The 1,100,325-nt window shown below is 42.6% G+C and overlaps 80 protein-coding genes, 9 long non-coding RNA genes and 2 other non-coding genes across 226 annotated transcripts in view; 45 read left to right on the forward strand and 46 right to left on the reverse strand.

The window, feature by feature from the left end:
• Nucleotides 1-5,250, forward strand: part of LOC126867779 (mastermind-like protein 2) — a 14,127-nt gene extending 8,877 nt beyond the window's left edge. For both annotated transcript variants that reach the window (XM_050622667.1, XM_050622668.1), the window contains exon 3: nucleotides 1,306-5,250. In XM_050622667.1, coding sequence (XP_050478624.1) covers nucleotides 1,306-4,046 — 2,741 coding nt within the window. In that variant the 3' untranslated portion in view covers nucleotides 4,047-5,250. The remainder of the gene's footprint in view (nucleotides 1-1,305) is intronic.
• Nucleotides 5,251-10,167: 4,917 nt separating this feature from the next.
• Nucleotides 10,168-25,919, reverse strand: LOC126867816 (uncharacterized). 4 transcript variants are annotated; one of them, XM_050622785.1, is made up of 4 exons: nucleotides 25,461-25,919; nucleotides 12,623-12,889; nucleotides 12,328-12,540; nucleotides 10,168-12,238 (listed from the first exon to the last, which is right to left on the reverse strand). In XM_050622785.1, exons 2-4 carry the CDS (start codon nucleotides 12,881-12,883, stop codon nucleotides 11,900-11,902), a joined length of 813 nt encoding a protein of 270 aa, XP_050478742.1. In that variant the 5' UTR covers nucleotides 12,884-12,889; nucleotides 25,461-25,919; the 3' UTR covers nucleotides 10,168-11,899. The 4 variants fall into 4 exon arrangements, with proteins under 4 accessions (XP_050478742.1, XP_050478741.1, XP_050478744.1 ...); XM_050622784.1 differs by having other exon boundaries at nucleotides 25,465-25,918; XM_050622787.1 differs by lacking the exon at nucleotides 25,461-25,919 and adding an exon at nucleotides 13,357-14,643.
• Nucleotides 25,920-26,935: 1,016 nt separating this feature from the next.
• On the reverse strand, nucleotides 26,936-30,447 carry LOC126867812 (circumsporozoite protein-like). Its single transcript, XM_050622778.1, has 4 exons — nucleotides 28,459-30,447; nucleotides 27,757-28,374; nucleotides 27,467-27,568; nucleotides 26,936-27,343 (listed from the first exon to the last, which is right to left on the reverse strand). The coding sequence occupies exons 1-4, from the start codon at nucleotides 28,517-28,519 to the stop codon at nucleotides 27,177-27,179; spliced, it is 948 nt and encodes a 315-aa protein (XP_050478735.1). The 5' UTR covers nucleotides 28,520-30,447; the 3' UTR covers nucleotides 26,936-27,176.
• LOC126867830 (uncharacterized) lies at nucleotides 30,424-33,709 on the forward strand. Its single transcript, XR_007690421.1, has 2 exons — nucleotides 30,424-30,522; nucleotides 33,498-33,709. It is a non-coding gene; the product is annotated as an uncharacterized LOC126867830 (long non-coding RNA).
• LOC126867789 (coiled-coil domain-containing protein 170) lies at nucleotides 30,808-42,251 on the reverse strand. Of its 4 annotated transcripts, none has more exons than XR_007690417.1 (16): nucleotides 40,499-42,251; nucleotides 39,194-39,289; nucleotides 38,986-39,117; nucleotides 38,733-38,921; nucleotides 38,381-38,650; nucleotides 38,145-38,289; nucleotides 37,877-38,049; nucleotides 37,551-37,751; nucleotides 37,299-37,442; nucleotides 36,733-36,896; nucleotides 36,517-36,625; nucleotides 36,173-36,409; nucleotides 35,916-36,088; nucleotides 35,533-35,650; nucleotides 33,968-35,255; nucleotides 30,808-31,221 (listed from the first exon to the last, which is right to left on the reverse strand). XR_007690417.1 is itself a non-coding variant. In XM_050622713.1 (15 exons), the coding sequence occupies exons 1-15, from the start codon at nucleotides 40,619-40,621 to the stop codon at nucleotides 35,229-35,231; spliced, it is 2,301 nt and encodes a 766-aa protein (XP_050478670.1). In that variant the 5' UTR covers nucleotides 40,622-42,251; the 3' UTR covers nucleotides 33,790-35,228. The 4 variants fall into 4 exon arrangements, 2 of the variants coding, with proteins under 2 accessions (XP_050478670.1, XP_050478671.1); XR_007690418.1 differs by having other exon boundaries at nucleotides 30,808-31,209; nucleotides 33,956-35,255; XM_050622713.1 differs by lacking the exon at nucleotides 30,808-31,221 and having other exon boundaries at nucleotides 33,790-35,255.
• A 3,015-nt stretch (nucleotides 42,252-45,266) lies between these two features.
• LOC126867798 (probable ATP-dependent RNA helicase DDX28) lies at nucleotides 45,267-48,385 on the forward strand. 2 transcript variants are annotated; one of them, XM_050622749.1, is made up of 8 exons: nucleotides 45,267-45,380; nucleotides 45,488-45,571; nucleotides 46,411-46,629; nucleotides 46,707-47,021; nucleotides 47,095-47,352; nucleotides 47,439-47,555; nucleotides 47,622-48,013; nucleotides 48,100-48,385. In XM_050622749.1, the coding sequence occupies exons 3-8, from the start codon at nucleotides 46,513-46,515 to the stop codon at nucleotides 48,332-48,334; spliced, it is 1,434 nt and encodes a 477-aa protein (XP_050478706.1). In that variant the 5' UTR covers nucleotides 45,267-45,380; nucleotides 45,488-45,571; nucleotides 46,411-46,512; the 3' UTR covers nucleotides 48,335-48,385. The 2 variants fall into 2 exon arrangements, with proteins under 2 accessions (XP_050478706.1, XP_050478705.1); XM_050622748.1 differs by lacking the exons at nucleotides 45,267-45,380; nucleotides 45,488-45,571 and adding an exon at nucleotides 46,073-46,338.
• Nucleotides 48,386-48,428: 43 nt separating this feature from the next.
• LOC126867773 (signal-induced proliferation-associated 1-like protein 1) lies at nucleotides 48,429-75,687 on the forward strand. 4 transcript variants are annotated; one of them, XM_050622657.1, is made up of 15 exons: nucleotides 48,429-48,568; nucleotides 48,659-50,939; nucleotides 68,831-69,083; nucleotides 69,194-69,706; nucleotides 69,786-70,034; nucleotides 70,119-70,517; nucleotides 70,618-70,829; nucleotides 70,914-71,155; nucleotides 71,227-71,333; nucleotides 71,467-71,701; nucleotides 71,809-72,183; nucleotides 72,326-72,592; nucleotides 72,673-74,223; nucleotides 74,367-74,561; nucleotides 74,730-75,687. In XM_050622657.1, the coding sequence occupies exons 3-15, from the start codon at nucleotides 68,840-68,842 to the stop codon at nucleotides 74,929-74,931; spliced, it is 4,791 nt and encodes a 1,596-aa protein (XP_050478614.1). In that variant the 5' UTR covers nucleotides 48,429-48,568; nucleotides 48,659-50,939; nucleotides 68,831-68,839; the 3' UTR covers nucleotides 74,932-75,687. The 4 variants fall into 4 exon arrangements, with proteins under 4 accessions (XP_050478614.1, XP_050478613.1, XP_050478611.1 ...); XM_050622654.1 differs by lacking the exons at nucleotides 48,429-48,568; nucleotides 48,659-50,939 and adding an exon at nucleotides 62,231-62,446; XM_050622655.1 differs by lacking the exons at nucleotides 48,429-48,568; nucleotides 48,659-50,939 and adding an exon at nucleotides 63,431-63,720.
• On the reverse strand, nucleotides 52,243-68,837 carry LOC126867834 (uncharacterized). The gene is made up of 2 exons (XR_007690426.1): nucleotides 68,749-68,837; nucleotides 52,243-54,921 (listed from the first exon to the last, which is right to left on the reverse strand). It is a non-coding gene; the product is annotated as an uncharacterized LOC126867834 (long non-coding RNA).
• A 150-nt stretch (nucleotides 75,688-75,837) lies between the features above and the next one.
• LOC126867794 (menin) lies at nucleotides 75,838-83,394 on the reverse strand. The gene is made up of 4 exons (XM_050622737.1): nucleotides 82,325-83,394; nucleotides 81,932-82,242; nucleotides 81,700-81,839; nucleotides 75,838-81,608 (listed from the first exon to the last, which is right to left on the reverse strand). Exons 1-4 carry the CDS (start codon nucleotides 82,887-82,889, stop codon nucleotides 80,804-80,806), a joined length of 1,821 nt encoding a protein of 606 aa, XP_050478694.1. The 5' UTR covers nucleotides 82,890-83,394; the 3' UTR covers nucleotides 75,838-80,803.
• A 210-nt stretch (nucleotides 83,395-83,604) lies between these two features.
• LOC126867793 (anaphase-promoting complex subunit 11-like) lies at nucleotides 83,605-92,750 on the forward strand. 6 transcript variants are annotated; one of them, XM_050622736.1, is made up of 5 exons: nucleotides 83,624-84,002; nucleotides 84,068-84,145; nucleotides 84,350-84,469; nucleotides 84,944-85,107; nucleotides 90,094-90,242. In XM_050622736.1, exons 2-4 carry the CDS (start codon nucleotides 84,127-84,129, stop codon nucleotides 85,057-85,059), a joined length of 255 nt encoding a protein of 84 aa, XP_050478693.1. In that variant the 5' UTR covers nucleotides 83,624-84,002; nucleotides 84,068-84,126; the 3' UTR covers nucleotides 85,060-85,107; nucleotides 90,094-90,242. The 6 variants fall into 6 exon arrangements, with proteins under 6 accessions (XP_050478692.1, XP_050478693.1, XP_050478691.1 ...); XM_050622735.1 differs by lacking the exon at nucleotides 90,094-90,242 and adding an exon at nucleotides 91,501-91,648 and having other exon boundaries at nucleotides 83,605-84,145; XM_050622734.1 differs by having other exon boundaries at nucleotides 83,626-84,145.
• On the reverse strand, nucleotides 92,228-93,268 carry LOC126867832 (uncharacterized). The gene is made up of 2 exons (XR_007690424.1): nucleotides 93,144-93,268; nucleotides 92,228-93,070 (listed from the first exon to the last, which is right to left on the reverse strand). It is a non-coding gene; the product is annotated as an uncharacterized LOC126867832 (long non-coding RNA).
• LOC126867795 (nucleolar protein 9) lies at nucleotides 93,064-95,075 on the forward strand. Of its 2 annotated transcripts, none has more exons than XM_050622740.1 (2): nucleotides 93,064-94,317; nucleotides 94,549-95,075. In XM_050622740.1, exons 1-2 carry the CDS (start codon nucleotides 93,135-93,137, stop codon nucleotides 94,947-94,949), a joined length of 1,584 nt encoding a protein of 527 aa, XP_050478697.1. In that variant the 5' UTR covers nucleotides 93,064-93,134; the 3' UTR covers nucleotides 94,950-95,075. The 2 variants fall into 2 exon arrangements, with proteins under 2 accessions (XP_050478697.1, XP_050478696.1); XM_050622739.1 differs by having other exon boundaries at nucleotides 93,064-94,038; nucleotides 94,120-95,075.
• A 176-nt stretch (nucleotides 95,076-95,251) lies between these two features.
• Nucleotides 95,252-113,916, reverse strand: LOC126867780 (protein CBFA2T1-like). 5 transcript variants are annotated; one of them, XM_050622669.1, is made up of 8 exons: nucleotides 113,703-113,916; nucleotides 105,318-105,842; nucleotides 101,895-102,436; nucleotides 100,697-100,843; nucleotides 99,040-99,314; nucleotides 97,350-98,101; nucleotides 96,942-97,246; nucleotides 95,252-96,868 (listed from the first exon to the last, which is right to left on the reverse strand). In XM_050622669.1, exons 1-8 carry the CDS (start codon nucleotides 113,734-113,736, stop codon nucleotides 96,626-96,628), a joined length of 2,823 nt encoding a protein of 940 aa, XP_050478626.1. In that variant the 5' UTR covers nucleotides 113,737-113,916; the 3' UTR covers nucleotides 95,252-96,625. The 5 variants fall into 5 exon arrangements, with proteins under 5 accessions (XP_050478626.1, XP_050478630.1, XP_050478629.1 ...); XM_050622673.1 differs by lacking the exon at nucleotides 113,703-113,916 and adding an exon at nucleotides 112,348-113,591; XM_050622672.1 differs by lacking the exon at nucleotides 113,703-113,916 and adding an exon at nucleotides 108,665-112,276.
• Nucleotides 113,917-114,068: 152 nt separating this feature from the next.
• LOC126867822 (kxDL motif-containing protein CG10681) lies at nucleotides 114,069-116,276 on the reverse strand. Its single transcript, XM_050622797.1, has 4 exons — nucleotides 116,127-116,276; nucleotides 115,834-116,033; nucleotides 115,608-115,742; nucleotides 114,069-114,529 (listed from the first exon to the last, which is right to left on the reverse strand). Exons 1-4 carry the CDS (start codon nucleotides 116,273-116,275, stop codon nucleotides 114,399-114,401), a joined length of 615 nt encoding a protein of 204 aa, XP_050478754.1. The 5' UTR covers nucleotide 116,276; the 3' UTR covers nucleotides 114,069-114,398.
• Nucleotides 116,277-117,022: 746 nt separating this feature from the next.
• Nucleotides 117,023-118,540, forward strand: LOC126867823 (ubiquitin-conjugating enzyme E2 C). Its single transcript, XM_050622798.1, has 4 exons — nucleotides 117,023-117,165; nucleotides 117,487-117,601; nucleotides 117,675-117,879; nucleotides 117,952-118,540. The coding sequence occupies exons 1-4, from the start codon at nucleotides 117,062-117,064 to the stop codon at nucleotides 118,074-118,076; spliced, it is 549 nt and encodes a 182-aa protein (XP_050478755.1). The 5' UTR covers nucleotides 117,023-117,061; the 3' UTR covers nucleotides 118,077-118,540.
• A 143-nt stretch (nucleotides 118,541-118,683) lies between these two features.
• Nucleotides 118,684-121,368, forward strand: LOC126867817 (valacyclovir hydrolase). Its single transcript, XM_050622788.1, is given in 7 exon segments — nucleotides 118,684-119,928; nucleotides 120,257-120,424; nucleotides 120,427-120,472; nucleotides 120,474-120,565; nucleotides 120,646-120,831; nucleotides 120,834-120,900; nucleotides 120,965-121,368. Coding segments are annotated over 7 exon segments (795 nt in total). The 5' UTR covers nucleotides 118,684-119,783; the 3' UTR covers nucleotides 121,056-121,368.
• Nucleotides 121,369-124,796: 3,428 nt separating this feature from the next.
• LOC126868120 (uncharacterized) lies at nucleotides 124,797-126,257 on the forward strand. The gene is made up of 2 exons (XM_050623339.1): nucleotides 124,797-124,973; nucleotides 125,403-126,257. The coding sequence occupies exons 1-2, from the start codon at nucleotides 124,797-124,799 to the stop codon at nucleotides 125,613-125,615; spliced, it is 390 nt and encodes a 129-aa protein (XP_050479296.1). The 3' UTR covers nucleotides 125,616-126,257.
• On the forward strand, nucleotides 126,149-131,366 carry LOC126867803 (tubulin beta-1 chain). Its single transcript, XM_050622764.1, has 2 exons — nucleotides 126,149-126,347; nucleotides 129,718-131,366. The coding sequence occupies exons 1-2, from the start codon at nucleotides 126,291-126,293 to the stop codon at nucleotides 131,002-131,004; spliced, it is 1,344 nt and encodes a 447-aa protein (XP_050478721.1). The 5' UTR covers nucleotides 126,149-126,290; the 3' UTR covers nucleotides 131,005-131,366.
• Nucleotides 131,367-131,504: 138 nt separating this feature from the next.
• LOC126867802 (tubulin beta chain-like) lies at nucleotides 131,505-138,216 on the forward strand. The gene is made up of 3 exons (XM_050622763.1): nucleotides 131,505-134,261; nucleotides 135,683-135,791; nucleotides 136,424-138,216. Exons 1-3 carry the CDS (start codon nucleotides 134,205-134,207, stop codon nucleotides 137,623-137,625), a joined length of 1,368 nt encoding a protein of 455 aa, XP_050478720.1. The 5' UTR covers nucleotides 131,505-134,204; the 3' UTR covers nucleotides 137,626-138,216.
• LOC126868122 (tubulin beta chain-like) lies at nucleotides 137,797-140,163 on the reverse strand. Its single transcript, XM_050623342.1, has 4 exons — nucleotides 140,160-140,163; nucleotides 139,484-139,960; nucleotides 138,794-139,371; nucleotides 137,797-138,693 (listed from the first exon to the last, which is right to left on the reverse strand). Exons 1-4 carry the CDS (start codon nucleotides 140,161-140,163, stop codon nucleotides 138,331-138,333), a joined length of 1,422 nt encoding a protein of 473 aa, XP_050479299.1. The 3' UTR covers nucleotides 137,797-138,330.
• Nucleotides 140,164-140,618: 455 nt separating this feature from the next.
• LOC126867804 (tubulin beta chain-like) lies at nucleotides 140,619-142,376 on the reverse strand. Its single transcript, XM_050622765.1, has 2 exons — nucleotides 142,231-142,376; nucleotides 140,619-142,035 (listed from the first exon to the last, which is right to left on the reverse strand). Exons 1-2 carry the CDS (start codon nucleotides 142,285-142,287, stop codon nucleotides 140,758-140,760), a joined length of 1,335 nt encoding a protein of 444 aa, XP_050478722.1. The 5' UTR covers nucleotides 142,288-142,376; the 3' UTR covers nucleotides 140,619-140,757.
• Nucleotides 142,377-142,814: 438 nt separating this feature from the next.
• LOC126867790 (organic cation transporter 1-like) lies at nucleotides 142,815-152,464 on the reverse strand. 3 transcript variants are annotated; one of them, XM_050622715.1, is made up of 10 exons: nucleotides 151,245-152,464; nucleotides 151,077-151,158; nucleotides 148,173-149,260; nucleotides 147,728-148,087; nucleotides 144,765-145,023; nucleotides 144,597-144,688; nucleotides 144,320-144,523; nucleotides 143,966-144,218; nucleotides 143,660-143,791; nucleotides 142,815-143,587 (listed from the first exon to the last, which is right to left on the reverse strand). In XM_050622715.1, the coding sequence occupies exons 3-10, from the start codon at nucleotides 148,296-148,298 to the stop codon at nucleotides 142,818-142,820; spliced, it is 2,196 nt and encodes a 731-aa protein (XP_050478672.1). In that variant the 5' UTR covers nucleotides 148,299-149,260; nucleotides 151,077-151,158; nucleotides 151,245-152,464; the 3' UTR covers nucleotides 142,815-142,817. The 3 variants fall into 3 exon arrangements, with proteins under 3 accessions (XP_050478672.1, XP_050478673.1, XP_050478674.1); XM_050622716.1 differs by lacking the exon at nucleotides 151,077-151,158; XM_050622717.1 differs by having other exon boundaries at nucleotides 142,815-143,584; nucleotides 151,077-152,464.
• A 132-nt stretch (nucleotides 152,465-152,596) lies between these two features.
• On the forward strand, nucleotides 152,597-156,672 carry LOC126867820 (vacuolar protein sorting-associated protein 28 homolog). 2 transcript variants are annotated; one of them, XM_050622794.1, is made up of 5 exons: nucleotides 152,597-153,035; nucleotides 153,121-154,132; nucleotides 154,229-154,491; nucleotides 155,666-155,892; nucleotides 155,968-156,672. In XM_050622794.1, the coding sequence occupies exons 1-5, from the start codon at nucleotides 152,735-152,737 to the stop codon at nucleotides 156,388-156,390; spliced, it is 2,226 nt and encodes a 741-aa protein (XP_050478751.1). In that variant the 5' UTR covers nucleotides 152,597-152,734; the 3' UTR covers nucleotides 156,391-156,672. The 2 variants fall into 2 exon arrangements, with proteins under 2 accessions (XP_050478751.1, XP_050478750.1); XM_050622793.1 differs by lacking the exons at nucleotides 152,597-153,035; nucleotides 153,121-154,132; nucleotides 154,229-154,491 and adding an exon at nucleotides 154,784-155,357.
• A 3,121-nt stretch (nucleotides 156,673-159,793) lies between these two features.
• LOC126867829 (E3 ubiquitin-protein ligase TRIM9) lies at nucleotides 159,794-175,978 on the reverse strand. The gene is made up of 11 exons (XM_050622807.1): nucleotides 175,830-175,978; nucleotides 172,728-172,964; nucleotides 171,148-172,616; nucleotides 170,392-170,676; nucleotides 164,544-164,639; nucleotides 163,704-164,097; nucleotides 163,305-163,337; nucleotides 162,621-162,793; nucleotides 162,323-162,461; nucleotides 161,463-161,693; nucleotides 159,794-161,394 (listed from the first exon to the last, which is right to left on the reverse strand). The coding sequence occupies exons 3-11, from the start codon at nucleotides 171,634-171,636 to the stop codon at nucleotides 161,066-161,068; spliced, it is 2,169 nt and encodes a 722-aa protein (XP_050478764.1). The 5' UTR covers nucleotides 171,637-172,616; nucleotides 172,728-172,964; nucleotides 175,830-175,978; the 3' UTR covers nucleotides 159,794-161,065.
• LOC126867800 (L-2-hydroxyglutarate dehydrogenase, mitochondrial) lies at nucleotides 173,023-176,329 on the forward strand. Of its 5 annotated transcripts, XM_050622754.1 has the most exons (9): nucleotides 173,024-173,327; nucleotides 173,406-173,540; nucleotides 173,762-173,873; nucleotides 174,219-174,420; nucleotides 174,579-174,791; nucleotides 174,948-175,139; nucleotides 175,228-175,499; nucleotides 175,572-175,751; nucleotides 175,834-176,329. In XM_050622754.1, the coding sequence occupies exons 3-9, from the start codon at nucleotides 173,800-173,802 to the stop codon at nucleotides 176,027-176,029; spliced, it is 1,329 nt and encodes a 442-aa protein (XP_050478711.1). In that variant the 5' UTR covers nucleotides 173,024-173,327; nucleotides 173,406-173,540; nucleotides 173,762-173,799; the 3' UTR covers nucleotides 176,030-176,329. The 5 variants fall into 5 exon arrangements, with proteins under 5 accessions (XP_050478709.1, XP_050478711.1, XP_050478710.1 ...); XM_050622752.1 differs by lacking the exon at nucleotides 173,406-173,540 and having other exon boundaries at nucleotides 173,023-173,405; XM_050622753.1 differs by lacking the exon at nucleotides 173,406-173,540.
• Nucleotides 176,261-178,002, reverse strand: LOC126867815 (post-GPI attachment to proteins factor 2-like). The gene is made up of 4 exons (XM_050622783.1): nucleotides 177,481-178,002; nucleotides 177,118-177,364; nucleotides 176,835-177,050; nucleotides 176,261-176,761 (listed from the first exon to the last, which is right to left on the reverse strand). Exons 1-4 carry the CDS (start codon nucleotides 177,709-177,711, stop codon nucleotides 176,634-176,636), a joined length of 822 nt encoding a protein of 273 aa, XP_050478740.1. The 5' UTR covers nucleotides 177,712-178,002; the 3' UTR covers nucleotides 176,261-176,633.
• A 139-nt stretch (nucleotides 178,003-178,141) lies between these two features.
• LOC126867807 (WW domain-binding protein 4) lies at nucleotides 178,142-190,568 on the forward strand. The gene is made up of 7 exons (XM_050622771.1): nucleotides 178,142-178,460; nucleotides 188,468-188,675; nucleotides 188,792-188,893; nucleotides 189,008-189,082; nucleotides 189,190-189,424; nucleotides 189,585-189,924; nucleotides 190,016-190,568. Coding segments are annotated over exons 1-7 (1,185 nt in total). The 5' UTR covers nucleotides 178,142-178,458; the 3' UTR covers nucleotides 190,239-190,568.
• Nucleotides 178,384-181,507, reverse strand: LOC126867831 (uncharacterized). 2 transcript variants are annotated; one of them, XR_007690423.1, is made up of 3 exons: nucleotides 180,846-181,507; nucleotides 179,190-179,388; nucleotides 178,384-178,753 (listed from the first exon to the last, which is right to left on the reverse strand). It is a non-coding gene; the product is annotated as an uncharacterized LOC126867831 (long non-coding RNA). The 2 variants fall into 2 exon arrangements; XR_007690422.1 differs by lacking the exon at nucleotides 180,846-181,507 and having other exon boundaries at nucleotides 179,190-179,464.
• On the forward strand, nucleotides 181,711-185,483 carry LOC126867810 (calmodulin-lysine N-methyltransferase). Its single transcript, XM_050622776.1, has 2 exons — nucleotides 181,711-182,795; nucleotides 183,550-185,483. The coding sequence occupies exons 1-2, from the start codon at nucleotides 182,100-182,102 to the stop codon at nucleotides 183,907-183,909; spliced, it is 1,056 nt and encodes a 351-aa protein (XP_050478733.1). The 5' UTR covers nucleotides 181,711-182,099; the 3' UTR covers nucleotides 183,910-185,483.
• On the reverse strand, nucleotides 190,432-193,378 carry LOC126867799 (facilitated trehalose transporter Tret1-like). Its single transcript, XM_050622750.1, has 4 exons — nucleotides 192,365-193,378; nucleotides 191,713-192,280; nucleotides 191,421-191,625; nucleotides 190,432-191,346 (listed from the first exon to the last, which is right to left on the reverse strand). The coding sequence occupies exons 1-4, from the start codon at nucleotides 192,426-192,428 to the stop codon at nucleotides 190,711-190,713; spliced, it is 1,473 nt and encodes a 490-aa protein (XP_050478707.1). The 5' UTR covers nucleotides 192,429-193,378; the 3' UTR covers nucleotides 190,432-190,710.
• Nucleotides 193,379-193,563: 185 nt separating this feature from the next.
• LOC126867819 (protein-L-isoaspartate(D-aspartate) O-methyltransferase-like) lies at nucleotides 193,564-196,074 on the forward strand. Its single transcript, XM_050622790.1, has 6 exons — nucleotides 193,564-193,707; nucleotides 194,295-194,400; nucleotides 194,497-194,636; nucleotides 194,830-195,055; nucleotides 195,375-195,460; nucleotides 195,555-196,074. The coding sequence occupies exons 2-6, from the start codon at nucleotides 194,346-194,348 to the stop codon at nucleotides 195,741-195,743; spliced, it is 696 nt and encodes a 231-aa protein (XP_050478747.1). The 5' UTR covers nucleotides 193,564-193,707; nucleotides 194,295-194,345; the 3' UTR covers nucleotides 195,744-196,074.
• Nucleotides 196,075-196,225: 151 nt separating this feature from the next.
• LOC126867796 (oxidative stress-induced growth inhibitor 1-like) lies at nucleotides 196,226-204,622 on the forward strand. Of its 7 annotated transcripts, none has more exons than XM_050622747.1 (7): nucleotides 196,226-196,704; nucleotides 200,172-200,286; nucleotides 200,758-201,245; nucleotides 201,591-201,853; nucleotides 201,945-202,234; nucleotides 202,338-202,763; nucleotides 203,546-204,622. In XM_050622747.1, exons 2-7 carry the CDS (start codon nucleotides 200,226-200,228, stop codon nucleotides 203,578-203,580), a joined length of 1,563 nt encoding a protein of 520 aa, XP_050478704.1. In that variant the 5' UTR covers nucleotides 196,226-196,704; nucleotides 200,172-200,225; the 3' UTR covers nucleotides 203,581-204,622. The 7 variants fall into 7 exon arrangements, with proteins under 7 accessions (XP_050478704.1, XP_050478703.1, XP_050478702.1 ...); XM_050622746.1 differs by lacking the exon at nucleotides 203,546-204,622 and adding an exon at nucleotides 202,861-203,496 and having other exon boundaries at nucleotides 196,226-198,342; nucleotides 200,587-201,245; XM_050622745.1 differs by lacking the exon at nucleotides 203,546-204,622 and adding an exon at nucleotides 202,861-203,496 and having other exon boundaries at nucleotides 196,226-198,342; nucleotides 200,604-201,245.
• LOC126867811 (syntaxin-16) lies at nucleotides 204,186-206,404 on the reverse strand. Its single transcript, XM_050622777.1, has 5 exons — nucleotides 206,183-206,404; nucleotides 205,869-206,087; nucleotides 205,525-205,732; nucleotides 205,180-205,442; nucleotides 204,186-205,085 (listed from the first exon to the last, which is right to left on the reverse strand). Exons 1-5 carry the CDS (start codon nucleotides 206,261-206,263, stop codon nucleotides 204,876-204,878), a joined length of 981 nt encoding a protein of 326 aa, XP_050478734.1. The 5' UTR covers nucleotides 206,264-206,404; the 3' UTR covers nucleotides 204,186-204,875.
• Nucleotides 205,871-209,813, forward strand: LOC126867805 (probable phenylalanine--tRNA ligase, mitochondrial). 5 transcript variants are annotated; one of them, XM_050622770.1, is made up of 4 exons: nucleotides 205,871-205,996; nucleotides 208,324-209,039; nucleotides 209,112-209,404; nucleotides 209,475-209,813. In XM_050622770.1, the coding sequence occupies exons 2-4, from the start codon at nucleotides 208,328-208,330 to the stop codon at nucleotides 209,763-209,765; spliced, it is 1,296 nt and encodes a 431-aa protein (XP_050478727.1). In that variant the 5' UTR covers nucleotides 205,871-205,996; nucleotides 208,324-208,327; the 3' UTR covers nucleotides 209,766-209,813. The 5 variants fall into 5 exon arrangements, with proteins under 5 accessions (XP_050478727.1, XP_050478726.1, XP_050478725.1 ...); XM_050622769.1 differs by lacking the exon at nucleotides 205,871-205,996 and adding an exon at nucleotides 206,018-206,166; XM_050622768.1 differs by lacking the exon at nucleotides 205,871-205,996 and adding an exon at nucleotides 206,555-206,653.
• LOC126867827 (LYR motif-containing protein 4) lies at nucleotides 207,081-207,858 on the reverse strand. The gene is made up of 2 exons (XM_050622802.1): nucleotides 207,713-207,858; nucleotides 207,081-207,513 (listed from the first exon to the last, which is right to left on the reverse strand). The coding sequence occupies exons 1-2, from the start codon at nucleotides 207,796-207,798 to the stop codon at nucleotides 207,318-207,320; spliced, it is 282 nt and encodes a 93-aa protein (XP_050478759.1). The 5' UTR covers nucleotides 207,799-207,858; the 3' UTR covers nucleotides 207,081-207,317.
• A 199-nt stretch (nucleotides 209,814-210,012) lies between the features above and the next one.
• LOC126867777 (probable phospholipid-transporting ATPase IIB) lies at nucleotides 210,013-217,400 on the reverse strand. Of its 3 annotated transcripts, none has more exons than XM_050622662.1 (13): nucleotides 216,518-217,400; nucleotides 215,115-215,259; nucleotides 214,761-215,033; nucleotides 214,443-214,685; nucleotides 214,171-214,359; nucleotides 213,496-214,082; nucleotides 213,011-213,427; nucleotides 212,769-212,934; nucleotides 212,289-212,667; nucleotides 211,969-212,209; nucleotides 211,672-211,838; nucleotides 211,394-211,597; nucleotides 210,013-211,280 (listed from the first exon to the last, which is right to left on the reverse strand). In XM_050622662.1, the coding sequence occupies exons 1-13, from the start codon at nucleotides 216,724-216,726 to the stop codon at nucleotides 211,147-211,149; spliced, it is 3,354 nt and encodes a 1,117-aa protein (XP_050478619.1). In that variant the 5' UTR covers nucleotides 216,727-217,400; the 3' UTR covers nucleotides 210,013-211,146. The 3 variants fall into 3 exon arrangements, with proteins under 3 accessions (XP_050478619.1, XP_050478620.1, XP_050478621.1); XM_050622663.1 differs by lacking the exon at nucleotides 216,518-217,400 and adding an exon at nucleotides 215,604-216,496; XM_050622664.1 differs by lacking the exon at nucleotides 216,518-217,400 and adding an exon at nucleotides 215,330-215,580.
• Nucleotides 217,401-217,608: 208 nt separating this feature from the next.
• On the reverse strand, nucleotides 217,609-218,578 carry LOC126867818 (coiled-coil domain-containing protein 103). Its single transcript, XM_050622789.1, has 3 exons — nucleotides 218,355-218,578; nucleotides 217,993-218,270; nucleotides 217,609-217,928 (listed from the first exon to the last, which is right to left on the reverse strand). Exons 1-3 carry the CDS (start codon nucleotides 218,505-218,507, stop codon nucleotides 217,628-217,630), a joined length of 732 nt encoding a protein of 243 aa, XP_050478746.1. The 5' UTR covers nucleotides 218,508-218,578; the 3' UTR covers nucleotides 217,609-217,627.
• Nucleotides 218,579-218,726: 148 nt separating this feature from the next.
• On the reverse strand, nucleotides 218,727-224,487 carry LOC126867782 (transient receptor potential cation channel subfamily V member 5). The gene is made up of 16 exons (XM_050622675.1): nucleotides 223,702-224,487; nucleotides 223,523-223,618; nucleotides 223,326-223,433; nucleotides 223,089-223,267; nucleotides 222,895-222,985; nucleotides 222,656-222,832; nucleotides 222,366-222,555; nucleotides 222,151-222,304; nucleotides 221,816-222,070; nucleotides 221,093-221,730; nucleotides 220,805-220,970; nucleotides 220,299-220,560; nucleotides 219,465-219,646; nucleotides 219,281-219,397; nucleotides 219,065-219,190; nucleotides 218,727-218,973 (listed from the first exon to the last, which is right to left on the reverse strand). The coding sequence occupies exons 3-16, from the start codon at nucleotides 223,414-223,416 to the stop codon at nucleotides 218,848-218,850; spliced, it is 2,754 nt and encodes a 917-aa protein (XP_050478632.1). The 5' UTR covers nucleotides 223,417-223,433; nucleotides 223,523-223,618; nucleotides 223,702-224,487; the 3' UTR covers nucleotides 218,727-218,847.
• Nucleotides 223,897-223,970, reverse strand: Trnat-agu (transfer RNA threonine (anticodon AGU)). The gene has a single exon. It is a non-coding gene; the product is annotated as a tRNA-Thr (tRNA).
• Trnap-agg (transfer RNA proline (anticodon AGG)) lies at nucleotides 224,262-224,333 on the forward strand. The gene has a single exon. It is a non-coding gene; the product is annotated as a tRNA-Pro (tRNA).
• A 139-nt stretch (nucleotides 224,488-224,626) lies between the features above and the next one.
• Nucleotides 224,627-230,820, forward strand: LOC126867801 (tubulointerstitial nephritis antigen-like). Of its 5 annotated transcripts, none has more exons than XM_050622760.1 (9): nucleotides 224,627-224,763; nucleotides 225,211-225,332; nucleotides 228,447-228,768; nucleotides 228,846-228,909; nucleotides 228,999-229,191; nucleotides 229,305-229,600; nucleotides 229,792-229,991; nucleotides 230,084-230,247; nucleotides 230,342-230,820. In XM_050622760.1, the coding sequence occupies exons 3-9, from the start codon at nucleotides 228,468-228,470 to the stop codon at nucleotides 230,459-230,461; spliced, it is 1,338 nt and encodes a 445-aa protein (XP_050478717.1). In that variant the 5' UTR covers nucleotides 224,627-224,763; nucleotides 225,211-225,332; nucleotides 228,447-228,467; the 3' UTR covers nucleotides 230,462-230,820. The 5 variants fall into 5 exon arrangements, with proteins under 5 accessions (XP_050478717.1, XP_050478715.1, XP_050478716.1 ...); XM_050622758.1 differs by lacking the exon at nucleotides 224,627-224,763 and adding an exon at nucleotides 226,147-226,618 and having other exon boundaries at nucleotides 224,770-225,332; XM_050622759.1 differs by lacking the exon at nucleotides 224,627-224,763 and having other exon boundaries at nucleotides 224,771-225,332.
• LOC126867808 (uncharacterized) lies at nucleotides 230,588-233,357 on the reverse strand. The gene is made up of 5 exons (XM_050622772.1): nucleotides 233,238-233,357; nucleotides 232,466-233,112; nucleotides 231,979-232,163; nucleotides 231,478-231,843; nucleotides 230,588-231,165 (listed from the first exon to the last, which is right to left on the reverse strand). The coding sequence occupies exons 2-5, from the start codon at nucleotides 232,800-232,802 to the stop codon at nucleotides 230,932-230,934; spliced, it is 1,122 nt and encodes a 373-aa protein (XP_050478729.1). The 5' UTR covers nucleotides 232,803-233,112; nucleotides 233,238-233,357; the 3' UTR covers nucleotides 230,588-230,931.
• A 41-nt stretch (nucleotides 233,358-233,398) lies between these two features.
• LOC126867821 (60S ribosomal protein L15) lies at nucleotides 233,399-235,194 on the forward strand. Of its 2 annotated transcripts, none has more exons than XM_050622795.1 (5): nucleotides 233,399-233,531; nucleotides 233,813-233,993; nucleotides 234,329-234,465; nucleotides 234,576-234,686; nucleotides 234,870-235,194. In XM_050622795.1, the coding sequence occupies exons 2-5, from the start codon at nucleotides 233,822-233,824 to the stop codon at nucleotides 235,062-235,064; spliced, it is 615 nt and encodes a 204-aa protein (XP_050478752.1). In that variant the 5' UTR covers nucleotides 233,399-233,531; nucleotides 233,813-233,821; the 3' UTR covers nucleotides 235,065-235,194. The 2 variants fall into 2 exon arrangements, with proteins under 2 accessions (XP_050478752.1, XP_050478753.1); XM_050622796.1 differs by having other exon boundaries at nucleotides 233,487-233,633.
• An 87-nt stretch (nucleotides 235,195-235,281) lies between these two features.
• Nucleotides 235,282-236,490, reverse strand: LOC126867824 (actin-related protein 2/3 complex subunit 3-like). 2 transcript variants are annotated; one of them, XM_050622799.1, is made up of 4 exons: nucleotides 236,188-236,490; nucleotides 235,848-236,024; nucleotides 235,584-235,779; nucleotides 235,282-235,505 (listed from the first exon to the last, which is right to left on the reverse strand). In XM_050622799.1, exons 1-4 carry the CDS (start codon nucleotides 236,191-236,193, stop codon nucleotides 235,351-235,353), a joined length of 534 nt encoding a protein of 177 aa, XP_050478756.1. In that variant the 5' UTR covers nucleotides 236,194-236,490; the 3' UTR covers nucleotides 235,282-235,350. The 2 variants fall into 2 exon arrangements, with proteins under 2 accessions (XP_050478756.1, XP_050478757.1); XM_050622800.1 differs by lacking the exon at nucleotides 236,188-236,490 and adding an exon at nucleotides 236,095-236,187.
• Nucleotides 236,491-236,801: 311 nt separating this feature from the next.
• On the forward strand, nucleotides 236,802-244,630 carry LOC126867778 (SAFB-like transcription modulator). Of its 2 annotated transcripts, none has more exons than XM_050622665.1 (15): nucleotides 236,802-237,159; nucleotides 237,466-237,553; nucleotides 237,630-237,778; nucleotides 237,847-238,098; nucleotides 238,211-238,235; nucleotides 239,454-239,610; nucleotides 240,806-240,846; nucleotides 240,995-241,263; nucleotides 241,372-241,534; nucleotides 241,592-241,866; nucleotides 241,995-242,497; nucleotides 242,593-242,766; nucleotides 242,863-242,999; nucleotides 243,097-243,253; nucleotides 243,350-244,630. In XM_050622665.1, exons 1-15 carry the CDS (start codon nucleotides 237,037-237,039, stop codon nucleotides 243,513-243,515), a joined length of 2,679 nt encoding a protein of 892 aa, XP_050478622.1. In that variant the 5' UTR covers nucleotides 236,802-237,036; the 3' UTR covers nucleotides 243,516-244,630. The 2 variants fall into 2 exon arrangements, with proteins under 2 accessions (XP_050478622.1, XP_050478623.1); XM_050622666.1 differs by having other exon boundaries at nucleotides 241,616-241,866.
• A 146-nt stretch (nucleotides 244,631-244,776) lies between these two features.
• Nucleotides 244,777-249,854, forward strand: LOC126867792 (clotting factor B-like). 2 transcript variants are annotated; one of them, XM_050622730.1, is made up of 8 exons: nucleotides 244,777-245,373; nucleotides 247,009-247,086; nucleotides 247,260-247,583; nucleotides 247,654-248,005; nucleotides 248,095-248,390; nucleotides 248,515-248,707; nucleotides 248,791-249,068; nucleotides 249,262-249,854. In XM_050622730.1, exons 1-8 carry the CDS (start codon nucleotides 245,352-245,354, stop codon nucleotides 249,555-249,557), a joined length of 1,839 nt encoding a protein of 612 aa, XP_050478687.1. In that variant the 5' UTR covers nucleotides 244,777-245,351; the 3' UTR covers nucleotides 249,558-249,854. The 2 variants fall into 2 exon arrangements, with proteins under 2 accessions (XP_050478687.1, XP_050478686.1); XM_050622729.1 differs by having other exon boundaries at nucleotides 247,270-247,583.
• A 132-nt stretch (nucleotides 249,855-249,986) lies between these two features.
• On the forward strand, nucleotides 249,987-251,785 carry LOC126867809 (uncharacterized). 2 transcript variants are annotated; one of them, XM_050622773.1, is made up of 6 exons: nucleotides 249,987-250,339; nucleotides 250,399-250,517; nucleotides 250,585-250,910; nucleotides 251,010-251,172; nucleotides 251,266-251,486; nucleotides 251,575-251,785. In XM_050622773.1, exons 1-6 carry the CDS (start codon nucleotides 250,261-250,263, stop codon nucleotides 251,783-251,785), a joined length of 1,119 nt encoding a protein of 372 aa, XP_050478730.1. In that variant the 5' UTR covers nucleotides 249,987-250,260. The 2 variants fall into 2 exon arrangements, with proteins under 2 accessions (XP_050478730.1, XP_050478732.1); XM_050622775.1 differs by having other exon boundaries at nucleotides 251,266-251,353; nucleotides 251,575-251,711.
• Nucleotides 251,036-252,627, reverse strand: LOC126867833 (uncharacterized). Its single transcript, XR_007690425.1, has 2 exons — nucleotides 252,509-252,627; nucleotides 251,036-252,161 (listed from the first exon to the last, which is right to left on the reverse strand). It is a non-coding gene; the product is annotated as an uncharacterized LOC126867833 (long non-coding RNA).
• Nucleotides 252,628-252,774: 147 nt separating this feature from the next.
• On the forward strand, nucleotides 252,775-254,616 carry LOC126867814 (translation initiation factor eIF-2B subunit alpha). Its single transcript, XM_050622781.1, has 8 exons — nucleotides 252,775-253,063; nucleotides 253,124-253,225; nucleotides 253,292-253,431; nucleotides 253,572-253,688; nucleotides 253,767-253,879; nucleotides 253,959-254,103; nucleotides 254,177-254,302; nucleotides 254,390-254,616. The coding sequence occupies exons 1-8, from the start codon at nucleotides 253,051-253,053 to the stop codon at nucleotides 254,537-254,539; spliced, it is 906 nt and encodes a 301-aa protein (XP_050478738.1). The 5' UTR covers nucleotides 252,775-253,050; the 3' UTR covers nucleotides 254,540-254,616.
• Nucleotides 254,617-254,649: 33 nt separating this feature from the next.
• LOC126867784 (tyrosine-protein kinase Fer) lies at nucleotides 254,650-260,770 on the reverse strand. 7 transcript variants are annotated; one of them, XM_050622695.1, is made up of 15 exons: nucleotides 260,212-260,770; nucleotides 259,929-260,102; nucleotides 259,749-259,845; nucleotides 259,491-259,686; nucleotides 259,155-259,292; nucleotides 258,869-259,078; nucleotides 258,582-258,765; nucleotides 258,241-258,411; nucleotides 257,667-257,894; nucleotides 257,420-257,569; nucleotides 256,983-257,196; nucleotides 256,723-256,875; nucleotides 256,497-256,619; nucleotides 256,298-256,420; nucleotides 254,650-256,160 (listed from the first exon to the last, which is right to left on the reverse strand). In XM_050622695.1, exons 1-15 carry the CDS (start codon nucleotides 260,422-260,424, stop codon nucleotides 256,018-256,020), a joined length of 2,517 nt encoding a protein of 838 aa, XP_050478652.1. In that variant the 5' UTR covers nucleotides 260,425-260,770; the 3' UTR covers nucleotides 254,650-256,017. The 7 variants fall into 7 exon arrangements, 6 of the variants coding, with proteins under 6 accessions (XP_050478652.1, XP_050478653.1, XP_050478651.1 ...); XM_050622696.1 differs by having other exon boundaries at nucleotides 256,789-256,875; nucleotides 257,393-257,569; nucleotides 260,212-260,769; XM_050622694.1 differs by having other exon boundaries at nucleotides 257,393-257,569; nucleotides 260,212-260,768.
• Nucleotides 260,771-261,014: 244 nt separating this feature from the next.
• Nucleotides 261,015-261,979, forward strand: LOC126867828 (cytochrome c oxidase subunit NDUFA4). 3 transcript variants are annotated; one of them, XM_050622803.1, is made up of 4 exons: nucleotides 261,015-261,159; nucleotides 261,225-261,311; nucleotides 261,377-261,523; nucleotides 261,703-261,979. In XM_050622803.1, the coding sequence occupies exons 2-4, from the start codon at nucleotides 261,261-261,263 to the stop codon at nucleotides 261,754-261,756; spliced, it is 252 nt and encodes an 83-aa protein (XP_050478760.1). In that variant the 5' UTR covers nucleotides 261,015-261,159; nucleotides 261,225-261,260; the 3' UTR covers nucleotides 261,757-261,979. The 3 variants fall into 3 exon arrangements, with proteins under 3 accessions (XP_050478760.1, XP_050478763.1, XP_050478762.1); XM_050622806.1 differs by having other exon boundaries at nucleotides 261,089-261,163; XM_050622805.1 differs by lacking the exon at nucleotides 261,015-261,159 and having other exon boundaries at nucleotides 261,163-261,311.
• A 154-nt stretch (nucleotides 261,980-262,133) lies between these two features.
• Nucleotides 262,134-264,269, forward strand: LOC126867813 (uncharacterized). 2 transcript variants are annotated; one of them, XM_050622779.1, is made up of 7 exons: nucleotides 262,134-262,603; nucleotides 262,798-262,974; nucleotides 263,050-263,180; nucleotides 263,266-263,363; nucleotides 263,442-263,656; nucleotides 263,739-263,921; nucleotides 264,004-264,269. In XM_050622779.1, the coding sequence occupies exons 2-7, from the start codon at nucleotides 262,846-262,848 to the stop codon at nucleotides 264,187-264,189; spliced, it is 942 nt and encodes a 313-aa protein (XP_050478736.1). In that variant the 5' UTR covers nucleotides 262,134-262,603; nucleotides 262,798-262,845; the 3' UTR covers nucleotides 264,190-264,269. The 2 variants fall into 2 exon arrangements, with proteins under 2 accessions (XP_050478736.1, XP_050478737.1); XM_050622780.1 differs by having other exon boundaries at nucleotides 264,008-264,125.
• An 87-nt stretch (nucleotides 264,270-264,356) lies between these two features.
• Nucleotides 264,357-268,742, reverse strand: LOC126867786 (vacuolar protein sorting-associated protein 16 homolog). 5 transcript variants are annotated; one of them, XM_050622703.1, is made up of 17 exons: nucleotides 268,487-268,742; nucleotides 268,193-268,379; nucleotides 267,985-268,113; nucleotides 267,726-267,870; nucleotides 267,515-267,642; nucleotides 267,255-267,436; nucleotides 266,807-267,179; nucleotides 266,556-266,683; nucleotides 266,336-266,480; nucleotides 266,129-266,263; nucleotides 265,874-266,035; nucleotides 265,643-265,792; nucleotides 265,296-265,543; nucleotides 265,116-265,212; nucleotides 264,904-265,007; nucleotides 264,659-264,833; nucleotides 264,357-264,579 (listed from the first exon to the last, which is right to left on the reverse strand). In XM_050622703.1, the coding sequence occupies exons 1-16, from the start codon at nucleotides 268,540-268,542 to the stop codon at nucleotides 264,695-264,697; spliced, it is 2,508 nt and encodes an 835-aa protein (XP_050478660.1). In that variant the 5' UTR covers nucleotides 268,543-268,742; the 3' UTR covers nucleotides 264,357-264,579; nucleotides 264,659-264,694. The 5 variants fall into 5 exon arrangements, with proteins under 5 accessions (XP_050478660.1, XP_050478659.1, XP_050478662.1 ...); XM_050622702.1 differs by having other exon boundaries at nucleotides 264,357-264,833; XM_050622705.1 differs by lacking the exon at nucleotides 268,487-268,742 and having other exon boundaries at nucleotides 264,357-264,833; nucleotides 267,996-268,113; nucleotides 268,193-268,341.
• A 388-nt stretch (nucleotides 268,743-269,130) lies between these two features.
• On the forward strand, nucleotides 269,131-276,752 carry LOC126867775 (protein artichoke). The gene is made up of 6 exons (XM_050622658.1): nucleotides 269,131-271,017; nucleotides 271,826-272,439; nucleotides 272,555-272,728; nucleotides 272,845-272,963; nucleotides 273,053-273,199; nucleotides 273,322-276,752. The coding sequence occupies exons 1-6, from the start codon at nucleotides 271,007-271,009 to the stop codon at nucleotides 276,433-276,435; spliced, it is 4,179 nt and encodes a 1,392-aa protein (XP_050478615.1). The 5' UTR covers nucleotides 269,131-271,006; the 3' UTR covers nucleotides 276,436-276,752.
• Nucleotides 276,753-276,901: 149 nt separating this feature from the next.
• LOC126867787 (serine-rich adhesin for platelets) lies at nucleotides 276,902-282,269 on the forward strand. 4 transcript variants are annotated; one of them, XM_050622707.1, is made up of 11 exons: nucleotides 276,902-277,420; nucleotides 277,489-277,881; nucleotides 277,949-278,093; nucleotides 278,234-278,389; nucleotides 278,570-278,721; nucleotides 278,858-278,977; nucleotides 279,063-279,123; nucleotides 279,252-279,544; nucleotides 279,832-279,963; nucleotides 280,062-280,280; nucleotides 280,379-282,269. In XM_050622707.1, exons 3-11 carry the CDS (start codon nucleotides 277,972-277,974, stop codon nucleotides 281,563-281,565), a joined length of 2,442 nt encoding a protein of 813 aa, XP_050478664.1. In that variant the 5' UTR covers nucleotides 276,902-277,420; nucleotides 277,489-277,881; nucleotides 277,949-277,971; the 3' UTR covers nucleotides 281,566-282,269. The 4 variants fall into 4 exon arrangements, with proteins under 4 accessions (XP_050478664.1, XP_050478665.1, XP_050478666.1 ...); XM_050622708.1 differs by having other exon boundaries at nucleotides 279,835-279,963; XM_050622709.1 differs by having other exon boundaries at nucleotides 278,264-278,389.
• Nucleotides 282,270-282,333: 64 nt separating this feature from the next.
• LOC126867783 (dorsal-ventral patterning tolloid-like protein 1) lies at nucleotides 282,334-293,776 on the reverse strand. Of its 18 annotated transcripts, none has more exons than XM_050622682.1 (18): nucleotides 293,198-293,776; nucleotides 292,397-292,545; nucleotides 292,175-292,320; nucleotides 290,986-291,046; nucleotides 290,764-290,865; nucleotides 290,217-290,394; nucleotides 290,078-290,104; nucleotides 289,774-289,985; nucleotides 289,446-289,653; nucleotides 289,155-289,363; nucleotides 288,686-288,917; nucleotides 288,365-288,550; nucleotides 288,024-288,269; nucleotides 287,734-287,954; nucleotides 287,422-287,604; nucleotides 287,177-287,306; nucleotides 286,849-287,033; nucleotides 282,334-284,565 (listed from the first exon to the last, which is right to left on the reverse strand). In XM_050622682.1, exons 5-18 carry the CDS (start codon nucleotides 290,855-290,857, stop codon nucleotides 284,195-284,197), a joined length of 2,682 nt encoding a protein of 893 aa, XP_050478639.1. In that variant the 5' UTR covers nucleotides 290,858-290,865; nucleotides 290,986-291,046; nucleotides 292,175-292,320; nucleotides 292,397-292,545; nucleotides 293,198-293,776; the 3' UTR covers nucleotides 282,334-284,194. The 18 variants fall into 18 exon arrangements, 17 of the variants coding, with proteins under 17 accessions (XP_050478639.1, XP_050478640.1, XP_050478637.1 ...); XM_050622683.1 differs by having other exon boundaries at nucleotides 290,923-291,046; XM_050622680.1 differs by having other exon boundaries at nucleotides 290,764-291,046; nucleotides 293,198-293,376; nucleotides 293,615-293,770.
• Nucleotides 293,777-294,037: 261 nt separating this feature from the next.
• Nucleotides 294,038-320,272, reverse strand: LOC126867791 (heterogeneous nuclear ribonucleoprotein Q). Of its 11 annotated transcripts, none has more exons than XR_007690420.1 (14): nucleotides 319,482-320,272; nucleotides 316,751-317,136; nucleotides 316,544-316,651; nucleotides 316,234-316,410; nucleotides 311,753-311,888; nucleotides 307,618-307,823; nucleotides 307,399-307,548; nucleotides 307,166-307,311; nucleotides 306,955-307,070; nucleotides 305,249-305,263; nucleotides 304,342-304,490; nucleotides 300,922-301,031; nucleotides 299,839-299,995; nucleotides 298,321-298,469 (listed from the first exon to the last, which is right to left on the reverse strand). XR_007690420.1 is itself a non-coding variant. In XM_050622720.1 (13 exons), exons 2-13 carry the CDS (start codon nucleotides 317,132-317,134, stop codon nucleotides 298,222-298,224), a joined length of 2,004 nt encoding a protein of 667 aa, XP_050478677.1. In that variant the 5' UTR covers nucleotides 317,135-317,136; nucleotides 319,482-320,271; the 3' UTR covers nucleotides 294,038-298,221. The 11 variants fall into 11 exon arrangements, 9 of the variants coding, with proteins under 9 accessions (XP_050478677.1, XP_050478681.1, XP_050478679.1 ...); XR_007690419.1 differs by having other exon boundaries at nucleotides 298,325-298,472; XM_050622720.1 differs by lacking the exons at nucleotides 300,922-301,031; nucleotides 311,753-311,888 and adding an exon at nucleotides 314,727-314,862 and having other exon boundaries at nucleotides 294,038-298,472; nucleotides 299,830-299,995; nucleotides 319,482-320,271.
• A 2,050-nt stretch (nucleotides 320,273-322,322) lies between these two features.
• LOC126867788 (uncharacterized) lies at nucleotides 322,323-326,736 on the forward strand. Its single transcript, XM_050622712.1, has 12 exons — nucleotides 322,323-323,162; nucleotides 323,245-323,363; nucleotides 323,442-323,586; nucleotides 323,661-323,790; nucleotides 323,878-324,043; nucleotides 324,135-324,315; nucleotides 324,430-324,788; nucleotides 324,866-325,022; nucleotides 325,173-325,304; nucleotides 325,463-325,580; nucleotides 325,701-325,855; nucleotides 325,950-326,736. Exons 1-12 carry the CDS (start codon nucleotides 322,516-322,518, stop codon nucleotides 326,071-326,073), a joined length of 2,433 nt encoding a protein of 810 aa, XP_050478669.1. The 5' UTR covers nucleotides 322,323-322,515; the 3' UTR covers nucleotides 326,074-326,736.
• A 276-nt stretch (nucleotides 326,737-327,012) lies between these two features.
• LOC126867826 (mitochondrial pyruvate carrier 1) lies at nucleotides 327,013-328,460 on the reverse strand. The gene is made up of 3 exons (XM_050622801.1): nucleotides 328,134-328,460; nucleotides 327,907-328,007; nucleotides 327,013-327,436 (listed from the first exon to the last, which is right to left on the reverse strand). Exons 1-3 carry the CDS (start codon nucleotides 328,187-328,189, stop codon nucleotides 327,282-327,284), a joined length of 312 nt encoding a protein of 103 aa, XP_050478758.1. The 5' UTR covers nucleotides 328,190-328,460; the 3' UTR covers nucleotides 327,013-327,281.
• A 255-nt stretch (nucleotides 328,461-328,715) lies between these two features.
• Nucleotides 328,716-338,688, reverse strand: LOC126867776 (serine/threonine-protein kinase Warts). 2 transcript variants are annotated; one of them, XM_050622660.1, is made up of 5 exons: nucleotides 337,517-338,688; nucleotides 336,500-336,820; nucleotides 333,942-336,381; nucleotides 333,547-333,824; nucleotides 328,716-333,462 (listed from the first exon to the last, which is right to left on the reverse strand). In XM_050622660.1, the coding sequence occupies exons 2-5, from the start codon at nucleotides 336,776-336,778 to the stop codon at nucleotides 333,031-333,033; spliced, it is 3,429 nt and encodes a 1,142-aa protein (XP_050478617.1). In that variant the 5' UTR covers nucleotides 336,779-336,820; nucleotides 337,517-338,688; the 3' UTR covers nucleotides 328,716-333,030. The 2 variants fall into 2 exon arrangements, with proteins under 2 accessions (XP_050478617.1, XP_050478616.1); XM_050622659.1 differs by having other exon boundaries at nucleotides 336,500-336,851.
• A 2,617-nt stretch (nucleotides 338,689-341,305) lies between these two features.
• Nucleotides 341,306-345,661, reverse strand: LOC126868061 (vacuolar protein sorting-associated protein 35). Of its 2 annotated transcripts, none has more exons than XM_050623224.1 (12): nucleotides 345,505-345,661; nucleotides 344,709-344,907; nucleotides 344,504-344,627; nucleotides 344,201-344,396; nucleotides 343,940-344,134; nucleotides 343,782-343,865; nucleotides 343,472-343,708; nucleotides 343,100-343,248; nucleotides 342,547-343,033; nucleotides 342,056-342,475; nucleotides 341,758-341,901; nucleotides 341,306-341,690 (listed from the first exon to the last, which is right to left on the reverse strand). In XM_050623224.1, exons 1-12 carry the CDS (start codon nucleotides 345,625-345,627, stop codon nucleotides 341,511-341,513), a joined length of 2,538 nt encoding a protein of 845 aa, XP_050479181.1. In that variant the 5' UTR covers nucleotides 345,628-345,661; the 3' UTR covers nucleotides 341,306-341,510. The 2 variants fall into 2 exon arrangements, with proteins under 2 accessions (XP_050479181.1, XP_050479179.1); XM_050623222.1 differs by having other exon boundaries at nucleotides 344,709-344,928; nucleotides 345,505-345,644.
• Nucleotides 345,662-345,994: 333 nt separating this feature from the next.
• Nucleotides 345,995-347,548, reverse strand: LOC126868000 (coiled-coil domain-containing protein 97). Its single transcript, XM_050623119.1, has 3 exons — nucleotides 346,450-347,548; nucleotides 346,201-346,363; nucleotides 345,995-346,124 (listed from the first exon to the last, which is right to left on the reverse strand). The coding sequence occupies exons 1-3, from the start codon at nucleotides 347,322-347,324 to the stop codon at nucleotides 346,059-346,061; spliced, it is 1,104 nt and encodes a 367-aa protein (XP_050479076.1). The 5' UTR covers nucleotides 347,325-347,548; the 3' UTR covers nucleotides 345,995-346,058.
• On the forward strand, nucleotides 347,523-354,298 carry LOC126867999 (ATP-binding cassette sub-family C member 10). Of its 3 annotated transcripts, none has more exons than XM_050623116.1 (17): nucleotides 347,523-347,673; nucleotides 347,951-348,100; nucleotides 348,173-348,928; nucleotides 349,132-349,389; nucleotides 349,466-349,739; nucleotides 349,817-350,040; nucleotides 350,124-350,361; nucleotides 350,452-350,720; nucleotides 350,802-351,032; nucleotides 351,095-351,306; nucleotides 351,379-352,234; nucleotides 352,310-352,536; nucleotides 352,602-353,108; nucleotides 353,172-353,363; nucleotides 353,446-353,689; nucleotides 353,767-353,906; nucleotides 353,970-354,298. In XM_050623116.1, the coding sequence occupies exons 2-17, from the start codon at nucleotides 347,960-347,962 to the stop codon at nucleotides 354,085-354,087; spliced, it is 4,887 nt and encodes a 1,628-aa protein (XP_050479073.1). In that variant the 5' UTR covers nucleotides 347,523-347,673; nucleotides 347,951-347,959; the 3' UTR covers nucleotides 354,088-354,298. The 3 variants fall into 3 exon arrangements, with proteins under 3 accessions (XP_050479073.1, XP_050479074.1, XP_050479075.1); XM_050623117.1 differs by lacking the exon at nucleotides 347,523-347,673 and adding an exon at nucleotides 347,681-347,879; XM_050623118.1 differs by lacking the exon at nucleotides 347,523-347,673 and adding an exon at nucleotides 347,681-347,858.
• A 121-nt stretch (nucleotides 354,299-354,419) lies between these two features.
• On the reverse strand, nucleotides 354,420-367,255 carry LOC126868001 (EF-hand calcium-binding domain-containing protein 11-like). Its single transcript, XM_050623120.1, has 5 exons — nucleotides 367,101-367,255; nucleotides 355,009-355,068; nucleotides 354,842-354,937; nucleotides 354,635-354,770; nucleotides 354,420-354,580 (listed from the first exon to the last, which is right to left on the reverse strand). The coding sequence occupies exons 2-5, from the start codon at nucleotides 355,042-355,044 to the stop codon at nucleotides 354,420-354,422; spliced, it is 429 nt and encodes a 142-aa protein (XP_050479077.1). The 5' UTR covers nucleotides 355,045-355,068; nucleotides 367,101-367,255.
• A 3,884-nt stretch (nucleotides 367,256-371,139) lies between these two features.
• Nucleotides 371,140-629,632, forward strand: LOC126867998 (uncharacterized). Of its 4 annotated transcripts, none has more exons than XR_007690507.1 (16): nucleotides 371,142-372,277; nucleotides 412,607-412,777; nucleotides 435,973-436,111; nucleotides 461,710-462,522; nucleotides 462,681-463,786; nucleotides 534,717-534,906; nucleotides 598,515-598,703; nucleotides 608,384-608,477; nucleotides 613,012-613,209; nucleotides 621,317-621,529; nucleotides 622,050-623,684; nucleotides 624,226-624,468; nucleotides 624,782-625,237; nucleotides 625,411-625,686; nucleotides 626,150-626,465; nucleotides 626,558-626,698. XR_007690507.1 is itself a non-coding variant. In XM_050623112.1 (16 exons), the coding sequence occupies exons 2-16, from the start codon at nucleotides 412,614-412,616 to the stop codon at nucleotides 626,746-626,748; spliced, it is 6,177 nt and encodes a 2,058-aa protein (XP_050479069.1). In that variant the 5' UTR covers nucleotides 371,142-372,277; nucleotides 412,607-412,613; the 3' UTR covers nucleotides 626,749-629,632. The 4 variants fall into 4 exon arrangements, 3 of the variants coding, with proteins under 3 accessions (XP_050479072.1, XP_050479071.1, XP_050479069.1); XM_050623112.1 differs by having other exon boundaries at nucleotides 626,196-626,465; nucleotides 626,558-629,632; XM_050623115.1 differs by lacking the exons at nucleotides 625,411-625,686; nucleotides 626,150-626,465; nucleotides 626,558-626,698 and having other exon boundaries at nucleotides 371,140-372,277; nucleotides 624,770-624,909.
• LOC126868002 (uncharacterized) lies at nucleotides 494,184-495,022 on the reverse strand. Its single transcript, XM_050623121.1, has 4 exons — nucleotides 494,899-495,022; nucleotides 494,748-494,798; nucleotides 494,422-494,545; nucleotides 494,184-494,345 (listed from the first exon to the last, which is right to left on the reverse strand). The coding sequence occupies exons 1-4, from the start codon at nucleotides 494,971-494,973 to the stop codon at nucleotides 494,275-494,277; spliced, it is 321 nt and encodes a 106-aa protein (XP_050479078.1). The 5' UTR covers nucleotides 494,974-495,022; the 3' UTR covers nucleotides 494,184-494,274.
• Nucleotides 629,633-631,391: 1,759 nt separating the features above from the next.
• LOC126867965 (nidogen) lies at nucleotides 631,392-646,416 on the forward strand. 5 transcript variants are annotated; one of them, XM_050623049.1, is made up of 21 exons: nucleotides 631,392-631,733; nucleotides 637,889-638,167; nucleotides 638,298-638,503; nucleotides 638,580-638,671; nucleotides 638,780-638,926; nucleotides 639,320-639,553; nucleotides 639,852-640,377; nucleotides 640,589-640,755; nucleotides 640,905-641,036; nucleotides 641,109-641,207; nucleotides 641,580-641,753; nucleotides 642,211-642,348; nucleotides 642,738-642,863; nucleotides 642,984-643,106; nucleotides 643,374-643,717; nucleotides 644,243-644,579; nucleotides 644,688-644,916; nucleotides 645,076-645,251; nucleotides 645,361-645,469; nucleotides 645,716-645,834; nucleotides 646,003-646,416. In XM_050623049.1, exons 1-21 carry the CDS (start codon nucleotides 631,407-631,409, stop codon nucleotides 646,128-646,130), a joined length of 4,212 nt encoding a protein of 1,403 aa, XP_050479006.1. In that variant the 5' UTR covers nucleotides 631,392-631,406; the 3' UTR covers nucleotides 646,131-646,416. The 5 variants fall into 5 exon arrangements, with proteins under 5 accessions (XP_050479006.1, XP_050479007.1, XP_050479008.1 ...); XM_050623050.1 differs by lacking the exon at nucleotides 642,984-643,106; XM_050623051.1 differs by lacking the exon at nucleotides 642,211-642,348.
• Nucleotides 646,417-650,345: 3,929 nt separating this feature from the next.
• LOC126867966 (uncharacterized) lies at nucleotides 650,346-728,941 on the forward strand. 4 transcript variants are annotated; one of them, XM_050623057.1, is made up of 10 exons: nucleotides 650,346-650,512; nucleotides 652,304-652,767; nucleotides 699,926-700,398; nucleotides 700,889-701,123; nucleotides 712,660-712,920; nucleotides 714,373-714,530; nucleotides 714,975-715,224; nucleotides 717,346-717,461; nucleotides 723,449-723,586; nucleotides 725,273-728,941. In XM_050623057.1, exons 2-10 carry the CDS (start codon nucleotides 652,623-652,625, stop codon nucleotides 726,284-726,286), a joined length of 2,790 nt encoding a protein of 929 aa, XP_050479014.1. In that variant the 5' UTR covers nucleotides 650,346-650,512; nucleotides 652,304-652,622; the 3' UTR covers nucleotides 726,287-728,941. The 4 variants fall into 4 exon arrangements, with proteins under 4 accessions (XP_050479014.1, XP_050479012.1, XP_050479013.1 ...); XM_050623055.1 differs by having other exon boundaries at nucleotides 650,352-651,481; XM_050623056.1 differs by having other exon boundaries at nucleotides 650,352-650,776.
• A 34,839-nt stretch (nucleotides 728,942-763,780) lies between these two features.
• Nucleotides 763,781-767,409, reverse strand: LOC126867733 (uncharacterized). The gene is made up of 2 exons (XM_050622574.1): nucleotides 765,716-767,409; nucleotides 763,781-765,575 (listed from the first exon to the last, which is right to left on the reverse strand). Exons 1-2 carry the CDS (start codon nucleotides 765,944-765,946, stop codon nucleotides 764,994-764,996), a joined length of 813 nt encoding a protein of 270 aa, XP_050478531.1. The 5' UTR covers nucleotides 765,947-767,409; the 3' UTR covers nucleotides 763,781-764,993.
• Nucleotides 767,410-767,497: 88 nt separating this feature from the next.
• On the reverse strand, nucleotides 767,498-774,534 carry LOC126867722 (5-oxoprolinase). The gene is made up of 21 exons (XM_050622551.1): nucleotides 773,531-774,534; nucleotides 773,288-773,473; nucleotides 772,949-773,187; nucleotides 772,707-772,869; nucleotides 772,557-772,642; nucleotides 772,285-772,486; nucleotides 771,810-772,070; nucleotides 771,606-771,725; nucleotides 771,300-771,501; nucleotides 771,000-771,216; nucleotides 770,754-770,892; nucleotides 770,400-770,677; nucleotides 770,060-770,320; nucleotides 769,876-769,981; nucleotides 769,573-769,740; nucleotides 769,268-769,512; nucleotides 769,078-769,189; nucleotides 768,757-768,981; nucleotides 768,501-768,682; nucleotides 768,273-768,432; nucleotides 767,498-767,754 (listed from the first exon to the last, which is right to left on the reverse strand). Exons 1-21 carry the CDS (start codon nucleotides 773,693-773,695, stop codon nucleotides 767,614-767,616), a joined length of 3,858 nt encoding a protein of 1,285 aa, XP_050478508.1. The 5' UTR covers nucleotides 773,696-774,534; the 3' UTR covers nucleotides 767,498-767,613.
• Nucleotides 774,535-774,686: 152 nt separating this feature from the next.
• Nucleotides 774,687-782,770, reverse strand: LOC126867726 (long-chain fatty acid transport protein 4). The gene is made up of 13 exons (XM_050622557.1): nucleotides 782,368-782,770; nucleotides 778,258-778,408; nucleotides 777,959-778,196; nucleotides 777,508-777,736; nucleotides 776,940-777,141; nucleotides 776,526-776,718; nucleotides 776,305-776,448; nucleotides 776,073-776,210; nucleotides 775,918-775,984; nucleotides 775,746-775,836; nucleotides 775,526-775,679; nucleotides 775,370-775,440; nucleotides 774,687-775,304 (listed from the first exon to the last, which is right to left on the reverse strand). The coding sequence occupies exons 1-13, from the start codon at nucleotides 782,484-782,486 to the stop codon at nucleotides 775,206-775,208; spliced, it is 1,896 nt and encodes a 631-aa protein (XP_050478514.1). The 5' UTR covers nucleotides 782,487-782,770; the 3' UTR covers nucleotides 774,687-775,205.
• On the reverse strand, nucleotides 779,900-785,065 carry LOC126867734 (vesicle-associated membrane protein 4-like). 3 transcript variants are annotated; one of them, XM_050622576.1, is made up of 6 exons: nucleotides 784,842-785,061; nucleotides 784,700-784,749; nucleotides 784,569-784,616; nucleotides 784,178-784,410; nucleotides 783,649-783,724; nucleotides 783,232-783,383 (listed from the first exon to the last, which is right to left on the reverse strand). In XM_050622576.1, exons 1-5 carry the CDS (start codon nucleotides 784,911-784,913, stop codon nucleotides 783,687-783,689), a joined length of 441 nt encoding a protein of 146 aa, XP_050478533.1. In that variant the 5' UTR covers nucleotides 784,914-785,061; the 3' UTR covers nucleotides 783,232-783,383; nucleotides 783,649-783,686. The 3 variants fall into 3 exon arrangements, with proteins under 3 accessions (XP_050478532.1, XP_050478533.1, XP_050478534.1); XM_050622575.1 differs by lacking the exons at nucleotides 783,232-783,383; nucleotides 783,649-783,724 and adding an exon at nucleotides 779,900-780,254 and having other exon boundaries at nucleotides 784,842-785,065; XM_050622577.1 differs by lacking the exon at nucleotides 783,649-783,724.
• A 262-nt stretch (nucleotides 785,066-785,327) lies between these two features.
• On the reverse strand, nucleotides 785,328-827,576 carry LOC126867724 (uncharacterized). Of its 3 annotated transcripts, XM_050622555.1 has the most exons (10): nucleotides 827,521-827,576; nucleotides 827,265-827,441; nucleotides 819,478-819,655; nucleotides 811,332-812,614; nucleotides 809,495-809,638; nucleotides 803,861-804,038; nucleotides 792,094-792,302; nucleotides 789,697-789,788; nucleotides 789,038-789,230; nucleotides 785,328-788,428 (listed from the first exon to the last, which is right to left on the reverse strand). In XM_050622555.1, the coding sequence occupies exons 4-10, from the start codon at nucleotides 812,230-812,232 to the stop codon at nucleotides 788,148-788,150; spliced, it is 1,998 nt and encodes a 665-aa protein (XP_050478512.1). In that variant the 5' UTR covers nucleotides 812,233-812,614; nucleotides 819,478-819,655; nucleotides 827,265-827,441; nucleotides 827,521-827,576; the 3' UTR covers nucleotides 785,328-788,147. The 3 variants fall into 3 exon arrangements, with proteins under 3 accessions (XP_050478512.1, XP_050478513.1, XP_050478511.1); XM_050622556.1 differs by lacking the exons at nucleotides 827,265-827,441; nucleotides 827,521-827,576 and having other exon boundaries at nucleotides 819,478-822,137; XM_050622554.1 differs by lacking the exons at nucleotides 819,478-819,655; nucleotides 827,265-827,441; nucleotides 827,521-827,576 and adding an exon at nucleotides 813,525-814,953.
• LOC126867737 (uncharacterized) lies at nucleotides 796,914-800,224 on the forward strand. 2 transcript variants are annotated; one of them, XR_007690399.1, is made up of 3 exons: nucleotides 798,501-798,515; nucleotides 798,612-799,030; nucleotides 799,274-800,224. It is a non-coding gene; the product is annotated as an uncharacterized LOC126867737 (long non-coding RNA). The 2 variants fall into 2 exon arrangements; XR_007690398.1 differs by having other exon boundaries at nucleotides 796,914-799,030.
• LOC126867729 (arrestin domain-containing protein 2-like) lies at nucleotides 815,305-830,641 on the forward strand. 2 transcript variants are annotated; one of them, XM_050622570.1, is made up of 8 exons: nucleotides 815,305-815,783; nucleotides 816,479-816,616; nucleotides 816,748-816,962; nucleotides 817,040-817,225; nucleotides 817,320-817,519; nucleotides 817,686-817,915; nucleotides 818,002-818,130; nucleotides 818,212-818,427. In XM_050622570.1, the coding sequence occupies exons 1-8, from the start codon at nucleotides 815,666-815,668 to the stop codon at nucleotides 818,223-818,225; spliced, it is 1,230 nt and encodes a 409-aa protein (XP_050478527.1). In that variant the 5' UTR covers nucleotides 815,305-815,665; the 3' UTR covers nucleotides 818,226-818,427. The 2 variants fall into 2 exon arrangements, with proteins under 2 accessions (XP_050478527.1, XP_050478526.1); XM_050622569.1 differs by lacking the exons at nucleotides 818,002-818,130; nucleotides 818,212-818,427 and adding an exon at nucleotides 827,539-830,641.
• LOC126867735 (longitudinals lacking protein-like) lies at nucleotides 829,215-832,032 on the reverse strand. Of its 3 annotated transcripts, none has more exons than XM_050622578.1 (4): nucleotides 831,823-832,032; nucleotides 831,044-831,276; nucleotides 830,751-830,964; nucleotides 829,215-830,665 (listed from the first exon to the last, which is right to left on the reverse strand). In XM_050622578.1, the coding sequence occupies exons 2-3, from the start codon at nucleotides 831,230-831,232 to the stop codon at nucleotides 830,770-830,772; spliced, it is 384 nt and encodes a 127-aa protein (XP_050478535.1). In that variant the 5' UTR covers nucleotides 831,233-831,276; nucleotides 831,823-832,032; the 3' UTR covers nucleotides 829,215-830,665; nucleotides 830,751-830,769. The 3 variants fall into 3 exon arrangements, with proteins under 3 accessions (XP_050478535.1, XP_050478536.1, XP_050478537.1); XM_050622579.1 differs by lacking the exon at nucleotides 831,823-832,032 and adding an exon at nucleotides 831,517-831,774; XM_050622580.1 differs by lacking the exon at nucleotides 831,823-832,032 and adding an exon at nucleotides 831,448-831,774.
• A 432-nt stretch (nucleotides 832,033-832,464) lies between these two features.
• Nucleotides 832,465-837,074, forward strand: LOC126867731 (CCAAT/enhancer-binding protein-like). Its single transcript, XM_050622572.1, has one exon. The coding sequence runs from the start codon at nucleotides 833,655-833,657 to the stop codon at nucleotides 834,714-834,716; it is 1,062 nt and encodes a 353-aa protein (XP_050478529.1). The 5' UTR covers nucleotides 832,465-833,654; the 3' UTR covers nucleotides 834,717-837,074.
• Nucleotides 837,075-888,995: 51,921 nt separating this feature from the next.
• LOC126867732 (proteasome subunit beta type-5) lies at nucleotides 888,996-890,282 on the forward strand. Its single transcript, XM_050622573.1, has 5 exons — nucleotides 888,996-889,180; nucleotides 889,294-889,450; nucleotides 889,524-889,736; nucleotides 889,822-890,055; nucleotides 890,115-890,282. Exons 1-5 carry the CDS (start codon nucleotides 889,037-889,039, stop codon nucleotides 890,213-890,215), a joined length of 849 nt encoding a protein of 282 aa, XP_050478530.1. The 5' UTR covers nucleotides 888,996-889,036; the 3' UTR covers nucleotides 890,216-890,282.
• A 181-nt stretch (nucleotides 890,283-890,463) lies between these two features.
• LOC126867736 (death-associated protein 1) lies at nucleotides 890,464-891,559 on the forward strand. The gene is made up of 3 exons (XM_050622581.1): nucleotides 890,464-890,646; nucleotides 890,808-890,907; nucleotides 891,299-891,559. Exons 1-3 carry the CDS (start codon nucleotides 890,598-890,600, stop codon nucleotides 891,456-891,458), a joined length of 309 nt encoding a protein of 102 aa, XP_050478538.1. The 5' UTR covers nucleotides 890,464-890,597; the 3' UTR covers nucleotides 891,459-891,559.
• A 139-nt stretch (nucleotides 891,560-891,698) lies between these two features.
• On the forward strand, nucleotides 891,699-897,472 carry LOC126867723 (extracellular signal-regulated kinase 2). 2 transcript variants are annotated; one of them, XM_050622553.1, is made up of 12 exons: nucleotides 891,699-892,587; nucleotides 893,077-893,296; nucleotides 893,397-893,527; nucleotides 893,596-893,771; nucleotides 893,837-893,976; nucleotides 894,054-894,246; nucleotides 894,313-894,453; nucleotides 894,530-894,708; nucleotides 894,794-894,928; nucleotides 895,015-895,169; nucleotides 895,280-895,306; nucleotides 895,503-895,650. In XM_050622553.1, the coding sequence occupies exons 1-11, from the start codon at nucleotides 892,498-892,500 to the stop codon at nucleotides 895,304-895,306; spliced, it is 1,587 nt and encodes a 528-aa protein (XP_050478510.1). In that variant the 5' UTR covers nucleotides 891,699-892,497; the 3' UTR covers nucleotides 895,503-895,650. The 2 variants fall into 2 exon arrangements, with proteins under 2 accessions (XP_050478510.1, XP_050478509.1); XM_050622552.1 differs by lacking the exon at nucleotides 895,280-895,306 and having other exon boundaries at nucleotides 895,503-897,472.
• Nucleotides 897,473-898,693: 1,221 nt separating this feature from the next.
• On the reverse strand, nucleotides 898,694-908,629 carry LOC126867728 (orexin/Hypocretin receptor type 1-like). Of its 6 annotated transcripts, XM_050622563.1 has the most exons (10): nucleotides 908,019-908,629; nucleotides 906,846-907,939; nucleotides 905,195-905,533; nucleotides 903,307-903,449; nucleotides 902,591-902,763; nucleotides 901,888-902,092; nucleotides 901,598-901,701; nucleotides 900,993-901,116; nucleotides 900,540-900,709; nucleotides 898,694-899,083 (listed from the first exon to the last, which is right to left on the reverse strand). In XM_050622563.1, the coding sequence occupies exons 2-10, from the start codon at nucleotides 906,896-906,898 to the stop codon at nucleotides 898,721-898,723; spliced, it is 1,674 nt and encodes a 557-aa protein (XP_050478520.1). In that variant the 5' UTR covers nucleotides 906,899-907,939; nucleotides 908,019-908,629; the 3' UTR covers nucleotides 898,694-898,720. The 6 variants fall into 6 exon arrangements, with proteins under 6 accessions (XP_050478520.1, XP_050478522.1, XP_050478524.1 ...); XM_050622565.1 differs by having other exon boundaries at nucleotides 907,086-908,626; XM_050622567.1 differs by having other exon boundaries at nucleotides 905,195-905,405; nucleotides 906,966-908,626.
• On the reverse strand, nucleotides 908,607-915,914 carry LOC126868123 (uncharacterized). The gene is made up of 5 exons (XM_050623343.1): nucleotides 914,856-915,914; nucleotides 910,077-910,264; nucleotides 909,185-909,594; nucleotides 908,755-908,850; nucleotides 908,607-908,640 (listed from the first exon to the last, which is right to left on the reverse strand). The coding sequence occupies exons 1-3, from the start codon at nucleotides 914,921-914,923 to the stop codon at nucleotides 909,302-909,304; spliced, it is 549 nt and encodes a 182-aa protein (XP_050479300.1). The 5' UTR covers nucleotides 914,924-915,914; the 3' UTR covers nucleotides 908,607-908,640; nucleotides 908,755-908,850; nucleotides 909,185-909,301.
• LOC126867727 (X-ray repair cross-complementing protein 6-like) lies at nucleotides 911,064-914,826 on the forward strand. Of its 4 annotated transcripts, none has more exons than XM_050622560.1 (10): nucleotides 911,064-911,080; nucleotides 911,388-911,543; nucleotides 911,720-911,891; nucleotides 912,705-913,143; nucleotides 913,254-913,350; nucleotides 913,430-913,667; nucleotides 913,754-913,915; nucleotides 914,007-914,237; nucleotides 914,314-914,501; nucleotides 914,578-914,826. In XM_050622560.1, the coding sequence occupies exons 2-10, from the start codon at nucleotides 911,400-911,402 to the stop codon at nucleotides 914,686-914,688; spliced, it is 1,782 nt and encodes a 593-aa protein (XP_050478517.1). In that variant the 5' UTR covers nucleotides 911,064-911,080; nucleotides 911,388-911,399; the 3' UTR covers nucleotides 914,689-914,826. The 4 variants fall into 4 exon arrangements, with proteins under 4 accessions (XP_050478517.1, XP_050478516.1, XP_050478515.1 ...); XM_050622559.1 differs by lacking the exon at nucleotides 911,064-911,080 and adding an exon at nucleotides 911,081-911,205; XM_050622558.1 differs by lacking the exon at nucleotides 911,064-911,080 and adding an exon at nucleotides 911,087-911,313.
• Nucleotides 915,915-922,567: 6,653 nt separating the features above from the next.
• Nucleotides 922,568-924,892, reverse strand: LOC126867974 (acylglycerol kinase, mitochondrial). 2 transcript variants are annotated; one of them, XM_050623082.1, is made up of 9 exons: nucleotides 924,726-924,892; nucleotides 924,347-924,641; nucleotides 924,146-924,265; nucleotides 923,678-924,068; nucleotides 923,485-923,600; nucleotides 923,215-923,390; nucleotides 923,003-923,149; nucleotides 922,807-922,925; nucleotides 922,568-922,735 (listed from the first exon to the last, which is right to left on the reverse strand). In XM_050623082.1, the coding sequence occupies exons 2-9, from the start codon at nucleotides 924,454-924,456 to the stop codon at nucleotides 922,622-922,624; spliced, it is 1,293 nt and encodes a 430-aa protein (XP_050479039.1). In that variant the 5' UTR covers nucleotides 924,457-924,641; nucleotides 924,726-924,892; the 3' UTR covers nucleotides 922,568-922,621. The 2 variants fall into 2 exon arrangements, with proteins under 2 accessions (XP_050479039.1, XP_050479038.1); XM_050623081.1 differs by having other exon boundaries at nucleotides 924,347-924,892.
• Nucleotides 924,893-925,148: 256 nt separating this feature from the next.
• On the forward strand, nucleotides 925,149-930,315 carry LOC126867973 (DDB1- and CUL4-associated factor 8-like). Of its 8 annotated transcripts, none has more exons than XM_050623076.1 (13): nucleotides 925,149-925,476; nucleotides 926,675-927,085; nucleotides 927,169-927,360; nucleotides 927,427-927,516; nucleotides 927,596-927,882; nucleotides 927,954-928,097; nucleotides 928,225-928,448; nucleotides 928,519-928,684; nucleotides 928,761-928,923; nucleotides 928,998-929,128; nucleotides 929,184-929,321; nucleotides 929,395-929,505; nucleotides 929,600-930,315. In XM_050623076.1, exons 2-13 carry the CDS (start codon nucleotides 926,767-926,769, stop codon nucleotides 929,759-929,761), a joined length of 2,127 nt encoding a protein of 708 aa, XP_050479033.1. In that variant the 5' UTR covers nucleotides 925,149-925,476; nucleotides 926,675-926,766; the 3' UTR covers nucleotides 929,762-930,315. The 8 variants fall into 8 exon arrangements, with proteins under 8 accessions (XP_050479033.1, XP_050479036.1, XP_050479029.1 ...); XM_050623079.1 differs by having other exon boundaries at nucleotides 925,150-925,476; nucleotides 929,567-929,784; XM_050623072.1 differs by having other exon boundaries at nucleotides 925,153-925,476; nucleotides 929,395-929,514.
• LOC126867975 (transmembrane protein 147) lies at nucleotides 929,964-932,101 on the reverse strand. Of its 2 annotated transcripts, none has more exons than XM_050623084.1 (4): nucleotides 931,940-932,101; nucleotides 931,093-931,231; nucleotides 930,797-931,018; nucleotides 929,964-930,714 (listed from the first exon to the last, which is right to left on the reverse strand). In XM_050623084.1, the coding sequence occupies exons 1-4, from the start codon at nucleotides 931,978-931,980 to the stop codon at nucleotides 930,463-930,465; spliced, it is 654 nt and encodes a 217-aa protein (XP_050479041.1). In that variant the 5' UTR covers nucleotides 931,981-932,101; the 3' UTR covers nucleotides 929,964-930,462. The 2 variants fall into 2 exon arrangements, with proteins under 2 accessions (XP_050479041.1, XP_050479040.1); XM_050623083.1 differs by lacking the exon at nucleotides 931,940-932,101 and adding an exon at nucleotides 931,436-931,771.
• A 60-nt stretch (nucleotides 932,102-932,161) lies between these two features.
• On the forward strand, nucleotides 932,162-934,014 carry LOC126867978 (uncharacterized). The gene is made up of 2 exons (XR_007690502.1): nucleotides 932,162-932,453; nucleotides 933,462-934,014. It is a non-coding gene; the product is annotated as an uncharacterized LOC126867978 (long non-coding RNA).
• Nucleotides 933,460-934,211, reverse strand: LOC126867979 (uncharacterized). Its single transcript, XR_007690503.1, has 2 exons — nucleotides 934,020-934,211; nucleotides 933,460-933,871 (listed from the first exon to the last, which is right to left on the reverse strand). It is a non-coding gene; the product is annotated as an uncharacterized LOC126867979 (long non-coding RNA).
• Nucleotides 934,212-943,671: 9,460 nt separating this feature from the next.
• On the reverse strand, nucleotides 943,672-947,203 carry LOC126867976 (mitochondrial pyruvate carrier 1-like). 2 transcript variants are annotated; one of them, XM_050623085.1, is made up of 3 exons: nucleotides 946,354-947,203; nucleotides 945,801-945,901; nucleotides 943,672-945,389 (listed from the first exon to the last, which is right to left on the reverse strand). In XM_050623085.1, the coding sequence occupies exons 1-3, from the start codon at nucleotides 946,407-946,409 to the stop codon at nucleotides 945,193-945,195; spliced, it is 354 nt and encodes a 117-aa protein (XP_050479042.1). In that variant the 5' UTR covers nucleotides 946,410-947,203; the 3' UTR covers nucleotides 943,672-945,192. The 2 variants fall into 2 exon arrangements, 1 of the variants encoding a protein (XP_050479042.1); XR_007690499.1 differs by having other exon boundaries at nucleotides 945,566-947,203.
• A 37,367-nt stretch (nucleotides 947,204-984,570) lies between these two features.
• LOC126867977 (uncharacterized) lies at nucleotides 984,571-999,080 on the forward strand. 2 transcript variants are annotated; one of them, XR_007690501.1, is made up of 8 exons: nucleotides 984,571-984,726; nucleotides 985,087-985,276; nucleotides 985,351-985,556; nucleotides 986,217-986,266; nucleotides 986,344-986,681; nucleotides 987,906-987,995; nucleotides 988,065-988,444; nucleotides 989,096-999,080. It is a non-coding gene; the product is annotated as an uncharacterized LOC126867977 (long non-coding RNA). The 2 variants fall into 2 exon arrangements; XR_007690500.1 differs by lacking the exons at nucleotides 987,906-987,995; nucleotides 988,065-988,444; nucleotides 989,096-999,080 and having other exon boundaries at nucleotides 984,572-984,726; nucleotides 986,344-987,891.
• Nucleotides 999,081-1,002,662: 3,582 nt separating this feature from the next.
• On the forward strand, nucleotides 1,002,663-1,008,655 carry LOC126868124 (zinc finger protein 100-like). The gene is made up of 6 exons (XM_050623346.1): nucleotides 1,002,663-1,002,781; nucleotides 1,003,264-1,003,650; nucleotides 1,004,242-1,004,323; nucleotides 1,004,458-1,004,836; nucleotides 1,006,156-1,006,516; nucleotides 1,006,583-1,008,655. The coding sequence occupies exons 1-5, from the start codon at nucleotides 1,002,663-1,002,665 to the stop codon at nucleotides 1,006,512-1,006,514; spliced, it is 1,326 nt and encodes a 441-aa protein (XP_050479303.1). The 3' UTR covers nucleotides 1,006,515-1,006,516; nucleotides 1,006,583-1,008,655.
• The last annotated feature ends 91,670 nt before the right edge of the window (nucleotides 1,008,656-1,100,325 follow it).

Below are 1,100,325 nucleotides of genomic sequence, written 5' to 3' on the forward strand. Positions count from 1 at the left end.
ACTTAAGCCTGGTCCAGACTGACAGATTATCTGTAAACAGTGTACATGTCGCCAGGCAGTGTAAATACACAGATTTTTCTGCGAATTTTCCGCGGGCAACACATGCGGTTTGACCGTGGATAATTGTCTGTTAGTCCGAACCAAGCTTTACGTTTGCTCGTTTTCGCCTATGTATACGTACCATCGTGTGCGAGTATTTCTTGTTTGGCCAGACACTCGTGCGATAATTTTGAGAAAGTAGAGACGTATACGTATTTTGTATTTCGAACGTCGTGTATGCGTCGTCCTTAGTCGCATGACACGAACGAACACGATCCGACCGCAGTTGTAGTTATTTCTGCAAACAATTTACTATCGCTCGCGCGAATCCTTGCAACTCTGAAGCGCGTACAACGAACTTGGATAAAATACATTTTTATCCCTACGTGCGTGTTCGTGACAGTGGACGACGCGAACGAAAAAAAGAACCAATTCGTTGAGAGACATATTCGCTTTGCCATCCCCATAGGTCATCTCTACGCGACAACCATCGTTCCCTTTTTCTTCCTTTTTTTTTTTGCAGAGCTCGCGTTTTCTCCTTGCACTGCACTGTCGCGTCGAGACGATCGGTTATTTAAAGCACATCAACGATCGTTACAAGCAGAAATGGACAAGAGAAATCATTCTGCTGTCGCGCCGTCGCACAATCGATATCGTTTTTCCTCTTTGAGCGAAAACGTTTGGCAACGTCACCGCGTCCTATTCATCCACTGTTGCGTCTTATAACGCGTCGCTTTAACTCGTTTGATAAATTCGTTGGTACGGAACCAGATTGTACAGCAATGGGATTGATAGAATTAGTTGATTTCGATTAGAACGAGCAAAGAGATTGCAGTCGATTGTCGATTGATCGTTCGATACGACTGGTTGCTGTTCGTTCGAAAATATACAGGGTGGTTGGTAGCTGGTGGTACAAGCGGAAATGGGGTGATTCTACGCGAAAAAAGAAGTCGAAAATATAGAATAAACATTTTTTTTTAATTTCTTCATCGAGACAACGATCTACAGTGAGATCCGTTATAACGAGACGCGATAAAGTGCACGCGTACCGACCAAAAATTCAAAGTCGATTTTCTCGAAAACGAAGCCTCGAACGAAAAATGTTTATTCTATATTTTCGACTTATTTTTTCGCGTAGAATCACCCCCTTTCCGCTTGTACCACCAGTTACCAACCATCCTGTATTTCATGCGTTCTATTCAGATTTTCCACGCGTTTCTATCGTTTCGTCTTTCAGCCAAGTGAATCGAACTATTTTGTTTGCAGGCCAAAATGAAGGCAAGCCGCGGGTATTTTCGCCAAGAATGGATTACGACGAGTGGACACCGCTTGGCCGTGGAGATCCTCTGAAGAACAATCCGACCTTCGATTATGTTCCTCCTGTGCTCGATAGAGTTCAATATTGGCTGGATTCTCACACGACCGAGCCATCCGCGAAACGCGACGTCCTCGTTTTGGGAGTTACCGCGAAGAAAACCAGCCCCAAAATAGCGGAACAGTTTTTGAAATTCGTAGACGGGCCAAAATTCACGAGATCGAATCATCAGGATGTTCCGTATAGAAACGATTTCACCGGTAGCACCGGTGCAGAACCGCCGAAAGTCGTGAGAACGAGCAACTTTCGAAACGGGCCGATCGACTATAGGAATCAAAATAGAATTCAATCGATACCAGCTAGCTATTATCCTAGTCCGTTTTACAATCAAAAGACAGAACCTTACACGATGATGTTACCACCACCGTTGACTCACAAGGACAAAATCGTCAGCTTTGTCGAGTCTACTCAACAGCAGCAGCAGCAGCAGCAGCAGCAGCAACAGCAGCAACAATACAACACGCAAACGGAAGAAGGACCCGTGCTTCAGGACCCACAATTCTACGCTTCGCAACCTCCATCGAAAAGTTACAACCAGCAGCAACCGGGAAAATCACAATTCCAGTCTCAAACTTTGTCCAAGTTTTCTCAAAACAAAAGCCCGCTTCAAACTGTCTCTATGCAAGTGGAAACGATCAAGAGCGTGCACGGTTCTTCGCCGTCGCAGCCTACGAAGCTCAAGTACGAAAGCGTGGCGACCACGCCATCCGTTTCCTTCGAAAAGTCCAATCTGATTTATCAGTCGACGCAAACTTTATCCGGCGGTTGGCCAACCGGTAGCAACGGTGTTCCGTCGTCGACGTCGACCATATCGGACGCTAGTCAATCCATTCGGCATACTACCGATTACTCTCACGATCAATACGAAATCGATCACCACGTCGCGGCGGCATCTTCGAATCACCAAGTTGTCATCGAACAGAACGCAAATATAATAGTCGACGGAGACAACAACAAGGACGAGGATGTGATTATAGGTCAAAAGGAGAAGGTCGATTCGTCGAATACGGTGTCACCCGTTACAACGACCTCTACGTCAAATTTCGCTGATGATAAAAAGGAAAATACGGACGAACGGAATACCACCCGATCGTCCGAAAAAATGCACATCGTTATCGCTAATTCGCCCCATAGCCTGGACACTGAGACGACGCACGAGACGAAAAAAGGGCAAGTGGCGGTCGTTATGCCGGCCAACTATTCGGAAAAGAAGTTCACTCATGCTGCTTCGAGTTCAGAATCGAAGCCGCCGGAAACCACCGCTGTAGCCGGTCTCGTGGAAAATTCGACGACGATGGGAACGGAAGTGGGAATCGAAAGCTCGTCGAAAAACGAGTTTCAGCCAGTTCGAAATTTACCGATCGAGTCTTCGATCTTTCCACAGAGTTCTCAGTCCACTGCCATTTTACCGAACAAATTGATGCCGACCTATCAGAAGCAGCACCACGCGGTGCATTTCCACTCGACGATGGCGCCGTTTTCGTCCCGACATCCTGTCGATTCTTTGCTCGCGTTTGCACCACCGCAAGCTCCTCTTTCTTCGATCATGCACCCACAGGGTAGACCTAACCATGGGACGATGCACCTTGCCGATAGCATGCGTCCAACCGTTGGTTTCCGAGCTCCAGTCTCGATGTCGATGTTTCCGCCGATGACACATATGCACGCACCGCCTCCGCCCATGAGGTCAACGATCGATCATATCGGATCATCGATCGTCGGAGATCAGTCGAGCGCGCATCGATCGCCGCCGCAGTTACAGAATTTGCCCTCGATGTTCATCGATTCGCCACCGCGAACTTCGACTTTGATCGCGCACTCGATCGCCACGGAGGATCGTTATTTCGATCGGCATCGATCTCGCGTACCAGAGACCACTACGTCTATCCTTCCCACGCCTACTTCTCTTCCTTTTTTGCCTACCGCTTCATCGTCCTCGATCGAGAACTCGGCTTTGGCCGTTGTCGATGCAAACACTCGACATTTGCAAACGAACGACCGAGATTCTTCGGGGAAAAAGGCACCGGCCGACGAGAACGAGCAAGAAGAAGACAGAGAAAAGGAGAAAGAGAAAGTGGAAATGGAAGTGGAAATGGAAGAACAAGAGAAGCGGGAGAAGGAACGAGACAGCCGGAAGAAGATATCGATCGGGTCGTCCTCGGTTCGTCCTCCGGACTCGACGACTCCTCCGATCACTACCATGCCGAGCTTGACCACGGATCCCATCTTCTCGCATTATAAACAACCGGCCAAACCTATCCGTGGCCCGATGTACCTTATCATTCAAGGCCATTCAAAGGTGAAGACTTACAAACCTACCGTGAGCAAGCACGGCGTACCGGTAGAGGGAAACGAGATCCCGGAAAGCGTCACCGAGAGACAACTGTCGAAGTTCGAGCAATTCGTTCAAGAGAACACGAAAAACAGGAACAGCGCGACAGCAGCAGCGATCGAGAAGAAGAAGACGGAAGAAAAGGCGCGCGCCGAGAAGCTCGCGAAAGCTCGGCAAAATAATCTGATGAGTCTGGTAGCGAGCGGTTTAGCAAGTTTCACCGTACCACCTTCTTCTTCCGCGGCCGAAGACGAACACCGAGGAAACACAGTGACCACGATCGAGATCAACGCCAATTAAGACTGTTCGCGCAGACAGGTCAACGGATTTTCTTGCAAAACGCGACGATACGCTCCAAGCATCAATACGAAATCGAGATTCGACTTGGCTCTAGGTTCCACACACCTATTACGATAAACGCGAACGTCGTTTTATACGGAACACGACAAGTTCGATCGTACGAAATTCGATCGAGCAAATATCACGTTCGACTCGGTCGAACCAGCAAATATCCGCGAGCTAATCGAAATAGCAAACGATAAGAATACGCAAACGCGAATCCGCAGCGAGTTCGTTCGATCGTAATCTGTCGGATATTTGGCTCGCGTTTCAACGATCGAATCTCCTTCGATTATTTTCAATTACTTTGTCACGTAATTACGCGATCACCTTTGCAGAGGCTCATCGTGGTAGATCCGCGATCTATCGACCTAGCACGGTCTCTCGTCTTCGATACGAGAACGCGCGCCAATTTCTAATGTGCCAGTATATGTACACACACACGATCGCGCGTACAAAATAAATGCGTATAAATTATTGATACACGCATGCGCGCATATACGTAGATATATGCGCGCATGTATACGTATAAGTGAAATATACAGGGTGGTTGGCAACTGGTGATACAAGCGGAAAGGGGGTGATTCTACGCGAGAAAAGAAGTCGAAAATATAGAATAAAAATTTTCTTTTTTAATTTTTCCATCGAAACAACGATCTACAGTGAGATCCGTTTTAACGAGACGCGATAAAGTGCACGCGTACCGAGCGAAAATTCAAAGTCGATTTTCTCGAAAACGAAGCCTCGAACGAAAAACGTTTATTCTATATTTTCGACTTCTTTTTTCGCGTAGAATCACCCCGTTTCCGCTTGTACCGGCCAGTTACCAACCAGCCTGTATACGTCGCGTGTCGTGACGAATCAGCGGATCGCTCAACCTAGAACTGTTTTCAACGCGTAAATTATTATTGTAAATTATTGCACGACCGATTGTCGTCTCGCGAAACAGTATTTTCACTTGGTACCGTTCTTCCTGTTCGAAACAATCGATCCTAGCTCGAACACGCACTTGGATGTACACGTGAAAAGGTGCAAGATATCCATGAAACGTATTTATCGCAATATCGTATGATAATATCATCGATTATTATCACAACCATCGCGATCGATGATACATCTGTTGTATCGTTACGTCGATACACGATTACCGCTTTTCCGATCGATGTGACTCATGCACGTTTTATAAGCGATTCGATCGGTCCAGATCATCGATTACTAATTCTACGCAAATATTTACATCCACGTTCACGATCACGTTGACGCTCACGCTCACGCTCACGATAAGAGTCAGATTTCCATAGACGTTGCCATCGCATACAGTTCGTATTGTATTATTAACGCTAGTCTTACGTCTACCAGTCATCGTGCTTATCGTATATACACCAATATCCAACTTCGTATTTCAATCGTTTTATTTACTTGTTGAAATTGGTTACGATCGTAGCGGCGGTGACTGTATGTCCGGTCGTTATCACGACGATACTTAACAGTTACGTTTCACGGTATTACAAAATACAAAAGGTATCGCGAATTCGGACGTTACACGACGAGTAAAAACGATGGTTTGTGCGTGGCAGCGTAACGGGTCACGTACTCGATATTATAAAAGGTGTACGCGAAACGGATTCGGAGCATCGTTTTCGTACGTACTCTATAAGTGTGTACTATGTTACGTACGATGAATTGTACCTGACGGTCACACGTTTTGTTGTTTTTCCGTTTATCAATAAATTATCGCATTATAGGTTACTATAATTTCTACTTTTGCAAGCGTCTATCCAGACTTATTTGCCAGTTGCTTTAGAACGTTTCGGTTTCCGATGGGAGGAAAAGATCGGTCACGAGGCGTCGCGTCATTTTTATCGACCATCGTTGATACGTTAGGATCGAGAAAGAAACGGCGATCGATTACGCGCGTCCATTGAATGATTTATCGGCGAAACGAGGTTCTCCGGGGGGAACAGCGTTCGCGCAATGTTGAAACTGTTGAAACGGTACTTGATCGCGATTTATCGGCATTAACGTGCCTTAATTTTCGCTTTTTACTTCGAACAGTTTTCGATCCTTCGAAGTAAGCTTCCCCTTTCTTTCTAATCAAAAGTTACAATTTTTCGATCGTCCTGCGCGATGCGTCGCGACGACGTACCTCGATCCTTTCCGACCTATCGAACAGAAATGGCAAAATGGTGTGTCGAGAAGCGTCGATCCGATTCACCGATCGTTCGTACCTGTACAAAGTAATGTCGTACGCAAAACGAAAAGAGAGGAGAGAGCTACGTCGAAGGACGACAGGAAGGCGGAAAGCTGAGAAGAATCGGGACGAGTAGAAGGAGGAGGTCGAGGTGCATCGAAAGTACGAATTTAAAGCTAATTTATGGCGTAATTTAGCATCAATGTCGATAACATAAATCTGTCACAGAGAGGACAGGGGATCGAACCCTGTGTACATGGACATGCCGAGAAAAAAGTCGACGAAATAACGTTACCGGCACGTAGGACCGACGAGCACCGACTACAGATACACCGCGGCACATGTCTCTTCTCGAAACAGCTTCTTACAGCTTCGTTCCCATCGATCCGCACACCATGACCTAGCCGCTGCTGATTCTTATCGACTCCACATAATCGAACAATTAACAATCCGCTCGTTCTTTGTCGTATTACACGTAGCGTCGTTAACTTTCTTTTCCTTTCGTCGAGGGGTTTCTACGGATCGCAACGGAGAGATCACTTTTAGAACTCGTTGCTTCAAAACCTCGAAAAGGGGTCATCGAACGTAGAACATAGAGCGAAGAACGCGATGTTAATCGACGTACGAAAAAGGGTTCCATCGCTGGGAAAACAGCGAACATCGAACCGTCGATTATCGCTTTGCTCTCCGTCCTCGTTCCTGTAAAAGACGAAAGCAAAGACGGCAGATACCATCGTCAACGACAAAGTTAAGGTTAAGCTAGGTTCGCTTGTAATAACCACTCAACGTCGATGTAGGTGCGATCGATGATAAGGAGAAAAACACGGACGAAACGATTCGTTCGATTTTTCAACATATTGGCAAGATTACCGAACACGAGCAACCGGTGTGAAAAGTGGGTCGACCGACTCGGGTTAAAAACGAGATTGTACAATTAAAAGGATCGGTTGGTTACAGCGATTGGGAAGAATTTCCGCTGGGAAGAGACTCGATAGCAGCAGCACTTTAAAACCGTGATTATTTATTCAGGGCCCGAAAGGAAGATACGGAACGTGAGAAAAATGTCCGGCACGAACATTACGTTGATGCGCGTTGATTGAGAGGCACGATGGAGGAAAGGTCATGCCCGTCACCACCTTAATAAAAGTTAAATGGGCGCGGGGATGAGCTCGCGGCATTATCTTACCGTTAGCAGTGGATGCGACGTGGTGGGTATTATCGATACTCACCGACTCACCGACTCGCAAAAATTCAACGCGGATCTCCTTCGAGCTTCGTCACTCGTCTTCGAGTCTTATGTTTATCCACGTGCGAATCGGCGTAGCGAAAAGGCTGCGCTTATATTAGCAACGCGTCAAGCTGTTTACCGAGAAACGATCCGAGCTTAGATCAAACGGAAGAACGTTATATTTATTTCTAGGAGAATCGTGGAAAAAGTTGTTCTGCCATTTGTGGCCGATCGTACGCGCCACTTCCATCCTGTTGTAGTACGCTGTATCCTACGCATCCTTCCCTTCTGTTTTCCTCGTATTTCCGCCCTTTACTTAAGACTAACGCGTCTGACTGCAAACTGTCTATTTCTTGTCATTTACACCAGGCTCGTCGATCGATTCCAATATAGTATATGTATACACGTAAATTGTTTCACTTATCGTCGGCGTCGATCGATGGAGCATCGGATGTATGTGTATTTCCAGGCGAATTCCTTCAAGATGGAATCTTTTAATACTCGACGAACACACTGATCAATGATTAATAATGGTAAATGGCTTGTTTCTCTTCGTTCTACGTTTTCGTCCTTGTCTGATCTGTATCGCGTCGCGCCGCGTCGTACCGCGTCGTACCGCGTCGCGACGCAACTATAATCTGGAACGTGATGTTCGTCTACGTCTACACGGGAAGCACAGGCCTCATTACACCACTGTGGAAACTAGAAACCAGTTGTAAAAACTAACCCAATATCGGTGTCTCCGTATACCTCTCTCCCTGCCCCTTCCGAGCTCAGCTTCGAGGCTCTCTTTAGCCTCGCTTCGATTCTGGTACCTGGAACCCACGCAACATTTGCTACTTCCCTAGATCCCTGGCTGTTGTTGCAACCAAGTTTACGTTTCTAATCAATGAAATCGCAACGAGATAAATCTGCGACGTCGAACTAACAGCAAACCGAGATCGAGGGAATCGCATGGTTACTAAAAGTTCGCAGTGATCTGACGATGGAAACGAGTCGAAAAAGATGTCGTTAAGTCGAACGGCGCTGCGCGTCTGTATCTAATTCCTATTCGCCGCCGATCGCGCAATCTCGGTGTATAGCTCGTGAACCAAGTAAAGTCCTCTCGCTAGATACTCGATCGTTGAAGATCGTTGAAAACGCGCTCGCGGTAATTCTCAATCGCTTAGTAATGTTATTCTAAAAAGAAGGAGATCGTAAATCGTTTCCGCCGTGTCGTACGGATCAACAGCGGGATCGACAGTTTCTTCAGATCGTATCAGATTTACGGCTTCGTGCGTGTCTTTGCGTAAGCGCATTTGCGTCTCTATTATATACGCTTTTTCTAGTAGGTTAGAACGCGGTTTCGCGAATTTCACTCGGTCAAGCCAAAGAAACTTTCACGCTACACAATTAGTACTCGTACTTTGATACTGCTGATTCAAAACGAGACACGAGATCAAGAAATTGAAGTAGCGGTGGCGAGAGTGGCTTAGAGCTCGCGCAAAGAAACGAAATATGTATGTAGTACGTGAGTTCTAGAAACACACTGACGACGACGCACCGACGACGCGAAGACTCGTCGTTTCCTCGTATCGATGAATCGCTGCGTGTCTCTCATCCGTCGTACACCAACCGCTTCCTGTCGCACGCATCCTTCATCTGCCTCTCTTTCCCTTCTTCACGACTATATGCGTCACAGCAACCGGTAGCTATAGTTTTTGCACGACGAAACATTCAACGAACGAACAGCAAGTTCGTATTTTCGGCGTCAAAAGTTTCGCGATACACAGTCCAAAGTCTATCACGCGCGACTCACCGATCGACGTAAGATGTAAGTATGCGAATACAGTACGTACGTGATAGCACGCGACCCAAGTGTTTACACGTTTCTATGGAATTCCACGACCTCTTTTCGTTCTTTCTTGTCCGTTCGAGAACCTTCGTACATACATATATTTCCTCCAGGTTGTGCGGTTTGTCCTCCGTATACGGAATACAGATACAGATCGTACTACCGATCGCTTAGCTTTTCGTACGAGCGATGAACGTTCCTTATTAAACTAATTCTAAGCGAATAGCGCAGATTCGACGCGATCGTCACCGAGTCTTCCCACCGGTGAAAGTGGAATGGAAATCACATCCTGCTCGAGTAGAGCAAACTCTTGCTCGCGTGTCACAAGTCTCATACGGTCTACGTCTAGTGAATGCAGTACAGTACGACCCGCGCGAGAAGAATGTTAACGTAGATTCGAAACGATTCAAAACTAGTGCGTTTCGATGTATACCGACATCTAGGTACTTACTAGGTAGGTAGGATACGAAAAGAAAGTCAGTCACCGATTCGAACGGCGTGGAAAGTGTCGTTTGGTTCCGGGTACGACGACCCACCGATCTTTCGCGTAGTCTTCCACACTATTTACTTACGTACGACGTACGTTTCGCGACGCGCGGCATCGGTTCGAACGAGACAATAATTGTCGAGGCTTGCTTGCGTCCTCTTTAGACACTTCGTTCCCTTACGCTGCCAAATACATACGTAATTGTGTCTTTCGTCGTCTTTTTCTCTGTAATTGCAAGTAAGTTGTACTACTTCCACTTCTATCCAGTACGATAGTACATATTTACATATAGTATACCAGTTGCATAAAATATGACAAAATGACGCAAACGAATGCGATATATCTATTACGTAAACTTACTATTTATTAGCATAATTATTACATGCGAAACGATGGTCGTAAACTTACATATCAAAATGATTAACCAATGCGGATACATATTACGTAAATGTAACTATACAAATATATTTATATCACAGTCGTAGACAAAGAAATCAATACGTTAGTCGATATCGAAGTTATTTCGTACATACAATCAAGTGTTTAGAGATCATCACCGAAAATCCCTAGTGATTTGAAGCAGGCAAACACGTTCGATAGTTATTTCTCACCGATAAATAGATTAACGGTATGCTTGAGCGCGAACAATTTAATTATTCTCTTGATATTCCTTATACGATACGCTTTAACGATGACAACAACGACACTACGCGTCTTTGGAACAGAAAACATACTGTTTAACCACGCTTCTCCATTCCCATTTTTCCTATCTTTCTCTTTTCTTCTTTCTTCTCTCTTCCATCATTTTTTCACACCCTATTAATCGATGCCAATAACGTTAATAAACTCTGTCTAGCAGCAAAAGTCCCATGTCGAAAAACGGTTAGTGGTAACGATCAACGTCGAATAACGAAGATACGTGTTAACGCTATTATCATTATCATGTCTATGTTTAACGCGTTTTTCTAAATATAGGACGAATGATAAAACCAGTCTTATCGTAGTCGTTATTCGGGACAGAATTCGTTAGTTCGATACGCATTACGTTGGAAGAGTGATAAAATTTCTTGGCTGAGCATTCGAACGCGTTATTAAAAAAGGAAGCATTTTGTCGTGAAACCGTTAGGATGCGACACAATAAAAATCCATAAAATCAGAAAAATGCCTTCGATTTTCTGTTCGCTTCCCTCGACTCGTGTTTTATATCCCACCCACACTACGTATAGTATATATATATATATATAGTACGTACATGTATTGAATTCATTCGAATTTGTTCAAATGGGAATTTTTTTAAATTTCAGAACGACTCGTATATAACATTAACATTTTAATTCGTCGTGCCGCATGAAACTCACTGACGATACAACTACAGCGAACTTTAACGACAAATGTGAAGACAACGATCGAAATGAGCGTGGCATCGCTCATTAATGACGGATGCCAAATGTTTCCAAGAGAATATTATTACAAGAACTCTCAAATAAACTCTTAAACTCGCACCGAGTATTTCAAAGACGAGATGTTGTATGTACCATGGGTTGTGCTTCTTCGAGCAAAATCGTTGAATTCAACGATATTCTTAAGAACACAAACCTTCGAAAGTTACGATTATAGTAGAAGGAATAATAGGCTATTTGTTTTGATTTTTCTTCTTCTCGATTCGAGAATTTCTTGCTTCTCAGGCATCTCCGAGCGATCGAGATTCATAACGATTCTTCTTCTTCTTCTTCTTCTGATTAGTTGTTTTTTCTTTTTAGTCTTACGAAAAGAAGGAAGACCAAAAAAGAAGAGAAAGGGCAGAAGAACAAAGATCAATTGATACGTTCCTTTTGCTTTCTTCTTCTGCGATATTATATATCGAGATAAAACGCAGTAGAAAGGCGATAGATCTGGCAAATCGTCTGATTTTGTTCGTCCTCGAAAGCTCGAAGGGTATATGCCATATTTTTCAGGTAATCTTATCTTATCGGATACATAGATCCCTAGAACATAGGCGCAATAGATGAACGAGCAACGCGACAGAATCTGAACAACTCTACGAATCTGAACGATTGCCCGGCTTCTCGTTATCTCAAAAATTTGCTTCCAAAGAATTTTCTAGCTCGTTCAAAGGCGGCACCATAGTTTGAAGGGAAAAATATCGGGATCGATCGGCAGCGTCGACGCTCGTCACGTGCTGAAATTGACAGGGTTGGCTGATATTACTCTTGGCCGGTAAAACCACTTTCTTCTGCACGGGCTTCTTCTTTTTCTTCCCTGGTATCGAGAGACTAATGTTCTCTGGACAAGAAACGAGTCTTTCTATGTGTTGCCAAAGGTCGTTCGCGGCTTTCGGATTATCGAAGCTGAGTCCCGCGAGGCGCGTGTGATCGGACGAAAGACACATCGTATGAAAAGCCGGGCCCGATACCTGCGAAACATAATTTTTCAAAACGAACTCTAGTCGTTTAGAATTACTTATAAATTACCGATCGGCTGACCGACAAACATGTCTTTTACCTTGTACGACGACAAATTGTCGATGGTCTCCCTCCAAAGAGTAAAACAAGTGCCACGTTCTGCCAACAGAATTTGAATCCGCCTCTTGGATCTCGATCGGGTTTCTCCAAGATCCAAAACTACCACGGGTATGCCGGTAAACCGAAGTTCCCATCTTTCGGTTTGCGACGCGCTTCCCAGATACAAGTTGGCCAACGACTCGCAAACGAACACCTGTTGTCGTTCGAAAGAAACAAAACGATGATACAATACGTACACTTGCATTTTGGCAAACAGCACGCACAGCTTCGCTTACCTGAGACTTCAAACCCCTGAAAAACGTTTCCAGTTGTTCCCGTTCCATCTGGCTCACTGGCTCCAAACGCGATTCGTCGCTGTTTTCAGAACTATCGCTACCTTCATAGCTAGACGTGGCTGAGGTGTCTGCCTCTCCCGTCGACGATAATCGCCTCCTCGCAGCTCCACTGTATTCACTGTAGTAGGAAGAACTGTGCAGCGACAGGTTCGACTGCAACGTAGGGCAGGAAGATGCGTATACCGGCGGCGGGGCATTCATCTTTTCCTGAAAACCAAACAAACGATTGCACTTGTTCGATCGGAATCGAAAGCCCATAACCACAACCCTCTTGTTTATTTCGCGAGACGGAATAGAAGCCAAACGAAAACGATACAGATATTATACGAAAGTACCAAGATCCGTGTCAGTGCTCTGTCATTCGATCGTTCGTTTGTTCCGAGTTAACAGGGAATGTTTCTCACATATCTTTTCGATCTTTTGACGATCGACCGCGTCTAGATAAAATGTTACACGAAAGAACCATCGGTGAAATCGATGACGCGACACGATCCACGATTATTCCTTCGATCCTCTCCGTCTGACTTCTTCACGGGTTAAATTTGACGGCGACTATTACGATGACGTTGATGGCGCGACGACACGTTCTCTGCGCTAAAGAACGAAATGGTACGTGTTCGATCGAATACGAAATGCGAGAGGCACAGTCAAAGTGAGAAACATAAGGGACACACCGTCCGATAGTAGCATGGATAAAGCTAATCAACCAATAACGTTTTAGCAACGACCCACTTAATCATGGCGAGAAAAGTTCCACTCTTGTCCGACCTTAATTCGATCACAGCGACGCCTTTAACGAGTTAGTCGGGTGAGTAATCACGGTCTAAGTGCATGGGTTGTCGCATCGTCGCACGCGCGATGCCATTATTCGTTCCCATCGTTAAGAATTCCCTGATAAAAGTGTCAGCCTCTCGATTAAAATTTGACATCGACGTCTCGTCCAATATTAGAATACGTTACGTATCTACGTTTACCGCGAAAGTGGGAGAAGGACCTCTGGAAGGAATGGTCGTTTTCGATGAACTCGACGCTGTCGTAAAGTTAAGCGCGCGCATAGGCCGAAAATGTCATACGTAGAAAGAAAACAATGTGAAGCAGCGCGTGACGATGAGCGACAGAGAGCAGTCTCCATGAGATTTCTTTTCATCTCCGTAATGCGTATATCATATGTATTAGATACGCGCGACGTAAGGAAAAATTAGAGAAAATTTGGGCAAAGCTATGTTTATACTGTTATTGTAGTAGCTGCCCGCCCTCACCGCTGTGACACGCCCGCATACTTAGTTTACGCTCTTCGAGTAACGATATTCCTACACGCTCGAGAATCGAAAGGAGAATCGATAGAAAGATGGCGGTTCGTGTGCGAGTGTATACGAAACGTATTGTGCGTGCCGGAAGCGCATTATCTACGTTATCTATAACGATATAACACGCTCGACAAGGATGCACCATTGTTTTAAACCGGCAAGAACTTGGTTCTTGGTTTTGTCCGTAGATCAACTGCCGATAAGTATGTTCGCGGACTGTTTCTTTTCGCGTTCTCACGGGACGACCGATTGTTCGCAGCCGTGGGTACAAAATTCTCTGTGCCCTCCCATCCTAGAAAAATCTTGAAAACGAATCGAAATCGGTGATTATAACAAAACGAAAGAAAACGTACGTTGACGAACTAAACAGCAACGAAACCTGTTTCTACTCGTAACTTGACGAACACGGATGTGTGGAGTGTGTGCATACGCGCAGGAAATTCGTGGGAGTAGTCGGCAAAGACGATTTTACAGAAAGAGATTATTGATTGATCATCGCAGGGAGGACGATATTCGGAAGAAAGGAGAAATCGATAGCGCGTTGTACGTACATTTGAATATTTCGACACTCGTATAATAATTGCAATTTGATTATTCTTACAATCGTATGAAGCTGCACGCGTAAGTAGCAAGATAATTTGTACTAATCTTAATGCGAGCGTATTATGTAGATATACTTTCCGCAAAATTGTCTACACTCGTAATTTGTACGATGACATCATTCCCATCGCTACTTTCCAACTGTCACACTTATATCGGATCTCTCTCACGCGGAACGCTTTCTTCTCCATTCCGTTATCTCTTTGCCTCCATCTTTCAGTCGCGTCGTTCTTCTTGCGATGCGCGACGAACGTTCGACGCTGCGAATAGAAACACGATAAACGCTTGGTAAAACGTAGCGAAACCCGAAACCAACAGTTTCGGACGTACGAAGCTCTTTTCAGTTCTCCTCGCGTCATGTCATTGTTCGCCGCATACTATTGTCCGTTATTACATACCTTCGTTGTGCCCTTGTTTCGCGAATTACGCTTACCCAAGGCTGCGTTCAAACATCGTGGACATTCGCGTTTATTCATTTCATACGTGTTTCATACGTGCATATATGTTTCATACAACTAGGTTTTCGCGCGCCCACCGATCGATCGCCAGCCATTCAACAAACTCAGGCTATAGAGAGCAACGAGATCGGTCTGCGTCTCTGTGAATTATTGTCAAACGTGCGGACTTTTCTGGTATAGTCGTAGTTGTTGTCCACAGAAGTTGCACGCAATAACGACGGGCAACGGCAGAGACGTCGCGTCGTGTTACTCGAATAACTAACCATGAGTGAGCAACAAGTATCGTAATTATTACAGAGCTGCGAACGACGGCCGTAACGAGGCATGCCGTCATCTTCGTCAACAACTGGCTACACCCCAAAGAAATCGTCCACATATTTTGTCGAGTTCGTTCAGTTTTATCAACTCGGTATTTTGATATCGATTATCTTCTGCGTATACTACTGATTCCAGTATGATAGCTTACGGTAGTTCGCGAGTTACGTAATGGAAATATAGTACGAGAGACGGACGGACGAGTCCAATAACGAGTACCTAAGTCGTTGCTCGTTACGCGTAAAATGTAAGTAGTAGCATCGTGTCGTAAACACGCACATCTATATTTATTACATTTTTTTGCTAATGATTTCCGGATGATTCACGTATTATCAAACATCCGTAAACGTGGTACATCGCGTATACGATAAAACCAGAACGAGATGCCACCGTACGTGCGCATTCGATGCATGAAAATATTTGCAAATTATCGATTATCAGGCCGCGAAAAGAGAGAATCGAGACGCGTGAGCTTACGCAGAAAAGCTCTTGATTCGCTTGTCTAACAACGAGAGTGGTGTACGTGCACGTGTCGGTTACGCATGCAGCTCTTTGTACGCATACAGTCACGATCACCGCTACAGATGACCGAACCTCTTAGCACTCTGTATATGTAGCTACGTGTTTTCAAAATATCGTTCGGGAGAAAGTAACAGATACAAAAGGGTTTTCGTAACTCGAACATCGAGTACGTAGCAAGCGAGGTTTATACGAAAGCGATGTAAACGGAAAACGTTTATCGATGGACGATACCATTGATAAAGGCTATCGACGTTTGAACATCATCGCGTCGTTAGTTGGCGATTCGTGAGAAGCAGAGACAGTGCGCAAAGACGATAAGAGCGTCGACTATCTCGCAGAATACACGCGATATCAATTTAGAGCTGATGATTTGTTTCCGCCTACGTAGTCTCTTAGTCATCGAGTCCCCTCGTTGAATATCAACCGGACAATGTGAGATGTCTTTGAAATTGCGTCGCCAGATACATATGTATTATATATACGTACATATATAGTATATATATATATATATATATATATATAGGTACCCATGCGTATTCCTTTTTCTGCTTTATTCGCCCGTTCATTTTTCGTTAATATTTACCGCCAGCATCAGTTTCCATACGCGTAATAACGCCCATGTAGGTGAAGCGCATACATTTGCAACGTATCGAAAAACGCGGTAGAACATGCGCGTAGATTCTCGTCACGTGTTTACATGTTACTCACGCAATTAGTCATCGTTATTGATATAAGCGGTAAGAAGTTTCTCATTCTCTAACAAACACGTACGTATGCATATGTGGTACGTAGGTGCCTGCATACTCATAAGTTGATACGGAAAACTAGCAAGAACGTCGAACGTTGTTAACGTATGTCGTGGTTAATTGCGTAATATCGCCAAGCGATTATTCACTCTTAACGATCAACGATTCATCTTGTGTAACTATTCGTAACGATTCATAGGAGTATAGCAGTATCGGTTATAATTTGAGAAATTTGAGAAATTCACGATTATCTCGTTCACGTTCTTTACACAATACCGTGGTCCTCTTCCGGGTTGCCTTCTTCTCGAGCTATCCCAGATTTTGCTACTCCGTCGTCAGAATATGCAAATAGTATCTGCGATCGAGTCGATCACTTCTCCCGATCTTACCGTAAGTTAGGGCGATCGGTGTTGCGATTATCTAACTCCTAACGCGTTATTACAAATCGACTTTCTTTATCCGCCCAATTATATTTTTTCTCATATACAGGGTGGTTGGTAACTGGCGGTACAAGCGGAAAGGGGGTGATTCTACGCGAAAAAGAAGTCGAAAATATAGAATAAACATTTTTTCTTTTTTTTTAATTTTTTTTTAAATCTACAGCGAGATCCGTTATAACGAGACGCGATAAAGTGCACGCGTACCGACCAAAAATTCAAAGTCGATTTTCTCGAAAACGAAGCCTCGAACGAAAAATTTTTATTCTATATTTTCGACTTTTTTTTTCGCGTAGAATCACCCCCTTTCCGCTTGTACCGCCAGTTACCAACCACCCTGTATATTCGTATTTCTTTTTTGTTTCCTTCGTCGTGCATCTATCGTTGTTCTCTACCGTAATTCCTTCTCCTCTTTCTCGTACCATAACAGCTGGCTTGTGCTCGTTAATTTTCTAAATAGACGAATAAACAAATTACGCGTCAACGAAACGATATCGTTTCAACTGATCGATAGAACGAAATTTGAATCCGTCGCGTGATCATCTACGATTACTCGTTTATCCGTTTGCCACGCGTAATACGCGTACGATTACTTTGCCAAGGAAGATATTCAAGTTTTCACGTAGGAACGACGACAGTTTGAGAGTTCGAGCGCGAAGGATGGATCGATGAAACAGGGTTCTGGGAACAGGTTATCCTGGCAGAGGGGAGGCTGGAGGCGAAGAACCTCGATTCCGAAGCTGCCCTTCGGCGTGACGTCATCGTCCGCTATGCATCAGGTTATCGTTCAGAGTTGGCGTTGCTCAAGACCGCTTGCCGCTAGGACGAAAAATATTCCTCTACCATCGTCCATAGTTATTCGATTCTCCTTCCGATATTCGCAAAATGCTGCTCGAATATAAACATCGTGCTCTCTCTTTTCCCCGCTTCTCTCTACCTCCTTTCTCTCTTTGACAATCGGTTGTTTAACGGGACTGCTTTTCGCTCTGCCGACTCGTTGTTCCGTTCGGTACAAGCCATATTAGGGTTAAGTTCCTTCTGCCACGTTAGAATTCTCTCGGCAGGGTATCTTGTTTAAGTCGAAGCGATTCTCGCGCGCGAGTTCGTATAACGAGGAAACGAAGGCGATCGAGCGTGTCTCGGAACGCCGCCAGACTATAGGAAATATTCCCTCGTCTACTCGAATGCGAAAACGCTCAAACGAAACGTTCCGTCTGCACAAATGTCCGGCCTAGCAGTCTGGTCACGTTCGCGGAACGTGAGTTATCGTCCTCGAAAAATAATAACGCTCTCTTCAGGGCCAGCCCGTATCGTTTACCTTCTACGAGTGTGTCTACGATTGTTCGGCGAACGCGACGTCGTGCGAGTAGCATTTATTCTCTGCTCAGCTCTCGTTTCGATTGGCTTGATTAGCCAAATGTCTAGGAAAAACAGTTTCCGCGCCGATCCTATTTTATTTCGTTCGACGCTGATCAAAGTTGCGATTAAAACGGCAATCTCGTGAGAATCGCGCGAACGCGGTGTGGCGAGAACGCGAGCCAAGTTATTCGCGTTCCGTCAGGATTCTCCTTATGCAGATATACATCTTTTTCCTTTCTAGACTCGTTAATACGCAGAACCTTTTCAAACCGACTCGAGCCGATTTATGCCGCGCTATATTTATAGCGCTTCGAACAGAGCTTCCGCGGTTTCTGCTGCATTTTTCCTAATAACGACAAGCACAAAGTGGCACGAGAATAATTAAGCAACGTGCAACCGATACGAAATCGTTTTTGTTCCGATAGTGACTGTAACACCATCCGTGTTACCTGTGAATTCACAAGAAATTACATAAAGTCGTTTTAGTCCGTGGTGATAATATATTCTTGACGTCGTGTCGCGAACAATTGTAGCGAACGTTAAAGCCAGTAGCGAGACTGCGGTAAGAAAAAAGGAAATAAAGCGCTGGAATTTGTATAGTCGGCCCAAGCCGCGGTCTTTTACGTTCGCAAAGATTCCTAAACGAAATATGTAACAAACAAGTATATGTAAGCGTATATGACGCAAGCGTCACGAGTATTGTCTGCTTTCGACTGGTTTCGGCCAACCGGATATGAAACAGACTCCCAAGGGTTAAGTTAAGAGGCATTAACGGACAAACAGAACCGTTAATGATTCATTAGCTCGTATACCAGGATCACGGCAGTTAACCGGTCACTTTAGTTCGCGTGTCCGTCCGAGATACAACTTTACACGTAATATCATTTTGAAACAGCCAAATAATATAAAACAGTACGGTTCGATATTTTAACAGTAGCTCGTGGTGCGATTCGATCGTTATCGCGCTCGCGTTAGATAACGTTTACGGTGACTATGCGTCGATCAAGAAACTTGTATATTAAGTTTTAGCAGCGGAGGCTGAACCGGCCGACCTACAAATCGTAAATTCGACCTTGTTCCAACCTGTCCTCTCGGTCAGTCTTCCTGTTTCGAACGAGGTTTTAGGGTCTTGACGCACGATGCTCGCTCGTAAGAAGAAGAGACAATCTCTTCCATAGCAAATATTTTCCAATTGCAAATGATAATTTATCACTTATGGAGATAGTCAATGTCCTTGCCTATCTTATTCCTTAATTATTCTGTCAAAAGTCCAGGACGACTAGTAGAACAGATTTCGACGACAAACGATTTCGATGGCGTAAATAAATTAAAAAGACTCGTAAACTAACAAAATATCATCTAATCAGATGTTCACATGCGCGCTCGAATTTAAGTCTACGGTGGTTTTCTTCCTTCTTCTTCTTCTTTTCTCTCTCTCTCTCTCTCTCTCTCTTTCTATCGAATATAGCGTAAAAAGATGTTAAGTTCCCTAAGGGTCATAGTCCCTTTTAGTCGGATGAAAGAGAAAACGAAACGCGACATACTGCTCCGGCGTACCGAGCCGGTTGCGTAGGACAATATAGCTACGTGTATGCGTACAGATTGTGTCCGTCATTGTGTCTGTTTAACTCGTACACAGTCGTTTCTGCATCGTTGCTACGTTTCGATTTGGTTTGTTCACGGTTAAATAAAAGGCAACAGATACAATTGAAAAAAAGCAAACTTGGTTATTTTCGTTGAAATAAAAAATGCGAAGCATCGATTGCGAGGCGAAGCAGACTTGTCTCTCTACTCTACGTATGCAAAATGTACGGCGAAGATGCGAGCAAAGGAAGAGAAGGAGTTTGAAGAGAAAGAAAAGACGCGCGATGGCTCTTCTTCGGTTGGTTGTGTTCTTCTTAAACCGACGATAAATGTGTTTCATCGGAATCGTTGTTCATTCATTCGCCCGGCTCTGCCAAACGCGGAGGACGTCGTAAAACCGGTTTAATTTTAAAATGTGCGTAGAATCCATCTATTAAAAAAATGGCTCGTTTTTTAGAGGCCAATAACTCTATCGCCGCGATCTTACGAGTCTGGAACGCGAGAAGAAGAGTTTGGAAAACGCAAGAGAAGAAGAGAGAGGAAACGTAGGTAAAAGTAAAAGTAGTAAAAAATGGACGCTCAAAGTGCTGATAAAGTCATCGTCTTACGTATCTTCTTCGTATTCGTTCTTTTCTTTCCCCTCGTGTGCGCCGAATGATATAAGTTCGAGTCTTTCGTATACAAGTAAATATCGCTTCTTGGCATTGATAGCGACGCAACTCAATAGATGTTTCTATTTTTATCGCGTAGAACGTTGTATTTATAATTTCGTCAGTCTTGTGTCAGAGGGCAATTGCATTAGTAAAGCTTGTATTTGGTATTTTCAAAAACGTCGATACTAAGAAGTTTCTTCTCTAAAGTGTACATTTTTTAAGTTGTTCCACTATCAATGTCAAGTAGCGGTATGTACGTGCACGTGTATAGCTATCTATACGCGCTGCACCAACAAACACTTCGACTTGACGCAGGACCATTCTAAACGGGGATATTAGAAGAATGAAATGAACAGCCCTTTTCGACCATAGACAAGTAGGTTGTCGCATCTACTACATATAAGCGGAAAACCTCTATGACAACCAGAATTTTGTTCGTTCCGCTTCTAAAATACGAACCAACAGGTATATATCATACATATTTAAATGTTACGATAAAAGATCGTACTTCAACTTGTACTCACTGTGATAGATTATGATCGTCATACTGGTTGTACGACATAAACCATCGATTACTTTCGTACATAGATAACCGCGCCTAGAAGTTGAATTTGTCTTTCTTCGATACAATTCCAAATATACAGGGTGGTTGGTAACTGGTGGTACAAGCGGAAAGGGGGTGATTCTACGCGAAAAAAGAGGTCGAAAATATAGAATAAGAATTTTTCGTTCGAGGCTTTGTTTTCGAGAAAATCGACTTTGAATTGTCGGTCGGTACGCGTGCACTTTATCGCGTCTCGTTATAACGGACCTCACTGTAAATTTTTAAAAAAATTAAAAAAGAAAATTTTTATTCTATATTTTCGACTTCTTTTTTCGCGTAGAATCACCCCCTTTCCGCTTGTACCGCCAGTTACCAACCACCCTGTATATTATTTTTTAGGGTGCTCTAAGATTAGTAATATATTACATATCGTCAATATTTCAAGGTTCTTAACTAAAAGAATCAATATTTATCGTCGATACGATGTTGTCAATATTATACGACCATATGATGTTGAGGACTTTGAAATATCGACGATATTATTGATTGTATGTGGACAAAGCCTCGTAAACCGGTTTCGTTCGTTAAATCTTTCTTACTCGAAATATTCGATAAGAAACAGCACACTATAACTCGAAGACCTTAGATTTTTCCTTAAGATGCTTAACGAGATTCGGTTGAAACATGAACCCACCGGTATACAATTATCGACAATTACCTATGCATATGTCTGACGCGTGTAACCGTTAAAAATAAAGAACGAACTTCACAGTTACACAATAATTAATTAAATTAAAGAAATTAAAGAATATTTTAAGAAATTAATGAAAAGAAGAATTTAATTAAATCAAAGAATTAAAGAAAAGACGAAGCGAAGACAAATGTGAGCACAGTGGTGGATGTTACGAACACAGCGCGATAACCACCAGTTACGTACGTACTTATTTAACTGAGAAACGTTGATCGTTCGAAAGGTTCTCGTACAATGTCTCTTTGAAGTTGTATCGTTTGGAAGGACAAAGTCTCGTCGTCAAACGAAATTGTATCGGTATCTCTTGACCATTGTACCACGTAAGCGAAAGTTACGAACAAGCTCTTAGGGCGAAAAGTGATTTTATACGTTCTATGATAGAAATATGGAAACTGGTCGAATGTCGCGAGCATCTTTTTCATCGCGAAATCCGAGTATCTTTCGTACCGTGACCAAGGCGAGATTCCTACACTGGTTGGGAAGCGACTCGGGACCAACGGAAAAGTTTACAGAGAGAAAGAGAAACCAAGTGTCGGGAGAAAGGTGAAGAACGAGAGGCTAAGGAGACCGGACGATAGGTCGATGAACCGGACAAGAGCCCTGGGTCTCATTGCCTCTTCTTCTCCGTTCTTTTTCTTTCCTTTTCACTTTGCCCCCTTGTCGTTATATTTCTCTGCTTCGGACTTTTGCATAACATAAGTGCGCGTATCGTATTTTAACTCGCGAAGAGCACGAGATACCTCGTCCGTATTTGGATAGTATTTAGAGACAGATATCGGATGTAAAAAGGAAGATAAGAGGAAAAGCAGGAAAATGAAATGGAAACGATGTAATGCGGAAATGCGAATAAACGTAACCGTTGTTAACGCAAAATTAATCTTGTCGTAGTAAGCAAGCAGCCGGGCAAAACGCAATCCGATTTCTCCCCGATCGTAACTTTCAATGTCGTGGGTGAACTGGCTTCGGCTGGCGGGTTTCGATTGCTCGTAGCGTGAACGGATATCCGGAGAATCGTGCGGTTCTTACTCTCTCGCCAAGTTCTAGATTCCTGATTTCTCTGACCGCGCGAGATTCATACTCGAGCAGCCATGTTACAAATATGTAATAATGTATATGTATATAGTATACGCACAACCACACACACACACACACACAAAATACTAATTACTATATTCGTACATGTTACATAGTGGACATACATATATATACAGGGTGGTTGGTAATTGGTGGTACAAGCGGAAAGGAGATGATTCTATGCGAAAAAAGAAGTCGCAAATATATGGAATAAAAATTTTTCGTTCGAGGCTTCGTTTTCGAGAAAATCGACTTTGAATTTTTGGTCGGTACGCGTGCACTTTATCGCGTCTCGTTATAACGGACCTCACTGTAGATTTAAAAAAAAATTTAAAAAAAAGAAAAAAAATTTTTTATTCTGTATTTTCGACTTCTTTTTTCGCGTAGAATCACCCCCTTTCCGTTTGTGTCACCAGTTACCAACCACCCTGTATATATACGCGTCGACATGTTCACGTAACAGCGAACAAACGCACTTGGAAAAACTCAAGTTGTTTCTTTCGAACTTAGACTCGCTCGATAAGTATTTCCACTTTCCGTTTTTTACCTGCGATTACCAGCCGCGTCATTTCCGTTGCGGCGTATTTTTGCACTCTAAACAAACGAACACATCAACGCGACTACGACGAATTAACGTCAATTGTCAAAATCTAGATCCACATCGATGAGAAGTTATCGTTCGTTGCGGCCACGCTGTATTGAGACGATAATGGCGACGACACGATGGAACAACAGAGTTTCTTAAAAATTTAAAAAAACTATCGTCCTAATATAAGCGCCTTTTTCCCAAGAATCGTACTATATGTTCGAAAGAAGAAAAAAGAAAAAAAGAAGAAAAGCGGAGAATTTGTATCAAAGTGGGAACGAAACGATATTCACCTTGTTACGAAACAATATTATACGTACGACGAATTTCATTGAAAAAACGGTCACGTTCGATACGATTTATTCGCTGCGTGTGCCTGACGTACTCATCTAATTTTCAGGTATGCTATCGATAATCAGTTCGCGTGATTAGTTAAGCGATTTCGCGGTTCTGCGTTCCTTCCCTGTCGCGCAGTTAAGTCGGTCCAACGCTTACCAACGTTCCAAGGATTGCTTGTGAACTTTATTCAACGGATTACGAAAATAAATATGCTCAGTCAAACGATTACGAGTCTCTTTCTTCATGCTGCAATTACAAATTTCAAATTTTCCCAGTTAGCGTTTTCATCGAGTCGAGATATCGAGCGTACGAATTGCGCGAAAATTAATTATCGTAACGGAATGGCGTGCGATGGGTAGACATTGATCGATTTAACGTGCGCGCAACACCGAGTTACGGTTCGTAATCGCGTTTCCCTTTTGCTTCTGTTCCCGCGTTCTGATTTCAAGTAACAGACTTTTTCTTCTCTCGAGAAAGAAGCGAAGTCACCGTGGTCGTCTTTTCCTCTGCAATTCTTTCAAAAAGGATTTTCAGTGTCTTCTCCCAGTTACCAAAGAATTAAAGGAGAAGGGAGAACAAGATACGCGTTTGATGGAGCGCGAATGTGCAAATTGAACTCGCAAACTACGGACGCTCTGTGTGTATTCAACTTTACGACTCCTGCGCGTAGCGCAACAACGATTTACGGTTAACCGAACGCTTTGTTATCCTCGTTAACGGAAACTAATCGTAGGCGTGGACAAGTTCCCCTAACGAGTTTAACGCGCCGAAGATCTTCGATCCCGGGATAAGCCCGTAACCGCTCGTCGTGGCGATCCACTGAAACTACAATCTACAAAATCGAAGGGAAACAACGCGCACAGGTGGTTTAATGCAGCGGTCGGGACGTGAACAATTTTTCAAATCCTATCAATGAGTAAATAAACATCGTTGTAAATTAGGATATCTGCCTGCTGCAATGGGTATTGTGGAATCTTGTGATCGTAATCGAAATAGTCCGGGTGTTCTTCGATATAAGTACGAAACAAAGTCACAGAATGCACAGGAAGAATCGGTCTATCTAATGTTTATAAGGAGCAACCAAAATGTGAAATTCGCATCACGTATCGACATAAATACAGCCGCGTTTCTCGCGATTTACCGTCTATAATAGTGATATTTCTTTCTCTCTCTTTATTGTTAGTAATGTAGACAGGCGGATCGGTCGCGTTGCTGCGTCCTTTTCCAGAGGAACGCCGATGTTCCTCGTTCTTCTAATTTTCGAAGTTCAAAGCGTCGTCGATACGTCTACGCACGTTCGATCGAGTAACATTCGGCGCAACGCAAATTCCAACGGTACAAGATTTCGGTTTCATCTGTCAAAGATATGTTTAATGGATCTCGAAACTCGACATCTTACTCCATCGACATTTCGAAATATTTCGGCAAACTTGCCGCTAGTCGGCTAAGTACCGATTTATATACATACATAAATGCGTGTGTCAAAGAAAATGATATACATACTTACACGTCCGTGCAGAGTAATCCGCGAAAGGTTGGGGGTCTCGAAATCCTGTTTCACGTTTAGGGACGAACACGGGAAAGATTCAAACGCGTCGATCGTGCATGACTGCTGTTGCCACGATGACAGCTCGTTCGATACACCGATCGACGCGCGTCACCTGATCCACCGATTATGAGAAGCGACTCCTTCGCTTAGGGTTAGAACGAGTCGATTAATCGAAGAGGATGTGTGAATCCACGTCGAAAGGAGTTTCTCCCGTCTCTCCCTCTCCTTCTCTTCCTCTTTTTCAGTCTTATCACTCGGCGACGTGGTAAAAGAGAACAAGAGATAGGTTACGGACAGAATAATGGAACATTCGTGTGCTAGCAATTCTGAAAGAAACGCGAAAGCGACGGAAAAACTCTGCCGAAACGACGCTCACGAACAGTGACGATAGACTGTAGACCGAGGTTCCTCGCGGAGTCGTGGAGACTGAGGAGCAGCTTGGCGCAGCTCCGACGAATCGAGTTGCTCGACCGCGCGCGTACCCTTGCGAGCAACGCCAGAATTGCCCAGAATTCCCAACGAACACCACCGTGGAGGCGCGCGAAGCGCGAACCGCTCCGGCCACCAGCACGTCCGAATCTCAATTCATGTACTTAATCGCGCATCATGCACTGCCTCGTGTCGTGACGTTCGACACAGTTCGTGTTCACGCACGCCTTCTTCGCTAATTTACTATTCTTCCATGTCTCCTCTCTTTTTTTTTATACTCGTCTTTCGTCGCTCGACGTCACGTCGTCCAAATATATCCATTTTTTTGTCGACGTATCCTTTGAATTTAAACTCGTTCATAGTGTGTTCTAACTTTGTGTTCTAACTTCCAGCTCACTCGCATTTTGCTTTTTGTGTTTGTCCTCTACTATCTTTCTGCATATTGAAAATTAGATATTTACTTGCATACCTGAAAATATTACTATTAGAAATATGTTACGCAGAAAAATGATAACAGAAACGCGCAATTTTTCCCGCGTCGATATTGTCGATTTTGTCCACGTTCCTGTATGTTATTTCGACCGAAAGTCGATGGAAATCTGATAGCGTTCCAAGTTATTATTGCTACACGTTCAATGCAATTTCTTTGCATATTGGAACTAACGACGCTCGCGCTACTCTCGCGTGAGAAACATTTATGTCGAAAAGCTTGAATATAACGGATAACGACTGGAACGTATCGAATTCATCGAGTTCGTTGCCCTTACATACACGTCGATCCGCGGTGAATGGTTTGCTAGTTAAACATCAAATTAACCATACTTAATACACTTTTGTTTACAATTAATTTCATTCCCGACGCAAAGTGCAATGTCCTGATTTATGTGATTATTATATATATTATATCTTTAAAAATGTATAGATTGTATACGAGGGACGGAGGTTCACAACTTGTACAAACCAACAATTACTGCTCGTGTAATTTTGGTTCTATCTTAAATTACATAAATAAAGCTTTTATTTTACAACTTTATAGATATATGTACAATATGTTATTTTAGTTATAATTGTCAATAGAATCCCACTTCTTTCTTACTGTTAAATTTATAAAACTCTATGTCCGTTCGATACAATGTCTTTTTTTTATCAAGAAGAAATGGAAAAATCTAGTTGATCGTTGCTGAGGCATTGTTGATTGTTGTTGTTAAAAAAGGTGGCTTCACGATAAGAAAACTATTAGTTTATCTTACAAATAATAGGATTACTGCCAAAGAGAAAATCATAGATGTAAATACAACAGTTGACGTTGCTGAATTGCATTCGTCCGTTTCGCAGAGTTTACATGTAGAACTGTTATTTTTGCAGAAATCATCTTCCGTGGTACAACCCCTGGATTCCGTGCCATTCTCTATAAGAGAAAAATACATGTGTAACTAATTAACAAAACCTAAGTTCATTTACGTGTTTCACGTCAACACAAACTTCGAATAAACTATGCGTATCGAAAAAATAATATAGAAAAATGCCTTACCAATTTTTAAATAACAGTGATATGTAACGTTGTCATTAACGGACTGTATTCGTGGGAACCGACCGATTACACTTCTACGCTTTCTATCAGTATTCATGTCAACTAAAAATACATATAAAAAACATATTATGTACTGTAAAGATATAACAAGTATAATTTGTAATTTCATTTTGCACAACTATCCAATCTATTATATTTTTACTGTACGTTATGAAACAGGAGCTGAAACCCCCTTCTAATACATCAAAGGAACAACGATTACAAACTGAATCATACGAGATAAATATTACGTTTCTTGGCTGAAGCGTTGGTCATTGAGTTAGTCGTGACTGAAGCCGTGACCGTTGATTTATTCTTGGCTGTAGTATTTACTCTTGTTGTAGTCGTGGTCGTTGATGGTTCAGCCGATGGTTCAGCCGATGGTTTAGCCGATGGTTCAGCCGATGGTTCAGCCGATGGTTCAGCCGATGGTTCAGCCGATGGTTCAGCCGATGGTTCAGCCGATGGTTCAGCCGATGGTTCAGCCGATGGTTCAGCCGATGGTTCAGCCGATGGTTCAGCCGATGGTTCAGCCGATGGTTCAGCCGATGGTTCAGCCGATGGTTCAGCCGATGGTTCAGCCGATGGTTCAGCCGATGGTTCAGTCGATGGTTCAGCCGATGGTTCAGTCGATGGTTCAGCCGATGGTTCAGCCGATGGTTCAGCCGATGGTTCAGCCGATGGTTCAGCCGATGGTTCAGCCGATGGTTCAGCCGATGGTTGAGTCGATGGTTCAGTCGATGGTTCAGCCGATGGTACAGTTGGGGTTGTATTCGTGTCTGGAGGATTTATCTTGCACGTTTCCGTGGAAACTTTCTGTTCTTTACATGAATCGCCGTCGCATTTGAAGCACTTGAGCGTTCGTTCCCCTAATTTAAAGACAAATATATAATATCTGTTCATATGTAAATTTAAAAATTATACGTGGATATTTGATTGCACTGATACATTACCCGATTGCGAGGCAACGAGTCCGATCGTGAACAAGATTATTAAAAATTCGTGCACTCTCATGTTTCTTGCTATAACTATTTAATTCACGTCGATGCTACGAATGTTCATCCACGAATGCTGAAAAGCTTGGAGGTGTAGAAATACCCTTTGCTGGCTTATCATGGAAACTTCACCCTTATCGGGATAGATATCTTCAATCAATATCACTACCTTGACAAGATACGCGATTAACGTATAAAAAATCATATGCCGTTAATTTCTTGTTCCTCGTTATCTGTGTCTATTTCTTTATCGTACTGACCTCATTGGCGGAAAGGAAATTGTATTTTTCAACGGATCAAAGAAACGAAGTATCGTTGCTTGTGAATCATGAATCAGTCTTCATTCTATAAATGATATTAATTTTGCGCAATTTTACAACTACGTATACCATAAATCGTATAATGGGATGATCCGTTTAAATGATCAAACGTATGAAGTAAAACATTACTTCAAATATTACAAGACACAATTTATTCAATCGTATCTATATCTTATACATTCTACATATTATTATCTTTTTAAGTGCGATATTCGAGCAAATAAAAGAGAAAAGAACTTTTAGACGGTGAGATACTGATATTCAAGTAAAAAGTTAAATATTCGTCACTGTTCAATTTTGTTCTATCTGATCTATTTAATTTCTTTTTAATTAGATTTAATTTACCACAGTTGTTGGAATAACTATTTTTCGAGCAATATCTGTTTTATATTTCATATTCTATTATCGTCAGTTGTCAAAAAATATAATGGAAACATTTCTTTTATAATTCGATAAGACATCGAGTAAAATAGGTGATTATCTCGGGACGAATAAAATTTTTAATTAAGATACAGAAGATAGAATCGATGTGATAAGATAAGTAATGACTATACTTCACTATTCGATTAATTGCGACGATTGATCTAACGTCACTGAAAATAATGGCGAAATTAACTACCCCGTACATGTTACACGTATATTTGATATTAGTGAAATTTGAATAATTTTCCTTATACAATCTTATTTATGTCGTTCGTAATATTCCACTCCAAGAAATAAGCAACAAGTGGACGCTCATCGGTTAATGCTATCGGGATGCAGCGATTACGTGATACGATCATTAAGATTTGGCGAACCTCGAATCGTATGTATACGAGACGCAAAAAAAAGCACCTAAAGGTGCGATTGCAATATACAACGATGGCAAGCAGGTGACTTCTATGCTCGTTATTATCTTTAAACAACGATTTCTGGCATCTACCTATACATATATAGGCAAGGGTTGCGGAAAAATTCTTGGAAGGCCAACTTCCATGATTGCTTTATTTCTATCAAACATGCAGTCGTGTAATTCTATAATTTCAGAATATCGTTTAAGCTTTAAAAGGCTTATTTTTTAAGCTTCAAGGAAGAATCTTATTTCCATTTTCGTAATCGACATTTTAATATTCTTTACACATGGGCTATAGATATGCACGATGTAGTTCAATATAACGAATATGATAGACAAAAGTAATAATTTTGATATCGCAGAAATAGGTAGCTATTAAATATAAGATAAATTAGCAAAAATTATGCTTGACAGATACAAAACGTATTAAAGATAAACACGAAACGACAATAATAACTAACGCTAAAATGATTCTCACTCTAAATCGCGCCCTACTCACTTTTCACTCTGTTATTGTTCTAAACTATCGACTGTAACTTACTGATTTTTTTTTTTTTTTTTTTTTTTTTTTGGTGAATTTACACGTTTATCTTAATGTTTCTTTTGGTGCTTTTGGTGGACAATATGAAGGATATAACGATAGGTACTACTTCGTCGATAATTTTAACGATTTTTTTCGGGTATAAATAACGGAGTCGCGGACGATTTCGACAAACATAGGAAGATCGCACAAGTTACATACGTAGCAATAACAGACATTCAAGAACCATGAAAGCCATGAGATTCTTACTTTGCGTTGCAGTCATTTTTATGATTGCCTTTATTTCTGCGAGCAATGCTAACCCAGAACCTAATCCTTCGCCAGAGGCGGTAAGTTACGGATTATTTTACCCTTGAATTTGTTGTTTGTTCACGGTCATCTTCAAAATATTTGCATGTTGCTTTTTAAGAAACGATATTCCACTTTGATTAACTTCGATTTGGAAAACATTGGAAGTTTCAATAACGCGTAACTAGACCTGTTAAACTTGATTCGTTTACACGTAACCTGTACGATGCTATTGGAATTTTTGTGTTTCTTTTCAGGATCCGAAAGCAATTAATATAATGAAAATCTTAGGAAAACTTGGAGTAGCGTTGTCTCACTTGAAATAACCGACCTCAACGATACGTGTACGACGGGTGCAGGCACGACCAGCGGCTTTTAAATCTGACGAGTTTATGTGCATATATGTATACATAACTAATTAGAAACATGTAAAAATTGGCCATATAAATTTTTTGTCGTTTAACTACACATATAAAAGTTTTTGTCATTGCATTTTCTTTCGACGATCCTTATTCCCTTTTTGTCCTTCCGTCTACTTTATCCGATTGAAATGACACAGACAGCCATTGTTAGTTTCTAAATAGATAAGCGCATAAGCGATAGATAAGCAGAACGCAACATATTTAATCGTCATTTTCACATACACAGATATACCCATGATCGCGTGCTTTTGGCTTTACGTAGCTGATTAAGTTATTTATCGATACTTTATTTAATCCACCGTGTACCTAGATAGAAACCTAGTCCCGTTCTACTTAATTAAAAACTAAATTCACGATTATGTTGACAATCAACGAAATCTCTAATCAGCTAAATTATAATCAAAATAATCATCAAAATTAGAAAAGATAACTCCATAGGTACTACCACTTCATCTTTATTTTCCGACTTTCATCCGAGTCCGACCGGCATGTCAGTATACTGTCCGCGCCCAACGTGAAGACAGATTCGTCACGAAACTTTGCAGTTAATTCGTTGAACCGAGATCAAAGAAAGATGTGCTCGAACAGCAAATTTTCAACGAAATTTTGTTCGTGCTTTCGATTCGCGATCGATAATTCCTAATGGACGAAAGAGTGGCCAAGGTGTGAATGAAACGTATCGTTGTTAAATAGCTGTCAGCTTTGACAATATTGTTTCCTGATACGTGTTTATGCGTGAAAAGTAACATGTACAGTGTACTTGCTTGGCGTTAAAATAGTCGTAAAGCGTGTGTTTGTACGTAACGAGAAATAAGGAGGCCAATGATATTCAAGTAAAAAGTCAAATATTCGCCAGCGTTCAATTTTGTTCTATCCGAGTTATTTAATTTCTTTTTAATCGTATTTAATTTACCACAGTTGTTGGAGCGTCTATTTTTTCGAATTATATCTGTTTTATATTTTATATTCTACTATTGTCGGTCGCTAAAAAATATAATAGAAACTTTTCTTTTATGATTCTATAAGTCATCGTATAAAATAGATGATTATCTTGGGACTAATAAAATTTTTAATTAAAATACAGAGGATAGAATCGATGCGATAAGATAAATAGTGACTATACTTCACTATTCGATTAATTGCGACGATTGATCTAACGACACTGAAAATAATGGCAAAAATAACTACCCCGTACATGTTACACGTATATTTGATATTAGTGAAATTTGAATAATCTTCCTTATACAATCTTATTTATGTCGTTCGTAATATTCCAATCCAAAAAATAAGCAACAAGTGGACGGTCATCGGTTAATGCTATGGGGATTTGGCGAACCTCGAATCGTATGTATACGAATGGCAAAAAAGGCACCTAAAGTTACAATTGCAATATACAACGATGGCAAGCAGGTGACCTCTATGCTCGTTACTATCTTTAAACAACGATTTCTGGCATCTATCTATACATACAGGATGGTTGGTAACTGGTGGTACAAGCGGAAAGAGGGTGATTCTACGCGAAAAAAGAAGTCGAAAATATACAATAAAAATTTTTCGTTCGAGGCTTCGTTTTCGAGAAAATCGACTGTGAATTTTCGCTCGGTACGCGTGCACTTTATCGCGTCTCGTTATAACGGATCTCACTGTAGATTTCTAAAAAAATTTTTTAAATAAAAAAAGAAATTTTTATTCTATATTTTCGACTTCTTTTTTCGCGTAGAATCACCCCCTTTTCCGCCTGTACCGCCAGTTACCAACCACCCTGTATATGCAACGGTTGCGGAAAAATTTTTGTAAGGTCAACTTCCATGGTTGCTTTATTTCTATCAATCATGCAGTAGTGTAAGTCTATAATTTCAGAATATCGTTTAAGCTTTAAAAGGAATATTTTTTAAGCTTTAAGATGGAATCTTATTTCCATTTTCGTAATCGACATTTTAATATTCCTTACACGTGAGTCGTAGATATACACGATACAGTTTAATATAACGAATATGATAAGCAAAAGTAATTCTCACTCTAAATTGCGTTCTACGCACTTTTCACGCTGTTATTGTTCTAAGCTATCGACTGTAACTTACTGATTTTTTTTTGTGGTAAATGTACACGTTTATCTTAATGTTTTTTTTTTTGGTACTTTTGGTGGACAATATGAAGGATATAACGATAGGTATTACTTCGTCGATAATTTTAACGATTTTTTTCGGGTATAAATAACGGAGCCGCGGACGATTTCGACAAACACAGGAAGATCGCACAAGTTACATACGTAGCAATAACAAACATTCGAGAACCATGAAAGCCATGAGATTCTTACTTTGCGTTGCAGTCATTTTTATGATTGCCTTAATTTCTGCGAGCAATGCTAACCCAGAACCTAATCCTTCGCCAGAGGCGGTAAGTTACGAATTATTTTATTCTTGAATTTGTTGTTTATCCACGGTCATCTTCAAAATATTTGCATGTTGCTTTTTAAGAAACGATATTCCAAGAAAACATCGGAAGTTTCAATAACGCGTAACTGCACCTGTTAAACTTGATTCGTTTACACGTAACCTGTACGATGCTATTGGAATTTTTGTGTTTCTTTTCAGGATCCGGAAGCAATTAACCTAAAGAAAATCTTGGGAAAACTTGGAGTAGTGTTGTCTCACTTGGCATAACCGACCTCAACGATACGTGTACGACGGGGTGCAGGCACGACCAACGGCTTTTAAATCTGACGAGTTTATATGCATATATGTATACGTAACTAATTCGAAACATGTAGAAATTGGCCATATAAATTTTTTGTCGTTTGACTAGACATATAAAACTTTTTTGTCATTGCATTTTCTTTCGACGATCCTTATTCCCTTTTTGTCCTTCCGTCTACTTTTACGCGATTGAAATGGACACTGATAGTCATTGTTAGTTTCTAAATAGATAAGCGCATAAGCGATAGATAAGCAGAACGCAACATATTTAATCGTCATTTTCGTAGTATACACACTTTTGGCTTTACGTAGCTGATTAAGTTATTAATCGATACTTTATTCACTCCACCGTATACCTGGATAGAAACCTAGTTCCGTTCTACTTAATTAAAAACCTAATATATCGATACTTGTGCGAAGAAAGCTAAATTCACGATTATGTTCACAATCAACGAAATCTCTAATCACCTGAATAATAATCGAAATAATCAAAATTACAAAAGATAATTCCACAAGTACTTCCACTTCATCTTTATTTTCCTACTTTCATCCGAATCTGATCAACATGTCGGTATACTGTCGGTGTACGCATCCAACGTGAAGACAGATTCGTTACGAAACTTTCCAGTAAATTCGTTGAACCGAGATCAAAGAAAAATATGCTCGAACAGAAAATTTTCTGTTCGTACTTTCGATCGCGATCGATAATTCCAAATGGACGAAAGAGTGGCCAAGGTGTGAACGAAATGTATTGTTGTTAAATATCTGCTAGCTTTGACAGTGGATCGACAATATCGTTTCGTGGTACGTGTTTAAGCGTGGAAAGTAACATGTACAGTGTACTTGCTTGGCGTCGAAATAGTCGTAACGCGTGTGTTTGCACGCAACGAGAAATAAGGAGGCCAAAGATGACGCCTTTGCATTCACGCATTCACGTTCCTGCAAAGAAAGAGGTAGTTCACTGCTGGCCAAGTTCAGGGCTAACCAGTATACGACGTACTACGTGTAGGTATGTGCTGTACATAGTGTACGTATGTACTTTTCTACTAAGCAAGAAACACGCCCCATAAAATCACGCAACCCTGCTTCTTTGCTCTTTGGAAAACGCCATAGCGTAAAAGCCGAGATTATCTGGAATAATAACTTCCAACAATATCGCAAATACATACTATCTATGATTACTTTGCTTTTTTTACCGTTCCCATTTCTGTTGCTCCTTTTGTATCGCGATACCGTGGTATTTAACGTGGCGTTTTTTCTACACTCCGAAAGACTGCGTATAGACTCAAGGTAATAGTGGTCGGTAGAACAACTAAAAATACGAATTAACGGTAAAGAAGGAAAAAAAAAGGAAATGAAAATACATTTCGTTTGCTTTCGTCTGCGATATCGGTCCTCTGGAATACGACCGGACAAGAAGACCAGGAAAGTTTCGAAAAGCCAGAGGTCTGTTTGCGTAGTGCTCGACACGCATATAGTGCGCGGCACACTTTGGTTCGAGCAGGAAGATACGAGATACGAGGCTCGAACGGATTCGCATACTACTAGACGATGTTCCTTTCGTCCTCCTTGGTCCCCTCTCGTCTACCTCGCTGCATCGCGTTCCCGCGCTCAACCAGCACAGCAACTTCAGTCTCGCTCTCTACCGTCTGCATCCTGGAATGCGGTTGTTCCACTCTACACCGACGCTATACACCAGCTCTCCTCTCGCTTCCAACCGAGTCGCGTACGCAACAATGCTTGTGACATAAGAAATACAAATCGGAAGAAAGAGACTACTTCGTCGTTTGTCATTTTCTTTTCTTTTTTTTTTTTTTTTTTTTCTTTTCGTCTAATCAAACTTCTCGTATTTCTACGTGCTCGAAATATTCGTACGTTTAACGCGGTAATTGCGTCGATCGACGCAACGTCACGGAAGTAGGCTGCTTCGTACCGGTCGTTTGTTGAATTCGTCTTCGACATCGCGAAGATCCGGCGGATCTGCAAATCCGCTGTCTTCGTAACGAGCGCATCGCGACCCTGGCGATCTAGGAGGATGCATCGTATGTATGCTGAAACAGAGTGGTTAGCGCGTTTTCGCTACTATTTCGTTACTTTCGATCTCGGTTTCTGATCGCAACAGGCACACGAGCAAAGAGAAATTGCTCGTATCGCGTACGAGCAAATATCGATAACGTTCTTTTCTATACAACGCTGTATCAGTTATGGCACGTTTCTCGCACGTATTCTCAGATATGTGGAAAAAGAAAAACCGAATCCGACCTAAGCAAACCGACATTATCGTCTATGAAAGATAAACCGAAGATGGGGCTTTACCTTGTACATCTGGAAGGACTGGTCGTATCCAATGGCTCGTCGTATCGGCGCGACAGCATGGTGAAATCACGATGTGCCGCTATTGTTTTTTGCAGTCGCGAAATTATCTCGTAATCGGGTGTGCAAATTGGTTCCGATAATAATTTCACCACGGAAACACGGAAACTTTGCAGCTGAAGGAGGAAACCGTAACGATTGAAAAATCGAAACCACGCAAGCTCGCGCGATGTCAAGTTCGTTGGCAAACACCTACTTACCTGGGATTCCCTTTTCGTCATCTCGGAAAGATTTTGTTTGACTTGCGCCAGCTCGTCCCTAAGCAGTTGCAACGAATGGTCGCTGATGGATCTTTCCTGCTCGGCAGTCTCGCTCGTTGTTCTCATTTGTTCTTTCAAGAGGGTTAATTTTCTGTTGCATCGAGTTCTCAGCATCTCGCTCTCGACCAGCCGTTTTTGAACCTCTTCTATCTTTCGACTGCGTTCCAAAGCCGCTATCTAGTTTTCAAACATCGACTCTCACCACTCTGTGTGTGTGTGTGTGTGTGCGTGCGTGCGTGCGTGTGTCGTTTAGCGCGGTAAGAGGAAACAAACAAGAAGATTACTTTGTAATCCGCGGCTTCCGTCAATTGGGCGCTTAGCTCGCGATTTCTTGACCTCTCTTCCAAAAGTTGAACTTGCAAGCGATCGGTTTGTTTCGACAATTTCTTCGCTCTTGAAACGAACGATTAGTCGTCAAGGTGGAGAAACGCTTTGCAACGTTTTCCAATTGCTACCTATATTGCGGAAAAGCGCGGTAAATTCGCTGTACGTGTACGTACCGAAGATTCGCTTCGTCTCTCTCGCTTTGCAGCAACGATTTCATTTTCACGCTGTCCTCTTGAAGCGATAATTTTCTGCGAAGGAGATCCAAATGAAGATCCCGGCGTTGCAATTGCTCCCGAAGCGTCCTTACGCGACGCTGCAGCTGATACACCACCGAGGTCTAAGTAGCAAGGGAAACAAGAAAAAGAAGAACTGACAGACGCGTGAACTGTGAATAGAATTGCGCGTACGATAATAAAAGCGTGTTATGGTCGCGACAGAAATAGCGTTCTCGAGCGTCGTCGTCGCGTCCCATACGAAATGAAATTGAGAAAATTCGACCATTTGGTAAATCTCGCCCGCCAATTTGGCTTACTTCTTTCATAGAAGGAAGCTCGTGGAAGGATCGCTCGCGCCGAGTCCTCGGTAAGATGGTGTAGTCGCAGCACGAGAACTGCGCGACCGCGGAAACCGCAACATTTGCGACGCAAACAAACACAGAACAAACGAGACAACACATTAGCAATTTGATGGAGAAAGTGAAATCGAACCTCGAGTCAGTTGGATATCTCGTATTTTTTACCTTATCCACTAATTTGTCGGTTTCTAATCTGGCCAGTTGCTCGGCTCGTATCAGAAGCGATTCCGTTTGAAGATCGAGACCCATTTCCTCCGAGATCTCGTCCAATTGCATCGCTTTTCCTAGTCGGTTGAGAAACGTTACGAACTGGAACAATTCGAAACGCACGATACGTACGATCGATCGAAATCACGTCGCTTTAAAGCTGTCGCTTTACACGTGCGCGCGTACATCCGTACATGTGCATACGGTTACCATTTGTTTTTCTCTGCGCAGAGATTCCTTCAACAGCTCGCAATCGGTCAACTCGGTTTCTAATTTGCGAACTTTATTCCCCAGGTCCGATCGTTCGTCCTCGAGATTTCGCATCTTCGCCACAGTCGTTTCGATCAATTCGCCCTGCCGAGTAGTCGATTCCGTCGCCGCGTTTACCTTGTCTCGAAGCTTTTGAATCGCCTAGGCAAGAGGAAAGATTCGTTCAACGAATTACGAATTTTCCGTTTCCACTCGACGCTTGCGTGCAACGGGGCACGTTATCAAACGTCACGTCCTTAGATAATAGGAAAACGAATAAGAAATACAAGAGCCTGATCTTTGTTCTCGGCCAAGATCTCCCTAATGCGATCCTTAATGACGTTCTCGTGAGACTCGATGAATCTGTTCGGACCGCTGACGAGCGTTGCCAACGATTCCAAAAGGTGGCGTAACTCGGTTTGCACGCGCTGACACTTTTCGTCCCGTTGCGTCAGATCTTCTGCGAAGAAGAAGAAGGAGGAGAAGAAGGAAAAGAAGAAAGAAGAGAAGACGAAGAACGAGAAACGCGAAGAATATATTCGCCAAACGAATCACCTCGCAGCTGTCCGATCAACGCCTCTTGATTCGATATATTTCCGGTCGCGTTGCTTATGCTTCTGTTCGCGTTTAACAATTTATCCCTCAACCCGTCCAGTTCCCTTTCCGCCACTTTGTATCGCATCTCCAGGCATTCTTTGTCCTGACAAACAAGCGATCGAGATCTCTGAGTTCCGTCAGCGGCAAATTTCGCAATTTGAGAGATAAACGCGCCTCGAGAGATAAACGGATACCTGTCTGAGACGATCCAAGTCGACCAATTGCGAAGATACTTGACGCTGAAGTTGTTCCTTCTCGGCTACGGTACAGTCCAACGCATCCCGGCAGCTTCTAAAGTCTACCTCGGCGGTAGTCAGTTGCGCTTCGATACTCGTATTCTTCGCGCGAACGCGATTCGCTTCTTGCACCAGCTCCTCCACTTTGTGCATCACGATTTCAGGACTAGGATGAACGGTTTCGCGATACTCGACGCTCAATGCGTTCGCCAATCTCCGCGTAAATTCCTTTATCGAAAGAGCATATCGACCGTGTAAACGACAAATCGATCGATCGCGATAAAATCGGCTTGGAGTTTGCGGATCAAACCTGAAAACTTGAACGGGCTCGTTCTCTCGATTCGATCTCTTCCGACACGGTCTGTTCAAGCTGACGTATCTTCTTCTCGTATTCCCGATTCTTCTCCTGATGATACTTTAAATCTCGTTGCAAAGAACGCAGCACGGTCTCGTTCCTTCCTTGGCTCGTATAAAGATTCCTCTCGCGTTCTTCCAATTCCTAAACCGTCGAATAGAGAAAGAACGAAGGTCAAATATTACCAACTAAAGAAGCCGAAAGTGACCTGTATGCGTTTCTTCAAGCTCAATACGATGGAATTCTGTCTGGCTGCTTGTTCGCGAAGTTGTTCTGCCTCTAACTGCAACTCGGCTATTCGTTGATCTCGGAATCTCACGAGATTCTTCGTTTCTTGGAGCTAGGCGCGAACATACTGCCGATTATTATTATCCGACTATCGCATCGCCGATCAAAGTCAGATGGAACAGGTTTACCTCGGACATCAACCGGTCGCGTTTATACTCGAGTGCTGCTAGCTCGCTCCTCAACGTAGTCGTTAGATCATGGGTCATGGCTTCCTCCTCGACGATCTACGGTAACAGATTCAAAAGCTGATATATCAAATATATCTACTTTCTAGCGATATCAGGGAACGGCCATACAAGCGACGCTTTATTCGGCTTTTATCTGATTCTTAGAGTCACTCGACGAAGCTTCGTGAAACGCAACGTGCAAGCAGCGTTCTATCTTCCGCTTCCGATTTTATTTCCGTGCGATCGCTTCGACCGTGCACGCTATGCCGCCTACGAACGCGTTGTCTGTCCCGGGTGATCGTTTCTAGTACGTTGGAAAGTATTCGAAAATTTATGTCTTAAGTTAATGTCCTAGCTCCCGAGTAAAAAATATCCGCGTCGATTTCGCGTTTCGATTCGTTTGGATCGAAAGACAACGGTTTTTTCGAATACACGGCGATGAAGCTCGTTGCCTTGAAACTCGTGTATTTCGTCGATAATTTCCTTTACAGCCACTCGCTATTATCAGATGCTCTTATCCGGTTTAATAGGAAGCCTATGCCGTGGTAACGGCACGATTGTCATAGACCAGCAAAGATTTACAGAAACATACTGATTTAATATTTCGCGGCTGCGACCACGAATGCGCAAGAAACCGAGTGCAGACGAGGGTGAACGAGGGAGACAGGGATAAAAGCGTACGGCGACAGGTAGAATCGATTGTATGCAGCAACGCTATGGCAACCGAGGTAACCCCTGGCCACTCGCGTGCCAGTCAATATCTACGTTAAACAAACGCACGATTCAAGTAATTAGACGATCGCTGACGAAAAAAAAAAAAAAAATAAGCAAATTCAATTTCGATCATGATATCGTCAAATCGGCTAATTCGAAAACAAAATACAATTTGTTCGATCGTGTCGGTTGTTTATCATCCGGCGTACTAACCGCTCGCGTAGATCGCGAGTAATCGTAATCGAGGAGGAAACGAGTTCGACAAATTGCATCCCGTACTAGTCGTTCCCCGTCGATAGTCTCCTTCGAAACGAAATCCTCGTGCAAAATGTGAACGACGAGTGGTTTGCGATTGCGTTGACATCGACAAAAGCAAAAACAAACTATCAACGCGAATGTTTACGCGGTAGAAAAAGAAAGTGCGTTTGACGAGAAGAATTTGCTAATATGTACAGTCATTCCACGTATGTATGTATCTAATATAGATATGTGCAAATAAACGGGTGCGTCTAGGCTCTGTGATAGATTTGATGTGACGCGAACGAAGAACACCTTTCGAGGCGATGATATACAAAGCGTTTGGAAAATCCGAAGGTCCTCCTCGGTGGCCTCCTTTCCTTCTTCCGTAGCTTCCCTCGACTCCTCCGTTTCTCTTTTTTCTTCCTCGCACGACATCTTCCTCGCTGCTCTCCGACTCTCGAAACTTTTCAGCTTCTACACTATACATATGTATACAACTACGCGATCGTTCCACGTTGCGCGACCACTTAAAAAGAAAGATCTGCTTTCTTCATTGACATTTTATTAGAAATTCTTCGGAGTAACGAGGGCCTCCGAACGCAACGTTCGAGGGTGTAAAAGCGTTTCCAACAAAGAGGACGCGTCGATGCGCAACGAACCGTCGTTTTAGCATCCCCTTCGCGACGCCGACTTCCAGGCAATCGAATTTCATTGATCCCTAGAAACTACCCTCCGTCTTTTTCAACTCCCCATCTCCGATAAATATCTCCAAATATTTTTTAACATTACTCTCTCTCTCTCTCTCTTTCTCTCTCTCTCTCCCTCTCTCTCTCTCTCTCTCTCTCTCTTTCTCTCTTTGTAGAAAGTGTGCCATACAATCGCGTTTCCATAATATTCGGCGATATGCAATGTCATATCTTTAGAGTATAGGTGAATTGGCAAGATTAAACTTTTCTTAATTGCACTCTAAAAGCGATATGCCCGATCGTAAGATTACAGGTAGGAATTATAAGAAATGATAAGCTACTGCTACTTCGTAAGAAAACTGGCTGATAACATAATCAATTCGCCGTTAACGAAGAAACCGTTGATCGTCTCTCTTCAACGATAAGGTTCCAATTTTTAACGGTTAAACGATTATGTTAGTCGATTGGAATCAGCGTCTGTATCCACGAGTGCGAAATTCGACGATCATTCAAATTGTATCGTAATAATCGTAATTTAAATGGTCGAAGCTAATTTCCATTCGCGCGATCTCGATAACTAAAATACTCCAGTCGATTCGTCTATGAAGCAATATTTATTGTACGTTGAACAATGACAGATTGAAATACGCCTGGCAGACTTTCGATGCACGCATTACATAGATAACGATCGTTCGGACTTAACGATTGATACGGATTCTTATCAAGTCAAACGTGTTATATCTCTAAGTGCGTGCTGCCTACAATACATCGCTTGCAATTATACGAACAGAAAACTATGAACATTACAATAAACAACATTTACCGTTACACGTAATTAACGTCGTGAATCTTAACAACAAATGGAACGTTTAAACTTTACGAATAAATTTTATAGTCACGTTCGGTTCTTATCGGTTGACTTTGACCAATCATTAGTCGCAATTCGGGTATTAAAATTGCACAAAAGGACGTAAAATTTACGCGCGACATTTATGACTGTAATAACATTGTATCGCAATAGTAAAGATGATCGTGATTGTACTGATACGTTGATAGGGGACGATATTTTTGTTAAAATTAGTTTTAGTGTTTGCGTTCGATTATATAAATACATTTGAAATGCTGTAATTGTGAGAGAAGAAAATACGAAGACTACAAATGTATTACTCAGCAGTTCACTTATCTTACATCAGCTATGACCCTGAACCGAATGTGATAACTGTTATTATATATTACATAATTATCTTGCTGTTAATACGTATATACTTTCTTTTTGACATTAGGTATTTAGAAATCGAATGGGATATGGAATTTTTCACAGAATCTCGTAAAAATACCAGTCATTGGGACCCTTCTAGGCAACAAGGTCGATTAGTGAACAGTTGTTACGCGAATTGCAGATATGTTGCGCATATTATTCATCTAAATGTAAAACTCTAAATATAAAATAGAATACGATTTCTTAAACTAATATTCAAATAAAACAATAAGTTCTTTGCAATTTAACAGATATAACATCGAGCGAACAATACCTGTTCTCATAGTCAGAGGTAGAGTACGATACAGGGATACGTCACAGATGATAAATCGTCCTTGATACACTTATCCTTATAAATTCTAAATGCGATGTAATGTAATGTATAAATGTAAATAAACTAAGTAACATGTAAATTATATCGTAAGTCAGAGTAAGGGATAAGAAAAAAGAGTTATATGGTCACGGTTAAAAAATATGACAGGTATAATTTGAATTGACGCGCGAAAATTCAAGTAACAGGAAGCGAAGTACATGCGATATGGCTTCTATCATTACGCCACCTTTCGTTGAAATAATACTGTCTTAAATTATGTAAGAATTGCTGGTAAAACAGAAGAAGGAGCACAATGAACTAGATTAAATTAACTAAATTCTAAATTATAGAGACATTGACTAAGTACAGGATGGGTCCGTCGTTACATGGGACTTCGTTCGGTCGTATATGTACACAGTACATAGTTCTGAAAACTGCCGTGGAAAGGGTAAAGTCCTTAACGCCGAGAGTTTATTTTAGAAATCGACCACCACAGAACGCTGGGAACAAATGGTTAGGATTTTGTATTTCATGCCATCCTTCGATGAAGGCAATAACTATGATCGAACATAAAACATATAAACTAAAAACCACATAAGAGGTACAGAATAGACGTGACATTTAATGCTTTTTCGTATCCCACGTTTTAAGAGTCGCCTGATATCCTCACTATTTTCGGATCACTTGCGACGTTATCGATCGAGCATGGTACTTGTTTGAATAAAAACTAAAGTCTTGTATAAAAATATAAATAAAATATAAAACAGCGTATGCAATCGTAAAAAAGTATAGAATTCTATTCTTCTATTATACTTCAGACAACATACACACTGTCAAAATAATAAATTATTGCAGAACAATATGTAGATGATTCGATTAATTACTTTCAAATAAAATTGTAATTTCATACATCTGAAACATAGAAATGTGAATTTTGTATGCTTCCTATTTTCATCTTTGTATACTCAAATCAATTATTAATTATGTATTATCAAGTATAGGTAGTCTGACTTACAATCGGAAATTCGCAACACAATTTATCAGTGACCCAACAGCCAAATTACGTCTAATGGTAAAATCAAAAGACTAACGAAAGAAATAGAGGGAGCAACAAAAAGAGCAAAAGATGAACAAAATTTTATGTCTGTAGCTAAATACATACATCGGTCAAGCACCCAATCTTCATTAACATACTAAAACTAAGCCTTGAATTGGCAAAAATCGCAAAATCTCGAATGAGTTGGCGGTATGTGCATTCGATGCTCTAGGTTGATGGTAAAACAGCCTCAAAAGGATTTAAGTACACGACCCTTTCTTTCCGAGAACTTAATCGAGAAATTATGTTCTTGGTACAGCAATTTCGTATGATTTAAATTTTTTGATCACAATTTTTACCCGCAAAATTGTAAAAATATATAGGAATACTACAGTAAATAAAAATAACCAAAAATTTATCAAAATAAGTTGTACAAATTTAATAAAAACAACATGTCAATACCAATTGATTGGATCAGTGTATGAATTGATAAATACGAAATTCAAAAATTATTCAAATTGTATTGTAATAATCGTAATTTAAATCGGTAAAGCTAATTTCGATTTACGCGATCTCGATGACTAAAACACTCCAGATGATTCGTCTATGAAGTAACATTTATTGTACGTTCAACAACAACAGATTGGAATGCGCTTCGCAAACCTTCGATGCGCGCATTAGATAGATAATAATCGTTCAAATTTAACGACTGATTCATGCGATCTTCTTATCAAGTTAAACATGTTATCTCTTTAAGTGCGAGCTGCGTGCAATATATCACTTGTAATTATACGAACAGAAAATTACGAACATTGCATAAACAACATTTACTGTTAGACATAATTAACACTGTGACTCTTAACAATAAATAAAACGTTTAAACTTTACGAATGAATTTTATAGTCACGTTCGGTTCCTATCGATCGACTTTAACCAATCATTAGTCGCAATTAGGGTATTAAAATTGCACAAAAGGATGTAAAATTTATGCACGACATTTATGGCTGTAATAACATTGTATCGCAATAGTAAAGATGATCGTAATTGTATTGCTCTGTTGATAGGGGGAAAATATTTTTGTTAAAATTAATTTTAATGTTTGCGTTCGATTATATAAATACATTTGAAATGCTGTAATTGTGACAGAAGAAAATGTGAAGACTACTCACTTATTTTGCGTCAGCTATGTCTGATCCTGAACTGAATAGGATAAATGTTTTTATATATCACACAATTATCTTACTCTTAACAGGTATCTACGTTCGTTTTGATGTTAGGTATTTGCAAATCGAATGGAATATGAGATTTTGTACAAAACCTCATAAAAACACTAGTCATTGAGACCCTTCAAGGTGGTATGATTGGCAAGTCAACAGTTGTCATGCGAGGTGTAGATATGTTTCGGATATTATTCATCGGAAATGTAAATATGTAAAATAAAATACGATTTCTTAAATTAATATTAAAAAAAAAAAACGATAAGTACTTCATAAATTAACAGATATAACATTGGACGAGCGACATCTGTTATCATACTTAGAGATGTACGATGTAGGCATGCGCCACGGATGATAAATCTCTTGATACGACTCACCGTTTTAAATTCTAAATTCTAAATCATACAAGCATTGACTAAATACAACAGATAGACCCGTCATTATATAGAACTCCGTGTTTCAGATTCTAAAATACCAACCTTGGCAAAATCAGAGTGTCTCTTACACCCTCCGCAATTTACAACGGCGTACATAGGAATTAGGTATAATGTGTCCATCAAGACTAGGTCGTAAACGTAAACAAAATTTAATTACTGCGGTTGATACTCAAATGTTACCTGTTGGCAGTCGCAGTAATCAAATTTCGTCTACGTTTACTGCCTCGTCTCGTTGGACAAACTATTCGTACGTGTTATGATTTAATTTTATTAAATAAAGTCAATTATTTAGTTGAAAGCATAAATCATGTTTAGTTTGAAATAAAATTATATTTTTAATAATTATAATAACAGGAAAGAGAGAGGAGGAAGAAACGTGAAAATAAATGAAGAGAGAAAAAAAAAAGGAGACAAAATGTAGAAAGAGACGAGAGAAAGGTAAAAAGCTATGAGAAGGAAATGAAATAAATTATACTTTGTCTACAATAATAACAAAGAATGCAAGCAACTAATAATGTTAACATAACCACTCAAACCTCTATTCACGGTCATATAAACACGTCTCGACGCTCATATGGCGAAAGCATAAAAGGAACCATCCGAGAATCGAGTCGTGAAAAATCAACATGGAAAATAAGGTTTACGTTTTGCGCATCCATGAAATGCTATGAATGTTTCAGATAAAAACAAAAAGACTCTATTCATCGTTGTCTTACATGTTAATTTTTCACGATTTGTTTATATGACCATATGTATACTTGCATCGATAAAATCACATACGATGTGAAAATCGTAAGATTGGACACGACGAAACTGGCACGAGTGGTTGAATGTCAGATCTATCCTGTAGTTACAATTAGTCAACGGTAGAGGGCGTGATATGATAAAATTTCTGATTTTTCGAACGCAATCAGTTTCAGAACGCATAACACCAATTTCCATAAAATATCATCTCGTCTCTAGTAAAAATGTGTACAAGTGTGTCATCTATACTAGTATTTTTTCTATGATACTAGTGTCCTAAAGTTTTGATATGGGCACATTATACACGTTAATATGTAGTTAATATTGTTTAAAATCATCTAAAAACTTATATAGAAGCTATTTTCGTTTTACATAAATTGTACTAGATGTTGTTTCAGTTTTGTCACGTGGGTTGCAAAACCAAAATTAATGCGACATTTTTAAATGTTACACGACACTATGTAAATAATTTTGCCTTCCGCCTTACTTTACCTAATATGTTTATAATTAACCACTTATAAATTTTAATTTAGGCAAGGGCGATAGTTAAAATTCGACGAAAAGGGAACGACGTCGCTGATAATGAAGTAAAACATGAGAAAACAAAAACACCAATAATAAAATGTAAAAAGCAGATGTATGATTTTTACGAAGGTGATAAATTTTCCAAAGAAAAACCGATATTGGCCAGTCAGAGCTGGAAAAACAGAAAGTCTAAAGGCGATCATTTCTTTATATACCCTTACAACAATGTATTTTTTGTTTATAGTAATTTGTATCTATAGCTATATTATTGTAATTCTTTTACCGATCGTAATTAATTCTTCAGGACGTTGTGGAAACAAATGAGGAAGTTGGTTCTGAAACATTTCAGGATCTTGATGTAAATGCTTCTTTATGTAATAATTTAGAAGATTTAAATATATACGAACCTTTAGAAATCCAAAAGCTTGGAATACCAAAAATTTTTCAAGAATGTAATGTATTAATAGCAGCAGAAACAGGATGTGGGAAAACATTAGCTTATCTTCTGCCATTGATAACTAAAATTGTGTTATGGAAACAAAAAGAAGAGCAAAGAAGCATAAATACACCATTAGGATTAATCGTAACTCCTTCAAGAGAATTAACAGTACAAATCGGGGTTTGTAGCAATAATTTAATATAATCCTTTCACTTATGAGAAGAGTGTTTAAAAAATATATTCTTTTCCTTAGTTGCAACTAATTAAGCTATCTAAGCACCTTAATATTAAAACAAAGATAATCACTGGTGGGAGGACAAAAAAGATAATATCGGATCCTCCTGTGGGAAACATTGATATTCTAGTTTGTAGTTTTGGAGTTGTTAGTAAATTGACAACATTTGGTATATATGATCTCGCATTTGTAAGATTTGTCGTGTTAGACGAAGCAGATTCTTTGTTTCATTCTTCCTTTGAGACAAAGCTAAAAATATTTCTGAGGAGAATACCGGTATGTAGAATAAAAAAATAGATAAAGCATTCCATGAAATAATTATGCATAATAATACTTCTTAGTAACTACTTTAATTTGTATAGATTGGGTATCATCAGTACGATACAACTGAGAATGAATTTCCTAAAACAGCCCAACTCGTTTTAGTCTCTGCATCAATTCCGTCAGGTCTTAAAACTGTGCTGAGCGACATCATAAATGTAAGTAGTATCCGAATTATTTGTAAAATAATTTCATTTTAAAGGATTATAATAACTTGTTTATAGATAAATTCTTTGGAACATGTAACAACGGAAAAATTACATAGAATACTGATTCCACAAAAGTTTGTAAGATTAATTCCAAGCCAAAAGCCCATAGAGCTTGTGAAATATGTGAAAAGCAAAGTATTAAATAAACAGCGTGTAATTGTATTCAGCAATCAAAATAGTACCTCCTATTGGATTTCCTTATTTTTACACGAATGCGGTGTCAAAGTTACAAATTTAAATGGCGATATGCCATTACATGTACGACGAGGAAAATACGGGGAATTCCTAAATGGCAAAACAATGGTGTTATCTACAACGAACGGAGGATCCCAAGGTTTAGATACAATAATGGTTAATCATATCTTAAATTATGATTTTCCCTTAGACACGTCCAGCTACATACACAGGTATTCAATTTAAATAAGTGATGATCGTTCTAAATTCTAAATGCTCTATTTGAAAAAGACAGTAAAGTATTACACATTTTATTTAGATGCGGTCGAGCTGGCAGAATAGGTACCATAGGTGTGTCCAGAGTAACAAATTTTATTTCCAAACCAGGCGAAATCGTCGTAGTTCAAAAAATTGAAAGGGCAGTTAGAAAAATGAAACCAATACCTGTGTTTAACCTTCTGGATAGGAAAGACGAAAAGGAAGAAGAAACAGAATACAATTTTACAGAGGAAATGATCGAAGATCTAGATGAAGTCGAAAATATTCCATACTGAAATTTATATATTATGAATAAAAAAAGGACGTTTGCTTGTTATAAAATTTGACCGCTTTTTCAGTCACTTCTATTATTTTCTTTCCATTCTGTCTATTTTCGTGATACACGTTCGCTGATACGAAAAGTCTTCTGTGAAGCCTTTGCAATGAATGTGGATAGGGTCGAAGAATCTATCCAAGTGTCATCGCCCTTAAACCTATTCAGTTCTATTAAAGGTTCGACTTTTAACAAAGTTAGTAAGAAATGTTTGTTAACCCTACGCTTGGTGTTGATTTGTTTTATCTTTGAAATTTCAAAATTTTATGTTTTTGATTCGAGAAAGGATGCACCCACACATGTGTTTCCATTCATCCGTCGATCCAATGTTCCGTCATGTCCGGCGACACTCCCACACTGACCGCCTACACGTATCGCAAGCAGAACTTCTATAATAATCCAGACCGTGCGTCTAGACCAGTTTATTACTCGCATTGACTTTTAGTGAAATTAAGCGTGCTTACTCGTGCTAACATTTGTCACTCTCTCTTCCTCTCTATAAAGGGTGTGTCATACAATCGCGTTTCCGTAATATTCCGCGGTACACAATGTCATGCCTTTACAGTGCAGGTGATCACTCATGAATCAGCGAAATCAAATTTTTCTCGATATCTTAAAAAATGTTTACCTCTATCGTAAGTTTAGCAAAATATGTATCGGAAAGATGTATCAAATTAAAATCGTTCTTGTTATCTGTTTCGTAAGAAACGATAAGCTACCGTGTTACTTCGTAAGAAAAATGGCTGGTAACATAACCAGTTTCTTATTAACGAAAAAAACTGTTAACTGTCGAAAAAAGAAGAAACGGTAATATAGTAAATAGGAATAGAGTAATGAAAATGAATTACATAATTAGTATTAGTGGTTGCGTGACACGTAAGACATACATGGGGGAATTTCATAGATATACGTCCAGATGCTCGAATTAAAAACCGTCGCTGTAGATTAATGAAATTATTTTCTGAATAAATTCAAAATCTTGTATATAATTCTTTAAGTAGGTACATATACATATCTTCGTTCGAACATTGACAAACGACTGCCCCAAAAACATTGTACATATTTCAATTATTTAAAAAATGATGTCTTGCAGCTTTCGTCTCCCATAGCAACTATAATCCGATATTATAACAGAGCATTCGATGTTCTAATTTAATCTTAATTTCTGAATTAAAGAATCGGACACGGCTGACCTGTATTACAAAGAGTCAATTCGTTGAATTACGGTCACAGTGAATCTGATTAGGACAAACGTTAGAACATTTTCGACGATTCTCTGTACAATTTTTTAGTTAGTCGGCATCATCAAATTTATGAGGAAGATAGACTTAGTCGAAGAAGAAAAAAATGATAGAATCTATTTCTCGGGATATGAGTTACGACTTTAAGAAAGAGAAGAATGTAAAATTGAAAAAATATCAATCGTACAATGTGCGAGTACATATGTATTATATATAAAAATAATATAATAAATAATAAAATAAAAATATATAGAAATAAAAATATTTGATATGTTCTCGACCGCCGGCAATTTATCCTTGTAACGAGCGGTATAGTTTCGAAGAGACGCGAACGTCGAAGTACAATGGAGTGGGGATCTCGGTGGCTGTCGTCGTAATAGAAGCGAACTCAGTCGTTTTGCGGCGCGCAACCTGTTAGCGTCGTGGTATCGTGTACGGTGATATGATCTACGGTTTCGTTCCATTTAACGTTCATTTATACGATTTCTTTGTTCAAATAGAAATCTCGTAGTGTTTCGTCTGTTCACGATTAAAATCTAAAAAGTATTACTTTCACGCAAAGGGTAATTCGAAATTCATGTACCGATATCGTCGAAGGAAAGGATACGGATCGACACGCCAGGTCCGGGTTGACGAACCCTCTGTGAAAGAGGCGGACACGTCGGTTCCGTAAAAATGCAGCGCGTCGTTGGAGCATTTGGTTAACACGCAATATACCTGCAAGTCGCGCGCGAACGATACTCGGCAAACAACGTTGTGAAAATCCAGTCAAACAAGGGAGCAGTTTATTGCGTTGCACTTGCAGTAGTAAGGAAACTGATCAAGAAAAGGAATTTCTCGGTATATGTATTCGGAAGAACGACAACAACGACGACGACGACGACGACGACGACGACGACGTATCGGCAGCACGTCGTTGGATCGCTGCCCTGGAGAGAATCGAGTTTCAATCTCGAATCGATGGATTTTCAAACTCAACCGACCAAACTTATATATAGTACGAGCGATCGTGCCTTGCGAAGTAACCACTTTGCATCAGGCAAAAATATATCGTGAATTCGTACAACGTGTTTAATAACAATACATCTGATTGATCGTTGATCGTTCGATCGGAATCCAGTGATATGTGCGAAGAGAACCGAAGCCAGGAAGGGACGCGGAGATAGGAAACGTGCGTGCTGAATGAGTGGTGTGTCAGTGGGAACGATTTCGTTTATTTTGTGTCGATAAAAAGATTCGGAAGCCGCTATATTGGAGAAGAAGCGAGAAAGCGGCGTGCCGCTCTTCTGTGTACCGCGGCAAAGGCGATCGTCGCAGCCCGAAAATGTAAGTTCTCTCTGAATCAGTAGGTTACTACATTTCTAGAATGAATATCCGTTTCCGGTGCATTTCGAACGTCCGGTAAGTGCAACTGTATTTGTGACGCGTTTCTGAGAACGAAGTCATCGCGATACGATACGATACGTTATACGTAGAGTATATACACGTTCGAGTGTAAATCTTTGCTAGAGATTTAAAACCGTTTGCCACAAATACAATTTTCCGGAAGGTGAACGTTTTGCGAAAGAACTATCTCCTGCTGCGAAACGCTAATTCATATTCCGCAAGAAAGTTGGGTTAATGTCGAGGAATACCGGTAGGTGAAGGTCACCGTTGTTCACTGGACGCCAATACCGTAGTACCAGTGAATTCGTGGCGCTGCAACACATACATACATACATACATACGTATATACGTTTGTAAATACGTACGTATGTACGTAACTACATCATATACGTATATATGTATGTATATACGTATATGTAGCGTAGATTTTCTGCTAATCGAGTAGCGATTTCTCATTTAAATTTTTATAGTGTATTATATATTTTTTTCTTTTGCCATTCGCAGAGACTTATTGAAAGAACGAAGTGTATACTTCTTCGCGTAACGGCTTTTCCAATGCCTAACCTTAACCACGATTTTTAACTCTTTTCAGTCTCCAATTCTCCAACTTTTTATTTTGAAAGTGCTTCTTCTATAATCGTAACCAGTGTATTTCGTTCTGTGAACGTGAGTGTGTAAGGTAATTTTTCACGATAATTGTACGAATTGGTCGTTTCATTGACTTGAAATGGAATATTCGAGGGCGTGATGCGATTCGATCGACCACCCACGTGTCTGCGAAATAGCGTTAACGAATTCGTTCTTGTTTAACATTTTAACAGAATAGATTAATCGAGATAAACGATTTCGTATTTTTGTCACGATCGGCGTAACGTCGAATATACTTCTGATATATTATATTTATACGTATACGTATATTTATACTGGTTGGAGTCGCAAATACAGTTGACCGTCCAGTACATTTTACGATCAATATGTATTTTTACGAAAAAGCGGTGAAAACGAACGTATCCCAATGTAGCCATTCCAGGGAGAGAAAACTTTGCGCGTAGCGTATAATGTTATTGTATTCTCAGCACGTATAGGCATTGGGAGTTCGTTATTACGCCTACTTCCGGTGGTCAGTTCATGGCGTGGAGTCGCTCAAGCTTTAACGGGCTGCTCGAATATTTCAAGTATACATATATTTCTCTCGCGATGGAAAATTTGAACGTGTTCCATGCGTTTGTTTAACATATACGCCAAAAAAAAAAAAAAAAAAAAAAAAAAAAAAAAAAAAAAAAAAAAAAAAAAAAAAAAATAGCCGAAAAAATACCTACATTTGTGTCGATTTAAAGCATATTCTAGACTATGCGTATCTGTATGGAAATTTCCGGATGCTTAGAAACACGGACGAGGAAAAATATACCTGAACCGAATGGTTCGTGTGAAAGGCCCAACCTACTATTTGAAAATTCCGAAGAAGAACGCCAATCCCAGATGGAATTTTAGGACAGCTGCAGGCGCATACCTAAGCCATACCCAGGCAGACTTGCCTCGGGTCTACAGATATAATAGGCTCGTAAAGTCGATCCCTCGTCCTAACTCCACTCCCTTCGAAATTGATAGATAAAAATTACTCGGCTTTTGCTCAGATTGTAATCGAAGTAGAACTCTCGTTTAAAAACATTTTGCCCGCTAACTCGTACAATATCAACGACTTTCTAAACTCCTGACCACAGAAGTGGAAAATCTTTCCGTTTACCGGTAGATGACTTTACTCGATCCAGTTGTTTAAAATTATCATGCCCGTGATGTTTGTTCGTCGATTGTTGCAACACAGTCCCATTACTACTATGTCCACGAGACACAGAGAAGAAGCGGAATGTTAGCGAGTAAACGTGTTTTTCCTGAACGACCTATATCGTGGATCGCCTAGGGCCTAGACTGTTTCCTGCAGCAATAACCTTCCCACTAGAGACGAATATATCGTCGGTGATCGTATGCCGGTGTTGGGTTGACAGGATACAGGTTCTTTAAAAGTAATCAAAGGCAATTAATTAAAGCCGGATGCGTCGATTGACCTCTGAATAAGTTTGCCAGGGTTCGAGCACCGGAGATTTGGCCCTTTCGTTCCAACTTTCGAGCTTGTTCTTCGTCGTCGTCGGCCACTGAAAGCGATCATGCTCGATTTAAACGCGTCCACAAACTCGTTCCATATCGAAGATCGAAGAAATTGTATATAATCGTTGTAGCAGATACAAAACACCGATCGTAAGGTCGTAAGTACATCTAAGCGTAAAAACAAGATAAAAATAAATTCGTTTTTTTCACAACACTGTCTGCCGCCGTCTTTCCATCTATTTACATTTCTATTTCGATTTGTGGAAAAGAGGAAAAATTAAGATAGGAAAAAAAAAACAGAAGAAAAAATACAAATTCAAATCGAAATAAGGCAACGAAAGGATCGAATATCCGCGCGACAAAATTCTCGTAAATGATCGTCGTTGGAATTCCAGGTCGTCGAGGGGAGCGAACTCTACCTACCTATACACGATAGAGCATATGCTAAGCGATACATGTAAAATAAAAAGAATCGAAATAGCGAAAGGACAAGCTAGAGCAGTCCAGCTCGTAGGCTGAACGATATGCGACACGGGGATCGATAATTGCGACGAAATATATAGAATTTAGTGGAAACAACGGAACGAGCGATTCTCGCTGGGAAAAATCGAACGCGAACGCAATACCTATGCACATATGTATATACTGTTATATCACAGCGTGCGGCTAACTGTAAAAACATCGAACAAGGTAGTAGATGAACGTCTAGCTACTTACGGGCAGCGTTGTCACCAGTGCGTACGCTCAAGTACGCTGCGTCGGAAAAGCACCGTCACCTGACACGCGAGCGACCACGAGACCCCTTGCCGAGAAGTTTGCTTCTCTCTGCTAGGAGGAATAGCGGCTCACCATCTCATTCACCGACTCTCGTTTTACTTGTTTTATGATTTGCAAGTGCTGCTTCGTCTCGCACCTGGAACGCTGTATATCCGTATAATTGCGAAATAAAACGACGATCTATGCCATCTTATACGAAGTTTAGCATCTCGAGTACGTTCAGGATCGCCCTACGATCTACAACGGCGAAGCTTTCGTCACGCGATTCGGTAAAGTCGCCTGATTTTATTTTGGCTTTGGTAAACGTCTGCTTTCACGATCCTTTCGTCGAAATACGCGTAACTCGCGCGCTTATCCGTTACGAAAGTAACCGTGTCTTGGAAGAAACGTTCCACTTGTCTTTTTACGGAGGTGCGAATAAAACGCACGCGTAGCATGGTAGTACGTAGCGGTTACGATGATTTCGAAGCGATTCAACTTCCCGTTGGGGAACGCGAGTTGACTCGCGTCTCGCCACAGCTTTCCAAGCGATTCCAACCGTTCGGCTCGACAATGGTAATTTTAATTTCGTGGTCGCGCGTCGATCTTGCTCGCGTTCAAATTCGCGAGCGATTCGCGTTTAAGGACGGTGCCGTATTAGGTCAGTAACATTCGGGTGTTTCTCGAGGTGGAACGAAGAATAATAATAAGAGGAATCCAGCAGCCTTCTCCTTCCTCCTTATCCTCGATTCTCTCAGTTGGGTTAGGCTTGCCCCGAGTGACTCTTCGAAGTAACGGCATCTCGGACGGCATCCTCTTCCTTCTCGTTCGACTTTGCGCCTCCGAATACTCTCAACGTTCGCATTCACCGACAACAAGCTCCCCTCCGCCTTTCTCTTTTTTTTTCTTCTTCTTCTGCTCCTCCTTTCCTTTTTCTACTCACTGGCACGCACGCACGCTGCGTTACGCGTCAAGGGACGTGCTTGCTTGTGGATCGTGAATGCATCTGAGAATCTCTTTCCGGCTGTGAAAGTTTCTTCCCTTGGATACGCGATGTCTGCACCTACGAAATACTTCATCGATAAGAGACGTTTGCGCGTAAAATACGTGAACGCGTCAAATCGATTTTCTATCGTTCTCGATCTCTCGATGACGTAACGCTCCGAGATGAGTAATCGCTTTTCGACCAGTGACTATTGGTATCGTATGTAATCGATGAGAAAGTTTACGTCGAACTTCGACTAACGATAATTCCTTCCACGAAAATCAACTCGAACAGCGACCAAGGGTCAAACGAAACGGCATTCGAACCTTACGTTTGTTCGCGCGAACAAATTGTCGAAGCATGCGTTGCGTCGACGAGTAGCGGACATTTCAGCGTTATATATCTATCTACGCGTTGAAACGCGTCGTTTCTCGGGTTTCTTCGGCCGATGCCAGGAAATCTATGTAACGAAGAAATCGTAGAAACGAGACGTTTCGCAAATCGGCTTCACCGCGCGTCCCGTTTCAATTTTCTGGGTCATGGTGCGAGCACGGTGCTCTTTCTCGGCCTTTCTATTTCGGTGCACTCGACTCCTCGTCGTCCAGCTTGTCTTCGCGTCATGCGTTAACCTCGCGCGAACAGAAACACCAGGTTTTTGTATCTTCGATTCGCTCGGTCGCCACGGGAGTATCTTCTCGCGAGCAATTTCGATAAATATCCGAAAAGGCTGTGACATTTCTTCGCGTTCCTACGACTCTGAACAGGTGGCGCGCGACTCGAAATTCCGTCGAAATCGAAACGAGTGGATCGATTAGTCGAAAGAAAACGGTGAATCGAGTGAAGTCTCCGACCACGTTATTCGACCGTAGTTCGATCGACGCGATGAATGAACGGTTGCCTTCCTTGTTAGAATGCGACGAACGCGGGCCAACTGTTGGCGATAAACGCGGTTTTGACAAACGCCCGTTAGATTTCAGGGGTGAGAATCGAGTGACATTCGAGCAAGGTACACCCGTGACGAGATATCGAGGCGGCAATGGCTTTCACTGAGCCTACTAACTGTCCCAGAAGATAAAACGGCACGAAACGAGCAACGCAGTAGCGCGACAGTATACCTAACCTTACGACCGTTTGCTGCGATTCGATTTTACGAAACTCGCCTTACATCGAAATTCACGGAGAAACGAATATTTTCTGGCAACGTGTCCAGATAAAAATCGGCACTTGCGGACGACGACAGTGGAAAAGGGAAAGTGGAGAAAGACAAAACGCAAACGACTCCTTGCTTTTCATGATTCGAGTTATTACGCTATCTCTTGTAATTCTCGTTCCCGCTTTCACCGTTTTCGCGGAAACAGCCGATCCCAAGGAGAACGCATGGACAATACGTAGTTTGCGCGTAAATCGTAGCCTTTGTAATCGTTCATCGTTAAAGTAGGAAGCAAATTTACGAACGAACTTTGGATACCTTTTACTGGAAAGTTGGAGATCGGAAAACCAAATGTACGGCGGTGCATAATAAAAGGAAGCGATAGAACGCGAATAGATTCCGATAGGAATTGCGCGAAGCGGCCGATGTTACGCGATCTTGGTTGCATCGAGTACCGGACACGAATCGTTACGCGTCGAACCTTTCGTCGTTCCAGCGGTGCTCAAGAAGATCGCTTCCAGCCGATAACGAAGCTGGTTGCCCTACCAGCGGAACGCCTATGAATAAGTCGGTTTCCTTGCGTAACGCATCCTCGGACATGCCGCGCCGCGCCGCGATCCTCTTCCTTCGTCTTTCGTTGATATTTTCTCGTGGTACTCGGAAACGTCGCACGTTCAAAAAAAGAGAAACGGTTCCTTTCGCGTCGCTCGTGATCCACTGCCTCTCTTTCTTTCGTGTTGACGCGCCAACGACTCGTATCGTCAGCCGTCGTATATACAGTCGTATATACATATCAAGACGTTGTTCGTCGTCCTTGCCATTTTGTCCTTTCTTCCTTCTTTTTCTCTTTCTTCGCAAACAAATACACAAGACGGTGCATCGCTGGGCTTTCGCGATCCATTAAACTACATATCGTGTAGCGCGTGGATAGGCCCGCTGTGAGAGTAAAACACGCTGCGACTCGGTCAAGCTCGATTCCTATTCTTCGAATAATCGTTTTACGGGGAAAAAGAAATTCTTGTTCGAATAGAAATCGCATCGAGTAAGCTACGTCGTTGATTAAACGGTCGCGCGGGGGTTAGGTAGGTTAGGCAACTATGGAAGAACGGGTGAAGGAGGAGAGAGCGAGCCGAGGGGCGGAGGGAGTGTAGGGGAGGACTTCCGGTGCTCAGGGCCGTAGCTCGCCCTCAGCGTTTATTCTCGACTCCCTTTCTCCGGGCAGTACAAAGGACTCTCTCCGGATCGTCTCGAGAAGCGTCGCATCATCGCTAAACGTGTCTCGAAAGGAATCGCTTTTAGTTTTTCGAAGAGATAAGGAAGAAACCATTCTCATCGACCAGACGAGACGAACATGCGTGCTCCTCTGTATTTCTAATATCTTCGATATTTTACGTTTTACGTAAGTGCGAGGTTATGCGTTACAATACGTAGCGGAAGCAGGATAATTTTCAAGCCGGTTGCGTTCAATGCCGTAAGTAGATCTCGTTTGAAATCTCTCGTTTAGATTAGGTTCGAGGGACCACTCGATGATATAGCGTTACGTATCCGATGGATATAAAACGGAGAGCGATCGTAAATCATAGTCTGTGAAAAAGGCATTCGATACCAGCGCGGCCGCGGCTCTGCGTTCGACTAGCATTAATCGTAATTAGAACTCGAGAAGCGTTAAAGCAGCTGTCGGTGTGTGTCGCATCGATCTCACGATTTACATCACTCCGCATACAATGCAAGTACGAAGTTTTCTTTATTTTTCGAACAATAGTTTCTTCTCCGATGCTCTTCGCACTGTATTCAAACACGTAAGTCCTTTGTCTGTCATAGACAAACGAATCGGGGAACGACCGAGAATCCTTTGCTTTTTTCCTCGTCCGAATATCGGTAAACTCGTTTGCTGTCGTATCGTACGTATAGTACGATAAGGAGCTATCGTACGTTTCGAATAGCGGCTTCTCGTTCCAACGAAAAGCTCGAATACGTTCGAGTTGAAATAAACAGAGACTCGTGCGTCGTCGCGTCCGCCTTTTCAGACATCGAGCGTGCCTTTGTTTCTCAGCGGGAGCCCGTTACCTTCTTCTCTTCCCATTCCCGTTTTCTTAGATTTCAGATCGCACTTGCCACCCCATCGACGTGATTTCTTCCCGGTTAAACGTTGAACCATTTCGCGGCTCTTCGTATCGATAGACATCGAACAAATATGGAAACTGTGAAATATAGCGAGCACGATAGATGGCCTGCGCGTGTTTATTCAAACTTGACTCTCCATCGTCCTTCCATCGGCTGCTAGGCGACTTACAATTATCGGCGTTGTTCGTTTAGAGTTTCGAAGTTTCAAAATTGTCCTCGTAAGACGATGTTAGTTGCGCGTAGATATCGACGCGCCATACCTTTTCGTAGGATGGATTTTCCAAGGCAGAGAAGAGAAACGATTCTTTTGGCGGGTCATCGACGAACGAACGTCTCGCTCCCGAAAAACGATCGCACCACGGAAACGAGGGTAACGACCGAACGAACGAACCGAATGGCTGTGTATTCTCAGGCGAGTTACACTCACCGCGTGCGGACTCGTTGCGTGGACGGCTGCCAACTTCTCTTCACGATTCTCGATTCCATCGCGAAGGGTCAACGATCGAACGCTCCTTGTATTTCGCAGCGAGAAAGAATCTATCGAACGCGATTTATCGAAACGAACGGTCTCCGATTACGTTTCGAGTCGGACGGACCGTGACCGAGTACGAAAACACGCGTGGCTCGTATCTCGTATGTATCGTTCGCATCTTTGCAAACTCGACGCGTGGTCGCGTTCCAACTCCACGAGTTGGCCCGAAATATCATATTATTTTTATCGCGAACAATGCACAACAATGATCGCGATACGAACGTACATATTTATAGATGGTCCGTTAAAAATCACGTATCCGGACCACGAAGGTGCCGAACGAACAGGCTCGTAGTACGGGACCGGTCTTTTAATTCTTTCTTTTTCTCAGTCGCTCTCTCGCTCGATAAACGCCCTCCGTACACCTGAACGTGCTTACGGACGTACTCGTACTCATTGGCATAGACCACCGCTGCTTTAAGAGCAACGCTGTGCCACAAAACGTCGTCCTGTCGCGTCGGTGGACGACGTAAATACGCGATCAATGAAACTGGCAATGAAATATCGCGTATTTATTCGCTCAAAATCAATGAGTAGAACAGCGTATATCTTCGTGAATGGTACAGGGTGGGGTTGGTAACTGGTGGTACAAGCGGAAAGGGGGTGATTCTACGCGAAAAAAGAAGTCGAAAATATAGAATAAAAATTTTCTTTTTTAATTTTTTCTTTTTTATTTTTTTAAAAATTTACAGTGAGGTCCGTTATAACGAGACGCGATAAAGTGCACGCGTACCGACCGACAATTCAAAGTCGATTTTCTCGAAAACAAAGCCTCGAACGAAAAATTCTTATTATATATTTTCGACTTCTTTTTTCACGTAGAATCACCTCTTTCCGCTTGTTACCACCAGTTACCAACCACCCTGTATATTATGTCTGTGTTATATTTACGAAGTAAAGTTTGCTCGTGAAAAAAAAAAAAGAAAATAGAAAAGCAATTGAAACGAGACAAATGGGCGGAAAGAGGAAAACAAAAGGGTCAGGAGGTTGAAATTGAAATCGAAAACGCAGAGAGAAATCGTGGCATATGCCAGAACCTCCTGCAGTGGAACGAGAGAATGAACGCAGAGGATCGGCTTTGCGATCGCCATATGTTCCCTCGAGTATCTTCGATTCGCTAGGATCGATTAGCGAACGTACTAATTCACCGTCGCTCCGACGTATCGCTAGAAATTCGTCGTACTTTTTACAACGCAAATTTTTCCACGTTTCTTCCGACGTTTTATCGTTCAAGTTGATCGCGTTCGATTTTCACGAGTTGTTCGAAGACGGAATATATCTCGCGAGTTCCTCTGTAAAATTCTACTTTCCGATTCGCGTGTAATCGTATCGCATCCTAACCGAATTACCTTCTTCGTTCTACGATAGCGTTCAGGTTTGCCACTTTTGCCGATGCGCACGTGTAATCCTACGATCAAACGCGCAACCTGCGATCGGTGTTATAGGACCGTGCGCCTATTTATTAGCCTATCTACCATATTAAGGAGGTATTCTGGTCTAGAGGCACGAATTTCGCGCGATTTTTGAAGCTCTGTACAAGCGAAAGAAAAAATATTTTTGCTATCCTTCTTCTTAGCATTTGTTTATTGATATTTCGAGATTACGTAAAAAATTCACCGAAGAAAAAAACTCAATATTTAAAAAGTTACGAGCTGGCAAAATGGGTGCTGCCAAAAAAACGGGGTGTCGTGGCGTGCACGATATCAACCCTTCTGGTCATCCGAAACAAAAAATGCGAACGGATTCTTAGTTAGTATGGATGCCGCTATCGTCTGAGTCTTGGAAAAGTCAATACAACATTTCTTCACAAAATGACGGTCGTTTGAAAACAAATTTTTTATTTCGCACGGTTTTTCGACAATTCCGAACGTTTAAAAAAATAGTAATATTAAAGATTTTGAGCTGAGCGTGGTCCGGACGATAGACGAGTATATAAGGAATATTCGGACCAAATTTTAAATAAATCGGTTCGTTAGAACTTGAGATATCGTGCACGCCAACTTTCGAGAAAAACGCGTTTAAAGTTTTGAGACGCAGGTACTCGGGCAGCGTCTACCGTTTATTGCACATTGGCCCCGGTCGGACCGGATCAGATGCTGCGTCACAAAAACGACTGTAGCTCATAAAATAATGGAAATTTTGAAAAATCCTTTTAAGGGCATATTCTTGAACGTCTAAACTTTGGAAATACGAACAAGAAAATTTTCGATTTTTTCAAATTTCTAGACCAGAATACCCCCTTAAAGGAATAGTGCAATGCCTGATTGAAATGTGCCGTCGATGCGTTCTCTTTCGCGATCGCGAAATCATCGATCGAACGATCGGTGTTGGCACGCGTGTGTCATTCCGGCGGAACCGTGCCGTTTGCGCGGTATCGCGCTCGATCACCGAGACACGAAAAATGTGGCGCTGAGATAACAGCAACCAATGAGTTACGTATAACGCGCTCTTTGTCCACCGTATCTCTGCCGTTCTTCTTTTCTTTTTGTTCCACCGGCCACGGCGATCTGTCACGAATATTCGGCCGCGTTCCCCCGTGAAACCGCGAACGTACCAAATCAGCGCGCATTCTCCTTAGCCAAAGCGGACCGATCGTTTATCTCGAAAACTCGCGCAAGATCTTCGGATAGGCTGGAAGGAGAGAGAGATGTAGAGACGTTTGAGGGAAACGAGGAAACGATGCGTGCGAACGATGCAAGCTCGATAAATTTCGTGTCGTGCTTAGCATCGAGTTGGTCGTTATTTTTAGTCGATTAATCGTTCCAGCCGCGTTTCATTCCCCTCTTTTTCGTTCGAGTACGAAGAAAAAGGAAGTCGTTGACCCGATACGTCAGCCTTGCGTAACAAAAGCTTTACACACGTGACCCGTACGTTAATCTTCGTATGTACGCATGCCGACCGATACCAGAGGAAAAGAAAGAAAGTGACGACAAATGCGTCTGTGGGAGCCTGGTCGGGTCTGTGCCACGAAACCGATAAACGCGATACGGACGGACGACGAGGTACCGAAAATTATTCCAGCCCGTTTCGTCTCTCGTCGTGTCTCTTTTACCTCCTGGGAGATCCGAATGCCCCTTTAGCTTCACGTTGTCCTACGTTACAACTCGTCGAGCCTCCTACGTTGTTCCAAAAAAAGAAAACGATCTACCATCGCGCGTTGCTCGCCTACGCGTATACTACGTACGTAGATTCGTTAAATTCTTCTAGCGGATTAACACACGCTTCGACCAAACGTACGAAACAATTAGCATCTCGTTTAAATAAATACGTCGACTCTGCGAAAACGTTGGGCGAAAGAGTCGCGTTGTCCGTCACGTAACCGGTGTACACGGTTACGTAGGATTCTATTGGCACATCACTGATGATAGTACAAGATCAAGATCAAGATCAGGCAAAGCAGGAACGAAGGGGAGGGGGGTCGTGCATTACCTCCATCCCTACCGTACCCCTTGGTCGAAGCACGTCGGAACACGTTGATACACGACGTAACATTCATTCGCGATCTTACCGTTGTCAACCGTAGATACTCTCTTGTTCGTCGGTGGGTCAGTCGAGCGACAGAATTGGTGCAAAGCAGTGGCGATTCACGATTCGGGGAGATATCGATGCCGATTAAGATCAAGATCGTGGACAGTTTAATGGAGGCGGTGATACGACTCACGCCGTCCCCGAAGAAGAAAAGCGAGATAAATTACGCGAAAGCGAGCAGAACCGCCGTCGAAAACGCCCGAAGGATGAAAACGTGTGCAGAGGCGTGTGTATGCGAAGCGTGGGAATATCTGGAAAAGACACGACAGGTACAATGCGGCGGGATGGTTTCGAATTTTGCAATTAACGCAAAGAAGCGCGTGTTCGTGCAATTTCGAGCGCGATTATCGGCAATTGGAAAAAATAAACGGGTACGAGGATAAATAGGCGCGCGAGGGCGGTTCGATGGCAGGGCACTCCGGACGCGCGTTACATAAGAAATACCGACGTTTGAAACGGGGTTTGTGTTAGGCCATACATATACAGTTATATGGGTAACCGGGAGAAAGAGAGAGAGAAAGACAGAGAGAGAGAGAGAGAGAGAGAGAGAGAGAGAATAGTTGGAAAGGAACAAGGATCGCTTTGAGACCCGATCCGCGTACGTATATTCCGACTGACTGCTCTTACTGCTCTTAGCCATCGGATGGGATGACTCACGAGCCGAGGAGAAGAAACTGCGCCCGCCTCCGACCAGATCCCGCATTCCTCCTCGATTGTCCCAATTTGAAAGAGCGCATTCCTGAAAGCTTACTAGCGCGGGTCGCTGCAGGACGCACCGACGTATCTCATCTTCTTCTTCTTCTTCTTCTCTTCTTTATCGCAGCGTCGTTGAAGAATATCGAATTTATCGGGGTCGCGATATTCGTCACCGACACGTCGATTCGCATCGACGCGATATATATCCGAAGTACGCGTTCGTTATCTCGACGACGATACGATATTACCGTAGCAAGATCGTAGGCAATTTCGTTAACTCGGCCAACGTAGAGTGGAACGCAAAGTCGCACCGATTTATATGGAAACATGTGGTCACCATGCGCGTTCGGTAGCTCGCGACGAGAGAGCTTCCCCTAGCGAGAGCACAGTCCCGTCTTTCGATTAACCAACAAAAAAGCGTGTAATCGCTCGGCTGGGGACCACGCGCAGACCTCCTTTGCGTAACATACGCCGTGGGGATCTTTCCTCGTTATGGTGAACGCGTTTATCGAAAACGCTGAAACGCAAGATAGTTGTTTGCCACGCGATTTTCCATGCGTCGTCTCATAAATAACCGCGTATACGCATATACCGTATACCGTCCGTATTTCCACTCGTTCGACGCAAGACGATCGACAAAGACGAACCGAGAGAAGACCGACCGGTCGCAAGTTCGTTGTCCCGACTTCCTTTTTCCTTCTCCCTCTTCCCTCTTTCCTCCCTTCTTTTCGGTTCTGCGCCCCTGTCTTCATTTCTTCCTTTGCAAATGTTACACGTAGATACGGCGACGACGACGGAATTTCACCGACGCAGTTCATCGTTCTTGACTCTGTTAAACTCTGTACAAGTACGTATTCCGATTGATGGTTCCGCTCGTACGAACGAGCACAAGTCGAATCGCGTCGGAATTATCAACGCGCCAAGTTTGCTTCGAAATGTACTTAATCGATAAAGGCACACGCTCGCGATACCTGCTCGTAGCATTCGCCGTTAACATTTCGAGGACCGTATGCTCTGACAAACGGAAATCAGTCTGAATTGGCGCATATTTTTGCAGCGATCGAGAAGATTCAAAAGGTGGCTCGGCAAGTTCGTTCCGATTTACATTTAGATTCGATATACGACCATCGAATTATATAGGTACCATTTTGTTCCACAACTTTTCTCCATTTTTCACGCAACTTGAATATTCCATTCTTCGAGAACCTCTTAGGTGGCTCGGCGAGGAACTTCCCAATATGATTTTTTATGTCGATCAGATTCCTTAAAAATCGGAACGAAGTTCCTGAGTAGCATTTAACAGGCGCAATATTTTATTAAAAATCAACGAGCACGTTTGAAGATACTTCTAGTGACGTTCTTTCATGTGATATGCTTGGAAACAATTTGCCCGATGCAGAGACACTGAGCAAAATTCATTATTTTGTTAAATTTCTTAAAAATCGGAACGAATTTTCTGAGCAGCAATTAACAGGCTTAATATTTTATTAAAAATCAGCAAGCTCGTTTAAAGATACTTCTAGTGACGTTCTTTCGTGTGATATGCTTGAAAACAATTTGCCCGATGGAGAGGCACTGAGCAGAATTTATTATTTTGTTAAATTTCTTATAAATCGGAACGAATTTTCTGAGCAGCATTTAACAGGCTTAATATTTTATTAAAAATCAGCAAGCTCGTTTAAAGATACTTCTAGTGACGTTCTTTCGTGTGATATGCTTGAAAACAATTTGCCCGATGCAGAGACACTGAGCAAAATTAATTATTTTGTTAAATTTCTTAAAAATCGGAACGAATTTTCTGAGCAGCATTTAACAGGCTTAATATTTTATTAAAAATCAGCAAGCTCGTTTAAAGATACTTCTAGTGACGTTCTTTCGTGTGATATGCTTGAAAACAATTTGCCTGATGCAGAGACACTGAACAAAATTGATTATTTTATTAGATTTCTTATAAATTATTATTAATATTATTTTATATTAATTTTATTAAATTAATATAATTAAATCGATTAATATTATTAATTATTAAGCGATTAATATTATTAAATCTAATATATTGATAACATTTTCGTATTATTCAAGCGTGTAATATAAAAACACATTCGTAAGATTTTGTCTATAGTATCCATTGCTTTTATTTAACAGTGGTTAACGTTTCCATAGGATATCGCATAAAGTATGTAAGATTCGAATTCGCTTTTAAGACCGCAAAGTGTCAAGGTTCCCTTGTCGTTGCTTGCGATTGTGCGCGTGACTTTAAAAAGGAGACCGGATTCGAAACGAAAATTTTCAGCAAGCGATGCGCGCGTGCGGCGATAATGGTGATAGACGTAGGTAGCATCGATTCGAACTTGGAACGTTGGCCTCGGCTATGAAACTAGCAATCGCGTCGAATGACGAATGACGCGAGCAGAGGGAGGCGGTAAGCAGATAGTAGGCCGTTATCTCGCAGAAGCCGCACCACTTTCTTTCAATGAATTCGCAGTCAATGAATTCGCACGATTAAAATAGATAATTACCCGTTGGTTGCGTACAAGCTAGTTGCATACGGTTGCATCGCGGTTGCAATCAACGGGCGGAAACCAGTAGAAAAACCAGTATTTTACCATGGTAATGGCGCTCGATGTTATTACAATCTCTCGCTGGCAACCTCGTTTACGATCCCAGAAAGGGGCGAAATAATATTCTATCTAGCGTGGCTTTATACGGCCGTGCATTTACGCTCGAGGGATCCGCGAAAAATGCGTGCGATTCCTTTCCGCAACCAACGTCTGACGGAAAACTCGCTTAACAGGGAACAGCGATTGTTGTGAAAAAAGGCAATTGTTTCTTGGTTCTCGTTCCCAGAGAACAGCCATTTGCCATTATCGCGAAGCTCGATTAAATATTTCCAAGAGCTTGCTGCCGGTGGCGATGGTTCGCGTGGTTGATCATCCGGGACTCGCGGAAGGGAGCCGACGTCGCGTCACCTCCGGTCGAATGAATCGAGAAACGATGAAAATTCGTGGACGCGATTTCCACCGTACGAAACTCGGCGAAGACTTTAAAGAAAGGAAAGGAAAGACGAAACCTGTAAAGCGTGTGCGCGCATTCTTCGCGCGCGACACAACAGCTTCGCGATACGCTCTCGTAGACCGTACGAAGAATGCCAAGCCAATTTACATAACTAGTTCGGATGATCGGCGTCCGTTTCGCGCAACACCTAGTCGAATCTACTACTACGTTATACGCGCCTGTACACGGCTACACCCGCGTTTTTATTCGTATTTTTAAGTCGCGTGCCGTCGCTCGCCTAATTCTCCTACAACGTCGTAACATAACGCATCGTATTTTCGTTCGCAGGCGCGAGCCAGCGTCCTCGAATCTCACCAGCGCGATCGTTATCGTGTAACATATCTAATACGTGTGGCCGGTGTGTATCGCAGCCGCCAGCGATATCATTTCAACGTTATCGCAAGGAAGATAAGCCTGGTCGACGGAAAATCGTAACGTTTATCGGACGAAATCGTAGTCCCTTTCATCGTGGCGTCGTAACTGTCGTAATAACGTTTCCGGGAATTGCGTTACGGCGAGAAACACGTGCGAATATCTTTTCTCGAGACCGATTACGACAGAGCAGATATTACTGGCCTGCTCCACTTTTTTTCCCTCGATCGTGTTTCCTCGTTACGCGGAAAATATCGTTGCTGGTTTCGGGCGATGAAAAGCGAGAACAGCGACAGAACGGTGCAAGTAGAGCTGCTTAGGTGTATTGCTTTTTTACAGCGTTGGACAAAAATTCGCGTGAACGATATAGCCGTGTCCAAGGAGTCGCCGAGGTTCGGCCAGCGCGGTTTCCATTTACGTTCTTACGATCACACGTACGCGAACATCGTGTCACGGATAGATTCGACGATACGGCCGCGATGAACGATGGTTCTGCGGTTACACGCAACTCGAACGTTCCCACAACGCAACGCGTGTACGTAAAAGTCGTCGTACAGGTTCTTCGGTGCGCCTTCGATCATTTCTGTCTCGTCTTTAACGACACGACCCTGGTCGACGAACGTCCAGCAATTCGATACTCGAACCGACGCGACACTCCGTTCCGTTCGTCGTTCTACCACGTGTTACGCATGGCAGAATGTTTACGAAGCGTCCAGGATAGAGAAAGCTACGCATCGCGATTTTGCAGAATCAGAGCGGAGGAACCTTTCGAACGAAAGAAACGAAAACGTTAGTTTCCGACACGGACTGGCCTGTGCCGACATCCGGCGACGAGACAGGCTCGTCACACGGTTGACAGGATTCCGAATTCCCTTCTCTTCTACTTGTCTCGGTTTCGCCATCGTTCGCAGGTTCTTTGCAAGTACGTGCATACTTAGCGTGCACGCGTTTTCCCCATATACAGGGTGGTTGGTAACTGGTGGTACGAACGGAAAGGGGGTGATTCTACGCGAAAAAACAAGTCGAAAATATAGAATAAGAATTTTTCGTTCGAGGCTTTGTTTTCGAGAAAATCGACTTTGAATCGTCGGTCGGTACGCGTGCACTTTATCGCGCCTCGTTATAACGGACCCCACTGTAGATTGTAGTTGTCTCGATTGAAAAATTAAAAAAAAATAAAAAAAATTTTATTCTATATTTTCGACTTGTTTTTTCGCGTAGAATCCCCCCCCCCTCCCTTTCCGCTTGTACCGCCAGTTATCAACCACCCTGTATATACGTACGTTTCTTCGATTTGTTAATTCGAAACGTACGCAGACGACAGTCGCAACAGTAACGAGAAGCAGCGTGGTTAATATCTCATCGGCCGAACAAATCACGTAGAATTCTGAGAACTTTCGCACGGTGTATAATCTCGTTGGAAAAACACGGCGAAGCATAGGCGCACGCGCTTGCCTACGAGATTCGACGACGAATCAACGTTTCACGGTCGCGATCGCCGCGTAAATGCCATTCGCTCCGATTTTAAAAACGCTAGACGGGGCGAGACGACGGTGACGAAGCACCGAGGCGAAACGGAACCGACGAGGTCGAACGAGAGAACGCGTGGAATGCAACAGGCCACCGGGACAACCGGCGACGATGATCGTTTGCGCCAAATACCTTGAAACCATCTCGATCATCGTCGCTCCGTTAGCGCGCGTCGCGGTTTCTTCCTCCGCGGATCCTCGTTCGTATTCGATCGTTCTTGATATCTGAATCGGTGGCCTTCGCCGCGCAAAGCGTTCGTGGCGTTGCGTGGAGCTCGAGATCCAGCGAGGGACGCGGGTGAAACGCGCGTGCGCGTCATCGATTAACCCTGGTTTCGATCGTTCGTAGCGTACAAACTACGAGATACCGGTTCTCTTTGACAATGGAAAATCGCCCATTCATCGAACGCATCTCGCAGTGCTGAACAAGAGCGGCACGCCCGCTTGTAAGTACGCGTCGTGATTCACCGACTGTCACGATTCTCCCTTTCCGCGCGCGCACTCTTCGAACCACCTTGTTATCAGCGTGCAAATACTAGAAAATACTACAGCTCTATGCCTGTGCCATAGATTTCATCAACGTGAGAACCTCGTGGTGGTAAAGGATAAGGAAGTAGCTGGAGTCGGAGAACGACGATGCCGAGTGGCAGAGCGATTTGTCGGATCCGATCGGAGACTTGGTCGCGCGAATAATTTCCGTCGCACGTACTTGCGCTCGTAGCTGCCGTTTTCTTCGCAAAAAGACTAGCAAAATACGAAACCCACGAGACACGGTCTAGATGCGTAGGCGCGTGCTCGCGTAGAACGTGCACGCGTAAGTAGGAATCTAATTAACCGTCCTACTTTGCGTCGCGGTTCGTCTTCGCGTAAACCACGCGCACGCAACGATCTCCACGAACATCCGGAACACATTTACTTACTTTCGGTCTGACGATTTCGCCCTCTTTCGTCGAACGCCATTCTCAACCTTATTTTACGCTCTCGGTCGATCGTTGTTGACAGAATGAAGAGATGATCGCAAGCCTACCGATACACAGCGGCGGCGTCGGCGGCGGTGGAGGAGGAGGAGGAGGCGGAGGAGGAGGAGGAGGAGGTGGAGGCGGAGGCGGAGGTAGCAGCAGTGGGCCGAGTAGCCGCGTGGGTCGTGGTCTGGCCCTTCATAGGTCAAATTCGAGTTTAGAGCTTCCTCACAGTCCAACGGATCCTGGGTCTCGCGTACCGGAACCTCCCCTCAGGAGGGAGTATGGATCTCAGGGTAAGTGGCGCGTACGGCGTTACCGCGTAAGCCAAAGGAGCAAAGATTTCGATAAAAACCGATTTCGCGTGGTCGAAACGAGAGTCAAAGGTCGAGGATTTCACCCGCAGGAAGCATCGATGTAGTGGCTCAATCGGTAACGGTCGGAGAGAATTTGTTCGCGATGCTACAAGACTTGAGGCCGTCGACATCGGTGCCGACGGCGACTACCCCGCAGGCATCGGATCAACGGTGTTCGGTTGGCATGGAGTACCTGAGACGCGTGCCAGACGGGCAAATGGTCGTCGACACGGACGAAGTCTGCGGCCCGACCGGTAACTCCAGTCCCAAGTTACGATTGAAGCTGCAGAGATTGTGGGGAGCGAAGGCCCAGTCCCGGCCCATGGAGGAGAGCTGCAGCAGCCCCGTCGGTGTTTCAGCCGACGTGGAGGAGAGGCACAGAAGGCGAGCGTTCGCTCACTACGATTGTCAGTCGCTCACCGCGAATCTCGGCTACGCAGCCAAGCTGAGAGGTATTCTGCTCGCCAGAAGAAGGAACACCGCGACTGGCGCCTCAGCCGCGAGTTCCTTCAGAGCGTCGACTCCCGACGAGGCGCCGGAAGAGGACGCCGGTGACGGGAGAGGTAGGTAGCAGCCCAGAATTAGATCATGCGTGATCGGATAACGCGATCGCTCCAGTCAACTTCTCGCTTTTCCGCGTAGGTAACAATTTACTGGAATCGTGTCCCTTCTTCCGGAACGAAATCGGCGGCGAGGGAGAACGGGAGGTGGGCCTTACTCGATCCTCTCCGGGCAATGGAGTTCACAGACCATCTTTGTCGTACGGTGTCGCGGTTTTGGAACCAGCGCCCGGCGAAACATCCTGGAAGCATAGCTGTCCTCTGCAGAAACGGCCGCTACCTATCGAGAGCATCGACGAGGGTGCTCATTATTACAGACGGTATTTTCTCGGTAAGCGTGAGACGCACGACGAACGATCGACTCGCGACTTATCGTAATCAACGAGTAACGACGACGTCGACGTGGTTTGCTCAGGTCGAGACCATCAGAATTGGTTCGGTATGGACGAACAGCTGGGTCCGGTTGCCATCAGCATTCGAAAGGACGCCAATCAGTATAGAATAATAGTTCGTACGTCCGAGTTGTTGACGCTTCGCGGTTCGGTCCCGGAAGAAGCTCTCGGTGGCATAAGGCCACAGGGCAGGTTACCGACCCGAGAATTGCTGGAGTTAGTCGCGCCGGAGGTTCAACTCGCTTGCCTCCGTTTAGGAACTCCCACCGCCGACGAAGCTTTGGCTAGATTGGACGAACAGGGACTCTCTAACAAATACAAAGTGGGCGTTCTTTACTGCAGATCCGGTCAAAGAACCGAAGAAGAAATGTACAACAATCAGCACGCCGGACCTGCTTTTCTCGAGTTTCTCGATACCATCGGTGAGACCGAATCCACGCAAAAAATCCCTTCTCCTTCTTCCTTTCGTCGTATCGTAATTCGACGTACTTACGCGCGTGTTACGTTGCATGTGTACGATAGGTCAAAGAATCAGGCTGCGAGGATTCGAAGGGTACAAGGCCGGTTTAGACACGAGAACCGATTCGACCGGCACCCACGCAGTCGCCGCGACCTATAGAGGGGCGGAAGTAACTTTTCACGTGTCAACGATGCTACCCTTTACGCCGAATAACAGACAACAGCTGCTCAGGAAGAGGCACATTGGAAACGATATAGTCACGATCGTTTTTCAGGTAAGCTATATTCGCTTGCGTGACGCGGGCATCGATCGTCCAACCATACTCTGTGTGACACACGTGCGTTGTTCGGTATAATAGGAACCTGGTGCGTTACCGTTCAGTCCGCGAAGAATACGCTCGCAATTTCAACACGTTTTCATCGTGGTCAGAGCGGTCGACCCATGTTCCGACAACACTCAGTACAAGGTAGCCGTTTCGAGGAGCAAAGAAGTACCGATTTTCGGGCCACCAGTTCCTCAGGGTGCCACGTTCACCAAGGGAAAAGCGTTCGCCGACTTTATCTTGGCGAAAGTGATCAACGCGGAAAATGCCGCGCACAGGTAGCAAACGATATTACGCGTTAGATTGCAAGATAGCGACGCAAACTTTTCGTAATTGTCCTTTTCCGTAGATCCGAGAAATTTGCCACCATGGCGACTAGGACGAGGCAAGAGTACTTGAAGGACCTCGCTAGCAACTATTCTTCTACCACGATGGTCGACACCGGGCAAAAATTTTGTAAGTTGTTTTCCGATCGTACGATTTCCATCTTAATCTTGACCTTGACCTCCACCTCAGCCTCAACTCCGACAACCCCAACCTCGACTTGGTCCTTTCGAACGAACAATCCACGACTTATGTTTTCGTACAGCTATGCTGTCGTTCAGCAGCAAGAAGAAAACGGCCGTACGTCCGAGACTATCTTGCGACGCTTTGCAGCGTGGCGCGATATGCTGGCAGGTGATACTGGAAGATAGCAATCAGAACACGGATTCCTATCTAGGAATAAGCGTGGATACGATCGTCCTGATCGAGGAACACTCCAGACAGATCGTATTCGTTACTCCGTGCGCCAGCGTACTCGGATGGCATGCTCAAACAAACAGGTGCCGATTTTTTAGTTTCTCGATTCAGCACGATGCACTTGTACGTAAAACGCGCACGACGCGAACGAAACTACGTTGTGTATTCTAATTCGTTCGCTGTGTTACAGCTTGAGATTGTACTATCATCAGGGAGAATGCATTACGATTCACGTGCGAGGCGATTATGGGGAAAGGGACGAATTAATGGAGATAGTGGCACGTCTGCGAGCGGTAACTCCAGGATCCCCGGCCACGGAACTCTCTTTGAAGAGAAACAGCCTGGGACAGTTGGGTTTTCACGTTCAACCGGACGGTGTGGTGACGCAAGTCGAAAGTCTGGGACTGTCTTGGCAAGCGGGATTGAGACAAGGGTCTAGGCTCGTCGAGATCTGCAAAGTAGCCGTGTCCACATTGAGTCACGATCAAATGGTCGACTTGTTGAAAACGAGCGCACAGGTCACTGTGACAGTGATACCGTCCAACACCGACGGTAATCCCAGGAGGTAAGAGGCACGAGACTAATTTCCTGTATTCGTCGACGTCTCATTTTCTCGCCCCTTTCTCGTCTGCCCCCTTATTTTCCTTTCTCGCGTCTTCTGTCATTCGTTGTTTTTTTTTTCTTTTTTCGTTTGCTGCGAAAAACAGAGGATGTACGCTGCAAAACTGCCAGTATTTGTCAACGAACTACGAAGGTGACTACGAGAATGTAACCAGTCCCGATAATACGCCGACTCAGCAGACAGCCATGTCTCATCAGAGACGTTACGAGCGATCGTTCAGTCCGCCACGATCGAGCAACAGCTCCGGCTATGGGACAGGATCTAGTTCTAGGTCGTTCAACGATCCACGCTTCCCCATGGAGGGTACAATGACCAGTAGTAGTAGCGGACATAGCAGCAACGACGATCGTTGGTAAGAATAATACAGCCGTGAGTTTAAATAGCGCGAGTATTAGTTTAAAACTAGACGTCTTTCCCGTTTCTTGCGGTCAGGTACGAGCTTTTGGAGCCACAAGACCAAGAGGGCACTGGGTACCGTACCAGTACCGGTACTCCTCCACCACCCCTTCCAGTCAGGCAATCCTTCCAGATGATCGCTTCGAAGTCCTCGTCCCAGAGGAAAGACAAGGAATCGCACTATGCGAGTAGCAAACAGTTTTCAGAGAATTCGAAACATCATCACGGTCAGCAACAGCAGGATCATTATGCGAAAGATGGCAATTACGCGTCATCGAAAGCGGTACAGGCTGATAACAATGCGAGACACGATAGTTATCAAAGGCAATTGGATAACGTTCATCGTTCCAGTCAGGATCACGTTCCGTCGAGTTACGTGAAACTTCAAAAAGAAAAGTACGAGATTAGCAAGCAAGAAAATCTGTACGCCTCCCAGAGGGAACTTCAGAAAAACGATATGCACTACGTTACTCACCAAAAGTTGAACACGTCGAATTCTTTGCCTTTAGCGCAGAACGCATCTTATAGCCTGCCAAAGTCTAGTAGTAATAACAATCTTGGATCTAGATGCAACGAGTACGAGCAGCAGCAACAACACGACGGAAAATTGGAAAGAAATTCTAAATACGATGCGCAAGACGAAAAGGTGCTGCTGCTGGATCGAACGTCGTCCAAGTACGAGCAAGACGCAAGAGCCCACGAGAAGAGAACAGCGACGATCAATTACGAATATGCCGAAGAGATATACGAGAGACGAAACAGCAAATACGATATGGATATCGGCAAGTATGAGATTGAATGTCAACACGGCGTTGCCGAAAGGAAGCACGCCGGCAGCGGTAGCGGTGATAGCGTGGAACAAAATCGAGAATCGATCAGATACGAATTACCGCACGAATTTAAAGTCGGCGAGAAGGTTACCTGTCTAAAAACTAGCATCAGCGAGAGACCGGTCCCTCACAAGATAAACGTGGAGTATCGTCAGACGAAAGACTTTGCCGCGAGCCTTCCACCGGAAGTTAGAATTGGCGATACCGGTGGTAATTGCCTAGAGGTGGCTACTCTACCCAGCGAGGACGAACTATCGAACGGATCTGGAAGCGTATCGCCTCGACTGAGAAGAGCAACGAACAAACATCGACCCGGAAATCTGACCCCTTCGAGCGCTGGTTCGAGGAATCAGAGTCCCAGGCCGAAAAGTGCAGGAGTACGAAATTCTCATAGAAATTCCGCGAATTTAACTTCGAGCACTCTTCAAGAGGATCTGATGAAGCTGATCAACCCCGATTACATGGCCGACGATGATCAAATAACGAACAATAACGTAACCGGAAACGCACTCATCGCCAATCACAATTCGAACAAGATGAACAACAATATACTCGAGATTCAAAACAGGTGTAGATCGAGAGAAAATTTATGCGGCAACGGCGGCAATGCGTTGACCGTTCTACCAACGAACAGCCAAGAGAACGGAACCGGATCCGAAGTAATTCTAACGATGGCTAGACCGGCCACGGTCATTTCGAACGCAAGCACCGCGTCCAGTCCTGCACCGAGCGAGAACAAGTTGTCGAAGGAAGAGAGGTAAGCACTGCTCATCGGTATACTACTCTACCGTACAATATCGTACCATACTGTACCGTACAGATACGATAGATGTTCGAACTTCGCTTTTCTACATTATAGAATACACTATGTGTGTGTGTGTCTGTAATCTCTGAGTTTAGATTGTCACCGCGTGTTACCAAACCTACCCATTCGATTTCCAAAGCACCGACCAACTTGACGTCCGTCAAAGACGCGAAAAATCATAACGATACGGACGTGGATCGTTGGCAAAATCACCACGTGGATTCTAGATCAAAGCAGCACGCCCAAGAGTGGTCCGACGACAGACTTATCGATGGATGCAATACCATCGCGTAAGTTTAGCGACGCGACGTTCAATCTCGTACGCGCTACACGATATATACGATGTATATTAATCGCCAAGCATTTTTCCTTCAAATTCTCTTTCTCTTTTTCTTTCCTCTCCAATCTACTACTCGACACGCCTGTTCCAATCAACCACCGCTTTTTCTATGTTTCAGAAATTCCGTGTCGGATTTGCAGTCCCATCTGTCCACGCTCGAGCTAAGAGTAGCCAGAGAGACACGCCGAAGGCTTTCCCTGGAGGACGAGGTGCGTCGTTTGCGAGACGAAAATCGACGCCTGCAGGATGAAAGCCACGCGGCTGCGCAACAGCTTCGACGTTTCACCGAATGGTTCTTTCAAACGATAGACCATCAATAATTCCAAAATAACGAAATTCGAATATCTTCGTTCTAGGATAGTCGCGTCCGAACAATCGTTCGTTCTTTTCTTCTCTTTTCTTTTTCTCTCGTTCTTCTACGATCGTGCTGCAAAGTCCACACGATCACCCTTTTGTAACACCAGTATTATGCTAGTTTTGCGTTTCTCCGGATTTAAAGATTAAAGGGCGCGAATCAAAGGCGTACATCGTTCACGATATCGCGACTCGTGGTTAGTCTGTATCATAGATTTAGTCTTAGATAGTTATAAGGGTACAAAGTAAGTTACCATCGGATTGCGCTCTATCCAACTTCGATCGAACGTTTAAAACTAAGAGCTAGCGCGTAGATAAGAGATAGTAGCGGCGGTTTTAGACGCCGCGTGCATTCGGAGTAACGTTGCGTCGTTCGCGATGTGCGTTAATCACGATTACGTGTGTTACTTTGAAAACGACCAAATATTCCTAGCTGTGTAAGAATCATCTTAATTCATTCGTAATTTATTACGTATTTTTTGTATCACCGTTAAGATTAAGGAATCATTTCCGTGCGTGTTCAGAAGTTGAAAAACATTCCTTGTTCACGAAACGCCATGTCGATCGTGTTTGCCTTGTTCAACCGAGGCGTATGCGTACGTTTGTCGCCAAGAAGTTTATACATTCTTCGCGAAGACAAAAAGACACGGCCCGTCGACGAGCAGTCTGTAAAAAACGATGAGACCAATCGATAATAAAAAGAAATGCACACCTCACTGAGAGGATCGTTTATTTTTTACGAGTACAAATACAAATACACACGATAAATGAAGATGGAATCGTTTCGAAACCTCGAGGAGGAAGATGGTAACGTGGAGAGAGGAGAAGGGAATGGCAAGACGTGTTCTTTCAGCAACAATAACCACGACACGTAGAATAAAATAGTTTATTGTAATTCACAGAAAAAAACAAGACATTTCCATGATGCCTGAAAACTCACTGTTCCGTATCGGTTAACAATAGTTGTGATTACACGTTCTTTTCTGTTCGGGACCAACGGAAATACCGCTGGTGAGCGCATTCGTCTATCATGCGTTGAACGTCCGAGTGAATAATACAGATTATTCGACCATATAATCTACGGTAAAATTTTTTTTTACGATAATCCGCTCTTTAAACAGCTTGTAACAGATTCTGGTTTTCTTTTATATGTATGTACTTATATACATGCGTGCGTATATCTATATCAGAATACCCGTCTGTCTGAAGGGAAAAACCTGTAACCGCAATCTCACGCGATGGTACACATATCGTGTGTGAAAAGATGTAACGATCATCGCACGACGAAGCGATGAATCGTAACCGTCTCTCGGTGTTTCGACTTACGAAATCCACATACCATCAGGGGTATACAAGGTAAACCAGATGTCGTATCGCGCTATCTGCTTACAATTAGTCGGAGTCCGATCCTAGACTAACGATGTTTCCAAATACCGTTTCGATCAACTGCGAACGCGTTCCAACCTCTCCTCCAAATATGCTCCTTCGCTCATCTGTTTTCGCTCCGTACCATGAAACCCGTTCCGTACCATTCCATTCTACTACGACTCGGCCATCGTCATCACCGACACATATCGCATCCCCCCACGATCGCATTCTAGATCTAGACAGCCAGCGCTCGCAACACGCAATACACGTATTATCGGGATCGGAAAGTTTGCGCGATCTGTCGACAATCCGTTCGCTTCTTAAGTACTTACATAAGAATGTGTGCTATAGCAAATGTAATTAGCTTAACGCATTCGTACGTTTGCAAGTTGATTTTACTCTCTAGTTAGCATAGCGCAGCGTCTCCTCGTTACGCGCCTAGCGAAACACGTTCCGTCGAAGGTTAAACTCGATCGAACGCATACTAAGCGTGTTATCGTTGATAAAGAACGATTACCGCGCCCGTGTTACCACCGGTACTCGTTCTACGAGCGCGGTAAGAAGCATGTATCATCCTTGGATCGCGCGTTTGTTATTCCATGCGATCTTCCGAGATCCTCCGCCTACTCTCACGTTCCCTGCTATAATCATAGAAAAACTCGATCCACAAAGCGAACAGCTGTTCAAACGCTCGATCTTTCCCTGTCATTTTCCCTGTTCCTCTTATAAACATCATCCACGTTTTCCCCCTCCTTTCTTCTCCGTTTCTCTTTTTCCTATGTCGATACGCCTCGGTAATAGAATACCGTGAAACTAGACAACCAGTAACATAACGACGAAGAGTGAGAACACAATGACAGAATGAGAACGAAAAATATATACGCTAGTCGTTTCCGACTGTAGCGTTGTATGGCACTAAAAACGAATAAGCATAAACATACGCTGTCACCTCTATTCCTCCTCCAGTTCCGAATGTTTGATTTTTTAGCATTGGAAAAGAGGCAACATCTTACACCGGTAAAACTAGAATTGGTTCGAGAAAGAGAATGGGGGGGGGGGGGGGGGGGACACCGAAAGAAACAGAGAGGAATTTCGTGGAGAGTTTACCAAGATGACGAAAAGAAATAGCACGCGATCTTGTTCTCATCTTCTTCGAGACGAATCGATGAAGTGCGGTGGTAACAAGGTTAAGGAAAAATGAAAGAAAAACAAGTACACGAAGGATTAACATTGATACGGCTGGCAAACGGGAAAACACGAACGGAGGCGGAGGTTTATGAAGTATGCGTAGTGTTTCCTCCCATCGATACGTCCAAACGAGGATCGATGATCGAATAATGATCGAACTGCCGGAAAATAAGTCGGACGAGAACGAGATCGATAACGGATAGACGCTTCGTCGGTATTCCTTTTCTCGACTATTTTTCGATTATCCATCGTCGTTTCCTATTTTTTCTACAGTTGTTTCGAATTCTCATCGCAGACACATTTCGCTTCCCTAATTTGCTTCGAGCATGCGATGACCGTTACCGTGACACTGAAACGGATGTTGCAATCTTTCATCCCTAAACGTCCGAATATTACGAATATTAATATTTCAAAGAGAGAAAGAGAGAGAGAGAGAGAGAAAGATAGAGAGAGAGAACACCTCTACGCGACATAGCTAATACAAAAATACTGTTCTGTTGCATCAGTTCTTCTCCTATTATTCCTATTACTTTTATGCATAGTAATCCCTGTAGTCTCTTAAAACGTTCCTTTACCGCTGTCAAAGAAATAAGAAAAGAAAAAAAGAAAAAAAACAACAAAATACTACACGCGAAACGATATAATTTAGTGACAAAAGTATTCCTTCGTCTAGTAACGACCGTTACTTTTCTTTTTTACATTTTTAATTATCTTCCCTTCTGCTTCGTCGCAATATGTTGCAGAATGATAATAACGCATAAAACCGCGGACACAATTGGTTCGTAGAATATTCGGATTTAAAATAATTAAAAAATAAGTTACAAAACAGCAAGTAGGAACAAGTCAGTTCCCGTTCGAAAAACACATGTATACATTTACGTTTCGACGATGAAAAATAATAATCCGTCTTGTACGTATACGAGTGTACAATATCTCAATTTTACAAGAATCTATACTCGCAACGCACGCGTTGTTACTCTCCCCTTCTATGTGAATTACAATTTTCGATATACACGATGACGATACAATTTTCACACAATGTCGAAAACACGGTAACGCGCCACATATCCAGGAGAGAAAAATACGTGTCTGATCGGTAATATTATCTGAAAAACGCATTGAAAAAGATTCGAAAACATTACTTATATTAATACGCGAACGGTACGGATTCAACGGACACCTTTTCTTCCCCGTTTCTTTTTCCTTTGTCTTTCTCTCTCGTATCTACTCTCGTTTCTGCAGCCTTTTAAAATAATTACAATTCGGCGCCGCGCGTTAACAATTTCACCTCGTGCGACAAAATGAAAACCTACCGACGCCGAGTCATCAGTTACATACTACAATTATTAATTATATAATTATGTATATATGTGTGAGTGTGTGTACAGATACATATATATATACGCATACGCGCGCGCACACATATATATATTTATGTATATATATATATAGTATAATATAGTATATATTCAGCATCACAGTAAGATAGCGCCCTTCATTATTTAAGTGATCGTCGGTTTGCTCGGATCGTTTATATTCATTTCATTCAACAACATATACTACAACAATCCGCCTAGATATCGTCGTGGAATAATTTGTATTCGCATCAATATCGATGTCACGATTACTTTTCTAGTATTCGGTTTGTATCGTGTCCGTAGGAGTGCACCTGTACAAGAGGACAAGCATCGGAGAAATAAAAGTCGTAGAAAGGTGTTGTGTGCCCGACTGAAAGCCACTAATGATAATCAACGATTTCACCTAGTATCGCGCGCGTACGTAGCGTGCATCGATAATTTTCCAAAATACTGATAGTTGATCGAAGGGCGACAAAGCGGCACGTGACTTGATCTGTAATTAAAACGCCAAGTAAAGGGGCAAAAGAATTAGGAAAATCTTCATCTTCGGATTCTCTGATACGCACGTAAAGGAGTGACGCGTGCTACGTCGGAAGAAATTATTTGTACGTTACACGACGTCGCGAAAAACTCTCAGGAACTTCATACGCATCGCGTACGTATCCTTTTTCCCATTTCGCGATCAATCTAACGAGCTATCGTATCTCGTTCCATATATGTACTGTGAAACACACGCGCACACACATACACATACACGCACACGCATATACACACACGTTACGGACGAAATATCGTCCAATACTTTTCACTCTGTGTACCACGTTTCGGTGGACTACGTTTCACCTGTTCTACCTATCGAGTGACGAAAGAATAGAATCTAGTAGTAGATACTTATAATTACTCTGAAAATAAATAGTTATAAAAATAAGCGAGCATTTTATGCTTAAAATACCTTAGGTAAAAACTTAATTAGTTTGCACCACTTACGGAGTGTGGAATGTGTGTGGTCTCTCTTACTACATCATAAAAGCGTACGTCTAACAAAAGATTTAACTATCGTGTAAAAAACATTAACGACAACTTGTTAATTGTAATATATGCGAAGTGCGATAGTTCGATAAAAAACACGTGGATCAATAAATAAAGGTGCAACAAGAGATTAGAAATAGGATAAAAGACGAGATCGAAACTAATCGATCCGCCGACGATCATCGTTACTGATCGTAGAATAAATAACTGTGCTAAGAATCTGATCTCTCCGCGAAGATACATTAGGTACATTGTCCGATTCGTTTTTCTATTTCATTTGCGCAATCACAATTCCTCTAGTCCCACGCCATTCCTATCCTCACAACCGATCACCCATCCACACCACCCTTACCCAATCGACATGAAATTTATTCACAGCTTTACGCACTGTGGAAGAGACAAGATATTTTTACAGTTAAATACATATTCAACGTGAAAATACGAAGAAACGTAAGCACTCACGGTTTCGGCACATTTAACTTAAAATCGAGAAAACCCTTTTTGTACTCTTCTATAAATTTGTTCGCATCTATTTTTTACTTATTATCTAACGACGATCGTACGTTCCAAAAATTACGCGCGAACATACTTTGTGGAAATCCGCGCGACAATTGAAAGCATCGGAATCGTTCCTTGAAACGAAAACGCGCACGAGACACGGGGTTCGAACAAAACGGCACAACGTCGTCATCATCGCTATATCGTCCGCTTTCCGGAGTAAAATAGCTGTAGACGGAAACGCGAGAAGCTTGGGTCAGAAATTCACTCGAACAGAATGAAACCGTGAGCAAAGATTGAGATTCTTTTCCGACCAAAATGAATCCAGTGGCACTATATCTGCGCTGCTCTTACATCAATACTTTACGATACCGAAACGCCGGTCAAAAATCTTATACTATTCGCGACGCGTCCTTTTTGGACGTTGACTAACTCCAACCTCGTCGGTATTACGCGATTTTTTACCGATTTGTACCTGGCTCTGTGCGGTTAGCTGCAACGATATCGCATGCGTGTTTAACTTTTCAGCCAACAACAAGTCTTTCAGACCCTTCATTTTCTGACTGTACAAAGTTATCCTTGGTCTTTCGTGTTCGGAATCAGTCTCTACCTCGGGATCAAGGTTCTCCTGGGAAGTGGAAGGTGCGGGAGGTAAAGCGTCATCCGACGGAGCAACAAACGGTTCCCCGCCACCCTGTAGCAGGTAATCCCTATTAAGTATCTTTTCGCTACAGGCTGCCGTCAACGCTTGAATACTAGGATGCATCGGTGCTGGGTTAGGAGGTACTTTAGACTCTAAGCTTTTGATCAGGTCGCGGGCCGCGTTGCCCCTCTCTTTAGTTTTACAGTAATTGTTGTTATTATTGTTCAGTGTTTCCTCCGGACTTGTCTCCCTTTTCTGCGATTTTTCTTCTTCCTGTTTCGCTTCCACGTCATAACAATCGATAATTACCTGAGCACGAATACTAGCATCGAACTTTGAAATGGTATTTACCAATGGTCGTGCCCATCCTATGTGTAATACCGGCGTGTTTGCTCCTTCTTCCCACTGACAAATTCCGTCATAAAACCTCAACAAATAAGCGAAACAGCGCGGTTGTCGTAACAAGCGTTCATCGGCTCGTACCGTATGAGGTATAAGCTCGTTCGCTATTTCCAACAATTCCTTGTATATCTCTCCATCGTCCCTCGAATAGTCATACCTATTGCACATTAGAATTGGGATAGTCCAATGAGATTACAAATTCCGTAATCTCATTTCGGATATCATATTCTCTGTCGATTGCTACTTACTTCCTTAAAACATCTGCCGCGTCTGCCCATGATGACAACGCATTGGCATGCAATCCGTGTCTATACAAGTAGCCACCTTGATAAGTATATGGATACACGTGAGCATTTCCATAATATTTCCTCGCTGATCGTATAGCTTCCTAGAAATTACACGTTAAGAAATTACGTGCATTCTTTACTAAAATTATTAACAAGTTCAACTACTAGTACTCGTTCGTAACTTGTAAAATACCTGAAAGAGATCTATGGCAGGAGGCCTGCCTGGAGTTGGAGCTGCTTCCTCGAGATCTCCCAGATTACCAAGAGCCATAGGATACTTGGCGAGATGACCCAAATCGTACAACAGCCATAACAGTTCTTGTTGAAGCAATGCAACCTCAGCTGCATCCGATGTAGCGCTTAAACTAGGATTTATAGCCGATACTATGGTGGCAACTTCCATTGCTCTAGAGCATACTACAGCTTGTCCATTCACATATAACCACGACCGAGAAGCTACACCAGGTTCGACTGGTTGGCCACGTTTATCCTCGTTTCCCTTTCCTAATGAAAGACATACGATCAGGTTTAGTAGTTATCAAATTGCATCAGGTTCAATATCTTTCTAACTTCAGGTATGGCTTACCATGCCAAGTAACTTCGGCAGTTTCAGTTCCATCCTCCCCGTAAACCACCCAGGCGTGATCTTCTGACATAGCAAGGTGTACATCTTTAAATCCCAATACCTGACAGCCGGCAACCACGGCAAAGGCAACGCCGAAACAATCCAATTTATTAGCTGTGAGGTAGCTATAGAGACTTTGTAAGTGCGCGCGATCTTTGTAATAGCTTCTTGTTAGAGAGTTCCATATAACGTCGGAGACTTTTTTGACGAGTTCTCTAGTCGCGTATCTCGTATCGTAAACCGTAAGATCTACCGCACCCTTAATCACTGCGTGAAACTTGGTATAAAGTGCTTCGGCAATATGAAACTCAACGGCCGGCAATTTCGGCTCGTCAAAAACAGTGGTCTCCTGCGACGCAAATGTTCTATTGCAGGTTAGGGAATTCTCGACTGCACCGACGAGAATCGAGAGCAAAGCCAAATCTGGTTCCGAGCTGTTTTCTAACTGATTTTGGAAGATTCGTACGATCGAGGAGATGCTCTGAATAGGAAATAGTGCCTTATCCTCGTCTCGAAAACCCGCCATGTCGCGATTGGCAGGCTGAACACACGAGATCGAGATCTTTGCTCAAACCACGAGTGTCATCCTGTTTCACGTTTATCTTGACAGAAACTCTCGACGAAATCGTGTGATCCGTGTGACTTCCTTTTCCTTGACTAACGATATACGCTAGTCAATGTCGATTTTCTTCTTCTCAATGCGAAACTTTTACATTTCCGCATCACAAAACGAACCACAACCGTATATCACCTAGCGGCGCGCCGCCACTAGGACCGTTTCCAACACTGCTCTATCATACAACAAAACGAAAAGGCGAGTTTCTGCGCGAGCGACGTCAGTTCAACGTAAATTAAACAATTACCGATACGCGCGTTTTACGTTCTAGAATTTTCCACAGAATCAGTGCACTAATTTAAGACACCTTCAGCTCTCGAAACATCTATTTCTCCATATATTCATATGGTGTTCAATTTCATTTACCTTCAATTTGCTTTATACTTTGATATTCATTTATATAAATTGTTCATGCACATATATACGACCAACAGTATATGGTAGCTAACAGTATATGTTAGCTGGTATAAGCGCAGCAGGTACATATGTACATTAACCAATTAAATGAAATATTTTCTATACAATATATTCAACTATATTATATTTTATTTATTTATTATTATAACAACACAAAACATACGTAAAACAGTATTAATTATCTCAAACAGTATGTTGTTACAATTGTCTCTCTAAATTACTTTTCATCTTATTATATGTATATTTGTCTTTAAAATGTTTTTTAAATGGGAGTTATTGCGATTTCAATTCTATTATTCTAGGAATGACTTTCGCCCATTTCTATCTTAAATCCATATTTCCAATTATTTCAAATAACGAATACTTTTTGTCGTATTTATATCTACTATTGCAATCCGGCACAATGCACGCACGAGACATCTTATCATAAATTTTTCTCGCAATTACAGTCACGATCGTATATTCCACTCGTTTCTCCTTTCTATTCGAGTGTATGGCGGCCTAGTGACAGTTTCTGTTGCCCGTCGCATAGCGGCGTAGTTGTTGCCGGACTGTAGTGCAGCATTCGTTAAGACATTTTCAATCTTAAGTCGTCTTTCATAAACGGTTTGTCTTTTGTGATTTATAAAATATCGGTATAACATATATTTTTCACGGTGCTTAATTTACAGCGTGCATTCACTGGTCAACGCTTTACGTAATAAATTGTTTCGTTGCTGCGCACAATAAAATGAAAGTCACGATAAAAAGTAAGTATTCAAATTGGAATGTTCAACCTGCTCGTAAGTACATTTCGTTTATTTTTGCAATTACCGATAACTAGGCGTATGAAGCAGATACAAGTTGCTATATCATTTGTACTATTTATTTACAGTTTTCGTTATCATTTAATCGTGTATATTAAATCACGAACCGCTAGATACAGAAGTAAACAATTGTAAACATTTTTTAAGGTTGGACTGGTGTTGCCACCTGGCGTTGGATAGCAAACGATGACAATTGCGGTATATGTAGAATGCCTTTTGATGCCAGTTGTCCAGACTGTAAGATTCCTGGAGACGATTGTCCTTTAGGTAAGTTTAATTTAATTTCTTGAATTAGTGAAGATCGAAGCTCGATACTCGGGTAAAACTGATTAAGCGCGTTTATCGAGTGAAAAAAAATGAAAACACGAAGGTATCAAACGATTGTTTGGTTTATCGAATCGTTTATTTTTTGCGATTATATAGTAACGAAAGTAATAGGGAAAATAGCGCAGAGAAAAGATGGATGAGAAACGACGAGGGTTCGATAGAGCGAAGGTTTGTAAAATGCCGCGACAGCGTTTGCGCAGCTGTAGACATTAATATCGATCGGTGTGCCGAATGAAACGGATCGCTCGCACACGATACCTCACGTTCTGACGCGCGCGTACTCGCGCGTGTCAATGTAAACTGAACGAAGTCTGGTGATTACCGGTGGTTATCGATAACATAAAGTGTGTGTGTCCACGATACTTAACCGAGGAAGAAACGTTTATAGCGTAAAAACGTTCTATACTGTTCCAGTTTGGGGCCAATGCTCGCATTGCTTCCACATACACTGCATCATGAAGTGGTTGCATTCCCAGCAAACCAGGCATCTCTGTCCGATGTGTCGTCAAGAATGGAAGTTCAAGGAGTAGTTGGTTTGCCGATAGTCCCGCAGGTGTCAGCACGCAACGAGTAATCAGGTAATGTCGTTCATTGTGAGTCGTATGTACCAAGGGAATTCATTCGAGGCGAAGCACTCCATCAATTTCTATTCGACGAAAACGTTAGCTACCGTTCGCCATCGTTTCTTTCCACATTATGGCCATTGTTGCACGTTCTTTGGAAATTCTCGATCTCTTACAGTAAAAAGGTGGCATATTTTGTTGCAATTTAACTAAAAAAAGCGTAACGACGAAATAGGTTTGCTTGGCGTACATACGTACTTGCGTGTACATACATATATTGCCGTTTCACGTACACCGCCACCTTTTAATTCTCCCTATGAAAATTTGCCGACTTTCGCTTCTACGACTTCGCTTCTGTTCTGTGCAAAGTTCGTCTAAAACGATTCACGACCACGATGCAGGTCACGAAACAAAGCTTTACAATTAATCGACCGTTATCGTTGTTAAATTCTATGAGTGGACATAATCGTACAGCGATCAATGGACAATTGATTCTTAGCAATTACTCGTGAATCCACGATGGTTCGATGAAAACCGCTACGGAAACGGAATTGCCCATTATTAGCGAAAATTACTCAAAATTAGCAGTAGTAGGGTGACGGGAGATTTCGTTGGAAAACATGATTCGGTTAGATCGCGTCGAATCGTAGAGTTAACGGTGCATTTGGATGTAATAAAGAGATCCTCGTAGCCCGCGCTTACGTAACAGTATTTCACGAGTGCGAGCAGTCGTTATGCGAGTGCAGTATCACATCAGGGAAGCTCTCTTGTCGATCGTGCGTAATTTAATACCGTGCGATTCACATTTTACGATACGCGCGCGCGTTCTTTAGCGAATTTATTTATGGTAGCAGTGTTATCTAACGCCATCTAATGCCATACGGTTGGTGTGCAGCGAGCGCAGCTCTTTGCGGCGCAATCCGGAACATTTGCAATTCCTGTGACTGAACCGCGCTCAACAAAATTTCACTTTACCGATTTATCATTTTTCTCGTCTACTTTTTCCACTAATCGTGAACATCGTCTTGCAAGAGAATATCATAAGTAAGATTTTTGAGGTGACGCGTCTCGTGTTATCGGATTATCGGTTAATCCGGAATCGAAAAATCGACGACTTTTATACGATGCAGCGCACAACAGTTTGCAAATGTAGGATCGATTCGGCTTCCGTGCGAACGAATTAGGGTGAAAGTAGAACGAGCGACTGTTCCGTACGTCGTGAAACAGAGTGCGAAATTCGAAGGTATTCACGTATATTCGCGCAACATCGTCGCACGACCATCGTTATTTCACAAATATATATTTCGAGATACACTGTAACGATCAACATGTACGAATGCTCGACAGCACTTTGAGGAACCTAATTACAAGTTGTATCGAAATGGCTCGAATGTTTTGAGAAAATATTACCAAATATGGGCTTTATCGATGTAATTGCATTCCTTAAATTTTCTACTACGTGTATCTATATACACAGCTGCGTAATCGACTCGTTCTTTCCATCTTCGGGCCTGCGAATAGTATCGCGATAGTAGTCGCAACCGTTTCAGTCTGCAGGCCTTTCCGGCGTGTCCTTTTGCTAGCTGACTGGTTGTCTGGCTGGCTGGTGGTACACCGACGTGCCATTTCGCACACGTATACATGGTCGGGAAAGATAGGCGCGAAGGTTCGGCGTAGCACGTCCATCGCTCGGTTGTCTATCCGATGCTGCTGCCTCGAGAACTTGGGCTGGAGCTCGAGTTCGAGCTCAGTCACGTGGTTCCTCGAACGCGAAGGATGTTTGTGGGATCGCGGAGTCAGTTAGCAGCGGATCGTTCAGCGAGTAACCGAGAGAAACGGAGCATAGAACGCGCTACCGCGGTGGACCACTAGTCGATCCAAAGAGGGGAAAGGGGTCAAGAGACATAGGATAGAGGCGATAGCGGATCGAGGATACCAGGGACCGAGTTTCTTCAACCGAGTCCTCGTCGGTCTAACCTAACGTGCCGCTTCGCCTCGCATCGCCTCGCCTCGCCTCACCTCGCCTCGCCTCGCCTTACCTCGCCTCACCTCGCCTCACCTCGCCTCACCGCACCTCACCGCACCTCGCCTCGCCTCACCTCGCCTCGCCTAGCCTCACTGTACCGCACCGCACCGCACCGCACCGCACCGCACCGTACCTCACCGCGCCTCACCTCGCCTCACCTCGCTTCACCTCACCACAGCTTACCTCACCTCACCTCACTTCACCTCACCGTACCTCACCTCACCGTACCTCACCTCACCGCACCGCAGTTCCTCTCACTTCGTCTCACCTCGTCTTACCTTGCCACGACTCGCCACAACTCGCCTCAACTCGCATCAACTCGACTCGCTTCACATCGCGGCAACGTTTCGCGCTTGTTTCGCGTTTGAATGATCCAGCGTCTTTGAAAATGTCGCGCGTTCCTCGAATCGAACCTGGTGATTTCTCGTGAAACCGCGAGTCACGGAGACGATCGTACGCGCGACGATCGAGTAATTATTTTTTATCTGCGTTGGTGCTTCTCAAAGGAACAACTCATGTGTACGAGTACTGGAAGGAGGTGGAACAGAACGAAGACCGAAGGTGGATGAGAGATAACTCACAGAGGATAAATAGTAAAACCGGAGTGAAAGAGAAACTACGTGGTTGAACGTCGCACTGCATTGGCGTACTGTGCTGGAATCGCGCCGACGTTGATCGCCTAGCGAACGTCAAAATCTATGGAACATAAAACACGCAACGAACGACGTTCGACGAACGATCTCGTCGCTTAATTTCGAACGTCGATTTACCATCGATAACGGCAATAACACGATTCCGGATAACTGTCGGTCAGTCGTCGCCCAGCGAAACGAAGTGTTTCGAATGTGACATAATCGACCGGTAGAGACTTATTGTCGGAATAAACCGAGATGGAACGAATGTAGAAACAGAGATAACCGAGATTGTCGTTATCGGAAACGACCTCGATTACGGTGTGTATCGGATAAAACAGAAGCATGTTCGTGGTACGGTGAGACGACGGTAGCCGCTCGTAGAGAAGGGCCGTTGCAGTGGAAGAGATCGCAGATAAAATGCACTTGGCAGCGACGCAGAGACCTCACCCACCACCGGTACCACCACGGCCGAGTCGGCAGGTGGTCGCCGAAGCCCTTAAAAGATCACCAAGGCCACCCTGTCCGACCAGGCAGGCCCCACCACCGCCCAACACGAAACCGTGGAGATCCGATCGAGACCGATCGAACAATCGGCAACAGGTGGTGAGTCCGGCCGCTGGTCGCACGGTCGTTTACGAGTCGATCAAAGACTCGATTCCGAAAGAAACCGGCAGCGAAGGCGGTGATCACGACGATCCGGTTCGGCACGTCGTCGACAAGGGTCCCGGCGATGGCGGCAACGGCGGTGAACCCGTTGCCCGAGTCTCGAGTGAAAGGCGCGTGGACGAGGACGACCGTCGTGGAAATCCGCGGGAAAGGCGGGTCCGTACACCCGTCGTCGGACAGGAATATCAGGGAAATTCCAGTGAATGGAACGCCGTCACCGGTGACGTCGTTTCTTCGCCTACATCGCGTCGGAAAGAAGATGCTTCGATTTCGTGTCGAGAGTATTCCAGTGTCTTCGAACGCGTGACCCTCGACGAACGTTTTTTCAACGGTGTGACCAGCGCTGTGAGATCACCGGTGAACGAGGAGAACGGTAAACAGTGTATCGATGGACCAACATGGGACAACGCGACATCCGAGTCGGCGATTTCTCGGACGACGGAATCGTCCGATCACGGCGACGTCGTCGCCAAACCTCCGTCGGTGGTCGAGTCGCGCGTATCTCTGAACGATGTTCTACGTTGTCAGGATACGCCGTGCGACACGTCGGAGTCGACGATTGGAAAATCGAAATCGAGCAGCATCTCGGAGAGAAGCGAATGTTCGGAGAGAAGGCCGATACCGACTCAACGATCGTGTCTCGTAAAATATCGCGACTCGACGACGAAGAAAAGCTCCGAGACTCAGTCCGCGGAAGGTTCGAACGCAAACGGTCAACCTTCGGTTTCGAACGTTGACCGTGCTACGGTGGTTGTTATCGACGAACTGAACCGTAAAGCTACGACATCGAACGATAATTCCGACAAGCAGAACGATCGCGGTGAGCGTGTCGTCGACCACGACGATCACCGCGACGATCGCCACGACGGGGACAGAGCCAACGAAAATGATAACGACAACGACAATATTCATCGGCAGGATTGGCTAGAGGCCGGTATCCGCTATTCATCCACGCAGATTAGACTGTCTGGCGAAGACGGGGACGTCGTCGATGGAACGCGAATCAACGGATATAATCGTTGTGAAAACGAGAAATTCAGCAATTTGAACGTTCCGAGGTAGTTTAACGCGAATGAGATCGCATCGATGTAACTTTAAAGTTAGAAAAAGTCGCTGGAACGGTGCACGTGTCGTTAACGCGTTCGTACATCTCGCGATCTTCATATCAACTGTAAATCACATACGTGGAGCCCGATTCGTTCGAATATAACGATGCAGTGATTCGATAGGCGATTTTCTCGACTCGCGAGATACGCTTTCTGCCATAATTTTAATCGCGTGACAAAACACTCGACGGAAAGGAACGAGTAAAGTAAGATGCCGGATGTACTGTTCGTAGTTTCTTTTTCCTCGCGTAATATCAGAGTATCGTCCCGTTTCTAATTTTCCTTACCTGCTAACCTACTTCGTCGCCGTTCGTGCGAAACAGTGGCGTTCAAACGAACAACCGAATACCGTATCAAGGTCCGTGCAGTCGAACGAACGTTTTGCCACAGCTAAAGGTCGTCGATGGAATCGCGATCTCGCGTTTCGTCGAGTAAACTTTCGCGATTTCTAGCTACGACCGATCGTTTTGAATAAACTGTGCGAATAGATAACGGAGTGTGTCTCCTCCGATGTTCCATTCGATTCTTTTCTTTTCGTTGATCGAATGAAATTCTCGTTCTTTTCCAGCATACAAGAAAGGATCGCCATGTCTTCCCTGCAAGGTCTACCACCGTTACCGAGAAGTCTCAGTGGATTCAATTTGAGCGGTGGACGAAGCGAGGGTTGCGAGCCACCTCCGCCGCCCACCAGATCTTCCAGTAAAACACAAAGAGGCGGTAAAACTTCGATCCAATCGTCGTCCAGGCCATCGCCACCTGCTCGACAGCTTACCACGTTGGATACGCAGCTGGCCATACTCAGGAGAGAAATGGTGGTTATTGAAAACTTCGTAGCATCGGATCCTTACACCTGTTCATTGTCTAGCGCCAGATCATTTTTTGCCGGTAGATAGGAAGTGTTTATTAGAAAAAGACAACAGAAAGGGTATTGATCGAATAAAGATATAATCGCGAGAGGATGCTGGTTCGAATAGGCGGTGTTAATCATGCGTTTCTGTCAAGATTATAGATTAACGAGTCACAAGGAAAATTCCACGGATTTACGAGTCACGACGCAAGGTTTCTATAAATGGTGGAAGGTCGGAATAATGAAAACGTCACTCATCGCGTGTTAGCGGAATGTCAAGCTTTGTAACTAAGATGAAAACCAGACGTTTTTCAAGCATAATCAGCCTTTCTATCACCTCGTACATGTCGCGTTAAACGGAGTCGTTCCGATCGGATCCGTTACCTCGAGGCCTTATTACGCGTGTATGCCACATAGTAAAACACGGTGAATATGTATTCAAAGCGTGGGCTTTTCTCTCGAGAAACTAACGCGTTCTTTGTGTCATCCGTTGTGTCGAGGATAAGCTTTTCTTCCTCTTTCCCTCTTCCTTTGAATCAGGTCGACAGAAAGTTATTTTACTAGCAAGATAGTCTATATCCGTCTGTCTATATCGCGTCTAGTCCAATTTTCGATCTACGATGTACGATGAATATCGCGGTCGCCGTCCAAAAGATAGTTCGCTCGAAAGTCGGGCTAATAGTTTAATAGTTAATCCACACACGGAGGGAACTGGCACAGCCGCTCCCACGCTGCATTCCCTCAGGCGTGACTCCCCTCTTCGCCTCCTTTTTTCTGGCCGCTCTCTTTCACCTTCGTTCCTTTCTACCTCTACTCTCGTTCTTCCCTCCTTTCTTGTTCCTTCGTTCTTGGTCAACACCTCTCATTCCCATTCTCATTTTGCGTCTCCTACCCAATTCCCTCTTCCTTCATTCCCACGGCAGGTACCACGAGAGTCGCCACTCTCTTGGGAGTACATCGCATCAGTTAGTAAATTTGGAATTCCACCGCTTGGCAACCGCATGCCAAAAGCGAATGCGTCTCGTTGGATCAAACACTTTGTGACGTTTCTTTCTTAAGTAGTAAACAATAGCGCTATAACTGACGGATAACGATTAAATCCATTTATACTTATATAACGTTTTACAGTTTGGCCTTCGACAACTGGATCTCTCTTTGCTCGCTCAACTTTGGTCCCTGAACGAATCCATACAAGAATTTCGACAACTGTTGCAAGAACAAGAAGACAGAGCGCCATCTCCTTCGCCCAGCAGCGAAGAAGGGGACGACACCTCTTACGGAACTCACCCTCCACCTCCACCGAGAAGACCGGCTCCTGGTGTACACCTGCATAGACCACCCAGGCCACCCAGACCGGCCAGGCCTCCACCTAGCGACGAATCGCCATCTAGCGAAGAATACGGAGCTGTTTGACGCGTACAACTTCACGCTATACTTGTGTCAAATCGTCTCCTCCAACTACTTGATCATAAGTTTCGACGCGTTATAAGAGATAAAAGGTCTTGTTTAAAGAATTGGTAGAAGGTGACTCGGCGATTCGACGTCGATCGATACGGTTGCTTCTACCTGTACAAGTCCGAACGATGTTATCTAAGAATACAATCTAATGCATCGTTATAAAAAACTTGTTGATGCTCGAAGGTACCTGTAACGTTACATTTCATTACGGAGACATCGGAAATTCTACTATTCCATAGCGTTTCTTGCAATTGCAATCGCTCAGTGGCGATAGATCGTTGCAAAATTGCGCAGCGTGCGAATTGTACGGAGAAATGGCTATTTAAATACGCATGTACCATTCTTTAATTCGCAAAACTGTGAATGTCAATCCAAAAAAACAACGATCCTCTTTCTCTTTGTATATATATACATACATATATGTATATATACATATTGAATATGGATATATCATATGTATATATATAGAGAGAGATATACACTTACATATATTTCTTAGATAAGGAAAAATTTTATTATCCTCAATAAGAACTATTTTAATTCGATACGCTCTTTTTCTCTATTTGTGATAGCAGTCGAAGGGGCCTTTGATTACTTGATAACTACGATAGACATTCGTTTGCGCTAATCGAGATTTATCCACGATTATTGGTTGGAAGATATTTAGAAACGATCCGAGTCTACGGCACGATGAAACGGCTAGTGAGATCCAAAGAACCGCATTCGGAAGTTCTTGTCTCTTCCATGTTTCTCCACTATTACGTCCATTACAGTTTTCTTTCTTGTTAAAATGAACGGACAAACGCACCGATAAGCCAGACGATAAGAATCTTCGAATTACGATACGACTAATAAAGATTTATGTACATTAATTCGAGTATGTAAAATAAAGGGAAGAATAGATGATACGGAAAATATAATTAGTAAGTTTAATATAACGTGAAAAAATGCAGTGTGATTTACGAGGTTTCTTCGTTTTTCGTTATTTGCTTCCATTTCTACTATCGTATGTATCAGTGGTTTGTAAGTCGAAATTTCAATCGTAGATGGCGCTTTTTTTCGGTATTTGCTTCCATTTCTACTCTCGTACGTACCAGTGGTTTATAAGTTGAAACCCTAATCGTAGATGGCGCTCGTGTTTCGATATTTGCTTCCATTTTTACTCTCGTACGTATCAGTGGTTTATAAGTCGAAACTAATCGTAGATGGCGCTGTCTACTCGAAAGTTGTAAGTTTTAACCTGACCGTAGCTGTAAGGTTATGTGTTCATTGCTTCGTGCGATAGTGAAAGATTATTTCGGACAATGGCCAACGATCACGGAAACGACGAAAGAGGTAAAAAACGAAAGAGGAAACGATCTCAAATTCAGATGGCAAAAAAGTTGGCACGGCAACGAAATCATGGGTCCGACGTAGACTCCGAGACTTACCAGTACATGGTGCACATCCTGGAGTTAATGAAAGGCGATTTCTCTACCACCGAAGAAAAATTGATATTTGTGAATAACGTGTACGAACAAACTCTTGGTCGCGAAGTCGAATATGCCCGGAATCAGGTTGGTTCCAGGATACTGGACTCGCTTTTAAAGTACGCGAGGTTAGAAACGATTGAGAGGTTAGTCGCTGCTTTCAAATCTACTTTACGACCTCTCAGTAGCGACACGTTCGCTAGCCATGTTTTGCAAAAGATCATAGTAGTTTGCGCCGATAGAGGAAACAAAACGACGATTTCGGGATCGTGCATCGAACGAGATGCAGATATCAATATAGAGGTTAAAGATTCGGAAATAGAATCTTACAACGGCATCGTGTTGAAACTAAGCAAATATTTTATCAACAATATAGAGGAGTTTGTATTCGATACGTATGCTAATCATGTTTTGAGAACTGTCATAGAATGTCTCGGCGGGCTGATTGACAAGTCTGACAGTAGTAGCGATAAAAAAAAGGTGATATTTGGCGAAAGACGATCGGTCATACAAGAGTACAAAGACTTATTATTCGAAACGTGCAACAGATTATACAGGTGGCCCCGGTTTCTAGAATTTGGTCAAGACGAACTTACATCTGGATTATTGCAAAGCGTCTTATATTCTTTGAACGGTACGTTTCCGGAATTGATGGAAACGTACATTAAAAAAATTACGACAGAATGTTTCAAGCCTGGAAAGGAGGAGCAGGAACCGTCCAACATTTTTCACGCAGAAAGTTCGACCAGATTGCTGGAGGCTTGCTTATCGGTAGCCAGTCCCAAATCTTTGTATACGATTTACGAAGAATATTTTTCAGGTAATTTGAAACGGTTATCGTCGATGCGGAGCACAAATTTCAGCGTACAGCGATTATTCGATCACTGTACCGCTAAGGAACATTTCGAACAATTATTCGAAGAAATTCACACGCATTTCACCGAACTCCTCGACACGGGTCATACCGGTGTTTTGGTTAGCGTGGCGAATGCATGTTTGAGACTGCAAACGAAACAAGGTGCGTTTGTAACTGATCTGTTGAAAGTTCTAGGGTGTGAAACAAACGAGAGACAGCATCGAATCGTGGCGTGTGTAGTAAGCCTAAGAACGTTCGAACATTGGGAAAATTCAGAAGGGAGAAAGGAAAACGATTTGAAACGTTCGATCAGCTTACACGGAAGTTTGATCGTACAGGACATTCTTAGGTTTAACAAACCCATAAAAATGGTTAATTCTTTGTTGGAAACAGACGTGGAGGAACTAGCGCAAATATTTGAAGATCCGAAAGGCAGCCGCATCGTAGACGCTTTTATGGACAGCAAATACATCGGCGAGAAAAGCAGGGAGAAGCTTGCGAAGAAATTGAAAGGACACTGGGCGCAATTAGCTCGCAGTACACACGGTTCCAGAAGCTTGGACAGAATATGGGAATGGGCGCGTATAAATCAGAGAACATTGATCGTGGAAGAGTTAGCAGCAGTCGGAGAATCTTTACGTTCGACCAAATCCGGACAAATCATGTCTAACAAACTAAACGTTCCGCTATTTACGAGAAACAAGAAAGATTGGATGGAAGCGTTAGGAAAGGAAGAAAAGACCAGATCCCTTTTTGTAGATATAATTGGGAATACAGCGAAAAAAGGGAAATAACGTTTTTCTATGAAATTGTCGCGACACTCGACAACAAATACCGCCACTCGACACTAACTTCGATCGGACGACGGTAGCGCTGTGGTTAGCGTCTTAGGTTACGAACGTTCGGGACCCGGGATCGGACCCCGCAGCGCCCTTAGTCTCCTATTTTTCTTCCACGCATCTAAATTAGAAGAAAAAATGGCGCAGTACCCCAGCAGCAGCGACATCTACAGCCAGCAGCTACAAGTATCACGGACAACACTTTTTACACCTCAAAATCTTGTTGTTTATATTAATGAAATGCCTCCGTGTGTAAAAAAAAAAAAAAGAAAAATGTAAAGAATATAAACGCAGAAGAGAATAACGATGCCAGTGCTCGTTCTTTAAGCGTTATGACACAGAATAATCATGTATTTTCTTAATTTGTAAATACAATCTATAGAATCCATCATACATCCCTGCAACTTAATACAGCTAGAAAAACATACAACGATTCGTAGTCTAGATTTGAGCAAAGTCCTCTCCTAACGCGCGCACGACTGATAAACTCGTTTCATCTGCCGACTCGACAATGACTAGACTCGTAAACGTATACATGCGTTTATACACTGTTACGCGTATAAAATAAAACATCGTATTAATCTATCAATTGACTAGGAGAAAGATCGATAGCGCACTACTTTACGCGGTACATCGACTTCGGTAAAAGAAGAGGAAAATTGAATGTATTACGCCACGTTTCGTGTTACTTATATTACGGCTCTAAGACGAATGAAACAATAACGATCGTGGAACAACAACGGAAAATTATCCTAAACTTATTTCGATGAAACACGCGAAATATCCCCGCGTCAAAGGTAATCGTTTCTTCGTGCTACATGTTCGTAGAGACCTAGAGAGCGTATAACGTGTCGTCATTTTCTTTGTTATCATCTTTTGGTATTTTATCTTCTTGTTTCTTTGGTAGCGTAAAATCACGTAGTATCATAAAAATTACGTTCATGGGATCGTTTGCTGTTTGGGCGGCATTATTTCGTTTGTCTTTCAATTTTTATTCGTACCTTCGCCGTACGAATTATCGAAATATAGCAAGAATCGGCACTATTCTTATATTTGATATTTGCAATATTTAAAACGATCGTTTATTCGAACCATCTACGATCCGAAATATACATATATACACTTTGTATTATTTATCTCTACTTTGTCGCTTCGATCAAATAGCAATACAACAAACCGTTACACGTACTATCCTAGAGAAGAAATTCGACCAACGGTTACACCTACGATCATAGAGAGGAAAAATTTCCGTTTTATCCGCATCGCGTACTGTTCCCGTAACTTTGCATCTGTAGATACTGAAGGAATTGCTTTAACCCTTTAGCTTGACGATGTTACCGACGAATGAATTTCGGAAAATATACGCAACTTTGCCTCGTAGAAGTATGCAACGGTGGTAGTAGTGTAGTAGAACAAAAACGTAACCGAGTGGCATATAGCCTGTACCAAGTAGCTAAACCAGTAGAAATGGGAAAGGGGCAGCGAAGATGTATGATTCGACATAGAGGAAGGAGCGTATGTATCGCGAGCGCGCGGTGTCTGGCGGTACGAACGCTGCGTTAACATTAACGCGAATCGTATTGGACCGGTCTAGTGAATCGTCGGAATCGATAATAGTTGCTGTCGTAACGTCACTTTCCTTTGGTCGCGCCGCTGGCCGGTATCGGTGCTGCGACGTTCGCCTCGTTCACGCTAGCGATTCTTGGCGGACTGCGAGACGCGGATCTTCGAGGTTCGCGAGGCGGAGGATTGTTACACGTCGCGTGGTGACCTCCGGCCTCCCAGTCTCGATGTTGACAAAAGGAGCCACAGTATCGCGCTATTCCGCAGCCACCGCACGTTTCCAACGCTGGTCTGCCACAGTTCCAACAACTCTGAAAACCGATTTGACGGTGCGAGCAAACGGTAGGATCGGCATCGCGACGACGAAACGTCACATATACTCACGGATCCCGAGACGGTTTGCAATTGCGTCGCTGCTTCCTTCTCGTCTTCGCTGATCGACGGAATCGAGTTGGAAACGGAATTGGTCGGTGTGGTGGCAACGGTCCTAGCGTTCGCATCGACCGCTCCATGGTTACCATGTACTCGAAGGTACGATCCTTGGCGAAGGCCGCCGCCGTGGTTTCTTTGAGACAACGGAACATCCAGCATTCGATGAACTCGTAGGCGTTCGTTCGCTCTAGACTCGGCTACCGCCACTCTCACGGCGCGCTGTACCTCGGCCATCACGGCCCTCTTCACGGCCTCTTCTAAAAAGACGAGCGAGAACGGCTGGATATTTCGCGTGTTCCATCGAAACGCGTTCGACAAATAGATTACATTCGGACGAAGAAAGAGAAAGAAAATACCAACCGTCTTTCCTCTTCACTTCCGCCACCTTATCCTCGATCGCTCTGATCGTCTGAGCCACGATCTCGCCGGATAATCGTTTCAAGCTACCCTCGCGATCGCCCGTCGAAGATTCTACCTGTGAACCGTTGGTCGATGACGGATTGTTACCGGCAACGGTGGTACCGGTACTGCCGCCATTCTGAGCCGGTACAGTGCTCGTGGCAGCTAAGGGAGGCGCCGGCGTCGACGCTGCGAAACATCCACGAGTCTGTAGTATGGCCAAAGCTTTCTTCGTCTTTTCCACCATACCGAGGATACAGTTCAACATCATATGAATGTTCTTCCATTCGTCGTCCAGGCTTCCGTTTTGCGTTTGCACGTGACTTATTTGTTGTTGCTGCTGCTGCTGCTGCTGCTGCTGCTGTTGTCGAGCCAGGTGATGAGGACCGGAGAACGCGTTCATCTGACTAATTTGCACGGAACTGGTCGGTATCGAGTTAGAACCGTCACCCTGGCCATGACCATGAGCGTGGCCGTGACTCTGACCGTGACCGTGACCGTGACCGTGACCGTGACCGTGAGCATGACGATGTCCGAGACCTTGAATCGATCCACTCGACGAATGAAGCGGATGATACCAGCAATAAGGGGAGGAACCGTCGCCGGACGGTTGCTGTTGCGGTTGCGGCGGATGATGATGACTCCATGGATTCGTCAGTCTCTTTCCATAGACCGGAACGTCCTCGAGGAGTGCGCCACCGTTCTCGTAATACCTGCGATATTTCGATCAGCGATAAACGAAGTCGCGAACGCGACAACGAAAGGAAAGAGGACGAACGAACGAGGAGACGATCGTTCCCAGAATCGTACGCCGTTGCGTGGTCGCGTACAGCTCGGAGGCGGAATGGAATCGTGAAAGCGGTGATGCGGAGCAAAGGGAGAATGTAGGCTGCATTGGTAGAACGTTGATAGGTAGAGGTACTCGAGGCAAGTTTGCCGGTAGTCGAAGGGTAGGGAGTAGGACGGCCGGGGTGTTCGAGAAAGGTGGTGCCCCGATGATATATGGAAACGTCAGGAGCAGACATATCGAGAGGAGGCCAGGCTGGCTGCGCCAACGCGCACGTCGCGTTTTGTCGCCTTTGGATTCGCGTCGCGTCGGCGCCCGTTTCTCCAGCCAGGCGAACACATCCTATTCCGACGAGAAATACCTAAACGTCCTTTATATACGAACGATCGATCGATTCTAGATCACGGTCGACCGCGATCGTCTATTTGCCGAAACATCGGAGCGTTGGCATCGCGCGGACGCGTGAAATCCTTCAGCGATCGATCGTTCGACCGCCGAGGGGATTCGATAAGCGAGCCATCGTTTCTCTATTGGTTTGCCAAACATGACTGAGAAACGCAGGCTCCTGGCCAAGATTTTACCGAAACCAGCCGTGCCACGCATCGCCGCTTTTGCGGCTTGGCAAACGTACTACGTACGCGCGCAGGTGCGTCGCGTTCGTTACTCCGTGAATTATCGTTATAGACGAGCAAAGATTTCGCGCGGTCGTGTTCGACCGCGAGCAATTTACGCGTGGCGATTTATACGTTGCCGATACGTTCGCAACGCGATCGCCGTTGCGCGGTTATCGCGCGTGGAAATCGATGGAAAAACGAATGAGACAGATCGCGCCGAAAACGATCGGTAACGCGACCCTAAACTTACGGTGTATCGGAGGCGCGTCGCTTCGGTGCGTGCGATGTGCCGCTGGAATAATGATGGAAACCGGGCGTAGCGTTGTTCGTGTGCTGAATGGCGCCGATACCAGGGTTCGAATTGGATCTGATGCCGTAATGAGCGGGGCACTGGTTGCCGCCGTTTCCACTCGCAGCTCCGTTACCGGCGTACTCTCCGAAGATCTCGACGTGGTCCGACGCAGTCACCAAACCGACAGCCTCCAGAACCGCCGCCTCGTTCGATCGCAAAAACTGCGCGCAACTCTGTGGAAAAGAGAAGCAAACGCGTATTTGATCGTTATCCGTTTTACGAATGCCGCCGACTCGAGGTGACGGTTGAACGATCGATCGACTCGATTTCCTCGTACTCCGCTCGAAGGAGGAAAAGAAACATCGATCGGCCACGATTCTTCGATATTTCCGAAGGCTGACGACTTTCGTACAAAGTTCGCAACTCGTTAGCCTCCTTTGAGCCGCGTACTCGTCAACCTAGGATTTATCGCTTCCAATATCATATCGGAGTTCTTCTCCGTCGGCAGGTTTCTTGCTTTCGCGACTCTCAATTAACGCGATCAACGATCGGTAAAGTTACGCGTGTAACAGCACGTTTGATCGAATATCAGCGGCTGTTCGCTTGCCGTACGAACGTAATACACAGAAGGAAAGGAACGAACGGAAAGGAAGGGTGACGGCTGGCGAAGGAATTAATCGTCGTTACCCCTCGTTCGATATTTTACCGCTAGCTGCCTCGAGAAATGTAAATCCTTCTTATTAATTTGCAATTCGTTACCACGCTACGACTCGCTCGTCCGTGTTCCTCGGTACACATTTTCCATCCTTTTGTCTTTCGCTGATCTCTCTTCTCTTTTCCTCTCTTCTCACCTCCGGATTCGCCCGGTCGTCTTCCATTTTATTTTCGCCGTCTCGAGAGACAAGTACCAGCTGGGAACGGTAACGCGGTCGAAAATCTCTCTTCCGTTCATTTTTCCCACTGAACTTTATTCCTCGTCCTAATTCAGTCGGAATACGAATTTCAATTTGCTACGAATCAAACTTACGTATACGCGCGCATTGTTCTTCCGCTTTGCGTAAATTTCGATCGTCGTTGCAATCGTCGAACGCATCGTAGTTTACGGCAGCGTTTGTTTCAACGTTTCTCACGTTGGCCACGGTTTTCGACTTTTTAATTCGTTAAGAAGGGAAAAACGAATGGAAAACACAGAGAAAGAGAAACAGGAAGCGAACAAACGACGTCGCTCGACGAATCCCGTTTTTCGTTAAGACGCAGACTTCTCGCGTTGGTCTTTATATCTTCGATTCGGTCGTCTGTCTTTCCGTGAAACAGGCTGGCGCGCCTCACCCACGAGTCGCGAAGTAGCCTGGGAAATTAAAACAGGTCGACAGCCGGTCAGCCCGAGTTCTGTTGATTTTACCCGCTACTCCCGAACGCGTTTCCTCTCCTCCGCCTTCGTTGTGGAAAATTCAGCGACTGTGTGCGTGACATAACTCTAACACCTATATCGGAGCACGGCTAGTCGACGGTAACCTTCGAGGCGTTAGAAATTTGGATCGGGAGGAAAAAATAAGGAAAATTTCTTTCCGCGCAGTGTTTTTCGCCAGCCGAGTACAAATCCAGCGGAACTCACTTGGTTGGTGGCTCTGGCAGCGTTGCTCAAATCTCTCTGCAAGGATGGCAATTGTTGCTTCAGATGCGGTAGGACGAAACCTTTCAGAGAATAGTTGGTCGCTTCCTGGAGGGCCGAGTGAAATTCCTCCGCGGTCATAGTACCGCTCTACAAAGAAAAAAAAGTCGTCCGTATAGTCGGCTAATTGTCGGAAGCAAGAGGCGAGGCGAACTTTACGTTTGTCACGTGCCACGATGTTTTACGATGTAGCACGTGTAGCAGGTGTCGCGTTTGTGGAACGCACGCGAGCTTCATACGCGCCCGATCGCGTTATACGTATTCGAGATATTTGCCAGAGTTTGAACGAGCTCGAGACATCTCGTATCGTTTCGACGACCATGGCATTGTTAGAGCGATTTTCGTTCGTTCCTCTTATCAGAAGCGTTAGAATTTAATCTCGGAATTAAGATTAATAATCTGTGGAAGACACGATGTTTCTGTTGAAACGATATTACGTGATATTTATTAAACAATTGTTACGGGAAATACAGGTGAGTGTCGTGGAACGTAGACAGTTGGCTGGTCATTCTCAGACTGACCGACTTGGTGACCCATGGCCCTTGAAAAGGCTTCGAACCCCACTCTCTATGCAGTAACGAGTGTAACCCGTGTAGATGTCTGTGTGGCGTCACACGTGCCACGGAACCTTCTAGTAGCTTCCCGACGTGCCCGATGTCCTTACGCTTCTTCCGCCGAATTCTCGAAAGAGCATGCACGCGCTACGTCTCACGAACGCGCGCTAGCGAGGATATCGTTGGGCAACGAAGGGAAGAATCCGTTCGATCGATCGCCTCGTCTGTATGCGATTGATATCGTTGTATTGCAACGAGAAGAAAAGAGAAAAAAAAAGGAAATGCGGGAAAAAGAAGAAAGAAAGAGAAGCGATTGTCTAGTTTCATTTGACGAGAACGCGTTGCGCGTTGTTCGTCGTCGCTCGGGTCAGCTCGCGTGTTACGTTCCCTTCGAGGCAACTTCGTCAGCGCGGTACGCGCGCGTTACTTATGCTCGGATCGGTTTACGACTACTCGCGATCGCGCATGCTACGACCGACTGGCAGGAAACACGCGCAGCCACGGATCGCGCTAGCTAAATTCGTAAGGTTGGCATGGACGATAGGAAACCAAAGAAGCGAGGAGAAGAAAACGTGTGACGGATTTACCAGAAGCGCCAACACCAGGGTAAGCACAGTGTCGCCGGTGTCAGGAGAGATGCCCGTAGCGAATTTCACGACGGTACCGAGCACGCTCTTGAGCTCACCGTGACCGGCGAAAACACCGGCGATGCATCTGTTGCCGGTGCTAGTAGCAGCGGTGGTGGTGCTGTTGCTGCCGTTGCCGTTCGACGGTGCGGGTACATCGCTTTGCTCTTCAGTCCTGCAGTTGGCCACGGATCCGTTGGCGCTTGCACCGCTGCTAACCACGCTGCCACTGCCACCGCCGGTACCGCTGCTTCCAGCGGATCCAGTCGCGTCCTCCGATTCAGGTTTGAGGTAGTGCGAGGGTAAAGGACTACCGCTGTCGGAGGACGCCGAGCAAACAACGATCGTTGTTCCTTTGTGATCTGTCCGAGGCGCGCCGTTGCTCTGTTTCGGTTGTCCGATTGCCGGTACCGCGGTTGAAATCTTTTGATGATGAGAGCAGGGCGAATGAACTTCCGGTTGAGCATCTTCTCGCGAGACCTTGTCCCTGGCTGCCGAGGACACTGAAACAAAATATTCGTTGGTTCGTTCGCCGCGCTGGACGGAGACGGGATTCGCGCAAGGAGATCGTCAAAGGGAAAAGCTACGATTTGTTTCGTTAAAGTGGGGAGAGAGAGAGAGAGAGAGAGAGAGAGAGAGAGAAAGAGAACGTTTAACGCGGCAAAGGGACGGGGCGCCCGCAAACGTCCTTTGTGCTCGGTACATCCGGGGAACCGTCAACCACGGACCACGTGAAACGGGCAGGCGAATCGGCCACTCGTTTACAAACGCGTTGATAGGCGCACACACTCGCATCGGTGCGAGGCACAGATGCGCGTCAACCGTGTGCTCTGTGCGTGGGAGCAGCGGATAACATGCAATTACGGGCCGTGTCATCCACCTTGCCTTGTTCCCATTCCGTGTACCGCGCGTTATCTCGCGGAATGCCTCCGGCTTCGTGGTATGCGTGGCAAAGCCCGGCGTTCGAATACGTATGCCAATACCGAAAAGTTATACGACGAACGATCTCGCGTCTTGTCGTTTCGTGGCCCTGTCGTATCATCGTCTCGCGTGTCTAGCGCCAGAAATCGTCCGATCACGCAACCCTGACTACGCTTAATCGACAAAACGATATCCCTTGCCTTTCGTTTCTTCGCCTACCTTCTCCCTTCGCTGTTCGGCGCTCCGTCTCGCTAACGCGCATCTACGCCTCCGTCAGCGTGCAAACGCGAATCGACGCTAGGCGCGACGAACCGTGTAAAACAGAGGGAAAGGGTCAAACGAAAGAAGGTCGCCGCCGCTGCCGTGTCACTGCCACCTGACGTCGGTAGCCAACAGCTAATTACCTGTATCCGAACTCGGGCTAAACTACCTAGAACGCACCTTACGGTCGTCGTGCGACGGCATCGATCGCAAATCCAGTTCGTAATATCGCCCCGCCCAACGTCCCCCGATCGAAATTCTTCCTACGTTCGTCGTTCCCGAGGCGCTGAAAACGCGCAAAGGGGACAAGGAACTGGGAAAGAAAACCCGAATAGCGCGTGCATATTACGAAAAAATCCGCAAGAGAAAATAGAGCAACGAGAAGATTCGTGGACGACGATTCGTAGCCGTAAATTATTGGAAACTCTTGCGCGAAGCGGTTATCGACAGAGATCGGTTAGTTGGGAGAGAAAAGCGTTCCAAGAAACGCGTATCTCGCGGTAGTAGCGGTGACGGCGGCGGCGGCGGCGGCGGCGGCGGCGGCAGCTTCGGCAGCACCTGGAGCACACGGGAGAAGCAGCGTGGAGGCGGTTCGTTGTCTTCGTAGACGACCGTTGCACGAGTACCAAGGGAGATCGATAAAGCGCACGTGCTCCACTCGGCTGAGAGTCCCTGGGTGGAAGTAAGTACGCTGGGACTCAGCTGTCGCCTCCTAATTGCCGGGACAATGCAACAGATGGCTTTGATCGCAATCCCTTCCTAGCCGCACCCCATGCTCCCCTATTCGCCTCTCCTCTCTTCTCCTTCTCCCTTTCTTCTCTCTGCACCGCCGTCTCTTTCCACTCGTTTTTCCGTCTTTTTTCTCGGCCTGTCTCTGCCGATTTTCCGAATGCTCGTTCTCTCTTCGCCGTATCGTAAGCAACGAGGTGGTTACCCGCTATAAGGTACGAATACGACGCGTCGTCCTACGGATCCAGCGAAATCCGATTTACTAACGCGAAGTTTAACGCGTTCGCGTTCGATTCGTATCCCGGAGGAAAGTTTCGCGGGGAATCGCGTGTGTTACGTCGGCTGAAAAGAAAGATAGATGCGTTCTGTACGCCGTAAGCATATCCGGAAGAAGAAGGTGCGAGGATGGGAACGAGCGCGCGACTACGAGCCGTGGTACGGGTGACTACGAGCCGTGGTACGGGCGACTATCGCAAAATACCTCGAACGGCAGCGTCGGGGATGCCGACGGTGTACCGGATATGATATCAGCCTCGAGCAGAATCCCGCTGGAAGCGTTGGACGTGCCTTATCGCGTCTGGTCCAGGCAGTCAGCCGGTTCCACCAACAGACCTAACCAACACACCGAGGCCGACCAACCAACCACCCGGCCTCGCTGACTGTTCGCAGGAGTTTCCGCGTCGACCGTTCTACGATCACGCACACACGTTTCCGTTGGCTTACGGTGCACGTGCTCCACTTTGCGCCATCTTTTCTTTTTCTCGTTTTCTGCCCCCCTCCCCCCTCCCCCCCTCCTCCTTCCGTACGACCATGCTCTTCCACGAGTAAACGCGGTCGCGCTTACGTCAAACTTACCGAACAGATTTCGGAGGAAATCTGGCACGCGTGTCCCCGATCATCCAACCAGACGTCGCACGCGTGTTCCGCGAACTTGGCAGAATCGAAAAAACGATCGTTTACGAATACGAGACAGGAGGATGGAACCCTGTTCGGACGAACGGACCGTGACGGGCCTTTGACGAGAGAAGCGGCGCGACCTTTTTTCCCCCAGCCCCGTTCCCAAAGTAGCTGCGGGCTCCAGTAGCCCGTCTGCTAGATAACCTGTTCGGTCTGAACGTACGATTCGAACGAGAGCACGGTCGCGGACTAGATATACGGGTACCCCTATGCAATATCCCGAACTAACGTTCGATGCGCCCACAGCTAACCCGACCGAACGTTTTCGCGCGCCAACGCTCGAAACACGCGCGGATGTATTCCTCCTTCTCCACTTTCCTTTCTCTTACTCTTTTTCTTTCTCTTTTTCTCTCTTTCTCTCTCTCTCTCTCTCTCTCTCTCTCTCTCTCTCTCGGACATCCATCGTGGCCGTCCGTCTGACGTACGAGGCGGCCGAGTGGTTAGAGCGCGTCTTTTGCTCACGGACCATCGCCACGGACTCGATCGGTCGAACGAAGAAAATAGAAAACAACGCACCCTTGATCTTGGTCTTGAGGTCGAGATCGACGGGAAAGGGATCGGCGTTGACCAGGACGGAAGACGCTGGCGCCGATAGATGACAAACCACGCCGGTAGATTGGTGCAGCGCAGAGGTGGCCGCTGGTGACGATACGTTCGGTACGGTGGTCGGTGGAGTGGTAGCGACGCTGGCAACTACGCCGCCGATACCGTTGACGATCGTGCTCGAGTTGGGCGGCGTTACGATGCTCGCGACGGTTGCCAGCGACGTCGACGTTGTCGCCGTCGTGGTCGTCGTCGTCGTGGTCGTCGTCATGCTCGTCGTAGTGGTGGTCGTCGTCGTGGTCGTTGTCTTGGTGGTCGCGGTCGTTGTCGTCGTTGGCGTCGTCATCGTTGTCGTCGCTGTCGTGGTCGCCGACGACGCTTCCGACGATTGTTGATAACCGAAGTATTCCTTGGCCTCTTCCTTCACCTTGTGCAGCGGAGTACTGGTAGTTGCCATTCCATCCTCCACCTTCATGCTCTCGTCACCCGACTTCTTGCCTGTTCAACATGCGATCCATTGATTCGCTATTTTTTCGACGAGCGCGCATACGCGTTTATTCTTACCGAAAAGCGGAAAAACAGCCGCGAGCTATCTAAGGCTAGATAGGCTCGGTCGGCGCGTGGAACGCGTTCGACAAAGCCGTGCGGAGATCGGAGAAGGAACCAAGCCGAAGATACAGGCAGGCGATCGCGCGTCCCACCGCGATTCGTATTTGATCGATTCGATTTCGCGATTACCTCGACGCGCCGTGTCGCATCGCGCCGTGCCTCGACGGTCGCATATTTCGCGTACGTGCTCAGCAACTAGCAGCCGACCACGCATACCGATGACCGATTTTAATGGAAGCGGCAGTTTTACAAACCAGCCGGGATCTATCGCGATTCGGCGATTCGACGACTCGCTCTGAATATCCAAATAATTGAACGTTGCAGAGCGGCGAACCGAATAAATAACGGCCGTTAAGCGCGCGATTAAACGGAGAATACAGGGACGATCGCCGTCAGGCGTTTCCGTTTCTCGAAACGAAACTCGTCCGCGTAAATTCCTACAACGTCGTTTCCGATCGTCGAGGGGAAAAAGGGAAGCCTATAGTCGCGATGTTTCGCGATTCGGAAAGTGGAACGTCGAAATGGAACCTGGAGCGTAGGTAACCGTAGACGCGGGACTGCCTTCGGGGTGGCACATGGTCTCGTTATTAACGCGAAATGCAAAGAGGAAACGAACGACGAAAGCGGCCGAGCGGTCGGTCGATGCCGCTTTTCTCCACGCGAATCGTAAAAACGATAACGAGCCCCCGATCGCGATCATCGGCCGAATTGCCGAATAAATTAACGGCATCGTCGATCGCCCGGAGCAAACTGCTTCCACGGCATAGAATTTCATTGAAATTAACACGGCGACGCCGGCGATCGACCTACGCGGCGCTTTAACGTCCGGGCAAAGTTTTCGAGCGTTGCAGAAAAGTAATTATCCGGATTAATTTCCACGTTGACCGTAACGAGGGACGCGCGGCGAGGTGGAATACCGGCGAGGATACCGGAGGTGGGAGCGGTTTGCGAGTCGCGCGTACCTCTCTACGGCAACGCGATGCCGCGTACGATTGCATATCGTTGGAAACGACATCGGTGCGTCGATCGGTTCACGAACGATATTCATTGGTGGATCGCGCGCGCGGAATCCTACGAACGCGATGGTTGAACGCGCCTCGCTGGAAAGCGCGTAACACGCTCAACCTGTCGACCGGCCTTTATCGCGACAGATGGCTCGGATAATTTTAATCGCCGTCACGGCCCATCTCTCCTTCTGTTGTTACAGATGTCTGCAATTTACGCGACCCGGTTGTCGCAAGTCGCAAGTGTTTCCACGTATATACGTATCGCTGGTCGACTCTGTCGAGAGCGATTAGCTCGGAAAATCCAGGCCGAGTATTCGTAGCTGGCCCTTTCGATCTATCGAATATCGCGAGTCGACGCGGGTGGAATCGATCGGCGTTTCGGAAAAGCGAGAGAAAAGAGAGGAAGAGGGAAGAGAGGAGGAAGAGGGGCCGGGGGTAGATGCGCGGCCGCGGCAATTCGTTAAGACGCTTAGTTAAGCAAACAAGAGCGCAGAGTCGGTGGGAAACGATATACGTGCCATGGCAGAAAATCCAAGGCTCTACCGTCGGTAATTGCGCGCAGCTGTGTTGTGCGCACGGGGATACGAACGCGAGCTCACGTACGCTTTTTTTCCCCGATCGAACCGCGCCGCGTCGAAGGATTCTCGTTCGCGCGACCCTTTGCCGCCGAACGTTTTCCCCGCTACGCTTTCCCTGCAGAGAGCAACGAGCATCGAACGAGCGAAGGGCGCGTAAGTCCTTCCGCGAGATAGCTGAGAAGACAACGCCGACGACAAAGAGTAGGTTTGGATCGATCGCGAACGCGTTTCAAAGGAAACGACTTCGCCATCGCGGCAGACTGCGCTTGTGTTTATACATATGTCCTGCACATGGTACGGTGCTCGTCGGAGAGGAGATGGCGCACGCCCGCGCGGCCGGATAGGAACGCAATTTCCAATATTAGAACGGGCAACCAAGAGGAAGCTGCCAGGCAACCGGACCAGATGTCTGCCGTACTGAAAGACCGCGTCGCGTACGTTTGGCTTCCTTTCATTACAAAAATGTCACGCACAGCCATCGTGTGTCTTCTTGCTCGCACCGGCCTTTGACGGAGGCGCTTTCCCCCACTCTTTCGCCCGCCTCCTTCACCCTCTTGTTCGACCTCTGTGCGCGTCATCGCGTAACGAAGAATCGCCGCGGAGCACACGATCGAACGGCATACCTTTGTCGAAGGCAAATCTCGAGCGGAGGTTGCCGAAGCGCGACTATCACTTTTCCCACCGCAAAACGCTCGTTTCGCCGCTGGCAAGAACCTCGGCCGGGGCAACCAGTTGCGAAGCTCGAACTCGTTCGCGTTACGAAGATGTCACGAGCAGACAAAGGTCGCGTTCAGCTCGGCATTTGACGTTTCGCTCGTTGCGCTCGCCCACCTATCCGGCTTCACGGTCGGCTCTTCGCCCGGGGAAAGCCACGAGAAATTGCGGTGTACCGAAAAAAGTGCGCGTGCAGCGAATTACGCGTTTACCAAACGTATCCCCCTTCCCTAACCCGTTCGGTATCTCTGTTATTTCAGCAGGATTTCTTCTTTCGCAAGACTTTTTATTATCATCGTCGACACATTGTTGCGCGCTTAATCGATTTGCCCGCGTTTTCCTGCCGCACCTCGCCGAGAAAAACTTCGTCCAACGACGAGCGTGCAAACCGGCCATCGTTGCGAACACCTACCACTCGCCGCTCTGTAAAAATCATCGATTTTCTTCGAAGCGTCCGACTTGTCCACGATGGCTGACCAGGTCCGTCGATCGGCACAGGATACGCCAGGTTTACCAGGTAGCGCGGAGAGAAAGCGCGGCTAGGGTCGAGCGGCCAAAGAGCAAAAGAAAACGAGAGAACAAGGCTGGCAGGGAAAGGAAAAAGAAGGAGAGAGAGAGAGGGAGAGAGAAGGCGCGCAAGATTAATAATATAGGAAAGCCAAAGCTATGCCACCCTCCGACGAGCTTTCCTCTGCCTCACTTCTGTTACCAACAGTTAATCGATATAATACTTGAGATGAGAGTATAGCGGGCCAACGCTAGCGCGTGTCTCGTGCTGCTACGTATGGACGCACACGCGACTGAATTTGCGTCCACGAGCACGACCGATCGCGTTTCCGTGTTCGCCGCTTCCCGTTATCCACAAACGTCCATTGCGTGTTAATCGGATTCGCCTCTTCCCCGATCGATCGATCGATCGATCGATCCGGTTCACAGTGCAACGTGCACGCCACGCGTTAAGCTACCAACGTTTCGCGATCCGATTCTCCGATTCTGCGTCGTGAATCGATTTCTTTCGAAAACTCGGAATTGTCGCTACAGGAACGACAGCGGAAATTTATATGGAAAAGTTGCGTCGTTTCATTCGCTTCGAACGCAACTGGCTGCAACTTTTCTCGTTCTAATGTTTACGACCTCTGGAAGAATTTAAAGCGTCGCTAATCGAAAATCGGAAGAATTTAGTCGTCTGCCGAGGTGCCGGGTTCGAGCTCGAGCAACGGGTGTGCGCGAATATCGCGTATCGTTTGATCGACGGCGAAATGGTTAATGGTCGATGGTTAATCGCGAGCAGGTACGCCATCGATTATTGACAAATATCGTGCGAAACGATGCATCTGGCGCTTTTCCTACTTCGGTTTTCTACTCACTGGTAGCCTATCTATTTCGTTTCTCGAAAAACGACCGAGTTTCCTCGAGCATCGGTTCGGCTGGTTGCCTTCCGCCGTTCCTCTCTTCCTTTCGTTCGACACACACGTGCGCGCACGAGACTTTCGTCCGTTTACTTCGACGAGAACGGCCTTACGACGGTCGTGTTTCATCTTATTCGTATTCCGGACAGTTTCGTCGTTCTTCTCTTTTTTCCATTGGACCGCGTTGCTTTGCCGTCGATGCGAAACGCAAAGTAGTTGGCTTTTTAAATAGATTCGAACTCGTCGAACACCGTCGAGCATTTGAAATTTACTCGTCTCAAAGCTACTAGAATCGAGAAGATCCGCCTACCTCTTTCGATCACCGATCGAGGGCTTTCGGTCCTGTCAGCCTGACGATCAACCTTCGGGAAATCCAAAAGGGCTGCAGCGCGAAACGGACCGCGCGATTTCTCGATCGTCGACGTCACCGTCGGTCACCGGCGACACCGATCTAGCGAAATCGTCGCGATCGGCGCGTGACCACCACAACCACGCGTTTCATCGCGTCCACCGTTTCCCTTTGCAAACGATCGCGAACGATCGAACGACGACAGCAGCGGTAGAACCGCGAGGCGCGAACAGAAGGTGAAGAGCGGAGACAACGAGGAAATTTCGCGGGCGAGAAACAGAGCGTGCGCGATAGGAAGGAACGCGAAGCACGGACGGCTGTCGCCAGCCGACTGAACGTCTCGTCGCGCCGGAGAACTGGAAGAACGGCGCCGACCGGAGGTGGACGAGGAAGAGAGGTGGTGGCTTGCAATCTCTACCACGCAACCTCTACTCTCGCTCCGTGGCTGCACCGGCAATTCTGCCATCCACCGTCCTCTGGACCATCGAAACAATCGGCCAGGAACAGGCGGGAACCGAGAGATACGCGACACTCGCTACGATCTTCTCGGTTTTCCATTGAAATTTTCATCGACTGGATCGTAACGGATCCAAGAACTCGCCACCACGCCAGATGGCCGGTGATCGCAAAACTAAATTCAAGGTAGACGTACGTACGCGTTTGAAAGCTGCGCGAGCGAACCGCGGTAATACGGCCGGTATATATATGCACGCGTGGTTATCGTAAACGGGCTAGTTTGCTCTTGACGCGTCGATATATTCTCGCGAAGAAAGTCTCTGCGGTTGAAACTGAGAAATAGCTCGCCATCCTCTCGTCTTCCTTTCCTCTTATTCTCGCGACGATCTTCGTACGTCGCGCCGTATCTCTCCGATCGACCAATTTTTTCGGTCTCGCGCGACTCGCGTACCACGTGACCGAACCAGAAAACATCGCCGGTAAAAAGGTATAATCGGAAGGAAGAAGAGAGAGAAAACGAAGGATCGTCCTAAGTATCGATTCTGCTTCTATCGATTTCGAACGCGTACACGTGTACATCGATCGGACATTCGATATCGTGATCGATCGACTCTTCGTTTAGAACGTGACAACAACGCACGCGAACGCTTCTTCAAACTTGTAAGTATCGTGCACGCAATCGAAATCCGTGACCATGGCCACGCTTCTCTATACTCCGGACCAACGCCAACTATCTATACGCGTATGCGCGCTAGATAGAATATCTCTCTATCCCTGTCCCTGCCCCTGCTTATCGGCACGAATTCATGCGCGACCACACCAACACACGCGCGCCGCTCTACCGGCCTATTATACGTATTATTAGCACTCCGTCACGGTCCTGTCATCGGCATGTACGCTACTCTACGTGCGCGCGTCATCGCGCCGAAATTCCTGAATAACCTCTACACCGTTTTCCGTACCTCTATCTTCCGTCAATTTTCAACGGGCCCCGTTTCCCACTTTTCCTTCCGTATCGAACAAAGATCGTCGCCTCGAATCCGTACGACGTAACAACGAGTCATCCCTCCAATCGTAAGAAATCAGAGTCGCATATATCGTTTCTCGATGCTTACCGGCTCGCGATTATTCGTAGAGAAATGATGAGCACGACTGTTAGTGGAAGAAAGAATCGCGTCGTGCCCGATAATCGGACGTGTTATTGCTATTCGCGCGCGATTGAATTGCGTTAGGATTTCGACGCAAAGTTCGATACGTCGGACGAGTAATCGTAAGTTTCAGCGGCGGCTGATGCCGTCATTCGCAGGCAAACGAATCTTGCGTTTTACACGCCGATTGGAACGTACCGATGCGCGCACTCGTAATTTACGACTTATCGGCTCTGATCCGAGTAATTTTCGCGCTTGTGAAAATTATACCGACGTAGCTCGTGTTCGTCCAACGAATTTCCTCTCCTCGCCCTCTCTCGCTCTTTCTCTCTCTCTCTCTCTCTCTCTCTCTCTCTCTCTCTTCGTTTATCCCTACCCACCATCTCCCCTTCCCTCTTTTCGCTATCTCACTCACTCTCCCTTCCACCATACCGTGGAAGTGACGCACAAAATCGCGCTGCCGGCACGGGCTGGCTTGTACCGAGATGTCGATACCACGAAGAGCGGATGTCAATAGCACGAAGTCACTCCTTTCGCGAGAGAGAAACCGCGTCAGCCGATTTTACAGCATTTTCGCGGTACTGTGTAGAAAAACGCACAACCGTATTGTTGCTCGATCGACGATCCCCCGATCGGAATATGCGTTCGCGTAGCTATCCGCGAAAATCGATCGCGCCACGAATCCAACTTGCGGGATGAAAGGGCCAACTTTTTAACGAAAACTTTTCCAAACCTTAGTTTTCTAAGCTTCTGGAAACTCGTGTCCGCTAGAAGCTGCACGCCGCGCCGCTCGTTCGCCGGATCGACCCTCTTGGAAACGTTCGATCCGGACCACTGTTTCTGACACCCTTCATCGAGTTAACGGGTATGCCTCGGTCGTGCTTTTCTATTACTTTGCGCCGCTCAAAAACGGATTCCGCTGTGTCCGTGACGCAGAATTATCAAGATCAAGTACAGTCTTGACGACAAAGCGTTGCACCACGAGTGCTGGTGCATGCAAACTATCGCGACACCGAAATTTCCATGTCTCTCGCACTTTACGACTCTTTCCATGCCGTGCCGCTCTCAACAGATTCAAAGAGGCTCCTTCTCCGAATAATTACACGACTAGCATCGTTGTGTCTCGCGTTCACAAAGAACGCGTATTGTATTACGCTACGTATACTTGCTATACAGTCTGGCTGCTATACAGTGTGGCCGCGGTAAAAACGAGAGCGACTATCGAACGAAACAGGTGAGCCGGATAAAATTAAACAGCTGTTTCCTCGTTTTACCGAGCCATCAGCAGCTTAGCTTCTTCTTCCTGGGCTCGCGTCCCTCTTCCATCCGGATATATCACGTATCTTCTATTCGTTTGCTTATGGTTTGTCCGACTGAATCATCGTGAAGCTCTTGAAATTCTCTCGCGTGAAATCGATTAAATCAATCGATTCGTTGTTTTAAAATGTGCCTACGATCATGTCGTTTAAACCCTTTCTATGTGTCTTTCATTCTATATCTTACGATACATCTTTACCGTAGTAAAATATTCATTTGAGTGTTGTTTCGAGTATCGAATTGTTATTTGTTCATACAATGTAAGAAGTTGAATCGAGCATCGCGTAGTGAAAAATTGTGCTCGGAAAATTTATCATCTTATTTTAAAATGCCGAAACGTCCTCGAAAATGGAATAGAGCGAGAGAGAAGACGAGAGAAAGAGAAATTGAGAAACGGATAGAAAACAGCTGAGACGCAGCTGGTTTCTGGCATCGCGACGGCTGGCGTCTTCCGCGCGAAGAACGTCGCGCCTGCCTTCTGTATATACGTGCATATGTGTGACGTGTGTGTATAGTACAAACCATCCATGGTAGAAAGCAGAATCGAAATCGCTCCTCAAAAAACATATTTAGAGGAGAAACAATAAACGATTTTGAAAAGTTTTACAATTCGTGTCAGAAATACGAATGAGAAAAATATAGAAAGAACATTTATGTAAAAGGCAGAGGAATGTTTACATTAAAAAATTAACATAGATGAATTGATTCCGTTAATAAATTTCACTTCAAAAAATGGCCTGTTTTAACGTATGTTCTTTCAATGGCCCGTACCTCTAATGGACTCGTTGCTTGTCATGGTCCTCATCGGCACCTGTTATGTATAAGTAGAAACACCGTCCTAACTATTCGAGTGTCGATATTTGATACGACGTATTGTGCGCGATAATTTGCAACTGCTGTGTAAACTGGCTTCGTCTATTAATCCTAACGATATTCGCGCGCGAGACGTCCAGCCAGACTTTCTTGTTCACATCTTTACCGACATCTCTGAGCTTTGACGAAAACTACGAGTCACCGGTAAAATCGATGCCGTTCGAACATATTTCCGATTATTTCGTTTCGTTAGAAAATATACCACTCTCCTCGCAATCTATCCTATAACACGCATTGTACTTACCGCTACGAAATGATCGACTCTTCTACAGTGTACAAATAATACTTTATTATTTCGTCGACACTGACAAAATTCACAGATTTGCAATTTACAAATATGTATACGGTTGCGCGTACATCTACTTTTGTACGTTGTGTATAATCGAAACTTTCCAAATTTTCATAGCCGGCTGCCACCGATGGAACTAAACCGTTATTGTCGGCTAACCATTTTCGCGATAACGTTAACGTATAAAATATCAATCTTCTCTTTCCTCTCTTTTTATTATCGTTCTTTTTTCTTTTTTTTTTTTTTTTTTGAGGGTATTCTTCTTTTTCGTAGTCTTCTAATTTTCTAACTCTGGAACAAATGCTTTAACCAGTATCGGACGTGCAGGACGAAGTTTCGGCGTTACTGTGATCGTTGTTGCTCTCCGTTGATGAACTATCGTTGCTCTTTATTCGTCGTTTCCGCAGCTTTGCAAATTGAAACTCCTCAACCGGCACTGTACATCAACAATTGAAGTCGGTATTAGTTTCGTTTACGTAATTAAATAACGTATTCGGGAAAAGGAACGACCTCGTATACCCTAACGAGTGGGAAATAGATCCAAGTAAATTACGTCTAACAAAATCGAAATATAACATCTGTATTTTTTTCTTTTGTTTTTTTCGTACTATCTCTAAAATTCATTTCATTACAGTATAACTCTTACGTTACAGCCATAGCGAACCGAAATCGCTTTAAACCAACTCGTCAAGCGATACCTTTCTGCTACATTTCAATATCTAACACTCTGCTATCACACGCATCTATCACATACTATGGCTGTAACATGTACATAGTTTTACGCTAACAACGCTTAGAAAGGAATTACCTATGTACCTTTCTACCACAGGATAATAAATACTGACTTAATTGCTTAATATATATCAAAGTGTTGCGTCTCATTGGCGAACCGTTCGACAATAAGACACGTGTGTTATTTACGATACTTTTCATGTTTCTTCAAATTTACAGAAATTTCATTAACTTTATGTACTACACACATACACATGTATATATATATATATATGTGTGTATATATATATATATATATTTCAATTCGGTGTAGAAGTCGCCACGAAACACATGCGATGTATATTATACGAGTATAAAGGATTTTTAAATAAAAGTGTTGCATCGACCAACTGATCACCTTCTACTGATCAACTTCGTATTACAATTTATTTATCAAAAAGGATTAACATTGTTGAATATCTTCGCTTATAATTGAATATGTATAATGGCTGTCATTATACTTCATTTATTCACTCATAATACTACATACTAAAATTTTTGTCTAACTGAGCGAAGAACATTAAAAATGGTTGTACAGATAAGTACACATATCACAAATACAAATGTCGAATCTCAATAATTAGTTCGTTTGGTTCAGCGAATGATTTTAAAAAAATTTAATAAAGAAAATAAAAAGAATAAAAAGTAGAAGCATCGTAAAACCTTAACGACGAATAACTTGTCACAATGTAAGTAAATTTCTTATACGGTAATACGATTACTTGTACTGCTAGTTTGGTTACCATCAGAATCTGGATCTCGATCAATAACGGTGTTAGAGGCGCTTGGTAGTGGTACTATTTCAGGTTCAAGCGGTTTTACAGGGCAATCTACATCTTCGACGATTACTTCTTCCGCTAAACTGCTTCTTACCGCTTCTATGTTAACAAAATATATCACGCTAACATATCATCAACATACCATTATTCACATGTATGTTTTTAAAATAGATTACACATATATGCTTACCATTAAATGCTTGTGGATATTGCTGACTCAGTTTGTTCTTTACGATACGAATTCTTTTGAAAATATAATCCAAATCTCTCTTCATTTCCACTAATAATGTTGTGTGTTTTTTAAACTCATTGCCAGCAGTCTTAAATCTATTTATCGACAACTGATTGCAGTTGGTCAACATCTCGTTGGTTTTTTCAAACCTCTGCAACCTGTGAAGCAATAACTTAATACATAACAGACACAGTAAAAAGATATTGCATATACACTGGTACTTGAACAAATATTTGGAAAAGTATTCTTACATTTGCTTTTGTGCTCTTATCATAGATTCTACATCCTGTTGATCAACAATTCCAGCCAAACCCTGGATAAATACCTCTGGCGCTGTATAGTTTTGAAAGCATTCAAAACTTCCGGTATCAGACTCTGGTGTACCTTGTGCCGTTGCCATCTTCTTTCTTTTTTTTTTTTTTAAATCTCACATAGTATAAATACGATATCTGCTCGTGTACAATCTTAACGCGACCATGTCTTTCTGCCTCAATCAAGTACTCTAATCATATTGCTTCTTTCTATAATAATTTACACGGTAGAGTGTACATTTTATTTTTATAAATCTTTATCGAGTTCGCAATAATAATTGTAGAGAAACAATGCTGACATTATTATGAACTAATTATAAAGGATCGAACTGTAGTTAAATGATGAATCTATAGACGAGTAAGCAATGTAATAACATAAGTTTTGTTTGCTTAAAGTTGTACGTCTTTTTTTTTCAGAACTTTTGTCACATATTAACTCGACGTTAGCACGATATATACTAAACACTACATGTGTAATTACTGGAACTGCTCGTTCTTGCTGACTTGCTGATGATCGATGATACATTTACCATTGTATTTACATGGCAGAGACGTCACGTTTCAATTTTACACAAAATCGAAGGAAATAATTTTTTAACAAATAACTTTAATGTTCGCTTTTCAACATGATTTTATACAATCGAATTCACTGTGTTTTCAACTGAACTAAATGTAGTACGTGGCACGATAGTACATATTAAACAAACCACACGCTTCACCTTCAACAGCTGTTCGAAGTCAAATGTTTTCAAGAAAGTTGGTAGAAGATTCAGCATTCAAATTTCCACAGTGACTGTTGTATCCCAAACCGAAGGTTCGGAAATCTTGTGCAGCAAATAATAATTCGAAGAATCACTTGTGTCTTTCGATTCGGAATGGCACAAAATATAAATCCATTTTATTCGTCTCAAAATACTCCGAGTAAAGCTGCAGAGGAAAAACAGAATATACCAAAAGACAAGCATGCAGTTAGTAAACGGTACGCCAACTTTTTCGAATATTTAAAATACACAACTGATCTTGCTCCTATATATTATTTATTTAATATCATTTTTTTTTATCTATAGCCATCCCAGATTCTTTTCACTTTATACTAAGAATTTCATATAGCAAATACGTATCTTAATGTAATAGTAATAGAATACATAACCTATTCACAATGTTTGAGCGATTGATTTAATATTAGCTGGTTCTTAGATTACATATAAATATCCTCGAGCATAATTATATTTTATGCTAGATTTATCCATACAATCGACTTTTTCCTATGATATTAATAAGGCCAAATATATGCGTATAGATTGCAAAAGGAACTCATGGTTTTGATGACGAGCACAGAAAAAGGTGTTTCTGCCTTTCCAGATGGAGAAAATTTATTCAAATGGATAGGAACTATTACGGGACCAAGGGATACGGTAATAATTGCTCTATTCATAATGAAAATAGTAATAGATACAAGAGAACTTTTATTTTCATTTATTGTTGCAGGTTTATGCTGGTCTTACATATAAATTAACTTTAGAATTTCCCCATAGTTACCCATATAGTGCTCCAATTGTACGTTTCGCTACTCCTTGTTTTCATCCAAACGTGGATGCGGTGGGTAATATTTGTTTGGATATATTAAAAGAGAAATGGAGCGCTTTATACGATGTGCGTACTATATTGTTATCTATACAATCTCTTCTTAGTGGTAAGTAACTTTGGATCGATGTTATGCAAAATGCTGACAAACAAATATCACAAACTCCGTTCCTTCTTTTAGAACCTAACAATGAGAGTCCCCTCAATCCACAGGCAGCAAAACTATGGAACGATCAGACAAAGTATAAAAAACATTTAACAGAAGAATACCACAGAACTTTGAATCGCGATCAACAAGATTCATGATAAGGGTATTTTTATAATGATCATGGCTTGTTCATTATTTTTATTTCTATCAATGTTACATCTAGGTATAAGATATAGAAAAACGAACTGCACCGAATTTATGTACTTCATTATAGAAAATTTCATCTCCTATTATCTTTTGCACTCGTATACCCTATCATGCAAAAAGGACATATAAACACACTTTATATTGTTCATCGCGATCATATTTGTTATATAATTTCGTCAGTCTGTCTTGAAAATGTATAGAAATTTGTATAATGCTTTTAAGACTGTATGCGGATTAAACATTTTTATATCGTCAATTTGTATCAGAAGCTTTTATTTATTTTTATTTTTATTTTTAATATATGGTACATTGGATATATTTTACGGTTTCCATGCATACGAGTGACAGTGATCATTGACGTTACATTATCGATAATTATTGTATATTTAAAAAATAAATATTTTAAACACTAAAATTATGAAATTCATTATACTTTCGCAAACTGTTTTGTTCAAAAATAAATACGTAACGATTTTCGTACGTTTAAGTAAAGTCGTACTATTATATAAAACTGTACTTAACTGATTGATGTTAGTCATCTTCAAAGTAATAGATATTATTATTTTATCAAGTATAATAAATGATCTGTTATGAGCAATTGTAACAATATAATTAAAATGTAATGCAGAAAAACAATGAAGCATCCTAGCCCCGTTATTTTATGAGAGCGTTGAATTATCAAATATACATTTTCGTAAAAAAAAAAAAAAAATGGAACATAAGAAGAGTGTATTAGTCTCGAACGTACTCGAAAAGTGTGAAGTACTTTGTAATAACACCATGCAAGTATATATTATTGCCTGATATTTTTTCTTCTCAACATAATATACACGCTGTCGTTAGAATTATCCTTATGCCATAGATACTATAGTATATATGCGAATTTGAAAGTCATCTATTTTAAATATTAAAAACATCAATAATTAATAATAGTTACATAAGCGCGATGCTTGAAGAAGGAAAATAAGAAGTACATGTTTAGAATGAAAAATATTTTAGAGCAACGTGAGAAGTTTAGGAAGAGCGAAGAATATCAAATGTCCTATATTAATTATTTATTGAAATACATCTATATAGATCCGACGCTTTGTTCAAGAAGATACTACACGTTCAAAATATCACATTGCCGAATCAAAGTACCAAATGCCCAATCATATATATTATTTACAATTTTACTGTTTCATTTATTTAGTAAGTATTTAAATGCATAGATTCTTAAGAAAGTTTAAAGTCGCTATTTATGTATATCGGTTGTCTTCTCAGCAGTTCAATTATTTATTAATTAATTCGAAATAAATTCGAATTTGAACTTTTATCGACGATTCGTAACCCATTATCTACGTAATGTATTATACATACGGTATTATACATAATAAACATATTACATGGATAATGGTTTACGCAACGTATACCATTGAAATCTAAGAAAAATGTTTAAAGCAAATTCAATATCTCGCGGTACTATCACGTAAGCAACATCACATAAAGACAGATCGGTGAATCGGTTGAGTCAACAAGAAAGTCGCTAGCCATGCTAGTGATGTTTCATCGAAATTTCGCTAATATATTGTGGCGTAAGCTTTTTTCGATGGATAAGTACACGGTACTCTTCGACACTCCAAGAACATGTTTTAGAGGGAACATATACATACGTATGTATGTATCAAAATACGATTACAAATTGCGATAAAAGTTGTAATACTTTTCAATCGGAACAAAAAATTAATGTAAGTGGAGTCAACATCAATTACCTGAGAGTTGGTACGGCTCAACATCCAGTTTTGTTTTTACCAGATGCCTTAGGTAAGCAACTTTACAAAAATTATCACGTTCAACACAATTGCGGTCGTGCTAATTGTATTTGGCGAAGGTGCTGCTATCTAGGGATAGGGAATTGATTGTTAAAAATATAGCTAAATAGTCATAGCCTCAATCAAATTCAGCATTTGAACGATACAATTTTTTCGTGCAAATGTATGTACATACATATGTTTGAAGATAATTTTTCGAATATGTCGAAATTAATATGTCGAATATTTATTATATTTCAAAATAAAAATTGTTAAAAACTCGAAACGAGAGACACGTCACTAATGTAAATCTAAAATAGAATTGTAATACCACGGTACAGGTTCGACTTGGACGACGCATCTTAAACCATAAATAGAGGGATTGGACGATGAAAAATTTACTACGGTGGTATGAGATTCTCCGGGCGAAGGAAAATCAAAACCACCCGACAGGACATTCCCAAATGATTTTTTTCAGCGTGACACCGATTAAGCATACCATTTAACGAAAGTTACACAATATTTTCATTGATAAGTTGGAGCGATGGTGGTATCGCGGTTCGCTTCGATGTTCCCCGATAATGTTCGAAAGATGGTAGCCGTTGCTGTAAACGCCTATGTAACGTCGAAAGAAATCAACATTTAGAAAAGTATATCCTTTCACTCTATTCATTGAAAATCAGTTGGCGCTAGCGATCGTTTTATTATCCTTTCGTTTGGATGTCGATAGAATACTAAAATGTAGATAGTTGGTCCGAAAAAATGCGAGCTCCACTAATAGAAATATACGGGGAGGTCTACTTCCGAAGAACTTGGTCTAATTGGACAGATGCAATTTTGAGAATTTGTGAAAAACAACACGGCGACTTATGCAAAGTGTTGCTAACGCAAATTAAATGTCCCAGTTTGATGATTCAAGGAACAAGGACCCTATGGTACTCGCCGAGCATCCAATTTACTTGAAGGATCACATCGTCGGAGCAAAGTTTGTATCTTATTTATATTACGATCTAATGGCTAACGATAAAGTCGATGATAAATCATTTCAGGTTGCAAATTTTTTGAAGAGGAGCGCATAATTTGCATTTACGATATCCTGAGGAATTTAACGAGATCGTTATCAAGTTTTTAATCGGCTGATCGATGGTTTCACGATATACATAAATATGTGGTAGATATGATATACAGTCTTATATACCTTTTTTTATCTCCATACATTTGTGGTCATCGTAACGTAATATAATAACGTTTTTTTTTTAGTGAGCACTGGTAATACCTATGATTAATCGCAAATGTTAGAAAAAGCATCCTTATTAAGAGTTCGAACAACGTTTGTTCTACACTACGCTGAGTGCGTGATATAGCGTAAAGGACACACGTGGGATAACCGGCACAGGAATCAAGTCAGAGAAAGGAGCTATGAAACCACGTGGGCGATGGAGGCTTTCCGTTGGCTTACCTCTTTTGACAAGGGACGTTTCCAAATAACGTTTCCGCCTTTTTCATTGAAAATTAATTTCCAAATAATCTTCTCCAAATTCCTAGTTTCTATTCAACGTTATTTTATTCTTAAATAAATCTTGCTTCCCGTTATGCGTTGAAAATATGATTGCATTATTATATTAAATGGTGTAAATATCGTAATACGATTAAATTTAACGAGAAAAACGAAATTAGCGCGGAAATAAAAGAAGAGGCACAATATTAGTACAATTCGATACGAATGTCAAGAACCGCCCAACCGAAATATCCGCAATGCGCTTCGCACGAAAATCGATCGTGTCCCTCGTCTCGGCTACGCCCCAAGGAACCATTTGCCAGGGGTCTGCCAACGATATTTCGCTTTATATCTTTCTTACTTACGGTCTTGGTGTACACAACCTATTTATATCTTAAAATCGAATATAAGAATACCATAAATAGGAAACGAATTTGTAAAGCGAAACAAATTTGGGTAAAGCGAATCTTTGAGATTCGTATCGGGGCATTGCGCGCAGATAGAAAGTGGTCTTGTGCCACTTATTATGCGAGTGGCTTCACAGTCAAGAATATTCAAATAAATATTCATCGGATATCTACATGTTATTTTACGCTAACATATCTATCCGTACCAAGTACGGGGTAATTGAAATTGCATAATGCACAGATCAGACCTAATCTATGACGATTAAATCATCTCCCAGTTTGAATGATCCTCGAGAAGGTGAATATGCCAATAATGACAATGAGTTATGATAAAACAGATAATTATCACCGTATAATAAAATCTGCTGTCATGTTTGCCGCTTTTTTCAGGATATATAAAATCATACTGGAAACTGTGTTACGTAAGTTCAATCGTTATAAGCAATGAAAAAAGACGACTAGTAAAGGTGACATATAAAATGCAACGGGCGTATCCAAACATGGGCAGACTGCTTCGCGATTCGATCATGTGAACCTCTCCTTATTCTTCAGGTTCTTTTCTCTATCAGGTTGGTTTTGCGCAGCAAATGCTTCGCTATCGATATCCTAAGAGTATCTTTTAAACACAACAGACACGACATTTGGAAGGGAAAATCCTATTGTATAAGAAACAAAATAACACTTGCAAAGTATACGTTAAAAATTGTAATCTCGTTTCGATAGAAACATCGTGTTTTATCGAACAGCCATCTATTCTGCAACAACAAATAGATTTTTTTTTTTAGCCAAATACAAATAAAAGTTAAATATATAAATGTCTTTCCCGATTTGGAAACGAGACAGCTTGTTACGATGACATCACCGCGAGGTGTTGCTCAGCAACCGGACTGCCGCAAAATTGGATATTCTCGGTTTTTGATATATCGTCATCGTGCTATAACTAACGTTACCGTTTAATATAACTTAATTGTTTGTTTTATCCTCCTATGCGTCACGTTGTTCGACACTTAGCACAAAGCTATTAACGCTAAATCGAGTCATACTAACGAGTTTTATCCTACTTGTAATGAAAAGATACGCGTTACAGGTGCAAAATGCTGCTTCTTTCGATATTCGACGAATACGAGATGAGATATGTACATACGTTAGAAATGAGAAGTAGAACGGAACAAAGCAAAGAATAAAACTGAAAATATCGAAAGAAGGCAGGGTTCAAAAGAGAAAAGAGAAAAGAGATGATGGAGAAGAACGACCGTATGACTCACAATCAGATTTCGAAGCTACCGTTATCGAGTTGGTTCTCTTGATCCACAGCTCCGGCACTCTGTCCAAAGTAGAAAACGATACCATTTACGGCAACTTGCGGGTCCGTTGTTACTCCTTTTCAGACCTGTATCGCTCGAGATTGCTCGAGAAAGTGGTCGTACGTCAAAATCTTGTCCCCGATACAACTCGACCACCCCCACTGGTTTTCTCATGGCAAACCTTTTGATGTTCCGAACCTTTTCCAAATATATGGAAATGTACGTACAAAACATAAGCAAACTTCAGCAGCCTATTGCAAATATATCATTCTCAAAAGTGGTGCAATTATTGTAATTGAGACACGGATATACGCTTGCGGAAATATTTACGCGTATTTGTCGTGCACGACGACGTCCTCGGGATCAATAAAAGTTGAGGCGGGGCAAGGTTTGGTCTGACCGTCGCGTCGTTCCGACTCGGTTCTCCCGAGTCGTCTTCGTCGTTCTTATCATCGATGATATATTATCTTCGAAACGCATGAACGACGCGTAAAACCGTTTTCGTTTGTTCACCCGATCGACAATTAAAATACGTACATTGGTCGATTCGACAAAGTAGAATACTAGTCGTTACCTTAGAATTTTAATCTTTTTTACTCTTTTACTCTTACGTCACTTCATCTACTATCGTAATCTCCAATTGTTCGTTTCAAGAGTATAAACAATATGATGCACCTTATATAGAAAAAGGGGTTGCATCTAACAATAAATACGTTGCTGAAGCTCGATAGCATCGTGACTCATAGTCACCCCTTGTCACATTGCGTACAAAATATCGCGACTGTCATTATCAGCAAAGAACATCATTTGTGATTTACTTGCACGATACCGCTGTTTCCTTAATAAAAAAAATTTACTATTTCGCTGAATGTCTATTTGCATTGTATCCTGTATAGTATACTATGTTTTGCATTTGAAGCATCTGTCAACAGCGACTGTTCGCGAGAACGAAATTCGATTAGGGTAATTGTGACTCACCCTTATCATATACAAAATAGAGTATTTCGATAAGTGATATCTAAATGAGACGAACCGATTACGAGCAAGTATATCTATTCGAACAAACGCATCAGGCTAAAAGGAATAAAGAGGAATAAGTAAGAAGCGGAAAGAATGTTGAAATTTCTTTTTCATCGACATAGGAAAGTACACGTGGACTTCTCGTTTTTGTTTCGTCTAAATTAGATGTGATGTCAGCGAGCGTTCCTGCTCGCGGATTCGTTTAATCGTACGACTAACGAAGGACAATCAGATTGGAGTACCGCTGTATCGCATCGGCCTTATTCTCTCGAATCGACCTCGTGACACATAATCGGCTTTTATTCATGCATAGTATCGTACTTACATACTTGCACGACCCTTCTTTGCTAGCGAAAGTTTTTCGTTGACGAGATAGACCAAGTCTGACCGATGACCGGTGTATTCTACTACATTTTCGTTCCTCGCTGTATGTAGTAGCGCACATCCAAAAACAACGACGAAAGACGATCGACTCCCGATAGAGAGAATACGTTTTCCGATTAACGAGAGAGTAGAAACGAGAAACTCGTTAGACGAAAAGTTACTACGTTAGAGCGTATACGAACAACCAGAGGTGGACGCATTCTTCGATCCTGTCGGTTAGAATTTACCTTGATAATAAATATGATCCCCCGTTATTGGCAGGTCCGTTATGTTCGCGTACTGTGACGCGCGTCTATCAATGCGAGACAGTGTTTGCGCGTACTCTCAAGCAAGTACGTGCGAGCGAATATACGATACACATACACCGAGATGCGCGGGCGTGTACACTATCATGGTTGAATTTTTTCCTTCGAAACGAAGAGCGAGTGATCCATACATGGTAACGGTGAGAAGACTGGCTTACGCGTTGCAACGCGTAACCCACCCTACCTGCTCTCCTGTCGCCACTCGTTCGCCTTCCGTTCTTCTCTCCTGCTTGTAAAGTTACATACTTCCATAACATTCTATATGCACGTATACACACATTTACTTTCGTCTACTTTTTATGCGTAACTTTACTTATATATCGAACATATAGTTGATTAATAAACTTTCGCGTGTACGATACAACTGACTAACACTCGAAAGCGACCATAGATATCTATTATATCAAGTAATTGACGATAAGTGTCATTTGAGGAAAGATTGACGAAAACGATTACCGTCTAGTGCGAATACTTTTCGGGAAAGCCTTTCGCCAACCAGAACTAAAGCTACTTTATCGTAGCAGTAGCCTAAAGGGCGTACATACATTTTTTAAACATCTTTTTAGTAGGTCCGCAATACATACATATGTATTTGGGTGGGTGTGTACTACGCCGGTGAGTCACGTATCGACTTTTCTCCCAGCCAACTTCAGGTAATCAGGGTGGGTTTAGGACATACCCATCATTTAGCTAAGGGTGGAGGAAATACGTGTACGTTCATCGATGAGATCATCGAATATTGTACCAACGAAAAAAGAAAATTAAAAATGTTGCTAGTTTAATAAAATATCTTGATAAAATATCTTCGCATAGTACAATTTTATTTAAAAGGCAGGTATATATTTTAAGGATTAGAACACAAATTTGCGTTGAGTTTTATTTCAGTTATTTCATAATAACCGACAGTAACATCATTTATATGCAAATTACATACGTACATACGTGAAAAACTCGCAATTACATGCGTAGAATTTATCTAGCTTGGGGCTGAGAAACGGACGAACGTTCGAAGATTGTTGTTACGATAACTGAATTATAATCATGTTTGTAGCAATCGAAATGATTGCGGTTTTAAGGAGAAGGAAAATCTCGAGAGTATTAAAAAAAAGAGGTCGCATTCGTAGGCCGACAGCGTTGGCCTGCAATTTTGGCGAATTGAAATTTTGTCAACGATCATATCCGCAGAGACTGGAGCGCAGAATCGTATGAGAAGTTGGCAACGTTGTCGACGCTGGCTGGTGAACAGGCGGCGGGGCTTGGATATCAACCAATCAGAAACGTTGCTTGAGCCTCCCCACGTCACTCCCCGCAATCCTGCCGAAGCTTGAAAATCTGTAACGGACGCCGCTGCCTGGGCATATTCGTTTCTGGGCTCTCGTGACGAGTTAGCGTGTATCTCGTCGTTAGTTCGATTATCGCAGTAAGCTTCGAAAAAGACCAAAAAGCTACCGAGCAACATGAGGGAAATCGTCCACATTCAAGCTGGCCAGTGCGGTAACCAAATTGGCGCAAAGGTGAGTGTTTCGAATTGAAAAATATTCGAAATAATTGAATCCGTGGCCGCGTGGAAAAGGAGAACGCTTCTTTGTTCGTAGCGTCGCGTCGCGTTGTAATTGGTGCTAGTAGAATCGTGTCTTTCGTATATGTTTTATATATTTCCTGCATATCGTATAATTGTAACTGTTACTATAGTCGGAACGTAGAGAAATGAAAAAGTCGAATGTAGTGAAAAAAAAATGCGACTCGTTTGACTCGCGCATAGATATCTTTCGAACGTTTTTCTTGCGTGCGTGTGTGTGTGTGTGTTGCTTGAAGAATCTAAAACAGGAAATGACTTAAAATTCATAAAATCTTAACGAGACCTATTTTGACGAAAGACCGTGTTACACTCGAGCTACGTGTACGTGTACCGCTGGCATGCGAAAAAACGGCAACCTCGCTCGGTCGAAGACCTGTCATGGCGACAGAACTTCGCCGGCCGGCTGGTATACTTAACGGTTTTTTTCCCGTCAGCCCGTCTCTTTTCTAACGAAGCACTGTCGTCAAGTGTTTCAAATATACATTCCTTAACTATTTTGTCTCTGCCTCTCTCATTTATCGTAAATGTCAATGCACTTTTCAAGAGAAAATGCTGAAAACCGGTATCCATTAAAAAATTTGTACATAAATGTTTTACTTAGCCCTTTGAGCATGGGCGTGGTCTATCTCCGGCGCCGGGATACACCGGTTGATGCGGCAACGGAATCGAACCCGCGGTTGCGCGCGCAATCGTTCTCCTCTCCTCTCCTTCTCGCTGTATCTCTTTCTCCCATCGACATTCTCTCTAGCGCGCACGCATACATACATGCATACATGCACAGCAGGCACATACACAACATATCAGTATGTAAATTCTTCGTTCACATCTTTCCGTTTTTTACAAGTTCCATACAAAATTCATTTTCACGCTTTCGAACGTCATAGTTATCTCGTTTATACTACAAAATATTTTATATTATTTTTTATAAAATCAAATCCTATCTGTGCTGCAAATAACTTGCTACAGGATGCGAATAGCAATGATAAAATTGTTTATTAATTAAAAATTAATTAAAAATCCGAGTTGAAAAAACGTAACGTAAAACGAATTTACATACTGAGATTACGTTATGTAATATGGACACATATATATACGATATAACTATTATAACAATTTACTTGTGAAAAAAGCGGACACGTAGCAAGTAATGCAGTTGTAGTTTACGCTCTCATAGTTTTCAAGGTTGTTTCATTGGGTCAACGTCCGTTCCCTAAATTACCCACTTCGATCCGTAATATTATATCCGTAATATCGATTTTTTAACGAAAATGTTTTCTTGTAAATGTTTTATGCGGATTATGATCTCTGTAGCGTGATTTACCAACCACTCAACAATTGTGCAACAGTTACAATTACCCATTTAGGGATCTTGGTAATCCAAGGACATCGTGTATTACGTAGTACGGTGAAACGTTTCCAAATACAGAAAGAAGCTATCCTTTCGCCATTTTCTTTTGCGTTACCCCGCTCGGTTTTATATTATTTTATGTTGGCAACAACAGACTGGTGTCTGGTAGTAACCCAGGTATATCGATCCTCTCTCAGACTATATATTCTTTGGCCGCCATTTTGTGCAACATCGTTCGTACATTAAAAAATCAACGTTCGAGCAATAATAATAATCGTCCCTATGGCGCACATGCGAAAAAATTTTACTTTGTTCAGATCTTCCAAAAATATGGGGAAAGATAATTATTAAATAAATTAAAACATTTAGATATATTATATTCTATATTCTATATAAATCAACGATGGTATCACTTTACCGATTGCACAACTATTTTTTTTATCATAATTTATGACGCTAGGTTATTTTTGTTCCCCTTTAATCTTTATGAACATACTAAATATATAAGAACTGTCGTAATTCAGTTGATTATGGCTCGACGTGTTACATGTATGTACAACGTCATGATAAATATCTCGACTTCCGAAATACATATGTATGCATATGTACAAAATGAAATGAATAGATCTCGGAAGGGAGCAAGGGAGAAGCCAGAGTGCATACATAAATCGAGTGTACCGCCTTATGATAATTAGACAAGATTGGTATTGCAGTCATCATTTCTATATATAGCGATGACATTGGTGACTCATCTTACTACGACATTGTACATATATCGCGTGTATAATATGTCGCCGGTAGTGGGAGATAGTAAGATTATGCGTGGACAGTGTTCACTTCCTATTAATGACGATCATATATGATTACGTTGGTTAAATAAATCTACGTGGGACATTATAGTTTCCGTAGATGTATTATAGTTAACATTACAGCGATACCAATCGGCGGATGCTTGCATTAACATTAGTGTTATTTCAAAATATTTAACCAGGAATTATTGCATGATCGTAAATTGGAATAACTAGAAAGAAGCGAGAGGGGATGTAAGATATAAGCAGTTTGAAGGTGACGCCAATTTAACGTAGAAACATTACCGACCTATGATAACGTTCTACGACATATCGTATCAACGATATAATTTTCTAATAATTTCGTATATCATGAACTTGTGCGTTACATGCTATACATATATATTCGTACATATTATCTGTTATTCTATGCGCTATGTCGATTATTGGATAATACCTTCTATTCCGTATCCGGTGATATAACTTCTATCTTCGACATTTCACAATAGAATATTTGTCCACATCATTGGTTGGTATTTCGAGAATGCATCGATTTCCAGAAATATACTGCTGCTGCAAGGTCTTTGAACTACGGTTAGGAGAGGTTGCGTGCACAGCAGTGCACGATTGCGCCTTGCATTTGTTCGTTGCATGCTATCCATATTTCGCATTCGTCCACGTTTAGAAGCAATTAATTGCCAACGGTTATAGACCAATGATCATCTCTCTAGATTCGAGTAAAATGCGCGTATATAAATTAATTAATCTTCACTGGTGAGGCCGGTTCCAATGATTCGTTAGCAGCATTGGAATAGAAAGAAAAATGCACGCGTGTGTACATGCAGTATAGGTACGAAGAAGAGAAGAAAAAAAAAAACGAAAAGAAGAAACTTCCATCCTGGCTGCGCCTTAATGACCGCTTGTATTACGATTAATTACACGCGAGCTATTTGCCGGCGAGGTCGTTGAACCGTTCTTCTCGGTCGATAATACGGAAGACTGAAACGGATGCAGGGGTAATCGTGAGGAGAAAGCATCGACTAGCACCAAGTACGATTTCTTTCTCGAGTATACGCGCACGCGTTCTCTCGTGTCTAGCATTTAAAACGCGAAGAATCGTTAAATCGTGTAACTAATTTTTAACAAATACGAATTATCGTTTGTTACAGTTTTGGGAAATTATCAGCGACGAGCATGGTATCGACCCAACCGGTACTTACCACGGTGACTCCGACCTTCAGTTGGAGAGAATCAACGTATACTACAATGAAGCGTCCGGTGGTAAATACGTACCACGTGCCATCCTCGTTGATTTGGAGCCAGGCACGATGGATTCCGTTCGCTCGGGACCTTTCGGACAAATATTCAGACCAGACAACTTCGTATTTGGGCAGTCCGGAGCTGGTAACAACTGGGCGAAAGGCCATTACACCGAGGGTGCCGAGCTGGTAGACTCGGTCCTCGATGTAGTCAGAAAAGAAGCCGAAAGCTGCGATTGCTTGCAAGGTTTCCAACTGACTCACTCTTTGGGCGGTGGTACTGGATCCGGCATGGGAACGCTGCTCATTTCGAAAATTCGCGAAGAATACCCCGATAGAATCATGAACACATACTCGGTCGTACCGTCTCCCAAGGTATCAGATACCGTCGTAGAACCGTACAACGCAACACTTTCCGTACATCAACTGGTAGAGAACACGGATGAAACTTACTGTATCGACAACGAGGCCCTTTACGATATTTGCTTCCGCACTCTGAAATTATCTACGCCCACCTACGGTGATTTGAATCATCTCGTCTCCCTCACGATGTCCGGTGTCACCACTTGCCTAAGGTTCCCTGGTCAGTTGAACGCTGATCTGAGGAAACTCGCCGTAAATATGGTACCGTTCCCCCGTCTCCATTTCTTCATGCCAGGATTCGCACCACTCACCTCCCGTGGCAGCCAACAATACAGAGCTCTCTCTGTACCCGAACTCACTCAACAGATGTTCGATGCAAAGAACATGATGGCGGCATGCGATCCCAGGCATGGAAGATATCTCACAGTAGCAGCAATTTTCCGTGGCAGAATGTCGATGAAGGAAGTCGACGAGCAAATGCTCAACATTCAAAACAAGAACAGCTCCTACTTCGTCGAATGGATCCCGAACAACGTGAAAACAGCCGTCTGCGACATCCCACCTCGCGGCTTGAAGATGTCCGCCACCTTTATCGGCAACTCGACGGCTATCCAGGAGCTGTTCAAGAGAATCTCCGAACAATTCACCGCTATGTTCAGGAGAAAAGCTTTCCTTCATTGGTACACCGGCGAGGGTATGGACGAGATGGAATTCACCGAAGCCGAGTCGAACATGAACGATCTGGTCTCGGAATATCAGCAATACCAAGAAGCCACCGCGGACGAGGATGCGGAATTCGACGAGGAACAGGAAGCGGAAGTCGACGAAAATTAAACACGTACTCCGTACTTTACTCTACTCTATCTACCATTCATCCCCCCATCCTTGTCCTTTTCGCTCTCGTACTGCTTCTTAACTCTGCGTTCATTTCTCTTTCTTTTTTCCCTATTCCGACTCCTTTTTTTTTTATTTCCTTTTTACAGTCTGTTCAGGCGCGCTTTTTTCATCAGTACCACCACTACACATACACATACTCCTCGCATTCTTTGAATAATTCGATCATAAAAATCCTTTTTTATCGTCTTTTTTTCTATACCATTTATTTGGATTATGTAGTTTGCGAGGCGCGTCTTTGTATTCAGTGTATAACCGCTGTTGCGGCCAGCATCATCTTTGAATAAATTATTATCATATAAGTGTACGTTTTTATAAGAATCCCTTATTATTTTCGTACTATTCTTATCGTGTTCGACGATTCATCCTTTGTATTTATAAAATTACATTGTAGGCATATGTTTATTTATATTTGTGCTCTTCATCTATTAACTTTTATACTATGACAAAGATCTGAATAAAGTAGATCATTAATTAAAGAAGTACTAAGAGAGGTATCGTAATTAATATCCAGTTAACTCGACGAAGTGCTTAAGTTAACTTCGAAATCAGTTGGTTTCGCCTAAAAGAAGGGAGAAAGCTACACAATTTTATGCGTACCGTGTTGAAATTGAAATCGGAACAAGGTAGAAATTTGCTTCGATATACATTATTTTCAGATCATTGGAGAAATGATCTTTAGATATTCTATGCAACATCTACAAGTACGTACGTACTTAAGTACTTGCGGTATAACGTAGAAATCGTAGGACGTCATTAACAGTATTAGTGAAAATATCAGATGGTGTCGCCATCTGTTGAAACGAAACGATTGTCATAATCGTCAAACGATTGGAACGACCTCTATCCCGATATTTTTATTTACGGATGCGGTACCTATTAACCACAAAAAGGAAATCGACGTCAACCACAAAGGAAATGTTCGTATATATTTACTCAAACAGTATATCCTAATTAGCAATTTGTCGCGTATAAATTTTAGAGGAGTTATATCGTAGACTACAAGTAATTGATTATAGGAAACTCGATAGAAAGACGTATAGGTACGTGTACATACGGCGACTTGCGAGCACTTTGATGTCTTCGCGATATTAAATACTTCCGAATCGTTACAAATGATCATGTTTCTCTGTACAATTTTCTAGCTTTTTTAAACAGGAAATAATTAATCGCGAACAGGAGATAGAAAAATTGGAAGATTCGAAATTTTCCGGAATCATACTTCGAATGTAAAGTTTCTAATTTACACGTAGGGGATAGGATAAATTTAACGTGCATTTAAGAGTCTCGCTAGCCGACTAACGGATTAACACAGTTAAGTAAATGGAATCGGAACACCGTATCTCTCGGCGGTCCACCACCTCCGTACTGCTCATCGACATAAACATCGTGGCGAAATTTTACTCACGATCTCAAGATCGTGAGATCTCCAAATCTTTCTGTTTCATGATTTTTTAAAACATAACTGATCGATACGACGCGAGGGTTCAGGAATCGATCGTCGCGTTATAATTTTTGATAAAGACGTTGACAGCGACGCTGAAATCGCTGGAAAAGCGACGGAAGAACGCGTATCGTCCGTATGTAGAGGTAAATTTTCTTGGACTAATTGTAAGGCGGCAGACAACGACCTCACGGAATAGAAGGTATGACTCATCGTCCGGCTATACGAAGCGGCGTAGCGCGATGTCTCGCTTCGTGAATTCGACCAAACTCGAGACGGTGGTTACCAATTACCGCAACTCGTGTTCCATTCTATCCTCGATTTCAGCGACGTACCCTGCTCTGATTTATCGTATCTAGATATTATTCGATCGAAGATACAGTTGGTCGTCGTTATGAAACGTCCGTTACGCGTGCGTAGGACAGGGACAGGATGGCGGAACAGAAGAAGATAACCTTTACTGCCTCTCGAATCGATACATATCGATTTGTGCTATTAAAAATCGGCACGCTTCAAACGATACTGGAAAATAACTAAAATTGGCGAGGAACGAACGTACAGTGGAACATAAAGAGGAACAAGGTCGATGGCACGAGTCGGGGGTGAAGAACACAGGGAGCGAGTTACAATAATAGAAAAAGGGATTTTACAGCGGCAGGGGATCGTGCAACGATAGTAAGCGCAGCTGGAGACGAAGCAACGCGACTATCGTGTCCCTTTCAACGGGAATAACAACGAAGAATGACGAGTGGCGCACCACGTTTTAAGAGTGACTCACGAGACGAATGCACTCCCAGTCTCATTTAGCTCTTGCCGGTTGCTTTCCTTCTTTTTCTCGTTTTTTTTTTTTTTCACTTCCTCTTTTTGTTTAAACGATATCGAAAGAACGCATGAAATTCGGGCGATGAGCCCACGTAAATTCGAACGAAGGTTATCGAACAATTTCCGCAAAATATAGCGCACAGTGGCGAAAGACATTCTCGCGATCGAGTTACATTTCCGCTGGATGCGCTTTGAGTCCATCGAACCGGATATCCTGCTGTTCTCGGCTCCCCAGTGGACGGTACTTTTTTTCGAGCGTGCAAACGAACCATCGTTGCACGAAGCCCCGTCTAGGCTCGCGAAAGCATCGATCGGAGGTCGATCGGATCGCGTGGCTCGAAAACGTGGAAAGACGAACGAAACGTTAGAAGAGAAAGAGAAGAGAAAATGTTTGGGGGACCGGAGGGTTAGTAGCCGGGAGTCGAACGCGATCGAGCCGACGAGTTATCGTCCTGTGGAGGCTGTCGGTCGGCACGTCGCGTCGGCTGGTCGACTCATGCGACGTACCACGCCGGTTGGAGAATCTTCTCCCCCTCCGTGTGGTCCGTGCTGCCAGGCTAGAGGCGCATCGCGTAACCGAGTGGAGAGTCGACCTCAGGACACCGACACGAGCACGTTTCCTCGTCAGTTTCGTTCCGCAGGCTCCACTCCACTGGTGCACTCCTGCGCGACACTCGTCCGTACTCGGTTCGCTGCACACGTTCTCTTGCAACGCACGCCACATACCGACGACGTTTCTTCGCTGTGAGTCTATTCTCTCTCGCTTCGACCCTTCTCGATATTCCAAGGATATCAATCAGCGGAGCCGTACGCTTAGCCGGCGCACCTATCTTCTCGGTTCGCAAAGGGAACGCGGAGAAAGGCCAGTTTCGAAATGAGGGAAATCGTGCATCTGCAGGCTGGACAATGCGGAAACCAGATCGGTGCAAAGGTAGGTCCACTTTACTACAAGGTGATTCTCTCGCTGGAGACTCCAGAAGGATAAGTGGTCGTTGGCCCGTGCGCATATGTTAGAACTGAAAATAAGATTGCAAGCGAATCACGCGTATACGATACGAGCGATACCTTCGACGTCGGGAGAATGCCCGATCTGCGGCTTCTCTTTTTAAGAATCTTAACGAGAAGATCACCCTGTATCATTAGTTCGCTAGTTCGCCGGATGTACGTACACCGATCTACGATATACTCGTTCCTTTGTTTCCTTTGGAATTTCTCTGCAATCGACCAATTCTTCCGTCCTTCTCGCAACTTTTCTTTTTACGAGTCGATACTGAACGAACATGTTCCCTCCTGCTTCTCCTCCTCCACCTCCTCTTTTCTCTTTATCCGTCTTCCTCTCTCTCTCTCTCTCTCTTCTTATTCTCCGTACACTCGGGCCGAGCACTTAATCGAATTAAAGATAAGGCGTCGGCGGTGGCAACAACGCGACACGACGACGGTGAGCAATGAGATGGAATTTGAAGTGTCTCCTACTCCAATCTGTTCGCGACAAAGGGCCATTCGCTTCGCTGACGCTCGAGAACCGGGCGCAAGCGTTTCGACCGTCCCCCGGAGATCGTTCGTCCTCTGTCGTCGCCTAATTGAGAAATTCAAGGGAATAGGTAGAATTCTCCTTTGGAAAAGTATCCGCGATACGTAAATGTACGAAGCAGCGGAACCCATAGATGGTGCGCCCTTTTCATTTTCTTTGTCTCTTTACGAACGAGTTAAAATCATGTTCCGCCCTCGATGTTCGGGACGACCACGAAACTCCGCCATGTGGAAAACGACCGGCTGATCGGTCAACTGTAAATCGCATCTAGAACAAAAAAGACTGGTTCGGACGATCGGAAAGAAAGGCGGAGCGTAACAAGCGCGATCCTAATTGCCGGCATACCGTACCGATAATTAAGCGTTGCGCGACTTTAACATAGCGCAGTTGAGTCGCGCGAAACGAAAACGCGAACGAAACGGATCGTACCTATCTTTATCGTTGTCGCTGCCGCCGCGCCGTCCAGAGAATCACGATGTATAGATGCTATTAATAGAAGCGGGAGAAAATAGCGAGGGCGAGACAAATGGAGAACGTAGAGCAAGGGAAGCTATGCTCGATGAGTTTACTCCGAGTTGGCAGCAGAGTCGCCATTAATTTCCTGTATATTCGTTTTTAGACGAGCCGTGCGCTTCTCTCGTTATCTATCCTGCGCGAAGTAGCTTTCGCTCTGTTGTTACGTTCAGTGTACCGTAAAAGAGAAGAGAAACAGAGACGAATAGAGGGTAAAGGATGGTGACGAGACAAACGAGCGACTAGCGTTAGAATTTCCGACATTTGCCGACAAATTTCTCTTACACGCGTCGTTACTTACGTTATAGTTCTGGGAAGTAATCTCCGAGGAACATGGCATCGACCAATCGGGCATCTATCACGGAGACAGCGATTTGCAATTGGAGCGAATTTCCGTCTACTATAACGAAGCTTCTGGTAAGACAAATTTTCTCTTATCTTTCCTTTTTTTTCTCTTGCTCGATGAGAGAGACAGAGAGAGAGAGAGAGAGAGAGAGAGAGAGGCGACGAACCCTTTGAAACACGAAGCGCGAAACTCGTTCTCGGAAGGCCGCGGTCGAGCAGAAGAAAGCGCTCGATCGGGGTTCGCGAATTTCGCGCGCTCTAAAATAGAAACGCGGTTGCTGCGACATGGTGGAACGTAGGAAAAAACGAACGACAAAGGCGAACGCGCGTTCTGCGACGAAAATAGCCGCTTTGTCCGTTCGCCACCCTTGGCTTTCGACGTCCTGGACGTGAAAGATCGGACGAACCCATGCTCGATCCAACCGTGGAAAATAGCGTATAATTAAGTAGCGTACGATTCGAAAACGGCGCACTGCGCGTTTCCGTCGACCATTTAAAGTACGAGTTAGCCGCGACGTTGCTTTCGGTGGAATGACAATCGACGTTTCGAAGCTGTTTAGTATGAAGGACGATACACGCGGCGCATTGGTTTCGGAAGGCAGGAGCGCGTGTCCGGCTCGTTCTTCCATTTATGGATCGAAACCGAAACCGAAACCGAAACGGAAACGTTCTTTTATCCACCGTGTTATCACGTATTGTTGCAGTGGCGACCTCGACAAACGGAGGAAAGTACGTGCCGAGGGCCATTCTCCTGGACCTGGAGCCAGGAACAATGGACGCCGTTCGATCAGGAGCGTACGGGAAGCTGTTCCGGCCGGACAATTTCGTGTTCGGTCAGTCCGGAGCGGGCAACAACTGGGCAAAGGGACACTACACCGAGGGTGCTGAATTGGTCGACTCGGTGTTGGACGTGGTCAGGAAAGAGTGCGAGAATTGCGACTGCCTGCAGGGCTTTCAGCTGACTCACTCTCTCGGTGGCGGCACCGGATCCGGTATGGGGACGCTGCTCATCTCCAAGATTCGCGAGGAATACCCGGATCGAATCATGAACACGTACTCGGTGATGCCGTCGCCGAAAGTGTCGGACACGGTGGTGGAGCCGTACAACGCTACCCTGTCGGTTCATCAACTGGTCGAGAATACCGACGAGACCTACTGTATCGATAACGAGGCGCTCTACGACATCTGCTTCCGCACCTTGAAGGTCTCGAATCCTAGCTACGGCGATTTGAATCATCTGGTCTCGTTGACCATGTCGGGCGTGACAACTTGCCTCAGGTTTCCCGGACAGCTGAACGCCGATTTGCGAAAGCTCGCGGTCAACATGGTTCCGTTTCCACGTCTGCACTTTTTCATGCCTGGCTTTGCTCCGTTAACCTCTAGATCCATGCAACAGTATTCCGCCCTGTCGGTGCCGGAGCTCACGCAGCAGATGTTCGACGCGAAGAACATGATGGCCGCCTGCGATCCCAGACACGGCCGATACTTGACGGTGGCCGCCGTGTTTCGCGGCAGAATGTCGATGAAGGAGGTGGACGAGCAAATGCTCAGCGTGCAGAACAAAAATAGCTCTTACTTCGTCGAATGGATCCCGAACAACGTGAAGACCGCCGTTTGCGACATTCCGCCCAAGGGTCTGAAAATGTCCTCGACCTTCATCGGGAACACCACCGCCATTCAGGAGCTGTTCAAGCGAATCTCCGAGCAATTCACAGCGATGTTCCGTAGAAAAGCCTTCCTGCACTGGTACACCGGCGAAGGCATGGACGAGATGGAGTTCACCGAGGCTGAGTCGAACATGAACGATTTGGTCTCGGAGTATCAACAGTACCAAGAAGCCACTGCCGAGGAAGATTTCGAAGCCGAGGAGTGCGCCGACGACTTTGAGACTTGCGATCAAGAGTAAATCGACCGCCGATCGTTTCCTCCGAAGGAACTACTTTTCCACCGAACGAGACGTTTCTCTCTTTATCCTCGTCCTTGTCCTTATCGTTGTCCTTCTCTTCTTTTCGCTTCTCTCCTCTCCCTCTCCCGTCTCCTCGTCGTCCGCTCTGTTCCATTCTCTCCCTCTGTCGCGACTTTTGTCTCGATTCGGTGGTAGCTCTCTGCGATATCTCTGTCTTTTTATACTTTTGTACGTAAAAAATACATTTTATGATCGCGGTAAGCGTTCGCCGCGGCGACCGGCGAATCGAGTGGCTCGGCAGAGCTTCACACCGGTTGCCGTATCTCGCATCGCGACTACCGAAAAGTGAAAAAATAGCGGAAAATTTGCACGGAGAAATCATGGGGCATCTCTGGCACGCGAACCTGGAGGATCCATCGTTCTCGAAGGATAGCGACTTTACCAAACACCAAAGTACCCGAACCAAAAATCTACTCTGTTCCGTTGCATCCACGGCAACGATATCTCGTATGCGTATTAATAGTGGCACGCGTTTTGCAATGTGTAGCGCAAGTTTGTTCCTTGCAAAAATATACGTTTTTTTCAATTATTTTTCTTTCCCCCTCGTATCGTTCCCCGTATCGTTCCCCGTATCGTTCCCGTACCATTTCCCATGTCATCGATCGCACGCTCGAGCGATCCAAGTCGACTAGACCCGTCTCTCGGTCAATCCTCGTACTCCGCCACCAGATCCTCGACGAAGCTGGTTTCCATCGTCGCTTCTTGTTGCCGTTGATACTCCGAGACGAGATCGTACATCGTCGATCGGGAGTCGGAAAATTCGGTCTCGTCCATTCCTTCGGCCGTGTACCAATGCAAATACGCCCGTTTCTTCATCATACCGTCGAACGCGTCCACCAACCTTTTGAACGGTTCCTGTATCGCCGTCGTGTTCGATACCATGCTGGCGTTCATGGCGAGTCCTCGCGGAGCGATGTCGCATATCGCGGTTTGAACGTTGTTCGGTATCCACTCGATGAAATACGGACTGTTTCTGTTTCGTATATTCGACATTTGCTCGTCGACGAGCTGCAAGCATACCAAAGCGATTGGGTTTTATAAACGAAAGAGCGCGCTTCACTCGACCGTATGCGCGCGCTATTAAACTAAAGCAGCTGCGTTTTCCGACCTTGGTCGACATTCTGCCTCTGAAGATGGCAGCCACCGTGAGGAATTTGGCCTGTCTCGGGTCGCAGCACACGAACATGCTGTTCGCGTTAAACAACTGCTGCGTCAATTCCGGTACCGAGAGCACCGTGTACGGGGCGGCGCTTCGGGAGAGGAGGGGCGCGTATGCGGGAACGAAAAAGTGGAGCCTCGGGAAGGGCACTAGGTTGATCAGTAATTTTCTCAGGTCGGTATTTAATTGGCCGGGAAATCTGAAGCAAGCCGTGATTCCTGACATGTAACTGGATACCAAGTGATTCGCGTCGCTGAACGTTGGCGTGATGATCTTTAAGACGCGCATGCAAATGTGATGCAACGCTCGATTGTCGATGCAGAACGTTTGATCGGTGTACTCGATCAATTTGCCGAGAGTGAGGATCGCGTTGTACGGTTCTACCACCACGTCCGACATCACCGGCGACGGTATCACGCTGTAAGTCTTGAGTATTCTCTCCGGATATTCCTCCTTTAGCCTGGTCATTAGCAACGCGGTCATTCCACCGCCAGTTCCGCCGCCCAGCGAATGGACTATTTGAATACCTGAATATCAAACCAGCGAGCCAAAACTAGATATGCACGATATTACGTATACGCGGCGGCGATGACGACAACGACAACGACGACGACGACGACGACGACTACGACTACGAACCTTGCATCAAGTCGCAAGCCTCGGCTTCCGCGCGAATCAGATCTAACGCAATGTCGGCTAATTCGGCGCCTTCGGTGTAGTAACCCTTCGCCCAATTATTCGCCGCGCCAGCCTGACCCGTCGCAAAGTTGTCCGGCTTGAACAGTTTTCCGCATGGTCCGGACATCACCGAGTCCAAGCTTCCTGGATCGAGATCGACCAGAACAGCTCTCGGAACGAATCTACCACCTAAAAAAAGTTTTATCCGTTCGGCGTCTTTTTCGTTCGTTCTTTCGACTCCTCCGAGACGATACCTGGACCTTCCACGAAATATACGTTCATCCGCTGCAGTTGGAGCTCGGAATCCCCTTGAAACATTCCGTCCATGTTCAGACCGTGCTCGTCCGAGATTACCTCCCAAAACTACGAGACAATCGTCTACCGGTTGCGTGGGATGATATCGTATACACGAAAATACGGTTAGTAAATGCGCGCGGGCTTACCTTCGCTCCGACGTTGTTGCCACACTGGCCGATCTGCACGTGTACGATTTCCCGCATTTTCTCTACCTTCGGTTTAAGTCTACCAACGATTTGTCATCGAAGAATGTTCGTTCGATTTGGTCCGGAAAAGGAAAGGAAAGAAGGGAATAGTTTAAAACGTCACGAATCTACAGAGTCAAGTTCACTCGACCGACCCATCGTGCGCATCGTTTCGATTATCGAGAGATTCGAGCGCTCGCTCGACAGCGTCGCGTCTGTTTCGCGCGCAACATCGCCAAAGATCGATACATGGATCGATATGGCGATATAATTGCAGCGCGCATGCGCAGGCGTGCGCGCCCACTCGCAACCAAATTCCATCGAAATTGTGATGCCATAAAGAATATCTATTAAACGTTCAACAAAGATAATACAACGTTTTCTAAATTACTTACAAAATATGTATACGCGTGTATTCGTGTATATGCTGTATGTGTAGGTGTACGTGTACGTATTTATATAATATTATAAGGGTATCATGCGAGCATTTCTGGTGGCATGTGTGTGTGTACATATACATAGGTAAAAATTCATCGAAAATAACAAACGTAAAAAGGTTAATGTACAAATGAAAAATCAGCTGATCGGAAAATACGGTACAAAGGTAAGAAAGGTTTCGCTCGCGAAACTGCGTATTTCGCGGTGGTGGCGTTTGATCGAACGAACGGATGGATCGACGAGGAATTTGCGCAATGGCTTCGAAGTGGCTGGCTTCCGAAAGCGATAGAAAGTTGTCGTCTCGTTTTTCGTTCCTCATTTCTCCGTCTCTTCCTCCTCGTCGAACTCTCCGTCGTCCTCCACGGTGGCTTCTTGGTATTGCTGATATTCCGAGACCAGATCGTTCATGTTCGACTCGGCTTCGGTGAATTCCATCTCGTCCATACCCTCGCCGGTGTACCAATGAAGGAAAGCTTTTCTCCTGAACATGGCGGTGAATTGTTCGGAGATTCTCTTGAACAGCTCCTGGATAGCAGTGGAGTTGCCGATGAAGGTGGCGGACATCTTCAAGCCGCGAGGCGGAATGTCGCAAACGGCCGTTTTCACGTTGTTCGGGATCCACTCGACGAAGTAAAAGCTGTTCTTGTTTTGAATGTTGAGCATTTGCTCGTCGACCTCCTTCATCGACATTCTACCACGGAACACCGCAGCCACCGTTAGATATCGTCCGTGTCTGGGGTCGCAGGCCGCCATCATGTTCTTCGCGTCGAACATCTGTTGAGTGAGTTCCGGGACCGTCAACGCTCTGTACTGCTGGCTTCCTCTAGAGGTGAGCGGCGCGAAGCCAGGCATGAAAAAATGCAGACGCGGGAACGGAACCATGTTGACCGCCAACTTCCGCAGATCGGCGTTCAGTTGTCCGGGGAATCTGAGACAAGTAGTCACTCCCGACATCGTCGCCGACACCAGATGGTTCAAGTCCCCGTATGTCGGGGTGGATAACTTGAGCGTGCGGAAGCAAATGTCGTAGAGCGCTTCGTTGTCGATGCAGTAAGCTTGGTCGGTGTTCTCGACCAGTTGATGGACCGAAAGGGTGGCGTTATAAGGCTCGACCACTGTGTCGGATACCTTCGGCGATGGTACCACCGAGAACGTGGTCATTATCCTGTCGGGATATTCTTCGCGGATCTTGGAGATCAAGAGAGTGCCCATACCGGAACCGGTACCACCGCCCAGCGAATGAGTCAGTTGGAAACCTTGCAAGCAGTCGCAACTCTCCGCTTCCTTTCTCACCACGTCGAGCACCGAGTCCACCAGTTCCGCGCCCTCCGTGTAATGTCCTTTCGCCCAATTGTTGCCCGCTCCGGACTGACCGAACACGAAATTGTCCGGTCGAAAGATGTGTCCGAACGGGCCCGACCGCACCGAGTCCATCGTACCAGGTTCCAAATCGACAAGAATCGCGCGCGGTACGTACTTTCCACCGGACGCTTCGTTGTAGTACACGTTGATCCTTTCCAACTGCAGGTCCGAGTCTCCGTGATAGATGCCGCTCGGATCGATGCCATGCTCGTCGGAGATCACCTCCCAGAACTAATATTCGCAAAAGCGTTATCGAGCGCAAAAGCTGAAAGTCGAACGCGAACGCGAACGCGAAAGGTTAGTCGGTAGGTATTTTCATAACAGGGAGCTGGATCCTGATATACCGTACGTACGTCTTTCCGGTCGAAGAAAAAAGCCGAGATTCGTTTAACTATTCGCAAGTTTGGCGGCGGTTATGACACTAACCTTGGCACCGATTTGGTTGCCACATTGTCCAGCTTGAATGTGCACGATTTCCCTCATCTCTGTATCGCGAGGAACACGGAGGAAGAAAGGAAGAACGTGGCCGAAATTTCAACAACGGCCAGATCGAAATTGCTGGAACATCCACGGAGGTGACGTTGGTGGCGGTGGCGGTGGCGGTGGCGGTGGTGGTGGTCCGTGATCGGTAGAACGTCCAAAGACGAGGCACAGATCCGTGACTCCTCCTCGACTCGACGATGCCCTTGTCGCTAGCACGTCCAGCGCATTTCGCGCAAACAGAAACAGACGAACGTTCGTTTCTCCTTGGCGACGCGGAATCGCGTCTAATCGCGATCCTATTCGCCATTAATTCTCATTTCTCAGTGGCACGTCGCAACGATCGTCGGAGTGGATCTCGTAACGACCAATGGAATTCACAGGAAAACGGCGAACGCAACGGAAAACGAATAAATAGTATCTGAAATACCGACAGATAGGCGCGCGCATATCTATCTATCCATCTATCTAGTAGATACGCGACTGATCGTATCTACTAGAAGCGCGTGGCTTGTTCCGTCACGCTGTTCGATTCACTGCGTTCGTCTTTGTTCCACGACGATGATCAGTGGATCGTCGACGCGTTTGTCAACGGGCAGCGCGAGCTCTTTTCCTGTATCCTGTTCGGTTGGGCTCGCGCGTTCGACGGACGGCGAATTCTCGGCTTCCAGGTGGGTCGTGGCAGGCGTTGTCGCTACTTCCGCCGCTGCTGCCGATGCCGCTGGCTCCTCTTGCAACGAAGCGGACGGCAACGAACGATTTCCCGGTCGACCGTTCACCAGGAATCTCAGTGGCACGGACTCCGACTTGGCGTTCGAGTCTGCGCCCTCCTTCCTGAAAAACGCATCATCGTCGTTCTCACGCGGAAACAGCGATCGCGAGGACAAAGACAAAGACGACGGCGACGACGACGACGACGAGGACGACAACGACGACGATACTGACTTTGGTAACGTGGGGCAGGACCAGAGCTTGAAGTCGGCTCCGAACAACTCGCCCTCCTCGATCGTTTGCGGCAGGTGAATATTGAGGGTTTCCGGCAGAAAGATGGACGTGAGAGCTCCGGCCACGCTGAGCGTGCCCATTATGATCAGCGGCAGAACTCTCGAGTAGACCGCCAGATGAACGATGTACGGGAAAGCGAGCAGCCCGATGCCGGCGATGAACGAGGCGATGCCCATCGCTTGCGATCTCAACACCGTCGGCAACAGCTCGCCGACGAACACGTAGAAGACCGCGAACGACGCGGCGATACCGAACTTGCCGATCATTGCCAGAGATACAGTGACCCAAACGGCGTCTGCTGCGACACACGCGCCACACGTGTAAATAGATCGGTAAAGTGGACAAACTCGAGAGACAGTGTCTCGCATACCTTCGGGAACGAACATGCAGGAGACGCAAGCGAGTCCGCCTAGAAGCATCGTCAGGCACAATACCCATCGCCTGCCCAGCCGGTCCATAGCGTACCACGTTATCACGTACGACGGTATCTCCACGAGTCCACCTGCAACAACGCTCGCCGATAACCATCGAAAAGGTAGAGTTCCACGTGCGCGCGTACTCCGTCTCGTATCCGCGAGCATTGGCGTGTCGCGACGCGCATGCGAAAGTATGTTTACGAGAGACGCTTAGACGCTCGGGCCAAGGCCGCTCGCGGCAAGAAAATATCGCGTTTTACCGATAAAGAAGGCTAGATAATCGGAGACACCGAGATTCGTCGCGTTATACGACAGTCCATTGTAGACGACCGCGTTCGCCACCCAATCGAACGCCAGGATGAAGAACTTTTTCCTGATGTTCGGGTTCCTGATCAAATCCATCGGCGTAGCCGCCGGTGGCGGCGATCGATCCTCGGTCTCCGGGTTCGGTTCCGGGTTCTCCCCTGAATTCGTCCCGTTGCAGGACACCCCTTGCCTCCGCAGAATCTCCACCTGAAATCGTCCACTTCTTCTTTCTTTTCTGCCTACGTCTCGCGCGACTCGCATACTCGTGCACGGAACTTGGAAGAGCCGATCGCCGCGTCCTTCGTTACCTCCATTTTTCGAAGAAAGTTGTTCGGCACCGTTCTACCGTTGATCTTCGCCATTCGTTGCACGATCACCTCCGCCTCGTCTATCCTGTTCTTGCTGAGAAGCCATCGCGGCGACTCCGGAATGATCCAGTAGTAGCTGAAGAGAAGAACGAACGGAACCGAGGTAGCCAGCGACAGGGTGAACCAATGCCTGAGCAAGTAGCCCTGCAAAATGGAAACAGGCTAACGTATACGGCAGAGTCGCGAGACAGACGAAGGACGGAACGATACGCGTTACCAGCACGGCTAGAAGAGACATCGCCGACGCGAAGAACATGCTAATGACCATTCCGGCGAACGTTCTGTACCTCGGGCCCATCAACTCCAGAGCTGAAAGCAAAAATGTTGCGGAGAGCGGAACGGTTGGAGAACGCCGCGGAGCTAGAGGCCACGACACACAACGTACCTAGTATAAAGGGTATCTGATAAATGGCTGGGAAAGAGAGACCGTTCACGGTCCTCAACGCCGTGTAGATGACGTAGTTGGGGCTGAAACTGGTGGCGATCGAGAATATCACCTCGAGGAAAAGTATAGCGAAGAGCGCCGTCCTTCTACCCCATTTGTCCGCGATCCAGCCGAACACCACGTTCCCAAACAGACTGCCGACGTAGAAGAAGGTCGTAGATGTGGAAGGCCACCAGCTGTTGTCGCATACCAAGTCTAGCTATGTGGATGCAGTCAGCGATTGAAACGCTACGCCCTTGGCGAAAATCTGGTCTTCGCGAGTTTCCTCGGATCGCCCGTTATCATCCGCGGGGGTCGCGGGAACCCCGAACACACGGGCTAAAAGTCGGCGATACGATGGCGAGCGCGTATGACGAATTTTCGCCGATCTTCGCGGACTCGCGATCGATCGAGCGCGCGTCGCTCGTTTCACACAGATCGCTTGATAAATAGAGACGGGGCGAGGAAGGGGGAGGGAGACAAAGCGAAACAGATTGCGTTCACGTACTCGAACGCGATGCGATTGCGTCAAGCGTCTCAATCGCTCGACGATACGGTATTCCTAGCGCGTAACGCGGCGAGACGCGGGTACTTGAGTTTCGATGGCCGCGGCCGAATTCGCGTTTCTGTCGCCGCGGTTGGCCAATAACGGCGCCGCGGCGTACAAAGAGAATCGGCGGCGATCCGCGCGCGACAAAGGAACGACACGACGATGTAAACACGTGCGAGCAAACGAAATCATCGACATCGAGCGTCGATGAGCCTCGGCAAATAAATCGCGCCGGTGGTCGTTAATAGGTTTAACACGAACTCTGATTTACGCAAATTGCCACTCACGGACTTTTGATGTCTGCGTGAAACGCAAAAGGTAAATTGCATGGAAATGCGGGAGCGCTCACGATACGACGGCATCGAGTTATTGTCAAGGGCAGTACACGCACCCGTAGGACGTTAACGACGAGCGAGCGCGCGTTTTATCACCCTGACACACTTCGAAAACGATACGCGAGCGACTCGCGTCGCTCGTTTTCCATTCTCCTGCGTTCGCTCGCGCGATCTAATCGCGACGAAAGTTCGTCTTTCGAGTCTCTCGGCTCGGGAAGCCGCGGCTCCACCGCCAGTTCCGTCGAGTTCTCGGTTCGCCACGCGGCCACACGGCGATGCTGAATTTTCGGCGTACGTCTGCGCGCTTCGATCTTGCACGGGGCACCGTTCACCCGATAGAAAGGGTCATCGCGTCGGAAAGTTGGACAGGCGGAACGGAAGGATAGGATTTGCCTCGATCGCTCTCTGTGCGTCATACGTCTGCGTAAATCCGGACCGTGTAAATACGCACGGCACGCACACCCTCCGCGTTCATATACTCGTGTCGGAGCGACACGCATGGAACGGGCGGCACGCGGGGAACGAGGGGCTCGAGTAGGCCACGAACCAGAGCAAGGAAAGGAAGGGGGAAAGGGGATGGGAAACGGGAAGAGATCGGGGATGGGAAAAAGAGGGAAAGAGGCGACGCGTGCAGGCCGATTTCTTTTCCGTCGATCGCCAGGCTTCGAAAACGGTCACGTCGGCGCATCGAAGGCTACCGAACTGACGCGATCTAAGTCGCGAGACGCGGGCTGCCGTTGTTCGCAGCAGCGATAGCGAGGCGACCCAGTCCGGACCGGAAGTGACGCGCGGAGGTTCACGGGGCAACCGAATTCGATCGTTTCGATCGTTGTTTACGTCACGAGACGAAAAACGCGGACGCCGACGCTCTCTCGCTCTATCTGTCACTCCCTCTCGTCGCCCCTCCGATACCCTCGACAGGAGCGGTGTCGGCAGTTCGTACGAGGCATTTGATGCGACAGATCGCATGACCGGATGCGGGGGTAGGTAAATTGGTCGGCAATTGGCGATGTCACCGGAGAGTCCGCAAGCTATCGGTCGGTTACTCGGGCCGCTCCTTCTCGGTGCCCGACTCACCTGGCCGCGTGCATCGTCTTCGACGCTCGTCGCGGCTGCGATAAACGCGCGTCATCGACGGAGCGTCGTTTCGACGAGAAAGAGAGAGAAAGAGAAAGAGAGAGAGAGAGAAAGAGAGAGAACCGAGAACCTAGCACCTAGATCCTCGACCCCGTGCGTGTATTACGATCTCGTTACGCGCCGCGACCAGCACGGTTCACCAGCGTTGTCTAATTGCGACAATTTAATAACGCGTTAATGGACCGCTCGCGAACGAGACCACCGCGTGACGAGGCCGCGCGCGACCTCTCTGGCCTCTCTCCTCGTCGCTTTGAGAAACGCGACGCGCAACTTCCATCGAACGCGTGTATTCGTGTTTCCGGCTACCACGCGCACCTCGATCACGAGCACACACACACACACACACACACACACACACACACACACACACACACACACACACACACACACACACACACACACACACACACACACACACACACACACACACACACACACACACACACACACACACACACACACACACACACACACCGGTAGCCGTTCGCGATTCCCACCAATCAAAGAGTACGCGGAAATCGAACGGTCGATTCCGGCCCTCGAGCTTTCACGGAAAAGGAAATTACCGAGCGGAAAGAGGAGGTTAACGGGGACCGATCGGGGCCGCGGCGGCAACCGGCCGATGACGAGGAACCGAGCACGCGCGCACGCGGTTCCACGAACGGGACCGGCCGAGCTTAACTCGAGCCGCGTTGAGATCCCGCGTCGCGGGAGAACTACGACACAAAGGCCAAGGCGAATTGCCCCGCGAAACGCGAAACTCGACACTCGGCTCGTGCCACGAGCCGCGCGAAATTCCTCGAGATGTCGATTAACGCGTAGGAGAATTATGTAAACGACGTCGGAGTCGCGTCGAGTTTGGCGATCGGCGAACAGCGAAAAAGAGCAAAAGTCGAGTTTACCTCGGTGACAAGAGTGCTGTCGTAGTCTCGAGTATCGTAGATCCATCCGTGTCGACACTTGGTCACGGGCCAGTCAGGGTTACCGACCGGTGGCGGTGGCAACCCAGTCCTCGACCTCACCGGCTCCTCGCCCTCTTCCTTCGTCGCGTTCTCGAGGACCGCGCGCTCCAACCACGATTCCACTATCGCCGTGTAGTTTACGTCGTACATTTTGCACTTGGAGTACTTCTTCACTTTGCCCTCGGACTTCTCTACGTACGGTAGCGAGAGCGCCTTTCTCTCCTCCAACGTCATCAGATCCGTCAGATTCTCCAACTCGGGAATTCTGCACCAATGCTCCGGAGACGCGCTCACGAACACCTGTGTCGGACGAAACACGGTTTTTAAAGATGCGAAAGCTGAGCGAACGGCAGAAGCTGGCGCTTCGATCGGCGCCTCGACTCACTTGCGAAAACGCGAGAAAAGCCGCGGGAAGAGTGGCCGATATGCATAGAAGATAGTACATGATATTCTGATATTTGCCCTTCTCGCCCACGTGCACCAACACCTCGTCGAAGTCGATCGAGCTCATGTTTCCGCTGCTGTCGCTTCACCACCGCGTTTTACGAACAACCACGACGACACTTTCCTCACGTCGACGATCCTCGGCGATTCGACGGTTACGCGACGACGACGACGACGGCGACGACGACGACGATGATATCGGTTCGAATCACGCGGCATGACCGCCGCCACGCGTCTTCGAGGGCATGCAGCAGCGGACGACCATCGGCACGCACCACCACCGTGTTTTCCTCTCCTCGGAATCGCGCTTCTCCGAAACGTTTTCGCCCACCGAAAGTCCCTGCTATCGAACCACCGGATTCCTCTTGTTTCCTCACCGATAGCGCCGCTTCTCCGACGATCATTCGACCGCGATCGACCGACGACGCGTCGAGTCGCGCATCGCAATCGCGCGCTCAATCTACGCGATCTAGGAGAACGCGCGATAAATAATCGGCTCGAACGTGTCGCGATATCTCCGACTGGACGAGGCCGACCACGATCTACGTTCCACGATTCTATGTCCCGCTACGAAGGTAACGCGGCGCTTCCACCACGGAACGCTTCTGCTGCTTCGAATTCGGAATCGCGTAAAGCGCGGCGAACGCACGTCTTCGCGCGTTCTTATATGCCGCGAGCATAGCGCCGGCCGCGATCAGCCATTGCCGGAGAACACCTCCTCTCTTCCAATCCTCCCGAGCATCGTCTTCGACGGCGTCCCTCCGCCTCTCCGCCGCAGCGCCGCCGCCGCCGCCGCCGCCGCCGCCGCCGCTACCGCCGCCGCTCCGATACACCGCTTCACCGTCGTCTTTACTCAACGCCGATCTTCGCCGACCCTACAGCTAAGCGCAATTTTTCCGTGCACCACCATGCGCGCCGATTCTTCGGATCGCGCGCTCCGACTCCTTCCTACGTTTCCTTTGGCTCCGCGTTCCTCTTCCTCCGCTTGTCTCCTCGTATCCCGTCTCCTCCGCCCGTTGGATCTTCTACCTGCCACGCGATATCCACTCAAATCGTAGCTTCGTGACTCGCGAGATAGTTTCCGCGTATTCGGCCCAGCCGAGAGACAGGAAAATCGCGAAAGATAGAGAAAGAGGGCGAAGGTAGGGTCGACGACGCGATTTTACGGCTTTTCTATTCTCAACGATCTCGTGGACGAACGTTTGGGGTTACCAGCGCGCTCGGCGTCGATGTCGCAACGAGAACGGAATGCGAACCTCGTTTTCTCGTCGGTGAACGAACGTGTGCGCGCCGTTACGACTAACGAAGCGTCGTGATTCGACTAAACGTATCGTAAACCGCGAGCAAACGGCGGAAACTAACCGAGACGAGAACGTCTCGACAATTTGTCCGTCCACGAGACCACGGTTCGGTCGGTTGGCTGGCCGGCCGGAAAGCTTGCAGAAACGAGAGACGCGAATCGGTCGGCCACGCAGACGTCCTTACTCTCGTCTCGTCGTTTCCTCTCGTTTAATCTCGTTTCGACTTTGTGCAACGCGTCTTCGTTCTTATCGTCTAAAGGAAACGCGACACGACCGAACGTGAGAGTTCGTGTCCTCGGTGACGACCGCGACAACGTCGTCCATCGTCAATTGAAATCGTCACGACATCCGCCACGACGACGAGTCACCCGTTTCCGATTGCGGTCTGTCTTCGAAACCGGACCATCCCTAAGCCTATCTCCTCGATGCTACCTGTTCGCGTATCTCGAATGTGCGCGATCCATTTTGCACCCGGATTCATCTCCACGTGACGCACGCGGCCGCATCCTCGAGCCTCTCGTCGCTCTCTGCAATTGCGAGTGACGTCACAAACGCAAACAACGTCATCCCGCTTCGCACGCCGTCTCGTACCCGCTCGTGCTCGCTTCCTCTTATTCGGGCCAACGCGCGGCCAACCTTATCGTTCTTGTTTCCCTCCCCTTTCCCCTTTTGCCGTTCGCATTCCACGCTTTTCGTCTTTCGTCCTTCGTCTTTCACCTAAAAGCTTTTTAATTCTAACTCGAATCTCATCCAGCCTCTGTAGGATCGACGTCGATCCGATATACGTTTTAATCTCGGACAAAAATCAAATTTTTGTCTCTTACGATTTTCGTCTAATCGTTTGGTTACGCAACGCGATAGCGCGAAGCCGCTCGTTTCCCGTTCTCGCGCGCCTCTTATTTTCCGCGTTTCAACCGCATCAGCCCGCTTTTCCTTGTCCCCTTCGTCGCTCCGCGTTTCCTATTCCTCCGTTGTTCCATTCTCGTAGTCGTTCGAAAGAATTTTCTATAGATCGATGACGACGATCGGCAGCTCGTTCTTCGCCGCAAACAGTTTGTTTTTGCGACGATCGACCACGATAATCTCGCGAGAACGCCAAGATAACGCGCCGACGTAATGTTATATGGCTGCACGGTTTTTGCTTTTGCTACCGGATAGTTAAACAACTCGATTTATGACAGCGTTGGCAGCTCACGTCAAAATTTTTCCATCCGATTACCGAGACATCGCGTGCTCTTTTTCATCTCGAACGCGCTCGTGCTTTTGCGAGTAAAGCCGCGCGGCGATCACTCTATCTATCGTATGGCTGCCGCTTCCGATTTCTCTTTCAACCGTTCGCCTCCGCGCGATACAAATTTTTAAATCGCTCTCGACCGATATTCATCCGTTTCCCTGCGAGTAACTCGCCCCGCCTAGCCCCCTAGTCTCGCTACGCGTCGCGTAGCGTCTCGTTTCGTTTCAAGCTTTTTCTCATTTTCTTTCGCGATTTTCGTCTCGTTTTTCATACGCTCTAGCGCGAAAAATTCTCCTATCGAAAATCTTACCGATCGAAGCAGACGATCTTTCGAAGAAGATCCTTTCAAAATTTGTTCGATGTCACTGATCCGACGAATCAACGAGAAATACCTGCGTAACGTCGTTATTTACATCGCGGAACCAGCTTCCGAGCACCCGCGTGCCAATTTCTATACAATTCAAATAAAGAAACTTACTGAACGATTTGATCACTACACACGATTCATCGTTCACGGGACACCCGTGTCCGTTCATCCACGATATATCGATTCACTATCTTCGATTCTTACGACCGCGTTCGACGAGTATCGATCCGATTCAGTTGCTTTTTTCCAAACGAGATCCTGTTTCGAATACGCGATGCTTCGTATATCGTCGTTCATTCTTGGATTTCCACGTTCGCGCGTCTCTTTGGTCACCTTTAACCCCCGCCTAGTGCATCCACACGCTTCTCCTTATCCAAACTTCTTTCGCGACCACGCTGTTTCCCGCGTATCTTCCTTTTCTTTTCCCCCCCTTTAACACTTTCGCTTCCTCTCGCTCCCTCTCTCACCCTCCCTCTTTCTTTCCTTTCCTCTCCTCCCCACCCTTTGTAGTTTGTTCGTTCTCCCTCGACACAGGATAGACCGACGACGGCGGTGGCTACCACTAGAAGGAGCAAGTAGCCTCCATCGCGAACTGAAACTGAAGCAATCGTGGATACAAGGGGTCCGTCCACGGTATCCCATCCTCCTATCTATCGTTTCGAACGTCCCCCTTGGACCCTCTCTCGTACTCTCACTCCGTCTTCGTCCCCCTTGTTCCACGCTTCTTGATCCTCTCTCGGTCTCTCTCGCGTAAACCGTCCTATGCGCTTCCCTCCACGATCCTCCGGGACTCTCCCTTACCCTCCTCTTCGCCTCGATCGCCACTCTCCTATCGCACTACACGCTCGACTACTATCTCGACTATTAATATAAAAGAGGGTTCCTCGACACTCGCCGCCCGGTAATTGTACGGCGTGTACCACAACCGGACCTCTATCGCTCACTCGAATTTACGCGTACACTCGCGCTAATTCTTTCCTCCTCCTCTTACTCCTCTACTTCTTTCTATGTACTTACACCATTCACGCATACAACCCTTTACGCAACCCCATCTTCTTCCTTCGTATTCATCGAGGTACATCCAAGTACCAATCACGCCGATCGCTTCGAGACCGCTTCGCTTTTCCCTTCTCTTCTACGTGAATCGAAGCTCAAAACGTCTATCTCTTCGATCGATTCTAATCTCAACAATCTCGATCGATGTCGTTCGATTTCGGCGTAAAGTAAGCAAAATAGAGTAACGTGCAACACCTTAAAGATACGTTTTATGCATTTTTTATATGTTTAGATCGTACTCGATCGCACGTTTTCTTTTCCTTTCTGTAGAGAAATTTAAAAAACATGTATTATGCATGTGCTATGAAACAACTGTGCGAAAACATTTTCGTTTAAGTAAATTCAATGGGGCACAAGATGTCCCGCGCCCTATACGATTCACATCGAGACGCGTTTCCATGGTAATGCAACATGGAGGATAAAAACACGGACATGTTGCGTGTTTCTTTAAAATATGTTGAGCATGTTAGGTTGAAAGTCAAAGCGGGGCGTTTACATTTCTGTATTTTTGATTCTACCAAAATGTGGTAAACGGTAATACGAAAATGGATAAGGACGGTGAAATTTTTAGCTACAAGGCGAAAAAACCAAATCACGTAAGAAGACTGAGCTTTGGCCAAACGAGTCTAACCTCAGACGTGGTTAACCAATTTCGGGATGGTGTGTTGTTAATTGATCAAAACCTAACAGATATACCATGTACGAGGAAAAGCGAATTTGTTTCCATACAGGATGAAACTTGCATCGATTATATTTTGCCTACGAAAGAAACATCGTACTGGTCACCCGTTTTAGGTACATCTGTCTCCTTGAGAACCGTCTCTACGAGAACTTCGCCGATTTTAGGTAAGCAGTTGGTAAATAAACGGGGTTATGAAAAAATTGTGAAAAGCTTGATTAATAAAAAAATCTTCCTTCTTTTCTGTCGAAGGTAGTAGAAAGCGTATGAAGCTGAACAATACCAACAGAAAAGAAAATGTCAGAAGAAATTTATTTGAACCTCTGTTCGACACAGTTCCTCTCGATGCTTCTCCGATACTTGCAGGAAAATCTCACAAAAGAAACAGAAGAAAAAAGTCGCGACGCAAAGTCCTAGATCATATTGAAAATATACAAGTAGAAAGTAACGCAAGATCTCCTGTAATTTGTACCAAAGTATATAATAAATCAAAGGAAGTTGTATCTCCTGTTTTGGGTAGCCGTTCTTATTGTTATAAGCACAAGCAAAGGAAGCCAAAGAAGGAACAGGATAAAGTAACGGATAACTGTATAAGCTCTAACGTAAATACCACTGATGCTTATAGCTTGGTCGATAAAGGTAGTTTGAAGAAAGAAAGCAAGTGGGAAATGTTATGCAGCCGAAAGATATGTGCATCGATGATAGAGTTAGAAAATTGTTTTGAAGACGATAACTTAAATATACCCTTGTGTAAAGATTCAAACATTTCGGAAGACTCTGTAGCATCGGATTCATCGACGATTAAAACAAAATTAAATATCGAGGGTAGTCCAAAGGATGGGGAAGATATCGTGAATATTGAAACTGAATCTAGTTCCGAAGACTATGATGGCAGAAAAGATGGTGCATATATAAGCAACGATTCTGACAAAGATTCTAGCGTTTGTGATTATATAGAAGACACGGATACACAACATGTAGGTTCATTTTGTAAAGTTGCGTCGTTACATTCGCAAACATCCGATACAGATTCGGATGACACGTTCTATTCGGAAGCGGAATTGTGTCCGGACCCGCTTTCCAATGTACGATGCTCTTCTCAGAATATTTCTCAAACTTCGACGCAAGTTACAGATACCAAGTCAGCGAGCCAAACTGAAATTATCATTAACACGAAAACATCACCATATGGAACGCATACAGATTCGTCTACAATGAAATTAACTATTTTAGACTCTGGGAAAAAAAGGAGGAAACCAAAAAGGTAGTTTTAAATGAATATTTGTTGTTATTTATGATTATAAATATAACAGCGTTATTTATGATTATAAATTCGTTGCTTCTTCATTTTACATTATAGGGGTAGTTTGATGGAGAAACTGCAGTCAATGGTTAATAGACAAATATCGTTTGCACGTATATGGAAACATCGACTAAAACAAGGGATGAAACAAAATCTTTCTATACCATGCGTTACCGTTTCTGTGCAAACATGTATAACGCGTTTTAATAGGCAATTTTTGGAGGGAATTGTGATCGAGGATCCATTTAATTTGTTATCGCACGGGGAAAGAAGTAACTCCGTCAAATTTATAAATATCATGACAATTCCCGATGTAGTAGGTAGAATTGAAATGAAATTCGAATGCCTAGTACAAATTTTTCCTCCGTGGGAAACTCTAGACGACGAAGAATCAACGTTGAATGTGACCTACATACGTGTTGTACCTGACTGCCAGACAGACGGTCAACTGTATAAAAAAAACTTGAATCAGTCTAGAACGTTGTTTATTAAAGACTTTCATTGTCGGTGTATCGATGAAAACAGAATGTTTTCGACTTGCAAAAATCGTTTTAACAAACCAAACATTATTGAAAAACTATTTATCGATTGAACACTACTGATAGGGATAAAAATTCGACGGTAAATTCTTCGACCTAACGTTCTACTGTTTCGAATGTATTTTTTATTTACTCTTGTTATTTATCTGTGTACATCATACACGATGTGGCGTTTGTTAATACTGTTATTATTGTTATTTTTTCATAATTGGCTTGTTAATCTTCATTAATGGGGTTATGAAGAATTGTCCGTTGATCCAGAAGAAATGATATGTTAACTTCGCAATATAGGCTATTTTTGTACAGTCTGTTATCTATCGTAAATTTGCTCTAGTAAATCATTCGTTAAACGAAACTGACATCTCTGTTTACTTTGCATTTCTATGTATTTACGTTACCCTGTATCTTGCTCGACGCATAATGCATATTACACACATACAGATTACACATACATGCATACGAGTAGAGTAGAATTGACTTTTTTAAAACGAAAATCGTCCGATAGATGGCTGATTTTTCTGGCGCAGGACGCCTTCCGTAATATCGTTAGATCAACTTCTTTTTCGTGCGTGCAGTTTTACAATAATTTTGACAGTTTTCTTAGCTTTATGCAATCGCGAGGGTCATAAAGGAAAAATATCTAAGACGTAAGTATTTACACCACCAATATTTCATCCTACGCCTTTATAGTTTCTTATCACCCCCGTTGTTTGACATTTTACTTAACGTTTCTTTCATATATATATATATATATATATATATATATATGTAATTATAGATTTCATTGCAATGCAATCGTTTACTTGTTACCCGCTGTATACCTTTGTTGTACCTTATCTTATTTTCCCATAACCCTTTTCGAATGATTATTTACCGTAGACTAATTCAGCTAATTTAACCTAACTTAACCTAACAAAATCTGGCGTTTACGATAACGTGTGTTACTTTGCCGCAGGAATAAAAATGTCAATAGCTCAAGATCGACCAGAACTTTACGAAGAAGTGAAGCTTTACAAGAACGCTCGAGAAAGAGAAAAGCACGATAATCAAGCTGACTTGTATGCGGTTGTAAACACGTTGCAGCATTTGGAGAAAGCTTATATCAGAGATTGTGTAACTCCAAAGGAGTATACGGCTGCGTGTAGCAAATTATTGGTGCAATACAGAGCGGCTTTCAAACAGGTACCAGAACTTTGTAAAAAACTTGTCAGCGTTAACTGTTACGCAGTTGTAACCTCTTGTTGCTTATTCGTACAGGTACAAAGCGATCAATTTCCCACTATAGACGCGTTTGCCAGAGCATTTCGATTAGATTGTCCAGCCGCGCTGGAGAGAATCAAGGAAGACAGACCGATAACCATAAAGGATGACAAAGGAAATACATCTAAGTGCATCGCAGACATTGTTTCTTTATTTATTACGTTAATGGATAAATTGCGATTGGAAATCAAAGCAATGGATCAATTACATCCAGATTTAAGAGATTTAGTGGACACAATGAATCGGCTGAGCATATTACCGAGCGATTTCGATGGCAAAGAAAAAGTGGCGGAATGGTTGCAAACTCTTAGCAATATGTCCGCTTCTGACGAGTTGTCCGACACTCAAGTCAGGCAATTGATCTTCGACTTGGAAACATCTTACAATGCTTTCAACAAAATTCTTCACAATTCTTCGTAATATCGGTAGCTTATTTCGCACCGTATCGAAACATACGTCTATAGGATGCCCGTATCCTCAATCGCTGCGCGATGGTTCTTCTCTGAATGTTTCGTTTCGCGTCTTTCTTTCAGACCATCTCGAATCTGTGAGCAAATATACCTATTTTCTACGCGATTTTTTCTAACGATAAGATATGTACGCGATAATATAACGACGACTGTAACATATAAAACAATGTACATATACATGCTATCAATTGAAAAAATATAACTAATAGTAGGTGCTTGTTATTACGTTGAATATCATGTATTTTATTTATATCCTGTTTCTCCAAGTACATCTGTTTCAGGGAGAATTCACCGGAAGTCCTGTGTAGATCTGAGAAAATAAATCTATTGTATCTGAAACACGCATTGCATTTATCAAGCAGAATCTCTGCTCTTCTGTTGCTGTGTTAAAAGAATAGTGAGAATAAGTAGTCGATATGCGATAAGATTTTCTTCCCACCAATCGCACGATAAAGACTCGTAAACGAGGCGGAACAGGAACAAGTTTCCAACGATCGAACGCACCCCGAAATTGGCGACATTTGCCAGTTATCGTGCAAATTTACAAGTTTCAAACTCCCCTTTGATTCGTCCTCATTTTACATTCATTTTCCGTTTCCGTTCTATTACGTTCGCCTTGCGATAAGTTTTTTTCTTACATTTAAAATAGTAATAATACTTATTTGTAATTAGCGAGAAAGAGAACCCTTCTGTTCGTATATGAGAACATATGGTTACATATTACAGAGTACTCCGGAAGACGAATTTAGGATAAAAAATAACAATACTATGTAACATAAGATAAGCGAAAAAAGCAGAAAAAGAAAATAGTAAATTGGTATATACAAATGATGATTAATAATTGCAAACCGTATTGCAGCTGATAGTTTGAAGGAAAGATTTACAGAAGAAGTCGATAGAATTACAAAATTAGTTAGCAATTATATATAAGAGGTTAAGACAATTCTATTTGCTGTAATTAGTTCGACGGGTTACGAGATTTAAAGAGGGCAGGATATTTAGGGAGATGAGTAGGAAGTTTTCTTTCCTTTCCAACCTCTATCCCTCTTTTACTTCTTCGCACAGCTGTTCATTTCCCTAGCCATCGATATAAATCACTTTTCTGACTGCGAAATTTAATAAAGACATCGTGTGAAATTCAATCAAACGAATTTTACGTGGTTTATCAACGGCACGTCCGATCCACTTCGACAATTTCGAGATTTTTTATCGTGAGTGCGTATTCGAAAAACGAGAACAATTTGTGGTGCGTTCTTTTATTCGGTTGAACGAAACTCTATTAAACGAACTCTATTGGATCTTATTGGACGTTTTTTAGACGAAAATAATTGGCAAAATGAACGCGATCCGCGGCAAGTCGACGTAAGTTTGTTCATATTTGCGAAACAATTTCAGTAACCCATTGATTTGGAATCTTTTTGGAGCAAGGAGTAAATAATCCGAGATACAGGCAAGTAATTAATTAGCAGGAAAGACCGATTATCATCGAGAGTTTTCAACCGTGGAAATTAGGAATGGAAAGTAGGAGTTTAACAAATTTACAAAAAAACTTGGACGATTAGAAAATATTATTTTTTTTTTTTGTTTTCTAATTACGAATAACTATTACAAATCGACGAGAGAATTTTTTTTCTTTACCAATAACAAACAATGAAACAAAAAATTCTCTTCATTGTTCGGGCTGTTTGTATAAATATAAAGATTAAAATCTATCTGAATAAAAAATATCTTAGCGTTCGAAGTGAAACGATACGGAAGATGCCGTGTGAAAATCGCAACGAACGTTTCCTTTCTTTCTCTCGTACGTGTATCGTCGAAGGATTCGATTTTATCCGATAGGTTGAACGCGACGCGATAATCCGTTTCTTGTCGCACAGACAAATCGCTGGTCGGGCACGATAGGCCGCTGCTAATCCTTGGTCTGATCCGAGATTAAATCGAACGCGAACGTGTCCCCGCACTTTCGGCGCATTTGATTCTTCCATCGATGTTCTTGGGTCGAACGTTCGGAATCGTCTACGGAAATGACACTCCCTCCCCTAAGAATCCTTTCACGCATTTATTCACTAGATTGAATCGATCGATCAAGGGACAAGAACGAGAATTGTCTCGTTGTAGTAGTTCCCCGTTGCACCGCTCATACAGCGCACTGTATCGATCATCCTGCTGTCTGGAAAGGTTAAACGCGCACGGGTGTTGTTCGAAGCTTTACCTCCCCGAAAGTAATTATGTATGAATCGAACGATTGATTTGGTTAGCTCGAGTATAGGGTGATAGCAGTCCCATGCCAGTTTGCCTGCTTTTATTTCTCATCCTCGTTTCGACATCCAACTTTTTTTCGTGGACAACATGTCGAACGAATCAATGAGAGAATCCATTGTTCACGGTATAGAGCGTAAAGGCCTGGCGCGCGAATTGGCGGTAACAGACCGTTTCGATTATCGATAATTCAGCGCACAAATAAAGGAGTATCTCGATGCAAACTTAACGCGTATTTCAGTTCTCGACACAGAGGAAAAACGTAGTAGTGGCGATAGTAGTAGTGGTGGTAATAGTAACAGGAGTAAGAGGAATAGGAGGGGGAAAGCGCAACCGGCACGCGTTTCGCTACGGAAGCTGCTACGATTTTTAAAAACAAACGGAGACACAAGCTTTGCTTCCTCCCGGCTCGATTTTGCGGTGAAAGACGAAACTCCGCGGTGATTCTTCTACCGTGGCGTTGCGCCACTTTCCTGGCTTCTGGTTTGCTCAGCGGGAGGTAACTCGAGGCCTCTCGCTCTCTCGTCCTCCCTCACCATCTTCGCGACAATTTTCTTTCGTTTGTTCACGGTTTCCGACTCGAAACGTCCGGTCTGCCTCCTGTCTGGTATCGTCTCGATCGATATCCGATTTTTATCCTTCATATTCATCGGCAAAGTTTACGTCGCATCTCGTTAAAATTTGCTTGCAACTTTCCCAGCCAATAAAATAGTAGGACAAAGAGAATAAGTAGCACCGTGACATCGATAATTACGTTACCGACGTAATTCGAGCTATCGGCCTACTTAGCTCCGCTTATTTTATCTTATATTTCCCATCCGACAGAACCGCAGATTACTTGCTCGTTTCTTAACCTGCGACTCAGTGGTAATGGGAGACCATATCAGCAACGTTCTAACGGTCTTATCATTGGAGTAACAAATTAGCGAAACGCTTTAACGAGTTTTATTTAATTTCGACATTGTATTCCTATCGCCCACTTCGCGACATCTCCTCCTACTCGATTACAAGTCGTGCGGCGTTTGATGCGCGACCGAGTATCGGTATAATTTGCTGGGTAGCATAGAGACGATCGTCATCGAGCGGCCTATGTTAGTTTTTGGTGTGTTTTATTGATAGGATTGTAAATACAGTTGGCAAATTTATCGGAAATACAATCGAAATATATATATACAGATATGTACAACGCCGATCTTGATCCCTCTCGCTGACGGGAGGGACAGTTTCACGAGTGTGCGCTGCAACATTTATTTTAAATAAGCTTAAGTTCTCGAATACTCGCAGTTTTCGCTTCGAACGAAGCTGAGAAATGGTCGCTCGCATATTTCTAGGTAAAAAATAGTATGTGAAGAGAAAAGGGGAGAAAAGAAAAACAACAACATGAAAAGTGACGAAAAATAGCGCGATTAAAGCAAGTAATTGGAAAGATGGGCGCGACAAAACCGAACACGGAGAAGGGTAGACGGAAACTTCTATCGGGGACTAGAAAACGTTTACTCGACTCGTTACTTTTCGTTAAAGCTTACGAGTTTATGTGCATGCGTGCTTGTTTCTTCGTAGCGTATTTGCTTGTTCGCGTTCTTTTTTCCTCTGTACGTTCCTCCCTTCCTTTTATTTCTCGCAATGCATCTTACTAAATATCAATAGAGTTTACCTTACGCCTACGCGACTACTACACTTATACGTATCGATATGGATAAGAATACGACCGCGCTGATGATCGTTAGACGGAAAACGTTTCGGCTTACCTACTTATCGAGAATGGCAGTCTTCGATTCGATAAATCTTGCTATTGGCAGTGATTTTGCACGAAAACTCGAGAAAATTCCGCGCGTCGTAAGAATCGCCGTTTGCAGAATAGAATAAATGGATATTTCGATTCGACGTCGTCCAGACATACTTTCCCTTTTATAAAATTCCGTTTATTCACCGAGAAAGGTTGGCAAAATCTCGTTAAAAGGCACATCGTTTCATCGAAACGATATCGCCGAACGTGAACGGATGGATCGACGGGCAACCAGACGCACGCTGGTTACCTCGCGTGTACTTTACGAGAGGCCACGAACCATTTACGAACGTAAAAACAAAAACTAGCACGGTGATCTCCAAAATACCGACAAAGTACATTTTCGAATAGAGAATAAAATATCGAGTGATTGCTCGATATCTGCAGAAGAAAAACTAGATTTACATTTGAAAAATCATCGTTAACCGGTCGTACATCAGTTGGTCTCACCGAGGCACTCCTCGACGATCTTCTCGAGCTGACCGTTGAATTCCCTGGACGATTTGTCGGTCGGAGCCGAAGCGGAACCGAGCGAGCCGACTTCCTGCAAGAGGCCCTTCTTCAGGACACTTAGGTACCCCTAGCTCTGAATCGCGTCCGTCATGTATTCCTCGTGCAACGCCAACAGGTGACGAGGGACGTCTAAGGCTGTGTGCAAAGTGACGGTCACCCCGCGATTCAAGCTGACAGCTGGATAAAATACGCCGTACAGATCGCGAAACGCGATTCCCCCTTGCGGCTGGTCGTTGACGAAGAAACGAAGCGTATGCGTCGTGTCCAGATCCAAGAGAACGCCCACCGTCGAGCCTTGTTGCACGCCACCTTCGGTTCTTTGCGCGTGTCCCCCGCCGTGCATGAACCAAGAACGTTGCCGATCTATGTACATGCTCCAACCTTTGTCGTCCTTGCCTACGGGTGAAATCGCTGTTAGAGAATTTCGGTGGCCGTGATCGGCGACGCTACGTAAATCAACTCACCGAGCATTCGATCTCGCGATACTTCGGCTCTGGCTATACCGAACGCCGGATCGGTGTCGCTGTGATAACGATCGATCGTCAGCTCCCAATAATGGACGCCCCGTGAAAATCCGACGCTCGAGAGGACGACTCGATGCTCGTAGCCTTCGCAGGACGCGCTCATCGCATCCTCGGAAATTGATACCTCCTGTGGTATACCGGATGCCCCGGTCGCCCACGAGAACCACGCCACTGTTCAACAAAGCGATACGGATCCCCGTGCCGTTAAATAATCGAACGATCGATTCTGCTCGTCGCTCGGTTTCTACTCTACCATTGTTCTCGAATGACGACCGACGAAATCGAGTGGACAAACTCGATGCGACTACTACACTCGCTCTGGTCGATGTCGTCGTCACTCCGAGTAGTGGAAATCGAACACTGCGCGAGATAGAAACCGGAACCACGGCTAAGGCTCGCGCGATACCGATATATGTACACCGTACATGCTCGCGTATATCGAAATGTCGCGGACAAATCGGATTTTCGTTCCCGATATACTCTTGAGACGCGTATCGCTTCGATAAATCCTAGTCGACGATGAATATTCTCGAAATTGCGTCAGCGTCATCCAATCGCGTCTCGTACAAATATCGTCGTCGGCGCCGACGAGCTGAGGTTTTCATTTATCTCGACACACGTTCTGCTGGAAATCGATCGGCCGTCGCTCCATCTCTGGTAACCGTTGATATTTGTTCGTTCCGCGACGATTTACTCTCGGCGAGAAACGCATCGGGACACGACGGAGAAAATGACAAAAAGACGGGATATAGCGACGCTAGGCGAAGCGTAAGAAAGTAGAGAAAGAAAGGGAGACTCACCCTCGGCTGTCTGAAGACCGATCAACTCCGAATACTCGCCTTCCCCGGCGCTATTGAACGCCCTCACTCTGGCGTTGTACAGAGAATTGAAATGCAATCCGTCCACGGTGCAGATCGTCTCTCGGCCACAGTATACTTCCTGATCAAACACACGACGAGACAATTCATTCAGACAGCTGGATTCTCGATGGAATACAACTTCGTTCGTTCGTTCGATGCGCCGTGTATCGTTCGCCAATCGTCTTACTATATTCGTCGAGCGGTGGACGCGACGCTGAGCGAAAAATTTCTTATTTACCCTGAACTCGCCGCCGCACCCATCGTCCAGTTCCAATAGGTACCCCTCGATCGCAGGACCTCGTTGACCGGCGCACCCTACGATTCCGTGTCCAGGTGGAGGTTGCCAAGCGACTGTCACGCTGTTGTTTTCCGCGCTGCATTCTTCCGGTATCAATATCGGGGCTCCAGGGGCTACAAAAATTCTCAGCTACACGTCTCCAACCAGCGACAACCAACCGATAAAATCAGAAAGAAAGAAAGAAAGAAACACAAAGGCGATTCTTCGCTGTTTCTTGCTCCAGCGAAAGAGCTTCCAACTACCCATAGAATCTCTAGATACGCTGCAGAGACGAGGTTCGCCGATAAAACTTCTTCGAGAATCTCGCAGGGACTGAAACTTTCGTACGATCGGCGAACGCTCGAGAACACGATTCGGCTGGAGATATTTGCGCGAAACTCTTTTATGAAATTAAAAGCGTATAAGCGTTTTTGCGAACTGTCCGGACTTGGGTTAACCTTCTTGAAAGAGAGAAAGAGAGAGAGAGAGAAACAGACAGACAGAAAGGGGGAAGAGAGAGAGAGAGGCAAAAACGCCTGTTCAAACAAACCATACTTAAAATAGTATACCGTGAAGTTACACAAAAATTTGTCGTCAATAAACAGAAACGCGAGTTGGAAAGTTTCGATTCCTTCGTCCAATTACCTGCGATCGGGAATCGTTCTTCTCCTTCCGATGCTGCGTCCAACATAAGGCAAACAGTTTACATTCGACCAATGTCACGAAACGAAGCAATTTTCGTACAATGCATCTTTCTTTGTTCTTTTTCTTGCACCCTCGACAAACCAGAGATGTCGATGTCGAAAGAGGAAATAATCATCCTTATTTACACGTTACAAAGTACAACTCGATGTTCGAGCCTTTGGTTTGTCTCGCGGTTAAGAAAGAAGAAACGAAAAGGAAGTAAATCGACGGGATCGTGATACAGAGAAAAGCGTAAAAAAGGATCGAATCGGATCGATTCGAACGTGAAGCGGAGAGTGGGAAAAGGGAAGCAGATGAGAAAGAGAGAGAGAAAGAGAGAGAGAGAGAGAGAGAGCTTACGTTTCAACTGAACAAAGGTAAGTTGATCGATAGCGCGACGCAACGGTTTGTCATCCAGAGTAAGATCGAGCAACGGCAGTCGAGCGATTTCTTGGACTCCCTCGGCGCCACCCCAAGAGCCAGCAGCGGTAGCAGCTCTGACCGAGAGCATTCCACCGATTTGGAGAAAAGCCGCGCTATCGTTTTCTTTTAAGGCTTCGATGCAAAAGGTGAGAAGCGCGGTGGTCGCCTGTAGATGAGACGCGCATCTGGCCACTTGATCCCGCAAAGAACGCACTCTCGCCTCACGGGTTTGCCGCGCCGCTTCGATCAGTCGAGATTTTCTCGCCTGTAAAAGACTCACCAAATTCGCCACCCTATCCTCCACCTCTTCCTCCAACGTGACGCACTCCTCCTGTCAACATACGTGAAAATCGTCAAAGTTCCGTTCGTTCGAACGAAAAGGATACGATCACACGATTCGTCAAATATTTATCGCTCCCTCGTATACCGTACATTCGCTGCGTGTCTTTTGTCATTTCAAACGATGATATCTAATTGCCAGCGTAGGAGCAGGACGCATAGGACGCTGAGACGAAGTATTGGCGTTGGCGACATGGACGCGCCGATATATCAGCGTGGACAAAGCGACCAACTAGCGGATACAGAGGCGAATGAGCGAAAGGAGCAGGAATTGTCGACACGGGAAAACGGACGAGAAAGAGAAGAAAGGGAGAGTGCGGCAAAGAGAGAAAGGGAAGCAGCTGATGTAATTATCGCGCGTATAGTCCTCCCGTAATTTCACGGAGACCAAACCTGACGAGGGGAAATTTAAGAGGAACGTTCAAGGTAAATACTCACGTGCACTTTGTCCGTCATTCCCTTGAGCCTCTGAATGAATTCCGTCGTCGAGCGGGCTCTTTCCGATAGTTGTTGCAAATTTTGCGAGAGCTCCGTCTGTAACCGCATCAAACGATTATCGCGTTAACGCCGAATTTGCATTTTCCCTTAACACTCTTACCGAGGCGCCGAACGAACTACAGTATCGATTTTGTTGTTCCCGTATATCCCTTCGTTCGTCTGTCTGTTTGGCTGCTGGCTTTTCGATATCTACCGAACTAGACGAACGTCGCGTCGGTAGTTTGTGCCAGGATGTAATCGAGTTACTCTTGCCGGATTAGCTACGACCGCAGCTCCGTCCTAGCTAATTTCCGCAATTTTACTCGTTAACTTTCCAAAGGAAATCCTACGGACGATTGGCAATACCGCACCGCCATCGTCAAATTCTTCGGAAATTCTCCGGTTAACAAGTCGGTTGCTTCTCTTATTCGTTGCGGTTAGTTGGCAAGATTTTTCGATCCGCGTGTTTCTTTCGTTGACGAGATATCGGCCGGCGTATCGCGGATACCGAAACGATGCGTCGCGGCGCAGGAAACGTTAATTAAGTGGCTCGATCGAATCTCGCTGGGCTACTCGTTGTAAGTAATTGCAACGGTCGAGGGTGCTCGGATCGATCTCGCCAAGCATTCTCCTTTCTCGAGACCTCCTTTATGCGCGCATCGTGTACGTATCGTTGTAACTCACCGATATTCTCTCTGATGGCTTTTTCCGAGCGCAATTCGTACAGAATGTAAACTATGTACGAGGAGATTTTGTCCGTATCGTTTTCGACGCCGTTTCGATCGAGAAACGGTTAACGATCGTATCAGCTTGTCGAGAAACAGGTAGGGAAGATCGTTTCGAGATACCCGTTCGGTGTCGCTTAATTCTCGATGGATATCGCAAAGGAAAGCTTCCTTAGGACGTCGTCGCTTATCCGTGGCAAAATCTACGAGTCGTAAGGAAGATCGCGCGTCGTTTACCGCAATCTAGAAGCGTCACGACGACGCGACAAATGTCGACGATGTCGAATTAAAAGCCAGGTCGACGACCGTTCGCTCTATCCTCTTGTTCGTAAATCACGGCGCACTGCATTTTCATCAGACAGTGGCAACACCCTTCCTTCTTTCTGCTTTGTATCGTCCTTCTTACTTAACGTTAACCAGAACAAAGTCATCGTTCGAGGTTACGAACGATACCGATGCGAAACCGAGGAAGTTGATACTTTTATACTGGCGTCTATCCGTCACGCGTATAAAATCTCGGTGAATAGATGTTCGATCAACGATGTGAGATGAAAGGAAGAGAGGAAGGAAGCGATAGAGCTCCGCTATGGACTACGTTTTATGTTACGCGCATATATCCACGACACAGATAGATACAAAAGACAGAAAACACCCATTTTCGAGCTGTTTCAACGACGATGTCTGGCATGCGGAGGAACGGCGGCTTCGGCTGAAATCGATTGTGTTCTATTCGACCACGACTACCACTACCGGTTGGCCAACTTGCGTACATCTACGTGACAAACAGGAGCAGACAACTTTAATTCGTTGCGTTAATCGACTTCGATAACTTATATAATACGATGGTAGATAGACCTTGATTGATACGTCGATTGATCGAATCAACGTTTGTGCCAGATTCCATCGGTCCTCGACAGCTATCTTTTCGCTTCACGTTGCTGAATCGTATCGATAACGAACGTATCGTAGACGCAACCATAATCGCTACTTACGGGCCAATTGTAACTAAAACTACATAGTTCGATAAGGAATAAATTCGGTAACATTTTCACCGAAGTCGAGCGAAATTATGTACTAATTGCCGAAACATGTAATCATGGTATCGTACTATCTAAGCACAATGTATACTTGTGTGTACACATATACATATATCGCGAGATGGCAAAGCTCCCTCATGGGGCTCCTGACAGAAACAAACCTTCGCGTTCGCCTGCAGACCCTTACACTTTCCACAGGCGTGCGCGCGTACAGCTCGCCATCGATTCGCCAGAAATATCAACCCCCAGTCAAATATTCTATCTCTTTTCACACGTACGTGCTCCTTTGCCTCTGAATCGCGATTTACGTTATCGTTTACGCGAAAGTTCGAAAGTATCGTAGATAAACACGTTCGAAAGATCGTAGAGTAAATTTAAAAAGACGATTAATCCCCCACTTGGCGGCCAATTTACGGCACGTGTCGTATCCTAAAGTAACCGACATAAAAGAAGTCGGCCCGTTCCTTACGCACCCTACGCCACGCACAGATACTACTCTACCTTCGTATTTATTACGCGTTCCCTACCCTTAAACAGTGACTCACCACTTTTTTCAGCTTCGTTTCAGCCATCCTTCTGCCTCGTATTTACGCCGCACGCTTCCAAATTGGATTTTTCGTAGAAAATTCGAAACATAGAAGGCTTCTACAGCTGCGAGCCACCGGAGCATCTTCGAATCCGTAAGCAAAAAATTTGCAAGTTATCAGGACGATATTTTTAGAAGATGAAAGGGAAGGAAACGAAGCGACCGCGGCTCGTACTTACACGTCGTGGACGACGAACCATAAGACGGCTCGTTCCTTGAACCATAACGGCACCACATACCATTCGATCATTCTCTGCTACGAAAGATGTTTCCAACGAACCGAATAGCGTTTATCGAGACTGCAGAAAGAGAAATTTATTCACGTATGAAACGAGGGAACCAGAAGGGAGCAAACAGGAGGGGAGAAGAGGGGGAGAGAAAGAGCAACTTATCGACTCGACTAGGGTGCATTTTCCATCGTTAAATTCGCAATGAAACACGCCGATTCGGTTGGAGGGGAATCAAAGGACGAGTAACAGAGAAAAGGAAAGAGAATGCGGGGGCGCTGGCGAGGAAATCTTCACGCCATGGCACGCCACGGCACATTTCGTGCGTAGCAGCACTATGTAATAAGACGTGCGTTTTCATCCTTGGCTAGCCTCTGACCCTGTGCGTGTATCGCGCATCACTTTATCACGACCGATCAAGCCACCATAAATATCTGAGACATTCTGCCGACATTTCTATGAATAGTACTCCCGTAACGAGCGTCAGACGCTTCCCTCTGCTAACGAATTCACCGGCTAACTCTAAATATATCGGTAATTTGACGTCTGATAATTACGATATTGTATCAAATTCTCTGCTGTGCGCGGAGACAAAATGGGATCACCTAAAAAGCGATAGATCGACGCAGAGAAGAAAATTTGCGTATACGCGACGGCTCGATCTTGCGTTACTTATTCGATGTTAGCGAATAAATTACACGAAAACCAGACGTTTCGACGGTAAAAGCGTATGGCGCAAGAGCATCCCGTGCGCATACTTTTTCCAATACGCGCGTCTACGCACGCGTATACGTACCTTTTGTTTATTTACCTACGGGAGGACCCATACAGAGTATCAAAGTCTGGCACTGTTTCAAGAACTATTTTCGTTTGTAAGCTCTCGCGTCCCCGTTGCACTTGCCGTTTCCCCTTCATCTTCGCCTCGTAATTCTCTTACCGCGATTCCCAATTCCCCTTTTTCCCCGAAATTCACCGTAACAACTCGTCTACCAATTCAGCAGAAATTTTTGGAAAATTCCTTCGAAGCGAATGCCGGCCACTGCTTCAAGTTCGAACGCACGGCGCGCAGATTCTCGTCTCTGGCCCTGAAATTTAAACGCGGGTGGTGTTCTTCCGTCGACCATCTGTCAGCCATAGAACTCAATTCCATCCACCCTCTTCATCTTCTTCGCGCGCGTTTCCAACCACTTACGTGACTCTTTCTACTTTCACCGCGTTTATTTAGAACGCGCCCGTTCTCCTCTTTATCCCAAGATGTCAATTTTCATGAAATATTCGCGCTCTCTATCTCGCTAGAAACGTCCCTGCTTATGCCAAGCTGGACAAAATGTATTATCATCCGCGATAGCATGGTCCTCGTGCAATGACATATCGACGACACAACTAATAAACGACTAATATCTCGCTCGTGAACAGACGCGATTCCATACTGACGTTACTTCAATCGCAGCATCGAACCGTTATCACCGATTTATTGCGGGATATACAAATATCGGGGCTTCGTCAACCGGACGAACTTTATGGATAGCGCTTGATCGAACTGACTAGATGCACCTCGAACGGAATAATGCTTCTTCGCTTTATGTTCCATTTTTCGCTACGAATACGAGTCGTTTGCCAAAACGAACATAGTCTTAAAATACTCGGCGAGAAATGAAACCATATTAAACGTTATTAGCGACGACGTCGTTTCAAAGCGGTTTTCATTTCGAGGCGGTACGTTAAATCGCGTCGCAAAGAAAGAGAGAAAAAAAACGGGAGAAAGAAAATATTAAAGAAGAAAGGAAAAGAAAGGCGAAGAAGGAGAAAAGCAAGAACCGCGGACGTACAGCCGTAGCCACAGTCGTGGCATTAACGAAGACGCGGTCGGCCGTTCTAGCCTTTCCTCGAGGATTCATCTCTGTTCCATGTATCGTCGTCGACAGCTAACAAACCAGCTGCTAGTCACGCGTATGAAAGGCATCTTACGTTGTATGTGTATGTACGTACGCGTACACAACTACCGAGCCATTTTCCGACAAGTTTCCATTTATGGAATCTAATGATACGCGACTCGTCTAGAAGGTTTCGCGTACTTGGGTATTCGCTTTTGCCAACACATCGGTCTTTCGATTTTCTACCCGTTCCTCTATACCTTTCGAGTTGTTACTCCCGCTCGAAACTTATCCGAGCTGTATCGCGTTATCGACGAAACAACGAGACGTCGCGTCGTTTTATCGTCTTACTGTCTCGTCAAAATCGAGGATAGCTGCGTGAGAACGAGATGAAAGAGCCGTGCGTACACGCGAAAGGATACGAGAACAGAATCGAATATCGAGGGGTGAAAATATAATAAGAACACTTGTCGAGAACACGATGCGCGCTCCAATTTCTTCTATGCTCTCGATTGTACGCGGAAAGGCCACGTGTGGACGACCTTTTTTCTTCAGATTCATCGAGCCCCATTCTCGTTTCGAAGAATCGAACAATACAAATTTTACGCTCCCATGGCAAGCCGGATGCGATCACGATTACGCGAACAATTAGTCGAGGAAACGTACTCTTTTCTCTCTTTCTAAACGCATACGCGCTTATGTATGCCGGCTTAACAACGGATATACATCGATCGCGCGACTATTCGTTAGGTTATCGCATCCTGTAACGTCGATTCGTTAAAGTTACATAGAAAGGTACAATGAGATAAAGAACCGTGTCTGTGATATTCGAATTTTGTTGAATTACGAGAAACTATGCCGCCGCTGGTATTCGATTCGTAATTATGTAGCACGTTGTGGCGATGCGACATGCTGTTATTTACATCGAATCGTCGGTAGAAGGCGATCGATCGATAAACGAAACGAACGGCAAGATCGCGAAAGCGATGTAAACAGACAGGTGTGCGCAAGTTTGGAAGAATTATCGCGTCACAGATATAGAGCGATATATCCAGCGTAAGTCGATCCAATAATTTCCTCGACTTTTCTCTCGCTTTAGCTGCGGTGGCGGTCGTTGATCTCTAGTTGCCGCATGTACCAAAATAGTTACAATGATCGTGCTCCGTAAATGAACTTAGAACTAGTTTCGTCAAGGTCACTGACAAATCCGTCATTGCTTCGAACCAAGGGCGAAGACAGTAGAGATAATGCTTGTCTGATAACAGAGCCGGATTGTTCTGTTCCATTATCCGTAGAAACATCGCGACCACGAAGATTCGTCGATATTCGTTGGCCAAGAATAAAAGATAAAAAGACTTGCCTTTTGGGCCTTGCAGGCTGCGGCTAACGGCAGTACATCGTGGGGATGGGCTGCGTGACGATCTCGAAGACAAAGAGCGCATATTGCGATCTTGCAAAGAGCGCAGTAAAGCGTCAACGTTTCGCCGTTGTGATCGGTACATAGCGGTGTAGTTTCCATGGCAGGGCCGCGAGCACCTTTACCTCCGTTCGATTGCCAGCTGCCCCGAGGCGGGCCCAGATTGTGCGTTGCCAAAGGTCCCCTTTTCGGATGACACGATTCTCTGCATCCGTCGCAATACAACACCTAAAACAACCATCGCCGAATCTTTTAGTTTTCGTCGAAATTTTATCTTTCGTCTACGCGAAACGTCTATTCACCGATTCTATCCGATCGATACGTTCGAAAAGGTAAATAAACATACGTAAAAATACTACTCTCGGTTTCGTCTCGACTTCTTCACGCGCCAGATGCGTTTCCTTAATTTCGACTCGACGCTTGTCGATCGTAATCATCGAGAAACGTAAAAACGTAAGAACAAAGAAAGGGATATTTTTAATCGCGTAATTACGTAGCAGGTTATCGCGCCACTGAAACAAACTGACGGATGACGTATGGACATTTGCATACGCGTTTTACTCGCGTGTATGTCAAAGTTTATAGCGGATTATATTCACAGCGATCGGATGGATATAGAACAAGATAGAAGAATAGAAGAATCGGGAAGAGAAGAGAAGAAACGCGAGGAAAGAAAAGTACAGAGGAGCGTTAACCAACCTCGCATTGCTCGCAGGCGACAGTCGCGTCCCGAGGTTCGGCTTCGCACATTTGACATTGCAGTCTCGTGTTTCTCGATTCTTGATATTTCTCTACGATATGTTGCATCGCCCTGTACTTGGGCAAATTGTGAGCCCCTCCTTCGTCGAAGTAAACGGTTTTCTGACAAACGGGACAGGAGAGACACAAAGTGCCTCCTGACGGTGGAAAGCCTCCGTTTCCGGGTGTGCCAACATAGCTTCCTGGTCGCGAGCTGGTCGACGTGCTGCTGCACACCACTCCGGAATCCGTCTCGGAAAGAATCGAGAGTTTATCGGCTTCCTGGTCGGATCCTGGCGCGTTCGATGAATCGGTTGTCGACTCCGGGGGAGAATCCGGGGGTGCTTGCAGATTAACAGCGCACGCCAGACAAAGGGCATGCCAACAGGGTAAAAGTACCGGCTCGACGAATAATTCTTTGCAACAAGGGCATCGTAGCTCGTCCTCCATTCTCGCGAGTCCTCGCGAATCTTCGCGACGAGAAAAAGACTCGTCGCGCGCGCGCCTTCCAAGTACGAGTACTTACTTCTCGCTGACCTCCACCAACCGTTTGCTGACTCTCTTCCAATCCCTGCACTCTCAGCTTCTTCTCTATTTCGATCACGCTCTTTCTTCTTTCGCAATTCTTTCGAACGTTCCCGCTACGCTTTCTTGTATTTCCTATGATCTCTCTCCTGCAACATACCTTTCTTTCCACGCCTACAACAATATTATGCTCCTTCGTCCAACGAAAATAACGACGCGCGGCAATGTACCGCTTTTTCACTCCGGTAAACTAGAAATTTTATTTCGATGGCGGCTTCTCGATTCATTCGGTACAATGATACACCACCAGAACGGTGTACCCTCTTCTCTCAAAGTGAATCACATTCGTTCGGGGAGATCATTTCGTATCTTGTCTTTCTTTCGATTATCCTTCGTCCATCGATTGCACGTACATCACATGCGATCCATAAAAGTACCGACTTTACATTTTTCACTGATCCAGTTTGCAAGAGACGCCCAACGCAACTACTGTATATCTTACTTCTTCTCAACTAAGTCCACTCAAATTTCGATTCGATTCGTTCTTCAAATTACTACCGCGATTACACCAATTTATCATTTAACTAAGTATGTAAATCTATTATTTCGTTTCAGTTTTATAAATACCGGCACAACAAATTCACCATACGACACACATTGCGAGACGTCACCGGGTTGACTGACTCCCGACGCCGTAGTACCTTTGCGCATCGTAGACGCGCACTATGGTTCAGGGACGACATTCGCCATTTACCACCCGGCCATCATACAGAATATTCATTTTTTACTACTTTCGCGTCTCTTTTGTATCTATTCCTTTGCTGTACCCACTAATATGTAATATACATACATACATATATACATATATATAGACGTACTATTTTTCGTGATTCATTTATGCATCTCTAAAAATGTGTCATTAATATCGTTAGACTTTCAGACGATGTAAGTATACATGTACATAGATAGCCGTAAAAATCATATAAAAGCCATTGGTAATCACAAATGACACATACTTCCCTGTTTTTTCGTCATATTCTATTGAAAAGAGTTGCAAATGGTCCACGTTATTTGCTATATAATTGTTATAACATAAACAATTTTGTCAAATTTTCATTTCGATGACATTTTTTCGATATTCCTCGTCCATCGATTTTTTAAATAACTCGGGATACACGCACCTAAACGTGTGCTACTTGAAATCCGATCACAATAAGCAACAAATTTTCATCATATCTCGTTCGCTCATGGACCTAAAAAAAGATCGACGGTAACTAGGAGAGACAAAAGAATGTTGATGAAGGAAAATTCGTACGTAAATAAAGAAAAATAAATTCAGATTGCTAGATTCTCGATTGCATCGCCTTGTGTCTCATAATTTTAATTAAAATAACAAAATAAGTTTATTTATTTCTTTCTACATCGATTCTCTCCTTCGCTTTAAATCGATAAGATAAAATTCATGTATCCACGTGCAAGGATAATTACGAACTTAATGATATGAAAAGAAACCCGTAGAGGCGCCACATACTAGGTAATACTACACAACTTTATCAAGCGACATCAGGCACACACTGAAAATTGACGTCACAACTATGCATATATTTGTTGGTTCGGTAAGCGAAAAAATGTACGATTAGGAGATATTTCACGTAGAATTTCATATGAGATGACAATTTTTCGAAAATTTGCAGGTAAGAGAATGCTTCATGGTCCGCTTGGTTATTCTTCCTTCATTGTTGGTTAACGCACGTGCTTTTTATCATATCTGTATATGTACACCATGTTAAAAATATCATTGAAAATTTGGTAATGCAAATTAACCAAAGGTTAATCAAATAAACTCGTATTTTTGTGCAAACATATACATCTAAACGTAATGTTAATTCTTGATAATGGTGTTTCTTTAAACTCAATCGAATTCAAGCATGACACGCCATAACACATGATTTCCGAAATATCAATATATGTACATGTTTTAACGCATACTTGGAAAAATTATTTTCTCAGAGTTTCGAATAAAACTGATTCTCATCTCTCTTTTTTTTAGTAAAATTTCATGTGGTTGATCATCGTACAAAATCAAATATGTTTGCATTATTGACAAAAAGAATTTTGTTACCGCAACTTATTTGTGCATATCGTTGTAGATCCACTTCCAGGTTAGTCGATTTTATAAAGTGTTATACCTTTTTATTTATTCGACCTGAATTGATATTAATCCAAAAGAGATATCGTAAACAGAGACGGTCTGGGGCTTACAGTTTTACCGGGATATTATTAACACGACTGGTCCTCCATTTTTAGTTCATTGATTAAATTTTAGATAGAGTGCCACCAAATCCGTACCGGTCCACAGGGATTTTTCCCAATTTCCCCGATGTCCCCGACCAGTCCGCTGCTGATCGCAAAATTTAAAAACTAACTAACATACAGCGCGCAGCTTTCAAATTGCACGAATTAAATGAAATTATAAATACATATTATTTGTAACTGAATAATTTCAGTGCAGAATCATGTGGCGCGTTCGATTTAGTTATCGTTGGAGGTGGCATTGTTGGATGCGCCACTGCACGAGAAATGTTAATAAGACATCCTAACTTAAAGATGGCGATCGTTGAGAAAGAAAACGCTCTGGCGATGCATCAAACAGGACACAATAGCGGTGTAGTACACGCTGGAATTTATTACAAACCTGGCAGTATGAAAGTAAAAACATAGCAACAATTGCATGTTTCTTAACGTGCCTCCTCTTCTTTCCTTTTAAAAGAAATATTGCTTTGCTCGAGTACAATATGACATTTTTAACTGTACAGTAGAATAACGCTTCGTTAAGAGATTTTTGATCCGGCAGGAACTGATTGCAGGCAAAACTATGCGTGGAAGGATTAAAGCTATCCTATGAATACTTCTGCAAACACGATATACCTCACAACAAAGTTGGAAAACTTATAGTAGCTCAAAATAAAGACCAAATTAAACAATTGGACGATTTATATGATCGAGGAATAAAAAATAACGTACCGGATCTCCAATTAGTTGAGAAAGATTGTATATCGAAATACGAAGCTAAATGTCAAGTATTAAAATTATTGTGTTGTTTTTGTAATCGTAAAAATAAGAAACATATATATATATATATATATATGTTTATATATATGTTTTTATATATAAGAAAAAACTATTACGAGTTTCAAAGACTATAATAACAGGAATAATACGTATCTGCTGTACAGGGAGAAAAAGCATTATGGTCACCGTGGACAGGTATCGTCGATTGGGCGGTGGTTTGTAAATATTTTGCCAATGAATTTCAAAAAATGGGTGGGAAAGTATATTTAAATTACGAAGTTACCGGTTTCTCGGAAATGACAGAATCCAAAGGCAAGGAAGAATTATCTCCGATTTTAGTACAATCGAAAGATAAAGTACGTTTAGATGTTACGCGCAAGTTCTATAGTGCGCTATATAGTTCTATCATGCGTAACTTTTTTTTATCTTGTTGTTATATCACAGTGTATCCCGACAAAATATGTGTTAACGTGTGCTGGTTTACACTCGGATCGTCTAGCAGTAATGACAGGATGTGATCTTAGTCCACGTATCGTTCCATTCCGAGGCGAATACTTATTGCTGAGCGATAGCAAAAGGCATTTATGCACCACCAATATATATCCTGTTCCAGACCCTAGATTCCCATTTTTGGGCGTTCATTTTACTCCTAGAGTCAATGGCGAAATATGGCTTGGACCAAACGCAGTTTTAGCATTTGCCAGAGAGGGTTATCGGTACATAAGCTAATAAGTTTTAATTGTATATAATATTTGAATATGCAATTATTCATTATGATATATTCTTAGGTGGCGCGATATAAATATAAGAGACTGTATAGAAATGGCAAAATTTCCCGGATTGTATAAACTCTGTTTCCGGTACTTTATACCAGGATGCAAAGAAATGATTAAATCAATTTTTTATCCACTTGCACTCAGAGATTTGCAAAAATTTATTCCCGAAGTATCCTTTAGAGACGTAAAAAGGTAAACAAAAGACTCTAATATTTCATATTTTATCCTATCGCGGCCGATCGATCATTTTTAATGCATTTATTTACTTACACAGAGGACCAGCGGGTGTTAGAGCACAGGCATTGGACAATAATGGTAATTTAGTAGACGATTTTGTATTCGATGGAGGGAAAGGTAGTATCGGTGGTAGAGTGATGCATTGTCGTAACGCACCTTCTCCAGCGGCAACCAGCGCCATGGCAATAGCTAAATTTATTGCCGATAAACTGGAAACCGATTTCAAGCTTTAACGAGTCTGTAAACTTTAATCTTTAGTTAGAAGGAATTTTAAATAATGAATACTCAAATTCATTGTGTCCAATAATACATGCAAAATTGAAAATTTATGTTTTATAAGTATGTGCGAAAATGTATGCACGAGAATAACTTGTGCTCATGACTCGTGTATATGTAAATCGTAACATGCAAAAAAACATATTTTGTGTTTTTTATGGAACAAAACATTCGTATTACGAAGGACATTCTCTAAAAATAATATTTTAACTTTATGTCACAATATTATTATAACAAGATACAATAATTCTACTATCCATCTTTTTCACTTTTTTCTTTTCCTTTCCCTTCCTTTCCTCTCCTTTCTTCTTTTATTATTTGCCTTCCTATTGATTATTTCGGGAATTTTTTAGTCTATATAATTACCATTATCGAATACAAATATGAAAATTGCTAATTTTACGTTCATCGTCGTCGCGATGTTGATAGAACGTAAAGCATAGAATTTGAGTAGGTGGAAAGATATGATTTTAAACTCCATCGTGATAATTTGAAAAAATTTAAGGCTGAGGTATCTTTCATAGTTGCTTAAAAATGCAATTGCATTTATATGAAATTACGTTAAATTATTTTAAACCCTGTTCCTGATATAATGAGACGCGAATTTGCAAAGTCCCAAGCTGCAGTCGTGTGGAACCCCATATTCGAAAGAACAACTCCATATTCACTTAAAGCAAACATGGAATAAACTGCAATGAAATGAGCGCATCTCATGAATACCTACTATTGTTTACTTGGTTCTGCTGAAATCAATTGACTCACCTAGAGGTTCACAATATTTATTGTGCCTATAAAAAAAGTAACAGGCAAATATTATACAGACTAAATTTAACATCATGGATCTTCGCTTCCACTTTAAGGAAGTAACTTCGAAGGATTCCTTAGCAATGTTACGACAATTTCTCATGATAAAATATGCTATCTGCATATGAATAAAAGACGTTATTAAAAACGTTATGAAAGATAATTTGTGGAAGGCTGAAATAATATAAATTATGTTTTATATTTCAAACATATATCACGCACTGACATCTTTTATACGTACCATAATTTTCAACAGATGTCCAAAAAGTTAATGTTACAAGAGATATGTTTTCAACAGCATAGGTAACTGTCACAATATTACAAATATTTTGTGCCCATTTATAGATATGTTCTTTATAATAACGACGATACATTACTAATACTAAAATTCGTATCAAAGCCTGTATGGCTATTGCAATTTTCCAAACATCTCTTTGTGGTCTATAATGTCCAATAGCAGCAGAGACAGATGGTAAAAAGTTATAAACCTAGCATAGAAGATAATATTACATACATACAAACACACGTGAGCGCGCACGCACACACAACTTATGTTTGTGCAAATATTTTCATAATTTTATATCAGCATGGAAAATATAGTTACCTTACAATGAGTAGAGGTAGAATGCTCAAAATTGTATACGATAGACCATATAATACAAAATATAAATGCGAAAAAGGGCAGAGATACGGTAAACCATGCTATTTTAGCAAAAGGTAAAACGAATCGCGCTTTCAACATGTCGCCTTCCACTAGCGGAATATATTCTGACCCTATTCTGGACTTGTTCATCGTATTATATTCTAGATTATAATTTACGTCATCGAAAACCATCGAATACCCTTAATAGGCTAAAGTGCAAAACGTTTCATCGGTACGCGTAACACGCGTTCCGTTTTTCTTTTTCTTATTACGTTGCTCGGTGTTAAATACAAAATGTCATATCGAATCGAATAATCATTGTGAAATTTCGAAGAAAGACAATTTAACGCGGCGAACAATTTCGATTCTCTTGTCACTAACATTTTTCACATGAAATTTGAGGAAAGGCACAATAATATCATCTTAATGCAAATATAATCGATCACTCGTCGCATACACAATACTCTACACGACATACATCATGACGCAGGAAAGGCGAGAATAAACAAACTAAAATTCTCTATAATGTTTCATACTTCCAATTCCAGATGGCGCTAGTTGATCACTTGCTATTTGCGACCTTTCACAGTTGGTACATACTTTACAGTTTACATCGCCTACGCCCTACGCCATCAGCTGTTTCGCTTTTATGTGTTGTTTCATACGGTGATATCGTACGAGTGGTGTTTTCGTTTACTTTTACGTTTACATACACTTTTATATAGGGGAACCTATCTTAGTTTAATGAAAATGTTATACAACGCGAAGGAAACGTTAATGAAGCAAATCAAAATTTAAAAATATTTCGAATAAATGTGCTTAACTTTTTGAGGTTAGATTTTCGAGTGATTAAAAAAAAGACAGTTTTATAGGAACTATTTATTTCATCGTTCATAATCAATGAAGACGCATTAGGAATCCTTCTCCAGGACTTAAAAGATGTAAGTACAGTATTATACAACTTTTTTTGATAGTAAACACATATATATATATTCATTTATATGAATGCTTATATGTACGTATGTACATCGAACATTCTTACATACATTTATTGCTTCTCTTTCTCGCTTTACACTTGTATGTACGTGTACGTATCTTTACGTGAATACATAAAAAATACATATTCAATAAACATCATTGCATCTTGTCATGCCGGACTACTTTTTTCATTATTACACTACACACGTAACTGGTTTCTGATTCGTTTAAAATCCGCATTGCAGTTTCTTCTAACCTAAAAGTTCAATATTTTTAAACAGAACAATAGGCAGTTATAATACTAAGTATTTCGTACTCGTTGTGGAACAGAACAGAACGCGGTAATACGAATAGAAATGTTGGCAATCGTTATGCTGTTGGCAAATTTTTGTGCAATAAGCGTCGATGAAACGAGCACAAGGACAGTTGTGGAAAAATTCAATAGTGCTGATACGTTAGGAGTTTTGATGTAGTAATAAAAATAAAACGGAAAAAGTAGCGAAAAAGATAGGATTTGGTGAGCGAAAAAGAGAGAACCGAGAGAAAGAAGTAAAAGAGAATTTAGCTAGTTTCGAGTTTCGATCAAATTAGACGCAATGCGTCGAGAGGGTCTGCCAGAAGACCACCGCAAGAATACAAAATCACCGTATTGCACTGAGAGGCAAGCACGAAACCATTTCGGTACTTCTTACCTACTTGCTTATTGGCAACCTCGTCGATTCAAATCTGATCGACTCGTATCATATCGTTTCGAATTGTATTGTATCTATCGTACTGTATTGTATCATTCACCGTGCCTCGTTCTTTCAGGAGCTGTTTACTTTTCCGATTCTGTTCGTATTGTCGTCAACCGACTTCCTCTCAGAGAAAAATCGATATTTATCGATATTTCTAGAAATGATTAACTTTCGTTGCTACATTCCGAATGTTTTATATCGAACATCGCATTAAGATGTATTTAAATCAACAGAAATGTTACAAACATCAACATTTTGAACAACTACTTCTTATGCATATAAACGATAATCGATCTCGGTTTCCGAGATATTCGCAAGAAACTGTCGGTACCATCATGGTGAATTCTGCCTATATTGTGCGTGCGCAGCAGCGTATTCATCATTATTGGTTGCCAACCACCTCACGGCACGGCGGTCGGATAAAATAACGCCTAACCTAAATCTAATTTTTATCTTTTGTGTATAGTTTATATAGGTTTGAATTAAATGTCACTTTACCCAGACGTTGCGCCGTGACGCGGCCAACAACCAATAATGACGCATACGCTGTTATGGACGCACAATTATGGGCAGAATTCATTGTAGCGATGCCGATAGTTTTTCGCAAATATCTCGGAAACTAAGTCCAACCGTCGGTTATATTTATAGGAAGAAGCCGTTCAAAATGTCGATTTTTGTAATATATTCGAAAATCATCGAAATCGGAGAGCAGATAGCAGTTCCCTATAGTTTCACCAAATGTCGATTTCCTGAACTCGAAAGTAAATGTAAGGAAAAGATTCGTTTCCGCGTATCTTATTGGTTAATTCGCGTTTTAACGAGGTGCGAGAAAATCTATATGCGTCTTGGCAAACAGAGACTATCAGCTACGCGCTTGAATGAAAGCAGAAGTATCGTTGTCTCCAACTTCTATTCGTGTCAAATAACATAAAGTGAGTAGATTATGTACGAATGGACCAACTCTCTCTCCCTCTATCTGCTACTATCTTTTCTTTCCCCTTCCCTTTCCATCCTTTGCAGTTGCATAAGCGCAATAGGTAGCTACATACACGTGTCGACACACGCAAATTGCCCCGCTACAAAAGATTACCGAAAATACACAAATCGAACTTGTACGTTTATTACAATTTGCGGAATGTGCAAAACGAACCATATTACGGCTGATCTGTACGCGGAATGATGAAAATGACACGATCTCGCTGGATAGAATCGCGTGACAAAAATAATTGCACTATATCACCCTGCAATGCGAGATTACCTTTATCGTCGCATCTTCGTTAGCTAGCATTTTTTCCTCGTTCATCCAACGACCGAGTTTAAATTCAGAATAATCATCTCGACAACGATATTTTCGACAAATAGAAATCGTTTGGTAAGCCGCGTGTAACAGTTGCACTACGGTGTAAAGTATTCTACCGCGTTACGTTTTACGTAATAATGCCGTTAAAAATTCTGTCTCGTTTAAGGCAAATTGGATCGGCCGCAGGCGGACCGATTAAAATCGACCAGACAACTCAAACAGATACCTTGTCGCGCTATTTCAAAGCTCGTCCGAGCCGTGTCCGCTACATATCTATAATTACTAGATACGCTATATAAATACACACATACCTATACACTTTTCTTCGCGAAGCCATGTCTCATCCCCGCATCCTGATAATCCTGTCGATGTTTGTTTATTTTTATGAATCATAGGCACAAGCTAGCGCCGCCACCGCGCTTTGCGGACTAAAAAAGCGAAGCCAACGCGGAGAAAATGAGAGCGCGGTATTGAGAAAAATGTTTTGACTTTGGCCGTAAAGTTTCATTGGTAAAAGTTTAAGAGAATAATCGCCTGGACGCGAGATAAAAGATTCGAGGGACACAGCCTCTCGTATCGTGTAAGATCTCTTCTCACGATATCATCGTATATTTGCCAGTTTTCCGGGATAGCGCCACGAATAGCGCCACGTTTGTCGTAACCTCGATACGTTGTCGGGACAGAGTGGCAGAGCATCGGCGAACTCACGGCGCCGCCCGATTTTCAAACTTTATTCTACGCGTTACTAGTTGGCTGGTTGGATCGTTTCGAGTCCGGGCTACTATCCTTAAAAGAGGCAAAGATCGAAATTTTCGGAAATAGACGATATCTCCGTAGCGTTAGTTAATTTCAAGTAGAAAGCTAGTCTTCTCTAGTTTTATTTCTACTTTTTCTTCTCCTACGAAAGGGGATCGAGCAAGCGAGCGACAGAGACAGAGACAGAGACGGGGATAGAAAAAGTAGAAACGAAGGGAGAAGGAAGAACGAACGCGAAGAGGAGAAAAGAGACGCAGTGAATCAAAGCGAGAATGGGTCAGAGAGAGGTGTCGGGGGAGCAATGCGGCTGGGGTGTGAGGGAGGAGAGGGCAAAGGGACGGGGTGTATCGGAGGGTGAAGTTGCGCGGAGTGGAAAGCGGATAAAAGAGACGGGAGGATGCGCGCAGGCGTGAAACGGACGCGGTGAACGCTCGGCATCCGCGTGGCGCGAGTTAGAAGTTGGCTTCGCGCTTTTAGTCTCAGCTCGTGTCCCTTGTCTCGTTCATCCTCGTTCACCCGTCTTCGTAGAGGAACGAAGAACCAAGAGTCGTTGCCGAGACATCGAATTCGTCCCGACCGAGTCTCGAGTCGTCGAACTTGCAAAGGCAAGGGGAAAGCAAAGAAAAGGAAAAGAAGTTAAAAGAGAAAGAAAAAAGAAAAGGAAAGAAATGCATGGCGTTACGATGAAGCATGTCGATGATCCGGTCGGCGTTGACCGTTCACATGTTTCGATGTTTGGTACGAAACGCGTCCTTTCGTAGCATCGGAAGAGCACATTTCGATGGAAAGCGCGACCGGAAAAAGAGAAAATGTCCGAGAAGTGTACAATCGGCGAGCCGCAGATACAAAAAGTGGGACATGACGGCATTCTCGAAGACAAAATAGGGAAAAAGAAAAGTACCGCGCAACGACGATGGCGCATCCTCGCTAAGGCGCTGATCGGCCCCCAGGAACCAATTTCGGTGGACACGAAGGACGAGATCTCGGTTCGCCGTTTCACCAGTTTCGACTTGTTAAGAGTGGACCGCATGGAGAGCAGTGCCGCGGATCCAGATTCCGCAGTTTGGTACGAATATTCGACGGTTTTAGAGAACAAGCTGTTTACCGTAGAGATCCGTCGATTAAACAAGAATTTTACGGCGAACGAATTGATCGGCTTCAACAATACCGGCAACATCTGCGTCTGGCCGTCGGAGGAATGTTTGGCATACTATTTGTTGAAAAACCGACAGCTGTGTCGAAACAGAAAAGTCCTCGAACTCGGCGGCGGTATGAGCTGTCTGGCAGGGGTGATCGTCGCCAAGTACTGCGATCCGAAGGAAATCGCACTGACAGATGGCAACGTGACCAGCGTGAACAACGTACGACGTATCATATTTAGGAACGGTATGACCGATTTCGTGGATTGCGGCGTGGTTCAATGGGCCAAAGCGGCCAGGGCGATCAGGGCAGCCAGATCGGTCAGGGCGTTCGCACACCCGCACCCCAACGGCCTTCGAGTCAAGGTGAATTCTTCTTCTCGCGTCTATTACGCGTCTCGTCTTGCTCACGCGCGCGCCCCTCTATCGTTTCGTGCACCTCCTCGTAGAGTAGAGCGACGATGATAGGGAAGCAGCAACTATTCCGTACACGATGGGAACACGCGGTGCTCGTTACATACGCCACGCGGTAGCCCCGCTAACCTAACGCACCGCATCGCGCGCGAGCTTTCCAGCGTTCGTCCTTTCTCGAGCTTTTCCATCAACGAGAATCGCGCGTGCGCGCTTTTCTCTAGCACGATGCTACGGACAAATTCCAGTTGGTCTGCCGCGACCCTTTATGCTTGAGTTTTCTCTCGTTCTTGACCGATCGCGATCCGTTTTTGTTCCTTCGAGAATCGCGAAAACGTTTACCCTTTGAACGAGATGAGCTCGCGATTTCCTCGATACGTTACGCCAATTGTACCTCCGAGTCGACGATTACAAAAATTATCGCCACTACGTAATTCGTTCGATCCACAACGAACACGACGACCACAATGTCTCGTTCGCTGCCGCACCAATTACATTTTTCCTGCATCTCGTACCGCATCAATCGTTTGCTCGATCGATCGGTGTTCCCGTGTCATCGTGATTGAGATCATCGTTGTCGTCGTCGTCGTCGCCGTCCTTGCTGATTAAAGCCGCAAAGTGCAACGGAATTTTCACTCGTCGTTCGATCGAAGCTGTTCGAGCGTTCGGTAAAAGCTTGGGAATTTCTGAATTGAATTTTTACCGGTAGAGCTGGACTGGCGGCGCCAAGGATGTTGCAAAATTTACGGGAAAGCTATACGACGTGATCCTGTGCGCGGACTGTCTCTTCTTCGACGAGGCTCGGTCAGACTTGGTGGAAACGATCTACGGTTGGCTGGCAAACGACGGCGTCGCCTTGGTGATGGCGCCAAGACGAGGATCTACTTTCGAGCAATTCACCGAAGCAGCGGTAAAACGAGGTTTCGTCGCGCGGCGAATAGACCGTTACGATGGAATGATTTGGTCGAGGCATCTGGAGCTGTTGGAGCACAGCCAGGAGTATTGTCCAGACCTCCATTATCCGATCCTTTTGGAGCTGACCAAGCAAAAGAAAACGTCACCCGGATGATACGTGTCGATGGTCGAGCAGCTCGCCAACAAGATCACCATCCACATCCACATCTAGATTCAAAGAGTTCCTCCCTGGCCCATTTTATCTCGATTCCGGGCCATTCCCTTATACCATTCCGTTACTACCCGACTAGTTTAGCTTTTCCACCCGATCGATTTTTACCTCTTTTTCTCTCCTTTTTCCTCTATGCAGTCTTCTCTCGAATAGGCAATCGAATATTTTTCGCCATTCATATCCGTTCTTCGAATATACCTAATATCATAAGTAGCTACCAATTTAAAGCAACTACGAACGTGAAATCGTACTATCGAGTATAATCGAATCGTTCGAAAACGCATTCGATGAAACGTTAACCGATATACATACGTGGTTCTACTATTGATCGATAGTTACGGTTAAAGATTGCTTTTCCATTACACGATACGCGTTACCCGAACGAGTTGTAAACGATAGTATTTCAAGTACCTGATGTTAGACTGATAGAAGCGAAAAATGGCAATGGCGATTCTCGTAAGTGCACTGGGACGGTTTATCGCTGCGAGAATAGAAAAGAAATTGGCATTCGTACGTATCTAGCGTGGATTATAGAAACAGTCGTGCGATTGTACGATAAAGGAAACGTAAAGAAAAGGACACGGTAAAGGCGTATACGGTAACACGTATACACGGTTTATCCGATAACGCTGGTTTCGTTCCTCCCCTCGTTAGACTTTAAGAAATCAATTTTTCCTAAAAACGGCACACGTTTGTCGGTGTTTGAAGAAATTTCGAGTTTTCTTTCATATATCAACGCTGTCATGACAGCAACGGTCGGCGTACGAGCAGATCGAAGCTAACGACCAACGTCAATCGCTATCGTAAATCTTCTTCGCGAATGCTTTTTGCCGTTTATATGCCACCTTTTCGATCTAGCTTTCAATCGAGGGTCCAAAACGATCTTTCTACGAGATAAAGACGAAAGACTTTTTTACATGTAGCCGTATGTATATACGTACTATGGATCCGTATATCGTTGCGCGTTTCAGCAGCTCTTTAAGTTCGATTAATTTTTTTTTTTTTTTTTTTTTTTTTTTTTAAATAAACGATCCAAAAACAAACGAACTTTCGAATTAATCCAGCGATGCGGTATACGTACAAAGTGTATATACATCGCGGTAAATGCCAATTCGAAATACGCATAAATATTTATTCGTTCGTATCGATCGAACGAAAATGATTTTTCTGAAATATCTGAAATCCTGATGATTACCAAGTATAGCACAATTTCCTCCCTTTCCTTTTTCCTCCTTCTCTTCGTTCCTTTCCTGCTTTATCCTCCTTTTATCTATATATTTTCTTTCACCTTTTCCCTTACAAACGAGTTGCAGCGCAGACCGAACAATTACTACAAAGGACCAACCTAGTTCAGCATAGTCAAAGCTACCAAATTTCCATTCTTGCGTACTTATCTGTATCATTACGGAGATAACGACGAGTATTTGTACGTACGTGCGTATGTGAGTATAGATGTATGTGTGTCAGATATGTAAGGAAATTATTACAAATAAAATATTTTCACTTATTCCTTTGAATATGGCGTTTTGCGATCGATCCCAACCGTCTAGCAGTTTTTCGACTACAACTAGTGCTAGCCAGGTGCTCTCGCACAATTTCACTTTCCTGTCAAACGACAGAGAACGTCAAACGGCGTTCTGCAATCTACACGTGCTGTCTTTTCATCGATTTTATACCTATACTTTTCTACGATATTTTTCTTTTGCTCTCCGTCTCGCGTTATCGTCATTTTCCTCGTCTTTTCTTTTTTTCTTTCTCTCGTTCTTTCTTATTTGCACGATATATTTCCGATTCATACGATCGATCGTTAATCGACTAATAATTATGTAGTACGATCATTATAATTCGTGCAGATTATTTTTAGCTTTCTGTTGAAAGGTTTGGGTAGAAAGTACGTTCATCGTATCCGTTTACATATTTATTATTAGTACTTGGTAGATGTTTACCGACCTTCCCCTATATAGAACTACAATGCAATGCAATCATGTATGGCGTTCTCATCGATTGAAAAAAAACGCTCTGCCTGTGCTATTATTAATCGCCGTTAGTAATCACTGTTTGTTGTATGGAACAAAAGTGATGTAATCAAGTTCCGCAAATTTATCGATAGAATCGCCGTTCGAAATTCCGATGCATCTCATTGACAAGTAAAATCGACGTCGAATCGTTCGAAAGCTGTATCGAACCTGCCAACTGAACTACCGAATTCTAACGTAACCGGTTTGTCACTGTTTCATAGTTGTGTTATCGTTGTCCATGAAACTCACGTGGACCGGTGCATCCTCCTTCGGATTTTCCGTATTTGCCCGCCACTCGAAGAAAATAAATGCACGGATATTCGTAGATCATCTTTTTACGTTAATCGATGGACAATCAGAGCGAAATTATTCAACTGTTAGGCATCGTAAGCAGTTCTCCTGCTTTCCAATCGTAGCTGCCTTCCAGCCACTGATAAACAAACGCATTGATCGAATCGAACGACTCAAATAGAATTTATCGAATATTGGTGCATGGAGACTCGCAAGAAGAAAGAGAGAAACAGAGAGCGCGCAAATGCGACAGTAAAGAGCCATAATAGGATGTTGCTTGCGCTTCGTAGATAGGACTACTCGAAACAGGCCACATGGAATAACGGTGAAACAACAGATAAAGATTTTCCCTACTTGCGTGTATATTTAGAGCGAGTGGAATTGGAACGGTTGGTCGTTTATCAGAATTTTCATATCGCGTACCTGTTCCATCGTTAATGAGAATGACATGGCTGCTGTATGCATTCATCTAACGCGTATATTGATTTCCAGCATTGGGCTCGTTATAAATTGTATAGGTTCTCGCGAATGTTGGTGTTCTCTGGTAAAAGATATTCGTCGTGATAAACGACACCATGTGTTTTATTCGTTATTCGTATTAGTTAATCGTGAACAGTGGCAAAAAAAGACGAACAAGCCACGAAGTAACGACATTGATATTGCACGCGGTTTATAAGACGCGTCTTTTAAACGTTGAAACACGTATACAACCCCCCAAGATAAAATTAGAACAAACCACGAACCTTTTTTCCGCTCGAGCGTAGACCTATAAAACGATGTAACAAACCCGGTTCGGAACGGCGCCATATATTTTCAAATCATTTGGCCGTCGAAATTCTCTTTTAAACAATTCCAGGCAAATTCTCGTTCCGACAATCTAATAACGTAACGATAATGTCTGTAAGCTTTGAGGGAAAGGCTTTGGACGGCCGAACATGTAATACTTATGAACGAATAAATACGATCGCGTTCCATCCTGTACCATCTCTCCTGTCTAAAAATAAATCGTTGCGTAAAATTAAGGGCGTGCCTGATGGGTACATCGTGGTGGTCGTGGTCGTGATCGTGATCGTCGTCGTGGTCGTCTCGTCGTCGTTGGTCGTCGGGGAAATTACATTTCATAGGTGCCAATTGTTTTTGGCTGGCCGCTACTCGAAATTTATCAAAGATTTTTCTGACTCGCAACAAGCTAGTTTCGCAAGCTAATTCTCCGTTTGAGCAACTTCATCCTACGTCCTACGGATGGTCATACGATTGGACGATTGCTTAAAACGAATCTCTGTTTCCCTCTGTCAGCATCGTTTCAAGATGTGTACGATCATTCTCGAAAAAATTCCACCCGCTTTGGATATAAACGCCTATCTTGATCAAACACTCATGCCAAAAAGTAAGCACGGAAATATACCCTGGTGTTGGCCGATTACAAGAACGGCATCGTGGCTGACGGTTCTATTCGCGTGCTATACGTTCGACTGGCGAGGATGCTGGTGGATTTCGAGCCTCGAACAATTTTGCCCTCGCCCTCGCTGCGAACAACTACGTACACCGAACGTCCTATCGAGCCTCTACCGAGCGCACTTCCGTTCCGTTAAAAATCGAGAAATCAGCAGGAAAAAGGTCGTCGATTATAGATAGATAAAGTTGTTGCCACGTGTACTATGAAACAGAACGTGTTTAATAGTCGTAATGTTGCGACAGAGAATTGCGGAAAGTACGAACGATGCACCTAACACAAAGATACCGGGGTACCAATTGGCTCCTAGACGATTAGCTAGTTGGCCAACCTTAATCTTCCCGCTACTTATTTATAGGCTTGTGTTACTATTAATACACGCTCTATTATTGTCATAACGTGGCATTGTTGAAGGAATTGCGATTTGTTCGATGGACGACTAGCGAAAATAAAAAGGTCGAGTGTTATCGCAGACAAAACGCGTTCAAACGAACGAACGCGATCATCCGATCATGTAAATTTCAGTAATTCCCAAAGCTACGACATGATTGTCTAATTGCCAACTAATTTCCAACGAACGTTATTAATCTCTCGTTTCTTTTTCCTCTTCTTTCTTTCTTCCTCGATAATTTGTCTTGCCGCAAGAGTAATCCAGATTGTCCTATTGGAACATCGTGTATGATACGCGAAAAGAAAAGGGAAGAAAAATACGGAGGAGTTGTATTAAATTTTGTTCCAGGGCGGACTATTGGAAGTCTCAAGGCCGTAAATTTTGTGACTTCTGTAAATGTTGGATTGCTGACAATAAACCTAGTATCGATTTTCACGAAGGCGGTAAGAAGCACAAGGAGAATGTTAGCAAACGACTTAAGGAAATCCACAAGAACAGTGCAAAGCAGGCGAAGCAGAACAAGAAAATCGAAGGCGATATTAAGAAAATGGAGAACGTACGTTCTTTTTATTTGTTAGATGTGCGCGCTGTTAATGAAATAAAAAATGTGCAAGGTATTATTCAACGAGCATTTGAGATAGTTCATTGTTTCTCTTTGTTTCTCGCATTTAGGCAGCTATGGCCGCATACTTGAAGGATGTAGAAAACAATACGAGAGATATGACCGCGGACAGAATCATCAAAGAGAAATTCAATCGGTTAGAAACAAAAGACGTGAGTATTTGACATTACCTATATTAATGAACGCATTGCATTAGTGGAATCTTTCGTCATCTTAATTCGTTTTTGACAAAAGGAAAAAGAAAGGAGAAAATGCATACATTGCAGGTGCCGTTGAATTTCAATCGTGTAGCGACAGCCACTACGGAAACACAGTTTAAGTTTAAAGGTGAAAATCAACAGGTGGGAATTCAAATACCAATCGATCGTTCTATCCTGAACAACCTCTTTAACCTACTCATCCGTGAAAGCTTTCGACAACTATAACAACAGACATTGTAACATTTCAGTTTTCTCAGGAAGTCGATCCATGCGATCCAATTCTTTCGAGACATACAACGCAACAATCGAAATCTCAACAAAGAGGCGATAATAGGAACCAAGGGAAAAGCAGAATAGGAAAGGGAAAAGGAAAAGGGAAAAGAATCGTGGAAGACGAGCGTCCTGCGAAACCTGTTCAAAAACTTTGGTACGAAGCTCTCAGTCCCGAAGGATACACATATTACTGGCACATCGAAAGCAACGGTGAGTACATATTATATCCGTGTATGTATGTATATCAATTTCGAACTTTTTTCTACTTCGTTCTTTTCCTCTTTTCCCTTCTTTTTCTTCTTTCTTACTTTTCGCATAATTCTCCGCTTCTGTTAATTATAGTTCTCTTGGTATACATTTTATACGCTAGAATCCGTTTGGGATCCACCAGAGGAAGGATACATGACGTTCGCGGAACAAGAAGAAGAAGCAAAGGAACAAGCGCTTCAAGAGGAATTATTAAAACAACTGGAGAAGGAAGAAGCGATCGCAAATGCGGACATCCTCGAAGAGAAACGGGCCAATGCCGAGAGGCAAAAGTTGAAGGAACTGAGAAAGGTACCCGGTACCCAATCACAACTAGGAACAAATGAAAATACAGCAGAGAAAACGGAAACCGGAACCGAAGAGGAAAGCCGACCGTATAGGCGAGACTATAGCATTCCGCTAAAATCGCATCCATATGGACCTTGGCAAACTGTTCAAAAGATGTAAGTATCGTTCTGAAATAACACACGCATACAAAACAGAAAGAGGATAAAAGGAAAAAATAAAACAACGTTCGAACATGTTCCGTTTCAGCGAAACGAAACCGGTGGATTTTCAGTTGCCACAGCAAAAGCAACTGCAACTACAATTACCCGTCTTCGAGAAAACAGAACCGACGTCGGTGCAAAGAACTTTCAGAGAAAAAGTTATCACGCAAATCGACGTAGCTGACAGTGACGATGATGGACAACCAACTAAATTTAAGAAACGAAAAGTTGGTAATAGAAATGTACGACAGAGATTAACCGATGACTGATAATAATCGTGCCAATGATTAACGTGTATTTGCTCGAATGTTACACGTTATACTCATTTTAATCGCACGAACATATCATTCTTATGTTCTTTAGAAATTACACCGTTCATTTAGCATAAATTATCCCAAGAACTCAATGATTCTATTATTTTCTTACGACTTGTAGATTCTTACTAGAGAAATACAAACAAGATCCAAATAAGATCGTTATATTTTAGGCATGTTTAAAAACAAATATCACATGTATGAAATGATAATATACGATGAAATATCTTTTTCATCGGTAGTTTATGTAACACAAGTTACATAAAAGACGGCAATTTCTCTTCATTCAATTGATTTTTTGTTTCCTTTTCTGTTTCCTTTCCCGCTACACACCATACGAATGTGTTTACTATACGATCAGGTACTTTGACAAAATCTAATATCTCGTCCGACTGACGAATGGTGAAAAGCGTTATTTACAATGTTCTCAAATTAGTTCAGGTAGCGGTGCACTTCTTTTAGCAATTTCATTTGACGAAACATATTGTTTATTGTCTAACGCGTAAAAAATACCGTTAAGTCGATCCAAAATTACTTGACGAGGTTGCCCCTTCGTTTCTGGGATAAGAATAAAAATGAACGCGAAAGTAGTCGCGCAAAAGATCCCGAACAGAAAGAAACAGCCGTGCATACCTAACAATGCGAGTACACTTGGAAACAACTTAACGACAACGAACGCCATGCCCCAAGTGGTAAACATCCCGAGAGTTACTATGGAACTCGCAACATCTCTGCTAAGTATTTCCGAAGAGATCACGTATGGACCTGGTCCCATACCTAAACCGTATGCGATCATATAAACGGACAAGGCTACTATTGAAATCCAACTGAACTGGCTAACATCGTATCCAAGAGTTTGCAGGTAACAGAACACTCCGAGCACAAAGTGACATGTGCCCATCCCTAAACAGGAGGTTAAAAGCAACGGTCTTCTACCAACTCTTTCCACCAACGTGGTAGATAAGCACGAGCCGAACACTTGAATCAGGCCCACGATAATTGCCGAACTGTTTGGTGACAGTGAACTTCCTGATATCCTAAATATCGTTTCTGTATAGCTTATCTACGGAAAAGAAAAGGAACATGTCAATATAAAAAAGCTGACCGACGTATACAGTCGTGCGAATGTTTTCTTACCATAACAAATATCCCGACAAGTTGTTGTCCACCGAATAGCCCCAGTGTAATGAACAATCCTTTGATCGTTGCTTGGTCTCGAAACATCTCTGACAGCTTGTTCGTCGGTCGTCCCGGAACGTCCAACTCTTTCGCTTCTTCCTGTAAACGCAACATTTCTCGCTCCATCGTCGGCTTGTGTCCGCCTCTCAACCATGTTAGACTCCTACAGGAAATACGAAAAAGAACGTCGCGCCAAAATTGTAAACATTGCGCGTGTTCGTTTGATCGCGAAAAAATTGCCCACGCTTACCTAGCCGCTTCGTTGATTCGATTGCATCGCAACAAATACACAGGCGATTCCGGTACGAAAGGAAACAGCACGATGTACAATAAAGGTAATACGAGCATTATGATCGAGAATAACCGATATGAGAGCACAGCTCCAAGTATATAGCCAAGAAGAATGCCGCCATTCAACAAGAATACCAGTAGGCTACCTAACATTCCGCGTATTCCATCGCTCGCGATTTCAGACACGTACAGCGGTACCAAAAACAATGCCATCCCACCAGATATACCCGCAAAGAAACGCGCGATAAATAAGTACGTTTGTTGCGTCGCGATGATAGTAAACAACCAATTGGAACAAAGTGCGAAAGCCATCAAATAACCGGTCATCTTACGCCCGAATCTATTTGCTATCGTGCCGACTATCAAACTCGTTAAAGCAGCTGTAATGCATGTGATGCCGGTCAACCAGGATGCTGCTTCGTCCGTCATCGGCTCGTTACCAACCGGCGGATTCTCACTTTGTAGTTGCGGTATCGTTGGCGATTGCCAACCTATCATTGTTCCAAGCGACAGAGATGAGATGTTTGCTAGAAAAGAACACGTTATTACTTCTAGTTCTCTCTATTGTAAACTATGCCTACCTTCACTCCTATCTATTCGACGATACTCACCGATTAGCGCAACGACAAGTTGTCGAAATCTCCCTGGCTCGCCTATCTTACTCCCCTTCACCATTGTTTCCCTTATAACTTCCTTTTTTTTTTTTTTTTTATCTATCTCACCCTACCTTTTTCTCGCCCGATTCCCCTATTGCAATTCTTCTTTATCCCAAAACAAAATACGTACTCTCCTGTCTGTCTGTCTGTCTGTCTGTGTGCTCACCCACCTGCCCGTTCAAAATCCTTAGTACTGGAGAACTTTTCTATTCCTAATAAACGGTTTTCTTTCCCTGTACGTTAACGCAGTCTTTCTGCCGCCAAAACTTCGGTACTTTGTTCAATTTATACCGATCGGTAATCGTTTCATTACCGAACTCGAATAAGTCAAATATAGTTCTCTTATCTTCTATTTCGCCTAGCTCCCTTATTCTGTGTGTACTCGACAAACAATCACGTATTTGTCATAATCACTTTCCCCGCCATCCTTTTTTACTTTTCCATTCTTATTTTCCGCAAATTTAAATTCAATTCTTATAACAATATAAATTCTCTTCCTTATATCTGTTCTTTGTTTTAATATTAAACATGAACTTTAATAGTTGTTACAAGCTTACGAAAAATATTTTCAATTCTGCAAATAAAATCGTTTCATTATCGTCACCTCAACATAATTAAACATTCCGCTATGATTTACTGCTAGTTCTATGTTACCGGCTCTTAACTCGGGGTTAATTTACGATCTCCTACCAGTATCTTCAAGCGAAGGGTTTTAAATTAATTCATATACTCCCATGTACATATCAATTTTCCGTGCATAATTCCACGTAATTCGTCATGCGACAATACCATGATAATATCACAAATAACTATATAAGTACTTATGTTATATATTGCAATTTTACAATGATAAGTAGAATTCCACTAATTAGAGCGATTATTTGATAAAATAAAAGAACTGTTCATGGCAAATTTCTTAATCATTGCCTAGGCAGATTCGTCCGTCTACAAGCAGCACCTACCGCATCAATCATGCTGGTGCAATTAACTCTTTCTTTATCAACTACAGTTATAACTTTATGTTTCTATCATCTTGCTTTTAGAATATTGGATGGACAAATAGATCATTTTTAATAAAAGTATTATATAGTTAGTTAAATATATACAACACATATTTAACATCAGCGATGACTGATAACTATCGTGTGATATTCGATTCGTGCAGGAATGAGTACTTGTGCGAAGAGACGCGACGTACGAAAGTGTTACATTAAATATGTATGTATAGATGTATTTGCAACTATGCTCACACTGATGCAGTACGTCAGAACGTATCTGGCTAGATAACAGCGAAGCAGGTATTTAACCTAACAAAACTTTCCTTTGTGTTCTATATCTGCAAAATCGTCAGAATACCAAAAAATACAAACGGAAATTCACATCATTTCTAAATAAATATTGTTAAATTATAAGAACGAATTTGCATTAAAAATAATAATTTTGTTTTTTCAAAAATCTAAAAGGCAATATTGGACTGACAAATACTGGCAATGTTAATTTTAATTAGTAAAGGAGATATTTTTTTAATAACATAATATATTCTTTTATCTCGTCTTTTACTTTACTATACTCTTTCTTCGTTCTTAATCTTAAGCTCTAAACTCCTTAACTTGTTCAACCTGTATTATAAAGATGTCTTCTTAGCAACTGAAAGAAATATTGCAGACACTTTCCATTTGCGTAACACTTCAATTTCGAAAGAAACTTGGAAAAGTTTTATGAATATATATAAATTAAATATGACATTCATGATATGTTTTTATTTGCTATGTCACCTCACCTATGATATTATTACATAGATCGCAGTATTTCATGAAACTTCTCTTGAATTGATTGTTACATATTACTTTTCTTTTACAACATTTCTTTTTGTTCTTCCTGAAAGATGCGCTACGTCTTTCTGTATTCAACGTTGTATTTATACATATCCTGAATCATGGCATGGCACTGCAGTGGAGCTACAAACCAAGAAATGGTAACTAAATTAAAAGGTAAAGTCTCTTTGTAATAACTTTGATAAATTGACACTGAGTACCGATATGGCAATATGGTAATATACAGTACTTAATTATGAAATTGTATTTTAGAAGCAGGTATTTTAACAACGGACAGAGCAGAAGCAGCAATGCTTGCTGTAGATAGAGCACGCTATTATCATGAATCAAATCCATATCTTGATCAACCAAGAAAAATTGGTTACAATGTTACAATTAGTGCTCCCCACATGGTTAGTAAACTACTTTATATATACTTATTATTTAGGTTATACACATATTATATAATAAACTATTGTTACACAAATGATTAAAAAATATGTAATAACAAATTTGGATATAATAACTAGCAAAATTATAGAAATTTATCTACTTTAAATTTAGAACTATACCTACTTCTAGAGTAAAACAAACATTGTTTTTCAGCATGCATATGCCTTGTCCATTCTCTCTGACCAATTATTTGACGGAGCAAAAGCACTGGATGTTGGTTCAGGATCTGGTTATTTGTCAGCATGTATGGCATTTATGGTGGGTCCACGTGGTCATGTGGTTGGGATCGATCATATTCCAGAGCTAATAGAAATCTCTACGAAAAACGTAAGCGAAGACTGTCCTCATTTCATCAAGGAAGAACGCATTAAATTTGTAGGTAAGAAAATGCCAAGCTGTAAACACGTTGTTGCAATTTCTATTCACGAATAGTTGGTGTCGGGAAAAAGGAAAAAGGAATTCCTTGCCAGTATCTGGTCTTTTTCCTACGACCTTTGAAAACTTCACATATTCAAGAATTTGAAAATAACGTAGATATGTTGAAGTAAAAAATAATCGTAATCCACCAACGTGGATTAGGTATGTACCTTGCCACGAAGAATCAAACAGGACTGTGTCCACCAACTGCGTGACTTTGTCTGTGCATTATATAAAACATAGACCAAAGACTAACAACAGGTCATTGTAAATGCGCCTAGTGGGAGACGGCCGATTGGGATATGCTGCTGAAGCCCCTTACAACGCGATTCATGTTGGAGCGGCGGCGGAAACTTTACCACAACAGGTACCGCAATATGCCTAAAGATATAAACATATGTATATACCATTACATATTCTTGTAACAAATTATTAAGATTGAAGATTGTCCTGCGTTTCAGTTGATAGATCAACTAACTCCTGGTGGACGGCTGGTTTGTCCGGTCGTTGCCATAGAAGGTCTTCAGAGGTTTCAAGATCTGGTACAAGTAGATAAGAACATTGATGGTACGATCTCAAAAAAAAAGCTAATGCAAGTCTCCTATATTCCTCTTACCGATCCTGCTACTCAATTATCAAATGATTATTAATACAATATATTCAAACACTTAGAAATTATATAAGCAACTTTCAGTGTCGAAACGCAAGATTATCATTGACTGATTATGTCGCGATAACAATGATTAATTTTTGAAAGAATGTTAACTCGAACGAATATATTTCTTTTTTTTCTCTCGCGTTACTTAATATTCTTGAGATAATGGTTTTTTTTACTGACACGTGCAATGATAAAATATATTTTCCATGTATGAACTAGCTCAACGGAGTGTTCGCTTAATAATGTACCACTGGTATTGTTATAATAACTAAGCACATGATTAATGATATACATCTAAGTAAAGTTGATGAAATTCGTTTGAATATTCTGAATTATTTTTCATTGTTCACATATTTAAAAAAAATAACAAATGTATGTATTTAATGGATTATTTATAGATATAAGTTTTTAGTCTTTAGATTAGCTTAGTTTAGTTACATAAATCGAGTAATAGAAAGACAGACTGCTTGAAATTTGGTTTTGAAATTGCCGCCATAGTAGCATAGTGATATTTGTCGGTCCTGTGTATAAAAGCTAACCTAAAAAAAGGAAATCAATGCAACGATGAGGTGTGTCCGCAACGCAAATAGATTAGTTTTTAGCAAAAACTGAAATTATTGGAAGTTATTGGTGGTTTTACGTTGGAAAGATTATCGAATCTATAAAGGATTTCGTGATTCAACAAAGAATACTTGTTAAATTATGAAGTAACAGAGAACATTAAATGAAAAAATAGGAAACAACTTCGAACATTAATTTTCACGTCAACCAAACGAAAACAGTTTGAATATGGTACTTGAGACGGTTAGGATTTGCAATAAGGAGCAGAAAGTAATCGTTGGTCGTGGATGTGTTCAAAACGTCGATCAACAAAATTTCTACGCGATGTGTCGGACTAAAATTTGCAATCCAGATTAAATAGAATGCTGCAATTACACATAGAGCGGAAACAGGTAATTAAAGCTGTAATTTACTTTTTTATAGCTGTTTTACCGTTGACATTGATAATCTAATAGCTATTATAGTTAAAAGAAACAAATTATTATAAACCAATCATAAATTTTTATTTCGTGTATTTTATCTTGTTTATTTCTAATCAATAGTTGTAAGTTTTTTTTAGATATGAATATCTAAATATGGAACGCGATATAAATTAATACAAATATTAATTTAATATTAAATAGATATCTCTATTCTATTTATCGTGATTTCAAGTTAATATTTGATCCGAATCACTAGTAATTCCAGTCGAAGCTGTAAATTTTTTTATAATCACAATAATTGAATAAAAGATCCTTATTATGACTTAGAATATAATTTAGCATTTAAATCTAAAGTTATCAATCAAAGTTGATGAAACGTAGTTTAACTATGCGTCTAGTTTCTCGTTCATTGTCAATGTCATTTTTCGTTGAATAAATACATATGTATGCATATAAATACATATATGCAGGTTAATTATGTAAGAACATATAGATCTATCTAATATAAAATATTTATATTGATATCATTGTATTTTTATTTATCATTATCTATTATTATCATCCAAGGTTCTTTATTAGAACGAACACAGTAACGTAATTGTGATGGTGAATGAAAATATATACATATACAATTTAATATTTGCTAAAGTAGTGAAAGGATTGACCGGTTTAAGTGGATAGCGAGCAGCAGATTACACAAAAAAGATAAAAAAAGTAAAATGATTTGTCATGCAACCTTCAACCGGTTTTGCTTCGATTGCCAACTGTAAAAAGTGTATTCGTTAATTTTGCACGTCCAGCTTGGAATGATCATAAATACTAATATTTCAGAATAAGCGAAACGGTATTTTAAATTATATATATATATACACGTTCGTACATATAAATGAATATTGATGTAAAGTTGGTATGCATCAAACGCACATTTTTAAAACATTCAGGAACGTTTAACAATACTTGTGAGAAAGAAGGTATTCACGAGTATTTATCGCCAACCCGCAGTCTGTCTTCAAATCGATATCGACCGCTGACTGACAGCGAATTTTCTTTTTATGTATGTACATATGTACACACATTATGTTAGCAAATGTTAGCGAATACCCATAAATACGTTATGTAGGTACGCGGCCGACGGATGCCCGACTTCACAAGCATCTATGCGTACATACATCATATATCGAAAATCGATTCTGCCAAGGCAAAGAAATGTGTAATACAATTTAATAGATCAAAGGTGTAACATGATTTGAATAAATTAAAAAAATGCGTCAAAACAAGAACGCTTGTCATCTGATAAGATGTAAAGTAACGATAAAAATACAGAAATATATTTTGTTTTCCTAGAAATATTATGATAGGAACCATTCGATAGCAATAATTAATGACAGTGATTAAATTAAGAATTAACGATTAAAGATAGAAAAGAATGACAAAATGTAGAAGCTATGTACATAAAAATATGACACGATGTGTCGCAACCTTTTAGCAGATATTCGTTCGATATGAAAAGAAACGCGCGTCTGATTCACGGTTCAGTATAACGTCGGCCGTTTCCTTGATAGGAGTTGATTATAATACGATTTCGTGTGTGAGCCACGCCGAAATTTGGTTTGTTTTACACTATCACTTACTACGTATACAATTATATATTTATATTAATTTTTGTCTCCCCTTTTCTCTTAGTCTTTCTTTTTTTTTTCCATCTTTCTCCTCGCCCCCTCTGATCCCTCTATCGTAGCTCTTGCCTCTGTCCAAGTTATTACGATTTTTGAGTCAGCAATACAATAGGAGAGTGTCCCAATATCAGAACTATAGTGACAAGTAGTGGTAATGATTATGTTTTAGCATGTAACGAACCGCGAGGTAATCTAATTATAATGATATTACGTTATAGTTTTAATGGCGCGTCGTGTTCAACGATAAATTTATTGGAACCAGTGCCCATGGCTTTTTACAGGGATTTATTGTCGGTTGAAAGAACACTATATCAAAGCGAAAACAAATTCTTGGAATAGCGAGAGCAAGTTTTTTTTAGTTGATTACTGAATGAACAGGAGACTGGTTCTATACGATGATTCATCAGTTTCCATAGGACTGCGAAGAATCGAGCCGCTTAATAAAACAGTTATATCTTTCAATGACTATGTCGAATCGTAAAACACATTAACTTGAAACGAGGTTATCCGAACTTAACTTAAACTGACTGAACATAGTATAAGCATTCCTATCTGAGTATTTCTATTTCAATATCGATCGTGACCCTGTACACTCTTCTTGATATCGACCTTCTTAGAATGCCCGATGTATTCCGATCCGGTTGCTTAGAAGAAAGCGGATAAGTTCGTTCAGCATATTGTACTTTTTAACGTAAATTTATCGATACGGATATTTAACCGCATGATCGAAACAGATTGCTTCAATATCATTATGAAAGAATTAGATCGATCGCGTTTGAAATTTTCCGCGCAATTTTTGCCGCCATGTGATTACATAAACGCGAGACAATTTTAACATTTGAAGGAAGAGAATATCTATTAGAAAAAGTATGTAAGAAATAATCGTAAACAAAGCGAGAAAGTAAAATTTCTTTCTAAAGTTTCGGGAAATTGATTCATATACCGATCGAAATATACAGGGTGGTCCGGTACGCGTGCACTTTATCGCGTCTCGTTATAACGGATCTCACTGTAGATTTTTAAAAAAATTAAAAAAAAAATTTTTATTCTATATTTTCGACTTCTTTTCTCACGTAGAATCACTCCCTTTCCGCTTATACCGACAGTTACCAATCACCCTGTATACACGTACTTATATAGAGATGCGAGTATAGCAAGATCATCGATAATAGCTTACTGTAACGAAGCGTAATAGTAAACAGTTCGATAAATCTTTAAGTTTACATTTATTCTTACATGGAAAGTTTTATAATTGTTGAAGATAACGTGTTACGTAAGTACGTACTATTTATCCAAATGATGTCAAACAGAAAAATAAAGTAATTTCTTTTGATCGATATAAATTTCTAAATGAACGACCGTTTGATTTTAAATTGTATAGCTGTCCGGATGGTCGTAATCGAACGATGAGTTGCGCGATTCCTGCAAAGTATACAGGTTTCCGCGTTTTGCATCATAGATATGAAATTGTACCGGTTTGCGTCTTATCATATACCGTGACAGTCGCGATTATGTATGCACATGATATACGTATCATTGCACAGTTGTATATCGTTTTCTTGAAATGTCTCTACTTCCTACGATATTTATACTTATTTTCTCCTCTTTATTCTACTCTTCATTCCCTTTATTTTCTTTTTTCTCTTTTTATCGTTTACACGCATTTCATTTCATTTACAAACATCGAGCGATTTGCTCCTTCGTTTTTTCCACGACTACACAGGATATTTACAGAACATTGTCGGTATTTGTTTGTTACAGCTGTTGAATTGGAACGATTGACCGAATAAACGAGAACAACAAATCGGTACAACGATGCAAAATTGTTGTGACGATGGCGATAACGACGTCGTCTATAAGGATGTGGTCATTATAGGTACGATTCGCTCGCCAATACGAAATTTGTATCCACTAGGTAACACATATACCTGTACTAGAATCCAAAAGATTCGTAAATTTGCCTGGTGTCGTTTAAAGGAGATACGTTTCCTTTTAAACGCTTCCTTTTACTTACAAGATTATCCTTAAAATTCTAAAAGATAGAAGAGTCTCTGTAAGCCATACCGATCGATCGAATCTTTTGGCCTCTAGTGTAATTAAGTTAGATACGATGGTATTCTCGTTGATCGATTTCGTGATCAGGTAATTCCGTATATGGTCAATATATTAGGTGAAGTGCTACGATCTGTACAGATCGTAGCACACGATTTCAGGTGGAAACACACGGTAACGGCCGTTTTTCCCGTGATAATACGCGCCGAAGTATCGCGAAAAAGCAGTGCGAAAGGATAAAAGAATCGGTATTGTCTGTATTCTATACACAGGGTGGTGTGTATGTTTTGTTCAGGAAACGGACCTAGTGGAATATGCCTTTCTTTCATGCTTGCTGGAAATTGGCCTTATTATACCGGTGAACCACATCCCGCCGATGAAATGCTCACAGCCAGATTACACTCGAGCACGAGATCCGGAAATGATGACGAGGAATGTTGCGATAGGACGAGTCAAGAACAACAACAATTAGGGAATGAATCGAGATGCCATCGATGGCACGAGAGTGAGAATACCAAGTTGAGAAAATGTCAGGGGAACGGCGGTGGAAGGGGCTTGGCGAGCAGTACGCGTTGCAAATTGGAATGCCTTTCTTCCGGACTGGAAGGTAGAGCCGGTGGTCGGCCTTTGGCTCTTCTTATGGACCAACTTCAACATCCTTGTGTCGATGCTGGCCTTGATGTGCCGTCTCTGCTTACCTGGAAATCGGTCGAGCAACATCCTGAGCATAAAGTGATCGATCACATTGTGCTCGGTAAAGGTCAACCTGGTGGTTCATGGCAGGTAACGAACGTGGGACATGTTTTATCGGGTAACGGGCTTGCGGTTAGTTGAACCGCGTACCGCGGTGATGACAAAGAAATCTGACAATACACCCCGATGTTGGCGATACCGCCGGTAAAGAAACGATCAACGATGTTGTTGATCTGTTCTCGGTTTCTTTGTTCCCTTGCTACGTATTTCCTTCGGTTCGGCAGTCGCAAATCTTCCACCTAACCAATTTATTCGAATCGATAGAGTTTACGAATACGTCACGAATATCGTTCGACAGGCGAGAACGTTTATCATTACACAAGTTAAACGTGTTTCAAGGTTCAATTTAGAATTGATGAATTAATTGTGTGTTAGTCGATGGATCCAAACGTGTTGACCATCAGCTTGAACCGATGGATGTCGTTGCCCGATTTAGACATAAGACAATGGGAGATGTTGGTCGAATCCGAAGAACTTCAAAAAGCAAATTCGACAGAGGGTAAACCGTCGTGCATGTACTATGCCTTTCAAGAGAAACCGAGTGCATGTAAAACGGCTAGCAGAATTTCTGTCGGTACAGTAGCTGCCTATTACAAAGATTACGTACGGAGAAAAAAGTTGGAGCAATACTTTCGATGGTTGGTTCGCACAGTAATTTATCGTAGTTGCAATGCTCGCGAGTTGTGTCGCATCTTGTAACCGCTAATCACATGGACGTTTACTTTTTAGCGAGACTGTAGTTACTTCAGTGAGACTGTGCTGCGATTCTCGTCATCATCATCATCCACAACAACAACAACAACAACAAGATCGTTACGGATGGATAGTCGATGGCTTCGATAAACAAACAGGGAAACCGTTTCGCTATCGCTGCAAAAGAGTCGTTCTTGCCACAGGCACGACCGATTTATCAAATCAATTGGGTATAGCCGGTGAAGATTCTCAACTTGATTGGGTAACGCACGATCTAAACAAGCTGGAATCAAGATTGGATCATTTGATTAGTCATCAGCAACATGGTACGCGAAATGCTTCTTTCCTTTTCTCTCGAAGCAGTTTAAGCTTTGCTAAAATTACTTGGAATTAGATTATGGAAAAACTCGATGGTCGATTCAATTTTAGCAAACGAAGTAGAGGAACGACGGCAACCAATTGATCCGGTATTAGTGATCGGTTCCGGACTAAGTGCTGCCGATGCAATCATGGCCGTTCGTTTTCATGGCATTCCCGTCTTGCACGCATTTCGTGACTCGTCCAACGAATGGAATAAATCAAACGACGAGAAAATACGCACTATCTATGATAGATTGCAAGGTCTACCCAGCTCGATGTATCCCGAATATCACAAGGTATACGAGATGATGGCTGATGGTGGTACTAATTATCCTCTATACAAAGCATTACCGGGGTACACGTTGCTCGGACTTACTGCAAATGATACTGATTTCATCGATGGTGCCGGATTCGAAAAACATCCGATGGTTACGCTTGTCGACCCAGACGGATGCGCACACGCTTTTCGTGTCTCTGCCGTAGCCATCCTTATCGGTATGTATCAAATCCGTACAAAGCAAAACCAAATCATACTTTCGTTTCGCTTTCGCTTGTTAAAGATTTTCAGCTAAGAAAATTCGTTCGTTCACAGGTTACAAGCCTGATTTGTCCTATCTCAAAGCTGACGGTATCGGGCTTGGTAAATATTTCGAGAAACCCATAGATGGCAAATCGAATCCTATCGAGGTTGACGATTTTACTTATGAAGTAACCAAAGCCCCGAGATCTGGACTTTACGCTTTAGGTCCTTTAGTCGGTGATAATTTCGTACGTTACATACTCGGTGGAGCGTTTGCAATTTTAGTTCACATTCTAAATACCTCGTCTCCGTCTTTCACTTGAGTAATGTGTAGTCGCACAAGCCTCTTAACTCATGTTCGATCGATTCTGAGTCTCCGCAGAATCATACACAAACCGCACGCGTTTTTTATTCGTACATTCTGTATTATACTTATCCAGGAACGTTTTTCTCTATTCAGCTGATTTACCTTTCTACCACCGTGTATAAAAACAAAGTAAACGTAAACTCTTTTACGCGTAAATGATATCCAAATTGTTTATCGCACGATGCAAATTTGTCCCTTAGTTTTTCAAAATGCGTGCGTACTTTTAACAAAATCTACACGAAACTGCTTATACAAGTATATTAAGGTTTTTATCATGAATCTTGACCAAGGAAAACAAATCCGATCATACAGATGATACAATAAAATTCATACGACTTTAACATCAGCATTTAGTGCATTCCATTTATTAGAATAAACTTTTTATTACAGAATTGCAGTATTGCGAATCACATATTGAACGTTAAACTACTTCTTCATAGGTAGGTACTATTCCATAGGTTAAATTTTCTTCAACATAATAAATCTCAGAAGAAAGCGTATTTTACGAATTTCTATTGTTCCTTGGTTAACGAATCGTTTCTAATTTGTATAACGTAAGATTTTTATAAAACTGAATAAATAATTATACCACACTCGGAGTTTATGTAACACATGTTTGCATACATTCACGAGTACGCACATACCGTGTGAAACAAACGAAGAATATGCAGATACTATAATTTATATGTATAATTATCTTTATAAGTATACAAGTACGTGCAAGCAAGAAAATCGTTCAAACTCTCGTAACAGTAATATTTTTTTAAAAATTCAGTCTATATATATGTATATACATAGATAAATAGACATAGATATATAAACGATATAGATATAAAATATATGTACCGCTCAGTCTGTGATAAAAAAAAGTGCAATATTCGAGGAAAATTTATTTAGTGTTCATAAGAATGAAAATTCAATATTGTTAACTAATGTTATTATTTATCTTAATGTCTATTAAACTATATCAAAAAATATTTATTTATGATATTTAAGTCAATGTTAAATAATATAATAATCATAGCATACGTTCGATAAAATATTCATTTATTTTAAAACAGGAAAGGAAACAACTGCAATACACTACACACACAAGAGTAAGTTCACCTTTCATATTTCTTTTTCTCTTGTATACTATACTACATCAGGCCAGACTAGACTACTAAAATTGTCAATCAGCTAAAAGGCGACAATCTGCCGATCGACATTTATCATGCCTTTTTACGGTTCATTTTATTTGTGAACACATTTGATTTCCGTTTGTTTCAGCTACTCTTTGTTTTATTAAAAATTTACAGCTGTAATCTCAACGTAAATATATGTTACAGTTAATTTAAATTCAAAATATAATTAAAAATTATGATTATTAATATTTACATTTATATTATATATAAGTCTTAAGACCCCCATCACATGTAATGATGTATACAATAAACAATACGGAATAAATATCCGGAAATAAGTCAACACTATGGAATGATTTCGAGCATGAAATGAAAAGAATAATTGATACGGTCACAAAAATAAAATATGTATCTGCTTAATTATATTCCACGTTACTTTCCTGTTTACGTTGTATCAGAAATTTCCCAAAGTATTTTATCGAAAAATATTTTTTGCCCAAATTATACATTATGTAAGCATGTTTTTCATTTTTTACAAAAATAATTAATAACAAATTATATACTAAAATGCAATCGTGCAAATTGAAATAGAAATTTCATGTTTTAAATACAACAAAAAGAAAACTGACTAGAATAATGGCGCCTGCAAGCACGACTATACAATACAATTTTTTATTGGCTCTTTGATAAGAGTCTGCCTTTCTCAGTTGTTTGTAACCCTCCTGTACTTGTACCTGTGTCTGTTCAATATTATAATCGATCCTATCCAAAATGGTACCTTGATCCTGCACCATACTTGCTAAATCCTATTCAAGAACAATTTTTCATTTATTATTTTATACAGTAACTTTAATATTGTTCATAAACTCATCCAATATGTCAATCTTCAGAACCACTTACTTTGAATATATGCCTGAGATCTGCTATACTTTGAACTATGTTGCCAATCTGTTCTTCTCTTTCTGCGGCTAATTTCATTCTATCTTCAGGATCCTCCAATTGTAAAAGTACAGAATCTTGTTGTTGTTGTTCTCTATTATCCCAAGAATCTGAATTTGTTTCGTTTGACTCCATTAACCATGTGTCTGCTGCAGCATTATTTAAAAATATTGACTGATCTTCTGTAAAAAATTGGTTACTCCTCTCTTCTCTTGACTTTACCTCTAAAATAATTAAGCAAAGTCAAACATTTTTTTCTTCGTGTAACCAGCCTACAGGAAAATCAGACATGTCTATAAATCATACGTGTTAAATAGTGATTCTGAGCTGATCTGTATCGTAGACCCAGCTCTTGTAAAGCTGTTGAAAGTGCCATTACCGCGCTTATGGCTAATTGACGTTCCACAGATCCAGTAGCATGCCTTGCTGCAGTTTTTATTGTTTGTACTTGATGATAACCGCTAGAAAATGCACGTCCTATTTCTCGTGTCAGTTGTTCCATTTGTCTCTCTTCCTGTAGACATGTTTTTAACGATTTGCTCTCTAATAATTAAGTAATCAAAATAAATCAGAAGGATTGTTTAATCTTCTGGCGAAAGTATATGAATACTTTAGTTTTAGCATAACGATCATTGTGGTTAATGACAAACCTGTGATGTATCGTCTAATGTTGGCCTAGTTAATTGTTTAGCATGTAACTCTACTAAGCTGTCTATTTTGACACGCAATCTACTTAAAATATATTGGGTCTCCTCCAAGGCATCTGTCCATACAGGTGGTGCGTTACTTTCCAAATTAACATTTTTTAATTCGACGTTGTCCGAGGTACCAGAATCCGAAGCCACTAGTGCCATTCGGTCAGACAAATTCTAAAATGTTGTATCCCATTATTTAACCTCTAAATTTCCCATGAAAAGATTAATGTCGCCGATTTTTCGTAAATTATAGGTTATGTATATCATACTTGTTCGGCATATATGTGCTTGCTTTGTAAAGCATTATTTCGCATTAAAATGAATGGTTCTGTTAAATTTCGCATAGCCATTTTGATCAAATTCTTTATTAATTCGCTAAATGATTTATAACAGTTCGCTACTTGTCACACTCCTTTTTACGTAGAGCAACTCTACCTTCTCAATATGCTCCATCTGTCATCGCGAAACAATTGAAATAGTTTATCAATTAAAATTATTAAACAAGTCTTCAGTATATATTTTGCTAAAACCTTTATTTCAGCCCTCATAAGTTAAAAAATACTGCTTAGCTGCCGAAAAATTTGCATTTTTTAATTTTGCCACCTGTCGATTTGATATAATTAAATATGTAATACATATATATACGTATTATATACTTCAAACGTAAATATCTTAAGATTAAATGTTGGGAATGGTATAATTATAAAGATCGTCGAATTTGTTTTTCACTTTCTACAAAGGTATCAGATAATAAATATAGAGCCCTATTTAAAAAAATACTGATGGTCTCAAAATCCCGTAAAAAAGATAATCATGAGCAAAAGCTGATACATGTAGCCCTTCAAATAACGTAACCTTGTCCTAAGAAATATTTTCGTGCAACATACAACAATAAATAAGATATTTATGTATATAACACCTTGTATATAACATATACATATATCACATATTTGCTCGAAAATTCGAATAATAAAAAGATTCGTGCAAATTATCCGGTATACTATACGCGTGCCTATTCTGTTATAAAATATCGATCTATTCACGCAATATTCCTCTAAACTAACTTACGTTAAATTTGAAAATTTAGCATGGTTCTGTGTATGTTTTCGTTATGAGTAATTACTTGCAATTATTTATCATTGATTACATAAAAAACATTTTGTGATATCAATAATACATATTTTTTTATTAAATTATCTTAGTAGAATGTTTTGGACAGACTGTCCATTACATACAGGTCAATACACTTGTAACATTGATACATAAATCTTAAATGTATGTAACTAACTGTAATTACATTAATTTAATTTTTAATCATTCAAGTTTTAAAACTTTGTCGCTCCCCCTATTTACTAGGAATATACTTACATACACTATCTTAATATAAATTTTATATTTTTCTTGTTAATTCAAATTAGCTTTATTTTCAATAGCTTCAATAATTAATGGCCTAGTACTGTAAAGATTTCCAATTGTTACTTGTCTCTTAATAATTTGAAGACTTTCCAATCCTCTATTATAACATTCATTGATCTTCTCTTTATCCTGTATAGTCTTGTTCTGTTGAAACTCATGTCGAATTTTACGTAAAGCATACATCCTATAATAAGTATAAGATTAGATTCTTACAAAACAAATAAGGATATAATTTATAACTTAAACGTTAATAACATTTGTGAAAATAATATCTTTTATTCTGTCGTTAACAATTTTTTAAAATAATTAGAGTTTGATTAATTTTAGTATGTCCAATTGCAAAATTATAATCAATAATAATTAACTTAATAATTTTTACTTGCCGATAATTGTATGAATTCCATTTTTTGCTTTCTCGAATTAGATTTCGATAGAGACTCAAAATAACCTTCCGACTACTAGCCATCATTTACGATACATCATAGATCAAATACATCATAGATAGATATCTCACGTGTATAGTGGTATATATATGTACTCTAATCCTGAATATCTCAAATTAAAATGCATTGTATTTTACGCATTGATTCCTCATTTTACTTTAAATTTGTTTTTTGCTACTTACTCATTATTACATTTCTGAGTAATACATTTTTATAATCAATAATGGCATAAAAAAGAAGGTTTTATGCTTCAGTGAGTTAGTTTAATGCTTTCCTTTGGAAAATACAAAACTCATGCTTCAATAAATATTAATATTGTAAATTGTCCTTAAATTTTTGAAAGCAGAATAGTTTTCGTTATAAATTAGTGTACGTATCAATTTCTATTAATTATATTGAAAAATAATACAATTCCGCCAATCTAAAATATTTAGAGTTTAATATCATGTCATAATGATTCTGCAACGGTTAGGTTATTTATTACAAATGTATTATATTGCTTTAACTATTTAAATACTTTTATAAATAATGATTAAGATATATTTTTACAGGTGCATGATGAAATACTTTGGGCGTTATAGTAAAAAAATATTATTTGGTAGAACCTTTTGTACAACAAGTCAAGCTGTAAAAAACAATGTAATAATATTATTAGGTGACATTTTTCCAAAAGATAACTGGACAAATATCGGTGAAAACATTTTTTCCAAATTGGGAAGAAATTTACACATTACTCCATATCATCCTTTATCTCATGTTCGTCAACGTATTGTTAACTATTTTCATACGCAATTTTATAACCGTATCGGAAATCCTATATTTAGTGTATATGATAATCTCTCTCCTATAGTTACAGTAACTCAAAATTTTGATTCCCTTCTTATACCAAAGGGTCATCCGTCTAGAAACCAAAGTGATTGTTATTATGTCAATCAAAATATTGTGCTCAGATCTCATACAACAGCTCATCAGTCAGAGTTGATTTCAATGGGTTTGAACAATTTCATTGTAGTTGGAGATGTTTATCGTAGAGATGAAATAGATTCTACGCATTATCCTGTTTTCCATCAAGTAGATGTTGTCAGATTACGTACAACAGAGGAAGTATTTCAAAATGTGAATGATTCTGATGGGTTAAGGGTATTTGAACATAGAGGTATAGAAACTGATGAAAAACAAGCGTGTCATACCTTGGAATCTGTAAAACTAATGGAACATGAATTAAAAAATACTTTAATGGGTTTAGCACAAGTGCTCTTTGGATCAGGTAATTTTAAGAAGAAGAAGAATCTCTGATGTTAATTGGTATGAGATGTAAAATATGAACTTGTAATTGTAGAAATTCAATGCAAATGGGTTCAACAATATTTTCCTTTCACTCATCCTTCGTGGGAACTAGAAGTCTCCTATAAAGATCAGTGGATTGAAGTATTGGGATGTGGTATTATGCGTCAGGAGATTTTACAAAATTCGGGTGCAGGAGAACACATTGGATGGGCATTTGGATTGGGATTGGAAAGACTAGCTATGTGTTTATATGATATCCCCAATATTAGATTGTTTTGGAGTAAAGACACTGGTTTCTTAAATCAATTCAAATTTGAAGATCATAATACAGCAATAAAATATAAGGTACAGAAATTAATAAACTAATAAATATTGCATTAAAAGAAAAATTTTTAATTAAATTTCTGTATTACAGGCAATTAGCATTTATCCCCAGTGTAAAAATGATATAAGTTTTTGGTTGCCTGAAGATAAAAGTTACTCGTCGAACGATTTTTACGATATAGTAAGAGATGTTGGTGGTGATAGAGTAGAACAAGTTATATTAAAAGATGAATTCACTCACCCCACGACCAAGAAATTGTCACACTGCTACACTATAATATACAGACATATGGAACGTACATTATCAAAACGAGAAGTACACAATATTCACGATCAAATAGCAAAACTTGCAGCTGAGAAATTGCATGTTACAGTTAGATAAATAAAAAAATTAATTCATTAAAGAAATAAAGTATTTGTGTATTATTTACTATGTCTTTTTCATAACTAGATCCATTTTTTTATGGGCAAACGAAAAAAATGGAATCTCAGTATTATGTTAGTTACATTTATTGTATTAACACTATTAGAATATAATTATTATTAAACTATTATGAATAAACTGATAAACATCCTTAATCTCTTGATAATATTTCAGTGCGCTTACAGGATTAAAAAGAAAATCGGCATAATGTTCAAATGAATGTATTATTATTATACTTTTCACATAAATTAATTATAAATGTGTCATTAGGTCAAATACCTTACGCATAAATAAGTATATATTCTACATATATGATACAGTTCATCAACGTCGTAGCTAACAACAGTTATTTCTAGATCTACAATCTTACTTAATATATGCATAAATATAAAAATCGATTTCTTTTATTTTAGCATTGTACATACGCGACAAGTAAGTTACATTACATTGTATCATATTATATTAAAATTGAAATTAATAAATTCTATTTAAAATATAAAAGGAAAATATCCTATATTAAAGTAAGACGATAACAAACAGGAATCGTGGCATTTAATTTATAAAAATAAGAATTTAACTTTACTTTTAACGTACGAATTTAACGTACTTTTACGTATTTATTAAATACATTTAGAAAACTTTAAAGCATTATATGCTTTTGATCAGCTGATTATTTATGTCCTGTAAACTCAATGTATATATATATAAATGCTACAAATAGTATGCGATCGAATACATACGATAGATAGGAGACGAAATCGAGTAAAATGCTATTACATATTATGCGAACATATTTCATAAAAGAAAATATCTTATTGGTTGCTAGAATAAATAAAAATGAACAAAAACAGATTTAAATAATTTCTTTTCAATTATCACAATTTCAACTTGTTTCAATTTACAATGTGAAAAATTAAGGATATGTTTACATTATTATGATATTCTGCATAAACATAATATTAATAATGATAACAGTAACGAGTTATTCATGATATTTATCATTAATTTAGAATTTAAAGAAATATTAAATCTGATCTATTCTACATAGTAAAGCATTTAGTATAATATATTTAGAACAAAAGCAATTGTAATTTTCGTTAACAATTACATTTTGATGTCAAGTTGTAACGTTCTATCGCTTCAATATTTCCAGAATATTTAGAAGAATATTCAAGAACTTTATAAAATGCAAACGCACTTAGCAAAGAGCGTAAATCAGAGACTATTGATAATTAATCTTAAAAACAGTTTCTTCATAGCACTTTTCCAATACAGATCAGAATTTTCTAAATTCTCCATGTAAGTTACTTTTATAAAGTGAAACTGTTATGCACGAAATTTAAGATAATTTGGTGTAACTTGGAGGAGAAAACTTTTTTCGTAAAAATTTTAAGATATATAATGGCATGCAAGAAATTAAAGTTATTAGCAATACTTTCCACAAAAAGTCAGTAGTCTTGATAAACTCGGCATCTGTGTTATAAATAGAAAGAAGTGATTAAAGTTTCTTTAGATAAATGTATCTCTCTCTTTTTTTTTAAATATATGATATATTATATGATATATTAAATATTAATTGTACATACCAAAATAATCTTTGAGAACGACTAGAGATAATAAATAAAGCGCCAATGAGAAAATCTCCGCAAGTATCATAATATGATGCCATGTTCTAATAGTTAAAGCTACCATTATTAACTCTGTCAAGACAAGTGCTGTGAAACTTATGGCCACTATATGAATGAATTCATCTTCGAACATTATAAGTGCGCCATACATTATAACTCCACCTGCAAGATGATTTAAACAATTAATATGTTGTTGTATGGTATATAGTCAATGACAACAACAAAAAAACTTATACCTTGGTATATGCTTATTAAAATCCACATGAAGAATGTCTTATAAGACAACGATCGACCCTTACTGAGTTCTTTATAAAGTTCTGGGTAAGTAAGTGCAATTTTTCCTGATACATCTTTGTCTAGTACCAAAGAAAATACGGGAAACATCGTATATATTGTTCCATAACTACAAATTTATTATTATTATTTGACGTGCTAGTATTGTTATATCATATTCAATTATATGTATATATATGTATATATATTATATATATACACGTATATATGTGTTCTGAAATCATTTAATTCTTTCTTACCCAACCATTAAAAATCCCTGATACAAAGATACAGACGACAAATAAAAGACTGCAGAAAACACGGCTTGCATGGTGGAAATAATTAAACCTCGATGAATAACGAATTGACTTAAAGCAGCGGAGCGTTTGTAACTTCTACGACCGTGAACTAATAAAAGATTAGCCAAATGACTGAATTGAGAAATGGAAAAATCTGCGGCCAGAGAAGCTTGTCTTCCTTCGAGTCCTTCAAGGCCTATACCTAAAAAGAGAAATGAACATCAGCGGTTTGTTGACATCTATACTACAATTCACTTAAATACTATGAGAAATATACTTACCAGCATCTGCTGCTTGTATCATCGATACATCGTTGCCTCCATCACCGACAGCTGCGGTTCTCTTGCCAGTATGTCTTTGAATAAGACTAACAACTTCGGCTTTTTGCGTGGGTGAACATCGACAGCAAACAACAGCCGGTGAACCGCATGCTAGTTCCAAGAATTCTTGTTCGTAATATTGCAAACATACCTCTAAAGAATCTCCGCTGATGACTAAGGCACAGTCTTGTTTTTTACGGAAGGTATTTAATTCCAAATGCGCATCCGTGCGAGTTACCACCGATTTGAAAACATGAAGACTTTGCGTTCGTGAAACCAAACGCGAAGATTTTGCTATACAAGTTGCCGTTTCCAGCTTGTCACCCGTTAACATCCAAATCTAAAGATCATAGGAAAAGATATTGCAAGAAAAATTATTATCAAAACAAACAAAAGAGTTTATTCTCGCGTAATATGTGAAGTGGAAAAGATGCGATGTACCTTAATTCCAGCATTCCTTAATAGCTCCAATGTAGGCCTTACTCTATCCTGTAATCTATCTTCGACACCGGTTACACATAATAATTCCATTTCCCTCTCTAAACTTTCGACAACTGCGGCAACTCTTGAAACGCGATCGCTAACGCTCATTCTTGCTGAATTATATCTAAAAAAAATCATCTTCAGTGTAGTCGAATTATTATATACATTTTGCCATTTAGCACATAGTAATTTGCCAATACCTTGCTTCAAAATCAAGATATTGCTCTTCCGTCAAATTTTTTTTTGCAACAACTAACGTTCTTAAACCTTCTCGAGCCATATTACCACATTCTTCCTCAAGCCAATCGTTATACTGTACTATTCCAGACATTACTACGTCCGCACCTTTCAGATAAAATACTATTTCAGAACTAGATTCTTCCTTTACTATTATCCCCATTCGTTTAGTCTCTGATGTAAATGGAAATATTTGTAAGATCGTATAGTTCAAAATTTTGCCATTTGGAGCTTTTAGTTGCATAAAATTCAAATCGCGCTTTACTAAAGCTAATCCCATTTCCTCCGTCCACTTGACCAATGCTACTTCATCTGGACTAGAAGCCTGGTAATTACGTTTTTGTTCTGGCAAATAGTAATGTTGGTCTGCTTCTGTTTGACTGAAAGTAGAAATGAAGTAAAGGTACACCTCGTACAATTTTACGTGGCATATCTTTACGAAAATTACCTTTGAATAGAACCAGAATCTCCTGTTTCTCCTGTTTGTATACTCATTGTATCTAAATTAGTTGATTTAGGTACTTCATCGTAAACTGGTGTTACATTATGACACAATGCCAGAGCATGCACAGCATCATATATTCTAGTACTTTCAGATCTTCTTACTTTCCCACTATGTATAGATGCTGATGGTTTTACTGGTGAAGTTTCTGAATTTGTAGAATAACATGTTTTTAATACAGTCATAATTTCATCAAATGTTTCTTGCCCATAAGATATCATGCCCAAATGTAATTTCTTGAAAACCATTTTATTTTGTGTCAATGTGCCAGTTTTGTCACTTAATAAATATGAAATACGACCAAGTTCTTCTGGAATAGTAGTAGTTCTTACAACCGTTCCAGCAATTTCTTTGTCCCTTTGTATGCACCAAGCATAAAAAGCCTTTCCCATGTCTAAATTCACTCTTAAACTGATTGGTATTATGTAAGAAAATAACAAAACGAAGCGAAACATATAACGATACCATGGCCCATTGAATCCTTTTAAAGACATCATTACCAAAGCTAATCCAATCACAGCACAAAATAAAACCTACAAAATTAAAATTCATTCGACATTTAGTAAATAGTAAAGTGAAATTGCAGAATGTACCAGATGTTTTCATAATATGATACAACACCTTTGTCAACTGATTTATTTCCTGATCTAATAAACCAACTTTCGATCGTGGGGCGGAGTGATTCATAAGAGATCTAGTTTCTTGCCCTGTATATACTACAACACCAAGAGCTGAACCTGATGCTATTGCTGTATTTGCCCATAGAGTATTATCCACCCCTAAACTTTCTTCACTGCTGTATCCATCATACTACAAATTGTAATACAATCATTTATTAATAACTGTACTACATATGTAAATATTAAGAGCAAGTTAGATATTTAGAAATTTACTCTGGTAAACGTTCCAATAAAGCTATGGATATCTTTTTGTGGCTTCTCAACATATATGCTTGCTTTAATATCAAACAATTGAGAATTATTTTCCAATTTTTGAGTAGCTGGAACAGCCAGTCGCAACTTCCAATCTGTTTCTCCATCCAATTGATCTGTTCTCACAAAGCATGCACCCGATCTTTCCGTGGTTCGCAATAGGACTAAGTCAGCTGGTACTCTCTGACCTTTTTCTACTATAACCTTGGAAAAAAATTACATAAATGAATACTTCTATTCATGTTTCTATTTGATTATTTTATATTTCTACTTTCTTACCAAATCGCCTACTCTCAATTTAGAACTTGGTACTAATTCCGGGGTATCAAAACCTTTTACTAATCTATAATACTTTTGGGCATTGACTTCTTTGTCCCTTTTGTATCGTCTGAAGTCATCGATTGCTTCTCGACAAATCGTAACAGTTAACACGAAACATAAAGGTCCCCAATATGTATATAAGTATCCTATTCGAATGTCTGGTATGAATTGAGATATGGCCATAAGCAAAAAATATAGATTTAAGAAAAATTTAAATTGTTGGAATAGAACCTAAAAAGATAAAATAACAAATATTAAATATTTTTATTCTATGTCATGACAGGAAATGACATAGTTATCAATGTTCTTTACCAGAGGTAAAAAGGTCACAATATTATATTTCTGATTTCTTATGACATTAGTAGGAAATTTTTCATGCATCAGTTGACCAATGTGAATGACTCTAGCTCTTAATTCACGTTCTCTGCAACATCTTCTCCACATCCATGTACAACATCTATAAAGACACAATAATAAATAAGTAGAAAACTAAAAAATTAAAGTACATCGCCAATTTTTTACTTTACCTTTTTATTGTTTGCACAACCATATTGTTGTTAAATTAATAAGAAAAATTATGAAAAGAATATTCAGACTTTGGATACAACAATGTCAATGAAGAGATACGTGTTTATTGTTGTATGAAATATGAACATAAATTTAACATAATTACTATGTTGAAATCGAACATCTTGGAAATAATTAGCAATATTTATTTAATTATTTAGCAAGAATTTAGAGAAAAAAAGAAAAAGCTGCATAGAAATCGAAGTTTCTTAGGGGAAGTAAAATGTACGTCACCTTGTCCACGAATTGTCATTTCGCGGTCTAGATATTAGAGGAATATCCTCTTTCGATAGCCTTATAACATTGCTTTGTGTCTCCATTTAGATATTTCTTTGTAGACACAGCAGACACATTTGTAATCACAAATTAGGTAAAGAAACACTTTTATTCAGTCTTTCGCTAAAAAACACTGTCAAAAAGTATCTTTCGATATTCAACACAGATCTGTTATGACATCATAACATCCACGAAGTACAAGTTTACAAGATGAATTCGCCAATCTATAAACCTACTATACCGAAGTATTCCATTTATTATATTTTTCGCATTCTTTTTATCTTTTCTCACTGTGAGTAAAATCATGCAAAATTTATTTACATATACTATGTTCAAATATGTTTAATTTGCTCGCTTTCTTTGTTCTCTATCAATTATGTATATATGTATTTTTAGTAACCCTTAATAGACCGACTTTAAAAAAAAATTGTTGTTATAATACGTACTCTTCACAAATAAGATTTGAAAAGTGTATTGTATAAATATAGACGCATCAGTACAATTATATGATGTATTATCGAATTGTACGTTATTAAAAATAGAAAGACACTATTAAATACGTATATTTGGAAATGCAAACATTTTGAAACTTGTTACTACGATATCGTTTATCGATGAGTAGATAAGATATATTTTGATGGGAAATTTTCACGTGATATCCTATTCGTTTCTTTTTTCTTTTCTCATATTTTCCATTTTTTAAAGACTTATTTACACATTTATTTACGTAATTTCGATGGATTTTTATCATTTGTTATGTTGGCTACCAGTAGAATTAATACGCAGCTAGTAATTCGTTGATCGAGTATCACATTTGTTTCTATTCAATCTTTTGTTCAAGTTAATGATGGGTTATCGAATCTATAACTTACCCACAAAGACAGTTCTTGAGGAATATAGAAAAATCGTTTATTCGCCGTCTTCGTGAAGTTAAAAGTCGTATACTATCTTCAGAAGGTTGAAGAAGATAGTCAGTTTCTTCATCCATTTCAAAATCCCGCTCATCAGAGCTCAAACGTAATGGCATTTCTTCTAACCGCATATTTTTTTCACGTATCACTCGATAAATTTTCTTTCCCATTTACCACAGGTACACAACTATTACTATTATGTATTATGTATATCTATCTTTATGGTATGCTATATATGCACCACGCGTGTACATGTATATTCTTTACATATATGTACATCATATACATAGAAACATACGTACAAACATACACACACATACATATAGCTCCATTTATATTTTTTCAGTGACAAAACATGCTAAGGATAATTCTCACTGGCTTTCTTTAACCATTGTATTATATACATCACATGACATCAGTGTTACACCATCTAAATATACCTGTACATATACAGGTATTTACGTGTATTTTGTACCTTACTTCAGACCTTGCTTAAATAGAATCGTGATTTTCGATAGGTTAACATTTTCTATTTATTTGTTTAATTAACATTTAAAATAACACCGTCAATTGACATTCTATCGAATGATTTAATTGTTTTATTTATTTACGAAATGCGTGCATACATGCGACATTCATGCATACATGCACAATGTTCTTTTTCCCACGTACGTACGTGTACGCATCGCGAAATATTATTCAAACGACAACAGTAATATTGAGTATGAAACTTTCGAGGCATTTCAGTTCAAGACAAAAATAAATTCAAATTTTTCGGAATTTCGATTGATCTTCAAACTAATTGTCAATCAACTATGATCGCGATACTTCTAACTGATATTACAGTGCGTGCGGCCATGTTAAGTACTCTATGATCACGTGATTCACTTGGTTTTCTAGACGCATGCCTATATTATACCTTGAACCGTTTGAAATAAATTTTCAACATTTTGAGAATTTATATACATGTAAAAAATCATAAGCTCAATTTCATAAGTTTATTTCGTACGTGCGTATAACTCGTGAAATATTTTTATTATAAAACTCGTTAATCTCTCTCGTTAAAATTTATTACTCAAGTACGACTTCGTAAAGCAATGCTAATGATTTAATCGTCTCCTTAAAAATCTCGTCTTGATATACCGCGTTGATAAGTAGATTTCGAAAGAGCTGCGTACACATTTCTTTTTCGTTTTGTCCCATAAAACTTACTGTTAAATGAAATCTATTGCATTTACTCAAAGTACACAAAATGTCAACAATAAACTCTATATTATCCGCAATCGAAATATTTCGAAAGCATATGTCGATTATTTCGACGAACAACGATGGAGAAATTTCTGTGCAAAAAATTTTCTCCCGTAGAGTATATCTGAAATAACAAATTAGATGCATTCATTTCCTATTCTTGTTCGATTTAAGAAGGAATACCTTACCTGGACATTTTGAGATAATGAAATTTTTCTTTATGCCCTTTAATAGTTTTCCAAACTTGTATAAATTTTACATATGTGGTGGGTATTTCATTTGCAGAAATATTATCACTCTTACTCCATAATTTTAAACGATCTTCGGATTGTTGTTGTTGTATTTCTTGTTTTTCAAATGGCATTACCACATTCGAATTATCAATATGAACAATGGGATTCCAACATCTCTTTATTTTAGATTTTACATCGTCACATTTTAAAGGTTTTAGATGAGCAGCATTCACCTGGTGACAGATTCGATATGGGAGAAATTATTTTATATTAGATATATAAATAATGATATTTTCGATAAAAATATGCTCTTATACCAGTTGTCTAAAATCTTCATACGTAGGCACATTCTGTTCTATTGCTCTGAGTTTAGCATCATTCTGTAATTTGTATAGCTTATCCGCACTAAGAGCCTGTAGAAGTTCTAATTCCATATTTTTATAATTTATGGGTGATCTTAATTTGCTCATTTGTACAGAGTAGGAAACTTTAAAAATATTCCGTCCTTTAGACAGCACGATAGACAAAACAAGAAGCTAACAAATATTTATTATTAGTCATAGTAAACAGTTGTTATAGCAACTTGCTATGGATACAATTCTGCTTTATCAATAGGTACGTATACATACATATGTATGTATCTTCCTTGAGCATAAGAGGAAATTTACGTACAAGAATTTCAAGAAAGATCATAATCATAAGAGTTTATTATGTACATTGTATGTAAGATGCAGTTTTTATATCAACAAAGTATCTCAATATATTAAACGACTGGGAACATATGCTACAGACGAGACATCTGTGATAATATTACAAAATAGTATTATCTTCTGATGTTAAGATCTTTTTTGTTACTTTGCTCTGTCTTTTTTTATACAATCTATCATGAGTTCTTTTCATTTCTAAAATTTCCTTCATTTCTTCCTTGTCTTCTTCCTAAAAATGTTTCACTTTTTACAACTATAATCATTCGTTACACATGTGTATTTACATAATATATACATATGTATATAGAGATATTTTTTACCGATTGACTCAATCGAAGTACTAACGCCCTTCGACCATCGGACATTGGCTGCGAATAGTCCATTAATTTTTTAAGCCTTTCCTGTGGACTTACTCCTCTTTCTACTACCAAAACTATACGTGCCCACTGTGATGTTAATTCCAGTATTAATAACTGAATAATAATTAATAAATATTCCTATAAATGGAAAAAGTAGGGGATGAAAGAAAAACTTACTTGTCTTTGCCATTCGTTTCTTGTCTCCGCGATTTTCTGATATGTATTTCCCATCATAGCAATTAACATATTTACCAATAATATGGCAACGATTGCCATATATACCACAAATAAGAACTACGATACAATGAATGTTTCTATTTCAGTCATATATTCACTAGAAGAGTAGATGCGAGGTAATTACCTTAGCTTCCATCTCGTGTTGCGTTCTCTCAAACGCGCCATAGTAATCTCCAAAGTTCGTCATGCTCATAAGGAACATTGCCATTATACTTTCTACCGGCGACGGCATTGGGTTGCTCACCGAATCATCTACTCCTTCTGGTGTGTTTGGATTATCGAAAGATAGGAATATGATGTAATATGCTGAAGAAAGGAAAGGCAAGAAAAGAAAAGACAATCTTTTGATAGGCATTGTAAAATAAATTAGAGAAGGGAAATATGAAAAATATAGATGTAGTATGTAAATACGTAATATTAGAAGTAAATAAGAGATAATGTCTACGACTATGTAATACTGTATGTAATACTATCTCTGTAATAATGTATCACGGTATAAGTGTTACAAGTTGGTAAGTATGCATAAAGTTGGCTCGATGCCTACGATATGTAAATTTGTTACGTTTCAGAATGTATGATATACCAGCGTAATAATATGTGTCAATGTCGCTTGCGATGTAGAAATTCCCAGACGAGAGATTAAGTCATAAGGTGAAGGTAAACTCGTAATTTGCTCGATATCGTTACACTTTGATTAACGACTGTAAGGGAAGAGGAAGAAGCGTCATTGGTATATTTACTCGCACGTTTCGATCTAATTGACCGGTTGATTCTCACGAATCGATCGTAAGTTTATTTCTGTCCGTGATCTATGTTCAAAAGATACGAGAGATACGCGATACGATGTATCTGTTATCGCATTTATGTTAAAAGATTCTGGTCAAAGTAGAGGTGCGAAAGGGACAGAATGTGTAATGGAAAAATTCTTCCAGAGAGAAGAACTTTGTTTTCAAGTTACCTTGAGAAAATCCCATTACAAAGACCAAATAAATGGAGACGAAACGGAGTAAATCACCCATGATCATTCTGTAAATCATCACAACAAACGGACCGACCGTTTTGAAACCTCTGCAGAAAAATAAAAAATACGGTGCCGTCGTTAACATCACTACAACTGCCAACATATCTTCAACTTGATCGGCGCAAGCCAACCTCAGCAATGGAAAGGACAGTAATATACAACAGGAGAAGAGGAACATTACTCGCGACGGCGCAGTCATCTAGAAATTAATTTCTTTCGTTAGTACAATATTTTAATTTGTAACCGCGTACTGAAATTTCTGCGGTCTATCGGTTTATCAACGAAACACCGTCTTTTTTCTTCATTCCTTTTCCTTTCCTCTCTGTGTTCTCTCCCTGGTAATTTCATTGATAAGGAACCAATATTAGACGCATTATTTACTAAACGTTTTCTTTTTCAGATAAAAGCGCTTGATAAAGGAACAGATGATATCATCCTCTTACTAGATTCTCAATGAACATGTTAAGACCGAGAAATCTGGCTTCGCGCAGTGCTGCAATAATATAAAGAATAGCCGCAATCTCCATTAATATTTCGGCGATTAGTCGAATCTTGGCCGATAATGTTGTTAGATGCATCAGTCTACACTTTTCTGTGAGATTGTTCCACCTAATATCGAAAATATGCATTAAGAGTCATCTTGGACGTATACGTGGTCGCTAATAAACATTTTGAAATTTGTATTTTTGTATTAATCGGATTTGATCCGGGATTATTCACATATAACGTACCAGTTGTGTTTGTTACTACCAGGAGAAACTGTATTATTATCAAAAGGTATCGTCGAATTTATAAAGACGACACTGTCGTTGATCGTCGTAATTTTTAGATAATCCGTTGGTGTACCGTTATTCTTGGAGTAGAAATGTTCGGCTGGTCGAATAGCTATCCTGTAAGAATCGTTGAGCAATTCGATCTCGTTTTGAGATCGGTCTGTCGAGAAAATGTTCAAGATAGACGTTAGATCGGTGACGATATCGAGCTTCAGTTTATCAAAGCTTGCCGTTGTTACATTCGAAGGATGTTTTATATTCGAGGTAAAAGCAGTGGTAACAGCTTTATCGAGAAGAAGGGATAGATTTAAATTTTGAGAAGTTTTGGTAACGTTTGGGAGGAGTTGCTCTGGTTTTAGAGTTGTTATGGGCGATTCGATGGATGGAACAGAGACACGAGGAGTGACAGCGAGTGAGGAAGTCGACGATGTTATCGTTGGACCGGGTCGAAGAGTAAAGCTGATCAATGACAGAATAAAGTAGAAACAAAAAAGAAAAAATTGACGATAGAACCGAGACTTGACGAAAGTGTTCCACTTGGCATTTAATAGATCGACCAGGACACCGTCCATCAATTCCAAGTGTTCGTCCTTTTCCTATACATATATGAGGAATATCGTATGTCAATAAAGAATGGCAAATAGAAAGTAAACTGTTGCGTAATTTAGATTTTCGACTCACGCCAAATACCACCAGATTCAAAGCGGAATTATGACTGATGCTTCCTGTAACAACATCGATCGTGTCGACTTGCGATAAAGGATAAGCTGCACACGTAATACTCCCGATCTGCCAATAAATCTCCCGCTCGATGTTCAAGATATGAAAAAACAGTTCGATTCTAGCTAATTTCGCCGATAACGTCAAAGGTGTTAAATGTTGAGCATTTCTGATCGCTAACGACGCACCCACTTCATATGCCATATCGAACGTAGTCTTGCTCGGAAAAACAATCGATCGAATAAACTTATTGCTGGTTTTGCCATTTCCGGGTTAGTCCTGTGGCAGATGCTTACCAGTTTTTCATAGATGACCAACATATGTAAAACAGTATTTCCATTTGTGTCTTGCTTGTCGGGATCCGCTCCTCTGGCGAGTATTAATCTGTAACATTCTTCCTGCCCTAAACATGCGGCAAAACTTAAAGGATACTCGCCCCAGTAAACGTATCTATGCAAATAGAACGAAAGTCACTCGACATTTGTATTCCACTCGAGTAAATCTTCTTTACCCGCTATAATCCGTTTCCGGAGCTACGCAAACCCATTCATGATCCAGGCTGTCCGATCTCGACGCTTTTTGATCCTCCGGACACATAAAGTTCCCCACGCATCTTTCGTGTACGTCCGCACCGCTGTCCAAGAGGAATTTTACCAATGCTGGATCTTCATTTACTATTGCGATGTGTAATGCGCTCTCACCTATCAAGAACAACCGAGCAGATGAATTTACGATGCGCCCTGACGCGAAACGAATTTATTCGTTTACATCGTGTTCACCGCGCTTATTATACTTACTAACCGTAATATTCATCACTGATATATACATCGTTGATAAGCTTAGGATAAAAACGTAATAAACGTTTAGCCAGATCAATGTGAATAGCAGTCGAGTGTAACATGCACAAGTGTAAAATCGTTTCACCGACTGCTCCTCTTTCGCCTAAGCTCCAACAGACTAGTCTGTACTTGCTTTTATCTATTAAATCGAAAGAAATGTGTTAAAAATTTACATCTCTATCGTCTTTATCGATCGTTTACCTATTTTTGTCTCGTCCAATTCATCCTCATTTTGCATATCTTTGTCTATATCGTAATCGGCAGGATTCTCCATAGATCTCAACGGTGGAAGCTGTTACGTAATCGATCATTCATAATAAAAAGACATTCATAAAAAAACGTTCAAGCTAATTACTCATCTATATCATATGATATCTAATCGTATATCGTTCTACCATTTTGTGCTTCGGACGATCCTTGTTTCGCAGCAAAACCAACTTTTCGATTGGAATCCATTTACCTCTACCCTTATTGTATAAATACGGTTCTACTTTGGTTCTTAGAGCATGGTCCAATTCCGCGTACTGTTTAGTTTGCGTTGCCCTTTTCATCATATTTACCAATAAACCACCTCCTACACAAGATTAAGAAGACGTTTCGCTTTCATCATTCTCGTTTATGATTCAACTTACCTTTCATGTCGACTAATTTGTAAAGCAAGATAGAAGATGCGTCCGTTTGTTTCTTTACTCCGCTGGATACATTGCTCTCCGTATTTCCCATCTTATCCTCTTTTCTTACTAGAACGACACACGACGAGAGTTACTGATAGTCGATCAAATGGTTTCACCTTGATCATACACAGTTCTCTCATCCGCTTACTACATACATATGTATTACGTTGCCATGGAACACTTTCTCAATATCGATCACTCAATCGTTGTTTGGTGAAATACCGGCGGTCTACTAAAGGGATTCCTATCTCCTTGATAATAAAAAAATGTATCAAAAAATGTAACGAAATGAAAAAAAATCGACGATCGATCTATTTCACGGAATAACATTTACTTTTTCGACTTTTAAATAGCGTTGCACATGGAAGCGAACTCCTATTTACAGATACAACGAATATGCACATGTGAATCTATAAAAAGAAAAAAACTAGATAGTAGAAAAGAAAACAACACAAACATACCATCGTACCATAAATCATATTATTAAAATACAGCGTATATAAAAAATATAACATCTAAAGAACACCAAAGGCTCCGGAGGGATTCGAACCCTCGATCTCCTGTTTACTAGACAGGCGCTTTAACCAACTAAGCCACGGCGCCTAGTTGGTCCCTACATGATCAAAAACTTCAATTTAGAGGAATTAAAATAATATGATTTAATATATTTAATGTTTTGCTGTTAATTAAGTATTTGAATTTCTTAAAACATATTACGATATTCCACATCGTAATTAAAGCTCATAGACATTTTACATGTACATAAATGGTTATATATATAATAATATATTATCACGTTAGAAAGTTGATGTTGCGTATTATATCTATATTTTGATATACATTCGTGTAATTTTATTCACGATATTAAAGAAATTTACGATCGAACGTACATGTGGCTCGTTGGTCTAGGGGTATGATTCTCGCTTAGGGTGCGAGAGGTCCCGGGTTCAAATCCCGGACGAGCCCTGGTTTCGGTACCTTTTTTTAGTACTCGTTATTCTTTGCGCACATTAAAAATTGTGGTATTTCTTTTATTTTGTCCATCTTCTGTAAAAAGTTAGATATGTCTTTCCCTCTAAAGATAATTAACGATAAGAAATTGATCGGTCCGAAAAAGAATATAATTTCTCATATTAGAAGCGTAGCCGAATATTTTGAACTTGAAAGTTATCCGTTTAAGAAATTGTTTGACTTGGACGTAATTATAACGAATTGAATTATTGAATCTAATCGAATGAAACAGAATCGCGCGGTATCTACGACGATCACGTACGAGTGTTCACCAGGAGTTTAATTGAAGACCTTTGAATATTCAAGCAATGACGAATCTTCGGGGAAGAAGTCACAAGGAGATCCGGTAAATAATCAAGAGGAAACCGAATCGCGATATACCATGGTACGCAGTCACGGGCTGACTAGGCATTTAGTTCGCGTTTACCTAGCGTATTCGCGGGCCAGTTAAGCTCTCGCTTTCGAGCCGCCAGCACCGACAGATCTTCTCCAATTGTTTCCAATCGCAAGTCCGCGTAACTTTGAATTTACTTTACGACTCGCGTTCGTCAGATTTGCACCAACATTCAAGTCTACTTCACCTTTCTCCTTTGAATACAGCCAATTTTTTTTTATCATTCTAATCTCTCCTTGGTTTTCTTATTCTCATTCCTCCAATCGTCCTTTCTTCCTACCTTCCTTCCTTCCTTCCTTCCTTCCCTCCTTCCTTCCTTTTCCCTTTCCTTTCTTCCTTGTTTCCCTCCTGCCATTCCTTCCTTCGTTCCTTCTTTCTTTCAAACATCTGTCGTTGGTTTTACTGTAAAACGATCAAAGATTTTTAAACGTGTACCAGGACCGTTTCTCACAGGCGTCTACTACTGCTGAGTACCACAAAGCAGATGCTTGTTGATATCGCAAAAACAAGTCCAAGAAGTTTGCTGTTTCTTCGGATCAGAAAATCTCTTCCAACCACGAGTAAGTGAAACTTTGCTACAAAACATTTGACGATCGTCAATTACCCAAATATCGGTGGAACGTGATTTTCTTCTTGTTGATTATCTTATCATCGATATTTCAATTGCATTTATCTCAACTCATGATCGCGGATTCAAATTGTTCGTGCTAATGAAAATTAACGTTTATATCGCGATTTCGGAAAATTATAATTACATATTCGCCTGAGCGACTGCTTCGTGTGAAATTCCATTGTAAAATCGGGACAGTTGATCTGAAACAAAATTTGTATAGACGAAAACGCGGTAAGTCAAATGATTTTGAATCATCAGTGGAACGAAACATCTTGTATATACAATGTGCAAACATCTTGTTGCGTAACGGTCTATCGTAAACGATTCGGAGCACGTTTTTAAACAAACGTACCTGTCATGAATACGAAAATTATACTGTTGTCATTCACGTTTAAGAATTATCTCATTCACGTTGCGTGCATACCTATACGCGTGTATATGCATGGAAATGAAGTGAGTAATTTCGAATAATTTCAAATCAATCGAATTACTGTTTTACGGTAGAGAAGTGAACATCGATTTGCACAAAATTCTTGACGTTTGCATGGATGTTCCGACAAATCGATGATATCGTGCACCGAAACTATATCATCGATAGTTGCGATCACACAACTCTTACCCCAAATACATAACGTAAAGAAAACGATCGGAATTTGGGACAATGGGCATATACCTACGCTTTAATATGACGTTCGCGTTATTTTTAGCGTCAACAATTTGAAAGATCACGTATAAGCATTGGCACGTCTTACGATAAACAGATTAAATGAAGAAGAAGAGGATGATGAAGAAGAAGAAGAGAAAAAAGGAAAAGAAAAAATAATCGGTAGAGAAAGAGACGTTTGAGGTTGAGGGTCGGAAGAGGTAGGAGGAAGATAGGTGGAAGAAGAGGAAAGAGAATAATTTGGAAAGTGAAACTTGGTTTAATTTTAGCAACGTTAAACGGATCATGTTTAATATAAATCTTAAAGAAGCGCAATGCTTGCGAACCTAGTGCTTCGATGGGGGAAAAATGATGAGATAAAAAGAGGGGGAATCGATTCGTATTTCACGAGGTATTATTTCGAGGAGCAATTACGCGTCCAAATCGACGGAAAGTTGATCGCCCGATAAAGAAAAATCTGTCGGATCGAGAACGATACACGTATACAAGCCTGAAGAAAATATCGAATAAATGGCTGGAAGAATATCAAACAATAAATTTGCCGACGCATGAGATCACATCGATGGAACGTACGTTCGTTTGTTTTATCGATAAAAGTAATCTTTGCACCCTGTAGCGTTGAAATTCGTGTAAAAATATACGGCGCCCATTAACCTCTTTCTTTAACCTCGATTTTCGTCAATTGAGTTATTTTTAAAATAGCCTCCGATCGCATACGAGTCACTATAATTATATACCGCTTACTTTTCTAATTCTTTCAATCTTTCTTGCTGGGAAAATTTAACGACTGTTAACAAGATTAATAATGCTATGGCATGTCGATTTCGCGCGATTTTTCCCGATCGTTTTTCCCGCGTTACACGATATTCGAATAATTCGAGTAATTTTTATATGTATCGTCTTACTTGTCTTTTTATTAATATACGTGTGTATATATTGTACATGTATAGGTATAAAACGTTACGTTACGCGCGTTTCCGATATGATATGACCAAAAGCCAAGGTTTATCGGAAACGAATGATCACACATACATTGACGTGTTGCGTTCAACACGATGCATAATCGCTTGAAACCAAATAATGGACAAGATCATCTTCGTTTATAAGATTACCTATCATGTCAATCGATGCTCAATTGAATGAATCGCGTATGCTGTATCGAGTTCAATACAATTGGAACATTTCTTTCATTCACCGTAACAAATTTTTTGTCAATGCATTCATTTTAATCGTCATCGTTGTTGTCATCCATGAAAGGTTGCATACTTTTCCATTGACTGCATTCATTGAATAATAGAATGTTGAACGCGAGCGTATGATACAACCGATAAAATGCTAGACGTACTATTATGCGTCACGCGCGTTTTCATAGTTACATATGAGATCGGTCGTGATAGTATACGCTGACGTTTACATGTCGCATATTATTGAATCGAGTACGAAGACCGAAAAGCGACATCTTCTCGAGTGCAAAGCTGAAATCGCGATATTCGAATAAAATTGCCCTTAATTTTCAAATTACGTGAACCGTTTATTCTCGGCCAGATACTTGTCATTCTCAGTCTGTTTCTAATGAAACTAAAAACGGGTCAAGATCGACGATGCGACGGTCGAGTCGTGCGTATCTATTCGATATACAACGTAAAGTAGAAGTCATAAGTAGAATTCGCTTCGAAGATTCGAAAGTTTTTAACGCGAAATGTGTATTATTTTGTGCTGCGAAAATTTCGAACGCTCGAACAATCGCTAATGGCGATACGTCTATGTATATGAAAGGAAATAAACGTAAAACATGACACGTTCCAGTCTGATAAATTCCATTAATATTATAATGCAATAAACTGCGTTCGATAACAAGCGTCTACAAACGCTTGATCGTTCGATGCGTTTGACGATCCGTTTTATCGTCGCCAGCCCCGACGCTATTGTCATCGTTATCTAATAAATGCGAACAAATCGCGCGATTTTTCGTTCCACTGTTTCACGGTCAAATCGCGACCTACTTCTATCCCGTTTGTGAAACAGAGAATACCCGCGCGTGACATTTAACGAGGAAGAAAGAGAAAACGTTTGAAATGGTTCCAAAAAGATATCCGATGATTTTACGTACAGTTGGCATTGCAACCGTTAATCACTGCCAATTGCTGCCTAGTCCCATGGACCTGACCCAATAATGCAGAAGATTACGTACAAAAGCGAAAACAAGAACGAGAACGAGAAATTCCTACTTGCATTTTACGCAATTTAGTACCGTTGAGATCGAAATCGATCAAAATATCGATCATTGTTTTCCGTTTAAGTAAGTCGCTTGATTTCGTCAAGGATGAAGAGTCATAAGGGTAGATAAGGCCAGCAAAGAAATGCCACTAAAGATGCGAACGTTGAATCGATTTGCAGGAAACGACGAACGCGTGGAAAATGCGATCCTGGAAAGGCTCAGCGTGCGGTATTTTTCTTCTGGCTGTGGTGTCGTCGATCGTCGATGGGATACCCGATTTTTCGGACTTGCCGGCAGGTCCTTATTGCGCCAAATGGTATCCACTAGGCGATTGTTGTACAGGTCGTCAGGACGAGTGTAGTACTCCGATTCTCAGCACCGTTTGTTACTGCGATGATTTTTGCAACCGAGAGAAACAAGAAGATTGCTGTCCAGATTATTGGAGCCACTGCAAAGGAATCGAACCCAACATCACTCTACCACCGCCGCAAGAAACAAGACGTTCGTAACTAACAAAAGTCTATTCGAAGATCATTTCCAGCGAGACAGAACTATTCATAGACAATTGCTTGTTTCAGGTTGCTATTTCCAGGGGAAATATTACAACCAAGACCAAACATTTACAATCAATTGCAATATATGGTATATTTATTTTGTATATCGCAAACGCTTAACAGATTCGCATACTTACTTTCGGTAAACTCATCAACGATACATGTACGATCTTTCAGCAAATGTACGGTAATGGGTAGAGACACGGAAGTATTTTGCGAACAGCATCGATGCTTGCAAACCCCAGAACTAATAGATGAGATCAACTCGCAGGATTTGAGTTGGAGGGCACGAAATTACTCCGAGTTTTGGGGTAGAACGTTAGACGAAGGTGTGAAACTGCGCTTGGGTACTTTAAATCCGTCACGATCGGTAAGAAGCGTAAATTTCTTCGATGTTTACTTCAGTAATTTCGATTCGTTTCGATTCGAATGCGATCAATTCGAGCAAATTCGATCAACCGTTGCGTCCATCGGGCATCCAAGGTTTACAGAATGAATTCCGTGCGACGGATTTACGATCCGGAGTCCCTACCACGAGAGTTCGACGCCAGGATTCGTTGGCCTCGAGAGATCTCGGACATAGACGATCAAGGTTGGTGCGGCGCATCCTGGGCTATTTCTGCGACACGCGTCGCTTCAGACAGATTTGCCTTAATGAGTAAGGGAGCCGATAGCGTCCTCCTCAGCGCACAGCATTTACTCTCGTGTAACAACAGAGGACAGCAAGCTTGCAGCGGCGGCTATTTGGACAGAGCCTGGCTATACATGCGAAAATTCGGGTAATTCTTGGTTAAATCATCGTTACGCTATGTTTTTTATGCCCCAATCTTTTCGCAACTCTATCTACAGATAATATAACTACCATAAGTAGTATACATATAAGTATACAGTACAGTATAAGTGTACAGATACTATAACTACTCGGCTACCTGATTTTTATCTTTTCTTTTTCTGCGATTTCACTTCTTAGCCTAGTCGACGAAGACTGTTATCCATGGGAAGGCACGAACGTACAATGCAAGTTGCGAAAGAGAACAGACTTGAAGACCGCCGGTTGTCGTCCTCCGGTAAATCCACTTCGAACAGAATTATATAAAGTTGGGCCGGCTTATCGGTTAGGCAACGAAACCGATATTATGTACGAAATTTTAACATCTGGACCAGTGCAAGGTAAGTGATTTCTTGTAAATCTGACATTTTTTCTTTATTCGCAAACACTTAACAAAGAGGTCGATGAGATCTAACGACGACAATACTTTTAGCAACCATGAAAGTTTATCAAGACTTTTTCTCTTATGAATCCGGAATATATAAACACACAGCAACCACCGAACACTATGCATTTGGCTATCATTCGGTTAGGATTATCGGATGGGGGGAAGATACGTCCGCGCATCGTTATCGCAACTTACCAATTAAGTATTGGGTAAGGCTCCTCTAATTCTTCTACCTATTTTTCTACCCTCACATTGAAACGATTACGTACTGATAAATAATACGTAACGAATTTTTTGCTCCAGTTGGTCGTTAACTCTTGGGGTCAGCAATGGGGCGAGAGCGGTCTGTTTCGAATTCAAAGAGGAACTAATGAGTGTGATATCGAATCGTTCGTAGTAGCAGTATGGGCGAAAACTATCTAAGGAAAGGTGCAAGAATCAGGAAATGCTGCATTTATCTATCGAATCGTATATTGCGTTGCGTTGCGTTGCGTTGCGTTGCGCCTTATTTCTATCAATATACGAAATCGATTCGTGTTCGATTCATCGTTATTTCCTTTGCATCATTATATATATATTTTTCTCATTCACAACAAATTCCATTTAACATATTTTATTAACGTATCAATTATTGTTTGCACACAGTTTAAGAAACAAATGAAACGATTGCCAAATACTTTCTCACCATATATGTAGGCAACACCATGTATAAACTAATTCATCTGTATGTTAGGGAATAAAATATCAGATGTTCTGAATATATTAATATATTTTTGCATAAAGTAGTTTTCTAACTGACCCTTATTGAAACACGTCACTGACGCTTGTTCGTATCTGGCACTCGTTATCACTTCTATAGTGATTACCGGCTATTTTACCTGCGTGGCTATTTTTCAAACTACCACGCTACGTCGAGCACTTCTACAATGCGGTCTGTATACTTCCAACTTATCTTTTGGTGTATTCATCGCAGAATAATCGATCGGAAATGGTACGTTATTGCCCCGAATTAAGCAGGAATCTGTCATACCGAGAAAATGTTCTCCTGGTCCGAACGGACCGCGACCGAATAAAAAGTTGGCGAATACGAGTTGGTATTGTGGCCAACCGAGACGATGGTCTCCGTTCTAAAGAAAATGCAAAAATTAATTGTTTTAATATTTCCCTTGCCTATTTACGTCGCACTATTTTATTCCCGTCCCACCAATCATCAAACCCTTTCCCACTCTCTTTCATGCACTCTTGATTTTTTCTTCTTATTATGCATCTCCCATAATTTTCTTTTATCCTCCTACATTTTCACGCATGCTAATCTTAACAATAATATCAACCGTAAAAAATATCTATCATATATGTAGTATAGCGTAGTATTCCTTTATAGTATAGCGTAGTGTAGTACAGTATAGTATAATATAGTACAGTATAGTATAGCTTATTACCGACGTCACAGAATTATATGCCATATCCAGACATTTGGAGATCCTGTCAGAGTCTAGGCCAACGACTGATCCGTAAAACGAGCCAAGCTCTTTCTTCGAAATCACTCCATTCACTGAGCTATTGATAGCAAGAAAAAATATTCGTGGCAAAATTTTTAACCAAAATGGAATGTCATTGTAAGATGCGCCTCCAGCTGGTGCGACAACGCGCGCCCACCAACATAACCATTCCTCCAGGCTGATCTTTCCTTGGTCACCTTCCTTCTTTTTCTCTTGGAAGATTAAGTCCGCTAGTCCTTGTTCGGCCTCTATTAATCGTAAATATTCGGGCCCGTTCCATGACCAATCTGCGAATCTTCTCAGTCGCTTTCAAAAATATTGAACTATTAACATAAATCTTTCGATAATATATATAAAAATATTGAACTATTAACATATATCTTTCGATAAAATATATTATATATTATCGATTATATATATAAGGTCTATTTGTAGATATACCTCTGAAAGCATTCGAAAATCTTTTCGATTAATAAAACCATCTCTATCGTGGTCCAAAAGATAAGTGAAAAAATGTGAAAACTTGTCCCGTTGAATGGGCGCTAAATCCTTTAACTTTCCTCCCCTCCTGGCTTCTTCTATAGCGATCAGATTTTCGTCGCTTGGATATCGACTCACCCATGTTGCTGTTTTACCGAAAATATAAAGGAGAAACAAAGAAGAAAACAAAAGAAAAAGAAAAAAGTTTGATTAATGTAAAATGATATTCTGATAATAATAGCGTAAACTATTAACGCATATATTAACGCATACTTTGCGTATGGAGACTTGTAATATACCTACATATGTATATAATAAAAATAATATCTGTGTTTCTCTATGTTTTTACCGCCTTTATTTTATCCATTCAAATCTGGTCTATCATATTTTAAGTTCTGTTGTTATATCTAACGTTCAAGCTTCGTGAACAAAAATGACAAAATCTTACTCCAAACGTGTACGCTCCAACTAGGATGTTCCAATTGTTTATTCGAAACAGGATCATTAACGATTTCATCGACATTAGTCGAAACAGTTCGCCATCTCTTCAACAAATCTTTCGTTCTGTCGCGTGTACGATCACAAGCTTGTCGCCAGTTCGCGATAAATTTGCGCGGCACTTTCAATGCGTTATTCTCTTCCAGGCCAAGTTCTTGGCTACCAGCGGAACTTCTGCTTCTTTTGTCGGTCGTTTCGGTTTCCGTTGCCGTTTCGTTTCCTTCTACGACCTCTTGCATCGATGGATAATAAATCGGATCCTTTATACTGTCTGAGCGACTCTCCATCGCGGACTACGTCTCCTTAACTACCACTTATTCGTGCTACCTCTCCTGAAATAATCAATTCCTCGACAAGAGGTCACCAGGTCGCTCGATAATGGAACTGTCTGTACCGTCTAATATTTTCATAACTGGTTTTGTATTTTCATCGTATCGTAGAACATCCTCCTACATTTCCCACTGTAACTTTTGATTTATCTTGACAATTGATTGCGGGTCGAAAATCAAATCTCTTACGATTCTTTTAAACGTCCAACTATAAGCAAATTAATCTGTGATGCTCTTGACAAAAGTGTCATTTTAATAGAAAGGAAACCTTAAAAAAGAAAGAAAGAGAAATATTTGTTAAAAATTGTCATTTTCGGAATTTAATTAGTTTATTCATTTGTTATATTCATCTTACTGAACTGATCTACATATTTAAATGCGCATTAGAATCACCTTAAACTTCCTAACTTCAATTCGATATTTCGAATGAATTTGTGCATCAATTATTAAGTTTTTTCTACACTGTACGATTATAATCCGATAACTATTCTGGTGATTTCATTTACCTTTTTCTTACATTATCGGTGGATGAAACACATAAAAAATTTGTTGCTTTTTCCTTCCCATAGATGTCCCCGTGATACTTGTAGCATCGAGTACACTATCTTCAGTACTTGGTATACAATGGCTTAATACGTCGACGCCAGAAAGGTTATATTTCCCTTCCTTCTATTTCAATTGTCGAGGGTGAGTGCTACGTGATTGAAATCGTGTTATATCTCAAGAATCCAATCGTATTTCTGTATCGCTCGTGGAAGAGATTTATTGCCAAGAGTACTCGTACAAAATGTTCTTATGATTTTATTCGTTATTTTCACGAGAATGCTATATTTATTGTGTCAATGAAGTTAACCTTTTCATTTATTGTATCTCATGCTTCGTTTCCTTTTATTTCCTTAGACATCTTGATTTTAATTATTGTTGATGCTTCTTTAGATTAAGTTTAATTCAGTATTGTTTTTTCTCAGGGCTTCGCAATGGGTGCATATAAATATATGCAGGAGTTGTATCGCAAGAAGCAGAGCGATGTGCTGCGATTCTTGCTTCGTGTCAGATGTTGGCAATATCGTCAATTGACTAAAATGCATCGTGCTCCCAGACCATCTAGACCCGATAAAGCACGTCGCTTGGGTTACAAAGCTAAAGAAGGTATAAATCATAGTTTCTCAATAAGAAATATAAAATGACAAACTTTACCAAATTTTAACATTTTCAAATCAAGCTAGTTACATTACATTAATCTACTTTAATCGTATAATTTTAGTTCTTACACTTATTTTTTTATCATTATTTTTATTTTTACACGTAAAATATCTGCAACATTGAATGTTTAAAAAGTACAGATGATGAGATGTACATGCACCACTCTTACAATTACATGGTGATTTGTATATACTGACATTGTTTTTTTTTCTGATTTAAACTATGTAAAATTTATATATATTTAATATAATACACATGAGAATTTTACTATCAATATGCAGGTTTTGTGATATTTAGAATTCGTGTACGAAGAGGTGGTCGTAAACGTCCTGTTCCCAAAGGTGCAACTTATGGAAAGCCAAAAAGTCATGGCGTTAATCAGTTGAAGCCTACTAGAAAATTACAGTCTGTTGCTGAGGTAAGTTCATAACTGGGATACCACTTTACATATAGAGACCAATTCTTGCTCTTTTGTTTTTACTTTTTGATTAATAGACAAATAATATTTTGTAATTTAATTATCTTCAGGAACGTGTTGGCCGTCGTTGTGGTGGTCTACGAGTTTTAAACAGTTATTGGGTAGCTCAGGATTCTTCATATAAATATTATGAAGTTATCCTGATTGATCCAGCACATAAGGTAATTTTCATAATATTTGAACAATTTATACACATACTTTAATAGAATATGATGATATTGTTATATGTTACTGAAATATTGTGATTTTTTATCTTCCTTGGATGTCTGAGTGAATAAATACAGTAAAAGAGATTTACAATACAGTTATAAGAGATGTATTATTAATATTCGATTATATTTCAGGCAATACGTAATGATCCAAAAGTTAACTGGATATGTAATGCAGTACATAAGCATCGTGAACTTCGTGGAAAGACATCAGCGGGCAGAAGTTCGCGAGGTTTAGGGAAAGGACACCGTTACTCACAAACTATCGGTGGTTCTCGTCGTGCAGCGTGGTTGAGAAGAAACTCTTTGTCACTTCGCAGAAAACGATAAATTTCTTAAGTATTTCGAATAATGATCTTCACGTGTATACGATACATCATTTCATTGATATATTAGAAATATTTGTATCAATATTGTGGTATATCTTGTACGAAATAAATGTTTCTTTCCTAATGGGTTATTTTATATACTTTTTTCTTATATTCGATTTAGTTATATGTACAAGTCTCAAATTTTTTTTATTTTGATGGGATATTAAAACTCATAATTCTGTGCAACAAATTTCTGTATTTATCCATTATACATATAATCTAAAAATATCGTTAAAAAATATATTTTATTGTCCAGGGCCAGACAGTGACTTATCCATGAACTTTTTCTTTGCAAAACATAGCCACCATTTGCTTGGTTTACCATCTTCACCATATACCTTTTCTACAAGCCTAACACCTGTTTCTTGTCTTATTTGCTGTAAATATTGCCTCATAGTATCTGTGGAAAAAGAAACAATTTTTCTTATCTAATACCTGCATCCTTTTTGATAAAAAATTAACGCAATATTTATATTACCTGCTTCTACGGGATTACTTGGTTTTGCATATACAGAATTCAAAGGAAAACCAGGATCACCAGGGATGTCAAATTTTGATATAGCAAGAGAATACATTTCATTTGTTGCTTGAGCTTGAGTTGCACACTTCTGTAATCTCTTCAAGCACTCAGTTATATATAACGTAATATAAATTAAAACTCTATCAGCTTCGCTCTAAAATGACGCAATTCCTAATGCTTTTCAAATATAGATTTAACTCCAAATAAAGATAAAATTAATACCTTAATTTCATATGTCCTAAAGAATACATTTGCCTTAAAGAAATACAATGCTTCGTCAATTATATCTAGATCTTTATTGTTGAAGGGAGGTGCAGGGCCCCTAAAATGCGTTCTAATTGGCAAAAGTGCCATATTACCCACATTTCCATTATTTTCAATGAAACTTGAATGATATGCCTATAATAAAAAACAACTGACATGTCCGTATAGTACTATAATAAATTTGATAAGAATAAAACGTATGTACATAAGAAAATCTATGGTAACAGTAAGTGTCAATAAAAATGATCTACCAATAGTACACGTAGTGTTCAATATTACATTAAAGCATGTTACTTACAGGCATATTGACAAATCAATGTAAAAGATGTACCGTTTAAATCTATAACTTTTCACATATATAACGTCAAACGAGCGTATTCACCTTACATGTAACATGCAAATCAATACATCATATACACATTTTTGATTAAAGACAGTAAAGTTAACAGGATACGTGAGTAATACTGAGTATATACAGCCAGCTTCAAGAGCATAAAAATTCTAACAACACCTAACAAGTTCTAGGTCTTTTGGTATAAATTATAAAGTAATTGAATTTTTAACATTTCAATCATTTCAATTTTGTTTTACATATAAATGTAAATATAATCACGTATAATTTGCTCCTTAATGATATTTCTCATTTTCAATATTGTAACTAGTGTAAGAATTCTTTGATTGGTAGACTAACCAACGTTCTTACTACCCACTTTATTCTATTCGTTTATAAGTATCTACCCTGCATACATATGTAGATCTAGAAAATATTATACTTTTTGTCATATTCAATGTTACATAATTTCTAATTCGAATCGTGAAATTTTGTATAGTAAAATTTATTCTAGTAATAATCCAATGAAATGCATTTTTGATTTTTTAGATTGGTTATTCTATTCATTTTATGCGAGAATTACTTCCGGTCATTTCCGTTAAATGGCGACGACGATGGATAGTTCGTATCGCAGTGTGTGGTCGTAACATCTTCTTCGTGATTTTGAGGAACCAATTAATTGTTCTTTCAGTCTATCATAATTTTATTACTCCAGTTAGTTCATGTACGATAATTTGTTTAGAAAATTATACGTGCAAGAACGATAAAATCGAAAGCATAAGCGTGCCTTTTGTCGGATCCTTTTGTATAAGAATAATGGCCGAAGTTGAAGGAAAAAAGCTTACTGAACTGCGAGTTATAGATCTAAAAACAGAACTTGAACGACGCGGGCTAGACAAAACTGGCAATAAAGCTGCACTTCTCGAGCGTCTTTCCAAAGTAAATTTTCTTACTTCTCATACTGCTTATTAAGATATCGTTAATAGCATTACTCGTTATTTTATCGCCATTTTAACCCTCTTGATATCATTGATAGTTTATTTTAGTAGTAATCTACGTATATGATTACAGAAAATTAATTTCGTTAAACAACCACTATAATATTACCTTTTTAAAATACAAATTTTATTTTCTAATTACAGTTAGCTAATGAAATTAGAGTTCGTAATCCGGAAATCTTACATTTTTTAAACTGTTGTTGTTATTATAATTAAGGTAATGTCATTATTATGTTGATGTGTAAAGGCCATAACAGACGAAGGTCAAGATCCTGATGAATACTTGATTGTACCTTGTGGTGGATTATGCAAAGTTAGCCCAAGGAAAAACAGTGGTATGTTATTTTGCCTTCTGAGAGACAAATTTAATGTTATTTATTCAAACTATCTATATTTCCCTTTTGATTTTAGTAACAGGTACAACAAATCAAGATGAATCTGTTGATACATTAGAGAACCAGAAGGAAGAAAGTATGGAGATATTGGATAGTAACGAAGCAAAACTCAAAGTAGAAACGAAGTCAGTTGCAGAAGAGGATACAACAGCATCCAAGACAGAAGTAAGTGTGGTCAATATGTTTCTTATATATATTTTATGAATTATAAAATAAATGGACAAGTATTCTAGGAACAACAAAATGAAGTCCAAAATAATGTTAATAAAGAAATGGAACACAAGCAGGAACTTAAAAATCAATTGAATAAAAGTTCAATTGAAAATACACAGACTACTGATAAAAAAGTAGAATCTGATGTAGCTACTGTAGTAAATCAAACCACAACTAATTCAGTTTCGACCGTTGAGGCTAATGGTATCGACAATGAAGATTCCATCAATCTAACTATTGGCGAAGATGAAGAAAATCTCCTTGCGGAGGAGGTAACGGATTTAATTAAATCGTGACTCTAACATTTAAAGAAGGGAGAGGCAGGGATGGGACAAAAAAGAAAATAAACAAAAGTAATCGTGTATGTTATCTTGTATGTTTCAGACAGAATCTCACGAGAGGCATAAGGGTAAGTTTTATCATGTATTGGACTTCACGTATATATGTACATATATGTATATACATATATACATACATATACACATATCTATTTATATGTATATGTATGTATGAATAGTCTAAGATTTCAAGGAATAAATATAGCGCTACTATTGTCGATGGTCACGAGTAAGTTATTTAAATATGTGGCATCAAGACTAAGGGACATGTTTATCTACGTGTAAACCCTCACCTATTCAGAATTACGAGCGCGCTGAATCTGTCAACAAAGTTACTCTTCATGCTTCATTTTACATCCGATCTTCGAGCTTCATATGTGCAATCAAGCACACGTGCAGGAATGGATGCACACCCATTTGTCATGTGGACATGACAGCAGTAATATACCAGCAATGTATCATGGCACGATGATCGACAAGGTTTCAACTGAAATGAAACGTACATTCGCCGACGTTCTTGCGCGCAGTTTAATACCAACAAAGTTAATGTTGATATTATGTTCCACAAGTTTATCCCATAAGTGCTAGTCTATAAGTTAGTTAACGTTAGAGTTTGATATAAAGTTACATTTAATTCTACCTAACCACATAGAGCATCGTTGGATCGTTTGGTCTCCAAATTGTGTGGATACAAGAAGACTCAAGAGTATCTCAAGTCAAAACTCTTCCCAGTATGTGGTTGATGATGCATCGTTATTTATCACGCCGGAAAAATCAATGCCTTAAAACTATTGACTTAAAATTATCGCATGTTATTTTAACGTGCAGATATGTTGCTCTCGCAAAAATCATAGTTATCGACATAACCTTCTACGTGCGCACGCGCGCGTATGTGTTCCTTTTTTCAACCTTTTCAGCTTTTTTTTCTCCTTTTCCGTCTACTCTCCTTTCTTCTTTCCCGCATTACCTTTAGATTTCCTGAAATGTTTCTTTTAATTTAGGCTTTGGTTCAGAGTCCGTTTCGTGTAAAGGTACAAAGGTAACTTTAAGTTATTAGAAAATCGAAAGAAAACAAAGATAAAGTAGGGTCGCTATGGATTATACCATTGAAGAGCGAATTTGTGATATTGCAATCATGCGATCTTCATCATAATTTGCTCCGCAATCTGTTAGTGGTTCGGGAAAATTCCATGCAGGAAATACAGGCCACTAAGCAGCAGGAGTGTTAGGGAGGGAGAAGAAATCTGGCTTCGCAGAAAGTGACTATGCTACCTTGATTGTCTCTGCAGATGGAGGAGAGAAGAAGAAAGTGGAAGAAAGCAAGAAGGGAGAGTCTAAAGGGAGCAGTAGACCAGAATCCGGTGCCAACAACAAGGAAGGGACAACATCGGGTGGAAACGTCGGGACGAAGAGCAAGCAGGACGGTGGTGGAGACGGAAGCAAGAGGTTGGTCTCTCATTGCTAAACGGTTCACAGTGGTACGACAACGAAATGTCACACAACTCTATGCTAGCGATGCTCTTCCGCCGCATAAAATACCATCAGGATAATATACTGTCGAACGATGGATTCCAAGCTGAATTATTCGTCACAATCGCACGCAAGATTACTTTATTCCCTTTTTTTCAATCGCATACGAAGTTCCTTTCCAATCTCGTATGTTTAGGCTATAATTCTTAACTCTGGAAAGTATGTTAAGAAATCGAGAAATTGGCTAGCAAACTTAACCAAATCAAGTCCTATATAAACCGCTCCTAATCATAAACGAATATTTTTCGATGGTGTGTTATACGATCTACAATTACCAATGAAAGCGATTTCATATGCTACCTCTTCCCTCTCTGGTGAAGATATTCGTTTATTAAACAAACAGCAGTTTCGTCGAGCATGGTAGCAAGATATATTAGCATCTCGAGATAAATCATACAATCGACTGATCCCGCTTAAGCCTTAACGCGACATCAAGCAATCATATCATTCACCGAAGACACTACTACTATATATTGCGTGTGTGTCGATACTTGTTGCAAGTTGCAAAGGAGTGCCAAGCCTACTCGGAAGAACTACGAAGGAGATGCCCCATTTTTGGAAAGCTTGTGTAAAAGGGATACACAATAATACAAATATATTTACCGCACGGACATACTTTCGTTACTCACGAATGATGAAAACTGGATTCAACTGCAATGAAAACATAGTAATTTCTTTAAACTGGTAACAAATTGTATCGCAACGATACATACAAGAGAACGTCAAAACGAATATCTAATTATTCCTACTGTTACTGTTATTGTTGTTTCCATTATTGTTGTTGTTGCTGCCGCTGCTGTTGTTATTGTTATCTTTATCATTGTTAACAATGATGATGGTGCTAATGATGATGCTGGTGATAATAATAACGATGATAATAATAATAATCATGATAACGATGACGATGACGACGATGGTCATAATAATAGCGATATCATTATAAAAATAAAAGTTGCTAGCCAAATTTATATGCTTAACATAGTTACAGAGGTACCTAATTAAGCCTCGATAAAAACAAACAAAATCATTATTTCTAATATGTTATCTTTCATATGTAATAAGGATTGCTCAAATGATTACCAGTCATAATGAAAATAATAATTGTTTTCAGCGTGGAGTCTAGCAACAAGAGTCAAAAAAGGGATGATAAAGGTAACTATGAAATGATTTCTTAAATTTTGTTTACAGAATTGTAATTGAATTTTCAAATTAAAATTAACGGGATATTATCGTAGCTCATATAATTGCACCTGGCACATTTCTTTACTTTTTATTTGTAATTATTTTATTTGTTGTGCAGACAAGAAGACTTCACAAGTCAGCCCTGTTAATGCAAGCAGTAGAAACTTGTGGGTATCTGGATTGTCTTCAAGTACCCGTGCGACAGATTTGAAACAAATATTCTCAAAATATGGAAAAGTGATTGGTGCAAAAGTGGTTACGAATGCAAGAACGCCGGGAGCAAGATGCTACGGATATGTAACCATGTCCACCAGTGAGGATGCCGCAAAATGTATACAACATTTACATAGAACTGAACTTCATGGGCGTGTAATATCTGTAGAGAAGGTAGATGAAACAAGAAAAAAAGAAAAGAAAGGCTTCTTAAGCCATTGTCCTCTTAAATCTTCTGGCATACATTCCCTCATGGCATGTTCTCTCATTTTGTATTTAAAGGCCAAAGGCGATACTCAGCAGAGTCACATGCGTAAACGGGATACCACGAATGGAAAATCCGAGAAGAAGGAAGAAAAGGAAAAAATAAAGGATAATCATGAGATCAGTGATCGGAAGGATAAGGAAACGAAGAAAGAAACTGAGGATAAAGGATCAGAAGCAAGTAAGTAATTTTGTAATAAATAATTTACGTAAAATAATATTACGTGTGTTGTAAAAGGAACGTTTAAATGTACTGCAACAGCGAAAAAATCAGACGAGAAAAACAACGAGAATATCGAAAATAAAAAGATGGACGTACAAGAGAAGAAAGATGAAGTTTCAAAGGATGCCGATTCTCGGTCAACCAAGTCCACTAGCAAGAAACCGGAGAGCGAGAGAGGAAGACGCGACGAGAAGAGAATTCGATCCTGGGATCATCATCGATCTCATAGTCGATCCCGCAGCCGCGAACGGCGTAGACGTGATGACGTGCTGACGTTTGCAAAGATCAGGGTAAAAGCCAGTATTACTTACCGGTGATAAGGGAGGAAGATATTTTTCTACCGTTTAGCGATTTAGCTATCGAAAGATCAGTTACGAAGCTAGGCCCTGACATACAAGCATGCCATGTGTATTTTCAGGAGGAGCGAGAAAGACAAAGACTACGGGAAAGAGAGAGGATGCTTCGTGAAGAAGAACGAAGGAGAAGAGAGGATATGGAGCGGCAACGTGAAGTAGAACGTAGGCAAAGAGAAGAAGCTGCACGATTGGAAAGAGAACGGGAGAAATTGCGAAGAGAAAGAGAAAGAATCGAGCAGGAGAAAGCCGAATTGCTCCGACTTGAACGGGAACGTCAGAAACTGGAGCGGGAAAAGCTAGAGCGAGAAAGATTGGAACTGAAAAGGCAACAGATGCGTTTAGAAGAGAGCAGGCGTGCTCCGCCTCCGCCGTCTATCAAGAGATGTTCCAGCGATAGAAGGGATCCTAGAGACATGTACGTTGAGCCAGATAGAAAGCGAATGACCACCGAACATAGTCGAAAACACATTCCGGAACGTGTGAGTGATCGTCGTGGTGAAATTTTGGATCGTGTCTCAGATAGACGATTAGACGCTTCACCACCTACCCGCTACGAATCTAGTAGGTAAGACACGCGTGTCATTCCTGATATATGTCTTTGCCTTAACGCAAGAGAATGGAAGCAGAGAAAATATGAAAAAATCGTAACACAAATTACAGATCCGCACAAGATTTAGGGTTAAAGAAGGAATTTAAACGCAGCAGCGAGTTTACTTCACGCAGTAGTCGTCCCGATAGCTTTTCAGATGTATCTCGAGGAAGGGAAGTGATCGTTCGCCGAGAAACTCTCGGCACGACTGCAACGTCTATCGATCCTCGACAAGTTAAGGAAAGGTAAAATAGAGAGAGAGAGAGAGAAGAGAGAATTATTTAATGTTTTGATACAATATGCAGTTTGATTTTCAAAACTATAGAAACGTTTTTGTATAGATACGAACGTGCAAGTACAACCACTTATAATCGTGACCGTGATGTGAGACGTTCTGAAACAGATACCCATAGGAGCTCTAGGGATAGTCATACACGATATAGTGAAAGCTTCAAACCTACGGGCTCCAGTACACCACGTTAGTATATCAAAAAGATTTAAACGGTTTCAAAAAATTGTTAAATTAAATTAAGTTAATATTAAACCATACCAATACTTGCTGTACGCACGCACAGGTGATAGTCGTTACGTTGAAAGTAATCGAACAACTAGTAGCTGGCACTCTGGACCTCCGTCTACAAAATCATTTAATTCCGTACCAAGTAGTGGGACCCGAGATCCACGAAATGAACCATCCAGTTGGAGTTCTAGGTCCTCTGATAATGTAAACAGGTACATAACAAACTAAATCTCTTTTCTTTTTCTTTCTTGATAAATTTCCATACAATTTCTAAGCAAGGAGCCTAACAATAATCGAATTGATTTTAGATGGAGTAATTCAAGTAGCATGGGAAACACATTACGACATCCAGTACCACCAACGTATCAAAGTGGTCCTATTCAATCTATGGGATTGACAGCACCTGGGACAGCGCCCTCGTACGATCGTTTTGATCCATATAAATCGTCTTTGCCAAGCATGAGGAAATATTGATCTTGTATCGCTGATCTGTACCATTATAATGAATAATTGATGAATTTTTGTATCCACGTGTTTCTGATGCTGGACACACGTGTGCGCTCACACTTTCACATATGCACACGCACACTAAATTATTATTTATATGATTATTAAATCAAACTTCATTATACTTCAGTAATTAATCATATACGTAAATTTTAGTTCCAAGCACTTGCGTGCATTTGATTGTGATTCGTAGAGCAGATGCAAATAACTTCACTGGTGGATAAGTGACGTGTACATACATGTGTTAAAAATCATTTTCGACGCTCGCAGTCGTGTCGCTACCCTTAAATGAAATTTTTAATGAATTGAATGTCTCACTCCCGATACTCGTCTAATGTATCATTAATAACGAGTTTTGAATTCATGGGTTCACTCTATATCCATGCAAAATTTGGCATCATTTCCTTAAATAGCTTTTGAATTTGTGATTCAGGAGTGGAAAAAGGAAATTGTACTTCTACTATTACTGTTTCTACTGCTATTGCTATTAGTACTAGTACTACTGCTACTGCTACTATAACTACTGTTATTATTACTATGTTCTCACTGCTGCAAGCAGATACTTGAGTGGTATTCATTGCGATAAATGTAAACATACAATATAGCTTGTGCGCTATAATATTCGGCGTATGTGTAATACCGAGGTTTAATAGATTTTTGTACATTTGTTAATAGCCACGATTTAGAGATCTAGAAAGAGACGATCGAAGTGGGACAAACTATTTTTCGTTTGTCTACAGCGTAATTACATTTATAAGATATATTATATCGATTGTTATTTGCAACTTCTTTCAAACAGTGACGCGCATTCATTTATATCATTGGAGATATATATTCTTCTAGAGTAATAAGACATACCATATAGCGTTATAAACAATTACATCGTGTACCTTCGATTAATTCCTTGTAGAAATACGTACATATTCTCGTAAGAATGTGACTGAACAATTTGTATATTAAATTCCACAAGACAACAGTGTATCTTATGACATTGAAATTTAGGTTCTTACGTGAAGCACGCATACCATGTTTCAGTATAGCGCCAACTATCATAATATAAATAAATTTATGATATATTAGAACTATTTGTTTTTAAATAACACTAATATTCACGCGAGACAGTTTCTTTTTGGTCGGCGGATTGCATTCAAAACACGAGACTTTCGAACTGTTAGTGATGAAATGGATAGTTTATCGGAACTGAAACGAGTTGCTCACGTTATATGTTATTTGGTGCGTAGTCATTGTATCGCGATAGATAGCAAAAGGAGAACGAGTAGAAATACACGACAGAGGAGAACACTTTCCCTCGGTCGAAAAGTCATGGATGGCGGTTCCCATGAAAGAAGAAAAGAGAAAAGACCGAGAGAATGGGTGAGAGTGAGGGAATAATTTCATCGGGAACGAAGTATGTCGAGGTCTTTTCACGGTCAGTCATCGTGAACAAGGTTTATCGCGTATAATCGTGATTGTACGATTCGATGATTTCCTTCCTCCGCTTGAATTTTTTCATTTGGCCCCTCCCCCCTCTTTTTCGATCCTTCTCAACCCCCTCCATCGCCATGTCATCCTTTCCCTCCTTGTTTTCGCTACCTTATTTCCGCTCCCCTCTTTCACGTCCCCCTCCAACCCCTCGGTGGAGCTCGATAGACGATGAACAATCCGCCGGTAGTCTCGCGAACGCGATAACTTTGTTAAAATAGTTAAACGTGCGTTTCCGATCGCGGATGTTGAGTGTGGTAACGATAAAAAAGCGTGGAATGTCTGTAAAAAGGATCGGTTGAATGTTTTCTCTGGATCAGGATGTCGTCGTCCACCGTTTTGAGTAAGTTTTCTGTCTTTAAATACGTGGTTCAAGCACGGTAACGCGGGAACGGGCGCCCGCTGTCATTCAACTTTGTGAACGATACTTATTCCTTATCGAACGTTTAACGATATCGATCATCGATAGAAGAACGTTAGAAAGCAAAAGATCGAACTTCATTCGAGAATTTCGCGATATGTATTCGCATGGTAAAATCAAGAACATCGATTCGTATTTTATCGCGTCACGTTAACGCGCGAAAACTTTTAAACCACTTTACTTAAAATTTAAACTTTTATTCTCGACTTTTCAAACGCTAACAAATTAGGAATCATTTTCACGTGTCCCAGTTACACATTGTTTGATGACGACGCTACGCGATACTTGTGTTAGATTAGAAATTATACCAGGGATCGTTAATTCTCATTTGTTAGTGATCAAGGTGTGTCTCTGTTGAGCAATTCGTACGATGTGAGCCAAAGGGGCGCGTAAAAGAACGCGCATCGCTACAATATGCAAGGAAATGTTTTACAATGCTGTACGATGTGAAATGTTAAATTAAATCGATACATGCATGACACTATTATGTTTTGTACTCGTCGATGAACACAAAGGTATCGTTGGCTATAAACTTGAAAAAAGGACGGTGTAATATTTCATGAGATAAGAAGAAAGTAACGACGATGATCAGCGATCTTGGATGATCAGCTCTTCTCTCGGTTGTGTTATCGTAGGAGAGTGTAGCACGAGCTTGGTGATGAATCAGTGAATGGAAGGAAGGCACACTTTCTCGTCGAGCAACTTTCACCATCGATGAAATCCGTGTGCGTAGACCGATGATTCCAAAAACGTTCGCTTGATCGTTCGCTTTCTTTTGTCCTCCTCTTGAGAAAAAGTTTCAAGGAAGCGGCGCGCATCGTTTACAAGCAATAACCTTGAATCACTTTTCACGAGTTTCAGCGATTTTTCTAATCTAATCCCGAGTAAGAACTCTTTTAGCGGTGTAATAATATTTTAAAATACAACATTCTAATGCAACAGATTCGCGAAACTAAACAAGTTTCACCAATGGCTTCGTTACGCTTCCGATTCGATTTCACGGTGAATCGAGTTACCTTCTTCTTCTACGCTGCCAACACGCTTTTCCTATTGATTTTACTTTTAGACTCGCGATTGAAACTCGAGAAATTGTGTTAATAGGTTATCGACGTAATCGGGCAATATGTTATTCGACAAGCTTATGTTGTATACCGGATAGCGTGATTAACAAATTTTCAAATATAATGACGTTAACGTCGTCATCAAATACTATGTTTGAAGAAAGCAGCGTATAACGCTAGCGGTAAATATTCGGTTTTACGATAATTACACCGCTTACATTTTAGATCTTAATTCATTGGAACGCGGTACAGTACGGTACGATACGATACGCGGTGATAGATGATGAGTCGCTGATTTGTCTGACAATAATTTTTCGGAAAGAAACTATTAATCGATCGGTCAAATGGCGAATTTATTTTCAGTTTCCGTTTCTGTTAAATTACAGTATTCCTTGTAGAAGAAAAAGGGAGATAGATTCTATTGTAATTGATGCTTACAGAATACTACCTACTAGTTCTATTGTATGCTATCTGCTGATATACACGAATGTTTCAGAATTGTGCACAGTATGGAGTTTGCTAACGAGTTCCTGGTCATACACCGAACAAATCGCCCACTATCGTTATCATACCGGTAAGTAACGGATCTCATCATAAATCTGCCATGTTGTTGTGTGATGTAAAGCTACATATATACATATTGGGAGAAACGAAATCTCGAATTGACCCGTTCAGATACGAATTCGTTTACATACGCGCGTATACATGTAGCATTGTAATAACATGTACGCGATATGAACGATACAGCATCGAATAGATACGGATCATCTGAAAAGTTTGTGATACCAATGCGAGGATGGAGTGAAACGGATGGATGGGATAGCAGTTATTCGCAAAGGTCACCTCCTGCAATTTTTCGGAGGAACACACACATTAGACCTTATGTAAGGTTAGCGAAAGTCGAACAGGAACGAGAACAACCGGATCCATTGGTTACGATCACTGAAACTTTGGGTGCTTTAAACACTGTCGGCAGTTACATCGTCAATATGACCAGAGGTATGGAGAATTCGAGTTACCCGCCAAAGGAATTACCATCGGCTATATACACTATCTCGAAGAATATTTTAGGTAAGATTTTGAAGTAAAATAATCTCTTATTTTTAACGAATCTACACGATTCTGTCATGCTCGTTTTTAGGACGCAACGTAACAGATAGCATTGCACCGTTAGTTCGAGGAGTAGCTCTGCCTTTGCGACCTATACCGACCGGCAGTTCCTCCTCCTCCTCCTCCTCCTCCTCTCCTTCCTCCTCCTTCTCTTCTTCTTCCGCGATTGAGATCAACCAGGAGAGTAAGGAAAAAGAATCTGTGATACCGTCGGTCGGCTGCACCACGGCGGACGGTTACCCCGGAAAGTGTCAAGATTTGAGTAATTGTCCTCAACTGTTGCTAGATTTGACCAAACTCAGACAGTCATTATGCTTCAAAAGTTTATTCGTTCCGGGAGTCTGTTGTCAATCGACGGATAAAATTGACACCAATGGGACGAGGTAAATAGAACGATCAGATGCCACCACATAAGGGGGCTTGTGTCCGTTGTATATGATTTTGATACTTTCAACCGATTTGAAATTTTTAGTCCGATAGTCGGTACGATCTCAACCTCGGGGATCGAATCAGCTGTACATCCACCATCGCGACCACCAATCCGTCCGACGAAACCACATCAAACTCCTCGACCAATACCGCTGTTTCCCGTTGCCTCTGCTACCACGGTTACGACCGCGCCGACGAATCTCCCCGGGCTGTTAACTACAGAATTCGTCCCTGTATCCTCCCCCGTTGTCGACTTATCAGTGAACCATTCAAACAATTTCTTTGGTTCTTCTACCACCGGCGGCACTATCGATACTAATTTCATACAGGACGACGAAGGTAAACGATCATAGTACGTTAATGAATATATAAATTACATAAACCGTATGTGTGCGTGCGTGCGTGTATGTGTAGAAACGAATTAGAAAAGCGATAGCAACGTATAAATTGTTTTCCTCGATAGAATGTGGAGTAAGGAATTCGGGTAAGTATCGAGTAGTCGGAGGAGAGGAAGCTCTTCCTGGACGTTGGCCTTGGATGGCGGCCATATTCTTGCATGGCTCGAAACGCACGGAATTTTGGTGTGGTGGATCTCTTATCGGACCGCGGTATATTCTTACCGCGGCCCATTGTACGCGCGATCACCGTCAACGGCCGTAAGTTGCTCGTTCGTAAGTAAACGTATTCATATTTTCTACTGGAAAACGGATAAAATAGCGGCTTTCGAACGTTTGTATAGATTTGCCGCGAGACAATTCACTGTGCGTCTCGGGGATATTGACCTTGAAAGAAACGACGAACCATCCGCCCCAGAAACCTACGCGGTCAAGCAAATTCACGCACATCCAAAATTTTCTCGTGTTGGATTTTACAATGACATTGCGGTTCTCGAACTGACTAGGATCGTTCGAAAATCTCCTTATGTTATACCGATCTGTCTGCCGCCAGTACATTATCGAAAGGAGCGATTTGCTGGCGCAAGGCCGACTGTAGTCGGATGGGGTACAACTTACTACGGTATGTACATATCTGTCATATTTCACTTTTTATTTTTTATTCGTCCACTTTTATTCGTTTTACGTAATACTACTAACACATACTGCTTAATCGTAGCATGCAAGTATGCATCTATTCCTCTTTTGGTATCATATTCCTTTGAATAAATCTTTCAATCTTCTTGAGAATCGAACCGGCTCGTCTTTTCCGACAGGTGGGAAAGAAAGCACGGTACAAAGACAAGCGGTGCTGCCAGTATGGAGGAACGAAGACTGCAACGCAGCTTACTTTCAACCAATTACCAGTAATTTTCTATGCGCTGGTTACAGTCAAGGTGGCAAAGACGCTTGTCAAGGGGATTCCGGTGGTCCGCTTATGCTTAGAGCTGACGGCAGATGGATTCAAATCGGTATCGTTTCATTCGGCAACAAATGTGGAGAACCCGGATATCCGGGAGTATATACGCGTGTCACCGAATATATAGACTGGATTAAAAGTAATTTAAGTTAAGAGCGAGAAACTTCCGATCCTTGCTAAAATGAATTTGTACTTTCAAGTTCCAAATGCTCGGTATGATATTTTTTTATGGTAATACGATATTGTTTATATACCTCTGATTGTGAGTGCCAAGAATCCTTATTTATACATACCCTGTCTATATTATTATATATGCACTAACGTGAACAGGTATAGCAGAAATATGCATATACCCGTGCATTTGTGTTATAATTCTCACTTATATTATAATTATTGTATATACGTGCGCACACTTACGCATAGTTTAATAAATTATATGTATAAATTAAATTTACCTACTTACTATTATAATATGATGAGCACTGCATGAACTTAGCTGCGATCTCTTAACTGTCAGTTTTTCGATTGTTTCAGCTTGGGTGAATCATTCATTTATACCAATTTATACCAATTATCTATCTAACCGCCAATCGCTCGTTTATTTATCTAGAATTACACGATTCGTTTTTACAATGTATCCTTAATTTCTTTCGATCTTGGAAAATTTTCTACATCTGTAAGTCGCCTTTCGTTACTATAGCATATTGTAATCGGTCATGTTTTTAAACTACATGTATGTATATGTACATGCATTACATGGAAGAAATATTTTCGACTCGATTTTCCATTCAATCTTTCATTTTGATGTTCGACAAAACGACGACCATAGTAATATGAAATACTTCAACATTTCGGAATGAAAAGTAAAAGTACTTCGGTTCAAAATTTTGGAAATTTCGTCGAACAAATGATTGATGAAGCATTAGAAAATAATGGTTAGTAGCTCAGTGTAGTAGCTAACAGTGTCTTTTAACAACGTTTAAATCTATTATAGAGCAAATGACACAGTTCCATCGAATGATCTATGAGAAATGGAATATCAAGAAATTATCCGAGTTAGAGAATACCGAATGGATGCGAAATGAAAATAAATCGTTAGAATCAGATAAACAGGTATCAACGAGTAATGAGTAAAAGTTTTACAATATTTGTGGACAAATTTTGAGTTTTCAAATTTTAGAACATATCGGCAACGGTCGCGCATCGTAGATCACGCCGTCACAAACATAAGCGATCCTCCTTAATGATCTTTTGTAAAATACCTAAGAGTGAAAGAAACTTGATGGGGCAATCGTTAACGATGCAAGCACACAACTCAGTTTCAATCGTCAAGAAACAATCTACTACTAACAAAAGCGACAATTTCAGTGAACTAAATGACATTAATTTCGGTGATACTAAAATTGTCGAACTTTGGAAGAATTCGACAAAACGAGCGACGGATGAATTGCAAATTGCGACAAACAATGTTCTCGCGAAAGCCTGCAAACCTGATCGTATCCACGGGTTATTATTTCACTGAATAAAATTTCTTCAAATATATTTATATATTTTTAGAGAATTTTAATTATATATATATATATTTGCTTAAAAAATAAAATACAGATTAGTCAAGCAACAACAAAGTAGGAGAAAGTTATCCTTCGAAGACTGGAAAGATAAAAAAACCGTTATATATCAGCAGATACTTAGAAAAATAGAAACTGAACGGCAGCGGAAGTTACTTGAAAATTTGGCAAATATGAAATGGAAGAAAGTAATACGGCAGGTGTAGATTATAATTCATTCTATAATTTTTTTGTCAAGTTCCCCGTAATATTATTAAACAATTTTATTTATTTATTTTTTGTTTTTTACTTAGGCACAAATACGCAAAAAGCAGGAAGATAAATATCGTCAAAAGCAGAAATTATTTCGTAGAAAACACTTTGAAACTACTAAACGAACAGGTGCGATAGTAAAATCTAATTGTGATAGCATCCATGAAGCACAAATTATCAACGAATGTGTTTTGTATACGCCGAAAAATCAAAAAGAAATAAAATTGGATAAAGAAAAAAGAATCGTATCGAATATTATGCAGTAAAATCTTTTAGATATAATATCTACACCATTACAAAAATGGGAGATAAGGGGAAGATGAGGAAGAAATGATTTTTGTACTTTTCAGGGGATCAAAATTGAATAGCGCAGCAAGTAACGGTCGAAAGAATAAAACAGTTTTGATGGAGGATTCTATGGAAAACATTAAATTCTATTTTTGGTTAAATCAATTGAATTGTGCTCTTCATAAGAAGTATTTACGCGAACGCCGACATCTTGTACGATCATTTTATTGTCAACCTTTCTATTACGGGAGTGCAACACCTTATATCAAATAATTATAATTATAAAAGCATATTTCAAATCTTTTGTGTCATTCGCCTATGGAAAATGTACTGGTGAAATTACATATAAAACTTCAAATCTCAGGATAATATAATCTCTCTTTTTCCCTCTCTCTCCATCATTACTATCATAAAAATTTTAGATTTATTTAACACCATGTTTAAGAGTTGATGGCAAGCTTCGTATATAAAGCTCTATGCTGGCCTGGGATTATTTGCAAACCTATTTATAATTGGAAACATTGTAAAAATGCTCTCATAAATATAAATAATAGCTAAATCAAACGGAATTTATCGTATTAAATTAAAAACTCATCTTAATATATCGTTTCTCCAGTTATTCTATAAACATCCCTTTCTTATAGATCAGCTGTAACAAATAAAGCGGTACAGTATACTGATTTTCAGTATTGTATACATATATACTATATTGTATACACATATACAAGCATAATTTATCATTTTTAGCATTCTTTAACTTTTGTTCTAACATTTCCATTCATAAAATCTAATGCTTTAAAATAAACTTTAGATTGTAACTTTTAAATTGTAATATCTATAACATGTTTAAACTCATTTTATCTTTATACCTAATAATATTTACAAATATAATAAGTAAGCGTGCGTTCTCAACGAAGTCAAATACATACTACTTTTAAATGTAAAAATATGTTTTTAAAATTAAACTCTACAGTAGAAAGTGTAAATTCTTCTAACCTCGTTCAGACACGTTTTGTCAGTGTTATTTACAAATTTTTCCAATTCAAAGTACGACTACTATATTTATTACCAAGTACTACATATTAAATTATGTATATATACATGCACTTTCAGTCACTTTGATATATATACATTCATTTAATATTTGGCATCTGTTTGTTTTATATTTGTAACCCAATGAAAAACTTAAATATTCGTTATTTAATAATATCGTTGTATATGAAAAAAAATATACTCAATTATCAAATTTATATAAGTGTGACATAGTTCAATGAACCAAATACATATACATACATGTACACCAGATTCTTATAGGATTTTCTTGTTCGCACTTATCTGGAGTTTTATTTGTTTTTTCTTACCTTTACAATTTTAATAATATTACAATTCATTTAATGTAAAAAATTTGTGGTGTGAATATGTAACGCATTATTAATTATATATTTAAGTATATGAACATTAACATTAACCTAAACCTAGCAAGTGATATGTTATTTTGATCGGAAATAAAAAGTATCTGTAATATTTGAGCAAACATTATGGAAAAGGAAGGTAACTTATTTCAATATAATAAATTAACAAAATAATTATACGTACGATTTCTTTTCTTAGAAATCTGTCAATACTTCAATGGCATCATCAAAAATGAAAAAGATGTTTCTGCTGGGATGGCTGCTATACGCACATTACTAAAAGTTTTGCAGTATTCAAAATGTAAGAATATATTAATATACTTTTAAAGAAAACATATCTGTATTATACATTTATCTTTTTTTACAGCTGAAACAGTTCAAGAACTCAGGTATTGTCTACAAAATGCAATAGATGCGATGAGATCCACTGAAAATCCTGTAACTGCTATTGCATCTGGCAGTGAATTATTCCTTCGTTTTATAACTTTGGCTACATTAGATACTCCTGTAAGGATATTATTGTACAATTTGTTAGGATTCCTTGTTTCATGTCAGTCCTTTTCCCTTTGTTTCTTGTTATCTTATTTTACAAGTACATTTAAAATCTGCAGTCACATTGATCGTTGTTCTATATTATTTGATATTAGTCATTTGCAGAATGCAAGGGTATCATGCTTCATAGAGGGAAGATGTTTTATGAGAAATTAGTAGCTGCCAGAGGAAAAGTAGCAAAAGTTGCAGCACACTTTATTAAGGATGGTTCTGTAATTTTATTTGTTTTATAATTTCTTTTTTTTAAGATCCCTCTTGATTCCCAATTATAATATTACATTTTGTTTTAGAAAATACTTACTCATTCAAAGTCTAGAGTTGTATTGCAAGCAATGAAGGGAGCTGTTGAAAGTAATAAAATATTTGAAGTATATGTAACATGTTCTTCTCCAGATAATAGTGGGTATGTATTCTTATAATAACTTAAAATGCTTGTTTATGTATAATATGTTTGTTTTCTTTTCATGTTTACCAATGGGCAGGCAGGAAATGTGTCAAAATTTGACAGATTTAGGTGTATCTTGCACATTAATATTAGATTCTGCAATGGGATATGTTATGGAACAAGTTGATATGGTTATGGTAGGAGCAGAAGGGGTCGCAGAAAGTGGAGGTGTCATTAATAAGGTGTATTAGAGTTTCCTTAATTGATTATTAACATTGTGAATTCTCATTTTCATGTAATACTTTGCATTTGTAGGTTGGCACATATACAATGGCAATGTGTGCTAAAGAAGTAAAAAAACCATTTTATGTATTAACAGAGAGTTTCAAATTTTCAAGAATATATCCATTAAATCAAGTCGATCTTCCAAATGAATTTAAGGTAGTGTGCTAAAATTTTCCCAGTTGTTTCTAATTAAGATATAGTACATATTTAAGGATTTGTTTTTTATTGTCTTTTTCTGTACAGTATACAGCAAGCACGTTAAAAAAGGACTTACGGAAAGAACATCCATTAGTTGATTATACACCTCCACATTATATCAGCCTCTTATTTACTGATTTAGGTATATTAACACCTTCAGCTGTAAGTGATGAACTTATTAAATTATACTTGTAAAAAATTGTAATTTCGTACAGATGATTTTAATAAGAATATAGATAGAAATAAAAATAGTTAAATGGTAACAATAACAAGTATTTAAACACCTTAACAATAAAAATTCAAACTTTATAAAAGGCTTCCATACAAGTTTTATTAATTTTTAAAATAATATTGAGTATTGTAGAATAACAACACATTCGTTTTCCTTTTCAAATTGCAACTCGGAATAACATATAATAAAGCATATAAACAATGATATAATACAACAGAGTTTAACTGTTTTGAACATTTATAAATTCTCCACTAGTTATGACTTTACAGAGGATAACTTACGCATTTCGCACAATACATACATGTATAAGATATCTATAGGCACAATTTTAATATTAAACATGATATTATCTAACACATCTCAATAGTTAAGCGTACACCGTGTATTGAACAGCAATAACTAATAAATTCTGTGACTTTTGATAAAAATAAAAAAAATTGTAAGTTCCTTATATATTAATAAGTTATGTATTATAAAAATCAAATTTTTTAAAAATTTGGAACTTCGTTACATGTATAAATAATGTTACAAAACTTTTATATTTATAGTTTCGAATTAATGAAATATGTTTAGTATGCTTATTGCGAAAATCTGTTCTGAATGAATTTGAGACCTAACATTCTTTATTTCACCGATCAATACTGATTATTAAAATTGAATTATTATTTGGACGGATAAATAATATAAGGAATTTTATGGCAGAACTGTTAATATAAAAATCAAGAACATGAACAATAGAAAATGTATCGGTATTGGGTCATCCTGAAAATACTCGGAGTTTTTGAATCTTCCATTTTGACAGAAATACCCAATACAATTTTATATACTATTATATCAGAGTACGATACATATTCACACTTCCTATTCACAATATATATAAATACAATGCAAAAGTGAAAATATCAATGGTTCACTATGAAAATGTCAAATGTCGTTTGATTCAATGTTCGATTGAATTTCGGTGAAACGTTATACATTTTAAATCCTAATACAATCAATTTATTCTGGAATGCTAGTGCATGGAAAGAATGATGTACTTTAAGACAAATAATGAGAAATAGTGATATTTACAAACGAATATCATAATAAAGCAAATTGGTAATTACTAAAATACAGTTCCTTTTTTCTTAGTGGAATTTAGATATTCAGCATTTTATAGGTATTTATAATAAGGAGAATATTATTACCTGTAAAATTTATTGTCATTCAATTGAGTTCAAGGCCTTTTCTTTTAAATTTTCTGAAAACATAAATCATTGCGTTGCTTGAGATTTCCATAGCAAATCAAAGATACATCATATGTATACGTCTTAATGAGCATCATTTTTTAAAGCTCATAATCGGAGATATTATAAGACTTGTATAAGAAAATCTAGAGCTACAATAAACAATATGAGAAAAATATTATTCATAACACAGCTTAGCACCGACATAAAATTATTTATAAATACGCTTGAGAAAGCGTCTCAACAACAGTATATATTTGATCGAAATGAGGACGCTTCTCCGGTTCATATTCCCAACATCGTAACATTAAACGATATATTTCATCGGGTGTATTTTCTGGTGCTGGCATTCGATAACCTAAGAACGGAAAGAGAAAATTTTATTTAAGTTCTACATGTAAAATACTTTATGTATATGTTTATGAGTATAGTTAATACTCAATAGTAATAATCATAATAATGAAAGTGTAATAAGGACTATGACGCAAATATTACCTGCATCTATCTTTTCGCGAGCTTGAGAATTAGACATTCCACTATAAGGATTTCCACCTTTAGAAAATATCTCCCACATTAAGATTCCATAACTCCACACATCACAAAGCGACGTATATTTACCTATAGAAAATATTACAGTGAAAAATAGTATTAGAATCCTAAATATACATCTAACACACAATATCTTTTCAACTACCAAAATTTAATGCCTCTGGCGCAGTCCATTTAATTGGAATTTGTTTCATACCATCTGATACTATATACTCTTCTTCTTCTCGTGACATTCCGAAATCTGATATTTTTACTATAGATTCATATCCTAAAGATAAAATATATTATACTTGGTATTTTTACAATTCATATGTCTTGCGTAAATAATTTTTATAATAACTAAAAATATGTTCACATACACACACATTTACCTACGAGACAGTTTCGAGCAGCCAAGTCCCTATGAATACAATATTTAGATTCCAAATAGCGCATACCTGCAGCTGCATCTTTACACATTCGAAGTTGTTCTTGTTGCGTAATAGTATTAGCATTTTTTCTTAAATAAGTTAACAGGGAACCACCTATCATACATATTAATTTGATATCAACAAACAATTGTACTCCACAATTTGAAAAATATTTAACTCTAAATATTTAATTCCAAAACAGATTAATTTATTGAATATACCAGGTACTAATTCCATAACAATCATAATAGGTTGTTTTTGGACACAAATTCCTATAAGCTTTACTATATTGGGATGATCGTATTGCTTCAATATTCGTCCTTCTTGTAAGAATTTACGTTTTTGTTCATCCGGTAACGTTACTTTGCAAGTTTTTACAGCCACTTCAGTCTTACAAGTTTTCAACTGCGCTTTATATACATCTCCAAAGTTACCCTAAAAATATACAATCTTTTACAATTGAACATCTATTTTTATTCTATGTATATAAACTTTTTGAAATGACAAGTTTTCTAAATTAGGCGAAATTCATACTAATTCAACTTAAAGTTAGCTATCAATTACTTATTAGATTTCGAGTCGTTTAAAAAACTAAAGTAACTTCTTTTTTCTTTAAATTTCAATCATATACCCGTCCTATCTTTTCTAGGAGAATTACATCGTCGTTATTGAGTTCCCAACGTTCACGTAAAATTGGTGTTTTGAGAATAGCTCCAGATCGACTAGTCACTGGCAATCCGGATAACCATTGGTGCCTGATTAATTCTTGAATCGATGGAAATGTAGGACCTTCGAATCTGTAATGCCCCTAAAATTAATAAATATACATACAATTTGTTTCTGTGCCCTTTGAATTATATGAAGTGAATTATATTACATAATTAAAAACGCAACAGATTGCTTACTTCAGGAGTAGTTTGTACAATGAAATGTTTATGTCCATCCCAGCAAACAGATAAAACTATTTGGCATTCATCATTTCGTGTTGTTTCGCGTACTAAGAAATCTCCTTCAGTTACGAGTAATCTCACAACTTCTTCTCTTGGTAACACACCATGAAACCACTCTTCTTCCATAAGATCACCACTTCCATTTCCCTTTTGACTTGTTAAATGCGATATCCCACGGAATGTCTATAACATACACATAACATATTCCATCTAAAAAGTAAAACAGGACACATCTAGAACATGAGATATCATCCTTCCTCTTGTCTATTTTAATTATTATCATTAAAACGCATCGCAAATGTTAGTTTAGGATCACAATCGAATGCAATTTATTTGCATAATAAGATAAACATGCTTAATATTAAAAGTCACACACAAAATATTACTAATTTAATTATAAACGTTTTATAACACATGTATATTCCTGTATAAACATATGTATAACATTGTAAAGATAAAAAAAAAGCGATTACGCATGAAATACGTTTATATTCGTACAACAAATGGATAACATATGAAAAAAACATACAACTGGTAGAGTATTATCTGCTTTTGAGGTAGGACCTTCGCTACTCGATCTAATTGTTCCATCTTTTGTGTCGTTTATTATCGGTAACGATTTGAAGGGAGATCTAAATATTGTCATGAACCGTTGATTTCTTCGTAATGTAAACAGACCAATATCTGCAACTGTATTTTTCTGCAAGGGCAGTGATTCTAGCTAAATCTATTAATCCTCCAGAAACAAATAGTTTTGTATTGAAAAACTATTTTGCAGTAGAACAGTTTTCAACATTCTTGGAAGAAATACCCATAATATTTATAGAAATATCTACTACTTGACTTGATTGATATTGTTCTTATAAATACCTTACTAATAGAAGGCGAATCAGCGAAAGAGCTTTCCATTGAAAGATCATATCCAAGTGGTAATTCTTCGCAACCTAATTCATTTAAGGCAGCTCTAATAACATCCACTTGCCGCTGAAGTCTCTTTTCTTGACAGCGTAATCGCAATTCTTCTCTTTCACGGGAGTAATCCAAAATTGATATTCTAACGTGCAACAAAAAAATAGAAAAAGAGTAAAATAAATCCATTTTAATACTAGTAATATAATAACATTTAGACATTATTTATGAAGACAATATATTCTTACTTAGAATCGCTATTGTTCTCTGATGGATATGGTGGGTTTTGTCGACTCTGTTGAGTTGCTTTCAAAGAAGTTTCCAATTCTGTTAGCCTATTTCTTAACCAATCTATAGTCAAATTATCTACTGTTAATTTATTTGGCAACAATTTTCCTGATGTATCATCTACAAGGTTCTCATCGAAAATAAATCTTATCGGTGACGCTGGTCGCGTTCTGTATCGAACATTAACAAATTATTAATATTATTCACATTAAACTGTAATGATAAAAATAAGTCTGAAATGAATACCTGTGCTTCCCTATAAAATCCCTGTACTCTTCTACAGGCTTTACAGAATCAACAGCTTTTTGCATTCGCCGATGTATCTCTTGAAATTTATCTGTCGTAAAATCAGAATATTTCACTATGTCCTGAAGTATGGTTTTCCTATCATGCAAAAAACAAGGTTTTAATATTTGCGGTACAATGTATGTCGTTGATGGAATAATCATTATTAATTTTTACCTTTTCTATCAGCATATGCTTGCATAAAAATTTCACATAAAATGTGTTAACAATTTATAGAATAAAACATAAATATATAATAAATTCTTTTAGAATCTAGAATCAAGAAGATGCTCTTACCATGATGTTATAAATTCTTGATGAATCGCTTGTTGTCGGTGAAGCAAACTGGGTAAGTAACAAGTTCTGAGGTCATGTTCACACTCTGTTACAGCACCCAAAAGCAATACGTATTCATTGTGGGTAAGATGAAGTTTCCTACAGGCTTTCTGATATTTTTCTCTTACTTCATCCAATTTTCTGCCAACTCTACCGGCTGAACAGATATCATGAGCGACAATAAACAAATTTAGATTAATAAGCAGTATAAATACTTACACTTGACATAATGTTCTTCAAAACGGGATCTCATCAATTTGTACATTTCTAAATTCTTCTGATATTCCAGCTTTTTCCTGGCGACATCTTCAGTCAACTAGATTATGCAATAAACATACAATAAATAAAACGATAGGTATTTGTTTTTAGTATAGAACTTTCTTGTTGCTTGCTCTCTACCTGTTGAAATTGATTGTTCAACCACGTTTGCTCCTCCTGATACACTTTCCTAGCTCGTCTTCTTTCAGAATATAATGTCATAATGTGTTCAACTACTATAGCTTCGATCGAATCTGCCTGCTGCTTGATTAATTTTGCAGTCTGATCAATAGAGTCCATAATATCTCTCCAGCTCTACAATACATTACCAAATAAGCAAATGTTTCTAAGGAGCCACTGTAAATTCTTGAAAAAAAAATTATGGACTTCAACTGTAAATTTAGTTTGAATTTCGAGGGAGTACCTGCGCTATTAGACTACCAACGAGATCCTCGTTACGTTCAATCTTCTTCCCTTGCATAGTCAGGGAGGAGATTGTCGAAGCATATTCACGGTCTGATTTAACTTTAATCGTTAAACACCGTCTCATCGTTTCCAGAAGCTTAATTTCAGCATCTTGACGGGCAAGTAATGCCTCGTGTGATGACTGTCCTTGTAAACTCGTAGAGAAACCCATCCCGCTTATCGTGTACAACTAAAAATCGCCGTCTTACCGACTTCTTTAGACGTGTCACGAACAAAAATTCATTCTTACGCTAGACGAATGCAATGACATTAATGGTACCAGACAATCTAATAAACTTGAATGAATCATTTATCGAAATACCACATCGCAAACAAAAGTTCATATGCACATTATTTAATTAAAGTTCCATATATCTCTGCGGCTCAGTTGGCTGAGATCAACACTTATATTTATACAGTCCACAGACCTCAAACTGCAAAAATTTACTTTTATTTCTGAAATACCGCCATGAAACCACAAATAAAATAGACGACCAATTCAAGTTCGATGAAAATGAAACGAACCAGTAGTATAATATATCATGAATGCGTTAAAGCTTCGACCAATAGCTTATGTTTTTTACACATATATATACACATGTATACTATGAACTCCGCGAATAACATAAGAGAATTTCATTTTAATTTTTGTGTATTCAACAAAAATCTAAAATCCTATGCAAAATAAACTATAGTATTACTATAGTATACAATGTGATTAATAATTTGACAATTCTTTGAAAATTATTAATTGTAATATGTAATGCATTAAAAAGTATTGCAGCGTTAATCTATATTGACTTTATTATCGATGCTTAAAATGCTATAGGTTCGTTTTCATAAAAATTTCATTCAGAATTCGAAATCTGCACATTGCACTCTCTATACTGATCTGTATCATACTGCAGTAAGTACGTAGTATGTTAACGAGTAAGAGTTAAGAGTTCGATTTTTATGTACGGTTTATTTTAGCGTGGTGCCTGGCCTCTATTTTAGTACTACAGCAAGATGGCTAAAATGCAAGGTCTTTCATGGCAAACCTTTAAAAAGAATTCGATGGTACGTAAAAGATCATGGCCGAAGAATCATATGGCAAGGAAATATAATTATTTATTTCTCTTTAGTTAGCTCCGCTGTTCTTTTGTATCGGATTCGGAGCATTGTTCTCATCGGGTTATTTATTACGTCTGGCTTTTCGGAGCCCCGATGTTACTTGGAATTCTAGAAAAAATCCTGAGCCATGGAACGAATATAAAAACAAAGAATATAAGGTATGTTATATCAATAATAATGAAAATAATAAAAATGATATGTAACTAATAAAATAGATGATATTTAAATCCCATTGTGTCAAGTCAACCATATAAAATATTGCCTGATAGTTATTTTAAGCGATTAATTACAATCCAAAATTTGCGTAATTACTAAATTTCTTCATTTTTATTTTCAGTTCATATCGGTTCAAGATAGGTCTAAGTACTATGCTTCACCTCCAGAGTACTAAAAAGCATGTTCTTTGCTAAATTAGTGCTAGTTAGAGAAAGTTAAATGAAATTGAATTAACTTGTAATATACATATGTATGTAGATGATTCTCAATTATGATAGTTATTATTATTATACTGTAAGTGATAATTAACAACACTGTCAAATTATAAATACATTGTATACATAAAATTTAAGTGGTAAATAATATTTAAATATGAAATAAACATTTATATATACATATATTATTTCCTATGACAATCTTAATAATCATTGCATTTGTTAAGAAATATATATTTTAAATAACTATAAAGTATAATATTTTTTAGTATATATTAAATTATGCAAATAATAATCTGAATAAGGTTACGGTACTTAATCAATTAGGTTAGGAATAGTACAGCCATGCGAAAAGTCATGACAGATATGTTTGAAATATCTTGTGATAATGTAACAGAACATTTTTATCGATTATATACATGTTTGTGTTAAATTACTGAACGTATCGCAAGAGAGCGCTACGTCCATACCGAGCTAGCTATCATTCTTTTCTTCGTTAATAATAATAACTAAATTCGTCGAACCGCTTGAATAATTATATTCTTTGAATTCATATATATGTATATATGTACACACACACACACACACATATGTATATGTATATATATACACATAAAGTATTATTTAAGCTGCAAAGTTTCCGAATTTGGGGAACAAATTTCTCGTATCTGAAATAAATTTGTATTTGTGAATACATGTGTTTCACGTGATAATGACATGCTTATTTAAGAGCGCGCAAAAAATGTTTCCACATAATACTACTTATGTTCTAAGAAGAACGTGATACGCTTGTACCAATTAATATAGGTAAGGCTTAATACGTTTCATAAATGCATTCTATAATACTTAATTAAAATATTATTGTTTCCAATAATAATAAATATTTCTTTTATTAACATATTCTATATTTATCATTTATTTTATGATTTATATATGCAATTCAGTGTGTAAATTTTAAAATTTTTTAAAGATATAGTTTGAAATTTATTCATTTGATTTAGATAATAGAAAATATTTAACAGTTGTGTAAAAAGTTTATACATAAAAATATGGATACAACTTGGGAGGATTTTTATGCTAAACACCCACCACCTCAAGACTTTAATCAGAATGAAATATTATTGAAAGCATTTGTAGAACGACAATTGAAGAGAAATAATAAAGTCGTGTTAGTAACAGTGAGTATTTGCTTTTCCACCATTATATATTGTATAGATATTGTTATTTGAAATTAGTATGCATCAATTTTATAGAGCGGGGGTACAACGATACCTTTAGAACACAATACGGTAAGATTCGTTGACAATTTTAGCGCAGGGACAAGAGGGTCTGCATCTACGGAATATTTCCTAGAAAATGGATATGCTGTAATTTTTATGCATAGGTATTTTATACCAATACATATTTAAAAACATATTATATGCTTATATACTTTATCACTTATTTATATGTAATTTACCTATTTGCAGGGTTAATTCTCTGGAACCTTTTTCAAGACATTTTAAGAGTCAGAAAATTTTGGATATGTTGGAGATCAATGAACAAAGTGGGGAAAGCACGATCACAGGTATATATATTTCCTGTAGATTGTCAAAAAAAATTGTATAACAATGCATATAAATGCTCATAATATGGTTGTTTTCAGTCTTACCACAATATAGAGAAAACGTGATAAAAGTATTACACAAATATAAAGAAATTTTGAATCAAGATAAATTATTGCAACTCACTTTCACTACGCTTTCTGAATATCTTTGGCTTCTTCGATCTGCCTGTCAAGCATTAGCTTGTCTTAAAAATAAAGCAATTTTGTATCTTGCAGCTGCAGTTTCAGATTTCTATATCCCATCTAATGAATTGGTACACAAGTTTAAAATTTTCTATTAATTTTTTATATTCATGCACGCATACACATGTATATAAATGATTTTTAAATTTCCAGTCTTTTCACAAAATTTCTTCTAGTGGACCGCCAACAATATCTCTACAGTTAGTGCCAAAAATATTAGCTCCTCTCGTAAGTTTGTGGGTTCCAGAGGCTTTTGTAATATCTTTTAAATTAGAAACTGATGAAAGTCTTCTAATTTCAAAAGCAAGAAATGCACTAAATAAGTACAAACACAACGTGAGTAATAACAATGAAATAAGTAGTATAGTAAAAAGTGAATAAATTTATTTTTTTACACATATTGCAATTTTTTTTCTAGTTAGTTATAGGAAACATGTTGCATACTCGAAAACAAGAAGTTACGATTGTCAGTCAAGAGAATAATGATGTTATTTCTCTTACTAACGAGCAATTAAATAAAGGTGAAGAAATCGAACAATCGATTGTCAGTATTCTCATTGATAAACACAGAACTTTTATACAATCTACCAAACAATGTAATTAATGTATATCTTGTCTATATATATTCAATTAATAAAACTCATTTTAATGTAAACAATATTGAATAAATATTACTCAATTTTATTTTCTTTTATTATTGATACCTAATGATTAACAGTTCATTATTAAATTGGTAAGTGTTGTTATTTTAGTGAAATTTTAAAAAATGAATAAAAAGTATTAACTTTTATTTTTTGTATAATATTATTTACATGTTAAAATAAATATAGTCTTACGTGACGCATGCACTCATCCATACACATAGTTATTTAATTTTTTGAGGCTAAACAATGTACATATGTATTCGTTCAGCGTGAATCACTAATGTGAATGAAAACAATTTCAAATGACTATCATTACAACATGTTCTACAGAGGGCTTAATTTCGAATCGTCTAAAACCATACATTTATGGATTGACGTAAATCTATTTGGATAGTTACTTTTTTATAAAATATAGATAACAGTACTTACTGTACGATTCAGGACTAAATTAAATGTAATAGCATATCAATTTTTAAGACTTGTTATATACATATTAATTTTATCAATTAATTGCCTATCTGTAGTTTCGCACTGACCTAGTAAGTAAGTTAACGCATTAACATCTTTTTGTTCTATCGCCGTTTGAACGGCCTCGTTCATCATTCTATAAGAATATATTATTTCATTATATTGTTCGAGATCGTGAAATAAATAATTTACGTGAGTTTACCTACTTTAATTTAACTAAGTATTTTACTTTTAATTCGTCCCTTACTTTAGGTAAATATTTTTTCGCTTCCCTTTCTTCATTATATTTTAAACATTGGTCTATAAAAGGCTAGAATAAGTGGGAAAATATATATTTAGTAACAAAGTATTTTTAAATAAAAATTATATATCGATATGAATAAGTAAATTCTATTTAATACTTTGAGATATTGGTTACCTCATAACCAATAGGGGATTTTTTACTTTTGGAGAATTTTTCCAATTCGTTCCATACGCCCTGCTCGGCCAAACATTGTATTCGTAACCACCAATATCTAAAGAAGATAAAGAAATTTTTTACTCTTCATACATCGATAGTAATATAAAAGAAAATATCTTTCAAAAATATAGACTGTACCTTCGATCCGATATTTTATACTCTGATCTTAATTTATCAGCTAATTTGTATTCATTGCGCAATAGTAATACTTTTACAGTATCCTGAAGTGGTTTCCCTACAATCGGTTTCTTTAATACATCTTCCATGGACCTTTGATAACGCAATAATTTTATTTGTTCTTCTGTCAAAGCTGCATTAGTATCGTTACGAGCTAACTTGAAATTCTCCTGTGCAGATTGTAATAATGCTTCTCTTGACATCGTATTCTAAAATGTATCATAAATTCTGATGTAAAGTAATGAAATATGTGGATGCTTCTAGACGATCGAGTATATAATATTATAATTATATTGATTTTTGTAAACCTTTCGCTGATAACTCTCGGTAATGAACCATATCGCTTGAGAATGAAAATCATCATATTGATTATAAATATCGCGAAGTGTTTCTCGATTATGATTTTGACAGTATTTGATGTATAAAGCCATAGCTAAAGGACAGTGCATTATGGACATCTGTAGGGAATGAGCCCAATGAGAAATATATTAAGAATCGAATTTCTATCTCTACTGGATCGATTGATAATAAAATGTTACCTGAAAATCACCGAGTGGCATGTTCTCCCTGAGATGAAGTATTACGGTATAAACCAAATCTGTATTTCCACTTTCAACAGCTTTACGTAAAGCGGCTCTTTCTTCACCAAGCGTTAATAAAAGTGGCACTTGTTGATGTGCACGTGGTTCGTAATCAATCAGCTAGAAACAATATATAAGAGTGTAACATATGATAATATATTAGACGAAACAAAGAACTGTTTAACAATTAGTTGTTTAATAATAACGATCTACTTTAATTGCTAGTTGTTTTCGGCCGCAGTCGGCTGCTCTTCTTGCAATTTCGCTATAAGAAACACCAGGCGCGTAGCCTAATTTATCAGCTATTTCTTCTGCTATTTGTTCCTTATCTAATTGCGTTTGTTTTACCTATTACAAGAAAATTTATTCGTATAGATATCGTAGACGATCGAGCAAGTGAAACTAAACAACAAATGTTACTTTATAGCAAGCCCAATGAGCTAATATTCGACTTTCTCCATCGATCTCTGGTAACTGAAGATGCCGTGCAATTTGTATACTTAGATAGTAATGTCTTCTTGCAACGAGTCTATCCAATAACACTTGACTCGTGAGAATAGTGAATCTGTCATCATTAAGGCATTGTATTACATCATTGAAGGCGGTAAAATTAAAAGAAAGATATTAAATGAAAGGATACTGTGTATATGTTAGTGGAATTCCAATTGCGGGATGCCTTACTGCATTTAAAACTCTTAAAGTTCGACACATGTTGACGTAATACTCAGGATTAATTGTTTTACTAAATCCTTTCCCAAATTTAGCAGCCTAGAAGTATTGATACAAGGAATATACATTCATAAATATGTACATATTTATATCGTAGAAGTAAGAATAGAAAGAAGGAGAACAAGAAGAAGAACAATAACAAATAACAGTTAAAGATTTTACCCTCATTAAAAGCTTTTGTGTTTCAAAATCAAATTCATGGCCAGCTCCATCGATGCAAGCTTTTATTGCAGGATCTAATTTATCTTTGACTAAATCCATGTAACTATCAGCTTTGTGACTCCTTTTTTGAAACTGTTTAGAAGCTTCCAATAAATAAGACGCAGGATCGGTTGAATTAATTCGAAATATTTTTTGAACGACATTCGGTACTTTTTGTATCATTTCATGAGAAGAACCAGATAATACACGTACACCATCAATCTCTGTAATAAGATGTACCGGTCCATCGTACGTATATATTATGGTTTCGGCTGTTCGTCCGATTACCATTACGGTACTATTCCAACTACATATTACAGCTTCTGTTCCACACCTGTAAATTCTTGTATAAATATCATTGAGTCCTTTTATCATGATATTATATAAAAAATAATGTAAACATATTAACCATGCTATGTTTTCTAAAGGCTCTTTCATATTTGTATAATGTTCACAATATTTTTCATTGAAATCTATAGTACCCATGTACAAATGCCCAGTATCCGTATAAAGAGCGATATGACGATTGTTTCCAGACACTGCCATGGCGACTATAGTGAACACTTTATTGTGTCTGGTAAAAAGGTTGTCCTAGAAATATAAAATTGTTTGAAACATTAAAAACGCATTTCTCTTTGTCTCTCAACATTCAAAGTTTTTATATTATACAAATGGTATATGAGTTGCAGTTTGATGAGACTGATGTATCACAAATATCCCATCTCTGTTCGATAATATCACACGTGTTTCTCTATCGCAATGAACTAAACACCAGCATTCAATTTGCCCGCCATATCCTGAAGGGTAAAGAAACATTAATATTACAGACCAGTTTATTGGATTAATCAGTAGTGTAAGAAAATATGTTTTATCTACTTACTAGGAATTTCAGATATTTGTCTAACTTTTGGTTCAACTATATTATTCACTAAAAATATACGATTAGTAGATGTCAGAACTGCAATACCAGTTCCACTGTAACTGACAAAAAATTTTGCTTCTACAACCTTAGTATCTTTTACTTCCTGGCACAAAAAAATATCAACACAATCAGAATATTTTAGAGAAACAATCTCCACATATTTTAATTAGCTACAAATTATAAGTATAAATCTAGTATCTAAGTATAAATATCATACGTTTCCCATACTAAAAGCATGTTGATATGTTCCAAACATATCATATATATGAACCATGCCATCGTCTTCTACACATAGTAATTCTTCTTGTTGAGACCAGCCCAAAAGAATTAGTTGCCCACCACTCCACTAAAAGAAATGACAATCATAATCATGATATAGTAAAAGAGATAAATTTAAAATAGAAAATAGCTTTTGAAACTTTTACTTGCAACTTGGCTGTTAGTTTTCCAGAAGATGTGTATAAATATATCGTAGGCTTATTCGCTCCTTGAACTTTCACCAATTTCTTAGAATTTCTGGTGACTGCGATAGAACCTCCATAAGGAGCTGCCACTAACACATTATTACTTGATACTTCGTCTTGGAAAGATAACGGATACAATTCAAATTTTCTAAAAAATAAATAATTTTCATGAATAATGAAGTTGTTTTCTTTCTTCCTCTGTTTCTTGTTTACACAGTACCATTTCGATACCATAACTTTATACTGTTATATTACCTAAAATAGATGTCTCGACCCAAAGGAAACCAATCGGCGGTTAACATTGCTAACATTTTTATAAACGACCAAAACTCGATCCTTATTCTAATCAAATGCTTTAATTCATGGATTTTGTCCTAATAGTAAAGAATAACGTAAAAACAAATATGTAAAATTACAGCTGCGTCCACGGTCATATACATAATAACAACAATACACAAGTCTGACAATAACACTCGTTTAATTTTTGGTGGAAGTTGTGGGATATGTCATCATTTTGATGTATATTAGTTCTTTTATTAGCCGCATGGCGCTAACACAAAATTCCTAACGCACATGTGCGACCAATACGCTGTTCCGTGATGAACAACAGAAGCTATCACTAGGCTGCTACACATTTGAAAAAAGAGATAAATAGAGAGTAAACAAAAGCGCTTAAGTATACGATCATGATTGTAATTTCGAGAAAAATTTATAATGAAGGTGTCTTGTATTAGATGCAATTAGAGGTGCTTATAGTTTTCATTTTTATGCACATATTATTAAATTTCATAACTTTATATGATAACTATAATATGTACAAGTGAAAATATGTATAATATTTATAAGAGAAAAAATTACGAAAAAAATAATTGAGTCAAAAATATTATTTATACCATGTTAGCTATTTTCATATTGCGTACAAAATATTTTTTATAGCGTAATAATTAAAAGAAATATTTAGATAAAATAAACTGTAACTAACGTAATTATAAGTTTTTAATAAACTAGATTGAACGTAGATTCACGTAAAGTGGTGCGCGATGCGCAAGAGATACACATATATAGGAAAAACTATATTGTCACATACACCTTATATAGATATGTTTATTTTATTTTAATATTTTTTCTGTGTTAAGTGGTCTGAACTTGTAATAAAAAAGAAGGGATCTAAATGTGCAACACTTTTTTCAAGACCATTTTTTCAAGACCTTTTCCTATGTAATTTTCCTTCAAAATGCCTGTAATTGTTATGTTCAGGTAACTAATTAAGGAATGGTTTGACACTAACATATTAACCTTATTTTTATTATTAAGAAAGCTATTTCTTATTAATTAAAAGTTATTTCTTATAAGTATAAAGTTATTCTTCTCTCTAGGAACTGATTATCGATAATGTCGATAAACATGGACGACGGTCGAAAGTAACCGAAAAAATTCTCTCATTAATTATGGATATCGGCAACGAAACAAAATTCTGTCATCGATCATGATTATTGGTAACGAAGAAAATGTTGATTGCTCGTAATGGTTATTTGTGAGCTGACCACTTAAAAACGAATATTTTTGCATCATTGAATTTTTCGAAAAATCTCTTGAAGACCTAGTGATCATCGTTTCTCATCTAAATAACATCATCTTTTTATCAATGAATTTTTCATACAAATTTTAGAAATAATTATTATTTTTGGCAATAGAAATACATAGATCCAGCGGTTATTTGGGAAAATAGAATCAAAGTTATTCAAAGAGCAGTGATAAGGGTCAATAATGGTCGAGATAATAACACAGTAAACACGTAATTCTATTTGAGAAATGTACTAATTGTTGGGTTGAAAAAAAAGAAAATGAAATAACGAAAGGCATGTACCATAAGTGCTATACTGAAAAAAAGAAAATGAGGTAGAGAAAAGCATGTAAGTAGTAATGTATCGAAACAATTTAGGTGGCAAAATCGGAAATACCGAACGAATGTAGTGGCAGTGAAAGGTTGTCCGATAAAACATTCCTATATCCATTCGATTACATCTCATGTTCTTTTCCCAAACTGTCCGTGCTGTATATGTATATATATACATTTATGTACAGAGGCGTGTATCGTATGTCGTATACCGTTCATTCGACTCTTTACCGTTTCCCCTACCTGGGAGAATCGGTCGCGTCGTACGTTGAGCTGGTATCTCGAGCGTAGGTAACCCCGTTACGTTCCTGTCTGCGAATTTACCGTCGAGAAGGACAGCAAAAGGCGCGTGTTACTCTCCCGTCTTCCCCTTCTTCTTTTGCCTCGATCGCAATTTTTCATCGTTACAGTTAACGTGCCGTACAATTCTAGTCTTCTGATAATTTCCTTTGAAAGTTCGGTTTTCAAATGAGAGTTCGAAGCGGTCGAATCTACCGCTTCTTTTATTCGCCTCTTCGTTAGGACCAAGAAAATTCGAGGCAAGTAAAGTCAAGACAAGTCGAGTCGGGTCAGATCGGATCACATCGGATCGGATCGTCCTATCGAGAAAGCTCGAATCACGAGAAACTTGTTGCCAGAACAGACGAAGGATTCTTGTGTTTCGGACAAACAAACAAGAGTTAACTTAACAAACTGAGTTGAAAGTGTCTAGAAGAAACCCGGCCAATTAGGCGGCCGTGGTTAAATGGTTAAGCGATGAAGCGAGATTGTTAGTGGTTCGATCGAGTGTTTCGATTACACCGATCGACGTTCAGTTTGATCGACTGGTGATGTCCCATTGGAATAAGCTACAGTAGATACGGTGTGAAACAGCGAATATGAGAAGAACGTAAGTTATTGCCCTTTTCACTTTTCCACGCGCTATTCTCTTTTCAACGATTTTATAATTTTACCGCGATACGTTAACCGATATATTAAAGATTTGCGATGAATCTACAGAGACGAGATCGGTAGAGCGGTGTATATTGTCTCGCGATACGGAAAATGATGTATTGGAGAAAGAAAATCAAATGGGTTTTCGAGTGGAAACGAACATATTAATTTAGTCAGAACAAAGAACTATGTCGCGTACCAATCTAGTCGGATCACATAGTTACAACAGAGAATCTGACGCATAAAATTCCTTCGAGGTCGCGCGCGCCTTCTCCATTCGTTTCATCTTTAAACCTGTTCTTCTCTGCGCGTAATCGCGCGCGATGCGGTCGACGTGGTAACTTTGATTCATACTACGCGTGTTGCTATTTTGTTGATCCGAATCCGAATTCGAAACCGAAGCCGAACCCAAGTCGAAGATGAAATATATGAAAGTGGAGATTGGTTTTCATAGTTTTTCATGCGAGTTTCATAGCGAACTTTACGTATTTCTAGCAAAGTAGCAATGTGAACGAACAATTCGAGTTTGGCCGAGAACGGAGAATAAAATCACCGTTATACATAGGCATACCGCGTTCGAGCGAAGCTGCTGTTGCCTCTGCTACCGTCTCGTCTTTTACATTCTCTCTCGCCCGTCCTCGTATTTCGTTACATTCCTTCTTCTTCTTCTTTTTTCCTGTCAGTGAATTAAAGAAACTAGGAATGCTAACAGAATAGAAAGACAAGAATAAGATTAAGTAAATAATATGACCGATCGTTTCTAGGTGGTATTTACCGATACTTATTTGTTCACTTTGGAACGTTGTTCCGACTAGAGAAGCAGAATGGATACCGTGCGTCGAGTTAAAACGGGAATTACACGTCCCGTGCAAATGTACCATCTCGACGGAATACAGTCGATCGATCGAGATGAACTGCGATCGAGTGGTGTTTACGCGAAACACGATGGATAGTCTAAAAGGGGAACCGATTGTTTCCATTAGTCAGAGAAATAGCGGATATAACGCTCTACCGGAGGACTTGCTCAATTCTGACTTGAATCTGAAAAAATTAGATCTGTCGGGCAATTCGATTCACAGATTGATGGATCGCTTGCTCCGTGTACAAACCCGATTGGAGGAACTAAAGCTTGCCGATAATCTATTAGGCGATAACCTAAATCCGATATTCTCGAGCAATGAGTTTCACGGTATGAAACAACTGAAACTACTCGATCTGAGCAGGAACGGACTTCGAAGTTTAGAAGAAGGGATCTTTAAAGGATGCGAAAGCCTCGAACAGCTTTACTTGGACGGTAACAATTTGACAACGGTACCGACGATGTCTTTGAAGGGACTTGGATCGATCAGAGTGCTTTCGCTATCTGACAATAATATCGGTACGCAAAGAAGGACGAGAAAAAGAACGAAAGTAGAGTAACTCGTCTATTTGCTTATTCGACGAATAATACCGATAACGGCAATGATTCCTCTTTCTTTGGTTTTTCATTTCAGAATCCCTTCCACGAGCCGCTTTCTCGATATTAGGTGACTCGCTATTGCGATTAGATCTCAGTGAAAACGAATTGTCCCATATGGAAGACGATGCATTGTCAGGGCTCGAACGATTACTTTTACTAAACCTATCTCGCAACGATCTTAACCGTTTTAACAGCGATGTTTTTAAAGGTACTTGGATATTTGTTTCGTTACACGTTGTTCTAACGAAGCACTATAAGTTCGTAATTCGTTCGTGAGAACGATCGAATGAACGAATAAAACTATAGAATCATGACTGTTTTTAGGGGCTTACAATTTATTGCAGTTGGATTTGTCAACAAATTTTCTGCGAGAATTCCCAAGCGATGCACTGAGACATCTAACGGACTTGAAGTTTCTCAATATGTCGAACAATTTAATCGATGTAAGTAACTACGATTCGCACCATGCTTTTTTTGTTCTTTTTTTTTTGTCGAAGGAGAAAAGACGAAAGAGAACGGTTTTCATTTTTAGGAGATTGATCATCGACATTTATCATCTTTGGGAGAGCTGCAAGTATTGGATCTTAGCCGAAATAACATCGGTCGGCTAGATTTCGGTACGTTTTCCAAGTTGTCCGAGTTAACTAGGCTCGACTTAAGCCTGAACGCATTACGCACGGTACGTATCAAGAGTAAAAAAGAGAGAGAAAGAGACAGAAAGAGACGAGGTGTTGAGGTAGAAAGAGAGAAAAGGTTGATCGCGTTCTTATCTAAATTGAAATAAAATCGAATCTGTTGCAGATTGACGAATCATCGTTCAATGGTTTAAACAAATTAAAATGGCTCTCGTTGCAAGACAACAACATCTTACTAGTACCAGCCCTGGCTCTGACTAGGTTACCATCTTTAGCTCATCTTCATATGGAATTCAATCGAGTCGCTGCTCTGCCGACCGAGTTGATCCAAGCAACAGCCTCGAATCTCGTAACACTGGCGCTCACTCGAAATTTAGTTCGAGAAATACCCGCTGGTCTGTTCCAGGACTTTGAAAGGTTGATCAGTATCGAATTATCCGGCAATATGCTGTCAAGGATCACACGCGACACGTTCGTTGGATTGGAAGAAACGCTGCTCGAGTTGGATGTATCCTCCAATAGGCTGACCTCGATCGGCGAGCTTCCTCTAAGACGGTTGATCTCTCTTAATTTATCGGGGAATCGGCTAACGCGAATCTCTCCGGAAACGTTCGATCATTTGAAAAGAATTCGATATTTAAATCTGAGCTCGAACCCGCTTTACGGTGGTTTCCCTCCGGTGTTCCCCTTCTCCGTGCTCGATCTCGACGTTTCGCGTACCGATCTAAGCATCCTGCCGTCGGTACTGTTTCGCAACCTCGAATCACTCGAGAGGCTATCGATCGCCGGCAATCGATTGGAAAGAATCGAGTCAGGTACGTTCAACCGATTGGTTAATCTTTCGAGAATCGACTTGTCTGAGAATCGCATCGAGCATATCGAGAACGAGGCTTTCGTGGGATTGACCAATCTATACGAACTGAATTTACGAGGTAACAGGTTGAGTTCGTTTACCGGAGAACACTTTGACACCGGAACAGGCTTGGAGAGCCTCGATTTGTCTTCGAATCAAATAGATCAATTATCACCGACCGCCTTCGCGATACATCCGAGATTACGAGAGCTTCGTCTCTCAGATAATCGATTTCTCTACTTTCCCACGGACTACCTGAAACCTCTGCAATTTCTCGAATGGCTGAATTTGTCGGGAAATGAGTTGAAGTCCGTCGACGAGTTCGCCTTTTCTCAGCTTGTTCGTCTTCGGTCGCTAAATCTTGCCGCGAATCGGATCGAGTCCGTCAACGAACTAGCTTTTCATAATTCTACGCAGTTGCAGCTAATCGATCTTTCGGGCAACGATATCGAGACGTTAAGCGAGAGGACGATGGAGGGTCTTCTTCGTTTGGAGCATTTGAATCTTCGGGACAATCGTTTAACTTCTCTTCCGGAAACGATCTTTGATCCAAGCAGAGTCCGTTCCGTCGAAAGTATCGATTTGTCCGGGAATCGGCTAACCGAGATCCCGATTAGATCGCTACAGCGACAAATTGGGTTCCTTTTTAGGTTAAACCTAGCTCGAAACAGAATGGTTGAACTGTTTAGTCAAGAGGTCGCCAGCAACGTGAAGGAACTCGATTTATCGGATAATCCGTTGAGCGAGAACGCCGTCAAAGGAATATTGGGAGAGGCCAAGATTCTCCGATTCTTGAACCTGGCGAATACCGGGATCGAACGTCTGATGGTCAGGCTCGAGACGCCGTTCCTTAAGCGGCTCGATCTTTCTAGGAACGGGCTGTCCGACCTCCGGGTAACGACTCTCGAACGCGCTACCATGCTCGAAACGTTAAACCTCTCGGGGAATAAATTCTCCGATTTATCTAGTTTGAACAAAGCATTCCAAGCCTTGCCTGCGCTCCGGAGATTAGACATATCCGACAACCATGTGATAACGATCAACGAGACCGATTTCGATGGCTTGGCCGGCTTGCGTTTCCTGACGATGACAAATCTGCCGAATTGTACGAGAATCGAGCGAACCGCTTTCAAATCGCTCGGAAAGCTTCGCTCTCTGGCCGCCTACGATTACCCTAAATTGGGCTATTTCGACGTCCAGGGAGTACTCAAACGAATGAACAATTTGGAAACGCTCGATATCGAGATCAAGGATTCCTCGGTAAGCAACGAACAATTATCGATACGTTCGCACCCTCGACTTAAGGAGGTGATCCTACGAGGAGTCAGGCTCAGAAGCATTCTATCTAGCTCGTTAGTCGGCGTTCGAGGACCCAAGCTGATATTCGGCCTGAAAAATACTTCCGTCGACTCGATACCGGCAGCTCTCTTCTTTCCGGTACCCCGCTCCACCGAATTGGAATTGGACATCTCCGGCAGCAAATTCACCACTCTATCCAGCCAATTCCTTTCGGCGCTTGATGAACGAATCGGTTCCGTCAAGATCAAGGGACTCCGCTATAATCCGATCGATTGCAATTGCGACGCGAGACAACTCTGGAAATGGCTTAAAACGATCGGCGATGACGATCCTTCAAATCTCGTTCTCTGTTCCACTCCGATCAACTTAGCTGGATCGATCTTAATCAATCTCGCGGAACATCGATTGTCTTGCGATTTGACCTCTGGCGCCTCTGTCGATGAATTCATCAACGATACCACCGCTACCATCCACGTTCTCGCTTCTTCATCCTCCTCTGATTCTTTTTCCTCTTCCTCCTCCTCTTCTTATTCCAATCCTACCGTCAGATCGACGTTTTCGGAACCCGAGATTATTTGGACCGTAGCACCACCGGTTCAAAACACTGATCGAAATAAGCATTACAATGGCGATCATGCAACTTCTTCGTCAGCCGGTTCCTCCGCCGGTACGGACGATACACTTATCATTGGTATCGTTGGTGGCGTCGTAGCGTTCATAGCTCTGATCGTAGTCGTGATCTGTGTGTGCCGATTTAGGTGGTCTTCTGACCGAATCGATCAAACGCGTTTAGCCGTAGCGGCCGCGACCAGCAGTATTCCTGACGCCTCGATGGTCAGGCCTGCCAGCGCTTACTCCGGCAAGATCAATCATGAACTTTATCTCGGCTCTTACAACGAATCCACGTTAGATCGTGGGAATACGATGGCTTCTTCCATTCCAACTATACCTCACCAAATAATGCCTTTGGTTCAACCACCGATGCATCTCATGCATACCCTTTTAACTCCTACTCAAACTCAACCGCAATCACAGTCCCAACTGCAAACGCAACAATTTTACGGATATTGCGACGGCTCTTTACCTGTTTATATTGCTTGCTCCACTGATACCAAGTGTGACAGATAACGAAATAACCCACATCTTTCCATTGCATACACACGTATACCTCATAGTTTACTCGCTCATGTTCCACTCACTGTCAATAGCGTGTCGTCGTGTTTATGTTCATTTAACGTAACTCGTATAAACTCACGCTCGCAAGTAAGTGTATGTACGTATAGATAAGCCCCGTACATGTGTGCAGCCTCATACATAACACCACCTTACATACAATTTATATATTATATGAATCAACGTATACCTACGTTGATACTCTCTCCCTCTCTTTCTTTTAGCAACGAATTTATATATTTTATATGAATTATACAAGTTATATATTTTAATACATTGTTTTTCACTATTTACTGCTTTATACATAGTATGTAAATGTTTCTGTATTTACGATGACTATTCAATTTTTTTGAAAACGAAGCTGGAGAAGTTGAAAGATACGATTCCATCATGAAAATCATGTGACACATATACACGCGCGCGCGATTCTTAACCTCACAACTCTGGTTCATAGATGGCATAACAAAATCTTTGATTTTTTGGACGATCGGTATTTCAGAACATGACACTAAGATCCATAAGATGCCATATCCATTCTACATATGTAATATGTACATCTCATATGTATATCTCATCTGATAATGCTTTCACTTTAAATGTCATATTTAATTTCTACCCGTTATCGATTATCGAAACGTATCAATCGAGAAGTCGCAAATTACGTGTATTTAGAAATGTGTGAGTAAGGAGTCGTATGTATCTACTCGTATCTATGAGAACGCACACCGCGTGCATAGATAACGTAACCTTATTTCGCGATCGTGATATGTCAAAAGACGTTTACGTGACATATCGATATTCTCATGTACTTATCTACTTACATATAAATATTTTCTTATAAAAAGAAGTTCTGGTTTTTTGGTTTTGTTTCTACAGAAATGTCAATTCTCTACAGCATTCTGGACCAAATGATATAAACCTAGTATTCGATACTTATTTTGTATGTATGTTTGCTACGAGTTTCCGTACTTTACTCGAACAATTCTTACAAATGTTATTTCTTTTCAGTCACAAACCAACAAACTAACTGCATATAAGTGATATTATTACATATGAGTATCAAAAAAACAATGATCTTGGCTATTTTCAATCGATCGGTCATTGTACATCCATTTCAAATATTTCAATGTTATGTAAACATATCAAACATCTGAAAAAGTGTATGCTATAACGTAGCTAAACAAAATGTAATGCAAAAACAGCAGAGATTTTGTATGTGTGTGTGTGTGAGAGAGAGGGCGCGGAGGGGGAGAAAGGTAAGACACCAGAAGAAACAAGAAATCAAGAAAAGTAACATAACTGAAAAAACATCACAACATTTTATCAGTTTCCTGAAAGTATTAAATTACAAGATATCAAATATGGATTGAGTCAATTTGCATGCGATGAATTGACTGGAAGGTAATTGTTACTATTTCAAAGAATCGTGTTTCACTTTGTATATGTTTCAAAAAGTTACGCTTTATAGGACCTAAGAATACATGCCATAACATGATACAACCTTTTCTCGAGGAAGGTGCCTGGTGTTACTGGGTCGTCTCTATTGGAGCATTGTTGTGCTTCCTTGGTCTCATTGTTGCTTGTATTTGCAGCTGTCGTCGTAATGAGAACAAGTAAACTGTTTATACATTTATACTTATGAATTATCGTTATCATCTCTGAAAAGAATAACATTTCATACATTTCTGCTAACAATAATAAAGTTACATTTTATATTGGAATTAAGAATGCAATTTTTCGTATCATTTACAAGGATACGTTCAGTTGTAATTCCTTTAAATAGGAATGAATTTCTCGGCCTTGCTGGAATGGTAACTCTAAATGATTCTGACAATGATGGCTTTAATGGGATTCCGATGGCAGATGCCCTTCGTATAGCAACGCAAGATATCATTGACAGTGGAAAAAGGTTCCTGTCCTAATATCGATTTAGCGTTATGCTGTTTTGTTAACTATAAATTCTCATAACTTGTAATAGTTTGCAAAATATTCAAACTTAATCACAATTATTAATATGTCAACTAGTATTATATGAAATGATGAGCTCTATCTGACTTGAAACTATGAAACTTTTGCATTACATATATAGGTCAACCAGTGCCAACAGAAGTCTTCCAGATATTCCAAAAGACAAAGGAAAGAGGCATGAAAATACAGGAACATCTGTATCTCAAGATATTTATGAAATCACTGAAACGATCGGTGATCAGTCCGAGCTCTACGCCACAGTACGAGATACAGGTATATCCGATAGAATAGATTGACGTTTATTAATTACATACAATGAGACATAGATTAATTTTATCGAAAACATATTCCATGTCAGGAATGTGTCTCCTTTTCTTTAACGACAATATCGCTTTTAATATGTTTATAGCAAAAGAGCAGATATCTAAACTGGACGTGCCAGAAGTTTTACATCAAAATCCATCATTGAGCCAAGAAACCTCGGATGATCAATATTTAAGATTTGCGTCGTCCCCTAATTCAGACAATGGTACAAACACAAAAATAATTATCAAATCATTATTATCAATCATCTCAAATCATCATTATAATGTAACCATTTATGCTTATTCCAGTTGAACATCCATATGCTCAAGTTCAAAATGTTCAAAAAACAGAGGCTAATCAATCGAGTCGGTAATGATTGCAGAGTCATAAGTATAGTTGTATTATAGTTTCCTTTTTTTATGATAATACTATTGAATATATATTTCTCTACTTCTACTTTTACATTAAAAGCGGAAAATGAATAAAAAATATTACAGAAATAATATTAAACAAGCAAGCAATGTCGACAAGCCATTGACGTCAACGTCTCAAAGTAACGGAAACCCGGTTGCACCACCAAGGACTCGTCGATCTTCGTCGCATAATTCTCTTTTGTCTGCCGAAACCGGGCCATGTGATATTCAGGCGGCCAATGCCATATCGGGTGGAGTACAAGCTAATCAAGATTTGCCTTACATGACGCCACCACTGTTAATGTTACTGCCTCAACCACCGCAACCTCAGTCAAATAGCCCGCAACAACATTTTAGCGGAGATTCTCAAGATTCTAGTAAATATTTACATTTCTGTCCTATAAGTCAATCTTCGATTACGCTTTTTAGACTTACTTTGATGAAAGCGCACTCCATACACATTTGTATATACGCGGATTCGTATAACATTATATTCATAGTCCATATATGTACATAATTCATATGCTTCGTATAACGCTGTTTCTTATAACGCGAAACGTATCCCCGCGTTATACGTTCATCTTTTTATATATATTCTTTCTTCTTCTGTTCTTGCATATATACTTCTATATATATTTGTTTTTCTCTTTTTCATTTCACATAGAAGGATACACAAGCATCAGTGTAAGAGAGCCCCTAGCTAACATAATTGCGCAGACGAAGACAATTTGCCGACAGAGCCAATCTGTTCGACCCCTCACGGATCCTCATTATGCGACTGTATCGGATGATTCTGGTATATACGTATTTGAACAGTGTACACAACGTGTATTCTTTGCTTTATTTTTTCTTACTTTTTTCATCATTGATAAGGGATATTGTTTCACTTGACAGACGAAATGTATGCTGCGATCGACGAACAAGACAAGGTATACACTAGCGGTAGCGAAACATACGCACAAATACAACCGACGATGACAGAGATTCAACGAGTACAAAACGAGCAAACATTATTCTCCCGCGTTCCGTCTCGTTCCGATGAAACTTACCCTGCTCCGCAACCACCGAGCGTCGATAGTTTACGGCATGTTGCACATGCTCATTCAAGACAAGGTAATAATTCTTTTCACATTCTATTTTATACGCGTATTCGCGCGTTTCAATTATTTAATAAATATCTTTTTACCAAGTCTCGTATCATAATATTACAGCTTCGTCGTCGAGTGCCAATAGTTCTATCGTAAATCCTGGATCGCCAAAGCCTGAGAAACGTCAAGCGAATTCACCGTTACCGCCTCCACCGGAAGGGACAGCAGAAGTATACGCATTAATCGAGAAGAAGCCAAAAAGCGATGACCGAATGAAATCAGCTTTATCCAGTGGGAAATCTCTAGAGGATATGTACGCGAAAGTAATGAAGAAAAAGAAAGACGCGGAAGAACAGCAGAATGACGCGCATTCAAATTCTCAGGGAAGCCTGCATTCTGATACATTTGTCCTTGGTTCTGTTCGAAAATCAAGTCTTGTTGAAAGTAACAGAATTGCATCATCTAGTCATGATTCTATGGAAATACAAAAGAAGGAATCCGATTCCGTCGGTGATGTCGGTAATTTTCATTCGGAAACGGACGTTTTGATGAAATCATCCCCTCCTTCATCGTCTAGAACTGATGACGGGTTGGACTCGTCGAATTTCACGCTCGGTCATGGATACGAAGTTATGAACAGTGATTTACCTAAAAAACATTCAACCACTCGCGAGTCCTGTGATCCGAACTATGAAGTGTTATGCCCACAACAATGCCTCACTATGGATACTGCAACAGACTATCAGCAAACTAGCAACTCCGTTCCGATTTCTTTACGAAATAACGTAGATTTACCAACCACTTCTTCTCTTTCTACTTCTTCTCCTTCAACTTCTTCATCATCATCTTCATCTTCTTCTTCTTCTTCTTATTCCATGCCATTCAAACATCGACAAATTAGTAACGCTAGTAGTGAAGATCCAGGATACGAGAAAGTAAAGTTAAGGAGCAGATCCGAAATGGATCCAGACACGGACTCGGAACCGAATTATGAAAGTATGCCGCATGATTCAGGAGAACCAAATTACGCTTCAGTTTGCAGACCTGGTGACAGCGACACAGACCCTAATTACGAATCTGTTAATCACGGAGATCCTAATTACGAGAGCGTGAAATATATGAGTGTTACTCGCACCGAGGAACCGCCATACGAACAAGTGAATACATATAAACTCGAACAAGATCCGAATGGATACGAGAAAGTGCAGAAAAATATATTGTTTAACGCTGATTACGAACAGATACATCAAAATCATTCTTCTAAGCCGATTAATGGAGATACCGATGACGAGCAATATGTGCAAGTCTAATCGAATATTCTCCTTCGTTTCCCTTTCGTTGTTTTCTTTTACCGCTGTCATGCTCCTTTTATAATCCTTTGTATCATCATATTTTCTAACATTTTTTCATATGACTTTCTGTTGTCCATTGCTTCATGCTTGTTTCTTCTTTAACTTTGTCCATCAACTCTATTTCTCTAACAATCGTACAGTTAATTGTTTAATCGTCATTCTTCACTTTTTATTTTACTCGACCTTAAATTTTTTTTTATTATGATGAAATGCAAATTATAAGATCGAATTGAGGAAAAGTGTATAATGTAAATAATGCGATTCGTTTTCGTTTCATCATTCTGATTCGATTTAGTTTATTTCTATGTTTTTCCCCTTGTCCCGTTTCTCGCTGTCCCTTTTTCTCAAATAATATCAAATGGCATGTATCGTACTCGTAAGGTGTGTTGCATTTGAACACATGTTTACGATAACATCTTGCAGAACTCGTAATTAGTAACTTCGATGATAATGTAATTGCATACATATGTATGTAAAATATGTTTGAACATAACCTTTGAACATAACATGATCTTACTTCCGGCGCTAATTTATGGAAAATGAATATATGTCGCGATTAAATGCATTCATTTTAAATATAATGATTTGTAGTCTTTTATATGTATTTTTCACGAGATCGAACGTTTTTCGGTAAAATAAAAGAAAGCAAAAAAGAAACAAAAGGGAGTTGTCTTGTTCTGTAAAATCCTGCTAAAAAGGGAAATGAATCAAAATCGAAACCACAAATATATATCACACACAAATCTGTTACATCCTTTATTATTTCGCGCACTTCTCCTTGTTTCGTGTGATTTTTTTTTAGAAATGCGATGTACTTCACGCCTATCAAATTTGTTATTCTCTTCATTTACTATGAACATGATAAATACCATCGTTCCCTGTGTATTTGGCTATACATTTTTCTTTGTTTCTTCGTTTCTATTCCCTTTCTTTTTTCTCTCGCTATCGTTATTTTTCTTTTCGTTAGACAAATTAAAATCTATGTCCGCTTTCAAGATTCATGCAAAATGCGAAACATTTAAACATAAGATAACTATTAAGTAAAGGGGGAGCAAAAAGTAAAAAATTCGACGCGTAAAATTTTTTTGTCAATGTAACTTGCTGCTCAATCATTTCGTGTTCGGTATTTGATCAAACACAATTATGCTTGATTACGTCTGATTCTCACTTGTATAAAATCGTATAATGTAACTATCATATCAAATGGCAGCATTTATAGATTTCATATACATTTATACGCGACGTATTTCTTAACAGTCCTGTTTTGTTAGTGTGCGTTGCATACAACATAAAATTGAGTTGTTCTGTCTAAAAATTGTATAATTGGTTGAAAGTAAACAATAATCTAAGGTAATGGGAAATATAAAACTTTTGAGAAACAAATAGGTATCATGGTAGGTTTGGATCGTTCAAATAATCTTCCTCAATCGTACGAATTAAAAAAATAGAAGTAGGGGTCAAAAATTTTATCACAAAAATATACATATCGTGATTTATGAAACCACTGTATGTATATTACTCATCACACCAAGAAATAGGACGCAACTACGTGAACTTGAACTGGCCATTTCAAGCTACAGATCTTATCGCTCGACAATTGTATATGCTTAAAACTAAAAAAATAACATTTACAAAGAAATTGCGTAGGTACTATTTGTGAAATGATCACGTTCTCATATGTGTAAAATATGTATGCGCGTTGCGTACAACTAGTTACATGCTACGTGAACGGATTACGCAAGGGAAGGATGCATGTGGTAACATGTTCTTCTATATAATCGAACATTTCAACCAGATACGAATATAACGTAATGTTATTACTTCAACCATACTTTGCCCGTGGACTCGGCTAAATACATGCAAGAAAATATAAGAAAAAGGTGTCAATGACAACGCATTGACGTAACAATAACGATAAATCTAGTTAACTCGAAGTAAAAATATATTTTACTTATTCTTTTGGAGGATCAGGAGCTTCGGAAATATCGTTAACAATAACCGGACCTTTTCATTTCTTTCACTCCATCTTCAATGAAACACAACTGATGCAACGATTTATTTTCCATTCAAATTATTGCCGAATTACAGCTCGGCTATTTGTCGCGTTCTTATCTTTACGCTTCTCTGTATACGATCCTATATATTGCATCAATAATTATATATATTAAAAATACGCTATTTTAAAAGGAGTCGAAGCTTTAAAAAAAGGAAAACGGGGAGAGGTATACAAACTGCGTTCAGCCATACGTCTACAAGAAAATAAATCGTGCGTTACAGAATAACATACAATGAATCATTCTAAAAAATGCATACATGATTTTTATTATTCGAATATAGACTAATCTTGATAAAATTGGAGCAAGTTGAAGCTTATTCGAAGATTCTTTTGCGCATATCGATGATAACTGTATCGTTATGATGAAACGCCTCGTTAAACACGAAAATGGAGTAGTTAACTGATCCTCGGGAGATGAGTACAAATGAGGTAGAAATGAGGTAAAAACGCGACGTTTCAGTGGTTTAATATAACTGTAACGTGAATAAAATAAGGTAACAAACAAATGTTCAAATAATATGACACGATGTGTCACACACTGTTGAGACTGCTGGCTTCCTCGACATCGCTCTCGCTCATTGGACTAGTCGATGATTCTAGGTGATATCTTGAATCACTAGTCAAATCTTGATAGTGTTGTTGCTGTTGTTGCTGTTGCTGATATTGATGCTGGTGCTGATGGTGATGATGATGAAAGTGGTGATGATGTTGAAGAAGGTTTTCATTATGATAACATCGATGCCTCTCGTCTATGCGATGACGCAGATCGTCAAGATGCCCAGTTTGAACTCGTCTTCTTAGTTTTCGATGACACAAAAGACAAACGATCAATGACATCAATATAATACCGATGGCACCACCCACGGAAACAGCGTAATTATTCGTCTGTACAACTATATCACCTGAAATATAATAATTTCTTGTCAAACGTTTGTTCAATCTAAAACTTGTCCATATTCTCTCTAATGTCCATTTTTGTATTTCGTCTCTTTTCTAGCTCCTCGTTTACAAAACATAAAATCTACACAATTATGTACAATTCGTTGAAAGTTTAATCGAATTTTTGTACGATTGCTGATCATTCAACTAGCTTCATTTGTTTTATACTCGTAGCATATTTAAACGAAACCTATAGAAAGATGGTAGCGGAAAAAGTAAAACGCGGCGGAACGGAGGATGTAGTTAAAAAGATAGTCGAAGATAATGTGCGTGGTTGACATGGTTGATAGTCTTCGAAAGAGGAAAGAAATTTTGAAAAAGATGAAAGATTTAACAGCAAAAGGAACGAAGAGGAAAGGAAAGAAAAGTGAAAAAAGGAAAGAGTGTGGATTAGGAGCATCTGTAAGAGGAGAGGGACAGCGCGAACATGTGAACGCGTGTCTGTGAGAAAGAGAGAAGATCCACATGCTATTTTATATGAACAAATTTGCATTCACTGTAATCATGCGTTTTTTCTATAAACTTTGTGTAAAACGTGAGAGAAACTTTTAAGACAATATAAACGTAAATTTCGAGATTACAATATAATTGGTATACTTGAAAAACAGCGATATTTTCGATACAATTTTTGTAGAATTATATAGTATTGTATATGTAAGTACATATGTCATAATAATCAAATGTGAGAAGTTTTCTACTTAAAAATAAGTGAAATAATAAAGAGGGATAATAGCGCGCAGTGGTGCAAATGACTTTACATGTTACATTTGAAATTATACATGTATACGTGTATAAAATGAATATGAAGGTGGTTGTGCGTCCGTCATCTATCCGCGTTTCTATTTGTATACACATAATACATTGGTTGACATTAAAAAAGTTACCGTATAATTAATTTGTTGTTGTATAAAAATTAAGAGCGATACATGTGCAATATTGTGAGTGAACTCACGTGATAGGGGAGATCATAACATGCCGGATCGTCGGAAGCTTCATGAAGGGCTCAGATGGCCACGAACACAAAGCACAGAGAGAGAAGAAGCATGGCAGAGACTCCAGCCAGTGCTGGCGACAATGGGGCTGATGCTGCACCTGCGACACCACACACAGTCATTCACCCATTCAATCTCCCCATTCTTTCACCTGTACACACAGCTACGTACTACTTACCCAAAATATTACGCAATTCAGTACATACTTGTCTTTCTCTTCAACTTCTATCTACCATTTGTTCTCTACTTACTAGTTAATCTTTTTCCAATGTCGAACATTGTTCCCCTATCCTACTCCATTGCTATACGTAATTACGAATATCTTGGAAAACGTGTATTGTACGCGTGTGCAAGGTGAACACTAACATGAACACTTTCTTTTATCGTAAACGATCGAAACGATATCGAAAATGATCTAGAACTGAAGTCATGATTTACGCGATAACATTACGTGTCCGATACCTTCGAGCAAAATGAACTGAAAAATACATGCAGATTCGTGCAGAATTTACCAATTTGCATCATCTGAAAATCATATTTTTATATTCAGATATCCAAATTCAGATGTCAGATATGTATAATAATGATGTATATATATATAATACGTATTGCTATACACTATTTTTACTTTTATACGTTTAACGAGAACGAGATAGACAATTCGGTTCAATTCCGAACGATATCGTACTGTATAATAGTCAGTAGCAGGTTTGATTTTAATCGGATATTTACATGTGTATACAGTATACATCCATAGAAGATGCATGCATACATACACACTCGCGTATATGCATGCATAACATATACGTGAGAAGGATTAGTTAAAGGTACTGTACTCGGTAGAAAAAGAATACGCTTGGAGAATTTGTAGAGTAATTGAATAATTAAGTATCTATTGAATGATCTGAAGAAATTACAAGTTTGATATTGGATTCGGAAATGTATGCGTGTGTGAATGCGTGTGTGTCTATCTGTTGCGCGTATATGTATGTATATGTGTGTACGTGCGTTCGTGTATGCACACGCACACACATATGGGTACAGAGTTCACGCGGCGGTATAATGTTTATACATTTACACGTATAGTGTATGGTGGAAAATGTGCACGTTGTCATCCTCGCTAGATGAGAACGTAATACACACGATAATTTTACACAGCTATAGATAGTAAAAGCAAAATAAAAGAAGAGTAGAATTGAACCACACGTTTCTAAGAACTTGACTCGATGTTTTTCTAACGATTGCGAAACTTACAATTTTCTTCATCCGTAGTGTCGTTTGGGCCACAATTACGAATGTTATTACACCGAAGTGACCCTGCAATGCAGTATTTATTTTCGCCGCAAAGAAACTGATTCTGGCAGTCGGTATTTGTGCTCACTTCGGTCCACGTTGCTTTAAATCCCATTTGTCCGACCGCTTTATCAGCCAATATGAAGCTAAAACAAAATAAGGAAAGTAGAAGGCGCGATCAATGCTCATGTTCTTTATTCTTTCACTTAAACGCGACCGTGATCGATGTTCGTAAAGCCATAAACACGAAATAGGAAGCAATAAAGAATCACTTGTGCGAAAAACAAACCTAAGTCGCATGTTATTGTCCACAGAGAGGTAAGTCCAATTTTTGTCTAGAGTTTGAATACCACACATTTCGACAGGCGTGGACGATGTGGAATACCATATGCGCAGCACCGCAGCAGGACAACCACGAACTGAAGAAATTACATTTCTTTATTGCTGCTAGCAACTTCGATTGAGATTTAGGCCCTCCACTTAAACCAACTCCATTAATCGATAGAATCAAACTATTGAAAAACATGGATATACCTGATTGATCACCCTCTACCGAAAATGCTTCAAAGTGTAGTAATATTCGCTGATTCGGTCGGACTCTTATAAACCAATTGCAAGTTTTACTAGCCAGATTTCTTGCGGGTCCATCGTATTTGTTTGGGTAATTCGGACTAGCAATGACTCCATAATTCACACTGCTTATATTCGATCCGCAATCTGCAATGTGACAAATACAGCGACAAACAATTTGTATTCGTTCTTGCTTTCTAAATAAAGTAATTAAAGATTTACAGAAATTTAATCAATTTTGACGCGAAGGATTTGAGTTTTATTACAACTACGTACCTCCAAAAATAGGTTTCGCTACTTGGAACGTGTAACGCGCTTTGAAACCGCTATAAACCAACTCAGAATCCGAATGCAGAATCACTTTTAAGCCGAGAGCACCGAGATTTGATTCCACCGGTCCCGGAGCCGTATTACCACAATATCTACCTATTAATTTTTCCGTATTATCTCGATACGTATTATATATCTCCAACCAATCATCTTGGCAAATTTCCACTCTGAGACAAGAGACACGTGCGATTGTACATCAGCAGCAACAATAGTACAATAATAATTGAGCAACTTACCCGTAATGTCCGGTCGTCATATTCGTATTTTTCGTTCGAACTTTAAAATAATCAAATATTAAGGTAACTTGTTCGTTTGGCGTAGCTATGAAAACATACGTGCAATTTGTGTTGCTTGGATAATTACTAGGATGTCGCGGAGAATTAAAATCTCCTTTTTTGCGAGAGGAACTGCGGTACGTGAAAGTGCAGCTGCCATCGGGTGCCGCGGTGCCCGGTATCTTATACTCTGTTTCAAAACTGTAACTATAAGAACAAATGCGTCACATATGCTGCTTTCTCTTATCGTGCAATTTGTTATCTCATTTAAGAAGACTTTGCGTATTAGATTAGTCTGTTACCATGCTTTAAAGCCTTGTCCTTGAGATTCTCCGCTGCTAAATACCATCACGAGTCTTGGACCATCGCTAACTACAGGGCTCGGATTGCTCTCCGAACCGCACAATTCGTAATCGAATTTATCGTAAGAATCTGTTGCTTCTTGTCCTTTCAAATACAACTTCAAATATCCATCGGTACAGGATGAACTAAACGACGAGCAGGCAAAAGAACGACGAAGGGAATACACATTGCGTACCATATTGGAAACGAACAAACAATTTGTTTAATTGCGATCAAAATTGACAAGAGAAACATTTTAACAGTAATGTAATTATACTTACTCTCCTATCGTCTTATTTTTTGGTATTTTAAATTGTCTGAATTCTAATCGAACGCGTTCAAGATGCTGGGAATCTTGCATTCCATAAATGAAATACCGACACACAACCTTTGGTATATATGGAAATGGATAGTTTGGGCTAACCACGAATCCAGATGATTCCTTCTTACTCAATATCTTCTGATCGCACTCTGATCCTCGTATATGCTCACCCTCGTAAGTGGTGATGAAGTCTGAGCAGATAGAATCGAGCGTGTACACACACACATACATACATACATACATACGTTCACGCGCATTTATATATACATATATGTATCCATGCATATATGCATATTGTACGCGTACACATATACGCCCGAGATTAAGAAAAAAGAAGGGACAGAACAAAGTGTCGTTTGCAACTCTTTACAATTGCTCGATAAATAATAGGATTTATAGCATTTATGAATTACGATATTTCAACTTACCTAATTTAACGAAACTCTCAGAGAATTCAAAGATACCCTTGAATCCACGATTTTGTGTGTTCGCTGTACGTTGAAGTGTAACGAACAGTACGTACAAACTAGACTCTGATGAATATAATACCAAATTTCGTTGTTGACCACAATATGTTCCGATAACAGCCGACGTATTGTCTAAACCATCGTACACTTTTAGATAATCTAAGGGACAACTGCAAAATACAAGAATGTTACAGGAGGCAATTAGAAAAGTACGCAGCTGCTTAACGCGGAAGTACATAAACAGCTACATACTGTTGACCTCCAAAGAACAAATCGAAATCTCGAAACTCAAGGCGTACTCGTTGACCTTGTACTCCGATAAATTGATAACTGCATGTAAGACCTTTCGGATATGTGCCCGGATAAGTAGGAGATAATATACTGCCGTTGCGTTTGTTTTCTGACTCTACCTTGAATGAGCATGGTGTGCTAGGAGCTGGGGTTCCCACTTCGTATTCAGCTGCGAACAATCCAAACATTAGTGAGAATTGGTAGAAGCGAAAATAAGCTTGTGTGTGTGTGTGTGTGTAACCAGTTGATGGTTAAAATTTCAAGTATAGGGCAAATAGTGCCTACGTACATGCATTGATAAACGCATATGTACCGCCGAACAGGCTAGGGAATGTAATATTTTTATCAGTGTAGAAACTAAGAGCGATTCCCTGATAAAGAGACACACGCCTGCGAGGTGGGATCGGACCACAAAAACGACCACCGAAAGGAGTTTCCACCAACTTGCTGGTATTCTCCGATCGTATTTCCGTGTACAAGTCCATATATTCGTGACCACAACTGAAAACCAAGTTTTTCCTAGTTCATCTGCGAACAAAAATAGTTTGGCCGCGAGCAAATTATATCGATACCTAACGTATGTAAATACTTACGCGGGTAACTCCCCAACAGCGGATCCACTACAAAATATGGATAATTAATCAATAAATAGAGCTCATATGCATCGACACAAAAACTGGCACAAATAAAGAAATGATATTTTACCGCTTTAATTTAAAAGAAATTACTCACTCTGGTGGTGTACCCCGAAGGCCGAATGAATTGAATTTCAATTCGACTCGTTGTCGCGGCCCAGCGAAAAACATATATACGCATTGTCTGGAATCCCCATCGGGGTTAATTATCGTCGGAGCATGAAAGGTTCCATTTGATGGACCATCTGGCGTACTTATAAACTTCTGATCACACTCTGTGAAATTATACATGTGTCAAAATATTTTTTATATGTGAAAGAGCTTGGTACATGTCCTGTTTAATACTACTCTTCTCGTTAGTAAGATCACAACTTATACACACTGTTGACTTACTATCAATTTGCTATTACTTCAATTTTTCCGACAATCGACAACAGAAAAAATGATAAACGCGTCTCAGTTTAGGTATATTTAAATTGCCTACTGTAAATACACAAACAAACACCAAATATCATTAACTCCTTACCAAAGAAACTTATTTATTATTAATGTTAACGTATGACGACAATTGTTGCTGATTCTATCTTGTTATCACTGAACAATTATCTAAATCCAGTTGATTTGAAACGAACATCATCACTAACCTGTACTGCTGCGAGGACAAAGTAGTAAGAATAAGATAAAAGCAGCAGAAATCAAATTATTCCCAGAAGCATGCCAGTAGAGTATCGAAGCCATACTGCATCCTAGGAATACACATTTGCATTTTGCTGAATCAATTTCGTCTCGATTGATGTATATACTTTTTATTCGCTATTACGGCCAAATTGTAGAGAAACCACTAATAGTGGCAACTGTGATTTTACCATATCGTCAGTTTCTATTCCACACACAGGAAAAATATTCAACATCGATCTTCAAGATCATCTGCAATTACATAAGTTCAAGCAAGTTAGATTATTCCGCTAATTCCGTTGGATTTCATATGCTATAATATAACGTTGAAATTTATAATTAACACAGAACATTTAAAATGAATGTAATCAAACCAATGTTACATATCTATTGTATGTATGTTTTATCGAGCATTTACGATAGCGAATATCGTCTCACAAGAATCTCTTTTCGTCTCACAAACACCATACTGAACGATTAAAGTGGAGAATTGAAAAGTTGTAAGTATAAATGACATCGAGTATGCCAATAGACACAGGTTACTTTCCAAGTCACCTCTGCCGCCACACCTCACCAACTCGTTAAACGAACAAGACCCGTTCAGTTCTTTACATTCTTATAGGTTGATGTACCGAAGAAAAATAGAAGGAAAAGAGAAAAAGAAAAACAACTGATTAACTAGTTTTGTTATGCATTATGACACTGTAGTATATCATAAACTTTTGTCATCAGTTATAACTAAATATCATAAAAAACTTCTCCACGCTCATTTTGCAGAATCGGTCTAGATGCCAATACGGAAGAAATGAATTCAAATACCACGTAAACACACGAAGATACAAAGCAATTCGATTAATATCCTGAACACGTGTCACGTTTATTTGCCACGCCCTCATTTTAGCCCTTTATGCCATTCACCGCATCATTCACTATTATTCTTACGATCACGACATATGTATTATTTTCGGTTTGTTACATATCGTTATGTTACGGTATAGTTCATAATACGGTTGTACGAATCGTAAAACAATTTTGGAAAAAAACAAAACACCTTAGTATTCAAAGCACCCCGCCGCATTGTACCCTGTCATCGTCGTCGCCATCATCTTCCCTCTTTGAATTTCGATAAGGATAGCAAAATGGTCAATAACACAGTAGCGCCGCTAGTGACACCCGAGAATTTTGCGCGCCACATACTATGGACCACTAACCTCTTTACTATATGGCCTGAACAATTTTACTAAACGTTATTTTTTCCATTTACAAAAATAATACGTATCACTGTAGTAAATGAAATTTGTTCATGTCATAAACCGTCATGTTCGGCCCATTTTTCATGCGAAAAAAACGAAGAATGAAAAAGAAAAGATGCATACGTACACACACTTGATAACGATCCATGGTAAATATAACATATAACGCGCATCATATGATCTTTTCAGCGACTCATTATATACCATATACAACAAAGGAAATTTCATCCAATTTGTAACTGAAAAAAATCTTTCACTCTCGTTTTGATGTATCTAAGAAATGCAAATGTCGGTCAATGCAAGTCATCAAATTCTTCGCGATACGAATTGCACAAAGTCAATTACTTACATACTTGTACGTATTGCTTTCTATGTTTTTTTTTCTCACCAGAAATATATTAAATACACTTCAAATATGTACACTTAGTATGTGCGTATATATCGTAGGTATGCACTTTAGAAAATCATGTTCAAAATTGAAATTTTACACTTCATATGCTATAACATTCGAATAAGTGGAATGTGATGGGAAAATTTAATGATATCGTTTATAAGATTAAATTCTTTAATATCTTTTTTTTATAAAAGTCCCTTGCTTTCTCTTTTCATCTACAGAAACACTGGATAATTGCATAAAAATCGGGATCCAAGTTTTGCGGTTATACAGATGTAGAAACGATTCTATTTCTGAAGACTGAGATTCTAAACGTACCGAACGTGGAAAATGACAATACGAGTGAAAGAGAAAGAAAGGCTGAAAGTCAAAGCGTCCGGCAACATATAAAGCCCGCGACAAACTGGGACCTTTAATTAAAAAATCCAACTTTCTTATTTTTTATTTTAACTCAAAAATCAAATTTCCTTATTTTTGATTTGTGATGAATGAAAACTTTTACATTAAACTTTTACTTTAAACTTTTGCTTTAAACATGTTCGTTACATTTTTCTAACTAAAATGATACCAAACACAATATAATTTGGAGCATATTTTCTTACTTAGTAAATGATGATTAAGTACATACCAATAAGTAAACATAATTCAAATTATATCGTGCTTGGCCTCATTTTAATCACAGAGTCATCACAAATACGTTAGTGAAAGTTTAATTTAAAAAAAATAAAAAGGTTTCACTTTTGAATTAGTACGTACTATACATTGTCTTAGTGATACCTTACACTGGATCATGTTATGCTGCTCGATCACGGCGGGTCACGATTGGGCTTCGGAACCTCTTCCGCCGTGATGGAAATGACGACTGTGTAATTACGTAGAGGATCTTTTTTGTACAATAATCCAGTGTGTAGCTTTTTTGAAAATATTACTTTACCCTATTATGTAGCACAATCTTGTTAAAACTATATACACTAGATCGCGAGGAACGGAACAATATGTAACAGATGTGGCTAAACGATAACAGAAAATATATTGGTTTTAACGTTGATTTTTCATTATCGCGTATTTCGTTGCCGTTATTATACTTGACAATAAAATAAATGTAAAATCAACACGGTACCGTTTCGACACTTTAGTTACATGAGAACAGAAAAACAGGTACTGAGTGTGTACCTATATACAATATGTTGCGTGTGCTCGCGCAAATATTTGCACAGGAATATATGTATGATTAAATGAAAAGAGAAAAGAACTGACAAAACGATACAATAGATACATAACGCGTTAAGCAACCCTTGATCAGTCTGCTTCTGCGGAAGTACTGCCTACCCCAACACGCCCTAACGATAGGGTAGAGGTCGCTAGAGTGAATCAGAGTGGGGAGAAACAACTGATTCAGGGGTTGCCTAATGCATAATTAAAATACAATAAATATAGATACAGATGAATTTTATTCGGTTCATCTTTTTAGAACCAAATCCGTCGTCTAATCGAAAGAAGGCATTAGGCCGATAATAGAAATAAATGACATATAGTGGATGAAGAAAAGGGGAAAGAACAATGTATTTTAATAGTATACAAATAAATATATCATCGTTTAAGAAAGGTAATTCACATACAACTGTTTATTGAGACATGTAGAATACATCTGGTCATACACAAAAATCTTTGACACTTTAAATCAAGCTCCTAGCCCGAAAAAGGAACCATTTCAACATTATTTTAAATTCATCAATAATTATTACGTTCAACTACGTCACACTAAAATTAGGGACAACTTTTCAAATTGCGGGAATTAAAAAAAAGCAAAGCAATTGGAAGATGATGAATAATAATAATAAAAAATAATCTGAAAACGCAATTATCAACGTTAAAAGAATTTGGTCGTTTGAAATTTGTTGTTCACTTTTAGCCGTGGAGCTGACACGTGGCATGTGTGGCGCGAGAAACATAAACCATATATATGTTCGTGTGAATAGTGTTACGTACATTTTTTTCCTTTTTTTTTTTTGTTTTTTTAAATATTTTTCTTTCATTTTGTTTCCGTACAATTCTTCATTTTTGTTGATTTCCTCATTAGTGCTAAATAACATCACGTCACAAAATGCATATCCGCAGGAATATAATATATAATATATTTATATATAATTAAAAAACACGTCTTTTTGGGTCGTTATTAACATAAATTGAGCGACCCAAAAATCACACAACATCCGCTTGACACGGGCCAACCAAGAAGAGTCAAGTTCCCAAGGATGTGTGCCGCAAATTAGGGCAATGACCGGGTAAAAGGGTGCGCGCGGCTACAGCATCGTCAGCCACAGTGGTGCATTATCCTAAATGCGACCGATAACCCCCAGGCACCCCAGCTGCCACACCGGTCAATTGTATAAAATAGCAAAGGATAAATGATATAATATTGGGGCGCCTTAACGCTGGGGTAGGGCCAATATCGTAACGCTAGTACCTAGATCAGTCTAAAGTCTCGTCACCGTGAACTGCCTCCGCTTTTGCCAGGTTATGCTTCCTTGCCCCCGCAAGCTGAACTTTTCCTCTTTTTTCGTTCGCTCGTTTCTTCTTTCTTTCTTTCCTTTCTTTCTTTCTTTCGTTCTCGCATACTTGCTTCCCATCTGCCTGCCTTATACAAGTATATAATCTTCCTCTATTATAATTTCGAAGGAAAACCAGAATTTATATTGAAACGTTATTGTGTTACAAAAACCCACTCAGTATAATTAGCAATATCATTCTTATCATATCGTTAATATTAATATTATTATATCCTTGATATTATGTTTTTATAAATAGGATGTGTAGATAAGTAGAATAGGTAGGTATAAAATATGGTAAGTGAATAATGAGTTACGAGGAAAAAGGACTAAAGAAATGAAAGGTAATAACGTTGATTGGCATGGATAAGATCAGTAATTTTTTTCAACTGCTGGCTTTTCTCTAGCTTCCCTCTATTCTTTCGCTTCCCTTCTTCTTCTTCTCTTCCACTCATTTACTCGCCGATTCACTCAGTCGTACACTCACTCGTTCACTCTCGCCCTCTTTCTTTCCTTTTTTATCCACTCCGATGTCCTATCAACCATTTTCATTCACGCACTTCCGTTCTTCCTTTTTCTTACGTCTTGCTTTATCTACGTACCAATCGCACGCTCGTTCATTCCTTTTCTCTCTACTTGTTTCATTTACACGACCGCATGACCGGGGACAGGAAGTAGAAGTGAGGGAACTTGGATCGTTAGTTTACAGCTGTGTGTCATCGTTACGAGATTTGTATCAATGACAAAATAAAATCGGACTTGAGTAATTATGAATAAAATGTGCAACAAAATATTCGTCGATACGAGAGTTTAAAACCAATCGACCACTATATATCGATAGTCTGTTGTTTGTGGAAATTGATCGATTAAAAAGCCATCAATGAATAGGAATCGTGGGCATGTTTTGTTTTTTGCCTGGTTGTTTAATTCCTTGACATTCCTTTTATTATTCTCACACGGAATTGCATTTCTTTCATACCTACTCCTGTATGCATTGTATCCAACGAGCCCGAAGTTTATGCTAGTTTTTTTCGTTGATGCTATATACGATAAGACAATACGGTGATATGCAGTCACTTCGTTACAAATGAATTGATCTTTCTCATCTTTTATCTACTTTTTTCGTCACAATTCGGGGGTATGTGTAAAACGCTATTAGGCTTCGCTTATGTTTTTCATTTCAATTATTCTCCAGAACAGGGGGTGTCTGGGCTCCAGGGACAGGGACCAACTATAGCCCGCATTTGCAACTCTTACTAATTAACTAACAGGCTAACAATAACAACGAGTCAACACTCAAAATGTGTGCTGTATGTGTTCATGCATTTGTAAACGCTGTGTACACTTTACACATCCTAAATCAATCCGTGACTATCATTATCAAATTCGGTAGTCAGTCGCTCTAAAAAGAAACTTGCCTACGTGTGGCAAAGATTCCGCGAACATAAAAATTTTGAAAGTAAAATTTAATATAAGAATACAAACGAAACATATAACATTTTTTCCCCTATTTATTTCGTTCGGCTGTACGCATTCAACGGTTCTTTGTTCGATTCTCTAACTACGAAATAGAAAAAACAAAATAAACGGAATAAAAACGAGAAAGAATAAGATTATAAAATAGAGACAATGAATAATAAACCTAGAAAACAGATATGTCACCGATTTATAAATTCTAACTTTTCCATTATTTGGACGTTTTCATTACAAATTTTCCTATACAAACGAATCTTTTACTAAATAATTTTGTTGCCTTAATAGCTTTAATTTCTTCAGTCCATCCGTTCGTTTTCATCATCTTAATCTACTCTTTCCGTACTTGGTACTCTAATCCTTACTCCCGATCGTAATCGAACAAATGAGAAATATTTTCACGCAGAACCGTTGATTTCTAACGTTTCACATTCCATCTTTGTAAAACCTGCCTGACTCTTAATAATAATAATAATAGTTTCACTGACTGTACACATTATAGACCAGCAATAGAAGGTCTAGTGGCGCTTGGCGCGCTCCACGCATCACACGTGCATACGTGTGCGCGTATACGTGCACACGCAGCCCACACAGCCTACCCACACACGCACGCACACACAAACGCATGCACGCACACATCACGCATACACTACATGCATATACACCCGCGCACCGCGCGTGCACACACAGACATACGCGCACACCATACGTAAGCACGCACTCGTAAAACGTGTTATATAGAATTTTCTCTTTCTTTACTCTTGTAAAAAGAAAGAAAAAACTACTTAAATTGATCGCTACAACGATAAATTTGTAATATTTCATTCACGCTGATAAACCAATTCACTCGTTCTTACAGCCTTTCATACCAATCTCCTCCTCGTCCATATTGCCATTTTTACTTCCGCTTCTTCATTCTTTCCTACATGCTTTTATTTTATCCTTCCACGTCCCATCATCACATGTATCTTCTTTCTCTTTTCCTCTTGTTCTTGTCTCTCCCATATGTATACTCCTCTCCTTGATCTATCCATCACGTACACGCATTCTCGCACATACACACGAAAATCCAAATTGTAGCATAATAAAATCGCAGGCTTCCGTGATTTTTCTTAATTAATACAAGCCATCACAATCCCAATGTCAACATCGCTGATCTTTGTATCACTTGGCAGTAAACAATGTGACAATGTAGTAGTACTTAGATTAGTATATATATATATATACGTGTATATATATGTATGTGTATATATATATATATATGTATATATATAGTAATAGTACGGGGTGGGTTGTTGGGTGGTCACTCCGATGTAATAATTAGTCCCAGTGGCACATCACTGTATATATAATCACAACAACAGCGGGCGATGGTGGTGACGCCTAGTACGACGCTTCACGCGCTTCCTCATGTTCCTTCGTCCATTCGATCATTTGATGATTAAATAGGCATAAAAACATTTACAATTGCCAAATTTTATAGAGTAAATAGCATTATACGTAAGTTTTCTATCTCCTCTCGATTGATCTTTCCTTCTCTTCCAAGTTCCTCCGAACATTACTACTCTTTGTTTCCTTCCTTTTTTTCGTAATTACATTTTGCTTTCGTTGCTTTTCATTTTGCATCCTTCTTCGTACATTACAGCAACTCCAATGTATATACGTTGTTTGTTCTTTCGTTAATTCTCTCGCCGTGCGTGCTTGCGTGCGTACTTAGATGGGTGCGTGCGTGCGTGTTCACTCACAGACTTGTAGAAGTTAGCTCCATGACTGATAGGAGTCTTGATACCATTCGTGATCATCGCTGGAAATACCGCCAAGTGTGGCGGCCTTACCTCCGAATCCTATGTCACCGCCGCCACCACCACCACTGCCACCATTCACACTCGCCAATCCGTACGCATTGCCCAGTGGTTGTTGGGCGAGGGGTTGGTTTCCCCAGTTGCTCTGGAAGCGACGCTTAGATTCCCCCTGGTTCTGGTGACCCCCGTCAAATTTTCGTTTACCTGCTGTACAAAGAAACAAACAGATCTCTGTCAAATTAAATTTTCTCATTGCGATAAACATTTGTCTCGAACCTTTTCAACTGCGACAACACAATCTCTCCCGCCCATACACACACGCTCGCACTCACGCACGCATGCATCCGTTTTGCCATTGTTTCGAATCGCTCGTTCGAATCGCATGAGTACGTGTGCCAAGACTGGACTGTTAAATGTGTAAAATAAAACGGAACAAAGCAATCTATTCAATGATACAACCGAATGATATTCTGCAGAGTGTTATTGATCGTTCGATATATCAACGAAGTGACTGAAGAACGTAACTAAAAGTTAGTGCTATGGGAAACATATGACGTTGATTGGAAGAAAACCAGTTAATCGACTCTAACTTTGGGAAAATGTCAGATATTTGGAGATATTACGATTGAACGCGTACCGAAAGTGGATATTATCTCGAGAACAAATAGATTCTCGTGGTTTTGAACAATCTATCCGGAATTGGAGGACTGGAATTCGTATCGCTCTGATTTAAAGTAGAAATGACAATTACAAAGAAAATCAAAGTATAACACGGTAACAACTACTCCATTTAATGTAACAACTGCACTTTTTAAAATATTCGATCGATCGATTGTGATCATTGCGCATTTACATTTCATTCAGCCACTACAATGTAAAAAAAAATAGAAACGGTTGAAGATTTAAAAGAAAAATGTAAGGAATGAAATACAACTAACTGTTTAAGACTATAGCTTCAATGGGCACGTAATTTTATCGGACTCGCATTTTCCCAAATACGTTAGAACAATCTCATCAAATGTTTGACACTTGACCGATTTGATTCGTCATGACTTTCCATTGAAACTATACCCATCGAATGAACAAAAGGAAACGAAATAGTAGTAGAAAGTACAGAAAAGAAAGGATTAAATGTCGCATAAAGGAAAGTAAAAGAAGGTAAAGCAAACTAAGAGTAAATATAATTAATTAGATTTTACGAGAATATTACTAATTTGCAATACGTGATGCAAAATTCGAACGATGATCGGAAGAAGCTTAAATGAAAATGTCTATTGATTCTCGCACACACATGATGAGACGTGATTAAAAAGTAGAACTTTTAGTTGATAATAGAAAACGAAAAATAAAGAACAGGAAAGAAAGAACTATAGTGAAAGGTGAAAGGAAGCGTGAAGAAAAGAAAGCAAAATAGAAGAAAAAAGAAAGGGGGGGGGATGATGGATAGGAAACAGGCATATGGCAATTAGCAAATACTGATAAAAGTGATGATAGAAATATAAAGAGAAAAATAGCGTATGAAAATAATGTTAAAAGATGATTGATTTATTGTGGAGATACAGACCATCCTCACCTGGTAAACTTCCCTTGGCGCGGACCCCCCCACGAGCGGACAGCCGCTGGACCCCACGAGCCCCTGAAGTTGCGGGGTTGCGTCCCCCCCTGACTGGCCCACGGACTTGGGGGCCACCGACTCGGCCACGCGGCACTACTCCACGGCCACGTCCAGCCTGACCAAATAACACAACACCCAATCGTTACCCTATATGACATTTCTTACATTCCTAGTATAGATTTGCGTATATTCACGATTCTATAATACTTTATATTTAAATTTTACGCGAACTTGGACAACACAACCGTGTATCCTCTCGGCTTTCCTTTATCGACCCCTTTTCTCTTTTTTAACTAGTCATTAACAATTAACATCCTATATAACATTTCGATCGACTTATTGATCGTTTGTTCATAGATAATCCCTAACACCTGATTTCGTAGTTACTTACATACCCGAATTAAACAATTTCTTTATTCGACGATTAACCTCACCGTTTAAATTTCATTTTAGAATTAATACCCTGTTGTATATATATGTACATTTGATAACCACTAAATATATTCATACACGTATTATATACAAAAAAACGTACACGTAAACGTACAGGTACAAATTAGCATGTATATGTATATACTGATACAAAATGGTTGTGTATGTACGCGCTATAAATATGTATAAATGTACTTACGTACATGCGCGTGGGTGCAAGCATCTATTTATTTATACGTATATTATATGTATATGCATACGTATATACATGCAAATAATACATACAAAATTATGCGCGCGCGTGGCCGCATATAAGCGCGCGCGCCCATATGTGTATGTATATGTGGATACATGGACTGGTAGGTGTGTAAATGGTTAGGTGGATGTATTTAATGAACGATAGCAAGGATTGGTAAAAGATATGATATGCGTTGCACGAAAAGCGGAAACAAGGTAGGAAAGAATATGATAAGGATAATCTAGGAAAAGAGCTGGGTAGGATATGAGGTAGTTATTTATATATGTGTATATAGATTAGTCAAATATACACAATGGCATACAGAACGATGCAACGGATGTAGGGTTCACCTAAAACCAAATCTTACTAACCACATTTTTTTACAGACAGCAGTAGTATTAGCAGAATTATCCAAAGCGGAAAGCTTATTGTATTGGGATGGCGAAGGAACTTTAAGCGACACAACATACTGCACTGTCAGCTAGAACAAAATTCAACAAATCAAAATTTAAATAGTATAAGCAGCGTAACATCACACAGCAGGGTATTATACAATGTATAAGCATAAGCGATATTTTATATATGTACATCGAAGCAAGCAACAAACATCAAGAGTTTCATCATCGATGCTAGAAATTACTGGCAAGTACAAATCTCGTCATCGTTTCCTTTCTTTTTTCTTTTCTTTCCATTCTATACTTTCAATTAGCTCTTCATCTCTATTCTATCAGCTTCCTATGTCAAATTGTAATTCTCAATATAATAATATTATCCAGACGCATGTAGACATGCGCAACCACGCATAAATATGCCACAACAATGTATAAGTTTCTTATGAATGCTACATCAATCTTAAGCTATCGAATATATCATATATACTTTTGTCTTTATACAGTCTTTCCTCCTGGCTCTGTTCATAGCCTATGCTACGATAATAAATACTACGATAACCTCTTTTCGCAAACATACCAAAATTTTCAAATAATATCATCTAATAAACATTTATGCGAACGATATCTAATGAAATACAAAATGTGGACAAATTTGTAATCCTTTTTAAGAATAGAAACACCATAGTGTAACATATTATACATATTACACTATAAAATTATGAGTGTGAAATAAAATTTTCACGAAGAAGGAAACAGAAGCGCGTTCTCAGAAAATTGCAGATCCGCATTTGGACTGAAAAGCATCTCGAGATAACCATCGTCTTTTCATATCTTATTATTAGCCAAGTAGGTTCAAGATAAAAATTATGTATATGCTAACATCCTACTGATGTTACTGGCAATACTGAACAAAGCTAATATCATATAAAGAGATCAAATATAATTGATACGTCGCGTTGCGAGAGGCACACTATGTACGAGGGAAAACGGTTTAAACGAAAATATGAAAACTATTTTAATTCTAACGATACAGTCAACGCTCAACCTCGCGATCAATGACAATACACACGCATTCGTTATCAGCTGATTAATATCGAGGAAGTAAAGGTCGATGTCGAGAAAGCTAATTTTATTTTTTGAGGACGAATCGATACTATCACGATATGAAGACAATAAAGTTGAAATAAATCCGAATCTTATATACCTATTGAAAACAGAAATTGTGAAAAAACTTCATCTATCTATCTGCTCATCTGCTTATCTATTTACCGACATACCTACCTACCTATCCATCTATCTATCGTATTGAATAATTTAATTATATGTCCTATGATTAGGAAATGAAATAATTAATCAGTTTGCAAATTAATATAATGATGGTACAGTTGTAATAATATCCACAGAGTATAGTGTCTTACTTGGGCATCCCTGCAACTTGTTATATAAATATATATACATATAAATGTACATGCACAATGTGTATATATATATGTATATATATATATTTAAATGTATCATATCCGAGCCACGAGACTCACACGTCGCTCTCTTCGGAAGGAGAAACTACAAACAGGTATATTAAACACGTCCTGTACTCAATTACATCTATTTACAATAATTTACATGTATATTATCTATTTTGCGCATGCGCACATGTTTATATACATATGCATGTACGTACACGTATAGATATAATACATATATGTGTGTGTATATATATATGCATGCACGCGTCCACACGCTTAAACGCACATATACATAGATACATACATACATACATACTTGGTGGAAAGAATGTAGTGAAGTGACTTTACCTACCTACCATTCACTCGGAAGACTCATGGTGAAATCACTTTTTTAACACTTCAAGTTGTTTCAATGTATGCCACACTATAAGAGAATTTTTTATAAGAATCTTTTATAAAAAACACGATATTCAGTTGACAAACATAAAATTTCAATGGTTTGTTAATCTACTAATCAAAATGTTTCTTAATCACATTTATCCCTGGTTTTTTTTCTGTGCTTATCGCACATTTCAATTCTAATTACATTTCTTCCACCCTCGACATACTCGTATGTACATACATATACATATATATCACATACTACGAAACGCATAGTAGGAGCTCTAGTAATATTTTTACCTACAAATAGAAGTTCTTCAAATATTAACAATATGGTGAGCAAATATTAGGAAAACTTACAACACTATATGGTTTATATGTTGTTTTGACATAGAAAAATATGTAGAAATACAAGGAAAATCGTACCTTTTCCATTCGTTTGTTATACATGTCTCTATTTATCCCTCCCTCTTGTTATTATATATATCTTCAATGTTTTTTTTTCTTTTTTTCCGTTCCTCTCTCACTTTCCTGTATTCTAATAGCTTTTCCCGGCTATATTGTTATTGCAAAATTTTGGAATGGGTCTACCATGGCTCAGATATGATTAGCAAGCAATTTGAAAGTGGCAGTGTGTTCGACTTACAGGATAACGTTAGTCTAAGCGATGGAATTAGTAGTAGATGTAACAAATATGTAGGACATTCCACGCCCCCCTCCCCATCTTTCTCTGCGCGCGCGCCCGTAGTCTCACATCTTTCTCACTTTCCAGTCTCTAATATACATATGCACACTGTCTCACAGATATACATCAATTTTATTGCAATGACATTGTTTTCTAATCTTGTGTGAAAAAAAGATTCCAAATGTATCTCAAGCGCATTCCATTTGATTATTCTTACAAAGCTTTACCAAATAAATGCAGAATACATCTATTACTTATTTCGTGTAAGCGTTAAATCTGAGTATAACCAGATTTATACTCATAATTTACTAAAATAGGCTAAGTAATGAATGGGAGAATGAGCAAATAAAAAAATGTACATATAGAAATAGATGGGGACAGAAAAAAAAATATATAATCTATAGTATATACACATATGATTATTCAAACACACAAAATGCAGACATACATTCACGCATTCATGACAGGTAGCACACGTGTCGTTGGTATAGAAACACTTACATATAAGGATATGCACTAGTGCGCGCATCTAAATTATATGTCCACGTTTCCATGCTTATACGTATACTTACATCGGTAAATAACAAGTTAATGCACACTCTGATTAAACGATAAAATGGGCAGGTTGTTTGGAGAGAGTAAAATGGATTATATATTATGTATGTACTTGGGATACATCCGCGAACACTGTGCCACAGTCAAATTACTATTGATGTGTGTATATATGTATATATGTATACATACATATACATATACATATATATATGTGTACATACAGACACACACACATACATACATAAATATTAAAAAAGTAATAATGATTCAATAACGGAAACGACTTTAGAACCATTAAAAAAGGCGACCCACCGGTTGAGGCTGCCTGCCTCTCCCTCTGGCAGGTGGCGGAGGCGGCGCGTAATCGAAATAGTAATCTTCGTATCGATAATAGTCATCGTAATATGGATCACTGTAGCCACCTCGATAATCCCCATAACCGTAATAGTCGTAATCATAATCTATAAAAACACACATTACAAATAGACCCAAATTTAGCCACGATATATCCAATTGACAACTTATTCAAAACTAATACTCGTGTTTTCTATGAGAAAAGGCATGCCGGGAAAAGATGGTTTTAAAACTTCAATGATAGGAAACAAAAAAAAGAAAAAGAAAAAAATATACATCCGAACATTACATATTGCGATTTTATTCGCAATCGTATATATATAATATATATATGGAATATCAAATAATATAATTAAAATCATCACGGAAACATATATTACTTTCACTATATAACAGCGATACTGCAAAGAAAAACTCAATAATTACCCTACCACCATCACGTATCCTGGTAAAAACTTCACGCCCTATTCGGATCGTAGAAAATTGTTAGTTTGTAATTTTACATCAACCCTGTAAGAAAGCTCTCTTCTCACGCACACGCACACACGCACACACACACACAGTCTCTCTCTCTCTCTCTCTCTCTCTCTCTTTCTCTCTCCCCCCTCTCGCTCCCTTGCTTGACTTCTTTCCTTCATTCTCAATTCATTCAAATTGATCAAATCGTATGTATCGTCACTGTACAAGTGGTTGATCTAATTAAAATATCACAACAGAGATAATGATATGATTTTTTGCAATTTTCGATGATCCGATATGAGCGTCTTTACAATGTTGGATACATAGTTCCAAAAGAGAAAAAATACAAAACTCTACTAAATGGTACTCTACTACTTTCCATTCGTAATTCAATATCGCATCTTACCTATTTCCATGAGAGCTGAAACCAAATTTATTGAATTTATGATGCATACGAAATCAACAAAATACACACACTTACACAAAACGAAGTAGAACAAACAACATAAAAAAAGTAGAGAGAGAGAAAAAAAGAAACTGAAAGACATTTTTCTTGGCAATGCGTATAATTATACACCGCCACAAAATAAATCTCACTCAAATATTATTATATGTAAATACAAAACAAACAATACACATGCAGTTACTTCTTTTTCGAGTGTGCGTGTTATGTGCGTCTGTCTGTCAGTCCCTGTTCATCTGTTGCACGCGCGCACACACGCGCGTGTGTATGTGAGACATAACAGGTATCGCAGGAAGTGGTAGTGGTAAGGCAATAAGGTGCTCTTATTATGATGCTAAGCCACACGTGGCATACATATGCATAATCGTACATATGTATGAGAACTCTTTAATGTTGTAAACTGACCGACTTTTGTTCGACAAACTATTTCGTAAACCCGATTATTGTGTACTGTTTACAGAGTTATGCACTGATAAAAACAACAATCGAGGAAAAGAACAAAAAGGAAAAAGAAAAAGAAAAGGGGGAGTAAGAAAATGAAATACTGCATAACAATTGAAAATGTAATCATAATAGGCTCAGACCAAATTCGATTTACCAGATTATTATACAAATGCAGCTTTCAGGTTTAATAAATGAATGAAAAGGTATTTCAGCCGTTAAGCACTTTCTCACTACACCTTCTAATATGATAAAAGACAAAATATACACAAGTTTGAATCTTTTTCACTTTTAAATTCCCTAGAGTATATCAAAACTGTCCTGGTTTTCCATTTGAAAATTAAACATCTTTATTCTCAAACAAACGTGTATATCTAATTATATACTCAATACGATTTCATGATCAATAAACAAGTTGAATCGAATAAAATACTAGGGTCATGGTTCTAGAGGTAAAGAAAGCAAGGTTTAAACACTAAGGATACGATATTATCAGTTGTTGAATATATCTGTACTTTTGTTCTCACGTATGTAACATCATGCGCGTAAGCTAAGGTATGTAGTGAGATAGTGAAAAATCCCCAAAAGCATGCGGGATGTTTATATTACATAACATTACCATAAGAAATCGATATAAACGATCTAACAATGATTTGTGTTTATATAAATCTGAAAAATAAAACATTAGTATTTTAAATCTATAAAAAAGTTCGTTAATAAATTTTTTAATCGTCACATTTTCTTAGCATCAACAGATTGATATTTTAATTTGACATATTTTACAATTTCAATCATCTAAGCAATCCATTTACGTAATATGATTTTTTCAGATTTTGCATCATATAGGTATAAACTGAATCCATAATTTGTTACATGTTAATAATATCAACGATTTTATAGAAAACTTATACATAGAAAATTAAATATTTTTACAAAATTAAGATATGGTCTAAGCCTAAAGATGAATCAAGTTGACTGCAAGCGAAAACAAAAACTTACTTTAATAGGAACAAAATGTGTACATATACGTAATACACGTTATTTCCTTCTATGTGAAATATTATTAAAGGGGTGACGAAATGCAATTAAAGTGTTACATACAAATACATGAATATATATGTATAAACACGTGTGTATATGTTTAATTCCGATTAAATCTAGAGAAATATCAACGAGCGCGATAAACATAAAGACGGATCGGTACTTACCATAATCGCCTCTTCCCATTTGTCCTCGCATACCTGCGCCAGTACCTCGAGGACCTTGTCCTGGTCCGCGAACTGGCATAGGTCCTCCCATCATGCTTGGATGCGACGGAGATCCTCTGTGCAATAGAAAATTTAATTATTATGTAGAAAAATGTAAATCAACAGATAGATTAGGATTAAAATCTGCATCGAACAAATATATTGAATTTACCCGCTTCGGCCCTGAAACATTTGCATCATTCTTCGCTCCCTAGCACGAAGCATTTCTTCTTTTTTCTTTTTATCGGACGGTGGTTTCGCAAGGGATACCTCGATGTGAGAACCTCCGATTTCTTTCCCGTTTAATTCATTCATTGCCTAAGACAAAACAAACAATACCACATCATGTCCGCATTATACCAAATATTCATATTAAATGGCTTTAATTTATCAGTAATGCCTTACCTTAACGGCATTGTCTCTTTCTTCAAAATGGACGAAGGCATAGTCTTTGATCTTTTTTACTCTTTCGATATTACCATACTGTTCAAAACTTTCTTTCAATTTTTCTTCCGAACAGTCTTGTGTTAAATTTTTAACATACAAGACGCGTACCTAAAGTATACAATTTAATAGGTAACCAATCGTATCATGACATTCTCACAGTGTATATCAATTATTCACCTTAGACATGGTTTGTTCGTCAGGCTCTTCTTGAGGATCAGCCCAATCAACTATGATATCACAGCCCCATACTTTGATGCGACCGGTACTTAGTCTTCGTTTGGCTAAGGAAGCAGCTTTGTGAGATTCATATTCTAAGAAGCAAAAGCCTCTATTTTTCTTCTTGTCATCCGGTGAACTGTAGATAATCACCTCGGTCAGACCAGCTACATGATGAAAAATTACACAAAATAGATCAATAAATCTCAGCATAACATAAAATTAAGTAGAGAAAGAGAGAGAGAGAGAGAGAGAGGAGGGGAGAAAGAGAGAGAGAGAGAAATAGAGAGAGAGAGAGAGAGAGAGAGATGTCTACTAGTTAAAAAGAAGAAAAACAGTGAAGCGGAGGAAGACGCAAAGAAAACGAGGATGAAAAAATTAAATAAGAAAGAGAAAAATAGATAGATATAAATTATGTTGAGTCGTCATTTCGCAAACATATATATATATACATGGGATATACATACAGGGAATTCCAGGATGGATAATACAACTGAATAATAAGTTATTCTATTTGAATATAAGAAGCCTTATATTCAAAAAAATTGAATTGGACATTTTTACGGCAAATTCTGAACTGAATATAAACCTGATACAACCGAGCAGAGAGTTATTCAACAAGCAAAACTGAGATGCAAATATTAAATAAAATAATTCTATTTTAGATCTCGTTTTCCGAAAAATTTTACTTTTTCTCTTTCAATTTATCTCTGCCTGCTGAGAGATTTCTACCTGTCCTGAGACACCCTGTTTGTATCAGCAGCTGCATTAAGTAATCTTACACATCGCGAATTATATGAATACAAACAGTTTGAATCACTGAATTTCATTTTTTTCAATACGTTACTAATGTACCCATGAAACGGCCTAGAAGGTAATTAAAAAAGTAGAAAAAGACAGTAAATGATAAAGAGTGAGGACGAGAGAGAAAAGAGAGAAAATTTTATAGATATGTTTATCGTCTAATTTACAAACTGAACGATTCATTGAAAACATCAAAATATCAAAATTAGAACATCAAGTACATCATTAGATATTAAATTATATTATGAAAATTAATAAAATGACATGGTTAAAACGGGAAATAATTACTTTTACATGAAACATGATTGTTTTTACTTAAGGATACATATATAGCGTGTGTGTCATCAGGTGTGTGTATATATACACACCCATGCACACGAATCATTTAGTACTTGCCAAAAATAAGAAAAACAATATCGAAGCGGATTGTAATTCTAATAAATCATCAAGTTATTAATTACTAATCAATTAATTTAATGTTATTTCGTATCTCATATATTATTTCTAAAAAAAAAAGATATTAATTACGATGGTAAATATGTGATGAAATTATTCTGCAATTAGTAGTTTAGACATCGTCTTCTTCGATTCTAAATCTGATTTTGAAAAATTGTTAAATTCGATTGACGGACTTCATCTTTTTCTACTAATACAAATACTCACGTCTAAAATCTTTGTCCTCAAAATCTTTCTCCCGATCATAAGCAATAAATTATCTTCGTTTCTCGCAAAATCTATGTTTGATACTGAAAGACGAACATTTGCTACAATCGTAGCAGATTTTGAGAACATGGTATGTACACGTTATATCATACAAGGAGTTATAAAACCCTTAGTTGAATGCGCACACACGCTTAAATGAAAAGTAAAATACACTACAAGTACAGGTATACAAATACCCCGCTTCTCAGTAGACATCTGGCCATATCCTTCAAGTACACACAGAACACAAATTACTTTATAACAGGAATGTATCTAGCATGAGTGGATTACGTCAAGTTAAAAGATACACTTTTAATTATAATACATACACATACATATACGTTAATATGTTATTTGTGATAATACGCGATCCGTTATAACTTGTATACGTGTTAGTCCACATAATGTATATGTGTTTATAATATAACGCACACATGTGATTATACGTATACGTGTATGTATGCATATGCGCGCAATAAAAATTTAAAACTTGAATATAGAATTAAGTAATCTTCCCACCAAAATAAATTATAAAACATAAATTTCATAAATTACGGCTAATATAATTTATACATCGTCAAATAAAAATTCAATATTCAAAAATACTTCTACATATGTAAAAATACCCCGAACAATGTTTCAAGAAGACAGGAAGAAAAGAAAGGATACTTGTAAAGTTCTATTCGCGTGTCACCGAATCGAATAATTTGTAAAAATCTCTGAAACATGTTTGTAAATTTTGATAGTTTCTGCTCTCTATCCTGCTCTATCACCATGTGTTGCTTAGTTATACAAAGGAATAATAAACATAGTTAAAAACCGAAGAATATACTATGATTAAATGAAAATATCATGCTATTAGAATTTACATGCATCGCAGTGATTGATTTACGAATATAGAAAAGATTGGTCTTTCGTGAAATTGTATGAGAGTTGAAATCTTTGTCAATTAGTATTTATAAATACAGCTAATATCATATACGACGTATTTTCCAAACTAACAGTAGCATCTGTAAAAACAACCAAACTATTGTTTCTCTATAAAATGTTATTGTTCATTAACTGTCACCATTCTCTGTTTTTTTCTTTCTTTTAATTTAATCCTACTCTCCTTCCTCTCAGTTTAAAAGTTGGTTTGTACACGTGCGCACACACGCACACACGCACACACACACGTAAACTCACACACAGAGTATGTATGTACACGTGTATAAATGAACATACAACATGGCATCTGCTAGAAATGCACCTGGTCTTAAAGCAATAAAACGCGCGCCTATGTGTATTTAAGTAATTCATCAGTGAAAAAAAGAAAATAAGAGAGAGAGAAAGAGAGAGAGAGAGAGAGAGAGAGAGAGAAAGAGAGAGAGAGAGAGAAAGAGAGAGAGAGAGAGAAAGAGAGAGGGAGGGATTGTCAGAGTAATTCAGATGCCTTGTGACCTTTTTTCCCCATAAATTCTGATTATTTAACCTTATGCCTCTTGAATCCAATATTAACATTTTACTTTATCATGTTTTGCCATTATCTCCTCTCTGAGTCCAGACTTAAGTATTACATGCAAGAATGCTATTGCAAACACACATATAAGTGACAAATATCGTACACATTCATTCAATCACTCGGACTGATTTTACATTCGTAACAAATACATCAGAGGAAATTAGAAACGAGTAGAACATTTTTCCATTGAACAAAATGCTACATTTTACCAGACGTTGATAGCAAAGTTATCCAATATAGTTTAAACGGGTAACACACACATGTAAAATTCTTATGATTGTAAACGATTCCACGTTTATTATTGCTACTCTTGATATACTTTCAGTTACTTCTCTTTTCTTTTCAGACCTTACTCCAATCTTTAGAGATGTTTTCGCGTCCCAAAATCAATCATACAAATAAAAAATGTTTTCATCGATTAGGTATATAATTTAAAGAAAGTAAATATATGAAAAAAATTGTATACACAACGTACTATGACGAACAACTATTTAAAGAGCAATTATTCATATGAAACAATTGAAATTAATATTCTGGACGAAAAACTCGAGAAACACAGACACGACTATCAGAACATTTAAGTTTCATACATATAATAGTGAGATATATTATTTATATATATACATATATATATATATTTATATTATATATATATTTATATATTATATATATAAAATAATAAATTAAATGTCATGATTGTGGGACACATTTTAATATAAAAATTCGTTAATCAATTACGGCCAATTTTTTATCCAAAAATTAATAAACAACATAATATGTAGTAGCAGCATAAAAATGAAAAATTCTTTTCGAGAGTGGAAAATAAAAATTGACAGTGTTTGTGGTGAGAATGTGTGCGAAATGTTTTACAGGTGGAAAAATATATTCTATGACATATGTATCAATTTGAGAAGGAATCTGCCTAATTGGTAATGATGCAAGAGGGTAAAATTAACCCACCTGGCACCTCTAACAAAAATCGGATACAAATAGCCGATCGTTAAAAAATAAGAGTTTTATCCCACCATTTTTTCCTATAGAATTTTCTTTGGTTACTGCTTGCTGATTTAAGGACAATTATCAACTTACGTGCGTGCTTTGTAAATTCTTCGAACAAGTCATCTCGGTCTCGATTCTTTGGAATATTTCCCACAAACAAGCGGTGATTGTTATAAGATACGGTAACACCAATCTTTTTCCCTTTCCGAATCTCATAATCATTCAGCTGTAAGAATAATGTGGAAGGAGAGTGCCAATTAAGCTTGCCTTTTATAATTTCACCTGCTTATTGGCTGTCTGAACGTGGGATATCGTGAAGCGACCTTCAGGGAAATTATATATGTCTTATACGAAGGGAGAGGGCAAGCATATCAATAGATGAACATGGAAAATTAAACTGGAATTAATCAACGTATATCGTCGGTGAATTGGTAAATAGGCAGGTAGATAAATAGATGAGTAGATGAATACATAGGTGGGAGATAAGTATGTAAGAAGAAAGGGAGGTAGGTAAGTAGGTAGGTGGGTAGACTGAGCTATGTACAAAGTATTCGAAAATGATTTTTCACAAGCATCGTAGCGTTACTCTACGTTCTCCAGGTCGGTGAAAATGTGAAAAAGTAACCGTAAAATTGTCTTTGACCTTGGAATTCAAGATCAAATTATTCTTTTTATTGTATCGTCTTTCATTCATCATGAAGATTAAAAATTCCAAAGGAACTAGGGGTCGTGACTCAACCGTTCTCTCTTAGAAAACGATATTGAAGTTCCACTAGTTTTTAAACTCACTTTATTCATGCAGTTCGTTTGGAAAAAATGTGAAAGTTCCATTAGTTCCCAAACTCACTTTATTTGTAATATGCTTACATTTTACATTCATCTGCATCATTCCATTTTATAGATGCAGAGGAAGTAGCATCTATTGTGGCACTTAGATACTCCAGATCTACCATTATATATCCCATTTCTTCCTCTCTCGGTATTTGAACAGACTTAGACGCACATTTCTCTATTGCAGTCAAGTTTTAACCCAAAGTTACACATTGACTTTAGACGATGAAAACAATTAGTGTCAGAAATTCACTAATTTCTAAATAAAGTATTTGGATCATCGTGGATGGAATGCGGACCTGCTCCTTACTTGTGGCTTTCTTCTGCACCAGTTTTAACTTTGTGAATTTCTTTTTTTGGGGAGCGATAAAAAAATTGTTTATGGTTCCGGTGAATAGATTACATCCGTTGAACAATTAAAATATCGAATTGAATATGGTTTTCATCGGTTAAAGTCAATGCGTAATTTTTAAAAGAAACTTGAGCGGAATATAGAAATGCGAGTCTAAATCTATTTAAATAGCGAGAAATAAGGAAAAAAAAAGGAATAAAAGGAATATATGGGGCATGTAATAGCGGATCTAGGGTATCTACATACGACATTAGATGCTATTTTTTCTACACTGACAGTAAAATATAAACATGTCACAGATAAAGTGAGTTCGAAAACTAATGAAACTTCCATATTTTTTCGAAGAGAACAGTGAGTTTTAGACCCATGATTCCTTTGAGACTTTGGTTCTTCAAGATAAGTAAGATAAAACGCAACAAAAAATTGACCTTGAAATTTAAGGCCAGTCGATTTTGCATCCACTTTTTTACAGATCTTCGCCGATTCAGAGGTGTAGGATAATACTACGATACTTGTGACAAATCATGTTCGAATACCCTGTACAGACAGTGCAAGACTGCTTCGCAAAGTGCATACCTGCCTTGCACTGAAGCATGTCTCGCGGCGAGACTGCTGCGTGGCGAGATCAAAGATGCCTCGTAGTTCCTTACTCGCTTCCTTTGGGCTTCGCTTGCTTGCCTCGCGTTCTCTACGTTAGGACACGAGGCAACTCGAGCGAGGCAGACTCGCGAGGCAGACTTGTGAGGCCGCCTCGCAGTGTCTGTACATAGCTTTCGATAGCTAGATAGGTAGGTAGGTGGATGGGAGTGCCTGTCCGTTTGTTAGCGAGCCAAACGCCCCAGCGGTCCACGCATATCTCCCATACCCCCATGCTCGAGGTCCAGTCATGAATCGCGTTAACATGATGCAAAAATTGATAACAACCACGCAGGACAGCGCGCGTTATTTTCATTAATTTTTTACCTCAATGTATAATTTTAATAATTGTACCATACTGAATTGCTTCCACATTTTCTCTTCTAACTAATTTGTCTCTTTTTTTCTTCTTTTCTTTTGTATTGTCAATAACAAATAAAGAAAGAATAAATATGACAAAAAGAAACAGCAAAGAAAATATAATGGAAAAAAGGTAAACTAAACTATACGTTCAAATCGCCAAAAAGATCAAAGATCAAGACTGATCAAGACTGATCAAGACTGATTGTGTAGGTATGTGTGTGTTTACGCGCGCAAATATGAAACTGTGTGATATGGTACGCGTGTATGATAGGCAAAGGACGAATGGCGTTGATCGTAGTGGTAGTAGTGATGGTCTGGTACTGGCAATGATATGATACTGACCCTATAATGAAGTTGCAACGAAACGATAATGGTGGTGATGGTGGTAGTGGTGATGATGATGATGAAGATGATGATGAAGATGATGATGATGATGATGATGACGACGATGATGATGATAACGATTACAGCGACGTCAACAATAGCGGCAATGGAAATTCAGAGAACTAAACGGAAAGGAAATGCTAGAGGGAGAAAAAGAAATATCAACTAGGAGAAAAGAAAGGAAATATAATGAATAAAAGTAGGAAGCATAGAACTCATAACTCAACCTAAATATGCGAGGAAAAGAAGACTTGGACCAGAGAGGTGTTACTGTTCACTAATAAACCGAGAGGCAAGGAGACTGATCAGAACTGAAGGTGTCATAGGTAACTGAAGATCACACGGTCGCACGCACGATCGTGTATTTTTTCTTGGATGCTCCATAACTCCATACCATCTACAACCACTACTTAAAAGCTACCACTCGTAAGTTACAATACAGGTAGACAGGTAGGTATAGGTAGATAGGTAGGTACACACGCCTCGAATTCACTTTACCTGTTAATTTACCAAATTCCTCCAGAATCTCCTCTTTGCCTTTCGATTTTGGTATGTTCCCCACGAAAAGTCGTAGATTAGGTACGCTAATGTTTACTTTCAGATTCTTGCCGGGTTTTATTTCGTGATTATCGAGCTGTGGGATGAAGAAAACAAACACATGCCTAATATTGTTCCAATGAGATACACTTCATGTTTTATCTACTTGCGATAAACAAAAGAATTTAGGAAAAATTTTTCAAAATATGCAATTTAGTAAAATAATTAACATGGCCTGGTTCCATGAAAGCGAGAAAGTGGCATGCGCTTTGTCGCTCGAGTCTTCACAATATAGGAAACCGGCGTTCACGTATGTGCTCCTGTAAACAAATTTTAAGCCTACCAATTTTCAAAATTTTGTTACAAAAATTGTCACTGTCCAACGAAAGTCAACCAATTAAGTAGATATACCCCTAACCAATTAAACCACGCGAATTTCTTTTTTTCGCATCGTCAATGTTTAGGAAAGTTCTCCACTCCCAATTTTGCCCACTGAGCAAAGAGGAGAGCTGGAAAAAGAAACTCATCCATAGGACATCATTATCGTATGCATGTATGTATATACACACATACATACGTACGTACGCATATACCTATGCGCGCGCGCGCGCGCGTGTATACATGTGTTCACATGTGTTTTTATGTATGTGCGTGCGTGTGTATATGTCTACATCTATGCGTGTATGCATATATATGTACATACGAGTATGTGTAATTTGCGTGTATGTGCGCGCGCGCGCGTGTGTGCCTATACTTTTATGCATATGTGCATTTATTTTCTGTTTTGCTGCTGTTAAGTATTTGGGATGTGTTGGGCATAATTATATACTTAAAAATATAAATTAGAGGTCAGGAACATATATATGTATAAAATGAATATGTGGATTGTTCCTAACTATAGACATTGAATCTCAATTTTGTTACTCTTTACAATTAGTGAAACAATGCTAAAATATTTACGTTAAGACTACAATTAAAAAAAAAAAAAAAAAAAAAAGGAATACAGAAAGAAAGAGAAAACGCAAGTCACAACATAGAACAAGCCACATGGGAATATGAAAAAAATGTATTCGAAATGTTTAATGCAAAAAGAAAAAGAAGAAAAGAAAAAAAAACATGTTTCATACTATTTTCGATTCGACGAATTTCAACAAAAATTCGACGATTCTATCATCGCTTCTTTTGAAAGAAGTATTAAAACGATAAATAAAAAACTCAATAAAACATATTACAGAAACAGTAAGAAACCAAAGAAATATAACATATGCAATATGTTTAAACATTTCGAAAAGTTACTTATTTTGGTAGCAATAACAATTTTGTAACATTTCTAAAGTTCTTCTAAAAAAAAGTGAAGGGCATTGATATGTTCATAACAAGATGTTTTAAACTAGGAAAACAGAATTGTACGCTTCACAAACATGTACCTACATAATGATAAAAAATAATTTGGAAGATATCTACATACCTCTCTAACAGCTTGCTGCGCAGCCTCTCGGTTAGTAAAAGTGATAAACGCATATCCTCTATTGCAACCTGCCATCGGATCCATCATTAATCTTAAATCCCAAATTTTCCCACATTTTTCAAACAAAGGGATTAACTCATCTTCGTACATATCCTTTGGAATTTTTCCACAAAATACCTTTCATAAAAACAGAAGCATACAAAATGAGATAAAAATGAAAAGATTAACAATAATTGTATTAAAAAAATAGAAAAGAGTATTAGGAAAATGTAACTCGATCAAACAGAAGAGCAATAACTTATTGCTTTACCTCACAGCCAGTCCCTGGTGTGGGACCTTCCCAGTTTGGAGGAGGACCTCCATATTTCCGTTGTCCTGTTGTTACATCCAAAGGGTACCCAGTTCGTTCAAGAATCATCTAAAGTATGTTATTAGGATATTAGTTTTATATCTTTTTTATAATTCAAGTAACTCTGTAAATAGTTATAAACATCAAACTGACAAAATAAATATTTACCTTTATTTTGTCCTCATCCGGTGCTTTTGGAGCAGTACTGGTACCAGTACCCTGTCCAGCTCGACTTTTCTGTCTATAGGTTTTCATTACACCACAAAGGTATGCAGATTTATTTGATACGTGCTCTAAATTAGATTCAAGAAACTGTGTGAGTACATTTAATGCACCATCAACTGGAAATTCCTTTAATGCATCTAATGCTCTTTCATCCAAATCTACATGAGCTAATTTTCCTGTTTTATAAATTTCATCCAATTTCGCAGCTACTTTTTCATCCAGTCCGTACTGAATCAATTTTGAAAAATCTTCTGTCCTCTCTACATATTCCATTTCCTCCTTAGACTGTTTCTCTTCCATTTTTATCTCCCCATTTCCCTCTGCCATAGCTGCAACATATTATTTTAATTATCAGAACAACATCTTTGGTTTTTCCCTTGGTTCATATTGCTTTGTTTAAATTTATATCATCTTGGTTTATTATTCCAAAATAAATTATGCTTTAAATTATTATTCATTATCACTCAAATATCTACAAATTTTAAATATTTGGCACAAAACACTGTTATATGTGTTATAGCATTTATAACATCTGCCATGTTATAAATTTGTTTTCCTTACTTAAATGTTAAAGTACAAAGTATTAAAAATATTCAGATATTAAGAGCACTCATTAATCTATATAAAAAATATTACTCAACATGTCTTGTATGTAATACTTAAAACAAATTTCAAATTCTCATAACTAGTTACAAATATCATCAGCAACTAGTAATCAAGTAATTGAAAAACAAACTTACTTATAACTGTTAAAAACTTGGAAAACTTTTGTTTTTTGCATAAAAAATTTAAATCTCTTCGACGTATTTTTTAATAATATTTATTGTATACTTTATAACATATATGCAAAATCTTATATTTTTATAATACTTAATAACATTGTTCATACACATTTATACTATACTGAGATTTTTCAATATCAATATTTGAATAACTTTTTGACTAGAATATCAGTAATATAGAACATTAAAAACAATATATTAGAAAAAATAAGATAATATATACAAGATGAATGTATAAACATATAAATAAATAAAACAAAAGGAAATAAATGAAATTTGAAAAGGAATGTTAATACACCTATGGTCGAAAATGGAGTAGATGAAATAGAGGCAATGTAATGAACGTGATCGGAACGCCAACACCACTACTCGACATATAACGCACAGTCTGTACAATTTCCCGCGTTTACAAACGATCAACATATCAAAACTTTAAGATATCATCGATTGCTTGGTACAAAAAAATAATAAAGAGATTTTGATGAATATCATCGATATATCATTATAGACATTTTATACCTACTCCTTAATTTGAAATATACAATAAAGAAATGACTCCATTATCGAACAATGCACTTTAAACTAAAAGAATTGAATTATTATAATAAAAAATAGTTTGAAAATAATGCATTCACAGTAATGAATACGCAACATGGAAATTTTGCTCGAAAGGAAATGTAATTGGTATTTTTTGCATATAGCTTGCCGGCCGGCAATAGACTTGCATCCATATTTCTTGAAGGATGCAATGCACTTTTACACTCACGATAACATCACACCCGCTGTTCTAACTAACCGATTTCTGCTTGTGTTTATTAAAGGATTATTAAAGGAGCACACTACATAAAAATAATTCACGATATTCATAGGAAGAATAATTGCATATACCTTGGAAAGTAAATGAACAAAATCCTCCTGTGAGGAAATGGCGATAGACGTCAACGTGATTGCAGACTACGGGGTTCACAAAACGACGCGCAAAGATACGCTCGAACCCAGCGACACGAGTTAGCCATTTTCTTTCGAAGTATATTCGCGAATTCTGATTGGTTCATGCAAAAGGTTGAGAAGAAAAAGTTGACCATGCAATATGCACTCATGAAATAACGAATTTCGTACTTGAAATCTGCATGCACAATATATTATGTACGTATCATTCTTCCACGGGGAAATTTCGATTACTAGCTAATTTTATTCGTTTCAAATTATTTTTAATAGATAAGAAACAGATATGTACATATATATAAAGAGAGATAGGTCTACTTACGTACATATGTATACGCATAAAATATTTTGAGACTAACTGACAATGATTTACATATGCTAGAAGTTCTACTTGCTTCACACAATTTTTATATCGTACAACCAACCTTATCTTTTACTTTTATTCAATAATGAAGAATTTAAGCGTAAAATTTCACTACTTCAATCTACTACTACGTAAATCGTATGATTTTCGTTATTATCAAAATAGTAAACTCTACTTACTTAATAAAAACAATCATTACAAATGGTTTTGCGGAATATAATCTAGAAATTCGCATGATTTCAATTCACATATTTAATACATTATTTATTTGAAATAATGTTAAAATAAAAAATAAAGTTAAAAAATTAAATAAACCCCAAGACTAATGATAACAAAATTCGATACCATTCTTGAAAAAAAAGAATATGTACGTAATTGTATGTAAAGTATAACGTATATCTTTAGTCTTAATCTCTACTTGATATTAATGTAAATGTAGTAATACAATCTATAAAATACGTAAAAATATTAGTTATTTATTTAGATAAAATGGAAAAGAGATCAGAATTTATAAGAATATTAAGCGAATCAGGATTAAATGTGCCATAACCTCCGAACATAATAATACAATATAAAAGTATACCTGTACAAAATTTGAAATCTTCACAGTATTAATTTTGAACAAATTATAAAACGAAGCACCAGATACCACACAAAACAGTCACAAGCTTTTAATTGATAGAAAATTCATATTACAGAGACCACCACCGTTACACGAATACAAACTTGCATATACTTCTGCTCACTTTTACGTTGTATGTAAACCGTGTAACCGTGTGTATTAAAAATTGCATTTAACACTTGATAGTATTGGATGAAAAGTAATGCAGTAAATTTAGTCTTGTAGGCACTTGGAAAGCTCCGATAATATTGCAGTGATGGTGACGGTAAGTGAAGTAAGCCCGGGCGCAGCGTTTTGATATCATGTAGTGCCTACATAGCCGTAATGCATAAATTGGACTGCCTCGCTGAAAGAGAGGTGCAAGCCCTACAAAACCAAACCAGTTTCCTCGGTTGCTTGCTTGCTTGCTTGCTTGCTTGCTAGTTGCGCCCCAATCCAATCCGATTCAACCGCTTACCTCTCTTCGCGGTATATGCGAGCCCCGCCTTAGTCAGGCTCGTCGCTATTCTCCTGTATCCCTGTACCATTCCTTCCAATTTTCTTTCTCTTTTTTTCTCTTTTCATCTCTTTTCTTTTCTTTTCTTTCTGTTCCTTTCCTCTTCACTCCTCTCCTCTCCACGTCCTTTTTTCCTTTCGTTTTCATAAAACATTTCTGCAATTTTTCACTAATTCATCTTCAAGCACAGTCATTTTCGTTGCAATCCATGTATTTCCTGTCATTCCTTTTCTTATCTTTTATTGCAATTTTATACGTACATCGTTACGCACATTTATATACATACTCAAGATTAAACTGTGATGCAACAATCCAAAAATATATAGTTTACTATTTAAAATATACTACATATAAATGCAATAATAGTAACCTATTAATTCGTCTAGAAATATAAACGTTGATTACGAGACATTCTAAATGTCAAATAATATATTTAAAAAATTCTTTTATTTAGAACTTAAAAAAGAATACATTTGAAAATGGGTAAATACATTCTACAAATAAAGCTAGGCAGATATTGTGCACATACAGTATACTGTATATGTCTGTATAAAATTTATAAGACTTACTTATACTTACATATATATATATATATATACATCATACTAATATAATAGTATAATATTATATTACAATATTCACAAATTCCCAGTATATAAGTAGATCTTATTTGCGAGCGCGCAATTTCAATAACTCGAAAGAAGAAATCGTAAAAAATCTAAAACTTTCTATTATGTTTTTATATTTATGTGGAAAATTGTTCATTTCTACCATCGTTAAATGTTCCGTGAATGATTAAATAAAAGTTAGCCAATATTCTGAACGATTTTGTTAAACGTGAGAAATAACGTTCAAGATAAGAGAACGCATTACAGACAAGGAGATACGGTCCTGAATTCAACCGTAAACCGCCTGTCTGGTTGAGCACGCACCCGCGTCCCTCAAAGGAGAAGAAGTAACAAAGACAGATGGTGCTCGTATGTTGGCTCGCAGAAACCTGTTCCTTCAGAACTTTTCCGTTTTCTTAATTTTTGTTCGTTCAAATTCCGTCTGCGTCGAAAAATAGTTTTATTTCTGATCATAATCGATAACTGCCAATCCATAGAGTATTCTTAAACAACAATCATTTCGCTTACCGTACTATTACTCATATTTCTTTTTTCGCTTTGTTTCCTCTCTCTCTTTCACCTCCTCTTTTTCTATCTCTCATTACTTAGCTGTCTGCACTCTCCACAGACAATGCATTTTTTGCTCGACTCCAGACCCATTGTCGTGGGAGGTTGGAATTTTAACGTAGAAAAATTTGTACAAATAAATATATGTACATTTACTCAAAATCTAAAGCAAACTTGATACTTTTGGCATTAACACGCCTTGAACAGCCAATATTATGTGTAACATATATTGTAAAGGAGAATATCGCAGCTCACATCAATTACATTCCTGATCAATAAAAAATTTAACGAGTTATTATAAATCAAATTAATATTATTATTAACAATTTTTCTCCAATATTTTTTACATTTATTTGTTAAAAAACATGAAGTTTGAAAAGCCATTCGGCGAGAAATGTTTAATATTACTTTAGAAAACTATTTCCCACGTTAACGAATCGAAAACCTTGAACTGCGTGCAGACATCGCAGAAATTTTCTCAGGAACCAGTACAGTCGTATTAAAGCATGAGGCGGACCCCCAGCAAGTTGTCTCTTCAAAATACTTGTTTAGCTATGAGAAATTCTCCTTTTTTCGCATCCCAAATAAATAGGGATGAACCTGCATTGGAATAATGGCATAGCAAGCAGAGTACTTACTCCATACTCTGGAGAGTCAAACCCTTAGAGGGGTCGTTGGACCAAGATGCTATACAAATTATCATAATAAAAAAATATTTAAATGTAATCTTATACTAAGCTTTAGTTTATCTTTTCTGTCCCTTTTCTTTCCTTTCCTTGTTTTCTTTTCTCTCAAATTGTTTTAAAATATTTTTTATCATGTTATAAACAGCTTACGTTTTGCACTTTTTTATCGTAAGGATACAAATTACGTTCATAATGAGTTAGTAAGAAATTATTTAAAACTAAAACTATTAACAAATCTACTAAAGGTGATACTCTCCAATAAACATTAATTATTATACGCTGATTTTTTATACTTATTGTTAGAGTGATTTCAAATAATGGCGGTTGGATCATCTGAAAGATGATTTAAACAACGAAAGTTAACTCTAATTTGGTATAGAAGCGATGACGTCAGAACTCAGGCATTATGTAGTAGCATAGCTTTCCTATGAAGCATGCTCTCTACTGAGTTGGGTATATTTATGCTTGTCTCAATCCTCAATGTAGTTTCGTGTAGGATGTGAATGAACGTTGTTTATACGTGAAAGAACCTACGTGGTTTTTACTATTCTAATTGCATTCTACTATTTTCCATTTTACAATGAACCAATATAGTACGATATCGTTATAGAAACCCTAACATACATATCTATTAGAAGATGGAAATTATCAGTTTGAAAATATATACGACAGTGATCGTAAGCTTTTATTGTTTGGGCGTTGTCGGACAATATGAATGGCAAGCCAGAGATGCATTTAACGAAATTCGTTTAAAAATGGACAAGATCAACGAAGAAAATTGCCCTATTCAACATCTCGGAGATCTCTATCTACCGGAAGACGCAGTCTCTCATTTACCTGACATCAAAGATATCAATATTAATCCTGTGTTTCCAAATAGAACTGCTTTATTACATCTTCATAACATGGCTCTTAGTAGATCATTTTTTTGGAGTTATATTTTACAATCCAGATTCATACGACCTGCTATCAATGATACATATGATCCAGGCATGATGTATTATTTCTTATCAACAGTCGCCGATGTTTCTGCAAATCCACATATAAATGCTTCTGCTATATATTTTTCACCAAATATGTCTTATTCGCCATCGTATCGAGGCTTTTTTAACAAAACTATGCCTAGATTTGCTCCACGAACGTTTAGAGCTGATGATTTTAACGATCCTATACATTTAGAAAGAATGTCCACAAGAAATACATTTAATGTACAAGATCTTGGTGCATTTGCCAGTGGTAGTCTTAGCGAAGATTATACAACAGATTATTACCGTATAAATGAATGGTAAACAGAAACTTGATTAATATTTGTATATGCTCTATAATTAATTATACATTGTTCTATATTGTCAACTTTATTCATCTAGGTACAAGAAGTGGTTACCAGATAATGTTGACAAAAGGCACGATACTAAAACTACTTATCAAGTTGAAATTAGATATGCTAACAACACTAATGAAACATTTACATTTCATGGACCGCGCGGTACTATTATAAAAATTAATGGATTAAAACAAACAAAACTTTACTATGTTAATTTTTTTCTTTCTTCATTTTATATAGGTGCGGATGAATATCCTGGGCCAGTAAGATGGACCAGACCATATTATGATTGTGGAAGATCAAATCGATGGCTCGTAGCAGCAGTTGTACCTATCGCAGATATTTATCCAAGACATACAGGATTCAGACATATCGAATATCCAACGTATATATTTGTATATTGTCTGAATTGGACCAATTTGTTTCAACTCTATTTTAAACTACTTACCTTTGTTTCAGCTATACTGCCATATCAGTAATTGAAATGGATTTCGAACGAATAGATATAAATCAGTGCCCAAAGGGAAAAGGAAATAGTGGTCCAAATAAATTTGCAGATACTGCTAGATGTAAAACAGAAACTACCGAGGTACTAAGCATAAAGAGACTACTGTATATTTAATATTGATCAAAAAACTTGTTTCTTCTCTAATCTAACTTGTATATCTTTATGTAGTGTGAACCATTACATGGCTGGGGTTTTCGAAGAGGAGGATATCAATGTAGATGTAAACCAGGTTTCAGATTGCCAAATGTAGTACGACGTCCATATTTAGGTGAAATTATAGAAAGAGCAACTCAAGAACAATATTATAATGGGTTCGATTGCTCCCGAATAGGATGTAAGCTTCAGTGGTTTTACCGTCTTTACTTCATTTTCTTTCCTCATTATATTCTATATTGTTCATAATATCATACCTTTTTAACTCATAGGGATTCATAAGATGCCTGTACAATGGGAGAAGGCAAAACCAGATGTTAGAGAAAAATATCTTGAGCAGTTTTATCATTACAGAAATTATTCCATTGGACCAGAAGCATTAAGATCTGAACAAATTAATATCGACCAAACTCTTAAATTTATTTTAAGTATCAATTCAAAAACTTGCAAGAGGTCTGCTAAGAAATCTTTATATTCTTACGCTTTTGTTCCTTTTTTTTTTTTTTTAAAGTAATCTTGTAAGTAAAACGATAAAAATTATCTTGTCTATATCATTTCAAATTACAGTTACACAGAAGAAGATTTAACGTTACTTGGAGATATAGCCTTTGGAGCCAAAGAATTTTTTGAAAATGAAGCAAAAATGGCAACTAGATTAGCAAACTTTATTAGTGCATTCCTACAAACTTCTGATTCTCATGAAGTTTATTCAGGTAAAAGAGTAGCAGATAGGCCACTTACTGAAGATCAAATGATTGGGGAGACATTAGCTTTAGTTCTTGGAGACACTAAAATATATTCTGCTGAAATGTTATGGGACCGTAATAAATTCACAAATAGAACCTTCTTTGCTCCATATGCTTATAAAACTGAATTAAATACTCGAAAATTTAAAGTTGAAGATTTAGCCAGACTCGATGATCCAGGTAAAATTGGAATTGAGTTGAACAATATCATTGCTATTAAAATATGATTATTCTAAAGATATCTTTTTATGTTATAGGTAATGTTTATACAAAAAAGAATTATTTTAAATTGCTAAAACAACGATGGGCAACAAATTTCGATGAATTGGAAAAGTATTACATGAAGATAAAGATTAGATACAATGAAACTGGCGAATACCTTAAAAAGTATGAGCATTATCCCAATTCTTACAGGTAATTATTATTAAAAAAAGAAATTAGATCATTTAGATCTAATGAGATCACATATGAGAATACTCTACTCATAGTATTAAAAATGAAGAAAAATCGATCTCGTAAATAAAATTGATTTTAATGTCTGGGAATACATATTCGTTTGTATAGGGCAGCAAACCTGAATCACGGACATTGGACAACTCCGTACTTCGATTGCAACGGCAAAGTAAAGAAATGGGTAATTACCTATGCATCCCCATTTTTTGGCCTGGACAGCTTGAAAAAGAAACTGGAATTCAAGTAAGTATATTTCTATCCACATGGACAACCAAGAAAGGTATAGTATATGCATGAGAAATCGAATGTGAGATAGTCCAGAAGGATAGAAAACCTGTTTGGGTTCAAAGAGAGAAGATCAAAAAAGAAAGATCATACATTTTATATTAAAATCTTTACAGAGGTATTGTGGCTGTTACCATGGATCTACTTCAACTTGATATCAATCAATGTGACGATGTATTTCACGCTCCAAATGCGTTTAAGGGTACACACAAGTGTGATAAGAAAACTTCATACGTAAGAGATACTATTTACTCTTAAATTAAATATTTATTTAATATTCCCACTATATCGTATGTGTATGTGTGCAGGCGTATGTATATATATTTATCGTTGTGTTAATATATGTGTATATAGTGCGTGCCAATTCTTGGAAGAGGCTTTGAAACAGGCGGATACAAATGTGAATGTAAGCAAGGTTTTGAATATCCATTCGAAGACTTAATCACATACTATGATGGCCAATTAGTAGAAGCTGAATTTAATAATTTAGTTAACGATGAAAAAACTAGGTAATTGACATTATATGAATCGATATAATTATAATTTTAATATATGATTGTTTGTAACATAACTGGTGTCTTAACATAAACATTTATTTCGCAGATACGATATGTTCAAATGTCGATTAGCTGCTGCCACGTCGATTCAAGTCAATTGGATATTATTATTGGTATCGATAATATTGTATCATTTTATAGGAGATAATTACCTCGTAGTAATCTCGTAATAATGCGACGCACTATTATATTAATCATCAAGATATGATTTTAAGAATATAATCCGTCCACTAATGTAGAATGACATCCGTCCATTCGGATAGTACAATCGGGCAAGGGGTGACGAATTTTCAAATTCAATTTTCTTAAAAACGAAATTTCAAACGGAAAAGATTTTCTTTTTCAACATATTTTTCCTTATACAATCTATATACTTCCTGCCTGTTTATATTACCCGACCTAAAACACTCTGTATAATATCGATTATTGTACTGTTGTACTACCTTTTTGAGAGCACTTTTGCTTGTTTTGTTGTTATAGTTATTATTATTAATTCGCAGAATATTGGTAATGAAATGAAACTCTGTGAAGTTTTCAACAAATGATTCTATTAGAAAAAAAGTTAACAAAAATACTTTTAGGAATTGTTATTCTTATAAATTGTTCATTTTTAAATTATACTCTTGGTATTACTGTATACTACAGTTTATGCTATATTGAAATTAATCATTTAAACTATATTTTATTGTATGTACATGTTAGTACTTTGGAAAACATAACATTTATTATATATACATTTATTATTGTTATAATATAATGTCATTTTTAATCATTTTGTATTTTTTATACTATAACAATGTATTGTAAATATAATTAAATCAGCTTATTTTACATATTTTGTACCCAATTACTTTACCTTACTTCTTGTAAGTATTTCAACACTTAATTTTATTTTAGCTTTTTTACTACTTCAGCAAAGTAACAAGCTAAGTTTAATTCTGTGAATTTTTACTTTATCATTAAGCTTTAATATAACAAAGTTAATCAAATTACTTCCCTTGATGCTAATCTGACTGACAGTTACACATTTAAAATAGTAAAAAAAAATCAAAATAAAATTGAGATGTTAAGGAAACAGATAATATTAAAATAACAAATTAATAACGTAATTAACATTGTAACACTATTTAATATTTTATTTACATGTATCTATTAATATTTAATTTACATTTGCAACTGTCTAATTTATTATAAAAACTGTTATTTTTACTGTTTGATATTTCATTTATATTTGAAAATTATATATTATTATATTTACATGTGCTTGGAATTTTAGTGGGAACGAACGGTTACCAACAATGTTAATTTAGAACAAATGCTAATGATATCCATTCAAAAAAATAAATTAAACAATTGCAAACATTTGTCTTATCGCTTGTTATTCCTCTTTATTTATATAATGATACTTAATAAATCTAACGCTTTGAGTAAGTTGTGCACCTTCGTTCACAAAATGACAGGCAAAAAGAAGTAAGTTGCGTGGTTCAACCTTCAATGCAAAGCGCATAAACATTGCTGAATACAAGCATAAGGCTGAAAAAGATTAATATAATATCTTATAAACTTTAATGCATCTTTGTATTTGCGAAATATTCAATAATACATGTATAGATATAATTCATAGATTTAATATATCACAGTTTTGATATATTTTATTCTGATATTTTTAAATAATATGCAAATACTCTGAATTTATCTGAGTATTGTAAAAAGCACATATATATATACATATATTATTATATTTATATACATTCATAAATACATTAGAAATTCAATTTTTCTATAGAAATCCTACTTTATATAAAGAATAACTAATATATTATAGTAAAACTATGTTATAGCAAGTGCATAGAGGAAAATTATGAGTATTATATCTTGATATATAGAAATCTTACTCTTTTTGTATAAATACAACATAATTTTACCCATTTTCACATTTGCACTTGATAAATTTTAATAGATAACTAACATGTATGAGAAACAAATAAAATAGACGAACTAACCAAGTGTCATCTTTCCACTGATAAATTTCGGATCCCTTTGTATATCAGCGATCGCTGCGATAGGAATACCCCAATTAGCTATAGGTCCCCAAAAATGTGTACTAAAACAAAGGAATACATTGAAATTACTTAATCAATTTAACATTATTCTAAATTAAATATGAAGTAACAGAATTTACACGTGCATACACTCATATGTATGTACATTCAAATTCCATATTATTTACCTCATTAAATAATCTCGAGTTTCTTTACTCGATAGCAATTTCTTTACACGATTCATCTTGTCACGTTCTTCTCTTTCTTTCTCCTGTCTTTTCTAGTAAATTGATTTTCTTTCAAACAAAACCAACCGAAGACGTTACATAGATTCGAGTAAAACAACTTCGAAAGAATAATGGATATCAGTATCAGTCTAGTTATATAAACGATTAGCATAATGGATTTGGACATTAACCGAAAACTATTTCATAAGAGCTTTGAGTCGATAAAATTTGACCGTATATGTACGTAATCTCAATGTTAAAGAAAATATCTTTCTTTGTTCAGAAACATTTTTTTATTTTTGCTTTAACCACTAAATAATCAATATTATGATGCATAAAATATAACATAAACAATTTATAACTAATTGACTTCTTTAGTTGTTGAAGATATACATATGTGATTTCCTTCATTTAAATACTTCATACTCAATAAAATTTCGTAATTCGACTTCGTAATTCCATGATACTGAAAATATTTTAATTTTACACGCGAATTAACAGGAATTGATCCATAATTAGGATGTGAGAAATAATTTCAAACAATTAAGCATTAAACGTATTTTTAATTTAGAATAATTATTCAAAAAATATATACAAAGTTTATAATATATTATACTACCTTACAAAACTAATTTGTTTCTCCTCTTTTCATGATATAATTACAAAGCAAAAAAGGATGATACAAAATGTACAACTATAATTCAGAAACGCTTGCCTATAATATGCAAATTAACAGATCTATATATCATATTGTAATTGCAATAGATATAATTTATGAAACAAATCTGTAATGCGAAACCATAAACTTTCAATGATACTACAATTTGTTAGGTGAGTCAAGCTTGCTTTAGCATATAATTTAATATGAAACCAATGGGTATTATTTTATAGCTGGATAACATACAGAAGTAAAGTATTATATACATATATATTTCATAATATAAGAATATTTTTTGATACATAATAAGAGGTACTTGTCGCTCATTATATGTTTAAGTTTAACATGTTGACTGCTACATGTTCATAAAATACAAACACTTACTTTTACCTTTCATATACATGTTTCTATTGGTGCTTTGAAAAAATATTGCTACTACAATAATAATTTTTAAGAACTATCATTTGTGTTAGATACATAATGTTTCTGTATAAACAATTACATGTATAATAACAATTTTCATATTAAATTGCAATATTTACTTATAGTACACAGACCATCTTTACTTTACTTTACTTCTTTTCTGTGAATAGTTACTGGTATCATCGAATCATCAAATCAGGTAAACGTTAAAAAAAAAAACAATCTATATTAAATTGGTGCGATGAGCATCGTGTTAAAGGAATAATTTTAATAAATATCGATTGTTGTGTATGAATAATAAAAGTAGGTTATCATTTCATTTCAACTATTCTATGATGCAATGTATAATGAATAGTGAATAGTATTCAGAAAAACATATGCAAATGTATTTTAACAATCGAGCAACGAATACCCACGACGAACACGACGTTTTTTCATATATCTATTTCGCATATCATTTCTTAATTGATCGTTTCTAGTTTATAATAAAAGATACGTTAATGCTTTGTTCTCAAATGTTCGTATTAATTGTAAGATCGCATTTGTTGAACTGTATGAAACTACATATAAATGTCACTGTTTCGCATGTATCTATTTCGTACAAACTAAAGATATAGATGTAAAAGTATGTATACAAAAAGTAAAATTAGCAATTGTTGACTGGGAACTAGGGTTACTTTTATGACAATAAGAGTAAATCCCTTTGGTATTCATTATTCGTTATTTGTGAAATGTGATGTAATACAATACTCGATTCTTTTCACCAACCAGCGACTTTATATTTGTATGTATGCATATCCCGTAAGCTTCATTGTTTTGTACCAATTTAAATAAATATGTATGAATTGATTTCATATTTTAATGTTTGCAAATAGCAAATTGTTGATTTAAATGCATCATACATAAGATTTCTAGGATTTTCCTCTTCATTTTCCTTTTTTTCATTTGTTATCAATCGATAATATTAATAGATTATTGAAATGGCTGTAAGAATCCCTAAAATGTACATACGAAAAGATATTTGAAATTACTTTTTTGACAATACACACTCAATTTACTTTTCGTATTTAAATATAATATAAAATAATATAGATTTATCAAAGAAATAAAAGACGAAATTAATTTCCTTTAATTTCTGATTGTCTGTTTTTATTTTTGTTTTTGTATTCTTTCGTATCAAATATGTTTCTTCCGTTATACATACGTATTACAATGTGTCATTGTTCGGGAACACGTATATAAACATTTATCACCTGCTGTTGTTAACATGGGATCATTTAAAAATGATCATAAAGTAGGCATAAAAAATAGATACTTTATCATATTTTTTTATCAATCTTCTTCTCATCTTATATAAAAACTTACTTTTCCTTTGGTACATACAGCACACAATAAGCATACAAATTAGTAGTAATTATTTCGGCTAGTTTCCAAATTAATCTTAATATGGAACAAATAAAAAACAAAACAAAATTTTGTAAAACTTGAAGTTAATTTTCAGATACCAATCAGTATTGTTGCCATTATATCATATCATTTTAACATATTTTTATATCTATCGATTTTTATCAATCTATTATAACTTCAATTAACTATTGAGGAGGAAAGGAAACATTTTTCTGTTTTCTATCAATACATTATTAATATATTAACACATGCATAAAAAAAAGAAGAAGAAGAAAAGAAAGAGAAAAGAAAGTTATTTTTACTTTGTACATGATACATACATTCATACAGTAATGCAGTGTTCATTCTCTTCGTTTCTATGAATGGGTAGCGTCCTAATATGATAATATTAAATTTTTCTTTCTTAACGAATCAATCGAGTGTAATAACTATCGTTGCATGTTACTTTGGAAAAAATCAACTGGTTCGTTAACATGTATAGATATATACGAAGATATCTGTATTACACATTAGTAATAAACAGAAAACATGGTGACGATACTGAATAAATTGTTACTGCAATAGCGTGCTTCATTTAATGATTATCTACCATTCTAGAGTATTGGAAAGTTATCAAAACAAACAATGGTATTTGCTTACATCTAAAAGTCCCATTTGTTTGTAACATCAGATACATAGGAAGAAAATGATCCATTTTAAAGATATCAGAATCAGAAAATTTCTTTAATACAACTATTACCGTTGAAAATTAAGGCTTTTCGCTTTTTAGAAAATTAATTATGGTATAGAAATTATTACGATGCATTTGTAATCTTAGTCAGCGTAACGATACTATTTACTGTCGTATTTTTGTTTAAATTACATTACTAACGATGTACTTTCGATGCAATCAAAGTTGTTTAGTTATTCACTGCTTATCATCGAATCTAAAATAGATTACCAAATCCAACGTAAGTTGCATACATCTCTAATTACTTCGGAAAAATATAAAAGATATCCGGCATGTAAAATGTATACGGCATGATAATAAATCAATGAAAATTTCTTAAACTTAAAGGATATTTAATGAATAGAAGAAATAAGTGAGGAAATGAGAGAACAGAAGAGAGAGAGACAGAGAGAGAGAGAGAGAGAGAGAGACAGAGAGAGAGAGAGAGAGAGAGGAGAGAAAGAAAGAGAGAAAGAAAAAATGGGAAGATAGGTTTGATCATTAACAGCCGCATAAAATATGCAATGAACACATTACATCCATTCAAAAATCTATACAGTAACAATTAATATTAATATATTTGTCACGTTATTAATCGTTCAATATAAAAAAAAGAAGTTAAATAAGGCCAATAGATTTAAAAGCCGCATTATTCTAATTATCTGCAATATCACAGTACTTGCTGAAACATACAAACACACGTTTCCGATAGGCACAGGAGCCAATACCAATGACAATGGCAAGCACAATATTTTTCTTTCTATAAACATACTATATACGAGTATATATTGTCCAACCATCGATCGTTTTCTTTTTTTTCTTTCGATTCGTAATCATTACATAATTTGTAATTATCACGTTTAGAAATTGATATGCCTTATCAAAAATTAATTTCATATTCTTCTTAAAAATTCGTACATATTTTTTTTCTTTTTTCCTTTTTTTTACCACACTTTATAGGAAATTTTAAGAATGATCGCGTCACATTATAATAATAAAAGTCTATAGAAATGTATCGTGTAAAAACATGACGAATGCCCACAAATTTGAATTTTACAATTACATATAATTCCATTCTCTACAATACTGCATAATCCCAACAGTTATCAATTAAGAAAAGTCTGCCCTTTCAAAAATAGCGATTCATTCAACGACTCTGCGATTATAACACAAGGGTAAGAAAAAGAAGAATAAAAGAGAGAAAAAGAAAAAAACAAGTTAGAAAACAAACGAGTATGATATGTTATTGAAACTAAGGAACAAACGCGAGGGTTTCCGTTTTATGTATGACCATTGTTCTTTTTCTCCTTCCCATGTAAAACATAGCATGGTGTGCGCATATACACACTGTACTTATATGTATGTGCGCGCACGCGTGTATGCATGCTCACTTGTCCACTTCAACCCAAACACACACGTACACACACTTTCTCACTCGCATACCCTCTGTCATACACAGACGCGCGTGCGCGTGCGCATTCACGATTTAACAAAGAATTTTATGATTCGCATTATTCTAACTACTTGTCGATTCAGAAGAAACTTTTTCGGATAATATTTACAAACTCAGATTTTTCCCAAAAGAAAAAAAAAGAAGAAGAGATATATGAAAGATTGCGTTATTGTCGACTTGGCGGATACAAAAAGTTCTAAAGCTACTGTCATACGTAAACTGGACCTTGATTGTCATTATCGTCCAAACTTATTCGACTAGGATACGCAGGACCACCACCATCGTCAAAGAAGCGTCTAAAGGTGAATTCAAAGAAACCATGAAATGGTTTGCCATTATCTAGTAATTCGTCGGATTTGTTAGAATCGGACGATTCCGAATTCCGTAATTTATCGGGATCCACTGGATCAAAATTACTTGTATCGGTAGGATATTGTATTCGAGGTATGTGAGGAGCTACTTGCCGACGCAGTCCTTTCTCAAAGTCAATGCTCGCAAAAAATGGATGATTCTTTACTTCATCTGCATTCTTACCTAGCCGCCGATCTGCACCAACGCATAATTTTAGTATCAAATCCATACCTTCAGCGGATAGATTTGCTTGCTTCGGGATATGCAGAGTAGTTTCCCAATTGATCACCTGCAATATATGATATATCTCAAAGCTGCATTCAACATGCTATACCTGATGACAAAAAAGCAAGCAAATAAGTATCACAACTACCTTGTATTGTGTCTCGGCTGGAGTATTAGCAAGAAAAGGTGGAGAACCAACTAACATTTCATATAAAATTACACCGACACTCCACCAATCGCACAACTGAGTATACCCTGTCCTTTGTAGTACCTCTGGTGCGATATAATTCGGTGTTCCAACCAAAGAATGGGCTAAACATCTTTGATGTTCTCTGTGTCTTCTACGTTCCAATGGTTTTAACTGGATGCAACGACATTCGTTATTCCAATCGTCAGCAGGATCCATCGAATCTTGTTTGCCATGTCCTATTTCAACATGAATAACAACATTGATATAATTGTAACTATATATGTATACATAAAGACACAAAGACATATGCATATATTAGAAAGTAAAAATAAATCAATTAATAGGGAGCATACCATTTTGTTGATAATATTTAGAGTTATGAGTCCAACGAAATCCTGTACATAAGCCAAAATCTGTTAATTTGATATGTCCATCTCGATCAATTAAAATATTGTCCGGTTTAATGTCTCTATGAATAAAACCCATTTTATGAACACTTTCTACCGCGCACGTTAGCTCAGCAATATAAAATCTTGCTAGAGGTTCCTTAAAAATGCCAAATTTGATCAGCAACGACATCAAATCGCCACCAGGTATATAGTCCATTACAAAATATAAATTGTCCTTATCTTGAAAGGAATAATAGAGCTTCACAACCCATTCGTTATCAGCCTCTGCTAATATATCTCTTTCAGCTTTAACATGAGCAACTTGATTACGATTTAACACATCCGCTTTCCTTAGAGTCTTCATAGCATAAAATTGATTGGTATCGAGTTTCCTAACAAGCGTTACTTCGCCAAACGCGCCAACTCCGATTGGTTTGATTTTCGTAAACATCGATTTATCCATTTTTGCCCGTTTCAATCTAATATAATTCGATTCCTTCTGTGACAACATTTTCCTCATTTGACATTGAGCTTCCGCGCTAAGACCTATTTTAGCCATTTCTGTTTCCAGCTGAAGCCGACGGTATAATCGTTGCTTGTGAGATTTTAATACATTTTCAACGTGTTGTTCCATGAAGAATTTAAACGCCTGCGGAGAATAATTACGAACTTTACAATCTCTGCGTTCCTCTTCTTTTTCTTTACTCATATGTTTGCGCTCCGGTATTGGAGACTGATGCTTGATTTTGTAAGACGAAGGCGATGAACCAGCACCTTTTGCTCCATTGCTGTCTGGTGAATGATTATTATTATTATTGTTGTTGTTATTATTGCTGTTGCCACCACTACTGCTATTACTGTTGTTGTTACTGGTGTTACCATTGTTACCAACGTTGTTATTAGTTCTCAAAGAAATGGACGTAGATGTTACTGGAGGTAAAGGCGGCGCTTCTGCAGGATGTTGACATCCATCTGCCGGTGAATATTTTCTTTGTAACGGAGGATGTAATGCGACTGGAGAAGACCTTAGGGTCGTGTTATTATCTATCGTCGATATGCAGCTAGGATCATCGGTGGTAGCTGTTCCATAGGGAGGTGGAGGTACTGGGTGATGCATGCCTCGTTGTGCTGCTAATGCTTGCATCGTTGTCGCGTAACTTGGCGGTTCTGTAGTAGGCACGCCTACCGAAACACCCAAGTTTATATTATTTGTCGATGTTGCACTAATTGTGCCACTGTTCAATGGTGGATACGCAGGTGGTGGTTGTTGTGACGATTGTTGCTGCTGTTGCTGCTGCGGCTGTTGCTGTTGCTGCTGTTGCGGCTGTGGTTGCTGTTGTTGCTTTTGTTGAATGGACGATGCGTACGATGGTGGAGGTGGAGGTGTGTTACTAGTAGTGGAAATCGGTTGTGGAGAAGTCGGTGCGATTGCAGTTTGTAATACAGGTTTTTGTACTTGTGTACTCTTAACAGATTGCATAATGATCGGTGGTTGTGTTTTCGCCTGTCGTGCACCCCAAGCTTGTAATGGAGTCGGTCTAGCCATCGATGCTTGTGTACTCGGAGATATAGCGGAAACGGTGATCGGACTTGGAGAACCAGCCGACGTTGGACCGGAATAGATACCAGAGGAAGGGCTTTTGCGATAATCTTGCTGAGACTGCGTAGGGCTTTGCCTGTTTTGTATAGAGGCACTATAAGATGGTGGTTGTACTGGACCAGCCGACGAAGAAGACACTATGGGATACGGTGGTGGTGGTTCGACTTGAGTATTAGTACTGTTATTGCTTGTTTGATAAATACTGAGAGCTTGCATTTGTTGAGAAAGTTGTTGCTGTACTTGCGGACCATTCTGAACGATCATGGGCTGACGACAATTAGAATTATTATTTGAACTCGCTACCGGACTTGTACCTCTTTGTGGTAGATTGACCGATGTTGAGATTGGTCCAGTATTACCAGGTGTAGTAGGAGGTGGCCGCGTTGGAACAACCGGAGCAGGAGACATTCTCTTAAGCATTTGCTGCATATTAGTAGGTACGTTTGGCTGATTATATGGAGCGTGAGGCGGCGGCGGCGGCGGTGGTGTAGAACTGCATCTAGGAGGTGGAGGAGGAGGTGGTTCTCGTTCTACAAAATTGCTCGGCGAATATTGTCGACTCAATTGCGGATGTGGGCTAAGTTCTGTCAAACGTGGACTATCGGATCGTGAACTTCCTGCTCCACTATCCAATGCGGGACTACCACGTTGTAAACTCAACTCTCTTTCCAAACTAGGTTTCCTTATTAATTTGCTGTTAAGTTTACCGAGACCGTTCAAAGATTCTCCCTGTGCCTGCTTTAAGAATTCTATAGCTGCATCTAGACGCCAACCAGCTAACTTCAACGCGCGCATTGCAATTTCCTGTACACATATATGGTATAATATAAAATTTTGCTACACAATGTCAACCACCAGCTAGTTTTTAATACACTTGTTGCTATAAACAGTATTTTTCTAATGTTTATAACGATACACGTACCTCTGAATATCCCATTGCTAAAAGCTGAGCTAGTAATTGTCGTTGATCAGATTTATCAATGGTAGAACCTGAAGCTGCAGAGAGACCACTAAGTCCTGAAGCAGAACTAATGCCACTGGTCGTTGATAAAGTGGATATAGTACTAGCAGCGCTGGAGCCTACTTCGCCTGCTCCTCCGATATTCGCAAAAGGTAGCAAAGAATTGCGAATTTCAGCCAAAGCTTTTTGATGATATCCAGAGCCACGAGTGCTCGATTTGCTAACCGTGGGTGGATTCATAGTGGCCCATGCTAGGCCTTCTCAGACCTAGCTTTAATCCGGCTGTGACATATATATATATATATACATACATCTAAAACATAATACCGAGTTATTTTCTTACAATGTTGTAACATTGCTATAACATTTTGCTATCGTATTTATTGTACGATATCATTCTGAATGATTACATATTCCTTCCAAAAATATCAATTTCATCCAAAAATACTTGAAATTCTGAACACATAAATTTTTAACAACTATTTCATACTTGCAATGCTATCTAATCAAATCCATAGTTGATAGGTCACTTGTAATACATATAATATAAATTCCTTTATACCACATAATGCTTGTAAAACTAGTTAAATGCAAATATATTTTAATATAGAGCTTTTGTGTTGTCATTAGAGTGCTATTACTATGCGTTACACAAAATACAAACAACAAATTGTGATTTGAAAAATACAATGTCCATTATTAAGTACACTTCTATTGAAATATTTCCAATTATATACACGATAAAATAATGTTAATAATAATAATCTGATAAATGTTAAAAGAATATGTTACAAGTTATAATAGATTTTAAATGCTTTCGGAATCACTTTACTCATTTTGTTCAGCATTCGTATGTAATATATTTTATTTGAAAATTTTGTTTCGGTCATTGAATGCAAACAGCTTCATGTGTAATGTTACAAACGACTTTTCATATCTTGGTAAGTACATAATGTTGAGATCCATCAAAAATCTAACCTATTCATTAGATGCGTGACGGATCACTCCAGAAAGTCCTCTGTACGTAAAATGGGCTACGGTAGCACACACTTTCTTCAGAAGACAGAAGGCATTGGCTACGAAATTTCTTGAAATAAGTTTAACTGAAACAGCAATCAGGAGAGAACGACTTCAGAGCATATTCTATTCTCACGTTTCCACAGAATCCATGTGACGAGGTTAACGTGCACATAGAACTTTTAATTCACTATTTTCCCTTAAAACTAATTCTGTGCTATTCCAATTTACAATCGTAATTACTTCAGCAACAACAAAGAAAGGTACAGCCGTAAATTACTAAAGTAACTGGCAGCCATTTTGAAGTGCCACATTCCTACACCGACTTGACACTCTTTTTCGTAATTTACGATATGCACTAAGTTCGTGCGCGAAAAAACAAATAGCTCTTTCTAATTAATACGTAATACGGTTAACGTTTATTACTTCTCCAAGAAAATGGCAGATGATTTTGGGAAAGTAATACTTTAAATACATCGATTATGCAAAATTTATTTAGCCTTTTACAACTATGTATCTCTTTCTCCTATAAATAAAAATGTCAATACATTATATTATTGCTTCTTTTCTCTAACTTAAGAATTATTTTCTATATTTTTAATCAACGTTTAAATCTATTTAAGGTCAGGGAAAAGAGAGAAAGAGAGGGTGGGAGGGCGAGGAAGAGAGTTAAAGTGCTGCTCTTAAAAAATCTTCACTTCTTTTCTTAAATATTCACCATACCCTTATTACTTTCGCAGTTTTAATAATTAGTTATGTGTGATATTCAAATGATAACAAAATCTGTGCAAACATATCATTATCATTTTTAATTTTATTTAAATATAATTATAACAATAATAATGTAATTATATCATTCTTGTTAAGTCCAGCGTCTATATACCTTAATTATTTGAATAGATGAATAGAAAATATCGAATTGACAAAATTAATTTGATTAATCTGATCATTTCTTTGTTATCATAATGCACAATGGTGCGCGCGCGCATACACTTGTGTTTGTATGTAAATGTTAAAATCAGTATGTATTGAAATTGAAAAGTATGAAATAAAATTGAATCTGAATGGCAAGGGGAGAATAAAATTAATATAAATTACTGTCGTATTTAAATTTCATTATAACATAATTTTTTTAATTATTCATGTTTTCATAGATATTATCATTAAACCTTTTAAAGCAATAGTATATAAGACATTTACATTGTAACTTGTTATTATTACAACTCACCACACAAATATAACATATATGTTATATAAAGTCAGATTAGAGTTGCATGAAATATTTTTTATCATTTTTACTTCGTATTTATTGCCTATTCCTCTTCTTATGATCTTTATGATTGTTATTGTTATGTTATTGTTCATTGTTATGTTGATATTCATAGAACAAACATCACATAAAACTTAAATTTTTTAGTGTTACGTTAATTTTCTGATACCTGTTAAACAACAAAAATATGGAAAATCGGATTGCATTTAACAACGATCATAATTTACAATAAAATTTAATCAATAATATTAACATTGAATTATTTACAGTTTCTGCGCTATGTGTGTACGCGCGTATGTGTAATGTTTTTTTCACTTACTTGGCTATTGGCCGCATTTTGACTATTTTTCATTGAATTAAGTCAAATTATAGTTGAATTATAATAAAATACTTACAATTTTAATGTAACACACAAATGGGCCCACCTTTAGCAATGTTACTTTGTATTATGAAATAAAAGTGACATTATTCTAATTTATATTATATTTCATTTTCGTAATATATTACTAATATTGTTACTTTACTAATATTATTAATGGATGTGGTATGCATTAATCGTCACACTTAATTAAATGTAAAAAGTTATGACATCGGTTTTATTACATATTCTCATATAATTATAAGGGAATCAATATTGTTATAATAGAAAACGTTATACATTTATAATTATATAAATGAAACAAATAACAATTAATTACATATGTATGCAAACCATAGACAATGATGTATACACGTACAACATTTTATAGTTTAGTTTTATGCTTAGACTTCGTTTAGCTTAAACTCCGTTAAATTTATACAGAGATTAATTCTCAGCTCAGATAGTCAACGTGGGATGCGTGCTTTTAATTTTAATTAATCATTTGATAGATATATCTTAGTAAATTGTAAGCACCCGTCATAGGACGCCGTGAAATATCATGAGGACATCGTGGGATGTATATTTAGATTTAATTAATTTAGCGATATATATATAAAGCAGTTCTGAACTTTTCACTTTAAGTCAAACAATGTATCTTCGTAAAAAAGGCACGCACAATATACTTATATATATATATATATATATATATATATATATATATATATATATATATATATATATATATATATATATATATATATATATATATATATAATGTATATATAACTGTGCCTATATATAACTGTATATAATATAAATATATATATATACTAACTGTTATATATATATGTATATTGTGCGTAATTGTGTGTAAATATATATATATATATAAGTATATTTTTTTTACGAAGATACGTTGTTTGACTTAAAGCGAAAAGTTCAAAACTGCTTTATCTAATATCAAATATTAAATTATGTATGAAATAGAACAATCGATTTAACAAAATGTTTATAGTTTCAGTTTTTAAAAATTTCCCTCGAATTTAAAATCTTTGATACAAAAAGATTGCCAATAGGGTTGCGATCTAATGTACCTAATGTACCTCAGATTAGTATCTAATATCTATCTTTAGTATCTACAGGTATCTATCTTTAGTTCAGCTTTACTTTTAAGTAGGTTTCAGTTGTAAGATCTAGATTAAGTTAATTTTAAACCTCATTATTGTATAACAAGGGGTAACGAGGAAGTTATTATTTATTTTAGTCTTAAATCTTAGTCTTAAGTCTTACTTTTAAATCGGGTCACAATGTTAATTTTAAGCCTTAGTTTGGACAGATCGATGTACTTGATTGATATATATTTATCCGCAGAAGCAAGCTTTTGGTGATCTTTTTGTTCCTTTCGTTGATCTTTTACTCTTTCCACTGGCCGTAATCTATCTGTTTGGGTTATCGATAAATTGTATTGCGAGTTTCTGAATCAGACTATCTATACTTGATAATATACATATAATTAATAACTTATTTAAGAATATAAAAATGAAAATAGAAAAGATTAAAAAATTTACATTTTTATGTTTCATGCGTATGAGACTACAATTTTATTTGAAACTAATTAAACGAATCGTCTAACTATGTGTAATATACATGTGTAATATACGTAATGTGTGTACAGTATTTTATTATTTTGATAATGTGTCATGCTTTTTCAAATATTGTAAAAATATAAAATTCTATACTTCGTTGTCGATTATGGGATATCGTGTTCTGCATATATTTTATTTAGAATTTCATACATGGTTCTAGTTTTAATTTTAACTGGTATTATACTGTATCGGTAACATCGCATGTGACGCGAAAATGGTAACGGGATCAAGTGACCTCCAAGACGTGGATCGCGAAAAAGCATCGCAAGTCACGTCTATTCTATTAGAACTATTCTATTAAGACGATTAAATCAATAGATGTAAAAAAATATTGTTCTATTGTATTCATAAAACAGAAATATGTGTGTGTATGTCACTAATCTATCTTTTGATAAAAATCATTGATTTAACATTTGTAAAAAGTATTGTTCATTATGCCAGTGAGGTAATAAAAATAGTTCAATTTGACAACATTTTGTTAAAACAAATATACAGATTATATTTCATGAGTCAACAAATGAATTGCGATACATTATTAACAATTTTTGTAAGCAAACTGATGTGGTTTAAATTGTGGTGATCTATACCTAGTAAGCGTTTATCTTTAGAATTTATATTCATTTCGTAAAATAATTGGTAGATGCTTTATGTACAAAATTATCGCATACAATAGTTACATTAAAGAACAAGTCCTTGATACGATAGACCATCCGTTTCTGGAGATTCCATTCTATTCCTTAAATGTTCTAATGTATTAGCTAAATGTTTTTGAATTTGTTCTGTTTCTTCACTAACTTCTAGGTTGGGGAGTTCTTCTTTAATCTTTGCGATCACTTGATTTACAATATCAACAGTGAACTGAAAATAAATAGCTATTAAGATATATACATTAATAAAAGCTCTCAAGAACATCAGTAATTCTTACCGTAGTATTGTCTTTCTCATAGAAATAAATGTAATGATTTAATAGTTCTACATACAATTGTACTTGAACTGAAGTATCCATGCACTGATTTGCAATTTTGATACCTTTTCTTAAACATTCTAATACCCTAGATTTATTTTGCATCTAAAATAATTGCGCAATTATATTTATTTGATTATATTTTTTAATAATACTATTAAATGCTACACATGTATAATCATATTTACATATTACTAAGAATATATATATATATATATATATATATATATATATATATATATATATATATAACACTCACCTCTTTTCCACCAGTTGCTAATGATTTTCCAGACCAGAATATATGAGAGCAAATAGCAATTCCTCTACATTGATCTGGTTTTCTTAATAATTTGCTAGCATATAAAACACATTGATTGCGTATTGGTTCTGCATTTTCTTCACAAAAACAACTCATTTGCTCAAATGTAGCAATGATCAATGTAATAGCTGCTAACTGCGCCTTAGAATCACTTATTTCATCTTCATATATTGAAAATGCTTGACTCATAAATTCATAAGCAACCATCTCAAAATTATCGAAACGAATTTCTCCTATTGCTATTGCACCCTGAAGAAATAATCTCAATGGCAGTTCGGCCAGTTCTGCCTTCATTAAAGCTGTAATAGTTGCATGACAGAATTGAAAGATTTTTTGACATTTTTTCTGCCACATTTCATCCTACAAAAACAGAAAATTAAGTTAATCGTCTAATCTAAATGTTACAGCAAGTAAGTTAGTAATTTATTAACTTGATCCTTTAATCCCTTATATGTGAAAGCAAGTTGGTAAGCTTGAAATACAATTGGTGGTAGAGTATATTTTATTCTCTTATTTCCACCAGCACTAAAATGTTTTCTGGCTGCGCTTAATATCATATATTGTTGATCAGCTGTCTCAGACTTAAAATGATGTATTAATCTACCAAGAAGACCCTGTTCTTCTGCAAAGTCTTCAGGATCTTCTTCTATATTGGGTTGATCTGGTTGGTCTTGTACCAATGGAGATACCATAGAAAGAACTGCATCTACTTGTTCTTGAGTTGGTATTAAAGTCTCATTTTCTAAAATGTTTGTTATTATATAAATAGCTAATAACTTTCTGCCTTCATAGTCAAAGTAATCTAGTAATGGAGCAAAATGCTCAAGCTTCAAAACAGTTAAGATGTTTTTATAGTTATCTATTGGAATTTTCATTAGTCTCACTAATTCTCTTGATACAGCACTATTATACTCAAGCCTGAAAATTTATTAAATTCGTTACATAATTACGTTTAAAAACTTAATTCTATTGTATTATACATACTTATCTACATTCTGCTTTTGGAATATTTGAACAGTTGTTAACAAAACTTTATCCACATAGTTTACTCTATCAGGGTAACACTTATGTGCTAAATTAATGAGGGCTACTTGAAGAGAAACTATGTCCTCTGGGGGCATATCTTGTCTAGTCTGCAAATGATAACTAATTTTAACGATAAAAAAGATTATTAATTCAGTAATTATTACTAAAAATAATTCTCAGACTTAAACTAAGTGAGTAAGGATAACTTATATATTGGTAAGTGATCACATTAATATCAAATCTATGTAGTACTTCATCATCACAGAAATTATAAATTCAGTAAAATTTAGTTAATACTATACATCCTTCTATTTCACAAATTATATTTACCTGTATAATTATAGCTATCTGATCACTGAAAACATCAAAAAGTTTTACATCCTGTGGAATTCCTGGCACTTGATTAGGACTTCCTGGTCCTCCCACACCATCTGATCTTTGACTAAATGCTGCAAGACGGTCTATTAACGAAATAATTATATTTTTTACATTTACACCATTCTGCAACTCAGCGCAAGATTTTAAAAATGCATTTAAAGTTTGTAGATGAAATTCATCAGGAAAAACCTAAATAAAAATATGGATATATTATTAATTATACTACACTGTTACTTCAAACATTTTTCGTTATTTTAATTACTTGTATTATGCACTCCATAAGATATTCTTGAGCAATTGCATCTCTGCAACTGACTACTTGTTCTAGAATGCCTGGTAAAACACGCTAAAAACCATTATTGTTAGCCAATAACAAACGCTTTTTAATACTTCAACAAATTAAATGTATTTAAGATCAACCTTTTTGTATTTCTCTAAAGTAACTGATTCCAACTGGCTAAGTCGTACAAGATTAGTTCCCACTAATATTCTAAGTTCTTCTCTTTCTCTTTCCCTTCTTTCTCTATCTCTAGTATGACCTTGATGTTGCATGCGTACCCATAATTTATTCATTTCAGCGAAATTCATCAAGACAAAGTCTATACTGTCACGGACCTAAGAAAGAATAATTATTTGCTTTTGCATAATTGCATAATTTGTATAATTTGCTTTTATACATACACTTCCATCTTCATCATCTTCTTCAGCAACATCTGGTAAAATGTTACGAGTGCACTGTAGTAGGTAATTCCTTAAAAAGAGACCCCTTAAAGGATGCTGAACTCCTCTACACATTTCTACCAAATCTCTTAATAAGTCTCTTTTTAATCCAGGTGTTGTTTTGATATATACTAATCCAACAGTGATAAGTAGATACCTATAAGAATATATATATTATCAGGATATCATGATTAATAGCATATTAACTATGCAAACTTAATGTGCATAATGTATACTGGCATGATACTTCTATAATAAACTTACAGTCTGGGTACAATATTTCCAACATATTGCACTAATTCATATAAATCTGTAACTTTTCTCCCTTTCTGAAATTCATCTAACAAATAAAGTTCTAAATGTCTTAGTTCATCAGTAATAGCCATATCTAACATTAAATGTAAAGAAAAATATATTGTTGTTATCTTATTATTAAAAGTAATTAGTTATTTAAAATTAATAAGGATACATAATTCATAGTAACTTTTTGGACTTAAAAGAGATGTTCGAAGTTCTCCTAACATTGTAGCTGCATGTTTTAATGCATCCATCAATTTGGATTTGTCCAAACAGTGTTTCATTTGAAAAGCTTGTACTTTAACCACACCAATTGCATCTTCAAGTAGTTTTTCTTGCTCTTCTACTCCCGTTATAGCAGGTGTCATTGGCTGCGAGAAAAATAAAGATACCTACCAGGAACACCAGGTAGTACCATGCTAGGTAAGCCACTCAATGCAAGCATGCACCATTTTATGCTTCTATGATAGAAAAGAAGCAAGGAGGAACTAATCTACTATATTATATCTATAAAACTAACCCATTAATATTTATAAAACGAAAGAATTACATAAATTATGCAACAAGCAAATAATCCTCTGATTTTACAATGCATTTATAATAAAAATGTACTATAATTAAAATATTCTTGATGCAGGTTTCAAGTTTTATTATTTTTGATACAATGTTTGATTAAAGTTAGAGGTTATAATTTTAGCAAAATATTATTAAATAAAAGAAAATGTATTATTAAAATGACTTTTCTATCGCACTTAATAAAAGATTAAAAAATGTCAGACGGACCTTAAACATTCACTGAAATGTTCAATATAAACAACGAAATTTTGACGACAGTTAACCTTCATGACACTAAAATAATTTTGCTAAGGATAATTTCTTATATTTTCGTTTGAATTCGATTGGCATATAATGGACTGTTTCCATAAGCAAGGATTTAACATGCTTTTTAAGTTTAAATTTATGCTTACCATTTTCTTTTTCTTAAAAAAAACTCTACACTTATTTCCCGCACTTGAAACACCCACCGCTGAAAGTGACACGCTCCATATGAACTGTATATATATACTAGTATATGTAATTATCATGGACATAGAAATATATATTCCTACAGATATGTACTTTGCAGTAATTACAAATATGTACTTCGAATTAGATGTACTGATATACAAAGACTAATATTTGTATATATTATACATATATATATATATATATATATATATATATATATATATATATATATATATATATAATATTTGTTGTTATAATAGATAAAATTATTTCTATTTATATTGAACTATAAAAAAGGTTTCTCTTAATAATTCATGATATTTAATCATAAATATTGATTTTATAATTTTCCTCTACTAAATTGAATATTTATCAAGATCTTAATTATTTTATTTAGTAGATAATGTGCTTATGATATCATTGATTGAAGGAGTAAATAAATGTTCATACTTTTATAGATTTTATACTTTTTTATTTATAAATATTGCATGTAAATTATTGTACATGTACAAGATTACATCTGAGAGTATTCATCATATACGAGATTATCCAAGGGGAGCCTATCTGTAGCAACCTGCTCCTATTGAATAAACAATCTTTTTATGAATCAGAACTTTTAATATGAACTGATCATAAACTGTGAAATATCAATTAACCTTCAATGATTTCATATAAATATCCAGTTCATCCTCAGTCTCAGTTTCATTTGTATCTTCAGTTGGACCTATAGTTTCAGGTGATTCTGAATCAAAATATTTATCTTCTTCATCTTGTGTTCTTATATCTATGTTGTCATATGCTTCATTGTCATCAACAGTGCTGGAAAGATATAAAAAATATATTTATAATGTACAAACAATAAACTAAAATCCCATTATGAAATTAAATATTATACTTATAAATACCTGTAATCAAAATCTAAATCTTTCCCATCCAAAAAGCTTTGGTACATATTTGTCACAAATTCTTGTTTTAATACTTGCTTTTCAGATTTTGAAATGCAATGTGGCTTTTTTACTGCTTCATTTTTATGTTCTATTTCATTCTCTAAGCTGGATGTTTTACCCCAATATGTAGTTTTTTCTTCATTATCCTTTGAATCATATATATCCTCTTGTTCTTCATCTGTATCATTTTCCTCTATTACATTTTGTTCTTCTTCCTCTTGTAATTTTTGTTTCATTTTTAAATTATCCCGTTCAATATTTTCCATTAATAAATTCACAAAAGTAATATTTTTAGTATCTATATTATCCCTAAGTTTCTTTTGTTCCTCAGTCATATATTGTCCAATTAAATGTTCGTATAACAATGGATTTCTTTTCATCATTTCAGTTTCACTAAAGTATTCCCCTTTTTCTATTAATGTTTTTAAGGCCTGGTATCTTCTATTTCTAACATCTGTTTGTCTTTTTGAGTTGTTGAAATATCTTTGTAATCTATTACAATGATAAGCGACTTCATAATCTTCATCTTTACAGTTTTCGAAAAACTTTAAGTGTTCTTTTTTCATATAATGACCAAATTTGGACAAGAATAAACAGTAACTTTTTTTAAGAATATTACGTGCAATTATTAGCTTTTCTTTAAAAGTTAAATCTGGATCATCTTTTTGTTGACTCTTAAAAATTGCCTTACTTTTTGCTATATGATGCAACAGTTCCTCTTTTAAATTTTTATCCACTTCATTTAAAGAAGTTCGTTGAGAATCATTTTCGTTATTTTTGTAATCTACAGTCATATCCGGGGCATTATTTTGTGTATCTTCTTGCTTATTCATGTTTAATCACACTGTTTTATTTGATAACCACAATTTTAACATAATTCAATCAGTACGATTAATTTATTGATTTGTATTACATCTCATATATTGTAATTCTACATTTACTGGCGACGTAAATCATTTTTAAAATAATGCTTTTGTTTTTATTTTTAATTTAATGTATGTTTTTTATACAATCCATATCATATACGTCATCGACACTGGCTGTCATCAAAAACCTAACCTACAAGTTTGCTTTGATATGAGACTGTATAATTCGAAATATGATGTACCACGATATATATAATAAATATTAAGATACATATATATATATATTAGTTTATAAACTCAAATACATATTTCATCAGTAAGTACATTATAATATGGCAAATCTGTTATGTTATTGTAGGTTGTCTCTTAATTATTATTTCAAACAATGTTTGCAAACAAATTGGTATTTGAAATAACAGATAAGAAATTTTACAAAATAATAAGTGCTTAGTTGTTAATTATGTGCAATAGGAATTTCATACTTCCACAACTTATTACAAAGTAGATATTGTGTCTACATAAGTAGGCATTGATTCTTCTGTAATATACTTTGTTTTACAAAGGTGCATTTTTTAGTTTGAACTTATTTGTAGATTTTAAATATGGATAGGTGGTTAACTGATGATGATGAAGAAACATGGAAATGGAATTGGACAGAATTATGTGGATACAGTGGAGGCATTAAGCCTTTAAATCCAGATACCCATGATCTTGATATTTGCTTTCAACAACTTTGTCTCCAGGTAATTCATTGACACTGATGTTTCATGTGCATAAATCATACATATTATAATATCTTTTAAAATACTTTTTAGATTCCAGTTTTAATCTGTATCGCTATAATTTCTGCTTATCACTGTGGAAAAAGAAACATATATCCTATTCGTCATTTTGGCTCTAATTATGTTATAAAGTTGAGACTTATAATTACAGTGTGCCTTATAATTCTTCCTATACTTAGAGCATATATTATTCTTAGTAATACTGTTCTTGCTCCACCAAAGCATGTATTATCTAGTAATGATCAGATACAAGAATATATTATGACATCAACTAAAAAGCCAGATGTATCTTTGGAGGATTCAAGTATATTACATCATATGCAAGATGAATGGAATCGTACTATTGATTTTGCAAAATCAATTCTTTTCCCAAAGAACAGCATTCAGAATATCACTGAATCTTCTGTTATTTCTAACACACAAGAATATGGTCTAATATTAACTGCAGTCAAAGATAAAGTTACATCAGCTAAACCTATTGACTACCTTGTGGCGGGTACTGAAGGATTAGCATGGGTTGTTCATCTTTGTTTCATAACAAGCTTAAGAAGAGGAAGGAATTTTAATCCACGTGGCCCAGTTTCACTTCGGGCATTAATATTTTTATTGATTGTTATTTCTACATTGCTGTTAAGAAGTCATATCAAGTACAATCCTCAAAATGATGTTCTACCAAATTTGTCATTGGGATTTAGTATCAGTGTCGTCACTCTATTAATACTTTATGCTATAACATTGATACCCAGTCATAGTAATTTACAAGATATGAGATCATCTCAATTTAATGAAGTAAGTTATTATAAGTTGTTTATTTCCAAATATAGTGGTTCATATTATCAGTGATTAGTGTTTTTTGTTTGCTTATCAGTGTAAGAGATTTCAGACATCTGCTACTAAATGTATGTGCTGTTACCAAATTGACTATGATATCTAAAATCATGGATTATTAAGTAAATATAGATATCACAAATCAATGAGAAATATGTTTATAGATAGGAGAACAAACTGCACTATTGAGTACTCCTAATTCTTCTTATGTAAGATTTCCCGAAGGGCAGGACCCAATTTATCTTGGGACTGCTATGGAGGATGCAACCACATCTTCCAAACTTATATTTTATTGGGTAAATTCATTAATGGAAAAGGGTATTCATGGTTTATTAAATCATTCAGATGATTTATTTGATTTACCGGAATATATCAGCACTAATACAATTAATCAAAAGATCGACAAGCATCTACAAAATATGGTAAATGTAATATTATACTTTTTCAACTATGTTAATGACCAAAATAGTTACTTTTACATTTATAAATACATTGTAGCCAAATGATATAACTAATCAAGTAGAAAATTTTGAGTCAATATCAGAAGCACATGTTCAAACAGTTACAAACAAAATGACCTTGTTTAACTTATTGCATAAATGCTTTGGTTGGGAGTTTTATTCTGTTGGAATATTAAAATTTATCACTGACTCTACTTCATTTATGGGACCATTAATACTGAGCAAATTAATCGGTTTTATTGAAGACAAAAATGAACCTATCTTATATGGATACCTATATGCATCATTAATATTTATAAGTGCTTTAATAGGTAGGTATTCATAAAACTGACTAATCCTTGAATAAGGAATATGTTTGCTGGAGGCCCTAACGATTTTCTTATTTTAGGAGCATTTTGTAATACTCATTTCACCTTCTGGATGTCGGTAGTTGGTTTAAAAATTCGTTGTACAGTTGTAACTTTGTTATATAGAAAGATTTTGCACTCTTCAAATATCCAATTGAAGCAGCAATTTAATTTTGGTGAAATTGCTAATTTTATGAGTACGGATAGTGATAGACTTGTTAACAGTTGTGCAAGTTTTCATGCATTTTGGAGTATACCATTACAAGTAATTTCTTATTTTATTCTATAGCTCTATTAAAAATCGATTTATGAGCACTTAATATACTTCTATATTTATATGTTTTTCAGTTAATTGTAACATTATATCTTCTATACAAGCTAATAGGAGTTTCATTCTTAGCTGGAATTGCTTTTGCAATAATACTTATACCTATAAATAAAGCGATAGCAACTCAAATTGGAAAATATAGCACGAAATTAATGGAATGTAAAGATCAAAGGGTGAGACTTGTAGGAGAAACATTACGTGGAATAACTACGATTAAATTAAATGTGTGGGAAGACCATTTTTTGCGCAATATATCAAGTTAGTGAATCTTCAGAAATACGAATTTGTTTTTTTATCATTCTCTCATCTTCGTACATGATATTTTATGTTTTCGTTTTTTTTATACAGAATTGCGTGAAAATGAGATTAAATATTTACGGGGTAGAAAATATCTAGATGCTTTATGTGTTTACTTTTGGGCTACAACACCTGTATTGATATCTATATTAACATTTGCTACGTATGTACTCCTTGGACATGAACTTGATGCAAAGACAGTATTTACTAGTATGGCATTATTGAACATGTTAATAGCTCCACTAAATGCATTTCCATGGGTTTTGAATGGTCTTACAGAAGCTTGGGTATCGCTTAAGAGAATTCAGAAAATGTTAGATGTGAGTTAAGGTTGCAGTTTAGTTGCGTTTTATAGGCTTAAAATTGATTAAAAAATATTAATTAAGTTCAACTTAATATAGTTACCAGATGCGGATATGTCATCATATTATTCAAAACCACCGCCTGGAATAGATTTAGTGCTTCAGGATACAATGTTTAGCATAAACACAGATCAAAATATAGAACAAAATGGTCTTACTACTCCTAAAGATGTCACAAGCCCATCTGGTAGTTCAGAGTCTAGAAAGATTGTTACCTTTGAAGATGATGCTATTTTTAGTCTACATGACATTAATATTACTGTTCCAAAGGTAATAACATTGCAATCTATTTTAATTGAATTAAATTTTATGAATTGTGTACTTTGTTCTAGGGACACTTAATTGGTATTATAGGAGAAGTAGGTAGCGGAAAATCACTACTTTTAGATGGTATTTTAGGTGAAATTATTAAAGTCCGTGGTACGATAGCAGTAAATGACATCGAAAACGGTTTTGCGTATGTAAAACAAAATCCGTGGTTGCAACGTGGTACAATTCGAGACAACATTCTTTTTGGGAAATCATATGATTACAATAAATATAAGTAAGTATTGATGAATTGTATTTGAGAAAAAATATTGCAGTATTCGTAATTTAAGTAAATTATTTATAACAGGAATATTTTGAAAGCATGTGCTCTCAGTGCTGATTTAAATTCCTTGCCTAAGAAAGATCTAACACCTATTGGTGAGGCAGGAAACACGTTAAGTGGAGGTCAAAAGACAAGAATTTCTTTGGCACGTGCTGTTTATGCGGATAAAGATATTTATTTATTAGACGATGTTTTGGCGACTTTAGATCCAAAAGTTGCTAGTTATATATTTAAACGTGTTATTATGGGTTTACTGAATAACAAAACAAGATTGTTATGTACTCATCAAACTCGATATTTAATGTATGCAAATTTAGTAATAGAAATGTCAAAAGGCAGAATCATTAATCAGGGTAAACCAAGTGACATGTTACCTGATATAGAAGATTACTTATTATCTTCAGAGTCTATAGAGCCAGACTTAGACAGCATATCCATAAATGATTTACCAAGAGAACTAAATCAAACTGATAAAAACAAAAAGGATCCCTTGCTTGATGAAGAATATAAAGAAAAAGGCAAAGTTCAACTTGGTGTATATAATTGTTACATAAAAGCAATAGGATATTATTTAGCAATTTCAATAATGCTCTCTATGTTCCTAATGCAAAGTTCCAAAAACGTCACGGATTTATGGCTTTCTTATTGGGTTACTCACAGTAACAAAAGTGTAACTAATATCACAGACAGCTCACCAACTTTACGATTAAATCATGTCTTTGACAATTATAATATAAGCACTAATTATTATTTAACGGTATATTCGCTATTAGCTGTATTTAATACATTATTCACATTAATGAGAGCATTTATGTTTGCATATGGTGGAATTCAAGCAGCAATTTCTATACACAAACAACTTTTAAAGGTTGTAGTACGGGTATGTAAGCTTCATAAAAAATACCTAATATCATGCTAAAATATATAGCCCGAATAACATAGGATATTTCCTTAGGCTAAAGCTGTATTTTTTGATATTCAACCATTTGGAAGAATTCTAAATAGGTTTTCGTCCGACACATATACAGTCGATGATAGTCTTCCTTTCATCGCTAATATATTATTCGCTCAGCTATTTGGATTGATTGCAACAGTTATTGTCATAGCCTATGGAATACCGTGGATACTTTTGATACTGGCGCCATTAATACCGGTTTATCATTGGATTCAAAATCATTATAGGTGTGTTGCTTGAAACATTACGCGAATGTGTCTCGAATCACATGTTATTTTATTAAAATTTTTAGATTAACATCGAGAGAATTGAAGCGTTTATCTAGTGCCGCACTTTCACCATTATATGCACATTTTAATGAAACTCTACATGGACTATCTACCATTAGAGCTTTTCGCATGGTATCTCGCTTCAAACAAGCAAACGAACTCTTGTTAGAAATCAGTCAAAAAGCGCAGTTTGCGTCGTTTGCAGTAAGCCAGTGGCTTGCATTAAGATTACAACTCATTGGAGTAGCACTTTTAGCAGGAGTGAGCAATATAGCAGTTTTACAACATCAATATGACATTGCGGACCCTGGTTTAATAGGTCTTATTATTACTTACACATTGTCCGTGACTGGGCTGCTATCTGGCGTAGTAAACGCATTTGTTGAAACGGAGAGGGAAATGATCGCGGTTGAACGTGTAAAACAGTATTTAGAGAATGTTCCAGTAGAAACTGCGAAAGGAGAAAATCCACCATATGCTTGGCCGAGTCAGGGTGTAATTGAATTTAGGAACGTCGTTTTAAAATATAGGTAATTAACACAACTAATTAAATGCTATTATTCAGTATTATAATCGATGTTTAAACCATGCAGAGAGCATTTAGTGCCATCATTGAATGGCATATCATTTGTCACGAGGCCAGCAGAAAAAATTGGAATTGTTGGTCGTACAGGTGCTGGTAAAAGTTCCCTGTTTGCTTCATTATTTAGATTGACGGAAGTAACTTCCGGGAGCATATTGATCGATAACGTGAACATACGAACCTTACAACTAAATGCAATAAGGTAAGTTGCGTCAAACTAGTTACCCAATTTAAGAAATGATTAATTTATCAGTATAGACAAGTAAGAGTTTAAATCATTTCAGATCTCGATTAGCTATCATACCTCAAAATCCATTTTTATTTTCGGGTACGATACGAGAAAATCTTGATCCGCTAAATCAATATCCAGATTTACAAATATATAAAGCTCTCGAGAAATGCAAAATTCATTCGTTGGTACATCGTTTAGGGGGTCTTGGTGCTACTTTAAATGAAAGTGGTAACAATTTTAGTGCAGGACAAAGGCAATTGTTGTGTTTAGTCAGAGCAATTTTACATAACGCTAAGGTATTATCAAGTTTTTAAATTGGAAATACAAGATAATTTATTTTATATAATTTTTAATTATTAATCTATTCTTATAGATCGTCTGTATCGATGAAGCTACGGCAAACGTTGATCAAGAAACAGACAAGTTTATTCAAGCGACAATAAAGTCTTCCTTCCAGACCGCTACAGTACTCACTATAGCGCATAGGATAAGGACGATCATGTACTGTGATAGGTATGTTAGTTTTACAGTTTACTCTAAACGTGTATGTTTGATACGTATCTTTTTTTATTTTAGAGTTCTTGTAATGGGAGATGGCGAAGTTTTAGAATTTGAAGAACCGAATTTATTGATTCAAAATGTTAATTCCCATTTCTATCATTTAGTAAGCCAAGAATTTTCTGATAAGGAATGAACGTTCTAAGACTAGATATGTTTCATCCAAATATATTTATTTTTTCTTACGCAACGAACTTTTTACAAGTACGTAGTCTTATAATGTGACATGGTATTAGTTATTTTTACTGCATATAGCATAACGCACCTTGTACATCATCGGTAAGAAATTTGTATTTTGTCCTATCATAATTATTAAATAAATCGTAATTATTTTCGTACGAATATAATCTATAAGAATATAAATAATGTGCTAATTTAGTAAACGTATTAGGAGATTACGATACAAGACAAATATTTGATTTTTTATTGTTTTATACTTAAGATATTTGTACTAAGTCAGACTACCTCTTATGTTGTCGGTAATATACGTAAAAATTCATAAAAATCGATATATCCTTTTTTGTAACGATCTAATTCTTTGAACATCGTTTGCCATATTGTCGGTAATACTTTCAAGTTGACAGACTTGCTTGCAGAATAGAAGTCATCCAATATTAAATATCCTTTATCTACAACAGAGGCTCCTTGATGTCATTGAAAACTTTATTGTTAACAATACCTACGATCCTTATCCAGTAAAGCGAATAATAAATCTGCATTAACGTATGAATCATCCTTTTTACTCTTCTTGAACACCCATGATTCAAACTCTCCGTACAGAATTCTCTCGGTAGACTGAAAAATCTGCTTCACTTCCGTCTACAGATCAAGACAACAATTAAACTTTTTTTAAGCAAAAAATTATTTTCTTCTTAAAAAAAGGACTTTACTTTGTTCGGGCGACATCCGAAGACAACAGTCATCGCTATTTTATACTCTCGTTTGCTCAAAGATCCCCTTCCATCAACGTCGGCATAGTTAAAGGCCTGAAATCAAATTTCAAATCACCAAAATTTCGGATATTACAACTATTACCGCGATCGAATCTCCATCTTACAATGCTCGCGCGATCCTTGATGCCGTTTGGCTTCATCTCGGCCTTCCCGAATGGATCCGGCTAGAATGAAACTTTCTTGAACGATTTCCATATTAAGCAATTTGATGAAAGCGAGGTGTTGCCTGCAGTCGCGTAATAGCGTAATATGAGGCAGAAGGTATCGGTCTTTCACGCGAGGAGCTCGGCCGACACGCATTATATTGTAATTAAAGCGGTGTCTCTCCTTTCAGGCTGTGGTATTTTGTAATATTCATCGCGGGGCCAATTAACGCCGCCGCGGGACACGTACACGCGTGCTTCTGCGGCTGTGTGCGCCCGATGACATAACGCGTCTGCTATATCCGGCATTCAACGGACGTTTTCGCGGCCTCTGTTACCGTTCTTCGTCGCTGAAAACTAATGAGCTGTAACCCCGGCTGATTTTACTTCCCGGTTTTTAATTACCCGCCATTTAAATCCGTTTATTCCTTTTTTTCTGTTCCACGCATATACGTATATCGTAATGGGGACGATATTATTTTTCACGCGCATCCGCTCGATGAAACAGGCTAATACGACGACAGGCCAGTACGATTATTTATATGGCGTTAATGATGTACGTTTCGTACGATCGTCCGTCGTACGTTCTCACCGCGATATCGACGACAGTTTAAACAAAACATATACCTCGCAGATGTTGTGTTTATTTCTTAACGACGATTTCATACGAGGCTAAACGTTTCTCCGTGTGACAGAATTCTGATAAAATCTGTACGGTTGAACGATCGTATCGATTCGGAGAGTTCCTTCGAGACAAACTGAACTATGACCAACGATAGGCGCTCTTTTGTCAAAGGTACCACGTTTCAATAACGCAGTTTCCTTGTCTGCAATCCGTTCGAGTTTCGTGCCCCTTTGGAAGCAACGAATTAAGTAATTTTCATAATTCTTCGTCTCTCCGCGATTCTCAGGGCGACGCGCCGTCACAGATGGGAATCTAGCGTGGCGGCAGGAGCTCTGTTTTTTTTTTTTTTTGCTCTTTATAGACGCGACGACGAGCCGCCTTTGAAACACGTGTGCTTCCGGCGCAAAGCACAGGCAATCTCGGCTTAAAAGCGGAGCCTTATGGTGTCGTCGTGTCATCAGCCGATACTCTTCGGCAGATTATAAAATGCGCGTAGGTAAACGTTCGTAAAGAATAAGTTTACGGTATGGATATTTCATCCATCGTAAAACAGAAGTTTACAGTACGGTATCGCCTTTTCTGCCATTGAGGAAGAGGAAGTTCCGCTGCAGCATCGCAGGGTTTACGTGTACAGGTTCTCCTTAAAAAGAGGATTAAACGCGAAGCGTGGAATATTTGAAATTTCATCTTGGATGTAGTTCGTCTCGTGACACAGCCGGTATACGCACAGCCCTTCGCTCTTGCGCGTCTCGCTGGGCACTCGAGGCTTGAAGCACAGTCACTAGCGTAGGGGGCTTGCCGGCTACCCCAAAAGTGCACCTATCAAGGGTTGGTTTCAACGAGCTCACAGCCCTGGAGACCCTCACTATCGCGGCGACTGCGCACCGCTCTTCGAAAACTAGTTCGCGTTTTGTTATTGGATTCTCGGGCGACGTTTCGAGTTGGCGAACAGCGGAAATCGCGTGTCGAGATCGAACGGAAAATGTATGCTCGTTTGTATGTCGCACGGTAACGTACTAACACGCGTTAATGTTAACGCGTAGTTTACCGGTTGACTCGTTGCAATTTGCATGCGTTTCCATTTCACGCACTATTTGCCTGCGGGGCGATGCCTGGTCACGCCTCGAATATCGTCGCATTTATCTAAGAATATTACTCGTCGTTAATAAACATAGTCGAAACTATCGGTGAATTAGTAACTCCTGGTACCTATAGCGTTTGATGTCTGCGGGTTTATCGTCAGTGCGGCGCGATCTCCACGGTAGCGAAGGGTGTCTAGGTCTTCGTTCGCCCTTGAAGTTACACAGAAAATATGCCAATATCGTTCGAATGAGGGGTTGTGGGGCGGATAAGGAAGCTAGGCAACGATGGCGCGATTGCCAGCGAACGCTGTGGAGAAACGTTTACCAGCGATCGTGTCTACGCCTCCGTTAAACGGTTTCTCGCGTGGAAGAAAAATTTGATTCGCAGGCCATGGTGAAACGCGTTCTCTTCCGTCGTGGACACACACGCATGATGTCAAGCGACTGGCTGATTACATGGCAACGGACCATATATTTGCATTAAGCCGCGACTCACCATAACTCATTACGTCCACAATTCTCTTTCGTCAGTCGGCAACATGTTGGCCGCATAAATCACAATTTGCCCTCCACCGCTCACAGGTGGACACGACTAGCCGAGCTCGAATCTTGAAAACGCCATGCGATCGCAGTGTGCACCATGCAAAACCGAAACGATACCCGGTGTCGTGTTTAATTGACTCTGACGTTATATCCATGTGCCTGGTAATTACGGAATCGTAATGACGATCTCTACATTTGGAAATTTAGCACCATGAATGGAATGCGCGAAAGCGATCGATGATTTTTCTTATCGACGACTAGAATCTGCTTCATGGCGTTTCGAGGCGGTCGATTAGTATTGGCCGTGCGGTGTTTTTCGCGAGTGCGAGTCCAATTTCGGGTAGAGGTCGAGGCTCCGCGGCGCGCTGCGACGATGAGACGTCTCTCGACGCCGTGTTGACGCGGCGCGTTGACACAGCGGCGGCCCCTGTTTGTAGAACAATGTCCCCGCGGTATTACTAGAAATAAAAAAACGGGATAGACGTGTCACCAGACGAGTAACGCCTCTCATATTTCCATTAAGTAAGGCAAGACACAGCCGGATAACGGATATAACGGACACGAGCTATGGCTTTTACCGTGATTAGTGCATCATGCAATGGGAAGGTTCGTAAGGTATAGAGGTGCGTGTGAACGTTCTTGCATATTGCACGCATATAGTATAAATGCGTTTGCGATATTACGCGCGCGCGCTCACGCACGCTCCTCGGCTATCGCCATGGATTTCGAAGTCTAGTTCGTTCGTATTGGGTTCTTCCCCGGGGAGAGAGACTATCGCACCGCCCGGAAATTTTCTCCTTCTTCTGTCGTCTGCCAGTCCGTTCTTCGTGCGAAACACGCACTTACACATTGGTTGGATAAATGAAATCCTTCGACATTGAATCCATTAAGCCGGTTCGGTATCGTCCACGAGGAGCATCCTTAATAACGTTCGTTCGTGTTTTCCTGAATGCGAATGGTTGGGGTATGCGCGTTCTTCACGCTATATTTTCACGCGTAAAACCCTTATCGCCTGCTGCGTAAGTACTATTATGCGTTTGCAAAATAAAAAATAAAAGGAAGAAAAAAAAAAGGAAAGAAATGGAAAAGAAACGATGGGAGACGGGTGGGGGGAAGGAGAGAAAAGGGAGAAGGAAACGCAACTTCTGAATTTCAGTCAAGGATCGTCGAGACGATGTTTCGGTGAAACTTTCTATACGTGTGCGCTCTCTGTCGCGACACGGTCGTGCTCGCATTATACGGTCTGTCGCGACGAGAAATAGCGGAGACACGAAGGTGGCGGGTCTTCTACATTTACTTCTGTTCCGTAGAATCATTACTACGTCCCGAGCTAAGCCAAGCGTATGGGCGCCTGTTGACGGCAGCCGTTGATGCGTTAAAGGGACGAGGAGATAAGTTTTTTTCGCGAATTATGAAGGCGCTCATTCATTACGTGTTCCGTAATTGACGAGTTGCACGAAAGAGGATGAAGCTAGTATCAACAACGCTCTCTTCCCGTCAAGATCCTATCTGCCGGTAGTAACGTTATTTCTTCTCCTTTTCCTCTCGCTTCTTTTCTTTTTTTAACATCTCCATTAGCGACCAATGAGTCTCGCTTACGATCATCGATGAAAAATTCCACGAAATACCGGAATATGTTTCGCTGCAGTATCGGTAATTGAACAGGGAGGGTGAAAGAGTATTGCCGCGGCGAACGTTGCTGTAGTCAGATTCGATTTCGTAATTCATTAGCATAGAATTTCCGATGAGCTATGCTTTGTTCGTTCGACATTATAATAATTTAACCGAAAGCTATCGGAGGCGGGGGTTGCGATTGCCGTGGTCCATGCAATTGGCTTCCACCTGATGCGAAATAGATGCAGCTCCGAGTGGATCGAGTCCATTCGTATCATACCAAATGTGGCATAGGCGGTAATTGGATTTCTCTCTCTCTCTCTCTCTCTCTCTGTAGATTTGTTTGTGCGTGGTCAACGACTAAAAAAGTCGGCACGCGTACGATTTTGAAAATAGAAAGAGATTTAACTCGCGAATCGAGCAAGAAATAAAAATCTTTGAAAGATAAAAGAAACTCGTGGCAGTTTTAATATATTTGGAACGTTCACAAAGCTCGCGCTTTTCTACTCATCGTCTTGATATTTCATCTCTATCTATCTACTTCGTCTTTGCTTTATGCTTTGCTCGTAAAACCTCGCCAAGCGTTTTCTTGTCGGTCTTCGTTTCTTGAATTGATTACGCTTACCCCGCTACGGCGTTATCCCTTTACCTAACGGGTCGCTAATTAAAGGCAGGGTAAAAGTCGATCGATCTTCTCACAACGATCTTGAAACAGTATATCCGTTTCCCCGATTCCTGGTACAGGCAACGGGTTCGGTGGTTTCTCCGTCGTCGATAGGGGGCTTCTTAGTCGAGCGAACACTTACTCGCTTACAGAACACCCTCTCTCGTTTTCCTTCTTCTTTTTCTTCTTTTAATCTCTCCTGCTTGTCTCGTATCCGGTTTCACCTCCGTTCCCCGCTAGCTTTGCCGTTAAACAAGAGCTGACAAAAACACGTGTAACTTTCAATTGGTCGAGCAGTCACTTCGGAGATTCTCAACGGGGTTCCTTAATTGGGTTAAATAAATTCGGCTGGCTGGCATATGTGTACAGAGCAGGATGGAGGTGGCGTTCGTGCGCGTCCGTGCGACACGTATCGAAACTATAGTCGAACATGGTAAGACGAACCCTTCGCAGTGTTTGTGTTGTTGCAAAGGGTTGAAATTGAGCGGGGGATGACCCACGTTGAGGAATTCGATAAACGAACTCCAGGGAAATTTATTTGCCTAAGCCGGACTTAGCCTTGTACGATCCGTGCACGTTCGCGGATGACGAAGGAAGGAGAAACGATCCGGCGCGGAGCCCGATTCCACGGACATGCCCGGCTTTTTATAAATATTTAAAGGCAGCTGGGTAGTTTGCGAATCCGCGACGATATTCCGAAGCCTGTTAATGCAGCGAGGTCTGTATTAAAGCCTCGTCAATATCGGTACCGGCAACAGGCCGTTACAGTATCCGGATGAAAAAGAGGTAACGACCGAGGGGTGTGAGGAGAATTGGAGGCGAGCGACCATCGTTTGTCTGGCTGGCGGAGTTTCCGCTCGGAACTATAAGGACTCCGCGCTTTAATGGAATAAAGAACCGGAGGAAAGTACTGAATTTTCTAGCCGTGCGATCTTGCTTGTAAACGATATTATTACGAGGTCGTGTTGAAAATATTGCGACGTTTTCGCGTCGGCGAGGATGTTCCATTTAGTCGGACGATTCAGAAAATGAGGGACGATTTGCCGCTTCGACGAACGTCGTCCTGTTCATTCCATCCACAACCGTGGTACACTATGATTGCGTGCGTGAAAAGCGACACGTACGAAGGGAGATGCACGTATACAACTAACATCGTGGAACGTTGGAACGCGGCAAAGTTTAATACGTGCGCACGTATATTTTATATGAAACGAAATCGATGGATTTGATTTCACCAAGTAGAATGTTCGATGGCCCTGTACCGCGATAAAAGACGATTTTCAACGGGACGGTCGAGCCGGGATTTTTCATATGTTTCCTTGTTGCTAGGTGGCGACACCTTTTTCCGCTATGAAGAATGTAACCAATTTCCGGCACATACATCAGCCACAATTTTAATCACCGACTCGGAACCTTTCATCGTCCCTGGCGATGTCCACGGAGAACAGGAAGATCTACAAGAAGATAAAAAAGACCACCGAGAAGGACAAACGTATGGCACAGCTGGAGAAAGAGATCGCTCGATTGGAGAACGAGAACAGCAAATTAAAACGCGACAGTGCCGAGTATGAGAGTGGCCTCGCTGCTTTTAGCGGCACGTCGCGTTTTGCCACTGAATTTTCTTCGTTCAGCCGTAACGTGCCATCTGACACGAACAAACGGCCGCTTTCACAGAAGCCAGAGGACAATCTTGCAAATGCGTTGCAATCGAAGGGCAACCCGGAGAATGGCAATCGTAAAAAGAAACTGCGTATGAGATTGATGAAAAGTAGAAAAAATGACAATAAAAAATGAAAGAAGAAATATCTGTTCTCCGTGGACTCGCATTTTATATACGAAATTCTACGAATAAAATATCCATTCGACATTGACATATTCGAGAGCGCCATATCGAATTCTCGACAGCAGGCACGTTCACGCGATGACCATTTGGGCTTCGGGTCATCAAATTTCCGAATCATGTATCGAATTTAATCAGGAAAATTGTCGATATCGAAGCGACGGAAGGCGATGCCAACGCATTTGGAAGTAATACCATGCCAGCAGAAGCAAGTGATTAGAAAATATATTCGGGATGTACCCTGTCCTCGGATAAAACCGAAGAAACAGAAGGAAGTGTCGTGTTCAGGTAGTGAACGCAAGAGATCCTGCAAGCAGGTCGAAGATGTGTGTTCTACGTCGAAACGCACCCAACCGGTAACGTGTCCGCCTAAACAACCGGTCAAGAAATGCGTTCAAGCGAGTCCAAAAACGTGTCCGGGAAGAGAGCGTACAAGCCCGCCGAGATCTTGTCCAAAATGCGAGAGCAATCGAATTCAAAAGTTGGAAAGCGAAGTGGGATATAATTTTCGCGCGAATCGACCGGTTGACTGACTTCTTACGAATAATTCGTTGTCAGTGAATAACGAACTGATTCGTTTATCCGTGTAGAATATCGTTCGCTATGAATCCACTCTCTGCTGCTTAAGGGTTTCGTTCGCAAAGATATTCGAATAATCAGTCAATCGGTTCGATGCGGCAACCTTTGCACGACAATAAAATATCCTATTCGTAGGTGTACCAATTGCGGAAGGAGATCGAATGCATGAAATACGAGCGAAAAGAAGCGGAGAAGGCGATCCAAAAGGCTATTCTTCGTGGAGCCCGTGCTCTCGGCGGAAGATTTAAACCCACGGTACCGGGATCGATCGAGAAACTTCTCGATATTTGCAACAGCAACGCGTCCTCCCAATCCACGTCCTCGGTCAGTCTCTGTACGACGAAAACTGTATCGCCGATGGTTCACACGTGTCATAACAAAACGTGGAGAAAAGAGGAGTTCGATTATTGCGAAGGTTGCACTCCATTAGTCGGCTCTCGCGATTAAATCCAGCTTCGTTGAAAAAACGTCGAATGTACTCGTTGGAAAGTTGTCGGCGTCGCCTGCAATAAACTTACCCGAAATACACTGGATATTGGATAATGATTGTAATTAATTACTTTCGCGATCGGGAATGAATGAAAATAACCAACGAATAAAACCCAGACGGGTTTTATCGCATGGTAATAATTTCCTACGAAACGCGTTAATTAATAAACGGGTAAGAGCGTGCGGGGTGGACCCGACGCCGATTTAATTACACGTAACCGTACGTGCCAACATACGCACTAACGGTGCTTTAGTCGCGTAGACTCGCCGTACACGTACCCTATCATCAGAATGGCATCGTTAACACCGATAATCTTCCCTGAACCGAGTACGGAGCCACTCGACTTACAGGGAGACCTCGCGTGCGAGTACACCGGAAATCTTGGTGCGTACCACGTTCCACAAAGTGCGAAAAATAATTAACGAAATATCAAAGAAATATTTTGTTCTGTGTGAGAACCCGACACGGTACGATTCATCGAGATCATTAAGGTTCGACGAATCGACCGTTTCGTTTAGCTGCGATTCCCAAGGTTCCGCGAACAGCCAGGATGTCACGGCCGCGTCAAACGTAACGGGACACTTTACCGGATAATTATCTTCCGTTAATGATACAACGTGAAACAACAATGAAACATTATATCGCGTTGGTGAATCACAGTAACCGTTTGTTGTTTATCTGCATCGATGCAGCGCCATGGTATTTTGTTGGCTATTGATCGCCGATGATGAGTCTTGATATTCAATCCGTAAATGCGATGATGGTTTGCCGGATCATCGTTGGCGCTCGATTACGAGTCTCTTTCCAATGGTCATGCTCGAAAAAGCGGCGATAAACGGACCGGTACTGTTATAAAATTTCGCTGGAATATTCGATTCCGCGTTGTCCATTGTTTCGACCTCTCGATGGTTTGCGAGGACAAAGTTGTGCTAATCTGTTACGCGTAAAATTTCCAATCGACGTTTTTCAATACGGAAACAAAAGCGGAAAAACACTAGGAAAAACACAAAGAAAAAAGGAATAAATATAAAAAAAATAAAGGGTTCGGGATGTTTCGGTAATTCGAGGGGAATGAAAACATTCATTTCGGCTTGCGGCGGCGTATAAACTATAAAATTGCTTCTCTATTTGAGCAAACAATCGGGGTGCGGTCGATAAGATCCGTTTTGTGTTAGTTGACCAAAACGGGGTCGTAAAACCTGTCGCGGTGTGGTCGTGGAGGGCCGTATTGTAAATTGATAGCGATAAAATCTACTCATCTCTGGGTTTATTCGGCTCGAGTCGAGCGTACCGTGGCTGTCTGTGGCATTATGCAGCGCGTACCAGCGAAATGGCAAGATTATTTTAAGGCGTATCTCGGTCTTATACGATTTCACGTGCCTCCTTCCAGATCTTCTGCTTCTCGTCTCCGGGTTTTCACGTTTAACCAGGGTATAAGTTAGCCTCGGTGGAAGTAGGCACTGCGACCAGCTCGCGAGTAAGCAAGCAACCAACCAAGAAAGAAAAGAACCTGTGTCTGCTGATGGTTCCTTTGCGATATCGTTCTTGGCAAATATTAGGTAGTTCCGTCTACTAGAAAACGGTCCAATGTTTTCATTTAATATCCTGTGAATGTCGAGCGGACTCGCAACCGGCATTCACGGAAAAGATTGCGAGAGCCATTTCCCGTGACTAGTGAGCGATGTCGTCTTTGAGATAAAGTACCCTGAGAAAGATTTGTATGAGCCGCAGACAAGACGCGTCTTACGAGTTAAAGGGGTTGTTATAGTAGTCTTTGCGATATAGCAAGATTGTAAAATCGGTCAAGCGTTTTAACTTTGCCGGAAGTCGTGCTCGATCTGACGGATACACGCGAGATCTTCTTATACATATTTTTAACAGATGTATCGTAAAATCTTGTACATTTCTGTGAACGTGACGAATATCTACTAATATCCTCGACTAGTTGCAGCTTAATTCCGAAAAACATCAAATTTTCATCGAGAAAGCTAGGAAGCGCATGATTCACGAATTAACGTATCATTCCTTATGTCATGCCTTGATTTAGCATCTCGCTGTCGTATCACTATTGCTCTTCAACCGGAACGCACAAAGAGCGCAAACAAGTTACTATCTTCTTATCGTTTCCTGTCCTCTTTCATTATTATTATCGTTATTTAGAAGAAGAAACGACGTTGAACGAACGAATTGTGAGTACGCGGTAAAGCGGCATGCGTCGACGCGATAAATTAACAACGATCGCCAGGTTGATATTCGAAGTTTATCGCGACGTACTTATCTATGAGAGCAACGTGCTCGAAAGCGCGATGAATAGCAGCAACAGAAATTGGACGGCACGGCGTTGGAAAGCGCACTAATTCAGATCAAATGCCATGAATTCCAGCTACGCATCAAAGGCAGTCACGTCGAGGCCGTTCACGTATTACCGCGTGTCGTGATAAACGCGCGATAACCACGATTAAAGACGGCGAAACACGCGTAGCTTTGTATCAAAATCAATGAACGATCGACCGACCGGGAATCGGTTTCTCGTTAAATGATCAAATAGATTCGAGGAGACTGGAAATCCTGAGCCGAGGCGATTGAAACGTGAGCTCGTTGAAATACGTACTCTGGGAATAATAATAATGTCTAAGGGAAATCACGCGGCGGGATGAGACCGAGCTTGTAATAATTCCTGTTTTCTCTTTTGCGATAAAGTTTTACAATCGCCGACCGTTCACTTCAAAGCGGAGCCCCAACGAAGAGGGTGTATAAGGGTGAGAGACTCTGATCACCGATGCTACGAGAAGGGAGCAAAGAGTGAGGAGAAATCCGTTAATAGTTCGTTATTAAAATAAAAGAGGCAGACGAGTGGGTAGACCGATTGCGGCTAAAATGTATATCCAATCTGATAGGTAAACCGATGTAAACCAATGAAATATGAAACAGGAATAATAAGCTCGCCCTGCCGCTTCCCTTTTATCTCCTATTTCCATATCTCGGTCAAAACTTTCAATGCTTTACGAGCTTTTTAACGAGAAAAATAAGAGCTTATTTATCGGACGGCATTCATAAATCACAACGAATTTATTGCTTACAACATGCTTGAAAATTTACATTGCGAATAAAGTAGCGCGATGAGTCGATTTATTCCGACCGCGCGACCATTCCAAATAAAATGCGCGTGTTAGAGTCGTTCAAGCCGAGACGACAAATTCGTGCTTACGAGAGTGTAATGATTTGGACACTCCCGTTGGACGGACGCCAGAATTTCCAGTCGTGTTTGGACATCGCGGCCTGATCGCGGTAACGTTTTAGCTGTTCGCTAGACACCGTGAGCGAGTTAATTAAGCGGCTGCTCGTTTTCTTTCTTCTTTTTCTCTCGATCACGCTTGAACTTTCATTCTCCGTAACTTTTCTCCTTGTCTCATGCCTTTCACGCGATCCACGCAACTGACACTGATCGTCTGACAAAAGAATCAGAGAGGAAACATTGATCACCATGAACACGAAACTTTCGAAATGTTTTCGTCGCGAACGAATTAAAATATCACGGATACTCGATTAACTTTTCAACTAGCCAGGGGAAAAGATTTAATTTTGAATGAATCTGCCAAAAGGAAAAGCGCACGATGGCAGCGGTCAAGTAGGCACGTCCTGTTTTTACGGTGGTAGCGAAACAGCTATGTCACACGGTGAAATATTGTTCGAACGTAGGAATTCGTGTCGTGTACACGTGGAGAATTTTTAAATTTAAGCGATAATCATTCCTTTTGGTATGGAGAGGTATTCCACCTGTCGCGAACTTCATTGTCATCCCGGTCGTATTTTCCTCACGCGAGTAATAGGAATTGTCGGTCGCGAGCACGCGGCCAGCGGTAGATTATCGTCGGCGGCACGGCGCAGCAATTCTTGCGGCTTGACACGATGTAATATTTCAACGCCGCCTTGACAATATTTTTCACTGTTCCGAGCACCGAGGTGGGTATATCACGAGAGTAGGAAATATCAGTGGATGACTGTAGCTTCATACGCGGTTCTGACATGATTGCTAGAAGATCGTGATAGCGTTCAACTTCTTTTTGTCCAGAGAAGTTTCAACGTTCACCTTTGCTTCGTTGTTGAAAAAATGTTAGTCGCGACCGTTATCATAGACACGTTGCTCGACAGTTTCAACGTTGTTAAATATTCGAAATCGCGAATTCATTTATCACGGTTGCGAAGAAACGACGTCATCATGCTGAACGCTGCTTTGGAAAAATGCTGCCAGCTACGAACGAATGATAGAAACGCGGATTTAGATATTACCGATATACTTACGCAAGGGCGTTAGATGCACGATCGTGAAATACGCGAATATCGCAGACGCAAGTACGAATCGAGAACGGTGTAAGGAACTCGGTGCCTTCCGAGTTGTAGTCGTAACGGGTGTTCTCGATTGTGCGAGGCGCAGCGGGTTCTTTCTTTCAGCTTTCTCGAAAAAAAAAAAAAAAAAAAGAACGACGACCCTTGCAAGAACGGAAAAGCCATCAGCGCTGATAAATAAAATGTTAGCGCTGCACCGTCGCACCGACTGTCTGCTCTGGCGCGTATTCTTATTAAACGCATCTGTATACGTGTGTATATATACGTACACTTGAACTCTGTGCTTTTCGCCTGGGGTGCGTTAGGGGGTGCGTGGACGATGTGGCTCGGTGAAGCACGCACACGTATAGATCCCAGCCACCCTCACTCTTTCTCTCTCTCTGCTGTTGCTGGCTGCTGCTACCGCTACCGCTGCTACCAGTGAAACGCATGCACTCCAACCAAACAAAAGCGACCTGTGCCACCCTTACCCCTTTCCACCTCCATCAGGCAGCTTTATGCTGCTCTTACGTAATGCTCCGACTTATGTCTACCTATAGGAGATTGATCGAGCTTGCACAATCTCGTCAACGTATAACCCTATCAGGTGCCAAGGAAATTAGCGAATCGGACGTTGTACGATCCTCGTGAAACGTTATCGTTTGATCGTAGGTACGGTAACTATTACTTTGATCAAAAGCCTCGTATTCAAAGACGACAGACGACATGTTGCCTAGAATACTCAACCTCGTGTTTAACGTTTTGCCTGTCCAACAAGGAAGTCAAGATTTTTCTCGCGACCGTGAGATTCCGCGAACCGTCGACGATTGGAAGAATCTTGTAATGGCGAACATGCATACTCTTGTTCGTCTGGGAGTCGTTCGCTTCTCACGGCGACTCCTTTTTCTCAGACGTCGTCACGGAAAACAACGTAGAAGCATTTCTTCTGCGGCGACGCATCGTTTGCAACTTCAATAATCCGACGAATGGACTGACACGAACGAAGAACACCAATGGCCACCGCCAGTCGCATGGTCTCGTTACATTTTCTCCTTCCGCGTCATTATACCGCCGCGAGACAAAAACTTTCGCCCTGCGGATTTTCTTTTCTGCGTTCACCCTTTAAGTAAACGGGCGTTTACTGGGGCAAAGTGAGCCACCATCCATAATTATTGTCCGTATTCGAAGAACCGACACGTAATATTCACGTCGTGCAAATTCGCCCGAGTTTATAACAGCGGAATGGAAATTATCGTCATTAATGACAGGCTGAAAGTGCACGGCACCGGTATTCGTTTCGACCCGCAGCCTCCTCTTGACTTCTTGACGACGTGCGTGTAAAAGTACCAAGAAATCGTGACACGGCGGAGCGGCTTTTGCCGCGTTTATTATGTGCAATGTAGGGGGGGACGAAGTGGCACATAATTTTTACGAAAGAGAAGCTCGACTCGATCCAAGGGATTCAATCCGTCCGTTTCTCAACCCCTTTTCACAAGCGTTTGACGCCAATCCCATGCTCTCACCCGACTATAAGATATTCGACTCTTTAGACGGTTTTAGATTTCCTTTTTATTTTCTTCGTATTTTACTTGAACTTTCATATACGTTTGCGTCGAAGAAAAATGAAGACGCTCCTTTTTCCGCAGTTTACAGGTTACGAAACAATTTTATCTTCACAAGTACGATGAGTTTCGTATGGACTTTACCGCTGCAAAGCAACGGGATGACAACTGGACAATCTCCGTAACGAAACTCGTTTAAATGTGCCGTGACTGGATGCACGAACGCGAGAATGCATCGTGTGCAGAAACTGTATGTATCATCAAGAGATAACGCTTGTATAAGAGATGGCGGTGGATCGGAGAATCGGTTCGTACTTAGTCGGATAGGGGACGAAACGAGTCTTATTAGAAAAAAGAAAACGTATAAATAAAGATACTTTATCCGAGCAATGTCGCACGTTGGAAGTTGGCAACATTCTAATTTCTTGCGTCGCGATCTTCGAGCGTTGATTTTAATTGATTCGTCCCCTCGGGCGTTAACGAAGTCCACTTGTTTTACACAGCAGCTGCATTTGTGCGGGATCGCCTGGTGGTGTATACGTAGCACAAGGGAATTGTAAGTGTGGCGCCGGCGTTTCCAATCTCGTATCCTACGTCCTAGCGTAGCGCCATTCCGAGCAGTGTTTTTTTACCTCGTGCCAGGGAAAAAGCGACGCGATACTCTGCCGACCGTAAACACGAGAAAATTATCGTAAGCTCGGCTAAAAGGTAGCGGCGGCAATGTAATGCCGGCGTGCTCGTTGTTTATGCTTTTTAGTCGGTACTAATGGCGAGGAAAAACATGGGTAACATAAAGTGGCGTCGTCTGTTCGTTAGTTGCAATGTGCAGTGAACAAATTTTCGATTCGCCTTCTGCGCGCGTCATCGTCGCGTTAAAAGCTTACTTTTGCGATCGACGTTACATTGATAAATGGTTTCCCATTGGAAAAGAGTAAAAGACCGTTCGATATTGGTGAATTAAGGGTGTGGATCGATTGAGAATCGATCGCGTGGGCGTAGAACGAGATCGGAAAGAGCGGTACAGCTGATCGTGCGCTTGTTGTACAATGTTGCACGCATCAGGACTAACTTAGAGAGAGAGAGAGAGAGAGAGAGAGAGAGAGAGAGGGAGAGAGAGAGTGAAACAATGGGCAGGTCGAGAAAAGGGGTACGTTTTGCGGTCGTAGAAAGCAGAATAAAGGTGCCGGGTAATGTGATATATGGGATCGATTTGAATCCAACGTTTAAACCGCAAGCCATAATTCAATCTCAATCGTTTTCTTTTCTGTTCCTTCGTTTGTCTGCTCTTTCTACTTGGTGTTGGTTCTCTTTGTTGCACTAGTTCGTGTAGTATCACCTAAGGCCACGTTCGATACTCGATATATACTTATGTAGGTACATCCGAGCTACTCTCGTACTACCTGGTCATGCATCTTATAACATGTACGCATATCGCGAATCGTTGAGTCTTTAAAGTCTCGTTCACACCGAGTTTTCGATGATGGAGATATATCGAGCCACACTTTCGCTCCTACGCGAAGACCAGGAGATTCTACGCTATCTTTCTATCCATCCGGCTGTTCTTGACACTGCAATATATTATCTCGTGTAAGGAGCAATCAAATCGAAAGACCCTCCGTTGAAATTCAATCGAATACAATTTTATATTATCCGTGACGCGACGGCACGAAGGATGAACCCCGCCTATTTTGAACGTCATGAAAATTAATTTAGAATTCATAGAGGGTAGTGATAAGATGTACATTTCGAGAGGCGTCATACGCTTGGTGAGGCTCGAGCCTCGTATCGTACACGCACTCGCTTTTCTGTAGGAATGTACGTGTAAGAACGCGTGTCAAGTTGTCTGGGTTGGGGCACATAAGAGACGAAAAGCCGACGACATTGAGAGAGGGACTCCGAGGGTAGTTTGTCAAGGTCCCTAAATAAGGTAATTAATATTAATGCAGATGGTACACCGATGAAGCGTGAAATTCAGACAGATTCGAATTCGTTTCATTACGGTTGATTAAAAATTCTTTCGCTTAAAATTTATTTCAACCTTCCGGACTGTTTCGACGTATATTATATTAAAATTATATATCGCAACAAGGTTGAATAACTGGTTCCTTTTATACGAAGATATATTTATTATCGAAAAATACATGTATCTATCTGTTGTCGGAATTTATTGAAATCCACCCAGTCGTTCGTATGGTGGAAGAAAAGTTCAATTTCACGTTATATTATAGTTGAACTGTTTCGCTTAAAATTCAATACCCTCTTACTTTACGTTTTACATACAATCTCCGCTCGAGGTCCCTGGTGCAGCCTCTTAATAAGCGAAAAAAGTTACGGCCACGACGCTTCGGTGACCGTAGTCATGCAGAAAACACCAAACGTCCTGTACGATTGCAGCCGTACTACGGCTGGTAATCAAGCTAATAATAAACGAGGCAAAAGAACGAAATCTCTCCTTCTGTTTATAGGAATATCATCGTATCCAAGGACAATGTCCAGGTACGTACGACTCTCCATACGCTATTTACGCTGACCAGAGTAGGGATTGACTCTCGGTAGTGGTACATACTTAAAGGGGATCTCCAGTTGGAGGAGAGAGACAGAGAAGGACGAGTCGACGAGAGGAAGGGAAACAGCGAGGGTTAGAGGGGAGAATATAGAGAGAGAATGAGAAAGAGATATGGGGTCCCGTATACGTTCGTTCCTACAGAGAAGAAGACGACGAGGAGAATGTGGAGGGGGGGGCATCGGCACGGGAACAGCGCGGGCAGTGCACGCGCAGCCGCCGGGACGCGCGCATCCCGTGTGCATTCGCGCTCTTCCAACACCACAGGAGGAGCCCGCGAAATCTCGATTAACGCGGCACTGTGCAACGTGCCTCGCGACCGTGGTGATCAACATACGATATATCGCTATCGTGATTTACGTCTGTCTTCGAGATTGTCGTTTTCTTTTTAAAGAAACGCGCCATCGCGAGATGACGAAACGAACGATTTGCGACGGCGATCGCAGCGACGTGAAGTTGACAGCGGAGTTCGAGACCGGCTCGGTACTCGATGTATTTCTCGAAACTCGAGCGCGATAATCGCAATGGAAATCGTACGGCAACCGTAGTGATCGTCTAATCGCGCGAATTCGTGGAATCTCGTCGGTGACAAGCGGGTCGACATTGTACCATTATGTCGCAGTTGCTTCTCGTTCGTTGTGAAAGGTAAACAAAAGCGAAAAAGCGTCATCGGTATCGCGCATTCTTTCGAAGGTCGTTTCCAGTGTGCGATTCAACACCGATAAATTCGGTCGTATACGAACGAATGGCGCGCGTCTCACCGTGAAAGTACCCCGAGTCGTGATTTGATCGTGAATCGTTCCTTTGCCACGTGCTTTTCGTTACGCGTTACATCAAGTTCGAGAGAAAGGGCGGTTACTTTATTTCGGGCGTGGATAATCGTGGCGAGTGAATAATACGCGAGTGTCACGAAGCATTCTCGCCGATGCGTCGTCGGTCCTTGTAAATGAGAACTGACCGCCCCCCCCCTCCCCCCGTGTAGAGAAGGCTGTGATTACTTTTTTCCTCGGGCGTGAAGAATTTCGTAGAATTCACGATCGCGAATTCGAGAATACGCCAGTGGAACCGGTTATATCGTGGGAGCCGCAACAAAGGGCCGGTCCTGATCGAAGGAAGAAATCGGCAGAAAATATTTTTCGACCTTTCGTGTCGACGATCGCTGGTCCTTATCTGGCGGTGATGACGCGGAAGGGGGCGCAACAGGAATTTGACGGTTGTGTATGAAGTGTGACGGCTAAGTGCGATCGAACAGGTGCATCGAAACGAAACCCACGGACAACGATGAAGTATCGGAGAGTGACGTTCGCTTGCAACGAATAGCTGTATCGTTCGCCTGCAACTGGTGAGTCTTCGATTTAAATAATTCAATTATTAACGTTATATTCGTAATTTATATCGCGCGGTATATTTTCAATAACGAACGTCGTCGTGATCTAACTTGTCGCTCGCTTCTTTATTTCTCGCACTTGAATATTTTCGAGCTTGAAACGATTATATAGACAGTAAATCTTTATATATACATATATGTCAACGTATTCGCGTGTATATATATATATATATATATATATATATTAGACTAGATAAATTATATTAGAGTAGATTATATAGACAGTAGAGCTTTATATACAGTGTCATTGGTAACTGGTGGTACAAGCGGAAAGGGGGTGATTCTACGCGAAAAAAAGTCGAAAATATAGAATAAAAATTTTTTTTTTTAATTTTTTTTTAAATCTACAGTGAGATCCGTTATAACGAGACGCGATAAGTGCACGCGTACCGAGCGAAAATTCAAAGTCGATTTTCTCGAAAACAAAGCTTCAAACGAAAAATTTTTATTCTATATTTTCGACTTCTTTTTTTCGCGTAGAATCACCCCATTTCCGCTTGTACCACCAGACCCTGTATATAAATATATACACGCGAATACGTTGACGCGTGATAATTTTATTCCGGGAATGCTGTACTTGATTTTTGATTATGCACGTATGGGAAAACTAGTAATTTTAAAAAGATATAACGCGAAACGTATCCATTAAATTGTAAGGAGAATCACTGTATAAATTACCAGTTTCTACATTGAAATACAAAGATTTACAATGAGATTTTTGCATACCGTCGTACCTCTCAGATAGAGACGTTTTTAAAAGAACAGTGGCCGTAATTGCCGCTACAAGTTTTGCAATCGCTTAACGTTGCTATATACCAATATTGGAAGGGATAGTTGCGACACTTATCGCCGTCTTTGAAAGTGCAGCCACTTGAGAGAAGTATTGCGGGTTAGCATCCGTTGCTTCGTATATTCGCTATCTTTACACATGCCTTTCTTCTTTCACCACCTCTCCTGTTCTCCGTTGCTCATTCTCTTCTCTGCCGCTCGTCGATCGGTCGTTGTTTTTTCTTCTTAAAAGGGACTTGCCGAGTAGCGAGAATTAATGTCGAGTGCACAAGGGATTTCGAATCAGTAGCTATTTCCGCTATTGTCGTGGTGGCGGGTGTGTGTGCGCGCGCGCGCGCTCCATCTCCGACCCCTCGCCGTTTCCTCCACGCCGTTATATGTATAGGTACGCGTCACGAACGCGATTTTTACGTCGAGATACATCGGGAACAATACCGGTGGGGCGGTGGTTAATATCCAAGGATATAATTATTCGACGATAGAGACTAATAGAGCGAACCAGTACGCACGGTGGGAACGACAAAGGAACAAAAACAGCGGGGGAAATCCGGCGAAGGAAGAGGCATACATCGCGATACGGTGTACGATGAATTGTCGCGCCCCATTGGGACAAGGTATTTTTGTGATCTTCGCGTTTATCGAAGGAAGGAAGGTTCGCAAACACAGAACGCTCACGAGGATGTATAGGTCGTTCCGATGGGAAACAGTGGTACAAGACGGAGCCAGAGACAAATAGCTTGTCTCCCGTTCGCTTCCTTTTTCTTGGGCGACGATCGGCCTCGCCGAGATATAAGTGCATAAGAGATGAGAGGCCAAGAAAAACAGAATTCCCAGTTCGTGCGTTCCCACCTAGACGAGGAACGCTCAAAGGGAACCGCCAGACGTCGTGGAATTAGAGTTGTTGTATTCCTCGTGCGAACCACATCTCCTTGGGTATTTCGAGACGTCTCACGGAGAATCTATGAATCGCGCGAGAATCCGAAATCACAAAGGAAAATTCGTGCGCATCGCGAATCCATAGGAACACGATACATTTGGCAATCAGACGCATGAATGAATAAGCTCAGACGGTCGATGCGTGACCGTTTAACCAAACGGAGGGACGCGGCGCTTGTCTTTCACCCTCGTGTCCGAACTCTATTACGTATAAAACAATATTGGCTCGGTCGCGTCAATGGCGCCAATGTTTATAACTAATTACCGACGGCGGAAGGGAGAGTCGGGGAAACGCGAACGGCTGGAACGGAGACCAGCGACAGTCGTTTGAATAACATTCGCCTGAACTAGGTAGACAGACAGAATGCAGACAAGAGCGGGAGCGAGACGGTGAATTAGATGACCAGAGGGGCGGCGAAGGGAAGTTTCATTTTGAACGAGGAGCATTCTCTGTGCTCGTCCGACCTCGATCTAAACGGGCAATATTAGCTATTGACTTTGGCTCATGGGGTTTGTCGATGGTCGACTAAGTGATGGCGTTGGCTCGGATCGTTTGGTATAGGGAACATTTCGATTCTGTCTCCTCCCCGTGGTTCATCGTTACAAGCAGGCCAAATTCTGCTAATTTCTCCTGTAAATAAAAGCATCGACATGTACGACATCGAACACGAGAAAGCCAACTAATTGTAAGTTGGGCTCTCGCTCCTTCCGTCACAGTTTTCCCTTTCTCCTTCCAATTCGATTTGGTTTAGCGTTACGAGTGTCGCTACAGCTGTCGACCTGTCTAGGGTTCACGTTCCGTATGTTGTTCGTTCATGTTCGTGACCTATCCACGGAGCTTTTCGTTGGGGTTCACGGACGCTCGTAAAACTTGGCGTCGTGGGTAGGTACGCGTGTGCGTTTTCATGTTCTTACTCTTAGCAGTTTGTCTCTTCCGAATGGCGTCTGGTATAAATGAAAGTTTCTTTCCGAGCGGACTTTTGTCCCGCAGTTTTGTATTCATCGTAAGCCTGGCTCCCCCTAGGGGATAACTTTATACATCGCGAATAAAAGATTTCGATAAAATCTTGCCTATACCCTTTTGTTTATTTATTTGGTATCGAACGAACCAACGAACGTGGTGGCGTATACGCGCGTAAAATCGATCAAGCTAAAAGCCGATATATTTAACTATAAAGGACAAGGATTCGGTTTAAATTTCCTCGATGAGGGCGTTCCGATTGCAACATAGTGGACCCGTATTCGAGGTGCATCAAGTGCAGCTTCTCAAAGATAGCGAAGTCTTTGAAAATTACTCAACGTCTCGGTGACAAATTCTAGCGTCTGTGGGTCTCATTCGTCGTTTCATTCAATGATAATTACCGAACTTAGCGAGACCTTTTCGACCGGACAATGAATCCTCGGAAGATATTGCTCCTGGATTTCAACAATAGCACGGACTGACAATAAAGGAGTTCGCTTCTATATCTTCAAAAATACGTTCGAGAAGGAACGAAACCGACCGAAATGGGAAGAGTAGGAGAAAATGCGAGTAAAAGTTGACGTTGAAATGCTTCGAGGTCATTGCGCGATACAGTTTACGACGAAAAGGTTAGACAGTTTGGTGTCTCTCGTATTTCCAGACCCGATAATTATTCATTTTCCTGTGCGCAATTTCGCTTAATTTAACTGCAAACGATGGCTTGTCCTATACGTTTGCCGAGAACTGGGTCCCCTCCTATTGGTTTATCTCCAACGGTAATAACCCTTTATGGGTTTCGCAGACTGGCTTAATATAAACTGCGATTTAATTGCCGAGCTGCTCGATAAATCATGCATCGGCTATAAATTTGCGGAGGGCCTTGGCAGCATGGCGCCGGTCACGTGTATCACTAACAATAAAAGTAATAGAATCTTATCGGCGACCAGAACAATGATATTTCACGAGAAACGTTAAGCATCACCCGGCTCGTTTTCTTTCGTCGTTTATCGTCGCATAAATCCAGATAAAATATCAACGGTAATATCCTAGGACGAAATGGAGCGCGGAAACGCGCGATTTACTTTATCACCGTGACGTTGCCTAAACCTTACGGCGAACCATCGAGTCAATTCGAAATTCTTGATCCGGTTGAATCTCGCAATTATTTTACCTCAGCTACACGCGATTACCGTGTCACGTATAGCTTTCGCGTCGTTAAATTTGTCCGCTGTTAATCATACGCAGCTTCACGAGAAAACAGTTTCAGCGATTCATTTTATATTTACATTTCAACCGTTATCTCGTTAAACGTTTACGCTGTCGGATGTTTTCCCGATTCATCTCGCCGTAGAGGTTTACGCAGGTTACAATCGAGCATCAAGGTGATGAAAAGTGGTAACTAGAACGAAGTAGAGCGCAATAGATTGGAGGGGTGAGAAAACACGAGGAAAAGGAATACCGTAAATTCTAGAGCCAGTTTGAATATTGGTCGGTGAGCGATCGAGCGCCCTCGAGCTGGATTTCTTTGCTCGAATCTGCGCGAGCTGTTGGGGTCACCGACCTCGAGCTACTTTGCGAATCGTTGATTTACGGTTCGAAATACAACTCAAATTATGTTTGTTGCTAATTAAGAGCGTGAGTTAGCTTGGCGAGTAGCTGCGTGCAGAAATCGATGCCGCAGAAACCGCGATCTTCGACCCCGCGTCAAAGATCGAATGGCCTCGTAATCCTAATGCTCCGAGATACTCTCGTTTTACAAATTGATATTACCATCGTTAACGTTACCGCTGCCGTACGGTTAAGAAGATTTTTCCTTCAAAACAAAAACCAAACTACCTAGGGGAAAGAAAGTAAGTACCGTGAGTTTCGTGTTGGGAAAAGGAAGACGATTTCGGAGGAAAATTAGCAGTTCGTATCGGTAACGGACGATTAGGCAGATGCGATTCTTATTGTTGGACTGCAACACGAGGCAGAATAACACTCGTGCGTGAATAAAAGAGCGAACTCCGACGAATCGACACCATCTGGTGTACCTGAGTGGCTGCTGCATTACCCTTGAAAGCTCACCGCTCTCGAGTGACGCGGCTCTCCTATGCCGCGGGTGCATTCATCGCGTAATTAACGTCTCGTAATTATGGCCGTGGAAGAGAGAGAGTCTGGACGTCTCGTGGTCGTGCGTGCGCAAGCGCCCTTGTTGCTCCTGGATATTATGAGCTTTCATGGGGCTCCACGTGAATAAGGCGCTTGGCGTTTCTGAAGAGGGTGTTACGAGCATTATGGACCTCTCGACGATGGACCGAGTGTTGGTCAACGAGCCGTTCATCGCTCGTTCAAGGTGCAACGCGTCTTAGCCTCTCTTTGACGACCAGCAAGGCCTCTCGTTTTCTCCCACGCGTTCTGTTTCTCTTTCCTTCCGGTGTATGCGCGGCCTGGGGACCTAAATCCGTATCGCTCGTCCTCACCGTGCCATGCCTTTATGTCTCCTCGATTCAGTGACACACGCGTCGTGGCTCGTCGCCCGTGCACGCCTGGCGTGCATACTGAAACCATTCCAACAGGAATTTGTTAAGCCGGCGTTAAGCTAGACTGCTCGAAGGAAACCAATGGCGACGATCCTTCTTGTTCGGGCTTCCACTTAGACGAATGGAACCGTACGACCTCTCTGTTCTGTATGCACCTTAAGAGCCACTTTCCACTCGCCACCCGCCAATGAGCCTTCGAGGTGATTCTTTTTCCTCGGAAGGGTTCCTATACTCGCTATCCGCGCTACTTCTCTCTTGTATCGCTCAGCCACGAAACGCGAGTCGCACGAAAGTCTCGTCCAATGGAAGATTTATCCCATCCAATGAAACTTCCGTTTCGGCACGGCGTAAAATCAAACGTACATTTGTCTTCGCTTTTAATCCAATGGACGAGAGAAAAAGAGGCTCGAATCTCTGAAACTCCTTGCAGCGGTGATCGATGTCGCTTACCGTATAGGGTCGGTATTGTGTTTTCCTTTTTTCTCCTTCGTGGTATCGAATTGGTTGACGTAGCGAGACAATTTGTTACGAGGTTGCGCAAAAACAGGCAACGGCGAACTGGTCGGGAAACAGAGGGGAAAGGATAGGAGAATAATAACGGTCGGACGTACAAAGTCGGGACTAGTAACGCGAATAATGTCGAAAGTTAGTCCGGGCGGACCGACGTCGACGTTATGCACGGCGCTCACCTCTGACCTTGCGGTCGGCGAGTGAACGGAAGTTATGCGTCTGAATCGTTTCGTGGAACAAGCAGGAAATGCAGTCCGGCTCGAGCAAACCGTTACGACCCGTGAGGGAATCATTACCACTTTGGTGCATCGTACATTGAGAGTAGTACGCCCCCCCTGAGGATATGCTCGACTTTCGCCCTCTATATCCTGTCTCGGACGTCTCTTGTCTGCTTGCTTGCTTGCATTCTATCCGAGAGTCGGCAACCCTATTGTTCAAAGGACGACGCGCATAGAACGAGGATAGAGGAAAAAAATTTCAATAACATAGATCTTGCTGGCGAACACGGTCAGGGGTCAGCTCCCTGATTTAAATTTAAATTGCTACTAAATTACCGTGCCGTTTCAATCCCTTTGATCTCGTTTGATTTACCCGAGAAATAACATAATTCAGATTTTTCTCTGCCTGGGGGTGTCCGGTTGAACAACGCCGCCACGACCACTTTGTATGTTCGGGTTGCGCGCCAGAAAGACGCGATTTTACCAAATGAAATTTGATTCGTGAGCGGTGCGCTCTTTCTCTCGTCGCGCGCCACCGACCTCGCGTTGTTCCTTCGGGTTCGCTAATTGCACCGAATGCCAAGCCGACTAACAAAACACGTTTTACCTTTGTTGGACCTCCTAAGGACAGAGGGAAGGCACGAGCCGCAATTCGTTCGTGAAATTGGTCACGTGGCTGGAAATGTTTTGAACGCGTGTACGGAACGAGCGATCCGTTTCTGCGAACGAGGGGCGAGTCGCTTCGATCGATTCAGCGATTTGTTACGTAAGCGAATGTGCCTGGTTTTATGGTACTCGTGTTTGTCACGCTACTGAAATCCTCGTCACGTGTGTACGAAAAAAGAAAGAGCCTGGATGGAAACAGGTCTAGAACCCGAGGGAGGTCTAACCAAAGTTTCTTTGTTACCGCGTTACGCACATCCCTAGGCTTGATATTCTCTTTGGGTTTTGCTGTTCTCGTTTTGTCGAGGATAAACGGAGAACGATAGAATGGACAGGCATTGGACCGAGCCTCTTATTATTTATTATCGTTCTTCGTTGACGAGACGAATTTAATAGTCGATCGCGAGCAATATTTGATGTTTTTCAATGTCGTTGCGATCACGTCGGATAATCGCGGGAGAAAGGGGGACACGGTCTCTGATAGCGCCAATATCAATTGGCGCGAAATATCGCCGATTCTCGTGCAATTTCAACCTGTACGAATCGGCTGTTTTCGAGGAGTCAGAAACAGCTTGTTTCGATATTACTCGACACCGAGATCGAAGAGGCAAACGAGAAGCACGAAAAGAATCCCGATCGTTTCGCTGTGTCGAGGACAAACGAGAAATTATTGCCGGTCCGTGGCGGGTAGCAGGCTGCAAACGGTCAGATAGATATTACGATTGCAATTGCATTTCGATTCGTTGGCATTTAGTCGTTGTTAGTTGGACAACGACGGGCCGCTTTCATCTAACGAGTAATAACCGGCAGAAGTGTTTCTGATTCGCGAACGGCAGCCATCCTCGCGGAATCTTCTTGAGGAGTAATAAATGTGCACCTCGGTAACAGATACGAATATCGAGGGTCCGTTAAGCTCGGTACACGCTATTGCTTCCGGACGATCGCGGGATTTTATGGGGAATTAAAAGTTTTGCATCCTGTCTGTAGCCTCAACCGATCGATGATGAATAAAACATCGTTCTGCGTGGGTGAGTCTCATTATTTACGCAGTTACGTGCTCACCTGTGCAATCTAAAATCAATGTAGCCGCGGCACGTAAATATCGACGACACCGATGCGAGACACAACTTTACACGAGTTTCGCCGTTGCACCCGTGACATCGACGAAAAATCAATACTTTCCGCCAACCTGAAATATTCTATCTGCTGTTTCGGACGAATTTTCGATTTCCATCCTGTCGACGAGACTGATCACGGTTCCCAAAAAAGAAAAAAAAAGGGGGGGGGGAGCAGGAATTGACGAATATCCAGTCGTTATCATCGCGTAGATTTGTGCACGGGGACACCTGACTTTGCAAATATTTTCATTTTAAACACTGTCAAGGTCAACAAAGTTCTTTTACCTCGAGGATCATTGGCTGCACTCCCGGAGACGTATATAGAATTCCGAAGTATGTGGGCGAGAGGGCAACCAGTATTCCTCGTTCGAATTTCACTCGCACGCGTTACGCCGCCACGTGGCCCCACGTGGTTCCTGGGGGACCGGGAATCCCGTATTTCATTCGATCACTGACCAACTTCTAAAATCGTGCTGAGAATCATTTTACGGAACTGAGAGAACGATGCTGACACGCGTGATCTGCCTCACGTTTAACTCTCACTCTTTGCTTGTGTGAATTCCGTGCGACTTTGGATTAGAAGGACGATCGATGATTCGTTCCGCTCGTTAAAGCTTGGCTTAATACGATCAAACGGTCTGTCCCGAGTTCGGAACGAAATCGTTTGCAGGAACAGAATGGTGGTCGCACAGTCGAGATCAAAAGGAAGATATCCTTTCTCCATACGTATACGCGAAGTATATTCATTTTCACCTTTTGCATAGTTATCTGCAACGTAATTTTTCAAACTTTTTGCACCGTATAGTTGTTACGACCTGTCCATGTTTGGTGGAAACTAACGAATTTGTTTCGTCTTGTGGGAAGTTGCGGAAAAAGCAGAGTTGATTAGTTACGTAAATGGCGAATAAAGCGTAACGCTCGTTAATAACAGGTTTCGTTACAATATTTCCCAATGAGACATATCGAATTGGGCTGTAATTGGTGGTTTAGATACGAAAATGAGGGTTTGGTTACTACATCGAGAGAGAGAGAGAGGGACAGAGAGAAAGAAGTAATTATACACTAAACCGATGAACGCCTGTTGCAGTAATGATGCTTTTATACCGGCTTTTCTCCTCTATCGGAAACCGAATCGTATATTTGCACGCTGTCGTTCGATGTTTCCGTTAATAATAGAATAGAAACGACGCCAATTTAAGCTCCACCCTAATGCATCCGTGCAGGCAAGGCGATACTCGTTTGCGTACGGCTAACGATCATCCCATGCAGGGTAAACTATTGCTTGGGTCAATATTGAATGTCTTCCGAAATTCTCCTGAGTAGATTTAACGTGTTACGGAATATACAAAGCGTCGTCTAGGAGCGATGCGTTCAATCGAATATTTTTTTGAAATTTGTCGAACGATGAAAAGTCGAAAATCCACGAGAACCTAATTAAAGAAACTATTCTCCGGGGTAAAAATTATCGGTGAATAGTTCAATAATAACTATAATCTATCCTTTATGGATACGTCTACTGCATATTTATAACTATATCGAGCTGGAACTTGTTCTACCCAGCTTAGTAGTTATTCACGTAGACAATACTTAGTTATACGACGTCGTGATGCGAGAGCTTGGCAAACTTTAGAGATTTAACCCGTGATCTTGGAATAAATTTGTCCACAGGGAGAATAGTGGGTAAATCAGAGTAGTCGAGACAAAAGGAAAAAAAATGGAAGAAAAATAGGAAACGAGACGGGGAAGAAAAGAGGATGAGATTCGGGAAATCGCTTCAGACTTTGCTACGTTGTATAGCGTAACGAATGAATAAGACAGTCGTGCTATTCAGGAATTGAATCGAATGGTTGCTGGCGGGCGTGCGCGGTTTTTATCATCGGTAGTCATCCTCCGACACCATTATTATCATCCTACGGACCCGTCAAGCTATTTATACGCTGCTGATCATCGGATTCGTTCCTCTCGCTTTCTCTGTTTCACCGTTGGCTTATCCCGGCTTGTTATGCCCGAGTTAACACGGCAACTCTTTCGACGCATCGAGCTCCGTTCTCCGGATTTTCGTAACTTTCCCTCTGTAATTTATTCCGCGCTCAGGGAGGCGCGGTACACTCGCGAGACTCGATTCAGATACTGATTCCGGGAATCTCGTTTTTATTATTTGGCGGTACTGCCGAGCAGATATTTTCCTTTCCTCTCCCATAGCTGTTCTCTTTTTCATCGTACTTCTTTCCATTTTCTCTCGAGCGGTTTACCAAACGCGAAGGAAAAATAGCGTGCATATGTATGGAACACAAGAGGGGGCGGTTCGAATGCGTACGTTGCCGTTTACGTAGTCTTTGCATTGCTGCTTTTATTATATACTCATCTCCATTCTGATCTTAAAGCCCTCAAATATCGATCGCAATCCGATGGAAACGATACGTACCTATAACGACGCGTCTAGGTCCTCAAACGTACAAATAGGATTGCATCCGTAGTTTGGCATGCCGTTCCATTCCGGTGGGATGGCGATTAGGCTGAGAGTTTTTCTTGATTCTCCCGTTACTCTTGATCCAGCTGCTTTACAGTCGTCGGTATTATTAAGTGTCCTCAGCTTTGCCACGCAAAGAGCTTTTTGCGGATATCGTGAATGAAACGTCGATCAGAGGGAAATTTGTCCGTCGAGTGAGAAGATTTTAAGCCGTGTCTTACCCATCGTTGCCTGCTCCGTTCTATACCGTTTCAAGCACGGTCAATGAGATACAGATTCTGTATCGCAGGATGCTCGCTCGATATTAATTTTTCTTCCGTTACCTTAGATCGCTTTTCCACGTAAATCAATCGCTTGGTATCTTCGATCTAAGTGATTCGATAGCACGCGGTACCTGGATAAAAGTGTATCAGAAGCGCGTTGTGTTACCGGCAATATCGTAATGACGCCGTAGAATTTGTATACGCGTTGCGTTCGCACAACCGATATCATTGCGGATCGAAGGAATATTCATTGAGGGAATCTACTATTGAGTTCTTCTCGACACGACGTCGAAAGCCACTCTGGATACCCCGGTAGTCAATATACACCGCTACATATCCGTTTTCCCTGGGAAAACCAACCTAGTCGAAAGGACTTGCCTTATTGAAAGCGGAGAAGGTCGTAGCTGGGGGCTGAAACTCGCTAAGAGAGGGTTTATTGAAGCCACGTACACTACCGTATTTATGATTCGAGTATCGTCTCTCGATAACCTGCAACTACCAACGATCCAACTATCCAAGCGCATACGTCTATACGTATACGTGGTGTTGATTTATTTAATAAATAGCGCGACGCTGGCATTCATATTAGATGCAACGCTGCGAGACTCGTAGGGTGGTAAACGTGCACGGAAGGGAAGCAATGCTACGAGTGGGCGGGCGAAAGGGAGGAGGAGATGAGAGAGAGAGAGAGAGAGAGAGAGAGGGCAGAGGAATAAAATTGATTGGAATACTCGCGTTGCTGCTTGAATCGCTCCGAGAGAAAAGTCTCTATTTTCACGATACACTGTTTCATTATATCAACGAATATATTTGATCTTGTTTCACGAAAATATACGAGAGCTATTAATTCGTCGAGTATACGAGATTTATCGATTGATAAATCACTGAATCTTTCAACTTGGCTATCGCTAACTTCGTTCAGAAACGTTCTGAGAGCCTCTGACTCGTCAGGCAATAAAGATCAACCTCTCAATCTAAACATCCTGTCTTCGTTCCATCGTGTTTCCATTCGCGCGACGTCGGGTATACATCACCGGCAATCTCTAGAGCAAAACTCGCCTTTCATTTCCTCGAACTTTTCGAAACCTCGTTGATCTCGAACGCATCGATAATATAATATGCGTATCGTTTCACGCGTGGGACAACAGAGTAGTACCGTGGTTATGGTTACGCGTTCCGTCAACAGCAAGGACATTATTCGGCGCCACAGGCAATACGCATCTTATATTAATTACTACATCGTACCGGCAATAATTAAATTACGCTTAATTGGCCTCAACGTAATACAACCCGTTGGTCATCGGGCAGCTACGTTCTGCATTCGATTACTTTTAGTTGATTAAATTGTACGATCCAATGAAATTGGTTTATTCGATAAAAGCTAACGCGTGGTTAACAGTGGGCGTGTATCGGGCACCGTTTATGTTCTCAAACATTTTCATCGTGAGATACAACGGCTGTATTTCCGTTACATTTTGCCATATCTAATTTTTTCTTTATAAAACAATAAACGCTGTTCGCGTAGACGATAGAGAATCGCGTATCGGTCGTTTTATCTCTTCCCATCTTTTTAAACGAGTCGACACGTATGTTTATGATCGTTTTGCTGCAAATAAAACGGAGTACTACATCTCGCTACGAGTCCACCTCGTTAGCGGAAGGGAAGCGAGAAAGCGTGCAATAAAACAACCTCTCCACTCGTCTGCAGACGACACCTTACCACTTCATCCCCATTCTGGCACACTGGCCCTTATCTTTTAAAGCTTCGGTTTAAACACGGAAATCGATGCGCCCGTAACAAAGAGCGGCCATCTCCCTACGTTCTGGAAAATACCAAGGGAGTTTCCTAAATTCTTTCCTGTATACACGGTCTCTTGTAATCTACAAAGAAACACGGGCTACCTGGACTAGGCACGAATGTGTAAGACCAACTTTCACGTGAATTATAGCAACCCGTTCGTTTGGGCACGTGTGTGCGTGGCAATGTTTCACCTTAATTGCTAGGACGGCGATGAAAACGTTTCAATACCGTTTTATTGGCATCCGTTTGCGCGTGTGGTTGCACCGATCAAATATTTACCTTGTCTGCGAAGTTTTTCTTGAAATCCGGAAATACTCTTAAATTAACGAAGCGCATCGGAACTTTTCCGGTCGGGAATATCGCCCGAAAGGTACCACGGAGTATGGTTAAAGTAATCGTGGAAAATCTCTCTGTTGTATGTGGCCGGAAATATAAAAATCTCTCTGCGAGGAACTTTTTTTCCCAGCGGGCCGAGCGCGCTCCAATGTTTTTCTTTTTTTTTTTTTTTTGGCGTTCGAGTAGCTATTAACTAATACTCTGCGAACTTGAATGTCAAACAAGCTGCGGGCAAAAATTTCAGGTTATTCGCAACGCGGAGGTTTGTGAAACTCGGTGATTCTAACTTGATGATGCCTCCTTGTTTGAATTTTCAACTTTGCAATTGGAGATCGCGTAAATTAGACGTCCGCGTAAACACGATAGGCTACCGAAGTTTCTCTCCCCTTTGCTACCCTCTGTTATTTTTATTCGTATTTCGAACCGTGCTTTTCCTACTAATCGGAATTACTCCACTTTCGTCTGTTTCGCAAATCATGACTTTTGCACGTCCGCGTGGAAACGCGACGTCTATTACACCATGGACACCGTAAGCAAAAGGATTAATACCTTACATACGTTGCTTGCTGTTCGCCATCGGTTTCGGTAAAATCAACATGGTGCGGGTCAAAAAGAGAGAGGAGACTTCCCGATAAGATACGAACAATAAATGACACGCATTGCAACGATATATGTCCCCTGAATGGGTTCGCACACGTTTCTACCTGGGGTGACAATGTCGCGAACGCCTGAGGGGCGAATTCGGTAGAAGGAAAGTAGAAGAGGGTCGTTGTTGGCGTTACACGTCGTTGGAAATTTACGTGGATCGATACGCAGCCGTTAATCGGCCAATAAAAATAATTCGCACGTGTGGCCATTACTTTTCGAAGGGACTCTGGCCTCGATCGACGCCTTATATTTCGTGTACTTTATTACACGATATTATTCTCGGTCCGCTAGTGGTGCTGCCGTGGCCCGTGGGCGAGAGCCTTTTACGAGTTAACCATTTCGCGGTCGACTAAAACGGCATTGCAAGGTAGAAGACGAGAGAATAGAAGAAGCAGGGGAAAAAGGAGAAGACGGAGAAGAAGACGATGACGATGAGGAGCCAGGAGAAACAAGGGAGGCCTGGGATAAACGCGGGCCAGGTTTCAGAAGGACGAGCCACGAGAAGAAAACAAAGAGCCGAAGACGAGGGAAAATACGCGAGAACGAGCACGACCGCGCGCTCGCTGAACAAAAAGTATGCGAAGCATGCTCGCGTACCGGCGCCTCGCTTCACCTCTCCCCCCCTGTTACCGTCGGAGAAGATGAAAAATCTGTTGAACTGACGTTCATTGGGAAATTGCAAGCAGCCGCCTTTGGGACAGAATGATTAATGTGTGCTAGACGCTCCGCCTATATATGCATCGAGTACCTATGTATACATACCTCTTCGGAACTTTCGGCCAAGCCTTTCCAATTCCGATTACCAGTCAAACTTTTCCTTCGAAAATCTTGCAAGTCGCGAGAGTACTCGTCGAATCTTAGCGCTCGAAACTTTTTCTTTGCTACCCGTATTTCGTTTCAGTCGGAATATCAGTTTATATTTTCGCGTTATCGTGTCGTATCGTCGGTTTCGCGCATCGCGTCTCGTCTGGTCTGTTGGCGTCTCGTCTTCTCGACGTCGCGTCGCGTCTACTGCGCGGCAGGTTGCATCACGTTTCTCCATCAGAGGATAGAGAAGTAGCCGTAACGTATTTTTAATTACGCTCACCATTCAGGCGTGCTAGGTGATGCGACGAGGTTGGATGAGCGCCGCTGTTAAATGGCACGATTATCTGTCTCGTGCTTTATTTGCTGCTCGTTGCTCGCGTTCTACTTCGCCCTCCGTCTCTGTCCTTTTTCTTTTTTTTCTGTTATACTCTTGCCTCGACTGGAGCATTGACTCGAGAGGGTTTTTGCACGGTGAAGAGGTCGGCAACTCGCGCACCGTAGTATGGGGGAGGTCCTTAAAAACAGATCCATTAAAGTTTTTCCGGCGCTTTCCGAGGTGGTAGTGGTTACTCGGTGAGTACCGGGTAAGATTGCGCGTTTCTCCTATTCACGTTCACGTGTATAACGTCGTAGGCAACGGACCCCACGATGTAGTAACCGTTCGCCACCGGATACAGGAGAAAACTCTCGCCGAGCTCTTTCCACTTTCCTACTAAAACAGTTCCTGCCATCTCTTTCTCTATCTTTTCCTATCGTCGTTAATTTTTACTTCAGAATCGCCTTTCACTTCGTTCCTCGCCATTCCTTCTCCGCTTTCGTTCTTCTCTTCATCGAGTAGACAATTCTCTTGCATTACAATAAACACTTTTGTTCGTTCGGCCGACGCGTACTTTTGTCTCGCTGATCAACGTTAACGAACGTCTCCGGCTAATTCGTCGTTGTCGCGAGAGTCCGACGTATTCTCGAATAGTTCCTCGAACCGGAAAAAAAAGACGAACGGCGTCTCGCGGCGTCTTTCTTTCGCGTTCCTTTCAACTACTTGGCATCATCAATATTGGAAAGTGATGTACGCGAACCAGCGTGTTTTGTGAGTTTGGCACTGGAAGAGTCACTCGAGCACGCGAAGTCAATGTGAAAAGTTTACCGCGGCCACGCCTTGTAAATTCACGATATACGGTAAATCAAACCCGCTCGCTTTCATGCTTCTTTCGTAGCCCGGGCTTTTTCCTTTACCAACATACAGGCGATGCATCAGACTGCCTTCTAATTTAACATTCCGTGCTTCCCACCTTGGGAAATCCGATTTGGCTGTGACGCTAGATGAACCGGAGCCGTTGCGCCGAGAGAACGAGGATCATCCCGACTGGTCGGAGCGTCAGAAAGTAAAAGGAGCGAAACGACCATGATAACAATGTACATGGATGAACGCATAATGTCAAGAGGAAAGAGAAGACAATCTTTTTCCGGGCACAATCGCGTCTTCCGTCCGATATTTGCTCTTTAATAACACCGTCAGATAGAATTTCCAATTCTAGGAGGTCGCGATTCCGGGAAGATCGCGTAGCCCTCGCCAAGTCCGGAAAGGTTAAATGGATTCATCTCGGAGGATCGGCTTAAAGTTCCGTGAAGAAGCGCGCGAGGGTGTCTCGAGATAAACGCGGCGGGTCTCGAATCTTTTTGCCGGTGGGCTCGCTCTTTGCTGAAGTTATTGGAAATTATTGAAAAGATGAAGAGGAGAGGAACGCGATTGAGGTCTTAAAAAGCGGCGGTCTTTAAGTTGAAACGAGAACCGCTATAAACCGATATTAACGAAGATTTCGCGGGTAGAATGGGAACACCTTTTGCCGGTGTTCTCGTGGAACCTTTGCTCGTTGAATAATGCTCGTAAAGCTCCCTATCGTTTGCGCAATGTTCCCCTTCTGTCACAACGGCGGGTGATAGAAAGATTTTCGCGACTGGAATCCGATCTCCGCGCGAGTCGGAATCGTGGCTCGTGGAACGATTTGCGTGCCGCCGCTTTAAATGCGACCGCTTTCCGCCGTCTAGAGGACCCAGAGGTATAACGAGTCTTTTTCGTTCGTAATGAGAAGACGGTTCGCCGATTCCTCTGAGAAGAAAGGAACATGCACCGAAGAAGGGGGTAGTTCTCTGTCCAACGAAACGTTCTTCTCGGCTTTTTTCGCTGAACGTCTCGAACGGTGGCAACTGGCTGGATGCATCTTGGCTCTGTGCCGTTCCTCGCTTGTCTTCTTTCATCGGGAAATTATTGTTTCGAGAGGATGTCGAATTTTTGTTGGCCGCCAACGTTGACGTAGGTCGTCTAGACGTGCCGTAGACTGCGCGCATTACGGAAGAAAACTGGGGTAAGAAAAGGAGGGTGAATTTCGCCGGTATTGCGCCTGGGGATCTCGCATTCTTGCCCGTAAATTGCGCTTCTACGCCTGAGTGCCAGTAAAAGTGGGTTGGTTGGGGTCTTCCGTGAATTGGGTTGCGGCTCTGTTCAAGGAGAAAGAACAGATTGTTTAAGCGATTTCGCCGGCAATTTGTCGTTTGACTTTAATTGGTGCTACGATCGATTTAAACCGATTACGCTCGTGTAAATTGACGGACGTTTTGACGTCTAGTTTACGAATCTCGCTCGACGAAGGTTTAGGCCTGGGAAGAACCAGTCACACCGATAGAAATTCGAGCCTCTGGAAGATAGGAAGGCGGAAGGACGAAGAGAAACGTCCATCGACGTAGACGACGGTAGAAACTGGACTCGAATCCTTTCGTGGTGACCATTAACGATGACGCGGTGGAAGCCTCGGGGACAGGCCAAAGTCTTAGACGAGTAGGGTTTAAAACTAAAAGCATTCCTTGCGATTATTGACAAGGGTAACCGCCCACCGCTATACGTTTCACAGCACCTATAGCCCTTCTGCCCTCTCTCTAGGCCCATCCACTTAAAAGCATTCTCGTGAATTATTCACGCGACACTAAGATCTTGATGCGCAGAGAATTTCATTATTTTCTTCTCGCGTTTCATAACCTCTCGCGAAACGTAAACGATATAAACGAGACGCGTCGGGAAATCTTGTTGTCACCCGTTTCCACGTTAATTTAGTCCTTTTGAAATACGATCTTCTTTATTTTCTCTTCGTAGCAGCGATGATAAGGGAAATCGCGTTATGACGGAAGGATCGGGTAAATTGATATTACGCGTGCGGCGCGTGCTTCTAGGTTTCCGCTTGAAAGTTGCACGCGTTTTCCATGGGCACATCTTATGGCGAAATCGGTCTGAGACAGTACATGGAAACGGCTCGCACGACTTACGAATGGAAATAAATCCTTCAGGGCGGACGGTTCTCTCGCGCGACGCCGGTTTCACGTACAGGAAATCCCGAATAAATCCAAACAAACGCGTGTACAGCAGGAGCGAGGATCAGACCTCGCCACCTACGATTTCGAAAGGGACGAGGTTTTATTTATAGGTGCTTTGACCGCGGCACATGGCGTGGCACGCGCGGAATCACGCGTGTTTCCGTATAACCGAGGTGCACGCATCGGAGTAAATTATTTGGATAAGTCAACGATGCCTTCGGTACGCCGCATCACTGTTCCTCGAATCGCCGAACCAACTACCGTGTCTTTGACGAAAAAATGTTTAACATTCTGCAAGCTGCTGTGATCGATGACCAAGTTATTGGGTTACGATATTTTTCTACCTTCGTTCGACAATGAGGAAGCGAAGGAAAGTTATATGTCTACTTTCATTTTTTCTTCTTTTTTTCTTTTTTTCTCGAGAATAATAGACGACAGAGTGGTCGTCGCATGACTTATTGGTCGTAACGTACTCGAAAGTTCTCGAAACGTTTCTACGGCCTCCTAAAAGAGAAATCGAACCTTCCGATGTTCACGATGTTTAAACTACGTGGGACAGATTTGCTTTTTTTTTGTCTCTACACCGCTCTCAGTGCTTTCGATAGGACATTCGTTTAATGGCCGGCTAAATATTGACTCCCGGTTATTCGGTTTACCTGTGACCTGGTCATCAGAGTGTTTCGTTGCCTGTGAACCTGTCTGTCTAGCAGAAACAAGTGGGGGAAGAGTAGGTAGAAAATGGTACGTAAGAAGATACACACCCGTAGCCATGGGTCTCTTAACGACGTAGCCTGCATAGATAATCGTAGAACGACTCGCCTCGATCGCGAATGTTTACCCATTGTACCAGTCTGTATGGCTCGGTTCTTACAGTCGCTTCTCTCAATTCTTTGAAAATTTGATCGTCCCGAATCTTTCGAAACTTTTCGAACGCGTGGTCGACGTAATTATGTCGTCGCGTAACCATTCTGCAGCGAATGCAAAATAGAAAGATTCAAAATAACAAGGATAGAACGAGCACGCACTGTCTCGCGGGGGAACGTTCTCGACTACTTGGTCATTGGAGAGCGACGGATAAGCGATCGGCGTCGAAGCGATATCGTAACGAGCACCGCGACGCCTGCACGCTTCTCTATCGAGATTTCCCCTCGTGTCAGCTGGCCGTTCGGTTAGCCAAATAAAACCAACACGTTTTTAATGGATCGCGGACAAACCCTTGACTCTTGCGCTCTGTTGTGTGCGGTACTTGGGCGCGTTCGCGCGTAGTTGTGTGCACCGGCTATTCGAGCGGTCGCAGAGGCGTCTAGGGATTGGAAACGAAAATATATCGAGACCGTGGTACCGAGTCGGAGGTGGTTTGCCAGTGAGATGGCTACAAACGGGTTCCGATGGTAGACGCCTATATTCGTTTTGACGTTCCTCGTGCCGTTTCTTCTCGGGTGTAAATGTAATTTGTAGGTCTCGACCGTTCTCGAATTTCTAGCCGCAACCAGTTGAGGAAGAATCCATCGGCAGGTTAGATAGGTCAATTAGCGGAGCAGACGTGCACGGAGCTGGAATTGGATCGTTCTATCGATTTTCGCCTACAAGCGAAACGTTGCACATAGTAGGCATGTAAGTGGTCGTATGGGTTCGATCAAATAAATCTATCGCTAGGTTTCGCAATCGATAAATCGATACGCTGGTTTTCAGCAGTGAGAAACAAAGCGAGAAGCCGAACGAAGAAAAAGAATTAATTGAAATCAAATAGCCGGACGTCGGAATCGAAACCGTGAGCACGGATTGCAGCGGGCAATGTGCGTTCAATTTCTGGCCGGGTAGTTTATTTCGTGCAGCGAGAAGTTGGCCGTGTGTAGAGGAAAAATCGAGTCCGACAAAAATTCGCCGGGGTCTCTCTGTACGGCGCTCACGGTGCTCGGTCGTCTATCGTGTAGCGTCGTGTTTCATATCCTAGATTTCTAGCAACAAGTGACGCGTTCTTCCGATACTTTCTTTTCCGGCATCTCTTGGGCTCGCTTAGGTGTCCCTCGTAGTTCCGACCAACAGCGCCGCGTGGCATTTAGCATTTTTGCTCGGCGTTTTTCCTTTGTGTCTCCGCGCTCCACTGCCGCTCGTCGTTTTGCTCGCGTTCGTGTTTCGCTTTACAACGAGCCGAGTCGGTCGCTCTCCACGTTGAACGATCAAACCCTTTCCGGTGGCGCTGTTCAGGATTCAAAGGGCTTGCTAGCGATTCCAAGACTTAATCGATAACTCTTCTTCGCTCGTTCTCTCCTTTCCTCGTACATTTCTCCTTCCTTCCATCCCTTTTCACTTCATCGTTAATTCGTGGTCGCCTTCGTCAGACGATAATACGCGCGTTTCGACGAGTTCGTCTGCACACTTTGTTCGACGTTGGCGGGAGAGGAACGCCGTGTACCGCGTGGATCGGAAGAGGAAGAGGGGTCCTCATCGACGGATCGACAAGGGATGGAAAGAGCCGAAGAGGATTTAAACCAGTGCGACGTTGCGTGCAAAGCGAGAAGGAGAGGAGTTAATGGATCCTGTGGGATGCTAATGGGCTACAGCCGTGCGCTCGCGCTCTGTTTACAGCCAAAGCCAATTACAGCTAATTCGACGGCTATTTATTAGTCGATTAGTCGGATGTATACCGGGAGACCACCATTCAAAAACGTCTTTGGGACGACGATAATCAAGGAAACTTCACCGATTATGCAGCGTGCTCGTGCCTCACGTTCTTTCTCATTTCGTCTTTCCCAAACGAGCATTTAATTTCGACGACGAATTCAGCGACGATTGTGAGCCGTGGTGGCTTAAGTATTGTTTTTAAGGTTCTAAGAAACGAGGATCTAATTATACGAAGTAGCCGAAACACCTTTCGGATAGAGAGAGAAAAATAGAAAGAGAGAGGGAGAGAAAGAAAAGCCACTCGCCTCACAAGTTGGCTATGTAATAAACGTTCCTGGAGAACGGTTCTTAAAGTACTTTGAAACGTTTCTGGAAATAATTGAATTTAGCCAGATCCAAGTCGTTTTGACCCGTTCACGGGCCGTTATAAATGCCCGCTAATAGGTTTCAAGATTTTCTTCGAGTGGCCGAGGAAAGAAATCGAGGTGGAACTTTAATGACTATTTTCGTTTTTCTTTTCCTTTTTTCTTCTTGCGTTTCCTTTTTCTTGTTTTCCTTTTCTTTTGTTAACGAACGCGGGCGGCTGCAACCTTGTCCGCGGCAAGCACGAGCAAAACAATGCAATTAGTCGAACGATTATTGCTTTTGTACCCTCGAATCGACTGCGCGTGGCTTTGAAATCGAAGCATCGGAACAGTCGGTTGTCGTTTTTTCGGTTCCTTTAAGCACTTTGTTGCATTTTCATGAATTTCATTCGGCAAACGTTTGAAGTCTCTCCCTTCCATTCGCTGTTTAATCGATCTCGGTTCTTTCTGCTTTTCTATTTTGTTCGTCCTCCCTTGCTTCGTTTCCCTCCACGTTCTCGATTAACATTTAAAAGCCACACGAAAACGTCGATTGCTCAACGAACTGAGAACCCCTGGTCTTGACCTCGAGGCTCCATTAGACAAGGTGATTGCATTCCTGTGCTAGTGGCTTCGAATAAAGGAATCGCCGTTTCTGGTGGTCTCCTTATTCTTGATCTTCTTCCCTCGATAGTCATGGAAGTGGACGAGAAAAAGATGGAAAGGGTAGAGGCACGAGAAAGGACAAAAAAGAGGAGAGAAAATAAGAGAACGGAGGATAAAGCGTTCGAAACTTCTCGATCCCCCAATACGACTCAATACCGCTAGCGGCAAATCGGTAGCCAGGGCATTTATCGCCTCTCGTTCGACGTTAATTCGGAAAATCCTTGATGTTCCGGAGCGGACAAATAAATTGGAAACATCGATTATCCGTAGATTTACCTCGAGAAGACGCTGTTACCTCCGAAAGAAAAATTATCGAACGTTAAACCGCTGCTCTCTTTGTTCGAGATTTCTTTGGTCATTTCGTTCGTAGATGTGATCCTACTCGCCCGTCAGGAACATTCGTTACTCAGGCTGTTTTTTAAAATGTTGCTGAAAGCGCGTCTTACCTGAGACAGGAGAGAGACCCAAGGGAGGAACGAAGGTTCGAAGCTTAGCCAACGAGAGGAATGGAATCTGCAACGGGACGACCAACTACGAGGGGGATGATTCGTCGGCCTGGAAAAAATCGGCCTTTATTGTTTTCGTTAGGTTTCCCTTCTCGCGACCCCTGCCGTGTCTCTCGTTCCATTTGGGATCCTGGTCCTTTTCCGTTTTTGGAGCTCTCTCGGTTGGCAAAAGGAAGAGAAAAGCGAAGAAGTGGACGAACGAGGGAATGCGGAAAGAGGTAACAGGAAAAGCTAAGAGTGGTGGTAATGGGTGTTGAATAATAAAGAGAGCCATTCCCGGCGAATCGCTTGGTCTTTCTTATTTCCAGCCAAGCCAGTCGATCCTAAGAGGAAATTAAAAAATTTCTACGTCCCGCCACGACGTCCCGTGGATTCAGCCCTTCTTCTTCGTTTCGTGATTTAATCGAGAGACAATGGTGTACGTTCTCCAGTTTATTTCATCTCGACATCGCTGCGGTTGCTAGGTCATCGTCGGAGTCGTTTGCAAGAGCCCCGCACGAGAAAACCTACGAGAGAAAAATTGTCGTAGCGCTAAAATCGTTCTTTCCGTAGCAGATTTTCTAGAATAGTTATCTGGTTACACGAGGGGAACAGAGACGTATTGTTGCAAAACCGCGAGCGAATCCACTTCGATTTAAAGTTGAATGTAATGGCTGGAGAGCCATATAGTTGCTCTCATGAAAATTAATCCTACACAGACGACAGTAGATCGTAAATGTAAATAAGTTTGCACGAGTCGATCGACTATATATTTTCTTAATCGCGAATGGATGACTGGTTAGAAGCCAGGACTGGTCGCCCTTATGTTATAGATCTTGTAATGCAACGTGTCACGAGTGCACAGAGGAGAGGCACGACACCCCTTGGAGCGAACATAAAGGGACCGAAACTATCCCCCCGTGGAGGTGTTTGCATAGGCCAGCTGTTGACGGCTAGCCCGAGGCCGCAAAAGCTTTAAGCATCCAACCCAATCAGTCTTGGTCGTTTGTCGATGAAAATTGCGAAAAACATTCGCGACTTCCTTTGAACCTTTTCTCCCTGCGCGTTTTCATCGGAGAAACGTAATGTGGTTGGACGTTCCTTTAAAAAAAATTCTAGGACCGCGTTAAACGCCGTAACGTTGAATAGATGGCGCGGCAAGGAAATCGAAATTTCCTTCCTGCTCGTACATATACGCTCGTTTCTCAGCGGTTGGAATTTCTCATCGAGCAAGACCGCGCGTATAAACGTACGTGGCGAAACAACGAGGAAAATAATGGAGCGTGTAGGATAAACTCGCGCGATCGGAGACGTGACGAGCAGATCGCTTCCTCTCTAATTAGGCACGTGCGTAGGTATGCGGAGATCGGTTCGGCAGGCGTGCGCACGATTAACAATAGCTAATCCATGTATTCACGGCGCTGTATGGCTGTCGGAGAGTGGATTCTCCGGGTGGTTGGTGTGCGTGCGCGCATCGGTGCCCTACGCGGAGAGAAAGCCCATAGAGAGGCAAACGTGGATATACAGGTACTTGTGTGTACCCTATGGGTTCCGCGGATAAAGGAACCTAGCAGCCATATGGCGCCACGTTCAGGTCCTTACTCTCCCTTTCGTGTGCACCTACCAGTGACTCTCTTTCCCTCTCCCACTCCTCTTTCTCTCTCGCCTTGATACATTCAACTCGATTCTCTAATGGCTTTGTGCACGCTGATTATACCCGCTACTTCCTAGCTAGTGTGTTCACGTGGGTGGACATGCGCGTGATGTAATCGAGAGTCGGTATAGTAGTCGGCACCCTAAGCGGTTCCGAGGATCTGGAGCACCACTCCTCGTAGAGACCAGCGTGGATCAGCGTTTCTCAAACTATCTGCGAGACACGTTACGCGATCGACGTTAAATGACTCACAAAGGGAAAATCGCCGTGTGCATCGTGTTTGGTAGATTGGATTATCGGGAACGACGATTACTTAGCGTCGAACCACTCGCGGCTATGTTTAAAAACGACCCTTCTATCGGACAGAGTTTGAGAAACGCGAAATAGATAAGCGGACGGACGAACGGTGAGGTAGCATTCTCTAACAGCGAGATGCTAATTGTGAAAACGTTGAGATCGCGCAGACAAAGAAAGGAATAAAGAAACGGTAAAGGACCTGGTGGAGATTAGAGATGAAAGTACATCGGGGTAATGGATGCAGCTCGTACAATCGTAATTTCTCCGTAGCAGGTAGTTGTTAGTGTATACAGAGGAGGAACCGGGCCAGACGTGACTATTCCAATGGCTGCATTTTGTCTTTTCACCACGGTAAACTTCCGCGCTCTGACAAGCTTCCTATTCTCTGTGCAGCTTCTTCTTACGCCTAATCCGGAAAGTTTGGCTGGGGGCCGACAGACAATGGATCTTCCTTCAAAGTTTTATTATGCGAAAACCTCGCGCGCATTATCGCTGAATAAATTCGGCGCAACCGGAGCATCCTATTGGTCTGATAAAGCTGTCGATACAGCAAAAATTTCGCGGGAATCAAAGCGATGCAGGGATTGCAGTAATTGAGATATAAACGAACGAACGTTTACGTGTGACTGGACGGAGCGTTAACTTGTAGCGCGTTATATACGAGGAATTAATGGGAATGTAATTTCATTATTGAAATTTCTGTTTTCAACCACAAAAGCGTGCACGTTCAAGCGAACGTTACGACTTGCATCGGACGCGTTTGGACGAGAGTGCGAGTTCGCGATGGAGAAATAAAATACACCTCGAGCGATTATTATTCGCAAGCCGATCAACGGAGCAGACAACATCGTGGATGTTTCGCGAATAACAATTAGCTAAGGGGATGGCGTACGGTCGAGAGGAGGACTTAAATGCAGCTTAACGATTCACCAGCGACTCCTCTACCGTCAAGTTTTTCAACCGTTTTCGTCTCACTTAATTAGTACCGTTCTCCTCGTTTTCGTCGCCTTCGCCGACGTCGACGTTGCACTCGTTGATGGCGGCGTCGTTATTTTTCATTTTTCTTTCTTGACAGACGCCTTAACGAGTTGCCCGGCGATCGAGAGAAAATCAGCGCCAACTTATAGAGCGGTCGAGAGCACTTTGTCAATTGGATCGAAATAATCGCGGCCGTCGGAGCGTGCGTTTCCCTTGAAGCTTTTTAAAAAATTGCTTCCATTTAGAGCCACGATTTATATACATGCGTAGATTGTATACATACAAAGGTTCGCGAACATAGATATCGTCTACGTTTCCTCGAATTTCCACCGTTCGAATATCCGTTTCTCCGTATGTATCGTACGAGCAACGATTTTAGCTAGTTCGCAGGATATTCGATTCTCCCAAAACCGCAGTGGAAACGCGCACCAGCGAAACGATGCCGAAATAATGGCACGTCGTTAGTGTCGTTACTTCGATTGAGAATCGCGTATGGACTAGCGTAATCCGACCAATCAGTGCGGCCGATTCGGCTCCACCGATCCCATTCTTTTTTTTCGTTGATCGCCCGCGAATCATTCTAGCCGCGTATTCAAAACATTTCGATGAATTTGAAATTCGATCACGTTCGACTGTCGGACATATGGAGCGTGCACGGAACGCTATCGCGCGCGCGAGCCGATGATCGTCGCGCGGCGCGTCGGGAATACGATCGTGACGGTAGCGGTGCATATTTATGCGACGATACGTCGAAGTCGTCATCGCCGGCAAATGAACGGAGTGACGTTACCCAGCTGCAACGCTAGTCATCAATATTTCATATTTGTTCGTTGCTGCAACAACCAACAAGGAGCTCCCACAGGGGTTGCCGCGCTTTGTCACGGGGTTCGAAGTCGTCGCTCCTATCGACACGGCGTTACGTCCCTTTACGTCCTACACGAGCCTTCGAATCCTTCGATCGATGCCCCTCCGCGTTTCTTATTTTATCACCGTGGTCGTTCGCGATGATTCATCCGAACGGCGCTGAATTTCGAATTTCTCGCTAGACCCGCTAGGAAATACACGACGAGCACACGGGGGGTCGTAAATTTCTAACAGTTGGACATTCCGCGACGATAACGAAGGCACGACGTTCCGTATGCGACAGCCGATACCGAGGAATTTATTGGGCCATAAGGCCGAGGAGGATGCGAGAATATCGCGCCATTTTAGTGGCAATAAAGACTACTTTGTAGCTGGCGCGTAGATATTGGAACGACGAGGTGTAATCGTAACGACGCCGCCGTTACCGGACCGTCGTACTTTTTACATCTACGAGGATCGACAACGGTGATTTGTTTCTCTTTCTCTGCAACAAACGACAGAGATCAGTAAACGACGAGACGACGCAACAAGCGTAATTCTGCTTAGGTGTAAAGACGCGAGGTGCACGTACACCCCGATGGTGACGTACGACGTACGTCGTCGTTGCCCGCGCGTCTGTCGTTACGACGACGTTATATTCGCATGATTCGCGGGAACGAGCCGATCAACTCGACTTTATCCCCCTTAAAATCCCCACGCACTGTTCGGATCAATTCTACGCCCCTTGCTACTATGCCACGTGTTTCCTTAGCATTCCCCGTTCGCTTGCATCGTTTCTGCGGAGCACGTTAGCGGCACGATTTAACGAGGCATGAGTTAATGCTAACGTCGTGTTTCGCGCGTTTATAAACCTGTGCGTAGGTACGTTGAGCTACGCTTCTGTATACCGTGGCTACGAGCAGCTACACGTTCGCACGATGCACACCGACACGCAGATAAAACGCGCGGCAGGATCGCGTACGCGGGAATGTTATACATGCCTTCATCAAACCCCGTAATTTCTGTAGACGGTCCACCCCCTGTCGCACTCGACAACGCTAAGGATCTTACTTTTGAAATACAGGCTGACATAGTCGAGCGACGTGGAGTCGGTTCTGGTCGTCTTACTAATTCGGTGTTCCCTTTGTTGGCCTGGTTATTTATCGCGATTCTTTCCACCGCGGCAGAGAGAAATACCACGCTATAAATATAGACGGAGCGCGTGATAAGTTTGATTCCCTACACGGGAGTAAGACACGACAGTGATATAATGGAAGACCGGCTGATTCGAAAGTTGACGAAGGTCTTACTTTCCTGTTGGAAATCGCGATATGTATGCGTATGCGTGTATATGTGTATCAGGGAGATTTATTCAGTCGGCAAAGTGGAGAATCGTTTGCGACGGTTCTTAAATCCCCACACGTTCCAATGCGTTTTTTCAACGCCGGCCGCGAAACCGCGTTTTCCTCTAAGGGCAAATGACGTCTGGGGAAATCAGCGCGAGTGTAATACAACTTTGGAATTCTATATTAAAAATTTGAGTTCAATATACATGCTATAGATAGAAGAGAGGAGAAGAGAGGATTAACACGTGCACGTGGTTTATCGAACGGAAGGAAGGTTCTCTAAGGTTTTCCTTGGAACATTTTCGGAATTTATCTTTCGCTCTTTCGAAGTATTCGTTATGTTTCAAGATTTTCGTCTACCGGCAGTCCATATTTTCTTTCTCTCTTATTTTCTGGCTATTTTCCGGCTCTCGTACCTCTTTTCCATCCTCTAAGTTTCTCGCGTCTCTCGTGTACTTCGTTATCTTCGTTCCTTCTTTGTGAATATTTTCTCGAAGGAAACCGGAGAAGACGCTTATTCCGTTCGGCTTTGATCAGACACGGGACTGCAGCGTCGCGAGATATTTGAAATCGTAACTCTCTTTACCTGCTGGATCGGGCAAGGAACCGTCTCGGCCCATACTTTCGGCCAATTAAAACGTCGCGAAAGTTGGACGTAATACATTGCCCTACCGGCTCGTCCCTTCCTCGTCCTTTTATGATTTTACCTCGTTACCCGTCCTTTCTACTAAATACCGTCGCAAACAAGATTTTATCTGGAAACAGTCGTGCCGTGCGAAAGGGCGCGAAACTTTTCGCAACGCTACATTCAACGACGACTCTTTTGCTTTCGTTCGCGAAACTTAGCAATTTTTCTATGTACGAGGCACGGTAAGACTCGAGTTTCTTCCTTTCAAGATTTACATGGCCTTCACGTAAGAGCCGCTATATAGGCGTCGACGCGGTCTTTCCGGTGTTGAATCCCGTTGCGCGATATTCGACGAAAACGTTAAGCCGAGCATAAGGCGAGTAGAATGTGGATCACAGTCGAAAGACGAGACACGAACTAGAGGAAAGGAAGGAAGCGAAAAGAGGTGCGGAAGAACTCTCGGTGCAGTTACGTAGCGTCTCAAGGATGTACTTGAATCGCGTCGAAGGGAGTGTCTGTGTGTAAGCGTACGGGAGACGACGATACCAACGCTGACTGTGTAACAACGGACGGTTCTCTGATGACGAGTCACCGGCTACCAGTTCCGTGCTAATTCAGGATAATGTTTAGTGACCGGCAGAGATACGAGAGAGCTGAGATACGCAGGTGTAAGCACAGGGAGACAGAGAGATAGGGGTAGAACAGCAAAGCTCACGAGGAGACACTGTCACAAATTTCAACCGCACCACATAGTTCCACCCTCGTTTCAGCAGTCTCCTCTCGTTGTCTAGTGATTGCTTGCTTTGATCTCTGTAATCATCAGGCCCCCGCTACTCCTTCGGAGTCTCCATCACACGACTTAAGTTCTCGTCACCTTGTTCGGCTTCCTCTTCGTGCTTTTCAGCCCTTGTTCGTCACTCGATGTCCGGCCAAATGCTTCTCGTCAGATGAGAGCAATAATAACGCTTCTTGGCTCGTGATAATCAATCCCCACCAGAGATAAAGGGAAAGAGATGGACAGATAGAGAAAGAGAGAGAGAGAGAGAGAGAATAAGAGAGAGTCTTGAGAAGTGAGTGGCATTATTCTTCTTCGCGTCGTTATTTGGATCTTTCAGGCGGAGTCTGGATTCTTTTTTCTTTTACAGAAGATTGTATATTTTATACCAACAACTTGTATGCTGCAACTAGGTTAACGAGAATGCTTTGAAAAAATGTCGAGTAATTTACCTGGCTATTCGAGTTGAAGAGAGACTATCTCGTTTAATTTCCATGATCACGACTCTACGTCTGAAGCTAGACCCTTTTAACGTTCGTTTTATTTGAATGTTAGCAGCCTTGTACGATGTATTTCATCTAGACTGAAGAGTCTCGAGGAAGTAAAAATAGGCCAGGATAGATATCGTCGAGGTTCGTTTCATAGACGACGATATGAATTTATTAATTCAGTCGATGTAGTAGCAAGCTTTGACAACGTTGAACGACATCCTTGAACGTTAAGCTAGTCAGGAACTTTTTCCTTTGTGGATGGAAAAGAAACGTTCAGGAAAAACAAACCGGGAACCTCTCTGTTGCTAACCGTCCATTGCCGAAACTCTGTTTCGGATAGCGCCAGACACCGGATTTTCTATCACCACCAGAACACGCTGAATTCTCTCTGTCCGCACACGTACACACACGCTCGCCTCTGTTTTCGGGGTAGGAAATTAATTATGCAATTTCGTTCGTTCATTATGTTAAGCACCGATTATTCATTTTATTAGCCCCTTTGTTGTTAATTTGCGAGAGATTCACACGAGGTTGATTTTCTCGTTAAAATTATGTTTCCTGACTTCTCCTTTTTTCGTCGTTGCAATCCGCCGTTTATAGCCCATTCTCGTTAAAATATAATTGATGGAACGCGTACGCTCGACTTTCGTCCTCTTCGGCGACTGGTTAAAAGAGATCCGCGAATAAATGAATAATTAATTAAGCCCAAGGAAATGGGCAGGGAATCGAAGGTAATGGAGGGCTTAGGACGGTAACCTAACCGGAAAGGGTTGAAACGACAATAAAATGGTCGAACTCGTAACGTAGGAAAACATGGCAATGTATAGAGGCGCGTGAATCGGCATGGAGGCCAATTTAAATGCAGATCGAGGTTTAAACGCGACCAACGTTCGAACACATGAGTCCACCAGCACCCTCGAACCACGTTTCTCTACCCATTTTCACCCGGTAATGCTACCGTTGGGATTTTAATCGTGAATTTCCACCCGACGCGATGCTCACGCTCCCCATTTTCCGTCTGCTGATCCCTAGCTTTTTCTCTATTTGGTAATTGCCATACAGTCGACTTTCTTCGCGCTTAATTCGCTGTTCGAAACGCAGTATCGAGCAATACGCATCGCCAACTTTTTTATCGAGTCTGTTCGTCGAAACGGAGAATCAGCTGGGTGAAACGGTGCAAGAGTCTACTCATACTTGCGGTTCCTTTGAATCGGTCCGATAAATCGAAAGGATTGGGGCATTGATTACGCGAGGGAAGCGTCAGGGTGACGAAGCGTCGCCTATGAATATTCAGAAATCGTGCGTATCGTCGCTGTGTGACGCATATATTCGCCGGCAGCTGACACGTACCGAGAAAAGGGGGCAGAGGGTAGGGAGAGATTAAAAGCGGAAGAAGCAGAGGAAAGGAGTGGACCGATGCGAAGAAGGATGATGATAATAGATAAGGGTCGTGTCTTGCGTATCGTTCGTCTCGCGTTACCCGTTATAGGATGGGGGAGCGCTGATAATCCGCTTAGACTCGACAGACAGATAAACTGTTTATTATTACTTCGGTTCGGACTGGCGGCTGTGTATAAGAACTCGAGTCGACCGATGGAAGGTTCGATATCAGTCAGTCAGTCAGCGAGTCAGCCGTTCTTGCCCCCCCTTGCAACCATAAAATCCATTTTCCCGCTTCTGAAAGGGACGAGATTCGACCTGGGAAGGGCTCCGCGAGGACTCGCCGGGTAATCCAGTTTTATTACTTTTCAGTCAGCGCGGGGGAATAAAAGAGATATTTTCCACTTATCCCGGATTATTTCGGAGTTAATATCTAACGAAGGAAAATAATCGTGGTACACTCGTAGGTTCACCAATCGCCGGTTACATTTCAACGTCTTGCTCGCGCGTTCGTTTGCTTTTCCTAGATAATCCCCGCCAGTGATTTCCCATTCGCGTCGCGTATGACTTTCCAGTTCGTCGTTCGAATCCCGATCTTTCAAACGATCGGGAATATCCAAACGACTGGACGACCAAAGTACGCGACAGACGTGTCCGCGAGAATTGCGCGACCGAGGGAGAGGGTGTCTGGAATCGATGAGTAGCCGCACCTATATATCGCTGTCGCCTCTGTTATTGGTTAATCAAATAGTAAATACCCTTGATTAGCTACGGGATGCTTTTGCTGCATCTATCTAATAATACCTGCCAGATGGCCGGACAGATTTCTGCACGGGAATCCCTTGGAGCGTGTCTAATTCTGGAACGATATTAGTCTCGATGCAGTATATCGCCGATTATTTGGATGTTGTTCTTCGTCGGTCTCGTTTTACCGTTACGACTGAAAATTCTGATTGAGGCTTCTGCTTATTTTGAATTGTCTATTTTGACGCGTGTAATTTAAGGAAATCGACTCAGACGACCCGGAAAATCTATTATTTCAGTATAACCTCGATTTCAGTTACGATTTTCGACGCTTTATAAATGTAGATTGTCAAATATTCAAACGTTCGAATCGTTATAGCGTTGCGCGTCACGTAAAGGGAAGTCTAATAAAAACAGTTTCAACGTTATTAACGGATCATATAAAAATATTCTTCCAAAAAATATGAGATCCCGGTCAGGAAGCCGCGAACGTTCTCAAACGGATCAAATGTATTTTACGCGACGCCCAAATGGATCGCGAGGAATGAAACGGTCGCGATTAAATTATCTTCGATTATCTTCAATTTATATCTTAATGAACGCCGTGGGCTATGATGCCGCAGTTCCTATGACGCCGGAAAGACGAGACGCGCGTCTCGCTAAATTTATGCGACCCGCTTGTAAAGACTCGTGCGAGCACAAGGCCGTGTTTGCGTGTGCGTTGGAGCAGGGCGAACCGTGCGTGAGCATACGCGGTTCATGCTCCGCACGGTCTGCGACGATAGAGTCATAATGCGATGAGGTAATGGGCGACGTCGTGATTAAATGCAACGCGGAGCTCTGTAGCATTCTGATCTCCATGGACAGCGCCGGTTAAAGGAGGCTTAGTGACTCCGTACCGATCGATATTCGATGCAACGATGTAAAATACGGTGGACCATTTTGTGGACGACGTCCCCCGTAAGTCGCAGTTTCGGCTAGATTAACACGTCAAGTTTTCTGTAACGAAGAGGAGACGAAACTCAGGCATTAGAAAAAGATACTAGGATTAAGGCTACATTTGGAATTCTTGCCGTTAATCCTTCGTTTCTTAAATATTCAAATACCCAAATTTATATGCGCACAGAGAGATATGAAAGACGCAGAGCGGCAATCAAATTTTAGAATAATACATCAATTACGACACATCGATTAGCAATAGAGAACCGAGAAAGACGATTCGACTTGGCCGGTGATCCACGACCGAAAACAAACAAAATAATCGAGCGGAGGAGCAGGAACGACGGCAGGATTGGGTCGAATCGTTCAATGGTCGGAGGTTGACTGAAATGCGATTAGACATTTTTGACACAAAGGGATTCGTGATCCGGCTGGAACCTGTTGAGAGCGATCAAAGACTTGTTTCTCTTATTGCTCATCGGTCTGTTCTTTCTAATCCGCACGTTCCTCGGCCTTTCGACGAGCGAGAAAAATAGTCGCGGATTGGTATATTCTGTGTCGTGACCGATTCGTTATTCCCTGGATGGCATCGGTTCGAAGCTTTTTTGATTCCATTCTCACCGGTTGGTTGGTTTTCAAACGCGAAAGCGACGAGCACGGCGCGTAACGCGTTTCACTGGAAGAGGAGATAACTTAAAAAGATACTCTCACGCTCGTACGCGCGCTTTCTAATTAAGTCGAGCTTTTAAACAGAACGTGCCCGACAAGCCGGAAGAAACGCGACTCGTGATAGTCGTGGCAGATGGTTAAGCGAGCATCGCTAATTCTTAAGCTGGCAAAGACGACGGCATGGCGAGCAGCAATGCTCGCGAGCAAAACAGGCTGCGAGTCGAAACGAAAAGCGCGGTGTTTTAGCCAGTACGCGGGGCGCCGGGGTGAAAAAGGGGAAAAAGGGTAGAGGGAAAATATTATAAAAGGTAGGCGAAACGGAAAAACGACGGAAGCGTGTCGCGTGTATCCTGTTTTCAGGCTAGATTCAGTAGTCTAGCCGAGCGGTAACAGGCGGGACTGAGGGGAAGGGGAGCTCCTTTTGCAGGATGGTGCGAGCGAATACCGTAGAGGGAAGGTGGTGAAGAAGGAAAAACGGCCTGGTGTCTGTTGCGTGCTTTGAGTTAAGTGGTACTGTTTATTGTTTGCGCTTTAGGACGCGTGGGTCTTCATTAGCAGGAATTGCAGCGAGACTCCTCGAAGGGCGGCACGCGGAGACGAATATAACAAAGAAGAAGTCGAAGAAGAAACCTGGCTACTTCCGGCATCTCGTTAATTAATTAAATTAAGATGCTCGCTGCTAGTCGTTGCCGGTCGTCCCCATCTTCCCCGTGATATATACCGATATAGTATATGTATATACACACTATATATTCCGAGCGGCTTCTAAATGCCAAGGGCAGTCCGTTTTTCATGAATGCAGATTAATTGCGCGACCCCAAGACACGTTGCAAAGGGGTCGAGGCAAAGTGAGTGGCAAGAGCCGAAGGTGGGAGAGATTAAGGGCGGTAGGTGACGAGTTTTTGGTAATCGAAACGGCGATTCGCGCGAGCAAAGAGAAACGCGCATGACAGCCTCGGAACAATCGTGATCGACACGCGACAGAACACGAAACGGTATTCCTATCGGGTTGGCCGGTGCGCCATTTTTCATTATTTGAACGAATGAATGCCCACGGGCGTAGCAGTGTATGCGATTAGCAATTTCGCTCGCGCTCGTCTATCAGGGAAATGCCTCCTTGCTTTTGTACCCGGCCACCCCCGTTCTCTATTTTTCGCACCCCGATGGACCCCCACAGGCTGTGAGTCAGAAGTCATACACGCGTACACACACATATATAGGGGGATGGATAGGCCGTGACTGAGAGTACAGAGGCTGATTTTGGCGATGTTACGGCGCCCCATCAGCTGAGTTATGGCATCCATAACTAGCACCTACGTCTTTCATTAACCCCGGCATTGTCGCGTGTACTGCGACCGCGTCGTTAAAGGGGGACTGAAAGATCGTCAGGGGCTAGGGAAGAGACACCTATTTGTTTTTGCTGCACTCGTATTTGCCTGCCATATGTCCCACTTATCGTACCTCCGTACGTTCTACGGCTGTAAAATCTATAGGTCCGTGCTTCGTACGGTTCAACGATCGATTTCGTTCTTTTGTCTCTTGCTCTCCGAGAGATAGAATCCTTGATACCGAGGATTAAGTGATTCGAGCGGTTCCGCGTGCTCCCCAGCTTCGACGACAAACAACATCAATCATGACCGCGTATTGGATACTTGGCGACATTCGTGCCGACGGACGAGAGCCAATATGGCTGTTTGATTCGAACAAACGTTAGTGAAAAAGAATGAGATCTTGATCGATGAACGAGAGGATTTCGAACCGCGTTTAGAACGGATAACGTATCAGCGTGCGAACATCTGTGACGAAACACAGTCGTGCGTGTCGTATCGTATCGTATACTAGACGAGAGGAACTCGACACGACGGTGCGTTACGAGTGCATGCGATCGAGCTTAAAGTTAGACTTTTTCTTCTTGGAACGAGGGTAAAATATCGCGTGCCGTCGAGGGACGAAATTAATCGCGGCGACCTTCGTACCGATACGAATAAAAAGATGGAAATCCCGCTTTCGCGCACGGTATTAGGGGCATCGAGATAGTTGGGGCATGTTCAGCCGGAGAATTCTCCCTTTTTTTCTTTCTGCAGGTTGCCGCTGGTCGGTCGGGCGTTTATTAAAATGTTTATTCGACGACGTCGAAATCTAGCCTGGCTGTTGTTTTACGAGCGTGGCCGGTGCTTTCCCTGTGCGAGCGTTCCGAACTGCTATAGTCTAACGCGCACTGTCTGCAGCCGAGTGGTTGGCGAAAAAAATTCCCTCCTAAAAAATGCACGAGTAGCGAACGCACGCCGGCAAATTTTTCCTGGTTGCCGGTAAATTACTTCTTTACCTTGTTTTTTTCCATCGTTAGCGTGTGGACCTTTCGTCGATGCGAACGAAACGCATCGCAGGGTAAACACGAATTCTCTCTTTCTCTCGTCAGACGGTTTGCTGCGTGCGCCGACTATTCCCCGTAAAAAATTCACCGACAACCGATTTTAGAATTCATCGTTTTGCCAGCACCGGAGCAGGCAAATTTATTGAAAATTAATCGACAACGGTATTGTCTTTCGCTGGGAAAAAAATATCGGCCGGACGGGCATCGAAACGCTCGTTTTTCCACGGCGCGGAGCGGGGGTAGTTTTATATAACATCAGTCCGAAAAATTCGTTTGGCGGTTCGAACCGTGGCGTGATTTTAAAAACGACCGGCGAACGAAGGAGCACGAGGCGCAAGGGTGTCGCGATGAGAAACGAGCTGTATTTTTAGCGCAACCTTTCGCATCTGGGTGGCCCGACTGCTTTTTAGCGTCTGCTAAACACCGACACAAAGATAAACTAATTTGTCCCGGATTTATAAAGTCCGCCTGTCCTCCTCCATCCTCGTGAAAGTGATACATAGATCGTTTATACATCTAAACAAACATCGACTAAATCACGTTTGCGTGCAAATATTGTCGCAGCTTGTTTGCCCTGTTCCCAAAACATCGGTCAAATTATTCCGAAACTCATGTTAATTTAAACGATTGCCACGAATTTTCCGGTCCGAGCAAATAACGTTTTCATCGACGTTCATCGTTTGACCTTTTTGTACAAATTTATACGCTACAACATTCCACTGTAAACGTTGGAAACGCGCGGACGTTGTTTCGATATCACTGGTATTCCACGAGATTTCTTTCTATTCTTACCTAAAATGTATCGTCGAAATGCGTACATTTTCCACGAGTTCCATCAATTTGAAAACTTTACACGTAGCCGCTATCAGGATCGCAACCGTCCGAACATTGGATATACTAATTCTGTCATGATTCGCGGCGATCACGATCCGTCATGCGCTACAATGCGATCGTTGGAAGAACACGGAGAGAGGGTCAGTCGCAGCAGTGTGTCGAGCACGTGATATTTTCGATACGGGATTGCCATGAGAACAGAACGGGACTAGTCACATGTGCTGACCACGTCACGAGATGAGAAACTCCTGTATGCGTTTTAGTCGAACCGTTGCACAGAGCTGTGTACCGCTGCGTCGATGATTAATAGGAATCGACAGATCCTCGATGTTGTAGCCAGTGTAAATAGCGTCGATAAATTTTCAGATGGCTCCGTAACGAGCTCGCGAACAAGGAAATATTTTTTCTCTGTCCGACGTCTTCCTGGATTCCGCTTAGAGAATCATTCGCGCGATCGCGGTCGTAACAAATGGCGCGAACAGCTTGACGCGTGACACCGATCGCTTCGTTACTGTTCCATTGAGCGGAATTAATCGATCGATTCGGTGTTGTGTGTTGGCCATTGTACGAGAAATATGGCGAAATACGAATAAATCTCGTCGACGCGGTGTACACGATGGAGTGGAGATAATAGACTAGATGGATTTTAGAATGCATGGCGCACCAGGTGTGAGAGTAACGCGACGAGGCTGGAAGACTTGAATGAAATCAGGATAACAGGATTGGCGGGATGTGTAAAAGACTGGAACGAGGATACGGCTGAACGCGAAATATTTCATGAAATTACAAGGATAGATAGTAATGCGTGTTGGTGGATTCGTCCCGGAGCGGTGTACTCTGTGCGTGCGGAGGCTGTGTGAGCGGAAGCGTGAAACCATGAATACAAGCTGCACGATTTCCATAATTTCAATAACGCGCAACTTTCTCGCCGACTTAATATACCGTAAAAATAATTACTGCCGCGGAAATGGATTCAGGAGCGATCGTGTCGCGAGGTTGGGAAGAAAACGCGATATCGTCGACCAGGTGGCGTGTATTCATCGCCTCGCGAACGAGGAGCCAGGTGGCGAGAAAGAGATCCTGGCTTCGTCGTAAGAGGGAGGACGCGTCTGGGGCATCGCGAGCCCGGCTGGATTCAACACCACCAACTTTCGTACCTTCGCAATGCGATACATTGTTTTCGTCCGTATGCTGGTAGAAATACGTCGCTTTATTTTTTCTCTCTTTCTTTCCGCGTCCCGTGTATTTTCAACAAGTGTGTTTTCCCTTATAGTCTCGTATCTAGGGGTAGCTTGGACTTCTCTCTGCCTCTCTCTCTCTCTCTCTCTCTCTCAACGCATTTGTCGACTCTCGAGTAGGTGTTATTGTGTTATACGGATACGACAGCTTTCGAGATGCCTCTGTTCGCATACTCGAATCCCGGGTAAACGTGATTATTTTTCGCAATTTGCTAAGCAGATGCCTTCATTGTGCGCAGCTCTACCGTGGCAGGAGTTTGTTTTCGCCTCCCTTTCTCGCTTCCAGCCCCCCTTTCTTTTCCTCTGACCTTCTCTCCCTCATCGAGCCCTCGTCTCGCCGTGTCGACCAGCGACAGGATTTTTTTTTTCTTTCCACCTGTGTACACGACGTCGTGTACGCGTTCGCGTTTATTCGCGAATACATACGAGCCTCGCGACTCCGCTTTCCGTCTCCTCTCACGCTGCTCACCCCCTTCTAGACGTGCTCGGGCGTTCGTTGATACACGTAGACACGCAAAACGCGCGAATCCACGCACGCCGGGGGCTGCATATTTTAACCAACTTGCCTACGTGCATTGTCTTCTCGGAGTTCCCGACTCGCTACGCTATACATCGAGAAATAATGATCGTACCCAACAGCATTCTGCTGCTCCATCTCTATTCTTTGTGAGAGAGCAAAGCATCTGTGACAACAATGTTGCACTACGCTCGAGAGATTGCGCGAACCGTGTCCTTTTCTCGCTTCGATTGTGTCCTCCCCCGCGATGGGTATCAAGGAGGGTGAGCCTCGCGGATCGCTGCGAGGCTTCTTTCGCGGGATATCCTGTTTCTGTTTACGCCGAAACGTTTCGTTGTTGGGAACGCGAAAGGGGTTGTTGCTCGTTCTCCTCTTTCGACAGGTCGTTCGGTCGAGTTAGACGGGTGAAACGAGGCGTCGAACGAGGCGATGCGTCGAGGACGCTGAATAAGAACAAGAGGGGTTGCGGTGGGTCGGTGATTAAAAACGATAATCTCGACTTGGGACTGACTGGTCTCCATTGAAAGTCGATATCGGCCGTCGTCATTTTCGCGGATCATCTCTTGTCCTTTGATTCGCGGTTCATCACGGTTAACACCACGTACGCGTATACTCCACGAGCGTTTCGTCGGAACGCAGGATCATTTCGAAGACGTCCAGATGAGAATTTACATTGATTGGCCCGCATAATTGAATCGCATTCAGGCTTAATGAGCTCATTGTGTACGCGTACGGTACAGTTCATCGAAGCGTGTCGCGGAGGTATCGCGCATCGGAGCCTTCGTTGATTCGATTGTCCTGACAGTTGAATTGTCGCTACAGAGAGTCGATACTGCGATTGTACCGACGTCGAGGCGCGCGGGGACGAAGGTCTCCGGCTGAACGGACACACCTGTTTGCGTCTTCCTTTCCGCGTGATTTATGCGCGTGCCAATTGAATTATTTTCGCTGCGCTTTCGAATACGATTCATCCGCGTGACGAGCGGAAGACGATCGACGAATCGCTAGAATCCAAGTGGTGGCACGTGTCGAAGAAACTACATCTCGATGGTTAATGGAATATCCTGCTCGTAGCAGGAAGTTCGCTTCCTTTCGTTCTCCTGTTACAACCAGGTTACTCGTCGTGCCACCAATTCGAACGATTAATATTTAATTGATCCATTTTTCGATCAGCTTCTAGAATTGTTCTTCGCAAAACGAATGAAGTAGCTATCGTCTTTCTCGTGTCTTCCGCCTTCTTAACGATATATGCATCCCGTTGAAAGAGCTCCGCGGAAGTTCACGAAGCTCGCACTTCTTCCGGTAGAGCGGCCAGATTGCGGAACCGACGAATTTCGAAGAATGGATCCCACGAGAGGGTACAAGTATCCGTCACGCCGCTTGCTTCCTGAAGGAGTTGCCTTTTTCGACTCATCTTCAACGCTGTGCCTGCCGCTTCTCTTCGCTATACATTATGTTTTCCCGAACGCATTCACGACTTTTTGCACCGAGGGGCTTCGGAAGTGCGCAGCGCGCAACTTTAACCCTTTTTCTTGCTCGTCTTTTCCTCTCGAGGATCTTTTGATGCTCCGTGATTTCGAGTCACGCTTGAGAAGGTTCGCGAGTACCTTCGAACGTCGTCCTTTCTTCAATTGGTTTCCTCGTACGAGTCGTGCAACCGAAGGCTCCTGCTCCCGCCAGTTTCCGTGTGTCGAATGGAAATTCGGGATCGACTTCTCTCTCTTTTTTTTTTTTCTTCTTACAGCGGAAGTACCGACTTCTCTGCGCGAAACGTTACCCTTCCACCTCGAACGCGATACAAACGTCGAGACTACGACGCGAATCACGGGAACACTGGCGACGCAGTCAATCGTGTGGCAGAGAAAGAAGAAAGATTGGAACCGAATTAAGGGTGGCGAGGTTACATGAACGTAAGGAGGGGAGGGGAATGGCGGAAAACGGAGAAAACCAGCACGCGAGAGGGGCAAGGGGAGAGACCGCGGGCGTCACTTTGGTGGCAGGCTACGTTGAAAGCGCTCATTGAAATGGCTCGCGGCAGTCTGACGTACGCAGATCATTAATTGAAATTCCGTTACGCAAATGCTACGTGCACGTACGCGCGTCCTATGCAACGCGTTCGACGCATTCGCACACGAACAGACGACCGTCTCGGGGATACGCTCGAGTACCAGCACCAGACTAGATTCTATCGTTTTTATCGAGGTAAATTAGCGAGGGCATGCGCTTAATTAGGAACACACGTCCGCCTGGTATTCGTGTTTCGCTTAACCCGCACGGCTGTTTTTACCCTGTGCAGTTGTAAAAATAATTGGACAGGCCACATTGTTGCCGCGGAATCGCGTAGGCGGGAACACAAGGGTTGAAAGAATAACGGAGAATTAATGATACGTTTAAATAAAGCGGCGATTATGAAAGTGGCGATACGGTATTGCACGTATGCTCGCGATGTAAAATAAAAAAAATTCGAGCACGCTAGGCAGACCAGCGTATTGTTTGGCCGCAGCCGCATATCGGAGGAAATTGTTTCGGAAATAATTAAAACGTTTAAAGGTCGAATAGGATTTCGCGAAAGCACGTGACGAACAAAGCGCGCGGAGAAGCGAGGGATTCGGTTCCTGTCTCGCGCGCTCGGTCCCCGTGATTTTTCCGTCTCCTTTTTACGGGCCTCTCCTCTGTGTACTCCGCACGCTGTGCACGCGACTTTCGGAATCGCTCTTTCGAAGTTCACCGGCAATCTCTGTGATGTCTGCCTGGCCTTGCGAGCACAAGAGAAAATGGCACTTTTGTGTCCCGGTTACTAATGCGTCTCGTAATAATTTCGTTTTTTTTGTCGACTGCCTTTTACGTGACTCGTTTCCTCGTCGCAATTTCTGGATCGTTCCTTTCTTTTTCTCTACGTGCACCGTACAGACGGTATAGAGGACGACGGGTACACACGTGGAAATCAGCCGACGGAAAAGAGACGAAAAGAAAAAAAGAAAAAATAGAAAGAAGAATCCCTGAAGTTTTATCTCTGCAGGCTTGACAACGCGACATTTTGTATTATTTCCAGAAACGATATGGAAGTACGGACAGAGAGACCTCGAACGGCTGGCCGGATAGCACCGACCGGACGCGTTACTCCGACCATACATCAAACAGGTGGAGGAAGAAGAAAAGCGATACCAGTTCCGCCGCCGAGGGTGCCGACCCCCATGCCCACCGCAAACAATAATCAACAAAAGTAAGTAAATTATGTTCTCGATAGACTGTGTCGCGTTTTCCCGTTTCGTTCGATCGAAAAATATATCTCCCGCCACGCTCTGAAACCCCAGACCATCGGCGAAAATGAGAATCAGGGCGTCGACGATAAAGCGACGCTCGCAAATTGCATTGTACATGGTGTTTAAAGAGTAATTATACCCTATATAATAAAATTCGGCGGCAATTATATTACGAAAGTACATCGTTTAACTCCTGCATTGATATCGAAAGATCTTCGTTTCTGCGACGAAAAGTCCACAATAAAAATTTTAAATCGCGTAAATCCATATTGAATAGAGAACCAAATAAGAATAGAGCGATCCATTTTGATCAAGTTCTCGATCTGTCTCGTGCAAAGTCGCGTCACTTAATCATCTGTGGCTATCACTCTACGACCCTTACACGACTGTTGCCTTCTAATGGTCTCGCTGTAATCGTCGACCGCTGCCGCGTCGTCAAAATTAACGGCTTTTCTATCGCAGTAGCTTATAATTTACTAATTCCTTGTATCTTCGTTCAATAAATCGTTCTTCTTGCCGCTATTTTCGTCCGCTTCGTATCTACGCCGATATAATTCGATCGACCTTACTACGCTTTTAAACTCGCTGTCCTAAATTCGAAAAGAAACGACCGCGATCTTTTTCGGAATCGGCGACTCGATTCACGCGATGCGAGCATTCCGTAGAATGATAGGTCTACCCTGCGACTTGCTCGTAATAACTCATCCCAAATATCTGAACTCTGACGATGAATAGAACGGTTGTTGGCGGTTCGCGAGGCTCGTATCAGTTTCCGACGCAACATGTACTTCTAGTTGACGATACGACGTTCGGGCTTGAGTTGGTATTCGCGTCGAATACCAGGAAAGAGAGAGAGAGAGAGAGAGAGAGAGAGAGACGATGCCATTAAGTTAGTGGGATTAGACGCGCGCAGAGTTCGGTCCCGACTGATCAAAGTTTACCGAGGTACCGGTCATTCGGCGTACTCTCCACCAATTTCAAGATGTTCTCGGCAATATATAGTATTTCGTGTAGTTTCTAGAAACCTGGGGTATAGCTGGTAACTGCGTGTCTGGTTCAATTACATTAGGCGTACGATTGTGTAAGCGTTAGATCACGGTTTTACAATTTCCCCACCTTAGAACCTTCGAGATTCGAATCTCTTCTATAGGAAGGGAATAACTGGTAACGAATCGGAAGTTAGAATAGTAGAAATGGAAGGGTCCGCGAAGCATTCTTAGACCGCGAATGAATCGAAATCGAAGGTATAGGGATGCTTCGGGTCGTGGCTCGCAAAGTGACGTGGTTGTTCATCGTCCCTCCCGATAGAGCGTACAACTTTATCTTGCGGTTTAGGGGGATTTTGCGCGGATTTCCGGCTATATCGGGCATCGACTAGGGCCAGGATAGGCAGGCTCCATTAAGTACGACGTAGCAGCGAAACACAGAGAGTTTGGTCCGTCTGATTAAAGTTCACGAAACACGAGACCACCGGCCACTTTACCGATCTCTTCGACCAATCTACTTCGACCACACGTTGAATTCGCTCGGTACACGGATTTGCGGGGTTCTTTACCGCCTCCTCCTTGCACCATCGTATTAACTCTACCGTACATAAACGACTATCGTTCGTTCTCCATTCGATCGTTATTTCTGCCTTTAGAAGATTAGCAAGTCCGATTGCACCGAGGATACTCGAGCGGGCTGCGTTCGTTGTTTTAATTGTGCTGCTTTTAGTAGCTTGTTAACTAATGCGGATTATTAAGGGGAACGTTATTCCTGTTCAGGTATCGAAGAACATGGCAGTGGGATGAGAAAACTGGCTGCGTCCAGTCAGACTAGTTATTCCGCGACGCGGTGGCGGCCTGACATCGTGGTTCCGATAGAGTCATAAAATGTATAGCGCACGTTGCCAGCCACTCACTGTGCACTTCTGTTTCGTGACGCATTCCAGCCACGTAGAAGTCTTAACGGAGTACCATATTCACCGACCAAGTAGCGAATTCATTTCCCAGACGTCCCATATCCTGTGACGAGATGCGCGTTTTCGGCGCGTATGTATCCGAGATATCCTCTTGCGGGCTCAATTCCGCGTCTTTTCGCTCGTTTAAGTATCGCGTCCTTTCGTATCGCGGAAATTGGTTTCGTCGTTCGATCTTCATCTCGCGAATCGTAAAACAAATTCGCGAAAGATAGGTACGCGTGCCATTCTAACGAAGTTGTCGCGTGTCGCGCAGTTTCGTTCCGATCGCGCTCCGAGTTTACACGGAAACAAGTTCGAACGATTTCGCACGCGTGTGGTTCGCATACGATTAATTTGGGTAAAACGATACGAAAGGCACGTAGGGTAGAAAATCAAATTCAGTAAATTCCGTGTTTTCGTATCGCGCCGTTGGCGATGATTGGCTGGCAGTTCAAATTTTTAACGAGTCTCGCAGTACCGCGAAATTAATTACGTAACGACTAGGGTTTCTTTCCACGGGTTGGAAATCAAATCCCCTCTTCGCATTTCCGCCAGTTTACTCTCCTCTCTCCCTCTGGCCAACTAACGCCGACGGCACCTTTGTGTCCTCGCTGATACATATATTAATCCGTTATTAAAACGCGAGAAGTATCGCCGCGTACTTGTCGAATGCCAACGTGTAAATATATTTTCCTCCCTTCCACTAATTATGCCTCTGACATGAAAACGAGAGTCACCACGTCGATTAAACAGCGCCGTCCGTTAATTAACGCGCGGTATTATTTCCTTCTGCGAATTTAGCAGCAGTAGATTCGCAAAAAGTTGGTAACAACTCGAAACCCGGCACGATCCTTGTACGAATATTCGACGAACGGCAGAGGGTCCTAATCCGGGGCTGGTGGTTTAACGAGAGAAAGAGACGATGGGAGAGGGGCACGGAACTGTACGGATGGGAGGCCGGAAAGAGAAAGACCAAGAGATTAGAGATCTACAACTTATCTCGAAAAGTGGTTTCCGTCGTTGTACAAGTGGTCGTAAGCGGCTTACAGGCGCATCTATGTGATTTCGGTACGTATCTCGCACGACTTTAATACACGGATAAATCTGCATTCTATTAATTAGAGATTCGAATCTGCTCGGCTGTCGGAACGTGTCCCCCGTCACAGCATCTCTTTACCATTGTAAAAGGAACAAGTTGACGAAAGAGACGAGAGTCAGAAAAGAGGAGGCATTCACGCGTCTGGTGACGTGCACCAGACTCGTTTTATGTGCCATTTACCGCACAAGTACATCGACGGTCGGTCTACCTGGACTGGGCTGTAGTAGCGGGCGTAGTTATCCGACGGATAAAAAACTCGCAAACGCGCCGGAGTAAAATCGTTTTAATTTCATTGGTTCGGGCTAATTACCTCTCTCGGCGATCGGTTACCGAATTCCCGCGGTTGCGAGTCTCACGCGTCTGTCTGCGAGGAGACGCGTTCCATGTGCTCGTTGGAGATGGCGTTGGAGAAGGCTCGACGAGCCTTTTTCCCTTATCCCTCTCTGGCTTTCTTCGTTTTCCCTTTTTTCCTGCCTCTTTTTTTTTTACGAATTCTGATCGGGTACTAATACGATGAGAACGACCGTATGGACGGTTGAAAGCGTACGGTTTTGCATTTTCACCGCAGAACGTGGATCGAACGAGCAACGTGGAGAAGTTTGAAGCGCGATATTCGTGAAAATGAGCCAATTATCCAAAATGTACGCAACCGTGCGAATTTTTCCGAGAGAATGTTAATTAATTAGCGACGGACCGTGGACGCAGTAACCGATCCCCTGGCCGAATAGCGTGTACGCTGTGCGAAACAGGCAAAGGTTCATTAGATCTTTCATCATAGGCTGAAATTCTGTGGACCACAGGGCAAATAGTTCGCCGCCGCTTTATATAAAGCAGAGAAGCTTTGTATCAAAGAGAGCTACCCGTATGTATTCGTTAGATGGTATTTAGCATAGTTCCAATGAGCGATGGAAGCCCAGTCTCGGCTTGGCGAATGTCAGGTATTCGCCTGCGTTTCACTGGACGAAGAATCGTCGATGCGAATCGTTAAATTCCGTCCGTGCTTCGTCGGTGTCGATGAGACACTCTGTTACGACTCGTCGTACATAGGAACGGCTATAGAGGTGCAGATGGCGCAAAAGGGACGTTTTAACTGTGCAAATCTACCTCGTTATAGAACCAATTATTACAAAAATGTCATGTCATTTCGAGGTAATTCGCGATTTCACGTAGATAGCGAGAAGATTTAATCACTGAATATCGATAACATCGATTTCGCATTAACTTGCCAAAGACGAACAGACGCTTCGAAGAGGATAGTTGGAAGTTCGATTCATATCGGGGGAAACTGGCAACCTGATGGAAAGCGTTTCGATACGGCTTTCGATTCGCAGACAGTGCGCGTTCGGGTCGACTGTTTCGCTCGAGGAGAACGACTCGGTTGGAAAAAGTTCGTCGGCCGGTTCGTCAATGAAGCGATACGGAGGCAACATTTATTACTATTTACTGTGACAAGTGGAATGGAACCTAAACTCGCCTTTTTGCCGTCGAGTCCGCAAAGCGTTCTTCTCAAAGGATCAAAGCTTCGTTCGTTCTGTCCGAGAATCCACAGCACGCGCGTATTCATTTTTTCGAGTACGCTCGTTCGGACGCTGCGCTGCCTGGACGTAAGCCGAGAAAGCGAAAACGTATAAAGAGAAAAGCGCGCCGAGCAGCGAAAGCAACCACCATGGACACAACTGGAATCAAAACGATGCTATATCCATGTGGCAGTATCGATCTAACTCGCGAACGCATTCGGTCGTGAGCTTTGCTCGTTACGTAAGGTTAATGTGGAAAGAGAGTCTCTTTGTTTGTATCTGATCTTTGTTCGCTTGTATATGAGTCCGACCCCCATGGTCATTGCGTTTATCTGTTCGGCGTTCTCTTGGACGATACCTGTATCTTGCACTCGCTCCTAATAGACTCCACTTTCCCTGCTTACTTTTAACGAGATTTGTTTTTCACAAGACCCGATACCATAATTGCATCAACGATCTACTTGTCTCCTCGAGGGCTTACGGGCTCATTAGCGGCGATAAAGCGACTACCACGGCCGGTCTCTGTTTTATAAATAATTTCAGCTGGTCGTAACGATACTTTTTGAATAATTTATCTCGTCGTTATCGATTGTCCAGCTACTCGTTTCTCGCCTCTAACGGACGATCTAACGCTCGAGAGACGAGAAGGGATCGTGGGGCGCGAAAGAATTTCACCGTGAAGTCGTTCCTAATCTGTTTACATTTAATATATTCATTATCGTAACGGGGCTTTGAGAGGGCGAGGATTTGATTTTTCGACGCGTGCAAACGCACCGTGAGGCTGGTAGAAGAAGAGCAGAGCGTTGCCTTTGATAGGAGCTGGAAGCGCGTGCGAACGTGCCATCTCGAAATACGTCAAGCGATTTAATGAGCCGGATTTCACGGGATCGGCGTCGAATGGGGAACGGGAATCTTCCTATGGGAACTCAGTGGCGTATGAGCCGATCGGTAGGGTATTGGGGAACGAAATGCATGGGCGAAAATGGCGAGAGGCAGGGTGGGTGAACGCGGAAAACCGGGGTCAAAAGCCCGCAGAAATTTTCAACAAAGCCGCTCATTGTGTTCGCGAGTGGCAAAAGGGGTGCCAAGCCACGTATATAATGTTCCTCTGACGAACCCCGTCCGCTTTCTTTTTTTCGCCGCGCTTACGCACTGGTTGCGTACCTGTCGCAAAAATAGCATTGCAGGTAAACCACTCGGCGCGCCGTTTCCACGCGCGTCTCTTTTTGTATTTTTCGTACGTCGGTGCGTGTCGTTCGATTGTCACTCGCACGGCTCGACTTTGATGGGTGTTATAACCAAGCCATGTATTTCGATTTTCAACACTGTTGCTCTCTTCCACTCGACTAATTTGACTCGCGTAATATTTGCCGGTTTCGCGTGTATTTCACTTGATAGATCGATTCGTTGGTTCCAAATAATTGCCTCGCCGTACCGGACAAAAATATTCCCCCTTTAAACGACTATCGGGTCGTGCGAGTGAAAAATATTGCGAGTATTCGTGTAATTTTCAAATTTTAATCGTCGCCCACTCCATTCCCGAGTATTTAAAAGGGAATCAACGGGGTAGAGGGACGAGGAAATAGAGGATCGAAAACTGCGATACGCGCGTGCTCGGAACCTTTGAGACTGCATTTTTTTTATTTTCAAAGACACTGTTTGACAGATGCCCCCTGATCCTCTGCACCCTCGTTACGAGCCTCAAATCTCTTCGAATCAACGGGGTCGCCGATTTCACCCCTTCTGTATTCTTTTTTCCGCCTTCGTCCTGTTCTGCTCTGGTTCATTCATCGCACACCCTCTGTCGCGCTTTTCGGGCCTTTATAAAGCTGTGAACGCGTGATAATCGAGGACGTCGCTTCGATTGGGGCGATCTCGCACCTTTGTCGACTGTCGAACCGTTATGCTATAACGAGTCAGCGATGGTTAAGTTGGTTGAAGTGGCTGCTGGTTAAAGAGAACGTCTCTCTCTCTCTCTCTCTTTCCATGCTCCTCGTCCCTCGCCGTATATCCGGTCAGGATACCATTGTATGCACTTGTCGCCGCGTAGATTCGTGTCATTCACGGTGGTCCCGATACTCTTCTTGTCGCAGACGAAACGATATCGATGACGCTTTACTCGTTTTGCCCGTGTTTCCATCGTCTTTCTATCGCTCTCGATGCCGGGAGCAAGTGTTGACGGCGCTGTAAATTTATTTAGGTTCTCATAAGCGCGGTTTCTCATAGAACTCGTGTCGCGTACTTTTCCCAACGTTATCACGGAACGGGATCGATCGCAACGAAAAAGCAAGAAGATTTATTCGCAACAAGTTGTCGGTATTGAGATCTCCGACGTGGTAATCGTTGTGCAACTTATTTTACCGTGATTAGCATAATTGAATCGATCGTAGACTTACAGCTGGATCGACGATCCTGTTTTATCGGCGCGCGATATATACCCCGTGTCACGATTAGAAGCGAAGTCGTATCTCGATCTGGTGGCAATCCGGGGAACCATGGACGCCGGGACGCCTGATGCTTCCAGGCGTCTCCGTTAGCGGGCGCCACTCTGCGGTTACGGGGTAACATCAGCTGGATTCGTTTCAACCCTCCGTGCTGCTCGCTGCTGGAACCTCTGTCCACTCGGCGTCCGACTTTCGACGAAGCTGTTGGCGTGTGTCAGAGCTCTGTCCCTCAGGGTGAATCTCGCTTGGCAGTATCTATCGATCGTCGAGTGAATGTTCGATCGTTGAAAGTTTAGATAGAAGACATTGGAGCGATCTAAAGAGTCAAAGTAGATTCTAAATCAAAATCATCTACTCGTCGGACAACCGGCCCGACCAATTGAGCTATTCAGCTCGTCGACAGATTGCTTCTCGCTTAATGGCTACCGTTGTAATAGAGTAGTCGGTGTTTTTATTAACGTCGTTGGAACCGTGTCGTTAGCGCCGATAGCTATACGTCAAGCGTCGATGAGAAATTACGAGAATCGCGACGAGGCGTTGATGGAGGCCTGGTGTCCGACATCGTCGTGGTGCAGGAACGCGAATTTATGACTCTCCATCTTCGGTCGGTAGTTACTGTTGAAACGGCTGGTAGACGATAGCCGAAGCAATGTACGGAATCGCATCGCAATTATTCGCATGGTGAATAGTTTATCAGGCGATAGGGTCGTTAACCTAATGGAAACGGCGTTAAGGCGAGGATCGATATGGTGCACTTCGTCGCCCGACATCCTTGCCGAGGCCAATCGCGAGAAAACGGGCCGTGAGAGGCGAGAAAATCCGCGCCGGCTCTAATAGCGCGTGAATACATTTAATGGACCCATTTGAATTATAATGGCCGATCGAGATATTCCGATTGGCAGTTGCCATCCGACAGATCTCGGCTTGTTTCTCCGCTGCCTAATCTTTTTCAGAGATTAGAAACCGGTACGCTCTCTCGACTGGGTCCCGTTATTGAGCCATTATCGACTTTTAAAGTTCCTACGATTATGATGGAGCACGGTGGCGCGCGAGCTTTCCATCGGTAACCGAGGAAACCAGATTTTTCAAAGGCTCGAGCCGCGAATCGACACGACGTGTCGCGTTACTACGGGGATTATGATAATTCGTTTCGAAAGATTCACCAACACACGCACGAAAATAGGTGACAGATACAGAGACACCGTGTGACTCTCGCGCGGTTTACGTTACGAGTGCGTTCATCGTCGCGAGATACGTGCGAACGTTATTTTTTTTTTTTTTTTATAGCGGCAGCGAACGTTATAAAACGGCTCGTAGCTTTTTATCGACGTTAATTCCGCGGAAGTACGTCGTAGTGGGTAGTTTTACGACGAGCTTCGCGATTCGCGCGTCGAATTCCAGATTTCTGGTTGACCTCGTAAAAACATCGAGAACGCTGTTTATCCGATTTCACGGCGATCGAAAGCAGCGCGACGCTCGTTAACTCTCGATTAAGTCTAGCAGATTTTATTCGCGACCGAGTCGCTTCGGAATATATCGGAATAAATATTCACCAGGACTTTAAAGCCGAGGATCCGAGTCCAGACGGAAGTCGAGACGCAAGCTCTGTGTTCGACGTTGCAATCGATAACGTAAATGTAGCCGAGCGAAGCAGCGTCATATCGCTATGGGCTAGGACGGTGGTCGTTAACGCCGTCGAACATAATTATTTATAATTTATTTAATATCCATGTTTTAACGATGTTAATTACACGGCAAGGGGCGCTCAGCGTCGCCGCTCCGACGTAATCACCCCTCGGGACGTTGGCGCTCCAATCTCTCGCTACCTTCAAAACACCTGTACTTCTCCTTCCGCGTGTCTTTCATAATGACTTCGTTCGCTCCACTTCCACATGCTAACAATTGTTACCTCGACACGACACGTTCCTTCTTCCTTACCGCGATACCATAGAAGATGCTTCTTTTTCTTCGTTTCTCTCTCCCTGTTTCGTCGTCATCGCGATCATTACGTACTCGTATATCTGGAGAAGAGGCATAGGGACGCGCGCAATTTAGGAAACGTCGACGGAACGTTTGTCACGCACGCGAGCCATCGTTTTCGATTGCCGACGCTCACTAAAATCGACTGTTTATTTCAACGATCGATAACGAGGCTGTGAAATTCAGCCTTCGATGAGAACGGTTTGTGCGCCATTGGCGCACGTCGCCCGTCTTAGTTACCTATAATGACGGTAAATTACCATCCCTATCACGCCACGTTCCCGTGACTGCGGTGAGGAACGACGAAAAATCGGGACGCGTGGGTGGCTGAGGTAACCGTGGGTCCTCGATGTCCGAGTGAGTGTCGAGCGTATTCCATCGCGGACGAACAAACCGTAGAACACGAATCACGTACAGAGACACAGGGATACGCGTGTTGAGTAAATCGACGAGTTAACCGCGTCCTGGTGCAACGATCCCCTATGAATAATCGACACTGTGTTCACCCGCGTTTGCTTAACTCGGTGGGTGTACAAGTGGGTGGCAGACGTGGATCATAGGATTATCCTGTTCATGGTGAACGTCGTTGGACCCGAGGACCATCCGTTATTGTTTCGATCGTGGGACTCGAGGACCGTCCGCGGGAAAAAATGTTGGGTTTAGCGTTGCGTGTAAATTAGAAAACCGATTTGTTTTTTCCTGTTTGCTGTCGACTCGGCTCTTTGTTGGACGCGTTGCGACCGTTGTAGCGGATTTGCATCGGCGTTCGATCGCAAACGATAAGACGTAGGTGTGATCATTGGTGCAACGGTGTGTCCGACCGCCGACACGCGTAGCAACGCGAAGCATATTGTAAAATTCCATGATTTATTCGTCGAGCGTCGACTTTTCCGATCGAAATAAATTCCACGAGCGGACGGGATTCGTTACGCCGCCGTATCGACAAGATCGGCAGAAATATTCGCTGGATCGGCTTTCGCCGTATTTATTGCCTCCTTCTCGTTTTGTTCTTCTCTTCTGGTAGCGTGCGAGCGTGAAAACTGGATCAACGACACGGGGGATAACCCGGTATCCTAACGAGCGACGCGCAGTTGCGTTGTAGCAACAAATAGCCCAACGCACCCGGCTTATCCGCTTCCATTCGTTTCGATCCGAGAGTGTCTGGTTCATTATCGGTCGCAACGCTCGGTTACATCTTTTAACGAACGTGTAACGAATGTCCCGGACGATAGGTCGACAGATAACGGAGCAAATGAAATTGTCAGGGACGACGAGGCGGATCGAGTTAACGATAGGTGCTCCACTCCTCCGAGATTCTCTCGTGCGTGCTTCTGGAACATCGTGTCGTTTTCTTTAGCTGTCGTTTAGCTAGATAATAAATACGATATAATTTTACGAAGCAAATTGAGAGTCGCGCAAATTTACTTCGTATTTCCACGCCGTTATCCGCTTTCATACCTCACTCTGTGGTATAAATCGCGAGCGTTTTCGTATTTAAGCAACATCGTGGAACTCGTATACTGCCGATTGGATTCTGGGCCGCGATAACGTATCGATCTGCCAGCTACAGTCCGATGTTTGGCTAGATAATCTCGGCCAGATACACAATAGCCATATTTTCACGATATTGTCTTTAACCGTTTCCGCGTAGCGAGAAATAATCGCGCGCACGTGAGAGGCATACTCTCCGTTGCGTATAGTTTACACGAGAAGATAATGCTCGCTCTTTTAAGCATTCTCCTCGGTAAATTATGCTTATCTCGGCTCGCAGGTCCAGGTATCGCCAGGCGGATACCTGTCGCCGCGATGACAAACGCGCGTTTGTTCATTATTTTATCGGCGTCAAACGCGCCGTTTCGAAATGTCTTCGAATCGCCCCTTACATTGTTAACCGTTGGTTCTTTTCTCGACCGCGCTCGACCTTCCATTCGACCATGTGGGAACGAACGATCGGTGTCCCTCGATCGGCCACAATAAAAACGCGACACTCGCGATCCCTCGCCGGATATTTATCGCCGGTGAGATTACAGTCGAGTAAATAAACAGTAAATTATCGTAAAGGCGGTGCATGGCGCAAGCGACGCGCGAATACCGTCGATCCGTAGAACCGATTCGAAATTTACGTTTCTCGTTGCCGGCAACGCGACGCGGACGTGGCCGATAAAGAGTTCCTTCGATTCGATCGAGCTGTTCGATCGTCGCTGAGTTCGGCCGAAATTCGCAGCCACGAAAGGCAACTTTGGCGAGAAAATGCTCGACGAGGGAGAGACGAACGGGGGAAGGGGGTAAAAGGACGAGGGAAGGACGAGAGAAGCGGGGAATGCAGCAGGCGCGTGCATTGTGTCAGTTCAGCGAGGTATCGTGTACGACGCACAAGCTTCGTGGAACGAGGATCTCGTGCTTCGTGGCGTGTCCTCATCCACGTACTTGGCGTATATCGCGTAACAGAAGTCTGAAACGGGCGGCGGAGATAGAGGAGCGCAGCATGAAGCGAGTTTGCTTCCGCACGAACGATCGGACGAGAGTGTCGTGCACAAACAACCGGATGCGTTAATTTCTCCCCCGACATACTTTTCCTCGTCTATGCACCGCGTTTCTCTGAGAAGCGACTCTGCCGAATGTGAGTACACGATGGTCGATGATACCGTTTCGTATAGACGAGAGCCCCGGCAATTTATCTTACTTTCGAAACGTAGCTCGCTCGCCGAGGCTAATCCCGGTGTATCTTGAAGAAGGACGACAGGAAGCGGGAGCCGTAGTCGCGACAAGTCGGACGCGAGAAATGGGAAAAATGCTGATAGGAATATCCATCGGGTTGTTAGAGGTCTGTTTACGATTAAACTCGGCTCGCAAATCTCGTTCGATACTCGCGATCGTCTCTCATGGCAGAGATTTGACCGGATGTTACCGGACTTGGATACATCCAAGCGTGTAACGCACGTACAAATCAATTCACGCGGAATGTCTGGTGCCGAGCTTTGGACTGATGTTGATGGATAAACGGCTCGTGACCGGTTGATGTCCGATTTGTCATCGTACAATGGATGTATAAGCCGCTGCGAGAAATAACGCTCGTTTTTAGATCCACATCGCTGGGCGCCATTTACGACAGGCAGGTGTCGCGCGGCCACATTCCGCGGCATTGTCCTGGAAGCGGTATCCCGCGGAGCAGCGGTATAGAATCGCGGGAATCCTATACGCTCGGTGCAATTTCGATTTGTCCGCTCGATATTCGATAATCGACGTTCGTTATGCGTCCTTCGCGCCTGGATACTTCTTTTATGGGCGTTCCAAGCGTCTTGCCCGCTGCAGGGTGTTTCGTCGTAAGCTATTGGCGAACGCGCTTCCAGATGCACGTTTCTTGCACGATTTGAGGTCTGCGGTTTGGAATCTCCGGGAAAGTCGCGCCGTTTTCTTTGTCCTTCCGCGGCCGTGTAACGATCGCGCGTAAAGCCATTGGCGCGCGTCGGCCGGCCGAAATCCGACGCCCGAGTGAAATATCCTAAAATTATGCGGTAATATCTGGCAGCGACATACGCGGGCTCCCGAGGGTGCGGTGGTGGCTGCGTCACCTGCGAGAAAGGAACAGAGGAGGATACGACAACGGCCGCCCTCGGGGTCCCAGTGCCGGTGCTTTTGCCTCTGGTTTCCTCGCCTCCTGCGGTGAACATTTTCATAAACTCCCTCATAAAGCATATTCCTATTCTTGCGCCCATATTCTCGCCGGGAGGCTCGGCCTGGTATTAATTATACCCGAAGAAACGCGTAATCCGATTGTTTAAATGGACGCTTGTAGCGCGTGGCATGTGCGCGATCGCTGTGTTCAATCAGCGTCGCTTTGTTTAGGCGCGTTTGTTTAGCGTTTTAAGAATTATTTTTCGAGGAACGAAAGATGGCCGTAAGTGGTCCGAGGGACGGTCGTTCCAAGTTAACGTAAGCAGCTATCTTTGGTAGCGTGTCACGGAATTAATTTGTTCGTGACAGATGACGAGAAGAACGTCCCTTTGTATCCTTTCGTGGGCGATTGCATTTCGTAAGCGGTCGATGAATACGAATGAACGACAGCTTTGTCCTGTGTTCCGTGATTCGCGCGATCACGATCTCCGGATCTGCGGTGCTCGTTGTTTCGTCGCGATCGTGTGACATTACTCGGTGGGATTTATTCGTCGCCACGTTTCAAAAACGGCTGTCAGACGATTCTTAAGTGGTATCTTTGCTCTTTATCTCGTCGTTTGTAATATACCTCGTATGGATCGTTCTCTGGACGAACTCTGTTCGCGAAGTACTAAACGTTTCATCGACGAATGCGTTTCACTCGGTTGCATAAAAGTTTCCAGGGACTTGTTACGATCGTCATCCGGCTTTATGGACGCTAGTAGTTCCGGCTAAGAGGGTGAATTCGTCCGAACGACGTAATGAAATGTCGTGCCTAAGACGCTATTGCGCGACAAGACAACGCACTTATGGGATCCTCGGAGTATGAGAGGGCGAAATGTGCGTATACTTGAGCGCTTACCCGTTTAGGGTGGTTGCTAAACATTCGTACACAACCGTCTCTCTATTACACGTACGTTTATCGCTACTTTGTGCGTCTCCTTTTATTCATCTCGCAACTATATTACCATTTCAACGAAAGTATCCTTGAACTTGCCGTCTTTGGAGAAGACGAACGGCGTATCCTTATCTCTTAAAATATCCATGTTTTTATCAACTCGATGATACGCTGAAAACTCGAGGCAAATAAGAGGGAAGTAATACCAAAAGATCCGTCTTGGGATCGTTTCGAACCTCTATCGAAATCCTTTTTCCTTTCGAGCACGGAACTGCAGGCCCGCGAACGAGAATCCTGGGTAACGGGCAGGAAAACGATGAGAAAAGTAGTTGTCGGCGAGCGTTAACGTCTTCCCGGTCAGTGGCTCGACCGCCCCTTAAGAGGAAACCATTTTCTAGCAGCGAGATTCTCTGATCCAGACGGACAAAGGGTCAGAACCCGATATCTTCCGAAACATTCCACGCGAGGAAGAACAGAATCATATCGTTCCTTCTTGCTGCTTATGAAGCGTTACGTAAGCACAAAAAAGGAATCATTTCGAAGTGATAGACGAAGAATCTATCTCTTTTGAGATCCTCCGAAGATTATTTAACGGTTTACCCTTTTAAAAACAGGGAAAGGGATAGTTGGTATAAAAAATCAGAGAACGAGGAGCGAGAGTATAATAAACAAGGAGAAACGAAAATGAATAGATCGGTAGAAGAGAGGACGATAAAAGGAGCGAGCGAGGAGGGTAAAGGAGAGAAAAAGGTTCTTTAGGGAGAAGGGAAATGGAATAAGAGACTACGTTGAAACGTAGAATTTATCGTGACCGTGTTGTTAAGGTGAATCGTTATCGCGTGGCTTTGTAAGGGCTTGGATTATTAGAATATCGACTGCATGATACGTCAGAAGTCTCGTCACGTGTCGAAGTTTGTCTGGAATGGGAGGAGGATCGAAGGCTCGTTAACTCCGTATTATCCCCTGACTTATTTCAACGACCCTGTAAGAATATTTGGAGATACAGTTTGGGAACCGTAATTCCACGGCTTTCCACGAAACTTTTTCTCCGTGATCTAACTGGTAGGTGTTTCTCGATTTGTTTCAACTCGCTACACAATGGCGTTAGAGGAAAACGGTGTCTTTAAAGTGGATCCCGATGAACCAAATTGCCAACGAATTAATCGACGAATGCCTCAACTGCAACGACGGAATCTAACGTCTGCCGCGCGTCTACGATCTGTCGCTGTCTCTCTTTGTCTAGCTCTTAACCGCTGTTACTCAGGCATTTGCCGTCAATTTCGATCCATCGTTCCATCATCTCGAGGCTAAAGTGTCGATCGAATTACATTATGGCTCGTAGGCCGCGTTCGTTGCCCTCGCCTTCCGCTCTCCTCCCAAGAAAAGCCTATTGCATATGAATATAAGTATATTATCATAATATGACGCCTAGGGTGGCGCCTCTTCTGGTTCGCTGCTAGGGGCTCGAAATCCTGCGCTGCGGGCTTAGGCGAAAGGGAAGCCACTTTTACAAGATGCGTATGGATGGAAATCCTGATAGGTATCTTCTGGAATGTACGGCACGCTGTCTCGAGGAGATTGAGCAAAATAAGCGTCGATGTATATATATTGTCTGAGCACATACTTAACGTAAAGTATGCCCGGGTTCGTAAGAAGAGATGCATGCCTCCGTGCCGCTATGCTACGCGTGTACACGTTGAATATACGGAATGGAAACGGGCGTGGGAGAGAGACGCGTGGAGGGAGACGTATGCGGGAGACGTATAAAGTGGCTCGAGCCATGATAAATGAATCAAAGGATAATCTAATAATTTAGATGGAGAGATTACACGGCAGCAAAAGTTGCGTTCAACGTTACACGTATCACGGTGCTATTACTTGCTCTTTTACGGAGATCGTTCCGTCCTCGGTTTCACAGGAAGAAGAGTGGAAGAGAAAGGTTGGACTGGCTGGATTGCGATACAGGTCAGCGGCGCGCCAAGGATTAATTTAATTTTCACGTCGATAGGATGGCAGATACAACGCGAGCTGGTGCAATAGCCACGGGGATTGATTATCTTTCTCCACGGTTAGCGGTTGTTCGACAGCCGACAAGTCGCCGAACAATGCGATCCGCGTCTCGATCGAACGTCTATATTTATCCCGATGGCTCCCGACTGGATTTGTCCGTCAATTAACGGCCGCGCCTTAATTAACGCCAGCTCCACGAGCCCTTCCTCTCCCTCAGCTTGTTCAGATAAAATGTCAAAGGATGCTATCCGAGGACCCAGGTGGACACTCCGGGGAAAGAGAGAGCTCTTGGGCTCTCTTTACGCCGAACAACGCAGAGTAGATTTCACGTAATCCACCTGCCAGCAGAAGAAAGGAGTTATCTTGCTAGAACGATCTAACGTTTCAACAAACATGTCGCGGCAATTGTAAAGGGCAAGTAGAGCCCTAGACTCACGGACAATATGCAGATAAAAGAAAAAGGGATCGCTGCCCGGTGTCCTCCGCTAATGGAATAAATAATGCGGAACGGAGAACAGTTGCCTTAACTGCTCCATTGTGTTCGCCCGACTTCGCAGGAATCGAGTTAATCGTTTTATTATGTCCTCTGCCGTCTTTAAGGCCGCCCCGAAAGAAGATGGAGAGACTGCCGGAGAAAAAAAATTCTCCTGGCCAGAGATTGGAACCGAACGGACTTTAATTACAGTTAAAACGACAATGGCAGCAGACGACGATGCTCGTCGGGACATCGGCTTGGAGAGCATTCGTCGATAACTCGACCGACTCGGCTCGATTCATCGGTAGCGCGTTCCACCTGCTAAAACAACTTGTTCTTCAGCCTAAGCCCGCAGTGATTTAACAGCTGTTCGCAACAAACGGGGACACATTTTGCTAACGCTCTAACAAGTACACCGGGATTGTCTTACGTGGTGTGGATGGAAAACGCGCTGGTAGCTGTAAAAACTATTGCGGTCGGCTGCCTGGTGAACGCGTTTCGAAGCCGGCAGCAGGTTAAATCAATGACCATTAGTTCGATAGCAGAGTTTTTACTAGGGTCCCTCGGTTGGCCCTCCCACGGGCCAGTCGTTGCTTCGGCTACCGGCTCGGGGGAGAACAATGGGCCACAAATCACCGCTGGAACCAGCTAAATCTCGTTTCGCGAACTCTCGGACGGCCACGTAAGTCCTAACGATACGCGGAATAAAAGAAACGGTTTCTTCGTCTCGTCTCCGTCCGGTCTCGCACCTTTTTTCTCCGCTACTGTGGTCGAACCAGGAGAATCAATTCGAACGAATAAATTCAATGGTTCTTTTGTGCCCGCTCCGATCGATTCCTTTTTTCTCGCGCTCGGCCCGGTTCGAGCGCGGCGCATTGCGGATCGAAAGGAGGACACCGTGATAAAACGAAGCAGTTTCCGTTTTATTATCGCGCTATGGCGCGACCGAGCCGCTTGCATCCGGTTTCAAGTTGGTCCGCAGCGAACCGGCGGATCGCGTTTTCCAGCGCGTCTTCGGTTTTCTCGCGCTACTTGCTTTTCGACTTAACGGAGCACACGGTTCTCGGGGCAGAAGGTTCTCTTCGATCGGGGATAGACGTCGGACTCGTTGTCGAGTTTTACCGTCCGTGGCCGGTAAAATCCTTCGTACGAGATCATCCCTGTTCGGACAGGATATATGGAGAACAACGAGCTCGGAAGGGATGCAGGAAAAAGGGTGGGTGTTGCTGGAAACCGTTTACGGGAAAAATGTCTTGGCCGTTTGGTAAAAAAAATTTCAACGAAGCCAGTGATGAGACTGCAGGCGGAAGAGAAATATAACGCAGTAGGGAATGGCGGGACGAGATAAAAAGAGAATGGGGTATCCTGGACGATTATCGTTATCATCGATGGGCAACGGTGCTACCAACCACAGTGGCTCGAGTATCTACTTACAGGCGCGAGAGCACGATACTCGGATATTACAGATATTTCTCCGATACGGGGGTGCGCGACGTGTGGCAGACGGATGGAAAAGGAAGAAAAAGAAGAGAAGGGAAACGATAGAGCGAGCGAAGAATAAGGACGGAAGAGTGGAAAGGGCGGAGAAAGTCGGGTTAAGAAAGAAGAGACGTCGCTGCATAAGCCCGGGGGCTGCTGGCGTGCCGATACGATCTGATAGTCTATTTATCATTCGCCGCGCTTACCTTCCTCTCCACCCTTCGTTTAGTTTTCACGGAGTCTTTACCTGACGGTCTTTACCTCCTAGCCGCGTAACCACCGCGTACCTCTCGGCAATCGCGTCGACGCGACGTGACGCGCGAAGAGAAAAGACCCAGGAAGAAGATGGCGTTTCCTCGATGCGAAATTATGCGAGTCGACGATGTATCGTGTACACGAGGGCAACAAATACCGTAACACTATTGCTACGATATCAAGGATTGGATATTCCGTTGTACATCGAACGACAGGATACCCTGGTCCCTCGTATACGCGAAATGTTAGCGTGTTCGACTCGGAGGGATACCAATGCCGAGTTATTTCTATCGTGACTTACGTCGGTTCTTACTGGTTCGTGCGATGAATACGCCACTGATACGAGACAGAAGGACGGGGAGGCAAAGAGAAGGATATATGTTTGACGACTGGACCCGATTGTATCGTATAGGCGAGCACGGCTAGTCCAATGGCAGATCGATATCGCGACTCTTAACGGATTTACGACCCGTCTTATCTCACAAAGGTACCGACGACCACGCACCGCGAGACCACTCGGATGTTATCGCTTAACGATTTTGTTCTGGACTTTACCTGGGTTCAATGCCAACGATTGTCCGACGGCTATGAGGAACCCGCGCACGACCAATCGCTCGAGACGATATCGTTTAGATATTCGATCGACAGCGTCCGGATCCGACCTCTTTTCTCCCTTCACGACTCGCGAAGGTAGCGTGATCGTGTCCAGACTCACGTCGCAAGTGTATAACAGCGCAGAGAATATCGATACTCCGTTATCCCGGAAGAATTAGAACGTACAGAGAACGTCGGTTCGACCAAATAGCTTGCGAATTGCTAGTTTTTCTAGGAAGCAGTATCGAAACCTTCGAGTTGGAATACCAACGAATCCAGCGGCGCGTCGCTCAACGAGATCCTTTTCGCAGAACTTGAGAAAACTCGACGCGTCGATTGAATTTCAATTGCTCAAACAGTCTGTCGAGTAACGCTCGAGTTTCCGCGGTAAATTGAGTTTGTTACATGGATACACGCGGGGTCGGAGAAATTTTTCGAAACTGCTGCGAGGAAGTAGGAACGGAACGGTCGAGACGCTCCGCGGAAGTCGAACCTAACCCGATGGATGAAAGTCGTCTCGTTAGCCGGTAATAGCCGACATCGGGAACGTGCGAACGAGCTCCGAGGCGGAGTCGCGAGATCTCAAGGATCAGCCTCGCGTTCGTGCACGATATCGTTTGAACCGACTTCCGTGGCGCGCTCCACTCACGACCGAGAGGGTTCTTCGATGCGGATCTCGCGGCTCGAAACCGCGCATTACAAAGCATTACGCGGCGCGTACTAACGCGCGGTGCCTCGCGTAATCACCGGATCGTTTACGCGAATGCGCCGGCAGGCCCGATTAATACGCTCACCGCGAGCGGGCTGAAGCTACTAGCGAGAAGCTGGTTTCCCGATAGACGAGGCTAGAAACGTTGTGTTGCGCCGAATGGGCCTCGCCGATTTACATATCGCACATGTCGGGTACTTGTCTCGAAGCATTTGCCTCCATGGGCTCGAATTATCACGAAAACCTGCGGTGCTTGGCTGCTAGTCGGCCGTGAAACGCATCGGCGGGGAGACGCCACGATAACACGCACGCATGCACGCACGCATGCACGCACGCTGCCATGTTCGTACACGCATACCTATATCGAACGGTTATCGTGGAATTCGTTCTCTGTTCTCTGCCTTTCTGATTCCTCGTAAACGCAGAGCGAACTCTCTCGAGATTTTGCGGATACCTTCGACCAAGGGAATAAGTCGGTAGGCAGAATTGGCGTTTCAGTTGCAAACGTATTTTTTCTACCAGTTGGACGTCGTCTCTAAGTAACAACGTTCGATCGGACGCGACGATCGGCTGTATCGAGTTAGCGCACGTACAGATGAAACTTGGTAATGAAACGAATCGGTTCTAGTATAATTTCCTCGTAAAGAACACGCGATATCGGGTTCGGAATAGTAATGAAGCTTGCACGGTAGCCGCGCGTTAGCGTGACGCGGAGATTGCGCGTGGCTCGCGACTCGGCCGAAGGGAAATAGACTTTTCACCGTGAACGTTCGTCTACGGGGCCATTAGCAGGCGAGCCGATCGTACGTTATAAACGTAACTCTCGACTCCGATGCTCGTCGCCTCCTTTGGAAACAACCGGTTAACTGTATACGTTTCTGAAGTCTGAATCGGAGGATCGGAGAGCGGCCGATTTTATTCCCACTAAATACACGGATTTGCGTTTCGCACCAGGGCCGTTTTAATGGAAGTCGGCGTTTTATCGGCCATGAAAATCGACTCGCTCCTTGCTAAGAAGATTATTTATGCTCCTCGATTTTCGATGTTCTTCGAGAAAAGTCCCAAAAACGCGCGTCGCGTATTCATCGGTTGCGAATGTTTTTTTGACACGATGCTTCATACGGAGATTGTAAATCGATGGTGAAACGGTAAACGACTCTGACCAAAAAGCGGTTGTTTTACCGAAACACGGGATCGTTATTCTTCGATTCTTTCCGAAACATCGATCAGCGTTTATTGATTTCTCGGGTATCGAAATCGCCGTAAAGCCGTGCACGGCGCTGCACTCACCTGCTGTGTTAGTGGCTGCCTGTTGCCTTAACGACGTTACGCGGACAGGTAGTGAACGAGAGTATCCGTTAAACTATCGAGTTTATCGTGCAGAAGATCGTAAAATCTGGCAGGAGAATCCTCGCGGGCTCCCGATTCTACTGCGCTCTCCGACAGGATGAATTATGGCCAAGGCCGAAATTTGCCGAGGCTCCCTTTTTATCATTATTCTTCCTGGCCGGAAATAAAACGATAGCCGGTGTGCTCGACTTTTATCGATGCTAGCTTTCGCCCGGTTTTCTCGGCTAGAAAGCCTCTTCCGCTCGATGGTTTGTTATTTCGAGCGGGCGTCTCGAAAACGAGACGAAATTTTTCGTCCAGAAACGCGTGAATTTCCGTGAGAAAGTCCGCCGTCTGACACGTAGTAGGACACACCTGTGGTAACCGTGGACAACGAAAACGTACGATTGGTCGAGATTTACCGCTGGTCGTGGGTTTGTAAACCCTGCGAAGACCCGTGTAGCCCGAGAGATTATCCGAAAGAGTGGTGGTCCGTTGCACGATCTATTCTCGACCAGAGTTCGTTGTCACACAGTCGCGTACACCTTTCGCGGCCCTCTTTCTTCGCTCGCATATGGCTACTCTTTCTTGTCGTACTATTAACTGCCACACGGATCTCGCTTGAAAGGGTGAAACAGAGAAGAGCGAGCCCTTGTCGTGCTATGGTACATCTTGAATGGGTAAAGTCACTCGCGCAGGAAGGAGCGTGCATTTACAGAAAGATAATTAGCACAAGTGCCATTGAGCACGAAAAGCAGAAGCTGGGGAACGACAAAGAACGAGTTCGTGGGCTGTCGGAGAACGGTGTGTACAATCTGCTGAAACATCGCGATCAAAGCGCGACGATGTTGTTGTTCGAGTTGCTGTCGCGGAAAGCTGGGCTTCGCGTGAATTGTCAGCCCCGTCGCCAGTTATTTATATACCCGTTTCGAGGTTTCGTTAAAGGGTCCATCGGCCGGGGAATTCGCACGCTCGAGGAGGGTCGAAGGCGCGAAACGTTTCCGATATCAGGAAACTGGCGTTTAACTCTCGTAGAATAGTCGACGATATGGTGGCTCGAAGACGGTTGGGCGTCGATCCGTGGAAGGGTCGATAATTTCGTCGGTTTCTAGGCATCTCGAGCGTAATTTAACGCAAGGCCTAGAGCGGCAGCTGTGCCTCGACGGTGGCGGACACGGGACCGCAGAGTCACGATAAACTCTCGTAATTCACTTACGCGATATCCTGCCAGCGTATAAAGCCGTCGGTAAAGCGCGGGCACGCCGGGTAAATTCCGTATTGAATGCGAATACCCTTTTCGTAACATTCGTATACGCGTGTATACGATTATTCATACCTGACCATTGTACGTGCTCAACGCAGGATCTATCGTGCGTCGTAATATTCATCGGGACGGACAACAGATGGAAATTTTGATACACCGCGCGTAGCCAGCCGGCGGAGTAATGGGTTCCATGTGCGTGTAATTCCTTTCAGCGAGAGAAAAAAACCGTGGAAAAAAGTCGTCAAGCTTCTAGCTTACTAATAGCGTATTAGGAGACGCGATGCTTGTTCTGCCTTGAAGAGGAGTTAATCAAATTCAATTTGTTTTTTTTTTTTATCACGTTGGTTTATTTGTTGAAAACTTAAGTTTCTTTATTCGCGATATATAGTCTTGGAAAATGGTAGTTACTTATTGCGTATAAAATCTTAGAGGATTAGAGATAGGTGACACGGTCGATCGAGATTCCGGATGAAGCCAATCAAGGTATCGCGAACGATAACCATGCGGAACGTAATGATCTGGCGGTGGCACGATCCGTATTGTTGTCGGTCTCCTAATTGCGAACTGTTTCAGCGTGCAATAGGCGCGACGTGCAATCTGGCAGCGACGATGGTCGGTGACGGTGGTGATGGTGTGGCGGTCGCACAATAGATTCGGTTTGATGCATTGCCGGAGCGCAGGAGACCGTTAATTTCGTGCCCTCCTGGCCCACAAGCGCGGTATCGCGCGCCGATTGCTGTTCTCCGTCAAACGTCGTTCGCGTTAATAACTCATCGAAGTAAATAATAGTGTTTGCCAAGATAGGCCAGAGAATCCCACTAACCCGTAGTTTGTCACCGCCGAGATTTCAAAGCATCGATCGGTTCCTCTCGTTAATACGCGCCCCGTTTATGTCGTTAATACGACCAGTCGCGTCCATCCATTGTAAACGGACCATATCGATCGCGTGCATGTAATCGCGGGGAATGATCGACGAGACCCGAGCTACGCGCTAAAGGGTTTCGAAAAGAATGTAACGTGGATGAAATAGACAGCGTATATTTGAGATAGACCCTGGTGGTTTGTGGAAAACCGAATGCTCGTCTACGGAGTTGGTTAAACTTGCGACGACTCGAAGGAGAGACGAGCGTGACAAAGCAAGGGTTAGAATTGCATTTTGGAACGTGATTCCCAGCTCGGTGATGCGAAACTTGGATGACGCGAGACTGTACGGTGTCGTGAAATATTTGCTTTCGAGGAAAACGATCGTACCACGTAATAGAGGGTCTCTTTACACGGCCAAGACCGGTTTAATAATAGGTTTAATTACGAGCGTGATTCACGTGCCAGCTTGTCTAATATTTATGTTAATGTACTCCGCTGCTTCGCCGGTGGGTCCGTCTCGTCTGAGAAACGTTCCGATCGCTGTCATCGAGCGTAATCACGCCCACGGCCCGCTTATGCGGCCAACACGGTTCCCAGAAACGTTGGACGATGCTCATGTTCGTTCTCTCGCGTTTGTTCCAGAAACAATGCCAACGTCGACGCCCCGGCTCCGGTGCCAGCTCAAAGGAAAGAGCCCCACGAAAACATCGCCCGGATAGCAAAGCGCTATCTCGACGATAACATGCAGCAGGCGTGGATCAATCCTCGTCTAATATCGATGGTGAGTGAATATAAATGCAATAATTATACGCCACGTTAGACGATGATACCGGTATCTAACGTTCTCACGTTCCTGTCCTAGCAAATCCATTATCCCTGGTAGACACGCGTTCAGCTGTAATTTCAACCGGACAACAAATTAGTTTGTCCACGAGAAACCTGAAACGTCGACAAGTTTTTGCGACAATTTCGCTCCGCGGAAACTGCCGAACGAGTATAGTAATTAAACTGCGAAGCTCTAGCGGTACTCCCAAGGGAAACTCGATTTTTTTTTCAAGTCCTATCCTTCGTTTTCGTCTTGCTCTTTTTTCCTTTTCCGTCTCTTTCGCAACTTTCACAAATTTCGTTGAAATTTCCTGAAACCAAGAGAGACCTGCTCTGTCGCGCGTCTATACCGACGTTTCGTTTATTAATCCAGACAGTCGGCTCGCGCCGCAAATTCTCTATCTCTACAACGCAATTTACGTGCCTCAAAGCGTTTAAACGGTCGCACGGATAGGTAGTTAGAAATAACGAGTAGTAGGCGTTTGCAATATCGCGGGAATAAAACTTGTCCAGAGTCGGTAGAGTCGGTCGAGCGAGCAACGATGCTTCTCGTTTAAAGTCCACCGACTAGTCCGGTCGACTCGGCATTCGAATTGGCCCCCAAGATTAAGATACGCATACACTTGCTCAAGATTCGCTGTCAAAGACGTATAATCGCGTGCACCTTGTAACGCGTTCTTCTCTCGTTATTTTCTACCCACGTTCTTTCGTATCGAGCAACTCGTTTCACGACTCGATCTCCAGGGAAGCATCGAAAGTGGAAAATTCGATAGGAAATTTACGTTTCGAGGCAACTATCGGCCATTTACGGACGCGTTAGAATTTTCATCGGACCGGTTCGCAAACGGTTATTGAAATTCCGCTTCGCCCGTTCCACTTTGTACGCGATATATTCGGATGACGGGACGCACTGCGTTGCAGAGTCGTGTTGCTATATCGGCGTCCACGGGAGATTGGCATTCACGCGGTAGACTCGGCTGCAGACAAGTAGAACGAGTGGACGAGTCATTAAGCGAGCCAATAACAAACTCGTGATCCACATAACCCTTCGTTATGTTCGCGGCCGTTATTAGCCCATGCTAGCCAGCAATCATCGCTGTGCCAGGTACGACGAGTCGTTTCGTAACGCCGGGGTCCAGCGCGAAGTCGTAATTTTCTTTTCTTTCCTGCTCTTGCTCCGGACCTTCTTCCCCGCCCTTTTCTCTTGTTCTCCACCTTCTTTTCCTTGTTCGACCGTGGACTCCTCCTTGCCACGACCTTACGTAACATCTTCGACGTGTTTCCCTGTGCTTGGCCGAGTCGATAATTCGACCTGCCAGCTCGCACACCTGCGTGCACCGTGCCAGTGGCGTAATCAGTCGTATTCGTTTAGCCCTGTTCAGCCCTATTCCAGGATACTCTACTCGCGTTCGTAACTTCGTTCGAAGCTAGTCTTAAATTCGTTTTGTTTCGTCTGTCGACGATCCCGATAGCTGATAAAGTTCGCAGAACCTCTGTGTAATTATTCTCTGTGTTGATCTGCCTGTCGGTCTGACGATACGATTAAAGAGACAGAGAAAAATCGCGCATAAATTCGACAACGAAATAGCCCGGCATCGCGGCTGTTCGCGAAACAACGTCTACCCCGGGGTTACGAACAAAGTTACGAGTCACGGGAAATGACACGTCTCAACGGACGACGTGCCAGGCGGTGATGAGCGGCGACAGGCGACGAGCTACGCACGAAATAACGTACATTACCGTTTGCCATCGTATCTGATCGCCAGACGCGTATTTGTCAAATCGGTTAAAACGCGGCAATCCACGTACGCAGCAGAACGAGGCCGCCTCGCGGTTACGCTACTGTCGTCACACTTGTGTACGCGCGCGTGTTCACCAGTCCCGACAGGATTTACGATCGTTCCACGTTACTTATTGCTGCCAGCTTTATTAGCATAATCGGCCGCTCGGAGGATAGATTACCCCGTGAAACCGGATCATCGTTCGATCGGCAATTCGATCTTCCGCAGCAACGGCTGTAGCTTTCCGCGCTGCTCGACAGCACGAGTTTTGAAGCGTACATGCCGGTAGTCTACTTCCGTTAGCATCCAACGACGCCATTTGTTCGGTAGCTTCCACGATGAAACCAGATCTTAAATCAAAGCTTCGACTGGCGGCACCGATTGATGGCGCGACACGAGTGCACGCAGTGATTCGTTAGTATGCAGTTTATTAAGAAATATTCAAATCAAATGTAAAACTATCGTAGAACACCTGTCGACAACCAGGTGCCTGCAGGTTTAAACATCGATCACCGTGATCTATCGAAGAATGGGTAAAAAGGCATTTTTTTCAGGAATAGTTTTTTAATCTATATAGCACTTACGGCTTTGATTTTTATGAACTTTCGAGCTTAATTTACTCCGTCCTCTGATCTGTTACTTGGTCGAGTGCTCGGTGCCAACTCAGCGTCTACTTCGTGGTCAGCCGTAGTGGTCACCGGTGGTCACTTGCTCCAAAATTGTTCTCGTCAACTACGCTACTACTTTACCGCGGACAGTGTCCAATTCGTGGTCGTGCAACGATCGCTGGTGGACGCTTTCTACAAAATCGCTCTTGATGATCGTTCGATTACCGTGTGTTTCTGCTGGTTCCGGTTCCAAATAATTTTCGAGCGCAGCCTCTTTACTTATCGGTATGAAAACGTGACACGATATGTGCGAATTATACACGATAGATATCGTGTATATAATTTGCCACTTCGTGGCGAGATAGATAGCGTATATAATTTATCGCGTTGCAACCGGTTCTGAATTCCCGGTGACTTTCTTCTGTGATCGATAGGCATCGTTTCCGAAAAAACGTTGCTACAAGGAGACAAATTCGATTATACAGAGTTTACCCGATAGATTAATATTCATACAAGATTGCGTCTTTCAATTTGCGCCGCGATTAGAATTATTGCGCGCGCGATGGGAACGAGGGCGTTAACGTACAAATAAATCACAAATCATGCGTTGTCGTCGTGCGAAGTTTCAACGCGATATATTTCGGGCGATTGATAGCGCGGCGAGGAAAGTTAATTAAGGAACGGACGAAACAAGATTCGTTCGTAGTCCCGTCAGCCATTTAATAATCTCGAAAATTCGCACGATTAGGAGAAGGCACAGGGAGCAAACGTGCACGTCGCTCCCTCCGTGTCTACGTTCGTCCACGTGTATCTATGAGGGCACACGTATACACAACGGAGCCGTCTATTCTGACGCGATTCCCCGAGTGCCCTGCACTCAGTTCCTCTAATAACAATAATAATAAGAAGGGATGGAGGCCCGTTTTAATCAGAGGGTCTGCCTGCCTGACGTGATTAACTCGAAGAGCTCTGGGAAGACGAGCAGAAACCGATGGAGAAGCGAAGAGGGATGAAAAAGGGGGAAAGATGCGGGGTGGCTGCTGTCATTTTCGGTGTTTATCATATCAGTGAGCCGAGAGGGGCTTGATTTCGTCGCCTTCGCGCAGCGAGATGGGGTTAAATCTTGGATTTCACGGCCGATTTGTACCCCCTTTCCAACATCCTCTTTCCTCCGTCCCTTTTTTTCCCGGCATTGCCATCGAGCGCTCACCACCGTCCGTGCCGATCTGCCCTTCGCCATTACTCAACCGTTCGAGCGTAGAAAATGCTCGGAGTGCCCCTCTTTTATTTTCGCCGTGGCCGTTTTCCAGTCGACAGGAGATAGTACAAGTATTACGTAATGTTAATGTACAGCCGTTGACTTTATCGGGACGGTCATAAATCGAGCTCGTGCGACGACAACGAGCAATAAGAGAAAAAGCAGATAATTAAGTCTTGTCCGACCGGTGAATTATTTGCTCGGTAATCGAGCGGCGCGTCTACGCGTTCTACGCGTATCCCGATTTTCTCACGATATCTTTCGAAGACGATAGGAGACGGAGTTACGACACGCTGTACCTACGTAAGATACACGCGAGAACGTTATAAGCCCGGTCGCGTCTATTGTTCGCGATTTTATCGTGGACAATTTAAAAACGAAGACCCACGGATGAATAATGCTATTATGTGTGCTATTGAAAACGAGCAGAGAGAACCTCTTGAACGCGGTAGAGGAGGATTTTACTTGGAAGACATCGCTCTTCTTCCCGGAATTAAAGTCATGTCTATGGGGTTCCGACATTGAGAACGTCTCTGCTATTTCTCTTCCCGGTCCCGTCGTTGCCTTACGTCTCGCGCTTTACTTTGGACGTCTAATTAACAAGGTTTTCCTGAGGGTTTTCAAGACGTCTTGCTACCGACAAGTAACCGACGAAGCAGTAAATACCGTTGCGTGGCAATCGATTTGCATCGCGGTATCTCCTTCTCGCTCTCGCTTGTCTTTTATCGGGCATCCCTTTCGAGTCTCGCGCTATACTCGGTGAATTTTACGACGGAACACCTTTTCGATATTTCTCCGGGCGGTGATTCCATGCGGCCAGATCGAAGAACCCCGAGCTTCGATGGTGCGGAAGAAACTGGTTTCTTCCGAGTCGGAAGAATCCGCCGAGTCACCCCGTGCAGAAATTACACCGGGGTGCGATGACTTCTTGAGTAGTATCGCGCCTCGGTGTTCTCGCTATTTTCGTTGCAAGTCGCTTCGTAACCTTCGAGGTCGATGAATATTTCTCGCATTTCTTTCTTCCAAGTTTCCTAGCTTCCTTGTATCTTTGCCAGCCTCGATGATACATTCTCTTTACAAAGTTGTTCTGCTTTGATAAGAAACCCGTTTTCACCAACGGTGTAACGTTCTTGGAAGAACGATTACGAAGGGATTAAGGTACGTTGGCGTAGAAAATGGTACTCGGAAGTGGCGCGTATCGATCCTCGCAGCGCAAAGTTGAAGATTTCGCGAACGCAAAGCGTCGTAGACTCGTTGGGGACAGATAAGGGAAGAAGGATAGGAGGCTGGTTTAATATTCTGCTTTGTTCGCTTCATTAGCGCGGCACAAAAGTGGCTTAAAATAATTGAGTCTACGCCGGGTATAATAGCCATTCTGATATCCCATTGTCGGTTAGCTCGGACTCTTGATTCGTGGCGTTATCAATGCCTGCTTATTTCCTTCATTGTAATTGCGCGCACCCTTTGTTTTTGTTTAATTTTTCAACCCCTCCGATATCTTCCGACCACCTCGACGTTCCTCCTATACGTCCTCCACGCTCGTCCGCATCGTCTCCCGCTATTCACTCGCATTCCACTCCATTCGCCACCCCTCTGCCCGACCAAAAATTCTCATTTATTATCAAGCGGTTGCATGTTCGTACCGGGCGCGGCCGCCTCTACGCTTTTTCTCGCCAGCGTTTCTGCGAAGGATCGCCTGGCGACGGATCGGTCATTCGTCATGGAAAATTCCTTAATCGTTCGACTCGTTACACGCGACAGCCCCGTCAGCATTGAGAAAACTGCTTCGAATAGAGAAAAGAGAAAACAGCGATGTATTCTTTGCGAGTAAGCGGAAACTTTCGTCGGTAATCGTTAACGACACGATGCAGGAGCTAAAGTCTGGAAAGGCTGAAGAAGAGTGTTGCCGGATACTTTGGACGAGGTATCAAAAAATTATCGATACGAAGGACGAAAAGAAAATAGGGAAGTTCGGCAGAACGAAAGAATTCCTTTTAATTAACATCCTAGACATTAGCTACGAATTAGCGACGAATACGCGACCGGTTACCGACAATATCTCGCCGCGACGTTGCGTGTTCCTCGAAGAAAAACTGTGGCTGGCCGGAAAAACGCAGAGTTCGAATCCCAAATTAAATAAAGCATTCATAAATTCTCGACAAGGGGCAGCTGGCCTGGAGGCAGCGACGGCGTATGCAGGTTTTACGTTTTTCTTGCCCGAGAAGAAAGTACAGCCGGCTGCGTTTTAATTCCGTTGTTCAATCCCCTCGTCCCTTCTTCTGTTTTTCCTGGCCCCTCTTCTTCACCCGCCGAACGCGATTCCCTTTTTCTTCCGATATTTCTTTTTTTTCTTCTACGCCTAATATTCTTATCCAGTAGCGCTCTCGGTACCGCGGTTCGCATTTCTCGCGCTCCTTCCGGTAATATCCGGCTACTTTCCCTCCATAAACCTTTAAGTTTATGGTAAATTGGCCGGGGGATTCTCATACCTTTTTCCAGCGATGTTTCTCTTTTTTTCTTTTCCCTCTTTCCACGGTGTCTTCCTTCTTCGAAGCCGTGTTCCCTGTTCCTCAGCGTGCATTGTTTCACAGCCGCGTTTTCCGTGCGATATCCGCGGCCAAAGACGCGGAGCACACCGTTCTGCTTCTTTTCCCTCGGCGTTTCCAAGCGCCCCTTTCAAACGGCGGTGACAATGCCTCGCTTTGACGACGACACGCTAGCGTGCCGTATCGTCGCGTGGTGTCTCGTTAGATATTCTCGCTGAAAAACTCGCCGGAAGGCTGGAATTCTCTCGGTTTTCATCAGACTGCCAGGGAAAATTCAAGACGCTCGAGTGAAAAATTATCTTGGCCCGTCTGAAAAATGATTGACCGGTCTCCGGATCCGTTTAGTCGGATCGCCGCCCCCCGTAAATCCGTGCTCGAGCGTTCCAGACCCATGTCAGCGCGTTGTTTTGATGGGTGTACGGCTGGAGCAGCGAGTTTTCGAGTAATTAATAACGAGAAGTCGTGTACACGGTTTTCGGGTAGCAACTTAAGCCCCAGCGTGTTTCACGACGTCGAAGAACGCGAGGGTGCAAATGAAACTTGCGAAGTCTGCGTCGAGTGTCTCGAATGCCGCGCGGATTCTCCTTAATATAGAAGCATCGTTTCGCGCAGCTCGCTTCATCGCGCTGAATCCGACCTTTCTGCTCTATTTCAGCGAAAGAATTTCCTCGTCGTTTGCCGAGAATATGCAACCGGGCAAATGAACAGCGGAGGGATGCCTTTCGATTTTCCGATTGTTACGCCATGCGGCTTGCCATAGATCATATTCTTAACTGTCGGTCGCGGCACTATAATGTCGCGGACGGATCGTCGCGGCTGCCCGGCAAAACAAACATTGTAGTGGCAAGCGCATGGTTCATTAAGCAGGGCGACCTCCAGAAACGTCGATTCGTGGCCGTTATTTTATCTGGCGTAAAAGAATGTGGCGTGATCCGAAGGTAGTGGGGGTCGCCTTCCAGAAAGAATCAGAACGTTTCGAGAAGCCAAACAGTCAACACATATCTTATATCGCGCATTACGTAGTCACATTTCTTTTTGTTGTTCCATTTATATCTTTCTAGTTAATAAGTTGTTGCAATAAACATTAATTTAGTTGTGTTAATTCTGTGAAATTTCATTGAACTACCCTTATTATCATAATCGAAATAAGGGAATCGATCAGTTCGTGGCGTCGATTGTTTAATCGTAACGAGAACTTACAACTCTCGTTGACGTGATATCTCGCGATCGCGTCTCTCCGCGAATGATCGAAACACCGATCGTGAAACAAATTGTATCCTAACGCTATCGTTTATCTATGTGAAACGTCTTCCAGAGACATAAATCCTTTCCAAATGCTATTAGACGACTTTAAAACGCCCTCGCGAGCCTCGTACTTGGTCGACGATTCTCTGAAGATCGTGTTGGAGAAAAGGCTATTCACGATAAGTCAGTTCCAAGAATCAATCGAGGCAGGAATAGGCTGCCTGGCAGAAGTCATAAATGCAGTGGCGTCATAATTTTATGGATAGCGCTTGGCGTGTACGTTAGACTGTCGCAGTGTATATGTTCTCGTGAGTGTAAGTCGGCGAGTATAAGGGGTAATATCGTGGAACGAGGGATACCTTCCGCAAATCCTTCTGATCCCCCTTCAATGCACGGTCTGACGTCTTAAGGTTATGATACCTTCTCGGGGACCGGGACGATACCACCCCCGGTTTAATATTTATAAACCAGATATATCGTCGCGTACCTGCACGCTTCTCGCGCAGCAAACGTTCTATTCCCGGTTGAAACGAGGGAAATCGGCTACGGACGAAAACCAGGACGTTTTCCGGGCAATCTGCAATTTTACGCGATTGTCTTCAACGTTATTCCTAACTATCGAAACGGCCTTGTTCGATCGTCGAATCAATCGATTTTTCTTCAGCCGCGGGAATTAAGGCCGCCGCCTATTCTTCGCGACACGGACGCGTGCAGACGTACGGAACCGTTGGACGGGGTTGCTGCGATCTCGAGCGAACGAACTACCGCTCGTGCCGTGGCGTGATTCCCGCGACGTGGATGTCGAAGGTGACGGCGCCGGCAACGCCCTAAAAAGACTCGGGTCATTTGGCAAAGTGCTACTTTGTGTCACATAAAAAAAGCGACGTCGTCCCTCAACAACGCCGGTTATTTCGTAGTCAGCGTTTTTCGTCGTTCGAATTTTTCTCGCCCCCTTTCGCAGCTACCCCTCTGCGGAAAGCGAACCACCGAACCGCGTCGTTTCGTTTCGTCGCCACGCGTAGCGAGGGCGCGGTCTTTCTACGCGGTTCTTCGATCCGAATAGACGGGACTGGATGAAAATGGTGCGAATTTGGGGCGTACCATTCGCGCAATTAGCTTCAAAAGAGAGGAGGCGCGGTTCGAAAGCTGCGGATAGCTCGATCGACGAAAACAATCTGGCCGAGGGCAACGGAAAACTCGGATTTCGCGGCCTCGGTGTACCGAACCGTGCACGAACGATCTCCTTTTCTTCGTGGAAATTGTTGTTGGGAAACGATAGCAAAGAGGAAGAAGGAGGACGCTGGCCGTTCGTACACGCTCGAAATATCCTCGGTATCGTTCGTTCGCGCCCGGGTAACGTTGGAAATGGCAATAAAAGATAAGAAGACGGTTACCGTCGAACGAACGTTGCAATGGATCGCGAAAGATTAACTTTCACGTCGGCGATTTGCATAGCGGATGCCTAGCACGCCGTAGATACGTATCTATTTTCCGAGCTATGCGTTCTACCTTACGTAAACGTAAACGGCGGCAGCCGTGGTCAGGTGTGTACCGGTGAAATCGACGATAAAAACGTTCTACCATCTACCTACCTTCTATCGCCTCGTAGATACGAGCGGGGATAGGATCGAACGAGAAATAACTTTGGCGAAATTCTGCAGGCAATTCGAACGGCATTATTGTTACCAGATTGTAATTACACGGCGAAAGGGGATGAAGATGAATTTGTTATCTCCCCTTGATCCCTTTGTCCATTCGTTGGTTCATCCTGTGTCCCCGAAACGCTGAAAACTACGGCGAAAGTTTTCAGAAGTCTTTCGACGAGAATCTGCCAGTTGAAGGGAGCGAGGGAGTGGATAAAAAAAAAAAATTGGGTAACAGCTTAATCGTTTCGGAAATGCATAGTGCGTAGTCCGGGCAATAAGTTATCCGTGGCAAGAGAAAAGATCGTCGGCGCTCGACGAAGGGATGGAAGCGAGGCGAGTATGTCGACGTGGTGAATCAGGGACAAGAGGTGGTGAGGGGTGGAGAGTGAGAGAAAGAGAGAGAGAAAGTGAGAGAAGGGGAGAGAGGGAGAGAGAGGGAACGGAGCAAGGAAGCAGAACGTCGAGCGTCGTTAATTTATGGACTTATTTTTCCCGGCGTGCGGTCGCAATTAATCCTGCGCTTTAATTGCTTCGTAACGCGCCCTACGAAAGAATCTTTCGATTTGATTAATCGGATTCGACGAATGTCGCCGCCCGGCCCCGACAAACGGGACGAATCGTTATGTACCGGAAAGGAGGAACCATCTTTGGTTTTTGTATTCTTCGTACATTTGTCGCGACCAACCGTGATTTCGTTCGCGTAGTCTGCGGCCTCGAATCGGCGCCACGTTTCATAACGATTAAACAACGTGGTAAGAATCGGCGGAAAAATTAGAATGCCGTTGAGCCGTTCACGTTCGCCATATTCGAGAAAAATATTGTATATCGTGACGTCTACGTTCGATAAAAAGAAAAGTGGAAATGGTGAATCCGCTGATGGAGGGTGGACGGCGCGACCTTTTGAGAAAAAATAATCGAAATATTTAGAGGGACGATAGAGAGCGGCCTATAAAATTCCATCAAATTCCGGACCTCCACGAAAACCGAGTGTAAATTAATCCATGGACGTTTGGACGTCCGCAGGCATCCTGCTGGACGTATCGGACATTTAAATCGTTGAAATACCAAACCAGAGACAATGGACTCGGTTTTACGGCGCGCGTAGGAATACCTGGATAGTATAAAAAATTAAAGGCCGTTGGATTTTATAGTTTTATTGGGAAAATGCGTTCGGTGGATAGCGCGCGAGAGCTTTCCTTTCTCCCGCCTCGGACCGAAAATAATTACTTTCTGTCCTATTCGTTTGGGAAACCGTGCACTCGCGCCAACTACCCTCTCCCCCCCTCTTTCCACTCTTTTGTTTTTGTTTCGGGGAAATTTGCAAAAATTCGCGAGATCCCGCGCGCGACCATGCGTCGAGTAAATCGAGAGAGTTATATAGAGTCGCTGGTTTCACGCACCGATGAACAAATCAAATCGACGGGCGGCCTGCCATGGAACCGAAAAGTTACATCGTTTGTTTCTCGGTTTCCGATATATGGTTTTAATCTAAACCCGATCGAAAACGGAGAATTCGTCATGGTTCGCTGGCCGTCGACACGTTTTCCCAGGTGCACACGCGTTACGTGGCTTTTTCCATATATTGTCTCCTCTTCCGGCCTGGCTGAGCGTTTGACACCTGCTACCATGAATTCTTATCCTCTGAAGCGTAAACGACGCGATGCGACGTGATTTAGTTTACGCGATGAAACTTTATCTGCTACATCGTTGAAATCCTATAGAGCAAGCGTCTCTTATTAATTAACTCGCGACAAAGTTAGTGGCGCCTGGAATACCAACGATCCGCATCTCCTTCGGAAATGAGAAATTTGTCCGGAGGTTGTCCCTCTGACCTTTATCTGACTCGAGGCCGGTCGTTTCCACTGCAATGTAACATTCTCCCGGTAGAAATAACAACCTCCTGATGCACTTAACGATCTCAGCACGGTATCGTTCGCCGTTTCACGGTCATTTCTCTTCGACCCGACTCGAAATTAGTGGGGTGGAAAGATACGCGATTCTCGGATATTCCTGGTAAGTAGCGGGCAATAGCCTAAATACTCGTACGCTTGTGAAACGAAAGTAACGCGAGATCCAACGGAGCCGGAGGAGAGAGACGGGATTTACGGCCACTTTATTTCTCGTCAGACGGTGGAAAAGAAAGCACGGGGAAAGATAGGAAAAGAGGAGGAGAAGATCGCGCGGCGAGTTGTCTGCGTTGTCGAAAAATTTATCATTTAATTTATTGGTCTCGCGGCTGTACAGTTTACTTTAGCCGTCTCGAGAGGGCAACGCGAGGAATATTTGATCGGTGAGAGAGTGCCCATGGGCGCCCGAAAGCCTGTCATCTCTGTTTCGTGCTGGTGGAACGAAGGAGAAAAACCGATACGCGAACACGCAGCCCCGATTCGATTGAATTTTCTGAACGATTTATCGCGTTGCCTACCTGAAAACGTAGTTCGGATTAATCGAGACATCTGAAAACTTGGCAAAATGTGTCAACGGTACGATACCAACAGTCCGTAATATCTTTTCTACTCTCATTTAGTTAATATTGCGCGCAAATAAAATTTATCGATAAATAAATTAAAAGCGAGCGCAGCGCAGATTTCGAACTCCAACTTTGACGTTTCGCCGGCGTGCTACAAGAACTCTCGTTTCTTCTCCTTCTTATAAATCATATTTCTATTCGGTTGGTTAATCTGGGGACCCCATAGCCACGCTGCACACCACGCGGCTATGTTTTTATGCCATTTGCCGGGAACGTGAAATAATCGTCGTCGCCGCTATGGTCGTTGTCGTTATCGTCGATCAGCCGCAGAAATTTTCCCGTCGTTATTTTCGTACGAAACAAGGCGATATAATCGTAGCTGGTAATTCGCGTAAAATTCGATCGGCAGAATTTTCTCGGGTGCGAATGAAACACAGCGCGTGTACAGTTTCGTCCAGTTTGCTTTTATTAAGCCGGCCAGCTTGTTCGAAATTAAACGGTACGCATTAATAAGTAATTTAATGACGAACATGCGGCGCGTTAGTAATATTCCGAATGCCAGGATTAGCGTATCATATTGCGTATTCATCGTTGCAAGCACGTCCATTGATCGAGCCGGGATGACGAAATTTTTCTGGCCGCGCAACGAATCGTTGAACACCGCGCATTAATGAGCCCCGGCATGTTATATAATATAATGCGTTATTATAAAAGTGTTAATGGCCGTGGTGTGGCGGGATATTAAAGCCGGACCGGCGTATCGGAATTCGTTATAGGTTCGGGGGAACGCGCGCCGCTATCGACAAAACTTTCCCGTCACTCTTGGAATGGCCGACAGCGCGAAGCCTTCTCTCGGACACACGATATATTGTGGTTGGATCGACGTGTGCTCGTCGGATTTCCATGTTCAGGAATTCCGTAGGAATTCGTCGGCCGTCTCATTCGCCGTGATTTCGCCCGACAGCGTGTCCTTCTTCTTTTTTCGCGTGCCTTCGTTCGCCTTCTCTCCACCCCTTTTCTTTCACCTTGGCGATAAACAGACAACCTTCTTAAAGTCTAACGTAATGTCGTATCCGCGGCATTTTCTCTTCGTTTCCGTGTCTACCTTCGATCGCTTTGTATCGTGCATCGGAGACTCATCTGTCTGCCTATACGACGCGACCCCTGCTGACGCTACCGTCGAAAATCGAGGCTGAAACCGATATCGAGTCGCGACGAAGCGGCGAGGGTGCGCGAATAATTTTCAGCGGCCAGAACGCCGGCGAATCGATCGTGAAAATTGAATATTCTCGTTAAGAAAATATTTCCACAGGCTCGGCCGCGCGGATTAAACTGGCTTTGAATCTCACCGTTTTCCCGGTTACCCTTCGCCAACCCGTCGTTGCCTGGCGTTTCAAGCACGTCAGCTGTCTCTTCTGTCTGGTCCCTCTGCTGTTCCTACATCGAGGACGCCCGTTTCAAAAATCTTCAGAGCGTCTGGATGCCAAGTCGCAATTAAAATAATTATTTTTAAAGTACGCCGTGCCGGCCAACGTATGTATCGACGATTATCGCGTGCTCGACGGCCGAATCTCGCGTATAAAACTATGCGTTCAGAGAAATAAAACAATTTCCGTTATTTCCGGCAGGATAGTTGCACGTTTGCGGCTGCAGTTGTTCCAAATGAAAATGTAAATATTATATCGAATACGTTCGCATGGATTCCTTTAAATAGGATCGATTCAAAATGGAAATGATCTGTCGATCGCAGTATATATCTTTTCTCAACAATTTTGTTATCGCACGTTTTATCGTGTAGCCGTTCTCGCTGCCGAGATGCTTCTGGCCGATAACGTTGGCCACCCCAGTATGTGTACCGGAATTTCATAGTGTTTCGTCCACGATACTTGTGGTCTGCAGCCATGTGGTCCACCCCTTGCGACCGCGGACTTGACGGCTGATTGAAAAGTTGCTGCTCCCCCAATCTGCAAGATGAGTCTCCGAAATTAAATCACCGCTATCGAAGGCGTGGCATCGTGGGGTATATGATTGCGGGATCGATGGACCCAGTTCGGATCTTTTCCGCATTCGTTTCGCAGACCATTAGGTCACGTTGAGGGTTGCTTCCAAGAGAACCGTCGGATCTTTTGTGTCTTAAAGGAACAATTATATCGTGGTAGATCGTTTAACTATCGTTAATCTCGTGTATTCTTGGAAATCTTCCCATTATGATCTAATCATTTATCGTTATGATCGTATTACGATCATTGTTCGTCGAACGTTTTTCCGTCAAAGGAAACGATCGTCGAGTTGGCGACTCGTGACACGAGAAGTAGACGAGGATGATAGCCGGCGTGCGTGTCACGCTGCAATTTGTCCGAAACGGTTTCGACTCGCAACCGTGGAGACCACCTGGGTAGATCGCATTAACGACATTTTTACGTGAGAGCGCGAGACACACGCGAGCCAGTCGGTTCGAGTCCTGCGGGAAGAAGGAGACTCTCGCTGCCGGCAAAAGAGCGGAAGACGGAGAAACGTGTTTGGTTAATCAGATTAGTAGCGTAATTAGCGGACCCAGAAATTCGAGCTTCCACCACGTACCGATGCACCCCGATTCACCTGTAAATTCTTCGTAGTCGTGTGGGTAATTAGCGATCGCGATTCGTTAATTACACGCATTAACGAGAGACATGGCACCGGGTCCCTGATGGATCTCTGATGGATCCGTGAATCGCATGGCTAGGGATATTTGCTGGTAATTAATTGTCGCCAGTGAAAAGCGACGCGGACACTTGTCACTCTGGATGATGCTTCCGGCGCGGGAAGTCATTGCGGGATACCAACGGAACCAACGATAATGAATTAAAAACTCTTCTTTCTCCTGTTAGAAGAATTTTAATATTTACCAATGATCTCGAAGTCGAGCCTAGGAAGATGCGGTTCACCGCCAGCAGTTGCTTCTTTCTCGTAATTAAAATCCAGCAGGCACCGTGTTTCCATTACGCGAGAACGAGAGTCCGACGGGGATGCGAGAGGCAGCTCGTTACAAGAGTTGTCCGAACGTACAGCTCGAGAAAGGGAGGACATTTGGCCTCCATTATGCGGAGGTCACGCGCGTTAGGCCGACATAATATGCGATGGAGGCCTGTTCTTTTGGTTGGCGAGCGCTCTGTCAGGCTCTCGAGTCAAGCCGCGAAAAGGACGCGCCTCGCGATACGAAGCGGTTAAATGAAAAGCCGTCTTTAGAAAGCCAGCGGAGGCTGTATCGCTACGTCAGGTTCTTACGAAAACGAGAACAGAGGGAAGAAAAGGTGGACGACGCATCTTGCCGCGCGACAATCATGGCGCTGCCTCGAGGTTGTTAAGGGAAGTAACCGACGACCTCGTTATTTTCCCTTGGTCCGGCCGCAAACGCGGGAACGTCGATGCAAAGATGCCGAGGAACTCGGTGATATTTTAACCGATCAAGAATCGCTACGACTGTTTTCCTAACAAGAAAGTACAGACTTTGTTGTTCCTGCAAGAAACTCGTCTCCTACATTTTTCTACGATGCTACATCTAGGTAAACACCCTTCTTTTGTTTTCGTATCTTCGAATAAGCCTTTCTTGATAGATAGCTTTTAGGATATAGCTAGTGGTACTCTCATTTTCCGTCTCCGCCCTTCTACAGAGACGGTTGATCGCCACGTTTTCACGTTTTGTCAGACACTTTCCGACAATATCCGAGACGGTAAACAGACGCCACGTCGCGTCGCAGCGGTTCTTAATTAAGATTTACGAGCGGTCTGGCCACGGCGACCTTCGACCTCGATCGGTCGAAAGCAATCGGAAGCAATTTCCCGGGGATGCGTAAGACATAAACCATTCTGACACCAACGTGTTCCCGAGGAATCGGGTCGGGCTTCATCCGCGCGGGGACAGACCGCAGAGGGAGCGCGGAAACGTTGAACGGAAACTACGGACGGACCATCTCATCCGCAGTGCGCTTTAATCAATGCTAACAATCCGTTTATTATTCGAAGGGTCGAGCCCAAACCGAGGGACAGGGTGGAACGAAACCATGACTTTTCGTGAAGCTTGCGAGGGTCAGTACCCGCCCATAGGTCGATGAAATTGCGTTACCGCGTCCAAGTGACGCCAAATCGACGCGGTTGGGCTAACACTCGAGCGTACCCCTCGTTCGTCTTCAAAGGAACATTGGCACGCGAATCGAAAACACTTTCAACGAGGACTGTTCGTTTGAAATCAACGGCTAACCTTGTGTATGCTGTGTTTCATTGGTCGGAAGTGACCCAAGACCCGGAATATTTGCGGAAAAAATTAAACGACTGGGGGTTGGTGTAAAATTGTCCTTGGAATCTCGGAGAGCAAATGCCGCGAGTACATTCATCGAAGCAAGTTTTTCTTTCGAAAGTTACTTCTCGAGGAAGCTCTATATATCGAGCCGTGGCTGGTCATAAGAAAATTGGAATAGGGCCACTCGTTCGAACGCAATTAAAGTTCCAACTCGGCTACCGCTGATTTATGGATCGTAAAGAAGATTCGTTACTCGTCCCAATAGTTCTCTTTGTTTTAAATAGAATTCGCTCTCAATGGCATGGTGGCGCGAGCCTTGCTCTCTGCGTTCCTTTCGTTTCTTTTGCCTTCGTAAAACTTTCGTTCTCGCGAGTTGCCTTCAACCTCCGCATGGTCATTGCCAAGTTCGTTACTCCTTCCGTCGCGAGTGCGTTATTTCGCATAGGAAAAGTGCACGCCGTTTCCAACCGTCGCACGCGTGACGAAACAATTGTAAATGATTATTGCCCGCGATAATATCAACCGGCGTCCTCTTTACGCTTACAATCGCGCGTGCAGTCCGAGTGCACTCAGGGTTCGCGCGTGCATTTTTCGAGCAGGGGGCCACAAAGACGCCGCGGTTTTAATTACAATGCAATTTTCCTTGCGTCGCTCGCCCCCTTTGAAACGCCGTTAGGCTTCCACTCGAACACACGGAGCAATCACGCGCTCGTACGCGAGTATTGGTTGCGGCGGTCTCGTGGCGACGTAGCGTACCGCTACGTTTTGATCCGCGAAGATTAAAGGAACCCCGCCCTTTTCTCTCCCTTCTGTGTATCACGATACACCGACTCATCCCCCCGAGCCGCAACATAGCGTCTACCGCAAGTGTGCAAATATCCCGAAGACCCGCAACAACTATTCCCCACGATAGTCTCCTTCGGACCGTAGACATTTGTCTGGCTGCAGCGTCTAAGTGCCTGCAAATCGACTCAAAGTGGCGAATACCACAAAGCGGTATACATGCGTGAAAATATTGCGATTTTAAGTAAACGGATATTTCATCATCGACAACGTATAGGCTTCGCAGATGTTACAAAACAAAAATTCGATTTCGAATTATTATCGTATTATTTTCTCATCGGGTCATCGTTTAGGAAACTACTTACATATATATCCACCTGCCATTAGTCGAGATGCCGTGTAAACCCCATTTGCGATCCAATTCTAGCTGATAAATTCCAGAAAACGCACGAGTCACTGGCGGAATAGATATTCAGCCTGGGGAGAGAGGACGCAAGAACTATAATGGATTATCGGTCGAGGGAGGTTGATCGGTAATCGAATATCAGTCGGGGTTAAAATCCATCAAATCCTCCTGCAGCATCCGTCGACGCGACAAGTTACTCTCGCTTTTCCATCTATCGATCTCACTCGATCGCGCGGCTGGTGAACTGCAGTCTCATTGTTATCGCACGGTCACGACGTTCGTTGGGGGACGTTTCATCGCCTGTGCTTAACTTACTGTGCCTGTCTGTTACGAGCGTGGCCCGAGCAGTGATCGTTCTCTGGAAACTTAGCTTTTTACGCGGATCGAAAGCCCGACGGTGGTTGGCTCTTCTAGCGGGAAAACGAGCCTACGAATGCCGAGTAATTTCTTTGTCGTCCTTTAGAAGCGACGTTCCCTGGATATAAATCAAGGAGACCTCTTAAGGGTGGCGTGATTCAGCGGAACGCTTTTGTCGTAGCCAAGTGGTCCTTCCTCTCTTGCTTTTCGCCCTGATACTTTATACCGAGTCGAGGAGGACGTTCGGAATCGAGTCCTCCGCGAAGACTGCAAACGACGCGTTCCACCGTTGTTCTTTCCTCCGAGCGATTTTCCATGCTGCCTATGATCAACGATCGACCATCTTTTCCTCTGATTTTATTCCACTCTAGGTGCACGCGGTGTTTGGTACACGCGGTACCCGATTACCAGTGAATGATCGATGACGATGGAAAGTTCGACGCGGTAAAAGCGAGACGGCCAAAGTGGACAGCGTTGCGAGAACGAAACATTCGTAACGTTATTGTTTGGAGGCTGACGAAGCTCACCACTGTTAAGGCTGACGTTCCCATCCGTCATGATGTCGTCGGGCGTCCACGAGCCTTTCAACCCTCATAGAGGCGCCATCACCAGCGCGACGGAACCCCATGTGCGCGTGGCGCGAGCGTAATCGTGCACCAGGTGCCTCGCTAACGTCTCCTAACGAAGGACACAACCCCCGTCGTGCTTTTCGTCCGTTTTCTCCCTTTCACCTGTCCCTCCCTGCCACTCCGCCCCTTCGTCCCTCCCTCCACTCTTTTTTTCTTCTTTCTTTTGCCAACAGGAGAGGCAAGACACTCGGAAAGACGGGCCTGCTTCTCTTAACAAGCATTGAGCAACTCTCTCTCGGTACTCGGGACGTAAAAGGGACTTTTTGCTTGTTAGATTGTTTGCTCTTGTCGAATGGGAGAGGGTAGAGGAGGTTCGGTTTTTGCTGCGGAGTATAACACGGCGTTCGTCTTCTTTTAGAAAGAGCTGCACGTTGGAGCGGGTAACGTGCACTTTTTTGTCGGTCTTCCACAGTCGATCGGCTCGCAGAGATCGTCGAAGATCGTGAGATCCTTAGATGCTATCGCATCGTTGGATATGCAATGCCGCAAAAAAAAAAAAAAAACTCGATGAAAGAACTGCCCCCGAATAATATTTGTTCACGCTTGTACCGCTAACGACCCTCTTCTCGCGGTCCGTTAAAGTTCGTGATTCGGAGATTTGTTAGCAGCATCCACTGCTCCCCCTTTTCTTTGTTCTCCGGTAAAAATCATAATGAGTGCGGAGAGACATGTTCGAGATGTAATATAAGACGGTAGCGGCGAAAGAAATACATTCTGAGAAATGGTAGGACGTGCCTAAGTTACTTTATAGTTACCAAATAACGCTTGAAAAGATCAGCGTCGTACAGGCCGTAGTATTATAGAAACTTGCACGATATTTTCCCGTTTCTACCGTCCGTTGTCCTGAGATTTCAATTTTTTTGTCTACTATCCTGTGAGATTTCATCAATTATTCGTCAGCACTTATTCCTGTTAAATCAACGAGGCGGTTTTATTCCTGCCTCTACTTGCCGATATCGTCTATAAGCGGCATAAGTATCCGCATGGATATCTCTGCAGATTTTACAAATCCTTTGGCCAAACAAGTGGCGAGGATCTGGCAGGTGCCATTTGCCATTGAAATCCTACTGCCATTAGAGACGTCCGATCTAAATCCCGCTGGCATTTGCGCACCGGATTGTCGTCTTATCCTCGTGTCTCTCTTCGTCCGTCTTTCTCCATCGTTCACGTTCCTCTCATTTTATCCGGGACGCGCATTCTCTGCCTTCGTCCGCGTTACTCGCGTTCACCCTCGTGCATTTCGGTCTTGTTATTTCACTACTCGACCCTTCGCGCCGGCCGGTTACTCGCCAATGTAGAATTTCTCGTGGACCGTTTCTGGCAGCGAACGTTACCCTGTTAAGATCCACAAAGCAAACAGCGGGCCGGAGATAAGAGTGTCCTTCGGGAGCCCGCCAAGGATAACAGAGAGCTTTAAAAGGTTCGTGACGTCCTTGTCGGCACTTTCCGTGCGGACGTTCTTCAAATTCGATTCGCCGTTCGTTGTTCTCTCGCTATACTAACGCGTGATGCAGTTTTTTTTTTTTTTTTCAAGCACCGTTACACGTTTTTCCCTCCTTTTCTTCGTAGAATATAAAACATTAAAATTGAGACCAAAGTAGAGTAAATTTTCACGACAGCCTACGACACGAGAGACGCCATTGACAGACGAACGGATGATTTCAGCCTTGTTCGTTCAATTTCCATAATGTAGCTGTTCATTCAATTTCCAGAACGAACGGTGGGTCGTTTCCTGGCGTCCGTCGACTGGCGCCCCATTAACAATGCTGCTTTTCAATTCGGCTTCTTATTACGTATTCAATTAATCCGTAGATCTTATGCATCGCGGATACGTCCTGCACCACGTTTCTCCAGACGTCCGTGAGACAAACGTACAAGGGTAGAGTTAGCAAAATAACGGAAATAATTTAAAACTTTATCAACGCTGAGTGTACCGGATTTCCTCGGTCTAAACGGAGCTGCATTAAAGGGATTAGTTGCTGGAGAAATATCGCACAGAGTCGGTGGGCGTTGTATTCTTTCGCAGTCCAGGAAGAAAATGCTGAAAGCGACACAATCGATAGACGCTGAAATTCTCTTACAAGGGTGTAACGTGCGCTATCATCTCCCTGATCTGTTACTCGCGTGATTCTCCATCGTCGAATGATAAGATTAACCATGGTATCCGATAAATCATCGTCGTCTGCCTCTAAATATATTAACAGATAGATCTCATATTTACTCCGTGGCGAATCTAGGTTTTTTAGTTGACACGAATACCGTTTTCTCGTCTCTGTGAACGTCAAAGGCGATTGCACGATCCACGTGCAATCCGGCAGTCTAGATACTGTTGTTTTTCGCGGTGGTTCAGCCGGTCTTGGGCTGCTTCGTTCCTCATTTTCGTAGATGCAGCGATGCGAGAGAGCTGACTGTGTCCCGCGATGATTATTCGAAGTGATCAGGGAGAGGGGAGGGGATGTTGCCTGCAATGCATAGGGCAAACTCGAGCGTAAGAGATTGCTCTCTGCTCCGCTTTTCTATCTTCGACCGTTATCCTTGAGTTTTCCCTTTGTCTGGCTCTTTGGCCGTGACGCGACGGCTCCTTTAACGCCCTCGTGTCAGTTAGTCGATCAGCGGAATCTAGCGGTTCTACGCACGCCTTTCAAAAGCCCTTAGCGCCGCCGATATTAAAAGAGACGCGTCCCTTATTCCGTTCCCGCCGACCCTCTTCTATTTCCACCTATCCCACGGAATAAAAAAATCGTCCTTGTGGAGGATCGAGCGGAAGTTTGTGCGCGATAGTATTCGTGGCTACGAACAGGCTAGTCGCGACGAATTAATAATTCAGGCCGATCTGTTTCTCTTACAAAAACTCGTAAATTATCGCGGGAACAATGAAACGCTCTTGATAGGAAAATCGCAGCGATGATCTACAGGCCTGTACACACTGACATACTATCGCAGGCAACGTTGTATGCCGACAGTCGGTTGTCTGTACAGATCTGATAATTGCACGCTTAGAAATCGGCCGATTTCAGTCGATCGACGTCTGAGGTGCCGAGATTCGCGTCCACGTCACTTTCGCTTGAAACGTGGATTCACCTGCCGTAGCTGCTGATCTCGCTTTCACGCGTGTAATAATTGCAAGAATCGAAGAAAAAGAGAGAGTCTGCGATCTTGGCGACTTCAACAAATTGCCGAGACAACTTAACGACGGTTGGGATGCAGCGTTGCCAGCGATCGCGTCCCAGTCTGTATAGGCCTCGACGGTATAGTTTAGCTCGGAATATTAACCCCTTCACCGTAACAAACCACTTTATTCCGAAACAAAACACTCGACAGAATGAAGGAAGACATCCTCGTTCGTTCGACCAACCGGCCGTCTCTAATTTGATCGCTGTGCACGGCGAGGGAGGGGATGATGGCATTGAGACAGGTCAGTCCGCTGTGAAAATCGGATATGTACCGGCCCCGTTAACCCATCCGCCAGGGGGAAATCCAGTTATGATTCCGTGTGAGTGGAGCCGTTTTGTTGTTTTTAGCTGGCGGTTAGCTACGAATCGCGCTCGACGATCTCTCGGTCGGTGGTCGCCCGCTCGCGAAATCGATTAGTTACGCGAAACAATAAGCGGACGATAAATTAGGTTTACGAACAATCGGGGATATAATCGTTTCGTCGTGAAATGGTTTCGCAGATTCCATTGATTTTCCTACTGAACGTAGAACCGTGTATTACAGGAATATAATTTTAAACGTGGTCTTTTGTTTTCTTGGTGTCCTTTGCCACTCGAAGAAGAACAACAGAGCTGCGCGTACTGGCAGCTAATGAAACGGCCAAGTGGTTTTCTTCTTCGTAATATTTATCGCGCGGTGGCAGCGGTTTGCGAGCTCGATAACCACAATCGAGTTTGTTACCTGCCTTTATTTCGTGTTCGGACGTGGAACTTTGTTTCGGGCACGTTTGCACGTTAACCAAGGGTACCATGGCGAGACCATACGACCATCTACATCGTGCCAACTCCTTCCACCGCTTCTCCTAGTTCTCTCAACCTCCTTTCCGTCCCGTCTTTCTCGCTTCATCCCTCTCTCCGCAAATTCCGTCTCCCTTCTCCGACAAGCTCCTACATCCATCCCCCCTTGCCACTGTTGGTGGTTCCGGGGAAAATATTAGCCGCGGGCTTCGTAGCGTTAAAGGGGGACGGTTAAATTAATAATTCGCAAATTGCCAAGAGAAATGCCGCTCGTACCTCAGCACCGGCATCTCCCTCCACGTCCCGTTGCTCCTTTTCGCTGCAGTTTGCGGCGTTTCGACTCGGCTGCGAGGGTGGAACCAACGACGCAGGCCAGTCCGTCGACTCGAAACCACCGCTATTTTCGACAACCATCGTCGGTTAAACGACTAATTAGCCTCGCGAGGTCACGGTAAGAAGGTTCGTCGGTATTCTCGAGAACGTTCAAGCATCGACTTCGTTAGCCTTTCTTGCGTCGCAAGACTCTCGCTTTTTCGTGTCCTCCAAGAGAATTTCTTGGAAACCGTCTCTCGTTCTGCTTGAGATTAATTATGCTCACGGTTCACTCGTTATTACGATCGGGGACACGATTTCTCTTTTGTCGGGGGGACGATTATCAACCGTGGCGTTGAACACTGTGATCAACCGAGTTTTTTCTCCATGGGCACCGCGTTTCCGATGTCGAGAGATAAATTCCGGCGCAGCACGTGGAATGTACCGACGCGACTCGACGAAGAGGAAAAAAAGGAAAAGGGCGAAACAGCAGGGAATCGCTTACCGATTTCGCCTAGCGCCGCTAATAATACTAATCGGTCGACCGTCTGCGCGAAGGTGGTCGTTTCCTCCGCGGACACCCCGTGTATATAGCGCGACTGCCTGAATAATTTCACCGGTAACCGTAATTACGGGGCCCCGTTCGCAGACACGGCACGGGCCCGCGTCCAACTCCGTCGTTCTGTAACGAAGCTTATTATTGCCAACGCAAACAACGTTATTATCGTCTTCCGGAATGGAACTTTCAAAAATTCTATTAATATTTATGCACGCAGTAGATAGTTACGAGGCACGAAGAAAGTCGCCTCGCGTTTCACCAGTATCAATGTCGTTATACGCTGGAAGATTCCACGAAAGGTGCTCGAGTTTCATCTTAACGTTGCTCTCGTGAATCGCTTTATAATCGTAACATGATTGATAGCCAAAGAAGGATGATACGTAATTATCGGCCCCCTCGTTAATAATATCGAACCGTGATCCGCGCGCAAAGAAGCTTACATTGTTGGGTTATTAAAGATGCAGCGTTAAAGACGGTATAAACTCGCGAAGTTTGGCGGATCCATTAATTTTCGAAAGATTGCTACGGAGACGAGATAAATAATCGGCGAGGGGAAATGCAGAAGATACATCGGCGAGACGCGCGCCGGGTCTATCTATCCTCCGGGTAGTTGGAAAGGCTGAAAAGACTTTCTAGCCGATTCGATGCAATATCCGTCGCGTAGCCGGATCGGATGGCGACGCTTGGAATACGTTCGGAGGACTATCGCTCTCGGCGCGTGTACTTTAGAAAACACGGTAGCCTTCTTTTATTTCTGGCGAGGTGAGCGGGCGCGGACGATCGAGCACGTGTACACGGGAAATTGAAGGATGAAGATAAATGAGAGTTCTGCCGCGACGGACTATCAATATTGCGCGTATCGTGCATTCGGGGACACGTTGTCTACGTAGCGAGTCGGCCGAAGTATCGAATCCAGCGCCGAACGATCGACCGCGTCATTCTTATTTGCAACCGATACTTCCGGTCTGTTCTTTCTCCGCCGCGTCGTTTTCACCTCGTCCGTCGAGTCGACGTACTCCGCTTGGCGCGTATTTCGATCAAGATCGAAGATTAATTTTCTGGTGTCGAGAGCGAATTATTCCGGTCTCTTTGAATATAATTGGAAGAAAATGGCCGATGAATGACGCAGCTTCTAGACTCCCTCCGCTCTGGACAACCTTTCTCTTTAATTATATTTAATAATGGCAGCTGTGTTCAGTCGGGAAAAGTCGATCGCGCCCCTCCCCCCTCCCCTAGTATTCAGGCCAGTTTGACGCAAGTTTCGAAAAGCGATCGATCTCTTTGATCGATAAGCTCGACGACCGTGAACGAATCTTGGAAAATCTGCGGTGATTCGGTTGGTCGCGACCAGTAAATTCCGACAGTCTCTTTCGAGAGATAGTTCGAGGATGAGGGAAGGGATTGTGGGCTAAAGATCCAGACACGCTTTAACGAGCCGTGTACGAGGTAACGAGACTGGATGCAGGCTTCGCAACCCTTTCTTTCGTCGGTGCGGAGCAAAGGAAGATTGCGATTTCGTGTGCTTCGGGCGCCTTTTCAACATGTTAATTGTATATTTGAGGTAAGGTGATAAACAAGGCTGTGGCTCGGTAGCTCGCTGCCGTTGGAGTCTTCATTACAGCTGGTAATATATAACCGAGGCCCCTGAGGGGGCACTCTCGATGTTCTAGAAGAAGTTATGAACTCCGATATACCCGGTGACCCGGCAACGATTACTTGTCAAACGTTGCTCTCTCGACCGAGCTCGATCAGCGAAATTTGATTTCAGGTCAAAAGATTAGCCATCGAGGCAGCTCGAAAGCACCGATTACCGGAGGAATAATCGACGGCTAGGCATATTTCCCATAATGTCTTTTCCACTTTTCTTCCCTCTTGTTCTCGACTTGGTCTCGAGTCATTCGGACGTTAATTCGAATTTTAATTCGCGATATTAGAGCGACGAGCGCAATTGTCCCCCGCGGAGAAGGGAAGCTGGCAGGGCGCAATCTCGTCGAAAGCGGATTGCTGCGAGTTCGTCGAATCGTCTAATCGCGATCTCGCATCTGCCGGTGCCACTGCCTCGCAGCGTACTCTGGATAAGGGCTCGAGCAGCGAAGAGAAAAAAAGTGAAAAAGACGAGAGAAACCCGCGTGATCACGGTTGTATCGTGAAAGCGGCTCTCTCGCAACGTGCACACATACACGCGCAATCGATTGGCCTTCGGGTCCGGAGGTGCGAACCGGTTCCTCGAGCGCGACTCGATTTTCGACGTGGAATTCGGAGCCGAGCGAAGGAGACCGGCTTCCTGCAACCCTCTTCAGACGTTTCGGACCAGGGGTTCGCTCGGACCGCTTTTCTCGGGGCCGAGCGAAAGAACCGCAGAAAGAAGCAGAAGAGGAAGAAGAAGCAGCGGCGCTTTATCCGCGAAACAGAGGTAGACAGAGACGCGAAGACACGCCCCCTCGGTGTCAGATTTTATTTATCGCACCGTGGTTTTTTGTTTCACGGTAAATACTGCGGGCATTTAGGAGTAAGACGTTCCCCGATTTATGGTCTCCGGCCTGCCCCGAGTCCTTCTTCTTATTCCTTTGCTTCGTCGAGCGCCCTTGAATCGCTTTCTCCTCCCGACTCGAAGCGTAGCCCTTCTGGATCTTCCTGCCGTTTTCGGCCTTCCGCGTCGCGACTCCTCTTTTACCCTACGTTCATTCAGAGTCAGAGTAACGTTCATTTCTCGGCTCTTTCGTTTCAGATAAACATGGAAGCTGTCACGTCGACCGATTACGATTCGTCCAATCTCAGCAGAAATTTTAATCAGGTGGGCTTCAACACTTACAACTACTCGCAGTTCGAGGAGAAATATAAGCCGCGGCAAGTGTTCAAGTACGGCGACGAGTATCTGGAGTACGGTCGCAACTCGGTCAGACTGGGGCTGAACGAGAGGTTCGCGAGATTATCGTCGAGGCATCAGGACGGTGTCGGGAAAATCGATCAGAGGTACTTGCGGAGTCACTCGCAGCCCGAGAGACAGCATCATTCGACCCACGAGACACGATCCAAGTCGCAAGATTCGCGAGAATTAACTTTCTATCAGATCGATCCGCCCGTCAGAGCGGAGAACGTTCAACATCATTCGAAGGCTCATCGTTCCGCGGTGGAGAAGGGCCAGGGCAAAAAAGAACTGACCTTCTACGAGATCGATGGACCTGCGACGCAAGAAAAGGCGAAAGACGGCAAGTTCGAGAGCTGCAAGGACAGAAGCGACAAACGGGACAAGACGCACACCGTTCAGGAAAAAGCGATCCCTCCGAAGCACGCGAAGCAGGGCCATCAGGAACAGAAGACGAGCGCGCCGCCGAACTATCAGCTGAATAGATCGCAGTCTGACCTAACGGAATGTCAACTGCCAAATTATTACAGGCATCAGAACAATCCTTACATCGATCCACCCAAGTACAGACAATTCGACAGACCGCCCAAGTATCAGGAGACGCCGCCGAGGTCCGAACCGCCTCCGAAGTACTCGGAAGTGGCTAGACGTCAGGACGATTACAAACGCGTACAGGTGAGTCCGACTCTCGTATGTATAATTGCGTTCCTCTCATGTTGCCAAGAATCATTTTCCTGTTCCCTGGATTCCTACATTCCCAGTTTCCTGCGGGAATTAAGTTTTCACGAATTCAGAACAATTAGCGGTAACGCGTAATGTTGTCAATTGGACAGGAGGACAGGAGCAAACGACAAGGTGGAGGAGTAGGAGGAGGAGGAGGAGGAGGAGGAGGAGGAGGAATAGGAGGAGGGAGTATAGGTACCGGTACCGGTGGTGGCGTTGGCGGTGGCGGCAGCGGCGGTGGTGGTAACTCCAGCAGGGGAACCGGCGGCACTCATGGCGCCGAGACGCCCTCTAATCTGGCCAGTATCACGCCAACCGCGCGAGAAGCAACACGCGGTCCTTCGTCGCGGTCGCGACTCCCGTACAAGTCGTGCGACACGCGTTGCCCGAACAACAATAACAATAATAACTCGACCAAGGAGGAGACGTACGAGGATGGTACCGAGGACTGCGAAGTGATATCGTCGTCGAGGTGTCACGCGGACTCGTCCAAATCGTTCCACCATCATCAAAATCGGTCTTGCGGAATCGGTGTGGGAACCGGTGGTGGTTGTGGTACCGTTTCTGGTAATGTTTGCCACGGTGGTTCCGGTGTGCCGTGCGATTCGTCGACGTGCGACCGGTACAAGGGTGCCGTGGATTCTTTGCTGAAGGCCAGTGAGGCGGTGCAAGGACGTTTGTGCGATAGATCGATGTTGAAGATCGAGAAACCGTCGACGAAGGCGATTCTTCACGGTATCGAGGGCATCGGAAAGTGCGGGGATAGAATGAAATCGGCGCAAGAACTCGGTTACGGGAAGCACGAGACCGGCAAGTCTAAGAGTCACGATGTCGGTCACGGGTTCAAGGTCGAGAACATTAAGTACTACGGCGAGTTAAAGGGTTACGATTTCAAATCGTACGGGACTATCGATAAGCCGACGGTTGTTTCTGCCCACGAGAAATCGCATTTGCACGGGCCGGAGAAGAACGGTCACGAGAAGTGTCACTCGAAAACGTCCTCCTCGTCCGCGATGCAGAGTTACGGCCTGTCCAAGGTCGCCGGTGAACGTCCAGCGGAGAAGAGCGTGTACGCCGATCACTATTATCACCGATCGTCGCACTCGAAGCCGCAAAGCGCGTATCAAGTGTACCAGGAGACCAAGTACTCGTACAACGTGAGCGGGGTACCAGGGACGCCGGCGCAGGCCAGCGCAGCCGCAGCTTTCTTCGCAAGGTCAGTTACTCAATCAACTATACTACTCGCGATCACGCGCGTCCACCTGTTTCCGCTAAAGATTTACGACTCTGCCGTTCATTCTTCTCTGGTCATTGTTCCTTCTGGCTATCTGTAATTGTCCGCTGTCTGACTACCGTTTGTTTACGCGACGCCTCCTTCGGCTGGACGTTCGTTCGGTCGGCGAACGGAACGTATCGTTCACCTTTGACGAAACGTATCGTCGTGTGACACGGAATATTCCCGTAAGCTATTCGTGCATTCGACCCTCTTGTATTTCGAAATCGTAGCTTTCTAACCTAACGCGTATTGTTTTTTATTTGTTTCGTTTTTTCTCACTAACCAGAGTGTAGCAGTTTTTTCTTTTTTTGATTTTCGCGAGCGCCGTTCTTAATACGTTGGCACGGAAACAGACCATCCAGTTCTGAAAACAAAGCGAACTGGAGCCAATTAAACATCCAAGGGCTCGATTCTCTCTGTTCTCGTGTGCGTGACGCGAAGGTCTGAAAGGAAGAAGGAGTTGCGTTCTCGCGAACAATCGCGGATTCACAGGGTACAGGATCTCAAAGGTAGCGGTTGCGAGCTGCGCAGAGGGTTGCTGCAGATTTTCTCGAGATGCCTGGACCTTTGATCTCTGGGGCACGCGTCTTCGACAAACGATGTTGGAACGAAAAGCGTGCAGCTGGGAGCTCGCGTGAGAGCGTTCGGTCGAGCATAAATCGCATGTGGTTTACGCGGCGGGATAAACCTCTTCTCGGGGATACGGGTGTTTTCCCTTTAACCCTAGCCGCGACCTACCTGTCCGTAATAAACCTTACCTCTGGCTGGATGCTGCGAAGTCGAACGGCGGTCTTCGTGTATTTTGTATCCGTGTTCGCGGGTATCGAGAGCGCGCACGCAGTGCAAACTAACCGCGTCGACACGGTGCACGATCGCAGTTGTCCGCGAGCGCTATGTCGAGTTATTAGCTGAAGGTAATTACCAGCGGCGCGGTTAATAACGATCTATCGCGAAATCGAGGTTTTCTCAATCGCTGTCATTAATACACGATCCCGGGAAAAGGCGCGCGGTACTTCGTGGAAAGAAAAATTACGCTCTGGAATGTCCCACGGCGTGCGTCGCGCGTTAACGAAAGGTAAGGCTTCGCGATTTCGAAGAATATTCCAGATCCGGGAGCAGAAGTAATCGCGAACGACCAGCGCCTGTCGCGATAAAAGTTTTCTGGAATGCGTTTTCCTCGAGCTAGTGCCGGCGATCGGTGACGATAAACACCGTCGCGATTCTCGCTCGATCGGACTTTAAACGGCCGAACAGGCAATCGTATATCGTTAATGGATCGTGGCGTCGGCAATACAGTGGTCCTCGAACGTGATCGTGACCCGGCTGCGAGAACGATTCCGATGGACTCGTCTCACGAGAGAGTGGCGCCTCGCGTCCTTCCTCTTTCTTTCATTGTTCGCTATCCTTCGTTGTTCGTACCGGGATTCGTTGGAATCGGTGTTTACCGTCTCGTAGGAAGTGGCCGAGTGCGACGAGAATTGAAATTAATCGCGCTTCGGCCAGCCGTACGACGTATCTGCTGTTTCTTCGTACGACTACTGGTTTGAACGGTGAACGCGCGAGGGTCATTCCGTCTACCGTTCTCGAACCAGCCAGTACCGGAGACAATCGCCAGCGAAACGACTTTGCGAATTTATTTTGAGCCCCGAACGCGAAACTTGTCTCGTTTCGAACGAGATTCGCCTTCCTTTTCCCTCGATATTCCCTCGTTCCCGTCCATGATCGGTCGCCACGTATACCGATAGTCTGTGGCGAAGTATTTGGTCGTTGCAAATACAGCCGCCTCTCGAAGTCGCCGGAATACGAGTGTCGTCCCGTTACTTTCGAACTTCATGAATATTCGGCGCGGCTTCGTCGTCTCGCGTTCGGGGATCGAAAGGAACGAGTATAGCCACTTGTATTACGGCAGGCAACGAGCTTTTTTTCTTCCAGGCTTCTTCTTCTTCCTCGTGTTATCTCCACGCGTCAATTTCCCGATGGGTTTGCCCGGGCACTGAAGTGAACTTGGAATTTCACAAGTTCACCGGAGCGGTTCTAGAAGAGATTCTAGCGAAGCTGACGCGACAGATAAAATTGACCAAGGGTGGGTGCAGGTCGCGTTCCCTTGTCCATGGGGGGTAAAGCACGGAGTGAGGGAAGGTGTGAAACAGAGAGAGGACGCGAGGCGAAGAAGGCGGTGGGCCAAGTCCGCCCGTATTGTTAACCGTCGTGATTTTATTGGCCCTTTATATTGCCTTCACGCTTCTCCCCTCCGTTTCTCGACTCGATGTTCGACTCTTCCTTCGGCCGCCGGGGGCTTCTCTTTATTTCCCTGTCCTTTATTTCAGCAACGTTTCGCCTCTCGAAACGTGCTCCGGTTGCCTCGGAACGATTTTTACGAGACGATCGCTTGCCGCCTCTCTGGAAATTGCAATGTCGAGCGTCGAGGAATAACCTCCTTCGCGACACTGTGTCGCGTGTTTTCGTCGAAATATCGGCAGAGAAAGAGCGTAGGGGTAGGAGGGAGAGGGAGCAAGAATGCGAATTAACTCGAAAGGAAACGATCGGACGAGGTTGATATTGAAATGCATCGATGTGTACTCACGGTTTAACTCCGCTGCGCTCGATGAACGCATAATACAACAGAGACCGGTGACTGTTCGATGAGAAGGGACGCGTTGAAAGAGAATCGACGAAACGAAGGGAAACATCCGGAGTTCTCTTGGTCGAATGACACACGCTCTCTTCTATACGTACGTGCTCGTATTTATGCCTGCGACGACGTTTGTCTGTGTTTCGTAGAACGGAGTCTAGTCTCGTGCGCGCGTCACCAGATCTTATCGTCGATAGGAGAGTGGTCCTTAATTGGACAGGTGACATTTCCTCTTCAGTTTTCTCGCGTAATTCTCTCGACTCTCTGTTCCTCGCCGAAAGGACTGTTTCTTCTCACGGAGATTGCTCCCGTCGCTGTTCCACTATTTTGGAGGCAAACGTATCGACGCGGTTGATACTCGATATGCGATTTATTCCGATTAAACGAAATTTTTCTTTTTTCCGGACGGAGAGAATAATCGCACGAAAACCAAGAGATCAATTTTCTCGCGCTTCGAGAAGCGGTATCTCGAGTTAACAAGTGTCGGTGAACTGGAAAAGAGGTGGATGGAAGATGCAGAAATGACCTCGAAGGCTGGGGCGCCGGTCCACACCGGCCGAATATATCCGGTAGGTCACCGTGGGTTTGAACTCTTCGTTCAACAGGTAGCGCTCTCGTAGTCCGGGTTTGCCAGCGACCCGTCCCTCTCCATTATATTCATATCATGTAAATGCGCCCTACCGCTCCGGCTGCCTCCTATTTTCCACCCTTGCACCAGACCAGACGCGAGCCTGTACCAAACAGACAGAGAGGTAACGAGTACGTTGACGAGACGAGAACGGTGTATAGAGAGAAACGGAGAGAAAACGAGAGACGAGAGACCGTGGAAGAAGAGAATCGGTCGGGATGACGAGGAGGTCGGGAAAAGAGATGGAAAGAGATGAGAGGTATATCGAGATGGGAGAAGGTAGAACTCTACTTTGCATTTATTCTAATGGGATAATACTCGGTGTCTTGGCACCCGGTCGTGGCACCTCGTTTAGTATAATAATTCCTGCAGAATACATCCGCTGCGCGATACCTCTGATTATCTTCGTCGAAGGGGGTTCATATTTTTCTTTTTTCTTCACGAGTCAAGCGTGTTGTTGTATAGGTGAATGCAGGCACGCTAGGCGCCCAGTGTCGTCGCGTGGGCGACACGTACGTAGGCCTGTCCATCTTTTCTTTTATAACGCCAGCCAGTGTTAACGTATCGACTATTAAGTTAAGCGACGTCCGTATGTCACTGTAATACCTACATGGGTCGGGCGGCTATAAAGAATCACCGAAATCACGCTAAAAGGTTCCCAGGAATTAATCTTCTATTTAAAACGACCGTTTCGTCTCGTGTCCACGCTTCGTTAACGATCGCGGCACGTTGGGTGGAATTCTTGGCTCGAAATCGCGGCTCGAGCCACTCGGCCAACGAGATGTTCGTCTTCTTAGACGTCGTCGTCGTAGACACGCGTTGATAAGCTAGCTCCGTGTTGTCGGTGTACAATTCGTTGCCGCGTTCACGTTGCCGCTTAATTTTCGGGTCCCGTTGGTTGCTGATCGGTGAAACGAAGGGGCCGGTTTCGCCCGGTCCCGATTGAGACCTCGATTTCGCCAATTAGAAGAGAAATGCGCGTATTACGTCGATTAACCGTGCGGAATCTTAACGAGTTTCACGAGCGATTATTAAAAGCCGATAGCTGTGGATGAGCGCGTGTACATCGAGCTGCAAAACGGAGCCAATCGACAGGGTATGGAGAAGAGAAAGAGATTCAGAAAGAGACCAGGTAGAGGGGCGAAGTTTGTAATTATCTTGCCGGACGTAGTTGCGGCTACGCGAGCCAATGCGAGCGAGCAATTATGTCACGCTTCGGTATCGATATTACTTTTCAATTTGATCCTGATGGAAGCACACCGCTCGTCTCTTCACCGTTCGCCACAACAACGTTCCCGTTTCGTTAGTTCTCGCTCGTTCTTCCTCTCCCCTTTCATCCTCAGTTTTTTACTCGGTTCTCGCGACGCTCCCGTTCATCATTCTCTCCGCTGTTCGTGACGCCAATTAACGGACGGCGACGTGCAACGCGAACACCTATGATTAGCTGGTTAAGTCGGCGCGATGCGGATATTGAAATCGCACGTTGGTGTAATTACGAAAAAGGAACGACCAGATCGGGTACTTGGTGAACTTGGCCTAAATTACCGCCACGCTTAGTGGCTTCTACTCCGTTTATTATTTATGGAATAATAACGGCAATACGGTCCATCGTATCTGCTCCTGCAACCAGCCACCGTTTACGTTGCTTCTCCCTCGTAATTCTAACACGGTGCAACGAACGCGTTACCGTCTGTCGTTTAATATTCCCGTATTACAATGATCCCTTTACGACGCTAATGATCTTTCACAAAATCTGTCTTTCGGTCGTGATACTTTTATCGTGTAGCAGAAAGTTGCAGAACGCGCTCGTTGTTATTCCTACGCACTCATTTTGTATTCATTTAGTTCGATAAGCGACGATCGCACGATAAACTCGATTGAAATTGAAGTCTATTACCGCGACACCTGTCGTGCGTAATTTCTACGTTGAAAAAACTGTCTCGATAGTCGGCCATGTAAAACTGTAACGGCTGATAGGTAATAATTAACGAAGCACATCACGCGGCTATCTCAATTTTCGAACGGAATCAGAAATTACGATTGAAACGCAAGTTAAAGGACTGGTGTATGGAGAAGCGGTGCATCGTACGTGACCGAGCGTTCTCGTACCTGTCGCGATAGCAGGGCTGGCGCGAGAGTCATTAGTTATCCAGCATTATAGCCCAGAAACGATTCGAATCAATTTGGAGGTTCGTAACCCCCGGTATACGTGGGTCTCGTGACTGCTCCATATATCACCGGACGTTGGCCAAACGATGCAGTCTGGGCACCAGGCCGAAAGAGAGAGATTGAAATTTTCTTTGAACGTCCAGATTTTCGTAAGGTTCGAGGGGAAAAACGATCCTGACGAGGGTGCAATTTCGCCGCGTCTGTTCGACGTGAAGGGTTCTTCGGTTCTTCCGCACGGGCCAAGTTAAATTGTTCTTTTTTTTTTTTTTTTAATAAAGGTCTTGAAGGTTTACGGCGTTGATTGTTCGGCCTTCGTACGTCGGTCGTATCGAGGCAAATTGCACGGGAGACGGGTGAAAAGAAGCGGACGTCACCGCGATCGTGCGTCTCGACCGGGACAATGACGCGGTGAATTGTGCCGGGGAATTTGCATACATGTAAATTGAACGTACACGAGGCTCGCATCGACGCGAGCTGTAATTATCAATTATTTTCAGCCGTTGTATTCGCGATGTTAATTTAACCTGGCGACCTCTCACGGGCCTCCATGTAAATGACTTTCCAGTTTTTCGCGACTCGTTTATTCGATCGATTAACTCGTTTCTTGTTAAAAGAGAAATATTCTATCGTTGAACGAGAAAGGAAAAAGGTATGGCGCCATCGTGAATAGTCGCGGGGCGAGTCTCGTATCCCGTATTTTCTAGTCCTCTCGTCGCGAATCCGACGTTACTATACAAATATTTTACGATTACGAAGCTTACCAAAGCTTACCAAAGCGATCATGCCGGAGGAACGGACAGAATTTAAACGACGGTCGACCATTTAGTCGCTCGAATCACGTGCGCCAAGAATTTTTCGCGGGACTTGCGCCTCGCGATTTTCTCATGGCCATTCCCTCTGTTTGATTATGACAAAGGCGACTCTGGTTGGCCAGAGAAGAGTTTGAAAATGTATTTTCCGGAACCGGCACCGAGACAATGGTGCCGCCACACGGATATTTAATTACGAGTATGTTCCGGCTAGCGAAAAAGAGATGAAGCGCCGGCTTTGTTTATGAATACGCGCCGAGCGCAGGGGACTTTATGAAAATACGTCCTACAATGGAACTAATAACGCGAAACGCAATATGCTTTGTAGATCGCGGCAGAAATGGTAAACGGAGAACGTGGATCGAGTCGAAGCGATCGTCCCTAGAACGTCACGCTAAATTTTCAGGTAAATTTTGGTTTTCTTCGCTGGCCGGTAAAAATTTCTCACGCTGTATAGCACACCGGCTACGTGTACGCGTATGTAATATTCGTTTCGAAACACGAAAATATCCTCGTCGAGACCTTTCGTCCAATCGTTTTCTAGATTCAATTATAGATCCTCGACTACGCCTAAGAAAAAGGTCGGTCCCGTTGATAAATCAGTGCGGCGAGAACATTCGTGCCGTGATATAGTCGTAGCTTGTTTCACCTTCTCCCTTCCGGGGCAAAGTGTCACGATTTCGTGGATAATAACGCCAACTGGACCAGTTTCGTCATATTTCAGCCGCACTCGTTGCTCCGTACGTCGGAAATACGCGCGCCAAAAACTGCCTCACTCTCGGCGACAATTGTCAAACGAGTCCCCTCGTGAGCAGCAGAGATTTCTTTTACGAAGCAGCGGAACTCGATCGATTCGTTCGCCTTTTCTCGCGTTTAATACGGTATCGCGGACGATTCGAAAAAAACGAAGGATCTCGTAAGTAACGGACGACGATGAGACGACGCGTATACGCGAGGAATTGACGCGCCGTGAATCGCCACGACGGTGTAACGAACAGCTCAATTAGACGCGCCGTAAAATGCAAATGTATGCGCGTGCCGACTTCTCGAACGTGCTAGGCAAGCTTTTCTTGCGCGAAACGTGCACGCGTGTTTCGCGTGATGATGCGATCGAGACCGACGCTGACCGCCCTCGAATTTGTTATTCGTTTCGCGGATACCACTCGCCAGCCTTTCTGTAAAGGGTTCTCGTAAGCTCGGTGAAATTTTGAGATCTACACGCGTGCAAGACGACTCGCGATATTAGTATTTCGCTTCCGTCTCGAAGCTCCATGGAACGCGAAAAAAGGCGAACTTCAACGGGAATAATGTTCAAAGGATATTAAAATTTCACGGGTACTGGCTCCTTTGAAAATTCCCGCCGTATCGAATGCCCATCGTCGTACACACGTGCGCGTACTTGCTGTATATATATATATATATATATTGTATATACATATATACACACACGTACACACGCGTGTATACACGTTCGAAACAGCTACTTACTAGACACGGTAGAACATACGCGTTTGTGATTCAGCGCGTAGGTAGAAAAGTCGTTCGTCCGTAACCAAACGGATGTAATAACTTTAATTGTTAATTAACGCTGGCTTTGTGTCGGACACCGAGGAAGCCCTGCCCCCTCTGCTCGAATATTGCTTTACCGTGCTTTGTTCTTTGCCCGTGGAACTCTTTGCGATTCAAATGTCATTTCCTAAGTCTCGCGTCGCAGAGGTAATTAATACCCTTGAATTTAATAACACCAAGTCTGCGGGTACCTAGCTGGATGAAGATTTATGTTTTTAATTAGCGCCGGTCCGCTCTCTGTCGTTTAATTATGATCCCCTGCACGCGGACCTTTGAATTTCCCGCGTTTGAACTACGCTATTTGTGCCGACGAAATCCACTTTTCTCCCAGCGAGTGCGCGTCTCTCTCGTTCAGGCCTGATTAGGTTCATTCGCGATTGCAGCTGTCGATGCGTTTGTCTCTTGTAATTGGCTCGTTTAACAGGAATTTTTATCGCACGATCTTGTCTCGTTCATCAGCACAGAAAAATGTCTATCAATTGTAAATGCTTGCCGAGTCGTTTAGAGAGTCATTCGGCAGGGTTTATCATCCCGTTGTCATCTTAATCGGAGTTCCGTCTGTCATGAAATTAGACGATAAAAATCTGAAAGTCGAGCTAATTATCGAAAATTAAGAGCGAACCGAGTGAAATAGGAGATAATCAAGAATGATTGAAATTCCATTGGAACGATGGATCGTACCCGGTGTCAAGGTGAAAGCCGGCGAGTAGGATTTGTCAATCCAGCCGGTTGCATAGGAGGGTGGATCTCATAGAATTCGTGCAGCGTAACTTTTTACGTAACACGATGGTCGATTCATCATCCTGGCCACTCGATCAACGCCATGCGGATGTTGCTCTAAAAAGAATCTACCGAAGAAGAGGAAGAAGAAGAAGAAAAAGGAGGCGGATGATGAAGTCGTCCGACTAAAACACTTTTACAGTGTGTAGCGTCTGTTCGATTCTTTAAACTCCAAGCGAAAGTATCCTCTCCCGTTCGCCTTTCGTTAAACGCTTCGATACCAATTGAAAAGTCAAAAAAAGAAAAAAGGAAAAGACGAGAAAAAATACGTTTTACCGGCGGAACGATAATGTTTCACGCGGAGTCTCGTTAACGGTTAAAACGAGAAGGGGAAAGGCGTCCTTTTTCCCGAGGTTTGTCCGTCAATCTTCGTCGCTGGGTGCGGCATTAGTACGCCAGTCAGGTAGGATCGGTTACGCGGAGATCTCTCCCGCCATGGTGTCACAAGATCGGACGAAGATAGAGAGAAAGCGATTGCCCGATGACCAGATGTATTAAGATCGAATTTAGGGACGGATCGGCGTCCTGATGGATCGTTCGTCGATTACGTGGTCTAATCCGACTACTATGACTACGGTAAACTAGGGTCACCGGGACATAATTTGTCATTCCGGTCTTGTTCGCGGTCCCTCGTCCCCGCCAGATCGAATCGACGTCGCCGCCAGAAATATTCTTGTTTTCCTTTCTGATCGCGGAGAAAAATGGTCTAGTAATTTTCCTCGTGGTTTTCATCGTTCTCCCCCTTCTAAGCGAGACTGGTAACGAGTCCTCGATCATCGTTAAACATTTTAAGGGACGCATAAAGCTCGGAGAAATGCGATAAAACGCGCGAATGTAACACGATATATCGAGCAGGTAGCGGAGTCTCTTGCGGTAGACGAAGGCTAAAACCGATACGGTTTACGAGGAGGCGCGATGTGACACGTTTGCGGGAAAATTTAGGGAAGATCGAGGCTCGTAACGTTAAGAATCGTACACGAGCATGGCCCATTAAGCGCGCGAATATTTCGTACGTGTGTCGGTCTCGCGACAACCTTCTTTCGGGCTGCGTATCTCGCGCATCGAGATGTCGGTCCACGATACGACCAGCAATATACGCGAACAACTTCGAACGATGCCTCTCCGACTGAATACGGGATACGACACTGAAACGTGTGTCGACTCGAATCTCAATTCGGCTATAGCGGGTCACCTGGCACCATTTAAGGGCCTCGTTCCCTTCTATCGTTCGGAGTGCAGCTTTTTTTTGAAATTTTCTCCGTAATTTTATACGAGCAGAACGAGCTTATCGGTGGGCTATCTCGAACCAGATGCGATCGTCCGCGACCGTCGTGCACAGCTTTCCTTTAGCAAGTCTCCGTAGAATGGTAGCTCCAGGCAACCCTTGGCGCAGTTATAGTTGGATAACGTCTAATAGATGCGCCTTCGTATCTTTAGATGGAATTTTAAAGCCAGAGCGTATAAGATTAGATCGATGCATTGAGGTTTACGGGGTTCTTCGTCGTGGATCGAGGCTGGAAGCTAAGCCGCGGTGATCTACGAAACGGAGAAGAACGCGTACTCTCGTTGTGTTTGTTCGTTACTGATACACGGCTAGAGAAACGAGAATGATTAATGGCCGTTAGGTACGGTGAAGGCAGTGTCGCGTGTAAGAAGATCAAGACATTGTTACAAAGTACGTTATCTCCAAGACTTCGTTCTGCAACAGTTTTTTCTCGACTTAATTTCCCAATGACTTGGAAGATAAAATCTGCCGTAACTATCGGTGACTACTAGATTACTACTACTATTATTACTACTGCTGCTAATACTACTATTCGACGACTACTTGGTAACTGTTAGATAAATGCGTTGAAATCGTTCGAAGAAACTAAGCGCCAGGCTTTCACGATGCAGGAAAATCGATAGAATTACGCAAGTGTTAAGTAGACCGCACGCGATAGCCGATCATTCTTTCACAGGCTGGCGATCGAAGTGGACGCGTGACCCATGGAGATAGCGCGGCGAACGTTTCCCGATCGGCATCGAGAATCGAGTATCCTGATGGCCGGGTATCGGCCCTCGAGCGCCGGTAGAGTCGACGATCCTTCAATTAGAAATCTCACGCGGTAGCGGCAACACGAGGCGGCGCGGCGTACATGCCGTTGCTGTTACTGCCATTATCGTTGCCGTTATGCACCGCTATTGCTGTTACTCTCGTCGTTATTTTGATAGTCAGCCAAGAACGGCTGTCTCTTTTTTTATCATCGAGTGCCCGCATCCGTTTCGCACAGGCAACCAGAAAAGTTGCTCCGTGCTCCAAGAATCTTCGTCTGGAGATTGAAATCGAGGTGTTCTCGCTTCGAGAAACGTGTTTGCTTGGAGATTGAAATTTTCTCGAGAGAAAAGGTAGCGGAAGGAGGATCGGGTAAGACGATGATAGAGTTTAATCTTTGAAAGCTTCTCGAGTCGAAATCGCAAACGAACTAGAGACGCTATATGGTTAGAAAATCCATCTCGCGAAATATCGCGACGGCAGAACCGGCGGCGAGCGATCTTTTCACGAGCATCGAAATCTGATACGCGTCGCGGGGACGTTAAACGATGGAAAAGCTATCCGGCGGAGCACGAGAGTTGGCCCGCTTCGATGTCGGCGAAGGAGAATAAATAACGCCCGAGGATTCGGAGCTACGCACATATTCAGCGGGAACGAGAAGGGCAAGGATAAATCCATTTTCTACCGCCACGGAATAAGATATAAGTGTTATGTCAGTCCCGACCCCTCGAACAGGCTTTCCGCCCAGTTCCGGCCGCATCTTTCGCTTCTTCGTCGAACCGTCCGCCCCCTGCCCCTCCTCCGTCGAAATCCTTGAAACGCTTGCTCGAGATTTCGAGGGTCAGAATTGGGCGCGCGAAAGGTTAGGAATATTTAAGAGCGTCGTTACGAGTCGCAATAGCCTGCCCTTTGCCCTTTTCGAAACTTAGGGGAACTCGTGGCAAAGCTGTTCCCCGAATCGGACGAAATTTCGGATGCGTTGTTGCGCGCGACAAGGGGCGAAGAAAATTGCAAGGACAGATTATTTTTTCTTTTCTCCTCGAAAGAGCGGGAACTAAGAAAATCGCGTGTCTATCCGCGACGATGGTATGCATCGCAGAAATTATTATATTTGCAAATATGCAAGGAAACGAGAAGGAAAGGGTGCACGCAAACGCGCCGCTGGTGAACGTAACTGCGGGCGGAAAATAACGAGGGCCCGTTCCCCACGAGTCTGCGGGGAATATCCGCGCGTCAAGGATCGCGTCACGGTAGTCTGCCAACTGTTTACACTCGGAGGGTGAAGTAAGTGAATAAATTTAATGGGTGGCATCGTCGGCCGACTATGCCGGGGATCCAGCGAAATAATAGATTATTTTCGCCTGTAACTCGAGGCGAGCTCTTCTCCACCTTTCGGTTTAGCCATTGAAACCACCCCGATATCACTGGTAACGGCTCATCGAAATTCAACCGACCGGCAACGAGCAATTAAATCGATTAGCTTTCTCGACACTTGGCGTGGTCAAGACTGGTTGCGGTTTGGGAAAGTGCAACGCGGTAAGCTGCCTGTTTACATCTAGGGGGTTGAAGCGTGTAAATAAAGTTAATGGTTCTAGCAGGTTGGTGGGTGGCGTCGGTAGAGAACGGGCAATTAATTACGAGGGAAAAAGAGAGGGGTCAGAGGGGGAGGATTAAAGGTGAACACACGAGGAGAGGCAGGGTGATGGTGAATTCGTTGTAGGTTCTGGAGCCGTTGCGGTGGCACGACGTTATCACGGTATCGTGCAATATTGTAATTATATTGCCGCACGTCACGACAGCGCAGCGTAGCGTAGCGACGAAAAAATGCCGTGGCCACGATTCGTCCTGGTGAATGACGGCTATGCTCGGCCGATTACTCCGTTTTCCAGGTCGAGCGTGATTTACCTGCTTCCTCTCCTAGGCGGCGGCGGCGGCGGCGGCAGCGGCAGCGACCTTACAGTCGAACGAATCGCAATCGTTGGAAACGCCTTCCACTGTTGCGTGAAATAACGAAACTGACCCGACCGTGCGCTCGTAATATCGTTTCTCGTTGCTCGCGATATCCGGACCCGATGTTGCTTATCACCGGTCAACGGCGTCCGCTAATGGGAAAGGGTTGCTGGTGAAAAAGGAGGGACGTTCTCGTGCACGGAAGTCGATCGACACGGACAGCAACGTGACGCCGTTCTGGCTTCCGTTCCCGTAGACATCGTCGCCTGATACAAAGAGCAGCAGTTTACCAGCTAGAACGCTTGGAAGATGAAAGCCTCTTTTCGAGGGATTCGCGAGAACGGAATCGCTATCGTAAATTCTGTGATCGACGCGGAAGTTTGGAACAACGGCTCTGCGGTGAATCTCTCTTCAGGTAGAATATTCCCAGTTCGATTAAACTCCAACTACTTACGTCTAGAATTGAAAATTATGTAGGCCCTTGTTCAACTGGTCTTCCATCTGACTCTGTCAGTTACCGTTAAACACACCAATCAGTCCGTCGAATCCGAGCCGCGATCTCGTTTTTGTCGTAATACCTAACCTCCACATACGTATAAATTTTCGATAATATCACTCGCCAAAGCGTACGGTAGAAGACGTCTAGCACGCGCAATCGAGAACGCACAATTCTGCGTCTAGTTACGTGCGTGGTAATTATCGTGGAAGGCAGTGGAAGGGGTAGATGCAGGCATCGCCTTATTTGCATTCTGGCGTCTCGAGGCACGTGGAATTCGCGATCTTACCATACAAACTGCGCACACATTTCATATATTCTGCGTTCCACACTGAATCGCTGCCGCCTGTACGAGATTTCGCTAGTTGTCGACGCTCAGGCCAACCTCGGCGACGTTAATTACACTGCCAGGTTGCTCCACCGGAGTTGCACGAGTTATCCTCACGTCGATACGGAATTACGAATCCCAGCACCGTTTCTTCTGCCAGCTTGCCTCGTTTTTCGTCGTGACACTTTGCCAAGTAGCTCGTTCGTCATTATCGATTGCATTCGATCGAGTTGCTTCGTTTTGGTCGTACGCGGATTGTGACTCGACCAGTGCCATAATTTCTCTGCCGTTCAGGCGTGTTCCTTCGCGTACCGAAGATAGAACGTAATGGAAGTCGTGTTTTCGAGAACGTGACATCGCTGCCTTCCAATAATTACAAAACCTCGCAATCCCCGATGCAGACCAATCAGCTTGCTCTCAAAGTTGAGTAATAGCTGCATCGAGCACGGGATAGTCCTAACTTTCCTAACAACTTTCGTTGATGAAGTGTTAATTACTCGATGTCAGAGTATTCCGTGTCACGCAACTCGTGTCCCATCAGCGTCCGTGCGTTTCGCACTGTCGTCGTTGTTGTTTACAGATTCCTCCGGATACTTCGTATCGTCACTCGAAGCCATTTGGGTATTAGGATTGACAGAAAGGAACGACCTAAATAGCTGAATTCATACAGAGGGAACGAAAGCGCATCTAGAGCACCGCAGATCACTCGTGTCGTTACATTTTCCTCCCGATGAGTTTTTAAACTCCCCTTCAACTCGTGTCGTCCGTGTTTGCCAGCGTGCACGATGGCCATTTCGATATTAGAATCAGCCTGAAAGTAGCTACGAGCGGATACCTCGGTCGACAGGATACGCATTTACTCGCTGAACAAAAGGTCGCGTGTTTTTAAACCGGTCAGCCATTCGTTTCGATCATGTACATTTAACCTCGATTCTATAATCGTGAAACCCCGAGGAAACGGGGGCGATCCATGAATTCACGACAACGTCACGCAGAGCGATTCGAGGCGAGGATCGAGCTGCGTTTTCGGGGGCGAACGTTTCACGCGTAGACCGCGATCAGTCGTGGTTGTTTATCTGAGATGGAGATTCGGCCGGTGCCTCGAGTTGACAGTGTTATGGATCACCGGGGTGCGTGCGTCCGTGCGTGGCTGCGTGCGTGGCTGCGTGCGTGCACTACACGTGCGTGCTCGACTCGCCGTTTGCCCGGAACGTCCGTCAACTCCCTTCGTTCTTCGTCGAGCGAGATCCCTTTCCGCAGCACAGAGTGCCGCCACTAGGTCAAACGGAACGATCACGCTCGATATATCTCGTTACGTGAAACACGAACGGATCGCTGTGTGGTGAAACCGAAAATTAGTTCTTTGTCTCCATTCGGACACACCCGGCTCCTTCTGGTATCGATTCTTCCGCTCCGCAACGAATCGACCGCTGTAAACTTTATGGTTGTTCGTTCGTTCTTCGGTGTCCCCTCGTTGTTCCAGGAAATCGTTTTCTGAAATGGTCTGCGAGTGGCTGTCGAAGCTCTATCGATAGCTTCGGCGTGACATAATCGGGTAATACACGGTATGGATTTATTACAAGATCGTTCTTTTACATCGACAAAAAAAGAAAAAAAAAAAAAAAAAGAAAAGAGAAAAACGTTAAAGATCTCTTTCATTTAACGTCGTTCTACCTCTGTTACTTTTAAAGCACGTTATCAACGTCCGCGATTATTAATAACACGGTGGTAACTCGATCTTGCATTTTCGTGTTGCAACTTCCTGTTGCAGCATTATCGATGCCCGTAGCGTGCTCGCCTGTATTTGTCATCGGCATCGACCAAACGCGAACGCTGCTGGTGGTAGCGAAGGGTCAAAGTGTCGATTAATGACAGCGAGTGTTGTCCTCGCAGCTTCCTGGTTCGCGACGGGTGCGGAACTCTGGTCGACGCCGTTTCCACCGCAGTGTGTCACCGTCTCACGGTACACGCATGCATGCACTTGAACGAGCAGGCGCCGCTCCATTTACAAACGCGCGGTCATTCAGCATTGTTAGATTGCTCGCTAACACGACATTAATACATCGGGCAAGAGTTATGAGGCCGCGACATGGCAGAGGTAAGGGAAGGAAGGTCGGGACTTTGAAAAATCGTCTCATGCGCTAAAAGCATCAGAGATTAAAATTAAATCCGGTCGCCGCCACCCTCTCGATACACCACCCTCTTCCACTCACTCCCTTTCTTCGTCGCTTACCCTCTCTTCTACTCGTTCTTTCCTTCGCTTTGGGGCGCTGCGTGCTCGAAACTCGCTACGTACACCGCCGCGTTTCTCCCCCATGGCTGCGAGGGGTCGAGGCGATTTTTTGTTGATAATTAAACGACGATAAATTACGCCCGCTAATCTCGTTCCATCGAATTCCAAAGCGAGAATTTTTCACCAAATATTTCGAAGTAATCGCACGCTCTCCAGGCTCGTTCTCCCGGGGTTGTTCCTTCGCGTGTTGGTAAATTCTCGCGGAAGAAGAGAGCGAGGAAAAATAGCGAGAAAAATTACACACCCCGAAATAGCAACTAGAACCGAGATCTCAGTCAGCTTTCTAGCGATTAAAAATTGGTTAGGGGTGTAGGTTATCGAGCAAAAATTCTGAAAAATGAGAGTTCAAGATGCATCCCTTTCGTTGAGGCATACTTTAAAAGTTGGTCAGTCATAGACGTCCGAAGCTCTTTCTCTTTCGTTCTGCCAGTTAGTCCGTGGTATCGTAATATCCTTCTAAACAGATCGAAAGCTTTCACGATCTCTGCTCCAGTGACACCGTTTGCACGGCGATTCGACCCAGTGTCAAAGGCTGGAAAGAAACGGTCCAGTTTTGCGGCTCTTTGAAAAATGAGACGGTCGCGCGCGTTTTATTTATTTGCATGGAGCCTGCGTTGCCGCATGGACTCAGCACTTTCCAATCTTTTTGCGCATGGCCGTTCGAAGGTTTTTGACGGACCGGCCGGAGAGTCGTTCGGAATTTAATTACGGTACCGCGACTGGCTTTTCGGGTGAGTGACCGGGCCGAATTTACCAGCGTAGCGGTGTGGTTAAGCCGAAATTGCCATCGTACGCGGCTGCACGAGCCGGGTGCATGAGCCGATAATTGAAATGCATTTTTCCGCCGACTGGAAAGCGCCGTGAACCGGTGTATTTAACCCGCGACCTTTTTCCCCTCCATGGAGAACGAGTTTTTCATCCCAATTTGCCCGGCTAAAAGCGATCGAACCCCGAATTAGAGCGCCATTTCCGATCGACACCGTTATTCGCACTCGATGGCTCTCGTTTCCTTCTTTTTCTTCCCTACCAGGGCATATGCTTATGAACGTCGGTGGATAGGCGAGGTAGTTTTTATCGGGACACCCGGTGTGTACATCGATTGCGCGACTACAGTTTCCTACGGTTATCGTCCGCGCTGGACCCATACGGTTTTCTACGCCGGCGGCGAAGGTGGCGTTAGCGTTCCATTTCGCCGGGAGAAAGGATATTTCAATTAAAAATCCATTTTTTTTGTTCTCTCCATACGCTAATGGGGCGCCGGTTTCATTAAAAGCTCGTCTTTTTGCCCGTTTCGAGTGCCGTGCGATTATTGTGTGCATTCTAGTCATTAAGTCGCGCGTTAAATCCGGCGTTTCGAAGGTTCGTGTTTTTAATTTTAATATTTGCACGGGCTTCTGAATTTTCACGGTTACGGAATTCATCTGGGAAAATTACGGGTTCGCGGTTATTTCCACGGAAAACAAACGGACAGCGAACGATAGGAAACAAGAGGCACTTGTCAGAGTCGAACTGATCCCGGATGACGTTTCTACAGGAATCCGATTAATCCAAAGCCCATGATAATTGCAACAGCCGCGCTGTCAGATATCCCGGTAAAGCGAAATCTGTTCGATGAGCCATTAAGAGGCGAGTCGAGCATCGATTCCACAGGAAGATACTGTTCTTCCTTCCAATTCCGACGTTTCCGTAATTGCCAGCTTCTGTCGGAGGATCTTAACCCATGGAGAGGAAGAGACTGCGGGAGGGCGAAGAGGTACGAGCCACGAATGAAAGATCGAGAGATGAGCCGCGTGCGAGAGGCAAAAAGAAGGAGGAAGGGAATCGGAGACGGACTAATCCCCTAAGATAATCCGGCGCGAAAACAAATTAAAGATGATAATACTCGGATAATGGGTTTTTGAGCATCGGCCTGTTTCTGACTTCTCATCGAACAGGCAATTTCGGTTTTCGTGGCTACGATTTGGCGGCTTCGCGCCACCCACGGAACAAGGCAGCACGGAAAAACGTAGGAAACGAACGCGGAGGGAAATACAGTGGGAAACGAAATCACCGAGGGACGATAAAGAGCGACGGCCACACCCTGCCGCCGGAGACAAATATTATTGGGACGAGATTAATCGTTCGAGACGAATCCACGCGGTGGAAGATTCTTCGTGCACGAGACATCGCATCGGCTCGTATTTGCTCTCCCCTATTCCTGCTAATACGAATTTCGAGGATATTGGTCGGAGGATAGAGGTTTCCAGTGTTCGAGGGTAGGTACGACGCGTCGAACACCTATCGTGCGTGTGCCCCCTTTGCAATTTCGTGCGATAGCCGCCGGTGTCTGAGAGCAGTAACTCCATCCCTTCTCGAGTTGGCGCGAATCGGAGACAATCGAAGCAGCATCGACCAGGGTATTACCCACGGTAATATATGCGAAACACGGCTTAAACTCGCTTATATACGCGGCAGAATAGGCGAGGAACGAGAATGCACGGGCCACGGGGTCGCTTTATTTCGACTCTTTGGCTCGCCGATTTTGCGAAACACGAAGCATTCTCAAAGGGTGCATCGAGAATGTGGTCAAGGGGTTGAGCGATCGAGTCGAGATTCCCTCGTAGCCTAGCGCCTATTCAGACAGCTCGAGGAACACGGTGAACGGCACCGCCGGTTCTTGCCAAAAATATTCCAACTATTCCAGCCTATTAATAGGCAAGGACACTGATACCGGACGCGTCCTTCGTCTTACACCCAGTAGAAGTTGGCGGACGATCACCGAGTCTCGTTCGACTGGGAAAATTCGTGTTTTAGAACTAGATCCGGAGCCTAGATCTTCGTGCCTCGTCGCTGTTCGATCTTTCTGTAACGTTGGAAATGGCGATTAGATTTCTCGAATTCTTCGTAATTCGTCCCAATTAACGCTCTCGCTTGTTCGGAACAATGTAACAAACACGGTAGACTATGAATTACGCAAGTTACATGGGAATTACTCAGTTACATCCCGCGGCCGGTCTACGCGTGCCGACTGGTTAACGAGCAAAAATTCAAACAATACACGGAAACAGACAATAGCCGCGTTTCCATTCTCGACCGAGGAGGTAGCGTTACACCACGTCGAATAATTAACGATCAATGGCACAGACGAGCGGCAACATTTTCCACAATTAAGACGAGAAATACCGCGATGTTGGCGAGTACAATGAAGTGGCGACGAGACGGGCCGGGGCGCGAGAACAAAATTCCGCGGTGCGACTCAACGCATTGACGCGTCGACGTGTGACGCGTTAAAATGATCATCCCCCGAAGCGGCCTGTGCGCGCATCCACGCGTCACACGAAAAAATATTTTACCCGTTCCTGTCGAGATGTCCACGACGCAAGATGTACGAGAGTTGCGAAGCGCGGGCAGTAGTTGTCGACGGATAAAAAAAACGAGAAAAAGGAAGGATACGGGCCGAGCCGGGTAACGTTTTGATATTCATTATCGGTGGCAGGTTGTCAGCGAACGAAACATAATTACGGCGGCGGTTGATCCGCGAGTCTGGTCGCCTCTCTGACGGCTTCCTCCGCGCGTATCCTGTCCAACCGGTATCTCCCTCTCTTTGCCAGCCAGCAAATTATATTCATATTTGGGGGATTACGTCGACGATCCCTCTGGATCAAGAGAACCTTAAAGGGCCGACGCTCGCCGTGCTAATTATTTCCCGGCAGTCTCCCGCTCAGATTCAATTTCGCCTCGGCGGACACGGCCCAAACGATGGAAATTACTCCGTTCCCTGCATCGTCTTCGAATCTCTCACTAATTACGCTACTTGCTCAGTCTTTGGACCAGCTTCGGTTCGTCTTTTGGTGATCGGACGTCAAACCGAAGATCTCAACGATTGGCCATACGAGATTTTCTTATTGTCACGCGACGCTTCGATCAAACGAATTTGATTCTAAAATAACGAAGAGCACGTTGCAATCCGTCTACGTCAAGCGCACTTCGCTTGAAGTTTTACCTGTAACTTTGGGAATCTCGCGAGCCACACCTAGAACAGGACGATAATCTGTCTTGTGGATCTATCGACATCCACCGTGGGAACGTTTCCCATGCCCTTCTTCGCGGATTCAGATACCGCAACTTGCAGGACTACAGCTTCGCTCTAATGCCAACTCGAAAGTAGGCTAAGCCGAATTCTCGAGAACTTCTGAAACAATGCGGCGGCAGAGGATTTAACGACGAACGCAAGGAATTGCTCTAGCTGGTGGAAAAGTTGCTGCTTTTCATCGGTATTTCGCGATCACTTGCTCGGTGAAATAAGTCGTTGAAACACCCCATCCACTTGAATTCTCTATTCTCTCGCGCCGTCTGCTTTCGAGATTTAGTGTACGCAGTTGTGGCGTTATACGATTCCGTGAGTGTGTAGGGTAGATCGAACGACTCTTGCAAGAAGGGGACCGTTTTGGAGATTTAAACGAGAGGTCTGTTCCTTTTGAAATGGAAGCATATATTCGTTTTACGATACCGTATAATGTAATCGTTACAGCTTCTCGTGATGGGACTTGAAAAACAGTGGGTACTCGACAGTCACGGTACTAGAACACAAAATGTCATCTATTTTATCCAGTATACGTTGCAGTATTCAGTAGAAACGTGACACCGGTGCGTCTAGGCCGCTGTTCAAATATAAACACGTTATCGACATGAATTTCGAGCGAGCAGAGAGTAGGTACAGGTGTCGCAGTTCGCGATATCGCATGGAAATGGACCGATCGCGAGGTTGCATCGTTTCAAGATGTCGCCCGATTCTCTCGTTTGCCGCGGATCATTTACTATTCGCGTGTCGCGGCACACAGTAGGAAACGTATCTAATAACCGCATTTATATTCGCGTCGCGTACGGATCGACCCCTCGAGAAGTTTGAGTTCGGCTCATCGGGAAACCGGCTCGTCGTTGCCTTCGTCCTGCGTCCTACGAGGATTATGAGTCGCGTGTATGAAAAACACTGGCGTCGTCGGTGTATCGGAACAATATGTAAAACGAGAGCGAGATAGCAACGGGAACAACATCGGGACATAGGGAAAATTTATCGCCGGAGTTTTCGCGAGATTTAGTTTCTCGGTTGGCGTGTACGAAATACAATGGGAGTTCTTCGCTTCTGAAGGAATTTCCGGGTTACCATGAACACGCGATCGTTTCTTTTTACAGATCAACTTCGACGCTCCCTATGGCCGATCGTGACGAGTGTAGAAATTGCCGTAGCGGCTGAAATATTTTTCGGTCAGCGTCGAATCCCAATGCCAGACTTCTTGCGGAGTCTTTTGCTTTAGAATTTCGAGGGGCTTGCAAAACAGAGACGCGTTGCATCGACGCGGAAAATTAATGGCACAATTTTCTTCTACGTTTCGGGGATAAACCGACGATTCCGTCGGTGCACAGATATTTATGGCTTTTATATTCTAGGTCGCTTTTTGTCTCGTCCGTTTGCGTCCTTTCACGCAAGAACAGGCACATACTTGGCATGTACTTTCAGCTTTTCCTTCTAAAGTTTTTGCCTCGTCCTGTCAAACGTCGTTCGTTCAGCCCTTCCACGGTTAACATGGGGGGAGAAGGGCGAGTCACGAACGCTGGAATTTACATTTCGCAGGTTCGAACCTCTCGAACGCGTTGAACGCGAAATCGCGAGTCAACGAGACGAGACGTTGAGCACCGAAAACAATTTCGTGACGAGTCGAATTTACATTCGTCTTGCGAGTCGACGATATTCAACTGTACGAAAAGTCTAATTAGTCGTATCTTTGAGCGAGAACGAAATTCCCAACCATCTTCACCTCGTTTGCTTCTCCTGCAAGGTATAATAGATTCTAGCCGAATTGCGATATCCTTCGTGGAGGTTTATCCTGCAATCTCGCGTAACGTATAATTATCCTTTAAACAGACAACCTGCTCTCCAAGAGGGCAGAAGGAAAAGAGTAACAAGGGAGCGTAAAAATGGCAGGTTACACGCAGCTCGTTATCCCAATACCGAAGAAACTTCCTGCGGTCGCGAATGATCGTTTCACAGGCCTCGCTAGCAGGGGCGTCTTTAAATTACGTACGCCGGAGATGAGGAGGTACGCGTGCCTACCCGATAGAAGAGTAGACGAAACGAGATGGTACAGAAAGAGCAAGAGAGAGGAAAGGGATCGACAACGGGCTCGTTTGAGCGTGCTAAACCGTCGAGGTTAAACCGCAGTCAGTCGTCACGGACGTGGCTCGTAGGATCGAGACAGGGGTGGATTCCGATAGACAATGGGGGTGGTATCGTGGAATCGCGTCCTGGCACGCATTGTGCGCATCCCCTAACGATGCCCGATTACTATCCCCCGTTGGTTTGTTTCGTGGGGTCGCGTTCGAACGGCATCCTCCTGCGATCTCTCGAGTTAAGCGACGATCCTTGTTCCGTTTCCACGATGGGCTCGTCTATGCGGCTCCGAGCAAATCGTTTCGAAAACGCGCACGTCCGAAACGATAAAACGAAATTTATTCTTTATGCGACCGTGTCGATAAAAGTCATCGAGGTTTCTTCTTCTCGGTGTACTCGTCTCTCTTTCTCTCGTTGTTCCCACGTCGAACGGCGTGTTACGTTTCTTAGACACGCGGGCGGGTTTCTGGTGGATACGAATCGTGGAGGGGTTCGGGAGGATCGACGTGACAGAATTTCGGAGATAAGTATCCAGTAGTGATCGATGCTCCGGCTAAAAATCTTGATTCATAGCTCACGGGTGATGTCGTGGGATCTCTGGTCCTCTTCTGGCTCTTAGATTTCCTCCCGTTCTCTCGGTCCGTGGCTTCGTGGAAGCCTCGTGACGTCAGGTGCATGGGAATCGACAGGAACCACGAACATGAGTTTCGACAGGCGGATAGAAACGGACGTAGATTCACTCGCAAGAACGATCCGTAATCTCGATAGAGCGGGACGTCATCGATGTGCCATCCTACCTCTCACGAATCGGACACCGGATGGTCCGATTCGGTGGCCGGAGGCTCTTCGGGTTATATCTGGTGGCGAGAACGCGAGGAATGTCTCTTCTGTTGCGTGGTTTCGTACGTGCTCGATTTTCAACGAAGAAGACCGAGAAAAGCGGCAGAAAGAGAGAAAACAGAGCTGGGGCAGAGCTTTTTGCGCGAGGCTCTATCGACCCAGTCGAAAATTCCAATTTATACCGCGCGACGGAATAATTAGCAATGGCGGGAAATGGCGCGACGGTTTTTGCGCGGGTCTTTATCACGATCAAACGAATTATTCGACATTACTTCGGTGGTGCGGGTTTAATATAGACCGGTCGGGTCGAGCTGACACCACCGCCGGTCAGGATAAGCCAATATACGAGCAGGCTTACCGTTAATCCGGCGATTTTTAAATTATCTTCACGAAATTGCGTCCCGCCAGGATAGAGGACAACTTCTGAAACTGCCAGATAGCATTGCCAGTAGTGACGTCGCGCCGGTCCGCTTAGCGTTGCCAAGTTCTGGCCAGCTCGGATCACGTTTGATCCTTTTGGGTATACGCGACTCCCTCGAACAGCGTCGTGTCGCGTCGGCACGCGTCCCTTCACCGACCAAGGACCGATGAATTTCCAGGCAAGTTCCATTTACTCTATTTGAAACGCGCAGCTTTTTAACCTTCCTCTTCCGCCCATGCAAACTGTTGCCTGTCTAGGCTTTCCTTTTGGAGCCACGACGAACAAAATGTAAACCGCCCCGGGTGGTCGGCGAGAGCCGGGCCGACTGTGCTTTCTACCTTTTTCCCTGTCGGAACACCGGAGCGGCACCGGCGCAAATATTAAAATCTTCTTGGCCCTTCCGCGCGTTCCGGCTAATTACGAACGAGCGGAATCCGCTACGACGGCGGATTATCTCGTCCATCTAATCGCGCGTTCCCGATTTTGCCCGTGACACGCGGAGAAATTCAACTTACGGTTGAATTCAGGGACGAAAGAACCACTCGAAGTGAAAAGGAGACGGAAGGGAAGAAAGAGGAAGCCCTGTGGAAGACTTCGCTGGATTTTCTACGAGCAACTTCGATGGAGAGAGGCGAGGCGGAAGATAGACGAACGAACGAAGACGAGGTCTCGTTTGCATGAAAGATTGATAGAGAAGGAATCCAGGGATACGACGAAGAAGAGAGGAATCGAGGAAGGGAATGGTTGCCGACTCGACCGCAAACACCTCACGTAGCATCGCGTAGATTAAAGCCTGTCCCGAGTCGGTTGACGCTTGTGTGGGAATGTGCGTGGCAAACGCGTGGCGAAAACACACGGGAAATCTTGCGAGTTCGCGGCAGAAAAGGAGACAAGGAAGCGTACGTACGCTAGAGCCAAGAGTGCGAGGTGATAAGGAAAAAAGGGAAAAGGCCTGAGCGAGGTTCGAAACGGCGAAGAAAAATCAACTACGGAATACTCGTCGGGATCAGACACGCATTCCGGGCAACTTAGTTTCCGTAAGCTGTCGTATTTTGGGGGGCGAGGATCAACGATACGCCGCGCAGGAGCCCGGCAAACTTTTCCAATTATCTTGTATTAAAAGGTGGCGCGATCGGCACCGAGGTTGTCGCCGACGACAATTTTTTACCTACAACCCCGAACACGAATGTCTCTCGATGCGTGAACGGCATATTCGAGGGCGTCTCTTCAGCGTGCCGAGGGGTGAGCCTCGCGAGAGACTACGAGATATTACGCGTTCGACCGTCTACATCTGCTTTTCCATATCGCTTGTCGCACCGCAAGGGGATGGAACTTCAATTTTGCGGAAGGCGTCAACGTGCCTGGCGAACAACCGCTTTAATCGGACGAATTCCCGCACTTTTACGATCGTGATTCATCGAAGGCGCCAGCCGCCATCCCCCTTTGGCTCCTTGAATTTGCAGCCTTAAGCCAGATGGTTTCACGATCCATTCGATGTAAAGACCTTGGTCATCTTCGACGCTTATGCCTCTTATTACCTATAAAAATATGTCTATATCGTAGTTAGTGGTATTTTCACGGGCAAAGGAACACGAAACGATACTTTGAGGAAAGTCTTAAAAACCTGCAGGAATATGGAGTCGGTTTTCTGGTTCCAACCAGGAACGGACGATGGCGCGTCATCGAAGACCATAAACGCGCACGAGGGTCGCTCGGCCGTAATTTTCAGCCGTAAAAGAGAGATATAGGCCGATGGGTGACTTAGGCCAGCGTCGCGTTAGCCTAGTCGTTATTATTTTACTGGCTCTAAACGGCCGCCACTGAATACGCGGGAGCGAAACAGGAATCGTACACGATCCCGACTAGTCGATTCTGTTTCTAGGAAACGAGCGCCAACGTTAATGCACCGTTATGTGCTGTCCAAGTACAGGAGTTGCGAGCCTCATCGGGGTAATTCGAGGGTAAATTTGAAAATTTTACGCTCGACAAATGTTATACCAGTTATACCAGGCTCGCGTTTAAACCTCTTATTCAGACGGCTGCTATCTGTAATGCTTTCATCTTTCAAAGGTCATCGCGTTTTCATAAAAAGGCAGAAACATCGTTAGGTGCACTTTGGTTACGGGTTGAAAAGCACATGCACGACGTAGAATGTAATACGTTTAATTGAACAGCCATGAGCGTCCCGGCGAAGAGGCTCGATGTTATCTGAACACGAAAGGTCGATGAAGTTCGGTCTCGGTGCACGAAAGAAGAATTAATTCCTGCCCGTAAAGTTTCCCATTATGTTAACAGCCCCTGTGGACGATAAACTTCCCGTGAATCGCAATTATATGGCGCCTACGTGCTTCAGCCGTAATATATGTATTTCTCTTCGTACGTCAGATTCGTCGGTCGTAAATGGAATTACCTTGGCGATAGAAAACTCGTACGATATCGGCCAAGAGAAACAGAGAGGAATGGTAAGGCTGCGCGAAGAAAAATTGCCGGAGCTGCGCGTGAGCGAAGGGAAAAAACGATTCGACTTAATCCTCGTACGCACTTACGTGGAAACGTGGCGTGAAAAGCATTCACCGTGGAGCCTGGATCAGTTTCCTTCGGATATAATGCCGGTGAAATGGTCGCTTTAGTATGATATACGTATCACTTACGCGGGGTGATAATGAAAAGATTTGCTGGCTCTTTATGACTTCCGTGGCTGTTAACCGCGTGGCTGTATCCCGCGTTGCTTTCCCTCTAACCTCTCTCTCTCTCTCTCTCTCTCTCTTTCTCTCTCTGTCACCCGAGATTTTTTAGTTTCACCATGGTGCACGTTCGAGCCGCGACGCTATCGCTTTCGTTGCACTCGCAGAACTTCCCTATTAATTTTTCATTAGCCACTCATCCGACGAAATTAACCGTCTCTGCCGTCTTTGACCGTGACACAGGTCCAAGCTGGAAAGCAGAATTTTCATTCGCATGAAAAGAAATTGATATTCCCTGGTGCACGACTCAAAGCTGATCGCGTTGTATCTCGTCCGCGTATTAAGTCTTTCGCTAGCCTTTTCGTCTGTCCCGTGGCGTAACGTTCGTGATCCGGGCGAAATCTTTGGAAACATTGGTTTCAACGACAGATACCTCTCTCCCTTCTAAATGTAACGACACTTCCACTTGTCGGCAGACAAAGGGAAACTTAGCGAGTACAGTTTGCTCTCGGATTCTACCGTTCCTTGTCAAAAGCACTTACCACTCGTTAAACACTCGAACATCGCTGCGACACGACCCTGAAACTATCGTCCGCGAGGAAACATTCTCGAAAGAACAAACTCGTAAAATCGCTGTAAACGCTCGTCTACGTTTACATTTACACGAGCTGCGTGGACTCCGCACAGTTGTGCCCATTTCTCGTCGCGATGCAATTTCTCCGAGTTTCTCGAGCTGTTTGGTAAATCCGGGACGACAAATCTCGCGTGCTGAATTAGCAGGCGCGAAGGCGCTTTAGAAATCGCATACAGTGTGCAGCATGGCGTATCAGCTGGTAGTTAGATGGATGAACGATGCTGGGAAAACGCGGCGCACGGTCTCGCGCGCCATTATTTCCGCGTGCACGCTAAATCACACTTAAAGCTCGAGCCGCTCTTCTCGAATGTGCGCTCTCTACGCCACGACCTTCCACTCTATTTCCACCGGCAGCTTTTACTCTCGGAGACTGTGGCCCGGTAACGAGTCGACGGGCATCGAGCCGAGGAAAAATTGGATTCCTGAAATTTCGAGGCTGGAATTTTTTAATACGCGCCTCTCTCGTAAATGTTGCGTCTGCCGTTCGTGCTCTTCCTTCGAGAGACTTCAAAGAGGTTGCTCTCGGTCGGGAATTTCTCTTCGGCTAAACAGTCAAAGAGAAAGAGGGAGGACATTTCCGCGAGTACGCGGGTTTCGTGCGCGTTTTAATTGAGCAAGTACGAGCAGCCGGGTTTTCCAGCATCGGCACGCGACGACTACTTTCCAAGCGACAGAGGATGTTAATAATATTCCCATCGAGTCGATCGTCCGTTTATAACCTCATAAACTATTCGCCGTTTAGAAAGCCGCGTCTCGCGGTGAATTTATCAGGCGAGAAAGCCTCCCCTGACAGCCGGCGCAGCGACGTCCGCAAACATCATTTAGCACTCTCACCCACGCGAATTCCCCGCGTGAATCCAACGAGTGTCGTTGCCTAAAATCGCGTCACGGGGAAGGAGCTTGAACAAACAACGCAACCGTGGAAAGAAGGGAAATCATTTATTAATTCGTCGCGAGAGTTCCGAGGAATTAGGCGGAATGGTTCGGTTGGACGGTGGTCGCGTCGGAGGCTGAAAATTCCAATGTTAAAAGCTTCAGTTCCCTAACTAATATCGTCGTCGGTCGCTTGGATGAAATCCTCGCGGCTCGCACACATTTTTCTTTGGTCAATTTAAACGCTGTCTACGAGTCGCGGTCGTGATAGCCTCGCGCGAGCTTTCTTTTCATTTTCCTCGTTTTCTGCCTTTTCAGCGTCGCCGTTTTTTTCCCTCGTGAATTTTATTTATCACTCGCGATACCCGTGTAGCACGTCGAATAAATTCGCCGAGTCTCGAAGCGGATCGCGGACGAAAATAAAGCGTGCGGCGCGCGTGCCGCTCATGCGACACCTTCGTTTTACTAGTCTTGCAGCGGCGGATTCTCCGGAGGCCGAGTCGTGCGACGGGTTAGAGGTCCGGCCACGGTTGAACGACTCGATTCCCGGTCGCAGCGACGCCACGCGATGGGGCTGTTTGTCGCGCGCCAAGTCGACCGAGCGCTCGCGCTTTAATCAGCCCTGTCCTTTGGTTGGAAATGTTAACGTTGCTCTCGTCGCGGTTCCCTCATTGTCGCACTTTTAAACTATTGCGGAGATTCAAATCCCTTTGCGCGTTTCTTTGGGAAATGCATGAAAAATTCGAACGAGTAGCTCGTTCCTAATAGACGAGCCGGCCGTAAATTTACCAGCGCCGCGAAAACGTTTGAACTACGACTAGAATCACACTGGCGCGCTTCCAAACTCGGTGTTCGCGCAGCCACCGTAACCACAACTACTCTGGCATAACACGGCGCTAAATATCAGGGTAAACGAGCGGCTGAACAAGTCGAAGATTTAATTGCTCTAGCGAACGGTGCTGGTCGTGATAATTCATCTTTCGTAATGTCGCGCGATTCGAAGGCGCCGATCCGCGTCACCTGCACGTGGTTACACATCGAGGTGGAACCGGCCGCGGTAAGGGCGCGTCGATGGGCCTCGAAACGATCGATCGGCTTCTACTGAATCATGCGGGTGTCTGGCACGAGCCACACGGAATATTTCACCGCGGTCGTTCGCTAGGACAAACGAAAGAGCGCCACTTAGGTGGGGAGTAATATACGTTGCCGAGGGCGGTAACTGTCCCCGTATATTACGTCCCGCGTGTCCACGGGGACATACATTCCAACCGGCTGTATCCACGGTAAACAATGTCGCGAGAGTCGTGCCTAAACGATTCCTCGTGTCTGCAGTTATTTTGGCAATTAATCGCCGGCTCCTGCCGCTGAAATATCGTGTTTCTTGCGTCGCGCTGCTGACTTTTTCATTCCTCTTTGCTCCTATCGTTCGTTCGTGCGTTCTTTCTTTCTCATTTCGCGCTTTCATCCTGCCGTTCGTCCACTCGAACAGCAACTGACGATCGAAGACGACGATGACGAAGGCTCTTAACGATCGTTCTGCCGTCCTCGGCCGGCACGTACCGCAAAGTTTCACTGTCGCGGTGCTTCGCTCGGTGATATCACAGAAGGTAGTCTCGACCTCCTTTTTCGTCGATATTCACCGGCCAGGAGATCGACATCTTACGCCCGACGCTTTGATACCGTCTGTTGTTCCTTTTACTTCTCGGTTGTGCAGGGTGTTCGATCGCAGTTCGAAATTTGTTAAACGGCCAGCAACGAGAAAGCGTCTATGTGCCGACGACACGACGAAGTTTATTACGGATTTCGCAAAGCTTCGCGTTCCAAGTTGCTGGAACTTTTATCGAGGAGCGAGCGATCGCCGACGAAAAAACAATGAACAACCGTCGTTTGCACGTGTATACCGAGAACGATCGACCTCTCGATCGCAGCGTTGGCAACGTTCTTCTTTCCTTTGGCCGCTTCATTTCTCGCGTATTAAAGTAGAATTAAACAGGGTCCGGCAACGAGGATGATGGAGGAGTGTGCATATGAAAAATCGCCGTCTGAGCGTAAGCGACGAAAGGATATTACGATTGTCACGTTTTTCCTGTTAGAATCGTAAATCTTCGCTGCTGGTTTCCGCCAACGTACCGCCGAGGGTGTACGGGTGTTCGCCTCGTTTCGTTTCGTTTACAAGCGAAATTTTCTAGAACCGATAAGCGCGTCGCCTCGGCTCTTGCTCTCACGTGCCACTTCGCGATCCGTGCACGTTTACGGAAGTTCCGATCGTAACGCGCTTTTATCAGCGCTCGATAGGATAATGTGGAGTGGTCGTGTAAGTTCCTCCACTCGCTTTGTCGTTCACGAGTTTCGCGGTAAACAATTTTATCACCTTACTGCGAAAACTCTTCGAATTTTACAGCTATTCCTACCCATGCTACCCTACTACATTGCCCATTTAGTTATAAATTCAATGTATCGAAACTTTCAACTTATTTCTCGTTGATTTCGCTTGGAGTGTCCACGCAAATTGCCTTCCCGAGTAAATTGCTTTCCTCCGATTCATATTTAAAATTCTAACTGATTCCTGGCGCGGAGGGCGATCAATCTTACTTCCGAGTCGCCTCCCCGGCCCTATCCGTCTTTCCAATAAAACGATACTCGCGATAAACCTTTCGAAGCCAATTAGGGGCTAATTGATTTTAACTGTAAATCTATGAGCCCTTTCCTCGGCCGGTTCTGCGGGATTGCGGTTAAGACGGAGACCGGAGATCTCTGCCAACCAGCCAGTTGTTCCCGATAAATTTACGATGACTGAACTCCCTCTTCTTACGCTGCACGCTCGTTTTCGCCTGTTTCCAAGCGTTAATGAGAGCCGATCGCGTCGTGCCATCTGTCTTTCCGTGATTCCTTTTGTCTCGCTGCCAGTCTTTCTACCCTCTTTCCGTTTCCGCATCCATTTTGCGGAAGAGCTTATTATTAAACGTTCCTCCGTTCGACTCTTTATCTTATTAAGAAGCTTTCGCGTAATAAGCGTTCGAAAGGAAGCAAATACTATTTACACTCGTGAGTGCCAGTTGCTTTATTATTGTGGATAGTGCATAGCGTATAAGAATTTACTACGTAAATATATTGGCAGATTTAAAGGTCCATCGTGGAGTTAGTTGACGCGAACCGGTTGATTCGTGTTCGTCAGATTTTCCAAGGAACGACCTTTTCGATGGCCCTTGACTGTAGACAAAAATAATCGCGTTGAAAACTCACAGCTCTCCGTTGTTCAAACATTTCAATAAATTAAAATACTCACTGCAGCCTAAATACGGAACGCAGACCTGTCCCTTGGCACAATCGTTGTCCTTCTTGCAATTTTCATGCGTTTCCCGTTTGCGCCGGTCGTCCGAGATCTGCACCGCGACTACGTCCGACTCGTCCTGTCGTTTCAAACAAAAAATTTGATCGCGAGACAGTGACACGAGTTTGATCAAAGTATAGGTTGAAACGTATCTGAAATAATTCTACTCCATTGGCCAGCGTTTTTCCCTACTTTCTGTCTCGAGCAAGAAGATTCGGTTCTTTTAATACCTCCGAGTGATTTAGTACAAAAGGATCGAAGCGAAAGCTTCTTTTACTCACTGACTCTCCACTGCGATCTCCTAAGCGGATCACGTGAACCTCTGGCTCGTCCTGCGGGTGAAGGACCAAGGACGATTAGAACATGATCGCGATTTACCAGAAACGATTGAACTACGCGTTTGTTCGGTAGGACTAGCTCGTATCTTCGTACCTTGTCGTTCTTAACGATGCACCGAGTTGCCGAAACAACGTACACGAACAGTAGAATCAGAAACAGTCGGCTCATCTTTGCTTCTCGTCTTGTTCACGCGGTCTGGCAAACACTGTCCGATGCTAATACGAATTGCTCTTTAAATACAGAATCTATGCGTCATCTTCGTCGTAAACCTAGATCCATTATCGTTACAGACAGGTAGCAATTAACCGAACAGATTAACCGATCTTCGTCGAATTGTCATACGTTTGGATTATTATTGGAAAATAAACTGGAAAGTCCATAGATGGAGGAAAGATAGTCAACGTCATAAACCACTGTCAATCGCGATCGCTTCATTTTCGCACAACGGTCTTTATCTAAATTGGAAAAACAGAATGGCCCGTAAAACGGGTCACGAATTCCAACGAACGACAATTACGTTCTGCCGTTTACGAGCCATCGTTAGAAAATGCGTTGTACGGCATGAAACGAGGCGACTGATTCGCGTCGATCGTTCGCGATATCATCGCGATTCGGTCGTTTCATTAAGCCCGCTACGGGTGAATGAATTCCGTAAAACTCATATGTCCGGTGAAAAACGAACATCGAACGAGGAAGGGAGAGGCTTGTTCCGCCCTCGGAAGTCCACGTTCTTCCTGTTATCGCTCTCGTTTCGACGCTTTAATTACCAGGCCCATTAATAATACGATGATTACGTACGGCTAATAATATACTGTAGTTGATCAAAAGCATCCTCAAATATAACTTTAAAAATTCATCGTCACGTTGAAATCGTTCAATCGTTTTTAACGTTTGCAGCAGTAAGTTTTATAAAACGCGAGTAATGAAATATCTTCTTCGCAAAAAATTGGATGTTTAGGAATTTAGAAGAACATCAAAGGCTTTTCCCAACCATTTTTATATCACTCAGTGACGGAGGGATATAAAAATTTGCCGACCCCGTCAGAAGCATCCGTTTTACGCGACTTTTTACGTCCTAAGAGATTAATTATGCATGCCTGATGTAGCTACGGTCGTTCGACGAGAATGTTCTAGCCTGTGTAATGGTTGCGCTGTTCGAAGACGTGGATACGTTGAGTCGATTCAGGACAAGTATCATAAAAGTCTCAGATAGATTTATCACTCGACGTAAATTTCTGTCGTATCGTTCCGCGACTCGGTTCTACTTTTGTGTCGATTTCCTAGAAAATGACAGCTCGTCGATCGACAGATAAGATGACTCGCGTTGAAAACTAATCGCGCTAATTAATGGCTATCGAGTGAAAGTACAGAAAATTCTGTTTCATGCGAAATTAATAGCATCGAGATGCAGGATTTATAGATCGGGAAATTTTATTACACCTGCCATGCAATGTTTTTCAGTAATTCGGTTACTTTTACATTTTAATGTACGATTGCTCTGGACTATAAAATAATAATAATAGTAATTCAAGTTTAGCGTAATTTGTAAATTTACGTTGCGAAGGGTAGGACAAAATCTCTGATTCCTCCGAAGTTCGATATTTCAATTCGTGGAACGCGAAGTTCCATAAGGCGATAAGTCTATTCCGTACCTATCCGACAGTAACGTCACAGCGAGGGTGAAAGGCGGTCGCGTTTGCATAGTCACGACAGAGATGTCGAAGTTGCGGCTGAGTCGAAACCAGCGGTCCCCCGGCGGACACTCGACGTGACCGGCGGTCCTTTGTTCGCTTGATTACCGAACACCCTTGAAACTAGTCATTAGCTTGGCAAATAGAGAAGTCCGTGCCCGCAAACCCGCGAGTCGGAGATGGCAAGGTGTTCGCTTGCGAATAATTGGCCTGTGAATTAATTTGACCGCGCGTTTCCTAATGCTATTCCGTTTTATTTAACTCCTCGCCGGTAACGAACTTTTCGAATGCGAGCATGCACATAGTTATTTATTTTATTTGCGTCAAGTTGGTTATCCTTAGAGCGATTCAACGGAGGATTATACAGCGGTATAATCGATCAAACGTGAAAAACGCTATTCTTGAAAAGGGGAATTCGCAAACAAGTAGAGTAAAGAGGAGGAACGCGATTAGATGCGATTCCAGCGGTGACACGCCGAGAACCTAAAAGCGTCGTAAGGTCGACGAAAGAGTTGGCGGAACGCGCTCGAGAGGCTGCGACGCTTCGTAATCTCGCGTAGAAAAAGAGAAAGAGAGTGGGGGGAAAAAAAAAGAATATCGCGTGGAAACGGTGCGAGGAACGGGTCAAACGACGCTTAGCGATACAACTGGTAGTAGCGTTAAACGGTCGACTCGGCGTCGGACACGCGCGAAAATAAATGGAAGGAAAAGGCGTCGAATTCAGCGAGATCGTTCGTCAGTCTCGTATATTTAGACCGTGACTCCTCTGTGTGTCGCGACGCGTTCTATCCTCCCTTCCCTGTCTCGTATCATCGTGATTTTCGCGTGTTCGTTATACGTCTTCCGTTCATCGACAAAAGTCCCTTAATCCGTGGAAAATAAAATTGGACGCGGTCGATCGCGTCGGGATTAACGTTTCATCGGATGGACGGCGAACTTTATTCGGTTCTGGTCGAGTCGAATAACTGGTTACAATTTCGGTCGTTGGCGTAATCCGGTTCGAATGGAGAATTACAAGTTAAAATTTTACAGACTGATTATCAGCGACGGAGGCATCAAATTATTTAATATCGATACGCTGGTTTGGTGGACGCGCCAGCGGGGTGGGGGCATCTATTATTTGATATTGATTTCGTTGAAAGCGTGTACACTAGCGTACAAGTCGGCACGACTCGAATCGTGGGAAAGCAGCTTAATTGGAACGATTATCTACCCAGTCAAAGAGATAGCGACCAGCATTTCATGATGCACTTACGTAACGATTAAACCGCGTGTATAGGCCACGAGGATACGTTCAAGGTACATCGTTAACGATGAAACTAATGCGGGACTGAGATTGGCTGGCGTGGTCGATAGAGAGAATTCCCTCATCACGGAGCGAAACCGGGTCCTCCACGCTCCTTCCCATTTACGTGCGATATCTCGTAGTTCTAATAGCGGGGCCGCCTTGTCTTACGGTTCATCGATAGGCTGTATTGAAAAATTGTCGTAATTGCGTTTAATCCGTATTACGTTATTAAATCGATCGAAGTCACGAGCTGTCGGTTACTCGCGTCCACGCGATCAGTCGAATAATCGAGAACATTAAGTTTCCTTTTTCTCGTTCCTAGTCTCGAAACCATAAACGATAAGCGATTATCGCAGTGGTCAAGTGGTTCGTTTTTTGGTAACGAAGCATCGTTAAGTATCTCTTTTCGTATATACAGTTTTCAAGTGGTGAGACCTGTTTCGCAACGAGAGAAAACGAGGCAAAGGAACGACTCTGTTTCCTATCGAAATCGACGGCGGGACGTTTCCTCTCGAACGATACCGATCGAAGGGCATACGTCTTCGTCCATCCACGAGACGTCGCTTCTGGAAAACAAACTAGCTCCGTTTGAGAATGCAGTCGCCACCCTCGTGTCTCACACATAGACTAATTTCTACGAGCGTTCCTCGTGACGTCTCAAGGGAGCAATGACGGGGCTCGAACAGAGCCATTTGCCGGTGTGTAGCCATTGAATTCTATCCATTTATTCGATTCGAGCCCGCAGAGACGGCTGGCGAAAGTTCTAATTTCTCCATACGTCGCGTAATTTCTCTCCCACGTTAATTAACGTCACGCTTAAGTACCCGTAAATGAAATCGAGAAGCGAGAGATAAACATCGACGATTTCAAAGCTGTTCTACGATCGCCAAAAGATACGGTAGACTCGAAACTAGCCCATCATCGTAGCTTGTCATAGATCGCGCGTGTACGAGGCATTGTGAAAGACTCGAAGGCATCGTAAATATACACATATACCATAACTGTGCGCTACAGAGTTCGTGACTTAATCTGCAAGGGTATCTAGGCTATTTACGGCCGCGTTACACTGCTCGTAGATTTATGAGCCGATTCGGGTTTCGTGCTTTTAGATCTTTACTCCCTCGGCCCTTTCCCTTGTGCTCTTTCGATACCGTGGATCGACGCACCGTCGTTTAATATCCGCGATGCACCGATACCCGCCGCGCATTTGCGTAATTGCGCGCGCGTTTCCATTTTATCCGTTGATTTTTCGCGAACCGCCACGCCGGTCACATCCGAACCGTCTCGAACCGTCCATTCGAAATAAATAAGCAATAACCAACGAGGTAATCGCGAGAATGGTCAGAATTCAGTGATCGATTGGCCATTTTTGTTTGCCATTGAGATTAAAATTCCAACTTTGAAATGCTTTTAATAGGATGATACTAATGGCCGCTGTTACTCGCATTTTCTCTTTTACTCGTAACAGTACATACGTGCAACCAGGAAAAGCCGCAGAACTCGCAAGTTTCTCGGAATCGGGCGAAACGAGCGCGACTTTTCTCGGTCTCGCGGTAAGCTTGGAAGACCGCGAGCAAAGTGCGAAACTGAAAAGAAATAAAGGAGAAGGGTGATCGAGCACGTGGATAGGGGTTCCGCGAGTCTAAGCGTACACACGCCAGATTCTCGCGGTTTCTTCGAAAGTTGGGTGCCACTATGGCGCATGGAACGGCGCGTACAAGACACCCCGAACACGATACTCCACTCCGAGAATCTCAAGACGATGCACCGGTCTGGATTTCCGCTTTAGACTGCTATTATGCCGACGAATCGTGAGTTAGGCGAGGGTGAACGTCGGCCTTAAGCCGAGCCGCAGTGATATATCCGCGATCGCATAGCTTCCGGGCTTTTCTCGGCATCGAGTCGTGAAAATTCTCCGCGAGATTTCCGCGAAGTCGTGTATGAACCTCCGAGGACGTGTCTGAGGAGCGATTCTAGCCTTGGCAGGATAAACAAGCGTCATAAACTCTTGGTCTACGATTCGGGCGTCTAATTACGAAGTATCCGATAAATATCGTTCGATCGAGCGAATGAATCGAGCCGAACGAACATCTTACGAAGTTAGTTTCACCCTCAGATCGAGGAGATGATCGTCGTCATTTTTTCTTCCGACCCTCGACGGACGTTTTGATCTATAAGTCAACTAGCGTTCTTTCGTTCTTAATTGGGCCACGGATTAATTCCCTTCGAGTGTCTGACCGCGACGATTTATTCGACGAGAAGCAGTGGCGGCAGGAGAAGCGGGAGATAAGCAAGACAGAGGAAAGTAGAGGAAGAGCGAGGAGGATTACGAGGACTTAACTAAACGGACAGCGTCGGGCGGTAGGATGCTTCTTGACGTTTTATCGCGACACGCGTTGCCCGTTGCTGTCGACCGATCGGATTAAGTGCCGTCGCGTGGAAATTATTTGGGAAGCGTTAAATATCATCGCTACCCGGTCGTATAGTTAATGAGAGGACGCGAACAACCGAAAATACGTCGGTTTTGCAGCGATGACAATGTCTGGAAATTCGAACGATCGACACGTTGGTCTCTATGTAATAATTGGTAATTATTTAATAAAGCCGAAGAGGCGGCAGACGCATTGTACGGGTCGCAATACGTGCCGGCCGCGCCATATCCAGGCAAAATATTCGAATATAATTAACGCATGCGACACCTTGACGTTTTATCCGTTTCCGGACCGTCCTCGTCACGGTTAATTAATAATAAGCGTTTAATTAAGCGAATGGATGTGCGCTTTTGCCGATTGCGTTCGCATTACCGATGGTTGTGCATGTTGCCATTCGTCGTGCTCCGGTATACTGGGTGGGTTTAATCAGTCTTGCATCTTGAGACTGCGCGTACTATCAATTTAAAACTTACGCGTTTCAGATTTTTAATTCTAAACTCGAAACTCGACATTTTTCTACCTCTGCCGATAAATCCCGATAAATGAATTTATTTTCTCCGATAAAGACAAAGGTTATAAATAATGTCAAATCGAAACTAGATTACGCAAGGTGGCAATGCATCTCTGATCCACCTGGTATATTCACAGGATCGACGCGAGTGTCATTTACGGCACGTTTTCATGGCGTCGGCGTGCTTCGTTCGGCCGACAATTCGGTTGGCGGTCCGTGTCACTGTCACAATGCGATCCACCGTTGAAACATATCGTTCAATTATTCCTAAACTAATATTTATCACTGACTGGCGGGCCGATGGCGCTCGACCGGGGCGCGCATTTATCGTAGCTTCGTTCGTGACGCACCCCTGGTTGTCGCGCGCGCTCGCCTCCCTTGAAATATGAACGAGAAACGTTACGACTTTGCGAGATTTTACGAGCCATCGTAATTCCGCGGTGCGTTATATACGCCACGGTCACAGCCAGAGAGAATCGTAAGGGAATTATAGAACGCTTCCGCGTCCTCTGCGTTGCGAGTGGGAAAAGGCAATGGAAGGGACAGAGAGTCGTTTTTAGGGTGGTCCATGACACCACTTTAGGGCAAACATCCCGGTAGCTCGTATCGAGCTACGGACGAACGTGGGGATAGCCAGTATCCGTCTTAATTTTCGAACGTAGTTCGTAAATAAGTTTGCGTAGAAGTGGATCGCCAGGTCGGCCGCGGGGATGGGGACGCGTCTAACTGAATTATGGGAATTAGCGAGCCGGTGATTTGGCAGGGGCGTCGAAGATTAATGGAAGGAGCGGCCGAACGATTGAAATCGTTCGTCTCTTGTCAACAAGTTGTTCTTCCAGGATTTCGGTCTTCGTTATCTTTGATTAGTAGGTTCTTCCACTCTTGTTGTTCAATTTGCAAGTTAAGCGTCGAAGAATTATCAGTCAGATTCATCGGTTAGCGTTAACCGCTACGATTTCGTAGCTTAAAACCGGATCGTGATACAAGATCGTCGATTTTTCTTCGCTCTCAAGCTGGTTGTTGCGATAAAGAAAGTAGTTAGGCAGCTAGGAGTTTTACAAACGACACTGTCACGCGTATTGTACGTTCGTGCGTCGGTCGCGATTTCGATTCCGCGATTACGATCGAATTTCACTCGTCCTTTCTCGAAGTAAGCCTAGCCTCGAGCATGATAATTAATAAACAAACTCATAGATATGCGATAGAGCGTCGGGGTGAGCAGGTCGCGTGAGATATTACGTGCTGAGGGGTTGGTTCGCTTATCGACGATTAGAAACGCGATTGCCTGCTCGTTGGGATGTTTCCCGATCCCCGTGTGTTCGACTTTCCCCCCCATCCCCCTGCTCGGTCGCCATTTTATTCGTTCGAACCTACTGTTCTTTTTTATTTCCGTTTCGAATGGAAAAAGCGACACCACTTAAGGGATGAAACGGTTTTAACGGGAAAAGTAAGGAGAAGAGGAAAAGTGGTCGGAACGGTAGGCTTCGTGGGACGAAATTCGCGGTAAAAGTCTAGCTGTATCGGGCAAAAACAAGGGTGAGTTACGAGCAAAGGGTGCGTCGGTTGGTCCTCTCGCTCGTTCCTCAACCTCCGTGCCCTCGCCGAGTGGATAATTCGAGCGATACATTTGAATTTCCCGCCATTACCTCATCCCACTAAGTATCTACCGTCTCCTCTTATTTTTCCTAGTCCCCATCCACTATCTACATCCCTTCCTGGCCATCAGGAATTTCCATTAGCTAATTACCGACTCGACGGATAGGCGGCTCCGCGTTTTTGCCTCTTTTAACCCTCTCGATGGTCCTGGGGATTAGATTCCTTCGTACGACCTTCGAGAAGCAAGGAATCCCAAGATCGGACCAATTAAAACTCAATTAACACGTCAGCCGCGCGAAATTTGAATTTGACCTAAAAATCGAGTCTGACAGCGTGTTGGCCCGTTGCCAAGACTACAGTCGAACGAAAGCGATAGTAGAATTCGGATGTAATAATCGCAGATACGATTATTAATCGTCACGGCCGCTTTTCACTTATTATTTACGCGATTCGTGATCGTGGCCGCGAGGATGCCCGTAATTATCGCGACCGCACGAATTCAGCCGATCGAACGAGAAGGCCAGGTTTTATCATTTACACTTTACACCGTAATTAACGCGTGTGCAACAATTAGCCGCGATTAGAGCGAAATCGCGTGGAATAAATTACGCCGCGGGAATCAACGACGGAAGTTCGTGCTGCGCGTAAACCCCCCTCTCGCCGATATAATTTATCGCCGGCTCTTCGTCACGATCGTAACCGCGATATTATTTCTCTAACTGTTCCTATGTTTCTCTGTTGCAGGTAAGTGGAACAACGACGCTACTTGCCGCTATCGAAGGATATCCGTGGTGCCAGAACCTCCCGATAAATACGTTTTCGAGGCAGTACTTCGTTCGAAATCAATTGGCAAACAGTCTTAATTGATTTTGGGATACTCCTCGGAATCCTTAGAATTCCATTCGCTTCGCGTTACCACGGCGCATTTCGTACGACGCGCTCGAGGACAACGTTTCGGTAACTGGTACGATCAGCCCTCTCGAAGAAGAAGAAAAAGAAATAAAAAAGAAAGAGGAATCGGTAACAGCAAGGGGCTAAGTGGGTAATGTAATGGGTCTCGGTTAACGCCAAAAGCGTCCGAAACTGTTGGAGGGTGGCGACGACGGAATTTTAGCTATTTCCTACGGATTGTCTCAGGGACGTATTTTTCGAAGGGCGAGTCGGTCGTCGAGGGAAGGGTAGGCTACGAGTACATAGCGATTTCCAGCAATCTTATTTACAATATATTTCGACCCGACAGACAGGAGGACCTTCTTGCTATTGTACAAAAGAGTTGCATAAATACGATTGGACTCGCTCGCAGGGATTCCACTAAAAAATTGAAGATACGTTTGGCGTATTGGTCGATACGATACTATTCGTGGGATATATTCGTGTATTTCACGGTAAGGTTCGTTTTATTTTGCCCTCTCAAAAGCAACGACGCGGCGATGGCGCGACGTTTCGCGCTCGATGCTCGCACGATCTTCGCGAAGGTTGTAAAGGTTCTCCCCGTATCTCGTTCGCTATGGACGTTTGCCCGATAAATTATTCCTTTTTTTTTTTTTCGATTTTATGACTCGTAACGCCTGTATAGGTCTGTATCGCTCTGAAAGTCGCGTATTTCACGCGTACACCGATCGATCGGCGCGCACAATACCTGCGTTCTCTCGGTTGAATAAGTTGCCGCGCGATGAACGTTAGGCCCGCGTTGTTGACTTATTGCGCAAGTTTTCGACTGCGAGGCAATTCGAGGCGGCGCAGCCTGAAAACAAAGTTTTTGGAGACTCACGGGAACGCCGCTGTGTTAGGCCGTTTATACCTCCTACGCCCCAGTTTACGCTGGTTTAATTATCGGTTGTAAATCAAGGCCGTCCGAAGGGGACGAAGGGTGAAAAGGGGAGAGGTTCGTCGATAAATCTCCGCGACTACTTTGCACCGAAATAACCGAGAGTGGCTGTGGAACGGCACGAAACCTGCCCGAGGATTGACTCGTATCGCTCTCTTCTTAATTAATTTTTGCTAATCCCGCGGCTCGATCGAATCAACGCCCGTCGAATCCAGAGACACCGGGGGTTGGAAAGTTTCGCGAAAAATTCCACGCCGTGGCGGCACGTCGAGAAGTTCTTCAACTCGTCGGATGGTAATATTTGCATAAGTAGTCTGCGGGATCGTTAAATCCACGCCGGAAATTAGGGACGATATTTAAATATGCGCTGTAAAAGTACCACTGGCGATATTTTCCTCGCGATCATCGCCACTTCATCTCGACGAATCGTTCTTTTGCATTTTCCATGTCGATGTGCTTAAAGGAGGAACAGTTAGTCCCGAACGTTGCTCTCTCTCTTGCCACGATCGTTCATTGAAAAAGCTCGTTTCTCGCACGGCCAGCCAAACGGCTCTTCATCAACCAGGGACTATCGAACGGCCAGGCTTGCGAGAGTCTCGCCAAGGGAGCGCTTTCCTTGAGCCAACCTCGCCGAAAACGAGGGATCTTCGGAACACCTAGCTGCCAACCGACTCTGTAACGAAGGTCACAGGGGAGGATAGACGCGCCTCCTCGAGATTCCGTGGAGAGAGCAGCGAGATACGAGGAAGAAAGATTCGATATCGGCTGAGAATCGATTTCTCGACTTCTTGCCGGACTTTCGCGCAGCGAAATTCGATCGTCATCGAGAAAGGCTTTTCTCGAGGACTCTTCGAGAGACGGACAGAGGGAGGGGTGACTGTGCTAACGAAGCCACTCCCTCGTCTCTTCAGTGACCCTTGTTTCACTCCACTTTACGCTGGAGACTGCTCTTCCTCATGGAAATTACTTCCGCGCGTGATTCTCACGACTGTCCATTTTTTCCTCGAAGCCGGGTATCGAGTGGAGTAAGAGACTCGGAGATCGTCCAAGTTTCCTCGTAATATCGATTCTCGTTCGAACAGTTTCGAAGCAACGACTCTCGGCGATATCGGTCTATCGCTCGTTTAAAACTTCCGACCGCAACGAGCCACTGGCTTCGTTGCGAGCAACAAATCGCGAAACACGCTCGATAGCACTTTCATTAAGGGCGCTCCTTCTTTTCGATAGGCAAAATCGAGTCGAGGAATTTTTATAGAGGTCCGCCGTGCGTACAGGGGCTGCTGCAGTCTTTGTCGTCGACGATCTTCGAAGGAGATAAGCCTAAAGACAATAGGGTGGCAGTAGGAAATGACAGCGCACGGAACTTGGAGATTCAGGACAGACTAAGGGTCGTGAAATCTTTCCCTGGCTCGCAACCTGTGCGCTCCCCTCTCGGTATTTTATAAACTTGCCGAATCCCCGGCTCGCGAAAGTGCCTCCTTGAGTTCTCGACACACTCGCCGAGGATACGGATCGAGATGGAAAAATGGTTGGGAGAAGGGATTTCCTCCCCTCTTCGTGACACGATAAATCCGTCGGAAGTTGACGGAGGCACGATGCTGATTCGGAGAAAAAGGTCCACTTCTACGTGCCGCTATTTCTACTTATGCCGCAGAAACGCTGAATCGTTGCTAAATTGCGCACGATGTCCCCTCGTGTTCTTCGTAACGTGCCACGAGAAACAATCGGATCGCTCGAGATGATTTTTCGATATCGCCCCTCCTTCGCTGCTTTTCTTCTTCCATCTCGAACCGGATAGTCTTACCAATCGCGTAAATCTGCCGATCGTAACTCGCCTATTGTTAATCACTAACTGCAGTAAAGCGACGCGTTAATCTCGCGAAGCAAAGCCGATCTGGAATCTATGCAAATACAATTACCCTGCTCTTTAGCATCGAGCTTCGGTTCGCAGCCCTTGGCACGGAGATCGGTCGGTCCTTATCAGCTCGTTCTTCAGAGTATCCTGCAAACGAGGCGGGATCATCCCGGGGACTATGTTAATGCAATGGGGAGAGCCTTATCCCGCGGGATTAGCCGGGTTCGCGGCTCGTTCTTCTCCTTTTTGTTTCTCCGCTTTTTCCTCCGGATCGATCGACCGACTCTCCACGTTGCTTCTACTTATTTTCTAACCGTCCACCGGAACCGCAAAGACGTACGGAATACTCCTGACAAACGCGTTAATTCGCCAGACGTTACCTACTCGCCGACTTATCATCTTCGTCTGTAAACCGTCGATGAAAGAAAAAAAAAAGAGCAACGTCGAACTCGTCAGAAAGGCAGAGATCTCTCTCGGTGCTCGGCCCGTGAATGTTTAAAGTGGCTGCTAAAAAGCACGTTTCCGCGAACTCAGGATGTTTTCGCAAAGCAACACGCACGGTTCGCGCCAAAAATAATCTCCGCGTCTCTCTGCTAGTCGGCAGAGGCAAAGTTTTGCTCGTAAAAACAAAGTTACACTGGTACGCTCCTTATCTGGTTCGTTCTGGCCAGGTTGTAGCCAACCGAAGATAACGCGATCAGGCTAAAGTGCATCGGGCGCTCCCGATGCAAACCCGTTGGCTCCCGAGGTCACACTATCAACCGCCCACCAGATCTTAATCGATGGAAATCTGCGAAGGGGATGCTTTATTGCAGCTTCCGCTCTGCGACGGGTCGCTTTCATCGCGACGAAATTCGTCGTCCTTGTAACAGTCGATTCTGCCCCGATAATTCTTTCGTTTCGTTTCGACGCGTTCGAAACGACGACGTACACACGAATAGGATATGTTTGCGTTGTAATCGTAACGAAAGGTTAGGTTTAGGACGTAATAAGATTAGGGCCAGGGGTATATTTAGAGTAGACGGATAGGGTTCGAAAATGGCACGGTAGGTTCCCTATGAAGCGGTCGGAACAAGTGGAGGGCGGTTTAAAATAACGGTGGCAACCACCGGCCTGGTGGCCCTTACACGAAGATTTTTATGACCGCCAAGTGTTTTCGGGGCCAGCCTCTGCTTAGCCAGGAGTTAATGGCGCCAGACGACGTTCAGATACTTTTTGTTTGTTCGTGCCGAAAAGAAACGCGACATTGTGTCCGGTGGTAACGGGGCGGTGCAGCAGCACGGTGAATCTTCAAACGTTTCATTCCTTTCTTTCCTTTTCTCTTTTATGGAACAGACTACGGTCTACTTTAAGCTTCGATTTACTCGAAGCTCGATCGAGCGTGTCGAAGCAACATTGCAAAAGTCAATCGGTCGCACGCGTACCCCGAAAAGATTACCAACGAAAGAGGGTGGCGGTTGAATTATGCACCCTGCAAATAACCTTGGAGAGTCACGTACCCGTTCGCTAATATACGACACTGTATCCGTTTTTACGGGGATTGTCGAATCGCGTTAAACTCTCCCTCGGTGGCCGATTATGCGCAACGAACCTTCGTTCTCGATCGAGATCGATGTCACGAGTTTCCCCCGTAGGAATTGGCGATTCGAGCGACCGGGTCGTCTGTCAACGGCGTGAAAAAAATTGATCGTTAATGAGCGCTGGGATGGTGGGTCTGGTCGAAGGGGTATTAAAATCACGCTGGCGTCGAGGGGATCGTTCGGCGACACGATTGTCTCCGTTTTTTCAAGTTAATCGGTGGCAAATTCGCCCTTTGATTCCTGGACGCGGCGGCGCGGGCAATTAATGACGAAGGAAAATGTAATTAATAAAAGGTCGGCCTGAGATCGTTTTGCAAGCTCGAAGAATCGTAAGTCGAAGCTTAGAGCTGATGTCACTTCCGGCCTTTGAACACAATGGCGCTTAATCGACCGGAAGAGGTCAGATTCGGCCAGCTTCGTCGAATATTTGCCCTACTTTCCATATATTTTCCTTCGCGTTAAATCTGATTGCTCTTTCCCGGCAATTCTATCTACGGAATATTTTATCTAATATCGTTTGCAAATCTTTCGCTATAATTCGTCCGAAAACAAACGCCGCGGCAGCTTAAACGAAGACGACCCGCCGACCGCAAGTTCCTATCAAATCGTTTCGTAGAAAAGATCGAACGATCCTTCCACGACTAAAAACTACACCCAATACTCGCGCATAGAGAAAGATAAAAAACCCGGAACGTCCATCGAGAGAACGTCGTACGCTTGTCGCGGCGCGCAGGGAACGCGGACGAAAAAACACGCCTGGTATCCGCGGCAGACGATTCCGGGGATAACACCGCAGTCGATTAACAGCCCCGGCCATACTACCGACATACACGAAGATCTCGCTTTCAATTTCGGTCCGCCACATTTTAATCACCGGCGATAACTCTTCCGATATATCGTAGTTGTCCGCTTGCCCTCTGGTCCTATCGCGTCGTTTCCCTGCCGCTCTTCGTCCCGTTGCGTGGCTCCTCGATGCCGCAACGCAATCCCACGGAAGAAAGCAATTCGACATCGAGTTGGCCCTCGATCGGGCCGCACGCTCGCCCACGCCAACTCTTCGATATCTCCTGGACTCGGTCATTGTATGCGCTTTCGCCGCAACGCCGATGAATAGTTAACTTTTCCACGGCGCCCGTACAAAGTGGGGCAGTGTGTACCGTGGCGTCCCGGACGCGTTCCGTCTGCATCGATATTGCATCGTACACGTATATTCCCCGGGAGTTGGTGCTTCCGCGTGGCTTCTCCGCATTCTCAGCGGGATATGCGAGCCTGTCGGGACGTACGTCGATCGATGCCGTCCGCGCTCAATGCACGATGAAAGGTCTAATTTCCATACGCGCTCCGCTTGCATCGCACCGGGCCCTACCGTCGTGAATTTGTATCTAGCGCAATTCCCGCGTGTCATATATGCCAGCGTGTCTTCGTGCAAGCGGAGGCTGAACGCTGCTGGCGGATATATTACCTGGGCAGCCGTATTCCAGCCGATTTTAATCGACATCCCCTGAGATAGACCGAGCCATGGCCGTTTACCATCCACCTTTTCGCCAGCACGTTTTTCTTTATTCAAACGACGGGCCGTGCGTTTTTTGACTCGTTTCCCGTATGCCTCGGAATAAACGACCGCTCTATTCCGCTTTATGGTTCTTTGTCAGCCCTGCCAGAACCGCCATCGATGAATTCAAGTTGCCGAACGTCGTGCATCAAACGTAGAAAATTTGCTACTAAGCAGAAATGCGAGGCTATAATTTGATAAGCGCGAATATCGAATTTGATGTGAAATTAATCGTCGAAGTGGTCACCACTTTTAAGAAAACTCTACATCTGGTCTTTTTAGTTTTCTCAAGCACGGAAGCCATCGACAACGTGTAGACAAAAGACTGCGAAGACATACCATAAACGGTAGACAGGCGATGTTGGCTTCGGGGTTTTCAGTTATTGGGTAACACAGCTAGCGTGCGGATCTGGACCTGCTCAAATTGTATTCTTACTTATAATTACACTTCTATTTAAATATATATTCTGCCTTACAATTTATCCACGAGTTTTCTCTGTTTACACATCGAATAACCTCAACATTAATGGTATAAAATTGAAAGATTTCTGCAATTTTACGCGAGGTTAATACGCGCTCTCTTACGATCGCGTGGATGAAATTCGACGATAAAATCGCGCCACGTTACTCGCACAGCTAACTTACGTTTTCGTGTACGCGGTTCACGGCCAACGGCGTGGGCCGGAAATGGGTCAAAGCCGAATGACACGGCTGCCAGATCGATTCCGCGCGATCTCGCCCGCTGCTTTATCGTCACGACGGGATATCCAGAGGTCATTAACGCGAGAAGAAAAGCTCGGATAAGTTACGTGCCAGCTAAAGAGCACTTGCCTCCCCGAACAGTGATAGGCTTTCTCCTGGTAATGACAACGCCAATGCCGAGTAATCGACGTTCTGTTGCTCTCGCGAACAGAAACTTGGATATCGCCTTTGAAACTATCGACTTGGAGTCTTTTTCTAACCAGACTCGATCGACACGTGATAGATAGATGCAAATAAAGATCATACTATGCGCAGTATTATGCATCTTTTGCGTTTGCTTCGCGTGATTAATCTCGCTCGGGTCTTCGTTTTTATGTCAACGACATTCCTGTTTGAAATACACAAAAAGACTTAAAAGGAAGGGAAAAGAAAAAAAAATGAAGAATATAAGAATAAAATTGGTACTTTGTCATCTTTCACGAACTTAAAAAATTTCTTCTGAAAGGATACGTGGGTCGCCCGGAAAGTACTACCCGTTTACGTATAAAAGCTATATAAAACGATGGAATGTACTTGTAGAAGGTTACCTAGCTTCGTTCCGGTATTCACCTAAGCCGTGCAAAGTTTTATGTTTAAATGTTTAATATGGTCGTTGCATTCTAAAACGTTTAAAATGACGACGCGAATTGAAAATCTCGTCGATAAAGCTTCCGCGCGTTTAAAAAGCTAAAGAAATTCTTCCAAGAGGAATTCACCACCGAATTATAGCAGTTAACGGTAATAGACTTATGGATGAATTATTGGCAAGACCATCGGTACGGCAATTCAATGGGGGCAGAAAAACTGTACGTGGTCGTAAGCATTCAGGCCGCCCGTCTCTCATTACAGAGGAGCCGAAGAACGTGTCTGCGATTTCATTGCAAATGATATTCATTGTAGCTTTTTTGCAAACCTTAAAGCGTTGTTTGGTCGACAATGCTTCGCGAGAAACGATGATTTATAGGATTGCGTAAGACAATGGTTATGTGAACTAGCGGCGGAAGCGTATGACGAAGATATAGAAAAACTCGTATAACGTTACGATAATTGTTCAAACAGAGCTGGTGGTTGTATCGTGAAACAACTTAATATACATACTATAATTAGAAATAAAGAAAGCTTTTTAAGATACATTTGTATCGTTGTTCTTTCGAAACGTGTATTACTTTGTGGACGATCCTAGCGTGATAAATCGAAAGTGATCCAAAGAACGTATTTTTATTAAGAGTCGTAATAAGAAAAGGTCACGCGACACAATTAGACTAAGTAAAAGAACGAAGGACGAGACAAAGGAAAGTTTCCTGCCATTCCGATAACTTCATCCCCTTCGTAGTTGCACAATACTTTCGAATCAAGAGACCAGACGAAAGACCTTTGAACGGAGGCAAAGAGAGAAAGATACGGTTCTAATTAGCCGCGTTATTTTTCCGAAGAAGTTGATGTTGATCGAATGGAACGTTTCCATTCCGGGCATTTGTCCCGAGCGACGGAAAGAGAGCAAACCCTCCGGCACGGTTAGCGAAGAGTCGTCCCACGGGAGAACGAACGTTAGCCGAGAATCGTGGAGGGACGTGCGAGAGATTTGTGTATTTTGACGAGTTTCAGCCTCGTCGGAAACCGGATGTCTCCACTCCGTCGGCTCGAGGCGCGACCAGCTGTCTCACCGCTTTCGACCTCACTCCCCTCTCGCTTTACCCTCTCTCGATCCTGTCTCTCCTTCTGTCCAGGACGCGTCGTTATAAATGCAAATAACCGCTCTCTTTCTCTATTTATCCTCTTTTTTTTTCCGCTTCGCGGCTCCTTGTCCGGACAGCGGGAAACGCGGGCTAATTAGTAAGAGAGATTAAGGGGAAATTTATTTGGTCGAGATCTCATCCCGCGCTCCGATGCACCTCGTCTCTGGGGTTGCGTTTCGTTCGCGAAAATTGACGAACTACATTGTACCCCTTTCGTTTCGATTCATACGCTTAACTCAATTACGACTCTTTCGTTGATTAGTGGAATTGCGGGTTTCATTGTACAGTCGAAAGAGGAGAGGAATCCTTTGACGAAAGCGAGTTTATCAATCGACGTTCCTCGTATTGCCCAAAAAGACCGATTCGATAGAGAGTTATCGTAGGATATCGGCTGCGTATCGAGCTCGTTGAAGGCGCGAATGGAACGAAAGAGTGGGAACAGGCTATCATAAACATCGTGACAAGTTCATTCGAAGGGAGGATCGTTTTTACAGAGAATGTTTCCGATCGTCCGAGGGAAAAGTGTAGAGAAACCGGGAGGTGGCGCGTGCGCGAGCACTCACCACCGAGTCTTGGTTTACGGCGTGGTGGCGCGACGCCAGGCGTCGTCAGTAGCGCGGCGTGCGCCGTCACACTCGCACGTTACTCCTTCAGAAGCCGCGCATTCCTATGTAGCTCGCGTTGGCGCACGTTCTGTCTACGATTCGTCGCGTATTACCGAACCTTTTTATTTTTATTAACATCCAGGTTCGATCGTTCGTCTACTCGTTGTAGGATACAGAAACGAAAGGACATCTAAAGACATTGTCATAGTGTTCTCCAGTGACGTGTGAACAGGCAACGCGAATTCCATTATTGATAATGACGCGAAGATAATATTACGGAAACAAAACAAAAAAAAGAGAAAGTACCGGACCAAGGGAATCATCCCTCTGAATCAATTTACCGTTCGATCGGAAAATTATCAGATAAAAAGAGAGAGAAATAAATGAAAGAATCCAAGTACCAAAGTAAACGCGAATAATCGATGGGAAATTAAGCGGAAAAGACGTAACTAAAACTGTGTTTTTCACCGTGGCACAAGTAAATACGGACGACAGGATAAACGCGATCGCGGTCTAACGTCAGCTTCGTAGGAAGTTTTTGCCGGGCTGCGTCGGTCGAGTTGTGTTCCGGCTTTCGTGCAGAACGGTATTCAATACGCGGGACGGTGCGTTCGCGGTTATCGCGGCGGAATAAATCGCGATAAATTGCCGGTTCGTGCGGAGCGGCGCCTGCACACGTTATACGGCCTCCTCGCACGTGTCGCGCTTCCACGGTGAAACCGGCTCCTGTTTTCCCCGTTTGTTACCGACGTTTTACGCTATTACCAGTTTATTAGCCCGTTACTCGTGCCGTGATGCTTTCCCGTGTCGATTAATCAACCGGGAACTCCGGCGACATCGACATCGCTTCTCTCGGCTGACGTTCCTGTCGAGGCTGATACCTCGAAGTCTGGACCTCTGATGATCCGCGATCGTTCGACCGCTCGAACGACTCGCGTTCTTTCCCCAACCACGTTATATCTTTTCCTTCTCAATAGATAATTTAGCGATGATTCGTTTAAAGGGGATCGTTGATTGCGTTACGTTATCGTTCGATGGTTTACGATCGATCCGCGTACGAGCGTGATGTTCGTCGAACATTGGTCGTACTCGCCACCGATGAGCTGTGAAAAAGTGTTGTGAAAAGGAGTATACAGTGAAGTTACTCGTGTCACACGGCGAGAGCATCGACGAGCCAGAGGAAAGTTCCTTGCTGAAATCGGTGGAACGACATGGCGACTGGACAGCAGGAGGGCAAGGAATCTCCCAGGTATTTCTTTTCGATCCACACCGTCACGTCACGTCGAGTCGTAATTATCGCTGCTTCATAGAGGGAATTTTATTAATCCCAAGACGCGTGAAACGTGTTCAGCCTTTATACGCTCACTTTCTTTGTTCGACCGAACAATTTTGGTAGAGGAGTCACGTTTAGTTCACGAAGGTAGAGAGAAATCCTTCGCTTCGCTGTTTCCCAAGATACGCGAACTATTCGTCGAGTGGTTCTCACCAACAAACCATTTACCTCCGATAATCTTTTGGCTTACTGTGGTAGAAACATCTCGATATACTCCATGACGATGGACGATGGAACCGCTCCACTCATTATCGCGTCGACGCAAATAATTAATTGTCAACGAGCGATGAAGTCGGGAAGCGATCCGCTGACGCACCTTTGAGCCGCGTCTCGCGTCCAATTACCGGCAAATGGGACGGTTCTCGCGGGTTATATCCCGTTTGAGCGCGAGTTTGTGCAACGCCGGATAGATTTGTTTTCGGCGGAGCACTTGAAAATTAAATGCGCGCAATAATAATCGCGTAGGCACGTAGATCGCGACGCGAAACGAGCGGGCCGTGTACGTTTCGCGCGATCGACCGTGTGCAGTTGCAGCTGCACACGTGCAACTCTGGCTTTAGGTACATAATGCCGTTGGTGAGAGGTAAAGGGTGGCAGGCGGAAGAGGGGGAAAGGGGCAGCGAATGCGAAATTGCAAACAAAACTTGAAATGCGTGTCCCCGATCTCCGTACGGACGACATAATAACTAATTAAAAATACGCAAATTGCTGCACCTCGTTAATGGGAATAGCGTGTGAGCGACTGTCCGACAATCACACGCGGGGAGTAATTATTCGCGATTTCGTCGCGAGACATTTGCAGACAGCGATCCGCGTGCATCGACACGCGTGAATTCACGCGATACCTGGCTACGAGTCTCGTGACGAAGCTTGTGGGAAACGTAGATGATGATGGGCGAAATTTACCAGCGAACAGGCGATAAAATTGTACAAATTAGTCGTTAATATGAAATTCTAGATAGTCAATCGTCTGCTTAACGTAAGCGCGTACAATGCGCTGATCGTCGGACGAATCGGCAATCGGAACTGGGATAAACGTCCAAGTACTTTCTTATTGCGACTAGGGGTAGGTTTTAGTCGCGTAAATCGCTGGAGAGAAAACGCCAACGTTGGCCTAGATGCAGTTTTATTCCGGATAGCCAGCAGCGAATGCGTAGATGAAAATCGTGGAAAAAGGGCAACGAGAGAAACGACGGAGCATCTGTCGTAGAACGCGTTGCGGTAAATAATCCGGCGGTAGCGTTGCGCTAGCGGAATACTCGAGATCAGCCGCAAACTATCTAAGTCGCGAATTCTGCTGGAATTTAATCTGAGCAAGAAGACGCGAACGTAATCTCGGTAGTTCACCGAATTATGAAACAACGGCGAACAAGTTTTCCATTTCCCTATCTGGAACTAGAGGGTAGGATGTGAAGCAAAGACGTACGACCTGAAGGGAAGATTCTCGTAATTTTTCCATCGACATGGGTCTGACCTCTGGTCCACGGCCCTTCTCACGATGCTCGTTTCCACTTATTACGATTCAGCGTCGTACCCTCGAAAGGAGACTCCAATATTCCGGATATTGTACGAACACCATGCCACCCGATTATTTTCTTCTTCTTTTTTCTTTTTTTTTACTCCGCTGTGCTCGTCCGGTTATTACGAAACTCGCTTTCAACGAAGGCTGGCGGTGCTGCTGCTGCTGCGGAGGCTCTAGCTATACGCGGCAGAGCGGAGAAAAATGTCGGATGTATGCCCGTAGGGCTTTGTCATTTTCGTCGTGGGCTCTCGCAGCTTTTCCGCGCTTTTCTACTCGGCGCGGAGCTCGTTTCGCCTGCCATCGGCGAAAACCCTTTTCTTCTGGACCATGGCGCGCCACTGGCAATGAAAATACACGGGGCGCACACCGTCTCTCCTTTATTTTTAACGCGCGATATATATTGGCAGGTTCTTTGTGAGTGTTTCGCGCCTACATCGACGAAACGCGATTTCTACTCGCCGCCTGGGGAGATAGCGAATTCGATTTCGCACCACTTTGATCGCCAGAGTATATCTTTAATTAAGTCTTCTTATTGACGCGTTCGGAATTTTCCACTTTATATTTTCGCCTTCATTGAAACGACTATTTGCCAGAAGCGATGCAATGAAACTTGCGTGGGTTAGTATCGCGAGAAATCGATGGCTGGAGTATACAATACTAAAGAGGCACTACATTAACGGCGCGCTCCACTCCATTTATATTTAATCGCCGCGATGTTTACAGTACTGTCGAAGATATCGCGCTCAACGTATACACCGATATCGACCTATATCCAGTCTCATTTTCATTCTCCCATAATTTAACCAGAATGGACCATCTTCCGATCGAATAACGGCGTTCGAACGACGAAGCGTTTCACCCCAACAGCTCCGAAAAGTGCGTAGTCATCGCGTAACAGGTTTCTATTGTTCCCTCGCGTCCGAATCAATTGGTCACGAAGCTAGCCACGAACCCTAAAACGCTTGTGTTTCTCGAAGAACTTTCGGCCCTAGCTTAAATCAGGGAAAGTTGGTGAGAACGAAAATAAGAAGGCGCGTGTGTGGACCACGAGAGTGGAATACGTGACGCGACCAAGCAAAAGGATGATTGGTAACGAGAAGAAGAAACGATGAATTTCATTGGCTTGGCTGAATGGCACGTGTGGACTTACGCGTGTACTTCGCGGACCAGCTGTTTCGTACCCTTCGTCTCTATTTGTTTATCTCTGTCTGGCCGGCCTTAAGCTTTTCTTGCGGATCCGTCTTGTGTTTGTTCTCCTCGCCATCGTTCCTTTTCCTGAGATCTCTTCCTCGACCGTTCGGAGAAGTTTGCACAGCCAAGCCCCCGATACATTTTTCCCCTTTTTCCTATCGAGAAGAAAAGGAGATGGCAAGGCCAAGGAGGTAAAGGCTCGATACGCGGCGTCGAAAGGAAAATAATAAATCTAATATTAATCTCATATTCCTTGGCTGGTCCATCCTTTGATGCTGCAGCGACTCCTTACCTACAACCAGGGAATATCCAGGGGATAGAGACTCGCGCTGCTTCGAATTTTCTCCGTTGAAACGGGCTCCACGTCCCTCGCGACTACGTCAACCACAAACTAAGGGTAGAAAACGCTGAATCTCATTTCGGTTGGTTTTTCTTTTTCGCTGAAAATTTGCGGCCGGACCACGGTCGGGACGAATTTCCTTTTTCTCCCATTTCCTTTTATTTTTCCATCGCGTTTCTACGGCAGGTCGACGGATCTCCATGCGCGCGGATTCGTTCGCTAACGTTACATAATACCTATTTTGTCGAGTCTTTTACCGGCGGTCGGTGACTAACGAACGATTCTTCGCGGCAGAAAGGAAAGTGTCTCGTCAGCGTCAGTCTGAAAGGACGAGGAAAAGCCTGTCGGAAGGCCCCGCTGCGAAAATTGCGCCCCGCCCGCTGCTATGCACGTACGCGAGACCGAGACGGGTCGGTGTAATTTGTTTTCGGCCTTCTTTGCCTGCTCTTCTTTTTTGCACCGTTCTTCGTCTTTCCTCTCCTCCACCTCGTCCTCCGCGTTCTCCTCCTTCTTGGCAGCTTTTTCTCTGTCTCGCGTGTATTTTCGAGAAGCAGCTACCTAATGAAGCTCGTCCGAACGGACAGCGGCCTCATCGACAAATATTTCTCGTTGCTCCGCTCCAGCCACCCGTTCCATCTAATTTCGTGGCTTCTTCGCGAAACAGACATCGAGTGGCTCGGCTTCTATTCCTCCGTGGCGCGGCCCCATTGGCATTTCGTCCCGTCGATATTCCCGTCAATTCCGGTTGACACGTAATTATTTCGGCATTTGCAGCTCGCCGTTTATCTCTCGCGGTTTTCGTCGTCGTTGTCGTAACAACCTCCGCCGCTCGTATCTCCTCTTTCTTCCTTCTTCTTTTTCCTTTCCTTTCTCTCCTTTCAACTGTTCGTGACTGTAAATCACCGACGGGGAAACGAATTGCGAACGGTGCCGGGGGATTAGGACGAGCTCATACGCTTTAATTAATTACTTTTCTGGTGCGCGTTGGCGGAAGTTTCCTTTGGAAAGGCAACTGCCGGACTCTTGGTGGCGCGCGACTCCATTACTCGTCTCTTTGAAAATTAGTTTGAGCATCGCGGCTCGAGATGCATGCGCGCGCGCGCGCGCACAAGCGAGCGACCTAGCGCTCGAGCCGGTAGGGTAGTTAGTCGGGGGGCGAAGCGGTGGGCTAAACTCGCGCATAATGACGGCAGATTGAAAAAGTTTGCCGGAACCGGCAGCGGTCGGGACGGACGGGGTTGCTTTTTTTCTTCTCTCCACGGGAACATCGCGTCGCAGTTCAACCGGTTTAAATGGAGGTTATGCGCGATTATCCTCTTTTGCCGCGTACTTCCGCGCGCGACGATACCTTTCTGAAAGCGCGACAACGACGCGAATGGAATTCTCCCGGGAGTGGCTTTTAAAAGCGATACGGAATTGGGTTCCTCCGTTGCTTGTATAGCAAGTTTTTTCCACGTTATAGCAATACAGTTAAAATTAGCGCTCGAGTAAGGTACACTTATCGTTAAGATCGTATTCACGCGCCACGGGGGACGCATCCTTAAGACGTCGAGAAAATACGATCGCTCCATCGACCCGTCTCGTATCTGCGGTGGCGCGTCACCAATTTCTTCGTATTCTCTCAAGAAATTTGCCTTTCAAACAAGATGCTCCGTCGCAATCGCAAAAATACCTCTTTCTCTAAAGCACATGGAAAGCGGGATGGTATCGCGTGACTCGCGTCTGCGCCTCGTCTCTAATAACGAGAACCGTATACGCAGTTTCGTTGGATGCCGACGTTTCGAAGGCGCCAACAAAAATAACAGCAATAAAAAATAACAGCATGGAACGGCCGTTAATTACAGATGCTCCTTTTATCTAGATACATTCCCGCGTATATACGGATATTCGTATAACCGAGGGTAAGAGTAACGGGCGCAGCCAACGAAAAAGCAGGTACCGAAGCGCGCTAACACGAAAAATCCAAGGAAGAAAGGTGAAGTTCTTTCGAGGTCGAGATGTGTCGGTGATCGAGCTCACGCTTCCACGAAGGCAGAAAGAAGAAGGACCGCTTCCTTGACCGAACACAGAAAGGCTCGGGTCACTCCCTCCGTCGAGCCACCTTTGGCAGTCGATCGAGCCCATTCAGGTCGAACCGAAGCGCGGGCCACCACCGATTACGGACTTATTTATCGGTCCTATTGTCCTCTCGGTTTGATCCCCGGGTTCTCCCCGACCCCCAAGGCCGCGTCAAAGACCCGACGTCCTTTCTTTCCCGTCGCGACATATTACCTTTCGCGTTCGATCCGATCGTCGGCCGCTTTTCTATCCGCGTCGGTTTTCGAGTCTCTGGTAATTTGTCAATCGCCTTCGGCCCCGACGTTGTGCTACCTTAAATCAACGTTATCTTTTCGCTGACGTTTGAGAAAACGTCACTCGACATTAGAGACCGCGAGCGTTCACCCCGATTTTTCCAGTGATTTTTCGCCGTCCCGGAGGTAAAGCACTGCCGTCACGAAGACACACGCAAAGACACGACATCACGTTGAAACGATAGTGCGTTTCTCGCGAAGGTGGAAACAGACTGCGGATTCTTCACGGAAGGAGATAGAAGCGGAGAGCTTTGGCCGGGCCTGATGGTAGAAGCTGGTCGAAAAAGTCTTCCTTTCCAGAGAAATTACATCTCCGGTTTATACATAGCGGCTAGATGAAAGTCAACTCGAAATGCATCTTGGATGTATAGAGGGGGAAAAGAGGATAAGTCCACCGAAACGGCCAATGGCTTTTCAGCCAGCCCTTCTTTCCCTCCTTTGGAAAACCGATATCCGCTGAAAGAGGTGTCTGTGGCACGTTTCTTCACTGCCGGTGTATATCTGGACGCCGATGCAAAGTGCACAAAAGCGGCGAAACGTCGTTGGAAATAGCATTTTACAAGCCGCTCCCGATGTACATCCATTTGTATTCGTTCCTCTCCCTTTCTGGTACTCCCGTCCACAGCTGGGGCTGCGTTTCAAGGGGGAGGATACAAAGCACGCGTATGTGCGTGTGTATACAGAGGTCGTGATAAAACATCGAGAACGATACGAGAAAAGCGTCTTACGGTTACCGATGCCTCTTGTCCGATTCCTGGACACAAATCGCTCTTATTCCCCTCGTCTCGGTGATTTATCGCGTGTTTGCTTCGTTCTGACCACCGAGATTTCACGGATTTCGGCGATAACGAGTAGTAAGACTTTCGTATCCCCGAAGAAACTTCTTCGACCGATAGCACCTTTAACAGGCAAACTCTATCGTCTGCATAATCTGCAATGACCAAACCCGTTTTCCTCGGCACTCGACCATGGCCATGACCATGAATCTTTGTCGAGAATTCATTTTCCTCGAGCAGAGACAGCTTAATCCGGCCAGGGTTGCCGCACGAATAGCAAAACGGCGAGCAAAGGACAGTAAGAAGGAGAAGAAGAATAAGACGGTCGGAAGTTTCTTAATTATGCGAGTGCGTGGCTGCCGAGGATAAGCCTCGAGGTTGAACCGGTGTTCGTCCTCTCGCACGACGTCTCTATTTCGGCCCTCTCCTCTCACCTCCACTCTTCTCTACGTGACGTGCACGTTGAACGTCCGACATTCATCGCTCGATATATACCTCCAGGGGGTGGAGGAGGTCTGATCTCACGTCCCTGTCGCACTCGGCAACGTCTCTTTGGCCATCCCTCGTCGCGTCGCAGCTCCTCCTTTGAGGAGCTTTCTTCATCGTTCACCCTCGCTCGCCTCGATCCATCTCTATATAGCCGCCCAGGCTGTACCGTGCAGTCGCTCAGTTGCGTGGCACCACCGGTATGGAAATAAGATCGATAGTATTGTTTCGCGGTTTGCACCGCGAAATTGGGTCGTATTTTATTTGTTGGGAACCCATCAGGACTCGGAACGCGTCCTCCTCGTCCCTTCCTCGTGACAGTCACGGGGGACACCGGGTAACCCCCGTACACGCCCTGATTTATTGATCGCCGATCGCGCCTTTCTTTCTCGATATTCATGATACGATTGCTTCCTGCCTATTTTCCGCTCAAGGAGGAGACCGTTCTCCCCTTCGAAGAACTATCGTTCGAATCATTGGCCACGCAGGCGATTTCGATTATTTTTACACGCAGTTGCGTGCTTCGTCCATATGCGTTCCACGAGGCTGTTACGTCTTTACGAGTTTTATAGGAAAATTCATTACCAAGCAAGAAGCGGTGCTACCTACAAAATATTAAGTGTTTCTTACACGAACACACGAGCGGCTAAGTTTTACAAGTTGGTCGCGAGGCTGGCAGAGGCGATGATAGGTAGAACAAGAGGCGCGACACTCGCAGGATCATCGAATTACCAGGAAAACCGGCTGCTCGCGAGTTGTATCGTAAAATCTAGATGAAAATTACGGGGAAACGAGGCGAGCTACGTGCTCGTCATATTATTCAGAGCGAACAAGAGGGCGAGAATGCGCGTGATGGCGCACGGACGGAACAAATACAAAGACACAGATGGGAAAGAGCGTGACTATCGCGTCTATTCGTATTACGTTATGTCAAAGCCGACGCATCCATCATACGACCGCTGACACGTCGCGGCCTCTTTTTCACCCATGAACATGCGCGCGATGGCACGCACACACGCGTAAACGCGCGTGAAACACGCTGATCCTCGGCTCCTCCCCGGGGACGGCCGCGTTGTCAGACAACCCGCTGACATGACCTCCAAGGTGACGCCACCACGCTTTCAGGAATATTCGTAGCAACGTATTTCTCCGCGGCGCGGTAATTTCATCCTTGTCATCGGCCAACTTTTCTTCCTACCGAGACTCAAAATTGCGGACACGTTGCCGACTTTTTTTTCTCGTTTCTGTAATGCTTCGCTGTTTCGGTAACTACATGCGTGCAAAAATGAATTACTATACATTTCGAGGCATTGGCACGAAACGGGGACGAGGGAGTGGTGCGTTGAAACGGTTTCGATTAACGAAGTCGGTGCAAACACGCGGCTCCGGTGCCCTCGAGTCTCTTTGAAAAATGAATTACGAGCGAGGGCGAGGCGGCACAAAGACGTCGGACAATTTTAATTCGAGGATCGCGGAGCGTCTCGTGGCTCGTAACTCACGCCGTTTGCGGCGCCACTAAAGATATTTTAATTGTTCGAAATTTACCATACCGGTTCTTTGATCTGCCCGTGGCGACCGAAATGGTCGACGATTCCCAACGAAAACGTTGTCCTTCTTTTTTCACCACGGTAAACCACCGGTGGCTTTAAAAAAAGAAGAAAACAGTGTCGAAGAGATTAAGAAGCTGCTTTACGTCCAATCTTCTTCCTCCTCCGATCCACTGCAATACGGTGCTCTTTTTGCGCCAGTAGATTCGGTCGTGATTGGCAGGACGAAGAATCCTCTTTCGCGCAGGTTCGTTAACAGGCCGCCAGCGGCAGGGATCGGATTATTCCCAATTATTTCGCGTCCGTTCATCGACTTGGCGATAAACGTTCGGCCACGTATACCCAACGTGAAGTACTACCGGGCGACGATTAATCGCGCGTATTACGCAAACGAGCCGGGGATTGTTACGCGTTCGTCGTACAAAAAGAGTGCACTCGAGGGAGAGAGCGTCCCCTTTGATGTCGCGACTCTCTCCATTATCGACGCTACTCGGAGACATCGCGATCAAAAGTAGACCGCGGGCTGTGTTTCAACGATGGCCGTACGAACGGTTCTACTCTCGCTTTCGCACGAGTTGTCGAGAGAAAGTAGACGCTCGCGAATTTCACTCGAGGCAACAAAGCTCCTCCGTTTCTTAAACAACAAAACAGGACCTGCGCGTCGCAACCATAGGCCAACCGTATCTAGAAGGAACCAGACCCAACGTCCAAGCTCTCAAAAAACTCGAATAACCAAAACTCCGCGCAAAAAGGGTTTGGAGGACGTCTGTCTGCCAACGGTGTGGCCTCGCGTTTTCCGCCTAAGACAGGAGCCGAGCGAACGAGTCGTTGCGTTGGTTTAATTACCGATGCAAACGTAAAGTGGTACCATGCAATCCTCTCAAAGCGCGTGCCGCGCTGACCATTTCCTCTCTTCGCGGCGAAGTCACGCGGAGCAGCAAACGAGGAGGATCTTTGTTGTCCGGGAGTGTGTGCGCAAGCAGACGGGCTCTCGGGCGAAGGACGAGGGACGGCGGGATGCGAGCCTGTACGTAAGCCTTCTCGAAACTTGGCGAATACTTGGTTGAAACACGAAACTTCTTGCATCGAGTGAATGTTGGATGAAAGACGGAAGGGATAAGACGAGAAGGTGGCGGCTGTGGCAGCGAGGGGGACGATGGGAGCAGAGCCAGAGGGGATCTTCCGCAAGAAGTCGAGGCTCGGTGCTCGCTGTTGCCGCTACACCGTTTACTCGCTCGCTCGTTCGTCGGCATTGGTTTCCGTTGCTACGTTCCAGACTGCGTATGGACAGCTCGAAAGCTGTCTGTACCAGCTCGTGCCTCTCCTCGCCACAATTTCGCTATTGCCTCTCCGGTATACAGATGCATCCCTCTATTTGCCTGCCACCACTCCGGCGCAGCGTTCTTCGATCTTCCGCGTGCAATTCTACGAGCTGATGAAACACGCTGCTCCGCGGCCTCTTGCTCCCTGTGTCCGCGGTCTAAGTTTTGTATTATCAAGTCTGCTCTGTTTGAAGTTTCTTCTTCTTAAGCTCGATAGTATCGAGTCTACGGATTACCGATATCATAACGAAGGTAATTCACGTCGTGACAGATATGCCAGTCGCAAATACCGGTCGTAAAAACCGTAACTGATCGCCGGTTCGACGAGAATTTATAGTCGGTTCTGTTACACCAGGTGAAGAACGGTACTGCACCTGTCATCTGCACACCGGCCGGAACGTTAAATGAAGATGAATGACGAGACCGGGTAGCTCGCGATGCAAAGATGTTCGTGGCTGATCGGCGCGTATCTTATGATCGCGCGATACGCGGCTATCGATCGCCGGGGGTTGCTCGTAAAGTCGAAGCTTACGATTAGAGGCGGAACAAGCGGGTAGAGGCGCTTGTCTCGCGTGTATTAACGCGAATGGAACAGACCTGACGGCTGATGGTCGAACTAACCGGGTTCCGAGCTCAAGCTGGGGCTTTTGAAGTCGCATAGTTTCCAGTGCTGGCACGCAGACATTGCGTGTCCACGAGGACTTCACCGTGCCAGAGAAAGGGATGGACGACGGCGTAGAGGGGTGGCGGCGGGTGCAACTACGACCGTTTGTCGTCACGTACAGCACCGGCTACGTGAATAGTTTGCAAATTAAGATCGCGTACGCAACGCTGAACGCTCGAACCACGTTGACCAGGTGATAGTCACGACAGGACACTAAGGGGATTGATTTGCTCGGTTGTTCCTAGTAGATGATTTCTTTTGAATACGACGATAGTTCGACAAAATGTTAAACTCAATTCGAGGATGTTGTATTATGAAAGAGGCAAAGGACGTCGTAGCGGAGGTACTAAAGCCAAAGGAGTTTAATCGACCGATTTCATTTTACGAGAACGCTCGATATTATTTTGAAACAGTCCCGGTGCTACAAAGAAATTGCATTACTCCGTTGGATATCGACAAAGGCGTTACTAAGCTCGAATGGTACTTCCCCTATATTTTCCATTTCATGCTCTCTCTTTCTTCTCTTTCTCCTTTCTTGATTTCTTTCTCGTTTTGTCTCCAAGCCTTTACGACCTGGCAAAGGAAGAAGAGTTTGTAGTCCACGTGGATTTTTTTTTACCTCTATCTGCCGATCTCACTTTCGTAGACACAAACAGGTTTAATTGAACAAATAAACGGGTATTCACAATCTACTAGAGTACATATCACGCTTCGCACATACTTACATTTATACGCGAGATCATCGATAAACAACTGACATCGACGCGTATTTCTTCCCACTTTTATCCTCATCTCGTACAGACGATTCATACGGATTCGTTTCTCTTGTTCGCTCGTTGCTAAATCATCCAACTGATCAGCGTCTATTATCGAAAGGATGTTAAAGCGAATAGTGTTTCTCGTTCAAACGTTATCAGCCAAGATGAGTGGAGATCGCGTCGTGAATCGAGCTCGGCCGTTCGTTCGAAGAGCGAGCACCTGTCGGACTGCATTTGGCTTCAACTACTCAGAAGGCAGCCGCGGCTGACCGCAACAACGTCTATACTACTGCCGGTTGTGGCGTCCTGTTACATTGTCGGTGCGGCGAGTTGGATCCCGGCAAAGTCTGTCCAACCGACTCCTTAGTCAGGATCTCGAGGGAAATGGACGACGTCTCGGCAGGTAATTGCGCGAAAGCCAGCGAGCAAAGAGGCGAAGGAAGACGACGAGGAGGAGGAGGAGGAGGAGGAGGAGGAGGAGGAGGAGGAGGATGAGGACGAGGAAGGAGACAGCCGAGAAGAGAACGCGAGGATGGAGTGGAAAAGTGTATTATCGGAGACGTCCCGGTTCCAGTTCGCCCGGGGTAGCATTAGAGATATTACACGGGGTCTCGAGTAGCATTAAGGGTCATGTTATATTTCGCGGCCGCGACGGCGAATCTCTGAAGAGAAATTTCGCGTGGCGGTAAGGTCGAGCAGGCGTCCCGAACGTCTCTCAATAAGCGCGATGGAACCATAAATATTAGCGCGGCCGCGTGACGCGTATCTGCGCGAAATTTTCACGAGCTTTCCATGTAACAACGGAGAGGGATACGTAAACAGGGAGGAAATATTTTTATGGATAATACGCTTTAGTTCGCGTTCAATATCAGCGTTACGATACGAGACGCGTTACCAAGTTGGGATGAAACTGGGCGTGTACCGAGCTTCGTTTACTAGAAGAAAAAAAATACGTCGGTGTCGTCTCGCGTCGTGACGTTTTAAGTCGCGTCGCGACTTGCTGGTAGAAGATTAAACTGATGGAACGCCGTGAGGAAGGGGGGGGGGAGCAGCGGAAACCGTGAAAGAAAACCCGAGGATTGAGAAGAAAGAAACATGATCTCTCGCGGTCGAAGCCTGTGTTTTCGCTTTATTACTCGGAGATAAATGTTAACGAGTCGGACGTATTGACGCTGTTTCATAGTATTCGTAATATTGTACGTCTCACGGACCAGTAGGCGAACGTGGCCAGCGTTTAGCTGTCGCGCGAACGGCTATAAACTCTTCGGTGCAATCCGCCAGGTTCCTTGGGTTTAGTGACTCGCGTTGCTTGTCACGGTACGTAGTGTCATATTTAAGTGCACCGTAACTCCGGTAACCCTTGAAGATTCCCTTTACAGGTTCGAGGAGCGTGCTAGCTACCGGAAGACAAACGAGCGTCGTTCCGGCAGAGGGTATCAGGCGGTGAAGGTTTTTCAAATCAGCACGCGTCGCCTGTTAGCGGAACGTTACATTTTCGTGTAGTCGATCCGCTGGTAACACGAAGGAAACTCGCGCTAATACTTTCGTCACGGAACTGGCAAGAAAATGGGACGATTATATGTCAGGCAAGATGAAATGGAACCACAATGGTTGCGTTTGTTCGCTTCGCGTGTTCGATCGTAAACGTACGAGGCAGCAAGGCGATTCGTAAGGAATTAAATGGAAACAGGGATAGGCTAAGTTGCGACGTTACTCGAGATTCTCTATAGTCATAAATCTGACGAACCTTGAGATTCAACGAACGTAAAGTCTTTGGAAAGTCTCGAGGCGTTGCCGGAGGTAATTTACAGAGCGTTTCACAGGCATCGATAGTTGCCCGATAGCGAGACTTTCTATAACCTCGATCCACACCTACGGGAATATTTTACCGCTTTAACACCGCGCGCTACCTTCCCCAGACTGTCGATAACGCGAAATTTCATGGCAACCCGTATAGAACGCGTGACTTCTCCCCCGCGACTATGCCAAAGTCCTGTCTGACATTTTTAAGAAATTCCTCACCGTCTTACCTGAGTCCCTATCCCTCTCCCTCTCCCTATCCGCCGTTTTCTTGCCGTCGCTCCCGGCTGACATTATGCTAACCAGACTCCAACCCCTCGATATTTCGAAGCTTCGACGCTTCCTCGTGATCTACGAGCTCGCTATCCCCTCTCCCTCGTCACGCTTTTTTGCTTGTTAACGTGTTCCTCGCGTAGACGAGCACCGACTAGTCGACGAACTCGCGCTCCCTACGGGAGTATTCGAGAAATCGAATCGGAAGCAGCTTTGCCAGTTTCGATTTATTATCTTTAACCCAGAGGTAGTTGTTTTCCTTCCTCGTCGCGTGGACCGTTCAATGTTTTGCGGTCGATATCTGCCACACGAGAACAGTCTCGCAAGAAGTTGGTCTTCGCGAAGTTAATCTTCTTCGTGTTTATGAATTTTATATCGCACGGTGCCAAACTACCGTACGATCTTTCCAACGTTCTCTAACTTTTTACGGGTCACAGGAACGATAATCGACGGGTTAACATCTTGATATCGAGCGAAACTTCCGGCAACGATATGATTTATTTTGAGGGATTCGGTGCTCAGACGTGTTCCTGTCATGCGCGTGGCATATTTCAGCGTTATTTCGGCGACGGAAATTCGATACGCGCCGTCGCGTCGTCGGGACAGCGAAATCGGAGCGATCGTCGCCCGTCGACGTCGGTTTATCGAAAATTTATTCGTCCCACCGACATGTGACTGGCTCTCGCTTTGAAGAGAACCGACAGCCAACGAGCATCGTCACTGTTGACAAATGAAAGTTACTCGATATTGCGCCAATAAAATTCTATCCGCCCAATAAATGCCCGGTCCCTTCAAACAGCGACGCGCGCGCTCCAAGAAATGCACCCCTTCGAGCACGACCTTTGCGCCACGATTTTTCCTCCTATCCGCTACCAACGAATAACAATTTTCACGTCGTTTCGCTTTTTACTTATCGTAATAATACGTAACGATCTACATTTTCGCTACGCAATCTAAAAAATAATTATCTTTCTTATTGAATCGTGAACGCGTTTCAAATTGAACCTTGACGGGAAACTGCGAGATTGCTTGGTAAAATACGTTTTCGACGTGACGAACGGGCCGCGTAAAGCTGTCGTAGGTGAAATTCGCGAAGACGCCGGAAAGTTGAAGCGAAACGAGCTCGCGAACGGAACACCACCGTTTCTGGACCGGAAGGTTTTACGTCGCCGTGGTAAAAGGCCAGGCGAATCCCCAGGTGCATTCATATTTCTCTGGGCTACGCGGCTACGGAACTGCGCGCGCAAATAACTCTTCCGGCAAGTTTCCGCGAACTTGCGAACGCTTGTTCGCCGCTTCGAAGGCGCCGCGAGTATTTACATAGTCATTTGCAGCAGCGATGCGCGCTTTCCGTCGCTAGAACCGTGTCGAATCGTTGATCTTCCGTCGACCATTAGCCGTTCCGGGGAATTGTCGAACATTTTACGAGTCGTGGTTTCCCTCGTGAATCTCAAAGTTCGATCTTTAAATTAAAGCATTCGCGCGAAACCGGTCGTCCTAACTTACCAAGTTAGCGAGCACGTAGGTACTCGATTTTCGAAGGCGTGTAATCTAACGCGGTTGGTTTTTTTTTTTTTCTTTTTAAGGAAGCCTACCGAATTTTTCATACTTGATTATAACTTCGCTGGAATCCTAGCAGCGTAGAGTTTACGATGCAAAAAATTAAGTCTACCAGCGGTGGAAAGTCTAGCAGACGATTCGGATTCACCAGTAATACGATAAGTCGTCGAATATTTCCATCAGGCGTGGTCGAGGAGGCGATCGGTAGTCGAGAACGGTCTTCGAAGAGAGAAAAAGAGAGAGATAGAACGAGAGAGACAGCCCTCTCGATGGCAACGGCAATCAAACTTTTCCGTAACACAAATCAGATTTCCACGGTTGCTCGCGCGTTGTCGGATCACCTCCGCTCTCCCCGATTTTCTTCCCGATCGTTGTCGTCGCCTTCTTGAATATTTATGGCCGCTCAAGACAGACGAGTCACGGATCCCCGGTAAGAAGGCACTTCTTGCATCCTGCCGTTAATACGACGAATGAATCAGGACAATATTGGAAAATTACCCGTGTAACGCGCTATGAAACGAAGCGATCGTCTGTCACGTAACTGCGAGACACCCCTGGGGTCTCTCTGGACGCGAAAGCGTAACTATATTTCACAGTCCCCCGGCGGGATTACTTTTTCGCGAATCTGCCCACACCCCTTTCTTTTCCTTCCCCGCGTTGTTTCATCTCGCTGGTCCGTTCCAGTCCGCTCTGTACTTTTTCTCCATGGCCGATAAATACGCGGCTTTTTTCATTGCACTTGCCACGAGCCGGCACATCGCCCCTACCTATCTATCCCCTGCACCAACGTTCGTTGCAACCAACCCCGTGCACGTCGCTGATGGACGAGGAGCCGCGCTCATCCCTCTTCTATATACATCAATTTGGCGAGTTCGCGTACGTATATACATGTAGGCGCGCGTATCGAAGGGAGCCTGGGTGATATTTTCCCTACCCTCCCCCTCCCCTCCTCCGCCCCATCATTCCACCCTCAACCCCGTCGATTTTGCCTTCCCTCGGCCGACGCTCCTTTCTGTTTCGTTCTTATCAATTCGAGCGTAATGTGTCTGCAGGATGAAACACATCGCGTTGCGCAGGATCACAAAGAGTCGGCTCTCGCTACTGAAGGACCCCGTCAAGGGGTTCGGTCCATCTGTAGCCCGTAATTTCCGCTTTTGCTTGGTCGCAAGCTTTTCGCTTCATTTTTCTTTCGGTCGCATCACGACGTCGTCCGCGAATCCTATTCTTATCGTCGGCTTTATCGACGTATACAGGCTGCGGAATTATCGCGATTTTCAGCCCGTGAAACGAGCTGTCGTTTCGCTGCTCGCGTCAACGTCGACCTTCTTAATACGAAACCTGAATGTTTTGCAACTGACGTTCTCGAAGAAAATTCTTTGACTTTTTAATACGTATCCAAATAGTATTAGGTAGTCGGAAAAGTTTCTTTCGTTTTATGAGGAAATAATAGACGCACAATGTGTTCTGTTTTATGTTATTTTGTCGAATTACGCACTATCCATTTTCTTCTGTTGAGATAAACACCGTGATATTTCACAGACTTGGTTTCACGTTTGTATGAAGGTGCACTGTTGTAAAAAACACGTTTGTTTGTACAGTGTACGTTGTAATAAACCTAATACATTATTTTTGAAAAAAAGGATAGCCATATTTTATGACCAAATACTGGGAGTGTCTCGTAAATCTACAAGGGATGTTAAACGGTGGAAACAATTTGATCAAAGCTAGTAGCTGCAAGCAGCTGAGGCATCCTTTGCCTTTCTCTTAACGTGCCCCCCACCCTGATCATTCGCCGGCATCCCGTATGATTTACGACACGAGAACGAGCACGTACGGCCATGTAAGTTAAACGGCCTTCTCACGCACGGCCCGTTTCCTGAAGTTGTTGCGAATTTCGCGTGCGATACGCCGCGGTAAGGCGCATCCGGATGGTTATTGTTCTTCGAAGAAATTTGAGGCGTGTTTCGTTACCAACCAAACGTGATTCCATTCTCCTTTTAAATTATGACTCCTCGGTTCATCTACTTTTTCTATTTCTATTGAGCCGCGAAGAGAAGAACTCTGTATCGTGTAATCCGCGAAGTGGTCGACAAATTGATGACTCGATTGAGAATCTTTGTCACAATTTATTTCGGAATTTCAGTCGGCAGTAGTCGAGAAAGAATTTTGGCACTGTACGCGTTGAAAGCTATCGATTGGAACAGCAGATGGATGGTAGGCGCGAGTAGTATTACGGAAAGAGTCTCCTCTTGATTATCTTGAGCGTTCGAAGCGCGGACGTAGTTGGAGAGGGGGAGTCGATAGAAATGCGTAGGATGTAGAGAAAATGCGAGAGGCCGCTGAATACGTGGACGGGATTTTTCACGAATCGATTATGGCAATTCAATCAGGGACACCGAGGGCCAGAGGTGGGAGACGAGGATTTGTCGTTTCGACGCCAGCCGAACCTCCGGGATGTGGTTTATCCGAACTCCTATCCGCGCCCTCTCGGATGTTCTCCATCCATTCCGCCGGAATACTCGGTGTTTTCTTTCCGTTTCCGGGTAGCTGGATAGAGTGGAGTATGAACAAGTGGCTGGGAAGAGAGGCAGCTAACGGAATTGGTAAGTTTGTCGAACCGTCGCCAGCGTAAGTCGAATGAGAGAAACAATGGGAAATGGAAAATTGTGTGCAATTTTCAAACTATTTTCAACTTAAAAGATAAAAAATTCTACTTGCACGTGTTGATCATTTTAAACACCGTAATTACACATCGCGTGAAAAACGCGAACGCACGAAACAGTGTTTTTAATTTGCCGAATCACGATCCTCCTCAATTACTTTAATCAATTTCGTCGTCCTGTCTTCCAGCCTGGCCGTGCCCAACCCTAAGAGAGATCATAGCAGAGAAAAAGCCGGCTGATGTATTCTCGGCGCCGTTGGGCGTGGAAGCTCGCGTGCACGCGTCTTTTTAGAAGTTTTTAATTCCTAGCGAGCCGCGTATCAGTCGCGTCGGAGCGGCAGATATGCGACCTTGCTAACGGCCCCCGACGTTTAAAGCGCTTCGCGCCATAATTTCCTTGATTAAGCCGAGATACGTGGCGAGTTGCCAAGAAGGTTGGCCGGAGAAGGACGAAGGGCGGTCGAGGGCGCCAGTGTCCGCTCGCTCGTAAATAACATCGCGAATTAAGCGTGTAATTTCCGCGCGAATTACGAGTGTGCCTCTCTTTTTGCTCCTCGATGCTTTCGTTACGATATAAAACGGAGAAGCGAGTGCGGCGGAGGAAGAGAGGAAAAAAATAGAGAGGAAGGAGAAAGAGAGGGAAAATTTATGACCGTGGCGGCGAGACGCGAGGCCCTGACGGGCTCTGTCAACGTCGGACACGGTCAGCGACGTATGATCGATGCCACTGCAATCGGATTACGCGAACATTTTTATAGCGTTCGCCGTTTTAATGCCTTTTAACTCATTCACTTTGTCAGCCAGGGAATCAATAGCAAGTCGCAGCTGTGTTAGTCCCATGCAACTAAGAAACAAATACAGGAGACATAAAAAAATATTTCCACACTATCGTATTTGTTGTAACACTTATATAGTGATGAGGTTATTCGATGCGTAAACAGAGAAACTCGTGGATAGATTGTAAGGTAGAAAATATATTTAAATAGAAGTGTAATTATAAGTAAGAATACAATTTGAGCTGGTCCAGATCCACACGCTAGCTGTGTTACCCAATAACTGAAAACCCCGAAGCCAACGTCGCCTGTCTACTGTTTATGGTCTGACTTCGTCGCAGTCTTTTGTCTACACGCTGTCGATGGCTTCGGTGCTTGAGAAAACTAAAAAAGACCAGATGTAGAGTTTTCTTAGAAGCGGTGACCACTTCAACATATAACAATCAATTAGCGAAGCGTAGTCATTTCTATCTTTATGATTTCAAATTGGCTACTGCTCCCGCGAGGTCATTTGATTTCTTTCATAAGTGGCTAGAATTTTTCTATCATTCGTGATATCGCAGGTGATCGTCGATTAAAGAGACACGGGAAAATGACCTCTCGTCGAAGATTGAGAACACGCGAGCACCAGTACGCATCTGTTCCTCGTGATTGATGTGTAGATTGCGTTTGCGCGATGCGCACCTGCGTCCTCCGGCCCTGCCGCTTCGTTTTCAGATTCTCGAAACGTGCTACGGCTGATGAAAGAAGCGACCGAATTTTTTTTTCTCTTTCGAAAGGGGAGACCTTCGTGTTCGCTGGAGTATCAGGCATTTTCTTTGATGAAATTCTGCCGCGAGAAAAACCCGAAGCACTACTTGATTATATTTAGCGTGTTTGATGTAAAATACCCTCGAGCTTGTCATATTTCAGACTCGTGTCAGATCTACGACATAGCTCTACAGTTCTTTACAAGTGTCATACGCGTGTTCTCTTGTACGCTACGTGTTCAACGATATTCGTTGGAGTTTCCTTTCGCTGGAGTAGAGTCGTACTGTTCGCAACAGGTTTGTAAATGCTAATGAATCAAGGGGCTGCTATATCTTTCTTTGCGATATCTTTCCAACAATATTAATCTGCCGAACAGGAGCGTCATGTTACTCTCTCTCTTCCGATCAACCAAATATTAAGGAATTTAATTAAAGTAGACTGCATGGAACGAAACAGAAAAGTGACGCGTGGACGGGACTTGCTCGCAAAGTACATTTCCTCGATCATACTGTTGACTCTGACGTCTGGCTGTCGCAAAGTATCCGAAGTTTCCCTCCAGTCGAAACTTACTTTTCTCGTTTAAATATTTGACCGAGTGAAATAAGTTTCTCGCGTCCCTTCGTCTACTCGACGAGCGATCGACGGTCATCCAGGAGACTGTCACCAATTTACGAACGAGTTTTCTTTCCTACACCGCAACGTTGACGTCTCGATGGCTCGTCGGCGCCTCGATTATCGACATCACGATTCCGGCCAACGATCAGTTGCACGCATCGTCGAGCGTAGCTGAAAAATCGACGGTGATCGAATAAAAAAGCAGGCAGTAAAAACGGTTTGGAAAATCGTTGGTGGATTCGAACGGCGCCGATTCGTTCGTTCGAGTTTCGGTTCGTAAAATCGCGGCTGACAACTGACACCGAAGGGGACAGCAAATAATTAAAACGGGCATAAAAGTCGAAATGCCGGGGGTCCCGCCGTTTGGGGAAGGGACGAACGACGCGATGATTTCGCGGTTGCAACTCGTTAGGATGGGCAACGGTGTCGTTGATCGGCGAGCTCAAAAACGAATAATTTTTACGATAGTCATTCGCGTGTCACGATACGTTATTGGCTCTCGTCTATCGTTTACGATACTTCATTGAAGATCAATCGTCCGTTTGAAGTCGTCGAAACAATCTCGTTTTTTATGGTCCTGCCGCGAAAATAAAAGAATAAACTATAATAGAAAATAGTAGAAAAAACTATAAACTCGCTGTAGATCGTAGCGATAGTTGAACGAGTAAAGCGACACTTTTATTCAGTCAACTGTACGTACCGTCCGGCACCGCCAAAAATTTATCTCCACCAGCTGAACCACTTCAGCTCGGTAGCGAATTTTTTACGTCCCGTCGTCGTTGCACCGTGTGGTTGCGTTAAAAAATCATGCCATCCAGTACGATTGCCAGGCGCACGGTATCTTCTCGTGAAACTATTAGCCTCGGTCCATGAAGAGGCGAGGCAAACGATGCGGATTATTCGGACGAGTAATACGGCCCGGAAGTCGTGGCTGATGGGGAACGTTGATAACTGGTTCGTGTCCACCCCCGTGTTCACGGTCCTTTCTATTTTTTATGACGCCCTACAGGGCGGTTGCAAATGCTTGTACGCGTACACCGCAACGAGGACTGCGTGTACGATGGAGCGGGAAAGAAGGAGCGAGAGCGGAAGTGGGCGAGGGGCGGGCGAGAGAGTTGGCTCTCTCGTTGGTATTTCCAATTTCACAGAGCGTGGGTTAACGAGGCCCGAGGGCTGGAGAAGTTAGGGCGACCAAGCCCCTGAAACGTCCTCTGCCCCGCCAAAAGTGAGCCCTACGGTCCCAGTGTTATACCTCTTTACCCTGTTCCCTCTCTGTTCGTTCGTCTGTCCGTCTCTCTCTATCTCACTCGACGAGTTTCTGGTGGCGCACCCCTTTAAACGCGGTGCCCTGCTACGCGCACGGGGTTCCAGCACATTACCTTCGCTGATTACCGGCCTGCCTCGCGGAGTATGTCACCCAGTCACCCTCGAGACACATACCTTCTGCGATCCAGCGACCCTTTCCTACGGCTCCTTCGTATCTTCGAGATAGGCATCGCAGGAAACGTTCGAGACGAACGAACGACCGTCTGCCGGCGCGGCGCTCTTCTCTCCTGAGATTTAAGCGGTTCCTCGATTTCACAGCGCGTGCCTTGTATGTCTGTACCCGGCGAATTCCATCCTGTGAAAAGTTTATTAGACACGCGAGATCGTGTGCGTTGCGCCTCCGTGATTTACTCGGTGCGTTCTTGCGAGTTAATGTGGTTTATGGTAATATCAAGGATGGATCGGTATCGCAGTATTATAATATACTGTATCCTGTTTACATTTCAGAGCAGCTCAGAAGTTAAACCTTTCATCGAGCCCCCATCGTCGACGTCGCTCCGGCGACGAGAACATCGGCTCCGACGAGCAACCAATCTTTCCGAATGGATACGCCGCCCTTCTTCTCAAATCACCTCCTCCAGCGCCTCCGGCTCTTCTGCGGAGGATAGGCGTCAAGGAGCTCACCGGTGTCGGCAAGGTAAGTTTACTTTTCACCTAAGTTATAGAGAATTCTTCGCATATATTAGTCGAACCAATGCTATCCATTCGTCAGCCAGAAAATAGTGTTTCCATGAGCCGATAGTTTAATCAGAGACAGGAACACGTGTAGTTGGTTCAAGGCGGAAAGGCTCTTGGCTTCCGACTCGTTCGTCCATCGTTCAGCTTAGAACCGCGTGTGCTCGAAACGACCTCGTGGCAATCCCAAATCCATCGTATCGGATTCCACTGCAGACACGCGACCTTCTCTCTAGCTCTAGAGTGTTGAAGCGAGGCCGCGTGCTCGCTCGTACAGGACGTCCAGGGTGCAGCGTGGAAATCTTGGCGAGGGCGCGCGAATTGAAATGCAGATGAGCGTCTCGCGCTGGTATAAGCCGTGGTTGCTCTCCTATCCGCTCTACCCCTTCGCCTTCCTCTTCCCGTTCTCGCTCAAATTTTCTTCCATCGCAATGCGTCCTCCTTACCGCGATTACCTGCTCGCTTGAATATTCGCCCCCGACGATGATTCACCTTCGCGTCGGCTGAAATGAACTATGTTGGGATATCCATGGAGAACAGCCATAACGATATAGTTTACTGCAAACTATCCAGGTGGACTGAAGCGAAACTTCGATCGTGAAGATAACCTCGTTTAGAAAAATATGTTATTATCATTTGTTCCTCGAACAAAGAGTCGCAGAATCGCGTTAGCCTCGTTCCAGCATTGTTTCTTTGCTGTTAAGAAACGCACGGACGAGGCAACGTGTCCCAGATATTTCAGGAAGCCAACCAGTGCACTAGATACTAGCACGTCAAAGGGGATGCTCGTTACGCAGCGAGACGCGAACCCTTCTTCGCGGAATAAAAGCGGGCGATGCGGGAGCTAGCAGCAAGCTGGTACTGCGCGTGAGCCAGCGCAACCCGGTTGGAATTGTTGAAAATTAATTCATGAGAAATAAGGGTTTGTTGTTTACCAGTCGGTGAAGCTAATTAAAACGGGGTGAGGTCGTCGAATGAGGAAGAAGATGGCTGGTAGGCGAAGAGATATACATAGAGACAGAGAGAGTCGAAGCTGTCTCCTTTAAAAGACGAGCTATATTATTTCGCAGCGTATTCCAGCTTTGTCTTTTCTCTCTCCTAGCTTCCGTCCGGCTTTCGCGCGTGTACGTGTGCGACAGCTCACGTTTGCTCGGGAAACGAGATTTCCATGGGGTTCGGTTGCACGAAGAAAAGTTTGAAAAGAGAAGTTCTGTCGCCAAACGCGACACACGCGTTTCGAATCAATTAGGAGTCGAAGGCGTGAACGTACTGGAGAAAAGTCGGAAACAAATTTACCTGACAGTAAATGAAGTTGTAAAAGATCTAGGTGAATCTTTGTGCGTTCCTCTTCTCTATACCTGTATATTCCCATTGAAGATCGCGGAAATATCGATCTTGGTTTAGTATCAATTCAACCTCTTTACCTGAAAATTTCCTTTCACTTCTGACGCGAGCACTTTAATCCGCGCAAAGGGAGGCAACCAGAATGACGGCGAATCGAGAGAAATCGAGCGAGGAACGATCGAAGTCAGGATTAGACAGGTAACGTGACAGTCGTGCGGCGATGGTAGGCGAGCTTTGCCCGCGTAATTATCGTTTCTATGAGAGACGGGGACGGCAGTATGCGCGCAGCTGTCGAGTCCGGTCGGCCACCTCACAGACAGTCGAATATTTAGTGTCTCTATGAAGAGAGTAATTAAACCGGCCGTTGGCGCGTCTAATACTGGCCAAACGTGGCTTTGCTTTGGCTTTCTGCTCGTGTAGTCGCGAGCCGTCTCTGCCGCGACCGGTAGCCAGATTCGTTGCTTCTCTCTCGCGTGCGAGCGTTTTACAGGATGCAAGAGACTTTAACGGTGCTCCTCTGGTCGTCTGTCAGTCTGTCTGTCCGTACCGTTGCCGTCGGTACTTTCGAGTCGCGCTGTCGGCTTCCAATTTGGCTTCCAGCCGATGCGACAAAGCTGTGTTCTGGTTTCGTCATTTAAGTATAAACTCCTGTTTCGGCTCCACGGCATCATCTACCGAGCAAATTGCGCGCCGCTTCGCGTGCAACCAAACACGTTCGTAGCTTCTGAACGACCTTCCTTTTTTTTCTTGTTAAGATCGTCGATATCCTCGTTAGGTTGCGGCGAAGTAGACGAATTCATTGTGAGAGAGAAATGGAACTTTTTATCGTATAATTGTGGTAAATTGGAATGGATAGAAACGCAAGAAAGGAATTTATCGATTACAATTTAATATGAACGTTCGTCGCTCCCGAAATCTTTTTCTCGTTGAATCGGGGCGATGAAGAGGTCGAGCCGGAGGCCGGGACTCTCAGAAGGTAAACATTGTGATTTCCGGCGAATCTCGATCCAATATGCGACCCGTGTGGCCTCAATCTACGAAAGAAAAACCATGGATGGGCAGATTGGACAGGACGCTGGCGCAGTCGGGGAAGATTCAGCCTCCGAGTCGGACAAACGCAAAGTCAATAATCCATCGGTGGAAGGAAAAGAGAGGAGCGTGATTTTTATGGGCTCGTACGACCGTGTACCAACAATTTTCTCTTCTTCCTCGAGGCTGGTTCGCCGATGCGAAAGAAGGACGAGCGCACGAGAGACGAAGAGACGGAAAATGGTAGCCGGGCTTGCGGCCAGTGCCGCGAGAGCCGGGCGAAATGAACCGTGATCAGGCCGATGCTCGTAGTTCCCATTCTGAAAACAAGCGGGAATTCTCTTACGAACTCGATCACCTCTAAGACAAAGAGACGAGAAAGAGGGCGAACTCGCGCGCGTGCTTCGTACGTGGAAACCCCTGTTCGTGGCACTCGACTCGCCGGAAAGGAACAACGGGGGTCGGAAATGAACGCCGGGAAATGAAGTTTTAAAGCCGGACGAGTGGAACGCAGTCGCGATCGAGACGATTCGTTTTGCACCGATGGGAAATATTTTTTAATCTCATTCCTGCCCCGTACAGTACGTTCCCGTCGCAATAGGATCGTAAAAGAAACGGGAAAAACGGAAAAACCTTTCCAGATAAAGTTTTAACGATGAAATATATTTTTTGCGTTATTAGGAACTTTCATCGAAAATAATTTCATTACCGAGATGTGTTTTACCCTGGCTGAAAAATTTTCTAATTTTTCCTCAAACGTACGCGGTCCTCCACTTCGCTAAAGTTCTCAAATTTAATCTGTTTCTGTACGGTCCATCAGTCCGAACGAACATAGCTACCTTTCCAATTCGGTCGATTTAGACAAACGCTTCCCATTTTCCCGTACTTTGTTAACGAAGTTTGTTAACAACACGCGACGAGCTTCTGGTCGAGTTCGTTCCAATCAGACGCGGTAATTCGTTTCTCCGTAGGATTATTCCGACGACGAATGGATCGAATTTTAGCGAGCGAATCGACCCAGCCGAGAAGCAAGGGGGCCAATCGCGGGTCGCGAATAGGGGAGATAGATTTATAGGGGAGAAAGTGACCGTGGACGCGCGGCGCGGAAAGTTTTCCCCCGGAAATCATTTCGCTAATTCGAGAGAATCGACGCGTACGGGGGAACGGCGTCCCGTCACCCTGGGAAAAGGAAAGTTTTATGGGCTGTTCGATGCGTCTCGACTACCACTTACCACCCTCGGCATTATTCATTTATTAATAGCCCATTCGCGGCTCTTCTCTCCCTTCCTTCTCCTCGACAGACAGATTTTTTCTCCGAGAGTATTTCCTTATTAATAGGTTCTTACATATTTTCAATGGTAATAAAAGAAAATACAGCATCTATTGCCACAGGATGGATCGATCGATCGCAGTTATTCGCAGCGTGCCCTGGAGATAGACGCGAGGACATGCGCAATTTGATCGAGGAAGCTGCTGACCAAGACGCGTCGCGGTCAGTGGCTTAAACCCGCGCGTTTGCTAGGGTTTATTGAAATGTCCGGTTTTAGGTGGCCTCTGGTCCCTCCTTGGGTTCAAGACTTGCCGAGGGAGAAACCCTCTCTGACCTCGGAATACGTAATGAGGACTTTTGATTTTCCCTGAGCCATGACCCGTAGGATAGAACTTTGGTTAGGCGAGTCCTGACCAATTGTGCGTATTATTGGACACGAAAGGATCGTCTCGTTTTATGAACATCCTGCGGTATTTTAAAATTCTCTCTAAACGAATTTTATCTTCGAAAGAATCGTTTCGATACGATAAATTATACAGCTAAAAATGGCGACAGTCTGGCGAGGCTCTAATTCGATTTTAGGCGATTCCGCTCTAATAGAGCGCCATAACAAACTCGGGCCGAATGGGGTTATTTTAATAATGAATTAATCCGAGGGGCGTTATAGGCAGTGAGAAGACCGACATAGGGGTGTTTGCGGACGGTCCGTAGGGAGCATGGGTACCGCGTGGCCCACGTGGTACCCACAGGATAATTGGAGGTCACTGCGGTTTTAGGGACTCCTCCGGCCCCTTCTGAACCGTTCTACGTAAACCCTTACGTACGGGCCAGTATGTACGGCAGTTCGACTGCTGGCATTATCCGGATTCCTGATTCGCTTTGCTGCATAATAATTAAGGATTTTGCGCGTCGTGATAGAGTGCTGTGCTACCGCGCTGGCGGCACAAAGCAGCTTGGTCGAAGGGAACCTGGCTACGATCACCGCGGTCGAACCACCTTTGGCCAGATTGCCTTCCTAACGATCTTCGGTGAGCGAACGTTTCCTAAAAACCCGAACGGTAAATACACAATCACCGATACATTTTAATCTTTTGGATCTCCTTTGAAGAATATAATGCACCTGTCTGATCAAGTTCGACCTTATCTCCTGGGATACGGTATCCGTCAAGCAACAAACAAGGTGCCTGACAAAGTCTGTTATCGAAATTGCTAGACAATGTGGCGTGAATTTGGCAGAGAAAGTGACACAGCGTGAACAGAGGATGCAAGGAGAATGTGTGGAGGATAATTACGCGCACACCTTTTGGACTGTCGTTTTTCAGGCCTGCGGGACCGCCGTTGCTGCGATGTAAATATAGCTCGGCACGATGACGACCAAACGGCCGAAAAGCGTTTAATTAGCGAACGAGGTTTGATCGGATTTCAGTGGAGGTGCAATTAAATTGGCGGACAGACGAGTGACAGTAGCTAGGAGGAAACGAGCCACGGAATTATTTTGTTGCTGACCCGTGAAACTATCGATCGTCGGTTATCGTTTCGGTCCCTTCTTCCTTCGCGTTCTCCAGCGATGCGCGAATTTTCCAAGTTCGCTCCATTTACCATCTCATACGGAAATCCGGAAATATACGCGATCGAACAAGCGACGGAGAGTCAATTAATCAAATAGCATGTATCAAACCATTGAAAATCCGCTCGATATTGCATATCAAGTTTCCTCTGTTTTCGCGTGTATTAACGTCGCTCCATTATTCGATCAGCTTGGCTCGCTATTTCTGGACTTATCTACTCGTCGCTGGATTCGTATTCATTTAGAATTCGCGCATGAATTCTTGAAAGTTTTAACGAGCTTCCATTTTTAGATGGTAATGCGATTATTCTGCCACATGTCACAGATCTTTCCTGACGTACGAAGATATGGCAGCAGAAAGTACAATTCGTTGGACGTACACGTTCAACGATAAGCGATACGTCGTCGTCGCCAAAAGTAATTAAGCATGCGCATTTGAAAACGGTGGGAATCTAACGTGAAAAAGGATGTAGAAAATCGTGGCACGTTTAACGTTCTAGTGCTCAGTCGCTAGTTGAAATTATGAAACAAAGGGAAACTCGCTGCGTGAGTGGAGCCGCGGCGAAGCCTAGGTTTCACCTTAGAAAAGCGTAACGTTTTCACGCATTCATCGGGGCCCGCCTTTAGGCGAGGCGCGGCTGCACCCGTCGGGAAAAGTATTTCAAACTGAATTCCTATTTGATTCATCTCGGTCAAGCCGAGAAACCGCGTGCATTCTCTCGTGGACTGCGCCACGTTAGACAAACTAATTAATAATTACCACATACATCCAACTGCTCGTTCTTCTCGTTGCGTTTACTCACGTTTCCTAGCTGCCGGATGAAACACGAAGAAAAAAAAATCTGGGACACGCTCGTTTGCACGTCACATATCATCAAGCTCTTAGAATGCTGAAGTAACGTCGACGTGTCGATTCGGATTGAAGAACGCTCGACAGCCGTGCGTTATTTACGAGCTTCCACACGTACCTTCCATGCTCGTTCATTATGGATGATGTATCACCATGGTCGTGAAACCTGTATTCCGAATGAGTTTCTTATTTGATTACGTCTATCCCGTTATCTAGTCACGAACGTATCGACTTTACCATCAGGGATGATCCTTTTCCTATCGGTTTTCTCTCTCTTTCCTCCCACGTTTGTTCCTCGGACTTTTCCACGGTTTCTTTTTTTTCCCCTAATTGCTCAGATAGTCTGCGCGCCGTGTTGGCGATCGTCGATATAGCTGGGCTCGCGCCGATAGTCGAAGTTTTACGATACTTCCTACTGGAATTCCCCTGATCGCTTGTAAACTGGATTTTCAGCCGGGGCCACGTATCGTAAAACATGGAGAGCAGTTAGAAGTTGGGCGCGGGGGTTGTACTCTGTTTTATTCAGGGGATCGCGCACCTGTCTTCGACGAGTTTACACGTGGCAAGGGTCGGTAATTTCGGAGGAACAGTACTCGGCTCGAAAGAGGTCGCGCGCATTAGCACTTTTACCGCGTGAATTTATTCGAAATTTCATGGCGGCGTGAGCCAAGGGACGCTGGGAGACGCTTTTACGAGCCTGTGAATTTATTAGGAACGTAAGAGGAGTGAGGGGGAAAGGAAGGATGGGAGGATGATGGAAGACACCGGTGGCCGACGCGAACCGCGTGTTCCACGCTGTTCGTACGCGGACGTTAGTTTTGACAGGCTAATCCGTAAAGGAACGCGTTCGCTTGACGAACCGCCGAATTATTTGCCCGGCTAAGTGTATATTTTTACGGAAGCGGCTCGTCGCTTGCCACCTGCCGTTTGTCAAATGCCGCCATCAACTAATGACAGGGTGTGTTCGTTCGAACCGAAACTCGTAATCGCGGTCAAAGCGTCACGAACAGCTTTTATTTTCCGCCGAGTTTATCGTTAATGTAACCTCTGGTAAAACGAGTACAGAAAAAGAAGAGGCATTAGCCGCTTCGTGGATAACCGACGTTTTCATAAGTTGTAAAAGACGACGTATTCAGTGGCGAAATAGCGCAGCTATTAGATTCACAAAGTAAAAAGTTAATAACAAAGTGAACGCCAGGTGGCTCGCAAGAGTGTGTCCACAATTGTGGAAAGGATAACGGAATGGTGTACGCGATTGAAAGATCGAATGGATTATGTTCGAGCCAGTCGATTTACAACAACGTAGAGAGATTTATTCGGCGAGACAAAAGTCATGGTGAAAACACGTACCCCGTTTGTCACGCGTTTTCCCAGCTACATATGAAGTTCTCGCGTAGCAAAAATTTATTGGCCGACCGGATTTCCATCGTACAAATGAGAAATTCCAGAGAAAACGACCGCGCCCCCTCTCGATGCCACGTAGAATTACAGTGAAATTCACGCAGTACGCTTCGTTCGTTCGTACACGATTCAATTGGCATGGTCGGGCTGAAAAGCGTGTCCGGGGGATTTAAAGCGCGCACCTCGATTCGCGTGTGCACGGTTTCGTTTTAAACGAGAGGGCAGATGCTACTGACAATGCTTCTTGCGCGCAGACGCGCTTGTTCAGCATACAAGCCGTGTATTTCCTGCACGAGCTTCTATTAGATTCTCTCGCCGGCTCGTTCGCAAAGTTTCTATCGTAATTACCCATTCTAAGCGGTTTAACGAGCCGTGGTTCCACTAAACACCCCTGTAGCTACCATCTTGTTAGCCGGCGAATAAGTTGGCCTCGCGGCGCGTATTTGACGGCCGCGAACCTGCGCAGCTTCCTCTTGTTTCAATTTTCATTCCTCCAACGCTTCCTAAAACAGCAAATTCACGAAGGATTTTAATAGCTATAGACTAAGAAACGCACTGATCGCTCGATTATACCTTTTCCTTCTTCGTGCGTTCTCTTTTTCACTCTTCTTCTTTCAGCTTTTGCTTCTTCTTTGGTTTCTAATAAAGCAATCGTAGACTGTGCAGACAAAGACTCGCGTGAATGACACGACGAATGAGAGGAACGATATATTCACTTTCTGGTAAATGACCGGTGGATGAATATTTCGGTGTAAGCGAAACTAAATGAGACGAGATCCGACTAGCAGGTTGCGGGGAACTGCACGCCTACCCAGCACCGAGGAAACGTTGTTTAATTTCGGCAAACACGTCCGGTGTGTCGGGGCTTCCTGTGTATCGCGGGTGAGTAACACGATTCCGGACGGAAAGCAACCACAGTTTCAAGCGGAACCCCTTCTGCGAATTTTATCGTCGTTTCTGTCATTCTCATCGGCCATTCGTAAGCTCCAACTTGACGTTTTAATTTCCAGCTTCAACTTTATCTTAACGAACCGGCGATCGGTTCTGCCAGCGCCGTCTTTCATCCGAGAAAATCACCTTAAGTCGAATTATCGCGAGAACCAAAGTAAAATAAAGACCAATTACGGGATGGAAACAGCAAAACTTAATATGGAAAGTTGCGACACGTCGCGCAACTCCGCGCTCGAACATTCGACGATCACGAGTCCCTGGAGGGTCAGAGGCTGCACGAAATGATCCAGCTCCCTTTATCTCTCTTTTCCTCTCTCTCCCACGCTCTCTCTCTCTCTCTGTGTGTGCCTGTCGCCCTGGCGCTCTGTCGAACCGGTGCCGCTTTAATAAATGTCCCTGACGCGTGGTCGGCAAGGGTACAAATCGCCTGGAACCGCAGACACAATGCTTAGTAATGGTGAGCGACGGGTTCGTGCAATGTCCCCCAGCATTACCGGTTCCTGGTAGCGCGCGCGATACCCATTCGTTATGTTCCTTGACCGTGCCGGCGTGGGCCGCGCGAGCGCTCGTCCAGCGCGATTTCGGCGCAAATCGTTGAACAAACGACCTTAATTAATCCTGCTCGTTCGCCTGGCCATTGCTAGGCAAGCTTTATCGCCATCTGACGCGAAACCATCCTGGACCGTCATTCGCTTTGATCTCCAAATAATTGAGATTCTCGTGATTTGAATCGTGTCTGCTCGAAGTCTCTTGGGTCGTTGGGAAATCTGCGTTTTCTGGGAAACCTATCATGTTGTGTTTGTGGTTTGACGACTTTTTATTTTAATTCGTACGAGCAACGTTGATAGTAACGCAGAGTGTACGTACAATGACGTACCGAGCCTCGTCGTCGCGAGAGGTTCGATGGAATTTCGTGGCGGCTCGAAATTCCTCGTGCAAACTCCTCAGAAACTCTCGAGACGTCGACGATAGGACGAGGCTGCTAGTAATACCATAAAACTCGATACGTGCTCGTGCTTATGGATTATCGATATTTACCTGGCTGGCGCGTACGTCTCGCCACGAGGGCCATTCCGCCCTAGATCCTGAATAAACAATATTCTCAGGGTTGCCGGAGAGTAAGTCGGACCGTCGTGTCGTCTTGGAAGCATTCATATGACCGTCACCTTCTCTCGAATTCCCTTTGAAATTTACTCTTTACACCGTCTTCGTTCTCTGCGCGTTTCAAGTTTATTACGGTGCATGTCGGTCGCAACAAAGCCGCTTGAGGATATCTCCGACGGCGAATAAAATAGCGCAAAAACCTACGGCGTGTCGTCCTTTTCTCGACTGGACTCGATGGGCTTCAATCCTTAAAACGACTTCTCAGAAACGAATATCCGATTCTCCTTCGAAATATCATCGAGATATTAATTGTTAACAAAATATGGAAGAAAAGTCGTACTAGACGCGCGATCGATGTTTTTAAACTCTCTCTTGATTTCCACCGAATCTGCATACAGATTCTCCTCTCGTAATCTATCGTTTCTCATGGTCGACGAATAAAAAAAATTAGGCATTCGTTGGAAACGCGAATAGAGCGAGCAGCGAAACGCGATGGAGAGAACGCGATAGAGAAAGGGGAGGGGGGAGGAGAGTCGAGCGAAATTGCGTTGCAAACGAGTAACACGAGTCGTTAGCGGCTAATCCAACAGAGAGCAGGAAACGTAGGGGACACAGGGGACCGAAGCACCGCGAATTCACCCCCGGTATAGGGCTGGGTCGAGTTCAAGAGTTGCGCGAAAACAAGCGGACAGGTTTCGAGGGGTCGAGTAGAGAAAGGCGGCTCGCAGATGAGCGACGCGGACCAGTACACGGGGCAACGCGGGGACCAGCAACGTTGTTGATTCAAGTGGGCACGTGATAAAAATGACAATGATGAGTTAATGCAATAACTATGTACCTTCCGACCCTCGTGCACGCGGCTAGTCAAGCGGGGACACTCGTTTCGTTTGCGTTCGCTGGTGTTTGCGACTACACTACAGATTATAAGTATATAGTATTTGGTATAATGGATACGTTAACCGCAAAATTTCGATTTTGTAGAATCGATCATTCTCTGTCATCGGATTAAACTACAATAGCGTTTTACTAATTGGCTGGATGTCAAGCATAAAAATTATTTGTTATCGATTAATTGATTATGTTCGTCGCTATCAGGTAGTGATATTTTAATACGACTACTAAAGTTTAATAACTTCGATAAAAGACTGTTCGATGCAAAATAAGAGTACGTGCAGACACTTTTTATAGGAAGTTTATTTTTAGGAAAATCTAGCTATCTTCCAGCTGCTAGGTTGTCCGAAAAGTTTCTTTCGTTTTATGAGGAAATAACGTTTTTTGTTTTATATTATTTCGTCGAATTACGTACGATCCATTTTATTCTGTTGAGATAAACACCGCGACATTTCACAGACTTGGTTTCACGTTTGTATAAAGCTGCTCTGTTGTAAAAAAAAAAAACACGTTTGCGATAGAAAGACACTTTTCGAACAACCTAGTACATTAATAACATTAGTTACTTAGTCGAGGAAGTTAGCGCGAAGTAGTGACAGAGATGGCAGGGCTAGTTAATGTCTGCGGATCTGTTAGACCTTTCTCGTCCCGTTTCGGTCACTTTAGGTGCTTTCCTTTGCCACCGTTAGCACAGTTGGACATTGGTTCCAATTGGCGTTTCCGCGAATGGAGAGCGAATAATGGGCTGGGCAAGCGTCTCATCGACACTCGGTGCGCGACGTTTCACCAGAGCGGAGAGAATGGCCGTGGAAACAAAGGTGCGGAAATACTTCTGAAGGGTAGTATACCGTACAGACGCATCCATCCGGTGCACCGTTTTCCAATTCGAGCACGCGCGCCCTTTCGCTCTCGTCGCGTCGTTCTCCCTTTAGCCGGATCTCGACTGGCGTAGACAGAGATGCAGGGAACCAGGGATCAGGGAGGGACTCGGATAAACCTCGGTGGCCATAGCCGATGGAAACTGTATTCCTGGTATTTAGCGCGGGCCCTACCAATTTACTTCGCGCGGGCAATAAACCCCGGCTAAACGGGATTAATGCCTGGCAGTCTCGTGCACTCCAACTTTCGATACTCCTCCCATCGTCCCTGCTATCGCACGACCGAAGAAACCAGTCCATTTTCACCGTTGTCCTCCTGAATTCCTTTATTTCTCTCTGACCCATGGATGCTGGATCGTGTTCCCTTCTGCTGTACGATTCGCGTCAAGCTTGACACGATTATGATATCTACGTTTCAGTTGGGGTTAGGTCCGTAGGATTTAGGTTGTCGGGGTTACATTGACACCTTATTAACCGGTCGAATAAATGTCTCACGATTATACGAAGTATGTCGTATATCGCAGGGGCTATGATCGAATTACGTAATATTTTAATCTTGGTCTATTATCCGTGCGTTGGCGAGTTAGACACTCTTTTGATCGAATAACTTTACATAAAATACTAACGGCTTAACGAAATCGGTTTGAACGTGAATTTGTAATTGAAAAACAGTCTCTCTAACTCAGACGTAGATTCTTTATCGACCTCCACCACTCCTTCTCCCCATTCCTCTGTTACATGTTCCAACGGAATATCGATGGGCGTACAAAGGGTCGCACGGATTTCGGGCCTTGCAACAGTTTTTGGAGCTAATTGGCCGCTGGATGAGCGAGAACAGTGCACGCTGACCGAGGGCCGGTGCATAATTAATCCAACGTCGGCTGACCTCGCGGTGCACCGACCACTGTTGCCGGTGTTTGCGCATTTTGAATGGCCAGTTGGCAGCGGGGCCGATAGCCAGTTTGGCCGAGAATACATTGACTTCTCTGCAGTCGACGAAATACCGAGGTTGCCCGGAGGCTTTCCAAATTGGCAAGGTGCTTTCATCCTCCATAGCCCTCTTCCCTCGCGGCCGTTCATCGACTGCATTGAAAATTTCAGCCGCGATTCCGTCTCGCTTGACCGCTCGGATTTACTCGATTAAGCCCGACCAAGATTTCAGCACACGAGGTGAAAGTTTTGCCGTGCGTGGGTCGCGCGATCGTATTTTAACAGCGCATGATGTTGCGGTTGCATGTTTATCGTAACGTCGGATGTAACGTAAAGCTCTTCGAGATAAATTTGTCGAATAGCGAAGAAGAATTCCATCCTTCTAAAACTATGGAACAGGTTTAACGAGCGTGGAGGAAACGAAGCGAACGTTTATCGAACCGTATCAAAATCGCGGTATTTTTCGCCGGATCTTCGCGTTCGGTGATCCTCTTCCGTGGTCGGGGCGGAATTATTTGTTCTACTTTAATGATTTGCTCGTAAATAATTCCTTCTCCATTAGACGATCGTGAAGGCTATCGTTAAGGCGGTTGGCAGGTGATGGGGGAGGGCGGAAAGGGTGTTTACCAAGCCGAGCTACCGGCGTGTTCTAAGTGAACGAGTGCATCGAGCGACTTCCACAAAGAGAATATTCATAAAGTCACCAAGACCGCCCTTGTCCTTTAGGGCGTCGGTGGTACAGGGTGGCGTCGGGTGGGACAACAGGATGGAAAGCAAGTTGTACGGGCTGGCTGAGCCGCTTAACGGCAGACGATACCCATCTAGTTCGCCTACCCCCTTGGGCCACCCCTTCTTCGCACAGCGGCTTCCCGAATCCTTCTTACCAACGAACCAGCTTTACCGATCGAACCGATCGTTGGCTTCGGATCTCAGGCGCATAATAATTTATGTCTGTCGTCGTCGGTGCAGCTGCGTGCCGCTGCAGGAAGTAGCAGCGTCGTTTCAACGACGTTGCGGAGTATCAATTTTATTGCAACGCGGCTGAGAGAGCGAAACTACCCCAGCGAGAGCCGATAAAACGCGCGCCACCGGCTGAAATATCGAGTCGCGCGTCGTCTTTATTAGCTTCGCTATCCTCGCTATCGACTTTGGACGTGGACGCGTGCACGAACCACGGACACGATTTTAACGAGTATTCCATAGACTTTTTGGACCCGATGAAAGAGAGGGAGAGGCTGCGGCGGTGATTTACGATGGGTATCGAGTTCGTTGTCGTTGTCGATCGGAACTCGATGGACACCATCGAGGATCGAAGATACAGTGCGAGCACGGGCGAGGGTGAGTTATACAAAGATCAAGGTCGGACAGACGAGCCACGGAGAGCGGGTTCGAATCAAATTTTATCGGCGACTCGTCCCGTTAACGCCGAAGGCCTTAGCCTGTTTTACATTTAAAACGCATTACCGCGCCGCTCGTTTCGAATCCCATGCGGCGATAAAATGAAATTAATGGTCGCGCCCGCCAATTCGAGATATATCGACGGAACGAGCGAAGGGGAAGCGAGACCGGCCTCTCTCGCGGCTCACGGACGCACAGTTTCGAGCGAGAGGGAGACAGAGGAAGAATGAAACGGGGGGAGGAAGAGAGAGAAACAGGTGAACAGGAGGCGAGATAACGGGAGTCTCGCGCGACTCTTGACCGTTCCACCAGGAAAGATAGATTTCTTAACAGGAAATGAAAGAGCAGGCTCACGTGCTGCAATACCAAAGACTTCGACCTCTCGCCGACCGGTCGTGTTACTCGCTCGAGCGCGAACGTTCGAAGAAGCTTCGCGAACGTATGAAATTTCACTCCTCGTTACAGAGGAATTCTACAGACGGAGAAACTGTTTCCATCGATTCTACGGAAAAGTTTGCGTCGCCGAGAAGTCAGGACGATCTACTCGTCCAGTTTCCCTGTTAGTATTTGCTAAGCAGCTTTTTCATATTTGCGTTAGGACGTTGGTAGTCTCGAAGGTGTAATACTCCTGAAGGTTTCGTTGATCTTACGATCCCTATCATCGACCCAACACGAGTTACTCGATTTCGGAATGTCATCTCTGGTCCGATGTTACCGGTTGGCGGGTAAAAAGGAGACCAGGAGGAACATTAAGTGGTTTGCTGGCAAAGGTACGCGAGCACGGTTCAATCTAAAGACGAGCTCGGGCAAAAAAGAAAGGCGAAAACTTAGGAAACAGCCATTTCCCCGCATTAGGCGAGGCGCTTTTTGCTCCAGGGGGTTGTAGCTGGTGGATATAGCTCGCGAGGAGGTAGGAAATATGAGGGGACCCTCACGGTAATAGACGAGCACTATTAATTAGGTAGATTAAACTTTAAGTGCCCATCGTTAGCCGGGACTGTAGGTGGTTCGTTATCCTCCAAAGAGAACGAAGGAAAAAAAGCGGAAGAACGGAAAGGGAAAACAAAGTACACGGGGACTCTGTACCTTTCTCATTTTTCCCCTTTCCCTTCTCTCTGTCCATGTTGGCGTTTACGCGAAATGAGCGCAAGAAACGACGGAGGATAGAGGATACTTGGCTTGGGTTTTAAAGGCACCAAGTGGAATAGGATATAAAGGACAATCGGACAGCGCGCGTAAACGTTGAGTATCGTTCCCGGTCTGATCGAGACCAGAAGAAAAATTCGTTTCCGGTTTAATTCTTTCCAGTTGCGTAAAAGAGCATGGCAACGCATCGTTGGTCAGAATCGAGTATGCTTTTCATGGAACAAAAGTTTCTGGTCGACCTATCGTATAAAGCGGCGCAGTTTAGTTTTAAGAAAAGTAAGGAAGAATCCCGAATACGGTTGTTTGCTGCCGCTTTTTTCCCTTTGCATCTCTCTCATGACACGATTGCTGTCTTTTTGTCTCTGGCATTGCTTCTCCGGTTACCGGCATCGTCGCGTTTCTTCCGTCCCCGACTCCCGCGGGACTTCCGGTTCACGAGCGTCCGCTTCTAATGGACTCCCCCAAGACCGACGTTCTTGTTCCGAGTGGACAGCGAAAGGAAGTAACAGCTTTAAGAGAAATTGCGTTTGATCTGTTCTCGGTATCCAGCGGCCTGGCGGCAAAATAGAAAGATCGAGAAGGCGGCGGCCTTGCTCTTCTCCTTCCGCCTCATTTCCCCGCTTCGTTGGTATTAATTTCATCCGTTGGAATTTCCAGTTTGCTTTTCCTTCAATTCTCTCCCTTCCACTCCCTTTTCCTTTGCCTGGCTTTCCCGGCTTTCGACCGACCTCTTTGATTTTCTTCGTGACTTTCCTCTGCCATCGCTGTTAGCCCGCTTTGGGCTCTGACAAAATTGGTTTGGTAGATTCGATTATTGGTAACCTCCTTAAATTTCCTTTTGATACAACCTGTACAAAGAAAAGGCACACGCTGCTTTTGCACGCCTTTCTGGCCATTCCAGTTAATCCTAAATTGTAGGAAAAGATGAACGTCGCAGATATGATATTCTAGAGTCGTCCAGCGACGTAATCATTTGCATAGAAATCTTTTAGTTTAACCGCATGATAGAAATCGATAACTGAGATAAAATCCGCGCGCTCATTTTATTTGCCAGGTAATTGACGAAACTCTTTATTCGTTTGATACTCGTACCGAAATCTTTGTATCAGGTAAACGTCCCGTACGTATGTCGCCAATCTTGACACGGGTTGTCGAGCGTTCGAATAATTAAATATTGCGAGTTCATCGATCAGGATTCAGGATTTCCCAGGTGGACGAGGTCGGAATGAAAGAACGCAGGAGGACCGGCTGTATTGCCTCCGTCTCCGTTTCTCCAGTCAATAATCGATAATGGGTTCGTATTCGCAGGACTGTGAACCATGCCACCCCTCCCCCGACCTTCGCCTCTTCCTCTGTATGGCCTGATGCCGGGCCCGTTTGGAACTTTAATAAAATATCTGAAATACCAATATTGTTTCACGCCAACGATCATCCCTGTCACTTGGAGAACGATTCAGCTCGTCCCTTGTATTTTATCTCTTCGTGTAATTTGCATCCCTCTTTTCCCCTCATATCGCCGAGAAAATCATGGTATTCCATTCGCATGGTGTTTAAAGACAGCAAAATCGCCGGTAGTAGTTGCCCCGAAATCATAGATACGGTCGACGAGGCGGACAGAAACGACGAAAGCTCGAGCACTCTGGGAGTGGCCAGGCTATTACGGTGTCGTTACGGGCGAAGGAAAAGTGCTCGTAGACGGCGGAAGTCTGCAAAGTCCGCGCGGAGAGCAAACGGATCCTGTCAAACTTTGATTTTCAGGTTCAGCCGTCTGGTCCCGCGTTTGACATGAACTTTCTCCGTGCACCCTCGCATGCTCGTTTTGTCCGAGCAAGAAAGTGAAAAGACTGAGAAACGGACGAAGGGAAAAGTTCTTTCCGAAAAAGTTGAGTGCTCGCCCGTCTTATCGGCGAACAGAGGCTTAAACAATACCTATGTCATCCCGCCTCGATTCTTCGTCTATAGTTGAGCGTAATTCCACTGGAATGCTCGGGACACGATGCTCGGAATTGTTCGAAATTTTCGAACTCGAACGAATTTTCCTACCGCCTTCTCCCCTTCTTGAGTCTCGAGCAGCTTCGTGGATCGCGGGTGAGTGTGCTCGAGACTCGCTCAGCTTCATCGAGAAAGATTAATTCTTGACATTGTGTTTGCGTGTTCATCGTCGGTTATTATAGTTATACTAAAGATGAGTCTTGGTATACGTAGCTCGTCTTGGGAACAGTTATGCTTTTGGGATGCTTTTCGAGAACGACGAGTCTAGTGCCTCGAAGTACGTAGACGTATCGTAGATTGTCGCAGCATCGAATAGCAGTCGCCAAGCGTCCTACATTTATTATCTCGATAGAGGAATGTCGCTAAGCCGAGCGAAAACTGAACCCTCAGGTATCACAGGGATTCATCCTATCGTCATTAATTCTGCACGATTCCCCAACTTTAAAATTAAACGGAACACTGTGTAACACAGGGGAGAGCAATAGAATTTCTACCTTCTTTCTTTAAATGCCATCCAGAATCGGAGGCATCCAATTTAAAGACTCTGTGTTTATTCTTTTGCCGAGGCAAGAAGGATTCGCGACATGCGAAGAATCCGCTCTCGTTTAGTATTCCCTTTGCTGAAATTTTCCATCGAATCGAAAGCTAAAACGACCCCATACCGGTGACTTCTGTCGACTGTTTCTTGCCGTTACGGTAACGTGACGTTGGACGTTTAGGAGCGTGGGACGAGGGTCGCGCGGATTCTTTTGGACGCGTGTCGGTTGTTAGCCGGCGCAAAAAGTCGTCTTATGAACCGCGTGAGAGGGCAAAACAGTGTCGAAACGTCGTCACGCAGTCGGATAGCTGGCCACCGCCGACAAAAACGCTAGTTTCACGCAAACTCGACCCTTCTCAGACCAGGAACGGTCTGTTGGAAAACAATGCGTGTACGTTCTTTTCCGTCCTTTTCGTTTCCGCGTTTTATTTTTATCCCCCTTCATTCTTCCCCTTCATTCTTTTATTCTTTGACGTTTTTGCCGCGTCAAATCAGAGGCTATCCGTCGCTCTTTCGGAATCTGCTTGATCCACCGCAGACGCGTCACGGATATCGTTCAGCCGTGGAAAATGCACTAGGATTTTGGAAATTGAATCTTCGACAAGGTAGTTCCCTTTTTCTCTTTGCTGGTCTCGAAACCGTAGAAACGATATCGCAAGATTTCACCGAGATATACGGTCTCTTTGATCGCGAACACGGATTTTTCGAGATGTTCTACAATTTTGTTTAGCATCGAGAGAAAGCACGCGCCTGTCCTGGCAAAGGTCAACGTCCGAATAGCAAGAAATGCTAGAAACTTGCAGCGAATCGTTGCATCCGCTTTAATAAAGTTTGACGTAAGGCTGACATGTATCGACAGAGGGTTATAATCCCTTTGGCCGATGTAATAATACTGGCGAGTGTCTGAAAGACGCTTCTACAGCAGCTTTCACAAATACTTTCGTCTGGTCGTTGTTCGAATCTCAACTCTAAGCCTTTCCTCCCTGAAATAGTCTGCTTAGAGAGTCGCACGAACTCTCTTCTCTCGTCCAGAAGCGAAGGAACGCTCTTATAAGAAACAATACCTTGGCCGACTATGCTGTCTCCCGGTCGTTTAACTTCCACCTCTTCGCAGCGTCTTCCCTTTTTCATTGCAATTTTATCCTCGATCTCGTGTGCGCGTTTCGGTACGTGCCCAGGACGCTATATTAATCTATCCTCTCGTCCGTGGTACCCGAGATTAAATTCAGAGTCCTCGGCTTGCGAACAGGCTCGGGAAATAATCTCAGGTATCTGCGTGAGTGCATGACATTGCAACCGGAATTCAGGTTTTTTTAAAAGAAGAAAATCGGTTCGGACATAAATTTTTCAAGTGATGTGTCATACATGGAATTCTCTTTATTAATTATGGGATCGGATCGGTCCTCCGAGCAGCCCAAGTGCTCTTAGGACGCCCTTAAAACGACGCTATAATTATTATTTAACGTAAAAACGAAATGGGGTGGTATCGGTTTCCCCCGTTAAAATGTAACGCGAAAAATCAGCGAAACGTGAAAATGAGGAGAGACGGTTTGAAATTGGGGAAGCGCTCTCGAAATCCCGCAGACTTTTATTTTTAATAGCATCGACGGTTGAAGAAAGTTGGGCGACCGAGTAAATAAGTGGAGATAGAAGAAATTCAACCCTAAGCCAGCCATCCCCTTTTAAATTCTCGAGGTGCTAGCACGTCGAGGGTGGGTGTTGGCACCTCGAGAACCGTATACATACTCGTATATATACGTACGTATACACACAGATATATACATATATATGCATGAAGGTACATATACGTGTAAGTATATGTACGTATAAGAAGAAACGCAAATCCATCCTCTGCTCTCGTCTGGAATTCTCTTTGCGTGATCCCTTCTTTCTTTTTTCTCCGCGGGCGTTGCGTAGACGTATCCTTATCTGCCGCGGGAAAAAGGGAGTAATGGAGAAGGGAAAAAGAGAAGGATTCCGGCGTTCTCGCGACTCTCCTTCGCGTTCTCTGTTTCTGGCGAGGAACTTCGGTTATTTGACTTGCTAATGAACTGAAAATACTCGGCAGGATTGTGGGAAGGGAAGACAGAATCATCGCAGTCCGTCGAAGACCGGTTTCGCACCTTTTTCTCTTTCATTGGCCGCCATTGTCCCCGTTTCTCGGTTTTCTCACAGATCTCGCTTCCGCAAAATTTCATGCCAACATAAAGCGCACGGATGCAGGTTAATATTCTGGAAAAACAAAAAATGAAAACGACAAGTATCGTGGTGCGATCAAAGGGGAGAAAAACTTGCCCTCAAGTATTTGCTTCCAATTAGTCGACACGTGTCGCATGCTTCGATATATTTATGGTTGTTTTTGCGCCCCGGAGGGACTAACCCTATGCGACAATAAGGGGCGAAACTATCAAAACCTGCTCACCCTATTCTAATCTTTCATGCACCCATGCTCTGCGGTTTTGACACGGTTAACGCGAGACGAAAGGAAAAATAATGTCAGAGTTGGTAGTAGTTGATAAAATTGACTCGATCCACTCGAAACTGCATTACGTTCTCGCTTCTTGATATTCAAATCGGTCGACACAAAGGTTGTTTCAAAGGCTTGCCAACCAATTTAAATTTGTCAATCGCTTTAAATCCTCGCCATTAATTTATGTTCCACGTCGAAACCGTAGCCAGTAAGATTTCCCAGGCTTTAGTTAAAAAATTCCCAAGGACCAAGTCGGAATCTATTATTCGTGGTTGGCGCGCGCACGTAGGGGTGCGTCGGGGCCCCAGTCAGAGGCGGGCTGAAGGGATGGGCGCGTTCGATGTATTATTAATCCTCGCCTAACAATGAACACAGGACCAGCGGAATTCGCAAATTGAGTCCGCGAAGAGCATTTGTAATCCGAGGGCTGACGAGCCGTGTCCGGATAATTATTATTTCATCGACATAGGATCTTACGTTTTGTCCGAACCGTAAAAATAACGAACTAATTCCAAATCGTGCACGCGTCCATATACAATGGCAGTTGTTGGTCTTCCGATTGTTCGTTGTCCGATAGCAATGGCAATATTCGCGAACGCGCTCGTCCGACGCGAATCACGTAAGTAATTACAAATTTCGCGTTTCGAGAGCGTTACTCTCGTTAGTTCCATGTTCGTGAATATTAATACTCTTCTATTGTCTGGTTCCAGCCGCGAGAAGAGGGAGCCTCGGCAACGCGACTTCGCTGTTATAAATAACGAAAATCGCATCTCGTCCGCTGGCCGAGTTCGCTTTCTCGTCCTGGTACTCTCGCGAGTCCTAAAACTTTTACAAGGTCTTTCGAGCGTTTCGTCCTTGGTGCTACCCCCTGTCGCACCCTTTCTTCGCCCGTTCTCTCCTTCCCTAAGGCCCTTCGCAGGGATGAGTGACGTCCGTCGAGGGTGCACGGTATGAGATAACCTTTGCGCCCGATGGGCGAAAAAGTTAAGTGTATAATTACTTTAGGATGACGAAGCTCGCCGCTCGCCAAGAATTCGCTGACTGTAATTTAAATCGAGCGGAGGGTAGTTCCTGTGCCAACTACCAGGGGTAATTTGTAAATTCGTAAACGACGAGAAAACGGGTTCAATCTTGTTCTCGAATTAACAACGTCTCTTCAGTGTTCTCTGATTTCTTTATGCTTCCCATGTGTGCGGATTAATCGAATCGAATCCGCGCGTACCATCCATTTATCTTCGTGGTCATAAACTCTAGAGTAGATTCGAAAAGTCGTCCCCCGTGATCACTGGCTCGATCTGATTCACGGTAGTCGTTTAATCGGAATAAAAAGAAGAAGACGAGTTTAGGGAACGATCTCGCCGGAGGTATTAAAATGTTAATAAGATCGGACCGATCTAATTGACGAACGAAAGAAAAAAATGGCTGGAGGCGAAATTTTTGACCCACTGTTCAATTCCATCAGGCTGCTTCTCGTCCGAGCTCCGTTCCTCGTCGACCGTAAGCCGTTTCCTCTCGAGAATAAGCGCGTCCATCAAACGTCTCGTTACGACGTAGTTCCTGTACCGTTCCACCCGCCGCGTTCTTCCTTTCTTCCTTTTTTTTTTCCCCACCGTTCCTCCTCTTCTCTTCCCCATCTCTTCCATTCTTTCGTCCACGTGGAAAGAGAAAGAGTATCTTATCTGTAATGAAAATGACTAAAATAATTTGACGTGATCAGAGAAGGAGACGCAGTTAAATTAAACCCTTGTCAAAGGGAAACTCCGCGACGCGGCGATTTAATAGAACGAAGAAGAGGAGGAAATGGGGGAGGGAACAGAAAAAGAAAACGCGCGAACGAGAGAAATAAAAAGGAAAGAAAAACGACAAAGTAGTTTCCGTAGATAGTTGTTTCGCGCGATGATTCGTTCCGACCTGCCTATGTTCGAGACGGAAGAAAAATTTACGTGGAATCGTAATTGCACTGCCACCGGTAATGGATGCTTTATTTATGGGTTAACGGATGCGATGCGTACGGACGCTTTCTGTACGTTATTAGCCGATAATTAAAGTCGCAATTGTTACGCGGGTTTCGATTGCTGGAAATATCTTTTATGAGTCTCACGATACGAGACTCATCCCACCTTTCTCTTTGTGTTTCACAATAATCGTCGGCATCGTCTCATTCAATAAAAAGCAACACGGTTTACGCTTCGCGAGATAATTTTATTCCTCGTCCCGCGTTGCGCCAAGGTACAACCTCGCGGTCTTGCCGTTTCAACTAGAAACCAATAATTTGCCGAGTGAAGCCTACAATGGGAAATAATCCTCGAACGCAATGAATTTTCAACAGGTTGCCCGTACACCGCGCAAAAGTCGCTGATATTACGATTGTTGCAATGGATTTCCTTTTGAAAAACGGATTTACTTTGTCATCGGATTTGCGAATGATGTGCGTCATCACTCACGAATCGCTGTAGCCGCTTTTTGGCTGTATCGGATGACGCTTGATCAAGGACAAGCCCGAATCCGCCGGTACATTTTCGAAAAAGGGAAAAATCTGGATGGAACGACGCGACGAAAGCGCGTACAGTGCGCTTAACGGCACGAGGTATAACGGGAGAAATCCCATCAAAGGCAGCGTGTAATTTTGGAGCGCGCACGCACGTACACTCTCTCTTCTCTCGGTTCGGTCGCAGCCGATCGCACAGGCGCGCTCACGCGCTACCCCGGCCATTCCTCTCCACCGGACATCCGTACAAAGTAGCAGCTTGATGGCCAGCCCGGCGACGTATTACGAGACTCCGGGACGTTAAATTTTTAATGGCCGCGGCTTAATTGTGCTTTGAATCCGAGCGGCGGTCGCGAGCCCGGCCAGAAAGAACTGGCAAATTAGGGGTGGAACGAGATGGAAAAGGGAACCGAGCGTTGCTCGTCCGGCTCACGGCCAGGACTCTCTCTGATATTCATGCATAGATGAAATGTACCGAGAAGTAGAACTGCTCCGGGCCTGCTCTAAAATGCATTACTGAAAGAAACACCGCTGCGTTCCACCTACCCCCGTGCCGAGAAACCGGCCATATCGAGATATCGGCGTTCGAAATTCGCTTGTAAATTTCCCATTCTCCGAACCTCTTGCGCCCACGCGATTCCTTCGCTTCTCGTGAATAATTTTTTGCGAAAAATTTCCGCGGCGTTGCTCTATCGATATTCTTCGACGAACCGACGATACCAGAGGAACAGCAAGGTACTTATTCGGTGGAGTGTTCTTGGCAGACAGCTCGGCGAATCTCGTTAATTACAGCCGAAACAGATGGCCGCTATTTTCGACACGGCTCGTTGGATCGCGACAACTACCAACTGTCCGGAAGAATCGCGACAGGAGTAAGTTTCTCATCGATTTTCTCGTAGCATGGCCGTTTTCAATCTGCCCAGCTTCCGGCTCGTGGTACTCCTTTTCTGTTCTCTTTTATTTTCCCGACGACGAGCATTCGAATTTGAGGCGAGCCTCGCGTTCCTTTCGCCGCACCCTTCTCTCTCTCTCTCTCTCTCTCTCTCTCTCTCTCGTTTTTCCACTATTTGATTTCACCCCATGCGCGATGCGGTGCGCCGAAAGAGAGAGCATTCCGAACAGAAGCGGAAACTTGCATTCCTGGAAAAAGGATTTAATTACTCGACTACGAATGTTTCGATCGAATGCGCTGGCAAGAGATTGTCTGTTGCTCGCTACTCCATGAACGTGTATATCGATAATTCTCCTGTGTATTTTGGTTGATCGTTTAATAGTTCTCCGTTATAACGCAGAATGAGAACAAAAACGTGAGAAAATGAGAACCACTGAAATATCTCGGCGTTTCATTCCGCGAACTAGCAATTTTTCCCCGGCGTGACGCATTTTCGCGCAAGTTTCTTCCGGGTGGTCAGGGCCTCGGATCGACGTGCTCCAACTGAAGAGAGTCACGTGCCGAGGAGACCGTATTCCCCAGGGAAAGTGGCTCTCGCACCTGAAACAGTTCCCGCATCAAAGGCTCATGCGACTGCGATTGTTTCGTCACTCGAGCGCTGCGAAAGCCCTTCAACTCTCGTCGCGGGCTGTCGACTCGTGGTGCGATTGTACGCGTCGCATCCCGTGGCTTGCGACAGTTCTTTCAGGCTACGAATCAAGCTCTGTGTTTAGGGTATAAGATATCCCAAGTTTACGACACGGACAGCGTATCTGCTATTTTTCGAGAAATTAGAATTTTCCCACATTGCACGTTATAAAGTTTACAACTGGAACCATGTCGGCAACTTAATTAGCATTTTAAGCGCCCGACGAGTTCGCAAATAGCAAACGACGTGTCATGAACTTTGACACCAGTCGAGAACTCGACACTAGATCACAGGACGATGTCGCTAACTGGACGTTACGCTACACCCTCGACCAGGTACGTACATGACGCACAACTTGCGAGACGCCCGCGACATATCGATAGTCACTGTCATTGAAACCGTTGACAAAAACACAGCTCATAGACTGACGCATAAAATATAAGCAACAGGCACTTAGAGAATAAGGCACTTCAAAATAGACATTCGACAAAATCACAATCATAATAGAACTCTTGAATCAACCCTCCACCCTGAGCGTTAATATCGTCCAAGGTTCGCGACCCCATCGAACAGTTTCGATTTAACCGATTGCCAACTAGTGGACAGGACGCAACAAGCTGTTGCCTGGTTGCGAGCGTATTTCTTCGAGCTTGCGGCTTTCATAGTCGCATTCCGATTCTCCGCGATACTTAAACGAGGTCTGAATAATTTACGCGGGTACGAGCGCAATTAAATTAAAGAAATAAGAAAACAAAGACAGTCTTCGGATAGTTGTAACGCGACGTCATCACGGCGTTTTAACCCTTTCGCTTCGGCGGTCCAGTCCGCCGAACTACTGTCACTGAACGGAAACGCGCGCCAGAAATACGCACAATGTGCATGGTTGCTGTATATACGTTTTCCTAAATCTTAAATAACAATAATTCTTGTAAGAACCGTATATGAAATATCGCTTCACTGCCAATGGATTTAATAGATTTTTTTTAGCATAGTATACGATCGTTTGGACATTTGAAATATATTTGGACATTTGAAACGTTTTGATGTTGTTTCAACAATGAGTAATTTTAAGAAATGATTAATCCAATATGTCGATAAAATCAACAGAAGATGTTCTGCCGATAACGAAAAAATATATTATTGACTACAGATAGCGCTTGTATATGCATCATTTGTGTTAGAATTTAATCTTAAAGTTAAGATAAATAAGACACAATGTTTATGTTGAAATAATATTATGTGATATTTATTAAACAAAATTACAGAACCAAATGTATTTAAAATATAAGTGAGTGTTGTGGATTGTTGACAGTTGGCCAGTTACTCTCAGACTGACTGTACGTAGTGTCCCATGGTCCCTTAAAAGATTTTGAACCCCACTCTCTATACAGTAGTGAGTATGACCTGTGTAAGTGTCCTGTTCAAATGCCTGTGTAGATGTCTGTATAAGATTAATATCGTTGTATTCCAACAATTTGGATGCCGGATATATGGAGTGCCGGACTCAGGAGTCGTCGCGTGGTCGCCGCCTATATGCGACGCTCGTACCCACAGGTCATCTCGCAGCTGCCGCCTATAAGCGACGCTCGAAGCGAAAGGGTTAATCCCTCCCTCGAATAAGAGAAACCAATGTTCGCCTGTTAACGAGCATAACCGGCGTCCACGTTCGTCGAGTATGTCTCCAACTTCGCGGTCCTCTTGCATTGGAGCAACCACGACCTTAACTGTGAAAATCTTCTTCGCACTTGGCCACGAGATCGCCGTAAGCGTGTCGATTCGCAACCGTTGGCTATGGTTTGTGAATCAACGGTCGTCTTATGGAACACACACCATCCATGCAGCAATTCGTTGGACGTTCTTACGCGCTTGGGGACAACTTTTGCTCCGTTTTACAACATCCTATTGTTGCTCACGTCGAAAATTTCCGGATACGTACCGAGTGTACCTTGGGCTTGTTGTTCCCGGTTACTCGGAGATGTAGCGAAAATGTTTAACTCAGCGTCTTAAGGGAAACTTTAGGAATCGTAGAAACGATATTTCGACGTTCCACGGGAACGATTATCTTCCCTCTTGGCGCGCTTAATAGCGAGACGTGTGGCAAGATTGAGCGTGGGGGATGAAAGAGCGGCGGAAAATTTCACCGATACCAGGGTAAGGCAACACAACAGGAAAGTGTCACTGGAGGACAAAGGTAGTGCACCCTCAGGTGTTGTTCCCGGTCGGTGGCAACCCTTTCGGGGTAATAATCGGGAACGATACCCCGGAGAGGCGTTCGAGCCACTGTGTATTAGAACGAATGGTAATGACGGAGCGGTGCATACTAACGATGTTTATTATTCGAGTTCTGAATGCTGACCCTATTCGATTCTCTGGTCTGACAATCTTCTTACGTATCAAGGTACCTCTTTTGATTGAAATTCAAAGAGAGCTTGTTTCTTCAGAAGCCACGTCCTCGACTAAACTTCAAACGATAGATGCTAAATATTCTTCTGCTCTATCAAACGGAAGAGAGATACGAATACTCGAATAATCTTCATATTATGTAGACTAACAACGCTAAAAACTCACTTCGTTGACAGCGATACCAAACGAGGTAAAATCCTTCGCGGTAAATGCACCTCTCCGTAGTGTATCGTCCATTATCAGGATACCAGGTAACAACTCTTTAACGCAGGAGTCAAAGAGCGAGCCAGTAAACGTTGGCGATAATACGATCTGAAGATAAGCAAAGATTAAGATAAATCCGGTTAACGGATGGAAGAAGAGGGTTCGTTACTGGCTCCTTCCAGGAAGGTTCCGAGCTCGCGCTCATAAATCCAATATAATTGGAAGCAATTAGAACATATCGAGGTTTAGATATCCGTGGCGGACTTCTTAATCGGTGAATTTAATTGGGGAGGAAACGGAGATGGGGTAAGATAAAATTCTAATCGACGTGCGACGCGTACAGTTTCGGCTGCATTTTCCGTAGTCGGTCACCGAACTTTATTTATAATTCAGCGTTGCCCGCGGTGGCGGCGTATCCAGCGGATTTAACTCATCGACGATGACAACGACGACGACGAGGTCGTTGCCATTCCGTGAATTATCGAATATCGTGGTCGACGAATTCGTGACGAATTCGTGGCGAGTAGCAACGATCCAGGTGAAGAGGCTGCCGAGGGAAGATCGATTTCGAGAGATTTGACTCGGTAAGCGGCATGGATAGGGGTCGTCAATGGGGCCAGGGGTTGAGCAGATTGGAGGTAGGGTATGTTCCGTCGCGGCCCACGAGGATGGACGGAATTTAGATTGCTTATTAAACGACGAATAAATAAGCGACGGCGAGCCGACGACTCGACGGAGTTCTCCGTGTCCCCGGAAATTTCTTCGGACGCGCGAAAGAACTCGTGACGTTCGATTTCACTTTACTCTTATTGCTTTATCGGGTTGGAGATACGACGTTCGGGGCCTATTCAGGGTTTACTCTTATCCATTGTTAGGGCAGCAGTGGCTGTGGAAGGTTAAAGAATGTTTTCGGATTACGTCGGTCGAGTAAGAAACGCATAGCCATTTCTCAGAATTGGCTTTTCCATCGTGGGAAGACAGGCCGCGATATATCACTAAAACGGTTCGCCGAAATGCGTTTACGAAAGACTCGAGATTTCTCCTGCGTGTCGAGAGCAGACATTTTCACCGTGAAAATCGGACTCACGGATTTCCTGGTAAACGACAAGGTAAACGTTCCTTAGTTCAGGATACGTTTCCGGAAGGAGACAAACTCCAACGGTTGAGGCCTCCGCGAAAACATCTAGAAAACGCGGACCGTGGCGCTACTAAACTACAATTTTAATTTGAAAAGCTCAGACGAGCTTGCGGTCCCTTCCATGATCCTCCATTGTACCATTTCCAGCACAAGGGAAGCTGAAACCGGCCTTATTGTTCACGACCGTACTAACGCTGTTAATACTCGCCTGCTATCGTTCGACGTCCGTTCCTGATGCTGTTCACTAATCCTGAGAAGTAACGCGGTTCTCGTGAAATCGTTCGAGGAACCGACGTCTCTGTGCTCTTTGATTCCGTTTCGCTGGTATTTCAAATTCTTTAATGGTTTAATTCCTTTCTATTTCCTTTTTTCAGGTGTCCCTTTGTTTCTGCTTGTTCGGAATTTGGTGGTTTTACGCTGGAACGCGAAGAGAAAGTAACCACAGTTACGTAGAGAGAGGTGGGAAGGTTCTTATCGCGGTGGTAGTTGAAATCTAGGATCGATACTCCTCCGGTCCATCTCGATTTCATACGATTCAGTTGAGCCACCGCTTGAGCCACGCTTCATTATTCACGAAAAGACATCCGTCCCGCGGAAATAATTCACGAAGCCGGCTGTGAGAATTCAAATCGCGAAGGAGGATCCATTAGGTCCGCTCTAAAATTCCGAATCGATCGTCTGGCAAATTTATGTGATCCCATTCGGGCCACTACGGTTTTTGACGTCCCTCCATTGTATCGTGTAGCCGCGTTCGATGGCGTCCCTTAGATGTGTCATTTCTTACGTTCGATCTGAATTTTCCCCGAAGAAAAATCTTAGACCGACAACTCGAACTTTCTGCCATTTCTCAAATCACGAGTCTTTGTCCGTATATCGAATTCTTTCCATCCTTTTGTCAAACTTTTTTCTTATTTTTCCAATTTTTTTTTTTAAACAAAGACTTTATCTATTTATCGAGCGGCTAAAAACGCAAAGACTCGTTAATGTGCGAGCTGTGTATTGCAAATTTTCTAAACTTGAGAGATTCTCCGCTGTCCTTTTTACTATCCAGCAAGAATTCGATACCATTCTTCGGTGGTGGTGAAAATATCCGTTTCGCGGCGGATAACACGCCGGTTAACCGTCGTGACGGTTAGCCAGGAAGTATCAAGGGTGGAGGGAACGGTAGCCTCCGACGCTCTTCTCCGGCTGCTTTTGTGGGAAATAATTGAGACATGAAATACCGACGCGGCGCGCGCGGGTTTTGACGTAAGCATTCCATTGTCTTCCGCCGCCTCCTTTAGAGCAGGCGAGAGGATATGAAAAACAGAGAGAGGGCTGCAGCCGCGGAGAATAAAAGCCCTCTCTCGGTGGTGGTGTGCCTTAACCGAAGGGTGGAGGAACAAGGAGAGACGGAGAAAGAAAAGGAGAAGACCTTCCAGTCGGTGTACTCCTCGTCTAAAGAACGCTGGATTAAAGCGCATCGTTAGTGCATCCGTTGCTTCTCATGACTCTGTTCGCCGGTCGTTTAAACATGGATTATAAAATTTATCGGTCGTGATCCATCTATCGGATCGAGACATTCACCGGCAGGCGAATCTTTTAAATCGATCCATCGCTTGAGACTAGCAAAGAGACGTCGGTTCGTCTGCCAGAGAACGAACTATTTCTATTGCCAAAGAAACAGGAAATCGTGGTTTCTGCAGGAGACACGGAGTTCTAGAAATTTATAAATTCCTCTGGAATTCCGAGATTTATTCGAGATATTTTGGATAAACCGCAGTGTATCTCGTAGAACGCAGAAAGGAAGAAATGGGAAATTCATCCGTCCGTTGTTTCTTCCTTTCAGTTCGCATTTTTTGATCCTCGGTACGCTGGTAGGAATCGTGGGGACGTTGACGCAAAATGAAAATAAGAGCAGCAGATAAAGTAGGAATGAAAATTATTTCTGGTCGGTGGAGCGTGCTATGGCAACAGCATTAAACAAGAATCGCAGGTAGAACGTTAGACATGCCCTCTCCAAGAACGAAATACCGCGGTCGAGATGTCAAAGTTTGTTTAAATAATATATAACGATATAATCCGTAGTCGGTGTCTCGAGACCAACGCGGAAAATGAAAAACGGGCCGGAGGTCCCTGTGCATTACTTCGTTAATTTTAATTGCTCTGGCAACTCGTAATTCTGGTTAGTTCTACGCCCTTCTTTCTCTCTTTTTCTGCTCTCTTGAATAGCCGAAGAACTAGTTGCCGCGAGAAAACAAATCGTCATGACTATACAAAATGCCGTTGAAACGAAAGAACAGGAACGAATCGATAGGAAGGAAAATTGTCGTCGATTGTACCGATCGTTTGCTAACGAACGAATCAGAAATTCGTGAAATTTACCCGATTCTCGATTGTATCATTTATTTATAAAACGACCATCGAGCAATTCGAACGAACACGTTCTACTTGAAACAGCAAACGATTACGTGTAGTTCGAAGTTTTGTGAAAATAATAAATTTGAAATCCGCACGAAAAACAACGTGCGAAAAAGGGAACAATAAAAGTAGTATAGAATAACACGATTAAAAGAAGAAGATGAAATACAGAAAGCTTGATCCCCGGGATCTGGTGTCTCGTTTGCAATTTGCGGCTCGCGCTTCGAACACGAATTTGCGGCGTGTGCTCGTCCCAGCAACCCTCGTTGCATAGACGTGTCTGGGGTGCATCGGTGGCTCATGGAAACTCGACACTCGCCGCTAAATACTAGCCGCGCTCGATATTCGATATTCGTCGGTCGCATTATCCGCACGCGCATCTGCTGAAATCCGGAAACCAGCGGCGTGCAAAGGGATGCTCTCGTGCGTGCGGGGGATGAAAAGTCAACGGGCGAGGGCAGGGGGTAGGAGAGGAGAGAAGAAGAGAGGCGGTTAGAGAGACGAACGCGTTCAAAGTGGCGAACTTCAGAAGTATGGAGTGGCGAAGTTTAAAATACGTGTTTTTCCGGCGACGAGTTTACAGGCTGACTTATGGGGACGCAGTTGGTCGCGTCTAGATTCGGGGAAGATATTTATTTCGACGGTGTTTCGAGCTATCGTCGCTGTCGTCACTGCGTTTCAATCGAAAAGTGGCGCGTTGTAGACGGCAGGAAAAGCGAGGAAAACGAAGAGCCGTCGAAAGCTGGCTCAAAGGAGCCGCGAGACCGCGCCAGACGACGCCGACGACATCGCGCGCGTTATTCCCGCGCGGGCACCGCCAAGTCCGCGCACGTTCGCCGCAACTTTCGCTGAGCCAGCGTGTACGGATGCGGGTAATTTATTCGCTTGTACAGAGAGTCGATTGTCTTTCTCAAACGAGCCGAGTTGCTATAGTTGCTATATTTAGGGAATCGTCGGTACTAAGAGTTCTGACCTTGCTCTCTTTCGACAGTTGGCTCCGAATTGCGTTCGAGTTTGCTTCGCGTATTAACGAGGCAACGCTGCAATGCGGCGGAAAGGGAATTGTTCTTAGTGTTACGACCATTTGTATCTTGACGAATACGTAGGTACGCGATGAAAAAAACGCCTATTTAATTCCGTTTTAATATTTTTTGAATTTTTGCTACCGCTAGATTTATTGTAAGCGGAGTCAAAATAGGAACACAGTATACCCACTTCGTGAAAATGGACGGCCTTCGTTCAGATTTATCAAGCAGCTTAAACGTACTTTTGTCGACGATTTCTCGACGAGACTGGCAATCTCGTATACACATTCCGTGGAGATCACGTCATTCCGTGGCTTTCGCGATGGACATTCGCATAATTCAAGTGGAACGAGCGCATATGCGCACGTTAGAGCGTGCATCGCCTACAAATGCGCGCGATGTGCTTGAAATTCCGCCGAATGCGGCCGCGTTCAACCTTGTTCCGATGCGAAGCAGTTGCGCTAATTTCACGGACCTGTTGTACACAGTTGGGACGATTTCACAGCAATATCAAAGAATCTACGCGAATGTCAAGATATTGATTCCTTCGAATACAAAGTAAAATGATCGCTTATCGTTGGTAGTCTAATAATGCCGAAGTTTTTCTTGCTTCTACTTAATGAACGATGTTAGACCGTAGTCGACGACGACCGTAAGCAGTGCGTTAATTAAGACTATTTATTTTTACGACAGCCTGCTTCCTAATATAGCAACCGTGTCAGAAACTCCTTAAATACAAGGTACACGTAATTTCGACTGGCCAAGTATTCAACCAGGTAACGCTTGCCTGTTTAATTACGTCTGTCAGTTTTACGCGACCTTCCAGAACGGGGTTGTTAAAAATTTACAGCCTGCGAAGGGAAGCGTCCCGGCCGACGAGGCCAGGAAGTACCAGGTTAACTACTATGACTCGGTGCTGGCCGACTTTACGCCGTTCAATTATCCACAGCGTCGGGACGTTACGGGGTAATATCGCGGAGGGAAGGGGTAGGTAGGTGGAAATTTGCGTTAACGCGAATACCAACGTCGGCGGGGATGCAATGTGCTGCAAGCCTTGTAGATCAGTTCGCGACCAAGCACAAGGACGACCGTCTTCCACCACGCCCGACGTCTTGTCTATGTTCTCATTTTCGTCAGATAAACCTCCGACAAACCTCTTAATGCCAAGCACAGTCCGTATTTCGGAACATTCGCACGGTCCGCTCGTTCTGGTTACTAGACGTATTACGTTACGTTGAACAAGCCTGACCGCTCTAACGTTTGTTATTTCGAGTATCATCCACAGTTTCCAACTCGTGTAACATTGTAGCGATCCATCATGGATTTTGAAGTTCGACTTTGAATTTGATAATTCTTCACCGAAACGCGATATGATTTCGTTGAGTTCCTTGATCTGCAAATGATTCTGGTTGTCTATGATAGATTTCGATGATCTCTTTTACCTTCTTGAATCTCGATCGCTTATAATATGAACTCGGCGAGTCTCGTAACCTTCGAACGACCTCTCGGAGTGTCAATGACTTGACCTCGATGACTCTTCGCCTTTTATCGTATCACGATTACAAGGTTCGAGTCATTCGACTTTCGTCTTGTTTTTATCAAGCCACTACAGGTTACGTCATGCTAAAAGTCAATGCCATGCACCTTCTACGTTTCACGTGTTTTTTCTTCAAGCCGTCGCTCGAAACGTTAGGGGGTGAGCCAGGTTCAAGGAGTGTGGGTTTGTATTTACAGGAGCGTGGGTCGCGTGCCTGGTGGCATAACGCCAGCCGTACATCGGACACCCCTTTTCCGAGCTGCAAACCATTGGAGACGATATCGAGGTGCGCGTGCGTATCGTATATCATTGATAAACGTCCATATCGAAGCTCTTGCCGTTATCTTACCGGGAGTTTCCCCCGCGCAGGTCCCAGTCTCGATCATCCCGTCGCACGATTTCTGTATCGCGATCTCTCGCCAATGCGAGGCACGCGGGTTATTCCACGCTGGCCAACCCCTAAACTCCGTTATTATCGCTGGACTTCGACAGGAAATACGATAGAACGATCGTATCTCGCGATAGAGAAGATCGAAGCCAGTTTGATAAATCGCACTAGCAACCACGAAATCGAGTGTGTCGTTCGAATGGATGATTTTTCCGAGTGTGAAAGGGAGAAGCATTTAGGAAATCTCGTGACAGCCTCTTGTCCGGCTCGCATCACGCCATGGTGTTCCCCTAATGGCGCATTAACGTGGCGACCGCACGAGTCTAAAAGGTGCTCTACCGGCAGAGCATAGCGACGAAGAGAAAGAAAAGGAAAAGTAGAAAAGAGCCATGAACAGGGGTGGAGGGTGGAGATAGACAAGACAGACAGATAAGACGGGAAAAGCAGGTTGATATTCCTCACGTGTTACCGTCGTGAAGTAACGAGCGCATTTACTCCGTTACTACGACCAAACACGAAGTTTCCTCTTTCATCGACATTTCCAAGTTTTCGTATCCTGCCCGTGGGATTTAAAGGGCATTCGCCGTAACGCTTCGTCAACGACGATTTATACATCATTGGTTCTCGTCAATAAATCCATAGGAGTTTGCTCTTTTTAATGAAACAAATCGACAGAGTAGATATTCCAACAATTGCGGACTCGACGGCTACGCCGCTTACTTTTAACGCGATTAACCCCGATCACGTTCCTTTTAATCTACCAGCCGCGAAAATCGCCGTATTCCCGCGTGATTCTACATACATTCCGCAGAGAGCGGTTCGTTAGTTGCAGCACCGAATTTCTCTGTCCCTGGAGTGCTCCTTCCACTCAACGCGTCGTTCTCTTTCCAACGAATCGACTGCAGGCTACCAACCGTAGACCGATAGTCTGTCGAGAGGGTGGACCGGACAACGTCCAGTAGCCCGGGGTGATACTCGCAGGCCTTGATACCGGCTGGTGACCAGCTAGCGCAGCGTTCCCTGGTTCCCAGGACTAATGTTCCCTCGGGCGGGAATCCTGGTATCTGTGTACACCCAGTGAACTTGTCGTGTTCCACCTCCGCGACCCCTCCGCCACTCTCTCTGCTAGTCGTTATAATAAAGGACCGATCTCCGAGATAATTGCACGCGGCTCGTCGTAAAACGCTTTACATACGCAGTAAAAGAAACGTTAATCACAGAAGCATCTGGCCAACGATGAACGACTGCCTCCGCTTTTACGTCGCGTAATCGAGTTATCGGGCAATAAAGCGGGAATTAACGCGTCCTTCTTCTTCTTGTTTCAACCCTCGTACTCTCTGATTCCTCTCTGATGAAACAATCTTTTTTTTTCACAGCATGCAATCGGACGAACGCGAGCGTAAGAGGGCGTGGGATTTTGAACCGAGCGTGATTTAAGAGACTTTTCGCGCATGTTATGGGTTGGTAGATACTCGAAATTGACGTAAAAAATTGTAGAAAGCAACGAAGCGAAGATGAAGAGCAGCGGAGAAATTTCTTCGGTCGAAAGTAAATGCGGCAGGTCACCGAACCGAAAGGGTCAACGCCCCGCATGGAAAAAGAAAACGAAGGCTCGCATCTGAATGAGTTAAGGGCAAACCCCTTCGTTACGAATTTCCGTTGGGACTGCCGGCGCATAGATATAGCTTTTTTCTCTCTAGTTTCTCCGCAAACGAGGCAGGTAAAACCGCGTCGAACGTCTGAACAGTCGCGACAATTTCGCGATTGTCGCGTCGATTGGCTTCTCGAAGAAAGCTCGCGCGGTAGGCGTTGCGTAATTTTCCGGCCAGGGGGATGATTTTGACAGGTAAATGCGGCCCGACTCTTTGATTTCGACTCTTTTTTGACGACGGTCCCGTCCGAGACTCTTGGAGCGAGACAAGCAACGAGACGCATATACATATATATACCTGGTCGCATATACGGCGAAAAATTGCGTTCGAATTGGCCGCTGAGACCAATATTTTTGAAGATTAAGAGAAGAGGTGGAGCTCCATCGAATCATGGGGAAAGGGGAAATTGAATCGTACTGTTTCCCGTGTGTTCATTCTTCCAAGTCGTCGTTCCCCGTAGCCGTTGTCCTTGGCTTCTCTCCAGAAAATATAACCCACTAGTGCGGCACTCCACGTCTTCCTTCTTCTTTTCTTTCCTCCGCCTCTCCAAGCTACTCGCCATCTACTGCCATTCGCGAAACGGTCAGGAAGAAGTGGCAGCCGATAAATATCGAAACACTTAACTCCTGTTATCATAGGGGCTGAATTTGATGTTCGAGAGCACTGAGCGTCTTTCTTCCGTCCACGACGGCACTCGTTCACCTCTTTCTCTCACCGTCTTTCTTTTTCCCGCCTCTTAATCCGTTGGTATTTTTCTTGCCCACCTCTCGATCGTCTTTCACTTTTCATCCGATCGTGATAGCCTTCGCTTGTTCGCTGGTAGGTCGTGGAGAGCCAGACGGATAACTAGTTCTTTAGAAAGGCGATCTAGCGTGTCAATTTGTCAGATATTTCCCGGATATATCCAAGGACAATTTTAATTCAGCTTTCATTTTCGCGGACGAGGATTATTATAAGAAAAAGAAGGTACATGGTATTGGAGTAAATTCGTTTAAAATAGCCCGGCAGAGCCGCGTTCACTCGCGGAAAGGGCTCGAATTAAATCTGATTAGCGAGAGACGACGCGGTCCGTAAATTTGATAGGCGAGGGTTAATGGAAAAGTCACACGAGACGATAATTTGAAACGGCGGTTCTCGCGGTCTCGCAAGGACGCGCGTACGGTTTCACGCGATAAACGTTTTAAAAATACAGAAAATACGATACCCACAGAGAAAACTCTGTTAATAGCCTTCCTGAAATCAACCCTTCTCGCAATTTCCAGATCGTCTTCCAAGACACATTCTCCGCTATATCCACCAAAATTCGATACAATTACGAATTTTCTCCAATTGTCGCTGGAGCATCAACGATCGTTAGTGACGGAACCAAGGGTTTCATTTGCGTGATTCCCGATTCGACCGCGAGAATCTCGGCGTGAATCGCATGGACGAAGGAAAGATACTCGAGAAATGGAGATAATTATGCTGGAGTCAGAGCTGCAAGGCATCGTTCGTCGCGGTGTATCGGGTTTATCTATGTACAGCTGACTGAATAGATCCGCGCCACCGGATTTACCTCGACAGCATAACGGATATCCTATTATCCATTAACATACAACAGGGTCGACGACACCTCGGAGTGCGCTCCCATCCATTCGAGGATCCATCGATTTCGTCGGGACGTTGCCCGCCTGCCTCCGTTTTCTCGCGATATTTCTGCAAGCGTGCGGTATTTCCAGCGTCAGTCGCGGTAACGTCGTTAAACAAGTGGAATAATTGTCTGTCACGCGACGGAGCTGTCACTCGAATTAGAAACTTCGTGGATTTTCCGGGCATCGAACGACGACCGAGCTTTGAAAGATTTAGACAGACCGCGAGAGGTCGATCACCTTTTTCACGCTCTCTCTCCACCTTCCGACTACTCGACTATTTTTCACTTCCATTCGGTCGTTATATGCAACGTTATCTATATATACCATTGATATATGGAATATATGAAACGTTAATGCCGCCAGTTTTTGGTATAGTTTCGTACTCCAAGTTTCGAAATTCCATCGCTATAGTGTTCTACAGTTCTGTGCTGTTGAGGTTGAGGTTGACTGATCGAAGAACGAGTGGATGAATTTGTAATGGAAAAGTATATTGAAATAATTAAAGGTATAAGTATAATGTATAAGTGTAAGTTTATGCTGATTCAGATCCTTACTCTCTTAGTGTTACTTGACAATAGAACGATAGGGAGCATGTTCATATATTTCTAGCAAAAGGACATTACCAAAAATGTTAAGCTTGTAGCTTTGACTAGAGGCTACAGGGAACGTAAATAGAAGTCTGTTCATTAGTTCCATTATTCCTAGACGTTGCAACTCAAAACATAATGTATACTCAAGGGTACAATAATATGCACTGCTCCTTATTTAAAATATTTCTATTTCTGAGTAATAGTAGTCTCCGGGTCACGGATATACCTAAATAAAGATGTTTCCTGAAGAAGAAGAATTTTTCCTGAAGTAGTTACTTCGACATGTACGAATGGCAAAGAAGTGAGATTTGGATACCGAAGATGGTTGGCACAACCTTTTCGCTATCGAAATCTTAAACATTTAGAGAAAGAATTGTATAATTTAATCGGATGGTTCCCGAATAAGCCTTTCGGTAGAATCCTCGTGTTAATAGCTCGGTTCTCATTGCAAATCACGACAGCAGCTAACCGAGAGAAACGAGCCGCTGCAGGAACATATTTTATTCCTCTCAATTATGACTGCCTCCTTTTAATTTACGAACCACCAAGCAGATCGGCTAATGGCAGCGGTACATCGTTTAAAGTCATGTTCCATCGTATTTGCAATATTTGCATGGGGTAGGACAAGAAGGAAGAGGAAAGAGCAGTTTCACCAACGCACCGCGTATAAAGCCACTCTAACGAGGTCTCGATTTATCGGACACGCAGTCCGTTACCTCTTTCCGAGCACGTTGTCATTACGTGGCATTATGCGGTTTTCCCGTTTGAAGTGTTAATCAACTGGCCACCGCATTCCTTGCCGCGCGTAAACGAACTCTAAATAGCCCGAAACGTAAACAGCCTGTCACTGCGAAAAGGGCTGTTTTCCCCCTTTCCGTCCTCCTTTTTTTCCCTTCCATTTTTTCCTTTTTCCAACTACCGCACTTTCCGTTTTCCTCACCGCTTTGTATTCGATATCGCGACACGACTCTTTGGCAAATAACGTCCGCGCGGAAAAAGCTGCAGAACGAACTTAGACAGCGTGAAAAAAATCAAAGTGCAGCCAGCTCTCGGTGCTTTCCGCTATCGTCCTTCTTCGCTATTTGCAGCGTTACGAATCACGACGTCCACTAATCTCGCGCGCACTAACGGAAAAACAGAAACGTCAGGGGATTTTTGCAGGCTCGTTGCCGCCCGCTAATCGAATCCAACCGAAGGACGAGAGGCAGGCGTTAACAGCGAGATCAAAGCTCTTCCATATATCCTTCGGCGCGTCGCTGGCAAAGCGCGACGATACGCCACGCCGACGAGAGGGCTGATGGAAAAAAAAGGTATTACGCCGACGAGAGGGTGAAGGCGTGAACGAGGCGAGCCGCAACGCGACACCGATCCCACGCAGCTGCGTGCGGTAATGCGAGCCAGTAATTACGTTATTCGCAGCTGATTGCCGCTACGCCCGGTAGCCGCGCGTTCGCGTTTAACGCGATTATCAAGGAATCGATCATTTATTCCCAGCCGCCGTCCTGGTATTTCCAACTTTCCGGCTGTGTGCGCCGCTACTTTTCACCCTCTGCTTCGCTTCCCTCGTCTTCGACAGCCGCCGAAAAGTTTCCTTTGATTGGACGACGGGCGCAATTAAAGCGGCACAACAGAAGTTGGTCCACCGGACGAAAGAAGCACGAGGATCGACGCTGTGTTCTCCTTGCTAATGAGCCGGAGACAGTAGACACGGGCCAACTTCCTACCCAATGAAAGGGACCGCCTTCCTTCGTCGTTTCGCCGTGTTTGTCCACCGGTTCACGCGACTGGACGAGGTTAATCATTTACGATGATCCTGAATCTTTTTCTGTTTTGTCAACCAGTTATTACGGTCCGAACGGTCAGTATGACGACTTGATCTCTGTGTGTTCTGTCCGCTTCCTTCGTCACACGATTCCATGTTATCCAATTTGAAAATTCGTATTCCTTACCGTTGTGATTATATGAGAAAAACTAATTCTTCCTTATGGACGCGTTTTTATTTGGAAGAAAGACAGGAACCTATTTCTACCGCTGAACAATTCGAAATCAAGAGATGACACATTTATTGTATGAATGACCGGTTAATTCTAGTAACTTCAGGCGAAATGCGATAGATTGATTCCAAGTTCAATGTAGCCTGTTTTGTTACATTCCCTAGCAACAGCTTCGTATTCTCGAACAGGTCCGGCAGCATCGTGAAAGGGAAAAAGGGGTGCATCGCTAGATAAGGTCTCTCGAAGCCCCCGGCGCTCGATTCGACAAAGGAAAAGCCCGTGGGAGCACGGCACCCGAGTACTTTCTCAGGTAACATTCTCCATAGGCGTCCATCGAACGTTCCTCTCTCGCCATTTCTTCTTTTTGTCCTCTTGGTTCGAGGGCCGTTTGAAAAATCGAAACGTCGTAGAGAGTTCCCGGGGGAGAGCGGAAAGAGAGGGATGGGATCGCGTTTGCTCTCCTTTTCCGCGGGACTTTATCAGGACACACTCGGGTTGAAGCGAAACCTCGGTTTTTGCGTTGGACGGGGAAGTATCTTGAATGGGGTTCCAACGTTTTCGTGCTGGCGGAACCATCTCATTTGCATAATGCTGTTAGTACTGCTTGGGTGGCGATGCCCCCGCGCCGCGGGGCGAGCGGTGGCCGCCAGACCGGCGGAATTGCACTTCGGGAGAAAGCGAAACGACGCGACGCTGAAACCAGACCAGGCCTACAGTAGTGGCGCGTTTCGAGACTGGAAGCGTGTCACTCGAAAGTGAATTCGCTTTCTTGCCTTGAGCCACGCTCGTTGCCTGTTTCGTTTTGTTTGGGGAGAATACTACGCGACCAGACGTGTTCTTCATCCCTTTTCGCACTGTCTAACTGCGCGATCCGTTCGATGTTCGTCAGCGATTATCGATCGAACGTGAAACTTTTACTTGCGCTTTTATACATTATTTTATAGATAAATTAATAGATTATTCAAATGAACTAAAGTAAGATATAACGGTGATTTGAAATAGAAGAATTTATTTATTCTTGGTATCCTCCTCTCGCGATTTGTCTCGAAAATATATGACACTGATGAAAGTCATCACATGGATGAAGGTCTTTTATCGTACCGTTGATCCCATGCTAAAAAGGGTGAACTGGCTACAAGCACGCTGAACGGGGGGATTTTGAATGACGGGCACGTTCCTGCAATATGCATAACCGGGACTCGAACACGGGAAACCTCTTTGTGAGGCGCGACCGGTCCACTAAATCATTCATTGCCTTGGACCGTCTCGGATGACTAATTAACGCCGCTGCAGATCGCTTTGTCGAGACGTTCCTGCTTACCTAATCAATATAATTCCTGTCTGTATTTATCCGATTGATAATTTTCCGAGCGTGATGGACAATCTCAATTCGCTTAATCAATTATACCACGAAAGTAGCCAATGAAATTCAGTCAAATTTCCAATTCGCTCTGATCGCTCCTCCCATCGGAGCTTAACACCGTATTTTCAGATAACGATCAGCTCGAAATATTATCTCTAACGTCATCGCTCCTGAGACAGAGGGTTTTCCTTAAAATTCCTCCCAGTAAGAGCAAAGACTCTTCTTGGAGTATCCTTAAGACAATTCACTTCGCTTCACCGTTCGATCCGACGCTATAAAAATCAATTTTCCTCTGCTGCAACGAAGCTAAATAGTCCCTCGAAGTCGTCTAACCCTCGGGTAGACGTTCCTCTTTCTCCGTTCTTGGATATGTTGCAGCAGTTCCCTGGCGTTCGTTTCCTCCGTGTAACGTCGTTATTCGAAGATTGACGCGTGCCCACGCGAACGAGCCTTTTCAGACCGATTGAACGATTTGAATTAACGGTCGATAGAGGAAGGGACAGACGGTCGGGGGGGGGGGCAGGTTTTTATCGGAACCGATACGGGAGTGGTCGATGTCCCCGGTTAAGGAGAGGCTATAAACCAGGAGTTGCGAACAAATCAATGTGAGTGCTTTCGAGGCTGAGGACGTAACTCGGGGACGATCGAGGAAAGGAGAACAGGAGAAATGGAGAGGGTCGCTCATTTACTTTGACGGCCTACACGGCCGCACGTGAACCCCCGCCACGAGAAACTATCAATTCGAGACCATGGAGGACCATTTCCCTCTCTCTTGGCTTCAGTTAACCCGAAGAAAGCTACCCTTGAAAGCTGCCTTGAATTCCGCGTTCCGATCCATGTGTCGGTTTTATCACTTTTATCGAAATGCGAGTGAAACTGAAAAGAGAATCGTCGACATCTTTCTTCGCTTCGTTCGTCTCGAAAAAGAGAGATCAATCTAGATCTAGTGGAAAGTCGCTCTTCGAATTCTTTGCTGTTGGAAAAATCGATAGTTAATTAGAAACTGGTAACGACCAACCGTTTCGCAACCATTCGTTCCTTTCTATCTCGTTCTGGGGATTAAAGTTTCTGAAACTCGTGGAGAACCAGAGAAGCAGGTCCGGGTTTTACGATGAGAAAGATTTCGCGAGAAAGCGAGCGAGGTCTGCGGTTGACAGATCTCCCTTGGACAACGGAAGTCCAGGAATTGAAAACGGACGCGCACCTAAGAGGAAACACGCCTCCTACCAGTGGAAACTGAAATCGCTCTGCGAGGACTTTCAAGTTTTATAGACCGTTCGGGAACGCGTCTGGACGAATGGTACTCCAATCGACCTTAATCGCGTGGACCGTCGTATAGCTGGTTCTTAATCATTTGGAAAACGTGCGAACCAGAATTTTTTTCTTTTTTTTTTTTTTTTTAAGAAATAAGGAAACATTAGCGAGGCTTTTAACGAGTCCATGGTCACGCGTAGTCGCTTAACGAGGAAGCATTGTCGAAGTTGGTGGAAGGAGGGAAAGATTGTTGCCAGAAGCAAGAAACTCGCATTACATGGAGGACAATAAAATCATCGTGGGCCAGCGGCCGTCTGGAGTTTAAAATTAGTGGCGAACGCGAGACGGAACTTTCTCGCCGCATAAAAATCCATTGTTCTTTTCAAGTTTCTTAATTGTCTCGCTAACCTTACGACACCGTGGCGAGTTCGTATGTCTCGTTGTAACGGCGCCATGGTTCCGTCGAGGAAGTAGATTTTAAGCTGTCATTCGGTACTAACAAACATCAGATGATCAACAGTAAACATAAAGAATAATTGTTATTCGACGTATTCGAGTCTTGTGTATATTCGTTTTTAGCGAAATAGAAGTCGATCGGTATGTCTCTTTAATTTGGAATGCGAATACATCGATGTTGATTTGATGCAGTTCACGTGGCACGCTGTTAAGTGAATGAAATCCTTCAGAACGAAAGCATCTGTCTTTTACGCTGTTACCCAAGACAGCGATACAAGTACCGAGAAAATATTCCAAGTGTATCGTGGCCGTGACATAGAGCAGCTATTGACAGGTGAAGTGCCTCGCTAGCGGAGGGTGCATTAAAATGAGGATCAGAGAACAGTAACGCCTGGCGCTTGAGTTCCTTCGCAACCCCTTGCCGAGCTACTAAAAGTTATCGTCCTGACTCAAGAAAAAAAAATAGACTATCATCGATTTCATGGTACATGGGCGCGCGGGGATGAATCGGTAGCCTCGTTTACCATAAATTTTAACAAAGGATGGATGAAGGACGGGATACTGGCCCCGGGCCAGCGAAGAATTGTCGCGCAGGTTCGAAGAAAAAAAGGTGCAAGAATAATCGGGGGTGGAGGGTGGGCCAAGGGGCAAGGACGGTTTACGAGCAACCAGAGGGCACGGCAAGTCGGTTTATCGAGTCTCGACCAGTGGGGCTATTGAATGAACAGCCGTTTAACCCAGGCGGCGTATTGTCGGACCAGACATCACGGAAATTCGACTCTCTACCCTTCTGACTCGTCTCGTCCCTTTCGTCTAACCATTTCATTTTTTTTTTCTTCTTCCTTTTTCTTCAGCACGTGGAAATAGCTGGTAGACCACGTCAACACTCGCGTCGAAGAGGAATCTCATGCATCTTTGATGCAGCGTGGTCCTTCTGCACAGGCGTGACTGCTGCTGCGACTTGAAGCGTACGTGGCTGAGACACCTTGCTCGAGTTTACACCGCGCTACCGTGTATGCTTGCCTATAGGGATTCCGTTGATTCTGATATTTTATTCGGTTTTTTCTCTCGGCTATCCGTTGTCCGTTTTCCCGACCTGGGTCTCCAAGGATTTCGGATAGATTTCTCTTGCGGCGGTTTCAGACGTGAACGTGAGAAGCTAACGTTAGACCGAGCACGTACGTTAGCGCGTAAACGCAAGCATATTTAATGGACAGGAGACCTGGGACGTGCGTTCGCTCGATTTCGAAGCGGTCGTAAAGAAAGTGGAATGTCCCCGGGTGGAATTCGCATCGATTTTCCGGCAACCGCTTTCGCTAGCGCGTTAACGCGCGTTCGGTGGAACTGTTCGTCTCTCTGCAGATCTTATCGACGGTTGCGGGTAATCGTCGGTAATTAGATGGTGCAAATTATTCGATGCGCGCTCCGGTCTGGATGGAATTTATGGGAGCGTCGATCGTGGCTCTCGTGCGATACCATGCGATGAACTCTCATCATGATCCGATAGATTTACCGTCAATTTGTCCTTCACAACTGTGTTTTTTGCTCTTTGCTCGTCGGAGGCCTCTTAAAACATCCAGATTGGGTAAATAAACGCACACTCATTTGCCAAAAACGTACGAAACTTCATTTGCATTCGAAAACCAATATTGATCGCAAAGTTACACAGAAAGAAAGTGAATCGAAGCTAAGGAAACACGTCCAGTCGACTGAATTTATTTGCAACCTCGACCAAAAACCACCTTCCTTTCGCGTCACCATTTTTTTACCATGCACCCTCCCACCCTATAGCGTACGCTGCGAGCTGAAATTATCATTTAGCCCGCGAGGCTACAGCGTATCTTCGTTTAGTCGGCCAGGAGACAATTTACGACACTTTCCGCGGGCCCGGCGTGCTTAATCCGCGCCTTCAGCCTCGAGCGTTTCCCCGCGACACAGTCGCTGTTCCACCACCTCTGTCTAACGTTGTACGCATGTGTACGTACCTAATATACGAATCGCGTTTAATCCCGAGAGCCGGCTTCTGCACGCGACAACGCGAAACCAAGGGAATCCGTGGCTCGACGAACTTCAAAGACACGGCAGGACCGTGCAGGGTCGATTCTCGAGCCACTAGTCGAGCCCTTAAAGTGCCTTTCGTGTGAGCAATCGCGCTGTCGCGAACCTGTAAAAAATGGATTGTAGCGTAAATTAGGCTGCTTTTGTCGTAAGCTGGCGTATTTGCCAGAGGAAGGCGATCAACTGATGGCACGTGACGCTGGACCCTTTTTGGCTTCTCCGTTACCAGCCAGACGTGGATTAACTCTGATAACAGAAATAGCGCGAACAAGAGTTGTCTTTATCGTTACATATCCCAATCCATTTCTTCTTCCTTTCTGCCTACCTTTCTTTCAAGCGTGAAGTTTTCTTTTTCTTTTTTAAATCGTATTGAGATCGGAAATTCGGACGCTCGCTGTTAACACAGTTTGTGATGAACACACGAGTATTAACATCTTATTCTTCCACGTTCTTCTATCTGCGTTCATCGGGCGCGTAACATCTATTTAGCCTTTTAATATTTACGTGAAACCACCGACGACTCTATTAACGCCAAAAACGAAGCCGTACACGTGGATCGATAATTGAAACGCGTCACAAATCAACGTCTACACGCGTGTACGTACACGTGCCATAGGCGCCATGTCGAAGCCATAACGCAATTTGTCTGCGCTTGGGGGCAACCGGCTTAAAACGTTTTTTTTCCTAGAAAGTCACCACTGCACGGAGAGAATGAGACTCGACTTTATTAAGTGGAGAGTCGAAAAAAGGGGCGTAGGACAGAAGGCCGGTTGTTCGCTTTGCCGAAATTTTCAGCAATTTTTCATCCCCTTTCGCGGCGGTCCTCGTGAAGGGTGGACGACGAGTCTCGGTCGTTCTCTTCTTCACGGCTTACTCCCTCATCGGTGCCAGTTTAGCCGAGTAATAAATGACACACGGACGCACCTACTTTTCAATCGGACCTTCTAAGAGTCAATAAGTGTCGACGGATGATATACAGTCCCGTGCGTGGCGTAATAAGGACGCAAGACGTTCACGGAGCAGGGTGGACTCGAAGAAAATTCTACGAGCGATTGAAGAAATTTTCTCGTCGTTTGTGATATAGGAGGATGCGAAAACATTACACGTAAAACTGAGTAGGAAACGAATGAAAAACGTGGAATAAAATTCCTCTTTATGTTATTACAAATTCCAGCGAAAAACGTAGGTACAAAATGAGAAGCATCCACGTAACGTTCGAACGCGTGAAATTCGTTCATCGCCGAGTCCAGGCAACGGCTGAATCGTAAATAATCCTTTTGCGGTGATTTTGTGGCTAGCACGGATACGCCGATGCACGTATACCACCGGCCACGTAACAATACTGCATAATAAGCAACATTGAAATTAGGCAGGCCAAGAGAGTTTTAATATAAATTCATACGAGCCAGCTTCATGAATTATTCACCGGCGTAATTTGGAAAAACAAATGCCGAATAAGCAACCCGTGCGTACCATCTACGCACGTCACAAAGGGGCGAGATTGTTTTAAACGCTCGTGAAAAAAGTCATAAAGCTTGACGTTTCAAAACAACCCACGCTACTCGCACGATTTTTAGTCTTATTTTTTGTCAGATATTAATCCACGGTGGTTGTATGAATATTTAAGTGGAATTACAAAAAAGTCTTCGCGGCTTATTTCAACATTAAAGTACGGAGAAAACCGTGGTAATGGACAAGTTCATCCGAGAACGATTCGAAAGAAATGAGCGGATACGTCTCACTGATGCATCAAAAGATGACGTTTCAAATTGACGGTACAACTCGTCGGCTACGCAGCTCGAAGAAAAGAGCGCGACAGATCCGTGTCCGTCTGACGCGGGGTAAATTGCATCCCGAGTTACCCACGTATATATGCGACCGGTCTTTTCGTCGGCAAACATGAAAGTGCACTCTCGTGAGTTGGCAACTCGCGAAATACCATTAGGAGCGCCGCTTGCTCCGTTTATTAAGAGTTATGATCGTACGAGACACTTATTAGTATTAGGTCGACCACGTTGCGCCGCGACGTGAGAAGGTCGGTCGCATCGATGTCTAACGACGCGTCTGCCACCGCTTACAACGGACCTAGACACCAGACGCGTTTAGCCACCACGGCCAAAGGTAGCATCATCCTGAAATCGAAGTTTAAATTCGAATTTGAATTTGTAAATTATGAAATTGTTGCACACAGTTCTTAAACACGGTTCATAAATTCAGAACGAGTTCGATGGGGGGGAATTTATTCAATCGACGAAAACGTGTTCGTCTTTAAACTCCTCGGTTCCCACTTCGTATCACGAGTACGCTTTCTTCGATATTCGCTCCCTTTCGAATGTTCTCGCGCAGGGGAGGATCGAACACGCACCCTCGATGAACCTAGTTCCCGATGGCCCGGTAATACCGGCATCCGGACCACTTTTCGCAGTTTAACGAGACGGCCTGGCTCGAACTTGATCTACGTTTAGATATTTTTCTCATCAGCGCTCGGCCCGGTAAACGGCTCGCAGCCATCGGCAGGATACGAGCGGACGCTAGACGTCGAGGGGTGGCATGCTGACTGCATGGGGTGGACTTGACAGAGAGAAAGAGAGAGAGAGAGCAGCGCAGGGCCGCGCGGGGAAGACATATTTTTCTTGAAATTTGTCGCGGCTATCTGCCCAAAGGGATCTACCCTCGCATATAATTCCCAGCCAGAGAAGCTGCAAATCTCCAGTTCTCTATCTCTCCAACAACCCCCTTTGCTCGACCGCCCCGCCACGCCCAACCCTGCGGCTGATATAAACGTTTAAGATTTCTACGTTTACACGTCCTTTTCCTCATCCGTGTCACGAGCTCGACTCGGTAATAAACGCGAACTAAACACGCCGTTCCTTCGCGAGTCTCGCGATCCGACGCCTCCTCGGAGCGAGGTAACGAGTTCAGGGTTCAACCGTTCCTGTATTTTACGCGGAGTTAATTTGCTCGTAGTTGAACGTTCGAAGTTTGTTGGTCTGCCCGAGGGGAACATTATGCGAGTTTACTTGCACCGGAGATTTGACAGAAAACGCGCTATGTTGCTCGTACGTTTGTGGTTTGTATAATAGCACTTGCATGTGTAGGAGGAATCATGGGATCTCAGGGCCGAATAGGCCGTTTGGCGAATATTTTATTCGTTCCTTTCTTTATCGATCTTTGCATGTATAACTTAAACTTCCCCTTACGGAGGAATTTTTGGGACTTCCCAACTTCCTAATGTTTTACGGAAATGAACTAATTCCTCCATAGATAAAGCACATTTTCCCTGCGGCGAAATTTCGTAAGTTCGGCGCAGCGATGATATCCGTTATCGTTAATCCGACGCGTTGGTATCTTCGCCAGGGGCGACTGAGTTATGCAACGGAAGAAGGGAGCGCCATATTTCACGTAATCCTCGTCGCGTGGTTTGGAGGGTCTCGTTAAGGTACAGCCTTGCATTCGTGACAATCGTGGCACGCGCTCTCATCGCGCGCCATGGCCATTTCTCTAAAATATATAGACGTAACCAGCAAGATTTGAGGAGAACGAATGGAAGGGTGGTGGAATGTTCGTCGCGAGACGTCTGAGGATAGTCCACCAGAAGGAAGCGTCGGATAAAGTCACGCACGCTATTTAGGAGCGGATTTTGTACGGGAAGTGGCATTTGGACGATCGTCACGCGCCTAATTCCACGTGTAGCCGTTGTCCCATCTTTTCTCGCGCTCCTAACTTGAGGGCTTGCTGTGTCATAGTTAATGCGTATAAATTAGTAAGCCGATGTCTCGTGCGAGATAGTATGAGGATTAGTCAAAGTCAATTCGTAGGATTTTGCTCTACTGGATATTATAGAAATTCCAAGTAATGGTTTACTCTTCGATTCGCTTTTTAACACGTTGGTCGCCCAGCGTGATTCGGCTAAGTTCCCTGCCGGGCCCAAATCCGACCGCCGGTACGCAGAACGTGAATAGAGCGACAAGCGCGAATTCATTGTTTATCGCCTTCGATTCATCGTAAAGAAAAGATTATTTAGTTCCGAAATGGAGAAAGCGATAAGCTTTGCAGTTGGAATATTCCGAGGGATGTCATGGCAGATATCTCAGATATTTCAATTAGTCGAGAAGCTTACTTGTGAGATGTACATCAGTGATTTTTTCACCCTCAAAATGTTCGGTACACAGTGAGGAGAGTAGTGATGACGAAGTCTACGACTATTGCTCGAAGTGCCCAAAATGGTATAATGTGTTTTTAATATTTTTATGTTGAATATCCTATATGTAATATCCTATATTTAATTAACTCGAACAAGAAGAGCGTCACCCAAGTACGGGTGACGGGTCTCCACGGAAGTGTACCCGTCACATAGATATGGGAAACTCGTGCTACACTGCAACTATTCAACGTACGACATAAGTCAGAAGGGTGTCAAAAATATGTCAACGTATCTACTGTATGCACCCAACCCCAATCTGGGTCAGTGGAGTCAAGGTCGTCTTCTTTAATTCGCCGATTTCCTATGCAAGTTACCCCTCGTTGGCACGCTGGTGGCGGGGCTATGGAAAGACGCGTAGCCGGAAAGACAGTCGACTGTGAAACTCGTTCGCCGGCAAAGAAGCCATCCCCGGACAAGCTCCGATCCCCATGAAAGCGTACATATTTAACGTGACCCCTCGTGAATAATCGATGCGCGAAGGCGCTAGCCATTTGTACTTCTCCGGTTGCTAACTGCGCCTGCTTTAAAGATTCACGGGAAACGTCAAGCCGTCTCTTTTTCCGCCGCCCTGCAACTACAGTTGTCTTCCTTAGCCGGTAGAAAGTTGAAAACAAGGGAAGTCTCGTGCAGTTTCTATTGTTTTATCCTGCTACGTGTCTGTATTTTCGTGTTCTTTCTACCTTTTTCGATGAGAAATTACATCAACTCCGTCATAAAAATTGAAACTGAATTTTCAGACGATATCAATGACTTGCAACGATTTCTTGGCAGCTTTCCCCCGATAGAATCCTTTAAGGAAAACAGATTAATTTGTGATTCTATTACCAGATTCGATCATAAACCAGGCCCTTTTTTTCACAGAAATATCTAAAATGTAAATGACTAATCGCGTAGAAGTCGGGTTCGAGCGAAATCATCTGTTCAGAGTGAAATAAATCGTAGCTATGTTGGAGAAGGGTCGCGTTCGTTCCCGTGGAATTTCAGTGGAAGAAAAGGCGAGCGATTGAATCGTCGCGGGTCCTGCCTCTTCCACAACCTCCTTTCTTCTCTTCAGAATCTGCTTGCACAGCCTCCTCGTAGATCGACGCGGATACGGCTCATGAATAAAATCGTAATTTTTCAGATTACCTTCGCAACAGATTCTCGACTTTGAGGGAGAGCGGAGATCGTGCGATAACGGGCCTCTCGAAAATCACGCGGCAGTTCCCAATGTATCGAGTTTTCATTTTTCACCGATTTCACCGGCTACCTGCTACCGGTCGAGAAGCAAGCGTCTTTCTCGAAGCTTGTAACACAGCCTTGCCCGAGTATCGAGCGAATGTAACAACCTGTCTCGAGCTCGTCACGCGAGTAAACAGCTTCGGCTAATGAAAGCAAAACAGGGAGCTCGCGCGTTCTCTGCTCCGCTTAGAATCGCGCAGTACGACGTTGACTTGGGATTTCTCCGCGTGCTGCACTCCTTGAGAAATTAATAACGTCGTGAAATTAATGGAAGCTTGGCTCGTGAAAAAATACCGAAAATCGTCAAACGCGAGTTCTCGAAAGTAAAAAAGGGAACGAAGGCTGCGGCGAGAACGAAACGTCGTTTGTCGCGGTTATGGAAGAATTCCGGAAAATGCTGGAAAACTTCGCGATTCTTGATACGGCACGGTGCACATGCGAAGGAACAAATAGTCAATCTCCATTTGCTCGTTCCACCTGCTTTCCTCGAAAGACAAATTTCCACGAACATTTACCCGCGCATGATCAATTTGTGAAGTGCACCAGACACCGCGATACTTTAACGTCTTTCCTCAGTCTATACTCGCGAATTCCCACTGTGCGAGATATCGAGACACTCGGCCAAAGAAAAGATACTCGTCGCGACGCTGATGCAACTCGAGCATAAAAATCTATCAACCTCTCTCACGAGTATATTTCGATATAAAGAAAGTTCCTCTGGGTTCTCTTTCCACGCCTTACTCCGTCGAAAGCGGTTTAAACACGTCGACGTTACTTGTAAGTACGGCAAACCGAAAATTACCGTTTTAACGTATATCAGACGATTCGTTCGCGAGACAAACTCGCGCGATTTTCTACTTCTGCTCGTAGACACACGCGTACATTGATATTAATGTTGCTGTTTCCCTCCTCTGGTTGGTGGATTAATATTAATCGTCGCAGGTCGTACGTAGCCGTGTTTCACGGGTCGGGCGTACCCCGGGAGATCTGTTCCTCCCAAAAACATTCATCCTAGGACGCCCCTTCGAGAGAGGAGTATCTCTGTGCGCGAATGTTCAACGTCCTTGAAAAGTTGACTCGACGTTTTCCACGCGAGGGAGAAAGGATTGGTAGAAGGCCGTCGTTTCAGCCTACGGAACATGGTTTTAAGAAGTCCCTGGTGAAACGGCGATGCACACGCACGCCACCGCTGCTCTCTGTAGTTTACGACCCGAGAAACTAACTACTCGGTAGCACCGCGTATAAATTTTACAGAAACACTCTCGTAAATATCGTTCGGGAACACGTTGATGTTGTTTCGATGGCGTCGATAACGGACCTTTTCCGGCGAATGAAAAGTCGACGTCCGCGTCCGTTCGATCGAAACCTGCCGTTAATGACACGTCATTCGAGCTGAAATACATCGTTGGAATAATTGTAGCGCGAAACGTTCGCGTTGTCGCTATTCGAGGAGCGCGAAGCCAAGATGAATAGGAGGCGACGCGGTTTTCCGGGTGTTGGAAACGAACGATTCGCGTTCGGTCGCGAATTCCGCGAATTTAATGCCGCGACGAGCCATTACGACGAACCATTCGCGAATCTGCGAATGCACGCGACTCGCGATTGCAACCGCTCGACCTTAATTCGTTACTTCGCGAGCACGGCTTTCGTAGCATGTCATTTTCTGACCAATTATCGCGTGGCTTTCGCGGTTTTATTAATTAACGACATCGCTCGCTGCGACGTAGCATGTGAGTGGCCATTCATAGGGAAGCTTGCTACGGGCGAGACTGTCTGTAAAACCGAGCAGTTTGCGGAGGGGAAAAATAAGGAACCAGAAGAAAAGCGAAGAAAAAGAGAAAAAGGAAAATACTCTGGTCGGGGATGGAAAAAACCTAGCGCGAACGAGAAAAATTCGTTCGTGTTCCACTTGCTCGACGATTTTCACGTTTATCCCGAGCAAGGTCCAATTGTACGTTTAACCGAGTTATATAGCGATAAGAGATATTTCGGTGGCTGAATTATCCGTGCGATTATTCCTTCGCGTCTGCCTACCTGGTTGACTGCTGCTCGATTCGTTGCAGCTCTAGGAAGAAATAACGCGGGCGAATTAACTCGTTCGAAACGTTCTCGGTTACACCATGGAACGGATTAACTGGCCGTGGTGCGGTTTGAAAGCCACGTGTAACGCATTAAGCGAGTGAAACGTGAACGTAATTGCATCGTAATTAAACCATTAGCGGGGCTGGGTAAAAAGAATAGAGAATGCAGGACGAAATCAAAATGCGTGGCAGGTTGCGTAGCAGAGGCGCAGAATGATTTCGGGTAAATAAAGCTGTTGCGCTCGCAACCGGCATACGAATACGTCGGGAACATTTTTACTCGCTGGTGAACAAACGAATCAATTTTTTCGACATGCGGCCGATGCCGCCACGCTTTGCATAATCCAGCTGAAGCAGTTGGAAATCTAAATGGCCACCGGCGACACGATTGGTCCTCGATCTCCGGGCTCGGATCCACGAGGGATTAACCCTTTTTTATAAAATTATAAAACGATATTTCGCCAGACATATCGAGCTTTCACAGCCCGACGAACCTGCGCTCGATCGTTTCGGATTTATAAAAATACTTTCTTTTTTCCTCTAGTTCGTTAATCACCGTTTTCCACCGGAATTATGCATCAACGTATTTCGAGTGCACGTTTTTTAACTGAGTGGAAGCTCGGTTGAACTCTTTACGAGGGATACATGTATCGTTAACTGTTTCGGAGAACGCTTTCGATTTTCGTCGGTCAGTCGAGTATGACCGTTGGAACGGATCGATCGTCCGTTTCGTTTTTACCGCCGACCAATTAAATTTGAAGACTCGTGATCGATAGACGAAATATCATAAGAAGTAATAAAGAAATAAAAATATGTATTACGGGGATAGCAATATTTTGACAGAAAATTTTGTACAATATTGCGTTTGAAATTTTGAACAGAATAGTTGCCAAATATTCTCTAAGACAACGTGGAAGATGGTATCCTAGGCAAGGATGAAAACCAAGGGTGGAGGTGTGGCTGTTTAGATCGGCAAACAAGGTAAACCACGCCATTATCGAAGATCGTCACAATATCTGAAGACACTCCCCCGGGATCTCATATTCTTGAAGACGCTTCAAGACAAAAATGTCATGAATTTATGAATTATGAATTAGAACAGTATAAGAACACACGGTAATGGCGTGACTTTAACGATATAGCATTTTTTTTCCTTTCTTATCAGGATTGAACTGTCATGGAGAAGTAGCTAGAATAAGAGAAGCGAGAAATAACACAGTTAACGTAAGGAGTTGTAAGGCATTAATTCTGAATAGTAGGCAAAAGCTTTTCAAATCTTTCTCTGGGAAAATCTGGTAAATATTTTTTCCAATCTTTGTATTTGATTGTACGGACATGTCGCGTTTCCCTTTCACACGATCGAGTGATTGTTTACGCGCGAGAACGCATTTCGCTAGAGAAACGGCGACGCAAACGCGGATCCCTCGTACCTGTTGAAGACTCCAGGTGCACTGGCGTGTAAAGAACGTAGCTGGCGCCGTACAACTCGCTCATCCCTAGGCACCGGCTCGATAATTCAATACACAGGGAAAACCAACGGGGTCCGCTTCGTCTCCTTTCCTTTGGCATGTTGCGCGTGAACGCTTGTTTATGCGGATCCAGCGACGGAACACGGGAAATTGAATAAAGTCGAAGAGAACGGTCTACCGTTCGGATACATCGAGCGGAATGATATATTTGACAAGTTCGCCTATTGCTACGTGAATATTACATGCGCGATAGCGAGCACCGTCTGACCATACACGCGCCGCTTCCACTTCGATCCGACTATCGTTTCTTCCTGTTCTTTCCTTTGCTTCTACTTTGTAGGCGGCTCCTTTTTCTCGTACGCGCGTCTGGTACATCTCTCTTAATCGTTCCTCTTCTTCTCACTTTCACCTTCTCGCTTTATGCGTTCGCCTGTATTTGCATCTCCGGCAATATACATCATACGAGACATCAGATACGACTGGAAACGCTAAACTACCGTTTCTGTGTAATGTGGCACGAATACAAACAGCTCGGGGGAACAACGAGCGAAACCAGAGAGAGAAGAATGTCTTTGGAGTAGCGAATCGAGCGTGTAATAGGAGACATAATTGAGCCGGCGCGGCCTCCGAGTGTTTGCGTCTGACCACTCACGGGAATGCATCACTTGCCTCGTCAATCCTCGATCCAGGTCGAAGTGTTCATTTGAGAAGCGCCAAACGATTCGACGCTTTGCGTGAACTCTCGATATCGGCTACATATGTTCCGTGACGCTTGTCGTAACTTTGTAAATGAAATTTTCTTTGAAGAATCTATTATACAGTGCTAATTGATTCGATGCTTCATTTAGAAATAGAAATATCTATGTTAATTAGATACTTCAACCTGGTTTTCTTTCTATTGGACATATAAAATACAATAGACAAAAAAAGACAATAAAAGACACAAAATTCGTACGTTCAAAGCGGGGTAACACTCTTCAAAGAATAAAAGGAAAAATAATATCGTAAAAAATGTTATCGAGAGCGGCAGCGAAGAGTTATCGGCGATTCAATTGAGTGAGTACGTGTATTAATTTGAAGAATCGGGACTCATCGACCCGCAACAGTATCTTCTTTTTCCTCTTTTCTTAGAAAGTACGCGTGCGCCGTGCATCACGGTGTTCGTTTATGAATATGTAGAGGGTGCTCCACCGGTGGTGGTGGTGGTGGTGGTGGTCAGACACCGGAAAACTCTAGATAGCCAGCGCATGAATATGCTAAGCGCATCGCGGGTTCGAGGGCTAAAGTAATTCTTTTTCTCGCTGCATCGACCCCGGGCGGAGGCCATCCGTCCATGCTGCCAGAGAATGATTTCGCGCCAGCGGACGCTTTTTTTCTCGCAATATATCTCGTCCACTCTTTATCTACTTTCCTTTCACCTGTGACACACTGGCCGTCAGAAGCACCGTCGAATTTCATCTTCCCTATCGGAGAATGTCTTTTTCGTTTTCCATGTCCGTACGTGAAATACATGGCCGCGAATGTCGCGAAAATCAATTGCCCCAAATGGCAGAAACGAACCACGAGAATTCCCAATACGATCGTGCTATCTTTTCCATCTTCGCGTTGTGTTTACTCTGCTTTAAGTATGCTAATTTATTAGATTTATAGGAACACGTATCGCGGCGTCAAGTTCAGGATCAAAGGGTCGTGTGCAAGGCTTGGGATAAAAAAAAAAGGTTGTATCGAGCGGGGCCAAATTCGCGTGACGCGTGGCCGTTAACGCGACCGTGTAATTATCGTTCTAACCAGCGTGCGCGGGCATATTTTTCGCGACGTTTCAGCGAGAGAAGTGAATAATCAAAGACCAGAACCGTCGACAAGGCCTATTTTCGCGATCGGCGCAGCGCTGCGACTCGGTCATTAACGATGCAAGATTTAACGCGACGCGACTCGGCTCGCCCCGAGGTGAGTGATTTTTTACAAGGTCGCGATTCCCGTGTCGTTTCTCGGACGGAGGAAAAGAAAATGGAAAAAGGAGGAGGAGAGATAAAACAACCGCTGATAATAATATCTCGGTGGCGTGACGGTCAACCATAAAAACCGGCGCGTAATTGTTGTCGTCGCTGGTAATTGCACGTATTTCTGCAATACGGACCGCTTTCCTGGCTGACTTCCCCTTTCTCTCTTTCACGTTCTCACTCTGTCCCTCCGCTAAGGCCAATCTGACGATCGATGTGCTAAAATCCGAGATAAAGCTCCAACTTTCCCTTCGCTCGTAATTTTCGGTTTTCATATCGAGGAACGGGCTTCGTGACGAGCTGCCGTAACGAAGGAAACTGCGCGATATTAATGTCCAGGTTTGCCGATAGTTTTCGGCGAAACGGGAACGTATTCCGGGAGAAAACGTTGTTTTGAAATTATTCTGCGCTTACTATTGTCCACCCCATCCCATATGGGATTAACGGTCCACTAAAATCCGTGTTTCATGGGTCTCGTAAAAGTTATCGTTGCGAATTCTCCACCAAAGAGCAACAGATCGGGTCAAACCGATCGGTCGATATCGCGTACCTCGAATGACTTTGATGTCATCAACACGACGGTGGTAAGATCTTGTCGGGAGTGAAGTATTTTACGATGTCTGATGATGAACTGTCCTCCTACGTTGTTGATTCTCCTTGCCAGCCGTTGGGTTTCGTCTGTCCATCGTGCCTTTCTGGCTGGGCTTTTCCCGGGGCTTTTTACCTGACCTCGGAGTCATTAGTTTTACAGCTCGAGGAGGACACGTAATTCGGAATCTCCTAAAGAAGGGAATGGGTCTGTCCGTGCCATAAATTAACGGCCACTCAAAACTCCGAACAGTTATAGTCGCTAATGCGTTTTCTTCGAGCGTTAGAAAGAGGATAGCAACGACGATTAATCCGAGTCGATAAGGAGGGAAAAACATGGTTGGGAGGAACGAGACGTAGATCGTCAGGGATATCAACGATCTTTAATCCTCGTGTATGATTCGAGACTTAATCCTCGCTCGTAGACGGCAATCGTCGCGTCTTCGCCATCGAGATTTATTGCCCTGTGGCTTCAGGCAGACGCGAGAAATTTACATTCCCGGGTATACGGCGTACGTCTTGGCTCACGACTGTTTGAAGCTGTAGCCAAACGTCGGATCGTCTGCCCGACTACTTTGCTCGACTCGACTCGTCGAAATTACCAGGGATTACGATAGCTGGCCAGTTGCGTTTTCAAACGCGATGAAGAATTGCCTCGCGACGATCAATCACGCGTTCTCCGGTAATTTCTATCGTATCGGATTAACAACTTATCATTGGCGAATAAAGGAATACACTCGATGGTTGTATCCATTGAGACGAGAAGATAGAACTTACAAAAGATTTCGGGAAACGACGAGCCTTGATCTCGACGACAATGTGCCTACGTCTTTGCGACGTCGTCTTGCGACATTAAACCTTGGCTCGCGGTTACGTTTATCGGGAGATGCGTTTCTCGTCTGACTGGTCGTTGACGACGATCACAAGCGACGAGGGAATAAAGATAGAAAAGAGTCAGGGTCAGGGCAACGCCGAGTCCCGTTTTGATTATTTTCCGAGGCACGACGAAAAATTTCACCGTGGAACGACCGACAGGAGTCTTAATGGACCTCCTGGTGCGCGCCATTATGCTCAAAGGATGAAAGGGTCCTTCAAAGGATCCTTGGCTCCACTTTCATTTGCATTCGGGATTGGAAGAGGCCAGCCTCTCTGCCGGTTGCTTCGTCGGGCTAGACGATTATCCCGGCCGCGGCCGACGGTCCCGGTCTCGTAATGAAAAATTGGGTCAGCGGGGTTAGGGATGAGGAGTAAAAATGACAACGATAACGGAGGAAATAAGCGACTAGGATCGGAGGGAGAGAGAGAGAGATAGAGGGAGAGAAGAAAAGATTCGACGGGGGGTGACTTCTCGGTGGAACGAAGTGGCCCGAAATTAGTTTACCTTTGGAAAGCAATTTCTTCCTTTTTCTTAGCTCGTGGCGTGCCTCGCTTCGCTTCCTGTCGGACGTAAAGGCTATTTTTCCCGTTGCGGGGCCGTCGATTCCTCGGAAAGATTGCCGCGGAAACGAAAATAATAAAGGAACTACGCACGATCGAAGAGCAATATCTGCTAACGTTCCGAGTAATATCGGCCACGATTGTTCCCGGTTCGTCGTCTACCTTTTCGATCCCGTTTGTTTTCCGTGTACACCCCTGTGGCTTTAGAAAGGATCTCCTGTCTGTAAATCCTATTTACTTTCTCGACTTTTCGAGGTAGAAAAGTTGCGAACAGAGAATCGATGTTTCTTCGAATAAGTTGAGGCAGAAGTTTCGGTACTGTTATTTAGCTTGGTAATGGCTCGGAGAAGAGCGAACGTATCGATGCGATTCGATTGTCAATATCACGAAGGTTGCAGAAAGCTCACGAGGATCGAACCGGTAATATCTTATCGAATTTCGACGCAGATGCAACTTTATCGAATCATCGATCTTCTTCTCCTTTTCTGCTTGACGGAGCAACTCGCTCTCTTATCACGTCCCGTTTCGATCTTCGCCATCGACATCTCGGTGAAAAATCGTCCGGTCACCACACGGAACTTTCCTTTCCGCTTGTAAAATCTGTTTACAGATTTCAGACCTTTGGGACATAATTTCTGACAATTTCTCGCCGGATTAATCCACATAAATCAGTCAGAGTTTCGAGTTTTTCCGATTCGACTGGCGGCTTGAAGAAGCAGGGAGAGAATGATAGAAAGGGAATTGATGACACGCATAATTCATGACCCTAGTCAAGCTGCTTTGCTCGTATTTGGATTGGCATAATCCGGCGGCTTAACGTTCGAACCACTGGAGCAGACATTTATCTCGCGCCCAAACTCGGGATTATCGCCGAATAACCTTTTTCCGGACGCGTAAGCAGCCGTAGGTGGCGGATTAATTACAACCAAACACCTTCTTCGCTGTGATAACAACCTACGGAATCGGATCAATCCCTCTGCTCGATTTCTCTGCTTAAATTCCACGGCTCGACTTTTCATTCCGCCAACGTCCTCGAAATCTCCTCCTCTCGATGCCTCGGCAATTAAATCAAAGGGGAAATTCGTTCGAAACTTTCCTTCACTCGGTTTCAAAGAGTTTCCCTTCCCACTGGACGGAGCGTCACAGAGCAGCGCAGAAGGGTGGAACAGGTAGGGGCCGGTAAGCGAGTGCAGCTAAGTAAACCGCGCGTTTCAAGCTGTTCCTTTTCACGTCGCTAGACACCGCGATATTATAACATGTACACCCGCCATTATACAGCCATTACTACGCTACACCATTGTGTAGAAGCTGTGTCACGCTAAAGTAGCGTGTGGCACGCTTCTGCCGTACCTATCGCTGCTTGACTGACAACCCTAACCGAGCCGCTGGTCACCCCTTCGGAACCCCCTCAAACCTTCTGGCTACTAGCTGCGCCAGCGAGACAATCGCGGAGGTATTGCGTTACCAGGTTCGTTGGCGCGACATCATAATCCCCCGGTAAATCGTGAAATTCCACGACAACCGCGAGATGAGTGACGCACCGACCAATAAGGAAACTTGCAGCTGATGCTTCGTTAGCGCATGAACCACGAGAGATTTTTAATCGGCAGGTTATTTGAGAATTTCAGTAAGCAGCGAGAATGCCGAAGAGGAAAGCGAAGAAAAGGTGGATAAAGAACCGCACGAGGTGTAAACGAAGGGTTGCTGCAGCATGAAAGGGGACGTTTTTGCTCGCCTGTAACTGTGATAGTCAATTTATCATGTATGCTTCTTTATTACACGTTGGAGTAGTAGCTAACCCTCGGGAATGAAAATCCGGCTGGTAGCATTCTGTGTCTCGGAATTACGTCGTTTCAGCGAGTCCTGCTGCTCGACGAGAAAGAGGAAGGTTCGCTGGGTCGGTGGATTGCGTCCTCGTCTCAGGAAAATCACATTTGTCGGCGGCCGCGCCCCTGACGAAGGGCGTCGGCCCACCCCTGACCCATTTTGCGACGCAAATTTCATTCGAATAGCCCGAAGCTCTCCGCGTTACGAATTCCTCCGCTCTCCTCGACTTTCACTCACAGATGTTCGCCTCCAGGCCGAGTATTTAGATACCTCTATGCGTCTAGCTGGAACAGATAACCGGTCCCTTAAGGCAGAGATGGCTTCCAAGGTTTCATACACGGTCGTCTAAATTTCGAGTTGTCGAATCAAAGGTCTCTAACCGGCTAGTTCTCGTTATCAAACGCTTTATCTTTGCGTTCGAGAACGCGTAATAACGGGCTCGACGTTCGACCATAAGTCGAGCCGAGTTGGATGTGGCGAAGTTTCGCGACTGGTAAATCAGAAACTTGCAGCTCCCGACATCCCGCTACCTGGATATTTAGACTAATTATTATCAAACTATAACTGCGCGCTCGAGCGTAAGAAGTTGCCGCAACTATCTTCCTGTTTCTCGTCATTCCAGCGAATTTATAAGTGTTTACCTGACTAAAGGACGTCGGCATCTCTTGGTTCCTGATTAAACGTATACTTAAAAGCGTAGCTAGACTCATCCAACATCTTCTATTTGATCGAGGTTGATTTAAATCGGTCAAACAAGGAGATAGGATAAAATTTACAATAAGAAATCATTATCTTTGCATAGGTTGAAAAAATGAATTTACGTCGCTGACCTATCGACCTGATTTTTGTTTGATATTTCGAAAGCGCGCCGTTTCAACAGCGCGCCGTGTCGTATAGTTTTTCGAATAATTAATCCGCACGGGCCGATGAAAAATCCAAACTACGATCGAAGTGGCATAAATGCACCGCTGCATTATCGCAGGTCTCGTGTGATGGAAAAAAGCTGGTGCCGGGAATTTGATTACAGGCAGGAAATCGTTAACACGTCGGAAATCGATTACGTCCGCGCTGGGTACGTTGACGTGGCTCCTCTTTAAACAATGCCACGCTCCAGAACGGCGTCCCGTTAATCATGTTTTTCACAATCCATCCCTGGACGAAGCTCCGGGATATGCTGCGAAATAATAATATCTGAATGTATTTTCGAACAACTCGCGTTGGATTCGACGCGAATAAATTTCAAAAAGAAAACACACAGCCGGTGTTCCGAGTATCTCGACACTGGATTTTATCTGTTGGATTAAAAAACCGAAGAGCACGTAAAGTAAAATTCGCTCGTACGGTGGCAGTGTAGAAACTTTTCTGTGGATTAACCTCTTTCGTTGGTTCGGGGAAAGCAAGCATATCGAGGAAGTTCCTTATCAAGCGTGTCGGATAAAGTCGTTATACGAGACAGAGAGGCATTAATAGCCGAAATCGATCGACGAGCGGCTCGCCTCGGGCCACGTTCGTCGATGACGTTACTACCGTTTTAACGAAGGGGTTGCCCGCCATCAAGGAATCGCGTTTTCCCTGCAGACGATGATTATTTAGATTATCTTGCGCGATCGTCGTGTAATCTCCGTGTAGCAAGAAGGAGAGATACAGAGAGAGAGAGAGAGATGGAAAGAGAGAGAGATAGAGATAGAGACAGAGAGAGATAGGCAGACATACAGAGACAGAGGGACAGAGATAGAGAGAGAGAGAGAGAGAGAGAGAGAGAGAAGCTGCGTCTCGCAATCGCTTTGATGACATTCGCCTTCGAAGTTCGAATCCCCCTAGGGCTGCGTTTCGCCTCTCTTATAACGGGGCGATGCCGGCTCTTGTCGCGATTAAAAGCCAAAGCGCAGTTCGATTAATTCCGGTTATTTGCGTCGAGTCGATCGGCTGGAACGTTGGATGGTTTATTTGTCTCTCCCTTGCTGTTGCCTGTCTGTTTCATCCGCGTGTACCTAAGAATTGTTTCGAGTCTTTTACGCGTCAACTACACAGGCGACCTCGAGCATTTTCGTGACTCGTTCTTTTCCGAATCAACCTACAATGCACGTTTCACGGAGAACTGGAGAATCTCTCATGGTCTGTCTGTTCGTCATCGAAGCTGTGTGTTCGATGATCCTTGACCAAAGAAGAATACGCTATCGATGCGTTTCAAGAGACCCGATCGCGACACTCGAGTGATTTCTTTTGACGTGACAAACGATCGAACGCTGTGAAATGATGTCGCCAGACACGAGAGACTCGCGAGACAGCAAAACGCAAATTTGCACCGAAGTTCAGAGGAAATGTCACGATTGCGCGACAAGAGCAAGATCGTAAATTGGCGGATAATGCTCGCTGCTGCCATAAAACATTCCTATACTTTAACGTCCGTCCGGAAAACGACAGCGTAGCCGGTGTATGAGGCTGGCCGCGACTCATTCCCGTTTGGACGTTGAGAAATTAACGGCGACCTTCCGGCTCGGGCCCGTTTCCGGCGGCAGCGTCGCGGGCCTCGGTTAAAAGCGAGAAACTGCATCGAATCAACGCCTCCGACCACCGGACGGAACCGGCCACCCTCCGACCTCGCCGATAGAGACAATCACGATGATATCTTCTTTATTGCACCCACGTGTACGTTGCAAAGAAACAGCGTGGAACACCGAGAATCGCGAACCGCGGCGTCAACTTTAATCAGCATACGATTTACGCGGGTAATCCGTGGCGACCGAGCAGAAAACTCGAACAAAGGGGCGAAGGTTGTTGCACCGGCCTTGGAAGGCAGTGGATGCGAGATAAAGGCAAGAGTTATAGCGATAGTGGCAGGGAGCCGTGAAATTTAGAGAATCGGTGAATAGAAACGGACAAGTTGGCAGCGTGCCTAGGCACGGCCCAGCAGGGATCATTAGGGTAAGATTGAAGACTACAATGGAGTAAATTGTGAAGACGTACGAGGACGTCGGACGAAGACACTATTTATTAGTATTTATGCGAGTGTAGCGTCGCGTTGTCTTTGATTATCCAACAAAGAATCGTGGCTGCAATTTGAGATGTCGTGTTAGCAACGGACAGCATTGCTCTTGGTCCGGTGCATTTACATTTACATTCCGACTTTTTATTCGGAAAATGTTATTCGAGTAGTTTTCGTGGTGGCTACGGAGAGGTCAAAAGTTGTTTTCGGAACCGATGGTCCACGGGACCAATTAATTCGTGTAAATTTCGTGTGTCCCGTGTAGAGAGGACGCGGCGAATCGGTGGCGGCTAACTTCGGTCCCTTTAAAGTTTTCCCGATCGTTGGAGCGAGCGCCGATTTAGCTGGAATTCTCTTGGTGTTTTATCGACGGATACGAAAAAGGTCCGGCAAGAGAAATCTACCGTTCACGTGGGCCATTCTTGCACACGACGGACAAACAGGATGGAAGGAGAACAGAAATGTATCCGCGTTGGCGGCTCGAGAACACGATTCCTGGAGTCGTTCGTGCGGAACAGATATCCAGCACCAAAATCAGCCTCGTTACGAGATATATGTGCACGTGGGTCAAAGGGAAGAAGAGAATGGAAGAGGGAGGCAAGGAGACAGGAAGACAAAGTGAATCGCGCGAGTAACATGCAAAACGGGAGATGAAAAGGAAAAAAAGGAAGAACCCAGAAGAATAGGAGGAGGAGGAGGTAATCGATATGCAGAGTTTTCTCAATAAGACTGGAAAGGAACTATTTTATTTCCGGTCGTTCGATCGCTAGCACTCGGTCTTCTCACGGTAAACTACTACGTACTGAGACGTCCGGCGTTCGTGGAAAAGGAAAAGGTATCCAGAGGAGTTGAGAAACGAACGGCGAGCAGAGAAAGAAAACGCGCGCCTATTTCCCATGTAGTTCGGTGTCCTGAACCGAGGCCGTTCCGTATGCAAAAGATAGAACGTGCGCCGCAATCGGAACGAAATCTCGAAACGCAATTTCCTGAACGGCCGACCAAACGGATGCAGCATCGCCTGTCCGCTGTATCACCGATGTAACATCGATCTTCGAGCTACGAACGCAGTTTTAATGAGCGCGTCCATGCATCCACTTCCCGCCGCTGTTGTTTCATTTTCAGTGTCTCGTCACGATACACTCGATCGAAGATGGACGTTTCTTTCTCATGCGGCACGCAGTGTATCACTTTCTGGACACTTCCGTCGCGTTACGTAACAATTATCCAACAAGTATTGCGGCGTAGCACGAAACTCGAATAGAGTGGTTCAAAGTGAGATTAGTCTCTCGAGACAGCTATGTAATTTGCCACTCGTAAGTCTGAAATCGATACCGTCTCTAACCGACGTCGAATCAACGTCGATCATTTAAACCTTCGAATCAGATCGACGATATCGGAAGCGAGCCTACGAACGGTGGCACGAAGCGTTACGCGTCTGGTCTTATCAAAGTTCATCAACCCGGTGTTGTATTAGTTTCTCCCAGACTGCTTTAAACGCCAAGAGAAGCAGCATGGTGGTTCATTGAACCAGGTCGGTTAATGTGGGTCGTCGTAATTCTAGACCCGACGTCTATTTTCCGGGCCGAAGCTGTCCATCAGATAATTCTGATGAGGCTATTGTTCGCCCGGAAGAAGATTTCATTCGTTACGTAACATTAACCTATTTCAGCGGATCCGCTGGACGTTTTCCTACAGAGGGACGATCTATTTTTGTCCAACTACTCTTTACTACGTTTACGACGGATCAACGATCCTATAAACGCTATTAATAGATTCGACAACTTCTCTTTTATCGCGAACATCGTTTTAAGCAACGGCTCGATTTTTTTGCTTGCAGGTGAAAGTTATGCTAAAAGTGTCACCCGGAGAAGGCGGTAGCTTTTTCAACGCGGACAAGAGGAAGAAACAGGTGACGCTGGTCGACCCAACGGCTGGACAATCCTCTTCGGCGGACGATCGAAGGCCGACCGTGGCAGCACCGAAAATGTTTGCCTTCGATGCGATATTTACCGAGGAGGACTCTCAGGTACACTCGATGATTTCCATTCGACTACCCCTTTCTTCCATTCCCTTTGCGAGTCCCCAATAATTCAGAAACAGCGATTTTTATCGTGCTGTTCCCCTCGATTGCCTCTCGAACTCCTTTAGAAAATGTAGAATTCCATGGCACGGGGTCTTTCCTCTATCGCGAGCGGGAAGAATCGTTTTTCCACGCGTGTTGGGGACTGGCACCGGACTCTTTCGAGCGACGCTGCGAAGATAAATATGGAAAGAGAGGAATTCTGGAGGAAATTAAGGGCGAGAGCAAGCGCGCGAGACGCGGAGAAATCTGAACGTTGAAACGTCTACGTGGTACGTCGTCGAGTCGCACTCATCCTAGAGACGCAGGAGACGTTCCTGCCGGGCGCATAACTAAACTAATTTCCCGACCTCGAAACTCCACCTCCCGGCAGGAAAATTCAACCTCGCCGATCTCTCTTCGTCCCTCGAACCCTCGGGCGGGCGTTGCTTCTTGCTCGTGACTTCTCGTTCTTCGGGAAGCGCGAGGAGATCCGATCTAACTCCGATAGTCGTGATTATTTTCGAATTTGCGCGTTTCAAGCTGCCTTTCACCCGCGAGCTTTCTTCCTTATCCCCACTCCTCTCGTCTTCCTCTTTCGTGAAACGATATCCCTGAGCGCATACAAAATCCTACCAATCACGGAGCACTGGTAAATCATCGTTTCCTCCGCAACGTTTTCCCCATTTCTCGACAATCCTGGTTCCAGATAAATGGAAAAACAGCATCAGATCGATCAGCGTCTCCCGTCGAGCAGTGCCGAAGACGACGAGGTAGATCGATCCTTTTTCCTATCCCTCGCACGCTTACCGCGACGAATTTTATTGCCGTGGCATTGATGAACGACATCGCCACGGCGAACGTCATCGGGGAGCGCGGCGGGCGTTATAATATCGCGGGATGCATGCATGCCGGGTAGCCCGGACGTGTATATACGTGCACCGAGATATTTCGATGCTCTCCAGGGACATTATCGAGCGTCGGATTCAAATGAACCCGGAGCTACTCGGTTTTCCCGGCGACTCCCCTCGCCATCCGAGAATCTCTCTCGGTTTCTCTTCCGCGGCACCCTCTCTGTCTCACTCCGTGGCTGCTGCCAGTCCTCTCCAGGGACTAGCCTGCCCTTCGTTCCCCGCCTGTAGCGCGTTCCTCTGGCTCTTTGACGCCACTCACACCCCTATCCGCCACTGTTTAGAAGAACCATGCAAAGCAATCGATTGATTCGATCAAATGTCCACGTCGCGACGATTGTCATCCAAAGTTACAATGGCTCTTCGTTCCCTCTTTTATGCCTTTCCCTTTTTTATCTTCTTTTTCCGTCCCTTTCCTGTTTTCCTTTTGATTCTTTCGGTTGTCCATCGTGTGCGTCGTGGTGGTGTTCCTCCGAACGAGCGCGTTCTTTCGGACAGAGGCCAAACCTCGAAGTCGAATTGTGGCCGAAGGGGGAGAGTCACGGAGAGAAAACTTGTAGAGAGAATGCGTGCCCTCGTCCTAGGGGACGGTTCGTCCTTTTCGACAACCAGCCGACGAGCACGGGGCCGTGTGAATATTTCAGGACCGACCGATTCGGACTCCAAAGTGGTTCATCTTTAACTAGTATCTCTCTCGTCCCTTCCATCTTTTTCGATTGCCTGTTGCGATTGGTCGACGATGGTAGTTTAAGATAATTCTCTTTACGTCTTCCGATAGAACGAGATTTCAAACGATTTTAAACAATTTCAAACGTATAATCCAGTGTATTCGTATTCGTATGGCGTAATCAGCAAAGGTGGATTTTTTTCTTCGGTCTGTTCGAACGAATTCGATTGGTATCCTGGTTGATTGACAAGCACCTCGTTAGCGTGTTGTAATTGGTCGACAACGCGACCGCCTTCAAAAACGAGGATTTCGCCGGCTGGAATTACACACACGGGAAATGTAATCCAGCCTCGTCCGCAATTCCCGTCGACCGATAATCTTCGACCAGCGGATACCTTTGCTGTCTGCGTCCGCAAATACGTGAACCGCGAATGCCCGACCGCTGTGTGGAAATGTGTCCCAATATGACGCGCAAACAGACCGCGCTAGCTTGATTATGGGTCAGTCGTAAATTAACATCGTCGATAGAAGCCATTGGTCGTTTAATGGCACCTCTGCGCCGTTTCATACGGACCCGGAACGCGTGAAATCTGCTCTGCACGGATCTGCTCTGCTCTTTAATGCATTGCGAATTCGTACAGTATTTATCTTAAAAGTAATTTTGCCTGGAAAAGAATCGTCGCTTGACACGAATTTGACATATACTCTGTAGCGTTCTGTAAATGTCAGCCCGGGTTCAAAGTTTTCTAAAAGAGTGAACGTTGTTGAACTTCCGTCTGCGCGAAGCGAAAGAAACGTGGAAAAAGGGGAGAGGAAAGTTCTTGGCAGGCTGATATCGCTACAAGGAAACGCGAAAGAAAACCGCATTACTTGGACTAAGCGTGGAATCGTCGATAAATTCGTAATATCCTTCGCTGTCAGAGCCATTCATTCTCGCGAGTTGCGGCCATTACCTAAGAAGAATAGACACGTACAGGTTGCCACCGCAGGAGTAGTTTCACGCTCGCTGTAAGTTTATTTCCGCGGAACTGGCACCGAGGAAAAAGACGCCAAAGAAAGCACGATGCTACGAAGGGAAATGTCTTTGAAGTTCCAATTTGTTCGATGCCCGTGCTGCTGCGTGGCTTGGTTTGAGGCGTTGTTACCCGAACACAGTTGAGTGGTGCCGCTTACGGAGCCGGCAATTTGCCAAGTACGATACTCGAAACTTCCGAATTCGGTTACATTCACGATGCAAACATTCTGCACCGCGTAATTTTTCCGAGAAAATTGCATTTGGAATTGCTTAGAGGATAGAGGGTAGGTGCTGAAATTTTAAATTCCATCCTTCTTCTTTCGTACGGTTCACTTTTTACCACCATGGATAACCGACACGGAACAACGACGCGATTCGATTAACGAACAGATCGCAGGTTTCCGTGACACAAAGCCGCTTCCATACACGTTCTCGACGATCCTCGAGCTCACACTCGTCCGATGACGGAATAATCTTCGAGGCGCGAAATAAACCTCGTACAAGCTTGGTCAGGATACTTATCCGTCAACAGAGGCTGAAGCGAAATGCTGTCGATCTCAGGTGTCTCGACAACGTCTAGGAAAAGGACGCGAAGTGTGCTAGACCCTGAGCATGCTCACGGATCCGTTCGGTGTGCAAATGAAACCTGGCCAAATTAATTGAACATCCATCTCAATTACGGGGCTCCGTAGGTGAATACGCCGGGGCTAGACGCGTTCCCGTTCGAGATCTTACGCTTGTGTACACTGCATATATTGCCGCTGGCCGCCGACAATTCTATCCCCGCGGACGATCTGCTAGGACAATGCATCCTGGACAGAATAATTCACTGAAGCCATTATGGTCGGTGCAGGACAAGGGCTTTATTATTGACTTACGACTAATAGTCACGCTGTGGATTACGCGCGTGTGTACGGTTTGGTACGCGCTTGCGTACTTTCTCCGTCTCTACAAGCAACGGCGTATTCCCTTCTCTCGCGGCACGGTTCGATCTATTGCTCATTTCCCAGCGAATGCTAATCGAACGGGCCCCGCTGAAACGCCTGGAAATTCACGGTACGTAGCTTCTCGTTCTCCTCGGTGGGTTTCCGAGTGTCCCGACGAAAATGGATCGGTTGCGCGTCCTCCTTCCATTCTCTCTGCTCCACGTAGACGGGATTAGCCGTTCGAAGCGTATCGACGCCGGATTCTTATTAAATCGTCGAGTCGAAGGCCGACGAATTCTTATTAAGAGGAAAGAATCCGCCGATACCTTTGCGCCGCTCCTCTCTAATTTGCCGCCTGGTTTCGATTATGGAGATTACCGAAAAATTATGCTCCACCCTGCTCCTATTCGCCGCGAAATTAAAGCGGGGCAGGGTTTGCGGTTCAATCGTTCCTGGGGATGGATCGTCTGTGTTTTTACCTTTCCACGGGAATAAACGTAGTTCGGATTATAGGGAATAAAGTGCACGTATTTTTAACGAATGCAGTTTAATCTACGCAGTGTTATTTCGTATATTTATCGTCGTTTATGACACCGTACGCTTCACCACCGTTTCAAACGTATAAATCGCTCGACGAACCAATAAATTCGTGCCGCGCGCTTCCTCTTGGTTAATCGGTTTTTTCTTTTTCTATTTTTTTTTATTTTTTTTTTTTTCTTTATATACGGCTGATCGATCCACAAAGCAAATGCATCGCGTTTCATCAGAATTCGTTGGCCGCGTCATAGTCAGACTCGCCATTATTCCTACACTCGCAACAGCCACTATGTTGCACCCGTGCGTTGATCAGGCATTCTGTCTGTCTCGTGTCCCTCTTTGAAAACGTATCGCCGTGTAATCGATGCGCACTTTGGACAACGTTAGAAAAACCTAGTCGATCCCGGATCCTGTCCGGGAGTGGATGAATAAGCAGCCCTCGAATAGGGGTTGATAGCGACGTTCTAACGGTAGAGTCATGCTAATCTGTAAACCAATCATACGGGCCCGTGGAACGGATCCACCCCAATTGGCCGCATCTATATTCCTTGTTCTGCCTCGTGTCCGGATCCGTCCGACCGGATCTTCGCATAGTCTGTCCGAACGATGCATTTCCATATTACAGTAAGATTAATTCGGGCCACGAGCTGGCTTTCCGAAACCCCTGATGAAGTTTGGCAGGTGTCTGACACGCGTCAGCCGTCCCAAAAGCGAGACGTCACTCTCCCGGAGATCGTGGATTTCGGTCAGCTACGTGCTGCCCGATTCGTGGTTTCGTTCGTGCGTTCTTCCATCTCGAAATCGTTAGGAAAAAAGTAATTTTTCCCTGTTTATACGGAACGATTTTTCAAACAGTCCCGACGAAACTCTGTTAATTATTTTTAACAATTACTGTTCCAAGCGGTTCGGAAACTCGCGGTGAGAAGAGGAGAACGAGCTAGGCCGGCTAGCGGGGCCGGAAGAGAACTGGAAACGAAACGCGGATAGGGTTACTAACGATTTCGATTCTGCATCGGTCAAACCGAGCGTTGGATTTTCCGAATGCTTTTTTGATCCCACCAGTCACCGCACACGCCTCGCTGTTGGGGTAGCGTGGTTGCTTTTCGAACAAGCTGACGCGAGCCTGCTGTCTCGCTCACTTTTCAGGCGTCAATGACGCCAATCTCCCGTGTAAATCGCGACATATTTCACCGACTACCGAGGTCGCTCGCGCGTCTCCATATCTGCTCGCACCCTCCCTTCCACGTTTCCGCTTTGACAAACTCGTGATCGGCCTTACCGCGACGCTTCGAATACGCGTCGGATAAAAAGTTCTTTGGTCGTTATCCCGGGGGTTAACGCGTCACGCGGAATATCTCGACGAAGTCGACGAGTTGAAAATACCGTGTTGAGCTGCTATACTTTAGAAGGAAAGGGCAGCAAGAACCGATCATCGTCGCGAGCGCGCTCTCTCGATCTCTCTCGTGCGAGCGATTCCTCGCGACGTTGCTGAAATAGTTGTCACTCGTGAACGCACTTTGATCGCTGGAACGTCCAATATTCCACGAGAGTGTCGAGCATATCGGTGAATCGATCCGCGTCGAATATTTCCGGCGACGATCGGCCAGCTCGATCGAATCGGAATTTATTTATAAGCGAGTAAGTCGCCGAACGAACCACGGTGCGGTGAACAAAAACCGGATGTCACGCATATGGCGACGCAATTTTCGGAATTATCGGCTCGTGAACGAGCGCGAGCGTTCCGCGCGTACATGCACGATCGGCGCACGCATCGTCGCTCGTAGACACGACGAAACGAGAGCGAAAACTACCCTCTCGGGTCTGTTTGTTTTTGATATGGTTTTCATCGAACGATCCAGCGATGTTGCACGCGCCAGCTGCGTCTACATGCAAATGGTAAACCGCCTACTTTCCTCGAATGGTGCAGGTAATGGTCTCTACAATATACAGAGATCGTAAAATCGGCCGAGTGTCAGCCGATCGTGTATGATTCGAGTATACGGTATCACGTAATTGTATACGTAATTTCGTAGTTACGTTTCATTCTATCTATAACACACGTAAATTCTAGACATCCCGTACACTCTAGGAAGATCGTATCTTTCGAGCAAATTCAGGTTTTCGTAGAAACTTCGCTTTTTCTTTGATTCTGCAATTATATTTGACACATTTTCATGTTATCTCATCTGTTTTGCAATTGTTAGAATTATTGTTTCAAGTATCTTTTCTATGGACTGTAACTATCTAGATGGCCAGTTTTCATCGACATGGCGACGCAATCAACAAACGTGATTTTCGTAACGTTCACACAATTAACCGATAGTAATTGCACTGACGGATGTTATGCCAGGGACATCGTTGGCAGCTACATCATACGCTGATTCAACGCGATTTTCCGCTACGTAAACTAACTTCATCAATGTCTATGCCAATGACCGTATCGACAAACTTCATCTCATACGAATTACAACGCGTTTCCGCTCGTTTCGTATACTTTCTTCGTTAAATGCAAAAAAAGCTTTCGTAAGATCCTAGGTTCGATACTCTCGACAAGAGTAAACCAAGTTCGACGAATCGGCCACGCGTTTTAAAAGAAACTCTAACGAATCCACGAAAGTGCCAGGGTTTAAGAAAATGGAAGCGGCTGCGACACCTGTTTCGTTCACCCCGACACACTAACGGCGTTCGAGGCATCTGGAAACTTGCGAATTAAGAGATTCGCGGAGGGGGGGTCATTCGATTATTTCCAGCCATTAAAAGGGTCCCGCGTTTCTTCACGGCGACACCCCATTGCAAACGGAACTCCTTTTTCCCGTAGCGTCTTTTCGAACTTTCTTACACGAGTTTTACATTTCGCCAAGAAGGGTGAATTTGGAGAGAAAGAGAGGAACAAACAGCAAGAAGGGAAAGGAATGGGAACGAAGGAAAGAGAAGCGTAACTGGAAGTTGCTCCTCGGCGAAGAAGAAGTCTGTCTTGGACCACGAGCATCGACGACCCCCTTTCTTCTCCCCTTTCGACCCTTCCCGGTTTCATTGGTATTCCACGCGGCAGCACCAATATTGCGTTACTAGAACGCGTCCTGCAAGTGGAATAGACGCGACGCAGGCCACCACGACACTGGCTAACGTCGCTTGTAAGTCACACCATGATGCCTTCTACTCCCTTTTAATTTACACTCGCCGAAATTAATGTTCGCTTCGTCCTCTTCGCGATAGAGACGCTCGGCTTCTTGCTCGATTTCTTTCAATCGCTGGTCCGGGTATCCACCTCGGAAGGGAAAGCTTCTTTAAGAAAGAGAAAATTCTTGTCGCGGAGTTGTTGGTAACGTTTCTTGTACAAATTTCAGTTCGTTTTCTTAAGCGTTCCCTGGGTAGTCGGTAAAGCTCGCCTGCTTTTTCCGTGGATGGGACATTTTCATGGGAATTTTTTACGGGGTGGCTGGGATCGTCGTAAGCTTTAAAAGTCTCCGAGGAAAGGATCCTCGATGGCAAGACGTTTCAGAGATGGCTGGCAAAGAGCTACGTAACGACGAGTTTGCGATTGTAATTACAGGATATTTTCTTTAAACGTGTATATTTGAAGTTTAACCGATTAATAAATTCTTCTGCAATGCCTCGGTGTTCATGACGAGTAGAACGAGCGAGTGACGTAGCATCGAGAAAGGATTGAAATTCAACGCATTATCAAGCGTACGAGTAACGGCCGCGGAGGGGATGTTTTCCACGCGGTACAACGTCGGGCCAACCCTTCGTTCCTCTCAATTCCGTGCGGGATCGCGGAATCAAGTGTTTGAGATTATGACGGAGGCTTCGGTCACGTATTTCATTAACTGTGATGCCGTCGGTTCCGCTAGGCAGCCGAGGCGCGTAGGGAGAGAGAGAGAGAGAGTGGCGGATCTCTCGAGGGTGCAGGTAGCCGCGAAATATGTTTGCTTTGCGTTACATCCCCCTGGGATGATCCCGTTATAATTATGAATGTCCTTGTTGTCCCGCAGACCTCTTCTTCGCCTCTTTCCACTTCTTCTTCCCCTCTCCATTAATCTCGTCGAGGATTTCGACGCTTTCGCGTTATCGTCTTTTTTAGATAGGCGAATGATTCTCGCGATTTTGAAGCGGATAAGTCGTGGATCGCGTTTCCATCGATCGGAATCGTTTTCCCGTCGCGCTTGCAATCGACGAGTATCGAGGAGATTCGTTCTTTTTAGAACGGGCGTACTTTGAAACGAGCAACGACAGATTGGAATTACCATATTGGAGGAGGGACTGGACTTCTTATTTCCGTTTCCTTTAGAGCAGAGGCAGGAAAAAACGCAGCCTGAAGGGTTTCCTCTATCCAAATCGCTCGCTCCATCTTCCGTGCAGTTCTCCTCTCGCGTTGTCCCCTTGCAAAACTATCTCTACCATTCTCCTTCTTACCTTCTCTTTCTCTCTTCTTTCTTCGCTCGCTCAAACTCTGCTCTCGCCACCGAGCTTTCATCTCCCCCTGTTCCATCTCGGGCCTCGAGATTCATCCGATTCTCGTCCACGAAGATTTCAATCTTGTTTGGTCGAGGTATCGACACGTTCTCATCTTCCTCTCGATATTCCCAGCAACCTGCTCCCCTTCCCTTCGTTTTCTCTCTTGCTCACATCCTTCCTACTTTTTGTCCCGTTCCACTCTCTCTCTCTCTCTCTCTCTCTCTCTCTCTGACCACCCTTTCTGGCCGCGAAACGTTTACTAACCCTTGCGAGAGTAAAAGAGAAGATGGTCGATGTCTATATCGATCGGTCAGGACGAATCGAGTGCAGGCTCGAAGGAAATTCCCGGTTGCTTCCGCAGGAAATTCGCGAAACGCCTGGGTCGAGAGACCCTTCATAGATTCGTAGCCTCTTTTCCCATTTTTCTCTCCTTTTCTCTTTTTTTTTTTTTTTTTTTTTTTTTTTGTTGGTAAGGACCCTCCGCTAGTCTCGCTAGCAGCACCGAGATGATCTCACGACCGCTCGCAAATCTATGTAACGAGAAACGGACGCAGTCTGGCGAAAGATGGAACGCGAGCTAAAAATCTGGCCGTTGACGCGCTCTTTCTCGGCGCCGGAAAAGACTTTCCCAGTCTATGAATATATTAAAAGCAAACAAAGCCGCTCCTCCCGTAATCCTCGCGTCCTCGTCTCTCTAGAAGCACCGTCTTCGCTCAGCGGACGTAACGCTCGTCCCGTTTATTAAACCGTCCCGCAAACGGTTTCTTAAGCACTTTAAGTTAAGCTTCGTCGTTACCCTCGAAAGACCTGGTTGGTGTCTCGTCCGACGAAAGGAGAGGAAGACGATAGCGGACCTCCATCACGACGAGGAACAATTAAAATCGCGTCCATCGTGCTTGAAAGTGCCTCGCCTGTAGTTATTAAATAACCTAACTCGAAGCTAACTTTGGATAATCAAATTGATATCAATTATCGTCATGCAAATAAAACGAAAACACTCTTTCAAACTTGGAACGTTAATTTGAGGAAAAATGGAATTTTCTTTTTCCTTCGGTATTATGAATAATTTTAACGTAACTTTTTGCATGGCTTTGCTTTTTGTCTTTGTTTGACGTTTCTTACATTTGTTTCAGACGGAGATCTGCTCGAGTGCCCTGACGGACGTCATCCACGCGGTTATCAACGGAACGGACGGCTGCCTCTTCTGTTTCGGACACGCGGGACTAGGTGAGTCTATCTATGATTTCCAAGATACAAAATCTCCTCTCGAACTGACTTTGGTATCGAGGGATTTCTCACGACGTAGATCCAATAAAAAGCTCGTTAAACATTTTTCATCGTTCCGTGCGGAGTGACAACGTCTTCTGGTTCGCTCCTTTCCGTCCGCACATTGTTCGACAAAGTCCGTCGTCCCCGTAGACAAAACGTCATTGTCCGTCCCTCGAACGGAGCTCATCCCGACAGAGCATGGAAACAATTACATGAAATATGAATACCACGGGGAATTTCTCGTCCTTCTTATCGTCCTACTACTCTCTTCCCCATCGTGGTACGTTCGAACGTCAAGATGCATCTGTTCCAGCTAGAAGTGAGCTTTTTACGCAACTTGTTTACTGCAATTGCAGATACGGCAGAAGTACCGGCGACTCGTTGTCGAAAATTAGATGAAAATCGTGGAACGAAGTTTGTTTTGCATAATTGCACGACTAGTCGAGCATCGCTCGACAACCGGAGAACACAGGGTTATCTTTGGAAACTTGAATTTCACTCGTCTGGGAGAAACTCCCCGACGGAAAAGTCCGAGCTCTATCTCCAGCCACGAATTAACCATTCGCCGGATGAACCTATCGCGACGGCGATTCTTTATTTACACATCGTTCCCCCTGCGTTGCACCGCAGCGTCCATTTTCACCGGCGCGGCAGTTTGTCGCTCGATTTTCATCGTTCTGCAAGAAGCTAAGGGAAAGAAAGAGTACCGACGCGGTGGGCGAGACGCGCGCGAGTTGTTTTACATTTTAAGTAGTGATATCGAGTTTGCATGCAAATGCATGATTATGCGAGGAAACCGAGGGGAAGGAAGATTTTCTCGGGTCGGAGAAGGAAGTGGCGAGATGCGTGGATACCGGCGGGAAAACGGACGAGGAGAGTAAGGAGGCGAGAACGAGGAACGAAAAGGTGGAGTCGAAAGGAAACGAGATAATGTATGCTACTGGGACACGAGCTTTCTCGCTTTCTCTCTTTCTCTCCCTTTTACCTCTCGCTCCCTTCTCCACGCTCTTCTTCCACCTTTCGAATCTTAACGCACACCGGAGATTATCTTCGCCTCGTCTCGCTGTATTTTCAACGGAAATAACTTCCGAGCTGATGGATTTATGGCAAGTCATGCAAAGAGGCCGATTAAACCTCTCTACCGAGTTCCGCCGCTTGTGTACCCACCGGTATACTGCACAGTTATCAGTGGTAAATACTCGAATTCGGAATATTCGACGTTAGCAGTTTCTTTGAACGATACTCGTCGAAAGATGTCGTTTTAGTTTCCTAAATGAATTTTTTAAACGATCGAAGATGAGATGTCACGATCGATCGAAATTTTCTTGCAAGGAATAATTCAGTGAAGAGGAAAATGCGTCGTACGACGAAAGAAGATACGATAGACTAGCGAGAAAGATAAAAGGGTCTACGAGATGGGCGAAGATAAAGAAACGCGAGAGGAGAAAGACGTGGAAGGAACTTTCATCCCTTCGCACCTCCGCCAAAGATACTTGAGGCAAGTCCGCGAGCAAACTGCTTTTGATCATAGCTACGACAACGCACTTTTCTCCCTTTCTCTTTTCGTCTATGTGTCATTCCTCTTCCCCTCTGTTCTTTCCCTTTCTTTGTAGCCGGACTCCCCTAACTCTTTACCTCCCCGCTTCCTGTTGCTTTGACACAGAGAGAAGCACCAGCGAAACGCGGAACAAAAGGAGAGAGGAGACGAAGTCCGCGAGGTGAGACGAGGCGAGACGAGACGAGACGAGACGAGACGAGACGAGACGAGACGAGAGGAGGAGGGAAAAGGGAGCGCAAGGAAAAGGAGCTTATGCATCGTAAGCAATCGAACGAATCTTAAAGTTATGCGCCTTTCCTGGTTCTCTCTTCGCGTGATTCAACGAGCCATCTACTTCGAGTCGCGAAAAGACGACGGGGGCCACGATTCAAGAAGAAATCGCGAGACACCCACGGGAAACAAGAAAAAACCAAGTGGAACGACTACGAAACGACTACGAAACGACTACGGCTGGAAGGTCCCTTTGAAAGCAACAGGATTTGTCGTACAGAAAATTGTAAGGGGCGGACCGAGGAGGAGAGAGGACGAAGAGGCAGCGCGCGCTCCCTGCATGACAGCCAGACAATGCGGCCTTTTGTACTTTGTAACGCGGTGCTAATTACTCCGCATCAGCCACAACCCTTAAGGTACACGCTGTCGAACCCTTTTACCGCGAGAAACCACTGAGAAAGCAGATTAACCAACAAAACGAGAAGAGAGCTAGCGAAGAACGCGCGAGCCTGTCGCCCGCCGCTTTGACATGCAAATACTCGCGATAATTATACCGGGAAACGATGGTTCGCGCTTCGTTTTTACTGCGAACGTGGCCCGATTCAGCACCACCACCACGATACGAATTCCACGAGTTGTTTCTCGCAATGCTTCCGCTTTGCGGTGGAAATTCGCGAGAAACGAAATCGATACTATGGTTCAGCCGACCAACAGAAGCATCGTTTTCGCCGTACAGATCATTTCCTTTCAGAAGAATTCGCGAATACGTTCGTTTCCGTACGCGTTCTCCGAGATTCCGTTTGACGTTCGATCTCGAACGCATAGGCGAACGAACATCGCGGAAATGTTCAGACAGAACTAGGGTTTCGATTCCTATTTACCGTTCACGTAAGCGATTGTGCGCCACGTGATATTCTTTTACCCGCTGATGGAGGGGAGGGTGGGATGAACTCGAAGGGAATTTCAATCGGTAGATGCATCGGCTTTAAAGCAGTCGTACGCGAGTGTCGCGCTAAAGATTTTCCCTGTCGTGGTTCCCTCGGAACATTTCTCGCCCCCTTTCCATCCCTCTTTGCCGTTAGTGGGAGTTCTCGCGGAATTTTTCCGCTTGTCCGCGTTTCAGTCGTTGACTCGATGCTGAGAAGCAACGATACGCGCAGCTGTTCGCGGAACCGATGCATCGTCGATCGCAGTTCCTTCCGAAATTGTTCGATCTCGTTGATTCGAAAGATGGCCAAAATTTCTAGAACACGCGATGCAAAATAGGCCGCGGGATTCTCCCTTTAGAGAGATTAATTACGATTAAACCGCGTAACGTTTTTCAATCTGACCGGAAAGTCGACTCGTAAACGAATGCCCGTTGAACTCCCTCTTCTTCCCGGTTTCTAATTAAATAACAACATAATTCACCGTCTTACGTTAAAACAATTAAATAACGTTTAAGATTCAGCGACGGCTGCCGGTGCTTTTCCATTATTTCGCCGTTGCCAGCAGCCAACGTGAGAACCCAACCCTCGAATTCTTACGCCTTCCGCTTTCAATTCCCGTCGTTTCTCCTTTCGTTCGGTCCTTCACTTTCCTACCATACCTTTTCTTCCCTCTTTTTTTCGGTTGAACTCTTGCGCCGCACCCGTATTGTTTTATGATTTTAATAAGACTTTTTCGTTTACCTATCGGCAATATCTCTTGGCTCGCGAACTTGCCGCCTTTTCGCGCTGAATTCCAAAGTTCCACCTTTCGCTAGGAGGACGAAGAATGCCATTCTGGCTGAGTGTGCCGTAGACCGGGAGATTCTATAGACATTGGAGAAAAATAGAGGCTTAAAGAAGATGACTAGAATCGGATATCAGCCAGTGGCGAAGATAAGTAGAATTACACTGTCGTGGTCAGACACTGACGCGATGACCCGAAGTTCGTTCGATGGAAGAATTCGAGCTATTGTTTTTAACGGTCCTTCCATAAATAACCACGGACGTCTGAACTCACGAAATAGCCGCCATTCGTTTCACCTGTCACCGATGAAAGCCACGGACTTGTAATGGTAACCGAATTAATCGGTTCCAATCTATCCTCGGTATAAATTCGTCGCTGACGAGTTACGCATTGTAACTATGATCGAGCGTTGATCGCGCTCGCATTTCCCATGGCGCCCCGGTAAATAGTAAACAAATTAATTGTCGCCGACCGGGACCACAAACCAAGCGTCGCGATTGTTGCGCGCTTCGTCGATCTGTAGATTTGCCATGTACATGGACGGCGGATTTTCGAAGGGCAACCGTGCGAATCGATCTCGTAGTGGCACGTGGTTGCACGAAAAGCGAGGGAAATCAATCGGGAGACCCATTGTTTGTTCCATGGTCACGATTAATCGGGCTGACGCATGCCACGCCTCGACATCGCATACAAGTGCGCCACAGAACTGTTTTAATTTATGAATGATAACGCGTGTCTCTACGTATTTTGTGTCAACGGCGACGTATTTTTAGGAACCGCCGGTGTCAATTAGTCCGACGCTGTTCAACCGTAGCACAATTTATGTTGGATATTCGAACCGCGTATAGCCAGTGAAAGCGAGGATGAGCAGAGATGTCCAACGATGGCTAATGGCTGGAAGTCACGTAGCCATCGGCTGTCGACGGTATAATTGCTTAGAAGGAGAGCACTTTGCACTCATCCATAAAAATTCGATATTTGTATAATTAAAACTTTGTTTTACTCTTTCAGGCAAATCTCATACGATGTTGGGCACACCGGAGGCAGGGCACACATTAGGAGCGATCCCGTGCGCGATAGCTTGGCTTTTCCGCGGAATTTCCGAGCAGCGACAAAGGACAGGCGCCAGATTCAGTGTAAGGGTCAGTTGCGTAGAATTAACCACCGGTCAACAGCAGCTGAGGGATCTTCTCGCGGCTCACGCCAACGGTAAGTAAATACGAGCCGGATCACCGACATACCAGCCATGTAACCGCTACACAAAGCGTAGGTTGAGAGAATATAACGAGAAAATGAAGAAACAAGATGGAAACGCAAATACTCTTTCCACGTTTACCTACTACTTTCCAGCAAGTTCGTAAGAAACATCAGAAACTGAAGACTTATCTCTGTCCATCCATCCAGACACAGACACGTCCATTCATCATCCGAATCACCCAAGTTTGAATCGAGTCGGGGAAAACGAACCTTGTGACCACAGGACGCCGGATAGAGTTTCGGTTACAAATTACGCGCAACATTTGTAACGTAATCTCCGCAACGGCGTCGAACTTTTCTCGTTTTAACGCACTCCGATCGCGATAGCATTGTGCTCGCGGCGTGTCGAAGAAACTTGAGTCGTAAGAAACACTTGGCTCGAGCTTGGTCCTCTCGTTTTAGGAGTTCGTCTCCTCTAGTCTCTATAAAAGAAACGTCTTAGATCAATACTTATGTCTATGTTCGTATATATACAGATAAACCTAAACGCAGAGGGGTTGAAAGTTTCCACAGGTCCTCCGTGATAGGGTTGCACGTTCGCCGCAATTAATTCGATGCTTGGAACAATGCAGGGGAGTACAATCGTTTTGGATTAATTAGTGCCGAGTGCAGCGAAGAGAATTGTCGTCCGTCGATAAGCTGATTGCGGAGACTTGGTCTAATCTTCAGAACCTTGTTTCCTCTATCTAATCACGGATGCGTGGAAATCGATCACGCGAATTCTAATTATGGTTATACCTGATAAATCGTATTGGTGTTTCGAAGAGCGACACATGCGCAATTGTGAAAACAATGTTTGTTATAAGGAAGAGTCTAAGTTAGGGTTCAAATATTCTACTAACGATCGGCGAAGATGGAGGAGCGAAAAATTACAATTTTCTGAAAATATCGATCGATAATGGACAAAACAGCAAGACTCAAAGTGAATTTGTCATCCTGGAAGCATCGTCGGGCTAAATTATATCGATACAAAAGGAGTAGGCGGGATCGTAAGAGCCCGTTACGGTTCGAAATGCGCGGACTCGGCATAAAATGGAGAGGCAAATTACATCCGAAAACCGCATATTCCGCTCACTTGATACTACAGCTCGCGTTCCATCGAGCTTCCATTTCAGACGACTGGCTTCTCAGCGTCCTTCGAGCGACAAGAATGGTCAGTCATAATGCCAGAAGATGCACCGATCGAACGCCCGTAAGAATGAAATCGTTGCTTTCAATTCTTGCTTCTTTTGGTTCTCGTCGCATCCGTAGAAGATTCGACGGATAGTATGCAGGAAACAGGACGAGAATCGTTCCGGTCGTCATTTGGTTTCGTCTTCACGGACCACCTCGTCCACTCGGTGGCCCGTAAAATTGAGGGGTAAGATTATTTCTGGTCTTCCCTCCTTTCGTCTTCCACGTTTTCTCTTTGTCTTATTCTCTCCTTCCGTACTCTTCTTCCTTGTTCTCGCTCTTTGCTCGCCGCCTGCGAAAGAATTGCAAGGAACAACTCCTAGGAGGACTAATAAGAAACCGAAGGGTGGATTCTTCTCTGCTGTGGTGCACTTATGGGAACTCTCTGGAAGTCGGGGAGCACGAGAAACAAGCTTTCTTCGAACCATCTCTGAAAATTAACCTTCGTCCACTTCTAACCTTCTCGATTCTCTTACGATATCGTTGAATAGCCGATATAGGAGGAAAACCATATTTTCGCATCAACTTTTCATGCTTGTTCGAGGTAATTGCCTCGCGAATCATACGCTCCGCTGTTCTTAGAACTCTGTTAACTATCGAGGGAATGTATCAACGACGCGCACGATGTTTAATGGTGGTTTTTTTCGGAAACGACCGAGCTTTATCGCGCACTTAAACGTGTGTCGAAATTATCGTCGAAGCGATCCACGTGGGTGGTATGATGCATTAAGATTGAATTTAAAAATTAAAAAGGCTACGCGGACACGCGGTGCATTAAGAAACAATTCACGGCGTACAATGTAACCGAAGTTATCGTGATCGTGCCGTGAAAGAGGATAAATGCAAAAGGGTCATAATCCCAAAGGGTTACAATCGTAGTAAATTTCGCAGCTGACATTAACGCAGAAGTCGCGTGCCACGTTGGAACGTGGCATATTAAACTGCGGCGTCGAACGGTAAACTGTTCCTCGAACGTTGCCACGCACAGGAGCCCGTCCATAAACTGGTACCAATTCCTTTTTTCTTTTTTTTTTTTTTTGCCTATTTACGCCTTTAATTTATGTACTCCGTGGAGCAAACGAAGCTCTAAGCCCTCTGTTTTAAAACGAACGCGACGATGTACTTGTATGGCAAATTTCAAGGGACAGAACTTTTCTCGCTGTTTACCTGTTTGTTTGTTCAAAAAGCTTAGTACACACGTTACTTTCTTCGAGTACGATTTGCCTCGCGTTAATTCCAGTTTAGAAATGCGGCGCGTGTGCGGATCCAAGTTTTAACGAAAGACTCTGTTTCCGGTTGACTGGAACGCTAACTGATTAAGACGAGGTGCAATTAATTTTCCAGGTTATTAAATAATTAACTCGTATCTCGAGGCCTGCAGAGACGTTCGACTGTCGCTTGTTTCATCCTCTCCTCGTTTCGACTTTCTCAGGGCGTTTCTCCGTCCTTTGTCGTTGCCTCGTGACTTGGCGCACCGAGAGAGCGTCGTTTCCCTCGGCCGACACACCCTCGAACTTCGACTTTTCTACCGGTGAACTCGATAATCCCGGCCCCGGTAATTATTTAAAGTTTTCGGCGTTTCCCGGGTCTCGAAGACCCGAGGACCAGAAACGAAATACCTTTCGTCTTTGCGGTAATTTACTTTTGTTTCTTTCACCCCTACTCCGCTTCGGTTAATCTTTACTTCCGCACCATTTTCGTTGGGTTTCTATTTGTCTTGCCATGGCGAGTGTACGCGATAAACGAGTTCGCAGGAACGCTCGCACCGCTTTTTGAGAGTAGAACGAAGAGGATGAGACACGCCGTGAATCTGCTGTGTATATACTGTGCAGGTTTTCGAAGCGGCCGCGTGCATTTCAATGGTGGCGAGAAAGGAAAATATTTTCTAGGATATTTTTCGTATGAGATTCTCTCGCCGCGAGAGAGGCGAGACGAACGGCGGAGCTCGGGGCTCGCAATAATTTTCATCGTGACTCGCGCCACGGTTATTGTTTTATACTCCTCCGTCGGGTTGGCGCGTAAAGCGGATAAGAAGGAAGATAAGGACGAGGGAGGAGAGAATAATGGAGGAAACGTCGTCGTAGCTATGCCGTCACTGGAGCACGCGGCTTTTAACGTAACGCGCATAAAACGCAGATGGGAGTGTTCTTCCTTTAGTTTTGTTCCGTGGAATGCTGCGGAACGGAGACGGGGATCGATGGAGAATTGAAAGGAGTACCACGGGAATTTTTATTTCCCTTGGCTCGTTCAGGAATTGCGAGGGAATTTTCATTCGATTATGATCAACGTTACGTATCGCCTCTTGTGCCGGTTGCAAATAGGAAGAAAAGCGTTTGTTTCATTCGCAAATGCACCGGCAATGCAAAGATATTTTGCTCCCATTGAGAACAGAGGCGGCGCTTCGATCGCGCGAATTATTTGTCAATATCCATTTGTTTGTTGGCTGGCCGAAACGATCGATCGAATAACCTCGAAGCCGCGTGTTTGCATTTCGATATACACCAGAAAGTACATGGGATCGATAGGGGAGTCGGGCATGTAACCAATGGTGCATTTGCGGTCGAAAACAGTTCCTATTCGTTCTTGCTTTCAAAACGTGTATCGTCGTCCTGTTACCAGCTATTTTATTCATCGAATCGCGCCGGTTTGTTCAAATTATTCGGAGGATATTAGCCTGCTCGATGGGCGGATTAGATCTGTCAAGTTGATTTCCAGCACGATCGCGTTTCATCCTCAAATTTTTCACGTCGAAACACATTCGTTGAATCATCAATTGTCAACGTTATATTTGTCATAAAATCCCCTTCCGCTCCTTTCGAGTCCCCAGGATGAATCGTTTACCGGAGACGGTAACTTTTACGAGGGGGATACGAAGCGGGATCTACCGTGCGGTTGGCAATTAAAGAAAACCATCGTCGTCTTACGTACCGGCTGGCTTTCGAGCAAATGGTAGCGAGCAATGGCCCATGCCCCGGCCCTCTGTTCCGCGTCGAGCAGAAATTGGAGATCGTTTCGTTAACGACAGCTTTCCTCACTTCGTCACTTGAAAGTTTAATGACGCGAGGTCTTGCCAGCTTTCGGCCGGAAAGTAAATTGTTGGTTTACGCCGGTAATAATTTTTCTTATACCATCGTAAAAGTCGAACGTCGCGAATGTTCTGCGATCGAATGACTTTGACGTCGATCTCGTCTCCGAACGAGCTCTTTCCCTTTCAATTTCTGTCATGAACCCGAAGCGGGAGTATCATTCGTTTCCGCTATGTGAGAGTTAGATAAAAATTTAGTCTTCGTTAGTTTTAGAATTGATGATTTTTAGAGTTAACAACGCGGTTGCTTTAACGGAAAATCGGAGCGCTGCGAGATATTGATCTGGTGGTAGGGAAGTAAAGGGTAAATGCAATTAGAAAAATCTGACGTAGAAATTGGAATAGATCGATGCAGGAAACGGTAGGAAGAGAATATCCTAGAGTTTGAACAAAACAAACGTAGCAGTAACAGAAGCGTAGAGCGAACCATATGAAAGAATAACACGTGAAGTTAATTTTAATGGCCGTTCCATGGATTAACAGGCGAACGAGGGAAGCCGGCGAGGCGGCGTCTCTATTATCCTGTTCCTCTTTTTGCAAGATTTCACCTGATATGCCAGTGTTTGCCAAGCGTAGGGAAAATTCTCGAAAGCAACGGAGCGCGCACGAGCCAGCTTCCCACGCGTGTTTCATTAAGAGATTCGATTCTCCGCGATAATAAAAGTGTACCCTCAGCTTCTTCCTCCTACCGACCGGTTGTTCCGATCGGAGACGCGCGCGGTCATAAGAATCGCATAAAGCCATTGAGAAGGGAGAGCAAGCAATAAGTCCGTGAGTATTAAATTAAAGGCAGCTCGAATTAAAAGTACTCGCGCAATTTATTCCCGGTGTATAAATAAAGTTAACGACTAAATGAGCATTCCCGTGCTTATTACGGCGAGAAATGATTTATAGAAAACTTTCTCCGTCGGTCTCCCCTTCTTCCTCTTTCTTTCTCTCAGTTGGGGAAAAATACGCGGAACGTGGCTACGCGCGTCTCCCTACGGATCCTCGAGTTATAGTCAAGACGGGACTGACTTTCACGACGGACGAATATTCGCAGCCGCTTATTACCAGCTTTTCCCGTGGTGCCCTCCGGCTCTATCCGTAGTCTCCACGACCTACGACCTTTTCTACTTCTCAGGGCACTACCTGAAACAGAACCGTGGCCCTTCGCCTCTCGCTACTGCGCGTCCCCACGAGACATCGCCCACGAGGAGAACGAAGAGAACGAGAAAAAGGAGAAGAGAAATGAAGAGAACGGCGCGAGCCAGTGGTCTTTGCGCCGTACACTTATTTCGCCGAACATATGACCGTGCAGAGCACATCTTCCACAATTCCGTGCGACGACTGTTTCTACTTTAATACCAGGATCCGGGCGTTCGTTAATTTTCTTGCTTCTTCCCTCGCCGTTCCTCTCGTATTTCTTACGACACGAAAAGCGAAGCGCATAACGTAGACACAGGAGAAGAAGCGAAAGTTCGGCGTTACGAGCGAATAGAGATGCCAATGGTCGAGCGAATTACAAGGAAAAGCTGCGCCATGTCCGACGAATTATTATCGATCCCCTGGAAAACGAGTTACCGCTTCCGCCGGTTCCGATCCGCGACTGATACAGCGACCGATGATTATCGGGCTCGCTGCGAAAGAAGAAAAAACAACGATGCCAGGAAGATTGAGGCTTCCGTCTGATTTTTCGCGCAGCCAAGAGAGAAGGTAGCGTTTAAGGCAGCGTTCTTTTCTGTTTTTCCCTCGTCGAACGACTATTATACTTCGAACCGTTTCGTCGTTTACTCTATTTTTAGACCCCTTAATAGCCGTCGCCCTATGTTAAACTTGCAGGCCAGTTTCCCTGGTAAGAACCAGCAACCGTTTCAAGGAGAATATACCTACGCGACGCGTTTGGCAAAACAGTCTCGTCGTTCTTGGTCATTCAGAAAGCCGGAAACAGATTTTTTCACTGCCCATCGTTTGGTTCACCCTCGGGGGAGTCGATTGGTCCAACTCTGCTAGTATTCGAAACGCGTCGAAAAACGATTTATCCGCCACCCTCGAACCCTATGCGAAGAGAAGACAGCGGTAAGCGGATCGCAGGGTGTATCCATATTCCGGCGAGTTCTTCTCGCGGAAGATCGGCGTTTTATTTCCACGGATTTCCAAGCAACGTCTCCTCGTCTCTTCCATCGTTGCGAACCACCGTCACGCGGCACAGATGCCGACAATATTACTTTTTCCTGTCCTTTTTATGGATATTGCCACGCCTCTGCTGCATTAATACGTCCGAGCGGGCATGCTCTTCTCGGTAACGTCGCTTTGTTTTTCGTTAACCTTACCTTATATTCTCTCTTTTAACGAAGACGAACCGTTTGATCATTTGGAAATAAAGATCTCCAAGTTTGAAAATATTTATGTCGTAAGATATTTTTCCATATTACGAGCTAGAGTTTCCTGTTTTTGACTCGTATTGCCTTCACAAGGATCGAGTTTATAGTAATCTTGTCTGTCTGCGGTCTCCAGGGTAGTTAGAAAATGTCGTAAAAAGGAGATAAATAACAGATATCATGCCGAACGATATAATGGAAACGAGGCAACCATTACGCGCTCTTTTACGATACTAAGAATACGTTGACGAGATAATAAACCGTTAATTGAACATTCAACAGGCAGATTAAGCATCTTATCTAAACAGTTCTACAAAACAGTTCGAAACAACAGTTTACGAGTATCCTTGTTTTTTCATATTTGTCCAGTGCACCTCGAGGTTCCGTAACAAAAGGAAATATCAGATTTTTACGGTGCGCGTCTCGAAGAATCGATAGGTACATAATCACGATCGTTGTCTTTCAATATTCCCCCGGCGTCGTTTCGCATCGAAAGCTTTCTCCAAGGCGCTGGCAATATGTCACTGGCGAGGCTGTACATAAAACACGCTGGTTTACGAGCTGATCAGATGGCGCGTGTGTTATTACGAAAACTTCAGAAACCCTTTCTCGAACGCAGAAACGCGATAAAATTTTGCTCCTCTAGAAGGTTATAAATTTCTGATCAATCTTTGCGTCGGATCTTTGTATCGATTTCACGGAGGACCTATCCACTGGTAGGATCAAATCGGGATTTTTCATCTATCGAATAACGCTCCTGACTAGATATACTTTTGAAGAAATCCGTGATAGCAGGACGACGACGACGAGGCTGTAACAGTGCTTTTACACTGATCACTATTTACAGCTACGTTCCGCATTACGTTGATTATTCGCGCAAAGACCCGTGGCTATGGCCAAACACAAGCCAGTCGTCGATAGTTATCGGCGATAACGCGCCGGGATATCTCTACGGCGCGCATCTTTCCACGTTTTATCGATGTCGTAAGTCAGCTGGAGACGATCCGCGGATATTCCGTGGTCTAGGCGGGGCCGATTTACGCTTCTGTCTAGCGTCCACCTGCATCGCTATGCCCCTCCTATCTGCGATTTTATTTTTCCATCAAATAACAGCGTCGGCTACTGAACGTTGTTCGCGATTGGCGTGCCGCTTATTTCCCCTCCATAACCCAACCAACGTTTTTCTCTGTATTTCCTCGTGTTTCTCCGCGCGATACTTCCTTCGAGTAACAACAGGAAAAGTTACTTTTATCCTCGCGGAATAATACCATTCCGTTAAGTGTACCATTTCACTAACAACTTACAGAGGGCGTATTTATTACGGTATTTCCGTGTCAAAAGAAACCGTGTCGACACGTGTTATTATTTACCGTGTAGGCTGACGACGAGCGTAACAAGGGGAACGCGTGTAACGTGATTTGCGACGGCTCTTTGTTCCCAGATTCCGAGCAGTCGCCGGCTGTGTACTTGAGGGACGACCCACTGTTCGGCAGCCTGCAGCTGCAGCAGCACAGCGAGCTTCGTGCACCGACTGCGGAACGTGCCGCCTTCTATTTGGACGCAGCGGTCGCGGGTCGACAACGAGAGGACGGAGACGCGCACATGCTCTACACTCTACACGTTTATCAGTACAGCGTCGCCGGCAAGGGTGGAGGTAAGTCACCGTTTTCCTTCCTCCACCGATTCCCTCTGCTCCTTCGTAGTCGCCGCTCGTAAACAACGTTTGTCATCGAGCTTCGTAAACTAGAAACCCTCTCTTGATCTGCAGCGGCTTCCGTTCATGGAGAGCGACGATTTTCCACCGACTCTGTGAAATTGTTTCTATCGTTTCTCGCAGGGAATCCCTGGACCCGATAACGCGATTTACTTGAGTACCATTATTATGTGGCGTATGAAATTTTTTGGGCACGCTGACACGAGAATCAAACGTTACGTTAACCGGCCGTTATTACATCCCCGTAATTTCTGCAAACTGATTTCGTGACACGAGCCTTCATCTTACGTTCGTAGAATAGATAAACGTGTCAGTAGTTCACGCGCATTTCCAAGTTCCTAGAATCGTTTTCGTCGGTAATGATCAGATAAAGTTCCGAGCAATGACCAGCTAACGTAACCATATCGTAATCGATTTTTCACGCACGTCGAATATATTTCTCGATATTTTTAATTCTCAGTTGCCGGAGGCAGAAGCAGGCTGCACTTAATGGACTTGGGTAATTCGGATCGCGGCAAGTCCTCTGGCGGGATCCCCTTGTCGGGACTAGGCAATATCCTGCTAGCGATCTTCAACGGGCAGAAGCATTTGCCGTACAAGGAACACAAGTTAACCCAATTATTGAAGGAGTGTCTCGGCTCGTTGACGTGTCACGCCGCGATGATCGCCCACGTGTCTCCCAACGCTCAACACTACACGGAGACGCTAACCACCGTGCAACTGGCGTCCCGCATTCACCGAATGAGGCGGAGAAAGATCAAGTTCGTCGGTGGGGGCACGCAGGGGACAGGCAGCGGTGGAAGTTCCGGCGAAGAAGCGGCCAGGCAGAACAGCGAGTGCGATCCGAGCTCCAGCGATCTGTCGGCGGATACGGTGATCTATGTCGGTCCCAGTACGGACGACGCGACAGACGGCGAACATCCCCCCGTTTATATACCCAGTCTGAATTCCGGAGACAATCGTTGCGCTATGGGAAGAGTGCTTCGTGGATCAGCGGCAGAGAGACCTTGCAAGATGCCGGAAGAACGCAGTCCGGTTCATAAATCGACGAAAGCGGTGAAGACCTTGACGCAGACAGCCTCGAAGCAGACTTCTCCGGCGCACACCGCCACTCCGAAGGCCAGCCCGGCCAGGAAAATTTCGTCGACCAAGGTTCCCTCGTCGAAGGTGAACGATTCGCCTGGAAGCAAGATTCCAGTTGCTGCGCCTAGCGGTGGTTCGGACGAACAGTGGATAGACGGTCCCAGGATCTCCAAGTCGAAGGTCGCGGAGGCTAGACACATGTTGAAAGATCCTCACCACAAGAGGGAAACTTGGATCGACGGACCCATGCAATTGACTGGTCCGCCTACGTTGCAGCTACATACTCAGCAACATTCCTCTGGCTACGGATTCATGGACAGCCACAAGAAGAGTATGATTAGAAAGTGGGTGGAGAATCAGTCGTCACAGATCCAGAAGAACAGACACGCAGCAGCCAGAATCGAGTCTTCGAAGATGTCCGGACAGTCGTCGCAATTTAAGGAACTGACCACGTTCAAGACGTGCGGAGCTATGGACGACGACGATACTTCGTTGTCTACGGTCGAGAGCGACAGCCTGAAGGCGAACGAGATCGAGGATATCACCGAGAAATTGGGCGCCAAGCTGAATCTTCTGAACGTCAAGTCCAACACGGATTCCGGACTGGATCTGACAGCCAGTCCTGTCATGGACGACAGCGTGGACAAAGGGAAGCTGGATCTTCAGGAGGACGAAGACGACGACGAGGAGATCGTTGTACCTCCACCGTTGCCCCTCATAGAGCCACTGAGCAACGGAGTGAGCAGAGAAGTCTCGATGGAGAGCCTGAATCTGTCGCACAAGGACATAGTCCTGCCATCCAGGCATTCGTTGTCTTCCGAGGACGAGATCTTAGAGATCGTCGAGGTCGAGGATTTGGAACCCGTCCCCATGCAGGACTCGTGTCTTCAAGTGACGGAAGAGGACATCGCGATGTGTATGGGAGAAAATCCTTTGCCCGAGAGCGATCAAGAGGAGCATCCTTTAAGAATTCTCAGTCAAGAGAATCTCACCGTCGTATCGACGTTCACTGGTAAGTAAATATGTGCGTTTTTTATCGTCTACGCAGTATTCCATCACTGTTCGGTATTACCATCCGCTTGTATCGCGGGGTATTACGCGTGGAAATATTTAGAGCTTTCCACGATGGTTTCTCGCGACGTTCATGTAGCAACGTGTCCTCTCCGTCGTTCTATCTTCCGACTCTTTTTCTCGTCCGGAGGGTACTCGAACGAAATGCTTCGAAGATTGTTTCTGGAGAGAGTCGATTCTTAGATCTTTCTGGCTTGGTAATAGCGCGCTCGATGGAAAACAATCATATTGCGAGGAAAAAAGGAGAAGACAGCTCGAGGATTGTAACGATCGAGAAGAGAGAAAGGGAGATTGGAAGCGGCTCGATATAATTACTCGTCAATACTCTCCGTCTTCGAAGCCGTGCTCGAAAAAGACTGCTTCCAACTAAATGCGCTGTTCCTTTTCATCGCTACTTATCTTGCCATTTCTTTCGTTTTTATCGACGACCGAGCAGCGTCTCGCTAGATAGACAGGAAAAACGAATATGTATTAATTTGCAGATTCGATGTCGGTGATGTCGGACACGGAACGATACAGGCCTCAGTATCCGCCTCCAGTTGGCGCCGGTGTCCTGCCCAGGCCATACTTCGACCACGAGGACTTCCTAGAGCAAGAGACCAGGCACAAGTTCGACCAATTGGCTCGACTCCACGAGCTCTACCAAAGCAAGCTAGCGCTCGCTAACGTCTCCAACTCGGTCACCTATCAAAGGGAGAACTCTTCGAACGTCAGAGAAGCTCCATGTAAGTTTCCGAAAGTTTGTTCCGAACAAGAGGACGCTACTCGATCTTTCACCAACTGTGTGTGTTTTCTGTGTGCGTTATCGACCCTTTCGTTGCGTTTCTAGACTCCGACTTTCTTCCTTTTCCGAACCTCATAACCGCAAAAAAGGCTGTCGCCTTCGATCGGCTACGTCTAGCAAGAATCTGAACGAAACGAAACCGGCAACGAGAGGGTCGAGTCTCATCGAGAAGAGTCCTCTAAAACAAAATCACCCTGTCAGCCAACCGGCGTAGGTCTACAACAACTATCACATTAACGCAGGACAAATTCCAGCCGCCCCCGTCTTCCGTCCGCCGTCGCGCTGTCAGTCCTTGTCCCTCTCGGACGTGATGTTCAACGACAACGCGAGCAATCACGGCAGCATCTACAGCGAGCCGGCGTACATCGCCGGCAAGTCCGATCAGGAGAAGATCTGCGACAATTGTCGTCAGAGCATGTCGAGACCGGCCACTGCTTCCTACTGGTATCCGAACAGTGTAGCGCACATAGCCAGTCCCCGGAGATACTGTGGCAAACTGGGTGACTGCAACATCTCCAGCCTGAGGCATCCCGATGGTGCCTCGAATCCTAATCTCAAGGAAGAGGTGGAGAGGCTACCAGGGAACGGAGCTTCAGGTTCAGATCCAGAGGAGGAATACGTCGAGGCGAAGAAACTGTTCACGGCGGCTGAGAGGCCTGAGAGGACTGTCACTGGCAAGTCTGATATCGAGGAGGATCTCAAGGTTCAAGGTGAGAATTTCGATTTACTCGATTAAAAATTGGAAACTGTCGATTAGCTCTGGATTATTTGGAACCATACAGCATCGATAGGATTCTACAATCATCTTCTTTGTTTTGCTGTAACTGAGGTTTGGTTTAGGTATAATACCACTGAGAGTATTGTATCTCCAACTTTCTTGCAGCAACAGCACCGTTGCAGCTGTCCATTCCATCACCGGCGCCATCCTCGGGACGAATGCAGCGTAAAATTACAAGTCTGGGCTCTTCGATGGGTCTGAACAAGGAGGGCTACGATTCTGGCGCCGATTCCACGCCACGGGCAGCGAAACTCTCGCCAGCTACTTTGTCTAGGCATCGTGCGGAAAGTTCTGGCTACGACAGCATCGTCAGAGACAGCGAAACCAGCAGCATCGCCAGTGACTCGTCCAGGCATACCGGAGCTCTTCAAGAGCACCAAGGTATATTTATCGCCGATTTCCTGATACTTCTCCGCGATCTCGAACGAGAAACGCTTGCAACGGAAAATAAATATCATCTAGAGGAAGATCGATAGAAACGTTGCAATTACTTAGAGTAGTTAGTTCGTAGTTAACTTCTCGAGAGATTGACCGATACCGCATGTCCTTCTTCACATTTCATTAGTAACTGCATGCCATTAATTACGTATTTCCTATCACTCGAGGAATCTTGCACAAGTTTGTAAAATCGTAACGATCTGTCAAGCGTAAAGCAAACGCAACTAATAAAAGACGAAAAAAAAAAAAAAGAATTTATCGATAACGGGAAGATGAAATCTGTGCATGTTTGTAACATCTAACGATTGCGTAAAGTCACGTAGATAGCTTAGCTTGCCAGCTAAAGCTCCGTGAAACGATGTAAAAACCCTCTAAAATGGTCCCTCCGTACGGTGGTTCTCCTCAGGTGGCGCGCTGGGGGTTCTAACCTCGACGTTGTGCGGGTGTTTCAGCGGTGGAACAGCGGGTGGCAGAGTGCGGGCTCCGGTCACGGGCCCAGTGCCGGGCCCATCTGCCACGGGCGCCATCCGCGCTGCCGGGGATACTCGCGTACACAAGCGAGGACGTGGACATCCTGGACAGGCGCGCACGGTTGCGCTCGGATCCACGTGGCACGATGTCCAGGATACACAACCTGCGACTACGGCAGCGCCTTCTTAGGCTAGAGCTGCGTGACGCTAAGAGGCGCCTGATGGTGCCCGATGCTCGCTGGAGCTACGATCGTAAGTTTGTTTCTACTTTCAAAAAGATCTCCTGCGTCGGAAAGGGAGAGAGGAAGCTGTTCTACTATGATAAAGTTGGTTTACTATTGTAGTTCACGTAGAGGAGAGTATGGACTGGCGAGATCCGTCGTTCCTGGAAGCGCTCGAGGCGGAGACGTGTATCCTGCAGAAGCGAGTGCAAGCCTGTAAGAGCCACGTTCTTTTGATCACCTGCTTCGACTCCTGCCCACGGCAACCATGCACGCGGCAGGCGGAATCGCCTACAGGGATTCGGATCACCTAACCTAGACTTGGGTCAGCGCGCTCGACCGCGTGCTGATCGCTAAACGTTCGCTAAACGGATCGCTAAACGGATCGCTATATGAACGATTAGAAACGAGACGAGCGAGGTCGCTGATGGGAAGATAGGAATAAAGAGAAGAAAAGAGAATCGTTGTCACGATGTCGCTCGACTCCGTCCAATAGTTGTTAAATGACAAATTTAGTCGTATCGTGATCGTCGTCGCCATTGTTACGCACGTGTAATAATCGATCGTAAGGAAGCTTTCATCCCATTTTTGTGCGAGGATAAAGCGTCGTTCGCGTTAACGAGCCGAGAAACTTGTTGCGTTTGAATCTCGGGTTATCTCCTGGATGCCGACGTTCCATACAGAAGGGAATTTTTACGATGATTTCTACGATGTTCTAGCGATGTTGAAACGATTGTTAACGGAGATAACGCGTAGAACGCGAGACGCATACTTGTTGACTTAAAATAATTTAGCGTACGAGTTGGTGCTGCATTTTTTATACCGATCGACCGTCGAGGATTCAACTGTTAGGTAAATTCAACGAGTCGTCGCTCCTGATTCGAATTCCAAATGAATTCCAAGCCGTCGAGAAATATGATCTTTCGATGATACAAGCTGCACTTGACAATTCAGAGTGCTAAGCTTCGAGAACAACGCTGAGATAATTACAGCGAGTGATTTTGTGCACTTGGAACCAGTTAACCAGTATCGAGGAAAGTCATTATAGTGTGTCGTGCGTGCTTGATCGATCGAAGATCGAGCATCGAATCTCTCTACGTTAAGAAACGGAAGATAAGAAGGTGACGACAGAGAAAAAGACAGATCAATTCCATTGATCTCTCGCTACGGTGCTGATCTTCGATCGACGATCCGGGATCGAAATTTAAATTGAATAGATTCTTTTGGATCGCACCGAATTCGTATGGTAAAATGATACGTCGAATTTGAGGAAATAAAGAAAAGACAAACAGTGCAAGATGAAGATATAAAGAATATATGTAATACCATAAAGTGGTGGTAGTCATCGGGTGATAGTGCCGCCAAAGGAGAAAGCAAGAGAATCCTTTCGTATGGTAAACGATTGACGGAATAAAAGGCAAGGGAAAATAACGGCGATGAAACGCGTCGTAGTCATTGTATTTAACGCACGCACGTTAATTCAAGAATATTATCGTAGCTTTAATCGTTATCAACAGTTACCGCACTTCGTAGGGCTCTGTAATTCACTTTAGAAGCGAAGATGAGAACCGATGAGAATGTGAGAGCGAGCGAACGAACGAGAGAACGAGCACGAGAGAAAAAACACAACGGGAGGGATGAAATAACGAGCGCGAAAGTAACCGAGAAAAAGATGCTGCGCGACAGAGTGTTACTTTTCCACGGTAAACATATTCGTAATCGTAAAAGTTGCTCGGTACGCCAGCGCTCTCTGTTTTTTCGTGTGAGATGAAAGATGCATAGCGAACGTTTGAGAGAAAGAGAGAGAGAGAGAGAGAGAACAGGATGGAGTACGCGAAGTTTAAACGCGAGAATCACGCGTAGAGCCAAGACGTGGGCGTATAGATCGTGGAAGGGAGAACGAGCCACGGAGAATGAAAATAGACGGGATGAAAATAAATCGGGAATGCCGGTAATGCGCGGCAGAAACAGAGAGATTCCAGCTTTCTGATGCAAACTGTGCCGTGTCCGCAGCTGATATCGATGAAAATCGCCCGGGTCTCTGCCGCTCAATCGCTTGTATATGGCTATGTATAATATCATATCCGCGTTCTTCGCTCCTTACGCGATGTGCAATCTTAGCCCGCCCATATCGCACTGCCAATCTAAGAGCTTAATTCCCTTTTATACATATACGATTTAAGCATACCAGATTCTACGTAGGTCTATAAATATCGTCAAATCGATTCGTAAATATTTCCAGAAAAAGCTGCTTCGCTTCTTGAAATTTTTCTTACAACTCAATATCAGTAACAACAACGAAGCGATAGTGCGTCTAGTTTAGTCTTATCTGTCCAGATTTGATGGTATCTGTAGACCGTAATCACGAGTCAGACGTATATTCTGACGATTAAGACTAATCATTAAAGCGGGACAAGGCTGCACACAATGAGTAACGAGCCTGCTTACCGAGCAACGCAGGATCGCCGATCCCCGCTAGTTGCAGAGAATCGTTCTCGAAGCTACCGGATCGATCGATCGTAAGCCGAAATTCCTGTGTCATTGTCCGTTGTTAAACGAACCCGTACGCTATTCGTCCAATTGTTCTTAACCCGCCACTGCCGAATACACGCGTCCCATGATCGATCATCTTCGATCGTCGTCCTCCGCGCGATGTTCGTGACTTCTTCCTTTCTGGTTCAGTTCAATCCGAACTTGTCCTGCGACCGATTCCAGACGCGTACAAGGACGTTCAATACGCACGACGATCTTCTCTTCCCGATTGTACCTTCCAGGAATCGCTTCTTTCTTTTTTACCAAGAAAGATGTCGTTTCAGAATAAAATAACCCATCTCGAGATTCGATATTCCAATCGTCTCCTACGTTACTCGTTTCCTTTTCTTTTCTCCGTCTACCTTACCCGTTTTACGTTCGAGCTAGGGAAGCGCGTCACTCCGTCTACCGTGAAATACGACTAGTAAGCGATTTAACAAGTAATAGCAATTTACGATTAAGGATTTAACCGACCTCCGCATGATCCCGCTCGAGGAAGCGGCCAACCCAGAGTATACCACATACGCGCACACATACCTAACAGAAATACACGAGAATCTACCGTAAACACGCGCCTACTGTATCATAGTACTTGTATCATATTTATATTTTATATGTACAAATTAGTCATGTAATTTCTTGTAATAAAGATCAATTTACAACGTATACGGACGAGCACGATTTTCGGATCGCGATTGTAACCTTTTTTTCTCGCCCGCGCCGACGAGTTTTTCCCCCTCGAATTCCAGGCAATTTGGTCAGCGACCAAAGAGGACGGAAGAGAGGCAAGGGGAAGCCAGATTCCACGGAAGAATTCCTTGGACAAATTATTGGGTTGCGTTGTGAGCCGCGGTGCTCGACGAAGTGCGCGGCGAACGCAGAATTTGCTTCGTCCGACCGCGACTGGCCAACTATCGAACGATCCTCGTGCGAGCTCGCAACGAGCGAAGAACAATGCTCAAGGAGGTTGCATCCGCGATCCATGTACAACCATCTATGACGAAACGTACGAGATTGAATAGAACACGGTACAGGTAAGGATGTAATTAGAGGCGGAACCGAGTCGCGGAAGCGAACTAATGACGCGGAAGAGGAACAATGAACTTCGTGGATTTCAACCTGCAAGTCTGATATGCTTTAGTGTGTTCATCCTGGGAGGGGTCCCGTACTTCCCGTACAAATTTGAAACGAAGGGTGTTTCAAAGGGGAATTTAAACGAAATGGGATCGAATTATTCGAATGGATGTTCTCTATGTTGTATGTTTTCGTCGGTCGATTCGTTATTTACGGGCCTGAGAAACTAATTATATTTACTTCTTCTACATTTTCGACCTTGCTTCGTTTCGTTTCGCGGAAGAATGAGATTGAATCTTAAGAAGAAGTAGGAAATAAATTCTCATTAAAAGAGACGTTAGATTAGAAGATTCAGATTGGACAGAAATCGCAGAATTTTTACGATCGTTCGATGTGCACGTGGAATAGAGCAACCTTGAAATACAATTGCAAAGCTCCCGATGTGAATGACGATTATTGCTATAATTAAATCATTAAAAGCTCGTGCAAAGATCACGCCGCGTAATCCGGCAGACCTTGGCGATCGAAACTGCAATTGAATGAACCGCGAAATGAAACTCGTTTGCGTTGCGCGCAACAGATAATAGATAACGCTTTGCCGAATAAAAATAAGCGCGTATCTTTGCTACAGTATTTCCCTTCCGATGCATTATACAACCATGATGCTATCGTGAATTATTTAAAGAGACGTAGAACACTAAATTAACGGGAAAATGAATGAATTCGAAGCTATAGATATTATCGGAAGCCTGATAATTAAGTCGAGTCAATGATAATCAGTTGTAGTAAACAGGATAAGTATTATTTATGGACACTCTGTGTGCATGGATTCGTGGAATTTTGAGCAGACATAATAACACGTAAGACTATGACGTTTAGACAGTAGTATAACGAACATCGATAATTCTAAACATATAGGTCTTTGGATTTATAGCGTAATTAGCCAGATTCATAGCGTAATTAAACTAGAAATTAGATTTATAACGTAACTGACATAATAGATTGATCGTATCGCGATCAATTTCGTCGTTTCCCACGTCCTGATCTGTTATCGTTTATCTGTTGCACTTCTAGAAAATACAAAGTCAATCTGCGCCACTTCTATATTTATCGCAAGGAGTTTCATTCCAAGGAGGTTACGAAAATCGGAAATACGAAGGAATAAAAAATTTAAAAAAGATATAAAGACACCTACAATATCGCGCGAAACCGCGACAATACTCGCGTGTGCCCTCGCGAGAATAGAGGCGAGCGATCCGAGACAGACTGTGTCGATGGAGGGGGTAGTAGCACGAAATTATCGGCGGCACCGGGAGAGAGCAGAGAGACGATGTTTCGTGCGTTCGAAAGAAGAGCGGCCGAGAGGATGAGCGGGCAAAGGCGATTAAGGGGCGGCAAGCGAGAACTCATCGTCGTCGTGGCGGTGTCGATCGACAGTAGCGTGAAGGCAGTCCGAGAGAGAATGACTCGTCGCGCGCGTCCTCTCAGCGTCTCGCGGCTGGCTGTGGTGCTGGCCCTGGTTGGGGCCCTACTCGCGCCTTTCGCCGCAGCCCTCAACAAGAACGACTTGTACCCTTACACGACACCTGGTTCCTCGATCCTACAATCGGACGTAAACGGGTTGCTTCTATCCGCGGAGACAATTCTCAAGACACCGATCGCATTCTACGATAAGATCTTCAATTCCATATTCGTGAGTACACCAGTTTATATATTTTTTTTTTTTATTTATTTATCGGTGATTTGTTTCTCTAGATTATTGATTTTAATTTATTCCACCCTGATTTCTTTTCCTTGCGTTTCAACGGATCGATTGGAAAAAGTGAGATTGGTTGAGAGTTTTCGCGATAAAATGTTCTATATTACGCGTTAAATCGGCAAAGCACGCGGATTTATTTTAAAGCTAGACAGGAAGCCACACGATTCGACAGATAAATCGTTATTTTTATCCAGCAGCGTGGATCTCTGTGGTTTTCCATCGGGCGACGGTGGCCACTCGCATCCGGCCCCGTTTAATTTCGGTGCTCACAAAAATACACGGTAAAACTTCGATAGAGGGCCACGGGCTGCAGCCGCTCGAACGTCGAATAACCCTTGCAGCGCGCGAAATTGTGTAAACACGAAGCGCGCGTGCCACTGTTTACGCTTTGTGAGGAAAGGGAGAGCGCAACAGGAAAATCGTTTATTTAATGTTTTAAATTAGGACCGGCACTCGTGCGCGTTGCACGATGAAACGTCTCTCCTCCCTTGTTTAAATATAACAAGCCGTTCCCTCGGGAAACGCATCGTTTCGTTTTGCCTCGATAGATGTAACAAGGAGAGGAGAAAGAAAATTTGAAAAACGTAGAGATCGAAGAAGGCGAGGCAGAAGCAACCACATTTTCGACGATGGTGTAATTCGTTTCGTTGATATTAATTCGCGCGGAACGAGGGAAAGCCAGGAACATTCGGTCATCTCCTTAATTCGGCTCGTGGTCTAATCTGGCGTCATTTTCTGGCGTGACACGAATTCATTGTCCGCGATGACGGTCAAACGGCCGCAGCCGGCGCGCAATCGCTTAATTGCGCTTGGGTCGTCGCACGAGCAGCTTCTCATATTCTCTGTCTCGGTACGCGTCACTTGTCACGCGGATCATGTTCCCCCGAACGTGGAACTCGTCCCTTCGGCGATCGGCTGAACGAGAGCTTTGCGATAAGATTCACAGTTTCACGGAAACTTCTCGAACACCGAAGACAATTGTCAGATACGCGAGGATCGATTCGAGAATGAAACTCTTCCTCCGAGACAAGGAAAGAGACAGATAAGATGTCCTTAAATTATCGACATTCGAATTTTTGACGCAATGCCATTAGATTAGTCGCGAACGCTATTGAGTCATGGAAGGCAAACACTGCGAGATTAGAGGAGGACTGTAGTTAGTTCTCCGGTGATCTCACTTTTCCACGAACCGATTCGCAAGCGTCGTACGGAGCGTGAATGGACATTGATTGCACGGTACGCCTCCCCCACGCGTACGGATGCGACGTAGGTATTCGGATGAATCTTCGTTCTAATTGATCCAAGCGAGTCAAGGTGCGTGATCTCATGCGTGTCGAGCGGCGTCATGTTTTCATCGCCGCGTAAAAAGCCGCACGTAGGAAAACACGCGATCGGCTCGAGGTAAGTGCAACCCGTGACTCGTGACGCCGATAGAACCCATTTACGGCTGACCGGCTGCTACCTTCTTAATAAGATGTCCTTCATTGATACGTTAAACGTTGCGTAATTATAATTACCTGGTAGAAAAATAGCTTGGAAATAACAATTTTATAGCTTACTTCACCGTACCCCCTACTTTGCTACATCGACCACGTGCACGATGACGATGAATCTCGTAGTATAGCGTTCCATTCATCGACACGCTCGATAACGCGATCGTCGTGCCGTGCCGAATAGTGGACACGTTATCAACGCGACATTCGCGTTTCGGCACCGTGCATTTATCGAATGAACCTGCTAAATGTTTTCGACGACCGGAAGGGAGACGAATTATCGGCAAATAATCGCAGGGTACTCTGTTAACGAGTGGAGAACGGAGTCTCGATCGCTAAGATACGCGAAGAGACGAGCATACGCGTATTCGAGCATCCTCGTTCATCAAGATGTGGTCCCGATAGGTGGGATCAGGCGCGCTGTTAACTGCGACTTCCTCGATCCATTTCGCCTTGGCTCGAAAGCTAGGCTCGTTTTTCGCGCAGCCGCACGTAATTAAGCTCCGTCGAGCATCAGATAAATATTTAATTAGCCTTCTTCCCCATTACGCAAGGACGTAGAGGAGGCACGATAAACCGACGAGACACGCAGGCAAAAGTAGCGCTGAAATTTCCGAACAACAATCGACGAACGTCGCTAATTAAATAGATAAATACGTAAGCGAGATTCGACGCGCGTTTGATTCATCGAGTGGAAAAGGGAGAAACGGCGCGAAGCGGCAATTAGCCGGCGCATATTGCGCACCGTTCCGCGGAAATTGAACCGAGAGCGAAGAGAGATACCTGTTGGTTATCCGCGTGTTCGTCCGCGAACGATACGATCTCGCTAAACGAATGGTATCGGAAGCCGGCCGGTGGATTTGCATCCAGATGGACGTTAATGCGACCGACGATTTACGGCGTAAACGCAGCCAATTAGCCTTGACGCTTTCCCACATTAGTTAGCGGACGATTTGTAGGAGGAGCGCACCGGGGACGTTGTGAAATTCCGCGAACGATTCTTCCAGATCTTCCCGGCGACGTCATCCCGCGTCGCGAAGCCCAATTAGGCTTGTTTGAAAAGTTCCTGGTTAATTAAATTACCGCCAATAACGTAGTCGTGTGAAATTATTTCTAATGTAAGCAGTCTCTTGGCAAATGACAAATTCGAGAGGAAGCCGCGTGTCGCTTACTGTAAAACGTTACGCCGCCACTGTCAGATATGTCCCATTGATTTAACGACTCTAAATCGAGCAATCAAAGTGCAGTCGATTAACGGGCAATCGTCGCGTTAGATGGCAATCAGGAACAAAGAATCAGGCGGTAAATGTCTGATAATTTATCGCACGCGACGAAAATGTCTGAATCTAAATGCAATTTCTTAGGAGAATCGAAGGGATTGAAACTTGAATAGATGTTTGGCATGCAAACCTGCGTTAGGTCCGACGAATTGATTGACACAGATACGAGCTGCGATATATCCGCGACGGTCTACTTAGAAGCTCTGCCTACACGACAATCATCTCTATTTCGTCGCTTATCGTCGACGATTCGCAGTCATCAGAATGATTGCGGCCGATTACACGATTGCGTTAGCGCGTGCGACTCGCCTTGTCCACCCCGTGTCTCGAAAACATGATCTATCCTCGTAGAAAGAAAGAAAAGTGGATCGTTCGCTCTCGGAACGATCTTCGTCGAGAGTGTGATCGTTAGCTAACGTTGGAAACGCGTAGGTTCCAGACGCGATTGCGCGATCATCCCCAGACCGCGAATCTCTGCTCGTTATTCCTGTAAAGTGTCCCGTGAAACGATCGAATTTTCAAGTTTAAACGTGCACGAAGTTGCCATTTAACGGAGTCGCGGTTGTTGTTTGCCCGGCTAATTGAAGCTCTCGTGGATCGCGGTTTTCCAGTGACCGCGTCCCAGTGATTTCTTCTTTCGCGTTTAATTTTGTTGAAGTTTCGAGAGCTATCGAGGTAACATCTCTCTGCTCGTGAAAGTCCTCTTTTCCCTGAGCTAAATTCGAATAACAGCCCGCGGAAACTGATTATTCGAACGAGCGAAAAATTATCCCAGTAACAGACAATAAATCTAACCAACTGTCCGATCGTGTCGTCGTGTATATTTAAAATTACGAGGAGGTGGAATTACAGTCGGTTCATTTGAATTATTCCATTCGATGCGAGTCCCCTCGGGTTTTTATTTAACGAACGAGCAGCTGGCATAATCAGTGACATCAGGAAGAGAATCGGCGAGTAAGATGGATTCGTCGTATTACTTCCAGGCAGCCTCTATCTATTTTCACCGTATTCTCTCTCGTTCACGATTACCGGGGATTACGTGTGTGCGTGTGTGTCATCGGCTCAGCTGTGACCTACGACCCAAGCGATAGCCCCGACGGAGATAGCGTTAGTCCCGACTCTCCTCTCGAAACTCGCCACTGTCAAAACGTTCGAGTACGGATCGAGAGAAAGACAGGCGAGAGAGAGAGAGAGAGAGAGAGAAGGACAGTCGGAGAAGACGCGATCGATGTCCACTCTGGAGCTGGTTGCCATGTCCCATCGATTATCGGTGATCCCGGCTTGCCGGTGCCCTCGTAATTATCACACGAAAAATCATCTAATCGGAAATGGCAAACTCGAGCCGATTGTCATTGATCGTGGCCGGGAATAAAAGGAGAGAGAAGCTGGACGGTTGAACGGAATAATTACGGCGACTTGGATGTGGACTCTTTTCTTTTTCCACTCGTTTTTTCTTTTCCTTGAACTTTTTTTTCAATTAGATTCCGATGGCGTGAAATTGGTCGCATCGATCGCGAAGAAAAGGCTCGATTGACCGCGACGCGGTTTCAAAGCAGAATTAGAACTGTTTCTTCGCGTTGAAGTCACTGGATGAAATTGCGCGAAACTGAAGGGACAAACGTTGAATCGGGATGAAATTGTGCGATTGAAAAAGTAAAACAGCCTTTGAGAGATCGTGAGAATTCTTTTAAAATCCGAAAAAATCCGGATAGTTACAGAATAAAACGAATAAAATGACCAAATAATTCAATAAAATTGTATGCATATAATGCCACGCATTTAAAGAGCAACGTGACAGCGAGTCGGCGCCTGATAAAGAGGATCTTTGTCTGGTCAATTTAATTTGTGTCAATTCTTACGACCAGATCGCTCGTTGAATAATACGCGCAGGCTTGGGTGTTAAATTCAACACGATAGTAATATCCGTAGCACGTGAAAACAATACGAGCGTTGAACAATCAGAAGTTCGGGCCGAGAAATCGGGACGTGAGAGCGGTCGAAACCAGGCCGGAATTTCGTTGACGTGTTAAACTTCGTCAATTAGCCAGGGTCGTTAACTACGAAGCTTCACTTCCGTCTTTCCATTTGTTTGGTACTCGACCTGGAAGCGCATTGTTCATGCGTGTTATGACACTGTTTCATAATCGTATCGAGCTGTGAAATTGTCCGCTTGGTAGGCATTTGATACAGCGTAACAATCGAATATTCAAAGATACGATCTGCAAACTAAGAGATTCAACGTTTGAACTTGAATCTCGATCGAACTTCGTCTACTATCCTCGCATTATTTCGCGATTATCTTTACCAAGATCGAAGCGTCATTCTGAAAAATATTTCTCAAGTGAAAACCAAAGTTGTCAACAACTCTGAAGCGTTTAAACCTCTTCTTCCAGATTTGAATCTCGGTGACCCAAAAATACGCGACAAAGTAGGCCGCGCGTAGACAGAGGTCCAGCCGACGAAAACATTCGCGGGGAAGTAAAAATAGAGTTTCGGTGAAGTTTTAATTTGGTCCTCGTGAAACGTTGGGAATCGTTTCTCCGTGGCGCCGACGGCACAGCTGCTCCCGCCACGAATGTGGAGCAACGCGCGCGCCTTTCAGTTTAGCCAATTGACGGAACGACGTCTACTCTCGCAGACGCGTGGCATCAAGCTGAGCAGCTTCAAACTCGAGCCCTTTCTAGTGTCTCAGCTTCGTTAAACGACGCGTACACCGGGTGAATGACTTTTGGTGTGCATACGAGACGTCTCGTTACATCATCCACGGATTCCCGACACGTGCTCATACTATTTACCTGTCTAATAACAACCACTACACATGCGTCTAGGCAACTCTGCAGAACGTCGTCTTTCTCCACTCTTTAGTTTTAATAACCGTTCGTTGAACCGATGTTGCGATAAGGAAGTTGTAAGATTTAAAATTTTAATTATAGAGAAGAGGGCGATTGGACTACCAAACGAGAACGTAAAATGCGTTCAGAAGCTATCGAAAATTTCTTGAGTTCTCTTAGTTCTTATTTCATGGTTTCTCTCGGATTAAAGAGAATCTAGATATGCAGATTCCTACCTGGAGGCAGGATCGCATCGTAGAAGGTGGAGAAATTTAGAAACCTCCCTGTAGGGGGTGTGGAGCAAAAGTTGGATAAAGACCGTTGGGGAAATTTTATCTCTGGATTGCATCGAACGGATAACGAAAGTTCGCCGACGCAGCCTGTGAGATCTTCCGTTTCGATTCTCATTCGCGTAATGAGACTTTTAATTACGAAGAGCTGAATACAGAAGTAAGGGCTAAAGAGATTACCTTACCTGGTTGCAGGTAAACGGAAATGGCGTCCTCTCTTTCGCAAGGGCCATGCAAAGGTTTTTCAATATCGCATTCCCGCTCGACGATCCGGTTATCGCGCCTCTCTATACACACGTTGACACTAGCGGTTCTGGAAGAGTGTATTATGGCGAAACGGACGCACCGACAGTCCTTGCCAGAGCCGGAGGAATGGTTCGGAGCGCTTTCGCGGATGCCGCAGATTTCGTACCGACTCATGTTTTCCTCGCCACATGGCTGGCCGTTGGATACTATAACGGAAAGAGCGACAAGGTGAGTGGAAGTGAGTCGACTTGCTAAGAATAAAGGCAAATTTTCTCACGTGCAAGATACACCGCTGAATAAACGAGGCGAAACCGATCGCTATCTTACGTTTTTTCTGATTTAATTCGATTCCTCTTAGGTGAACACGTACCAGGTAGCTATCTCGTCGAATGGTACGCATTCTTACGTGGAACTATTGTATCCGGAGAATGGTGTACAGTGGATTCAAGGTGAGTCGCACCCGAATGGTTTGCCTGACGCGAAGGCACAAGCAGGATTAATGAGCGAAGGAAGAATGTACACGTTGAAGGGTTCCGGGACGGATCAGATTCAGAATGTCGACAAGTGAGTCACTGGATGCCTGTTTAAAGTACGATTTATCTTGTCTTTGACCGAGAAAGTAATCCTCGTCGTCCTTCAGATGGTCGAACGTGAACAGACCTGGACAATGGCTGTTCCAAGTAGGACCGATCTCCGACGACAGCGACGTGAAAGTTCCCGACAATATCGAAGGTAAATTTTCTATCGACTATCGATCCTTAGCTTAGATTGTTGCAACTTTTCGTTCGATCGTTTTTCTTCGGACTGTACCATGTGTTTCCTTATTGCTTTATCGATCAGATAGCAGCGCATCGAATCAGGTACCAAATTGTAGAATAGGAGCAACGACTTGCCACAGCAGGGCGACGTGTGTCGACTACGAGGTGGGCTTCTGCTGCCACTGCAAGCAAGGATTCTTCGGCAATGGGAAATCCTGCCTGCCAAACGGTGAGAATCGTCGTTTCACGGTTCCACTTCGTCGTAAAGCCAGCAACCCCCTCAATTATACGCGAGTCACGTTCCTTTGATGTAGCCACGCTACATAAAAATTCGCTTTCAAGAGGTGCCCGTACTTTTAACCGACTCTTCCCTTTTCGACAACGACAAGTGTCGCGAAACGAACGCCGACAACAGACGATTCCGGTCGCGTTCTCTCTGATCTATTCATAGATCACGGCGACTGACTACGCGGCTCTTTCGATGACCTCGTAAAACAGCGGATTCTCGGAACTAGGCCCTTTGAATAGCAAGATTCCGTAACCGACCACCGTGGTTTACGACGAGTACGAGCTAATTTCAGTTAATAGCTAAGAAAATTTAAAGGATTGTACAAATTTGTAGATATTCCACTGCGTGTAAACGGCCGAGTTGCCGGCACGATCAACGACGTGGAGTTCCCTGCTAGAGATCTTCAGTGCTACGTGCAACCGAAAGATGGAAGAACGTACACGGCTCTATCGAGAGTACCCGAGGAAATTGGCGCCAGTTTTCAATTGTTGGGTAATCTGGGCAGTGTGATCGGTTGGCTGTTCGCTAAACCGATCGGCGAGACGAAAAATGGATACGAGCTTACAGGTACTTTCCGACGATGTTACAGTGTACTGCTGACAAGCTTCACGAACAAAATACCAGTCTAACTTCACAGAGTGAAAGAAGCATCGTCTCGTCACACTGGTTGGTAGATTGTTTCTACAAATTGTATGGCCTGACAAATGACTTCTTGTCAGCAGAGCACTATACAATTATTCTACGTCGCTTCTCCTAGCTTTATTCCGTTTTATTATTCCCTTTCCCTCTTATTTCCTAACAAAACCAAAGACTCAAGACGAAACCATTGTTAACAACGGTTAACGTAGAGAAACGATCGATTCAGGGGGCATGTTCAATCATACGACGGTGCTGACGTATCCGTCAACGGGCGACAAACTAACGATACGAAGCAATTACCTCGGGTTGGACGTGTTCGGTCAGCTGAAAGTGGAGGCAATGATCGAAGGTACGTTGCCGCAGTTGGCGAGAGACACCAAGGTCGATTACGGTGACTACGAAGAACTTTATACGAGAGCGCAGGCCGGCGTGATCCGCGCGCAGAGCGAGAGAACTTGCAAACTGAACGAAGGTGGGGAAGAGCGGGAACTCGCTTTTATCCAAGACGAAACTATCGTTTATAACGAGTGTCCGTATCTGAACGTCGAACCCGAGGACGACACGACCAGATTGAAGTTCTACAGAGGTGTCACTACTTACGAGGCAACCGAGGGAATTATACGTTTCGCGGTGAATACAAAAGTGGCGCCCCTCGAAGAAGAAGATCCCTGTATCCAGGGAAGAGAGACCTGCAGCGACCATAGCTTCTGCGTCGTCGACGGCGATAGCTTTAAGTGTGTCTGCAGTCCTGGGTAAGAAGTTTCACTTTGATTTACGCGTGTATTCTCCGAAGATCGCGTATAAGATTTAGGAGAACGTCAAAGGGATATCTTCTTCTCGTTCTTACGGTAGTACGGTTAGATATGTTGAAAAATCGGGAAGGATTTTATTTCGTTCGTAGATAAATCACCACGGTGATACTCTTCTCGCGGAAACGTGCAATTTTCTCTTTTTCTTTATCAGCTACCAGTATTTGTACGAAGAGGACGGGAGCGCAGTTTGCGTGGATGTGAACGAATGTACCGCCGGAAATCACATGTGCTCTCCCGACGCGCAGTGCATTAATCAAGAAGGCAGCCACACGTGTCAGTGCAGGCCCGGATTCTCCGGTGATGGTCGAATCTGCGAAAGTGAGTTACCAACGAACGGATATTACCGTAGTCTGATAACTCGCCTAGCTACTAGTTCAACTGGAAAATCGATATTTTCGAGGCTCTCCGCGGTAAGACTCTGTTTTACGAATTGTCAGTAAGTAGCGTACCTTTTGTCGAAAATACAGGTCTTCCTTCTTGCGAGGAGACAAGATGCGAGAATTACGAGCAATGCGTGATGATCGAAGGTGCGCCTAACTGCATCTGTTTGCCTGGATTCGAGGATACCGAACAGGGTTGCTATCCTACGTCGCAACGTGGTAAGAACGCTCATCGTCTGATTTTCTACATGAGAAATAGTTGGGTTGCTACTATACGACGAGTTGTTGCAGCTTCCTGCGATGTCGAGGATAACTGCTCGTCCAATGGTATCTGCAATTTCGACACCGAGAGGCAGAAGCACGTTTGCATCTGCTTACCAGGCTTCGTTGGTAAGGATTTACTACACGATAACGCAAAGAAACATTCTGTAAATCGATTTAATCGTGCGATTTAAATTTGAAATATTTCGCGTATTACAGAGGATATCGAATTAGTCCGAAATATCGTGGTACTTTGCAAAAGTAATTGAATCCACCTGCTAATACAAATTTCAATATCTTCAAACGCAACTACCAAGCAGCTAATTCCATTGTAGCTAGTCAGAAACTTGAGAGACGATGACAAAATTGAATTACTACGGAATCGCAATGGTTTCGGGCGATTCGTACGAAATCGTGCAATTTCCTCTTGTTCCACTATGCGATGATTTGCAAACGAATCTCGCGATAACCTTCCGTGTCAACGATCGCTATCGTTTCCAGGCGATGGCTACACGTGTTATCCGGAAGCAGAGCCAACCGCAGTGGACGAACCGCCGAAACCGCAGTGTGTGGAGGAGATGTGCTGGTGTCCAAGGGGCTGGGAATATCGGAATAACGAATGTATGTCGCAGGAAGGGTCTGGGAGGTCTACTGACGTCTCTCCCGATCGGGACTGTAAGTACAACAAAGGGACGTTCGTACAAATGCATTCTTCGACCGCAGTGTCGCTCGAATTCGTTTGGTTTATTAATCTTGGGCTTTGAGAATTTTAAACAGTGAAATTGCACGACAAAGTATTTATATTACGAATTTGAGGATTTAAGTAAATCGTAATGAGAGTTTCAGTCTTATGCTGAAGGGAATACACGGAAATACTAAATTTAATTATAAATTTAAAATAGATAGAAATTTTAATCTTTCGAGGAAGAAGATTATAGAAGTATTAAATTTAATTACAAATTTAATCCTCAAGCGGATTGACACGTATCGATGCATGACAACTAATCGCACGTAGAACATGATTCGATGCGGAGCCGTGATAGCACAAAATACGAAATGATTATAATTATCCCGTGTGATTTGCGATGATTACTAACCAGCAGCGACGAACGGTTTGCATCGTGCTTTCTAGTATCGGCACACCCAGTCCCGGAATGCTACGAAGACCACTGCGTATGTCCTTGGAGTCACAGTTACGACCATTCAAGGGAAATTTGCGTGCCTCGGCCCGGATTCAACCACGAAACGATGGGTCCATCTGGATTTCACTGTACGATGATACTCAGCTTGGCTTCAGCTAATTTTGCCTATTAACAAAATCTTTCGCACGAGCTACACGCTTTCTGCACACGTCGATTAAATTCCTTTCGTTCACTATCTAATCTATTTACCAACAGATTTACTGTCCTATTGACAATTTTGAAATACTAGTGTATAAAACGATATGGTTTAGCTCGACGATTAATATCACGCGAGCAATATGACGGTCAACCTGTTACAAAACATTTGGCACGTCTCCACGAAGGCGTAAACGCTTTCAAACACGATCGATGCGATCGACTCACAAAAACCCGTCACGAAACGCTCGGACGTGGATAGTCGAAGCAATTACGGATCATCGGGTAGAGCATTATCGTAATTGCACACGCTTGTGTCCAGTGTCGTGCAACGTGGTGAACAGGTGTCACCCCTACGCTCAATGTATCTACATGGCTACCACCGGAGACTACGAGTGTCGCTGCAATCCCGGTTACGAGGGCGATGGTATGGAGTGTGCAAAAACAGGTACGTTAACTTGCATCTTGTTCTTCCTTCGTTCCCACGAAATATCACCGTTCACATTCGAGGGAAAATACCATGGCGTTGTTATTTGTCGAGTGAATGAAAAGTGTTGTTCTGGCACAGAGGTGTCCTGTTTGGAGGTGGACATTTGCGACCCGAACGCGTCTTGCCAGCAGGAGGAGTCCTTAGCCAAGTGTGTGTGCAATCCAGGATTCGAAGGGGACGGAACTACGTGCAGTGCTATCGGTCATATCACCTTCCATATTTTTTTTTTCTATTTTTTTCAATTCCTCTATCGTACATTTTTACTCGTAAAATGTCTGTCTTAAAATTACGAATTCTCTTGTACTTGCTTCTATTCAGTCTGTGTTCGCGAAAGCCGAGAAACGTCACGCTTTGACACTTCCACAGTTGCATGATCACACACGATAAAATCAATTGTAAAAACATTCCTGAAACGAATCACGATCGATTGTCAAAATTCGTTTGCTTGAACGATCGTTTCTGATGCAGACGAATGCAGCAGCACCACTGATTGCCTGGAGAACGAACGATGCTCGTACAATCCGGCAAACTCGCGGTACGAGTGCACGTGTAATCCAGGATTCAGTATGGTTGATGGTCGCTGCGTGGTATCCGACTGCTCAACGAATCCGTCTCAGTGCCACGTAAACGCGCAGTGCGTATCCACCGGCGAAGGTGGCTACAAGTGCGTCTGCATCGAGGGATACAACGGTGACGGAGTCCGTCAATGCGTCGAGAACCACATTGGCTGCAACGTGCTGAATAATTGCGGCAGGAACGCGGTCTGTGGCTACAATCAAACCTCCGCGAATTTCGCCTGCGTTTGCCAGCCGGTATGTTTATTGAATCCGCAAATTCGTCCTGAATTATGGGTTTCTAGGTGAAATTGGTGAGATGAGATATTGATGGAGTTGCTGGTAATTCGATAGAGCAGTTGAAAGTGGTATAAGAACGCTGCCGATCAGTTAACTTTGGACTCGGTTCGAGCGGGAACAGTAGTAGTGGACTAAGCGTAGCCAGACATAGCACCATTAGCAGTCTCGTAAGATTTACAAAGTAGAGAAAGAATGTAACTGATCGGACAACTTTGAAAGTGCTCCAGAACGAAATAGTAGAAACGAACGGTCGGTAGTCAGACATGGTGCTGTTGACAACTTTATAGGATATTTCCAAATGTGTAAGAAAGTTATTGGCGAAATGTAAACGCGAGATTATACGAGTCGTGACAGTAGAAACAAAACGTGGATAGTCAGGACAATCAGACACGACTATTCTTTGTTCTCTAACGCACTACATAAAGCTACAACTAATTCATTCGATAGAAATGTCGTTGTCTAACGAATTGTGACTACTTGCAGGGCTATTATGGCGACGGTTTCACGTGTTTACCCCAGTCATCCTGCAGACACGAACCAACGATCTGTTCGCCAGACGCTACGTGTGTGGCCGCCGGAGAAAATCAGTTTGCTTGCGTATGCAACGAAGGTTTCGCCGGAGATGGGACCAACTGCGAGCAAAGACCAAAACACGAAGCAAACTTCCTGCTGGTGAATCAAGGAATGGCTACGTTGAGGATTCCGTTCGCGCCGACGCACGAAGATCTCGGTAGCCCGATTTACATAGCGTACACACAGATGGCTATCGCGATCGACATCGATTGCATGAACGGGAAAGCCTACTCGAGCGACATCACCGGTAAATGTCAATATTCTTGAAACTTTACGTCGCCGGGATTACGGAGGAAATTTCTGACGAAAATATCACCAGCGAAGAAGCTCTGTCTAGACGAGATTTATTTTCCAGGTAATCGAATAATCGAGTTAACGTACAACGGATCGATGGCTGAGACGTTCTTGCCGAAAGTTAGCAGCCCCGAGGGACTGGCGGTCGATTGGATCTCGAGAAATATTTTCTGGACCGACTCGGGCAAAACGACCGTCGAGGTAGCCAATCTCGAGACGAAGAAGCGGAAGGTGCTCGTTTCAGACGGACTGGTCAATCCTAGAGGAATAGCTGTACACCCGTATCGCGGGTGAGTATTGTTTTTTCGAATTTGATCATCCATTCGCTAGCCAGTAAATTGAACGCAAAGCGTCTGTTGCCTGGAAATTAATTATAATTTAACGGTATTGGGTTAAGGAGAAAATGTAAAAGCTTGTAACACGAAATGAGGAAATTTGATCGTTTGCAGGAAGATATTTTGGTCGGATTGGAACCGTGCGTCGCCGAAATTGGAGTGGGCCAACGAGGATGGAACCGGTCGTGCAATCTTCCTTCAAGGGGATTATGTGAAGTTACCGAATTCATTAAGTATCGATTGGGCGATGGATGAGCTGTGCTGGGCGGACGCCGGAACGTTTACGATAAGTAAGGACAGATGTTCCCATGAAATTTTCTCTGCTAACAGACACGCCACGATCGTCGTCTCGTAATTCGATAATTTCACTCCGTGCTTTTTTTTTATAATCGTTCGCAGGCTGCATGGAAATCGATAGCAGGAATATCAACGTGATCGCCAACGAGCTCACCTATCCGTTCGGTCTCGCGATTTCCCAGCAGAAATATTATTGGACCGATTGGAAGACGTAAGTTGTCGATAAAACAGCACTTCGTTATCTCGTATTGTACTCGGCCTAAACAAAAAGATACTCGACATAAATTGAATATTCGAGCGATATCGTAGTTAAAACGCTTTCAGCGTTATCGAACAGCCAGTAAAATATCTTTCGAGATAGTAAAGCTTAAGCGTGAATCATAACGAGCTAGGAAAATCGAGTAGAGTACCATGCAAGTTCGGAGATATTTCAATCATCCATTATTTACCGTCGTAGTCACAAAATCGAAGTTGCCATGAAGAGCACCGGGGACAGGAAGCCGCCCATATCGGTACCACCAGGGGGAAGCGGTAAATTATACGGAATAGTCGTCGTTCCTGAGTCGTGCCCGAGAGGTAAATCAAGTTTTATGTCATCGTTCCTCTCCTGTTCTCCGTCAAACTGATCACCCTCTTAAAAATATATTAAACGGATCGAATACCATAATTCCGTATTATTGTTCGTACCGTAACGATAATTGGATTAATCATCGTCGTAAATTATCGTTTGTCTGTTCACGACAGTGACCAACGCCTGTCAGTTCGAAAACGGAAGGTGTAACAAGGATCAGCTATGTCTGCCGAATGGTCAAAGCGGTAGAACGTGTGCGTGTGCGGACGACGCGACAGGACCATGCACTGACACGCAGTAATGTTTGTAATTGGTCGTGGAAGATTCGGAAGACATCGCAAGGCTCGGTCAGCCGATCAAAACGAAAGAATGTTTGTTATTTGACCGCTGGGGTGGCGTCGGACCACTCTTTAGATTACGTGTAAATTATAATATTCTACTTTGTATGATTAGTTTTTATCGTCCACGTATTCGAGTAACACAATCTTTTGTATCTAAAATACGGAGTCCGCAGCGTGAAGCTGGCTGTATGGTGCTGCGACTCGGTGACACGTTATTTAATAAAAGTAAAATAATAAAATAAGGGATACACCCTGTCTACCATATTTTTATGCGATACCTTGTTACTACGGCGAGTATATATTTTATATACCTCTGTTATCCTTTTATATCGTAATCAGTGAAAAGTTGTACAAGTTCTTGCATGTAAAGTGTCTTCATCCATGCACGAAGTGGGAACTTCGTTCGAACAGACAGGCAACTACGTTAAAGCAAAAGAAGAAGAAGAGGCAGAAGAGATTAATTTCCTAAACGATTAAGAGTACCGAGGCGACGCTCTGTCGACGTACTAGTAACAGAGAAAAAAGTAAAATTGCTCTCGCTATCTGAAGCTACCGAAGCTTTGATTCGGCTTTTGAACGCCATTCTATACCGAACCGAAACCTCCGCGTAGTAATCCACTACGAAGGCAAGCCCGTGAACAGGAAGCCAATTACTGTGTTCATTACCGACGTAACAGCCGGCCATTTCATTTTCTCGTCGCTATATAACGTTAATAAGCAACTACTTACAGGCCTAATAAGAATAACACGGCTGGAAGTCGCGGTATAAAAACGAATCTCCGCTTACCTACGATCAATTACCTTTCTTCGTGAGGCTCAAGTCTAAAAGTAGAAGCACCACGAGAAAGAAGATAAAGTAGCAAAAGGAGAGGTTGATTGAAAAGTGGCATCGGCATCTGTATCGCAAAGAGGATTTATCGACGAATAATCCGGATAAGACAATTAAATTTTCCTTACCGCAATCTCTTTGAATGTGTTTAATTGGCTGACCGCAAAATCGACAAAGAGTCGTTGCGGTCCAACGACGATGCAATGGGTGCTGAAGCGAAGAGGAGCGACGGCAAGCAAGAGAAAGCGACAAAGGGCATCAAACTTAGCTCACCACCACAACCGTAGAGAGACAAGAATCTCCTAGTAATGCGTCTCCAAGGAGTTTTCTCGTATTTCCACTGTTCAGCCGGGAAAGAAATGTATGACGGAAGAGTCCTCCGCCTTCTGTCTCACCGAGAAATTACGCGGCTTTTTCATCGATCGACTCCAACTCTTCTGGTCGAGATAAAGCGCGCGTATCTTGCTTGCCATTGTGAACATTTCCTGACATTGACGTCGCCGTTGTTTGTTGTAAAACAACACAAATATTTAACTGCGAGGTAAACAAGTTCATGGGAGAAGTTATTTGTAACGCAAACACGTAACGGAAGCCAATATCGAGAAACATGGTGGATATTGTTTTCTTATGAATATCGATGCGAGCTTCCCCCTGCTTCCCATTGGGAATAGCAAAAGTCTGTTATTTACACAGGCGATTTCTCCACCCAAACCTCCAGCATCGGTTGGTTTCAATTACCGAAACCATGATCAAAGGTTTCACTACGAATCAGTGACCGGCGATTGAGCGATCGCTTAATTTACCATAAAGCGAACTTGTACAACGTTTACGGCTGCATTTACAGAAGCATCGAACAGGGCATCGTTCATAACACGTTGGCAATGCTCCCTTTTTGGTCGTTACCTCGGAAACTAAACGCGTTGTCTCGAACGATTGCCTGAATATGAACGTTAAGAACTACTGGGTGGCAGGCAAACGGTAATATCCAAACCAAGCACGGATAATCCAGAGACGAAGATAAATTTACATACGAGAATTTTCTTCGCCGAGTTTTCAATATTTACGGAGGATATGCAAGAAAGCGATCGGATAACCAGTTAGAAAGTTAAGAAAACCTAGTCCGAGAGCGAACAGAAAGAGTTTTCCACGTGTCTGAAGGTTCGCAAACGTTTCGCATGCTTGCTTCGCAGTCCGAACGCAGTTACCTTTCGCCTGATACACCTTGATTCTTCGCAGAGGCTAAAGAAAATCTAGACAGAAGCAGACGAGCGAACAGATCAACGTTAATTCACATGGGGGTTAATGTTGTACGGTTGGAAGATCAAAGTACGTTTGCAACGAAGGTCTCGAGAAAATTGAAGGAGAAGTATCGCGGCGGTCAGTAACGAGTCGAACGATGCGTTTTTCCAGGGAAGAACAAGCGGCGAGCGCTCGCTCAGACCCGCAATTTGCAATTTGCAAAAGAGGCAGCGCTTTTGTCGATCGGAGGCCGGTGAATGGCCACGCGAATTGGAAAACGTCGGTTAGACGTCTGCTAGTGACGGGTGCTCGATCAGCCGGTTGCGCCGTGCCCTTTTGCCGCAGCCGCCGACTTTCCTCTGCCTCGGCTGCTTTCGCTTCACACCACCGCGTTTCCCTCCCTTTCTTTTTAATTTCATCGCACCGAGTGAATTAGTGGCCTGTTCCCCACCGACCGGCCGGCTTCCTTCGTTCGCCGTCGAATAAATGGCTGACCGAGTTCCAGTGAAATCGAGAGTTACTGCATCAACTGTGTTCCCCTGTGTTTTTAAATCGCTGGATTATCGATAATGATGACTCGTGGAATCGGTCGCCTGTGTATAAACTGCGGCAGTTTAAACCTCATGGGTCTTTCTTTTCTCATTAGCTGCGAGAAGTAAGTACACTGGCGTTCGCTTTTGTATTATAGAAGTAATTCCGAGATAAAGTTGCGTCAAGTTTTAATACACAAATTTGTGTCTGATATCGAGAGAATATAAAGCTGCATACCCTACGCTCTCCACTTTTATGAGACTCTCAACCTTGCAAAGCGATGCCACAAATAATCAGCCGACTCAGGACAACTGTTCGTTTGTCCATACCGTCGTCGAAATATGTCGGTAAATTTTGTTAATCTTCGTAATACAGAGGTGCTCGTTTGATTATTTTCCGGCATCGGAAACGCATTGGTTCGCGAACGAGTTTCCGCCCACCACGTCGTCGAAACGAACACCAGCAGCAGTTATACGAGTGTGCCCGTGTGGTTTAAACGAATGCGACGAAACAGCAAGTTTGATTACTTCGTGAAACATTTTACCGCATCAAGCTTTCCTTTGATAGCGCGATTGTGAGCGCACATCGGACACATGGGGCGCCACGTAAGAAAGACAGCAGCGTGGGTGTTTTTCGGTATGTGGAGTAGGAAACGTCCCAAAGGAGGCGTCGGCGTTGTCAGCAAATAGCCGTGCCGCCTCTCGTTAACATTTACATCTCTGATATCGCCGTTTCCGATGCACGAATATTTGCAAGATCTCGATTACGCTTTACACACGCTGTTTATTTAACCAAGAGCAACTTCTGTCAGTCCCGTAGACATCGTATACACGACATCTTCGATCTACTAGGAATGAACATTTTCCACGTTTTGTTCTGTCTTGCGTACGAGTTTTGGACATCTAAAATCTATTTGTGTTATCGACATCGATCTCCGTGAATTTTTTTAACTATCACTAGACTCCTATCTCGCAGAGTTTGTAGGAGTATTAGGTACTATCTGCAGAGCCACGAGACAGATTCTTTTTTTCCAGTAATTTTCCATGGTGTCAGCAACGAAACGAGTACCGGTTCCAGCTGTTACTTCATATTGTTACCAAGGATCCTTTATACCCTGTAGCTCACGTAGCTTCCATTTCGCGATATCCCTCGGTGTTTCCCCCTAACGTTACCGGTATTTCTGCAAACATTAGAAAAGTGTTCACGGTCAGCAGCTGCGGAGGGGCCGCGGTTGCTGGCCACAGCGGAAACGCAAACGAGATTACGCCGCTATCTGGCCGAGTGTCGGCGACAGAGGAAAATAAGAAGCGGTTTCTGGCGACGTGACGGCAACAATTATGCGACAATTAACGGGCAACGCAATTACCACGCACACTGGCTACCGCAAATTTCCACGGAACCCCTCGCTGAAACCCTACGCTACGTCATTCGAAACCACATGCGCTTACACACGTGCATATACGAAGGCGTGAAGTTTCTTTGCAGTCACGGGACGAGGGAGGAAAAGCAAAGAACCGCGTTCCAGAGGCAAGTGGAGGATCGAGCCAGGAGGGTTCGACGGGTCGCGAATTGGATGCGTCGAGACAGTCGAACGCAGAAGTTCTTGCGTGGCGGATCGCGAGAGTTCGCGCGGAACTCGCGACCAGGCCGCCGAACCATACCGGCGCGTCTAGTCCGCGTGCTCGCGCGAAGAGTAGGCCAGGAGGGGTGAACGAAGAGGAGCCGTGCTACAGTCAGTCGGCGGTGAGACTCCGCGTGCGACATCTCGTTGCCGTGGCTCTTTCCTACCCTCTGCGGTCCGGCCCTCGCGATTTTCCGTTTGTTTGTCACGTGTGTTTATGTGCTTAACTTCGATCACGACGAGGAGACAGAGGGTGGCGGCTCCTCGAGTGAAACGCAATCGTGTAAAGTTCGATTAAAAGTGCGGCTTTTTATGGGGACGAGTCTGCGCTTGATCGTTACTAGGATCGGTTGAAAGTATTGGGTAGGAGGACGAGTGGTCGTAGGGTAGGGTCCGACTTTTATGGGTGTTTCATGAAGTAACGTTGGGTCTCCCTGTTACATATTGTTCGACGATTCGGTCGGAGCAGAGACCGATGCACGGCCGCGACAAAAATATCCACGAAAAATCTCGGCAGGCGGCCAAGCGGCCTCGAAAGATCGCTACGGTTCGAGGGACGGGTTTGATAAGATAATTTAAAGAGGGACTCGAGTCGTCGAACGTTTGATCTCGCTGGACTTCGCGGATTTTTCTTCAGAGAGGACGAGTAGTTTTTCCTTGGCGTACGAAAGCTTTGAAACGACATCTCGCAGACACGCGTAGTAATGAAAGGAATAGTTGGCGAATTTTAAATAATTAATTTTCATTTTTCATTGGAATCAAGTAAAAAATTCTAGTTAACTCGAGCGTCGGAATTTTTTCGCCATGCCTTAACCACTGGCTGCACGAAGATCGACGATTTAAAGTCGGCCAAAAAAATCAGGCATGAGATTGCTCGGTTTTACGAAGTGGTTGTTCACGTGGCTATGCATATTCAGTCTGCCAAGGGAAAAACAAACGAATGAGAAGTTTATACCGGTATCCACGGGAAAACCGGCACGGCGATTTTCAGCGGGGCGCGTGCTTTCTCTTTCTCTCGTTTCTTCCATGCCCGCGTCGGCAACCAAACGAGCGTTTTTATTTCGTCGCCGGGAAGGAGATTAACAACCGAGGTAAACAGTTTACCGTAGGACAAAGTGCAGAAGCCATAGGAACTCGCGATTTCACCAAAAAATCCAACAGGCCGCGAGCTCTTCCATCAACGTGTCACGCGGAAAACAAGCTCGCGCTTCATTTCACGCGCATGTTCTCGTGTATTCCATAGAAAGATCCATCCATTGATGTTAAAAATTGTCAATGGAAGGAAAAACGCGTGAAAACGTTTTGTCATTTTGCTTGGCGACGGAGCGTAAGCGTTAACGAGATAAAAATCATTCAAAGTAATCGTCTCGAAAGCAAGAGACGCACGCTCAAAAGTCACTCGAATCAAAGAGATAATCCATTCACGGCTTATCGAAGAACAGGCTTATCGGTTTTCAATTTACACGGATGCTTCGATACTTTGCTGTTCTCTATGAGGAATATTCGATCGCCAGTCACGCTGCTGATATACTTCGATCCTTCCTATCGTCCCATAAAATACCACACCACACAACCCCTATCGGCATAACCCTGGCCGTTTTGTTTATGCGCTTTTATCGAAGCTAGGCCGTCGGTCTATCAACTTTTACTCTCGTCGATAAATCATTCTACCTCTCTCTTCTTTGTTTTTCTCCTTCTGCCGTCGTATATATATATATATATATCGTTCGAGACTCGAAAATATTTGTCACGTACGAATAACGAGGTAGTGGTGGATTCGCACGCAAATGTAACCGCGTCGATTCAACGCGATAGTCCCAAGGGGATTCGCGGAGTTCTAACTCCGGCAAATCCACGCGATCAAGCACAGCTCGTCGCCAATTTGCACGCTGAATCGGCCACTGATATTGCAGCCGCTGCCGCCACATTCGGTCACGCGCCGGATGAAATCCAGAGCCGAGTGGCAACAAGATTGCAGAAACGTATGTGATCCGCGAGTGAGAGCGAGTGAAACGCGACGAACAAGGAACGCGATCGTGAACGCGCAGAACGCGTCAAAATTCGCGTGTGTGCTCGCACTAAATATAAGAGAAACACGGGCTATCCATGTGAAAAACAAAGGGTTGTTTGTCAGTGTGTGTGATCGTGGATCGCGCGTGCATCGACGAAGATCATCGAGCGAGATCGTGTAGCAACAACGGATCCGTGGAAGCTGGGAGGAACGTTAAATGAATGTTGTTGCAAGGGGTGGCTGTGATCGTGAGAGTAGAAACGGTGCACGGCGGAATCGGCCGATTTCAAGTCATAAATGCGCGAGAGGAGGAGCCCACAATGGTGGCTCAGCTCCCGCAACAAGTTCTACTGCTGCTCGTACTCGGTGAGTGGCACATGCTCGCTGTCTATATTCTATTATATATTTAGGCGACGGTCAAGTTGGCCGAATAGTCTTCCGTCCCGCGTTCCTCTAAAATATAGCATCGACCAGCCGATCGTTATGCCCGATCGTTCTCATTCGTCTCGGCTCGCTCGAGTCTCGAGACTGGGCACGATGAATATCGCGCTGCTACCTGTTACGCAGCTATTTGTTTCCCTGAAAGATTTCCTTCCTATTCCCGAGCGAAGCCTTTAATCGAATGATAGAAGTTGCCATGGCTGTGTTCGCGATAATTTCGTTTCACGAATTCGTCCGAAACAAAATACAATTACACGTATATCGATTCGTTTCGGCGACCTAGAGGAATCAAGAGTTTCGCGTAACTAGGTTTAGCTAGTCGATCAGTCGACAGTCACAAAATTTTAACAGACTAATTTATCGATTCGGTACTCGGAGAACTTCTATCGGAAAGTTTGTCAAATCGTGTTAATTGTCCGCCCTATCGACGCGATGTCCGTCAATGGGGTTTGTGTCGCTTCTGATTTCTGTCAATTCGGGCGTCTATCGATTGGCTGGTCGGTGACCACGCTAACAAAAATCTCTGCCAATCAATTCCTCCGTCAATAGGGAAGCTCGTCAAGCCGCGCGCATAATCTAGACATTTCGCGCAATCAATTACATTGTTCCGTGTCAGGAGGTTGAATTGCGCTTTCAGCCAGACGGTAACTAGAACAGTTTGCATTGTTCTTGGTGAAGCAAAGTGTAAACTGTCGCTAGCTTTCAGAAACGCGGATTCTGTCTCGCGCCGAGACAAAGAGATTCCTTGTATTTTTAAAGCAGAAGCAAAATCACGGGCAAAATTTCGCTTTCGCCCATTATCGCGTGGAATTTCAACGTCTTCGTCCCGAGTTCGATATCGATTTGGTTGCTTGTTCTCTTCCAACCTTAATTCGGTTGCGTTGAACCGCGTTGTCGGACAGGCAGAAAATTTGGAGCTCGATCGACTTGACTAGGAAGGGACGATATGGTCGGATGGCTAATCCAGTAGAAGCCGACCCACTAGAACGAGAAGCGACGTTTAATTAAACAGGATTATTCGGATAGAAGTAAAATGAATAAAGTTTCCTCGAAGAAGACCGCGCCTCAAGATACACCGTATAAACTTGCCCCGACTATAAACACGAGATCAGAGGCTGTCTGTCGCCGAGCTTGGAGATTCAGGCACAGACATTTTAACGCGCTGTGGTAATTGCAAAATTATACGACGAATCGTGGAACAACTATGACGAACTCGACCCTTTTACGTGTCATGATTATCGATCCATAATGTCCACTCGTGGACTTGCATCGTTGTATCCTAGAAGAATAACTCACGACATCTTGTTTGCTTATAAAGTGTTTAATAGCCTTATAGAACGTCCTCGAATCATCGAGAATTTGTCAATGTTCCTACTAGAAATTTACGACACTACGATCTCCTTTGGGTGCATCCTCGCAATGCACGATATGTCGTTTAAGTACGTTACTGATTTTAATTACAACACGTTAAATATCAACAATACATATCCACCTCCATCGATGTATTTCCTTAAATTTCCGGAGCAATTGAAACCTTTTACCGCGTCTCATCTCGATTCACGATTGAATTATAACTTACAATGTGTGATATACCAGTGTATAATCTAATGGGTTTCTCTCTTAAATAAATTACAATTTAAATCGAAATAACCACATCCTGCGGAACGCGCGATCGTCGCTTTGGTCGTTACGCTCTTCGGTGATCACAGAATGGTACAATGAATATCGCGCGTAACGTCGACTTATTCGTAGTCATTTACGCGTCGAACGAGAGAGACATAGCGAGAGCAATGTTCCAACGTAGGAATATCAGTCTCGTTGCCAAGAAGTCTGCGCCGTTTAGATAAGTTCCGTCTAAGCTGCGTCAAAGGAAAGGCACATCGATCCGTGAAACAAAACTGTTCCTATTGCAGAGGGAGGTAGTTGGTTCAAAGAGCGCAGCTGCATCGCTTCTCGCGAGCCAACCGACTCGATTGCCTTTTTATCACTTGAGCGACGTTATATCGGATCCGTTTCTCTTTTGTTCGGCATCGCGACATCATTCGTTGTCACTTTACAGTAGGGAATTCGCGTCCACGACGCGTGACATCGTTCGGGAAACGACGAGGCGCTTTCCTCGTCCGGAAGGATGAACGATGTCGACGAACGAGGACAAGTTTTGTCGTGCTGCGGTAGCAGTTTTGCCCGAGTCCGTCTCGAACAATGCACGACAGAGAACGCGTTGCTCAAAGGGATCGTCGAAAACACCCTTGGTGGCGGCCAAACTTGTCCGTCGTTACGATAAATCAGCTCCTCTTATTTGCGTACGCTCTAATTTGCGTCCGTTTCACCAAGTTTGCTTTAGCATTGTACTTGGCTCTTCTTGCGCCGTGACCCGATCGAAACCGGTCAAACGGTTAATCTTTGACCGCGTTCGTCTAAACGTAGTCTAAACAATGCCGATAGATTTATAACCACATACGCGTTACACGTCGATACGCTTGAATATCGGCTGGCACGTGGCTAATCGAATCAGCGATTCACAAAGGAACGACAAACGTAGCTGCCGACAGGCACGGTAATCGGATTTCATTCATTCGCGGATTACGTGCTTCTCGTAGGTTCACGAACGAAGATGTGAGAACGGCGAATCGCCTGTCGAATAACGAGAACGAGATGCTCGGCACATTTTTCATTACGAATTATGTTTGATTGATTATTACGCTCTGTCGATCCGATGTTCGTGCCGACTCATAAATTTCCATAGAAAAGCGTGAGTCACGGCATACGGAGCAGCCAATCATGATTTCAATATCGAAACCATCCACCGATCTTTTGACGAATTGTACGTCATCGAAAACGTACGTTCTATCAGCCGGAGAATACTCGAAAGGGATAAAAGCGGACGACCGATTTCATCGAGATGTGATCTCAGAGTAATTATCGTTCTCTGGTAGACAGCGACTATTGTCTTTGCAGGACACTTTGGAATTTCAAGAATTAATCGAATTATCGATGCTACAACGTCCTCCGTTGTAGCGGCAAATCAATTTGCGCTCGGCGAATCCTCTGATAATTTTCCAGCGACGGTCGAGTTTTCGTTTCGATCTTCGCTATTTGCACTGGACGATGGAGTTTTACGATTTCCATTTGTCATCTGTCTTCTTGCATGTCTGCCTATCTTTCGAGGCGCTTTTCACACAAACACTTTTAAAATCCTCTTTTCGCTGGTTCCGAGTAAGCACATTATCGGCTTGCAGCTTCGTTACTGCTCGACATTTCCATCTCGGAGACGGACCACGTTCCTCTTTGTTTCCCTAGCTCCTAGGAAGCCAGGCAAACGTTCGATCCTGTTTGAAGACAACACGCGGCTGCATGCGCGCTTTATCTTCAACGTTTCATCTTTCAAAAGACGACATTTTATCCCCTGCTACTTCGCTGCTCCATTTCGCTGCTCGTCGATCTTTCTATCGAGGATTACCCGGACGTTTCAGGGGTTTCTTTCATTCGTTATTCGATGCTGAACGAGCTCGTAAACTCGATGCAAAATTGAAGCTAGGATTCGAGCGAATACAGTTGATAACCGAATTGAAGGTTCAAAGGAATAGATATTGAAAGGGGAGTGCTTTGTTTTCTATCGGCCGGCTCTTGAAAGGCTATTCTACGAGCAAATGACTACGTTCAAGTACTCGATTCGCTGCGAAGGATAGCTGAACTAGATCGAACACCTCACAGGCCGAAACCGAATATTATGGAAAAGCCTTGCTCGAGATTAAGCGGCTACATTTAACCAGTTTCACCTCTAAATGGACTGTATGCAACGTGATTTCAGCGAGTTCACCGGTTGTATTAAATATACCTCGGCAACTTGAGCACGTGAAATTTCCACATTCACCGAAGCTAAAGATACCAGCGCCCATTCACCGTCGACGTCCCTCGCGGCGTCGATTTCGCGCGCTCGCAATTATTCAGCTCCTCGGGCGTCCCGGCGCGGTCGCATTTTTCCCCGTGACACCTGACGTCGACGTCGACGTTGTCATCGCGGTTGAACGCTGCTAGCGACATTAAGCATTTCAATAAAGGAAGAAAGGCGAATCTCGGCGTACAAAGGGGCTATGCAGCGCCAACTTATCCCTCGTCATCGCAATAACGCATTTATGACGAGACCGTGTAACACGATGGAATAAAGCGTTGTTACGGCCTGACGAACTTTCGCCTGCGGAAAAAATAATATAAAAACTTTGTACGAGAGATTTTCGCGTTACGAGGCACCAGGTCAGTTCTCGGTTTTCAGGATTTATGAAAGAAGATGACGGAGGAAGGAGTCGTGATTCGTGAACGATATTTCTCGGGATCATTGCAATCCCGCGAACGCGTTCGCGGGAATTACGTGGGCACGGGGGCTGCGGTGTATGCGCGGCGATCATCGAGTTCGCAAATTTAATATCAGCCGGAGGAAAAGCTTGATAAACTCTGCTATCAGCGTCGACCGGGTTAAAACCCTGAGAGCCAGGCTCGGCGTAGGAGTTGCTCCCTTGGCCGACGCCGAGGTTTATTAAAGTCAATATATCGCACGGACAATTTGCAGCTCTAATTGGTAATAAATATTACGGCGTGGCGCCGCGAACCATGACGTTGCGGGCAAGATACTGGATCGCGAGTTTCCGCGACTGGAATTTAGAATATCAAATTGAAATTCGTATATGGATGATTCGATGGATCAATAGGTTCCACGTTGGCCAGGAATAAACGTGTTTACTGGCAGGTTCCGCTGCGGAATAATATTTTAGAAAGCAACATATAAATTGTGACAGCGGTTCATACGAGATGGAGAATTCGAGGGTCGGTTACACGAACCAACGATATACGGCAATGTAGTCGATGTTTTGTCGATACTGCAACGAAATTCGGAGCGCCACGCTCACGCGTAGCGTAACCATTCGCAAACCGACGTGTAAAACTGTTTACCATCGAGCATGGTGGAGATGGTGCGCAAACAGTGGACCGTGGTGCAGAGAACGTGACGAGGAGTGACCAAGATCGTGCTCAAACGCAACAGAGGACCCAGTTATAGTTCTCAAGTATATGAGATCCGTTAATCCATTCTTTGGTTGCGCGAGCAGTCCTCGACAATGGAACAAAGGAACGAATATCCGAAATTCAGAGGCAAAGAGGCGGACCAATTTTCGCCTGAAAATATTATCGAGCATCTATATTTCCGAATGGGGATCCGGGTGCAGCGGAACTGCAGCGTCGACGATAGATAAAATTCTAATAATTAATAGGTATCCCGTCTGTTTGTTCCACGAGTTATCGTTTCAACCCACGAAAAAAGCTTCTATCGCTTGGCTCGAGAGTAAGGTAGGTTATATATCGAGAATCGGTCGTAAAAAACCCAGTAGCGATTTAAAGAATCGATAAACGATGTTATTGCCACATCGAGTTGAAGCACGACGCAGGATGTACAGGATCTAGAGGACGACAGATTTGAACTCGTAATCGCATCGCAAAAGGATCGCAGGATACTCGAGACTGTTTAGTTTATAACGCAAACGACGATATGGAAGGGGCAAGTCGATTAGCGCCAATTGATCACGCGCGAACGTTCGTCCGTTCGGGTAAAATTCGATAATGATAGATTTTAGTGCTAGTGCGAATAAATCGGCAATGCAGCGTATAACGCGGCAACAGAACGCAGGGAACGAATCTTTCGAAAGAAGCACGCAATCGGAACGTAACCGTAGAAATTCGCTTAATTAAATTTGCAGTCTCGCCAGTATCAATGAAGACTTCGATTAATTGCACGCGGAAGCGTTCATCAGTGAAATTGGATTTCGCGCAAGCCCGTAGGAACGCGTCGTTTCCACTCGATTCTCTCTTCCCAACATGGGCAATAAGCACGGCACCCTTGAACCCTGCGGAGCTGCTGCTTTCTCCCATTGCCGATCGCAATTATGCATTTACAATGCCCGAAAAGGGTCCAAGGGTTCAAAGCGTGCGACTATCTCCCCGAGACTTAAGCTCGAGGGTGTCTTACGAGCGGTCGAACGGATCACCGAACGACGAGGAACGACGAGACCAGAGTATTAGTCGTTTGTCTCTTGAAACAACAATGCAATTTAATACAGAGGGGGGAGATAGCGATGCTTATCCGGGAAAATACTTGCCGCAGGTTATAGTGGATATCGTTTGATTTTTACAACTATGATGGTACTTATCTTCAATAATTTAAATCTCCTGACAGTGATAGGATAATATTTAATATCTTTGTCAGTAAAGTAGCTAAAGATATTGCTGACTAGTGCGGATATCTTCCATCTGCTCTCTCTCTCAATGTGCAGTCAACTGCGGTTAAGAGGTTGAAGATGTTATCTGTCGTTACGCACTGAGCAGCGTCGCACATTGCATCGATACTATTAGGTTATCCGAAAAGTTTCTTTCGTTTTGTGAGGAAATAATAGACGCACGACGTTTTTTGTTTTATTATATCCATTTTGTTCTATTGAGATAAACATCGTGACATTTCACAGACTTGGTTTCACATTTGTATGAAAGTGCACTGTTGTAGGAAACATGTTTGCGAAAAAAAGACATTTTTCGGACAACCTAATATAATTTCATAAATCGAATGGTCAATCTTGCCATCTGAATATCGATACCTTTGGTTAATCTATAGTATCCTTAAGACATTCAGTCCAGCATTTCATATGGCAATATTATATTACATTCTCTTTCCTTTTATACTTTGTTTTTCTATCATTATTCCTTATATATATGTACTTCCCCCCCCCTTTTTTTCGTATATATGTATTTATTACTCTATTTTCTGTCCTCTACGTCTATCATTTCTTTACGTTCTATCGGTGGATTTATCCCGTAAATATAAACTCATAAATAAATAAATAAAATTAGGTTTTTCTTGCTGTTCGCGACGTGTTTTGTTCATTATCTCCGTTAGATAAAAATACGATAAAAAAGAACTTTTTCACTTCGAGGTTGCAGAAGTCTCAAAACGGAGGGCATAATGATCTTGCCATAAAAACGATGAAATGCGAGGGATAACTTATAACTTTTTCGTAAGTAGCTCGATACAAATCTCGCGGTAATGTGTTTGCCAAGTTGGAGAACGACCGAACGATTACGCACGATAAGCTCGTGGAAGAACGATGATCGAGCGAAAGGCGATGCGGGCGAGAAAAGACTGATCCGAGGGCAAGAAAGTCTGAAACAAGTGGACGACGGTACTTACAGGTCTAGAGACTATTTGAAGCGTATAAACGGACCTCGAGGAGTGTTTAAATGCGTTGGCTGTCGGGTTATTTCAAAGAAATAGGGGACACGAACCCAGTCGCGGCCTTTGCGGCTCTCGAGACGGCTCTATCAGAGTACCGAAAATGGATTTTCTCGCGAGCAGGCATCATGAAAAATGGATCGCTCGAAAACACCTTCCAGGTTTGAGTCTACATCGTTTTGCAATCATGAAAAATCGTCAATGGATCAAGCTTCGTTCGAGTCGGTTGGATACTTCTTATTAATTTACGATCATAAAAATTCGAATAGTATAGTGTAGTATCGTGGAAATTAAGATATGAATTTTTTCCCGATTACTTACAATTTATTAATTGGACAGAAAACGATGTTTGTTTAACTGAAACTAAATGCGATACTCGTATCTATCTCAAATAACTTTACAGTTATTTGGCAACTCCCGTCACAACGAATCTAACACACACACTCTCTCTCTCTCTCTCTCTCTCTCTCTCACTAGCAACTCTAACAACTCTACAACACTGACAACTCGATCAATTCTCTCAACTCTACTCTTCGACGTCTCGATCAACTCTTTCAACACTACTCTTCGATGTCTTGATCAACTCTTTCAACTCTACTCTTCGATGTCTCGATCAACTCTGACTCACGCAACACACACACTTTTCGACTCGCATACTCTGACCTGTCGGTCAACCCACCCTTTTACGTTAGTCACATATGCGCTCTTAAATGTAAACGAACCACAGAAAGACGACGTACACGGTGTTTTCTAATTTCAACCCGTCTCTAATTCAAATTACTTTACGATATTACGATAGTATAATCATAAAACTAACAATAAGATATAAAACATCGCTGTTCGTTGTTTCGTACAGCGCGAAAAAAGTGCGGCCTGTAAATTGAAAAGAAAAAGCAACGTTACCGCCGGAGTTATCGAAACTATGAAAGAACGATAGAATTTATCAAGATACACAGAGGATATCGGTGAAATCGGTGGAAAATATCGGGCAACGAGGACGTTTCCGGCGACGCAGCAGTCCACTTCCGGCCGGAAGCTTCCGGTTACAGCGGCGGACTCGAAATCACTCGGTGAGAACTTCTGTTCGCGTTTTATTGTTGCTACGCACGAACGAGCTTCCAACGTAGCGTACCATCGGGCGTAGCTATGGACATTGCTTCTCCATGGAAAATATTTTCGTGAAACTCGAGAACGGTTTAAAAGTTCGAGTGGTTTGAGACACCTCCCACGATCCTCGAAACCAATGGAATCGAGCGTCGTGTTATTTAGCAATTCAGCGAACTCGATGAAATTTCGTTCAACTTTTCCAAATGTTTTCTCTCGCTTTCAGACATTTACAGTCGTTGAATGTTTTCTCGGTATTCGATCGAGGCACCGAGATAGCAAGGAAACGCATAACTCGCGTATAAAGCACAGCACGCGGAAAAAATCACCGAACCGTTTTCCTCTGCGTTTAAACAAAGCGATTCGTTTCTCTCGAAACAACGTTTAGAGGCAACGTATTATTGGCCTTTTTCTGGCTCTCGCCAGTAACGATTGTCTTTCAGCGAGCCAACTGATCGTGGGATCGAGCGATTTTCGTTCCTGTCGGTTAGCGTCACTAACGAAACACCGTTTCCATGGATCTGATATTGCCGCGTGGAATTGCCTTCCATTGCTTCGTGAAATGTTCATTGCTTCGTTGGCTAAACGTTATCGAATTATTTTGTGCCCTCGCTCGTTATGGATTACTCGTTATTTCCGAACGTTTGGCAATCACTCGGGGTCTCGGGAAATGCAATTCTTTCCAGGGTTAATGGAGTTCGTTGCGCTATTCCGAATGCAACTTAAGATAGCAAAAGGTATTTATGAATGGAAAAATTTCGGGTTTCGCGCTCTGTGAAATCGGTGCGGTATCATAGGTTGATAAAAATTCCATTTCTATATCGAGTACCTATATTATTCGACGGCCATTGAAATTCCCGTGCATACTACTATCGAGTACTTCCATTTCTCGATTCGACGGTAGCGATTATTTGTTCGGTGGATTGAAAGCAACGTAAGGGTTTCATCGATTATCGGGAATAACTGCATTATTACATTCCTGTGGACGCCGGACGGCGCAAATGGCCCGATCGTAAATGAATCGAGATTCTTTTGATACAACGTTACTCTCTGAATTGTTTCTATCAACGCGCCGGTGTATGCTGGATTCGCGAAAATGCCAGATAATACCCTCTAAAAGCCATAAAACATTTCGAAGGTTCCGATACGAGCCGTTCATTTTTGTTGCCTACTACTTGACTCAACGCGATAAAAACGATACGTCCGATAAAAGCGATACGGTACCCATAGACACCGAATGTATGTACATAAGATAATGTATGTACACGTGCATAGGATATAAAAAGCAATTCCCCATTGTATCGACCATTTTCTACTCAACGAGATTCGCATGGACGTTCCCTTCCAGGTAGCTTAGTAACAATAAGACAGGGAAAAAATCTTAATCCCGCCATCCCGAAATTAACCTGAATATCTGGGAGAACAGAATGCAACGCCATAAACTGGAATTCTCGGACAACTCGACGGCACATACCGTGGGATTCAGACGAGCACCTCTAATCTCTTGCTTGCCTCGTGCTGCCAGAAACCCTAGGGTAATTGTCACAAGGGATTAAACCTGTCCCTTAATTACATTTCGATGAACCAATCGGACGTACGTACAGTCAGAATATTACCTCTGTCTTAATGAACAAAAGGTACACGCTTGATAGAAAGCTTTAATGGAATTCGACCCTATTTCCACCATTCTTCACGAGCTTTTCACGGCAAATACACGAACAGAGTCGACAGAGCATAATTACCGAGTAACCGGCATCTCTTGTTGCTCGATCTCCACGTTCAACGGATCGCGAAGCGCCCTCGGCAAAATTGAACCGTCTTAAAATACACCACGCGTCCCGTGTGCTCTCGAGACGAGCGCGGCCGAAGGGCTCGTGATTTGGCCACGAGCAGTGGCGGGCATACACACGCCGAAACAGCTCGTACGCGAATTAATGATATTAATACATCAACCTACATTCACAGGCACTGTGCTCACGCGGTACAACGAGAGACGAAGGTTACAGGATGTGAGTTTTGTTAATACATGTGAGCTCGATGTTGCTCGAGCTCCCCTCGAATTGACCCAATTTCGTGAAATTTTTGGCAGCCGATTCCAAACGATTTCGACTCGTGTGTCTCCACGTAAAGAAAAATAACCAAATATCGCGATGATGTTCCAGCGATTGGAACGGACGTTTACATTGAATATCTTATTCTTCTCTTTTTTTTTTTCTTCCAAAGTCTAAGGGGACTGAGAAAGGGACGGCGGCTAGAGACCGTCTATCACTCGCGCCAAATCGATCGTATTTGCATAGAAATAGCTGGCACGTCCAGCTGCGTCTTCGTGGAAATCCGGAGACTCGAATTCAATCTTCGTCGCTCCTCGATTGTCCGGCAGCTCGAACGAAAATTAGTATGGCGCCGCGGGGAAATAACGTGGAAAAGATTTCAATTGCTCTCTTTCTCTGATTGTAATTGGAAAAAAAGGGGATAAATACCAAATGGAAATTGGAAAGTAAATAAAGTCGCTTTATCTTCGATAATCTATGGGTCTCGGCGAAACGAGGCAAAGGTCGTGAAGTTTTCTAAAGGTACAAAAGCGAACGTCGGTCGATCGTGAGCCATGTAAATTACACTGAGCGTCGTCCGATTTGCTGGCTGCGCACAATCCCTTTTCTCTCTTTCATTCGTCTACGCCTGGTATCTCGTTTTCCGTTCGAGCGAATAAACCGTCCCGTCGTGCCCTCATTTTACGCTGCGGCCCTTCGTTGCGAACGGAAAGTTAACGCGAAGTTCGACGAAGAGAGGACTTCGCTGCCGCTAACTAAATGCCTATTCGAAACAAGGCTATGCCGTGTACCTATATACAAGCCATGGATTCTTCTTTTACGACTATCATATTGTCTCAGAGTGAAGCTAAAACATCGTCTGTATTTCGGTAGGAAAACTCGCTTGTACCTACGTACGTACACGCGCACGCAAACATTGCGAGAAAAGTGAAAAAGAAAAATAAGGGGAGAGGAAAACGCAGAGAGCAAACGTAACAAGGAGACAACGTAATCGGTCTCTGGCAGTGAGCTCTAAATCTGAACTTGTTTATCCGACGCTAGATTTCCCGTGAAAAAATCGACGGACTACGGTGAATTCGTTAAATCACGCTGCCGTGAAACTCCGTTCTATTTCCGGTTTCTTAGCTAGCGGGCTCGGCAACGCCGGCAAGAGAAAGGCGATTCGCTGACAAATTTCGAATCCTGGCTACGAGACGATATCTCGTACGTCTCGAGCCACGGCCAGGGCAAACATTTGCGCCAACATAATTCTCGGGAAGAAAAGGCGAATGTTGAAGTTAAGCGGGGAACTGGAGCATGGGCTGCAGGATAATAAGAGAAACGGCCGAGGGAAATAGCGGAAGAGCAGTACGGAAGCGCGAGAAGGAAACCGCGACGAACAAAGAGAAAAATATTCGAACCAGACCGTGTGGTTAGCAGACCGAATCTACCGTATCCCTAACAAGATACAGTTGCCAGATATCTTACAAAAAATTTCTTGACAATTTCAACGATTCGGCTAATCTATAGTTTCGAGTTACGAGCCCCGTTAACAGCCAAAGGAATTTTCTAATTAAGTCGTTGCAAAAGTAATAATTTGGCGATTGATGTGACGGCATTAGAGCTAACGGAGCGAGCTAGTCTCTAGTCTACGGAAGTCGAGTGCTTTTGACGGACTGCTGCGCTTTCTTGCCAGACGAAGCTGGAATTCTTTGACGTAGAATGTCGTTTACTGCTACATTTCTTATTTACTTCTTTATCTCCCGAGACGAAAGTTGGGAAGAGAAGTATGTTTAGCTCTTCTCGAATAGCTTTTCGTTTCTTTTATACTTTTAAGGGCTTCCGCGTTGCGCGACACGTATATAAGCCATCGAAAACTACAACTCTGTCGCGTAAAACGTTTGAAAAACGCCGCAGTTAACAACACGAATCGAGTTTCGATTGGGCATACGTTGCGGCGTTTATCCATATTGTCAAAAGCGAAATTCATCTTCGCGGACGGACAGCGCAGGTATAACGAGCGGAAGGCGAAAATCGGGTTCGGCGAAAACTTGGTCCATTACCATTGGGAAACATTTCGCGGTGTGTCGTTTCGTCCCGGCTCGTTTGTCAATGCAAAGTTTTGACGGTTCTGGCCATTCACGTTGTATGTATACGAGCTGAATTTATCCAAGGTAGAGAACGAGGAACCGAAGGGAAAAAAGAACTCGAACTACAGAAGAAAAACTGACTACGGCGAACGAAAATATTGGGAGAACGAAATGGGGAAAAACGAGAACGAAAAGATAATCCGAATAGGTATACCGCCGCGGTTAGGAAAAAGTCGCAGCTCTGAATAAATTGTAAAAACTTTCCGCGAACGGGTACGAGATATGTTAATAGACTATTTTCTTTCCTTTTGGCGCAAATTAATGATGTTCGTGGACATACAGATCGATCCAATTTCGTCGGTGATTAAACAGATTGATGAAAGAATGCTCGTTATTTTCCGATAGCCGCAAACAGCTAATATCAGTAATCGCAAATATGGCGTTGAAAAACCGTTGCAAACATTCGAGTCGATTGCACGAGAATCCTGGCATCGCTGTGGGTGCCACTCAAAATAATGTTAGGCAGATCTCTCTTTGTCGATGCACCGAGCTCTAGCGAATTCCTGTGGCTTTGAGGCTAATTAAGCCCGCTGCTGAGAACATGGTTTATTAAACAATGACTATTCCAACGGATAACAACATCGATGTTGACGAAGTTCGAGAAAGTCTGTGGACTCGAATAGCTGAATCCGTGTAGCCGAAGCGGATCCAAAGTTTGCTTGGTTTCGCCCAAATGTTCAAGAAATTACGCGCCCGTACTAATCTGATCCACGAAGAAGTAGCAAGTTTCACGCCTTACGGCCAATTCCAGCGAGTTTTGTAAATATGGGCAAGAAGATACAAGACGAACAACTACGGTCTTTAAATGGCTTCCTACGTTTCAGACAGAAAGCTACTTCGTGATTTTATAGTCCAACTACCAGATGTGACCAGAATTCGACCATCGTTTCGTATTTATACGCGTTACCTTGGCTTGGAATAAAAGGTGGCTTCGAAATTGTAATTAAGCCGGGTTGAAAATCATTCTCTTCGTAAGTTATAAATAAATAACAGCGCGCTACTGTTCTCAATCGACAGCTTCTATGTGAATTATACAACGTTGTTACACCTCGGATGTGGTCAATTGGCTATTGAACTTTTGCTGGTATTTTAATACGTAATGATCTCTGGACCATGGCCGGGAAACAGTGGCCATTAACATAACGATCTATAGTCATACGTCAGGCAAATTCGTGGCTGTACGTACTTATTGATCGTGTCGACACTTTCTCTGCGCTTTCAGTCGAACGCTCCGTACTCCGTTCGCGGGAATTTATGATCCGCCGATAAAAGGGTCGAACAAAAACGTCCTAGCCAACGTTTACTGGTCCACGAACGACGAATCGTTATTACGCGCAGCACGTAATTAAATTTTCATAGTCCGCATGCGGCGTACCGTGAAACGTTCGCCGGTCGTTCGTTTGGCGCCATGCCTTCCTCGTTCAACTCTATTTCTTACGCTTCCACGTAATTCATGCATGTGATTTTCTACCAAGGATGATGGAAATTTGTAGACGAAGAAGGAACATAGGAAATTTTCATTCTTCCACCTTAGGAATAGCAAATTTTTCAGCGATATCGTCCGTCAAAGGAAAAAAGAAAAAAAAAGGAAAAAACAGAGAAATTTTAAGGAATCGTACGGAAAAAGATGAGATAAAATTGAAACACGTGTAACTTGTCAGAAGGATAATGGGGCTGGACGGATACTGTAACTGAGATTCGTCCAATTTTATTACATTTAGAACGATAATATTTTCCTGACCAAGCTATTCGTTCGTTTCAAGTAGAAAATCTTGACGACACAGACCCGTTCCGCATTCCTTTTCCTGCGGACAGCGTACAGTGTACACGAGCATAATATCCATGTCAGCGTTCAACGTAAACTTACGATTATACCCGCCTCAGTAAAATTTTAAGGAATTCTGCTCACGACATTCAAACAAATTACTCGTGCCTCGTTGCGTTCTTAACGCGTGCCGTCCTTCGCTTCGTTGAGCCATTTTACCGACAGGTATTGTCGTCTATCAAAAGATAACACGTCAAAGGCCTCTCTGTTACGACGTTCTTTCCCTCGCTGTCCTCTATGACGCGGTTTCGCTATTGATTTAAACACGGGATCGACGCAGTTCTGTCGTCGATACGCGTGGCGAATTGCGTTATACGATGTTTCGATCATATATCGAGCGATACACGGTGAAATTGAAACATGGCGAAACAGGTGCGTTGATACCGCGTCCTTTGGTTTCGTTTGGTTCGTTTGATTCATTTATTCCTTGAATTCTACTGCTTGCAGTTGGTGGTTGACAGTTTCGTATGTAAAACATGGCTAACAAACGCTACACATACACACGCCTGAAGCGTTATCCGTATAAAAATTCAATAACATTGTTCGATAACGAGCGCATCAGTCAGTGATCCACTGTAAACTTGCCGTAGATTGAGATGTCCGACCAAAAACGGTCTTATTTCACTTGTCGCCCGGTCAGAGGCGATAGTCGTTCGACCTATCAATGTTTCAAGCGACGCTGGAGCATCTCGATCGCGGTCACATCGTTGGATTTCATTCGCTACAATCAAACACTCTATCAAACATCTCGTTGCTGTCTCGTTTTCAGACAGTTCTACCGTTTTCTTCTGGCGAGACCCTCTTTGCCGGTTTCTCGTCTTCTCTCGCAATTAAACGCTTTACTGCTTCCTTCGCGATCAGGTGCTTTACCATTACCTTCGCTACACGACGTCTCGGCTGCCAATCTCTACACGACTATTTTTATAGTCACATACTCGATTAACGGTCGTGCGATTAAATATTTTATCGCTCCCTTTACGAGTCATTGTTCCGCTCTTCTCCGACGATCGAAATAATCTACGCTTAACTTACGTTCTGCACGAAACATCTTAACCCAGTTTTCCTCGATATCGAACAGCCAGTTTATCCATATTTACAGGACAGTCTAAAGCAAACAGATAACAAGGGTGGCGCAGATGGTCGTAAAAAAGAGAAGACATAAGAGAAAGAAAACGTGTGTCGAGCGACGTCACAAAGGGCGTTACAGACGAACGCGTAATCGGATTACCCTCATAATCAAGAATCAAGCATCGATCGATTCCCCCAGTTGGGTACTTCCACTCGACAGGACGAAGCTTTCGGGAAGCAACGACGCGGCGATGCACGCCTCTTGAAATCCCCTTGAGCAACCTGGCGTACGTGAGCGGGATAAAGGATTAGCCTCGTTTAGGACACGCGAGTCGTGACACGCCGCCCGTGAAATCTTATTAGTCGAAAAACGCGGCTCGGATGGAAAGATCCGAGATAAAGCGCGATTGAGCGTTATCCAAGGTAAAACGCGAAGGCTACGTTCGCGGAGATGCTCGATAGTCGATGCTGTCTCCTGCCCTCTAGAAATTCATCCCTTTTTAAAGCGGTTGAACTTGACGATCGGGATGAGCGAGAACAATTACGGCATACGATGCTAGATACGATGCTGCTAGGTACACGGTTTTCAAGTTGCAACGTGCAAATTCCAACGAACACTCGACGAAGTTACGAGATGTTCACCGGAGGCTGCGCAACCGAAAATCTGCTGAATGTTGGCCGGAGACGTTGCTCCTCTTCCGCTAGCTTATTTCATTCGAACAACCATCGCTTTGCTTCATTTTCTAGAGCAGTATTTCCCTATCTCTCTTTTTTATTCTGTTTTCCTTCGTCCTTCTTTTTTGGAATATTCTCTCCGCTGGACGCTTTCACAAAGAGAACATCGCCGAAACGAAATTCAGAGGCGGAAGCAAGTGGCTTAATTGGCAAAGCAGATTGCCACGAGATGGCAAGTTCTTAATAGACTCCACGAATCTGTGCACTGTTGACTTGTAACATTTTATGCTGGTACTACGGACTCCGGAATTTCGGCCTCTGTTATTTGTCAAAGGCGTTTAAGAAAGTCTATAATCCTCTTAACGAAGTCATTGGAAATTTCCAGAAAATTTTATATGCGATATTCAGACACGATTTAACCTTCATGCAGCAGAATTAATTGAAATCGCGATACATCGATAGCACGCAGATTGCACGGGTTAAAAATAATTCGATTTAGTCATAAATTGCCACCGCCCAATGGACACTGTCAGCCAAACGTTGTTCGCGTTTAGCGTAACTGATGACGCATTCAGCCGAACAGAAAGCGACTAGACGCGCGACATCCATGTTCATCCAACGAGTCACGAATAAACACCGGCTGTCACAATATTGGTCCGCAGGAATATCGCTGAGCGCATATCCACTAGCCAGCCGCTCGGAAGTCGGCTGAATCTAGATTATGGACAGACGTCGTAACGCTGTCTCGGGGCGTTGTCGTTGATCGCACGTGTCACTTTCGCCTGGCCGGAGAAATCTTATGTGTATTCCAAAAGAGCGGGAGAAGATTGAAGCGGGTTGCAACATGGGTCGGACGTACGAATGACATGGAGAAATTTTCTGTGAAATGAAACGTTTCTCATCCGATTGATCGAAAAATTCTTCCCTATGGTGCAGTATTTATCGAATAAATTTAAATTCCGTAACTTTCGTCTCAGAGTTTTTTGGAAAATTAGAGAATCGTCCTTGAAATAATACAGTACGTAAGATTACAGGATTTTAAACGAAATTTTAAACAAAGCCCATGAAAATTGTCGGATGCGAGATGCTAAGATTTGCCAGGCCGATCACATATTGTGAGTAAACAGCAGCGGAAAAGGAGGCAAACAAATTCAATGTAGCATCTTGCTGGAACGGTGCCCGAAAGAATAGCAGCGAAACAGTAACCAGGCGGAGTCTTTATTTGCACGTGGGAACTCGGGGCGGATCTGAAAGAAAGCCGCAAGATAACCGCAGCATCGGATACGAGTCTATGTAAGAGTTTCGAGTGGTTGCGCGCCAGTATGGTACAACAACTTTAATTTGTTTACACACGAACGAGGCAACGACCACGCTGTACTCCATTATCCGTAGGACTGATAATAGAGAAGTTCAGAAGCGGCACTGGGTCCAGTAGGCGTTCGATCCAAGTAGTTACTAACAAATTTTTGACGCGGAATCTCGTTTAAGTTTCTCGAGTAGAAAATAATGAAGTTGCCACGGACAGAGGCAAAACTGCTCAAACTTCCGACCGATAGGCTCGACAGGCTAATCAGTTTTCAACCGATGTTTCAGTTAGCAAATAATCCGATAAAAAAAAATTGAGATAGACGAGGAATCCTGGTCTCGCTTGCACTCGTAACGCGAAGTTATCTCGCTGACAAGTACAAGAGCGCGTCAGACGTTATCCGCAAACATCCTTTTCGTTCTCGACCTTAAGTCCTTTCCATTCGCGTCGGTTCCGGCAAGTAGGTTAGTCAGATAAGTCCAGACGCCTACGTGGTGCGATGGGGCACGATGTGGACGTTAAAACAGAGGCATCTTGCTTGCTCTATCTCGGATATAACCTTTCAACGGTGAATACCGTTCTAATCTGCTGTAAACACGGACGTGGTATTCTCAGCGAAGGAACCCGCGTCGTTCGCTATCATTATGACACGGAAGAGAACGAAAATTTGCGAAATGTTAGCGCCATTTGGCCGGATTAGTCGACGTGCAACGCCATAAATGCCAGCCCGCAAATGTCGGTCGCCTTAAACGTGCCGCGTTTATTCTCTTCCGTGTTCCTCGTGCTACCGTCGAGCTTTAGGCGATTCGCCTAGCTTACACGGTGCGAATGAAAAGCGAAACCGAGGTCCACGATGGCCGATAAGAGAACGTCGAATGCTCTCGCGCGAAAGCTGCTGAGACGCGTAAAATAATTTTCTGCGACAGGATCGACCGCTTACGGAGAACCGTGTATTTTTGGTTCCGAAAATTTCTACTGGAAGATATTACGTAGAAGTTACGCAGTGAAACGAAATTGTGTGACGTCAAGAAAATTCCCCGCTATCTAGCTTAGGTTGTGAACACGAACAATAGGATTTTTGTTTCGCGGCACACGCGGAAGTGAACTACCGTTTTGTTCTTTTCGTGCTATACGCCGTGTGACGTTTGAAAATTGTTCCTTTTTTCTTCGTACAATTTTACGTCGCTTTAATCTGCGTCCGACATTTGGCGACGCGTTCAGTTATCGTTTAACTCAACACCACTTTATACCGTATAGGGTGTAAAATTTACACCTATTACACTCAATCAACACGCCAGTGCAACATCTAGGGCCCCTAGCTACGTGACCTAGATCCACGTGCATGCAACGCATTCAGCACCTAAGTACGTACAATAGCCGTATCTGCGGCGAACTACCATTAAGATAACTTTTAGCTTATCTAAAACTAAATAATATTTCGATATGAACCAATAATCAAGGATATACAGGTTAAGTGCTATTAAGGATAACGATTGCATGAGCTGTAGAAGCGATCGTTATTCATCAGCAGAATGATAACGTATTGGTCAGACACTCTTCGCAGCACACAGTAGAAACATATTTAACCCATAAAATAAAATAATTCCAATAAAATAACTTCTCTCCTATGATTATTTCTGCCAATTGGTAGAATACGAAATTACTGGTTAAACGAATTCTTCTTGTGAAATCGTTATATTTTATTATCGAACTCCCTTTTCCCAGCGGCAATTTGAGAGGTCACGTCGATGAGTGGGTGTTAGTACAATTTTTTTGCCAGACATCGACGATTTTAATATGTGCCTGCTGTTGAAGGTATCTCATAGCGGCGCTAAACGCGGGTCACGTTCGCGACCGATTAAAATCGAAGCGGAACGGCGCAACAGCGTGCAACTCGATTGTCGACGCGACGCAATGCTGCTTCGTTTCCCGCCGGCGTAAACGTCTCGTGGCTGATTCTGCTTTCGTGATGCGCAAAAAATCGCACACCACTAGCGAGCGTCTCTTGTTCCCACGGATGACCATCGAATTATCGGGATCCCTCTTCACAGCCTGTCCGATGCTATACGTTCCATTAAATCCACTTCGCGCCTTCTCGCCTTTTACTTGTTTGCCGCAACGGAATTCTATTCCGTTATATCCTATCCTATATTATATTTATATCCTATATCTTTCTATATCTTTCTCCATTTTTCTTGTCGGTTGCCTTACAGGCAGAGATTGTGACGAGACCCTGTCGAACCTATGTCGGATCGAAGTGTTAATTATCAAAATAGAGCAAGGCCATTATTAACAAGCAGTTTTATGCAACGCTCCTTCAACCTCTTTTTATCAAAATTAGATCTATTGAATCGATGAGCTTCGGTATAAAGTATACTTCGTAAATGACGATATAAATATTTCCTATCACGAGCTGTTAAATAGAGTATACGTTCTATGCCTATATGTAAGCAGAAGCCTTTTCTTATCGGTGTTAGAAAGTTACACTCTTAAAGAAACACAAGTGCAAGGAGGAACACGCTGAGAGCAGACTGGTCGAGAATGTACGATCAAGGTGATGCAGACTCGACCAACTTCGCGGGAACAATACGTGCTATCCAGATGACGCTGATAAAGGGGAAGTTATGCGGAAGCACTTTGTGCTTCGCACCAGAACCTACAAAGTATTAGATTTACGTAGTTGCCGGGTGAGCCAGGCTCAATGAACAATAAACTTCTGTACCAACTGCGTAATTGAACGAAGTCGATGAAATTCGATATACGCGAATTAAAAATACGGGCGAGTCGCGCATTTACGAGCTTTTTTAGTTGTCAGGTAGATCGTCAGATAGGGTGGGAACGAACGAAGACTCGGTTTCCTGCTGCGAAATAAAGTCAACGTGCCGAGAATATCGCTGCGAAGACTCAACGCTGGCAATTCCGTGTGCTGGCTGTGAAATATCGCGAACCGGTCGGGTTCGCGCGACGCTCGTCGTAATTAACTTTCCGATTACGCCTCTTGAATTAACGAAGGTCATCTGTATTCAAGCAAAGGGAAAAATTCACAGCGACCTATCGAACCGAGTCGGAAACTTCCTCTTACGCGTACTTTGCGAGAAGACGGAAACCAAGTCTGGAATAAGTAGTTCCGTGTTAATTTCTCGAGATTCGAAACGAATTATGACCGACACCGGAAAGCAAATTACACAGTACCTTGCGTATATATTTGAATGGGTCGTGGCGGTTGCCGCTTCGATGAAATTTTAGCAGGCAACGAGCATGAGCTGTTGCGAACGGGTGTTATAATTGAAATGAAAACGAAGGCGTCCATAACGAGTAGAAATAACGAACGGCTGTAACGATAGAAACGCGGTTCTTCCCCCGAAAATTCTTCAGAAATGACACGAAAAATGGAATGCGCTACAAAAAACAAAAAAAAAAAAATAGATAGGGAGACGTACTTTATTAATGACGCTTAAATACTCTTTATGGTAGAAATAACAAAGCAGTTTTATCGCATCAGGCTAAAACGTTACTGTCCTTATTACCATGCGGAAACTTCTGACTCGACGAGCAACGTGTTATTACACGACTAAACAACTAGCTGTTGCTGCTGTTTTAACAAAGGGAACAGAATCGTCAAGACTTAAGGAATAACCTGAACGAGCGTTGAAAATTTAATGAAAGCGATAAAAGTTCGCACGCTATACTTTCAGCCTCGAAATGCCGGACTGGATTTATGACACCGTGTGACAAAGAGATTACGAACTTTCTACCAGATTTAATCCTAATCCCATAAATCTAGGGCGACGTGTATAGCTAATGCTTTTAGCATTAGCTTGTCTACAACGGATTGTCAAGTTAGGACTCCCATATACATAGGCACCTAAACTATCAAAAGCTTCTAAATATACTTTGCAACTGACTGACTTAAGTACGAGAAATAACTTGAAGCAACACCGTCACGAGGAAACCTTATCGTAATTTTAACATTTTCCTGTTACCTTATTTTGTATTATATACAAATATTATAGAATATCAGTATACACGTGCTCTAGAATACACAGAACTCTATCTCGAATTTTAATTTCAAATGCGGACAATAACCTCCTGGATCGATGATCCCTGGACTGGAGCGAGTCCCTAGCCGCGGCGCGCGCAATAACGAAACAACGCGAAAGATTGAAACGCAGCCTCCAGGGGACAGTGCACGTATGTTTCCTCATAACTACCGAAATTACCGCGAACGTTGAGGATGACGCGTGCTGTGCTTGTTCGTTAATTAGCGGTGCGAGGTTACGTTACTTCGGCACGGACCTCAGAACGAAACTTCGCAGGTTCTCGCAAGACACGACATCCTGCATCTCACCGGAGCCGTACATCTGATAACGTGGAGTTTCGATCCGCGAGCAGTTGTCACAACGTTGCCTCGTTCTCGCTCGAATTCACCAGATATCCAGGAAAAATTCTGATGAGAATCGACGAGTGGAATGCAAAACGGCTGCCGATCGAACGGCTGCCATACGTCTCGCGGGAACGTTTATTGTCTCACGTACGCAACAAATTGTATTTTAATACGCAACAGCAGCGTTCACGCTTCCCCGGTAGACCGTAATACGATTTACAATGTGAAATACGCTACGTGCCGAATAAAAGTTCCAATAGTTGGATTGGCGAGACCCGTGTTTGAACGTATAGAGCAATTCTGATAGGATATTTGATGGAATTTCGGTCGATAAGCAAAAGTGGAGGTAACGTAGCGCGATAAATCGTCCATGTTGAAATGAGCATAAGCCATGTTTGTCAAATCAGGCAATTGCGAAACACGATACTCGAGTACCTCTGGGAACATTCGCGAATAATCCAGATTCTCAGAGAGCTATTCTCGGGGTAGTTCAGCCTTCGTCACCTTCATAGCACATTCAGAATCAGATAGTATATTTATTCGAGTTCGACTGTAACTCTAGCTTCGTCACGGTGTTTGCCTTCCATCCCTTACCCTTCGTAACTATCCTTCGACGAACTTGATTCATAAATATGAAGGCACGCGATGAGTAAAAGGATTATGAGACCATCTTAATTTCTGTGTGATGATTCCGATAGAAAATCTTCCGTTTGAAAAGAATAACGGAACCTCGAGGAAGGTTCGTCAGGATAGACGACAGGCCGCAACCGGGTACACGGACTGCAAGCGTATCTCCCTCGATTGTTGAAACTCTCATCGAACACGATAATCAGAAGCCAACGCGACGATAATGGGTTGGCGAGAATGCCACGTGATTGATGGATGAGAACATGCACGTGTTACCTGCTGGCCTGCCATTGTGACGTATCGAAGCTAGGGGTTAGGTTTAATGCACGTGCAACGGAGCCGCGAGGGTAATTAATCGTTGGATGCAGCATTTTTGCTGTCGAACAGTGGGTCATGCACAGTAGGCCGCCGCTGGGAAAGATGTACCGCGTGATGGAACGTTGGCATCGAGCGACCGTGTCCGAAAATCAATCGGAATTCCTCGGCGAAAATTAACGACAACTTCCGAGAAAACAACGTAGAAGTTTCACATGCAAACTTTATGCCTCGGAAGGAGACAAAGTTAGAAGAGAGTCAAAGCAAACAAACGTTCGAAATCCGTGTTTTAAAGTAAGTGCTAATTTTCTCCAAGTTTTATGCTATTCGCAACTTTGTCGAGTCGTCTGTCGGATTAATTTTACCCGGAACATCTTTTAATTTTAAAAGATTCCGACGCTGGTGAAAACCAAAAAATGGTTGTAACCGTTGCATGGTGGTTCGTAAAGTTGAGCGCAAAACAAAATGAAAACGGCGCAGCGTGTGTGCTTTATTTAATAACTCGTCTCGTTGCCACGAGCAGCGTTTTATCATCGTCTCGGTTTACTCCTTATTTCTCACTGGAACACACACAGAGGGAGCGTTAAATTTCCTGGGTGCGATATTTTCATTCAATTTCGGCACTGCTGTTTTCGATTTTTAAACATTTAACATGCAGCTACTGCTTATTTCATTATCGCTACTTTATCCAATGATTTTTATTTTATCATTCCGTCACAATATTGAAAAACAAATGTCGTATATCAATAAGCTCATTAAAATTACTCAAGCTGGAACAGCCTAAACTTATGGCAGAATGTTCATTTACGAAATCAATCGAACGATTACATATATTGCCTTGACATCCTTAGTCTCATAAAGCTTAACGTTACACCTAGAGCTTTCCAGTCCAATCTGTTATTCCACTCATCTTGGAATTTAACGAACTTCGCTGCAAATTACCTTGACCGTATCTGTAACAGGCTAACTCCTTCGCTCACTGACCGATTTCATTAAAAAATCGAGAAAAATACATTTTGTAAATATTAACTCAACAGTAAATCCACACTATATTCGGTTTACACTTATTTTGCATTATTTTATATACCACTGTTAATCCCCGTGATTGATTGAATATTGCGATCGTTCGAGGTTTCTTGGATTCTGCACACGGTGTGCCAACTAAGTAAAAACTAGCTTGCTAAAGTCGAAAGAGTATCAAATAAACCAGCGATGACGAGATCTAACTAGAGACAACAAGCAACTATTAGCTAGGACATGTGACGACTACGAATATCGACTCTGCGACGAGTGACGACTAAGGAGGACAAGCAGCAACTAAGAATGGCGATTGACAACTAACTACTTATTTCTAAGAGGACCAATTTTGCAGTCACCCTCTTCCAATGAGTCTGTAACGGGACGTATCCCTTGAGCCGGGGCAAAGAAGTTAGTCTCAGGGTGGAATCGGGAATCCCGCCAGGTCAAAACTCGGCATTACAAAATATCAAAATACCATTAGGTCCGGTACCAAGCACTTGGATGCCAGAAGATCCTTTGAAACATGACTATGTGATACTTTTCATACAATGATCGACTTTTAACAAGACGAATTTTTACCAAGTGCAGCATATGGGTTGTAAGTCGACCTGCTAAGAAAATTTATTGAATAGCGAACTAAAATATATACGATGCTTCGCTGTATCACAAAGTCCTCGTTGCATTATTTAATAATCACTATGCGTTACTTGTGTTTACCAATTATACGAATAAATATTACGTAAATAATGGAAATTGCATAAAATTCTGCACCATCAGTTGTTGAATTTAATACTGAAATGATCGAGGTTGTCGGAAGCACAATCACGGACATCCTCAAATAGAAAATGGAAAATCGAATTACTCCCATTGGTACCCGCTGATGTCGGATCTTTTGTCTTCTGTATTCTGGTCGTCCCAGCGAATTGTCTTTTAATTTCCTCTCATCTCCGAGGCTCTTCGATTTTTCAGCGGATAAGATGCGAGGAAATGAAAGACCTAGGAAAAGCTTTCTTGTTTCTAGGGTCAACAAGAACGAAGGTCGTCTTTGCAACTATCGAAATCCACCTATTACGTATTCAGCCGTCCATTACAGATTTCTCATTGTTCGCATAAATGAGACTCGTAAATACAGCGGTGCAAATGCTGTCTCTCTCTCTCTCTCTCTCTCTCTCCGTGGCACAAGCCAGATTCCGGAACAATCTCGTATTTGCCATTCCTGCAATGATATATTATAGCAGCAAGGCCTTGTAAATGGTTACAGAACTGTGCTAATTACACGCTCAGAATGTATCATACTATCGTTCGCAAATACGATTTGCATATATCGCGTCTTATCGGCAACTTTGCAACTCAACTTTGCCTTCAACTTTTTCCATTTGTTCGCAGAATGTAACCTGTCGTATTTTCATCTCTTGTTACATTTTCTATTTCTATTTTCTCTTTTCTAACGCTGACATTATTTTTAATATTGCGCTTTTCGTAGTTTCCTGAAATTCCTTCCCGGCTCTTTGCCTGCACGCTGCTTTTATTGCTGGAATTCCACATTTCTCGGAAAGATAAGATTTTCTCGTTGCTGAAATTTTTTCCAAAATCAACTCTCTCCGTATATCTTCGAACGCAACTGCATTCTTATCATGATAATATTTCTAATTGTAAATCTTACTTTTATCACGATACGATATTCCTGAAGAATATAGTAGTTGAGAAACTTGCGGAGGCAAATTAATCCTTATCATTGATCAGCCATCTACTCTGTTCGCCAAAATAGTTGAAACTAAAAGGAAACTTTCAGAAATGGCCACGGTAATCAGGTGGTAACCAAGAACGATTTTGGAGAAAGCGGTCTGTAGTGATCACTAACTGACCACGAGACGAGCGCTGTCCGCAGTAGAATATGCCGACCAAAGGATAATTGCCGATAACTTGAAATATATCTTTGCACGTTTGACACTTGTGGAGTCCAAATTAGGAGAATTAGATAAAATTCCTTATAATAAATGCACGTTATCCATCCTTCTTCAATTTGGGAGCGAGTAATAACCTGGAATGGCACCTATTTACCTACTAATGCTTTGGGGAACATCCATACTCGAGTCGACTATTCTCTAACGACGTTCATAAGAGCGTATTCTCGCTGCTTTCAAGCCCAATTCCGCGCGTACGAAATCTCCTAATTATTCTAAATGCTGCATCAACTGATCTCTCTAATATTGAAGAGACAATTAAAGGAGACTTCGCACAGTTCCTATTAAATGGATCTGGTTCGTTGTTGCTGTAAAATCTCGACTCACACGCGAACATCCAAGAAAAGCGTGCCTATCGGCAAAATTTTCGATAAAATTTCAGTTCCAATCATGCAGTGTATATTAACCGCGGAAACGGAGACTACTCTGCTTCGACGTACCACATTCAATAGTGGTTAACGTACCGTAAACTCTGGTGAACGCTGTTCGGACTATGAGATAGCTAGCCAGCTTCGCTGAAATTAACGATTTCTATGCCTGAGCGACGCATATAATAACTTCATACCATACGAAAAACGTACTAAAATCCTGCAAAATAAATCTCGTCGAGTATAGTCACGATCACGAATTCGCCAGAAACGAATCTTGTTACCTTCTACTCACTACGTTCTCGACCATACTCTAATTCACCGCGCAGATCAGATATTCCACCGGATCATGGCGTTAGTATTTACACGTGACCGCTTTCTGCCTCAATCAACCTGATGGACGGTACTCATTATCCCTGGGTGGCCGTTCCAATCAGGGTTGGAACAGAGGGAAATTACAAGCGATTTTTTCTTTGCGCGCTGATATGAATGGCCCTTGCGCAAATAAGCCCGTGATCAGTCGTCATAGAGGACCTAACACGAACCGAAGAGATATCTGCGTGTTCCTTCTTCCGTTTCACGCGGCTCGTGTAAATGTCACGTACTGCGTGAATTCACACTGGTCGATCCGATACACACCGGCAGCTTTGAACGTGATTCCGTTCGTTACGTTGATTCGTCGAATGGAAACGTCCGCGGACAAGCTCATCGGACTAGAATCGCAACGATAGTCATCGGACAGACGATGATCGCGATAACGTCACCGAGACGGATGCGCATTAGTCGGGACTTGCATCCGATTAACGCGAGCTGCCGTCCAACGTTAACTGGCCACCGCATCAATGCGACACGCGATGCCCTCCAAGGCAATGGACGCTCCTTCACGCGTAGATTGCATCTCAATTTGTGGGACGAACCGCGGCAGAATGATGTTCCTAATTGAAGATCTCAGGATCGCTTCTTAACGTTGACGCCGTGCATCACACGCTAAACACCGTGAATCACTCGCGTCACAGGTGAATGCTTTCGTTCCTGTCGAAGGAGAACAGACTTTTGGTAGTCTGTATAGAATTTACCGTAAGCTTCTTTCGACTGAAATTCTCCTTCAACGGAGGATCCTTGCTGTACGTGTGAAACTGATATCAAACAATTTCGTTAACAGCACAGACGTCACAGAAGAAGTGGCTTTTAGGAAGCTTCGCTGATGAGTTTCTAACATTTTCGTTCCGCGGAGAGCAAACTGATTCTGACAGCGAATATAATAAACGTGAGGTGATATTGGGTGCGTTAAATAATCACAGTATTTAGGTCAACAATATATTTATTAACAAGTGTCTTTGTTTCGACCACTCGCGGGGAGACGCGATCGCGAGAAATCACGTCAACGGGAGTCGTAAATTCCCGTTACGATTAGATAACCGACGCCACGAAATGATCGATCCCCTATTTCGGTTAGGGTAATAGGGCTGGTTCGAATGAGGTTACACTGAATTAACAGGTATAACTTAATGTTTATTCCAACAACGTTGTAAAGAAGATAATTACATTGATGCGTATGTGCAAGTTAAGTAGGTGATTGATTTAAGTATAAAAGCCCGATAATGACATGTTGACTGTTCTAACGATGAAGAATAAGTGAGGTAAAGTGACCATGCTGTATCGGAGGAAAGCTAGTCGTAGGTGGGTCTAATCTACAAGAAAGAGCTGATTTGTTTGAAGGACAAGGTTTCATTGGGAGAGTGAGGGAAGGATTTCGCTGTCAATTGGTTACTTCTTTAGGTTGGTTGGTGAGGACGGGTGCTAACCGACCCCGAGAGAGAGTTGCTAGTGGGAAGCATCATATGTGAGAAAACTAACTTTCCCGTAGTAACAATAAGCTTTAGAAACGATTCAGTAAAGAGAGATTTGTTCGATCTGAAGGACCTTAGCTAGCAAATTCCTGAGATTTATGATGGGTCCTTGAGACTATTGAGGATACGCAGTAAGGATGAGCAGACATCTGGTTCCCATCTTGCCCGCGGTGTGTGGCCTGGTCTAGGTAGAGTGTCGCTCGACGTAACAGTCTTCTTTTGCTCGTTTCGCTGGTCGATCTCGCTGTTCGGTTACAACTCGACTTTATCGCTTCCTTGTTCGAACTTAACTGTCGATCGGATTCGATTCTTTTCTTTTTGTCGCCCCTCAATATCCCCACGCACGCCTTCTCGAAAATTTGGCGAAAGGACCGTTGGGATATTGGTGGCTCATTAGGCACTTCGTTTCGACGATATACATTGTTGCCGAATATCGCTACGAACGTCACGATACAAGTGATTGAACTGCTTATATCGATTGATAGCTGACACACGAGATTCGACAATGTTTGCGGTTAGCGGCGATAATTACCGACCAGGATTACAAAATGATCCTGCAACTTGAAAAATGCGTATAGATACCACGCGTGGAAATTTCATCTTGATAGAACGTTGTCGGTGAAAAAAGACGACTCAGCAAATAACGAAATATCGGATAGCAAAATCAATCTAGCGAATTCATTAAAAAGTTCATCATAAACAACAATCGACCTCGCGTGTTTCGTAACGTTTTTTTCTTATTTCTGTGGCTTCTGACCAGAGGGAAAATTAGTCGTCCATCCAAATGCGTGGAAAATTTTGTTCACGGCGGAAGCAGGCGGATAGCAGGTCGCTGGTTGAAATTTCCTCTGTCGAGATTCAAACGAATCGACCATTAAGTTCGCGAAATCTGCGAACTCGCGTAGGCACGTACCGATTCTCCACGCAGTTATCGCGACATTTATTGGCGATATTTTCTCTGGCAACAGCTTGCCCGCTACTTTCTATTGTTATTCGAATTCACGGTGTAACACTCCTCTCGGTAACTCTGCTCCAGCGAATGCAAAAACTACTGTCGTGTCGCGAACGAATTAAAAACAAGTCACGTTACACGTGTTACTGCAAACTTTGCATTAATTTGCATATATCCGAGACCAGCGCCATTCTTCAATGCTGCCCGATGTATCTTCAATATCATTTTGTTTCATCAATCGTACCTAAACGAGGTACAGCGGAACATATATACGAAAAAATGCGAAGGAAAGACAGGAAAAAAGTAAGTTCGTGTACGATAGTTGGCCGTAAATTTCAATTCTCCCAATGTATAGGTGAATATCGCTATAAATAATAGCGAGCGAATTAGCCTTTATGCAATTACCTGAATAAATCGCGGAAACGAGAGTGAGATATGGTAGCCGGGAACGAGCAACAAACGAGTGTAGAACGTGGGGAGGGTGGGTAAATCGGTGAGCATTAACGCGGAATATCGTTGACTATTTAAACCTAATGCGGCCCGATAAAAGTCCCAGGGCCACCCTTTTGTTCTTTCTTCCCTCTGTTTCTCGCCATTGTACCACCGCGAACAATTAAAATCCACGAAGGGCGCGAAGCTGCGGAATAATAACTAGGGTGAATGTTGCTTTTAAACTTGATAAAGGGACGAACTGGCCGGAGGGCGTACGAATGAACGCGACGACACGGTAAACGTTAGAAACAGTTGGTAATTCGTAGCAATTTCGTGTGATTTAGCTGCCCCTGGTTGGCGAGAATTAATCGGTTGGATGCCGCTGAAAAACGCGGAGATGAAACGATCGCGACGATCCACCATTGCTCTTGCGGCTGAGATCGTAAAAACAAGAAGGATCCTTCTTGAAATCCGTGGTGAAAAATTCGTTAACTTATCTTTGGCAACGGAACCGCCCTCTTCCCAACAGGAGAAAGAAGGAGAGAAAAGTGGATGAAGAAATTTGGTGTATGAGGCATTTATCAGGAAATATATGTAAGTTCATCTTCGCGATGGGAACTGTTTCATTTAAAAATGAGTAGAGATTCGACGCGATGGGGCATGGATCATGTAACGAAACGAGGATAAGCCGGAATTATGACAGATTAGTTCCTTTAGGACTAATTTCGGCCGAGTTAGCTTGATACATGGCCGATCTAGTCGATTGATCAACCGAACAAACAGAGGTAATGCAAAATAAAATTGGAGGTTACCGAAATAACAACGTATTGAACCAATTTTACAGAAAAACTACATGAGCTACGCGTTACGCTGATCGAACGAGTATACAGATTAATTAAAGTTGCGCGGACAGGATCGTGTAACTCATTCATCGTTTTATTTTTTTCCCCGCCTAGCCAGTTGACAATTCCAGATAGCGGCTTGTGATCGATGGACGCGATTTACATGAGCCATGACGCGAGCTGCGAAAATAACACGAAACACTGGTCCAGTGTAAAGATTCAATTAAACCGCTCTGTAACTTCGAAATTTAATAAAACCCGATCAAAATTTTACATCCATTTTAATAAAGTTAAATAGAATTTCGATAATATTCCAATTTTTTTAAATAATATTCCAAATGGGAACGGATTAAAACCATTGAATCTTATCAAAGAAACGAGTTTTCGTTTTCACCGTGCCGAATTCAGATCGATCGATAAACTTTCGCTTGAGAAACGAACGAACACTTTGTCTCCCGTGCGAGTGCGACCACGAGAAAATTTGTTTGCACGCATAACACTCTTGTCATCGATTATACAACAGGAAAATAACTCAAACTCAATGACGTGTAATTATTACGGAACATGTAATTCACGATTGTTGTGCTGTCGCCTTTCGTAATATTCGCAATCGTGCGTCTGGATACACACAGTGTGGAGGAGAGAATATATCGGAACAGCTGGAAGGTAATTCGAATAAACGAGACAGTTCACACGTGTGATTTTCTAATAAGAACGACGTAGTACGTACGAGTTTTCGGCTCGTGGAAGTTTGAGCTAGCTGCCAGCAAACCGCGTAACTCAGAATTTAGCGGACCACACGAGGCAAAGGGAAAAAAGGAAAAGATTGCTGGTTTGATTCTGGAGAACAGGAAATCGTGAAGCCGAGATTTTGCGAGAAGCTTCGTTGCAGTTTACAATGTTATATTGTAATAAATGTGGGATGGTGTGACGTCAGGGAAGGACGTGGCGTGAGGGATGATTGTTTATAAACGTTGTCAAGATATGTTAATGTTGTCAAGGAGTGTTGTGAGCGTTACCAAGGTTTGTTAAGGGAAAAATCAGCGTGGAAAGTGCTGTCAGAGTTGAATTTATCGTGGTCGAGTGATGTTCGTCGTGTTGTTGTGTCGTAGAATTAGTGAGAAACGAATACGCGAAACGCGGCATTATATTCGATTTTGTGTGAGTGCTACGATATTGTATTTATCATACTGTTTTCTGTTAACTTATAATATAACATTTCTACATAAATAATTAGTTATATCTTGTAAATAGGAATAAATATTTATATCTTTTTTGTTTCCTTTGTCGTATATTTATTGTTCAGTATTGTAACTCCTTTTCTTCCCTCTATCATAAAATTTGTGCCGGTGATATGTTAAACAAATTTGCTAAATAAAGAGAACGAAAAGTCTCGAAATGTCTCGAAATCGTCGAAAAAAAATGTCGAACGATCCTGTCGTCGAATATAACGAATGTTCGTAATTATTGAGAACGAAAATCGACCGAACCCGATGGATGACACGATTGTCAGTTTCAGCGATTCGGGTTAAAAATATTGAAAAGGGGGAAGCTTCGTCGATATTTGGGTCAGTCGAGCGATTTGAACGCGTATATTGATACGATAATCGTATTTGGCGAATTTCCGTGGCGGTCGTTTAAAGGGAGAAGCGATAAGAGCGTTCGGGACAAATCGTAGAAATTTCAATCGGGCGTGAAGGGCGAGAAACGAACGCGTCCACGATAGAATAGCTTTAGGGCCCTGAACCGGAAGTCCACGTTGGACGTCCTGGTCATAAAACAGAGTTGTCGCTGCTGGCGTTGTAATATTTCATGTCTGGAAGAAAAAAGAAACTGGCGAGAAAAAGGGAATCTCACATAATGTAGAACATTGGAAAGCGCGTTATACTTGAACTCTGGGTCAACCATTGGTCTTGCTACCATCATCGACCTTTCGATTTCCTACAGCAATTCGAAATCCTTCGCCTTTGTGCCTCGTATTTCAAGAAGTATAGCGCTCTGGTAATCCTCTTTCTATTCCACCTGCAATCTACTTGGTTCGACTGCGATGCGGTTCATAATCAATCGACGGATAAAATGAAATCGAAGGACCAGCAACTATAGTGGATCAATTTTCCCGTAAAATTTTCAATTTCAATAACTCTATCTCACCTTTCGATTCTTTCCTTTAGAATTTCGTTCACACGGTTTCTTTTATTGTCGCGTCTGACGCGTAACGATCTGTATCTACTTCAACGATATTACGAGGCTGGTATTTGGAATGCGTTCAACGGTGTTACGCGTGCGCGATTAGAAAGGAAGGAGAATCGCGAATTACTCGATAAATTCGCTCAATCTTTCCGAAAATTAGTTAAATAGCAATGTGTTCTGAAGTAATCACGATATGCGAGAGTCGCCATTATTTATTTACCACACAATGGTAATATCGCCATTGATTTTGTTGGAAATAACGAATGGCCTACAAACGCAATCTATATGATCGTGCTCTTACATTCCTGGAAATTATACCACGAAATTGCGTACGTGCTGTTCGTGCGTCAATTAACACGGCGTTGGTACGAAATTACGTGTTTGGCGACTTTTACACACTCGGTAGAAGTCCCGCTCTTCTGCTAGTTCGGCTGATTTTCGGCAGCGTAACAATCGAGCACCGGCGCTTGCTTACTTTTTAATTTCTATTAACTACGTTCGAGTTTCTGCATCGATACTCAAGAGATGAGTGGCACACCGACATGGGAATTGAAGTTCACGAAGGGCAGAATTCAAAATTAAAAATCAAACTGTTTCGAGTTTAGATCCTCCAATTTATTAGGTTGACAATTTTCCTGGAATATTTGTCAAGCAATCCATCGACGATACATATCGTCGGGTGATTGAATTATTTTAAACGTTCGCTTAATTCAACGCGATTCGATCCATCGACCGAATATCAATTTTTTAGTAATATCCGCTATACTGACGCAGTATGATTTGTCGAGTGAGCCGCGGCAGCATCAAAGCCAAAAGCCTTCGTTTCTATAAATTCAATTCGCTTCACAAAATTTCAAATATGCGCTCCTCTTTCTGTGCTCGGTGCAGATTCACGGCACACCGGGCCACAGAGAGAATAATGGAAATGCTCCGGCGAATCTGGTTTGCAGCGGAGCATCCTATGAAACTGCGAAAAGGAATCCAAGAAACCAGTTTCGCGATACAGATTCATAATTTCGTAATGAAATACCATCAAGCCACCTAACTGCGCGTGTCATTCACCAATGCGCCAATGAATATACCTAGTTAGATCGAGCTTCAAGGCAGCTGACTGGAAATTAATGCCCCGGCAGCTCTTGTTACTCGACAGCGAGTATGCATGCTTGGTGCTTTGTTAGGTTCAAACGAATGATTTATCATTTGCATTCGATCCTCGATTTGCGTTGCAAATCCCGCGTTTTCATTACAACGGACGTCCGAATGCACAAAATGGACCTTCTCGTCAAAAGAAACGAAAGAAAACAAGTATGGATTACTTAACGCGAGTTACCACTTAATGCGAGTAAACCACTAGCCCCATACAATTTCCATTTGCACAAATTGCCGCGTCTAACGCAGTTAAAAGGGAACTAACTTTTCCATCTGGATAACTGTAACTCGTTTAAGTTCGCGCCTACGTTTATAAGCTGAACACAATTTATTTTTTCGAAAATGAATTCCGCGACGCGGGGCTTGGAGATGCTCGACTTCCTCGAATCGTAAATCATTTTTCAAACGTAACGTTGTTAAAGGAAACGTAATTCATTCGGCGTAATGAAATGCAGTTTCCAGAAACGAAGTAAAACAACGAAAAGTCGATAAAAGTCGATCGAATGCTGTTACTGGCACGCTTCCGCAGGTTTGGTCAACACATTCCGAGCATCTTGCAAGCACGAGCAAACTTGCTCGTACATCTTCGGACGGATTATCCGGATTACCGACTGGTGTACCAACTTTTTTTCGTCTTTACGGGCGAAACTTTATTGAGACGCACGTATATTTCGATAATGCTCGATTCCATTATTCCACGACCCTCCTGCATAGACGCCGGTTCTTCGTTCGATCCACGGCTCTTTATCGAGCGCTAAAGAGGGACATTCGTCTTCCATTTTTATGCTCCCCCTACCATAGATGTTGCCCTGCCCCGAGGGACGATTCCCACAACATCTCGGTAACTTCGATATTTTGCTGCGTACGTAGACCGTTTCCATGGAAAGTGAATGCATCTTCAAAAATATCTTCTCCGCGGATCAAGAAACTCGGAAACTTTACGACTATTTTATTTGTTCCCTCGAATTTGCGAAGCCATCGCGATTTATTACTGCTGTGAATATCGATTCGTGGTACGAAGGGTCAGTGTCACCTTCTTGCATGGTTATTTGGAAATAGCTTGATTCGAAATACAAAAATATCGAACTAGTGTCATGGATCCTCTTCTTTATCGAATATGCCTGATACTTACCCTGCAAGCAGTCGACCGAACGCGTCTAATGATCGTATTTGCGTGCAACGCATTAGTCGTGCATTAGTACGCTTGGCACGATCGCAAAACCCGTTTCGCTATAAATAAGCCCGGCTACTACCCAAAACACGACCATAATAACCGCGCGACATTACCATAATTCTGATAAGCGGACGGTGACACCTGCGATTCATGCGATTGTTTTCCCATTATTATTGGCAACAAAAAATCATCAGCGCCCATCGAAAAGAAATTCACGACTGAGACTTCGAAACGGTGGAAAATTCTTCCTACATCGTCTCCGTTAATGAAATTTTACTATTTTCTGGTTACTTCGTTTTCACGAAGACAAGAGTCGAAAGCGTGACACCTCTCCAATAGGCAGAAAATAAAATGATATGAAATATATCACGAGAGCGATTTCGCCAGTAACGTGACACGCTCGTCGCCGGAAAATTTACATCCGAATAAAAGCATGTATCGATCGTTGATGTTTATTTATCGGGATTGCCGACGTGGAATTCGTTTCAAGTAAATGGGAACGAAATCGCGGCCGCGCGCAACTCGCTCCACAGGTCGTTCGGCCCCGTTTTATTGTAACTGTTCGCCAAACTTGACTTTCTCTCGTATAAATTTCTCGGCTGTATAACTTTACGAGGAAACGATAGACGTTACGCTCGCGTGCTCCCCGCAAAATAGTTCGCGACCGCGTGCATGAAACGAGAAGCCCGTATTACCCACTCGTTCGGACTCTGCAAAATTTTCCACCGTCGAAACTTTCCTTTATGCCTGATATTATTTTCATCGAGCTAACTCGCGATTAGCTTGAATTAAAAGCAGCCAAAATATATATTACATTTTATATATTACATTTTAAGTTCGCGTATAATTCACGTATACGTACGTGGACGATTATTAATTTCTTTCGAACGATATCGTTCGATACGCTTCACGGTGCTCGCTTCTAATTTCGCAACGATGAACTAATCTTGCGCTAGATCGGTAAGGATTTACGTAATACCTAAAAAAGCAGACGTATGCGTTATGGAATTTTAATGCATCGCATCCCGGCCCATGAAGAGAGGAAGCGGCAACAGAACCGTAAAACGCAAATCTCTTTCTCTGTCCTGCTTCCTGCTCTTTTTTTTTTTTTATTCTCCTTTCCCTTCTATTTTTCCCTATTCGTACCGTTTCGCGGCAGTCGTAAAGCAGAGAACTCGTGCTCGACTATACGCACCGTTTCAACCGTTGGTTCGTAATATAAAAATCAGCGGTTTTATTTCTCGAATAGTTTCGACTTATCTACGATCAAAGCGTCGCGTTAGCGAATTTTCAACGATGCGTTTGTAATTGATCGCTTAATAAAGCCACGTTGCGTATTTTTAATGCATCTGACGCGTACAGTGATTCGCATGAAAATTAATGCCTTTCCTCTTCGCACTGTCTACTCCAATGTGTACGTACGTCTGTCTCTCCGTGTTGTGACTGCAATGAATAATTCTCGACTACTTGCATTCAACGCCCGTATTCATTGTTACGACTATAGTTAACATATCTACAGCGTGATATCGTACCACGGAAAAGGCGTATATAACCTGCCGTGTTATGTCGCAGAATTTCCAGAAAATATGCTTTTTAAATACGATTGACTGTACGACAGACAAATTCTAACGCGATGTTTACTACTTACTCGCTTGAATAAAATTTCTTCCTTTCGTATAAGGGAAGGGGACGAAGGAAGAAGGGAAACAGCAGAGAGATTTGGCGAATAGGCGACAGCTTATTCAACGAGAAATTGAAGCAGTAAAGCAAAAACAAAGGGGTAAACGACACGAAACCGCAGCTAAGGCCTCTTGCCTTCTTTATTTTATTTTTACTGTTCGCGTCGGGAACGCAACCCACTCGTCGGTATATTCAGAATTATTAAACGGCCGTAACGCGGTAAAGACACGTGCCATGAACGACTTTACTTTTGATCCCGAATTTCACGTTGATGGGGCAAAAGTGGCACTTGGGAATTTTTCTATCCCCACTCTTCCTTCTCTCCCTTTCTCTCTCTCTCTCTCTCTCACTCTCACTCTCTCTCTCTCTCAGTACAGAAGAGTTGTTTCGCAGAAGAAAGGGTGGAATAAACTCCGTGTTAACTGGGAAACACTTCCAACGTCGCTGCGAGCTATGTCTCGGGACAAGAAAGTCGACTGCTGCAGGCACACTCAGAGTCGAGCTGCACGAGAACTTTTCCCTTTTAAAAGCAGTTTAAGTTTCAAGCGTTTTCTCGGTGAAACGGAGAGTTTGTTCACATACTCGCTTTATACGCGTTACCCTTTCTGTCTTTTTCTTCCTGCTCTTTCTCTCATTTTCCTCTGCGATACGCAGCCCTCTTCTTTTTTTAGATGGCACGAGAATGTAGTTGGCTTTTCGTGTCCTTGCAGAACATTCCTGAACAACTCGGAGAGCTACATAATAGAACTTCGATCGTTCGACAATGAGCCCGTTGCGAAAGTGGCGGCTGCTATTTCGAAAGATGAAACGTGGGCGATCCTTTTTAGAAGCATACAGATGTATGCAGAAACGAAGCTCTTTTCTACTTACGCTCGATTTAAAGGACAACGCGTTCCTCCTCTTATCAAAAATAGCAATCGTAAAAGTAATACCGATTAACGAACCGAGCAATTTCACTGATTAAACGAGATCCATCGACGAGCGAGCGTATCTCATTCGATGGCTGGCAACCGCGTCTCCAGCGAGCGAGTTCGTCGCTGGAAATTTCGCTGGCAAATTCCGTGGATACCTGGGACAAAACCGTGTTCGTAAACTTACGTAAAGGGAGCGAAGAGAAAAGAGAAAAACCCGATGATTGGTAATAAGTTGCGAGAGTCGGCGCGCCTCGCGCGAAGGAGAGTCCAAAATTAACGTGAACGCGGGTCGATGGGAAGAGGAAACGGTAGAGAGATGGTCGAGGACAGGAAAAGCGGTGCAACCGCGAGAAAAGGATAGAACGCACGGTCCCTCTATATTTAGAACTCGCGCATACCAGGCATTGTCAACGATTTCAGGCATGAAGTCGAGCGTGTCGTGGTCCGAGAAGAGCTTGCGAGCGTTCGGCGCGCGTAAACGCGATTCCCGTAACAGCACGGCGCGACGTTGACCGACATTACCGAATTTAATCGCCGGTGTTTCCCGGAAGGCTAACGACGATGCACTGCCCTCGATAGGACATGGCGCATTGTCGCGCGGAAATTTCGTTTGGAAGTTTGTTCGCGCTTCGGGTATTTCGCGGGCGACTGTCAATTTCGCTGGCGAAATCGTGGCTCGAGCAATTTATCGTCGCCTCGGCGCCAGTTACAAAACCGATTACGTATTAAATAACATCGCACGCAACATAGAATTCGTAGGATGCTAACGTTACCCAAGTGATCTCTCCGAGAGCTCCGATGATTCGAGGTACGGCTGCTAAATACGTAAACACGCTCGCCTAAGTACTCGCAAACAACTATAGAGTCCATTAAATTTACGTCGAAGGTATTGTGCTTCCTTGGCGCTCCCAACCATCCTTCTTACCCCTTTCCAGAATACATTTATCTCTTCAAACATACCCTCCAATCTACCACCCTTTTCGTCTTTCGCTTCCTGGAAGACGAATTCATTACAGCAAAAGCATGCCCGATTGGGCGGAACAACGCTCAGTCGTTACGTAGTTACGTAGATAAATACGCGATGCTCCTGTTTCTTCGAAACACGAATGGAGACGAGAATGGACTCTGTTTGCGGGCTTAATTTTATTTCAAAACGCTCGGGATCTTCCATTTGAAATTCATCGAAATTTATGCAACGAAATACGAACGAAACTTCACGGTGCTCTGGACTCTGATGGAAAAAGTCTGAAGTACGAAGCGTTTACAATCGTATTCTCGTTGTCGTAAAAAGCACGCATTCTTCTTTCGCCACGCAAGAGTCAATGAATCGTTAGACTAATTGGAAAGCAACAAGAGCGTAGAATGCTCATTACAGCTACTGTCCGAAGTGCTGGCACTTGTGGACCACACAATTAATGTCTAGTCGCTAATGGTTTTATGGACGTGGAGAACTCACTGGGTTGCACGAAATCCCGGAGAATTTCCATTATAAATCGTCGGCTGTGGTGGCGTGGGCCGGGCAAAGTCAGCGAAAAAGATGGATGGTACGCGCCACGAAAGATGGTAGGTGGAGTTTCCACCGAGATTCGACCGGAACAGATCTAATGTTACGATCCTCGTACGCTCGATGGTTACTGGCTTCGCGCCCAGTTTTTCTTCCGGGGAACGTTCTCCCAGCTTGGAGCCTCTTTCATCTTTAGAGATCAACACCGTTTTCAAATCAACAGTTACGGGCTTTCGTTTCCTTACGAGTTACAGAATTAAACGATGCGGCACCGTTAACCAGCGTTAAAGACCATAATAACGCGTCTTGCGTAATCCGCTTTTCCACGGCAACAATTTAATATGCCAATATCCAAAGAGATTTCAGAGTTTCTAATAAAATAAGAAGTATTCGGGAGGCTGGTAGTGGGCGGTGAACGACGGTGCACAGCGATATGCTTCTGGCTGCTGAATTTTAATCGAAGAATAGAGAAAGGGATCTTAATTTTAGGAAATTTCCGAGAATAGAAGCCGCACCTTTCGTGGCAGTGCACCAGCCGGGAAACATCGGGACCGTAAATGCGGCATAAATTTCCCGGGCAAGCCGGTGCCTCGCAGGATCAGGAAAGAAGCCAATCTCCTGAAAAGCGTTAAATTATTAAACCGAATGGAAATGAATACGTTCGCCGTCAAGGGGAAATTTTAGACACGCGGTATTGTGCCTCTGTGCTTTTCCAGTCCGGAGAGTTAGAACTTTGTTAAACATTCGTTCGATTACTGCTTAAGTAATATTACGTTACAACTTCCGTGTACATCGAACAAACCCGGTATATTAGCCGGTTGTTTGAAATTCCTCGCGGCTACTTGTGACGTAGAGTCTCTTGGGATCCGTCGGCAAAGGTACAAAATATCTCCGAATCGCTAGGAAGGAAAATCTGCGTATTCAAGCGAGAAACATTTCGTACGCGTCAGGCCCAACGCTTTACTTAAAGTTGGAATATCAGAAGGGGAGCAGGTCGACGATAAATCTGCCTGGTCGCCGTTTCTCGTCTGTTTTCCTTGTATCGGGGGTTCGACCACAGATGCCGGATTTCCAAGACTTATTCCACCCATCAGTCGCTCTGATAGTTGTCACATTTATGATAAAAAAAAAAATCGACGTAAAAAACATCGATTGGATGTAACGGTTGGGAAACTCGGGACAAGGGAAAACCATTTGGAAATCCGGTAATCCTATAGCATCCTGTCTATATCGGTGCCACGGTAAAAGTCTAAATATTCGAATCGATTAAACGATCTCCGTACGTGGTCTTCGTTAAACTAACCATCAAGTATCCGATCAATCGTGCGAAATTTTTCAACCATTCGACGCAGTGCTGTCCGATAATGAAGATCGAAAGTTTCGTGGCGAGAACGTACTAAAACTGTCGGTCGAATTGACGGCCGATTAAGGTGGAAGAAGGAGCGTCCGGTCATGCGTATATCGAATTCCTTCGTACTCTTTTGAGAAGCCAGAAGGTAGTCGTAGATTGGTGAACAGGCATTCCTCGAAGGGAATGTCGTGGTTTATTTTAGTACGAAGGATGTGCTCGTTGTTCTCGACACGCTGGCTTCCAGGCGAATCGGAATTTTTGACCGAGTCTCATAGTGTCGCTTGTGGCTAGTGGGATTTTCGTCGTTAAGTTTTGATCGACATTCTTCGCCAAGTCTTTAGTTGTCTTCGAACGTTTCTTTAAACAGCGAAACATCGTATCAGCAAGTTCTAGAATTCCATGAATCGACGCGTGAACTAATTTCCATCATGCTATTGCTTCGTAATGCAAAAGTTGCGGAAGCTTCGGTTCACTGTAAGTTTCTTCGAGTGAATCAGCATAAAGAGACAAGCAAGAAATCTTCGAAACAGAAGCGCGAAACTTTCTACGCGCGACTTTCCGACATCCCACGAGAAGAATCAATCGTTACGCACCAGCTATTGTGTCTTGTTCACCGTCATTTTAAGAGGATAAACAATCTGGAAGTAGAGCTTGATGCACCTATGTGCCTCTGAAAGCTCGAACAAAAATTGAATCGATTTGGCGCATACGAGTATCGTACAACGAGATCCATCATTCCTCAGATTTCAGATCCTATCGATGAATCAATTTCTTCGGTTCACACGGCCTTATCGTCTCTTCAACCAGAACCATCTGTTTGAAAATTGAAAATTCCCGTTCGTGGGTATTCATCCTGATCGAGATGTCCAGCTGGAATTTAAATTCAGTGAAATATCTGAGGGCGATAATCGAGACGAATAATTAATAATCACGAAGAAAGGGATTGTCCGAAAGAAAATTAATTTTGCCTTTCCCGCGTAGCTTGCGTGGAATAAAATTTCAGACAGCGAGAAACATAAATCAGACGGCGTTGGCCGGGTTTAACGAAGGGTCAAGCCGTAGATCCCGTTCTCTCGTCTTTGCCGTTGGCTTCGCGCCCCGATCGTTTCTCGTATTTTACAACTGACCATAGATAAAACTCTATAATTCATTGGTAAACAGGAAAGTTTTTGTTTACGGTTACTGCACGATGGACTTTACGGCTGACACGTCCGGAATCGCGAATATTGTTCGTGCGACTTCGATTTATCGTCCCGGAAACTATCCTGCTGGGGCGAACCAATCAGTTTAACGACAAATCGGCCAGACTCTAAATAAATAAATAAGTTTCGGCGTAAAATTCAATCGATAGAAACAGATACGATACTGCAAATTTCACGGCGATATAATCCGCTTACAACGAATACGATTTTCCAAACAAAAACAATGATCTACATGAAAATAACGAGAAGAGTAGGTGTCTCGTAATTTTTTTGGAGGATCTCACAATTAATTTAGGATAATTTCATATTACAGAGTACGCTAAATTTTTCACGATGCTTTATCGCATTCTATAAATATTATTCTACATACAGAAAGTTGTGTTCTTATAGAAATACGAATAGTTGCATTGATCGCGCACCAAACACGATTTTGTGTCTGCGATTCGGTCGAGTGAGACAAGTGCTCCGTGCAGCGCCCACCCTTTTTATAGGAACAATTCCGTGGCTGCACGTTGCATGGGAGCGAAGAAAATGGAATTCCTCATTCTACGCGTCGAAGTTATCTATGAATATACGTATGTAGTAGATGTACATGTGATCGCAATAGTATCTGAATGCAGAATGCATGAAAAATTTCGATCGGATGAAAAACCTTTGATAATAAAAATTCTAATTGTTTTTAAGATCTGTTGTAGCGAATATATTTAATGGTACTCCTTAATGATTTATTATGTTTGGATTTGCTCTATCAAGTAGGGAAGTACGAAGAGGAACAAATAGAGTAAAAAGAATGTTACTATGTACGTTTATGTTTATTATGTGTGTATTAATCTATGTTTCGACGAAAATAGAATGTATTATTGAGATACGTATAATTTTACTAGACTAGATTGGCCGCGTAGTACTGACACACGTATGTGAATATGAGTGTGTGGAAGTAAGCGTGTGCGCGGCATTTGGAAAAACAGACGAATGCAACTGTTCTGTCTGGTATGGAAGATGGTGAGACAAAGAAAGTGCTGAGATGCGTGCAAATGTATATCGACGAAGATCCTGGAAATCGTTTATTAAATAAATCTAAAACTATTTTAATATGAATTCTAAGTGTAACCTTAGTGTTCCTTTACTTTTATTTCGGCAATTAAGATCCACAATTCTCAACATATATAGAAATTGATACGTAAAAAATTAGGAAAATAACGAACGTGGGAAACTATATGTAAAGCTTGCGCGCTGATTTTTCAACGGAAAGGCAATTTTCGCTGCTCGCGAATGATGCGGCGTGTAGACAATTCCTCGGAAGTTAGTCGATAATTCTATCTTGCCACGCGGCATAAATCTATGCTAGTTTCCCGTGCAAGTTAGCGAAGTTTCCAATTTGTATTGTATAACGTTCCTGCGTAGCGGAGCAACAAGTTTTAATCGCCATCTAACACGTCCTCGCGCGAACTGCGAGCTTCGTAACATCGAAATTTCACGGACGTGGATCGCGAAACGAAGAACGTGGAAAGCGAAGAATCGTGAAACACTCCTCGGCGAAGGCTAGTTGGATATGAATTTCTGAAAGTGATATATCCCATTCCTTTGGAGAATCACGTAGAAGGATTCTTCGCAGTCGGGGGCCAAGAAGAGAGATTCTATATTCGAGAAACTTTTTCGATTTATCATCGAGTGCTTGCCGTGCCGCTCGTATTGCCAGGGAAACGTCTCGGGTACACGGTAACTTCGGCAAGCAAATAGATTCCTCGACGTGGAAGGATTAAAAGTTCGACGAATAACGTTGCCCTTCTGTTCGATGACGATTGCTAGGCTTTTACCGAAACATCCAAGAACACACGCTCGACAAATAATTTTCTAGCAGTGAAAAATGCCTGATGATGTTGGCGCAAATTCCGCGAGCGAAAGTTTGTCAACACTTCGCGAATGCAAAATCTTCTAACACTTAGACCGGGTTGGTAAAATCTGCCATAACTGTTGCAACGTAATATATTTGTAGATCGGAGTTTCAAAGTCTGCCCTTTTCGTTGGTTCATTGATCAGATCTGTCATAAATATACGAGAATCGGTAATTATGCGTCCGTGTATTATAATAATTTCCATTTTGCAAATATTTGCCTGATACATTTCGCGTTTTCGTACTGTTTTAATTAGCTCCACGCGGTTCGAAATATTAATGGCCCAATTGTTACATGAAGCAACGCAATATCCGGCACCTATTCATTTAATTATTTGTAATTCATTCAATGGCGAATTTACGTCATTGTGTTATAAGTTGTTTCTTTTTTTATACGAATCCAACTATCGAAGAACAAAGCTTCAGTTATATAACTAGGTTAATTTATGCGCAAGTAAATACTATTTATCAATGTAATTACGACCAGGTATGATTTAAATTAGACTCTATTGTTCGTCAGACAGTCCTATCGATCTTTTTGTCTTTTAAAGCATTCGCGCTTTAAACTCGGCTCGACGAAACTTTGAATATTAAACAACAAGAGGGGTATAAACGCAAAAAGACAAATCATAGCAAACCCATTAATGTACAAAAATGGCTTTCAGTAATCTTCCAAAGGACTCGCTCTTTCTCTTGAAAATTATTCAACAGCTCGCGGGACGTTGTCCTGTTTCGATCCAACAAACGCTCTTTGGCAGCTACATATAAGGAGGATTCATACTCGTGTTAATCCTGCAGGGATTCGCACGTTGTAGAGTTTAGCTGATTAACTGCTAACTTTTCCTTTCTTTTTGGTAACAGGATTTATTTCACAGAGAGTACAGAAGCGAACGGTAGAAATTGAACTTCGACCTCGGACCACGGTCCGTTCGACATTACATTAAAACGTTCTCCGCTTGTTCCGTTAATTGCGTCCCGGGGCGTCGTCAATTAATAGAATGAAACGAAGCGGGACCACGTGCATGCCCAGCTGCGAGAAAATGAATTGGTGGCAAATTAAATGATACAAAAGGGAAAAGAAGCAGGCACAAGCGAGCTAGACAGTTGCGCAAAGCGGTATCCCGTGGGAAATTATAAATAGAAGGTATAATACTGAGACCAGCGCGCAGTCTGACATTGCGGTACCTAATACAAATAGTTAAACCAGCCGACCAATTTATTTGAATTATCATGCAGCTTTTACGAACCGCTACATCGTATCTATAATTGTCTGTCGTTATCGGACCTGACTCTCGATATCTAAATTTCGAAAGTTACATGAAGTTCGATAGAAAACCAACGACTTCTCCAACTATTAGGTTTCTCGTGTTACGATAAGGAGAGATCAACTATTAAAACGCGGAAACGCCGTTGGCGAAACGAGGAGCGGAACGTACTGCGAAGAAAACAATTACTGGCTGGCTATGGAAAAGGTGTAGACTATGTAGGAACGAGTACGAAATCGAGGCGGATCCTATCTCGACGAAAGAAAGATGAGATTCTTAAAGGAAAAAGGAATAAAACCGTAAACAACGTGGTAAAATCTTGCGGTACATGAAAGAAGGAGGATAGCGCTCAGCCGTTCTTTCTCCTGGTACAGCGATGGAAGACGAAACGTGCTTTTAAACTGAGGCACTGAACAGGGCAAAAAGAAAAGAAACATCGGTACGAAAAGGGTGTGAAAAGGGAAAACGGGACACGTTCTACACGCGCAAGGATCAGATTTACGTGGCCAACAGGAGAAGATATACACTTTTGGCGCGACTTTTGCAGCAAGAAATCAGTCACAGAAACGCTTTGCCCGAAGAATTTCTCGAGATTCTCTAAAAAGCCCTATGACGGTGTCGCGTTTCAAATTTCAAGATAAACCGGTCGAAGCGCGAGCTGATAAGTGGCGTCGTCGGTTAAAGAGGAAAACGTGAATCAGTCGAGGGGTACTTCACCGTTGAAACCGCTGCAGACACTCTAACATTTTCCTTGATCTCTTTGCCTCGAGCACGCTCCAAAATTCTTAACTACATACTTTAAAGAAATTAAACACCTTTTAATCGAAGCTGCAAATCCGTCGAATCTGTCCAACATAAAATAGTTGTAGTTACGTTGCCGTTAAATTTAGAACTCTTTGTTGATATATATTGCAGGACTTCGAATCGAGAGAGAAGAATCTTTCAAGAGCATGGAATGTTCAACGTTGAATATTCCGTGACAGTGACAGAGACAAAGACTTCTGAAACAGCGGCGATCTTTTCGAGCGACGCGACGTACGAAAGTTCTGTTTTCACATTTCTGCATATCGATGCTGTCAAAGAACAACATACATCCAATATTACGTTCCATAATGGACAAACGTACACTGAGCAAATTCCAACGGGCCCGAGCTATACATTTTTCCTTGAAGTACAAAAATAAACAAAGAAACGTCTGGTTTCGCTAGTATCTCGTGCGCTAATATTTGTTAATGAAATTTGCGAGTTCCATAGAACAGGCAGCAAGATTACGTAATAGACGTGGCGACGATTCTACGACATTTTGCGTGAAAGGAGTACGTCCATAAATGATGCAAATTAACGGACTGTCCGCGAAAGAGAATGACATGGGTGTGGTTGATTAAATTGTACTAGACACGGACGTAGGAAAGTAATTCTTATTCTTTGCTGCGGAGGATTTTTATCATTTTACACTCCATTATCGTACTAAAATTATTTATAAAAGAATATACGGAGTTTATAAGAGTAGACAATGGAGAAGTAAATACGTTAAAACTAAGAATAAACAAATTACAAATCTACAGCACGAAATTCCTTAAATTAAGAACTTGTAATGTCATAAATCTCGAAACAATATTCCTGTGAAACGGATCCTTTTGTGAATTATTGTGCTTGTCGTATGCACTCGCTGCTTAACGAGAAAATGGGAAAACTCGTACCATTTGAAATCCATATGCTTGGAACGTTTACACAATAGCTTCCGGTAAGGGAAAGATATTTCAAAAATTTTTATGAAAATCTTTCATACCTCGCTATAAAACATCGAGACTAAAGAACGTGTTTACGTTGATTTTGTTCTCTTTTCGCGCCAGAGACTCGAATCGTTTCGTCGTAGGTTATTCAACGATTTCGCAATTTTACCAGTGGAGAATAAATTCGAGAATTACGGCGTTCGTTGCGATAGTGGCCTTTCGAGAAAGTCGCGCAACTCCATGACAAATTCAGTTACGTATCGAACGGAATTCGGCTACGTTTGTGCGTCCGTCGATGTCAAACCCAGATCGCGCACTGCGTTGATAGCAACTAGGAAAACGAGGGAAAAAAATAAACATAGTCGAAACAGCGAAATCGATTGCACCGCGTTTTTTTTCCGCGAACCGAATTTACAAGTTTCGTCTTTGTCGAGAGCGTAGTCTCTCGACTAGATCGGCCTAAACTAGTTTCTGGCCGATTATTTTGTTTTTTTCTCCGTTTTTTGTCTCTTCGTTCCTTTATATTCCACATGGCAAGCGCGTGGTGAATAAAATTTCGCGAATACAATTTTCAACATATTACGGAAAAACGCATTAACGTAAAGAAAGAGAACGTACATTTAACGAATACCAAACATCCTTAGCCGATTATAAGATCGTTGAATTTCTCGACGTTCAGTTGCTGCAGCGGTTCGTCGAGCGAAACATATATTTCGAGATTTCCGTTGGCTGAAACATTTCGCCGAGAAGAGAATATTCTAGTACTATACAAGGCTTATAATAACTAAAATATCATTAGAAAATGGCAACTATTAACAAGCTTCTCTTGACCATTAATGTTTCAGTCACTGGGACGGCCGCGGAAGCCACACGCGAGACGGAGGAGTCACTGTGGAATACGTACGACGCGAGAAGGAGCGGCCGAACCTTTGCCTCGTCCTTCAGTACGGAACGTACCACCGGAGAAACCAAATCTATCGGAAAGTTTCACCAGACAACTTCCTGGCACGCGGACAGCTCGAGTTCCCGGGAACGAGTCACGCTGGACTTGTTAAAACCGACCAGCGAGAGCCTGGACGAGGACGAAGAGGAGGAAGAGAAGATCGAAATGAACAGGAATATCGAAGCGACGTATAGGACGGGAAAGAATGACACGGGAAAAGTGAAAATCTCGAACGAAAACGCGACCGTGTTTTCGAGGAGTATGAATGACACAAGGCAGAAAATAAATCTATCTACTTCACGGACGTTTATCCAATCAACGCCAGAACGATGGAGCTTTAACGCGAACATCATTTCCCCGGCAAGTTTTGACAACGTAAGTCGTATCATGTTTCTGCTGTTAACCTTACGTCTCCTCGATTATCGCTGCTATGTAACTTGCACGACTAGAGGAAGAACGAAACGATCTGGTTTCACTGTTCGTTGCCGCTATAAGGCAATTGAAAACGAAGGGACTAATGAAATCTCGAGCGATAAAAGAATTAAACGCGAAATAATATACATTATTTTAACGTAATAACGGTAGATATATATTTTCCGCGTGGCCAATGATTTTACAGCAGGTCGATAACTATAATTTAACGTTATCACGATACCAGTTACCCAAAGCATCGTTACGCCGTTATATAATTAACGACCTGACACCTGAGGATTAGAGGATTATTGCTTATCGATCGTGTAAATTTTCAATCCTGCCAGACTTAAACTAACGTTAGCTTTAAAATTGAACCGTACCAGGTGTAATAGCCAAGAAAAAGTTCCATACACCTCGTGTAAACTATCACGTAACTTTCAAATATGTGTAGATAGTGGCGACGCAGAAAGCCAAGTTATTCGACTCCTGGAAAAATCGGAGGAATGTCAGCACAACGCCGACTCCGTTCGTTGTAAACGACGTTATACGTCGTCAAATGAGGCACGTTACAGAAAAGAACGCGTGCGAGAAATTCACTATCGGTGACGACACTAAACAAGAATTTTACAGTCCGAGGTATCCAGAAAACTATCCAAACCTCACGGAGTGCGTGAAAGTCCTGGAAGGTGAGTAAACGTTTTTCTCTTCCTCGTTTAGGTCGTTTCGAAAGATAAAAGACTACTCTTTGCAAAAGCGTTTTGATATTGTTCCATATTCGAAACACGAAATGCCACGAGCATGGTATATTACATCAAACAGAGTAAATTTATTATAGCAGCGAGTTTCCACTTATCTCGATAACTCGTGGAATTAACTAGACGCTAACCGTGCACGTCGGAGTTCGAGTTTGATATTCCACTCGTTTCATATGTATAAGTTCGTCGTAGCCTGCTGGCTACGGCACCGACCAAACTTCGAAAAGGGGCGAACGACTAACACGCGCGACGCCGTGATTGATACACTCTGGTGGTTTCGTTGGTCCGACGAGGAGATACTGTCCGATGCCGACAGTAAATTTCTCTGCCGCTCGTCGATACAATGCATTCGTGCACGTCGGCGAGTCGAAAGAAGCGCATCAATTTTTCCCTTCTCGCTGTCCGCTCGGATGTCGAATAAACAGTGGCAAGCATCGAATTTATAATAAACGGGCCATAGGGAAAACTAGCACGGAGAATTAATAGCGTCGGCAAACTGCGGTGTTTCGTCGCGACCGATCGCTCGTAAAGGAAACGCATTACGATTCGCGACGAGCAAACAACTGATTCCACGCTACTTTTACCACCGTGAATTCAACGCGAAACTACATCCTTCTTGCATCCTTGACGTATCAACCGACCCGGGAAGAGTAATTGCGTAAAACGGTCTGGCGAATGCGAGTCGAAATAATAAATCATGCCTGGGTCCAAGTTTTGATAACGAATCGATAAATCATGGACGAGGCGACTGGAAATCCATTCTCGCGAGGAACGCGAGAAACATTTCCCGAACAATCATGTAAAAACTTGATTCCATAAAAATGATGAAGATATTCATTACCTTTTATCGGTATCCCTTTTCACGGTTTCTGGAAGTTCCTGAAGAATACTGTCTGGGCAACGAACGTAATTACGTGCATTTATGGTTCCATTTGCGTCAAATATACGAACCGTGACGCGAGATACCCGTAACTCTTTCGTCCTTTCGTTCCAGGGTTAGGGTGAGTAAACGAAGAGAAAGAGGTAGTAAAAGGCACGAGCCATTCGAGGAACGCTCGTTCCTTTTAGATGATCCAAACGCCTCGAAACGCGTCGGATTGAGCAAACGAGGGCAGCTGGGTCGTGTTGGAAATTGAGTCAGGGTCGACGAGCCTCAGACTGTGGACGCGCCGAATCTTCTTCTGACGTACCAAAATAGTATCCGCCGCGATCGCTGGTCCTCGGCCGAGTTTTGGAAACGATAGGTTCGACAGCAGTCGCATCTGTTTTCTTTGTGTAAAAACCGTAAAATTCCCGGTTGGAAGCCGGTTTTCCAAATAAAAATAAATATCAGAAGGCAACGTTGTAAATCATTTATGAGCGTAGCTTGCAGACCGGTGAATAAATTCAGATTGAACCGCTTGTAAATCACACACAACCGGATGTCGATACGAACCGATGTGCCTTATTTCCTTTCTGGGCGTCTAACGTGCGCTACGCTATTGGCTCGGATTTACATGTGAGGGCGGATCGTCATGGATTACGAATAGCTGCGGTACGTAGCGAGTTTAAACCGTTACAACGTGCGCTGAATACGTTTAAGAATGTATTTTCTCTGATAATATTCTTTCCACGGTTTATCCTGACCGGCTGATAAGAGAGAGCTGCTGCAATTGCTTGTCGGCTGATAAGAAAGTATAATCTTCGTTTAAAATAGCCTGTTTAAAGCTTCGTACGAACGAAATTATATCGTTGATGTTGGAAGGAAACGAGAAACAATACGAGAACGTTAGCTTAAACGATCCTTGCAGCACGATGTGATTAGATGATTTGGAAACACCGATTATTCTATGGTTAGGAGCTATTTACGATTGAAATCATTTAATCGAAAGATTTTTGAATAGATATGTGCGAAGGAAATTATTTCTAAAATAACATCAAAGATCGTTTTCGTAAATGTGGAATTCAATTTTTCTGGTCATTTACACTCACGAACCGATTAGTGACGAACAACATACTATAACTAGCATCATTAAAGGGACCAATATGTTGATGCATCGCAACCTCTATTACATTGATCGAAGTGATTACGACATATTAAGCACCCTATGTAAATTACGACATCCAATTATCCTAAACATCAATACGGAACTGGCAGGGATTAAGGAAGTTTCGGCGTAAATTGATGCAATTCACTCTCCGTTAAATCGTTTGAAATTGTATAAATTGCGCAACAACAGTGCTATTAAGTTGCACCGTGGCGCATTTAGTTACCATCGTTTCAAAACTCAACAGCGCAATCGTTGTTATTTCAAGTGCTGTTCTTAGTTTGCCGCCTTCGTTTCCTTCCTATGATTTCTTACGTGTCTAGGTGAACTCGTTAAACTCGACGAAAGCCTAGTTCTCGACACACGACGACGAATCGTCGAAACTTTTGGAGGATCATCGAGCGAAACAAAGGTCAATGTTTCAATCACGTTTCGGCCGGTATGTCCCGGCGACAGGCCAGACACGATCAAAGTTTAATTGGAACAATTCGAACTTCTCTCTACTGTCGCGACGCTCAAAGACGAACCGCTCGAAGCGAGGGCAGATCTATGTGCGCGCGCGTTCGAGTCCAACTGCAATTGCGAATTGATGGACGATCGAGCGCAAAGACTACTTGATTGTGTGCTCGATGTAGCACAGATAACGGGTAGTTTAGATCGGAATTGGTATTCCGTATGCATTCGCGATGCAGCTTCAGATTCGTACGAATCCTATGTTGGAAAAACACGCGGACCGCAAAGGCTAATGCAACCTAAATGTATGGTGCGATTACTGAAAGGACACGATAAATCCGTCAACGTGATCAGTTCGTTCCCATTTGCTTCTTTTCCGCGACGCTGTATCGATAAGTTTAATGGATTTCTGCAATTTTTCACAAGAATTCAAAAAAGAAGGGGAAAAAATAGATCTGGAGAATCTCGTTCGAATAAAATAACCGATCGAGAACGAAACATTCGCGGTGGAACATTCCTCGTATGTCGTGCTTGTGCGATATTGCATTTGCCACGATAACATTTTCTCGTTCTAGAAAATCGCTCGGTCGTAAACTACGGATTTTGCTGGTTCATCGGCAAGTTCCAAGAAACACTGGAAATTAGAACAATAATCGAGTCAATGAATCGACGCCGCTATATAACGCGGACACGGCTCTCGTTCGCCTTCCTTTTTAATTCTTTCTATTCTGGCTGACGCTCCTGATCGAAGAGCTCACGCAAACGGGCCAAGTAACCCTTGCGGAGAAACCGGCATCGGGAGAAGGTCCTAATTGCACGGATGAAACCTTTTTAATTGCTCGCTCGTGAACACGATAACGCGGTTACATCGGTATCATTATGAAATGTGGGACACCTTTAAGCAGTTGGAGCCACTCAGGCACGTTAATGAGATCACAGTTGGTTGGAGACTGAATAAGCATTCGCCGGATGAAACGCGATCGAACCTCTTCCGTTTTGTGGAATAACGAAGAAATGGGGCTCGAAGAACAGCAGTTCGTTAAACGGGTACGCTTGATCTCCCTTGAAGAACCGTGCGGTAACCTGACCAAACGACACAACTTCTTTTCTAATTACGAACGAATAATCAAACTCTCTCTCTTTGCGATCGTCGCCATCGCCAAATCGGTGGAATTCACCGATAATACGGCTTATAAATTATTAGCGTAATCCGTGACATAGTCATCCATGCGAAGGACAACCGGTTCTAAGCTCGAGGAACATGTGACGCCGCTTATCGATCCCATTTACGGGCGTCGGTCGACTTCCAATGTCGAGTAAAGAAGATCGACCTTCGAAAGTGGATAACGAGGACACCATGTTTCGCGAACGATAACCAAAGAAAGCGGAAATCTGGCGAAACGCGAAAAGTTGCGAATGACGCTTGGTCGAACGCGACCACGATCACGACACGAGACTCGATCATACTCCATTTTTCGCAGACATCACCGCTACTTGATACTTCGTTACCAGTTCGTTCTCCCTGTCTCGTTACCTGTAACCACCAACCAATTTAGCAGCAGTGTAGGCAAGCGCAATTTAAAGCGCGTCGACGAGCGTACCACGGCTTTCTTACCTCTGCCAAGTTTCGCGTTTCACGCTACGGAACACAGACTAGCGATAAAAAGTTTCCCTCTGCCACGTGTGTAACATCGAGGCACGTTCGTTTGTCTCCTTTACCACTTATATCTCACCATTATTGCCAGTTTTTACGTTGAACGCGATCGGAATTGTGCTAAATGGTGTGAGTCAGAGACGCGATCGTGCTATTCGACGGCAAGGTTAATACTTTCGATGTTTGGACATGACCCGCGGGAGACATCGAAGGGTAGAAACTGATAAAAAACGAAAAGAAAGGAAAAAGGTAGCAACCTAGAGCCCGAGAGAAAAAGGCTTTCTAGAATCGTCGGAGATAGGAGGAAGTCGTGGCTAAGTTCCAAAGTGGACGAGCAAATCTAGTTATCAACCACTCAGGAGGTAAGGGGCCATCAAAGAACCGTTTAATGCGACCCCACGTAAATCAAGGGCGACCGCCCTTCTGCCGTCTCCGTGTTTCGTGGAACATCGAAATACTCTAAGGCCGAGAGTCTGTGCAAGGGAAGCCATTAATTGCGGTAAGACACTGCGCTTGTCCTTGAACTAAAATGGCGCTAAAGACCACCCACAATGTGCGTTCCCATCGATCAACTTTACCGAAGAAACTGCTACCGATTACACCCCAATTGCACCGTCGAAGGAACGGCCTAACTTATGTTGAGAAAGATCAATCGAGAGTAAACCAGATTGTAGGAAAGTTAGGTGATTTATCAGTGGAAAAGGAAAGAAGAGATAACACGTAATATGTTTCCACGCTAACGAACAAGTCACAACTTCCATGGGCGATAAAATGATAAAGAACCAAGACATTTTTCCACGGACATTTTTAATCAACGGAACGGCCAGAGATTACGTGCGATTTAACGATTTCGATCGTTGAAATTACTTCGGTCCGTGTTCGAATCGGTAAATTCATTGGGGAGCAAGGACAGCGCAGTTAGCTGTGATAAAGTTGGTGCTGGTTAATTCCTTCTTGCGGCTGGCTCGTTCTCCATTGTCCTCTACAGCCGCGTTCCATGACGAGTGGCATCGTCGAACGCACCTCTAACTGCAATGAATCACTACGAAAGCGGAAATCTCGGCCGAGCGACCGTTTAAGCGCGTACAACGAAGTGCATCGATGCATTCCCATCTATTCTATCCTGATGTCTATACATCAGCCTGTGACAAAACGACGTGTTCTCGGTTCGTTTCAATCGTAATGTCGAATAAGCGCAAGAAAATCGCCTTCGAAGCGCTAAACAAATCGCTTTAATTCAACCTGCGCGCATCGAGCGAATCGAACGTAATGTCATTTCATCTGTGCTTTACGATACGTTAATTTTTCTCCCGATATTCCTTGCTACAAATCAACCTTTCTCCAAACGATCGTGACGATATCTTTAGAGAGACATTGGACAAAATCCAAAGAAAAACGCCACTGGAAAAATTCATCAAATTATATCGTCGAAGAAACTGTATTTAATTCACGATCGAACGTTGAGGAATACGCGCGTCCCAAAGTGTAGATAAAGAAGAGCGCTGGTATATAAAATCCCTGAGGATCTGTCTCGGCAAACTCTCCCCTTCATCGGCTCTTAACAACGTATCTCCGAAAATGGCTCGCTTTTCAGGATGGATCATGCCCCTTCTCGGTCATCCTTGTCGGGAGTGCTCGTTAAATGTTCTCACTCAACGGGATACGACTTGATGCGAATGTAAAAGAATCGGCTCGCTCTATTTCCCAAACTCGTAGCGTCCTTAAGCCGCCTAATACCGTGTAAAATATAGCTAGCCTTCCCGCGGCTCCGACTAAAATATAGTCGTGTCTCTCCCCTTTACATTTCCCTCTAACGGCGGTTTTTCGCGGAATCCAATTCATTGGTTTCTCCTGCGTTAATGAAAACCATAAAAATGTTTCCTTCTTTTTACATCGGATGATCACGATCCAATTTTTACGATGCCGTTCCACCGACTCTCAGCTAAATATAATTTAACGAACGGTCGACATTTTACGCTCAGTTAAACAAGACGGGTGATCACTTTTTCGCGACTGTTTTTCGCTCGATATTCGTCGTTATACCATAGAAATAATCCTTCGCAGCAGACCGATCTATTATCGTCGACCCTTTGCCGATTTAATGGTCGTCCTCAAAGTAAATGGATATATTACACGAATCCGTGGGTGGATCTGAATAGGATATCATAAATCATCGACCATGAAAAAATGAGTTTCAGACAGGTTACAGTAGAGGTCGCGAAACATTTTCGAGAGATTTAAACGTAACAGAAAGTAAACTCGGGACTGGATTCCATGGAGACCTCGTTCTCCCCTTCTTATTCCATTCCATTCGAAGGAAAAGTGAAATAAAATCGCAATAAAGTTTGCTCGTTTGCCGCGCAATGAAAGCGAAATACCGAGTGCAAATTTATTTACATCTGTCATTAGGCTGTTAGCTCAATATTCGGTGAAACGTCGTTTGCACTGGCCGGCGATATAATTCCATCGCTTCAAGAATACAAACTATTTCTATTCGCGTGGAAATAGGTGCGATAGGTCGTCAAAGAAATAATCAAGTTGAAAATTGAAAAAAAATTATCCAGCAAAGAATTGAATTGACGTTACTTTCGCGTTATAAATTCATCATTTCTCTCGAATAAAGAAGCTTTTACATCGTCCCGGCTTCAAGCATAAAGAGAACTCTGTTTTTAGATATAGATTAATTTTATGTTATTTTATTTATATATGTATATATTGTGTATATATTTTTCATATTTATTTATTTACTTTGGAAACGATGCTACAGTACGCACGGTACTTATTCGATTTAGCATAAAGTCGGAAATTTGAACAAAAAATTTTCACGAAATCATGAAATCTAAAACGGAAAACGTAACGTTCAAAATCCAACGCGTATATAAAATCGGATTTCCACATTTTACTTTTGTTTTCGCAAAAGAAAAAAAAACAGTTATACTTTATATCAATGTTTCGAATTAAAAATGTCTTGTTTGCTTTCGTTTCATAAATACCTGCACGCGCCAGAATATATTTCTGTCTATGGTTTTACCATGGGAAAAGTTTGCAAATATTAATCGGCGATGCAGTTGCAAGAAATAAATATCCGATTTGAACAAGGAGGGAAACTACACCATTTTACCGGGGCTTCGGGAACAGACCGACTAGGTCATTCAACTCTCAGGAACCGTGCAACGCTCTTCCTTATCTTGCCAATCTCTATGGAAAATTCGATGAACTACCCGTGGAGATGCTGATCATTATTGCGACCACGAATTCAGGCTATTGGCTTGAGACCTTCAAAAGTCCATTACACTTCTTTTTATAGAAACTTTTGAACAATTTTCACTAAAATTACCAGAATAAAATTTATACTCTACCCTAGAAAAATCTGTTTAACGAGTAATTTTTTAATCTTTCTGTGAGAACTTTTACATTTCCAAATGGAGGTAATTATACGTTTTCGGCTCTTAATATATTCTACGTTATAATTCACATTAAATAGAGCGATATCTTTTAAAATTATTCGTCCGAAATTACTCGAAAGATCAATAATAAATTTTAGGTATACGAAAGCTAAGCACGTACGATTGCAATATTTTTTCGCGGTAGACACCTAAGAAAGGCTTTCTTCTTACCCTTCTCGATACCTCTCGATATCTGACATCATGGATAAAATCCACGCCCATTAGTTACGGATATATTTCTACGATCGTGCCGCAGAATGAAACTCTAATCACGTTCTCGTAGAAATCATCCTCGAGCTTTCGTTCTAAGTTCCCGGGAATACTGGTGGAAAATGTGCGAAAATTTGTACAGACTTCGTGACTCGCGGGGTTTCTTCGTACGCTAGCTACGAAAAATACGAAACGCCGGTGAAAATTCGACTGGTTTATTGGGAAGGGAACGCTAGTAGTTACGGAAGACGAGAGGTATGGAACCTGATAGTCAGAGGAAAATGGCAGTGGATTCCAAGACAGACGAGTTCGTAGAATGTCAGGCTAGAACCACGATATACACTAATATCGCGAATGGTCGAATATTTGCGTGTACCTTGGATTTCACGGCTCAGGTAAGTTCTGCGATGACGGAAGCCATTTACTCCATACGTAAACGATGTTCACGGTGGCTGAGACGTCGTGAAAGTTGGTGTTAGATATCGACGACGGCGAAAGCTTAAACTTGGGACAGATATCGCACCCTCTCGCTCGAAATTACTAGATTCGTGGTTTCGCAGTACGTTTGCCGCTCAGCGATTAGGTAGACTGGGTCGATAGAAATTCGTGGCATCCAGAACTGCGATGCGCAGTGACACCGTTACAGGTGTAACTATGTACATAACGCCGTGATGCTTACTTCTGAAAAGACTAAGAAATTGGAGGAGAGGAAACGCGAGAGGCGGGTTGATAAATAAGTCGTGAACGTCGTACAATAGCGGAGAATTGCGAAACCCTTTGAGAATGGCCCTTAATTTCCACAATGATTACAAGCAGCAGGCGGAAGGTGACACAATCAAAAGATAATGAAGCGTGAAAATAGGAGAAGAAGACTCTTTGAATCTGTTGAAAAACTCGATCGATCGCACCGCGACTGGAATACTGGTATTTCCGTGCGAAAGCGGACAGTAGTTGGGGCGAGATTGCCACCGCTTTAGAGTTTCCTCCCCCTCCGAGAAAATAGTCGCCACGCAGACCTTTATTCCTTCCTTCTTTTCTGTCCCGCTTTTTATCGTTTCCTTCTTTCTTCGCATCGAAGAAACGCGGCTCCGTCAATGGAGGGCTCGAAGCGCCATTCAAAAAAGAGCCAAGAACGGTCGTTGTTCGATGGCGAAGTCGTGACATTTTAGTGTCACGTACGATACCGTTCTCCACTCAGTCGTAGGTTCGGAATCAATCGTCAACTGCGATTTTTACGGTAGATGTGTCGTGTCGCGATGGATTTCCTGCTGTTGGTAAGTCTCATATAGAAAATATTCGTTCGTCCTTCGGACGAAAACGAGTTCGCTGTTCGCGTGGGCTGGCCGCAGATGATAGCCAGAATTTCATTCACAGCGTAACATAAATACACGAATGAAAATAACAGCTTCGTCGTGAGCATGACATTCCTATGCGGTTGTATAGCGAGAAAGCCACTAATAATACTCGTTTCGAAATCGTACCTTATCCGGATCATCAATACGATTTATCGCGTACATCCCCAGAGTACGTTATTCACGGAAACCGTTTGCGTACTTTTAATTGCCACGAAAATAGACGATCCATTTCTTCGAGTGGCGTTTAGCGATCGCTCAGAAACAAATACGCGGCTTTTATACCACGATTTTCAGTCAATAATTTCCTTCATATCGCGATCGGACGGGTATAAATTTTTACGCGGCGCACAAATGGCGATACGGACGAGATATTTTATTCACAAATACCAAGTATTTATGAGCGAACCGTAAACAACGCGCAAGTACTATCCTTTCCCTACATACGATGGACTTTTGGTTCACCGCTTGTCCGATCTCCGCTGTGTTATATGGTACAAAGCGTTCATCGAACCATTTGGAATTTAGAGATGATTTCATATATCCAGGTGCGTTCGTGCGTATCTCATTTTGACAAAGGAATCTTTGCTAGCTTGAAATAATTATACCTAAGAGGAACCAGAGAGTTGGAAACGCGTTAATTGTTCGACAGAGCGGCAGCAATCTCTCTGCGATTCAGCAAGTGAAACGAAACGTGAGAACTATACGCACACAACCTACAGCCAAATACCGCGGAATTCCCCTCGTTGCGTTGCTAGAAAGATCAAGTGAATTCTAACGATCGATTCGCGGTAAATAATTCTTGGATAATCTTGGTACGTGCGAGGAAAGTAAAGTCGCGTTTGCATGCCAACGACTTCATTACAGATCGCATCAGCGATCGGCTGGGATTTATATACGAATAGCACAGTTCGATGCTAAGAAAGCGATCGGACAGGCTGATTTTGCAAATCGCACGTTCACGATGTCACCATACGCCCGAGATTCTGTCGCGTATAAAAGAACATCGATTTCGATTTATTGCGTGGAAAACGCGAGAACGATAGGTTCGCGACTCTAACGCTCGCCAGATAACTTGTCAGGTATTAAAGAACATATCCGACGAAGCAGAAGTTCCTAACCTTCTTCTTGAAAACGAAAAGCTTCGTCGGCGGAATCTTATGGGCCGCTTCTTTTAACGATCAATTCTTTCCAAGAATTTATGTCGCGATAAATGAGTTGCTTTTTGCCAGTAGATAAAAAGCACGTAGAAAGTACCGCGTTGTAAGTTAAACCGGGTACTTTACGGTATAAGACGAGTCAAAAAAGTTGCGCGACGAATACGAAGAATAACCTGGCCGGTTGCCAGGTCGACTTTCGACGTTAACGACGTTAGAACATTCCTTCGTGTAAGCCGACCAAACGGCCAAACTCATGCATAACAATCCAAACAATGCGTGTGTGACATCGCTTCGTATTTAGGTGACGGTTTTCCGTAAATAGCAAATTAAAAATATTATCCCGAAATATTATTAACAAAATCGGTTATCGTACATAATTCTGCGAACGGATGACATGGTTTTATCTTCAGATTCTGCGAGCACTTCAGAAACCCTTCAAAACTGAAAACTCTACGACTTTCTGGTTAGACCCCACCTTGAGTACGCGAGCGTTATATGGTCGCCACGTCACACTAAATATGTTCGATTTATTGAAAGATCACAACATAAATTCGTAGGTTTTGTATCGCGTTCGCTAAACTGTCCCATTCACTCCACAGACTCAACATTCGAACACTTGAGTGAGAAAGAAGATTAGTTGACGTTTTATTTCTTTCCAAAATTATAAATAACTTATTGTTAATAGACTGTCTGTCGCTCGTTCGATTAATTAATTTTAATACACGAACACGTCCTTCACACAACACTCCTGCTTCCCCTGTTGAATTATTTAACGATTTTACATTTATTGGTTTTATCGGAATAATATACCGAATAAATAAATCATCAGAATATGCAGCTATGCGAATATTAATTGATCTTTTCTCTGGATCAATCGATAAATACAGACGAGTGACTATGAGATCAAACTACTCTCAGAATACACTGTACTCACTTTTCTGCCTGTACTTTTATATCTGTATCTTGTTAGATTAATTCTCTTCTTCTCTTTACCCGGTTTGTAACGTTAATTAAATTCGTGCAAGAAAAATAAAACAGCTTACTTTCGCATTCTTCGATAAACAGTTTCTTTCATGATTACAAAAATCACTGAATTCGGAGAAACGTCTCTATATTCGCTGTTTTCACGGTTTCTAACGAGAACGTTACCCTTCTCTCGTTTCAGCTAAGGAAGGCATGCTGTTGAAGCTCGACTTTCGAGACGAATTCAAACTCGAGGGGAGTGCAGACTGTCGTTACGATTTTCTCGAGGTACGTGACGGCCAGCACGGCTACTCCAATCTCCTCGGTAACTTCTGTGGCAAGAATTTCCCCCCAGAGATCACGTCGAAGACGAGATATCTCTGGCTGCGATTCCACAGTGACGATAGCATCGAGGACAAGGGCTTCAAGGCCGTTTGGAGTATGATACCAAGACCAACCTATCGTAAGTCCACAGTATTTCGATCCATCTACCAGTCTGTCACGTTGTCACAGTAAGATTTTCTTATTAGAAACGAATCTATTCCAATCAAGAATCCGTTGAGATTATTCGCGAGATACGAAATTCCAGGTTGCAAATTATTTCGTAGCTTCTGCAAACATGGTACGCGTACATCACGTGCCGATAAGTCATGGTCTGTGTATAGTAATATTTTGCATCAGGAAAATATCGATTAGTTGCTTCCCGTTGATAAATTTTATTAAAGTTGGAGCGCGCGCGTATACAGAAAGAGAGAAACTAGCGAAATATCTGTATGTCAGGATAAAAATTGTTGCCCATTCATTGAAAACAAACGCGAGTGATGACCGGCGGTTCTCAGATTAGAATACTCGGTCGGACATTAGCCTCGACGACATCGGCGAACGTTGGGAAGCTTCCAATCCACCGGATTTCCCGCTCCAACTACGACCTCTGTGCAGAATTTTTTTTATCTTGACTAGTAATAAATTCTACGTCCGAAAAACTAGTGCTCGAAGCTGACTGAAAATAATTTCAACGTAATTTCTGTTACTGTACCGAAACACTGTCAATATTTGGGTACTGCTCCAGTAATCCATAAAATGTTACAGTTGGAGCCGAGTTTCATGTTGAAAATTTCAGAATAAATTGTTCATACAAAGCGATACATCTGCTGCAATTTTGCATTTTCACGTAGTTTTACAAATCAGTTTTACGGCAATGTTAATTCAATACTTCGTAAGTACTTATACGCGTTGCAGTCTCTCTCGCAAAAGCTTCCCGTTTTGCTCTGCTCAAGTAGGCCAGATTACCAGAAATACGGCTCCGATATTCATTCGCGTCTCATACAGCTCATTATTTCCGCGCATTTGCCCTAATCCGGAGCGATGAATGCCGTTTGAGTATTTGGTTGCTCTTAATACGCTCCAGAACGCATGACTTTCGAAGCCGCCGCGAATCAGTCTTAATGAGGGACAAACATTAAAACTCTGCTACTATGATAACGTCAAATTCAAACATCGACGGGAAAGGAAATTAATCAGAAGCCGAGGGGGGGGGGGGGGTGAATCTTTTCGCGCGTTTGATTCATTTCCTCTTGTTCATTGTGTTCCTCCGGCCGCGAATTTTATAATGCCAATTCGGCACGGGAAATCAATTATTTCTCGAACAATGGCTGGAGATTTTTTGTTGTTTCCCACGGTCCACGTTTCCCGCTCTTTTTTCTTTTCTGTCCCTTTCTGACCCACGAACGCTGTTTGGCTCGTGGTGAATACGTTTTCTATTGGCTCTCGACATTGGCATCGAAGCTCGCGCTCGTAAATGAGCGAGTTGCATTATACGCGAGAAATGAAACGTACACGCGAATTAGTCGAGGCAAATAAACACCTGACGTCGAGCCTGGGGAAAACGTAATACTGTAATAGGTGTGATTCACAGCGGGAGTGCCACCAGAACCGGAGCCGTGTGTCAAATACGTGAACGGCGTGCAGGCAATTATTAGCAGCGATGACGTGCAGGACAAGAAGATTGTCGCTGAGAAGGAAGGCATCCCCTTGGATTGCATGTGGAACATCACCGTCAATGAAGGATGGAAGGTAATTTCATCAATTTCGTCAATTTACGTCAACACCATTTCGCTAATATTTCACGAATTTCCCTCTGTCGATAATGCCTCGATAATCCTTTAAACTAGTTCATTAAAAAGAGAAAAAAAGTACGCAACAACAAAAAGGCAAACGTGCGATGCACCGTATATTTTGAATTGAATCTTCCAAAATACTTGATGACTTGTCCCTTTGCTATCAATCTACCTTTGATCCCTGTCTCACCGCTATTTGGACGCCCATTCTTTTTGGTCAAACGAAATCACGTCTGGCAAAAAAATTCCGGTAATTGCGATACCCGCTTTGCCTCATAAAATATACTGAGTAATTGGTGAAAATTTTTTGGGTTTTCTCGATCGTCATCAGAACAGAGATAGAGGGAAAAGGAAAGGACCCTTCACTGAGCTTTATCACAGGAACACGTACAACTTTCAGATTCAGCTGGTATTCTCGGATCCCTTCAAACTGCAACGACCAAACGAGTGCGACGCCAACTTCGTGGACATATTCAAAGAACGCACTGACATGTCCTCCAGAGAGAAGAATTTCTGCGGCAGCATCGCCGACACCGTCCTCATCGGGGCCAATACCGCCTTTGTCAGGTTTTACGCGGAGCCTAAAGCACTGAACAGCAGCTTCGAGGCCGTCATGACAGCGCTCAGAGACAGAGATCCGGGAGACAAACGTGAGTTCACAAACATCCTCGATTAATTGTTCACCGTTGTCTGCGACAGCTTTTATCTCCGCGTAATATCATTCACGATATTACTTCACCGAATACAATTGCCGTTTGAGATTCGTTAAAGGAATTGCGTATTCTATCTGACAAAATACCATCGCGCTCTTATTAAATGTTCGTATCGAATAGCTAACGAAAATTTTACTTTACAAACAAATCATGACATTACGGGGCAGGATATTAGCCAATAATGTTAATTAACATGTAGCTGGGCATGTTTATATGTGTTTACGATAACGTAGTTATCATTGCGTTAAAATGTAATGAACGAGTAAAGCTTTCAAGCTTTATGCACAGCATATGAAAACTGTTTATTTCGATAAGGTGTATAAATATTTATTCGCTTGATAAGATTATTAATTAAATAGCGTGTCACGAATACCAGGAAATTACAGAAACTTATCAAATGTCGCGAACGATCTGTTAAGAGACGAAAGGAGATAACCCAATTACATTTTATAACGACTTGTTGTATGATAATAGAACACACGTTAGTAACTGGTGTCTCGCGGATCGTCAAGAACTAGGAAGTTTAATTTCTATTATAGCGAATGTCGTGCGAATATCGCGAAGATCTTTGTTCACGGCACGCAAGCAATTCGGTGTTAAGTTTCATTAAATTTAACGCCGGGAATGCATTCGTACTCGGAAATGGACAGATACTGGCCTAATGGAAATCTATGAATTAACGTCGCCTCGCCTGCGTTTTATGACGAACATACGAACAATGAAAAATACTGGGAAGAAACGAAAGAGCAATTAGATGATTGCTCGACTAATCATCTATAAAATGAAAGGTTATAATTTCTCTGTTTGTCAACGATCATAAATTGGTAGATATTAACAATGCGGACATTCCATTAACCGAAGTGACTTGTTACCGATAGTTTACGTAACACGCTGATTACGGAAGAGGAATCGTTAACAGTAGACGAAATATCGATAATACACAGTAGAAAGTAGCAAATTGGGAGACACGAATATCGATCTTACTCGATCGAAGTCGCGATTTGATTCTGACGAAGTCGATAAGAACGATGGAACGTTTCTTACGTTCGACTTCTTTTTTTTGTACGTGGAGAAAACCTCATGGACACTCCGCTGCTGCAGTAATCGCGTAACAGCAGAGTAGTGTCGGACTCCTACCAACTAAAACTCCAGGATGACCATCCTACGCGTGTCTTACGTTCGACCTACTCCTTCCAATTGATCAGACCTGTTCCTCTTGCTGCATGCTTCGAATAATTATTTTGCTACGGAGAACAAAATATTAAATTTTCGCTAAAATATCGCTAAAATTCCATAGAACGATGGATATCCTCGTTCGCAACACGGAAAAAGTGGAATCATAGAGACAATGCCTTTGCTTCTATTACTCATACGATATTTCACAGTCAAAAGAAAACGATCGCGTGCCGGAAGCCTCCTTTTGTTTAAGCGATGAACTGGTTCGATTTCGGGCCCAATCGATTACAGCGATATCGATAAAAATATATAATCGTCTTAACCAGTTCATATCACAGAGAATAATCGCTCGCGAACGGATCCCACTTCTAAATTAATGGTGGTAGACTTGGCTGAATGGCAAATGGAGTAAGCCGCTGCGGTGCAGATACACGTACGAAATTTCCCGTTCTATCTCGGCACGAGAAGAATCTCAGCCTCTCTACACCTGCCACACTTGCAGAACTAATATCTTACGAGCGACTTGCCCGCGGACTCGAGCAAAATTCACTTATTCCCCTATCTCTCGTACGATAAGATTTCAAATGAAAATTTTCTTGTACGGCTCTTCGTTCGCAGTACAAACGCGAGATTATAAGAACAATAGATTAACAAGTCGCCGACGTTGATACTTAAAAATTTGATTCTATTTTCCTTCGCATTTTTCTTTTCCCTATTTAACAAAGTCACTCTCGTGTTCGTGCTGCTTTAATATAAAGGAAGAGTTAGTAGTAAAATCAAGTAATTACCTTTCTAATTTTACATTTAACGCGACTGTTCTATGAGAAGTTTAAATCTAATCAGAATATATAACAACGTTATGTTCTCGTTAATTTGTTGCAGCTTGCCTCGATAATGAGTTTTATTGCGAGGATGCAACATGCATCGCCGCTGAATTGCAGTGCAACGGGAGAATCAATTGTCGTTTCCGATGGGACGAAGAAGATCAATCTTGCAACGTGAGTGAGCGAAATTTATATTCGGGAGGACAATTTCTATGCTAATCCTTCTGAAGCCCTTAAATATTTCCTGATAGCCAAATCTGGATCATTTCTACTTCGTATTCCTTGTTCTGAGTTATCCTTTCTGTCTCACCTCCTGGTACTCTTTGTCTTCTCAAAACGGCATCGTTTATACAAGCACAGTGAACGCTTTCCGCGTTATCAGCTAGCGAACAAGTATCGTGGAAAAGTTGACTGCAGTTTTGTTTTATGTATGTCAACGTAAAATAGGGAACTTCAAAGATCTCGAGCAACTTTAGGGAACCATAGCGAAAGGACGGTAAAATGGGACTTTAATAAGATCTCTTCGTCATTATAACTGTTGTGACTAGCAGACCCATTCGGAAGCATTTCTATTGTGTCACTGTAAGCCAGACTACTTCAGCGAGAGCTCGCAGTACTCGAGCGCTGTCACGAGGAAAACTCTTCGGCCTTACGTACAATATAAAGCGCTATTAAAACAAACGGATAATTATCGTAATCTATAAGCAATGTAATACGGTTTAAAGAGATTTGGAGATGATCGTTGTAAGGATAGCCACATTATCCGGTTCACTGTAGATGTATGATATACTGTGCCGCAAGAATGGCACGTTGTCTAGACATAATCGCTTTTCTCTCTTTTGCTCTGCTTCCGTTTGTTCCAGGAGGTTGATTACATTATTCGACGAAAGTTCAGTACTTCTGTTTAAAGACCCTGCCTCACACATATCGAGTACGTACATCAATACCTCACACACGCTAGGAAGTAAGGCCATCGTATCCCCGTTAAAAGCCTATAAAGTGCAGCGAAACGTTGGCCATTTCCTGATTAACATAAAAAGAACAACAAGGAATCGTAGGCAATTAAACCGAACAGAGTTATGGAAATTTCCACGTGTTGATTAGTATTTCGGGAACTATCGATTAAGCTAGCCGGAGCAGTGTAATAAACTCCGGGAATCCGGTATATACGACTCCGACAAAGACTTAATATCCTTTCGTCTTTTCATTTCCCGCCTCTCTGTCCGGGTTCTCGCCGGTTAATTAATTTATTCAAAGCTGCATTTGCCAAGCTGAGACAATCGTTTCGTTTTCCTGACCTTCGACTCGCGTCCACTACTGAGGCCGTAATTTCACTATGCTCCAATGCTGCGTATCGTTGGTCTTTTCTAAGGGAGAACGCTTGCGATTTCGGGGCGGAAATTGTATGCACTTTTGACAAATTACCCGAACATGCTACCTTTGAAACGATGCCACGATGCCATCGATGAATCGATGGATATTAATCTAACAGCAAATAATGGCAGCGATATGCTATCATTCGATCGCATGCTTGTTTCTACGTGAGCGTCTCTGTTTGACGTTATTCGGCAAACTAGGATCGATGTGCTACGAGTGCACCCTTAATCGGTACGTAAGAGACATCGATTCGTCCTTGTTTCGAGTGTGCTAGCACATCGTCTCATGAATCATGACGCCTCCCGATCGTTGCTGTCCGATAATCTGATTAACGTTCCAATTCGTATTTCCATAAGAAACGGGAACGATCGCTTCCAACGAACAACGTTCATCCAATAAACCTCGGATTTTATGTCTTCTTTGGATAGTAGAAGAAACACAATCGTCGATCGAGTAGCTCGTTAAGATCAAATCGGAAAAACAGAGTAGTTGGACTATCCCCTTAAACGAAACCCTTCTTTTCCTCCAAGTGAAAAGTTAAGATTAAAAGGAGTAGCCGCAAATAGAGTCCCGATCCGACAGGTTCTCCGACAGGTAAGGCAAAAAGGAAGCTCCCACTTAAACCGCAAAAACGTGACTCCTTTTGAGGTCACTTGTTCCGTAATATTCATCCGTAAGGTCGTGAACTTCTTGTCCCTGGGCGGCGAGCCACGCTAAAAAGGTTATCCCATTGAAAGATGGTCGTTCTTGGATTCCTTTGTACTCGTGCGATTTATTGGGAACGCGGTGCACACAAAGCTTTTCCTCCTGTTTCACTGTGGCGCACGAACAACGTCCCGGGAATCCATTTCTATTTTCCCGGAAACTTGACGAGCGTGAAAAGCCACGATATAAACAACTCTCGCTCTCCCAGACCTGTGAAACATACTGCCTCCATTCTGCTACCCATTTTTTAGATGGTATGTGGCTCGCATCCGCGATGCAAATGTTTTTAATGCAACGGCCGTTTTTGACGTACCTTTTCTCTTACTCGTTCACTACCACCATCGCCCAAACGCATTTAACGATTTTCAAAACACTGGCAACAACCAGCTATCGAATAACCACACCGCTTGTTCTACTATTTCTCATTCCGTGCTGGCAAGATTGCCACAATAGGAGAAAGCACATTGAATTCTCGGATCACTGAATGCGGTGTATCGTATCGCGCAAGAACCTCTCTATACCGTATCGATAACTCTATCAAGTTTCCAGCGTGTACGTTCTACATGAATTCATCTGGGCTGTCGTATGAAATCGACATTACGGCTGTGTCCTTTCCAATGTTCCTTCGGCTTCGTATTCCGGCCACCTGACAGCAAGCCAGACCATGACGGAGCAATGTAAAAAATGATCCCAACTCCGTTTCTCTTTCGAGCAGTTTGTTTAATGTTTTCTGACGGTATACAGAGAATTACACGAACGACCGAGGTATTTTTTACTGGGATTACTCAAACAGCAGAAACTCGGAGACAAATGGCCAGCTATAATATTTTTCAGACCCGTATAAAAGGATATCGAAATTGCGCTTGGACATGACACGAAGGAGCACGATAAATGTAGAAAATTAAACTCGGACCTTTAGGAAGGTACGAAAGGGAACGTCCGTAATTTCGTAATTACCGGCAAATTATTTAAAGAGTCTAGTGTCCGATTCAAGTACAGAATCGATAAAATTATTATTACCGGCGTTTGCGAACTAGTTTGAACCACTGAGATTGTTGTTCGCTACTTCCCTTATTTCTGTCCCGAGGCCTTCTACTATCTGTCCCTTTTACTATACCTAGTCGTGTCTCATGACTGCAATAAAGCACAGCGAGATTGTACGACGTGATAGTAGACCCGTTCGCATGGGAAAACAGCCACGAAATTGACGGCACGAATAGAATGCACAACGAAATCGTGGCGAATACACGATGGTAACCATCCTATCCAATTTTATTTCCCTCTAATGGAAAGTGCATCCCTACACCACTTACTTCGTTTAGCGCTTGCTGGTAAATACTAATGGGAAGCAGACTCTATGAAAAAAAAGAGATACCATAGGGAAACTGTCGAAACGTCCGATGCAATGTTTCCTTGAACGTTATTAAACTATGCATACGATTACATAAACCTAAAAGTTTCGAACAACAATGAAATTATGTATCATCGTCCCGAGCTAAGAAGAATAGCTCGACGATAGATATTGGAGTCTCGATTAACTTCCATTCAAGTATCAATCTTCGTAATTCAATCGTACGATTCAAATGAAATAAGTCGTATTTGATTGTTCCTCGATCGACCAGATCGCGCTTTCATTTATATCCATCGTCGCTCTTCTTCTAAAGATATCGATTTCACAGCGACACCGGGTGTCAAGATATTCTATAATAATTACCGCCGCAAGAATGTTCTTTAATTATTATTCCTTCCCGTGATACCAACCCTAGCCTTGCGATAACATAACACGGTAATCGAGAACATAACAGAATCCTTAACATATATTCGTTACTTCCTCGCTAATGAGAAGTTCTTCAGTGTTTTTTACCTCGCGACTAATTATTTCTTTCCTCGAGCGAAAAAAGCGGATCCTCACCGGACTATCATTAATTTCAACGCGGCAAGGTGTGAATCTGACTCCACAGTGATCCGGGTCAAGGAATAAATGAACCTGTGCATAACTCCGCGAGGATTCTCAGTTGTCATTAAGAAAAATTCAGTAGGATAAAGTTGCGATCGGCAAGATCCTTTGTCAACGAGGATGCGCTCGTACGTCGCCGAGTATTAATTACGTAACTGATAGAAATAATCTCGCGCGTGTCACAGCGGAAGACTTTTAAATTTTATAAGATTATCCGATAATGATATAGAAGATCACCAGCGTTGATCAAGTTTGCAAACAACATCTTTTTTGCAGAAGGCAAATACTTTCCACCATGTGAACGCAGAGAAAGATGACGTTTACTTGGAAATTCGGTAAAGCGAGTACCGCTTGAATAATTAGAAATGAAAAAGATCCGAGTAAACAGCAAAATCATCTTAAAGCGAAAAAAAGTTTGGAGACAAGCGAAGAGCCTAAGTTAAAGCGAAATAATCACGATGGGGAGAAAATAAAAGTTTCAATAAATCAATGATCTTAATATCGTTATTTTGACTATTGAAGAAAATAAGAGTAGAAGAAGAAAACAGTGTGAATGGCGAAAAACCTACAAAAAACTCTTCATTATACTCGATATGACGTCCAGTAGCGTAAAGCCGAATAAATATCAATACGATCGAAAATATTGGAGTTTCGCTTGCAGGCCGGGATAAATCCCTGTTCGATAGAGGAGGAAAGCATCAAAAGTATCTCTCGTCGCGAATGCAGTAGCCGTTCGAAATGTATTTTTGCACAGACTTTTGCAAACACGTAAACCGTCCATTGGAGTGTACTCGGCCATATAAGCATAACAATAAACCTCTCGGGCTTACGGAAGCAGAAAGAGGCATTTTCAACCCCTCAACTAGAATTTCTCGTTCTCCCTTGGCCATCTCTTCTTCTCTCCCCCTCCACTTGGTTGCACTAACATTGGTTCCAGCTTTCTCCGAGGAATGTTAGAGGATCTAATGCTCAGAAATCTCATTCGGTAGACATTCAGAAATGCTCCACAGGCATCTCCGTGAAAAACAGGAACACGATAACTCCGTCTATTTTGTTAATGGCGCCGGCTTTTCACAAAATGTGATCATTATGAGCGTTGTTCTTATTATTCTTATCTCGGCCACGTATGCTCGTGCTTTAGCGATCCACTTGGACGTGAAAAAAATCAGGACGCATTACCAACGAAAACAAGATCATCACATCATCCTTTCAACTCGAGAATAACAGAACTGCGTTAATTCTAATCTAAGCTATTTTTATACGTATCAGGCACATTTCATCCTCTATTATACCACTTGAACACCGATTCTACCCTAGTAATCGTAAAACCGTAGTGGTCATTTTTATACGCGTTCGTAGAAGTTCTTGGCCAAACGAGAGGATTTCAAAATTAAGCCTCTGGCGAAATATGTTCGCCGTATCGGCTAAATTCCCACCATTTATAACTTCGCATGACACACAGATACAGCGATAGAGATAAGGCGAAAACGAGAAGAAAATGAAAATCGTAGTGTTTGGCGCTGTACAGCGATATAGGACCTTTATTTTCACGAGCCCGCGATGAAAGAATATTATTCTCGAATTTTCATTTGTACACGTACGAGAAGACGTGTCACGTCATTCGACATTTTGACTACCTAATAGCGTGACTTTGCTGATGGCAAACGCGAGAAACAAGATATAGAAACGGTAAGAAAAGGACAAAACTCGGTTTATCATGTTACACGTAATATCCCGCATTGCATTACGGTAACTATTCTCAATGTGTATGTATTTAGTAATCAACCGACAAAATGCGCATGCATGATCTATGAAATATCTGTATACTCGAAGAGATAATTGATCAGATACGATACTTAGTTTCTTGTTAACAATATTTTTTATGAAATCTTCTCGAAATCAATTATTATTATATCATATCAAGAATATAGTTCATAATATGCTTCTGGTGAAATTCAATATCTTTGTTGGAAATCATAACCATTAATGTCAACCATAACTTCCTAATGTAAGTAAGTTTCAAATTATTCAATGTAAACTAATTCGCATTACTTGAAGCGTTGTGGGTTCCAAATTGTTTACGATCTATCAAGAACTTCCCTACCTTATCTTTGCTTTACAGAAGAAGAAATCTCGATTGATCGACTCCCAGCACATCGTTATAATCCTCATCGTTTTCTCGCTGATTATGTTTGGCATGAGTTTCGCCTTCGTTTTCAACTGCGTGAGGAAACTGGTCCGGGATCATCGAATCATTCGGGTAAGTGACATTCTTTTTATCGTACATCTCTGTAACCATGCCAATCTGTTAGAAAATAATTAAGGATATAAATATCTTCACTGATGTAAAGCAGTTTGGCATGGAATTCTTCCAGCACGATCTTAACGCTTGTACGTTTGAATTTCTCGCTATTTATATTTCGATCACGATCATGATACATATTCAGGCTGTTCGTGTTCTATGTCAAAATCCTCTCAGCGTTAGCTTCGACAACCGATTATACTTAAAATTGTTATTTTTATCCAAAGAACGTGACACGTTTGCCAATCTTCGAAGATGCATTATATTTTAAAGGCCGCATACAATATCGTGGACAATACAAGATGTACGTATCGACAAATCACGAAAGACTGGAGGTTCTTTGTGCATTATACACGATTCGCCTTGTTACACGTTCCTAGAATTTCAATTACATTTCGAACACAGCAGGATTTCGATTCGGTTCACGACCTGAACTTGTCACGTACGATCACACGTGTCTAACATTCACGCAACTCGGGAAAGATTGATGCGGCACAATACGAAATGAGTCCACGGTTCGTTTCATCCATTCACGAAGAATGGAAAACTGGAGTTTGAAAGGCCGAATTATAAATGCAGGGGAACAACACATTAATGAGAAAATGAAAACTAATTCTGAACGAACGATCAATTTGAAAATACGGTAATTGTTTATGGATAATTGTCAAGGTTCCGTAAAACTAAAGTCATTAGTGATACAACTCTGCATAATTATAATTATCGAATATTTTGCAGCCGACCTTTTCATTTATTTCACCGAGTAAACTAAATACATACATCCAAATTTTCAAATATTACAATTTTCATATATTAAAAATTTTTAATATTAAAATCACCAGATATTCAAATTTTTAAACGTTCAAATTTACAAATATTCCAACTTTTTAATATTTTAAGTTTCAGTTTGAGATTTCCCCAATTCTCGAACCGTGATAGAGCGAAACGATGTTGTTCGAATACGGTATTGTACGGAGAATTCGCCAATTCTCGAACTACGTTAGATCGAATCTGCGTTGTAAGAGTACCGTGTTATACGGGAGATACCTGCATTGCTTATATTCGTGGTAAACCGATACTATTGATCGGTCGTTTCACTATCATGGAAAGTACGTTATTTGTAATATTAATCCAACATATGAGTTACCGAGACAGTGACTCTTCATTTTATTCAAAAAAAACAAAAAAAAAATGGATGAAAAACCATTGAATAATTAAAATCAATGGCCATCTCTTGTAATATTAATCCCGCGAATCAAAAGTGGCATACGGTATCACGCTATAATATTCATTCAAAGCTAACAACTGATGTGTCATTTACAAAGCTTCTTGAAATTGAAATCTAGAATAATATTAACAACATTGTGTGAGAATGTGATATTGAAAGGTATCAAATGGATAATGTTTCGTATTGTCAATTGAAATATAGCGTATCATAAAATACACATGTTAATCCCTTGTTATTGATCGAATAAATAATGGTTATTTTGCAACTAAGGAGACAAAAATATTTGAATAAGATTGCTCTATTTCAATAGTACAAATACCATTAACAAGGAATGGTCACTAGAAACTTTTGACTAGCATACGTTATTTACGCTGCGATATTTAACCGACTAATTGGAAGAATTCGTTTGTCTTGTTCAGGAACACATTAGACAATCCAGAGAAAATCGATTAGACGAACTCGGACGAAAGACAACACCCTGTCCAATCTCGTCTTCCAGAACAGACATCAGGGACCGAGGAAGCGACTCGCCGAGCCTGGAAGTGATTCCCAGCAAAGAACTTTTACAGCCCACTACGCTAATACCACAGGACTATACGAAAGATCTCGTATTGGAGATGGCTTACAATACGAGGGACATGAATGACATCCATCAAAGTAACAATGTTAGTAATGCAACACAGGAACGTCTACAGGAAAACAACGAGGAACCAGAAATGCGCGACAATTCTTGTCAAACACGAGAAAGCCTTTTCGAGCCTCGAATCTCGGACAGTATAATACCCGTGGGTTTCACAACATTCGGCGTTCGTGGACCGGGCTCTCAAAACGGGACCAATCATCTTCATCATCACCGTCATCATCACCTCCACCATCATCAAAGTCCGACACAGTCGCGCCAAAGTGGTCAGTCTTCTCAGCACAGTATGCAGCAGTCTTCCGAGCACAGTTCTCAACAGCCAGGCTCTCAATGCTCTGGTTGTAGTCCAGCATCAAGAGGTCGGGACGGCAGTATGGGTATTTGTCCAAAACACAACCCAATCCCAGCTCCGCCCGGCTGGTCAACTCACGAATCTAGTTATCCGTTACCTCTGCACCAAGGCTCTTCTTACCCGGAACATCCGGATTACCCGTCGTATCAAAGGTTTCAAAGCCCGAAGCCAAGCAGAGAAAACAGTGTCTATCGCCAATCGCCGAAATTATTGAGGCAAGGAACGACTGGTTCCGGAGAGAGATACGGCAGTTCTGTCTATGGATCTGGTCACGGATCTAGTAATACATCGAGCACCCAACACTCCGGCACGCCCAAGTGTTCGCAACAAACGACATCTGACGCTAGGTACAGAGCAGAGGCGGTGATAGAGGTAGATCAGAGGCGACCTTTCAGTATAGAGAGCACAAAGAGCGCACCGGACGTGATCGCAACGCACTGACGCCGGGGTCCTGGGGATTGGGAGCCGTACAAGAGACGCCATCCCCGTCAAACAGTCGCTGATCTTCAGTTGCCTAGTCGGAACGATGGTAACAAAGTCACCGTAGCTACGCAGAGCTCCTTGGACGACGATGCTTCGACAAGTTCAACGATAGAGGCGAATTCGTCCTCCTGATCCACGCATACCGGCGCGATCGATCGGCCTGGTCAATTAGACCGTGCAATTTCGGACGACTCTAATTTATCCCTGGACAAGACTACGCAGGATGTCCTACGAACTGCCGAAACACCGAGATCTCTTAGTACGGGAAAGCAAAACGACGTTCCGTTTCCGAGATCGGTGGAAATCGGCAAAATAAAAGAACCAGAGACTCGTCTGGGCAATATCGGTGAAATCGGCGGAATAGATCTAAACGATACCTCCGTTTCGGAGTCTATAGAGACAAATACGAGGACATTGCGCGGTGATGTTGCGATCCTACAGTCGACTGGACGCGACGAGATGCAGTCAATGGATGGTGTTCCGGTTTCGAAAGTATCGTCAGCCAGGCTGGCTTTAAAACTGAACGATCTCCCGATCCTGAGACCCCCTGAGGCCTTCAGAGCTCCCATTTTCCGTTGCAAAACACCGACCCTAGCGTGGCAACACTGCGGTTGCCCATCGCATTCCCATTTACCGCCACGAAGATCCTCGGTCATCTGGAGTGCCTTGAAACACTACAGTCAGGAGCCCTTCTATCGAACCTGGCCTAACAGAACTAGCAGAAGGTTCGTTCGACCATCGAGGAGGACCGTGGGCACCCAGAGTTCATTGGATGGCTCGCGATCGTCTCTTAGCGCTCTCCGTTGTGTCGTCAGATCGATCGATATGACCGAAAGGTCGATGGATCTGGAGATCGGAGCTACAATACCATTCTAGGGTTTACTTTTAATTCGGGAGGAGTTATCTTCCGTATGTTGTATCGATTGGATCACGGACCAAAGATTTTTGTAAGCGAGAAAACGGTCCACGCTCTATTATTGTTAATAATACGATACGAGTTTAAAATTGTTTTCTGTTATCGCTTAAATCGGATCAATCAATCGATGTTCGATAAAAAAGAACGCTGTTTAGTGATCGCGTTGTGTTGATCGCAAATTCTCGTTAACGTTACACGATCTTCACTGTTGCTATATTGATACGTTCCTTTCGTCGTAAATAATACTATATCGCGTTGAAACCAAAACACATTAGCGAAATGTATGCATTATGTTTTTCGAGGGCATACGTCTCTCGTCATATCGTATATTTGTGGTATATTAATGTTAATTGAGGCAAAAAACTTACTATACTTCCGATCCTTTCCACTGCATTCTCCTTCATTGCATTGCACCATTGGAAGCAGCAAGCGAAGGACACGTTGCGGACTACATATAATTTGTGATTCGAAACTCGTATTTGTCGAGTAAGTACGATGTTTTTTTCGCGAAGAAAATCGTGCCACACAGAATGCAAACATATCGAGACCGAGACACATTTCGTAATGGCGATATAACATCTACGATACTGGCATGCATATTACTATAGTTTTAATCGAACAACTTCAAAGTGATCACATAGTGTTTACACAGTTCAATAAAAATCAAAGTGAAGTGGTTAGAAAACCCGTTAAAGGGAGACGCAACATATTACGAGATGATTACGGGAAGTTACCTCGGCCAACGAGTAAGTAGATTTGTAATTAAAATATGTCACTCGCGCCTAATGAACGACGATATTCAAGTCGAACGTAGCCTAACCCTTTTTTACACGCGGTATAGATTTCGCGATTCGAATATCTAAGCGTACGGTTATGATACTACGATAGGCAAACTATTTTTCCACGGTGTTTCCACTAATAATCGAGCATCGAGCATGTTATACCCGCACTCGATCGGAAAAAAAGAATCGAAAGAATGCATTTATGAGTCGATAACGTGTTCCATTTCGAATATATCCGATTCGAATCGTCGATAGTTATCGATCAGAATGATCGATCGTCACGTTTGTAACGTACATACATATAAATTCGTCTCGATGAGTGAGTGAGAACGTTTGTTTGCCAATTTTCTGTAAAGTTTCTGTAAACTTCCCTAGAATCGCGTTATGGGGAATTTTGCTTTGTACGATAACATATTTGACATTTTCAGAAAATGCGATCGTGTACGCACGCATTTTATTGGCAATTGATTCGTTTCTTTTCGTTGTATGCTATTCGTTCGATCGTTTGAATAAGACAGGAATACATACAAGATTTCGTGAACAATTGAAATTTCAAGACCAGCGTGCGTCAATCATCTAGCAACCAGGTAAATGATTAAATTAGTCAATTAAATGTTAAACGATCGTGCGAGGAAAAAGAAAGAGTAGTAGTGAAACTAAAAATGGAAGGAAAAGTGTGAACAACATGCGTGTTAACCGTAAGCATTGTAAGCAGATACGTTGTAAAGCTGTCAGGAACCTAACCTAACTTATTATTAGTAATCAAACAATTCTCGCTTCTGTACAGATTACGTATTGCCCGTTATCATTTAGGACAGAATGTACAGAGTGTACACATTTGTATATAAATGACACACGAAATGTCTGTTCAAATGATACGTCAGACAGATAATAAATATAGTACTTTTAAAATGGCCCAGACTTTCGATCTAATCGTATACGTTTCCTTATAAATTCTTTTTTTAACCAACTGCTTTCCCTTCCATTTGTTCCCCTCAATGTAATTTTCGTTTAATAAATTCTGGGAATTTTTCACAAAGGTAAGTCAATATTCTATCTAATAATAAATTCTCTAAGCATTGCTTGACTGTCTTGCTTCTTTAATTAATCTTGCAGCACTCGCCTATTCGCATCAAATTTAACGTTTTAATAGGGTTTTTCTTAAGGAGTGTAAAGTTTAACAAAAGCGTTCGCTCTCCGGTTTGCTCGTTTGGCGTTATTAACTTTCTCGTAGCCCGAGGCATTTCGGTCCTTAAACACTTCCTTCCATATACATAGCTCTTAATTAGCTTCAAATGATTTGCAGATCGCATCTCAAGATTTACGTACCGCGATAATTAGCTAGCTCTCCTTTTACATATTACGCGGTGTCCTATATCGTCTTAATATACTTAGAAATACATCCCGTGGTTAAATTAAACAAATTCCTCGGTCGGAATTATCATAACCAATTGAATTTACTTTGCATAAAGGAGATAATAGACAGGGAAAGAGTTAATATCCGCGTGGACTTTCCGCGTACTGCTAAAAAGTATCGTGTTAAACGGCCAGAGGACCTTGACTTTTGCTCATTTAGCGGAAACCCAGCCGTTTGACGAGGGTAGTTAAAAAAAAAATGCGAATAATGAAGACAGATGAGTTAAATCGCGGCAAAATGTGACTCCGCCGCTGTTGGTACGTTGCATCCTAGCATACATATTCATATAATATGTGTACACGCGCGATGTGCTATGTACTACATCTATGTATAATAATCTATATGGTCATACGTAGTACTATACTCAGTCATCTTTATCTCTTCCGCATAATTTGTAATTTATGTACGCTCTCGGGTCGCCGTAGTTCCGTCGATCTCCGCGATCACGCGATGACAATGATGCGTTATATTTCACAGTGATTCTTCTGTCACTTTACCAAACGATATTTCAAAGAAATTTACAGCACAGATTCGTGCCACGGAACTCTAGTGAAAAGGTTAATGCACGAAACGACGCAACGTTGATTTCCCTTACATCATAATTTTTTATCAATCCTTGTTGTGGGGATTTCTTGCTTTTTATCTAAGTTATATTTTCGCGTTCAGTGGTATGATAAAAGCGAACAATTTTCTACCGATAGTATGACTATCGTTTGCTGCATTTTGAATTTTCCGGCTTTAAATAATTAATCGAATTTAATTTAATTAAAATGCAAACTTAACATTGAAAATTATAGAAAGTAGAAATTTAAGTAAAGTTGAAAACTTAAGTTTTAAACGTGTCCCTGTTTTTTGTAGTTAAATTTTAGTTAGGTCAATACCTGAGGGAAGTAGCAAATAGAAATTCATGATATAGCATTATCATATTCTCTTTTGAATAGTTTTATATTTAATTTAAACGTACGATATGAGTTACCTAGCCCACACCACTGTCATGATGCAGTTGTGAATTTTCGAATTCATAATATATTCTTTGATCTCAATTTCCAGATTCATTTAATTTACGTCTTTACCAGTTATGTGATAATTCTTTTATTATGTGCTCTTGTACTGTCTCTTCAACTCTGTTATTTTGCAGACTACGATAACTAATTTACACCGTGCTTACATCACATTTGTATAACAGAATTTAGTATTCATATAGCAAAATGTACATATTAAACTGTTTATTTGAAATATTGATTAATCAGAAATGTATTAACGAGATATCGTAACACTAAAACTTGCTTAAATATTTGGATTTCAAATAAACAGAAATGTTGATAATATTCTGAATAACACGTTTCTATAAAAATGACCGTTCAAACATTAATCTTCAAATCCCAACTCTATTTCAATGTAATACCTACCAGGTATAATCTAAATTTTGAATATGAACCGCATATATTTCCCAAATAATCCAAATAAACGTAATTAAACTCGCATATGGCGGTCAAATTATTTATTACTCATAAACGATTGGAAATTTTCAACGATTTTCATGATATATCGCATGGAATATTCAGGTGGTTGCCCAGCAAGCAGAAATAGTCATGCGTAAAGCCAACGTATTGAACTGGGACGGTGAATTTTTTAATTTATCCGTGACATCACTGTCACTTAAATCTGAGTAATCCGATTAGAGATATTACGAAGATCAACCTGTTACTAGAGCCAAGAACATCCGGCTGAATGTGTAATCTTTAGCCAATGACGAGTTCTCTACGAAAGATTTTCAAGGGATCTCTGGCGGCGTGAGACGGTCTCGATACATATCTAGTAGGGTTCAGTTGACGGAATTTCCTTTTCGAATAAAAATATACGAGATAAAGAGCTTTCTAGCGAGTGCGACAGACACATTTATTCCATTTTCGTACCTCCCGCCGTCTTCCTTTTTTATTGTCAGTCATTTCCGTTTCTTGATGCGACAAGTATTTATCGAGAACTATTATACGTTGGCCATTCGCCAAGGTGTTCCTTGTACAATCTAATGAAATCGTTTTCTCAGAGAAACCGCACGTCCCACCAAATCGATATAAGTAAATAAAAAAATAATAATGTCATTCACATGACAAAGTAGTCCTCGTTCGTAAAACGACATTTCCGTAAAGCGACCTATGATAGAGACGCTCTCCTGTTTTGAAAGGTGGTTGAATTCTCATATTATACTTCCAAAGTCGGAAGTCGGGTGCGCAACAGAACGAAGATAGGAAAGGCGGAAAGGAACGATACAATGGGAAAGCAAGCCTCTAGTTTCCACCCCATCTTTATTTATTGAGACATCCGTGGGTTACGGCGAATCGAAGTCGAGAGTTTTATGCTCATTGGAAGATCGCGTCTTTATGACGCCGCGCCGTAAAATAAGCATTTCGAAAGCATCCGGAAGAAGGATCTTTTTCTATGTAGCACCGAGCGAGGAGTACAAGAAAGGGGTCATGGAATCTGGTTTATATAGGAGGGTGAGGCTGTTCGAGTAGCAGACGTCGCGGTAAATATACGTTTGTAGGTCGTGAATGTTCCTACTAGTAGCTCATGCACACAGGCATCGAACGCATTCGCTTCTCTCTCTGTATCAGTGGAAAGATCTGTGTTTTTACCAAGCCACTGTAAGATAAATATTCCTTTCCTTTTTACCATGCTGTTCAGGAGTGAAAAAGGACCGCCTCTTTTCAGTTCTCCGGTAGACATGTACCGTGTCTCTGGTATTTTGGTGATAGGATACAAATCCTAGCCATCGTGTCTTCTTAAAATGTATCACATCGCGCCCTGTTCTACCATGAGACGAACGTCTTTTTCTTCGAGGTATTGGCGGAACAAAAACGACGATCATCGACTTTCGAAGATTAATGTTTTCACCGAAGAAAGATTTCACGACATAATGGTCGTGGTAACAGCTTGGTGGTAAATTTATTCGAAGGTAGGAAATAAAAGAAGACAAAGGGTTTGCTCCACGGTGGAAGTTGATCGAGAAAGAATTTGCCACGAAAGGACACTTACCGCGGGGACGAAAAAAAAAGAAAGAATTTTACATCCATTGGAAGATCACAATTTCATGACGTCGCGACATCTCGCGCGGATTGATATACGACCACTAAAAGGACTTTTAGAGCGCGTCCCTGACTTCCTAGTGGCAAGAATGCCTATTGGAAAATTACACTCCTCGTCGCAGACGGTTCGTGAACCATTATTCCTTGAAGGGTAGTATATTTCCTACCGTCTCGTAGGGGTATAAATATACCTTAATGGCATTGTCCTCGGAGGCGTGATCGACCTACTTATTTCACCTGGCGGACTAACGAAAATTGGACAATACGTTTTACTGTCCCTTCTAAATATTCCTTTTACTTGGTTTATCTTTTAATCCTGTGATTAAACAAGTACGCGCGAAACGAAAGAAGAGTTTGGTTTGAGCTTCTTACAAGCATGCTAAATACCAATTAATTAACTAATTATTTTTAGATAATCTACCGCTGTTACGCTAACGTGTTCCTCATCCACCACGATTTTTTGTTCACAGCTTTCCGAGGTATTAATGAAATTGTTGATTACGGATTTAAGGCTAATGTTCTGTGCAAACCCTTTATGTATAACCATTTATCTGTTCTCTTCTCTATCCATTTGTTGTTTCATTAAATATGTGAAGAGATATTAAAAATAAGAATTGTCAAATGTATGTATATGATCTTAATTCTTCCATCTTCGGGTTGTAAATAATTCTAGCTGATAATTTAATTAACTATTATCCGTATTAAAATCTGCTGAAACTTTGGATATACTTTGAATACAGGAGTACATAAATTGTCCTCCCAAAAGACGAATAACTTTCCCAATTAATATACGTTTAACGGTAATGGAAACTTTCTTGTAACTCTGGCGTATCGATACTTCTTATCGAATAATGATAATTAAAATCGACCAGCCATCTGCTCTTGTGTTAGCTGCTTTTCGTTAGCCTTTTTCCGTTTCCTGGCTGCACGTCGAAAGCTCGGTAGCCTCGATATCAGGGTGGAAATAAAGTCATCGGAGCCTCAATTTTCCAGCTGATCTGTCGCGGATAAGGTAGATCGATGTATCCGCGAGAGGCTCGGCCCGTGTAAACAGCGTCATTCCTGTGTTAGGAAAAGAGAAAGAGAGCGAGTGGCGTGGTAGAAAAACGGCACAAACATCGCCGAGGATGGAAAAACAGCAAGAAGGAAAATGGAAGAATAAGGTCTCAGCTTTACAGCGTGGCTTTCGCGCGTGTACTGCGAGATGGCCGCGAATCAGCCTCTCGCATCTGCATCGTTCCGCATCTGCATCCGCCGCAACATACGGGTCTCGTAATATCGGTGGGATGGCGATTTATGACCGCCCATCGGTTGCTGTCACTTTTAATAAAAATGTAAATACGTGGTCTGATATCCTTGAAACAGCATCAATTCGTATAACTTTATTCTGACTATGAATACCCCATAACACGGAGATTATGCCTTCGTCGTTTCTTTTTTCTATTCTTTTCTTCATCCCCCGTCCTGTTTCTCTAATCGACGCTAATAACGTTCATTTTCATTTCCAACATGGCTAGGGCGTATTTTCGCATATTATACAAGGTGTTTCATTATACAGAGTACACAGAATATATATACAGAATGATCGTTTGCATAGAAGTTGGACTCATTGAAGTGGACTAATCACGTCCTCTCGATAATATTGGAGAATTTTGCAAAATGAAATCGGCCGATGCGCAAAAGTACCGTCAAAAATATCCGGAACTTGTATTTCAATTTATAGAAACATTTTTGTAAACATTAAAAAGATTATATTTTTTTCGCGTTGCTTCGCGAATTTTAACTGCGTACACTCTGTTTTCTGCCATTTAACACACTCTCCATTTGCGGGATTAAAATGAGTCACCATATACGCGGTTGCAGCGTCATGAGTTTGCAGATAATATCCATTTACGAAGGGGCTCGGTTTGTGGAAGTTGTACGCTTTTTGATTTGAATTATGAATATCAAAAAGTCGGTAGAATTAAATAAAGTTCTAATGGGATGGAGGGTGGTATAATGAATTCGGAGTTCGCGATTCATACAGAGCATTTTGGAAATTCGGGTTGGCCAGCGTGATATTTGTTGGACGAAAGATCAGATCAATGGAAATTTAATTAACCCGAGGGTAAGCGGAAAGTAAAGGAGAACGTCTGGCTAATTCGTTCTGCCGCGGTTAATACCTTTCCTCCTCTACAAATCCGCTCGCCTCTTTCATCGAGTTGCTCTCTTGCGGATTATCGTAAAGGAATCGACTTCGTAAGGATCTGTTCATTCGCGTAAAACCTATCGCTGTATACTTCTCTCTTATGCAGCCTTTCTCTTTTCTCCTTTCCCTCTTTCCGAAGTAAAATCGTTGCTCTACTCTTGATTAAACTGCTCGATTTTCGATATCGATCATGCCTCCGCTTGTTCACTTTTCATAGAAATGGAAGAACGTACTGAAGAACACGACCGAGAAACTGGTATGTACTGCGAGTATTTCACGATCTCTTAGAAACATTTTTGCCATTGAATCGAAACGGTCGAGTAAGTTAATTTTGCGCGTGGCTCGCTGGAGAAACGTGCGTCGGCCACTGCTATTTATACGTTAACGTAGGTACGCCAACGTTTTCCGAATAAATTCCGCTGTCCCGTGGCTACTGTATCAGACGTCGTTCCGAATTAACTTCGGTCATGAAATCTATAAAATCCGCGGAACAATCTACCGACGCAACGAGATATTCCTAGGCACGAAGATGACTTGGATCACGTTTCAACGCGTAACGCCACGAAGTAACATACTCTCGTTTCTATGACCTAGCCTATTTTGGAATACTTTTTAATTCTGCAAGTTGGAAATCATAGACCATTTTCTACTATAAATATGATATACGTATATAAGAAACGAATGGTTAAAAATGCAATCGAAGGTAATTTACTTATTGAACGCGATGGTCACGCGAATGATATAACCTGGCAATATTTCCAATTAATTTCATAGATCACTTCGCGGTGTTGGGAGATACAGAGACAAATTCAATCTCGTTCCCTACAGTCAGATCGCCATGAAATCACGCACATCCATCGGACAATTATTAAATTAATCGTTGTAGTTAATAGACCGACTGTAATCGAGCATTCTGTAAATAAGCATTTCACTGCCTGGTAACAGAATTTTGCACGTATATGTTGCGTATAATAACATTGCGTATAGAGACAGGTTTTCATTGGTCGAACGTAAAATGTCTCGGAATTCTCTCGTTCGTAACTTGCACGCGATCCGTGAAACGATTCCAAATCAAGCCAGGCACAGCTATGGCGGAATTTGATTACATTAGCATTCGACGCGGTCGGGATTATAGGCGAGTTAAGTTTTATAAGCGTTCCGCGTTAAGTTTCGAAGTTAGCCCCAGTAGCTATTCAACGCGAATAATAAACTACGCAGGAAGTTGTCCGCATTCGGTAGCCGAGTTTTCTTGGTTTCACGTGCAATCGATGGCCGACTATTGCCTTAAGTACTCCGTGGCTATATTCAATTAAGGTTTACGGGAAGGATCAAGCAGCGAAAGTTTAATCCCTGCCGGATGGCCGATGGATCCGACGAATCGCGTCGCATTGCCTATATTGGACTCAAATTACGGTATAACGAGATACTTGGCTGAAATTGTGCAATATATCTCTTTACTTGCCCTTGCCAAAGAACTGTTTATTCCGCTCTGCTCGGCCATTACGTTCAGGAGTAATAAACTTTATTATCACATCTTACGTCGAAGTTGTCACCTTAATGGAAAGTATCATAGACAGGACGAGAAATTTCGAAAGAACTGATACTTCGTCGACTCTTTTCGCGATTTAGAGCGCGACCGTGCGAAAATTTCGCTTTTATCGCCACTATCACGGCTCCTCTGTCGTCGTTATGCTATCGTAAAGCATAGTGTATTTAATGCTTCTTCGTTCACTTTGAAGAGGATTTGAAATTTAAGTGGCAGACGATCGATCTCTCTTGGCTGCCAATGAAAAGAACTCCAAGTGCGTTCGAGGATGCACCTTTTCGTTAAGCTCCCCTTTTTTCCTCTTCTATTTCCCTTTCTATCCGTAAGAGAGGTAGCATTTGAGTACTTAAAGGACGATTCCCAGCAACGGTGTAAATTGCTGTCTCTTGCTGTTACTCTCGAATGAATCACGCTAATTAATGCGAAGGTAGCCTTCTTTGTAACTCGGATAATCGAGTCAGCCGGAGTATGAACTGGATAATGTTGGTTCTAGAAACTGTTAACTACTAACTACTAACACTATATGCATCGAATTTTGTTACATGTAGCGAATTATATCGTCTAACATTCGTAGTACTTGGTTTATTCTCTCGAACGCGACCAAAGACTGGCAATTAATCTCTGTCCAACAAATGACTATCTGTAAATTCGGAATTAAGACGTGCGAGTGCAATTTAGTTGCGTTATATTGCTCCGCTTAGAAGTAGATACGTAATACAGAAATACGAAACACTTATCTTAAATATATTAGAAAGCGATGCATATACAGGGTGGTTGGTAACTGGTGGTTCAAGCGGAAAGGGGATGATTCTACACGAAAAAAGAAGTCGAAAATATAGAAAATATAGAAAATACTCAAACGAAAAATTTGTATTCTATATTTTCGACTTCTTTTTTCGCGTAGAATCACCCTTTTCGCTTGTACCACCAGTTACCAACCACCCTGTATAAACACGTATGATATGTGTATTTCAACGCGTATTTCAATTATAATTATCGATGATGATTGTTAATGACATAAATTTGGTTTCACTGCGAGATGATTATTCGTCATCTTTTCGTGGATTAATTGCCTATTACCATAGGACAGCAGCGAAACGTTTAATTGGGAAAGCTTCGCACTCTTTCCGTGAATTATTAATTGCACATCGCATCAAATCGTTGGGACGTGGTGCCAGTGCAGGAAGTAAGAGAATCATAGCCGGAAATAGAGCGCTGCGTAGCGTTTTAGCGACGGATACTATTGAAACGCGAGCGATCCTACATGTAGGATCAACAAACGGAGTACTCGAAAAGCAGAAAAATATTTCAACGGTCGCTTTGCAATTTGTCAGAAAGCTGAATACAAATATATCTTGGATCTTTCTCTTACACAACGTATAATTCTCTATAATATCTACCGACCTTTAAATCTGTGCACTTTGTACGATTTGCTTTGCGATTTTTAACACAAGCTACATGATAACAATATGACGAAAGAAACATCGGTCTCCAATCGTTGATTTTTCAATTATCATCGCTTTAAACGACTCGAAATATGTAAAACTGAGCTGAAAATTTTTTATACAGTGTCATGTATCAAGCGTATTACGATCCTGGATATTATCTGGGGCTCGTGACAATCGGAAAGTTGAAATTCGCTCAGTATGTCGAGGATTATCATTTACCGCTTATCCAATTGCCGGTGCACGGAGATAGGACCCTCTAGACGACGCCAGCGAATGCCCAAAGGGATACATCGTATTGTATGCACTCGCTTATTATGCGACCAAGCGGTCGGGATGTCTAGCACGCAGCTACGACAAACGACGCCACGTGCCGAGTTGCATCGTTTGCTCGCCTGTTCTAGAGACTTGTTCAAATTGTAATATCCCGTATTACGGTCAATTCTGAGTTTCTCCGCTTGACTCGAAGGAAATTTCGATGCCAACCGTTGAAATCAAACAACAAATGGAGTCGAGTGAGGGGTGGAACGACTTCAGCGTGCTGGAATTGATGAAAAACAAACAATACATATTACTAGTATCATTTACACAGAAAACGTATTAATTCATCATGCAGAGAAATGTTTATCAGGCAGCTATTTATCAGGCAGAAGAAACGAGCGTTAATTCTGTAATACCATGACAGATGGAACGATCGTGTGACGACTTTGAAAAAAATAACGCAATCGACCTTGTTAATCGCACCTTGTTAATCATCTATTGCTTCGTATGCTACCAGCGTCTGGAAATTTATCTTACGTTTTATTTACGGCATAGTTTTATCGAAAAATTGGATACAACGCACCTGCGTTTCTTTTAAATGGATCCATGTACGTTTGTATTTACAAAACTTTCAGTCTTAAACAATGGCTGTGATATACATGAATCGTTCGTTAAAGCATTAACTGTCCGGATTGTGTATCCGTCGATACGCGGGAAGGGGAAACGAACAAAAATTGCTTGCGAATATAATGGATAGCAACGGTCGAATTTTCGTTTCGAAACGCGAAACATCCGTGGTAGTACGGGAAACTAATAAACTGCGAACGTTCAATCGTTTCTGCTGCCCTTTTCCCTCACTTTTTCTCTTTAATGGCAGACGCACTCATTTCGCAGCTATTCAATTGAAAAAATAAATAACCAAACATCGAACGTCGCTGACTTGACAGTACTGCGTAATTTGAAATAAAATTACATCGACTCTATGTGACAATGCTCAGCCAATGGATAGCAATTGCATCGACACATCGCCGTTCGAATGTTTCTACTTCGTGATTAAAAAGAAACATCGAGCTGGGTGTTTAATGACTCCGTGGTCAAACACGATGAATTTAGGTCGGTAAAAAGAAAGAAAACACACTGCTTCTTCTCTCTGCGGCCTCGTAGAAATAATAATGACCGAAAGGAAATCCATTGTTCGCCCGGAAGGCGCAATAATTAATCACACTTTTACGCCGGTTACAGAAGGGTTCTACTCAAGGCTAATTCTGGTCGAGGCCGTACCCTGATTACCCGTTAACAATGTTAAACGCCAACTATTATTTCATCCATTATTCGTGCAACAATGTGCCCCCTACTTATTCACACTTCCTTCGACCTATTCGTTTCTTTCTGCTAGCTATTTATAGCCGAAGGAAAAAGAGAAAAATGGAATTCTGTCACCAACGAAACGATAAAAAAGATTATTCTCAGCTTTGGACGAGATAATTCACCGAAGTTATATCTCGCGAAGAAAAATTCTCTGTAATCCTTCTATACCTTATTTAGTTTGCAAGTTCTCGTTTCCTCTTTTCTATCCATTTTCTATCTATTTTTCTATCTCGTTTCCTCCATTTTTCTATCGAAATAGGCCAGCACGATTCGATAATACTTTTTGCGAATCTTTAATCAGTAACTAACTAACGTTAGCACTGAAGGTGAATCGCAAACTGTATTGCTCGACATCCTGCAGAAAATCAAGCTTTATCGTAATTGCTACTGCGGCGATACAACAGCCTCTCCTCCTTCTCCTAGGATGGTCTGACGCCATTAAGGATCTTTACGTCGTGCCGTTTTCCACTCCCATTTTCCAGCCCGTAATTAGCGTATGAATTAGTCATCCTTCTTTCCTTGATCATTCTGATTCTACCGGCTCTTCGTTCCATTCGATCTCGTTAAAAAATAAAAGATCCACTGCGATTTCTATTATACAGAATTATTATTATTATCGTATGCAAACGAAATTTTTCGATCGAAATTCTGATTGTCTGAAAATTTGTATAATACAAGTGTTCGCTTAAAATTCGTATCTCGCATCTTCATCCTGTCGTTGCTTATTAAGATCGAGAAAACAAACAGCAAGTGAGTGGTTTAATTAACGAGCTCGCCAGAATCAGATAGGATCAAGTCTCTCGCTATTAGACGCGTCGCTTAACGTTGGGCAGGATAATTCGTTAACGTCACGAACAATTAGCAATGAAACACCACTCTGTCTCGATGGATAGCGTTTTTAATTTTCTGGACCAAAAACTGTTTTGAATGGAAGAACGTTTGCCGGTGTGAGCGTGACCTGAAGCGGAATTCGAGTTGTCCGCAGCCCGCTCGTTACCGACGACTCCCCTGGGAGCGCAACCCTCTGGTTCATTCCGTGGCACCTCTTTCATCCCTCGGGAAAGCCGGTAAGCCAAAGGGAAGCAAGGTGATGCGGTAGCCGCGCACATTGAAACATACGCTCTCCGCTTTCGCTTACCCTTCTATATTCGCCCGCGCATCCACATTGCAACATTCACACAGACTCAGATATCTCCGTCACTCTCGTTCTTACCACAGATAAAGGAAGAAGTCGCGAGGATTGGCAAAATCCAGACATTGAATCGAGCGCACCCTCGGGTACGAAGATTACGCCCTCCTCTTCGTCTCTATTCCACCATCGCGTACTGTCTGCCAGCACTTTCACCATTCCGATTTTTTGCTCCCTTTTCTCGGACCTTTTCTACGTCTCATTCTCTCCGAGCTAACAGTTACCTTCGCCCCGCTGTTCAAAGCTGATAAATCCGCGAACGATCGACGATACTTGAAAACGACTAGAACGCGAATTGGCCGGGCCATTTCGACGCGAGAATATTTTTAAGGGCGACAAAGTATCGAACAGAGGGAGGAAGACAGGAAAGCGTAGCGACGTAGTCGCGACCTATTCGCTTTGATCTCAGTCACGGAATATCGCGCTGTGTTTCGCGCGTCAGCTTCGTCAGATTAGAATTTCGAATATCGATGGATGTTACGAGTTATCGGAGATATTCCACGGGGTATCTGGATTACATTTACGATGACCGCTATTTTCCTCTATCTGGCAAAGGTATTTCGTGCTCTTGTCTGGAAGGTAGAAACACGTGTACGAAAGATTTCGCGGAGAGAGCTATACAGATTTTGGTGCTTCATGAATCTCAAAAGAAGGAAGCTATCGCAGACTAATACATCAGTTCGTACGAACTTGCCGGTTTCCTTGAGACGGTATTTCAAGCTGATGAACCAGCCTCGAAACTCTCCTCGCTATAGTTCCGCTTTGTCGTCTCTCGGGATCATTCGCGCGAACCTACCGATGCGAAGGTGGCGAGAAGTTGGTCGCGAGTTTAACGCCGAGTTTACGTAAATTTTGTTTACGCGTGCATCTGGGACGGGGATAGGGGATACAAGAGAGAGTGGTCGTAACAAACGTAAAGGGCAGAGTCGCGGCCAGAAAGGTGAATCGAGACGGAAGACGCAACTGTGTATTGAGAACGGTGGTGGAAAGAAGCGAATTGTTAGAAAAATAATACCGGAGACGTCGTAGTATTTGTATCGGGATACGAAGTTCAGCGGGGATGTTATTAAAGTGTCAGGATTGTATCGTTAGCCGCAGGGATAACGACCGAGGTAAACCCAAGAAAATGGAAACACAATCGCGAAGAATTACGACTTGGCCCGCGTAAAAAGAGGACGCACGAATCGGAAGAAAAATTCTCGTACTTTCTTCGATAATGAAGTTCGTAGAAGAAAAAAAGAAAATTTTATTCGCATGTTTTCGCCGTTCCGTCGCGCCTGCACTCTGCTCGTGAATACTCCCCGGCGTAATTACCTTCATGCCGAGCTTTACCGGTTTCTATGAAGGATGATAGTTTGCGAATACTGGCGGCCAACTATCGGAACGACTAACTTTGTTCGCGGCAAAGCTTGCTCGATATTTCGAGTAAGCTAATGAACGAAGAATACATTAAAGGAACAAACAGCCAAATCGATGGATGGATTTATAGTTTGTCGGCACGTAATTGTCGTTCACGGCGAGCAAAGAGTATTTCTCTTGTACAGAATATAATAGAGGAAGGAAAAGGATTAATTCGTTTGATAAACGAATCGAGGATTTCTGTCGGGAAGAAATGCAAAAGGATTGCCACTCGAGATAATTTAGACTTTGGTAACGAGAGAGGAAAGTTACTCGAAAGATTCAACAATGACGAAATTCAAAGCAATCTCCTTAACAAGGGACGACGATTAAAATTCGAAGACCGATTTCGAGGATTTCCCCGAGGCGCTATCTTGACGCGTCTAGCATCTCATTCTGCACAAAGTTGCCTTATCGCCTCGTTCGTCGACTAACCGTAATTAATTCGACGGATGGTTTCCTCGAACCATCTTCCACCCCAGACTTTCGCACGTCTGCAATAACGACGACCTACTATCAAAACGCTTTGTTAGTAGTCTAGTCCAAAAGCAGCGTCTCTCCTTCGCCTTTCATTCGCCCAGCTAATTATCGTTCACGCGCGGGCCTCTTATCTTCTCTGGTTGTCACGCGAGTCCTGGGTTCTAAGCAAATTACAACAGAGCGGCCTCTACGTACTACGGAAATTACGAGGAAATCCAATGATACGCGATTTTCGACTAACGTTCCGCAAAAAAATAACCGTTTTACGTCGACGTGAAAAATGTAAGCTCATCGAGCTTACAGCAAACGAGGTACAAACCGTTCTCGTTATCCCAGCTTGCGTTGATTGTGTGACGCGTGTTTTGCCGATATCCACTCACGCTCTATTGCTTGAAAGAATCACAGTCACAATTAAACTTTTCGAGCGACGAATCGTCGAGAACCCTTCTCGTTCCTGCTTTGAAAACTTCGTTTCCGCGTTTCCATTCAACAAGTGCTTTGCACGCTCGATTGTACGCTGAAACAAGCGGAAAAACAGAAAACATCGCGCTATCGGTACTCCGTTATCTAAGGACGCGAAAACGTTTCGATTTCCTTCGGGGGAATCCGTTTCCTTGAGAAACTTGGAACGTTACTCCAGGATTCGATGCCACCGAGAGACTCGGTCGAACACTTCAGTATGTCGGTTAACAAACTGATAACCGCGCGAACCCAGACGGAAGCCAGCGTATCGAACTGCTTGATGAAACTTCTGGAATCGAGGGGAGACAAAGTTCACCGAGGCGAAGTCTGCCACTCGACTTGCTGCGGTCTTAAGAAATCTTATTCACGGAGCTACGAGACGACTTGTTCGAGTGCAGCAAATATAATCGCTTCGAAGGATCGCTTCTTATATCTCGTATGACAGTAACACGATATAGTCTACTTACAATTTGAAACAAAATTTATTCGTGTTCTACAAGCAAAGTCTAAACGTACGTTTTTCTTTGTCAAACTTCGTCCAAAAGGATAAAGAAAAATCGACCATCCGGACGGAAAACGGATAATCTGCTACCGAACAATCCGTCTCGAAATAAAGAAACGTTTAAAAATATAGAACACAGCGTACTTTCCTTTACGGATGTAGTCGTCTTGGTCCTGTTAATATTTATCAGTCGGTGGCAACTGTAAGAAAATTTCCTGGCACAGAGTCAGAATGGTTTAAATATCTGTTACAAGGGAGAACACTCTCAAGGGTTTAATATCCAAAAAGTACTATGACGTGGAAGTCAACAAAACCGTAAGGAGTTTCACGCCTCTGGCTTCGAGTTTAAGATCGAATCGCCGGCCCAGATCTTTCTCCAATGTATCGGTCTCTATACCCAAGGTACATAGAACGGTACGTGCTACTGACTGCACTTCGTATTGTATGGACCGAAATACTGTGTGCATGACACAATTCAGATCCCGGCTTAACCCGCCGCAGCCTGCATCTTGATCGCGAAAGATCGTCTTATTGCGTGCTTCGAAGAAATCGATCAGCATTCTTTGGCCTATCCAGAAGCTTAATGCGCTTTCCGTTCGTCCGATCCTTCTTTTATGCGCTCATTAGATATATTGCTCTCGTGAACTGGTTCCTCAGAAGAGCATTTCAAGGTGGCTCGCGAGAAGATCGCGAAATATTCGTGGATTTTCTTCATTAAATATATGAGGTTTCTTGGGAGTACATTTCAAGGCAATCGAAGAAAGCGTTGAAGCAACTTAAAGTAATATTCCACAGTCGGTGATTTATCGTTTGTTGCATAGTTAAAAGTTCCGCTTCTTTCATCGGAAACTAACTTTCGCCTTGGAAAATCAAGGGAGAGAAAGGTAAGACTTTTAAAAAGAACTACGCTGCTTCACCTTTAGGGCGAGTGGTATATCTTAGCGAGTTAAATAAGTAGGGTAGAAAGTGCCGGTGATTAACTCGAAAGAAAATGAAAACGAAGGGAAAGAGGAAACCTTTGGTAATAGTTCAACGATGATTAATATCCGAGCTTCATCGGCGTTCAACTTGTGGAAACTCGTTACAAATTAATTAAACCACAGGAGTGCCAGTAGAGTGTGATTTATTATATCGGATTATCAAAGGATACAAATGATGTACCGTGGAACGCCTATAAACATTTGCTCGAACCTTTAACGTTTCAGTGAAAAAACAATAGCCATTTTGAATTTGTCAAGTTCAACTCTGTATATACACCAGTATAAATATAAATCACTGTGTAAGAAGATTAATTTTGTAGAGGCAAAATCGACACTCTCGAATCCGGATTAAACATCCATTTTGTCGATGTCAATCAATCGTTTGCGAATATTCGTTTCACGATGGTTCCGTTGAAAAGCCGAAAAACGTCGCCCATTTACCATCATTGCATTCGCTGGGCATAGCAACAAATTACGATCGAATCAAATCTTTTCCCTCTATCCCGATACTACGGCTTTTCGATTCGTATCGATTGGATCGATCGCCAATCATCCACACCGACAAACCACACAACTTGTTCGGTATCGCTGGACACCAATGGTACGCACTTACATACGTTCAAGCGATATAGAAGAGGAGGATTATACACGGACAGGATCAACACGATTGATCTTCCATCCGCAAATAATGTGATCGAAAGTTCTGGACACAAGATTCCCGGCAGTGGCTCTGTCTACATTTCCGACTCCAGATTTATGATCTCGTTTCAGGAAATTCTTTGTTTTTGACTAACCGGATAGGATAATATTTTACGCGAATACAGAGCCAATTTCTCTTCCTTAGAACACACAGAGAACTCTGTCTGTTGCAATGGCCGGACAACTTTTCGAAAGATCAATGAGCGGCCGTTGCTCCAAACGCTTTTCCGTGCTGGAATATCGAATAGGTATCATGATGAGCACGCGGAAGCTAATGTTATAAAACATAATGAACTATTCATTGGCTGTCCGGATTAATTTATCACCGGATTAACGGGTTTGCGACGATGAAATTCGCGAACTATTAATACGGAAATGGAAATTGTTGTTACGTTACCGAATCGTTCGTACGATATCTAATACTCGGTACAGATCGAAAATCGAAATACCTAAAGGGGATAGGGTGTTCAACTGGAATTTTGTTTCATTGGATCGAATAGAAATTTTAGAATTTTACAGATGGAATGGAATCTTGTGTAATAGTTTTAACGATAACTGTGTGAAGTAATAACTCACACGGTAACAATTTAGGTAGCTTTTACAGGTGCATAACCTCAGGAAACGTTTTCTATTTAGGTTGACTCCACAGAGATTACTGTGCTAAGTTTACACGTGCAAGATAGAGACTTGTAAAGTTGGAGATTGCCGCGCTAAGTTTGCAAGTACAATGCTCGACAAATCGGCTGTCCCTAGCGGGATGCAAATTTTCGAGGATATATTTCTAATTGATACGTTCCTGAATATATTACTATTCGATCGTACACGAATCGTTTATCATTTACCCTTGGAGAGGCGTTTCGTACACGTTTTGTTCATTTAAAAAATTTTGCGTGGAACGATTGTAATCTAAGCTACTGAACGATCCTTCATTTTCCTCATACTACATTATCGATACGCATCACGCACAAAATATCATTCATGAAAAGAACTTTCGTACCTCTCTTATTCTCCGCTCGAAAGAAGTGAAATACTTTACCACGTGATCGCGAAAGGGTGGCCAAATGCCTGATAAAGTCTGGTCTCGTTTTCTGAAATGCTCTTATTTTCTTACTGCTTTTAACTCTCGTTAGCAGTGCATATTGGACTTCCCCTAAACTTTTAAAGAAGGAACCGGATATTACCAGCTTCTCTCTTCGAAGAAATTACCTTTATAAACGATGATTTATACATGTATAAGATAATAGTTAGGAACAATTCAGCTGACTTCTCTTGACGAAAATGAAATCACGATTGCCGAGGTTACTTTTTTAATTTCATCAAGATATCGCTGCCATTTGTACTCGGGTGTGGCAGGCGTCGCTAAAGGAAAGACGGTAAAAAGCTTAACTAGATTTTTCCTCGCGTTACATCTTCCAGGATTTATTATAAGACTTTCGCGTAGAAAAATGGAACGTCTGTGGTCTTTTTTGTCGTCCTTTTTTTTTTTTTTTTTTTTCTTTGTAAAACAAGAACCTTGAGAAGCCGACGGCGAAAAGAGAATAATTACGCCCGTTGTGTCCTATGAAACGTTGCACCCGATTTCACCGAGCAAATGTATTCAGGTTTCTTATGCAAATTGCCATACGAGAACCCAATGGAACTGAATCCGCAGCGACGCGACGATACCATCCCCGACAGGTTGCTTCGACAATTTCGCATGCCCCTGCCATAGTTTCTTGTTCTTTTTCCCATACATTGTAAAACGAGAAATGTTTATTCTGAAACGATCGAACGTTTCACCGAGCTTCGATGCATTTATCTGAAAATTTATCATCATGTTGCGCTACACAGCTTTGCCTATTCAAACAGTGCGGAACAAAAAAGCTGGCATCGCGCGCAATAGCTTTGCAAACAATCGGAAGAAAGACGTAAACGAAAAATCTGGAATATCCACAGAGGAAAAACGCCAAGCTATACAGGGGAACTTCCAAGGCTAAACTGAGACTCGCCGTGTTTCCCGGCTATCATTTTTCCCAGCTAGATGTCTACCGTGACCGGATTTTTACACCCATATTTGTTTGCTTTCAATTTCATGCAAAATCTCGATCGTCTAAATTCACTTCGCTGTTTTCCTGGTGTTTGGAAAATCCTTTGTTGTCACGAGCCACTCTTTCTCTTTCTATTTATCAACGATTGATGTTTCCATTAATCGAGAACAAACTTCGTTTAATTCACTCTACAAGTAAACTCGGCAGAAAGATTGCCACATGTTAACTAGCCTCGTATGTTAGAATCACGAACGTAGAAGGAACTCGATGTAATTGCTATTTGAAGCTTTCTTCTCTTTCTTCTTTTTCTTTTTTTTTTTTTTTTTTTTTTTTTTTTGTTAGAAAGACGCGTTTGTGGCTATGTAACGCGCAGACACGTTCGATGGGGACTAATTTTTGAAAGATTTCGTTTCAGAATGATCCATTAATCCGACGCTATTGGCGAATTCGCAGCTTGTGTACAGCTTATTTTCCTCGTCAGAGTAACCTACCGACAAATCTGGTCGTTCAGCCTGTTACGTGCAGATACACTGCGGGACATGTGCAACCAGTAAGCACGGCGGATTCGTATCGACAGTGAACAGATTGCGCTGTATTTTACGTAGCTGCCCCGGCATTTCGATTCGTGGTCCAAGCCGTCTGCTCCTGGAACAGCTGATAACGTGGCACGGCCAATTACCGTTGACACACCGACGCTCGAAGATCAAGCGAGACAACCCACCCTCTGACTAAAATCGCTCAAAAGGTTTGTCTCTTTTCCTTCGTAACGCTTAAGGAATTTTCTTTTTTAACGATCGACCCGAATCGTAAGCTTGACGTGCGCGTCGAGGCTTCGTCGCTGACACGCGAATCTCCGTAAATCGGATTTAATAAAAGTCGACAAACGTATCGTACGTTCTTTATCGAATACGGCAGGTACGATATTGTCGACTGTTTTGCTACGAGCGTGCGCCACAAATAGTTTTCAGAAAAAAATTGTTAGTCTTTCACTCGCAAAAAGCTTGGGAAAAATCAGAATTGTGATATATGGATACATTGTTTGTTTCTAATACTAATCGAGAATTTCGATATGGAAAGTTTGATAGTGGGTTTAGCGATACAAGTTGTCTGGTAGATAGAGAAGTACAGGATGGCTGAAAACGCGAACGAGAGGGTACGAGTGGTCAACTCGTACATGTAAATTGCTGGAATTCACATTTCGCAATTTGGCGACGAATATTATAAATCGTATCACTTCGCGCGGTATTGTCAAATGATGAATTATTAAACCAAATATAACGATACACGTATTGTTCGCAATTTACGAATATACGTTTCCTTCGAGCGTCGCTGAAGCATATTGCGATCAATTTGTATCAATCAAGAGGAATTTTTATTTTGTGGAGAAATATAATGCTTCGAAAAACACATATTACAAGTGATATTCTTTGAATTTTAGCGAGATTAGATTTATTTAGATTAGAATTTAGATTAGAATTCCATCTAGCAGAATTACGATCATTGTTACATGATGTGCGTTGCTCAGAATTCGGAGTATCGACTTCAACGCGACAATAGGAGGGACGATAATTTTATGGTCGGACCAGTTTGCAGTAGAACATGGCCGTGTGACTAGGTAGGCGTATTAGAATTATCTCCGTAATAAACGACAAGAGCACCAAATACAGCGTAGAGGCCATTCGAAACATTTAAATAAACAATCGATTCATCTCGAATTGTCTCGCTGCGATTCTGTTACCTGTTCTGTCCACTGTTCTGCGATTCCGTAGCCGACAGTTTAATTCTATCCTTCGGTATATCTGCTCGTCGTTAGAAACGCCACATGTACGCGGTGTGTATTGTCGAAAGGTGTGAAAATCTAGATCAGAGGAAGCGTGATTCTCAATGGCGATGCAATATGTATGGTAATGGCGACAAGAACGAAAACTGTCATTTACTTTCCCTCTACCAGCCGGTCTTTCGTCGCTCAGCCCTGATTGTCGACATTTCTTCAAATTACTCTATCGTCATCGTGATTCGTGTCTGAGGGTTGCCCTTAAAATACGAACAACTTCGATCAGGTCGATTGTTGGCAATTCGTGTGAACGAGAACTCGACCAGATCCCAGATTGTTGTCCATGGTTAGCTATTTTCTCCGTGGAAAAACATCTGGCTTTGTTGATTGAATACTTTCCGCGGTGATTGGATTTGAAACTAGCCAACGCGAAGGATAGCTGCTTTTTATCTCTATTGAAACAGAGACAAAGAATAAACGAAGGGGACGTAAGTTCACGCAACGAAAATATTTTTTATCGGCAAGCAGGATTATCGAGGATTGGCAAAAAGGGTCATCTCGTGATGGAATTTCTCAGGCAAGAAGGGAGGCTAGACAGCATGGAGTAATACCTCGATAATGAAATTCCCGAGAAAATTAATTAATCGAACTTGAGACATCCGTCCACTTAATAGTCGACTGCTGTCGCATTTAGGACCATCAATTATATAATGGAACGGTGATCGATACGGAAGACGGTTTTTCAAGATGAAGTTTTTCGTCGTTGTGATTTAAAGCGGTCGCGCTCAGCGTTCGATGTGAATGTATTGAACAATCACATGCAACTCGATCGTTGCTTCTACACCGTGCAAATCGACTCGTTCCTCGTTTAAACGAATTTAACTTGAACGGAAGAGGAGAAGGAACTAAATTTGAGTTTGATCTGCTTGGAAGGTAAACGATTCTCTGTTGAACCCTCTCGATTCAATAATGCATCTCTGAAGATTGGAAGAGCCAAAAGAATATTACAACGATTTCGTTCAATTTCAGCGATAGCGCGAGACGAGCTTTGAATTTGTTCGCTTTTTTAAAATATTTCGAACAAATGAAACGGATGAGACGGTGTGAGGGGTAAGAAATGAAAAATCGATGCGTGAAGGGTAGCGAGGGATGTTCTCTCGATTTTTCAGATGGCATCCATTTCTACGACGAGATTCTCTCGTTCGAGAGGAACTCCTCGAGATTAGGGATAGCCAGAAGGAAGAGGAAGAAGAAGAAGAAAAGGTAAAATCAAGGTTAACCTGCAAGTCGTGTACCTACCAGGCCACTTACCAAGCTTTCTTTTCGAAGCTCATTCCTTCTCTGACCGCACATTTTGCACTTTCCTTCCCGTTATTTCCTCTCGATAGCTTTTACACCCGGTCCAAGATCCTCGTCCGGTCGATTGCCTGAAAAAAAGACCACGACCTATCCCGGCTTCCGTAGATTTGTTCGAAGAAAAGCGTAAAATAGGTTGTCAGCTTTGATATTCAGGTCTTCCTCGCTAGAATTCACGAGTTTTTTAAATCAGCCTCCCCACTCTCGCGCGATTTTACAGAACTGAAATACTATCAACGAGATTCAAAATATCTTCCGAATGATTTTTCATATTTCATCCTCGATATTACAGTTTTCAGATATAGTAGAAACAGGAAATTTTCATCGTAATTTATGGAATGCGTAAAGTGTGCGCTCTGATGTAAAAACGAGCAGTATCTACGAGTTTAATCGTACGAATGCTCGACTAACCCCTTCGAAACAATTTAATCCTTTGATCATTTAGCATTCCGCGTACCGCATCGAAACGGGGAAAGCAAAATTGAGGCAGAAACGGTGTAACACAGAGAACGCGAATAGTTCTCTTCTTAGCGGAATAAATGCTGATTCATCGAGTTGAGGAAATTATGGCCGAAGAATTTTTAAGAAGCGTGAGTCTCAGGCTGATCGTATCGATCGTTTTATATTCGCTCATCGAACGCGAATGCATATTTCTATCATTCTTTGCCGGAGTCGTCTTCTTTTTATTTCGCACCCCTATTCAGCTTTCTGTCTGCTCGACTCCAACCTCTTTCAATCTCGCGTTCGCGCAACGCGATGTAAACGACGCATCCACTATCCGCGTTTAATCAGCCTGAAAACGGGCCAGGATATGACAAGTGGAGCATCACTTTGATAGTTTTCATCGGCCAACTTTTCAGAAATATCTCTCCTTTGGATATCGTGTATTTTCACTAACTGCCAGATTCTCGCGATTATAACGCTCCATTATCGTACCATCGTATTAGGCATTTTATTTTATTATCCCGGAAACTCGTTTACGAGGATTCATTCGGAAGACGGAGAAAGTCTGATATAAGGAATGAAACTGGCCGGTGAAGTTTCAGCTTTTCTCGGTCGAGACTCTAAGAATTCTGAATATTAATATCCTGCCCGAGATGGAAAATCCGATGGCCAATGAGGGAGGAAGAATGAATGGCAAAATGCAGTAAGACTGAAAATTAAAATGGAAAGACAATGAAGTAAAAGTCGTAGACTCCGACGACACGCCAGTAGAGGAATCTTCGAATTCCAACGGTTTCTTCAACTTGTCTTTGACTTGTTTCTTCCACTTGTCATCTTATATATCAACCACGAAATATCACGTACGATACACGACTCTATCTATCTATAAAGCTCCGCTTCCCAGAGGCTTAAACCCAAAAACTGCATCATACAACGAAAAATGTAAAGCGCCGACATATAATACAGCATGGCTACGTCGTACCGCCGCGTATCGGTAACTTTGCCTAACATACCATTACAAAACTTCATGTTTATTGTGAATAATGTACTTAGAATCTGTATTTTCTGGACTCAATAAACTCCTTTGTAAAAAAAAAAAAAAACTCTATCTATCTATCTCTTCCTCTATCTATTTATCTATCTATCTATCTCTTCCTTTGTCGAAACGATTGAGATCGCGCACGTTTATTAACGCGTTCTTCTATCGCAGCTAAAATGAAAACAACTCGTCCTAGTTGTTCCTCTTAATCTCCATTTGAAAATTATGATACGGCGATGCTAAAAATCTAAAGATAGAGTCGTTGATATTCCGGAGCATAAATTGGAAAATGACAATCATCCAGGTAAATAATTGCGTTGAATAAACGAACAGTACTGGAGCACAGTGAAAATTAACGGAGTCTTGCGCGAACGGCAATAGGGAAGAAATGTGCAGAAACCACTGTTTGAGAACTATTTAATGGTGGCCGCGTGTACAAATACCAGGCATGCATAATGTAGCATTCAAACTTGCTGATACTAGCGCTGGTTCTACCGTGAATTTCCGCAAAGAAAGACTCACTCGGTATACAAATGAATGTGGTTTAATAGAAAAACCAGTATGTATATTCAGATCGTCGCGATGAATACCGATCTTGTAAAAGGACATTTGCAGCTGATGAGGGTCAACGTAGAATTCTCGACGAAAATCAAGAAAAATAATCGGTTTCCTAACGAACAAAGGAATTTGTGATTCAGGTCATGAAGTGGAGATTGTAAATAAAGATTCAGAATCGCGAAATAATTAAACTCGAGGCGAGAAACAACGAGTTTAAAAATGTTTTAAGATAACTTGCCTCCGTGTAATCGAGGAGGAAGTGCAGTTTCGCTGTGCGATCGAACGATTATTATTGGCTTTAAAAATACATCTTTGTGAGTTTAATTTTATATGTATAAAAATGCAAATGCAAGTTGCTGTACGGAATTTCAAAGACCCTAACGAGAAAGCGTTATGTATCGTCGATCGAGATACTAAGAAGAACGGTAGCGGGACTTCGATTCAATTTCCGCGACATTAAAGCGAAAACGCTTGGTGATGCGTGTATGACCGACCAAACGAATCGATTGTTGCCGAACGAGCAAAAATGTCCAAAAACCGAAGCGTTCCTTCTCTGCAAATTTAACGAACAATTTAGTCGTGCGCGGTTTCACATTGACTAACAACAGCACAAGCTGGATATTTTTCGTCCATGTCCTGCTATTTATTGTACAAAAAAAAATCGGATAATCTTCGTTCTTTGTCCCTTTTCTTTCTAATATTTCTGTCCCGTGTGCAAACATTTTAAGCACGAACTTTTCAAACGCGCGATTCACGTTTATCAGAAATAATCCCGAACGTTTTGTTCAAAATAAAACATTATAAATGAATTTAATATCCATTTACTGATAAAATATTTTTGAATACGCCGTTTATCTGCGATAACGCATATTACCTTCGATATTCTGCCTGAGCGACTCTTTCTGCCAGAGGAAAACTGAACAATATGTGAACGCTAATCTAGATATCATTTCGTTCGCTGAAGCGTACAAACAGAATGTCCCTAGACTCCACGAAATAAGAGAAGTTTCTTAATGTCAAATCGATAAATGAAGCAGTCGAGCAAGTTGCCAGCAAACCGGAAAGAATACAGCATCCCCTTGCTTATGGCATGCTGCCACATACCGTGACCTTGGGTCCCTTGCAATTTCAAGCGTATGCACGATCAGTGAAATATCGGGCTATTTAGCTGATATCGGAACAGCAATAAATCGCAACGACGATATTAGGAGGAAAACAAAAAAGAGTATAGTCATCGGAACGAAACACTGGGATGAATAATTTTTCTAGGCAGAAAGCGTTCGCGATATAACAAGAGGCACAATTTTCGCGAAGTGCTCGTATTAAGCGTTCCACGTGGATGGCACATTTCACGCATATCGGATCGAACAGTACCTTTAAGCGTAGAACAAGTGAAGAACAAGGCAGAATACGTTGACAGGCTTTCATGGCTGAGAGCGTCTGAAATAGGTTCATGTGGTATCGATGGAAATGGAAGAAGTGAATGGAAATTAACGGTAGATCCGCTGGAATTGTTCTATCGCGCGAGAAAAGCCAAATATGTTCCGTTGGAAAGTAAATTTCATATCGTGTGCACGGTTAATTTCTGTCAAAGAGCGGAGGAGAGCATAGAGAGACAACTTATCCTTTTTCGTCGAGACCGTCCTCTTCGCGAAGCATCTGGCAGAAAAAACATCGACGGCCAAGATTTATTACTGCATATTATTGCATATTACAAGCGAGTGGAAGGGCGAAACTTCTTATTGGAGTTAAGTTTAATTAAAGCGTTCCCGTGATTCGCGTGAATTCACAGAAGTGCAATTTACGTAGTCGCATGGCGGTCCGCGAATTTTAATAAAATTCTTCCTTCTTTTGGTCATGTTTTAATGCACTTTGCGGTGAACTGCATGTTTCATTCCGAATATTTACTGTTCTATCCGAAATACACGAGCTCGCGTATTTACACAACCGTGATCCTCTTTACGGTTAGAAGAAAAAAAATGTCACGTTTTAAAACCCGAGATTCTACGATCGTGCGGGTCCTCCTTCCTGGCTCGTTTTGACGACCGTCTGTTGAAACGTTCGCGACACTTCGATAAGACCGTCGATTTTCTAGCTCCGCGAGCACCATCTCGTTCCGTTATCCATCGACCCTCCAATTATCGGCTTCGTGTCCAAGCCAGAGATTTTGAAGCGTTCCAAGAGACAGCCACGTCGAAGGAGGTACGAAAGTTCTCGCGTTATCTGCAATCTCATTGCAGTGTATCGCTTTTCTTACTGATTCGTCGCGAGAATCGTCGATATAATTATAGCAGATAAAAGAAACTCCGTTCTCCGCGGTGGAGAGAAAGAGAATCGAATAAATTGTTATTCTGGTCGAGCACCAGGCTCCATTTTTAAACGATCGCGCCGATAATTGTACGAATTAAGCTGGAAACGTTACAATAATTATACATACACGCGCGTTAAATTCCATCCGTGCTCTTTGCATAATACGTATCGATTGGTTCACGTTCATCGTAGAATTCCCGTAGGCATTGCAAAGGTGGCTTACAATTCAATTATATCAAGCTATACGCCCTCACGTGGCGTGTTGGCTTAATGCTTTCTCGCTGCGGATAATTAAATTAACGAACTAATAAAAGCAAGACGTGCCCGACTCCGCGAGTACCGTGATAGCTTCGCCCACCTCCTGAAATCAACTTCCCAAACTTCCCCAATAAATTCTATACTTTTTTAATAATTCAATTCGAACGAGATTCCCAAGTAAATTCTTTACACCTTCGTATACAGGGCTGCGGAAATCGTCCTTCCGAGTAACAGCATGAATTTATGCATGATGATCGATTCGTTCTTGCGATCTGCCGTACCTGCCTTTCATGAGAAATTAGTCTTGCAGAATAAAAACTGAAGAAATTTGATGAAACAGAGAGCTTCACGCGGCACAGGAGATACATTCTCGATGTAAGGGATGCAAAGTACGTCGTGTCTCGCTGATGCATCGATTAATTTTGCTATATGCGGACGAGAAGATGTCTGCGAATAGAGAAATAAATAAACGTAGGGATAAATGGAGATAAATCTTTTATTCGCAACCTTCTTATATAACGAAAATGAGAATGCTACAAGCGAGGATTGTAGTTGTATAAAAGTACATCCATACAACCATGTAGACGCAAAAAGTTACAATTAACTTTCAGAAAATGTAGAATATACGGTTATTTAAGAAGCAAATATATTCATTCTACCTACGATGCAGTTTTCACAAATGCTGTTCACCCCCGAGGGGGAGTTTCAAACCAGTTCCACATTTGTTACATACGTGTTCGTTAATCTTGAACATTTAGATATTGATCGGTCCGTTTAATAAGAACAAATTATAAAAATTGTTAGCTCAATAAAAAAGTTACTATGTTTTTGTTAGAGATAGAGATACAAAAGCGAAGCTATTAAAAATTGGCCAAATTCGCCAAAAGATCCTAAGAATTTCTACTTTTTATCAACATTTCTCGGCTATCGTTCCCGAATTTTAATCCGCGACGACGTGACGTATAATTTAAATTAATATCCGAGTTTAGTCGAACTTGCATCTGCGTTCGCGCTCAATAATCCCGAATCAATGGCATTGTCTTTATTGTTCTAAACTACTGTCGAGCCTGTTGGGCAATTCAAGCTCCTCGCACGCGCCGGACCAACTCTCTATTCGTCGAGAACTATTTATCGGAATAAAATACGGCGGGGAATCGGTTCACCCTAACGCGCGGATAAACGCCGGAGCAAAGGCTCGTTCCGCCTGCCCGTAAATCGAATAAGCCCTTTTCTTTTTATGAAACAAACGAATTATCACGTGCCTTTCATCGTCGCTAGAATTTACATGACGCGGAAAATCGCAGCGTATTAAAAATATAATACTGAACAAACAGTATGACTAGGACGCCTATCATCATCGCGCCCGATGTTTTCTTTCCATCTTTCATGGAAAGTAAATACGATTTCTCGGTTGTGATTCACCCCTTGCCGAGGGAAACGGGAATTTATCCACGTGGATTCATTTTTCTTCCTTGTTGTTACGTTTCGAAATCTTTCGATAAAAAGCTCCGGTACGTCGTCACCGAAGATTCTATTTCTCTTCGGTGGAAACAATACGAAATGGATACACCGTAATTGCACGAACAGGATAAGTAAAAGGTCTCGACACGGATAAACTGTGATTAAAAAGTAAAGCTGCCGGATATTTCTAACTTTTCCCCTGGCTATCCTTCGCCGCGAGTAATCACTCTGCCGGGCAATTCTAACCGGCATTCATTCGGTAATTCCTCCTTAATTAACCTACTGTAAGTTCGGATGAATTTGAAGGAATAAGAAGCGACTCGACGATGTGATGTATGCAAATTGCCACAGGTTGAAACGGTATCGCAGAACTTCTTCGCCTTAATAAACCGTCTGCTGTATAATAATTCGTCTGGAGAGTAACGCAATAATAAAATTTATGCCGTCGGAATGTGCAGTTATTAGCAGAAAATGAAAAAATCATTGATAAATTTTAACTGAATGGACTCGGCGAAAAATTAAGATGCCTCTTCGCTCGTCGCTTCGCTCGTGTTTCGCGCATGTTGCGCAACTTCCGTAGTTTCTGAGAGCGATTTCTTCCTCCGAGTACTACGAGACAAGAGGCTAATCAGATCCTGGTTCTTACCTCGGGAAAAATATGTTTTCCTTCCGGCACGACGTCTTCGTCTACTTTTTTCAATTTCGTAAAAAGATAAACGCCGACGAAGAAACGCGTACGCGAAACAAAACGACGTGCTAGAAAGGTAAAATTTAATTTATCATTCCGAGCAAAATGATGTTTAATTAGCTCGAACAGCGGGAATGTGGCAAGCTCGATCATACAGAATATATCTTGTTAGCTCGCATCCGCCGATATCGAGCAAATCCCACTATGCAATCTCGAACAAAGCCTCGTTTCGCGTTAATCGATTGCGTAATCTGCGAATATCTTCGTACAGTTTCGCTCGCGTTTCTAGTGAGAAGATGGAGTTTGTTGGCGAAACTTTGATGATACCTCCGACCTTTGCAAACAAGCCTAGAACGATCGGACAAGATCGCATCGTTCAAATCGAAGTTCTACTTGCCTTTAGGTGCAACATAATTACGCTTGTACCAGACGAAGCTTCCCTGCCGGGCTTGTAAATTGAATGTAACTTTGTCGCCACGCGGGCGGTTCATTGTTTCGAGGTTCGAACAATTAAATGGACACAGAGTATACCATCGTTAGCTACGTGGAAACAAACTTGCACATTCTCGGATAAATTAGCCCGTCGCTACGTAATTGAGAAATCGAAATTCACTCGGTAACCGCGCTGATTTTTGTCGCGGTCGATTCCGCTTGAAATTTCATTTCACCGCTCGTAAACCGAATAAAAGCACGACGCACGCGAGGTAAATGGAATCGAAACAATGTTCGTTCGCAAGAAGCGTTCGCGACACCGATAACTGCCGAGTTATCGAATTAGGATCGCTGGCGAAGTTCTACTTGTTGAGAATGGCTTGTATTAACTATCCAGCAGAAGTGGAATTAATGTCATGCCTCTTTGTTTCCAACTGAATAAGCGAAACCATTCGCCTAACACTCTATACTCTGTAAAGTGCAATTGTTCCAGCCAGGACATTAAACGCCTTACTTAATACCGATGGACGTGGCCAAATTTTTGACATAGTTCGTGATCATATTATCTAGATCCTCGTCAAATAGGACGTCGTACCATCTCATCTGTGTCCTCGAGAAACTTTTGTCGACACGCGGATATAATTTTCTAATTAAGAGTCACCGTGATTAAAGGGGCAACCGTCGATGATGCCGAGTTCTTTGAGTTTCGAAAATCCTTTTATATACTTTTCAATGAAAAAGCGCGATCCTTTCAAGATTTTGCGAAATGCTTTAGCCTTTAAAGCCGGTAGTACGACGGTGCAATACTGCAGCAAAGAAAACCACTTTTGCTCTTGGCAAAAGAGCAGAGAGGCAGATCTATATGCAAAGAAGCGTATTTAAAGAGAGGATTACCGATATTTCGCAATAGATTCGTCAGCTAAATATCGCGAAACTAGCGCGTATGCTCGATACATGGACATAAAAATCACGAAACGAATATATGGACATAAAAATCACGAACCGTATCTGGCGTTAATTAAGTGGTCTTGCCTTGCCGGAAATATTCCGGTCGTAACGAAGTCGTGGCACGCGGAATACCTGCTCGTAAAAACGAACGTGCAATCACAAAAAGCGTTGCCGATGCGGCGCGTTTTGAATACGAGCGAACCGACGATGAATCCTGCCTAGGTCAGGGTAGAGTTTGAAGAGGCTACTTGAAGCCGGCGGCCGCAACGTGTGATACACTCGAAGAAGCAACTTTCAAATCTCTAGAGCAACATCCTTGCCGGGATAACCACTTGAATGCGTGGTCCATAATTAGAGCTGCGAGACACGGAAGTTATCATGAAGAACCTACGCCATCCACTTTTATCGTTCCGACCAACTTTCTTTCCTCTAGGACGCGTGTGCGTTGCAAATTAAGATACGCGACTCGAAGATGAACGAGAAACTGGTTTTTTTCTTTTTAATGTTATAGTTCGAATACGATAGAACCTCGAGATCTGCTGAAAAATTGGATTTCCAGTGTATCGAAATTAATACCGTTTCATCAGATCTCACGACTTTTAATATTTACGATAATTATTATACAAATTGTTCACAGAAGGCAGAAAATGAATTTTTCGACGTCGATGTTCTTTCGCCTCGCCTGTTCTTTCTCGTTTATCTCCTGCGTATATTTGAGAAACAGCAAACGAGAGATAATACTCTTATTTTACTTCGCAACTAGGCCAGTCGTTGTCAGAATAATTAGTGCAACCAAACTGGTAAATCTCGTCTCTCTCCGCCTTGATTTCTTCTATGTACGGGTCCAAATATCGATACTCCATATCTTGTTCGTACGTGATCCATTTTTCCTTGGGCAAATGTATTTTCAAAAAGTCCAATTGAGAGCTACGTATGAGCCTAGAAATTCCATAATCCTGGATAGAAGATTTACGCATAGTTTCGTGGCACGCTGGCCTCGCAAATATGCGAGTCGAATATTCGGCTGGTGGAAAGGCCGCTATAGAAATTCGTCAACTAGCTGCGCACGATTAACATAAAACGCAAACATATTTCAGCGAATACCTAAAATTTCTGCCGTCTAACACTTGTATTGGCAGTCGACGTAATGCCTCTCTTATCACAGGGTCCTGGTCGTAAAATATATCGTGGGTATATAGTCCATATTTGTGATATCCGGACAAATAGAACGCGTGTTTCTTAATCTTCGTTCTCCAAGCGTCGCGATTGTTTTGAATCTGACTTTGATAACGCTTGATCAAACCACTGGATGGTTTAAATATCTTAAACATCTTCGACATCGTCGATATTCTTTCGAGCGACGAACAACGAGAACGAATCTAACCACAAACGTAATATGACGTTCGAAAGACGATCGTCGATTATCAGCCGAACGGAGCGAAATAGTCTCGTTTATCGAAGTTTCGCGATTATAAGTTCTCCATTGATCTTCGACGAGCTTTGTCTCGCTAATAGTTGGACTATTCTGTCGTGCTTGCGCATAAAAGGATTCTCATAATTGAAGAAAGATTTGACGAAGTGGTTGACTTTTAAAGCGAGCAATCTCCGCTTGCGATCCAAATTCGGCGAACTTGTCGAGAGTTTCGCATACCATTACGGGACAATGCTCCGTGAAAATGCGTTACTCTGCCGTTTCATCCTCGTAAACTCTACGTCGTTTCCTTGCCCTACGTTGTTACTCAGAAATCGTTCTAATATTGTGCAAACAGCAAACTACGCTAAAGAAGGTCGGTGTTCCCGTCAGAGAGAAACGTTAGGTAGACGAGCAGCGTGTACCGTTCGACGATCCACTTTCGCCAACTTCTCACGCGATTACCTCGCGAGAGTTTGACTTTGTTTAAAATTCAGCTTCCGGTATAATCTATCTATTACGCTGTACTTTCTTTCAATTTTTCGAGGAAATTGAATCCTTCTGCAAGCACGGAGACTGCGTTTAACGGGTCAAGCGTAAATATAGTCGTAAATTTGAATACAACTTCCATCGCAATACTCTACACGCGTCTTACATACGCGTAAATAGAGAAACACCTAATCTTTCGAAACGCTTAAAACTTTCAAATCCTCGCCACGGTATATTTCAGAAACCAAATGTTAACGTCTATGTAAACGCGAGACGCCTCGTTTGTCAGAATCCGAGACTCGGTTCCGGATAACATCGCCAATATCTCACTCCGGCGTAGTCGACTTCAAGCCGTGTACAAAGTGTTAAACATTAAAGTACGACGGTGGAATGCTCGCGAACCGAGCAAAAACCGTACAGCCAGGAAATTATTCTCGCACAGTTTTCCACGGGATTCGGAGGAAACGTTGGCTGGACGATTTATGCGAGAGATCGGACCGAGACAAGTAGCGTGGAGGACGTGCATTGTGCATACATATACGTTTCGTCTGGGAGACCGATTCGTGCGCATACACTTACAGTCCAACATTACACAAAACGGAGAAATAAGATTTATATCAGTGGCTCGGTTGGTAACGTGCCACTGGCACCGGGTTGACCATCCCTTTATCGTGCGTTTTGTAGCACAAGTTTCCGTTTCTGTTCGTTTTGGGCGGTTCTAACCGTTCGACGATCGCCTTCTTTCCATAAAATCGCGCTTTTCGCGCGATTCCGGATACACGTGCGTTATCCTCTCAACTTGTCCTCCATTTTTCCTTTACTCGTGCAATTCATACACGTCAGCCGAAACACGCGCGCAATTTACCCTGTGTTCAGAACTGTCCAGACCCGTGTGTCAGCCAGGACTTCAAACGGAAAGGAATTCATTCGTCTTTTAGAGGATCCGACACGCGTTCTCAATGAGAATCCCGTCAGATCTCGGTTGGAAGCGACATTCGCAAACTATTTCTCTTGGAATATTAGATTTTGTTGCGACACACAACTAACTAACGACCAGTCAGGCACAACTGATCGGTTGGTATCGCGAGCCTTGAACGTTATTAGCGTCCAAGGTGGAGGATTATAATAAATGTAAAGAGATTTAGTTCACCTTATTTATTCCACTCAATACTCTGAATACAACTGTCTTTAAGTTCACTGAGTTCCACTTAATACTCTGAAAATAACTGTCTTTAATTCACTGGCTATCCTGTTAAATATAATGGTCACTGACTGAATACTGTTATGTGGTGACTCTTAGAATACTGGTGCAAGAGTGTCTCTTGGTAATGTTGCTGTCGTAGAGGAAGGTTCGTGGTGGGTGTGTCTCAAATCTGTTCCTAACTGATCATTGGGTAAAGACGTATGTTTAAGGATGGGCTGGCTGCCTTCGTGAAGGGTCGCAAAGGTGACCTTACACTTGGGGAAAGCCGCGTGTCCGGTCTTCCTGAGATGCAGCATAAACTAAAGAAGTTTCGTGCCTTATGGGTTCTCTCCGTGGAGTCCTAAAGTACCTAGATTGTACAACAGGCCCACTGTTTATGATGGGGCCGCACTAGGGTAGCGTAGACCCTTGACGGTCGTCCTGCCCGAGGATCGCATCTGGTTCGCATAAATCGTCGCGGTAATTACCAGGCGGCCACTCCAAATCTCGTACAGATTTGTTAGGATTTTCCTCGCATTCCTGGAAAAGTTTTGTAATGTCGTGATATAATGTGTTTACAAAGAGTGGACAATAGAGATGTTAATCAGACAGAAAAAGACGATTGTTGTTCAACCTGAACTATTCACGCCAAACGCACAGAAAACAGCGCAATCCACACTCTCTCGGCAACGCCACTCGCAACCTCTGTCTCACTTGGCTCCTCCGCTCGCACTCTGCTTTTTTCGACTCGCACACTGTGCTTTTCGACTAACGCTCTGGCCGTTGCCGCATTCTGTTGTCTTTTTCCTAGGCCCACCGCACACGTGTTCTGCAGACGCTCGTGGCCAGAGTCACGTAGGTCTTTTCCACGAAACTATGCACTTGAAAAGACCGATGACACATTGATGGGCCCGACGGCGCCTCGGCTCTCGCGACATTGTTCATAATTCGCCCGACATTTCTTAGGCCTTTCGTCCACGATACTACAGTTTAGTGGTGATTAATAATAGCAGGATGTTGGCGATATCGGTACACGCGGAGTAAAAGCTGTTTGCCAAATGAGCCACAAACAAGGGACGAAATCTAGCAGATACTCGTTAATATTTCAACAGGCGGGAAGAAGATTTGGAACGTTCGGCTATTGAATGCTGGCCTCGTGCGAGCTACATTTCCTTGGCGAGACGAATCCTCGAAGATCCAGCTGTGGTTTCCAGTAAATCACAGACTCGAGTCGGAGTCGGTCACGTTTAGACAGCCTCCACGTGATTCCAAGGTAAGTGTTCTTCCACTCGGAAGAATACTTCCCCGGAGATTCCAGATCTAGCGAAAGATGGGAGCATGCGTAAAAGTATCAACGATCGTCTGAAAAATTAGACGACCCCGTTCCTTGCGAAGATTTCAATTCCCGAATATGTTTTAAAGATATCGGCGATTCGCTTTCTACGCTGTAAAATTTGTCGCCTGTCGAAGCTTTGCTTGCTCGATCGGTGAAAGTTCGAGTTATGCGAAACACCGTGATCGTAGAACTCGTCTTTCATAGGGTTGATGCGTTATAGTTATGACCAACCTCTGGAAAAATAAAATTTGAAGCGTCGGCAATGCATGGAAAATAATCCGCACGGAAAGGCAAACAGAGAACGGAAGGAAAATAAAGTATTCGTTGGTGGAATTTTCTATAAAAATTTCCCTTCCGTTGACCGAATCGATATCTCTCGTTATCTTTCGTGAAAACGATGGAAACTTTCTCTTCGCAGGTGGTGAAAAAATTCGCGAGTTTTGCGATACACACGAGATAGAAACAAGAAAGCAAATCAACGAATACCGCAAAGACGTGAGCTCGATTTTCCTAATTTGCTGACAGGTCAATGACGAATTAAATAAAATAAGTAAAATCTTGTTATTAATTGTTTCCATCTAATTCGATTCATGCCGCCCGAGGATATATCGTGTCGGTTAATTTGATTATTCAATGTTACGAATGAATCGATAATCAGGATATTAATACTAAACGGATTTGCTCATCAAATATGCATTATGCATCGGAACGTGATTAATTAAGGTACACGTGCCAATCGACGATCGTTACCTTAAATTTCGCCGATATATTACTAATTGTTCGATATGCATTCGCGCGCGAATCATTACCTCTCTGATCATTAATCGTAGTACACGTGATAAACGACAACAAATTTACGCCTTCTTCTCGTTACCTTCGAGCTAGATATTCATACACTCGTTCGCTCTAAGATGTTCAAGATGTTCTTTCATCTGTCGCAAAATCTTAAGACGGATCAGTCGTGTAATAACCGAATAGTATTTATCTTTGGTTAAAACATCCCTTTAGCTTCTCTGCTTTCACGTGTTGAGGTCGAATAGCAACGCACGCTGTTACGACTCAGCTATTTTATTTTATCATCCAACCCTCGAGTTTACGTGGCACTAGCAGTGTTACCCTATAACTGAAAACCCCGAAGCCATCGTCACGTAAACTTAAGGGTTGGTTGATGAAATAAAATAGCTGAGTCGTAACACAACTATTAATTTTGTTTTAATTAAACTTTATTATGAATTCAGCAATCGCAATGTAACACACACTGAATTAACATAAATCACAATTCACTCGAACCACGTTATGTAAAACTTAGTTACAATGATACGTTAAGTACGCGACTGTTATAAAAGTAGAGACCGGTAAAGATATGTTGACTATTCTAAGGATACGGAATAAGTGAAATTTTACTGACGATACTGTGTCTGAGGAAAGCTAGGGGTGGGTGTGTCTAAGGACACAGGACTATCGGATTTGTTGATGATAATTTTGGTTAAGGAAACGAGGGCAGTAGACGCCGTCTCCGATTGGATGACAAGACGGTTGGTGAACCAGGAAGGGTTTTAGCCGCCCTCGTGAGAAAGTTGCTAACGGAACATACCAGACGTGAGGAAAAACTAACTTTCCGTGTTAACCAGTAGTAAACCATAAACGTAAAAGGAAACCTAAGAGAAGAGATACTCGCTTGGTCTGAAGGACTTTAACTAAGAAAATTCCAAGACCCCCGGTGGGTACTTAGGACTATTGAGGGTACGCGCCAAGGATGTGCAGACATCTGGGCGCCATCCTGCCCGCGGTGTGTGGCCTGGTCTCTGATTTTCTTTTTTTTTTTTTTATTTATTAAAATTACAATCAGTTCTCGCGTTGAGAATTTTCAGTAATTTTTCTGGCGTGGCGCAGTGACATGGCTGATTATTTATAATAAGTTAATACTTATTATAGATAAGTATAATTTATAAGTAGCTGATGTGAATTGACGTTACACTTCCATAGTTTACGCGTATAAAAGGAACCAAGCAGAATTATAATCATCGATCTATTTATTCTTTAATCAAACGGGCCACTGCTTAAGCTAACAATACGTATATATGCAACGAATAACAGTTTATGGTTTCCCTGCGTCAAAGTTTATAGACGATGATCCGACTCTCACCGCTTTGTGAATACCAACCTTCGCAGTTTCTGCGTTTTCCATTGTATTCTTCAACGTGTCTCTTCCGTATTCGAACAATTTCCATATCAACCTATGATATGCAACTGTTGATTCTCATTCTCACCACCGTCCTTTGGTTTCTGCTTAATCGCGTTAAAGAAAAAGTCAAAAATCTTCCTAATAGGTTGACCCGGCAGACCAACCATCTCCAAGTATCCATTTTTGAATGGCAATAAATCCGATAGATTAAACGCACGTTGACTGCCAACACGAGCTTCATGATTTTTCGCTCGCCTCTCTTCTTTCTCTTGGAAAGTTTCAGCATCCGCTTGTCGCTTACCGGAGTGTTGATCCTTGCCGCCATCCCAACTGGAAAACAAAACAAAGAAACTAAAGGCAGGCGGATCGGGGTTAAGTTTGCCGTTCAGATCGAAAGCTTGCCTGGGAAATCCGGATTCGCGAGTGTCTCGTTTTTCTTTTTTCGTCTGTGCCGATTGCGCCGATCTCCGATTCAATTTTCGAGGGAAAAGTTGCCCGTTTTCTTCGAGACGACCGATATCTGCTTGTGGAAAGATGGTCAAGCGAAGTTTGTCACTAGATGTCGCGTTTTTATTCTTCAGGCAACTGCGAACTCGCTGATTTTTCCACGTGATTTCATCGCTGGACTTCTGCAAAGAAGTTCGAACAAAGTTCCCTCTAAAATCTATTTCGTCCATTATGGCAATTTTCCCGGGAGGAAAATACCTTCCAAATAGACACAACGATGAAATGACCAGAGTAATTAGCCCGCATTGTCATTCGAACCCACCTGACCAAAGTTTTTCCAACGAGATGTCGGAAGTTTGTCAAACGCTCCGTTGTTCGCCACAGGTTCCTTTCTCGAGGTAATTACTCGGCCGTGGACTAGCGAGTTCTGCGGGTTTGGATTCAGATGCCCGGAATTTTCATCTCGAATCAATTGTTCCTTGCAGTTGGCACTCGAGAACAGACAAATGCAATGAAGCGCGAAGAGGAAGAAAAATATTGAAGGTATCCTCATCGTAAGAGAAGCGTTAATTTCGACTGTTTTCACTGGCTGTTTAATCGGTTTTTAGTCGAGAGGCTTGCTTTATAAGAGTATTTGACAGGTGTTTGAGAGACTTATTGCGTAAACCATAAGGCGTTTTTCGAGATTATTGCAACTGAACGAACACCGCCTAATTACCGTTTACACAGTCTGTCATTTTTATTATCGAAGACTATGACGAAAGAATATAAAATCCAATAAAGAAAGATGTTGACGAATAGCTGGAATTTTGGATCAAGTTAAACATAGATCGACTTGTCTGGCAAATTGATAGACATCTCGAGGACGTTTGTTCAAAAGGGAATAAATTCCAGGTCGATGATCGATAGCTATACAAAAAAAAAAAAAAGAAAAAATGTATAAAATCGCTTTGAAAATATTTTTGAAACGAATCTTGACAGTATTTTCTTTAAAAGACAGCAGATTTACCGGAAAATCGGGCGTCAGTTTTACTAGTTGGCCGAGGCACGCGCGCGTATCGACCAGAAGGATATAACTTTGGCAAAAGGGAGGTCGAAACTTTGTCGAACTATCGTCGTTTTTCATGCAACTTTTCCGCTCCCCCTTACGCGAGCACTCCAGCATTCGTAACATTTTCACGAAAACTTTATCGTTCCGTGATCATAACGCGGCGTGTCTGCCTTCCTCCAAATGAACTGAAACGATCACTGAAAGCGGTGATTTCGAACGATATTAAAGCTTCCGAGAACAGTTGCTTCGGAACAAAGGGGAAAAATATATTCCCCTTTCAATCAGCGTTTCCTTATACGGCTGGCGTTCTTTCTCAAAACCGAGGAAAATTCGGGTTTCGGTTTCGCTTCTTTACGGATCGTCACGTACGAAGTCTAAGATCAGCGGTTCGTTCAGACGAGCTAATTGTGAACGAACCTTAACACGCGGCGCGTCGTATTACATTTTAATGCGACATCGTGGACGTTTCTTGGTCCGTGTCTCGCGATGAAAAGAAGGATGCACAAAGGAGCTTCACAGCTAGCAGAAGTCTGCGAAATAAGAGCTCTCGACTTTCTTTTTTTCGCACGGAGCTATGCGGTGAACATCAATGAGAGCTCTATTCATAGTTGCGAGAAAAGAATCGATTATTCTATTTGCTTGCAATACTATTTTCTCTCTTTTTCTTGCGTGAAATAGAGCTTAGGTGGAAATGCATGAATATTGGATGAAGATCGTGTGGGTGTCTAAGAAACCTTCCGTGCAAATGGAAGTGCAATCGGAAGTGTCGAGCTGCGCACGTGTACAGAGGCCGCGATATTTCGGTCAGCAATTACTGCGACCGGAAATGGAATGGTAGCCATCGTGTGCCATTCCCAAATGAACCGTACGGGCAAATCGATGCTAGGTCCAGTAAATTTGATTCAATCCTCGCTTCGATTTATTAAGAAACTTCTGAATAAATCGTTTAGCGATAAATTGAACGCTTCGATTACCCTCTTACAGCCGGCTCTATCGTTATCATATTGGTAGTGATCGAAAATCGATTGAGTGGACGATTAAATCGACGTCGAATATTCATTCGCTTTGCATTTATTGTCTTTCGTCGATATAATTACAAGGATAAAAATATTGTGCGATTATTAAAATAATTATTGTCATTAACGAGTATGTGCAGTTGTGAATATACATTATACAGATTCTTGTGCTTTTCTATATTCGAACACGCTACCACGTTCGACGAATCCTTGAGATGTTTTCTGCATCGATGGCATTTTTTCGCCGGGAGAACCGTAGCCACCGCCTCCAGGAGTTTCCAGAATGAACGTATCCTATGGAAAATTGTTAAAATTCAACAAATATCAAACAAAGCTCGACTTTCGTTTGCATTTTCCTGCGAAAAATGAAATTGGAGACGACGAAACGCGTGAGCACGATATTGCAAACGTAAATAGAGAAACAAGTTTCAAAAAGAAAAGTTGGCAACCAACAGCCGTATTCCATTTTCTCTGTGGTCCAAGCAGTTGTAGTATAATCTTGCTTCCTTCTTCCAATAACAATATAGGTAATATCGACGGAAATTTTGCAAACAACGTGTATAGAGAAACGTTGCCAGCAGCGACTTGCAAATAGACCCGATTATATCGACCGAGATAAAATTTTTTACAGCCCGGCGTAAAACGCGAATAGATTCGTTGCTATTTTACCTTCTCGAAATGCACGCGATCCGCGGTTTGCTGTTTCCATCGTATCCCGCAACTTTTACAGCGTCGTGTAAAATTTATGCAAGCCATACGTCTACGTCTACGCGAAGGGGTACTCGTTGTAAAAGAATTGCCATCTTTCTTACCCCAGGGCAAACAGGCACCGCGGTTTTGGGGCCTACATTAATTCTTCTACCATCGGCTCTTTGTAATGTGTTTCGTCCTTTCTGACCTGGCCGTCCTCCTGCTAGTCCTGGTGGACTATGTACTCTTCTTTCCGTCAATATAGACAACATCATGGGTGCTCTATAAAATTTCAAAGACGTTTACAATTAAATGTTTTTTTTAGAAAATTTACGATACGATATAAGTACCTAAATGTCATTTCACGAACGACACCATCGCCACCAGGATGAGCACCAGCTCCTCCGCTTCCGGGTCGAAGAGAAAACTTGTTAAGAATAACCGGATAACGAAGTTCCAATATCTCTGGATCGGTGATTCTTGTATTTGTCATGTGTGTGTGAACACCTCCTCTACCATCCCATGTTGGTCCCTTGGTAAACAAATTTTATGACAAATAAATATTATTAATTTAGGTAGAAGAAGTAGAAAGTTTGAATTTCTTACGGCTCCACTGCCTCCAGCAACAGTTTCGTAATAACCCCATTCCTCAGTGCCAAGCGTCACATTGTTCATGCAACCCTGTGACGCTGCACAAGCTCCGAAAGCTTGCAGAACTACATCAACTACGCGTTGAGACGTGAGCACGTTGCCGCCGACCACCGCTGCCTCCTCTGAAGGATCTAAAAGAGACCCTTTTGGAATAATTACCTTTACAGGCTTTAGGCAACCCTGGAAACGAAATACCATATTCAGTGGCGAACATTGCGAAATTTTCTTTTACATTTAACAAGATTATGAGGATTAATTAATAAAAATTCACATTACCTGATTCAAAGGAACATCTCTACCCACTATGCATCTCAGACAATAAATTAACGCAGAAAGAGTAATAGCCCTAGGCGCGTTGCAGTTGCCCCATACCTCATACCCTGTACCACTGAAATTTTCATTCTTTCTTACACCAGAAATTTCAAAGACAGTAATTATATGAGTATGAAAAGAGAGAAAAACTTACGTAAAATCACAGACAGCTTCGCCCTTGTCCACGTCAATGTTCAAAAGGAGTTGAATAGGACTTCCGTCATCCAAATAATCTACTGCGGTTGCTACAGTGTTTCCAGTTTGCTCAAGAAGCTTTTTGCCAACAGATTTTAACATATCCCTCACAGCAACCTCAGCGTTGTGTTGAATATGACCCATGTAAGCTTGCACCACATCGAGACCGTATATATCGATCAGTTCGTTGACCAACAGTAACCCCTATGAAAAAAATATTTTCTAAAATTACGAATGAAAAGACAAGATCGTCGTTATAATTACTTTGTGATTGGCTGCAATCTGAGCCTTGAGATCGCTCAGATTGTCAGACAGATTTCTGGTTCCGGAACTTCCTGCGATCTTTCCAGGTGCCATCAACGCTTCCGTCAACTCTTTCTCTCTAAATACCCCTTTCTGAACCAACAAGAAACTCTTGAAAGTCGCCCCTTCCTGTAGAAGAACATAACTTGTTGGTAATTATCATATTAATGGACATAGTGTAGACACATTCAACAAAGGCAAAGAGCTGGCGTTAATCAAAAAGAGAATTTTTTCTGAGTTCAAAGTTTTGGAAATTTTTCATACCTGAAGCAAAGAGGTTGAATGTGGTGGCATGGAGCCAGGTGTAATGCCTCCTATGTCAGCATGATGTCCTCTGCTGGCTACAAAAAACACTGGCTTCTCTACGTCTCTATTTAAACACATTGAAAATTCAAGACATACAAACATATTAAATTATTGTTATTTCCTAACATTAAAGAATAAATACCTGTAAAACACGGGGGTGATGACAGTAAGATCCGGAAGGTGCGATCCTCCAGCGCAGGGATGGTTCGCGAGGATCACGTCCCCTTTTGAAAATTCACCGTTGAAAGCCTTCATTTGATACTGAACCGTTTCCTGCATGGCACCCAGATGCACGGGTATGTGCGGAGCATTGGAAACCAGACCACCATCGGGTCCAAAAACCGCACATGAAAAATCCAAACGCTCCTTGATGTTCGTTGAGATAGCGGTTCGCTGAAGAATCCTTCAGGGTCATAATTCCAATTTATCAGAGCCTCGTACTTTAATAGACTCTCTTAAGTACATTTTATCCATCGATCTACCTGCCCATTTGTTCGGCGATGCTCATGAAACGATGAGAGAAGATGCTCAGTTGAATGGTATCCAGTTCGGTCGTGACCTCGGCCCTTAGCCCTTGACCGATCGTTATCTTCACATCGCCGCGAGATGTGATCGATGCGGTGCAATCGGGCTCGATCAAAAGAGTGCTCAGACTGTCCATTATAATGGCCGGCCCGTGAATCACGTGGCCAGGTGAGAGAGAATGCAATTGATACACTTTGGTCTCCTGGTAACCATTTTCGAAGTACACCATGGTAGTCTGGAAGAAGATTAGAATTCCGCTACTTGGTCGTTGATGGATTGGACTAATTTGGTGTAGTTTTTCTTCTGCTTACCTTTTCTACCTTTGGTGAAACATTGGAGAAAGGTAGATGTGGATCTTCCTGGATATCAATCTTTCCTGTGCCTCTTACTCTTATGTCGTTCACCAGAATCTTTCGGTTGGGCATAACGAAACCAAACTCTGTTTGGTACCTTAATTCGATACAATTATCATTAAAGGTGACATATAAAGATAGAGGAGTCATAGATTAAGGTTTCTCTTTCTTCCTTTTTTTTATATCAATAGAAAGAAACTTTACCTTTCCAAGAACGTAGTAAGGAAATCCCCATGCTTCGTGGCGTTATTTTCAGAATTTTTACTAGGGGTGCACATTAGGGCGCAATCTGTTCCTTGATAGCGCAAATGCAGGAAAAATTCCGTCTCTATGTAAGAATCAGGAAATCCTTGAGCAGCTACCTTTTCTCGAACCTTCTTTTCTAAGGCATCTAGGCGCTCATCCAGACGTGCAAATGATTCTAAGTAAAAAAATAAAAAATTTACATCAAATTGTAAGAAGCTAATGGAAGAAGAAATATACGAGCATTTTCATTAAATATACCTTGTTCATAAATTTCCGCACTGGGTTCCTGAGCTTCTTCCACGACATCAGCCAGAGCCATTCCGTAGGCCGACAAAATTCCAGCGTATTTATGAACGAAGACAGTGCCCATTCCTAGAGAACGTGCAATAGCACACGCGTGTTGCCCACCTGCACCTCCGAAACACGCCAAAACGTGGCGAGATGTATCATAGCCTTTCGCCTAATTCGCGGAGAAGAACAGAATTTTTTAATGAATTAAAATGTTATATAGTGTATCTGTGTAATATATAAATGTTAATAGACTTCATACAGTTTAGTAAATACCTGTGTTAAAGCTCGTATTGGTCGACACATAGTTTCGTTGGCCACTCTGATGAATCCCATTGCTACTTCTTCGACGGTCATCTTCGGTCTATGCCCCTCTGTCGCTAGAAATTCGTTTATCTATAAACCATAGTTGATTCGTCGATAAACTACTGATTGTTTCACACAGTATGATGATGTTTCAACAGAAAATGCGTTCTATACTTGATTCGTAAGTGTTTGGAAAGCTTCCATCGTTCGAGACTTGTCCAGTGGTTCATTCTCATTCGGACCAAATATCTTCGGGAAATATTCCGGCAAGAGTCTTCCCAAAGCTAGATTCGCATCAGTGACAGCCAGAGGACCGTTCTTCTTGTAGCACGCTGGACCAGGATGGGCTCCAGCGCTCTCAGGTCCTACCTCGAAGAGACCCGACCTGAAGAAAAGCATCGATCCACCTCCTGCCGCAACTGTGTTCACGTCCAACTTTGACCCAATTTCGAGATATGTTTGAGAATGTCGTTTATCTCTTAAATCGTTTCGATTAACATCGACTACATTGCGCCAATACAATATCTTTTCACTTCATTTACGAGGCATCCTCACCAACTTAATAGTTTCAAGATAGTTTATCGTCGATTTGGATAGAGACATTTGATTTGAATTTAAAGAAATTGAAGCTAATATAAAGTAGGAGTACCTGTGCAGCCTGGATCGTGACGCCGGCGGTCGTGCTCTCGTAAACGTGCTCATAGTTACCACCATAACGACTGACATCAGTTGAGGTGCCACCCATATCGAACCCGATCACCGGTAAATCGGTCTCTTTACCATAAGTAGTCATCGCATAACCAACTACACCGCCAGCAGGGCCAGAAAGAATGGCTCGAGATCCATTGAATCTATAAAGACAGCCGTTATACTAATTGATTTTTATCGGTTTCTTCGTTAATTCGATAAAACTGCATTTACGAATTCATCGGAGTCAATCCGCCATCGCTCTGCATGAACAAAACGTTCACCCCTTTCAATTTATCTTTGAAACCAGAGGAGAATCCCTAAAATAGATTTAGTTATGATATGAAAGATTAAAATATGAAACAATATATTAAGAAAAAATACCTGCAAGTATTGTTTAATATGCGGTGTCAAATATGCATCGGCAGAAGCAGTGAATCCTCGAGGAACTATCCTCGTCATGGGCATAACTTCGTGAGAAAGCGAGACTTGCGAAAAACCGACCAGTTTCGCCAACTCACCTACTCTTATCTCGTGTTCCGCAAACCTAAAATAAACGAACAAAGTATGAGTAAAGTTTGATAGAATATTAAATTAAATTATAATTGACATCTGATGTAACTGACGTGTAACTGTGCGCGAGAACCACTGCTAAACTTTCAATTCCCGATCTTCTTAATTCCTTTAGATCTAGTTTTAATTTCTCTTCGTCGAGTTCTTGAGTAATAAAAAGATCCTCGCTCGTAGATCCCTTCACTCTGCGCCATTTTTTACTATCCAAGTGACATTTACCAGGCAATGCAGGTATCACCCTGCATTTAACTTCGACTACTCTCTCATATAATACTTCCGGTGTAATTACTTGCTAAAAAAAAAAAAAAAAAAAAGAACGCAATTTTCTTTGGTTATTTCAATTTACTTATTTCAAATTGCATATTAATTTAACGCTATATTTAAATACAAACCAAGTCGAATATATTCGGTCGTGCTTGATTTCCTATAAAAAGAAGATCTCTGAACCCTTCGTTTATCAGGAGCGCCATTCTCGCGCCTTTTCTTTCTAAAAGAGCATTCGTAGCAACTGTCGTACCCATTCGAATCCATGATATCAACGACGTATCTATTTCCCCATTGATTTTCTTTCCAGTTTCCTGAAATTGTTTTATGTCATATACGAAATCAAATTCTCAGATCATAGCTATAGGTACCTGTTCGAGAATTCTGCGAATTCCTTCGCGTGGCGCGTCCTCGTAGTTGGCAGGATCTACAGAGAGCAGTTTCATAACCCGAATCTTCCCGCCTGGACATCTGGCGTACACGTCGGTAAACGTGCCGCCGCGATCTATGGCGAACTCGAATTTGTCGTTGCTCATATTATTCGTGCACTACTCGACAGATACTCGAGGAATGGATCAGCTACTAGGAATGGTTAAAAAGCAAGAGAAATTACTTCGTTAGATAATCGAAGTAATCTATAAAGAGCATAAAATTTGTGCACGGTAATGCCTGATAAGATTGGACGTTGACAAGTCTCAATGATATATACATAACAAAACAAACAAACTGTAATTACGCATGTTTGTCACATATAATAGATACAGGCAGCCAATTTTCGATTATTAAAGGAAATTGAGAATACACAATGATTATCGACGGGAATGCCTTTTTCTTTCCTTTCTTCGATTCAATGATGATCGAGGCAATTTAAATCAATAATGCCTGGTTTCCTTCTCTGTTGACATGATCAATGGCACTTTGTGGTTTGAAGTAACTATTTTGTCGAGTATTTTCCGGTGTCGCACACTCGATAGCAGCACTGTTGCGAAAATTGACGCAGTAGACTATAAGCATTGATTAGAAATGGGATGCCGTGTATACTCGTCTGTGCTACTAGTACCTACTAGTACTTTTCCACAACGGCCGATTACATCAATTGCGTAACACGATGGCGAACTCCGTCTAACCGTAAAATTTTCTTGCAACAAGACTTGTAAATGGTTCTCATTCATGAACAATCGAGGTTAAAATATGATATCATCGTGGACGACCATCAATTAGAATTATTATGAAAATGTCAGGAAGTTGAGAAAATAATGTTTTTAGAAATTGAGTAATTCGAACGAATGAAATTATTTCATTCACCATTTCTTCGATGTAAAATATATTTCTTATTGAATTGTTAGTTCCATCATAGTCGTTGAATAGCAGAGAATATTGGATCTGATATTACACATCAGTCTGATAACGATGAGGGTCACTGTACTCCGGTCGAGACTGCGCACCAACGATTTCTGCTTCTATTAGAGACAATACTGCGGGTGGGCGTAAAGTAAGGCACCTCCAGGGGACAAAGTTCAGCTCGAATTGATTTTCCTCAACAAGGGGACAATTTATTAAACTATGACGCGGTGTTTCATTTTACACACATTACTTTACAGAGTTGCAGTCGCTTTGTGCTCGATTCCTCCACCAGCTTTTTATAAAATAACTTAAAAGTCTTACTTCTCTAACAACAATTCTATATAATAGATAAAAATACATCTAGCCGATTAAGAATTAACAATCCACAATTTTCAGGACATGAGTTTCTTTCGGGAATATTTTTCATTTATATATACGCACTAAATCTATTTGTTTGGTCTGTTCCTACAATTCTGAATCACAGAGCTTTGAGATGACAAGGATCGTAGAATAAAATAGATATAGAAATATCCATAAATATAATATCTTTTCGAACTAACTTTGCGATGAGATGTTCGGAATAGTTGCGGATACTTGTGTGAACAAAAGATAAATCTATCTTATAGACTCTTTCTCTCATCAATAAATAGAAATTATACAAAATTGAGATTGTTTATACTTTCATTGAGTTTTCTCAAGGATTCACAATCGAATCTTCCCATCGAGTATATTGTTATAAATTTCTTCCGTCAGCTTCACATAGACACCAGAGTTGTCAAGGAAATAAATTGGATCTGAAACCTGTATAAGTAAAATTGTAAGAATAATATATTATAAAATATTAAACATAAAAATTAAAACATTACCTTTTTAATATTGAATCCGTCCTCTTGAAGATCCTTTTTCTTCAACTTAAACGTGCCTAGTAAAATAAAAACTGTTATCATTTAAATGTTAATAATTAAAATAGTAAATACAAAAACTAAGATAATAAATAAATCGGTTAGAATTAGAATACTTGCCAGTCATCGGTAATTCTGATAAGACCCGAACGAAAAGAGGTCTGGCGTACGATGGCAAAGATTTTTTTAAACCTTCTGCCATTTCTTTGATGTTCAAAGTGTTTTCTGGATCGTAAACGGCAGCCATTCCAGCTTTTCCTTCGGTTCCAGGTACCTGTTAATCACGCAACATTTTAAATCTACTCTGGGTAAAAAACAATCAATTTTTATCGGCAATTACCTCGACTCCATATACAGCTGCGTCCTTTAAACCTATCAAGTTGCTGACGACAGCCTCTACCTCAGAAGTGGCGACATTTTCACCGTGCCACCTATAGTAACAATTATAAAGATTGGAAATAGGTTCCAAATCATGAAATGTAAATCTGCATAATTATACTAAGAAGTCTTGCCTAAACGTGTCACCAGTCCTATCCTTAAAGTAGAAGTATCCAAATTCATCCATAAGCAAAATATCACCTGTACAAACAATATAGTTAAATTATAATATCTTTCTTAAACACCTTGATATATCTTTCAATATTCTTTATTGATTTATTTCACTGACCAGAATTGAAGACTCGGTCTCCTTTTCGAAAAACATCGCGAAGAATTTTTTGTTCCGACGCTTTCCTATCTACGTATCCAGAGAAGTCATTTAACACCCTCTTTGGATTGATTTTACCCACGAAAATACCTGACTCTCCTAACAAAGGTGAGAAAATTTGTTAAAGGAATGGGACATTGAAAACATGTACAGTTAGAGTTTCCAATTTTTAACAGAGAAATATGTTATTAACCAGGTTTGCAACGTATACACAGGCCGTCTGGTTCCCTCAAAGGTTCTCCAGTTTCTTCGTCAACTCTCAATAACGCTACAGGATACAAGGAACCAGCGCAGAGTGGCACGAATCCCACTGCGCCAATCTTGTTATCGATGTTCACTGAAAATAATTCAGAAAGAAAGTAATTTATAATCAGAACCGACCAAAAAGTAAAGTATCGAGTGAGCGTGAATTACCAAGATTCGAATTCCCTTCGGTGGCACCGTAAAATTCGCCTATTTGCTTCACGCCGAATCTCTCCACGAAAGGCTTCCAAATCTGAGGTCTGAGACCGTTTCCAAACATTAATCGAACTTTGTGCGTGGTGTCACACGAAGCTGATGGCGCGGTGAGCAGATACCGACAGATCTCGCCGATGTATTGGGCTATCTATAACCAAAGTATTCTCTCATGCAACGAATTACGTCCCCTTATGGTTACAGGAAATATATATATTGAACTCATTCTCTGCTAATTTTCAACTTTTCAAGGCAACAAGAAACTCATAGGATAAGAAGATGAAACAAACTTTATCTTCCACAAGATTTAAATTGATGTTCATAGTAAATTTAAGAAAACGCAAAATAATAATAACGCAAGAATAACTTTACCGTGCATTCATAATGAACGCAATCCGACCAGAATTTGGAGGCGCTGAAGCGTCTGCGGAGAACAACCGTGATTCCTCTCAGTAATGCTTGACCTACTCCAATTAGTCCTCCAGCCGTGTGATAGAGTGGTAAAGAATTGTAAATTCGATCGGTCGGTCGTAGGTTCAGCATAGAATTCACGCCGCACGACATTAGCATGTACCTGAAACGATGACTGATCGTCCATGACCACGTAACGATCCGTTGCAACACAGATAGCTATGCTCGTGTGACATCCTCGAACAGTGTTTGACGAAAGGAACATTGCCTGGTCTTTCGCATTTTTTTCTAAGAAAATAGCATCGTACAAGTATTCCAACAACAATCACAAGAAAATTTTAATGTTATCGAGATACCAAGAACTTTTGTATTCGAATGCTAATCATTTCTTGCAAACTGGTAAATGTAAGTTTCCTCTGAAGTAGCTTTCAAGATAAAAGATTCTCGTAAGTCAGCTCTTTACTAACAATAGCCACTCATGCTCAAACCGCTGAAGTATTAATCGAGAAGGAAAATAAAGATGTTATACCTTAAATTGGTAATAACGGCAGCTTTCGGCATGCCGGTGGTGCCAGATGTGTATATATAAATCAATTTGTCTCTAGGGGTACCAAGAGCCACGGTATCCAAGGGGCTGGAGTCGACGTTGCTGATTTCCGGGTTCAGATCGATTGCTCCTTCCAAACACGGGGTATCGGGCAATTCTGACCACTGATACAGTGCCACGTTCGGAATTCTCTCCCTGATTTCGTTAATAGCTAAAAAGAAGACATATTAATCTCAGTTTCAGATGCTATTACACAAATGAATAAGAAACGCGAAATTAACTTATGTCTGTTTGACTTGGTATTCATCCTGTGTCTTACTTCTGAATTATTAAAAAGACAGAAAAGTATATATTTATATTACGTGGCGTATTCAAGATTTTCCGAGAAATTACTATTCGCTGTTTTCAATTATAGCAACAGTTTGATATTTACCATCTTTGAAATTTGATCCAAAGATGACAGCCTTGCAATTAGCAGCCTTGATACTATGCACCAAAACATCCTGCCGAAGGTTTGTGTTAAGAAGGGCACCCACTAAGCCGGCTTTGCTCAGACCCAACCAGATACCTACGTACTCGGGCCGACTTTCCAAGATCAAGCCAACGCTATCTTCGCGAGACAAGGATTTTCCATGGAAGTAACGTCCCAATTGATTGCTGTATTCTTCCAGCTGCGTTCGCAAATCAGAAGTATCACGAGTTGCTCTTCAGACTGTAATTATTTTAACTCACCTCCCGATAACTCCATTCTTTGTCCTCGAAGATGAATGCAATCTTGTCGGGGTTAGCAGTGGCGTGCCTCGTGAATAATTTCGCCACGGTGAAGTTTTGCCACTCCCACCACCATAGCAACACGTTCACTCGAACGAACCTGTATGCGCCCCTATTGTCCAAACAAAATCATTTTTTCATTGCTAACTTTAATTTTTGTTCGCTAGCTTCTAACAATTTTCTAGCGTCGTTACGAAATTTATCGCATCTTTTGCCAAATCGAAAACAAAGTAATCGGAAATAAAGATTGAATATTGATCAGAAAGCGATATAAATCGGTGATTAATTGCAAGAAACAAGGAAAATGTGACGATAAAGAATGTATTGTCGCGTATGATTAAAATAGGTGACAATTTTTAACGGCGACTCTGCGGATCCTACGCAACACATTTCTGCGATGGGAAAGAGGTTAGTCGCAAAGGGATCAAATGAAATGATTAGAAAGGAATTAGGGTACAGGCAATGAATATGGTTGGTTACATGTTTTCTGGCTCGGTGATACGTGTCTCTATCGCGCATCGTCACGTTCTTCCCTAACGATACGTCCTTCTCTTTCCGAATCAATTGAGTAATTTCACGACTCGACACGCGCGTTACATGCGTCCACGCGAATGCGATCATTCCGCGATTCTTTTCACCGCGTCTGACCAATTATTATTTTATCAAAGAGAAATCGTGGCATTCTGCAAATCAAAAAATCAAGGAAGAATTGAAATTTCCTTTTCTCTAAAATTCATTAAGTATATCTTCTTTGGTCTACTCGTTCTTGGAAGAAAGTAGTTTTATTTTGATTTCATCGTCGCGCTTAAAGTGGACAAGTACGACAGAATAATAAAATAAAAATAAATAGGTAAATAGTATAGAACGAATATTTTAAAAAATACGAAATCGCATCAACGCCAAGTCTCAAACGCGAGAAAAGCGCAAGAAAGGCTACGTCCCCGGAAGATTACGCCTTTGTCGAAGCTCTCGTATCGCGGTGAGCATACGACACCAGCGGTCAGTCCCTTCCAGCGCTTCCACGGTGATTAAATGAAATCAAATAAAATAACGAAGCGAGCTATGCGTGCTAGGTATGAGGATAACCCTCGACTACGATGCATCGTTCGCGGTTTCGTTGCTATGTGTTAATCACACAGCAAGTATTCATTTTAGAGTTGCAGATAGGCGATAACTATCTCTAACTTTCCCGGTCTCTTCGAAATTATTTGTTCTCCCGTGTATCTTTATTTGTAATTGTTGCGCAGATTGATAATTAACCGATAAAGTTAAAATGTCGACAAATAAGAAGAATCTGTTCGTGATATGTTGTTAGTTCTATCACAGTCGTTGTGAATCGTCGAGGCGTCGAGATTCAGGTTAAAACTTTTGTACGGAATATCGTTCGAGTACACGATTCTCCGTTTTACTGAAACGTTGTTCAAATTATTTACACGAAATCATCAAAGTTAAATTTCGTTCTAAGCTGCTTTGTCCCAAATTTCGTTCTTCTCTATTAAAGACACAGTAACGCATACAAAGGATCATATCATACACAAGTACACAAATTTACAATTTTCCGTAACTCTCCATTTTTATTCAACACTAAAATGCCAACAATTACATTTTTAATTTTTTTATATTTTATATTTATATTTTTTATATTTTTTAACAAAAAATTTTCATTGAATCGGAAATAATATAAAAATAGATGTAGTCTCGTAGGAAACTGCATCGGGTAGAGCACTCCGACACAGGGCAAATGAGACGGTTACTCTTCGAGTCGCGATAGACCAGCGCTTAATGGAATGTAAACGCTGGCATCCAGCACTCGTTGGCGGACAAGGCCGTGCCGCTCGGCCTGTTTATCTTTCGACGAGAAAATTTTGCAAATGATGTTTGCACGATTACGCATTTTCTGCGTGCAATAGCCCCTCGAGTGTAAACGACACGCCAATGCGCCATCGTTCTCGCTGTAACTGATATTTCAACAACCTGTTGCGATCGTTTGTACACGACGTGTCGCGTTGGTTCGATCCGATTCCGTGGCAAGCTCAAAGTCTCATGCTTCATTTTAATATCAGCCACAAAGAAAGGTGAAAAGAAATGAAACAACGTGAATAGATTTGCAAGTCATCTGTCAGTTTTATCACAACAAATAGATTTCAGCCATCGAGTTATTATGATGAACTTTGGCAATATTAGTGTAGAAGGATAGTAAAAGGAATTGAAGTAATTTTTATTTCAAGAATGTATAAGTGCGTAGAGAGATACGAAAGGTTACTCTTTCATTGGGACTTTTTGTGAACATCGAGTTGATGACATACTACACTCGATTACATACTACAAGTTGTCAGCCGCTGGATTATTATTTTCCATTCTTCCTTGACGAAAGTAGACAAAGTTCCTCTTTTATTATTGAAGTGTATACTATATATGTTCATCGAAAGTACTTTTGATGTAGAATTCTATCAATTAATATGTAACTAATACTATAATTATGAATAAACGCTGACCTCGTGCCATTTGAGCACGTTGTATAATCAGTGTATCGATCGAGCATACACTTCACTATAGAAAATCATGTATCCGTCTATCGATAAATTAAATTACACCTTATAAAAATTTCGGATACTTACACAATCTTAAAGCAAGATATAAATAGAACACGCATTTGAATGGTTTTTTAATTTTAGATTTACTTTCTGCAATCGTAACAGAATCCTTTCTCCTTTCCTTTCTTAATAAAAAAAAAAAAATGACCACATTGTTTTGAAACTTTGGTTGTTTACATCCTCGTAAAATAAGTGCACGTCAAAGTACAGAAACGAAGAGGAAAGAAAATAAGATCGATCCAGTCGAAACCAGATCCCCTCGAGTCTCGAAACTCGAGGCGTTTACACGATGGGCCATCGAGCGTAATCGCGGCTTCAAAACAATGTTATTCAGCCGGCTGTTTAAATTCCATGCGCTCCATATTGGCCCTACAATGGTCGTTCACGGCAGCACAATGCGCGGGATGCATCCGCAGATGAACGTGTGGCCAACTACGCGCATGCACGAAGAATACTCTCGCGATAGTGCTCGTGAATCAAGGATGGTTCGTGATCAACGATTCTCATGATGGAAATCAATGCCGAATGGCCGGGTCTTATACGATTCCTTTGTCGTGCGTCTCGAACGAAACGTGTCCATGGAAGAAGAGCTTCGTTCTTCCGTCGAAATTTTAAACTTCTATATACTTATTTTAGCGGATCCTTGTGTTCCTCGAAACTCAGAATATCGCTCGTACAACGAACGCGATTATCGTCCGGGTGAGATACTATTGAACGCGATCAAAGGTCCTCTATATTCAAGAGAATCCACGCCCGGACGCGTGATCTCGCTCGGATACAGGACCTTTGATCGCGTTCAATAGTATCGTAAAATTTCTTAAGTGATCTAATTGTAAAAGATGAGTTAGGAGAAAGAACCTGGCGTATATTACAGCCTGATGCATATACATAGTTCCGAGCCTGGTGACCTATTCAGATGTCGTTTGAAATGAATCACGAGGATTAAAGGTATTTATCTAAGAATCCGCACTGTACTAAGTATATGAAACGCGCGTGTCCTTATCGAAGACGTTTACGTAGGAAGAAGCATTTATAAAAGCGTAGGTAGAAACGATTAAGAACACACTTTTGTTAAGGAATTCGCACGAATGGATCGTGCACGGTTATTTATTTCAACAGTCGTGGTGTCGCGCTTCCTTTTTCCTGCAATCACGCGAATCTCGATTATAAACACGAGCACGTGGTCTTGTCGCAATATCACTAAACGTCAAACATATCGTTCGAAGGCCGTTTATCGAATGGAACATCGACCGTGCTTCTGTTAATAATATTGCTGTTCAAATTAGCGTGACGCAATTAGCCAGTTTGTTTAAAGAATCGACGCGTAAACATTGAACCGACGGAAAGAGAAAATAATTATGTCATCGAAAAATATTTCGACAGAAACACAATACAGGTTGCCACGATGGTAACTGTTGCGCGTTTCCATCCTCATTTAAACTTACGAAGCTTGAATTCAGCTTTTTCAAATACTCACAGCACGTCTCTAGGCAAGGTTTTGTAGAGCAAGTAAATGAAGCGTCGTCGTTTTCCCGTGAACAAATAAGCGCCGATAAATACGGACAAAACCGCGATCACCAACTCGTGCACTCCCATGTCCCTGGATCTGTCGGCGCACGTTCGGTCGCAATGGATCGTCCTTAATCGCGTGAACTTTAGAGAGGAAGGAGAAAGGAAAAAAGGAGAAAAAGAAGAAAGAAAGGAAGGAATTTGCCGTAGATTGGGTTTACGTTCGATGACGAGTACGCTCGACGCGAACAGGAGATCGATGCCGCGACCAAAACACGACTAAACGTCCGCTCGACGACGGTGTACGGTGCACACGATGCGACTGTGTTCATCAACATGTGTACACTCGTACTTACTCGCCTCGTCTCGCGAAATGTGCGAGTATTCGTCATTGATAGTCAGTGACGTATAACGTAGAGGGGAGATCGTACGCCGTAGCTGCGTTCGCTTGTGCAAGAAAGTTTTGCGATAACGCGCGAACAAGCTTCCTTCTTATTATAATTCTAATTGATCGTGATTCCTTTCTAGTAAGTCAGAAAAAGGTAACGCATACTTATTTAGAATTATGATTCACAGAATTAATTTACGAGTGAGAAGAACAGGGCAAGAAGTAACGAGAGTGAATTTGATTATAATAACGACGATATTATATTTTCTAACGGACTAATAAGGCCAAAATACACAGTTTTGAACTGGTATTTTGTGGCTACACACGCGTTATATTATATGGAAATCAAATTTCTAGCAAAATAGTTCGAATTTCGAAATGATTTCTGCTAACGTGAACGCGAACACGTAGAACAGTCGAAGGTTCCGAAGACGTGAGAATCGATTAAAAATAACAATATATGTATTTATATAAACTTATGATAATAATACACGTAGATCATCCATGAAAGACAGGTACAAATATAAACGTACGCTCGCAAAGTGTGTTTCAATCCGGAAGGTGCCTCGGTTACGAATATTTCACGACGATGGATACTGAAAAATAAAACGCCAATAATGCGTACACGTTCGACTGTTCAACAACCATCAAAGCGATATGAAACGCGTGCACAATCGAACGAGCGATGAATAGTGCCAAGAATGCAAGAGAAAACTCATTTAACTTGTTATGTTTAATTATAATGCGACAAATTTCTCAACGACTTTGATAAACGACCTACCTAACTGTTAAGAAAGGTGAAAAAAAAGGTCAAAGTGAAAGCGTGTAAACAGATTAGAAGTGGAAAACAGTGATGAATACCTGGAATCGAACGATCGGGGCTCGCTACACCGTGTTCGCTATCTGAGAACCAGGTAAAGCACCATGATGTCCAGAACTGAAAACGATACGCGTCGATCTGACTACGTGAACTGTGTTTAGAGGGACACTTTTTTATGCGATAGGTGATGAAGAACATAATCTAACAGCATGAACTATGATACTGCGGTGCACTATGTTCACGACAGATAAACACAGATGTTCGATGAGTAAACTAGAAATGCGCAATCAGAGTTGAAAGATCATAATTATACATTGATAAAAAGTAAATTGCTCTTAGACGATAATTAACATCACGCCAAGTATAAGATATCAACTTTTAGCACGAATACTTACAAATTTAATTTTTTCAAGACCAAAAATATCTTACTGCACTTTTGATTTATTTCTCTCTTTGAATTAAGATGTTCGTATGGTCTTACAAAATATATGATCGAGCATTTCTATTTCAAATGCAATAAACAAAAACATGCGCTTAACATGCATCTTCTAATGATAATGTGCGTCATACCAATGATACAGACGACGACGGTCACCGTGATAGTGACGAGAACGATCCTTGTTTTAAAGTTCTGCAACCACGCCCTCTGTTGAGCTTTCTTCGCTGCCGCTCTAAATTCGTTTCCAACCATACTCAGTCGATCGCTAACTTCTTGTAGATCCTCCAGCCTCTCTCCACGCTCCATTACCTTCTGAACGTTCTCCCGCATCACCTCCGTGACTTCCTGAATTTGCAGCCTAACACTAGAAGCCAAATAAACGGGTATCACCGATACGATTCTTAAACATTTTGTAACTATCGTTTCTTATTTCTGAAACGATTATCTATCGCCCGAGATTAAGTTGAAGTGTAGTAGAAAAGAAAATCGGATTTTATTTACAAAAATGGAAGATATTCTTACTTATCCATCTTCCCATCCACTTTAGTTTCTGCGGACGTACTTGGTTGACTAAAATACGAATATTATCCATTAGAACATACGAAAACAATTATTCCAAACGGGAAAAGAATCATTCGATACATTAAACTTACTTGAACAGCATATTTTCATCCGGATCGCTGTCGTGCTCCAATAGCAACTCCTGAAATTATCCAAATTTAAATTTCCCGCCAATAGACCTCTATCCTACGGTACTACGAAGCCACAGTAACCAACTTGTCTCAGACTACTCACCTTTTCATCCTTTGCCGCACTTTTGATGTCCTCCCGGGACAAATCCCATTTGCTAGTCGTTGACACGTTCATGATCAGTAAGTCGATCGATGCCGTCTTATTAAACGATTGTTAAACCCGCGGGTAATACTTAGTACGATCGTGCCCCAAACACGCTACAAGAACACTCGACACGTAGCCATATTGCTAAGATACAACACAGTCCGCCGTTCCATTGAGAACTGGAGGTGGCTCTACTGAATTATCTCTCTTGGCGTTAGATGGCGTCATCGACACATCCGGTAAAATATAGGATGCAAATACGTGCATGTGGCTGGAATTTGATCTCCCGTGATACATGTGAACTCTTTGGACTTTATCGTAAAAAAAAGCAACTCTTGTTAGGAAAAAAGGCTTTTCTTAGGAACTATTATTTTCTGAAATTATTTTCTTTCTTTTTCGTAAAAGATAATTAAATAACCTAAATGATAGATTTAAAAAATATAGTCTGGTTATGTATATTGCTTTTATTTCGACATAAACATCTAAGGCCTAAATCCTACCACAGATATAGAATACAACACGATAAATAACAAAATATGATTGTCGTGTAAACGTGCAGGGATTCTTCGCGAGATGTACAATAAATCCTGTAAACTATAGGAATCTTAAATCTTTTGTCCGCGCCATCCAAGGATTTAACGCCTATTTTCTGAAAAAAGACGGAAGAAAAAAGTGATACGTTCGCTCCCTGCACGAGTTTTTCGTGTATGTAGAGTCATTCTTACAGAGTAGAAAAACGTCGATCGTGTGGATGACAGATCGTAATAAAACGTATTGGACGAGCTTGTGTATATAAAAATAGACCAGCCTTTCGGGGTATCCGTAGCTCTGAGTTATCCACGACTTTATAGGACGATTAACAACATTTGTAACGGATTTTGTTGTCGTTCACGAACGATGCTTGAGAAAATATAACGAACTCTTTACGAATTGACAATGATCTAAGACAGAGGTCAGACTGTGATAATCAGGACACGTGAATGTTTACGATTAAAATACGTATAATCGATTGTTTTCTACCATATAGAAGTCGCTGCTCGATATGTGAAGCGCTTATTTCAATTTACAGATATTCATAATATCCTGAAATCACTGTAACGATCGATCGTTACCGGTGATCAGCTGGCCTTTTCGAAAACAACATTAATAATATGATAAATCTACATGCAAATATATCGACGGGGAGACCGTTCTCCATCCGTCTTGTACGTTTTTAGGCCGTCCCTACTCGATTGAATCTTTTCTTTTTTTTTTTATTTTCTTTTTTTTTTCACTTCGACAATCCTATAAATACTTCCCTGAAATACGCGATACCAGCTTTCGCGGCCGAAGCTCCGTTTCGCGGGAAACGAACAAAACGAAAATCGTATGCGCGCCTTTCCTATCTTTGGAAGACAAATTAAAAATTATTCAGAAAGATTTTTCTAGTAAATTTTCTTTTTAGTCACAGTTGCCTATTATATTAATGGTACGAATTCAGAAATAGAATTCTCGAATTAAGATCTTCAAAGTAATCTAGAGTTTTCCTGGAATATCTTATTCCATATATAATCGCTAAACTATTAACGTTACATTATATTTCTACACGATATCGTATAATAAGAAGCGTTGAGACGTCCAGCGTCGCACGAATTGGACGAAACCAGCGTCCAACGAAACGAACCGAGAGCTTTGATCGGCTGACGCCGATCCTCAAAGTGAAATTCCACGTTTATCAGAAACGAAATGATCGTCAACGACGAAAAGCAACGTCGTTTACACCTTCCGTTGGCCCGGTTAATTTAATAAATTAATGACACGCCGTCGACAACGTTTTTGCTCGCTTGGCAAACGTATCCTCTCTGAAAATCGAACCGGACGAGGAACGATTGGAGCCGATTCGACGACTAACTTTCGCATTGACACAATTCGTTCCGAAAGTAAACGATGATCAGCCGTTTTTATCTCAATTAATGGAAGTTGTTTAATTGAAGCTGATATATCGCGTAGCCGCAATTATCGGAAAACTCTCTCTCTCTCTCTTTCTTCGTTTCTGTACGCGTGTGTGTGCGTTACACGCGAGAGAAACAGTGCGATAGCGTTTTACCACCAAACAATCGAATGCAGAGTAATTTATGTAAAACGTTCGACATGGTTCCCTAGGAAATTTCGACTTATATATAGAAATCGTGTGACAATGTTTGATCGAATAATTAACAAGAGTACGGCGGAATAACTAGAAACCATAGGAATAATCGCGATCGATACTTCTCAATGACATAGAGAAAGCGTAATAAACCTTGGAGTTCTTTTAACACCTTCAGCCATAAAACTGTCGTTTTTATGGCTCGGTACTTTTCCTCCAACTTTAGGGGCGAGCGTATCGATTGTTTTGGAAGGAATCACCCAATATATAAACGAGCACCGGTGTAGAACACAGCCAGTTGCAACACTAGAGCCGAGGGACACGTGTTATCCATTAGATCCTAATAAATAATCGAGCCGCGTACCATGCAGCCGCCAAATTCACCCGCGCTGTCATTTGTGTCGCGATAAATTTTGCGATCCTCCATCCTTCGGTTTCGATTTCGAGATCTTACGCCGAACATGTAATTAAAGAATGAGCGGTTCGTATCGCAAATTAAGAGAAATTGACAGCTCGTCAAATTGACTCGCGTACTGTTTGAAACTCGTTTCGAGTACAAAACTCGTTGCTTGGTCCACAACCAGTTTTCTTCAATTGTAAACGACACTTCGGTCACCACCGACGGGCGAGAGAAGGGTAGAGCAAATATTATTCGAGAGCACGATTGAGGAAGGGTGAAAGTTTCCTTGTTTGCGCTTTCTATCCATCTATTGGCTTTCTAGGACGCGATATGCGTAGGCCTGAATTCGTTATGAGACTAAAAACACGACGAAAAATCGATACACGCGAGAAACGTCTCGTTTCGCTGCACCATTCCGCCATCCTCCGTTTTATTCGTCCTGCTAATGTAAACTCGCTAAAACCCATTTGCTTATATGATTTTAACGGAATCCTCTTAACCAAAAACCACAATCACGCTGGAACAACTTTTCCATTAACGTACGCGCTCTTTGAAACAATATTTCGCCGCTTTTTTTTTCTCGAAATTTACATTACATACCAGCAAACCGCAACCTTTACTCGACGGAAACGTTTGAGCTTCATGAAGTTTACAACGAAGTTTTATATTCTCACTCATGCGATTCATCGGGAACAGAGCGAAATATCGAACGTCGTCGGTCAATGATCGCGATATCCTCTTACAGCACGTGCAGGTTCTCGCAGCTCTTACTCTTGCTGTCGTTCAAGCACATCTTGTTCAATATCTCCCTGGCGAGATTTAGGCTGAGCGCAGTCTTGCTACCGTGAAGCTTGGACAGAATCTTCCTCTTGCTACTCTGACGTTTCAGCTTCTTGTCGCGGCTCTCACGAAGTCGAATCTGCTTGAGCACGCCTACCAGAAGCTCGTCTACATTGTGCTGGATACCGCTGGATGTCTCGATGAACTTACACTCCCTCGACGTTGCTAGCTGCTTACCCTCTTTGAAAGAACACCAACTATTCGATCACTAGAACACTCACTCTCTCTCTCTCTCTCTTTTTCTCTCACATTCTCTCTGTCATTCGCTCGCTTCCTTTTCGAGAAGCTTTATCAAATTCGCAGCTCGGGATCTTTGCACAAATGCTTCCGAATCGAGTACCGCGTTTGAGTTACTTGAATGCACCTTAAAACTCTGACAGATTTCTACGAAATCTTTCGTTTCGCGACCAAAGGGAGAAAGAATCGATGCATCTGTGTCCGACTGATCGTTGCATTGTTTGAAGTACATATATGTATGTACGGCTATCCACGTGTGGGACGATTCACGTGTTTGAAAATAATAGGATGAAAATATACCATGGAATGATTCAGGGAATGAAAGTTCTGGTAATAAATCTACGCGAATAATTAACAGGCCTTTTTCTGCGAATTTGATATAAAAATGGTATCTGCCAGCCCCGTGATCCTTAATTTGATCAATAGATACGTACTTTTCAATTATTTCAGTTACCTACAGTACTTTTATTCAGTTATTCGAGCTAGACATTCGAGATCTCTCTCAACGATTTTCCTATTGAAAATGCATTTTGTCTGAAAGCTAAAACTCACCGTTTGCCGTGATCGTCCGACTTCTCGCAAGATCAGACTTGTTACCGACTACAATCACTGATCGTTCCTGCGTGTAGTGCTCCCTCCATAAGTAGTTTAGGGTCTCCTCCGCAACCTGGAAGCTCGTACGGGACACGGTGGAGTAAACCACGATGCAAGCATGCGGCTCGTAGGTGGACAAAGAATTCTCTACCTACACGAGATTCGTAAAAGTAATTGCATTAGATACTACTAAGGACCTTCGTTCGTCTTGATAAACTCGTTTAAAATATCTTTTATTCGTTGTTCGATCCTAAATCAAGATGTAAAGATTTAAATTTGTTCTTCTTTCTGCGTTCGAGAAACGCCAACCGTAGTTCTGCCGCAAATATTAAAAGAGAATATCGGTAAGTCAGCTCTTCCGAGTAATTAATCTTCGGAATTAATTAAAATATCGTTGTTTATTTGGAGTTAATTTTCTTCTTTGATTCGCCTTTCTCGAGCCAGGTCCCGTTACTTGGCTATTAACTTGACGTTTATCCGCCATGTCTATCCATCCAAGTTTTTACTTTTATTCAACAACGTTTCACGGTTAATTGGGTTTCGTGTTTATAGAATTTAGGCAAACTCGCGTACTCGGGCGTAGGCGCAAAAGTCTTTGAAACGAGAATGGTACTTACGCTCATCTCCACGTGCGGATGATCGATAAATACCATTTCCGACTCCTCGCCATCCAGCAAAATTGACACTGTCTTTTCCCCGAACTCGTCATCTGTCGAACATCATAACTTTCTTCATAACACATCAATACGAAATAGGACGATTGAAAGAATTGGTGATAAATTAAATTTTGTTCGCGAAGCCTGAAACCAATAAAACTAGTCGGTGAAACGGAAAACAACAGTCTTTTGACAGTCTTTTTTTATCGAAAGATCAGTTTCTAGCAGCGACAAAAACGACTGGATCTCTGCACGGTTCCCCAAATGTGAAACGAGTAAAAGGAGAAGCGAAAATGGCCAAACCGTGTTATACATATGTTTATGATAAAAATCTTAAGGTTCCTAGTCTCTGAGTGTTCGTAATATACCAACATTGTGATTTAACACGTTTAAGCACGTTTAGAATCCAAGTTCTACATTTCAGACACCGTTGTAATATATTCCTCTCGACCTAATTTATTTAACTAGCGAATAGTATCTCGGAAACAACGAACTTACAATATTTTTCCTCGAATCAAGAAAGAATGTCGTTCCGTTGGCGCGAGTATAAATTAGAAAGCATCATCTTGGAGACGCTAAATGACTGATTATTCAAAACAGAAACACGCGAAGGATGTAACGGAAGGAAAATTAGGTGGGAGTATCGTATGACCATGTGTACAGCGTAGTGAACAACAATTGTCCTGTAATAGGCCGAAGGCTGCTTCGACAGGTAGGTGTACAATACTATACAACCATGGCGAAAGGCCACATTAACGATCCGCATTGCTAGAGTTACACGAAACCGCCATTATCGCACGCGGCGAGGATCGTGTTCGTGTGGAACGGAAACCGAGGTCAGGCCATTTGGAAAATCGTCAACGAGATTTTTCTCTGAATTACCAAATGGACGAGGACCGACATTCGAATATCGTTACGTCGAAACGTACAAATCGAATCGACAATCTATTTTCTACGAAGGAAGATCACCTCATTTAACGGCGAATATGTCGATTAAAAAATCGTGAAAATTCTTTGATAAACGGTTGACCATTTGTCTGGCGATAAGCACGATGACGTAGAGCGCCTAACGAACTCCGTTATTAATCATCATTAGACTGTCTCCGAAGAAAGTCTTCCTTCGCTCGTTTTTCCCACGCAAACAGCTTTACTATAGCATTTAATAAAAAAGAAAAGAAGAAAGATTCAAAGCAACTTGCGGGTATGAAAACAGTGAACGTGTTAAACGCGAAGATTAAAATTTGCATAATAATTGACAAGGAGGCACGGTGAAATTTAATTCCAAAATTCTTCATTAAAAATGGTCGGATAATTAGACATACGAAAAAGTTGGCAAGAAACGGAACACTCGTTATATCCACAACCACTGCCGTGATCTCATGCGTGCATTTATAATTAACGTTCCTCCCCGTATAACCGCCAACTCGTTTAACCAAGTTCCAGCGAGCCAGAATTTCTTTCGCTATTTCTGAACTAGCTTGCTACCAGTGGAATACAGTACCTGCATTCGTTAGAAAGGAATAAGAGAAAAGTTCGAGCATTGGCTAAAATATTTATTCGTACGCAAAAACATCCCTTCGGTACACCGGTAGAGCGTAAATTTGCCTGAATTTGAATAAGATATGTTTCGAAGAACCGACCTTTGGCCTGCTCGAATACCTTTCTTTCCTTATCCTCGGTGGAAAAGTAGATCTCGAACCATAAAAACTATGGAATATTTAATAACCAAACACAAGGAGACGTATCGTTCGAAGCCTTCGTTGTATCGGGAAAATCAAAAGAAGTAATTGTTCAGTTCAGGCAAACTTTGTTCAGTTCTTTTATTTCAGATGTGTTTCCTTGCGTTTCGGTATTAAACTCTTCTACTGGAACGCCAAGCTCTAACCAGCTTGTCACAGTTCCGGGGTTATCGGGCACAATGGTGATACGATGCATACAAACACAAAGAGACATCGCAAAAGAAAATAAAAAAAGCGCGATAGCGAAATTATCGAACCGCTGGGTTATGCTGTAGCAACGGGAAGAAAAGAATAGCCACAGCTCGTGACTCGTTTCAGCAGAATCTCGTTATCGTGCTTTAAACAACGCTCAAAATGTGGTTTCCTTTATTAGAAAAAAGAGAACAAAAAACATAGAGGACGAAAGGAAAATAGGGCTCGGAGAGAACACGGCGAAGTAATCCTCTTTTCGCTTCGCTCTATTATTTACTTCGACGTTACACGCGATGTATAGGTGAAATTTAATTACCGACAGTGACTACAAATACAGAGAAAGGTGTAAAAGAACAGGCAGAAAATAACAAACAATAGCTACTAAATTTTTTATATCGATCGACAGAGAATAAAGGATTTGACTTACCCAGGCTAGCATCGTACGTGTTTATGTACTCGCTGGTCATGAACTGCGAAACCAACGCAGTTTTTCCAACTCCGGAATCACCGAGCAGGACCACTCGATATTTCGAGATCTCCTCCATTTCTTCGCTTTCCGTGCTATCCGCTCCCACGCCTTGTCCGCTGCAGCAGGAACCTTCGAACGGCGATCTTTCACCCGAGACATTGCTATTTCTGAACAAAATGTACAAAAATTTACCGTACAGCGACTATTGTGTTGTCGTGTAGGATCGAATAGCACAGAAGCTTCGACTTAATCGTAAGAAAGTATCTCAATTCGATCTCTGTTAAGAAAGATAGTGTAGTTTCGACCAATCGCGGGGAGACGCAATCGCGAGGAGAGACGTCAATGGGAGTCGTAAATTCCCGTTACGATTATAGCAATCGACACCACGAATTGATCGATCCCCTGATTTCCGTTGAGACAATAGGGGTGATTCAGTTTGTATAACACTGTGATTCACAGAATTATAAGTTATGTATTTCCAACGCTTAGATTACACTGTTGAGTAGATATAAATAGATAACAACTTATCGCACGAAGATAGATATGCACGCTAGAGCAGGACTCTTATAATTGAATTTAGTGTATTAGTGGACGTAGCACTATAGTATACTTAGTAGAGGAGATGGATGTTCGACAATACCGAGAATCGACTTAGATAGTTTACGTGAATTACGCTCCTCTAGCGTTGTGCTTAGACTTAAAGCGTTAGGCGTTAGATTTAGACTTAGCAGTTGACTTGACCCTCCTGATGTCGTAGGAGAAGTAAGGTACATTGACGATGCTGTGTCGTAGGAAAGCTAGTGATGGGTGTGTCTAGCGCACGGGACCATCGGATTTGTTCATGACATTTTTGGTCAGGAAAGTGAGGGCCGTATACATTGCTCCTGATTGGATAAACGGAGGTTGGTGGACTAGGAAGGGCTTAGCCGCCCTCGATAGAAAGTTGCTAGTAGGAAGCATCGTACGTGAGAAAAACTAACTTGCTCGTGTCAAGCCGTAGTAAACAATAGTCTTTAGAAAGTGATTTAGAAAAAAGATATTTGTTGGGTCTGAAGGACCTTAGCTAGCAAATTACTGGGATTTATGATGGGTCCTTGGGACTATTGAGGGTACGCAGCAAGGATGAGCGGACATCTGGTGTCCGCCTGGCCCGCGGTGTATGACCTGGTCCAGGTAGAGAGTCGCCCGACGTAACACATAGAATGTCGTAAGGATGAATTGTAAAATGTCATAAAAATCATGATTTCCACAGGACAGTCAGGCTGGCGTCTATGGTTTTCGCAGCTACGAGCCCTTCCAGACCAGATCTATAATTATCATCTATAGTTCAACCAATCATCGATCTCGACTCAATAAAGTCCATCGAATTAATTTATCGTAAGTATATAGAACCCGCTGCGAGAGGAGACCGAATCCTATTAGCGAGCTTCGCTCGAACAATGGATTACACGGTTCTTCGTCAAACATGCACATTTAGTATGTTGCATCTAAATAACTTTTAGTTACGATCGTTGTTTACAGAATAATCCTATTATCTCTCCAAATGCAAAATCATGCCCGTTTCAAGAGAAGGAGAAACACGACACGCAGGAGAAACACGTGAGGATTGTTGGGATTTGCCGAGAATATCGAGAAAATGTAACCATTGTCGCAGTGGCGCGTTTTGTTTCAATTTTGCAGATTGCTTCGCTTACAACGATCGTCGACGTTCTCATGCCGCGAATGTTACCGGTCCTTAATTAGGGACGAAGTCTGCATAAAAGAAATCCGAGTTGAAACAATCGGTGATCTGGATTGTTCGGAACTGGGATGTAATTCAAAGATATAGAAACTATTTCGAAGAACGTAACAAAACCTTTTGATATTTAGGTGATGCAAATTATAACCGATCAAGTGTGAAATACGAGATTGCATGTTGGCGTGATTCAATCTACCACGGAAATTCAGATAAATATGAATTATTGTAAATAACACGTTTCGTATTTCTCAGAATCTTCCATATGTACACGAAATGTTATAAATTTTCCGACTTTTCTTCCGCGAGAATTACTTTCGACTTATTCGAGGAATCGGGTCATCTGAAACGGCAATGCAGCCACAAAAATAAAAATCGTGGAATTTCGCGACTGTCTCGGTTGTTTTCAGCTCCACTGTTCCAACCATAAACTCGACAAGACACCAATACCTTGCACGAAAAATTTTAATAAACTCGCATCGGTACTCTATCCCTTCTCCATCCTCCACGTTTTCCGAGCAAACGAAAGGGAAAATACGTCTCGACGTGCATCCAGGAGAATGTATATGGTTAAATTGCATCCATCATATCGAATATCGTCGACCGACGACGGAACGTTTCTTCGTTTGCATCGTCGGCGTCGATGAAAAATCGTCGGTTAATGGACCAAAAAGCTCTCGAATCGAATGTTTCGGCCATCGAGGGTTCTATGGAGTTGAGTTGAACGGTAGGGGAGAGATCGTGGTGAAATCAATTCCAACGGCGATTGAATTTCCGCCGATGCTACAGAATCAGCGGAACATTACACGAAACATTACGTAAATCCGGATAAGTTTTCGAAGCCTCTGGTCGATTACACGTGAGCCATTCAACGAAACGAAAAGAACCGACAAGTTTCAATCATCTCGCTGGACAAAGCTGAAATTTTCTTGATAACGAAACTTTCGATTTATCGTATGTTTGGATTACTTTGTACACATACACAGCAGATGGGAACGAAATACGAACAAGAAAATTGTACAAGCAATTCACATATCGCTTAGTGCACGCTGCTGGTGCACATGTGGATCAAATATCAACCCTCTTTGAGTTGTTATTAAATTTTCTTTCAATTTAGAGGCATCCATATTACACGTATATCTGGTATGCTTGAAAAGAGCGCATCGGAAAGGACCTATTTGTCGTCGAGAGACATAGCTATAAATTCGTGATATTTTGAGAATAAAACCATTTACGTCGATGTACACTCGAACAAAGGTATTCGCTTCTCCATTCCTTCAATTCGCTACTGTAGCAAGGTGACTTCCTCCAATCGACTGTCACGTTTCACTGCGAGCCCTTATCGATCGTATGACGGGGAGCTACATAATCATATTTACGTGCATAATGTTGGACACAAAGCGAGCGCGTGGAAAGGAGCAGTTACCGATCTGGGATTAACGCAGCAATGGGTCGACGTAAGCAGCGCGCTTGTCTCGATGCAATGGAACACGAATTTTAACCTAATAAAACGGAAATCTCTGCTTTCAGCCCCTCAGTTCGATTCAGCGAGTTGAAGTTTTACGATCTTCGTCGCCTTGTAACTGCGTCGGCTAACCCTGTCGAGGAATTCGAGTTTTAAATCGGAATTTCAAGGTTGAACGAGTTGTTCGATCTACAGGAAATTAGTAGAAAATTGCCAGGCATTTTATTTATCGGCGAATAAAAATTGCGAATCGATCACGATATGCGCGATTGAGCAGAATAAATAAAAAAAAAAAAAAATTGTGCCAATGGAGAAACAGCGTGGACACGATCAAAAATGCCCGAATAACTGAAAAGCAGCCGATATATGTAGCGCGTTTCGCGCGACTGATTTTAATTGCGCTGCGCGGCGGATTACACGAGTAGAAAAGCGGACCACTTTGTACGATCATCGTGATAATATTTAGAATGCTAATGAATCCGGCAAAGTAGCAGAACGCGACGAACGTCGATATCACGAATCATAATTCTCATCGGTTCTTAATTTGCTTGTTGAGTTTGTGTTTTTCTCTGGCAGTGCTATTTGTTATTTTTCCGCGAAAACACTGTGTTTATTCGTTAATAATTTACGTTAATAACTTCGTCCATTTATTCCGAGAATTTATACCCATTTATTCAGAGAAACGCTGTGACAAGTCCAAAATCTCGACCGACGATTATTCAACTGTTCCTTTTACACGATTTTCAAGACTCTGTCTCGTGGTTCCTCTCGATCGAGACACGCGTCGTGTCCCGGCCAAGAACAATGCTTCGTGCATTCCTCCGGTTTGGCACGTGTGTAAGTACACTTACACGAAACACGAAGACGAGGCTGTAACGTGCAGAGTTATATATAAACGGAGGGACGAGAAAGGGAGAGATCTCTCCGGTAAGAAAACGAAAAACCGGTGCAAATATTTACACCGTCTATTTGAAGAGACGATGGAACGCATCGACTGGGCTCATCTCCTTGGATACGATGTAATAATTGGCGTAATAACAGACGATCACGACGAAAGAGAGAGGCAATCTCCACCGGAAGAATTTCTTATCGTCTAGACACAATGGTAGTCGTTTCTTGCTCGACGTTCATCTTTCCAACGACCAAACTTTTTTCTGCGACATCTCTGTCGTGAAATTACACGATCGTCGAGGTTCCTCTTTTTCTCCATCTATCGTCAGGAAAACACGTAAATTTTCATGGATTGAAAGGACTCACAGAGAGAGAGAGAGAGAGAGAGAGAGAGAGAGATTAAACGTCCACATCAACATTGGTAAATTGGCGATAATTTTGTAAAGAAAATTTTCAGACGAATCGTCGAAAAAAGCGAGTCGAGGTTAAGAGCAGAATCCGAATAGCTCGAACATCGATGTTTGCTAGTCACGTTGAATAAGAAACGATGTTGTCGCATCCGAGTATTTCGATGAGATTGCACGCAAATGGAACAGCAAGAAGTTAGAAACAAACAAGTTGCATTTATCGAATATGGTAAAAAAGCGTAAAAAATCGGGTGGTTTCGGATTTCTAAATTATACTCACATAGAGAATCGTTCTCACTGCGTTTCATCCAACTTCGTTCTAAATCTACGAAACGCGATTTCTTTCAAGCCAATCTTTCATCGAATCTATTTTCTTGAACGGTAATCGTCGAACGATCGAATTTCCTCGTAGAATTCGTTAATCCTCGCCAGCGGCACATTACCACGGACGAACATAAATTCAGAGTTGGCTGTGCGTAAAAGGTTGACGAGGAACGAGAGGCTGGACGATGGAAACCTTTCGCGTAAGCCAGAGAACCGACCTCCCTGCGTGAAACCTATTTTCCCGGGCTCGTTCCCTGTGGGATCGCTCTCGGTGGTCTAACTAACGCCTGGCCGCAAACAAGTTGTGACTATTTTGAGGGGATTCCTACGATGTTTCGAGAGAACCATCCCGCGATGATTGTACAGAGGAAAATTCGTTGGAGGGTATCGATAGAAGTGCGTCAATGCAAAATGGACATTTTAATTAAAGAACAATCTCTGTAGCAGGAAACCATTTATCATAGTTTCTAATCTAATTTCATCCAATTTTCCATCGAAAATTATTAAACGAAAGTCACCTTGAACGAGCTCGTTACGTGGCGTAGAAATAGCGCAACCTTAGTCATTTTGTTCAAACAAATATAAATAAAAGTACTATTCTAGCAGCAGAATGGTTTGCCAGTATGACGCATGAACGTCATACCAGGCCAATAATTAAAGATTCCCGTCAAACTTTCCGATTAATTCAACGTTGGCTGACAATTACTCGGCCTAGTTCATATGTCATTTGATGTGCGACGTTTGGACCGTTTCCATGGATGAAAATTCGATTTGCTACAATCACTAGCATGCATGAGTCATCAATTATTACTCGCATGTAACCGTAAAGAATCTTAAAGCGTAAAGAACCGTAAAGAAACCGCTGATCTTCCACGATCGGAAAGTGACTCATCCTTTAGTTCGGAAAATCAGTCTTTAAATTTAGTGACCGATCACCTTGCGCGTTGAAACAGACTGCCTTGAAAGTATGTCGCAGAAAAAAATACGAAGACGGTACGTTTACAGAAAATCTGGCAAAATTTCAAAACTGCGTTTCCACTGTAAATAGTGCTCGAACTAGGGTGAAACTCGCGAACGTTCGTGAAAAATATGATTCTTAGATTTCGCGAGAATGACTCACTTACATTATGCGAAATTATTGTGGCTTGAAGTAGATATATTTCTTTACATATACGTATTTAAATGGAAGAGGCTCTATTGGAATTTGCTTCTTCTTAATATAAACCAGAAGAAACAGAAATTTATAACGGAAGGACCTGCGCCAGAAATAAAGGAAGTATCGTTGTAACGAGAACGTTGAATCGACGTTGGTTTAAGAACGTTTCATCAACGCTATAAAAACTCTCATACTTGATCTATCGTTTAACCGTATCTAATTCCTCGATCATGGAGCTTTTTCCACGAACTTCCCCACCGTGACTTTTTCTCATCAGGAAGACGGATTACGAATCGCTATTTTCCTCGGCATTACACAGAAGCAGCTCTTGGAGGCTCCACCAGATGTGATTTCAAAATACCTTACAACTTCGATGACTGCGATGGCTAAAAAAATTCTCAGGTTTCAAAAATTCGCTTTTCGTTAAATTTTGTCCTAAAGAAACGCGAAATGAAATTATAACAAAGATACACGTAACCGATTATAAATTGGTTCCAGTTATCTCGAGACTATCAGAGTACCAATCTTCGACGGCGATGACTAACAATGAGCTAGACGTACGTCGCGATTGTCGGAAGAACATTGACTCAGCGTCGAGACACGTACGTTGCGAGCCATTCGAAATTCCACGAATATTCCTCGCCGCGTCGTAAAAGCCGCCAAACACGCTCAATATTTTTCACCTTACCCTCTCACCCCCTGACACTCGTGCATATTTACCGCCACGTGATCGCGGACTTTCCCTCTCCATCATCGGTTACGGGTTTAGAATAACCCAAAGCTCCGCGGTTCGGACCATTCGTGAGTTCGATCTCGAGTTGTTCGCGTCTCCTTTCTTCACGGAAACTTCCTTTGGGAACCGACTGGCTAAGAGAAACCGACGCGCAACTTTCATTGAGTAATGGAGGTCGCTAAAGGTGCGTGCTGCTAATTTCATTTGGTACACGATCGAATCCCTTTTTACTTATCTAACTCGATTTCCTCCTGTTATTTACGTTCAATCTGTCTTATTTATTTCACTTTCTAATTCTAATTAATGCTATTAGTCATTTGCTGTGACTCGGAATTTTTCGAAATTTGTAAGATACGATTTGTTCAAAATAATCGTGAATCAATACATCGGACGATGTATTAAGATAAGAATTTGTTCATTTCGACAGTGAACGAAAACGCTGGTAGCCTTGTCGAACAGTCGATGAACATCACGGCGGAATCAAAATCCGTCTCCACCATGAAATCCATGGAGAGCGTGCAGACCAAGTCCGTGATCGAGTCGTCGACATCCATCAAGTCCGTGACCTCGTCGTCGACGAGGGCGCAGCAGTCCATGGAGTACGAGGAGACGATCGAGTACAGCGACTAGATCCATTATCGTCACACCAAATCACAATTAAAAAACAACAAACGGATACCCTTTTGACGTCGTGCCACGCAGGGGAGAGTTGACACGCGGTATTTTTCACTCGGCTCCAGCTTCGATCCACGTACGATATTATTGTGTTCTCCCGATCTGTTCCAACATTTCCATGTGAAAAATTCGAGAATGAAATAGCCGATGGAAGACACTCGAGAAGCTAGTCGCGTTCTTGTCGACTCCGTCACGCCAGCATGGTTCTATCGAAACGAGATTCAAAGGAAATACGGTTAGTGCGTGGCAGAGAGTCTTTCCTCGTGTCTTGCATGTTGATCTTGGATCGAGTCAGGAAGAACGCGCGACTGTGCTACAGAAGCGGTAGGGAACAGAAGGAAGAGTACACGAGTCGAGTCGAATAGCTGATGGACGAATCAAAGCGTTCACGGCCTTTCGAAGTGGCTTTCAAAAATAACCACTCTCTTTTGCACCGCATAGCTGATAATGAAAATAAGAAAAATAAGAAAATGAAGGAACGTTTGGAAGCCTCGACCATGAGCTCTGGCTCTCCTCCAATCGGCGCGGTTCCCCGCCAAATAGCGATTCGCCCTTTCCTTTTCTTCCTCTAAGGATCGTCCCTGATCGTATCACCGATCCTCCTTTAAATACGCAAGCCTCTCCATCATTGTCACGACTTGATCCCACATTTCGTTGCAAACATTCGATTATCTTTGTATAATAAAGTTTCTAAGATATTGTTCTCTGGTTCGTTCAATGCCGATCTCTCACGTTCCCCATCTATAGCGAGCGTTATTGTTGCCGTTTCAGAATAGCAACGAGATTGCTGGTTACTTAAGCGACGTGCTTTCAAAAGTAAAAAGGCAGCTCGTCGACATCCATGCCCTTCGTTGAAAACCGTAAGCTGATTCCACGGCTATCTTAAATCCTCACGGAAAAAGAAAAGAAGAGAAAACGCTTGGAGAATCGTTGAACCATTACGTTTTGTCCATATAATTTTTCAGAGTTTTTTAAACGACTGATTGCCAAAAATTGCTGGAAACGACGCAACAGTAGTTTCGTCGACTGTCGTTAATTTTCACGTCACCCTTAAACTTTCGACCTTGGTGGAACGCGTGCAGCAATTGCAAAAGAAATGTCATCGTTGCTGGCCATGGCGAGTCATGGACGTCCGACAATTCAGCTGGGCTCAACGTCGTTTTCGAGATCCAATTAAACGACGTTAAATGAAAAACGTGAAAAAGGGGCGATACGACCGACGTTTCCCCGTTTATGATTGCTAATATCTCCCCCTTGCGAGAAACGTATTCGAATTAAAATAGAAATCGACCCGTCGACGAAATCGAGATTTCTACGCGATCGACAAAAGTTACTCAAACCCTTCTCATCGACCGCTTTATTCCATTTGTCGAACAATCAAGAATATCTCCGTTTAGATATAGGATACGATTATGTCATAAAAGATAAAGAGGAAGATTTCTTCGTGCATTTAAAAAATGAAGTTGTAGTTGATTCATTGTCGGCAGCGACGAATTAACTTGTTCGCCTAGTGCGTAAATTATCCGAATGAGAAGGAAAACGAAGATCGTTTGTTAAGTGACAACAAGTAGAAACCGGAAGTTCAAGCAACGGTGATACATGCGAAGATTTATAAACGTCATTTCTCAAACGTAAGAAACAGAGAGAGAGAGAGAGAGAAGTCTCGTTTAAAGGAACGATATCAAGAAATAAATTAGAAGATCCGTAAGAGAGAGAGAGAGAGAGAGATGAATTTGTTCAACGAAATATACAGGGTGGTTGGTAACTGGTGGTATAAACGGAAAGGGGGTGATTCTACGCGAAAAAAGTCGAAAATATAGAATAAAAATTTTCTTTTTTAATTTTTTTTTTAATTTTTCCATCGAGACACGATCTACAATGAGATTGAATTCAAAGTCGATTTTCTCGAAAACAAAGCCTCAAACGAAAAATTTTTATTCTATATTTTCGACTTCTTTTTTCGCGCAGAATCACCCCCCTTTCCGCTTGTTCCACCAGTTACCAACCACCCTGTATATGACAGTACGTTGGCTTTTATTAATACACAATTCGGCATCAAAAACTAACGTTGAATTTTGCGTACCGATTTAACTTGCATGGCAAATTTGACTGCAAACGAATCACTGGGTAACAATTTGTTGAAATACACAATACGATATAAAGTGCGAAGTTAACCGTAGGAACTCGATTAATTCACTTGTTGTTGCCGAAATTAAGTGCCACTCTCTTGGGGGGGGGGGGGGGCACTCAGCGGACGCAAGCGAAAGTTTAAATCACCAAGGTACGAGGATTTTCTCATTTACGACTTCTAGTTTAGGAAAGACAGCCGTCTAAACATGGAATGCCGTGGAAGAAGTTTCCATCTCATCGACAAGCGTGATAAATACGCTCGAAAGTCCGCGAGAAAATGAATATCAGGAAACCATGGAAAATGTCCAGAAATGAATTTTCCTTTATCTCGACAGGATTGCAGAATTATGCGCTAAAAATACGTAGTTGGCAATTGATCGCTGGCAATCGGAAGATCGAAATTTGGAGATTTTAAATTTAGTTTGATACTAATAGGAGGTTGATATAGGAGCCAGAAATTTCATCAGCGTTTTCATTCGTGAAAAAAATAGCTTTCAAAGTATACGGTTTGGCCATAAAGCAACTCCTCATAAGAAACAATTTTTTTCATATTTTGTAACATAGCCGAGATATATCAGCAGGATAAAGATATTACCTGCGCCGCGTGTATGTGGAGTTTCCCCCCATGCGTGGGCATCATATATGAAGCTCGTAAATTTTTGCAATCTCGCTCACTGTTTTAAAACATACCCTGATGAACGTCCATTAACCGAGAATCATAATCGAAATTATTTTCCACTTCGACGTACCTCCTTGCGTGAACTTTCACTTTTTAATTCTTACCTAAATGTCTTCGTTAGAAAAGGGGCCACGCGTTTTAACGTGATCGATTTGTCAAGGATTTTATCACGACGCGAACGCGATTATCTTATCGAACATGGTATCTGGAACGCGATCCCCAAATAAACATGCCTTTCCTGCGCTTATCACCGGCGAATTAAATTTTCGGCATGGTAGCTCTGATTGTCATAAATTTTTATCGTGACAATCAGTTTAACGGGGACGAAGTACAAGCGCCATTCCCATGGGTATGAACGATTTTTCTCTGTCAGGGAAGGGAAGACTTATGGCCTCTCGTAACGAAAGTCGAAGGCAAACGAATGAAAGCGCGAACGTAGCGCCACGATACTACCTCTACCTCTATCCGGTCGGAAATGTCATGTGCTCCATGGTTGCTAAAAAAAATGAATTTTCGAGAGACGAAAGCAAAAATCAATCGATCTTCGTTCATGACTGAAACAGCTTGTTTCATTAAAAGCAACTAGATCGAAGAGATTAATTTACAAAACGAATAATTTAAACGACTATTATCGCGATGCTAATGCGCAGAAATTAAGGATATAGGGATCGATATCGTTGGACTGAAATATATCGTTGAAGACGATGGCCGAGGTTGGCTCGAAGGTATTAGAATCATAATAGGGAAGTCGACAAACGTGCTCCATTAATTCCGTTTCCGCTGAATCCTCTAATACCCCCGAACAAGTGTGAAAAATGATGAGGCGAGAGCGATACAAATTGGGGGACAAGTAAGCGCATGATTAACATACTGTAATTGAAATTACGGCAGTCGGATTCAATGCCGAATGCCTCTGGAAAATATATATAATACAAAGAGCGTTGAATCCACGTTGTATTCGATTTCTGTAAAAGTTGGAGAACAAAAAAATTTTCTGGCAATATTATGATATTAAACGTAATATCGATGTTCTAAATTCACATATTTAGTGGCTGAAAAACCGAGAATGAATCACGTCGCGATGCAATTAATTATTAGCAGGGCAATGATATGAAAATTGAAATCGGTCTGATAAGTTAAATCCCAGTGATAGAGAGTGATCGATGGAACGAGCATGTCGCGCATTTTGCCCGTCATTGTTCTCGTTCTAGATCGGATTCAACGCAATTCAATGGAAACGAAAGGAAGCAAGAATACTGATCCTGCATACGGCGGACCGCTCGATTATCGGCTTTGAAATTCCCGAAATTGTAGATCGTTCGATCGTTCGCTTCTATTCAAAAAATATTAGAACGCGATATGCTTCAAATTTTTCGCCCAGTGCTCTGCACAATCATGGCACCATACAAATTCTTAATTTTTCAATTTTCGTACGTTTCGCTTCAATTACTTCCTACTGAAACATACTTATAACGAGTTTTCACAATCGCATACACAGAAAAAACATAATTCTTAACAAGGATTAATTACCTGCTGCTATTGACAGAAGTGTTGCTCCTGCTACGTCTCGAGATAATCGAATCACCACGGTTAACGACGCCTTTATGTGTGATGCTGAATGCCCGAAGTCTATACAGATCCTCTCCGGCTCTCGGATTGTACGCTTTCTCTGGTAAACTATGTACTCGCGGCCTGATGTGATCTGGCACTGAAACATATTGATAGACAGTTAATTAAAGCCAGGCTATTAGTTCAAATAGGCGAACAAACAATATAAACACATATCGCTTGGATATTCGATTAATTAGATAGTTATCTTCGTTTTGCATTTGCTCCCTCGGTTATTCGTCCTTCCGAATTCCTATGAACGTAATGAACGTCAAATAAATCTCTTAAAAATTTATAAGACAAATATATACGTGTACGTAGGAAGAGCCGTTTTCACGCACGAAGAAGAAGACAAATAGGGAAATTTTAAGAATAATTTAATCGAAATATGCTGTAAAAAAGTACTACGATAGGACTGTCCTCATCGCATACCAATCGAAGACTCTTTTTCCGCTGTCCGCGCATACACACGATTCAACAATCGCGTCGGTTCGCACTTCAAGATACTTTGTCTTACCGTGGTTAACATTTCTACATACTTACATACATATTGGAAAGTGACGAGATCAATTTTAAGCCAGGATTACAAGGACGTTTCATACGTCGCGTATTGTACGTGCACTTTTTCTGTTGTACGGCTGGATGAGTGTCTTATACGCTGCGTGTTACAGGTCGATACTAAACATTGTATCGCATTGCCAGCGTGCTGTGTTTCCCGCATGCGACACGCGACAGGCGGCGTAAAGAACGTCTGTGTAGTTCCAGTCTTAAAGCGAAGGGTATGCGAAAAAAAAGTAAATAAACCGATGGAAGAGTGAAAGGCAAAGAGCTTGATAAGTTCACATCTGGTAAAAAGAAACCCTCGATCTACGTTAAACAAACTACCATCGTTTTTTTTTTTTTCTTTCTTACTTTTGGAAATTCTCCAATTATGACGTGACGCATAGTAAATATACGAGCAAAGCTTTCGAAGCTTCGAAGGCTTCCCAATTTCCTGTTCGAACAGCTTGCTAACTATTGAAACGCTTTTTCTCCCTACTTAGCAATTTTGGTTCGCTCTTCTTTCTTCGCTCTTAAAATATAAAGGGAAAACTGTGTTCGAGTCATCGTTTTGTAATACATGAACTTGAAAACTGTTTACAATCGCCGTTTCAATCACCAAAACTCTCGAATTCAAAACGAAAATTCCATTCGCCAGCCCTGTAAACTCCGCAGAATTTCATTCGCTTTTTCAACGCGGTTTAATGCAACTGGTTTCCAACTAACTTCCATGGTATACCATCCTATTCAACTTTTTCAATATTTTTCTGTGGGCTCCATCGCATCGATAAATATTTATGTAGGTATAATGTAGTTTAGCCGAACGACTATAATACGCGAAGAATTATAATCTACGTCACGTTGCATGTACATATATTTGAATGGAAGTATTACTTAGCAGAAATGCGAAATGAAGGGGGACCTTAACGTTCGGACGTAATCCAGTATTCAAAGGGTCTGCGAAATACCATAACAGACCATGGGTCTTCGTTCAGACCACGGTTTACAGCGCGGTCGCAACCTGCTCATGCATACTACATCAGATCCTATGAACCACCCAGGGAATGGCCAATCGTGGAATAAATTTCTGCTCAGAGTCTTGCAATTATTTCTATAATCTTTTTATTTATATATCCCTTTATTATCGAGTTAATTAAATCTTCAACAGAGTCCGTACCCTCGGATACATTCAAAAATACCTCTACCACCTACGCAATACGTGCTATTCGTGATTTCATCCACGATAAGTCTGTTTCATCTGTTGCAACGAATAGTGTTCATTCTCTAATTTATATCGATAATATCAATACGTTTTAAACTCTCGTCTATTCTAATTTAACAATAGAAATATCGTACTACTGAGCCACGAAGCACGTGCCACAGAAATAAAAATGAAAAATTAGACCTTTCCAGATTCAAAAACTATTACAGCTAATACTGTATCGTTGTAAGTTTGTAAAGTTTCTACGAAAAGTTGTGGATTGGTCATTTTTGATCGTTCTGGTAGTTCAGATGAATCGAAGTGGCCAAAAATTGCACGATCTCCTTACTATCTGTATCCAGTAATGAATAATCGAATTCTTAGTGGACGAAGCAGATGAAAATGGCAGCTGAGGAATCGTTGCGTCAAACGAACGGCCGCGGAAGAAATAATTTTACCGGTGACCTTGCACGAGCAACAGTTCGTTAACATACAAGGACAAGTTCCAAAGGTGGATGAAAATTGAACCAGGAACACGTGGCGTACACGACGACCGACAAAGCGGGCATTTAATGCGGTTACAGGTCGACGAGGCACTCAAGAAGTTCGTCTCCCGAGCCGAGTATCTAATTACGGCAACGACACTGGCTAAAACTTTGCCTAGTCGAAATTAGCGGCAAGTTTTCATCGATTCGGAGGGAAATTCCAATGCCCTCGAGCAATAGGAAGCTTAGACGAGCAAATGGGAGCTTCGATGACTATCATTTGGAACTACGAATGAAATCCGATCTCCCAAGGTATTTCGGAGGTAGGTCGAGAAAAGATAAAGCTCCCGCAAATTGAGAAACAGCGAGAGCACAGATTGAACTTGTTACTACGCTCAGACCGGTCTAGAAATAAGAGTACAACGAGGCAAATACAACGGAGGGATTCGATGAAAAAGTAGTACAAGTGCATCTTGCATTAAAAGCGAGATAAGTAGAGAAAACAACATATTAATTACGTAGAGAACTTTGTCACGTCTGTATATCTCTACTAAGCTTTTAGAAGTACGTGTAGTAACGTGTTCGAGGCATACGGATTTCTCTGTTAGATTTTACCCTTATTTAGATTTTTTGACAATTAACAAAAAAAATTAATAATTCGACGAAAACAATCAAATCATAAATTGTATGTCAATTATTTGTCAAGATAATCAAGCTTCGAGTTAACTTAAATCTGACTCGCAAACATTTTCGGCTCGTTTTTCCTTTTTCTCTGAATTAAAAAAGAACGGTAGTTCGCATGAAGCTTAATTGTCCACAATTTAGGTAAAAAACACAATGCCCGAAGGCTTTCTCGAAACAGAAGCAGCACAAAGAAGTAGAAGGCGGTGAATAATTAAATCGGACGCAGAGGAAATGACGAAGCCAATGGAGAAAGCAGGAAGAATCCCGAGGCGTTCGAGACAAAGGCGACCCGTGTCTGACCTAGTCCGTCCTATTCCACTACGTTTATCCTATCGACGTATATATCATCGCATCGCATCGGTTCGGCTCGTTTTATACACGTTTTATCTGAGGAATCGGTAACGGTAAATGGGAATATCACCGGACTCGTTCTTCTCTCTAAATATTTGCAGACTGGCAAAAATACGCCGAGGAATTTTTGCCAACAAAAATTCGCAATATTGCGCGTGCCACGGAAAAGAAGCCGATCATGAAAGCATTCGACAAAAACCACGCTATCAAAGAACAACGCTGCCGACTGGCGAGCGTATCTGAGCATGTACATTTCCGCGATCATTTTTCCCTCCTGAAAACGATTGTGTCGAACGTTTTGTTGTCGGTTATCTCCTGGACACCCACATTTCTAGCGCTTACTCGTACTTTTCCTCTTATTCGCTGCGTTATATTTTATACAGAAGGCCATTTCTCCGCTCTGAGATTTTTTTCATCGTATTTGTTAAAAAACAAGAGAAAGAAAGAAAAAGGAATGGAAAGAACGATGTGTATTATCATTTAACTGCAAATATTTATCCTCCGCTTATCGTTAGATATTTTGTATATTTAAATCTCTCATAAATAACTACATAAACAACTGCAGTCTAGTTTATCATCGTGCATATCGTGTTTATCATCATAAACATGGGAACAATAATTTACATGTCGCATCAATTTTCTATTTCCGACTAGTACTCTCGGTTATTAATGAGAATCCGCCAACAGTCGGGAAAAAACTCATTATCAGACGAGATTATCATGGCGATCTACGAGAACGTGTCTCATTTTTCCGCGTTCCCCTCTCTCTACTGCTGTTTCTTCACCGGAATGTAACTGGTTGACCAACACGGCATCCTAACATCGCTAATCCTAATATCACATGTCGACGATGGTTTTGTTCCATCGACAGAGGTCGTCGTTGGCTTGGTTATTTGCGGAAAGTATTTACCCAACGGACGTCGGCCGCGTAATTAATTTCCGCCGTGCAGATACGGCCGTCTCGGATACTCCTGGGTAATCTGTCAGTTTGATACGTTCCGCAGCTTCAATGCCGCTAGGAAATCCATTCAAGGGCAGATCTACAAGCTATCCCCACCGCGAAACATCGACGCACGGGGGCAGGGATTACCTTCGCGATCCTGTTCGCGATATTACCTAACCCCCTCGATGGTTCTTCAACCGAAGGAAGCGGAGGAACCTTTCCTTTTCCACCCTCGTTGTGTTGAAACGCAGATGAAAAAGCGTTTTCAATGTAAATGAAGTTTGAGCTCCGTGGCATCTACGCGAATGCAAAGCGATCGAAGTGACTGAATTTTTTTTACTTTCCCTTGTTTCTCGTTAAAGCGCAACGACGTTTTCATGAACGAATAGACGTTAGATATTGGAAAAATTCAAGATTTAATAGCTTCGTTCAATCGAGACGGATTTTCATAGGGATTTGCATGATTAGTCGATGAATGAACGAATTCGGCAAGACCACGTTGAACATCGTGATTGCACGATAGTTCACGCTGTTAGATTCAGATATAAGGTGACATAAACATAGACGTGTATATTTATTTCGTTGGGGGGAAACCTCGTTCCACATTCGAATTGCGTATCGAAAGTTTTAAACCAGGACAGGCAGCGCGGTGCCGTCGCTGCTTCCGATACCATTCAATGTAAACAGTAATGTACGATTAAAAACGCCGGTAACAATGGTCGATCTGATAACTCGACCCCGTTCTACTGAATCTGCCGTTCAATTGTTACGACTCGGTTACAAAAATTGACAGGAAGAAAAATATCGTGAAAATTCCTACGTCTAACTAAAAGCTGGAATGCCTGATAAAGTTATACGAGTAAATATAATTCTCTGTCATTTAAATTGCTCTGAAGAAAGAAAGATCCAGCAATGATAACAATTTCCGACCATGAAACACGCACAGTCTGCTTTTACATAATAATCCATCAAGCATCAAAAACATATTTAATATAAAAGTTATTATGTATGTACTTATGTAAAAGTTATTATGCTGCTGTATATACCAGTGAACACGAAAAGAATTTCATACATTATAGAAACAAAAGAAATAACTGCGAACGAAGTATTAATAAAATGCTTGAAACGTGCTTTCACAACCACGATCTTAAAAACCAGAATTTAATAAGGTAAATTGAAAATTGACTGGAAAATGTCAGCCCTGTATACAAGGTAATCCAGCTGCGTCTTTCCACTCCATCTTTACGACGTCTACCACCTGCCACCATCCACCGTCCTTAACCGCGATCAACGACCAGAAGACCGAAGAAATATCGCGTTCGACAGCCTTAACGATGGAAATACGTGCTTACCGGGTAGCTCCAAGAAATTGGAGGTCCTTCGTTGCCTGGCGCGGGGGTGAGCGCTGAAGTTCAACGGACCCACATTCTCATTGCTGACGTTCGACAAATTGGAGCACTGGCTGTCGCGGGAACCCCGTCTGGACGCGAGGTAGGCTGCAACACAGAAACGTCTCGGGCAATTTCATCAAATGCCGGTGGGGAATTCGCGTCGCGTACAACGTTCAAAGGGATCTGTCGCGAATAAAGGCGATCTAGAATCCCTGGTAATTGCTCGACGCCGTTCTTGATGCTCGTGAAACGCGCTCGTGAACGACGATTCCTCGCGACCATGGCGATGACCGTTAACCCCTGACTTTCAGCCTGTTCCAACGCGTGAGCAAAAGTTGTGCGCCTAGCTCAAGGGATTAAAGATCGAACGGTATTACAGAATTAATCGCTCGAAATACGGGGATCAGCCTTTCGTTCCCGCCGGCAAAAAGAAAGTTGCCGATGGCAAGGGAAAAAAGGAACGCGAGTGGGAAAGGATACCGGCTGGAACGAATAGGACGAAAGCTGGTTTTATTCGCAGCCTTTAAACGAAGATCCAATTGGGATTGGTAAGACGGTCTGGGGAAAATGATTACGTCGAGCCAACTTTTAGTTTCTCGGTAGCCCTTTCCTTTGTCTGCCGCGTGACGAGATAAAGCACAACGCGAAAGGCCGAGTAACATATTATGGAAAATACGTGACACGAGACTCGAAGAACAAAGCGACTAACTCTGAAACGCACGGGCTAATAACGACGTTGTTATTAATTCCAGCGAAGCGGAGGTAGGAAGAACATCATGCACGGTAAGATGATTTAAAGCGGTGTAATTATGATCTCTGTGCCGTGCAACCGCGAGAAAACGGGGACGAAGTTTATACAAAACAGAATACTCTGACTTTAAGAACAATGGGATATTTTAACCGGTAAGCAAATTGCGTTCTCGCTGGTACCAACGAATCGAGAAGCGCGCCTGGCGTTTCCGAAATATATGGAAAATTCCACTCCTGTTATCTTTGACGAATCTGACTTCTTCGAACAACTGTGTCACGTGGCCGAGTCGTTGTTCACGTTTAGCTCGATTACGAAACAATTGTCGTCGATTACAAATTGATTAAAAAATTTAACTTCGGAAGTCGCGTGGCTCGTTACCGTGTTGCACGCTTCGAACGACTCGGGGGAATCAACGCGAGATGCTACCAGCATTAATTAAAACCGATAATCCTGCCATCGCACGTGACATTGAAAAGAAAAGGAGGGGAGAGGAGAAGGAGGAATCGGTAAAACCGATGGAGTAATGGCTAATGATTTTAATCCTATCGACGATCCCCCTCGTTGATCGCCACGCGAGAGAACATTGTTCCGCAGATGCTTCAACGACTGAATAATTAGAGGTGTCCGGAAAACGATGTATCTCATTACGAGATAATATAATTTGCGATTTCACTGGACACGAGACCCGCCCACGCGATAACGAATCGATAATTAACTCTCTTTCCCTCGTGCAACGATAGCCCCGTTAATTGAATCTTTTCCGCGCTCGTTGCACTTTGCAAAGTCTTTTAAAATACGATTCCGGAGATTCTTTCGACGAGAGAATTACGAGTCGACGATACGCTCCCCAAGATTGACCCATTTTGATCCAATAAATTTTCAATTAAGACTTCCATGCTGTTTTTAAGCGAACCTTTGACAAATACAACAGAGAACAACCTTATTAATATCCTTCGAAAAACTTTGCTGGAAATGAATTTTATATTGTTCGAGACTAACGATAAGCGTACCGATGTGTCGCCTTGTGTCATGATTTATTTTACTCACCGAGACCACCCTTCATGGAGCCTCTTCTCCGAGGGCTAGAGAGCAAAGTCACCTCCGTATCCGCGTCCCCCATATCAGTCAAGTCGCTGGTCGATCTTCTCGACATATTTTTTCCATTTCTCCCATAAACATCCTCCGTGTTCTCGCTCTGGCTCTTGCTAGATTCATTTAAGCATCCTTGACTGCGATTAAAATGACTGCTCTTCTTGCTACCCTTCTTACTATTCGGACTGTCATTTTTATCTCGGAAAGATCCTTCTACGCAAGACGTTCCGGATCCGTTAGTCTTGTAATTCACGTTGCTCTGATGATCCATATTCGTTTCAGAGTGCTTTGGACTAGACGATCCGTGAGTCAAAGAGGCGACGATAGTCGGAGACATGGGATTTTTAGAACCACTCAATCCGAAACAACAACTTTTACGATGATCGAAAGATTTCAGGTTTTTGGAACCGAAATTCGAGGAACTAGGAGACCTGACTGGCACTATAGGCGAGACAGAGACCGGACTCCTTGGCGGATAACTCATAGTCTTCCCTAAATTTTTTCTACACTCGGAGAATTGAAAAATAGGAGATTTTCTATTCGGTGAGTGCAACAGGTCCGGGGTCGGACTCTTTGGACTCCTACATCCCTGACGAACGTAATAACTCGGACTTCTGGGTCCTCGATCGGGCTCGTTTAATCGTCCAAACTCCTCGAAATCGAAATTTGTATTGGGTGTCTCCGGATAGTATTCCGGAGGGAACTCAAAAACCAATGGCGTGCCCGGTGATTTGCTCACAGACAACTGCGTGGGACTTCTGCGTCCACCGATCGGGATTTGAGGTAGTTGCGGTAGCTGACGGGGACTTCGCGGGGATTTTAGATGTATCGATTGTCCGGGACTGTTTGTCGCCATCTCAGCTCGATAACTCGATGAATGTCCCTGCTATCTCTTTTGAACCCTGCTTGTCCTTTGCCTAGTATTTTTTCCTGTCTTCGTGATTTTCTTCTCTCTCTAATTTACCAATAGAAGGCAGAAAGCTCCTCTGCCATTGCGTTTCCACAATGATGATGAAACGCGATACTCTTTATTGTGCCGGCTCGCCACAGGTCTTCTCCGAACAGCGCGCCAACCTTCCGGAGTGGATTGAATTTTCATCTCCGCGCCCAATTGTCGAGTTGCTCTCCCTCCTACGATGGTTCTCGATGGTCCTCTGCTTTTACGCACTGCTATTACGGAATGACGCGGTGATTCGGAGAATAGCCCAAAGGGTGAGAAAGGATCTCCGAGAATTCATCTGCAGACAAAGAGATTAAAGGACACGCTGGACACCTCGAACTCTTAAAAAAAGGATAGTCCGATGAACGCTTCGTATCACATTTGCAATTCGAAGCAGCCACTCAAATAGAAATCGATAACGTTGACATTATCGTGCTATAAGAATTACGAAATTATCCTGTTATAAACATAGTACAAAATTTACTTTTCAATGGTAAATAACAACGTCAACGAGCGTCGAAGAGTATTTTTTTGTGATTGCTATATAAAGGACAGCAGAGATGCCAACAAGCTCTTGTTACTGACACAACTACGGTTCCCTAAGGTTAAACAGATCTCTTCAAACACCGTGGACGTTTGCGTTCGCCATCGAAGGAAACCGAAGTACGGCAACGCGACGATTCGCCTGGAAAACGATCGGCTTGCGGGGAAACAGAGTAAATAAAAAGAATCTCACAAAGATATTTTATTTCCCTTCAGCCGTCGTAAATTTCTTTCTCGTTTCAAACCAATGATAAAAGGGAAGCCTCGACTAAGAGAGAATCAACTCATCCACCGCGATGTTTTGCACAAATGCAAAATTTATATGAATACTCCTGCGCGCGGTAACGTGAACATCTGCAATAATTTCCTAAAAACCGAGCATATCGCGTTTCCCTTTCATCTTTGCTGGTTAATTTCCAACCCATCTGAAATCAATATTACGAACTGTGAGCTCGTAGTTTCACTGTGCTTTCAATTACTTTTTATTTAACGAGATTTTAATTAATATGTGAAAATATTGCAATAAGTTACGAATTTAATACGAGTTATTGACAGGAGCTCGTGCTGACGTATCTCCACCTAAAATAGTCGAACATTCTAAGTGCTCGTGCCTCAATTATCGTCCTCGATTCGACAAACAAACATTTGAGAGACTTCAATCTCACCAGTCGCTTCGGTTTGTCACCGAAGAATTAACCTGTTGATCGTAACCGCTCGAGAGATATCTTCACGCTACATTGTTCCAACTTCTTCGGTAAATTCCAAATTTTTCTCTTCGATTCGAACGATCTCGTTAGAGACCAACGACTCGCAGACTGCCGAAAATTGACAGCACGAGGAAAGCGGATGACGTTATGTCGAATAACGGAGCACGAAACCACCGAGCTACCTCTTCGACAGAGGCTACCGCGTTACTGAGGGGTTGGAGCGTACGGACCGCCATCTCCACCCCGCCAGCGACTTCACCCTGCTCGACCTCCCACCTCCAGCGTCCCCGGGGCTTCCTTTCTCTTCGCACGTGTCTCTTTATCAATTCGATCCATTTCGCTTCCGTGACTCCTCGGGATCTCCGTACGTCACCAACTGATGATGCATTTCATCTTATCGTTGAAGGAATAAAATAACGGTACAAGTAGAGAAGTAAATGTCACGTATTAGAGCACTCTTTCGAGGTCCATTATTTTCCAAGAACAGTCGAGTTCAATGAAAGATAATGCTATTTAACAGAAGCTGTTTATGTAAGAGAATAGATGGATATCAGGGGAATGACGTCCGATTTGAAATCGATAGCGTAAATATTCCATTGAATCGATTTCTCTATCCACGTTGAAGATTTGCGCCTATGAAATTTGCTTGGTGTTTGATAATACGTTATTACCATTTTCGAAGAATGTTTCCCAGAGACCGTTCAACATACATGTTTAAGGCACAAAAGGAAACAACGGGAACTAATTACTAATATACGAATTGATACATATTTCACCTTAATATCAACAGACAGTTCGTATTCATAATAAACCTGTTGCCAAGAGAATACGAACTTGCTATACGATTTTGATATTTGAATTAAGCGTACAAACGACAAGTTGTCCTTGCAAATCAGAAAATTTTGCAACGATAAACGTTACATCTCGATGTTGGCTTTTTCCTAATCCCATGCACGGTGAAGTTTTATTGGAACGATGGAAATTTTATTCGCTAAGCGAATGCAAAGGCGCGCAGCTTTCCCAAGGGAAATTGGATTCTCGTGTAAAACCGCAGATACTTACTAACGTGGCAACGGTCCCTTTAGGGTAATCGATGGTTCACGACGACACACTATATAAACGTTCGCTGAGATTGCGCTCGAATTTGCACCGCAACGTGTGGTAACTGCTCACGGATCAACCCCTGTGCTTGCGGTCAAACTTCGGCAAACACGACCAACAGGTAAACGTCGAACCAGATTGTCAGAAACAGACGCGATGCGGCAATTTTCAAAGTGGAAAATTGCCCTCGAAACGCGGTCGATGATCGGAGATATTACTTGTGGATCCATCTTCGTTGCATTTCTCAATTTTATATTCTACGTTAAAATTATAAGAGTACGTTCGATATAGACTTGTGTTTACGACGCGTGATCAAACAGATTTCCAACTAAAGTCAATCTCATTGAAAGACTCGATAGCGTCCATTACATGTGTGTCTTAAGAACGACTCGAAAGTATTGGAATGACATGAAATGTCATCATTATTTATCAGATCGCGAGGGAGCAGCGAAGAAACGAACTGAATTCGTACAAGTTACGCGCTGACGGGAAAAGCGAATCACGCGCCCTTAAAATATCGATTGCCTCTTCTTGAGGATAGTTCCGACTGATTGCCAGTAAGAATATCGTGACTATTATTTCAAACATCGACGCAGCGCGTCCTTTAAACCATAACTTTCATAAACTCAAACGCGATTCTTACTGTGTGCACAAAAAATTATAAAGTATTCCCTAACCAAACGGATCTAATGACAAATTATCATGTCCCTGATATTTAAAAAATCGCCGGTATCACTAACAGCTAGATATCATGTCGATAGTAACGCCATATCCTCGCTTTTATCTACCGATTCCAATCCCGATAATACTATTGTTTTAGTATCAATGTGAAACAAAAATTCAATCCAGTCGATGGTCAAGTGAGACCCGGACGATTTACAAACTGTGCTCTGTGAAAGTCCTTTTCACACGGTGAGAAAATTCTCAGGAAGAATTTCTCACACGGTAAAAAAAATTTGGCGCTGTGAATCACCAGTACCGAGCGTTCCCTATACGCCATGCCGTCGTTGAAGCTATTTGGCGTGACATTCGATCGATCAAACGCCACATATATGCCCGGTGAAATCGTCAATGGAAAAATTATCCTAGACACAATAAAAGAGAAGCAAGTTAGAGGTGAGTTATTGCGGTTGTGAAACGCGATAGAACTTTCAAACGCGCCGCGTTCAGAGGAATCGTCTTCGGCCTTTAACTATGTAGTACATATATAGTTTTCGAATTTACAGTCATTTCAAACTAAACGTGATGTGGTAATTGATAATTACAATGCTAATATAAATTCGATATGAGAAACTGACATCTCTGCAAATAATAAAGTTTACCGTCTTTTGCGGTAAACTGCTTTACTACGTTTAATCTGAAACAACCGTTACAATAGCGTAATCTTGTTTTTGGCAACGTTAAACGTACGCAGCTACAAAGGAAACTGGCACGTTCTTTAATTACGTTGCCAAAATTTTCGTGTACCTAATTTTTGTGCGATTTCCCGACGAATTCTGCAAACAGTAAAAACGTGTGTCTTTAAAAAAAAATTAGGAAATGTGGATCATTCGTAGATTCACGGTTAATCGTCTGTAGTTGAAGACGTCAGTGTACAAATAATATTGTAGCATGAAACCATGTAACCATTATTGCACTTCTATTCGAAAAATTGCACAATTCTAATTAGGCGCGTAAGTAAATCGCCATTGAATCTTGCTAATGAGATGAATCAGTCTGATAAGATTATTGTCTTGTATCGAACATATATCCAGAGATAAATAGAAGTCGATTATAAATTTATCTAAAATCTGATTGATTCTTGATTACAGGACTATATGTTAGTACGAGGGGGATATCGCATGTCCATTGGTCCGAAAGTGATTTATTAGATAATTCAAAGTCGCGAACCTATAGCAATTCGGAGGAATACTACCATTTCAAGTACAACATATTTGGTACACAGGATTGTGAGTGAAAGTTTTCAAGTTCGGCAGATTTAAATATTTGAACAAGACGACGATCAGTGTTAACGATGAACAGAAGATAACGAATGAAATCTACGAAATTCAAAATAGTAACGAGCTTATCAATTTTGCAGGCCAGGCAGGACATAAAATCCCCTACGGACATAACGAGTATACATTTAGCTTCCGATTGCCCAATGATATACCATGCAGCTTCGAGCATACGAATGGCTACATAAGATACACGGTAAAAGCCGTGATCGATAGACCATGGAAGTTCGATCACGAGTGTAAAGCAGCGTTCACCGTAGTTTCGGATTTAAACTTGAACCTTCATCGTGAAAAATGCGTAAGGAATTGATACTCATTTCTAGAATAATGTGCAAACGTATTTCAAATTAACGAATTATTCTATTCCTCGCACAGTTTGGAATCAACGATGGAATAAGGAAAAGTTTCAAACGCTTGTGCTGGTGCGGGCAAGGCTCGATGGATTTGCAGATCACAGTGCCTTCCTCTGGATACGTACCAGGCCAGACGATAAATACAACGCTGAATTACATGAATTACTCGAATGAACAGATTACGAAAGTCAGCGTGACATTATTACGAGTGAGTGGTGGTTGAAAATGGTCGAGATAGCAATTTCTCCAATGCCGAAGCATTTTTTTGTTTCGTCCTTCATTTATTCTTTTTATTCTTGCAGAAACTCCAATTTTACGCGACATCGAAGACATTGAGTAACATCAAAGTAATAAAAAAAACGAGCGATTTTGGACCATTTCAGAAAAATGGGCAAATAACGTCGGAAATTTTGGTACCACCCATAGCACCCTCTTATCTTCAACATTGTAAAATAATAAATTTAAATTACGAGTTGATCGTCTCTGTTCATATTTCGGCAGCGTAAGTAATACGGATTGAAAATGGATTACTATCGTAATATCAATACTAGAAACAAGTATGATATCAAAGGTATAAGTTAATAACTATGACGCAGTATAATAATCGCGATTTACTTTCTAAAGACTCAATTATGTTCATCGATGATTTCATTTATGCACAAAATCAGGTTTTCTAAAATTAAGAGAACTTATCCTCTTCTGATCGGAACGATACCATTATATTATCAGTCTTTGCCATCTCCGTACAACGTCGTACCCTACTCCTCAAACTCAAATGTGACAAAACCCGCGATAATGCCAGTTCCAATGACGATGCCAGAACAAGCAAGTGCAGCAAATATTCCGACAGCTCCAACACAAGATCCAGCTAACAGTTCGTCGTTTAACCTGGATATACGTAAGAAACGAATAATCTGTGTTTAACATATGCAAAAGAAAATGGAGTAGCAAGTTAGTGGGCATTACCTTTCGTCTCTTGTTTAGCACCACCATCCTACAAAGAATGTATGTCTGGAACTCAAAACATTCGAGATCACAATGAGTCGGATTTCGTATTCGGCGCGAATTCCTTTTTTGCGCCTAGATATCCTGTGTTTAACTATCCAGCGCTAAGTGAGATCATGAATTCATTAGGAAACAATCTAAGTGTTGTTAATCGTAGAATAAATTATCATTTGAATTTCTTTCTTCCAGGTCTATCCAAATGAATGGAAGATTATAGCGAGTGGGAGTTGATTACTAAGTCGTTCGAGACAAAACGAAATTCACCAACAGGTGAAAAGCTACGTTGAAGATTCTCTATATATTTTGATACAAGTTATTAACCGATTTTTACTATTTTATATCTACGATTGTATACACATTTGCACTATGCTTACAAACATATGAATATACTTTTCGTGCCATCGATTTTCTTTTATGACTGAACCACGCTTGTTTTATTAAAGGCGACTAGATCGAAGAGTTTAATTTACAAAACGATTAATTTAAGTGACTACTATCGCGATTCTAATGCGTAGAAATTAAGGATATAAGGATCGATATCGTTGGACTGAAATATATCGTTGAAGACGATGGCCAAGGTTGGCTCGGAGGTATTAGAATCATAGTAGGGAGGTCGACAAACGTGCTCCATTAATTCCGCTTCCGCTGAATCCTCTAATACCCCCGTCAGTACAACAAGATTATCTAGCGGGCGAACGAGTGCGAAAAATGATGAGGCGAGGGCGATGCAAATTGGGGGACAAGTAAACGTATGATTAACATACTGTAATTGAAATTGCGGCAGCCGGATTAAATACCAAATGCCCCTAAAAAATGTGTATGATACAAAGACCGCTGAATCCATGTTCTAATTGATTTCTGTAAAAGTTGGAGAACAAAAGAATTTTCTGGCAATATTATGATATTAAACGTAATATCGATGTTCTAAATTCACATATTTAGTGGCTGAAAAACCGAGAATGAATCACGTCGCGATGCAATTAATTATTAGCAGGTCAATGACATGAAAATTGAAATCGGTCTGTTAAGTTAAATCCCAGTGGTAGAGAGTGATCGATGGAAAGAGCATGTCGCGCATTTTGCCCGTCATTGTTCTCGTTCTAGATCGGATTCAACGCAATTCGATGAAAACGAAAGGAAGCAAGGATACTGATCGTAATACGGGGGAGAGTAATCGAGCCGGTGTTCCAGGAACGCGTTCGATTATCGGCTTTGAAATTCCCGAAATTGTAGACCGTTTGCTGGTGCAACGCGCATTCTATACAAAAAATGTTAGACCGCGATATGCTTCAAATTTTTCGCCCAGTGCTCTGCGCAATCGAGGCACCATACAAATCCTTGATTTTTCAATTTTCGTACGTTTCGCTTCAATTACTTCCTACTGAAACATACTTATAACGAGTTTTCACAATCGCATACACAGAAAAAACATAATTCTTAACATGGATTAATTACCTGCTACTATCGACAGAAGTGTTGCTGCTGCGACGTCTCGAGATAATCGAATCACCACGGTTTACGACGCCTTTATGGGAGATGCTGAATGCCCCAAGTCTATACGGATCCTCTCCGGCTCTCGGATTGTACGCTTTCTCTGGTAAACTATGTACTCGCGGCCTGATGTGATCCGGCACTGAAACATATTGATAGACAGTTAATTAAAGCCCGGCTATTAGTTCAAAAAGACCAACAAACAAGACAAACAGATATCACTTGGACATTCGATTAATTAGATAGTTATCTTCGTTCTTTGTTTGCTCTCTCGGTTATTCGCCCTTCCGAATTTCTACGAACGTAATGAACGTCAAATAAATCCCTTAAAAATTTATAAGACAAATATATACATGCACGTAGGAGGAGCCGTTTTCACGCACGAAGAAGAAAACCAATAGGGAAATTTTAAAAATAATTTGATCGAAAAATGCTGTAAAAAGGTACTACAATATGTTGCGTATTATCGACTAAAGATCAACCGGTCAGGTCAAACCGATCGGTCGATATCGCGTACCTCGAATGACTTAACGTTCAAGTATTCAATAACTCGAGTGTTAGATTTTGACGGCACTTTATTTATATTCGTTGTAGCACTTAACCGAACTAAGTTAGGACTCTGTCGTCCTGTGTGTACTGTCCGATGGTTGAAGCTGAACTCCTCGCCGTTGAATTTCTCCTTTCCACCGTGCCCTTCCGGCTGGTCCTTTCCTGGGTTTTTCCTGGCCTCGAGTCAATACGTTTGCTGACCTGAGAGGACCGATAATTCCGAATTTTCTAATGAGGGAAATGGTGCCCTAAACGGACGGCCAACTAAAATTCCGAACACAATATGATTGTCCTCATCGCATACCAATCGAAGACTGACTCTCTTTCCGTTGTCCGCGCATACACACGATTCAACAATCGCGTCGGTTCGCACTTCAAAATACTTTGTCTTACCGCGGTTAACATTTCCACACACTTACGTACATATTGGAAAGTAGCGTGAAATCAATTTTAAGCCAGAATTACACGGACGTTTCATACGCTGCGTGTTACACGCCGACACTAAACATTGCCAGCGTGCTGTGTTTCCCGCGTGCGACACGCGACAGGCGGCGTAAAAAATGCCTCTGTAGGCCCAATCTTAAAAGCAAAGGGTACACGGAAAAAAGTAAATAAACCGATAGAAAGGTGAAAGGCAAAGAGATGGATAAGTTTACATATGGAATTTCTAATTAGGAGTTCAACCACCGTTTCACCAATACCGATCGTTACCGATCGCGAAGACAAACGCTCGAATTACGTTCAACAAACTACCATAATCTTTTTTCACTTACATTTGGAAGTATTCCAATTGCGACAGAATGCACAGTAAATATATCAACGAAGCTTCGAAGGCTTCCCAATTTCCTGTTCGAACAGCTTGCTAACTATTGAAACGTTTTAACTTCCTACTGACGAACGAAACTTGTATTGAGTGTCCCCGGATACAATTGTGGAGGGAACTCAAAAACCAATGTCTTGCCCGGTGATTTGCTCACAGACAACTGCGTGGGACTTCTGCGTCCTTCGATGGGGATTTGAGGTGGTGTGGTAGCTGACGGAGACTTCGCGGGGACTTTAAATGTATCGATTCTCCGGGACTGTTTATCGTCATCTCAGTTCGATAACTCGATGAATGCCCTTGCTATCCCTTTTGATCCCTGTTTGTCCTTTCCTTAGAATTTTTTCTTGCCTTCGTGTTTTTTCTTCTTTTTTTAATTTACCAAGCGAAAGCAGAAAGCTTCTCTGGCGAGCTCATTGCGTTTCCACAATGATGATGAAACACGAAACTCTTTGTTGTGCCGGTTCGCCACGAGTCTTCTACGAACAGCGCGTCAACCTTCCAGAGTGGATTGAATTTTCATCCCCGTGCCCAATTGTCGAGTTGCCCTCCCTTCTACGATGGTTCTCGACTCTTTTGCTTCTACGCACTGCCATTACGGCATGACGCGGTGATTCGGAGAATAGCCCAAAGGGTGAGAAAGAATCTTCGAGAATTCATCTACAGACAAAGAGATTAAAGGATACGCTGGACCCTTCGAACTCTTAAAAAAAGGACAGTCCGATGAACGCTTCGTATCACATTTGCAATTCGAAGCAGCCACTCAAATAGAAATCGAGAACGTTGACATTATCGTGCTATAAGAATTACAAAAATATCCTGTTATAAACATAGTACAAAATTTACTTTTCAGTGGTAAATAACAACGTCAACGAGCGTCGAAGAGTATTTTTTTGCGATTGGTATATAAAGGACAGCAGAGATGCCAACAAACTTTTGTTGCTGTCACAGCTACGATTTCCTAAGGTCAAACAGACCTCTTCAAACATCGTGGACGCTTGCCTTCGCCATCGAAGGGGACCGAAGTGCGGCAACGCGACGATTCCCCTGGTAAACGATCGGCTTGCGGGGAAACAAGTGTAAATAAAAAGAATCTCGCGGAGATATTTTATTTCCCTTCGGCTATCGCAAATTTCTTTCTCGTTTCAAACCAATGATAAAAGGAAAGCCTCGACTAAGAGAGAACCAACTGATCCACCGCGATGTTTCGCACAAACGCAAAATTTATATGAATACTCCTGCGCGCGGTAACGCCAACCTGTGTTACCGCGGTAACCTCAGGCCACACACCGCGGGCAAGATGGCAACCAGATGTCTTCGAATACTCACTGCGTACCCTCAATAGCCTCAAGTACCTTCCATAAATCTCATAGATTTCCTAGTAAAGGTCCTTCAAACCAAACAAACGTCTATTTCCGAAGAATTTCTAAAGACTATCGTCTACCACGGCTGGATAAGGGAAAGTTAGTTTTTCTCACGTACGCTGTAACTTTCCTCCCACTAACCACTTTCTCTCGAGGGCGGTTAAGACCCTTCGTTTAACCAATTAACAACGAAGCCTATTCCCTCACTCTCCTGACTAAAATCGTCACCAACAAATCCGATGGTCCCGTGCACTAGACACACCCATCCTTAGCTTTCCTCCGAGACAGCATCGTCTCCCAAGACAGTACTGATTTTACATCCTTCGAACGGTCAACATCCTTCCACCGGGTATACACACCCGCAGATCAGTCACTCATTCATCTCGTACATACGCACAAGCGTAACTGTCTTCGTTATAAGTTGTTGGAATAAACGGTGAAATATAACTTACTCTACTGTGTCATATTCATTTAACCACCTCTGTTATCTTAACCGAAACAGGGGAACGACTACTTCGCGGCGTCGATTCACCGAATCGTAGCGAGAATTTACGCCTCTCGCTGACGCGTTTTCCTCGCGACCGCGTCTCTTCGCGAACGGTCGTAACACTCTGCATTAATTTCCTAAAAACCTCGCATACAGCGCATCCCTTTCGTTTTTGCTGGTTAATTTCCAACCCATCTGAAATCAATATTACGAACTGTGAGCTCGTAGTTTCACTGTGCTTTCAATTACTTTTTATTTAACGAGATTTTAATTAATATGTGAAAATATTGCAATAAGTTACGAATTTAATACGAGTTATTGACAGGAGCTCGTGCTGACGTATCTCCACCTAAAATAGTCGAACATCCTAAGTGCTCGTGCTTCAATTATCGTCCTCGATTCGACAAACAAACATTTGAGAGACTTCAATCTCACCAGTCGCTTCTGTTTGTCACCGAAGAATTAACCTGTTGATCAAAACCGCTCGATTGTCACGCCAGATTGTTCCAACTTCTTCGGTAAATTCCAAGTTTTTCTCTTCAATCCGAACGATCTCGTGAGACTCCAACGTTCCGTAAACTGCCGAAAATTGACAGCAGGAGGAAAGCAACGGTCGTTATGCCGAAAAATAAAGCTCGATACCACCGAGCTACATTTTCGACAGAGGTTACCGCTTTACTGAGGGGTTGAATCGCACGGGTCGCCATCTCCACCCTGCCAGCTACTTCACCCTGCTCGATCACCCACCTCCAACGTCCCCGGGGCTTCCTTTCTCTTCGCACGTGTCTCTTTATTAATTCGATCCATTTCGCTTCCGTGACTCCTCGGGATCTCTGTAGGTCACCACCTGATGATGGATTTCATCTTATCGTTGAAGGAATAAAATAACGGTACAAGTAGAGAAGTAAATGTCACGTATTAGAGCACTCTTTCGAGGTCCATTATTTTCCAAGAACAGCCGAGTTCAATGAAACATAATGGTATTTAACAGAAGCTGTTTATGTGAGGGAATAGATGGATATCAGGGGAATGATGTTCAATTTGAAATCGACAGAGCAAATATTCCATTGAATCGATTTCTCTATCCTCGTTGAAGATTATTACCATTAACCCGTTATTACCATTCTCGAAGAATGTTTGCCAGCGTCCGTTAAACATACATGTTTAAGGCACAAAGGGAAACAACCGGAATTAATTACTAATATATGAAAATTTTGCAACGATAAACGTTACATCTCGATGCTGGCTTTTTCCTAATCCCATGCACGGTGAAGTTTTATTGGAACGATGAAGATTTTATTCGCTAAGCGGATGCAAAGGCGCGCAGCTTCTCCAAGGAAAATTGGATTCTCGCGTAAAACCGCAGATACTTACTAACGTGGCAACGGTCCCTTTAGGGTAATCGATGGTTCACGACGACACACTACATAAACGTTCGCTGAGATTGCTCTCGAATTTGCACCGCAACGTGTGGTAACTGCTCACGGATCAACCCCTGTGCTTGCGGTCAAACTTCGGCAAACACGACCAACAGGTAAACGTCGAACCAGATTGTCAGAAACAGACGCGATGCGGCAATTTTCAAAGTGGAAAATTGCCCTCGAAACGCGGTCGATGATCGGAGATATTACTTGTGGATCCATCTTCGTTGCATTTCTCAATTTTATATTCTACGTTAAAATTATAAGAGTACGTTCGATATAGACTTGTGTTTACGACGCGTGATCAAGCAGATTTCCAACTAAAGTCAATCTCATTGAAAGACTCGATAGCGTCCATTACATGTGTGTCTTAAGAACGACTCGAAAGTATTGGAATGACATGAAATGTCATCATTATTTATCAGATCGCGAGGGAGCAGCGAAGAAACGAACTGAATTCGTACAAGTTACGCGCTGACGGGAAAAGCGAATCACGCGCCCTTAAAATATCGATTGCCTCTTCTTGAGGATAGTTCCGACTGATTGCCAGTAAGAATATCGTGACTATTATTTCAAACATCGACGCAGCGCGTCTTTTAAACCATAACTTTCATAAACTCAAACGCGATTCTTACTGTGTGCACAAAAAATTATAAAGTATTCCCTAACCAAACGGATCTAATGGCAAATTATCATGTCCCTGATATTTAAAAAATCGCCGGTATCATTAACTGCCAGATATCACATCGATAGTAACGTACAGATCCTCGCTTCTATTTATTGGTTCCTATCCCAATAATATTCCTCAATCGCCTTGTTTGTTGTTTTAGTATCAATGTCAAACAGAAATTCGAATCAGTCAACGATCGAGTGGGAGATGTATGATTTATAAACTGTGTTGCGTGAAAGTTGACGATTTCAGTTTCTTACAGGAGAAAGAAAAATTGGAAACTGTGAATCACCAGTACTGGACGTTCCTTATACGATATGGCGTCTTTGAGGCAATTTTGCATAGTATTCAACAAATTAAGCGCCACATATGAACCCGGTGAAATTGTCACCGGAAGAATTATCATAAACACGACAAAAGAGAAGTATGTTGAAGGTGAGTTATTGTGGTTATGAAACGCGACAGGATTTTCAAACGCGCCGCGTTTTAACTATGGCTTTTAACTAACTAACTTCGGCTTTTAACTATATAGTACATATATAGTTTTCGAATTTACAGTCATTTCAAACTAAACGTGATATGGTAATTGATAATTAAAATGCCAATGTGAATTCGATATGAGAAACTGACATCTCTGCAAACAATCACATTCTTGTATTGTTCTGCTTTGCGGTAAACTGCTTTACTACGTTTAATCTGAAACAACCGTTACAGTAGCATAATCCTGTTTTCGGCAACGTTAAACGTACGTAGCTACAAAGGAAACTCGCACGTTTTTTAATTGCGTTGCCAACGAGATATACGTATAAGCCTATAAAATTTTCGTGTACCTAATCTCTGTGCGATGTTCCAACGAATTCTGCAAACAGCAAAAAACGTGTTTCGTTGAAAAAAAATTACCAAATGTGGATCATTCGTAGATTCACGATTAATCGTCTCTAGTTGAAGACATCGGTGTACGAATAACATTGTAGCATGAAACAATGTAATCATTATTTCACTTCTATTAGAAAAATTGCACAATTCTAATTAGGCGCGTAAGTAAATCGTTATTTAATCATGCTAGTGAGATGAACCAGTCTGACAAGATTATTGCTTTTTTATCGAACGTGCATCCAGAGATAAAGAAAGATCGATTGTGAATTTATCCAAGATCTGCTTGACTCTCGATTATAGGATTATATTTCACTGTAAACGGATCAGCATTTGTTCATTGGTTGGAAAATGATGCAGTAGATGACATAAGGTCGCACAGCTATGCCAGCAGAGAGGAATACTTCAATTTCAGGCATAACATACTTGGTATTCCAACATGTGAGTAACAGTTTCCAAGAGATTTAAATATTTGAGCAAGACGGTGATCAGTGTTCATGACAAACAAAAGATATCGAATGAAATCTACGAAATTCAAAATAGAAACGTGCTTATCAATTTTGCAGGCCAGGCAGGGCATAAAATCCCCTACGGACATACCGAGTATTCGTTTAGCTTCCGATTGCCCGGTGACATACCATGCAGCTTTGAACATGACACTGGGTACGTAAGATACACGATGAAAGTCGTTCTCGAAAGAGCATTTAAGTTCGATCACGAGTACAAAGCAGCGTTCAGCGTAGTTTCGCGTTTAGACTTGAACCTTTATCGTGAAAAATGCGTAAGGAATTAATATTCACCTCTAGAATGATATACAAACGTATTTCAAATTTACGAATTATTCTATTCCTCGCACAGTTTGCAATCCAGGATGAAACGAACAAGAATTTCAATTGCATGTGCTGGATCGGGCAAGGCACGATAAGTTTACAAATCATGGTGCCTTGCACTGGATACGTACCAGGGCAAATAATAACTACAACGATACATTACACGAGTGCCCCGAATATACCGATTAGGAAACTGAGCACAAAATTATTACGAGTAAGTGATGGTTGAAAATGGTCAAGATACCAATTTCTACAATGCCGAGGCACTATTTCGTTTCGTCTTTCGTCTATTCTTTTTCTTCTTGCAGACAGCCCGTTTTCACACGTCAAATAATACAATGATTCATAAAAAAGTATTAAAAAAAACTAGGCATTCACCACCATTTCCGATGCATGGCCGCATTGCATCGGAGATTTTAATACCACCAATAGCACCCTCTGATCTTCAATATTGTAGCATAATAGATTTAGAGTACGAGGTGGTCGTCACTGTTCACGTTTCGGGACCGTAAGTAACACTGATTGAAAGTGGATAATACTTTCAGCTATTTTTATTGCTTCATATCAGATTACTATCGTAATATTAATACTAGAAGCAATTACGATATCAAAGATATGAGATATAATAACCACGACGCAATATTATAAGCGTGGTTTACTTTCTAAGATCTCAATTATATTCATCGATGATTTCGTTTATGTGTAAAATCAGGTATTCTAAAATGAAGAGACATTACCCTATTCTGATCGGAACGATACCGTTATATCGTCCAGCTTTGACACTTCTGCATAGGGTCGTACCCTCCTCCACTCCATTTGCAGCACAGCCGACTCCATTGGCAACGTCGACGCCAGGACCATCATGTGCATCAAATAATCCGTTACAAGATCGAATTACCGCTTCTACGGCTTACCTGGATATACGTAAGAAATAAATAAATCTGTGTTTAATATATGCAAAAGAAAATGGAGTAGCAAGTTAACGAGCATTACCTTTCGTCTCTTGTTTAGCACCACCATCCTACGAAGTAGGTTTGTCTTACACTCCACACATTAGAGAGATACATGAATCGGAATTAGTATTGGGTACGAATACTCCTTTTTCGCCTAAGTATCCTGTATACAACTATCCAGCACCAAGTAAGATCATGAATTCATTAGGAAACAATCTAAGTGGTTTTAATCGTAGAGTGAATTTTCAGTTGAATTTCTTGTCTTTCAGGGTTACCCAATGAAAGATTATAGGAACTGAGAGTTGATTATCTGGGTGCCTAATTCGTTCGAAACATAACAATATTCACCAACAGGTGAAAAGCTACGTTGAAGTTTCTGTATATGTTTTGACACAATTTATTAACTGACTTTAACTATTTTATATGTATGATTATATACGCATTTGGACTGTGTTCACAAGCATATAAATATACTTTTCATGTAAAAAAAAGTGTACATTTTGTTATTGCCAGCTGAAGTTAGAAGGCATTAGGGAAAAGCAACAGTTTTACGAAAATGATATATTTACACAATTTATTTTTATATCTCAACATTGTCATATTGTAATCATAATCATCATCGAGTCACATTATAATTATTAAAAGGAGACAAAAGGGAAAAGTCGAATATTATCTTTAAAAAGGTGAACGAGGAAAATTTCGTGACAAAAAGTAGCAGTATAAAAGGAATGAGAGATTCGTCGGAAAACCTTGGTAAATCAATAGATCGCAAATCGGTCGTTCTCAAAAAGGTTTGGATAAAGAGAAGAGTAAAAAACTTACAATAGCTCTTGAACACCTCTACTCGTGTAACATAAGTGGTTAAGAATATGGAGGAAAGCTTATCAACAAGTTGCAAACTTATCTCGAATCATCACTCATATAACATCTACTCTAAAGTGTATACAGCTCTTGATACTTTAGCAAATACACACGGTACAATTCACATTTTAATCACCAAATGCCCGAGAAACGTGTCATTGTAGGAACTGAACCCAACCATCTTAATGTTAAAGGCTGTCTTAAATACTGTGAACAGACACGGTCGTCATTCTTTTTTCTTTGCTTTTCAAGTACGACTTGCTATCGGATGACTGTGAAAACTTTTCTTTCGCTCATAGCGCGAATCGAGCAAAATAATTGATATGTGTTCGAACACACTTCGAAAATAATGTTCAATACAGCTATTAACGGAGGCTAGACAAAGTCAATTCCAATTGTACCTTTATAGTCCATTGTGGCTGGTCCCATTACGTGCGTTTATGTTGTACATAATTACAACAATCGTTCTTAATTAACTCGTTCCGAATTAGTTCGTTAATATCGTCAAGATAAAAATTCCACTCGAGCGTCAATTTGTTGTTTCCAAATAATCATACAATCGTAACAACGTTCACAAGAACATCCGACGCAATTAAAAAAAGACAGAAAAAATTGTGCTACGACAATATGTTTGTACGATTTTGTTTCCAATATGCTTCAAGTATAGGAAACGAATGTGTAATCCTAAATTGGCATTCAGTATCGTAGAAGTACTCGTGATGTTTAAAAATGAATTCAAAAATCGTAAATATGCGTAATGGTATCATTCTAAATGGTAAATACACCTAATTTTTCTTTGATAATTATCGCAAGGTATACCAAACGATATTATACCAAAAGTAATTTTTAGGAAAAGAAAAAAAATAAGAAGAGTCAAGAATTGAATCAAATATATTAAGAAATAAGAAAAGAATAAAGCAAAATCATAATTCATCAACTTACGAGAAGTATAAAATTAGTTCTTCGAAGTAAATGTAGCAAAAGTTCTTGGACTCGCGATTATATAACAAATAAAATGGTACTTTTATATTTTTGCGTACAACACGTATCAATACATATGTTCTTGACTCGATAATGTTTCCTGACTTTTTTGCCTTTAACTCTGATTATTCTGATTCATCGGGAGGGGAAAGGAACTGTGCGCTCCGACTTTACAAAAATTTGTTTCGCTTATATTACAATAACCTTCCCTCGATTTAAGACATTCAACCCTTAATATATTATTATCATAAATAAATTTGGTCTATCGGTAATATTGTGAATACGCCGGTATAAATACTGGCAGTATTTGGTTAAGTAAAAAAATCATGATCACTAGAAGAGGTAACTGGTACCGACTGAATAAAAGATGAACGGAACAATTATTCTCGTGCCAATTGCGAATGTTAACCGGTGAGAAACGACACGATCTATCAATCCACGAACACTATATTTGGTTGAATATATATACACGATTGTTTCTTAAACTACAAGAGATACCACAGATATATCCACACAAGAGTTGTTTTATATCCCAATAATTTGAGGAATAATCGTGTATATACACCTAACTAAACATACTGTCGATAATAAAAGAGAGCAATAAACGACACGCATGTTACAACTTCCAGTAAACTTGATTTAACATTCTTTCATGGGATTATCGGGGTATTGCAGATCTATTCACGATACGATCTAAATTTCTTGCTCTCCTATATTAACACATTGGCTTACAATTACAGTATCATAAACTCTTATTTCTCGAATATATTTAGTTTTTATATTACAATAAAATATTGCTCTATCCTCCGTAAAGAAGAAAACGGTAAAAAGGTTGCGCTTATCCAATATTTGGTACAGATTTAAGAAATTTTAATGCCTCGTGAACAGATCTACCATGGAACCACCGATAGGAAAATATAGTGAGACAGTAGATCCATTTTAAAAACAGCAGTTGTAAAGATGTCTTTTAACATTTCCATTTGATCCACAAAACTGTCCCGTGTATTGTAAACTATGGTGACCCACTTATTAGTTTCTGCAGCACTTTGTTTTAAAAAAATAATCAATGTGTTGTCGCCACTGCATGGCGCAACGGGTTCAAGACAAACATCAACATTTCGTCTCTACCATATTTGTATACATACATTCAATACAACATTAACATTAACTGAGATGAAGAAAAGGCAATTTACATTGTCGCCGTGTGTTGATCCAAGTCATGAACCAGAGGACACTGAGTTGTGCACACATAGCGTGTGTTTTTTATGGTGTGTGGTATATGTCTTTACGTAATCACTTTACATTATTACACTTTTTTTTTAGTCCACACGCTTTCCAATATCCTGGAAAGGGAAGCACAAGTACTAAATTGAAGGAAATATATGAAATATAGTGAAATTGTCAACCGAATCTAATACATGACCTTACCATAACTATAAGTAAAACTTTAACCCTCTCTCTTAATGGCACCTGGTGCTTCTGCTAACCCTTTGACTTTAAGCCGATCAGCAGTTTTAAGAAATGCAGGCAACTGATCTTGCGAAACATTAACTTCTCCTGCATACATAAACTCCAAAATAGCTTGAAGATGGCTGTATGCAACATCTTTTAGAATTATAATGGGATGTTTGGACGGATTTTCCTACAAAAAATTTTAGAAAATTAACACTTGCGTCGTATCTCCCAAAAATTACATTTCGCATAACAGGATGATAACATACCTCTAACAAAGACTTAAAATAGGGACTACAAGCAGATAATACCATCTTATGTGCTTTACAAGTTTGACCATCACAAGCTAACGTCACATCCGTAAAACTTTTTTCATCTCGTAAGTGTTTAAACGATGATACCATGTTAGATTGGAAATCATTCCATTTAAGAAAAAACTGTTGCTGTTCATCCGCCATTGTTGACGACCAATGTACCAATGAACCTCGCTTGGATTTCAAAACTGGAAAAACAAGTTTTAGTAACACACACTGAACTAAAAGCATATAAAACAGAGTAATATAATTATAATAATGACAATGTTATATAAATATCACCATGCATATAAGGCCAAAAACGCATATACACGTTCAATCAAAAAACATTTAAAAACATTGTTTAATAACTTGATCACGTTGAAACACGTAAACCGTGAAACGAAGGACAAAATTTCTAGAACGTATACAAGACAATACGTTGGTACCTTGCGTGGAATTTCGTGCAGCAGATTTTGTTTAGGTTAAGCCCAAAACCAATCAGGCAACTCGTGTACGATGCGTTTGAGAATGTTTGGCAAAGCAAAAGTAGAAATAAAAAAGCAAATATCACGCCACGATGCAAATTCCTACTTTAGTATTTGAAAATACTGTGCATGACGTGTTACTTGTATTTTGTCATAACAATACGCGTACATCCTTCGGACCGTTCCGTCAAAGGCAGTCGTGGGCCCAAAACGGCCCAATAATGCGAAACGCGCGAGAAAAATAACCTAACGAAATCTAGTACTTACCTTAATGTCGCGAAGCACTATATTCTCGGTAGCAATGGTGAATCACAAAAAGAACGTGAAAAATATATATTTCCGAAAAGTTTTTACGCGAATGTTACTAATTTTTTGTTGTGGCTAATATCACGGCGAAGAAATTCGGTTAGATTCGGATCCTTTCGCCGTAGATCGGCTCGCAAATATTATACCGACTGGCTATGATTTCGTTTTCCGTCTGAAGATGTCGCTGGCGGCGTTGATTCACGCGCTTGGAGGAATATTCGAAATTCTCTCTACATAAATGTCAATCCAAAATTGTATATCGACGTCATTGCAGCGCATAAAATGCATTCCTAGATATAACATCAAAGAACGCGGTCTCCTGAAACAAAGATAGAACGGTTAAAATCACACATTATAAGGTTCAAATTCCCCTCTCGACGAATCGTTACTCTAAATTTGAACAGAACCGCTCATAATATTTTAGGACGAGGATAAAAAAACATTTCGATATCAGAAACATCATTCCATTATTCGTTCCATTCCCGTACAATTCGCATAAGGATCTCCCATTTACCGCCGATAATATCCTCTCTTACTTTGTTACTGCTAATTGCGCAATCTCACGCAAGCAATTGGACAGATATCGCTACTCGGCTAACTGACAAATCAAATGTGCCCGGTATTAGAAATCGGTTCCGATCGAGTGCCCAACGATGACGGTAACGATAATCGTCAAATCGGTTGTCCTACGAAACAAATCGCGCGTTCTCCATTCGTGTGTATATAGTTATAGCGAACGGAGGCCGCGCGTCATCGAGACGGCGCGTATATACACGTCGAAAGGCAGAAAGAGCGAAACGAAGAAGAAAATCGCATGGAAAGTCTTCCGATTTCCGTGGAAAATCCGTGGATCGAAAGAACGGCGGATTCGTGTATAAGTTCTTATAAATAGAACCGAGAAAGGCGAGCACCGGAAAAGTTTTCCTGTCGCGCGATGCCGCGACGGGACGACAGCATGTCAACCTGTAAAACGAACAAAGAAAGATTTAACCTAGGAGAGAGGGAAAGAGCGACAGAGAGGGAGGAAGGGAAAATAGAAAGGAGAGGAAAAGAGAAGGAAGGAGCGATCGGAATAAAACGAAGAAAGAGGGAGAGAAAGAAGGAGCACGGTGGACGCGCGGTATCCATGCTCTTAGCGCGGATCGCTAGAAGAGGAAAGAGGCGAGGAGAGCGGCTGAGAGGGAAGCGCGCGAGCGCAAGCGCAATGAGGCATGGAGTTGCTCTCGTCGCACGCCACATTGAAAGCTTGCGACATGCCGCAAAGCCGCTCAGTCGTGCGCCAGCTCTTGTGCGGGTGATATCGTTTTCTCGTTTTCTGGGCATTCTCTGTGGTGTACCGTAACCGTGAGCACGAAAAAGCCCGCGTAGGCGTGGTGAACGCGTTGGCGCATACGAACCACGCGGTTTTAACCGAGTAACGATCATCTTGTGTCCTCCTAAGGCTGCCGAAAGTTAGCGCGGCGCGCTTCTTCGTCCTCGAAAATTGGAATAGTCGAGGGTCACGTTTTGGTACTTGGACCAGTGTCAGATCTCGGCCCGTCCGCACGGGAAAATCCCCGGCTTGCCGCTCGAGGTCGTTCTCTCGTGGTAAAGTTTCACAGCGATACGATTGGCTCTCTGTTTTTCCGTGCACGACGTGTAATCGAATTACAATCCGAAATACGGGTAAATTATTCAAAGAAACCGAGAATAAAAACAAACGGACACTCGGATATAAATACAACGATAAGGCGAAAGAAGGTGATAGTAGAATCGCGGAAAGATATATCGTATCTGTGATGTGCGAGTGAGCAATGGAGTCACCAGTCATGTACGATTCAGCGGCCCATCAGGCTCAGGCCCACGGTGCGGCCGATCTCAAGAAATCTCAAGTACTCAACAACAATAATAACAACCATCAGAACAACAACAACAACAACGCAGCGAACAACAATAACTCTGCTCTGCAGGTGAATCATAATCACAGTCAGCAGCAGAGCAGCTCGGTGGTGAGCAAGGTCTCGGCGAGCAAGGCTAGCCTTCACCAACAGTACGCGGAACATTGCGCCGCAGCCGGTGAGCTGACAGACCTGAATACGCCAGAGATATCGTTAGATCTGCAACATCTGATCGATGATAGCCACTTCAACGACGGCCTGCTAGATATGTTGGGTGCTAACAACGGAGCCGTGAAACATGTCAGAACGCCGGGTTATCCACGTACCACGCTCGCGTACATGCCGCAACCTGTCCACAGCGGAGCGAGCTATCACCAGGGCAGCAACAGCTGTAGCGACAGCAACAGCTCGAGTTCCGAATCGCCCAGCATTAAAGAGGAACCGCTCGACCCGGCGGACTATCGTCGTCACTGCCCGCAATATCCACCAGGCGGATACAGCCCAGTTACAAACGGACCGTTCGCCAACGGAGCACCAACCTTCACAACATTAACGCCGTCCACGGTACCTGGAGGGCATCCCGGTGCACCGGTGCACCAACCACCGCCTCGGGGAGGACCGATGAAGCCTGTGATGGCGCATCAACATCACGCAAACACTGCCGCCGCTGTTGCCAGAAAACAGACCAAGGCCATCGACAAAGCCAGCGACGAGTACAGAAGACGACGCGAAAGGAACAACATCGCGGTGAGGAAAAGTCGCGAGAAGGCGAAGGTACGATCGAGGGAAACCGAGGAGAAGGTGAAGCTACTGGTGAAAGACAACGACCTGCTCAAAAAAAGGATCGAATTGCTGACGGAGGAACTGAACGTTCTTAGGTCTCTGTTTAGCAGCGTCGGCGTGGTACCGGAACAGCTCCATCGTGAGATCTCGAGGCATCTCGATCAATTCCAACAGCACGCGGTGGGGCCCATGTAGCGCACGACAACGTCGTCGTTGAGTACCACGGTGGCATCGTGCCGCCTTTATTACGCCCTTCTCTCGTCCACCGGTATCGGCCTTCGTCCCTTGCCTTTCGGGTCGATTCCATTGCGAAAGAGAGTCATTTCGAAGCGACTTCCGTTTTCCGGGTTGCCTGATGGTTCAGCTCCATCCTTTCGCACCCGCGTCATCCGGATCTAAGTAAAAAAGAATGTCCTGGATCGACATTCGTCGCGGACGTTACTGCGTCTTTTCTCGTTTCGTTCCACGGTATGGAGAACGCGAGATGTACACGTGCGTTTGTTCGACAGAAACGACACACGCAACTCGCGGACAGAAGAAAAGACGCAATGGGAATGGAAAATAGAGAGTAAGACGAAGAGAGAGAGAGAGAGAGAGAGAGAGAGAGAATATCTCGTGGAGCGACGGGAATGAAGAAACGAAAGAGGATAGGAGAAGAAGGGAGAGGCGTGACTCGTTTGAAGAAGAGACGCTCGTCGGTTTCTCCCCGGGGAGAGCTTTTCGGCAGCTGAAGCTTACCTCGATAACCTCACGTGTGGAAGAAAAGTGCCTCTGCTCATGACGAACTTTTGTTTACACCAAGTGCATCGGACACTTTCCCCCCGTTCGTCTGTACACGACACGCAATGAAACGAAGAAAAAGATTTAGAAAAACGAAAAAAAAAAGAGAGCGAACAGAAGACACGAGGAATGATTTTCGAGGCTTCTCACGTGGCCACCATGTTGCGATCCTCTTCTTCGGACCTTCGGTGTTACACGAGAGATAGATGAAAATTAATCGAGATGGACGATCGATTCATTCGATCTTCTTTGTTTCTTTCTTTTTTCCTTCTTTCGTATCTATCTTCTATCTTTTTTTCTTTTTCTTTTTTTCTCAATGTACGTAAGACTGGGTGGTGGTTACCGCGTGTCTCGCGAGTTCGCCACCTCATTCGATCGCGTAATTCGCAACACGAAGACACGTTGCGACTCTGAACAAATCATGCATCGATGTGTACAAGCGCATCAATCACACTCTCACATACATAACGCTCACACGTAACTCAAATACTTACATACGTAGAGGCGCGTGCTCGCATATACATGCACCAACACGTGCATACGCGTATCGATGCGCGCATATGTAAATTCATTTGCATAAATCTTTGATTCTCTTTACATTATACATTTTTGATGCACCTTCCACTGATCATACATACGAGTACAAAGCAAAACACGCATATTTACACATACGTGCACATACACAAATTTATACATACAAATCTACATACAAAGTGACGATGCGATGGCGCGATACGTACGTGCACCGCTTTACGTTCAGACTCTTAGATATCGATCGATCAAATTAGATTATCGTTCTTATTACCAAGTACCTAAAAAGATATGCCGAGATACCATAATTTGCGATCAGCATCGATGCGATAACAATGTCCATGTTACCTTCTCGATTCATGTGTTGTATTTTCTTCGACAGGATGAAACGGCGCAACCATACCCTAAAAACACACATACACACACACACACACACACATATACACGGGAAAAAAGAAAAGCACTCATATCACATGCCCTTGTATTATAGCTCTATTTTAATTTTATTATATTCGAGATGTATGTACATAAAAAAAGCTAATATATTTTGTTAGAGAAACGAAGCGAAGCGGACTCGTGTTTTTTGTGAGAGAACGAGAGAGCGTGAAAGGACGAAAGGGAAGAGAAAATAAAAAATTATAAAAAATGTCGAATGTGTGCGAGCATGTGTCTAAGAAAGCCAATCGTTATAATTATACGTGTTAATGTGAACGACGAGTTAGGCGATTGCGGCGAGAGGGGAAGAGAGGAGAGATAGATAATTCACCGACGTTACCTGGGATTTGGTCTAACCAAATCCCCTTTATCTTGAGTTACCGTAAAAATCGCGTGAAGCGGGCTTCATTCTTTTTTCTTTTTGTCTTCCTCGTTCGTAGATTCGATCGCGTGCGAGAGAACGATATTTGTTATTACCTTATATACGTACTTGTGCGGCAAGTTTAATACTTTTTCTCTTCTTTATTTTATTTTATTTTATTTTATTTTATTTTATTTTATTTTATTTTAATGTCTCTTTTTCTAAGACGTTTATCGGGTCTCTCAATGATGCACGACTCAAACAAAAGTGTGTACGCGTTCATCACTTGCGTGTGTATGCCCGCGTACATCACGCATGTCCGCACACGAGCGTGTACGTGCATGTGCACGCGTTCCTTGGCGTATGACTGATGTATGTTAGGTACGAGATTACCTGTCACGGTTGTCTTCTTGTCTATGCACAAATATATTTTGATATAAAAATCACGGTATTTTTTGATCGCTCCAAACTCCTCCAATTTTTCTAAAATATCCCGCATCGTATCCCCCCTTTAACGTTCTTCTTAATCTCTCAATACTCCAACTCCAATAAAAATGAGACGAACAACAGTCACTAGGGAGCACCGTTTTGAGAATCCCTTTATCTCTAGACAAACTGCAGATAACATGGAATACCAATTAATACGAAACCAATTGAGTCATTCGTAGTCGCTTCCATATTACTCATAACTGTGCAAAATTCAACCACGTACAAAGAATATCAGAAAAAGCGAAAGGCCAGGAGAAAGCTTTCAATCATTGTCTCTGTAGCCACAAATCATTTAAAAATGTATACACCGTTTATTGCGATGTAAAATCAAACAAACCAATCAAAATCTACCGTTATCACAAAGAACGTAAACCATGATGAGACACTTTCTCGAACAAGGTTTTTTACATAGCCAGCATAGGAAATTGCGAGATAGAACTTTAACAAATGTAACAAAACACGATAAAACCACTTCTTCGTGTAAACAAATCTTTTACGGACAGAAAACGACAATATAGCTGACGGTCATTAATCCGGCAATAAAAATTGAGTGTGTCGCGTACGTAGACAACGGGCGCACAAGCGGAAAGCGATCGGCCCTCTCAGCGGCGCGAATCCGTCGGCGAATGAGTCACGAGATAAGTTTGTTGTTAGTCAGATAAATAGATTAACGCTATTGTAACGGTCGTGGCGTTCTTTTTGCGCTCTGATGGGACAGGATACGACCGCTCGAGATCTACACGTGCGAATCACTGCATCGAACGCAATTGCACCAGGAAGTAGACACGTGCGTATAATTCGGTCGAAAGTACTCGCGGTACAATATGTAAAAAGAATCGTGAGACGTAATGTTCACGTGTTTGCTTCTTTCGGCTAAAATCGGCAATCTTAACGCATTTTACTCGTTGTAAATATTTCAGTAAACCCCTTTTTGTCAGTAAATGACACTACGAAGAGAGTATTAAGATGAATGGCATACGACTGAAATAATCGAAGCACGTGACTTCTATCAACAGGTTTTCCAACTCGCAACTTGCTAGCGTCGCTTTGATGCACATGTTTTCAATTTCTTTTAAGTTACAACACGATGTTTCTTCGATATTTTTCAAAAATATACAAAGATTTAGTTCTTATATGGCTAATGATCGGTAGTATTTCATTGCTTCTTATTCACGCTCTAAATCAGGATTATTAGCAATTCGATACCGAAGTAGCCGGTTTTCGTATTCATCGGCATACAAATGCAAATATAGTCATTCTCATTGATCGAGCATCGTCGCATTATCTTATCGATTAATCTTTTTGCAAAAAAAAAGAAAAAATAAAGCCTCTTACAGGCACATCTTATAAAATGAGAACATCGATGATTTCTGAAAAACCTTAGAATTTAAGATAAAACGAGCAAAAGTTATGATTCACTTGGCACGGTGTTTCGATCCAGCGCAGCGTTAAGAAGGTAACATAATTAGTCGTTAGCTTACGTCAATCTGTCCCAGGGCTGAACACCGCGGTCTAAATATACCCAAATACGACTGTCGTGTAGAGATACTGTGTGAGAAACTCGTGCAAAGAAACGACATTTTCCAGAATTACCACTTTCTACGAGAAATACTCGGCTTAAATGTGCATACGGATACGGAAGGAAATGTTTGAACAACAGATGCCATTGACTCGTTCCACTAATCGTCGATGTAACAGAACGCGACTTCTCGCTTTCATGACGGTAAACTAACGTTGACACACCTGCTGCGAACTAATCGATACTGTAATTTTTCTAAACGTTACATAACCGAGAAGCTGATGTACCGAGGATTGACGTTACCACCTGCGATCTAATCATTCATCGCTCCATTTTCCCGGACAAGACGTTTTCCAAGACTCCGTCATCCTCAACAACTCACGGGCAGGAAGCGAAATAATAGTGTTGCCGTTGTCGAAAGGTAGAAAGGTCACCGAGGTGCTCGATGCTGTGTACCGCGTTAAAAGTATGACATAATGCAACGAGTTTTGACGCCGCGATGTCTACGTGCACATGTCGCGGTCGCCGCTAGTTTTAGACACAAGCACTGCCAACCAACGCCAGCTACGTGGCCGTAGCGTGGATTTCGGCAGGGCCGTGGAAACAAATAACGCTATTTTGTCATTTTGACGATTGTGTACGACGGAAATATGCCGAGTATTTCCTTCCAAAGTACCAGTGTCACATTCAAAAGCGACATCCTCGAGATCGAACTGTTGTCGGAAAAAATGTACGAATGACCAAGTCAGTGATCTGAGACCAAGTCAGAGATACTATATGCAGTACTTTTGTAGAACTTACGCTGCCACGATCTCGTCGAGGGGGTTCTTCTTTCGCTACGAGTTGGATTTTGACAAAGTCGCCGTCATTAGCGACGCACTGGCAACGGTATTATTATCCACCCTCCTATTATTCGTTCGCTCTCTATTCTGGCTCCAACGGTATATGGGTTAGGGCCAGTTCTAGCAATACCGTTTCTCACCCACGCACCCGCGCCCGCGCCCGCTTCTTTTCCCTTGCTCAAAGAGGAACGCGTACTCTCGCATAGAAGCGAACGTATTCACGCTGCGTCTAGAGCAACGCGAGTACTCGTGTGTTTTTAAGAGCTCGTGAAACGATCGCGAATGCAATTATCCTTTGGAGCGTCGGATTGACACCATGGGACAACGTTTATGATTTGTTTAAGCGAATCGTGAAAGGTATACAGAGATTTTCATCGTACTTGTTACTTGACGAATTATAGAAACACTCGGCAACGCCACTATTACCTGTTCTTTCGGTAAAACAGAAAGGTATTCTGCTCGTGTTGCAAATAGCGAAGCCAAGGTCTTCGATGTAAGTTAAAAGGTGATTTATTAACTATTCTCTTTGCCTCTTGAAAAGAAAATTAACTTTCTTCAGGCATTTTACGATCCTCGTCGTTTTTACTATCGTTCCTAGTAAAGCATAAACCCACTTCTTAAATGGAACATACGGATCCTCGAACGATCCTCCTCTGAACGAAGCTAGGTAAATTGGAGGCGACACGAGTCGAGAGAAAGGAGTCGATGGAAACGCATGAAAATCTGATTCCGCCAGTAGGGGAGGACCCTTTGAACAGGGAGAGAAGGTTCCTCTTATCTTCCCCTCCGTCCGTTGCTCCCTCGGATGGATCGAAAAAGTATCTGGCCCAGAGTTAAAAGGGGAGTCTCGTAGATCGGCATCGCGGTTCACTGCTGCGAGCACGATGTGGGTGTGACCTGGTTTCCGAGAGTTTCACTTTCCTGTAACATCGTTGCACGGAGGAGGTAAGGAGGATTCGACCCCAGAGTTACGTCATGCATTGTTATGCCGGCCGTAACGGGTCGTAGACGTACGTGCGGAACTCCGCGGGAATTAAAATAAGCGGCTGACTATTTTGCCCGAGTGGATGAAAACTATGGCTTGATTCTAGAGGGAACGTCGAGAGCTGCGCGATTCGTCAGAAGCGTTCACCGTGCTTGATTGCTGAGTCACAAAAACGGAAAGCCGGATACAAACGTTAGAGCGTTCCAACCGTTTGATCCTTCGCCGAGCCCTTGGTATTTCTCTATGACTCCTCGTTCACGCAAAAAACTGCTAAATCCGCGCGAATCAAGTTTTCCATAACGTTCTCGATTCGAATCTCCGTTCGAATACGAAACACGAAACGCTCAGTTGCTTTGGAACGGAGCATAGAGTCGATCGATTTACGCGGATTCCACGGCGTACAATGGCAACATTAACGAATTCATAACGCGTGCGATGCGTAATGCACGCGCTCGCGTGTCGACGTTCATGTACGCGCCTGCGCCTATCTTCGCCACGATCCACGAGCGTGTGGCGGCATATATAAAAGAGCGTTCTAGCGTGCGACCTATATTCCACGCCTGCATTGCTATATTAGACGCGTACGACGCATCAGGGACACGCCTGAAAGCGTCTTCCTCTCCTGACCCGATGCCAATCAAACACCAGTTCACTGAATAATTCGGCGGTTTCCACTGTCAGCTCGTGGTACATCTCTCGCTCATCCTTCGTTGGAGACAACGGGATAGGTGTTTCGGTCGCAGCGCCTCTTACGCGATAACATGACTTAGATTTTTTAATCGAGAGAAATAAAAGAGCAGCGGAAGGTAAGAAAGTACAATGACATTAATTATTTTTTACGCTTCCTCGTATTTATTGACGTGTATCGCTGAAGAAAGGTAATAAAAAGCTGTAATGGGCATTTCATATTCAGTAATAAGAACCGTCGAAAAACGTGTAATAAAAAGCAGTAATCTCGAGATACCGATGCACCAGCGCGACTCTGAATAGCAGCCAGACTCGTCTAATGATTCGTCTGTCGGTGAAACGCATACATAAAAATGTGTGTGTGTACGTTTACGCACCCACGCGGCCACGAGGAAGTCAAGAATTTATTTTTATCGTGGTTCTTCCGTACGACCGAACGTTACGGTCTCTCGATCGATGGACCCGCACCGCAGAGACGACACCGTCTCCTCGGAGTGTAAATTACAATTTGACGAGCAGACAAATGCCTCTAGCACCTTGCTCTATCTGTGTCCAAATAGTGGCGCGCGTTTGCCGACGTATTCTCGGTACAAATACAGATGATCAAACACGGATTGTCATTCTTGACGTTCTCGACAGGCGCCAGCGTGGTGGTACGAAAATCGAAAATAATCGCGTTTCCGTGAAATTCCGTGTGTTTATTTCTTACCGCACGAGATCTCGAGTTTTTTCACGATCGAGTCGTTGGTACTGGCGGCGTGCGAAGCGAAGAGAATCCGCGATCCACAGTCGCACAGAGCTCGATCGATCGTACTCAGCGGCAATATCGTCGATCAGCATCGATCGATCCTATTGGCAAGCAGCTCGCTACAGACGATTCGGAGTTGGCGCGCGGTACGATATTAATAACCGAGCGAGAAAGAAACGCAACGATTCCGTTCGCCATATGGTCAACCTAAATTCTAAGAGTCCGTCGTAACTAGCATAACCGGGATAACCTACATAAAGAGAACTAGAGATACTAGGGCTCCGCCGACTGGAGCATACGACTCGACGAACCAAGCAACGAACCAACGAATCCACACAGCGCCGGCTACTGTAACAACATATGTACGGCGAATGTCGAGAATTCCTTCCACGTTCTTCGACCGCGGAAAAAAAGTGAATGAAACGTCCGGCATAGCGATGCCCGAGATCCCGCGACCCGCTCTGGAACTTGCTTATTAGAACGTCTATCAATCGTCGTTCTGACCATGCTATCGAGAACGTAGCGTCGCTCCTCTCTGTTTACTCTTCTTAATGATCGAACGAAGAACAAGCGAGATGTCTACCGTATGATATCACGATCTTAATAAAATTACCTACTTCCTTTCTGTCAAGTAAGAAACTACGTCCAGCTAACGAAGGCATAAGACATGCTGATGTTTCGATATTAATATTCGTTTGGCGAAACACGAGGAGAGCCAGAGGACTCGACTGGCGTTCTCTCCGATTCGACAGCCGACTCTGCACAGTCGTTGTCCTCCTATGGACTGCGGTCGGGACTTCTCCCATTAAATCACAAATGAATGACATTAGCGGTGCTATAATATCGTACCACTATTACCGTGACGGGTATTACGTGTCACGAGGCGCGCTCGCTCCCTCTTGTCTCCTTCCTCTTCTCTCTCTCGTGGCCGCGGATTCCCCGTCTCGGTCCCTCGCCCCGGCAACTCTCTCTTTCCATCTCCCTACGCCAGTCTCTGGAAACACTCTTACCGTTGCATGCAAGGAATCAGGTCACTGCGCTGCAAGAAAGCAAAAGCGACGGTACGAGCCACGGATTAGTATTATCGAATATATACCTATATCCTCCGGAAAAGGACGATGACTAAGGCGTCGTTTCGACAGAACTTTCGCGTACACATACGGCCGAGCATTGGCATGGCGCGCGAGCGAGCGCCGCCCCGAACCTCGGCATATGTTTCACGGGAACGCTTTTGTTTGTTTTCTCGGCTGGCTTTCCGCCGCGGAAAAACGAAAGCGTTTTCGCTTTCGGCCGATCCACGCGATCGTTCCACACGAATACATCCATCGATTTTTCCTTCTTTCAGAAGAATCTTTCTCGTTTACCAACGACCAATTTTAAACATCATCCGTGGATAATTCTTTCTTTCGATCATGACGTGGGTCATTCTTCTGACCAAGTTTGAAAGCTTTTTAATCGTGAAATTCGTTGGATATCGTACTTTTTGTGAGTCGCGTAGAACCAACGTGGTTGGAAATATTCCTGAAAAAGTCATGGTGGAAGTCAGATCATCTAGCCGGGTCGTAGTTCAATGTCGCTGTGTTTGTGTGCGTGTGTAAGAGTTTCGTAAACGTGTAATCCGCAGCGATCAGATCGTGCGTAACGCGATTCGCTAGAAAGAGAAGCAGAAAAGAAGAAAGAAAAGGAAGGAATTGCCTAGTGAAGCGTGTACCGCGAGATTATTATAAACACTTGCACTGACCAAAGAACGGGATTTAATTGATCGCAAGATATCGCCGACGACCTCGTATCTATAGCCGCGGCAATCCTTCGTGTTTTAATTAAAACAGGAACGGAACTCACCCGTTAAAAAAGCAGTTAGGACGAAGAGAACATTTCTTCAGAAACCAACTTACAGCCGGTTTATTTCGATTTACGAAACGGGAACGCATCGGCTGGCCTGCATAAATGCAACTAGGCTAGTTGAAACGCGCAATAACAAAGTTCGTGTTCCTCCGCCGCGGTGCGTGAACGCGTTAATTAATTAGAAAAGCTAACCCATTACACCCTTCCACTTCAACTTTTAATCATATTTCCGTACTTATTGTTGGTGCACGTGTATCTGATAAAGCTCGCCTTTATCGAATATTAAGAAAATCACGTATCGCGGTATCTGCGGTGATTCGCGGATATTTCGACCATAGGAGAATAACCAAATCGAAACGAAAAGAGAGCTTTTGAAAAAAGAAAAACAGGTCAGGCTGTTTCCAAAATACTCCAAAACGATGGTTTCCAAGAATGTCTGAGATATTCTAGGATCTTGTAGGGCTGCGGAGTATTATATGCCAGGCTTGACAACGACAGCTTTGGCAGCAGTTGAACTATAAAGTTATCGTTATTAACAACATATTTGCGTCCGTGAATCTTTCTTCTACACGCATCACGTAGGAACACCGTACAATCGTCGTCGTGTCGCCCTACCAAGCCCGTTTACTCATGCAATTTATGACACGTCGCGCGCGCGTTTAACAGTAGAAAAGGTCGAATATACGAGGACATGTCTGACCACCGACGTTACTCATTCTACGAATCGACGCAGGTCGGAACAAAGCGCCACGATAAATCGTGTAGAACGTGAACTATAGACAGGCGCATCGTGACGTCCTATTTGGGTTTTGCAAGTTCGCGGTTTTGCACGTGGACCGATACCGTCGAGTCGACAGAAACGATTGTTCCACACAGGTAAAATCGCGTGCTCTTTCGTAGTTCATCGAACTGTCATTCGCGTTCGTTCCCGGCCATTCGATTGCACGATATGAAATTACTCGTTCCCGTTTTCGCTCTGTCTACTATGGAAAGATTCTTCGCAATTATATAAGAGGTCCATGGGACGAACGGGGACCGTACAGATGCCAGACGAAAAAAGGACCGGTTTCGCGTGCTCGCGAGAACGCTTCTAATTTTCCTCGAGAAACGGTCAGCCTCGAAACAACTTTCCGGATTCCACGAGCAAGGACGAACGGATCTCATCCTTCGAGGTTTCTAGATGCTCCTCTCGCGTCGCCATCGTCCAACTCACCACACTGGTACGAGATACTCCTTTGTCACCGCGATCGCTCGCGGACATTGTGAACGACCGCGGTTTTTTTTCAATCGATTCTTCGTCTCTTGGAATCGCCGGCAAATAGCGGTCGTTCCATTTTCTCGATCGACGCAACGACACAAGAAACGAGTGACCTTTTCTACGAAACCGCGTTCGAGAACCACTGGCCATTGGTGGAACGCGGTAAATCGGTTTCTGGCCGCAACTGAAATTAATCGATTTTTGGCAAAAACGGAAACCAAACGGAGAAAAAACGTAATCCTGATCGTTAAGTCCTGACCGATTCACGAATTACGATGATCGTACGCAAATTGCAGGCGTAATTGTTTACGATCAAACGAACAGGCCGGGTTGCGATAGATACTGGCCAGGCTACGATCGACAGTCGCAGTAATGATGGCGACTGCGACGACAACGCGATCATAATAATTATTGCATAATGACGACGGCAAACCTGCCTACCGGCGAACGTGGTAGCAATCACTTTCCTTTTTCAGTGGCCTGGATCATCCTATCTTCCTCTCCGAGCTTCACGATCGCTATCGTCCCCCCGTTTGCATCGACTCCACGATCTACCCAATCGATGCAAACGCTCGACAGCAAAATTATCTTTCTAGCAGGTTACATAAGAAACTAGGATAATATAGATCCGTTTAATCGACTGCTTTAATAACAGTAACGGTGAGAGGTTCCGAAAATAAAGGTTAAAGCATCTATCGCATGTCGAAGCGAATTAGACGTTTATTTTTAGCTAAAATTTGTTACATAATTATAAAATAGAAAACTCGTAGGAAGAGCGGACTACTGGCAAGGATTCAAGTATCTGCTCGTTTAATAACGAACCAACAATGTTGCGAATACGAGACTACTTCCAAATATAAAAGAAAGGTATAAAATTTACTCTGCGAGAAGCGAAACTTTGATCACCGTGACCGAATTATTTTCAACTTTCGTGATCGCGTAACTCAATGAACAAAGATGTACGTGCAAAGATGTAGCCAGCCAAAAATGTCAGATCTCGAGAAATAACTTTCGTTGGTGCGAGGATCTCGAAGGATCGAAAATCTCGTGCTATCCAGGTGATCTAGCGAGCTACGGTAACCGTACTGGCCCGGTTATTCACTCTTTTTACGCAAAAGAAACCTCGACCGAGGGATACAGAGCGATCGAGCGACACGGTGCATCCACTCGGCGCTTCTCAGCCACGTGTCCATGGTTATACGCGATTGTTCGTGGCGGGTTCCACGGTATACGCATACGAGGATCACCGAGAGCACGCCCGGACACCTTTTATGCCGACCGACGTGTCTTTGAAAGAATACTAATGCACGTCGTCCTCGACTGTTCTAGTAGTAGCTCTCGAACCGACAGCTTCCGGTCACGTCGATACGATGAAAAACTACTTGGGAAGAACGAAAAGGTTTTCTCTCGAAAGTAGGACTCGAAATCTCTCCCTATATATTTAGTATTTTTCTCGTTTCTCAACCGCGCCGTACAAATGATTTTAAAGTTCACCTTACCTTCCGATGGCGCCGAGTTTAAAGAAAGGAAATCCGTTTACGTATCGAGCATATTGCCATTGACTCTGGATACAACGATCGACTCGCAACATCGCGTGCATTCGACGAGAGGAATCGTATCGCGACAATATCACGGACTGCGGAGAGTAAAAGCAACGAGCAGCTGGCGTAATCGTAATTCATGATCGATGCCGTGATCGAAAAGTCGACGAGTCTTCTCAGCTGGAGCAAGCAACGAGATCGCGTTGCGAACGGTTCCGATCGGTGGTAAATTGCGTCGAGATCAGCGGAATCAACAAAAAATAACGAATGCGATTTAAAAACAGGCGGACGCACACGTACACACCACATACGTCCTTGGACCTCAATCCGCATCGCGCACTCTTATTTAGGTTATTCGTCTTGTTTAATCGACAAACAATTCCGTGTGTCGCCGTTGAAACGCCACGGTGGAACAAAAAAGAAAGGAAGTATCACGGAGGAGCTACAACGACGACGACGAGTCTCGTTCCAAGGAAAGCTATAAATCAACAACATCGGCGAAGGAACTCGTAGGACACCCGTGTGTCGCGAGCTCGTTCACGATTTTGCTCGAAAAGCACAGGTCAGGTAGAGAACCAGCGAGTAATTTCGGTGCGCTCTACCACGCTCGTTCCTTTCCCTAGCTCTCCGTGTTTCTCGTTCGTGGCTCGGGAAGTGGGTCAGCCAGATACGAAGAAGCGTAGGAGAAGAACATGGCAGCATCGTGAGCTCGAGGATAGGAACGGGAAACTTTCGAGTCTCGTTCTTTCGAGTTCCTGTTCGCTCGTCGGATAAGGGTTTCGAGGCTGACAGCTTCAACGAGGAATTTAAATATAATTTGTGGTCAGCGTAAGAACAGCTATAGCTTGAAAATATAAACGCGAAGGATTTATTTGTTGGAAATTTTTCGATCGAATAAAATTGTTGTGATTTGTCATCAGAATACCTTGATGACGCGTATAAACAGCTTTCTTCCGGTCAAGAGACCGATACCAAGTAAAAAGGTTGGAGTGAGGTCACAACGATAATATGCGACGATGCCGCATTCTTTCGCTCCTTTTTCCTTCACACCCGCTCCTCATCGTACATACGATGTTTGTTATACGTATTCATTGCGTAACCTTTCGTATACCAAGGAACACAACAGAAACTGCGAATGAGAGCATAGGGTATCACGTATCTATAGCATGAATTTTAGTAACGAACTGCGTAGAAATCAGTGGATCGGCACGATTAAGTAGAGAAGAAAAAAAGACACAGATAGGTGGAAGAAATAACGAGACAGATAACGCGGGGAGAAATAAAAATGATAAGAACTTCTTTTTATCGTGCCAGCGGTGGCGATCACCGTGACCCACGAATTGTTTTTATTCTATTCCGTATTTATTCCAAACGAAGAAATGATTCCATTTTTCCCTCCGAACTGTCGTCTGGCCGCAGATTTTGTAACGTCCGCGAGAATTCACGCGTTTACGAACGCTCGGGATGATCTTGAACGCTTGCGCGACAGATGTTTTATCGGTAAAACTCCGAGACTCCATCTAGGTTTAGTTTTCGAGGAGTCGACTTTATAATCGCGTTTTAAATCTCGCGAGAAACTATCCGACAGACTGCGCGATGTCTCTTTCCACTTTGAGGGGAAACGGACGGTGACACAGAGACATCCGGAAACGAACATCGAAGCGCTTCGACAAATCGATAATTCTGAGTGATTTAGCAGAGATATCGAATGTACAGTCTGTGTCGACAAACGATATTTACACTCCGAGTCTGTTTTCACTAGTCAGATAAACGTATTTGTCGATCATCGCGCGGCCCGACTTTGCATGTGCTTTTCATTCGACACTTTCTGCGCAACCATCGTCGGAGATTACGTTGCCCGCCGGGCCAAGCACGTGCTCCATTTGGCGCGACGTTCGCGCGATTAGTGGTTACAGGATTCCAGCGTTTCTTCGTGCAACGCTATCAACGACAAAGCTCCTCCAATCGTAAATGTAAATACGCCGACGAACTTGCTCGACTCGACTGAATCCTCGTGGAAAGCGTTTTAATCGGTCACGATAACGTTTCACCTCGATGCGGAGCGGCAAATGATCTTTCATCCGACATGTCCACGGAATTCAATACGATTATCATTCGCAGCTTAATCGCTAAACTCCTTTGTACCATCGTTAATAACCTTCGAGGCAATAGAACGGAATTTTCAATGATAGTTACAGATAGCTAGAATCGTACGAGACGATAAACTCCGATAAACAATCGATAACCCAGCAGTAAGAATCTTTTTCCAACATCGTTCTATCATTTTTGTGACCTTATCGAACGCGTGCAGATATAACCTTCGATTTATTAGGTCTATCGGAAACTTCTGGTATTTTTCGTACGCTTGTTACCGTGATTCGTGTTTATGCGCCACTTATTTCCCATACTCCCCTACATATAACAACCCAGATGCTCGTTTTCATAAATATGTACAGTATCAACTACAACGAATAAAACGAACAAATCGTCTGTATCGTCGATAGAGATCGTTTGCCTGTACGATTCCGAAACATCGAACAGCCCCAAACCTTTCATCCATCCGAAGCGAGACAACAACAAGAGGAAACAAAAGAACGTTCGAGACGCGTTCGATCGACCGACTACGAATAAATTAAACGAGCGGCCAGGGCCACGCCGTTACGAGATCTAATTATGCCAGCGGGAGTAATTCTTGCCGGATTCCCCGAGAGAGGAAGGAACGAGGCGCGGACGCTCACACGTGCGTGCACGCGTGCACGGGACGCGCACACGAACATGCGCAGTGCCACCCGGACGCACCCGCGTCGCTCTGAGGCCGTTATTCGCGCATGGCTCGCAAGGTCGCGCAATGTGCATCATGCATCTGCAACTCTCGCTGGAGAGTAATACGCGTGCAAATACACGCGGTTCGCGTTGCGGGTCTCGCGTTCTTTATTCTTCCTTTCCGCTTTCTCGATCGGCCGCGTCTCGCCGATTCGTCGACGTTTCGTGATACGTCCATCCGCTACTCCGGCAATCCGGATGCAAACTGTGAACGGGAGAGCAGATGACGCAAAGTGACCCTCGATTGTGTCATGTTACGATGCCGCGTATTTATAGTTGGTATACGCAGGCGTCAGAGGAACGAACGTCACCGTCGCGGAACGAAACTCGAGCGTTTCATTGAAACGAAACGGCACGAGAATGGACGTTCCTCCCGATCCTGTGAATCACTGATAGTATACTTGTTCGATCGTGTCGCGAGTCGAGTTGCAAGTATTTCGGGTTCCTTGCCCGGATAACGAACAATCGATGACTCAATACGATCTTTATGCAATTTACATTTCGATGTATTGGTAATTTTGATGAGCGCAAAAATCGTCCGCGATAAATCTTGGCAACCGTACCGTGTATAATAGACAACTGTTTGCTCGGTAGGTCGGGTCGGCGTGTATACTTACCTTCACGTCCAATTATTTAATCCTCCTGTGACGCGAATGGTCGGACGACTCGGCAGCGATTCCATTACCGTCCAGAATTTTGCTGAACAATAGTGGAAAAAATACAAAGATCGCCGGATAGTCGGGAGCTTATCACAAACGGTAGCCACGAAATTGGATTAACTCGTACGATCGCAAAGATATGAGCGATCAAGCGCGGAAATTGGTGCCGAGTAACTCGAGAGATCATCGACGCAACCGTAAAAAAAATACTTTCGTCGCAAACTGATGGTTTTCGTTTCCTCTGACAGCGGAAAAATACAGTGAAGCCCGGATTCACGGACTGGTTTATACGGCAGATGTAGCGCCGCCTGCAATCACAGCTGTTTCTCGATAATACGCAACGAAGCACGAATTACTCGCCCGTAACGATAATGTAACATGTATCGACATAAAAAGTGGATCGTCATGTGGATCGTCGTGTGGATCGTCGTGTGGATCGTCATGTGGCATAGCCATAGTCATTTCTGTATCGTACGAATATTTGAAATTTTCGAAATTGATTATAGTTACAACAATGATCGACTCCGGAGAAAATGAGTCGTATAAGACTGACTGATTAAATTCGTATCGACACAGGTCTATCTTAACGGTGGAAGCTGCAGTCGATATATCCTGTCAATAACGTAGACTAATTAATTGTAGCGCTAATAGGCGAAGACCTTTCGCTAGGCAAAGATCAGGATGATAGATACGCGGCTATGTAAAGTCTATTGTTTCGCGAGCCGGCTCATCGCGTGGGCTACAGATCAAAGTGATCGTAACAGAGTCTGCCAGTCGACTGCTGTACGTTTGACGTGGGCAATTCGACGATTCTACCAACAGTCACGCTATATCGTCTTTGAGATTAACATAAAACCGTTTCGTCGTCGAATCTATTGTAGAATCGTCCTAATGGGATTTCGGTCGAAATCTGACAAGGATTAACGGGTACGGAAGTGCGCAATGCATTACAATTTCGAAAGACGATACCTCGTCTTGAGCCACGACGTTAGTTTGAGCCACGACGTCAGCTTGATGAAGCTCGAGAAAGAGAGAAGGAAACGTGTGCCGAAAGTGAGTCATCGAATTATTGAAAGGTAAGTGCATGGAGGCCATTGGCACGTCGTTAATGACCGTCGATCTGCTCGTCAAGCTCGTTCGCGCGATAAACGCGCTTCCCCTTACTATTTTTCATAGGATTGGAACGTATAAAAATTGATACGCAGATCGTCAAGGCAGGAAGAAACAGATAAACTTTTCGATTGCATTATCGTCACAGACGATAAGATCGTTTTTCCTGGACGTGGACGTCGACACGTTCTAAGAATGAAATTGATGACCAAGAAAATTGAACACGTCGGCGCGTTTTTTGCAGTGAGGAAATATAGTTCTATTTTTAATAGAACCAGAGACGGAGAACGATTTAGCGGATAATATCGCACCGGAATTTAACTTGGATGAATTAATCGACGTGGCAGAACGCGTAGGTGCGCTCGTCGACCCACGTCTTGGCCCACGTGCATCTTCCATCGAGCTTTTAATTCAGCCGTCGCTTCCAACGCTAATTACCTGACATGACGAGTGGTCCGTTCGTTCGAACGAAATCACAATCATTCGATGATATCAGAAACGAGATCGTCGGACTATCTATATCTCTACCTTTCGTCGTGTTCGTTCTACATTCTGTAGATGTTCAACCATCGAAGGAAAACGCGGATATAGAATTATTTTTGTCGCAAGGATAATGATGTGTATATCGATACTTGTACTAATTGAAAGTCACACCAACTGGCAAATGTCTAAACTTGTTCCGAAGATTACGAATCTGCAGACTCAGCGTTTTCCACGAACTCGACTAACAAAATCGCGGTACAATTTTCGTCCTACGATAAGTTCGCGTATGATATTTTTGATCAGTGGAGGAATACGCCAACGAGTGTGATTTCAGGATGAAATCAGCCAATGTAGGAGATCTATTCAACCTTTCTGTAACATTTACTAACGTAGATCTCGAAAGAAGTCGACGTATGCCGCAGATTCTCCGGTTTGACAAAGAATCCTCTTAATCCGTCCGAATCGTATTTCTGTCGCTCGTTCTATTTTTAACCGCAAATATTTATTCAATAAGAAACGTGCGAGCTGTATTAGACTCTATTGCATCACGATGTGCGCCATTCGTTAACGATTCGATATTCCTGTTCGGTGGTAAACATAAAACGTTTCGAGACGCGACACAATTCGCGCTTATCGTCCGACTTTCCCCCTTTTCGCTCTAACAGGTGTCTCTGACACACTTGCAGCACTTTACGACGCTTGTTGCGTCGAACAAATACAAGATGGGCACGAACAAACGCGCGATAACGCGGACCGTTTTAAAGCGTGATGTCGATTTTCACGTGATCAAACCCGGGAAATTTCCTGTCACTCTACGTGATTCCCAACTTTCCGGTCTTGGTTCTTCGTTCACGGCCACAGCCTCGAGGAAAATTCGCCACTTAACCGCTCGCGGTTGTCGACTATCAAGTCTCATTGTCAACGTTCGTTTTCGTGAAACGAAATATTCCCCCTATTCCGGAATAACGTTCGCTTTCATACGTTACGTATGGAGAATTAGATGGAAATAAAAGTACGACAATACGACTGTAGACGACGACGCGATTTCTCGTAACATTATGCAATTAAGTTTATTATTATCGCCCTAAATTACGAGGGTAATTAACATTTCCATGTAGGAAATCTATTTTGCATCTCCGAATCGACGGGTTACGATAAATCTCTCGGAGCTAGCCGTTGGCCGATGCGATGTCACGATGGTGGACGCTTCGGTCAAGAAACGTCGCGCACGTGTCGCGTGAAATCATGAATGAATGCACCGCAGAAATTGCGCCAGCGCGAGATTCGTCTTGGTACGCGTAATCTGTAGCTATTTTTAAGTAGAACGCAGACGATTATCAGCGATCCTCGGGAGATAACGACGTTCGCTTATCGATATGGTCATGAATGTTTCCCACGAACTGCGTAAGTAATTGTCAAGCAAAACAAAGGCTTCCCAGGAGAAACAGAATTTATCTAACAAAAAGGAGAAAGCAATGAAATTGATCGTTGTGTGACTTATCATCTTTGCATGATCGTCGTTGTTCTAATCACGCGTATATTTTGTTTATCGAACATAGATAACGATCGAACGTGTCGCGTTGAACACGCTGATCAAACCAGAACAATGCCAATCGAAAATCATTCAAATCCAGACACTTTTTAACGTAGTTAAATGTTGCATCGGTGACGGAACTTCGAGTTGACGGAAGATGGTGTGGAGTTCGCGACGAAAGCTCAGTCAACTCCATCGCGATGCGGATGGATAAGGAAATTATCCAATCTAACTTGATTCATTGCTTAATTTGTTGCATAATGATAAGGCGAATGGGCCAAAAAGCCGCGAACAGAAGCCGGTGAAACTTGGTGAAACCGAGTTGGAGGTCTAGCCGACTACTCTCGAGAACGCGAAAATAGTTTCAGCCGAAAGTTCTCGGCCGCGAACGCTGCCGAAAAAATTGACAAAGCGACCGTGGCGAGATACGCACTTTCACTGAATTAAATTTAACCGAAAGATCAAATAATCTTTCTGTTTCTTTTCTAGTTCGTAACAAATCAAATAGAAGAACCGCGAGGGTCAAATAACGCCACGCGTGTTTCTTTTTTTTTTTTTTTTCATATCTTTCCTTCATTCTCGTCCTTTGCATTGTATATACTTCAGCCTTGGTTGTTAAAGACATCGATTTTTTGTAATATGAAAATCGCGTACCTGCTAGCTGGTTCAAACTCGGAAGATTTCGCCTTTCAGAGGCCGCACTTTCGAACCCGCGTTAGTAGCCAAATATTGCGGCAAGAACGCCGCGTATCGCAGTAACGGCAATTAAAATATCGTTAACGACGATCGAAGTCCATACTTTCTCCTCGCATTCTCACGCTGCAGTTAACTTACAGAGACGTGTTTAACGCTCTTTGTTTCGAAGAATACCTAACACAGACAACGTGTTCCCCGATAAATTCTGTTTATCTCTGCCGTAAAAAATTAAAAGTATTTATCGAATTTAAATACTGCGAACAAAACAAATAAAGCAAAAATGAATATTCTAATGGGAATACGCAAGTTTACGTATACCATAAAATATTTTATGCCACATAAAAACAGTGAATTACGAGGCATCGATCTCGCGAAGTATCTCGATGCGATGGTAGCACTACAATAACAAGAAACGAAACTGAAATATTCTTTACTTTGGATAGGCGGCAAAGAGACGGGCGTTGCGGTGCTAAGGTAAAACGGAGCGCATCGACGAAGCCAGGAAAAGTAAGGAGCTCGTGAAGAAGAAGGAGGCACTTCTGCCTCCGCGATTATGTAACCGAGCGATTCTCGGAGCTAGCAGCGTGCGCGCGCGCTACTGAGGTCAATTTATGCGGAGCTCATCGGGCGCTGGTTCTCGGGCGCGTGCGTACACACACGCGCGCGCGCACACACACACGCGTATATGGCTTGAAATGAAAAAAAAGAAGGAAGAAAAAATAAATCGTAAGAACAAGTTTCTCTGCAGATATAATTAACTGTAATTATTACTCGTGTTATACTTTCGAATATTAACATGATTACAGAGGTGAACGGAGAAGAAGGACTCGGAATGAATCAAATTTTAGAGCGAAGCGTGAGAATGAAGAGGCTAGAGAAAGTCATTACCGTGAGAAGCACGGTTATTGATAGCTATATGCAATACGCGCGCAAGATATTACGCGTTAGTGCACGGAGCGCGTGAGCACGGTCACGTGGAGTCGAAGGTAATGTCGGTCGCTGTATTCAGAAGAAAGGACCCGTCTTTGAAACGAGCGAAAGTAAACATCCTGGGAGAGTGTTCGATTTACCATTTAACGAACTATGAATAACATTTACACACTCGAGCAAAATATGCCATACTCCGCATGGAGTGGAATACGAAATGAATCAACGGTCGAACGATTTATAAAATCGCCATCGATTACCGATTCTAAGCGCTTCTTATACCAAAGGAAAAAGTATAACCTTCGACCATCCTTAACGATAGATCTCCCCCTGTGAAACATTTCGATATATGGTAAAAAGCTCGCTACTCGGTCGACCGAGAAGCTTTAGAAGCGCGCTGCTAATCAGACGGAACAGAGAAAAGAAGCCAGGGAAAGGAAGGGAAAGAGAAGGAAAGAAAGGATAGAGCGAGCTGGCGAGCGGCGCGGAGGTGAATCGTTGTCGGTGTGTGGATCGGCCGAGCGCGGAACCGTGTACGGAGTGGAGTCGGGTGAAGTGGAGTGGAGTGGTGAGCAGAGTCGAGTCGACTCGAGTCGAGTCGAGTCGACGTTGAGTGGAGTGGAGCGAAGTAGAGTGGCGTGGGGTTGCGCCGGTAAGTGTGCCAAGGTGCACTTCTCGAGAAAGCCGGACCGACCGGACCACTACCGCTGCGCCGTGCCCTGACTATCCCAAGTCGCGCGCGGATTCGATCCTATTCCATCCTGTCTCGATACAACGAAGACCCGTCCCTATCCTGGCCGATACGTTTCGTCGATCCGTTCGGCCGATATCCAAAGAGCCGCGCGAGCGTACGGTGAACGGATCTCTCAGAGTGGCCGCATCTTACGGAGACGCGATCCTCTAGACTCTAGCGTTGCCAGCAACCGTCTCGCCCGTTGATCTTTGATCCTTCTAGCGATCAGTCAGTTCGATCGGCAGAGGACATTAAGTTGACCTGCTCTCGAGCTGTATGATCCCGATCCAGTGATTTCTAATAACGAGCACCACTGTGCGCCTAGGTCAAAGCACCGGGTCGATATCAGAAACACGTTTATTGCTGTTTGTAGCGTAGTCTCTGAACGTCTTTAAACAATGAAAGTATTATTATATTTATTCGTACGGGAAGTACGATACACGTTATAGCGGACTAATTTACGAAGAACAACGACCAGGCATCAGATAAATTATGTTTACGTCGCTACGTTGAATGGCAATGGGGCAACGTGTTTCTCCACGGCTGAAGATGATGAGAATGAACCGCGACAGGCTAAACGAGGAAAGAGTTGTCACGGCAAGCAGAAAAAGGGGATTCGACTTCCGCCAGGGTTGATTCCGTTCGTCCCGATTCCGCTCGATTTTCTAAATATACCGCCGAAAGCTCGACCGTTTTCGTGTCTTCGGTCCGAGGAACGGCGATGTCTCTGCTTCTGTTCGGCGGCCTAGGCCAGGCTGACCGGCACTGCTCGCGTGCATCGTTGCCCCTAGACCCTCGCTATACATAGGTGTGTATGCGCACATGCACGCACGCCTACTTACGCATGTGCGTATATGCTGAATATAGATACCGGTATTGAGGGCAGCTACCCTAATAATAGAAGTCGAGAAAATTTTTAGCCCTTGATGCCGGCCGGTTACACGAGATAGAATTTGATTTGGGTCTCGCGAGCGTGCCCGCGAGAACGGCGAACGAGAGAAAGGTGATAAACAGAAAGCAAGGGACAAACGGGACGAGAAACGTTTTCTTTCGACTCGTCGAAACGAGGAAACCTTTGCTTTAGATCCGATTCGACAAGTACCAACGATACGTGCGATTTCTTATCGACGGTGCACCGTGACCGAGTCAACAAAAGATTACGAGTTTCGCGGGATCGTAAAAATAATTTTCATTGCCAGTCGTTATTGACAGCGAAACGGTTGCTTACACGCATGATCGTGACAATATTTCGTCTTTGATGCAGCACCACTGGCGCCAGAAACCTCTTTTTATCAAGCTTACACGATATATCCGTGGCGATAACGTGGCCTAAAAAAGAAAAACTCGATCGTCTCCAAGCTATTTGTTTACTATTCACGGAGTCTGTAGGCGCGTGCATCGTCACCCATCGCACGATCATTCGTCCTCCTAATCGTGATTTCGAGCATTGGTATTGTCACGATCTCGCGCAGAGGTACGTATAACATATATATACATATATATATGTACGCGCGGCGTCGATTCCGTTTCGATGACTCGTGACGTCGCGTCGCAGCGTACCGTCGCGAGGGGTCCCTGATACAGGCTTTATTCGCTTCCGCCAGCGATCGTTGTCGCGTTCGCGATGTACGTTCCGATTCGTGAGAGATATCACCACCGATAAGATAAAGATAGACGTCGAAAATAAGATAACCGTTCAAAGCTAACTACGATGCACGGTCATCGACGCTTACGTGAATCCGAGAAATCGGCGTCACTGGCGTGCAAACGTCACGTTACGAAAACGGGTTTCAGAGAACGCGCGCGAGAATCGAGACGGCACATTTGATAAATATGGAACACAGAACGCGCGGCCTTTACGCATGTACGAAGACCAAATTTGATGAATTTTAAATCGGATAGGTTTTTTACATTCGTCCCGTGATAGACGTGGTGGAAGACGGACGTCGTGTTACGTGCGCCTTTTTTTTTTTAAAGTTAATTGTAAGGTGATCGTGTGACCATTTAATTGGGATACGAGCCTCGCGCGCTTGGGCCAAAAGGCCTCGTCGTCTATTCATAGTCGTACTAGAACTAGATTCGAAGGTGTCGCGACTTTGATCCGAAGCCTCGTTCCGTGCGCGCTATGCGCGTGACTATTATTCCCATCGTAAGATCTTTATTGAAAAAAAAGGCCTAGCACCAGTCGATTGTACTACATTGAAAAATATTTATGCGAGTAGACGCGGTGAACGCGTTGCGAGCGTGTAACGCCGTGCGAGAACAGAGGCGGCCCTTCTCGACTTAATCGAGTACGTGGCCGACGAAGAACGAGCTATAATTCACTTTCTCGTCCTTGATCGTCCCGGGAAGGCACAAAAGCGTTTCAGTTCCGGCTGCCGGTGAACGCGGATTTCGTGAGTCGAGGAACCAAAGAAGAGAAACAAGGAACCAAAGTGGGTCGTGGTTCAGAGATTATTCAACGATATGTGTACGACCCAGTTGATCACGAACGAAGAAACTCTTCGCCTCTGGAATAAATAGGTTATCGTACGAATTACTTGAGAAATATAATCTATTTTTCAAGGGCTGTTGTACAAACAGAGAAATAAAATTTCAAAATCTAGAAAATTTCCAGATGAAAAATATTAGACACAGAGAAGAGTATGTTGAATCGTTTCAGGGCATCCGTGAAGATTTTGAAAGACGAGAGACGAACATCCGGAAATCGCGGTGAGATCTAACGAAAAGGCGAGTGTTCCCGTGGGTCGAGGAGGAATCCGAGTTTGCCGCTGGCACGCTAAATTTACCCGCGAACACCTAGAGGTATTTCGGCCGATCGAGGGATGCCATTCAAGTATTTTCAATTAGAACGTTTCGCCGAAGGGGCGAGAAGCCGGCTCGTAGTCAGCGGCGAAACGTGAAGCCATCGTCACGGAAATAAAACGCGCCCCATCGCGTGCCCTTACAAGGAATTAATGGAAATTAAAAGAAACCCACGCGTTGATAACGATTGAACGAAAAGGAAAACCGACGGGGCAGAAGACGAATCGCCTTCTTCCCTCGAAAGCGGGGGCGTACAAGCAACAGAGAGGCGATGAGAGACCGGGCGTTCGGGCGTAACCCATGCAAATTTCCATAATTTCCAATTAGTAATCAGTCGGTAGCTGCGCCTATATTGCCTTCACCTCATCACCGCTGCTGCCAACTCTCCGCCAGAGAACTATTCGCTTCGATACGCAGCGCGCATTAACGCCGCGCGTTTACGCGCGCACACGCGTCACGTAGGCATGCACAACCACGTACACGCGTGTATTCGTGCGTGTGGGTGAACGACGGTGGCGGCAGGCCGTGTCTGACCAGTGTGCCACTTTCACTACCTCGTATTTGGGTCATCGCATCCACTTTAACGGCTCCTCACCTCCCTTGGCCATTCTCCTCTTGAGGGGGTTGGAAAGGGGCGCGGTATATTGTTGTTGCCGCGGTTATACACCTACGTAGTCTCTCTCTTCCTCTGCTTCTTTCTCTCTCGTCGTCTTCCTCGCCTGCCCTTTGTCTCTTTACAGTTTGCTATCTTTTCGGCTTCGATTCGTTCTTCTTTTAATCTCTAAGAGATCGCGCGTCGTTTCCGGCTGGTATTTCTTCGTGCAGCGATCCCGCAGCGTTTCCCATTCGGACGATACTGGGGCGAATATCGTGTTGGAACACGATACTCGGCATCTTGAGTGTCCCATGCATCGCCAGCTACAGCAGCGAATGGATGGAACCGCTCGTATAATACCATCAAACTCGCTATCGACGAACGATCCATGAATCTATTCGTACGATAGACTGGAGATCGTATGATAAACTTTTGGATGGTCTCCCATATTACTCGATCACGTTGGACGATCACGCTGCACGAAGAAGAAGGAGCAACGAAAAGCGATGGATCGGAAATTTGTAGTCGGTACGCGAAGCGCTGCAAAACGACGACGATAGGGCAGGCAAGAAACGCACGCGACTAGTGCTGGCGTACCTTTTACGAATTCGTCAGCCAAGCTGTAAGAACTGGCTAGTTTCAGCTTAAAAGAGATACGCAGAGGCAGTCTTAGGACACGGACACACGGCTCGACTCGTTACGCCGGTGCCTCTATGCCGGTGGTGCAGGCGCAGATTGTGGTTCTCCCATTTACCCAGTTCCCCTCGTGCTCGCGCGCACCAACGTACACGGGTTATGTAACCAAGTGAAAGTGGCACAAGCACCGAGCGCACACCGAGAGGACCGACATCGACATCGACTTGGACTCGCGCGAACAACCACCATCCACCATCCGCTGTATCTACAAAGCCACCTCCGGCACCCATCCACGACCAGATACGATCCTGTTCCACGACTTCACCAATAATCCTGCTCGCTTCCTAAAGAGTACGCTCACCGAGCAACGAATCAAGTCACCGCGTACGCCGCACCGGCTTTTGTTTCTATCGCAGTAAACTCGCGACTATTCCTTCCTTAGAATCCTCCTTTAGGAACGTGATTATCACCCAATACGGCTTGTCTAAGGTGAATATACCTCTCCTTTTCCTCGCTGTACGTTCTCGTTCGTTGCTCGCGAGTAAATTTGAAACGATCGTGCTTTGAAAAACGAGTAAATCAGCTCCTGAATGGATTATCGAAAAACCAAAAACAAAGCGTTCGTCGACTGAATTGCTCGAAGGTGAGAATAGATAGCGCAGCTTTATCTGTATATCCGGTATCGTTCGTCATTAGGACAATGACATTTTTCTATGGATTCGCGTTATTCTTTCCGAAGGCCGTGAAAGTGTCGATCACGTCGAATGATTATCGCCTACGTAGATGACGATGCTACTAGTTGCTAGAATCGTTTATTCCTCTAAACTGTCTGTTATTTCGTTATCTTCCTCGCTTGGAGCGACTTTTCTTCTCGAAGCTGCGTAAATGTTCCTGCGTCATCAGTAAGGCAACTCTCGATTTCTTAGTCATCTTCTCAACTCGAAAATCGCTGATTCGCTTCGCGTTAGATCCTGGGTTCGCGAAGAAAAAGAGCATCGTATGCAACGACGAAACTCGTCTTTGCATTCCTGCTCGAAGGCAGAAAAACGTTTCGTGGTCGCGCGCATAGTCGACTTCCAGTGTAAACAGACAGTGGCGTAACATGTTTCTCAGCCGGTCTGGCTCGATCGGTCATCGAGATAGACACGTAGAGCTACCGCTTTGGCTCTCAAGAGCGAAAGGAATTTGCTGTTTTGTCGCGAGAACGTAAGAAAAAGGGAAAGGGCGATCACGCGATTAGATATGCATTGCGATCGTAGCTGAACAGGCCACCGCTTCGCCATCTCGCAGCTTCCCCGAGAAATATTCTGCCGAGTGGCCGGGATCGAAATCACGGAAAGATCGCTCGATCGCGACAATCACACCGACTAAAAAGATTGCTAAGTACTATGGAATGCTAGATGGCCAACGTTCGCAATGTGCAGAGTAACCGAGAAAGCATCGATATGTCGCGACCTCGACGTTTACTATCTACCAGTAAGATGCTTATCTTCGTAGAAATTGCAGAAAATAGCTTAGAAGACGGAACGTCTAACATAATGGCAACAACAGTAATAGTTTATGATAACGGTAGCGTGGAGATTACAAACAAAAGATCGTTCCTAGTTGATAGAAATGACGTCTTTGAAATATATTTCATTGGAACTAAACGAGTCGTATGATTCTATAGAAGAAATCGTGTAAAAAAAAGTATACGAATCTCAAGTAACTTTTATAGAAATAAAACGAGCGAAAATTCGAAATTCCTTTCTTTCGACCGATTATCACGACGTGATAAACACACCCTGTTTACTCTGGAACCTCGTTGTAGTAAGCGGCGCCGTGTCGAGACACTACGGCCTATGAACTCCGTTTCAACCGGTTATATAACGGCTTAATTACTCTGCCCCATTTTCACGAAGCATTGTCTCGATGGGGCACTTACTTTCGAACCTCGCGCCTCGAACGAATCGTGTAGCTGCTTAGAGACTTAGAAGAGACTGTGACTCTCTACAACCACGGCTAACCGCAGTCGAGAGGCTTCTTGCGCAAGGGACCTCTCTTTTATCTCTTTTTTACCTTTCTTGGCCGAACCTTTTGCCGAAGTTGTCGGAAGTAACGTCGGTCTATTCCACTAGATTCAATAATTATCAACGTTTAACCTTCTTCGATCCCGAGTGATCTCTTGAGACGCGCCGATGGAAAATGGAGCAACACTATCAAAATTGGAGAACGAAGATACCGTATATTCGGATTATGTTCATAGATAGAATGGTGGAAACGAATCAACGAACGAATTTCAAATACTAAACCAAACTGTGCTTTGGGGCAATATTCCATACAATCATTTTCTGTGTTCTCTGTTTTTTCTATCGTTTCTTTTCGTCGTATACCTCACAGCAAAAAATGTATGCCGATGAATAATGAAATACGTAAACAAATATAAGCTTTGTTGATCAACAATATGAGCGTGCAACTAAATATTACAGTCGCATCGTTGCATTCACTTCGTTTCTTCGCGAAGCCATCTCATTCTTTTTGCTTCATTTTCGTATTCGAAGAAACTGTATCGCACCATCAAACTATTTTTGCATATCTCGATCAATCGTATATTTGGTGGTACATACAATCGCTTTGCTTGGTGTAAAATTCAGAAATATCTAGCGAGAGTCACTGAACGGTCGTCGTCAGTGTACAGGAAAGAAAGGACGAGGTTCCCGATGACCTCGTTTCTCGCGAACTCGCAGAATGCTCTCGTATAAACGACTCGGACAGGATACGTCGCGGTTTTTGTGGAATATAATTAAGCGTATTCGTCATATCCTCCGCCCATCGGGATCTCCTAGTGCAGCGGAGACTCCGAGAAATCTGCGCTCGTTCGCGGCCTGTACGCGTGGGTGATCGACACATTTGAGTCATCCGAATTACGAACCGAGGGAATTCTCTGTTTGCGGGAAATTTCTAGCCGCAATGTCCTTCCCGGCTCGTCATTTCCTTCCGAAAGATTGACCGAAGGACGCGGCTTGGCGGTTGGATTCGGAGTAAAACAACGACGGAACGAATCCGCGAACAGCGAACTGGTCTCAGAAACAGGTAGTCATAGAGCTAGTAACCTCTTTTTTCCTTGCCACGTCATTGGCGCATTATCGCTAAATCGCTCCGATAGATTTTATACTCGGCTGTTTAGTAGTCCGGTCAGCGAGAATTTTCCTCCGGCAAATATAATTTTTAATCCGCGGGAATTCATTTCGAAAGAACCATATGTATAACTTGCGCGATCTATCAGTGAATAATTAATCGTTTCGTCGGACGAATCCCGATCGTATCCTTCGTGCAAGGACGATGATTCGCTGCTTAGACTGTATGTACGTATGCTATTTGAAAATAATTCTTACACAGGCACTTTGATTATCAACGATCGATATACGAATCGCAGCGTGGCAAAAAGTTCGCAATTGTGGGATACGATAGATACGTATATCCGCGTACGATAATTACAGTCCACCGGCAGAAATAACGTTTAATTGAGTGGACTCAGGCGTAATTAGCGTGAATATTGACCAGGATCGCACGGTGGAAAGAGACGGTACGTGGGTACGCGCGCTTACACGGATCGGCAATAAACGTAATTGCCGGACTGTTGCTCAATCCGGCGTGCCGCTACTAGATTTTACCCCACACCGCACCCCTATCGTTTCATACGACGAACCGATGTTTTCTCTTCGTATCACTGAAACCCTATCGAGCTTAATCATTTCGAAATAAAATATTTTGCTTTCAGTTGCCTCATATACGCGCGGCGTACAATTAACTTAACGCTGAATCTGCAAACATCCCAAGGAATCGAAGGATACGTTGGCAATTATTGAAAACGAGTCTCATTTCAACGACCGACCGCTGCTCCACCAACATTATTTTATATTACGACCGCGGTATCGAACCCCGATGGACTTGCCGTTGTTCTTATATTTAAATTCGAAACATTATATAATCTACACCGGATATTTTAACATTTTTCCCGAGCATTATTTTTAGAAGGTCAGCAGGCTCCTTTTAAACACAAAATTATGCACATGCATAAACTGGGATCGGTGATGACGTTGATTTCCAATTGGGAGACGTAACTTTTCCACGAGATCCGTTAAACGCTGCAGCGTGACACCCGAAACGTGATACCCTGTGTCCAGCTAGAACGCGACGAGCTGTGCATACCGAAAGCGAAAATCGATTTATTCGACAATAAGGAGAGGATGAGAGAGCGGGCCGATGGACGATGACTAAGCGACGAGTGTACCTCGGCTGCCTGGTTGCTCGGTTGCCTGGCTGGCTGGCTCGTTGCTTGCTGGCCGATTTCAAGAGAAAGAGAGAGACTCGAGTGTCTAGGCAAGGCAGGCAAGCCAAGACAAGGCAAGGCAAAGCAAGGCAAGGCAAGGCAAGGCAAGCGAGCAGAGAGCTGAGCGATCCGACTAAAGTAGGCTGTTATTTAACGATTTTAGTGAAACGTTCGCGGCATTATACAATCGGCCTAGATCCCGAGTCACGGAGCGTCACGGATCGTGAACGCTGCCAAGCCAGTCACAGTGATTGCCTTCACCGCAGAGAACAGACACTTCGCTTCGTTTTGTTTCTGAAACGAGGATCTCGGGTTCAACTGCATGGTTGACACGTGCACGAACCTTCTACTTAGAAAAGGGCTCGTTTTCACCTGAGCAGCTAGCCATTAAGCTGCCGCTGTGTCGTTAGATGCTGAAAACGACGCTTGGCTACCGAGGTTAACTCCATCGCGGCTCTGCCACCGAATCTCTCTCTAGATGTTTCTAACTGATCGTACTTATCTTTGCAACGATCGGGAAATAATTGTATGGGATAATTAGAGAGAATGATAGGTTAGATACATCGGGTTATTGAAAGGAAGTAATATGAAAATTTTATAGAGATAATATATTTAGATTGTGATAGAAACGATCGAACGTCAGCATGAAAGTATTTCACTGATCTTTCTTCTTTCTCTAAAACATTTTCGCCGTGCGTCAGCACGCGCCCGTGTTTTTCCTTTCCACGCTGGTACACAACATTACTTCACTCGCTAATTTGTTTCGCGAACCTCAGACCCCTGAAACAAATGTTGTTGCCAAAGATCTCGTGTGCAGCGAATCGCGCTTGCACCCGGCCTGCGTAAACGTTCGTCGTTTGCGATTCCACCGCGACGAGTTTATTCATAGTCCGTTTTTACCCTCCAGTGCTACCTGAACTTCTTTACGATTGTTCTAGAACCGAGAAAAGCGACACGTCTCTTGTTCGTATCGATCACCATAGATTTAATAAACGATCCCATCGTTCACACGAACGTTTCCATCGTGTACTCCTCGAAACAACAAACCGAAAGCTCACGGAAACTCTTTTATCTCTCCTCTTGATTCACGGCATCGCTTTGGCAAGCCGCGAGAAAATTACTTTCAATCTCTTTGCTCCTCCTATGCTTAAAATATAGTGGCGTACATCAAACCATGACAAGTTAAGAGAACGTCACGCAAATAGACAAACCAAGAATCGATGGATCGATTTGCTCGATGGATTGAAGGTATGAATCGTTATCTACGGGCAATCGTTATCGAGTCATTGGTAATTTTTGTAAAAATCGTGCAATTTTTTTCCGCGCTTTAAGGAGCGTAAGTTACCTTCTTTGACCCACTTACCCAAAATTTTCTGCTGCCTCGGTCCGTGCACCTCCTTAAGCGCGCGTAGATACGGCATTACGCAATAAGAAAACAACGCGACGACGAAAAGCAGGCGGGAGGCGCGCGAACTCGAGACACGAAACGAACGCAGGCGATCGCATTTTATTTGCACTCGCTAGACCCGCTGACACACTTAGGCGTCGCACTCCGGGAAGCGGACCGTGCTCGCTCAGGGGAAAGTGACGATGATCGGCGACGCGTCCAACCGATCGTAACCGCGTTACGTGGATGATGCGCGCGACCATTACATCCGAGATGACATTCCGAGGCACGCGCATTTCGATATTTAAATCCGCTTGCGAGCACGGTCCAGCAGACACTGACAAATGTTGGACGAGAGCAGGACGAACCAACGATACGACGGAGGACATCTGTTAGTCGAGTTAAGCGACTTTTCGATCGAGTGCTTGCACTGGAAATATTCACACGAATTATGAATTTTTGGATTTAGGTAATTTAGTTCGTGGAAGTGGAAACGAAAGGTACACACGGTTCGAGGAAACGAGCGTACTTTCTTAGTCGCTTGTCACGTTCGACCAGACAACCTTTGGAAATCGAGTCACTAGGCGAACATTTTTTTCTAAATAGCACAGTGAGTACGATAGTTTCGAATTTGCCGAAATTGAAATCGAAAGTGCACGCTAAACTCGGCTTAAACGTTCAGGCAGTAAGTACGCTGCTCCGAAAGTAGAAGATTCGAAAATTTGTTATATTGAAATCGAAAGTCGGGGCAGGCGAAGGCTGTTTCAGCGACGGAAGAAATCTCAGCGAATGCGTGTCAGTGGGTCTGTCGAGCGTTACGTCAGAGGAGAAGCTTCTCTTCCGTCACGGAGAAGCTTGGATTCGCGCGGATGAGAAACTAGCTGGCAATTATTCCCATGCTCCAGCGATTACTTCACCCGTCCGAGACAATAAGCGGAGTCGACGGAGTCTGCCAGGCGAATGTTCTCGGAGGACGGAAGCCTAAAAATAGTGGCGTGGCTGCGCGCCGGATCATACCTAATGAGCCAGGTACAATTAGCGACGCGCTGGTAGATGCGCTACCTGCTTACATGTACGGAGTTTCACTTTCCTTCTCGTTGGCTCGCTTCCGTTGGTTATTTTCGTACCTGGCGTATCACGTGGGCCGCCGCCTATAGGCGTCCGCGACGCGAATGTCGTCCTCGCGGAGAAAGTTCAAAATTTCGAGGGCCATCGGATGCCATCGGAGGCCCATTACGGAGGCACAGGCGAGCCAGAAATTGTCGACGAATCGCGCACAGCCAAGGGAACTCTCGCACGGCCAGATACACGTGTCGACGATCTGAATGGAGAAAGGGCTCGACTATAAGAGAACCGCTAGGAGCACACATCGACGACGTGACTCGCGACGCTTTCCGTGGGATTGTTGGGCGGGAGCAACAGGTGGTCTGAACGTAGCCGATGCCCTGCGCCGTAGGGAACTCCAGATAGAACTCTCCAGCCGTGTTTATTCAAAAGGGATAAGCATTCTTCAGCTTCGAGGTCGAGGGATTTATTTTTCAAGACGTATTTTCAACACGGAATTAAGTTTTCAGGAAGAATCATGAATGTTTACTGAGATTTGAATATCGAATGTGATCGAATGCTTCTCGCGACCCCACAAAATACAGGTTACATTGGCAAGTTACACTTATACGAGTTGCTTAACTCGGCAGCAATTACAATGATGATTTATGAGCAAGAAACATCGAGTATGCTCACGATTATAAATTTCACGGAACGATGGAATGCACATGGGACAAGGATGATCATGCATCTAACGATCATCAATCGCGCGGCCATGTTTCTTCGCGGTTGTCACTTTATAGCATCGTTAGTGCGACTAGTCACGACAGGATTTGACAAAGTCGAGGGCGCAAAAATTAGGCTGTAGCCTAAGTATTTAAAAGAGCGACGCGTTCGAGGCCGCGCGCGTTTGCCACGCGAACCCGAGCTCTTTCAAAAACGAAAGTCCCGCCTCTTCCCGTATTCCAACCTCGTGTCGCACCGGCGAGTTTCACCAAACATTCGCTATGCGTGTGTTTAGTAGACATCGTGAACATCCACGAAGAATCGAAAAGTCGCGTCGCGGAGCAACGAGGAAAGAGAGGAGACGAAGAGGAGGGAGAAAAACAAGCGTTAGTCGATGTAGATCGTTGGGTCAAAGAAACTGGAAATCGTCGTTAAAAAATTAGAATAAATTATCATCTATCCGAGAAGCGCGTCGAATCGAACGATCAACAGCTAAGCTGAATCGAGCCATAAAGTTAAATCATAACGTCGATCACGCTCTGCGATCGAGAAAATATCTGCAACAAAGAAGATCGTAAACTGTAACCAGGATATTACGACAACCTACCGATAAATCTAGATTAGAAGAGAAGACGAGCGAAATTCGAGGTTGAAAATAATTCGGGAAGGATTCGTGAGCTGACTGATACTTAGCTCCCTGGAAATTACGAACAAAGGGGGAGATAATTGAAAGGTATCGACGAGGAAGAGTCAAAATCTCGAGAACGATCCCTCGTATTACAGGAATACGTTTCAAAGCAATCGGTAACACTCGCGTGCGTGCGCTGAGACGATCGTCGACGCTAGACGAGTCGATCAACCTCCCGATGGTCGCGGAGCGTGGCGTCGAACGCTGAAAAAGTGAAACTCGGCTCGCTGCGCGTGTAACCTAGAAACGTACAAGCGGTGCTCAACTCTGCGGGCGCCCGTACATCTACGATCGGGTCGGCAGACGCAATTAATCAGCCCGGATTATCTCGAAATGCATTGAAACGTCGTGTTTTTCCCGCGAAATTTCCTCGTCGACGCTTCGGCGCTCGTAGCCGGGCATCTCGCGAAACGTCCGACCACGGCGAGAGCTATTCCCCTGCTCGCCGACATGTGCCCTATTTCACTTCTACGATGGTATGGGACGCGTTACAAATTACCAGACGAAACGCTCGAATCGTTTAAGAAATTAGTATCGTGATGGATTCCCAATTTAAGGAACGACAAATATCATAAGGTGTTCGTAGTCCATCGATATTCACAACATACAATTTCTCTCCATCGATTATACACTTACTGTTCGTCGTATGAAGGGATTCACGTGGATTTTCATCCTCGAAGATATATAAAATATCTAACAGAAGGTATATGTTACAATGTTTGTATAGTTTGGCCCCGTTTTTTTTTTTTTTTCTTTAGCTACGCGTTGAAATATGAACACGCATAAAAGTCCGTATCTAGCGATATGACACGAGTAGTAGAAGAGCAAACGCAAGAAAGATGAAAAGGCTAAGTGCGCTTAAAAAAAAAAAGAAAAAGAAAGGCAAATGTCACCTGGTTATCTAGTGGGATCTAACGAGATAACGGTGACGCGTAGTTGAGAGGTAAGAAAGAATAGGAGGAAACCAGTTGAGAACCCGTCCTAAGCTCGATCTAGCTAAGCGAGCATAATGCACGAGGTACGTACGAGCGCAGTCGGGATAGGACAGGACAGGACAAGGCAGGATAGAGTACTTAGTGAAAGTAGCGAGTAGCAGCGAGCTCGGCCGGCTCCGGGCGACTCCAGCGCCAAGGATCAAGGCCGGCCGCTTAGACGACGACAACGACGATGACGACGAGTGCGGAACGCAGAATAGAAAAGACGTGCGCGTTTTCTCTATGTCGTTCTATTTGGATTTCGTGATCGTCCTACAGAAGCGGTTTGTGTCTCTGTCTGTCTGTCTCTCTTTACTATTACTCATGAAAATCTAATCGAGCAGAACACGATCGTCCGATCGATTCGGAACAAGCCACCGGCGACGAACTATACGAGCGTCTACGAGAACGCTTATCTGGTAAAACAAACGTAACGCGGCGTTCGCGAGTACTTAGAAAACAAGAAACCCGCGCTGCATGTAGCCACAAAACGTTGGCTAGCGAGTTACAGCGAGTTGGATGTCATTCTACTAGCCGTTCTCGGTTAATCCTATCTCCGTTACACCTTTCTCTCTGTTGTAGCTAGTTTGGACGAAGCTGGACCGTTACTTGGTGTCGCAACCACGCTACCCGAGCTCTATCTTTACTACCGATTTTTCGAGTCGGACGAAAAAATAACAACAAAGTACACAAAGCCTGCTACCAGCTGCGAGACTGACAAATAAACCAATTAGACGCGTCGTAGTTACTACGACTACCACCATTGTATATGTTTGCACGGTGAGTAGAAGATCACTGTCTGGTGAAGACATTTTGCCTCTATATTCGTAAATGATAACACGACTTAATTGTTCGATGCATCTGACATTGATATCGTTTGCACGTCTGTAACATGGTCCGAACGCTAACCTCATTCGTGACTTCTTTTCGATCATAAATAAACTCGCCCTATTGGACGATACCGGACCGCTAGTCGATGTTGCAACACCAGCGATAGCATTATAGCTACCATCGTCGGAACTGTGCCGAGAAACAACCTTACCTTCATGGTAAGAAGAAATATAGTAGCCTGTGGTTCGACTAGATTAAACGCTTCCCTTGCCAGTTCTACTATGTCCACTACGTGCTCGCTATCAAATCAGCTCTGAACTTAGACGTAACGAACGGCATTAAGAAATTTCTATGTTCAAACGATCGTATGCAGGTAGCGAAACTTGGTCGTTCGCAGAATCGTCGGAAACGAAACGAGTGACACTCTATTGCTGAAAAACATTGGATTTTACTTTCGAACAACGATCTAACGCGAGACCTTCTTCTCGCCTCCGTTCCACACCTAATACCGCCTACATCGTGCTCCTTCGCACGTATCTGGTACATGTATGTACACGCTACGAGGCGGTCATTCGGCGTGAGAATTTACCACACGATTGTGCGTACCACGCCTCGATTTCCTACGCATTTTTCCCTTTCCACCAACGACAAAGCTCGACCGCGATTTAAGAGATATCAACGCCTTTTTGCGCCCTCGTTAGAAACACGAACATTAACACTCGCATCCGGAAAAGTTGCGAGTCTAATCGCGAGATCGACGACCGTAATTCGAGTCTCGTGATTCGATCGTTACGTTCGATCAAATTCTCTCTCTCTCTCTCTCTCTCTCTCTCTCTCTCTCTCTTTGCTCTTTGGAATACGCAGGCGTTGATACGAAAACGTGGCGGATTCTCCTTCGAAAACATCCTAGTCATTCAGAATATTTTGAGGCATGGAAAGATTATTTCATCGGAAGTGAAGCGAGCATCGAGTATTCGAACGATGCTGCCCAAGGTGATATCTGCAATTCAGAGACGGCCCCGATTATTCACGCTGCCTCAGACATCCGAATAGCGCAATTCGAAAAACACTAGGACGCTCTCGCTTCAGAAATTTTCACGAAAGCCATATACATATTTCTATCTCGATGTTCATCGTCTAGACGCAATACATATAAAGACCGACTGTAAAATAGAATTAACGAGTGAAATGTATTCCGTGCAAGTCGGTAGGAAGAAAACAAGAAACGTTCCTCTTCTTCGTTTCAAAGAAAACCTTCTCGGGCCGTCTTACGTGAATGTCGTATAACGTTTGAGTGTGAAACGGAAGACAATCGAAGAAGGTAAATACCGTAACCTGCTCATCCTCTGGATGTAAGTCCCCTTTACTTATGTTTATTCATCGAACATTTAAAGTTTTTCGTTTTTTACCATTCCTCTTGCTAATGCTTGCATCCGACGATAAATTTAAAATACTGTCGCTGAATATAAAGATGATCCTGCGAGTCACGCCAATTTTTACCATCGACGCTATCCAGCACGAATTTCGCTATAAACGTAACATCTCTTCGAGAGTAACCATGCAGTACAACCATACATCCGCGTTATCCTAGATATCCCGTTTTCTCTACGAACGATCACAGATCGAACGAACCACGACTATATCAGCATTTAAAATTCAACGTAATACGATCGTTTCTGAATTAATTCGGTGAATCCGTGTCAGTAGAACGTCGTCCATCGAGCGTGATCTTTCCCCGTGACTCGTTTGATGTCCCGTGACGAAATCGGCGATCTTTCGACGATCGCCAAAGGACGTTGCATAGGATGCTGTTCGTTCGCCGGACAACACAACTTCGTTACTTCCATGCAACGCGTTGTCCGCTACGTAACGATAGCCGTTACGCAATGGAATTTACTCCGTGACACGCAACGCGCGCACCCGTGTGCACGCACGCGCGTGCATGCGTGCGTTTACGTTCGAATGGTAACAGCTCGCGCCAAAGGTCACGATCACGCGCGCTTTTTCTCCCTCGAGTCACCAAGGCCGGCGCGTATTGCAATCTTGTAGGAGGAAAGATCGCACGCGACCTATACGAAAAGATCTCGCGTCGTGGCGCGATTCCATCGGGGACAACAGGCTTTCATTCGATTCCAGATTCGAATCGGTGATATCGCGTGAGAAAGAAGATCGTTGTGTCGACGCATAAATAAATCGACCTGTTATTTTTGTACGAGTATTCCGTCTACCACGTTCGGAAGGACGAATAGTCTGAGGGGGAAAACGGCATATGAGTCGTAAGAGCAATTCGTACGCTATCTGTGCCAAGTAAAAACGAAAGTGAGGATGACCGTAAATCGTAATATGAGGCTGGTTCGAGCGGCACTAGCTCGGCGAAAGGATTTCGCGAACGGTTATACTCGCGATCCGAGAGTGACGTAAACCGGCAACATTGGCCGCCGGACATAAAGGACCGACCGGGAACAAGGGAGAGATATTTGCGAGCGAGTACTACGTAACATTTCGCGGTCGTATGTGGGTTGGGTTAGGCCTAACAGCTGTTTCGCGAAACCCTGACCTTGCTTGGCTCACGCCGCTCTGTATGTACGGCCTACGCCAAACAGACAGGCCAGTCAGCCACGGCTAATCAGCCAGCCAGTTAGTCAGTCAGTCAGTCAGTCAGTCAGTCGGCGAGGCAGTTGGGCGAGCAAACGGTTTTTCGCAATCGATGTTACTGACCTACGGGCTTACGGTTGCGTCCTACGGCTAAAACAAAGCCTCGTCTCGCTTCTACAGCGACCGTTTCCTGTTGCAAACAACCTTATGAGTATCGATGCTCTCTGACTTGTTTATTACGACACCAACTCTTTGGGAAGTGCCCCGCGTTTTGGCAACGATTACGAATAAGTGAGTTCCTGGCTGAGTGCAAAAGAGAAAATATCGCGATGCATTGTAAATCACGCGCGCTGTATGTTTCTCGTGTAATTAAACAGATAAAATCCGTTTTTCTAGGCGGAGGATATCTGATACGAAATTTTACGATACGGTAATCGTCGTAACGACGCATGAGAATTTTTAACGCGCGTCGGACGTATGAACTAGGAAGCGGAACCGTAGGAAGCAGTCGCGAGAATCGGCGTAAACGCGTAATAAGCACGAACGCCGGTCTCTTTAGATTCACGGAACCAAGTATATTTAGCCGAGAAAGAAACCAACGTCCAACGCGAAGCGCTCCAGCTTTGTTTCCTCTTTTTCGCACGAGCGTAAACGCTCACGGTCGTTATCGTAGGTCAGGAAACCGAGTAAAAATAGCTCCTGTTGGAGATTCCCGCTCAACGCAGCATCTCGATGAGGAGACGGCCATCGATATCGAGATTGACATTTAATTGTCTCGGAGGAAATCCATCCACGGTAACGACGATGCAACACAGTATCTATCGATCGATTATCATCGTTACGCATACGCACTTACATAATTTAACCTTACTACTTCTTTTATAAAATCTCAACGTGACTCTTCCATCGATATCTCACGATCGATCGTTGTCGTGCGAGCAATGTCCATTTTTAACGACGATGTAAGTACATGGTTGATAGACGTTATCTATAGATCGATTGTATACTACTACGAATAATCGGAGCCAAAACTCTAGGATCCATGCCAGCAAGCATGGAAATATAACGGAAAGATATAGAAAAATGTTCATCAACGAATCTATATGTAAACATGGATCGAAGCATCGTAAAAAATAACAACAGTCCGAGCTCGAACCGTTCGTCTCTGTCTATTTCACGCAAACAAACGACTATAGACGACGATCGGGGACGCACATGTGCAAAAACGTGACTACGACGAACGAAAACGTCAGCTTTTGCGCGATCTTACGATCATCAGAGCTCCGGAAGAAATTCTCGCTCGTCCTCTGTCGCTACTACCCGATGTCTTCCTCGTTCAATGTGAGTTTGTTGGAAAAAAAATATCCTTGGTCTAGAAAAGGATCTCTAGAATACAGTAACGCGATCGTTGCAGATTCGCTGACAGAACATCGTTATACCTGTGACATTCTGCACACGAGTAAAAATGAACGTACAGGTATACGAATGTTTACCGACGTACGGTCGCGTTTATTTATGCTCGGGCAAATTGGCTCTCTTCCAAATTCGCGATCGATGTACGAAAACTAGCCGGCTGCCAGGCATTTCTATCGCTGATTAGAGATCTGTTCCCCGTTGCCCTGTTATTGCGGCGAAGCAACGGAACGCGCGCACCCTCCTAGTTTCCTGGAAATCCGGGCACTAGAAGACGGACCTTTTTAGAAGACGATTTCGATGCGCGGCTTGAACCGAAATCGGGCCGTCGACCTTACCTACACGCTCCGGAACGGAGCACCGGTTCCAGCGCATGTTTGGACAGTGCTCAAACAAAGGATTTATGGAATAAGGGACAAGAGCCTCGTCAAGATCCGTTTTACTTGTCTTACAAATTGTTGGCGTGTGAGTGATTACATGTTCTGCGATAATTAAAACAAGGCGTAAAAACAACGACGCTTATGCATATATGCAGCTTAACGTTTGAATATTCAAAACTCACGTGAGTATTTTTTTACAACCACGATCACCTCATAGGAGATTCAAGTAGAGACAGCCCGAAGTAAATCAGGCAGCGTGTCAAAGTTAACGTTGCGACAGGCGATGAAAATTCTCGTATCTTCGCAGTTCGTGAATCGAACGTGTGACGTTGTAGCGTGAAAATGATGGAAGCAGCAACTATTTTAGTAGAAGGTCCGCCACGGTGGCGTGTGACGGGTCGTTGGCCTGCAAGAGCATACAGCAAGACAAGCAAACAAGCAGACATGATCCCCCTGCAGGCCCCGCCGACAGAGAGAGGCGTTCCTCATTGGGCCTCACCTGCACCAAATTCCTAGCTAGCCAAGCCCGGTCGTTGAACCCGCCGGAAGAACACGCGAGGCACTCGATCCCTGCACTATATGCCTACAAGAAACGAGATATCGGCCGGCTCGGTCCACGTATGGTCGGCCGATGTAACTCCGAAATCAAGTACTTTCGGTGTTCGATATCGAACTGACATCATCCCCTTGGATGATATTACAGGCTATCGGATGTATTCCGGCTCCTTTGCCTCGCACGTGTCGGCGATGCATGAATAAAACATCACGGCCTGAAATCCCCCGTTTCCTTCCTCTCGTTCTATACACCCGCGACTTCTTTTCTACTGTCATCATATACCGAGTATACCGAATATACCGAGTATACCAAACATGCAACAGTTCGTTTATTAATTCGACTCGTATGGAGAGACGAATGCCGTTCCCTTTTCGTTTTTATGAATGAAGGCGTCCGAATGATAAATTATGAATCGAGAATAATGACTCGAGCCATAATTTAGATGGCATCCGAACACGAACGCGCGAGTTCATTAACCTCTGGTCTATGCGCAATTATTCACATTTATGCAAATTTGGAAAAGATGCATCGCGACGTTTGCCGATTGCGCAATGCACATCGGCCAAGTATTCCGAATGGAAACCTCCGAGAGTCTTATGTACATTAAATATATATATATATAAATATACTTCCATACATCTAATTTTTTGTCCGTCTCTTCTTTTCTTTCTCTGTTTTTACGTAAATTGATCGAAACCGGTCGTCGGTGCGTCATGAAATTGCAATATGCTCGCGGGTCACGAATAAACATACGAAGGAAAACATCGTAGCGTAGAGACAGCGCGATATTCCAGAATGGGAATATGCTTCGTGGAATTTCTTGAGGAAAATTAACAGAAATCCCCGCTGTATCGCTTCTGATGTCACGCGAGCTCTGTTGCATAATTAATGACAATGGACCCCGGCGAAGGTCACGAGCGAGTTACGCTCGAAGGAAATCCCACGAGTATAAGAAAGTATAGGCATCTAAACGGCGTTCGGTTCGCCTTCTCGTTGCTTTCTTTCCTATCGGTCGAAGCTAAAACGATCGGATCGCCAGAGCTCGAAGCGATTTGCTCGTTAAACGTTAAAGAGGCATCATCGAGATTTCTATTTTCATTTATCCATGAACATTCCACGAACATTCCACGATCGAAGGTGGAGTTTAATGGTTAAGTCTAATGGCGAACGGCGAGGCGAGGCGAAGAAACGCGCGCGTTCTAAAAGCGCTTCGAGCGACGTAGAAGCACGCGTTGTCGTGCGAACTGATCCATCGAAAGGAAAGTTGTATCGCCAAAAGCAAATCTCATTGTGAACCTGGGAGTGCATCGTAAGTTATGTAAGCGACTCATTGGCGGCTTAGATACCGGTAATACCGGCATCAGCCGACCGAACAACCATTCAAATGCCAGTACCATGCGCGTGTATCTCTCGCTCCTCAGAAATTACCGATGCACCGCGATCGTCGCGGCGAGGCGTATGCAAATTCTCTTTTCTTTCCGATTATTCATTCCAATCTGTCCAACTAGCTGCCACGTACAATTTGCATCTTCGATTCCCGTGTTTGGAAAACAAGCTACTGCGAAATCGTATCTACGGATAATCGATATCCATCGTTGAATGAGATTTTCGAGAAAAGTTTAGATTAATTTTTATAAAAAAAAACTTCTTTTCTATCCCTTGAGTGACAACTGGCATTTCGATCCGAGAAATAACGTTACGCGTTACAGAGTGAAGACAATGAAAGCTAGGAAATTAGGCAGCGGGAAAGCGTTGAGACAAAGGATCGAGGAACCGGAGATTCTCGCACTTAATAGTTTTCGACGCTTTTTCTGAACGTTTGTCGACGTAGAGCGTTCGAGAGACATGGTAGGAGTAATACCTCGTCAAGCTGAGAATCACTGCAGCGTCGAGGCTTCCTAAACAATACTCAACTCACTTTCACTTCGTCCCCACCGCTTTGCTAAGCTGTCGTTTGTAGCGTCGTCATCGTCATCGTCACACTTGCTCTATTATGTGTAAAATATATCACATTTTCGATATCGACCGATTAGAAAAGATCGGCCAACGGGGGCTAGAGGCGTAGACCGGACGGTTTTCGCGACAAACGTTGGTTCAACGAGGCATACGACGATTAATAATCAGACGATTTATCTAAGACGATAATTGAGGCGCGTGCGGTTCGTTCACCGACTCAAAAAGCGTACGCGCGTTCCGCAGGAAAAACGGTCTAATTATAGAATATATATCAGCGAACGGCGATAGCGAAATCGATGCTGCTTTAATTCAGACGAACGATCGAGATTTGCAAGCAATGCACAATTAATAGCAATACGATTAACCTTTTCCGTGTAAATATTCATCGTGCATTATCGTACACAATGGAATCGGTGCAGAACGTCCAAGACAAACCGATTCAAGTAGGTGCGCGCTTACATATTTTTAAGCGACGTAGAAATTATTGATAACAGGATGAAGCGCATCGAAGCCGTTCGAACGATAATACACGATGATAATCAACAATTTAATATTGCGCTTTATACTCAAATGAGCCGATAATTTTCCTTTCTCCGATTATTTGCCAGCGATTTGCGCGTCTTTTCTTTCTTATTGATTCGTTAATTTGTCCGCTCGACGAACTTTTCGCGGGGGTAGAACGCAGGCGATAATTATTATAATCGAGGGAAACGAATATCGTCTCACGGTGTTCCAATGGAATATGATTATAGAAATATCTGGAGTCATTTCGCAAGGATCTCCGGCGGATTTGCAACGTCGTTCATTGTTTCGCGAACTTTTGTCGGGCGTCGCTTCTGAAGCGTCGATTGGCGCGCAACTAGAATCGAGCCTGGGAAGATTGCAAAAGCGGAATTCTTACGGGCGACTACAATAGAACGGACGACCGTCGAATCCGCTCCAGATTCGCGGGACGAACCGATCCACATCTCTACCTAGTCGCGACAATTTGGCAAACCTGTGCCTAAACGAGTCGCTCGACGAATAATATCCTTCGTCGAAAGAGAAGTGGTTGGTCGAAAGAGTTGCGTTGTTGTCGTAACCACCCTTGACGAACATCTATCCGATTCTCTTCTGGCAGACCACATTCTCGCCATGTACCGACTTTCTTCTTCTGGAATACTAATTATTTTCGATTAACGGAGATCCCCTCGAGTAGCGCCGTTCGATTTCGCGACTCGGTTTTTCAACGTTTCTGTTGTTTTTCTACCTACCGGGCCATATCAGAAGCATTTTGTCCCGGTTACTCTAGCGGAATGGTGTCAGTTACATAAGGACTCCTGCCGTGCCCAGAAGTGTCGAGGGTTGCTGGAGGGGATCGACGAGATATCGTCGGAGCGAGGGACGGAGGATAGCGAGTTCGAGAGGAGCAGAGAAAGAGAGAGGATTCTTGGAGAGTGAAAGGGAAAGAAGAGGATCAACGAGGGGGGAAAAGAAGGAGAAGGAGAGAGACAGAAGCGTGGGGAGGTGGAGGTAAAGCAGAGAAAAAGAAAGAGAGTCGTGCATGGAAGGGAAACCCAATGAACGAAGAGATTCAACGAAAATGAACCAATGACGACGTGGTACCGGCCATGGCGCTTTTTACAAAGCACAGCAAGGGAGGGGTGAAGAGACGAAAAAAGTGAAAGTTTGCGCCAACAGTACGGATAGCCGACACCTTGTGTACCCTCCGCTCTTCCTCGCCACGATTCAGCCCTTCTCAAATTTTTTCCCCTTCTCCACCCCCCTCTCTCTCCCTCTCTTTCTCTCCCTCTGTCTCTCTTTCTCTCTCTCTCTCTCCCTCTCTCTCGTTGTGACTGTTTACTCGTAAATCCCGAATCCTTCGGAATCGACAGGTTTCGGTGATAAAACGTTTCCTTCGACTCCGATTCTGCTCTCTTCTGTCTCTCTCCGCTTGTTTTCGATCGATAATCCTCGGCCGCTGCCGAATCTTTATCGTCATACGCTCGTATTGTTTATTTCCACTGGAGGAATTTTCGATGGCAGCGATCCAGTACGCCGAGTTGTGGAAAAGTTCACTTGTATGCGATTTTTTCTTTCTTTCTTTTTTTTTTTTTTTTTTTGTTCGTAACGTTGCCCCGTATCGACTATTCCGTCGCTATCCAAAGTAACTCTCGTTGTCGGTGCGCGGTGCCTGGTGGGGCACACACACACACACACACACACACACACAGCGGTGAAGCGAAGAGCCGAGCAAGCACTCTGGCGCCCTCGATTTCACTTTCATTACGAGGCCAAAGGAGCGCTTCGCTTACGCTCATTCACTCTCGTTCCTTCATAGCTACGTGTATACATAGGCGTTCATGAGCGCGCGCACTTAGCCTATATTTTTACGCCTGCTTGGATACACCGATCGTGAAACTGGAACTCTTCCTTTCCCCTCTTTTTCCAGATCTAAAATACGCTAGGCCTAACCGGGGGAACCGGATGAGTTTGTATGTTCAACAGTGATCAGCCATATCGCGGCGAAACATATCGCAATGTTACGACTTCATTAACAAAAATTGATATTCGAAGCGCAGGATGGTGTGTCCGCGAATCGTTTTCATTTTGACGTAGCTAGGAACAGGAAAGAAAATTCCGCGCATAACCCGGCGGAGAAACATAGCAATTAACGCGAATTACGGGACACCGCGTTTCCAACAAACGTTTCACCTGATACGTAAATTACATGGCACGGCGTATCGTTAAAAGATAATTAAAAAGATTGCGCTTCTGCAAAATGCCGTTCGATCTTCGCGTTTACTCCAAAAGCGCCGCTATGAAATACGATCGCTGTTGGGATCGACGAAATTCAGTGGGAAAAATTATTATTTTTCATCGATTAGCACTTTTATAATGCGGTGAAAGCAGCGTTTAATACAATATAAATTAAAACGTTGCATAGCACGAGGACAACGTTCGAGATATCCAGTCCTTCGTTACTTCTCTCCCTCTTTTTCCAATTTCAACGTTTTAACGAAGCCGAGAAGCTTCAATTAGTTTTTAAAATGGTAATTTCAATCTGCGTTTTGCCGTTCTGCAGATAAGAACCAATTACTGTAGCGCACGATATTTGAATTATCATTAAAAAAAAAACCTCGCCGTGTAATCTGCTCTAGCCGCAGAAAAAGAAGACAAATTACTCGTTACGACCTAAGACGATGATTTTAAGATTAGGCAACAACTCCGTTCGAACTGAACTCTGTTCCATCGTAGACTGGTGGAATTAAGAAATCGTTCGCACTCAATTGCATCGAGTACATAAAAATACGACCGGAATGTTTGGTATATTTCGGCCGTGGAAGCAAACGCTAGCTAGCGAAACTTTTCGAATATTTTCGCTATCGCATGTACAGAGAGTATTATCGGCCCGCAAACTTTCACCGTTTAAAAATTACGCGCACTATTTTTAAATCGAATAAATCGTCGAATAAATAGCGCTATGAACAGAAATACATAAAATTCGCAGGAAGGACATCTAGATCGAAGTTAGATCAAATTCTAAATATCTCATTGACACGTTGGTATTCGTGTATTTTAAATAGAATGAAATTAAACTCGAAATTATCGTAGTTTGAAATCTGGCCGAGCGGCCAGGTAATGGCAGAGGCGGCGGAACTGTAGGAGATCCGTCATGAAGTCGGGGAAGAGGGGGTATTTCGTAATGTCAACGAAGAAAACGCCGTCGCTGCCAGGAATTGACATAACATCGGTGAAAGTAACCCACTACCTTGGCCTTAGGTTACGAGCTGCGCTTAGGATAAATGAAGTATATAGAGAGCGATCGCGGGAGCTCCGTACTCCGTAACGGGGCACGTAACGTAGATCGACCGGGTCGTTTAACGTCTTGTCACTTTTACCGCGCTCCACATACAACCGCGCGACCAAAGTGGGCTGGCTCGCGCAACGAGACGTTCTCACACATGCGATTCGCTTCGGGCGACAGTACTACGCTCGTGCATGCTGCTTCAAAACGAAGGTCAAGGTCGGTACACCCGTCACCATTGGTAACTGCGCCCTCTCACCCTTGACTGAACAACCACCAGTGCGACGTCCCGCACTTACGCTTTTCGTTTTACTTCCTGCTCTTATTCTTTTCTCACTCTCGTCTGGTAACTTTATTCGCTCGTATGTGACGCGATCGTGACAAGTAAATTAGGATGCCAAAGATACCAACAGCCGTATTCCTTAAGAAGAGACGCGTGAGCATCTAAATAGAGAAAGCGGTAACGAAGTTTTAGTAAACATTAATACGCGAAACACATTCCGAACTCGCCAGACGATCTAATAGAATTGAGTCGAACGTTAACCAGATTTATTCACCGCGTTCTTATCTCGATGTTTTTCGAGAGGCAACCTAGAAAATGGTAACGAATCGTTTCTATGTTGAATGTTAGCGAACACATGACAAAGCGAGCACGAGGACACGTCGCTCGATATAAATTGACCAAACGATAACAGATGGCCACAAGACCGAACAGTAATTTCGTTTCGACTTATTTTTATCTGTTCCTGTGTGATTCTCCTGAAAACCGCGTTGACAAGGGAGAAAACTCGGTCAATCGTGAGGTTTCGAAGTTGCTGAAGTCGAGTCGTAGACTTCGATCCACGAGACTCCGTCGCGCTTCCGATTCTAGGGGCCGGAAAAGGGCACGACGCCGCTGGCTAGCACTATACGTGGTCCACGCGCGATATCCGCGTTGTGGCTCTGACGACAAGTAGCTAGTAATGCCGTGACCTTGACTCTGGCTAGCCAAGCAGCTGGCTGCTCGGCCAGGAATAAGCACGATGCGCGGTTACCATGTTGCCACGCTAATATTAGCGTACACAGCCGCGTGCACTACGAGTGACCGAGTGACCGATGTGTTCCTGGTGCATCCGTTTCATTGCTTGCTTCCTTGCGCCGATAATAAAAGAACAGAGACACTCGGACGCGATGAGTCTCGCGAGAGACCTCCGCCCTCTCTGTTCTCTTAAGACGAATTAAGTAGAATCTACCGAGGTAAAAGAACGAATTTTTCAATCTGTAACCGAGGAAAAGCTAACTTGGCAGACTGTGATGCGAGGAGCGAAGAATCCTACGTTACGATTCGCAGATGAACATAATGATCCAGACGGGTAAAAGGTCTGTTGTGATTCGCCTCATATCCGTGTGTCCTTAAACTAAGAATAGTCCTCCTCTCGGAGTATCTCTAGCAGGTTATCTACGTAAAATTCGCTAGGCAGATGCTACACATCTTCTCTCTTTACATCTGAGTACATAGCATTTGCGGAATAAGAAACGGACGAATCTTTAAGAATTTTTCATAAACTTTCAGTAGAATGATTAACGGCTAGTCTATTAGCAAATGTAGTTACGGAATATGTCGAATGCTGAGTTCAAACACACGATGTATGCTCTGGTCAGTGGAATTATTCCGGAGGTCAAAGGGTAAGCTAGCATCATATAGGAGATTAAATCTGCTAATTATATTCTTTCGTTCTGGCAACGATTTGTCGATTAGTAGTGAAAGAGGACCGAAAGTTGTTTCGTTTACTTTCAGATTTTCTTTCCAATGGATATATATATTTATTTATTTATTTAATTTATTCGTGATATATTATATATATTATCTCGAGAGCAGTGATGCTGCGATCATCAGTATTCTGCACCGGAATGCAAATTTTTCCAACTACGTCTGTGTCTAATATGTTATCGACTGTTTGACCTTTTGCAATTTTTGTTTCTCTAAATAACGTCACTGCGCCTCAATGTCAGGACTAATCGAGACGTCACAACCAATCGAATCATTCCGACGCAGGAATTAGTTAGTATTTGCAATTATTATACTAATCTTTACATGATACAGTCTAACTCGTACAAGACACGGTCAGAAAAATCCACGAGCTTATGGTCATCACGTGGCACACACGTCAGGAACATAGAAAAACTACGAAAAAAGAGTGCAAAGGCGAAGGTCGGGTAAAATCGTTCCTGTTGTTTCGCCGCGAGATTTCACGAGCCAACGAAGCAGGAAGATATCGCGTAGCTTCTGTTATCACAAGCGGAGCGGCGAAGAAGAGGCACAAGTAAGGTTAAGAAAAAAGAAACGAGCCATAACCTCGAGTGACATGATTGCTAGGGTCGCGTTATTACTAGGCTAATGACGCAATTGTATCGCGATGCGCATCGCAGGGGGTCTCCGTTGTCATTGTTGTTTTCCACTTTGAACGTTGCACACGCATCCTCTTTTCTTCGCTCTCTCTCTCTTTCTCTCTTTCTCTCTCTTTCTCTCTTTTCTACTCTCCGCTTTTTCATTCCGTCGACCAGAACCCAATGTGTCTCGCTTAGATTCTCTGTTTTCATCGTGATACGCGATACAAGTTATTTCATGGATTATCAAGAATCGACGTCAATGACGCGTGCTCGATTTCTCAGAGGCGCGTGATGATGAAATCTCGCCATCTAATTACTCGCCATCGATCGGAATTTTCAAGCGTCGCGCTCAAACAGCTCGAGAGAGACAGTTTTTGCGCGTTTCGGTGTTTCCGTGATCTATGCGCGTCCTTGTCGATCAATGGAAGAGGCGTAAGATTTACAATCAGACGCATACGAATTTCGTAGCTAGTTTCGTCGAAGGTACGACAACATGCGATACATGATAGGAACGCGAACGAAAAATGTACCGATAGCCCTATAATAGCTTTGATAACCCTTTTCCCGGTCGACCGATAGCCGGACCAGTTGAAATAATGAATTTCATCCTCTACTCGATATTATTCTTCTCAGCTTCCACACGCGGATGGCTGGAGCCTATCAACGATTAGATAGAAGGGTTACTTGGACAAAAAAGACATGGCAAATACTGGGACATTTGGAATGGAAATCACGCGACCGCTTCTCGTCGATAAACTTCAAGTTCGAACAAACTGAAATCGAATCGAATTAAATCGCTGAAACGACGAAATGAAGGTAACAAGCCATGAATGGAGGAGGGGAGGGCCATGGAAGATTTAGAACGACGAAGGAATACTTTATCTGATGACTGTACGAATTCCAAGAAACACCCCTCTCCCGTCTCAATTTACCCGCTCGCGGCTCCTGTACAAAAGTAGGTTACGGTTCTCGTCGGTTCCTCGTAAAACCCCCTACGTGCATACTCGCACACCTACTTTTATCAGGCCCACTCGTGCCTACACGTTCCACCGAGTGGGCACGCTTGTATACGAGTCCGGTGTGACGAGTCAGCAGTAACCGAGATTTCGACACGGACCTCCAGGTATTCCCTGATGTAGCTGCCATCGACAAATGGAGGTACCTAATGATCGTCATTGCATTCGCCGTAAATTTTGCTTATGTAGAACTGGCAGAGTAACTCGTACAGGGAGCACACGCAAAGACAAACATCGAGAGATACAATTTCGAATCGCTATTGCATCAGCTTCCCATTCACAGACACGTGTACCATCGTTCGATATTCGTAGTTTACAAAAAATTTAGCTCTTCCTTCGATATTTTAAATTATCTTCTATTCCCGAGAAGCAATTTTTTTTTTTATATACTTAACGAAATGACATATTTATATAATTTTTATGAAAGATACTGGAAACATACTACGACCTCGCTTGACAAACTATCGTTTCATATAAAACGTTCAATTACTTAAACTCTGTGTTCCACTAATGTAAAAGTATCGTTCTACGTGGACATCGATATAGGTAAGTACTTTCGAGTTATTCGCGCGTGTTTCGTTTTAGCATGAAAAAATAAAAAACGAAAGAAAGGAAGAACGATGGAAGATCACGATGCAACCGCGGTCGTTGGTCCACGGTAGCCAACGATCAGCTGCAGTTCGCTCCGTGGCGGGCGCTACTTACACTCTCGCCGCTAACTGCTCACCTTCACCTCGTCTCTTACTCAACGATCGCGATCGTGCCGAGTTCTACCCCCGTTGCGTAATTACCGGCGCGCGATCATTACCGAGTCAAATCGTCACTCGAGCGGAATAAGTGCGTATACCGAGTAATATAAAATTATGTTGGCCGTTCGTATGTACAAAGTACAAAACCGGTGAGAAGCTGGAGTATCACCGAAACGAGCGTCTCATCCAGTCTCGTGCCGTGCCGCCAGAATTATCGGACAAACATGTTATCGAACATGGCCTAGAGGGATCGCCTCGCATTCACCGTTGCTGATGCAATTTTCGTAATTACAACCTCCGGATTATGATCGAGATGTATAACGAATAAACAATCGAAAGTTGGCTACGATTTCGATCAATGCAAATCATAGTAGAATTGAGAAAATGGATATCAGTGAATAGTTTCGCGGAAATGACGTCGTCCATTGGATTTCTTTGATTTATTTCTTGAGATATACAGGGTGATTGGTAACTAGAGGTACGAGCGGAAAGAGGGTGATTCTATGCGAAAAAAGAAGCCGAAAATATAGAATAAAAATTTTTTTTTTTAATTTTTTTTTTTAATTTTTCCATCGAGACAACGATCTACAGTGAGATCCGTTATAACGAGACGTGATAAAGTGCACCGTACCGAACTCGAACGAAAAATTTTTATTCTATATTTTCGACTTCTATTTTGGCGTAGAATCGCCCCCTTTCCGCTTGTACCACCAGTTACCAACCAGCCTGTATATTGAAAATCTATAGTTAGTACTCGATTAATTTCTCATATTCTTACAATATCGTGCGACGCTCGTGGTACAGATTATAGTTACGATGTAACAAAGGCACATTATATTTGGAACAAAGTTTAATTTCGACTTTAATTTTAACTTCAATTCTTTTATACCGTAGATCATTGTATTACAATGGATAACTAATGATCCATTAAATAGCTACTAGAAATATAATAAGACAAAGGGTTTCATTTTAATTATGGTGTAACTGCGAGTGAATTTTTCAAAAGTAAATGATTATATAACAAGGCGACAACAACTAAAGAACAACGGTTACTCGAGACATTAATGCAGTCACTTGAAACAATCAAAGCGTTTTTGAAATTAACCTCGCGATAGCTCCTGTTAAAAAGATTAACCCGTTGCAAAGATATCGTCGTTAACTATAGCTTTTTGTAAGAACTGGCGCTTCGATTACCACCATAAAAAAGTGGAGACGCGTAGTATGCTGCGCGTGTAGGTTCCAAGGACCTTCTGATTTTTTCGTAGGCCAGTTCAACCGATTCTTGATAAGAAGCGTCGTCTCTCTGACTTTTCCGCGCGCGTGAACACGCTTCAGAGACAAAGCTCGCGTCTTGCACGAATTGAACGTTGAACTCCGACAATGACACGAAGCAGGCAGCATCTTTTCGACCGCTGATCATCGTGAATCATCAGTCGGTCACGAGTCGGCGATATTACACGACAACGATACTTATATCGGTGCAGATTTAGATAAATTGGCGGTTTTTTAGGAGGAAACCGAATCAACTCCAAGTCGTGAACTTTTAAACTATAACCAGGCATATCGTATGTTAATAAAACCATCGAGTTAATGCGATCCAACGAAATCAGTAGAACCGTAGAAGAAGGAGCATCGCTCAAGAACAGAGGAGGGACATTTATCGTGTGAGAGAAAAAAGCAGAAGAATTTCTACGCAATAATTCATAGTAGCAGAGAAAACATGTTTTGTCCATGACACAATGTGTATTAGTGAATCAACAAGATCGTTTATTTTGTTTATTTTCTTCGATATAATCGACGTGCTTCCGTCATTATTATCGTCATCCCTTTACGTATGTCTCGCGTTAGTAATTTTTTTGGAATAAGAATGAAGTCGCAACATGAACTTTGAGATAGATCGAGCCGTATCCCGATAACGCTGAACCGTAGAATATACACCACAATGTACGAAGTTTGGCGAGGAAGTGCCACGAAAAATGAAGGACTCGAGTGATCAAGCAGGGGAAGCGATAGAATGCGAGAACAGTTTTAACTTTTATCGAATCTAGCGTCGCACCATCGACCCCGTCGACCCTCAAAACCCGATAAAACGAGCGGCTTCTATTCGAACATCAAATGCGTTCGCGCGTTATCGAGCTGTTTTATCCTGTGGTAAACCGAACTGTCGCGCCGTCATTGAAAATTCCACGGTATCTATAAAGTTACTTGACCCTTTGGCACATCGAATTTTTTGAAAAATTTTTTCCATATTTTAGCACGATTATATATGTGTTCGAAGAAATGTGGCATTGAATATATCGTTCCACGCGTTCCATATCTGTATGGTTTAAATCGTCCCTATATGGTCATAACATTAAAATTTAGAGAACTAAGCCAAGCAAATGTACGAAAAAGAGTACGAAAAAAGATTCGACGTTGTCGGAAAGTTTTCGTACGATAATCGTATCAATTAGTATATGCGAAACTATCGTAAACCTCGTAAAGTATTCCGTGAACGAATGATCCGATCTCGGTTGTCCTTTACCCACGGAAGATCGTCAAACGAGACTGGTCCGTGTAAAATTGAAGATCGAAGGAAATCCTCGTCTATCCAGTGACAGAAGTAAAAATACTAAAAAGTTATTCGTATAGTTGATTCGTAAAATCCCTGCTGACTGATCTGAATTATACATGTATTGCAGCACAAAGATCTGATTAGAATTCGATGGTGTCTCGTGTATAATGCAAGATCATTATCGTCCCTTATCATCGGTTCAAGTTCGGATACCATGTTTTTACTATTGCGATAACCCACAATATAAACGAAGAAAATGAAAAGAATAACTATAACAGGCAATTGTGTTTAATGCAACATTAGAACGATTACACTGAGCCAGCGCAGCCTTACGATTCATACTTGGGAAGTAGAAAGATCTACTGGAAGATCGAATCAACCTGTAAGAGAGAGAAGGATGGAATTGATACGCCTTTACTCTCTGATGCATCAAACGAGCGTTTGGAAAGGGACCAGAACGACGATAATATAGCTAGAAAAGAGTAGAAGAATGTTATCGTTATCGGTGTTCCGTGGCAGGCAAACATCGACTGCTTTAACACAAAGAATCGCAAGGAAAATATGCAATAACATATTATCATATTTCGTATTGTAACACATAGTAATACGTCGACTACATGGGTGGTGCGATCACGACACAGACCAATCAGTGAACACGGTAAAGTGCCTTACCCCCTTACACGTGACCCTGTCTTCATCACGACTACGTCATATCGCTGACCCCACGAGCAAAATAATACGCGATATTTAACAACGTTTTACCGAAACACCAACATATTTTGTACTCCATGGTATCGAAGTGTGACGTGCCCTCGCTTTTGATTATCTTAATGTTATAAATCACGCGATACATGGACCGTGGAGTACGCCTCCACGTGGAACGATATGTCAAGTCGCCGCTCGGACCGTGTTTTACTTCAACGAAAAGTTCGAAGGTTCCTTTTTTTCGGGAAACTCGTTATCGTTATTGATACAGATAATCGTTTCGTAGCAATAAATCAGTCCTGCATTATAGGAGTCTCTCCATGAGTACGAAAGAAATACAAGAGAAGTAAATATAACGTTTATAGAATAGCCTTAAAACGTTGATAGTTATGCACAAACAGAAGTGTAGTTTATAGTATTCTTGGTACACGTATCTGCGTTAATAAAATATACAACATTATTATTATTAAATTGATTCAGTTCGACTTACTCGGATTCCAATATTTCTTTCATTTATATAGGAAAATGGATTCAAATTAACGACCCTCTGCGTCGCACGTTCATATACTCCTAGCGCCACCAATCGGGATTGTCTGAAAGAATATATAGCAATGAATTTTACTGCATTGGCAATAGTCGATAAGTACGTGGATATTCTAAAAATACAAATATACATATATATGAAAATTTTCAATCGTATGTATTTTTTACTTCACTAGCCCATCATAAAAAAATAAGAAATAATACAGATGTAGATATTTCCCCGTTTTTATCAAATTTTCTATAATAATTATTTTATTTTTTAATAGTTATAGCATGATATAATACCACAGACAAGGTGCAGAATAGACATTCAATGCTTTTTGGTATTCCACACCTTGGGATCAGTTGACCTGACCCCTTGCCATGTCTAAGTTACCATGTCTTACTAGTTACGTCTCACTATATTATTATTATTATTATTATCGATTCAGTATGGTAGCATGAATGATAGGAGTACATGTTATCATAGACAAGTATCTGTGGTATCATATACTAGAGCTTTATGTATATAATCTTTTTCCATACAATTCTAAATAAACAAATCAAATATGGACTATAATTTACGATTGATTCATACCATTGACTATCTGGTCGTTACAGGTTAATGATATTTCATCAAGAACTACTTTTATACTTTTACTCACATTTTCTGTAAAATTGATATTGTACTTTTGTTTTATCACTATTTAAGTATTCTTCTAGGCATATATTATTAAATGTTGATAAGAAAACACTTATTTTGATACTAAAACACAACGAGCACAAAAGAACGACACTGTTGCGCGGTTAAAATTTACGCGGTAAAACCGCGTGAGAATATGGCGCCAAAACACCAAATGCGCTCTCTATCATTGAACAGTTGTATTAACAAGATGACAAGCATTCGACATTAGAGCCTGTTGTAAAAATGGCGCTTGCTGAAGTTTGCGGTCTGAATTCGTTTGTTGACTTTAATGTCTCGCGCGAAGAAGATAACTATTCGCGACAAGTTGAGAAATATAGTGGAAATTTTATCAACAATGTACAACTAGCAGTACCACCATATATAAATGTAAGTAAATTATTCAAATCCGCTGTTGGTTTCCTACATAACCATTCTACAATTTAAATTTGCTACATCATGTAATTTCACCGTTTCTAAAATCTCTTTCTTGATATGAATAGCCAGCAGAAAAATTGGCACAACTTGCAGAAGGAACCGATGAAGCAGGGAAACATTTGAAGATTAAATTTGATCATGGAACTACTACACTGGGTTTTCAATATAGAGGTGGAATTGTTCTTGCTGTTGACTCACGAGCAACAGGAGGCCAATTTATTGGTAAAACAAAATGCATATGTATTGAATGTTATATTGTCAAAAAAAAAAAATATTATATCTTCTTTTTCCATAGGTTCATCCACCATGAAGAAAATCGTTGAAATCAATGATTATCTCCTTGGAACTTTAGCTGGTGGTGCTGCGGATTGTGTTTATTGGGATAGAGTCCTAGCAAAACAATGTCGTACATATGAATTACGGAATAGAGAACGTATTTCCATTGCTGCTGCTAGCAAACTTCTATCAAATATGATATATAATTACAAAGGAATGGGATTAAGTATAGGTGGGCTTTTATCTCCTTCAAGGTCAATAACATCCACAATAGATTTGTTTAATGAAATTAACAAAATATTTATCAATGATGTCAGGTATGATGCTTGCTGGATGGGACAAAAGAGGACCTAGCTTGTACTATGTTGATTCAGAAGGTGCTCGTACACCAGGAAAGGTTTTCAGTGTAGGATCGGGTTCTATTTATGCATTTGGTGCACTAGATTCTGGCTATCGCTGGGACTTGACCGACGAAGAGGCTTATGAACTTGGCAGAAGATCAATTTACCATGCCACTCATAGAGATGCTTACTCTGGTGGTATAGTAAGAGGTATGTAATCATAAAGAAAGAAAAATTTGACGATATGTTACAATGTGAATCTTTTACAGTGTATCACATGAAGCCAACTGGTTGGGTGCATATTTCTGATGAAGATTGTAAAGACCTTCACTACATGTACCAAGATCAGAAACAAGGAGGACTTAATTAATAGCATTTATAGCTTATTGTATTCTGTGAAATGTTTTCTTTAATAAAATTTACTTTGAGATACAAAATTTTTGTATCTATTTTACTCGTGATTTTACACTTTAATAGATATTTATTCGTCGTAAACATGTAATTTAATCGTTATGAATGTCATTTTCCAATATTGCAAAGAAATTACGAACAACATTCAAAACAAAAATAAAAGATAAGACGAAAAGGACGTGTCTTGAAGCTACATCCCCACTGCTATCTCCCACATATTACAGCGCCAACCGCCATCGAATCAGTGTGATTGGTGTCGTAGTGCAACAAGACGTGTTATTCCATAGAAAGAAAAATAAGTGCTTTAGTTATATTTTAGTGTTTTAATTAAAGACGCATAAATGTCAAGTCCAAAAGAGTATAAACTCAAGGGTGGACATCCTCCTGCAGGTAACGAAATAAATCGCAATTTCTCTTGAAATGGAGAAGGTTAACATGTTTACACAACTAAGCCAAATGACGTTATATGCACCTGTCTGGATATTTCAAGGCCATCTGCTCGTTTAACTCTCTCTCTTAATCAAAATTTGCGTTTTATATCTTTGTTTCAGTAAAAGCAGGCGGAATGAGGATCACCCAGCATAAAACACCGAAAGAAGATCGGGAAATAAAACCAATTAAAGACGTGGACGAAAGTAAAACATCGAGTAGGTAAGCAAATTAAATATCTTTATCTTTAAATCTACGCTAACAATAATTTCATATTTCAATAATGTGAATAAATGAAAAGTAGTACATAAATACGGTTGTCATTCATTTGATCATTTGGTAAATAAACTGTACCGATAAAAACACGATTGACCTCTGAAACAACCATTGTCTATAGTCAACAATATACGCCTGATGTGCAATATCTGCTTACTTGCGTCATCATCCGTATTACGCATTAAGATAATATGATACGAACAATATGAATATATATAAAAGAGGGAATTGTTTCTGTATTGAAGTAAAAACAACTAAAAATATAATATTATCTGTTATAATAACAATTTAGTAATTATATGATTAATAAAATATATATATATTGATTGTGTTTTAGTCCACCAAAAACTCTCATGATCAGTGGAGTTCCTGCAAAAGGAAATGCAGACTTTCCTCCAGAAGCTGTGCAACTCTTCCATGAAAAGCCTGTTCCAACTCATGATGCACGGCCAGCTCATTCTTCACGTCCAATTATTATCCACCAGCCAAGGAAATGAACGATGCGCATATTGTATACCAACTGGTGGCTATCAAGAGGAGCATTAGCCTACATACTTATCCATTAAATTAAAACAAAAAAAAAAAGAAAAAATATAAATGATAAATATCTATATATGTGTGTACTTAAAAGTTTCTTTGGGCTATTAGGACTTTATGCGCTTAAAATCTCCTAAGCATATAGTCCTTAACCCAAGAAGCTTTGGTTTCATGCAATATGAAACAAAGTACGAGAGTTTATTACTGTTATTAAGAAGAAAAGAATTTATCTTTAATATGACGCCGCAAGATTCCTGTATCGGCATTTAGGCAGATGATTTACTTCGTTTTCTGAAATAACACTTATTGAAACGCAATTCTTAGATTAGATTGTTACACGATAGCACGCTCTTATCTCAAGTTACATGATAAACTATTTGTAACCGTTTTCGGGACCAGTTTGTAGTTGAGATTGTGTAATACTTCAAACAATTATGCATTTTTATTTTTAAATTTGTGCATTTTCATTTTCGATCTATCGTAAGCATTATAAAAATTTCGTTAATTAATTGTACCTACATATGTACATATTATTTAGTTTTTCACTGTTAAAAAGAACTATTCTACTTATTGTAACTTTGAAGCATATAAATGTCAAACAAGACCCACAACATTGGCCACAGTTTGTATGAGACTTGAAGAAAAAAAATATACGTTTTGAAACGTAAAAATTAAACATTGAATTATTTTCTTTTCCTCTTGGCCTTACGGTCGTATACGTGCATCGAGCAAGTAGTCACGCGATATCGTTGGTAACCATGAGTAGCATTGAATATTGTCGTCATAGTAACTGGCATGAATTCTACAAACATAGCCACATTGATGTGTCAAAGCTCGAATGAAAAAACTGTTCAAGTAGAGCTTCCTTCCTGATGTGTAAAGATGTGAATTCGTTACGGTCCTTGAACGCCGTTTCCGTCTGAAAATTTTCGTACATCCTCAATCCTTCGGATCGACATATCAGTTTGTGAAGTTTTATCGTGTCCACCTTTAATCGCAATGTCGTCAAAAAATACCAGCGAGAAGGTTTTGGAGATCGATGCACACGTCAGCAAACATTATGACATCGTTCGACGTCTCGGCAAGGGGGTAATTTTTTTCGTTCATTTTGTTATTTTCACAAATTGTTTATTTCTCAAGAATTTAAAACTGTTACAGTACATCAGATATTCTGTACTTTTTTTTCTTATTCTACCGTTATTCTTTAAATATTTTTCAATTGTATAAAAAAAAGAGCAATTTTTTAAAAAGTCCATAAAAGATAATGTAAAACATGATTCTTTTTATGCGATAAAAAGAACAAATTTTTTTTATTAAAAAAAAACTGATGCACATATTCTAGCGTATATACGCACGTATATACAATTATTAAATAGCAGTTGTCGTGGTACGTCCATCGTGGAAAAGTATAATCGGAAGTAATCGATACTCGTGCCCCGTTAATAATCGTTATCATAAAAACGAATATCGAATCTAAGAATAACTATCATGCATGCTATTTCAAAACAAATCGTAATAAAATGTATCGAAAGATAAAAATATATACAATCAACCATTTTTTGACGAATTCCTCGATAGGCTTACGGCATCGTATGGAAGGCGATAGACAAGAAAAACAAGGAAACGGTAGCGGTGAAGAAGATCTTCGACGCCTTCAGAAACCAGACGGATGCGCAGCGCACATTCCGTGAGATAATGTTCCTACTATCGTTCGCCAATCACGACAACATCATACGACTGATCGGTCTTCACAAGGCGAACAACGATCGGGACATTTATCTCGTGTTCGAGTACATGGGTGAGTTTTACCCGGTCCGAAGAAGAATTCGAACGAAGGTCACGTGCCGCGGCGATTCTCAGACTTTTGGCCTGAAACCCGTTTCGGCCCGTTTCCCCAGAAACCGATCTCCACAACGTGATTAAGAAGGGCAAGATCCTGAAGGACCTCCACAAGGTGTTCATCATGTATCAGCTGTTTAAGGCGATCAAATACATTCATTCGGGGAACGTGATACACAGAGACTTGAAGGTGAGATGGTCTACGCGAATTGATTCTCCTTCCCATCGGAATGACTGCCACGTTTATATTTGTTCCAGCCATCAAACGTTCTACTAAATGCTCACTGTCACTGCAAAATCGCTGATTTTGGATTGGCACGATCGGTCACTCAAATAGGGGAAGGAGATGGTGAAACCGCCAGTGATCCAACACTTACAGATTACGTGGCAACTCGCTGGTACCGGGCACCGGAGATACTCGTTGCTTCAAAAAGGTATTTTATTGCTTCGTACAAATATATACGTTCACATAAATTCGCTGGCTGTCGACGTAATATAGGTACACGAAGGGTATCGATATGTGGTCGTTGGGATGTATTCTTGGCGAAATGCTTCTTGGAAAACCATTGTTTCCTGGTTCATCGACGATAAATCAGGTGGAGAGAATAATGGCCACTCTCCCGCCACCTACCAGGGAAGGTAATCCTCTTCGACACCTTCGCAAGGTCAGAATTGGAAGAAAGGGAATGACCGATTTGTCTTGGTGACTTCTTTAGATCTGGTTTCGGTCAGCGCCGGATACGGTACTAATTTGTTAGAGAAGACACCAAACGCACCAAGACGTTCATTGAAGGATTTACTACCAGAGGTGCCGGAAAAGGCATTGGATCTCATTAGCAATCTGATAGTCTTCAATCCAAATCACAGACTGACAGCCGTGGAGGCTTTGGAGCACCCTTATGTGGCCGAGTACATTGATTTTTTAACAAAAGATAAGAAATGAATCTTTCGTTACGGATGTTGTTTTTTGTACAGTTTTCATAGAAGAAGCAACGAACCAGAAAGAGGCTCGAACGTGGTACCGCTACTTAGGGACGATGTACAGCTCTCTGTCGACGAATACAGGAATAAGCTTTATTCGATGATGGATGAAAAACATCGCAAACATAAGAATATGTGGGTTGATAAATTTTCATGTGGCAAACGATTGTTATTATAGCCTAAAATTGACACGTTAATTAACTGAGAACAGGTCTAAGTCCAGAATCAGACGATTATCGGAGCACATCAGGAAGGAAACAGTTAGTAGTAGTAGTAACCCAGTCATTGGTCAAGGTGACGCGACTGTTCGTAAAAATCTTACACACTCGTATCAAGATTTACGTAAGGAGAGAGGTAGGAGCGACACGTACGAGCCTTCCTATTTAGAAGGTAATAAAATTGATAGTTTATTTTATAAGAAATAAGATAGATTAACGAAAATAAGTGAGATAAACTTATTATATGTTGTACTCAGCGCGTACGCAACTACCAAGTAGAAAGGCAACACGGCATTCGCAAATTGATAGTGGTGAAAGAATTACGAAAACGAGATCGATATGTGTGTCTGTCGAGTCGCAGACGCAAAACACAAAGAATGTTCGACCAACTGGTAAGAATAAACATCGTGGTTTTAATAAGCCAGTGTCGTGGATGTGCTAATAAATCTAATTCTTTTTTCGCTTTAATATCCGCCAGCTAAAAGCGTAGCAACCCAATACACACACAATTTTGTAAATGGTAGTTTGAATAACTTGACTCCAAGCACGACCAAAAGTTGCTTATATCTCAATCAACAACACCGACAATTATCCAAATCTCAGCGTTCTATACAATCGGACCAACCAATGGTGGTAAGAAAATAAACTGAACTATTTCTTTAACTATTACTTTCGACCTCCTTGTCCTCTATAACGCCTCGCGTTTCTCGCTAAAAAGTAAACCGACGATTCTGTCGTTACAGGCTACGTGTCGCGTGGGATTCATTTAGGTACTGTAATCACTTATACGTGTCACAACTCATGCTTCTTGCACAGAAATGACGTAGCTCTTTTTTTCTATTCAAGACTGAATCGAACGACTCTTCTCACACGCAATTTATTTATACAACGACGTTTTCTCCGTAGGAATTTTACAGTATAATTTCACAAATCTAATTTGTGTCGATGCAAATTCGACAATTTCAGTGTGCACCTGGAAGAAGACCAAATCAAATAGTAACTGGTAACCGTGACAAACTGCGAAGAAATTGCAAACAGATTCGTACGACGAGCCGACCCACGTCAGATGTGAATTGGCGGGAAGAAGATCGGCAGAAGACTACGTTCGATCACGACAATCTTAAGACCCTTCAGACGAAATACTTCGCGAGAACGCCCGATAACGCGACTTCTTATTACCTTAGATCCAGCAGCAGTAATAACAAGAATGCCAGTAGCTCCGAATCTTTGTACAATTCGTGTTATCCCACCGTGAAGAATCTAGCTATCCGAAACTATCTGAATCAAACGGTACCATTACGAGTGGAAGAGCAATCCCCGTCGCGCCCCTGTCGAACAAAAACCAATACGGATTATCGGATCCTTCGAAGTAACGCTAACAATATCGAGAAACTGCATCAGTCTACTAATTATCTTACGAGTGGTAACAATCGATCGAGGAACGCGGCTCCGAATGGATGCCACGTCGTAGGGACACAGTTGAAACATGTCGCCGATGGAAGTACGAATAATGAAAAGAAGAAGAACTCGCCTTTTTTAGATAATTATAGCCAAAGTCACGGTATAATAACCGCATCTATGTACAAAGATCTACGAAATGGGACTATAAGATGGTAAAATATTGCCGGTAGCAGCTTCCGAAAAAAAGAACACTCGTAATTCGCCAATATTTATAGCAGATATTTTTGTATAATCCCCCCCCCCCCTCGTAAATAGTTTTTTTGAATATTTTTTTCGATCTAGCTAAATCGAAGTAAAATTTATCCATACTTGGAATCATATCAAAGACTTGTGAATTTTTTCACGAAATAACGAATAAAATAAATATCAAAGAAAAGAGTTAAACGCAAGAAATTGAAAATGAAAGTTGGTACTGAAGCGTTCTTCTTTTCAGAAGCTACAATCCCTGTATAGGCAAATTAACGTTCCTACGTAAATTTTTACGAGAAGCTAATGAAAACATAAAAGTAAAACAACCTATCTCACAATCGATAATTTGAGTTCCTACGAGAACAAACTGCCGGAGCCTCGATACAAACGAAGCCATCATAAATGCAATCATAAATAGCAAAGAAATAATCATCTTGAGGCAAACGATACTTTAAGTTCTTAGGTAAGAAGAATCTTGCGATATATGATCATTTTATAGTTCTAAGATAAAAAAATCGGATGAACGTATCCAATTTATTCAATTCGAAATATTAATTCAACGTAAAATTGCATTTAATAATAAAAGGAGTGAGTACAGTCACCCTCTAGAGATTTTATGATTCTCGAGTTGGAATTTAAAGAATAATCAAGAATTTATTATTGAACAAATATATAAGTACGTAATACATAAAGCCAATTGTTGGGGCCAAAATGGTGTAGTGATATCATTTTTCATGATATCAGCACTTGCCCCCTGCGAAAGGTGAGCATACTATCCTTTCTTCTTCGCGTCCAACGTTTATTCCTCGACAATGTAGCGTGTAAATTCCTTTGTAATATACTTTTTTGTGATACTTTTATGCGGCTATGTGATAATGTCCAATTCGTATGTATTACCTGTCGTGGAATAAATTTTTATTAAAGCAATGTGACTCGTTCGCTTTTCTACCGGTATTCTGATCAAAAGCATCGCGAAAAGATTGCCTCGTGTCTCAATCAGAGCGTTCTTTTGCGTCGAAGTACGAGACGACTTCGTATTTTCATTTTTCATCTCGCGAAGCAATTCTAGTTCTCGTTGCCGGTGTCACGTTGTTTCCTCTTTCGAACGACGAAGGTATTACTAATAGAAATGTTATTCCCCCTTCTTTATCCCAGATTTACCAGGACACGAATCGAATCTGTTCATGACAAATGTATGACAAAAATTGACTATGTCTGTCTTTCGTTACTTGTATCGTCGTTTGTCGCGCTAGGCCTTAGGGGAAAATAAATATTTGTACAAGAAATTTCAAAATATTGTTTTCAAGTATACTATACATGATTTATTACAAAACGTGGGCGGATATTCATACCGTAAGCATCAACATATACGTACATACACGCACCCTTTATCACATCAACATCCCTATCTTTATTCGATCAAACCTCACGTCCAACACTTCGAGAATTTCCGTGAGTAGGAGAGAAATTCCTTGTCTCGACTATTTATGTCATCCCTTATTTAATCCCTCGAAATGTTTGAACGAAATGCGTCGAAATTACATCTGTGGAATACACATGTTAAATCGGAATAAATTACAGAAGGTTACCCAGAATTTGATGCCCCGATAGAATCTAACCTAGATCAATAGACAATCTAACCTAACCGAAATATAATTCGTTCAATTTCGAGATTTCTTATCGGAAAAAATTCCAAAATTTCTTACAGATATCTCGCGAGCCATTGGCTTTCATCTTTAAACAGTGTCATATTTTCGTGCCTATTTTTAAAGAGGTCAATTCAACTCGAATTTAATTGAGCCGGATAATAACGTCAACGTCAGCCCATATAACGAACGTGTTTGCTCAACGTACACAAATATTTGCAAACCGTTTATGTTCATTCACTCTCGTTATAGTTGCGGCCCTGTTATGCATAACCTTTTTACCATCCTTCCTACAGAAGATTGTTTCAGTCAAAGTTGAACGAGTGTGAACGACAAGCAATAAATTACGCGGAAAATACGATTACTTGTCACTGTTTCAACATTTTCCCTCGAGAGCCCAGCCCTATTTGTCTCCTCCACTCAGTCTCAATTAACGAACTTACCCTTTTGCTTGGTTCCCCGTTAACTACTGTATGTACTCTTTTCTCGTTTATTATTTGTCGCAATGCTCGGTAGATGGAATGCAGATCGTGGTAGAAAAGTTTTCGTTTTAGGAAATCAAACCTTAAGTCACTTTTGTGCCCTAAGCCTTTAATCTTATCACCCCGTGAAAAGATATTAAAGATCATTGACCGCTTTATCTTACTTCGTATCAACAATATAAATATTGGTCGTTAATGAAAGCTACAATGAACTCGAGTCCGAAAATCACTAAATCGATCAGGGAATATTCTATAGAGAGATATCGTAATTGACACCGCATCTCTTCTGTCCATCTTCATGTATACACATCAAATATTTTTACGTAACGACACCGAAATTCTACACGTCTATAAGAAATTAATCAATACTAATCGGTCCTTAAAATGAAATCATTTATTTCTATGTTCAATGTTGTTCGTCCGTGGTGATGAATATATTTATCTGAGGTTGACAGGCTTCGTTCTTCTTGTAGCAGGTCTCTTGAGTTTTGTTTACCTGGACTTGTTCCATCCCCATTTGCGGCCTTCCCCGAAGACTCCGTAACATGTAACAACGTCGATGAGGACTGTGTCTGCTAAGGTAGCTGTCGTATCCGCTGCTAGTTGTGGCCGTTCGTCGGAGGGCCAAAACTGCGTGATGGCCGTTAATCGGTAGCCCACATCTGCATCCAGGTAACATCCTCCGCTTGCGAAGCAATCCGCGTCTTATCGTGCTACTAGCACTACACCCTGCACACATGTCATCGATCACGGCGGTTCCTTGAGCACTCTGAAACAGGACGTCAGAACCACTGGAGGTATAGGACGTCAAACATCTCTTACAGTTATTATTGCTTCCACCTTTAGACTATCCTTTTGTTTGCGCGTCGCGAACTTTTTCATCGATATTCTATGATACCAGCACAGAGATTCTGAGGGATTTGTCATGGATAAAATGAGATGATATTTATATTGAAAAATATTAAACGTTTTTTCGTGGATCAACCATAGAAATAAAATTCGAGAATTCTGATAATAAACAGGAATAATATCAAAGATATGTGTTATGCAACGAGATATTGTTGGCGAAATATTGCGTTTATGAGCTTGTATCCTGTATAATAGAAAGTTAGAAAATTCACTCAAATAACTCTGTTATGGACATTACGCGGTTGCCTGCAGAGTTAGTATCAAACTCTCCGCGAACCTACGACAGTAATCCGATATAGCAAACACGAATAAAATCGAAATCTAATTTCGTATAAGTATTATTTAGTGTTTTTTAAAACAGATATATTATTAGTGAAATATTCGTCTCTGCAATAACTATATAGAAAACAATAATATTATGCGATTTAGTCAGAGTTTCCGATATCGAACTATGTATATCGGATTGATGTTTGTTTTCTTAATAAAGAATACGACTTCACTAGCGTTCCTTGCATGGAAGCCGGCCAATTCGATTCTCATAAATAGCGTGGATAAATGCTTATGTAGGATATGTCACGCGTCAACTATAATCTCGCGGGCTTACGTAAAGAATTCATATTGGAGTTTGGTGAAATTGGGATAATCACGGTCCCACGCGCCTTCGAAAATTGCTACTCACGTTGCTTTGTATTTATAAATTCCAATCGCAGATAGAGAAAAAAGAGAATTCCATTTATCTTTCAAAGACTACTACGACAACAGTAATAGGTTCGCTGTATCCTATTGCGAATCTTTTTACGCTCACGTCGTGCGACGAATTATAATTGTAGCCTGTGTCATAAAATATCAAAGGACTTTTGGGATCGTCAATCTCCGAATAAATTTTGCGACGATTCAGTATCTAATCCGCACGCGTTTTTATTGCTGCAACTGTACGGCAAAAGGCTAAGAATACAACATAAGAAAAAACGCACTCGAAAATGATTTTGATTTTTAATTTCCCCGGACTATCAACCATAGGTCCGCGTTATAGATTGTTACAAATAATATCGAATTATATATCCTCCTGTAAGTGGCGTCCTTTAAACTTAAAATGATCAATATGGTTGAATGAATTTTTCTCTTGAAAGAACAAAGTTGATTTTGCGATCGTGTAAGGGATAAGACAAAGGAAAGGATAAAGCAGGCAAAGAGAATCGCTTTGGTATATTGGAAAAATTCTCTTGCCACTTCCGTGTCGACGATATCAAAAGGGCTTCTTTAAATTGTTAAACCCGTAGATATTCGACACAAAGGCGAACACTACTGATACTTACCCTGTGACGGAGTTTCCGACGAGTGAACCCATGGGTTCCACAGCAAAGAATCTCCGATATACTCCGCCGAAAATTACGAGTCATAACACAGTATACGACAGGATTCAATGCGCTATTCGCGTGTCCCAGAAACAGGCAATAGGAAAGAGCATCTCTCGCTGTCTTTCCCCCTATGGAACAATTTCGAGGCTTTAGATACATGTCGTCAAAGTTTGGCGGTTATTGGGAATGAGTGAGAAAGTAACGAGTAATTGGATAGAAAGCTGGAAGCTCATTAAAGTTAGCAACGATCGACTGTTATCTATTATTTCTCCCATCGTTAAAAGAGACACGAGTGATAGTATCGTATTATTGACAAGCTCGTGGACGTTTTATACGTTTCGGTAATGCTAGACTATTCAATTTAAAGGTGTATGACGATTGCTGAGCTTTCATCAATGAACGATCACTCACCAACTGCGCCCAGATCTATCAGTAGCATTAAGACGTTATATGGTAACCAACACAGAGCAAAGAACACCGCCAAAAGAAGCAATATCCAAGCAATTCGCCTTCTCTCACGTACCAGCCTGAAACTCTGCGAACAGAATGCAGTTGTACTCGGTCGTAAACGCGGCTAGATTTAGATCAACATCGATTCATCATCTAATCATCGACGAGAAGAGTACAAAGGTGGTACAGACAACCGTTTCGACAGACCAAACAAAGTGCAAATGAAATTTTATAGCGTCAGAATGAGAAATTTAGATGCGTGAAAATCATATGCATAGTGATAAAACTAACTATAATGGAATATTATAATCTCGAGTCGAAAATTTCGTCGAATTCTGGTTATCTCTATATTACATTACCAACGAATGGGCTTTTTAACGAAGCAAAGTTAGATACGAGAGTGCCATATTATCGATCGACCGGATATAATCGAATTAAGTGCGTGCAAAGTCTGTGTCAGCGTTGCTATAATGCCGCTTCTGTGTGTCGTTAGATGATTTGCTCCTAAACGACAAATTCATGGTCATAAAATTAGGTATTATCGCCTACGTGATTTTCGAACTAACCTGTTGCGAACTGGCGCTTCCTTCGACGCTATCACAGTCGAAAGGTGGTTTTCGGGCGCACAGTGTTCGACCCATCATGGAGTAAGATAGTATTACGACGAAACCTGAGGAATAAAAACAACCAAACAAAGGAAAACCATAAAGGTTGAAGAAAGTAAGCGTGGGCAAAGTGATTGCTGCCTTTTCAGAGCGATAATAAGACCATTTTGTCTTTCCCTTTCTAAGTGGAAAGGGGAATGGGATGGAAATGTATGTTCAGGCTAAGTTCGTTATTAATCATGTGGTCTTACCTGGAATCGCATAAACCAGCACAAAGCACACAGCACCGAAAAGAGGCGCCTGAATGCCCAGAGGCTTAAAATCTTCGGAACAAATGTAGAAAACAGGTGGTAGATGAGAGACACGAGAGGTATTCTGTGAAAAATTCCTCGTCATTGTCCAGGATCCGTGGAAAGATATGTTACTAAGTTCCATACTCGGACTGTGGAGGGTCATCTGGAAAGAAGATCGGGCACCATTCATCTGTTAAACTGTTTTTGGAAACGGAAATCTTCTGGATAAGATTTATTCACACCGAAGCTCCTTTTGCTCCGGAAGAACTTCTTTCAGTTTTTTACCGAGAACCTTTTTTAATACGCAAAGCGTAGCTTATTCTTAGTCGATTCTTGGAAATAATCTCTGCAAAGGTAGTAATCAGAAACAACTGTGTTCAAAGAAGAAAATGAACGGCTGTTGGATTCGATCGAAAAATCGTTCTTTCGAAGTAAGATCGTAAAATATAATTTGTTCATAGAATAACAAGAGATGACAAACATTGGCAATAGAAATACCTGAGAGCAGTTATTAGTTCACTTAATTTCAATAACCATAGTAAAAATTAATATTCACAGTTTTAGCAAATAAATACAAAATTTTCCGAGCCATTTTTTATCGTTGGAATATTTACGAGTAATTCTTATCGGATATTAGATTATTGTTAGATGTAATACTAACCGCCCTGAGAACAGGAGCAAAGATGATTAGAGCGACCAACCAAAGAGCCACGATTACGAGAACCGTGCTTCTTCGATTAAACACTCGTCGAAATGCCATAGGACTCCTTATCGCCAAGTATCTGTCGATGCTCATCGCGCTGATGGTAAAAACCGAAGCAGCGACTGCAACACCTACGAGATAGAGTCGTCATCATCGTTTTCAATCACCATCGGCGACCGCAATAGACTCGGTCGCTTCTAATAAGACACTTAGTCTTTGTTCGGTCGGACAGAATCTCGGTTGAACGTGGGCGAGAAGGTCGCGACGGATAGAGAAAGAAATTAAAACTGTATCCACCAAGGGGTGGCATATCGCTCGAGAAAACATTGGACCCCAGCAAATGTGAATATACGTATGCATTGCACTAACACGCGCACAAACCATAAAATCTTTTACGTATGAACCAGTGTAGGCCGAAGTATGCTTAGGGAGATGCGTTCTATCGCGACAATTTGTGGCTATAGTATCTTTTCAGGCTTGGTTTGCACCTTTTTGTGCAATCTTGCATTAGTGCGAGAAAACAAGTTGGAACAAAGTATATCTCCAAAAATATCACACCATATGATGTTCGTGGAAAAACATTTCGTTGATTTAAGCGAGCGACGATAGCGAGATTCGAATTAAAATATGTAAAGCAAAACGCGATCGTAGTATAGACAGATCGTTGAAATTACCCTGAAGGTAAGAGGAAAGTTTGCACATTATTTCGCCGTGGATCCATACTATAGAGATTGCTTGACTGACAGCCACAGGCATGCAAATAGTAGTCACCAAAAGGTCAGCCACTGACAAGTTGACCACGAAATAATTAGTCACGCTGAAAATAAAGAAAAAATGTTCTGAATGTTAAATCTTGTCCATCTAAAATCCATCATTGGTTGAACGCCATATAAGCGAAATTGACATTGTCAATCTTAAGACCATTATAAAACTCGATGGTTCAATGAAACGTACGAATCACTTTCATTAACTTTCGAGTTTTCCGTAAACACAATAAGCTTTTCGAATTCTACGGAACACTGGCTTATCGCCATTCTTCGTCTACTCGTCATCGCGATCTATGACGAATCTCGAGCAAAAAATAAATAATTCTCAACGTAACTGCTCGCATACCGAACGTCCGACCACCTGGAGAGTTTCTAGTAACGTGTACCCTTCGCTTATTGTTATCCTTGAAAGACGTAAGCATTATTGGTTAATATCAAAATTCGTATCCACGTTCACCGGCAACCTAATCCCTGCTTTTGATAACGAAGAGAGAGAGCAATAATTTTTGTTTCACAAATAAACCGAGATATCCATGACGTTCGTTCACGCATCGTGAGTGCGAAACGATCGCTTATTTGCACGACGCTTGGCCGCTGTCGGAAGTAAGCACACATGCCTACGTGTTTCTTCGTCTACGCGCTCAAGAATGTTCAAGGTACATTCTACCGGCTATCGCGACTATTAACGCGATGCAGACGAACTCTCGATTCGATATACTTGCCAAAACCCCGTGTCCAGCGAAATATTTTATTAATTCATCGTTCGCAAACCGCAACCTCCCGTAACACGTAACCCTTTCATATCGGAGTTGACATATATCTATTAGAGAATTCAATTTACATTCAATTGTTTGTCAACGCGATGCATGCATATTACCTGTTTACATTCTCACGACGCATCTACACGCTATTGGTATTCATTACGTGTCCGATCTGCATCTTCGATCATACATCCGTAGTTTATGAATAATCTGTGTATTATTTAATTAATTGTACACAATTGTGCACAGACGTATAAAGACGTCGCAGCTAATCGCTACCTGTCTTTCGTGAAAAATCCGCAGAAAGACAGATAGCTATTGGTTGAGATACGTCTCTGCGAACAATTGGATGTCAATGTAGACTTAGCTTCCCTCTTGAAGACGTTCGCGTCTTGTTCCTTTCAGAGGAACTGGGTCAAGAAGATGTGTTTATATTAAATAATGGAGAATGACGATCTAACGTTTCTTCTGGGAACTTCTCTTACTTTTAGAGGTAATTCAATAGCTGTCGAAAGATTAAAAAAAATAACAGCACGTTGCATCTACCTTTGTGTTTAAAGACTAATTTGCTTGACCCTATAACGAGCCTCGGCCGAAATTATAATTAACTCGATCAAAGTTGACCCTGTTGTCTCGAAAGCAATATCCTAATTGTAGATCGACAAGGTGACGAGGTAGCAACCTCTCTAATCAACAGTCTATTATTTCAGGCTATTTCGATCGAGTCGTCGTTGCTTAATTTAGTCAAATCTTCCTTCATTCGACTTCGATAGCGTTTCACAATGATCCTGGCAAAGTTTAAATTACTTCGGAGTTACTCACTGTAACACACACTTTTCTCAAAGGGGTTTTGAATTGCACGGCGCTTAATTTGTATCCAGTTTGAATTTGTTCTAAATATACTGTTTGCAATGTCTATGCATAAACAATTAATGTTGAACCAAGCTAACAAGGAAATAAACGATTAAATAAATGTTTCTGATCGAATGTAAAGCAAACAAATCTTTTACGAATAAAAAACCATATATACGTACCTACGCATGTAGTGGTATTTGAAAACGACCGCAATCACGAGAACGTTGGCCGTTATTGCGAGTGCCATCACAGGAATATAGAGGATGATCAACAAGTAATTAGTTTCGCTGTGAAACTTGTCGTAAAAGTACCAAAGTATATCCCCGGTGATGTCCATTCCGAAGCTTTCGTTCGAAGACACCATCGTCCCATTGTACGAGCTATTAAACTCTGGTGAAGATATCCTCGAGTCGTTGTATACATTCGTCGACATGATTTCCTCGTTTTTATAATCCAATATCAAGCTCTCTCGTATGATCTTGTGCGTGCAATGGAACGCGAGCGAAAGTGATTTCTGGCTTCAATGGGCATAGAGAATATCAACAACCATTTACCTCGGACAGAGAAAACTGTCACGATCAATCGTGTAATTATAATTTGAGGATCTGTTTCAACTCGGCATATGTTCGTGTTACGGCTAGATCTCGATCGCGTAATCTGAATTACGCGATTACAAGGGGAACTGTATCTGTTACACAAATAATTAACGAGGAAATTTGTTGTACGAGAACCGCCTGCGACTATAGCTCATCCCCTGCCCTCGTTTCTGTTATTTCGTTATTCCGTTTGATCGCTTATTCGATCCATCGATTCTTGCTTCGTCAGAGCAATGCGTTTCGGTGATACTTGTGTATTTTGACGAATTTAGAATCGAAACTTCTACGTCGTGGATATATTTCGCGGCAAGTCGAAAAGGATCGATCCGTCTGTCGCATGTAGAACAATCGCGGGAGACGCATGCGAGATTTCGCGGATATTTAAAAAGTTAATTTAAGTACGTTTATGCTGTCAATTTACGACGAGAAGACAGGGTGCGCGAGTGAACGCGACACGAACCAACGTATCATTATCTTTGCCATTTTTCTCAAAAGTATACCTGTCGATCAATCACATAATGGTATGAGAGGATTGTTAACGTCAATTTCGTTATCTATCTAACTGTGAAAATACAACGAGGCTGTCAACGTTCTCAATTATCAAATAGCTTCTGGTCAATTTATTCTCCTCGCGAAGTCTAGATTCGAGAGAATGGACTATACATAACCGAATAATTTGATCGTAGGATGAATTCCAAGTTGAGAATAAGTGCGTGAAATGTAGCTCTTTGTTTTCTCATTTCCATTGAGTCTTTCTTTTTTTTCGTAGGAATCAAGCTGTCATTAACAGGATTGCCCTGTATAGTGATCGCACGTTTTTCTATAAATATATCCTGTGTAATATATACCTATACGCGTCTGAGATATACGAGCAATTTCGTATTCGTAATTCAACTAACGACGACGTGAGGATAAGGGTAAATAAATTTCAGGGAAGTAATCGCGATACAGAATGGCTGTATTTTATAAATATTTCTGAATGTTATATATGCAAATGAAAAGCGGGATGCGATGATCGAGGGTGGTATTTTTGTGCATGTGATAAAACCCGTATCGACTAATTTATATACAAAACGCGACACGAAGCGTGCTAAAGATTGAAAATTGCACTAAATTTTCCCGAAATAAAACAAGTTAAATAACTGCATTCGGATATTTATAAATCTCGTCGTTTGTACAAATAGCCATGGCGCGAGTATTTACCGAAAGAAGTATACGTATGAATAATTCTTACACGTTACGAGACGTCCACTTAAACCGGCAAAAGGTTTGCATTGAGCGAGACATTGAGTGTATCTGTTTAAATTACACGTATACTTTACAAAATTCCACCATGTTCGCTTTAAATATTTACTTTTTCAAATGCAAGTAAATGCAGCTTTGCAGAGTCACTTGCTTATACGTATCAGATAGACTATCCTTTTTAACATTTTCTAATCAACGATATTCCGCGAATTCTATCAATTGTTTTTACCATCCATTATAATTAATGGGCGAGAAGATTAAACCACAACCATTAGCGGGCCGTAAACTTTTTATCTCCACTATTCTTAACCCTTATGTTCCGAATTCCTTCCTCGGTTAACTCTTAACTCGTTTATACGTCGGTTTTATCGTTCCGTATCTATTTTCGACGAAGCGCACAATCGAAACTTACGATCGAACTACCTTCTACCCGGCGAGAATAATACACGACATAAGTTTCGGAAGCGGGACCACGGTAAACTGAAAGGAAGAATCGCAGCTCCCGCCGGAGTTCTTGAAAGCGTTACAGACGTGAACACCACTCGCGCACGAGTTCCTTTAAACGCGCCTGCGTTACGTTCATCTTCTCTCATCCTCTTCGTATCCTCTGCTTCCTGTGTACCTTGTTATTCTCCACCTATGGGATCTGAAAAAATGTCGATCCGACTTGATCCCTCAATCCATAACACTTGACAGACGAGTTTCGTCGTTATCGTGTGGTGACGTTATCGTCCATCGAGGAAGGCTGTTAAAAAGCGTTGCAAAAGTTTCTTCCTCCGTTACTTCCGTTCCCCGAACAATTATTCTTTTTCTAACTTTTTTTACATACCATTTATTCGAGTACGTTCGTTTCGAGACAAATATAGGGTTTCGGCAGAGACTTTATCCCATACTACAAAAAGTATCGTTGAATTTTTTTCTATCCATTTTTTACTCATTTCCAGTCAACTTCCAAATTGACATTTATCGTGTTCTATCAATCGAATGGAAAATTTAACTTGCCGTCGCGATAAACGAGTTGGTCTTCCTTTGACCGAGTTGTACAGAGTTTCACCTCGAACGAATAAATTTATCTCTTAAACTCTGTTTAAGAAGAGATAGTTATGATAAAATTATTGTCAAGTTAAAGCCAAAAGGTATTTTTAAGAACGACGATGCTAACCTAGAACATCTTTTTTATTTGATCTATGCGGTAATAAAAGGAGATATTATTTTTATCTATCTGTTATAGAATTTATAAAACTCAGCCGTTTTTTATTCTTGTAAATGACAGAATTAATTTATTAAAATGATACGATGACCCTCAACAGGTTACAAATTATCACAAATCGTTTAAAATTTGCATCTGATACACTTTTCATCTTGAGCCACTGATTCCTAACCTCCATGGAAGAAGGATACGAACTATTGAACTATTGAACGATCGAACGGTTGACTCAACGTCGAATATATCGATGGGAGGCTTGTTTCGACATTGTTAAGCAACCAGTGAATTTACTCACAAAAGATGAGGCAAATTTCACGTGTATTCCGTTACGGCAAACCGATCGCCTCTATTGACATTTAGTGTCATTTGAGATCAATAGATAGATAGCGCACGAAATTAATGTTCCTTTCTTATGTTCCCTATTTCATGCTTGTTTTTCTACCACCATTTTATTTATGCTACATGCATGTATTTTATGCTTCTCTCGCTTCTTTGACGGGCGATAAGAGTATCGTAGAGACATCCGCGGCACATTTCGAGTAAGGATGTTGAAATAGATCGTCACTCCTGAGAATATCTGTAAGAATGGAAATCGAAATCATTCGCTGAAGTACTCCCACTGCTCCGCTCTCTTTCAAGGCAATTTACATGTATTAATCCACGAACTGCAAGTCTGTTCGCCAAAACTTACCGAAAGTAAAAGAGGAAAATCGACACTTATAATGCCAGCAATAGCTACAATACGAACTTTCCGCTATTGGAAATACGCCGCTGCCTCGGCGCTTTCCTGTAATTATACGCACGTTAGAAAAATCAATATAAGGCACCAAAAGTAGATAAAATGAACGGAAGATGAGTATCGCCTCGTTAAGAGCGTATAACCTGTGACAACAAAGTAGAAGCGCGCTATTAATTTGATGTAATTAATTATTCGAGAGAAGAAAGAGATGCTATAGGACTGGATAAAAACTACAAGAATGAAGAAAGGTCGCGAGGTTGTGTTGCTATGTTATTGGACTAAAAATGTCTGCAACTCTCGTTTGTTATAGTTGCTCGAAGAGAATACAGCGTTTCTGCTTTGAGTTGAAATATTCAAACGATTTCGCTAGAATTCAGCTTACCTGCAGAAACACGCGTTTCATAGAAACGGAAGAGTACGGAGAGAAAATAAGCTGACTGACACGATTCGCCTAAACAAATAGCCAGTTATATAGGTGTACATATATCTCGACAAAACTTTACTTCTCACGAGAATGTACAGGATTCGCTGTCATATGACACATAGTGATAATCAATATAAGCTTCCACGCGCAATCAGTCACTAGCATTAATTCCCTGATCTTCCAGTAAACCGATAATTTGTGCACTTTCAATGAATAAATCCTTGATAACAAGTTGAAAGACATAGCCATGATCCAAAGCAATAATTGAATCGCATATACAGAATTTAACATTTCGGTCGCATTCGCGAGAGAGCAATGAAGCCACCATATTTGTCGGAGGTCGAACTGTTCGATCGATCGATCGGTCGGTTACTATTAACTTGTCATCTGCTAACAGTGGAAAAAATGAATGAAAATAATTATTCGATCTCCTCTTTCCTCGAACATAAAGAAGGGGTACGATCAAAATTTGTGTAAACAAATCATTCATGTCGCTCGAGACAGTATTGACTTGTCGATAGAGATCTGAATTTTTCCTGTTATTAGGACAATGATTGGAATTGCGTATCTACCAGCGAAATCTTCGATTTCATAGCGAACATGTGTCCTAGATATTGCTGCCTGCAGCAAGATCTGTACGGAAGAGCAAGCGTGCAGATTCGAAAAAAAAAACAAACGTCGATGATGATAATCAAAATATCCCGTATAAAACATAATAAAATATGGATTTCGTAGAGTGCCAAGATTCTTAGCCACACACCACGAACGAGGGAAAATAGATTAAAGCAAACGGATCGACTGCAGCTGATATATAAAATGCTCGCAAATAAATAAACGACTAAAGTTTAACATTGCATGTTTAAGAAAGAAATGAGAAAAATAAAATTACCTTTAGAAAATGGCACCATATTGCAGAGATGACGAAACCTTTCCTCAATAAGAAACAAAATGCAAACGAATATTAGAATTTGCGTATTGACAGAAGTATCCATGACGAAATATATTATCCCACGAAACACTGGCAGTCTGAGTCCAATTCTATAAAAAGGAAATATTGCTCGATAAAACTTTACTATGTATATCTATGTATATTGCTTTGCATTCGCATTTCGGCAGCTGCATCGTTCGTGTTAGAGATTTATCTCGAATACGTTAACGCGATTTGATTCCTCGACAATTTTCATCGTGTCCAGTATAAATGCCTCTAGTTTATCGTCTAACTTAGACGATAAATATCCAAAACGTTTATATTCTTATGAATTAAACGTTTATACAGGGTGGTTGGTAACTGGTGGTACAAGCGGAAAAGGGGTAATTCTACGCAAAAAAAGAAGTCGAAAATATAGAATAAAAATTAAAAAATTTTTTTTTTTTTTTTTTTTTAATTTTTCCATCGAGACAACGATCTACAGTGAGATCCGTTATAACAAGACGTGATAAAGTGCACGCGTACCGAGCGAAAATTCAAAGTCGATTTTCTCGAAAACAAAGCCTCAAACGAAAAATTTCTATTCTATATTTTCGACTTCTTTTTTCGCGTAGAATCGCCCCCTTTCCGCTTGTACTACCAGTTACCAACCACCCTGTATAAGAAACATCCGACTTGCACGCGAGCTGGTTTTTGCTTGAACTCCTATACCGTGAGGAAAAAAAAGAACTTTTACTTACTTTATCGTATTCTATATTTTATTTTTTATTTCATACAAAACTTTGATTTTAACAGTAACTGTTTGTAGATTTTAATTCAAACAGTACTATCTTAAAACGATAACGTTGCATGTGACACTAAAACGATAATATGGTAATTCTCAGAAGGAATCTCCCGTATCGATAGAAGCAAATATAGAGTTAAAGGTGAATTTTCACTAAGATTCTTCATTGCATGTTACAATCAGTGTGAAAAATTCTGAGTTCTTAAATATTTACTTCAAATCAAATATACTTCACATTTCAATTACTGCTTAAATTACTCACAAATAGGAAGTATCCTTTGCTTTCATTGATTTTAAGAGTAATTAAGAATGGTATTGTACAATAAAGATTTTTGGAGTAATTAAGAATAGCATTGTACAATAAAGATTTTTGGAGTAATTAACAGTAGCATCGTACAATGAAGATTTTTGGAGTAATTAGGAGTGTTATCGTATAATAATAATTTTAGGAGTAATTAACAATGGAATCGTGCAGTGATGATGACATAGAAAATGATCTTGAAGACCTCTATGGTGTTAGAGATGGTACACTTTTTGTGATTGATGCGACACTTTCAATGTTTAAAAATGATCCAGATAATCCATATTTTTTACAATGTATTAAGGTATTACATGTTTTATAATAATGTATTATATTAATACTTTTAATTTCTATTATAGTATTTGAATATATGTTGTTTTTAAGAAATGTTATACAATATAGTTAATATTAAGTTATGATTCATATATTCAAATAACAATTTGAACATTAATTTATTTTGTTATGTCTTTTTTAATTCAGCAATACAAAGAGATTCTCAAGCAAAAATTGGTATGGGACAGACAAGATTGGATAGGTTTAGTTTTGTTTGGAACTGAAATATGGGACAAGGATCCTGAAACCAAACATATATTGACTCTTCAGAAATTAGGTCTACCTTCAATAGAGAGCATGAAAGAAGTAATGAAAATAGGTAATCAATATTCTGCATATATATTACTATAAGTAAAGTAAATTACTATACTTACTATAAGGAAAGTAAAAGTGCAATGACAAAGGCAATATACAAAAATAGAACAATCAAAATACAATAATAGGTATAAATACATCCGGAGAATAGGAATAAGCAAATTCCTAAGCAAAGGAGGTAGAAGTCAAAAGTTAATAACACAAGCAAGGTGTGGAAATTTGAAAAATTAGGATAGGTACTGGGAAAAAGAGGTAGGGACACTGTGTGATTTGTGTGTGGGTACAACACTTAACAAGATTGGAAGATGTAGTGAGCTGAAGACAGAATAAAAGTATTGTAGAAAGGCTTAAGAAACTGTAAAAAGAAAGTAGAGAAAGTGACAGAGTATAAGCGGACCAAAGAGAGTTTTAGAGAGCAAGAAAGGGTGCAATAAGTATGATAATTATTAATCAAAGTAAGTCAGAATATGAATGGGAGAGAGCAAGAGTGAATGATTCAAAGTCTGTAGATAAGATACTTCTATAAATATAGGTATTTGTAAATCAAGTTCAATTCTTAGTTATAAAGTTTAATAAACATATATATTACATATTACTACAAGTAACAAAAAACTAAAGTAATTTCAAAGCAATTTTTGTTACTGAGGGTAAAAGCTATGTATTAAGTTTAGAGGAAAGATATCTTTCGTAGTATTAGATAGGAAAGAGGCAAAATTTTTACAGAAAAAGTTAATAGATGAGAATACAGTTTTTACTATTCTGGTGCTCAAATTTTTTAAATCATTTTTTTGTATCTTTTGTTATATCTTATACGTAGATGAAGGAAACAAGTGGAAGTACTATAGGGATATTGCTTCCTCTACGGCTTATCCACTATATGATGTACTTTGGCATGCAGCACAAGCATTCTCTGCTATACGCGTAACTATGCCAATGAGAAGAGTAATTATTTTTACGTCTTGCGATAATCCTCCATGCGATGATAATGAAAAACATAGAATAAGAGTACAAGCAACGAGTTATAGTGACATAGATCTTCAGTTATTAGTTGTTGGTTTGGGTGAAAATTGGAATCATGATTTATTCTATAAAGATTTGGAAATGCAATTTGGAAAAATCGATGCAGATGATTACAACAGAATATCTTTGAAAGATATAGTGGAACAAGTAAAATTGCCATCTAGAAATATGGCGAAGCTACCTTTGAGACTTGGAGAAAATGTGGTTATAGATGTATCCCTTCGCAGTCTTTCTGTGTAAGAAATAAAGTTTTATTTACTTCTGTTATTATACTAGTTTCATTCTTTCAATTGATCCAAATTTTAATGAAGGTTGTGACAAATTCAAAAACCCACTTTATTTTCAGCAAAACATCATATTTGAAAGAAGAAAATATAAGTAAAGAAAGCAATATTCCTTTGAGTTCACATACATATCATATAGTGGATGAAAATGATGATATAGTATGTATTATAATAATTTGTTACTGATATATATGATTATGATTTGATAATTTTCAATGTTCTATTGTTTGTATTATAGGAAGAAGTAGAGAATGAAGAAAGTCAACAAGCATCGTTACCTATTTTAGATATAGATATTCAAAAATATCAAACATTTGGTGATGAGAGAATAAATTTTACACCAGAAGAAGTAAGATGCTTATGTACAACACGAGAAATAGGCATTGATATAATTTATATAAAACACATTTCTTATCATCCTCTATATCATGTTGAAACACCATACTTTGTCATACCAGGCAAAAGTTATCGTAAAGGTACTTTCAATTATCTATTCTCTATTTCTTAAAAACTTGTATATATTTGAATATCTACTAAAATTATTTTACATTCTTCATCCTAGATAACAAATTACTATTTGGTGCGTTACTCAATAAATGTGAAGCCAAAAATTTAATGATAATATGTGCCGTTACAATCAGAAAAAATTTTGGTACAAGCCTATATACTATGATACCAAATGTAAAAATTGGGGGATTTTATTTGTATAAAATACCATTTAAAGGTTTGTCTCTTAAAATATTTTAATATCTAAATAAGAAAGAAAAAGAAAAAGTACTTGAGAAACATTTGACATTTAATTTTAATTATTCTAGAAAATGTGCAAAACATTAGTGAATATTTCCCAGAATATATATTTGATGATAATGAAAACAAACCTCCAATTGTTCCAAATGGAGTTGAATTACTAGAACAAATTATAAAAAAATTAAGTATCGAATATAATCCAAAATTGTTTTCAAATCCTGAAGTACAAGATCAACATCAAATTATAGAAGCCCTAGCTTTGGATTTGGAAAAACCTGAGCCTCTACCTGACGATACACGTAAGTCATATTATTAAGAATACACATATTATAATTTGTACAACATTTTATAACATAATTTAAAATTTTATCTTAGTTCCAAACACTGACAAGATGTATAAACTGGTAAATGATTTATTAGACGAATATGATAAAGTATTTATGAAAAAGACAGACGATATAAGTGATGATCCACCAGAGACAAAACATAAAAAAAGTAACAAAGTAACGAAACCAAGTGATTTTTCAGAGAATAAAATTCAAGAATATTTGAGAACAGGACAGGTACATTAATGGATGCAGATCAAGTTTAAATAATATTTAAATACAATTCGTAATACATTTATTTTCTTCTTAACAGATAGCAACTTTTACTGTGCCACAATTAAAGCATATGTTAGAGACATTGGGATTAAAATTATCTGGTAAAAAAGATGAATTGATAAATAGGATTGAAAAACATTTTGAATGAAATGTTACAAACTTTCAAGAGAAAATGTGAAAATTTATTTATGAATTATATTTATATTCGTTATAAAATTTTATCAAAACAACTACTACAAAGATTGCTTTAATTAATAAAATCATAATATATTTCACATAAAATAGAGATCTTTTTATTCAAGGAAAATAACTTACTTTTGAACCAGAAGAACGCTTGATATACCCAGTTTATATATAAAAACCAACCATACGGGTTTATCCATTTAACTTGGAACTCGCGCTCGTGAAGCGTAAGAATGGAACAATTTAACATATATGCTTACTACCGCAATTAAGTGTCGCTCGCCATCTATGAGCTGTTGCTAGGAGTATAATTAGGCGAGTACAAAAGGCAGTTTAGTTGTCGTGAAGGATTTGACGTTACAATAAGTAAAAGACGATCGCTGAAAAAACAAGCCCTGCGTTTTCGCCCAACGATTTCATATTCCTATGCACTCCTGAAGCTTTTAGCAAATAACCGCACATTCTTCTTCCCACATGTATCTTGGATTATATTTACCAAAAATCTACTTACAATGTAATTTCTTTTTATTGAGAATTGCCAAAGTTATTAGCGAGTTACAATGAACTTATGCACATTCTTACAAATATTTTTTTCTATTTCGTTCGATAATTTTCATTTTTAACGTATTAAACATGTTCTTCTACGTCGTACTTTAAAATTTGTTAACGATTACTTTCCATGAATACAGCGAATGTAAGAATAATGAACAAGGAAGGTAATTGAGATACAAGACATCTCACAAAATTCATATTTAGACAGGTCAGCTTAAAATAATAGAAATTAATTTAATCCTCGTATTGCAATGCTTGAGTCTGAGCGCCAAGGATGTGGAGACATCTGGGTGTCATCCTGTCCGCGGTGTGTGGCCTGGTCTCTGATGTGAATTGACGTTACAACCATGTAGTTGTCACGTAAAATTGATACTTGGATTGTAAGAGAAAAGAAGGCTGAGTCGTAACCCAACTATTAATTTTCTTTTATCGAACTTTACTATAAATTTAGCACTTACAATAATAGAATGACACTGAACTGGAGAAAGGGGTTGTACAACATTATTGTACAATAGGTCGCAACTTGTGTCTGATTAATGGGGCTTGTTTTTATCTTCTTGTTTAAATGTGTGCTTCTGCAGATTATGTCTAGGTTAATTGGCTTTTCTGGTATTGGCTTTTATGTCCGTGTTACGACCGTTCGCGGAGAGACGCGGTCGTTAAGAAAACGCGTCAGCGAGAGGCGTAAATTCTCGCTACGATTCGGTTAATCGGCGCCGCGAAATAGTCGTTCTCCTGTTTCGGTTAAGATAACAGAGGTGGTTAAATGAATGTAACACAGTATAGTAAGTTATATATCACCGTTTATTCTAACAACTTGTAAAGAAGACAGTTACGCTGGTGCGTATGTACGAGATGAGTGAGTGACTGATCTACGGGTGTATTCCCGGTCAAAGGATGTTGACTGTTCGACGGATGGAAAATCAGTGCTGTTCGGAGACGATGCTGTGGCGGAGGAAAGCTAAGGATGGGTGTGTCTAGTACACGGGACCATCGGATTTGTTGGTGACGATTTTGGCTAAGAGAGTGAGGGAAATAGGCTTCGTTGTTAATTGGTTAAATGAAGGTTGGTGGACTAGGAAGGGTCTTGGCCGCCCTCGATAGAAAGTGGTTAGTAGGAGGAAAGTTGCATCGTACGTTAGGAAAACTAACTTTCCCTTGTCAAGCCGTAGTAGACAATGGTCTTTAGAAATGCTTCGGAAACAGATGTTTGTTCGGTTTGAAGGACCTCGACTAGGAAATTCCTGAGATTTATGGAAGGTATTTGAGACTATTGAGGGTACGCAGTAAGTATCCGAAGACATCTGGTTGCCATCTTGCCTGCGGTGTGTAGCCTGGTCTGGTTCTTTATTTTTATCGATACTGTTGTAGAACAGAATCATTCTCTTGATTTCATTCTTCTCGGTTTCTGTGAAGTCGTAATCTCCAAACCCTATCTTTTTATTCTTTTGAAGGATATTCCCTATCTTGTTGAGCCATGCTCGAGGTTCATAGTCTCCAAATTCTGTTTTCTTCAGTTGGTAGAAGCTTTTGTCGTTAGGACAGATCTTTAAGTATTCTGGTTTCTCGTTAGATCCGATTCATAGTTCATTCTCAAATAGAATATCGCATTCAGAGTTAGAGTCAGTGTTGCTTGCGCTCCGTTCACGAAAATATCTTTCGATTTCGGCGGCGCGTTTCTCGGCTTCAATAACGTTGCACGGCGGATTGGCAACTAGAACTAGTCCTATTTCTGTTTTTAATCCTTGAATAAAATCTGTTACTGAATCTTTTTGAATTATGTCGCTCATGGCACGTCTGGTTATTTCGTCTGGGTATTCGTTAGCAATACTATATTGTAATTCGTTGAATGGTTTCCTAAAGCGAATAATGTAGCTTTGTACGCTTTCGTTAAATCCTTGTCTAATTTTTCGTAATTGGTCTTGGTGTTCACGAATCGAAGTTTCAGTTGCTACGTTCTGCCGTAATGCTTGATATAAATGTGCGTATTCTGAGATACGTATATTACGTATTGCCATAGCTGCTTTTCCCGAAATTTTCTCAATCTTAATCATTTTCAGTAGTAAGTATTGTTCAGTACACATTGCCCTCATCTCTTCGACTTCTTTAATAAATTCTTCTACTCCTATATCGTCTTCGCCGTTAAGTCGTGGGATACATCTTAGTGCGTCTTTAGCTTTAAGCTCTGGTTGTGCAAAACGTTGAGTGAAAGCTCTGTCTTCGGATAGCTGAGGTGGTATCTGAAGTATTGGAGGAGGTCCTCGAAGGGCCAATTGGTTTCTAGCGGTGTGGGTTGTTTCGTCTGAGGTTATTAGGGAACTGGCTTCTGATACATTTTCCATATGTATTCTTGCTAAACTTTCCCCTACTAGTGCGAGTTTCTTGTTTTCTTCGTTTGCGCGTTGAATTTCGTCAATACGTCGTGTGAGTATACTAATTTGTTGACTAAGAGTTTCGTGTTGTTTCTGCATCGCATCTAATATAGCCCTAATTGTTGGGTCTATCTCACTACTAGTTAAAGCGGCGCCAACAGTCTCGATTTTATCCTTTCGTGGCGTTGCCATTACTATACTGATTGTACTATTTGTGCTATCTGTGCTTGAATCGCTAGAGAAGCTGCCTTTTCTCGTTCTGTATTTGGTAAAAGAATCCAGAGTTTGCTCACCTTGATCGTTTAGCCCGTAGGAAAGGTTCCGTTGCGGTGTTCCTTTGTCGAAACGTCAAAAGTGTTTGCTCTATTGCAGTGGTCCGTTGATCCTCAATCTTCAAGGCTGATCGTAAAATGAGTGGTTCCGTTTACCTGAACCTCATGGATCCTGGTAGGATCGCCAAAATGTCACGTAAACTTGATGGTTAGATGATAAAACAAGAAAGTTGATCCGTAACACAACTATTAACTTTTTTTTTTATTAAATTTTATTACGAATTCAATAATCACAATCACAATTCACTCCAACAACTTTATTTAGAACCTAGTTACACTGATAGGTATGTATAAATCAAGTACGCGACTGATCTAAAGGTAGAAACCGTTAAAGATATGTTGCCTATTCTAAACATAGAGAACAAGTGAAGTTTAGTGACGATGTTGTGGCGGAGGAAAGCTAGTTATGGGTGTGTCTAAGGACACGAGATGAGCTGATTCGTTAAGGACAACTTTGGCTAGGAAAGTGAGGGCTATAGATCTTCTTTTCGATTGGACCACAAGAAGGTTAGTGGACTAGGAAGGGTACGTGTGACGTCAGTCCACATCAGAGGCCAATAACCTCAAGGACCCACCATAAACAAATTTTAGTTTATTATTCCTGTAAGTTTTATCGGTTTATGGATGGTCCTTGGAACAGATTTATTACACGTTCTTACAAATATTTTTCCCATAAACAATGTCAATTTTCCTAACGAAAAGTTTTTTTTTTTTTTTTATTATTTATTTACATTTTACAATTTGTCCAGTAGAACATTTGGTAAAATATTATAGCTTAGTGATATAGTATTATAACATGTGGATGGCTACCCCCAGTGGGAACCTAACGAAAAGTGTGAACAACGAATTCGCGTTGTTAGTTCAAAGGGGCACACCCACACCGAGCTTTCCTCCGTAATAATACAACACCTCGGCACTGGAACTACAACCTATCATCAGTCAACATCTCTCAGATCAATCGTGTAAACTGTGCTATTCAATAAAGTTCGATAGAAAATAAAGATAGCAGTTGTGTTACGGCCCAACTTTCTTGTCTTTAAAACCTAAGTCTTAATTTTACGTGACATACGCACCGAGGATGTGTAGACATCTGATTGCTATCTTGCCGTCGATGTGTGGCCTGGTCTCTGATATGGATTGAGATGTGATTGATGTTACAATGTCGTGGGCTAGCAGGTCTCAATGTTTGCGATTTATTTTCGGACGTTCTTCGTAGAATCGTTAACATGGGCGAACGGAACCAACTATTTTACGCGTTTTCTGTGTAACGTAAAATAAGAAGAAATTTAAGAAAAGAAAAAGAAACTTTATTTTTTTTCTGGTTTATAATACACTTCCGAGCTCTAGGCGCGACTGTTCAAGACTGACTTGGATGATTTTAGGAGGAGTATTTAAATTCTTTTATTCGTGAGAGTGAGAAAAGGCTTCGGTCGTACTTATCATATATTTCTGAGAACGAGTAGAGTGACCGGATGCTACTGTAACGTCAATTCATATCAGAGACCAGGCCACACACCACGGACAGGATGGCACCCAGATGTCTGCATATCCTTGGAGCGCACCCTCAATAGTCTTAAGTGCCCACCAGGGGGTCCTTGGCATTTTTATAGTTAAGGTCCTTCGGACCAAGCGAGTATTTCCTGTCTTAAATTTCCCTTTACGTTTATTGTCTACCACGTGTTAGCTTAGAAAGTTGGTTTCCTCCACATCTGGTATGTTCCGTTGGCAACTTTCTCGCGAGGGCGGCTAAAACCCTTCCTGGTCCACCAACCGTCCTATTATCCAATCGGAGATGGTGTCTACTGCCCTCACTTCCTTAACCAAAATTGTCATCAACAAATCCGATAGTCCCGTGTCCTTAGACACACCCACCCCTAGCTTTCCTCAGACACAGTATCGTCAGTAAAACTTCACTTATTCTGTATCCTTAGAATAGTCAACATATCTATGTCGGTCTCTACTCTTATAAGTCGCGTAGTTAATGTATTGTTGTAACTAAGTCTTACATAACGTGGTTGGAGTAAATTGTGATTTATGTTAATTCAGTGCGTGTTACATTGTGATTGGTGAATTCATAATAAAGGTTGATTAAAACCAAGTAAATAGTGGTGTTACGACTCAACTATATTTTATTTTTCACCCACCAACCCAAAAATTACGTGACACTACCCCGGTGGTCATTCATACTAAGGCGCTTGGAATTTCGCTATCTTATCGCTTAGTTAGTCGGATTTCATCTGTGACACCTGCCATCCTTGAATAAACGCGACGTTCCGGATAAATCGGGATACGTTCATATCAATAGTAGATTATATTCCCTTAAAACTCGCTTATAATAGTCTTCTCATAGTTCTTCCGAGCGCACTTTGGATTACATAGCTATCACCATAAATAATTTCACTAAAGAACAGACTTACGAGATTGCTGAATTCCATCCATGTTTTCGCGTTCTATAAGCATGAACTATATTACGGCTTAACAAAAAGATATGATAAGTCTTAATAATATCCATTGACCACCACAATCCAGTTGTTCTATCAATTCGTCGGTATGTGTTACTCATTTGACAACACCTAAAGCGTTCTTCGATGAATTATATTAAAAAGATACAGAAACAATCGGCTTCGGGCTATTATTACACGATGCACAACGAATCCTAACTTCTCGATTGAAGCGATTTATTTTGAATAAATTGACTAACATCATTCGGTCAATAAAAACATTATTCTCACTGCCGGAGTATCCAGATTTGTATATACAACCATGTAGATTTCTCTCTTGCTCTTTGTTATATTATATCTTGTTCTATTATATTGCGTTATAACATATCACGTTATATTATATTACGTTATAATGCATTATGTTATATTATATGACGTTATATAGTATTACGTTATGTTATATTACGTTATAATGTATTATGTTATTTAGTATTACATTATATATCAGGCCTGTAAGTATGAAGCCGGAATTTGCCTATAGATGGCCCTAGCTGATAATGTAGATCTCACAAACATTTTCGACTCAGAACAATACAAGTTTCATACAACAGCATTGATTTTCTGTTACCATTTGAAGAAAACCGTCTCCATGCGTTTGAAAGCCATGGGAAAGATCCAGAAGGTGGGAAAATGGGTTCCACATGAACCGAATGAAAGACAGCAGGAAAACCGAAAAACCACTTGCGAAATGCTGCTTGCCAGATACAAAAGAGTCATTTCTCCACCGAATTGTGACTGGCGATGAAAAGTGGATATATTTTGAGAATCCATGGGTAGCTCCAGGCGAACCACCGACATTGACTACAAGACCAAATCGCTATGGACGGAAGACAATGCTCTGTGTTTGGTGGGATCAGAAGGGTGTGATCTATTATGAGCTGTTAAAACCTGGCGAAACCGTTAATACTGAGCGCTACCGACAACAAATGATCGATTTAAATCAAGCTTTGCGTGAAAAACGACCAGAATATCAAAAAAGGCAACACAAAGTAATTTTGCTTCATGATAATACACCATCACATATAGCAAAACCGGTCAAGGAAACGATTGAAGCGTTCAGTTGGGAAATACTTTCGCACGCGGCTTACTCACCAGACTTGGCTCCGTCCGATTACTATTTATTTGCATCGATGGGACACGCACTTTCTGACCAGCACTTCACTTCTTACGAAAATGGCTCGATGACTGGTTTGCCTCAAAAGAGCGACAGTTTTTTTGGCGTGGCATCCACCAATTGCCAGGTGGGAAAAATGTATAGCTAGCGATGGGCAATACTTCGAATAAAATATTTTTAATCATTTTCATACAATAAACGTGTATTTTCTATACACAAATTCCGGTTTCATATTTACATACCTGGTAGTATTACGTTATATTACATTACGTATTAATGTATTATGTTATATAGTATTACGTTATATTATATGTACAAAGAAAATGTCGATTGGTTAACAAGAATACCAAGCTATAAATATATAGATATATGGAAAATTCAGGAAATCATTATCAGAAAAGTCGACTAGTCTTGTTTCTTGTACAATGCTGGTTAGAAGAAACACCAGATCACGATGGACAGAACCATAAAAAGTATGTAAAGTGCCAAACAATTCTCCACTCTCTTTTTTAGATTTCTTTAATATTACTCGAAAGGACTTTGAATACCTTCTGCAAAATCTTAAAAATATTCATGAATTTCTTTAATTGTTAGAAAGATTGCATTTTATCTGTGTTAAATTTCATATAAACTTTTTATTAGGAATGTTTTATAACAAAAAAGTACATTCAAAATATTATCTGATGAATGTGATACAAATAGCAGAGCGCTTTCTGCTATTTACAATATAGTATCTTAGAAAAAATTAATAGGGCTTAAAACAATAAATATCATACTGTAAAATAAATATGACGTAACATAAGTGTTACAAAGTAGGTAAAAATAGAGTATATACTCACAAGTGTCATGTTCAAGTGATAACAGTATACATTTAGAAGCGATCATAAATTATATTTATGATATAATAATAAAAAATGTTGTTAATTTTTTTTACTGATATTTACTTCTTTTTCAATATAGTAAGACATGACGGTTTAAAATAAATAAACAGATCTTAAATTTTATTTACATATATATATATATTTTGTTAACTGTTCAGTTGAGGACAAAATACTTTTACTGCCTGCGGAAACAGCTTCATTTCAACTGCCTTTAGTTCATACTCCTCATTGTCAATGTATAATGTATGATTTTTATCGGTCTATAAATGAATCAACATATAGAAATTAAATAATCTTTAAAATTTGGAATATTCAAACTATGAAATTTTACCTTTTGCGGAGTTAATTCAATTTTTTTGGCTTCCAGTATTTGATTACATAACGGTTTATTATTTTTTTCTTTTTCCCAACCTCCAAACACGAAAGAAAAGTAGTTGATATCCTTTGGACCTACATAATAGAGGTAATTTTCCATGATCTTGATTATATATATTTAATTTTATTCCATATGATATTAGTTTAATTACCAATTTTCACTTTTAAAGATGGTGGTGATGATTCAACTTGTAACTTGTCTACATTGGAAGTTGCTATATGCAATTCGCAAGTTGATATAGGTAGTTCATGGAGAACGTCACATTTTTCATTTATTCTTTTACTAAAATCAATGCTATCTAAAAAATATGGTACCCTGTGCTTATTTCAGGATATTATGTGTACTGAATATAACAAAACATACCTCTAGAGGCATTATATCTTGGTAGAAATACATGCCACCACCTTGTATTTAAATTAGAAATTAAATTGTTTTGACTACAACGAGAACAACCTTCACAAGGAAGTGTATATTTTAATACTGCATCACAATATTTGTTTAAATTCTCTTCATAACCATTAAATACATAAGTCACATATCTGCACATTAAATACATGATATTAGGTAATATAAATTTACATTAATGTGAATATCGTGCAAATTCAAAAATATTGAAGGAAAACATATATGTACTTTCTTAAAAATCCCCAGTACCAATACTTGTTAGCAGAAGCATTTGCATCTTTCCATAGACCCCATTCCACTGTTCCCATAGCATAAACTGGTTTTGCAGGTTCATCGGGATTATTCTTTAATTATAAAATAATATAAGAGTTTTAGTTACTGAAAAAGTTAAAAATTTGCTATGTATATAACAGAAACATACATCAATAGGTTTAACTTCAATTATATCCATCATTTTTGATTTCTCATGTATAATTGCCATTGTTGCCTCTATCACTTGTTTTATATCAGATAGATAATCATATTCATGATACAAAGATTTTGCAATTTTATTTGTTTGTCCCAATGGTACAATACCAATGGGACACTGTTTGACTGAATTAAGATTGAGATCATATTTTCTTACTAATCCAGTTAAAACATCAGATAAAGTACCATCTCCTCCAGCAACTATGATAGCATCAGTAGGTGTATCTAAATTCATTATAATTTTACGAGCATCATTTTTTGAGTCTGTCCGTATTACAGTTACAGCAATTCCAGCTAAATGCAAAAGTGGCTCACAATAATTTTGAAATAACTTTTTAGCTTTCCTACAAATAAGGATAATAGTTAATCAATAATTAAACTATAAGTAGAAACATAATTTATAAATCAAACATAAGCAAACCCTTTTTTAGCAGCTGGATTTAAAATAATGGTTACATGGCGTGGTTTTATATTTGTTGGAAGTGGAAAATCACCATATTGTGATACACTTTCACAATATTGTCTCATTAATTGGTTAGCTCTAAAAATATTACCATTTTTTAATGTCATCACAACAGTAGAATGAATTTACCAATTATAAGACTAAAACTTTGTATCTTACTTGTATACTTTCTTGCCATATGAAATTCCATATGTTACAGCTGCACATGTCACCAAAGATATTTTCCAATTATTTCGTATAGTCCGGGAGAAGCTTAATATTTTGGCCATTTCTTAAACACTTCTGTTTATACATAACCTGCATGAATCTATTCTTTATGTATTGTACATTGTACGCAGAGTAACATTTATAAATAATTGAAAGTTTTTTAAAAGTACACAAACATTACGAAGATTTATTTAAAACAAATAAAGTCTGCATTTTTTCATTTTACAAAAAAATTAATTTCTATTATCTGTAATAAGATAATCTCAATTTTAACAGTACACACATTTTCTGAAAATTTATGAAACACGTGTTTCAAAAAGAATTCTCATACTTTAAGAAGCTTGTAACTTTATGAAGATCTTTTCTGAAAAGTTTTTAATTCCTAAGTCCTTTAATTATGCGGTATTACGAACTGTATGTATTATCACTACTATTACAAGTATCCCGTCTGTAGTATTATCAGAAGTATTATATATATACAAACTACATTTTGATCGGAGAATAACTTGATACTCACGTGTTCAGGATAGTTTACAATTCCCTTTAAATTCCACGTATAAAATATTAACAAATATTGCGAATTTAATTAAAATCATAAAATTCCAAATAATAGATTTTTTATTGTTGATAATAAACGGTAAGATAATATAATAATCTGATTTAATGTAATATCTGAATTTTATATTATTAAATATAAAGAAGTACATATATACATATAAATATTTTGTACAATAGCTGCTCCATCTATGATTCCTAAATCATGAAAATTGCCTCGTTATAAAATTCGTCACTTATTTTTTATCATCACGTTGATCACTTTTTCATAGGTGAATCTTATTTGTCCAAAGCGTGGTCCAAATGCGGATTTGCAACCGCTACGCGTCATCGTTATAAAACAGGACAATTTCAGAAATAGTTCAATAGAGATATTATAAATTCTGTCTCTTTATATCTCGTTTCCTAAACAGGAAACAATAGAGAAAAAGTTTGTGTTAATGTACACACGTGTTTCCCGCAGTATTAAGCAGAGTGCGAGAAACTGTTCAAGCTTCGGAACTTAAGCTCGACAGCTCTGCTGTAAGGTAACAATAAAACACTTTCATAAGTATCAGCCATTTTATCAGTTAATTTCATTTACAAGAAAAAAGAGAATGGACAATAAATTTATATAACACGTAAATGTGCGAATTTTTTATTCGTATATTTACATATGCATAAAAATAATATCATATTTTTACGGATGACAGGTTAGTGTAATTATTATTTTGATTCTGTCACTTGTCGATGGTTATAGTTAACTGTATTTTGTAAAACGCAGTAAATCTATAAGATTACGCTTATGTTAACATTTTGTAGATGTACATATTTTTCTATATCCTTATGTTCTACTAAAAAGATCAAAATCACGTATTTTTAAAAATTTATTTAATAACAGAATAATCTATAATTATTGGTGCATTAAACAGTGGAATTTATAATAACTTTACGTGATCAAACTGTTGATTTTACGTTTTTTAAATATTTTGTTTATATTTTGCAACATTGTACCTGTATGTAGTACTAAAAATTGATAGGATAATTTTCAGGAATCTGAATATATAATTTATTTATTCCTAAAATATCCATTCTCTTAATGAAATTTTATTTTACTCAAGAAATATCTTCTTTTTTGAGACTTAAGTGACAGTATACAAGGTATGATTGTAGTAATAGAGCTAAATATCAGATAAAATTTATATAAAAATAAATGGAAAACATAGAATGAAATATTTTTTTAAGACTTCGTTTCCAAGAAGATTGGTTAAAGAAGGATCTGTAAGTATACCTGCATATATTTGAGTAATTGAGATTGGATTTTCATATAAAAAACTGATAATGTACTCTAAAGATATTGAAAATCTCAATAAAATAAAAGGTTATTAAATGCTATTCAATACTAAAAGCAAGAGAATCATCGGAATATTATTTATTGGTTAGAATTTTAAATAAAGAAATAAGATCAATATTTTTTTAGAATTCTTTTTGAAACTCTACTATTGTATAAAAATAATTATTAATCCAGAAACAAAATAGCATACTTAGTGATTTTTGAAATTAATATATTGGAAAATAAGATGTAGAATAGAAAGATTTCATTCTATCTTTTTTCATTTATTCTCTATATTTTCAACTATTTTTTATGTAAAAAAGCAAATCTTAATTGGTTATATCATCATAATGATTACGCTATGTATAACTATACTGGGTTAAATACAATATTCATTTAACTTTATATTACAGGTAAAGTTAAATTCCAATATAGATATTGATAGATGAAAAATACAAGCGAAACATTTATTATATGCAAAACCTTGGTTTAATGATAATAAAAGATGGATTCTAAAAATTGCCATAATGTGTGTAAAGAAGTAAATGATACTGAACTATCTACATCTAATAATAAAACAAATGAGATAATACAACTTGTTGAACCTTTGGTTGATAATAAATGTGATGTTGCTAATAAGAAGAATACATTTGAAGAAAATCAGAATGAAAACTCTTTAAGAGAAACATCATTTTCTATTTTTAATTCTACAACATTGTCAGAAGCAACCACCTCACAAGACAATATTCTAATTTCGTCAAATGATAGTGATCCAAGCTCTCCTTCTAGTAATCAAAATAAGTGTAAAAGAAGTATTTCAAAAGGTGTTGTAATAATATTTTATTATTTTGATAGTTACCAAATTTTTATAATTATTTAATGTACATTTATTGATTTTAATTTCTAGCTCAAGTAGATGATGATAATTGTGATGACACTAATATATTTAATGAAGAATCGAGTAAACATCAAAAATTAAATGAAAATGTTTGTAATAAATCAAAATCAGAAAATGAAAGTGTTGATAATGCACAATTGGTAAAAGAGCCTAAGGATAGTTGTAGTGAAGAAACTACTGAAGATGTTGAAATGAGATCAGGTAAATAGTTGAAAAGAGACATGTAATATATGAAAGATTTTGATACTATATTGTATTTAAATGCAGAAACTGAAGAAGCTGCAACTCTTAGGGAAACAAAGAATCATGAAGAAGGACTAGAAATTGATAATGATAGTTCACATGTTGGATATGCTGGTATGTATTGTTACATTCATTATCCTTATTTTATAAATTTCATTTATTTTTTTTTTTATGGTTTTATTGGGACAATTAGAAAAGCCTCTTTTATCAAATGTAACAGAACAGGATTTGCTAGAATTAGAAGAGTCCCTCTTATCAAATGACTCAAATTTTGATACTGAACAAATAGCTAGTGAAGAAGAATCAGAGTCAGATACTCCTGCATGTTTGAAGAAGAAAAGACCAAAGCCAACCTGGTTTGTAGTGCCAGAACTTCTTCACCGTGAAATGGGAATTAATCCATCGTTTCAACGTAGATATTACGGTTCCTTACACGTTGTAGAACACTTTGAACTTATGTACAAACTTAAAGAGCATGAGGTACATGTCTCATGTTTTAAACTTTGTACTTAAAAAACTAGAATGCAATCTTTATTATATAATCTTTTTAGGGTTGTGTTAATGCTTTAAATTTTAATAAAAAAGGAAATTTATTAGCCAGTGGTTCTGATGATTTATATGTAGTCATATGGGACTGGGCAATAGGAAAAAAACATCATTCTTTTGCTAGTGGTCATAGGAGTAATATGTTTCAAGTATGTATACTGAAATATATTTTGTAATGAACTATATTTCTATTTAGAAAATATGTTAATATATTTTATCTTTGTTTACTTTTTTATTGTTACAGAAATGTATATCATTACGACTGTTTCTTTTCAGGCTAAATGGCTACCATTCGATGAAGAAAATTTAATGGCTACATGTGCTCGTGATGGACAAGTACGTTTATTAGATATTAGACGTGGCGTATCACGAAAATTAGCTACGCACAATGCGCCAACTCATAAACTTGCACTTCATCCCGATACGCCACATGTTATTGTTTCTGTTGGTGAAGATGCAAAAGTTTTGTCTATAGATATTAGAGAAGAGAAACCAACGAAGTACGTCTTTTAAGTAGCCTTTTGTGAAACATATTTTTTCACAATGTATAAAAACAATTTTATTGTATAGGTTGCTAGTTGTAAGAGACGGTTCTTTCCACGTGCAATTGTACAGCGTTCATTGTAATCCTCTCAAAAGCAACGAATTTTGTGTTGCTGGTCGGTCTCAATGGGTTAGAGTATATGACCGACGAAATGTATCTAAACCAATACACGAATTATGTCCTTCACATTTGGTATGTTTTTTGGATTTTATACAATTAAAAATATAATTATATATCTATTTTGTAATCTAATTTTCATGAATTACAGACTGAGAAGAAACATGTACATGTAACTTGTGCTTTATACAACTATGATGGAACTGAAGTTCTTGCATCTTATAACGACGAAGATATATATTTATTTGATGCAATATCGCCACAACCTGGTGATTTTGCTCATAAATATGAAGGTCATAGGAACAATGCTACTGGTATATATTATTGTTTGGTACATTTTACAAGAATTAAATGAAAATTTGCACTTATTATATTTCATATTTCATAGTGAAGGGAGTTAATTTCTTTGGGCCAAAGAGTGAATTTGTTATATCTGGGTCGGATTGTGGAAATATATTTATCTGGGAGAAGAATACGGAAGCAATCGTAAATTGGATGCCTGGAGATGAACAAGGAGTGGTATGTAATCTATTAAAAATATAATGATAAAGTTTAATAACACTCTGTCGTATAGGTGAATTGTTTAGAACCTCATCCACATATTCCTATTCTTGCAACAAGTGGGCTTGATTGTGATGTAAAAGTTTGGGCACCTTCTTGCGAAGATCCACCTTCACTTCAAAAAATAGAAAATGTACCTTTAATAGAAAAAGTATGTGTAATTTACGAAAATTGTTGTGATATAAACATATATATGTTATTATTTTATATATGTTCTATTCTAGTGTGTTACATTTAACGTAATGAGCAGGGCACAAGAAACTACTACCGAATCCGATGCATTCGATAGTCAAATGCTTTGGATATTATTAAGACATTTGCGTCATACGGAAAGAGTAAGACTAGTGTGTATTGATTAGTATAAATTGACAATTATAAAAGTACAAAATTTTACAGAAATTTATTTGATCATTTTACATTGTGATGTAGAGCCTAAACGTAAGACAAGTTTCTAGTGATCAAAATCAGGATGATGATGACGACGACGATGATGATAATATTGATGATTCTTCGGATGATGACTCTTCTGATCATAGCGATAGTCAATCAGAAGGAGATGGAATTAGACGATTCCAATGTCCTCCATCTTAGAGGTATTAAAACGGACTATTCTACGTTTTGTACATTAATATTTATACTGTCTTTGAATGATGTTATTACAAATGGCTAATTATGATGAAGAGATTATGATAAATTTAGACGTTTTGAAATTTTGATTTATCTCGTTCTACCAATTTAGTAGTTTAATCATACAAGTGATATGTATAATTTATTATAATCATAAGATTTAGGGTGCATTGAATATGTATAAAGATTTGCTAAAAATATGTAAAGTATTAGATGAAGATTAGAAATAATATAGATCCATTTCTAGTAACAACATAATTACAATTTTGTATTATTCTCTGAAAAATTAAAAAAATTACTGTTCCTAAAAAGATAAGTATTTACAATCATATTTAACAAATATACCCAAATTTACATTCTTGTTTTTCTTATTTATAAGTTTAATGATACTTCAGAATAATAATATTTTAATCGTTTTTCCAACACAAATTATGTTTTGAAAATTGTGAAAAGAATGCCAAGTTTAAATATCGAAATGTAACATAAAAGAAAATAAAGGATTGTTTCTATGCATAATATTGTTATTGGTACAATTTTTTTTATTATATAAAATAAAATGTTAGTAGAACAATGACATAATTTAGTAGTAGAATAAGATTTACTTTGTAATGTGTATGGTAATATGATTAAAATATTGATCTTTTAAAACATACACATAATGTTCTTCAAAAGATGCCTATGGAATGAGCAAGACCAGCATACATATATAATGTCGTAACACCCATGATGAAAGTAGTAGTAGCTTTAACAATAAGGGCTGACCATGGGCCAGTTAAAAAAAATACTAGGAGAAAATCTAAAATAAGTGGCCTATATACTGTAAGTATAAGCATACCAACTACTATTGGAACTAAACTTCGTTTTAGATCATGTCGTGACCATAACCATACAAGTGTTGCTGTAGTTATATGTTGTACCTATATACATAAAAAATAAAGTTTTAATAAAAAATTTCCTGCGAGGTATTACTTATTAAAGTAGTAGTATATTATTACTCACTAAATTAATATTAGATTCGAGACTCTTTTGAATGTATTTCCAATCAAATTCTGCGCCTCTTGCTCCTACCCATAATAGGAGGAACCTAGTAAGTAATACCTCAGCTCCAGCCCATCCAACTCCAGCAGTTAAAATTTTTGCATGCCCTTTACCGGGTATATTGTTCAATGATAATAAAATTCCTACTAAATCAGCTAAATCTATCGAAGACTTTAAAAATTCCTACATAGTTTATTATATGTTAAATAAGTTAATCAATAATTAAATACAAGCAAATTAAAAATATAAATACATACACCAATTAAATCATAACCTTCACCTCCTACGTTATCTGCTGTAGGGAAAAAAGTAGCAAGTGCCAGCATTTTTACTAATTGTGTAAATATGTAAATACCTCCAGCTTGAATACATTTCCAAAATGCACCATATTCTGATCTGAAAGTTTACATATATACTTCGAAATGTGTTATTCGTATGATAAACAGATTAAGAAATAAATTATAATTAATATAGTATAATTATCACATGATATTAATTGTCATACGTAGTACAATCATTGAAATCAAAATAAATTCCAAGATAATAATGATCAAATAATAATAACTATAAATAGGTTAGAAATGGTTAGAATGTACTTACAACCCTGAATATTTATAGGTAAGATAATATGGGACATAAACTAAAGCTAAACAATTTCCAAAATGATATAATGTCATCTTTTCAGTAATATTATGTAAATTTAATTTAAATACTATTCATCATTATATAGCAGACGATTCATATACGAAAGATGACAATATGACAAGTATCAAATGGGATGTTATATCTGCGGTAGGGAAGTGTGTATTTTTTATAGTATAAAAGCACAGACGAGATACAGAATAGACGTGGTGTACAATGTTTTTCCATGTCCCACGTTTTCGGATTATCATTTTCGTGACATATGCGCCACTATCGATTCAGTATAGTACTGGTTTAAATTAAAACTAAAGTCTTATATGAAATTATAGATAAAATATAGAACAGGATATTCTGTAATCACAATGAAGTCTAGAATTCTATATTTTTATAATACTTCAGGAAGCATTGTACACTATCAAAATAATATATTGCTGTATAGTAATAGTTAAATATTTCACTTACGCAGTTTCAAATAAAATTATAGTTTCATATATATGAAACATAAGAATGTATATTTTTAAATCTTTGTTTTCGTTTGAATTTTCATTTTTGTATTCTCAAATTAATTGTTAATTACATACATATATCACAGACGAGTACCTATACTTAATTAATGATTACATATTACCTGATATTATGAAGAATAGAGTATAAGTACTCTGATCATAGATAAATAATTCTTATATTCGCCGAAGTAAATTGTAGAGGGCGTAAGAAAGACTAATTATTTTCTAGGTCGGTATTTCAGAACGTGAGACTTGAAGTTCCGTGTAATATCAGGTCTATACTGTACATAGTCAATGATCAAACGTAAAATTTTTTCCATTTTATTAATAATTTTTTATTAATTTCAACGTAGTTTGTGATCATATGTATGTATATCGATTTTGAGTTTTAAAGATTTGTCATTTATAATCTACAATAAAAATGAAAAAATTATAGTGTAGTTATTAAAAAAATAAATAATTTTTTTCAGGTATGTTATATTTTATATTTTTAAGTTCTTTTATTTATATGATATTTATTTAAGAAGTTATTTCGATTGTGCTTACTTTATCTACGAAGTTCTTAATCTATTAGGTTATGTTTTAATTTGTTTTAAGTAAGGTTATCTTTTCGTTTCTTATTTTCATTTCCAAAGAAATATTTAAACGGGCAATAATTATTCTGTTCGTTAATAATTTCACAGATTGATAAGTTTATATATTTATAAGTGGTAGATATATAAAAAATACATTATTTACATGATATAGTTTTCTATAATTTTTAATGTATAAATTATTTAGTTGCTTATAATTTTTTAGTAAGATTAGTTTACAACGTGTATGTACTATAAAACTATAGTTTTTAGTACATTATAACTTATATATAACTTATATGGCACAAACGTTTTTTTCTGCAACATTAAATCATCCCCTATACATTTTAACCCCTTTGAAAGGGGTACCAGTCACCCCTTTAATTCCTAAAAAAGGGGTGACTGATGAAAAAGGGTGTTGCAGCTGGAAAGATATTGACTATGTGTTTCTAATAGTTTTATTTTATTTAAATGTTTTTTTTATGACTAATTTCATTATAATGTGACATAGATACATAAACATATATAAGTATATTTTCATTAAAAGGACAAAAGTTTCATGAAAGCAAAAAATATAAAATGTTAGAATGTATTATGAATTTGACAATTCTTTCTCTTATATTCAGTTAGAATTCACAAGACACACCCTTTTAGATCTGGGATTTGGAGTATTGTAACGGAGAATGCTCCATCTTCTTAACGTTTCAGTCTGCTTTTTAGAATCCATCTACCCTTTCCAACGTTGTCGATGGTAGATACGATCCCTTCTTTTTTTCCTACTTGGAATCAGTAGGACACACCCCTTTTAGCGTGGGATTTAGAATATTCCAATGGAGCATGCTCCGTCCGTAAACCACCACAGCCTGTATTGTAAAAGCAGTTCTCCCTTTCTATCATTTGTGATAGAGAACCCACTCCGAAGGATTGGTTGGGAATTCCCTATGATTGGTCAGGGATGCTCTGGGAGGTGTTGAGTATATCCTGGCATAACCGTTCTCCGTAGCAAGTGCAGAAGGAAAGATCAGTTTAGCTGAGACTAGCGTTGAGTTCACTTCATATTGTGTTGTTTAACTACTGGTATAAGAACTAAGAAAATTATTTGTTATAATGTGTTGCATTTATAAACATAATAATAGTGCGTGTCAGTGTATTAATACATTAAAATATTTGAGTATTATTTAAATATAACGTTTACTCATATATATATTTTTAGTTTACATAAAAGTAATTTATTTTGATTAAAAAATGAAACTGAATGCAAAGAAAGTTTAGAAGTTTCAATATAAATTTCATCTTTTGTCTTTCTATTCCAATACCTGTAATTATTTGTGAAATATAGTGTTTTATATTATATTTATTTTCATATCACAAGAACAAGTAACGAGTACAATTTATTTTTTACAAAGATATATTTATATAAACAAGAAAAATAAAGAACATATTGGTGATTTTTTTTTTATTTACCTTTCAGTTTATTTTAATCTATATGCTTCTTCGTACAGCAATGTTTTCTTTAGCATTATCATAATCATGGTATCAAATAAATTTATATGTTTATAAACAAGTTGATCAGATTTAATCGTTATGTATAAATTATTGCACAAACATTGATGTCAGTGATATCAAGATTTTTAATACATACAAAATTCAGAACAGGTAAGGGAGAGTTTATATATTTATAAATACAAAAAATATTTTTATTTGTCTATGTAATTGGATATTTTAGTTTCATTTATATTTCAGTATAGCACGTTGCAATAGTTGTAAAAAGATCGTAATAATTATTTATAATAGAATGTAATTATGAATCATGTTTTTATTATAATTCTACAAGTAGTCGTAAGAGGGCACCACCATTCACCATTAGTCTACCGCAGGTTTTCTTTCCTCTTTCAAATACTAACTTGCACTTATTTTTCAAAATATATATTATATAATCATCTACAAAGATAATAAATAAAAATCAAAGCGAAAGTAGAAACTATAAGCAAAATTAGTTGCGAAAAGTAATTTTTCTATTAAAATTATCTATAATTTTTATATTTACATTTAGAATTTCTACATTCAAAATCTACATGTAAATTTATTCTTTCCACAAATTATCATCATTTTAAACAATTACGTGCTAATATACCACGAACCAAATATTCTTTGTTGTTTAATTGTGACCGAAGGAAACGTATATAATGCTATACCACTACATCTTTAATTTGAGTAATATCTTAACTCAGCCCTGTAGTAATGTTAAATGGGCTAGTCGAATAGAAGTTTCAGCTTTGAAAATAATTAACTCATAGTGCAAGATTTAAATTGTCATTCGCATAAGTCTGTTTTTATAATAACTCGGTTAAATAGATCGTTCAGGTTTAAAAGAGAAGACTGCGTTCTTAGCCCGAAATCCAGGGGTTCAGACCATCCCGAAACGACAAGACGATACATTCTTCCCTTCCCGTGTATTCTTGTAAATCCACACGATATCATCCTCGCTTTTTCCCTGTTTTCCGATCAAGTTGCGCGCTCAGCAAAGCCGTGTTTGCATTTCCCTCTCCGGAGAGAAGCATGGCCGAGGGAGGGGCGACGCGCAATTTCGAAAAGCCGATTTCAATTCCGTTTCCTTTTACACGGAGAAAGGAAATCTCGAGTGTGGCTCTCTTCGAGGGGAGCGGGGGCGGGGCGGCCATCTGGGATTACGGGAATCGCGCAGACGAGGCTGGAAACACGTGCGAAAATCCGAAATCCTAACGTCTCTGCCCTTTGCATCGATCGTCCTTCTTTTCTCATCTTGATCTTCCTTCTCTCCCTTTCCTGACCGATACAATAATTTTAAGCTTCTTACTTTTGCTGGCGTAAACCTTTGAAATCATGTCGAATCTTCCATTACAATTAATCATTGTACACAGAAGTTCACGTACCTGTAGATATCCGATCGTACGAAATTGTTCGTTATGAGGAAGCAGGAATGATGAAAGTACGTTTCTTATATTTGGTATAATTTCTTGTCGTGTACCTGCACGTCGAAATCAGCACAGTACATTCCTCTGGTAGATTTTTCTAATAAATTCGTGATTCCTTTGAGAATTGCGTCACGGCTGTGTATAACGATGAGATTCGTTTCCGGTTCCGGTTTTCATGACTTTCGTCCCGTCAACTCCATTCTTCCACGCGCCTCGTATGCTCTTTTCCTATTTCTCTTCCTGTTAGATTTTTTTTTTCGTGTCTATTTTGAGAATTATCAAATATCTGAGCCAGAAACAATTCCTTTTCTCATATTTATTCGTATCTTCTATATCTTTTTGTAGATTTTATTTATTACTTATCTATTGTACTCGATCTGTTTTTTCCCTATTTTCTGAGATTCGAGGGGAAAGTGTGAAACAAGGAGTAATTCGTTTATTTCGACAGCATCCGGGACATTTTTGTCTGCCATATTTTCATTCCTAGTGCGCGACGCATAAACACATTTTTATATGACACAGGAGTTGATGTATCTTCCCCTTTCCGGGAGCGGTACCGGAAGGAATAACGCCCTTTGTCATGTACGATGGCGTCCTCGTTGATATTCCGCCGGCGTCTCTGTTCTTCTGGGACACCCCGTTGCTGCCCCCTTTCTCCTGCTTTCCTCCGCTTGCTCTGTAACGTTACATACGTCGTTGAAAGGTGTGAGAAGATACTGATTCGCAAATGCTTTAAGCGCGTCACGAATCATTCGTTCTGCTCGTTTTATACATACTAGGAAATTCTATGTGACGAACTATCAACCCTTTAGAACGAGAGAAAGTTAATGGTGCAATACTAAACGTATACACAAGCCCGTCAACGTGGTAGCCAAGAAAATTGATAAAAGTAGAGTTTGAACGATTAAAAAGCACCATTTTATGAACATAACGCTTGGGACGAGTTCATAGAAAGTATGAACGATAAAAAAAGCTGTTATCCGTGAGAAACATTTAGAACAAAAAGTAATGCAAACGTGATGCTTCGCTGTACTATTCTAGAACCAATATAAAAGAAGCGAAGAAATCCAATAATCGTGTAATCAGCAAATCCGTATTTCGATAGTGGAAATTAATTCGCGACTCGATCGAATTTATCTTAACAGCTTCGTTTCTGATAGTGAATAAATTATAAAATCCCAGACGATTGCGAATAATTTTGTACGTAATCAGCTTTTCTCTTCGCTGTCTGGCTGGAACCAGGGGCGGGCATTAAATTTCCATGGTCCATCGTTAAATATTATTAAAAAATGCTTTTAGCAGCGGAGATATCGCGTTCGCCGGTTATCGATACGACCATGCGATTCGCGTTTTAAGGACTGTCCTTAAATGTATGTCGTAAACGGCGTAAACGAAGGAAGAAAGAAAGAAAGGGGAATCGGACGAGGAAGAACGATAGGCGGTGGCCCATTCTGGACCGTGCTATTTCTACTTTGTAAGGGTGGCCCGTGGTTCGCGAGGCAAGCCCCGAGCCAATAAAAGCTTTACAGCCCCGTAATGAATGCAAGAAATAATTATCTCATGAATACATTAGTTTTAGTATCCTCCGACACGGATACGAACCGTAAAACCGGCATTGGATGTATCTTGACCCAACGCCGATTTCCAGTGTGTGCCCGTTTGCTCACGGTCCTTAATCGTTCATCTTTCTTTCCCCTTTTTCTTCCCTGTACGGTTCTCCTCTTTCTCTTTCGCCGTCTCGGCCATTAGCACCACCTCGATGGAAACGCGAGCCACTGGGTGTCTTCACTCTGAAACACGGACGAACGTGCGTGATGCTGTCCAGCGGTGATCGTTCGTCACGCGTGTGTTAGTCGGAATTTTCTTTCATCGTTTTTAGAAAAGTTATTATCGGTATCTTCTATCGTAACTACTAATTTCTCCATTACCCCTTTCTTAATGCTAGAATTTTAGAAATTTCCGTACTATCGATACGACACTGTTCGCTGCTGCTTTATTGTACACGCTTATTTACATTGCCGGTAGTACATGGATTAAGGAACGTGTTGAGAGAGGAACGGAAGCTTTTCTCAACGATCGATCTTCCTGTGAAATCCAGCGTGTTGCACTGAACCATTCGATGTCTAAAGACAATGAAAAAAGAACACGAAAGCTTATCGAAGCAACGTTAAACAACCACCTCGAACGATGTGGATAGATCAGGATGGTATAGAAGGGGGGAGGTGTATTTGTGGACGAAGTGGGATGTTCGTTTGGCCATATCGTTGGTGGAACCCTTTATGTGAATAGTAGTATGACGGAGGGAGGTTCGAAGGGCGAGGGGTGAGGAGCAACGTTAGTCGACGTTAGGAAAGGGGTGCATCAGTAGACGGTGGTGCGGAGTGATTGATCGTTGCTTCGCGACACCCCCGTGTTCTCGCAGAGTGGATAAAGGGGTGGAAAAAGGAGTGGAAACCCTTTCACGCTTTCACGGATCAGTCAGGGGATCACGTTCTCGGCTCTCCCCATCCTCCTCTACCACCCTTGGTACATGGGACATGCATCACCCTATCATCCATCCCTCTTCACCTCTCGGCCGTGGAACGTTTGCTCGTCGGCATCGCGAGATCGAATCTGCAAAGACAGTGCGGCTGAAAAAGAGATACGACGATTATCCTTCGAAAGCAAGGATAATGGGCGAATACCTGTAGAGGTGGAACAAGAATGTTTGGAAATTCATGGTAAAATTGAAAATATATATACTCCTATCGATAAGTATCGAGACGTTTTTATAGAGTTGTAGCAATTGATGATAAATAGATAGAGTGTACGTGTGTGTGAAAATTAAACACAACGATACTTCGTAGCTGTTGATTTTAGGTATTATTACTGGAATTAATCGCAGCAGTTTTTCTGTCGGCTTGAAACCTCTTTTGTCTGACTTATCTCAGAAATGAAATAATGTCGAGATAAAGAACTTTTAAGATAACTAATCGCTTTATATATCTATAAGTTTATAATTAAATGACGTTCTGTTAAATATAGGCATGTTCGGATATTTTTAAGCATTAGCGTATGAATTCCAGACGAAAAGCAGACTAAATCGAAATTCCACGAGGTTCGTACAAAAGGGACCAGAATTTAGAATATAGGATACTTTCAATCGAGAGAAATTCCGTAATATCCATTTAAAGTAAAAATTGTCTAAACTTCTATCAGAGAGGTTTATAATCGAGAGTTTAATCTTTTGTGCCTGAGTTTATCCACCCTTGTTTCTGGGACGTTTCCTTTACGCGAAATTAGATTGCTGTTCCGATGGAGCAGAAGTCGGCGAAAGAAACGGAGAATTTCCAACTGACCGGTGCGGTAATTACAGAAAAATTCAGCTTTACCTACTGGTTGGCCATGGCAAGATTAATCGTGTTTTCGAAAGCGATTTTCCGCGAGGAAAATGTCTCTTTCATTTACGGACGGCCACGGCTCGCCGGAAGAACCCAGACCGGATGACGGCGTCTCATACATCAGACACCTAATTCTTCCCCTCGCTGCTGTGTTAACTCTTACATCTTATCCATTTAGAAGTTCCATTTAGTCCCGGGCCAGCCGGTAGGCTTGTCACTCGTAAACTGACGAGCCATAATACGTCTCGTCATTGATATCTTCACCATTTCGTAAACTTACATCAATCTAACCGTAGCAGAGAGAAGCGACGTAAAAATAATAAGTCGCGGAAACAAAGAAATTAGGAAGTTTCGAGTTACGATTAACCCGGCCAAAATATTACAGAATCATGATAATAAATTAATTACATTTTAATTCGTAAATAAAAAATTGACAAATCTATTCAATATTTTGATCTTCTTTTCAAAGCTTTTATTTAAGCGCGAGCGATGAAAAATTGAAAGCGATTTTGAGTGTTCTAATGTATTTTATTATTAACTATTATCTTTCCATTAAACTTGTAATTATCCGAGCAGGGTTCAATCGAACAACGGGATCGATGAATCGGTATTGAATAGACGCGAGGATGTGCAAGACGAAAGTGGATATTGCTGCTAAATATTTGAAAGAAGCCCGATCCGTAGAATTTCGTTGATATCCCGCGGGAATACCTCCGCGTCTCGCAACTTTCCTGGAGTTTTCTTCCCTTCGATTTTGAGCCGGTCAATTAGCAGGAAAGCTTTTTTTCAGACATCTTTTTCACGTTTTTCTAAACCCGAATTTTTATGTTCTTACAAACTTTTTAACTCTAACGACTTTTTTTTTTTTAGATCCTTAATATAAAAATGTAAGTAATTCTCAATATATTATGGACTTTTAAAGTAATGCCGAAGAGCTTCATTTGAATCGATGTCTTATCATAAAAAGGGAAAAAGAAATTATTACGAGGTTATACGTCTTTTCGCTTGCCAGCAAACACGATTGTTAATTCATCAAAATTCTCAACGGAGATCGAGGAGTCGAGATGGAAAGGCGGGCGAATATATAGGCTTAAACCGAAGGGGATTTTAAAATTGAAGGTCTCGTAGGATAGCAGGACATACGTACGATTCTTCGGTTCGATCTTCAGCCTCGCATCGGGAGAATGTGTTTTTTTCCGCGCCCTGAAACACGTCACATGAATAAAAAATATCCTTCAAAGTTGCCAACCCTAGCGTCTGGATGGCCGAAACCCCTTAGTCCGACCAATCCGAAGAAAACGTGAAACCCTGAATACCGGGAATGCTGGAAGTTAAAGGGAAAAAGGGAGAAAAAGGCTCGTATCCTAATTTCTTTATCACGAGTCATTTCACTGTGAAATTTCACGCGTTTTTTGCATGACGATCTTTTCCCTTTCGTCCAACAAATTTCTTCTTACTCGCGTTTATAAATTCAGAACGAAAGATGTTAAAACATTTCTCGGAAGACAAACTGAAACAGTTTCACTTTTTATCGCTCATTGTCAGATATATTATTAGCGTTCCCAAATTTCTCAAAGAAAATGACTCGTTTCCATAAGTTAAGGTTGTGCGAATAGTCGTAAATTCCGAAGTAAATTTTCAACAATAATTTTCCCATTCGCCTTCTTTATTTATATTATCGCTCATTTCAAGTTTTCGTTTTGCTACTTCTGATCATCACCGTGTCGTTAATGGAGTCATCGTTACTATCAAGTAACAAATCCGAAAATTCGTCGAGGTCTGGTGTGCAGGATACACGCGTCGATACTTTCTTCTCGCGAAATCTACCCCTAATATATTGCATCGAGTTTACAGAGGGATGGAGTCGCGTTACTTGGTGCAAGGGTGCTTCTTCAGTTAGGTAGAAGGAAGAGGAAGGTTGGACAGGAAGGTTACGGCTCATAAACCATCCTCCGGTCACTGAAATCGTCCCGAACTTGAGCACCCATGTCTACGTGTGGGTGCGCATGTCGATTCTTCCGGTCGTGCACGCGTGATCCATGCGATTCACCACGCGAATCCACCGCTTTCGAGGAACTTGTTTACTCACCAACGTGCACTTTTACAGCAATAGAATATCGATTTCGCGAAAATCCGGCTGTGAGTCCTTCATCGCGAAAGGAATCATCGATTCATCGTGGACGTTGCAAGTTTCGTTCCAGGATTAAAGCGAGGTCTTATACGCTTTGAACTTCCTTTAGAAACTTACTGTTCTAGCTTTTCGTTTGCAAGAATTTTTGTGTCATCATACTAGCGTATATATAATCGAGCAATTTTCTGCAAAAAGGACTCATAAGACGAAACCGCGTCGGAAGTTTTAATTTTGATCTTTTAACGTTACCTACGTTTGAAAGAACTTGCTTCTTTCTACATTTACAAGATAGATAGCGTTTCGTAAAATATAATTCGATCATTCGATTAAAAAATATACTTGGTATCTAAAGAGTTATATGTAGGCTTTTTTTTTTAGAAAACTGTTCCACTTTCATGAAGGAATATATTTGGATGAACATTTAATACGTGGAAATCGTAAGTTGAGAACCGTCACACGTGTGTAATATGAAGATAAGATGTCCCCCATGTTCCCATGTGTCATGGCCCTCTATCAAGGATTATGTTGCCATCTACGATGCCGCACCCCCTCCCATCCCTGAACGAAAACATCGCGACGAACTTCCCTGGTCAGCCGGAATCCCTTAACCTTTTGCACTTTCATGCGCGGACCTTCGTGTTCTTTTTTTCTTTTCTCTTTCGGTCAACGAATATTTTCAAACTCAAAGTTACTCGTTGTGGTTACGGATAATTTAGTTTCTGAATTCGAGGACGGAATTTCAAGACTGAACTTTCACGAGGCACGATCGCCATGGAGGACTTGAAAATATATCGTATTCGAGACGACTTAAAGCCGGTGGGGTAGAGGTAGGAGAGAAACCACGGACGAGGAAAACGACACCCTCATGATTTTTTAACGCCGAACGCTTTCACGGCCGTATGGCGAGAGCTTGCGCCCCGGTTTCCTGTTATTTTTCAGGGGTGACTCGAGCACTTTTTTTTTATGAATCCACCAGGAATATTCCTCTTCCCCTACATGGCTATCACCAGCCATTACTTTTTCAACAGTGGTACTCTGTTCTCACTGTGTCTCTTACACCGCGGATTGCAAACAAAGTAATCCATCGGGGAGGAAGAAGAAAAAAAAAGAAAAATAAAGAGCTGTATAGGAAATAAAATTTGTTGGTCCATCTGTTATTGCAAAAAATACGCGTGCCTTTCTTTATTTTATAATATATATTTATAATATAATATCGCGATCATATGCACACCTTTCTTTAATATTGTAAATTTGTGTTTACCTTCGAGGGTTGTTTCGTTTCATTCGTAACGCGACGTTTGTTTCGATTTCTTTCTTTTCTCCTTTTCCACGAAAAGTATCCTTATTTTTCTCTTTCTGCGGGAATAGTCAGCATCCCAAATGGCCCGTGCCAGGCGTGTCAGCCTAATGAATGTGCTGCATAGCGAGGGTGCGTTTGATTCATTTCGCCGAGGGGGTTGCCCGTCAGGCCGCATTCGCCACGCGTTTCAAGAGTCTTTTTTTCTGTGCTGCTACTCGCGAAAATCCACCCCGGAAGACTTTACACGGGCGTCATAAGCCGGTGCACTTAATTTAAAGATCATCGGCCGACGAAAAGTCGTCGGGACCTAGAGGCTGTATCCACCACCCCCTATTGCGTTTCCTTCTCTCAGTTTTTTTTTCTTCTTTCTCCCAGGCCCATGGATTTCCGCAGCGGTGAACTTTACAGTCTGTGCATTCCGCTTTACAGTTCATTTCACTTTTCCTCCTGCTGGCCACCCGGTTTTTCCTCCCCTGCTTCCTTCACGTCTTCTCGGGAGGCTTCTTTAACTTTTATTGTCCACCTCGATTCACCCTATTGGAATCACACGTATGCTTGCAATCTTTGACTTAGTCTTTCTCTTATCGAATCTGTATTTTCTGAATGTTTGAAGCATGCTATGATTTCTGATACGAGAATCGAAACACTCAGTACCATATAATTAACCAGCTGAAGAGAAGTTTCGCCTTTGACGTTCTACGAAAGGAATCTTTGTTTCTTCGAATAGAGATATTAATAAATATATCCAAGAATTTTCTCAGATTTTCCTTGAAGTTTGAAATCATTAAAATGCATATAAATGATCCAAGAAGAGATACGTTTAATCTTATAAAAGGGGCTAAAAATGATTGACTCAGCGTTCGCATACGAAAAATACCGAACAATCGATAGACTGGACAGCAGAATACAAGGTTATCGACGAATGCCACGAAATATCAATTTCGACGTGTTAACAATTACTAAAATCTGGATAGAAAACAAAAGACACTACCAAATTCTAAAATCCTAAAATCTAATCAATCGTCGAAAATAATTATTCGAATATTTACAATGAATATCTAATTCTTGGAGCGTCCGGGTCGTAAGAATCCCGTGCACCTGATTAATGCCTGAACGTCACCGGTCATCGAGATCGCGTCCGATCGATAGGTCGGTGAGTTTCGCGGCGGATTCGACTGTCGTTGACGCAGTCTCCTCTCCGGAGGAGAAAGGAGAGGCAGCGAACGTAGGCATGTGGCAAATTGCCGGTGCTGCCAGTTCGAATGGGCCTTTCTCTTTCTCTCTTGCTTTCGGTTCGCGTCTGCGAGCGGAGGTGGAGAGGCGCCTCGAAAGAGAGGTGGAGCAAGAAAAGGAAGGACGAGCCGTCTGGAGGAAGAGGGCAGTTGGAAACGGCGGCCGCGCAGCGGAAGGAGGAGGACCGCAGGACGAGGTGGAAGGAAGGCGGCGGGTAATCTGTGATTCAAAGAGAGCGATCCATCTTGCGACATGCCAGCATTCAATCGTCGGCATTTGTTTGTGAAATCAGTCCCGAAGGACTCATCCCGTGGACTTTGTCTCGCCTCTGCGATCTTTTTTCTCCCCGTTTTGTACGATCGAGAAGCCCGGTTCGTGAAAATTGGCGAGATTTTCCCGTGAAAAGCGGATGAACGTGGTGTTGGATCTCATGGTTGAAGCAAAAGTAAATAGTTCCAGCAATCGAATGAAATTACTAATGGATGTGATTGCCTTACAAAACACGAAAATGGAAGCAAATTGGTAGATTTTAATGTTAGTGAAATTCGACGATTAGTAGACTGTGTATATTTATGCATCTATGGACAATTCAAATATGCGAAAAATATACAAAACCTTCGAAGACAAGCCCTCGCTATACTATTCAGAGAGTGAATGTTGTGCTGATAAAAATGACTTTTGCCAGCTGATAGAAATGACAATTGTCTCTGATGTGTATTGTCTATAGAATGTTAAAATCGTACAATTTCTCAAGATACTCAGAAATGATACAAAACCACTGACGATTGATGACGTCATCGATCTTTCTTGACGCAAAGGAAGCGGATAAATGGAAGGAACGCATGATCGAAGCCAAGCAGGGCTAATCAGTCCATATATATTTATTCAGGGACACGAATCCGCCCTCGTGTTCCTTCGTCCAGACCAAACGAATGCAAAGAGCAGAAACGGGACGGAGGCGCAGCGTGGCTTAGCATTCGGAAAAACCGGAATAGATTCGTGCCTCTGATCCGTGCCAGATCCCATAAAATGACCCCAAGCTCGATCGAATGGCCTTCGTCCGAGGCGCGGGAAAAGAAACGAGAAAGACAGAACCGACCCCTAGGAAATTATTGCTCTCCTTATACATTCGTCCATCGAATTGGGGCCACCACGAATAAACTAGTGCCTTTTTCGACTCACTATGGGGAAAAGGAGAAAGCAAAAAAAAAAAAAAAAAAGAAATGGGGAAACTGTCGAGTGAATAGGCTGATTTCACGGTGAATGTTCTTTACATTTTCATGGAATCCTGAAACTTTTTACTGCTTATACAATGTAATTTTCAGTTACTTAAATACTTTAGCGAGACGATATCGCCCCCTTTTTTGACAATATGTGGCAGATTAGAAAAATTTACAATTGACGTAGAAGTGCATAGACAGAAAAACGACAAATCAAGCTTTGAGAATAAAAGAGATGTTTAGCTCACTTCTTTACTGAACAAGAGAAATTTTAATAAAGATAAAATTTTAGTCGAGGAAATTTTGTTTAAAGATTGCAGATTTTATTATAAAATTTTTCGCACAATCGATACTGAACATCTACATTATTACACCGAATAAATATAGCTATATGATCGCTGAGATCAACATATACGAAGTCACTTCTTTTCATCCTGAGAGACAGGTGTGTCTTCGTCATTGGGTTCTTGTTTCGAGATATAATGGTAGTCGAGAAATCTGTAAGCCTGTGTAAGCTGCGCGCAGGAATTGGCGAAGTGGCACGCAAACAGCAACATATTCCGTGGCTGCACCTTCATGGCGAACCTCATGAACATTATAGAGTACAGAGCCAACGCTAAAAATCAATCGGACAAGTTAAAAACGAATAAAGGACGAACACGAGAAAGAGAAAGAAAAGGGAAGAGAAAGATCGTTTTGAAAATGTCCCGTGAACTTTCCATAGAAAAAATGACTAAATTTTCACGTCTTTCAGCACGATCTTCCATCCTCAATGATAGTCTCCGTTCAAACCACGTGTTTCATGGAGGCTCATTAAGAAATAAACGGCGATTCGCTGCGTTCGAGCGGCAATTATTTTATGGGGCCGTTTCTCTGGCCCTCGACGTCCCTCGCCCCCGCGTTGTCCCCGTTCCCAGTCCACCGTCTTGGTCGTGGTCGTGGTCGTCGCGATACGTGATTATTATGAGCGGCGAAATTCGAATTCCCCGAAAGGACCAACGACGAAGCGCGGCCGCGGCGGACTCACCCAAAGTCATTTTGCCGCTAATGATTCTCGGATGCTTTTGCGTGTCGGATATGGCCGCTATGGGTATCATCCAGTTGAACACCGGTCCCCAGAAGTGTGTGCTTGAAAAAAAAAAAGACATATGCGAAAATAACCAGTAGTAGTTTATCTTCCATAAATTATTTCGTTTCGTGATATAAACAGCGGCGAGGAGCTGTGCGTGCCTAACTGTATCAGGAGAATGGTGAAAACGATATAATATCTCGTTTTCTTATCCTCGTTGATCGTAAAACGAAAAGGAGAAGAGAGGGAAAATATAAAGAAAATAGGATATGTATGAGGAAATTCGAGGATCCAAGATTACATAAGCGCGACCGGAACGATTTTTTCAGGGGGATGCCTGACGGTAATAAAGATTTTACGAGACTAGTTCTTCTATCGTTCTCTTTGTCCCACATTTTTGTCTCCTCCGTTATCTCTCTCGACGCCAATGCAAACATCGTATTCGCATGACGATATCGTGGGATTAAGTTCCTCTTGCGCTCGTTGAGAGCGGCTCGATCACGACGATTACCTCATGAAATAACTCCTCGTCTGCTTGCTGAACAACCCTTTCGATTGTTTTCCCATTTTTGGAATGCTAGTGTGAAAGTATCTCGAGCTTTACGAAGACCTTTCGAAAAAATGTAACCTTCGATCTTAACAACGTGACATAAACGCGTCGAAAGGGATCGATCATTGCTTTTTGATCGAACGATGGTTCAAAATTTCCATTGCATACTTCGTTCCGTTGTAAAGGCGTGAAAGCGAAGAGAAATCGAATCGATCAATCGCTGTAATCAGTCGATAGAAGCCACGAAACAATTAATTCCGCGTCAACATCGCATTTCAAGATTCTCTCTTGAAAACCGATCCATCACTTTCACCGATCTCTCACCCTCGACCAATTGATTTGCATAACAGTTTACACGCATAATTTACCATCCCTCGTCGGGTGTTCCTCTCGTTTTTTTTTTTTTTTTACGAAACTCTTGAGCCACGGCAGCCACCCCTCTCATAATAAATGCACAGGTTATTATTTCGCGCGTATAATATTGATGGCGCTATGAATGTTGCATGGAGGGGTGCAAGGCGTTCGGAGCGTACCTAGTTCATCTGGGGGTGGAAACCAGTACGCTTACGGGGAGATATTTCGGCGCACATGCGCCGAGGACGGGGATGGTATTATTGATCTGGGAAGGGGGCGGACTATACGTTTCTCGAGTTCCAGTGGTGTGTCATAGCCATTCTGGTTCCTTAGTCCACGGAGACGTCAAGAAGAAGAATCTCTGTGATTCGTATTAAAAAATACATTTTACAAGATTTAAGAATTTTTAATAATAAACAATCGTACAAAATAAAACAATAATTTTGTTCTGACTAAGTGTCGCTCTATTTCAACAATTTCTTATCACGAGGTCGTGAGAAATTTATCCTCGAGTCGAATTTAATCGTTTAAGCGGTTGATACGAATGTGTAACTTTGACAATTTTATTTTGTAAGACTCGACGAAGATAGAGAATCGTTTTGGAGGCGTGATCTACGAGCTTTCTTTTGGAAATAGTAAGAGAAATTTGGTTTCTATGGGAAATGCCCCGAAAGCGCCAAAAATAGACGCACCTGCGCTCACTGTTCCCTACTGCATATGCATTCCCGCATGTGCCACTCGCACGAGTATTTCCCCCTGGAGCAAATCCTTATCCCCGTAGGTCCCCCAGGCCACCATTCCAGCCACTCAAGAGTATTGCCGCTATTTTCCGTCTCGCGTATTATTGCCGGTGTATTTCGCGATTCCACGGTCGCATCGTTTACATGCGCTTCTCCCTTCACGTGACGCCTCGATATTTATTTTATCTACCATTTCACGCTTCGATCTATCGTCTGATTTTAATCGCGAAACATGATATTCGTTATTCGTGGTTTATTTTTTTGATATATTAAGGAATTATATTTTCAATAATATTACGAAAATTTTTAATACTTTAATACTTTTTTTTTTTTTTATATAGAATTATACTCTCCCGAGAGAGAAATGTCTAACTTTTATATTATATAATTTTTGTATATTCTTTACGTGCATTTAGAAAGGCTGCTTTTCCTTTTTTATTTATCACGATGAGCGTATCTCGCGCAAATTGCTTGGTATCGACGAGAAAACGATACAATCGCCGCGCCGCGTCGGTACGTACAGTATTTCATTTGTATTCGGACGGAGGAAATGGCACGGACTTTGATGTTTCTTGCTGACGCGTCCCGAAAAGCTTTTCTGTACCTCCCTTCGTTCTCCTTCGGAGACTGATCTGAATGCGTCCAACGTATTTGCCAACCTCCCCTCAGTCCTCCTTTTCTCCAGAATACTCGCCGACAGCCACAGTCACCCCTTGACACACGTTTCCTCTCCCTTTCGCGGATAAAAAGTCGCGGTGTGCGACTTCGAATAAACTCAGCCAACCCTCGGCCAATACTTATTGTAACCGAAAGAATATAGAAGAACAACTTCGATATAACGTAATATTTACTTCGGAATAGAGTATCTTTTAAATTCTACGCCTCTGCTGTTACTTCAATTCAAATTGTTCTTTCGTCAAACGTAAATGTCAGTTGTATACGCCACGATATGTTTAACACTTGGTTGATAAATAACGATCTCTAATCTTTCATACTTCTTCATCTTCCATACTTGTAAATCTCAGTTGAGTGAAACGTAAATCACCTACCAAAAACATTTGAACAATAAATTAAATTGTCTCGCACCAAATGATGAGTAGAAAAAATATAATACCTTCAAATCTCGTAAATTTTACATATTAATATACAGGGTGGTTGGTAACTGGCGGTACAAGCGGAAAGGGGGTGATTCTACGCGAAAAATGAAGTCGAAAATATAGAATAAATTTTTTTTTTTTAAATTTTTCCATCGAGACAACGATCTACAGTGAGATCCGTTATAACGAGACGTGATAAAGTGTACGCGTACCGAGCGGAAATTCAACGTCGATTTTCTCGAAAACAAAGCCTCAAACGAAAAATTTTTATTCTATATTTTCGACTTCTTTTTACGCGTAGAATCACTCCCTTTCCGCTTGTACCACCAGTTACCAACCACCCTGTATATGCAAGCACTCGTATGCGAATAATTTTTCGTATTTCATCCGTCTTTAGATTACTTTCCAGATATTAGGTTAATAAATTATAATCCTCCACCAAATTAACACGTAACATAATTAACAATTAATTTCATCAAATTATTAACTAAAAAATATAATCGAATCTTATCTTATTATAATAATCGAACAATCGAATTGAAAAACCTTCGAATTTTTAAATATCGGAAAAATCGATACACAAACACATTCTTAGGCGTGTTCCAGCGTTTCCACTTTGATCTCTGTTCACAAAAGATCACCGACCGCAGTCCTCTCCGCTTCGCATCTCATCGTGCGACCGATGCAAATCAGTCAGCACCCGGCGGAGGCATTGTGGCCTCTACCGCTCGACCGTTTCTCTTCCTCCTTATTTATGCACTCGTTCACGGAGTAATTGTTTCCCTCGGAGAGGATAGTCTCGTCTTGATGCGCCGCCGAACGAGAACAGGCATCCATGTTGAGGCCCACGGATCCGCGCGTGTCACGGCGCGGAAGCTCCTGTCTCACCTCTTTCCCTTCGTTTCGTCGCACGTCAACTTCTTTGGCCCTTCTGTCTTTTCCCGCGCGGAATCCAGAGCGGATTCCACCGGTGGAGTTTTAATTGCCCGTTTCGGTTCAATTCAATCGACGCGACGACGCTCGCCCTCGCGAGACGAGATCAATCGTCGCCCCGGAATTTTAGATGGGAAAGAAGATGCTTGGATAATTGCCGGGATATGAAGACTTGTTCGCGCTTTTTGCAGGTTTTCGATTGGGATAATTCGCCTCAATTGGCTGTGCAACGCGTAAGTTGCGGATTTTTATGCAGTTTAGGGGAATCGTAAATACGCAGAAATGCATAGAATGCGTACGAGAATATTGAGAAAAGAATACGAAGAGTAGACGATAAAGAATCAAAGTCGTAGATATTTACAATCTTTTTCTTTTCGGAGCGTAGCGTTCGATTTTCGAAAGTTTCACCGTAACAGATTCTTTGAATTGTATATAGAGCGCCAAGTGTTCATTGCTTATAAGCAATGGTATAATTATTTAATATTCGCGTCTTACAGTAAATTGGTCATCTATCCTTAAAATAGGTATTATAATGCTTGCTTTGACGAGGTTCGAAGTCGTTGAAAAATAAAAGCAGCTTATTAGAAAACAGTTTTCTAAATAGCACAAGAAGAAAATGAAAAAGGACGAAATTGTGTAAAAATTGCTAGCCTAAAGCTTAATAAAAGAGTAGACATAACAAACTGTTTCATCCAACACACACGAATGATGAACCAGCCGTAGAATAGAATTTTCACCGTGGTTATATCACGATTTGTACGGCTTTTACCCCGTTTATAATTATTGAACGATTATTTTTAATCGTCCTGAAATAACATACAGTCTCTCTCTCTCTCTCTCTGTTTCTTTCTCTCTCTCTCTCTCTCTTTGCGGCCTTTTGGAATTACGTAAATTGAGGACGCAGCGTCTCATCGTATGTAATCAAGATTGATTTAGATCGTACTTTGTAATTACGAATCGGACTGGCCGCCACAGAAACCGGGAACGTCCATCGTGTCTCCTCTTGCGCGCGGGTGCTCGCCGCTTCTTGTCCTTTTCGTCTCCTCTCTACATCGATTGTAACCCAACTTCTCCCTCCTTTTGTACTCTGACAATGCTTTTAATTACCTGTTCTGCAGTCCAACCGAGCCGATCCAGCCGCGGTTCAGATCGTTTCGCTGATTGGTGTCCGCTCGATGAGACTTTATTACGAGCCGTAATTACCCTGATAAAATATTCCCGCGTTGCGCGGTACATAATTGTACCTAATTGCCCTGATCCAGGATAATTAGCGCGTTAATTAATGAACTACCGATGGATCGTACGCAAACAATACGGTACTTGGTGTACGAGCAACAGAAAGTTTCCACGAAAGGTGTCTTTTCAGAGGGCGGACATTAATTTCTCCCCTTGAAGGAAGAAAAGGGAGATGTTCGTTTTGATATTTTAAGTCGAGTGTAAAGAGAGTTGACGTTATTACAAGCGTTTCCTGGCACTAGTCGGACTCGTATATCAATATCGCTTACAGTCAGGAAAATTTAGTTTTATAATTTTTCACGGGTGTAGTCTTGTTCCTGTCTTGCTCGAAGCGAATCAAGTGTACATCTAGACGATATTGTTACGAATTTTAAAGCATTTCAAAGTTTCAATGTTTGCAAGTATACACAACTTTCTATTACAGCTTAACTCCACAAGCAATAAAATAATATATTAGGCAAGCAATAATAATAATATTTGAAATTATAAATTTTGTTAGTATCTTTCCCCTGAGCTTCTCCGTATCGTTAATCCATCATCGTCATTCACAGCTTTCAATCAGAAATCTCTAATTTGATCCATGAATGCAGCGTGAACGTAATTTTCTCATTGAAAAAAATTCAGCGACGCAAAACGAGAGCACGTGATTCGATCTTGGTTGAATCGGCGCCACGTGTAATCTCCGAAAAGTGCAATGGAAAGAAGGAGAGTTATGAGAGGGCAGGCCGTGAATACGGGGCCATTATTCCACGCGATAAAGCAATTCCTCTGCACTCACGAAATTATGTTTCTGCTATTTAGCATCGGTCAGACGCCGTCGCGACGAGGGTTCCGGTGAAGCTCTCGCGATGGGACGTCGAAAGGGCACGCACGCGAATAGAGGAGGCGATCGAGGAACGAAACGGAAATAGAAGTGTCGATAAGATCGTTTCTTGGTTCGCATGGGGCGATTCGTTACCGTCACCGATCGATCACCGGTCGCTTTTCAAAAATTGGCTTTAATCCGATTCCAAATTGACTCGCCCATTCATTCCAAGTTGCTGGACTGTTTCTTTTACATTTCGTTACACCAATCTTTCGGTATTTCGAAACTTTTTAAATTACGTTTTGAACTTCCCCTCTCGTTTATCGGCGCGAAAATTCGAAACGGATTTATTTTACTAAAATCGTGTAAGAGATAATCGAAGTAGGATATATCCGAAAAGATATACTGTTTGCAGACGAAAATGATCTTGAAATTCCTAAAATATAATTTTAAATATATGCATAAAAGATCTGGAGAAATGATAATTTTAGTCATGATGATACGCAAACGATTATGCAAATCAGCGGATTGAAATTTTTCAAACATTTTCTGTAAATTCACGCGAGTGTTTGTTTCATACTTTTCGTTTATCATCCCTGATATTTATTAACATCGAGTATAGAGAGGAAAGTCATGGTTTCTTTTCCCATCGACCAGCCCGCTTTCCATCTTCCTCCTTCATCCTCCTTTAGAAGTAATCACAATATGTATGAGAGGTGAGAAGACAGAAATCCGTCGGGATGTGAGTGAGCTTCACCTAGCACTCAGTTTTCTCATCAGAATTGCAAGCAGTCACCGTTCCTACCATGGTCCGCGTACATATATTATTCCATTCTCACAAAATATAATTCTACGCATAAATTATACCAGAGTGAAGCATGTATTTTCCTAATTCGAAGATAACTATTGAAATATTCATAAATAATTTCTCAAGTCGATCTCTCATTTAATTTCAGAAATGCTCAAAAAATATTTCATACATTTGACATATACGATTATACACATAAATATACTCATAAATTATATGAAATATATAATTATACAGTTATACGTACAGAAAGCTAACTTAATTTTTAGGTTTCTCACAAAATACGTAGTGTAACAATAGTTGAGTATTGATTGCATTTTCGTGCGATCAGATCATTGGAAATTATTATTTTCTATTAAGCTCCGCTCCAATAAATATGGAGTCCGGTTTAAGGGGTGGTCTAGGTTGTTTTCCTTAGCTTTGTTGAATTATTATACGATTCATGTTTCGAATTGACTCACAAAATACAAAAGCGGAAGGAGAGGAATGTTATTGTACGCCGGCGGGGCCATCAATGGTGGAAGCAGCAGGACTGATATACCTTCTGAGGTAAAACCTTGTATTTTTACAGGATTACGTCTGACTTTTACGTCCGCGCGGATGAATATTGGACGAAAGCGTATCGCGAATAGACTCGCGCTGCTTTCCGTTTTCATATCGTCTGCTTCGATGCTTAACTATCCGCAGTGAATCTTGATGAATCCCTTTATCTCTTAGGAAAAGATATCCGTGAAATAAATTATCGATAATGGTAAACACTGAAAATTTTTAATAATTGTGTCGCGATAAGGAAAATAGTACCTATAAATTATCTTTGGAATCCATATCTGTGAAATAAATTATCGATGATAGTAAACATGGAAAAGTTTTAATAATCATATTGCGGTAGAAAAATATGGTTAATCAATCTAGAATAATATATATTATCTTCATAATCCAGATATCTGTTGTATAAATTTTTAACACTGTAAATTAAACGCTATAAATTTTTAATTGTTCATACTAACGATATTAAAAACGATCATTAAACAATTTCGAATAATATAAACTGTCTTTGATCTTTCGAAAGTGACACACGCACGACTCGATAAACCGAGAAAGATATCAAAATGATCAAAATGATTAAGACAATAAGGTGTGGCCAGTTTGGCAGGATTATACGAAACTTTGGAACGGGGAGTTTCATGGTGAATTCTGTCCGGCCACTTTTGTCCAAAATGTCACCGTTTGAGAATCCAATATTGTCAGGGCGAAAGGGCAGCATTGAGTGGAAAAGAGGGTAATTTGACTCCGGAATTTCTTCAGCTCACCGTGGAACATCGCCACCCACTTTTCTCCCTCCTCTTCTTTCTCTGTTCGCCTTTGTGTCTCTATGCCATAAGGATAATGAGGATTCTTGAACTGGTAAAACGAGACCGAACGATTCTATTTCGACGATTACGCTAAAACGTTGATTATATTTCACCATGATAAGATCGATTCCTTTCGACGAAACAAGAAACCGAAGTCTGCTTTACCGCAATCATGCAGGAGATTGGTTCCCGTTTACATTCTCTGCAAATTCAAATTCGAATCACTCTAGAAACTAACAAGCCTTAGAACAATTCTACATCTTTGAATCCTGTCAGTTCGTGAATTTCCTTCTCTGAAATTATAACATAGAATTTTGTATTTTCGAAGCAAGATGTACCTTCGCCAAAAGTAGAACGGAGAGTACTTCATCGGATAATTCTTCGAAAAACTAACACGTTTGACTATCATGTTCTGACAATCTGTCTGAATCTAACGAAGCCAAGAAGGAAACTTACGGGAAACAAGGAATCTCTTTTCCACGGAGATTTCTCAAGTCCCGTGCAATCACAGAAATTAAAGAATCCACGATGGACCGTCATCAGCCGATCTCTGCTCGCGATAGCCTTGATTTGATACAAAAGATCCTTCGAGCAACGAAATCCCCTTTTTTTCAGCTGGAGGGTGCACGCGGTTGCGTTTAAGGCAAAGGGACATCGCCATCCCTTTCGTCGGAGGGTCGACGAGGACCTCGACAAATATTTGGTTAGTCTTTGATGGGCTTCGAAGGAAGTACAAGCGGAGGATACTCCGTCGCTGCTGTTCGGATGAGGACAGCTTGGCCTGTAACGTGCCGCTTGGTTGCGGGGGTGGAAAAGCGTAGAGAAGCGTAGAGAAAGTCCTGGGGAATGTCGGGCATTTTTATTGGTTCCAGCTCGGTCTCCGAAATTCGGGTCGAGCCGATCGACTCGGTGGCAAACGAATCTGATCTCGCGTCTACCTGTCTGTGTCCCTTTGCCCGGTAAAATCAGCTCGATTCGTTAATTTCGAGGATTGATGACCTGTTTCTTTGTGGATCTTCTTGCGAAAGAGGAATTGTACTTTTAAATCGAAGTCCTTGTGTATTTATGTTTATTGCTTTACATACTAACCTTGGATAGATATTGGTAGTTTATTACACTACATATTGCGAATTTTAGGAAACACGCCCATTTCTTCTCTCATTGACTTGACCTTTTTGCTACCTTGATTAGCTCAACTCTGATTCTGCATCACACATAATTTATCTCTTGTTTCTTTGTATTTGTATCCAACTTCGCTATGATAAAAAGTTGTGTTTCTCGTATAATAAACGCTATTATCGATATTATCAAATCTTATTACCATAAATGTTTGATACTTGCGTATCTTTAAGTTTGCTAGTTGATTAATTTAACATACCAATGTTTTTCTTGCAAACGAATTACAATTGAAAATTATCTCTCTACCATAAGATAGTAATACTGTAGTAAGAAAAAAAAAATCGAACTTTGTACAATTTACTCAGGGACATTACTTTGCTCTATCGCGTTAAACATTTTCATTCGACGTAAGTCACCGAAAATCAGCCGAACTCTTCCTCCCACGAGCGGATCGCGTCTACCGTTCTGGGGGGTTCGTCTCCGGCTCGTTGGCTCGATTTTCTTCGGAATTCCATGAAGACCGCCATTGATTGATTCCTTGTTAATTAAAGGCCCCGTAGGAACGTGTGCTGGTAGCTGTCGCGCGAGAAGCGGTGGGGAATACGGGGAATCGATCGTCGAACAAGAAACTACCGCGATCAACGGAATAAGACGAGAGATCCTCCTTGCCTTTCATCTTTCTCCTCTGCACCACTTCTAGCCATCGTTGACGAGCGGATGTTCTGCATAAGTCGCGTACAGCATGAATATTCATAGGTTACGGTCGAGGCGGAGCAAAGAAAACGATCGATCCGGAGTGGAATCCGTGGGGAAGAAATCGGATCGCGAACTTTCAGTTTCTTCTCGAGGCTGTCGACGTCCCGTTCGTTCTGGTCGCACGACGATCGACGCAAGCTGGATCGAGACAGATTTTAATAGCTGTCGAGAATTTCACGTACGCCTCGCGCTCGATAATCACGACGCAAATGCGATCGAGAAATCCCGGCCTTGGATCGATCCTTAATGAGTACGCTTTGGATTCTTGGCACGCCTTGAGATGATTCTTTCCACCGTCCTCGAGTGTTATGTTTTCGTTGCTATTAATTTATTTTTATTGGATCATGGTGGTTAGACAGTGTAGAATCTATTGGATTTTGTTTTTAAATAATTCTTTGTGGGGAAATGTTCCATTCTTCATTACGCGAGATACATGCTCCGTTTTTAGGCTCCTTCGTGAAAAAAAATTGTAAAGATCTCTCGAATTCGAGTAATTCGACTAATAAACGAGACTTGACCAATAATTTTAATGAATTAGTGACTGACATACTACTTAGTTGCAGAGCTCTATTGCACAACAATCAATCGGCTCGTAAACCTGTTACTATCACGTAAGAAAATTTATTACGATTTGTAACATTCTCCTTATAATATTAGTTCGCTTGTGCAAGAGATTCTAGGTAGGCATTTTTTGACTTCATACTATTACTTTTCACAGTGGAAGATTTGTTATAAAATTCTTGGAAATTAAATTTCTTACTTCAACAACGTATGTATAATACGATTTCAAAGAACGTTACCTTTAACGTTCACAATAATTAGGCCCATACGAAGCTTCGTCTTAGAATGGACGAGTTTCATAGGATTCTAAATTAGAAGAGAGGATAAATAAACGCACGAAAAGGGAAACGATGACAAGTGTAAAACTTCGTTATCGAGAAATCGTTCGCGATCGACGAGTTAGATTAGCGTGTTTCGCGCGACGTAACTTCGTTATTATCGCCGGCATTTTTCCTGCCAGCTTACATAAACGGAGTTCTTTCGCTCGTTGAACATCGGTAATTAATGGAGAGCACGGTGACGAACCGTTCATGCGGATGAATAATTCACCGATCGATTCTGTACCAGTACAACACTTGGTACGGCGTCATTGTTCCTCTGTTCCGTCGATTCCCACGTTACGTAAAATACAGTGAATTTAATGATGAGAAAGGAGATAAATCCCGCGCTGAAAAATTTGCTACTCTCCCCTCTCTCCTTCTTTCCTTGCCCCGCGTCTCACTCGTTCTCCTTGTAGCCGTGGTTAGAACGCCGATCGAACCGAACAATCGTTCGCCGGCGAACTGCGTGTTGCGATCGATGGAATTCGTTCTACGTTTATTCGGTAATTAAACAAAAAAATTGCTCGTTGGAATCGAACTACCTTTACAGGTATCCGCGAATATCGGCCGTTTCGATTTACTCGCCGAGAAATTCGTGTTTCTTTTATGGTTTCTGTTAGGTAATGAGTTGCAGAACTTTGGAGAACTCGAAGAACGATGGCAACTTGTATGTTATTGATAGGCAAAATAGAAGATAAGATAGAAAAGATATTATGGAAATTTTGGCAGTATAAATTATAAAACAACTGAAGATAAATTTATGGCGATAAGTTGTTCAAAACTAGTAGAATTCTTCGATTATGCTTAAGAAAGCGATACATTGCTATCATAGAAACTATATAGAAACGGTGATTAGATAGCCTTACAGTTACGTATTTTATGTTTATAGAAGATTACGCTGTCACTGATTTAACTTTACAACTTTAATTACTTTTCCTTGAATCTCAACAAGCTAATACCTCGACAAATATCGAATATTCGTTATTACTTTGTTCACTAAAATTCTATGACAAACAATTGCCATTCTTCTCACGATCGCCAAATTTGAATGTTAATCTCCTCGTTCGTCAGTGAAACGATGGACGCATATAACACGTCGGGATTCCATCGATCGTACGAGGAGAAATGCGAGTGCTCGCCGTTCTCTGGTTCGTCTTCTTAACGAGCGAGCCGATGCGACCGCGAATTGGCTAAAAACCATATTACCGCCGCGCCAGTGATAATAATTCCACGAAGGGGAACAATGACGAGGCTCACGTTCTCTACGTTGCACGAGATTTAATCGTCGCGCGTGGATATGAAATCTAATGTGCCCTCTAACTATCGTTCGTTGGAAATCACGACTTGTATATTAATCGCGAACTAACGCGCGTCGTGACTATGTTTTGAAATGACGCGCATCGGGAGAAAGAGAGGAAGATAAGAGACAAAGGGAGAATAGAGGGGAAAAAAGGTAGAAGATCGAGGAAAAAAGGAAGAAACCAGAGCGATTTTCTTCGCTGGCCATTACGAAGAAGCGAGGCTGTTGGGGCTCGTATTTAATCGTAGAGACGTTTCACCGTGAACCGGTCACGCTAATACGTTCCGAGAACCGAGATCGACCGGGAGCAAATTTTCGCACTTTTTACGGACACGCGCGGATACGTTTTTCACCGCGCGACACGATATGAATGACAACAGTCTGGGAACTGGGATGCGGTCTTTGAGGAAATCGAAGTCGACTTCCTGCCTCTTGAATAGTATCTTCGGCGTTGATCATTTGAGATTTACAAGAAAATATTGGAAGTAAATATATATGAAATTATATCTACATGATATATGTTATTTGGTACTGATATTATGAAAGAAAGGATCTAAAGAAAGAAGAAATTACAAAACTTTCGAAAGAACAATTTAAAAACGAATCAAGACTCGTTTATGAAATGAAAAGCTGCGTCAATAAAAGACTGTAGGAGATTTTTCTAGAGAATTGCATTTTTCTTAGCTCTTTCCCCGAGCATCTTGAAAAGCGTAAGTTGCGTCGAGACGCGCAGCGTATCGCTTTTCCTCTCGCAAAGCTCCTAATGAGAGGTCCCCGTTCCTCTTTCTCCTCCCATTCTTCCTGCTTCCTTCATCCTTCGATTTCTCCCTGGCTGGGCGCAGTCCCTTTGTGCGGACTTCTTCCTCGCTCGGTCGTTCCTCCGTTCGTCGAGAGTTTGTGGAAGTGCTCGGGATTCGCGACAGAGGGTCCGTTAATGAGCAAATATAGGGTGTCCATTAAGTCGCCGACAATCGTCGCTTCGCGATTCGTTTGCTGGAAGCAGTTCAGCAGACTGTCGTCTGCTATTAAACACGTTCTTCCATCTCTTAGACAAATTTCCCCTCTTGAAAATACCCTCGAACAGTCTTTGCCTCCTGTAAATCAATCAGAAAACCGTTTCGTCCATTACGATTCCTTTCTTCCTCTTCTTGAAGCGTCTTAAAAACGTTAGAAGCGCCAATGGACGATTTTCTGAAATTGTACTCGCGACAAAGGCGCGTCCGTAGCTTCGTGACACGAAACGATCCGGATGAGAACGATCCGTGCAGAAAAGACGTCTATCGGTGTCCTTGGCTACCGGTGTTCGTCCTACCAAAGGGAGAGACCGTGTGAAATTTTTTAGTGGCCGGTGTGAGGTCTTTTTTAAAAGGTAGAAAGCAGCTCTTTGACTTTCTATCCGGCGCGGATTCGATCGGACACGATTCGAGGCGCATTCAATTCGCTAACGAGCGGCCGTGATTAGCCGTCCACTGTCCAAGGGTTGTGGATATCCTGGCCCTCGTTCACCCTCTCATTACCCAGTGAGCCCCGGTAATTTCACGGAACAGTCGGTCTAAATTAGCTCAGGCAGTTTATACGCTGGGACGTTCGAGGCATTTCTAGCGAACCTGAAAAGCAGTCAACGTACGTGTGTGCTCGTCTCGGTTCTGCCTTCAAATTTCTTCCATCGTTCTGTGAATCGCCCATAGAGAAGCGATTCTCCGGGCCACGTGGTGAACCAACCGTCCTTTCTTTTTTCAATAGAGGTACTGTGCACGTTGGACAATTGGTTCGCCTTCCAGACTGCTGTCTTCATAGGGTTCAATTAGAACAACGTCTAACCGCGAATCTATTTGTTACTTGATTATTTTTGTTACTTGATTCACGATTGTCTCGATTGATTTTTCCGCAGTTCCTTTCGTATTTCCAATCGACGCATTCCAGATCGATCTCTAATTAAGAAACGATTCCACGAATCGACATATTCAAATCCTAATAGCTTTTGATTCTAGACTACTCATCTTTATTTTTAAACCAATATCTATTATTTTTTAACGATTATCTGAACTAAAATAATGATTTTACAGTTTCTTTGAACAATTTTTTCAATACTGACTGGTAACGATAACACGAAATTACTTCGCACGATGTACACGATGTTTTCCCGGTTAAATAATCTCAATCGTTCGCGAGATCTCGTCAAATTACGTCCACCAAAGCTTCTACACGTCCCCTAAAAGTCAAGTTCGAAAAACGCGTGTCGTAGAATTAGTATAGAACGTAGGACTTCAGAAAGCTCGCGACGAGCGGAGAAGAGAAAGCAGAACGAGTGAACAGAATAGGGAGGAGAGGAAAGTGTCCAGTAGATTGCTTCTGATAGATAATAAAGAGGGCATTTCTCCAAGGGATTGTAGCGCGACGGTAACAGCGCTACCGGGCCGTGTCTGTTCGTTGACAGATATTATAAGTAATTTTGCGGAGGATGGAGAAGGACGAAGAGGTACCTGCTGCTTCTTGGCTGTTACGATCGTCCAACGTGACACAACGGGACACAACGTATATAACTCCTCTCCTCGTCTATGCTTCGACGTGCTCGCCTTTTTATTTCTTCACCTGGTTCGCCCCTATAAAAACGAACAACTTACGGAATTGTCGCCGATGTGTCCGCCGCGGTGGAACGTGCGAATGACATGGCGATAAACGCTCCGGACACTGATATTTTCATTACCTTTTGAATCGTTGCTAATGGAACTTGTATCGAGTTCGTATCTTTTGCACTGGAACATATTCTGTTTCTCGAATTGTTACGATAATCACGGCAGTAGTTAACTGGATAGTTTAGTAAAGGTTTAATAGCTTACTTTCGTAACAGATTAATAGCTTTGGTCGTTTACTGAGATAGTTATTCGATGAAAGCGAGGGATCTCGAGGAATGGAGGATCAAGTTGCCGATCTTGTTGCGTCGTTATTGAATTTCAAGGTATTTAGTAGAGAATAGAAATTGGAATAAAAACTGCACCGATGTTAATCGATGACAAAGGAAAAAACTCGGATTGATTTTAACGGATTTTGATTTGGAAGGGGAGAGGAAAAATTCGATTTTGAAGGGTTCTTTCCGTGAGAAGGGGTCATCCTTCCGGCCATTACGATGCCAGCCGATCGTACATCTCTTTCGGCGTTTCTTCTAGAATCCATAATGGCTTGCCGCAAACAATACAAAAATTATGTTCACGAGAGTTTGCTGCAAGTTTCGCAATTTTTCCCCACGGTGTTCGCCGTTTATTCAGCACGCATGATGATCTTTACACTGTAACACGGTTATACGAAGGACTAAGACCGGGCTACATGTAACAACTTTCCCGATTTAAGGATGATATACGGAGCGCACACCCCCTATCTTTTCTTTCGTAGCAAGAAGTACAAGGAATCTCGTGTCGTTCGTGGAATTGTTTGGCAAATTTTGCATCGGTTCTATGGAAGATTCTCAACGAGATGAATCGTTATTGCTGTTCGAAGTAATAAAGCGTCCGATGAAATTTTCTCCAGACATGGTTTTCTGGAATATCGTTCTTTATGGTAGACAATTATTCGAATCAGATCGAATTCGATCCTAAAGGGTGTTTTTAAAATTAAACTTGAGACCACTTACCAATACTCAAAATAGCGTCAAATTTCAACCTCGACAAATGTACCGTTAATTACTTTCCTTATTTTTCTTGAAAGAATGGTCGCACGATTTCGTATTGCTTAATAATCCGGACAGGCTATTAGGCCTATCTCACGAGCACAGATGTACAGAAGGAAGGTCGAGGGGTGGTCCCGTCATAAAGACCACCGACAACCCCGGGAGTAACTTGGAGTTCGAACGATCTCGCGCCGTCGAACGAGGAGATTTCTTTTAATTAAACTGCCCCCACCCTACGTGCCCGTTCCTCTTTCTTTCCCTCTGGCCGGTTTCCACCGAAAACGGGACTCCCAGGACATAATAGCCGACAGGCACGCGTTATCAGCGTTCGCCAGCAGTCCAATCCCCGTCAGTTAGCTACTTCTGCCTCCCTTTCGTCGCTGATCCGTTCCTGGCTTTTGCTAAAACTTGATGCGTTCCGATGTCAATGTTTTATTGGCGAAGGGGGATATAAAGCGTGTAATGTTATTTTCCGAAAATTGAAAATAAGGGAAAGTATAATCCTGGCAACGTTCAATAACGATTTAGGATTTTGAGACGCTTTATACACATTATTTTCCGTTGCATATTAAAAATTACTATACTATTTACTGCAGGCGATTATGCATTTCACGACGATATAGGCGAGCCTGTAGATCAATTGTGAAATATTCGCAACAGCGCTTGAACTTTAGTAGTCATTAATGATGCAACGGTACCAATCGAGGATTAATTATTACTCATCTATTCCAAAAATATAACGAAATTGATTAATTATTATTCAAGAATAACGATTCGAATTCTAATAATTTCTTCCTCTATTTCATCGATTTCGTATTCCAAGATCGAGATAAGCCTTTCTAATTACTCGCATGGAAATTACGGATAATGAAAACGTCATGTATCGAGCGTTCTGTGAAAAAAGCGCGGGCATAGAGAGCATTTTAATTAGAGATCGGCCGAATCACGCGAAGGGGAGGCACGTGAAAAGTACGTTAAACGAAATTTGCATAATGCCGCCACGGAACAGGTGAAAATGCCGGGGGCCGACGCGTAACGAGTTAATTCGTTGATAGCCTCTTCACGCTCAGAGGGACCGGCCACGCTTCACGTGCTTCACTGGCTTTATAAAGCGGGCTTGTATCGCGCCTCATTAAGCAAATGGGCTTTAAAGTGGCCGATAAAAATCACCCTTGCGCGACGTTTACCCCTGGCCGTAACGCCGATTAGCATAAAGGGTTAGTTCGCTCGTCTCCCGTCTCTCCTTTTATGAATTACAATGCGCTTTTCACGGCCGATGCGTCGAGTAACAGGTAGATAGGTGATACCGGGACGTGACGTAATGATACGTCAGCTGTTTGCACGCGTACCCTTTCTGGGGGTTGAAGGACGTTCTGGGAGAAGTATCACGCGATGTTTGTTAATGGAAAACTTTTATCGTTTAATTAAATTACACTATATCGTATCATTTAATATATATAGTCTTCGTTTTTAGATTAATAAAAATATTTTTATACCTTTTTCTCTACAGATTTTGTCTCGAACAAGTAGTCTGAAACAAGTAGAATTGACCGATTTGTCTTCGGAAACGTTTACTAATTTTACACGAGACGAGTTATTCTATCTTGATTTATACTTCAGTATTTTTTTGGTACACGCATTCATTTCCCTGGCCGTCCGTGACTTCTGCTGATTACACTGAATTACCAATTGCCAACAACTGCGCGCAATCGTTTGGAATAATGATGACCAGACTGCGGGGGAAAAAGGTCAGCACGTACGAATCATTCGTCACGACGCGACGCTGAGGAAAATAATTCATTTCCTGCCTTTTTCATTGCGTTGCTCTATTCGAAACCAGTCGCTGATATCAATTGTTATTCGCGATATCAGTTTCCGAATATCTCATTCGATCATATCTTGGACATTTTTCATTTCCAATCTATGCGAATCTCATATTCGATTCTTTTTACGAAAAAGTGAAGATGCGAGAGAGAGAGAGAGAGATAGATAGATAGATAGATAGATAGATAGAGAGAGAGAGAGAGAGAGAGAGAGGGGAGAGAGAGTAAGCAAAATTTTACCTTCCACCCGATTCTTTTCTAATCAAAATAGGCGTCTCGTCAGATAAAGACGCGTGAGGATCCAACGATTTCGTCGAGGGTTAAGTATCGGGCCGCCCGATTTCATTCTCGTAATCCGTTCTTAAGCAGCATCCTCCCCCTTTTTTTTACGAGGCCCCGGCCTTCGTTCACGCTACCCAGTAGAGATAACGCGGGCTTTATTATAGATTGACCCCCGCACTCGACCCCTCGTTTCGCTCCGCCAGCCTTCTTCGCCCCCTTTTGTCTCTGTCTCCAATCCGGAGGATTCTCCCGCTCGTCCCCGAAGTCCACACCCTTTGGACCATTTATCTCGATCGTTTGCATCGAACGGGAAATTCGACCTTGCTGGTTATGGAACTATCCGTCACAAAGGACTTTGTTTCGTCAAAAAGAAAATATATTCCTTATCCAACGGACAATATAAAACGCGTAAAAATCAAAACTTTCTATACACCGAAGATATTTCGAATTTCCTCTCTAACGACCTTTCCACGTTTCACTGTCATAAAAATATCATTTTAGAAAGTTAAACTTCTCAAGATTGAAAAATTAATTGTACCAAGATTTCCTTATTACAATGTTCAGATTATTAATCGGTGAAGCTATTGGATCTAACCTTCTGTTTGAACTCAGCGTCGAATCGCCCCACGCTGGTTCCGCCATTTATCGAGCGTTTAATTTTACTGGACTTTCACGAACACGTTAGTCGAAGCGTTACACTCGAGAAATAATCATTCCGAGGCGAGTCCAGAGGCGGACGGGAGGTGAACGTAGCCGAGGAAACGAGCCGAGCCAGTGGGAGAGAAGGGCGAAAGACGGTGGCAGGAGAGAGATAGAGAGTAAGAAGGGTGGAAAACCCGTCGGATTCTTAGAGGGTGGAGGTTTGTGAGGGGATGACGCGAGGGGTGGGTTAGTCAGTTGGTTTGGTGGGGGTTTCGTGTGGCAATCAATGCCGTTGAATTAACGCCTGGCTGGCCGTTTGCGGGAAAAGTAAGATTAAAAGAAAGAAGAAATGGACGCCAACTACCTCGCAGCAAGCCGTGGCTTCGGGGGTTGGGTAGCACAATACCCGGAATGTCTATAACAACGCTCTAGAACCGCTCCCGTTTCATTGCTTGCTTAATCTTCCGGCTGGCACGTAGTTACGTCAGTTTCTGTCACATACAAAGTGACCCCGATATCGACGATACTATCGAATGGCTTGTTCATCGATCGCTCGAATGAGTAATAACGCCCGCTGCCACCGTTGACCCGAATCGATTTTCAACCTTTTCCTTCGATGCGACGATTCGCTTCGTCCGCGTTTTTCCGTCAATCGGGGTATCAATTGACAGAAGGTGTTTGCATGAATATAAAATGATCGAATTATCCACTTTTACACACTTTTTGAGAAATGTAAAGTAAAAGTGTGCAGTATGCAGGGATATGTGAAAAGCATAGAAAATATTCAAGGTAAAGTACTCGGTATAATATTTTTTCGTTGAAACAAATCTCTATCTAGGTGCCATTTGTCTAGTTGTTAAAAATTTACATAAATATTCTCAGTGGAATGATTATAGATCGAACAACTTCGGTATACTGAATCATATGGAGATAATTACTCGGGGCAATTCACAGATGCAGTAAAACTACTACCACTTTTCGATCCTTCGTCTCTCGTTTTCCCTATTTCATTCCTTCGTCGGTATCAAATTGCAACAACGCTGAAAAATTGCCAAGTGCAATTTTCAAATTTTCCTATCGAGAGTAAAGGCATACAATTTTTATAAATACAGCGATTCACAAATAACAAGGTACGCAACACGTGCTAAGTCGCCACAAATACAAAATAGTTGCTATCCGTAGAAAAATAATCCGTAATAATACGTAAAAATTTTCAGGAAGGACACGGTGATTTCAGTATCGACCTGTGGTGATGTTTTGCCTCTTGATACATCGGCGTGTTTTATGGCTAACACTTCTTCACCCGCGGATCTACGGGTATATCGTTTTCCAGAGGCACACGAGGCTCGTCTCAATCAGAGAGGGACCCACCGCCACCCGCGGTGTGATTGGTGACGGCGATAGATCATTTTTTAAGTCTCGTTGCCTGTTCCCTTCCGATAAGGGCGCGGCAGTCGTGCTGCAACTTCCGCATTCTACTTATTCCACGGTTGGTCCGAGGGACGTTCTATGCGTGAACTTTAAATCCACGTCATTGGCCGAGAGCCGCTGGTTTTGCATACCGGCCGCGCATGTGCGTATCCAACCCTTTTTAAAAAAGGATGGCCCTCGTCATTCTCCCCCTTCTGACTTAAAAAGCGAAGCTGCCGTTTTATTGGCCGGAGGTTGCCCTCGAAGGGCTCGTTTGATTTCATTGGTTCGACACAAGAGGGTTTCTTGCTATTGTTCTTCGTTGTTTTCGTTGATTTTCAGTTAGCGTTTTCAGTTAGTATCTTTAGGGTGGTTGTGGAATTTTCGGTACATTTTATTCCGCAACGATGTTATATTTCTGGTCTCTTTTCTATTATTTGTGCTGTTAACGTTGAACCTCTACAACGAAGAATTAAAATGATATAATTTATATTTTCTTTATCCTTGATGTGGCTAATTTTCATACTAGAAAATTAAGGACGATGGTTTATGTCTTTTTAAATAGATAGTTTTGAATATAGTAGTAGCGAAACAGGGTTGGTTAGAATGGAAAGGAGGGTTGAAAGATAAAGGGTACTTTAAAGGCTTGTCATTGGCTGCCGTGAACCCTATCCCTTTGCATACTAACGTGCGCATGAGCATAAAGAACGCCTTCTTAGGGAGTTCTACCCTTTTGAATCTTTAAGAAACGAACTCGAAGAATGGAGGCTTTCCCTCGTCTCTCAATATAGTAAGTCTTAAAATAATTTCTACTCCCGTGATTATCTTTCAACGAATTAAACAATATTTCGAATAGAGTGATACTTGAACGCAGTTCGAAGCGACGCTTGTCTTAAATTCAGTCAGTTTCTCTGCCTAGAATATCCAAGGTTTGGGTGGCGTTAATTCCATGCGGCGGTTGATTGCCTTTGCCATTGTTGCCATAGTTACCATGCGAGAGAAAGCTACGATCGTGTCGGGCAGAATAGCAAGGGTGGCTGCGGGGGTGAGTCTACGGGTGGTTAATGAAGCCAAATCCGTTTACGATGAATGCTATGGGAGAAAGAAAGGGACGCCGGGTTCGTTAGACGGTCTGCATCGGGACGACAACGTTGATCTTGTCGGAGAAAATGTTTGGTTAAAGATTTTCCTTCAACCTTAACCCTCTTACAGAAACAACATTTACCAACATTCTTAACTTCTTTAAAACTGTTAAAAATTTTTTATATCATTTATATATTCTTATTTTCATATTTGAAATAAGATGTACAACTAGTAAATTAATAAATCAATCGGTTTAGCCAAATTGTTACGTAAAATGGTTAGGACATATAAGACGAACATATATTTCATTATTATTTCGTTCGATATTAACAAAAATATATTTTGATAAACACAACTAAAGGATAAGAAATAATTTTCTTCGAGTCTTAATGAATTCACTCCTGAAGAATAGAAATTTCTATCTTTTTTATCTGCACTCTTCGTCCGTATGAAGAAAGGTATTAATATCATAAAAGATCTTCTGAATTCTTTAACTTTCATCAGACCACAGTTAAATCCCCGATTCGACCATTTACAGAGCCACTCGAGAAACTAGACAATCAGCGACTCGCGTGCCACGACCGAGGGTGGCGTTTCTTCGATTTCCACGAGCACCAGGGGTGCTTTTCGTAACCGGAAGATCGCGTGTCCTCGAATCGTTTGGAAATTTTTGCGAGTTTTTCAACCAGTGCTGGCACACGCCCGTCGTCTTTTGGAGCTACGATAAATGATCATAACCATGGCCATCCTGTAACGATTATCGTTATTACAGACACGGCAAAGAGAATTTGTTTTATATATGCAGAGTGCTTCATCAGACTTCGCGTTTAATTATCACGTTCTGTTTGATAAGCATAAAGCACTGATAAATCTGCTAATCTGCGTCTGATAAATTTTTAGATTATGTCTGTTAGTTTCGTAGAACGGGAGAGAAGTCGAAGAAGAAAGAAGAAAGGAAAAGAAACGTTTAACTTGTAAGTAGATACTTTAATGCGTTTGATAGAAAGGCGCAGTTGAACAGAAAAGTAGTTCCGTTTTTAAATAGACTAGAAGATAATGGCACTTTCAGAAAGATTATGCTAGACGGTGATTAGAAACAGCGATTAAAGTAAAATACAAATTCGAATTTAAATTTAAATCAAATCTCTCAAAGCTGATTCGCTCTGTTTTCTAAAATATAAAGACCAATAAACAGGATCGCTTATTAACGGCAAACAAATAAACTATATTTCCAAAAGTTCGAGATAACGATCCAGATGAACGAATTATCAAGAGAATTCGATTAATTTTACAGAATCTAAGATTGTCTGCCTCTGAAAATATTTTCCTTCGCTGATCTTCATAGATTACCTGGTCGAGTTTGATAAGGGGAACGCCAGGAACTCGATAAAATTTGCCGCTGACTGCTTTCCTCTCGGCTCCATGAATAAACATAAGATTGGTCATTTTCGTAGTTAACTATATTTTCTTTGAGGCAGCAATTTTACGCAACCACGAAGTCGTAATTGATGGGCAGCGTGGAAACACCCACCAAGATATTGAAGATGCCTACGAATCTCGTGACGAAGCTCGATTTCAAACTTTCAAATGACTGGCATCGCCGCTTGTTTATGAAAGGCGGTACGCCTTTCGTTTCCGGTCTTTTAGACACGTGCGTGTTTCTTCTCGATCGTGGAATATGCTATTGTGATAATTCATCGATGCACTGGTTAAGATAGCACGCGTTAACCTTTCGCGGTCCAGTTGCGATGAACTCGGTAACGTTAAATGTTCCGAAAAGGGAACTAAAGAAAAGATAGAATTTACAGCGATAAATTTTCTCCACTGTTTCTATGAAATTAATATGTATGTGATTTTTAAAACCGTTTTATTAACAATTAATAATTTTAAATTACTATATTGTAGGTTACGTGAAATGTTGTTGAATAGATTACGGTTGTTACTTTGAAAATGAATATAGAAGAATACTGCTGAAATATCATAGTCTCTGTGTACCACATTTTCATGTAAAAACGTCGTAACTTGTGAATTGTACCCGAACGAAATAAAGTTTCTCTGAGAAGTTTCGTTTGAAAATATTAATGGTTAATTCTAGGATCCTATCGCTCAATGATATTATACATTGGTGATTTTAATTGAAGTGATACGATGAGTTTAAACAGGTTTACATGATTAAGATTAATCTTGTCAAAAGCGTTTGCATGTTTTTAACAGTTACAAAAACCAGAGGTCTGAGCCATCATTTTTTACACAATTGGTAGGTAAAGAGAAGTTTACAAATTCTACTAATCGATTATTTTTCGATAGCCAGCGTAAATATGAAATTCTCTTCTTCAGCACGATTACACATTATCGCCTTGAAGTTTACCAAAGTCTCACGAAAAAAAAAAAAATAAGAGCACTAATTGCCCTTCTCGCGTGTTCCGATTAGACAACCGAGTTTAAATTATCCGCCGATCATGTCAGGGGAGTAATTAACACTCCGAGAATAGAAATTCTTTTTCCATCTGCTAGAGCACTTTAATTTTCCGTAAGTGCGCGCTTTTGCCTGTTTAATGCGATCGACGATAAGCCTGGCCTCGCAATTCAATCGAGTTTCCCGCTGTTCGCTTCCTTGGACTTTATCCTCTTTTCTTGTAAATGTACACCAGCACAGACGAAGTATATTCCTTTTTGCATTTTTCCACTCCTAATGATTCCATCTGCTTCAAATGTACGATTCCACAAGGATAAAAATCTCTAATTTTATATTACATCTTTTAAATACAACCTAAGCGTTCATAATGAATCATCTTATTTTAATGAAAGCCATATTCTTTTCGATTTAACATTAGAACTACCAGAGTGGTAAAAATAACCAATTTCTAATTTTATACATTTGCGGTGCATCTTTGGTAATTGTACCGATTCGCTGTGAAATAAATGAATAAGAGCTTATTTTTCTGCTTGCATTATACATTTTTCATGTAGCTTCCATTTTGATATCTTTGGTACGGGTCTGATACTTTAATCGCTCGTAGTTTCAGTATTAAAAATGAGATTTACTTGGAAAAGTCAATAACGAATCCACCTGGCGAAGTTTTAACGAAGATCGCAAGAAAGAATGGATGAATATTCCAAATTTCATAGGTAGCCGATTAGGTTCGCGTAACATCGGCAGATTATATGAAAATTTATTTGTTATATATATATATAAATAGCATCATAGACATCCATTAGACTGGTATAAAATTCTGCTTTGCGCGGAACGTGCGCTACGGGGCTCTCTTTTAGTTTACTAATTAAAGCAACTGCCTCGCCGGGTGCTAATGAGTAGGCGCAGTCATAACTTTACGTCGGCAATTACCGCTGCTTTATTACGCTTAACATCAACGTTATCATTGCACACGAATCTGTTCGCTGCAGCCTTAGAGAATCATCCTAATTATTCACCGCGTGTCCTTTCGCGACAATTACGTGCAAAAGTCTTTTCTTCTTTCAGTCTGTCTTTTACGATTTGTTAAGATGCACTAATACTCAAATTAATATTAGCATATCTCCCAATTCTGATCCATATAATCATATATATATATATATATATATATATATATATATATATATATATATATATAAGCATTTTAACATTTATGAATTAAATTATTTATTAATATTTTAAAAACGTGTTTAGTCTCAGTTACACGAGATATTCTATATCGTGCATTTTACATTGCGTCGTATATCGTACATTAAATTGAGTTGCTTAGTATTCTGACATAAAAATCTTCGATTTCCACGTTGCAATTTCTTTTCTCGAAACCTGCAGTAGTAAAGGCAATCGGTTCTCGTCCGCGAGACGAGCCAAAGGGGAAGCAAATCCGCGACGAGACACGGCCAGAGGGAGAAAGTCTAGGGGTTGGCGAAAACGCGAGTAAATGGGAGTTTGCACGTGCACATTAATAGAACACAGTAGTTCTCTATTCGTATGACGTTGTTTGGTACTTAGGCTCTGTTTTCTTCCTTCCATCGAATCTTTTTCGGTTTCGAAAAAAAAAAAAAGAAAGGAGAAGAAGGAAAAAAGGTTGCCAGCGAGTAAAAGCTCGAACATCGTCGCCTCTTCTGGCAATTCCCCGAGTAACTTCGCTGCCAGTCGCGTCGCCTGGTAACGTATCTATCCGTAAACTCGGCTGGAGCATATACGTACACGTCGCCGGGATATGTACTCTGGCAACAGTCGTCCCAGCAGTTGTCGAGATTCGTCCCGGGAAAAAAAGTCGTGAAAACGAGCGAATCTCATGACGGTCGATTCGCCAACTTTCTGCAACGAGTCACGAACTAGCAGCTCCTCTTCCGCTTTAACCGCTTTAACATCATCACTAAGGACCGCATGGCTGGCCCAAGACTGCAACACTGTATGTATAGTGACGACTTTTGGATAGAAACGTATTTGAAATTGTGGATGCTTGACTAGGAAGATTTGTAGCTCGTTTGTCTTGGAGGATGAGTGATTGAGACGTAGCGTATAAAGAGCAGCACTCCAGATCGAAAATACGTGTATACTTTTTAATGTGCAATAAATTTTATAAGAAACGAACACATGGCTAATTTCGTAACAACCGACATTTCTGAAATATTCAAAGTGGTGTAAATCTTGTAACTGCAAATTAAAGATCACAGTATTATCACGGTGTTAAATTTTGACCTATTACTCCATAATATACCTTTCTCACGATGGATCCTAAAAAGAGCTTTATTTTATACCGTAAAAAATACATTTAAAAATACATATTCTAGTCATTTATATTTTCCAGAAACATATTCACATTCACGATCAAAATTGATCACGCATAACAAAATTTCCTCGTACAATCTTTAGACACAAATGAACCTAAAATATTCCATGTTCGTGGAATTTCAAAAGCGACTAATGCCATACCTCAAACCATAAACTCCAGCAAGATTCATGATGTAAAAGATTGACGGTTGATCGTGGCGAAAATTTTTCAGGCGCAAATCCGAGGATGAAATTACGATGAAAGGAAAAGGACAGTCGTAATTCATCCGTGCTCCCTAGCACTGGAGAACGTTTTTAGGTCGCGTAGTAAGCGGGTAGGGGGTGTCTGGGTGCTGCCGCATCGATCCGATACATCACGGGGGCATTTACATCCCCGCCGTAGCCAGCCCTCGCTGTCCCTTTCCCTCTCGCTAGCCGTTTTTCCCCGATCTTCCCTTTCTTCCCATCGGCCGGCCCAGCTAGCATCCAGAGGGTGCTTTTCTCCCGTGCGGGCGCTTATGCCGCCACTTTCCTGGGGGCGCTTGCGCGCAACCATCCTCTGCTCTCGCGTCCCTTCCGTCGGCACCGTACAACCCACCCTCCACCAATTTTCAACCCCCTTTTCTTCTTTCCTTTCTCTTCCGCTTCACCCTCGCGACGTTCTCCGTCGTTGGTCTTGGAAGCCGATGCAACGGCCATTGTCTACGCGTCAAATCTCAACTCGCTCGTTCGAATGATGATTTTCTACCGAGAAGATACCTTCAGTCTCTATACGAATACTAGTCCTTTCTCTATTTGATAGGCCTGTGTTGTATTCATTCATTTTGTATGGTGTGTGTAGAGAGCTGTTCTTGGGAAAATAGAGTTTGGATACGTTTAGTATCAGGAATTAGTTTGACAGATGCGTATTGAACGGGAAACTCGAAATTCGATTTTCTAAAAAACCAAGCTCCCAATGCAATCCTGTTGCTCTTGATAGCCGCCGTATTTCGAGTCATAGATTGTTTCCCCCATTATATTCGTACCACGATCTTCCGCACACTTTGTATAGCTACTTTAATGTTGATTGATACGTTCTTTCGTTCCTTTGTTCGCGCTCATGTTTATCGTTAGAGACTTACATGGACAACGTAGCATTTAGCACTTTATTCGAACCTTCTCTCAGTCTTATTTTAATGACAGTGAGTCAATTGCTGTTTACCAGCCGGTATTGGATTTCTGAATATCTGCCTGAAGCAATGTTAAATATAATTAATAATAATAATAAAAAGATATTAGGGAAAGGATAATATACTTAAGAAAAGAAGGTCCAAATAAATTGTTACGATTAATATGAAATGTATTTATACTGCAGTAGGAATAACAAGCGGTAGATTTATAAAGAGTAGATTGATACAAAGAAACTTTGTAGCACATAGTTTTTAATTAGATCGTTTCTATGCTTCCTCTGTGATTTAAAGGCTTGCGATCATCGATGCTGAGGTAAGTGAATAATTACAAGAGGAATTTGAACGCACGGCCGAACGTCGATTAATAATAATTTTGTCATTATTCACCGACTGAAAGGTGCGAGCCGCTCAATGTCGGCATAAATTTCTCACTGGCTGCCACCGCAAAAGCGTTCTATGTAAAGCCGTGCGACTGCGAAAAATTAATTTCTGTCTGATTTGCAATTCCTACCAGACTTTGCTAGTCGACGCGAATAGAGAATTACGCGCAGCCATAATAAATAAATAAATAAATAAATAAATAAGCAATGACGGCACGCACCACATACCTCACGCGAACGAGAATTCGTTCTTATTTTTTTTTTCTCCTCTATTTGTTTGTATGCGTGCACGTGTACACGCCGTGGCTGGGCTCATCAAGCGACTATGCGTGTGGAAGAAGATCAAACAGACCGGGAGTTTTTCATTCTAATTACTCCGCGCCGAGCAATTACCAGATAGCATCGGCCGACGTCGTTTCGGTTTGAGATCGTAGATTCTTTCGGTCTTCCTTCTTCGCCGCGGTTAGCCCCTTGTGAACCATTCAACCGGACAAGCTTTGCTCGAAAATCGAACCCATTCACCAAGTTATCATCGGTTCTACTGTATGTACCATGTTACGAGCAGGCATATTTCATATACATATATATTATGTACATTTCCTCTTTGGTTCCAAGATATTCGCAGTAAAAAATAAAAAATAATTTAAAATCTGATTGAAAAGTGGTCGTTTTGATAATTTAAGAATATGTACCGTATCATGATGAGAAATAGACATCTAACAAGGTTCTCTTTGGACCTACTAAAAGATTCTTTCAATTTACCTCTTGGTCTACGATTTTTTAAAGTATTTATTCAAACGGATGCATAAGTATTTACTACATGGCTATCCATCTCCGGAGAGCGTTATGTCGATTTGCAGCTAGCGATCCTCACCGAACGATTACAATTAAAGATGAAATTGAAATAAATTATCAACTCAATCTGTCTTGTCGAATCGCAATCACAATCCGTGCCACGACAGTGACTCAATGTTACAAGTGAAGGGGGGTGATTAATTTCCAATGTAATACCTCCTTACTTGAAAATAGATTGCAAATTCAAGGCGGGTAGTTTCTATAATCCGAGGACAAATTATCGAAGACCTTGAAGGAAAGACCACGCCCAGAATGATTCTTTAACAAAGCCAGCAGCACCAGGGACCAGCAAAGAGTCCTGGCCAGGATGCTGGAAGATGACGAAGGGTATCAACGGCGAAGGAATGGATCGGGGGTGGTTCTTTGTCTCGAGGGTTCGGATTCTGGGAGATAGAGGCTAATTCCCAGCTTCCACCCCTCGTGGAATGTCGACGTCCAGGCGAAACGAACTCCTCTCGTCCACCTTTCCGCCCTCTCGTCCTCTTTCCTTCGCTTTGCTGGCTACTTTGATGTTCCTAATTTGATTGAAGGAATCCGCCGTACGGATCTCCTAACTTCGTCTTTATTGATTGCTGTTTTGTTCGCCGTCGCAGCCGGAGAATCCAATGTCTACACGATGCAACCCCTTGTACACTCCTGTTCTTTCTTTGTCGCGGTCCTCTGTCTTTGAAACGCCCTGTAATCGAACTGATCCATTGTCCCAGACCAGTCTGATTTCTGGAAAGTAGGTTCCTACGTCGATTGGTATCGGTTTTCGAAGATTTCTTAAAAATGTCCGAATCTTACTAAGCATAGCATTTTCGTTAAGCCTCTGAATGAAGAAAATTGGAAAAGAAGCTATATACGTAAAGATTCATCTGTACGTCAGAATACGTAGAAACGTCTTCTAAAAACACGTTTCTATTATAAGACGAGTACTGTAAATGATCCAAGATTTTTGTTCGGTTTAGAAAATCGAGTCTAATTAACGTTTTATATTTAATAGTTTAAATTATTAATATTAAAAACCTTGGACGATAAGTTCATCCAAATTCTAAATCATCACAGGATCTTTCCTGAAGTGAACGTCGAACGGCCATTCAATTAATCCCCGCTCTCGAGCGAATTTAATTAGTCGATTTCGTGTCTGTTCAAGTCACTAGACACGGAAAGGAACTGTGGATGGGTCGCGGGATCTCCTAATTTCCTTTCCTCTTCTCTTCGCTCCGCCGACTCGGCTAGTGAACTGACGAAAAAGAGAGAGAGAAGGAAAGGAAGACGAGAAAAAAGGAGAGATACGAAGAAAGAACTTTATCAGGAAATTCGATAAAGGGAGTCCGCGAATTTTCTGCGAAACCAGAGAGATTCTGACTGGGCTGCGGTCGTATCTTATCGCGAAACAGACGTCCACGCCAGAATCCCGGCTCTGGCTTCTATATAGCGCTACGTACCTGTATTATATCTACGTCGTTCACATATCTGGATAGACCGCATCACATCCCGCCCCTCTGTCTCTTTCTTCTGATATATATATATATACGACGTATATACCTCCCCCCGATCCAGGGGGTGTGTACGTGTATCAATATTATATCTCGCGAAATATCGGATGGACGTCGCGTTTCTTACCCTCTCGGTCCTTCTTATTTCGCGACGAACACAGGTTCGTTTTAACCGATTTCTTCTACGGCGTTTCTTGTTTGTCCTCGATGGACTCGTGGTTTGCCTGATCGATTTTCATGGACTCTTCTAAGGTTTGTATAGTTATCGTGAAAGCTCTGTTTATAGATATGGTTCAGAAACGAAAGAGAGGGTTCGTTCTGAAGAATCATCTAACTGCTTAATTTCCTTATCTATCAGCTGTTTAATGATCTAATAAAATTATAATTGATGAGCTTTCTAACGGTAGATTTATCTAATTATTATAACTGATGATCGAACAAGGAGATATTAATTTACTCCGCAACAGTCTCTGTTTTCCAATACCGCCCCTAAATGATTCCTCGTTAATCTTTCCCGTTAATCTTCGTCATTCCTTTTATCATGATTTTCCACTAAGTCTATGTGCATGTGTTCCAGCACACAAAGATCGGCAACGTGCCTATTATCGGCATTCGACCGGTATCAATCCAACCAAGCTAATCGCATGTCGATTACAGCAATCGTAACGAGGGCCGATAAACGCTGGAATCGAAATGAAAAGTTTCTACTCGCGGACGTTCTCGTAGCTTGGAGCTTTACGAGCCGAAAACTGTTGCCACAAAGCGTTCCTGTTCGATTCGTGATATTTTATGGCAATGAGCGCGCTCATTTTATCGCGTTATCAAACGCCAATTACACTCGATAAGACCAAATGCGTTTGTTTCGCGTTTCATGAAACGCGAAGTAACGCTTCACTGCGCGTTGACGCTTTACTACTTGTCAATTTGTTAATTATATTATTTGATAGCTATTCTATTTTTCTAAGATTAATTCGTTTAAGCTGCTATTTTCTATGGCACGCATAAAAGATCGTAGGATACCAGGATGGAATTAAATCATCACACAGTGCGCTAATACGTGAACATTCCTACGACCATCGAACGTTGCGACTGACAAGTAGTTATGAATTTTATGCTTCGGGAACTGTAAAATGACCGACCGTACCGCGTAGCAGGCAACGATTTCATTTTCATACAATGTAATATGAAAATCAAACACAGACAGAGAATTGAATTCTCTTTCTAATTTGAACAACTTGACTTTAACGGACGCAAACATGTATTCAAATTACGCTCCGATAAGTCTGATTGTGACCGACCGAACGAGACTCTAACAGTAACAATCCGATCGAAGCTTAATTCGTGTTTACGTACCATAAAAAATAAAGCTGACCTACAAAGAAATATCGAGGCGAATGCTTGGTTGCAGGACTCCTCGAATTTTGCAAAATTCCGCAGGCACAGTTGCCAACATTTGTCCAGAGTGCGGGGAAAACGGTGACCGGAGTGCGGTACAATCGCATTACTAATGATTTTACTTGGGGGCGACCCTCAGGGCCGTCATATCGATACGATAGGAGGCTGATTCGCCGGCGGAAACGTCAGTCGGATAAACCAGGAACGCTCAGACCACCCTTCGTTCCATTCCTCTCGAAGCAACGCGAACGGCGAAGATGAAGAGAATCGTGGAGATCAGGGGTTATGTCTAGCTGATCGAGCCCCCTCCTCCGTTTCGATGATTTCGTTTACCCCGAGCATCGGGGACAAAAAGCGAATCGCGCGACGATGCTTCGTACGAACGCATGAATTCCCTCGGGTGACATTTACTTAAAATTATGTTCTTTCTGTAGAAATAGATGATTCTGTTTGCTACGCTGTTTCCCTTGTTTGTCGGGCGAAACATAAACGATCTTTATTTATGGAACCGAGTAATGTTCCTTTAAGTTGATTGGAAAGATACATTTTTGGATTAATATTTAATACGTTCGCTGTCGAGTCACGTATCAATAGTCGCTTGGTGTGTGGGTGTCATCTTCGAGAGGGTGGGGAATTTGATTTACGCGATCGATATTAATTTTGTTAAATATTCTGCAGCAGAGCTATATATTTTATCGTTGTTACGATGTATTTTTTAGCTGTTACGTTCTTTGGATTGTTCTCGGTATAATCCTGTGTCTTTATCGTTAAAAGATCTCGTAAGTTTGATAAAGATACGAAAAAGTCGCTTGGTATTAAACTTCTGTTAAAAGTTTGTAAAAGTGTAGAATAAATATTCGAGGAGTTAATCCGATTCTGACACAACATTTCATAATAAAGATCGTCTTAAGCATAGATCGAACATCGTCTCGTGGTACAAGCTTTTATACCTTTAGGTATCGTTGATTCGTCTCGACTGTCGTGAAGTCTCAAAATACAGAGGGCAATGAGAAAATTATACAACAGAATCGCACACTCAGCTTCGATAAAACACAGTTCGGGGACAAGAACGTTCATTAATCGGTTCGCGGACGGTAAATATTTAACCGCACCATTCGGATCGAAATCGCGTTAGCAGGGTGGAGTAAAAATCCGGCGGGATTGCCACGGGTCGCGGCAAAACAGCGATTAGAACGAAGGGAAGAGGAAGGATGGAAACGGAGGATGGGAAGAGCGACAGGACGAACGGAAGGGTGAGAGTTTCTTGCTCGATGGACGGCTTTTCTTGCGGCGAGTACTCGCCGCGACACAAATAGCGTATGATTGAGTGAGCGCCGCGAGGGATTTCCACAGACGTGGAAACGGAATATCGCGCGAGGGAGGAAAAAAGAATGGCGGAGAGAAACGTCGACGTTTAGTCGCTGCGAGGGAAAAGGCACCCCGTCGCGCCTCGCGGGAGCGTAACGGCCCCTCCTCCTCACGAAAATCGACCATGTTCGAATTCTTCTCTCCCTTTTCCTTCAGATTTTTGTTTTTTGATTCGAACTTGTTTCGGTTACGTATCCATTTGGTGTATCTATCAAAGAAGCTTTTCAGTAAAACGATATTAATTGTTCGTGATTCGTTGTTGAATTAAATTCGATGTTTCATTTGTATTTCTTTTAATTGTAGATGCTGATGATTTTCACATTATGAATATATTAACACGTTTTACGGAGAATAAAAGAGCGTATTTTCCGTTAAGAAACAGAAATCAGAATTACGATAGTATTTAACGAGATACTCTGTTATTAATTAAAGACGGCAACATAAGGAAGAAACTAAAAATACTTAGAAAAATATCGCCACTCTTGGTCAGTAAAACATGGCGTAGAAAAATTGTATTGGTGTATTAGGAAACGGTATAGTTTTCTTTAAAGAAGCAAAATTGTCCTTCTAGTCTTTGTAACACCTGACACTTTCGGAACAGATTGTGACGTATCTACTACGTAAAACGATTTAAATTTGCTGAATGAAAATTTTGTTCTACCTTCTATTTAACATTAAACCTTTCATTCATTTCATTTGCTTGGGACATCCTGTGTACATCGACACTAATTTGCAAAGAGTTAAGAGGTAATTATTATCTCTAGCTTTTCGAATAGTTACGATATCTATCGATTTTTTCGCAATAAGTTTCCGGAGAGTTGCAACACGAACAGGACAAACTATTAAGAAATTACATCCATGAATTGCCTTCTATTCTCGACGAAAAAGAACACGGTGCATGCAGGGTGCAGTGACCATGGAACGCTTATTGTCAGCCATCCGCAACCACGAAGCTTCCAGGGGACATCTTCCGGTAATTCCCCGGCTCTATGACGAGCAACGTCTCTCTTTCTCTCTGTTTTCCCGCGTGTTCAGCCACGCTGAAGCGATTTTTATTTGCCGCGGTAGTATGCGCTTCATAATCCGCCTCGGTTCTTCACGAACGCTCGAATTTCTTTTTCCTTCGGCTGTGTTTTCTTGCGGCTTTCCCCGCAAGGATAGAGGTCTTCTTTGTGAGTCCATTGGCAACGACTGACAGGTGGAAATGGACGATTAAGCGGCTGACAATTCCGCCTGGAATAGTCTGTTTCACTCATGGAAAAAAACTTAAGCCTTGTCCAGGTTCGATGATAAATTCGTTGGTTATCGATATATTTCGAGGAACTTCTTTCCAGGGAACATTGACATTGCGAGCGGATGAAGATTTTTATTAACACGCGATGCAGCAATTTTGGAGGAAGCAGAAAATTTAGCAACAGAAGAATTCGATTAATGTTTAAAGGAATTATTCGTTGAGAAGATTCAATGTAATCTAGGTGTGAGATCAGCCGTCATTTTTCTCAATCTCTCTGCTTCGTAACAGGTTAGTACACTTGTGGCATAAATTATAGTTCTAGTTTACCAAAGACGGATTATATTTGTAACAAAGTCTGATTTAATTTCTAATTGAAACTTCTGTTTTTTTTGATAAAAACCACTAAATACAAATCATCTGCGTTTCTTAAATCGCTAGTGGAAAAGTCACAAAGCGAGGGACTAAAACGTGTCTCGTTGTCTATCTGATATTTGTTTGACCTAGCTTGTATTGCTTAAATATTTTTTAACCAGTTAACATACGATAAAAATCTCGTGGCACGGCTCGCAAAATTCTCAAGAATAAAGCTTTTGCTGATCGAAAATGACGGGAACGAAAGGATCCCATTGAGTGCACCGTACAGAATTAAAATACTCGATACATTGGCTCTCTATCGGCGATCGAGAGGCACGTATCTCGATTTTCCAGCCCTGAATTACGTGCTTTTCGCGCGGAATACGACGCGCATGGAAAAAGAGATACGGCTCTCGGTCGAACCGCGAGATGGAGAGGCACGAACCAAAGGGAATCGGAAGAAGACAGTAGAGAGGGAAAAGAGAGAAGATATTATTTATGGGACGGTCGGATGGTAGTGCCGGCGTGCCATGCATAGACAGCACCTCGTTCTAGCCGGCGAACGAATGGCTCGTTCTCTGTCCGCAAATGTACGGAAATGCCGGTCGAAAGCTATTTCTTAATATTCGCCGATATCGCTAGATCCCCCGGGGTTGAACGTGCCTTTTGTACGTTTCCATAGAAACCCGATGTCGCCGCGGATTCTGACTCCCGCGTCTTTTGCCTCACGTATGTACACCGCTGTTCGATTATGGCGATGTGTCGATAAAAATTGGAAATTTGCAAATAATCGATGCTCGAAGGAACACTACGTCAATTCTATATTCGCGTGAGAATGGATAGTACAGAGGAGAAAGAGCTATTTTCTAATAAAAAAAAAAAAAATGGCACGAACAAATGGGTAGGAAAATACAATGGGATATTAGTTTCGGTATCAGGAGGTAAATAAGTATTAATGTTTTATAACTATTAACTTCACTGCGTATAAACACGAGACAGGGATTCTCCTTCATTAAAATGGAAGAAGAAAAATTCGAGAACCCTATTTTCATCTAACATTATACGGCATTGCTTAATACGTTCTATGACAATTTCGTCGTAATTTTTTTCGCTATTCAATAATGAGGTAAAAAAGAAAAGAAAAGGTGGTGAATTTCCCAATTTCTCTCGCACGAAAATATGTTCGCGATATTCCAGCAGCGTCATTGAAATGTAAGAGAGGCCGAGTTGCAGAGGCAGGTTCCGCGTGGGGGACGGATGCAGCTTTTCAGAAGAGCTTTTACGAGTCGCATATGTGAGCGCCGTCTCTTTTATCCCTCGCTTTATATTCCTGGCACCGTGTCCTATCCCCACTATCGTCCAACTTCGAGCTTCCTCTTCCAGTCAGAAACGGGCGACCAACCCCCGTAGTACCTCTTTGTCGAGAGAGGACCTACCACCGAACCACTCTCCTTCACCCCTGCAGTTCGAACCAAAGAAATCTTTCTTCATATTCACTGGGGAGTGATCGTCCGACATAACGTAACAAATTTCCAGCTCCTTCGAGGCTCACACCCCTGGCTCAAACGTTGTTCGATCGCTCGAACGCGCATTTAAATCCTCCACGACCCTTTCTCTCTCTATTTTTTCTCTCCCGCTTCCTCTCTTGATTCAACGACGGATCAACCCTCGCGATGGGGCTGGGTTCTCTACCTTTCAACCCCGGCCCACGAGAAGCATGGTCGACCGCCACGACCGTCCAGGGACCGATTCTTCCCACGCACAATTTACAGTTTCACATTTTATTCCCATCGCGCGTTCGACAACTCGTGGATGGTCGGCGAAGGATAAACTCGTTTCATTCTCGCCGATCATCTTTCTGCTCATGGCACAAGGATGTCGTTGGACGTTGTTCTTCGTGGATTGAGAATGTCCGAATTCGAATGGTCGTTCGTTGTATTATGACGATTTGTGTGGCGGTTGGCAATGTTCTTGTTGGATTTTTATGAATAGCTTTCTTTGGCACGATCTTTTGCGAATATCGTTGCGATTTTATACGTTTTCGATTGCAAGGAAGATACATCAATTTGTAGGAACGAGTCACTGTATGTCTATTGTTCGTGGAGGAATCTCGTGAAAGACTGACTACTTCATTGACACATTCGTTGCTTTTAAAATACAGCCGTCCGTTTCTGTTGGAGTAGAATGCGAGGATTTATTAGAAGTGTCTTTATTTTAAGTAATTTATTTTAATTATTTTATCTTAACGCACTATCCTCTCATTTCTTTTGCAAGCAAGGCTAATTTTTTATATAAAGTCTACTTAATATTCCTAAGAATATTTCTCCTTTTTTTTTATTTTTTTTCTCTCTCGTTATAAGAAGACTGCCGTATTTTACGAAGATTTTAAGAAGTGATTTGAATTTGTTAAAGATTTTTTGTATTTTGTGAAAGATTTAAGGGAACGTTTTTGGAATCTAATTTAAAAATTATCGATTGCAATCGATCGTTGCAGGTTCATAGATGCGGAGGATTTCAAGGATCAACTAGGCGTTAGGTGATTTCGTATAAGAAACCAGGGAGCCATGGTCACCTCGATTAATTCTTTATCGATTCGACGCGGCGCGAGGAGAGACACAGCAAAAACCTCTTCACCATGGGGATGCAAACGACCAGATGGATGATCGACGAAGAAATCGACGGTTTTTGTTACGAATAGAACCTTTTCGTAGCGACATGCCGAGTAATTTGAAAGTAGGTGTTAAATATATTTATCACGCTTCTAACAACGCTTAAAATCTCTCAGCCTCGAAATTGATCCGACCAAATTATATCATATAAATCTTTTACTATTCTTCCGATCGAACATCTTTCACTAGTCATCGATCAGTCTAATGAATAAAACGTTAAAAATCGGAAACTAAAATTCGGTTTTAATTTTAATAATTTTAATTTTAATAATTTACAATACACAACACACGACACATAACTTGTTGTAGACAGTATGAATTCCAATTAAGACAACGTAATGAAACAAAAGTCATTATTCTCTAAGTATGTGTACAACTTTACTATCACGTACGTAAAGTTCACTCGTGCTTCTCGATTTTATCAATATGTTGAAAAATACATTGCAAATTTCCTGAATGATTCTAAATCGATAGCTAAATACTGTATAAGGAGAAAAGACCTTGAGAACCACTGGTGGTTCCGGTTTATTAATTTCGTAAAAACTGTCGGACGCACGTTCACCGCCTTTTTCATGATTTAATTAGCATCGGTGGGGGCCGGCCACCTGGTCGAGGGGGACCACCATGGGACTCTTCGGGCCCAGGACGTAACCTCGGCGTCTAACGACGTGGAACACTCCTGTTCTTCGGCGAGAGAGCGCCGGTCGCGGTTCCGTAACGCGTTAAATTTATCGGCGAGCAACTTTCTTCCCCGTCTCATTATTCACGTAAATCGATCTCTCTATCTCGATCGCTTCGACCAACGAATAACGCACCGTGTAATAAGTTCCTTCGATGGTATCGTTTGCTCTCTACGATGTCGAAACAAGTTTCGATACCAATTGACCCCCGTCCCTCCCCCTATTTACTTAATTTCCACATTTTTGTCTTTGCAATTTCCATCTACCTAAATTTGCGATTTCTTCTTTTATCAACGTTCTATCTACGTAATTGTAATTATTGGCACCGGTGGAGATATCTTATCGGGAAAAATGTCATCGTTTAATTTTTCTATCTTTGAAAGAAACTCTAAGTCTTAAATTTCAATATGCTCATTACAGATTTACACTTTTGAGGAAGAATAGATACCATGGAATAGTCCTGCGATTCGTTTTCGTTATTTAACTTTGTTTTCTGAGAAAACTATGGAATAGTCAAGAACAGAATTGTTGTCGATTAAGGAGAGCTAGCCAGTGAGTTTGGCGATGAATCGGGTTCTCCATGTCTTTCACACATTCTCGCTTGTCAGGTGGGCGGGACGGATCGGTAATTAGTGTGAAGAAATTGTGGCTTCGAGGGTGACGAAGCAAGCACGAGTTCCTACCACGTGAACAAGCCTGCCGAGACGGTCCCAGACTTCTTGCCGTTCTCCCAACTTTGTTGTTTTAATCGAACGGAATTGGTTAATACCCCGCCTTCATCCTTCTCCTCTCCCTTCTTCCCCTATCTATTTTTTACTCTGTACGATTTTCTGAGCCTCTGCACCATCGTATTTCATTGTATAAAAGATCATTAGGAAATTACGTAAAATTGGTGAACGAAATTGATGATTAATCGCGGAATCGATGAACTTTTAAGGAATGCTTGATCTTGCATAGAGAACGGATAGAAATTTTCCGTTCTTGTTGAAATTTTTGGAAAATTCGAAGCGGAAATTTCGTATCTTTGAAATATTAGAACAGAAATTTTTCAATTTTCGGAAGTAGAAAATATTTAGTAGCTTCTTGTCTGCAGAAACTAGAAAACCTTGAAATTCCCATTACAACAGAGCAATTATCGCTGCAAATTGAACGCAACTTCTTTCCGCTGCCTAATATGTTCTATATTGGTGAGAAGAAAATCAGTAAAATTTAAAAAAGATGAAAGCTTCTGTGCATTGAGCGGTTGATTTTACGACGATTTATCAAGCGTAACAAGTTGCGAAGGGGCGTAAGCAAATTGGACGTCGTCATTGAGCGATAAACGGGATTCACGTCGAAATCGTGTCGCTATTAATAACGCTAGGAGGTAACGCCAGTACTCGTTTAATTTTCCCGGCAATTATTCAGATGACTGTGTGAATAATTACTTGCTATTCGGCCCGTTTGCCGCGCTAAGTGGGCTGGCCGATCGTTATCTTAATCGAGCCGACCGTTTGATTAACCGTTGATTATTCAATTAAGGAAAAATATTTCGTCATGGTCAATTGAACCGGCGTGCAGGTATAATAAAGCAGAATGTGGAACAGCACGGTCGACTTGTAAATCAATTAGCCGTCGTTCATTGTTGTTACCGAGCCACTCTATTACTCCAAAGACAATACAGCTGGTTACTATGAGAATTCGCTCGTTTGAGATCCTAAGTTCGTTTCCCTTAGTAAGTTTTTATTATTTTTCTTCATTTAACAAAGGAGATATCGCCATTTGAAAATTCATAGAATACGAAATATATTTGCTGTGAAGTTTATGGAAATTGAATATATTTTTTTGACGAATATATCCTTTAACTTTGTTAATCGGCGACTTCCAAGGATTTCCAAGGCGATTGTTCATCGAAAGTGGAAAGTTCTCCTACTCTAAATGCAGAATTTATATTGAGATTAAAGTAACTTACCACAGTCGAAAATCCTAAGAATTTCTTATAAAAGTTTAACAACTCTCGAGTTAAGAATGTAACATAATAAATCAGATGGAACGATAATCGCAGAATTCTCGTGACACTAGTGTTTCGTTACAGGAAAAGTGCAATGACGGATTTCGGATCTGCATTTATTCATGGATCGAGTTCCACTGGACGTTTCCAGGGATCGATGGATGCAGAATCGAGTCGAAGAATGCTGCGGAGTAAGAAGGTAGACGAAGAAGAGGAGCAACGGAACGCGGAAAATAGGTGGGACGAGCGGAGAAACAAATCGTAATGACCGAGGGTAAGAAGTTTGATGAATATTGATCTTGGAATACCAGTTCTGATCCGGCTATCCGTGTTACACGCTTTTTCCAGATACGGAGAAGGGTACAGTTACGGGGAAATATTCCCACGACGATCGGAGACTCGTTCGACTTCTCAACCGTGTTCGATCTAATTTCCGACCGATACGGATTCAGAGATTCGACGACCATTTTGCGAAGACGTGATACCCGGAGAACACATGTAGATGCTGTGAAACGTGTTCCACGCGTCCAGCGTGGGATTTGATACGAGGAACGGTGAGAAAATGTTTCTGTCGATTTGACAATGGCTTTCGAGTTACAATGCTTGTCTAAAGTTCGAAAATTGAGAGTAAAAATGAGAATAAGGTACGGACAGCTTGAAATTGAAAAATTCGAAGAATATGGTCTACGATAAGAATAGAATACGGAGAACGTGATAATAAAGACTCTGTTTCTTCTAGTTTCCTAAAGTAGAATGGTAACTGAAAAAATTGTTTCAAATGATTTATATTTAAACGATCGCTATAGCGAGAATTATGAAGGTTAAAAATTAAGAGAGCGGGAATAGTTATTGGTATGTATTTATAGCGTAACCAACTGCGTGGGCGGTCGCTGCCCTACGATCGTAACTAATCGATTGCTGGACAAGATTAAAATACGTTGTAATTCAATTTTTACCGGTCCAGCACTGCCGATCTAATCGATCTCTTCCGCCACGCTTCGCTGAGTATTTTAGTCAATTACTAGAGGCTACTGTGTAAAATATGACGGCACGAGACGCGTCAAAGACGCTGTAAACTGTAATTTCTCGACAAACTTGCTCTCGACAAAGAAGAGAGCTATGAGAAATTAGTTAGCAAATTTCTATCACTTTTTAATACACTTCGCATTAAGATCTAGCATATCGTTTTTTAATACGATAAATTTGTCTTTTAGGACCAGAAAGAAGAGATAATTCAATTAACATCGAGGAACGGATTTTAAAGGTATCGAAAGGCACGTTTTTTTTTGTATTTTATTTAGAACCAAAAAATTCCAGTTAACGTGTAAACTTTATTTCCAGTGCGTCTCTTGAAGATCGTTAAGAAACACCACTATCTTTCGGCTCCTTGTTAAATTACAGAGGACAATGTCTAAATCGCCACTGTCGTCGCATTTCCTGTAAGATTATGACCCGAACGGTCTTACAAGAATCTGTTTACGCGACGATCACACAAATAGCCACCGATTCTCACCGATTACGACACCATGAAGCAGTCTGTAACTGCATCCGGAAGTCGATGATGGTGGAAGAATAATACAGCGAACCAATATTCGAAGAACCATCGTTACAACTACAATTCCAGAAAATGTTACGAGATGAACAATTTTCAGTTGAAAAATGTCGCTGTTGGAGAAAAGGTATAAAGATCTCTGTATTCAATGGAAGCAAATATTCGAAATTTCACAATCTTCTTGTTACTCACGAATGAAATACGAGGAAATTATAGTTAAAAAATTAAAAGTGTCGCGTTGGCAAAATAACTACAATTTCTCTGTAAATACACGTTTAGAGATCTTAGGTTCTCGAAATATTATTACCAAAGTTAAAACGTTCTTCGAACATTTCGAAGCTACAGTGAAATTGAGATATAAAGATTCGAGGACAGCAGGATTGCAACATATAAAAAGTTTCCCTCGCGTTGTTTAACCTCGATGCAACAACGTCTGGGCCGTGATGGCTACCGCAAGAAGTGGAAGAAGGACCCAGAGATTCGAAGAGGATCGCAATTTCCATCGGACTGCCTCGTAAATCCCAATATTATTCTGAAAAACGCCACAATAAAGTAACGCCGCGGCGGGGCGAGGTTAGTTAACGCCAGGAACTGGTTTTCGTCCGATCGTTTCAGCCATTAACGATAAACAACTTGCATTCCCGTGGAAATCGGTGAAATACACGCTCGCGAGCGGCCTACACGCTCCGCTAATAGGAAAGCGATTTATGTCTTAGCGCCTTCGTCGTATTTATTATCGCGTCGATACCGTCGTATTTATTAGATTATTTTCGCGAGATATTCCTTCTCGCAAGGATCGCACCGCGGGTATGTACGCTCGGTAATAAGTTAATTAGGGTCGAGTGATTAATAGGGACGATCTCGTCCGTGTAAATTAGATGTCTGATAGTCCCATAGTTGATTTCAAGCATCGTTGCTATTTTCTATATTTTCCGTACAACGTGCTTTCTCTTTAACTCCTTCACTCGAGATGTACAATTATTTTTGCCACTAGCAAAAAATATATTCTTATTTTGGAACTATTCCGAAGTGTATAAATAAAATATAGAAATAAAAGCGTAGAAATAAAATATTCGTCCAATTTTCAATGAAACATCCTGTCTATAATTTAACATTCTTACATCGTGGAATGATTAATCGCATAGAGGAGCTGTATTCTGTTTCTCGTTGATAGTTTAAGTATTCCTACGAAGTCTCGTTCTGTCAGCAACATTCGATACTCGGTGGATAAACGATATTACATTAGCGAGCTACGCAAACATTTGTCAATATTTCGGCTACAGTGACGCGTGTTCCGCTTCCCGTTCCTCACTGCTATCCGTTGTTTACTCGAGGTTGTCTTGACGCACAGGTCACATCTTCGTGACGCGCTCTTCGATCAGTGAAACACCCTCCCTCGATCGAGGATCGTCCAAGCTGACAGTGTATTCTACAGAGCAATGTAACTATAACTAAATGTCTAGCGTTATTTTCTGAATATCAAATAATCAATAAATTATAATCGTTTCAGGCAACGTTTCATATATCCTGGATATCATCATGAAGGGAACATTAATCAATTCGCGAGGAATAGTGGAACTGGAATGATCGCGTGGGCGATATTAGGTGTCCACCATTAGAGAAGGAACGTTTACATTTGCCGAGTAGTAAGCAGCAATAAATATTTGTCGTCTGACTGTCGATCGGAACCGGTATGCGACACATGGCCTCACGTCTACTGTCGTTGCAGCTGTAAGTGCTCTCTCGCACGTTATACCGCCATACCTTGCATTCATCGTTTCAGGATTGTACCAGGTATTAAACATGGACACGGTGGTGCCTTGAATCGTAATGAAATATCTCGGTGTCCCAGAAACATGAATCAGGACACTGTATGTATTAGACGTCCAAGTTAGTAGCCATGCAATCTACGCTTTTTCTCTTCACCTTCGGTATTTATACTTCCATCCATAAATCATGAAACGCTTGCTAATTTTATAAACGTGAGTTTTAATAAACTAAATCTATTTTTCATGTAAATTAGTATCTTTGAATAAAACTTTCGAGACATGGTATGATTGAATATACGCTTTATAATATACGCAGGTAATAAGTTTCAACTTCATTCTGCGATTTTAATATTTGGATATCTCCGTCTTAAGTGACTGTGTGTTTCGTTGCTTATCAACGGAGTACAGTGACTTACGAAATTATTTGAAGATATACTATAGAAAATTTTTATGTATATATTCTGTAAGGTATTTGAAATTTCATCATCACTGTAAGGAGACACGACTGTCATGACCATATTGGTGAAATTTAAAAGCCACTTGAAACTGTATATATATATCACACATAAAGATTCATAAAAGATTTCTACAAGTGCTGAAATACTTTCTCTAGCTACTGTATATACTGTATATATTTGATAGTTTAGATCCACTTTCAAATTATATCTATCCCAGCTTCAAATTCCAAGTTTCAAATTCTATCACTTTATCTATTGACTTTTTATTATGGATAATTTTACGAATAGAAAATCAATAACGACGATCCTTTTAGGTGTCACGGAGAGCGTAACCAACCGTCGAATCGATTTCAAGCGTTCTACGACAAAAGGACCAATTTAGAGCGATTCCGTGGATCTATCGGACCACCGCGTTGAGCAACTCTCACGGCTCCATCGCGTGGAACAAGAAGCCGGAAAGTCGCGGAGCTAGGCGGCCGTCATTGATCTCCTGTTAGAATCGAATCACTTCGATGTAACAAGATAAATAGTCAGCGGGAAACCTTGGATCCGAGGGCGCGGATCGCGTAGTCATGCTGACTGTTCGATATCTGTCGGTTGCTGGCGCGAGTTCCTCCGACGCGACTACGAAGGCGGTTCAACGCGTGAGCGCGAGGTATCGAAGCTGCGACTGTGTATACCGGACAACTTGACAGCACATGGCTGCCAATTTTCTCTGCACGCCGAGAGGAAACGCGTGACACTGCTTCAGAGCACCTCGTAGACTCGAGTTTGACACGAGCTTTGGAAAACTACCATACTCTTTATGTAGCTTTCATGGGATGGCCCATGATCGTAGGATCGTTGGCTCTTCTTTGGAATGTGATCTTTTAAAGTTTCGCAATATTTTTTTTACGTTGTTCATATAGAGGTGTTGCACAGCTTTCCGTACGATTTTTCTCGCCTTTTACTTGTTCAAGTTATTTGTTTTATTTCTTACGATTTGTAAAAGTATTTGTTATATCTCGTATTTTCGAAAGATTGTAATTTTTACATCGAATGTATATAGATTTTATAACGTAGGGTTCGTAATTGATTAATCGAAAATTCTTTCGAAATTTTTAATCAGAATCAAAATCTCAGACCAAAAGATGAGAAGTCCTTTCCGATCGTTCCTCTTTGCGTTTCTTCATGGTTTTACGTAACTCGAGGCAGTCAGATACGGAGTTAGGTTTCCCCCGGTGAGTATCCGGGTTTAATGCTTCCGTTCCGGCGTGGATATTCCAAGTTTTCGATCAGCACGAGCTGATCGGCTTTTTGCCGCGACTGCTTTTTGCGCGATCATCGCCACCTTCGTCACGGCCACGCCCGGGCACGTGAGGCCATGAACACGGTGTTACAGGTGTTTGCCCATCCTCAGGCCTCGAATTCTTTTATGCCCTTTCGGCTCTCGGTCTATTAACGCTTGCAGCCTAGCAGCACAACTTTTCCCAACGCCAACGGGTGACTCATGTTTTATTTAATTCCCCTCGCGCCGCGCAAATTCCTCGTCGTCGTTTCACTTCGTTCTTTCTTTACTTCCCCAGGACTTTGGCTGCCTCCGTCTAGCAGCTCTTCTTACGCTTCCTGCTTTTTCTCCATCAACCTCATTGTTGTGTGCCGTTTTTTTTTTCTTTCTTTTTGGATTCGTCTTAGTTCGTTTTGGTCCGCGGCGTCGTCAAAAGTCTGCCAGGCGCTCTTCTGATTCGTGAGTTCGCTCGCTGTTTTTAGTGGCAACGATCCTGTCACGATTTTAAACGCAACAATGGTGGAAGGAACGCTTTGAGTATTGTTTCGTCAAGCAGAAATCTCGCAGTTTCGTAGACCGATGTTTTGCGAAATTTTACGCGATAGACGATTGCACGAACGCGGTGCAGGGAGTCATTAAACTTCTATTTTCTTCCCAAACATCTTTATTGACTAAGAGTCTCTGAGAACTTTCTTCTTTCAATTATTTTAGCTTAACAATCTCAGGGAGAGGCGAGTTCATTAAGGAAGATAATTATGGTTCTATCTTTCTAAAACGAATAATGCAAATATTGTGTGGTCATTAGGAGTTAAAAGTAGGATTTCACGATAATATGTATCTTTCTCTTTTTGCAATCATGCTTGAATTACATTACAATTCCGCGCTTATTCTTAAAAAAAAGACAGATCTTTAATGTCAAATAGCAACACGTTTTCTTCAAACTAAAAAAATTTGTTACAAACAGAAAGAATACATTATAATATTGCACGTGGTGTACATACGATGCGTTTCATGTTTCTTCTTGCATTTAGAAAACAACAATCACGAAAACGACGAAAATGACGACAACGACGACGACGACGACGACGACGACGACGACGACGATGCACGACGGGATTCTAGTTGATAAAAAGTGGCTAGTAAAACAAGCGAAGTGTGATCGGTTATGTCAAAAGGGTGTGGGGACAGGGTCGATCGAAGGGGTGGTCAATGGGGATTGGTGAGCAGCTCGTCTGCTCGGTGAACCGTGGATTAAGATAAACCCTTCATCGGTTTCTTGTCGAACGATTCTTCCTCCTGTACGTTTCTGCGCCGCGAATGGTCGAAGATAGGCACTGGCTTAAAGTACTTCCCGTCATTCCGTTGGAAATTATTTAACGTCCGGTATCGTGGCGTCATCGTTCACCACTCGAAAACGTCCGGTAAAAGTGGCCAAACAGTCTGGCTATTCGATGAAATTAAACATATACACGATTATTATCCACTTTCTACGTTTGAAAATTTATCTAATTTCTCCTCGCCGCTCGTCACGCCTTAATTTCATTACGAATTTCACCGCGACTCGTAGAAACGAAATTTTCTCGAACAGATAACCTCCGGGCGATTATTCAGGTTAACCGAGGATATCTTTAAAAAGATATCGAAGAATAATTGCTATTTCGGCATTAATGCAAAATTGAGCATAGCTGATCGCTGTAGAGATGAATTGCCGGAGATCTGTTTGGAGTTATAATTGCTCGTAGGATTAAAATATCTCCATAGCGAATTTCTGTAATTGGATTTTTTGCAAACAGGAAGTACGAGATTCACGTACGATCGCGGTACCATAATGGCGCCTACAACTTTCAAGCAATCAATCCTATTATCATTGGAACATACCGTGTATTTTAATTCCACGAGTTGTAAAAAGTTAAACAGGCAAGGCAAAAGCATCGATTAAATTCGAATTCCACGAACTACATTGTTCTTGAAGGATTTTCGAATCCCAAGGATGCCTTTCTGGCACGTACCAAATTCCAAGGTCTTTAATCTTCTCTCCATTCATGCAAATTCGGCGTAACGCGAGAGGAACGTGGCGGGCCAGCGCCTCGGGCGAGATTCTCTCGTTGCGGGAACGCGGATAGAAAAAATAATGTGGGACAGCGGACGCGTTCCAGTATGCGATTCTGTGCGACCTCGCGCGTTTATGCGCGGTGCGGCGCAATGGGAACGGCCCGAAGGAACCGGCGCTGAACGGTCGTCGCGAGACAATGAGAAACCAATCCGCGTGCTCACCGCCTTACGAGAGGATGAAAGAATGCCACGGAACCGGCCGTAAATCCACCTCCCTCGAGTGCGTTCGCCGGCGTGAAATTAAGAGAGCAATGGCGAGGAGAGACGAGCCACCGACGCAGCTTCTGCTGTCGATATCCAGGCAACTTCTTTTATGGAAGTAGAAGATTCTTCGTTTTATATTTAGGGAGAACGTTTCTGGAACTTTGCGAATGTTGATTTATGATTACGAAGGAGAACGCGAGGATCATTATCGTGAATATTGCTCGAGACAAATTTAAAGACTGTATCGTAAGTGTTTTTCTTTTTTTATATGGAAAGTTTGATATGAAATTACGGACTTTAATCATCAATTTAAAAAATTTAGATTTATGATTAACGCGGGAATATACTACTAAGTTGATTCAAAAGAAATTTAATCCCGCTACAATCATGGAGATTTGACATTAAAGAAAAAAAAAAAAAGATGTAAAAATCGTTTTTCAGGCTTCTCTTTTAGCAAGCTTCTCTTTACAAGTTTCTTTTATCAAATGTTTAACACGAAGTTATCTGTAATTCTTCCAAGTGACAACGTGTAACTGCTGTTCAAAGCCATGTAACGCTTGTTTATGGTAATCTGCGCTACTATCGCTGTTTTACAGGATAATCAGAACAATTTCATCTATGTAATAACACAAGGAAAATGTTTTTTCGCACCGCACGATCACGACTAATTTAAACGAGATCATCTAACGTTGCCACGCGAATTCACGATAGCGCGGAACATCTTTTACGTGGCTTCTCGCGAAGTTGCGCAGCGTCGACTAATAATTTTCCGTTTAAACATTACAATTACTAATTACTCCGCGATTTCCGCCGATCTCGATGATATCGCTGCTATTACTTCTTCTCCTCGCGGGGATAACAAACCTTTCCAGCCTTGAGAGATTAACCTTGTTTGCTTTTCGATAACTTGCAATCGTAGTTTGCATTTACACCCTCCTGTTTTTGAAATTTTTATTCGAATTCTGTTTCCTGACGCAGACACGTGAAAGTGGAGGCAGCGAAGAGTTATTTTGTTGTATCGCTTTAACAGGCGAAATTTCGTATACGTTTGTAGTATCTTAAATAGTCTAGAGTAAGGGCAAGAAAGGATGTTCTATTTGAAGTGAAGTTTAGTTTTATTTTAACAAGCAATACCCAATGCAAAAACTGACTACAATATCTTCGTACGTCTTAGTCTAACACTCGGCTCACGTCTGTCTTCCCAGGTCAAGAAATGCTGACCCTCAACCCTCGCACCCTTCTCCCACTCCTTTACTCATTTAGTTTTGACGCGACCAAGGCATACACTCTTACGTACACCATCTCTCTCTTTCTCGAGAAAAGTCGAACTTAAATATATGATAGACCAAGCGTATACCCCCCACCCCTTTTTTGATATTACACGTTTTACATCCGTTTGAAACTAGATCCGTGATCTTTAATACGTACAGAAGACACTGAAAGATCTCGTCTCCACCTAAGATTCACAGAATTAATGGACGCCGCAGAGGAAATCTTGCGCATTATGGTTCGCATTCAAAGCTTCGAAACAAAATTCACGGTCTTTAAGAGCTACGGAAGATACAAAAATCTTACACACATCGACGTTCACCTAATTTCTTCACAAGACCTGCTCCCTTACCCAAGATTCTTCAAGCCATAAAGTTAGCGAACGATGCAGAGGAAATGTGGTACATTATTTCCCTTCGTTTATACCTCTAAAACGAAACTCATGGTCTTTAAAACTATCGCAACTACCGAAAGCTTATACGTACCGACCATTCGCTTAGTTTCTCCACGCAGACTCACGCTAATCCCGACATCCGATCTTTACCTCCACCCTATCTATGATCAGTCCACATTTCTACCATACACGAGAACTCATAATTCCCGGTATAACGTCCACTTCCTCGAGACACACATCCTCGCGTCGACCAGTAAGGGTAGTACAGATGAAGCAAAAAAGCCTGGTGCATCGGTCGGGCAGTTGGAGACGGCTGCTGGCTCGGGTTATACGTGTTTGGCGGCGGAAACAGCGGCATGATAGCCCGTTTAACCCGTCTCCAACCCCCGCGGTGCAACTTGTTTTCCCTCGTGTTCGCCTTTTCTTTTTGGCAAAGCTTCAACCCTAGTGGAGGGCAGAAGGAGACTGTGATCGAAGGGAGCGCGACGTTACGGATGGGTTTGTCGGCGTGGTTCGGGTTTTCTGCTCGCTTAAGAAACGACGTGTTTACCGGCCATCGAAGGAAGCCCATAACCTGTCCGACTGGCTGCCACCGCCTCGACAGATATACTACGAAGTCACCACGAAGCACGCACCACCACCACCGCCGGCATCGTCGTCGTCGCCGTCGTCGTCGTCGTCGTCCACCAGCCAGAATGACGTTGGTGACACCGACGCCACCATGGACGATGGAAAAACTGTTGGTCGATCGATGGATCCGTCAAACGGATTTCGAGGCCGAGATTATTTATGGGCTCGGTTGACGAGCGCAGAGTCGCGCGATTCCTTTTGGGACCGCGCGTTAAACTCGAGGTATGAGCGCAGCTTTTTCTTCGGTTCTTGATGAGAAAAGCGGAGAACAGAAGCGGGAAGCTTCGATTAGTTTTGTGATATTATACGTGATCACTTTGGTGGTTTTGGAAAGGTGTTTCTTTAGGAATATTTCGTACGTGTGTTCGTAACTACTTTCAGGCTTTGATATTTTATGCAAGTGGCTAGGAACTTGTCATGGGTATCGTAACGGTAAATTTTAAATCGTAGCGTTGATTTGTTCCATTTTATTCGAAACTCTAGATGAGATATAACATTCATGCTAACGCAATGGATCGTGTTCGTATGCTACATCGTATTACAGATATAATCTTCCAGTAGATTCTAGTACTTTCTAACGAGATCTTCCAGCTATAAGTATACTACTTTCTTCCATTATTGTCTTCCTCAAACAATTGAAATAACACGAAATATTCGGATCTTCGCATTACTCGAGAATTACTAAATTAACAAGAATAAATACAAGGTTCATTACAGATACGATCTTACGGTACATTCTAATATCTTCTAAGAATATTTCTATCTTCTCTATCTCGAAACACTCGTTACACAAACTTTCCAAGAAAACCATCCTTCTCTTCTCAACGAATACACCTATACGTACTAAATAATTCCACCTTTCACGCAACAATTAAATCTCGCGATCGAAAGGAGCAACCTTGACGCTACAGACCAAGAAGATGCCGGATCTATGGCGGGGCAAAAGAAACGCGCAGTTTCCACGTACCGATCACGATCGATCGATCGATTGATATTCAACGTGCATGTTAATGGGCAATTAATAGTCGCACGGCACTCGTATCGTCGCATACGCGGCGTGCCGGCGGCGGGGGCCAGGGATGCTCTTTTCAAGCTAGACGGTTTTGTAATCTCGGTGTCTCTCCCGGCGTCTCCCGGCGTCTCCCGGCGTCTCATTCGTATGCGGTCGACGTGGCCGCGAACGAGCTTATAAGTAACGCAGTAATGACACAGGCTGTCATGGCGCGGAACAGTTTTCTCGGCTCCCATTGTCGTTAAGCGGTTGGCCGCAGCTGATTTATCGGCGCCGCCAGGGAAATTCCGCGCGCGGATCTCTCGCCGGATGCCTGGCTGCCTGTTCCACGTATATCTGCCTACGTGCATTAACGTTGTTTTTCATCGAACGGGATCTAGCTGAAGGATCTAAGCATCAGAGGTTCGCAAGCGTTGCACAGAATTTAGAAAAGGAGCTTCGAACAGGGTGATTTTCGAAGAATTCTTCGTCGAGGATTTTAAGAGACGAAATTGGTATATTCACGGTGCTCGTTGAGCGCGTACGTGAATTTTCGCGCAAAGGGTCGTTAAGTTGACACTTTTACGTGTAAAATAATCGAATTAGGAATATCATTGGAGCTTTTGGAGAAGTTTCTGAGAGTTTCACGAGAAAAGTTTGGGAGAGAGGTTCGCTGACAGTGTATTTATGACCTCCTACGCTTAGGAAGATAACTGAGATTAAATTTTTGTACAAATAATTGAATTAGGGATATTATCAAAGGTTTCGAAAGGGGTGGATTTTGAAGATTTCGTGGTTGAGAATTTTGAGGATCTTGAGACGAAAGATAGCAAGAACGAAGGATGGTTAGACAGACTTTACTTAGTTTACTTAGACAAGTAACGACTGAAATTACATGAAGCTTTTAAAACGAAAATATGTGTTGTTAACATAAATACAGAATTCTTTCCTATATCTAATATATACATATCTGTATTTTTTTTCACTTTTTAACGATAAAGTTAGAAAAGCAGGTTTGTAGATCGACCGAGTAAGCGGATCGATAAGAGGCAATAAATCGATGCCTCGTGTCGTAAAATGAAAAAATCGCGAAATCCTATTGGAATACTTGTATGAATGTTTTATCATTGCGAAAGAAACCACGATTAAAAAAAAAGCCTTAGAAACACGTTATCGAGCAGTGTTATCAGAGATTCTTGTAAAGCGGGGAACATAGGGTTTGAATAGCATATTCATATCGGTGTACTATGTGCGAGTATACACGGAGATAGGCCGATTTTTATGACTATCCAAGTAGACTATCTATCGAGCAACCGGCGTCTTAGCGTCGTCATCGTTAAATTTAGTCGATGCACAACGAAGAGATTTCGCGAATCGATTTGCAAATATTCACTGATTCACGCTTCCACGAATTATAATCGAAAGTACACAAATTGTTCGATGTTAATTAAATTCCTACCTTATAAAACTTTCCAAATTCTTTATATAGATGTTCATGTATTCAAACTCCGGAGGAACAACATTTCGATCAAGCATCGATCAAATAACACCAGAGTAGAACAAATTATTCTAATGCAACTTTTGCATCGAACATACGCTCTGCCGGTTATTAATATATTTCTAATTGATCTATAAATTCAAAAAAAAAAAAAAAAAAAATATGTGAAGTGGCTAAAAAGAGGAAAAATCATAGAACAGTAAAATTACGGAATTCTATTCTCCGTAACAATACGTACTCTTCATAAGGAAAAAGGAACGATTTTTTCAATGTAACTCATGTTCGATAAACGTATCCACCGTTTCGCGGCAACTGTTTTTACATCGAGAACAGTCTGAAACAGGAAGGGATAAATATTCCCGACAAATTATCGTTCTAGATATTACCAGAGAGATAATCGGCGAGATAAGGACGCGTGCCTACAAAACTGTCCGAAGTGTAAAACCGAGAAACGATACGACGTCCAATTAAAACTGCTCCCAACGCGCAGCCTGTTTCAATTCTTTTCTTTCTTTCCTCTCACCTCCGTTCTTGTATTCTCTCTGTTCTTCGATACTAAAACGGCACCGCTCATCTGGCATCGTTAATTAATCACGAATATTTATTGCGTACTCACATGCTCATCCGCCTTGGTCTATCTCGGGAGGCAATTAGCGAAATTATTGCATGAAAAGGAGAGAAAAAATATGTGCGATTCCTCGCGAGCGCGATTCACTGGCCCGTGTTCCACGGCCGTCGTCTCGCTGAAAGCACACTCCAGACATCGACCGATCGTATCCTCGCAATAATTAGTTCATTAATGCCACATTCGTTCCTCCTATTCAATTTCCCGATTATCCGCTTGAGGTAGAGCTTCTAACTCCGCCATTCTTTCCAATCGTCGCGTACCGAGCTTCGTTTACATCGAATTAGTTATACCGTTCCTCTATGGTATTCCTGCGTTTCCTTCTCCCTTTGTATCGTTTCCTTAATTCCAATCGTGAATTATAATTTTCTGTAATCTTTATTAAGACATCTATGGTATCTTCTAATTAAGAAATTTGCAGAGTAAAAGGAAAATTTTCGAAACATCAAATATCATCGAGTTGTTCTCATCTTCGCAATTGTGCAATTTCCTCCATCTTATAAATTCCAACCTTCCGCTATTGCGGAATTTCAATCGTCGTCAAATCTCCTGTAATTTCTATAGATCCAAATTTTTATCGAACCATCGTCAAATTTTTTGCAATTTATTTTTGTCGAATTTTATCTGGATATTTGTCTGTTCCCTCCTAATCTACCCATCCCAATACTAAAATACCTAAAACCTTATCCAGAGTGCTTCAATTGGGGTAGAATTTGGAGAATAGGAGGGCAAATATCGAGTACAAAATCCTTTGAAAAGTGCAACCCTTCGTCTTCGATAGGAAAGATTCTCGCTTGAGCGTGGCTTTCCCGAGGATCGGTAGGGCTGTCGCGAGCGGAATCGTTCTTCATCGAAGTTTCGAGGTCACTAGACAGAGGCAGACCAATAGCGCGACAGACGGACAGACAGCAGGGCAAGTACACCGATAACGACAAACTGGCCCGAGAAAAACGTCGGTGAAGCGATAAATCAGGCCTATTGCATTCCTAAGATAGCGCGTTGTCTGAAAGTCATTACGCTGGCAAAAGTAATTCCCAACTAAGTAAGTAAAGCAATAAATACATAATGCATCCGGCGAGTTTCCCACACGCGTACTCGCTCGCTCGCTCGCTTAAGCGCGGGCGCACAGGCGGGCGACCGCGTTGCAGTCCCTCATCGCGATTCCATGAAATCATGCATCAGCGGGGACCACGCTGTGTGTCGCGGATTTATTTGCCACGCCACGCCGGATCGCGACGCGATTTCTTTTTCGCAATCGCGCGCTCGATCGTCGATCGACCAAAGAAAAGGAAAAAAAAAAAAAAAAGAATGGAACGAACGCTGCCTGATCGTATTGGAATCGAGAGGGTGAGGTCGGACCAAAAGTTTCGTATTCCGATTCTGGATACTTTTGCGCGATAATTTAGCAAAATAATTACGTTGGTGAATTATGTTAAGGATTGTAGCTTATAGTTTCTTATTTTAGAATTTCACACCGGCATAGCATGATTGGATGATTCGTAATTGTTGGAAGATTACAAAGTTCCATTTGATTTATTCTTAACTTTGTTGCATCGTTACTAGATTTGTGACTCGTAATGTTTTACTAATAGTATTTTTGATAGTATGCAAAGAGTCCTAGTGGTCTTTTTTCACGTAAGAATTGTTAATGTACTTCTTGAATATTGGATAATTGTATATATGTAGTTTATTAATCTGATCGAATGAATCGTGTCATCCAAGATGAGATAGTCTGGCGACTAACTTGACCATAGAGAATGTTTGGAAATCGATTTTCGGATCGCGTTACAAATGAAATGTCACGATAATATAGCGTTGGTCATCGGTAGGTTAAATTTGGATGGTCGATAATTCTCGTAGCGTGGAAGGAGGAAGCGACATTGTATGATTATACAAACAGATAGCTACAGTTTGAATGGGGAAGAAAATCAAAAGCTGGGAATCTGAATTTCCCTAATTAAGAAGCCCCCGAGAGTTTCAATTAACCGATCCCTTTTTAATATTGCATGAGCGTTTCGCGAGGAAAACGTGACGTTTGCATACACACGCGGGCTCGAAATTTCAGCCACGTTTCTCACGAGAGCCCTCTCTCCCTTTTTCCTTTTCCTTTTTTACGCCAGTATATTTACGCGAGTTCAAGGCACTTGGAAATCGCGTCGCGCGTCGCGTCTGACCGCTGCTAAGGAGTTTCCACTGAAATTCTCGTCCCACTGGCGTCGATGGTGGTCGGGAATGTTGGGAAAGAGGACGTTACGATGGAGGAGCCGCAATTTCTTCGGTGCCCGATTGAAATCCGCGCGCGAATTTTTTTGCCAGTTCGCCGCCAGCAACGTTCGTTGTTTGTAAAGAAGTTTCTGTACTTACGGAGAATAATTCCGATCGAATCAGTCCAATACTTTTCCAAGAGATTCTCGGTTCTTTTTAAGATTCCGTACGAGATTTCCATCTTCGTCGATGATTCCAAAGCTTTGCATTCGACGATTATCAGGGTTAAACGAAGTTCCTGGAATTAAACAGTTTTGATAAGGTTGTTCGTCATAGCGTTGATCGAGGTGATAGTTAATTAAAATTCGACGAAACACTTAGACGTTCAACTATCGTTTCGTTATCGTCGTTAGATAAACGCTAAACGTGTGATTGCACACGATTGCAGGTTGCAAATCGATTAAAGTCTTTGGAGACGATGTTACACTCTTTGAGATTATCAAAGAGTTATTAAGGCTTGCGATCTAATCCTTTTAACATTCGTCCGATATCTTGCGAAAGCTAAAAACAGTTTTTTATTTATAAGTAAATATCACACAGAATATTCGAAAGCATCGAATGACGAAGCTAGAACACCAGCGAAGAATCTCGACGGACCGCTATTTCGTTCGCGAGCATACGTGAACTCCAAGCTTCGTTTTATATTTTAATTAATTAATTCGCTCGTTTGGTCTAGATCGTTTCACGAATATCGAGATAATTATTTATGAGTTTACAGACGAGCGAGTGCGGCGCACTTTTGGCTACCACTCACACGTAAGCCGACGCTTTTAATCGCGTGTATGTATATGAGACACGATAACGTAATACAACAGCGTTATGCATCTTTCGCAGCGCTCTGATTAGTACACTGAAACCGCGGCCACCTTGCCGGCACGCTAATTACTTTGTATCAGCTTAAACTTCCTCGGTTTTCAGCGTAGTTACGTCTCATTGTAGCTTTTATTTGCCTTTTATGGGCCAATAAAGCATCCGAGCGCCGCCCCCGCTAACAAGTCTCGTAATTAGGAAATACATACGCTTTACACACGATTCTCCTGCTATGCTGATGGTCTAATTAAGCCAGACATCGTGACTATATTAAAAAACAAACATCGATGAGCATCGATCGAGCCGAGATCCCAGACCGTGAATCAGCTGACGTGCACGCTTGACTTTGTTGCGATGCAATTTGCAAGTCATACGAATGTAGATGAATTTGTGAATATAAAAGACGAGATCGCAGATCGTCGAATACGTCGATCTCGTTTGGAACTTTCGAGTTGACGCCTGATGTTACGTTGCGTAACACTCTACCTAGCCGAGGCCACACACCGCGGGCAATATGGCAACCAGATGTCTTCGGATACTCGCAGCGTATCCTCCATAGTTCAAGGACCTTCCATAAATTTCATAGATTTCCTAGAAAATGTCCTTCAAACAAAACAAACATCTGGTTCGGAAGAATTTCTAAAGACTATTGTCTACCACGGCGAAAAAGGGAAAGTTAGTTTTTGTCACGTCCGCTGCAACTTTCCTCCCACTAACCACTTTCTCTCGAGGGCGGTTAAGACCCTTCGTTTAACCAATTAAAAACGAAGCCTATTCCCTCACTCTCCTAAATAACATCGTCACGAACAAATCCCATGGTCCCGTGCGCTAGACACACTCATCCTTAGCTCTCCTCCGAGACAGCATCGTCTCCCAAGAGTACTGTTTTTGCATCCTTCGAACGGTCAACATCCTTCGAGCGGGTATACACACCCGCAGATCACTCAGTCACTCATCTCGTACATACGCACCAGTGTAACTATCCTCGTTATAAGTTGTGGAATAAACGGTGAAATATAACTTACTACTGTGTCATATTCATATCAACCACCTCTGTTATCCTAACCGAAACAGGGGAACGACTACTTCGCGGCGTCGATTCACCGAATCGTAGCGAGAATTTACGCCTCTCGCTGACGCGTTTTCCTCGCGACCGCGTCTCTCCGCGAACGGTCGTAACACCTGATGAAACGTGAAAAATTTAAAAAAACGATATTCTCAATGGTGTAGTATCTGCAAGCACACGATCTCGCTATTATAAGACTGCATGTGCATAAGCACGTGATGACGGTAAATTCGGTAGTTTTGTTCCTCTAATTGTCGAATTGCATGTTTGTGCATCGCATCGTTAAAGCTATAAATTCGTTTGCATCGAATCTAACGGTGATATTACGTTGGAAAGAGGCCACGCCACACTTACGTATGTTTGCATAAGCGATCAGAGATAAAGCAGCGACCGATCGAAGGAATGATTTTCGTTTAGTTTATCTGCTTTTATTGATATCGTATACTTTCGATTTCTAAGAAAATGTGACGTAGGTAGAATATGAAATATCACTTTAACTTCATATACGAGGATATTTTCCTTCACAGAGAAAGAAATTATCTCCACGTATATGAAGTCATAGAAGGTTGTGTAAATGTAATTTTTGAAAGTGAAATCACGTAGCCAGGCAAAGCGAACTTCAAGGACTAGAATTAACCAAGAATATTACAATCTATGCCAGCAATTCATTTCCGATCAATTCTCCGTTGCTCCTTTGTTTCCAGATCTCTTCGTGCGTCTGTTTCCATTTCTTCCTACCGTGATCACGAAATGTCAGAAAACAAGAGGGACATGGCGAGAGACAATTATCGAAATCGCAATGAAATCGGGGAAAACGAAGAGGACGATAGCGAAGTGAAGATAATAGGAATCCAGAAGCGTTGCAAGCGGTGCAAAGAAGTAGGTTCTAGGACTTCGCTCCGATTAGGTTATGATAGGGTCTATAAAAACACTGGGCTAAAATATTCTTTTGATCAGCGACCGGCTCGTTGTATCGTAAGATCGCTGTTCTCTATCTGCTAATTGCATAATTCATTATATAAAAAGCAACCATTTCCAAACAGGTAGACGACGCAATGTTTTTCCATTTTCTCCTCGTTTTGCCCCTCGCGCCCTTCTCCCCCACTCTGTTCCTACGTTTTTTTTTCATCGTTCTTTTTTTCTTTCGTCTCTCGTTTTACGTAATAAAGCGTCGAGTCATTAAATCGCTCATCGCGAAGCACACCTCCTTTCGCGGGAGCACCGCCATTTCTCGCGGAAGCGCTCGCGAAATTATCTAATATCCTGCATATGCAATGTCCACGAAACCGGGGAGATCGTGGCGCGCGATTACACCGAGCGAAACCGCGTGTTAGATATGAAAATTCATCAGACTTTTCCCAACCGGGTGCAAGGTGAAAATCAAGACCGAGGTGCTCGACGAGATCGAGGACTTTTCGGCGAACGACGAGTTGGATGTCGATGTTCCGTACGAAAGTGACTCTAGGAAGAAGATACAGGAGCCACAGGATTTTATTTACACGTTCGAGAAACGTAGGAAAGAAAGAAGAAGAAGCTTGTCTTTGGTTAAAAGAGAAATTACGTCGGACGAATACGTAGACTTCGAGGAATACATAGAGGCGTTGACTACAGGGAAAAGATTGATTTGCAGCGTCTGCAGGATAGAGTTTCCCGATGAAGCGGAGTTCAAGACGCACATGATAGGGCACAGTCACGGAAAATTGTTCCAGTGTGGCCTTTGTGCGAAGCAGTTTTCACGGTAAGATGCGAGTCGTTTAGAAGGCAAAATGATCGATTTCATTTTTTGACAATTTCTTAATCCGAGTATCGGAGTATAGGATTTAATTCTTCGGCAACCTATTGCACATATGTATTTCTAGAAAGGAATTTACACCAGTTATGACATCGTTGTTATTACGTATCACTTTTACAAACCTAGCGTTAACTTATATTACATATAATATATATTAGGTTGTCCGAAAAGTGTCTTTCTTTTACAGACACGTCTTTTACGGCGATGTATCCTTATACAAACATGAAACCTAATCCGTCGAACGTTGTGATCTTTATTTTGATAGAACAAAATGGATCAGACGTAATTCGATAGAATAATATAAAACGTTGTGCATCCATTATTTCCTTATAAAACGAAAGAAATTTTTCGGACATCCTAATACATATAAAAATATATAAATTAATTTCAGTAAAGTTCGATATAAGAAAATTAAATTAATCGAAGGCAAAATTGATAGAAAGGCTAACGAAGTTGATCAGTCGGCTTTGGTATGCCTTGCGCACTAATATGAAGTTCTAAAGGTCGATACACTATATCCACATTTCTTATTCCAAGGTCCTCGGCTCTGAAAGATCACCTCCGGCTGCACGAGACGTTCAAAGCCTTCATGTGCAGGCACTGCAGCCTTCGATTTCAGGTATGCCAGTGTTTCCACGTTTTCTTTCCGTTGTCGAGCGTAAAAACGCTCGAGAACAGCATCGGGAACAAGATCGACACCAGTCTTTCTGCAAAACGTAATCAATTACCGCGGGGACTCGCTTCGAATTCCAGCAGAGGGATCAGCTGAGGACGCATCAGGCCGAGATGCACTCAAACCGCAGGCCGTTCGAGTGCGGCGTGTGCAAGAAGAAGCTGCTCCATCGGCAGTCGTTGCGCGATCACAAGCTGATGCACACCAATGTGAAGCCGTTCGAGTGTTCGATCTGCAAGAAGAGGTTCCTCCGGCCGAGTAGCCTCAGGGCACACATGATCGTTCACACCGCGGACTCGCCTTTCGAGTGCGACCTTTGTCCTGCCAAGTTTAAGAGGTCCTCCGTGTTGAAAACCCACAAGTTGACGCACACTGGTATTAGAAGGTTCGAGTGCGACATCTGCAAGCACCGGTTCCATTTAAAGGGCGCGTTGAAACACCATATATTGTCGCATTATGGTGAGAGTTTGGGAATTTCTCGGGTAGAATGAGTTTGGTAATTTCATAACGGGATTGCATCAAGCTATTTCGATACTGATTTTGGACATGAATTTAGTAGGCGAATGGTTTCGTAATACAGATAATTTTTGTAGATTGTATCGTGATAGGAGTATGGTGTATTTTGTGTAGCTCGAGATATTATTATAACAGGAAAGAAATTATTTACGCGACAAGCTTCTAGATAGATGATTTATCTTGCGAATAGACACCAAGGACGATGAATTGCAAAATAATAGAAATACGTGTCGGGATAACTTATTCCAATTGGTTTTCCAGATAAAGAGAATCATCTCCTGAAATATAAGCATATGTAATTCATTCTTTCAATTCCTTAAGTACGAATTCTCGTGGAACGCAAGTGCAGACAAAGTCACTACATATTTCCAACCTTACGAGGTTAGAATTATTAAAATAACGTGACGAAGCTGATGAGCACAAGTTAGTCAGACAGAATCAATGTGAATATTCTCACAATTAAGTAAAATCGCGGAAGTAAGGTTCGTCTGGTGGTGTGGCTAAAATTGCTTCTCCGCACGAAGATCGTCACGATCTTCTTCTCTACTACGGATTTTACACACTCGTATAAATTCATGGCTGGTATTGAGACATAAAAATCACGAGACAAGCGTGTCAGCCGCTTACGCCCTTGTGTTACAGCGACTAACCGAGGAAGGGCTGTATTAATTAGAAAATCGAGGATCACGCGCAGACTGCGCTTCTTACACGCCTGCCAATTAAACCCTTCGCGTCGCAAAAGGAGATCTGATGAAGTTTCGAGATATATGATAGACGCGTATTTAAACGGCGATAACGTTTCGGTTGTAAATGCTGGAATATGATGAGGCAGAAACTGGCCGTTTCAGGAACCGACGTGCACGCAGTTTTATTTATTCCATTCTTTCCTTTTCCTTTTGTTCAGTTTTTACGAGCACATAAACCGTGGTTCGTCAGTGTTGCAACTAATTTCGTTCAGGTTCCGATGTTTCATACGTTCTACTTGCTAAGGATTGTAGGGAATTAGGAAATAGGGTTGTGCTATGGAGTTTTGGAGCGAAGTTTACGATCAGAATTTGAGTGACTGGAACGACTGGAATTTGAACGAATGAAATCTATTCTTGAGATGTGTTCAACAAGAAATCGTCAAGTATTTTAAAAAGCAAAGAGTTTGAAGGGTAGGAATTTTATCTCGAGTCAAATGCTCCTGGCTCTAAGAGTAAAGACAGAATTAAATGTTAAACCAAAGAAGCCTTCAATTGAATATTCCATTTATTTTGCAGGCGTGAGGCCATACAAGTGCGAGGATTGTGGCAAATGTTACCGGAGGTCCTGGGGCCTGAAAGTGCACAGATATCGTCACACGGGGGTGAAACGATTCGAGTGCGATCTCTGCAAATCGCGGTTCAGCGTGAAAACGAAATTGGCCAAGCACATTTACGGTCACATCGGCGAGAAACCGTACAAGTGCGATTATTGCGGTCGTCAGTATGGCGAACGATACCAATTGAAGGCACATAAATGCGGCAATCCAGCTAAGACGAAGATCAATCGATCTTATTCAGATTCGATCACTCAGATTGTGTTCTTTCGTCCCAAATCGACGAGCAGTTCGTTCGATTTGGATACCAAGATTCGATGATTGTAATTATCGATCGTATATATTCGTATATATCCTAATTATGGAATAACGAAAGATATTCATTCTAGGTTTTATAGAAGATCGTTTGTAATATCGGAAAGATGTAAATTAGTTGAAAGATCTCGTTGCCGAGGAAGCCATTAATTACGAGACCGACTAAATTATTTATCAACAATGCAAAGAGGAATGATGTATATAGAATGTTTGTTGAATTGTTCAGTTTGTTAAATACACGCCGGTTCTTAAGATTATGAATTTCATTTGTTTCGGACATATCCAACTTTCGAACGCTAAAAATTAAAACCAAGAAATTTTATAGCAACAGGAATACGCGATGGATTGAAAACGATTCAAGGAACGTAATGATTAATAATAAGGATTAAGGATAATAATGAAAATAATAAAAAAGTAGATTCGTAGAAACCGAATCCTATTCTCCTAGTTTATAATTATTTCTAAAATTCATCGATCACGACGGCTCTATTGACTAGCAAAATTCTAAGCAAAACTATAACATCTCGTCGGTTTATTGCTACTGGTCGGTCACGTTTATCTGTAATGGTGGCTTCGATACACTCGCGGTATTTGGATCGTGTTTGCATGCCTGTAGATCAAACACAATAAAGAATCAGGCTTAATAAGCACTCAGCCGCGGAACAAAAGTCCGATTAATTCCAAGCTGGATCGGCTCGATTCGGATCGCTTTCGAACGTAGCCTATCTCGAAGCTAGCACGACTTTGGTTCGTCATCAAGGTGGCTCGCGTAATCATAGTGGTTGTTCATCGGTATCGTCGAGACGTGATCGAATTCGTCCGCGATGAGCACGCGGCAGTGATTCTTTAATCGAACCTACGTGGACGATCGTTCCGTTACTGTCGTCAGATGGGAACAGGTTCCGACCGGAGCCTTTGAAGATTTTATGCTGACATTTTCTTCTAATTCTATGCTGCATCGCGAGTTTAATCGTTACACTTTGATGAGTGCTATTTGTAATTGAAATCTTTCTCTATGGAATTTTAGAAGAGGTATGTTTTCCTTTGCGATCTCTTGGCAAATTTTCTAAGTTTTTATAATGTAACTTTGTGACTGAAATTTCATTGCAACGCCGATAGTACGCGATATAATTACGAATCAAAGATAATATCAGGGATCTCTTGCACAATTGAATGGATTATTATCGGTAAAGTTTTACGAATTAACGGTACTAATAAATTCTCTTGCATAATAGCAACAAGATTCGTAATAAGACAACGAAATTCTAGAAGAAAGTTTTTTTCAATCAAAATTTTACTAATTGCCGCAAAATTGTAAAACCTGTTTGTGTAACAGAGTGTTACACTTTATTACCTATCAGTATACTAATAGCATTAATTGGTAAATTAATAATAATAAAGCAATATGCTTATGATCGACGAATCTTAATTTTCATCGCTCAGTGGTCAGAGACCTTACGATCGCGCTGTCTAACAGTCTCAACGAAAAGCTGGAAAATTCAGATGCGAGAAGATTAAATCGGAGTTAACACATGTAGACATGTTGCATTTAACAAAGACCTCGTGTCCGTGAAATCCTTGTCAAGGGTGCATTATATAATTTGATCCCGATAACGCATGGGAACCGCTCGTTGGTCGGCCTCAACTGTATCTCGAGCACGTGGGCTCTGCTTGTGTCGCCGCACGTGAGAATGGTAGTTTAAGGTGCGTGGACACAGCAGGGGTTCGCATACGGTAATCCGAGAAGAACCGCCCTTTATCTGATTGCATCTGTGATTCGCGAGCCTCCCGGAGGAACCCTTTGACAATGCCGCCGAGCACGTCGCCTCCTACCTGCGTTCTTCCGTCTCTATTCGCAAATTCTCCACGTGTTTCGGTCTTTTGGACCACGAACACGCTCCCATAATTTGCATCTAATTGCCTAAACCCATGTGGCACACGGTCATGCTGCGACCACGGAAGTTACACTTACGTAAGTAGGCAGCGAATCGACAAAATTGTATCGTACGACGATAGAGGCAAAATTTCGAAATTAATTTCAAGCTTGTTCGAAGATTATTCGCGTCTCGCGATCCACTGTTATTGATATCCCCGCCACTTGCCTATTTTTGGAATATCGACAAGTGGAGATCTCAATTTTTTAAATATTTTTGCGCGATGTTTGCAAATTTTCGTTGTACCGTGTAACGAACTCTGTGCGTAGAACAACGACGATTACAAATTATTTCAAGTTCGTAATTACAAATTTCATGAAATAAGAAGTATGTTGTCCTTACACAACGTTTCACTATAAATATTAATAACCGCTTGGCAGTTACTTGTGTGGCTTTTAAACACTGTCCACGGTTCGTGTTGCAGCCTTCTCGTAGCATTTTCGCAACGCTTCCTGCCGACTTTTCACGGTTCCATACGGCGATCTTCGGCCGCGGGATTGCGCAGATACGATAGTCGAAAGCGCATCGGGTCTGACTCACGAGGCCGGCTAGGAAGCGCTGCGATTTCCACGATCGTAGAAGAAAAGAATATCCGTGGCACGATTTTGACACATCGCTTCCTCGCGCGTCGTCATTTAAATACACGGATTTCGCGTTCATATTTCTCGTCTAATTATGCCCGCCTCGCGGAATCTTACGATCTGACAGTTCAGTCGGCGCGTACACGCGGCCTTATGCAGAGTCACGCCAACTTCTAATTATTTAGATAGCGATCGTTGAGCTTTAATTATTTCTCCAACTCCTCAACCCGCGTCTCCGTTCGTCTTGCCTCCCCCTAACCTTTTCCTTCCTTCGTTACTATGTGTGTACTCGTCTCCTCGTTTCATAGTTGCTCTATTCGCCGGTCTATGCTAATGAGGAGTTAGCGCAGATACCGAGCACCGATACTATTTTGCCGTAGACTGTTCCTAATTGCGTACTCGCCGTGTTATTATGTGGCTGCCACGTTGAAAACGGCACAGATAATCCCGTCGACGTAATTCGGTGCCTCGTGTGTAATCGTCATGCCTTCAGTCGTCAGACGAAGCGAATATGATGAATAATATTACGGTTTCAGATGATGTTTTGTTTCGTACGTCGGTGTCGGAGATTGTCTATAGTAAAGGTAAGTTATGGTATTTGTTAATTTTGGAGGAAACAAGAGGTGTTTGTTCATTATATTGAACATCATGAGAATTGAATCGGAATATGCTGATACGTAGACAAGAATCAAGTAGAATATGAGAGTACTAATTGTATTTATAACATATGTTTGTTTGGTGGAACGATGTTCGTGATTCTTAACTTTTAATTATTAGGTTTTAATACGTGGCAGATAAGAATAAGGATAACTAGTATTTCCATTTAGACATTGATGAAACTATGGCTACTCAAATCACCTTAAATACATTAGAAAGAATTAAAATAATTTTTCTCTTTTCTGTAATAATATTCGTATATATTACACTTAATATACCGAACCAAGCTACTCTCGAACTTTGCGTGTAGACTTGCGCAAACTCTCCTTCGTCTGGGAATCAACGTGTTATATGTAACCACTTAAAAAAAAAAGAAATAAAAAAGACACTCAAAGGATGGCACCATTAATTTTCAATAAAACTTTCGGCGTCCTCCACTTTGGTGTTCCCATCCGTCCATATGAAAGACACAAAAAAGCAGAGGAAGAACAGTCGGTAAAAAAGAGAAAAACACGCGGAGGAATATTAAATAACGACGATGTCGATTAGTATTGACAACGGCGATTAAAGAGGCCGAATTGCCAGTCGGTAATGACCGAGCAGCTCTCGCGAGCAGTGAGCACTGTAATTTCACTGATAATATTTAAATACGGGCTTTTGATAGCTGTCTTCCGTTGGCTGGCATTAACGCTGGCCCTGAAGGGCCCCATCGAGCCCCTTCCACCTGCTTCACTCCGCCCCTGAGACCAGCAAAGGCGTACTATTTATCGACCTGGTCCCGTCATTATTTCATCGAACTCTTTCATCGCCTCTTCTGGTTAATCGACGACCCGTGAAGCCGAAATCGAGCTACAAACTCTTCGATTCCACCCTCCCTCTTCTTTCTTCTCCTTTTTTCCTTCTTTCCTTTCTTTCATTTTTAGACGATGATTCTATTATTACATTAGACAAATTATTCCATTATAGTATAAATTTTCTGCCACCTCGTGGTGTTTCTTTAGGGCAATTTTGAAGTTGCTGGCGATTATTAGATCACGGGTAAATGGATTCGCGTCAGTGCCAATTTATTATCAGGACCGGAGACAATTTGCCGCCTTCGAGGTTTTGGTTAGCGATCTTCGAGTAATTCAATTTTCAGTTTTACCTGGGTAATGACAAAATTGCTAGCCGAAGATTGAATCGCCATAGAGAAAACACACCGTGGAAAATAAAAAGGAACTTATTACAGGAAGCTGTTAATTTTTCATTACATCGAATATTCTATGCTCTATATTATTGTAAACGTACTATAGTTGTTGCAGGTATGGAACGTCTTACGTCTTATTTTGTTTAAAATATACGCCGGAATTATACGCGGAGCGACCTGACGGTTGTGCCTTTAATTAGCGTGACCCCTGATCTTAATCGTTAACATCGTCTAACGTTAATGCGCATTTAATTCATAAAAGAACAAGGGGAGGAGGAGAGGGAGCGAGAGAGCGGAGAGCGCGGGTACGGCTGGTGGGGCAGATTCACGTAGCACGGGTAAACAGGTGAATTAGAAATTAATTGCAATTAAGATCAGGCAGGGGGCCTCCGCGGCGTTATTATTAATTCTCGGTAATTACGACAATCCTCAGAACGCTTTGCGTCGTGCGCGCTCTCGTTTAAATCGTTATAGGTGAAAAACCGAGCTCGTTAGAAATCATCATATAGGTAATTGATGGGAAAACGATTATACAAATGATCGTCGATCATCATTGACGACAAATTTGGCGAAGTTGACGATGCGTTTGGAAAATATTTAACTTTGTAGGAAATCGGCCGAGGAGATTGTTTGGAAAGAGAGGGCAATCAGACAAGTTTGATTAAATTTGGAAGAATTTTAATCGTCCTTAAGATTTATAAAATTTATAATATTGGCTACCTTTGAATCGATAGGTATAATGGCTCCTTGCTCCTTTTGTATTTACAATAGAAATAAAACTTTTATCACGATGCAACTATTTGATCGGATGATACACGCGTGTACTCTTTTTTTTTCAGAAAGCTCACTATTGGATGTTTTCGAATAAGCTAAGTTTAGCAAGAGTAAAAGGAGGTCGATTGCTTCGATGATCCAATAGAATTTCAGGCAGTAGAATCTACCTTCTTCTTAATTGCCACTCTTCTTTGTTGCTTTAATTGAGCTGCTCGGCAGCTATATCGATCAACTTCATAAATTGAAGAGTAGAGAAGAATGACCACGTTGCTACAAGAATTATTTTCTGAAATCCACTTTGGAATTTATACTATCAATGATAATGGAACGAGATACGAAGCAACGCGATACAGATTTCTCGGAGCTACTCGGCCAATGGCATCGACCCGGACACGACGTCCAAGCGGGACGCGGTTTATGCAGCAGCGCAATTATGCGCTCTCCTGGCCGGCAGAAAAAGATGACGGATGCGCGAGCGACGCACCCTTTCGCGCAGCCGGAAGATATGAATTTCAAATTCCACCACGGCGATTTTTGCCTCGGGATTTCGTCGACTTCATTTCGTATCCAATTAGATCGTGGTCGCGCCGCGAAAAACCAGGCTGTCTTCTTCCTTACTCCGTCTTTAGGACATTTTATGAGACGCGACAGGAGGGAAGTGCTTGAAATGTAGCATGTACGTACATATTTAAATCGCAATGCTGCAATTTGTTCGAGTCAAACGACTTTACGTTGGTGATTATGATTAAAGTGATACAACGAAAGTAGATAGACCTATATAATTATGCTTCTGTTTCGATAAAAGTCAACGACGATATTCGCTAAAAGCAGCTGCATGTTTTCAGTAATTGCACAAATAAAATATTTGAAATTTGTCAAAATGAAGGATAATTCTAGATTTAAAATCATTTGAAATTAACGTATGATGGATTACGTAGTTTCAGAGGGTGCTTATGTCATTCGATATTTACGGGATACAGCGAGAATTCCCAGAAAATTGATATCCTCTATATTTATTTTATTCAAAGTCTCCATCCTTTAAAAATATCTATTTCGATCTGTATTTCTTATTTTATTAGCTGATAATTCTTATCATTTAAATTCTATTTAAGTCTTAGTTATTTTTTGTTTTTATTTTTGTTTTTTGTGTATTATTGTTGTTATTTTGTTTGTATTTTTTATTTATTAGCCAGAACTAGTTTTAGCTATCAAGTTGCTAGTAATTATAATTATTAATCGATTACCCATTTATTATATTATATTTATATTACTTATTGTACTACTAATGGATTTCTCAGCCGATATAGTAAATAAAACGAAATAAAATAATCCATCTTTCTTTACATAATCGTGCGTTTCTTCCCCAAACTCTTCAAAAAACTGCACAAAAGCTCCTTAAAAGTATCTACTTCCATATCTATTCTATGCATTTCTATGCGAGTAATTTACTTTCTCTTACATACTCGCGTTTCACGTTTCTTCTCCAATCTCATCCACTTCAAAATTCTCTTTCCTTCCAAATTACGATCGTCAGCAATCACAGTCGAGGAATTTCAATCTCCCTCTCGAAGCACCCAATCCAAAGTTCGCTTATCGTCCGGAATCGATGCGAAAAACGATAACATTTCGAAGACTGCGGTACAAGCAGCGTGTTCCACGAGTAACGAACGGTTTTTCTCAGCTCGGAGTCTCGAGCTATCGATCGACGATCCTAGACAGGATGCGGCTAGCCGTTGTGCTTCGTGGACGTTAACGGTTCACGGTCACGAGACAGGAAAGCTGTCGCGTGCTCCGTCACAGCGTCGACGTCGTGGTGAATGAAGCGCAGGTTTTCGTGGTCTCGTTTTGCGTCCGGCCTCGTTCTCCAGTCCGATCATGTAGCCTTTCGTCTCGACTGACAGCCTTAATATATCTGTCCGCGACGCGCTTCATCTCGAACAGTTTAGCTATATAATCCGACTTAATGCCGGCTGATTCAATTCAATGAGCCTACCGTGAAAGCTCGAAAAAAACTCGGATCGATAAGACGCTCATGGCGGCTGTTCATGGAAATGCTCTTAATTCTGGTTGATAAGGAAATCGTTTTCGTTTACCGGTACACGGCCGAGGCAAGAACTCGCAGGATTCTAACGTTCGTTTCTGCGATTTATTGACTCTATGATAATGTAAGAAAGTTGTAGTTCAAAAACACGAGGAATCCTCGTTTCAGATACAATCAGATATTTGATACAAACGACGGAAATACAATTGGGTGAAAAATAATTATTCCCAATGTATAGGTTATTTTAATCAACGATACTCTTTGAAGTTCTAGCGTTTCAACTTAAAAAAAAAAAAAAAAAAAAGAAAAAATTGTTTGAGATTTGAAAAACGCGGAGTTTCTCTATTGGTACGTAGGATATTCTTGCGAAGCTGAAATCGGCCGACAAATTTTTCAGAGAAGAGAGTGACCAGGTTGCTCGTTTAAATATCCAGACACCTAACGCGATCGAAAGAACAAGAGGCGATCGTCTTCGGACGATTTCGACTATCGATCGTGTCTCGGTGGACGGACAGCCACGAGGAATCGTTCGTTTCGGTGAAAGAGTGTGACGCGGTGGCTGGGACAGAGGAGAGAAGCTGCTCCTTCTTGCGAGTCGGCTCTCTGGTTCGATGTAGGTAATCATGCGCCGCATTCCCCGGGTGCCGGAGAAGATTTTCGGTTTCATTGTACGCGAGGGTGGGTTAGAGAGTGGGCGATCGACGCAGCGTTGGAAGAGGACGGAAATAATCTCGGAGCATTGAGAAGGAACGAGAAAACGAGGGAGATGAAGAAGGAAAGAAAAAAAGGAGACAAATAGAGGAAGAAAGAGGGAGAAGGAGATACGAGATGGCGAGCAAAAGTAAGAGGCAGTGCAAGACGTTGGAAGAAAAAGGCGGCGGAGGAGTGTGTCGGAGGAGGAGAAGGACGAAGAAGAACAAGAGGAAGAAGAGGGAGAAAGAAAACGAGAATGGTAGCCGAAGTCCAAGCAGATCCATCGTCCGGCGAGCTCGGTGGAAGCAAACGACGCAAAAACTGGCGTGCATTGTCCCCGACTGAGAGGCGAACCGAAGACTTGCGCCGCGACAGAGAAAGAGTGAGACTGCGAGAGAACTGGAGGAAGCTATGTTCACCACTGGATCCATGCATACCAACCTTCCCGGCAGCATCGACGATCCTACCGAGAAAAGAAGCGAACCGCGAGCTTCTCTGCTGTTGTGCGCGTACACGGGCTACGAGAATGGTAAGGAGGAGACGAGGAAAGAACACGGGAAGGGAACGAAAGAGGGAGAGAAAGAGGAAAAAGGCAGCGAACCGGTGCGGTGGACGGCGCGCGGGTCGATTTGATTTTTAAATGCAAACAAATCTACATCGTGGCAAAAGCGCCGCCGCCGCCGCCGCGCCGCTCCGTGGTGTGCGCGAGCGCGTCCCGCTCACAGGAAACCGACGTTATTCCGCTACCGGCTGATGCTGCAGCGAAACCTCGTCACCGACGAGGACGGCCTGCCGGATATTTTTTTCAATCATCCCAGCCCGCCGCGAAGGCCCCCGCTGATCCTTATTCCCTTCCCCGTCACTCCACCCCTTAAGGTTCTTCTGGTTCTTCTGATCGCGAGAGATCCTCTCGTCTCTCGGAGCTGATGCCTCCTCCCACGGCAGTGCGCGCCAGGGCCGCAAACCGGAGGACCACGATTCTTAAGTGGACTGACGATTTGTCGAGCCGGTGAACTGCCGGCGCGGCCACTTTCTCGCGTTCCTTCCGAATTTTAAGATGGATGCGGGGCGAAGAGACGATAGCAGGTGCAGACGAGAGAATATCGTCCAGGAGTCATTAAGAAACGGGACGTTTGGCAAGTTTCTTGGGGGATGCAGTGGATTGAGAGATAAAATAGAGCAGACAAGAACGATGCCGCGTATCTGTTGGAACCTGACGAATCTTCGTGAGATCTCATATCAATCCGATGTGCCAGAGTTGGAAAACGAACAGCAAAGAGTTCCGGCTCGGGTAACGAAATGCAAACCCGAATTCTTTAACGTATTCTCAAACCTCTTGAGATTCCATATTCGATTACGTTCGGGAGCACAAAGCAATTCTCCATTGTGACTATCTCACGGAAATAGTTTCCAGATCTTACAAGGATCAAATTGCTTTATTTCGCGAAACTGTATCCATTTTGAAAATTATCATCGCATACACTGTATTCCGTTGTCAAACGAACACGTGTAAAAACCGGTAAATCTAAGAAATTTCTTACTCGCGCATCACTCGGAGTATGTATCAAAGTATAAAGCGCGGGTATCTAAGTTCTTTCCGGTGCGGACGAAGAGGGACGACGATGGTCAGGGCTTCTGAAAAAAGGAACAGACCGAAAAGTTCGGTGGATGCCGCGTGTTCGTTGCCTCGCAGCGACCACAGGTTCCAAGTAGGGTGTAATTGCCAGCAGTGACGGGGCCCGAGGTTGTCCCAACATTGCAGCATGCGCTTGTCAACGTTCATAAGTTATGAAACGGCGGATAAGGTCCTGTCGAGGCTCCCTCTGCGGGAGGGAACGCACGAAAAGGGTCGGCGACAAAGAGGAGTGGACTCGAGGTGGGACCCAAGAACGAAGAAGAACAACGAGAAAGAGAAACGTAGACCGGTACGGGCTTGACAGGATGCACGGAGGGGGAGAGCATAATTGCTGGTGGATTAATGAGACGGCATAATTGCACGATAATCGACGATCGTTTTATTAGGCGACCGGACCGTGGACTGGAAGTCAGTTGAGCATGGTCGCCGCGCACAGAAGACACCGGCTCCGCCATGGTCGCATATTATTATAAGGAGAAGTCAGGCCTCTTTCTGCACAGGGTAGGTATGTCTGGCTGGTCAGAAATGACAATTACCGAAGATCCTTGCTAAATGCGCTCCCGTATCCCTCTTTCTTCCCCTTTGTGTTCTCTGAGCGACCGCGTACACGCCTGGAATGCGATGTCATTCCTGCGTGCAACGAGTGTCGTTGTACCCCGTAAAATTTTGCGGCGCGATTCCATCGGGATTGATGAACACGGGAAAATAGTTTCGAGTCGGATCGAGGCCTATTCGAGGGGGATGTTTAACGTAACGTAAACGTAAAAAATATCGGTGTAGATACCTTTGGCTCTTTTTCAACGCAAGCACAGTCTCGAGAGATATAATCGATGTTATCGCGAATAGATATTTTTACGTGTACAGTTAACATTTAATCGCTTGGTAAGTTCTAAGGAGTTTTAAGCGTCGTTTGTATTCTACCGAACAGTTAAATTTTCGTCTGAACAAATTAAGAGAAAGATCTTTGTATTATACATCCTCGTGTCTATAATCTACTATTTCCGAACATCGAACCCAATCTGCCTTCGGTTAGTCTTCGAAAGATCAAGGAAACGTCAGAACTGCTTAGCATGCCGGTATTCGCATACCAGTTAAATCTCTAGTATCCTCGTCTCGTATTCTCGTGGTGGCGCGAGGGCCGTTGCCTCGTTGTAGAGATGAAGGACTAAAAACCTGCGGACGCTCCGCAAAGGGACATTTAAATGATGTCGCCGCGGCTCCGGGGGGCAAAAGAGAAAGAGAGCGGCGGGAATAACTCAGTCGGCCAGAGCTTCCTTCAAGCTGATTTCTCCTTCTCGTCCGCAAGGTTAGAGACGAGCTAGAGATGGACGGACGAGAACGAGACGCGGCTCAGTCAACGGTCCACCAGCCACTCTGACGTTGTTCTCGACTCTAGATTCTTCGTTCTTTCTCTCTTCAACGTTCGTTTGCCGCCGCCACGGCTTTTGTCCTCTCTCCTTTTTCTACTTGGAGATTCGACTGGGAGGAAGAAGGTTTAAAGGGGAGAAGAATAGTGGGAGAGACGGGGGCGGTGGCAGGGAAAAGGAGGATGCTAATCAGATGCCGACCGAGGCGGCGACATCAAAAGGGACTAGCGTCAGGCCTTGTCACCAGCTACGAGAACGTCTTGCCGCCGGCCTCGCCTTTATTTGAATGCGCTATCGTCGGGATACGCGACGATGACGAGCGCAACTTTTTTCGATCGACTGTGGAACGTCGTCGGTTGGATGTAGGGGGATGATACGAGAAACAGAGCCAGTTCGGGGTAAAGCGGCGCGGAACGCTGTCGATCGAGCGTTCAACGAATCGTTCCGGGGAACCGAGGATACTTGGAATGTCGAACGATCTGTTTCAGCGAGTTCTCTTGATTAGAGATTTACGGTGCTGGGATCTTGCAAGGGAATCGTTGTCAATGAAATTTTGAAGATCAGACAATTGTTGTTAATATCGTATATTACGCTCGTGTTGTTCAACTGTGAAAAAAAGAGAGTAATAACTAGAAAAATATGTGACACTCGTTTCTTTGTACTTTTGAATAATTGCGAAGTTTCGTACGTCTTGATCGAACGCAGAAAGATCGTAAAATGTAATATTCCGTCTGTAAAATGCAAAAATTCGTATCAACTGGAAGAAACTCGTTGGACACATTAACAGATACTATCATTTTCCGTAGTAAAGTATAACTTCTATAATTAAAAATAATTTACTAAAAGTAATACAAAGTATAATTACAATTTGCTGCTGAACCGGTATCAGAGTTTCTACAAAGACAGAAACAGGCCAGAAAAATCGTTCTATTTTACTTCACGATGCTCGAGTGAATAGCACTCGACTAGTAGAATCATTCTTCTTCGTCAGACATTCCCTTAAGCGTAAACAGCGTTCCCTATCTAACTGCCTATGTTCCTTTCAAAATATCGAATCCTGCATCACCCATGACCATCGATGAACCACGACAGTTTCAGGAAGCGGATCGAGGCAGTCGCGAGTAACACGTCAAACGCGCGTCACGTGCACATAGCTACGTACACGTGGGGAAATATATTAAGGCTTACGCTTGCGAGCTGGTTAGGGTTAAGAGCTGGGTATAAAGATGTTGTTTGAGGCGTCGGACACCTGTGCCCCCGGCCTGTTGGCTCTGCATATGGACTGCTTCTCTCGCGTCTCTCTCTTCTTCTTTCTCCTCTTTTATCGTCCTTTCTACGGTATCGCGAAGCATCATAACGTACAGTACTGTCTGCCCAGCAACCAGGCGCGCGCGCGCGCGCGAGTAAACGTACACGTAGTCGCGTACAACGAAGACACGGAACAGTACGTAACGTATGTAACCTGCATTAAGATGCAGACGATGATAAGGACAACTTTACGATCTCACGCTCGGACGATTCATAGCCCGACGATGTATGAACGACCGCCGTTTACCGGTGTTCCCGCGGTATTCTGCCTTGCACCCCCTTGTCCCGACACTGTGCTTCTGAGACCTGTTTTGACTGGGTGCACGCCCACCTAGATGCTCGCGGATTGATCGTTCTCTGAAGGTGAGTAAGCGAATTCGGTGATATTTTTTATGTTTGGAGGGAAGATCTGAGAGATTGGACTTGCAAGTCTTATTGTCGTTCAGAGAAGTTGCAGGTCATGCAAAATTTTGCAAAATAACACAGTTTCCTATAGGACGGAAATTTATATCTAAAAAAGTAACGCTGTATCGTGCGATAGCTTGCGTTAGCATAGTAATGCGTATGACTGATAAATTATCGCAAGTAGTATTAGGCATCAATTTTAACGAAGCATAGTTTCCTATTCCCATCAGATACATATATCAATTTTTGTTTAGTCTACCAGATTACCTAATTACATTAATCGGCACCAGTCGAAATAAGGAGATGAGAGTTGAACGTTTTACAAGATACCTTCTGACGATTTCAACGATGCCCTTTGACTTACATAATTGGCACAAATATACACCGAAAAAATTGGCATTGCAGCAGGATCAAAAGTGCACAGTGCGTACCTTGGGCGGAAGAGCGCAGGTGTGCTCGCGAAATCGCACGAGAATCGAGCTGCCCGTCGGTGGACGATTCCGGTGGATGCAGTCGAAGGGTCCCGGCGCATCCTGTTGCATATTTCACCCGGCAGAACCCTTTTAGCCGCTTCAGCGGGGCTACGGGCGCACGGGCGTGTAAATCAAACGCGCGCTGCCCGCTTGTAAATCTCCGGATAAATACACACCGTGGAGATAATTTACGCAGCCAGTGCATCGGCTCTGTTCCCATTCTCTACCTTTCTTCCTTCCTCCTTCCATGCTTCAGTTTTTCTTCGTTCTTTTTCTACCGGAGGCCAGTCGATTTTCGGCTCAGGACTCGACTGTTCGCTGTCCCGGAAGGCGAGAGCCTCGTCAAGGCTCCTCGTTATATCCGTTTGCGCGTGGATCGTTACATCCCACGGACATTGATACGCCGATAATCTCTCGCACTGCAGGAAATATTAGCAATATATTACGCAGGACCATGTACGCGCGTCTAGAAGACGCTGCCTCTTCTTCTGGAGCCGGGTTATTTGACCGAGCGTAATGAGAGGAATGTTTACCGACACCTTGGGATAATTACCGGGTGGGCAGAGGTTAAGATTTAGAGTTGAAAGGGGAGCAAACGCTGTCCGAGTCGATTCGCAACGATGTCCGGATCGTTCCGGTTAATTTATAACTTTCGACGACTTCATCCGCCCCGGTTTGCTTTGTATCTCGAGTCACTTCGAGTCTGCTATTCTTACGATTTTTTAATAACAGCGTTCGTTGAAAAAGATATGCCGATCGTTATCGTACTTTGCTCGTACTTTAAGAATCCTAGATTCTATCAAAATCTGTCTAATCTTTAAATCCATAAAATTCCTACAGTCCTATTAATTTTTCCAAATGCATAATACGTTCTAAGCTTCTAGCGAATCCTTTAGAGATCTAAATTCCTAAAATTCCAATTCCTACAAACTTGCAAAAAGAAAGAAAAAAATATCGACATTCGTACGAACAATTACTAGAAGCTCCATAGAACCTACTTAACTACCTATCGTACATTCGGAATGGTTTGGAAGCCCGCCCAGTAAACCATGAGCGTTCCGCTTATAAAAAGAAAGGTTGCAAGATAAACGGGAGCATAGTACAGCGTCGCAAGGCCGAGAAACATATTTATCCCTAGAAACATATTTCCCGTGCTGGGAACAGGTTCGAGACAAAGCATACATCTTCGATGCACTTTTAATACCGGCGATCCGTTCGCTCGGACATATTTGATGCATCGGCGGATAAGTAGCCGCGAGTTCTCACTTCATTTATCAAGAGTCTGGCCCACCTGTCGACGCCCGCCTTCCAGTCACCGTAAGGATCGTTCTGGACACGAGCACGTGTGCATTAGACGGCTCACCGATCGACTGCAGATACAATAAAGCGTATGGACGATCGAATCTAATGGATGATCTCCGGAGGAACGTGTCGGTTCGCGGCTGATAAGATTTCCGGCGTTTTTCATCGGTCCGTAGCGAAATCGATCGTCCGGAGGGATTAGACCGGACGTCCAGTTTAGTTTCTTATCGTCGCTGCTTCATTTGTACCACTTTTCTCGATCTACCACGCGATCCTTCACGAATCTTTGTACATTCATTATGTTAATATGATCATATTTGCTCGAAGAATTTGGAGATATCTAAATAGGAATTTCCAATTTTTTCTCTACATGGTTCATTTATTCTGTGCGTATAAATATTTTTGCTAGCAACTGTTAAAGGGGTCAATCAGAATAATCACACACACAGTCAACAGAAGGCACGCGTAGTACATATAAAATCGTATTTGTACGAAACAACGACAACGTACAACAGGTAGAACTTGTTATAAATCCAAATATTCTATCTGAAATAATTTCATCCAAAATAATTTTATTAATCGCAAGTAGAAAATTTCATCCTCCTCTTGTAGTTTCCATATCCATACTCTGTTCCCGAATGGAGATTCTAGATCGATCGCACTTTATAGTCGAGCATTAGCTGTATCCAGAGAACCGATCGAGAGGCAAGTACTCGCATTTCTGCAGCTTCAAGCATCGACACAGAGCTCATACGCACTTCGGGTGCGTGATCAGGCGTGACCATCCGTTTTCTGCTGTGGAAGAAGGAGCATCGAAGAGGAGGCTGCCGATGGAACGCATTGTTCCACATCGAATCGAGGGTTTTTCGAGAGAAATATCGATACGGCCGCGAGGAGGAGTGTCAAGCCGCCGACTGCGCGGGATGTCGGGTGCTAACCTCTTGATCCTCGATCACGGGGAGGAGGATGACCGCGCGAAACTCGAGTATTCGTGGCCACGAATGGCGATAAATAATACCAGAGACTGGTTCTGCATATATCCGCGTGTATATAATCGGACGACAGGCCTTTATGCAACGACCTGGAACGCGTCCTCGCCGCGAGTCGCGCGCTTTCGGTGTTAGATTCTTGGCCCAGCAGGATGTCGACGTTTTGCCAACGCGTTCTGCGCTTTTGGCTGACGCTTTTGAACGATATAACGCGCGTGGAACGCTCAAAGAATGCGTTCTTGGTGGAAATATTTGAAACAAGTGAAGTGATGGATTCTCTTTATTTTGGCTCACGAAGGTCTCTATCGATTTGCGATCTTTTTATCTTTTGCCGTTACGTTTGAAAATGTTCGAGGAAGGAAGAGTTTGGGTCGAGAAACGCGTTATTGGTGCCTACGAGTGAAAATCTGATAAAGAAACGATAAATATTGAGAAGTTCAGTGGAAGAACGAGATAAGTGTATTTTTCCCAAGAACGCGATAAATACGAGATAAACCTCAATGATTTTCTAAGTCTTTGAGAATGTGTATACAAATTAATATACCTGCGTCGACGTTTGTAATTTAATGATTCCATCATTTGCACCATGTTTTCTTCGAAATCTTTCGATCGAAAAGGCAGCGAAGATTCAAATGAAACAATCAGTGCTACCAGTCTGCCGGAACACGGAAATACAACAGCTGCAACGAGGTCTCAAGGGGATGAGACATTCCACTTATCAGGCGGCGAAAACTCGAGGCCGATACATCCCGATTCCGTTCTTCCAATTCTCGAAGGCTCGCAGCCACGATCGTGAATTACCATCGTGCAAACGTCGGATTGGTCGTGCGTCGAGGTAGGTAGGTAGGTCGTAGTTTCATTCTGAACGGGAGCATCGAAACCACCCGCCCTTTCCTCCTTCCTTCCTCGCCAACGTTTTCCTCGTTCCTCTAAATCTGGTCGTCCCAGGGCCAAAGTATAAGGCTCGTAACACCCTTCACGAATCGGGCGCGGTGCTAACGACTTTTAGATCATTAGTTACTGAAACTACCAATACAATTATCGGGTCTGGATATTTATTCCCTTAATCTTGGCCGCCGGGACTCCGGGCGAGATTGCGGGGCACGAGCAATTCGCCACGTTCCAGGCTATTCTCCGCGTTGTTGTTCGGTGCTGGCCTCGCGTAGCTATTGTGCCGGCTGCTGGCGCGTTTTATACGACGACCTTTATACCGTAAGCTCTTAATTAAGGCCTTCGATTATCATAATAAGTCGGTTGAGGTACGCTGGCTTTTGCAGAAGTTCGATATACTTCCAGATGATTGATGCGCCACGTGATTTTCGTGATTCTCGAATCGATCGGCAGCCTTTTCAGAATCGATTACGGGATCCGTGGGTTATTTAGCCTGCGGCTCCATTGCGGGATCTTGATCTTGATCTTGTTCTTTTGTTCGATCGTTTCGCACGTGATTTGCTTATAATGTTGGATCGTTAAACCTAAGGATGATTGAGGTTTCGTGATTCGTGCTTGGTATAATATCGTGGAAAGGTTGACTGGCAAGTTCTTCTTAGATGTCAAATAGATCAAAGTTCTGATGGCTGTGTAGACAGGACGCAACTTGGAAACGTTTGTGACGAAGCGTAGATTTATATACAAAAGATACAAGATATGCGCCCGAAAGATCGTAATCGTTTGCGATCCAAATTTGATGCATCTGTAGTTTATCCGATAATCGTAGTGGAACTTCAATTTCAATCTTTTACTTTCTTTTTAAATTCACTGTCTTTTAAAATGCAATCAAGTTCGAATAGATGCAAACTTTTGCACCCAAAATGAAGTGCGCCATCCAGGTCCGTATTTACGTTACAATATTTACGATCGAGACTGATATCCCTTTAATGGTCTACGTGGGTTCATCGTTTCCGATAACGTTGTTAATGCGTTGCTAACGCATGCTACGATAAGTGGTTACCAATCAGGGATGTATTTACATTTCCAACGTGGCGCGATCGCTTTGACGCGTGACTGTGCTCGGACGCGAATGGCCTTCCTTCTTTGTTCTTGCTGGCCGGCGTCGCGAACGTATCTCTCGTTAATTAATCTTTGAAATCAGACGTCGACTTATCTTCAGGCTATATCTAACGCGAGAGCCTCCTCGTGCAGATACCGTGGACAGTCGGACGAACGAGAAGAACTAAAGACGAATAGAAAGTGAAACAGACACATAGAGAAAACGAGCGAAAGGAACCTCTAGCCGTGAGGGTAGCGGCGTTTGCAGAGCAAAGAAGTCATTATATTTTCTCGAAGCGTCGCGAGCAGCTTAATCAAGGTGGCAGCCGAGCGGAATCAGCAAGGACCCCATTAGTTTTACGTTTCGTCCTTTTTTATCTATCCTTCTACTCTCTGTGCGCACCCTTTCTTCTGCCCTTTCTACGACAGTACGTCCGCTCCCTCGAGCAGAGGGGCTCGTGGGACTCATTGTCCAACCTAATAACCGCAACTTTTAATTGAATTTGCGACCGGCACGAATCAACTTTTGCCTCGTTCAGCTTCGTACTGATTGGCGTCCGTCCTAGTCGATTACTCACCTGCGAAATCGAACGTACGGGGCCCTTGGATTTCTCTCGACGTTCCTTTATGTCCCTTCGATCGAGTTTAGAAGATGGATGAACGAATCGTTGGTGAACTCACGGGTAGAATAACGCTTGGATAGCCTGCGAATCAAACGGGAATATGCGGTTTAATGTAAAAGCGTTTACGAGCTTTGGCGAGGGTGCTTATGTAATCGAGTGACTCAGACCGCGGCGGAAGTGCACTAGACGTGAATAGAGTTTGTAATTGGGTTGATTTACGTTAATAATGAATTTCCACCGCTACACAGACCCTGCCTTCGCGGCTTTACAATACTTATCGGCCGCCCGATTTCTCGTACCCGCCGTCGACTGCTTAATTAACCGGAGAATCGCGCCGGTTGCAATTACGAAACTTTTTTTTTAACGTTTGCAAACTCGATTTCGAATATAATTTAGAGCGAATATAGTGCGTCGACGATCTCTACGAATATCCATTGTATGCTCTGCATTTCCATGATAATACGAATAATACATCGAATTATCAATCATCAGAATGTCCAATATAATCGTTTGTATTCGTGTGCGTGCCTTGTCCGACAATCGCGGGAATTTCGGACGCATCGTCGCGTCCCGTTCGATTTGTTAATTTGTTCGTCACGTTCGTGCGGTAGTCGCTAATTCGAGAGGCTAATCGTGGAAGGTGTATGGCAAAAGAAGAAGAAGGAGAAGGAGAAGAAGAGGAAGAAAGAAGAAGGAGAAGAATAAAAAAGGAATAAAAGAGCAAAGGACGAACGAGACGCGACATAGTCAAAGGGAAGAAGGGAAGAAGGGGAGAAAGAGGAGAAGAAGAAAGAGGAGGTGGAGAACGGATTACGTCCACTCAGCTGAGCACGTTTGCACGCACCTGACGAGGAGGGAATCCGTCGGAAGAAGAGAATGGCCGTTAATTACAATACACGATTCGCTTAATTGCATTCTTTATGCAGTCCAGGGCCGATTTCTTTTTCGACGTGTCTTGCGCGAAGAAGTTGCAAGGCCAGTGTCGTCGTACGATCGTGGGACCCGTTGTTGTGTTCCGATCTTCCGACCCTTGAATTTCGTCCCCTTGAACTCTCGATCTATCGAGTTTTCACAGAAAAATACGAAAGGACCGACGAGTCGAGACCGAACTCGTTTTTTCTCTCTTTTCCCTCTTCCGTCTCAATGAAAATGATTCTTGACTTTGCTTATGGTTGATTCGTAAGAAAAGTTTGGCTCTCCTCGCCCGTGTTGCTCGTGTAACAATGTGAACGCGATTTCTCGAATAGTCATTATTTCACAGTAGCGGATACGATCGTAGATTCTCTGATTCGCTGTTTCCATAAATATTTTGCTCCTGATTTAATCATATTCTCTACATTTGCTCATAAAAGTGGAACCGCATAAATCTGCCAGTCCGCTAGTTCGTCGAGCTCATTGATTTTCAAGCGTCACGGAACTCGGCCGGTTACGAGTGTTTTCCAGGAGATGGCAGGAAGGGTGTTTCCTCTTCTGCCCGGTCTGTCCAGTGCAACACGTGATACGCACATCGTTCATCCCCCTCGGCTTTACTTCCAGAACTTAACGACACTAGATTTGAGAATCGGTATTAAACGCCATTCTCTTTATGGCGTATCTTCTGTTTATTCTCGAGATTGCGAGGACTACGAAATTTTCTAAATTCGATCCTTTGGATCTTGAGAATTCTTTAATACAGTTGATCAACGACCTGATCACTCTTTCGTAGTGAAAGGTTTTGCTGAAAAATTAAATATCATGTCCCGAAAAGGGGAAGATTAAAAATATCTGTGAATTTACTTTACACTATCGATCAAAAGTTGCTATTTTATCGACAAGCTGAGAAAAAGATCGGCTTGGAATTTGCTATTTTAGGGAACTCTACAAACAATTTTATCAGAGTAGATAACACCATTATCGATATCTTGAGTATTAATTTCGAACTAATAACAAAATTAGAAATGTACACCCTATCATCGATGGAAAACGAGTACCAACACAACGTACGAAGAGTTAATGTCTTTTTATACTTTTGCCTAAAATCTTAATATGCTCTTGGCATAAAATATAAGTCTTGTCGAGTGTTTGTATTGGAAGGGAAATCTGGGTGCGTTCGCGACAGTATCTTCGGTTATCCACAACGTGGCACGATCGTTGGGTATCGGGGACGTGCTATCGCGGCCGTGCATTCCATCGTGCTCCGTGACACGGTGACGTCACTTCCTGTGTGGAGCGTGACACGTGGTATATCAGCAACGTAGGTGGGCACCGTCAGAAGCTCGGTCGCTTCGCGTCACCTGGTTCACCCGATGCACAGGTGCAACGGTGCCCGTGGCGGAGGAGCCCGAATGCCGATCTAAGATAACACGCTTCTAATCGGACGTATTGCCTATTTGCACTTGGCTCGTGCCGCCGCGCCGAGTCGTTTACCTCCTTCCGAACCCGAGGGGCGTTTCGCTTTCCCACCAGCGATCTGAGTTGAAACACTCGTATAATACTGTAACAATTAAGGTGGTAAACCTTTTAGAAATTGTACTTTAAGATTAAAGCATTGAGAAAGTATTGAGATTAAATGGTAAATAGAGTAAGTGATGTGAAGATGAAATGCTTTTAGTGGAGAGGAATGTAAATTCTATGCTGAAGATTGAAGCGATTAATTTTATCATTTGGAACTTTCATAAGATATACAGGGTGGTTGGTAACTGGTGGTACAAGCGGAAAAGGGGTAATTCTACGCGAAAAAAGGAAGTCGAAAATATAGAATAAAAATTTTTCGTTTGAGGCCTTGTTTTCGAGGAAATCGACTTTGAATTTCCGTTCGGTACGCGTGCGGTACGTTATAACTGTAGATCGTTGTCTCGATGGAAAAATTAAAAAAAAAAAATTTAAAAAAAATTGTTATTCTATATTTTCGACTTCTTTTTTCGCGTAGAATCATCCCCTTTCCGCTTGTACCACCAGTTACCAACCACCCTGTATATATATTTATTTATTTATTTCCTGTATATCGAAAATTTCCAATTTTGGCACTTGCATCGTCTACGTTGCCATAATGTTATTCGCATGATGCGTTGTGAGAAGATTATGGGAACAGAAATGTGCCACATCCAGTTGTGACAATTATCATACCAACTAATAATAGAAACGCGCTGGTATATATATACATATGCAAATTTTAGAAATTTAATCGTCAGAAATATCAATAATCCTTGCAAAGTTAGGTTTCCAACGATCGAATCGAAGCGCTGGAATAGACACGTTGGCGTAGGCTGAAAATATCTGGAGTCTTTGTGTGTATCAGGCATAATTGCTCGCTAATTATTAATTACGTTTATGTAGCATGTTATTCAATAATCCACACCCTGTAATTTACTTACTATTGAGCATTTCACGCTTCGCAATGGTTTACTCAATTACTTGCCACGCGGATGCTCGAACGCGTATGCCCGCCATTAACCGTGGAACGTGTTCCTGCATGCATACGCTGTTTCGTTTGCTCGATCCCCCTCCTCCCCCCCTACGATCGTATCGTTATACTCGCACCGATTTTCCCGCTGTACAAAACGATCGTAAGCAGCTGCACTTTTGCGTGAATATTCGATTTCCAACGATAGAATTCACGCACAAGTATTGCTATTAAATCGTATTCCATTTGATTTACGTTAAATACGAAACGTTGAAATATTATTCATTTGGGATTGTTTAAGACGGTAGACACGATGAATTTCTATCTGCTTTCTCATAATGAAACGATCGAGTACGTTGAATAGAATAATTCTGTAACACTATTATTATCAATGGTGTTTGAAAATAATATTTACATGTGGCATAATATAATAAAGAGAAATAAACAAGGGAGAAATTAACCGGAAGAAAGAATCGTGGGATTGGTGCGTGACACTGGATTGGCTTAGTATTATCATCATAATACGCATAGAATCTGGTCGATGTCTACAGCGAATAGGTATGCTAGACTCGCGTACGATCGTTATCGACGTCGTAGAAAGTGTTTCGAAGAAGTCGTTAATTTCAGTAATTATTCCCTTTCTAACTAATAAAATTATTAATCGCTTACACGCGTACACACATATGGGATCTAGGAAAGAGATCGCGGAGAAAATGCTCGTTAGCCAGGTTTAAATAAATAAAATGGTTGTCGAGAAAGAGAGAAAGAGAGAGAGAGAGAGAGAGAGAGGAGAGGGCAAGGGAACAAGGAGGCATTGTTGAAGAATTTCCAGTTACGTCACGGCGGTAAAATCGCGCTTTTGCCACCGGATCGAAACAATCGGCCGGCTATCTAATAGATTGGCCGGTCGTTTCCCTTTTTTACCTTTCGACATTACGTGGAAAGAAAACAATAAAAAAGGAGACAAAAATCGCGGGGGAAAAGACCTCGATTTTAAAGAATAAAAGCTGGTTGAATTATTTTCGAGGAGAACGCCCTCGAAGCCGGAACGCGCTCCTTATTTAAACGAAAAAGAAAAATCGTAGCGAGTTGTGTTCGATTTATTAGTCCCCGAGCCAGTCCTCTGGCATTCCTGACAAACCACCTGCTTATGATCCGGACAGGCCGGATTGTGCGACTTTGACGGTCGGGATATCTGGTACGCCGCGGCTCTGACATAGCTCTCCCACATTAGTGCCAGCCTAGGCAGCCAATGACTACATCGCGATCGACTAACTTTCGCAATTTTTACAATTGCGACAACAGGGCCGCTGACAGTCGTTTGCATTTCGTTTACATGTCGATCGACGGATTGGTGTCGACATTTGTCATCGTTTCACGCGGCTGAAATTGCTAGATCAGAATTTCGAGAACGTTTTAATAATTTCACGGAGCTACGAGTTCCTTCTACGTATGGGGATTTTATCGGTTCGATGATTTCAAGTGGTAGAAATTTTGCTTTACTTCGAAGGTATATCGCGTATGTACGTCGAAGTGGAGAGAAAGAGGATGATAGAACGGTTCGTAACACATTGGCGATTACAACGATTAATGATCCTGGTCATTAACCTAGGATTTCAGTTTCGATTTGTCTCGCCGTCTAACAAGGATGACTCTACGTTTCGACGCGAACGCGCGATTGTTGTTTCGTTCGCGTAACTTTCTCCGTTTCGCAACGTGATCGCCGTTTGCATTCTGCGTAGTTCGCGGTGTTCTTCGCGAATAATTTGCATTCAGTCGTCCTCTGGGATTACCACGAGCGATTGCAATAGAATACGTACGTAATATGTATTAGGAGAAAACTGAAAAATATACGACAACCGCGGAAAATGTAATCACAGGACATAAGCACTTTCAACGAAAATCTACATCTCTGACGTAAATATCTTTTGGTGGATTTCCGCAACGAAATTTAATAAAAAGACAGTCTCGATAATACACGGTTGGTTGACAAGCTATAGAATTTTAAAATCGCTCTCGTATGAAAGATAAGACCCGCGATTCGTGTATTTCGCCTATGGTCCTCGTACGTGTGTATAACGCAATCCGGGAATATTTATACTAATTATTGAAAAACGTAAAAAAAATCAGGCCAAAACGCACAGCGTTGCGAGATTGAGTAATTGTCCGTGTAGTTCCCGAGCCAATTCACCCTTGGCTGGAACAAGCAACGACAGCGAGACAGGACCGAAAAAGTAGGATCGATAGAAGCTAGGCAGCGACAAAAAGCATCGGGTCTAATCTGCCGCGGTTATTTCTGCAACACCCCGTGTACACAGAGTGTCTCACGCACGGGAGCGCGTGCTTACGCGGTATAACGCTTGGACGGGCGGCCGGTCGCGGCCATTTACGGTGATTTTAACCATTATATTACGATGCCGGTAGCATAATGAAGGTGAGTTTTTCTCGTAGCTAGCCTAGTCGAGAGAGCTCCTCGCGGCCCGTTGTCCCCGTGGCGCATACGCAGTTCCAATTCTCACGGTATCCCTTATGGAACTCGCTTATGGGCTGACTCCCACCAGTCCCGTTTCAATCTCTCTTTCCTTATCCTCTGTCCGTTTCCTTTTCACGTTTCTCTCTCTCTCTCTCTCTCTCTCTCTCTTTCCATTCCATTTTCCCTTCCCGTTTGCTAGCCAACGGCGATCACCGTGGCAAAAAACGGTCGGTTGCACCGAGGAACGGTTAAATAATTACTGTCGTTTGTAAGACGGTTCGACTCATAAATGGGCGAGAATCTTGGAAGACTTTGGCCCTTCGTTTCGCCGCGCGATTATTTTCTATTAATATATCGTTTCCCCGTGTCTCTGTTCCTCTTTCGTGGTTCGTAGATTTATAGGCAACGACGGAAGAGCGACGTAAACGCGTGGAGAGTGCGTCTTCTTCCTGTCTTTCTTCCTCTTCTTGCTTTGGGCAGTTTAATGTTAATGGGTAGCTTTTTCTTGTTCCGAGTTTTTCTTTTTTATCGATGACTCCGACGATTTTCGCCTCTCTGTATAAATCTAAGCCACGGTTGATTTAAAGCTCGAATTGAAAAGACCGATTGTCATATTTCTTTTTAACAATACAGATTAATACAGAAGATATAACATTTTCTCTTTCCTCGTATTTCTCTTCCTAAATACGCCTACACAGATTTCAAGCGCCAATTCTACCGACAAGAAAAAATACCCGACCCTCATTATCTCGCGAAATAATCCACGTCGATCGTTCAAAGGAGCTCAGACTACAGTTTCTCCTCTGCCCATTCCAGTTTCTACCCCATAGATGTCCGAGATTCGCGGATTCTTCTACGTAAACCGCGCGACTAACGCTCCACGTAGCTAGACGCTGGCCATCCCAGTCTTTCTCCCTGGCATTCTTATCCTTATTATTCCATGGGACATCTCCGGGTGAAATCCGGTGAAAGGTATAGCGGGCCGCTAGAAGAAGGACATTACATTCTTTGTACTTAGTTGGCCTCTGCCTCCTTCCTTCCCGCCGTACGACCAGCCAACCCCCTTCAGCGCCGTAGCCCGTAGCCAGCCAACCCTATTCTCGCGTTGAGTGAAAAGTTTTACTCGGGATATTACGCCTCACCCTCCCGTTACGTCCAAGATTCCACTCTTTCTCTCTCTTTCTCTTTCCCTTTTTCTCTCTCTCTCTCTTCTCTCATCCTCCTTCCAACCCCGTCTACAACTCCCATATCCCCCTTCCTCTCTCTGTTTCTCGTTATACGCCACTTCGTCTCGTTCTTCTCGTTCTCTATACCACTTCGGTATCCTCCGGCTCACCCCTAACGCGTTCTCGCCGTTTCCCTGCCGCGGGAGACGCAAACATAATATCATTACTATTTTCGAAGTCCCGTTTTCTTATGAGTTCGGGGAGACATAATGCACCTAGTCGGGAGTCCTTTGTTTGACGTTCTCGGCGGAAAGAGAACGCAAGAGCAAAGTCTGCGTGGGAGGACGAGTAAACTTTCCGTTGCACGCCACCCTATAGGGTTCTGCAGTGACAGCAAAATACACGAGTGGAACAATTAAGTAATTTATAGCTGTTTGTATATTCTAAGAAATTTCAAATTGTCTAGGGGAATTGTTTGATGATTTTGTTAATCCCAGAGAGGAAGCGAAGATTACTTGAAAATTAAGCGAGGATGATTCGAGGTCGCGCGAGGACTTGTCGTCGATACTGAAAATGAATTAAAGGTCAGAAAGAGTGAACGGTGATGTGTCATAAGTGGTCAGGGTCGTTTGAAGACAGGAAAGGTGGTCGGAGGTTAATCGAAGATCGTTTCAAGGGTATACCGTTCGAGAAACTGTGGCTAAGTAGTAATTAACGTAGAAACATTTTTTGTCTTTTATACACTGGAGATAATATCGTGCATTAACAAAGGCAGCAACACAGAATTTTATAGATGTTCTGTGTACACGTTATTTAAAAATGTAAGTACAAAAACTACGGTGATATTTCAGACGAATCACAGAAGCTTGAACAAATAGTTTCATTCGTTACGAACCAAAACGTAGAATCTTTTTACCATTCTCAATGCTTTTTAAACTTGAGTTCGCCGAATTTTCGCCTCATTTGCCCTTTCGTGAAACCCATCTGTGAAACTTATCTCGCAACGAGAAAGGTGAAAACCAGTTGTTCGCCATTTTTTTATCGCCGAGGAGAATATAAAATGATCCACCCTTAAGGTTCGGTCTGCGAGGAGGAAGAAGAGCGATAGGCCAGACGAGTTTCCAAGGGTCGGAGGGTTGAAACGACGTTCGCTGGTGGGGAACTGGCATCCACGAAGGAAGGATCTGCATACGACCACTCGCAAGCGCGTGTAAATCACGTTTGTGGAACGAGGAGGAGATACAACGACGCGGAAGGGAGAGAAAGTCGGAGAGAGAATCGTCGCGTTACTATCGACCAATCGTTGGCAGACCTGCGTACATCAGCGTGCCGCCTATAGGCCACCCCTAACCTGCCAGCCACCCCGCGTCCATATTGTAAAATATGGATCGCGGAGGTGTACAACACCCCACCTCGACCGTAGGACACCCCCTTTCACCTCTGTTTCCACCCCCGCGACACCGTTCCCCGCGTTGCTTCGAATAAGAAATACTCGCGTTGCTTTATCGAGTTTCTTCTTTGCTTTCTCTTCCTCGTATTTTATTATTTTTGAGTTGTTTTATTTGGATAAAGTGCTGTGGTTGTTGGCTCTTGACTCTTTCGCTATGATAGTAGACCTTTCGTAGGTTCCAAATATGTTTTCGAGATATACGAGGAAAGACGTATGCGCGAACGTTTAAACGATTTGCATAATCAATTAGGGCGTGATGTATACAGAGAACGTAAGTATATGCGTGCTTTTTTAAAGAAATCGTTGCCGGATATATTGTTACGCAGCGAAAGAGTTAACTTTGACAATGAACGTAGTACTTTATTAAACTGTTTTTACATCTGAGCTGTATGAGATTATGTTCGATGATTTATAATTGCGATGGCGAAGAAAGAAAGATACTTGAATGTGCAGACAAGAAAAGACGACGGCGCATTTATTAAATATCGTGAGGGGTAAGACTCCGTGTGGCGGTTTTCCCAGTAAACGGTCTACTTCTAATCGTCGCTCTTTACGATGCCCAGAGAGCAGGTATCGTCGTCGCTAATAGCAGCGAAGGAATTCGAGGCGACTTCCGCGTTTCGTAGGATAAAGGAGAAGTTACTGAACCGTGCACAGGGACAAGTCGACCATGCGAAGTTATGTTTCAGACGCGGCACCGTAAAACAGATATCGCGACATTAATGACTCGAGAAGTGGATTTTGCTCATTTTTCATCGTCTTCGGTGCCACGACGAGCCGTAATTTGTCCAGGCACGTGAAAGTACGAATCGTTTCGCGATATGGTGGCGACTAAGGACTCTTCTTTTAACGAAATCCATGTTTCCTTCCCTTTTAAACCTTTTTCGATTCAACAGAAAATAAAGAAAATAAAGAAAGAGTAGAAGCGTTCTCCTTTTTTTCTTCCGATCCGTTTTCCATTATCGAAGATTTTCGACCGACGAACGTTGTCAACGACGAGACGCGTTAAACGAGAGAAAGAAAAAGGGAAAAGCAAAGAGAGAGAGAGAGAGAGAGGTGGTAGGAGAAGAATTGACGCTATTTTTCTCGCTTCGTGAAATTTACGATGGCTGGCGTCGCTCCAGACTCGTAATTCCGCCTTTGAAATAAACATCCGGATGAGATATCGCGATCTTATCGGATCGAAGAAGCTATCGGGCTGACATCGCCTCCGTACGTAATAAAGTTATCGCTGCTGGTTATGCATGCCCAGCATGGGAAACAGGTTTGCACGCCATATAATTCCACCTACGACACAATGGGTGAATTACATCGTACCGTTTCGTTGCATAATTCTCGGCTTCAACGCTTTAGCAGATTCTCATCAATTAGTGGCGCATTCATAATGCGCACGCATTAGACGCTTCCTTCCTTTTACCGATCTCCTGTCTGGAGCGACTATATAATTTCACCCTGATCGGTGAATCGCGAGAAAAACAAATCGTTTTCCTTCAACGATATTGTCAGACAATCGCATTCTTATGGAGATTAAAAAGGTCGACAATAACGGACGTCGATATTCATCGTTGAACAGTCTCAATTATCTCTTCGTTCACATTTGCTTCGATTCTAATCCGCTTACATGGCATCGATTCGTCGATATACGATCTTTGATTCTTTATTCGAACATTCCTTTAGAATCTTCCTACCAGTTAACTCTCTATAAGGAGAAAAGTAATCTTCTAGGAAACAATCGAAGACCACAGGGAAAAACTATGACAAGTTACCTACGTTTCTCGTTTCTTACGGGAGAGCAATTTCAAAACTCAATATGCTATCGATCACATAGTATTACCAATATCGTCACTTTGTTTGATTTTGGCATTAAATATTTGCTTCTGCCACTCCCTTGATTATACAAATACAAGATTAGTTATGCCGTCGATTTATTTACAAAGCTTGCTGTATTTATCGCCTATTTTTTATGAATTATATATCTTTAATCAAACAAACTATTTTGTTAAAATAATATATATAAGACCTTCGGTCATATCAAAGCGATATCAAAATCAGGACACCAGCAAGAATATACTATCATATTTCTTCTCTGTGTTTTTCAATTACGCTATTCTCTACAGTGATTCCTATTCCTTTGAATCTTAAAAGCGAAGAAGATGCGGAAAGATTTTCCTATCGCCTTATTGGATACGATCTCGCCGCAAGAAACGAATCGGCCGTTTCGATTCCCGTTTGATCGAGCAGCGGTGGTTGTTCGCGAGCGATTACCGCTCGCCACCGTATAAACGCGCAGGAGAGATGCACGTGCTGCGAATTACGCAGATGCACCGGGCAGGTCACTTAGCCGGGGGGCCCGATGCATACGAGCGTATCATCTTGCACGTAGGCTCACGCACGCTTGCGCTCATGCAACGACGACAATTTTCACGTTTGCACGCGGTGCACGTGCAGCCGAGCGCGTTTATCTTCGGGCATCATTTACCTCGAATTTCGATCGTAGAACTCCGGTTCGTTCGACGTCGTTTCCGCGCACTGCGTTTTCTTATCGACGATAGACAATTTCATTTTTAAAGAAGCAAAATGGTCGATTTTCTTAGAAGACTTACCGAACTTATTGTTCAAATAACGAAACTAAACTGAAAATTAGAATTTCTATTAATTAACAAGTCTTTTTACTTTTATCTTCACTTCCAAGCGGGAGAAAAGGTGACGAATATGCGTTACAACTCCAAATCTGCAACAACTGTAGACAAGTACTAAAGAAACTTCCTGCGCTCCCTACTTTTTCTGCCTTTTTTTCCTTTGATACCTTCCTGTAGGTTACCTGTTTCCTCTTTTTTACTGTCTTTTCTTTCCCTGTCCTTCTTTTTGATTTCTTTCTTTTCCTTTTCCTTCCATTCTTGCATTCCCTTTCTTTCTTTCATTCGCCTTCTTTGCATCCTCTCCTCTCCTTTCTTTCTCCTCCTTTTCTACTGTAATATCAGCTATTTTTGTTCATTTCATGTAATAGATCAAGAATCAGATTTTGCTTCAAAGAACCACCGAACCGCAAAAGAAGATCGTGCCTAGAATGATAGAACTGTTTCTTCTTCGCCTAACAGATCGCTATCATAGTGACGTTAATCTGCAGGTGCGACTCGGCAACGATTCCAGCGACAGCTTTGACTGCATAATCGCATGATCCTATGCGATCGTACACGTGCACGTCGGCGATGCATGCACGCGTGCACACGGCACAGCGTCTCAGACGAGACAGTGGCATTTCTGCGACGATCGACCGCGTGTGGGGGCGTCTTTTGATGTTCGCCGCCGCTTCGATCTTTTAATACAAGCCCGCACACGTGAGCATCTATCCTGAAGCCCCCAACAAACCCAGCAATCGCCTTCTTACTTTGTTTCAATCGACGCTTTCTAATAGCAAGATGATTTAAGTATCGAGCGAAGAAACGCGGATTTGAAACTGCAAAAATTCAAATACTTTTTTCCAAGGCGTAGAACCGAGACGAATCTTCCGAGTTAATCATTTACCACGCTGCATTCGAAAGAAATTTCTGTAGATTTAACGAATCTTGGCAAGAAATTCCTCGTTTCGCTGCGATGATCGGCGAAAGTGCATATTTCTTCGACTGATTTATTACAAGAAATAATTACATAACACCGCTTGAAAAAAGGGGCTAATTACACGTAGACTTATACTACGAGGCACAAAATCTTATGGTATAAACGAGGTGTACAAGACAAATGTCAAGTCTGAACACCCAGGCGCATAATCTAACAAATCACAGACGAATCGTTGAATTCCAACGCGATTGCTGGTAGCACTTGGTTGCAGCTTGACACGAATCTCGCTTTCCCCTCTCGATTAGTCCAATCACCGGCGATCGGGGGAGAAAACGAGCCTCTTAAAAACCAAACACGCGACAAAACATATCGAGAACCATATACACCGTACGTTTTACAGTTGGGACCGACCGTTGCATTCGGCTTAAACAATTAGACAGCCGGTGAAGTAACGAGATAAATCTCGATTTTCAGAGGCTAAGTGACAGCGATGACCATTAATCTGCTCGATCGCCGGAATCGCGACACCGATCTCGCCACTCTAACGAGCAGGCATAACGCCAACCTCTCTCTCTCTCTCTTTTCTCATGTCGTTCGAGCTTCTTCCTCGACCTTCATATTGAATAAAACTTGCGGCGTTCGTCATTATATTCAGTGAACGAATAACGTAAATTCTGTCGTACTGATAGTTGGTCGCATCGATAGTTTGTCGATGGAGTACTTTTGTTCGGAATTTTAGTTGGCTGTCCGTTTATGGCACGGACAGGTCCATTTCCCTCCTTAGGAAATTCGGAATTACCGGGCCTCCCAGGGCTGTAATTCGGAATTTGAGTGGCCGTCCGTTTATGACACGGACAGGTCCATTTCCCTCCTTAGGAAATTCGGAATTACCGGGCCTCTCAGGGCTGTAATTCGGAATTTGAGTGGCCGTCCGTTTATGACACGGACAGGCCCATTCCTTTCCTTAGGAAATTACGAATTACATGTCTTCCCAGGGCGGTAAACGTAATGACTCGAAGCCAGGAAAAAAAAAGGACCGGAAGGGCACGGTGGTGAGAAAAAATCCAACGGCAGGAGGAGAGAATCAGGAAGGGGGAGTTTAGTTCATCTTCAACCATCGGACAGTACAGACTTAGGACGACAGTAGTTCGGTTCCTCACTTAGTTCGGTTAAGTGCTACAACTAGTACAAATAAAGTGCCGTGTAAATCTAACACTCGAGTTATCTCATCTCCTCCACCTTGAACGTTAAGTCATTCGAGATACGCGATATCGAGCGATCGGTTTGACTTGACCGGTTGCTCTTTAGTCGATAATATGCAACAACTTTTAATGTGAATATAAATACCAATAACGAATACTAATCTAGAAGCATCATTGGAAATTGAGAAGCAAGACAGTCGTACAGCTAACGAAACAGAAATATTAATATTATTCCACTGAGAAAACAAAATTTCCAAGGCACTTTATGGACAAAATTTGTACTCCGGTGTCCTATGTGCTCGACCTACGGTAAGTTTCATTTCGAATATTTTTTCGAATAGCGAGTAGTTTGGAATGGCGAGTAGTATTAGTTTAATCGTTAGTCAAGACACTAATTGACGTACCCTGTCGTTGAAGTGTTAGAACGAAGCGAGAAGTGTTACCCGATGATCAGTGATCGATACGATTTTGTCCAGATAAGTTTCCCTTGGTGTGTGCACGAGTGTTTGGTGGAACCAACACCGATACTGGCCAGTGTAAATCGTCGAAGAGAGAGTTGGAAAGAAGAACGCGGCTGTAGGGTGGCTGATATCTAAGAGAGGACCGGTGACCGACCACCCCATGGCCCGTATAACTCCGATAACGGCCGACCGACCACCATAAACCCTCGGTCTTTCACTCGTGGAACTACCATCCGTGCGTGAGTATTCCTTGTTTCGCCTTTGGATTCCTCGTGACGAAGAATTCTTTTGAATTAGAATCGCTACTTTGCTTATAGTAAGTCCTTGGGATTGAAGAAGATGGGATTGGATGAAAATTAGTACTCGAGTTGAAGTTACAATTGAGATTTACCAAGTTAATCTGGAGCAATTTTAAAGTTATCTAATCTATTCAATACTAACTATTCGTGTGTATATATTAAAAATATTTGAAAAATTCTCAAAAAGTAAAGATCTTTAGGCGCGTAGAATGCACGCCGATCGAAAATCATCCGCTTCTCTCCAATTAATCTCCAATTAACCTCTAATTAATCTCTCCAATGAATAAAAAAATTAATAATGTTAAATGAAGAAAACTATCGAATTCTTTTTTAGCGTTAAATAAGGGAAATTTTCAAACGCTTTTCTAATGACAGATATTTAGAACTTTGTCAGAGATTTTAGAGAACTTTATTTAGAACGAATTTATCACGCAAGCCCTCAATTCGCACTCGTCGTACCACAAAATCTCAAAAAATCCCTCTTGTAGCAATTCCAATCAATAAATGAAACAATCTGAAAACCGTGACATCTACCAACAATGCAAACTCAATTCCTCCATTTTTTACGACCCTTTACCGCCATAAACCCGGTGGATATTAGTAAATTGCAGGAGGTCGTTACTTAATATCACGACGAAGCCAACGAAATAAAGCGAACCATTTTATATCAGAAAAAAGAGCAGGGTCGCGGCGGATTCGCGGACCTTTGACCGTCCTTCGTTTAACGCAAGTTTACGCAAGGCTGCGGTTTCTTTACGACCAACCAGCACACGTCGATAGCGTTCGCGCACAGCCAGGGAAAAATTCTGGGCTTCGTCGCGTTTTACGAGCCCCGGCTCCTCGTATAAACGCGCGTTGGATCCGCGTGCTGTTGCGAGCAAGTAATTATTGCTTCGACGGTATATGTAATTCCTGTTGCTCAAGGCTCGTAAATTTGCGGCTTGATATACTCTAGGACCACTGTAAACTGTTCCTTCGAAGGTGTTTTTGAGATACGAGTTTCTACGTGTATCATTATACGTCTTTAACGGGTGTAATACTATTATCACGATTTAAATATCGATCGGAAATTTAGCTCTTAATCTACTGCTTTAATTAATGATAAATGACACTTTACCAAGACTGTAAGTCTGAAATTGTCGGTGAAGAAAAATGGACGTTTCAGGAACGTAAAGATACGAAGAAACTTTGTATAAAATTTCCGATAAAAGAACTGCACTTCGATTTTGTATGACTACGTTAATGAAGATCGTCCATACTGTCTTAAATACACGGGAGTTGTTAGATTAGAAATCTTACGAAAATAGTACAAATTATTTCGCTAAACGAAAATTTTATTTTATCAGATCTAAATATTAAGATTCACACAGATGCTAAGAAGAATAAATGAGAGAAAATATGAAACTCCAATGTGAAGTCATTGTTCTTACGAGTAAACCAGTGAAACGCACTGTTGGATTTTCCGTACGCGTTCTTATCGTTTTTCTTCCTTTTTTACTCGGAACAGCATCCCCCTGGTTGTGAAGGCAGCCGACCACGTTTATTACGGATCCCTCCGAGCCGGGTTAATAATGGATTTTCAACCAGTCCTTACCTTTACGAGAATCTCTGTCACGTGATCGCGAGATGCCTTATAGCTGCTGTATATATACATACGGGCTGGCAGCGAGCGAGATCAATTCGGAATTATTATGCCGCTTTTTGCCATTAGTTTCCCTAAATGCGCTCTGCGCGTTCGTCGAGGGTGGAGATTTACGTCGGCGATGTCGCGACTACTACTATCCGTCGCCGACCACCTTTGTATGGTAATGAAAAACAAACTATGGAACGTGGATGGCTTGACTCGTATCAAAGTTATAAACCAAGTCGCAACAGGTATGGTGTATTGAATATAGCGAGCGAATATGGATCCATGCTTCGAAGAAGATTAATTTCTCATTAATTTTAACGTCTTCAGTTTTTTGGCTTCTTTAGTGTCCTTGGCTCCTTACGATTTCTCTTATATTATATATCTTCGTATTATTATTATTTACATCACATTTATGTCATCATATTATTATTATATTATTATCATGATTATTTATATTAGATATCTAATGAAAGAGACTCGTAAAAATATAAAAGTCACGAGACAATCAAGCCATTCACTGCCAATTACGAGATATCTCGTAGTTTGCGGAATCAGGACAGGAATTTTATTCAGTAACGCCAGTTACGAATTATCCCGTAGTATTGTTTTTCATTTTCAAGTGATTATAAATGCCATTTTAGTACTATATCTGCAACTAATAAAATTAATTGTAACTAAAATGAGTACTACGAATGAGATTTGGTATTACAATATAGATAAGGCAAGTACTCGAGCAATTTAGGAGACCTAAAACTTTTGTTGCTATTTCAAGTTGTCCGTATGACGTACGAAGCTTTTATATAGTCTTCTATACGACAAAACTTTAAATTCTTCTATTTTTGCTTCAACTTCGCGCGAAAGGGGTTAATCCCGGAAAAAGCGGAATTCTTGCGAGAAAGAAGAACGTCAGCGGGAAGAAGTTGATCGCGAAGGCGATCGTGCCTGATATAGGGACATCGGTGTAGGGAGACGATGTACGCCATTCGAGTACAGGTACAAGTGCACGTAGAAATCTGTACCGAGAGGTCCACGGATGGGCGGAGCACGTAGCAAGGACTTTGCATACTCGATGAGCACTCGAGGTGGAGGCGGTGATGCAGTTTGCATACGGTTACGGTGGTGCAGCCTCTCCATTGGTCCAGAAACATCTCGCTGCATCTCCCTACTTCGCTCTCCTCGCACTCTTTCGCTCCCACTACCTCTCCTCCCCCTTTGATGCATCTCGTCGTCTTAGTCCAGCGCACTCGCGACTCGTCGTCTGGCTAGCGACGGGTTTAAGCTACTTCCGCGCGTTCAGGCGCGGCAATCTTACATTGTCTGGCCTGAATTCTGTTTCTCCTTTTCCTTATTGATATTATATCATGTAGTTTCATGCTCTTGATTTTTAATACTCATGTCAATTAATGGATTCCTTGCAGTACATTCTCTCATAAAATTAATTAGACGTACAGTTAGTTTGTTGGATAGTATACGGTTTCTAAGAACAATGATTTTTTAAACAGCTGGAATAGCCTTTGAATCTAGACGTTAAACGTACAGTTACTTAATTGGATAGTGCACGGTTTCTAAGAACACTGATTTTTTAAACAGCTAGAACAGCCTTTCGATTGTAATTGTATCTAATTTTGTAATATCTGTTCTTCGTTTACTTTATCTGTGGAATATATCGTGCTTGACAATGCTTGATCATCAAATTCTCATTTATAATTTTTATACATTTCTATAAATTTGTAAATGTATGATATACGCTATATTGGCTCGCTATAATCGAATTTCGTGCGCAAAATACATAAATTACAGTCTTTCGGAAAAATGTCCAATTGAGAACCATAGACTCTGCATCTATAGAACTAAAATAGCCAACAATAAATATATAAATTTCCAGAAGAACTATACATAGGATAACTAGATATCGTCTATTAACTTTTACTCAACGTCCTTCGTAAACCTAATTTTTCAAACACGATCTGTTTCGAACGATATGAAAGAATTTAAAAAGACACTTGCTCGTGATCGGTTCGAGGCCATCGCGGCTGCCGGTTGGATAACATGTCATCGAAACGAGCCGAGCGTGGAGAAGGCGGGATACTGGGATAAATACGAAATCGATGATAAACTGGCCGGTCCGTAGGCGGGCTCGAGGTAGGGATAGAACGACACCTCCTTAGAGTCGGAATAGCCCCGTATATACACCAACCTATCGTAGCTCGTACGGGTTCTCAAGCTACTTTTTGCTTCCCACGGTTCTGGTCCTCCGGCCGTCGCAGCTTCTGCGATTGCAGCGGCGCATTCCGCCGCGCAAATCGCCACGCGTTTTCCGCGCGCGGCGCACCAACCTTCGCAATTCCAGCCGTAACATACAAAACGAGCACGGATCTCGCGCTATATGCAATGCGATAATCGTCCAACCACGTTTTGCATGGGGATATCTGCTCGACCACTTTTTCTGATAATTTTTTAGCCAATCTCCGCTTGGAATTCGAAAGTTAATGAACCGCTTCCTGTCGGTTCATTACCTGCAACGCCTATTATGGAAAGTACAATTCTTCGTCTTATAGCAAATATTTGAGTACAAAGACACTCGCACCGTAAAATATTTTGATTCTCAGCTTTGTGACACTTTTTGCATCGATCTTCGGAAAAGAAGAAAACACTGTCCAAGTAAAATGGCCAGACTGAAACGCAATAATTCAACCACCTGTACCTGAGCAGATTACACCACGAATTATATCATGCTAAACGCTTTATATTTCGTACTAAACTTACGACTACGTAGTAATCAGTTTTGTTTCTTTTCGAATAGGTACAACACGATACACGATTTATCCCGAGAAGCGAGCGAACAAAGAACGATGATGTAGTCGTTCTTAAGTATACGCCGCGGATAGTATTCCGAGCTGGGCACAGATGTATTAAGCACCTCAGAAGCGCTTCCTGTAGTTTGTCATTCGCTCCTGGAATCTATCGCTTTCTCTAGCGATAAAGCGGCGCTCGGCACCCCCCGGTGCGAAACGAAACAGTGAAAATATACGTTTCAAGTTGGCGCGTATCGTCGGTGTGTGTTACACGGTTACAAGCGCGTCAGGTGTGCGAGTCTTCTAAAGAGCGTCCAAGTAAGCGGCAAATTTGCATTCGACAGATTCATTGGTTCGCCAAATCAGTGTACTCTTACGTTAACGTTACGTTAGCGATAACGTCGTAATAAAGTCAGGCAATTTAGATAGAAAGGTAGAATCAACTTGTGACGCAAGACACGTAGAAGGCAAACGAATTTTGTCGAGATCAATCGTTTAGTTTTTGAAAAATTAATCGGTAAAATTGGGAGAGACCTTTCGCGTATCGTCTTCTAAATTGTAGATCACCAATAACATTTTAGAAAGTTCATGTTCTGCTATTTTATAGTGTTTCTTAGCAATTGTACACGGATCAGAAGTTATATCATAAAAAGTATATGTACTTTTTACCTATCGTCAAATACTGGTAAAAATCTTGATGTTTCGACAGTTAAAGAGAAATGTTGAAATTGAACTGCTAAACTTGATATATTTGGCAGTAGATTAGGTCAATCTGGCATACGCTTGTCTGACCGTGACAGACAAAATTACTCAACGAGTTAAGTAGTAATCATGTATTCAGCCGGTGAAACTAAGAAATTTTCAGAAAATGGACCTGTTCCATTTATCTTTCGATCGTTTCGCAAACTTCGTGCAGCCGAAGCCATCAAAAAGCACGATGCTCAATGATGATGACCGGCCACGCGCGAGCAGGTCCCAATAAATCTGGTGGATCTTGAACAAAAATGTTTCGTCGGTGTATCCATGTTTTTCCGTCATTAAAATATTTGCATTCCCCCTGACCGTGCTCCACGATGCTTATCTTCCCTTCTGGAAGTTAAATTACGAGCGTATCATCGAATCGATTCGCATTATTCGACGAGGGTCAACGGCCCTTTCTTCTTCTCTCTTTCCCTGTGGCTCTCGGTCGAGCTTCGTAATTCTCCAGGAATAAGACGACCGGACGAAAAAAGAGACACGAGAGAGAAAGAGGGAGGTGGACGACGATAGCTGGGCGGAGGTCGTGGAAGAGAGAGAAAGACGCAAGAAAAAAAAAACGACCCGGCCGCTTGGGCCCTTTGCCTTACAATTAGGGAGACCCACGAGTCTACGGGACATATTAAATAATTTATAATTGTTTTGCCCCGCACGGTGATACACGTCGGCGAGTCGTTTACACAGCGAGCTACAGCCGGCCTTTTTGCCCGAGCCGGCTCGCTGGCAGAGCCTTGACAATGATAGATAGCCCGATTCGCGATTATGAAGTCACGATCGCGTTATCGCCAATAGTATATAGACCCAATGGGATCTTGCTCTTCCGAGTCTCTTCAAAGCGCGTTTCGAATGATACGTGTCGTTGTTGGTTGGTCTCGGGAATAGTAGAAATCTTGGTTGCATAGAACATGGGAATTAGGTTAGTTCAAATGATTAAAATTTATTTTTGCATTAGGAAAATTTTATGTAAAATATATGGACCATTCGGCGCAAGTTGATACAACTTTCGTTTAATTAATATGGATTTAATAAAGATTTGGGTTATGTAGATTGGATCCTTTCCTAGCTGACTAAAGGACCTGTGATCTAATTTCTCAGGGAATGGTATAATAATAGAAACGAGGCAACGCTTGTTCTCTCGTACTACCTTAATACTCGAGATTAAATCTTTCTCTTGACTACGAGTCGAGACAGTCGTGGCCTTTTGTCGAGAGTATCGAACAGGGTTTATTAGAGAAAGCGCATAAATAACGATCTAGTTCAAACGGTTTTAAGTGTCACAGGAAACGTATGCCTCTGAATTCGCGGCGAAATCTCCGGGTTCCGGGCCGCAGTTCTCCACGACGCTTCCAGAACGCCGCGCCGGTGCCACGGGATTATATTCCGGCCGGATCACAGCTACGGACACGAGTTCATAAATCAGAGGTCTTTACCGTTCGCGTGGTCGGTTGCCTCGGTTTCGACGTTTTATTACGTTAACTATTGCTTTTCTGGCAGCGGCGGAACATGTTGCTACAGGGGGAAGTTGGATCCTTCGCGCCTTCCCACTTTGCGAGCAGCAGAAATAGGAACAAAATGTTACCGAGAAATGCGAAATTTTATGCGCTTCTGTCGAAAAATTAAAAATTTTTATAACAAATTAGAGATATTTTATAATAGTAAAAATTACTAGCATTTATTTATATTTATAACTTGAAAATTTTAAATATTCGGAAAGTTAATATCTAGCATCTAGGTTCTAGAATCCTTACAAAAAATTGAACTAAAGACCTCTTTCACATTCCCAAATTTCCTATTCGTTTTTAAATGAGAAAAATCTGAAAATAGGAATTAGAAACTTGACGTTTCTATACTGCAATTTCTCTAATTTCTAATTGCAAAATATTACATACGTTTTTTAAATTTACGTCTCCTTAAATTTAAACAATTCTTACCGAACGCTTATTCCCAATTTCTTCGTACATGTATAACGTTGCAAAAACTGCAAAAAATCACAAACATCGTTCTCAGAGCCGAGAATAACCTAAAAACGAATCCCTAAGCCGAATATGTTCCACCCTACAAACAGGAACGAATTCGGAATTAACCACCGCGGGAATGATCGAGATGGCCTCGCCGCGTCGAAGCCATTCATCGATCCTGTCGCTCTTATTTCACGTCGTCCCGTCGATCTACTTATTTGTTTGCCGCGTACATGTCTACGTGTGTGTGGCTCGGGAAGAGGCGACACCAACTAAAATTCCACCGGCGTGTCCATCCATACATATCGATGAGAGAACGCGATTTCAGCATCGGCCGGGAGCCGATGGTGTTGCCGGTACAAGCTAAAAGATGTGTCCAGCCGGGATGGGCAAGAAGGACCGATTTCTTCGTGCAAGAAGGACCACGGGGATTGCGGAGCAGCTGACTCCTTGCGTCAAGGATGACGTATGGCTACGCGATCGACCGCGTCTTCCTGCGAACCTTTCTCGCCCCCGTATTCTGTCCCCTACGCTTCCGCAATCCCGGCAAAAAATCCTTTCATCGTGGTTTCTTCCTTCTTTCGATACCTATACGACATTATGTAAAGCTTCTGCTTGATTAGAGTGGAAATTTTTATAGCAATTCAAAAATGAATATGCGTATAAAGAATAAGATTCTCTGGTTTATAGATTTTTTAGCGAAATAAATATTGTCATCTACGTGTTATTGGACATTAGAGTCTCGAATTTAAATGTATGAAAATTTGGAAGTTGGTCGAAATCAGGGAGGAAAGCAATGGAAGAAAGAAAACTACCGGTAGATTTAGAAAATAAAGAATCGTTCTATCTTTCGAGTCGAACTCGCACAGATTTATCGATATTGTGCGGATTTTTAGAGAATGTTTTCATTTAAGATCTTTTAATTTGCCATTACGACAGCCTGTAAGAATTCTATTCTGTAACGAATAAGGATTAAAACATTGAAGGTGAAAGAATGGTGGAACATGGAACGAAAGTTGCGCGGGATACGCGTTGCGAACGTGGAATCGAGCAAAGTTGCACGAACCGATCGGCACGATAAACTTCGTCGCGGCACGCAGCGTCCGGATGAGATTATTCTCGATCAACTAGCGCGGAATATACAGGAAAACGCGAAGCACACGTATACATATACACGTAGGACGCAGACTCCGAAGCGGACCTATACGACTGTGCGACTCGGCGGGATCGTAAAATTATGCAGCAGCTACCATCGGCGGAGGGGACACCTGACAACCCGTTTAACCTCGCGGTCGCCTCTCATTTATGACAAAAAGAGAAGCTTAGCCAGCAGTATGGCGTTCACGGGTTATTAAAGATGGCGGCTAGGCGACCGTGTACTCTCGCGGACCCGTTTCTTGCGATCGCGCGCCTTCCGGACGGTGTCGTAAGCTCACGCATTTGAATGAAACTCGACCCACGTTTTCCTTGTTTTCATTTTTGCACATTAACATAAATAGCTACTTTAAATTATTATAACGGTTGTAGATAATATATATACATACGTAAAGATAAAACAGCAACTTCGATAAGAAACGTGAAATTACATCTGCCGAGATCCTCGAATGAAAAGACACGAAAACTGAAAGTGTGACGGGGACAGATTTATTCGTACGATTACGCGAAAAAATATATTCAGCTTGAACATTACGAAAAGTATCTACATTTTGTATCGTTCGCGTTATTAGCAATGCTGCTGCTCCGCAGGTTAATTGGCTCTTTCAGTTCTAAAGGAGGAGTCTGTGCAATAGCCACCGATAACTGCTTTAAACGTTTTTCGTTATTTAAAGACAACTTCTTTGGATGTATCATAGTCGTAATGTAGCTACAGTTGTAAGGTTTAAGTGATTTTCGTATACATAAGGATTTATTTATTTATACGCGATTTACAAGTAAAATCAGCTGACTCTACATTAAATACAAATAAGTAAAATAAGCTACATCTTCCTACATCACTTTCAGGATACGTCTCGCGAAATCGAATATAGAAGTCGACTCTAATAACAGCAAACGCCAAAGACGAGACAAATCACCGCGTGCTTCCCCTCTTAACGGCGTTATAGTTCAGTAGAAAGTGTCCGTCCGGAATCAGACACCTCCGCGTGACCCGGGGGCGGCAATTAATTAGCGGCAAACAGAAAAATCGGCCTGACGTCACCGCGGGGGCCGAGGGTTTATCTCCGATCTGTGGATGCTTCTCCCTCCTCCTCTCTCTTTCTGTCGCTGGAGGATTAAGGTAGTTCTCGTGGACAGAGAAGAGATACACGGCGAAGGCGGCGGAGAAAGAAAGAGCGAGAAGGTGGCAGAGAAGAGGGGGCGGTATTCGGTTGGCCTCGTGCCTCGCGTTCCATCCGACGACTCGTCTCGTCGAAACGCATGCACGTCCGACGTCCGACGTCCGATGTATATAATTTATGAAGTATCTGCATTCCTGGCAATGATAAATCAAGTCGCCACCCGGCAGGAACCGCGAGCATTTGAGGCGCTCCGACGCGGAGAGAAACCGTGCTGTACAAACACTCCGCGCCTTCTTCTTTCGAAACCTTCGCTCGTCGTCCTATTTTGCCCTTAAGACAGGGTTGTATCGGGAAAAGTTGGAAGTAAGGGGTCATTTGTGAATTTGAACCTTTCAATCCTGATTTCACGACTGCTATTATAAATTACAATTCTACAGACTCAACACATGTACTGCAATCGATAAACGTTTAATATTCTAATAAGGAATCATGCGTGAATGAACGATATCAAGGGAGATTTTATTCGATTTAACAATAGAACCGAAGCGAAGTTTAAAACTTTCCATTTTTCTGGACGATTTTTCTCGGTTTATACGCGCTGGCTCATTTTACACGTATCTTGTCGTCTGACCGACTTCGTATCAAATTATCTATGTCCGAGCAATTTCATGTTTCGCGTGTCTATAACATTTAATTCTTCCTTCCATCGGAGAGAACGAACGATTTATCTGTTGTGTATTGCATAATCAATTCGAGCGATACTATCGTCCTGATCTTACGATGGTTTATGGGTTCAAGAGGTTTCTAGGAATCGAGATCATTATCATCGCGAAATGGCAATTAACAAGATACGATGGAGGTATCGGTGCAAGGGTCGGAATATTCAGAGATTTCCGTGACTAGTTTTTAGCTTTACGCATAGCTCGTACGATTTTCGTGGGAAGTTTCTTCCCGCCGCTTTGAATTTCTACGTTCAACTCGCTCGAGGATTGAACCGGTCACTCGGCTCCATAAATATCGACAATTTGTCCCGTCGCGCGACCGGACTCGCCGACCGTCCTTACATAATGAAGCCAGGCTAGCCATGGAACCGTCTATCGGTCTGATCGCCAGGGAATACGGCGAATTTTAAATATTTCTCAAAGACGAAGCGTGAGAAAACAATTCGCTTTCTAATTCCTTTGACACGGACTGTCCATAAACAGACAATTTTCCAATTACTCCACTTCGTTTCTATACTTCTAAACGAAGACTGGACATTCAAATCGCCAGGTAAATTAAAGTATTCCGAATTTGACCGACACATTGTCAAAATTGAGTGAAAAAAGTTGTCGCGGGTGGACGCTCGTCGCAAATAATTCTATCAAACCGGAGAAACAACGTACGCTCTTGTCCCCAAAAATGGTAGTGGCAATCAAACGAGCGTGAGACTGGGCCGTCGAAGGCTTGCTCGAGTTTCCAGGTAACGAGTGTACGCTGGATTCGTTGCAGCTCCTTGCTCGTCGCTCGAATCCACGACGTCGAAAGAAACGATCCTCGCCCGTCCTCGTCGTCATCGTAGGTAGCTCCTGTCGACGACAAAACTCCGAACGCAAGGAGGATGTTGCGCCCGTTCGCAGTCGCAATGGCTGCCGGTATAATTGAGCTACAAATTCCACGGTGATCAACCGGTCGCGCTGCGTCTCATACGAAATCAGACGAAACGATCCCGATGGCGGCCGGGTAACAATCGACCGGTCCACGATCGAGGGATACCCACCGATTCAAACGAACCGCCGTCACGGCATTCCACGGCCGCAAAAACCGGGCACATGCGTGGTCACGTACGGCCGCGCAACGCCGCGCAACAACGTGCACCTGATACGTATTCATACGCGCTGATTCTCGATTCGGCTTTCGAAAGAAGAGGGCGACCGGTCTGGCTAAGGCGACGGGTCGAGGGGATCTGCGCTTCCGTTGATTGTGTCTTTGATTTTCGACGATCGCAACAGGGAAAGGGATCGGTCGATATGGCGAGGGTGGGCGTGCTTCGAGGGCTGGTCATGGAAATGGATAGTTAGGTCGCGGAATTGTTCGTGAATCGAGAAATAATTGAGTTATACAGAAATTGGATCGATGAATTCCGTCGAAATTAATTTCGTTTTGTTCTTGTAGAATCGTAGGACGATCGCGTATTCCGTTGGCAAAATTAAGAAATTTCTTTTTAACATCGTCTACCGACGATTTTCTTCGACATCTTCAAATTGACAGCGCAAAAGTGTTGCGAAACTGCAACAGCAACTTCAAAAGCGAGTGAAAATCAATTGCAGAGTGGAAGCACGAGGATTCGTCGAGGCGTAGAGTGGAGGCTGAAAGAAGAAGGCGGTACGCGCTGGGGGCAAAACCTACGCGAGGCGAACCCGATACGGGCATTTCTGCCGCTACTGAATCAAAGACTTCTCGTGAAAATACCAGGCATAGCGACGAATCCACGGACGCGGCCGTGTCGTCGATGTCTGACCGTGAGCGTCCTGTTTACCGCGCGCGCCGCCCGACGACGCGTCGTCGTCGACTCTGATGTGCCCAGGATGCAGCCAGGGACCTCGTCGATCGTCGTTGCAACTGCAAGTCGCTCGGCTCGGCCGCGTGCACCGGCCTGGACCGGCCAGCCATGAGTGAGTTGAGTTGATACGATTGTTTTTACGGGCGCACCCAGTAAGCAAGAAACTGTCCTTCGGCAGTGACACTCACCGCTCTCCCTTCGCCATTTAAATGGAACTGGAACTCGAGCTGGAACTTCAGGTCGAAGAACGGGTGCTCGATAAATCGTTCAATCGCAATGGTGCAGTATCCGTAGATAGTATCTGATCGATTCCATAGAGATCCGTCTATTTTTAGAACTCGAGAAGCGAGATATCGAGTAAATGGATAAGATAGTTCTTTACTCTTTCGTATCACCATGAACTGCTGTATTTTGTAATGAGAATGAAATAAGTGGGAATAGTTCGATTATTTGGTTTCGGAGATTTTCGTAGATCGATTAAAAGAGATTGGGTCTATCGAAGGATCTCAAGGTTCAAAGTATCTAATCGAAGATAGGCGTTTCCTTAGGTATCGAGAGGAAGGCGAGCAGCTTATGTGAACCACTGCGATCGAGTTGGCGGGAACGCAGCTGCAGCTTCGCCGCCGGACAACTTTGAGTGCTTCGTTGTCTACTTGAATTGCATTCACATATTTATGCGCGCTACGTAATATCCCCGCGCTCTTTGATTCCATTCCTGCGGCGTCGTCTATTCCAAAATCGATCGATTCGCTATACATCTTTGAATAGAAGTCTTCGTATAAAGCCTGACCAAGCTCTTCGACTCGCTACACCTATTCCAAGGGCCGTTCGATTTTCCTCTTCGCACGACTCTTATTCGCCATAACTTGGTGAATTATTCCGATTCGTCCTGATCTTTCGATCATCTCCCGATCGAATAACTGCACGATTTCGTTGATCCACGATGACGTAAATCGTGGAAGAAACCAACAGGCCCCTACCGTCATACGGCACGCAATCTCTGATTTTTCTCCAGGGAACCGCGACATCGTGGCCTGCTTGAAATGTACATCAATTTCTTGTATCCGATCACCGGATCACTGGCTGTAGCGTTACGAGGCAACTCTCGATCGATCGCGATACATTCCCTTCCCGGAAAGTTATAGGATCGGCCCGCTCGTAATTCCCGGACTGGTCGACAGCCTTCCCAGATATATCTCGATATACATCGCGACCGGGTCGAATCGTCAGCACCTAGTTATAAGTACATAGACGCGACGAATCGCGTGGCGAACCCGACCGAACGGAACAGAAGGCGCTGCTGTTTCGCAATGGTGGAGGAAAGGGTTTACGAATGCGAGGAGGGACGAACGAAGATGCCTGTCGAGAGAGCAGAAGAAGCGACGAGCCCAGAAACCCAGGTGCGAACGGAATGCAGTCCAATCCATTCGTGGAATCCGATCTTGCTTTAGTAAATCCCAGCTGGTGGAAAAAGTACGCGGAATAATGCGGTTCCGCAGCGTCGGCAAAGAGCACCGAGAACACGAAATTGTCGTCGTTGGAACCACTCGCTGTTCGGTTAGTTCTCGTCGAGACACAGCTTCGAGATGGGTCCCGGGCTGCGTCGTCGAGATCGCGAGGAAGAGAATGAGCCGAAGGGAGACACGGGGAGGATACGCGCGCGGCGATAATGCGATTCCGGTACCAGCGCGTAAACCAGCATTCGTTGGTTTTTTGCGTACGCTCGGTCGAGCTGCGATTATTTTTATTAATGATTTTCCGAAATTGACGTTGCAAGAGTAGAGAAATAGCGACTTTCGTTCGGCAATCCTGACATTTCCTAGTTAATCGATTTTGAATAAATTTGTGCTTGAAACGTAATTCTGGTATGCGATGTGGTTAATATTTCAATGGTCGCAGATTTTTAAGTTCCATGTATACTCTAGGTTTTACCACAGATTATAAACGATGATTATTTCTACAATAGCCTCCCTGTTTTCCAGGATCCTTGTATAAAAACCTTTCTATATATTCTATGAACAATCTGAAGTCTTTAACCTCTAGCCACGTGCTTCTGCAACCTTATAGAGCAAATCAACGCCGCCACATTATCGTGCATCTCTCAACGTAGAAGGAATCAGCGTCTCAAAAAGAAGCCTAGCGATCCAGCATCGCGTCGGTTCGACCGACGAACGAACGAATCAAGGGACGGAAGAAGAATGCTTGGAATCGGTTTTACGCGGGGCGGGCAAAGAATATAGGCCGCTGTGTTTATCGCAATCATTCGTTCCACTGAAAACGGCTCGCCTAAAACGTCCATAGTCCCTAGAAACGGAGTTCCATCTGTAAGAGAGTAACGCGACAACCGGGCGTAGCCGTCGTCTCGACGATGGATTCATGACACCGGTCGGACAGCCTGGCATTAAGATTTTTCCCGGAAGCGGTATAATCGCGGCACGAATCGCGCACGCGGTTCACCGGGAGGCGAGAAGAAAAATGGCGCGGTCGCGATTTCCCCTCGTCCATCACCATCTTCGTTTGTTTCGTTCCTCGTTCCACTTCGTACCACGATCTACCGCCGTATCACACGGGAGCCAACCGTTTTAAGTCTTCTAAGAGTCAGATGGGACAGGCAAGCACGGCTCGCATACCTACAACGCGAACAATTTGTAGTCGGGTCAGATAAAAAGCAACCAATTAAGAGAAACTCCGTGGACAGGGCGGATCCGGTGGTGAACGGTCCTACCTTCTCGTTCGCGATCGTTTTTTCGCCAGGTAGAACGCGGAGCTCCCGCTTTAATATACGAGCTCGCGTTTAAACAGGTGCGGGAATCGCGACGATCCACCGACCAGAGCCAGCTGGGACGGTAACCCTCGCCTCGTGCGAATTATACTGTCACGCCGCGTTAACGTCACCCATTTTCTGCGGCCCGTCCGTCCACGCTCGGTTACGAGCCGCTAATGAGCCGCGGCTCTCCTGCCCAGGCTTCGTTAAATTTCACGATCGTAAAAATGACGACTTCATGCCTCGGCCTTCAGTTTTTGCCGCCTTGCGACAATTGCGCGGTCCGATGCTTTTGCGAGTCTTTAGAATCTTGAATTTCACGTTTTCGAATATGGCGTTTTTCTTTGATTGTTCGAGGACTGGGAATTTTCTCGAATTCTCGGTAACTCATTTTTCGCTGTGGCAGGACGACGTAAAATTGGTAAACTATTTAATCGCAATCTGGGACGATGGTTCTCTACGACGTTCGATCGTTTATCGAAAAAGATATAAAATTCAAAGCAGCCTTTGAATTTCGAAAAACACCGTACGCGCGCTCCTAGCAATCTAATTTGTTAACAGTACCGTCGCCGAATCAGGAATTTCTATAATTGGAAATTTAGAAATTAGCGAAGACGGATCAAGTTGAGCGTAAATGCCTCTAGCCCGGCTCTCTGATCAACAGATTAAGTCGAAAAATTCGAAAACCAACATTATCGATGAATACACGAAGCCATAAGGCTAACAGGTTCCAACTAACCAAGTTTCCGTGCGAAACAACAGGCTGTAGGCTGGAGACGCGACCGGTGCGTTGCGGTTAAGAACGGGTCGGGGTGCTGGGTGTCGCTCGACGACGTTTTATTTTGCCGGGGCGAGCGTGGCGGATGCGCACCGTGCATTTGCATGGTGCAATATCGTACGTTCTTAGGCGGCCAATTACGCGAGTCGATTCTGGGACCGATAGGAAGCGAGTCGAGGGGCCCCACCGAACGAGACGCCGCACGAGCGCGGTTACGGCCCTCCACCTCCTCCTTTTCTTTCACCTTCTCGCCCTCCCGCCCCGTTTCATGATACATTGCGAACGCGCACGCTAGCCCACCGATGCTCCATATGTTCCCCCTTCGGTTCCTTCGGTTTGCGCGACCGAGTCGCTGCACCAGCTCCGACCGAACCGGGGAAAGGTTAACGTCGACGCGAAACAGGGAGAGAAGAAGAGAGAAAGGGATGGAGATTGGTTGCATTGTCTCACGGTGGTGTCGTTAGCATAGGTAGAATGGAAACGTGATTTTTGTCGTGCTTATCATAAATAATACACGACGATTCCTCGATTTAGATAGATAAAAATCGTTTTGACGATTGTTCGTTAGAATTTTCTAGGTTTTGTCATTTGGAAGCGTATGATTATTCGATATCTATGATTTAATCGACAAAGTCAGGATAGTAGTTATTGAAAGTCGATTATATGAGTATTACGAAGTGTTTCGAAGTCTATTTGTAAGATATTTTTGTACGTCACGATGTTGTTCATAAGGAGCTGCATGCTTAGAACGTTACCGATAAATTTACGTTATGTTTGGAAAATAAATTTGATACTCGTTAAAATCATTTACGATACCAATCAAAATGAAATCATACTATATTTATAATACAATATAAATGTAATCAAAAGACAATCTCGACAGATATTTTATTTAAAATTATCGAGTATTTAATTAAATATGGAAAATAGCAGCATGTCAATATTACGTTACGATTTATGATCGCTGTTTGGCGAGTACGTGAATCTGGAGGATAATTAGAGTTATGTGGAGATATCTGCTTGAAGTTCATAGCTTTTAAGAATGGAATGGAATAAGACTGATTACGGTCTCGAAGAATATGATTTAATATTTAAATAACGGCTTATCGATAGACGTCTGGGATCGACATAAAACGATATTTTCCTAATAATCTCACGCGCAGACAATGGGCCACTGGTAACGAGCGAACTACGTATTCTACAATAGTGATGAATTGTTAGCATAGTCAGGAAGCACGAATTTCGGGCCGCACGCGAGTACCGGAGCAACTATACGCATTGTATAGCAATATATATAATTATTTCACTTATCCGACCATCTCGATACGATATCTTCGTGAACGATCCGCGAGATCTTTCGGCTTGAACGGTGATCGTGTGGGCTTGAAACAGAGAACGATGAAAGATATTCGCTTCTGCTTGGAGTTTTGAATTAATTAAACGGGGATTCCGAGCGATTGCGGATCGGTGCGTATTAGAAATACGATTAAGGGCACGTCGTAAATGTCTTAATTGCAAAATTCGAGGAGCTGGAAGATCTTGCGAAACTTTGAAATTGAAGAGTTCTCCTTAGAATGTAGAAAATTGCACGATAAGATTACGTAATTTCAAATAGGCCGATTTTTATTGTTGCAAATATAAATACAATGTGATAAATATGATATAATATAACAAATATATATCAAAATATAGGAGATCTGTAAACAAAGAAATTATCATGACTAAGAAATTGAAAATCTAATTGATCAGCTAAGAATCTAAAGAATCTTCACGTATGAAGAATGCGAAACATTGTGTAACTATTACACATGCATCGTGATACAATAGCGAGCGCCTGGATGAAAGAAAACGAAGAAATAAAAGAAAATAAAAGGGAAGGGAAGGCAAAAGAGACTGAAAAGGGAGATCGAGAAGGGAAGGAAGGAGTCCCGTGAGATAATCGGCACCAACGTAGCAGGAAGCGCAATTTTCGTGGCGCACGCGAGCCCTACAGGCATACGTAAGTATTTAAACAGCGTACACACTGTGAAAAGGTGTTCGCAATTGATATCTCTCTCGGTTCTGCTTTATGAATAAAAACCTTCTATAACTCTTCTCTAGTCTGTTATTCTCTTTTTCGATGCTAAATACTTCTCCGTATGGACGTCGTGGGTTAAGCTATACTTTGCACTAGGATGCGCGAGCGCGCACGGAAGCGTCGTTGCAATTATTTTGTATGAACGCGTAAGTGTGTAATTATTACATATGAACGCGCTGTAAATATTTATGACGTATGCAGACGAACGTTCCCGTTGATGAGTGTAACTGTACGGTGTTCATTAACTCGACCCCTTCTCCATCGGTTTCGAATGGGTCGAGGGAATATCCTTTTCTCGAGATGATTAAAAGAAGCTGCAGTGATTCTATTCTGTATAATCGTCATGCGTATAATAGGATATTATCACGCGATTAAATTAATGCTTGAAACGTCGGTATGCGATAAAAATAAAATCGTTACAACTCGATCAAAGTGTCCGGATACTTATGCACAGCAGTGGAAGTGTTCCATAGACTACGACGAATAAGAAATCCTTGAATACAAAATGATAAACGAACGAACGGAAACATTTGTCAGTTTCATGAACCGTCGCGAAACATCAGGTTGGGTAACAAGCCTTTCATGACTGTCTTTTTACGCGCTATACGATGCGCCGTATTCGCCTGGAAGCGATCGTAGGTTTCGTTCGAATTCTCGGTCCTGTATCGGTCCGGATCTCGTGCAGGGCGGCCACGCACGACGATACCACCGGGATACTTCACGTCTACCTGTCATTCGGCTGGTCGCATTATACGCTTCCAGATGCATCAGTGCCGGCGCTGGGAAACAGGCGGCGCGCGGCTCGGCTCGGCTCGACTCGGCTTCGCCGCAACCAGCCTTGAGCGCATGCACGAGCGGATCTAAAATCGCTATTGCAGTCAACGAGGTGCTTACCGTTTCGCAGCGGGAGTAAACGGTCTGCTTAAGGTACATGGACGACCTGCACGAGGAGCGAACGAGTAACGTAACGCGTAGATAAGATCCTCCGCGAACAAGTAAAAGAAAAAGAGGAAGAAGACGGAGAAGAAAGAGAAGAAAGGGACGCAGAATGGAGTAGGAGGATCGGTTACGGGGAACGAGGACGTGTGGCCAGAGAGAAAGAGAGAGATAAAGAGAAGACGAAGAAGAGGTGGGTTCACGGTGCAGGCGAAACGTATGCAGGAACAACGTAAGGCCCCTAACGTTAACCCGAGCAGGCAGACTCGATTCCTCTCGATGCCTTCGCCGCCTGGCGGGTGTAATTGGCCGAAGCCAAGAAAGATCCTATCGGGGCCCTGAATCGAGATCCTCGCACCCGCGACTACACACAACACCGGACGATCGCACGACCGCACCCGGTACGCGCGTTCGCGGATAGACGCGATCGATCGCGATCGCCTATTCGAAATTCTCTGCCCTTTGCCTCGCCATTTTTACTACCCCTTTGCAACTTTGTCGATGGCTTGTCGGTAAAGGATAAGGGGCTCGCGTGCTTTCTTGCGAACATTTCGTGGTTCTTGATTTTTGACTCTTCTCTGTAACAGCAATCCGTAATAGAATCTCGTTTGGATGAGAGAGTAGCAAAATAAGAATTGTCATTGAAAATCTTTTAAATTTATTTAAGAATTAGAAACCAATGGAGTATATGGTAGCAAGCGTACATACGTAATAACGAGCAGAGTGCTACATTAAAACAATAGGCAGCGAATGAAGCAAATTTAAAATTACATATATATACACACACATAATTATAATCGTATAGTATTAATCGTGAAAGATTTGAGCCAGAATTTGAATATTCCATATTGGAAGCCGAAATTCCAAGAAATCGCTATTCTCTTGGAAAAGAAATATTCGAGAAGAGCGACGCGACAGAATCGATCGGGAGAAGTATTCGAGCCGGGGAAAGTCGTAACCGTCTCAGATTCCGATGCCACCCACCGGGTAAACCGATAGCATGCACCGTCGTGTAGACAATAGTAATACCAGGCGTGCAATGGGTCAATGAGGTGCTTGTTATGGGGAACACGAAATACTTTGCATACCCCATAGATATTCATCGGCCTGTCTGGCGTGCGCTGCGAACGAGCGTGGCCGTGCCACGACATACACCGCACGGTACGGTGAAACTCAGGAAACGATCGCCTTTAGAAATGGAAACAGCCAATCGATATGCGCGCGACCGTACAACAGGACGCGTCGATATAACCGGCATTATGAAATAACTCGGCCTCGAGCTTCTTCCTCGTCTTTCCCACGTGCCTTTTCTAATCATTTTATTATCGAGTGAAAACAAATTTATCGAGTATCGAGTCTAGTAAATTGGTACTTACGAGTATCTCGTGATTACCCGAGGAGCTACCGATTACTAGATTCGATTCTATGCTGCTATTTTCCAAATTTTAGTGTATTATTTGGGGGTTCAATGAAAAAACGGAACAATGCATTCTTTCCAAAAAGGAAGGCAAGTCTCTATAGAGAACGATACACGGCATGGTGTTTATCCGAGCAACTTTGTTACGAATTTCCAAACTTTTCCGAGTACAAAAAAATGTGTTTTAACATTTAGGAGTGGAATTGAACTTTATTCGATTTTCTCAGATTTACGCTATGTGTCATATTCTCTCTAAACGCTTCGCAAAAGGCTGTGTGTAAAAACACTTCACAAAGATGAACAGAATCGAAGAATGTTCCTAGCATTCTTCCGCCAACTAACCATAAAATATCTCTAAAATCCTACGATAAAATAACCGAATATCAATGCTGATCTTTCAACTGAAATGTGAAAAATCCAACAGCGATAGCAACAGTGACGAACGCAACGCAAAAAGAATTTCATTGTGGATACATTGGATTCAGATTGTTCTACGATGTTAGTCGCAGCAGAGAATCCCATTGGTGGAGTCGGTGCTGATTCCAGCGTGGTATATATGCGCGACCGTAGGTGCAACCGCATATTACGAATGTTTGTCGATGCGCGATAAACGCACGCATCGCAATTATGCACCTAATTCACTTAATTTGACGTTTCTCCTTCGTTACACGGGGCCTGCGTATTCCGAGGTAACGAACTTTATTGGTAAGAGAGCGATTTATCGTTCTCCCCGATCTCACACGATTTCTTCCCCTGCTACGCCGCGTACTCAGCCTGTTTATACGGGGACGCGGCTTCGACTCTCGCGCGCGCACCATTCGGTTCGCTGCGATTCGGTTCACACCGATTTAAACAGCCGATTCGTGAATCTCTGTGCTGTACGGTGCGCTGCACGCCACGGGCATCGATGACGGCTCGTTTCAACCGCGTCGATTTACGATATCGAACTTTATCCCGCCGTGGAAATAAATGTCGCGGATCTTGGTTTCACTCGGGCGGTGCGGCGCGGCATGGCGAGGTGCGACGATAGCGGATATCACGCGCGGCTCGAACGCGTGGTACAGAGACCTCGTACCTTCGAATCTGAAATTTTACAATGAAGAAAATATGGTACTATTACCAAGAGCATTGTGGCTGGAGTATCGTTTTTTCGAACGATAAGCTTCGAATTAACAGCATCGAATGAGATCGAGCAACGAGACAACGGGAGAACGCGAACGATCGTTGAAATACATTTTAAAGAACGTTGACCCGGTTTAACGGCGGTGTATATTATGAATTATGAAAATTCAAATTTGAATTTGTAAATTCTCATTACTACTAGCCGGTTCATCTTCGTTGTTTGCTCGGTTCGTTCTCTTTTTTGAATTTTTCTCCGGTAAGCGGCGGTTAATGTTTATTTATAATCGTTTATGGTAAAAAGCGAACGGCCGCGCACCTTTTGCCGTGAATTTCAATTTGAAGCGCGAGCAGACGCGCGAGTCGAGCATCGAACCGATGCTATTACAATAACTACGCGTTACTACTTTAAGCAGGCTAAAGAGGATATCAAGATAGTCGTATACTTATATGCGCCAGATGAACACCCGATAAATATCACGTTAACGTGGTGCTAAGAGGAAGTGTTATGCACTCGAATGAACTTTAATTTGCGATGCACCTTCATGAACTTTAATGTCCGATGCATCGTTGGGTGCCTGTTAATTAATTTAATTTTATTTTTACATCGTATCGGGAAGGTCTTATTCTTCTTTCTCTTCGCTCATTATTAAATTATAAACCTGATAAAACTTATTCTGCTCATAAAGAAGCTTCCCCGTTTAACGAGCTCGGTCAGGGATAGACGCCGGAATACATTTCACTTCTTTCTGTCGTCGAAACTCCACGCACCAACGATTCGAGCCCGTTGATTCGCTTTCACGCGACGCGCACCACATCAAATGTATTCAAATTTATGGCGCTGGCGTTCACTCGTGTTTTCGAGCAACAAAACCGACTGGATAAATTCTCGTATGCACTACGTTTGACACAATAAAGTTCTTGATAGATCTGCGTCCCATCCGACCAGCTATTTGGTATACAAGCTTGCAACTAATCGATTCGATCTTGTCGCATTCGAGTCGTGCGCTCGACGAGTTTACGCTGCTGCTCTTAGATTCTTCGTCTTTATTATCGCGCGCACGCGTTTTACAAACGCTTATTTATTCCAGCTAACATTCTTGCCTGGAAAAACATACGCGTTCCTAGAAATGAAAATTCGTAACAATTTTATGTTCCACAGAAACACTGATTAGAATGACTAAAAGCCTAAGCTACTTTCCAACCATAGAGACGATGAATGTCGAAGAAAAGAAAGTTTCATTCGAACGAGTTTTGCAGCACCTAACCAGACAATCAAATTCAAAGACATTTCAGTTTCGTCGATGTTAGTATCTCCCTCGTGTTTCGTTGGTCTTAATTTCTTCTCGAAGAAGTTGTTCTCCCGTTTATGTAAATTTCTTGATGCCCCCAAATCGGATCGCGTGACAGGTGAATATGAATAGCACGCACTCTTCCCGTTGGCGATCGTGGTAACAGCGATATTACGTAAACGGTCCGGATAAAAACAAAGTAGAGAGGCGGTATATCATTCTACGGTGTAATTTCCGAACGACGATGAACCCATTAAATTACCGGTACACGAGATAGCCGCATTAACATCGGGACTCCGTTATTTGCGTAAACGTTGATTCCTCTCAAAGACCGATTGCGTCTCGCCCGTCGTTCAACACCGTGAAATCGTTCGGCCTTTCGGAGATTCTATTTCAGGAACCGGTGAACTCCTCGCATGATATTTATGGAAATTGGGCAGTAGTTGGTGGAACAATTCTGTTTTTAATTTGGAAAGAATCGAAGAGGCATTCTGATATGCTACCGATGCAGAGCGACGTTTAGGACAAACGTAGCCCATTCTAGCGTTATTTTATATAGACACGCGCTAGTTTTTTACAGAGTTGTCGCCGATACTTTGAAATTTCGAAGGTTCTGATAGCAATGAACAAACGATAAACAAACGAATCAGAGAATATAGTTGAACAAGCCTGAAGTGTAAATAGCCGTAAGACGTAAACCATCAAATTGAAAACAAACTCGGACAAAGCCTGTGATGTAAACAAGCAAGATCAAGATGTAAATGAACGTGGCAAAAACGTAACTGAGGCAACAATCAAGCCGGACAAACAAAACAGAAAATAATAAATAAACGATCTAACTTGAAGATATCGAAACGACATCCGGTCCTATCAAAATCTTCTCAACACCTTCTACACGGAACCATTCTCTTAAGTTCTCCATAAAACGAACACAGCTCCCACAAAGTACTTCTCTATTCTTCTACTTAACCAGCGCTTCACTCTCGGTTCAAATTTTCACAACGAGACCTGGGAAAGTCACTAGGATTGCGTGACAGGAACTGCTCTAGACACCATAGATACACACAAAGACACCTTCAAACAGAACACGGCTCGTTTTACCGCCTTCATAAATGTATCCGTGATTTAGTGAGAGCACGTTGGATAGTAACGCGTTGGACGTTATGCATCGGCGTCGTCGAGAAGGGATCACGCGGCGAGAAAGAATTGCACGCGCCACTGTGCACAGATGCACGCACACGCTTGTCTACCTGGCTTGCTCGTTCGCTGACAAGCCGCTCCCGCGGGCAAAGTTCAATGCTAGGAGCTCCTTCTTGTTTTATGTACCGGATTACGCTTCGCCTGGCTCGGAAGTAGCATCTCCCTGGAGGCTGAGCGGGGCTCTCGCCAGGCCGCCGCGCGCCGGCGGAAAAAGCTGTGAAAAAACCGACACGCCGTTATGTCCGCTTCGAGCTCTTCTTTAACGCGCCTCGTCCAACGAACGAGTTGTGTTTTCCAATGAAACGTCGTGGTCGCGATTTCAGGCGTTAAGTTGGAGCGGTCGACGATGTGACAAGCGTGACGCTTTTTAATCTGCACTTTGCAATCTACATAGAGTAATTTGGATAGAGGTTAGTGCTTTGTCGAGAAAGATCGAGTTAGTACGGTACTCGAAAAAGTGGGATTTCAATATAAAATGTGAAATGTAAAGCATCGCGAATTGAGAATTTTAAGCGGGTCGAATATAAAATCGCTCCAATTGAAAATTCACGAAGATAAATCTCTAACCATTTGTACTACGGTAAATTTTGATACTATGATCGTTCAGCAATTCTAGTATACTCGAAACTTTCTCGAAGTGGAAGATCATAAATACTCGCGAAATTGATTTATGTAATAGTCTGCTTGCCTGTGCATTTTTTATCAGTGTGAATACCATATGAGAAACAATTCTCGCGTCACGCGTGTCTCTAACATGCAACGCAGATATTATAGTTTCTAGTATCACGCGCTCTTGTAAATTCCCTAAATTTCTCAACAAAATACAAATCTGTCCTATCAGTTCTACTCGTATGTTGTGATTAAACACGTGGCATTCAATCGGCAGAAAATTTTCCCCATCGTCGTGTACGAAACAAATCACTGTCGATAGTATCGTGTCAAACAGGGAATCCATTACTTTCACCGTTCATCTCGAGAAGGAAAGTGTTTGGCAAGAACGGTGCTTCTCCTGGCAACCTCGAATCCGTCCGAAGCTATCGTAATCGCGATGCTCGGCGCTAGCACGCGGGTGTTAACGCGACGGAGAACGTCGTAACGAGGATCGAATGGATTACACGTGCGCGTAATGACGTCGAGTCTTCTGGTAGTAGCGACCGGTAGCCGACAGACGAGAGAATTGAAGCCTATCAGCCGAGAGGAACGGTTAAGAGTGGCTGCGACGCGAGGTTAATAGAGATCGCGTCAGTCTACCGGCTTTCTACATGTATAATATTCCACGACAGCCTCGCATGGCCCGGGAAACATATTCTCTACCATCGACTCCGAGAATATTCATTTCATTTATCGTTTATTTTGGACGCCGGTAAACGCGAATACTCTCGCGTTCCTTCGCTTCTCCATTATACACCGCGTCATCGATGGCACTCGAAGGATGTGCGTTCCACGACAATGGCTTTCTAGAATTTCATTTCGAGAAAATCACAGGGAGATTTGTTCCGTTCGATAATACAGAAACGCGCTGTTTCACCGTATCTTGATTTATTATTTTGTTTGCCGACCATTTGTATCGTAACCGGCGATGATCGATACTTTCCACGAGAGGCACATTGGTATTTAGTTTATCGATAATCACGGAATTCGCTCGTCCTTTGGATCTTTCGGTTTCGATGTTCTTTATCAAGGTCGATCGCATGGAAATCGTCACCGATCGCGCGAATACTCGTAAGGGTGGAAAGAAATCGTTCGATCGACGAAGGGGAACAAAGCGTGGGTCGTTAAAAATTTCATAAACCTGTTTCAGCCGGTCGAAGTACGCAGGCGAAAAAAATGCCAAAAAACGTTCATATATCCACAGGAACTTTTACTCGGCTCGTAATTGAACGTTATCACGTTTTACGTTGGTTTTTATGAAAAGGAATTTCATCGTCCGACGAACGAGGAAAAAGAAGATGCAATTTCGCCCGTCCACGGTCACCGATAGAAGGTTTGTAGGCGTAATAAAGGTTTTTTACCGAAATTAAACGGAGTTCGTTACGATCTGTTGTTGCACCGACGATCACCTATCTCGCTGGTTCGCCGTCCCTCTTCCTCTAACCATCGTTCTAGGCCCCCTTTTCCCTCCTCTTTCTGCCTCTCTCGAGCATTGCTTCGCTCCCGAGCTCCAGCTTATTATCATTATTTCGCGATAAAGGTATGAAATAATCGAGAGACGTTCTATACCACACTTATCAGACCCTGAACAGGAGAAGCACACCGGGAAGAATGGATGGAAAAGAGATAGGAGGGGTGTAGAAGAGGGGTGCGAAGAGAGAAAGAGAGAGAGAGAGAGAGAGTATATATCTAAGAACCAGGTACGATGTTGATGCCGATACCTAATCGATCGAGATCCAATCGAATATTATGGCTAACGAGCTGTCACGCCTGCCTGAACACGATGTTGGAATCATCCTTTTCCCCGGCAACGAGATTCTTCACCTTAGATCTTCCTCGCCTAACCTCTCGCTTTTCGCGCTGCTATTTGACAACACCGGAAATTTATGCTACCAGACTCGGCAACGATTACCGATCCTCGCACGCACGAACAGCTCCGCGATTGGTTTCCTCATAATTAATTTACCACCCGGGATACTCGGGTGGTAGGTACTTGTTACAAAGGGAACATTGAAAACGTAACTACATAAGTATAAATATCTTTCTGCTAACGTCATACCAATGGAATTTCGCTCTATGAAACTTGGTACAAGAATAGCAAAGTTCATTTCTTAATGCAGCGTTTCTTTGTTTGCAAAATTTTCATTTTATTCTCTGTTAAACAATGGAACAAATTATACATATAGGGTCCTATGAAGATCCTATTCTTTGCTTAAAGATTTAATGGAAAATCGTGTAACCTCGACGAAGCACTGGAAATCACGCGATAACAAGTATTTCAACGCACGCCATGACAACTCACGAGGTATCCACGGATCGACATGCAAAAAAAGTGGTAGGCTCGGCTGAGACTTTCCACATGCTGGAGATCCAAGCGGAGGTGGGATGACCCGGTTGGGTAACGACACGAGAATAGTTCTTGGCACCACCTTCCTCGTCCGTGTGCTTCAGAGTCGCCGCAGCTCGTTTCGGTTCTTTTTTCAAGACTAACCGGCGGACTGGTCTTTGCGATGGAGGTGACATGATTGCATCGCTTATTGGCTGTTGGATTCCATCGTGGCACTCACCCCGTGTCCATGAGGTCTTGCTTGATTGGACGGGGTGTCTTGGTATCGAGCATCGACGTTTTGTAAGCACGAATCGATCGAAAAATAGAACCGGCGTGATCGACGACGACGAGTCAGCTTCGACGAGTAGCTTAAATGGGAACGACGACGTTTTGCTCGGCAAGGTTTTGCTCTCGAACGTTCCGAAGAAACTGGACGCGTATGCTTTTTAGCGCTGCTCCTCGCGCGACAAAAACCCTTTCCGAGAATTTATTTACGAGTCGATTTGGAAGTTCCTGAGAGAGTCGACCGGTGTTTTGCCCTGCGAGTCGCGCACAGGACGAACCCCGGGTGATTTGTATTCGACGCGTGTTACTCCGACCGTCCGATGATGAAACGAAAAAAAAGTCTAACCTTTCGAGAGCAACGTCTTGTTACGGCGAATGAATTACGAGTCTCGTTAGGGGACTTTGAGACGTCTATTAGCGGAGACACGCGCGTATCGTTATTCAAATATCAATGATCGATGTCCGGTATTGTATCAGGAATGTTGAGTCATTGCAAGATTTAAGATCAATTTAGTAGCTGCTATGTTCGTGACTATCGATGTCTAATTTCAAGACTCGTTCGACAAAGGACAATTCTTGCATCTTAAACTATATCCATTTTTAATTCGTTTATAAATCGACGCTAATTTTATTGTCAAACGATCATTATTCTAGCTCTTAATCTACCAAAAGTTCAAATCCGAATTTTCAAATTGTCGTACGCACTTTTCGATTCTGAAATAACTGTTCGTAACTGAAATTTCTTTTTTCAACGACTGATTGCTGTTCCTCGCCATTGCAACGCAGAGGAAAATCGAGAATTCGTATCCAAAGCACTGCATTCTGTCAGCCGATATCCCCCCAAAGAAAATAGTAAACGAGCGATGCTTGGAAGCTGGCGAAATTACCGGAGCCGCGACGGTTTCCAGGAAGGTCGAAGATCTGCGCTAATTCTACGATAGGAAGTTCTTGCTGCGTCGGTTCCGGATACTGTAAAAGCAGAAACGTCGCGCGCTATCCGACACGTACACAGGCGCGCGCGCGCACACACACATGAAAATGAAACACACGCGCGTGCCGTTTATATATAACGAGACTTGTATCAGCGATGCCTGGGTCACCCGTATACGGAGGAATATTACTGCCATTAATCAACGACAGACCGTCGCGGAGGTGACGACAGTCTGACAGTTCTTTTCTGCTCCACTCGCCTCTGGATTTTGCCTCGGATACCTTGCAGATCCCGGCTAGCCGCTGCACTTTGCAAGGAATGCCACGTGTTCCGTGAAAGAGGCGGATTCTTAAAAAAAGGAAGCCGAACAGAAGAAGCCGCGTCGCATTGTGTCGCTACGGGATATCTCGAAATGTCGTGCGAGCGCGGAAATAAAACTGTCATCCCCTCGTGTCACACCGACCAAGTGAATTGGTGACGAAAGACGATTAATTCGTGTCTTTGTTCAGCGACAAATTCCACTGATCGATACTTTAAAGAAACATACCACCGTCATAACGTTTATAAGTTACTCAAATAAATTCTCATTCTTCTTTATTTTATTGGTGTCACAAATTAGAGTATCATCTACAAATATGAAATTACAATAGCATTCGCTCAAACTCCGATAGAGTTGTCTCTCCTAAATTCAAATATCGCGGCTCTGACTTGTTGATAATTAGATTTGTTAAGATTTTGACAAAGATTAGATAGTTATGATAACACGAGAGATATTATATCTTTATATTCTTCTTCGTTTAAGAAGAGTCTCGCAGAGTCTAGAGTATTCCTGGAATAAAATCGCTATCTATTTCGCGAGAATCGTACCACATATTGGAATTTAATACGCTATCGTGTATTAGTCTTAAATTAATTTTATACACCAGCTATGCGTATCCTAAGTCTTTCTCGATTAAAAATCAGCCACTCTATGCCTACACTGTATCCCGTGCCTAACTTAAACAGTCAGAGAATCTATATATCTCCACCATGTGCAATCCGCAATCAAGCACGCGTCGCAAGATGTCTCGTCCGCCCTTCTAATTACGCGTCAGGACGACGCGGCGGTGTGGGTTTTCTGGGGGATTGCAGGGGGGTGGCGGGTGAGCAAGACAAAAAGGGATCGGCTGGTTCTTAGCCAGGCGAATGGCGGCGATTAATAAAAGCGGAAAAGTACGGGCGCGAAGCTACGAAGGATTTTCCAGTCACGTTCGCCACGGGCCGGAGTTAATTTACGAAATAAATAATATCTTCTTCTTGTGCCGCTTCTGCGCTTCCGTAGCGGTGGGGGATGCAACGGAGAAGATACGGCGGCAGGGTTGGACGTCCACGGGGAGGGGAAAGACTCATAAAGCTGCCTACGTGTCGAGCGTAATGAGAACCGGTGATTTTTCTTTCCGCGCCTGCGAATGTAAAAGAAAAATGAACGTACTGCCTTCCTTCCTTTCGGCCTCCGTCTCGTCATCGTAGTATGCCACCGACGTCCACCTATTTACTTGCCAGTAGGTGGATGCGTGAGTGGTCCAAGTTACCACCGATGTTACGGGACAACCATCGGGTCAATGTCTTTCTTCCCCCTTGACACACGTTGGAGAAAGAATCTCGTTGTATAACGAAACTATCCCCCCCCCTTTTCCTAATCAATTTTGTCCATCGTTCTTGAAATTATAGTATATTCTTATACACAAGAGGCAACGACGTTGTATTCGGTATAGAAAAATCAATTTTTATTAAAGGATATACGGTGCACCGGCCGGACTTTGGAATCCCAAAGAGACGCGTACAGAGGCAGGCTTTCCCTGCTATCTAATACCCGGGGCATATACACGGGCATCATTTTTATAGCGGCAATTTCATTTGAGCCTCGACTCATGCAGTGGTTTCTGATGAGCGAGCTAAAGCAACCCTCTCCCCCACTTTGCGGCCTGACGCGACGCGGGGGCATCGGCATCCCGCTTGGCCCCGTGTTCCTTCCGTTCCACCCCCGCTGTGACGCCATCTTTTCATTAAAACGGTTCATCTGTGAGCCGCGTCGAGGCGCTGCCCTTCCACCACGGAGGGCGAAACGAGCGAAAGGGAGAGGGTTGGATAGAAAGGAAGGGAAGAAGGATAGAAACGAGCAGAGTCTCCGACACTCTGAAGAACGACGGGGGTGGGGATGCCTTCGCTAAGTTTTCCTTCGTTTCATATCTCAACTTGCCTCAAAGACCCCTCTCGTCTCACCTCTTTCCTCTTTCCCTGCCCCTCCTCTTGCTCTTTCTTTTTCCTTTTCTTTCTTCCCCCTTAAACCCCGTTCCCTGCTACGAGCTCCGCCATCCGGACCTGGCTAGGCGTGCTCTGATTAATGCCCCCGCTAATAACGTCTTCTCCCCGGAGAAAACCCACCCACACCACCTGCAGTCCCCGTCACGCTAGACCGTACGGACTTATGCGGAATTAAAAACACATCTCGCAGCTATGCCGAGTTATTGCGGAAGGCATTGTCCTTCGGGTTTTCGCGTCTCTTCGACCTTTTTTCACGAACATCCCCTACGTTTGCACAGACGACGATCCTCTCAGAAAAATGTATAACTACGTTCGTACGATCATTGTTGCTTTTAGTTGATGGTATTGAAACGTCAGCCAATATGGCTGAACGGCTCGTGAAGAATATAGACATTTCTTACGGACTTAATGGAGATGGTACGACAAAAGAGAAACTCGGACGTCGTGTGCTACCAGACTACGCAATCCATTAGAATTATTTTTGATAGATCATGTTTTCAGTTGCACGTAGGGAGGATCGAGAATCATAGCGGGATAAGTCAGTCGACTGCTACTTTTCATAAAATAGTGTCCTACCTTTATTGTCATTAAAATTCATTGTATCGTAAAAACGTCATTTTCTTTTTGCTAGCTTGTACTATGGCGAAACGGAATTACCTTTATCCTTGTGTTCGGTCGAGATTCTTTTTTGGGGGGTAGTTCTTTTCGAGAGGGTTAGCTTCTCGTCTGGCAAAGGTGTCTGGCGCGCGATATTCCCATAATTAAGCCGGATTCGTTGGTTGGCACGGGATCGGCGTGAGTCACGATGCGTGCGTGACGTGCAAGCCAAGAATCGTTTCTACTGTCCCTCATTTATATTTCGCTGATTGCCGTTATTCCTTCCGATTCATTAAGTTCGGCCGCATCCGCCGACGTGCTCTTATCGGCCGCCCCCGGCTGCCGGAGCATAGAGGAAGAGGGTGGGGTGGTGCAGGACAGAAACGAATAGCCACGTAGAAATAATGTACGTAACTTAATTACCGATAGAGGCGGCCGGGAATAAAGGAATAAATGACGGTGAAGAGATATATGCGCGGCGCGCACCGGCAGCGAACGTTAATGCTGGAATTAATGCCGGCGATTCTCCGGATGTAAATAATAACGACGATCTTGTAAATTAGAGGCGAGTTTGCGCGGCGATAAATCGACGCACTGTTTTAATTTTTGCAACAAGCTACGAGGAAGATTATGGCGTATTCCTGAAACATTTTGGTCGAACGTACTCGTCGGACTGTGACGAATAAAAATCCAAGATTAATCCAACGTCAAAAAAACGAGTTACGAAGAAGTTAATCATCGGAGGTCCAAACTGCGATCCAGCGTAGATCGGTCGGATTCCTCGGAATAAAATAATCTACACGGCATTTCGAGCTGGCAGCGGAGGCAGACAGAGGGATAAAAGGGGGAAAGATAGAGGGCCCGCTTTGGCTCGATATAATCACGGGTCGCAATCGGGATCGGCGCTGTTATTACTGTCCGTCCGTGAAAAATGGTTTCCCCAAACAAATTTCTGGGAGAAAAGGGGAGGCCGATTAGGCGCGTTGCTTCACGTCGTTGTCTCGTCATAATTATCGTGTTACGTTGTACGCATCGCCGACCAATTATGACGGACTAGTCGGACGCTTCGAGTTGTTCGACCGCTAGCTAACCTTTTTCTACGACCGTGGCTTTCCACTCTGGGAATAGATACGAGGAAACATCCGGCCTTCGTTAGCCGCTTTCTTCGGCTTCCCGAATATTTTGGAAACGGAGGTTCCCGAAGATTCTACAAATCGTTCCACCGGTCCCGTATACTTAAAACGAAACGCGGCATCGTCACGAGTATACAAATCATTTCACCGGCCTGTAGTTTTTTTCAGAAGGGCCGTCAGGAAAACGATAAAAGTTGCCGGCCGCCTCGGAAGAGGAGTGGCTCCGAGGTAGTAGTCCGTGGTAGCCTTCCGATGCGAGCGAGAGAGGGCTTGTTATTAAGTCAGGACGTGTAGCAACTACAATGAGAGAGGAATTATGTTTGTTCCCGCTGGACGACGTCGATTGTCCGCGAGTTCCGTTGCCACGGGACTTTGCCTTTGACTGGATCGATCCTGCGATCGATCGTTAACGATCGTCTTCGCTTTCGAATTTTGACATTCATCTTTAAGAACCACTTCTCTTATTTCTAGTTTAATCTTAATGCTCGAAAATCTTTCTAGGGAAAAAAAAAAGATAACAGAAGAGACTATAAAAATGGAACAATACCTATTCATCTGGTCCATAAACCGGATCTAATAGGTAGAAAAAGTTACTCTGCCAGCCGAATCTTCTATTCCTATCCAAAACCAATAATACACCGTGGACGCGCGTACGTGGTGAGGTGGAACGTGGAACGGTAACGACCCATCGGAGTCGAGGTGAGGTGAGGCCCGGCTGCCGTGGTGATTCAGGACGATCCCGCTTATTAAGTGGAGGCGAGTCCAGGGACGTGGAGGCCGGTGTATTATGGTCCCGCGGAGTGGCGGATGAGAAGATGGAGATAGGTGGGTACACGCCGACCAGCGCCGTGGCTCTTCTCGAACGCTCCACAAACCGCTATTATTTATATTAAGTTTAATGCAACTACGTGACTGAATCCTCTTGGTCGGCTGCCCCGCGCTGCCGCCAGACCCCCGTGTATCATTAGTATACGCCTATTATTGCATTACTCCGTGCTCTGAACCGACGTAGCCAACGTGCGGCCGCACGGTATTACAACGAGATGTGTGTATATACCGGGTGGACGATGACCCTTGCGAGCCGCGTGAAAAACCAGAACCCCTCTTCCTCTTGCCAAAGCGACTTAAACGCGAAAGGGGATGAGCGGGTGCGCGCGATCTCGCGCCCGATCTCCGACTCCGCTTCCCTGCCTGTTATCGCCGCGACAGGAAATTGAGCATTGCGTAGATCGAGCGTTTCATCGCCTGTTAACTGTTGTTCGGTAAGATCGGTTAATGGTTAGCTTCTTCCCGGCTAATGTTAAGGTTTCCAGGCGCCTTCCTATATATAGATTCGACGTGGTTGGGCACGAACGTTAAGAACTGGTCGATGAGGCGACGAAAGAAGCGCGGTTACAGCCATGCAAATCGACGTGCCATAGTTACATTGTAAACTCACGCGCCTTACAGCGTTATTGCCCGTTCAGGCGCGGGAAAGCGCGTGTTACGAATATTCATCGTGTGTCGTGGCGCTGACCTAAGCTCGCGAGCGCGTGCAAGTATATACGAGCCAAGAGGTTGCCGCGCGAGTTTCATAGGTCGAGCACCAGCCGCGATTGCCATGCAACCGAACGAACGAACAGCACAAAGGCCGCGGAACGGTGCGAGCGAATTCCACGCCGATCCTGCTCCTTTTACGAATTAATTTCACGCTAGTTGTAAGAGAGTGGCCGTGGAAAGTCTCTGCGTACCCGAAAAGGGAAGCAATCAGCGGCTCTTCTCTGTTCGCCGGATTTTTTGCTGTACTCGCGTAAACAACGCTTTATTAGGTGCAAATTGAACGCTGCTCAGTCGTTCTTCCGCGATCGAGACGCTTATTGCGCTTTTGTTTCACCGGCGCGCGTTTCCGTTCCGCGCGATCATTTGAATTCGCGAATCATGCGAATTAGAGATAATGGCGTGCGCGCGACTGCCTGCTACACGTGTTGCAGGCGTACCTCGCGTTAAGATACGTATCTTTATGCAAATCCTTCGTACCATCTTTCGATTCGATCTCTTCATACAACCCCTGATCGTCGAGGACGGTCAATGAGAAAGCAATTGTATGAAAAACGAAATCGCCCCTACTTAACGAACCTACTCGCTAACTCTGTAGTTAGTTACAGTATAATTTTTTCTACGGAAATGAATGAAGGTAGCATGGAAATTAGAGGAAGAAATTAAATTCGACGCGAAACTCGTCTGTGAAAATATTACGCAGAGATGGAAGGAAGACGAACGTTACTAATAGAGTTTTCTTTTACAGAGAAAATGGCTAATCGAATAAATTGCCTACGCTTTTTAATATCCATTACGTTTGCATCGATATTTGTAATCATTTCTTAAAAAGCTATATACGAAACACGTAGGCGCTGCTTTTAGAAAGCTCATCAATCGTATCGCTCGATGAGTAGGTAGTGTTAGCCCGGTACCTATATCGTGGTTCTCGTTCCTTCAATGTCGTTTGTATTTCTCAGGGATCGAGCATAGTTACAGTGTATGTAGCAACGGGTAACCGATGATGCGTTATCTAGACACGAACCGCGTGATTTTATCCGCGCATCCGACTTTCAGACCGATAATAACCCTGGATCTGCTACGCCAGATTCAAGATATCACGGTCCCTTGGACAGGGTAGCGATCAGATCATTCATCGTCGCGCGTAACACCGACCCATTCGGTTGCATGTTCACTACGGTGAACAATGCTTTCCGTCCTCTCGATTCCTCGAAGCTGTCTACGGTGAACCACGTTGAACCTTGAACGTGCACAGTTTACACCTGCACGTGTTTCCCGATTAAAGAATTCACTTTCGAGTCGTTATATACAACTGCAGGATCTACGAAACGTACCAGCGTAAAAATCTTACGAGATTCATTGGTCGATAAGAAATGCCGGACTTGCTGAAATATTAAAGTGTTGTAGGTCAGTCTTTCTGATAATTGGCAAGCGACTTTCTTTTGCAACTTCATTTTTGTGCAGGAAACTGTATCTTTCGCGTAGCATAGTTTTTAATGGTATTACATGAATTTTAAAGTACAAGATTCTATATATTTGCAACTAAGTTAAGGACGAGAATTTGAAGAGTTCGAAAAGTACACAAGAATACCCCAGTTTCGACCTGACTACATTCCACGGGAATCTTGTTAGACGATCGTACGGTTTTCAGCGATATTTACGTGACTGAATCGTTTCCCCTGCAAACTGTTCCAGTTCGTGCACCGGTTGAAAAAAACGCTGCTCGACCCCGTCCAGGTGTTCGTGGAACCTCCAGCGGCTTTTACGAGCCGCGTAAGTCATGGCGTGACCGTTCTCTTCCAGAATCGCTGGCGCGACACGGCATCATCCATGGGATCTCTGCTCCTTATTCAAGGTATCTAGGTCAGTCTTCGTTAAACAGCCTCTTCGAAGAATTTTATTAACACGTTTATTAACATTACGGCTAGAAATTCTTTTCTTTGAAGTTCGTCCAGGTTTAAACCTTAAAAGCTACCGTTAGAAGGAAAGCTAGCATAAATAAAATTTCATGCTAATACATTCATTTTTTATCGACTTTTGATCTAAGCTTTATTATATCATTTAATATTAGGTAACAAGTAGAAAAATTGTTCTTCCGCGGTAGCTACAAATAATATTAGACGGTATTATTACTGGACGATAATACTTGTTAAACCTTCTATAAATGTCATTGCAGAGAGAAAGTTCCAAATTGACGACGAGATTACCCAACCTAACCCCAATCTAGTGGCCGTAGAGAATAGAACGTTCTCTGTTTCCTCTGTTATATTACAAAGTATTCGGTTCCCGAAACAAATTTACTAAATTTCTGTTTCCGAATGGTCGTCGCGCCTTATTCTATGATCCTCGTCGCAGTTTTCTTTTGTTCGCGGACACGGTTCGTGAGAAGAGGCCCTCGAACGCGGTTCCGTCGGGGCGCGTCGGTAATTTCGTGTGTATATGCTGACGAATTTATGAATGGCGGGATGCGTATTTGAATGTTGCCAGGAGGGACGGGTCGCGTCTAGCCGTTCCTACCCGAGCAGCGATATTTAGGACGAGACAGAGAGATTTAGAAGTGGACTAGGCCACGACGAGCCTGAGCCTCGTCGGGATGTAAATCATTCAGAGGTTTCTAGCGCCACCCCTATAATCACTGGAACCAGACTGTGCCGCTTCCTTGACCGGGAATCTCCAGCGCGGAGAAATTTGCGCCGACAAACTGCTCGGACGATTTCGAGGCTAGGCCCCCGGTGCACACGTGTGGTCCCATTGTTATTTCTTCCTCTGGTTCTCGTTTCTTTGTCGTATACAGTGGCTACGAGAAATATTTCTGTATACCCTTATTTTCTAATAAGATGTTTTTTTTTATCACGCTCTATATATTTACGTCTTATAACATCTTAACATAGTCGGAGTTAATTAAATAGTATTTAAATGCGACACTAACAAAGTTGTTAAAAGAAATATAGAGACGCGTGCATACCAAGATCGATATTCTCTTGATATTACACATAAAGAGGCTGTCGCAATAAGAAGACTCTTTCTAGTAATTTGAGCGAACCAACGAAAAACTAATTTTTTTATTAATGTTCCTTTATTTGAAATAATCCGAAAAGAAGTGGCGCAGAAATATGGAAGAAGATCGAAGTACATATTCAGCAGCCACTGATAATATCTTTCTTGAGCTCACGAAGGAAATATGCATGTTGCATCGTGGAGGGGTCGCAAGCGAGTGGACGCGACGACTCGGTGGCAGGGTGCGAAGGACTTTGGTAAAAGGGCGAGAGAAGGGCTTCGTAGCGGGTTAGCCAAATTACAGCTTCCATGTCAGGTGGGGTGATTGATGCCTCCGCAAGCCAGATATTGGTGTAGCGTTTTCCAGGAAATTAAATAGAGGCGGAAGATCAGGAGTCGCCCGGAGGAACAGTTGAGCCACAGAGGGATGCAGAATGTTAGAAATTCGAAGGTCGACCGGAGGCTTTAGCGCGTCTTTAACGCAAAGTGATTACCGAACTGGGTTCCCTGGGCTTGGTTAGGTATGCGCAAACAGCGCGTTAATCGTACCGTTTCGCCCTTCCACGGATCGTCTAACTAAATCTTAAGACTGACAGATTTTACGGCGGTGGTTTGTATCGAACGAAAAGGGCGGCTTCGTTTCGTTCTGCCCGTGGAACAATCTTCGAAACGAAGTGGATGAGTGTAGCGATTTAGGAGATAGTAAAATCATTGTTAAATGGCGTGTATCCTTTTGAAAGCTTGTAAAAATGGGGTGCAAGTGTTCGACGAGTAATTTGGAGTCTATGAAGTGCATTCTTATGGCTCTGAGGTTTAGCAAATTGTTACGAAGGATTCTAGAACGTTTCGATGTTTTACCAACGACCACTCATATAACGATCGTTCTATCGAACACCGCCAACGCTAATTTTCATTAAGATCTATGGACCAGGGCAATTATCAGAATTGAAGCTCGGTCTATGGCTAAGTTTGAGGGTCCCAACGAAAAGCTTCGCAACCATTAAACCGCTTAATATATCTTTTCGCTTTGGACGAAGCTAACTATAGTACTTGTGGAACATTGGGATATCTCTTCCGACAGGATACAATTGGAAACCTCTACATCGAGTCTGTCTCTATGCTATCTTATTCTTTAAATTTTGTTACGCCTGGCCTAACATTCCCCCGCTCGAGAAGATCGCTCAATGACTTCTCCGCGTTTCCTGTTTGCCATCCACACCCCTAATTTAATTCTCAGACTCAATGAACCACGGTATTGTCTCAGCAAGAACGTGCGGCCTGTATTGAAAAGAGGGGTCGTGGGGCGCAGCAGAGTAAACCAGCGAAGATTCACGAGCGTCTGTGAAAGTTCTGAAAGTGCATCGGCGGGTCCAGTGCAGCGGCGCGGGGTCCTCGTTGGAGTCGTGATGCAATAAAATAGCGCCACCCACCGGGTCCGTTCCTATCTACCGGGGATCTCCGTAATGCCTCACTTCGGCTCGATCCTCGGCTGGCTTGCACGGTACCTTGAAAAGAAGCGGGCCCCGGCGGAGGGCAAGGGTGCATAATGAACTCGTTAATTAACTATCAGGAAGCTGCATCGAATCTGATAACGATCCCTGCCACACGACGCGCCTGTCTCTGTTCTCTCTAGGACACCAGCCGCATGTACCTTCGTCCTAAAGGATCTGTCCTACCGCGTCGCCAGCCAGATGTTGCCCCGTGAAATTCCTTTTTGGTCTACCGTCAGGCGTCTCTCAACGTGGAACCTCGATCAATGTGTCGATATGGTCTCTTTTCGCGAAAATTTAGGTTTCGTGTGAGAAATGACTCGAAGAAGGGGGTTAGGTGAAATTAGGTCAGTGGTTTTACGTTGGGGGAGTTACATAATCGTGAAGATTCTGAGGAATAATGCTTTGACATCTTTTTAAGATTGTTAAAATGTTATATATCCCTTTTTTATGACGGAAGAGAGGAAGTTAACTATATTTTGAATATGAGTAGGAAGGAAGAATCACGTTGGTAGGCTAATCGTTAAAAATGAACAGTTTTTATCGATTCGCAGAGTTACAGCCTATGGTTAAAGTACTAAAACTAAGAATTATATTTGAAATAAATTTTCATTGACTTTTCATTGATATCTTAAAGAACACATCTGGTCTAATCTGTCAAATATATGTCAGAGATTTCCATATCAATAATATTGTAATGAAAGTAAATACATAATCAACTTGACCGCCTGTCGTCGTAAAATAAATCATAAGGCAAGTAATTGACGTCACTGTGTCATTTTAATAGACAGAATGGAAATAAAGGAGGAGCATCGATAAACACAGCTCCAAGAAATTCAATGACTAGATTGACCCGCTTGTAACAACGCATTCATTGTCGGTGCAATAATGATTAATGACAACGTAGATGGTTTCGCGTGACGTCGCTGTCGCGGGGTTAGCGGGCGTATTATATGCGCCGCGAGCGGTCGTATCTCGAACAACAATTTCCGATGACAGCCGGCATCCGACCAGATATCGGTGTGGTAAATACATCGGCCACGTGGAAACTTTGAAAAAACGGTAATTAGCGGCTGCGCTTAATTACCGCGTTGTTCATGCAAACGACTTACTACACGATCGTTGACCGCACAACACTCGTGCTTTCGTGACGAGATGTACGTGCACGATACCACGGCGACCCATCGATTGGGCAATTACAGCTAACCGTCGCTTATTTTCCTTCTATCGGTGATCTCTGGCTGGAAATTTCTACATCAACGTTGTCTGACATCGAAGTCTCGAGCCTGCGATTTTCAAATGTTGAAATTTGTAAAGCAAAAGCCCTCGTGTCTAAAAACTTCCAAAGCGAAAGTTCTCTAATTTGAAAATTTTGAGAACAGGAATTCGCAAATTTACAAAGCGAAAATTTTCAAAGTGGAAACTTCCAAATTATCACATTTGCGAAATTTTCAAATTTCCTTTTAAACTGTGCCAATTAACAAATGTCCATGTTACGTTGCGCGAACGATCAGAATGATGTTTAATTTAATTTAACGTCAGTATAATATTATAATAGTTTTGTCACTGCTTTATGATATTCGAAAGATCCAAGGATCCCGAAGCAGTGCTCGTTGGAGAAGCAATTAATGGAGCGATTTCGATGTCCAAGGATATTGTCTGCGCATGAAATCGAAGGAAGAGGTCGATAAATCAAGTAGGGCGCATTTAAAAGCGCATCAAACTCCTCGCTCTAGAATTTTGCTCTGTCTCTCTCTCTCTTTCGTTCGCTCGCTCGCTCTTCCTCTCACGCCATCTGATTGATATGCGTTTAATAACAGAGATCCGGCGCCGCGAGAGGTGCTTCTCTAGGATGTTTATGAGAGTCTTGGATAGGAGTCTATGGGAGATGTGGATCTCGATTAATCGGAGTCTCTGGAAGCCGGTTGCGGGTGGTTCCCCGTTGCTTCATCGAGCTCTAATAATACGGTTTTATTCGTCGAGGCTTCCGACGCCGGTATCGCGACGCCTCCGGCCATCTCGACCACGTTGTTGGCTCTTCAGCTTCCTATTCGTCCCATTCCTTTAGAATCCTAATTCTACCATGTCCTAAGGACACGAATGACGCTATTCTGACTTCTCATAAAATCTTGTCATAATTTGTGGAGAACTGAGGTTCGTCGTTCGACACGGTGTGTATATCACTTTATTTCTGCAGGTTATCTAATTGTTTAATTTATATAATACTTTCTCGCTGACTCAAATAACCCTACTTTATCCTACGAAGTGTTTGATTTACAACATCGTTGCAGCATATAGAAGTGGCGAAACGTTGGGCAATTTTTTGTTCCTGGAAGAAAGTTTCGCGACTCGATCGATCGTCACGATAGGCAGACAGCAGCTCGCGCGCGTTTATTTTAGTCCTCGTCGAAACTGAACGTTGTGCATGCAAATCCGCCTAAATGTCTTCGGCGGCGCCTGAATGGAAATGAGCCCTTTCGCTGGAAGCCGCGACGCAAATATATTATTATGCATTCAAGGCGTAATTCGTTGAAAAACCGGGAGGAGCGATCATCGCTTGGTGACTGCGATCGATGGCTTGACGATCGATCACGCATTCACGCACGATCGATGCAATCTTTCTTCCTCTCTCTCTCCCACTCTCCCTCTCTTTTTTCTCTCTCTCTTTCTCTCCCCCTCTATCGTCTCTATCGATTCAACGACGATGTATTTTTGGCGCAGGCAGGAAACTTCGAATGTAATTTCAGGCCTCATCGCCTATTAATTTAACACGTGGAACTTGACGCTTGTTACGATGTCAGTGGATTATAGTTGTGTACGTACCTCGAGAACCCTTACCTTCAGTCTCGAATTTATAAAGAGTCTAGCTTTATATCGAAACCATGTTATTAATTCGATCAAACGTTTTCCGTGAAAACGATACAAAGTATATAACGAGATTTAAACGGCGAAACGTTTCGCGCATCGAAGCTTCGATAAGAGAGCGACCGAGTGAAAATGGTCATTACATAACGATTCTAGAAAACCTTCGTTTTAATTCGACGACTTTCGATCATTTCTAGGTCGTAATCGCGAAAACGAGACGAACCACGGCAACGAAACGATGAAAGGCAAACTGTTGTACGCAAATTAAATAAAACGAAGCAAGAGAGAGAGAGAGAGAGAGAGAGAGAGAGAGAAAGACAGAAGGTGAAAAAACGAAGAACGAGCGAGGCTTTCCCAAGCGGGGAAAGCGGCGGAAAAAATGAAAGTGCTTCGACGCGGTTTTTCCTCGTTCCGTCGAACGTGTTCATAATCATGAGCAAAGCCGGAATGAATAAATAAATTGAGTTTTATGTAGAGAGGCGCGAAAGCATGGAGACGCGGTCACGAATCGCCGATATTTCACCGTCCGTACACGGAATCGCACTTTGATGTGACCGACCGCGATTTCGAACTCGTCGCGGCCTTTTTCTTGCGATTCGCTTCTCGCAGCGTGCACCTGCTGACGAATCGCGATTTTCACGCGGATAATACCGCCGCGAACTTGAGCATCCTAATCGCCGGAACGCCAACAATCTGACGGTATCTCGCCACATTGCTAATGCCACCGCGTTGTTTATGAGCGTACACCGTATTTCATAAATGACGCGCATTAACGTTCGTGTTTTAGAACAGCGCAAGATGTATATTCTTTGGGAAAAGGTAAATGTTCTTCGGTGTCCGGGGTTAGGAACAGAAAGCACGGAGGGCTTTTAACGGAATGAAAGCATAGGTTATGTCATAAGTATGCTGTGAATCGTTATGCAAATCCATATTTCTATGACTGTAGATAAAGAAATAAAGGCTGGGCAGGGATTGGTTTCACCTATTAAAATATTTTAACGAGTATTTTATCTTGAATGTTTTATACGGTTTTTGCATATTATGCATCTTTCGAGTTTTCTATAAATTCACGAACATTTTCAATATGCTCATACATAACGCGTCTTTTCAGATGTATATTAGACGAGAATAAACTATCTGATGGTAGTTCATCGGCAATACACGAGCACCTCGAAAGTCAAACTCGCAGAATAATCTAACAATACTTAAGATTTTATCAAATTTTTAATCTATAAACACAACTTCCGTTCGAAAATATCGATGAAAGGAAATAACTTGATCAAATCCGTGATAACGATATGCTCGAACTTGTTGCCCGAGAAGGTCGTTAAATTTAATAGGAAGGGAATCGGTGGCGCGTCGTGTGTCGTATTATGTAAATGACGGATAAATGGGTGTTTGCGTATCATCCAGGAAAAGTGTAATTCATTATGCGTCACGCAAAGATGCCGCAGACATAATTCCTCCGCGTTGCCGATCTCCGCTTGTGGTTCACGCAAGAACGAACAACTGTTTGTCTTGTTCGGTTCATGCGGATAATGACGGTGCGAAAGCACGAAGAATCGGTACGATGGTAATACTAACGATAATAATAATAATAATTATCATATGGATTAGCGCGATTCTCTCCCGACTGTTTCTTTCTTGATTATTCGCCTCGCGATCCCATCTCTGTACATGTCTCTTACTCACTCGCTCTTTCGCCTCCTTTATTCTTTCTCCTGGATCGTCGACGTGAAAGTCGACGCGAGATTAAAATGTATATTTACTAATTTTATTCCATATCACGCGACCGACGAGCCAATGTATACACATCGACCTTTTTCTTCGCACGGTTAATTTAGCAAATTGAAAATACGTATCTCGTATCCGGAATGCGCCTCCTTGTTGTATAACACAATATCGAACTCTGGTAATTAGATGTAGAAGACGAGGGAAAAGGACGCGCGAATTAAACACGCAGATATTCTTTGTGTATCTTATCCCGTTCCGGTGAAGAATATACACAGATGAGCTTTGAATTAGACGCACATAGTATATCTTATCTCGACAGCTAATTAATATTTTAAAAGGGAGATACATTGTTTGATATGCTAACTAAAATCTAAGTTACATATGGAAAATAATATATGAAATAATGTGGAATTATATATGGAAAACGTCATACAATCGCGCGCGCGCGCGTGTGTGTATTCGTATCTAAAAGTTGTTCTCTATGAATTTGAATTTAATGGATATCAATTCACTTTATGTTCAATGAAAAATCATGGATAAAGCGGTAAAGAAGACATAATAATGTCTCTTCTCCTTTTTCACGTTTAATTTTGTTTCTTCTGCTTCTTTTATTAGCTTGGAACCGTTCACACAGATTAACCATAACGCAGCATGTTTACGCGCAAACATGCGTTGCAATGCAACCGAACGGGAAGGGTGAATCGTGGAAAGGCTAGCGTAATCGTCTTATTTTTCCCGAACACGTCGCCTTCCGCCTTTTTCACACTTAATAAGTCATTCCGTTCCTTTTTACGTTTATTCTCATGAAATAATGTAGCACAATACGAATCGGGGGGAGAGGGTTTGCAACAAAATGACTGCCACTTAAGCGGCGTCCGCGGCTCATATAAGTCATACTTTGTTTCATATACGCCTTTAATTGTATAATAACCTCCTCTCCAGGAATCGTGCCAACGAAGAAAGAATTATGCCGAAGATATTTTAATGAGCGCACGGAATATCGTGCGCGCATGTGTGTACGTGCGTAGATACGTGCGAGCACACAATCGCCTAACCGGCATTCCACGTTTCTCCGCTAATTTGTGTTTATGAACAGAAATTATACGAACACTTTTATTCATGAACCGGCAGCCTTATCTATCGTGATCTAATAGAGAAGAATTATATTAATTATATTAATTATATCCTTGTTGGAAAATTAAATTTAAATGAACCCGACCGACCGACCGAACGCACCACTCGACGTTCAAGAAAACAACAGCACCAAACCAACAGCCCAACAATCGTAACGCGATAATCAGACAATCAGATCGTTGTCGTTTATCGAACCGGATTTGTTTAGTCGCTTTGGTATCGAGGTAAAAGAAATTTCTCTATTAGAAACCGCTCGATTCGAACGGTGAACTTCGACTTTGAGCCTTACACAACTATCGAGTCATTTCTAGGAACTCGTCCTCAAAGAAAGCGTCAATAAACACGCTCGTATTCGATGCATCGTACTCGACGAGCGAACACCTTACAGCGAACACGGTTCGATCCCACCTTGAGAAATACCATCGCCGATTACCATACGCGATACCGCGTCCGTGCTTGGCATGCGACGCGACCGGCGACGTTAGGAAACGACTTTCAGCTTTCATTTGCATCATCCGTACGCCGGGTGGCATTTCTAGATCGAAACCTCGGCAACGTTTTATTACGCACAGTGATCGTAGGACCGATGCAATACGCGCGGCGTATAGAATATATCTCGTGTCGTCGTCGCGACGTCGACGCTGGGGCATGCATTTTTAGATCAATCGACGCATTAGTGCGCCCGGATGCGTTCCCAGGTGTCACCGACTGGAATTCCGTCAGCCGCTGTGAAAACTTTCTCGCGACTACGCGCGACACCGAACCGAGCAGTCTTTTTTTTTTTTTTTTGTCGGGTGGTGTACGTTCGAGCCGATGCGCACACGCGATAAGGAAGCCTATCAGATCGCTGGAAGACCGGTATCCGCTTCACTCGCGGGGTTTTTTGTTGCTGAAAACTTGGTGAAATTTGTGGGCCTTACGTGGAGCGACTTTTCAAGTAAGAGATATCCGTAATATTAGTGTTCTTTGTATGGGGAAGCAGGTTAAATAGTCTTAAAATTCGTTTGACGTTAGGCAGAGAAAAAAGAAAGAAAACAAATAAACTGCAGATATTTTCAAATTCAGATAGTTCAAGTCGAGATAGGTTTGGAAGGCTTGCTAATCACTTTGAGAAATGTAAGCGTTCAGATATAATCTTGTATGATATCTTTCCGTTTATAGCATTGCATTCAAGCACAAAAATACTTTCTATACATTGTACATGATATCTCTAGTAACTACGTACATAGTTTCTTGAGGTTTGATTCGATTGCTTCGAATGAAGTGCTTCATCATCAAAGCACTTACAAGCGAATACTCAAACCATACGAGTACATCTTGGAATTTGACACCAGCTTGCATTATTCGAGTACTCTGTAAATACAAAATATGTAATATCGTGTCTTGTGAACAGCAGTAAAATACTAAGCGAAAATTTTGTATTGAAAGTGATTTGAATACGCGAGTGCATATAGAACTGAATCCTATTGCTGTAAGCAGCTATGTTATGTTACATGACTGTTGGGAATGCGAGAGACATTATCGTGAATTGGAATCGTTATCGAAATTCCACGTAGAACAACAACGTACGAGAGAACGTAATTGATCTCGACTTGCTTCTATATTTCTAGTCTCCGAGTCAATCATTTATTTCCGGCTAATTGCGTTTGACGATTCATGGCGGATCGTTGTTCGAACCCACGTGATATCGTTTTATCCTTCATGGTTTCTGGAATCATGGCTCGTTAGTAGATCTATTATGCAGATATATTCGATTAACTGAGTGTTAATGACGCTTAATGTTTGTAGAAATGTAATTGGATTTGTACTTTGCATAATCTCGGGGGTAGACGATTGCGAGGAATGAGCCCGTCGCTCGAAGACGATTCGTCGAGCGCAAAACTGGGCAGTCCGCGTTTAAACCAAGCAGAGAGCATTTCTCGCTCGTACGAGATAGAAAACGAAGAAAACGTGAAACGAGTGGAAAACAAGGGGGGAAGCCAGGGTGTGGGTAACAGAGGATAAAACAGGGGGAGGGGACGAGATTTCCAAGAAAACCCTCTTACTATCGGTAGGATCATGAGCGATGCTAATAGGCTATACTCCTCGCAAGCGGTGCACTGGTTACATAAAGAATCGCCAGGCCAAGCATCGCGTGTTACCGTTTCGCTCATTTGCCTGGTAACGAACGTCCTCTGCGTCATGGTATACATTTATTTAAATAATTAAACACAAATTGGCTATCCTTTCTGCCGGCGGCTCGATGCCGACCATGCGAAGAACAAATTATTGCCCCCTATTTCTGGAAACATCCCAACAAATTAAACGAATTGACTTCATTATATCGCTAATTGCAGCAACAATAAAAAACCTAGCGAGGCTGTTTTACAACCGCACGAGCATCATTGAACGTGTACTTGTTAGTTTTCTTGGTTTTCTTGTTTTATTTTCTATCTCTTTCTCATCCGTATGGAAGTAAAATCGTGGCAGAAACAGTAGTTTCGTTTCGACGGGGGAATTAAGTTCAGGGAAAGGATCTCTCGAACGAGACGAGATCTCGAAGGAATTCATCGGTAAGAGAGGAATATTATGCCGTATGTTCTTGAAGGAGTTTTAGGAACGTTGCCAGACGTGGCCAGACTCGTTTCGCAGCTAGAGAGCTCGCAGAGTCGAAGAAATTGCGAGAACGGGGCGATGCGCGTTTGCATGCGAGCGAGCATTCTCAGAAATTCTCGCATCGTCCGTACACGGGTTACGGCTCTTTGTGTAAGTTTGCATGTACGCTTGTATATCGGCAACGAAATCTCTCGGTGGCTTCCTACGAGAGACAGCTACACGCGTAGCTATAACAGAGTGTATTCACCTGGCGGCGTCGTTACCTGACACGTACCTCGTACCTAATCGCGGAATTGTCTACGCTACCGTACGATGCCTGCCATGGATCAGACGTACGATCCATCTGAACGATATTACATACAAACACATAACTGGCAAACAAATCGGTGAAATTTTCTCTTATGTAAACCTGACCCTAATGAAGCCTAAACACTTTAAACAAACATCAATTGAGCCACTTCTCGGTACCTGAATAGACACATCGAGGTCTCTCGCATTATTACTCTTCCCATTTCAAGTCTTTAGGACGCGCAGATCTAGATTTAGTAATTTAGAATTCTTGATAAACACTCACAAGTTATTACGTATTTTTACTCGAGACTCGTCTACGCTTCGAAGAGGGATATTATAGCGCTATAAAATATTTCAATTGCTTCGAATTTCATACAGCTGTATGATCTAATCGAAACAGTAACGAAGAGGATACCGAGTAAATTCCTGGAATTCCTTTTCATAATTAGAATATGAATTCCGTAGGATTCGATAATGCGAAGCGATTAAAAAGAAATTACAAATTCTGAATAGGTTAATGGGTTAATGGGCTTGCTCCCTCAAGTTTGTGGAATAACGAGACACCGCGGAGTTGATGTAGAATGATAAAATAACAGATGTAATTCAAAAACGGTATTTGAATCCTGTACCGTAAATTTGTTTAGCCTTGCTTTCGTGTGGGTGGCACGTTCGCGGGGGTGATGTGCACGTTTTAAGGAAAGACGGTACGCGGCGACGAAAACGCTTTGCAGAGTCAGAGAGTGCAACCTGGACACAGGGCATAGAATAGGGTAATTTGGGGTTGCTACGTTCGCGGAATGTGAAACGAGGCCAGCTGGCCTGCGCGCCGTATCTCTTTGCCTTTGCTTCTGCAGTTCCGCACGGCCAATTTCACCATCGCAAAAAGGTACAATACCTCGCTTCTTTCTGTTGTTATCGAAAGCGTGGAACGCGCCGCTACACGTGACTTTGTGACATTTTCATGTACCTACCAAACCAACCGTGGTTACAGTTCGCCTTTTGTCATCTCGTGGAATTTGTTTCTACAAACTCGGTTCGAGATCAATATCTCGGTCGACCGAAAGTTTAAGATCAAACCGTTCTCTTATATGTTAGCTATTTAGTCCTTCGTGTCAGAACGAAATTAAGACGTACCGTATGCTGCATAAAAATGATTCCAGTCAATACCGTACTTACTGTTGTAAATGTATAAAATTTCTAGCATAGATACTACCTGTATACCTGAAGAGAAACATTGAGACATCGTATACGTGACTTGTATTCGGTAATTGATATTCTTATACGTTGAAGTTAAAGTTGCAGTTAGAAACGAGCTTCGAGACACTCGATATATCTAGTTCTGAATCAATGGCGTGAGTGTGACTTGATATCATAAGGCAAGGGGTTAATAAAACGCATATTAGACCAACGAAACCAGGATGGCATCCCTACTCTTCTTCCATCCGTCATCGCGAACGCGTCATATGAATGCGTATTGGGCTGTACGCTTAATGGCGAGTGTCGCGTTGAATATACGGCATCGCGGCCCACACAGCAAGTCACAACGGACACACTTGCCGCAATTTTATTGTCAGCAAAGAAGCCACTGTGCATAAACGATCGGCCGCTGCTCACTGACCTCGTACACCTGGCTACCCATCGTGCTGGACTTCTCGTTACTTTCCACGCGTACTATTCCTTCGCCTTTCTTTCTTTCGCCATCTTTGTAATATTACAACGTCCTATCCTCTTCGACCGGACTTTAAGAAACCATCGACGTTGAAACGCGCTTATTGACGAACTTACTACGATCATCACCGATAAATTTAAAGGTGCCCCTTCGCGATAACAAACGTACGCGATAATCGTCTGGATATCTCGTCTGGAAAACGAAACGCGGTATTAATCGAAACGCCGAGGCCGAAACGATCCCTTCTATTGTTCGTCGCTTCTGCCTCCAAAGATCTTATCTTTCGGGATAATCGTCGAACGGCTAATTTTCAATTTATCCGGAACGTAACGGTGCAAACGTTCGAGCCCGCTATCGACAACGAGACTCCGTCTTCGACGTAACCACGACCGATAATCTTCGGTATCTGATGCGGCAAGGTGTGTGCCATATCCGCCACTGCGGCCAGCCATGATAACAGGAAGTTCAGGTAAGAGAGCACGTGCGTGCGTGCGTGCATGTGCACGGGCAATTTCGACGAAGGATTGTTCGTGTGCGCGTTTCTGCGCATCGCGGCGAGCAGAAACCGACGTATCGAAGGATACGGGAGAGGAAGCTTGCCGCCGGTGTTTCTTCCTGTCACATCTCATTACCATAATACGGGCCGTAATTACGACAATTAGCATGGTAATTAAGAAAATTGCCATTCGTCTTGTTTCCGCGAGCAGAGAGGCCACCGATCGTACACCGGCGTACGTATGCCTAGCTGCGTGCAACCGAACTCTTTCTTCCACGTTTCTGCGTTCTCGTCTCTCTTTCTACGTTTACCGAGTTCCTTCTTTTTCTATCGAGCTCCGGAGCGGTTTCCTTCGGCCGCGCCACTCTCCGAGTCTTTGCATTCAATTAAAGCTTAATTAGTCAAGTCGACTTCCTAATGACGCTCCCTGCTCTATTCCTCGGTCACGGAGACACACAAGGAACGAAACCGCGCCTCGAACCCTGCCACGCTATTGTTTCGCCTCGGAAGAGAAGCGTACGATCTTATTCTGACACGACGGTCCGATTCGCTCCGCAATATCTCACCAGTTTGCCCGATGTAATTTGTTTTTCGGCGAGCTTGTTTCACGAAAAGGATGCATCTCGTCTTTTCGCGATAAATATACGTTCGGCTGAAAAGGTTTCCGATACTTTTACATTGTAAGTAAATTCATTATTCTGTCTGCGTGGGATGAAGGATCGAAATTCATCTCGATCGAATTATTCTGCTCGTCTTACTTATTCCGAATATTATCGTTGCCTGAGAAACATTGTCACAAACGAGTGCTTATGTAATCACGTATAGTACAATGAATGCATAGTTCTTTATGACATGGGCGAATATTTTATTCTCGAATCTTATAGACTCTGACTCGGTACCCTGAAAACACCTACACGTACCGACCGCGAACGAACCAAGACTTGAAGATGTATTAAATCGTGCATAGACTTAATAATTCATCGTGGGTGTTCCTTGCTAAGTGGAATTCGGAGTACAAACATCGGAGAGAATCGTAATTAACAGTGCATTACTCGAACTTCGTTCGAAGAATATCCCTAGAATCCGAAATAGATCGAATACGGGAGACGAAGTTGCGGATGGATCAAGTACGAATTATCTTCGAATTATTCGCGATTAATTCGGGAATGAGGAACAGCAAGAGTCGAGTCGTTAAATTCTGGGTGATCGACTTCCAAATGCCGATACCTGATTCGCGTTGCCTTCTTTCGTCACGGTAGCAGGGGTAAGAGAAAAGAGAAGCAGAAAGAGGAGGGAAATGAAAAAGAAAGAGGTTTGTGCTCCACGGGCTGCGTGGTGAGAAAAAGAGAGAGAGGGAGAATTTTCGAGGGGGCTGGCAATTAAAAGCACCGCTGGCAATAAAGAACGGTGGCTAAACTCGTTGCAAGATCGACTACCGAGTATCGCGTTAGTCCCTTTTAGTCACGGTTCGTGGTATGACGGCGCTAATAAAACCCGCAACCAACCGGTATAACTTGCAAATTCGTCCGATCTTCGTCGAGGATAACGCGTCCCACGCATGCATCTCGCTATTTCCACCTATTTTCTTGACATATCAAAACGTAAAGTTATTTTGCCATTAGAAGATATTAATATTTTGGAAATCGTAATAGATCTTAGTCCTTTTAAAGCGTCGCGAATATTTTGATACAACGGATTAATGTTCTTACAACCGAGCTAATCCATTTACATTTAGAGGAAATTAATATTTCTTGACGTTTACTACGCTGCGATTCGATCTTGCCGAAACGTTAATTACAAGGCTCCACAGGAGCTGAAGAAGAACAAACGACCAGTAAAGAGGATTGGTACCATATAACAAAAAAAAAAAAACATTTACAAGATGATTAGCCTATTACTATGATTATATCTTATTAACGTTGGTGTAACGTGCCGATTTCCACGGTCAGGCAAAATTTGCCGCTCATTAAGTATACAAATTGCAAGAATGAATTGATTAAACGCGCGAAGGAGAGGAAGAGAGACAAAGAGAGAGAGAGAGAGAGGCAATAAACAATTTGAACCACGTTAATATAATCGTAGAATGCAAAACGTGGTCAAGAATCGCATCTCATCGTCGACAGCCGACGAACGAATATCTTTTCTACTTGCCTTCCGTGCTATATGGGCGTCTCGTAACCATAGCTCATTTCATACCTGAAGAGGCAGAGAGTAGAAGAAAGACAAAGGAGGTTACAGAACTTGGAGAACGACGAGAGGCGCGAGTTCGCTGGTCGAACTCGATGCGTGGCAGATTCGGTTCTCCAATCTTCGGCCCCGAGCACTTTCGGCCCTCTTCAGACGTTTGCCGCCGCGCATCGAACTGTCCGTGCAAATTTCAATTTTAACTGCTAATCTGCCAGCTAATAGCCCCCTGCTTCGGCGTCGCCCTGCTGTTGCCGCCGCCTCGTCTTTTCTCCATCAACGACCCCCGTTCTCAATACACCCGACCTTCCTCGCTCCGCGAGTTTTTCTCTTTGGCCGATCGCCGCGCGTTGTTGTAGTGTCTCACGAGAAGAAGCTACGCTTCTGTCGCTCCTTTATGCTCCAAACTTTCTCACACTTACGCTTTTAAAACCCTACCGCACATTTCTACCTCTTTCACTCTTTCTTCTTTCAGTTACTTCGCTTATTTTTTCGTTCTTTCGCGGTTGTTTGAATTAAAATCAAGAAACGGAGACTACAAGAATTTCTGTTTGTATAGCTATATAGTCTACCGAACGCGATGAGACCATAAATCTTCATCAAGACATCATTTATTTCCACGATCGTCCACGGTGTGCATAAATACCAAAAGTGCTTTTCCCAAGATTAATATTCCCGTTCGCGAAAGAACGTCGACACCGGCGCAGCGTTGTCCATCGGTCTCTTAACTTGCTGCAGAATCGCCACCCTCTCTTGCCCCTGTCCCGCCTCTCAGCCAGGTCACTCTTATTCGTCGCCAGCCCGATGATTTATTGCAATATTTTGACGTGAAATATATATAGGAAAGATGAATTGACAGGCGAGTCTTTATGGGCAAAAGTTTGCCACCCTCCGTCGGGCAACCCCCTCGGTACCCGGACTGCGCTTCACCCGCGACGTCACCCTCCAACAGAGTCTACGCCAACTTTTCCCTAATTTTAGTGTTAATCATACGACGAAAGTTATCGAAAGCGGCAAAACAAAAGACGAAAATGACGACTGATAACGGCCAGACAAAGAGGGAACGTTTCGAAAGGAATTAGTAGATTAATTCGCACTAATGGAAGCAGAGCTCTATCAACCAGTGGAATTAGTCTTTGCAATTCTTCCACTATCTCTCCATTTATCGACAGCTTACAATTAGATTAATTACTCGAGTTTTCCCAACAGATCGTAAATTTTTGGTCGAACGAATTACAGAAAAAAAGTGGAGTCCATATGGACTCGACTGAAATCCATTAACACGTGGCTCTGTTAATCGATACGAGAGGTTCATAATGCATTCTATTACAACGGAAAGTACCTACTCGTAATACGGAGTAGTAAAAAAATTCCAATTGATCGATCCACTAGCTCGGATGCATTACGCAAAGCATGCCGCGCGACCCGCCCACGCATCTCGTCAGCTAATTATCTAATAAAACGACGTTCGCTCGACGTCGGTTCGCATCGCTACTACTCCTTCGTGTGTACGTGTATGTGCGCTTGCGGACGAACATATGGAAGATCTTTCACAAGCTCGAAACGCTATTGCACAGAGGTCGCGAGGAGTCGCAATACCATTAAGAGGAATGCATTATTCCCGGTCAGCTCATTGTATTCAGATACCTGGCCTCGACAGTTAGACAACCGTACTGCCAGGCTAAGGGCTGCCGATGCGAGGGCCCTTATTTGCCATTCATAGAGCTGCGAGAACGCGGTCGTGCTCGCGCATTACACCCACGAGCGGATTTTTGCCACGCTGTCGCGTCGTCCACTTCCTCGACCTTTAGCCAACATTTGTTCGCCCCGTGATTTAAGATCGTTTGGTAATCTAATCGTGCCTTCGTATGTAGTTATCGAACATTATTAACAGGCCAGGGACTTTGTAGCCTATTCACAGTTTTATGAAGAAAAGATAAAAATATAGTATTTAAATAGAGATCTGCTTCGGCGATTAAAAGTTACGTAAGTGAAGATATAAAAATACGCGCTTCAATCACTGTAATGGTTTCTTTTTTTCAAGGTAAATCGAATTTTTTCAAATGCACAGCAATTTTTGAATCGCTTAGTTAATATTTCAAGAGGTTCAGCCGTAATATCGTATAATTACAAAAACTATGATTGTTCTATTTTTTTTCTTTTTAATAACCGTTTCTTTAGTGGGATTTTACGAGATTTCCTTGTAGTCGTTAATTCAATGGACATTTAACGACCAAGTTACGACTGTTACAAAGTAGATGAGGAACGAGCGGAACAATCATCTTCGCGTTTTTCACAAAGGCGGAATCGAATGAAAGTCAGTGAACGCCATCGAGATAACGAAGGGAGAAGCGCGATAAGGTGGGCCGCCCTGTGCAATTTCAATTCCGGAAATCGGGGTGTATCGGGCCAATGGATGCTCTATCTTGTGTAGCTTTTTGGAAATTACGAGCCAAATGTGACTGGCCAACTGTCGCGTTTAGTTGATGGGAAAGAGAGGAGGAGACGAAGAGGGGTCAAGCGAGAAAAAAACTCGGTTTCTCGTGCCTTTGTGCTTCGAATAAAGAAACCGATTTTTTGTCCATCTCCATAGAGCGGGGACCGATATTTGCATAAGCGTTGTTCAAGGATCCGTGACGAATCGTCATGAAGATGGTCGCGATTCGTTTGTATCCGATGATCTTTCTAGGGAAAATAGGGGCGCGATCTATCGTTCTGTTTTCACGCGGTATTTAACTCCCTTTGATATATGATGTTTCACTTTTTTCTGATTTCTATTTATGTGCTTACACAAAACGTCAAAACTCATCGGTACTGTAGGAAACTATTAATAGCTGTGATATTCTTTTTATGGCATAATATATCAATATATTTATGCATAAAAAATATACGTGAAAAAGATGTTTATTCAAAGATGCAGATCTGGTTTCGCATTATCGTTCGATGTCATTAACGCTCACAATAAACATCGATAACCGTCCCGTTTTTTCCCCCTCCCGCGTGTTTCCATCGACTTGTAATAATTTCGAAATCACCATGGCGAGCTTACGAAGAACGCGATTCCTATTTCACTCGGAACGTTCGCGATCGCGGGGAATCGGTCGTATCTTGACAACGATGTCTTACATCCCGATCTTAATGCGAACGCGACACGCGAGACTCAGAGGCCATCCATAATCGCTGCGTTCCTTTTCGACGCGGATCTCGTTTCGTGGAAATCGTAACACCCTACGAAATCATCCTCGAGGAACTCCCTCTTCAGCCTTCGAGTATCCAACCACGAGATATCGTATCTTAACTTATTCCTTCCAGAATAATTCAATCGAATCACCCTGTTATCTTTTTCTGCACGACGTTTATACTCAGCCACGCGGTATCGTAAAATCAGGATCAAATACGACTGGTTTTATCAGAAAACCAACGATGCATAACCGAACGACGAGGATTTACCACTAACGATTCATGGAAGGCAACCTTCACCTTCGAACCCATTCTCCCCATTCGTTATGCAGAACTGTACGCGCTATTATCATACAAACTTTCACGAACGTATCGCTGTGTCTCGAACATCTTACCCCTCTATTCTCCTCTTCGTACGTTACTCGCTATCAGTCGGTCTTTTGCCTCGCTAATGTGAAAACTCGAGGACGTTAAGTGGCTCAACTAGCTAACGTGTCTTTGATGTTTACCGCCCACCAGTGCGTACACACTCACGCGACGCAACTGCGTAACGCTACCATGCGATTCCACCGCAGTCGGCGAGTATTATCGTGCCTCCGACAACCGACAACAACGAATCTTCCCTCTCGTATTCCCGCACGACCCCCTTCCCCCTCGCTTCTCCTTCGTCAGCCCCTTTTGCCGGTTTCTCGTATGCACGCAATGGACTTCGTGGCCGGGATCGTTTCTTCTTTTTCTTCTCCTTTCTCGTATTCTTCTCGTTCTTGTTCTTCTACGTCGTGGCCACTTAGCATCTCTTCCACGAACCTTGTTACCATGACGAATAAGAAACGCGCGCGAGGTTGCCCGCTTAATTACATCTACTATGTCAGTGGAGAGGTAGAGCGCGCTTTGGCAACTATTGCCACCATATTTCGTATTATTCGACAAATCGTTGGGATTTCGTTGGAACTTCTCTTGCGCTTGTTTCAAAAGTTAAACGATCAAGGACGGAAAGAGGTGCACTAGTGAACAGGGAGAAACGGGACGTATAATATTACCGTAAATACAATACATATACATATGTAGAAGACACTTGAGTGATTATTATGTAACTGTATATATAAGACACTTAAGTGATTGTCAAATAAACTGTAACATTCACGTGAATAAGCATTTTCTGCAATAACTTCTTGAACTAAAGTCTGTTCTTTTGCCTGACGTATACCAACAAAAGTAAGCCCAGCCTGATTTCTATATTGTACGGAAAGGCTCACAGACGTAGTTCAAATTTTGTCAACACGTACACTTTGGATATATAAAACATTAAAAATTGTAGACTCGTGGATCGATTATGAAGGTGTCGAGAGCTTCAAGAGACGCTTGAGATCCAGTGGATCGTACGGGACACCTGATTTTCAAATGTGGCGGGGCAAGTTTTGGCGGAGAAATTAATCCTTCCGGTCGTTAAAGTGCAACTCGTTATGTGTGACAGTGGCTGGCAGCTGGATTGAATTGAGGCGCGTGCTATATTACGCTTGATATCGCTGTGAAACCCAACACCGCCGGCTTAGACCTCGACCCCATGAGCCGCTACCACCGCTGGCGCTACACTACCACTGCCTCCATTGCCACCAGCGAAACAGTATATCCTGCCGCCAAATGCCAACATTACACGCGACGTTAAACTTGTCCCACAGATTTTGATGCATAAATGCCAATTTTGGAGTAATTTTTAAGTTTCAGTTGCAATGGAATTTTTCGTTTCTCGGGAATTTATTCACAAATGGATATGTGTACCGCACGATTAAACGCTCAAGGATCTCTTATTGAAAAGCATGAAAGAAATATTGGTACTACAGTGACATAAGGTTACGTTTTTATTCCAGATTTTAAAGTTGTTCGCGCGAAAACGTTCATTTGTCGGAAACGCCTCTTCGCAAACTGCGTTTCGCTCTGTCGACGATTCGCGGCTCAAGGCCGGTGTTTAAACAAGTGCAGCCGTTTTACGTGTCAATAAGTTCAGTTTTCGCATTAATACAACTACGACAGAATTTCTTTCTATCTTCTACGAAATGTAAAAGAGACAATTAATATTTTAAATAGATAGGTCTTAGATTGTGTTACCGATTGACTTCATACTCAAAATTAAGGAAATTTTTCCAAATAAAACTGTAGGTAATATGTTCGTAATATTTCTTAAACTACCAATCGAACCATCCGTTAATTAGAAACAAAACCATGCATTAAAATATAGCAGATCCATTAAAAAAGGAAATGATTATTCCTAAAAAATTAAAGAACCAAATAACGTAACGAGTTAAGCCGTCTTTGCTGGCTGAGAGGTTAATAGATGATTTGAGACTTTTGCACATCACTAAATTTCTAATCTCTCTAATCCATTAAACAACCATGAAATCTTACATCTTGCGATTAGAACCATTCCATACTGAACAAATTTCAAACTCCAGATTCAAAACGAAGCTCCATGTATCAGAGTGAAATTTTTCCACAAATTTCGAGCCTGCGACCCTCGCGTGACTCTGTCCTCGTTCGTACGACGAAACAGAAAGTTACGTAACGATGTCGATCGGTCTCACGCCTGCACGGACGCGGGTTGCACGCGTGTATGCACGCAGCCCACGCGGAATGCGCGCTGGACGGCGCTTACGCCGTGCTAGCGAACGAGCAATTACCTTAATCCGGTGAATATTCCGCGGAATAAAAGGGGCGAGCGTAGAAGAAAAAGAGGAACCAGAGCACGGCCAGTTGGAAACGGGCTTATGGATGGAATGCCGCGTGAAGAATGGCAGGAGGGGAAGGGAACTCGCATTAGACAATTGGCAAATCGCGAGCGGCAACGTCAACGAGCCCAGAGGTCGCGCTCGTGCCCGCGAAATATCGCGAATGCTAAGAATGCGCCCACTTTTTATTGCCTAATCCCGGAGCCTAAGTAGAGCCAAGCGACTAAGATTGACGTGAGATACTACGTTGCTTGGACTTTTGGAGTCGCTTCGTAGAGCTGATGAAAGATGAATGAATAGTCTGTTGAAGATGCGAAATACGATGGAATATTTTATGGTATCTTGGAGACGAGTAAAGGTAGAGTAACCTCAGGTACCTAATATCATATTCTTTTAGACTAATAAGAAATCAGGCAGCAAAGAAGCTCTGGTCCCTATTATAGAAATCTGTGGATGTTATGCAATCAGTAGATGAGAATATTTCTTTGAAAAAATCATACGAATACTGTAACAAAAATAAGACCGTCCAAAAAATTATTTATAAAAAATATAGAGGTAGAATTTAAGTTGGAACAATTAGGCAAAAGTTTCCTAAGCGTATTTTGTATTACGTAGTTATTTTTATTACAGCGTATTTTATTACATTCTTGGAGAATACGAAGAAATATTAAAGTATAATTAAAAGAAAAATTGTTATCTTCTAAACCTTGATCGATTATGCGAACATTTTGAATAGGCAGTAAAACTGAGGTGTAGGCATAATAACATCATCCTCTCGAATTCATTGGTGGCTGTCCTTGATCCGCTAATTACCACAAAAGGAACCGCTTATTTTATAATCACACGTTATGCTCCCTCACATGCGTAATGCTAGGAAAATTACCGAGCTTGCTCGCGCTCTGTCACGCGTGCCACGATATCGCGAGTACACGACCGGCCAACTCCGTCGAGAATTGAGAGTTCCGTCTCTTTTAATTCAAAACTTCCGCGAAACCGAGCTGTTTTAATAACGACACAGAGAATGTCAGCTTGCAACGACACTGCGTGTAATTTGTTTATAGTTTGTATAAACTATAAAGAATCACGTTGTGAATCGCAGTTGTTGCGTTTTTCATATAAAAAAGTCGTTGAGATTTTTGTAATATAAAATTTTGTCAAACCATTTCAAGAAAAAATATTACTCTTTTTTGAAATCATTTTCCATAATACCTTTTTCGTGGAAAAAAGATTCCTGTAATACGATAAAAAAAACCTAATCTACACTTGTATCAACCACACAGACTTTATAATTAAATACTCGCAACGCTAACTAATCACTCGGAAAACATTGGAAAAAAAACATCTAACGAAGCGTCTCTACTAAAAGTAGATCAAAACGATGTATTCCGCAATCGTGGAAACGAGTTTACTTATCGTCCCAGAGCGTTGTATGGTAAAGGAAGAGCGTTTCTTTCTAACTGTAGAAGTGTGGTCGGAATGGTATGAAAAGGGAACCGTCCGGAAAATGGAAGTCGACACTGGAGGTGTCCGAGAAAGGCCTTGAAATTGCGAAAGACGATAGGGGAGGCTATGGGTCGGTTCTCTTTGATCCACGAGCGCTGGTTCGCGTCGTTCCGAAAAACCGAAACCTCATTATTATCCCCGCGGGCCAAAAATCCGGTGAACCCTAAATCGAGCTTTCGATTTCACGCTCCTGGCGCCCAACGAATTAATCGTTTTTCGAAAAACGCCCTTTGAATTTTCTTTGCATCGCGCGGTAGGTAGTTTTCGAGTGACTCTACGAAATTTAGTATCTATATTTTTTTCTAGATCCTTTCATAATATAGACTCAGGTGCAACGAAAGATTCGCGTAACTAATTGTCCTAATTCTTCCTAAATATTTCATTCTAATGGCTGTCGAGAATTCCAGGGTCCACTTTCTCGGAAACCTCTAGTTTTACAGACCTAGTATAAGCACAGCTTTTTCGTTCAAGGGCAAAACCTCACTGAAGATAATTTCCAACGATTTTATAATGGTATACGGCTTTGAACTATTGAGAGGATTGCTAAACGTGACGATGTTACGTTAAAGTATCATATAGATTTCAGAGAAAAAAATAAATACCTACCCGTCGTAAAAAAAAAAAAAACAGGATCTGTATCTCTGGAGAGTTTCTCTTCGTGAATGCTACGTCGTAAAGCAATTAGTGCAGTAATAAGTGATATGTATAAATCGATGCAGTCGCTACCTGGATCTGTTCCCGACGACTAGAGTGAAATCGAATGTTTCGGTGCATCGTAAATCGAAGTATAGTGATGGATGGTCAAATGGAGCCGAGAAATTGTAAAATAGCCCCGATAATATAGTATTGTTCGCGGTACGGTTTATTTGACTTTTTTTATTCGTTATCTTGCCTTTTTTTCGTAAAATTACCGGCTCGTCAAACATCGCGCAGTAGAACCGTTCGACCTGAATTAGAGAGGGCAAGCGAGGATGAGAAAGAGCGGGGAGAGAAAAAAAACGAGCTCCGTTTTCGGCGAGAATAGAGGGCCAGTAAAGTTCGGCCGACCTCTTAAGAACTTTTCCGCGCGAAAAAGTGGGCAGAACAATTGCCAGTGGATACATCTCGAGTTTCCGCAAGTGGGTGAAAAATCCAACGAAATACTGGAAGAAATGAACAATGAAAGCAAAGGAATCGAAGAAAAAATGCTATCGAACGCGGAAAAAACTCTACTCGATGAACAATCGAGCTGAATTGCTCTTAAAATTATCTAGAAAATAAACGACAAAACACGAAACGTAAGGGAAGAATGTTCGTGTACTCGATGTCAAGTGCACGAGTAGAATTAGAAGAGAAAAAAGATATTTTCACATCTCATGCAAGGGCCTCAAAAACTTTATCCTTTTTTTTTTTTTTATAACGTATGTACAACGTGAATCGTCGAGATTCTCGTGCTCTAAAGGGGGAATTGATTTATCAGTTGGCCAGAAATCCTAGCGAGATTGGCCCAGTTTCTGCCTCCCAACAAATCATCAAAGGAAAATACTGTTTTGGAGCACCTGGCTCCTCGAAACCTCCGACGAATGGTAGTTAAAACCTTCCCGGATAGAAATAAACGTTCGCCCCGCTGCTTCGACGCATATACTATAGAATCAAAACCTCTAATTTTCCACGTAATGGGAGGTCTTTATTATTCTTGAAGGGTGGCAATTCATGGACCGTCTAAAAAATTTCCTCTTCGGGGGGTAAAACGATTTTCACAGGGGGTACGTCAGAAGAATCTCGCGTTTCTTGCCTCTCCATTTTACTAAAAAATTGAGAGTAACGGTAACAATCTTCAATCGGAATCGTCGAAATCGTTCGAGTTTCGCTATTGACGAATTTCTTTCGTATCCCTCCAACGGAAGAATCGATTAACGAATATTACGGTTGGAAAACGTAGCTCGAAGTCTCGGTGGTAAATTGTTCGCAATCTATGTAACACGAGTACATATCAGCGTTCCCTATAGCTCGGTTTAAACGCACGGAATCGATGGAATGCTAAGTACAATTACTAGGACTAGAGGAAGCTGTAAAATATTATGGTGAAGACAATATGGAAGCAATTAACGTCTGAAGATTGGCTCGTTCTTTGTGATTCTGACGATGTTGTGACTTGTTGCGTGGTGAATACAAAGGCGTCGCGGCGCGCGCGGCTGCAAACAGGTTTTCAGGAAAGCCAGGGGCGAGGGATAATACACCTTTGTCAAAGAATGTGTTCGCGCGTGCAAAGAGAGGTGTTCGTCTGGTCACTACCGATGCTGCTTGAGATGTCAGGAGCCGCAGGTGGCCGAATGGTAGCCTGCAATTCACGTATACACCATATAGACAGGTCGTCGGGTTTGTGAGAGGGTCATAGGGTCAGGAGGCACCGGCTCGCCGCTCGGCTCTACCGGGTGTCTTGAAAAAAGTTGCACTGATCCAGCGTACAACGACTAAGGGGAACAGAAAGAATCTAGAATGAAGATCATCAAGAAGACCGTTAACGAATGTCGGATATCTTTTTGAAAGTTACGTTCAAAGAAACAAGTTTCAACATAGTAGGACGCGCACGATAATTTTACGAGCGCAAATTATCGGTCACGAAAAGCATTAAACTCTACAAGAATGATTTCACCTGTGCAACCGCGGTTTCACACCCAGGTGCACTGAATCAACATGTGACGAGACGATGTTAAGGATCTATCACTGTCCTTGACGAGCAAATGTTGCACCATCACCAACTCACCGCGTTATTTTCATATATATACACGGTTACCCCTTGCCTTTGCAGGTTCGTTTCATTCAACGTGAATGAGAAACGCGATGGGGAACGAAGAGGGCCCGGCACCTGCGATCTCGGGTCATGCAAATACCTGCACGCGATGAATAAAAAAAGGGGATCCGCGCTCAGGGAGAAAGGGTTTGCCTTATTCAGATTAGGGTCCCGGGCATGGGTATTTGAACACCCTTCCATGTAGTGGCACTCGAGCCACCTCGATTTTCGGCAAGTGCCTTTATCCTCTGGCACGCGTGTCATACATAAATATGACCATCCTCTCTTTTTTACCAACCCTTTATTCGTCCGCAATCAGATACGGCATGGAAATGTCACCACTTGACAAAGAAGAATCGTTTCACACCTCTATTAATTATACTACCTGTCTTGCTAATCGTATCATTCTCCAGGTATAAGACAGCAGCCGAAACATGGAATAGGAAAAAGAAAGAATATTAGAATTCCTGCTATACCAGTTAGAAGAACGTTCACGCGTCCTTACAAAACCTCGCTTCGTCCCAACTCCCGGAATCAGAGCGCGTAGATATTATTCGCGCCTCTTTCGTGAATTCGCGTAGGTAGGGGCGTCATTAAAATCAATACCGGCTCGCTCTCCACCTCGTCTCCCTTGTGCCACCACCCTCGCCCTCTCGGTATGTCCCGCTTACATCTTCGTCCCTCGGCGCTATTCATCCTCGTCGCACCTTCTTTGTATGCGTGTGTATGTACGCGCACGGGGGTTGGTGGGGGTGTGCAAGGCGGGGGTGCAAGGGGATGCTCGGTCGTTCCTAGTCGGAGACGTGGGACTGCTGGCTGGTGGGGTAGCTGGAGGGGAAGAAGGGAGAGAAAATGCGAAAAAAAGGAACGTGCACAAGGAAGAGGGTGCGCGGGGGTGAGTCGTAGCGAGGGGAAAGAAGACGCGATA

The sequence above is a fragment of the Bombus huntii genome, chromosome 7, assembly GCF_024542735.1.
Source record: "Bombus huntii isolate Logan2020A chromosome 7, iyBomHunt1.1, whole genome shotgun sequence".
In the NCBI taxonomy this organism is placed as follows: domain Eukaryota; kingdom Metazoa; phylum Arthropoda; class Insecta; order Hymenoptera; family Apidae; genus Bombus; species Bombus huntii.

Coding starts and splice junctions, on each gene's coding strand:
- LOC126867816 (XM_050622785.1), bottom strand. CDS start 12,883: ATGAATGCCCCGCCGCCGGTATACGCATCTTCCTGCCCTACGTTGCAG. Junction 12,541..12,622: donor TCAGGGGTTTGAAGTCTCAG/GTAAGCGAAGCT, acceptor GAACGACAACAG/GTGTTCGTTTGCGAGTCGTT. Junction 12,239..12,327: donor ACAATTTGTCGTCGTACAAG/GTAAAAGACATG, acceptor TATGTTTCGCAG/GTATCGGGCCCGGCTTTTCA.
- LOC126867812 (XM_050622778.1), bottom strand. CDS start 28,519: ATGAGAGTGCACGAATTTTTAATAATCTTGTTCACGATCGGACTCGTT. Junction 28,375..28,458: donor ACTCGTTGCCTCGCAATCGG/GTAATGTATCAG, acceptor TCTTTAAATTAG/GGGAACGAACGCTCAAGTGC. Junction 27,569..27,756: donor CAACGCTTCAGCCAAGAAAC/GTAATATTTATC, acceptor ATGTATTTTTAG/TTGACATGAATACTGATAGA.
- LOC126867789 (XM_050622713.1), bottom strand. CDS start 40,621: ATGTCGTGCGAGGAAGAAAAAAGAGAAACGGAGGAGTCGAGGGAAGCT. Junction 36,897..37,298: donor CCGACAAATTAGTGGATAAG/GTAAAAAATACG, acceptor CTTGCTACTTAG/ACCTCGGTGGTGTATCAGCT. Junction 36,089..36,172: donor TGACGAAAAGGGAATCCCAG/GTAAGTAGGTGT, acceptor TTCCTCCTTCAG/CTGCAAAGTTTCCGTGTTTC.
- LOC126867798 (XM_050622748.1), top strand. CDS start 46,264: ATGTTGTTTCAGTTTTGTCACGTGGGTTGCAAAACCAAAATTAATGCG. Junction 46,339..46,410: donor TAAATGTTACACGACACTAT/GTAAATAATTTT, acceptor ATTTTAATTTAG/GCAAGGGCGATAGTTAAAAT. Junction 48,014..48,099: donor ACGTCCAGCTACATACACAG/GTATTCAATTTA, acceptor CATTTTATTTAG/ATGCGGTCGAGCTGGCAGAA.
- LOC126867773 (XM_050622654.1), top strand. CDS start 62,255: ATGCCGATTAAGATCAAGATCGTGGACAGTTTAATGGAGGCGGTGATA. Junction 70,035..70,118: donor TTACAGACGGTATTTTCTCG/GTAAGCGTGAGA, acceptor TGGTTTGCTCAG/GTCGAGACCATCAGAATTGG. Junction 70,518..70,617: donor CGAGTTTCTCGATACCATCG/GTGAGACCGAAT, acceptor TGTGTACGATAG/GTCAAAGAATCAGGCTGCGA.
- LOC126867794 (XM_050622737.1), bottom strand. CDS start 82,889: ATGGCGGGTTTTCGAGACGAGGATAAGGCACTATTTCCTATTCAGAGC. Junction 82,243..82,324: donor TGCCGAAGTTACTTGGCATG/GTAAGCCATACC, acceptor GTCTTTCATTAG/GAAAGGGAAACGAGGATAAA. Junction 81,609..81,699: donor GCGGCAGATGTTTTAAGGAA/GTAAGTAGCAAT, acceptor AATGTGCAATAG/GTATGACTATTCGAGGGACG.
- LOC126867793 (XM_050622732.1), top strand. CDS start 88,171: ATGCACTTGGCAGCGACGCAGAGACCTCACCCACCACCGGTACCACCA. Junction 89,478..90,093: donor AGCAATTTGAACGTTCCGAG/GTAGTTTAACGC, acceptor GTTCTTTTCCAG/CATACAAGAAAGGATCGCCA. Junction 90,338..91,500: donor CCATACTCAGGAGAGAAATG/GTGGTTATTGAA, acceptor AACGTTTTACAG/TTTGGCCTTCGACAACTGGA.
- LOC126867795 (XM_050622739.1), top strand. CDS start 93,135: ATGGCCAACGATCACGGAAACGACGAAAGAGGTAAAAAACGAAAGAGG. Junction 94,039..94,119: donor CAACATTTTTCACGCAGAAA/GTTCGACCAGAT, acceptor AATATTTTTCAG/GTAATTTGAAACGGTTATCG.
- LOC126867780 (XM_050622669.1), bottom strand. CDS start 113,736: ATGAGGACCATGACAAGCAACGAGTCCATTAGAG. Junction 100,844..101,894: donor CCCTGGTGTTGGCGCTTCTG/GTAAATCCGTCA, acceptor TTTTCTTTGTAG/AGCGGTACTATGACCGCGGA. Junction 99,315..100,696: donor CTGCCAGAGCCACCAACCAA/GTGAGTTCCGCT, acceptor TCTTTTCCACAG/AGTTGCGCGCAGTTTTTGCG.
- LOC126867822 (XM_050622797.1), bottom strand. CDS start 116,275: ATGGCAACGGCACAAGGTACACCAGAGTCTGATACCGGAAGTTTTGAA. Junction 116,034..116,126: donor ATAAGAGCACAAAAGCAAAT/GTAAGAATACTT, acceptor ATTGCTTCACAG/GTTGCAGAGGTTTGAAAAAA. Junction 114,530..115,607: donor TCGAGATCCAGATTCTGATG/GTAACCAAACTA, acceptor GTTGATGTACAG/TGCCGGTTGAGGAGTTTCAA.
- LOC126867823 (XM_050622798.1), top strand. CDS start 117,062: ATGGCACAAAATATAAATCCATTTTATTCGTCTCAAAATACTCCGAGT. Junction 117,166..117,486: donor AAGCATGCAGTTAGTAAACG/GTACGCCAACTT, acceptor ATATGCGTATAG/ATTGCAAAAGGAACTCATGG. Junction 117,602..117,674: donor TTACGGGACCAAGGGATACG/GTAATAATTGCT, acceptor TTATTGTTGCAG/GTTTATGCTGGTCTTACATA.
- LOC126868120 (XM_050623339.1), top strand. CDS start 124,797: ATGTTCGCGTACTGTGACGCGCGTCTATCAATGCGAGACAGTGTTTGC. Junction 124,974..125,402: donor GTGATCCATACATGGTAACG/GTGAGAAGACTG, acceptor TCTTTTTAGTAG/GTCCGCAATACATACATATG.
- LOC126867803 (XM_050622764.1), top strand. CDS start 126,291: ATGAGGGAAATCGTCCACATTCAAGCTGGCCAGTGCGGTAACCAAATT. Junction 126,348..129,717: donor GTAACCAAATTGGCGCAAAG/GTGAGTGTTTCG, acceptor CGTTTGTTACAG/TTTTGGGAAATTATCAGCGA.
- LOC126867802 (XM_050622763.1), top strand. CDS start 134,205: ATGAGGGAAATCGTGCATCTGCAGGCTGGACAATGCGGAAACCAGATC. Junction 134,262..135,682: donor GAAACCAGATCGGTGCAAAG/GTAGGTCCACTT, acceptor CTTACGTTATAG/TTCTGGGAAGTAATCTCCGA. Junction 135,792..136,423: donor CTACTATAACGAAGCTTCTG/GTAAGACAAATT, acceptor GTATTGTTGCAG/TGGCGACCTCGACAAACGGA.
- LOC126868122 (XM_050623342.1), bottom strand. Junction 139,372..139,483: donor GGCTTGCGACTTGATGCAAG/GTTCGTAGTCGT, acceptor TTTGATATTCAG/GTATTCAAATAGTCCATTCG. Junction 138,694..138,793: donor GAGGCAGAATGTCGACCAAG/GTCGGAAAACGC, acceptor GTATGCTTGCAG/CTCGTCGACGAGCAAATGTC.
- LOC126867804 (XM_050622765.1), bottom strand. CDS start 142,287: ATGAGGGAAATCGTGCACATTCAAGCTGGACAATGTGGCAACCAAATC. Junction 142,036..142,230: donor GCAACCAAATCGGTGCCAAG/GTTAGTGTCATA, acceptor TGCGAATATTAG/TTCTGGGAGGTGATCTCCGA.
- LOC126867790 (XM_050622716.1), bottom strand. CDS start 148,298: ATGAGCTCGATCGACTTCGACGAGGTGTTGGTGCACGTGGGCGAGAAG. Junction 148,088..148,172: donor CTTTTCTCGCGTTTTCGCAA/GTGAGTCGAGGC, acceptor CGTCCGACACAG/GTGTTCGTGAGCGCGTCTCC. Junction 143,792..143,965: donor TTATCTAGCCTTCTTTATCG/GTAAAACGCGAT, acceptor GCGTTGTTGCAG/GTGGACTCGTGGAGATACCG.
- LOC126867820 (XM_050622794.1), top strand. CDS start 152,735: ATGGATAAGGACGGTGAAATTTTTAGCTACAAGGCGAAAAAACCAAAT. Junction 154,133..154,228: donor AAAAGGAGGAAACCAAAAAG/GTAGTTTTAAAT, acceptor TTTACATTATAG/GGGTAGTTTGATGGAGAAAC. Junction 154,492..155,665: donor GACAATTCCCGATGTAGTAG/GTAGAATTGAAA, acceptor ACTTTGCCGCAG/GAATAAAAATGTCAATAGCT.
- LOC126867829 (XM_050622807.1), bottom strand. CDS start 171,636: ATGGAGGACGAGCTACGATGCCCTTGTTGCAAAGAATTATTCGTCGAG. Junction 164,098..164,543: donor GAATGACGGACAAAGTGCAC/GTGAGTATTTAC, acceptor GTATGTTGACAG/GAGGAGTGCGTCACGTTGGA. Junction 161,395..161,462: donor ATCGCGAGATCGAATGCTCG/GTGAGTTGATTT, acceptor TTTCACCCGTAG/GCAAGGACGACAAAGGTTGG.
- LOC126867800 (XM_050622752.1), top strand. CDS start 173,381: ATGACAATTTTTCGAAAATTTGCAG. Junction 174,792..174,947: donor AATACGAAGCTAAATGTCAA/GTATTAAAATTA, acceptor TCTGCTGTACAG/GGAGAAAAAGCATTATGGTC. Junction 175,500..175,571: donor TTTGCCAGAGAGGGTTATCG/GTACATAAGCTA, acceptor ATATATTCTTAG/GTGGCGCGATATAAATATAA.
- LOC126867815 (XM_050622783.1), bottom strand. CDS start 177,711: ATGGTTTTCGATGACGTAAATTATAATCTAGAATATAATACGATGAAC. Junction 177,365..177,480: donor CTACCTCTACTCATTGTAAG/GTAACTATATTT, acceptor CTTCTATGCTAG/GTTTATAACTTTTTACCATC. Junction 176,762..176,834: donor TAAATATTGTGAACCTCTAG/GTGAGTCAATTG, acceptor ATTTCATTGCAG/TTTATTCCATGTTTGCTTTA.
- LOC126867807 (XM_050622771.1), top strand. Junction 188,894..189,007: donor ATCGGTTAGAAACAAAAGAC/GTGAGTATTTGA, acceptor CATACATTGCAG/GTGCCGTTGAATTTCAATCG. Junction 189,425..189,584: donor CTGGCACATCGAAAGCAACG/GTGAGTACATAT, acceptor TTTATACGCTAG/AATCCGTTTGGGATCCACCA.
- LOC126867810 (XM_050622776.1), top strand. CDS start 182,100: ATGTCCGAGAAGTGTACAATCGGCGAGCCGCAGATACAAAAAGTGGGA. Junction 182,796..183,549: donor CCAACGGCCTTCGAGTCAAG/GTGAATTCTTCT, acceptor TTTTACCGGTAG/AGCTGGACTGGCGGCGCCAA.
- LOC126867799 (XM_050622750.1), bottom strand. CDS start 192,428: ATGGTGAAGGGGAGTAAGATAGGCGAGCCAGGGAGATTTCGACAACTT. Junction 192,281..192,364: donor ACTTGTCGTTGCGCTAATCG/GTGAGTATCGTC, acceptor GTTCTTTTCTAG/CAAACATCTCATCTCTGTCG. Junction 191,626..191,712: donor CGAATCAACGAAGCGGCTAG/GTAAGCGTGGGC, acceptor TATTTCCTGTAG/GAGTCTAACATGGTTGAGAG.
- LOC126867819 (XM_050622790.1), top strand. CDS start 194,346: ATGGCATGGCACTGCAGTGGAGCTACAAACCAAGAAATGGTAACTAAA. Junction 195,056..195,374: donor AGAACGCATTAAATTTGTAG/GTAAGAAAATGC, acceptor AAATGCGCCTAG/TGGGAGACGGCCGATTGGGA. Junction 195,461..195,554: donor CGGAAACTTTACCACAACAG/GTACCGCAATAT, acceptor CCTGCGTTTCAG/TTGATAGATCAACTAACTCC.
- LOC126867796 (XM_050622742.1), top strand. CDS start 200,226: ATGCAAAATTGTTGTGACGATGGCGATAACGACGTCGTCTATAAGGAT. Junction 200,287..200,757: donor TAAGGATGTGGTCATTATAG/GTACGATTCGCT, acceptor TGTTTTGTTCAG/GAAACGGACCTAGTGGAATA. Junction 201,854..201,944: donor TTGGAGCAATACTTTCGATG/GTTGGTTCGCAC, acceptor TTTACTTTTTAG/CGAGACTGTAGTTACTTCAG.
- LOC126867811 (XM_050622777.1), bottom strand. CDS start 206,263: ATGGCTATGCGAAATTTAACAGAACCATTCATTTTAATGCGAAATAAT. Junction 206,088..206,182: donor AGCACATATATGCCGAACAA/GTATGATATACA, acceptor ACAACATTTTAG/AATTTGTCTGACCGAATGGC. Junction 205,086..205,179: donor ATCTCAGGCATATATTCAAA/GTAAGTGGTTCT, acceptor GTTCTTGAATAG/GATTTAGCAAGTATGGTGCA.
- LOC126867827 (XM_050622802.1), bottom strand. CDS start 207,798: ATGATGGCTAGTAGTCGGAAGGTTATTTTGAGTCTCTATCGAAATCTA. Junction 207,514..207,712: donor TGGAATTCATACAATTATCG/GCAAGTAAAAAT, acceptor TACTTATTATAG/GATGTATGCTTTACGTAAAA.
- LOC126867805 (XM_050622766.1), top strand. Junction 209,040..209,111: donor ACAAGTGCTCTTTGGATCAG/GTAATTTTAAGA, acceptor TTGTAATTGTAG/AAATTCAATGCAAATGGGTT. Junction 209,405..209,474: donor ATACAGCAATAAAATATAAG/GTACAGAAATTA, acceptor TCTGTATTACAG/GCAATTAGCATTTATCCCCA.
- LOC126867777 (XM_050622662.1), bottom strand. CDS start 216,726: ATGGGAAAGAAAATTTATCGAGTGATACGTGAAAAAAATATGCGGTTA. Junction 213,428..213,495: donor GATTCTGGTTCTATTCAAAG/GTAATTTTCGTA, acceptor TTCTACTTTCAG/TCAAACAGAAGCAGACCAAC. Junction 211,839..211,968: donor CAGGGATTTTTAATGGTTGG/GTAAGAAAGAAT, acceptor ATAAATTTGTAG/TTATGGAACAATATATACGA.
- LOC126867818 (XM_050622789.1), bottom strand. CDS start 218,507: ATGAGCAAATTAAGATCACCCATAAATTATAAAAATATGGAATTAGAA. Junction 218,271..218,354: donor ATGAAGATTTTAGACAACTG/GTATAAGAGCAT, acceptor ATCTGTCACCAG/GTGAATGCTGCTCATCTAAA. Junction 217,929..217,992: donor CATTATCTCAAAATGTCCAG/GTAAGGTATTCC, acceptor TTGTTATTTCAG/ATATACTCTACGGGAGAAAA.
- LOC126867782 (XM_050622675.1), bottom strand. CDS start 223,416: ATGGGAAATACGGAGAGCAATGTATCCAGCGGAGTAAAGAAACAAACG. Junction 222,556..222,655: donor TATCAGTGATGAATATTACG/GTTAGTAAGTAT, acceptor TGTTCTTGATAG/GTGAGAGCGCATTACACATC. Junction 219,647..220,298: donor TGTAATGGGATTTTCTCAAG/GTAACTTGAAAA, acceptor TCCTTTCTTCAG/CATATTACATCATATTCCTA.
- LOC126867801 (XM_050622758.1), top strand. CDS start 226,598: ATGAGATCACATCGATGGAAC. Junction 228,910..228,998: donor ACAATCAATTGCAATATATG/GTATATTTATTT, acceptor ACGATCTTTCAG/CAAATGTACGGTAATGGGTA. Junction 229,601..229,791: donor CTATACATGCGAAAATTCGG/GTAATTCTTGGT, acceptor TTCACTTCTTAG/CCTAGTCGACGAAGACTGTT.
- LOC126867808 (XM_050622772.1), bottom strand. CDS start 232,802: ATGGAGAGTCGCTCAGACAGTATAAAGGATCCGATTTATTATCCATCG. Junction 232,164..232,465: donor TTGGAGCGTACACGTTTGGA/GTAAGATTTTGT, acceptor TCGGTAAAACAG/CAACATGGGTGAGTCGATAT. Junction 231,844..231,978: donor ATTTTCGAATGCTTTCAGAG/GTATATCTACAA, acceptor TATTTTTGAAAG/CGACTGAGAAGATTCGCAGA.
- LOC126867821 (XM_050622795.1), top strand. CDS start 233,822: ATGGGTGCATATAAATATATGCAGGAGTTGTATCGCAAGAAGCAGAGC. Junction 234,466..234,575: donor AATTACAGTCTGTTGCTGAG/GTAAGTTCATAA, acceptor AATTATCTTCAG/GAACGTGTTGGCCGTCGTTG. Junction 234,687..234,869: donor TGATTGATCCAGCACATAAG/GTAATTTTCATA, acceptor ATTATATTTCAG/GCAATACGTAATGATCCAAA.
- LOC126867824 (XM_050622799.1), bottom strand. Junction 235,780..235,847: donor TTAGGACATATGAAATTAAG/GTATTAATTTTA, acceptor GCGTCATTTTAG/AGCGAAGCTGATAGAGTTTT. Junction 235,506..235,583: donor AAGTAATCCCGTAGAAGCAG/GTAATATAAATA, acceptor CTTTTTCCACAG/ATACTATGAGGCAATATTTA.
- LOC126867778 (XM_050622665.1), top strand. CDS start 237,037: ATGGCCGAAGTTGAAGGAAAAAAGCTTACTGAACTGCGAGTTATAGAT. Junction 238,236..239,453: donor ATCTCACGAGAGGCATAAGG/GTAAGTTTTATC, acceptor TTGTCTCTGCAG/ATGGAGGAGAGAAGAAGAAA. Junction 242,767..242,862: donor CCTCGACAAGTTAAGGAAAG/GTAAAATAGAGA, acceptor GTTTTTGTATAG/ATACGAACGTGCAAGTACAA.
- LOC126867792 (XM_050622729.1), top strand. CDS start 245,333: ATGTTTTCTCTGGATCAGGATGTCGTCGTCCACCGTTTTGA. Junction 248,006..248,094: donor ATTGACACCAATGGGACGAG/GTAAATAGAACG, acceptor TGAAATTTTTAG/TCCGATAGTCGGTACGATCT. Junction 248,391..248,514: donor TTTCATACAGGACGACGAAG/GTAAACGATCAT, acceptor TTTCCTCGATAG/AATGTGGAGTAAGGAATTCG.
- LOC126867809 (XM_050622773.1), top strand. CDS start 250,261: ATGAAAAGTAAAAGTACTTCGGTTCAAAATTTTGGAAATTTCGTCGAA. Junction 251,173..251,265: donor GGAAGAAAGTAATACGGCAG/GTGTAGATTATA, acceptor TTTTTTACTTAG/GCACAAATACGCAAAAAGCA. Junction 251,487..251,574: donor ATCGTATCGAATATTATGCA/GTAAAATCTTTT, acceptor TGTACTTTTCAG/GGGATCAAAATTGAATAGCG.
- LOC126867814 (XM_050622781.1), top strand. Junction 253,880..253,958: donor TCTTCTCCAGATAATAGTGG/GTATGTATTCTT, acceptor ACCAATGGGCAG/GCAGGAAATGTGTCAAAATT. Junction 254,104..254,176: donor GTGGAGGTGTCATTAATAAG/GTGTATTAGAGT, acceptor TTGCATTTGTAG/GTTGGCACATATACAATGGC.
- LOC126867784 (XM_050622694.1), bottom strand. CDS start 260,424: ATGGGTTTCTCTACGAGTTTACAAGGACAGTCATCACACGAGGCATTA. Junction 258,412..258,581: donor ATTCGCCTTCTATTAGTAAG/GTATTTATAAGA, acceptor CTGCCCTTGCAG/AAAAATACAGTTGCAGATAT. Junction 257,197..257,392: donor TCCTAGAAAAGATAGGACGG/GTATATGATTGA, acceptor GTATATTTTTAG/GGTAACTTTGGAGATGTATA.
- LOC126867828 (XM_050622803.1), top strand. CDS start 261,261: ATGGCTAAAATGCAAGGTCTTTCATGGCAAACCTTTAAAAAGAATTCG. Junction 261,312..261,376: donor CCTTTAAAAAGAATTCGATG/GTACGTAAAAGA, acceptor ATTTCTCTTTAG/TTAGCTCCGCTGTTCTTTTG. Junction 261,524..261,702: donor ATAAAAACAAAGAATATAAG/GTATGTTATATC, acceptor TTTTATTTTCAG/TTCATATCGGTTCAAGATAG.
- LOC126867813 (XM_050622779.1), top strand. CDS start 262,846: ATGGATACAACTTGGGAGGATTTTTATGCTAAACACCCACCACCTCAA. Junction 263,364..263,441: donor TGGGGAAAGCACGATCACAG/GTATATATATTT, acceptor GGTTGTTTTCAG/TCTTACCACAATATAGAGAA. Junction 263,922..264,003: donor TAAATAAGTACAAACACAAC/GTGAGTAATAAC, acceptor TTTTTTTTCTAG/TTAGTTATAGGAAACATGTT.
- LOC126867786 (XM_050622703.1), bottom strand. CDS start 268,542: ATGTTAGCAATGTTAACCGCCGATTGGTTTCCTTTGGGTCGAGACATC. Junction 265,793..265,873: donor TGCCACTCGGTGATTTTCAG/GTAACATTTTAT, acceptor CATTCCCTACAG/ATGTCCATAATGCACTGTCC. Junction 265,544..265,642: donor CCGAGAGTTATCAGCGAAAG/GTTTACAAAAAT, acceptor GATACATTTTAG/AATACGATGTCAAGAGAAGC.
- LOC126867775 (XM_050622658.1), top strand. Junction 272,440..272,554: donor GCTATCTGACAATAATATCG/GTACGCAAAGAA, acceptor TTTTCATTTCAG/AATCCCTTCCACGAGCCGCT. Junction 272,964..273,052: donor TGTCGAACAATTTAATCGAT/GTAAGTAACTAC, acceptor TTTCATTTTTAG/GAGATTGATCATCGACATTT.
- LOC126867787 (XM_050622707.1), top strand. CDS start 277,972: ATGATACAACCTTTTCTCGAGGAAGGTGCCTGGTGTTACTGGGTCGTC. Junction 279,124..279,251: donor GAGGCTAATCAATCGAGTCG/GTAATGATTGCA, acceptor AAAATATTACAG/AAATAATATTAAACAAGCAA. Junction 280,281..280,378: donor ACATGCTCATTCAAGACAAG/GTAATAATTCTT, acceptor ATAATATTACAG/CTTCGTCGTCGAGTGCCAAT.
- LOC126867783 (XM_050622677.1), bottom strand. CDS start 290,857: ATGGCTTCGATACTCTACTGGCATGCTTCTGGGAATAATTTGATTTCT. Junction 290,105..290,216: donor CTTCGGGGTACACCACCAGA/GTGAGTAATTTC, acceptor CATATTTTGTAG/TGGATCCGCTGTTGGGGAGT. Junction 287,034..287,176: donor GACAATAACATGCGACTTAG/GTTTGTTTTTCG, acceptor ATTTTGTTTTAG/CTTCATATTGGCTGATAAAG.
- LOC126867791 (XM_050622720.1), bottom strand. CDS start 317,134: ATGGCAGAGGGAAATGGGGAGATAAAAATGGAAGAGAAACAGTCTAAG. Junction 307,312..307,398: donor AAAGAGACAATGCCGTTAAG/GTAAGGCATTAC, acceptor GTTTTGTCTTAG/GCAATGAATGAATTAAACGG. Junction 307,071..307,165: donor ATGTTTCAGGGCCGAAGCGG/GTAAATTCAATA, acceptor TCTATTGCACAG/AGGATCTCCGTCGCATCCAA.
- LOC126867788 (XM_050622712.1), top strand. CDS start 322,516: ATGGAAATTATCAGTTTGAAAATATATACGACAGTGATCGTAAGCTTT. Junction 325,023..325,172: donor CATTATCCCAATTCTTACAG/GTAATTATTATT, acceptor TCGTTTGTATAG/GGCAGCAAACCTGAATCACG. Junction 325,856..325,949: donor GTTAACGATGAAAAAACTAG/GTAATTGACATT, acceptor TTTATTTCGCAG/ATACGATATGTTCAAATGTC.
- LOC126867826 (XM_050622801.1), bottom strand. CDS start 328,189: ATGAATCGTGTAAAGAAATTGCTATCGAGTAAAGAAACTCGAGATTAT. Junction 328,008..328,133: donor ACTCGAGATTATTTAATGAG/GTAAATAATATG, acceptor CCTTTGTTTTAG/TACACATTTTTGGGGACCTA. Junction 327,437..327,906: donor CAGTGGAAAGATGACACTTG/GTTAGTTCGTCT, acceptor AATCTTTTTCAG/CCTTATGCTTGTATTCAGCA.
- LOC126867776 (XM_050622660.1), bottom strand. CDS start 336,778: ATGAATCCACCCACGGTTAGCAAATCGAGCACTCGTGGCTCTGGATAT. Junction 333,825..333,941: donor TAAATATTATCAACAAAATG/GTATGCTCCCTA, acceptor ATGTTGAAATAG/GACATGGCAAACAAGATTCG. Junction 333,463..333,546: donor CAGCCGAGACACAATACAAG/GTAGTTGTGATA, acceptor CATATATTGCAG/GTGATCAATTGGGAAACTAC.
- LOC126868061 (XM_050623222.1), bottom strand. CDS start 345,627: ATGTCCATGATAATTACATATACTAGTATATATATACAGTTCATATGG. Junction 344,135..344,200: donor AAGATGATGAAGATGGAAGT/GTATGTATAAAA, acceptor ATTCTTTCTTAG/GTCCGTGACAGTATAGACTT. Junction 343,249..343,471: donor AGATAGCTATAATTATACAG/GTAAATATAATT, acceptor TATCATTTGCAG/ACTAGACAAGATATGCCCCC.
- LOC126868000 (XM_050623119.1), bottom strand. CDS start 347,324: ATGAATAAGCAAGAAGATACACAAAATAATGCCCCGGATATGACTGTA. Junction 346,364..346,449: donor GATTTAGATTTTGATTACAG/GTATTTATAAGT, acceptor ATATCTTTCCAG/CACTGTTGATGACAATGAAG. Junction 346,125..346,200: donor TTTATATGAAATCATTGAAG/GTTAATTGATAT, acceptor TTTATTCAATAG/GAGCAGGTTGCTACAGATAG.
- LOC126867999 (XM_050623116.1), top strand. CDS start 347,960: ATGGATAGGTGGTTAACTGATGATGATGAAGAAACATGGAAATGGAAT. Junction 350,721..350,801: donor GAATTCAGAAAATGTTAGAT/GTGAGTTAAGGT, acceptor AACTTAATATAG/TTACCAGATGCGGATATGTC. Junction 353,364..353,445: donor TTACAACTAAATGCAATAAG/GTAAGTTGCGTC, acceptor AAATCATTTCAG/ATCTCGATTAGCTATCATAC.
- LOC126868001 (XM_050623120.1), bottom strand. CDS start 355,044: ATGAAGCCAAACGGCATCAAGGATCGCGCGAGCATT. Junction 354,938..355,008: donor TCAAGGATCGCGCGAGCATT/GTAAGATGGAGA, acceptor ATTTGATTTCAG/GCCTTTAACTATGCCGACGT. Junction 354,581..354,634: donor CGCTTTACTGGATAAGGATC/GTAGGTATTGTT, acceptor CCTCTGTTGTAG/ATAAAGGATATTTAATATTG.
- LOC126867998 (XM_050623112.1), top strand. CDS start 412,614: ATGGAAGTACGGACAGAGAGACCTCGAACGGCTGGCCGGATAGCACCG. Junction 412,778..435,972: donor GCAAACAATAATCAACAAAA/GTAAGTAAATTA, acceptor CGTTTGTTCCAG/AAACAATGCCAACGTCGACG. Junction 608,478..613,011: donor TTTCGGACACGCGGGACTAG/GTGAGTCTATCT, acceptor TTACTCTTTCAG/GCAAATCTCATACGATGTTG.
- LOC126868002 (XM_050623121.1), bottom strand. CDS start 494,973: ATGAGCCGACTGTTTCTGATTCTACTGTTCGTGTACGTTGTTTCGGCA. Junction 494,799..494,898: donor GCATCGTTAAGAACGACAAG/GTACGAAGATAC, acceptor CTTCACCCGCAG/GACGAGCCAGAGGTTCACGT. Junction 494,346..494,421: donor CGTTCCGTATTTAGGCTGCA/GTGAGTATTTTA, acceptor TTTTGTCTACAG/TCAAGGGCCATCGAAAAGGT.
- LOC126867965 (XM_050623049.1), top strand. CDS start 631,407: ATGAGCGGGCAAAGGCGATTAAGGGGCGGCAAGCGAGAACTCATCGTC. Junction 638,927..639,319: donor GAAATCCTGCCTGCCAAACG/GTGAGAATCGTC, acceptor ACAAATTTGTAG/ATATTCCACTGCGTGTAAAC. Junction 643,718..644,242: donor TCGCCTGCGTTTGCCAGCCG/GTATGTTTATTG, acceptor GACTACTTGCAG/GGCTATTATGGCGACGGTTT.
- LOC126867966 (XM_050623057.1), top strand. CDS start 652,623: ATGTTGTTGCAAGGGGTGGCTGTGATCGTGAGAGTAGAAACGGTGCAC. Junction 712,921..714,372: donor GATACCAAGACCAACCTATC/GTAAGTCCACAG, acceptor TGTGATTCACAG/CGGGAGTGCCACCAGAACCG. Junction 714,531..714,974: donor CCGTCAATGAAGGATGGAAG/GTAATTTCATCA, acceptor TACAACTTTCAG/ATTCAGCTGGTATTCTCGGA.
- LOC126867733 (XM_050622574.1), bottom strand. CDS start 765,946: ATGAGGATACCTTCAATATTTTTCTTCCTCTTCGCGCTTCATTGCATT. Junction 765,576..765,715: donor GTTGGAAAAACTTTGGTCAG/GTGGGTTCGAAT, acceptor ACTTCTTTGCAG/AAGTCCAGCGATGAAATCAC.
- LOC126867722 (XM_050622551.1), bottom strand. CDS start 773,695: ATGAGCAACGACAAATTCGAGTTCGCCATAGATCGCGGCGGCACGTTT. Junction 772,870..772,948: donor GTTCTCGCGCACAGTTACAC/GTCAGTTACATC, acceptor CGTTTATTTTAG/GTTTGCGGAACACGAGATAA. Junction 769,982..770,059: donor ATCACCCCCGTGTTTTACAG/GTATTTATTCTT, acceptor GTGTTTAAATAG/AGACGTAGAGAAGCCAGTGT.
- LOC126867726 (XM_050622557.1), bottom strand. CDS start 782,486: ATGGGAGTGCACGAGTTGGTGATCGCGGTTTTGTCCGTATTTATCGGC. Junction 775,837..775,917: donor AGGACTGGTGACACGTTTAG/GCAAGACTTCTT, acceptor TTGTTACTATAG/GTGGCACGGTGAAAATGTCG. Junction 775,305..775,369: donor ACGGATTCAATATTAAAAAG/GTAATGTTTTAA, acceptor TTACTTATACAG/GTTTCAGATCCAATTTATTT.
- LOC126867734 (XM_050622575.1), bottom strand. CDS start 784,913: ATGAACGTGTCAACGACTAGCAAATGGGATTTGTCCCGGGAGGACATC. Junction 784,411..784,568: donor GTGGATGGGAAGATGGATAA/GTAAGAATATCT, acceptor TTTGGCTTCTAG/TGTTAGGCTGCAAATTCAGG. Junction 780,255..784,177: donor CGTCGTCGTCTGTATCATTG/GTATGACGCACA, acceptor TTGAAATATCAG/TTACAGCGAGAACGATGGCG.
- LOC126867724 (XM_050622555.1), bottom strand. CDS start 812,232: ATGGCGACAAACAGTCCCGGACAATCGATACATCTAAAATCCCCGCGA. Junction 809,639..811,331: donor CTCCATGAAGGGTGGTCTCG/GTGAGTAAAATA, acceptor TCTGTGTTGCAG/CCTACCTCGCGTCCAGACGG. Junction 788,429..789,037: donor TCGGACGATCACGGCAAACG/GTGAGTTTTAGC, acceptor GTTCTTTCAAAG/AGGGTAAGCAGCTAGCAACG.
- LOC126867729 (XM_050622569.1), top strand. CDS start 815,666: ATGCCGTCGTTGAAGCTATTTGGCGTGACATTCGATCGATCAAACGCC. Junction 816,963..817,039: donor ACCTTCATCGTGAAAAATGC/GTAAGGAATTGA, acceptor TTCCTCGCACAG/TTTGGAATCAACGATGGAAT. Junction 817,520..817,685: donor TCTGTTCATATTTCGGCAGC/GTAAGTAATACG, acceptor GCACAAAATCAG/GTTTTCTAAAATTAAGAGAA.
- LOC126867735 (XM_050622578.1), bottom strand. CDS start 831,232: ATGGCGGATGAACAGCAACAGTTTTTTCTTAAATGGAATGATTTCCAA. Junction 830,965..831,043: donor ATTTTAAGTCTTTGTTAGAG/GTATGTTATCAT, acceptor AATTTTTTGTAG/GAAAATCCGTCCAAACATCC.
- LOC126867731 (XM_050622572.1), top strand. CDS start 833,655: ATGGAGTCACCAGTCATGTACGATTCAGCGGCCCATCAGGCTCAGGCC.
- LOC126867732 (XM_050622573.1), top strand. CDS start 889,037: ATGGCGCTTGCTGAAGTTTGCGGTCTGAATTCGTTTGTTGACTTTAAT. Junction 889,181..889,293: donor CAGTACCACCATATATAAAT/GTAAGTAAATTA, acceptor TGATATGAATAG/CCAGCAGAAAAATTGGCACA. Junction 890,056..890,114: donor CTCTGGTGGTATAGTAAGAG/GTATGTAATCAT, acceptor AATCTTTTACAG/TGTATCACATGAAGCCAACT.
- LOC126867736 (XM_050622581.1), top strand. CDS start 890,598: ATGTCAAGTCCAAAAGAGTATAAACTCAAGGGTGGACATCCTCCTGCA. Junction 890,647..890,807: donor GGGTGGACATCCTCCTGCAG/GTAACGAAATAA, acceptor TCTTTGTTTCAG/TAAAAGCAGGCGGAATGAGG. Junction 890,908..891,298: donor GAAAGTAAAACATCGAGTAG/GTAAGCAAATTA, acceptor ATTGTGTTTTAG/TCCACCAAAAACTCTCATGA.
- LOC126867723 (XM_050622552.1), top strand. CDS start 892,498: ATGTCGTCAAAAAATACCAGCGAGAAGGTTTTGGAGATCGATGCACAC. Junction 893,297..893,396: donor TCTCGTGTTCGAGTACATGG/GTGAGTTTTACC, acceptor CCGTTTCCCCAG/AAACCGATCTCCACAACGTG. Junction 893,528..893,595: donor TGATACACAGAGACTTGAAG/GTGAGATGGTCT, acceptor TATTTGTTCCAG/CCATCAAACGTTCTACTAAA.
- LOC126867728 (XM_050622563.1), bottom strand. CDS start 906,898: ATGTCTCGCTCAATGCAAACCTTTTGCCGGTTTAAGTGGACGTCTCGT. Junction 903,450..905,194: donor AAATACCACTACATGCGTAG/GTACGTATATAT, acceptor CTTTATTTTCAG/CGTGACTAATTATTTCGTGG. Junction 899,084..900,539: donor GTCGGAAACTCCGTCACAGG/GTAAGTATCAGT, acceptor GTCCTGTTTCAG/AGTGCTCAAGGAACCGCCGT.
- LOC126867727 (XM_050622560.1), top strand. CDS start 911,400: ATGGAATCGTGCAGTGATGATGACATAGAAAATGATCTTGAAGACCTC. Junction 914,238..914,313: donor GCCTCTACCTGACGATACAC/GTAAGTCATATT, acceptor ATTTTATCTTAG/TTCCAAACACTGACAAGATG. Junction 914,502..914,577: donor AATATTTGAGAACAGGACAG/GTACATTAATGG, acceptor TCTTCTTAACAG/ATAGCAACTTTTACTGTGCC.
- LOC126868123 (XM_050623343.1), bottom strand. CDS start 914,923: ATGGATAAACCCGTATGGTTGGTTTTTATATATAAACTGGGTATATCA. Junction 910,265..914,855: donor AGCGTTCTTCTGGTTCAAAA/GTAAGTTATTTT, acceptor TCCTTTTTATAG/AATTGGACTCAGACTGCCAG. Junction 909,595..910,076: donor TTCTTTCTTAAACATGCAAT/GTTAAACTTTAG, acceptor GTTAATAGTAAC/CGACCGATCGATCGATCGAA.
- LOC126867974 (XM_050623082.1), bottom strand. CDS start 924,456: ATGGCCAAAATATTAAGCTTCTCCCGGACTATACGAAATAATTGGAAA. Junction 923,601..923,677: donor TTGAAGTTAAACCTATTGAT/GTATGTTTCTGT, acceptor TTATAATTAAAG/AATAATCCCGATGAACCTGC. Junction 922,926..923,002: donor ATCTTTAAAAGTGAAAATTG/GTAATTAAACTA, acceptor TCTATTATGTAG/GTCCAAAGGATATCAACTAC.
- LOC126867973 (XM_050623072.1), top strand. CDS start 926,767: ATGGATTCTAAAAATTGCCATAATGTGTGTAAAGAAGTAAATGATACT. Junction 928,924..928,997: donor TCATAGGAACAATGCTACTG/GTATATATTATT, acceptor CATATTTCATAG/TGAAGGGAGTTAATTTCTTT. Junction 929,515..929,599: donor ATACGGAAAGAGTAAGACTA/GTGTGTATTGAT, acceptor ATTGTGATGTAG/AGCCTAAACGTAAGACAAGT.
- LOC126867975 (XM_050623083.1), bottom strand. CDS start 931,512: ATGACATTATATCATTTTGGAAATTGTTTAGCTTTAGTTTATGTCCCA. Junction 931,232..931,435: donor ACCTATAAATATTCAGGGTT/GTAAGTACATTC, acceptor GTAAACTTTCAG/ATCAGAATATGGTGCATTTT. Junction 930,715..930,796: donor TCGAATCTAATATTAATTTA/GTGAGTAATAAT, acceptor TTATGTATATAG/GTACAACATATAACTACAGC.
- LOC126867976 (XM_050623085.1), bottom strand. CDS start 946,409: ATGGGAAAACAATCGAAAGGGTTGTTCAGCAAGCAGACGAGGAGTTAT. Junction 945,902..946,353: donor ACGAGGAGTTATTTCATGAG/GTAATCGTCGTG, acceptor TTTTTTTTCAAG/CACACACTTCTGGGGACCGG. Junction 945,390..945,800: donor TAGCGGCAAAATGACTTTGG/GTGAGTCCGCCG, acceptor ATTGATTTTTAG/CGTTGGCTCTGTACTCTATA.
- LOC126868124 (XM_050623346.1), top strand. CDS start 1,002,663: ATGTCAGAAAACAAGAGGGACATGGCGAGAGACAATTATCGAAATCGC. Junction 1,002,782..1,003,263: donor ATCCAGAAGCGTTGCAAGCG/GTGCAAAGAAGT, acceptor AAAATTCATCAG/ACTTTTCCCAACCGGGTGCA. Junction 1,004,837..1,006,155: donor CCATATATTGTCGCATTATG/GTGAGAGTTTGG, acceptor TTTATTTTGCAG/GCGTGAGGCCATACAAGTGC.